A 1153433-nucleotide genomic window follows, 5' to 3' on the forward strand; every position below is an offset into this window, starting at 1 on the left:
CCAAATTTCCTCTGTCTGATGGTCTTATGGTCTTGTGGTTTTAAAAAGGAGTAAAGGGAATTACAGAGGCATGAGAGAGGAGCTGGCCAAAGTTGATTGGAAGGAGACAATAGCAGGAATGATGGCAGAACAGCAATGACTGGAATTTCTGGGGACAATTCAGAAGGTGCAGGATAGATACAGTATGTACATCCCAAAGATAAAGAAGTATTCTAAAAGGAGGTTGATGCAACTGTGGCTGAAAGAAAGGACAAAGAAAGCAAAAAAGAAAATATAGGGCATATAATAGAGCAAAAATTAGTGAGAAGTTAGAGATTGGGATGCTTTTAAAACCAACAGATAGCAATTAAAATAGCCATAAGGATAGAAAAGATGAAATACGAAGATAAGCTAGCCAATAATATAGAGGAAGATACAATTTTTTTCAGATAGATAAGGAGTAAAAGAGAAGTGGCTGTAGCTATCAGCCTGCTGATATGTAGTAATGGAGGACAAAGAAATAGTGCATAAACTGAATAAGTATTTTGCACCAGTCTTCATGGGTGGAAGACACTTGGAAGAACAGAAAGGGTAAATGCAAGCAGGCTTTGTCCACTGAGGATGGGTAAGATTATGACTAGAAGTCATGGGTAAAGGGGGAAAGGTGGAATGTTTAAGAGGAATGTAGCACTATGGTAGTGTAGCAGTTAGCACAGTACTATTACAGCTCGAGGCGTCGGAGTTCGGAGTTCAATTCGGATGTTGTCTGTAAGGAGTTTGTACTTTCTCCCCATGAATGTGTGGGTTTCCTCCATGTGTTTCAGTTTCCTCCCAAAGTCCAAACACGTACTGGTAGGTAGGTTAATTAAGTCATTGTAAATGATGCTGTGATTAGGCTAGGGTAAAATTGGTGGGCCAGAAGGGTCTGTTCCACACTGTATCTCCAAATAATTAAATAAGTATACATGAGGGGAAACTTCTTCATTCAGGGAGTGGTGAGAGTGTGGAACGAGCTGCCAGCTCAAGTGGTGGATACAGGATGTATTTGAACGTTTAAAAGAAATTCAGATAGGTACATGGATGGGTGGGTATGGGGGCTATAGTCCAGAAGCAGATCAATAGGACTAGGCAGAATAATAGTTCAGTATGACTAGATGCATCAAAGGGGCTGCTTCTGTGCTCTAGTGTTCTATGATTCTATGACGTTATGTTAATAGGCAGTCAAGTGATTGGACTGTGAATAAGGAGCAAAATCATGACAAAACAGTGATGAGTAATGTTAATTAGGTGGCATCTCAAGTGCCCTCGCTGACACTCAACCAATAAACCCACTGTGTTGAAATAAAAGAACAGATTCTTTGCCACTGCAAAAACCAGACTCTGTGAAAGGAAATGTGAAGTTGCAAGATGAAAGAGACTTTGATGTACGTGGAATTTTTCAAAAGGATCCAACAGGGATCGGATATGTAAATAAATGTTTTGTGGGAAGTTTTGGGTGCCATATCTAAAAATAGATATGCTCACATTGGAGAGGGTCCAGATGGTTTTCACCAGAAGATCATGGGAATGAAAAGGTTAACATATGAGGAATGTCTGATGGCTCTGGGTGGATATTCACTGCAGTTTAGAATAACGAGGTGGGTGGGGGATCTCATTGAAGCCTATCAAGCATTGAAAGGCCTAGATAGAGTGGGTGTGGACTTATGGTCTTTTGAGTATTCGGGACTGGTAGTTTCACTAAATCTGATTAAATGATCAAACCCCAGTTTGAGGACTATCTACTGCTTGAATCATACCATTACAGAAGAGATATAATTGGAATGGGATGGAGTGCAGAGGAGCTTTACAAGGAACACACACAAAATGCTGGAGGAGCTCAGCAGGCCCGAAACATCAACCGTACCTTATTCCATAGATGCTGCCTGGCCTGCTGAGTTCCTCCAGCATTGTAGTGTGTGTTTCTTGTAAAACTCCTCTACACTCTATCCCTGTCCAATTATACTGTATCTTTTCTGTAATGAACACTAGCTCACTATTTTGCTTTCTTTTTACTCTATTTTTATATTTTTACTGTAAATTATAATTTTATAATAATATATTATAGTATTATAATATACAGGTTGAGTGCTCCTTACCTAAAAATCTGATATCTGAAAACCTCAGAAAGCAATAATTTTTTTCATGATGTCACAAATGGAAAATTCCACAATGCACTAGGAAGGTTTATAGGTTTCTGTGCATCACAGGGAGTTCTGAGAAGTGATCCTGTGTGTTTTTGCAAATAAAACAAAGTGAGGTGTTTATCTTTAATTAAATCTGTAACACATTTTATTGAGCTCCAAAACTTAAACACAAAAGCACACACAAAATTTTTATGTAACAACGTCATCACATCAAAACGTCCTCTTAAAATGAAACCCCAATTCAATATTGGTGGTTGTGAATTACATTACCCTATACCCTCTAGTCCCCTAGAATTCATTAAAAGTAGCATTTTGAACCTGTCTGGAGCTTGGACAAGTGCCCGGCTCAGGTCCTGTGTCCATGGGTGAAGGAACAGTAGGTGCCTCTAGCTCTTCCTGACGTGCGTTGACATTTTCATGGTCATGTTGTGTTGCAGGGGGCATTGTTCTTGCAGAGTGAACTGGGCCTCATATTGTACAAACCAAGTTTCTGCATTTTGCTCCCAAAACTCCAACAATTTCAAAGCGACTGTGTTGGTCACCATATTGAATAACTCTGGAATTGTCTGAGAGCATCACTAAATGTAGATTTTTGCAAGTAAAATGAAATGAGGTGTCTTGTGTTTAATGAAACCTGTAACACATTTTATTTAACTCGAAAACCTACACACAAAAGGATGCTAAAATTCTTTATGTAATAACGTCATCATGTCAGAACAGCCTCCTAAAATGAAACCCCAACTCAATGTCAGTGGTTGTGAATTATATACTTTTCTTCCAATTACGTTACCCTACAACCGCACATAATGAACAGAAGTTAATGAAAAGCAGAAAAAACACAGTGTAAAATGAAAAGTGAAGATTTAGATCGTGTATTAAAAGAGTGGATTCGGACTCATTAGAACGAACATATGCTGCTTAATGGGGTGATGATCATGAAACAAGCAAAGATCTATTACAATGAACTGAAAATTGAAGATATTCAGTAGGTTGTTTGCAGACATTTAAGAAAAGGCACAATGTTAAATTTTTAAAGTGTTTGCTGATCACAAAGCAGCAGAGAGAATCATTGATGAGTTTGCTAAGAATGTCACTGATGAAAATCCAACAGCAGAACAAGTCCACAATGTGAATTGTTTTTATACCTTACATAAAACCCAATAAAAATTAAAACACAAATACATTGTACTGTAATTTTTTAAATCAAAACACAGCATTGACTGAAAGCCTACCTTTATTCAACAACTGATTTAGGTATTCTCCCAATGCTGCTGTGGTGCTTTTGTTACCCTGTGCACATTATATTTTCTGTATATTAAAGGAATGTGTAATTTTTACTGTTAAGTACATATGTGTGATGAACAGGTGTCAGACAAAGACAGCTTAGTGGTAGAACATAAATTCAGAATCAGAAATGATGGCAATCCCAAGCAATCTCATTATATATTCCAAAATCCAAAAGAGTCCAAAATCCAAAACATTTTGGCCCCAAGCATTTTGGATAAGTGGTACTCAACTTGTAATATTATTAATATACTGCATATTTATAATACTAATCTAGTAGACCATCATATAGTCTGTCAGGTAGCTATTGGCAAGAAGGATGTATGTTAGAAGACCTGGGTAAATCAAACGAGAGACAAAAGGGACAGGCGTTGAACTCAATATTCACACTGTTGAATAAGTGAAGCTGAATACCCAAGTGGATAAGAGGAGTAGATCCTCTAGTTTGTACTTGGTCTCACCCTGGCAGTAGAAGAGGCTGAAGACAGAGGGTGAAACCATAGAAAGCATCTGCCCAAGATGGGGTACCTGGCCGAGTACTAAAGTGCTGATCAACTGGCTGGAGTGAGGTATACACCTGCTCCAAGCAGGGTTCATTTATACCGGTGCCTAAGAAGAACGTGGTGGCTATTGTCCAGTAGCACTTATCCGCTGTGATGAATTGCTTTGAGAGGTCGGTGATGACTAAGGAACAACTTGAATCTGCTCCAATTTGCCTATCGTCACATATGGTCAATATCAGATGTCATTTTATTGGCTCTTCACTCAGCCCTGGAACATCTGGACAGTGAAGATTCAGACATCAGGATGATCATCGTGCACTACAGCTCTGCATTCAACACTATAATCACTTAAAAACTAAGCAATAAGCTTCAAGACCTTAGCCTCAATAACTCCTTGTGCAATTGGATCCTCCGTTTCCTCACTTGCAGACCCAGTCAGTTCAGATTGGCAACAACATCTCCTCCACAATAAGCATCAACACGGATGCACCACAAGGGTGAAGGATGTGTGCTTAGCCCCCTGCTTTTCTTGTTTTATACTTATGACTGTGAAGCTAATAATCTTCTTGTGTGAAGCTCGAAGTCAATTCTCAGATGATCATCTGGGTAGCAGTTGGATGAGACATGAGCTGAAAAATTCTTAACAGAAACTGAGATAAAACAAATAGTTTTTACTGACAGCTGGTAGCTCATTTTCTCAAAGAACAAACTGAATTTTTCTGATCACTTCTGTAAGGCCATATTTAGGAGCATAATTAGGTTATTTGGCTCATAGAGACAGTTCCACCATTCCAACATAGCTGGCATTATCCATCTCAACCCTATTCTCCAGCCATCTTCCATTAATTTTTGATGCCTTGATTAATCAAGAAACTATCTACCTCCATTTTGAATATATTCAATAACATGGCCTCCAAAACCATCTGTGGCAATGAATTTCACAGATTCACCACCCTCTGGCTGAAGAAACTCCTCCTTATCTCTGTTCTAAAGGGACATCCTTGTATTATGAAGTTAGTCCCAGAGTCTCCCACTATAGGAAAAATCCTCTCCATGTCCACTCTATCTAAGCTTTCCAATATTTGAAAGGTTTCAATGAGATCCTCCCTCTTCCTTCTAAACTGAGCGAGTACAAGCCCAGAGCCATCAAATACACCTCATATGTTAAATATAAGCTACATGTTATTTAATTCATATGCGATACATTATGAAACACTCTGGTTTCCTTGATTGCATTGTCTAGTGAAGACAACCTCCGGCCCCGCTGCACTCGGGAGACTGAGGCCTAAACCCTGGTTTGTGTGGATGCTGTGTCATTTGCTACCCTGTTACAAATTAATGCCACTGAATAACAGACAGTACACAGCATATGATTAAAGGAATTATATTTACGAATCTTAACTGAAGGGTTAGTAAAGAATAACAAAACGAAATGAGCCCATTCTAGTTAAACAGTCAAATATGCACAAGTTGGAGCTCATCTTGATCTTCTCTGTCACTCACGCACTGGGCCCTCGGTCAACGTGAAAGCACACACCACCTTCCGAATGTCACTCGCAATCCATCTCGAACAAATGGATCTCCCACCGGATAGTATGCTATGACCAGTTCTCCCCAGTGTCTTCTCTCTTCATTTACTCTTGAACAAAAGCAAGTCCAACCTTACTGTCCCTCATCAGAGAACCTCCTCTCAATTCGACCATCCTAATTGGATGGCACTCATTTCTCTTCTCCCTTATCTTCAACAAGCCCAAACATAAGCTGAAAACAAGCAGCTCGCACAGCAGAACAACACAAAATGAAATACATGCAGCATAACAATAAAAAATATGAACTAGGGCATTACACTCTTCCCCCAAAATACTCATGCCCTCATGACTTTGAAATAATTTGTTATTCCGTCATTAATAACACTGTTTTCAAAGGAACTTTGTGATGTCAGAGCCTCCAATCCATTTGTAAATGGTAGTGACATATCTCACTAGGGGGAATAGTTTCAACTCTTTGTTCCCCCGGTGCTATAATAGGCCAACCGATCTGGACAGAGGGGGCTCCTGACTCTTTGAGACCTCCGTATCCCATCATCTACATTCAGTTTCAGACATTCCTTGGGATACTTCTGGCCTACTCCTGTCTATTACTCGTGCTTTCCAGCAATTCAGGTCCCTCTGTGACTTGGCTGAGCTCAGCTTCATTCCCAGTTACTTTAGAGCCCAAACCCCCGTGGCCCAGCTGCAAACCTGCCTGTCCACAGATAGTCCCCCCGATTTCACCTGCCTCAGTGTGAGAAGGATTGGGAATCTCTTCCTCAGTTAATGGGGAGTTAGCAAAAGGTTGCATATACAAAAACAACCCCATTTCCTCATCCTCCAAATTCATATCCCTTTCAGGGTCTCCACGTCACTGCAGAGTCCTCTTACTAGGTGTGGGGTCCAGGTCAGGCTCTGGGTCAATATGCACCTCTTGTCCCAGAGGTAGAAAGTGGTTCCGATGGTTTCTTGACAGGCCCATTCCCGTCCTCTGGTACATTTGTCATCTGACTCTCCACTACATAGAAGTGAGCCACCCAGCAGTTAGCCAACTTATGCTTCCCAGGTACCACCAAGTTCTTTATGAGGACTTGATCTCCCAGCATGAGTTGTGAGAACCTAACTTTTTGACCATACCTCCTCTTATTTCCTTGATTCTACTTGGCAGCCAAGACCTTAGCTAATTCATAAGCCTTTTTCAGCAACCTTCTCATATTAGACACATACTTCAGATAAGTCCTCTTTTTAACAGCTTCACTCATGGATAGCTGGTAATACACATTCCATAGGTCCAGCACACTGAACCACATCACACCATTCAGGCAGCCCAGCGCATCCTCGATTCTCGGGGCTATATACTAGTCGGAGACTGTACGCCTGTTCAGAGTCCTATAGTCCACACACATCTAAACCTTCCCATCCTTCTTCCTGGCCACTACTATTGGGAATGCATAGGGGCATCTGGACTCAGTAATGATCTCAGCTTCCTTCAGCTTCCATACCTGCTGCCGTACATCTTCCACCTCTGCAGGTGCAAGTCGCCACAACCTTTCTCTGAATGGGATGTCGTCTGTAACCCAAATGGTGTGGTGAGTGCTCCTGGAACAACCCACATCAAACTCGTCAGTAAAAAAGACCTTCCAGCTTCAACAATTTCTCTATCAACCTCTTCTTCCAACCTCCAGGTATCAGGTACTCCCCAAAGTTGAATGATTCGGCGGTCATCTTTCCTCTTTTCAGAGAGAGTTTCTCCCTGGCTTGTCTCACAGAGACACTAGATGCTACCGTCACCGGGAAGAGATGCGCCATTAGCATCCCCCGCCTGAGGGTGACCTCCCGCTCCAAAGTGTTCCTGACACTTACTGTCATCCTGTCCATCTGTACAACTAAGGGCTTCTGCAGTTTGGGCCTCATCAGTACCTCAGCAGGTAAGCCTGACTCTTCTTCATGGCCTTCCAGGGCGTCCACCAAAAGGGCCTTGGCCTCAGACATTCCTGGAAATCTGGGGTTTCCCATCACTCTTGCTACTTCCCCAGGCCATAACACGACTGGTTTGGACTGGGGGTATTACACAGTCCCTCGCTTATCCTCATCATCCAGCCCAGTGCGGCCACACACTTCCTCAAAAGCAGCTCGGAACACAGGGTGAATGGACGGTGTTTTCATAAAGCTCTCTCCAGCTTTCCCCTTGCAAGCTTCCACTAGCCTCCTCACAGTAGGAATATTCATCTCCACGATAATAGAAGTTTCGTCCCTCTCAACCGGGTCCGGACAAACCAGCACTAATGTAACAAGGACTTCAGCTACTCCCACATCTGCCTCCGAAAACTCCAGCTTCAATGACAAATAACTATGGTCATCTATTTTAAGACCCCAGATCTCGAGCCCAGTGAGTGGTGTCAATGGTAAATGCGTCAAATACCGGTTGTAAAACGAACAGTACAGCAGAATAACCTGAGAGCCGGTGTCAAGTGTGGCTCTAACATAAATGCCTTCAACTCGTAGCGATACACTGGAGCTTGGCCCCGATAAGCCTTCAGGAATAGGGTGTTTTGCTTTAGGGTGTTCCTTGATATATTGCCGGTAATGTGTTCCCCCTGAGATGCCAGTCCATTCCCTCACTCGGTCTCTTCACTTGGGGACTCTGGGGGCTCACTCTCCAAGAGGTTTCCTGTCATTCACACTCTCACCTGAAATGTCCCTCTTCAGTACCGTTATAACAGACAATACCAGACACTCTCCTCACGGGACCCTGGCCGCTAGCAGCCCTCTGTGTAGTCCAACCCCTTAGAGGGTCTGCCTCCCTATCAGCTCTATCGTACGGGGGAGGGGGGTGCGCACCCACTGATAACAACTGGTTCTCAGTCCTAAACTCTGCCACAAACTCCTTCACCATTCCCCGGAGTGGGTTATCAGTGGTCACCTAGCCAAGGGGACTAATACCGAGGACTGTACACTGCAGACGGAGGCCTCCCTCACCTCCATCACATTCGCCTCCTCTCTTACTTCTCCGATTAGCTCGACAAACAGCAGGGGGGGGGGCACGTCTTATGAAAAATTTGGAGACCCCAAACGATCAGGTCTGGTGAATGGGAGCCTTTCGCCACTTGGTCCGTTCTTAACTGATTCACCTCAACAATTTGAATGGCTCCTCTACTCCTCAAGCAATTTAGCTGCCTCTCTAGCTGAAAAATGTAGACAGAAAGCTTCTCCCCTTTCTCCCGAAGCATGTTCTGAAACCCCGTCATAAGCTCCAATGGGCCCCCTGTCACGCCAAACACTTTCTCTAGCGCTTGCATGTAGGCCGCAGAGGTAGCAAAGGGGTTCTGTGTCTCTACGGATCTCACTAGTCAATAGCCGGCCCCTTCAAACTTTCAACCAATTGCTGTCTTTTTTTGTCATCAGATCACTGTCACTCATCCAGCAACTGAGAGGCTGCTCTGCCCGAATCTCACGCTCCTCTTCCCCTTTAGGGTGGGCTTCGTTCCTGAGAACAGACTGAAGCTGGGACTTTGAATCTAGGCATTTTGCCATTTATTCACCAGGGAGGTAAGGGCTGCTACTAACTCAGAATGCTCAGCTCTCGGCTGGAGGACTCATTAGACCTTCTACATCAGACCACTCCTTCCCCTCGCTCCACAGAAATGGCAGCAACTTGTCTTTAAAGTCTCCTCCCCCGGCTACGGGAAACTTGGCTTCCGATTCAGCACGCTCACCTACGCTTCCCTCCTCCCGGAAAGTATGGACGGTCCACAGCCGCCCCTCACCCGGGGCCCCAATAGTACCAGGCCATTCTACTGCCATTACGACAGTACTAGTCCGAACTAGAACAAGGTCTTTGCCCACCATTTTATCAAACCTCTGCTCCACCCGTGCAGCATCCATAACCACATATTGTAATAACTTTCCCAAACAATAGTTTAACACAGACTTATACACACAACCCACTGGATATATGCTCAGGGCAATCACACAGCATCCAACGAAATCGATCCCAGGCGAGACCCCACAATGAAACACCCTGGTTTCCTTGGCTACGTAAGTCTAGGGAAGACAGCCTCATGAGATTGAGGTGTGCTCAATCCCACCCCAAACCCCGTTTGGTGTGGATACTGTGTCATTTATTACCCTGTTACAAATTAATGCCATGAAATAACAGACAGTACATGGTATTCGATTAAAGGAATTATATTTATGAATCTTAACTAAAGGGTTAGTCAAGAATAACAAAATGAAAAGAGTCGATTCTAATTAAACAGTCAAATGTGCACAAGTTGAAGCTCATCTTGAACTTCTCTGTCACTCACGCGCTGGGCCCTCGGTCAACCTGAAAGCACACACCACCTTCCGAACATCGCTCTCGATCCATCTCGAACAAACGCTTCTCCCACCGGATCGTATGCTACAACTGTTTCTCCCCAGGGTCTTCTCTCTTCATCTCCTCTGAAACAAAAGCTCCAAATCCAACTTTAGTGTCCCTAACCAGAGAAACCTCCCCTTAATCTGACCATCCTAATTGGATGGCACACATTTTTCCTCTCTCTCATCTTCAACAATAACCCAAATACAAGTTGAAAACAAGCAGCTCGCACAGAACAGGACAAAATGAAATGCATGCAGCATAACAGTAACAATATGAACCAGGGCACTACAGTTATGATTTGCATCTGTTATGAAATATCTGTTATTTCATTATACGTTTCCTCATACAGTAACACACATAAAAGTTGCTGGTGAACGCAGCAGGCCAGGCAGCATCCCTAAGAAGAGGTACAGTCGACGTTTCGGGCCAAGACCCTTCGTCAGGACTAACTGAAAACTAACTTCATCAGTTAGTCCTGACGAAGGGTCTCGGCCCGAAACGTCGACTGTACCTCTTCCTAGACCTGCTGCGTTCACCAGCAACTTTTATGTGTGTTGCTTGAAATTCCAGCATCTGCAGATTTCCTCGTGTTTGCGTCCTCATACAGTAATTCAGTTTGGTTAATAAAGGAAAGAAGATCAGGGTCATATATGGTGATGTGTATATTTTTTTGAGAATAAACTTATTTTTAACTTTGAAATTTGAAAAGATCAAAAGCTTCCTTAAGAAGTGCTCCACACCATGCAGATTAAAAATCTGCCAGATTAAAAGGTTTGGGACAGGGAGTCAAACCAATATACAGCTCAATATTCTGAGTCAGCCAGGATAACCTAACTGAGCCCATTTCATCTGTGTGCATTTCACCCATCTCCTTCTGTTCTTGCTGCAACCATTTGGTGAGTGGTGCAGGCGTCTTGGGTCCCATGCCACCAGGACTGGCTGCACTCGTCTCAGTGATGAACCAACTCCATGGTTCACTTTCGGAGACTCTGCAGTTCATGTTCTCTGTATTATTTGTCGGCTTTTTAAAATGTTTGCACTGTTTTCATATATTGGATGTTTGACAGTCTTTGTTGTGTGGTGTTTATCACGGATTCTATTGAGTTTCTTTGTTTCGTGGCTGCCTGCAAGAAGAGGAAACTCAAGTTTGGGGTGTCCTGATGAAGGGTCTCAGCCTGAAATGTTGACTGTACTCTTTTACATAGATGCTGCCTGGCCTGCTGAGCTCCTCCAGCATTTTGTGTGTGTTGGCTGTACATGGTATACATACCTTCATAATAAACGCACTTTGAAATTTGATTCCATAAATTGCGAAGTTCTCTTTCCACTCAGCTGAGATTACCCCTTAAGCTTTCCTATCTGGCCAGTAAACTTTAAGAAAATAATCTCTAATCAAGTGCATCAAATAAATTGGAAAGTCAACAAAGCCGTTTTGTTATCACAAAATTGAATGCAAAAGTAGAAAGGTTTTGGTTCACTTAGATATGGTAATGGTGAGACCTGCATCTGGAGGTCTATGTCATGTTGATCTCTTAATTTAACTGTTAGAGAATCATAGAGTCATAGAGTACGACAGCATAGAAACAAGCCCTTTGGCCCATCTTGTCCATACTGACCCAGTCTTCTACCTAGTCTCATTTACTGGCACCTGGACCATAGACCTCCAAACCCCTCCCATCCAAATTTTGATTAAATATTGAAATTGAACCCGCATTCACCACTTGCACTGGCAGCTCATTCCACACTTTCACCACCCTCTGAGTGAAGAATTTCCCCATCAGATTCCCCTTAAATAGTTCACCTTTCATGCTAAACTAATGACCTCTAATTCTAGTCTCGTTAAACCAGAGGAGAAAATGCCTGCAAGCATTCACCCTGTCTATACCTCTCATAATTTTATCTACCTCTATAAGATCTCCACTCATTTTCTTTGAAGCAGTTAAAGCAGATTTAGTAGACCAATACTTGGATTGGGCAAGTGATCAAATTAGGTTATAATAGATGGACAGTCAAGGCTTAGATCTGCAGGACATTGGAGGAGCATTGTTTGATGGACTGAATGGTCTCATTCTGCATTGTTATAAAACATAATAGAATTAAATAATATTCCATAAACCAAAATATTCAAGTAAATTTCAAAGTAAATATATTATCGAAGTACATATATGTCATCATATACAACACAGGACATACTTAATAAATCTATAGAATAATAACCATAACAGAATGAATGAAAGACCACCCAACCTGGGTGTTCAACCAGTGTGCAAACAGAAATAAATAAACAAACAAACAAACAAATAAGTAACTGCATATAAAAGGAAGAAATAATAATAATAAATAAATAAGCAATAAATATCAAGACATGAGTTGAAGAGTCTTTGAAGGTGAGTCCATTGGTTATGGAAACACCTCTTAGCATTGTCATTGGAGCAATACTGAGAGGCTGCTGCATTGTTGGTGTGGCAGTACCGAAAAAATTTTACACCCTCTTGTTTTCTTTTCATTCTATATATACATTTAACTTATTTTATTTAGAGATACAGCGTGGAACAGGCCCTCCCGGACCAACGAGCTGCTCCACCCAGAAACCCACCTATTTAACCACAGCCTAAACACAGGATAGTTTACATGACCAACTAACCTACTAACTAATACATCTTTGGACTGTGGGAGGAAACTGGAGCACCTGGAGGAAACCTATGCATTCCAAGTGGAGAATATACAAACTCATTTCAGAAAACGTGGTCACAGGGAGAATGTATAATCTCCTTCCAGATAGCAGTGGAATTGAACTCTGAACTCTGGAATATGCCAAGCTGTAATAGTGTTTCACTAACAGCTACGCTAATGTGGCATCTTGTTATATGAAGTTATAAATGAAACATTAAAGCATAGTTGTAATTTCCCTACTCAGGCAAGTGTAAATGTTATCATGGATCAGGGATCAACATTATTCACCATATACATTTACATAAATTAGAAATTTGCTGTGGTGTCTTGGCATAAGATGCAACAACAAAATAACAACATTCAACAATTATAAAGAACTATAATTGTTATTATGTTAATAAAAGTTTATAATTATAATTGGCACCATTGTAGCATAGTGGTTAGCATGATGCTATTACAGCTCGGAGCGTTCCAGAGTTCGAAGTTCAATTCTGGAGCTGTCCTGTAAGGAGTCTCTATACATCCTCCCTGTGGAATGTATGGATTTCTCCCGGTCCTTCGGTTTCCTCCCACAGTCCAAAGACATATCAGGTAGGTTAATTGGTTATTGTAAATTGTACCATGGTTAGATTAGAATTAATCGGGTATGTCGGGGTTGTTGAGACACTGTATCACCAAATGAACAATTAAAGAATTATATGAAAATTAAAGATAGAGATTAAAGTGCAGATATGGAATAAAATGTACATAAATAACCAGCATCCTGTAGAAAGATTCCTTTCTTCAGTGTATTTCAGAAATTAAAATAAGTTCCTTTTGTGCGATTATATTAATTCCATTTTAACTGAGAGTTTTCTAACTGAACTTCTGTACAGGCATAAATCAACTTTGATTATTGGGAAGAAGTAAGTAATATCCATTATAAAATTATTGATGGCATAGATGTTTCAGTTTGAAAAATTACTGGAGTTTGACAAAGACTGAGACTTCTTTAAAAAAATCATATCACCACAAGAATCCAGTTTGACCTTGAGAAATGCGAATTTATTAATCAGGAATGCTGTCCACATTCATTACATATCTACCTTGATTTACCAATCTAAAAATCACAGATTCCTTGAAAAAGGCAAAGTCATCTTTGATCTAACTTACTCAATAATGGGATTATACCTTCTTGTGTGGTGAAGGTTATCCAGCAAGGAAGACTACCTTCAGCAAAGTGAAGACAAGCAAGGAGACTGAAGGAGACAGCTTTCTGCATATTTGATTTGAGGATGAGGGGTAGGTTTGGCAAAGCTCCCTTTATAGTCCATGAGTTAATGGTTGTTGAGCCTTTATACACCAAAGCAATGATTTATGTTTAAGGGTGGCATGGTAAGTTAGCAGTTAAAAAAAAACTTACAGTGCCAGCCAGCAGTCACTAGTCAAGGATCAATTTCAACTATACTCTGTAAGCAGTTTGTACGTACTCCCTGTGACCTTATGGGTTTTCTCCAAGTACTCTGCTTTCCTCCCACATTCCAAAAATGAACAGATTAGGGTGAGTAAATTGTGTGCATGCTCCATTCCTGCTATGCGTGCTGCATCACTTGCTGGTTTCCTCCAGCACAATCCTCGGACTGTGTTGGTCATAGCCACAATCGATGCAGTTGACTGTATGTTTCAAAGTACACATGACTAATAAAGCTAATTTTTAATCTGTTTTCACCAGATTGCCTGTAGGTCATGGTGTTGATGTAATCCAGACCAGACAGAACAAAAAGACACGAGATTCTGCGGATGTTGGAAATCTGGAGCAATGCTCACAAAATACTGGAGGAACTCAGTAGGTCAGGTGGCATCAATTGAGGGAAATTGCCAGTCAATTTTACAAGTTGAAGCCCTTCGTCTGGACAAAGACACTGAGTTGAATTGTACTAATGATAAAAAAAAAACCTGCAAATCCGAGAAAAGAGATGTTTTGTTAATTTGTTAATTCATTTACAGTTATCCCGGGATTTCAGAAACACCAGATTCTACTGCAAATCCTGAATTGCCAAGGGGATATCTGATAGAAATTCGTAAGATTATGAAGGGCATAGATAGAGCGAAGAGCTGGTAGCTATTTTCCCCAGGGTCAAAATGGGTTTATATCTAAAATGAGAGGCCGTAAATTTAAAGGAGATACACCGGTGATATTTTAACACAGATAGTGAGACATTCGTGATTTCTCCTTCAGTAAGAGATACGATTTTACTTCTGTTGAAAATTCGGGCAGTTTTTAAGGATTCTTAAGAAAATTGTTGATATGTATTTCATATAGATGAAGGCAAGTTAGTTTTTTATACCAATAGTTATGAATATTATCACTGCTGGTTCTTTTCCAGCTTTGGGTATTTTTTTGTAACTGCTTTTTTCATATCCATTGTAACTTTAGGTGTTTGCCTGTCTTAAATTGTGTGAGTGCATTATTTTACCTCCCTCATCCCGCTTGCTCTTTAATCGTGCGTCACTCTGTTTGAGAAGATATTACACCAAATATTCATAATCTCCTTGTTTGTTGGTAATTCTGAGTTCGGTTGGTAAAATTTTGGTACATTAATGTTATTATAGATATATTGTATAAACCTTTTTCATTGTTCCTGAACTTGTAATACAGTTATCTATATTTGGCTCGTCTCCTGCGTAATCCCTTTATACTAGGCATTCTTGGAAATGTGGTTCGCCAGCCCTTTGCTAACAGCCACTGGTCTCCGTGGCGAGGAACCCACCTTTCCCAGGCTTCACACATCAAAGTTGCTGGTGAACGCAGCAGGCCAGGCAGCATCGCTAGGAAGAGGTGCAGTCGACGTTTCAGGCCGAGACCCTTCGTCAGGACTAACTGAAGGAAGAGTGAGTAAGGGATTTGAAAGTTGGAGGGGGAGGGGGAGATCCAAAATGATAGGAGAAGACAGGAGGGGGAGGGATGGAGCCAAGAGCTGGACAGGTGATTGGCAAAAGGGGATACGAGAGGATCATGGGACAGGAGGTCCGGGAGGAAAGACAAGGGGAGGGGAACCCAGAGGATGGGCAAGAGGTATATTCAGAGGGACAGAGGGAGAAAAAGGAGAGTGAGAGAAAGAATGTGTGCATAAAAATAAGTAACAGATGGGGTACGAGGGGGAGGTGGGGCCTAGCGGAAGTTAGAGAAGTCGATGTTCATGCCATCAGGTTGAAGGCTACCCAGACGGAATATAAGGTGTTGTTCCTCCAACCTGAGTGTGGCTTCATCTTTACAGTAGAGGAGGCCGAGGATAGACATGTCAGAATGGGAATGGGATGTGGAATTAAAATGTGTGGCCACTGGGAGATCCTGCTTTCTCTGGCGGACAGAGCGTAGGTGTTCAGCAAAGCGGTCTCCCAGTCTGCGTCGGGTCTCGCCAATATATAGAAGGCCACATCGGGAGCACCCAGCCTTCGTACATTTAGGGTGCATATGACTTTAGTTCCACCAAACTCGTAAGGTTGGGATGTCTCACCCACCAAAACCCCGGTTTGTGTGATCGCTGTGTGATTTACTGCCTCCTACAATCGCCCCTTGGCAAGAAATAACAGATCGCATACTGCAGACAATTATAGAGAAAATATAGGAATGCTAACTTAACCAAACAGTTATTAAAGAAAAGAAAGGAAAGAAACAAAAGGGTCCATCAGAATTAACCAGTCCTATGAGCACATAAGTTCGAGCTCATCTTGCAATTTTCTTCAATTCGCATACTGGGCCCTTGATCTGCGTGAAAGCACACACCACTTTCTGAATGTCACTCAAAATCCATCTCGAACAAACGGACTCTCCCATGGGAGTACTGGTTCAAAAGTCCAGCTTCAAGAATACTCTTACCCCTTAGAGAATCTCAAAGGACAAGAGGGCACAGCCTCAGATTAGAGGGGTGTCCATTTAAAACTGAGATTTGGAGAAATTTCTTCAGCCAAAGGGTGTTGAATTTGTGGAATTTATTACCACTCGAAGCTGTGAAGGCCAGGTCATCGGGTGTACTTAAGGCAGTGCTTAATAAGTTTTGATTGGACAGGGCATCAAAGATTATGGGGAAAAATCTGGGGAGAGGGCCTGAGGAGGGGAAGAAAGGATCAGCCATGATTGAATGGCGGAGCAAACTCGATGGACCAAATGGCCTAATTCTGCTCCTTTCTCTTATGGAGATGATAGTGGTGTGTCCCTGGAATGTTCCACCAGGGGTGTGTAGAGGCGAATACAATATTTGTGTTTACAAGGTTCTTCAACAACAATATGAACATGTGCAGAAAATGCAGAAAACTGGATGTTGTGTAAGCAGATGGAATTAGAATAGTTAGGCTTCAAATTTCTAGTTTAATTAATTTGACACCACACTGTGGGACAAAGGGCTTGTTCCTGTGCTGCCGAAGGGTCTTGGCTTGAAACGTCAACTATACTTTTTTCCACAGATACAGCCTGACCTGCTGAGTTCCTCCAGCATTTTGTGTGTGTTGCTTCGATTTCCAGCATCTGCAGATTTTCTCTTGTCTGTTTCTGTGCTCTACTGTTCTCAGTTCTATGTCCTGAGCAAATGAGATATTCACCAGGATGTTGAATTGGTGGGCTTACTTCTAAAGGGAGGTTGAATAGGCTGGGTTTACTTTCATTGCAATATGGGTGACTGAGGGGTAACATTAAAGAACTTTATAAAATTATGAGGAGCATGGATAGGTTAGTGGGTGGCAGGGTCGATATATGTTTCTACCAAACCCAGTGGAAGGTGCTCCTTTCCTCTGCTAGTCTACAAGTCACCCTTGTGAAAGGTGAAGCACCTGCTGTGACCCCGTGCAGGGTCACGTAAAGCCATGGGAGTGGGTGGTCTTATGAGCAGCAGGTGCATATCACAAGTCCTGGTTATGTGACCACTGATGCCAGGCATACAATCTCTGAAGAGTATTGATAATGGCTGGGATGACCTGTCTTAGAAAGGCACTGCCCAAGAGAAGGCAATGGCAAATCACTTCTGTGGAAAAATTTGCCACGAGCAATCATGGTCATGGATAAAGCCATGATCGCTGAAGTAACTACAACACAGTACATAATGGTAATGAGATAGGGTAGAGAGATTAGTTTGCCTTCCAGGGTACAGAAGTTTAAAAACTAGAGAGCATGGGCTTATGGTGAGAGGGGAAAAGCTTTGAAGGAAATATGAAGGGATAAATTGTCACACAGAGTATGGTGGCTATATTGAATACGTAGCTAGAGAAAATGGTGGATACAAGTACAATTAGAGCATTTCAAAGATATTTGGACAGGTACTTGAGTTGGAAGAGGTAAGGAGAGGTACTGGCATAATGTGGATAGGTGGAATTAGTAGATTGGCACCTTGGTCAGCATAAGACCGTAAGACCACAAACCTTAAGACATAGGAGCAGAATTAGACTACTGATCCAATTGAGTCTGCTCTACAAGTCCACCATGGTTGATCTTGGATCCCACTCAACCCCATACACCTGCCTTCTCACCATATCCTTTGATGCCCTGACCAATTAGGAAACAATCAACTTCCACTTTGAATATACCCATGGACTTGGCTTCCCATGCAATCAATGGCAGAGCATTCCACAGATTTACAACTCTCTGGCTAAAAAATTTCCTCCCTACCTATGTTCTAAAAGGTTGCCCCTCAATTTTAAGGTGGTGCCCTCCAATTCTGGACACCTCCACCATAGGAAACATCCTCTCCACGTCCACCTTATTTAGTCCTTTCAACATTCGATAGACTTCAAAGAGATTCCCCGCATTATTCTAAATTCCAGTGAGTATAGACCAAAGCTGCCAAATACTCCTCATATGTCAACCCCTTCATTCCCAGAAGCATACTTGTGATCCTCCTCTGGACTCTCTTCAATGACAACATAGCCTTTCTGAGATATGGGCGCAAAACTGTTGACAATACTTCAAGCACGGCCAGACTAGTGTCTTATAAAGGATCAGGATTATCTGTAAGATTTAAATAAATTCTATGCTATTCTATTCCTTGCTTTTAAATTCTATTCCCCTTGAAATAAATGCCAACATTGCATTTGTCTTCTTTACTACAGACTCAATCTGTAAGGTAAACTTCTGGGAGTCTTGCACGAGGACTCTGATGACCCTCTGCACTTCTGATGTTTGAATTTTTTCCCATTTTGATAGTAGTCTATACTATTGGTCCTCTTACCAAAAGGCAATATGATACTTTTTCCATCACTGTATTCCATCTGCCACTTTTTTGCCCATTCTTCCAAATTATCTAGTTCTTGTTCCAATCATATTGCTTCGTCAGCACTACCTGCTCTTCCACCTATCTTCGTATCACCCACAAACTTTGCCACAAAGCCATCAACTCCATTATCTAAATAACTGACAAACAATGAGAAAAGTAGCGGTTCCAATACTGATCCTTGAAGCCTCATGGGTAGCATCTTGTAAAATGCCTTTTGAAAATCCAAATAAAAATTACCAATTTTTGCAGCAATCGCTTCTGATCCGGGCCGACATTTACGTGCTGGGTGGCACCTAGTTAATTACCTTGTTTATTTCTTTTTTTTCTTCGCCTACCACTGCACTCCTGCACGTTTTGTGGCCCAGAGGTTGGGGACCACTGCTCTAGAGACATGCCAAAATCAAATGATTCTTGAAAGATCATATCCAATGCATCCATTATCTCTTCAGCAACTTCTCTCAGGACACTGGGATGTAGTCTATCTGGTCCAGGTGTCTTATCCACCATGGGATGTAGACTATCTGATCCAGGTGACTTATTCACCATGGCATGTAGTCTATCTGGTCCAGGAGACTTATTCATACCAGCATGGGAAAGTTGGGCTGAATGGCCCACTTCTGTGCTATACAATTTTCCACATCTATCCTTCAAATGGAAAAGTTGGTAGGCTCTGAGAAAATATGATTATACAGGGGCTTCTTCGGAAAGACAGACGAGGATTAAAGATGGCCTCTCTCTGTGTTGAAGATATCTATGGATTTCGTTTCACTCTTAGGTAAAGTTGTCCAAGTTGAAGAGCTCTGGTCAGCAGTAATAAACAAAGATTCAACAGAGAACTATTTTATCTTTTCTGAGTCCTCTGGATCAATAACACAGATTTCATTACCTTACCCACTGTGAACTGAGGAGAGATAGGGGACAAGGTGGGACATCTTGATGGACTTCTGGGATTGGTGTGACATGTCAACAGTCATCTTCTGCCAGCCTGGTTGACCAACCGTGACTGGGGTAAAACTGAGTGGCCAGATCCATGTCTATAATAAATATATTGAGAGCAGGTGTTTCATAAGAGTTATAGAGTCATACAACATGGAAAATGGTTCCTCAGCTTAAATGGTCCATGACAACCAAGGTGTCCATCCAAGTGAGTCACAATTGCCCATGTTGGGTCCATATTGTTCTAAATCTTTCCCATCCATGTACCTTTACAGATATCTTTTACTTCATCTTATGGGGAATTCAAAGACACGGATCAACAAAACAAAAAAGGCTGGTCATAGACTTCAGAAAGGGGGACAGTTCATATGCTTCTGTCTACATCAGCAGTGGTGAGGTTGACAGGATTAAGAGCTTTAGGTAGGTGTGAACATCTTCAGTCATCTGTCCTGGCCCAACCACATTGATGTTATTGCCAAGAAAGCTACCAATGTGTTTTGTTTCTTCAGCAAGATAAAGAAACTTGGACTGACACCATCAGCCCTTACCTATGTTTACCAATGCTTTATAGAAAGCATTCTGCTTGGATGCATCACAACTTAGTATGGCAACTACTCTGCATGTGACAGCAAGAAGCTTCACATCACAGAAATTAACTCCCCTCTACGGACTCCATGGAGTAAATAGTTGACATTTCAGGCTGAGGCCCTTCATGAGGACTGGAGAAAAAGATGAGAATTTAAAGTAAGAAGGTCAGGGGTGGGGAGGAAGAAGTATAAGTTGGTAGATGATAAGTCCCCCGGGGGGGGGGGGAGTGAAGTAAAGATCTGGGAAGTTAATTGGTAAAAAAGATAAACGGTTGAAGGAGAGGGAATCTGACAGGACAGGATAGAAGACCATGGAAGAAAGGGATGGGGAGAAGCACTAGGGAATGGGGAATGGCAAAGGCAGATGGTGAGTGGGATATTTTATTAGCTGTTCAAGAAATCAATATTCATGCCATTAGGTTGGAGGCTATCCAGACAGAATATAAAGAGTTGGTCCTCTGACCTGACTTTAGCCGCATCACGACAGTAAAGAAAGCCAGGGACTGATATGTTGGAATGGGAATGGGAAGTAGAATTGAACTGGGTGGTCATCGGGAGATCCCACTTTTTCTGGCGGACTGTGGGTAGGTGCTCAGCCAAGCAGTCTCCCAATCTACACAGGGTCTCACCAATATACAGGAGGCCACACCGGGAGCACCGGATACAGTAGATGATCCCAACAGGCTCAGAGGTGAAGTGTAGCCTCGGCTGTAAGGACTATTTCAGCTTTGAATGGTAGTAAGGAAGGAGGTGTAAGGGCAGGTATGGCATTTGTTCCACCTGCAAAGAAAGACCCTACTCACCCAGGACATTCTTTCTTCTCCCTTCTCACATCTCAGATCTAGCATCTCCTTCTAGAAGAAAATACAAAAGCTTTAAAACCTGAACCATTCAAGAGTCTAATAAGAGAGGGATATAATCTCAAGAGCAGCTTATATCTCTTTCTTATCAGACTCTTGAATGGACCTCTTGTACGATAAAATTGAATCTTGTTCCCATAATCTACCTTGTTATGATCTTGCACTTTATCGTTTACCTGCACTGTAAATTCTTGGTAGTTTTTACATTTTATTCTGCATCATTTTTTTTTTACCTTGCACTGTGTAATAATCTGATTTGTATGAAAAATATGCGAGAAAAGCTTTTCACTGTTTGTTGATACATGTGACAATAATAAACCAATATTTATTCCAATAAATAAACAAATGATGGAATTTATTGTATTGGAATGCATTTATGTATTAATCATATGTCCATCGACATGTACTGCCGGAATGAGTGCTGACACTTGTCACAATTCACAGAATCTGACTGGGAGATCAAGAGCTCATCTTTGTTGTGCATGAGGTCCATTAAAGACTCTTAATATGACATTGCCTCAGAAATAGAGGGGCATCCTTTTCGAATGGAGATGAGGAGGAATTTCTTTAGCCAGAGAGTGGTGAATCTGTAGAATTCATTGCCACAGGAGGCTGTGGGAGCCAGGAAGGAAGAGATTGATAGATTCTTGATTGGTCAGGTCATGAAGGGATACGGGGGTGGGGGAGGGGAAGGCAGCAGATTGGGGCTGAGAGAGAAATGGGATCAGACATGAGGAAATGTGGAGCAGACTCCATTTGCCAAATGACCTAATTCTCCTCCCAAATCTTATGGTCTTATGATCTAAAAGCTCTTGTTGAGCTTGGCCATTAATGATCTCAAGTTTTTGTTACTTCTGCCCAGTGGGAGTGGACTGAGAAGAGAGAATGACCAGGCTGAGAGGAGAGTTTGATTATGTTGTCTGCTCTCCTAATACAGAGTGATGCAGTGGGAGTTCTTGAAGGGGAGGCTGGTTTTTGTGTCAGAATGTGTTCCAGCTACAAGCACAGGTGAGCCCATGCAGATTTAAGCTCGGTCACGTAAAATGACAGAAGGAATGGAGGAATATCCAAGGAAGGCCATGTGGTGAGAAGTGAGTGCCAGCAGTGGTCTATGGGCCAAATGGCCTGTTGATTTGCTAAAATGCCATGTAATTCCCTGTGAAAGGGAACAGCTAGCTTTGTAGTTTTATTGTTTATGTACTTTTTCTGCTGCAGAAACCAGTCAGATTGATAGTTTAGATGGAAACATCTGGAGCAGCGAGTACTTTATACATCATGATATTGTTCTTTAATAGTCTAGCCAGCTGTTTGTGAGAAGAGCGAGGTGTCAGCATTCTAGTAGGGGAAGAGCTGTGTTTGTAATCTATTAGTTCATCATCTAGGGACGACGTAAATAAAACTCAGAGCTGGATCTGTCTGGAGGGGAGTTCTCAGCAATTAGAATCAGAAATGAGTTCTGATAGCAAAGCCTTGAGGACAAAAACACATCTGAGTCTTCACAGACATCTGTCCTTATAAACATCTTGTCCCATAACCCATCTCCTCAACCAACCAAGAAGAGGCATTTTATTTTTGCATTAGATACCTCTAATAATGAAAAGGAGCACTTAAAAACATCGTTTGTTTGTTATGTGCCATTTTGAATGATGTGGGCGATTATGGTCTTTCCATAACCATGATTGTTCCTGGCAAATTTTTCTACAGAAATGGTTTGCCATTGCTTTCTTCTGGGCAGCGTCTTTGCAAGACGGGTGACGGCAGTCATTATCAATACTCTTCAGAGATTGTCTGTCTGGCGTCAGTGATCATATAACCAGGGCTCGTGATATGCACCAGCTGCTGATATGACCATTCACTACCTGCTCCTACGGCTTCACATGACCCTGCTCGGGGGGCTAAACAGGTACTACACCTTCACCAACGGTGACCTGCAGGGTAGCAGAGGGAAGGACACTACACACTACCTTTGGTAGAGACATATCTCCACCCCAACACCCATTTAAATACATAGTGATTGAATATAAGCAATAAAAAATACATTGTATTTACAGAATAATTAAGAATAAAAAATGCATGTTTTTGTAAAAATATTGTTGCAGTAATTCAAAAGCATAAATGCAAAGTGAAATGAAGGAAAATATATGCAAATATTCCAACCTACAGTTCTTCATTTGAACGAAAGTAGGTGATCTGTGCAGGGTACTCTTCATTCATAAATTCAGATGTAGCTGAGGGCTCTGATGTGAAGTGCATCCTGCCTTTAAGGTCAGCATGATGTGGACACTTCTCAGCTTCCTGGATTGTAGAGTGAGAGGTTCAGGTTGTGCGTTAATACTTTCACATTTCACTGTATGTTCCAATATATATGTAAAAATAAATCTGAATTTGAATTACCATACACAAACACAAAAATGACAGAGGATGCTCTGTCAGGGTCATACAGAAACAGATCCTTTTGGATCAGCTAGTTGTGCTGAACTGTTATTCTGCCTAATACCATCTACCTAAACCAAGACCATAGCCCTCCATACCCATCTCATCCATGTACCTACGCAAACTTTTCTTAAGTAGAGTATCACGATTGAATCCAGATCTACCACTTCTCTGTGACAGCTCGTTCCACATTCACACCACCTTCTGAGTGTAGAAGTTCTCCCTTGGATTCCCTTTGAATATTTCACCTATTGCCCTAAAACTATGACCTCTAGTCTTACCCAGCCTCAGGTGGAATAGCTCACATGTATTCACACAATCTCTACCCCTCATAATTTTGTATACCTCTGCAACCCCCTCACCAGGGCTTGTATACAAACTTGGCACGTTAGCTAACTCTGCTAACAGCCATGTGACTCAGTGAAGAGAAGGCCACCTTTCATGGACATTATACATCTAGGGTTGGTAATAATTTGGTGTTCAATCAAACAGGAGAGTTAGGATGTTCCAGCATAGGTTGTAGTGAATGCTGTGTAAATACTGTTATCAGTAACTCAACAATGATGATCACATACCAACATAAAATTATAAAGAAAGTACTAAATCTTAACCAGGGCATTACACCTCTATAGGATCTCCCCTCATTCTCCTACACTCTAAGGAATAAAGTCCTAACCTATTCGACCTTCCCTTATAGCTCAGGTTGTCATCCTGGCAACATTATTTTTAATTTTCTCTGTACTCTTTGAAGTTTTTCTAAGTCTTTTCTGTAGGTAGGTCAACAGAACTGCACACAATTTTCCAAATTCACCTCAGTAACATTTTAGACAATTTTAACGTAACATCCCAACACCTGTACTCAACGTCCAGTTTAAGAACACCAATGTGACTTAAGCTGTCATTATGACCCTATTTCCCTGTGATGCCACTTTCAAGGAATGATGGATTTGTATACCTAGGTCCCATTGTTCTACCACACACCTCAGTGCTCTACCATTCAACTGTTTAAGTGTTACACTGGTTTGTCCTCCCAAAGTGCAACACCTCACACTAAGGATGACAGCTCAACCTTTAAGACTCTGAGAGATAGGATCTATAGGCATTTAGAGAATCATAGTCTGATCAGGGATAGTCAGCATGGCTTTGTGAAGGGCAGATCATGTCTAACAAGCCTGATAGAGTTCTTTGAGGAGGTGACCAGGCATATAGAGGAGGGTAATGCAGTGGATGTGATCTATATGGATTTTAGTAAGGCATTTGACAAGGTTCCACATGGTAGGCTTATTCAGAAAGTTAGAAGGCATGGGATCCAGGGAAGTTTGGTCAGGTGGATTCAGAATTGGCTTGCCTGCAGAAGGCAGAGGGTGGTGGTGGAGGGAGTACATTCAGATTGGAGGATTGTGACTAGTGGTGTCCCACAAGGATCTGTTCTGGGACCTCTACTTTTCGTGATTTTTATTAACGAGCTGGATGTGGGGGTAGGGGGGTGGGTTGGCAAGTTTGCAGACGACACAAAGGTTGGTGGTGTTGTAGATAGTGTAGAGGATTGTCAAAGATTGCAGATAGACATTGTAGGATGCAGAAGTGGGCTGAGAAGTGGCAGATGGAGTTCAACCCGGAGAAGTGTGAGGTGGTACACTTTGGAAGGACAAACTCCAAGGTAGAGTACAAAGTAAATGGCAGGATACTTGGTAGTGTGGAGGAGCAGAGGGATCTCGGGGTACATGTCCACAGATCCCTGAAAGTTGCCTCACAGGTGGATAGGGTAGTTAAGAAAGCTTATAGGGTGTTAGCTTTCATAAGTCGAGGGATAGAGTTTAAGAGTCGCGATGTAATGATGCAGCTCTATAAAACTCTGGTTAGGCCACACTTGGAGTACTGTGTCCAATTCTGGTCACCTCACTATAGGAAGGATGTGGAAGCATTGGAAAGGGTACAGAGGAGATTCACCAGGATGCTGCCTGGTTTAGAAAGTATGCATTATGATCAGAGATTAAGGGACCTAGGGCTTTACTCTTTGGAGAGAAGGAGGATGAGAGGAGACATGATAGAGGTGTACAAGATAATAAGAGGAATAGATAGAGTGGACAGCCAGCGCCTCTTCTCCAGGGCACCACTGCTCAATACAAGAGGACATGGCTTTAAGGTAAGGGGTGGGAAGTTCAAGGGGGATATTAGAGGAAGGTTTTTTACTCAGAGAGTGGTTGGTGCGTGGAATGCACTGCCTGAGTCAGTGGTGGAGGCAGATACACTAGTGAAGTTTAAGAGACTACTAGACAGGTATATGGAGGAATCTAAGGTGGGGGCTTATATGGGAGGCAGGGTTTGAGGGTCGGCACAACATTGTGGGCCGAAGGGCCTGTACCGTGCTGTACTATTCTATGTTCTATGTTCATGAGTTCAAACTGAGCTCCCTTTGACTTATCCTCATATTTAGAGTGTTTCGCAATATTTAGAAGTTCCGAGGCTTAGATAGAGTGGACAGCCAGAGACTTTTTCCCAGAATGCTGATGGTTAATATGAGGGGGCATCATTCTAAGGTGATTGGAGGAAAGTGCAGTTCAATAGTTCCATTGAATATCAGAGAAAGTATACAATATACAATCTGAAATTCTTCTTCTTTGCAGACATCCACCAAGCAGCCCCAAAGAATGAGTGAAATTAAAAATATTAGAACCTCAAGGCCCCTCTACTTATCCCCTCCCACGCACAAGCAGCAGCAAAGTAATGACCTCCCCCTTCCACTTACTTAAGCAAAAAAAAAGTTGCAGCACCCTTCACCCACCAAGCAAGGACCACGGTCTACATTACAACAAAAACTAATTGTTCACCCCGATAATTCAACATAGCACAGGCTCTCTCTCTCTCTCTCCCTAATGAAGGGACAGGGAGCTGTCCCCATTTCACAGTGAGAGAGGAAACCAACAAAGACAAACAACTCACTGATTACGATGTAAAAGTCTGTCATGTCACTTATTTTTTCCAAATTCTCTGATGCAAAAATCACAACAAACTCTCCCCCATACTCCCCCAAACTCATAGATAGGCACACGATGAAAGAAAAATAGACGGCTAAGGGGGAGAGGAGAGTTAGATTGATCTTACATTACGTTAACATAACATTGTGGGCTGAATGGCCGGTACTATGTGTACTGTTCTATGTTCTACTTTATTGTCACCAAACAGTTGATACTAGAGCGTACGATCATCACAGCGATATTTGATTCTGCGCTTCGTCTATGATCAATGTTTTCACGTTGGTTCAACTCTGTTGGCCCCAGATTGTGAGTTTGGGAGAATCTGTACAACAGTAAGTCTCCTTCCTATGCTTCCTACTTACACCCGGTTGAATTGAACATCATTGGCCATACCAAGAGAAAGTTTTTTCCTGGGGTTTGAGGAGTGTGTGTGTGTGTGTGTGTGTGTGTGTGTGTGTGTGTGTGTGTGTGTGTGTGTGTGTGTGTGTGTGTGTGCGTGTGCGCGTGAGAACGCGCATGCCAGGGGTGCATTAAGTGGATGGGTGGGTGGGAGGAAGGGAGCTTTTTTTGCTTTTGTTACTTTGTTGTTTCTGTTGAACATTGTGGACATGTTATTTTAAAATTCACTTTTGTGCTCTTTGCTGATTTGGCTCGGGGTATTTGCACATGTATTCGCAAAAAGAAAAGAAAACAATGCACTTGTTCAATGTCAAAGGAAGACACTTAATTAGAGCTAGCAGAAATGCAATACAAAAGGAAAAACAAATCTCTACAGCAGTGTGTAGTAACAGTACAGAAATCAAAATAGTACTTATCATCCTCTAAATGAGCTGATCAATGGAATGCTAACAGACTTTCAGACAGCCTCTCCTGTCTCCCTAAGTCTAAGACTAGCTCTGACTCAACATGCTTTGACTCTCCTTGATCTCCTGTTCATTATCTTAGTACCAGCCACCAGCCATGACCTAGCCTAGGACAAAACTCCCTTCCCTTGCACCAAGAAGGTGCTCCATATATACTCTTCATGACTCCTTACACTGGTGCTTTTCCATAAATCTGGTAACAGCCGCTACCACAATGACCTCTCCTTCCCGTGAAAACATGTTTTTTTTATCATTTTCCACTATTTTGACTGTAGACTTGTACTCCCTTAACTTTCTCACAACATTGCTGTGAATTGGTTTTCTTGTGCTTTCTCAAAACAATTTCGTTCCAAGCTAACACCATTTTGTCGTACACATCCATTTTATTTTGGCATGTACCAAGGAGGAACCACACTCTAGTGTTTCCTCACAGTTGACACCGGAATGTGTGGTGACACTTGTGGGCTGCTCATATTGGTTATTAATACAAAACAATGCATTTCATTGGTATATTTCAAAGCACAGTACCGGTGATAATTACATCTGATTAAGACTAGTCATGAAACTCTTCTATATACATCATGTAGTGGAAAATGTTTAAAATAATTTCCATCGAGCTATTGGTTTCAATTGATCTTTCCTGTGACTCCAGTCTATTCCTCTGTGATGGTATTAATCAATGAATATAACTCATTACATAACTAGACCTTGACAACAGGTTCAATGGGAGAAGACAGCAGGAAACTGTTTTCCTTTATTTGGTTCAACGCCTTTGCCCAGAGATTAAATACGTCAATAGTGGCTTGCAGTTTGAATCTGTCAAATTAATCTTGAGATTATCAACATTCATACTGGCTATACTACAAGGTAAACTGTTGGGTCACTGTCAAATACAATCTGGTCTTGGCCTACTATAAGAAACCTTAAAAATGGCTTCATATTTGGTTGGCAAGTTAATGGAGAAGATCCTGAGAGGAGCAGGATTTATAAACATTTGGAGAGGCATAATGTAATTAGGAATAGTCAGCATGGCTTTGTGAAAGGCAGATGTGCCTTACGAGCCTGACTGAATTTTTTGAGGATGTGACTAAAACACATTGATGAAGGAAGAGCAGTGGATGTAGTGTATATGGATTTCAGCAAGGCATTTGACAAGGTACCCCATGCAAGGCTTATTGAGAAAGTAAGGAGGCATGGGATCCAAGGGGACATTGCTTTGTGGATCCAGAACTGGCTTGCCCACAGAAGGCAAAGAGTGGTTGTAGATGGGTCATATTCTGCATGAAAGCTGGTGACCAGTGGAGTGCCTCAGGGATCTGTTCTTGAACCCCTACCTTTTGTGATTTTTATAAATGACTTGGACGCAGAAGTGGAGGGATGGGTTAGTAAATTTGCTGATGACACCAAGGTTGGGGTGTCGTGGATAGTGTGGAGGGCTGTCAGAGGTTACAGTGGGACATTGATAGGATGTAAAACAAGGCAGAGAAGTGGCAGATGGAGTTCAACCCAGATAAGTGTGAGGCGGTTCATTTTGGTAGGTTTGCTTTATTTTAACGTGTCGCACCAGACTGTCAGCCATTCTTGTCTGGCGCGTGGTGTCAGGATTGGTCTCCTTTCAGATTAAGCAGGTCATGATATAAACGTTCCTGACTCAACCCATTTTTTGTTCATGAGGCCGAGTGGCTAGTTCGACGCTCAACGTGGCACGGATGGTAAGTGTGCTTGGGGGTGGGGGGGGAGGTGGCCCGACTTGGATTCAAACTCAAGAGCCTTCAATACGGAGTCCGATGCTGATGCCATTGAGCCACCAGCCAGCTATTTTGGTAGGTCAAATATTATGACAGAATATAGTATTAATGTTAAGACTCAGGATCAGAGGGATCTTGGGGCCCGAGTCCATAGGACACTCAAAGGTGCTGTGCAGGTTGACTCTGTGGTTAAGAAAGCATACAGTGCATCAGCCTTCGTCAATCGTGGGATTGAGTTTAGGAGCCGAAAGGTAATGTTGCAGCTATATGGGACCCTGGTCAGACCCCACTTGGAGTACTGTGCTCAGTTCTGTTTGCATCACTATAGGAAGGATGTGGAAACCATTGAAAAGGTGCAGAAGATTTACAAGGATGTTGCCTGGATTGGGGAGCACACCTTATGAGAATTGATGAAAGAACTCGGCCTTTTTTCCTAAGAGCAACGGAGGATGAGAGGTGACCTGATAGAGGTGTATAAGATGATGAAAGGCATTGATCATGTCGCTAGTAAGAGGCTTTTTTTCAGGGCTGAAATAGCTAGCATGAGAGGGCACAGTTTAAGGTGCTTGAAAGTAGGAAAGGAGCTGTCAGGGGTAAATCCTGACGAAGGGTCTCGGCCTGAAACATCGACTGTACCTCTTCCTAGAGATGCTGCCTGGCCTGCTGCATTCACCAGCAACTTTGATGTGTGTTGCTTGAATTTCCAGCATCTGCAGAATTCCTGTTGTTTGTGTGGGCCTGTATTGTGCTGTAGGTTTTCTATGATTCTATGTTTCTATGCTTCTATAGAATCGCAGAGTAATGCAGCATCAAAACAGGCTCATCTGCAGTGTGACGAGTGCTCTTGGAACAACCCCCATCAAACTCGTCAGCGGAAAAGACACTTCCCAGCTTTAACATCAATTCTACCAACCTCTTCTTCCAACCCACAGGAAACGGGGAGTCCCCGAGGTTGAATGACTCAGCGGTCTACTTACCCCACTTTTCTAATAGTTTCTCCCCGGCATGTCTCACAGGGACATTAGTCATTGCCATCACTAAGAACAGATGCATGAGGGGCATCCTCCGCCAGAAGGTGACCTCCCTCTTCGTAGTGTTCCTGACAATCACTGCCATCCTGCTTGTCTGTACAACTGAGGGCTTCTGCAGTTCGGGCCTCACCAGTACCCCAGCAGGAAATCCTCATTCCCCCTCATGGTCTTCGAGAGTGTCCACTAGGAGGGTCTCACCCTCAGGCACTCCGGGAAATTTGGGGGTCCCCATCACTCTCGCTTCTTCCCTAGACTGTACCACTATTGGCATCGACTGGGTGGACCACACAGTCCCTAGTCTAAATTTGGTATTCAGCCCAATGCAGCCACGCATTTCCTCAAAAGTATCTGGAAACACCAGGTGCACAGACAATGTTCTCAGAAAACTCTCCCAGCCTTCTCCTTGCAGGACCTCAAGAGCCTCCTCACCAGAGGAGTGTTGGTCCCCACCAGGACTGAGACACCGCCCATTTCAGAGGAGTCCGGACAAACCAGCTGTAATGTATCAAGGACCTCAGCCACTCCCATATTAGCCTCTGAAAACTCCAGTTACATTGACAATAAAACATTGTATAGATAATCACCAGTACTAAGACCCAAGATCCCCAGTGCACTGAATAGTGTCAACAGTAAATGCGTCAGATATCGGTTGTAAAATGAACGGTACAGTAACGTGACCTGCGAACCAGTGTCAAGTATGGCTTTAGCATAAATACCCTCTGTCCGTAGCAATACACTAGAATGTGGCCTCACTAAGCCTTCAGGAATAGGGTCTTCTGCTTTTGGGGGTTCCTTGGTACATTGCTAGGAACGTGTTCCCCAAGAGACACCAGGCCGTTCCCTCAATGAATCTCCTCTAAATTTTCCCAATGACCCTCTCTGCTTAGGTACCCTGGGGCTCACTCTCCTTCCCACGTAATACCGACTGCTAAAAGCCCTCTACAGTGTTTGTCCCCCTGGGGAATCTGCACCCCCATCAGCTCCATCATATGGGAGGATCACACCCGCTGATAACCGGAACATCTCAGTTCTCAACTCTGCCACAGTCTCCTTTACCACTCCCAGAGCAAGCTATCCGTGCTCACTTCACCACAGCGGACCACTACTGAGGACTGTACCCTGTTGAAGGAGGCCTCTCGCGCCTCCGACGCATTCTCCTTCTCACGTACTTCTCTGATCAGTTCAACAAATGAGGGAGGGGGTCGCATCTTACGAGACAGTCAGAGACCCCAAGCGATCAGGTCCTGGGACTGGGCGCCCTTTAAATCTGTCTAATTCTCAACACATTTATCCCATCCACCTGAATGGCCTCTCTGCGCTGCAAGCAATTTGGCTGCCTCTCTAGCCGAAAGATGTAGGCAGAAAGCTTTTCTGCCTTCTCCTGACACATGTTCTGAAACCCCATTGGGCTTCCTGTCGTGCCAAAGGCATTTTCCAGTGCTTTCATGTAATTGTCCATAGTTGCTAGGGGATACCAGGACCTGACAGCTCTCACAACGTCAGCAGCCCGCCCACTCAAACTTTCAACCAATCTCTGTTGCTTTACGTCATCAGAGCACTGCCACTCATCCAACAACTGAGCAGTCTGCTCCGCCCAAGTCTCATACTCCTCTTCCTCTTTAGGAGTGGGCGTTATTCCACAAAACAGGTGAAGCTACCATAGCAGGGACTTTGGACCTGGGCATTTTCCATTTATTCGCCAGAGCGGTAAGGGCGGATACTAACTCAGAATTCTTACTCTTCCCTGGGGGACGGGGTCTAATTAGGCATTCCAAGTCCGACCACTCCTTCCCCTCACTCCTCAGAAAAGAACCCTGCCTTTGAAGTCTCCGCGCCCAGCTATGGGAACCTCGACTTGTGATTTGGCCTGCTCCGCTACCATTACGTTAGCGCTAGTCTGCAGTAAAATGAGCTTTGCGTCGCCATTTTATCAAATCTCTGCCCAGCAATTTTAACAGTACTCAACAGGCAAATTAACAATTCATGCAGAGTATGACCCCACTCAACACGCACGCGTTAGTTACCAGTAACCTCCGTGGATGAACACCACCGTTCCATCGCGGCAGCATCCATACTAACACAGACTTAAACACACAACCCACTGGTTCAATGCATCCAACGAAAGCAATCCCACAACTGTCACCCTCGGGTTCGGCCAGCTGCTTTAATCTAGGGGTTGACAGCCTCCGGCCCGGCCAAACCTGACAAATCTTGTTTGGGTGGATGCTGAGCGATATGTTCCCCTGTTACAAATCAGTACCACAAAATAACAAACAGTACACAATATGCAATTAGATAATTGAGCTCTATAATTCTTGATTTGAATATAGGGTTAGTAAAGAAAACAAAAAGAAAAAGGATCCATTTTAATGAAACAGTCTAATGAGCATGTTGGAGCTTTTCCCGTCTGTTCGTTCTCCATCGATCTCCTCCCAGGCGTCGTCAACTCCCGACCCCATTCCAAGTCCGCTCAGACCTACAGTCTATGACTTCCCCATTCTGACATCTTCTGTCTCCATCTTCTCCTGAACCAAAAGCCCACAAATTCCCTTCTCTCAGGCACATAAGAAAGAAAAACACCTCCCCCCAATGGCCAGCGCACATTCCAAAGCCCCTGTTATCTCTAGTCATAACCCAAATACTGCAGCTACAGAGAAACCATTACATTAGCAATGAACTCTTTCCCATGAGGTTCATTTTTTGTGACTATTCACAATAGATAAAAAGAAACAGAATAGAATCATTGAAAAACTACACAAAAACAAAGACAGACAATCAATATGCAAAAGAAGACAAACTGTGAAAATATGAAAAAATCTAATAATAATAAAAAATAATATGGAGAACGGGAGCTGTGGTGAACTTGAAAGTGATTCCATTGGTTCTGCAATGAGTTCAGTGTTGAGGTGAGTGAAGTTATCCACACTGGTTCAGGAGAGATGACAAGGTGGAGGATAGAGAGGTTGAAAGGGAGGCACAGAGAAATAAAGAGGTGGAGAGATGCAGCTGTGGAAGTACGGAACAGTGGAGAAGAAGCAGGGAGGTGTGGAGTGGTGGAGAAAAGAGGATACGTTGAGGTGAAGAGACAGGATGAGAAGCAGAGAGATGAAGAGATGAAGTGGAGGGATGAGAAAACCTAACAAAGGGCTCTCTAGAACTTTGTTCCTTAGGGCTGAAGACATACAAGCCAATACTGGAGCATTTTATGAATGCTAAAAAACTCCAACTACGGGAAAGCAAATTCTCCTCAGATTGGTTTATGTAATGGAGGGACGATATTCAGATTGACGGTTGGGCATTTAATTGTTGATCTTTTAATTGAAATATATGTACAGATATATTAGGTTCATAATCTAACTCTTCATGTGATAAACTTTATAAAGATTAAAGATTAGCATTATATGTCACATACACATTGAAACATACTGTGAAATGCATCATTTGCATCAAATCAGTGATGAATATGCTCACTTGTTTGCCGTACTTTTGGTGTTACATAGTAGGCCCACAACTCACCGTACATCTTTGGAACATGAGATGAAACCAGAACACCTGAAGGAACCGCATGCAGTCACAGGGAGAATGTATAAACTCCTTACAGAGGGAAGCAGGAATTAAACCTTGTCGGCAATTGCTGATGCATTACTCTACTGTGCTGACCTTTCAATCATTCAAACTTTGTTTAAATTCACTGTCTGAATTCCCTATGTTTGAGCATTCAGACTTTGCTTCTTGATATTTAAACAAAATATAGTTGTAATCCCTAGGATTCATATATGAGACAGTCTTGACAGAGATAGATGTATCAGGAAATCGATGAGAAGAAGTTCACAGATACACAGGTGATTTATAACACAGCTAGTACCACTGTCTCTACTCCACAAATCAAAAAAACTCACGTCACAGAATTAGCTTCTCCTCAATGGACTCTGTTTACACTTCCTGCTAACTCAGTAAAACAGCCAACATAATCAAAGACCCAACCCACCCTAGACATTCTCTTCTCCCCCTCTCCTATCAGGCAAAAGTTAAAAAAGCCACCAGGCTCAGGGATAGCTTCTACTCCACTATTATAACATTATTGATTGGTTCCCTAGTACGCTAAGATGGGCAATTGATCACAAGCCTGCACCGTTTTACAAAAAGATCGGGCAGATCTCTTATCTAAGCACTCTACCCCTGTGTCTCTTGATCCCTTAATTATTGAATCGTGTCCAATTTGTTGATAACTGAGCCGGCATGTCACTAGCCTTTTGAGAATCAACATCTCCCACATTCCTGATTGGTCGGGTATCAAGAGGTATAGTGAGAGGGCAGGTGTATGGGGCTGATTGGGATCCAGAATCAGCCAGAATGAAATGTCGGAGTGGATTCAATGGTCTGAATAGCCCAATTCTGTTCCTATGTCTTATGGTCTTATGATCTAACTCTACCCTCCTTGTGCCTGAGAGTGCCTGTACTATTTGTCTCATTCCCATCTGGGAGAAGTTAATGTAGCATCCACACCAGGACCACCAACCTCAACAACAATTACTTTCTCCAATCAGTAAGGTTGATCAACATCTCCACCCACTAATCCACCCCTCCACACCACCAACTGCCACTGCTTTGTCACTACTTACGAGCAGATACTCCTGTGCCTCACGTATCTTTATGGAGATTCAATCAATCTATCTTATTCGTTTGTTTGTTTGTTTACATATTTGTTTATTGAGTTACAGCACAGAATTGACACTTCCAGCCCTTCGAGAAGCACTTCCCAGCAACCCCTGGTTTAACCCGAGCCTAATCGCAGGACAATTTACAATCGCCAAGTCACCTACCAACCAGTAGGCGTTTGGACTGTGGGAGGAAACTGGAGCACCCGCAGGAATCCCACTCAGTCATTGGGAGAACATACAAACTCCTGACAGGCAGCAGTGGGAATTGAACCCTGGTTGTTGGTATTGTAACACATTGTGCTAACCACTACATACATTACCATGCTGCCCACGTATTTATATTTATTAGGGTTTTTTTATTATTGTGTTTTTTATCTTAATGTTTTTTTCCTGCTGCATCAGATCCTGAATAACAAATATTTTGTTCTCCTTTACACTTGTGTACAGGAAATGACATTAAACAATCTTGAATTGAACCTTGAAATGTTCCTAATGAATTTGCCCCCACAACCCCCCTGGCAGAGTGTTCCTCGCACCCACCGCTGTCTGTCAAAAGCCTCCCATATTTTCCTCCAATCACCAGGCTGGAAGAAGATGGCACCAGCAAACAATGCTGCCATGCACAACATTTTCCAGATGGTCCATGAAAATGTTTCTTTCACTTCATATACATCTTCTTTTCCTTTTAAGTGTGATCCTGGTACTGTCAGAGCCTGTGATCTACAGTTTGACGGTGTGTTTTCAGGCTGATAGAGTAACCCATTTCTTTGCTGCTTCTGAGAAGGTTTCGCGAAGCGAGCAGCCCAGAGGGCAAGAAGCTTAGAGACAGGGCGTGGGATCTCATTCCTCGCACGTTTTGCCAATTAAAGCATTGAGGCAGATTGGAAACATTCAGGTGAGTGTGGAAAGCAGGCGAGTGTTCAGCAGGGTCTACCAACCTCCCGCTCGTTACTGCTAGAGGATGATGTCTGCATATGACGCTCTTTCTCCCTCCCTCTCATTCGCTACTCCTGAGGGATGGCCATTGCATTCGAATGGCTTCCCTCTTCCTCCATGCTGTCAGAAGACAGTACCAAAGTTCTGGGTCTGCAGTTTGTAGATTGGACTATCACTCCTTTTCCTGTTGCTAGTTTGCTAATTTGGTTGACTTTGAATCAGGCCAGACTGCGGATAATGAACACTGAGCTGAACTGAATGTGGACTCTTTTGATTTTGTATTTTATATTCCGTGTTTTTGCTCAATCTTTCTTGATGCCACTTGCACGGGTGGGTCAGGGGGTGGGTGTATGTTGATGTTTTTCTTTGAACAGGTTCCATCGTTTTCTTTGTTCTGTGGCTGTCTGTGGTGCAGATGAATCTCAGGAATGTATACTGCATATCTACTTTGATAATAAATGTACATTGAATTCTTTGAAAATTATATCTCCTTGTATTAGCCATTTTCGCCCTGGGGAGAAAAAAATCTCAGGCTGCCCACTAGACCTATGCCTTTTACTGCCTTTCCTACAACAGCACATTTTCTTCATCTTCTTCTTAAGCTTAAAACCCCTGGTGAGGCATAGGCTGCCAACGTCAGCTCTCCACAGTCCCCTGCCTTGGGCTGGCAGAAGGTTGATGGGCCCTGAGGTTTCTACTTTCACCACATGGCTTCATACATCTCCAGGCGAGGATCCTTCCTCTCGCAGGGAGGAAGTCTTTGGGGCTTCTGTTGGTATTTCTGTAGCTCTGGATCTTTATGAGATGTAGTTGCTAGCCCCATGCCCAATCTCCTCCTTTCGCATCCGGGATTGGGGCTGTCCGTGGCGAAGTTAGCATTTCGTCACAATAGACACTGATCATCAGTGTTATGTTTTGTAACTTCAAAATACTGAACTAATTCAAAGAAGGTACCGAGTACGGGAAGGCGGGTCTGGTTTTGTCTTTACTCTTAGTGAGGTGCACATGTATCACGTGGTTGCGCGATGATGTATACAATTAACATATTTTTTACATATAACCCATAAAGATTTATTTAAACAAACAAGAATACTTAATCAAACAAGATATATAGTACAAGATTACTCAAATTTTATTGAAACATCAAATACACAACAGTCATGTTCTTTCCCAAATATTTAACCACTTCATGTCCTTGTGTACAAACACCATGCACCCTCCCACAACTCAATTTCATATTTAACTAAATGTCAGCATTCTTCATTTCTGTCAATTATCTAATCTGTAATTCACAATAAACATGGTTCCCAATCCTATCAGCCTTAATTACGTGCAATAATCGTTCATGGAACATCTTAGCAAGTGTTTTTAAAAGGGTTCATAGAGTGACAACAGAGTAGCCTGCCAGAGCAGAGGTAATAAGTAATTCCCCCGTTGATCAAGCTAAATGGCAATACTGTTGTTGACAGAGGCTGTTGCACTTAATTTAAATGTAACTAACCTTAGCTCACTGCATTCGTCTGGCAAGAACACCTTGCACTTATTGGAAGAGATTGTTTTTGCTTTTAGGCATAATCCTTGGCTGTTTAAGCAGATCATAAGAGATTCTACAGATTCTGGAAATCCAGAGAAACACACACACACACACACAAAGGAGGCGACACAGTAGCGTTGAGGTTAGCACAATGCTTTACAGTACAGGTGACCCGGATTCAGTTCCTGCCAATGTCTGTAAGGAGCTTGTATGTTCTCCTTGTGACCGTATTGGTTTCCTCCAGATGATCCAATTTCCTCCCATAGGTCCAATGACATACCAGTTGATAAATAAATTGTTAATTGTCCTATGATTAGGCTAGGATTAAATATGACGACTGCAGATTGGCCTCAAAGGGCCTAATCTGCACTGTCGTTCAATAAATAAATAACAAATAAAATACCGGAGGAACTCAGCAGGTCAAGCACCATCTCTGGAGTAAGATAAATAGTTAATTTTTCAGGCAGTGACCCTTCATCAGGTCTAGTCAAGAAGGGGGAAAAAGTCAGAATAAAAAGGTGAGAGAGGAGAAGGAATAGAAGCTAGAAGATGATAGGTGAAGCCACATGAGGTTAAAGGTGGGAGATGATAGGTGGAAGAAAAGGAGGACTAAAGAAGGAATCCGATAGGAAGGGAGAGTGGAACATGGGAGAAAGGGAAGGAAGGGGCATCAGGGGAAGGTGATAGGCAGCTGAGGAGAAATGAAAAGGTAAGACGTGAGCCAGAGTGGGAAATGGAAGATTGGGAAGGGGAGAGAGGGAAAAAATACTGGAAGTTAAAGAAATTGATGTTGATGCCATCAGATTGGAGGCTGCCCAGGTAGAATATGAGGTGTTGCTTCTCCAGCTTGCAAGTGATTTCATTATTACAGTAGATGAGACTATAGACTGGTATGTTGGAATGGCATTGAGGACTCGAATTAAAATGGTTGTCCACTAGAAAATTCTGCTTGTTGCAGATGGAGTGACAGTTCTTGACAAAATGGTTCCCAATCTATGTTGGTTCTCATCAATGTAGAGGAGGTTACATCTAGAGATTTGCAGGTGAAATGTTGCCTCACATGGAAAGACTGTTTGAGGCCCTGAATGGAGGTGAGGGACAAGGTAAATGGACAGGTGTAGGGATAAGAACCTTTAAGCAGGAGACATTTGCTCATTCAGTGGACTTGTTCGTACATCATCTGCACTCAAAATTTAATTCATTGGCTAACCAATCCTCTGGATTTGAAAACCCATGTGTATTGTATGCTTTCCTCCCTCTTACCTGTCCTGCCCAACAACGTCAACCCATAATTTAAAAAAAATCCAGACGTTGTATATTCACACAACTACTGTTTCAGAAACAGAATCAGGTTTATTGTTACTGCATTCTGTGTCATGAAATTTGTTATTTTGCAACAGCTGTACAATGTATGGAGTGTGCAGGGAGGGGTAGCGCCTCTGGCAAAGCAATGGGCAGCTCATTCACCTTTGGTCCCCACTGGACACATCAGTGGTTCCAAATATCTGTTTGCCTGCAACAGTGAGCAAATTAGGATACAATGCTTTGACAGGCAGGCTAAACCCGGTGAGGGTAGCCAGCATGCCTCGTACCTCGGTGAGACAGGAACAGACCTATCCTATCATGCAGTCAGCTGCGGCAGACTGGGTGGATGAGATCTACAATGAGGTACATCAGCCAGGAAGGCAGTACTGCAAAGCTTTGTGGAGAGTGAAAGGCACAACAAGGCACAGAAAAGTCATGGTTATCCACTGCAACAACGGAAGACCTTGGTAGTGACGACTACTAATACCACAGAACCTGGACTTCTGAGGTCAAGAGAATGGATCTGCACCAGTGCAATGGCTTTTCACTTTAAAAGCTCTCCCATACGGATTTCCTGTCATTGTTAGATACGATGGACAACCACCACAGTGCAATGTATAAAAATACTATGCAGTACAATAAGAAATATAAATAGATAGATAGATAGATAAATAAATAAATAAACAATGCAAAAAGAGAACAAAAATAGTGAGCTATCGTTCATGGGTTCATGGTTCATTCAGAAATCTCACGGCGGAGGGGAAGGAGCTGTTCCTAAATTATTGAGTGTGTGTCTTCAGGCTCCTGTATCTCCTCCCTGGTGGAAGCAATGAGAAGAGAACATGTCCTAATTGGAGGAGGTCCTTAACGATACATGCCGTCTTCTTGAGTCTTTGGCTTTTGAAGGTGTCTTCAATGCTGGGGGGGGTCTAGTGCCTATGATGGAAGGGCTTTACTGAGTTTACAACTTCCGACAGCTTTTTCCAATCCTGTCCGGTGGCTTCTCCATACCAGACAGTGATGCAACCAGTCAGAATGCTCTTCACGTTTACTCACGTTGCAAAATGATCATTTATGACATTGGCAAGGAAAGAACTGGAAAGGGATAAGTGCTTGGCTCAGGTGAAAGCTTTTATTTCAGAGATACAGTGCAGAACAGGCCCTTCCAGCCCAACAAGACTCACCACCTAGCAATCCACCTATTGAACCTTAGTCTAGTCACTGGACAATTTACAATGACAAATTAATCTACTAGCCAATGCATCTTCAGAATGTAGGAGGAAACCAGAGCACTTGGAGGAAACTCATGCAGTACACAAGCAGACTCTACAAACTCCTTACAGATGCTGTTAGAATTGAACTCCAAACTCCATAACACCCTGAGCTGTAATTGTGTCACTACCGTGGCAGCCGTAATTATGAATTACCAAATAAGTAATTATCACGGAAATGGAATAACAAAATATGTTCATGGTTTCATGGGCTATTCAGAAATATGAGGCCAGAAAGAAACTGTTCCTAAACTGATATCCCAAGCTGATAACTTTCCAAGTGTTCAAACCAGGTATTCTATGACAACAGATCCAGGAACTGCCTCGATCCTTTAACTTGAGTGTAATTATATTTTGAAGGCTGAATACACTATGTCATCGCATTTTCTTTTATTGAGCGGTATGATTTCATTGAACATAGATCAGTGCAATACAGATACAAGCTCTTTGACCCACAATATCAGGACCAAATGCAACACCAAATTTTACTAAACGCCTTCTGCCTGAATACAATCCATTGCCTGCATTTTCTTAAACACCACTATCGTATTTGCTTCAATCACTCCCCCCAGCAGCCGGTTTCAGACACCCACCACTCTCTGTGTAAAACCTAACACCACATATCTCCACTAAATGTTCCCCACCCAGTTCAAATGTATGTCCTCTATATTTGATCATTCTGGCCAGGGAAGAAGGTACTGACTATCTACTTTCTCATAATTTTATGAATTTCTATTATATCTTACCTCAGCGTCCAATGCTCCAGAGAAATCCGTCTCTGACACCGAAGAGAAGATTCCCCGATAAAAGTACGGTATAATTCAGAACTGCTATCTTCTAAGGCCTGTCTTAAGTTGGGAGAAATTTGACGTTGATCTAAATATGCAGGGTTAAGTTCCCCTGTATCCATTTACATCCATTGCAGTCTATCAATCTCAGTTGGATTGATAAGGTGGTCTCCGATATCCCATAGGCATTAGCAATCAAGAGGTTTATCCGTAAACATTTCCATTGTTTGATCATTAAAAGTTCAAAGCAAATTTATTATCAAAATACATACATGTCACCATGAACAACCTTGAGATACATTTTCTTGCAGGCATTCACAGAAGGTACAAAGGAACACAATCAAGTCAATTAAAAAATAACATAACAAGATGGACAAACAACCAATGTGTAAATGACAACAAAGCATGCACATATATAAAAAAAATAAGCAGTAGATATGGAGAACATGAGATGAAGTGTCCTTGAAAGTGAGTCCATAGGTTGTGGGAACAGATTAGTGTTGGGGTAATTGATGTTACCCCTCTGGTTCAAGAGCCTGATGGTTGAGGGGTAATAACTGTTCCAAAATAATAATTGAATGATAATTATTTTTAACTTTAGCTATCCTTAAGCTTCTGTCAAACATCCTTGTCCCTGATATACTGGATAAATCAAGTATAAATCTAAGCCACTATGATAAGAATTGTAGAAGTTTGAACGCTGACCTGTAATGAGCTAGATATTCCTATCTCTGATGGAAGTTAAAGGATTGCTGCGATATCTCGCGGGAAATGAGCCAATAACTGCTCCTACTTCATTAACCATCACCCTCTGGCTAGCGAGTATCTGATTGCAACTTGTACTTTTTTTACACTGAATTCAGCAGACAGTTATTTAAGCTTTGCTTGCTTCCCCAGGTGGCTGTTCTGAAATATTTATCAGACAATTTTTTTTCAAAAGCTGATATGTGGAAAGAATTGAATTTCACTGCAATGTTTCCATAGCTAAATGTCCATTGGCTGTGATTGAACCAGCAGTCCACACGACCACAAGACATAGGAGTAGAATTAGACCATTAGGTCCATCGAGATTGCTCTGTCATTCCATCATGGCTGATTTATTATACCTCTCAAATACATTCTCCTGACTTCTTCCCATAATCTCTGATGCCCTTAATAATCAACAACTTATCAAGCTTCACTTAAAATATACCCAGTGACTTGGCCTCCACAGCCATCTGTGGTAATAAATTCACAGATTCACCAACCACTGGACTAAAGGAATTCTTCCTCATCTGTTCATAAGGGATGTCTTTCTACTCTGAAGCAGTGTTCTCCGATCCTAGACTTCCCCCACTATATGAGATCCTCCCTCATTCTTCTAAACTCCAGCGAGTACAGACCCAGAGCCACCAAAAGCCCCTCATATGTTAACTTTTTCATTCCCAGAATCATTCTCATGAACTTCCTCTGGGCCCTCTTCAATGCCAGCACATCCTTTCTTAAGTAATGGGCTCAAAATTGCTCACAATACTCAAGGTGTGGTCTGACCAGCACCTTATAAAGCCTCAGTGTTGTATCCTTGTTTTTGTATTCTAGTCCTTTCAAAATGAATGCTATCACTATATTTGCCTTCCTTATGTAGGGTTCTCAGTAATATTATCTGTAATGTTAACTGTTAACTGCTAATTATGAAATGGCTCCTCAAGTGTAATAACGAGATGGCTTCTTTGCAATGTTAATGACGAGGTAATGTTCTCTCTGGCTGAAATGTTTGGACTATAGTTATAGATAATGGAAGTTATGTTATTCTATCTGTATGTGTGGGAACCTGGGTGAGTGCACGGGCTTTTCCGGAGGAGAACCGAAGGGGAAGGACGTGCTGAATGCGCTCTGGTCGACCACTGGGGTTGGTCCCAGGCGGCGGGTCGAGGAGGTCGGAGGAGATCGAATGGTGGAAAGAAGACCCCGTTAATTGAGCTCCAATGGTTGAGCATGAAGTAGTTGAACTCTGATAAGTTTGGCGCCTTTTACTTTCCTTTTATGTTGTATTTCTATTAACTACATAATCCAGTAAGATCTATAAAGTGTAATCTGTAAATCGTACATTGTGTGCTGTCTGACATTTGATGTGTGAGTTTGTACCAGGGTGCATTACACAGCAACGACGCAAACTGTGAGACAAGGTTTGGCAGGCAGAATGGGTTTCCCCTAGACAAACACGAGCCATTAGACCTGAGTCTTATACTTACCGCTCTCTCAACCTGCAAGTTAACCTTTATGGAATCCTAATTCCTCTCCTGCTGTCTGAATCATACATGTCAGTGCAGAGAATGGAGTCGGAAACACTTGCCTGACTTCACCCATATAGAAGTGCAACATTATTGGAGGTCTGGTCTTGCAGGAGAGATATTCACACTTAAAATATTGTGTTTATTTCTGGCCACCTCATTAAAGGGATAAATTTGTCCTGGTGAGGAACATAAAGAATGGTAGGGTGAAGGAACCATGGGTGACAAGTGAGGTGGAAAACCTAGTCAGGTGGAAGAAGGCAGCATACATGAGGTTTAGGAAGCAAGGATCAGATGAGTCTATTGAGGAATATAGGGAAGCAAGAAAGGAGCTTAAGAAGGGGCTGAGAAGAGCAAGAAGGGGGCATGAGAAGGCCTTGGCGAGTAGGGTAAAGGAAAACCGCAAGGCATTCTTCAATTATGTGAAGAAAAAAAGGATGACAGGAGTGAAGGTAGGACCGATTAGAGATAAAGGTGGGAAGATGTGCCTGGAGGCTATGGAAGTGAGCGAGGTCCTCAATGAATACTTCTCTTCAGTATTCACCAATGAGAGGGAACTTGATGATGGTGAGGACAATATGAGTGAGGTTGATGTTCTGGAGCATGTTGATATTAAGGGAGAGGAGGTGTTGGAGTTGTTAAAATACATTAAGACAGATAAGTCCCCGGGACCTGACGGAATATTCCCCAGGCTGCTCCACGAGGTGAGAGAAGAGATTGCTGAGCCTCTGGCTAGGATCTTTATGTCCTTGTCCACGGAAATGGTACCGGAGGATTGGAGGGAGGTGAGTGTTGTCCCTTTGTTCAAAAAAGGTAGTAGGGGTAGTCCAGGTAATTATAGACCAGTGAGCCTTACATCTGTGGTGGGAAAGCTGTTGGAAAAGATTCTTAGAGATAGGATCTATAGACATTTAGAGAATCATGGTCTGATCAGGGACAGTCAGCATGGCTTTGTGAAGGGCAGATCGTGTCTAACAAGCCTGATAGAGTTCTTTGAGGAGATGACCAGGCATATAGATGAGGGTAGTGCAGTGGATGTGATCTATATGGATTTTAGTAAGGCATTTGACAAGGTTCCACACGGTAGGCTTATTTAGAAAGTTAGAAGGCATGGGATCCAGGGAAGTTTGGCCAGGTGGATTCAGAATTGGCTTGCCTGCAGAAGGCAGAGGGTGGTGGTGGAGGAAGTACATTCATATTGGAGGATTGTGACTAGTGGTGTCCCACAAGGATCTGTTCTGGGACCTCTACTTTTCGTGATTTTTATTAACGAGCTGGATGTGGGGGTAGAAGGGGGGGTTGGCAAGTTTGCAGACGACACAAAGGTTGGTGGTGTTGTAGATAGTGTAGAGGATTGTAAAAGATTGCAGAAAGTCATCGATAGGATGCAGAAGTGGGCTGAGAAGTGGCAGATGGAGTTCAACCCGGAGAAGTGTGAGGTGGTACACTTTGGAAGGACAAACTCCAAGGTAGAGTACAAAGTAAATGGCAGGGTACTTGGTAGTGTGGAGGAGCAGAGGGATCTCGGGGTATATGTCCACAGATCCCTGAAAGTTGCCTCACAGGTGGATAGGGTAGTTAAGAAAGCTTATGGGGTGTTAGCTTTCATAAGTCGAGGGATAGAGTTTAAGAGTCGCGATGGAATGATGCAGCCCTATAAAACTCTGGTTAGGCCACACTTGGAGTACTGTGTCCAGTTCTGGTCACCTCAGAATAGGAAGGATGTGGAAGCATTGGAAAGGGTACAGAGGAGATTTACCAGGATGCTGCCTGGTTTAGAAAGTATGCATTATGATCAGAGATTAAGGGAGCTAGGGCTTCACTCTTTGGAGAGAAGGAGGATGAAAGGAGACATGATAGAGGTGTACAAGATAATAAGAGGAATAGATAGAGTGGATAGCCAGCGCCTCTTCCCCAGGGCACCACTGCTCAATACAAGAGGACATGGCTTTAAGGTAAGGGGTGGGAAGTTCAAGGGGGATATTAGAGGAAGGTTTTTTACTCAGAGAGTGGTTGGTGCATGGAATGCACTGCCTGAGTCAGTGGTGGAGGCAGATACACTAGTGAAGTTTAAGAGACTACTAGACAGGTATATGGAGGAATTTAAGGTGGGGGCTTAAATGGGAGGCAGGGTTTGAGGGTCGGTACAACATTGTGGGCTGAAGGGCCCGTAGTGTGCTGTACTATTCTACGTTCTAAAGGAATGATGGGGAAGTCTGAGAGAGGGTGCACAGATTTAGCAGGAGTTTACCTGGATTAGAGAGCTTGTCTTATGAGACAAGGTAGAGCAAGCTAGGGCTTTTCTCTTTGGAGCAAAGGAGAATCAGAGGTGACTTCATAGAGGTGTCCAAGATGAGATGAGGCATAGAGAGAACGGATAGCTAGAGACTTTTTCCCAGGGCAGAAATGGTTAATACAAGGGGGCATAATTTTAAGGTGTTTGGAAAGAACGGGGTGTGGGGGAATGTCAGAAGAAGTTTTTTTACACAGAGTGGTGATGTGTGGAACAACCTACCGGGGTGGTGGTAGAGGCAGATACATTAGTGAGAATAAAAGACTCTAGGGCACATGGATGAAAGAAAATTGGAGGGCTAATATGAAGAAAGGGATAGATTGATCTTAGACTGGATTAAAAGATTGGACCAACAGCTGAAGAGCCTGTACTGCACCTTACTGTTCAATTTTCTAACAAGACAATGGTGATGCCATATTTGAAGTATTATGTTCAGTGTTGTTCACATGCTTTAAGCAGAATGCTCAGATCTCTCACACTGCTGTAGAAAAGCTGCCAATAAAATGGAAAAATACAGAGGAGATTCATGAGAAAATTGCCGGTACTCAGGGCACTGTTATGGAGAGAGACTGAGCAGGTTGGGTTTTTTTTTATTAAAGCTTAGGGGGTCGAAGGGTGAGCTTGTAGATGTACATAAAATCATGAGGAGCATACAATAGGTAAGGTGATTGCTCACAGTCTTTTTTCCTGGATTGGAGACTCAAGAACTAGAGGCATTGGTTTAGGGTAAGAGGAGAGAAATATTTTTATTGGAATCTGAGCAGCAACATTTTTTCACCTGGTGAGTGACCAGTACAGGGAATAAACTGACAGAGGAAGTGGTGGAAGTAGGTACGATATGACATTTAAAAGGAAATTCTACAGGTACGTGGATGGGGGTGGGGTGGGGGGGTGTCTTTACCAAAGCAGGTGTAAGGCATTCCTTCCCTCCACTAGGCTGAAGGTCACCCTTGGGCAAGGTGTAGCAGCGGCTTAGCCCCAGTCAGGGTCACGTGAGGACATGGGAGCAGGTGGTGGATGGTCATATGAGCAGTTGGTGCATATCTCAAGTCTTGGTTATGTGACAACTGATGCCAGGTAGACAATCTCCGACGAGTATTGATAACGGCTGGGGTCAGCTGTCTTGTAAAGACACTGCCTGGAAAAAGGCAATGGCAATCCACTTCGGTAGAAAAACTTGCCAAGAATAATCATGATCAGAAAACCATGACTGGCTACGTCATATGATACAGCAGGGGTCTCCAACCTTTATCGCACTGCGGACCGGTTTATTATTGACAATATTCTAGCGGACCGGCCAACTGGGGGTGGTGGTGGTGGTGGTGGTGGTGATAGGGTTGCCAATGGACAAGAGTAATACGCTGGGTTTACTCCGATTTAGACTACAATGACCATGAAGCCTTGCGCGGGCACTAGTGTGCATGCGTGACTTGCAAACGCGTGTACGATTTCTTTCCGCAAATTGTTTTTGGCGATTCTGTTCGGGAGGGTGGGGGTGTTAATCACAGCCGGAATATCGGTGATAAGTACCTAATACACTCAATTTCCTTTCTAAAAGGGTTTATCTAACGAATTTAATATTAAACACACAGCGCATATTTTCATCGCATGAATATAGTGATAAGTCAATTATCAGGGGAGGACAGGGGAGCTTGAAGTGTTGAACGAACTTCCAGTAGAAGCGGTAGAGGCAGGTTCGATATTGTCCTTTAAAGAAAAATTGGATGGATATATGGACAGGAAAGGAATGGAGGGTTATGGGCTGAGTGCAGGTCGGTGGGACTAGGTGAGAGTAAGCGGCACTAGAAGGGGAGAGATGGCCTGTTTCCTTGCTGTAGTTGTTATATGGTTATATAAGTAAGTCAACAGCATCATAACATTTTAAGTAACGTTTGGATATTAAACACACAGCGCATATTTTCCCCGTATGAACATATAAAATCATTGCAACACACCAATATCACTGAATCAGTGGGAGCCCTGGGCTTGTTTTCCTGCAACAAGACGGTCCTATCGAGGGGTGATCGGAGACAGTGATACTCGAAGGGAGTTCCTTATGTCCAGTCTATTCTGCAATTTAGTTTTCGTTGCATTCATTGCAGAGATATGTTGGAAATGGAAGCAACGTTTTCAGTGCTTTCGTGGCTATCTCAGGATATTTAGCCTTGACTTTAATCCAGAATGCCGGCAGAGATGTTCTGTCAAACATACTTTTCAGCCCGCCGTCATTTGCAAGCTCGAGGAGTTGATCTCCTTCCCGCACTGACATGGATGTCGCGTGGATAATGACCTCGCATGCGTTCAAACTCAACAGGGCGTGACAGGGAATGAGGAAAGGTGCAGCTGACTCATATCACCAAATCATATCGCTTCCTTGCGGCCCGGTAGCGCATGCTTTGCGGCCCAATACCGGTCCGCGGTCCCGGTGGTTGGGGACCGCTGTGATACAGCACATCATGATGATGATGATGATGACGACAATGGTAGAAAAGGGTTACCCAATTTTTTTTATGCCATGGACTAATACTTTATACTTTATTTAACACCATTAAGCAAGGAGTCCACGGACCTCAGGTTGGGAACCTCTGCTCTAGAGAGGTATGGCCCAAATGTAGGCAAACAAGACCAGCTTAGATGGAATCTTAATCGGGCTGCAAGGTCAATTTCAGTGTTTTATTGCTTTGTGACAATGATGCCATTCTTCCACTAGCAGTTTTCAAATGAAGTTAACACTTAAAAGTGTTTTTGAGTTTCAGCTCAGCTCAGAAGTGGAATTTCAATACCTCATCTCTAGCCCATTGTGTTTCTAGTCCTGACAGTTCCTGAAGACAGAAGGAGGCTGTTCAGTCCATCAAGTCCAATTTGGCTCTTTGTATGGCAATTCAGTCAGTTTCCTTCCTTTGAACTTCGACAAACTGAGCCCACAGAGACAATTAACCCTAACAGTGATACATTAGCTGAGAATAATCTCTGTGGTATCATTTACAAATGCAGATATAATAGTAAAAGAAAGTTCAGTGTCATAATTATAATTATCCTGATGCACTGCTACTCAGTTTGCACGTTACATCTCTCCACTTCAAAATTAATGGTGGGAGTTTTGGCTTACTTTAATGCAGTTGTCTGCTAATGTCGAATTCTATTCTAAGTTTGTACTTAAGCGAGAGCGATTTCCATTTAAGAAGCAGCTTCAAAGTAGAAAAACACCTCCAAAAATCATAAGACCATAAGATATAGGAGCAGAAGTGGGCCATTCGGCCCATCGAGTCAGCTCCACATTTCAATCATGGGCTGATCCAATTCGTCCAGTCAACCTCATTCCTCTGCTTTCTCCTCATACCCTTTGATGCCCTGGCTAATCAAGAACCTGTCTTCAATTCACCCAATGACTTGGCCTACACAGCCACTCGGGGCAACAAATGTAACAGATTTATCACCGTCTGACTAAAGTAATTTCTCCACATCTCTGTTCTAAATGGATGTCCTTCAAACCTGAAGTTGTACCCTCTTGTCCTAGAATCCCCTATCATAGGAAATAACTTTGCCATATCTAATCTGTTCAGGCCTTTTAACATTTGAAATGTTTTAATGAGATACCTCCTCATTCTCCTGAACTCCAGGGAATACAGCCCAAGTGCTGACAAACGTTCCTCATACGGTAACTCTTTCATTCCTAACATCTCCAAGTTCTTCACCAGAACTTACAGATGTAATGACCAATTAATCTACCTGGTATTGTGGTATGTATTTGGATGTGGGCACGTGGCCAAGTGGTTAAGGCATTTAACAAGCGAACTGAAGGTCATGAGTTCGAATCCCAGCCGAGGCATTGTGTTGTGTCCTTGAGCAAGGCACTTAACCACACAGTGCTCTGCGACGACACTGGTGCCAAGCTGTATGGGTCCTGATGCTCTTCCCTTGGACAACATCGGTGTCATGGAGAGTGGAGACTTGCAGCATGGGTAACTGCCGGTCTTCCATACTACCTTGCCCAGGCCTGCGCCCTGGAGAGTGAAGACTTTCCAGGCGCAGATCCATGGTCTCGCAAGACTAACAGATGCCCTTAATGTATTTGGACTGTGGGAGAAAACTAGTGCACCCGGGGAAAACTCATGCATTCTACGGGGAAGAACGTACAAACTCTTTTGAGAGGATGCTGGGATTGAACTCTGAACTCCAATACCTAGAGCAGTAGTAGCATCGTGCTAACCACTACCATGAATTATGAGACCTAAAATGATCCAGAGCCCATTACAAAAGTTTTAGACTGGTTTTCAAAAGTTTGTTTCATGGGAGGACTTCAGGGGAAATAATGTGAGAATGGGAACAGAAGTAATCTGGGTCACTGGTCATATCAGGAAGAAAACAGATGATGTTGTCCTAATACACTCAGAATCAGGAGTGTTGTCTTGATTCCTAAGCTCCAGAACCTGCGCCTTAGCACTCAGATCTGCAGCTGGATCTTCAACTTCCTCACAGACAGGACCCAGGCAGTCAAAATAGTGGACAAGCTCTCCTCTACAATCACTCTGAGCACCGATGCCCCACAAGGCTGTGTACTCAGCCCCCTGCTGTACTCACTGTACACCCATGATTGTATAGCCAAGTTTCCATCAAACTCAATATATATGTTTGCTGATGACACAACAATTGTAGGCCGTATCTCGGGTAATGATGAGTTTGAGTACAGAGAGGAAATTAAGAACCTGGTGGCATGGTGCAAAGACAATAACCTATCCCTCAGCGTCAGCAAGACGAAGGAATTGGTTGTTGACTTCAGAAGGAGTAGCAGACCGCACGACCCAATTTACATCGGAGGTGCGCAAGTGGAACAGGTCAAAAGCTTTAAGTTCCTCGGGGTCAATATGACAAATGACCTGACTTGGTCCAACCAAGCAGAGTTCACTGCCAAGAAGGCCCACCAGCACCTTTACTTCCTAAGAAAGCTAAAGAAATTTGGCCTGTCCCCTAAAACCCTCACTAATTTTTATAGATGCACCGTAGAAAGCATTCTTCTAGGGTGCATCACAACCTGGTATGGAAGTTGTCCTGTCCAGGATCCGAAGAAGGTGCAGAAGATCGTGAACACAGCGCAGCACATCACACAAACCAATCTTCTGTCCTTGGACTCACTTTACACCGCACGCTGTTGAAGCAGTGCTGCCAGGATAATCAAGGACACGACCCACCCAGCCAACACACTTTTCATCTCTCTTTCCTCCAGGAGAAGGCTCAGGAGCTTGAAGACTCGTACAGCCAGATTTGGGAACAGCTTCTTTCCAACTGTAATAAGACTGCTGAACGGATCCTGACCCGGATCTGGGCCATACCCTCCAAATATCCGGACCTGCCTCTCGGTTTTTTTGCACTACCTTACTTTCCATTTTTCTATTTTCTATTTGTGATTTATAATTTAAATTTTTAATATTTACTATCGATTTGTAATCCAGGGAGCGGGAAGCATAGAATTAAATACCACTGTGATGATTGTAGGTTCTAGTATCAATTGTCTGGCGACAATAAAGTATAAAGTATATAATAGGCACTGAGAGATGTTTACAGAGAAAATGCAGAGATTGATAGGTATCTGAGTAGCCAGGGCATCAAAGGTTATGGTGAGAAGGTGGGGGAGTGGGACTAAATGAGAGAATAGATCAGCTCATGATAAAATGGCAGAGCAGACTCGATGGGCCGAATGGCCGACTTCTGCTCCTTTGTCTTATGGTCTTATGGTTAAAGCAAGCTGTCCCCAGCTCATCTCTGACTATGCTGGTTGTTGCTGTGGGCAAAGCATTTCACTCTATGTTTCGATGTACATGTGACAAATAAAGCCAGGCTTTAATTTTGAAATTGGCAGGCTAACCAATGAGAAGACATAAAAAAATAGACTTACTGAAGAGCACTTCCCCATACAAACATTATCTACTGACCAACAAATGGCTTCGAAATAGTGCAAAACCTAACAGGTTCACAGAGGGTAGTGGTGAAAAAGTCAATAAGGGATTGTGTAACATGATTTAAAAATCTTTGTAAGCTGTTTATCCTAATATAAAATGCACTCAATGGCCACTTTATTAGGCACAGGAGGCCACTGAGTGTATGTTTGTAGTCTTCTGCTGCTGTAGCCCATCTACTTCAAGGTTCAAAATATTGTGCATTCAGAGACACACATCAAGGTTGCTAGTGAATGCAGCAGACCAGGCAGCATCTCTAGGAAGAGGTACAGTCGACATTTCGGGCCGAGACCCTTCGTCAGGACTAACTGAAAGAAGAGCTAGTAAGAGATTTGAAAGTAGGAGGGGGAGGGGGAGATCCAAAAAGATAGGAGAAGACGGGGGGGGGAGGGATGGAACCAAGAGCTGGGCAGGTGATTGGCAAAAGGGATATGAGAGGATCATGGGACAGAAGGCCTAGGCAGAAAGAAAAGGGGGAGGGGGGGAAAGCCCAGAGGATGGGCAAGGGGTATAGTGAGAGGGACAGAGGGAGAAAAAGAATGTGTGTATATAAATAAATAACTGATGGGGTACAAGTGGGAGATGGGGCATCAGCGGAACTTTGAGAAGTCAATGTTCATGCCATCAGGTTGGAGGTTACCCAGACGGAATATAAGGTGTTGTTCCTCCAACCTGAGTGTGGCTTCATCTTTACAATAGAGGAGGCCGTGGATAGACATATCAGAATGGGAATGGGACGTGGAATTAAAATGTGTGGCCACTGGGAGATCCTGCTTTCTCTGGCGGACAGAGCATAGGTGTTCAGCGAAACGATCTCACAGTCTGCGTCGGGTCTCGCCAATATATAGAAGGCCATATCAGGAGCACCAGACGCAGTATATCACCCCAGCCGACTCACAGGTGAAGAGTCACCTCACCTGGAAGGACTGTCTGGGGCCCTGAATGGTGGTGAGGAAGGAAGTGTAAGGGCATGTGTAGCACTTATTCTGCTTACAAGGATAAGTGCCAGGAGGGAGATTGGTGGGGAGGGATGGGGGGGGGAACGAATGGACAAGGGAGTCGAGTAGGGAGCGATCCCTGCAGAAAGCAGAGAGAAGAGGGGAGGGAAAGATGTGCTTAGTGGTGGGATCCCGTTGGATGTGGCAGAAGTTACGGAGAATAATATGTTGGACCCGAAGGCTGGTGGGGTGGTAGGTGAGGATAAGGGGAACCCTATTCCTAGTGGGGTGGTGGGAGGATGGAGTGAGAGCGGATGTGCGTGAAATGGGGGAGATGCGTTTGAGAGCAGAGTTGATGGTAGAGGAAGGGAAGCCCCTTTCTTTAAAAAAGGAAGACATCTCCCTCGTCCTGGGATGAAAAGCCTCATCCAGAGAGCAGATGCAGCGGAGACGGAGGATTTGCGAGAAGAGGATGGCATTTTTGCAAGAGACAGGGTGAGAAAAGGAATAGTCCAGATAGCTGTCAGAGTCAGTAGGCTTATAGTAGACATCAGTGGAGAAGCTGTCTCCAGAGATAGAGACAGAAAGATCTAGAAAGGGGAGGGAGGTGTCGGAAATGGACCAGGTAAACTTGAGGGCAGGGTGAAACACGTCGTGCATTCAGAGATGATCCTTGCACACCACTGTTATAATGTGCGGTTATTTGAGTTAATGAACACCTTCCGATCAGGTTGAACCAATGTGGCGATTTTCCTCTGACCTCTCTCATTACCAAGCACCTTTGCCCACAGAAATGCTGCTCACTAGATGTTTATTTTTGTTTTTCACACTGGGTAAGCTCTAGAAACTGTTGTGCATGAAAACCCCAGGAGATCAACAATTTCTGAGATAATCAAACCACCCTGTCTGGCAAAAACAATAGTTCCAGGCTCAACATCACTTAGATCACATCTCTTCCGCATTCTGATGTTTGGTTTAAACAACAACTGAACCTGCTGACCATGTCTGCATGCTTTTATGCATTGAGTTGCTGCCACAGGATTGGCATTAATGAGCAGGTGTACAGGTGTACCTAATAAAGTGGCCACTAAGTGTAGGTAGCTTGGGCTTCAGATAATGAATTTTAAAATGCCAACTTGTATTTAGAAATAAAAAAGAAACTTTTTGGTATTTTTTTGCTCTTCAGGTGTTGTGTAGTTATTTTCAGACTACTAGCAAGAGCAGAGAATGAGCAATTGTTTCAGGAAAAGGCTTAGCTTGCAAGTTATCTTTAACGGAGAAAACAAATAGTCGCTTTTCCATAAACACATAAATCTACCAACAACATTCATCCAGGCAGCTGTTTTCATATCATGAAACATTGGCATGGTTAAAGATTTCATTACAAAATAGACAAGCAGTTTATATTCTTTGTAAGATTCCTCTGCATTCTGAACTACCTCATAACCTGAGTGATTTGAAGCTTAAAAACAAGAGATTTTGCAGATGTTGGAAATCCAGATTAATACACACAAAATTCTGAAGGATCTCAGCAGGTCTCCCTCTCACTAGTTGCTATTGGAGGAAAGTGCAGGAGCCTTGGGTTCCACGCTCCATGTATTGATTGGTGAGGCTCGTGGCTGTGGACTTGTTTAAGCACCTTTGCGTTCTTGTTGCCTGTGTTTCTGGATTCTTGTTACTTTTTTTTTTGCTGTGTAGGTAGCTTGGGCTTCAGATAATGAATTTTAAAATGCCAACTTGTATCTTGATGCTGCAAATCGGAAATAAAAGCAGAAGAACAGAAAATGCTGATAGTATTTTCCAGTCGCAGAAAATGCCAATTGCAGGTTTTTCTTATTCACTGTTACTGTTAATAAAGTCATTAAATTGAAAAGGTTTAAATTAATTCCATTTGCTTTGTTAGGTATCTGAAGATAGGCAGGAGAGGATAAGAGAGGTGGTAAGAGAGGGACCAGAGTGAGGATTGCTAGCTTGTACTCCTTCTCATCTCCCCTCCTTCTTATTCTGGTTTCTTTCCCCTACCTTTCCAGTACTGTAGAAGGATCTCGGCTTGAAACATCAGCTGTTTATTTATTTCCATCGACGTTGCCTGACCTGCTGAGTTCCTCCTGCATTTTGTGTGTGTGTTGCTGTGAATTTCCAGCAACTGCAGACTACCTTGTGTTTAAGATGATAATAGATTGACCAGTGGATTTATCAATATGCCTTGGAGGCCAAGTCATTGAATATAGTTAGAGGTGAGGTTGATAGGTTCTTAATTAGTAAGGGTGGTCAAAGGCTACGGGGAGACGGCCTATTGCGTATCGAAATTCCTAGATACCTGAAGGACAGAGGAAAAGTGGAAAATCAAAGACAATTTGGCGCTGTACCATAGAGGCAGAAATGAGAACCCTGAACCACTTCTGGGACACAATAGAGAAGATGGCCAAGGACAAGCAGAGATGGAGGACCTTCATGGCTGACCTAAGCTCAAGCAGCATAAGGGACAGAAAATAATTAGATAGAGTAGATATCGAGAGGATGTTTCCTATTGTGGGGGAGTCTAGAACCAGAGGGCACAGCCTCTGAATAGAGGGACATCCATTTAGAATCAAAATGAGGAGGAATTTCTTTAGCCAGAGGGTAGTGAATCTGTGGAATTCACTGTCTAGGCCAATTCATTGGGTATATTAAAAACAAAAGTTGATAGGTTCTTGATTAGTTAGGGCATCAAAGTTTAAGAGGAGAAGGCAGGAAAATGGAGTTGAGAGGGATAATAAATCAGCCATGATGTAATAGACGAATAGACGAAGTGGGCCGAATGGCCTAATTCTGCTTCTGTATCTTATGGTATTATGGTCTTGTCCAGCTCTACCACCCTCTTGACCCATTTTTGTCTGTCTCCATCTATCACTCACATGCCACTGTCTCCCAGCTCTATCACAACTCCCTCGCTACCTGGCATAACCTTCCACTCACACATGGGTAAGAGTTCCACTTGTGTCCCTACCTCGATCTATTCTGGATAGAATCAGAATCAGAATCAGGTTAGTTATCATTCATATATTGTATAACATGAAGTTTGTTTTGTGGTAGCAGTACAGTGCAAATATATAAAATTAATATAAATTACAAAATAGATAAATTGTCAAAGGAATAATGATGTAGTGCTCATGGGTTTATGAACTGTTCAGAAGTATGGTGACAGAGGGAAAGAAGCTGTTCCTGAATCATTGAGTATAGGTTTTCAGGCTCCTGCACCTCCTTCCCAATGGCCAATGACGAGACAAGGGCATGTCCCAAATGGTGAGACTGCTTCAGAATGGATGCCACCTTCTTGAGATGCCACCTTCTGAAGCAGTCTTGGATGGTGGGGAGGGCTTTGCCCGTGATGGAGATTGCTGAGTGTACAACGGTCTGTAGCCTGTTGTGATCCTAAAGTTTCCTACCAAGATGTGATGCAACTAATCAGAATGCTCCTTGGTGACATGCCCAATCTCCTGAAACTCTGAGCAAAGTAGAGCTGCCAACATGCCTCCTTCATGATGGCATCAATGTGTTGGGCCCAGGACAGACCCTCAAAATATTTTCCTCTTTTATTTTGTCAACTTCTTACTCATTTCCTGGCCTGCTGAATTTCTTCAACAATCTGTGTCTGTTGCTCTAGTTTTCCAGTGTCTGCAGAATCTCTTGTGTTTATGATTTACTGCTCCACTTTCAATTCTCTTCAAGGAATGCCTCCCCTGAAGAAGTTTAAATCTTCACTTCAACGGGAGTTCACTAAGGCCCTCTCTCACCAATCCCCCTCTGTGATCTCTGCTGCTCTCTAACTCTTCACTTCATCTATCACCTTCCAGCTTGTACTCTTTCCTCTCCTATCACCTTCTTATTTTGGGTTCTTTTCCCCTTCCTTTCTGGAACTGAAGAATGGTCTCGGCATGAAACGATGACTGATTACTCATTTCCATAGATGCTATCTACCTGCTGAGCTCCTCCAGCATTTTGTGTGTGTTACCGTGTTGTGTCCCTCTTTTATTTATGCTTTTGGATTTTAAAGAATCTGCTGGGATTGTGTATTGTATCTGGTACTCCCGATGCGGCCTCCTCTACACTGGTGATACCTATTGTAAATTGGGGGACCACTTCATTGAGCACCTCCGCTCAATCTGCCACAAGCAGGACTTCCCGGTGACCAAACATTTTAATTCTCATTTCCATTCCCATTCTGATGAATCAGTCCATGGCCTCCTCTTGTGCCAAAATGAGACCTCCCTCAGGGTGGAAGAGCAGCATATTATATTCTGTCTGGGAAGCCTCCAATCTGATAGCCTGAATATCAATTTCTCCTTCTGGTAATCAAATTTCCCTCTCCCTTCCCTCTTCCTCTATTCCCCAGTCTGACATTTTATCTCTTCTCACCTGCCTATTACTTCCCCTTGAGTTCCCTCCACCTTCCCTTTCTCAAATAGTCCATTGTCCTCTCCTATCAGATTCTTTTTACTACAGCCCTTGACCTTGCCCACCCACCTAGCTTCATTTATCACCTTCCAGCTAGCCTCTTTCTTCTCCTCCACCTTTTTATTCTGATATCTTCCCCCATCCTTCTCAGTCCTGAAGAAGGATCTCGGCCTGAAATGTTGATTGTTTATTCATTTCCATAGATGTTGCCTGGCCTGCTGAGTTCCTCCAGCATTTTGTGTGTGCCTTGCTTTGGATTTCCAGCATCTGAAGATTTCCTCATATTTAAATTTTTTTGTTCCTCTTCAGCTTTTTTTCCTCTTGTTTGCTTGTTCCTATGAAGATAATCCTGTTCAGATCGAATTCTATGCTGAGAGCCATATCTTACTTTCTCATTTATGCCACACTTACATACTGTACATTGTAAAGAAGGCAGCTCTCTGCCCCTTGTCCTCAAATATGGCTTACCCAAGGCTTACCAAAACGTCGACTGCACCTCTTCCAATAGATGCTGCCTGGCCTGCTGTGTTCACCAGCAACTTTGATGTGTGTTGCTTGAAATTCCAGCCTCTGCAGATTTCCCCGTGTGTAAGTTTCATGCTGCTTTTCCAATCAAGCGCACTTCTAATGTAAGTATGGTTTGATACTTGGGTCCTTGCTGAGGTAAGGGTTGGAGATTTTCAGCAAAGCCACTCTCTGCGCTGGATTGCACTATTGTGACTGCACAATTCCGGTCTTCCACTGGGGAAATCAGACCAGAGTTAACATGTAAACGAGTCTGCCTGCTTGATTTCTCACTGGGCTGAAGATTAGAATCTCAAGTGAGTTTGCAGCCCAGGGTAAGAACCAACCATTCAGAAGTAAATGGATCATTATCAGTTCAGCAGAATCTCAAAATGAACTATGTGGAGGTTATCAGTTGGGAACATACTTCAAGAACACAAAAAGCTGAGCATATAAGGCATTTCTGAGTCATAGAATCATTGTGTAATACAACACAGAAGAAGGCTTTTCTGAGTCTATTACTTCAAAAGAGAAGGCCTATTACTTGCCTCCTCTGCTCTTATAGAAACATAGAAACATGGAAAATGGGTGCAGGAGTAGGCCATTCGGCCCTTCGAGCCTGCACCGCCATTCAGTATGATCATGGCTGATCATCCAACTCAGAACCCTGTACCAGCCTTCCCTCCATACCCCCTGATCCCTTTAGCCACAAGGGCCATATCTAACTCCCTCTTAAATATAGCCAATGAACTGGCCTCAACTGTTTCCTGTGGCAGAGAATTCCACAGATTCACCACTCTCTGTGTGAAGAAGTTTTTCCTAATCTCGGTCCTAAAAGGCTTCCCCTTTATCCTCAAACTGTGACCCCTCATTCTGGACTTCCTCAACATCGGGAATAATCTTCCTGCATCTAGCCTGTCCAATCCCTTTAGGATTTTATATGTTTCAATCAGATCCCAACCTCAATCTTCTAAATTCCAATCAGTATAAGCCTAGGTCATCCAGTCTTTCATCATATGAAAGTCCTGCCATCCCAGGAATCAATCTGGTGAACCTTCTTTGTACTCCCTCTATTGCAAGGATGTCTTTCCTCAGATTAGGGGACCAAAACTGCACACAATACTCCAGGTGTTTGCCCATCTATTTCCACAATTTTCTCCTTTCTTGTATTAAAGTTTAAAGGGATTTTATTATCAAAGTTTGCCTATGTCGGCATATACAACTGGAGGTTTATTTTCTTGCAGGCATTCACAGTTGCTACCAACAAGGAGGAGCTACAGGAGCCTGAAGACACACACTCAACTTTTTGGGAACAGCTTCTTCCCCAGCGCCATTAGGTTTCTGAATGGACGTTGAACCCATGAACACTTCTCGGTATTTTGCTGCTCTTTTTGCACTGCTCTTTCAATGTATTTTTATTGTAATTTGTAATTTTATTATTATGTATTGCGATGTACTGCTGCCACAAAACAACACATTTCACAACATATGCCGGTGATATTAAACCTGATTCTGATTCAGGCAGTGTTCCAGATCATTTTAAAAGAGTTATTGGTTCTTTTGCGAGTTCCCATCAATTACTATCTTCTGCTCCCTCACCTTTCTCTCACTGGTGACCATTCCTTCCTATTTCCTCAGTGTCAGCTAATCAAAAGGGCTGGTCATTGACTTCAGGAAAGGAGATGTTGGTGATGAAGTCAATCCCGTTTAGCACAATGATGCCGAGGTTGAGGGGGTTGTGAGTGTCAATTCATAGGACCGAACATAGTCAATAGCCTGCAGGTTGATGGGAGTAGGCAGTTTAAATGGATTGGAATGGACTAGATGTGCTGAAGGGTCTGCTTCTGTATTGTTTTATTTTATGACTCTATGATTCTAATTTACCTCATTATGACTATTTCAGTTCAGCAGGACTCTTAAACCAGAAATACTAACTGTTTCTCGTCCCTGAGTTTTTGCCCAACTTGTTGCATGCTTCCAGCAATCTCCTTTTGTTTACTTCAGATTTCCAGAACTGTAGCTTGTTTTTTTTTTTACATTGTTTTCTACTTGTGAGAGTCATATCATAATTACTTATTCTACAGGGACTGTGCCTGCTGTGGTTCTATCCAGAGCTGGATTCTCAGCAATGCAGTCATTGTACATAGAACATAGAGCATTACAGCACAATGTAAGTACTTTTCCTCACAATGTTGCGCTGATCTTCTTTGTACTCTAAGCTCAATCTGGCCCTTCTCTCCCACAGAGTCCTCCATTTTTCTCTCATCTATCTGCCGACTGAATACTTTTTTTAAACGTATTCCTTAATGTGTCTGCCTCTTCCACCATCACTGGCAGCACATTCCATGCGCCCACCACACTGTGTGTAAAGAAACATACCTCTAACATCCCCCCACACTTTCCTTCAGACACCTTAAAATTATGCCCCCTTGTATTAGCTATTAATGTCATTTGAAGGAGTCTCTGATAGTCCACTCTCTCTGTACCTGTTATTATCTTGTACACCTCTATAAAGTCACCTCATTCTTCTTCACCCCAAAGAGAAAATCCCGAGCTGACCCATCCCTTCCTCATAAGACATGCTCTCTCAATATCCTGGTAAATCTCTGCTGCACTGTTCGGCAGCTCGGCGAGAACATTTTCACCCTGTGCTCGATCACCAACGTGAAACCATGGTCACCTGTCTGAAAATGGTGTGGAAATGAAGGCTCAATGTTTACAGGGTTTTGTGCATTTCAAATGCGTCCATCTCTTACAAGATTCATATTCAGATTAATTTATCTCATGTACATTGAAACATATGGTGAAAATTATTGTTTGCATTAACAGCCAACACCCGAGGATGTGCAGGGGGCAGCCCACAGGTGTCAGTACACATTCCAGCGCCAACATTACATACCCACAATGCTCAACAGAACAGCAACCGTATAACAACAGCAAAACAAGCTCCTTTCCTCCCTCCCATCCACCCACCCACTCACACACAGACAGTCCTCTTACACCATGACAGGCCACCTTCAGGCCTCCAGCCTCCATTGGACTCATAGACAGTGAGCCTCCAACTTCCACAGTGGAGTCATCAAACCAGGGTTCAGCTTTCTGATTGATTGATCTTCGGTATTGATCCCAGGACTCACCAATGACAAGACCCTGAATTCAGGCCTCAAATAGTGTACTCATTGATGACGGGACACCATACTCCAGGCCTCGAACTCCAGCCTCGTTGATGACAGAACCCTGAAATGTAGGCCTCAAACTACAGACTTGCCAACCCATGTACTTAGGATGATAATTATTAACCTCTAAGAACTTCAGGCAACGTCATCCATGTGTGATGGAAATTCCAGCGAGGTCTGGACTCCATCTTCATCTGTACCCAATTTGTCTTCAAGAGTAAGAGTTTCACTTAGAAATCGGACACCAACAGAACAGCTGACACATAGTTTTGTAAATTGTTGCTTTGCAAGCAAGCTGCAGCCCATTAGTGAGTTTACAGGCACACGCAAGACTTTCAAAATGAATACTGTCTAATTGTTGCCATGGTAGTGCTCAGAACTATATCCACTTTCTCATTTCTATTTTCGACGTTATCCTTAGGAAGACAAGAATTAGTGTCAGTAACTATGAAAGTCTCGATTTAGAAATCTCCCAGCGATATTTGCAGCAATTAAGAGTGGAAATTTCAGAGGAAAGCAATCAAATGTGCTTAAAGGAGAAATATAGAGAGTGGGAGAAAAAAAATCATCATGAAAATGTGCAAGAGATAGAGTAAAAATTATTTTGCATCGAGGTCAAAGCTATGGTGCAGCTGAATAATGCAACATCCCAACTTGCCAATGGCCTTTTTGAGTGTTATGGACTATCAAAGTCACTTGTTGCATGTAAGTATGTGATTTTTAAAAAAATTGACCTGTACCGCATGCATTGTAAATACTGAGGAAGAAGCACAGTTGATGTATTGGTAGAGACCTCTCATCAGGATGAAGGGTCTCGACCCGATACGTCGACTGTGCTTCTTCCTATGGATGCTGCCTGACCTGCTGCATTCCATCAGCATTTCGTGTGTGCTGCTTGAATTTCCAGCATCTGCAGATTTCCTCGTGTTTGCATTGTAAATACTTGTTTTGCATGGACCTTATATCACCACAATCTCGTTGTCTTGACCAACATCAATGAAGTTCGATTCTATACAATTCTGTTCTATCACACAGAGCACTGAGCTGTGCAACTGAGCAAGATAAAACACCAACGAAGCGAAATAAAATGTAACAGCTATAGAGAAAGTGCAGTGCAGGTAAACAATAAGGTGCAAGATCAAAATGAGGTAGACTGAAAGGTCAAGAATTCATCTCATTGTATTAGGGGACCATTCAGTAGTCAGTGCGGTAGAAGTTTTTTCTTGAACCTAGTGTTCTGTATGTAATAATTCAATATTTGAGTATTGTATATTTATTATTTAATTAAGCTTTCATTTCAATAATTATGTTTATATGTAAAATATGTTAATTGCATACATCATCATGCTACCACATGATATGTGTGTCCCTCGCTTAAAGTAAACTCGAAGTTAGACCCCCATTTTTGGATTCCCATGTCTTCTTTCGAATTAGTTCAATGTTTTGAAGTGATAAAACATAGCACCTGGTGGTATGGCTTTCCAGGCTTTTGTATCTTCTGCCTTTTCAAAGAAGGATGAAGAGATAATGTCCGGATTGAGTGGAGTCTTTGATCATGTTGGCTGAAGCAGCACAAAGTGTAGGTAGATTCCATGGAGAGGAGATGGTTTTCCGGGATGTGTGGCCCTGTGACCATAACTGTATCACGTCCCACAGTCTCACTATTATCGGCAAAGGAATGGTTATGGCTGTAAGAGGCACACAGTCACATCCACACATCACCTCTCCAATGATTGCCATTCTCTGCCTTCTCTGATACCGAGACTGGGACATCATCAATGAGGTTTTGAACGTACAGGCTAACAATGTCTACCTACACTACACCTTCTCTGTAGTAGTTTGCACTTTATTCCGCACGACAGGGGTGGCACTGTAGTTTAGTCATTAGTGTAACGCTTTACAATGCCGGCAATTAGAAGATTATGGGTTCAATTCTCATTGCTGTCCATAAGAAGTGACTGCTTGGGTTTCCTCCAGGTGTTCCAGTTTCCTCCCACATTCCAAACTCAATGTACGGGTTAGGGTTAGTAAGTTGTTGCAAGCTATTTTGACACCACAGCATGGCCACACTTGTGGACTGTACCCAGCACATCCTCAAGCTGTGTTGGTTATTGACACAAGCAACACATTTCTTTGTATGTTTGATATTACAATTATATGTGATAAACAAGGCTAATTTAACCTTTTATCTGAAAATTACTTTTATTATTGGACTTCTAAAAGTGTATTTTTACAGAGAGACAAGTAAAAGTTAATCTTTTAATGTAAGCTTAATGACTTTGTTATTGCTTTACCTTGTAGTATCTCGAAGCACTAAGAATTGAATTGATCTGTCTGAACAAAGCCTTTCATCATACCTCGGAACATGTGACAATAATAAACCAATTCCAATTCATATGAGTCACCTTGTTTCCGACTCACTGAATAATCTGCCTTGACAACAAGCTGGACTTGGTGTCTCCAGTTTCTTTCCATTGAAAGGGACTGTGAAACCTTATAATTGAAACCTATCGAATGTTGAGAGGCCTTGATAGAGTGGACGTGGAAAGGATGTTTCCTTTCGTGGGGAAGTCTAAGACCAGAGGACCCAGCCTCAGAAAAGAAGGGTGTCTTTTTACAATGGAGTTGAGGAAGAACTTCTTTAGCCAGAGAGTGGTGAACCTGTGGAATTCATTGCCACAGGCAGCTGTGTAGGCCATGTCATTCGGTATATTTAAGGCAGAGGTTGATCAATTCTTGATCAGGGCATGAAGGGATATGGGGAGAAGGCAGGAGATTGGGGTTGAGAGAGAAAATGTATCAGCCATGATGCAATGGCAGAGCAGACGTGATGGCCAACTGGCCTGATTCTGCTCCTAGATCTTATGGTCTTGTATGTTACACCAAGGACCTCTATTCAGGTGTGTACAGGAATGTATGTTCTCATCAAAAGCAGAAGCTCCTATATTGCGATGATTAGAACAGGAAGGCTTCACCTTGTAAAGTGCAACTCTAATGGAGGACCACTGAGATAAAACACTAATAGTTTTCCACTAAAGATACACTCTGTGGCCACTTTTATTAGGTAGACCTGTGCACCTGCTCATTAATGCAAATATCTAATCAACCAATCACCTGGCAGCAACTCAATGTCTAAAAGCATGCAGACATTGCCAGGAGGTTCAGTTGTTGTTCAGACCAAACATCAGAATTGGGAAGAAATGTGATCTAAGTGACTTTGAGTGTGAAACGATTGTTGGTTCCACATAGGGTGGTTTGAGTAGCTCAGAAATTGCTGAGCTGCTGGGATTTTCACACACAGCTGTCCCTAGAGTTTACAGAGAATGGTGTGAAATTCAACATGTACCCAGCGAGGAGCAGTTCTGTGAGTGAAAACACCTTGCTAATAAGAGAGGTCAGAGGAGAATGGCCAGAGTGGTTCAAGCTGGCAGGAAGGTGACAGCAGCTCAAATAGCCATGCATTACAATACTCCAAACCCAGGTCAGGCTATCGTCAGCCTCCAGCAGACTCAGGCCTCAGAGTCGCAGACATTGGGCCTTCAACTTGCTCAGTGGACTCACGGAGATTTGGATATGTTGCTGCAGATATTTGTATATGCTTCTGTACAAGACATTGGTAAAAGCTCACTTACAATATTGTCCACAGTTCAGGTTGGGGTGCCATAGGAAGTGTATGATTAAGCAGGAAATGATGCAGCAACGATTCACAATGATGTTACCAGAACTGGAGGGCTTGTGTTATGCTGGATAGGCTGCGACTGTTTTCTCTCTTTAAAGGAGGCTGAGAGGGTGACATTATAGAAGTTTATAAAATCAGGTGGGGCATCAATAGGCATATATAGAATGGATGTGCAGAGGGTGTTTCCAATAGTAGGGGAGTCTAGGACCAGTGGGCACAGCCTCAGAATACAAGGATGTTGTTTTAGAAAAGAGATGAAGATTTTTTTTTAGCCAGAGGGTGGTGAATCTGTGGAGTTATGGGGAGAAGGCAGAGGACTGGTGTTGAAAGGGATAATGAATCAGCCACGATCAAATAATAGTGCAGACTCAATGGGCCAAATGGTCTAATTCTGTTCCTATGCCTTATGGCCTTATGGTAACATAGTCACAGTCTTTTTTCTCAGGGATGGGGAATCTAATAATCAAAGTCATAGATTTAAAGTGAGAAGGGAAAGATTTGAAGGGATCTGGGGCAACATTTTCAGAACATGGGTGGTGAGTATCAGGAATAAGCTGTCAAGGAAATGTTTGAGGTGGGTACAATTACCAAATTTAAAATGACAGTGGGTCTGGTACACAGACAGGAAAGGGTTAGGGCAGGGGTTCCCAACCTTTTTTATGCCATGGACCAATACTATTAAGCAAGGTGTCCGTGGATCCCAGATTGGGAACTCCTGCGTTAGAGAGACATGGGCCAAATGCAGGCAAATGGGACCAGTTCACGGAGGCTTCTTGGTTGGCATGAGTAAGTTCATATTTTTCTGTGCTGCTTTGTAAACTTAGAGATTGGAACAACTGCTGGAGTTCCCTGTTCCCCCGCCTCCCCGATCCATTTAATATCTTGCTCTTCATTTCAAAGCTATGAGCTGAAGAAGGCGGATTAAACATCACATTAAACCAGGTTTGAAGGTAATCAATGACATGGCCACTTTTATATCTTACTTGAGGATGTTACTAGAGAGAAATGATGCTTCACAGTAGGTGTACTTAGCACTGTACGTTCTGAATGATTTGTTCAGTATTAGACAAAGCAAACACAAAGCATTCAGATTGAACTTTATACCATCCATATCTTACCTTACTGCCAGTAACGTGATTGGCCTTCAGTGCAGTAATGAAGGTCCTCCATCTCTGTCTATCCTTGTCCACTCAGATATAAAAGGATTCTTCATTACTGTTTCTGTGACAATTTTGTTTTATCAGTCAGAGTTGTTTTGCCTGAGCTGAATTCCCAAACCTGAAGGACCTGTGGACCAGTCTTAGTCTGGTCTCTACCCTTTGACCTGTTTGGCATGGGTGACCCCACCAAGAGCCAAAACGTGAAGCCCTGACTCCAGCCAGCATAGCTCACTGAGGCAAGCAAGGTTGTGGACCTCTTGGGGGACACCATCTGCCGCGGTTCATGCTCGCAGGACTGGACCCAAGTGCGGAGGAATGGCAGACTGACTCTCTCTGTTACAGTGGTTACTGGCACTGGCTCAACCCAGGAGCTACAGGTGTCACAGTGACCTCTGGTGATGACTCAACCCTGGACTGCAGGAACAGTGGACTCTCCTTGAAGAGACCGAAATAAAAGATTACACATAGGAATACCAACAGAGGCATGACTGAGTGACAAATCATTCTCTACAAACAGTCAGACTCTGCTGACGGAGCAGAATGAGAATCCCCTTTAAATAATCATAGAATGTGAGAAACTCGTGTTAGTCACAATTAACTTGACAAGACATGGCACGCCACAGGGTTCAGCAGGGCTCATGACAACTGTCCACAGCTTCTAATATAAATCCGACTTTCTCTTACAACTGGAATGAAGGAAAAATTTATCTTAAAAGCCAAATATTTCAAGCCTATGTGTAGTGAATTTTTAACTGACAGATAAGTTTCCTACTAATGTTGCAAAAGAGAGAGGCTGGGCAGGCCAGAACAGCATTTCTTGGAATACAGGAGAACAAGGATTGATTTAATAGAGGCATAGAAAATCATTAGTGGTGCAGAATTAATGAATGCATTAGGTCTTTTTCCTAAGAAAGGGAAACTAAAACTAGAGGGCATAGGTTTAAGGAGAGAGGTAAAGGATTTTAAAGAGAGCTGCTTGGTTCTAAGTGCCCCACTGGTTCAAGCTAACAGGAAGGCGAGAGTAACTCAGATAACAATGTGTTACAACAGTGGTAACCAAAAGAGCATCTCAACACCCCACATATTGAACCTTGAAATAGATAGGCTACAGCAGCAGAAGACCAAGTCCATATAATCAGTGGCAACTTAGTTAGGTACAAGAGGAACCCAATATAGTGGGGACTGAGGGTACCTCTTGGCATGCAGACTGTTTTCACAATTTCATGTTTTCTCATCATTCCTCTTAAACATTTTGATCATAACATCTCAAAACCCTCACCACCAAGTCGAAAGAATGACACGTTATTTGAGAAGATTAATGTAACTGCCACTTATCATGTTGAGCAAAGATGTTTGCCAGGTACTGTTGTAGACTGAAGAATGGTTTGAGATTTCAAATCAGTTTTTTATTGTAACCACACAGATCACTTTGATGGATCATGCCGACAGTTAATGGTGCAGATATGGACTTGTTCCAGTGCATGAAGTAACCAATGAACTTCTCAAGGCAAATGAGAATCAGGGTGTTTTTATTTTCAAAACATAGGAGATTCTACAGATGCTGGAAAATTGAAGTGGTACACACAAAATGCTGGAGAAACTCAGCAGGTCAGGCAGCACCAATCAATCAGGTGAAAGCTCTGAGCCTGAAACATTCACTGTTTATTCCCCTCCATAGATGCTGCCTGGCTTGCAGAGTTCCTCCATCAGTTTGCGTGTGTTGCTCAGATTTTTTTCTTCAGAGGCCACAGCCTCAAAAGAGAGGGATGCCCATTTAGAACAGCGATGAGGAGGAATTTCTTTAGCCAGGGTGTGGTGAATCTGTGGAATTCATTGCACAGACAGCAATGGAGACGTCTTTGGGTATATTTAAAGTGGAGGTCGAAAGGTTAATGATTAGTCAGGGCATCAGTGGTTATGGATAGAAGGCAGGAGAATGGGGTTGAAAGGGGTCATGAATCAGCCCTGATGGAATGGCAGAGCAGACTCGATGGGCCAAATGGCCTAATTCTTCTCCTATGTTTTATGGTCTTATAGACATTGTAGGAGGCAATTTGACCTAGTGAGCCCATGACAATGAAAGAGTTAATCTGATGATTACATTATTTGTGGGATCTTACTGCGTACAAGTAATCCATTATGCTTTTTTCATAAAGCAACAGTGACTAGAGTTAGAAAATGCTGGGGTTCGAGTAAGCTCTGAGGGTTGGAGAGAGTACGTAGCAAGTCTAAAATGTTGGATAAGTTGTTGAATCAGGGGAAAGAATTAGAAAGTGAGTTTCTTCATGCAATTTCGTACACTAACTGAAATTTAAGAATGGTGGTGAACATTTCCAGTATGAGATTTTATCTACAGTATAGTACTGTGTGGTAAGCTGCACTTTCACAAGTATACACAGAAAACAGAACATTATAGCATAGTACAGGCCCTTCTGTCTATGATGTTCTGCCTACTTTTTAACCTACTCTGATGTCTATCTAACACTTCCCTGATGCACAGCTTTCCACTTTTCTTTCATCCATGTGCCTATCTAAGAGTCCTTAAAATGTTCCTAATGTGTCTGCCTCTACCACCACCTCTGGCAGCACATACAATGCACCCACAAGTCTCTGTAAAGAGACGTCCCCCCTATACTTTCCTCCAATCACCTTAAAACTATACCCTCTTGTATTTGCCATTTCTGCCTTGGGGAATAAGTCTCTGGCTGTGCATTCAATCTATGTTTATTATCATCCTGTACACCTCTATCAAGTCACCTCTCATCCCCCTTCACTCCAGAGACAAAAGCCCTAACTCGCTCAACTTATCCTCATAAAACATGTGAGTGAAGTTTCCATTATATAATCCAAACATAGAAATGCCTTGCTTAAGGAAGATTCTTAGTAAATGGAATTTCAATCTCATTCTAAAAATGTTACTTCACTTATCGCAAGAATCCAGCCCGCAGTCAATAGGACTTACCCAGGAAGGGGTAGGAATTTGTATTTGATTTTAAATTAATATTTTGAGACCGTTCTGTGTTACTTTGTGAGCAACAGAAAATCCTTATGGGAATTGTTCGATTGAAGAACATCGATGAGATTATGTTGTCACATCGGCAACTCTGGAGCTGCAGAACCATTTAGGATTCAATTCTTCACGAGCCCCAAGTGTTCTGGCACATGTGAGGTATGTACTGTGCTTACTGAATAAAGATACTTCATTCTTTTCAAATTGGATGAGTCAAAGCAATGTCACGTTCTTTCACAGGATTAAAGTAACTATCACTTATTGGGCTGAAGCAAGCTGTGTGCAAGTCCAAGTTCAATTTTATTGCCATTCAACCATATATATGTATACCGCCAAATGAAACAACATTCCTTCAGACCAAGGTACACAACACAGAACATATAATTCACACACATAGCACATAAAGTAGTATTATCATAAATAAATTAATAATTAATAAGGTGGATTTATGACACGTCAAAAAGTAAACAGTATAATGCTACTGGTGCTTCACACATGAGGAGACCTGGCTGATGGCAGGAAGTTCAGTAACCTCACAGCCTGTGGGAAGAAGCTGTTTCCCATCCTAACGGTTCTTGTCTCATGCTACAGTATCTCCTGCCTGATGGCTTGTAGGATGGATGGGAGTGAATATTGACAATGCTAAGGGCCACACATATTGATAACTATCTCAGATGGCTGGTGGAGAGACCCAGTAATCCTCTCAACAGTGTCATCAAGGTACTGTTGTAGACAGCTGTTAACAAAGGTGATTCATTAGTAATAATAACCAACTGGCCACAGAAAGGAAATATATTTACTAATGTTACGTATCCCGTAACTGGGTTGCCAAACCAGCAGAAATGGACCACTTAGTTGGAGTCTGGTTAACAGAAACTAATAATGTTCTATTAAAGAAATAAGCAACACAGTACTCTAATCATAAGGATGTAAAATGCAACAGGTTAGCAATGATAAAACACACATGTACACAGAACTAGGGTAATAGGAATCAACCAAGCTCTATCGCAGTCTAGGGGTAAAATGATCAGTCTCAAGTGACACAGAGTTCAGTTCAGTTTAGTTCAGTTCACAGTAATCGCTGTTGTGCCATTGGAGAGAGAGAGAGAGAGAGAGAGATAGAGATATTCAAATCTGATTCAGCAGACCTTTGATGTTCTTTGCAGTTAGCTCTCGGGCAGACCCTTTGTTATGTCTTCTGTGGTCACCGACTGTGACCCCTCCACTCCGGATACGACCGTTCTTCCGCGGTGAAACCGGCACCCAGGCAAGGGCGGACACACACTCCAGGTTCCCGCCGATCGTACCCTTTCACCCTGTGTGTCTATGGTCGGTTCCTGCGATCAGACCTCCAAACTCCTACCAACTTGTGGGGGCACACCGCTCTTCCAGGGTCTCGTTATCTCGTGATCTCGTGGTGTGTGTCGTGCCTTGGCGAACCTGTTCTTTTTATCTCCCTGCTGGGGTATCGCCTGTCCATCAAATTTCAAACAGTTCAGGTTCAAAGCAACCGGTCTGTCAATATTCTGAAATGTGTTTCTTTCTCGTTAATCTCTCTCTTCTCTCTTATTAGCATTTTGAATGTTTCTCCATTGTCTCCCTTATCTCTCTCATCAGCATCAATCTTCTGATAACTTGGTTTGTCGTCACACTGGCAAGTACCTTTATTGCCTCAACTAACAAACTCATGAATTCATAAACTAAATACTTGGGTGCTCATCCACTAGGCTTCCCTGTCTCTCCTGAATAATCAAAGAATAGAAAAGGTAATACCCGGGATAGCAGTCTACACTGGTCAGGCATTCCTCATAGTCCCAAGCAATGTGACGTCACTCACATCTGTATCTGCAATGGCTATTTTCTGGAGTTGTCACTGCCTCACATTCGATGCCTCTCATTTTTATCCACTTTCGTCACCAGTTCAAATGTTACATTTCAATCTTGTTGGTTAGAGGTCATCTGTCTAACATGTATCAACTTTTTATTGGCTATAGTCCAAACCAGAATTCATTTATTGCCCCATAGCACAAGTGACAACTGGTAATTTTTGGATCTTTGTTCTAAATCAGTTACCAAACCAGTAACCAGTTTGACTCACTCATGCAGACACAGACCCTATCACTCACAAACCTATGTTTTATATCATACCAAAGAACACCTCACAAATAATTTCTTATTTGGAAATGATCTCTAGTCCAGCAGATTTTCCAGAGCATCATTTTCTCTACTTTAAAACACCAATTCAGCCGAACAAAACCAGTTCACAAAATGGAGGATACAAAGCAGCTTCACAAAATAGCAGCCTCTATTTCCTTCATACTCCTGGAAAGAACAAAGTCAATTGGTTTGTCTACTTCTACTGTCTTTGATTCATTCAAATTCACTGATTTGTACACCGTAGATCTTTCTGGCCAACACCGCAGAATAGGTTTCAGATTTCTCAGAAGTTCATTACAGTATTTTATCCCAACAGACCATTTTGATGCATCATATCTATAGTCAGTGATGCAGTTTTTGACTTTGCTTCTGTACATGAAACAAGCAAGCCAGCATATCAATGCTAATGAAAATCAGAGCGTATTTCCATATTTCCTCAAAACATACTGCAGAAAGAAACCAGTTGGCCTATTGAATCAATACTTCCCCTTCCCATTCCCTTCTATTTTTTTCATGAATCCTCTTATTGTTCATGTTACATTCAGCTACAAAACAGAGATAGAGATCTGACCCTGCCACCACCCCTGACAGTGTGTTCCACCCAACCACCACTCTGAAAAAAACTTATCTATGACATCCCCCCTATATTTTCCTCTAATCACCTTAAAATCTAAAACCATAAGACCGTAACACAACATAACAGCAGAATTAGGCCATTTGGACCATTGAGCCTGCTCTGCCATTTCATCACGGTTGATCCATTTCTCTCTCAACCCCATTCTTCTGCCTCCTCCCCATAGTCCTTCATGCCCTGACTAATCAAGATCATAACCCTCTGTCTTAAGTGCACTCAGTGACCTTGTCTTTACAAACATCTGTGGTAATGAATTCCACAGATTCAGCACCCTCTGGCTGAAGAAATTCCTCCTCATTTCTGTTCCAAATAGATGTCCCTCTGGTCTGAGCTGTGCCCCCTTGTATTAGCCATTTCCACATTCGGGGAAAAAATCTCCATCTGTTCACTTTATCTATGCCTTTTATCATCTTGGACAACTCTATAAAGTCACCTCCCATCCTCCTTTGCTCCAAAGAGAAAAGCCCTAGCTTACTCAACCTATCGACATAAGACATGCTCTCCACTCTAGGCAGCATCATGGTAAATCATCTCTGCATGCTTTCTGAAGCTTCCACGTCCTTTCTACTATACTTCTAACTGTAATTATCCACATATCTACGATGTTTTATTGGAAATTATGTATTGTTTGAAATGCCATTAGATAGAAAACAGTGTTCAGTTTTTATAGTGATATTGGTCACAGGTAACTATCATGTCACGATATCAAGGAAAACATCCATACATTTCCATTTGGTTTATTCATATCTACTTCAGGGAGGTGGGGTGTCAGATTGAGAATGCTTAATGCAAGAGTGTTGGAGCAAGGCTCAAAGTTCAACGTTCAATGATTCAAAGTTCAAAAGTGTATTCATTATCAAAATACTTTCTATGTCAAAATATATCATGCTGAGGTTCATTTCTTGCAGGATCTCACAGTAGACATAAGGAAACACAATGAAGTCAATGAAAAACAACACAAACATCTAAAGTCCAAAAGACAAGTTGTGCAAGTAAAATAAAATAATAATAATAACAATAATAATAAATATAGATAAATAAATAAATAGTACAAAGTACATGAGATCCACGTTGGTTCTGGAGCCTGATGATTAAGGCTCCTGAACCAAGTTAAGATAGAAGAGTCTTCTAGATTTTTGAGGGAGGTTTGAATATGTTGGATGAGAAGAAGGAGTCTGTTCCACAGGGGGCCAGTACAAAATGTCAGCACCACAATATGTGGTCTAGTATTAGTCAGTAAGGAAACAATAACAGCTAATACTAAAGAGCAAATAATTTATTTATTCTCTGGATGTAGATACAGCTGGCAGTTTTTGACAAAAGATTGATTAATTGGTCCATTTAGCCATTTTGGAAGGTCTTTAAAAGCAAACCAATATTGACCAGATGGGTGAGCGTAGCAGATATTCTTTGGTGACGAGCAACACTGAACCAAATGTTGTCTATGCCAGTCTTACAGATCCATGTGTGTTGTGTTTTTCATTGCTGCCAGCATTTTATTTAGTTTTCTGATTCCTGGAACGTTTTCATGAAGACTTATTGCAATTGGATCTTGCATTCACAGTCTCAGTCTGGCTCCATCAAAGAGCAATCCATTTAATTTCCCACCCTGCTCTCTGAAATATTTATGAAGCATTTTTCTCTGCCAAGCATATACTCATATTCTTTACAACAGCAATTGAATCCGTATTCATTGACCTTTTGACAGTCCTTCCCAAATCAGTGAGTTGTTACTGCATGGAAAGAGACCTCTTAGCCCATTACTCCCTTGCCAGCTCACTGCACCAGTCCCATTATCTCTTCCAATTTTTTCTCATGAAAGTGGAAATATAATTTATTTTTTAAATCACTGATCATCTCTGTTTCCAACACCTTTCTCTCCTCTGTTTTAGGCTATATACCTTAAATTGATGAAGTTCTGGGGTACCTTTTCATTCATTCAGATGAGTCTCCTTATTCTAGTTAAACACAAATGCCTCTTAATTTTCTCCACCAAATCCTCTCCTTGTCTGTTCTGCTTAGCGGACACAATGTGACTATGGCCCCATCGTCCTTTCAAGCTTTTGCTGGAATGGGTGTATTTAAAGTGGACTTTGTCAACATTCGAGGGGCGATTGATAAGTTTGTGGACAAAGGTAGAAGGAATCAATTTTAGAAAACCTTGTACATTTATTTTTCAACATAGTCTCCTCCTACATTTACACACTTACGCCAGCAGTCATGGAGCATACAGATCTTGGACCTCCAGAAAGTGTCCACAGCAGAAGTGATTGATAAGTTTTGTGGCCTAAGGTAGAAGGAGATGAGTTACACAGCTCTCATTACTTGCACGTGCAGTTCAACTCATTGAGTGATTATGCAGAAACTTTGAGGTTAATAGCTCATCGGTCACTAACTCATCAGGGGTGATTGATAAGTTTGTGGCCTAAGGTAGAAGGAGATGAGTTATTAACTTCAAACTTTCAAAATTAAGTTACATTAGCCACCCTCCAATCCTCAAGAACTAGTCCAGAATCTAACAAGTTTTGAAAAATTATCACTAATGCATCCGCTATTTCTTGGGCTACTTCCTTAAGCACTCTAGGATGCAGACCATCTGGCCCTGGGGATTTATCTGCCTTCAATCCCTTCAATTTACCTAACACCACTTCCCTACTAACATGTATTTCGCTCAGTTCCTCCACATCACTGGACCCTCTGTCCCCTACTATTTCTGGAAGATTATTTATGTCCTCCTTAGTGAAGACAGAACCAAAGTAATTATTCAATTGGTCTGCCATGTCCTTGCTCCCCATAATCAATTCACCTGTTTCTGTCTGCAGGGGACCTACATTTGTCTTTACCAGTCTTTTCCTTTTTACATCTCTATAAAAGCTTTTACAGTCCGTTTTTATGTTGCCTGCCAGTTTTCTCTCATAAGCTTTTTTCCCCTTCCTAATTAAGCCCTTTGTCCTCCTCTGCTGAACTCTGAATTTCTCCCAGTCCTCAGGTGAGCCGCTTTCTCTGGCTAATTTGTATGCTTCTTCTTTGGAATTGATACTATCCCTAATTTCTCTTGTCAGCCATGGGTGCACTACCTTCCTTGATTTATTCTTTTGCCAAACTGGGATGAACAATTGTTGTAGTTCATTCATGCAACCTTTAAATGCTTGCCATTGCATATCCACCGTCAATCCTTTAAGTGTCATTTGCCAGTCTATCTTAGCTAATTCACGTCTCATACCTTCAAAGTTACCCCTCTTTAAGTTCAGAACCTTTGTTTCTGAATTAACTCTGTCACTCTCCATCTTAATGAAGAATTCCACCATATTATGGTCACTCTTACCCAAGGGGCCTCTCACGACAAGATTGCTAATTAACCCTTCCTCATTGCTCAAAACCCAGTCCAGAATAGCCTGCTCTCTAGTTGGTTCCTCGACATGTTGGTTCAATAAACCATCCCGCATACATTCCAAGAAATCCTCTTCCTCAGCACCTTTACCAATTTGGTTCACCCAATCTACATGTAGATTGAAGTCACCCATTATAACTGCTGTTCCTTTATTGCACACATTTCTAATTTCCTGTTTAATACCATCTCCGACCTCACTACTACTGTTAGGTGGCCTGCACGCAACTCCCACCAGCGTCTTCTGCCCCTTAGTGTTACGCAGCTCTACCCATATCGATTCCACATCTTCCCGGCTTATGTCCTTCCTTTCTATTGCGTTAATCTCTTCTTTAACCAGCAACGCCACCCCACCTCCCCTTCCTTCATGTCTATCCCTCCTGAATATTGAATATCCCTGAACGTTGAGCTCCCATCCTTGGTCACCCTGGAGCCATGTCTCTGTGATCCCAACTATATCATAATCATTAATAACAATCTGCACTTTCAATTCATCCACCTTATTACGAATGCTCCTTGCATTGACACACAAAGCCTTCAGGCGCTCTTTTACAACTCTCTTAGCCCTTTTACAATTATGCTGAAAAGTGGCCCTTTTTAATGCTAATAAGTGGCTAATACACTCAATTTCATTTCTAAAAGGGTTTATCTAACGAATTTAATATTAAACACAGTGCATATTTTCCTCGCATGAATATAGTGATAAGTTAATTATCAGGGGAGCTTGAAGTAAGTTTTGAACGGACTTCCAGTAAAAGTGGTAGAGGCAGGTTCGATATTATCATTTAAAGTAAAATTGGATAGCTATATGGACAGGAAAGGAATGAAGGGTTATGGGCTGAGGCAGGTTGGAGGGACTAGGTGAGAGTAAGAGTTCGGCATGGACTAGAAGGGCAGAGATCGCCTGTTTCCGTGCTGTAATTGTTATGTGGTTATATAAGTAAGTCAATAGTATCTTAAAATTTTAAGTAATGTTTGGATATTAAACACACAGCACATACTTTCCCCGTATGAACATATAAAATCATTGTAACACACCAATATCACTGAATCAGTGGGAGCCCTGGGCTTGTTTTCCTGCAACAAGACGGTCCTATCGAGGGGTGATGGGAGACAGCGATACTCGAAGGGGGTTCCTTATGTCCAGTCTATTCCGCAATTTAGTTCTCGTTGCATTCATTGCAGAGATATGTTGGAAATGGAAGCAACGTTTTCAGTGCTTTCGTGGCTATCTCAGAATATTTAGCCTTGACTTTGATCCAGAATGCCGGCAGAGATGTTACGTCAAACATACTTTTCTACCCGCCCTCATTTGCAAGCTCGAGGAGTTGATCTCCTTCCCGCGCTGACACGGATGACGCGCGGGTAATGACCCCGCGTGTGTTCAAACTCAACAGTGGGCACGACAGGGAATGAGGAAGGGTGCAGCTGACTCATATCACCAAATGATATTGTTTCCTCGCGGCCCGGGAGCAAACGCTTTGCGACCCAGTACCGGTCCGTGGCCCGGTGGTTGGGGACCGCTGCACTAGAGGATTAGCAATACTGGATTGAGTGTTATGTAATCAACTGGAGGTGACTAGGGAGCTTAAGCTAAAAGAACCCTTAGGAGGCAGTGATCACCATATGATTGCGTTCAACTTGAAATTTGATAGGGAGAAAGTAAAGTCTGCTGTAGCAGTATTTCAGTGAAGTAAAGGAAATTACAGTGGTATGAGAGAGGAGCTGGCCAGAGGAAATTGGAAGGAGATGCTGGCAAGGGTAACAGCAGAGCAGCAGTGGCTTGAGTTTCTGGGAAAAATGAGGAAGGTGCAGGATAGATGTACTCCTGTCACAAGGGGGGGCGCTAGTAGCGGACCCAAATGCAGGACTCAGACACTGAAGTACAGGGAACAGGACTTGACTAGAGTAGGGACGTGACAGGATACAAACAAGGAGCAGGGACAAGAACGCAGACTTGGGCTAGAACATGGACAAGACAGGGAATCCGGACAAGGAACTATGCACTAGGAGCCTGGACTTGAGCTCTTAGCCAGAGACTGGACAAGGACCCAGGACCTGGGTCTTGCCTCAGGCTTGGGCCCCAGAACCAGGCAAGGACATGACATGACTACAGGACAAGATGTCACTGGGGTCTATAGGCTTGAGGCTTGAGGCTGGGGCCTTGGTCTTGAGGCTTGAGGCTGGGTTCTTGGCTCATGAGGCTTGAGCTTGGAGACATGCTGAGGTCTTGGGTCTTGAGTCTTGAAGCTGCAGGCTGGGAGCTGGGGTCTTGGAATGTGGAGGCTGGAGCTCGGAGACAGACTGGGAACTGTACATCAACATAGAGCCGGGACTTATCCTTAGACAAGCTGGGACTCAACTTCTCCACACCAAGGTGGGACAGGTCCATCTGTCAGGTAATGGCAGAATGGCCAAACTTACCCAACAGAGGTAAAGACAAGACAAGACAAGACAGGTCCCCCCGCAGGCCAACGGCAGAACGGCCTGACTTACCCCACGGAGGCGAGGACAAGATAAGACAGATCCCCCCGCAGGGCAACGGCAGAATGGCCTGACTTACCCCACGGAGGCGAGGACAAGACAAGACAGATCCCCCAGCAGGGCAACGGCAGAACAGCTTGACTTACCCCACGGAGGCGAGGACAAGAAGAGACAAACACCAAAGAACGACAGACAGTTCCATGTCTGCATCGGGGTTGCTTCGAGTCGCAGTTACGGCCAGCAACCTTGGCTGACTACGGAAACAGCCGGATCTCTACCTAGCTTGGAGTGACTGACGGCCACTCAGCTGGCCCGGGAAACGGCCGAATCCATACCGCAAAGACGGCTCTGACTACCGACAGCAAGGCTTCATGAAGCGAAGGTTCACTCAACGCGGCCTAAAGATGGCAAGTGGCCGCTCTAGCCTTCCACTGGCAGGTTGGTCCCGGGGATCTTGACAAGACAAACCAGCCGCCCACACTTCTTCTTTTTTGTTTTATGGTGGTTGGCAACCAGTTTTTCAGTGCATTACTGCCACATGCTAGACTTGTGGTGTTCCAACCAACTATGTCCTGGAGTTCTCTACTTTAGACAATCTAGTTCAGCCTGCAGTTCTCTATTAGCATCACTCTGTGGTTGCAATTCCCCGTGAATGCTTCATGTGCTCATTAGATAATGCCGCAATCTGCCATTCTTCCCTAATTTTGTCACACGTTTTCATGTAGTTGCATTACCTCAATTACATTGATTTCATCTACATCACTTGCAAGACTAAAAGGGTTTTGTTAAAGAATAGTAATTACCGCATGTTATACTTTTAAAATTGCTGTTTTTCCAAGTCTATCTGCTTTTTCATGTTTTCCTTTTCTTGGATCATAGCCTGCAGTTGTTTACTGAGACCTCGGAGTTCTTCTTCATTTGCCTCCATGTTTTCATTTTATAATCTGAATGTAGATAATTCACTTTGCAACAAATTTCTTTTCATTTTGCATCCTTGTAATAATTTCCTCCATTTTCCAATCTCTTTCCAACCCACAGTTGTTCTTGTTGGGTACTTCCATTTGTTGTTGGAGTTCTGCACATTTACCCTGGGCTTCAACCATAAAATCTGAGGACTTTCCTTAAGTCCTGAAACATATTTCTTAAATTCTTGACCATTTACGATAAATATGCTGCCATTAAGATTCCATCTCCCCTGCCTGTGAACTGTTGGATCCTCCATTCAGCGTTTCTTTGACTTCTTCCTACCTAATCCCTTTAATACCAAGATACTTCTCTGCAGACTTGACTATAATTTTTATTTTATCAGTTCTTTTGCTTGTTTGCACTGAACAATTAATTGCATCCACTATAAAAAGTATGAAATCCTTTCTACTCATTAATAGTGTATCCTTGCTTTTCATATTACAGCCCTCACAATTCACCAGTTTATTATTCCCTGTATTTGTTTGATTGATGCCTTTTTTCAGCGAATTCTTTCACTGCCTCTACATAACTGATTCCTTGAGTTACGGTTACATATTGTATCTCAGCCGCCTTCTTGCTATAAACGCACCTTTGATAAACTGCGCTGTGTTCCTCGCCAGAATTGCAGCATTTCAGCCTAGCTCCCACTTCAAATTTCCCACATTCATATTCTCCAACGCACCTCCCACATCTTTGTTTTCCTCTACAGACCGCCGAAATGTGCCCAAATTTCTGACATTTATAGCATCTTAAAGGCGGTGGTATATATATTCTAACCATATAACACAAATACCCTAAGTAAACGCTAGTCGGCAATCTCTCTTCATCAAAGTTAATCATTACCGATAAACTATCACACTTTTTCCCCTTTCTTGTAACTTTCAAATGCTTGGACTCAATAATTTTTCTCCTTTTATGTTCTGTTTAATGTCATCCATAGTAACTTTTGTTGGTATCCCCGAAATAACTCTTCTAGTCCACTTTCTATTGTTGGGTATTGAGCATTGTACTTCTTTGCCAACTATTTTGCTTAATCTTGTCACTTTGCCTTTATAAGGCACTGCTGAGGCCTCACCTTGAGTATTGTAAACAGTTTTGGGCTCCTCATCTCAGAAAAAATGTGTTGGCATTGGAGAGAGTTCAGAGGAAGTTCGCAAGAATGATTCCAGGAATGAAAGGGTTATCATACAAGGAATGTCTGATGGCTCTGGTGTTGAAATGCTTAGACAGAGTGGATGTGGAAAGGATGTTTCCCATGATGGGGGAGTCTAGGACAAGAGGGCACAACCTCAGGATAGAGGGGTGTCCATTTAAAACAGAGATGTGGATAGATTTCTTTAGCCGGGGGTGGTGAATATACAGCTCCAGAGGTTAGGTTGTTGGGTGTATTTAAGGCAGAGCTTGATAGGTTCTTGATTGGACAAGGCATCAAAGGTTACGGGGAGATGGCTGGGAAATGGGGCTGAGCAGGGAAAAAAGGATCAGCCATGACTAAATGGTGGAGCTGACTTGATGGGCAAAATGGCCTAATTCTGCTCCTATACCTTATGCTCTTATATGACACAGGATCAGAATAAAGCCATTCGATATATAGAGTCTGCTTTGGCATTCCATTACGGCTGATCCCAAATCCCACTGAACCCCATACACCTGCATTCTTGCTAACCTTTGATGCCCTGATTGATCAGGAAACTATCAACTTCGGCTTAAGTATACCTATGAACTTGGCCTTTATCGCAGTCCGCGGCAGAGCATTCCACAGATTCACAACTCTCTGGCTAAAAATATTTCTCCTTATCTCTGTTGTAAAACATTGCCCCTCAATTTTGTGGCTAGGCCGTCTAGTTCTGGATACCCCCAGCACAGGAAACATCCTCTCCACATCCACCCTATCTAGTCCTTTCTACTTTCTACACTGACACCTAAGCTCTGTCCGCCAGAGAAAGCAGGATCTCCCAGTGGCCACACATTTTAATTCCACATCCCATTCCCATTCTGACACGTCTATCCACGGCCTCCTCTACTGTAAAGATGAAGCCACACTCAGGTTGGAGGAACAAATTGTTATATTCCATCTGGGTAGCCTCCAACCTGATGGCATGAACATTGACTTCTCTAACTTCCGCTAATGCCCCACCTCCCCCTCGTACCCCATCTGTTATTTATTTTTGTACACACATTCTTCCTCTCACTCTCCTTTTTCTCCCTCTGTCCCTCTGACTATACCCCTTGCCCATCCTCTGGGTTTAAACCCCCCCTCCCCCTTTTCCTTTTCCTTGGGCCTCCTGTCCCATGATCCTCTCATATCCCCTTTGCCAGTCACCTGTCCAGCTCTTGGCTCCATCCCTCCCCCTCCTGTCTTCTCCTATCATTTTTGATCTCCCACTCCCCCTCCCACTGTCAAATCTCTTACTAACTCTTCCTTCAGTTAGTCCTGACGAAGGGTCTTGGCCTGAAACGTCAACTGTACCTCTTCCTAGAGATGCTGCCTGAATACATGAGGTAGTTAATGAATACTTTCACTGCGGGAAAGGATCTTGGTGAATGTAGGAATGACTTATAGTGGACTGAAAAGCTTGAGCATGTAGATATTAAGAAAGAGAATGTGATGGAACTTTTGGAAAGCAACAAGTTGGATAAGTCACCGGGACCGGACAAGATGTACCCCAGGCTACTGAGGGAGGTGAAGGGAGGAGATTGCTGAGCCTTTGGCAATTATCTTTGCATCATCAGTGGGGATGGGAGAGGTTCTGGAAGACTGGAGGGTTGTGTATATTGTTCCCTTATTAAAGAAAGGGAGCAGAGATAGCCCAGGAAATTAAAGACCAGTGAGTCTTACTTCAGTGGTTGGTAAGTTGATGGAGAAGATCCTGAGAGGCAGGACTTATGAACATTTGGAGAGGCATAATATGATTAGGAATAGTCAGCATGGCTTTGTCAAAGGCAGGTTGTGCCTTACAAGCCTGATAGAATTTTTTGAGGATGTGACTAAACACATTGATGAAGATAGAGCAGTAGATGCAGTGTATATGGATTTTAGCAAGGCATTTGAAAAGGTACCCATGCAAGGCTTATTGAGAAAGTAAGGAGGCATGTCCAAGGGGATCTTGCTTTGTGGATCCAGAACTGGCTTGCCCACAGAAGGCAAAGAGTGGTTGTAGATGGGTCATATTCTGCATGGAGCTCGGTCACCAGTGGGATGCCTCTCGGATCTGTTCTGGGACCCCTACTCTTCATGATTTTTATAAATGACCTGGATGAGGAAGTGGAAGGATGGGTTAGTAAGTTTGCTGATGACACAAAGGTTGGGGGTGTTGTGGATAGTGTGGCAGGCTGTCAGAGGTTACAACGGGACATTAATAGGATGCCAAACTGGGCTGAGGAGTGGCAGATGGAGTTCAACCCAGATAAGTGTGAGGCGGATCATATTGGTAGGTCAACTATGATGGCAGAATATAATATTAATGGTAAGATTCTTGGCAGTGTGGAGGATCAGAGGTATCTTGGAGTCCGAATCCATAGGACACTCAAAGCTGCTGTGCAGTTTGACTCTGTGGTTAAGAAGGCATACAGTGCTTTGACCTTCATCAATCCTGGTATTGAGTTTAGCAACCGAGGGGTAATGTTGCAGCTATATAGGACCCTGATCAGACCCCACTTAGACTACTGTGCTCAGTTCTGGTTGCCTTACTACAGGAAGGGTGTGGAAATCATAGAAAAGGTACAGAGGAGATTTAGGAGGATGTTGCCTGGATTAGGGAGCATGCCTTACGAGAATAGGTTGAGTAAACTCAGCCTTTTCTCCTTGGAGCGACAGAGGATGACAGGTGATCTGGTAGAGGTATATAAGATGATGAGAGGCATTGAACTTGTGGATAGTCAGAGGCTTTTTCCCAGGGCTGGAAGGGCTAGCACGAGAAGGCACAGATTTAAGGTGCTTGGAAGTAGGTGCAGAGGAGATGTCAGGGGTAAGTTTTTTTATGCAGAGAGTGGTGAGTACGTGGAATGGGCTGCCGACAATGGTGGTAGAGGTGGATACAATAGGGTCTTTAAGAGACTCCTGTATAGGTACATGGAGCTTAGAAAAATAGAGGACTATGGGTAACACTAGGTAATTTCTAAGGTAAGGACATGTTTGGCACAGCTTTGTGGGCCGAAGGGCTTGTATTGTGCTATAGGTTTTCTATGTTTTCTATGTTTCTATGAAGTGGTGCAGCATACCTAATGGACCAAATGGCCTATTTCTGCTCCTATATCTTAAAGTCTTATGGTCTTCTGGTGGGGGAGAAGGAGGTGTGGATTTGGTAATAGCTGTTGTGTGATGGGTAGAAGTAATAGGCTGGAAAGTAATTCATAAGTGTTTCCACATAATCTTCTAGTCTCCATCTCCACCTCCAACCTTCTTTTCTTCCATCCAGCTCCATCAGCCCCTCAGCTGGTTACACCGTCATCTGTCAGCCCCTGACTCACCCTTCCCTTGCACCTCTTTAGATTAAATATCTCCCCTCATGTGGGGTCTTGACTGAAAACAATGACTGCTCCTCTGCCTCCACAAACGCTGCCTGGGTCGTTGAGCTCCTGAGGCACCTAGCTTCGTTCTGCCGGATGGTATCAGCATCATTAGTGTAGTGTTGGGGGATGATTACTGCTGATAGTCTGTTCAAATTTCAAAGTAAATTTATTATTAAAGTATATATATGTCACCAACTACTATCCTGTGATTCATTTTCTTTCTGGCATTCACAGTAGAACAAGAGTATAGTAGAATCAATGAAGAACTACACATAATGACAAATTGTGTGAATACAAAAGGAACAAGTAATAATAAATAAATAGATAGGTAAACACACAAACAAATAAGTAGATACACACATACTTAAACTAGTAAATAAATAAATAACGGTTGTGAAATTCTTGAATGTGAGCCTACAGGCTGTGTTCAATTATATTTCATTGTTGTCGTGAGTGAAGATGTCCACGTTAGTTCAGGAGCTTGATGGTTGAGGGATAACAACTGTTCCTGAACCTGGTGGTGTGGGACCTAAGGCTCCTGCACCTCATTCCGGATGGTACCAGTGAGACAAGAGCAAGGCCTGGATGGTGGGGGTCCTTGATGATGGATTCTGTTTTCCAGTATCAGCGCTCTTGGTGGATGTGCTCAACTGCAGGGACAGCTTTTCCTGTTACGAACCTGGCTGTACCTAGCATTTTCCAACCTAAAGCATGATTCAATCAGTCAAGATACTCTCCACTGTGCTTCAATAGAAGATATAGATCTATTGTTAGTACAGATTACCTGAAGAAGGAGAATGAAGGATTTAGACCTAATGACAGAGTTGCCAAGATATTGTTGTGAGGTGGAGGAAGATCCAATTGTGGATTCATCCCATGTCATCTCAAAGGGCGAGACTGTCATATGTTGAAAGATTGGAGTGACTGGGGTTGTATACACTGGAATTTAGAAGGGTGAGAGGGGATCTGATTGAAACATATAAGATTATTAAAGGATTGGACACGCTAGAGGCAGGAAACGTGTTCCCGATGTTGGGGGGGGTCCAGAACCAGAGGCCACAGTTTAAGAATAAGGGGTAGGCAATTTAGAACAGAGTTGAGGAAAAACTTTTTCACGCAGAGGGTTGTGGTTCTGTGGAATGCTCTGCCTCAGAAGGCAGTGGAGGCCAATTCTCTGGATTCTTTCAAGAAAGAGTTAGATAGAGCTCTTAAAGATAGCGGAGTGAAGTGATATGGGGAGAAGGTAGGAGAAGGGTACTGATTGTGGATGATCAGCCATGATCACAGTGGATGGTGGTGCTGGCTTGAAGGGCTGAATGGCCTACTCCTACACCTATTGTCTATTGTCTAAATGAAAAGTCTAATCCTACACCCTGTTTAATATCCGCACTGAAGGGATTGTCTAGCCTCGGCGTGTTTCAGATAAGAATGTACCTTACTGGTGTAGTTAATGTTGTACTGTTCAAAATGTGGCAGCCATTTTGTGCATACCAAGCAACCACAAATAAAAATTTGATAACGATAACCATTCTGGTTTAATCCTGTTGATTGAAGATTAGATTGTGGCTGAGGAGGATTTTGCAAAGTGATCTAAAGGAATGTTTTACAGCCAGCAGAAAGTGTCCCAGTTTGACACTACAAAAAGTGATAGATACAGGCCAATCCATCACAGACAAAGCCCTTCTGTCACTGAGCACATTTACAAGGAGCACTGCCACAAGAAAGCAGTTTTCATCATCCAGGCCATGTCCTCTTCTTGCTACTACCATCAGGGAGGAGGTACAGGAGCCTTAGGTCCCACACCTCTGAGTTCAGGAACAGTCATTCCCCTTCACCCATCAGGCTCCTGAACCAAATTGGATGTCTTCACTTACCTGAACACTGAACTGATTCTACAACCTATGGACTCGGTTTCAAGGATTCTTCATCTCACGTTCTCGATATTTATTGCTTATAGAAACATAGAAAACCTACAGCACAATACAGGTTCTTTGGCCCACACAGTTGTGCCGAACATGTCCCTACCTTAGAAATTACTAGGCTTACCTATAGCCCTCGATTTTACGAAGGTCCATGTACCTATCCAAAAGTCTCTTAAAAGACCCTATCGTATCCGTCTCCACCACCATCGTTGCCGGCAGCCCATTCCACGCACTCACCACTCTCTGAGTAAAAAACTTACCCCTGACATCTCCTCTGTACCTACACCCCAGCACCTTAAACCTGTGTCCCCTTGTGGCAGGCATTTCAGCCCGGGGAAAAAGCCACTTACTTATTTATTGTTATTCATATTATTTTTTTCTTTTTGTGTATACAGTTCGTTGTCTTTTGCAGATTAATTGTTTGGTTCTGTCTGTCCTGTTGGGGTGGTCTTCCATCGATTCTCTTGCATTTTTTGTATTTACTGTGAATACCCACAAGAAAATAAACCTCAGAATCGGATATGGTGGCATATAAGTACTTCGACAATGAAGTCACTTTGAACTTTCACGCACAGGGCTTGAAGCATCTTTGAAGCAAGTTATTCCAAATACGTGTAAAAGACTCAAATACAGTCCACTTCCCAGGGTATTATTTGCAATCCACTTCATCCACTTCACTGAATGGCAATTGTACTGTATTGAAATTAGTTTGATTCAATCAAGAATAATGAAATTCCTAGTCAGTTCATAAAATTTTAGGGTTCATTAAATATGCCCAATATTCTAACAGCTGGAAGTAATGGTGACAGATTAAATTTTATAAGCAGAGTATTTTTTTATCACTATTATTTAAACACAAGTATGCCAACAAAATTAATAAAGCCGCTCATTAGTATGATTTTGCAGCTTGATTTAAAGAGTTCACATCAATTAAAAAGGGCAAATGATGAATTAAAAATGAGATATTGATACCATCAGTAGGAGTCTTAAAACCCACACAGTGATTCAGGAACCGTTTCTTCTCTCTGTCATCAGATTTCTGAACAGTCCATGATCCCATGAACACGACCTCATTTTTCTTTTGCATTATTTATTTAGCTTGGTAGTATATAGTCATTTTATGTCGTTGTACAGCACCGCTGGTGCAAAACAACAAATTTCATCTCATGTATCAGTGAGAGTAAACCCGATTCTGATTCTGAACTTGGCATCACAAACATGAAGGCATCTCCTATTAAATCCCCTGCTCTACTGTGCAGTATGTTCATATCTAGAGTTGAAAACTTAATTACTGACTGACCGTTACCCCCCTGCATTTAGGCAGCAATGTAGGCCCTCCATCTCTGTCTGACCTTGGCCATCAGCTCTATTGTGCCCCGGGTGTGGTTCAGGGTCTTCATTTCTGTCTCCACGTTACAGCACCAAGTTGTCTTTTGTCTCCCATGTTTCCTCCATCATTCAGGGGTCCAAAGAAGTGCTGTCTAGATGACAGAGTTGATCATGACAAGGTAGCAGGAATCTATCAGACTTTCTGGCATTGTATTTATAAAGGTTAGATGGAAGGGTGGCATGGTACTATAGTGGTTAGCAATGACCTGGGTTCAATTTTTCTGCTCTCAGTATGGAGTTAATACCATCTCCCTGTGATCGTGTGGGCTTTCTCCGTGTGCTTCAGTTTCTTTGCACATTCCAAAGACCTACTGGCTACATGGCTAGTGGGGTGACAGGGTGGAGATGCGTCTCTAGGGTGCTCCTTCCCCTCCGCTAACCTGAAGGTCTCCCTTGCGCAAGGTGGCATGGTGCAGCACCTGTTTAGCCCGGCCACCCCAGTCTGGGTCATGGGAGCAGTTGGTGGATGTTCGTATGCATATCACAAGTCCTGGCTGTACAACCACTGATGCCAGGCAGACAATCTCTGAAGAGGACTGATAATGGCTGGGATCACCTATTTTGTAAAGACAGTGCCTGGAGGAAGGCACTTGCAAACAACTTCTGCAGAAAAATTTGCCAAGAACAATCATAGTCAAATACCATGATCAACCTATGTCATATGACATGGCAGATTATGATGACAATGACTGGTTAGTAGGTTAATTAGCCACATGGGTGTAATTGGGCTCATTGGGCCAGGAGTGTCTATAACTGTGCTGTATCTCTAAACAAAGATGGTTTACATCTGCGAGGCTTCTGCTCTACATAGTATCTGGTGCCATATGAATCCAGTGGCTCTAGGACAATTTCTACCCCACACTTAAAAGACTATTAAATGGTTCCCTAGTATGATAAATTGGACCTCACGATATACGTACTTCAATATGATCTTCCACCTTATTGTCTAGCTGCACTGCACTTTCTCTGTAACTGTTATTGCATTGTTACTGTTTTTCCTTATACTTCATTTGTGCTCTGTTTAATGATTTGATCTGTGTGAACAGGATACAAGACAAGCTTTTCACTGTATCTCTGTACACGTGACAATTCCAATTCCAGTTCCAACCTGTGGAGGAAAAAGGCTAGTCAAAGTTTTGGGTTGAGCAAGACTGGCAACCCACATGCAGGGTCTTGTCACAAAATGCGGACTAATCCTTTGCCCCCACAGATACCGCTTGACTCACTGAGTTCATCCAATATCTTGTTTCTTGTTCCATATTAGGTCATCTGTAGTTTTCATTACTGTCTGTAGGGAGTCTGTATGTTCTTCCTGAGACTGTGTAGGTTTTCTCTGAGTGTTCTGGCTTCCTCCCACATTCCAAAGAAGTGTAGGTTTGGGTTAATAAGTCATGGGTGTGCGACGTTAGCACAGGACGTGTGGCAACAGGGAGAAAAGGAGAAAGGAATAGGGATTAAGTTGAGAAAGAAAAGTCTGACGTAGCAGTAACACTCACAACACGCTGGAGGAACTCAGCAGGTCGGGCAGAATCCATGGAAATGATGAGTTGACGTTTCAGGCCGGAACCCTTCATTAGGACTGAAGGGGGAAGGGGCAGGGACCCTATAAAGAAGGTTGGGGGAGGGTGGGAAGGAGAAGGCTGGTAGGTTCCAGGTGAAAAACCAGTAAGGGGAAAGATAAAGGGGTGGGGGAAGAGAGGCAGGGAGGGGATAGACAGGAAAGGTGTAGAAAGAATAGGGGAAAACACAATGGGTAGTAGGAGGCGGACCATGAGGGAGGTGATAGGCAGCTGGGGGAGGGGCAGAGTGACATAGGGATAGGGGAAGGGAGGGGGAGGGAATTACCAGAAGATGGAGGATTCTATGTTCATACTAAGGGGCTGGAGACTACCTAGACGGTATATGAGGTGTTGCTCCTCCAGCCTGAGTTTAGCCTCATCATGGCAGTAGAGGAGGCCATGTATGGACATATCTGAATGGGAATGGGAAGCAGAGTTGAAGTGGGTGGCTACTGGGAGATCCTGTCTGTTGTGGTGGACGGAGCGGAGGTGCTCGACGAAACGATCCCCCAATCTGCGTCAGGTCTCACCGATGTAGAGGAGGCTGCACCAGGAGCACCGGATGCAATAGATGACCCCAACAGACTCACAAGTGAAGTGTTGCCTCACTTGGAAGGACTGTTTGGGGCCCTGAATGGTGGCAAGAGAGGAGGTGTAGGGACAGGTGTAGAACTTACACTTACAGGGATACCCTCATGGTCCCGCCTCCTACTACCCATTGTGTTTCCCCTATTCTTTCTTCACCTTTCCTGCCTATCACCTCCCTGCCTCCCTTCCCCCAGCCCTTTATCTTTCCCCTTACTGGTTTTTCACCTGGAACCTACCAGCCTTCTCCTTCCCACCCTCCCCCACCTTCTTTATAGGGCCTCTGCCTCTTCCCCTTACAGTCCTGACGAAGGGTTCCGGCCCGAAACGTCGACTCATCGTTTCCACGGATGCTGCCCGACCTGTTGAGTTCCTCCAGCGTGTTGTGAGTGTTGCTTTGACACCAGCATCTGCAGATTATTTTGTGTTGACGTAGCAGTACTTCTGTGGAATAAAGGAAATTACAGAGGTATGGGAAAGGAGTTCACCATAGTAAACTGGAAGGAGCTGCTGGCAGGGATGACAACAGAGCAGCAATGGCGTGAGTTTCTGGGAAAAATGAAGGTGGTGCAGGACAGGTGTACTCCAAAAACGAAGAAATACTCAAATGGAAAAATAGTACAACCGTGGCTGACAAAGGATGTCAAAGCTAATGTAAAAATAAAAGAGAAGGCATGCAACAAAGCAAAATTTAGCAGGAAGACAGAGGATTGGGAAGATTTTAAAAACCTCCAGAGAACAATTAAGAGAATTATTAGAAGGAAAAAGATGAAATAAAGCTGCCAAACAATATCAAAGTGGATAGTAAAAGCTTTTTCAAGTATGTAAAAAATAAAAAAGAGATGAGAGTGGATATGGGACTGCTAGAAAATGGGGCTGGAAATAATATCGGGGGACAAGGAGATGGCTGATGAACTAACTGAGTATTTTGTATCAATCTTCACTGTGGAAGTCACTTGCTGTGTGCCAGATGCTGTAGTGTGTGAAGGAAGAGTTACCATTGAGGTTACTATTACAAGGAAGAAGGTGCTCAAAAAGCTGAAAGACCCAAATCGTAAGTCACCTGGACCCAGATGAACTGCACTCCAGGGTTCTGAAAGATGTAGTGTTAGAGATTGTGGCAGCATTAACATTGATCTTTCAGAAATCAATGGACTCTGGTAGGTTGCCAGAGGACTGGAAAATTACAAATGTCACTCCACTCTTTAAGAAAGGAGGAAGGCAGCAGAAAGGAAATTTTAGACCAATTAGCCTGACCTCAGTGGTTGGGAAGATGTTGGAGTCAATTGTTAAGAATGAGGTTATGGAGTACTTGGTGACACAGGACAAGATAGGACAAAGTCAGCATGGTTTCCTTCAGGGAAAATCCTGTCTGACAAACCTGTTGGAATTCTTTGAAGAGATTACAGGTAGGATAGATAAAGGGGATGCAGTGGATGTTGTATATTTGGACTTTTAGAAGGCCTTTGACAAGATGTCACACATGAGGTTACTTACCAAGTTAAGAGCCCATGGTATTACAGGAAAGTTACTAACATGGTTAGAGCATTGGCTGATTGGTAGGAGACAACAAGCGGGAATAAAAGGATCCTTTGCTGTTTGGCTGCCAATGACTAAGGTGTTCCACATGGGTCATTATTGGGACCACTTCTTTTTATGCTGTATATAAATGATTTAGATGATGGAATAGATGGCTTTGTTACCAGGTTCGCAGATAATAAAAGATTGGTGGAGGGGCAGGTAGTAGTGAAGAAATAGGTAGGCTGCAGAAGGATTTAGATGGATTAGGAGAATGGGTAAGAAAGTGTCAATTTTAAAAAAAAAAATTTAGATTATTTTAGATTATGAGGACACGCAGTCCTCTTTTATTGTCATTTAGTAATGCATGCATTAAGAAATGATACAATATTCCTCTGGTGTGATATCACAGAAACACAGGACAGAGCAAGACTGAAAAACTAACAAAAAGCACATAATTATAACATATAGTTACAACAGTGCAACAATACCATAACTTGATGAAGAACAGGCCATGGCACAGTAAAAAAGTTCAAAGTCTCTCGAAAGTCCCATAGCTCACGCAGATGGGAGAAGGAAGAAAACTCTCCCTGCCATGCCCGACCACAGTCCGACTCCAAGTCATCCGAAAACTTCGAGCTCCGACCAGCCCTCTGACACTGAGTACCGAGCACCATCTCTGCTGAATGCTTCAACCTAAGCCTCAGTCACCAGCAGCAGGCAAAGCCAGGGATTTTGCGGCCTTCCTTCCAGAGATTCCTGATCACACAGTAGCAGCGGCAGCGAACCAGGCCTTTCAGAAATTTCTCCAGATGTTCCTCTGTGCCTTCTCACGTCTGTCTCCAACAAATCAAAATTGTCCACAGCCCCTATTTAACAAATACGATATCATTTCACCGGAGAGCTGCGTGAGCTGCGTCGTGCCGCCATCTTCTCCTCCCACCTTGATTAAATACCATGTTGGAAAATGTACGGTCATGCATTTTGGTAGTAGAAATAAATGTGCAAACTATATTCTAAGTAGGGAGGAAGTCCAAAAATCTGAGATGCAGAGGGATTTTGGAGTCCTTGTGCAGAACACTCTGACAGTTAACTTGAAGATTGTCCGCTGGTGAGGAAGGGAAATGCAATGTTAGCATTCATTTCAAGACATCTTGAATACAAGAACAGGGATGTGATACTGAGGATTTATAAGGCACTGGTGAGTCCTCACATTGAGTATTGTGAACAGTTGTGGGCTCTTCATCTAAGAAAAGATGTGCTGACATTGGACAGGGTCCAGAGGATGTTCACAAGGATGATTCCGAGAATGAATGTGTTAACATACGAGGAACGTTTGATGGCTCTGCGTCTGTACTCGCTGGAGTTTAGAAAGATGATGGAGGATCTCACTGAAAACCTTTTAATGATGAAAGGCCTAGACAGAGTAGATTTGGAAAGAATATTTCCCATAGTGATGAATTCTAGGACAAGGGGGCACAGCATCGGGATAGAGGAGCATCTATTTAAAGCAGAGATGCAGAGAAATTTCTTTACCCCGAAGGTGGAGAACTTGTGGAATTTGTTACCACAGACAGATGTGGAGGCCAGGTAACTGGGTGTATTTAAAGCTGAGCTTGATAGGTTCTTGATTGGACACAGTATCAAATGTTATGAGGAGAAGGCCAGTGAGTTGGGCTGAGGAGGGGAAAAAAAGGATCAGCTATAATTGAATGGTGGAGCACATTCAATGGGCCAAATAGCCTAATTCTGCTCCTATGTCTGACGGTCTTATGGTCTCGTTCAATTAGTGTCATTTAATTTTTTACACAGACAGCAGCTGATATCGGTACCATGCTGCCAGGGGAAGTGGGGAATCTATTTACATGTGCAGTCTAACCTCTGTGCTTTCCCAGCATTCTTTGCTTGTATTTCTGATTTCCGTCACCTGGAGTACTTGCTTGATTTTCATGCAACCTTAGGTCAAAGCTCCAGAGTAGCTTTGCATCATTAGGTACAGAAAATCATTTAACCAGTGCAATGATGAATCTGGGGTGTGGGAGATGATGTCATGATTGAGGGCAGGGTGGAGTGGGGCTAGTTAGGAGTGGCTAGCTTAGAAACATAACATAGAAACATAAAAAAAACATAACTCTCAAGGATTTCCCCTCATTTGCTGTACTTAACGTAGGAGTATAGGTGATGAATTTGAGATTCAACTTCTTGCAATGTGCATGAGATTATGGAGTACTTTGCATTTATAAGACCATAACATGCAGGAGCAGAATTGGACTACTCAGCCCATTGAGTCTGGTCATTATAGTGAACTTCCTCTGGAGCCTTTCCAATGCCAGCAAATGCTTTCTTAGATAAGGGGACCAAACCTGCTCACAATACTCCAAGTATAGTCTGAACAATGTAGTTGAAAGCCTCTGTTACATAGCACTTGCCTTGACATGAAAGTAAAGCTAGTCCTTATCGAGGGATCAGAAGTGGAAAGGGTAAGCAGAATCAAGTTCCTGGATGTCAACATCTCTGAGGTTCTATCCTGAGCCCAACATATGGATGCAATTGCAAAGAAAACATGATAGTGGTTATAATTTATTAGGAGTTTGAGGAGAGTTGGTATGTCATCAAGAACACTTGCAAGTTTCTGTAGATATACCATGGAGAGCATTCTAACTGGTTGCATCACCATCTGGTATGGAGGGGTCATTGCACAGGATTGGAAAAGACTGCACAGCATTGTAAACTCAGCCAGCTTCACCATGGGCACTAGCCTCCCCAGCATCCAGACACCTTCAAAAGGCAATGCCTCAAAAAGGCAGTATTCATCACTAAGAATTCTAATCATTGAAGACTTGTCCTCTTCTCATTGCTACCATCAAGGAGAGGGTAGAGGAGCCTGAAGACACCATTCTTAAAGTTTCAGGAACAGTTTCTTCCCCTCCACCAACCATCAGATTTCTGAATAGACAATGAATCTATAAACATGACCTCAGTGTCTACTATAAGCCTACTGACTCTCACAGCTATCTGGACTATTACTCTTCTCACCCTGTCTCTTGCAATATCTGGACTATTCCTCTTCTCACCCTGTCTCTTGCAAAAACACCATCCCCTTCTTGCAATTCCTCTGTCTCCGCCACATCTGCTCTCAGGATGAGGCTTTTCATTCTAGGACGAGGGAGATGTCTTCCTTTTTTAAAGAAAGGGGCTTCCCTTCCTCCACTATCAACTCTGCTCTTAAACGCATCTCCCCCATTTCACGTACATCTGCTCTCACTCCATCCTCTCGCCACCCCACTAGGAATAGGGTTCCCCTGGTCCTCACGTACCACCCCACCAGCCTTCGGGTCCAACATATTATTCTCCGTAACTTCCGCCACCTCCAATGGGATCCCACCACCTAGCACATCTTTCCCTCCCTCCCTCTCTCTGCATTCCGCAGGGATCGCTCGCTACACAACTCCCTTGTCCATTCGTCCCCCCCATCCCTCCCCACTGATCTCCCTCCTGGCACTTATCCATGTAAGCGGAACAAGTGCTACACATGCCCTTACACTTCCTCCCTTACCACCATTCAGGGCCCCAAACAGTCCTTCCAGGTGAGGCAACACTTCACCTGTGAGTCGACTGGGGTGATATACTCCGGTGCTCCCGATGTGGCCTTTTATATATTGGCGAGACCCAACGCAGACTGGGAGACCGCTTTGCTGAACATCTACGCTCTGTCCGCCAGAGAAAGCAGGATCTCCCAGTGGCCACACATTTTAATTCCACATCCCATTCCCATTCTGACATGTCTATCCACGGCCTCCTCTACTGTAAAGATGAAGCCACACTCAGGTTGGAGGAACAACACCTTATATTCCGTCTAGGTAGCCTCCAACCTGATGGCATGAACATCGACTTCTCTAACTTCCGCTAGGCCCCACCTCCCCCTCGTACCCCATCTGCTACTCATTTTTATGCACACATTCTTTCTCTCACTCTCCTTTTTCTCCCTCTGTCCCTCTGAATATACCTCTTGCCCACCCTCTGGGTCCCCCCCACCTTGTCTTTCTTCCCGGACCTCCTGTCCCATGATCATCTCGTATCCCTTTTGCCTATCACCTGTCCAGCTCTTGGCTCTATCCCTCCCCCTCCTGTCTTCTCCTATCATTTTGGATCTCCCCCTCCCCCTCCAACTTTCAAATCCCTTACTCACTCTTCCTTCAGTTAGTCCTGACGAAGGGTCTCGGCCTGAAACGTCGACTATACCTCTACCTACAGATGCTGCCTTGCCTGCTGCGTTCACCAGCAACTTTGATGTGTGTTGCTCAATACTTTCTTCTCTCTTGTGGCACTACTTATTTTTTTTTTAGATATACTCCTTGTTGGAATTTCTAGTTTTTATTATTGTGTATAGTGATGTATTGCTGACACAAAACAACAAATTTCATGACATAAGCCAATGATATTAAACCAGATTCTGAGTCTGAGCGTAGTCAGTAGTCCATAAATGTAATGTTGGAAATGGAACTGCCCAGAATGTGCACAGTAAGATCCCACTAACAAGATCAGACAATGTATTTTATTGTTGGTTATGGAGTCAAGGAGTCACTGAGTCTTTCATCACAGAAGCAGGCCATTCAGCCCTGCTGCTCCATGTTGGTCAAGATGTCCATCTAAGCTAATTCTATTGGTTCCAATTTACCCCTCTAAGCCAGGGGTTTCCAACCTGGGGTCCACTGACCCCTTGTTTAATGGTATTGATAGCCACTGCGTGTTATGTCACTGTCGTTTAGGGCAACAAAAAGGGTCCTTGTCTGTTCTTACCCATCTTCTCTATTGTGCTCCAGGTGTGGTACAGGGTCCTTATTTCTTCATGGCACCAAGTTGGCTAGGTCTCCATGTTTCCTATGCCATTCAGGGGTCCAATGAAGTGCTGTCTTGATGATGGAGTTGGCCTCTCTTCTCATCAGTGTGTAATTTTTTTTGGCCAAAAAATACAGAGGATGTTCCGTAGGCACATGGTGTAGAATGGTGACAGCTTTGCCAGATTGTTCTCTGTCATGTGCCAGCATTCTGACCCATATGAGAGTGTGGATAGAACACATTGAATGGTATTGGTCCATGACAGAAAAAAGGTTGGCAAACCACCCTAAGCCTTTTCAATCCATATAACTCTCCGACTGCCTTTTAACTGTCGATAACATACCTGCTTCAACCAATTCCCCTGGCAGTTCATTCCATACCTGAACCGCACTCTGGATGAAAAAGTTGCCCCTTAGGGATTCTACTCACTTTTAACCTGTGCAGTCCAGTATTGATCATCAAACCCAGGAAAAAAGCTGCATCAAACCCGGGAAAAAAGCTGCATTCACCCTGTCTTTGGTGCTCATGATTTTACACACCTCTGAAAGATCACTCCTCAGTCTCCTACGCTCTGATAAATAAATCCCGAGCCTGCTCAGCCTCCCTCAATAACTTAGCCCCTTGAGGCCTGGTAGCAACCTCATTGAGAAATAGATATTCTTCAGACTTCAGCTCTTCCACTTGAAATGATGCTGATCTCACAAAAGATAGAGTTCAATATCAAATTCAAGTTTATTATATAATCTACCAAATGAGACAATGTTCCTTGGTAACAATGTGCACAGCACAGTGCTTGGAACTCACACACGTAACACATAAAGTAATATTACCACAAATAAGTGAACAAATAATCAGAATCAGAATCAGGTTTTATTATCACTGGCATGTGTGGTGAAATTTGTTAACTTAGCAGCAGCAGTTCAATGAAATTCATAATCTAGCAGAGAGAAAAAAAATAAAATAAAAATAATAATAATAAATAAACAAGTAAATCAATTATGTATATTGAATAGATTTTTTAAAAATGTGCAAAAACAGAAATACTGTATATTAAAAGAAAGTGAGGTATGGTCCATTTAGGAATCGGATGGCAGAGGGGAAGAAACTGTTCCTGAATCACTGAGTGTGTGCCTTTAGGCTTCTGTACCTCCTGCCTGATGGTAACAGTGAGAAAAGGGCATGCCCTGGGTGCTGGAGGTCCTTAATAATGGACGCTGCCTTTCTGAGACACCGCTCCCTGAAGATGTCCTGGGTACATTGGAGACTAGTACCCAGGATGGAGCTGATCAGGTTTACAACCTTCTGCAGCTTCTTTTGGTCCTGGCGCAAATGATGAGGTGCATATATGATACAATTTAATAAGTAATAGTATAACGAAACTGGCACTTCTTATGCGATGAGACCTGCATGGGGGCAGGGAGTTCAGTAGTCTTACGAGCTGAGGGAAGAAGCTGTTTCCCATCTTAACAATTTTTGTCCTAATGCGACAATACATCTCACCTGATGAAAGAGATTAAAGACTAGCTTTATTTGTCACATCTACTGTACATTGAAGCATACAGTGAAATGCATAATTTGCATCAACATCAACACAGACCAAGGAATCAGAATCGGGTTTAATATCACTGGTATATGTTGTAAAATTTGTTGTCTTTGTGGCAGCAGTACAATACAATACACAGAAATAGAAAAAAGACTGTGAATAACAGTAAGTATATATCATATATCTATATATATATACAAACATTTGTGATATATATATAAATTAAATTAAATAAGTAGTGCAAAATTAAAAAAAAAATTGTGAGGTAGTGTTCATGGGTTCAAAGTCCATACAGAGATCAGATGGCAGAGGGGAGGAGGCTGTGCCTGAATGTTGAAGTGTGTGCCTTCAGGCTTCTGTACCTCCTCTCTGATGATTGCAATGAGAAGGGGGCATGACTTGGGCGATAGGTGTCCTTAATGATGGGTGCCACCTTTTTGAGGCATTGCTCCTTAAAGATGTCCTGGATACTATAGAGATTAATGCACACGATGGAGCTGATTAAGTTTTGAACTCTCTGCAGTTTACTTTAGTCCTGTGCAGTAGCACACTACCCCCAACCCCCTACACCAGAAGGGAAGTGCTGGGAGCATTCCACATCGTCGTCGTGATTCCAGTCCTGGCGCAGCATGTTCACAACTCACTAACCATGACCTGCACATATTTTTGGAATGTGGGAGGAAAGTGGAGCAACCGGAAGAAACCCACATGTTTATGAAAGGAACATACAAACTCCTTATAGAGGCAGCAATTGAATCCCAGTCTTCTGTTCACTGGTGCAGTAAAGTTTCACACTAACAACTACACTACTCTGCTGCCCTTATACATGGACCACATGTACTGAATACATAATAAAGATAATAATAATTATTATTATGTTATGACCAATCAGTTAATTTCAGATAGGACAATCCATAATAACTGTTCAGACATATTAATATAGGATAAACAAGCAAGAACAATTTATTTATTAAATATAGCCAGTCCAAACACAACTGAAAAAATGTAGCTGGCAAAATGTAGCTCACACAACTTACAGAAATCAGTAAGTGAAAAACACCAGAAATATGCTGAATGAAAAGAGGAAATTGGAAGACTTTGGAACATGAACAAGATGTACAACTGGTGTCATCCCAGAGGCACTACACAATAACATTAACCAATTAGGGCTACACGGTAATATCTATGTAAATCTTCAGAAAGCCTCAATACTGGGATAGTCTGTAAGTTCCAAGTCATTGACAAATGAGCAGGCTTGGGTATGCCCGTACCTCAGGTTTTACAAGCTTGAGCTGAGAAAAAATTAAAAATAATAAGGAAGCATTGAACGCCTAGTTCACAGTTGGAGACCTCTTCCCAAAAACAGAGGGGTTCCTTGTGCAATACAGTACTAGGTGGTTAACACAAAAATATATTAAAAATACACCATAAAAGACCGACAAATTCAAGACGATAAATGCAGAAAATGCTGAGAAACCAGGAACAATCCAACACATTACAGGATCCTGCAGCAGTTTAACTCAGTCTGATTACTTACACAAGCACAATCAGGTAGCAAACATCACTCACCAAAATCTTGCTTTAAAATGCAAACTCATAAAAGACAATATACCTTACTACAAATACAAGCCTGATCCAGTTTTAGAGTCAGAGCTCTGCAAATCATATTATGACTGACCCATGATTACAGGTAGGACAATCCATAATAAATGTCCCAATATAATATTGTAGAATAGACATGCAAAAACAACTTACTTAATAGATATAGCCATTTCAAGTACACATAACTTACAGAAAGCATTAAGTGAAAAACACCAGAAATATGCAGAATTAAAAGAGGAAATTGAAAGACTATGCAACATGAATAGGGTATACATTGTCCCTAGAGTAGTAGCTACAGCAGGTATCACCCCAAAGAGACTACACAATAGCATTAAACAACTTGGGTTACACAGCAATATTTATGTAAACCTCCAGAAAGCCATAATGTTAAACACCACTGGAAAAGTCCCGAGCAATGGAGAAATGAGAAACATAGAAACATAGAAACATAGAAAATAGGTGCAGGAGTAGGCCATTCGGCCCTTCGAGCCTGCACCGCCATTTATTATGATCATGGCTGATCATCCAACTCAGAACTCCGCCCCAGCCTTCCCTCCATACCCCCTGACCCCCGTAGCCACAAGGGCCATATCTAACTCCCTCTCAAATATAGCCAATGAACTGGCCTCAACTGTTTCCTGTGGCAGAGAATTCCACAGATTCACCACTCTCTGTGTGAAGAAGTTTTTCCTAATCTCGGTCCTAAAAGGCTTCCCCTTTATCCTCAAACTGTGACCCCTTGTTCTGGACTTGCCCAACATCGGGAGCAATCTTCCTGCATCTAGCCTGTCCAATCCCTTTAGGATCTTATACGTTTCAATCAGATCCCACTCAATCTTCTAAATTCCAACGAGTACAAGCCCAGTTCATCCAGTCTTTCTTCATATGAAAGTCCTGCCATCCCAGGAATCAATCTGGTGAACCTTCTCTGTACTCCCTCTATGGCAAGGATGTCTTTCCTCAGATTAAGGGACCAAAACTGCACACAATACTCCAGGTGTGGTCTCACCAAGGCCTTGTACAACTGCAGTAGTACCTCCCTGCTCCTGTACTCAAATCCTCTCGCTATAAATGCCAGCATACCATTCGCCTTTTTCACCGCCTGCTGTACCTGCATGCCCACTTTCAATGACTGGTGTATAATGACACCCAGGTCTCGTTGCCCCTCCCCTTTTCCTAATCAGCCACCATTCAGATAATAATCTGTTTTCCTATTTTTGCCACCAAAGTGGATAACTTCACATTTATCCACATTAAATTGCATCTGCCATGAATTTGCCCACTCACCCAACCTATCCAAGTCACCCTGCATCCTCTCAGCATCCTCCTCACAGCTAACACTGCCACCCAGCTTCGTGTCATCCACAAACTTGGAGATGCTGCATTTAATTCCCTCATCCAAGTCATTAATATATATTGTAAACAACTGGGGTCCCAGCACTGAGCCTTGCGGTACCCCACTAGTCACCGCCTGCCATTCTGAAAAGGTCCCGTTTATTCCCACTCTTTGCTTCCTGTCTGCTAACCAACTCTCCACCCACACCAATACCTTACCCCCAATACCGTGTGCTTTAAGTTTGCACACTAATCTCCTGTGTGGGACCTTGTCAAAAGCCTTCTGAAAATCCAAATATACCACATCCACTGGTTCTCCCCTATCCACTCTACTAGTTACATCCTCAAAAAATTCTATGAGATTCATCAGACATGATTTTCCTTTCACAAATCCATGCTGACCTTGTCCGATCATTTCACCGCTTTCCAAATGTGCTGTTATCACATCCTTGATAACTGACTCCAGCAGTTTCCTCACCACCGACGTTAGGCTAACCGGTCAATAATTCCCCGGTTTCTCTCTCCCTCCTTTTTTAAAAAGTGGAGTTACATTAGCCACCCTCCAATCCTCAGGAACTAGTCCAGAATCTAACGAGTTTTGAAAAATTATCACTAATGCATCCACTATTTCTTGGGCTACTTCCTTAAGCACCCTGGGATACAGACCATCTGGCCCTGAGGATTTATCTGCCTTCAATCCCTTCAATTTACCTAACACCACTTCTCTACTAACATGTATTTCGCTCAGTTCCTCCATCTCACTGGACCCTCTGTTCCCTACTATTTCTGGAGGATTATTTATGTCCTCCTCAGTGAAGACAGAACCAAAGTAATTATTCAATTGGTCTGCCATGTTCTTGCTCCCCATAATCAATTCACCTGTTTCTGTCTGCAGGGGACCTACATTTGTCTTTACCAGTCTTTTCCTTTTTACATATCTATAAAATCTTTTACAGTCCGTTTTTATGTTGCCTGCCAGTTTTCTCTCATAATCTTTTTTCCCCTTCCTAATTAAGCCCTTTGTCCTCCTCTGCTGAACTCTGAATTTCTCCCAGTCCTCAGGTGAGCCACTTTCTCTGGCTAATTTGTATGCTTCTTCTTTGGAATTGATACTATCCCTAATTTCTCTTGTCAGCCATGGGTGCACTACCTTCCTTGATTTATTCTTTTGCCAAACTGGGATGAACATTTGTTGCAGTTCATCCATGCAGCCTTTAAATGCTTGCCATTGCACATCCACCGTCAATCCTTTAAGTGTCATTTGCCAGTCTATCTTAGCTAATTCACGTCTCATACCTTCAAAGTTACCCCTCTTTAAGTTCAGAACCTTTGTTTCTGAATTAACTCTGTCACTCTCCATCTTAATGAAGAATTCCACCATATTATGGTCACTCTTACCCAAGGGGCCTCTCATGACAAGATTGCTAATTAACCCTTCCTCATTGCTCAAAACCCAGTCCAGAATAGCCTGCTCTCTAGTCGGTTCCTCAACATGTTGGTTCAAAAAACCATCCCGCATACATTCCAAGAAATCCTCTTCCTCAGCACCCTTACCAATTTGGTTCACCCAATCTACATGTAGATTGAAGTCACCCATTATAACTGCTGTTCCTTTATTGCACACATTTCTAATTTCCTGATTAATACCATCTCCGACCTCACTACTACTGTTAGGTGGCCTGTACACAACTCCCACCAGCGTCTTCTGCCCCTTAGTGTTACGCAGCTCTACCCATATCGATTCCACATCTTCCCGGCTTATGTCCTTCCTTTCTATTGCGTTAATCTCTTCTTTAACCAGCAACGCCACCCCACCTCCCCTTCCTTCATGTCTATCCCTCCTGAATATTGAATATCCCTGAACGTTGAGCTCCCATCCCTGGTCACCCTGGAGCCATGTCTCTGTGATCCCAACTATATCATAATCATTAATAACAATCTGCACTTTCAATTCATCCACCTTATTACGAATGCTCCTTGCATTGACACACAAAGCCTTCCGGTGCTCTTTTACAACTCTCTTAGCCCTTATACAATTATGCTGAAAAGTGGCCCTTTTTAATGCTTGCCCTGGATTTGTCGGCCTGCCACTTTTACTTTTCTCCATAGTACTTTTTGTTTCTACCCTCACTTTACACTCCTCTGCCTCTCTGCACTGGTTCCCATCCCCTTGTAGTGAACTAACCTCCTCACGCCTAGCCTCTTTAATTTGATTCCCACCCCCCAACCATTCTAGTTTAAAGTCACCTCAGTAGCCCCCGCTAATCTCCCTGCCAGGATATTGGTCCCCCTAGGATTCAAGTGCAACCCGTCCTTTTTGTACAGGTCACGCCTGCGCCAAAAGAGGTCCCAATGATCCAAAAACTTGAATCCCTGCCCCCTGCTCCAATCCCTCAGCCACGCATTTATCCTCCACCTCATCTCATTCCTACTCTCACTGTCGCGTGGCACAGGCAGTAATCCCGAGATTACTACCTTTGCGGTCCTTTTTCTCAACTCCCTTCCTAGCTCCCTATATTCTCCTTTCAGGACCTCATCCCTTTTCCTACCTATGTCATTGGTACCTATATGTACCACGACCTCTGGCTCCTCACCCTCCCACTTCAGGATATCTTGGACACGATCAGAAATATCCCGGACCCTGGCACCAGGGAGGCAAACTACCATCCAGGTCTCTGGACTGCGTCCACAGAATCGCCTATCTGACCCCCTTACTATCGGGTCCCCTAAGGCTATGGTTTTGGCCATAACTCAGGTTTTATCAGCTTGAGATGAAAAATAATGCAATAATAATAACTTATTTATGGAGCACTTTCCATTCAGAAGATATAGTTCAAAGTGCTTTACAATGGGATAGTTAAAAAAAGATGACCTGTCGAGGGATTTAAATTTAAGAGACCAATGAAAGAAGACCTGAGAGATTGAGCAGGATAATAAAACCAAAACAATTATGTGATATACCTCCAGTCCCAGACCATTTAGAGTTTTGAAAACAAGAGAACTTTTAAGAGAACTTCAAAATCAGTTCTAACAGATATAGGAAGCCAATGCAGAGTACTTAGTACAGGAGTGATCCACTCCCCCATCCTCGTTTTAGTTAGCAGTCGAGTAGCAGTGTTCTGAATGATTTAAAATGTGTCAACAGATTGCTTTGGAAGGCCAGTAAAAATAGCATTGCAGCAAACTTGTTCATTAGTTATGTGCCATGTCTCACATAGGCAATTATGGTCTTCACATGTCCATCATTGTTCTTGGCAAGTTTTTCTATAGAAGTTGTTTTCCATTGCCCTCTTCTAGGCAGTGTCTTTACAAAATGGGTGACCCTAGCAATTATCAATACTTCTCAGTGATTATCTGCCTGGTGTGAGTGGTCGCATAACCAGGACTTGTGATATGTTCCAGCTGCACATACGACCATCCACCATCTGCCCCCATGGCTTTACCTGATCCTGAACAGGGGGCTAAGCAGGTGCTACACCTTGCCCAAGGGTGATATGCAGGCTACCGGACAGAAAGAGTGCTTTACATCTCCTTTAGTAGAGAGATATCTCCAGCCCACAACCCTGTGCAGTATTCTAAACATGGATAATACATGGATCAGTGACCTGGTTACTGTTATGCCAAGTCTAACGGCTGCAGCATTCTTCAGTTTTGAATAACAGGGAATATTGTGGGAAAGGCAGAATGCTCTGAAGCACTTCCAATATTGAAGTTAATGCTTTCAGAACATGTAAAGTCACAGACAGTAATAAACAGTCACAGCCTGAACAACGTTAATTGGCTTCAGTGGAACAATAGGAGACACACAGGGAACATTTATTAAGTCTTTTCAATAGCAAAACACTCTGGCTGAAATATAAATGAGTAATTAAAATGGTAAAATTGGTCTCCATAACATAGATGTTGACATGGTTCTAATAGATCTGTGCCCTATTCCTAAATAGATTGGAGGTTTGGAGGCACAAAAGACTGCAGATGCCTTAATATGGAGCAGGAAAACATGATATTGGTGGAACAGACACAAATTGCTGGAGGCACTCAGTAGGTCAGGCAGCATCTATGGAAGGGATTAAAGAGTCAACGTTTCGGGCCGAGAACCTTTATCAGAATTCGGGTCTCAGCCTAAAACGTTGACTCGTTATTCTTTTCCATACATGCTGCCTGACCTGCTGAGTTCCCCCAGCATTCTGTGGATGTTACTCTGGATTTCACTATCTGCAGAATCTCTTGTATTTAAGACATTGGAGGAAATCAATGGATATAGCAGTATTTGTGGAGACAGAGGTATAGTCAACATCTTGCAACAGGATCCTTCATCAGTACTAATGTACAAACAAGAGAAAATCTGCAGATGGGGGGGGGGGGGGGGGAGTTGCTGGGAGTCCTGTTGAAGGGTTTCAGCCTGAAATGCCAACTGCTTTCCCCTTTCCATAGATGCTGCCTGACCTCCTGAATTCATTCAGTATTTTGTACGTGTTGCTCAGTACTAATGCAGGCTATTGAACACAGGTCTCAATCCAAAATTTTGAGGATCACTCCACCTCCTCAGATTGGAATTGGAAATGTTTTATTAAAGATATATGTTACCATGAGCGCTGGCAATGGTTGAACCCAGATGCCAAGGAATGGCTGCTCCCATGCAGAGATAGAAACAAGGTTATATATACTAATACTAACAGAGCATTGGTGGCACGACTGAGCAACACTGCAAGGTGAATCATTGTCAAAGCAAGGGCTCCCCCCACAGCGCTAAACTGGAGGCAGGATGAAATAACCAGAGAAAGCAGAAAACCCACGCCCATCACAAATAACTTGACCAGATTAAACAGAAAGCATAAGGGCTCAACGATGCTTGTTACGACAACAATTAGTAAGACAACAACAGATGCTCGAGAAATCTAGACTCCAAATGCTCTACAGATCACTGCAGAGGCCCGTAGGACTCATGAGATCTTATTTTTCACATGTACATTGAAACGTTGAAACATACAGTGAAATCCATTGGTCTGCATCTAAAGGTATGCCAGGGGCTGGCCTCACATGCCCATAAGATCATGAGACTTCGGAGCAGATTTAGACCATTTTGCCCAACTTGATTTTTCCAATCAACCTGCATGTTAAAATCTCCCATGACTATAATAACATTGTCCTTTTGACACACCTTTTCTATTTCCTGTTGTAGTCTGTGGTCTACATCCCAGCTACTGTTTGGAGGCCTGAATATAACTGGCTTTTACCCTTGAAGCTTCTTAATTCAACACACAAGGATTCAACATTTTTCGATCCTATGTCACACCTTTCTACTGTTTTGATGCCAGTCCTTACCAGTAGAACCACACTTTCCCCTCTGCCTGCCTTCCTATCCCTTTGATACAATGTGTAATCTTGGAAATTTAGCTCCCAACTACAACCATCCTTCAGCCACGATTCAGTGATGGCCACAACATCACACCTGACAATCTGTAGTAATGCAACAAGATCATCTGCCTTATTTCTTAAACTCCCTGTACTGAGATAGAACACCTTGAGCACTGTATTTGCCTGCTTTCCTGACAGTCTGACTGCATATTATCTTTAATTTTTAACCATCCGTCCTATCCTGCGTCCCATCACTCCGGTTCCCACCCCTCTGCCAAATTAGTTTAAACCCTCCCCAACAGATCTAACAAACAGTTTTAATATTGGCCTCCTCAGGTTTATGTGCAACCCATCCCCTTCGTGCAGCTCATACCTCCCCCAGAAGAGATAGCAATGATCCAAGAAACAGAAGCCCTGCCCCCGACATGAGCTTCTCATTTATCTGCCAAATCATCCTGTGTCTCTGGTGCATGGCACAGGTAGCATCCCGAAATTACTATCCTTGAGTCCTGCTTCTCAGCTTTCTACCTAGCTCTCTAAATTCTCTCTTCAGGACCTCATTGCTTTTCCTTCCTATGTCATTGGTACTAATATGTACCAAGACACCTGGCTGCTCTCCCTCCCTCTCTAACATGCTGTGGACGCGATCTGAGACATCCCTGATCCTGGCACCTGGGAGGCAACATACCATCCGGGTGCCCCATTCATGTCAACAGAATCTCCTGTCTGTTCCGCCGGCTATTGAGTCCTCTATCACAATCGCTCCCCTCTTCTCCCTGTTTACCTTCTGCACCACAGACCCATGCTCAGTGCCAGGAACCCGGTGTCCAGGGCATTCCCCTGAGAGGTCATCCCCCATAACAGTATCTAAAACTGTATACATATTTTTGCGGGGGATGGCCACAGGGGTGCTCTGCACTAACTGCCTATTAACATCTCCATTTCTCCTGACAGTCACCCAGCTACTCGCTTCTGCAACTTCGGGGTGAACAGAATTATGGAAATTCAACAAGGGGTCGATTGGCCAAAAGATTCCTTATTCATTGAACCTTTAATGTTACAGCAACATCCTAAAATATCTCACAAGTGCCTTTTTAGCTTAAAGTCTGAAAAGAGTGTTAAGGGAATATATTAGATGGAATTTGTGTGTGTGTGTGTACGCGCGCATATAAAACAGAGAACACAGTGTCATATAAACAGCTCTCACAACTAAGCAGAAATTTAACATGTTATCTTCAAGCTTTACAAGAATACACAATTAGAACAAAAGTACAATACCAAATTTAGTGCAAAATGGTCAAAGCAAAGAGTAAGAGAGTCGAGATAAAGAGAGAGAGAAAGAGACTCAAAAAACTGCTGAGATTGCAGCCATCAGCCCTGGTGCAGGGTTTTGACCAGAATTCTGTAACATTAAGGATTCAATGAATTTAGAATCACACAACAGCTACAGAAGAATCATCAATCATCACCAGTATATGCACAACCATTTCTTGTTGATTAAAATACTCACACCTCAAAAAAAATGTCTGCTATAAGCCTACGGACTCTCACAGCTACCTGGACTATTCCTCTTCTCACCCTGTCTCTTGCAAAAATGCCATACACTTCTCGTAATTCCTCCGTCTCCACCACAACTGCTCTCAGGATGAGGCTTTTCATTCCAGGATGAAGGAGATGTCTTCCTTTTTTAAAGAAAGGAGCTTCCCTTCCTCCACCATCAACTCTGCTCTCAAACGCATCTCCCCCATTTCATGCACATCTGCTCTCACCCCATCATCCCACCACCCCACTAGGAATAGGGTTCCCCTTGTCCTCACCTACCACTCCACCAGCCTCTGGGTCCAACGTATAATTCTCCGTAACTTCCACCACCTCCAACGGGATCCCACCACTAAGCACATCTTTCCCTCCCCATCTCTCTCTGCTTTCCACAGGGATTGCTCGCTACGCTACTCACTTGTCCATTCGTCTCCCCCCGTCCCTTCCCACCTATCTCCCTCCCAGCATTTATCCTTGTAAGCGAAACAAGTGCTACACATGCCCTTACACTTCCTCCCTCACCACCATTCAGGGCCCCAGACAGCCCTTCCAAGTGAGGTGACACTTCACCTGTGAGTCGGCTGGGGTGATATACTGCGTCCGGTGCTCCCGATGCGGCCTTCTATATATTGGCGAAACCCGACGCAGACTGGGAGATCGTTTCGCTGAACACCTACGCTCTGTACGCCAGAGAAAGCAGGATCTCCCAGTGGCCACACATTTTAATTCCACATCCCATTCCCATTCTGAGATGTCTATCCACGGCCTCCTCTACTGTAAAGATGAAGCCTTTGGTTTTCTGTGGTTGATATTTTCTTTTTTTAAACAGATTCTACTGGATTTCTTTGCCTGCAAAGAGTTGTATAGAGTACACATACTTTAATACTAAATGTACTTAGAACTTTGAAACTTGATAAGGAGAGTGATTTCACAGAAGCATCTTAAAATAACGATGAGAATGTTGCAGTCAAGGCTTTGCATAATGGTCTGAGTCAATAATTGTCTTTTCTGATTCCTATTTTAAGGGTGGCTTTTTGTATAATGCTTACACCAAACATATTGCTAATTGCAGCATGACCGTAATTAGGTATCATTGTGGTGACAGCAGTTCGCAATGTCAGTGATTAAGGATGGAGTCAGTAGGTCTGGGTGAGGATCCATCTTTCCTCTGGCCCACATGTCTGTAATTCATTGTTCAGTGATAAAACTATATAATTAAAACAGTGCAGTGTTCCTGCAAATGTGCCTAGGCCTATTCAATTATACTCTGTGACAGAGGGGAGAATAGCACTAGATTTCTATTACAGGGCTGTGGAGACAGAGCAGGGAGATAGGACACAACATTGAACACAGAACATAGAATACAGAGCATGAAATAGAATAAAGAACATAGAACGTTGGACACAGAACACAGAACATAGAACACAGAACTTAGTACATAAACACAAGGTATCGCAAACGCTGAAAATCTAGAGCAACACACACAAAATGCTGGAGGAACTCAGCAGGTCAGGCAACAACTATGGAGAGAAATCAACAATGGTTCAAATGGATCAAATGGTTCAAATAGCTCTGTTCATTACCAGAGGATGTATATAGTATACATCCTGAAATACTTGTCTTCGCAGACATCCACGAAAAACAAAAAAACCCTAAAAGGATGAATAGAAAAACATTAGAATCCCAAAGCCACCCCACCCCCCGCCTGTTTCAGCAAAAGTGTCAACACCCATCAGCTACCAAGCAACAGCAAAACACTCAAAGAGAGACCATGATCTGTACTCAACAAAAACTGTTGTTTACCTGACCATCGACATGCCACAGGCTTTCTCACTAACAAGGCACAGAGAGATATCACCAATTTTCACAGCAAAAGGAGAAACTGACAATCACTGTTATGGTGTTACAGTCTGCTGCATTGGAATTTTATTCCAAAATTCCTGACCTGACCATTGGCAGCAAACTTCCCCACATCAGAAGAAAGAGCGAGAGAATGCACGATTGCTTGACTACAGAGATCTCCATCTCTACATCCACCGCAGGGAAATTCTGATGTTCTATATCCAGCAAAGTCTCAGTCGGCAACATTGGCCTGGAATTCGTCATCCATAGGGCCACAACTAGGAGGTGCCATCTTACAAGCTGTGCTGGCGAATGTCGGAAAATGTTTGCCCAACGAAACGTTTGGCCAGCAGGAAATTCTGCTTTTTGAGCATGGAGCTGGAATAAGATAGGTTATTCATGATGTTCAATCCTGGGAACTTGAAGCCCTAAACCCTTTCGACTTCTTACTTGTAGAGAGGAGCATGTATTCAGTCGGGAAAGCCATGGAGAGCATGTTGAAATGGGAATAGGAGTCACATTGAAATGCCACCAGGGACCCTACATTTTCAGGCAACAGATTGAAGGTACTCGATAAAGCGCTCTCTTAATCTGCTTTAGGTTTCATTGATAAAGCATTCTCCTGATCTGCTTCAGGTGTCATCAATAAGGCAATCTCCTAATCTGCTTCAGGCCTCACTGATGTAGACCTGATAAAGTAATCTCCTAATCTGCTTCAGGCCTCACTGATGTAGACCTGATAAAGTAATCTCCTAATCTGCTTCAGGCCTCACTGATGTAGACCTGATAAAGCAATCTCCTAATCTATTTCAGGCCTCACTGATGTAGACCTGATAAAGTAATCTCCTAATCTGCTTCAGGCCTCACTGATATAGACCTGATAAAGCAATCTCCCAATCTGCTTCAGGCCTCACTGATATAGACCTGATAAAGTAATCTCCTAATCTGCTTCAGGTCTCACTGATATAGACCTGATAAAGCAATCTCCCAATCTGCTTCAGGCCTCACTGATATAGACCTGATAAAGTAATCTCCTAATCTGCTTCAGGTCTCACTGATCTAGGGGAGGCCACAACAGAAGCACCAGTTAGAGTAGATGACCCAGACAGGCTTGCCCATGGTGTTGCCTGACCTGGACTGTTGTGAGCCCTGAATGAGGGAGGAGTTGTGGGAGCAAGTGTAACACTTGTGTTTATGTAGAACGCAGATCATCGAACAAAGAGCATAGAACAGGAACAAAGGAACAGGCTGTTCTGCCTGTGACATCTGCACTGATCACAATGTCAAATTAAACTACACCTCTTCTGCCTGTACATAATCCACATCCCCTCCCTTCATTCTCATATATTCATGTGTCTATCTAACCATTTCTCTCACACCATCCTTGAAATTAATCTCAGGATAGTATTTTGTTATATGTACATATTTGGATAATGAAGTTTACTTTGAAATTTGAACTAATATCTTCCTCTAACACCACCTCTGGCAGCCCATTCCAGGGTTGATCGGTGTTGTTCAGGTTTTGTGTGGGAGGTGGGATTTGGGTGCTGATGATCATGCCGTGTTCCTTTTCTTTCTTGGTTTCATGGCTACCTGGAGAAATAAAGAATTTCAGAGTTGCATTCACGGATGATGAACTCCCAGAATCAGACTGCACCGATCATTGATGCAAAGTATGCATTTACTGTTTACTTTGCTGTTTCGATGTTTATGTGACAAATGAAGCTGATCTTTATCTTTATTCTGGTAAGCCTTTTCCAGATCTTCTCCAAGGCCTTCACATTCTTCCTGTCCAGGGATTGTCTTCCTCGGGGGAGGCAAGCCTAACACTTGTGAGGTAAAGCATACTTATTTGGACAACAACAAAATATTTGCCTCCCTAATGCAGCTGAAGTATGGCATTAGATTTTGGCCACTTAACCTTTGGAAATGTTTGGAAAAGATTGACGAGAGTGCAGCTTAGACAGGAGAAGTCAAGGAGGTTCTCCCTGGGCACAGCAAGAAGATCTGATGCATCAGACTCAAGTTTATTATAAAAGTTCAAAGTTCAAAGTATTTTTTATATCAAAGTACCAACAGTATACATATGCTATGATTATAACTCTGAGATTCATTTTTTTGTGGGCATTAACAGTAAATACAAAGAAATACCATAGAATCAATGAAAAAAATCATAGAATACGATAGACAAGCAGCCCATGTGCAGAAGACAACAACTTGTGCAAATAAGAAAAGGTAATAACAGATAAAAAAGAAATAAATATCAAGAATATAAGATGAAGTCGTTGAAAGAGAGTCAATAGGTTCTGAATCAAAGACTAATGTTGTGAAATTTGTTGTAAACAAAAATTAAAACAAATAAAACACATTTAGAGAAAAATAATCAAGTTGTTCGCAATTTTGCAAGATATATTCATTAGCATTTTGCTGTTTTGTTCAGGAACCAAATGGTTGAAAGAAAGTAGCTGTTCTTGAACCTAATGGTGTGGGACTCCAGGCTTCTGTATCTCCTGCTAGGAGAACTATATCTGTGTGAAGTGCATCTGGCTGCAACTGCTTGAACACCATGATAGGGGTCTGGAGCAGCAGCTGGATGGCCTTCAGTTTGTACAGGAGAGTGAGGAGATAATTGGAGGAGACAATTGAGGAGATATTTTGAGGAGATTAATTGAGGAGATAATTGATCACAATTACAGGGAAGTAGTCACCCCAAAATTGCAGGAGGCGAGTAGCTGGGTGACTGTCAGGAGAAATGGAAATAGGTAGCTAGAGCAGAGCACACCTGTGGCCATTCCCCTCAGAAATAAGTATACCGCTTTGGATACTTTTGTGGGGGATGACCTCTCGGGGGACTGCCACAGTGACTGGGTTACAGGCACTGAGCATGGGTCCATGGTGCAGAAGGGAAAAAGAGAGAAGAAGGGAGCAGTAGTGATAAGGGACTTGATAGTGAGGGAAACAGACAGGAGATTCTGTGGACCCTGATTGGGACACCTCGATGGTATGTTGCCTCCCAGGTGTCAGGGTCAGGGACAACTCAGATCACATCCACAATATTTTGGAGAGGAAGGGGGAGCAGCCAGATATTTGTACGTATTGGCACCAATGACATAAGAAGGAAAAGAAAAGTGGTCCTGAAAAGAGATTTTAGAGAGCTAGGTAGAAACTTGAGAAGCAGGACCTCCAGAGTAGTCATTTCTGGATCGCTACCTGTGCCACACACCAGTGAGTGTAGAAACAGGATGACTTGGCTGATAAATGTGTGGTTGGGAAGCTGGTGCAGGGGGCAGGGCTTCAGATTCTTCGATCATTCTTCTAGAGGAGATATGACCTGTTCAAAAGTGATGGGTTGCACCTGAACCCAAAGGGGACCAATATTCTCTTGGGCGGGTTTGTTACAGCTGTTGGAGAGGGGTTAGACTAATTTGACAAGGGAGTGGGAACTGGAGTGAAGGGACTCAGGATAGGACAGATGGTAAAAAAGTAAAGATAGTGTGCAGTCAGACTGTCAGGAACGGCAGACAGGTGATGGGGCATAGTGAGTATCAGTGGGTTAGGGTAGCAAATAGGGTACTCAAGGTGTTGTATCTCAATGCATGGAGTATAAGAGATAAGGTGGATGATCTTGTTGCACTATTACAGATTGCCAGGTATCGTGGCTGAATGATGGTTGTAGTTGGGAGCTGAATGTCAAAGGTTACACATTGTAACGGAGGGATAGGAAGGTGAGCAGAGGGGGAAGCGTGATTCTACTGGTAAAGAATGGCATCAAATCAGTAGAAAGATGCAACATAGAATCGGAAGATGTTGAATCCTTGTGGGTTGAGTTAAGAAGCTGCAAGTGTAAAAGGATCCTAATGGCAAGCATACAGGCCTCCCAACAGTGGCTATCAAAAGTTATAACAGGAAATGGCAAAGGCGTGTCAAAAGGACAATGTTACGATAGTCATGGGGAATTTTAACATGCAGGTTGATTTGGAAAATCAGGCTGGTAATGATCTCAAGAGAGCGAGTTTATTGAATGCCTAAAAGATGGCTTTTTCGAGCAGTTTGTCATTGAGCCTTCTAGGGGATCAGCTATACTGGATTGGGTGTTATGTAATTAACCAGAGGTGTTTATGGAGCTGAAGATAAAAAAAAACCCTTCGGAACTAGTGATCACAATATGATTGAGTTCAACTTGAGAAGGTAAAGTCTGACATAGCAGTATTTCAGTGGAGTAAGGGAAATTACAGGGAAATTACAGTGGTATGAGAGAGGAGTTGGCTAAAGTAACTTGGAAGGAGCTGCTGGCAGGGGTATCAGCAGATCAGCAATGGCATGTGTTTCTGGGAAAAAATGAGGAAGGTGCAGGAGATGTGTATTTCAAAAGTGAAGAAATACACAAACAGCAAAATTGTACAACCGTGGCTGACAATGGGAGTCAAAATTAATAAAAAAACAAAAGGATGAGAATCAGAATCAGGTTTATTATCACCGGCATGTGACGTGAAATTTGTTAACTTAGCAGCAGCAGTTCAATGCAGTACATAATCTAGCAGAGAGAGAAAAAATAATAATAAATAAAATAAAACATAATAATAACAAACAAGTAAATCAATTACAGTATACAAATATTGAAATGTTGTATATTAAGAAAGTAAGGTAGCGTCCATTTAGGAATCAAATGTCAGAGGAGAAGAAGCTGTTCCTGAGTTGCTGAGTGTGTGCCTTCAGGCTTTTGTACCTCCTACCTGATGGTAACAGTGAGAAAAGGGCATACCCTGGGTGCTGGAAGTCCTTAATAATGGACTCTGCTGTTCTGAAACTCCATCTAGTACCCAAGATAGAGCTGATTAGATTTACAACCCTCTGCAGCTTCTTTCGGTCCTGTGCAGTAGCTCCTCCAACCCTACCATACCAGACAGTGATGCAGCCTGTCAGAATGCTCTCCATAGTACATCTATAGAAGATTTTGAATGTACTTGTTGAAATGCCAAATCTCTTCAAACTCCTCCTGAGATATAGCTGCAGTCTTGCCTTCTTTATAACTACATCAATATATTGGGACCAGGTTAGACCCTCAGAGATCTTGACACCCAGGAACTTGAAGCTGCTCACTTTCTCCACTTCTGATCCCTCTGTGAGGATTGGTATGTGTTCCTTCGTCTTACCCTTCCTGAAGTCCACAATCAGCTGTTTCGTCTTCCTGATGTTGAGTGCCAGGTTGTTGCTGTGGCACCATTCCACTAATTGGCATATCTCACTCCTGTACGCCCTCTCGTCACCACCTGAGATTCTATCAACAATGGTTGTATCATCAGCAAATTTATAGATGGTATTTGTGCTATGCCAAGCCACACAGTCATGGATATATAGAGAGTAGAGCAGTGGGCTAAGCACACACCCCTGAGGTGCGCCAGTATTGATCATCAGCGAAGAGGATATATCATCACCAATCCACACAGATGATAGTCTTCCGGTTAGGAAGTCAAGGATCCAATTGCAGAAGGAGGTACAGAGGCCCAGGTTCTACAACTTCTCAATCAGGACTGTGGGAATGATGGTATTAAGTTCTGAGCTATAGTCAGTGAACGGCATCCTGACATAGGTGTTTGTGTTGTCCAGGTGGTCTAAATCCGTATGGAGAGCCATTGAGATTGTGTCTGCCGTTGACCTATTGCGGAAATAGGCAAATTGCAATGGGTCCAGGTCCTTGCTGAGGCAGGAGTTCAGTCTAGTCATGACCAACCTCTCAAAGCATTTCATCACTGTAGATGTGAGTGCTACTGGGCTATAGTCAGTAAGGCAGCCCACACTATTCTTCTTAGGTACTGGTCTAATTGTTGCCTTTTTGAAGCAAGTGGGAACTTCCGCCCGTAGCAGTGAGAGGTTGAAAATGTTCTTGAATACCCCCACTAGTTAGTTGGCACAGGTTTTCAGAGCCTTACCAGGTACTCCATCTGGACCTTCCGCCTTGTGAAGGTTCACTCTCTTTAAAGACAGATGTAAGTTTGCTGATGACATGAAGTTTGGAGTGTTGTAGATAGTGTGGAGGGCTGTCAGAGGTTACAGTGGGACATTGATAGGATGCAAAACCTGGGCTGAGAAGTGGCAGATGGAGTTCAACACAGATAAATGTGAGGTGGTTCATTTTGTTAGGTCAAATGTGATGGCAGAATATAACATTAATAGTATGACTCTTGGCAGTGTGGAGGATCAGAAGGATCTTGGGGTCAGAGTCCATAGGACGCTCAAAGCTGCTTCACAAGTTGACTCTGTGGTTAAGAAGGCATACGGTGCATTGGCCTTCATCAACTGTGGGATTGAGTTTAAGAACCGAGAGGTAATGTTACAGCTATATAGGACACTGGTCAGACCTCACTTGGAGTACTGTGCTCAGTTCTAGTCACCTCACTGCAGGAAGAATGTGGAAACTATTGAAAGGGTGCAGAGATTTACAAGGATGTTTCCTGGATTGGCGAACGGACCTTTTGAGAATAGGTTGAGTGAACTTGACCTTTTCTCCTTGGAGCGATGGAGGATGAGAGGTGACCTGACAGAGGTGTATAAGACGATGAGAGGTATTGATCATGTGGATAGTCAGAGGCTTTCTCTCAGAGCTGAAATGGCTAACATGAAAGGGCACAGTTTTAAGGTGCTTGAAATTAGGTACAGAGGAGATGTCAGGGGTAAGTTTTTTACACAGAGAATAGTGAGTGCATGGAATGGGCTGCCAGCAATGGTGGTGGAGTTAGATACGATAAGGTTTTTTAAGAGACTCCTGGATAGGTACATGGAGGTTAGAAAAATAGAGGGCTATGGGTAACTTTCAGTAATTTCTAAAGTAAGTTTATGTTTGGCACAGCATTGTGGGCTCAATGGCCTGTATTGTGCATAGGTTTTCTATGTTTCTGAATTATATTAAAGTGGATAGTAATAGCTTTTTCAAGTATGTAAAAAATAAAAGAGAGATGTGATTGGATACAGGACTGCTAGAAAATTAGGTAGAAGAAATAATAACAGGTGACAAGGAGATGGCAGATGAACTAAATGAGTGGAAGACACTAGCAGTATGCCAGATTGTGAGGGAAAAGAAGTGAGTGCAGTTACTATTACAAGGGGGAAGTTGCTCAAAAAGCTGAGAGACCTTAAGGTGCACAAGTCACCCCGACCAGAGGAACTGCACCTGAGGGTTCTGAAGGAGGCAGCATTAGAGGTTGTGGTGGCATTAGAAATGATCTTTCAAAAATCATTGGACTCAGACATGGTGCCAGAGGAATTGCAAATGTCACTCTGGTCTTTTAGAAAGGAGGAAGGCAGCAGAAAGGAAATTATAGACCAGTTAGCTTGACCTCAGTGGCTGGGAAGATGTTAGAGTCAATAGTTAAGGATGAGGTGATGGAGTATTTAGTAACACAGGACAAGATAGTACAAAGTCAGCATGGTTTCCTTCAGGAAAAATCCTGTCTGACGAACCTGTTGGAATTCTTTGAGGTGATTGCAAGTAGGATAGATAAAGGGGATGTAGTTGATGTTGTATATTTGGAATTTCAGAAGGCCTTTGACAAGGTGCCACACATGAGGCTGCTTACTAAGTTAAGAGCCAGTGGTATTACAGGAAATTTACTAAGATGGTTAGAGCATTGGCTGATTGGAAGAAGGCAACGAAGTGGAATAAAAGGATCCTTGTCTGGTTGGTTGCTAGTGACTAGTGGTTTTCCCCAGGGGTAGGTTTTGGGACTACTTCTTTTTATGCTCTATATAAATGACTTTGATAATGAAATAAATGGCTTTGTTGACAAGTTTGCAGATGCTACGAAGATTGGTGGAGGGGCAGATAGTGTTGAGGAAACAGATTTGATGCTGAAGGACATAGACAGATTAGGAGAATGGGCAAGAAAGTGGCAAATGAAATACAATGTTGGAAAATATATGGTCATGCACTTTGGTAGTAAAAATAAATGTGCGAGCTCTTTTCTAAACAGGGAGAAAATCCAGAAATCTGAAGTGCAGAGGGACTTGGGAGTTCTTGTGCAGAACACCCTGAAGCTTAACTTGCAGGTTGAGTTGGTGGTGAAGAAGGCAAATAAAATCTTAGCATTCATTTCAAGAAGTCTTCAATACAAGAGCAAGGATGTGAAGCTGAGGCTTTGTAAGATATTAGCCCACCTTGAGTATTGTGAACAGTTTTGGGCTCCTCATCTTAGAAAAGATGTGCCTGCATTGGAGAGGGTTCAGAGGAGGTTCACAAGGACAATTCCTGGAATGAAAGGATTATCATACGATGAACGTTTGATGACTCTGGGTCTGTACTCAGTGCAGTTTAAAAGGATGAGGGGAATCTCATTGAAACCTTTTGAATGTTGAAATGCCCAGACGGAGTAGATGTTTCCAATGGTGGGAGAGTCTAGGAGAAGTGGGCACAGCCTCAGGATAGAGGGGAGTCCATTCCAAACAGTGATGCAAAGAGATTTCTTTAGCCAGATGTGGTGAACTTGTGGGATTTCTTGCCATGTGCGGCTGTGGAGGCCAGATCGTTGGGTGTATTTAAGGCAGAGATTGATGGGTACTTGATTGGACATGACATCAAAGGTTACAGGGAGATGTCCGGGAAATGGGGTTGAGGAGGAGAAAAAAAAATCAGCCATAATGGTGGAGCAGGTTTGATGGGCCAAATGGCCTAATTCTGCTCCTATGCCTTATGGTCTAAGATGGGATGGCCTGGGTGTTGAGGACCTTTGATTGTGAAACTTGCCCTCTTGAGGAAGTGTCTCTTGTAGATACTACTGACGGTGGGGAGGGCTGTAGCCATGATGTATTGGGAAGAGTCTGTTACTCTTTGTAGTTTCTTCTGCTAATGCACATCAGAATCTCCACACCAGACTGCAGTACAACCAATCTGGACTCTTTCAACAAAGTTCAGATTAAATATACTATCTAGTATGTAAATGTCACTATATACTCTGAGATACATTTTCTTGTAGGCATTCACAGTGCAACAAAGAAACACAAACAAAGACAGACAAACAACCAGTGTGCAAAAGAAGACAAACTGACAAATACAAAAAAAAATTAACTTACTTGTCTTCATCTGTACTTATTAATACATATCAATAATTCTCTTAAAATCTTGAAAAAGTGCCCATATTTTTGACAGAAAACATATCTCATACCTTGAGGAAAAATCACAAATGATCCATCAAAATATCATCCTATTAGTTGTTTACAAACTATATATAAAATTGTAACATCATGTATCTCGCAACTAATCACCACTCACTTAGGTAATCACAATATATTTACGAAAGAGCGGAAAGGATGCCATAAGGGTATGAAAGGATGTAAAGAGCAACTGGTGATAGATTCCGTAATTCTAAATCAAGCTCGGTGGAAAAGAAGAAATATTTTATGTTGTTATATTGACTACCAAGAGGCATTTGATTCTGTCCCACATTCATGGTTAATAAAAGTTCCTCATATATATAAACTGCACCCAATATTTGTGAAATTCTTGCAACATCTGATGAAATATTGGCATACTATACACAAAGTACTCTGCAGATGCTGGGGTCAAAGCAACACACACAACACGCTGGAGGAACTCAGCAGGTCGGGCAGCATCTGTGGAAATGATCAGTCGACGTTTCGGGCCGGAACCCTTCATCAGGATTGAAGAGGGAGGGGCAGAGGCCCTATAAAGAAGGTGGGGGGAGGGTAGGAAGGAGAAGGCTGGTAAATTCCAGGTGAAAACCAGTAAGGGGAAAGGTAAAGGGGTGGGGCAGGGGAAACAGGGAGGGAATAGGCAGGAAAGGTGAAGAAGGAGTAGGGGAAAGCACAATGGATAGTAGAAGGAGGCTGAAATATGAGGGAGGTGATAGGCAGCTGGGGGAGGGGGCAGAGTAGAACTGGGATGGGGGAAGGGAGGGAGAAGGAATTACCGGAATTTGGAGAATTCAATGTTCATACCAAGGGGCTGGAGACTCCCTAGACGGTATATGAGGTGCTGCTCCTCCAACCTGAGTTTAGCCTCATCATGGCAGTAGAGGAGGTCATGTATGGACATATCCGAATGCGAATGTGAAGCAGAGTTGAAGTGGGTGGCAACCGGGATTTTCTGTCTGTTGTGGTGGACGGAGTGGAGGTGCTCGATGAAGCGGTCTCCCAATCTGCGTTGGGTTTCACCGACATAGAGAAGGCCGCACCGGGAGCACCGGATGCAATAGATGACCCCAACAGACTCACAAGTGAAGTGTTGCCTCACCTGGAAGGACTGTTCGGGGCCCTGAATGGTGGCAAGAGAGGAGGTGTAGGGACAGGTGTCGCATTTACACTTACAGGGATGAGTGCCGGATGGGAGATCCGTGGGGAGGGACGTGTGGACCAGGCAGTCGTGGAGGGAACGATCCCTGTGGAAAGTGGAGAGGGGTGGAGAGGGAAAGATGTGCTTAGTTGTGGGGTCCTATTGAAGGTGGTGGAGGTTGCGGAGGAGCAACCAGAGGCTGGTGGGGTGGTAGGTGAGGACAAGGGGAACTATGTCCCTGTTGTGGTGACAGGAAGATGGGGTGAGGGCCGAAGTGCAGGGAACGGAGGAGATGCAGGTGAGGGCATCATTGATGATGGCAGAAGGGAAACCACGATCCTTAAAGAAAGAGGACATTTGAGATGTCCTGGAACGGAAAGCCTCATCCTGGGAGCAGATGCGGCAGAGACAGAGGAACTGGGAATAGGGAATGGAGCCCTTTTTGCATGTGGCAGTGTGGGAAGAGGTATAGTCGAGGTAGTTATGAGAGTCAGTGGGCTTATGGAAGATGTCAGTGGACAGTCTGTCTCCAGAGATGGAGACCGAGCGATCGAAAAAGGGGAGAGAAGTGTCTGAGATGGACCAAGTGGATTTGAGGGCTGGGAGGAAGTTTGAAGTAAAGTTGATGAAATTGACAAGCTCAGCAAGCCCATGGGTGCAGAAAGCAGCAGCAATATAGTCATCATACTATAACACCTATCTGTTAACAACCAAAAAGAACAACCACTGTTTTCAAAATAAACCAAGGCATTTTCCAGGGCAACTCTCTAAGCCCACTTTGGTTTGGTCTAGCTTTAGATACACTGTCTAATTTACTGAATTGGTTGAAAATTGAGTACCAAATCAGAACAATCGAACAAGTTAGATCTTGACACACCTTCTATATATGGATGATTTGGAATTATGTGCTCCTTCATCATTAAAACTAAGCAATTAATTCAAATAGTAAAACTATTTTCTAAAGAAATCAACATGAACTTTGGACAAGATAAGTTCAGTGCATTAAGCATAAAGAAAGGTGTAATAGAGCTAATAGAATACAAGGCAGAGCAGCAGGATACACTACAACTGATGGATGAAAATGAAACATATATAGTAATTATCTGGGATATTAACAGGCAAAAAAATAGATCACAGCGCTATAAAAGAAAAACTTTTGACAGAATTTATTTCAAAGCTTAAGAAAACCTTCCTAACAGAGGACAATAGTAAAAATATAACAAAGGCAATAAACACTTTCGCTGTAACCTTATTAAAGTGTCATTTTGTTATAATATGTTGATCTGAAACTGATCTGGAAAATTTACAAAGAAAAATAAGAACTGAAATAACAAATTTTAGAAAACACTATGTAAACTCGAACACACTTAGGTTAACACTACCTAGGACAGAAGGATTAACAGAGCATAAAAAATTACAAAGCAGTAAGATAAAACTTCTAAGGATATGTTTTCATTAACAAAAACAGGATTCAGTACTTCATGAGAGCATATACTTTCTTTTTCCAATATTTTTATTAAATTTATTAAATTTCATGTACATAAATACAGAATTCATAAGGATACTTATAATAAATCAAAATAAGGTAGCACATAATGAACTATATATAAATCACACTGATACAGTCACTGTATACCATATTCATGATCAATCAAATAACATAAATTGAATTCCAAAATACAATAGTATGATTAATTATATTATTTTAAAAATCTACACCCACTACCAAGACAAAGCTGGTTGGTAAAAAAAAACAAAAAAAGAGTACTTACCATATGGTGTTTTCTATTTATATGCTTTATTTTGGTATTCCCTAACCGGAAACCTTGGATGAATTATGAGGTCAAGTCCCTTTTGAAGGCTAGAGCTGTGGCTTTTAGGTCCGGGGATACCAGTTGCTACACGGAATCCAGGTGTGAACTCCGGCAAGCCATTAAGGGCGCCAAGAGGCAATATCGAGCCAAGTTGGAAGCCCAGGCTAACCAGAGGGATGGTACCTCCGGATGAACCAGACCTGGTGGCATCGAGATTCATCGTCACCGAGGAGGACATTAGTATGGCCTTCCTGAAGATAAATCCAAAGAAGGCAACGGGCCAAGATAGCATCCCAGGACGGGTTCTCCGGGCCTGTGCAAGCGAGCTAGCTGGAGTGTTTGCTGACATCTTCAACTGCTCCTTGCTTCAGTCTAAGATCCCCTCATGTTTTAAGAAGGCAACAATAATCCCAGTGCCGAAGAAGAGCAAGGTGGCATGCCTGAATGACTATTGACCTGTGGCTCTTTCATCAATTGCTATGAAGTGCTTCGAGCAATTGGTTATGGCACACATCAACCACAGTCAACACAATCGCTTTGCAATTCGCCTACCGGAGCAACAGGTCAATGGCAGATGCCATCTTTCTGGCCCTACATTCCTCCTTAGAACACCTGGAGAATAAAGACGCACACGTAAGGCTCCTTTTCATTGACTACTGCTCTGCCTTTAATATCATCATTCCAAATAAACTGATTCCTACGCTCCGGAACCTGGGCCTTAGCACTCAGATCTGCAGCTGGATCTTCAACTTCCTCACAGACAGGACCCAGGCTGTAAAAATAGGGGACAAGCTCCCCTCTACAATCACTCTGAGCACCGGTGCCTCACAAGGCTGTGTACTCAGCCCCCTGCTGTACTTACTGTACACCCATGATTGTGTAGCCAAGTTTCCATCAAACTCAATATATACATTTTCTGATGACACAACAATTGTAGGCTGTATCTCGGGTAATGATGAGTTTGAGTACAGAGAGGAAATTAAAAACCCTGGGGGCATGGTGCGAAGACAATGACCTGTCCCTCAATGTCAGCAAGACGAAGGAATTGGTTGTTGACTTCAGAAGGAGTAGCAGACCGCACGAGCCAATTTACATCGGTGGTGCCCAAGTGGAACAGGTCAAAAGCTTTAAATTCTTTGGGGTCAATATCACAAATGACCTGACTAGGTCCAACCAAGCAGAGTTCACTGCCAAGAAGGCCCACCAGCACCTTTACTTCCTTAGAAAACTAAAGAAATTTGGCCTGTCCACTAAAACCCTCACTAATTTTTATAGATGCACCGTAGGAAGCATTCTTCTAGGGTGCATCACAACCTGGTATGGAAGTTGTCCTGACCAAGACCGGAAGAAGCTGCAGAAGATCGTGAACACGGCGCAGCACATCACACAGACCAATCTCCCGTCCTCGGACTCACTTTACACTGCACGCTGTCGGAGCAGTGCTGCCAGGATAATCAAGGACACGACCCACCCAGCCAACACACTTTTCATCCCTCTTCCCTCCGGGAGAAGGCTCAGGAGCTTGAAGACTCGTATGGACAGATTTGGGAACAGCTTCTTTCCAACTGTGATAAGACTGCTGAACGGATCCTGACCCGGATCTGGGCCGTACCCTCCAAATATCCGGACCTGCCTCTCGGTTTCTTGGCACTAGCTTACTTTCCATTTTTCTATTTTCTATTTATGATTTATAATTTAAATTTTTTAATACATACTATCGATTTGTAATCCAGGGAGTGAGAAGCGCAGAATCAAATATCGTTGTGATGATTGTATGTTCTAATATCAATTGTTTGGCGACAATAAAGTATAAAGTATAATAATAGCCGAGATCTATATTTTAATAACAATAACAACTTAAAGATTTTCAAAGTAGTTCAGAAAGGGTCCCCATAATGTTTGAAAATCTTGATTAGAATCAGAAATCGAACAACGAATCTCCTCTAAATTTAAACATGACATAACATCGCATAACCATTTAACATGTGTAGGGGGGGCAACCTCCTTCCATTTAAGCAAGATCGCCCTCCTAGCCATAGGAGAAGTAAAATCCAGTACCCGCAAATAAGGCTCCAAAATTATAGCTTTTTCCTCAATAATACCAAATAAGGCAGTCAAAGGATTGGGCTTAAAATTAACTTTAAAAAGTACAGAAAAAGATTGGAATACATCTTTACAATATTTTTCAAGGCTCGAACATGACCAAAACATATGAGTTAATTAAGCCTCTCCATTATTACTTCTGTCACAATAAGGAGTCAGTCAGCCAGTGGGTGCCGTCCCGAAATCAGAGGTTGGTGGCCATGCACCTCTATCTTCTTCAATCTTGCGACAGCACCGAGTACAGCCTCTCCTCCAGTTTGTTCTCACTGTCCGCCTTGGCACCGCCCGCTGCTGCCCCCGCCGAACTCGTGCCCAAGGCTGTGTTGGCCTCCAGCTGTGGCCGCTTCTTCGAGCTCGGCCCTTCCTTAGGAGGAGGCCTTGGGCACGTCCAGGCACACGGTGCAGCGCCCAAGCTCATCATGTCTCTTCTAACTAAGTGCATAGCATATGATTCGTAGATACGTGCTGAGGCTTTAATCTCTTCCACGGAAGATGGCTGTTGACTCACAAGGAGCTCATCCGCCCTTTGTCAGGTCTCGTTTTTTTTTACTCCTGCTGGGTGTCCTCACACCCTCCTCACCAGACTAAGTCTGGTGGGGGAGCCGGCCCAAGTCGCCGACCACTCGACCATGGCCCCCGGGCACCCGCCCCCCCGCCCCAAGCTGAATAAGGAGATATATCTGCAAAAAAATAAGAGAACTTGTCTTTAGACATATGAGTCCTATGTATCACTTTAAATTGTAGGAGGGAATGACAAGCACATAATGATGAAGAATTAACCATTTTGAAAATAACCCTCCAGGACTCATCAGATAACAAAGTCTGTAAATCCTTTTCCCAATTTTTTTAAATTTTATCTAAAGGAGCCATTCTCAGTCCCAACAACAGACCATAAATATAAGATATTGAGCTATTATCAAAAGGTTATATGAGCATATACAAGTCTGATAAGAAGAGCACATCACTAAGCCTAATGAAAGCACAACCTAAAAGAAAATGAAGAAATTATCACTGCAGTGGAAAAATTAACCAATGGAAGAACACGAACCTTCTTGGAAGCCCATACATCAGGTTTCACCAGCTTGAGCTGAGAAAATATAAAAATACAATAACAATATTACTATTATTATTATTATTAGTAGTAGTAGTATTTATAAATGTGTACATACAGTAAATAATATTGAGAAGATGAGTTGTAAGGTTCTTGAAAGTGAGTCCATACGTTGTGGAATCAGTTCAGGGTGGAGTGGTGAAGTTATCTACATTGGTTCCACCTGATGTTTGAAGAGTAATAGCTGTTCCTGAACTTGGTGGTGTAGAAGACTAAGGCTCCTGTACCTCTTTTCCAATGGTATTAATGAGAATAGAACATGGCCTGGAAAGTGTACAATAGTAAATCTATCAAGTTTGTTGGTGTTCGATGAAAACTGAACCCTTAAGGAAGTAAAGGCACTGGTGATCTGGTTGAATGTCCTATTCCTGTTTCCGTCGGTGATAGGGTTGAGAAGTAATTTCACCAACACCATTAAAAACTGGGTAACCTGGCAACCAGATTAATTATTTCAAGATATTTGCAGCCAGTTCTAGATTAGGAATCAGGGAGAGAATTAGTCGCAGTTTATAAAATGCCAAGGGATAAACGATAGGGATCTTACAAAGATTGTTCATAATATCCTGTCATTTTACAGCTATTCCAGCTTAATTGGAATGACTGCAGTTACAGAAAGTCTCATTTGACGAAATTGCAATGAGCCATCATTTCGCATACCACCTTTCATCTATCAATGGCATTTAGCGGCAGAAATTACTGAGTTTGGTACAACATTGACAATTACAGCTGGTATCGACAAAACTGACAAAAAAAACACAATGATGGTAATTCATTAATCATTCAGTTAACAGACAGATAATGAATCAAATTTTAGTTTGGTTGAAGTGCACTTGATAAAAAAGTAATCTTCTGTGAAATATTAATAACTGTAATTTTTTGTTCACGATCTTAATCAGGCAAAGAATGGTATTGTACACAGTGGCTACATCTATAATTTAAATGACCAATTTTAGAGGCTTAATTATTGTGTGAATAAGAAAGTGCCATTAAGCTCAGAGAGTGCTCGATGATTGGTGTCATGACAACTTCTGCAGCCCCATTGCCACTGTGAAAAGATGAGATTTACTCGCGTCACGCCACAGAGCTTTCAATCTACCTGGACGGCTTCACCTTTATTCCATTCAAGGATTCAAGAGACTCCTTTATCAAAGTATGTATAAATTATACAAGTTTGACATTTGTGTGGCTGCCATAAAGCAAGGAACCTGAAAAAACCCAACTTAAAATAGAAAAATCAACACCCAATGTGCAGAGAAAGAGCGAAAAAACACAAATCATGCAAACAAGCATTACCGTTTTTCTGTCATCTGCTTTTTTTGTCCTCCTTGTTTGAATCTCATGCCCGAGTAAGTATCTTTAACACTTAAAATATTTCCCTCCCTTAACATTGTGGCAAATTATAGCCTTAATATTAAAGGCATCACCATAGTGCAGCAAATCAACGCAAATGCTTTACAGTTCCAGTAGTCACCGATCGGATCTGATTCCTGCCTCTGTTTGTATGCACGTTCTCCCTGTGTCCATCTGGATTTCCTCTAGGCAGACCAGTTTCTTCCCACATTGCAGATATGTACAGGTTGGTGTTAGTAGGTTAGGGGCATGCTATGCTGGGTACCAGAAACATGACAATACTTGAGGGCTCCCCACTCCCCGACTAAATCCTTGGATGCAAACTGACACACTTTTCTATATGCTTCGATGCTTTGATATTTGTTTGTTCATTATGTGCTGTGTCATGTTATCATTAAATTATTTCCCTCCCTTGTCATTATGGCAAATCTGATTCAGTAATTGTGGACAATTCAGTCACTGATAATATTCAGTATAAAGCTTAAAACTCACATAGTTATTATTGATAAAAATGATGGTTGCCAGAATTTGGTTCTCTAAACATTTTAATCGCAGGGGTTCCATGAAGACTGAAGGGCAATGAAGATATGAACTGGGGCTGAAAATGGATGAGGCTGCACCATGCATTCAATATCCACTGTCAATGTCTTTTCCACTCTTGGACCATGAGATCAAGCCAAAGGTGGGGCTTGTTTATTTGTCTGCACGCACACACATATCAGAAAGTTTCTCAAAGCATTTCAGCAAATCAGAATATACAGGCTCAACATTAAGTTGGTTCCCTTAATTATATGCTGCATCCTTTTGTTGTGTGGAATGCAAAATGTAAGGAGGTGGGCAGCTGAGGTAAATGCCCAGTAGAGGAGTGGCACAAGGAAAGTCTAGGACCAAAGTGCACAGGATCAAAATACAGAAACGTCCCTTCAGACCGGAGCTGAAGAGGAAGTACTTTAGCCAGAGGTTGGTGAATCTGTGGAATTCATTGCCTCACATACCTGTGGGGGCCAAGTCACTGGGTATATTTAAAGTGGAGGTTGATTGGCTCTTGATTAGTCAGAATGTCAAAGGTTATGGGGAAAAGGCAGGAGAATAGGGTTAAGATGGATAATAAATCAGCCATAATGGAATGGTGGAACAGACTTGATGGACTGAATGGCCTAATTCTGCACCTATGTCTGATGGTCTGATGTTGGTACTGGAAGAGGCCAGCGGGATTAAGGGTGATGATGGTGTTAAGCTTCGCAAACTGACAGATGTCTGACTGTCCCTGAGGCTCACTATGGAGTGACTGGCATATGATAGGTACAGTTCCACGGCTCTCTCAATAAGTAATGATTCATCTGGTGGTGTTGTCTCTGTCAAAGCTGCCATTAATTATATGTACCATGCAAGCAGCTTTATGATCCTATAACCTGATAAACCCCTTTTCAAAGACCTGACCTGGATATTTATTCTGGTTGACACGGGTTTATGGAGAATCTTTTCCATTGGGAAGATATTCTGTGAGAAAAAGATTCCTTCATATCACAAATACCATTTAAAAGTTAATTTTAGAATCTGTTATTATGTTGAAAGTAAGTAACTGGATTCTGTTAGAATTTGGATCATCATTCTTTCTGGCACTTTCTTTCATTCAAATAAATATAATCCAGCAGGTCTTCAGACAGCTTCTTCCACACATCATCAGATTTCTGAACAGTACAAGAACCCATGAACACTACCTCACTATTTTTGCACTCATTTTTACATTACCTAATTTACAAACACCTATAGATGTGTAGTGGAGTGTATACTGACTGGTTGCAGCACAGCCTGGTATGAAAATACCAATGTCCTTGAGCGGAAAATCCTTCAAAAAGTAGAATTTCCGCTAAGATGGTAGCGCATGCGAACGCAGTGGCCTCTCGGGCGCCAGCCATAGGTGCTTTTTATTTTGTAAAATGTATTTTTTAGGATCCAAAGACAATTCTACTCCAAGAACTTCTGATACTGCGGGGCTACTCCATCAGCGAGCTGCTTGTTGATTGGAGTAGCTGGACTGGTGTTGGCAACAGAGCTGGCTGAGGTGTCGAAGGGGCCAGCGGGGATGTCGGTGAAGGAGACGGCCAGGGTATTGGAGGAGCCAGTCGGGATGTCGGAGAATCCGGTTTGGGTACAGAGGAGCTGATCTGGCTGCAGACCATGTTGCTGCCCGTTACTTGAAAATATCAAAGCTGGTGCAGTATAAATGTGGATATTGCCTCACGCATTTCTGTTGGACAGGGATAAACTAAGCTGCTACCTTTTACCTTTGTCAGGTGGAAACAGTTACCATGGGAGCTGTGTTGCCTTGGTTGTAATGTGAACTGAGCCTCAAGCCTCGGGCTTGCCTGCTACCACAGGCCAAGTGAGAAGACATGGAAGCGTTACAGCATGGCACCCACGCTCGGCTGGGAGCTGGCCTCTCCCATCGGTGCTTCCTTCCCTTGTTGGAGTGGTGGAGTGACAGGCTAGATTGTGTGCGTCTGTACATTGCCAGGAGACTGTACTGTTGATTGAATTTGAATTTGAATTTATTTATTTAAATCTTATATCCATCCCACAACATGAGGAAGTAAAAATCTTTGCATTATGACTGTCACAATGTACAGTAATGTGAATTTATAAGTCTAATGGCTCGTAAAAAGAAGCTTCTACTAGCCTGTTGGTCCTGGCTTTAATGCTGCGGTGGTGTTTGCCAGACGGAAGCAGCTGAAACAGTTTATGGTTGGGGTGACTAGTGTTCTCAATGATCTTCCAGCCCTTTTTATGCACCTGCTGCTGTAAATGTCCTCAATGGAGGGAAGATCACATCCACAGATGTGTGGGCTGTCCATACCACTCTCTGCGGTGCCCAGTGATCAAGGTTGGTGCAGTTCCTGTACCAGCCGGTGATACAGCCAGTCAGTATGCTCTGAATGGTGCCCCTGTAGAAGGTCTTGAGGATTTTGGGGCTCATATCGAACTTATTCAGTCATCTGATGTGGAAGAGAAGCTGATTTTTTTTTTGCCACACAGCCGGTGTGTACAGTCCAAGTGAGATCTTTGGTGAAGTGCATACTGAGGAATTGTAACTACTCACCCTGTCAACTGCAGTCCCGTTGACGTTCATCAAGTCAAGCCTAGCTCCGTTCCTCCTGTAATCCACAATCGGCTCTTCCACTTTTTTTTGGACATTGAGGGAGAGGTTCTTATCTTGGCACCACTGGGTCAGGGTGTTGACCTCTTCTCTGTAGCTGTCTTGTCACAGCTAGAAATACGGCCGATCAATGTCATGCTATCTGGAAATTTGATCATCAGATTGGAGCTGTGTGTGATAGCACAGTCGTGGGTGTAAAGGGATTAGAGGATGGGACTCAGGACACAACCCTGGGGGGCACCCATGTTGAGGGTCAGAGGGAGCCCACCCTTACCACCTGTCACCGATCCAATAGGAAGTCTAGGATCTAGCAGCACAAGGGCATTACCAGACATTGTTGCTCAGGGTCTGGGACGATACAGTATATATGTTTTTTTATTTCGAGTGAAAATGCTCCTTTGGTCGGTATTTTGAATTATGTTACTTGCTATTTTGAATGCTACTCACTCTTTTTGAATGCCTGCTGCTATTTTGAATGTTTTGCACCTTGGCCTCAGAGGAACGCTGTCTCATTCAGCTGTATCCATGTATGGTTGAATGATAATTAAACCTGATTTGGTTTGATTTTGAAGTAGTGAATACAGCCAGTCCATCACGGGTGAAGCCCTTTCCACCATTGAGCACATTTACACAGAGCATTGCTGCAGGAAAGCAGCATCCACCGTCAGGACCATAACACTCTGCACCCTCTTCTCATTGCTCCCATCAGAAAGAAGGTACAAGAGCCTCCAAACTCACACCATCAGATTCAAGAACAATTATTAATCCTCAACCATCAGGCTCTTGAACCAAAGAGGATAAATTCACTTGCCCCATCATTGAAATGTTCCCACAACCAATGGATTCACTTTCAAGGAATTTTCATCTCATGTTCTCGACATTTATTGCTTATTTATTCATTAATTATTATTTCTTTCTTTTTATATTTACACCATTTGTTGTCTTTTGCACACTGGCTGAACACCCAAGTTGGTGCTGTCTTCGTTGATTCTGTATTGGTTATTATTCCATAGATATACTATGTCCATAAGACTAGGAATCTCAGGGTTGTATATGGTGGCATATATGTAACAGATAATAAATTTACTTTGAATTCTGTTTGATATACTGTATAATATATAATATATACTGTACATATATGTATATAAATATAATATAATGAACTATTTTATTATATATCATATAAATCTGTAATTATTATATTGTATATTATTTGACTATTTCTTATTGTAATTTATAGTAATTTTTTATGTATTGCTCCGTACTGCTGCCGCAAAACAAATTTCACAACATATGTCAGTGATAATAAACCTGATTCTGATTCCAACAACTTAAGGGTTGAAATCTGTGATTAATCCCCTCCTTACCCTTTCCAGAGCTCTCCACAGGCCATTAATAATTGCAACTGTTATAATCTTAGTTTTGAGTCAGGAAGGTGATGTTTCAGGACAAGATATGGAAAACCTAGGGGCAGACTTTTGGAATTTAATAATATTGAGGAACTGATATTATAACGTAGGAAAACAGAATTGTCAATTTGTGCTCAACAATATCTGAAAAATTGTATTGTGACAAGAGATTTTTTAATATTTTTGTGCGGGAGGAAGGATTTGGGGAGTTGAAGTGCCAGTTCCATTTGTGTTCATTTTTTTGCGCATGGAGGGGGAATATGGGGGGGGGGGAGTGATCATTGTGTAGCCTTTGTTTTATTTATTGGTTTCATGGCTACCTACCCTGAGAAGAAGAATTTCAGAGTTGAATACTTTGATAATGAATGGATCTTTGAACTTTTGAACCTTTGAGTGTCATGCCTGGAATGCTCTGTCAGGGGTGATGTCTCTGTCAAGCTTTGTGTCTCTGTGAGGGATGGTGTCTCTGTCAGGGTTGGTGTCTCTGTGAGGGATGGTGTCTCTGTCAGGGTTGGTGTCTCTGTGAGGGGTGGTGGCTCCATCAGGGATGATATATCTGTGAGGGATGATATCTTTGCTGCGGGTGATGTCTCTGTCAGGTGTGGCGTCTCTGTGAGGGGTGGTGTCTCTTTTGGGGTTGATGGCTGTGTCAGTAGTAGCGTCTCTGTCAGGGGGTGATGGTAAAAGCCAATACATTAGTGTTATTTAAAAGACATTTACTTTGGGATATGGATGTGAAAAAAAATGGAGCACTCTCAGCTGTCTAGGAAGGAAGGGTTAGATTTACCGGGGATTGTCTCTGTTGATCAGCACAACATTGTGGGCTGACAGACCCAGAATGTACTGTACTGTTCTGTGTTTGATGTTCTAAATCTACTTAACATATGCTGGTTCCAGTCAAATGTCAGACAGTGACAATAACCAGAAATCTAGTCATTTGTTCAAGAAATTCAGCAGCTTCAAGTTCAAAGCTCAAAGTAAATTATTTTCAAAATATATGTATGTCACCATATACAACCCTGAGATTCATTTTCTTGCAGACATGCTCAATAAATCCATAATAGAATTAATAACCATTACGGAATCAATTAGAGGCTGCACCAACTTGAACATTCAACCAGTGTGCAAAAGACAACAAACTGCAAGTACAAAAACAAATAAATAATAATAATAGTAATAAATAAATATTGAGAACATGAGATGAGGAGTTCTTGAAGTAAATCTATTTCAGTGATGGGACAAGTGAAGTTGAGTGAAGTTATCCCCTCTGGTTCAAGAGTCTGATGGTTGAGAGGTAATAATTCAAAGGTTCAAAGGTCGAATTTAATATCAGAGAAATGTATACAATATACTATACGTCCTGAAATGCTTTTTCTTCACAAACATCCACGAAAACAAAGAAGTGCCCCAAAGAATGATCACCAGTTAAACATGAGAACTCCAAAGTCCCCCCAGCTCCCCCCTCCCTTGCGTAAGCGGCAGTGAGCAACGATCCCCCCTCCCCCCACCAGCAAATAAAAGGGCGCATCGGTACCGTCACCGAGCCCAAGCGTATGCTAAACAAGAGCAAAGACACTGACCAAAGTTACCCCAAAGGCTTCGCATTTCATCCGACATTCAACAAACCATAGGTTCTCTCTCTCCCTGGCAAGGGAGAAGGAGGTGTTCCCCATTTTCAGAGCGAGCGGGAGACGTAACAACAACCCGCTGGTTTATGATGTTAAAGGTCTGTTTTGTCGCTTTTTTAATTGTTCCTTAACCTGGTGGTATGAGTCCTGGGGCTCCTGCACCTTCTTCCTGATGGCAGCAATGAGAAGAGAGCATGTCCTGGATGGGGGGTCCCTGATGGATGCTGCTTCCCTGCAACAACGCTCTATGTAGATGCGCTCAATCTACGCAGTGGGGAGGGCTTAACCCATAACGGACTGGGAGTTTAGTCATTACTTTTTGTAGTATTTTCCATTCAAGGGCCTTCCATTCCAGATGTCATGCCAAATCTTCACTAACTCCTAAGGAAGTAGAGGCACTGCCATGCTTTCTTAGTAATTGTACTTAAGTGTTGGGCTGAGGACAGATCCTTTGAAATAACACCAAGGAATTTAAAGCTGCTGATCCTGTTCAACTCTGATCCTTTGATGAGGACTGGCTCATGGACCTCCGGCTTCTTCTTCCTGAACTCAATAACCAGCTCCTTCCTCTTGATGACATTGCGTAAGAGGCTGTTGTTGTGGCACTACTGAGACAGATTTTTAATCTCCCTTCTAAATGCTGAATCATCACCACCTTTGATTCAGACTACACAGTGGTGTCATCAGCAAACTTGAATATGACATTGGAACTGTGCTTAACCACACAGTCATCAGAGTAAATTGAGTAGAACAGGAGCTAACACACATCCTTGTGGTGCACTTGCGCTGATGGAGATCATGAAGGAGGTGTTGTTGCCACACTAAACTGCCTGGGGTCTGCCAGAGAGGAAAGTAAAGATCCATTTGCACGGGGATGTATTGAAGCCAAAGTTTTGAAGATTATTGATTAGTTCTGAGGGGATGATGGTATTGAATAGATCTTCACTGAAGGACTACAGCCATCTCTCTTTCTCAGCAAGGCCTGCAAGTTACACCAAATAGAATAACATGGTTCATTCACTCACAACTGTGGCCTTTACTGAAGGTCAATGGCAGGAGGTGCATGAGGTGGTGTTTAGGATTATGAAGACACGTAGTCCTTTTTTATTGTCATTTAGTAATGCATGCATTAAGAAATGATACATTATTTCCTCTGGTGTGAAATCACAAAACACAGGACAAACCAAGACTGAAAAAACTGACAAAACCACATAATTATAATATATAGTTACAACAGTGCACAGTACCATAACTTGATGAAGAAGTCCATGAGCACAGTAAAGTCCAAAGTTTCTCAAATGCCCCACATCTCACACAGACGGGAGAAGGAAGAAAAACTCTCCCTGCCATGCCGACCACAATCCGACTCTGAGTCATCCGAAAACTTCGAGCTCTGATCAGCTCTCCGACACCGAGTACTGAGCGCTATCTCTGTCCGAACTATTCAACCACCTTCTCAGTCGCCAAAAGCAGGCAAGGCCGGGGATTTTGAGGCCTACCCTCCGAAAGATTCCCGACCACACAGTAACGACAGCAGCGAACGAGCGTTTCAGAAATTTCTCCAGATGTTCCTCTGTGCTTTCACGTCCATTCTCCATCAAATCAGAATTGTCCACGGCCCCTATTTAACAGATACAATATCATTTTTCACCGGAGGGCTGCGCACGCGCCGGCGCGCCGCGATCTTCTCCTCCCGCCCGTTTTATATGGTTTCAGATTATATGGCCTCCAAGAGCCCTGATTTGTACATCATTCAGTCTGTCTGGGATCACCTGGAGAGACAGAAGCAACAAGGCAGCCAAAGTCTGAAGAAGAGCTGTGGCAAAATCCCCAAGATGCTTGGAACAATCTACCTGCTGATTTTCTTATAAAACTGTACTAAGAGATTTGATGCAGTTTTAAACGCGAGGGTGGTCACACCAAATACTAATTTGATTTAGTTCTTTACTGTTTATTACTCTTTATAGTATTCTTGACATTTAGAAACTTTTTTTTTCATTACTTTTGAAAATATCTTCACTTTGCAGATTTGTTTACATGCGCTTAGACTTTTGTACAGTACTGTATGTATATATCTTATTGTAATGTAATGTTTTTAATGCACTGCTATCACAAAACAACAAACGCCAGTATGCCAAATGAAATTCTGATTCTGAATACCATTACCTGCAAGTTTCTCTGATGGACAGGAGTCAGAGGAAAAGAAACATAATTTTCAACACAAGAACAAGAGGGAGTATGAGAAGGAATTTTTCTGTGCAACAGATATTTTTATAATCTACATCATGCCGCATGGGACAATTGTGGAAACAGTTTTGAGTGCAAATTGAAGAAACACATGAGGAAAAGGAGTTCCTTCAGTAATGGTGAAAGATCTGAAGAGAAGGACAGTGAATGCTTTTGCCAAAAGCCAGCAGTCATCAGAGCTTTGGTTTGTATTCAATACACTTCTTAATGAGTGAGAAAGAGAGGGATTAAGAAGGTACACTAGCAGTTCTGCTTTGTTAGGAGTTTGAGGAGATTTTGGAATGTCACCAAAGGCTCTGGCAAATTTCTACTATGGCGAGCATTCTGACGGGTTGGATAAGTACCTGACATGAAGGATCCAATGTACAGGATCAAAAAAAAGCTGCAGAGAGCTGTAGATGCAACCTGTTCCATCACGTGCACAACCCCCCCCACCATTGAGGACATCCTCAAGTGTTGGTGATTCAAGAAGGCAGCATCCATCATGAAGGACCCTCACTATCCAAGACATGTTCTCTTCTCGTTACTATCATGACGAAGGAGGTACAGGAGCCTGAAGACATACACTGAATGATTCAGGGTGACTTCTTTGAGCTCATCTGCAAAACAGCTTAAATTCTTCTCTTTAATGTCTCTTTTTTTCATTTAAAGTGGCTGGTGTCCTGTCAGAGTCCGTGATCTCCAGCTGCACTCAAACTGCGGTTCTATGAGGCGGTGAGTTCCTGCTTCCAGAGCCTGCTGACTGGCTGTTTTTCAATACCTCCTGGAGCAGTCTCGAGGACCTGTGCCTTCGAGGCCTTCAGTGTGCTGCCTCAGGACTGGCCACTGTGATCGTCTCAATTCCTTGCTGATGTCGCTGATTGGGACAGTGGATTCGGCTGTCTGAGACCCCTGCTCTTGAGCGATCATGCTCTTTCTCTCATTGGGGCTGGGGATGGGAGAGTCTGCTGGTTCTCGACTTGAGTGAGCTGGAATAAGTGTGGCTTCAGAAAGTAACATTGAAACAGCAATCTGTTGGTCTCCCTGTAGAAAGGGTGACACCTTTCAGTCCCTTGTTAGTGAGAGAGAGCCTGCGGCATGTCAAAAGGCTGAGATATGGACAGTAGATTTTTGTTTAACTGCAGATCACAGGCTTGTTTAAAAGTAAAGAAGGGACTAGCGGGGCGGCCATTGTTGGGAATTGTCCAGTGGTGAGAGTAGGAGGGTCAGGTTTTGGCTCAAAGGAGGCTTCGGTTCAAATGAGGCATTGGTTCTGGGTAAAAGCTTCTGATAAGGATCCTTTTATTCATTCTTACTGTACCTAGTGTAGTAAATGGGTGTTATGTGTTCTTCATGCTGGATGGTGGAGTTCTACATCTGTGTGAAGTGTATCCAGCTGCAGCTCCTTGAAGACCGTGTTAGGGATCTGGAGCAGCAACCGAATGACCTTCAGCTTGTATAGGAGAGTGAGGAGATAACCGATCAGAGTTACAGGGAAGTACTCACCCTAAAGTTGCAGGAGGGAAGTAGGTGGGTGACCGTCAGGGGAAATGGAAATTTGAATACACAGTTAGCGCAGAGCACTCCTGTGACCATTCCTCTCAATAATAAGGATACTATATTGGACACTTTTGTGGGGGATAACGTCCCAGGGAATGTCAGAGAGACTGTGTTATTGGCACTGAGCATGGGTCTGTAGTGCAGAAGGGAAAGAGGGAGAAGAGGAATGCAGTAGTGACAGGTTACTCAATAGTCATAGGAACACAAAGGAGATTCGGTGGACATGAATGGGACACTCGAATGGTATGTTGCCTCCCTGGTTCCAGGGTCAGGGACACCTCGGATTGTATCCACAATATTTTGGAGAGGGATGAACATTAGCCAGATGTCTTGATGGATATTGATGCCAATGACATAGAAAGGAAAAGCAAATAAGTCCTAAAAACAGAATTTCGAGGGCTCGGTAGAAAGCTGAAAAGCAGGAGTTCCAGGGTAGAGAGGGTGGAAACAGGATGATGTGGCAGATTAATGCCTGGCTGAGAAGCTGGTGCAGGGGGCAGGGCTTCAGTTACTAGGAGCATTGGGATCTCTTCTGGGGGAAGTATGACCTGTTCAAAAGTGACGGATTGCACCTGAACCAACGGGGACCAATATTCTTGCGGGCAGGTTTGTTAGAACTGTTGGGGAGAGTCTAAACTAATTTGGCAGTGAGGTGGAAACAGGAGTGAAGGGGCTCAGGATAGAATGGATGGCAGAAGAGCAAAGATAGCGTGCAGACAGACTGTCAAGAAGGGCAGGCAGACGATACAACAAAATTGCAGCCAGCAAAGTGAGTATCAGTGCATTAGGGATGTAGAATCAAATAGGGTAGCAAATGCAGGACTCAAAGTGTTATACCTCAGTGCACAGAGTATAAGAAATAAGGTGAATGATCTTGCTGGACGATACCAGATTGTCAGGTACCTTGTTGTGGCTGAAGAATGGTTGTCATTGGGAGCTGAATGTCCAAGGTTACTCATATCAGAGGGATGGGAAGATAGGCAGACGAGGTGGCATGGCTCTATTGGTAAAGAATAACATCAAATCAGTAGAAAGATGTGACATAGGATCAGAAGATGTTGAATCCTTGAGGGTTAAGTTAAGAAACTGCAAGGGTAAAAGGACCCTGATAGCAATTATATACAGGCATCTGAAGAGTAGCTGGGATGTGGACCACAGATTACAACAGGAAATAGAAACGGCATATCAAATGAGAAAGGTTATGATAGTCATGGAAGATTTCAACATTCAGGTCAATTGGAAAAATCAGGTTGGTAATGGACCTCAAGAAAGTGAGTTTGTTTAATGCCTATGAGATTACATTTTAGGGCAGCTTGTCATTGAGTCTACTGTTTTATCAGCTATACTGATTGGGTGTTATGTAATGAACTGGAGGAGATTAGGGAGCTGAAGGTTAAAGGACCCTTAGGAGGCAGTGATCACAATATGATTGTGCTCGACTTGAAATTTGATAGGGAGAAAGTAAAGTCTGACATAGTAGTATTTCAGTTGAGTAAATTAAACTACAGTGGTATGAGAGAGGAGTTGGCCAAAGTAAATTGGAAGGAGCTGCTGGCATGGATGACAACAGAGCAGCAATGGTGTGCATTTCTGGGGAAAAATGAGAAAGGTGCTGGATAGATGTATTCCAAAAACAAAGAACTACTCAAATGGAAAAGTAGTACAACCGTAGCTGACAAGGGAAGTCAAAGCTAATGTAAAAGCAAAAGAGAGGGCAGACAACAAAGCAAAAATTAGTGTAAAAGAGAAAGGATTGGGAAGCTTTTAAAAACCGACAGAGAGCAACTAAAAAAATCATTAGGAGGGAAAAGCTGAAAAATGAAAGCAAGAAAGCAAACAATATCAAAGTGAACAGTAAAATATTTTCAACATGTAAAAAATAAAATGGAGATGAGAGTGGATATAGGACTGTTAGAAAATGAGGCCGGAGAAATAATTACAAGGGACAAGAAGAAGGCAGATAACCTAAAGGAGTATTTTGCATCAGTCTTCACTGTGGAAGACACTAGCAGTGTGCCAGATGCTGAAAGGTGCGAGGGAAGAGAAGTGAGTGCAGTTACTATTACAAGGAAGAAGGTGTTCAAAAAGCTGAAAGACCTAAGGGCACGAAAGTCACTCGGAGCAGAGGAAATACATCCTAGGATTCTGAAAGAGGTAGCAGTGGAGATTGTGGAGGCATTAGTAATGCTCTTTCAAATATTATTGAACTCCAACATGGTGCCAGGTGACTGGAAAATTGCAAATGTCACTTCACTCTTTATGAAAGGAGGAAGGCAGCTGAAAGAAAATTATAGACTAGTTAGCCTGACTTCAGTGGTTGGGAAGATGCTGGAGTCAGTTGTTAAGGATGAGGTGATGGAGTAGTTGGTGATTCAGGACAAGATAGGACAAAGTTAGCATGGTTTCGTTAAGGGAAAATCTTGCCTGATGAACCTGTTAGAATTCTTTGAAGAGATTACAAGCAGGATAGATAAAGGGGATGTAGTGGTTGTTGTATATTTGGACTTTCAGAAGGCTTTTGACAAGGTACCACACATGAGGCTACTAAGCAAGTTAAGAGCCCATGGTCTTACAAGAAATTTACTGGCATGGTTAGAGCATTTGGCTGATTGGTAGGAGGAGGCAGAGAGTTGGATTAAAAATATCCTTTTCTGGTTGGCTGCCAGTGACTAGTGGTGTTTCATAAGACTACAAGCCCATAAGACATAGGAGCAGAATTAGGCCATCTGGCACATCGAGTCTGCTCCGTCATTCAATAATGGCTGATCTTCTTTTTTCCTCCTCAACCCCGGTTCTCGGCCTTCTCCCCATAACCTTTGTTGCCATGTCCACTCAAGAATCTATCAGTCTCTGCCTTAAATACACCCAACAACCTGGCCTCCACAGCTGCATGTGGCAACAAATTCCACAGATTCACCATGCTTTGGCTAAACAAATTTCTCCACCTCTCTGTTTTGAAAGGACGCCCCTCTATCTTGATGCTGTGCCCTCTTGTCCTAGACTCTCCCATCATGGGAAACATCCTTTCCACAAGTACTCTGTCTAAGCCTTTCAACATTCAAAAGGTTTTAATGAGATCCCCCCCCCCCCATCCTTCTGAATTCCAGCGAGTACAGACCCAGAGCCATCAAACATTCTTCAAATGATAACCCTTTAATTCCTGGAATCACCCCTGTGAACCTCCTTTGGATCCTCTCCAATGCAGCACATCTTTTCTAAGATGAGGGGCTCAAAACTGTTCACAATATTCAATGTGAGGCCTGTACTCGCAGGATTTCATTAAACCTTTCGAATGTTAAAAGGGCTAGAGAGAGTAGACGTTTCCCATGGTGGGGAGTCTACAACAAGACGGCACGGCCTCAGGATAGAAGGGTTTCCAATAAAAATAGAGATGCGGAGACAGTTCTCTTATCAGAGGGTGGTGAATTTGTGGAATTTATTACCACAGGCAGCTGTGGAGTCCAGGTTGTTAGGTATATTTAAGGCAGAGATTGATAGGTTCTTGATTGGACATGATATCAAAGGTTACAGGGAAAAGGCCGGTGAGTGGGGGGCTGAGGAAGGAAAGAAAGGATCAGTCATGATGAAATGGCAGAGCTGTATTGAAGGACCAAATGGCCTAATTCTACTTCTCTGTTTTATGGTCTTATGGGTTGCACTTGAATCTGAGGGGGACCAATATCCTTGCAAGTAGGTTTCTGCAGCTGCTCAGATTGGTTTAAGCTAATATGGCAGAGGGATGGAAACCACTACAACAGAGCTTAGGATGAGTTAACGAGCTTACGAGTAGATGATGGGTGTAATATGAATGTAAGGAAGAAAACCCAAAGATTGGGTACAAATGTGGACATTGCAAAGAATAAAATTATACCACAAAGTCAATATTCAGAAGGGCGAAGAATGCAGGGCTGTGTTTAGCATTCAGAATAAACTGGATGAGTTCATGGCTCAGTTCCAGATTGATCGGTATGACGTTGTGAGCATCACTGAGTCGTGGCTGAAAGAAGGTCATAGTTGGGAGCTTAACATCAAAGGATATACTTTGTATTGAAAGGACAGGCAGGAAGGCATAGGCGGTGGTGTGGCTCTGTTGGTAAGAGATGGAATTACATCTTTATAAAGAGGTGACATAGGGTCAGAGAATGGAGAATCTTTGTGCGTGGAGTTAAGAAACTGTAGGGGTAAAGAAACCATTATGGGAATCAAATATAGGCCTCCAAATAGTAGCTAAAATGTAGGGTTGAGATGGCAAAGGGAGCTGGAAAGGTCATGCAATAAATACTTTAGGTGGATAAGTCACTGAGACCAGATGGTCTATATCCCAGTGTTCTGAAAGAGGTTGCTGAAGATATAACAAATGCATTGGTCATAATCTTTCAAGAATGACTTGATTCTGGCATGGTCCTGGAGGACCAGAAAATTACAATTGTCACTCTACTCTTTAAGAAGGGAGGAAGGCAATAGAAAGGATGTTATAGGCCAATTAGCCTAACCTCAGTGGTTGGGAAAGTGTTGGAGTCCATCATTAAGGATGAGGTTTTGGGGTACTTGGAGACTAATCATAAAATAAGTTAAAGTCAGCATTGTTTCTCTAATGGGAAATCTTGCCTGACAAAGCTGTTAGGGTTCTTCAAGTTCTCTGAGGAATTAACCAGCAGGGAGGACAAAGGAGAGGCAGTGGATGTCATTTACTTAGATTTTTAGAAGATATTTGATAGGGTGCCTCACATGAGGCTGCTTAACAAGATTAAATCCCATGGCATTACAGGAAAGATACTGGCATGGATAGTAGAATGGCTGACATTCCAGGCAAGTGGCAGCAGGTGGGAATAAAGGGGATTTTTTCTGGTTGGCTTCAGTGACTAGTGGTATTCCTTAGGGGACCACAGTTTTTCACATTGTTTGTCAATGATCTAGATAATGGGATTACATTTTCAGATGCTATGAAGATAGGTGGAGGGGTAGGTAGTGCTGAAGAAGCAATATGATTACATAAGGACTTAGACAAATTGGAAGAATGGGTAAAAAGTGACAGCGTTGGGAAATGTATGATAATGCATTTTGGTAAAAGGAACAAAAGTGCAGAGTATTGTCTAAATGGAGAGAAAATTCGAACATCAGAGGTGTAAAGGGACATCGAGGTCTTCTTGCAAGACTCTCTGAAGGTTAGTTTACAGGTTGAGTCTGTGGTAAAAATGGCAAATGCAAGGTTGGCATTTATTTTAAGGGAAATAGAATATACAAACAAGGAGATAATTCTGAGGCTTTATAAGGGACTAGTCAGGCCACAGCTGGAGTATTGTCAACAGTTTCAAGACCCATATCTCAGAAATGATGTGTTGTCATTGGAGAGAGTCCAGAGGAGGTTCATGAGGATGATTCCAGGAATGAAGGGGTTAATGTATAAGGTGTGTTTGGCAGCTTTGGGCCTGTACTCACTCAAATTTAGAGTCAAAGTCAGCATGGTTTCTCTAATGGGAAATTTTGGCTGATGAATCTGTTAGAGTTCTTTGAGGAATTAATCAGCAGGGAGGACAGAGGAGAGGCAGTGGATGTCATTTACACTGCCTTGGAGGATCTCATTAAAACCTACTGAATGTTGAAAGGAATAGACAAGGTGGCTGTGGAGATGATGTTTCCTATGGTCAGGGTGTCCAAAACTAGAGGGTACAGCCTAAGAATTGAAGATCGACCCTTTAGAACAGAGGTTCAGAAGAATTTTTTTATCCAGTACATAGTGAGTCTGTGGAATGCTCTGCCATAGCCAGTTGTATTGGCCAAAATCATGGGTATATTTAAGGCAAAAATTGGTAGTTTCTTGATTAATCAGCTCATCAAATTTTATGGTGAGAAGGCAAGTGTAAGGGGATTAATGGGATCTGGGATCAACCATGATGGAATGGTGGTGCACTCTCGATGGGTTGAATGGCCGAATTTTGCTCCTATGTCTTATCAGAAAGACAAAGAAGATGGTGATGGGCTTTAAGAAGACTAAGCCTGCATTGGTCCCTGTTAGGATTGATGGTGAGGATATGGATGCGATGAGGACCTACAAGTACCTGGGGATGCACCTGGATGACAGACTTGAGTGGAGCAACAACACAGAGGCCGTGTACAAGAAGGTCCAGAGTTGTCTCTATTTCCTGAGACTGAAGTCTGTTCGAGTATGAAGACCTCTCCTTCACATGTTCTACCAATCTGCTGTTATCAGTACAATCTTCTATGTGGTGGTGTGCTGGGGCAATGGCATCAACATGGGTGATGCCAACAGGCTTGATAAACTGATTAGAAAGGCTGGCTCTGTTATAGGAGTCAAACTGGACACACTGGAGGCTGTGGTAGAACAAATGACTATACACAAGATCCTGGCAATTCTGGACAATGTTTCTCACCCTCTGCATGCCACCTTGGCTGAACAGAGGAGCACTTTTAGTAATAGATTAAGACAACTGTGCTGCTCCAAAGAGTGCAATATGAGGTCAATCTTACCCTCAGACATTAGGCTCTATAATGAGCCAACCTATTGCTGAGGAAGTGATGACCACCTGCAGTTAAACTGAAGTAACTTATTTTTTATTCTTTCTTACTTCTCTTCTAATTTTTGTACATTTGTGCACTTGCAATGCAACTGTGACACTGTAATTTCCTTTGGGATCAATAAAGTATCTATCTATCTACTGCTGCCACAAAACAACAAAATACATGTCATCGCAGGAATGACAGGATGTACTTGCTATAGAAACCAAGTGATTGGGGGTATTTAAAGACAAACAAGAGAAAATCTGCAAATGCTGGAAATCCAAGCAACACACACAAAATGCTGGAAGAACTCAGCAAATCAGGATGCATCTATGGAAGAGGACAGTCGACATTTTGGGCCGAGACCCTTCAGCAGGGGATACTTAAAGCAGATGTTGACAGGTTTTTGTCTCGTCAGTGTGTCAAAAGGTTATGGGGAGAAGACAGGAGAATGAGATTGAGACGGATAATAAAGTAGTCATGATGGGATGTCAGATGGCCTAATTCTCCTCCTGTGGCTTATAGTCTTCTTGTTTTCATTATTACAATTTAATGGCACCAGTTTATGTTTGGTAGAATTTCTTAAAATTACAAGTTAATGCACAAATTGTGTTCATTTGTTTGTTATGTGCCATGTCATATGGCACGGGAGGTCATGGTCTCTCCATGACCATGATGGTCCTTGGCAATTTTTTCTGCAGAAGTGGTTTGCCATTTCCTTCTTCTAGGCAGTGTCTTTACAAGACGGGTTACCCCAGCTATTATCCATACCCTTCTGAGATTGTCTGCCTGGTGTCAGTCGTCAAATAACCAGGACTTTTGAGCTGCTCATATGACCATCCACCACCTGCTCTCATGGCTTCACATGACCTTGATCGGGTGGCTAAGTAGCTGCTAAGCGTGACCTGTAGGCTAGCAGAGGGATGGAACACCTCACACCTCCTTTTGTAGAGATGTATCTCCACTCTGCCATCCTGGCAAATCATATGCCAAACCAAACTGTAATTAAGTTTGTAAAATATTACTGGTTCTTCGCTCTGATGGCTGGAGAATAACTGTGAGCTGGTAATTTCTGTTGCACTCCTGGGGAAACTGAACTTTCTAAGTTCACCTAAATAGCACTCACCTGCCAAATTTCCAGATGAAAGAATAAAATGAGAAATACAACCCATGTAGGATATTTAAGAGAATAATTCACTGTTGAGTTTGTTTAAAATACCTAACTAATTTCATGAGATATTTGTACATTGAGATGCTTTAGTCAACAATTTTATTCAAAATTGGACCCAATAAATAACATAAATTCTGTGGAATTCCAATCATTAATTCATGAGGATTTATCCAGAGATGTGTGGGGTTTCTGTTTTATTTACTGTCACTGAAGTGTAATTAACTGGCAGCATACTGGTGTAGACCTTTATCAGGGGATATCCCAACGTAATCACACACCAACTTCAGTCAATGCAGGGAAAGCATAAACAAATTGGAATAGATATTTTCAGGATGTATGGCATTCTTGAGAGATACACACAACTAAGCTTACAAAAGCTCTCGTTTGAAAAGCATTATATAGCTACTAAAACAAAAAGCTTCACACCATCTTTAAAGTTTCTTCCCCCAAGTAGTTAATCTGATCAACCATTATCATTAGCAGCCACCTCACCCCACTCTATTACCTCAGTCACGGTAAACAATTTAAACCAATTGCTGATCACATTGTAGCCTCTGAAGTATCCAGGACATCTTCAAGAAGTATTTAGATGGGCCGAATGGCCTGCTTATGCTCCTATATCTTTTGGTCTTATGGTCTTATGCATGCATTGTACTGCTGCTGCAAAGGCAACAAATTTCACAACACGCCAGTGATATTAAACATGATTCTGATTCTGATTCTAAATACAGGCCGGTATTTATGGATTTATGCACTTCTTATTCCATATCCGTACTTCTAACTTCATTTTTATACAATTCTTTCTAATTGTTGGATGTTGTTGTATTTTGTTGCACGTCATACCCTGATAACACTCCACAGCAAATCCCTAATACATATAAGCGTGTATGGTGAATAAAGTTGATCTTTGAAATAGATCCTTAATACTTCATTGGTATGAGAGAGAAACCACTTCATAACTTAATCCTGAGGCTCAGAAAGAAAGAAGGAACCTTGGAATTTGTGGTCTATGCACATTTGAGAAATTGGTCTGGAATATGGATTTGTTTTAGTACTGGTGTGTTTAGGCTACTCTTACTCTCCAATGCCTCATAAACATACAAGTCCAAATGTGTTAGTGGAGAGTCATAGGAAGATAAAGCAGAGAATCAGACCCTGCGGCTCATGAGCTCCATACCGACCACTGTCCACCAATTCACACTAATGCTATATGAATCTCCTTTGTGTTATTATCTTCCTTGTGATTTTTACTACCCTAACAGTCTGAGGCAAATTAATACAGAACACAGAAGATTACAGCACAGCACAGGCCCTTTGGCCCACGAAGTTCAGCCAAACCCTTAACCTACTCTAAGGTCAATCCAATCCTGCCTACACATCAAGCCCTTCATTTTTTCTCTCATCTATGTGACTAAGAGTTTTTAAATGCCCATAATGCATCTGCACTGGCAGGGCATTCCACGTATTCACCAACCTTAGCGTAAAGGGTGATTTATACTTCTGCATCAACTCGATGCCATAACCTACGCAAGTGGCCTACGCGCGTTGTGAGCATTTATACTTGTGCGCCGGTGTGTCTGCGTCGCTCTGCAATTTGGGCACGTCGTGCATGTGCACGCACCTGCCCGCGCAAGGCTTCATGGTCATTGTAGTCTTTCTCGGGGTAGACCAGTTTAAAGAGAGCGTCTTTTTTCATAAAAGCGAAATGTGTCCTCCATAATTTCGGAGGTCTGTAAAGCTTTATGGAAAGCATTGCAGCCAGAGTTCCTTCCCTGTCCTTTGGTCGCCCAATGGGAAGCTATTGCAGTGTAGGAGGAATTGCGATGCTACCAAGTGGACCAATCACAGTTGTTCGGTCTGCATTGCCGCGACACCTAGTTACATTTTGGGAGAGGTGCGTGTCAGGCTACGGCATAGGGATGCGCATAGGCTCTGCACAGGGTTCACGGTGACGCCGTGCTTAAGGTGCCGAATTGATGCAGAGATATAAATGAGCCTTAAGAATCTTACCTCTGACAGCTCCCCCCAGGTCCAATCGGCTAATTAAATTTGCTGATGGCACTACACTGATAGGTCTAATCTGAAATAAGAATGAGTCAGCCTACAGAGAAGAATTCACCACCTTGAAAATGTGGTGTCAAGAAAACAACTTCTCCCTCAATGTAAGGAATGGAGACAGACTAACCCCTATTGACATCAATAGATCTGGGGTTGAGAGGGTGAACAGCTTTATGTTGCTCAGCATAAACATCATCAGGGATCTCATGTGGTCTGTACATACTGGCTGTGTGGTGAAAAAGACACAACAGTGCCTCTTCCACCTCAGGTGGTTGAAGAAGTTTGGTGTGGGCCCCAGAATTCTAAGAACTTTTGATAGGGGCACAACTGAGAGCATCCTGACTGGCTGCATCACTGCCTGGTATGGGAACTGAAATTCCCTCAACCACAGGACCGTTCAGAGAATGGTGTAGACAGCCCAACACATCTGCAGATGTGAACTTCCCACTATTCAGGACATTTACAAAGACAGGTGTGTAAAAAGGGCCCAAAGGATAATTGCTACCGCAGCATAAAAGCCAGGACCAACAAGCTCTGGGACAGCTTCTTCCACCAGGCCATCAGACTGATTAATTCATGCGGACACAACTGTATTTCTATGTTATATTGACTGTCCTGTTGTACATACTATTTATTATAAATCACTATAGTTACACATTGCACATTTAGACGGAGATGGAACATAAATATTTTTACTTCTCATATATATGAATGATGTAATTAATAAAATTCCTCCAACCACTTTAAAATTACGCTGTCTCATATTAGAAATTTCCATCCTGGGAAAAAGTCTCTGACTGTTCACTTGATCAAAGCCTCTTTTCATCTTGTACACCTCTATGAAGTTGCCTCTCGAGCTCCTTTGCTCCAAAGAGAAAAAGCCCCTCGCTTGCTCTGTCTCATAAGATATATTCTGTAATCCAGACAGCTTCCTGGTAAATCTCCTCTGCACCCTCTCTAAAGATTTCACATCCTTACTGTAATGAAGTCAAAAGAAATGAAACTGTGTATTTTTGGGATGTGGGGAAAAACAGATTACCAAAGAAACCCATACACAGAGAAACATGCAAACTCCACGCAGACAGCACTCAAGCTCAGTTTCGAATGGGAGTTCCTAGAACTGTGACCCAGCATCTCTACAAGCCAGTCCATATCCTAAACTATGAAAAAAATATTTTTTATCAGAATGGAGATTTGTCTATTTAGAATGGAAGTGAGAAGGAATTTCCTTAGTTAGAGGATGGCGAACCTATGGAATTTGTTGCCATAGGTGGCTGCGGAGGTCAAGTCACTGACTTTATTTAAAGCGATGGTTGATAGATTCTTGACAAGTCAGGGCGTGAAAAGTTATGGGGAGAAGGCAGGAGAATGGGGAAGAAAGCAGGTGAATGAGGGAGAAGGCAGGAGAATGGGGTTGAGAGAGAAACGGACCAGCCATGATCAAACGGACGAACAAACTTTATGGGCCAGATGGACTATTTCTGTTCTAATGTCTTATGGTATTTGTCTTTCCAATTCCAGTTGCTGGAAGATTTCAAAAGACCTCATTTGTCCCAATATCAGCTAGAACCTGAAGACACAGACCTCATCATTAAGGAACCCTTGTGATCCAGGTAATACCCCCTTCTCAATGCTGTCATTGAGGTACAGGAGCCTGAAGGTCCACACAACAAGGTTCAAAACAAATTCTTTCCCACTGCCATCAGCAGGATAAATTTTAACATTACCACAGACTATATTTCACTCAACTTCCACTAATGTTGTTATATTTATTTTTGTTTATTTTGTCACGTAGGTTATGCATAATTTATATTAATTTAACTTTAGGCAGTTGATGTTTGTCATGTTATAATGCACAGTGCTGTTTCTGCAAAAAGCTAATTTTCATGGAATTTATGTTATGCATGCCCATGACAAGAAATCTGAAATTGGAACAAGGCTTCAGGTTAACTATTCATATTAAAGAACCTTTGAGCACAGCGAATCAGAAAATAAAGTTTACGCTGGATACACGAGAAAAATTGCAGATGCTGGAACCTGAAGAAACTGTTACAATGGGCATAGGGAATGGACCCAGGTGCAGGACAGGTACACGTAGGTAGCATTAACAGAAGTGTGTTTATTAATAGTTGCAAGGAAAGCCAGAGAGCAAGGACTAGATACCTACATGGACATGAACGTTGGACAACAAACCAGAGGGGGCTGGACTCGGAGTTCGGTCATGGAGCCTGGGCTTGGACACGAAGCCTGGACTTGGACACCGACACGGAACCCAGACTTGGACGCAGACACAGAGCCTGGACTTGGACATGGAGCTGGGACTCGGACATGGCCACGGAGCCGGGACTCAGACTTAGACACGGAGCGACAAAACCAAACAACGACAGGTAATTCGTGTCTTGGCTCGGAGTAGTGGCAAATGGCCTGTAATCCTTAGCTAGACACGAGATGACAAAACCAAACAATGACAGACAATTTGTATCTTGACTCAGAGTAGCACATGAAGCGGCAAACAGCTGGCAATCACTTAGCTGGACACAAAGACGACAAAACCACACAATGACAGACAATTCTTATCTTGACTCAGAGTAGCAGCAAATGGCCGGCAATCACTTAACTGGACACGAAGAGACAGAATTCCTGAAGCAACCCCAGGCACCGAAGCAATTTAGAATCCACCATTCCCGGCAGCCCAGAACGTACATTGCCGCACTGGCTGAGGTAACGATCCAGCCCCGAGTAGATGTAAGCTGGAGTTTTATGTTCCCAGTTCGGATGAGAATCGGGTGCCTTAATCAAGGAGCCAGGTAAAACACAGGGAAAAGGATATTAAACAAAATAAGGAGTCAGCGGACCGGACCGTGACAGTAATGCATGCAAAAAAGGGTGGTATGGTAGCATAGTAGTTAATGTAACGCCACTACAGCGCTAACTACCCAGGGTTAATTCGTGCCGCTGTCCGTAAGGAGTTTGTACGTTCTCCCCGTGACCATGTGGTTTTCCTCTGGGTGCCCTGATTCAGAATCAGGTTTAGTATCACTGCTATATGTCGTGAAATTTGTTAACTTTGCAGCAGCAGTACAATGCAATACATGATAAATGTAGAAACGAACTGCATTACAGTAAATATATATATGTATATTAAATAATTAAATTGATATAAGTAGTGCAAAAACAGATATTTTTAAAAATTGTAAGGTAGTATTCAGAAGGTCAATGCCTATTTAGAAATTGGAAGGCAGAGAGGGAGAAGCTATTCCTGAATCATTGAGTTCCTCCCACATTCCAAAAACGTGTGGGTTAGTAGATTAACTAGTCATGGGTGTGTAATTGGGCAATGTGGGTCGTTGGATCAGAGTGGCCTGTTACTGTTCTATATCTCCAGGTAAGAATAAAACAAATTGTTGAAGGAGCTCAGCAGATCAGGCAGCATCTGTGGAGGGAAAGGAACAGTCAATGTCTGAGATATCAGGACTGACGACGTTCAAGGTTCACTATATAATTAAGTGTTTTACACAGTGCTTAATATAAATTCAGGAAAACACATGTGATGAAGATAATGCTGAAATATCACAGTTCATAGAGAGAGTCAGCATAGAAACAGGTCCTGTGAGTCACCACCTTGAATATTCAGGCCCATTTAAAAGACTGTTGAACAGTCCCCTCATACCAAAGGATGGACTCTTGACCTCACTATCTACCTCAATATGACCCTGTACCTTAACGTCTACCTGCACTACATTTCCTCTGAAACTGTAGTACCTTATTCTGTATTCTGTTATTGCTTTACCTTGTCCTACCTCAATTGATCTGTATGAACAGTGTATACGGCAAGCTTTTCACTGTACCTTAGTATATGTGACAATAATTGTCTTGGAGTCATAGAAAAGTACAGCACTGAAAAGGCCCTTTGGCCCATCTAGTCCATGTCAAATTATTTCAACTACCTACTCATATCAACCTGTACCGGGACCGTAGCCCTCCATACCCCTTCCATCAATGTACCTACCCAGATTTCTCTGAAATGTTGAAATCATGCACATATGCACCACTTGCACTGGAAGCTTGTTCAACACTCTCACAATCCTCTGAGTGGAGAAGTTTCCCCTCATGTTCCCCTTAAGGATTTCACCTTTCGCCCTTAACCCATGACCTCTTGCCAAAGTCTCACTCAATCTCAGCAGATAAATCAAATGATATTCCATTTCTAATCCCAACATAACGCATCATGTTCTCCCTCACATTCCCATTGGCTCATCCCAAATTCTACCCCTCATCTACATTAAGGGTAAATTGCAGTGGTAAATTAAGCCATCAAAATGCACATCTTTGAAATGTGAGAGGAAACTGGAGAACCCAGGTTCCTATGTGGTCACAGGAAGAATGTCCAAACTCTGCTAAGATGGAACTTAAACACAAGAAATTTGACAAATGCTGGGGATCTTGAGCAACACTGACAGAATGTTGGAGGATCTGAACAGGTCAGGCAGCATCTATGGAAATGAATAAGCAGTTGACATTGAGGGCCAAGACCATACATTGGGAATGGAAAGGAAGATGGGAAGTGGTGGAAGAAGCCAGAATAAGAAAGGGAAAAAGGTCAAGCTAGGAGGAGATAGATGAGACCAGGTGAGGTGGAAGGTAGCTGGGTGGGGGAGGGGGGAAATAACAAGTTGTGTGGTGATTGGTGGAAGGGGTAAGGAGCTGAAGAAGAAGGAATCTACTAGGATAGGACAGTAGAAGAAAGGGAAGGAAGAGATGGGCAAATGAAGAGAAGAGGTCCCTCAAAATGTGAATCAGCATCTCTGCTCATTATGGTAAATGTTGAACAAATTTTCAAAATAAATTAACAATTAGCTTTCATCATATTTCAATATATTACATTTCAAAACTTATATTGGAAGGAAACACAAGACAGACATAGAGAATAAGGTTTAATTCATACTAGTAAGATCACAAAGCAGTAATTTTGACTTGGTGCCCCATTAAACCCTCCTACCCAAAACATTTCAGATAACACAGCATAACCTTTTCAGAGACTATTACAGGGAGGATTGTGAACATTATGGTTTTGTCAGTTCATTAACTTCTGGAGGTTGTAACTGGAGCACTTTGCAAAATCGGCTGAGCAGGGATTCACTAACAACATCCTGGGGGTTTCCATCTTCAACAGCATGTGTCATTGTCAGAAAATCACTGTGAGAATTGTTTAATTAAAGCATTAAACAAGTTCCATGTTTTACATGTTAATTGCAACATTAGCCTGAAAGGTTCCAGAGAATGGCTGGTCACTGCTGCTGCTGTTTCTTATCGATAGATTAACATGGCAATCAGTGCACACCTGTGATAGGCACCAGCTGCTAATATGACCATTATAGGGTAACGTAATTGAGGGAAATATATATATAAATCACAACAGCCATCACTGAGTTGGGGTTTCATTTTAAGAGGCTGGTCTGATGTGATGATATTATTACATAAAGAGTTTTAGCACACTTTTGTGTGTAGTTTTTGAAATTCAATAAGATGAGTAACGGGTTTCATTAAGCATAAAACGCCTCATTTCGCTTTATTTGTGAAAATCTACATTGGTGATCCCGATGCTCGAGGATGATTCCATAGTAATTCAACATGTTGGTCAAAGCAGTTGTTTTGAAACTGCCAGAGTTTTGAGAGAAAAATGCCATCATTTGGTTTGTACAAGCTGAGGCCCACGTCGCTCTGCAAGAAATCACAGCCGTCGACACCAAATTCTACTACGTGATAGTGTCACTTAGCGATTCCACGGCTGTGCGAATGGTGAGTCTGCTTGAACTCCTGCCTGAATATGATCAATACCGATTGCTGAAGACTCACCTATCACAGGCTTTTGAACTATCGGAGCCTGAGCATGCCAAATAGTCGCTCTCCTTGCCTGGTCTCGGCGATGTTAAGCCTTCTGAGCTAAGGGACCACAAGCTGTCTCTTCCGGGAAATCATCATCCTTGTTTCATTTTTAAATATTTCTTCGTGCAGCAAAATGCCTGATCAAGTTCGCAAAGCCCTCGCTAATGCATCCATAAAGGACTATAGGAAGCTTGCTAAAACAGCTGATAGTCTACACTCAGCCAGGCATCATTCATGCATCATTCCTCCTCCTTTCTGTACCTCAATAAGCCTGGTCAGAAAGGCTCCCAAGATAAGGATGCCCACAGCTGTGAAACAGACCAATGTTCTTACCATGCTTCCTTTGGGATGAACACTAGGAAGTGCTGACCGCCTTGCAGCTTTTACAGTGCCAGCGCATAGGGACATCAGAGGTCTGTGAACACCATGGGTTCCAGCTGCCAGGGTCATCTACTGTTCATTACAGACATCCTTTCAGTGTGACATTTCCTGTGTGACACGAGTGCTTAAGTGAGTGTGCTGCCAGCATCGCCTATTGATGAGAAGGCAAAGAGCAATGAAACCTCACTGGAGGTAGCCACCGATAGCAGAATCCAGACTTACAGGACATGACAGGTGACACTCTGCTTCAGTGGGCGATGTTACACATGGGACTTCGTCCTGGCAAAAGTGACTCAGTGCAGATTTCTTGTGTGCTCAAGAACTGTTAGTTGATCTTAAGAACTCCTGGCTTGTGAATATCAAAGATTTTGGGTCGTTACCATGCTCCCGCAGTAAGTTCCCCACAACAACTCTGTCAAGCCCATGCAGCACCGCATGTGAGTTTGCACAACTGCTGGGTAAACTCCCAAACCTCACAAAGCCCACATTCTCCACTACAACCACAAAACATGGAGTCAAACACCACATTCCCATAGTTGGCCCACCACGACCATGCAAACAGTCCCAACCCAGATAAGCTGAGATAACCCAGATAACCCATGAAGGCTGAGTTTAGCAACATGAAAAGATTTGGTACTGTACGCCGGTCAAATAGCCTCTGGACCTCATCCCTCCATATAGTCCCTGAGCCGATGGTGGTTGCCACCCATGTGGTGATTACTGATGCCTTAATGAGGCCGCCACATACAATCGTTACCCGGTCCTATACATCCAAGGCTTCTCAGCACGTTTAGTTGAAAGGTTAATTTTTTCCAAAGTTTGAGGAAGCTGGGGTTTCTCTCCTGTGTGATGTCTCAACAGGTCACCCCGCCCCATCATTCCGGCAAACTGGAGAAGGAATGCTTTGGACTCCATACATGCCCGCCTGCGTCCGTGCTGGAAGACCTCACAGAAACTGAATGCACGAAGTTCATGTGTCACGGCTTCAGAAAGGATGTATGTGATTAGACTGCAGCCTGTGTGATGTGCCAGTGGGCAAATATTAACCGTCATGTTCAGGCATCACTGGCACCTGTGGAGGTCCCCGAGTAACGGTTAGACCATGTCAATGTGCTCCTTGTTGGCCCTCAACCCCTCTCCAGTGGTTTCATGCACCTCCTTACCATGGTGGATCGTACCGCTGGATGGCTATAGGTCATACCTCTAGCTTCGGCAGTGGCAGCAGACATAGCTCGGGCATTCATCACACCTGGATCGGTTGGTTTGGTACCCCATCTGATATTTCCTCTGACCGTGGTTCCCAGTTCATTTCACATCTCTGGGCTGTGATGGCTGGAATCTCGACAGCAGGCTACATCACACCACAGCGTATCATCCGCTGTCCAATGACCTCCTTAAGGGCTGCCCTGTGGGCTTCCCTGACCGACGGGTCTTGGCATGATTATCTCCCCTCAGTCTTGCTGGGGTTCCGAACTGTTCATGTAGTCATCTGTGGCAGAGATGGTATATGGGCAGCCGTTACGAGTGCCAGGTGATTTCATTCCTGACACTGCAACCTCCTGGTTGGCCTCTCAATAGCGTTCTACCTTCCTCAGTAAATTCAATTCCTTTTCACTTATTCCTACCTCCGATCATGGCATGCAACACTCCTGGGATCCTGCTGACCTAAATTAAGACCATAAGACCATAAGACATAGGAGCAGAATTAGGCCATCTGGACCATCGAGTCTGCTCTGCCATTCAATCATGGCTGATCCTTTTTTCAATCTCCTCCTCAGCCCCAGTTCCCGGCCTTCTCCCTGTAACCTTTGATGCTGTATCCAATCAAGAACCTATTAATCTCTGCCTTAAGTACACCCAATGACCTGGCCTCCACAGCTGCATGTGGCAACAAATACCACAAATTCACAAGCATTTGGCGAAGGAAGTTTCTCCGCGTCTCTGTCTTGAAAGGGTACCCCTCTACCCTGAGGCTGTGCCCTCTTGTCCTAGACTCTCCCACCATGGAAAACAGTTACTCTGTCTAGGCCTTTCAATATTCAAAAGGTTTCAATGAGATCCCCCACTCATACTTCTGAATTTCAATGAGTGCAGACCCAAAGCCATCAAACGTTCCTTGTATGATAACCCTTTCATTCCTGGAAAATTTTGCCTCGTTTGTTTTTGTTCACAATGTTGGAATCAATATCCCCTTAGGCCCCCTTACAATGGCCCATTCCGTGTTTTAGAAAGGGGAGAAGAGACTTTTATCATAGATAAGAGGGTTAAGCATGAACATATTTTGGTAGATCACATTAAACCGGCCGACCATGATTTGGAGTACTCCACTGCCATTCCCGTGGCACCACAACATGACCATGGGAGTGTCAACACACATCTGGATGAGCCAAATGCACCTACTGTTCCTCCACCCATGGAACACAGGACCCATTCTGGACGGCTCATCTGAGCTCTAGACAGGCTCACGATGCTGGTTTTAGTGAATTCTGGGGTGGGGGTGGGCTTGTAGGGTAATGCAATTGTCATATATAGGTCACAACCACCAACATTGAGTTGTGGTTTCACTTTAAGAGGCTGATCTGACATGATGACGTTGTTACGTAAAGGTTTTTAGTGCACTTTTGTGTTTAGGTTTTGGATTTTGAAATAAACATAGAAACATAGAAACATAGAAAATAGGTGCAGGAGTAGGCCATTCGGCCCTTCGAGCCTGCACCGCTATTTATTATGATCATGGCTGATCGTCCAACTCAGAGCACCGCCCCAGCCTTCCCTCCATACTCCCTGACCCCCGTAGCCACAAGGGCCATATCCAACTCCCTCCTAAATATAGCCAATGAACTGGTCTCAACTGTTTCCTGTGGCAGAGTATTCCACAGATTCACCACTCTCTGTGTGAAGAAGTTTTTCCTAATCTCGGTCCTAAAAGGCTTCCCCTCTATCCTCAAACTGTGACCCCTCTTTCTGGACTTCCCCAACATCGGGAACAATCTTCCTGCATCTAGCCTGTCCAATCCCTTTAGGATCTTATACGTTTCAAACAGATATCCCCTCAATCTTCTAAATTCCAATGAGTACAAGCCCAGTTCATCCAGTCTTTCTTCATATGAAAGTCCTGCCATCCCAGGAATCAATCTGGTGAACCTTCTCTGTACTCCCTCTATGGCAAGGATGTCTTTCCTCAGATTAGGGGACCAAAACTGCACACAATACTCCAGGTGTGGTCTCACCAAGGCCTTGTACAACTGCAGTAGTACCTCCCTGCTCCTGTACTCAAATCCTCTCGCTATAAATGCCAGCATACCATTCGCCTTTTTCACCGCCTGCTGTACCTGCATGCCCACTTTCAATGACTGGTGTATAATGACACCCAGGTCTCGTTGCACCTCCCCTTTTCCTAATCGGCCACCATTCAGATAATAATCCGTTTTCCTATTTTTGCCACCAAAGTGGATAACTTCACATTTATCCACATTAAATTGCATCTGCCATGAATTTGCCCACTCACCCAACCTATCCAAGTCACCCTGCATCCTCTTAGCATCCTCCTCACAGCTAACACTGCCACCCAGCTTCGTGTCATCCACAAACATGTTACAGGTTTCATCAAACATAAAGCCCCTCACTTTGTTTTATTTGCATAAACCTACACTATCCACCACCTCCTTGCATGCTTTCACATGATCCTGATTGAGGGACTAAGCAGGTGCTGCGCCTTGCCCAAAAGTGACCTGCAGGATAGCGGAGGGAAGGAGCGTTTTACACCTCCTTTGGTAAAGAAGTATCTCCACCCCACCAGTAGATAGATAGATAAATAAATCTGAGAACGTGGGTTGTAGAGTCCTTGAAAGTGAGTCCGCAGTTTGGGGAATCAGTTCAGTGTTGAGGTGAGTGAAGTTATCCACGCTGGTTCAGGAGCCTAGTGGTTGATGGTAATAACTGTTCCTGAACCTGGAGGTGTGGGAATCTGGTGTTACATTTAAGAAATATCTAGACAAACACCTGACTGACCAATGGATAGATGTGTATTGACCAAGCACATTGCAACCACTCGGCTCTAGAACCAAACCGACACTAATCATTACCGCAGGACATTAGATTTCTGAATGATCCTTGTTATACCCTGTTTGTACTATTTATTTATTTTATATTTGTTAGCAATTTTGATGTCTTTGAATTATACTGCTGCAACAAATCAATAAATTTCACGTCATATTAGCTAATGATAATGGACCCTTTTCAGATTCTGAGCAGTAGCAACATTCTGACCACTTTGATCACGCGGTAGCACAATGTCCAGTATTTCAGCACTTGGTGCATGTTGTTCTAGATTTTTAGCATCTGCATAATCTCTCGTGTTCACAATGGAGTTTGTTCATTCTTGGAACTATTGTATATGATTAATGTTTAATTTATGTTTTCCTTGCGTGTGCACTCATACGATGCTCTGTGCCTGCAGTGCTGCTACGGGCAAGTTTTTCATTGCACCTGTGCATATAAATATGTGTGCATATGATGATTGACTCAGCTTTTTGACTTTACGATGTACTTGATGGTGGATCAAAGGCCTTGCATGCCTCCATGTGGAGTCCATTGTATGATATCACATGGAGTCATGGAAATGATGTATAGTGGAGAGTGTATCGATTGGTTGCATCACAGCTTGCTATGGAAACACCAATGCTCTTGAAAGATAAATCCTACAAAAATCATGGATATGGCCTTGTTCATCATGGATATAGATCTACCCAGCATTGCTCACATCTACGTTTGTACACAAAATGCTGTCTTAGGAAAGCAGCATCCATCATCAGAGACCCCCACCACCCAGGTCATGTTCTCTTCTCATTGCCAACATCAGCAAGAAAGAACAGGAGATTCAGGACCCATATCACCAGGGTCAGGAACAGTTATTACCCCTCAACCATCAGGCTCTTGTACCAAATGGGTTAACTTCACTCAAATTCTCTTGCCCCATCACTGAACTGTTGCCACAACCTAAGTAATTACTTTCAAGGATTCTTCATTCCATCTTCTTGATATTTCATTATTATTATTTCTTTCTTTTTGTATTTGCACAGTTTTTTTGTCTTTTGCACACTGGTTAAACACCCAAGTTGGTGCTGTTTTTTATTGATTCTATTATTGCTATTATTCTATTATGGATTTATTGAGTATGCCCACAAGACAGCCAACCTCAGGGTTATATATGGGGATCTATATGTATTTTGATAATAAATTTACCTTGAACTTTGAACAAAGGCTGCATTTATTCACAAGAATCCCGCCATCCGGGCCATGCTCTCGTTTCACTACTGCCGTCGGATAGGAGGTACAGAAGCATGAAGTCCCACACTACCAGACTCAGGAACAGCTACTTCAATTCAATTATTAGGTTCTCAAACAAATCTGCGCAACCCTATCTCTGTCTTAGCAATGGAAAACCATGGACCACTTCTTGCACCACCATCTACTTGTCTCATTTATGTCTGCCTTGCAATCTTCTTTATCCTTCACTGGGTGGTAATAATTTATTTATAATTTATGTTCTGTGGCTTGTCTGTGATGCTGCTGCAAACAAGTTTTTTTTGTACATAACCGTGCCAAGGGCTTAGGTACATATATACAGTGCAAGTGCCTAAGACTTCTGCAAAGTACAGTATTTGTTACTGTGGAGCAGAGAGCAAGTCTGTAAATCTGGCAGGAGCAAAGGATGTTGAGAATGGCGAGGGTGGAGTGCCGCAGGAGGGGTGCGGGACAGGTGGCAGACAAGAAGTGTCAGGGTTGGGGGCAGTGGCACAGGTGCAGACTGACCCAGTGCTGAGTCAGCAGACAAGTTCATTTGATTCCAAACAATTTATTGATCATTACAGAATGTCTCTCTGATGTTTCCGGTTCCCTCCTGTCTCCCTTCTCCTTTTTCCAACCATGATTCCCCTCTCCCTGTCCCCTTCCCATTCTCAGCCCTATTTCAGAATCAGGTTTATCATCACTCACATGTCATGATTTTTTATGGTAGCAATACAGTGTAATACATAAAATTACTACAGTACTGTGCAGATGTCTTAGGTCCCCTAGTTATATACTGTATATGTGGCTAAGACTTTTGGTCAGTATTGTATACGTAGCTCACTGTACTTGATTACATCATGATAAACTTGAATCAATGCACCTGCAATAGTCATAGAGTTATAGAATAAATTAGCAGAAAACTGGCCCTTCGGCCAAGATATTCGATGCTGATCATCACATCCTCCCTATTAGTCCCAATGGCTGTTGAAAACATATGCTGTTTCTCTAGATTCCTTTTGGCCCCCAACTTGGTGTTGGAATAGGGCGCAGATTTACAACTGGCATCCAGGAGCTTCAGATGGGACCAATGGCACCAGGTGCATGGCAAAACAAATCTAGAGGAGGCCATATCAAGATCACTGATGGGACGTGAAGTAATTTCAATGGAAATGAATTGAAATTGTTCTGCTTCTAGCAATAACAATTTCCATTTATATAGCACACTTAAAAAAGTAAATGCTTCCCCAGACAACTCTTGAAAATGATATTGAATAGAAATATTGACACCGCAGACCATATGGAAATATCAGGACAGATTGCTGAATGTTCAAACAATTAGGTTTTAACCTGCTTCTTAAAGCTGGGAGTAGGACGTAAGTTTAGAAAAGGAAGCGTGGGTCCAGTGAGCTGGAGGTACAGCTCCAACTGGTGCAGCAATGAGAATCAAGGATGATTTTGGAGTTCAGAAGAATGAGGTGCTATCATACTGAAACCTATCAAATAATGAAAGGGACTGGGCTATTTCCTACAGTGGGGGAGTCTAGGAACAGAGGGCACAGCCTCGGAATAGGATTGATGTCCCTTTAGAACAGAAAGGAGGAATTTCTTTAGCCAGTGGACTTGTGGAGATATAGCAGGGTTACAGGTTTTTCTGGCTCTTCCCACACATCCAGTTGCACCCATGTGACTGATTAAGCAACTAACCCAGATGTCATTGGAATGTGGGAGGAAACCAGAGCACCCAAAGGAAACCAATGTGGTCATGGGGAGGATGTACAAATTCCTCACTGACAGTGACAGAAATTGAACCTGGGTCGCTAGTGCTGTAAAGTATGATGCCAACCATTGCACTGCCGTGCTGCCGAGAGGGTGGTGAATCTGCGGAATTCGCTGCCACAGGCGGGTGCAGAAGCCAGGTCTTTGTGTATGTTTAAAGTGGAGGTTACTAGGTTCTTAGTTAGTCAGTATGTTAAAGGTTACAAGAAGAAGGCAGGGAATTGGTGTTGAGAGGGAAAATAAATCAGCCATCATGAACTGGCACTAACCCAAGCAACACGCACAAAATGCTGGAGGGACTTAGCAGGCCAGGTAGCACCTATGGAGAAGAGAACAATCAATATTTCAGACTGAGACAGTTCAGCAGGACTGGAGAAAAAAAGATGAGGAGTCAAAGTTAAAAGATGGGGTGGGGGGGGGGAGGGAAGGGACAAACACAAGGAGATAGCTGAAACCGGGGGAGGGATGAAGTAAAGAGTAGGGAAGTTGATTGGTGGAAGGGCTAGGGAAGGGGGAATCTAATAGGAGAGGACAGAAGACCATGGAATGCTAACCTATACCTGTTTGAAATGTGGGAGGAAACCGGAGCATCTGGAGGAAGCCCATGTGGTCACGGGGAGAATGTATAATGTCCTTACAGACAGTAGAGGGAACTGGAAGCTGATTGGTGATTGCTGGTACTGTAAAGCAGTTATGCTATTCAATATGATATCGTGATGAAGTAGGTAATTCAGATGAGGGTGGTGAGGCCATTGGTAGATTTGAAAACTAGGCTGAGAACATGAAATTCAGCAAGCTTTGGGACCAAGAGCTCCAGCACATGGATGATCAAGTTCAAGTTCAAAATTATTGTCCTCGGACTGTATATACAACCAAATGAAACAATGTTCCACGAACCACAGTGCACCCACAAAATATATATAGCACACAGCTCATACAACAAAATATTACCACAAGTAGGTTAGCAAAATATTCTTCAAAGTGCATGTAATGTGCAGCATGAGTAAACAGTAAAAGTAAACAGCGAACTCCTGGTGACGGGACCTCGGTAGTGACAGTATTCATTATTTCCCAGCCTGAGGGAAAAAGCTGTTGCCCAGTCTAACAGGCCAGACCGATGGGGCAAGTTAGGATGTCCTTATTTAGAGTGATATTTTATTCATCTGCATTAATCCCTCTTACCACATTAGGACAAAACCTTTTATGCTTTACCTAGTTAAATGCTTCCTTGTATTTGATTGCATCTGATTCCATCACCTTCTTTTGTAGTGGCAAGATCTGTGGAATCGATGGAATTCAATGCTGTTAAAACTTCATGTACTGTTAAAAAGCCAAAAAGCCATCAATGATTTCCAAAACAATGTCCTCCACGAAGTTAACAAACAGGTCATCCTTGGTGCTGTTGGCAGAGAAGTAATTATTGACTGGCACATGAATTATTGGGTGCCAGAATTCTTTCCTATCTTCAATTACACTCCAAGGTTGATAGATCCTGACATGAAGGTTGGAAACATTTTGATTCTCAAGTTATTTTCTCTCAGCCAGAAGTATCCAAGTCAATTCTCTAAATACCTAATTATTTAGTTTAGCTCCTTGTACATAGATTGCACCAGATGAATGCTTACATTGCCAATTCGTAGAGTGTATTTTTTTTCAATGTGTTTAAATTCTCATCATTAAGAAGGATCTCATCAGTCCAAAATGCCTACTCGTGGAGTCCGAAAGAGAAACTGCAGGGAAACAGATTCTTTGGCCTACTAATTCCATTCTAACCATTAAGCCCCAATTGTACTCTATTCCAACTCTAATTCATTTTATTACCACCCGCCCCCAACACTCCAAAAAATGGCCACTAGATTCTGTCACCTGTCTGCAGACTGGTTGACTAGCTGCATTATATACTGGTGTGGGAGCCTCCATGCACAGGGATGTAAGAGGCGACAGAGAGTGGTAGACTCAACAGTTCCATCTTACATACAGTTCTCCCTATCAAGAGCATCCTAACAAGCTGCTTGGTACAGAAACTGCGTTGGCGTGAACAGGAAGGCTCTGCAACCGATAGTCAAAACTGCCCAAAGCACCACTAGCACCAACCTACCCATTATTAAGGACATAAGCATATAAAGAAAATGCCAGAAAAGAGCCAGTAATATCATGAAGGATCCCACACACCCTGCTCATGAACTGTTCATTCCATTCCCACTGGGGAAGAAGCTACATAGCATCCATGCTAGGACCACCAGACTCAATAGCAGTTATTTTTCCTAAGCAGTATGGCTGTTCAACACCTCCACCTACTAACTCCACCACTACTTCATTATTCCCTATCAGTTACCTTATGTACAGTCTACTGTCACTTCATGCATGCACACTCTGTGCATATAAGCTACCTTACAGTTATGTATAAGAAATGACATTAAACAAACTTGCATCTTGAGTCTTGATCTTGAATCTACAAGAGACATAGTCTCAAGAAGCAACATTTGTCACTTAGGACCCTCACCGCCTATGTCATGCCCTCTTCTTGATGCTGCCATCAGGCATGAGCTACACTACTGTGCAAAAGTCTTACACACCCCAACTATATATAATTGTGCCTAAGATTTTTGCACAGTACTGTAATTGTCAATGTGGAGTGAAGAGCGAGTTTGTTAATCTGGAGGGAGCAAAGGATGTTGGGAATGGTGAATGTGGAGCACTGCAGCAGGGGTCTGGGATAGGTGGCAGAGAGGGAGAGAACATTTTTGGCACCCTAGCTATAAATATGTGCCTAAGGCTTTTGCACAACACTGTACAGGTGCCAAATACCAAGTCCTTTAGTTTCAACAACATCTTGAACTGAAATGGAAATCCCTTTCTCTACCTCAGACTACTTTTCCGTCAATGTGCTCTAATGTCATTATGGTTTGTTTGTTTACTTTGCTGTGTAAATTATGTACTGTGTAATTTATGTTAATTTAAGTTTCCGTAAATAATGTTTGTCGTGTTTGTAATATACTGTCTGGCTGCCGCGAGAAGCTAGCTTTTGTGGTATTTATACCCTTGGTATGTATTGTATGCCCATGACAAGAAACCTGAATTTAACACCAGGGGAAGTTTACAGTGCCCAGTTAGTCTGCATGGATCTTTTGAGGGTGTAGGAGGAAACTCAAACATCAAGAGGAAACTCAGAAAGAATCTGCTAACTTCACACAGGCTGTTCCAGAGATTAGATTCCAGGGGACAGTATCTTTAAATTTCTAGGTGTCCCTATATCAGAAGACCAGTCCTGGACCCATCATGTAAACATAATTGCAAAGAAAGCGTAGCAGCGCCTCTACTTCTTCAGGAGTCTGTGGAGATTTGGCATGTCACTAAAAAACTCGGCAAACTTCTATAGGTGTGTGGTGGAAAGTGAGCTGACTGGCTGCATTATGTCCTGGTATGGATACAGAAATGTCTCTGAGTGGAAAATTCTACAAAAGGTAATGGATTTGGCCCATTACATCCTCTCAACCATCATGCAAGAATGGGAGATTCATTTTCTTGTGAGCATTCACAGTAGATATTGAAAATAACAATATATTTTCACAATAGATACAAAATCCTCCCTTGAGTTGGCAATGAGCTATTGAACAGACCCCTTGTAAGATAAGCTGGATTCTTGACCTCACAATCTACCTCGTTATGGTCTTTCAAGAATCAACTATTTCACCATAGACATTCATATGTATTTGGAGTTTGCTGTAATGTGCTGGCATGACATGGAACAAAAAAAAAACAATAACCTGCACTGTACTTTCTTTGTAACTGTAACACTTCATTCCACCCTCTGATATGGTCTTCTGTTGTACTGTCTCCATGCACAATGCCATAAATTGATCTGTATAAGTAGTATGGAAGACATGTTTTTCACTGTCGCACAGTACACGTGACAACAATAAACCAATTCACCAATGATAACAAATGCAATGTAGTCTGCTTCTGCTTTCTTGCTCAATTTCACATTCAACCTTAAGTTCAGGCTTAATTTTCATTCAGTTGTACACATGAATACAGCCAAACAAAATATTCCTCTAGGGCCAGTACCAACAGTACACACACCACATAGCAATATAATTATGATAGGCGAAAAGCATACAGATACAACAATTATATAAGAATGTAATAGCACATCCCAAGTCCCTGAGTGTTATGGCCTGTAAATGGATGGAGCATGGATGTTGTCCTGGAGCCATGTTTCTTCAAGAACAAGCCCACAGCAGTTCTTCATCTCGTGCAAATGCAGCCGCAGACATATACAATCCAGCTTGTCAGTGTCACCCACACAGCAAGGCCAGTCTCAATAGATTAGAATTTTCTGAATCTGGAATTAATATTTAATTTTGATAGTTCTCAATTTTAATCAGTGCAGCTGTTAGGTGGGAAATCAGTTGCGACCCAAATTTACTTTTTTCCTTGTCTCAGCAGATGTCAGTCCCTTTCCAAACTTCCAAATGTTTTTAAAGAGTTGTGTGTCTCATTGATTCAGTTTGCCTTTGGTTTCATAGACAGTGCTCACTACCGTATTAAAGTAATGTTGTGTGCCGGTGGGGGGGGAGGAACTGATTGAAAATGGTCAGCGTTAATTCTGAGGGAGAGGAAACAATTTCAAAGCAAGGTGTCAGGGCTGTTGCTCACAAACTCCATCAGTTTCAAAGAGAGTCAGTTTTCAATATGCCTTGGGGATATGCCTGCCTTCACAGGACTGAACTGCTACTACTCAAGCAGATAACTATAATTAGACTGCAAAATCAACTATCAAGACATTATGAACTACGTCCATCCATATTAAATTACACAGTGAATGAGTGCGTACCACCTTAACTACAAGTAGCATAACTACACTAAGCCTGTGGCAGCTCTCTTGAGAAAAATAAAAAGCATATTAATATGTAAAATAACTACTGTTGAATTTTTGATTTCCCCTAGAATTCTAAAATATGCAGCGACTATTAAGAAGAGTTATATAATTGGAGTCAAAGATTCATAGGACACTACAGCACCGAAGCAAAGCCCTCGGCCCATCCAGTCCACGCCAAAATAGTATTCTGCCTAGTCCCATCGACTTGCATGGGGAGCGTTCCCCTCCATACCCCTCTCATCCATATACCTATCCAAATTTCTCTTAACTGTTGAAATCAAACCTGCATCCACCACATTTTCTGGCATCTCGTTCCACAATCTCACCATTCTCTGTGTGAAGAGGGGTCCCCTCTTTTTCTCATTAAAGATTTCACCTTTCACTCTTGACCCTTGACCTCTGGTTGTAGTGCCATCCGATCTCGGTGGAAAAGTTTGCTTGTATTTACTGTATCTATACCGCTCATCTCTCTACTAAGTCTCCCCTCAATCTCCTAATTGTTTTAATCTGACTTTTACGCCAATCAATAGATCAAAATAAATCAGAAGTTTGGTTGCTATGGAGCCATGCTGCCTCACTATTTTGCTCTGTTATTACGCAACTTGTTTATATAGTTCTCATGGTAACATATAGTAATATAGTATACTAATATAGTATAGTAATATAGCAATTTTTGTATAAGGTGTTAGTGAGGCCAGATTTGGAATATTGTGCTCATTTCTGGTCACCAACCTAACGGAAAGGTGTCAATAAGATTGAAAAAGTCAAACATTTACAAGGACGTTGTTAGGATTTGGGGACCTGAGTTATTGGGAGAAGTTGAATAGGTAGAGACTTTAATCCCTGGAGTGTAGAAGTTTGAGGGAAGATTTGATAGAGGTACACAAAATTATGAAGGGAATTGATAAGGTGAATGCAAGCTGGCTTTTTCCACTGAGATTAGCTGAGATTAGAACTAGAGATCATGGGTTAAGGGTGAAAGACGAAATATTTAAGGAGAACATGAGAAGAAACTTCTTCACTCAGAAGGTGATGAGGGTGTGGAATTAGCTGTCAGTGGAAGTGGTGGATTCAGATTCAGATTCAGATTCAAAATTAAAGAGAAATTGAGATACTTACATAGATTATGGAGGACTCTGATCAAGGTGTGTGTTTTCATGAGGGGAAGATCCTGCCTCGCCAACCTAACCCGGTCGAGACCAGCCTGCAAGACAAACGTTCGAGGTCGGCTGAGGTGTGACAGTTGAAACGAATTAGTCAAATATCAGCCAATATAATCAAGGTTTGCTCTAGGGGAGCGGCCTTGTAGAGGGAAGTGCCTTGTGAGAAAAGTGCGAGTCTTTGGCTCGGGAGTCTTCAGCGAGGGGCTGAGGGAGGAGACTACGCCACAGTTGGAGAGGGCGAGAAGTGGTGAAGAAATGACAGATCAACTGATTCAGTGTGCTGCTTGCATGATGTGTGAGGTCAGGGATGTTGATGGTGCCTCTGGCTGCTACAAATGTGGAAAGTGTGTCTAGGTTCAGCTCCTGAAGGAGCTTGTTGAGGCACTGGAGAGGCAACTGGATGACCTCAGGTTCAACAGGGAAAACAAAGTTTTTCTGGACAGGACCTGCAGAGAAATCGTTATACCGAAGATACCGGAAGAGAGAAGGGGGGCGACGGTGAGGAAGGGATGGATGCTTAAGTACAGGAGACCCCGGGGGACGTGCCTCTTGAAAACAGGTTCACCCTCTTGGAAGCTGTCGGGACAGAAGGCAGTGCCAGTCTGAGAGGCGGACGGGTCTGCGAGTCAAATATTGGCGCTGAAATAAAGCTGAGGAAACAGACATCAGGCAGAGCCGTGGTAGTAGGGGACTCCATAGTGAGAGGTACAGATAGGGGTTTATGCGGCAACAGGCGGGATTTAAGGATGGTGAGTTGCCTCCCTGGTGCCAGGATCCAGGACATCATGGACCGATTGCAAGGCATCCTCAAGGGAGAAGGTGATCAGCCGGAGGTGGTGGTGCATGTTGGCACTAATAACGTCGGGAAGAAGATGAGAGACATTTTGCAGCGTGACTTCAGAGAATTCGGAAAAAGGCTGAAAAGCAAGACCTCCAGGGTGGTTATCTTGGGTCTGCTTCCAGTTCCTTGTGCTGGAGAGGACAGGAACAGGGAGATAGGGCATCTGAATGTGTGGCTGAGGAGCTGGTGCAGGGAGCAGGGATTTAGATTCTTGGACCACTGGGATCTGTTTTGGGGTAAGGATGAATTGTACAGAAGGGACGGGTTGCACCTTAATAGACGGGGGACCAGCGTTCTGGCAGGCAGGTTTGTCACTGCTACACGGGTGTGTTTAAACGAAGTAGTGGGGGGGGGGGGATGAACTGGAAATGTAAGAATGGAGCTAAAGGGAATGAGAATAAGAAAAGTTAAGAAAGACAACAGAATTAAAGGGGCAGAAAGCTCAGGAAGGGATCGGAGAGTATGGGCAAGTGCAATAGGAATCGATGTGAAAGGTGAGGGGCGTAAAAGTATTACTTTAAAAGGATTAAAAGTATTATATATGAATGCATGGAGTAAAAGAACTAAAGTGGATGAACTTGAGGCTCAGTTGGAAATTGGCAAGTATGATGTTGTGAGAATAACAGAGACATGGCTGCAAGAGGACCAGGGCTGGGAAATGAATGTTCAGGGATATACATCCTATCGAAAGGACAGACAAGTGGGCAGAGGGGGTGGGGTGGCTCTGTTGGTGAGGAATGAAAATCAGTCACTTGCGAGGGGGGGCATAGAATCAGGAGATGTAGAGTCAGTATGGATAGAACTGAGAAACTGTAAGGGCAAAAAGACCCTGATGGGAGTTATCTACAAGCCCCCAAACAGCAGCCTGGACATAGGGTGCAAGTTAAATCAAGAGTTAAAATTGGCATGTTGCAAAGGTAATTCTACAGTTGTTATGGGGGATTTCAACATGCAAGTAGACTGGGAAAATCAGGTTGGTACTGGACCCCAAGAAAGGGAGTTTATGGAATGCCTCAGAGATGGATTCTTAGAGCAGCTTGTATTAGAGCCTACCAGGGAGAAGGCAATTCTGGATCTAGTGTTGTGTAATGAGCCAGATTTGATAAAGGAACTCGAGGTAAAGGAGCCATTAGGAGGCAGTGACCATAATATGATAAGTTTTAATCTACAATTTGAGAGGGAGAAGGGAAGATCGGAAGTGTCAGTATTACAGTTGAACAAAGGGGACCATGGACACATGAGGGAGGAGCTGGCAAAAGTTGACTGGAAAGATACCCTAGCAGGGATGACAGTGGAACAACAATGGCAGGTATTTCTGGGAATAATACAGAAGGTGCAGGATCAGTTCATTCCAAAGAGGAAGAAAGGTTCTAAGGGGAGTAATGAGCGACCGTGGATGACAAGGGAAGTCAAGGATAGTATAAAAATAAAAGAGAGGAAGTATAACATAGCAAGGATGAGTGGGAAGCCAGAGGATTGGGAGACTTTTAAGGAGCAACAGAAGATAACTAAAAAAGCAACACGGGGGGGGGGCGTAGATGGAGGTATGAAGGTAAGCTAGCCAAAAATATAAGGGAGGATAGTAAAAGCTTCTTTAGGTATGTGAACAGGAAAAAGTTAGTTGAGACCAAAGTTGGGCCCTTGAAGACAGAAACAGGTGAAATTATTATGGGGAGCAAGGAAATAGCAGATGAGCTGAACAGGTACTTTGGGTCTGTCTTCACTAGGGAAGACACAAACAATCTCCCGGATGTAATAGTGGCCAGAGGACCTAGGGTAACAGAGGAACTGAAGGAAATTCGCATCAGACAGAAAATGGTGTTGGGTAAACTGATGGGACACCATCAGTGAGTGGTTGATAAATCCCCAGGGCCGGATGGTCTGCATCCCAGGGTACTTAAAGAGGTGGCTCTAGAAAGCGTGGACAGATTGGTAATCATTTTCCAATGTTCTATAGATTCAGGATCAGTTCCTGCGGATTGGAGGGTAGCTAATGTTATCCCACTTTTTAAGAAAGGAGGGAGAGAAAACACAGGCAATTATAGACCAGTTAGTCTGACATCAGTGGTGGGGAAGATGCTGGAATCAATTATAAAAGATGTAATAGCGGCATATTTGGAAAGCAGTGGCAGGACAGGTCTGAGTCAGCATGGATTTACGAAGAGGAAATCATGCTTGACTAATCTTCTGGAATTTTTTGAGAATGTGACTATGAAAATGGACATGGGAAAGCCAGTGGATGTAGTGTACCTGGACTTTCAGAAAGCCTTTGATAAGGTCCCACATAGGAGGTTGGTGTGCAAAATTAGAGCAAATGGTATTGGGGGTAGGGTACTGACATGGATAGAAAATTGGTTGGCAGACAGGAAACAAAGAGTAGGGATTAATGCGTCCTTTTCAGAATGGCAGGCGGTGACTAGTGGGGTACCGCAAGGCTTGGTGCTGGGACCGCAGCTATTTACAATATACATTAATGATTTAGATGAAGGGATTAAAAGTAACATCAGCAAATTTGCAGATGACACAAAGCTGGCTGGCAGTGTGAAACGTGAGAAGGATGTTATGAGAATGCAGGGTGACTTGGACAAGTTGGGTGAGTGGGCAGATGCATGGCAGTTCCAGTTTAATGTGGATAAATATGAGGTTATCCACTTTGGTGGCAAGAACAGGAAGGCAGATTACTATCTGAATGGTGTCAAGTTAGGAAAAGGGAAAGTACAACAAGATCTAGGTGTTCTTGTACATCAGGCACTGAAAGCAAGCACGTAAGTACAGCAGGCTGTGAAGAAAGCTAATGGCATACTGGCCTTCATAACAAGGGGAATTGAGTATAGGAGCAAAGACGTCCTTCTGCAGTTGTACAGGGCCCTGGTAAGACCACACCTGGAGTATTGTGTACAGTTTTGGTCTCCAAATTTGAGGGAGGACATTCTAGCTATTGAAGGAGTGCAGCGTAGGTTCACAAGGTTAATTCCCGGGATGACGGGACCGTCATATGTTGAAGGATTAGAGTGACTGGGCTCGTATACACTGGAATTTAGAAGGATGAGAGGGGATCTGATTGAAACATATAAGATTCTTAAGGGATTGGACACGCTAGAGGCAGGAAACATGTTCCCGATGTTGGGGGAGTCCAGAACCAGAGGCCACAGTTTAAGAATAAGGGGTAGACAATTTAGAACGGAGTTGAGGAAAAACTTTTTCACACAGAGGGTTGTGGTTCTGTGGAATGCTCTGCCTCAGAAGGCAATGGAGGCCAATTCTCTGGATTATTTCAAAAAACAGTTAGATAGAGCTCTTAAAGATAGCAGAGTGAAGGGATATGGGGAGAAGGCAGGAAAAGGGTACTGATTGTGGATGATCAGCCATGATCACAGTGAATGGTGGTGCTGGCTCGAAGGGCTGAATGGCCTACTCCTGCACCTATTGTCTATTGGAATTTTTCGAGGTAATCTCAAATAAGATTGACAGGGGAGAGGCTGTAGATGTTGTGTATTTGGATTTTCAAAAGGCCTTCGATAAGGTGCCGCATAAGGGCTGCTTGATAAAATGAGAGCCCATGGGATTACAGGAAAGATATTGGAATGGGTAGAGCATTGGATAATAGGCAGAAAGCAAAGGCTGGGAATAAAGGGATCCCATTCTGATTGGTTGCTGGTCACTAGTGGTGTTCCACAGGGGTCGGTGTTGGGGCCGCTTCCTTTTACAATGTATATCGATGATTTAGATTATGGATTGAATAGTTTTGTGGCTAAGTTTGCGGATGACACTAAGATAGGCGGAGGAACATGAAGTGTTGAAGAAACGGAAAGGTTGCAGAGAGACTTGGTCGGTTCAGAAGAGTGGGCAAAGAAATGGCAGATGAGATACAATGTTGAGAAATGTACGATTGTACATTTTGGAAGAAATAATCGGGCAGATTATTATTTAGATGGGTAGAAAATTCAAAAATCGTAAGTGCAAAGGGACTTGGGGGTCCTCGTGCAGGATACCCTAAAGGTTAACCACCAGGTTGGATCGGCAGTAAGGAAAGCGAATGCTACGTTGGCATTCATTTCAAGAGGAATAGTGTATAAGAGTAAGGAGGTGTTGATGAGGATCTATGGGGAACTGGTGAGACCTCATTTGGAATACTGTGTGCAGTTTTGGCCCCCTATCTTAGAAGGGATGTACTGATGTTGGAGAGAGTTCAGAGAAGATTTACGAGGATGATTCCTGGAATGCAGGGGCTAACATATGAGGAGCATTTGTCAGCTCTTGGACTGTATTCGTTAGAGTATAGAAGAATGAAAGCGGATCTCATAGAAACATTTTGAATGTTGAAAGGGTTGGACAGAGCAGATGTGGAGAGGCTGTTTCCTTTGGTGGGTGAGTCCAGGAGAGGAGGCCACAGTCTTAGAATTAGAGGGTACCCATTTAAAACAGAGATGAGGAGAATTTTTTTTAGCTAGAGGGTCATGGATTTGTGGAATTCGTTGCCACATACAGCTGTGGAGGCCCGATCATTGAGGGTGTTTAAGGAGGAGATTGATAGGTATCTGATTGGTCAGGGTATCTAGGAATATGGGGAAAAGGCCGGAAATTGGAACGCGATGGGAAAATAGTTTAGTTCATGGTGGAGTGGCGGAGGAGACTCGATGGGCCGAGTGGCCTACTTCTGCTCCTTTGTCTTGTGATCTTGTGTTGATGGGACTAGACAGAATAACAGTTTGGCATGAAGCAGATGGGCCAAAGGGCCTGTTTCTGTACAATAGTTCTCTTTGATTCAATGACTCCATTTCCATTGCACTGTATTAGACTCCCTGCACTTCACTGTCTCTGCACCTATAACAACACATTCTGCAATCTGTTTTCCTTTCATACCATCTCAGTGTACTTATGAATGGAGTGGTTTGTCTGGATAGCATGCAGACTGAAGGTTTTCGCTGAACACATGACAATAATGAACCAGAGAAGGAGGAAAATATAAGGGCTGGAGGTGTTGGGTAGGGGAGGGAAGGAGCAGGTCACTGATGGGTGGAACCAGGTAAAGGAGCAATCAGAATCAGTAACAACACACTCCGAATGCTAGTGAATTTCAGTCCTGGTGAATGGTCTTGCCCTGAAAGGTAGACTGTTCATTTCCCTCCATAGATGCTGCTTGACCTGCTGAATTCCTTCAGCATTTTGTGTGTGTTACTCTGGATTTCCAGCATCTGTAGAATCTCTTTTGTCTTGTTATCACTGACATATGCCATAACGTTTTCTGTTTTGCAGGAGCAATACAGTGCATACAGCTTACTATAAATTACAAAGTTAGTAAATGATGTGAGAAACAGAATATTGAGGTGGTCTTCATGGGTTCATGAACCATTCAGAAATCTGACAGCAGAGGGAACAAAACAATTGTATGCAGCTTTAGTTACCATGTTAGTGGAAAGATGTGTTAAAATAGAAAGAGTGCAGAAAAGATCTACCAGGATGTTGTCTGGACATGGCGGCTTTGAGGTAGAAGCAGAGCTTGCATACGCCATAACTTTATTGCTTGGAATGGAGGAGATCGAAGAGTGACATAATAGAGGTATATTCGATCATGGGGGGCATATACAGAGTGAAGGCACATCATCGTTTTCCCATGGAGGGGGAAATAAAAATAAGAGGGCTTGTTGTTTAAGATCAAATGTGAGAGGGACAACTTCATCACACAAGGAATGGTGTGCTTTTGGGATTAGTACACTGTCAGGCTGAAGGGCCATTTTCCATCTTGTTTGACTCTAACAGAACATCCCTTGAAAAGGTTTATACAGACATGATAGATTTAAAAATATCCCACGCTACCTCACTGAAGTTTCAATGGAAATAATATGATTGAAGACCAAATTATTATTCCTATTATTTGTTTAAAAAATCATGATATGATCCATACCCAACATCACGACAGTTGTGCTAAAGCTCTCTTACTCAGAGAAATTTTAACTATTATTCTCTTTTTACCTCAGTATTTTGTGGCTCCTGTCAGCTTTTTCATATCTGCTGTGTACATAATATTCAAATCTGGTTGTTTGGCTTAAGAGGCTCCAGTGTGCTCTAACAATGCCCACATTACAGTCACTAATCCTTTGCCTTGTACATTCTGTATCTTAATCAAACTGTTCCCATTCTGTCACAGCGAGCAGGGCCAATGCATATGCATATTGAAGAGGCTGCTACATGCTTATTTAATAAAGTATTCCAGTGTTCAGCTCCCAATAAAACAGAGTTAAGGTGGCTCAAAACTTTCATTACAGATTCTGTATTGGGTGAGAGTTTGTTGGAGTGAAGAATCATCCTCTAACCAAGTGAAAATCAAAAATAAAACAGAAAATGCTGGAGGTATTGAAGAATGTACACTCATTGGTCACTTTATTAGGTATGCATGTACACCTGCTCGTTAATGCAATTATTTAATCAGTCAATCATGTGGCAGCAACTCTAAGCATAAAAGCATGCAGACATGGGCAAGAGGTTCATTTGTTGTTCAGACCAAACATCAGAATAGGAGAGCATGTGACCTAAGTGACTTTGACCGTGGAATGATTGTTGGTATCAGACGGGGTGACTTGATTACCTCTGAAACTGATAATGTCTGTGGATTTTCACGCACAGCAGTCTCTCAAGTTTATAGAAAATGTGTGAAAAACAGTTAAAACACCCAGTGAGCGGCAGTTCTGTGGGTGAAAACACCTTGTTAATGAGAGAGATCAGAGGAGGTTGTTTCAAACTGACAGGAAAGTAACTTTATTTATTTATCTGATTATTTATTTATTCAATTTATTTATATTCAATTTATAGAACTATGGGAGAAACCAGAGCACCCAAAGGAATACCATGCGGTCATGGGGAGAATGTGTAAACTCCTGACAGTCCACCTGTACTGTAAAGCATTGTGCTGGCCACTATACTACAGTGCTGCCCCAAATAACCACCCAAGTAACCACGCATTAAAATAGTGTTGTGCAGAAGAGCATTTCAGAATGCATGGAGTCTCAGAATGTGCTTGATATCTTGTCTGTGCAAGGACTAGGCCTCCAGCTGCGGGGTCACCTGCTTACAGCCTCCGGGGGAGTGGAGTCAGAGCTGGTGCGCACACCACCGTTGGGAGTGTAGAACAGCATCCAGGCTGGAGTCAGTGCAAACCCCTCCCATCCTCGGTGTTCGCTTGGCAGAAGACAGACTCTATTGTGGTCGTCGGCAGATTGCGGGGGCATTGGATGGGTTGAGTTTGGTCTCTTTAATTGATTTGCTCTATCTTTCTATCCATAATGTGCTGTGTGTACTCTGTGCTGTTTGTGACTGTTGGTAACTGTGTTTCACACTTTGCTTCCGGAGTAACACTAACAAGAGAGAATCTTGCTGGAAATCCAAGCAACACACACACAAAATGCTGGAGGAACTCAGCAGGTCAAGCAGCATCCATGGAAATGAGTAAACAGTTGATGTTCAGCCTGAGACCCTTCAGCATTTTGTGTGTGTTGCCCAGAGCAACACTCTCATTTGGCTGTATTCATGTATGGTTGAATGCCAATTAAACTTGAATTGAATAGAACATAGTACAGTACAGTACAGGCCTTTCTGCCCACAATGAGGCGCTGATATTTTAACCTACTCTAAGATCAACCTAACCCTTCCCTCCAACATAGCCCTCTATTTTCCTATCAACCATGTGCTTATCTAAGAGTTTCTTCCATGCCCCGAATGTATCTGCCTCTATCTCCAACCCTGGGAGGGTGCTCTATGCACTCACCATCCTCTTTGTAAAAGCATGTCTTGAATACATGCAAGGTAGTGACTTAGGAAGTGTTTTAGGAAAGTGAAACTTAGAAGTACAAGAAAACGATTCCTTGAAGGTGGCATCACAGATCAACAGGGTGGTGAAGAAGGCTTTCTGTGTGCTGGCCTTCATCAGTCGGGCAACTGAATGGTTATTAAATGGTTCTGATTTTCTTATAATCTTGCATTTCATTACCTACTTTTATCGTGTTGTGTATTTGACATTTCAGCTAAATTTGGGTAATCTAGCATATGTTGATTAAGCTTTGCTGTTCACTTAAATAATTAATTATGGGTTATATGTATAAATGCACAAATTGCATATGTCATTACGCTACCACGTGATTACGTGCGCACCTGGCTTAAACTCAGTTACACTTGTATTTCGGACTCCCGTCTTCATTTGAATTAATTTAATGTTTTGAATTTACAAAACATAACACACTGCACATTCTGTGGCTGTTACGCTTTGTTCTGTGTTCTGTTGTTGTTTTGCCTTATACTGCCTCGATGCACTGTGTAACGATTTGATCTGTATGAACACTATATAAGACAAGTTTTTATGGCATCTCGGTACATGTGACAATAATAAAACAATATGAAAATTCCCATTGTTTTTCTGTACTTCTAACCCTTAGCAGAATTTATGGTACAACTGAGCCTTCTCCAGTTGGTAATATTGTGACATTAGGGAGTTCATTTCTTACATGAATACATCTTCCCTAAAAGTGCACTGTAAATTATCTTATCATGAGCTCTGTACATACTTGGGAGCATGTGTAGAAGATTGCAAACAATGAAAAAGCTTTTTACTGTACTTTGGCACATGATTACCTTGGTACTTTTTCACTGTAATTCCAATTCCAATCGTATTTTTTCTACTGCCCATTACACCACTAGCGTTTAGGACAACAATGAAGCTCCTTCATCTCTGTCAATGTTCAGGAATCATCATGTCAGTAGCTTCCATATGGCTTTCACTACCGTCAGTCATCCAGGTCCTGGGTGGAGACTCAGGAATCACACTCAGATGAAGGACTCTTCACTGCTGTTTCCCTAACAAATTTATCTGACCAGCTAGGGTTGTTAGCCGTGAGCTGAACCCTCGAGCCTGGAGGACTGGTGGGCAACTCTTATTCTAGTCTCTACCCTTCGAGCTGCTTGGCAAGGGTGACCCTGCCAAGAGCCAAAGCACAAAGCCCTCACTCCAGACAACATTGCTCTCCACGTCATTGAGGGACGCAAGTCTCCAAACCCAACAACAAGGTTGTGGTCTTCATATAGAGGTGTATAAAATCACGAGGGCCATATACAAGGGGAATGAACACAGTATTTTCTCCAGGGTTGGGGACTAGGTGATATAGGCTAAAGGTGAGAGAGAAAGGTTTAATAAGGAACTGCGGGAAAACGTTTTGACAAAGAGCATATCTGTATATGGAATGAGCCGACGGCGGAAGTGGTTGAGACAGGTACATTGATAATATTTAAAATGAATTTGGACAGGTACCCGGGTCAGAAAGTTTAGAGCAGTGCTTTCCAGTCTGGAGTCTACAGACCTCATGCTTAGTGGTATTGATCTATGACATAAAAAAGGTTGGCAAGACCTGGATAAGAGGGATATGGCCCAAATGAGGTAAATGAGACACACATCGATGGGAATCTTGATCAGCATGGAAGAGATGGGCCGAACAGCCTGTTTCCATATAGCATGACTCTATGACTCTTTGATTCTATTCAGCAAATCAACCCACAGCTGTGAGGAGTGAAAGAGACCTTTTGTCGAACTGTTCACTAAGATCAGTAGGTGCCCATTTTAGGCTTGAGATTTTCTTACCGTTTACATTGTTGGAAGCATGGATGGATAAGTGACAGCAGGGCTACCAGGGCTTCCTGCAGCTTATTGAACAACAGTAACAAGGACCCAAATTGTTCAGCACCGCTAAAAAAGGACCCAATCATATTAAGTACTGGAGAACTAAACACAGGCACACTGAGAAAGAGGATGGATCAGAGGCTACCTGTCCACAGAGTGCCATTTACAGTCCTTCAGAAGATGAAACAATCCTTAATCAAATGGGCAAAGACCTGGAAAATATCTAAACTTGAATTAAAAATTGACACATATAGATTGGGCCACAAAGGTGCAAAATTTTCTAGCAACTGACTGTTTGCTGTTGACTTGCTGCATGACCACCTGGTATGGAAGCTCCAATGCAGAGGATTGAACAAAGCTGCAAAGGGATTACACTTAGCCAGCTCCAACATGAGCACTAGCATCCCTACCATTGAGGGCATCTTCAAAAGATCTAAACACCTCCCTACCGTATCATTGCTGCCGTCAACGTTACTCTGGAAAAGACAGGGGTGAGGCGATGATAAACAGGAACATCACTTTCTGCAGATCATACAGTGTGCTGACTTTAGGAATTTGTTACCATTCCTTCATTTTTGTTTGGTCAAAATCCTAGATAGAAACCATAGAAAAACTATAGCACAGAAACAGGTCTTTTGGCCATTCTTGGCTGTGCCAAACCATTTTCTGCCTAGTCCCACTGACCTGCACACATAGAAACCATAGAAAAATTACAGCACAGTGTCACCCCTATTGACATGAATGGATCTGGGGTTGAGAGAGTGAACAGCTTTAAGTTCCCCGGCATACAAATCACCGAGGGTCTCGCTTGATCTTCAGTGTCAATCTGCAATAAAGGTTAAAGGTTACCTGTATTTGTCACGTGTAGATCAAAACACACAGAAAAATACACAATTTTTTGTCAACGACCAACACAGTTTGGGGAGGTGCATTGCCACACTTCCGGTGCCAATGTAGCAAACTCATAGCTTACTAACCCAAGCACGTATGTCTTTTAAATGTGGAAGGAAACTGGAGCACTTGAAGGAAATGCACACAGTTACAGGAAGAGTGTACAAACTCCTTACAGACAGCAGGGAAATTAAACCCCAATCACGAGGCAGCCTACAGAGAGGAAGTCATCACCCTGACTCAGTTGTGTCAAGAAAACAACCTCTCCCTCAATGTTGCAAAAACAAAGGAGCTAGTTGTGGACTACAGGAGGAATGGAGACAGGCTAACCCCTATTGACATGAATGGATCTGGGATTGAGAGCTTTAAGTTCCTTGGCATACAAATCACTGAGGATCTCGTTTGGTCTGTACGTACCGGCTGTGTGGTAAAAAAGCACAGCAATGCCTCTTCCATCTCAGACAGTTGAAGAAGTTTGGCATGAGTCCCCAAATCCTGAGGACTTTCTACAGGGGCACAACTGAGAGCATCCTGACTGGCTGCATCACTGCCTGGTATGGAACTTGTACTTCCCTCATCACAGGACTCTGTAGAGAGTGGTGCGGACAGCCCAGCATATCTGCAGATGTGAACTTCCCACTATTCAGGACATTTACAGAGACAGGTGTGTAAAAAGTGCCTGAAGGATCATTGGGGACCCAAGTCACCCCAACCACAAACTGTTCCAACTGCTACCAGGAAATGGTAATGCAACATTAAAGTCAGGACCAACAGGCTCCGGGACAGCTTCTTCCACCAGGCCATCAGACTGATTAATTCACGCTGATACAATGGTACTTCTATCTTATATTGACTGTCCTGTTGTACATACTATTTATTACGAATTACTATAAATTGCACATTGCACACTCAGATAGAAACGTAACATAAATATTTTTACTTATCATGTATGTGAAGGATGTAAGAAATAAAGTCAATTCAATTCAATCATTGATTGCTGGCACTGTAAAACATTGTGCTACCCATTATACTGCCATATCACATCCACCCTGCCCGGAACGTGTTCATTGACACATTGCCAAGAGTAGTTAGTCCAAACCACTGGAGAAGATCAACATGGTCTACAAAATCCAATGCGGTGACTGCAGCAAATATTAAATTAGCCAAACTGGGAGAAAACTGTCCCAAGAATCCATGAACATCAACCGGCTGTCAAGCGACATGACCAACCAATCTCTATCTCTACCCGTGAAGATCGAGAGGGGCACAAATTTGACTGGGCATCAGTGGAAGTTATAGCGCAAGAAAACACGCAGCATGCAAGAGAATTCCTAGAAACATGGTTTTCCATAACAATTTTGTAAACAGATATGTGGACCTCGATCCTATTTATGAGCCAATGAGGGGAAAATTTCAGACCACAACACACGAAGTTTGCCAGGCAATGCTTCCTACAGATGCTGCCTGGCCTGCTGCGTTCACCAGCAACTTTGATGTGTGTTGCTTGAATTTCCAGCATCTGCAGAATCCCTGTTGTTCCCTACATCACTACTGAGTTTCTGTAATAATGATCAATCAGCTGTTTAAAAAGTATATAAGGACCAAGCAGCTGGAGGACACACCACAATTAACAACGCACTGATGATGTCTCCTCATATGGTGATGAAACATTTGCAGGTAAATAGCCAATATCCAAGAACAACTCAACCCAGCCATGGTCAGTAAATGTTGGCCTTATTGCTGATATTCAGATCCGATGAATAAATGAACACCAGGAGTTGCTCTTTTCTTTACGATCATTTGGCTTTTCTTCAGTGTCTCTGATTTCCTCTCTCATCCCCTAGACGTGCTAGTTGGCTACTGTGAATTCCACCCCCCTCCCCGCCCCCGGTGTGCACCTGGTGATAGAAGCTGGGGCAGATGATGTGGACCTGAGGTGATTAAAATAGATGTGGAATTGCTTTATCATTGTCACATGTACCAAGATACCATAAAAAGCTTGTCTTGCATACTGTACATACAGATCAGATTATTGTACTGAGATAGAACACGGGAGAACAATAACAATGCAGAATAAAGCTATTTGTGGCAGAGAAAGTGCAGTGCAGGTAAACAATAAGGTGCAAGGTCATAATAAGGTAGATTGTGAGGTCCAGAGTCCATCTTATCATGTTAGGGAGCCACTCATTATAACAGTGGTGTAGAAACTACCTTTGAGCCTGGTGATATGTGCTTTCTGGCTTTTGCATCTTCTGCCCGTTAGAAGAGTGGAGAAGAGAAGATGTCCACATTGGGTTGGATGGGGCCTTTGATTATACTAGTTACTTTATTCAAAATACATTTATTATTGAAGTACGTAAGCAGTATATAACCCTGAGACTTGTCTTCCCACGGCTTGCCACGAAAGAAAGAAAACAATGGAACCTGTTCAAAGAAAAACATCAAACCACAGCCCCCCTACACACACATAAATGGCAAAAAACGGGTGAAAAACATAGAATATAAAACACCAACGCACAGAAGTCATCAAGGGTCCGAGCAGCGCTAAGTATAGAAAGACTCCATGGAGGTAAAGCTGGTTTCACTGATGTCTGAGCTGTGTGCTGTGCAAACCTCTCAGCAGTTTCTTGCTCTCACGTGCAGTACTGTTGCCATATCAAGCTGTGATGCATCCAGATAGGGTGCATTCTATTGTTCATTAATAAATTTAGTAGGGGTTGACATGGGCATGCCAAGTTTCTTTAGCTTTTTGTGGAAGTAGAAGTGCTGGTAAACTTCGGTCAGCTTGATGTAAATAGAAATAGTGTACTTAGATGCCTAATGGTCAGCTCAGACTCTAGCAGCCATTGGATAGCAAAGTGGAGATATGTCCCTACCACAGGAGGTGTAAGACTCTCCTGCCCTCCGGTAGCCTGTAGGTCACCCTTGGGCAAGGTGTAGCACCTACTAAGCCGTCAGGATCATGTGAGCCCTGGGAGCAGGTGATGCATGGTGATATGAGCAGCTGGTGCATAATCACAAGCCCTGGTTATGCGACCACTGACACCAAACAGTCAATCTCTGAAGAGCATCGATAATGTTGGGGTCACCCATCTTGTGAAGACACTGCCCAGAAGAAGGCAAGGGCAAACCACTTCTGCAGTAAAATTTAACAAGAACAATCACAGTCATGAGATCATGATCACCTACGTCATACAACACAGCTCATAATGATAATAGTCAGCTCAGGCTCTAGCAGCCAGAGGACTTCGATATTGGATGACTCAGTGATTCCATGAATGAAAATAGAACAAAATAAAGTTACAAAAAAAACAACACTGAAAATAAAAGCTAGAATACCTTTTGGCCTTTTGTAGATCTGAAGGATTTTACAGCCAGGAAGAGTGAAGGAAGTTGTCTCTTCCCAAACAAGAAAAGTTAATGAGAAGTCATGAACAATCATTATGTCATTAAGGATGATTACTCTTAGTGTTAAGTTTCTGCTGTAAGTTTTAATGGTCAATCAATAGCCATAAAAAGCAGGGAATTGTTGTCAATGGTAGATTGATTACTGAATGGAGATGGAATGGGACTTAATAATCAGTGTTAAAGAGATCCTGCAGATCCTGGAGATCTTGAGGAACACACACACACACACAATGCTGGATGAACTCAAAAGGTCAGGCAGCATCAATGGAGAGAAATAAACAGTCGACATTTCAGCTGAGATCCTTGTTCACTTGTGCATCTTTTCAATCTCCTCTTCACTTCAGGTACTGACTAACTTGAATGATATGAGCCTTGTGAGTGCTCCAATACCATCCACTTCTCAGCCTTTATTTTCCATGACAGTGCATTAACTAATGGAAGTTTGTCATTGGTTTTCTAACTATCTGCACTCTTGTGGAAAATGTTATTTATTATGTATGTTACATTATTGGCTTAAAATGATTCACACACTACAGTAATTATTGTATAGAAGAAAGCTTTCTGGTAAAGAGTAACACTGCTGAGTTTCTCCAGCGCTATGTATGTGAGTTGTTCTGGATCTCCTGAATCAGCAGAATCTCTTTTGTGTCTTTCTGGTAAAGGATAGCTTTATTGATATTCATAATCAGAATCACTGACTTATCTGATGTGAGATTTGTTATTTAGCAGCTGCAGTAGAGCACAAAGACATAAAGTAACAATAAATTACAAAATAAATAAATAGTGCAATATAAAAGGAATAACGAGGTTGTGTTCATTGGTTAATGGAGGGGAAGAAGCGTTTCTCTGCATCTTCAGGCTCCTGTAAGTCCTGTATGATGTTGGTATTGAGAAGAGGGCATGTCCTAGATGCTCAGTGATAGATGGTGCCTTGATGAGGTACGATGATTTGATGATTTCCTCAAGGAGGGGCAAGTTGCTTCAGTCTGTAACCCTCGGCAGCCTCTTGCGATCCTCTGCATTGCAGGTTCCATAGAAGGCAGTGATACAATCAGTCAGAATGCTCTCTACCGTACACCCCTAGAAATTTTCAGGAGTGTTTGGTGACATACCAAATCTCCCCGAACTCCTAATGAAGTAGAGATTCTGGTATGCCTTTTTCATGATTGCATCAATGAGTTGGGGCCAGGATAGATCCTCCCTGATGTTGATATCCAATAACTTGATTTTCACCCTTTCCATTACTAACTCCTCAATGAGGACTGATGCCCAACTTTCCCTTCCTAAAGTCCATCATCAATTCTTTGGTCTTGCTGATGTTGAGTGTGAGGCTATTGTTACGACACCACTCAACCAACTGATCACACTCCTATGCATCTCCTTGTTGCTATATGTGATTTTACCAACACCATTAGTGTTGTCTGCTTGATTCCATAACCCTGGGGAAAAGTCTGCATGCATTGTTTCTGTCTATTACCCTCATAATTTTATACACCTCTAGAAGTTCAGCCCTCATTCTCTGATGTGTCAATGAATTAAGCTCCAACCTGCTCAACCTCTCTTCAGAACTCAGTATGCCAAACCCTGGGAACATCCTTATAAATCTCCACAGCACCTTTTCCAGGCTTAATATCACTTTTCCTATGGCAGGGTGACCAAAGCTGAACACATGTGGCCTCACTGTTGACTTTTGCAACTGTAACATAACACAGGAGATTCTGCAGATGCTGGAAGTCCAGAGAAACACACACAAAATGCTTTCCTCTCATGGAGTGACAAAGACTGAACACCATATTCCACATGAGGCCTCACTGTCGTCTTTCACATCTGTGGCATAACACAGAAGATTTTGCAGGTGCTAGAAATGCAGAGCAACTCACACACAAAATGCTGGAGGAACTCAGCAGGTCAGGCAGCATCTATGGAGATGAATAAACAGTCGAGGTTTTGGACCAAGACTCTTCATTAGGACTTGGTCTAAAACATTGACTGTTTATTCATTTCCATAGATGCTGCCTGACCTGCTGAGTTCCTCCAGCATTTTGTGTGTCTGTGTGTGACATAACACCCTGGTTTCTATACTCAATGCCCTGACTCTTAAAGGCCAGATGGCCAAAAGCCCCTTTGACCATCCTTTCAATCTGTGATGTTAGTTCTACACTTATGTCCCTCTGTTCCTCAGTACTCCCCAGGGTCCAACTTTTCATCATGAATATCCTACCATCATTTGTCTTCTCAAAATGAAACACCTTCTGCTGAATGTTTCCAGCATTTCCTGCTTTTCTTTCAGGGAATTCTGTAGCTAGTTTGCCCAGATGCAGCTCCCACAAATATGAATCAAGGCCATTCATTTATAGAAGAGATGTTGGCTGCTGAAAAATGCTATTGGTGCTTCTTTTTTATTGAGATACAGCGTAGTCTCCCATCCACTACATAATGTACTGGTTGGGCACAGGACTACATTCAGCCAGAGACTCATTCCACCGAGATGCAACACTGAGCGTCATAGGAAGTCATTCCTGCCTGTGGCCATCAAACTTTACAACTCCTCCCTTGGAGCGTCAGACACCCTGAGCCAATAGGCTGGTCCTGGACTTATTTCCTGGAATAATTTACATATTACTGTTTAACTATTTATGGTTTTATTGCTATTTATTATTTATGGTGCAACTATAACGAAAACCAATTTCCCCCGGGATCAATAAAGTATGGCTATGACTATGACTATGACTAGAATAGTCCTTTCCTGCCCTTCGAACTGCATCACCCAACAAATTAATCCTAGCCTAATCACAGGATAATTTACAATGACCAATTAACCTGCAAACTGGTATGTCTTTGGACTGTGGCAGGAAACCGGAGCACCCGGAGGAAATCCACACGGTCATGGGGAGAGTGTACAAACTCCTTACAGGCAGTGACGGGAATTGAATCAGATTGCCAGTCGTGTGTAGTGTTGCGCTAATCACTAAGCTACCGTTCCGTATCACTTGGGCGATCATGGTCTTTTGACTGTGATTGTTTTTAGCAAATTCTTCCGCAGAAGTGGTTTGCCATTGCCTTCTTCTGGGCAGTGTCTTTACCAGACAGGTGACCCCAGCCTTTATTAATACTCTACAGAGATTGTCTGCCTGCCTGGTATTTTAACCAGGACTTAAAATATGTGCCAGCTCCTCATATCCACCACCTGCTCCCATGACTTCACCTGATCCTGATCGGTGGGGGGGGGGTGGTGGTGCTAAGCAGGTGCTACAGCTTACCCAAGGGTGACCTACAGGCTAGCGGAGAGAACCTCTATTTGGTAGATATCTATCTTCACTCTGCCACTCAACTAATACTAATAATATTAATATTACTGAATACAAGCATTAATACTACTATGGGGTGAATTCATATTTTTTTTACAGTTTTGGGGTACCAGGAACTAGAGAGCATTATCTTAAGGAGAGGGCATAGAACATAGAACATTACAGCACGATACAGGTTCTTTGGCCCATGATGTTGTGCTGACCTTTTAACCTGCGCTAAGATCAATCTTGACCTTTCCCTCCAACATAGCCCTCTGTTTTTCTGTCACCCTGTGCCTACTTAAGAGCTTCTTTAATGTGCCTCATGTATCTGCCTCTACCATGACGACTGGCAGGGCATCCCAAACACTCAGCACTCTCTGTGTAAAAAACTTCCTACTCACCTAAAAATTATGACCCCTGATGTTAGCAGTTTCTGCCATGGGAAAAAGGCACTGGCTGTCCACTCCATCAATGTCTCTTAAGACTTTATACACCTCTATCAAGTGAGAGGAGAGAGAGTAAATGGAAACCTGAAGGGCAGCTTTTTCATCCAGAGGGAGACTGTATATGGAATTAATCGCCAGAGGAAATGTTTGCGCAGTTACATGAACATCAATTAAAAGACCCTTGTACAGATACATGGGTACGAAAGGTTTATAGGGATATGGGCCAAGGAGCAGCAAATTGGACTAGCTTAGGTGAGCATCTTGGTTCACAGTTTAAAGTAAAATTACTATCAATATACGTCTACATTGCCATATTCTACCTTGAGATTCATTTTCTTGCAGGCACTTAGGGGAAAATAAAGAAATGCAATAGAATTCATGAAAATCTATAAATAGCTTGACTTGCACAGTTCCTCTGGCATTTTGTGTGTGTTACTATAAATAATAAAGACTGACAAACAACCAACGTACAAAAGATGACAAATCATGCAAATAATTAAAAAAAATAATACTGAACTGTAGAGTGAGTGAAAGTGAGTCAATGGCTTGTGGAGTCAGTTCAGTGTTCGAGTGACTGAAATTATCCATGCTGGTTCAGGAGCCTGATGGTTGTAGGGTAATTAATGCTGCTGAGACAGGTGGTGTGGGATCTAAGGCTCCTGTATCTCCTGCCCAATCGTAGTAGCAAGAAGACAGGGGTCCTTGATGATGCAGTGCAATGCCCCTTGTAGATGTGCTCAGAGATGGGGAGGGCTTTGCCTGTGATGGACTGGGCTCTTCCACCACTTTCTATAGACTTTTCAAAGGTTTCAAAGATTTCCATTCCTGGGCTTTGGTGTTTCTATACCAGGCCTTCATGCAACCAGTCAGAATACTCTCCACTATGCAACAATAGATGCTTGCCAGATTTTAAATGAGCATGTTGGTTGCCACAGACCAGTTGGGCTGAGTGTCTTGTCTCCATACTGTAGGCCTCTGTGTCTCTGTGAAGACATTGAGGAACACTCTCTCTGTCCTTTTGAGACAGTAAATAACTTTTCAGGGAATACCTCATTCCTCACAATACAGTGTTCCCTCAGCACAGCATTGGGAACATCACGAGATACTGTGCTCAAGTCTGGTGGGATGAACTCACGAAGTTATCTGACTGATTGCATAGCCTGTAAATTTTGGAGGCCGTGTCTCTGGATTTAATTGTGCTTTTTCTGCACTCTCTTTTTCCTGATCTCAGAATCAAGCTTGAAAGCAGACTGTTCAACAACTTACAATAATCCTGGTTATGTGAAAGAGGAATCAATTTAGCTCCACTTTTCTGCATGCTCCTGGAGAAATTTACTTTTAAAATATATATCTAGTTTTCTTTCTTCGTTTAACAGTGAATCTGCTTGCTCTCACAACACGCTGGAGGAACTCAGCAGGTCGGGCAGCATCCGTGGAAAAGATCGGTCGACGTTTCGGGCCAGAACCCTTCGTCAGGACTGTAGGGGGAGTCTCTGCCCCTTCCCTCTACAGTCCTGATGAAGGGCTCCGGCCCGAAACATCAACCAATCTTTTCCACGGCTGCTGCCCGACCTGCTGAGTTCCTCCAGCGTGTTGTGAGTGTTGCTTTGACACCAGCATCTGCAGATTATTTTGTGTTTACAATCTGCTTGCTCTATCCTGTCAATGATTTCAAGATGAGAGGAAAATTAACCTTTTCATCTGGTTTTTCAATTATTATTTTAAAATCCTGTTCTTTTTGGCAGATAACCTGATGCTGGTTAATACCACACAGAGCTGGGTTCCTTAGGGATAGATTTTCCTCCACTTCCCCTCTTCTTCTATTTCCCCATTCAGGCCTCTTACCTCTTCTCATCTGTCTGTCTACTCCCCCTTTGTCCCCTGCTCCTTCCCTTTCTCCTGTGGTCCTCTCTCCTCTCCTATCATATTCATTCCTCTCCCATCCTTTATCTTTCCCACCCACTTAGATTCACTTATCACTGTCTAGCTATCCTACTTTCCCTCCACCCATCATTTTATTCTGACATCTTCGCCCTTCCGTTCAAGTCCTGATGAAGGGTCTCGGCCCAAAACGTTGACTGTTTATTCATCCTCCTAGATACTGCCTGACCTGCTGAGTTCTTCAAGCATTTTGTGCACGTTGCTATGGATAGATTTTCCGCAGTTCAGACACAGTTTAGTAGGTAACCTTATAGAAATGATTGAACTTATCAGGTGGGTGATACAAAATAGAGAGGAATAGGTTGAGAGGGAGAGGAGAAACATTTAAAAGGGGCATAAGAAGTAAATTTTACGCCCGCAGTGGAAGTTAAGTATTATGGATAAGAAACTATGATTGTTAGATTGAAACACAGTTTCCTCTCCCAGGCTGTGGCATTACTGAGCTCCCTGCCACCACCCATGTTTCATCACATATGAAGTCCTCGTAGAGTTGTACTGTTTACTTTTTAACTTGTTTCATAAATCCACCTGATGCTAAATATCAATCATCTGGAATATATTTTATTATTTATTAATTTAATTGTGGCAGTATTACTTTATGTGTTGTGTGTGAGAAATATCAGAATCAGATTCAGGTCTATTACCACCAGCATTGGACATGAAATTTGTTAACTTAGCAGCAGCAGTTCAATGCTTTACTTGGTAATACAGAAAGAAAGAAAGAAAACAATCGACTACGGTAAATATATATATCGAATAGGTTAAAAATAGTGCAAAAACAGAAATAATATAATTTGAACTTGACTTCAACTTGAAATGAGCTGTCAGAGGAAGTGATTGTGATAGGGACAAAAGTATCACTTAAAAAGCACTTTGATAGGTACATGGAGGGGTTGTGCTTACAGTCGGGATTCCCTGACTGGGGTGCATGAACCCCTTGCTTAATGGTATTGGTCCATGGCATAAAAAAGTTTGGGAACCCCCGGTTTAGAGGGTTATGGGCCAAACACAGTAAATTGAGACTAGCTGGGTAAGCACCATGGTCAGCATACGATGGTTGGGCCGAAGGGCCTGTATCTGTACTATATTGCTCTTTGACTCTACATACAAAATATCATTGCATTTGGTTTGTGCAAATGACCGGAAAACATTTAGTGATTCACACCATCTCATCCAGTATTAATAACCAACAACTCAAGCTGAATGCATCAGTAAACTATATAAAATAGACTTCTTTTCATTGCAAGATCATACAATATATTACAAGGATTAATATGCTTTAATCTCCTCCTTAAAACAGGGACACTATTCTATACAGAAGCAGGATGATTGCCGCAGCTGAGAAAGAAAACATTTCTTATCTTCATTTTTTTTGACATTTCTCATTTTTCTCTCAGCTTATCTGCCTATTGCAGTCCATTTCATTCATTCCCAATTCACACAGGGCTCTAACATAAGTAGAGATTATTAGCTCGATACTGCTGTGGAGTGGTGCAATTGTTACCCATATCAGTTACCAGGAACACAATTCAACCTATAGTGAAACAGCAAATCACCCAGGATAAATTCCAGAGGCTAATCACTGTAAGAATCTGCTCAGGTTAATGAGGTTTTCGATTACAATTTACTTTGAGAAGGGAAGAGGTAATTTCAGATCATCTCTGTTTAATACTGTTTCAACAAAACCCAAAGTGAGAAACTGTCGCTGATTATACATCAAGGGTTCAAGATGATAAAATATACACAGTTCTACTTTCTGGAAAGTGTTTTATTAATAGCAAACCCATTTTTCACTCATTGTAGCTCTGCAGAAGACCTTCAGAAAATGTGAAGCATGTATTATCACTGTACTTTGATTGAAAGGCCCGGATAGAGTGGATGAAGAGAGAATGTTTCTTATAAGAAGGGAGTCTAGGACAAGAAGGCACAGCATTCCAGAATAGAAGGATGTCCCTTTAGAACAGAGATGAGGTGCAACTGTTTTATCAAGAGGGTGGTGAATCTGTGGAACTCATCACACGGATGGCTGTGGAGGCAAAATCATTTGGTATATTTGGTATATTTGAGTCCTGACGAAGGGTCTCGACCTGAAACGTCGACTGCACCTCTTCCTAGAGATGCTGCCTGGCCTGCTGCGTTCACCAGCAGCTTTAATGTGTGTTGCTTGAATTTCCAGCATCTGCAGTATTACTGTTGTTTGTTGTTGTTTGGTATATTTAAAGGTTGATAGGTTCTTAATTAGTAAGAGTGTCAAAGGTTACAGAGAGAAGGCAGGAGAATGGGGTTGAGAAGGATAATAAATCAGCCATGATGCAATTGCAGAGTAGACTTAAATGCTCAAAGTAAATTTATTATCAAATTACAAACGGTATATGTTACTATATCAAATTACATACGGTATATGTTACCATATCCAACCTTAAGATTCATCTGTCTGGTTTGGAGGGCTACTGCTTTGGATCAAAATAAGCTGCAGAGAGTTGTAAACTTAGTCAACTCTATCTTGAGAACTAACCTCCACAGTATCAAGGACACCTTCAAGAAGTGATTTCTCAAAAAGGTGGCATCCATCATTAAGGACCTCCATCAAGATACGTCATGCCTTGTTCTTACCGTTACCGTCAGGAAGGAGATACAGAAGCCTGAAGGCACACATTCAGTGACTCATGAACAGCTTCTTCCCCTCTGCAATGGGATTTCTGAATGGACATTGAACCCATGACCATTACCTCTCTATTTTTTATATCTAATTTTACAGTACTTATTTAATTTATCTATTTACTATTAATATAATTACTGTATTTTATATTTTTTCCATTATTATATATTGCATTGTACTGCCACCACAAAGACAACAAATTTCATGGCATATGCCAGTGATATTAAACCTGATTCTAATTCTGACTCTGATTTGTAAATGGAGGAATATACCAATCTGTGGGCCAAATGGCTGAAATTCTGCTCTTGTGTCTCATTGTCTTAAGGTCTTATACTATTTGGTTCATTGCTAAAATGCTACAGTAATTCAAGTCCTCAGGTGTTTCTCAGTTTTAGTTAGTAACCAAGATGGAGGGATGTGAAGGTAGATGGGACTAAGCAGAAGATCAGGCCGGTACAGACTAGATGGGCCAAGTGGCTTTTTCTGTGCCATAAGGCTCTATAACTTTATGATGAATTGCAAATCTCAATGCCCAGTATGAAGAGAGGGACCAACATCCTCACTCATGGTCTCACACAGCACAGAAATAGGCTGTTCCTCCCGCTCTCTACATGGCAACCATCAACTGCTTATACTAAGATGAAAAGGAATTTCTTTCACCAGAGGGTGGTGAATTAGTGGAATTCATTGCCACAGACAGCTGTGAATGCTAAGTGATCAGGAATATTTAATCACAGTATATACAGTGGTATGCAAAAGTTTGGGCACCCACGGTCAAAATTTCTGTTACTGTGAATAGCTAAGCGAGTAAAAGATGACCTGATTTCTAAAAGGCATAAAGGTAAAGATGACAGATTTCTTTAATATTTTAAGTAAGATTACTTTTTTATTTCCATCTTTTACAGTTTCAAAATAACAAAAAAGGGAAAGGGCCTGAAGCAAAAGTTTGGGCACCCTGCATGGTCAGTACTTAGTAACACCCCCTTTGGCAAGTATCACAGCTTGTAAACGCTTTCTGTAGCCAGCTAAGAAGTACTTTCAATTCTTGTTTGGGGGATTGTTGCCCATACTTACTTGCAAAAGGCTTCTAGTTCTGTGAGATTCTAGGCCTGTCTTGCATGCACTGCTCTTTTGAGGTCTATCCACAGATTTTCGATGATGTTTATGTCAGGGGACTGTGAGGGCCATGGCAAAACCTTCAGCTTGCGCCTCTAGAGGTAGTCCATTGTGGATTTTGAGGTGTGTTTAGGATCATTATCCTGTTGTAGAAGCCATCCTCTTTTCATCTTCAGCTTTTTTACAGACGGTGTGATGTTTGCTTCCAGAATCTGCTGGAATTTAATTGAATTCATTCTTCCCTCTACCAGTGAAATATTCCCCATGCCACTGGCTGCAACACAAGCCCAAAGCATGATTAATCCACCCCCGTGCTTAACAGTTGGAGAGGTGTTCTTTTCATGAAATTCTGCACCTTTTTTTCTCCAAATATACCTTTGCTCATTGCGGCCAAAAAGCTCTATTTTAACTTCATCAGTCCACAGGACTTATTTCCAAAATGCATCAGGCTTTTTTAGATGTTCCTTTGCAAATTTCTAATGCTGAATTTTGTGGTGAGGACACATGAAAGGCTTTCTTCTGATGACTCTTCCATGAAGGTCATATTTGTACAGGTGTCGCTGCACAGTAGAACAGTGCACCACCACTCCAGAGTCTGCTAAATCTTCTTGGAGGTCTTTTGCAGTCAAACGGGGGTTTAGATCTGCCTTTCTAGCAATCCTACAAGTAGTTCTCTTGGAAAGTTTTCTTAGTCTTCCAGGCCTCAACTTGACCATCACTGATCCTGTTAACTGCCATTTCTTAATTACATTTCGAACTGAGGAAACAGCTACCTGAAAATGCTTTGCTATCTTCTTATAGCCTTCTCCTGCTTTGTGGGCATCATTTATTTTAATTTTCAGAATGCTAGCCAACTGCTTAGAGGAGCCCATGGTTGCTGATTGTTGAGACAAGGTTTGAGGAGATAGGGCTTTGAAATTTGCATCACCTGGCCTTTCCTAATGATGACTGTGAACAAGCCATAGCCCTAACAAACTAATTAAAGTCCGAGACCTTGGTAAAAGTTACCTGAGAGCTCAAATCTCTTGGGATGCCCAAATTTTTGCATGGTGCTCCTTTCCTTTTTTTCACTCTAAAATTGTACAAGACAAAAATAATACACTAATCTTGCTTAAAATGTTGAAAAGAATGTTTCATCTTTAACTTTATGACTTTTGGAGATCAGTTCATCTTCTACTCACTTAACTATTCACAGTAACAGAAATTTTGACCGCGGTGCCCAAAGATTTGCATGTCACTGTACCTAATAAAGTGGCCACTGAGTGTATAACAGGAGCTAGCCTGTCATGTAGCTTCGTAAGTAGGCCAGGGGCCTGCTTTCAGTTATTTCATGTTTTCAGAACAGGCCATGTTCTGTGATGTCTATTGATTTCCTTCATCATCATGTCCTGAGAGACAATATCTTTTCTAGGGCAGTGCGGGCTTCTATTAATGATAAGTCTTTACTAGGGCATCTTGTAGATTTGACCCATTTGCACAGGGCGGCAAAATACTAGGCCATTAGTTTAAACTGTCAGGAAATGCCTGGTTCATGTCACTTGCATATCATCTGCTTCCAGCAGTAGCTCCCTAACAGCTTACACACTTCCACGTTTCCTTACAACTTAGAAAGAGGCCATTTGATACATCCAGTCCATTCTGGATCCAGAGTAATCTCATGCACCCATATTTTTGTTTATTTAGAATCAAAATCAGAACCAGGTTTAATATCATGGGTCTATGTCATGAAATTTGTTGTTTTGTGGCAGCATTACAATGCAATACATTCAAAAACTATAAATTACAATCAGAATTATTTTATCTTATCTAGAGGCACAACACAGAACAGGACCCGCTGGCCTACTGCCCAGCAACCCATCCATTTAACCCTAGCCTAATCACAGGACAAATTACAATGACCAATTAACCTCCTAACTGGTCTGTCTTAGGACTGTGGGAGGAAATCCATGCACACATGGGAAGGACATACAAATGTCTTAAAGGGGATGCCGGAATTGAACTGATACTTCAATGCCCCAAGCTGTACTGATGTCGCACTAATGTTAAGTTACCGTGACATCCCTAATTAAATTTATTTTTTTATCAAGTTGAGTAAGTAGTGCCAAAAGAGAGCAACGTTAGTGAGATAGTGCTCATGGGGTAATTGTCCATCTGATGGCAGAGTGGAAGAAGTTGTTCCTCAAACATTGAGTGTGAGTCTTCATTAAAGGCATATGGGCTTCATAGCTGAGGCACCATTTAATTGTCCATTCCTGGTGGCTCTCCAGAAAGTGGTGGTGTTAGAAATTCTTCTGGAGTTATGAAATTAACAATAAAAGATACCAATTAAAATGAGAATTGGTCATCAGGAAATAAAACCTGTTCATAATTTTACTTCCACTGAATCAGAATCAGATTTATTACCATTGACATATATTGTGAAATTTGTTGTTTTTTGGCAGTAGTTCAGTGCCATGGACAAAATATATTGTAAATTATAATCAGAAAATATTAAAAAATATATGTAGTGCAAAAAGAGATCAAAAATAGTGAGGAAGTGTTCATGGGTTCATGGACCATTTAGAGACCTGATGGCGGAGGTAAAAAAACCTATTCCTAAAATGTTGAGAGTGTTGCTTTCAGTCTCCATCACTTCCCTCTTGATGGAAGTAACGAGAAGAGAGCGTGTCCAAGATGGTGAGGGTTCTTACTGATGTCCTAAAGCTATTGAAACTGATTTTTGTTTCTGATGCTGTCCTATTGAAGCATTGCACAGGAACAGAACAGTTATTACCCTTCATCCATCAGTCTCTTGACCAGAAGGGAGATCGTCACTCAACTTCACTCACCCCAACACTGAACTGTTCCCACAATCGATGGATTCACTTTCAAGGATTCTTCATCTTATGTTCTTGATTTTTATTGCTTCCTTATTTATTATTATTTTAGTTCTCTGTATTTGCAGTATCAGTAGTCTTCTGCACACTGGTTATTTGTGGGCCTTCGTTGTGTGTGGTTTTTCATCAATTCCATTATGTTCCTTTCTACTTACTATCAATGCCTGCAAGAAATGTATGTTGTGACATATATGTATTTTGATAATAAAGTTAATTTGAACTTTGAACAGATGAATGTTCTTGTTAATTAGTGATCATTGAAAATGTCAAGATGAGATTGTGGATATCTTCTGTAATACTGTATTGTTAAAGGTATATCCATCCCATATTGCACAGTTCAGGACTGGTCTATTGTGTCTTTTAATATCCTGGCTTGTTGTATATTCAGGAGGCCATCCATCAGCACTGTAACAATAGAGGCAAATGTTGGGTGTCTGGAGTTTGTGCTCTGAAGCTTTCAGAGAAGCCATCAGTATTTGAATTGGATTTGGAATTATAGTCAGATGTTCCAAGATACAGTGAAAATCTTTTCTTGCATACTGTTCATACAGATCAAATCATTACCCAATACATTTCGGTGGAACACAGTGTACTGAGGCAGAATACTCAAAGAGTTTCTGCTAGTTGAGATGTGCTCCCACTGTAAATATGTAATTCTGCCAAGTTACCTGTCTAGATATAAACTATTAAAGTAAGTAATTATATCTATTGAAGCTGCAGTAAACTTTTTTATTGTTGTCTTTGTGTTCAATAAGTATAAAAAAATACATCAAGAGAGAAGAACTATATTCTCTCCACGCACAATATGCTGAAGGAACTCAGCGTGTTAGGAAACTTCTACAGAGAGGAATAAATAGCTGACATTTCAGGCTGAGACCCTTCATCAGGACTGATGAAGGGTCAGGTCAGGCTGCCTCTAGTGAGGGAAATAAATGTCAACTGTTTATTCCCCTCTATAGACGCTGACTGACCTGCTGAGTTCCTCCTACGTTCTGTGTGTGCTGTTCAAGATTTCAGCAGCGTGTTTAGATACAAAACACAAGGTCTAGCACTTGAACTATTTATGTTTCAAGATGCCAGCTGTTTTATTTTCTACATCTAAAAACACATTTATTGGGTTGCGCTGTTTAAAACTGTTTATTGCAATCATTGAACTGTTTCGCATTCGAAATGTCACCGGTTAATGTGTTCTGTACCTTACAATATTTAATTTATGCACTTTACTTAGTTTAGTTATGTGTAATTTATCTGTAGGTGTTATCCTTACTTTCCTAAGTTATTGTGTTTTATGTGTAATACTGTGCTGCACACTCTGGTTTGGAGAAACATTGCCTTATTTGATGGTATACTGTACACGTATGTAGTTACATGACAATATATCTGAGTTGACTTGACTTAATGCAAAGCTACGATGCTTGATTTCAAATGATCAAGGCCAACTCTCTCATTGGTGGAGACATGTAAAGGGTCATACATAAAAGTTGCTGGTTCCAGCATCTGCAGATTTCCTCGTGTTTGCAAAGGGACATTATCATAGTGACCAGTGGACTATTGTTCATAGACCAGGGCTATTGATACTGAAACATGAATTCGGATCCCATGAGGCAGCTGGGACTTTGCATTTGGGCCATTATGTAGAGCACGAAGGAGAGCTGGTTTCGATAATAATGACATTAATTATTTTATTGTCATCATACCCCATATGATTCACATTGTATTTCAAGAAAGAAAATATAATGTCCTTATCTGCTCTGGTCTTGTATTAGCCAGTAAGTTTGACTCTTAAATGCACAAACAAGAGAGTAAGTTCATGGAACAAGAGGGTACATGATAAGCGCACTCAGTTTCAGTGGTACCTGCATTTAATTATCAATGAAAACTGGAATAGGCATTATCACCAGTGAAAGAACACTGGCTAGAAATGGATTCACTTACAACAACATATATTTCTGAACAGCATAAAAGGCAGACATTTAGTTAACTGAACACATATAAAATGCAAGAGGAACTCAGCAGGAAATGTGTGAACAGTCAATGTTTTGGGCCATAAGAACATAAAAAAAAGGAGCAGGAGTAGGCCACCCAGCCCTTTCGAGCCTGCTCCGCCATTCAATAAGATCATGGCTGATCTGGCCATGCACTCATCTCCACCTACCTGCCTTTTCCCCCGTAACCCTTAATTCCCCTAGATGCAAAACTCTGTCTAACCTTGTCTTAAGTATATTTGCTGAGGTAGCCTCCACTGCTTCATTGGGCAGAGAATTCCACAGATTCACCATTCTCTAGCAAAAGCAGTTCCTCCTCATCTCCATACTAAATCTACTTCCTCAAATCTTGAGGCTATGTCCCCCAGTTCTACTCACCTACCAGTGGGAACAACTTTCCTACCTCCATCTTATCTGTCCCTTTCATAATTTTATATGTTTCTGTAAGATCTCTCACTCGTCTGAATTCCAGCGAGTACAGTCCTAGGCGACTCAGTCTCTCTTCATAGTCTAACCCCCAATATCTGGAATCAAACTGGTGAACCTCCTCTTCTCCGCCTCCAAAGCCAGCATATCTTTCTTCAAGTAAGGAGACCAGAACTGCGCACAGTATTTCAGGTGCAGCCTCACCGGTACACTGTACAATTGCAGCATAACCTCCCTGCACTTAAATTCAGTTCCTCTAGCAATGAAGGCCAACATTCCATTTGCCTTCTCGATAGCCTTTTGCACCTGCAAACCAGCCTTTTGTGATTCATGAACCAGCACTCCCAATTCCCTCTGTACAGCAGCATGCTTCAATTTTTAACAATTTAAATAATAATCTGCTCTTCCATTTTTCCTTCCAAAGTGGATGACCTCGCATTTACCAGCATCGTATTCCATCTGCCAGACCCCTGCCCACTCACTTAACCTATCTATACCTCTCAGCAGACTTTCCGAATCTTCTGCACAGTTTGCTTTTCCACTCAATTTAGTATCATCAGCAAACTTTGATACACTACACTTGGTCTCCTCTTCCAGATCGTTAATGTATATCGTGAACTGTTACAGGCCCAGCTCCGTCTCCTGCGGCTCACCGCTCACCACCAATTGCCAACTAGAGTAACACCCATGTATCCCAACTTTCTGTTTTCTATTAGTTAACCAATCCTCTACAATGCTAAAACATCACCCTCAACTCTATGCATCCTTATCTTATGGATAAGTCTTTGATGTGGCACTTTATCGAACACCTTCTGGAAATCCAAGTAAATAACGTCCATCTGTTCCCCTCTATCCACTGTGCTTGTTATATCCTCAAAGAACTCCAGTAAGTTTGTCAAACAGAACCTGCCTTTGCTGAATTCATATAGCATCTGCCTGATAAATCTATTTCTTTCCAGATGCCTTGCTATTTCTATTTTAATGATAGTTTCAAGTGTTTTCTCAACTACAAATGTTAAGCTAACTGGTCTAAATGTTAAACTTACTTATCTGCCTTTTGCCTACATCCTTTTTTGTATAGTGACGTGAAATTCACCATTTTCCAATCCGCCGGGCCTGCCCAGACTCTAGAGAATTTTGGTAAATTATCACTAAAGCCTCTACTATAACTTCCGCCATTTTTTTCAGTACCCCAGTATACATTCCATCAGGACCAAGGGACTTGCCTATCTTCAGGCCCACAAGTTTGTTCAGCACTACCTCTTTAACCATAGCTATTGTATTGAGGTCCCCACCTCTCATCACTTTTTGGCATGTTAGATGTGTCCTCCACCATGAAGACCGACACAAAATAGTCAATCAAAGCCCCTGTCATTTCCTCATTATCCAATATCAATTCCCCTTTCTCGTCCACCAAGGGACCTATTTTCACTTTAGCCACCCTTTTCTGCTTTCTATATTTACAAGAACTTTCCGTTTTTATATTTTGTGTTGGTTTATTTTCATGATCTATCTTTCTTTATTGCTCACTTAGTGGTTCTTTGTTGCTCTTTAAAGCTTTCTCAATCTTCCAGTTTCCCACAACTCTTGGCAACTTTGTAGGCATGAGCTTTTATTTTGATGCCTTCTGTTATTTTCTTTGTTACCCAGGGTTGGCTCTGCCCACTCTTACTGTCCTTGCTTTTAACTGGAATATACTTTTGTTGAGCACCGTGAAAAATCTCTCAACCATCCCAGCATATAGCCTGTGTTCCCAGCCTACCTTATCCAACGCTTCCTCATCCCATTGAAACCTCCATTGTTCAGGCATAATACACAGGTTTTCGATTGAACTGTTGCACCCTCCATTTGTATGAGAAACTCAGTCACTCTTTCCAAGAGAATCCCTAACTACAAGATCACTAGTTTTGCCTGTCTCATTGCACAGGACCATATCTACAAGCTCCCTTGTAGGTTCAGTAACATGCTGTTCAAGAAAGCCGTCACTTCAGGATGCTCTTCAGGACTCAGTCCGAAACGTCAACTGGTTACTCTTTTCCACAGATGCTGCCTGACCTGCTGAGTTCCTCCAGCATTTTGTAATGTGTGGCTTTAGACTTAAAGCATCTGCAGATTTTCTTGTGTTTGTGATTTAGTCAGTTGAGTTTACACAATCTGGTTCCTGAGCTGGTGCTGTTAACTCCAACTCTGAAATGATTCCACAACCTACAGACTCACTTTCAAAGACTCTACAACTCATGTTCCCAGTATCATTTATTTCTAATTTGCACAATTTGCCCTCTTTTGCACATTGGTTGTGTGTCTGTTTTTGATATGTATAGTTTTTTCATATGGAAATATTATGTTTAAGTTTATCTTGTGACACGAGATTACTCTTGTTTACACTGTGCAGTTATGAAGAATAATCAAGCGTATTAGTATATAAAGGTCTGCGAAGATTCTACAATGAATTTAAAATGTATTTTACTTAACTTCCTGCAGTTTCAAAAGTAAAGGGCTCTCATTAAAAACTCTGAAGAAGGCTTCCATTTTGGGTGATTTTTGCGAAGTTGTTTAGCTTGCTGCATAGTTGTGTACAGACGTAGAGTGAGGATAGTAGACTTTAACTTTTTGACTTTGAACTTGTGTTGACCTTGATATCAATTTATACCAAATGCCTCCCTCCTGTGTATCATCGATATCTCTCCATTCCCTTCATATTACCATAAGACCATAAATCCATAAGTTATAGGAGAAGAATTCGGCCATTTGGCCCATCATGTCTGCTCTGTCATTTCCATCTCAGCTCCAGTTGCCCGCCTTCCCCCCCATATCCCTCCAAGCCCTGACCAATCAAGTATCTTTCTACCTCTGCCTTAAATATACATAAAGATTTGGCCTTCACAGCATCCAGTGGCAACAAATTCCACAGATTCACCTCTTTCTGGCTAAAGAAATTCCTCCTCATCTCCATTCTAAAAGGATGCCCTTCTATTCTACCAACCCAGGGCATATTCAAAACTCAGACTCCAGCACCATCAATGCGGTTTCCAACGACCATGGACACCTTCAAAGCGATGGTGCAACCTCCAACTGCGACTCCAGCCTTGAACTCCAGGCCGGGTCTTCACGTGCTGCTGCTGTGACTCCCGGACTCCCGTCTCCTCTTCCCCCCCTACCACTCTGCAACCCCGTCTCCCTCAGATCCCATCATCAGCTCCTGGGCCCTCAGAGGCTCCTTCTTCCTCTCACCCCAACTCTCCCCTCTCCACCGACACTACCAGCCTCCCTCCCCCTATTCCCCCCCCACCCCCGATTCCAGCTCTCATCTGTGCTGGATCTTTATCATCCCCTCCGACCTTCAACTCTCTGAGGCAGAGCACTGCGTCCTCAGTAAGGGCCTTAACTTTGTCCCCCTTCACCCAAACCTCAGTGAGTTCTGTGTGCGCCATGATGCTGAACTCTTCTTCCGCCATCTCCGTCTTTGAGCCTACTTCTTCGGCAAGGACTCTCCCACCCCCACCGATGACTCCTTCTCCCATCTTCCAACATCCTCCTCTTCATGGACACCCCGCTCTGGTCTTCTGCCTGCTCTGGATCTCTTTATTGCTAGCTGCCGACGGGACATCAACCGTCTCGACTTCATCACACCTTGTTCCCATTCCAACCTCACTCCTTCTGAACACTCTGCTCTCCACTTCCTCCGCACCAATCCTAACCTTACTATAAAATCCACTGATAAGGGGGGTGCTGTTGTAGTCTGGTGTACTGACCTCTACCTTGCCCAGGCACAGTAACAACTCGCGGGTACCTCCTCTTATTTACCCTTCGATCATGACCCCACTAAGGAGCACCAGGCCATTGTCTCCCACACCACCACCAACCTTATCAGCTCTGGGGATCTTCCATCCACTGCCACCAACCTCATAGTTCCCACACTCTGCACTTCCCATTTCTACCTCCTACCCAAGATCCACAAACCTGCATGTCCTGGTAGACCTATTGTCTCAGCTTGCTCCTGCCCCACCGAACACATTTCTGCATACCTCAACACTGTTTTATCCCCCCTTGTTCAATCGCTTCCCGCCTATCAAGTCAATCAAGATTTGAATAGCTCAGCAGAAAGCAGTTGATTAGACAATCAAGATTTGAATAGCTCAGACTCAGCAGAAAGCAGCTGATTGGGCATTCGAAGTCAGAAGACCAAGCAGTTTGAAAAGCTCAAACAAATAAATTGAGGGGTAGCTCAAGCAGAGCAGCCAGTGAGTGAGTGGGCCAGTGAAGGAGTGGAGCTTTGAGGCTTTGACTTGAGAGGCTTCAACGAGAAGAGGTGGAGGACAAGCTCGCTCCCAGTTAGGCTTTACAATGCCTCCTGAGACGGTGCTGTGCCTCTCATGTGAGATGTGGCCGTCTTGGGAGAACTCCCCTCTCCCGCAGAGTCACATCTGCTAGTAGTGCATACGGGTGGGCGATCTGGAAGACCATGTAGGGAATCTGGAGCAGCAGCTGGATGACCTTCTACTCATAAGAGAGAATGAGGCAGACATAGATGAGAGCTACAGGGAGGTAGTCACACCTAGGCTGTCGGAAGCAAGTTGTTGGGTGACAGTCAGAGGGGGGAAAGTGAAGGTGAGCAGACAGGTAGTGCAGAGCACCCTGTAGCCATTCCCCTGAATAATAAGTATACCGTCCTGGATACTGTTGGTGGAGATGACCGACCAGGTGTGAGCCACGGTGGCAGGGCCTCTGGTACTGAGTGTGACCCTGTGGTGCAGAAGGGTGGGATGGAGAAGAGGACAGCTGTCGTCATTGGAGACTCGATAGTCAGGGGAGCAGACAGGAGATTTTGTGGACTTGAGAAGGACACCCGCTTGGTTTGTTGTCTCCCGGGTGCCAGGGTCCGGGATGTCTCTGATCGGGTGCACGACATCCTGGTACGAGAGGGAAAGCGACCAGAAGTCATGATACATGTTGATACCAACGACATAGGCAGGAAGAGGGATGAGGTCCTGAAGTGTGAGTTTTGGGAACTAGGCAGAAGGCTGAAGAACAGGACCTCAAGGGTGGCACTCTCAGGATTGCTGCCAGTGCTACGTGACAGTGATGGTAAGAGTTGGCAGAGATGGCAGTTGAATGCATGGCTGAGGAGTTGGTGCAGGGAGCAGGGTTTTAGATTTTTAGATCATTGGGATCTCTTCTAGGGAAGGTGAAACCTGTACAGATTGGATGGGTTGCACCTGAACTCGAGAGGGAGCAATATCCTTGCAGGTAGGTTTGCTAGCATGGTTTGGGAGGGTTTAAACTAACTTGCAAAGGGGATGGGACTCAGAGCGATAGAGCAGTGAAAGAAGTGCATGGAGTAAAGCCAGATCTAACATACAGAGAGGCTTTGAGGAAAGAGAAGCAGAATAAAGGGCATAAAGGTAATAAGGCAGAAGGGCTAAAGTGTGTGTGCTTCAATTCAAGAAGCATCAGAAACAAAGGTGATGAACTGAGAGCTTGGATACATACATGGAATTAAGATGTAGTGGCCATTACAGAGACTTGGCTGGCACCAGGGCAGGAATGGATTCTCAATATTCCTGGATTTCAGTGCTTTAAGAGGGATAGAAAGGGGGGGGGAAGGGGAGAAGAGGTGGCATTACTGGTCAGGGATACTATTACAGCTACAGAAATAGTATGGGTAATGAAGCAGGATCCTCTTTTGAGTCAGTATGGGTGGAAGTCAGGAACAGGAAAGGAGCAGTTAAAGGAGTATTCTATAGGCCCCCTGGTAGCAGCAGAGATACCGAGGAGCAGATAGGGAGTTAGATTTTGGAAAGGTACAAAAATAACAGGGTTGTTATCATGGGTGACTTTAACTTCCCTAATATTGGTTGGCACCTGATTAGTTCAAATGGTTTAGACAGGGCAGAGTTAGTTAAGTATGTCCAGGATGGATTCCTGTCACAGAATGTTGACAGGCCAACGAGGGGGAATGCCATACTAGATCTAGTATTAGGTAACGAACCGAGTCAGGTCACAGATCTCTCAGCGGGTGAGCATCTGGGGGACAGTGACCACTGTTCCCTGGCTTTTAGCATTATCATGGAAAAGGATAGAATCAGAGAGGACACGAAAATTTCTAATTGGGGAAGGGCAAATTATGAGGCAATAAAGCTGGAACTTGCGGGTGTGAATTGGGATGATGTTATTGCAGGGAAATGTACTATGGACATGTGGTCGATATTTAGAGATGTTAGGAATAAATTTGTCCCGGTAATGAAGATAAAGAATGGTAGGGTGAAGGAACCATGGGTGACAAGTGAGGTGGAAAATCTAGTCAGGTGGAAGAAGGCAGCATACATGAGGTTTAGGAAGCAAGGATCAGATGGGTCTATTGAGGAATGTAGGGCAGCAAGAAAGGAGCTTAAGAAGGGGCTGAGGAGAGCAAGAAGGGGACATGAGAAGGCCTTGGTGAGTAGGGTAAAGGAAAACCCCAAGGCATTCTTCAATTAGGTGAAGAAAAAAAGGATGACAGGAGTGAAGGTAGGACTGATTAGAGATAAAGGTGGGAAGATGTGCCTGGAGGCTGTGGAAGTGAGCGAGGTCCTCAATGAATACTTCTCTTCGGTATTCACCAATGAGAGGGAACTTGATGATGGTGAGGACAATATGAGTGAGGTTGATGTTCTGGAGCATGGTGATATTAAGAGAGAGGAGGTGTTGGAGTTGTTAAAATACATTAGGACAGATAAGTCCCTGGAGCCTGATGGAATATTCCCCAGGCTGCTCCACGAGGCGAGAGAAGAGGTTGCTGAGCCTCTGGCTAGGATCTTTATGTCCTCGATGTCCACAGGAATGGTACCGGAGGATTGGAGGGAGGCAAATGTTGTCCCCTTGTTCCAAAAAGATAGTGGGGGTAGATAGTCTGGGTAATTATTGACCAGTGAGCCTTACATCTGTGGTGAGAAAGCTGTTGGAAAAGATTCTTAGAGATAGGATCTATGGGCATTTAGGGAATCATGGTCTGATCAGGGACAGTTATCTTGGCTTTGTGAAGGGCAGATCGTGTCTAACAAGCCTGGTAGAATTCTTTGAGGAGGTGACCAGGCATATAGATGAGGGAAGTGCAGTGGATGTGATCTGTATGAATTTTAGTAAGGCATTTAACAAGGTTCCACATGGTGGGCTTATTCAGAAAGTCAGAAGGCATGGGATCCAGGGAAGTTTGGCCAGGTAGATTCAGAATTGGCTTGCCTGCAGAAAGCGGAGGGTCATGGTGGAGGGAGTACATTCGAATTGGAGAGTTGTGACTACTGGTGTCCCACAAGGATCAGTTCTGGGACCTCTACTTTTCATGATTTTTATTAATGACCTGGATGTAGGGGTTGAAGGGTGGGCTGGCAAGTTTGCAGACGACACAAAGGTTGATGATTTTGTAGGTAGTGTAGAGAATTGTTGAAGATTGCAGAGAGACATTGATAGGATGCAGAAGTGGGCTGAGAAGTGGCAGATGGAGTTCAACCTGGCGAAGTGTGAGGTGGTACACTTTGGAAGGACAAACTCCAAGGCAGAGTACAAAGTAAATGGCAGGATACTTGGTAGTGTGGAGGAGCAGAGGGATCTGGGGGTACATGTCCACGGATCCCTGAAAGTTGGCTCACAGGTAGATAGGGTAGTTAAGAAAGCTTATGGGGTGTTAGCTTTCATAAATCGAGGGATAGAGTTTAAGAGTCGTGAGATAATGATGCAGCTCTATAAAACTCTGGTTAGGCCACACTTGGAGTATGATGTCCAGTTCTGGTGAGCTCACTATAGGAAGGATGTGGAAGCATTGGAAAGGGTACAGAGGAGAGTTACCAGGATGTTGCCTGGTTTAGAAAGTATGGATTATGATCAGAGATTAAGGGAGCTAGGGCTTTACTCTTTGGAGAGGAGGATGAGATGAGACATGATGGAAGTATACAAGATACTAAGAGGAATAGATAGAGTGGACAGTCAGCGCCTCTTCCCCAGGGCACCACTGCTCAATACAAGAGGACATGGCTTTAAGGTGAGGAGTGGGAAGTTCAAGGGGGATATTAGAGGAAGGTTTTTTACTCAGAGAGTGGTTGGTGCGTGGAATGCACTGCCTGAGTCAGTGATGGTGGCAGATACACTAGTGAAGTTTAAGAGACTACCAGACAAGTATATGGAGGAATTTAAGGTGGGGTGTTATATGGGAGGCAGGGTTTAAGGGTCGGCACAACATTGTGGGCTGAATGGCCTGTGCTGTACTATTCTATGTTCTATGTTTGTGACACTTCCCCATGCTCTGAATTTTTTCAATGATTTTAAGTTCCCTGGCCCCACCGCCTTATTTTCACCATGGATGTCCATATACCTCCACCCCCTACCAGGAAGGCCTCAAAGCTCTTTGCTTCTTTTTGGATTCCAGACCTAACCAGTTCCCCTCTACCACCACTTTTCTCTGTCTAGCGGAATTAGTCCTTGCTCTTAATAATTTCTCCTTTGGCTCCTACCACTTCCCCCAGACTAAAGGTGTAGCTATGGGCACCCGTATGGGCCCCAGGTATGTCTGCCTTTTTGTTGGCTTTGTGGAACAATCCATGTTCCAAGCCGAGACTGGTATCCGTCCTCCACTTTTCCTTCGCTACATCGACGACTGCATTGGCGCTGCCTCCTGCACGCATGCTGAGATCGTTGACTTCATTAACTTTCCCTCCAACTTTCACCCTGCCCTCAAATTTACCTGGTCCATTTACAACATCTCCCTCCCCTTTCTTCATCTTTTTGTCTTTATCTCTAGAGACAGCTTATTTACTGATGTCTACTAGAAGCCTATGGACTCTCATAGCTATCTGGATTATTCCTCTTTCCACCCTGTCTCTTGCAAAAATGCCATCCCCTTCTCGCAATTCTTCCGTCTCCGCTGCATCTGCAGTCAGGATGAGGCTTTTCATTCCAGGATGAAGGAGATGTCCTCCTTTTTTAAAGAAAGGAGCTTCCCTTCCTCCAACATCAACTCTGCTCTCAAACGCGTCTCTCCCATTTCACGCACATCTGCTCTCATCCGATCCTCCCGCCACCCCACTAGGAATGGGGTTCCCCTGGTCATCACCTACCACCCCACCGGCCTCTGGGTCCAACATATAATTCTCCGTAACTTCTGCCACCTCCAACGGGATCCCACCAGCAAGCATATCTTTCCCTACCCCCCTTTCTGCTTTCCGCAGGGATCGCTCCCTATACGGCTCCCTTGTTCATTCGTCCCCCCCATCCCTTCCCACCAATCTCCCTCCCGGCACTTATCCGTGTAAGTGGAACAAGTGCTACACATGCCCTTACACTTCCTCCCTTACCACCATTCAGGGACTCACAGTACTTCCAGGTGAGGTGACACTTCACCTGTGAGTCAGCTGGGGTGATATACTGTGTCCGGTGCTCCCAATGCGGCCGTCTATATATTGGTGAGACCCGATGCAGACTGGGAGACCGTTTCGCTGAACACCTACGCTCTGGTCGCCGGAGAAAGCAGGATCTCCCAGTGGCCACACATTTTAATTCCACGTCCCATTCCCATTCTGACATGTCTATCCACGGCCTCCCCTACTGTCAAGATGAAGCCACACTCAGGTTGGAGGAACAACACATTATATTCCATCCGGGTAGCCTTCAACCTGATGGTATGAACATTGACTTCTCGAACTTCTGTTAATGCCTCTCCTTCCCTTCTTACCCCATCACTTTATTTGTTTGTTTGTTTGTTTATCTATTTGTTTATTTATTTTTTTCCCCTTTTTCTCTCTGTGTCCCTCTCACAATAACTTCTTGCCTGCTCCCCATCTTCCATGGTGCTCCCCTCCCCCTTTCTTTCTCCCTAGGCCTCCTGTCCCATGATCCTCTCCCTTCTCCAGCCTTGTATCCCCTTTGCCAATCAACTTTCCAGCTGTTAGCTTCATCCCTTCCCCTCCTGTCTTCTCCTTTCATTTCCGATCTCCCCCTCCCCCTCCCACTTTCAAATCTCTTACTATCTCTTCTTTCAGTTAGTCCTGACGAAGGGTCTTGGCCCGAAATGTCCACTGTACCTCTTCATATAGAGGCTGCCTGGCCTGCTGCATTCCACCAGCATTTTTTGTGTGTCCCTTCTACTCTGAGGCTGCATCCTCTGATCCTAGAATCTCCCATCATAGGAAACATCCTCTCAATGACAAGGTTCCACGCGGTAGGCTTATTCAGAAAGTCAGAAGGCATGGGATCCAGGGAAGTTTGGCCAGGTAGATTCAGAATTGGCTTGCCTGCAGAAAGCGGAGGGTCATGGTGGAGGGAGTACATTCGAATTGGAGAGTTGTGACTACTGGTGTCCCACAAGGATCAGTTCTGGGACCTCTACTTTTCATGATTTTTATTAATGACCTGGATGTAGGGGTTGAAGGGTGGGCTGGCAAGTTTGCAGACGACACAAAGGTTGATGATTTTGTAGGTAGTGTAGAGAATTGTTGAAGATTGCAGAGAGACATTGATAGGATGCAGAAGTGGGCTGAGAAGTGGCAGATGGAGTTCAACCTGGCGAAGTGTGAGGTGGTACACTTTGGAAGGACAAACTCCAAGGCAGAGTACAAAGTAAATGGCAGGATACTTGGTAGTGTGGAGGAGCAGAGGGATCTGGGGGTACATGTCCACGGATCCCTGAAAGTTGGCTCACAGGTAGATAGGGTAGTTAAGAAAGCTTATGGGGTGTTAGCTTTCATAAATCGAGGGATAGAGTTTAAGAGTCGTGAGATAATGATGCAGCTCTATAAAACTCTGGTTAGGCCACACTTGGAGTATGATGTCCAGTTCTGGTGAGCTCACTATAGGAAGGATGTGGAAGCATTGGAAAGGGTACAGAGGAGAGTTACCAGGATGTTGCCTGGTTTAGAAAGTATGGATTATGATCAGAGATTAAGGGAGCTAGGGCTTTACTCTTTGGAGAGGAGGATGAGATGAGACATGATGGAAGTATACAAGATACTAAGAGGAATAGATAGAGTGGACAGTCAGCGCCTCTTCCCCAGGGCACCACTGCTCAATACAAGAGGACATGGCTTTAAGGTGAGGAGTGGGAAGTTCAAGGGGGATATTAGAGGAAGGTTTTTTACTCAGAGAGTGGTTGGTGCGTGGAATGCACTGCCTGAGTCAGTGATGGTGGCAGATACACTAGTGAAGTTTAAGAGACTACCAGACAAGTATATGGAGGAATTTAAGGTGGGGTGTTATATGGGAGGCAGGGTTTAAGGGTCGGCACAACATTGTGGGCTGAATGGCCTGTGCTGTACTATTCTATGTTCTATGTTTGTGACACTTCCCCATGCTCTGAATTTTTTCAATGATTTTAAGTTCCCTGGCCCCACCGCCTTATTTTCACCATGGATGTCCATATACCTCCACCCCCTACCAGGAAGGCCTCAAAGCTCTTTGCTTCTTTTTGGATTCCAGACCTAACCAGTTCCCCTCTACCACCACTTTTCTCTGTCTAGCGGAATTAGTCCTTGCTCTTAATAATTTCTCCTTTGGCTCCTACCACTTCCCCCAGACTAAAGGTGTAGCTATGGGCACCCGTATGGGCCCCAGGTATGTCTGCCTTTTTGTTGGCTTTGTGGAACAGTCCATGTTCCAAGCCGAGACTGGTATCCGTCCTCCACTTTTCCTTCGCTACATCGACGACTGCATTGGCGCTGCCTCCTGCACGCATGCTGAGATCGTTGACTTCATTAACTTTCCCTCCAACTTTCACCCTGCCCTCAAATTTACCTGGTCCATTTACAACATCTCCCTCCCCTTTCTTCATCTTTTTGTCTTTATCTCTAGAGACAGCTTATTTACTGATGTCTACTAGAAGCCTATGGACTCTCATAGCTATCTGGATTATTCCTCTTTCCACCCTGTCTCTTGCAAAAATGCCATCCCCTTCTCGCAATTCTTCCGTCTCCGCTGCATCTGCAGTCAGGATGAGGCTTTTCATTCCAGGATGAAGGAGATGTCCTCCTTTTTTAAAGAAAGGAGCTTCCCTTCCTCCAACATCAACTCTGCTCTCAAACGCGTCTCTCCCATTTCACGCACATCTGCTCTCATCCGATCCTCCCGCCACCCCACTAGGAATGGGGTTCCCCTGGTCATCACCTACCACCCCACCGGCCTCTGGGTCCAACATATAATTCTCCGTAACTTCTGCCACCTCCAACGGGATCCCACCAGCAAGCATATCTTTCCCTACCCCCCTTTCTGCTTTCCGCAGGGATCGCTCCCTATACGGCTCCCTTGTTCATTCGTCCCCCCCATCCCTTCCCACCAATCTCCCTCCCGGCACTTATCCGTGTAAGTGGAACAAGTGCTACACATGCCCTTACACTTCCTCCCTTACCACCATTCAGGGACTCACAGTACTTCCAGGTGAGGTGACACTTCACCTGTGAGTCAGCTGGGGTGATATACTGTGTCCGGTGCTCCCAATGCGGCCGTCTATATATTGGTGAGACCCGATGCAGACTGGGAGACCGTTTCGCTGAACACCTACGCTCTGGTCGCCGGAGAAAGCAGGATCTCCCAGTGGCCACACATTTTAATTCCACGTCCCATTCCCATTCTGACATGTCTATCCACGGCCTCCCCTACTGTCAAGATGAAGCCACACTCAGGTTGGAGGAACAACACGTTATATTCCATCCGGGTAGCCTTCAACCTGATGGTATGAACATTGACTTCTCGAACTTCTGTTAATGCCTCTCCTTCCCTTCTTACCCCATCACTTTATTTGTTTGTTTGTTTGTTTATCTATTTGTTTATTTATTTTTTTCCCCTTTTTCTCTCTGTGTCCCTCTCACAATAACTTCTTGCCTGCTCCCCATCTTCCATGGTGCTCCCCTCCCCCTTTCTTTCTCCCTAGGCCTCCTGTCCCATGATCCTCTCCCTTCTCCAGCCTTGTATCCCCTTTGCCAATCAACTTTCCAGCTGTTAGCTTCATCCCTTCCCCTCCTGTCTTCTCCTTTCATTTCCGATCTCCCCCTCCCCCTCCCACTTTCAAATCTCTTACTATCTCTTCTTTCAGTTAGTCCTGACGAAGGGTCTTGGCCCGAAATGTCCACTGTACCTCTTCATATAGAGGCTGCCTGGCCTGCTGCATTCCACCAGCATTTTTTGTGTGTCCCTTCTACTCTGAGGCTGCATCCTCTGATCCTAGAATCTCCCATCATAGGAAACATCCTCTCAATGACAAGGTTCCACGCGGTAGGCTTATTCAGAAAGTCAGAAGGCATGGGATCCAGGGAAGTTTGGCCAGGTAGATTCAGAATTGGCTTGCCTGCAGAAAGCGGAGGGTCATGGTGGAGGGAGTACATTCGAATTGGAGAGTTGTGACTACTGGTGTCCCACAAGGATCAGTTCTGGGACCTCTACTTTTCATGATTTTTATTAATGACCTGGATGTAGGGGTTGAAGGGTGGGCTGGCAAGTTTGCAGACGACACAAAGGTTGATGATTTTGTAGGTAGTGTAGAGAATTGTTGAAGATTGCAGAGAGACATTGATAGGATGCAGAAGTGGGCTGAGAAGTGGCAGATGGAGTTCAACCTGGCGAAGTGTGAGGTGGTACACTTTGGAAGGACAAACTCCAAGGCAGAGTACAAAGTAAATGGCAGGATACTTGGTAGTGTGGAGGAGCAGAGGGATCTGGGGGTACATGTCCACGGATCCCTGAAAGTTGGCTCACAGGTAGATAGGGTAGTTAAGAAAGCTTATGGGGTGTTAGCTTTCATAAATCGAGGGATAGAGTTTAAGAGTCGTGAGATAATGATGCAGCTCTATAAAACTCTGGTTAGGCCACACTTGGAGTATGATGTCCAGTTCTGGTGAGCTCACTATAGGAAGGATGTGGAAGCATTGGAAAGGGTACAGAGGAGAGTTACCAGGATGTTGCCTGGTTTAGAAAGTATGGATTATGATCAGAGATTAAGGGAGCTAGGGCTTTACTCTTTGGAGAGGAGGATGAGATGAGACATGATGGAAGTATACAAGATACTAAGAGGAATAGATAGAGTGGACAGTCAGCGCCTCTTCCCCAGGGCACCACTGCTCAATACAAGAGGACATGGCTTTAAGGTGAGGAGTGGGAAGTTCAAGGGGGATATTAGAGGAAGGTTTTTTACTCAGAGAGTGGTTGGTGCGTGGAATGCACTGCCTGAGTCAGTGATGGTGGCAGATACACTAGTGAAGTTTAAGAGACTACCAGACAAGTATATGGAGGAATTTAAGGTGGGGTGTTATATGGGAGGCAGGGTTTAAGGGTCGGCACAACATTGTGGGCTGAATGGCCTGTGCTGTACTATTCTATGTTCTATGTTTGTGACACTTCCCCATGCTCTGAATTTTTTCAATGATTTTAAGTTCCCTGGCCCCACCGCCTTATTTTCACCATGGATGTCCATATACCTCCACCCCCTACCAGGAAGGCCTCAAAGCTCTTTGCTTCTTTTTGGATTCCAGACCTAACCAGTTCCCCTCTACCACCACTTTTCTCTGTCTAGCGGAATTAGTCCTTGCTCTTAATAATTTCTCCTTTGGCTCCTACCACTTCCCCCAGACTAAAGGTGTAGCTATGGGCACCCGTATGGGCCCCAGGTATGTCTGCCTTTTTGTTGGCTTTGTGGAACAGTCCATGTTCCAAGCCGAGACTGGTATCCGTCCTCCACTTTTCCTTCGCTACATCGACGACTGCATTGGCGCTGCCTCCTGCACGCATGCTGAGATCGTTGACTTCATTAACTTTCCCTCCAACTTTCACCCTGCCCTCAAATTTACCTGGTCCATTTACAACATCTCCCTCCCCTTTCTTCATCTTTTTGTCTTTATCTCTAGAGACAGCTTATTTACTGATGTCTACTAGAAGCCTATGGACTCTCATAGCTATCTGGATTATTCCTCTTTCCACCCTGTCTCTTGCAAAAATGCCATCCCCTTCTCGCAATTCTTCCGTCTCCGCTGCATCTGCAGTCAGGATGAGGCTTTTCATTCCAGGATGAAGGAGATGTCCTCCTTTTTTAAAGAAAGGAGCTTCCCTTCCTCCAACATCAACTCTGCTCTCAAACGCGTCTCTCCCATTTCACGCACATCTGCTCTCATCCGATCCTCCCGCCACCCCACTAGGAATGGGGTTCCCCTGGTCATCACCTACCACCCCACCGGCCTCTGGGTCCAACATATAATTCTCCGTAACTTCTGCCACCTCCAACGGGATCCCACCAGCAAGCATATCTTTCCCTACCCCCCTTTCTGCTTTCCGCAGGGATCGCTCCCTATACGGCTCCCTTGTTCATTCGTCCCCCCCATCCCTTCCCACCAATCTCCCTCCCGGCACTTATCCGTGTAAGTGGAACAAGTGCTACACATGCCCTTACACTTCCTCCCTTACCACCATTCAGGGACTCACAGTACTTCCAGGTGAGGTGACACTTCACCTGTGAGTCAGCTGGGGTGATATACTGTGTCCGGTGCTCCCAATGCGGCCGTCTATATATTGGTGAGACCCGATGCAGACTGGGAGACCGTTTCGCTGAACACCTACGCTCTGGTCGCCGGAGAAAGCAGGATCTCCCAGTGGCCACACATTTTAATTCCACGTCCCATTCCCATTCTGACATGTCTATCCACGGCCTCCCCTACTGTCAAGATGAAGCCACACTCAGGTTGGAGGAACAACACGTTATATTCCATCCGGGTAGCCTTCAACCTGATGGTATGAACATTGACTTCTCGAACTTCTGTTAATGCCTCTCCTTCCCTTCTTACCCCATCACTTTATTTGTTTGTTTGTTTGTTTATCTATTTGTTTATTTATTTTTTTCCCCTTTTTCTCTCTGTGTCCCTCTCACAATAACTTCTTGCCTGCTCCCCATCTTCCATGGTGCTCCCCTCCCCCTTTCTTTCTCCCTAGGCCTCCTGTCCCATGATCCTCTCCCTTCTCCAGCCTTGTATCCCCTTTGCCAATCAACTTTCCAGCTGTTAGCTTCATCCCTTCCCCTCCTGTTTTCTCCTTTCATTTCCGATCTCCCCCTCCCCCTCCCACTTTCAAATCTCTTACTATCTCTTCTTTCAGTTAGTCCTGACGAAGGGTCTTGGCCCGAAATGTCCACTGTACCTCTTCATATAGAGGCTGCCTGGCCTGCTGCATTCCACCAGCATTTTTTGTGTGTCCCTTCTACTCTGAGGCTGCATCCTCTGATCCTAGAATCTCCCATCATAGGAAACATCCTCTCAATGACAAGGTTCCACGCGGTAGGCTTATTCAGAAAGTCAGAAGGCATGGGATCCAGGGAAGTTTGGCCAGGTGGATTCAGAATTGGCTTGCCTGCAGAAAGCAGAGGGTCATGTTGGAGGGAGTACATTTGGATTGGAGGGTTGTGACTACTGGTGTCCCACTGGGATCTCTACTTTTTGTGATTTTTATTAACGACCTGGATGTGGGGGTAGAAGACTGGGTTGGCAAGTTTGCAGATGACACAAAGGTTGATGGTGTTGTAGATAGTGTAGAGAATTGTTGAAGATTGCAGAGAGACATTGATAGGATGCAGAAGTGGGCTGAGAAGTGGCAGATGGGGTTCAACCCAGAGAAGTGTGAGGTGGTGCACTTTGGAAGGTCAAACTCCAAGGCAGAGTACAAAGTAAATGGCAGGATACTTGGTAGTGTGGAGGAGCGGAGGGATCTGGGAAGTTCAAGGGGGATATTAGAGAAGGTTTTTTTACTCAGAGTGGTTTGTGCGTGGAATGCACTGCCTGAGTCAGTGGTGGAGGCAGATACACTAGTGAAATTTAAGAGATTGCTGGACAGGTATATGGAGGAATTTAAGGTGGGAGGTTATATGGGAGGCAGGGTCTGAGGGTCTGCACAACATTGTGGGCCGAAGGGCCTGTACTGTGCTGTACTATTCTATGTTCAATATTCTAGTGAATACAGACCCAGAGCCATCAAGCACTCTTCATGGGACAAACTGTTCAATACTGGAATCATTTTCGTGAAACTCCTTTGAATGCTCGCCAGTGTCAACACATCCCGTCTAAGATTAGGGGCCCCAATCTGCCGACAATACTCTAGGTAAGGCCTTACCTGTGCTTTATAAAGTCTCAATATTACAACCTTGCTTTGGTATTCTTATCCTCTTGAATTGAATGCTAACATCGCATTTGCCTTTCTCACCGCAGACTCAACCTGCAAATTAACCTTCAGGGAATCCTGCACAAAGACTCCCGGGTCCCTTAGCACCTCAGGTTCTTTTAAATTTTTCTCTCCATTTAGAAAATAGTCTACGCTTTTATTTTTTCTGCCAAAGCGCAGGACCATACACTTCCTGACATTCTATTCTATCTCCCACTTCTTTGCATTATTCATGTATCTATCTAGAAGCCTCTTCAGCCCTACCAAACTGCCTGCTTTCACCGCTATCCCTGGTAATCCCTTCCAGGAAACTACCACTCTCTGCTTTAAAAAATATCTTGCTCCTCACACCGCCTTTAAATATCCCCTACCCTACCTTAAAAGCATGCTCTGTCATGTTCCACCATGTCCAGTTGGAAATTGTAGATTTTTTGCACATCTCTTATCACAATTGTGTTTTTCTTGAAACATATAACAAAACTGTTACCTTATCCTCAGGACACTATACACTGCAGAAAAAGTCTCAGTGAGATCTCAGCTGAGATATTGGATCAGACTATGTGATGTTGGATATTGGCTTATCCATCACACTGTGAGAAGCACACTCAGATGTTTGAAGGAGAAAAGACTCCATCACTCATAACTCATTTGATTGTGGACAATGCAGAAAGGAAGCTGCAGTCAGCAGAGCTGTAGGGAGATAACGTTCCATCAAATCAGATTGATTTCCCCTGCTTATGTTTCTAAAATGAAAATAAAACTACACCAACATTAATCACAATCATCAGGACAATTTCATAAGTTCTAACTTAAACCTGTGAGCAACGGTTTTCCCTTTTGTTTTAGAGGCAATCAGATCTCCTGGAGAGTGGAAATTGGAAAAGGATATTGGAAATCCTCAGCAGGTTCGACAACATCTCTGAAGAGAGAAACGCGTTAACTGCTCAAGTCTAATGAAATACCATGACATTACAAGATAATATGCTTTAACAAGTACAGCCCAGTGGCTCTAACATCTACCACCATGAAATGATTTTCATGGCACATGTCAACTCCAGCCTTCCTGACTCGGTGTTGTGCAAGATGGTGCCAGTGTCCAATGTGACCAACAGTGATGTCTCGTAGACAGTTCGTGAAAATTTCTAAGCAGTTTCTAGAGTAGGTTACATGGTCAGCACAACATTGTGGGTCAAAGGGCCTGTAATGTGCTGCAGATTTTTATGTTCTACGTTCTATGTTCTAAGAAAGTACTTCTCCTTCTTCTTTTCAATATACTTCTGCTACTATCTTGTGTGCAATTAGAGCCTGTAATTTACATTTTGGTATGTGTTTTGGGGCATACTGTGTGATCTGATGCTCTTTCTGCCTCTGAGAGAATTTGACATGGTTAAGAATGGAATGTATGGTGTTATGGCAGAGTGCAAACCCATGATCAGCTCCAATTCTTGACACAGTCTGTGTATGAAGCCATGACTGGCTCCAATTCACGACCAACTCACAGATTAAAGCGTCGAGCAAGATTGAAATTAATGAGGATGAGACCAGAAGGCAAGTGAGTGTACAGTGCCATCTGAATCTTTGAAACTCCATCTGCCCGCGTTTGACTGATCTCCATCCCCCTCTTGCTCGCTGCTGCCAGAGGAAGGTACAGCAGTCCTGGGTCTTACACACAGTTTGATAGGCAAGATTTGTGGATTGGACTTAATGTTAGAGGACTCTGCAGTTCGAGTTGTATGTGTTTTTGGTTTCTGGTTACTCGTTTTTTGATTGCTATATTGTCTGGTTTTGATCAGGGTGGAGTGGCTCCATGGCGTGCAGTCAACGAACGACACAGCGCTAACATTCTCAGACTGTTTCAAGGACTCTGAGGTTTGATGTTCAGTATTCCATGTGTTACTCACTCACTTCTTGCTTTTTGTGTGATTTGTTCATTTTTGCATGTTGATGTTTTTTAAACAGATTCCATGGTGTTTCTTTGTTTTGTGGCTGTCTGTGGGGAAGATAAATCTCAGGGTTGCATACTGCACACATGCTTTGATAATAAATGTACTTTGAATCTTTGAACCTCAGCTCGCTGCAATTTGCCTACTGCTGAAGCAGGTCTACGGCAGATGGCAACTCTACGGCAGACTCAACTCTCGAGCACCTGGTGCCATTACTGTCCAGAAGCTCCAGAGATGAGTTTGCTGTAGAGACACCATCTGCTGTAGACCTAATCTTACATTAGACTCTTTTATTTCATTGATAACTGCTCAAAGTCAGTGCCTCCTGCTGGAACTGGATCCTTGACTACATGACCAAAAGACAGCAATCAGAAAGCAAAACTTCCATAACGATTATGCTCAATGCAGGCGCCCCAGAGGCTGTGTCCTCAGAACCCTATTCTACACCTTGTGCACTCGTGGCTGCATGGCCAAATTCTGCTCTCACTCCATCTACAAGTTTGCAGATGATACCACTATAGTGAGCCACGCTTCAAATAATGCTGAGAAAAGGAAAATGACAGTGAGTTTAGTAACATGGCATCATGACAACACCTTTTTCCTCAAAGTCAACAAAACAGAAGAGCTGGTCATTGATTTCAGAAAGGGATACAGTACATGCCCCTCCCTGCATCACTGGTGTTTGAAGCTGAGAGTGTTGAGAGCTTCAATTTCCCAGGATTGAACATCACCAATAAACTGCCCTAGTCCAGCTTCATGCACAAAATGTGGAATTTCCTGCTGGCCAACGATTTCAATTCCTCTTGCCATAAGAGGCTGTGATGCAGCCAGTCAATATCTTCTCTACTGCACAACTATAAAAGTTTGTCAAAGTTTTAGATGCCATGCTGAATCTCCACAAATTCCTGAGGAAGTAGGGGTGCTTCATAATTGCACTTACATGCTGGGTCCAGTAACAGCTTGTGTGGCAACTGATTTGCCCGTGACTGCAAAACACAAACTGCGGAGTTGTTGATGCAGCTCAGCACATTACAGGAACCAACCTTTCCCCTCTCCCCTTATAGACTCTCTCTTTCCCCTCTCCCCTCCTCTTATAGACTCTCTCTCTTACAGAAGTCTATACTTCTCTCCACCTCAGTAAAGCAGCCAGCATAATCAAAGTCTCTACTCATCTCGGACGTTCTCTCTTCTGCCCTCTCTCTTCAGGCAGAAGATACAAAAACTTAAAAGTACGTACCCCAGGCTCAAGGTCAGCTTCTATCCCACTGTTATCACACCATTGAACAGACCTCTTGTACGAGAAAATGGACTCTTGTCCTCAAAATCTACCTCATTATGACCTTGCACTTCATCGTTTTACCTGTACTGTGGTTTATCTGCATCTTTAAACACTTCATCTTGCATTTTGTTATTGTTTTAGTGTTTTGATTTGTATGAACATTATGCAAGACAAACTTTTCACTACATCTTGGTACATGAGACAATAATAAACTAATACAATAAAATATGGGAGCAGAATTAGGTCTGTTTTCCCTTTGAGTCTACCCAACCATTCAATCATGACTTTTTTTCAATCTCATTCTTCCACATTCTCCCTGTACCTCTTAATTCCCTTTACAATTAAGAGCCAATCAACCTTTGTCTTACTTACACTCAATGACTTGAGCACTGCACAAAGCAATTTAACAAAAAAAAATGGACCTTCTAATCATCAAGACTAGAAGATGGTGTTACATTGCTCAGAGCAAAGTTAAGGACTTGTTTTCTTTGTATGGGAGTTTTATACCTTACTACATACCAAGATTAATTCTATTGTTAATACTTCAATATGCTCCTTCAAGGTCTTGCCATATAATTGGGGAAAAAATCTCAATTAACTTTCATCTCCCCAAGGTGAAAAAGCACTATAAGAAATGGTGAGCCTTTATTATTTTCTGTAACAAACTGAGTATTTTTCTCACTGGGAGTCTGTTTTACAAAACTTGGTTCTGCCAACAAAATATGTTAACATTTCTTTATTCACCGATAACAGACATGCTAGAAGTAGCTGGTAATTCTCCACATAGATCATTTGATGACATAAAATGATGAGTGGTAGATGAATGTTTAATGTTCTTATTTTGAGGTAGATATCTTAAGTGATGGGAACCTGACGCTCAAATTCTTACCATAGAACATTCAACCTTATCTACACTGGATTTTTCACAACCAGCGTATATTATTTTAAGAAGTTTGCTGGGAAAATTAGGAGAAATGGCAGAGTTAATTATTTTACACAGAAAATAATGGGTGCCTGGAATTCAGCACCAGGGGTGGCAGTAGATGTTAGATTTCATATAAAAGGAACAGTTAACAGACTCTTAGAGAGGCACATCAATGTAAGCAATCTGGAGAATTATGGATTGTGCAAGAGGGAAGGGTTAGGTTGAACATGGATATATTTTTATTGATTGGAATGAATAAAGAGTTGACGTTTCAGGCCAGGACCCTTCGGGAGGACAGATGAAAGGTCTCAGCCTGAAACATTCACTGTTTATTCATTTCCATAGATGCTGCCTGACTCAGTGAGTTCCTCCAGCATTTTGTGTGTGTTGCTTTGGACTTCCAGCATCGGCAGAATCTCTTGAGTTTATACTGATTGGCACAACACCATGGGTTGACGGGTCTGTACTATGCTGTACTAGGCTAACATGAGAGGGTACAGTTTTAAGATGCTTGGAAGGTGGTCCAGAGGAGATGTCAGGGGTACGTTTTTTTACGCAGAGTGGTGAGTGCGTGGAATGGGCTGCTGGCAACGGTGGTGGAGGTGGATACGATAGGGTCTTTTAAGATACACTTGGATAGGTATATGGCGCTCAGAAAAATAGAGGGCTATGGGTAACCCTAGATAATTTCTCAGCTAAGGACATGTTCTGCACAGCTTTGTGGGCCGATAGGCCTGAATTGTGCTGTAGGTTTTTTATGTTTCTATGCAACCCCCTAACCTAACCATGGGACAATTTACAAAGACCAATTAGCTTACTAACCTGTGGGAGGAAACCAGAGCATATGGAGAAAACCCATGCATTCCACGGGAAGAACGTACAGACACCTTACAGAAGATGCCGGAATTGAACTCCGAGCTCCGACGTCCCGAACTGCAATAATGGTGCAGTAGCCACTATGCCACCATCGAGACAGATGACAGGTTGGGGGTTACTTGTCTCAGTTATTGCGCGTACCAGGCCCCTGTGCCGCAATGTTGCTTGTTGCAGCCACGCAGGAGAGGAGATGCTGGAGGCTGCTTGGGAGGCAGCGGAGGTCTCTGTTGGTGTGCTAGAATACGAATTGGGTTAGGGGCTCGCCTCTTCCTTTGGTGCTGCTCTCCAGTGTTTGCTCAGTGGAAGACAAACACGATCAGGGCAACATTCCATACACCACTAATCTATAGACCGAGCCATTCAGGGACATGGGCTTTCTTTTGTGACTGCGTGTTTTACTGCTATCATAACTGCAGTAGATGTGTTATGTATCGTGCACTGCTGGTTCTGTATTTTACATCACTCTCCTAGAGGTACACTGTTTTGTTTCCCTGTATTCATGTCTGGGTGAATGCCAATTAAACTTGAACTTGTACTGATGCTTAAGATGCCCTTAAATAAGCACATGAATATGCAGAAAATAGAACGATATGGATTATGTGCAGGCAGAAAGGATTATGTGTCATTAGCTTAATAAATTCAGCACAACATTATGGGCCAAAGGGCCAGTCCGTGTGCTGAACTATTCTGTGTTCAATGTTCTATTTTCTATGTGGGAATAACAGTGAGTAGTTTGTGGGTTATGTAGGTGGGCGTTAGATTCAGGGTATTATCGGGACTGGGAGAGGAGGGACTGAGCGTCCAATAGGAGGGCGTTTTATAGTTGATTTGGCTGCAGATTGTGAAGTCTGCATTAGGGGTCTGGAGATCTAGAACTGTGGGTTGTGGGTTATTCAGTAGCAGAGCTCAAGCTTGAAAGTATCTGAATGTGTTACAATAATAGCCAGACCACTCCACCTCAGGACAGATACCCCTGGGCAAAAGAGTTAATATATTCCCCCAAAATTTCCTTTGTCAATCTTCTTATTAGTAGCGTAATGATGAAGATTAACATAACATAGTAATCATACAAAGTTATTGGGATTACATTGTTGTAATTATAAGTATAAACCCAGTTAATACATGGATATTAAACCTCCCAACCTTACAGGATACAAATATTATATATAGACAAATTGACATGAAAAAGGAAAAAAAATATACCCCAAAAGAAACCTACTCTACAAAATAGACCAACTAAACTACAGAAAAAAAAAAGACATGGGCCGTTCTGAAACATAAAAACAAAGAACCATTAATGTTGTTGACTCCACTCCCTCAACATATACTAAAAAGAAATAGAGTAGGTTTGGAAAAGGGCAAATTACATCCTACAAAAGTATTGAATAAATGGCCTCCGAGTCTTTTTAAATTTAATAGGGGGATTATAAATAACACTTCTAATTTTTTCTAAATTTAAACACAACATAGTTTGAGAGAACCAATGAAATGAAGTGGGGGGACTGATCTCTTTCCAACTCAGCAAAATGGATCTTCTGGCCATTAGTGTAATAAATGCAATCATCTGACAAGCTGAAGATGCTAAAGGATTTGGTTCTATCATTGGTAAACCAAAAATTGCAGTCATAGGGTGGGGTTGTAAATCAATACTCAAAACAGTTGAAATAATATCAAAGATATCTTTCCAGTTTTTTTTAAAAGAGGACATGACCGAAACATATGAGTTAAAGAAGATATCTCGGAATGACATCTATCACATACAGGATTTTTATGACAGTAATAATGAGCTAATTTATCCTTGGACATGTGAACTCTATGCACTACTTTAAACTGTATCAATGCACATTTGGCACATATAGAGGATGAATTAACTAATTGAAGATTTTTTTCCCATTTTTCAATAGGTAAAGTAATCTTAAATTCCCAAAATTTCCAAATGAGTAATGGCACCCCTTTATAGCTTATGTACAGAAGCTATATTGGAGTCACGAGGTTGACTAACCACAAGAAGTGCCCAACTATCTTTTGAAAATATTGTGAAATAATTAGAAATGATTGTTATTAGGTATCCTCCTGTTTGGAGGTGGTTTGGTTGTTCCAGTGCTTTGCAATCTCCATGAGGATTCTGGGAGGCAGGGGTAGTGTGTGGGAACCTCATGGCGGGCAGGCTGCGATCGGATGTTTGACTCCATTTTGCTGATGTAAGTTTCCATTGTTCACCGATTAATGCGGCAAGGGAGATTGAAACATCAGCGTGAATGTGGAAGCTTGGAGATTGCTTGGGTGCTTCACAGCTCTGTACTCTCCGAGATGATTCCAGAAGACAGAGCCTCATGGCGAGAAGCTGCGGGATGGGGTGCAGGCTGTTTGACTCCAATCCACAGATTAGAAGTTCCATTGTTTGCCGATTAAAGCAACGAGGGAGATTGAAGCATCGAGGCGAGTGCAGAGGGTGAGCACCGACTGCCTGTCTTGTGTGGTTACTCTGCTTCAAAGAGGGAAAGGTTTGCCACTGGGCCCAGAGAGTGTTGACCAGCTTTTGAATATGAGCTTGGACTATAGACTTTTTTCATTCATATTAAAACAAGTTGCATCACCACCATCATAATGCAATAAAGTCAGAGTTAGAGAACACTGTAGCACAGACACAGGCTCTTTGGCCATATATTCCATGCTGAATTATTACATTGTCTAATCCCATCAAACTGCATCTGGATCATAGCCTCTACCCTCCTCCCATCCACATACCCGTCCAGACTTCTTGAAAATTGAGTAAAGGGAATTACAGAAGCATGAGACAGGAGCTGGACAAAATTGATTGCAAGAAAACTCAAGTAGGGATGACGGCAGAGCAGCAATGTTTGGTGTTCCTGGGAGCAATTCGGAAGGTGCACGATAGATACATCGCAAAGAAGAAGTATTCTAAAGGCAGGGTGATGCAACTGTGGCTGACAAGGGAAGTCAAAGACAACATAAAAGCAAAAGAGAGGGCACAGAAAAGAGCAAAAAATACTGAGAAGTTAGAAGAATGGGAGGCTTTTAAAAAACCCACAGAAGGCAACTTAAAATGCCATAAGGAGAGAACAGATGAAATATGAAGGTAAACTAGCCAATAATATCAAAAAGAAAAACAAAAGTATTTTTCAGACAGGCAAAGAATAAAAGAGAGGTGAGATTAGATAATGGACTGCTGGAAAACGACACTGGAGATGTAGTAATGAGGGACAAGGAAGTGGCAGATGAATCGAAATAGTATTTTGCATCAGTCGTCACGGTTGAAGACATGAGCAATATGCTGGAAGTTTGACTGTGTCAGGGAGAAGAAGTGAGTGCAGTTGCAATTACTAGAGAGAAGGTACTTGGGAAGCTAAAAGGTCTGAAAGTAGATAAGTCACCTGGAGCAGATGGACTACACTCCATGATTCTGAAAAGAGGAGGCTGAAGAGATTGTGGAGGCATTTGTAATGATCTTTCAAGAATTATTAAATTCTGGCATGGTCCTGGAGGACTGAAAAATTGCAAATGTCACTCCGCTCTTCAAGAAGGAAGCAGAAAAAAGAAAATTATTGGACAGTTAGTCTGACCTCATTGGTTGGGAAGATGTTGGGGTCCATTGTTAAGGATGAGGTCTCAGGGTACTTGGATAAAATAAGCCAAAATCAGCATCGAGTTTCCCAGCCTGGGGTCCATAGCCCCTGTGGTTAATGGTAAGGCTCCATGGCATAAAAAAGTTTGGGAATGCTCAGGGGAAAAATTTTGCCTCACAAAACTGTTGTAATTCTTTGAAAAAATAACAAGCAGGATAGACAGAGGAGAATTGGTGGATGTTGTATATTTGGATTTCCAGAAAGCCTTTTTACAAAGTGTTACACATGAGACTACTTCAGAAGATAAATGCCCATGGTATTACAGAAAGGATACGAGCATAGATAGAGGATTAGCTGATTGGTGGGAATCAAACTGTATGAAAAAAGGGAGTCTTTTCTGGTTAGCTGCCAATGACTAGTATTGTTCCACAGGGGTCAGTGTTGGGACTGATACTTCTCACATTACATGTCAATGATTTGGATGACAGAATTAATGGCTTTGTGGCCAAGTTTGTGAATGATGCAAAGATAGCTGGAAGCCAGATTGCTTTGAGGAAGCTGGGAGGTTACAGAAGGATTTAGATAGATCAGGAGAATGGGCAATATAGTGGTAGATGGAATGTACTGTCAGAAAGTGTATGGTCATGCACATTGGAAGAAGGAATAAAAGCGTAGACTATTTCCTAAACAGGAATAAAATTTAAAAATACTGAGTTGTACAGTGACCTGGGAGTTCACGTGCAAGATTCCCTAATGTGAATCGTGCGGGCTGAGTTGGTGGTGAAGAAAGCAAATGCAATGTTAGCATTCATTTTAGGAGGATTAGAATATAAAAGCAAGGATGCAATGCTGACGCTTTATAAGACATTGATGAGCCCTCACTTGGATTATTGTGAGCAGTTCTGTTTCACATACGATGATTAGGAATAGTCAGCATGGCTTTGTCAAGGGCAGGTCGTGCCTTACGAACCTGAATGAATTTTTTGAGGATGAGACTAAACAAATTGATGAATGTAGAGCAGTAGATGTAGTGTATGGATCTCAGCAAGGCATTTGACAAGGTACCCTATGCAAGGCTTATTGAGAAAATAAGGAGGAATGAGATGCAAGGGGACCTTGCTTTGTGGATCCAGAACTGGCTTGCCCACAGAAGGCAAAGAGCGGTTGTAGATGGGTTATATTCTGTATGGAGGTCAGTCACCAGTGGTGTGCCCAGGGGTTTGTCCTGGGACCCCTTCTCTTCATGATTTTTATAAATGACCTGGATGAGGAAGTGGAGGGATGGGTTAGTAAATTTGCTGATGACACAAAGGTGGGAAGTGTTGTGGATATTGGGGAGGGGTGTCAGAGGTTACAGTGGGACATTGATAGGATGCCAAACTGGGCTGAGAAGTGGCAGATGAAGTTCAACCCAGATAAGTGTGAGGTGGTTCATTTTGGTAGGTCAAATATGATGACAGAATATAGTATTAATGGTAAGACTCTTGGCAGTGTGGATGATCAGAGGGTTCTTGGAGTCCAAGTCCTTAGGACACTCAAAGCTGCTGTGCAGGTTGACCCTGTGGTTAAGAAAGCATACAGTGCATTAGCCTTTATCAATCGTGGGACTGAGATTATTTTTCTTTGTATTTGTATAGTTTGTTGTCTTTTGCAACCTGGTTGTCCATTCTGATTGGCGTGGTCTTTCATTGGTTTTGTTATGCTTATTGGATGTATTGAGTATGCCCGCAAGAAAATATAACTCTGATTTGTATATGGTGACATAAGTTTATTTTGAACTTTTGAATTCAGTGTAAAATGCCTGCTTGCATTTACCCTATCTATACCACTCATAATTTTATATACCTCTATCAAATCTCCCCTCATTCTCCTACACTCCAGGGTATGAAGTCCGAACCTGTTCAATCTTTCCCTGTAACTCTGGTCCTCAAGTCCCAGCAGCATCCTTGTAAAATTCCTCTACAATTTCTTCTGCAATTGAGGCATAACATCCAAACTACAGTACTCAATAATATGGTTTATGAAGACATAGATCTATGGGATCTTACTGTGCCTAAAGTGCTTGCTGGGTTTCCTGCTTTAGCTGCTCTTCAACAAGCATTCATTGGTTATGAATTGCACTGGAATACCCTAAAATGTTCTTTATATAACATTTTTTGTCTCATCGCACTTATATTCCATCTTTAGAAACTATATTTAATTTTATTCAACTTCTATGTGACTCATGGCCATTATTCACATTTTATGCTTCGGTTTAATGCAAGTGTCAGGTATAATGGCACCAGTGAATTACATCACTCATAAATATCTCATATGCTGTGCCGTATTTATAACTCCACTGCATCATAAATTGTTCTTTGTCCACAGTGATAGTTCTTGGTAATGTATGTTAACACATATTGGATGACTGCAAGTGGATAAATTTAACTTTATATTTTATTCAATGGTTGTGAGTTTGTATCTTGCAAAGGAACAATATTCCAATGGATATTAAGACACTGCAGCTGACAGCAGAGATTCACATTATTCATTAACTTACAGCCGAAAAATTAGAATGGACCTGGTCATGAATATGTGTGATTCAGTCAGCTGTGTGATTCGGTCACTGTGCATTGTCCTTGTGTGCAGCTGAGTGATTGAATCTGGGAGAGTTGATAGTATGACTATAACACCTAGAACCAGGATTAGGCTATTCGGCCCAATTATCTGTCTCCGCCATTCAATCATGGCCGATATATCATCCCTCTCAAACCCATTCTCCTGCATTCTACCTGTAACCTTTGACACTCTGACTGATCAAGAACATATCAACCTCCACTTTAAATATATCCAATGACTTGACCTTCATAGCCATCTGTGGCAATGAGTTCCACAGTTTCATCACTGTATGGCTAAAGAAATTCCTCTTCATCTCTGTTCTAAATAGACGTCTTCCTATTTTGAGACTGTGCCCTCTACATCCACTCTATCTAAGCCTTTCAATATTCAATAGATCTCAATGTGATTCTCCCTCATTCTTCTAAACTCGAGTGAGTACAGGCCCAGAGCCATCAAATGCTCCTCATACATTAAGCCTTTTATTCCCTGGACCATTCTCATGAATGATCGCTGGACCCTCTCCAATGCCAGCACATCTTTTCTTAAATAAGGAGCCCAAAACAGCTCACAATATTCCAAGTGTTGTTTGACACATAGCTTAGGGTAGAATTGGTGTAAAATCAGATCACTGAATGCCAAAAAAATCAAAACCAAGATCAGAATCAGGTTTACTATCACTATTCTGTGGGATGTGGAATTTGTTGTTTTTAGGTAGCATCCCTCTACGGCTCAATTAAAGCTTTGGCAAGTTGCAAAGATCCTTCCAGTTTGATCAATGCTCCAAATGTCCAACTGCTGCTCACATCTTGGCTTTTGAGTAGTTGGATGAACCCCATCTGCACTATTTTGCATTTGAGTTGTCTTTCAAAATTGACATGTGATTTACACTCAACCAAGCAAATCTTCATAGATAGCTGAAGGCTGGAAAGGAGAGTGAAAAGAGCGAGTGAGGTGAATCACTCTGCCTTTTGCTTAGACAGTGATTCCTCACTTAACTCCAGGCAATTGTCTATTCCTTATGTAATGCTAAACAGACATGGCTGTCAAAAGAGTGAAGGGTAGGAGATTTAGACTATAATAAGACCATAAAATATAGGAGCTGAATTAGGCCATTTGGCCCATTGAGTCCGCCCCACCATTTCATCATGGCTAATCCATTTTCCTCTCAGCTCCAATCTCCTGCCTTCTCCCTGTAACCCTTCATGCCCTGACTAATCTAGAATCTATCAACCTTTGCCTTAAATATACCCAATGACTTGGTCACTTGGCAATGAATTCCACAAATTCCCCATACTTTGGCAAAAGAAATTTCTCCTCATCTCCATTCTAAATGGACGTCCCTCTATTCTGACACTGTGTCCTCTGGATTTAGTCTACCCCACCATAGGATACATCCTCTCCACATCCACTCTATAGAAGCCTTTCAACATTTGATAGGTTTCAATGAGATACCCCTTCATTCTTCTGAATTCCAGTGAATTTGTATACATATTGTGTGTGTGTGTGTGTGTGTATGTGTGTGTGTGTGTGTGTGTGAAAGACAGAGAGAGCTAGAGGCAATAGAAAACTGGGAGCAATTTGTTTTGACATTTTGATTATTGTGCATATTGTTCATCCAATAGTCACAGATATTGTCCATTGTCTATGCTTCCTTAGCCTCACTATCTGTGAGACTGACCATTGTGCAAACTCTCATCAACTATGTCAAAAAATATTGACCAACATCATATTTCAATCACTGGGCTCAATATGAGTTCATTAATAGAGGCAAACCCAGGGAGGCTTTGTCGAAGTTGTGCAAATATATGATAAGACCGCATTTGTGGCATTATGTTTTTGTTAAATGTGCATCTACAGAGGGTTTTAAAATAGTTTCTTGGAATGGTTCTGGAGAAAAGGGATCTCAGCTATGAAAGTTGACAGGAGAAGGTGGGATTGTTCTCTTTGAAGTCAAGAAGGCTTTGAGGGGCTCTGAGAAAGATGGATAGATTTTCTCATGTCATGGAATCACTTGATACAGCCTTCCAAGGGAGGAGGCATTGGAGGTGGCGTGACAGGAAACCTGCACGCTGAAATCTGTGCTGGGTTGGGGGGCTGACATCTCCCATCGATGCTGCTCTCCAGTGTTTGGTCGCTAGAAGACAAGCTGGATTGTCTTGGAGAAACCTGGCTCCAAGACAACATCCCATGCATCATCAATCTTCAGGCCATGCCTCTCAGAGATTAGTGCTAATATTCTTTTTGTGAAAGTATGTGCTATTGTAACTATGCTCTGTATGCTGTGTGTGGCTGAATGTACTTTGGCCCAGGAGGTACTCTTTTAATTTGGCTCTATTCATGTGTGTGGTTAAATGACAATCAAATTTATTCAAGTTTCAGATTATGGAAGTATACAGTGAAATGCAGCATGGTACCGTAGCAGCCATTGGCATTGGCACAATTTAGCCATTGGCAGAATTCTTTACAGTGCAAATGATCCGGGTTCAATTCCCGCTGCTACCTGAAAGGAGTGTGTACTTTTTCCCTGTGACCACATGGGTTTCCTCCTGGTGCTCCGGGTTCCTTCCACAGTCCAATTAGTTATTTGGTTATTATATATTGTCCTGTGATTAGGCTAGGAAATTTCTGGCAGCATGGCTCAAAGGGGTGGATGGACCTTTTCCATGCTGAATCTCAATAAATCAATAAATAAAATGGTTGGGGATTGTACTGCTCAGGTCAGAAGTTCTGCCACATTTATAGTGCCACATTACATATCCACATTTCACTGACTCTTTGGAATGATGGCGGAAACCAGAGCGCAGGAGGAAACCCACATGGTGACAGAGAAAACTTACACACTCCCACAAACAGTGGTGGGAATCAAACGCGATCTTACAGCAGGCATTGTAATAACCACCACACTACTGTGTAGCCAGATCAATTAGTACTTTTCTGTTCACTTCCTGTGAAATGTATTGTTTTGCATCAGCAACCAACACAACCTAGGAATGCACTGGGGGCAGTGTCGCCATAATTCTGAAGCCAACATAGCATGCCCATAAGTCACTGACTCTAATCTGTATGTTTTTGGATTGTGGAAGGAAACCAGAGCCCATAGAAAACCCACGTGGCTACGGGAGAACATCTACACTCCTTACTGACAGCAGCGGGAACCGAACCTGAAGCTTCCACTTGGCGCTGTAAAGTGTGACTCTAATTAGGAGCCAGTGTAGTTTTGATAGATCAAGAAACACTTCTTCTGTGCTTAACTATTTTCTGAGATCCTGCAAAGGGGTGCATCACCAAGTAGGTGGTACCTGATACTTGGAAGTTTTCTCACTAGTACTTAGGGGTATTGTGAAGGTGCTGACTCCTTCCTGAGGTCAATCAAAGCCATTGACTTTGAACAGCGTCAGATGGCCAATGAAAGCTATCATGCATCTTCAAAGTCTGAAAACAAAGAGCAATGTAACATTGCTCTTCTAAGCATTTGAAATCTTCATATTTAATGATTCGTTGCTGAATTAACAATGAGGCAAAATATTTCATCCCATTTAACTTTTGAAGATGCTTAACAGGAAACCTTTTCTATTTAAAAAGGACATGGATTTCTTTTCCATTTAAATTACTCAGCATCCTACACTCTCTCATTGGAATTATTTGACACTGAGTAATCTTCATTAGCCTCTGTGCCTCTGTTCAAGAAAGATCTCAAGTTTAAAACCTGTACTCAGTGTAAATTTCAATTTCCCTGCCGATGCAAGTTTTTTCTGTTGTTTAAAATATGGTCATCCATTGGTTGTCCAACTGATTAATCAGAATCAGGTTTATTATCACTGGCATGTGGCGTGAACTTTAACTTAGCAGCAGCAGCTCAATGCAATATATAATATAGAAGAGAGAAAAAAAATAATAAATCAAATACAAATAATAATAAATAAACAAGTAAATCAATCACAGTATATGTACATTGAATAGTTTTTAAAACATGCAAAAAACAGAAATACTGTATATTAAAAAAGTGAGGGAGTGTCCAAGGATTCAATGTCTATTTACGAATTGGATGGCAGAGAGGGAGAAGCTGTTCCTGAATCACTGAGTGTGTATCTTTAGGCTTCTGTATCTCCTAACTACTGGTAATGGTGAGAAAAGGGTCATGCCCTGGGTGCTGGAGGTCCGTAGTAATGGACGTTGACTTTCTGAGATACCGTTCCCCGAAGATGCCCTGGGTACTTTGTAGGCTAGGCTAGTACCCAAGATGGAGCTGACTAGATTTACAACCTTCTGCAGCTTCTTTCGGTCCTGTGCTGTAGCTCCTTCGTACCAGACAGTGATGGAGCCTGTCAGAGGGCTCTCCATGGTACAACTGTAGAAGTTTTTGAGTTTATTTGTTGACACGCCAAATCTCTTCAAACTCCTAATGAAGTATAGTCTCTGTCTTAGCTTCTTTATAACTGCATCAATATGTTGGGACCAGGTTAGATCCTCAGAGATCTTGACACCCAAAAACTTGAAACTGCTCAGTCTCTCCACTTCTGATCCCTCTATGTGGATTGGTATGTGTTCTTTTGTCTCACCCTTCCTGAAGTCCACAATCAGCTCTTTCGTCTTACCGACATTGAGTGCCAGGTTGTTGCTGCAGCACCACTCCACTAGTTGGCATACCTCACTCCTGTACACCCTCTTGTCACCACCTGAGATTCTACCAACAATGATTGTATTGTTAGCAAATTTATAGATGGCATTTGACCTATGCCAAGCCACACAGTCATGTGTATATAGAGAGTAGAGCAGTGGGCTAATCACACATCCCTGAGGTGCTCTAGTGTTGGTTGTCAGCGAGGAGGATATGTTATCACTAATCCACACAGATTGTGGTCTTCCGGTTAGGAAGTCGAGGATCCAGTTGCAGAGGGAGGTACAGAGGCCCAGGTTCTGCAACTTGTCAATCAGGATTGTGGGAATAATGGTATTAAATGCTGGACTATAGTTGATGAACAGCATCCTGACACAGCATCCTGCGTTGCCCAGGTGGTCTAAAGCCATGTGGAGAGCCATTGAGATTGCGTCTGCCATCGATCTATTGTGGAAATTGGCAGATTGCAATGGGTCCAGGTCTTTGCTGAGGCAAGAGTTCAGTCTAGTCATGACCAACATCTCAAAGCATTTCATCACTGTAGATGTGAGTGCTACTGAGTGATAGTCATTAAGGCAGCTCACATTATTCTTCTTGGACACTGGTATGATTGTTGCCTTTTTGAAGCAAGTGGGAACCTCTGCCCATAGTAGTGAGAGGTTGAAAATGTCCTTGAATATTCCTGCCTAGCTGCTTGGCACAGGTTTTCAGAGCCTTATCAGGTACTCCATGAGGATTTTCCACCTTGCGAGGGTTCACTCTCTTTAACGATAGCCTAACATTGGCCTCTGAGATGGAGATCACAGGGTCATCAGGTGCAGCAGGGACCCTCACAGCTGTAGATGTGTTCTCCCTTTCAAAGTGGGCATGGAAGGCATTCCGTTCATCTGGTAGTGAAGCATCGCTGCCATTCATGGTATTGGGTTTTGCTTTGTAGGAAGAAATGCCTCACAGACCCTGAAGAGTTGCTGTGCATCTGATGTCGCCTCCAACCTCAATCAAAATTGTTTCTTTGCCATTAAAATAGCCCTCTGCAAATCATACCTGGTTTTCTGATACAGGCCTGGGTCGCCAGACTTGAATGCCATAGATCTTGCCTTCAACAGATGTCGTACCTCGCAGTTCATCCACGGCTTTTGGTTTGGGAACATACAGTAAGTCTTTGTGGGCACACACTCATCCACACAGGCTTTAATGAAGTCGGTAACAACTGCAGTATACTCATCTAGGTTCGAAGATGAATCCCTGAATACAATCTAGTCCACTACCTCAAAGCAGTCCTGTAGACACTCCTGGGTTTCACTTGTCCATACCATCTTGGTCCTGTCAGACTACATGGTGGAGTTACAACTCCAACTCTACCTTGATCATTTCTTCATGCATCACAAAATCCATGCAATTTTATTGATATTGATTCCACTCCCAGTATTACAGGCACAGATAGAAGCAGAGAAAATTACTCAGAATCAGAATCAAGTTTAGTATCACTGACATATATCATGAAATTTGTAGTTGTGCAGCACCAGTACATTGAAGTTCTCACTTGCCTCAAAAGAGCAACAATTATACCAGTGCCCAGAAGGAGTAGGGTGAGCTGCCTTCATGATTATCATCCAGTAGCACTCACATCTTTTGTGATGAAGTGCTTTGAGATGTTGGTTATGACTAGAATCAACTCCTGCCAAGGGCCTGGACCTGGACCACAGCATTTTACCTATCACCACAATAGGTCTAGAGGACGCATCCTCATTGGCTCTTCATTCTCATCCCCTCTGCAACTGGATCCTCACCTTCCTCATTGGAAGACTACAGTCTGTGTGGATCAGAAATAACACCTCCACCTTGCTGATCATCAACACTGGCTTACCTCCAGGATGTAGTGCACTGCTCTACTCTCTTCCTACTCAGTAACTTTTAACACCATGGGAAAGGTTTCACTGCTGACGTAATGGTCTTTCTGTAGAACAGTGTTTGGGTTATGGTTAGAGATGATGGGTGCTTTGGAACGTGAGCCGTCTAATGAAGGGAGTGTGTTTTTTGTATTGTGTGCCAGACACCGGTGTGAGCTGGGTTTTTGGTTCGGCGGAAGACGAAAGGGAGAAGACACCAGAGAGAAGAGGTCATAGGGCTCAACCCAGAGTGGGGCTGTGATTTGACAAATCCTGGGGAGTTCGAAGGAGGATCGACAAAGGGGAAACTGTGAGCTCCAACTTGTGCGTATTAGACTCTTTCATGAAAATGGGCTCTTTTTTTGCTTTTTCTTTACTAACCCTTTAGTCAAATTAAGAATTATACTGCTAAATCGTTTAATTGTATGTGGAGTACTGTCCGCTATTTATTTCGTGGTACTTATTTGTAACAAGGTATCGAATCATGCAGCATCCACACAAACCGGGAGTGGATGGGGGGAGATTAGGTGGACTTGCACTTCAATCTCCCACGTTTGGCGGGGCCAGAGATTGTCTTCCCTAGACTTACGCAGCCGACAGAATCAGAGTGTTTCAAACATCAGAGATTTTGGAGATGCTGGAAAACCAGAGCAATACACACAAAATGCTGGAGGAATTCAGCTAGTCAGGCAGCATCTACAAAGGAGAAAAGCAGTTGATGTTTTGTGCCAAGATCCTTCATCAGATTTCACGAAGAAGAGTCCTGGTGAATGGTCTCGGCCAAAACGTCAACTGCTTATTCCCTTCTATAGATGCTGCCTGACTAGTTGAGGTCTTCCAGCATTTACTGTGCGTTGTTAAAAATACATAGTGGCTTTCATCAATGTTAAGATGCAAAGATATTTCAAGTGTTGATCGTTGACTGAAGACCTGACCTTCTGTCATTTCTTTACAAGGTTAAGAAGTTCTGTAGATGCTGGAAAACCAAAACAACACAGGCAAGGAACCCAGCAGGTCAGGCAGCATCAATAGAAGTGAATAAACAGTTGATGTTTCAGGCAGAGACCCTTCTTCAGGACCAGAAAGGGAGGAGGAAGAACAAAAAAGTAGGGGGGAGGAGAAGGAGGATAGTCAGAAGGTGAGAGGTGAAGCCAGGTGGGTAGAAAAGATAAAAGTCTGGAGAGAAAAGAATCTGTTAGGAAAGGAGAGTGGACCATAGGAGAAAAGGACTCAATAGGAGGTGATAGACAGGTAGATAGATTAGGAATAGGAGAAGGGAAAATTTTTGTTAACCAGCAGAAAAAATTGATATTCATGCCATCAGATTGGAGGCTACCCAGATGGAATATAAGTTGTTGCTCCGTCACCCTGAGGGTGGCCTCATCTTGGCACAAGAATTCTTAAAGAAGGAATTAGGTTTCATCATGCCAGATATTTGAGTGGAATTTTAATCGTTCAATAGAAAATTCTTCTCTGACTGTCATCCATCTTTATTAGAAACAGCTAATTATTTGTACAACCCTTTTTTTTCTTTTTTAAACCCAACTACTGCAACCATTTTCTGTTTCTGTTCAGTTATTTCCTCAGGAAGTACTTGAAGGCACTGGTGTTGAGAGAGTTTACTGAAGTATTTCCAAGGTGGGAACTATGGTGATAGGGAAGACAGGGAGAAATTGTATTGTCGTCCTTGAAGGAAAGAGGATGAGGGGAATTAGTGAGAGATCTCGTGGTTATTCTCCTTTATTTGAACACTAACTCTGCGTGGCCTTTCAGTTTGCTTCTGCATGTAAAAGTTACTGAGAGCATGGTGACAGAACAATAAAGCAAATGATGAGGCCCTTCAGCCCACAATGTTTGTGATGAACATGATGCCAAGTTAAATTAAGACCATAAGACCATAAGATATAGGAGAAGAATTAGGCCATCCGGCCCATGATGGTACAGCTCCACCATGTCATCATGACTGATCCATTTTCTCTCTCAGCACCAATCTTCTGCCTTCTCCCCAAGTGTTTCTGTCTGCACATGATCCATATGCCACCATTCCTTACAGTTATATGGGCCAGTCTAAGAGCCTCTTAATTACCTCTATCAGATATGCCTCCACCAGCACCCTTGGTAGTGCATTCCAGGGGGACAGAACAGCATTTTTTTACACCAACTGAAAGAATGGCAGAGACCAATACAGTATGGCGCCAGCAGCTTTGCAAGAGTTGCCAGTCAATGTTGAACTCAACGTAGGACTGCCTTAAGGACCCCAGCTCTGGATTTTCCATCAGGGCTTACTCCCGAAGCCTTCCCCATGAGTGGGTGTAGCCCCAACGCAGCGGAGGTTTTGTGATTTAGAGTTTTCCTTCTCCAAGATGAGCTGCCAACCATGACTGGAGAGCTCCATGTGCCTGAAGTGACTAGTTTTAAAGTGCCGGTAACCTGCTGTTACCCCTTCTCTTGTCAGTGGGAACATTTCCACCGGGCTTAGTAACTAAGACACACATGAAGGTCAGGAGCTGGACTTTGTTGTCAGAAGCTGTTTGAGACACCTGCTATTGTGAGCATTCAATAGGCAATGGGAGCTTATCCCCACCACCAGTCCTGGCTAGAACAATCTGCAGGAAGCAGTGCATCAATATAGTACAAAGTAAAACAACAACAGAGTGCAAAATAGGGTGCAATAGCCACAGAGAAAGTGCAGTGCAGGTAGAGAATCAGGGACAAGGTCATACTGAGGTAGATTGTGAGGTGTGGAGTCAAGTTTATTATGCTAGGAAACTATGTAATAGCCGTATAACAGCTGGGTAGAAACTGCCCTTGAGCCTGGTGGTTTATGCTTCCGGGGCTTTTTATCTGTCCGATGGGAGAGGGGAGAAGACAGAATGACCAATGTAGATGGGGTGTTTGATTATGATGTCTGCTTGACTGAGGCAGAGAGAGAGATAGACAGAGGGAGGCTAGATCCTGTATTGAAAAAGTTGAGTCTCTTAGCATTGTCCCTGATCCCTGTCATCTGCCCAGGAATCTCTTTGACCCCCTACCATCAGGCAGGAGGTACCACAGCATTAGGACAAGGACTGGTAGAATGGGACACAGCATTTTCCCCCAGCCCGTAAGATTACTGTGCTCCCTACAACCACCAGTTCTTATCATATATGCAGCACCAGCAGTGTTATACTGTTTACTGTTTAACTTGTGATGTAAATGCACCTTAGTATTTGTTAATTTATTTATGCTAATTTTACTTTATTTGATGTGCATGAGTTATACATATTGTGTTACGCACCTTGGTCTGGAGGAATGTTGTTTCACTTGGCTGTACACATGTGTGTCTGCCAATATAAATGCAAAGATGTAACACTGAGGCTGTATAAGGCACTGGGGAGGCCTCACTTGGAGTATTATGAGCAGTTTTGGGCATCTTATCTAAGAAAGGATAAGCAGACGCATTGGAGAGGGTTCAAAGGAGGTTCATGAAAATGATTCCGGAATTGAAAGGACTTTCATATTTTCATATGAGGAATGTTTGATAGCTCTGGGCCTGTACTCACTGGAATTTAGAAAGATGAGCGGTGACCTCATTGAAACCTGTTGATTGTTGAAAGGCCTAGATAGAGTGGACGTGCAGAGGATGGTTGCTATGGTGGAGCGAATAGGACCAGAGGACACAGATACAGAGTAGAGGGGCACCTTTTATTTATTTATTTGTTTGTTTGTTTGTTTATTTAATATTTATTGAGAAACAGTGCAGAATAGGCCCCTTCACCCCTTTGAGCCTCACCACTCAACAAGGTTCCACACGGTAGGCTTATTCAGAAAGTCAGAAGGCATGGGATCCAGGGAAGTTTGGTCATGTGGATTCAGAATTGGCTTGCCTACAGAAAGCAGCGGGTCATGGTGGAGGGAGTGCATTCGGATTGGAGGATTGTGACTAGTGGTGTCCCACAAGGATTGGTTCTGGGACCTCTACGTCTTGTGATTTTTATTAACGACCTGGATGTGGGGATAGAAGGGTGGGTTGGCAAGTTTGCAGACGACATAAAGGTTGGTGGTGTTGTGGATAGTGTTGGAGATTGTCGAAGATTGCAGAGAGATATTGATAGGATGCAGAAGTGGGCTGAGAAGTGGCAGATGGAGTTCAACCCGGAGAAGTGTGAGGTAGTACACCTTGGAAGGACAAACTCCAAGGCAGAGTACAAAGTAAATGGCAGGATACTTGGTAGTGTGGAGGAGCAGAGGGATCTGGGGGTATATGTCCACAGATCCCTGAAAGTTGGCTCACAGGTAGATAGGGTAGTTAAGAAAGCTTATGGGGTGTTAGCTTCCATAAGTCGAAGGGCAGAGTTTAAGAGTCACGAGGTAATGATGCAGCTCTATAAAACTCTGGTTAGGCCACACTTGGAGTACTGTGTCCAGTTCTGGTCACCTCACTATAGGAGGGATGTGGAAACATTGGAAAGGATACAGAGGAGATATACCAGGATGCTGCCTGGTTTAGAAAGTATGCATTATGATCAGAGATTAAGGGAGCTAGGGCTTTACTCTTTGGAGAGAAGGAGGATGAGAGGAGACATGATAGAGTTGTACAAGATAATAAGAGGAATAGATAGAGTGGATAGCCAGCGCCTCTTCCCCAGGGCACCGCTGCTCAATACAAGAGGACATGGCTTTAAGGTAAGGGGTGGGAAGTTCAAGGGGATATTAGAGGAAGATTTTTACTCAGCGAGTGGTTGGTGTGTGGAATGCACTGCCTGAGTCAGTGGTAGAGGCAGATACACTAGTGAAGTTTAAGAGACTACTAGACAGGTATATGGAGGAATTTAAGTTGGGGGCTTATATGGGAGGCAGGATTTAAGGGTCAGCACAACATTGTGGGCCGAAGAGCCTGCACTGTGCTGTACTATTCTATGTTCTATGTTCTAATCCTCCAATTTAATCCTAGCCTAATTACAATGACCAATTAACCTACCAACTGGCATGTCTTTGGACTGTGGGAGGAAACCGGAGCACTCGGAGGAAACACATGTGTTTACGAGGAGAGCCTACAAATTTCTTACAGGCAGCAGCAAGAAAGAACGGAGATGCACAGAAATTTCAATGGCTAGAGGGTAGTGAATCCGTGAAATTCATTGCCACAGGCAGCTATGGAGGCCAAATCATTGGGAATATTTAAGGCAGAGGTTGATAGATTCATGATTAGTCAGGGGAAGGCTTGAGGTTGGGACTGAGAAGGAAATGGACCAGCCATGATGAAATGGCGGAGTAGACTCGATGGGCTAAATGGCCTAATTTTGCTGCTTATCTTCTGCTCTTATGTATATGGTTAAAATGAAAATAAACTTGAACTTGGATTTGAACTTGTGACAACAACTCTTCACAGTTTCTTTCAGTCACGCGCAGAGAAGTCGTCATATCCACCTGGGCTGAATGGCCAGTTTCTGAGTGTAGTTCCGTCCAGTAGATAATTGTCTTTATTGTTGAGGTATAAAATATCACCAAGGGGAATAAGTACACCAGAATCAGACGAGCTGTTGGCAGAAGCCACTGCTCTATGCATCCATTAGTTTATAGTCCAGTCACGTTGCATATCAGCAGTTCAATCTCCAGAAGAAATGCTTGTTTTTTTAAGCAATAGGACAGAGAGCAGATGAACGGAACAAACTGTACACTGGGCTTATTTTGACTATTTAGCAGAGATGATTTGCAGAGTCGATGTGTGTGTGTGCTGACAAGAGATCAAATGAGATGTTTGAACGAGGGAAATAGAAGCCCAGTGTTTGTTCGGCTTTTCTGTGGGGTTTCCTGGTGATTTTCCAGCAACACTATTCCCAAGTGGTAAACAAGTTCACTTGGCAAGCTATCACTGTGGGACACTTGGTTGACACACATCTATAAGCAGCAGGCCAAAAAAAAATTCTGAGCCATTCATGAAACGAGACCACCAGCGGTCAAGAGCTAGTCTTTCTACTACAAGATACATTCTGGAAATGTGTACCTATTTTTAATCATTAATTTAATAAAACAAAAGTATCCAGCCCTTAAGACTAATCAGGCGTAAACTCTTCTATGACACGATCATGTACATCAAATTTGCTTAAAGGAGAATTCGCGAGTCTTATTCAGAGAGCATGCAGCTGGGGGAACAGCCTGCATTTCTTTGAACCCTTCACTGAGCGGCTCATTTGCAAATTGCAAAGGCAAAATAAAGTGTCAGACAAAAGAGCTTCTGTCTACAGCAGTGAGAATGTACCTCTGGAACTCTGGACTATTATCCTGCATGTTTAGTTTTTGTGTGCAGACTCAGACATTTCTCAGACATGGCTCCCAGTAGGTGAACCACATCTACTAACCAACCCCCTGCAAGAAATACACATCAAAGTTGCTGGTGAACGCAGCAGGCCAGGCAGCATCTCTAGGAAGAGGTGCAGTCGACGTTTCAGGCCGAGACCCTTCGTCAGGACTAACTGAAGGAAGAGTGAGTAAGGAATTTGAAAGTTGGAGGGGGAGGGGGAGATCCAAAATGATGGGAGAAGACAGGAGGGGGAGGGATGGAGGCAAGAGCTGGACAGGTGATTGGCAAAAGGGGATACGAGAGGATCATGGGACAGGAGGTCCGGGAAGAAAGACGGGGGAGCGGGGGGGGACCCAGAGGATGGGCAAGAGGTATATTCAGAGGGACAGAGGGAGAAAAAGGAGAGTGAGAGAAAGAATGTGTGCATAAAAATAAGTAACAGATGGGGTACGAGGGGGAGGTGGGGCATTAGCGGAAGTTAGAGAAGTCGATGTTCATGCCATCAGGTTGGAGGCTACCCAGACGGAATATAAAGTGTTGTTCCTCCAACCTGAGTGTGGCTTCATCTTTACAGTAGAGGAGGCCGTGGATAGACATGTCAGAATGGGAATGGGATGTGGAATTAAAATGTGTGGCCACTGGGAGATCCTGCTTTCTCTGGCGGACAGAGCGTAGATGTTCAGCAAAGCAGTCTCTCAGTCTGCGTCGGGTCTCGCCAATATATAAAAGGCCACATCGGGAGCACCGGACGCAGTATATCACCCCAGTCGACTCACAGGTGAAGTGTTGCCTCACCTGGAAGGACTGTTTGGGACCCTGAATGGTGGTAAGGGAGGAAGTGTAAGAGCATGTGTAGCACTTGTTCAACATCATTCAGGGCCCCAAACAGTCCTTCCAGGTGAGGCAACACTTCATCTGTGAGTCGACTGGGGTGATATACTGCGTCCGGTGCTCCCGATGTGGCCTTTAATATATTGGCGAGACCCGACGCAGACTGAGAGACCGCTTTGCTGAACATCTACGCTCTGTCCGCCAGAGAAAGCAGGATCTCCCAGTGGCCACACATTTTAATTCCACATTCCATTCCCATTCTGACATGTCTATCCACGGCCTCCTCTACTGTAAAGATGAAGCCACACTCAGGTTGGAGGAACAACACCTTATATTCCATCTGGGTAGCCTCCAACCTGATGGCATGAACATCGACTTCTCTAACTTCCGCTAGGCCCCACCTCCCCCTCGTACCCCATCTGTTACTTATTTTTATGCACACATTCTTTCTCTCACTCTCCTTTTTCTCCCTCTGTCCCTCTGAATATACCTCTTGCCCATCCTCTGGGTTCTCCCCCCCCCTTGTCTTTCTTCCCGGACCTCCTGTCCCATGATCCTCTCGTATCCCCTTTTGCCAATCACCTGTCCAGCTCTTGGCTCCATCCCTCCCCCTCCTGTCTTCTCCTATCATTTTGGATCTCCCCCTCCCCCTCCAACTTTCAAATCCCTTACTCACTCTTCCTTCAGTTAGCCCTGACGAAGGGTCTCGGCCTGAAACGTCAACTGCACCTCTTCCTACAGATGCTGTGTTCACCAGCAACTTTGATGTGTGTTGCTTGAATTTCCAGCATCTGCAGAATTCCTGTTGTTCCCTGCAAGAAATGTTGCTTTGACATGCAGAGGTCTCAGAGTACTCTACCTTTTGAAATATGGCCATTAATTTGTGCATAGCCAGACTTCACACAAATGATAGGAGGATATTGGTCAGAGAACCTGCATTAATGTAGATGAAAAGTAAGGCAAACACTTTGATGTTTGCAAAGATTCTGCATGTCATCTAAAACTCTGACAAACTTCTTTCTAGATGTGCAGTGGAGAATATCCTGACTGGTTGCATCACGGCCTGGTATGGAAACATTGATACCCTTGAATGGAAAAGCCTACAAAAAGTAGTGGATACAGCCAGGTCCATTATGGGCAAAGCCCTCCTCACCATTAAGCACATCTACATAGAATGGTGACCTAGGACAGCAGTATCCACCATCCAGGCCACGCTCTCTTCTCACCGCTACCATTTGGAAGCAGGTACGGTATCCTCAGAACCCACACCACCACGTTCAGGAACAGTTATTATCTCTCGGCCATCAGGCTCTTGAACTAAAGGGGATAACTTCACTCAATTTCACTCACTCCAACACTGAACTATTCCCACAACCCCATCATGCCGCTGGATCCGGAAGGGCATGTCGAGAGGGTGGGTCTGGACCTGAGCAACCCCCTACTTACCTAAAATCCACTCACGCACACGTTGTTCCTTTCTGAGGAGTGGGGTACCACCCCACTAACTGACTGAAAGGAACCATCATCATCCTATGGGATGGATTGCCAGAGGGAGAGGGAGAGAGAGTCCCACAACCTATGGACTCACTTTCAAAGACTCTTCAAGTAATGTTCTCGAAATTTTTTGATGATTTATTTAGTATTATTTCTGCTTTGATATTTGCACAGTTTGTTGCCAAAATACAAGCTGTTGGAGGAACTCAACGGGTCAGGCAGCATCTGTGGAGGGAAATGGACAGTGGATAATTTCAGGTCAAGACTCTTGTATCCCTGTCCACTGTTATAAGACCATCGAACAGTTAACTAGTACAATAAGATGGATCTTGATATCTCAGTCTCCTACTTAAGTATAACCACTGACATGCCTTATTCATGAACGTATCAATATGACGGGTCCAGGACAGACCCTATAAAACTAGAAGACCATAAGACATAGGAGCAGAATTAAACCACGCAGCCCCTCTATGTTTCCTGCCTTTTGATCATGGCTGACTTATTATCCCAGTAACCTTTGACACCCTGACTAAACAAGAATGTATTAACTTCCATTTTAAATATACCCAGAACCATCTGTGGCAATAAGTTCTTCATAGTCACCAGCCTCTGACTAAAGAGATTCCTCTCTGTTCTAATGGGACATTCTTGTTTTCTGAAGCTGTGCATTCTGGTCCTAGATTCCCTCACTTTAGGAAACATCCTCTCTGTATACACTCTGTTGAAACCTTTCAATATTCAATAGGTTTCAATGAGATCCCCCTCATTCTAAATCCCAGCCAGTGCAGACCAGAGCCATCAACCATACCTTAACCCTTGCATTCCGGATATACTCTGCGATATTGATACCCAGGAAATTGAGGCTACTTACCCTTTTCCTTCAAGAGTGTGTGTTCTCCTGACTTTCCCTTCCTGAAGTTTATCATCAATTTCTTAGTCTTATTGACTGCCAACAAAAATGGTTGTACAGATGATGTTTGAGCGGTGGCTAGCCACATAGTCCTGAATGTAGAGAGAGAGTAGCGAGACAGAAGAGATCTGGATGAATGAAATGCAAGACAAGTTTCTCATTGTACTTCAGTACACGTGACAATAGTAAAACTTATATTTCGTCTGGATGGACTCCAACCTGATGGCATGAACAATCGATTTCTCGAACTTCCAATAATTCCCCCCTTGCTTCACCATTCCCATTTCCCTCTCTCACCTTATCTCCTTACCTGCCCATCACCTCCCCCCTGGTGCTCCTCCCCCTTCCCTTTCTTCCATGGCCTTCTATCCTCTCCCATCAGGCTCCGCCTTCTCTAGCACCTCTTCTCTTTCACCGATCAGTTTCTCAGATATTTACTTCACCCCTCCCTATCTCCCAGTTTCACCTATCACCTACCACCTTATACTTCAATCTACCCTCCCCCAACTTCTCACTCTGACTTCTCATCTGTTTTCTCCAGCCCCGTTAAAGGGTCTCGGCCTGAAACGTCGAGAGTTTACTCTTTTCCATAGATGCTGCCTTGCCTCCTGAGTTCCTCTAGCATTTTGAGTGTATTGCTTGGATTTCCAGCATCTGCAGACATTCTGTTGTTTTTAATAATAAACCAGTTTTTCTTTTCACCATTAGCAGCCTTGAGGGAGTGACACATGCTAACTTAGTCGATCAATGGTGTGGAATATGTTCCCCGTGAATAAAGGTTTATAAACAAGGATGATCGGACTCTAGTATTCTGTCGCTGCTTTAACGTGGGGAATTTAACAGCAAAGCTGAGAACATCAAGATCTCAGAATGTGCAATATAATTATAACCAGACAATTGATGTTCATAAGGTTCCTTGAGAGACTACATTAGATTAGATTAGTTTATTGTCAAGCACACCAGGGTTCGATGAAACTCTTGCTCACGTGAATCTGACAGAGTAAGCAGTACACATGGTGACAATAGACACAATAATAAATAAGAAATGAATGCAAATGGTGCAGAGATTGCAGTGAAGTCTGAAGCAGTGCAGAAAGAAATCTTAAAATGACAATAACACAAAAAGTAGAATTTAGAGTTGGTGCATGTGGCAGAACTCTGCTGTTGATTTACTTTGTATTTACCTCAACGCACTGTTGTAATAAATGTGCATCATATGAAGATCTTAAAGACAGGAGATTCTGCAGATGCTGGAAATCCAAAGCAACACACACACACAAAATGTTGCAGCAACTCAGCAGGACAAGCTGCATTGATGGTGGGGAATAAACAGTCGATGCTTCGGGCCGAGGCACTTCATCAGCACTGGATGGGAAGGGGGAGGAAGCCAGATAATAATAGTGGGGGGAGGGGAAGGAGTACAATGCAGAAGGTGATATGTGAAACTAGTCGGAGGGGAGTAGGGGGATGAAGTGAGAATCTGGGAGGTGATAAATGGAAAAGACTGAAGAAAATTGAATCTGATAGGCGAGGAGAGCAGATCTTGGGAGAAAGGGAAGGTGGAGAGATCCCAGGAGCAGGTGATAGGCAGGTGAGAAGAGAAGAGGTAAGCGGGGAGCCAGAGTGGGGAATGGAAGAAGGGGGTGTGGGAGAAATTACTGGAAATTAAAGAAATTGATGTTCATACCATCAGGTTGGAGGCTGCCAGATGGAATACGAGGTGTTGCTCCTTCAACCTGAGAGTGGCTTCATCATGTCAGTGGAGGAGGTCAGGGACCAAGATGCCTGAATAAGAATGGGATTGGAATTAACATGTTTGGCCAATGGGAAATCCTGCATTTTGTGGATGGAGAAAGGCTGCTCGGCAAAGCGGACCCCTGATGTACATCAGCTCTCCCCACTGTAGGGAGGCTGCTTTGGGAGCACCCAATACAATAGATGACCCCAACAGACTTGGAGGTAAAGTGTTGCCTCACTCATTCAGGGCACTAGATCGGTAGATGTAGCACTTCTTGTGGTTGCAAGTAAAGGTGCAAAGAGAGAGATGAGTTGGGAGGAACAAATGGGTAAAGGAATCACACAGAGAGCAATCCCAGCAGGAAGTAGATTCAGGGAAGGTAAAAATATTTTGGTGATAGGATCCTATTGAAGATGGTGGAGGCAGCGAAGAATGATGTGCTGGCTGTGGAAGTTCTTTTTGTACAGTCAAAGAGTCATAGAAAAGCATAGCACAGAAAGAGGTCCTTCAGCCCATCTAGTCTGTGCTAAACCATTTAAACTGTCTCGTCCTACCAACATGCACCCAGACCATAGCCTTCCATATACCTGCCATCCATGATCCATATCAGAATCAGATTTATTGCTACTGACACAGAGTACGCTGTGAATTTTGTTGTTTTGTGGAGGTAGTAGAGTGCAAGACATAAAAAAATATTATCAGTCACAAAACAAGCAGATCAATAAGATAATGGAGTACAAGAGCGGACAGGACAGTGAAAAGAGGTGATTTATTCAGAGGTGTTGCGGGCAGTGGGGAAGGAACTGTTCTAAACCATGACTGATAAATATTGGGCGAAGTGCTGGGGAAAGGACGCTTGCTTCTTCTCATATTACTGTGATGTGATCTTTTATGCTCTCTTTAAAAAGTACACGGCTGAGCTGACAGATACTGCACTAGTTCAGTGCTCCGCTGAGAAATTGTATACTCTAACCTGTTAATTGTGAATTGTGCCCTTTGTAGGAAAGCAAAAGGAACTGTAGATACTGGAATCTGAATTTAAAAAAAAAGAACAGAAATGCTGGAAAACTCAGCCTGTGAAAAGAGAAACCAGCTAAAATTTTACGCCAATGAAGCTTATTCTAATTTGAAGTGTTGGATTAGGGTGTTGATTTATTTTCTATGTATTTTTATTGTAGTTTTACTTACTGATTTCTTGTATTTTTACATAGTCATGTATAATTATGCAACTGTTCAGTGAATATTCCAGTTAATGGTGGTACAGTTGATGCTGTATTTTTTTCCAGAAGCTTCTCAGCTTTTGTGCGGCGAGAGTCACACCACTTGAATCTGGCAGCTTTATAAGTTGTCTGTTACCTCTAGTCTGAGTATGAAATGGCCATAACTTCTTTTTCTTCCCTTTATTCTCCCGGCTCCCCTGTCTGTTCATTCTTTGCTTTTGTGACATTTAATAAACCTGACCATTTCATTTTCACAGAACACAAACAAAAGAAAATCTGCAGATGCTGGAAATCCGAGCAATACACACAACTTGCTGAAGGAACTCAGCAGGCCAGGTAACATCTATAGAAAAAAGTACAGTTTTTATTTTGGGCTGAAACACCTTCTGCAGGGTTGGAGAAAAAAAGCTGAGGAATAGATTTAAAATGTGTGGGGAAGGGAGAGAGAAACACCAGGTGATAAGTGAACCCTGGAGGGGAAGGGATGAAGTAAAGAGCTGGGAAGTTGGTTGGGAAAAGAGACAGAAGGTTATGGGAGAAAGAAAAAGGGGGAGCGGAACCAGAAGGTGAAGGGCAGACAAGGAGATAAGGTGAGGGAGGGAAAAGGGGATGGAAAATGGTGAAGGAGTTGGGGAGGGGGGCATTACCAGAAGTGTGAGAAATCGATGTTCATGCCTCAGGTTGGAGGCTACCCAAACAGAATATGAAGTGTTGCTTCTTCAACCTGAGTGTGGCCTTATCACGCCTGCTCTTACCCCATCCTCCCTCCACCCTACCAGGGATGGGGTTCCTCTTGTCCTCACCTATCACCCCTCCAACCTCCATGTCCAGCACGTAATCTTCCAAAACTTCCGCCGGCTCCAACAGAATCCCACCACCAAGCACATCTTCCCCCTGCCCCACAGACTTTCTGCTTTCTGCACGGAACACTCCCTACGCGACTCCCTTGCCCATTTGTCCCTCCCCATTGATCATCTTCCTGGCACTTATCCTTGCAAGTGGAACAAGAGCTAAACCTGCCCCTACACCTCCTCCCTCATTACTATTCAGGCCCTTAAACAGTTCTTCCAGGTGAGCGGACACTTTACCTGTGAGTCTGTTGGGGTCATTTATTCTGTTTATTGCTCCCAGTGTGGCCTCCTATATATCAGTGAGACCCAATGTGGACTGGGAGACTACTTTGCTGAGCATCTATGCTCTGTCCACCAGAACAAATGAGATCTCCCAGTGGCCACCCATTTTAACTCCACTTCCTATCCCCATTCCGATATGTCCATCTATGGCCTCCTCCATTGTCATGGTGAGACCACACTTAGGTTGGAGAAACAACACTTTATATTCCGTTTGGGTAGCCTCCAACCTGATGGCATGAACATCCATTTCTCAAATCCCCTCACCTCCCCTTCACCATTTCCCATCCCCTTTTTTCTCCCTCACCTAACCTCCTTGCCCGCTCATTGCCTCCCTTTGGTGCTCCTCCCCCTTTTTCTTTCTTCCATGGCCTTCGTCTCCTTCACCAATCAACTTCCCAGCTCTTTACTTCATCCCTCCTCCTTCAGGTTTCATCTACCACCTTGTGTTTCTCTCTCCCCTCCTCCCACCTGTTAAATCTGCTCCTCAGCTTTTTTTTTCTCCAGTCCCGCCGAAGGGTTTCAGCCCGAAATGATAACTGTACTTTTTTCCATAGATGCTACCTGGCCTGTTGAGTTCCCCAGCATTTTGTGTGTGTTGCTTATTTTCACAGAAGCTGCCTGACCTGTTGAGCTTTTTCAATGTTTCTGGTTTGGTTTAAACATTGGAAGCATCCAATTACCAAGCCGTCCGGCCCATCTCATCCATGCCAACTGTGTTGCCCAGTGATTTAGTCTCATTGGCCTGGTATCGGTCCATAACTCTCAAAACAAGGCAGGAACTAAATGGGTTGAAGGGCCTGTTCCTGTGCTGTACTTTTCAAATGCCTCCATGTCTCTAAACCTTTCCTATCTGTCTACTTATCCAGATGGTTTTTTAAGCATTGCTAATGTGTTTGCCTCAGCCACTATTTCTGGCAGCTTGTTACAATACGCACTATCCGTTGCGTGAGAGAACTGCTTCCAATGTCCCTATTAAATCTCTCAATTCTTGTTTTTATCACCCCTTTCCTGGAAAAAGGCAACGTGTATTCACATTGCCTATGCCCCTCGTGATCTTAAATAACATCATGGACACTAGCCTCCCCAACATCGACGACACCTTCAAAAGCAGATGCCTCAAAAAGGTGGCATCCATCATTAAGGACATCCAGGATGTGCCTTTTTCTCATTGCTACCATCAAAGAGGAAGTATAGGGATACAGGAGCCTGAAGACACAACACTTCAGGAACAGCTACGTCTGCTCTGCCATCAGATTTCCGTACGGACAATGAACCCATGAACACGACCTCACTTTCTTCCTCTCTTTTTAACTACTTATTTAATTTATTTATGTGTATGTACATATGTTGAGTTTTTTCAGCATTTCTGGTTTGGTTGGAACACTTGAAGCATCTTACCAACAAGCCCTTCGGCCCATCTCATCCAGGCCGACTGTGTTGCCCAGTGACATTTGCCAATGATAATAAACCTGATTCTGATTCTCATTCTCTATCAGGTAACCCCCTAAATCTCCCATGTTCCAGTAAATAAAGTCCAAGTTTATTCAGGGCCCCAAGTCCAGTGAACATCCTGGTAAATCTTGTCTTCAATCTTCCAGTAAGCCGTAACAAATATTTAACGCTTAATGATCTGGCCTTTGGGAAAATGTTCCTGGCCATCAATAGCTAAAATAGAAGGTACTCCAAGTTCACTGGTCAAGATCTCCAGCACTGACTTCTGAGATATTTCCAATCAAGCAATGTCATTCGCAGAACAGTTAGTCTATTCTGGGCTCAGTCACAGAAGAGTAGACAGAGGAAGTGTAGTTCATAGATAGAAACATAGAAAACCTACAACGCAATACAGGCCCTTTGGCCCACAAAGCTGTGCCGAATAGGTCCTTACCTTAGAAATTACCTAGGGTTACCCATAGCCCTCTATTTTTCTGAGCCCCATGTACTTGTCCAGGAGTCTCTTAAAAAGACCCTATCGTATCCCCCTCCACCACTGTTGCCGGCAGCCCATTCCACGCACTCACAGCTCTCTGTGTAAAAAACTTACCCCTGACATCTTCTCTGTACCTACTTCCAACCACCTTAAAACTGTGCCCACTCATGCTAGCCATTTTCAGCCCTGGGAAAAAGCCTCTGATGATCCACATGATCAATGCCTCTCATCATCTTATACACCCCTATCAGATCACCTCTCATCCTCTGATGCTCCAAAGAAAAAAGGCCGAGTTCACTCAACCTCTTCTCATAAAGCATGCTCCCCGATCCAGGCAACATCCTTTTAAATCTCCTCTGCACCCTTTCTATGGTTTCCACATCCTTCTTGTAGTGAGGCGACCAGAACTGAGCACAGTACTGCAGGTGGGGTCTGACCAGGGTCCTCTATAGCTGCAACATTACCTCTCGACTTCTAAACTCAATCCCACGATTGATGAAGGCCAATGCACCGTATGCTTTCTTAACCACACAGTCAACCTGTACAGCAGCTTTGAGTGTCCTATGGACTCAAACCCCAAGATCCCTTTGATCCCCCACACTGCCAAGAGTCTTACCATTAATGCTATATTCTGCCATCATATTTGACCTACCAAAATGAACCACCTCACACTTATCTGGGTTGAACTCCATCTGCCACTTCTCAGCCCAGTTTTGCATCCTATCAATGTCCCACTGTAACTCTGACAGCCCTCCACACTATTCACAACACCCCCGACCTTTGTGTCATCAGCAACTTTAATAACCCATCCATCCACTTCCTCATGCAGATTATTTTACAAATCACTAAGAGCAGGGGTCGCAGAACAGATCCCTGAGGCACACCACGGGTCACCGACCACCATGCAGAAGATGGACTCGTCTTCAAGGTCCCTAGCAAATCTACTGGGCAAATCTGACTTATGACTGCTCAACATGGAGAAGATGCATTGATGGTGAACATTGGCAGCACGGTTAGCTTAACGTTTACAAAGACAGAGGTAAGATTATAAGACATAGGAGCAGAATTATGCCGTTCACCCTACTGAGTCTGCTACACCATGGCTGAATTATTATCTCTCTCAACCACATTCTCTTGCTTCTCCCCATAATCTATGATGCCGGAACTAATCAATCTCTGCTTTAAACATAGCCAATGACTTGGCCTCCACAGCTGTCTGTGGCAATGAATTCCACAGGCTCACTACCCTCTTGATAAAGAAATTCCTCCTCATATCTGTTCAAAACGGACATCCCTCTATTCTGAGGGAATCCTAGACTCTCCCACAATGGAAACATCCTCTCCATATCCATTCCATCTAGGCCTTTCAATATTTGATGTTTCAATGAGATTCCCCCTTCGTTCTTCGAAACTCCAATGAATAGAGTCCCAGGACAATCAAATGCTTTGCATATGCTTACCTTTTTATTCCTGGAGTCATTCTTGTGAACCTCCACTGGACCCTCTCCAAAACCAGCATATCTTTTCTTAGATAAGGAGACCAAAACTGCTCACAATATTTTAAGTGATTTCTGACCAAAGCCTTATATAGACTCAGCATTACGTCTTTGATCTTATAGTTTAGTCCTCCCAAAATGAATGCTAACATTGGATTTGTGTTCCTTACCAAAAATCTGGTTTCAATTCCCACCTCTATCTGTATTGAGTTTGTACTTCTTCCTGTGGGTTGCTTCCAAATGTTCTGGTTTTTTCCTTCATTCCAAAGACATATGAGTTAGAGGTAGTCCCAAATTCAGAGTTCAAAGTACATTTATTATCAAATTATGTATCATACATATAACCTTGAGATTCATCCCCTTATAGGCAGTAACTTGTGGGCAGGCTATATTGGTGTGGGAAGCGTGATGAGACTTGCGGGCAACCCCAGCATATTTTGGACTGTGTCTTTCAATGGTGCTAAAGAACACATTTCACTCTGTGTTTTGATGTTTCAATGTACATGTGACAAACAAATCTTACGATCTTAAAATCTTAGAACAAGCAACATAGAACAGTACAGCACTGAAACAGACTCTTTGGTCGTGATCTCTGTAATGAACACAATGAAAAATTAACTGAAGTATCTTCTGCCTGCAAGTGATCCATATCAGTGCATTGCCTGTATATTCACGAGCCTATCTAACAGCTTCTTCAATACCACTGTTGCATCTGCTTCCACCATTAACCCAGCAGAATATTGCAGGCAACTGCACTCTCTGTGTAAAATAAAACTTGCAAACTATCACCTTTAAACGTTCTCCATCCCCCCTCCCCCCAGCTTAAATGCATGTATTTGACATTTCTTTCCACAACCTCCAGAGAGAAAGCAGCCCATGTTTGTCCAACCTTGATACCAGGCAGCATCCTGGTAAAATGTCTTTTTCACCCATTCCAAAGCCTCCACGTTCTTCCTGAAATAGGGGTGACCTGAACTACACACAACTCTCCAAGTGCAGTCAAACCGAAATTTTACACGGTCATAAGTGCTGAACATCAGCTCGTACTGGGAACACAGATGTAAGTGGTAGGATGACTTATAGACCTCATAACCCTCTCACCACTACCTGTCCAATGAGACACCTTCACTCCCATCTGTGGTTCTCATCCTAGCCATCTAAGATCCCATATTAGATAGAAGCCCCTCCACTGGTCAGAGTTGACCTTGAGTGTTGCATCCAAATGCAAACCAGATAGTACAAGGTAGAGAGCAAGCTGTTGCTCATGTAGCAGGCTACCCGTCTTCATGCAGCTGATGAATCTAAAGGATAGGCAGAGACTGATACAGTTTGGCACCAGAGGCATCGCAGGAGTTTCCTGACTGCTTTGAACTCAAAATAGGACTGACCAAGGTACTTCAGTTCCAGATTTTCCAGAGTTTATTCCCAAAGCCTTCCCCATGAGTAGATATAGTCGCAAGGCAGTGGAGGTTTGAGGTCTGAGTTTTCCTTCACCTAGGTGAGCTGCCAAACATGCTAAGGAAACCCATCTGACAAAGCAACTGGTTTTAAGACATCAGTAACTTACTTTTGCTCCCTCTCCTGTCAGTAGAAACGATTCTGCCAGGCTTTGTAGCTAAACGACCCATGAAGATCAGTAGCAGGACTTGATTGTCAGTGGTTATTTGAGGTGCAGGCCATTAGGAGCATTTAATAGGTAGTGGGAGCATATCCCCGCTACCCCCCACCAGCTATGACAACTTTAAGGAACTATATTAGATAAGATTGGCTTTATTTGTCATATATGCATCAGTGAGCTGTGTTGGTGGCATCAAATCAAATCAACAAGGACTGTGCTGGGCAAGTGTCACAAATGTTGCCATGCTTCTGGCGCCAACATAACATGCTCACAACTCACTACTGCTAACTGTATTTCTTTGGTATGCAGGAGGAAACTGGGTCACCCGGAGGGAACCCACGTGGTTTTGGGAAGAATATACAAGCTCCTTACAGAGAGCAACAGAAATTGAAAACTGATCAGCGATCATTGGCACTGTTATAGCGTTAAGCAAACCACTATGCTACCATGCTACCCTTATAACTAGAGTGAAATTAATCTTCTATAGATGATTGGTGGAGGTATATGAGTGGCTGCAACATGACCTGGCATGGAAACACCAATAATACCCTTGAATGGAAAATCCTACAAAAAGAAGTAAATACAGCCCAGTCTATTACAGGAAACACCCTCCACACCATTGAGCACATCTACAAGGAACTGGAAAGCAGCATCCATCAAAGGTTCAAAGGTCAATCTATTATCAAAGCATGTATCCATATACAACTCTGAAATTTGTCTTCTCCAGATAGCCACAAAACGAAGAAAGAACCTGAAAGTCATTCAGAGGGGAACATCAAACCCAACTTCTTCCCCCTGCCGCCACCCCGCCCCACACAAAAAAGACTGGCAACATGATCATCAACCTCCAAAGCCCCTTCCTTCACACAAAATGGAACAGGAACTTTGACCCCCAAAAGCAAACCCTCCCCTGTGCAAAAAAGAAACTAACAGTACACAACCCCCCAGACACCCTCCCCTCGCACAGCAAAATGGAAATGGAATAGGTGATAAAATACACAGAATATAAAAACCATGTGTGGAAAAGGTCCACAGTCCATAAACACAATAGTCCAATCCATAAACACAGAACCATGATACCATCCTACGATATTGCCAACATTCATTGAAAAAGAGGGGCATTACATGAGGCAGAGAGGCCTACCCACCTACCATAGCGAGCCACACAGCAATAGGCCACTCACCGACTCCTTCTTGGCAACGATCTAAAGGAAGGCAATCGCTGCTGAGCTCTCCCTTGGCTTCCACATTCACCTTGATGTTTCAATTTTCCTTGATGCCTTACTCGGCTATTAATGAATACCTTAACCAGTGAAAAAGTGTTGAACATCGGCTTGTGCCCTGTCTCCAAGTTTCTTCACATCGAGGCTGTCTAAGTAGACACTCGCTTCCCAGCATCCTCTCGGAGACAGTAAAGTGCTGGATCACTTAAACTATCTCCATACTGTAAATCATGGGCTCTAACTGTCCAAGAAACACATTAAGGTGAAAAAATACTTAAAAGAAGTAAAAAAAAAATTGTTTGTAATTAATTGTATGTGGAAGATGTCAACGGAGGGAATGTTGTACATTGGTGCCATCTTGACCTCCGCCATCATCAGAGACACCCACCATTCAGGCCATGCTTTCTTCTCACTGCTGCCATCATGAAGGAGGCAAAGGATCCTCAAATTTCACACCACCAGCTTTAGGAACAGTTAATATCCCTCAACCATCAGGCTCTTGAATCAGAGGCGATAAGTTTACTCAACCCAACATTGAACTGTTCGCACAACCTATGGACTCACTTCCAAGAACTCTTCCTCTTATGTTCTTGATATTTATTATTAGTATTATTATGCTTTCTTTGTTTTTCCATAACACCTAAGATAGGGGAGCAGTGTTAGGAAATTTGGCCCATCTAGTCTGCTCCACTATTTTCTTTGTATTTACCATGAATTCGCACAAGAAAATGTAGGTCAGGGTTGTATATCCTGATGTACAAGTACCTTGATGTTAAATTTACTTTGAATTCTGAACTTTGAAAATTACTTATTCCAAAGGTCTTCATAAGAAATAAAAATTAATATGAACTCCTGCAAGTGGAATACTTCAACCTATATTTGCTTAACGTTGAAACAAAACTCTAATCTCAAATCTTTTTCTTCCCTCTCCACTAGACTAGGCACTCTTGGCTTTATATAGCTCAGCATTTAGTCAGAATTTCAGCACCTCTTTATCATGCGCATCCATTAAGAAATAAAACAAACATTAAACCCACAAGCCATTTAATTAGCTATGGGAACAACAGAAGTCAGGGATATAATTTTGGAACAAAAATAAATAAGTCAGTAGTTTTTATCACAACAACCATTAATGACAACCATTAAACCATTTGCAATAAACACACCATAACATGCAATAAGTTACATCCCATTGCCACTGTCATCGTAAACTATTACTTGCATCACAGAGGCTGCTGAGCAAGCCACCAGATGGCTATGGATCAAGAGGTGTGAACCGTGGACCAGTGCTGCTGGGACACCAGCCCCACCTGACCAACCCTGGCAGGTTCACCTGGATGAGTGTGTCTGATGTTGAAAGAGACGAAACACATGACGACCCCAGGTTACATCAATTATACCGTGTCCCAGCGTATCTTAGGATCTTCCTCAATATTTTAATACGAACTGTGTTTCTCCAATGGGTATGATAATAACTCATGAGTTGCAACCATTAACAATGCACTTGTGGTGAAAGTCAAATTTTTATTTGCTTTTCAAATGCTAATTTTCAGCAGTAGAGAGTTATAGTTAGCTTTACCAACTCGGCGATTGTGAATTTAAATCATTGTAATAATTGGTAACATTCTACATATTTGGCAAGTCATATTTATTGTCATGTGCACACACATATGGGTGGTGGGGTTGAGCTATGTCTCCACTAAAAGTGGTGTAAGGTGCTCCTTTCCTCCGCTAGCCTGCCAGTCACCTGTGGGCAAGGTGTAGCACCTGCTTAGCCCCCCTGATCATAGTCACATGAAGCCATGGGAGCAGGCAGTGGATGGCCGTATGAAGAGTGGCGTATATCACGAGTCCTGGTTATGCAACCACTAATGTCGAGCAGACAATCTCTGAAGAGCATTGATAATGGCTGGGGGGTCACCCATCTTGTAAAGACACTGTCCAGAAGAAGATAATGGTAAATCACTTCTGGAGAAAAATTTGCCAAGAACAAACATGGTCATGGATAGAACATGACCGCCCATGTTGTACGACATAGCAGATAATGGTGGTGCACACACGTACAGTGAGGTAGAAGTATAAAGAAAAATTTGCGTAAAGCAGCTTCATAGCCACATAGGTTCAGACAACACCCAAAACACTCATTACAATAAATAATACAGGACAGTAAAACAAAAGACTGTGCAAAACAAGACACTAGTGCAAAAAAATGCCATTGAGGGCAAGCCTCTAGAGGTGGAAAAGGTGGCCAGTAATATTGCATTGCTGAGGTAAGGTTAGGGTCGTGCAGAAAGGTTCAAGGACCTGATGGTTGTATGAAAATAGCTGTTCCTAAACCTGGTTGTGTCGGACCTTAGGCTTCAGTACCTCTGGCCTGACTGTAATAGCGCAAAGACAATTTGAGCTGGATGATGGGGTTCCGATCCTTAATGACTCTATGACCATTCGTGAAGAAAAGGGAAATGTGAGAACACACTCACAGTGGAAGTTCTACTGTGAAACATCAAAGTTCAAAGTAAATGTATTATTGAAGCATATATACTACCCTGAAATTCATTTTCTTGCAGGCATTTGCAGTCCATACAAGGAAACAGAATAGAATACACACAAAGACAAACAACCAATGTGCAAAAGACAACAATATTGCCAGTTACAGGAAAAAATCATGGAATTAACCATTGTGGTCGACAGCGCATCACATTCATGAGTTACATCAAGGGATGAAGTGGCAAAAGTTTTGAAGAGCTGATTAGAACTTCTCACATTAAATACAGTTGGAAGACTGTGATCGCCCATGTTATATGACATGGCACTGATTGATGAATATTGCCAGTGACCAGTCGGGTCTACTCTTATTGAGTAAATAAAATTTAACCAGGCTTAATAGCGGGTAATATAATAAACAACAAAACAGCACAGATCAGTCCAAGAAATGCAAGGTAAAGATTCTTTGGACAAGGCTATTCCCAAGTGAGAGCCAATTCAGGTTTAATGGGGATGGCTGTAGTGATTTACAAATAGACTCAAATCCCAGGCTTCCAAAGGGCTTACTCATTCTTATATTTTAAAGAATTTTGCTTTTTAACAATGAAGTTTGTTTTGCAACCAATTCCCAAATCTCCTTCCTATTGTGACCATAAAGATTTTAGTTCAGATAACTGCACCCTGAGGAATTCCTGCTTTACTGCTTTCTGTGGATTCCATTTCAGTAGCTGGGAGAGTTCTCTTTTGCACCTGTCTATTTGCTATTTTTTTCTTAACAGTTAAGGTATGATCTGGAAACATTGAAAAGCTGAATATCATTATGCTTCTATCAATGAAGGCTGCCTGAGTAGATGTTCAGAGATGGGATGCAATGGTAAATACTAGATGCCTAGTTACGTAGTATTTCAAAACAAGAAGGAATATAAATTTTGTATGGATAGCTTTTGGAATTGAGAAACTATACTTCTCAGCAAAGACTAAAACATGGACTGGGATTTTTCATAATCATAACCAGCAAGGCCTCGTCACACCCCCTTCTCACTCTCCTAAGTTCCTTCTTAAGCTTCTTCCTGAATTCTGATTCCTTTAATATCCATATTGCCTCACTATAGGAAGGATGTGGAAGCACTGGAAAGGGTACAGAGGAGATGCTGCCTACTTTAGAGAGTAAGCATTATGATTAGAGATTAAGGGAGCTACGGCTTTACTCTTTGGAGAGAAGGAGGATGAGAGGATACATACTTTATACTTTATACTTTATTGTCAACAAAGAATTGATACTAGAACGTACAATCATCACAGCAATATTTGACTCTGCGCTTCCCACTCCCCGGAGTACAAATATTAAATATTAAAAATAGTAAAAATTAGTAAATATTAAACATTTAAATTATAAATCATAAATGGAAAATAGAAAAATGGAAAGTAAGGTAGTGCAAAAAAACCGAGAGGCAGGTCCAGATATTTGGAGGGTACGGCCCAGATCCGGGTCAGGATCTGTTCAGCAGTCTTATCACAGTTGGAAGGAAGCTGTTCCCAAATCCGGCCGTACGAGTTTTCAATCTCCTGAGCCTTCTCCTGGAGGGAACGGACAAAAAGTGTGTTGGCTGGGTGGGTCGTGTCCTTGATTATCCTGGCAGCACTGCTCCGACAGCGTGCGGTGTAAAGTGAGTCTAGGGATGGAAGATTGGTTTGTGTGATATGCTGTGCTGTGCTCATGATCTTCTGCAGCTTCTTTCGGTCTTGGACAGGACAACTTCCATACCAGGTTGTGATGCACCCTAGAAGAATGCTTTCTACGGTGCATCTATAAAAATTAGTGAGGGTTTTAGGGAACAGGCCAAATTTCTTTAGTTTTCTCAGGAAGTAAAGGTGCTGGTGGGCCTTCTTGGCAGTGAACTCTGCTTGGTTGGACCAAGTCAGGTCATTTGTGATATTGACCCTGAGGAACTTAAAGCTTTTGACCTGTTCCACTTGCGCACCACCAATGCTACTCTTTCTGAAGTCAACAACCAGTTCCTTCATCTTGCTGATGTTGAGGGATAGGTTATTGTCTTCACACCATGCCACCAGGTTCTTAATCTCCTCTCTGTACTCAAACTCATTACCCGAGATACGGCCTACAATTGTTGTGTCATCAGCAAACTTATATATTGAGTTTGATGGAAACTTGGCTACACAATCATGGGTGTACAGTGAGTACGGCAGGGGGCTGAGTACACAGCCTTGTGAGGCACCGATGCTCAGAGTGATTGTAGAGGAGAGCTTGTCCACTATTTTTACAGCCTGGGTCCTGTCTGTGAGGAAGTTGAATATCCAGCTGCAGATCTGAGTGCTAAGGCCCAGGTTCCGGAGCTTAGGAATCAGTTTATTTGGAATGATGGTATTAAAGGCAGAGCTGTAGTCAATGAAAACGAGCCTTAGGTATGCGTCTTTATTCTTCAGGTGTTCTAAGGAGGAATGTAGGGCTAGAGAGATGGCATCTGCCGTTGATCTGTTGCTCCGGTAGGCGAATTGCAAAGCGTTGAGGTTGACTGGTAGGCTGTGGTTGATGTGTGCCATAACCAATCTCTCGAAGCACTTCATAGCAATTGATGTCAGAGCCACAGGTCGGTAGTCATTCAGGCATGCCACCTTGCTCTTCTTTGGCACTGGGATTATCGTTGCCTTCTTAAAACACGAGGGGATCTTAGACTGAAGCAAGAAGCAGTTGAAGATGTCAGCAAACAATCCAGCTAGCTCACTTGCACAGGCCCGGAGAACCCCTCCTGGGATGCCATCTGGGCCCATCGCCTTCCTTAGATTTATCTTACATGATAGAGGTATACAAGATAATAAGAGGAATAGATAGAGTGGATAGCCAGCGCCTCTTCCCCAGGGCACCACTGCTCAATACAAGAGGACATGGCTTTAAGGTAAGGGGTGGGAAGTTCAAGGGGGATATTAGAGGAAGGTTTTTTACTCAGAGAGTGGTTGGTGTGTGGAATGCACTGCCTGAGTCAGTGGTGGAGGCAGATACACTAGTGAAATTTAAGAGACTGCTAGACAGGTACATGGAGGAATTTAAGGTGGGGGGTTATATGGGAGGTAGGGTTTAAGGGTTGGCACAACATTGTGGGTTGAAGGGCCTGTACTGTGCTGTACTATTCTATGTTCTATGTTTTCTATGTTCTAAATCTACAAATCTCCATTTTGAGTATTCAAAATTCAAAGTAAAGGAATTATCGAAGTATACATGTGTTACTATAGACTACCTTAAGATTCATTTTCTTGCAGGCATTTACAGGAAAAGTAAAGAAATACAATAGAATTTATGAAAAAAACTATATATAAACAAAGACTGACAAGCAGATAATGTGCAAAAGAAGATAAATCGTGCAAATAAAAGTAATACTGAGGCATGTGTTGTAAACAGTAGCTGCAAGTGAGTCTGTAAGTTGTGGAATCAGTTCAGAGTAGTGGTGAGTGAAGTTATCCATGCTGGTTGAAGAGTATTAACTGTTCCAAGTGAACATGGCCTGGATGGTGGGGTCTTTGGTAATGATGCAGTGCTCCCTGTAAAACATTCTCAATGGTGGGGAGAGTTTTGCCTGTGATGAACTGAGCTATACCCCTCACTTTCTGTAGCCTTTTCCATTAATGGGCAGGCAGTCAATAATTGAATCTTCTTCTGGTCACACCGCACCCCCCTTCTCCAGAGAGTGACTGTAAAGACTTAACATTCCCTGAGACAAGACAGGCTGAGACTGTATTCCCTGGAGTGAAGAAATCTGAGGGGAGACATTGAGGTTGTAAAATCATGAGGGGCATAGATAAGTTGAATAGTCATAGCCTTTTCCCCAGGGTCTGGGAGCCGAAAACTAGAGGTGAGAGGAGAAGATTTAAAAGAGACAAGTGGAACTTTTTTTTTTCCACACAGAGATTGTTGGAAATATGGGTCGAGCTTATCAGAAGGTGCTGTAGAGGCAGGAACACATACAGCATTTGAAAGACATGTAGATGGATGCATGGATTGGAGAAACTCTGCCGTGGATGGTCCAACGCCTGGCTGCAAAAGGAGGAGGCTGGGCATGGCGCTAACGTTTCTCATCCCTTAGCATCCCAGTGCTACAGAACTGCCAAGAGAAGCTCCAAAACCTTATCCCTGGGAGAGGAAAGATCTTCAAAAATGGGCTACACCTGCAGATAATTTGAAAGACTGGCCTAGGACAAAGGATTCTGGTGACTGCTGTTGGCGGCCTATGCCCCGTAGGGGTGATGGGTTTAAGAAGAAGAAGAAGAAAAAGAAGAAGATGGATAGGAGAAGTTAGAGGGATCTGGGCCAAGTGCAGGCAAATGCTGTTAGCTTGGATAGAGAATTGGTTAGCATCGACTAGTTGGGCCGAAAGGTCTGTTTCTATGTTGTACAACTCTATGACTCTATAAGGCTGGTGGAAATAGATTCAAGTCCAACTTGTTATCAAAAGAAAGTTCATCATTACTTGCAAAGAGAATATTTGTTGAGGTGTGGAGAGAAAAACCAGAGGGACTGAGGATTTAATAGAGGTGTTCAAGATGATAAGTGGCAGAGATAGGGTGGGCAGCTAGTGCCTTTACCCAGGGCAGAAATAGCTAATACAAGAGAGAGTAATTTAACAGTGATTGGAGGAAAGTATAGGGGGTATATCAGAGGTAAGTTTTTTTTTTACATAGAGTATATAGAATGCCCTGCCAGAAGTGATGGTAAAGGCACATTCATTAGGGATGTCAGCACAAGATTCTATGTTCCATGTTCTAACTAGAGACATCTTTCAGAGAGCTAGTACAGGCAGAAGGATCAACTGGCCCCCGTGAATGAATACAAACAGTTTCAGAAAGTCTGACACCTATTTGGTTCCCTGGGTGTGATGCTTAATAAAGCTGTTAGTTATCTGAAGCAGTTATTTTACCTCATTTCCTTAAGGTTGTTATAACCGGGGGTGGTAGTGGGGATAAGCTTCACATCCTGTTAAATGCTCCCAATAGCATGTGTCTCAAAAAGCCACTAACAACCAAGTCCAGCTCCTCACTTTCACTTGTGACCTAACTACTACGTCTGACAGAACCATTTCTACCGTCAGTAGAAGAGGCAAAGCTGGGTTACTGGTGTCCTAAATCCATTTGTTGGGCAGAAGGGGCTCATCTGCTGTGGTTGGCAGCTCATCTAGGAAAAAGAAAACTCTGATCTCAAACCTCCACTGCCTTGCGGTGATATACACTCCTGGGGAAGGCTTCAGGAGTAAATCCAGAGGAAAATCCAGAGCAACACGTTCTATAGCAGTCCTATATTTTCGATGCAGATTGGCAACTCTTGCAAAGGCTAATTTGCAGGTTGAGTCTGGTGAGGATGGTAAATGTTATGTTAGCATTCACTTCAGGAAGACTAGAATATAAAAGCAATGATGTAATGGTGAGGTTTCGTGAGTTCTGGTGAGGCCTCACTTGGAGAATTGTGAGCAGTTTGGGCCCCTTAACTTAAACAGGATGTGCTGACATCGGAGAGTGTTCAGACGAGGTTCTCAAAAATACAACAAATCTCAAATTGAAAGGCTTGTCATATGAAGAGCATTTGATGGCTTTGGGCCTGTACTCACTGGAACTTAGAAGAGTGAGGGATGACCTCACTGAAACCTAGCGAATGCTGAAGGGTCTCAATAGAGTAGATGTGGAGAGGATATTTCCTGTTGTGGGAGAGTCCAAGACAGCCTCAGAATAGAGGAGTGTTCTTTTAGAATGGAGAAGAGGAGGAATTTCTTTAGCCAGAGTGCGGTGAACCTGTAAGACTCATTGTCACTGGCAGCTATGGAGGCCAAGTCATTGGGTATACTTACGGCAGAGATTGACGTATTCTTCATTAGTCAGGGCATGGAGAGAGATGGAGAAAAGGATTCTTCATTAGTCAGGGCATGGAGGGATATGGAGAAAAGGATTCTTCATTAGTCAGGGCATGGAGGGATATGGAGAAAAGGATTCTTCATTAGTCAGGGCATGGAGGGACATGGAGAAAAGGCATGAGACTGGGGCTGAGAGAGAAAATAGATCCCCCATGATGAAATGCTGGAGCGGACTTGATGGGTCAAGCACCCTAATTCTGCTCCTGTATCTGATGGTCTTACGGTCCTGCGACGTCACTGGGGCCAGACTGCATTGGCCTTTGCCCAATCATTTGGATGATCAGCTGCATGGAGAGGGGAAGCCTGCTGCAGGGGCAACAGCTTGCTCTCCATATTCTACTGCCCTGGCTTGCATATCGCAATGCAACATCATGGTCAACCCTGACCAATAAAGGGCCTCCATTGTTTCACCTTGTTTCGATACAGTGCATTCTGTCCACGAATTGTCACTTACAATTGCTGCCTTTAAGTTGATGGATTGTTACTGCATTCAGAAAACATAACATTAATCCATTGTAATATTGTAATATTGAGCTTTCAATTAAGACCTGATTACTACAATAAATTGTTTCAGTGATGTTTTGTTGAGTTGCAGTCACTGTTGGATTTGTACAGAAGAATGCACAATATGTCACAGATACACTAGTCTATCTAAATCTAGTCCTGGAGGTGTACATTCCTCGTACACTCTGCCTCTCTGTTACTGGTTGTGTAAAAGTGAGAGAGCCACTTGACATCTGTATTTGTTTCTTCCATCATTTCAATTTGGATGACCAACATGACCAACATCCAGTACCTCATAACTTTTAAGATAACTAAAAAATAAAATAGCCGGCTGGTGGCGTAGTGGCATCAGCGCCGGACTTCGAAGTGAAGGCTCCTGAGTGCGAATCCAGCCGGCTCCCAGGCGCGCTTTCCATCTGTGCTGGGTTGAGCATCGAGCTAGCAACTCGACCTCGTAAAAAAGAAATTGCCTGCTATAGGAATATCAACAGCAAAAAGTTGATGGCCTATGCTCTCTCATGCGTTTAAAAAAAGGCAATTTCCTTTTTTCTTAAGAAATAAAAAGCAACTGGCCCTGTTGAAAAACTGAATGATAAGCAAGGCCAATGATTAAATGTTTTCATCAAAAATTAAAAGGACTTTCAAACTCAGTGACAGAATAGATAGGAAAAATAAAAAGTGAATTTGATTTATTCAGTAAGTGTGAATCAATGGATATGAAAATATGTTATGCAGGATATAGGTAAAACCCGTATAAAGCACTGCAACATCTGACTCATTAGTATGAAATGTTTGGCTGATATCCAACACAATCTCATGATCAGTTAATCTGATCAACCAAAGATCAAAGTTAAAAGTAAATTTATTAGCAAAGTTCATATATGTTACCATATAAGATTCATAGAGATTCAATGTACTCTATGCACGTTTATTATCAAAGTATGTATACAGAATACAATTCTGAGATGCATCCTCCCACAGGCAGCTATGAAACAAAGAAACACCATGGAATCAGTTCAAGAAAACATCAAACACCCAATGTGTGAAAAGAAGAACCAATTGTACTAACAGCAAAAACTGAGTGAATAACACACAGAATATCAAATATCAAACCAGTAGTATTCAGTTTAATTTGGTTCAGTGCTGCATTGTACAACCCACTGCAGGCGACTGATTTACTTTTGATTTGTATTTAGACAAGAAAGCTGGTTGACATCTTAATTGAAGCACAACCTCACTACTTTTGTATTCATTTCTTCGAGCAGTAAATTCATCATCTTCACTCCTGTGTCATTCTGATGCCATTCCCACTCTCTACTCTTCCGTCTGCCTATCACTCCTCCCTCCTCACATTGATCCACCTATCACCTGTCAACCCTTGCTCCACCCCTTCCCTCCATCTCTTTATACTGGCTATCTCTCTGATGGCGTCCCAACCCAAAATGTTAACTGCCCATTTCTTTCTGAAAATGCAGCCTGCCTTGCTGAGTTCATCCAGCAATTTGTGTGCTGCTCCAGATTCTACAGTTCCTCATAAAAACAATGCCATTCTGCTGGCTTTCCTATATATTTGTCTTGCCTGCATACCAGACTCATGTGAAATATAGATGAGGTAACCCAGATCCCTCTGAATCTCTACTTCCTTTAAACTTAACTGTCAAAATTGACAACCTCACATCTCCCCACATTATATTACATTTGCCAGATCTTAAGTAACCAATTTGTATCTCTTGGCAGCCTCTTTACTTCTTCTTCAAAATGTATTTCCTTTCTTGCTCAGTGTCATTAGCAAGTTTAACAACAATAACACTGATGTCTCCATCCCAGCTGTTTATCTTAACTGCAAAATCTTGACGCTCCAGCAGACTGCTTTTTTGCAGAATAATTTATGCAAGAGATTCTGCAGATGCTGGAAATTCAGAGCAGCACATAAAATACTAGAGGAATTCAACAGTTCAGGTAGCATCTGTGGAAGGAATTAAATAGCCTACATTTCGGGCCAGGACTTTTGCAAGATCCAATTACACCTGCTCTGTTCCCTTGTTTGCCAGCCAATCAAAGTTTAAAGTTCAAAGTCAGAAGTAAAAATACTTTCAAAGTACACACAGATTTATTTTCTTGTAGGCAATCACAGTAGAAAAAGAAATACAATAGAATCAATGGAAGACTATTAGCAAAGACTGACAGACAACCACAAACAAGAGAAAATCTGCAGATGCTGGAAATCCAAGCAACACACACAAAATGCTGGAGCAACTCAACAGACCAGGCAGCATCTATGGAAAAGAGTACAGTTAACGTTTCATGTCGACAGCCTTAAGCAGAGCAAACAACCAATGTGCAAAAATGAGGGCTGGAGGGCTGTCAGAGGTTAGAACGGGACATTAAAAGGATGCAAAACTGGGCTGAGAAGTGGCAGATGGAGTTCAACCCAGATAAGTGTGAGGTGGTTCATTTTGGTAGATCAGATATAATGGCAGAATATAGCATTAATGGTAAGACTTCTGGCGGTGTGGAGGATTGGAGGGATCTTGGGGTCCAAGTCCATAGGACACTCAAAGCTGCTGTGCAGGTTGACTCTGTGGTTAAGAAAGCATATGGTGCATTTGCCTTCATCAGATTGAGTTTAAGAGCAGGGAGGTAATGTTGCAGATATATAGGGCCCTGGTCAGATCCCACTTGGAGTACAGTGCTCATTTCTGATCGCCTCACTGCAGGAAGGATGTGGAAACCATAGAAAGGGTGCACAGGAGATTTACAAGGATGTTGCCTGGATTGGGGAGCATGCCTTACGAGGATAGTTTGAGTGAACTTGGCCTTTTCTCCTTGGAGCAACGGAGGATAAGAGGTGACCTGATAGAGATGTACAAGATAACAAGAGGCATTGATCATGTGGATAGTCAGAGGATTTTTCCCAGGGTTAAAATTGCTAGCATGAGAGAGCATAGTTTTAAGGTGCTTGGAAGTAGGTACAGGGGAGATGTCAGGGGTAAATTTTTTACAGAGAGTGGTGAGCACGTGGAATGGGCTGCCGGCAGCGGTGGTGGAGGCGGATACGATAGGGTCTTTTAAGAGACTCCTGGATGGCTACATGGAGCTTAGAAAAATAGAGGACTATGGGTAAAGCCTACGTAGTTCTAAGGTAGGGACATGTTCTGCACAGCTTTGTGGGCTGAAGGGCCTGTATTGTGCTGTATGTTTTCTGTGTTTCTATGACAATAATAATAGTAGTGGTAATAATAATAATAATAATAATAATAATAAATAGTAAATAAATAATACTGAGAACATGAGTTGTAGATTCTTGAAAGTGAGTCATTGGTTGTGGTTCAGTTTATTGTTGAGATGAGCAAAGTTATCCACACTGGATCAGGAGCCTGATGGTTGAAGAGCAATATTTGTTCCTGAACTTGATGGTGTGGGACCTAAAGCATCTTTACCTCCTTCCCGACTGCAGCAGTGAGAAATGTGCATGATCTGGATCCTGGGAGTCCTTGATGAAGGATGATGCTTCCTTGTAAACGTGCAAAATGGCGGGGAAGCTGTTTCCCATGATAAACTGGGCTGTATCCATTACTTTTTGTCAGCCCTTGGACTTGGTGTTTTTCCTACCTGGCTCCGATGCAACCAGTCAGGATACTCTCTGTTATGCGGCTACAGAAGTTTGTCAGTGTTCTCTGTTTGATCATTAGTCTTCTATCCATGCAAATGTGTTACTTCCTGTGCTTTGAAATGCAGTATCTATGGTATTGCAGGTATAGCAAGTATGGCACGTGCCCTGGGCGTCACTTGAGGTGGGGGGGGGCACTGAGCAGTTTCTATTAAAGTCAGACAAGCCATCCTCAGATAGTGAAAAAAGAATTCTCTTCAGATATTTGATCTGTCTTTGGTTATCATGGGTGAGAAGCACTAGGATGGCCTTATTTCAGAGCATTGTGTAAGAAGACCATGAAACGTTTCTTCACAAAGACGAAGGAAAGTGGAGCTGAAGGACAGAAGAGACGAAAGTTGGGGGCTGAGGAAGCCAAGAAGTCCAGCAAGTTCTTCATGTCCTTCTTTGAAAAGCCCAGAACAAGTAGTTCAACACGTTCCATGGAGTCGCCTGCACCTGCTACAAGTTTTTTAGAATCTGAAGGTGGATCAAGTACAATGTGTCACAAGCCGAGGAGGAAGTCTAATTAGATAAATCCGGGTATGACGAGATTAAGAGTGAGGCTGCCACAGAGAACGTGGACATACCAGGAGGGGAAGACGATGGTGGTGATGGTGATGTTGAGTTTATTGATGAGATTTTACCTGACGACACTGAACCTAGTGAACTAGATGGTATCAAACAGCCTCGAACTGTCATTCCAGAAGTGATTGAACAGCATGACGTTGGACTTCAGAAGTTTGACAAGGATACTGGAAAAACAATTCTGCCTGATGCATTAAGAACAGAGATAATAAAACTGGGTTCGGAGTATTTCCAGAGCAGTGAGGGGCCTTTCCTACCAACAAATAACCACTCAATGAACAATGTCCTGATGAAGAGTCTCGGCCTGAAATGTCGACTGCACCTCTTCCTACAGATGCTGCCTGGCCTGCTGCGTTCACCAGCAGCTTTGATGTGTGTTACTCAATGAACAAAACTTGGTTCAAGACGAAGTTGGGAAATAGTCGTGGTGAGGAAGTGACTTGCTCATGGCTGGTCTATTCCCCTTCTAAAAAGTCTGTATTTTGTATCTGTTGTCTTCTCTATTTCCGGTCAGACCATCAATCCTCATTGGAGCAGGAAAGTGGATTAAACCAGTGGAAAGTACCTGAAAGGATTAATGTTCATGAAAATGCCAAGAATTATTGGGAATGCTTCATACAGTGGAAAGAAATGGAAAGAAATTTAGCTGGAAACAGAGGAGTTATTGATGCCGTAATTCTGTCACAAATTGAGAAGGAAAAGCTAAAGTGGCATGATACCTTGACAAGAATCCTTTACTGCATAAAATTCCTTGCGACTCAGAACCTGGCTTTGCAAGGATGCAGGGAGTCACTTCAGCTAGATGATGACTCTAATGTGGGAGATTTCCTTGGCTTACTGAAACTACTGGCCATCTTTGACCTTGTCATAAAAGAACACCTCACTCATTTGGAAAGTCATCCTGGATCCACGTGTCGAGAACGAATTCATCCACATGATGTCATCCACTGTTCGCCAGAGTTTACTGAGAATTATTCGTAAAGCCAAGTACTATGGTCTCATGTTTGACTCGACTCCTGATCCGGCACACCGTGAGCAGATGTCAGAAGTAGTGAGATATGTAGAAGTTGATTTTGAGAGGAAAGCAGTCCGTGTTAGAGAGTCCTTCCTTGGTTTTATCCAGATAAGCCAGAAGGATGCTGACAGCTTGGTTGAAGACATCTTGAAACAGCTAGAGAAGGATGAAATAGAGCTACAAGATTATTGGTCACAGTGTTATGACAACGTTGCTGTGATGGCTGGACACAGAAATGGTATTCATCAAAGAATACGTGAGAAAAACAACCTGGCAGTGTTTGTGAATTGCGACAATCACTCGCGGAACTTGGTGGGTGTACATGCAGCCAAGCAGGATACAATGATGTTCACGTATTTTGGAACCATCGGAGTCCTCTACGTGTTTTTCTCTCGTTCAACACAGCGATGGGAAAAACTGAAAAATGCCGTGCCTGTGGTTGTTAAGTCGGGGTCCAAAACCATGTGGAGTGCAAGGACAGTGAAGTCCGTCAACAAGTACCTTGAGGAGATACTTCAAGTTCTCCAGGACATGTTAGACAATGAAAACGAGACCAGTGAAACAAGAAGTGACGCAAGGCAGCTGTACAACCGCATGTTGAGTTACGATTTTCTGATTTTGCTAGGATTTTGGAACAAAGTACTCATTCGCATTGACCGTATTCAAAAGAGGCTGCAGGATCCTGGCATGAACTTCCACGATGCTGCCCTGGATTTGAAAGCCCTCCGAGATCATTTTTATGATGAAAGAGAAATGTTGGTCAGTGAGTCACTCGAAGAAGAAATCGGTCTCTGTCAAGAATGGAATATTGAAGTTAAAAGACGTCAGAGGCGAAATAAACGAATGGGTGATGAGAACTTGACAAACGCTGGGTTAACAGCTAAGGAGGAAATGGAAAGAGTCATGAAGAGAACACTCGACTGTCTTCACAGAGAAGTGGACGAAAGGTTCACTCGTTTGCATGACACTGACACCAAGTTTGGGTTCCTTCTCGATGTCGAGGGATTGTGTTACGGTGCTGACAGTAACGACCTAAAGAAGAAGTGCGAAAATTTGGGCGAATTGTACAGCTCTGATGTGGATGGGCAGCAGCTATATGAAGAAATTTTGGATAGCAGAATGTTGCTATCAAGGCGGGTCAACATGAAAATATCAAGACCTGAAGAGCTTCTTGAATGTATTGTTCGACATGGAGATGAGAGCGTCTTCCCCAATCTTCGCGTTGATATTCAGGTTATGCTAACCATCGCAGTTTCCATCGCCAGCTGTGAGAGATCATTCAGCAAGTTAAAACTAATACTTTCGTATTTGAGAGCCTCCATGGGTCAAGGCAGACTCCGTGATCTTGCTCTGCTGACTGTAGAAAGAGAAGAAACGGAAAAAAATGATTTTGATCACATCATAGACCAATTTGCATCAGTGAAAGCAAGAAAGGTGCAGTTATAATTTTCATGTAGTGCCATAATTTGTTGATTAAAAGATTAACGAGCTTGTCTTGTATTTTTGAGCTGATATTATGGTAAAGTTATCTAAAAGATGGGTATCAGATATTTGGACAGGGGCGCAATTTCAGTGCTTGCCATAGGCGCTATTTTCCATAGATATGCCCTTGCTGAAATGTTCTTTAATAATGCCACGATTTGTCAAGTGGCTTCTGGAATAAAATATAGGATACGCAACTTTTCTCCATAGCATGTTATTTTTTCAAATGAAAGAATAGATACAAATGTATTGTCATAGCAATGCCACAGTTTTATTACGGATATGATGTTCCATTGTTCAATATATAGCAACATTGCTTCACTTTGAACAAAGTGTGACCAGCTGATTTCCTACAACATTGCCTTGGTAGCTTGGTAAAGCAGCTAACTTACTCAAAGACACAAGAGATTCTGCAGGTGTTGAAATCCAAAATGCTGGAGGGATTCATCAGAATAGGCAGCATTTATGGAAACTGTCAAGGTTTCAGCCTGAGACCCTTCATCAGGACTGGAAAAGAAGAGGGAAGATTCCAGAATAAAAAGTTGGGGAGAGGAGAAGAAGGACAAGCCAAAAGTCATAGATGAAACCAGGTGGATGGGGGAGGGGGGATGAAATAAGAAGCTGGGAGGTGATAGGTAGAAAGGCAAAAGCTGCAGAATGAGGAATCTGATAGGAGAGGAGAGAGGATCACTGGATAAAGGGAAAGAGGAGGGGCACTGAGTGAGGTGATAGGCAAGTGAGGAGAAGACATAAGAGACTGGAGTGGGAAATAGAAGAAGAGGGAAGGAAGAGGGGAAAAATTACTAGAAGGAAAAATTGATGTCCATGCCATTATGATGGAAGCTATCTAAGTCGATTATGAGACATTACTCTTCCATCCTGAAAGTGGTCTTATTGTGACAGAAGAGACCACAGACTGAATGTTGGAACAGGAATGGGTTCACAATGGGAAAGTAATCAAAGACCCACCTAGAACAGATACTCTCTCTTCGGCCCTCTCCCAACAAGCAGAAGATATAAAGTCTTGAAAACACGTACGATCAAATAAAGAACAAAAAAAAACCTGCAGATGCTGGAAATCAAAGTAATACACACAGAATGCTAGAGGAACTCAGCAGGCCAGGCAGCATTTATGGGAAAGAGTAAACTGTAAACCGTTTCAGGCCAAAACTCCTCATCAGTCCTGATGAAAGGTTTTGGCCTGGAATGTCGACTGTTGCCTGTTTTCCATAGAAGCTGCCTGGCCTGCTGAGTTCCTCCAGCCTTTTGTGTATACAAGAATCAAGGCCAGTTTTTATTTTGATGTTATAAAATTTTTGTACAATAAAATGGACTTTTGACCTCATGATCTACCTCATTGCTCCTTATTGTCTAACAGCACTGCACTTAAATTCTGCATTCTGTTCTTGTTTTCCCCTGTACTATCTCAATAATGCACTCAACAGGAATTCTGCAGATGCTGGAAATTCAAGCAACACACATCAAAGTTGCTGGTGAATGCAGCAGACTAAGCAGCATCTGTAGGAAGAGGTGCAGTCGACGTTTCAAGCCGAGACCCTCCGTCAGGACTAACTGAAGGAAGAGTGAGTAAGGGATTTGAAAGTTGAAGGGGGAGGGGGAGATCCAAAATGATAGGAGAAGACAGGAGGGGGAGGGATAGAGCCAAGAGCTGGACAGGTGATAGGCAAAAGGGGATACGAGAGGATCATGGGACAGGAGGTCCGGGAAGAAAGACAAGGGGGGGGGATGGGCAAGAGGTATATTCAGAGGGACAGAGGGAGAAAAAGGAGAGTGAGAGAAAGAATGTGTGCATAAAAATAAGTAACAGATGGGGTACGAGGGGGAGGTGAGGCCTTAGCGGAAGTTAGAGAAGTCGATGTTCGTGCCATCAGGTTGGAGGCTACCCAGACGGAATATAAGGTGTTGTTCCTCCAACCTGAGTGTGGCTTCATCTTTACAGTAGAGGAGGCCGTGGATAGACATGTCAGAATGGGAATGGGATGTGGAATTAAAATGTGTGGCCACTGGGAGATCCTGTTTCTCTGGCGGACAGAGCGTAGATGTTCAGCAAAGCGGTCTCCCAGTCTGCGTCGGGTCTCGCCAATATATAAAAGGCCACATCGGGAGCACCGGACGCAGTATATTGCCCCAGCCGACTCACAGGTGAAGTGTTGCCTCACCTGGAAGAACTGTTTGGGGCCCTGAATGGTGGTAAGGGAGGAGGTGTAAGGGCATGTGTAGCACTTGTTCCGCTTACACGGATAAGTGCCAGGAGGGAGATCAGTGGGGAGGGATGGGCGGGGCGAATGGACAAGGGAGTCGCGTAGGGAGCGATCCCTGCAGAACGCGGGGGTGGGGAGGGGGACGGAAAGATGTGCTTAGTGGTGGGATCCCGTTGGAGGTGGCGGAAGTTACGGAAAATAATATGTTGGACCCGGATGCTGGTGGGGTGGTAGGTGAGGACCAGGGGAACCCTATTCCTAGTGGGGTGGCGGGAGGATGGAGTGAGAGCAGATGTACGTGAAATGGGGGAGATGCGTTTAAGAGCAGAGTTGATAGTGGAGGAAGGGAAGCCCCTTTCTTTAAAAAAGGAAGACATCTCCCTCATCCTAGAATGAAAAGCTTCATCCTGAGAGCAGATGCGGTGGAGACTTGAGTTCCGTGTTCGCCACGATGCGGAACTTTTCTTCCGCCGGCTCCGTCTCCGAGCCTACTTCTTCGGCAAGGACTCTTCCACCCCCACCGATGACCCCTTCTCCTGTCTTCAACCCTCCTCTTCTTCATGGACACCCCGCTCTGGTCTTCTGCCTGCTCTGGATCTCTTTATTGCTAACTGCCGACGGGACATCAACCGTCTCGACTTCACCGCACCTTGTCCCCATTCCAACCTCACTCTTTCGGAACGCTCTGCTCTCCACTCCCTCCGCACTAATCCTAACCTTATTATTAAACCCGCCAATAAGGGGGGTGCTGTTGTAGTCTGGCGTACTGACCTCTACCTTGCCGAGGCACAGCGACAACTCGCGGATACCTCCTCTTATTTACCCCTCGATCGTGACCCCACTAAGGAGCACCAGACCATTGTCTCCCACACCATCACCGACTTTATCCGCTCAGGGGATCTCCCATCCACTGCTACCAACCTTATAGTTCCCAAACCCCGCACTTCCCGTTTCTACCTCCTACCCAAGATCCACAAACCTGCCTGTCCTGGCCGACCTATTGTCTCAGCTTGCTCCTGCCCCACCGAATTCATTTCTGCATACCTCGACACTGTTTTATCACCCCTTGTTCAATCCCTTCCGACCTATGTTCATGACACTTCTCACGCTCTTAAACTTTTCGATGATTTTAAATTCCCTGGCCCCCACCGCTTTATTTTCACCATGGATGTCCAGTCCTTATATACTTCCATCCCCCATCAGGAAGGTCTCAAAGCTCTACGCTTCTTTTTGGATTCCAGACCTAATCAGTTCCCCTCTACCACCACTCTGCTCCGTCTAGCGGAATTAGTCCCTACTCTTAATAATTTCTCCTTTGGCTCCTCCCACTTCCTCCAAACTAAAGGTGTAGCTATGGGCACCCGTATGGGTCCTAGCTATACCTGCCTTTTTGTTGTGTTTGTGGAACAATCTATGTTCCGTGCCTATTCTGGTATCTGTCCCCCACTTTTCCTTCGCTACATCGACGACTGCATTGGCGCTGCTTCCTGCACGCATGCAGAACTCGTTGACTTTATTAAATTTGCCTCCAACTTTCACCCTGCCCTCAAGTTTACCTGGTCCATTTCCGACACCTCCCTCCCCTTTCTAGATCTTTCTGTCTCTATCTCTGGAGACAGCTTATCCACTGATGTCTACTATAAGCCTACTGACTCTCACAGCTATCTGGACTATTCCTCTTCTCACCCTGTCTCTTGCAAAAACGCCATCCCCTTCTCGCAATTCCTCCGTCTCCGCCGCATCTGCTCTCAGGATGAGGCTTTTCATTCTAGGATGAGGGAGATGTCTTCCTTTTTTAAAGAAAGGGGCTTCCCTTCCTCCACTATCAACTCTGCTCTTAAACGCATCTCCCCCATTTCACGTACATCTGCTCTCACTCCATCCTCCCGCCACCCCACTAGGAATAGGATTCCCCTGGTCCTCACCTACCATTCCACCAGCCTCGGGGTCCAACATATTATTCTCCGTAACTTCCGCCACCTCCAACGGGATCCCACCACTAAGCACATCTTTCCCTCCCCCGCCCCACCCCTGCATTCTGCAGGGATCGCTCCCTACACAACTCCCTTGTCCATTCGTCCCCCCCATCCCTCCCCACTGATCTCCCTCCTGGCACTTATCCGTGTAAGCGGAACAAGTGCTACACATTCCCTTACACTTCCTCCCTTACCACCATTCAGGGCCCCAAACAGTCCTTCCAGGTGAGGCAACACTTCACCTGTGAGTCGACTGGGGTAATATACTGCGTCCGGTGCTCCCGATGTGGCCTTTTATATATTGGCGAGACCCGAATCTACGCTCTGTCCGCCAGAGAAAGCAGGATCTCCCAGTGGCCACACATTTTAATTCCACATCCCATTCCCATTCTGACATGTCTATCCACGGCCCCCTCTACTGTAAAGATGAAGTCACACTCAGGTTGGAGGAACAACACCTTATATTCCGTTTGGGTAGCCTCCAACCTGATGGCATGAACATCGACTTCTCTAACTTCCGCTAAGGCCCCACCTCCCCCTCGTACCCCATCTGTTACTCATTTTTATGCACACATTCTTTCTCTCACTCTCCTTTTTCTCCCTCTGTCCCTCTGAATATACCTCTTGCCCATCCTCTGGGTCCCCCCCCCCCACTTGTCTTTCTTCCCGGACTTCCTGTCCCATGATCCTCTCGTATCCCCTTTTACCTATCATCTGTCCAGCTCTTGGCTCTATCCCTTCCCCTCCTGTCTTCTCCTATCATTTTGGATCCTCCCCTCCCCCTCCAACTTTCAAATCCCTTACTCACTCTTCCTTCAGTTAGTCCTGACGAAGGGTCTCGGCCTGAAACGTCGACTGCACCTCTTCCTACAGATGCTGCCTGGCCTGCTGCGATCACCAGCAACTTTGATGTGTGTTGCTTCAATAATGCACTGTTGTGATGAAATGGTCTGTATGGGCAGCATGTAATGGAAAGATTTTCAGAGTGCCTCAATACATGTGACAATGATAACCCAAATTACCAATTTTCACAAACGCTTATGTACTTAAATTCACATTGTTGCTGAGCAGAAAGATTTTGGGATCAAAGTTCATAGTTCTGACAGCGGCAGATGCCTGGAATACACTACCTGGTATGGTGGTCATGGCATATATGTATATTAGAGGCTTTTAAGAGATGTTTTGGATAGGTACATGAACATAAGGAAGATAGAGGAATATCAACATTGTGTAGGTAGAAAGGAATTGTCATGGTCCGGTCCGTGGACTCAGGACTCCGGGTCTTCCAGCTGTCCCTTGTTTTGGTTGAGTTATTCATAGGCACCTGATTCCCATCTTGGGGCTTGGAATATACGTAGCCTTGTGGGTGACTGTGGGCTGCTGGTTTGTCTTGTCAAGATCCCCTGGGAGCAACCTGCTGGTGGAAGGCTGGAGCGGCCACTTGCCATACTTAGGCTTTGTTGGAGAACCATTGCTTCATGGAGCCTTGCTGTTGGTAGTTGGAGCTGTCTTTGCAGTATGGATTCAGCTGTTTCCCGGGCCAGATGAGTGGCTGCCAGGCACTCTGAAGTAGGTAGGGATCCAGCTGTTTACGTAGCCAGCTGAGGTTGCTGGCCATAATTGTGACTTGGAGCAACCCCAATGCAGAGATGGAACTGTCTGTTGTTCTTTGGTGTGTGTCGTGTCTTGTCTTGTCCTTGCCTCCATGGGGTAAGTCAGGCTATTCTGCCATTGCCCTGGGGGGAGGGGTTCTTGTCTTGTCTTGTCTTGTCTTTGCCTCTATTGGGCAAGCCTGGCAGTTCTGCCATTACCCGACGGAGGGACCTGTCCCACCTTGGTGTGGAGATAAGTTGAGTCTTGGCTTGTCTAAGGATAAGACCGGGCTCTATGCCTATGTACTGTCCAGTCTCATGTTGAAGATGAGTCTCGGCTTTTCAAAGGATAAGTCCCGGCTCTATGTTGATGTTCAGTTCCCAGTCTGTCTCTGAGCTCCAGCCTCCGAATTATCAGCCTCCACATTCCAAGAGCCAGGACCCCAGCCCGCAGGCCTCAAGAGCCAGGACCCCAGCATGTCTGCAAGCTCAAGAGCGAAGACCCCAGCCTCCTGCCTTGTAGTCATGTCATGTCCTTGCCTGGTCCTGGAGCCTGACTCTGAGGCAAGACCCAGGTTCTGGGTCCTTGTCCAGTCTCTGTCTTGGGGTCCAAACCCTAGTCTGCGTTCGTGTCCCTGCTGCTTGTCTGTATCCTGTCACGTCCCTACTCTAGTCAAGTCCTGTCCTTGTACTTCAGTGTCTGTGTCTTGCATTCGGGTCCATTCTCAACGCCCCTTATTGTGACAGGAATTGTGTTTGGGTGTTTTTTATTTACCCTTTATCTGGTTCAGCACAGCATTGTTCTATGTTTTATAGCAATTGTAAATTTTCCGCTCAGATATAAGATGTGTGACCTGGTGTGTAATATTCTACTGGGCTCCATGAATGAGCCTGAGAGATACTTCAATCATCTACTGTGTTTCAGCAAAATTGTGAAGAGAAAACGACGAATTATTACTCTAACAACAGGAATTCTGCAGATGCTGGAAATTCAAGCAACACACATCAAAGTTGCTGGTGAACGCAGCAGGCCAGGCAGCATCTCTAGGAAGAGGTGCAGTCGACATTTCAGGCCGAGACCCTTTATTACTCTAACACATTTAAGAAAGCAAAGTTCCAGCTAACTGTTGCAGAAGTCCTGCTCCACATGTGGTGATCACAGTAGGCCGTCGTGGTAGTGGAGCAGTGAGCGTAACGTTATTACAGCATCGGCGATCCGGGGTCAATTCCGTCTGCTATGTGCAAGCTGCTTATACATCTCACCATCACCATATGAGTTTCCTTCCATGTTCCAAAGAGACAGCTTAGTAGATCAATTGCACACATGGGTGTAATTCAGTGGCAGGGGCTCGTTGAACAGGAAGGTTCTGTTACTGTGCTGTGTCTTTAAATAAACCAATGAGGCATTAGTGAAAACACACTTTAAAAACATACATTTAATTAAATGTAATGATGTGTCAGTACATAATCTGTACTTCTCCAAATAAAAAACAGCAGTGCATTCACTGAATTAAAAACAGAAAATGATGAAAATAGAGAGTAACAGAATCAACATTTCAGTTTGAAGACCCTTCACCAGGACCTCAGCATGTTCACTGATTCTGTTCCAAATGAATAGGAGCATTGTCGCTGTAAATCTACAAAAGGAAGTCATTTCTATAGCGCCAAACATAAACTCAATGAACTCTATAAGAGCAGTCACTATTGTAATGTAAGAAACACAAGAATGCTTATCACAACTTTACACCTTCCTCCGAACAAATGTTTACCTCCTCTTTGCTTATTGTAATGTCTCTGCATCGGCTACACTTGGTGCTAATAAATGCCTCAACCTGGCAATTTATCACTTAATTTTAATTAATTTTAATCTTCACAATTTCAGACATATTTTTAAACTGAAATGTTTCATCACTGACCATGGTCATAGAAATCAGAAATGTGAGAAAATCTGCACAAATCTAAAACAATTCAGGCAGCACCTATAGAAATGAGTAAACAGTTCCAATACCCTTTATCAGGACTAGAAAGGAAGGGGAGAAGCTAGACCTTTCCCCTTCCTTTGCAGTCCTGATGAAAGGTCTCAGCCTGAAACGTCGACTGTTTACTCTTTTCCATAGATGTTGCCTGGCCTACTGGGATCCTCCAGCGTTTTGTGTAGCTGGTAGAAATCAGAATCAGGTTTAATATCACTGGCATATGTCAGGAAATTTGTTGTTTTTGCGGCAGCAGTACATTGCAATAGATAATCAAAACTGTAAGTTACAGTTTTATATATATAAAATTAAATAAGGAGTACAAAAAAGTAGCAAGATAGTGTTCATGGGTTCAATGTCCATTCAGAGATCTGATGGCAAAGGGGAAGTAGCTGTGCCTTCAGGTTCCTGAACCTTCTTCCTGATGGTACCATTGAGAAGAGGGCATGTCCTGGGTGATGGGAGTCCTTAATGCTGAGACACCGACTTCCTGAGGCATCGTTCCTTGAAGATGTCGTGGATACTGGGGAGGCTAGTGCCCATGATGGATCTGACTGAATTCATGACTTTCTACAGCATCTTTCGATCCTATGCAGTGGACACCCCCACCCCCCATGAAGATATGGAGATAGATGGAGGGTCTGTTAGTTTCTAGAAAAAAAGAGAGGCTACTGAGGGCTTGGATAGAATGGACAAAGAAGGGTCAGATGGAATACAGTGTCGGGAGGTATATGGTCAGGCACTTTGTTAGAAGAAATGAAAGGGTTGACTATTTTCTAAATCAAGAGAACATGTAAACATCTGAGGATCAAAGGGACTTAGAAGTCCTTGCGCAGGATTCCCTAAAGATGAATTTGCAGTTTGAGCCTATGGTGAGGAAAACAAATGCAATGTTAGCATTCACTTCAAGAGGAATATAATATAAAAGCAAAGATGTAATGATGAGACTTTATAAAGTACTGGAGTATTGTAAGCAGTTTTGGGACACTTCTTAGAAAGGATGTGCTGGCACTGGAGAAGTTTCAAATGAGGTTCACAAAAATGATTCCAGGATTGAATGGATTGCCATATGAAGAGAGTTTGATGGCTTAGGGCCTGTATTCACTGGAATTCAGAAGAATGAGGGGTGACCTAATTGAAATCTATCGAATAGTAAAAGGCCTTGATGAGGTGGATGTGGAGAGTATGATTCCAATGGTGGGAGAATCTAAGACCAGAAGACACAGCCTCAAAATAGAGGAGCATCCTTTTAGAACTGAGATGAGGAGGAATTTCTTCAGCCAGAAAGTGGTAAATCTGTGGAATTTGTTGCCACAGGCAGCTGTGTAGGCCGCGCCTTTACATATATTTAAGGCAAAGGTTGATAGATCCTTGATTGGTCAGGACATGAAATGATATGGGAGAAGGCAGGAGATAGGGGCTGAGAGGAAAATTGGATCAGCCATGATGAAATGGTGGAGCAGATGCAATGGGCCAAATGGCCTAATTCCATTCCTAAATACTATGGTCTTATAGTAGACAGAGACGCAGCCAATTAGAATGCCCTCCATGGTATATCTGTAGAAATGTTTAAGTGTCTTTGGTGACATAACAAATCTCAAATTATACAGTATATAACTGCCGTTGTGCCTTCTTTGTATCTGTATCAATATGTTGGGCCCTACTTTCTTATTCAACAAAACAACACCTTTCGTAAATCCGAAAATAACTATTTAATTCCTTTCACAAACAAGAGAACATCTGCAAATGCGAGAAATCTAAGCAACACGCACAATCTTTCTTTTATACATTTCAGATTTTAAAATGTGGGAGTGTTTCTGAGAGTTTAGTGAGCAGGACATGAGGGGTTGGCGTGTTGGTGAGGAAAGGTACAGGGTGGATAGAGAGCAAGGGGCAGACTTACTCAGGTCAGGCAGCATCCATGGAAGGAAATAAACAGTTGACATTTTGGGCTGAGATGCTCAAAAAAGATGTTGTGTCCTGCTTTATAAGTACAGTAATTCTGGTTTCCCTCATTTGTAAGGTTCCCGTGTCAACATGCACTGATTATCTCCACCACATCTCCATCGCACTCTGTAACACTGTCTACGTGGTGTACATGTGTCAGCCCTGTGGACCCAACAGGTTTCCAAACATTACACTAATGGTGGCATAGCAGTTGATGACACACTTCACTGCCACACAGGTTCAATTCCCTTTGCTGTCTGTAAGGAGTTTGTATATTCTCATGGATTTCCTCCTCCTGCTCCAGTTTGCTCCCACAGTCCAAAGATTAATTGGCCACATGAGTCTAATAGAGCAATGCAGGTTTGTTGGCCTGTTATCATGCTGTATCTCGAAATAGAAAAATAAAATCAAATACCATCTCCTTGTCAGCGCCTGCCTATTAAGCAATGATGGTAGTAAGTTGCTAGGATAAGCAGACCGCTATCTCTGTGGAACTCCTTGTCTATTTCTCAACCCTCTTAAAAATTAAAATGCCATTCTTGCCATAGGCATTCAGCATCTCCTCTCCATCATCTTAGCAGCTGGTCAAGCAGTAAAATGATATAACTCTTTGAACATAACGAGGCATGTGCTTGTTGCTCATGCTCACCACCAGACTTATTTTGTCAAAACCATGCTTAATGATGCATGCTAAATAATACATAATCCACTTAAAACATCCTGCTTATTTTTCACTGAAAATAAGTGAAAAATTAAATACGAAGAGAGCTTGGGTTTCCACTTAATTTCCAAAGATATATGCATTTCCTGTTTATGGGATGGAGGTAACTTGTAATATTTATCCCCTGTTTGATGGTGCCAAGTGATAACTATATAGCCATATAATAATTACAGCATGGAAACAGGCCATCTTGGCCCTTCTAGTCCGTGCCGAACTCTTACTCTCACCTAGTCCCACCGACCTGCACTCAGCCCATAACCCTCCATTCCTTTCCTGTCCAGATAACTGTCCAATTTAACTTTAAACGACATCGAACCTGCCTCAACCACTTCTGCTGGAAGCTCGTTCCACACAGCTATAACTCTCTGAGTAAAGAAATTCCCCCTCATGTTACCCCTAAACTTTTGCCCTTTAACTCTCAACTCATGTCCTCTTGTTTGAATCTCCCCCTCTCTCAATGGAAAAAAACCTATCCACGTCAACTCTATCTATCCCTCTCATAATTTTAAATCCCTCTATCAAGTCCCCCCTCAACCTTCTACGCTCCAAAGAATAAAGACCCAACTTGTTCAACCTTTCTCTGTAACTTAGGTGATGAAACCCAGGTAACTTTCTAGTAAACCTCCTCTGTACTCTCTCTATTTTGTTGACATCTTTCCTATAATTCGGTGACCAAAACTGTATACAATACTCCAAATTTGGCTTCACCAATGCCTTGTACAATTTCAGCATTACATGCCAACTCCTATACTCAATGCTCTGATTTATAAAGGCCAGCGTACCAAAAGTTTTCTTCACCACCCTATCCACATGAGATTCCACCTTCAGGGAACTATGCACCATTATTCCTAGATCGCTCTGTTCTACTGCATTCTTCAATGCCCTACCATTTACCATGTGCGTCCTAACACCTACCCTTCAAACAAGAGAAATCCAAGCAACACACTTACCCCTCAACAGGTTTTGAGTTCAAATTCTTGAGGACCCAGTGCAGGCTGATGGCATGGTGTAGCATGTGGCATGATAGCATAGTGGTTAGCATAACCTTTAACCTTTAAAGCACCAGTGATCAGAAGGTTGTGGTTCGATTCCCACCCCTGTCAGTGAGGAGTTTGCACACTTTCTCCAAGTGAGTTTCCTCCGAGTGCTACGGTTTCCTCCCACAGTCCAAAGTGTATTGGTAGGTCACTTGGTCATAGTAAATTATCCTATGATTAGGCTGGAATTAAATCGGGGGATTGCTGGGCAATGTGGCTTGGAAGTCCAAAGGGTGCTGTTTCATGCTGTATCTTTTAAAATCTAAAAATAAATAAATAAGGTTCTAAAGATGTATGGACTATGGTTAAACACAGGAGATTCTGCAACTCCTGGAAATCCAAAACAACACGTACAAAATGCTGGAAGAACCCAACAGGTCAGTCAGTGTCTCGAGAAATGAATAAACAGTTGTTGTTTCGGGCCGAGACCCTTTGTTGGGACTGGAGGGCTGGATAGGAAGGGGGACAAGCCGGAGTAAGAAGGTGGAGTGAGGAGAAGGAGTACAAACAAGAACATGATAGATAAAGCCAGGCGGGGGAGGGAGGGGTGATGAAGTGAGGAGTTGGGAGGTGATTTGTAGAAAAGTTAAAAGGCTGGAGAATAAGTAATCAGATAGGAGAGTGGAGCGTGGAGAAAGGGAAGGTGGAGGGGCACCAGGGTGCAGTGATAAGCAGGTGATGAGCAAAGGTAAGAGGAGGGCCAGAGTGGAGAATTGAAGAGGGAGGGGGAAGGGAATCAGTGGTCTCATAGCCGGCCCTTGTGATACACACCAGCTCCTCATACAACCATCCACCACCGGATCCTTTGGCACCACGAGATTCTGATTAGGGGGCAAAACAGCTGCTACAACTTGCCCAAGGGTAACCTGCAGGCTAGCAGATGGAAGGAGCGTGTTACACCTCCTTTGGTAAAGATATACTGTATCTCCAACCTGTCACCCATTTATGATTATGAGAAGCATAGACAGAGGAGACAGACAGTATCTTTTTTCCCAGTGTTGGAATGTCTAATACCAGAGGGCATGTATTTAAGGTTAAGGGGTAATTACAAAGTATATGCACAGGGCAAGCTTTTTACTTGCCCCTCAAGTAAGAGTGCCCCTCACACTCACAGAGAGCAGTGGGTGCCTGGAATACACGGCCTGGGTTGCTGGCAGATGCAGAAACTATAGGAGCTTTTAATGGACTTTTAGATAGACATATGAATGTGGGGACACTGAAGGATATGGACATTGTGTGGGCTGTAAACTCTGCCAGGTCCATCATGGGCATAACCCTCCCCACCACTGTGGGCACCCTCATGAGGCAGTGTCTCAAGGTGGAGGCATCTGTCATTAAGTACTCTCACCGTGCAGGACATATCTACCATGGTGGAGGAGGTACAGGAGCCGGAAGACATCCACTCAATAATTCAGGAAATAATTCTTCCCCTCATCTGTTAGATTGCAAAGTGGTCCACAAACACTATTTTGTTCTTCCTTTTTTCACTCTTTATTTTGTAATTTATATTGATTTTATATGTTCGCACTGTACCCCTGCTACAAAACAACACATTTCATTTATAAATCTGATTCGGATTCTGTGATTTCTATATCAGTCAAAGTTTAAAGTTCAAAGTAAGTTTTTATCAAAGTGCATATATGTCACTGTACACAACCCTGAGATTCACTTTCTTGTGGGCATACTCAGTATAACAGAATCAACGAAAGACAGCCCTGCTAGGCCATTCAACAAAAAGTGCAGATGTCAACAAACTGAGTAAATACAAAAAATAATAAATAATAAAAATAATAAATAAGTATCAAGAACGTGAGATGAAGTGTCCTTGAAAGTGAGTTCATTGGTTGTGGGAACATTTCAGTAAGGGGGCAAGTAAAGTTGAGTGGGGCAGTCTTCAATGCAGATGGCACTCATTGATACATCCCATCACAACATCATTGCCATTTTCAAGCACTGTCTTCCATTAGGTAAAGCAATAATCACCAGTGAAAATTTCTATGCGAAAATTAGAATAGAAGTTAATTATTTTGTCAAAGAAAATATGCCTCTGTTAATAACACTCTTGATCAATTGAACCATCATCCATTGTCAGCCATTCCCTATTCTGGTGTATGTAATGAGGACTTAGATTGACTGCAAACAATTAGAATTATTGAATCATCCACTATGGAAGCCATTCACCAGGTCTAGGAGGGTAACAGAAGAAGAATTTTCTCCAAACCTAATTTGTGTTAAATGAAGCAGCACAACCCATTTTCCAAGAGCAATGTCTCTCAAAACACACTGTGTTGATAAATTACAAATGTTTTCTTCATGTATTTTGTGGGCCACACTTAACTAAATACTAATTCATCTCTACAATTTTCAGGCTCCTGAATTGTCATGGATAATTTCGCTCACCACAACACAGAATGATTCCATAAACTACAGACTCACTTTCAAGGACTCTATATCTCAGCATTATTTATTTATGTTATTATTATTTGTTTACACAATTTGTCTTCTTTTGGACATTAGCTATTTCTCAGTCTTTGTTTATGTAGAGTTTCAGTATCAGGATTAGTATCACTAGCATGTGTCTTGAAATTTGTGAAATTTGTTGTTTTGCAGCAGCAGTACATTGCAATACTTAATGATAAAATACAAAAAGTTACAATAAGATGTGTGTATATGTGTGTGTATATATATATATAATTTCATTCATCATGCACCTTAGACAATAGACAATAGGTGCAGGAGCAGGCCATTTGGCCCCTCGAGCCAGCACCGCCATTCACTGTAATCATGACTGATCATCCACAATCAGTATCCAGTTCCTGCCTTATCCCCATAACCTTTGATTCCACTATCTTTACGAGCTCTATCCATCTCTTTCTTGAAAGCATCCAGAGACTTGGCCTCCACAGCCTTCTGGGGCAGAGCATTCCATATATCCACCACTCTCTGGGTGAAAAAGTTTTTCCTCAACTCCGTTCTAAATAGCCTACTCCTTATTCTTAAACTGTGGCCTCTGGTTCTGGACTCATCCATCAGCAGGAACATGCTTCCTGCCTCCAGCGTGTCCAATCCCTTAATAATCTTATATGTTTCAATAAGATCCCCTCTTAGCCTTCTAAATTCCAGAGTATACAAGCCCAGTCGCTCCAATCTTTCAACATATGACAGTCTCGCCATCCCAGGAATTAACCTTGTGAACCTACGCTGCACTCCCTCAATAGTAAGAATGTTCTTCCTCAAAATCGGAGACCAGAACTGCACACAGTACTACAGGTGTGGTCTCACCAGGGCCCTGTACAGCTGCAGAAGGACCTCTTTTCTCCTATACTCAATTCCCCTTATTATGAAGGCCAGCATGCCATTAGCTTTCTTCACTGCCTGCTGTACTTGCAAGCTTGCTTTCAGTGACTGATGTACAAGAACACCAAGATCTCGTTGTACTTCCCCTTTTCCTAATTTGACTCCATTTAGATAATAATCTGCCTTCCTGTTCTTACCACCAAAGTGGATAATCTCACATTTATCCCCATTAAACTGCATCTGCCATGCATCTGCTCACTCTCCCAGCCTGTCCAAATCACCCTGCATTCTTATAACATCCTCCTCACATTTCACACTGCCACCGAGCTTTGTGTCATCGGTAAATTTGCTAATATTACTTTTAATTCCCTCATCTAAATCATTAATATATATTGTAAACAGCTGCGGTCCCAGTACTGAACCCTGTGGTACCCCACTGGTCACCGCCTGCCATTCCAAAAGGGACCAGTTAATCGCTACTCTTTGTCTTCTGTCAGCCAGCCAATTTTTAATCCATGTCACTACTCTGCCCCCAATATCATGTGCCCTAACTTTTCCCACTAATCTCCTATGTGGGACTTTATCAAAGGCTTTCTGAAAGTCCAGGTACACTACATCCACTGCCTCTCCCTTGTCCATTTTCATAGTTACATCCTCAAAAAATTCCAGAAGATTAGTCAAGCACGATTTCCCCTTCGTAAATCCATGCTGACTCGGACCACTCCTGTTACTGCTATCCATATGTGTCGTAATTTCATCTTTTATAATTGACTCCAGCATCTTTCCCACCACCGACGTCAGACTAACTGGTCTATATTTCCCTGTTTTCTCTCTTCCTCCCTTCTTGAAGAGAGGGACAACATTAGCCACCCTCCAATCCACAGGAACTGATCCTGAATCTATAGAACATTGGAAAATGATTACCAATGCGTCCATGATTTCTAAAGCCACCTCCTTAAGTACCGTGGGATGCAGACCATCAGGTCCTGGGGACTTATCAGCCTTCAGACCCAACAGTCCATCCAACACCATTTCCTGCCTAATATAAATTTCCTTCAATTCATCCATTACCCTAGGTCCTTTGGCCACTGTTATATCTGGGAGACTGTTTGTGTCTTCCCTACTGAAGACAGATCCAAAGTACCAGTTCAACTCATCTGCCATTTCCTTGTTCCCCATAATAAATTCACCTGTTTCTGTCTTCAAGGGCCCAATTTTAGTCTTAACTATTTTTTTTCCTTCTTCACATACCTAAAGAAGCTTTTACTATCCTCCTTTATATTCTTGGCTAGTTTACCTTCGTACCTCATTTTTTCTCTGCATATTGCCTTTTTAGTTACCTTCTGTTGCTCTTTAAAAGTTCCCAAATCCTTCGGCTTCCCACTCGTCTTGGCTATGTTATACTTCTCTTTTATTTTTATACTGTCCATTACTTCCCTTGTCAGCCACCGCCTCCCCTTACTCCCCTTAGGATCTTTCTTCCTCTTTGGAACGAACTGATCTTACACCTTCCGCATTATTCCCAGAAACACTTGCCATTGCTGTTCCACTGTCATCCCTGCAAGAGTATTGTTCCATTGAACTTTGGCCAGCTCCTCCCTCATAGCACCATAGTTCCCTTTGTTCAACTGTAATACTGAGACTTCCGAGTTTCCCTTCTCCATCTCAAATTGTAGATTAAAACTTATCATATTATGGTCACTACCTCCTAATGGCTCCTTTACCTCGAGGTCCCTGATCAAATCTGGTTCATTGCACAACACTAAATCTAGAATTGCATTCTCTCTGGTAGGCTCCAGTACAAGCTGTTCTAAGAATCCATCTCGGATTGTCATATGATGTGGGCAATCATGGTCTTTCTGTGACCATAATTGTTTATGGCAAATTATTCTACAGAAACGGTTTGCCATTTCTTTCTTTAAGTCAGTGACTTTACAAGACAATTGACCCTAGCCATTATCAATACTCTTCAGATATTGTCTTCCTTATGTCACTGGTCACATACCTAGGATTTGTGATGACCAGGGTAGGGCACTGAGGAGTGCAGCAGAACAAAGTGATCTGGAAATATCTGTCCATAATTCGTTGAAAGTGGCCTCACAGGTAGATAGGGTTGCATGAAAACTTTTTGCACATTGACCTTCATTCATCTGCAGAAATTTTCCTTTCATAAATTGTACTGTATTTATTTATTTTCCTATATATGCCTGCAAGAAAATGAATCTCAAGGTGATATATGGTACTTTAACAATAAATTTACTTTGGCTTTTACTTTCCCTTGTGCGTAAGATTGAACTTGGTCCCAAAACATAATCCTGTGCAGCCTGGGTCAATGACACCAACACTACTGGCCACATTTTTTAAAGGCCAGAATTCCAACAGGCATGAACTTATTGTCAAAGTACATATATGTCACCATATACAACCCTGAGATTTAATTTCATGCGGGCATGAACATTAAGTCCAAAAAGCACAATGGAATCAATGAAAGACACAGCCAACAAGTCAGGCAAACAACCAGTATACAAGAAACAACAAACCACGCAAGTAAAGAAGAGAAAAAAATAATAATCCAAATAAACTAAACCATTGATTCATTATCTCATTTTATATCCATATTTCTTGATTTACAGTGCTTCATTTACTTCCCCTCTCAGAAATAGTAACAGCAGGTTACTGTCTGCCAAGTTTACAATTCCCAAGTTCCATTGGGCAATAATGTTGTTCAGTTTTATTATATCATGGCAGTATAGTGGTTAGTGCAATTGTTTCACAGTGACAGGGAAAACCAGTCGGGGTTGACTACTGCCACCATCTATAAGGAGTTTGTCTGTTCTCTCTATGACTGTGTGGGTTTCCTCCGGGTGCTCCCATTTCCTCCCACATTCCAAAGACACATCATCAGGGTTAGTAAGTGTGGGTGTGCTATGTCAGTGGCAGAAGTTTGATGACACTTGTGCGCAGCCCAAGACAATCCTTGCTAATTTGATTTGATGTAAATGATGCTGTCACGGTCCAGTCCATTGACTCCCCATTTTCTTTTAATTCCCTTTTCCCCATGTCCTACCAGGTTCCTTGATTAAGGCACCTGATTCTCATCCGAACCGGCAGCGTAAAAGCTCCGGCTTACATCTACTCAGTGCTGGTCGTTACCTCAGCCAGTGCGGAAATGCACGTTCCGGGCTGCCGAGCATAGTGGATTCTAAGTTGCTTCGGTACCTGGGGTTGCTTGGAGAATTCTGTCTCTTCGTGTCCAGTGAAGTGATTGCCGACCGTTTGCCTCTACTCCGAGTCAAGATACGAACTGTCTGTCGTTGTCTGGTTTTGTCGTCTCGTGTCTAGCTGAGTATTGCCTCTACTCCGAGTCAAGATACGAACTGTCTGTCGTTGTCTGGTTTTGTCGTCTCGTGTCTAGCTGAGTATTGCCTCTACTCCGAGTCAAGATACGAACTGTCTGTCGTTGTCTGGTTTTGTCGTCTCGTGTCTAGCTGAGTATTGCCTCTACTCCGAGTCAAGATACGAACTGCCTGTCGTTGTCTGGTTTTGTCGTCTCATGTCTAGCTGAGTATTGCCTCTACTCCGAGTCAAGATACGAATTATGTGTTCTATATTCTAAGTTCTGTTCCCGCGCCTGTTGCCTGTGTTAATTTCCCCCCTGTGTTAATAGGAGAAGGGCATTCCGCCCTCTGTTCTTTCCTGGCCATGCTCATCCCCTGGTTCGCGTCTTTGCTCTGCCTAAAAACGCCAGAGTCTTGTGGTAGTGACCTGGGTTTGATCCCCGGCCCAGTTTCACTCACTCCTCTGCTCCCCTCGGCCTAATCTTCGCTCCCTGGCCTTCCTTGCAACTATTAATAAACACACTTCTGTTAATACTAACTACGTGTCCATGTCCTGCACTTGGATTCACTTCCCGACGTGCCGCTGCACTTCAGAGTGTGTTTCAGTGTTTCAATGTACATCTGACAAATAAAGCTTATCCTTGTCTTTATCTTTAGCCAAAAATAATCATGACTAATAGAAGCAAAAAATCCCAGCTGCTCACACTTCCATGTACACACTAATATAACATCCACCAAGAAATCTGTTGCTGGTCATAGAGAGAGCAAACTTAAACCGATTCAGACTGATTTCAGTTTGGTTCAACGGGAGTCTTGGGTCCATGCCGTCAGAGTTGGGAGCAGTTGTTACCCTGCAACTGCTGGGCTCCTGGACGGCAGCACTTGCCTCAGCGCTAAACGAACACTGCAGCTGTGGCCTGCAGCAATCGATCTCCTGAACCGGCTGTACTCGCCTCAGTGCCGATCTGGCTCCATGACTGTGGACTCACTTTCAGGAACTCGACAGTTCGACTTCTGGGTATTAATTGTTCACTTTTTTATTGTTTGCACAATTTGTTCTTCTCTTGCACATTGGGTGTTTGACGGTCTTTATTGTGTGGACGTTTTTCATTAACTCTATCGTGTTTCTTTCAACACTCACAACACGCTGGAGGAATTCAGCAGGTCGGGCAGCATCCGTGGAAATGATCAGTCAACGTTCCGTGTTTCTTTGTTTTGTGGCTGTTTGCAAAAAGATGAAGCTCAGGTTGTTTATGGTAGATATACTTTGATAATAAATGGACTTTGAAATTTGACACATTTTTCACCTGTACCTGTTCAGATGAATAAATTCACTGGACTGGGGTTTATCAATGAGCATATTAATTCGAAGTATGTTACTTACATACCTCTAACAAACAGGCTTAAGGACAGCATCTGTCCCACTGTTGTCAGACTCTTGAGTGGCCCTCTGTATTATAAGATGGACTCTTGGCCTCACAAGCTACCTTGATATGATCTTGCTGTTTATCATTTATTGGTACCACACTCCTTCAGCAGCTTTTACATTTATTCTACATTGTTATTGAGTCATAGAATCATAGAAAGATACATCACAGAAACACCACAGGTACACCACTACACAGAAACCATCTGGTCCATGCCAAAACAACTTCTATCGACCTGCACTGGGACCATAGCCCTTCATACCTCTACCATCCATGCACCTATCCAAACTTCCCTTAAACGTTGAAACCGAGCTTACATGTACCACTTGCAGTTCATTCCACACTGTCACAACATTCTAAGTGAAAGATTTCCCCACATAACCCTTTAAATTTTTTCAAATTTCACCATTAACCTATGACCTCTTGTTGTCGTCCCTCCCAAGCTCAGTGAAAAAAGCCTGCTTGTATTTACCATTTATATATACCCCTCATAATTTTGTAAACCTCTATCGAATCTCCTCTCGGTCTTCTACATTCAAAGGAATAAAGTCCTAACTTATTCAATCTTTCCATACAACTCAGTTCTTCCAGAACCAGCAACATCCTTGTAAATCCTGTACTCTTTCAAACTTATTTACATCTTTCCTGTAGCTGGTGATGAAAACTGAACACAGTACTTTGAATTAGGCCTTATCAACATCTTATACAACTTCAACATAACATCCCATCTCCTATACACAATATTTTGATTTATGAAGATTATTGCTTTATTTTATTCTACCCCAAAGCATTGAATAATGATTTGATCTGTAAGAACAGTATGCAAGACAAATTTTTCACTTTATCTCAGTACATGTGAAAATAATAAATACCAATGCATGCCGTGACTGGAGTTGTACAACATTAAATAATAATCCATATTATGTTAGAACCATCATCCTTCATCACATCTCACTTTGAACATAAGATTGATGGGATACACCTGAACCCAAAGGGTTACACCTGAATATGGGGGTGACCAATATGCTTGAGGACAGGTTGCTTACTGCGTTTGGGGAGCTATTAAAATAATTCGGCAGGGAGATGGGAACCTGAGTGATAGAGCTGATGTTGGGGTAGTTGGTATTCAAGCAGAGAGAGTGAGGAGTGAGATGGGCAGATATAGGGCAAAACTGCCATCAGTGCAACAGACAGACACAATCAAAAAGGGTGATTAATACAATACTGACTATTATACTTGAATACATGCAGTCTATGGAAGGCAGGTGAGCTTGTAGTGCTGTTAGAGATTGGCAGGTATAATGTTGTGGGCATCTCTGAGTTCTGGCTGAAAGAAGGTTATAGTTGGGAGCTGAACGTCCAAGGATACACATTGTCAAAAGGACAATATTACGATTGATAGTCATTGGGTATTTCAATATACAGGCAGATTGGGAAAATCAGGATGGTGCGGGATCCCAAGAGGGGAGTTTCAAGAATGCCTACAAGATGGCTTTTTAGAGCAGCTTGTGGTTGAACCCACTATAGGATCACTATTCTGGACTCGGTGTTGTGTAATAAACTGGATTTGATTAGGGAACTGAAGATAAAGGATCCTTTAGAAGCTGATGATCACAATATGATAACATTCACCCTGTGATTTGAGAGGGAGAAGCTAAAGTCAGATGTATCAGTATTACAGTGGAGTAAAGGGAATTACAGAGGCATGAGAGAGGAGCTGGCCATAGTTAATTGGAAAGGGACACTAGTAGGGTTGACAGCAGAGCAGCAGTGTCTGGAGGTTCAGAGAGCAATTCAGAAGGTGAGGATAGATATGTTGAAACTGGAGAGGGAGAAATGGGGGATGAACTGAATAAGAATTTTGCAATGGAGTTCATTGTGGAAGAGACTAACAGTATGCCAGTGGTTCAAATATGTCGGGGGCAGAGGTGAGTGCAAATCATAAACATGAGACAGTCTGCAGTAGCTGGAAACCCAGAGCAACACTTACAAAATGCTGGAGGAACTCGGCAAGTCAGGCAGCATCTATGGGAATGATAAATAGGCCAAAACCCTTCTACAGGACTGAAATGGAAGAGGGGAGCCAACAGAACAAACAGGTGGGGAGAAGGAAAGGAGGATAGATAGATGATAATAGGTGAAACCAGGAGGGTAGGAAAGGTAATGGACTTGAGAGGAGAGTGGACCATAGGAGAAAGGGAAGCAGGAGGGAACCCAGAGGGAGGTGATAGGCAAGTGAGAAGAGGGAAGGGGCCAGAGTAGGGAATAGAAGAAGAGTAGAGGGGGAGGGAAGCATGTTTTTTAACGGGAGGAGAAATTGACATTCATGCCACCTAGATGCAATATAAGGTGTTGCTCCCCTGGCCTGATGTTGGCCTCATCATGGCACAAAATAAGACCATGGATCAACATGCCACTACATTTGGACATGGTCCAAGTGTGGAGTGAGAGGCAGTGAAGCAGGTCGATAATTCACAGACCTTAATATGAACGGAGTTAGAGGGAAAAGAAAGCAATACTTGCAAGGCTAAACAGGGTCTTAACTAAAACTCCCAAATAGAAAACAACGCCAACACTGTGGCTGAAAGGAATAACTAAAGATGAAATGAGTACCACTAGTCTTCAGAGTCAGTTGCCTTAACAGTTTCATAGGCAAGGCCGAAAGGAAGCAGGCAGCAAAACAATGTTGTGCTTTGCTCAAGTCTTGATAAGCACTACGACAACAAGAATGGAGTTAAATACCATCACAATGAAATAAACTGACACCTGCATATTCATGAGTGCAACTATGTGGTTGTGACACAACATGTCAGAATGGGAATTAAAATGTTCGGCCAACAGGAAGTTTCGCTTTTGGCAGATGTAGCAGAGGTGCTCGATGAAGCAGTTTCTCCAATTTATGAAGCAGTATTACTACGGAGAACATGAGTGGGAAGCTGAATGGTCTGAAGGTCGATAAGTCACCTGGACCAGATGGACTACACACTGGGGTTCTGAAAGAAATAGCTGAAAAGATTGGGGATGCATTAGTAATGATCGTTCAAGAATCAAGGACAGATTAACATTCAGCTAAGAACATAGGTCTCTGGTGAGCTGCTGTCGGCAGCCTATGCCCCTAAAGGGGTGATGGGGTTAAGTAAGTAAGTAGAAGTGCAACAAATCACATGACTAACACCATCTAATCCACAACGGAAAGTCAATTTACTTGGAAAACAAACTCTTTAAAAAGCAGCAAACAAAATGGGAACAGCAGCAATTATTTGCAGTGAAAGTTGGTTGATTTCCTTTGAAAAATGCTTATCATATGCACACATTTGGGACAGACTAGATGAGCCAAAGGGCCTGTTTCTGTGCTGTACTTTTCTATGACTCTATGACTCAGTGAACTGATTCTACAACCTACAGCCTCACTTTAAAGGACTCTTTACTACTCAGTATTATATTTTATTTGCACAGGCTTTTTACAAACTGCTTGTTCGTCATACTTTGTCTGATTATCTATACTTATCATAAATGTTATTGTAGTTCTTTTTTTCCCTATAAATGTCTGCAAAGAAAAAAGAATGTCAAGGTAGTTTGTGGTAACTTCGCCATGGATGATGCCAAGCCCAGCTGCAGACAGAGGAGGGTTAACCAACAGAAGCTCCAAAGACCTTGTTCCTGGGAGAGGAAGGATCTTTGCCTTGATGATACATGAAGTCGTATATTAAAAGCGGAAGCTGCATGTCCCCCAATGTATGAAGTGAGCGCAGTTGTTATTTCTAGGAAGAAGCTGAACATTCTGAAGGTTTGTAAGTCACCTGGACCAAATGGACTACACTTCAGACTTCTGAAAGAGATAGCTGAAGAGACATTAGTAATGATTTTTCAAGAATCAAGGGCTGGTTAACTTTCAGCCCAGGAAAAAGGACTTTGGCAAGCTGCTGTCAGTGGCCCCTGACCCAAAAGAGGTGATGGGCTTAAGGAGAAGTTTATGGTAACGTATACATACAGTACCTTGATAATAAATTCAATTTGAACCTTTGAACCTTTGAGAAATCTCTGACAATAGCATAGAAATCAGAATCAGGTTTAATATCACTGGCATATTTGTTAACTTTGCAACAGTAGTACAATGGCAATACATAACAATATAAAATGTGAATTCAGTAAGTATGTACATATATGTATATCAAATAGTTAAATTGAATAAGTAGTGCAAAAACAGAAATAAAGTAGTGAGGTAGTGGTCAAGTGTTCAATGTCCATCAGAAATTGGATGGCAGAGGGAAAAAAGCTGCTCCTGAATCATTGAGTGTGTGCCTTCATGCTCCCCTACCTCCTTCCTGATGAACAGTGAGAAGAGGGCATGTCCTGGGAGGCAGGGATATTAAGCTTGATTGGCATGGCAATTATCCAATTAACTCTGCTGTACTTGGGAATAGCATCACTTCCTGTAGTCAATTATGGGAAGGAGTCTTATGAAATTACATAGGCCTATGGGTGATTTGTTCTATCATATCCTTTCCTGTCCTTTGCAAAAGATTGTTGTATTAACTTTTCCTGATTCTTCTCCAAACCCACTGCAAATCTTGGCATTCCAAGTGTATTTTTATAAACTTTCTGAACACTGCTATCGACTCTTCATCCGACATAATTCCAGAGAGCACAAGCTCAATCACATTTCTTGAAAGACAAAAGAATCTCATTTTCTCTTTGGATTCTTCTTTCCCACTAATTTTCAATCCATCTCTTCTTGTCAGGTCTGAGATACATTTTATTAAATCCACTAATTGTAGACATCTCCAATAAACCTCATTTTAACTTTTTTTGTCATGAACAGGACTAGTTTTATCTATGTAAAATACTCTCTCAATTATGGAATAAATGCACAAAATGTTTATAGAGGCCAATCTGCCCATTGTGACCCAGCTGGTCTAAGAGCTATCCAGCCTAATCCCACCGTCTAGACCTCGAGAAGATTATGGTTCTTCAAGGATACATTAAATTGGAGCTGAAGCTATAATTGGTTTATTATTGTCGCATGTACAGTGGAAAAGCTTATCTTCCGTACTGTTAATACATTTCAAGTCACTGCACAGTGCAGCAATGTAGAACAAGGTAAATAAAATTAAATTGGTACATGGATGGTGAGGGTATGGAGGGCTATAGTCTGTGTGAAGGTCGATGGGAGTAGTGTGTTTAAATGGTTCAGCATGGACTAGATTGGCAGAAGGGGCTATTTCTGTGTTGTACTTTTCTATGCCTCAATGATTCTTATTACAAGCCAGAATAGAGTGTCACAGCTGCAGAGAAAGTCTGGCACAGGTAAACAATAAAATGCAAGATCTTAACGAGGTAGATTGTGATGTCAATAGTCCATTTGGTCATACAGTATTTCATTCGAGAGTTTAACATCAGTGGGATAGAAGCTCTCCTTCAGTCTAGAGGTATGTGTTTTCAAGCTCTTGTATGTTCTGTTCGATGGGAGAGCAGAGAAGAGTGAACGTCTAAGGTAGAGTCTATAATTATGCTGTCTCTTTAGTGAGGCAGCAGGAAGCATAAGCAGAGTCCACAGAGGATATTAAAGGACTTCCACGTGGAATTTTGATGAGATACAATACAGTAGGCCTTCATACTCCTGTGTCACTTTCCTGACCTGTAACCATATATTTCTGAGATTGGTTTATGACAGGGAGCATGATCAAGGAATGCTTGTAGAAACTTACAGCATGAAGCTATGAAAAATATTAAACCTTCATTGCAACTCGTGGACGGATTATTTATCTATATGTCTCCAGATTGGTTATCTGTCCATGTATCCTTCACCAATGCTAGCAGACACCCATTCCATTGTACAATGCAGCTGCAAGGTTCCAAGAGTCATGGACTTTATAGCATGAAGGAAATTATTCCATTCCACTACTGCTAAACACAGAAGTCTTTTAAACTAATTCCACTTTTTGTTTCTTGCCCCATGGCATATCAGATTGAGGGGATGCTATCACTTCTATGGCTACTGAGGAGCAAAGCAACTGTACATCTCAGAGATTTCCTGATAAGAATGTGAAAGCTGCTAACTGTCAGATCACAAGACCATAAAACATTGGAGTAAATTAGGCCATTTGGCCCATCGAGTCCTCTCTGTCATTCAATCATAGCTGGTTTATCTCCCTCAATCCATTCTACTACCTTCTCTCTGTAACCTTTGACGTCCTGACTAATCAAGAACCTGCTTTAAATATTAGATTAGATTAGATTAGATTATGAAGACACTCAGTCCTCGTTTATTGTCATTTAGAAATGCATGCATTAAAAAATTATACAATGTTCCTCCAGAATGATATCACAAGAAACTGACAAAACCACATAATTATAATATATATTTACAACAGTGAAAAGCAATACCGTAATTTGATAAAGAGCAGACCATGGGCACGGTAAAAAAAAAGTCTCAAAGTCCCGATAGCCTCATCAACTCACACAGGTGGTAGGAGGGAGAAACCCTTCCTGCCATGACCTCCAAACACCGCCAATTTGCCGATGCAGCTCCATTGGAAGCACCCGACCGCAGCGGACTCTGAGTCCGTCAGAAGACTTTGAGCCTCCGACCAGCCCCTCCGACACAGCCTCCCGAGCACCATCCTCTGCCGAGTACTTTGACCCCGCCCTGGCCGCCGTGAAACAAGCAAAGCCGAGGACTTGGGGCCTTCCCCTCCGGAGAATATGGACCACACAGTAGCAGCAGCAGCAAAGCAGGCATTTCAGAAGTTTCACCAGATGTTCCTTCGTGCTCTCACGTCCGTCTCCATCAAATCAGGATTGTGCACGGCACCCAACTTGACAGATAACAGAAATCACCACCGGAGTGGCCGCTGCGAGCTACGTCGCGTCGCCATCTTCTTTTCCTCCCTAATATACCATAAGACCCTAAGATATAGGAGCAGAAGTAGGCTATTCGGCCCATTGGGTCTGCTCCATCATTCAATCATGAACTGATCTAATTCTTCCAGTCATCCCTACTCCCCTGCCTTCTCTACATACCCTTTGATGCCCTAGCTAATCAAAAACCCATCTTTCTCTGCCTTAACTGCACCCAATGGCCTCTTGTGATAACAAATTCCACAGATTTACCACTCTATACCCAATGACTTGGCCTCCACAGCCGTCTGTGACAATTAATTCCTCAGATTCACTGCCCACTAGATAAACAAATTTGTCTTTATCTCTGTTCTAAATCAGGACTTTCATATGAAGAGAGACTGGATGAACTGGGCTTGTACTCGTTGGAATTTAGAAGATTGAGGGGGGATCTGATTGAAACGTATAAGATCCTAAAGGGATTGGACAGGCTAGATGCAGGAAGATTGCTCCCGATGTTGGGCAAGTCCAGAACGAGGGGTCACAGTTTGAGGATAGAGGGGAAGCCTTTTAGGACCGAGATTAGGAAAAACTTCTTCACACAGAGAGTGGTGAATCTGTGGAATTCTCTGTCACAGGAAACAGTTGAAGCCAGTTCATTGGCTATATTTAAGGGGGATTTAGATATGGCCCTTGTGGCTACGGGGATCAGGGGGTATGGAGGGGAGGCTGGGGCGGGGTTCTGTGTTGGATGATCATAATAAATGGCGGTGCAGGCTCGAGGGGCCGAATGGCCTACTCCTGCACCTATTTTCTATGTTTCTAAATGGGCATCCCTCTATTCTGCCCTCTGGTCCTAGGCTCCCCACATGCATTCTATCTGGATATTTCAATATTCAGTAGAAGACTATGTGATCCCTTTTCATCCTTCTAAACTCCTGCCAGTATGGGCCCAGAGCCATCAAATACTCCTCACATGTTGTCTTTTATCAGAAGGATGAGGAAATAGAACCAGTCACTGTAATGGCAGAACTTTTCTGCACATTCAGTGAACATGAGAATCTTTGTGATTCAGGCAATTTCTATCAAGACAATTAAATCAATACTGATAACAAGGCCTTATCAGTTCGATTCTTCACACTTGCATTAAAACTCCTCAGAGACTACTCCTTCCACAAATAAAGGCAGGTAATTCTAAATTATGATCATTGGGGCATTAAATTTAATGTTATCTACCAATTAATGGTGATTCTGTAATTAAGCCCTACAATAAAATGGAGGATGGTTTGGATTTCAGACAGCAGTGTGAGATAGACACTATTAGATTATGGGACCACTATGCTTCTTCCTGAAGTATTCAATGGAAATAAAAATTGGAAGTGATCTATGTCATTTGGGTGTTCCACTACTATTTGCTTTACATCACAACGCCAAACTAAACTATCCCACAACTAGCACTACATATAAAGCACTTTTATTGAGCACTTCCGCAACATTTGCCAAAAGCAGGACTTTATGGTGGCCAAGCATTTGAATTCCAATTCCCATTCCCATTCCAACATGCTGATCCATGGCCTCCTCTTTGCCAGATGAGGCCACCCTCAGGGTGGTGGAGCAACACCTTATATTCCATCTGGGTAGCCTCCAATCTGATGGCATGAACATAGATTTCTCCTTCTAGTAAACAATTCCAACCCCCCACCCACTCCCTTTATTCCCCACTCTAACCTTTTACTTCTTCTAACCTGCCTATTACTTTCTTCTGGGTCCACTCTCCTCTGCTATCAGATTCTTTCTTGTCCAATCCTTGATTTTTCCCACACACCTGCCTTCACCTACCATCTTCTCATCCTCCCCTCTTTTTATTCTGGCATCTTCCCCCTTCCTTCTCAGTCCTGATGAACAGCCTCAGCCCGAATGTTGACTGTTAATTCCCCTCCATAGATGTTGCCTGATCTTCTGAGTTACTGCAGTGTTTTGTGTGTGTTACTTTACCATTTTATTATTGTCACTGTATCACAGTTAGAATGGGGTGATAGAGGTTTACAGGTTGGAAACAGGCCCTTCAACCCAACTTGTTGACAATATTTCTTCCTAAGCTCATCCCATATACCCGCATTTGATCTGTATTTCTCTAAAGGCAGACAGGAGTGAGACAGATCAGCTGGTTCAGGTGGTGCTACAGCAGCAACCTCGCACTCAACATCCGTAAGACCAAACAACTGACTTCAGAAAGGATAAGATGAGGGAATACACAACAATCCTCATTGAGGGATCAGAAGTGGAAAGGGTGAGTAATTCCAAATTCCTGGGTGTCAATATTTTGAGTCCAATGTATCGATGCAGATTGGAAATAACATCTCCTTGAAAATCAACACTGTATAGCTCAGAGATGTTTGCTTAGCCCACTGCTTTACTCTCGCTATACCCATGACTGTGTGGCAAGGTACAGCTCAACAGCCAACTATAAATTTGCTGATGATACAAACATTGTTGGCAGAATCTTAAATAGTGATGAGAGGGCATATAGGAGCAAGATATATCGGCTAGTTGAGTGGTGTCACAGCGACAAATTTGCACACAATGTCAGAAAGACCAAAGAACTGATTGTAGACTTCAGAAAGGGTAAGATGAAGGAGCACACACCAGTCCTCATCAAGGGATCAGAAGTGCGGATTTCAAGTTCCTGGGTGTCAATATCTCTGGGGACCTAACCTGAACCCAACATATCGACGCATCTATAAAGAAAGCAAGACAGCAACTATATTTCATTAGGAGTTTGAGGAGATTAGGTATGTCACCAAAAACGCAAGAAATTTTCTACAGATATACCTTGGAGAGTATGCTAACTGGCACTATCACCATCTGGTATGGTGGGGGAAGGAGCTACTGCACAGGATCAAAGTAAGCTGCAGAGTTGAAAAATTAGCCAGCTCAATCGTGGGCACTAGCCCCCATGGTATACAAATCATCTTCAAGGAGCAGTGCTTCAGAAAGGCAGCATCCATCATTAAGGAACTCCACCATGCAGGTCATGCCCTGTTCTCATCAGCAAGGAGGTACTGAAGCATGAAGACACACATTCAACAATTCAGAAATTCAGGAACAGCTTCTTTCCCTCTGCTGTACGATTTCTGAACGGACCTTGAACCCATAAACACTACCTCACTACTTTTGTTTTGTAATTTCACTTTTGCACTACTTACCTAATTTAACTATTATATATACTGTAATTCATAGCTTTCTTTTTTCTCTATAATATCATGTATTGCATTCTACTGCTACCACAAAGTTAGCAAATTATGCCAATGATATTAAAACCTGATTCTGATTCTAATCTTAGAGGCTGTGGACGGCAAGTAGTCAGATGAATTTAAGGCAGAGATTAAAGTTGCTGGTGAACGCAGCAGGCCAGGCAGCATCTCTAGGAAGAGGTGCAGACGACGTTTCAGGCTGAGACCCTTGGCCTGAAACGTCGACTGCACCTCTTCCTAGAGATTCTGCCTGGCCTGCTGCGTTCACCAGCAACTTTGATGTGTGTTGCTTGAATTTCCAGCATCTGCAGAATTCCTGTTGTTAGGGCAGAGATTGATAGGATCTTAATTGGAAGAAAATATAGGGGGGATGTTGGAGGTAAGTTTTTTACATGGAGAGTCATGAGTGCATGGAACACACAGTCAGGAGTGGTGGTAGAGGCAGTCACATTAGGGACATTTAAGAATCTCTTTGATAGGCACACAGATATAGAAAAATGGAGGGCTATGCAGGAGGACGGGGTTAGATTGATCTTAGAGTGGCTTCAAAAGTTGGCACAATATCATGGGTTACTGTGCTGAATTGTTCTACGTTCTATGTTCTATATTCAAAAAAGTTAAAGGTTGAGGGGTGAAGGCCTGGCCAGACAAGGGGCTTGGACCCGGTGGGAAAGTGTTGAACAATGACATCTATCTTGGAATGTTCTGCAGCAGATGGAACCGCTCCACATTTCTTTTCTATGCAGAACAGTGTATGATCTGCTCCCAACACCTGCCAACCTCAGCACCTGGTATGAAGATAAGACAGACAGGTGTGCTGCTTGTGGCAAGAAGGGAACACTTCAACATATTTTGAGTGCATGCAGAGTCAATCTTTCCAGCGGCATGTACACTTGGAGACATAACAACGTTCTCAAAGTTGTAACAGAAGCGGCTGAGCAGAGAGTACTGCAGCACAACTTATCTCATACCCCATGCTGCACAGAACATCGCATATCATTTGTGGGAGAAGGCTCCAAGTCAAGGGTGTACAGCACAGGCTCACGATCAAGTATACTTTCTTCAGCCAATGATTGGTGTGTCAAGGCTGACCTGGACAGGAAAGGCAGTTTCCTGGAGCAAATAGCTTTCACAACGTTGCGTCCAGATATAATCGTATGGTCTGATAGCAGTAGAGAAGCGGTTATTGGTGAACTCACAGTCCCCTGGGAAGACAACATCGATGAAGCCCATGAGCACAAGTTAACCAAGTATGCAGAATTAAGATCAGAGAGCAGAGGTTTATTGCATTCACTTTCCAGAAGTGGCTGCGTGACCTTCGCTTCACTAGAAGAGAGATCAAGTCAACCAGCAGGGCTGTCGCTGAGGCAGCAGAGAAAGGATCAGCATGGGTGTGGACCAAGTATGTCCAGAGGGGCAGATAGTCAGACAGTGTATACATGTCTTGAAAACCCTTCAGTAGTTGCATAGACACCTGAAGAGCAGACTATCTGTTGGATGGAAGTGACCAACAACTCTGATAGAGGCGGATGTCAAGTTTTTAAGCTCACCAGTGGCAGGTGGTGCTTTAGCACTGCTGGCCCACCACCTCGAGGGAGTCTTGATCATAGGCAGGCCGAAACTCCTGAAGACAGGTGGCAGATCAGCTGATGATCCCACTGGTGATAGCACAGGACAGTTAACATCTTAGTCCACGTGTATTTTGTAACTCTATATTCAAGAGAGTTAAAGGTCAAGGGGTGAAAGCAAGGGAATGGGTTTGAAAAATAAACAGCAGCAGGCTGGATGGGCTGAATGGCCTAATTATGTCCTTATTTCTAATGGTCTTATGGTCTTGTCCAAGAGAGTGTAGATGTAATGCTTTGTAGCTACAGAAGTTCTTACTTCACATATTTTGCAATATTCAAGAATTCAAGGATTTAAGGATTCAATGTCCATTTATTGTCAAAGAGTGCAAACAGTATTCATCTGAGATTCATCTTCCCCACAGACAGCAACGAAACAAAACAGAACTATGAAACTTGTTTGAAGAAAAAAAATATCGATCCCCACGTGCTCAAAAATTCATGCAAATGGCAACAAAAAAAACAAGCAAAAACACAGAACATAAAACACAAAATCAAAAGGCATATAGCAATTTGGCTTGGTGTTCGTTATTTGCAGGCCACCTCAATTCAAATATCATCTAAAGAAATAGTAACAAAAAAAACAGAGCAACCAGAAATTAGAAAACATCATAAATATGAATTAAAGTCCACAATCCACAAACCACATCGATTACACCCTACTCCGGCACCATCCTCTGACAGCATCAAGGGAGAGAAAAAACACTCATTGCAAGGATTTTCCTTCAGGATCAGCAAGCGAGAGGGAGGGAGAGAGAGAGAGAGAGAGAGAGAGAGAGAGAGACTGTCACATTCGGACACCCTTCTCTGGCAGAAGTGAGTGAGAGGCTGGTAGACTTGGGGGAGGGGTATAGTGGTTGAATTGTTTTTGGGAGCAGACTGTGGCTAGCAAAGTCAAATTAACAGGCTGTCTATAATTGCACCAAGAAGTGAGTTACTTCTGACCCCATTTAAGAGTCAGGGACATGGAGTGAGACTGGAATCACATGTGGCCCATGCTAAGGGAGGTAAAAAGGACAGTGAATGAGATCAGTTTTGTTGCTGGTATTGCTAAACCTCATTTAAACTCAGGTCTTTGGATTTTTAATCCTGGTCTATGCATTGCCAGTCTGGTTATTAACTGCCCCACAGATCAAAGTCAAGATTTTGTTCCGCACGTTGGTTTTATATTTTCTTAGCGATACAGTGTATAACAAGCCCGTCAGACCCAACGAGCCCTCACTGTCCATTTAAAACTATGTGACCTTTGGGGGCTGTCTGTCATATCCAACAATGAGAGGAAATCTGTTCGTGAGAGTTTTTAAAATAGAGAAGTTGTTGCACTGAACAGTTCCACTCTCCCGACCTCGGAAGTCCAGGTCCAGTGGCACAAGTAGTCATCGCAACTGGGGTCTTATCTGCTTGTCGTGGAAGACCATGACTTCGATACCTTGTTGTGCCCTTCGCTTTTCATAACACATTGCAGAACTGCCTTCCTGGCCATTGGTCTCACAGTAGATCTCATCCACTCAGTCTGCTGGAGCTTACCTCACTTGCTTGGACAGTCGTGTCCCTATCTCACTGGGTTATGAGGCCTGCTGGCTATCCTCACCTGGTTTAGCCCATTCGTCAAAGCGGTGTACCATGGTGTCACATTCAAACGGCTACTTGGAGCCACGAGTGAGAGCCGAGTGTCTGGTGGGGACCAAAGGAGAGCAAGCTGCCCCGGAATGGACATGACAAGCCCCTTCTCTAAAGGTGCTATTCATCCCTGAACACCCCATACACCCCACCTGTATAACCAATTAACCTACTAACCAACGTGTGTTTGGAATGTAGAAGGAAATAAAGAAACCTAGAGGAAATCCATGTGGTAACAGGGAGAATGGATAAACTCCTTACAGACAAAGAGCGGAAATGATCCCCGGCCGTTGTCATTGTAATAGCGTATGCGAGCCGCTTGTGCTAGCATGTAACTGTCTGGTGTAAAATAAGAACTCACTCAAAAAGTTGCCAACACTGCATTAACCAATGAATTAGAATCAGAATCAGGTTTATAATCATTGCTGTATGTTGTGTAATTTGTTGTTTTAAGGGCAGCAGTACTTTGAAATGCATAAAATATACTATAAATCATAATAAATATATATAATTAAATAAGTATATTGTGTATAAATTTATAAATATATTAACTATATATAATATTATATTATATATAACATTAAATAATTAGTGCAGAAAGAGTTGAAATAATGAGGTGGTGTATATGGGTTGATTGTCCATTCAGAATTTTGACGGCAGAGGATAAAAAGCTGTTCCTAAAACACTAATTCTTGGCCTTCAAGCTCTAGTACATCTTTCCCAATGGTAGTAATGAGAAGAGGGTATGTCCTGGATGGTTGGAGTCCTTAATAATGGATTCCACTTTTATGAGGCATTGCCTGGATGACCTGGGTGGTGGAGAGTCTAGTGCCCACAAAGAAGTTGGCTGAGTTTTTAGTATATATCTAAGTTCAAAGTAAAATTTATTATCAAATTACATACTACATACATGTTACCACATACAAACCTAGATCCTTTTTTCTCTCTGGGCAGACTTGGCAAATCTATAGAACAGTAACTGTAAAGAGGATCTGAAAACTGTAAACATCCAGAACTGTAAACTGTAAATAAACTGTGCAATGTAGATAATAAATTCTGTTGTTGTTTCACATGGCAGATGTTTTTATCTTCACACTTCAGATTGTTTTTTGTCAAGCCACTCCTCCAGCTTGTGGCCGCATTGATAGATTGTGGCAAAGCCATTTCTGATGTTGGTGAGGTGGGTCAACATGTTGACGTTATGTGGAGGCTTTCATGCTTCAAGGACTCCATTAGGAGGTGCATGTTGGAATGGCTGTTGACGAGATGCCAAACAAAAATTGATCAAACCCTGGCTCTCAGACAGGCTCGCACCTGTCCCTCCTGGGCCACACTTCATCAGATAATAAATAAATAGCAATAAATAACAAGCATGAAAGACACAAGATAAAAGAGTCCTTAATTGAGTGTAATTACCACCTTTTGTTCAAGCACCTAATGGTTGAGGAGTAGTAACTGTTCTTGAACCTGGCGGTACGAGTCCTGAGGCACTTATACCTTCTACCTGATGGCAGAGTCGCGAAAAGAGCATGGCCTGGGTGGTGAGGAGCTTTGATGATGGATACTGCTTTTCTACAGCAACTTTTCATGTAGATGTACTCAATGTTTGGGAGGGTTTTACCCTTGACATACTGGGCCAAATCCACCACCTTTTATTTACACATATTAAAATTTTAAAGGTTAAATTAAATATTTAGTGCAGAAAGAGAAAAAAAAAAGTAGTGAGGTAGTGAGCTGCTGTTCATGGGTTCAATGTCCATTCAGAAATCTGATGGCAGTCACAGTCGAGGATCCAGTTGCAGAGAGAGGAACGAAGGCCCGGGTTCTGTAGCTTTTCAATCTGAATTGTAGGAATGATGTGTTAAACACTGAGTTGCAGTCAGTATACATCATTCTGACATACAGTAGGCATTTGTGTTGTCCAGGTGATCCAAGGCGCAACTTCATCCATCTTCTTGGTGAAGATCCTTCCTCTCCCAGGGGTGAAGTCTTCAGAGCTTCAGTTGGCATTTCTGTAGCTCTGGGTTTTTACGGGATGATGTTGCTAACTCCATTCCCAACCCTCCTCCCTTTGCTTGGCACCATCCATGGTAGTGGTCTATGTTCTATCTACTCAATTTGAAATATTATTTTGAGCTGAATGTACTTCTCGGAATGCTCTACATATCAAAACCATTCAGATGATTTTGGGCAGTGTTAAATAAAATAACAGATACCAGGAGAATTGGAGGTAAGAGTGTTAGTAGTTCATTCTAGGAATCAGATTGAGGTCGATGTTTCACCAAGTCTCTGTAGCAATTGATGTTAAGCTTCTCGATTTAACTGATGTTAACTGACAGGAGTGATGTTTGATTTCTTCAGTCTGTGAGAATCTCTTAGATGCTCGCTGTGATCAAGAAATCATGATGAAGGTAAAAATCCTTTTATATATTTTGCATAAAGTATGCAGAATCTGTACATAGCCATGAAAACATGCTGGGGTAGGCATTCTTAAAGGGCTTACTCGAGGATTTTCTTATATCACACTCTGTAGGCTTTTGATAGATTTGATTGCTCACTTCTTAATCTCTTGTTTCTATCTGCTACAGCAAGTTCAACGGATCTGTGAAGGTGGAGCGTTATTAAATGAAGATTACCTCAGAAATGTTAAGTACTTTCTCTAAGCCTCATTGCTGAAGCTCCTGGATTTAAAGCAGATCAAATCTTGCTGCTTTGGCCTATCCACTTGTGGCTTACTGTCTACTCCTGCTGTTACCCGGGCGACATGTGAGGTCCTATAATATGAGGCCTAGGTAGAGTGGATAGCCAGCGACATGTTCCCAGGGCAGAAATGGCTGATACAAGAAGGCATAATTTTAAGGTGATTTGAGCAAAGTATAGTGGGGTGCCAGAGGAAGAATTTTTTACAATGAGTGGAGGGTTTATCGATCACCCTACTACGGGTGGTGGCAGAGGCAGACACATTACGGACAATAAACAGTCTCTGACATAGACACATAGATTGATCTTGGAGTAAACTTAAAGGTTGGCACAAAATTGCTTTTGCCTTTCTCACCACAGAGACAAAATTGGAAAATAGCTCTCCATATCCCTCCCATCCATATCATCATCATCATCACCATCATCATCATCAGGTGCCGTGCCCAGTTTGAGCTTTGACTGCCATGGCCCACACACTCCTGCTTTGGGTCAAGTGGATCAAATCATTGGTATTCATTCCCAGTTCTCTGGATGCTGTCTCCATCGTCATTTGTCTTTGTCTTCCTCTTGCTTTCTTCCCTTCAATCTTTCCCATAATTACTGTGCATTCTAACTCTTCTTTCCTAATCACAAGTCCAATGGTTACGTTGCCTTTTCATGATCTCATGCATTATTTCTCTTTTTGTGTTTGCTCTGTTCATGACATCTTCGTTAGATATTCGTTTCGTCCATGATATTCTTTGCATCCTCCTCAAAAACCACATCTATGCTGCTTCAATTCATTTCCTCATGTTACTAGATATAGTCCAACATTCTGAGCCATATAACATAACTGGATAAAAGTAACATTTCAGTACTCTGAGGCAGGTTGTCATGCCTAGTTTAGTATTGGTCAGTATACTCTTCATTCTCATAAAGGTGTCTTTTGCCATCCCTATTCTTCTTTTGATGTCCATGTCGCACCTGCCATCTGATGTCACCCAGCTTCCTAAGTAGCAAAAGGTCTGTATTTGTTTTATGTCTCGCAAACACAAGGAAATCTGCAGATGCTGGAATTTCTAGCAACACATATAAAAGTTTCTGGTGAATGCAGCAGGCCAGTCAACATGTATAGGAAGAGGTACAGTCGACGTTTCGGGCCGAAATTCTTCGTCAGGACCTAAGGTCTCGGCTTGAAACGTTGACTGTACCTCTCCCTATAGATGCTGCCTGGCCTTCTGCGTTCACCAGAAACTCTTATGTGTGTTGCTTGTTTTATGTCTTCCACTTTTATTCTCAGCCTGCAGATAGGATTCTCCTTCTTTTTGGATAGCACCATACATTCTGTCTTTTTGCAATTGGTAGGTAGACCGATTTTTGCACTTTCTTCAACAATTATATCAATTAAGTTTTGTTGTTCTTCCTCCGTGTTTGCAATTAACAGTGTCATCTGCATATCTGAAATTATTGACGTTTTCACCGCCAACTTTGATTCACAAGATGTCTCTTATTGTTTGTAATATTGTTTCACAGTACGCATTAAACAAATCAGGGGAGAAAACACACCCTTGTCTAACGCCTCTCTTTATTTTTGTAAACTGACTCACTTCTCCATCTATTCTTACAGCGGCAGGTTGTTCCCAGTACAGATTTCTGATTAGGCGGAGGTCTTTCGAATCTAGATCTAGAGTTTTCTGTAGTATTTCAAATAACTTATTGTGCTTCTCTTTATCAAATGCTTTTGTGTAGTCGATAGAACAAACAAACAAATCCATATACCTGTCCAAATTTCTCATAAATGTTGAAATCAAACCTGCATCCACTATTTCTGCTGGTACCTTTTTCCATATCCTCACTGCCCTTAAGGGAAGAAACTCCTCCTCATGCTCTCCTTAAACATTTTATCTTTCACCCTTAACCCTTTACCTCTAATTCTAGTCTCAACCAACCTCAATGGAAAAGGCCTGCTTGTATTTACCCTCTCCATATCCCCGTTAATTTTGTATACCTCTATCAAATCTCCATTCATTTTTCTACCTGAAGAGAATAAAGTTCTAACCTATTTATCTTTTCCTTATACCTCAATTCCCAGCAACATGCCTGTAAATTTTCTCTGCACTCTTTCAATCTAATTGATAACAAAATAAATCAGATGAAATAAATTATGATTATGGGGAGCAAGGACATGGCAGACCAGTTGAATAATTACTTTGGTTCTGTCTTCACTAAGGAGGACATAAATAATCTTCCAGAAATAGTGGGGGACAGAGGGTCCAGTGAAATGGAGGAACTGAGCGAAATACATGTTAGTAGGGAAGTGGTGTTAGATAAATTGAAGGGATTAAAGGCAGATAAATCCCCAGGGCCAGATGGTCTGCATCCCAGAGTGCTTAAGGAAGTAGCCCAAGAAATAGTGGATGCATTAGTGATAATTTTTCAAAACTCGTTAGATTCTGGACCAGTTCCTGAGGATTGGAGGGTGGCTAATGTAACCCTACTTTTTAAAAAAGGAGGGAGAGAGAAACCGGGGAATTATAGACCAGTTAGCCTAACGTCAGTGGTGGGGAAACTGCTGGAGTCAGTTATCAAAGATGTGATAACAGCACAGTTGGAAAGCAGTGAAATGATCAGACAAAGTCAGCATGCATTTGTGAAAGGAAAATCATGTCTGACGAATCTCATAGAATTTTTTGAGGATGTAACTAGTAGAGTGGATAGGGGAGAACCAGTGGATGTGGTATATTTGGATTTTCAAAAGGCTTTTGACAAGGTCCCACACAGGAGATTAGTGTGCAAACTTAAAGCACACGGTATTGCGGGTAAGGTATTGGTGTGGGTGGAGAGTTGGTTAGCAGACAGGAAGCAAAGAGTGGGAATAAACGGGACCTTTTCAGAATGGCAGGCAGTGACTAGTGGGGTACCGCAATATTCAGTGCTGGGACCCCAGTTGTTTACAATATATATTAATGACTTGGATGAGGGAATTAAATGCAGCAACTCCAAGTTTGCGGATGACACGAAGCTGGGCGGCAGTGTTAGCTGTGAGAAGGATGCAGGGTGACTTGGATAGGTTGGGTGAGTGGGCAAATTCATGGCAGGTGCAATTTAATGTGGATAAATGTGAAGTTATCCACTTTGGTGGCAAAAATAGGAAAACAGATTATTATTATAATGGTGGCCGATTAGGAAAAGAGGAGGTGCAACGAGACCTGGGTGTCATTATACACCAGTCATTGAAAGTGGGCATGCAGGTATAGCAGGCGGTGAAAAAGGCGAATGGTATGCTGGCATTTATAGCGAGAGGATTCGAGTACAGGAGCAGGGAGGTACTACTGCAGTTGTACAAGGCCTTGGTGAGACCACACCTGGAGTATTGTGTGCAGTTTTGGTCCCCTAATCTGAGGAAAGACATCCTTGCCATAGAGGGAGTACAAAGAAGGTTCACCAGATTGATTCCTGGGATGGCAGGACTTTCATATGAAGAAAGACTGGATGAACTAGGCTTGTACTCATTGGAATTTAGAAGTTTGAGGGAGTATCTGATTGAAACGTATAAAATCCTAAAGGGATTGGACAGGCTAGATGCAAAAAGATTGTTCCCGACGTTGGGGAAGTCCAGAACGAGGGGTCACAGTTTGAGGATAAGGGGGAAGCCTTTTAGGACTGAGATTAGGAAAAACTTCTTCACACAGAGAGTAGTGAATCTGTGGAATTCTCTGCCACAGGAAACAGTTGAGGCCAGTTCATTGGCTATATTTAAGAGGGAGTTAGATATGGCCCTTGTGGCTACGGGGATCAGGGGGTATGGAGGGAAGGCTGGTGCAGGTTTCTGAGTTGGATGATCAGCCATGATCATAATAAATGGCGGTGCAGGCTCGAAGGGCCGAATGGCCTCCTGCACCTATTTTCTATGTTTCTATGAAGGGTCTCGGCAAGAAATGGTGCCTGTTTATTCCCCTCAATAGATGCTACCTATACTGCTGAGTTGTGCCAGCACTTTGTGTGTGTGTGTCACTCTTGATTTCCAGCATCTGCTGAATATCTTGTGTTTTTCATCTAATTCCCTTTCTCGAAGGTGTTTTTTGCAGTCTGTGTGTTTCAGATAACTAAACAAACTTTTCCTCATATGCCCCTTGTACCTTTTGCTCACGACATTAGACCTGCTTCTCTTGAATCATGAGATAATGCAAAAAACCTCCCTCTTGTCCCCCTAATTAAGCCAGTTATGAACTTGTTCATCCTTATCAAACCTTGTTGAAGAGAACAACACCAGCTTCTCCAATCAGACTCGGGAACAGAAATCCCTCAGCCCTGCAACCATTCTGCTAAATACCTTCATATCCTCCACAGAGTTCAGCAACCAGAAATTGACTGAGTATCGAAGCCTTAGCTAAACCAGTATTTTATGCAAGTTCAGTCTGACTTTCTCCTGAGATTTCCCCTCTTTTCCGACGTCTCTCCGTTCATGCACATTCTTCAGAGTTATGCTATTTGTACACTGATGTTAGACAAATGGGCACTAAACCATGCAGTTATATACTATGGAAGCAGTCCCTTCAGCCCAAATAGCCAATACTGATACCAGCAGTATCATCGTCTGGTATGGTATTGCATGACATTTGACCACAAGGCCTTGCAACGGATTGTGAGAACCGCTGTGAGAAATAGCAGGTTCACTCTCCTCCCCATCTAGAACACATATTGAAGGTACTGTGTTTGCAGAGCCAGCAGGTTTTTCAAGGACCCCTGCCATCCGTCCCACAATCTCTTTGATCTCCTACTATCAGGCAGAAGGTCGTTCGGTATAAGAACAAGGTTGGTCGGTTAACAACTTCTTTCTCCAGATTGTGAGACTCCCGTGCTCTCTTCTACCCATGATACACATTATTTATGATAATGCCAGTAGCATTAGGGAGCGGGAAGTGCAGAATCAAATATCGCTGTGATGATTGTATGTTCTAGTATCAATTGGTTGGTGATAATAAAGTATAAAGTATTATACGGTGGTATATTTAACAATATGTGGTATGTGACCTCATTGAAACCTATCGAATGTTGAAAGGCCTCGACGGGGTGGATGTAGAGAGGATGTTTCCTATGGTGGGAGAGTCCAAGACCAGAGGACACAGTCTCAGGATAGAGGGGCAACTTTTAGAATGTAGATGGGAGGAATTTCTTTAACCAGAGAGTGGCGAATCTGTGGAATTCCTCGCGACAGGTGGCTGCGGAGGCCAAGCCATTGGGTATATTTAAAGCAGAAGTTGCCAGATTCTTGATCGGTAAAGGCATGAAGAGATGTAAGGAAAAGGTAGGAGATTGGGGCTGAAAGGGAAAATGGATCAGCCACGATGCATTGGCGGAGCAGACATGATGGGCCAAATAGCGTAATTTTGCTCCTATATCTTATGGTCTTAGGGTATGCACTTTATGTCAACTTGCATATCTACAGATTTTTTTTTACCTTTATTATCTGCTAATATTATTGTGCTAATATTATTTTATGTTCTGTGTGTGATAATATGTATTGTGTTTTGCACCTTTATCTCAGAAGAAAATTGTTTCATTCTGCTGTTTATATGTGTAAGATTAATGACAGTGAAACTGAACTTTAATTTGTCTACTTGATTAGTTCCATATTCCCATTTCCAGCCCAGATCACTCTCAGCATTTCTTTCTATGTGCTGTCCAAGTAGTTTGGATTTACATTGGAACTAATTTTATAGATCTCAAATTAGAACTGAATAAATTATCCCTTTCAAATTAGCAAATCAGGCACCAATATTTTCAACTAACAAATCTTAATTAGCTGCAGAACTATATTACCAGAATCTGAACGTCAAAATGAGGAGCAGAAATTGGGCTTCTTTCCTCTGCCTGCTTTGAAGCAACTGTCCGTGAGTGATCACACTGGCAAACCAATTAACAGTAAGTTTTATCAGTGCCAAATCATGTTCTATCATCTTCCTTGCAAGTTTGGGAAACATGTCAGAAGAACCTAACACGTTTACACAGATATTTGGAAATTGCAAGAAATAGAAGTTGAGAGTCTTTGAGACAGCTTTAAAAATCATCTGTCTTGTCATGGTCAGAGACATCTCATGTCACGTCCACAGCATTTAGGATTTTGGAAGGGGTGGGAGATCAGCCGGATGTCTTGGTATATTTCAGTACCAATGAAATAGGAAGGAAAAGCAAAGAGGACCTGAAAAGAGAATTTAGAAAGCAAGGCAGAAGCTGAGAAGTTGGACCACCAGAGCAGTAACTTCTGGATTACTCTTCGGAGTATAAGAAATAAGGTGGATGATCTTGTTGCTCTCTTACAGATTGTCAAGTGTGATGATGTGGCCATCACTGAATCGTGGCTGAAGGATGGTCATAGTTGGGAGCTAAATGTCCAAGGTTACATGTTGTACCAGAGGGATAGGAAGGTAGGCAGAGGGGGTGGTGTGGCTCTGCTGTTAGAGAATAGCATCAAATCAATAGAAAACTGTAATGAAGGATCGGAAGGTGTTGAATCCAGGTGGCTGTGGAGGCTAGGTCGTTGGGTGTACTTAAGGCAGATGTTATAGGGAGAAGGTTGGTTAGTGGGGCTAAGGAGGGGAAAAAAGTATCAGTCATGATTGAATGGTGAGGCAGACTTGATGGGATAAATAGCCTAATTCTGCTCCTATGTCTATGGCCTAAAAAATATAAAACAGGACATTTAGGCACTGGGATATTAAATGTTTGATTTTATTTTATAAGGCACTGCTGAGGCCTCAGTTGCATCATTGTGAGCAGTTTTGGGCTCCTTATCAAAGTAAAGATGTCCTGGCCTTGGACAAGGTCTAGAGAAGGTTCCCAAGAATGATTCCAGAAATAACAGGGTTAACATGAGAAGCACTTGATGGCTGTGTATCTGTACTTACTGAAGTTTAGAAGAATATGGTGGTAGGGGTCTCACTGAAACCTATTAAGTATTGAAAGAGCCTAAATAGAGTGGATATGAATAGCATGCTTCCTATAGTGGGGAAGTCTTGGACCAGGCCATATTGGGTATATTTAAAGTGAAGGTTGATAGGCTCTTGATTAAGCATGTCAATGGTTACAAGCAGAAGATGGTCAAACTGGCATCAGCATTCAATACAACACTCCCTCAGTCGACATCTTCCAGATAATCCACAATGTGTCTTTTTTATATCCTTTAAGACTGTTTTTCACATTAATTGTGTTTTTGGGACTGTCAGAGCCTGTGATTTACAGTTTGGAGATCAATTAATGGATCTTGTGCTTTGCTGTCTCTGTGAAGTTTCTGGGAAGTGAGCACACACTCAGACAGTCTTGATGCGAAGAAACTTCGAGACGGGGTGCAAGCCAATGTTCAGCTCCATTTCATTGATTGAAGTGTCCATTGAATGATGATTAAAACATTGAAGAAGATTGAGATATTGAGGCAAATGCGCAAGACAAGGGACAGTTCAGCATTGACTGCTTTTCTTTCAATCGCTGCCGAGAAAGAGTCTGTGAGCAGTCTAGGGCTGTGTGGCTTGCAGTAGCAGGTGGGTAGCCCTCTCTGTCTCGTGTGGTGTCCCTCTCTTTCGATGGATGTCAGAGATATCATAGGATGGTATCGTGGTTGTGCGTTAATGGATTGGACAATTGTATGTATGGAATTTTAAATTCTGTGTTCTTCATTGCACATTCCTTTTCTGTTTTGCTTTGTGAAGGAGGATGTTTGTGGGTTGATGTTCTATTAGCTTTTTTTGTGTGGATCAGGGGTTGCTTTTTGGGTGTCAATGTTCCTGTTCCATTTTGTATGGGGGGCGGGGAAGAGATGTTTGGGAATTGATGATTGAATGTGTGGGAGGGTGGATTTGATGTTTCTCTCTGAATGAGTTACTTGCTCCTTTTTTGTTTTGTGGCTGTCTGGAGAAGATGAATTTCAGAGTTGTATATGGATAAATGCTTTGATAGTAAGTTAACCTTTGAACCTTTGAGAAGGTAGGGGAATGGGGTTGAGAGGGATCATAAATCAGTCACGGTGGAATTGTGGTGTAGGCTCAATGGGTCAAATGCCCTAATGCTTCTCGTATGTCTTATAGCCCTATGGTCGTATGTTACTGAACATCTATCAAACATTTATTTAGTAGTATTTTTATAAAGATAATTTTCAGCAATTTAAATCAAATTTTTAGAAGTTGGATTAAAGTATCTGCTTTGTTGTGATGAGGATCCTCCATGAAGATATCATTCTCAAGTATATCAAGACATATTTTGAAAGAAAGTTTAAAAAATCCTGCATTTTGAAACATTGCCGAGATGTTCTGCTTCCTTAACAGGTCTTTGTACAGTTAAATGCATACAATTTCAGCAAAAACTCAGAGGAAGAGGCAAAATAGGTGTGCATTTGACTTAAAGTTACCAATTTCTATTAGAACAGATTTTTGCTCCAGAGTTTTACAACAATCACAATTAAATTACAAAATAAATATGTTTATTTATTTAGAGATACAGTGTGGAACAGGCTCTTTCAGCCCAACGAGCTACACTGTCCAGCAACCCACCGATTTATCCCCAGCTTAACTATGGGATTATTCACAATGACCAATTAACCTACTAATCATACATATTTGGATTGTGGGATTTTTCTGGAGGGTACAGAGGAGGTTGAAATTGAAGTAGTGTGGCGCTAACAACTACACTATCGTGGCACCCATATGGTTTTATAAAGTAATTCTCATAATATAGACTTGCTGATTATCAGTTTAGAGTCAGGATCAGAATTTAGGATATGATATAAATTAGTGAGATTAATTTTCTCTTTGTTACTGGCTGAAAATGCGGGAAATCAATTTGTAAAATTAATTACAATCTGTGCTTCGATGTTAGCCATTATATACAGCCTTGTCTTTATAATTGGTGAGAAAAATCTCCTTGTCTATCATCCCTCAGGGCTGTAATGTCAGTTTTTGGGAAATTGGGCTTTTGAATTATCTGCCTAAAGCGAATCTATCCAATATCCATGGCTAAATCATGTTGATATGATGGAATATTAATCCAGATTAATTAGTCTTTATGTAATGTAACTTGGGACTTTTATTTCTCAATTTGTCACTACTGGGAACAGCCGTACAATCGCTTTTTCTCACCTCTCACTTCATTACAGATACACTCTTGGCCTGTTCTTTATGAATGCAACATTTTACAAACACCAGATAATTCCCATTGAAGAAAACAAAAAAGATGCAAATGATAACGATAGACCATAAGATATAGGAGGACGATAGACCATCTGGTCTATCGAGTCTGCTCCGCTATTTCAACATGGCTGATGTAATTTTCCTCTCAGCCTTAGTCTCCTGCCTTCTCCCCGTAGCCCTTCATACCCTGACTAATCAAGAATCTCTCAACTTCTGCCTTAAATATACAAAAAGACTTGGCCTCCATAGCTGCCTGCAGCAAAAGAATTCCACAGATTCACTATTCTGTGGCTAGAGAAATTCCTCATCATCTTCGTCTAAAAGAACACCCCTCTGTTTTGAGGCTGTGTCCACTGGAATTGGACTCCCCCACCGTAGGAAACATCCTCTCCACGTCCATTCTATCAAGGCCTTTCACCATTCGATAGGTTTCAATGAGGACGCCCCTCATTCTTCTTCTAGTGAATACATGCCCAGAGTCATCAAACTCTTTCATATGACAAGCCATTTAATCCAGGAATCATTTTGTTGAACCTCCTTTGAACTCTGTCCAGTTTCAGCACATTCTTTCTCAGATAAGGGGCCCAAACCTGCTCACAGTATTCCAAATGAGGCTTCATCAGTGTTTTATAAAGTTTCAGCGTCATATCATTGCCTTTATATTCTAGTCATAAGAACATAAGAAATAGGAGCAGGAGTAGGCCATCCGGCCCATTGAGCCTGCCCTGCCATTCAATAAGGTCATGGCTGATCTGTCCGTAAACTCAGCTCCATCTGCCTGCCTTTTCCCCACCCCATAACCTTTAATTCCCCTACTATGTAAAAATCTATCTAACTGCATCTTAAATACATTTAGTGAAGTAGCCTCAGCTGCTTCCCTGGGCAGAGAATTCCACAGATTTGCCACTCTCTGGGAAAAACAATTTCTCCTCATCTCTGTCCTAAATCTTCTCCCCTGAATCTTGAGGCAATGTCCCCTATTCTAGTCTCACCTACCAATGGAAACAACTTTCCTATTTCTATCTTATCTACCCCTTTCAAAATTTTGTATGTTTCTATAAGATCCCCTCTTATTCTTCTGAATTCCAGAGAGTATAGTCCCAGGCAACTCAATCTCTCCTCATAGGTTAACCTCTTCATCTCTGGATTTAACCTGGTGAACCTCCTCTGCACTGCCTCCAAACCCAGTATATCCTTCCTCAATATAGTCCTCTTGAAATGAATGCTAATATCACATTTGCCGCCTTCACCACAGACTCAACCTGCAAAATAACCTTTAGGGGACCCTGCACAAAGACTCCCAAGTACCTTTGCATATAAGTTTTTTGTATTTCCTCTCCATTTAGAAAAATAGTCAACCCTTTCATTTCTTCTACCAAAATGCATGAACATACACTTCCCAATACTGTATTCCATCTGCCATTTTTTTTGTCTATTCTCTTAATCCGTCTAAGTCCTTCTGTAACCTCTCTACTTCCTCAAGACTACCTGCCCCTCCACCTATCTTCATACCGTCTGCAAACTTTGCAACAAAGCTGTAAATTCCATCAACCAAATCATTGATATCATTGACAATTAAGATGATAAACAAAATAACCCAAAAATATTTTTCAATCCTCTGGTTTGAAAGGAACTCTTTTATTCCATGAACTGGTCTCATGTTGCCAAGATAGTGCTCACGAGGGGCAATTCTTTGCGAGCAGATCTGATGGCGGTCATCAAATATTCCTGTTTAGGACTACCTTAGCTGAAATCCACAGTTTCAGCAATGGGTCTGGACCCGGGACAAGTCATCTTCTCATTGTTACCTTCAAGAACAGGTTCTTCCCTTCTTCCAGCAGATTCCTGAATGGACAATTCAAGATTCCAGATTGTTTAATGTCATTACCAGTACATAAGTGTAGAGGGGAATGAAATAATTGTTATTCCAGATCCGATTCATTACAAAAGAAAAATGCAATAAGATAATGGACACAATTTTAAAAGATAAAATAAATATATAGTAAATACATAAATCAGCTTTATGCATAGTTTGATCGTATGTCCATAAAATGACATGGGCATAGTAGTGTCTGTATATAAGGTGACTTTGACAGGAAAAGATAAAGTAATGTTGGTGGGGTAAGTGCTGGGGTGGAGTCAGTGCGTGGAGATGCTAATCAGCCTTACTGCTTGGAGAAAGTAACTCTTTTCGAGTCTGGTGGTCCTGGCATAGATGCTACATGATACTCCTTGATGGGAGTGGGACAGAGAGTGGACCCATATACATCACCTCAGTACTTTTTCTCTCTGTATTTGTTGCATTTTGCACTGCTTATTTAATTTAATTTTTACCTATGGTTCCCATTGTAATTTACAGTTTTTATTAGTATTGCAATATACAGCTGCTTCAAAACAAAATTCATGTCATATGATAGTGATATTAGACCCTAAGTCCATAAGACATTGGAGCAGAATTCAGCCAATTAGCCCATGGAGTCTGCCCCGAAATCTGATTATGGCAGATCCATTTCCTTCTCAAGACCTTTTCCATGCCTTCTCTCTGTAACTCTTCATGTGCTGACTTATGAAGGATCTATTAATATCTGCCTTAAATACACCCAATGACCTGGCCTCGACAGCCAGCTATGGCAACGAATTCCACAGATTCACAACTCTGGGGCTAAAGAAATTTCTCTTCTAAATTCTAAATGGGCGTCCCTCTGTTCTGAGCTTGTGTCCTCTGATCATAGACGTCCCCACTACAGGAAACATCTTCTCCACATCCATTTTATCAAGGTCTTTCAACATTCAATATGTTTCAGTGAGATCCCCCACACCCGCATTCTTATGAATTCTCGAAAATATGGGCCCAGGGTCACCAAAGGCTCCTCATATGATAACCCCTTCATTGCCATAATCATTCTCGTTGACCTTCTGTGAACCCTCTCTAATATCAGCATAGCTTATCTTAGTTAACAAACCCAAAACTGCTCACAATATTGCAAGTGAGGCTTCACCAAAGTCTAATAAAGCATCAACATGACATCCTTGCTTGTATATTCTTGTCCTCTCAAAATGCTAATTTTGTATTTGCCTTCCTCATCACCAACTCAGCATGCAAGTTAACTTGTACTGAATCCTGCATGAGGACTCCCAAATCCTTTTGCATTTTGTATTTTCTCCCTGTTTAGAAAACAGTCTACAATTTTGTTCCAACCACCAAGGTGCGTGATCATGCATTTCCCAACACCGTATTCTATTTGCTACATCTTTGCCCACTCTCCTAATCTGTCTAAGTCCTTCTGCAGGCTCTCTGCTTCCTCAACACAACCTGCCCCTCAACCTATTAAACCCGGCCACAAAGCCATTAATTCCGACATCCAAGTCATTGAGATATAACATAAAAAGAAGCACTCCCAACACCGACCTCTGTGGAATACCATTAATTATTGGCAGCCAATCACAAAAGGTTCCTACTGTCTCCTGCCAATCAGCCAGTGCTTTTCCTTAAATATCGTGGGCTTTTATCTTGCTAAGCAGCCTCATCTGTGGCACCTTGTCAAAGGCCTTTCGAAAATTCAAGTGCAAAACATCCACCATTTTCCCTTTGTCTATCCTGCTTGTTATTTCCCCAAAGAATTCTAACAGATTTGTCAGGCAAGGATTTCCCTTAAGGAAAACATGCTGACTATCACTATTCTACCATGTGCCTCCAAGTAACTCAATCTCCTTAGCAATTGACTTCAACATCTTCCCCACTACTGAGGTCAGGCTAACTGGCTTAAGATTTCCTTTCATTTGCCTCCCTCCCTCCTTGAAGAATGTAATGACATTTGCAACTTTGCAGTCCTCTGGAACCATGCCAGAATTGAGTGATTCTTGAAAGATCATTAATAATGTATCTATAATCTCTCTAGCTGCTTCTTTCAGAAGCTGAGGTGTGGTCCATCTTGTCTAGGTGACTTGCCTACCTTCAGATCTTTCTGCCTCTCAAGCACCTTTTCCATGGTAATAACAAATCTGCTCACTTCTGATGCCTGACACTCTTGAACTTCTGCCGTACTGCCATTCTATGGTGAAGAATGACGCAAAATACTTATTCAGTTTGTCTGCCATTTCCTTGTCCCCCATTGCTATCTTTTCGGGGTCATCATCCAGTGGTCTGATATCTACTCGCACCTCCCTTTTACTCCTTACATATATGAAAATACTTTCAGTATCCTCGTCAATATTATTGGCAAGCTTGCCTTCATATATTGCCTATTATGGCTATTTTAGTTGACCTCCTTTGGTTTCTAAATCTTCCCAATCCTCTAACTTCCCACTAATATTTACTCTCTTATATGCCCTCTCTTTTACTTTTATGCTGTCTTTGACTTCCCTTGTCAGCCACAGTTGCGTTGTCCTGCCTTCAGAATACTTCTTCTTCTTTGAGATGTATCCACACTGTGCCAGCCAAATTGCTCACCAAAACGTTAGCCATTGCTGTTCTGCCATCATCCCTGCTATTGTCCCCTTCCAATCAACTTTGGCTGGTTCTTCTGTCATGCCTCTGTAATTCCCTTTATTCCTCTGTAATAATAATACATTTTATTTTTGCTCCATCCTCTCAAACTGCAAGGTGAATTGTATCATATTATGAGCACTGTCCACTAAAGGTTAATTTATACTTTAAGCTGCCTAATCAAATGTGATTTATTACACAACACCCAATCCAGAATAACTGATCTCCTACTGGGCTTAACCACAGGGGGCTCTAAAAAACTACTTCACTGAAATTGTACAAGTCGTCACTCTTGGAATCCAAAATCAGCAGCACCAACCTGATTTTACTTTACTTTATACCTTACTTTACTTTTATTGTCGCCAAACAATTGATATTAGAGTGTACAATCATTACAGCGATATTTGATTCTGCGCTTCCCGCTCCCTGGAGTACAAATCAATAGTAAATATTAAAAATGTAAATTATTTATCATAAATAGAAAAGGGAAAGGTAGTGCAAAAAATCGAAAGCAGGACCGGATATTTAGAGGGTATGGCCCAGATCTGGGTCAGGATCCGTTCAGCAGTCTTATCACGGTTGAAAAGAAGCTGTTCCCAATTCTGGCCGTACGAGTCTTCAAGCTCCTGAACCTTCTCTCGGAGGGAAGAGGGATGAAAAGACTGTTGGCTGGGTGGGTCGTGTCCTTGATTATCCTGGCAGCACTGCTCCGACAGCGTGCAGTGCAAATTGAATCCAAGGACTGAAGATTGGTTTGGAAGATTGGAAGATTTTGCCAGTTTACCTGCTTATTGAAATTGCCCATTTGGCATGCATTTTCCACATCCTGTTGTAATTTATATCACCCATCCAAGCTACTATTTGGAAGCCTGTATATAACTCCCAGCATAGACTTTTTATCGTTGCAGTTTGTTAACACTACCCACAATGATTCTACATCTTCCGATCATACGTTACCTCTTTCTAAGGATTTGATTTCACTTTTTACTCACGGAGCCATGTCACACTGTCTGCCTGCCTGCCTGTCCTTTCGACACAATATGCATCCTCGGATGTTAAGCTCAAAACTAAACTCTTCATTCAGTCATACCTCAATGATGCCCAGAATGTCATACCTGCCAACCTCTAACTGGGCTACAAAATTATCTACCTTATTTGAGACTTAAAGTGTTGAGACTTTATAAAACACTCATGAGTCCTCAATTGGAGCAGTTCTGGGCCAGTAATCTTAGAAAGAATATGTTGAAACTAAAGAGGGTTCAAAGGAGGTTACAAAAGTTAACCCAGGATTACACAGCCTATCATATGAATGGCGTTTGATCGCTCTGGACCTGCAATCACTGGAATTCAGAAGAATGAGGGGTGACCAACTGAAACCTGTCGAATGCTGAAAGGCCTTGATAGAATGGAAGGGGAGAGGATGTTCCCTACGATGGGAGAGTCTAAGACCAGTGGTCACAACCTCAGAATAGAGGGGTGTCCTTTTAGAATGGCAATAAGGATGATTTTCTTTAGCGAAAGAGTAGTGAATCTGTGAAATTCATTGCCACAGGTGTTTGTGGATGTCAAGACTTTATGTATATTTAAGGCAGAGGTTGATAGATTCCTGATTGATCAGGGCATGAAAGGATACGGGGAGAATACAAGAGATTGGGGCTGAGAGGGTAAATGGATCAGCCATGATGAAAGTGTAGAGCAGACACGATGGACCAAATGACCTAATTCTGATCCTATATCTTATAGTCCCAGGGTCTTCTTTCATATACTGCATGTATTCAAGTATAACATCTTCAATCCTGTATTCATCACTCTTTTTGATTTTGCCCTCTTTACCTTATCCAACTGACTGCAATTTTGACCTATCACCTGCCTGTCCTTCCTGACAATCTCATTACACACTGCCTCTGCTTGTAAATCAATAGCCCTTCCCTTAGCCTTTTCACTCAGTTTCCCATTGCTCTGTCAAATTAATTTAAATCCTCCCAACAGCCCTTGCAAGCCCGCCCGCAAGGATTTTGGTCTCCCTCGGATTCACGCGTAACCTGCCTATTTTGTACAGGTCCCAGAAGAGACCCCAGTGATCATATTGGCTACTCATCCTCTCCCTTTAGAATGACAAGGACCCGATGCAAAACATCCCTGACCTGCAACCTGGGAGGCAACATACTGTCTAAGTGTCTCTATCACGTCCTCTAGCTATGGAATCCCCTATCACTACCGCAGTCCTCTTTAACCCATCCCTTCTGAGCCACAGTGCCAGAGACCCAGCAGGTGATCCCTTCTCAACAGTATCTAATGCAATATACAGTACTTATTATTGAGGAGAACAGCCACAAAGGTTCTCTGTTCCGAGTTCCTGACAGTCACCCAGCTGCCTGCCTCTTGCAATTTATTATATTAGCCCTGATTCTGATCATTGACAAATCTTGTAAATATAAGGCCATAAGAACATAAGATATAGGAGCAGAATTAGACCATTTGGCCCATCAAATCTGCTTCATTAATTCATCCTGGCTGATCCTTTTCCTTCTCAGCCACAATTTCCTGTCTGCTCCCCGTAACCCTTCATACCCTGACTAATCAAGAATCTATCAACCTCTGCCTTAACTATACACAATGACTTGGCCTCCACTGCCACCTGTGGCAACCAATTCCACAGATTCGTCACTCTCTGGCTGAAGATACATCTCTTCATCTCTGTTCTAAATTGACATCCCTCTATTCTGAGTCTGTGTCCTCTACTCCTAGACTCCTCCACCATATGAAACATCCTCTCCACATCCACTCATTCGGGGCCTTTCAACATTTGATAGGTTTCAATGAGATCCCACCTCATTCTTCTGAATTCCAGTGAGTACAGGCCCACAGCCATCAAACGCTCTTCATATGAAAATCCATTAAATCCTGCAATCATTTTTGTGAACTTCCTTTGAAACCTCTTCAATGTCAGTACCACCTTTCTCAGATAAAAGGCCCAAAATGTTGATATAACTAAGGAACTTTCATGATGGATTTATGCTGAGGCGTATCAATCTGCACATTCACATATTAACAAGCTCCTTTTTCTTTAACAATTGATCTCAAATAGTCTGATGTAAAGCATTCATAAGGATTGTAACCATCAAGGTTGTTTTGCATTGGTATGAAATATTTTATTGACATTGTTATATCAACACTATCTCATATCAGATTCCTTCTTCGTCATCCCTTTCCATCTTCCGCCTATCGTCTCCCTGGGGTGCTCTTCCTCTTTCCCTTTCTCCCATGGTCCACTGTCCTCTCCTATCAGATTCCTTCTTTGTCATCTCTTTACCCTTTCCCCCTATCACTGCTCTATGGTGCCCCTCCTCCTTCCCTTTCTCCCATGGTCCACTGTCCTCTCCCGTCAGATTCCTTCTTTTTCATCCCTTTACCTTTTCTTCCTATCACCTGCCAGCTTCTCACTCTATCTATCCTCCCCTTACCTGGCTTCACCTATCACCTGCCCATTTGTTCTTCTTCGTCTTCCCCCACTTTCTTATTCTGGTGTCTTCCCCTTCCTTTCCAGTCCTGATGAATGGTCTCAGCCTCAAACATCAGCACTTTATTCCTCTCATAAATTATGCCTGATCTGCTAAGTTCCTCTAGCATTTTGTGTGTGTGTTATGCTGGATTTCCAGCATCTGTAGAACCTCTTGTATTTAGAATCAGGTTTAGTATCACTGACATCTGTCACACCATTTGTTGTTTGCTGGGTAGCAGTACAGTGCAAGACATAAAAATTACTATAAGTTACCAAAAATTAATAAGTAATGTAAAAGTTGAAGAATGAGGTAGTGTTGTAAGGATTGCTGAGTTAATGATGTTTTGCTGGGTCAGGTCATACCCACCTTACTCTCCGCAACCAAAGTAACCTCCCCCGCTCCATGGATCTAATTATTTCAGGACATTCTTCAGTTATAGTTCCATGAGTGGCAACTAGGCCTCAGAAAATAAAGACATCTAAGAACCACCCTGATAGTCCACTGGGAGCTTGCCTGGGGTGACATTGTAGTGTAGTGTCTAGCATAATGCTATTACAGTATCAGCGACCTACATTCAATTCCTGCTTCTGTCTGTAAGGAATCTGTACGTTCTCCCCTTGACTATGTGGATTTCCTCATAATATTCTAGTTTTCTCCCACATTCCAAAGATGTAAGGTTTGGTAGGGTCACGTGTGTGTAACTGGGTGGCATGTGTTCGATGGGCCAGATAAGTCTGTTACCATGCTGTATCTTTAAATAAAATAAATACAATTCTTTCCAATTGTCTCAAAGTGTTTCAGATAAGTAGGCATATTTAATAAAGTTAAAATAGATTTAAATAACTAACAATAATCAAATTGTTTAACACTTAAATGAAAAACAAATTTATCGAAAATGCATTGTTGATGTGGGGCTCTCAGTTGGTCGGGATTAACCACGGTTGTTGCATCCCACCTGTCTATGTGATGTATAAGCCTGTACACATGACAGGGCAATACGATACGGAGAGCAAGCTGCTGCTCACGTAGCAGGTTCCCCCTCTCCATGCAGCTGATGAACCAAAAGGGACGGCTGAGACCGATACAGTTTGGCACCAGCAGCATCGCAGCAGTTGCCAGTCAGGGTCGAACTCAATGTAGGACCGCCTTAGGGATTCCAGCTCTGGAATTTTTCCCCAGGATTTGCTCCTGAAGCTTTCCCCATGAGTTGGTATAGCTGCAAGGCAGTGACCATTTGAGATCAGAGTTTTCCTTCTCCCAGATGAGCTGCCAACCATGAGCCCCATCTGCCCGAAGCAACTGTTTTTGAAGTGCCAGCAACCTGCCTTTGCCCCTTCCCTGTTGATAGAAGTGGTTCTGCCAGGTTTAGTAGCTAAGCCAAGCGGGAAGGCCGGGAGCTGGACTTGATTGTCAGAGGCTGTTTGAGACACATGCCATTGAGAGTATTTAATAGATAGTGGGAGCTTATCCCCACTAGCTTCTCTGGCAATAAAAACTTTAAGGAACCAGTTGATGTAAATTATTAATAGATTCTTAGATTATGAGAACACTCAGTCCTCTTTTATTGTCATTTAGAAAGGCATACATGCATTAAGAAATGATACAATGTTTCTCCGGAGTGATATCACAGAAAACAGGACAAACCAAAGACTAACACTGACAGAACCACATAATTATAACGTATAGTTACAGCAGTGCAAAGCAATACCGTAATTTGATGAAGAACAAACCATGGGCACTGTAAAAAAAGTCTCAAAGTCCCCAAGTTGATCGACTCCCGAGTCCCCGATAGTGGCGGCAAAAGGGAGAAACTCCCTGCCATAAACCTCCAGGCACCGTCAACTTGCCGATGCCTTGGAAGCAGCCGACCACAGCTGACACTGAGTCCGTCCGTCTGAAAAATTTGAGCCTCCTACCAGCCCCTCCAATACAGCCTCCCGAGCGCCTTCGACCTCGCCCCGGCCGCTGAAACAAGCAAAGCCGAGGATTCGGGGCCTTCTGCTCCGGAGATTCTGGTTACCACAGTAGCAGCGGCAGTGAAGCAGGCATTTCAGAAGTTTTCCAGATGTTCCTCCGTACTCTCACATCCATCTCCATCAAATCAGAATTTTGCACGATCCCCTACTTGACAGGTTACAGATACCATTCACCGGAGAGGCTGCGCACGCTGCTGTCGCGCCGCCATCTTCTTCTCTTCCTTTAGTAGCATATCTTAATTAAAATTAAAATAGAAAAACCAATCATTTTGCCATTGTTTGACTTCTTCATCCCATATATAGGGAACCCCATTCAATTAGCCCATCACAAAGACACTGGGGATCAGGTGCTGTTGCATCTGACCTCCAGCGCATTCTGTAGTGTTCTGTAAAGCAGAAACATTCTATTCAATGACAAACCTCTCATTGGTGTTTCTTTTCCATACCACCTGTAGATACGTTTCAGGCAATACTTTGTTTTGACACTTGCCTCACCAAGTCAAGCATGACAACTATCTGTGATTGGTGAGACAGATGCTTCTATTTTTCTTCTTTACCGGTGATGTGAGGTTCATCAGGACAAGTATGGTTTGGGAACAGACTCTCATACAAGATTAATGAGTGAAATATTTTTCTTTTTTTTTGTTTTTGCTCACATCCCTGGGCCATATGTTTTGTAAGCTCTGGTTTGCTTGTATATAATTGGTTAGTGCATGATGCCTCTGATACAAATCTTCAGTCTAAGGCTCAAAACAACCTAAGGCTGGGAGCAGAGTAATTTCGCCTGAAAAATATGAAACAGCAATTTTAAATATAAACATCTCCCCACATCCAGATAATGGAGGTGTGAAAATGCTGTTCTAATCCTGTATGTAGAGAAATGGTTTGCACAGTTCTGTCTTTCAGTCTTAAATCACCTGTTCAAATTGATAAATTGGTTTTGTATTTCTATCATCTGCAAAAAATTTGTCTCTGCCCCTTCACTTGCCTGCCCAACTATCTACTGATTGACCTATCTATCTCTATCTCTTTGTCTTTTAGTATGTCATAGTCATAAAGTCATACAACATTACAGCACAGAAACAGTTCTTCAGCCCATCTAGTCCATGCCAAACAATTAGTCCTGTCAACCTGCAGACGGACTATATCCCTCCATGCTCCTCCCATCTGTGTACCTGTCCAAATTTCTCTTAAATGTTGAAATTGAACCCTCATCCTCCACTCGTACTGGCACCTCGTTCCGCACTCTCACCATCTGAGTGAAGAATTGAAGAAGATACCCCTCATGTTCTCTGTAAACATTTCACCTTTTGCCCTTAAGCCATGACCCCTAATTCAAGTCTCTCCCAACCTCAGTGGGAAAACCCTGCTTGCATTTACCTTATCTATACCCCTCATAATTTTGTATACTTCTATCAAATCTCCCTAATCTCCCCAGTGTCACCAAAGACTGCACCATGGAGAGCATTATGACAAGTTGCATCACTATACAGTATGGAGGCTCCAATGTACAGGATCAGAAATAAACTGCAGAGGGTTGTAAACTCAGCCAGCTCCATCATGGGTACTCGCCTCCCCAGCATTGAAGAAATTTTCCAAAGGTGATCCCTCATTAAGGACCCCTATCACCCAGGACATGCCCATTTCTCATCACTAACAGCAGAGAGGAGGTACAGGAGCCTGAAGGCACAAACTCGTTGTTTTAGGAACAGCTTCTTCCTCTGCGCCATCAGATTTCTGAAAGGGCAATGAGGCCATGCGCATTATCCCTCACTAACTTTGTTCTCTTTTTGCTCCACTTAATTTTTTTTTATATATAGGTATATTCTATTGTAATTTACAGTAGTTCTATGCATTGCACTCTACTGCTGCCACAAAACAACAAATTTCATGAGAAGAGGAATTTTGCAGATGCTGGAAATTCAAGCAACACACAGGCCAGGCAGCATCTCTAGGAAGAGGTACAGTCGACGTTTCAGGCCGAGAACCTTCGTCAGGACTAACTGAAGGAAGAGTTAGTAAGAGATTTGAGAGGGGGAGGGGGAGATCCAAAATGATAGGAGAAGACAGAAGGGGGAGGGATGGAGCCAAGAGCTGGACAGGTGATTGGCAGGTGATTGGCAAAAGGGATACGAGAGGATCATGGGACAGGAGGCCCAGGGAGAAGGAAAAGGTGTGGGGGGGGGGGAACCCAGAGGATGGGCTAGGGGTATAGTGAGAGGGACAGAGGGAGAAAAAGGAGAGTGAGAGAAAGAATGTGTGTATAAAAATAAATAACGGATGGGGTACAAGGGGGAGGTGCGGCATTAGCGGAAGTTAGAGAAGTCAATGTTCATGCCATCAGGTTGGGGGCTACCCAGACAGAATATAAGGTGTTGTTCCTCCAACCTGAGTGTGGCTTCATCTTGACAGTAGAGGAGGCCGTGGATAGACATGTCAGAATGGGAGTAGGATGTGGAATTAAAATGTGTGGCTACTGGGAGATTCTGCTTTCTCTGGCAGACAGAGCATAGGTGTTCAGCAAAGCGGTCTCCCAGTCTGCGTCGGGTCTCGCCATTATATAGAAGGCCACATCCGGAGCACCAGACGCAGTATATCACCCCAGTCAACTCACAGGTGAAGTGTTGCCTCACCTGGAAGGACTGTCTGGGGCCCTGAATGGTGGTAAGGGAGGAAGTGTAAGGGCATGTGTAGCACTTGTTCCGCTTACAAGGGTAAGTGCCAGGAGGGAGATCAGTGGGGAGGGATGGGGGGGGGATGAATGGACAAGGGAGTCACGTAGGGAGCGATCCCTGCGGAAAGCAGAGCGGGGGGGGAGGGAAAGATTTGCTTAGTGGTGGGATCCCGTTGGAGGTGGCGGAAGTTACAGAGAATAATATGTTGGACCCGGAGGCTGGTAGGGTGGTAGGTGAGGACCGGGGAACCCTATTCCTAGTGGGGTGGCTTGTAGTAGACATCAGTGGATAAGCTGTCTCCACAGATAGAGACAGAAAGATCTAGAAAGAGGAGGGAGGTGTCAGAAATGGACCAGGTAAACTTGAGGGTAGGGTGAAAGTTGAAGGCAAAGTTAGTAAAGTCAACAAGCTCAGCATGCATGCAGGAAGCAGCACCAATGCAGTCGTCGATGTAGCGAAGGAAAAGTGGGGGACAGATACCAGAATAGGTTCGGAACATAGATTGTTCCACAAAGCCAAGAAAAAGGCGGGCATAGCTAGGACCCATACGGGTGCCCATAGCTACACCTTTAGTTTGGAGGAAGTGGGAGAAGCCAAGGAAAAGTTATTAAGAGTAAGGACTAATTCCGCTAGATGGAGCAGAGTGGTGGTAGAGGGGAACTGATTAGGTCTGGAATCCAAAAAGAAGCGAAGAGCTTTGAGACCTTCCTGATGGAGGATGAAAGTATATGGGGACTGGACATCCATGGTGAAAATAAAGCGGTGGGGGCCAGGGAACTTAAAATCATTGAAAAGTTTAAGAGCATGAGAAGTGTCACGAACATAGGTAGGAAGGGATTGAACAGGGGGGAATAAAACCGTGTCGAGGTATGCAGAAACGAGTTCGGTGGGGCAGGAGCAAGCTGAGACAATAGGTCTGCCATGACAGGCAGGTTTGTGGATCTTGGGTAGGAGGTAGAAACGGGAAGTGCGAGGTGTGGGAACTATAACGTTGGTAGCAGTGCATGGGAGATCCCCTGAGCGGATAAAGTCAGTGATGGTGTGGGAGACAATGGCCTGGTGCTCCTTAGTGGGGTCACGATCGAGGGGTAAATAAGAGGAGGTATCCGTGAGTTGTTGCTGTGCCTCGGCAAGGTAGAGGTCAGTACGTCAGCCTACAACAGCACCCCCCTTATCGGCAGGTTTAATAGTAAGGTTAGGATTAGTGTGGAGGGAGTGGAGAGCAGAGCGTTCGGAAGGAGTAAGGTTGGAATGGGATCAAGGTGTGGTGAAGTCGAGATGGTTGATGTCCCGTCGGCAGTTAGCGATAAAGAGATCCAGAGCAGGCAGAAGACCAGAGCGGGGTGCCTATGAAGAAGAGGAGGGTTGAAGACAGGAGAAGGGGTCATCGGTGGGGGTGGAAGAGTCCTTGCCAAAGAAGTATGCTCGGAAACGGAGACGGCGGAAGAGGAGTTCCGCATCATGACGAACATGGAACTAGCTGAGGTGTGGGCGAAGGGGGACAAATGTGAGGCCCTTACTGAGGACAGAGTGTTCTTCTTCAGTGTAGGCATCACCGGAAGAGGCTTCGCAGTAGTGAATTTAAAAATGCAAACAACAGGAATTCTGCAGATGCTGGAAATTCAAGCAACACACATCAAAGTTGCTGGTGAACGCAGCAGGCCAGGCAGCATCTCGAGGAAGAGGTACAGTCGATGTTTCGGGCCGGGACCCTTCGTCAGGACTAACTGAAAGAAGAGCTAGTAAGAGATTTGAAAGTGGGAGGGGGAGGGGGAGATCCAAAATGATAGGAGAAGACAGGAGGGGGAGCCAAGAACTGGACAGGTGATTGGCAAAAGGGATATGAGAGGATCATGGGACGGAAGGTCTAGGGTGAAAGAAAAGGGGGAGGGAGGGAAAAAGCCCAGAGGATTGGCAAGGGGTATAGTGAGAGGGACAGAGGGAGAAAAAGGAGAGTGAGAGAAAGAATGCGTGTATAAAAATTTTTAACGGATGGGCTACGAGGGGGAGGTGGGGCATTAGCGGAAGTTAGAGAAGTCAATGTTCATGCCATCAGGTTGGAGGCTACTCAGACAGAATATAAGGTGTTGTTCCCCAGATGGAATATAAAGACATACTGTATGACATACTGTGTGTCAGTGATAATGAACCTGATTCTAAATTTGATTCCACTTAGTCCATCAATCAATTTATTTCCATATTTTTCTTCTCTTAGCTCTCGACAATTTATCTTTCCATCGTTCAGTCATTTTCCAAATCTGGATCAATCTGTCGCTACTTGCTTACCAATTGATTGTTCCATGGATCCATTTTCAGAACAATAAATAAATGTGCACTAACTCTCTGTTACATCATATTTCTTGTCTCTCTACTCAGATTTCATATTCATGATAGTAGCTTTCAACTTGACAGCATGAACATTGAATTTTACATCAGGGTGTCAGGTATGTGGAACAATAATTTCTGGTAATTTCTCCCCTTCCCCTTCTCTCTTTTTTCCATTCCCCATCCTGGCTGCCTTGTCACCCCTTCTCTTCTCCTCAACTGCCTATCACCTCTGACTGGTGCCCTTTCTCCTTCTCTTTGTCCCATGGTATACTCTCCTCTCCTATCAGATTCCTTCTTCTTCAGCTCTTTACATTTTCCACCTATCACCTTCCAACTTCTTACTTTATTTCCCCTCACCCACCCACCTTCCCCTCACCTAGTTTCACATATCACCTTCCAGCTTGTATTCCTTCCCTTCCTCCCCACCTTTTTATTCACCCCCCTTTCTTTCCAGTCCTGACATAGGTCTTGTCCCACTCATATCTTGAAATCTGCTCTGTCCTCTCTACTCTTTCAGTCCAGATGAAGAACATAAGATCATACAGTCATAAAAATAGACATTAGATCATTAATAGATTTATCACATACCAAGCTGAATTAGATCATTCAGTCCATTGAGTCTGCTCCTCCATTACATTATGGCTGATTTATTATCCCTCTCAACCCCATTCTCCTGCCTTCTCTTTGTAACCTATGACACCCTGCCTAATCAAACACCCAGCAACCTCCGCTTTAAATATACCCAATGATTTGGCCTCCACAGCCATCTCTGGCAATAAATTCCACAGATTCATCAGCATCTGGCTAAAAAAATTCCTCCTCATCTCTGTTCCAATATGACATTGTTCTATCCTAGACTCCCCGACTATAGGAAACACCCTGTGCAAGTCCACTCTATTTAGGCCTTTCGATATTCGATAGGCTTCAATGAGGTTCCCCCTCATCCTTCCAAACTCCAGTCAGCACGGGCCCAGAGCCATTAAAGATCCCCATCCATTAACCCCTTCATTTCAGAAATCGTTCTCATAAAAATCCTCTGGACTCCAATGAAGGATCTTGACCTGGAATGCTGACAATTAAATTCCTTCCGCAGATAGTCATAGTCATAGTCATACTTTATTGATCCCAGGATAAATTGGTTTTCGTTACAGTTGCACCATAAATAATTAAATAGTAATAAAACTATAAATAATTAAATATTAATATGCAAATTATGCCAGGAAATAAGTCCAGGACCAGCCTATTGGTTCAGGGTGTCTGACTCTCCAAGGAAGGAGTTGTAAAGTTTGATGGCCACAGGCAGGAATGACTTCCTATGACACTCTGTGTTGCATCTCGGTGGAATGAGTCTCTGGCTGAATGTACTCCTGTGCCCAACCAGTACATTATGTAGTGGATGGGAGACATTGTCCAAGATGGCATGCAACGTGGACAGCATCCTCTTTTCAGACACCACTGTCAGAGAGTCCAGTTCCATCTCCACAACATCACTGGCCTTATGAGTGAGTTTGTTGATTCTGTTGGTGTCTGCTACCCTCAGCCTGCTGCCCCAGCACACAACAGCAAACATGATCGTACTGGCCACCACAGACTCGTAGAACATCCTCAGCATCGTCCGGTAGATGTTAAAGGACCTCAGTCTCTTCAGGAAATAGAGACGGCTCTGACTCTTCTTGTAGACAGCCTCAGTGTCCTCTGACCAGACCAGTTTATTGTCAATACGTATCCCCGGGTATTTGTAATCCTCCACCATGTCCACACTGACCCCCTGGATGGAAACAGGGGTCACCGGTCCGGCCTTAGCTCTCCTCATGTCTACCACCAGCTCCTTAGTCTTTTTCACATTAAGCTGCAGATAATTCTGCTCACATCATGTGACAAAGTTTCCTACCGTAGCCCTGTACTCAACCTCATCTCCCCTGCTGATGCATCCAACTATGGCAGAGTCATCAGAAAACTTCTGAAGATGACAAGACTCTGTGCAGTAGTTGAAGTCCAAGGTGTAAATGGTGAAGAGAAAGGGAGACAAGACAGTCCCCTGTGGAGCCCCAGTGCTGCTGATCACGCTGTCGGACACACAGTGTTGCAAGCACACGTACTGTGGTCTGCCAGTCAGGTAATCAAGAATCCATGACACCAGGAAAGCATCCACTTGCATTGCTGTCAGCTTCTCCCCCAGCAGAGCAGGGCAGATGGTGTTGAATGCACTGGAGAAGTCAAAAAACATGACCCTCACAGTGCTCGCTGGCTTGTCCAGGTGGGCATAGACATGGTTCAGCAGGTAAACGATGGCATTCTCAACTCCTAGTCGGGGCTGGTAGGCGAACTGGAGAGAAGGCCGGAGCAGCTCCAGAACAAGTCTCTCCAGGGTCTTCATGATGTGGGAGGTCAATGCCACCGGTCCATAGTCATTGAGGCCGCTGGGGCGCGGCGTCTTCAGCACAGGGACGAGGCAGCACATCTTCCACAGCACAGGAACCCTCCAGAGCCTCAGGCTCAGGTTGAAGACATGGTGAATTACTACCTGACCTGTTGAATTCCTCCACAAGTTTGCTTTCTGGCTGTAAATGGGATATAGATAGGTTAAGTGAGTTGGAAAATTGCTGGCAAATGCAGTACAATGTAGCAAATGTGCAGCTGTCTGTTTCAGCAGGTAAAAGTTTCAAAAATACACATTATTTGATGGTTAGAAATTACAGAACTCTCAGATGTGATGGGACCTGTCAGTCTTAGTATCTGATTTGCAAAAGACTAATATCAGACTGTCATTTCTTTTATCTAAGAGAATAAAATACAAAATGGGAAAAGCATCCTTTCCAGGACAAACACACTCAAAATAGTTACTTTCCCAGGTATTAAAGTTGATCAGCACCTCCACACACTAATCCAGACTTGAGTGAAATGCATAAGGTGCTGAGGTATCCTTATAGGGTGCACCGAAAATGGGGGATGAACCTGGAACTCGAAGTCACTCTAGTCTTAATCTACCTCAACAATGGAAGAGTACAGACCATCTCTCACATGAACATGGTCTTGTTTCTAATTGTTATTGTTTTTCACAGTTATTTTCCCCCAGAACAGAAATGGCTAACACAAGCGAGCACAATTATAAGGTGATTGGAGGAAAGTATAGGTGGAATGTCAGAGGTAGGCTTTCACACAGAGAGTAGCTTTTGCATGGAATGCCCTGCCAGGGGTAATGGTAGAGGCAGATACATCAGGGACATCTAAGAAACCTTCAGATAGGAACACACAGTAAATTAAAGAAAATGGACGGTCACGTGTAAGAGGAGGGTTAGAACATAAAGCATAGAACGCTACAGTACAGTACAGCACCTGCTCCAAGATAAGTCTAACCCTTCCCTCCTTGTGTCTAAGAGTCACTCATGGACTGTTTATCCTATTCCCGTCAGAAAGTCCTTGCCAGAACCACCAGACTCAAAGACAGTCACATTCCCCAAGAAGTAGTGCTGATCAACACCTCCACCGACTAACCCACCCCTCCACACCTCCAACCACCACAACCTTATCATTCCCTGTCAGTTCTTTTATGTAGAGACACTTCTGAGCCTAGTGTTACTTTATAGACATACAATCAATCCATGTATATAATCCTTCCTAGATTGATTTTAGAACAGGTCAAAAGGTCAACACTAAGGGCTTGGGCCTAAGGGCCTGTACTGTGCTGTACATTTTTATGTTCTGTGTTTTATGTATAAATTATGTATCATTTTATTTCTATATTTTTGTAATTTATTGAGATACAGAGCAGAATAGGCCCTTCAGGCCCTTTAAACTGCAACTCCGGTCAGCCCCCAATTTATTCCTGGCCTAAACGTGAGAAAATTTACAATGACCAATTTACCTAATGTCAGATCTCTGTTTAATTTCTCACCTTAGGGTTTTTCTGGGAATCAAGAATGGTGAGCAGTCCTAATTCCGGGATTTCAGCTTACTTTGGAGTACACACAAACATACAAATACTAAGTAAAGAGCTCAAAAATGATGTTGAGAGGGGAACTAATGCTAAGGGGTGTAAGGCAAAGGAATAAAAGGTGGCGTTTCTAAAAAATCTGTAAGGGGGTTTCGACTTTTATGTTACTGCGGAGGCTAATTAAAATGGCGTCTTTGTTATGTTAATGTGGGGAATGCGGCTTTGTTGTGTTAAACGCTGAGAAAGTTTGCGCTAGCAGCTTGTTTTGGTTTAGAGGGTGATAAGCGGATGTTATTAACCAATTGGGATAGTTGTTATGGTTTTGGTGTATTTGAAGATACTGTATGCGTGGGGTTTTGGGGGAGAAGGCGGGAGAGCGAGACGGAGGATGGACGAAGTGCTGTGATGTCTGCTAACGGGGTTGGACCCTGAGGAGGGCGTTTAGCGAGGAGACGGAGACGGACTCGTGTGGAGTGTCTGGTCAACCACCATTGTTGGTCCCAGGCGGCCGGTGGAGGTGGTCTGAGGGGTTGCAGGGTGAAGAAGAAGATCCTTGAGCTCCAACTGTTCTGTGCACGAAGAGATTGAACTTTGATAAGTGTGGCGCCTTTTATTTTCCTTTTATATTTTATTCTCTCTTAATTATATAGTTCCAGTAATATCTATAAACTGTAAATCATTTAATCGTATCTGGTGTATTGTCTGTTATTTGGGCGGGGTGAGGTACCTCACACAGCATCCAAACAAACTATTACCCAGTTTGGCGGGGCCGAGGCTGTTTCCCTAAACGACAGCGAGCCGAGCAACCCTGATGGTGGCCCGGGGGGGCTACAAACCTATCACTTTTATAGATGAGATAAGAAAAATTCCATAGATCGTGATAAATTAGTTAATAAGCCACATAAAATAATTGCATTGTGTGGGTAATGTGCTAATATTTAGCCAATGAAAAATGAGAAAAGTGGTAAACCGTTAGTTTAGCTGCTATACCGCTTTCTGCCAGTGAGTGTGAAAAATACATGAAAGTATTGCAAAGTACAAATCTTATAAAAAGTATTATTTAAAAACAAAAATTTGTTTATAAAATGTCCAACCCTTACGTCTTTGAAAGGTGGGAAGTAACCGAGGCACCCAGAAGAAACCCGTATAGTCATGGGGAGAGTGTACAAACTCCTTAAAGGCAGCGAGTGGGAATTGAACCTGTAAAGCGTTGTGCTAACCACTACGCTACTGTGCCACCCTTTATGTTTTGTGTGCTATCGTCTGAATCTTCATGCCTGTGATACTCCTGCAAGCAGGTTTTTCCATTGTATCAGTACCTGTCCAAACTTCCTTCATTGAATAATCAAACTTTCCAGAGATTGGTCCAGTAAAATTCCCTTCATTGCTTCCTTTTTGATTACCATTATTCTTTCACAAGGGAGGCCAATACTGTGCTACAGATGTGGTCTCACCTGTGTAACTGAACCCTAATTTCCCCACTTTTGTATTAATTTCTCCAAGAAGCCAACAAAAGCATTACACTAGATTTCTTGCTTATCTGTGCACATGATGATAAAAACTGAACATTAAACAATATAGAACATAGAATAGTACAGCACAGTACAGGCCCTTCAGCCCACAATGTTGTGCCGACCTTCAAACCCTGCCTCCCATATAACCCCCCACCTTAAATTCCTCCATATACCTGTCTAGCGGTCTCCTAAGTTTCACTAGTGTATCTGCCTCCACCACTGACTCAGGCAGTGCATTCCACGGACCAGCCACTCTCTGAGTAAAAAACCTTCCTCTAATATCCCCCTGGAACATCCCACCCCTTACCTTAAAGCCATGTCCTCTTGTACTGAGCATTGGTGCCCTGGGGAAGAGGCACTGGCTATCCACTCTATCTATTCCTCTTATTATCTTGTACACCTCTATCATGTCTCCTCTCATCCTCCTTCTCTCTAAAGAGTACAGCCCTAGCTCCTTTAATCTCTGATCATAATATAGGATGACCTATTTAAAACTGTGATGAGGCAAACTTCTCTCTGTTACAGATATTAACCCTCAACAATAGTGATTATATTAGATGCAGAGAGAATCTGTGTTTACAGGAACATACCTTTATACCTTTATTAGCTCAGTGAACAAATTTATCAATTCACAATACTAAGTACCCATACGCACACCCATTCGGTTTTCCTGAGTGTCCATGTCAAAGAATACAAAGGGTAATACCTGGAAAAAGGAGTCTTCACTGGCCTGATTTTCTTCTTGTTCCTGATGCAATCTCCATGTATCCAACGTAGGGTCATCACTTCTGTGATGGGTGCTCTCCATAGTTGTTGCTGCCCCTGCTCCCAAAATCCTTCATTCTTATCCCTTTCCTTATCAGATCAATCTGTTCTGCGCCAAATTTGTTGGCTCAAGCTCGTCTGACTGAACTGTGTTAACTTCTCATTGGATCGGATCCAAGGTTGCAAGCAGAATTGTTTTGTGGTTCTTCCACTCCCCTCCCCTCACCTGTGTCCCAGGTAACTTCCTCAAAGCAGTTCAACCAAGTCAGCCAAACACTGGACTCCAGATACTTTAGATCACGGGATACCCTTTCTGTAAGCTGCTATCTCTACATAACCAAATAAATAGCTTCTGGTCTAAAAATGGTCTCAAGTTTAGCAGATTATCAGCAGAAAACACATTGCGTCCACTTTCAATTTCTCTGACTGACCCATTCAAGATTTAAGATTATTTAAGATTCAAGATTGCTTAATGTCATTTCCTGTACACAAGTGTAAAGGGGAACAAAATAATTGTTACTCCGGATCTGATGCAACACAAAAAAAAACACAGTAAGATAAAGTACACAATAATAATTTAAAAAATCACAATCAATATAAATATTCAAGATAGCTTATGTAGATACATAGTTTGATTGTATGTCAATAAAGTGACATTAGGCACTGAAGTGTCTGTACGTAAGATGACTGACAGGAAATGATAAACCAGTGGAGGTGTGGAGGGGTGGGTTAGTGGGTGGAGGTGTTAAATAGCCTTACTGCTTGGGGAAAGTAACTGTTTTTGACTCTGGTGATCGTGGTGTGGACGCTACATAACCTCCTCCCTGATGAAAGTGGGACAAACAGTCCATGAGCAGGGTGGGTGGGATCCTTCATGACGTTAGTGTCCCTTTTCTGGCACCTTCCTGTATATCTGTCCTTGATGGCAGTTTGGCTGAGCAAGAACCAGTTCACTAACCAGGTCACAAAATGGTGGCTGCAATAAGAGTCTCACAAAATGGCACCCTCCATTCCTTCGATCACATGGCAAGGACAAAGACAGTTGCTTTATTTACTTCCACTGTCATTGCCTCATTCCTGTTTGCCTAGTTGCAGATTTTCATTCTTTCTGGGCAATGTCTGTCAGTGAGTTATGAGTCTTTGGAACTCTCTTCCTCAAGGAGCATTAGAAGCAGACTTTGGAAGAATTTCCTGGCACAGGGAGAGATACTGGATAATCAAGAGGGTGAAAATATATTAGGTGTAAATGAGAACGGGGACAGGTGAGTCCTGGGCTGGATGTCCTGATCACTTAAGGGAGGTGAAGCATCTTCCATAGCCACTCCTTTCCAGATGTAATGATCACCGCAGAACCACTGTTTGGCTTGCCATGCAAGAAGTTTCTCACATATGGCCTCTCCTACATTACTGTGGCCATAGCAACACCTTCACGTGGTGTCTAGTGGTATAACTGGCAGGCAGACTGGGCTCATCAGCCTTGGCTAGCAGCCAGCCTAGGAGAAGGACGACTCCGATTCCAAACCCAGGTAGACTGGACTTGCTAGCCTTGCCAGGCAGTCTGTTTAGGAGAAGGAAATCTCTGATACTCAGTCTACAGCCTTGAGGTCACCACAGTCCTTGCAGCTCGCTGTGCCACGTTGGAATGTTCCCCAGTCTAAAGAGTGGAATTGGTCCATGTGCACCGATCCTCGCTATAACCTACGCAGTGCAGGTGGGATGAAAAGTCCTACAGCGGTGGAATTTTCCCTCCTGATCCTAGCAGGTGAAGAACCAGCCATCAAGCGGAAACATTGAGCTGAGGTGACAATCAGATCCACAGGTTGAGTGACCTGCTTATAGAGTCATAGAGACAAAGAGCATTATAGCACTGAAGCAGGTACTTCAGCCCACTTAGTCCATGCCAAACCAACAACCAACCTAATTGCATCAACTTGGATCCAGACCATAGCCCTGCATACCCCTTCCATCCATGTACCTATCCAAATTTCTTTTACAGTAGTGCAGTAGTGAGCACAACACTATTACAGCTTGGAGCGTCATAGCTTGGAGTTCAATTCCAGCATCCTCTCTGTATGTGCTCCCGGTGAAATTTGTGGTTTTCATTGGGTTCTCCAATTTAAATTAAATTGACTTATTTATTGTAAATGTAGATAGACTTTCTAGTATTTAATATTTTGCCTATCCAGAATCCCAACTATGTAGGCCTTTGAGATTCCAGTTGCATTCTCCTCATTGATAAAAACTGGTGTAAACTATCCATTTAACAAAAACAAAATGCTGGAGGAACTCAACAGGCCAGGCAGCATCTATAGAAAAAAGTACAATTGACTCTTCGGGCCGAAACCCAGTGGCAGGACTGGAGAAAAAAAAAAGCTGAGGAGTAGATTTGAAAGGTGGGGGGAGGGGAGAGAGGAACACCAGGCGATAGGTAATAGATGAGACTTAGAGGGGGAGGGAAGAAGCAAAGAGCTAGGAAGTTGATTGGTGAAAGAGACAGAAGAGTATGGAAGAAAGAAAGTAGGGGACAAGCACCATAGGGAGGCAATGGGCAGGCAAGGGGATAAGGTAAGAGAAGAAAAAGGGGATGGGAAATGGTGAAGTGGGGTGGGTGGGCATTACCAGAAATTTGAGAAATCTATGCCATCAGGTTGGAAGCTACCCAAATGGAATATGAGGTGTTGTTCCTTCAACCTAATTGTGGCCTCATTACAACAGTGGAGGAGGTCAAGGACAGATATATTGGAATGGGAATGAGAAGTGCAGTTGCCTGGCCCCCGTCATCTGATTTTTACCTATACTAATCAGTTCCCCTCCACCACCACTTTCTCTTCTGCCTAGCAGAACGTCCTCACTCTCAATAATTTCTCATCTGGATCCTCCCACTTCCTTCAAACAAAAGGTGTAGCCATGGGCTCCAGCATGAGTTCCAGCTGTGCTTGCCTGTTCGTTGGCTAAGTGGAACAGCCCATGTTCCAAGTCTACACTGATGACTGTCCCACATTTTTCTTGTGCTAAATTGACCACTACATTGGTGCTGCTTCCTGCACTCATGCTGAACTCGTCAACTTCATCCTCTTTGCCTCCAACTTCCGCCCTGCCCTCAAATTTACCTGGTCCATTTCCAGTACCTCCCTCCCCTTTCTCGATCTCACTGTCTCTAACTCTGGAGACAGACTGATGTCTATTATAAACCCACATACTCTCACAGCTACCTGGACTATACCTGTTCCCACACTGCTACTTGTAAAAGTGCTGTCCTCTTCTCTCAGTGCCTCCATCTCCACCACATCTGCTCTCAGAATGAGGCTTTTCATTCTAGAATGAAAGAGATTTCCTCCTTTTTCAAAGAAAGGAGCTTCCCTTCCTCTACCATCAACGCTGCCCTCAACTGCATCTCTTCCATTTCATGCATTTCTGCTCTCACCCCACCCTCCAGCCACCCTACCAGGGATAGGGTTCCTCTTGTCCTCACTTCCCGTTCTACTAGCCTCCGCATTATGTGTTGATTCTCTGTAACTTCCCCAATCTCCAACAGGATCTCACCAGCAAGCACATCTTTCTCTTCCCCCCACATTCTGCTTTCTGTAGGTAACACTCCCTAAGTGACTCCCTTGTCCATTCATCTTCCCCCCCTCCCCCGCCCCCTGCACTCCTTCCTCCTTCCCCACTGATCTCCCTCCTGGCACTTAACCTTGCAAGCGGAACAAGTGCTACACCTGTCCCAACACCTCCTCCCCCATTACCATTCAGGGACTAAGCAGTCTTTCCAGGTGATGCAATACTTCACCTGTGAGTCTGTTGCGGCCATATACTGTGTCTGGTGCTCGCAGTGAGGCCTCCTGTAAATCGGTGAGACCCGACGTAAATTGGGAGACCGCTTCGCCAAACATCTGTGCTCCGTCTGCCAGAAAAAGTGGGATCTCCCAGTGGCCACCCATTTTAATTCCACTTTTCACTCCCATTCAGATAAGTTTACCCATGGCCTGCTCCACTGTTGTGATGAGACCACACATAGCTTGGAGGAACAACACCCTATATTCCATTTGGGTAGCCTCCAACTTAATGGCATGAACATTGATTCCTCAAACCTCTGGTAATACCCCCCCACCTTCACTATTTCCCTTTTCCCTCTCTCTCCTTGCCTACCCATTGCCTCCCTCTGGTTCTCCTCCCCTCTTTACTTTCTTCCATGGCCTTCTGTCTCTTTCACCAATCAACTTGCCAGATCTTTACTTCATTCCTCCCACTTCAGGTTTCAATTTTCACCTTGTGTTTATCTTCCTCTACCACCACTTTTTAAATCTACTCCTCAGAATTTTTCTCCACTCCTGCCGAAGGGTTTTGGCCCAAAATGTCAACTGTACTCTTTTCCATAGATGCTGCTTGGCTTGCTGAGTTCTTCCGGCATTTTGTGTGTGTTGCTCAGATTTACATCTGCAAATCTGCAAATTTTCTCTTGTTTGAAATTGACCCCGCAATCACCACTTGAACTGTCAACTTATTCCACACTCTCAGAACTCCTGAGTGGAGAATTTCTCCCTCATGTTCCTCTTAATCACTTCACTTTTCACCCTTATCCCATGCCCTCTAGTTCCAGTCTCACCCAACCTCAGTGGAAAAAACCTGTTTGCATTTACCTTATCTAAACCCCTCATAATTTTGTATACCTCTATCAAATCTCCCCTCGTTCTTCTACCTCTAGAGAATAAAGTCTTAACCTATTCAACCTTTCCCTATAACTCAGATCCTCAAGTCCTGGCAACATCCTTGTGAATTTTCTCTGTACTCTTTCAATCTTATTGATGTAATTCCTGTAGGTAAGTGACCACAACTGCACACAATACTCCAAATCAGGCCTCACAAATGACTTGTATAACTTCAACATAACATGCCAACTCCTGTACTCAGTTATGTGATTTATGCTGGCTAATGTGCCAAAAGCTTTCCTTATGCAGTGAAGTGATGATGGCGCTAAATGGCGACTCCTTTGCTTGCAACTTCGGAAACAGCTCTATATATCTTTGATATCTCTTTATGTCTATTTGAGGTTCTTTTGAAGACCCTGATCTGGAGTTATACTCTGACTTTGGTTCTTTGCAGGAATGGGACCTGCTTTCAGTGCCTCATGACCGGCTGCTTGTTGATATCCCAAGGACGTGGCCTAGAAGACTAGTGCGCATTCAGAATACTGGATTGTTATGGCTCTGGAGACGGGCTGATTCAGGACCAGTGCCCCTGATTGAGGCGTCACGGGAGAACATGGAACATCGGGAGCAGCAGGATAGCTGCCATGGGCTGTGTGTTCAGAGACCTGAGCCTTGGGGCTGACTCTCTGGGCACAGGGCTCAGAAAAGCGACGCAACAGACTTTTAACATCATAAATCAGCGAGTTGTTTGTTATGTCTCCCCTCTCACTGTGAAATGGGGACAGCTCTTTTTCCCTTATTAAGGAGAGAGAGAGCCTGAGGTATGTCGAATTACTGGGTGAATGAGTAGTCTTCGGGGTACTGCAAGTCTAAGTCTTTATTGATGCTTTGCTGCACGCTTGAGTGCTCGCTGGAGAATGCCGATGCTTCTTTGCTGGTGGGGCAGCGGGTCGTCGCTTTGATGCTGCTTACGCGTGGGAGGGGGGAGTTGGGGGGCTTTGTGGCTCTAACATTTAACTGTCATTCATTCTTTGGGGCACTCCTCTATTTTCATGGATGTTTGTGAAGAAAAGGTATTTCAGGATGTTTATTGTATACATTTCTCTGACATTAAATGTACCTATTGATATTTATTGAAACCTATGACACGACCTAATTAGATATTCCTGCATCTAATTTGTATGTAGTGCTTCACGTGAAGCACCGTCAAGCACTCCACTGTGGAAAAGGTATTTAAGAAAAGGAAAATGTGTGTTAAAACCTCTTTAAGACATGAGGAATTGCAATTTGATGAGAGACTGATAAGATGTGCAAGCACTGCAGATATAGTGAGCAAGATTGCAAAGATGATGCCAAAAAAAGAGATGTCATATCGACCCAGAAAGACTTAAAATAGCTCTTTTCTGTCCAAAATGGTAAACTGCAAAGTTACCCAGTAAAGGCTGTCTGCTTAGATCCCTGCTGTATTAGATTTACACTTATGACTGTGAGACTGCAGTGCCATACTTAAGTTTGCTGATGACACCACTGTTGTTGGCCATATCAAAGGTGGTAACAAATCAGCAGATAGGAGGGAGATTGAAAATCCGGCTGAGTGGTGTCACAACATTACCTCTCAGTCAATGTCAGCAAGACCGAGGAGCTGAATATTGACTTCAGGAGGAGGAAAGTGGAGGTCCCATGAGATAGTCCTCATCAAGGGATCAGATGTGGAGAGTCTCAGCAACTTTAAATTCTTCAGTGTTATTTCAGAGAACCTGTCCTGAGTTCAACACAAAGTGCAATTATGAAGAAAGCACAACAGCTCTTCTTGCTTCCTTACAAATTTGCAAAGGGTCAGCATGACATCTACGAATTGAACAAAATAGGTAGAGTGTATATTGACTGGTTACATCATGACCTGGTATGGAAACGCCAAAGTCCTTGAACAGAAAATCCTACAAGAGATTACTGGTATTGTGGATCCAGTCCCTTATGGGAAGTCCAGCTGTGTAAGGGGAAATTTTAAAAAGCGAGGCAATAAAGTGAGCTGACGCGAAATTGGAAAAGCAAAGTTCAAAATATTCAAAGTAAACTTATTATCAAAGTACCCTAATGTCACCATATACAACCCTGAAATTAATTTTCTTGCAGCCATTCACAGTAAATGAAACAGTATCAATGAAAGACCACACATAACAAGATAGACAAACAACTAACGTGCAAAAGACAGCGAACTGTGCAAATAAAAAATGAAAAGAAAAGCAAACAAAATAAGCAGTAAATATTGAGAACATGAGATGAAGTGTCCTTGAAATTGAGTCAATTGGTTGTGGGAACATTTCGGTGTTGGGGCAAGTGAAGTTGAGTGAAGTTATCCCCTCTGGTTCAAGTAGCTGATGATTGACTGCTCCTGAACCAGGTGGTGTGGATCTTAAGAATTCTGTACCTCCTTCCAGTTGGCAACTGTGAGAAGACAGCATGGCCTGGATGGTGGAGGTCCTTGATGATGTATGCTGCTTTCCTGTGACATAAGCACTAGCATAGACAACTTGGCCAGAGTTTCTCTATCTCACAAACTTTGGCACATTGGTTGTTTGTCAGTCTTTGTTTATGTACAGTTTTTCTCAACTTCTATTGTTCTTCTTTAGCAGTTTTCAGCATACTGTGATTATTTAAAGTGGACTCCCAGTTAGCTCTGATCGCGGGGTCCTTGTGGTTTCGAGAATGTGTTCCATCTTTGTGGTGTCATTCGGTGAATCCATCAATGTTCAGTTGGAATTCCTGTGAATAAATTTATGTTTCTGTCTCAACATGGGAGCCTGTCATTCCTCTACACCTGCATTCAGTTGTTTGTCAGCACACACCATGATAGGTACAGTGAAGATCGTTGTTTTACATATCATCCATCCAGATCTCTTTGTCGCATCAGCACATTGAGGTAGTATGAGGTAAAACAATATCAGAATGCAGAATATGGCATTGTAGTCACAGAGAACGTGTAGAGTGAAAGGACCATTATGAAGCAGGTTAAGGAGTCAGGAGTGGCTTGATTCCGATGTTCATGAATAAAATACTGCAGCTGTTCAAAGAATGAAATTAAAAAGCAATAGAAATATCCAGCACTTCATGAGGAATCTGTGGAGGAAGAAACTGAGTGTAAGTATTCCAGGCCAATGAGTTTTAAATAAAAATGGAAATAGTTAGAGAAAAGCACACTGTTGCATGCAGACAAAGTGGGGATGGGAGGAATGAATCGAGGGGCCTGCCTGAAATAAGTAAGAAGACAAGACCAAAGGAATACTGGTAAAGGAACTGAAAAAAGACCACTTCTAGTCTAGAAAGACCAGAAGACGGAGGAACAGAATTAGTCCATTTGGCCCGTCGATTCTCTCTGCTATTCCAACATTCTCCTTTCTTCTCTGCATAACCTTTGATGCCTTAACTAATCAAGAAACTATCAATCTCCATTTTAAATATATTCAATGACTTGGCCTCCACAGCCGTCTGTGGTAATGAATTTCACAGATTCAACACCCTCTGGCTAAATAAATTTCTCCGTGTCTCTGTTATAACACCATAAATGAATTGAAAAATTAATTGGACTGCAAGAATATATTGCACTTATCCAAAAATGTCCAGTCCTCAATATGTCCCCAATATGTCCCAGGTACTGGAAATCTAAAGCAAGGACAGAGAATTCTGGCAGCACTTGGCAAGGTGTGCAGTATTTGCCTTGTGAGTGAATGAATAGAGAGATGGAGAGAGATAGAGAGAGAGACAGTGCCAGAGAGGGAAGGAGAGAGAGAGAGAAGGACTGAAAGGGAGAAAGAAAGAAATAGAGGGGGGGAGAGAGAGAGAGAGATAGAGAGGGAGGGAAAGAGAGAGGGACAGAGAGAGAAAGAGAGAGATAAAGAGAGAAAGAAAGGGAGGAAGGTAAAAAGAACATAAGAATATAAGAAATAGGAGCAGGAGAAGGCCATCTGGCCTGTCAAGCCTGCTCCGCCATTTAGTAAGATCATGGCTGATCTGGATATGTACGCATCTCCATCTACCTGCTTTCTCCCCATAACCCTCAATTACCCTATCATGCAAAAATCCATCCAACCTTGCCTTACATATATTTACTGAGGTAGGCTCCACCGCTTCATTGAGCAGAGAATTCCACGGATTCACCACTCTCTGGAAAAAGAGGTTCCTTCTCCTCCTCATCATCATCAGGTGCCATGCCCAGTTTGAGCTTTGACTGCCATGGTCCACACACTCCTGTGTCGGGTCAAGTGGATCAATTCATCGGTATTCATTTCCAGTTCTCTGGCTGCTGTCTCCATCATCATTTGTCTTCGCCTTCCTTTTGCTTTCTTCCCTTCAATCTTTCCCATAATTACCATGCATTCTAACTCCTCTTTCCTAATCACATGTCCAATGAAGTTACATTGCCTTTTCATGATCTCATACATTATTTCTCTTTTTGTGCTTGCTCTGTTCATGACATCCTCATTAGATATTCGTTTCATCCATGATATTCTTTGGATCCTCCTCAAAAACCACATCTCTGCTGCTTCAATTTGTTTCCTCATGTTACTAGATATTGTTCAGCATTCTGATCCATATAACACAACAGGATAAACGTATCGTTTCGGTACTCTGAGGCGGGTTGTCCTCCTCATACCCATCCTAAATCTACTCCCCTGAATCTTGAGGCTATGCCCCCTAGTTCTGGTCTCACCTACCAGTTGAAACAACTTTCCTGCCTCTATCTTATATGCCCCTTTCATAATTGTATATGTTTCTATAAGATCTCTCATCTCTCTTTCTTCTCTCTGCTCATAAATTTAATCTGTCTGGCAATGAAGACCAACATTCCATTTGCCTTCTCGATAGCCTGCTGCACCTGCAAACCAACCTTTTGTGATTCATGAACAAGCGCTCCCAAGTTCCTCTGTACAGCAACATGCTGCAGTTTTTTACCTTTTAAATAATAATCTGCTCTTTAATTTTTCCTTCCAAAGTGGATGACCTCGCATTTACCAACATTGTATTCCATCTGCCAGACCCTTGCCCACTCATGTAACCTATCTATATCTCTCTGCAGTCTCTCCGTATCTTCTACACAATTTGCTTCTCGACTCAATTTAGTATCATACGCAAACTTCGATACACTGCACTCGGTCCCCTCTTCCAGATGCTGATGTATATCGTGAACAGTTGCAGGCCCAGTACCGATCCCTGCGACACGCCACTCACCACAGATTGTCAACCAGAGAAACACCCATGTATCCCAACACTCTGCTTTCTATTAGTTAACCAATCCCCTATCCATGCCAATACATCACCCCCAACTCTATGCGTCCTTATAGACAAGTCTTTTATGTGGCTCATTTTCGAATGCCTTCTGGAAATCCAAGTAAATAATGTCTATCTGTTCCCCTCTATCTACTGCGCTTGTTGCATCCTCAAAGAACTCTAGTAAGTTTGACAATCAGGACCTATCTTTGCTGAATCCATGCTGCATCTGCCTGATGGATCCATTTCTTTCCAGATACCTCGCTATTTCTTCTTTAATGACAACTTCAAGTATTTTCCCAACTACAAATGTTAAACTAACTGGCCTACAGTTACCAACCTTTTGCCTACATCCTTTTTTCAACAGTGGCGTGACATTCGTTGTCTTCCAATCTGCCGGGACTTGCCCAGAGTCCAGAGAATATTGGTAAATCATCACTAAAGCCTCGACTATAACTTCTGCCATTTCTTTCAGTACCCTGGGATGCATTCCATCATGACAAGGGGACTTGTTTATCTTTAGGAGAGAAAGGGACAGAAAGAGACAGAGAGAGAGGGGGAAAGAGAGAAAGAGAGAGAGAAAGGGACAAAATAGAATGTTAAGAGAAGGAAAGAAAGAGACAGAGAGAGGAGGAGGGAGAGAGGGAAGGGGACTGATAGAAAGAGAGAGATAGACAGAGACAGTGACAGAGAGAGAGGGAGAGAAAGAGAGAGACTGAGAGACGGGGGAGAGAGGGAAAGAGAGAGAGAGACAAAGAGAAATAGAGAGTGAAAAAGAGTGAGAGTAACGAGAGAGGGACAAGAGAGAATGTTAAGAGAGAGAAAGAAGGAGATAGAGAGAGGGAGGGAGGGAGAGAGAGAGGGAGAGAGAGAATTTTTCAGGGCATTCACCTTTTATCAGAACTGAAAAAAGAAGTATTCAACCATAACTGTCTGAACCACTTGGGAAATCTTGGTCTCATGCAATCAGAAACATTCCCTTTATCCATTTAGTGTGTTGGCAGGATTCTTAGCAGTGTTTAGGAACAGTCAGATTTACAGATCCACATCCAGAGAGCCCTCAAGTTGCAACACAATTTGATAGGGTGTTAAGAAGGCACATGGTATATTAGCCTTCATTAGTCAGATGAATGAGTTCAAAACTGTGAGGTGATGCTTCAGCTTATAAAACTCTGGTTAGATGACACTTGGAGTTCTGTGTTCAGTTCTGGTCACCTCATTATAAGAAGGATGGGAAGTTTTAGAGAGGGTGCAGAGAAGATTTAACAGGATACTGCCTGGTTTAGAGAGCATGTTTTATGAGCAAAGGTTGAGATAGCTATGGCTTTACTCCTTGGAGTCAAGGAGGATGGGAGGTCACTTTGTAGGGGTGTATATGATGATAAGGCATTGATGGAGTGGACAGCCAGTGTCTTTTCCCCATAGTAGAAATGGCTAATATAAAGGTCATCATTTTAAGGTGATAGAAGTACAGTATAGTTGGGGGGGTTGGTTGTCAAAGGTAGTTTTTTTTACATAGAGAGTGGTGGGTATGATGGGTTTCTGGAACGTGCTGCTTGGGGAGGTGATAGAGATAGGATACATTAGGAACATTTAAGAGACTCTGAGGAAGACACATGGATGAAAGAAAAAATGGTGGTGTATTGATCTTGGAGTAGGTTAAAAGGTCAGCACAACATTGTGGGGGTGTGCCGAAGGGCCTGGATTGTGCTGTACTGTTCTGTTCTATCCATCCCTCCACCAACTGTAATTTAAAACTAACTTGTTTCTCATATTTTTCAGTTTTGATGAAGAGACTATGATCTGTAACGATAAATTGATTTCTCACCTGATTGGTGTTACTCTATCTAGCTCAGTGTTTTCAAAAATGCATCTCCTGTGTTTTTTTTAGTTGCAGATTTCCTGTATCTTCAGTTTTTTGAAGTTCCATTGCAGCTTTCAATTAGGATGAAGTCCTTGGGAAAAACTGACCCAATTTTAAAGTCATGGGGATTGGCCCTTTAGCTCAGCATACCCATCCAAGATTGTTTCATTTGCCAATAGTTGGTCAAATTCTCAACCTTTCTAATTCATTTACCTGCCCAAGTACCTTTTAATTATTGCTAATGTACCTACCTCAACTGCTTCCTCGAATCATAAAGTACTTCAATACAGAAACAGGATCCTTGGCCCATCTAATCTATGCCAAACTGATGGAAATCACATCTACCTCCACCTGGACGATATGCTCCAAACCCATATCATCCATGTACTCATCCAAACTTCTTTAAATTCTGAAATTGAACCCACTTCTGCTGGCAGATCATTCTACATGCACACCACCCTTTGAGTGAAGAAACCCCCCCTTAGGTTCCCTTAAGTATTTCACACTTCACGCTAAACCTTCGACCTTTAGTTCTAGTCTCACTGAACCTCTAGTCTTATGTAACTTATACATAATCATAATTCTGTATACCTCTATCAAATTTCCTCTCATTTTCCTACACTGAAGGAATAAAGTCCTAACCTATTCAACCTTCTTGAACCTTTTTCAATTCCTTCTGTCTTGAAAATATCCTTGTAAATTTAATCTGCACACTTTTAAGCTTATTGATATCTTACCTCTAGGTCGGTAACAAAAAATGCACTCAATATTTGAAGTTTGGTCTCACTAGCAAATACGAATAAGCCTTTTCCTACGGCAGCTCACTCCATATACTGACTACTCTCTGTGTGAAAAGGTTTCCCTCAGGTTCCTATTCAGTCTCTCCTCTTTCACCTTAAATCGATGCCCTCTACTTCTGGATTCCCCAACCATGGGGAAAAAAAAGACTGCGTCTATTCACCCTATCTAAACAGATACGAGATAAAGAGATTATCTTTTGTTAAATCTACATGAAAACATCGTGAAATGCATCAATTGCTTCAATGACCGTAGCAGTCCGAAAGCATGCTTGGGGTAGCCCGCAAGCGTCTCCATGCTTCTGGCACCAACATAGCATGCTCAGAACTCACTGGCCCTCACTGTCACCCATATGCCTTTGGAATACAGGGGGAAATTGGAGCAGCCGGAAGAAGCCCCGGTGTCAGGGGAAGAATCCACAAACTCCCAATGGTTGGGACAGGAACTGAACCTTGATCATCTGCCCTGTAAAGTGTTACGATAACAGCTACCCTACCGAGCCACCTATATCATTGCACCTGCTATGCATGTGCTTGTGGATATGACAAAAAACTCCACTTTGACTTTGGCTCTGGGATGCGGAGCAGCAAGGAGACAGGACCTCACACGTGCACCAGGTAACTGCAGGTGTGGGCAGTGATCCTCAAGTGGATAGGCCAGGGTAGTAAGATGTAACCTATTTCAATTCCAGGAGCTTCAACAATGAGGCTTAGAAAAAGTAATTGATATTTCTGAGGTAGTCTTGATTTAATCATGTTCATCTTACATAGATCCATTTATCACCCTTGAGCAGATAGAAACGAGAGATTAAAATGTGAGCAGCCATTAAAAGTCTATAGTGTGTGATATAAGAAAATTTTGGAGCAAGCTCTTTAAGAATGCCTACTCCCGATCACTGGAACTATAAAAGATTGTGTTAATGGCCACACTACCATGTCGCCCCTATTTATGTCCACCATGATTTTACACTTTGCTATAAGATCATCCTTTATTCTGCTACACAACAAATAAAGTTCTAGTCTGCTCGGCCTCCCTCCACGACTCTTCTGGCAACCTGAGTGATTATGTAGAAGATGATAAGAGGCATAGATCGAGTGGATAGTTAGAGACCTTTTCCTAGGGAGCAAATGGCTGTTAAAAGGGAGCATAATTTTAAGGGGATTGCAAGACCACCACTACTTTATCATTTACTGTCAGGGTCACATTACGTACAGCTACTCCTGTGCCTAGCATCAAGTTCAAGTTCAGTTTCAATTTTATTGTTATACAACTGTACACATGTATACGGCTAAACAAAACACAACTGCTCTGGGACCAAGGTGCAAAACACAGTCAAATATCACATACAGAACATAAATCAATCTTAACACAATAATACAAATAGATAATACTATATGTACAAGTTGACATAAAGTGCATATACAACATATCACTAGATATACGGCAGAATAATACTATTGGCGCTGTCATGAATAATGTGTACTGGGAGGTAGCAGGGTGCTCAGAACCCTCACAGCCTGGGGAAGAAGCTGTTACCTAGTCTAACAGTCCTTGTTTTTATATAGTGGCACCTTTTGCCTGATGGTACGAGGTCAAAGAAATTGTGGGATGGATGGGAAGGGTTTTTCATAATGCTGAGGGCCCTGTGAATAGAGTGCTTCTGGCAAGTGTCCTGAATGGAGTGGGTGGTGGGGAGAGACAGAATACCGATGATGCTCTCAGCTGCCCTCACAATCACTTTATGTACATACAAACAATCTGTACATAAGCTAATCTTATGTATTTATTGTATATTTTGATTTTTTTATTGTGTTCTTTCAGCATATTGTGTTTTTTTATGCTTATCAGATCCAGAGGATGAATCATATCATTCTCCTTTAAACTTGCGTACTGATGTACGGCAATAAAGAGTCCTGAATTTTGAATGTAAAGGTGGATGTTACAGTTAAGTTCTTTATACAGAGATTGGTGGGTATATGGCAGAGGCAGATGCATTATGGGGATTTAAGAAACTCTAAGATAAGCACGTTGATGATAGAAAAATGGAGGCCTAGGTAGAGGGGAGGGTCAGAATAATTTTAGAGAAGGTTAAAAATCAGAGCAACATAGCAGTCTAACAGCATCAACACCTGGGTCCAATTACTGCTGTGTGGTAAACCATATTTATATGTTGTAATTGGGTTACCTGTCTGGACACGCCCCTCTGCTGACTGCCCCTGTGTCTCCTCCCACAGACCCCCGAATAAAGGCGATTGGGCCTTGGCCCCTCCTCTCAGTCCAGGGGCGGACACTCTGCATGCTGGAGGTCACATTTTACTGCGAATAAAAGCCTTTCAGTACTTACTCTACTTCCAGTCTTTTGGAGTTACTGATGGTGCATCATGCTGCTGATGCAAGGGGTTTTTATGTTCAGTTCCACCGCTGTCTGTAAGGGATTTGGTATATTCAATTCCACCGCTGTTTATGAGGGTTTTTATGTTCAGTTCCACTGCTGTCTGTTAGGGATTTGGTATATTCAATCCCACCGCTGTTTATTAGGGTTATTACACTCACTTCCACCGCTGTCTGTAAGAGGTTTGTATGTTCAGTTCCAATGCTGTATACAAGGTATTTGCTTGATCGATTTCCCCACTGTCTAGGGTTTGGGGTTTATATGATGAATTCTATGCAGTCTGTAAGGAGTGTGTACATTCAATTGCTGCTGCTGTCTGTAAGGCACTCATATGTTCAATTCCACCACTGACTGTAAGGGGTTCCTACATTCAATTTCACTGCTATCTCTATAAGACCATAAGACATAGGAGCAGAATTAGGCCATCTGGCCCATCGAGTCTGCTCCATCATTCAATTATGGATGATTCTTTTTTTCTCTCCTCCTCAACCCCAGTTCCCAGCCTTCTCCCCGTAACTTTCCATGCAATATCCAATCAAGAACCTATCAATCTCTGCCTTAAATATACCGAACAACCTGGAATGGATAAAACATCACATTCCCATTCTGACACACATTTTAATTCCACATCTCATTCCCATTCTGACATGTCTATCCACGGCCTCCTCTACTGCAAAGATGAATCCACACTCAGGTTGGAGGAACAACACCTTATATTCCGTCTGGGTAGCCTCCAAACTGATGGCATGAACATTGACTTCTATAACTTCTGCTAATGCCCCACCTTCCTTTCGTACCCCATCCGTTATTTTTTTTTTATACACACATTCTTTCTCTCACTCTCCTTTTTCTCCCTCTGTCCCCCTGACTATACCCCCTTGCCCATCCTCTGGGTCCCCCCGCCCCTTGTTTTTCTCTCTGGGCCTCCTGTCCCATGATCCTCTCATGTCCCTTTTGCCAATCACCTGTCCAGCTCTTGGCTCCATCCCCTCCACCCCCCCCCCCCACCGTCTTCTCCTATCATTTTGGAACTCCCCCTCCCCCTCCCACTTTCAAATCTCTTACTAACTCTTCCTTCAGTTAGTCCTGATGAAGGGTCTCAGTCTGAATCGTCAACTGTACCTCTTCCTAGAGATACTGCTTGGCCTGCTGCGTTCACCAGCAACTTTGATGTGTGTTGCTTGAATTTCCAGCATCTGCAGAATTCCTGTTGTTTGTGTTTTTAAATTTCTCTGCATCTCTGTTTTGAAAGGGCACCCCTCTATCCTGAGGCTGTGCCCTCTTGTCCTAGACTCTCCCACCATGGGAAACATCCTTCCCACATCTACTCTGTCTAGGCCTTTCAACATTCAAAAGGTTTCAGTGAATACAGATACAGAGCCACCAAAAACGTTCCTCATATGATAACCCTTTCATTCCTGGAATCATCCTTATGAACCTCCTCTGGACCCTTTCCAATGCCAGCACATCATTTCTAAGATACTTGTTCACAATACCCAAGGTGAGGCCTCACCAGTGCCTTATAAATTCTCAGCATCACATCCTTGCTGTTGTATTCTGGACTTCTGGAAATGAATGCTAACATTGCATTTGCCTTCCTCACCACCGAATCGACCTGCAAGTTAACCTTCAGGGTGCTCTGCACAATAACCCCCAAGTTCCCTTGCATCTCAGATTTTTGGATTTGCTTGCCATTTAGAAAATAGTCCACACTCTTATTTCTAGTTTGAAAGTGCATTACCATGCATTTTCCAATATTGTATTTCATTTGCCACTTTTTTGTCCATTCTCCTAATCTGTATAAGTTCTTCTGCATCCTACCTGTTTCCTCAACATTACCCGTCCCTCCACCAATCTTTGTATCATCTGATAACTTGGCAACAAAACCATCTATTCCATCATTTAAATCATTTATATATAGCATAAAAAGAAATGGTCCCGAAACCAAACCCTGCGGAAAACCAGTAGTCACCGGCAGCCAACCAGAAATGGACCTACCACTGGTTATAACAGGGGTCCCCAACCTTTTTTGCAACACGGACTGATTTATGATTGACAATATTCTTTCGGACAGGCCGACTGGGGGGGTGGGTAGGGTTGCCAATGGACAAGAGTAGCAGTCAAATACGTTGTGTTTACCCTGATTAAGACTACAATGACCATGAATCCTTGCGCAGGCACCAGTGTGCATGCGTGACTTGCGCATGCGTGTACATACTGACTTTTTTCTACAAGTCGCTTTTGGCGATTCTGTTCGGTGGGGGGAGTAGTGTTAATCACGACCGGAATGTAGATGATAAGTGGCTAATACACTCAATTTTGTTTATAAAAGGGTTTATCTAACGAATTTAATATTAAACACACAGCACATATTTTCCTCGCATGAATATAGCGATAAGTCAATTATCAGGAGAAGACAGGGGAGCTTGAAGTAAGTGTTGAATGACCTTCCAGTAGAAGTGGTAGAGGCAGGTTCGATATTATCATTTAAAGAAAAATTGGATCGGTATATGGACAGGAAAGGAATGGAGGGTTGTGGGCTGAGTGCAGGTCGGTGGGGCTAGGTGAGAGTAGCATTCGGCACAGACTAGAAGGGCAGAGATGGCCTGTTTCCATGCTGTAATTGTTATATGGTTATATAGTTATATGAGTCACTTATAAGTCAACAGCATATTAACGTTTTCAGTAACGTTTGGATATTAAACACACAGCACATATTTTCCCTGTATGAACATATATAAAATCATTGCAACACACAATATTGCTGAATCAGTGGGAGCCCTGGGCTTGTTTCCCCGCAACAAGACGGTGCCATCGAGGGGTGACGGGAGACAGCGATACTCGAACGGGGTTCCTTATGTCCAGTCTATTCTGTGATTAGTTTTCGTTGCATTCATAGCAGAGATATGTTGGAAATGGAAGCAAAGTTTTCAGTGCTTTCGTGGCTATCTCAGGATACTTAACCTTGATTTTGATCCGGAATGCCGGCAGAGATATTATGTCAAACATACTTTTCAGCCCGCCATCACTTGCAAGCTCGAGGAGTTGATCTCCTTCTCACGCTGACATGAATGATGCGCGGGTAATGACCTCGCGTGCATTCAAGTTCAACAGTGCGTGACAGGGAATGAGGAAGGGTGCAGCTGACTCATATCACCAAATCATATTGTTTCCTCACAGCCTGGTAGCTCACGCTTTGTGGCCCGACACCAGTCTGTGGCCCGGTGGTTGGGGACCGCTGGTCTATAAGAGTATGTCTATTCAATTTCACCACTGTCTAATCAGGGTTTTGAACATTCAATCCCTGCTGCCTTCGGTAAGGGGTTTCAAAGTTCAATTCCACCAATGTCTATAAGGGATTTCGATATTTCATCCCACTGTTGCCTACAAACTGTATGTAGACTTAATTATCTTGTTGTCTATCTGGGGATCGATTGTTCAATTCCACTGCTGACCATACGTGTTCAACCCCATTGCTCTCTGAAGGAGTTTGTATGTTAAATTCCCTCACTCTCTGTAAGGGGTTTGTGCATTCTATTCCACTGCTGTTGATTAGGCACTTGTACATTCAAATCCACCGCTGTCTATAAGGGGTTTGCATGTCCAGATTCACTGCTGTCTGTAAGGGGAATGTACACTCAGTTCCACAACTGTCTATAAGGGATTTGTACATTCAATTCCAGCACTGTCTTTCAGGGACTTGTATAATCCATTCCACCACTGTCTATTATGTACATTCATTTCTACTGCTGTCCATAAGCCACTTGTATGATCAATTCCACCACTGTCTATGAGGGCTTTGTACATTCTACTACTGTCTATAAGGGGTTTGTATGTTCAATTCCACTGCTGTTTCTAAGAGGTTATTACATTCATTTCCATTGCTGTTTGAAAGGGATTTGTACGTTCAATTCCACTGCTGTTTCTAATCTACCACTGTGTTTCAGGGATTTGTATATACCATTCCACCACCGTCCATAAGGGGTTTGTTCATTCAATTCCACGGCTGCCCATAAGGGATTTATACTTTCAATTCCAATGCTTTCTATCACGGGGTTGTTCTTTCAATTCCACTGCTGTCTTTAAAGGGTTTGTATGTTCATTTCCATGGCTGTCTGTAAATGGCTTGTACTTTCAATTCCACTACCTTTTATAAGGAGTTTGTATGTTCCATTCCACTGCGGTCTTTAACTGGTTTCTATGTTCAGTTCCACGGCTGTCTATAAGGGTTTTGTACATTCAAATCCACTGCTGTCATTAAGTGGTTTGAATGTTCAATTGCACTGCTGGCTGTAAGGTGTTTGAACATTCGGTTCCATTGTTGTCTATAAGTGGGTTTTACGTACAATTCCTGCTGCTGTCTATAAGAGGATTGTGCGCTCAATTTCACCACTGTCAAGGAAGGGTTTTTACAATCAATTCCACTGCTGCCGATTAGGGGTTTGTTTATTCTACCACTGTCTTTACGGGGTTTGTACATTCAGTTCCATCGCTGGCAAAAGCGGTTTGTGCATTCAATTTCACTGCAGTCTATAGGGGGATTGAATTTACAATTTCTCGCTCTGTCACAACCACTGCTTCAGCGGTGCAGCAGATACAACAATTGTGTTTGTGAATATGCACCTGTCAGCTAATTATTATTTCATTGTGATGGTACTTAACTCCATTCTTTTCATCGTAGTGTTTGTCGAGACTTGAGCAAAGCACAGCAAAGTTTTGTTGGTGGCTTGCATTTGGCCTTGCCTGGGAAATTGGACTGTCGATTCAACTGACTCTGAAGACTAGCTGTATTCATTTTATATTTAGTTATTCCTTTCAGCTGCAGTTTTGGCTTCATTTTTCATTTGAGAGTTTTAGTTAACAGCCCTGTTTGGCCTAGTGTTTACTGTTTTCTTTTCCGTCTAACTCTGTTCGCACTAAAGTTTGTGAACTATCTTCCTGCTTCAATGTCCCTCACTCCGTATTTGGGCCACATCCAACCGTAGTGACAGCAAGTCTCAACCACACAAAGGTGGACCCAGCAGAGAGAGAGCAGCTGACCTGAGCCCTTAGATTGATTGGTCAGGTAGGGGACAAGCTACAGGCAATTGATTCTGTTCTGAGAGAAGTTATGGAAGCAATGAGGCAGATAATCTCTTGTCGGTAAACTCAGTCTCACCTGGATGAACAGGTATAATCCCTAGCTGCAACAGATGAACAACTCCCCACAGTCAATCAGACTCAGGTGACTGCGATTTACGCTCTTTTGGCCGCCGTCCATGAGCTCACTGCGGACAACCAGCATCAGCTGACAGCTATTAACATTCTTGTCAATGCAATTCAGCAGCCTCTCACCGCCTCAGTCCCACTCCCAGGGTCTTGCATCCTTTTCTGATGTCCCGACAACCTCTGTTACTAATGCTCCTGATCCTGCGTCCGGACCATAACTGACTTCCGTCCTTCGGACACCCACAGACTCCTGCGTCTGTACAGGAACCAAGTATGCCACCTCCAAGCAGACCATTGCAGGAATTTTATTACCCAATACGAGCTGACGCTCCAAGCCCAGCCTTGTCACTTTGGTGACAATGCGCGAAAACTGGCATACATGGTCATCTTCTAGATGGACCTCCACTCAACCTGTTCAACACTTTATGGGAGCAAGGATACCTGCGGCCCAGTCATTCCAACTTTTCCTGGCTTAGTTAAAAGGGTTTTTGACCCCCAGCTATGGGGTCAGGAGGCTGCTCACCAACTCTTGCCCTGCGCCAAGGCAGAGGAATGGCGAGAGCCTATACAGTCAAATTCCGCACATTTGTGGTAGAGATGGGTTGGAATGAGAGATCTCTCGTCACTGCCTTCCCGAGTGGACTGAACACAGCAGTCCAGCATGAGATCACTGTCCAGGATGAGCAGGATAGTCTGGATGATCTGACTAATCTGATGATTCGAGTTGATGACTGGGCAACTGAGTGGCACAAGGAAAGAATGTTTCAAGCCTCCTATCCTGCCATCTGATCACTGTCTTTCCTCTTCTTCTCTCCCTCCCTCATAACCCAGCACCCAGTCCATGGAGGAGCCTATGCAAGTAGGGTGCACGCACTTGTCTCAGGAGGAATGAGAGCGGCGAAGGAGAACACGTTCCTGCTTCTATGGTGGCAATCCAGGACATTTCTGAGTGTCATGTTCCAAGTGTCCAGTTAAAGAGGGTACCCGTCAGCAGGGAGAGGAGTCCTGATGGGTCGGTTCTCTCTTCAGTTAGCTTCCTTGTCGTGGACTTCTCAGATCCAAGAACTTAAGGCATTTATCGACTCCAGTGGAGCTGGAAATCTCATGGATATCTCTCTAGCTTAAAGATAGGAAGTTCTGTCTTGAGAATTAAGAGATACGGCAGGACTTTCATATGAAGAGAGACTGGATGAACTGGGCTTGTACTCATTGGAATTTAGAAGATTGAGGGGGGATCTGATTGAAACGTATAAGATCCTAAAGGGATTGGACAGGCTAGATGCAGGAAGATTATTTCCAATGTTGGGGAAGTCCAGAACGAGGGGCCACAGTTTGAGGATAGAGGGGAAGCCTTTTAGGACCGAGATTAGGAAAAACTTCTTCACACTGAGAGTGGTGAATCTGTGGAATTCTCTGCCACAGGAAACAGTTGAGGCCAGTTCATTGGCTATATTTAAGAGGGAGTTAGATATGGCCCTTGTGGCTACAGGGGTCAGGGGGTATGGAGGGAAGACTGGTGCAGGGTTCTGAGTTGGATGATCAGCCATGATCATAATGAATGGCGGTGCAGGCTCGAAGGGCCGAAAAACCTACTCCTGCACCTATTTTCTATGTTTCTATGTTTCTATAAGATCAACATCAAGGCACTAGACTGGACGGTCAACTTCTGGGCACCGGCCAGATCCATCTTTCCACCCAACTCCTCCAACTTGTTCTCAAAGGCAAGCATCATGAAGAACTCACTTTCCATCTGGTTGATTCGCCTGAACTACCACTGGTACTTGGTCTCCCCTGGTTATCCCGACATAACCCACGAATGGATTGGTCTCTGAAAGCATTGCAAGAGTGGGGATTGGCAAGCCTGTCTATCTGTCCGGGTCCAGCTCACACTCCGTTCTATGAATCCCCTCTTGTGTCAGCTAAGGATGTGGACCTGTCTGGGATTCCAGCTGAATGTGCGGATCTCCTTGAGGTCTTCAGTAGAAGGAAGACCACCATCCTTCACCCACACCGGCCATACGACTGTGCCATAGACCTCCTACCTGGTACTAGTCCTCCCCGGGGCCGACTCTTTTCCCTCTCTCGTCCTGAAACGGTGGCCATGGAGGAATACATCAAAGACGCATTGGCCATGGGGTTTATCCATCCATCATCCTTGCCGGCAGGAGCAGGCTTCTTTTTTGTGAGCAGGAAAAATGGCAAGCTCCGTCCCTGCATCGATTATCGGCCCCTGAACAACATCACTGTGAAGAACCGCTACCCACTTCCCTTGCTGGCGTTTGCGTTTGAACATCTCCAGGGAGCAACCATGTTTTCCAAAATTGATCTGCGCAATGCTTACAATTTAGTTTGCATAAGAGAAGAGAAGGCAGCTTTCAACACCTGTAATGGCCTCTTTGAGTACCTGGTGAGGTGTTTTCATCTGGCCACCACCCTCGCTGTATTCCAGGCTTTAGTTAACAATATGCTCAGGGACATGTTGAACTAGTTTATGTTTGTGCATTTAGACCACATCCTTATCTATCCCACTGTCATCAGGAACACACCCAACATGTCCGGAGAGTTCTCAGGCTACTTCTTGACAATAACCTGTATGCCAAGCCCAAAAATATGAGTTCCATAAAGGCCAGGTATTATTTTTGGGCAATATGCTTACCCCATCCAGTGTTCAAATGGACCTTGGTAAAATGTAGGCAGTAACAGAGTAGCCCAAACCACCTACTGACGCTTCATTGATTTTGCGAACTTCTATAGCTGTTTCATCCATAATTTTGACTCTATCTTGGCTCCTATAAATGTATTCACCAAGACCTCAGCAGGAGTCTATTGGATAGACAATGCCAACCAAACAGTTTCAGAGTTAAAGCAATGTTTCACCACTGCCCCACTGCTGCAACATCCAGACCTATCACAGCCATTCATTGTTGAGGTGGATGCATTGGAGCTGTCCTCTCTCAGCCCTCGTCTGTGGATAGCTGGCTGCACCCTTGTGCCTTTCTTCCCTGTCGCTTGACTCTGGCCGAGAGGAATTACGATGTTGGGAACCAGGAACTTCTGGATGTCAAGGAGGCCCTGGACTAATGGCAACATTGGCTGGAGGGGACAGAGAATCGTTTCCTGTTTTGGACAGATCACGAGAACCTCTCCTACATTCAGGATGCAAAGAGACACAACTCTCATCAAGCCCGATGGGTTCTCTTCTTCACATGGTTCAATTTCATCCTCACCTATTGTCCCAGCAGTAAAAATCAAAGGCCAATGCTCTCTCCCAGCAGTTCGATGGATCAGAACACAATGCCAATCCAGAGCCCATCCTTTCTCATTCACGTATCGATATTCCGGTGATCTGGGGAGTAGAGGCAGAGGTGAGGGCCACCAACAAAAAGAACCCAGGCCAGGGCAGGGGAACCTCCCAACCGGCTGCTCGTCCCAGCTGCGATGCATTCCAAAGTGTTGGAATGGGATCACTCCTTCCATCTGGCTGGACATTTGAGAATTCAACTGACCCAGGAGTTTATAAAGAGACAATCTTGGTGGCCATCTATGTCTCAGAATGTCCAGGACTTTGTAGCTGCCTGTCTCACCTGCACTCAGAACAAGATATCATGCCAGTATCCTGCAAATCAGTTATGTCCACTGCCTGTACCCCACTGCCCCTGGTCCCACCTCTCACTAAATTTCATCACTGGGCTGCCCCCACCTAATGGAAAACCACCATTTTGGTTGTTGTGGATCGATTTTTCAAGGCTGCCTACTTCATTGCTCTCCCCATGCTCCCATCGGTGCCATACTCATGGTTCAACATGTACTCAAGCTCCCTCACTTCCCTCAAGACGTAGTGCCTGATCACTTCCTGCCTTTGGAGGGCTTTCTGCTGTCCTGTGGGAGCCACGGCCAGCCTCTCGTCTGGCTTCCATCCCTACTCCGATGGCCAGACTGAGAGAGTGAACCAGGAGTTGGAGACAACCCTGCGCTGCCTTCCCTCTTCCAACCCCATGTCCTGGAGCTGCCAATTGGTTTGGGTAGAGATCGCCCACAATAACCTCCAGTCGCCCTCCATGGGTATGTCTTCCTTTGAGTGCCAGGAGGCATTCCAGCCACTGCCCTTCCCTGATCAAGAGGTTGATGTAGGAGTTCCCCCAGCTGAGCAGCTGATCCAATGCTACAAGCACACCTGGTAATGAGCCAGGGCTTCTATGCTGCACTTCCAGAAATAACATTCCCGGCAGGTTGATCAGCTCCATCAACAGGTAAGGACGTTTAAGGCCAGGAGAGGAGTTCTGGCTGGCCTCAAGGGATCTTCCCCTGAAAGCCGAGAGCCACAAATTGGTACTACGTGGGACCGTTTGTAGTGGAAAAGGCCTTCAACAAGATGTCATATAGAAGGCATCTACCAGCCTCACTGAAGATCCACCCAGATCAAGCTGGTTAATAGCTCTACCCTGGCCCCAATCACCCCACCTCCCCCTCTTCCCCACTTGGTAGGTGGTACCCTTGTCCATATGGTACGGTGCCTCCTGGCATCTCACTGGAAACGTAGTAAGGTCCAGTACCTTATGGACTGGGAAGCATAGTGCTGCCACCAACTCTTAGTTCACTCTCTCAATCTGGCCATTAGATTGGGGGTGGAAACCAGACGAGAGGCTGGCCGTGGCTCCTAAAAGAGAGCAGAAGCTTTCCAAAAGCAGGAAGTGAACTATGATCCACGGTCAGACGCTATGTCATGCGGAAAGCCTGGCACATGCAGTAGCCATTCCTGCCCCTGAGACATCATAGTCTCTGTTAAGGCCACAATGTTATAGCTCCACGTATTGATCCACGCTCTAAATTCATCTGCCTTGCTCATGACGCTCTTTGCATTAAAATCAACACATCTCAAACCATCTGGCTGAGTGCATCTTTGCTCTATCATCTGCTTATCATTCCTCGCAAACTCCCTACAAGCCACCTCTACTTGTGCGCCAACTGCCCCATTCTCTGCCTCTTCATTTAGGTTCCTACCCCCCTGCAAATCTAGTTTAAACCCACCCCATTATCATTAGACTAACCTCCCTCCCAGTATATTAGTTCCCTTCCAGTTCAGGTAAATCCTGTCCCACTTATTCCCCAGAAAAGGTTTCAATGATCCAAGACCTTGAAAGCCTGCCCCCTGCACCATCTCCTCAGCCACTCATTCATCTGCGCTGTCTTCCTGTTCTGACCTTCACTAGCTCGAGGCACTGGGAATAATCCAGAGGTTACCACCTGCTCTTCAGCCTCCTTCCTAACTGCCTAAACTTACAGCGCAGGACCTCCTCTACCCCTCTCCTGCCTAAATCATTGGTACAAACATGTACCACGACCTCTGGCTGCCCACCCTCCCCTGCAAGAATATTTTGCAACCACTCAGAGACATCCTGGACCTTAGCACCCGGGGAGCAATACACTATCCTGGCGTCTCTTTTGCTGCCCCAGAATCCCCCTAACATCGAGTCACTTACGACTATTGCCCCACCTGACTTCACCCTACCTTTCTGAAGCTCAGAGCTGACCACAGCGCTATTGGTCTGGCTGCCGCTGCCTTGCCCGGATAGGTCACCCCGTTCAGCAGTTCCAAAGAGGTACGCCCGTTGCTGATGGGAATGGTCACAGGGGGACCCGGAACTGAATTTCTTCCCTTTACCTCTCTGTGCAACCCATCTACTCCCTGAATTCTACTCTCTGGCTGGAACCACCTGCTGAAAAGTCGTATATCTCAATTGCTCTGTCTTCCGGATGACCCTAAGTTCATCCTTAACTCCAGCTGCAGCTCCTTAATGCAGTCTTTCATGAGCTGGAGTTGGCTGCAATCCCTGCAGGTACTCATCAGGGAGACTCTTAGGTTCTATGAATTCCCACATCCTACAGAAGGGGCATTCCACTGCCATCCTGCCTGCACTGTACAATGGGCAACCAAGACCAAATCCTCTAAAATGTTTCTTTAGCCTCAGCCTTTTCTCATCAAATCACCTTGTCAAAGCCTGGCACTCCTGCTCGCACTGCTGGCCTACTCTCAGCAATGGCTGTACCACTTGTCCTTTCTATATTTTTACTGACTTTGCAGTGCTCTGCTCCCACCACTGATAGGGCCTCCGGAATGCCCAAACAACTGTGAAGCTCTCATTAATCCAAGCTTCGCTGACATGTGCGTAACCTCATTGAAGCGCTCTTCTCCAGCTGTTGATAGGGCCTCCAGAATATACGACCACCCGTGAAGCTTTCTTTTTATACAAGCTTCACTGACCTGCGAGTAACCTCATCGTGGTACACTGTTCCCACCGACTGGGGAGCTGGAATCAATTCCATCACTGCCTATAAGGGACTTATACTTTCAATTCCTGCTGCTGTCTGCAAGGGGTGTGTACATCCATTTCCACCGCTATCTATCAGGGGTTTGTTTGTTCAGTTCCACTGCTGCCTTTAAGGGATTTATATGCTTAAATCCACCATTGTCTGTAAGGATTTTGTACATTCAATTCCACTGCTATCTATCAGGGGTTTGTCAGGTTTGTACGTTTAATTCCAATGCTGTCCATAAGGCTTTTGTACTTTCAATTCCTACTGCTTCCTTTAAGGGGTTTGTACATTTAAATCCACCACTGTCTGTAATGGGTTTGCATGTTCAATTATACTGTCCTCTGTAAGGAATTCATATGTTTAATTCCATCACTGTATATAAGTGGTTAGTAAGTTGAATTCCACTACTGTCCCTAAAGGGTTTGTACATTCAATTCCACCATGGTCAATATGGAGCTTGTAGGTTGAATTCCACTGCTGTGGATAAGGGGTTTGAACTTTCAATTCCACCTCTGTCTATAAGAGGTCTGGATGCTCAATTCTACCACTATCTATAAGGGTTTTGTACATTCAATTCCACTTATGTCTATAAGGGGTTTGTACATTCAGTCCCATGGCTGTATGTAAGGGGATTGCACATTCTATTCCACCACAGCCTTTAAGGGGATTATACAGTCAGTTCCTGATGCTGTCTATAAGGTGCTTGTATGTTCAGTTCCATCGCTGTCTGTAAATTCAATTCCATAGCTGTCTCCAAGAGGTTTGTACATTCAAGTCCATTGCTGTCTGTAAGGGGTTTGTACGTTCCGTTCCATTGTTGTTCATAAAGGATTTGTACTTTCAATTCCACTGCTGTTGTTAAGGAGTTTGTACTTTCCAAACGACCGCTGTCTCTAAGGGGTTACTACCTTCTATTGCACCTCTGTCTATGAGGAGTTTGCACATTCGATTGCATCGTGTCTGTAAGGGGTTTGTTCGGTCATTTCCACCGCTGTCTATTCAGGGTCTTTACGTTCAATTTGTACTGCTGTCTGTAAGGAGCTTGTACGTTCCATTCCACTGCTGTCTATAAGGGGTTTATACGTTTAATCCCACCGCTATTTTTCAGGGATTTGTACATTCCATTCCTGCTGCTTTATATTATTGTTTAGTGCATTCAATTGCACCGCTATCTATAAGGGGACTGTGTATTCAAATATAACACTGACTCTAAGGAATTTGTACGTTCAATTCCACTGCTGTCTATAAGACCGCTGTCTCGTTTTTTCCAGGGCTGAAATGGTTAACACGAGAGGGCACAGTTTTAAGGTTCTTGGAAGTAGGTTCAGAGGAGATGTCAGGGGTAAGTTTTTTACGCAGAGAGTGGTGAGTGCGTGGAATGGGCTGCTGGCAACAGCAGTGGAGGTAGATACAATAGGGTCTTTTAAGAGATTCCTGGATAGGTAAATGGAGCTTAGAAAAATTGAGGGCTATGGGGTAACCCTAGGTCATTTCTAATGTAAGTACATGTTCGGCACAGCATTGTGAAACAACCTGTGTTTCTACGTTTCTAAAATGTTAGTATGTTCAATTCTACCACTGTCTATAAAGGGTGTGTATGTTCAATTCCTTCTGCTGTTTGAAAGGCTTTTGTATGTTCAATTCCACTGCCCTCTATAAGGGTTTGTACGTTCAATTCCACCACTCTCTGTAAGAGGTTTGTATGTTCAGTTTCACTGATGTCTATAAGGGGTTTGTGCATTCAATTCTACAGCTGTCCATAAGGGGCTTGTATGTTCAATATCATATTAGTTTGTAAGGTGTTTGTATGTTCATTTTCACTGCTGGCTACACGTTTGTAAAAGGGGCTTCTGCATTCATTTCCATGGCTGTCTATAAGGGGTTCGTGCATTCATTTCCACAGCTATCTATAAAGGGTGTGTTCATTCAAATCTACCGTGTCTATAAGGTATTCTTACATTCAATTCCACTACATCTATCAGCAGTTTGTACATTCAGTTCCACCGCGAAGGGGTTTGTGTGTTCAACTCCACCGTTGTCTTAAGGGGTTTGTACGTTCAATTCCATTGCTGTCTCTAAGAGACTTGTACATTCAAATCCATGTCAAAAAGAGTTCATACCTTCAATTCCACTGCTGTCTATGAATATAGACCGTGAAGTAAATGAGCCTCCCATGGATTGTTTAAGCAGGGCTTCCCAGTGTAGAAATGGCAACACATTGTGGTCTGTAAGTGGTTTATACGTTCAATTCCAATACTGTCTATAAGGTGTTTGTACCTTCAATTCCTGCTGCTGACTTTAATGGGTTTGTACGTAAAATCCTACAACTGTCTGTAAGGGTTAGTACCTTCAATTCCGGCTGTTGTCTGTAAGGGGTTTGCATGTTCAATTCCACAGCTGTCTCCAAGGGATTTGTACATTCAAATCCATCGTTATCGATAAGAGGTTAGTACGATCAGATCCACTGCTTTTTATAAGGGCATTATATGTTTAATTCTATTGTATTCTATAAGGGATTTGCACGTTCAAATCCACCGCTGTCTATAAATGGTTTGCACATTCAATTCCTGCTGCTGTCTTAAGGTGTTTCTATGTTCATTTCCTGCTGCTATCTGTAAAGGGTTTGTTCGTTCAGTTCCATCACTGTCTATAAGGAGTTTATATGTTCAATTCCACTGCTATCTATATGGGGTGTCTACGTTCAATTTCTGCTGCTGTCTATAAGCAGTTTTTAAGTTCAGTTCCACCGCTGTCTATAAGTGGTTGGTAGGTACAATCTCCACTGCTGAATATCAGGGGTTTGTATGTTTGAATCCTGCTGCTGTCTCTAAGCAATTCATACGTTCAATTCCACTGCTGTCTATAAAGAGTTTATAAGTTCAATTCCTGCTGCTATTTGTAAGGAGTTTATACGTTAAATTCCACCACGGTTAGGTGGTTCAATTCTACGTTCAATTCTATTGTTGCCTATAAAGAGTTTATACGATCAATTCCACCACTGTCTATAAGGGGTTTGTAAGTTCAACTCCACCGCTGTCCACTTAGGATTTGTAGGTTCAATTCCACCACCATCTCTAAGGGGTTTGTGCGTTCAATACCACTGCTGTCACTAAGGGGTTTGTGCGTTCAATTCCAGAGCCGTCTATAAGATGTTTCTAAGTTTAATTCCGCCGCTGTCTAGTAGTGGTTGGTACGTTCAATTCCACCGCTACCTATATACAGTTTGTTTGTTCAATTTCTACATTGTCTAGAAGGGGTTTGAACATTCAGTTCCACCACTGACTATAAAGGCTTTAAGACCACAAGACATAGGAGCAGAATTAGGCTATTTGGCCCATCGAGTCTGCTCACCATTCAACCATGGCTGAACCTTTTTTTCTATCTCCTCCTCAACCCCAGTTCTTGGCCTTCTCCCCATAACCTTTGATGCCATGTCCAACGAACAACCTATCAATTTCTGTCTTAAATACGCCCAGCAACCTGATCTCCACAGCTGTATCTGGCAACAAATTCCACAAATTCACCACCCTTTCACCAAAGAAATTTCTCCGCATCCCTGTTTTGAAAGGGTGCCCCTCTGTCCTGAGGCTATGCCCTATCGTCCTAGACTCTCCCATCATGGGAAACATCCTTTCCACATCTACTCTGTCTAGGCCTTTCAACATTTTAAAGGTTTCAATGAGATCTCCCCTCATCCTTCTGAATTCCAGCAAGTACAGACCCAGAGCCATCAAATGTTCCTCTTATGATAACCCTTTCATTCGTGGAATCATCCTTGTTATCCTCCTGGGGACCCTCTCCTCTGGTTTATTTGTTTCAATTCCACAGCTGTCTCTAAGGCATTCGAACATTCACATTTACCGCTCTCTATAAGGAGTATATATGTTCAATTCCAGTGCTGTCTATAAGGGGTTTCTAAGTACATTTCCACTGTTCTCTAGGAATGGTTTGTACGTTCAGTTCCACTGCTGATTATAAGGGGTTTGTACATTCAATTTTTGCTGCTCCACGGAAGAGATTTGTACGTTCTGTTCCATCTGATGTTTTTAAGGCATTTGTATGCTCAGTTCCACCCCTTCTAGAAGGGTTTTGTATGTTCAGTTCCAACGCTGTCTGTTAAGAATTTATACTTTCAATTCCTCCGCTATCCATAAGGGATTTGGACATTCAATTCCTGCTGCTGCCTATAAGGGGTTTGTACCTTCAATTCCACCACTCTCTATAAGGGGTCCATGCATTGAATTCCACCACTTTCTATAAGGTACTTGTACGTTCAATTCCACTGCTGACTATAAAGGGCTTGTACTTTTAATTCCACCGCTGTCTATAAGTGGTTGGTAGGTACAATCCCTGTTGCTGAATATCAGGGGTTTGTATGTTCAAATCCACTGCTGTCTGTAAGTGATTCGTATGTTCAATTCCACAGCTGTCTATAAGGACTCACACATTCAAGTCAAATGCTATCTGTAAGGGTTTTATACGTTCAATTCCATGGCTGTTTATTAGGTGTTTGTACGTTCAATTGCAGAGCAGTATATAAGGGGTTTCATAGTTCAATTCTACTGCTGTCTAGGAGTGGTTTGTATGCTGAATTCCAGCTGCTGCCTGCAAGGGGTTTGTATGTTCACTTCCACCACTGTCTATGAGGGGTTTGGACTTCAATTCCACCATTCTCTATAAGGGGTTTAACATTTGAATACATCACTGTCTATAAGAGGTATGCACATTCCTTTCCAACACTGTCTATAAGGGGTTGTACGTTCAATTCCGCCACTGTCTAAAAGGGGCTTCTACGTTCAATACCTGCTGCTGTCCATATGCGTTGCGTATGATCAATTCCACCGTCGTCTGTAAGGGGTTTATTAGTTTCAATTCCACCACTGTCCATAAGGGATATGTGCATTCAATTCCAGCTGCAGTCGATAAGGTATTTGTACGATCACTTCCTGCTGCTGTCTGTAAGGGGCTTATACTTTCAATGCCGCCCGCTGTCTATATGGGTTGTGTACTTTCAGTTCCACTGCCGTCTATAAGGGGTTTATTAGTTTCAATTCCACCTCTGTTTAAGCAGTTTTTACATTCAGTTCCTGCTGCTGTCTTTAAGGGGCTTGTACGTTCAATTGCACCGCTATCTGTGAGGGGTTTGTACATTCAATTCCACTGCTGTCTATAAGTGGCTTGTATGTTCAATTCCACTGCTCTCTATAAGGGTTTTAGAACATAGGTCAATACTCTCTATAAGGGGCTAATAAGTTCATTTCCACTGCTGTCCATAAGGAGTTTGTATGTTAAATTCCACAGCTGTCTATAAAGGGTTTGTATGTTCAGTTCACCCGCTTTCTATAAGGGATATGTATGTTCAATTCCTGATGCTATCTATCCGGGGTTTGTACGATCAATTCCTGGTGCTATCTATAGGGTGTTTATATGTTCAATTCCATCACTGTCTATATGGGGTGCGTATGTTAAATTCCTGCCACTGCCTGTAAGGGATTTGTATGTTCAATTCCATTGCTGTCTATAAAGGGTTTCATGAACATTCCTACTACTGACTATAAGTGGTTTGTAATTTCAATTCCAACACTGTTTATAAGGATTTAATTCTAATTTAATTCACATTTAATTCTAACGCTGCCTGTGTGTCAATTCCATTGCTGCCTGTAAGGGGATTGTATGGTCAATTCCATCACTGCCCAAAAGTGGTTTGTACATTCAATTCCACTGCTGTCTATAAGGGATTCGTATGTTCAATTCCACAGCTGTCTACGAGGGGAACATATGTTCAAGTCAAATGCTGTCTAGAATGGTTTCCTACACTCAATTCCATGGCAATCTATCAGGGAATTGTACATCGGTTCCATCACTGCCTGTGAGGGGATTGAATGGACAATTCCATTGCTGTTCATAAGCGGTTTATACATTCAATTGCACCACAGTGTATAAGGGGTATATCATTCAATTCCACCACTGTCTATAAGGGGGTGGTATTGCCAGTTCCACCACTGTATACAAATGGTTTGCACGTTCAACTCCACTGCTGTCTGTAAGGGGTTTGTACATTCAATTCCAGAGCTGTCTATAAGGGGTTTCTAAGTTCAATTCCACCACGGAAGAGGTGTGGTTTGTATGTTCAGTTCCTCCGCTGTCTATCTAGGGTGTGTATATTGAATTCCTATTGCAGTCTGTAAAGGATTTGGACATTCAGTTCCACCACTCTCTATAAAGGGTTTGTACGTTCAGCTCCACCGCTGTCCATAAGATGTTTACACGTTCATTTCCTGCTCATGTCTATAAGGGTTGTTTACCGTTCATTCCTTCTGCTGTCTATCAGTGATCTGTACGTTCAATTCCAACTGCTGTCTGTAAGGAATTTGTACGTTCAATTCCATCACTATCTGTAAGGGGATTGTAAGTCAATTCCACCGCTGGTTATAAGGGGTTTGTATGTTCAATTGCACTGCTGTCTGAGGGGTTTGTACGTTCAGTTCCACTGCTGTCAATAAGAGGTTTGTACGATCAATTCCATTGCCGTTGCTGGGGGTTTGTATGTTCAATACCTGCTGATGGCTATATGGATGGTTACATTCAATTCCAGAGCTAAATCTAAGGGATTTCTCAGTTCTCTTCCACCATTGACTATAAGGGGCTCCTACATTCAATTCCAGCTCTGTCTAAGCAGTTCCTATGTTCAATTCCTCCTGCTGTCTATAAGGAGTGTGTATATTCAAATCCTGCTGCTGTCTGTCAGGGGTTTCTATGTTTAATTCCTCCTGCTGTCTCTAAGGAGTTAGTACATTCAATTCCATCGATGTCTATCAGTAGGTTTGCACATTCAATTCCTGCTGCTGTTTATAATGGTTTGTACATTCAAGTCCACCACTGTCCAATCCCACTGCTGACTATAAGGGGTTTGTACATTTATTTCCACCACTGTCTAAAAGGGGTTTATATGACCACTTCCAGCGCAGTCTGTAAGGAGTATTTACATGCAATTCCACTGCTCTTTATAAGGCTTGTGCAAGTTCTGCTCCACTGCTGTCTAAAAGGTGTCTGTATGTTCAGTCCCACCGCAGTCTCTAAGAGTTTTGTATGTTCAATTCCAATACTGTCTACATGGGGTTTGTACGTTCAATTCCACCGCTGACAATAAGGGCTTTGTATGTTAAATTCCTGCTGCTGTATGTAAGGAGATGGTACTTTCTGTTCCACTGCTGTCTATAAAGGATTTGTACATTCCAGAGCTGCTGTCAGTAAGGAATTTGTACATTCAATTCCATCGCTATCTATAAGGGGTTCGTTAGTTCAATTCCTGCTGCTGTCTTTAAGTGGTTTGTATGTTTAATTCCACTGCTGTCTATAAGGGATTTATACTTCCAATTCTACCACAGTCCATAAGTGGTTTGTACATTCAATTCCAGCTGCTGTCTACAGGGAATGATCATTCAGAGAGGACAGGAAATTTTTTTATTGGGGAAAGGCAAATTATGAGGCTATAAGGCTAGAACTTGCAGGTGTGAATTGAGATAATGATTTTGCAGGGAAATGTACTATGGACATGTGGTTGATGTTTAGAGATCTCTTGCGGGATGTTAGGGATAAATTTGTCCCGGTGAGGAAGATAAAGAATGGTGGGGTGAAGGAACCATGGGTGACAAGTGAGGTGGAAAATCTAGTCAGGTGGAAGAAGGCAGCATACATGAGGTTTAGGAAGCAAGGATCAGATGGGTCTATTGAGGAATATAGGGAAGCAAGAAAGGAGCTTAAGAAGGAGCTGAGAAGAGCAAGGAGGGGGCATGAGAAGGCCTTGGTGATTAGGATAAAGGAAAACCCCAAGGCATTCTTCAATTATGTGAAGAAAAAAAGGATGACATGAGTGAAAGTAGGACCGATTAGAGATAAAGGTGGAAAGATGTGCCTGGAGGCTGTGGAAATGAGCAAGGTCCTCAATGAATACTTCTCTTCGGTATTCACCAATGAGAGGGAACTTGATGATGGTGAGGACAATATGAGTGAGGTTGATGTTCTGGAACATGTTGATATTAAGGGACAGGAGGTGTTGGAGTTGTTAAAATACATTAGGACAGATAAGTCCCCGCGGCCTGACAGAATTTTCCCCAGGCTGCTCCACGAGGCGAGAGAAGAGATTGCAGAGCCTCTGGCTAGGATCTTTATGACCTCGTTGTCCGCGGGAATGGTACCGGAGGATTGGAGGGAGGCGACTGTTGTCCCCTTGTTCAAAAAAGGTAGCAGGGATAGTCCGGGTAATTACAGACCAGTGAGCCTTACGTCTGTGGTGGGAAAGCTGTTGGAAAAGATTCTTAGAGATAGGATCTATAGGCATTTAGAGAATCATGGTCTGATCAGGGACAGTCAGCATGGCTTTGTGAAGGGCAGATTGTGTCTAACAAGCCTGATAAAGTTCTTTGAGGAGGTGACCAGGGATATAGATGAGGGTAGTGCAGTGGATGTGATCTATATGGATTTTAGTAAGGCATTTGACAAGGTTCCACATGGTAGGCTTATTCAGAAAGTTAGAAGGCATGGGATCCAGGGAAGTTTGGCCAGGTGGATTCAGAATTGACTTGTTGCAGAAGGCAGAGGGTGGTGGTGGAGGGAGTACATTCAGATTGGAGGATTGTGACTAGTGGTGTCCCACAAGGATCTGTTCTGGGACCTCTACTTTTCGTGATTTTTATTAACGAGCTGGATGTGGGGGTAGAAGGGGGGGTTGGCAAGTTTGCAGATGACACAAAGGTTGGTGGTGTTGTAGATAGTGTAAAGGATTGTCAAAGATTGCAGAGAGACATTGATAGGATGCAGGAGTGGGCTGAGAAGTGGCAGATGGAATTCAACCCGGAGAAGTGTGAGGTGGTACACTTTGGAAGGACAAACTCCAAGGCAGAGTACAAAGTAAATGGCAGGATACTTGGTAGTGTGGAGGAGCAGAGGGATCTCGGGGTACATGTCCACAGATCCCTGAAAGTTGCCTCACAGGTGGATAGGGTAGTTAAGAAAGCTTATGGGGTGTTAGCTTTCATAAGTCGAGGGATAGAGTTTAAGAATCGCGATGTAATGATGCAGCTCTATAAAACTCTGGTTAGGCCACACTTGGAGTACTGTGTCCAGTTCTGGTCACCTCACTATAGGAAGGATGTGGAAGCATTGGAAAGGGTACAGAGGGGACTTAGCAGGATGCTGCCTGGTTTAGAAAGTATGCATTATGATCAGAGATTAAGGGAGCTAGGGCTTTACTCTTTGGAGAGAAGGAGGATGAGAGGAGACATGATAGAGGTGTACAAGATTATAAGAGGAATAGATAGAGTGGATAGCCAGCGCTTCTTCCCCAGGGCACCACTGCTCAATACAAGAGGACATGGCTTTAAGGTAAGGGGTGGGAAGTTCAAGGGGGATATTAGAGGAAGGTTTTTTACTCAGAGAGTGGTTGGTGTGTGGAATGCACTGTCTGAGTCAGTGGTGGAGGCAGATACACTAGTGAAGTTTAAGAGACTACTAGACAGGTATATGGAGGAATTTAAGGTGGGAGCTCATATGGGAGGCAGGGTTTGAGGGTCAGCACAACATTGTGGGCCGAAGGGCCTGTACTGTGCTGTACTGTTCTATGTTCTATGTTCTATGTTCTATTTCCTGTTGCTCTCTGTCAGGGGCTTGTAAGTTCAATTCCACTGTCGTCTATAAGGTATTTGTATGTTGAATTCCACCGATGTCGAAACGGTTTTTGTATATTTGGTGCCACCACTGTCTCAGGGGTTTGTACATTCTATTCCACCGCTGTCTATAAGGGGTTTGGAAGTTCAGTCGCTTCTGCTATGTATCAGGGGTTTGTACGTCGAATTCTATCACTGTATATATGGGTTTGTTCATTCAATTGCACCGCTATCCTTAAGAGGTTTGTAAACTCAATTCCAACATTGTCATTAGAGGGGATTGTATGTTCTCTTCCTATTCCAGAGCTGTCTATAAGGGGTTTCCAAGTTGAATTGCTCTGCTGTTCAGTGGTGGTTTGTACGTTCAATTCCACCTTTGTTTGTATGGGATCTGTATGTTCAATACCTACTGCTGTCTGCAAGGGTTTTGTATGTTCAATTCCACTGCTGTCTATCTAGGGTTGTGTATGTTCAGTTCTACCGCTGTCTAAAAGGGTATTCCTCATTTCAATTCCACTGCTGTCTATAAGCACTTTGTACATTCAATTCCACCACTCTCTTTAAGAAGCTTGTACATTCAGTTCCACAGCTGTCTATACGAGGATTGTAAATACCAATACTGTCATTAAGGGATTTGTACATTCAATTCCACTGCTGTGTCTAAGGGATTTGTATGTTCAAATCCACCACTGTCTATGAGGTGTTTGTACATTCTATTTCACTGCTGTCTATAAGGGGCTCGTATGTTCAAATCCATCACTGTCCATTAGAGGTTTGTACGTTCATTTCCACCACTGTTTATAAGGAGTTTGTACTTTTCAATTTCACCACTATCTATAAGGGGTTTATCCTTTCAATTCCACAACTGTTTATAAAGTTCTTTGTACATTCAATTCCACTGCTGTCTATAATGGATTTTTGCATTCAATTCCAGAGCTGTCTATAAGGAGTTTCTAAGTTCAATTCCACTGCTGTCTATAAGGGGTTTGTACATTCTATTCCTGCTGTCGTCTGCAAGGGAATTATACATTCAGTTCCACCACTGTCTATAAGGTGCTTGTATATTCAATTCCACCGCTGTCTGTAAGGGGTTTGTACATTCAATTTCACCACTGTCTATGAGGGGTTTATATTTTCAATTCCAGCATTGTTTAAGGTATGTCTATGATCAATTCCAGCTGTGGTCTGTAAGGGCTTTGTACAATCAAATCCTGCTGCAGTCTGTAAGCAGTTTGTATGTGCAGTTCCACCACTGTCTACACAAGGTATGAACATTCAGCTCCAGAGCTGCCCATAAGGGATTTTTAAGTTCAACTCCACCGCTGTCTATAAGCAGTTTGTACGATCAACTTCCTGCTGTGGTCTGTAAGGAGTTTTATGTTCAATTCCACTGCTGTCTAGAAGAGGTTTGTAAATTCAATTCTAACACTGTCATTAAAGGGGACTGTATGTTCAATTCCAGAGTTGTCTATAAAGGGTTTCCAGGTTGAATTCCACCACTGTCTATAAGAGATTTGTTTGTTCAATACCAACATTGTCAGAAGGGGTTTATACGTTCAATTCCACTGCTGTCTCAAAAGGATTTGTATGTTTAAATCCATCACTGTCCATAAGGGGACTGTTATGTTCATTTCCACCGATGTCTATAAGGCGTTTATACTTTCAATTTCACTGCATTCTATAAGGGTTGTGAAAGTTCTGTTCCACTGCAGTCTACAAGGTGTTTGTACGCTCAGTTCCATCATAGTCTCTAAGAGGTTTATACGTTCAATTCAGCCTCTGTGCATCAGTGGTTGGTACAATCAATTCTACCACTGTCTATAGAGGGTTTCTGCGATCAGTTCCACCACTGATTATAAAGAATTCATCATTCAATACCTGATGCTGTCCATAAGGGGTTTGTACATTCAAATATATCACTGTCCATAAGAGGTTGGTATGTTCATTTGTACCAGTGTCTATAAGTTGTTTATACTTTTCAATTTCACCACTGTCTATTAGGAGTTTATTCTTTCAATTCTACCACTGTTTATAATAGATGTGCATTAAATTCCAGAGTGGGCACGTGGCCAAGTTGTTAAGGCATTGGACTAGCAACCTGAAGGTCGTGAGTTCAAGCCCCAACCAAGGCAATGTGTTGTGTCCTTGAGCAAGGCACTTAATCACACATTGCTCGGCGTCCTAATGCCCTTCCCTTGGACAACATTGGTGTCGCGGAGAGGGGAGACTTGCAGCATGGGCAACTGCTGGTCTTCCATACAACTTTGCCCAGTCCTGCGCCCTGGGGAGTGAAGACTAGCGGATGCCTTTACTTTAAATTCCAGCGTTTTCTATAAGAGGCTTCTAAGTTCAATTCCACTGCTAAGGGATTTGTCAGTTCCATTCATGCTGTTGTCTGCAAGGGGTTTATACATTCAGTTCCATGGCCTTCTATAAGGGACTTAATAGTTTCAGTTCCACCGCTGTCTATCAGCAGTTTGTACATTCAATTCCTACTACTGTCTATAAGGGCTTTGTACGATCAATTTCACCACTGTCTGTAAAGAGTTTGTACATTCATTTCCACTGCAGCCTATAAGCGTTTTGTACGTTCAGTTCCTGCTGCTGTTTTTATGGGGTTTATATGTTCAATTCCACCACTGTCTATAAGGGGTTTATACTTTCAATTCCACCACTCTCTATAATGGTTGTGTAAGCTCTGTTCCACTACTGTCTACAAGGTGTTTGTATGTTTAGATCCATTGCAGTCTCTAGGAGGTTTATACGTTCAACTCCGCCTCTGTGCATAAGGGGTTGGTACAATCAATTCCACCACTGTCTATAGGTAATTCATACTTTCAATACCTGCTGCTCTCTAAAAGGGTTGTTTACGTTCAATTCCACCACTGTCTATAAGGTGTTTGTACTTTCTATTCTATGGCTGTCTATGAGATGTTTGAACATTCAAATCCATCACTGTCCATAGGGGGTCTGTATGTTCATTTCCACCACAGTCTATACGGGGTTTATACTTTTGAATTTCATCAATGTCATAAGGGGTTTATTCTTTCAATTCCACCTCTGTTTATAAGGTGCTTCTACATTCACTTCCACCGCTGTATATAATAGATTTGTGTGTCCAGTTCCACTGCTGTCTGTAAGGGGTTTGTACGTTCAATTCCTGCTGTTGTCTGCAAGGGGTTTATATTTTCAGTTCCACCACTGTCTATAAGCGGATTGAGCGTTCAGTTCCACCACTGTGTAAAAGGGATTTAAACATTCAATTCCAACTGCTGTCTGTAAGGCATTTGTACGTTAAATTCCACTGATGTCAAAAAAGATTTTAAAAATACAAACACGAGGAAATCTGCAGATGACGGAATTTCAAGCAATTGGTGAATGCAGCAGGCCAGGTAGCATCTCGAGGAAGAGGTACAGTCGACGTTTCGGGCCGGGACTCTTCGTCAGGACTAACTGAAAGAAGAGCTAGTAAGAGATTTGAAAGTGGGAGGGGGAGGGGGAGATCCAAAATGATAGGAGAAGACAGGAGGGGGAGGGATGGAGCCAAGAGCTGGACAGGTGATTGGCAAAAGGGATATGAGAGGATCATGGGACAGAAGGCCTAGGGAGAAAGAAAAGAGGGAGGGAGGGAAAAAGCCCAGAGGATGGGCAAGGGGTATAGTAAGAGGGACAGAGGGAGAAAAAGGAGAGAGAGAAAAAGAATGTGTGTATATAAATAAATAACGGATGGGGTGCGAGGGGGAGGTGGGGCATTAGCAGAAGTTTGAGAAACATAGAAACATAGAAAATAGGTGCAGGAGTAGGCCATTCGGTCCTTCGAGCCTGCACCGCCATTTATTATGATCATGGCTGATCATCCAACTCAGAACACCGCCCCAGCCTTCCCTCCATACCCCCTGACCCCCGTAGCCACAAGGACCATATCTAACTCCCTCTTAAATATAGCCAATGAACTGGCCTCAACTGTTTCCTGTGGCAGAGAATTCCATAGATTCACCACTCTCCGTGTGAAGAAGTTTTTCCTAATCTCGGTCCTAAAAGGCTTCCCCTCTATCCTCAAACTGTGACCCCTCGTTCTGGACTTCCCCAACATCGGGAACAATCTTCCTGCATCTAGCCTGTCCAATCCCTTTAGGACCTTATATGTTTCAATCAGATCCCCCCTCAATCTTCTAAATTCCAACGAGTACAAGCCCAGTTCATCCATTCTTTCTTCATTTGAAAGTCCTGCCATCCCAGGAATCAATCTGGTGAACCTTCTCTGTACTCCCTCTATGGCAAGGATGTCTTTCCTCAGGTTAGGGGACCAAAACTGCACACAATACTCCAGGTGCGGTCTCACCAAGGCCTTGTACAACTGCAGTAGTACCTCCCTGCTCCTGTACTCAAATCCTCTCGCTATAAATGCTCAAAGTCAATGTTCATGCCATCAGGTTGGAGGCTACCCAGACGGAATATAAGGTGTTGTTCCTCCAACCTGAGTGTGGCTTCATCTTAACAGTAGAGGAGGCCATGGATAGACATATCAGAATGGGAATGGGATGTGGAATTAAAATATGTGGCCATTTGTATATTTCAGTTCCACTGCTGTCTATAAGGAGTTTGTACGTTCAATTCCACCACTGCTTTTTTGGGTTTGTACATTTAATTCCAAAGCTGCTTCTAAAGTATTTGTACTTTCTATTCCTGCTCTTGTCTGTAAGAGGTTTCTACATTCCTTTCCTTCTGCTGTCTTTAAGAGGTTTGTACGTTAAATTCCACTGCTATCTATAAGGTGTTTTGTACATTGAATTCCATCACTGTCTATCAGTGATTTGTACGTTCACTTACAACGTTGTCTACAAGGAGCTTGTACATTCAAATTCCATCGCTGTTTGTAAGGGTTTTTAAATTCAATTCCTGCTGTTGTCTGTGAGAGGTTTGTACATTCAGTTCCAGCTGCTGTCCATCAGGGGTTCATACATTCAATTCCACTGCTGTCTATAAGGGGATTACACATTCAATTCAACTCCTGTCTTTAAGGGTTTGTACATTATATTCCAGCTGCTGTAAAATAAGGGGATTATATGATCAAATCCTGCTGCCCTCTGTGAAGGGTTTGTAGATTCAATTTCATTGCTGTCTATAAGGGGTCTGCATGTTGAATTCCACTGATGTCAAAAGGGGTTTGTATGTTCAGCTCCTGCTGCTCTCTGTAAGAGAATTGTACCTTCAATTCAACTGCTGTATATAAGAGTTCTCTATGTTCAATTCCACAGCTGTCAATCAGGGATCTGTACATCGGTTCCATTGCTGTCTATAGGGGGATTGCATGGTCAATTCCATCTCTGTCCATAAACAGTTTGTACATTAAATTGCACTGCTGTCTCTAAGGGGTACATACATTCAGTTCCACTGCCGTCTACAAGGGGTTTGTATGTTCAAATCCACCGCTCTCTGTAAGCGGTTTGTACATTCAATTCCAACACTCTCTACAAAGGGTTTGTACATTCAATTCCATCACTTTCTATAGGGAGGTGGTACGTTCAGTTCCACAGCTGTCTTTTAGGGGTTTGTACTTTCAGTACCACCGCTGTATATAAGGGGTTTGTACATTCAATTCCAACGCTCTCCATAAAGGTTTGTACATTCAATTCCAGCTTCTGTCTGTAAGGGGATTTTACAATCAATTCCTGCTGCTGTCTGTAACGGGGTTTGTACATTCAATTTCTTTGCTTTCTATAAGTACTGTGTATGTTCTGTTCCACTGCTACCTAAAAGGGGATTGTATGTTCAGTACCACTGCTGTCTATAAGGGGCTTGTACATTCAATCTCAACGCAGTCCATAAAGGGTTTGCATGTTCAATTCCTGCTTCTGTCTGTAAGGATTTTGTACATTCACTTCCACCACTATCTCAAAGGGTATGAACATTCAATTGCACCGCTGTCTATAAGGTGTTTGTGCATTCAATTCAAGACCGACTATAAAGTGTTCATATGTTTAAATCCACAGTTGTCTTGGAGTGGGCTGTATGTTCAATTCCACCGCTGTCTATAATGGGTTTCAAAGTTGAATTTCTGCTGCTGTCTATCAAGGGTTTGCACATTCAATTCCAGTGCTATCTGCGAGGGTTTCATACATTCAATTTCTCCTGCTGTCTATAAGGGGTTTAGCATTCAGTTCCACCATTGTATGCAAGTGTCTGCATTGTATATGCAGTTCCACCATTGTCTATAAGGGAATTTCTATAAGGGGTGTTGTACATTCAATTATGCCACTCTCTGTAAGGGGTTTCTATGTTCCATTCTTCCACTTTCGCTAAGGGATTTGTACTTTCGAATCCATTGCTGTCTATATTGGGTTCATACGTTCAATTCCTGCTGCTGTCTATTAGTGTCTTGTGTGTTCAATCCCACTGCTGTCTGTAAGCGGTTTGTACACATAATTCCATCACTGTCTATAAAGGGCTTGTATGCTCAATTCCACCTCCGTCTATAGGGGATTTCTTACTTTCAATTCCATTTCACTGCTGTCTATAAGGGTTTTGTACATTGTTTTATCACTGTAAGGGGTGTGTACATTCAACTCCACTGCTGTTACTAAGTGATTTGTACCTTCAAATCCACCGCTGTCTATAAGGTGTTTGTACGTTCAATTCCACTGCTGTCTGTAATGAATTTGTACATTCATTTCCGTCGTTGCCTATAAGGAGTTTATACGATCAATTCCACCGCTCTCTGAAAAGGGTTTCTATGTTCAGTTCCATCGCTGTCAGTATGGCACTTGCAAGTTTAATTCCACCGCTGTCCAGTATGGATTTGTACATACAATTCCACCGCTGTCCAGTATGGATTTGTACATACAATTCCACCGCTGTCCAGTATGGATTTGTACATACAGTTCCACCGCTGTCTAGAAGAGGTTGTATACCTTCAATTCCTGCTGCTGTCTATCAGAGGTTTGTACATTCAATTCCATTGCTGTCTGTAAGGGGTTTACATGTTCTGTTCCTTCTGCAGTCTTTAAGGGGTTGGTATGTTCAGTTCCATCACTGTCTATGAGTGGTTTGTACATTCAATTCCACTGCGGTTTCTAAGGGATTTGTACATTCCATTTCACCGCTCCCTGTAAGGGATTTGTACGTTCAACTTCACCATTGTCTTTATGTGGTTTGTATATTCAGTTCCATCGCAATCCAACGGGGTTTGTACGTTAAGTTTCTGCTGCTGTCTGTAAAGGATTTCTGCATATTTTCTGCTGTCTGTAAGTGGATTGTACATTCAGTTCCATAGCTGTCTATAAGTGGTTTGCACGATCAATTGCACCGCAGTCTATCAGCGATTAGTACATTCAATTCCTGCTGCTGTCTGTATTGGTTTATATGCTGAGTTATAGCTGCTGTCTTTAATGGGTTTGTACACTCAGTTCCTTCTGCAGTCTGTAAGGGATTTCTACATTTCGTTCCATTTGCTGTCTGTAAGAGGTTTTTATGTTCAGTTCCCTTGCTGTCTAGAAGGGTTTAGCACGTTGAATACCACCACTGTCGATAAGGTGTTTTTACAGTTCCATCACTGTATGTAAAGGGGTTTGCACATCAAATTTCATCGCTGACTAAAAGGGGTTCCCGCTGATGGGTGAGTCCAGAACCAGAGGCCACAGTTTAAGAACTAGGGGTAGGCCATTTAGAACGGAGTTGAGGAAAAACTTTTTCATCCAGAGAGTGGTGGATATATGGAATGCTCTGCCCCAGAAGGCTGTGGAGGCCAAGCCTCTGGATGCTTTCAAAAAAGAGATGGATAGAGCTCTTAAAGATAATGGAATCAAAGGTTATGGGGATAAGACAGGAACTGGATACTGATTGTGGATGATCAGCCATGATCACAGTGAATGGTGGTGCTGACTCGAAGGGCCGAATGGCCTACTCCTGCACCTATTGTCTATTGTCTATTGTTTGTACGTTCAGTTCCACCACTGCCTTTAAGGGGTTTGTACATTTAATTCCTGCTGCTGTCTGTTATTGGTTTCTATGCTGAATTCTATCATGGTCAGTAATGGGATTGTACATTCATTTCCACTGCTGTTTCTGAAGGATTTGTACATAAAAATCCATCACTCTGTATAAGGGGATTGTATGTGCAAATCCATTGCTGTCTATAAGGGGCTGCCTAGAATTGAATTGAATTGACTTTATTTCTTACATCCTTCATATACATGAGGAGTAAAAATCTTTACGTTACGTCTCTGTCTAAAGGTCCAGAGTGCAACTTATAGTAATTTATAATAAATAGTATGTACAACAGGACAGTCAATATAACATAGAAATACAATTGCATCAGTATGAATTAATCAGTCTGATGGCTTGGTAGAAGAAGGGGTTTGTACATTGTTTACCGTTGTCCATAAGGCATTTTTACATTCAGTTCCATCGTTCTCTGAAAGAGGTTTGTACGTATAATTCCAACACTGTCTTTAAGGGGTTTGTACTTTCGATTCCATCACTGTCTATAAGAGGTTTCTACATTCAGTTCCTGCTGCTGTCTATAAGCTGTCTTTTGCCTTCATTTCCATCGCTGTCTGTAAGTGGTTTTTGTGTGTTCAATTTCACCACTGTCTATTAGGGGTTTGTAGATTAGATTAGATTATGAGAACACTCAGACCTCTTTTATTGTCACATAGAAATGCATACGTGCATTAAGAAATGATACAATGTCCCTCCAGTGTGATATCGCAGAAAAACAGGATGAACCAAAGACTAACACTGACAGAACCACGTAATTATAACATATAGTTACAGCAGTGCAAAGCAATACCATAATTTGATGAAGAACAGACCATGGGCACGGTAAAACAAAGTCTCAATTCCTGATCGACTCCGCCGATAGCAGGCGGCAAAAGGAAGAAACTCCCTGCCATAAACCTCCAGGCACTGACAACTGCTGATGCCTTGGAAGTAGCCGACCACAGCCGACGCTGAGTCCGTCCATCTGAAAACTTCGAGCCTCCGACCAGCCCCTCCAATACAGCCTCCCAAGCACCACCCTCTGTCGAGCGCCTTCGACCTCGTCCCGGCCGCCGAAACAAGCAAAGCCGAGGATTCGGGGCCTTCTGCTCCGGAGATTCCGGTTACCACACAGTAGCAGCGGCAGCGAAATGGGCATTTCAGAAGTTTCTCCAGATGTTCCTCCGTACTCTCACGTCTGTCTCCATCAAATCAGAATTGTGCACAGTCCCCTACTTGACAGATTACAGATATCATTCACCAGAGAGGCTGCGCACGCTGCGTCGTGCTGCCATCTTCTCCTCCTCCTGTTGAACTCCTGCTGCTGTCTATAAGGGGTTTGTACATTCTATTCCCTATGCCGTCCGTAAGGAGTTTGAACCCTCAGTTCCACCGCTGTCTAGAAGCGGTTTATATGTTTAATTTCAGCAGCTGTCTTTAAGGGGTTTATACATTCAGTTGAACTACTGTCTGTACTGAGTTTGTACGTTCAATTGTTACTGCTGTCTATAAGGTGTTTGTATATTCATTTCCATCACTGTCTGGCAGAGGTTTGTTTGTTCAGTTTCACCACTGTCTACAAGGTGTCTGTCCATTCAATCCCACCGTGTCTATATGTGTTCGTACATTCAGACCCACTGTTGTCAATAAACGGTTTGTATATTCAATTCATGCTTCTGTCTATAAGGGATTTGGTGTTTATTTGCATCACCATCTTTAAGAGATTTCTACATTCAAATACATTGCTGTCTACAGGGGATATGTACGTTCACTTCCACTGCACTCTGTAAGGGGTTTGTATGTTCAATTCCACCACTGCTTGGAAGAGATTTGTACATTCAATTCCTGCTGCCGTCTATAAGAGGTTTTGCACTTTAAGTTCCATCGATGACTAAAATAGGAGTTTGTTTGTTCAATTTTACCACTGTCTATAAGGGGTATGAACCTTCAACTCCACCACTATCTGTAAGGGCTTTGTACATTAAATTCTCCCACTGTCTTTTAAGGGGTTTGTACTTTCAATTCCATCACTGCCTATAAGGGGTTTAGAGAGAAGAGTAAGGGTCCCAGAACAGATCCTGAGGCACACCACTGGTCACCAACCTCCATTCAGAATATGACCTGTCTACAACCACTCTTTGCCTTCTGTGGGCAAGCCAGTTCTGGATCCACAAAGCAATGTCCCCTTGGATCCCATGCCTCCTTACTTTCTCAATAAGCCTTGCATGGGGTACCTTATCAAATGCCTTGCTGAAATCCATATACACTACATCTACTGCTCTACCTTCATCAATGTGTTTAGTCACATCCTAAAAAAATTGAATCAGGCTCGTAAGGTATGATCTGCCTTTGACAAAGTCATGCTGACTTTTCCTAATCATATTATGCCTCTCCAAATGTTTATAAACCTTGTCTCTCAGGATCTTCTCTATCAATTTCCCAGGGCTGAAATGGCTAACACAAGAGGGCACAGTTTTAAGGTATAGGAAGTAGGTACAGAGGAGATGTCAGGGGTAAGTTTTTTTTACAGAGAGTTGTGAGTGTGTGGAATGGGCTGCCAGCGATGGTGGTGGAGGCAGATATGATAGGGTCTTTTAAGAGACTCCTGGATAGGTACATGGAGCTTAGAAAAATAGAGGGGTATGGGTCACCCTAGGTAATTTCTAAAGTAAGTACATGTTTGGCACAGCATTGTGGACCAAAGGGCCTGTATTGTGCTGTAGGTTTTCTATGTTTCTATGTTTACCAACCACTGAAGTAAGACTCAGTGGTCTATAATTTCCTGGGCTACCCCTACTCCCTTTCTTGAATAAGGGAACAACATATGCAACCCTCCAATCCTCCGTAACCGCTCCCATCTCCATTGATGATGCAAAGATCATTGCCAGAGGCTCAGCAATCTCCTCCCTCACCTCCCACAGTAGCCTGGGGTACATCTCATCCGGTCCCGGTGACTTATCCAACTTGATGCTTTCCAAAAGCTCCAGTACATCCCCTTTCTTAATGTCTATATGCTCAAGTTTTTTAGTCGTCTGTAAGTCATCCCTACAATCATCAATGTCCTTTTCCACAGTGAGTACTGAAGCAAAGTATTTATGAAGTACCTCCACTATCTCCTCTGGTTCCATACACACTTTTCCACTGTCATACTTGATTGGTCCTATTCTCTCACATCCTCTTGCTCTTCACATACTTTTTTTTAGATTATTTAGATTTTTTTACTTGGAGAATGCCTTGGGATTTTCCTTAATCCTGCTCGCCATGGCCTTGTCATGGCCCCTTCTGGCTCTCGTAATTTCATTCTTAAGCTCCTTCCTACTAGCCTTAAAATTTTCTAGATCTCTATCATTACCTAGATTAAGAACCTTTCGTAATTTTTTTTCTTCTTGGCTAGATTTACAACAGTCTTTGTACACCATGGTTCCCGTACACTGCCATCCTTTCCCTGTCTTATTGGAACGTACCTATGCAGAACGCCACGCAAGTATCCCCTGAACATTTGCCACATTCTTGCCATACATTTCCTTGAGAAAATCTGTTCCCAATTTATGCTTCCATGTTCCTACCTGATAGCTTCATATTTCCCCTTACTCCAATTAAACGCTTTCCTAACTTGTCTATTTCCTATCCCTCTCCAATGCTATGGTAAAGGAGATAGAATTGTGTTCACTAACTCCAAAATGCTCTCTCACTTAGAGACCTGACACCTGAACAGGTTAATTTCCCAATACCAGATCAAGTACAGCCTCTCCTCTTGTAGACTTATCTACATATTATGACAGGAAACTTTCCTGAACACACCTAACAAACTCCACCCCATCTAAACCTCTTGCTCTAAGGGAGATGCCAATCAATATTGGGGAAATTAAAATCTCCCACCACGACAACCCTGTTATTATTGCACCTTTCTTGAATCTGTCTCCCTATCTGCTCCTTGATGTCCCTGTTACTATTGCGTGGTTTATAAAAAACACCCAGTAGGGTTATTGACCCCTTCCTGTTCCTAACTTCCACCCACAGAGACTCAGTAGACAATCCGTTCATGATTTCCTCCTTTTCTGCAGCCATGACACTATCTCTGATCAGCAGTGCCACGCCCCCACCTCTTTCGCCTCCCTCCCTGTCCTTCCTGAAAAATCTAAAGCCTGGCACTCTAAGTAGCTGTTCCTGCCCATGAGCCATCCAAGTCTCCGTAATGGCCACAACATCATAGCTCCAAGTACTGATCCACGCTCTAGGCTCATCCGCTTTGCTCATGATACTCCTTGCATTAAAATAGACACATCTCAAACCATCAGCTTGAGTGTAACTCTTCTCTATCACCTGCCTATTCTCCCTCTCACAATGTCTACAAGCTTTCTCTATTTTTGAGCAAACCTCCCTTTCCTCTGTCTCTTCAGTTTGGTTGCCAGCCCCTAGAAATTCTAGTTTTAACTCTTCCCATTAGCCTTAGCAAACCTCCCTGTCAGGATATTGTTCCCCCTCAGGTTCAAGTGCAACCCGTCCTTTTTGTGCAGGTCACACCTGCCCCAAAAAAGGTCCCAGTGATCCAGAATCTGAATCCTTGCCCCCTGCTCCAATCCCTTAGCCATGCATTTATTCTCCACTTCACTCTATTCCTATACTCACTGTTGCGTGGCACAGTCAGTAATCCCGAGATTACTACCTTTGGGTTTTGTACGTTCAGTTCCCGACGCTGTCTTTAAAGGCTTTGTACTTTCAATTCTACTGCTATCTAGAAGGGGTTTGTACAGTAAGTTCCAACAGCATCTGTAAGAGGATTGTGCATTCAATTTCATCGCTGTCTTTAAGTGGTTTGTAAGTTTAATTCCTGCTGTTGTCCATAGGGGAGTTCAACATTCAATTCCATAGGTTTCAGTAAGGAGCTTGCATGTTCAATTCCACCACTGTCTCTCAAGTATTGGTACATTCAAATCCAACACTGTGCAGTAAGGATTTGTGCATAAAGTTCTACCACTGTCTATAAGGTTTTTTATGTATAGTTCCTCTCCAGTCTTTAAGGGGTTTGTACGTTCAATTCCGCCACTGTCTATAAGGGGATTGGATATTGAATTCCTTTTGTGCTCTGTGAGGTGTTTGTACATTCAGTTCCTGCTGCTGTCTATAAGGGGTTTGTACGTAAGGAGTTTGTACCTTTAGTTCCATCACTGTCTAGAAGAGGTTGTATATGTTCAATTCCTGCTGCTGCCTCGAAGAGGTTTGTACATTCATTTTCAGTGCTGTCTATGAGGGGATTGAACTTTCAATTCCACTGCTGTCTGGAAGGGGTTTGTACGTTCAGTTTACTGTTGTCCATAAGGTGTTTTTTCACTCAGTTCCATCAGTCTCTGAAAGGGGTTTGTACGTTCCGTGCTGCTATCTGTAAGGGGCTTGCATGTACAGTTCCTGCTGCTGTCTATAAGGGGTCTGTGCATTCAGTACCTGTTGCTGTCTGCAAGGAGTTTTTTCGTTCATTTCCATCGTTGTCTAGAAGAGGTTTGTGCATTCTTTTCCACTGCTGCCTATAAGGGGTTTGTACATTCAATTCTATCTTCTGTCTGTAAGGGAATGATACTTTCAATTCCATTGCTGACTAAAAAGGGTTTGTTTGTTCAATTTCACTGCTGTCTGTAATCGGATTGTACCTTCAATTCCACCACTATCTGTAAGTTATTTGTACATTAAATTCGACCTCTGTCTATACAGGGTTTGTACGTTTAATTCCTACTGCTGTTGAGACGGTGTTTGTACATTCATTTCTATTGCTATCTGGAAGGTGGCTTGTACTTGCATTTCCGCTGCTTTCTATAAGGGGAATGAACATTCAGTTCCTGCTGCTGTCTATAAGGGGTTTGTAAATTTAAATTCCAATGCTGAATGTAAGGGTTCATATGTTCAATTCCATCTCTGACTAAAAGGTGTTTGCACATTCAGTTCCACCACTGTGCATAAGGGGTTTGTACATTTATTTCCATCGCGGTCTGTAAGAGGTTTGTAAGTTCAAAATCACAACGGTCTATAAGGAATTCTTTACATGAAATTCCACCGCTGTCTAGAAGGGGCTTGTATTTTCAATTCCAGCTGCTGTCGTCTATAAGGGGTTTGTATATTCATTTCCATCACTGCCTGTAAGGGGCTTTTCTGTTCAATTCCTGCTACTCTCTATAAGGAGTCTGTACTTTTACATCCATTGTTGATTAAAACGTGTATGTGCATTCAATTCCTACTGCTGCTTATAAGGGGTTTGTACGTTTAGTTCCACTGCTGTCTATCAGGGGTCTGTACTTTCAGTCCCTGCTGCTGTTTATCAGGGGTTTGTACATTCAATTTCATCGCTGATTAAAATGGGCTGGTACGCTCAATTTCTCCACTGTCTAAAAGGGGTTTGTACGTTCAATTCCACCGCTGTCCAGAAGAGGTTTGTATGTTCAATTGCATCACTGTCTGTAATGGGTTTGTACAGTCAGTTCCTGCTTCTGTCTGTAATGTGTTTGTATGGTGTTTGTATGTGTTTGTATGTTTGTAATGTGTTTGTAAGGAACTTCTGCTGTCTGTAAGGGGTTTGTAAGTTCATTTCCACCGCTATCCAGAAGAGGTTTGTACGTTCAATTGCAACATTGTCATAAAGGGGTTTGTATGTTAAATTACTGCTGTCTATAAGGAGATTGTACATTCCATTTCACTGTTGTCTATAAGGAGATTGTACGTTCTATTTCACTGATGTCTATAAGGGGTCTCTACATTCAATTCCTGCTGCTGTTGAAAGGGGTTTGTACATTAGTTTCCATTGCTGTCTGTAAATGGTGTGTACCTTCATTTACTGCTGTTCTCTATAAGGGGCTTGTACATTTATTTCTATTGCTGTCTGTAAGGGTTTTGTATGTTTAACTTCACCACTGTCTGTAAGGGGTTTGTACGTTCAATTCCTGCTGCTGTCTATATGTGGTTTGTACGTTCAGTTCTTCTTGCCGTCTGTAAGGGTTGTTACATTCAGTTCTTCCGCTTTCTAGCAGGGGTGTGTATGTTCAGTTCCACCAATGTCTATAAGCTGTTTATATGTTCAGTTCTTTTACTGTCTGTAAAGAGTCTGTATGTTCAGTTCCACCGCTGTTCATAAGGGGCTTGTACGTTCAATTTCACCACCGTCTGTAAGGGGTTTGTACGTTCAATTGCACCATGGTCTATCGGGTTGTACATTCAGTTCCACCACTGTTTATAAGGGATGTGCAATTCCTGCTGCTGTCTGTAAGTGGTTTGTACCTTCAGTTCCTGCTGTTCTCTTGAATGGGTTTGTATGATCAGTTCCTGCCTCTGTCTATAAAGGCTCTGTACATTCAATTCCTGCCTCTGTCTGTAAGGGTTTGTCCATTCCTTTCTATCAGTATCTGTATATTCAATTCCACCTCTGTCTAAAAAGAGTTTTTCTTTCAGTTCCACCACTGACTAAAAGCAGTTGTACGGTTAATTCTTCTGCTGTTTATAAGGGGTTTATAGTTTGAATTCCTGCTACTGTTTGTAAGGGGTTTGTACATTCAACTCCACTGCTGTCTGTCACAGGATTGTAGTTCAATTCCTGCTGCTGTATACAGGGGTTTGTACGTTCATTTCTGTAAGGAGTTTCTACATTCAATTCCATCGCAGATGAAAAGGGATTTACACATTCAATTACATCATTGTCTGTAAGGGGTTTTTACATTTAATTGCATCACTGTCTATAAGGTGTCTGTACATTCAATTCCATCTCTATATATAAGGCATTTTTCGTTTAGTTCCACAGCTGTTTATAAGGTGTTTAAATTCAATTCCACCACTATGTGTAAGGGGTTTGTACATTAAGTTCTACTGTTGTCTATGAGGTACTTGTACGTTCAATTCTTCTGTCTGTAAGTGGTTTGTACATTCAGTTTTTGCAGTTGTTTTGAATGGATTTGTAGGTTCAGTTTCTGCTGCTGCCTGGAAGGGACATGTATGTTCAGTTCCTTCACTGTCTAGAAAGTGTTTGTACTTTCAATTCCACCTCTGTCTAGATGTGGTTTGTATGTATAGTTCCATTGATGTCTCTAACGGATTTTTACGTTCAATTCCATTACTATCTGTAAGGGTTTGTATGTTCAATTCTACCACTGTCTTTCAGGAGTCTGTACGTATCCTGCTGCCTATCTGTCTATCTGTTAAGTTCAATTCCAATGCTGCTTCTAAGGGATTTGTACATTCAAATCCATTGCTGTCTGTAATGAGTTTGTATGTTTAATTCCACCGCTGTCTATAAGGGGTTTGTAGGTTCATTTCCATTGCTGTATGTAATGGGTTTGTACATTCAATTCTATCATTGTCTGTAGGGGTTTCTGCATTCAACTCCACCGCTATCTCTAATGGATTTGTTCATTCAAATTGATCGGTGTCTATAAGGGGTTTGTAGTTTCAATTCCACCGCTGTCTATGAAGTGTTTGTACATTCAATTTCTGCTCCTGTCTGCAAGGGGTTTCTGTGCTGAATTCCATTGTTGTCTAAAAGGACTTTGAATGTTAATTTCCACCGCTGCCTCTAAGGTGTTTGCATGTTCAGTTCCATTGCTGTCTATAAGTGGTTTCCATGTTCAATTCCACTGCGGTCTGTCAGGGGTTGAACATTCAATTTCATTGCTGTCTGGAAAAACGCAAACCCGAGGAAATCTGCAGATGCTGCGATTTCAAGCAACACACTGCTGTCTATTAGGCGTTTTTATATTCAGTTCCATCACTGTCTGTAAGGGGTTTGTACATTCAATTCCATCGCTGACAAAAAGTGGTTTCTACATTGAAGTCCACCGCCGTCTATAAGATGCTTCTGTGTTCAATTCCACCACTGTCTCTAAGGGATTTGTATGTACAAATCCATCACTGTCTATAAGGGGTTTGTACGTTCATTTCCACCACTGTCCCTAAGGGATTTGTATCTACAAATTCATGGCTGTCTATAAGGGGATTTGTACGTTCATTTCCACAGCTGTTTATAAGTGGGTTGTATTTCAGATCCATCGCCGCCTATAAGTGGTTTTAATGTTCAATTTCATTGTTGTATACAATGGGTTTATACGCTTAATTCCTGCTGCTTTCTATGAGGGGTTGGTATATTCAATTCCATATCTGTTTCGAAGGGATTTATTTGTTGAATTCCATTGCTGTCTGTAAAGGATTTGTTTGTTCAATTCCACCACTGACTCTCAAGGATTTATACATTCAAATCCATCGCTGTCTTTAATAGGTTTGTACGGTCAATTCCTCCGCTGTCTATAAGGGGTTTATACAATCAATTCCATAGCAGTCTATAATGGATTTGTACGGTCAATTCCTGATGCTGTCCATGAGGGTTTGTACTTTCAATACCCTTTGATGTCTATGAGTGGTTTGTACATTCAATTCCTGTTGCTGTCTGTAAGTGGTTTGTCCATTGATTTCCTGCTGCTGTATTTAATGGGTTTCTACATTCCGTTTCTTCTGCTGTCTGTAAGGGGTTTGGACGTTCAGTACCACCGTTGTCGATTAGTGGTACCCTACGTTCAATTCCTGCTGCTGTTGATAAGGGGTTTCTATATTCAGTTCCTGCTGCTCTCTATTAGGGGTTTGTACATTCATTTCCACTGCTGTCCAGAAGGGGTTTGTATGTCCAGCTCCACCACTGTCCATAAGGTGTCTGTACGTTCATGTCCACCTCTGTCTATAAGGTGCTTTTACGTTCAGTTCCATCACTGTCTGTAACGGTTTTGTACATTCAATACCACCACTGTCTATGAGGGATTTGTATGTACAATTCTATCACTGTATATAAGCGGTTTCTATGCTCAGTTCCACTGCTGTCTTTCAGGGGTTTATACGTTAAATTGCACCCCTGTCTATAATTGGATTGTACGTTCAATACCACCATTGTCTATAAGGCGTTTCTACTTTCAATTCCACTGCTGTGTATAAAATGTTTTAATATTCAATTACTGCTGCTGTCTATAAATGGCTTGTACATTCAATTCCACTGCTATCTATAAGAGTTTTTTTGTATGTTCAATATCATCGCTCACCATAAACTGTTTGCATATTCAATACCTGTTGCTGTTTCTAAGGGTTTTGTATGTTAAATTACACTGCTATCTTTAAGGGGTTTGGACATACAATTCCTGCTGCTGCGTGTAAGGTGTTGGTATGGTCAATGCTTGCTGCTGTCTGTAAGGGGTTTCTATGTTCAATTCCTATGCTGTCTGTAAGGCGTTTGAACGTTCAATTCCACCGCTGTCTCTCACGGATTTGTACGTACAAATCCACTGCTGAGTGTATGTTCAGTTCATGCTCCATCTTTAATGGGTTTGCAAGTTTATTTCCTGCGGCTGTTTGTAAGGGGTTTGAACGTTTAATTCCTCTGCTGTCTATCAGGGACTTGTACATTCAATTCCACCACGGTCTATCAGAGGTTTTTATGTTCAGTTCCTGCTGCTGTCTTTAATGGGTTTGTACATTTAGATCCTGCTGCTGTCTATAAGGGGTTTGTATGTTAAATTCAACTGCTGACTGTTAGGGGTTTCCACGTTCAGCTCCATTGCTGTCTTTAAGGGGTTTGTACGTAAAATTCCACCGCTCTCTCCAAGGGGTTTGTATGTACAATTCCTGCTGCTGATGTACGTTCAATTCCTGTGGTTGTCTGTAAGGGGTTTCTATCTTCAATTCCATAGCTGTCTGGAAGAGGTTTTTACATTCAGTTCTACCACTGTCTCTAAACAGTTTTCTACATTTAATTCCTGCTGCCGTCTGCAAGAGATTTGCACATACAGTTCCACTCTGGTCTCTAAGGGATTTGTACATTCAATTCCGCCGTGGTTTATCAGGGTTTGTACGTTCAGTTCTGGCTGCTGTCTGTCATGGGTTTGTACATTTGAGTTCCTGCTGCTCTATTCAATGGTTTTCTACGTTCTGTTCCTTCTGCTGTTTTTAAGGGATTTATACATTCAATTCCACTGCTGCTTTGTACATTCAGTTCCACGACTGTATAGAAGGGGTTTGTATGTCCATTTCCACCACTGTCTATAAGGTGTCTGTACGTTCAAGTCCACTGCTGTCTATAAGTGAGTTGCACATTCAATTCCTGCTGCTGTCAATATGGGTTTTGTACGTTCAATTCTATTACTGTCTGTAAAGGATCTGTATATTGAATTACATCGATTTCCATAAGAAGTATGTACGTTCAATACTGCCGCTGTCTCTAAGTGACTTGTATGTACAAATCCACCACAGTCTATCAGGTGTTTGCACATTCAGATCCACTGCTGTCTATAAGGCATTTTTACCTTCAGTTCCAGTGCTGTCTGTAAAGGTTTTGTATGTTTAATTCCATCCCTGACTAAAAGAGGTTTGTATGTTCAATTGCGGTTGCTGTCTGTAAGGGGTTTGCACTTTCATTTCCACCGCTGTCTCTAAGCAGTTTTCCACGTTCAGTTCCTGCTGCTGTCTGCTGGGGTGGGGTTGCATGTTTAATTCCACTACCATCTCTAAGGGGTTTGTATGTTGAGTTCCTGCTGCTGTCTTTAATGGGTTTGTTCATTCAGTTAATGAGTTTCTACGTTCCACTCCTTCTGTCTCTGAGGGGTTTGTACATTCAATTCCATCGCTGACTAAAAGGGAAATGTATGTTTAATTCCACCACTATCCATAAGGAATTTGCACTTTCATTTCCACCACTGTCTATAAGGTGTCTGACATTCAAGTCCACCACCGTCCATAAGGTGTCTGAACATTCAAGTCTACCACTGTCGATTCCTGCTGCAGTCGATAAGAGGTTTGTATGTTCAATTCCATCGTTGTCTATAAAGGTTTTGTACGTTCAATACCCCTGTTGCCTCGAAGGGAATGTACAAACCCCTTACAGAAATCAATGTAATTCAATGTACAGATAGCCTTAATGACTGTTGCCCGAGAAAGTGATGAAATGCTTTGAGGGGTTGGTTATGACTAGACTGAGCTCCTGCCTCAGAAAGGACCTGGACCCATTGCAGTTTGCCTATCAGCACAATAGGTCAACAGCAGATGCAATCTCAATGGCTCTTCACAGGGCTTTAAATCACCTGGACAACACAAACACCGACATCAGGATGCTGTTCATCGACTATACCTCAGCATTTAATACCATCATTCCCACAATCCTGATTGAGAAGTTACAGAACCTGGGCCTCTGTACCTCCCTCTGCAATTGGATCCTCGACTTCCTAACCAGAAGACTCCAATCTGTGCAGATTGGTGATAACATATCATCTCCTCTTCGCTAACTATCGACCCTGGTGCTCAGCAGATCGGTCTACTCTCGCTATTCCCATGATTGTGTGTCTAGGCATAGCTCAAATACTATCTATAAGTTTGCTGATGATACAACCATTGTTAGTAGAATCTCAGATGGCGACGAGAGGGAGCAAGATACGCCAACTAGTGGAGTGGTGTCGCAGAAACAACTTTGCACTCGACGTCAGTAAGACAAAAGAACCGATTGTGGACATCAGGAAGGATAAGACGAAGGAACACATACCAATCCTCATAGAGGGATCAGAAATAGAGAGAGTGAGCTGTTTAAGGTTCCTGAGTGTCAAGATCTCTGAGGATCTAACCTGGTCCCAACATATCCATGCAGTTATAAAGAAGACAAAACAGAGACTATACTTCTTTAGGAGTTTGAAGAGATTTGGTATGTCAACAAATACACTCAAAAACTTCTATAGATGTACCATGGAGAGCATTCTGACAGGCTGTATCACTGTCTGGTATGGGAGGGGCTACTGCACAGGACCGAAAGAAGCTGCAGAGGGTTGTAAATTTAGTCAGCTCCATCTTGGGTACTAGCCTACAAAGTACTCAGGACATCTTCAAGGAGCAGTGTTTCAGAAAGGCAGTGTCCATTATTAAGGACCTCCAGCACCCAGGGCATGCCCTTTTCTCACTGTTACCATCAGGTAGGAGGTACAGAAGCCTGAAGGCACACACTCAGTGATTCAGGAACAGCTTCTTCCCCTCTGGCATCCAATTCCTAAATGGTCATTGAATCCTTGAACACTACCTCACTTTTTTAACTAATATTCCTTTTGTTTTTTGCATAATTTTAATCTATTCAATATACGTATACTGTCATTTATTTATTTATTTATTATTATTGTTATGTTATTTTGTTTTTTCTTCTATCTTAGGTGTTGCATTGAACTGCTGCTGCTAAGTTAACAAATTTCACGACACATGCAGGTGATAATAAACCTGATTCTGATTCTAATTCTATGTTCACTTTCTGCTGCTGTCTATAAGAAGTTTATACATTCAGTTCCTGCTGCTGTCTGTAAGGGGTTTGTATGTTCAGTTCTACCACTGTCTATAAAGTGTTTTTCGTTCAGTTCCATCACTCTCTGTAAGGGGTTTGTACGTTCAATTCCATCGCTGACTAAAATGGGAATGTACTTTCAACTCCACATTGTCTAGAAGGGGTTCATACATTCAGTTCCACCGCTGTCTTTCAGTGGTATGTGCGATAAATTCCAGCACTATCAGGACTTTGTACCTTAATTTCTACTGCTGTCTATAAAAGGCTTGAATGTTCAGTTCCTGTTGCTGTCTAAAAAGGGTTTGTACATTCAGTTTCACAGCTGTCTATCGCACATTTTTACATTCAGTTCCATCACTGTCTGTAAGTGGTCTGTACATTCAACTCCATCGCTCTCTATAACGGGTTTGTATGTTCAGTTTCACCACTGTCTATAAAGGATTTGTACGTTCAATTCCACTGCTATCTTGAAGGGATTTTTTGTTCAGTTCCTTCACTGACTTTAAAGGCTGATTTATATTTGTGCATCAAATCGACGCCGTAGGTACAGCGTAGCCGCGAACCCTACGTGGATCCCTACGCCGTAGCCTGACACACACCTCTGTCAAAATGTAACTACACGTCGCAGCAACGCAGACCGCAACAACTGTGATTGTTCCACTTGGTAGCATCACATTTCCTCCTACACTGCAATAGTTTCCCATTGCGTGACTGAAGGGCAGGGAAGGAACTCTGGCTGCAATGCTTTCCATAAAGCTTTACGGACCTCCGAATTTATGGAGGACACTTTTCGCTTTTACGAAAAAAGACACTCGCTTTAAACTTGTTTACCCCGAGAAAGACTACCATGACCATGAAGCCTTGCATGGCCAGGTGTGTGCACATGCACGACATGTGAATAGGTGACGTGCACATGCGTGTACGTGCCCGAATTGCAGAGCGATGCAGACACACCAACGCACAGGTATAAATGCTCACAACGGCGTAGCCCACTTGCGTAGGCTATGGCATAAGCTGGTACGCACAAGTATAAATTAGCCTTAAGGCATTTGTACATTCAATTCCATTGCTGACTACAAGGGTTTGTAAGTTCAATTCTACCGCTGTCTACGAGGAGTTTGTACATTAAAATCTATTGCAGTCTATAAGGGGTTTGTACGTTCAATTCCTGCTGTTGTCCATAAGAGGTTTGTACCTTCATTTCCATCACTGTCTGTAAGGAATTTGTACATTCAGTTCCAGCTGCTGTCTGTAAGGGGTTGCTAAGTTGAATTTCTGCCGTTGCCTTTTCATGGGTTCGTATGTTCAGTTCTTCTGACTGTAAGGGGTTTGTACTTACAGTTCCAGCGCTGTATCTTAAGAAGTTGTACGTTGAAATCCATTGCTATCTATGACGTACTTTTACGTTCAATTCCACTGGTGTTTGTGATGTGTTTGTATGCTGAATTCCACTGTTGTCTATAGGTGTTTGTATGTTAAAATCCATTGCAGCCGAAAAGGGGTTTGTCCATTCAGTTCCTGCTGCGGTCTATGTAAGGTTTGTATGTTCAATTCCTCCTGCTGTCTATATAAGGTTTGTACATTCATTTCCACCACTGTCAATAAGGTGTTTGCTGTTCAGTTCCGTCACTATCTGTCACGAATTTGTTCGTTTGTACTTCCAGCGCTGACTGAGCATTGATACGGTGGGTTGTGTGTTTAAGCCTGTATTAACTATTGTCCGGTAAAGTGATTACAATATGTGGTTTTGGATGCTGCAGGTGTTGAGCGGTGGTGCAAATCCACTGGGTTACCAGTTACGAATGCATGTGTATTGAGTGGGTTGGACATTTGAATCCCCAATGAGTTGATAACTCGAACTTTAAGTACCATTAAAGTAGTTGAAGCAGTTACAATTATGGAGTGGGGGTTTGATAAAATGAAGGGCAAAGTCGAAGTTTTAGTTCGGACTAGCTCTGACTAGTGGAACTGCCTGGTACTATTGGGGCCTTGGGGGGGCGGGCATGGTTGTCCATACTTTCCAGGGGGAGGGGAGTGTAAGTGGGCGTGCCGAATCCGACACCATAGCTGGGGCGGAGACTTCAAAAAAAAAGAAAGACTTCTTTCTGCGGAATGAGAGGAAGGTGTGGTCTGATTTGGAAGGTCTAATGAACATCCTGAGTGGTATTACCTCTCTGGCAAATAAATGCCCCAGTGCCCAGGCAGAGGGTCCTGGCTATCGAATGCTGAGAATGTTCATGGGAGTGAAGCGCAGCTCTGAGGAGGAAGAGGAGAATGAGGCTTGGGAAGAGCAGACCTCCCAGTTGCTAGGTGAGTGACAGCGTTCTGTTTACGTAAAATGACAGCGATTGGTTGAAAGTTTGAGCGGTCTGCCTGCTGACGTAGTGAGATCCATAAAGACTCAGAACCCCTTTGTTCCCTTTGCAGGCTACATGCAAGCACTTGAAAATGTGTTTGGTGCGACTGGAAGCCCAATGGAGCTAATGACGGAGTTTCAGAACATGCTTCAGGAGAAGGGGGAGAAACTTTTTGCCTACATTTTTCAGCTAGAGAGGCAGCTGAGTTGCTTGTGGTGTAGGGGGGGTCATTCAAACAGCTGAGGTGAATGAGTTAAGAATGGACCAAGTGGCTAAAGTCACCTTTTCCTTGGATCTGATCACTTGGGGTCTACGAATGTCTTGTAAGATGCGCCCCCTCCCTCACTTGTTGAGCTGATCAGAGAGTAAGAGAGGAGGAGAATGTGGTGGGGGCGCGTGAGGCCTCAGCAGGGTACACTCCTCGGTTATAGCCCCTTGGCTGAAGCGACCACAGATAACCCACCCCGTGGAGTGGTAATGGAGCTTGTGGCAGCAGTTAGGACTGAAATGTCACAGTTGTTATTGGCAGGTGTAGCCATCCCACACAATAAAGCTGACAGGGAGTCAGACCCCCCCTGAGAGGACGGACTGAGCAGGGGTCTGCAAGTGAACAGGGTCCCGCGAGAAAGGGAGCGAGCAGTATTGTCTGTTATAACTGTGATGAAGAGGGACACGTCAGGCGAGAGTGTGACGGATTGGAAAACCCTCGGAGAGTGAGTCCCCGGTTACCTGAGCCAAGAGACCTAGTGAGGGAACGACCTGGTGTCTCGGCGGGGGTTGGGGGGCACATTCCCAGCAATATATCAAGGAACACCCAAAAGCAAAAACCCTATTCCTGAGGGTTTAGTGGGCCAAGCTCCAGTGTATTGCTGCAGATTGAGGCTATTTATGCTAGAGCCACACCTGACACCAGTTCTCAGGTCACTCTGCGGAACCATTCATTTTGCAGTCGGTATTTAACCAATTTACCGTTGACACCACTCAGTGCACTGGAGATCTGGGGTCTTGGTACAGATGACTATCCATATGATGGTTACTTGTCATTGAAACTGGAGTTTTCGGAGACAGATGTGGGAGTAGCTGAGGTCCTTTTACATTAGCGCTAGTTTGCTCGGACCCTGGTCGAGAGGGACGAAGCTTCAATACTTTTCGGTCGAATACTCCTATTGTGAGGAGGCTAGTGGGAGCCTGCAAGGGGAAAGCTGGAGAGAGCTTTATGAAAACATTATCTATTCCCCCTGTGTTCCGAGCTGCTTTTGAGGAAGTGTGTGGCTGCACTGGGCTGGATGAGGAGCATGAACGTGGGACTGTGTGATACACCCAGTCCAAACTGGTCGTGTTATGGCTTGGGGAAGTAGCTAGAGTGACAGGAAGCCCTAAGTTTTCCAGAATTCCTTATGCTAAAGCCCTCTTGGTAGATGCTCCAGAAGACTATGAAGGTGAGTCATGCTTACCTGCAGGAGAACTGGAGAAGCCCGAACTATAGAAGCCCTCCGTTATACGGGTGAACGGGATGACGGTGAGGGGGAACACTTCAGAGTGGGAGGTCAACCTTGGGGGGGGGGGGGGCGGGAGTATACCAATGGCGCATCTCCTTCCGGTGATGGTAATGTCTAGTGTCCCCGGAGTAAAGTCAGTGAGAAACTCTCTCCGAACAGGGAAGTACTGACTGCCGAGTCATTCAACTTTGGCATGCCTGGAGGTTGGTAGGGAAGATGGTGAAGCTGGAAGGTGTCTTTTCTACTGACGAGTTTGATGTGGGTTGTTCCAAGGGCACTCGCTACACCACTTGGGTGACAGAGGATACCTCGTTCAGAGAAAGGTTGCAGTGATATTTGGCAGCATCTGCGGAAGTTGAAGGAAGCTGGGATCATTGCTGAGTCCAGAAGCCCCTGTGCATCTCCAATAGTGGTGGCTAGGAAGAAGAATGAGAAGCTACGGATGTGTGGGGACTATTGGACTCTGAATAGGCATACCAGTATACGGTCCTGAGAATCGAGGTCGCGCCGGTCTGCCTAAATGGTGCAAAGTGGTTCAGTGTGCTGGACTTGAGGAGTGGCTATTACCAGAACCCTACAAGTGAGGCTGACAAAGAGAAGGGAGCATTCATTTGTCCACTGGGATTCTTCAAGTTTGAAAGGATGTCCCAGGGCATATTGGGAGCCCTTGCGACTTTCCAGCATGTCATGGAGAAAATGGTGGGGGATGTGAATTTGCTTGAGGTACTCGTGTACCTGGATGATCTCATAGTGTTCGGGTCCACCTTGGAGAAACATGAAGCGGGGTTACTGAAGGTGCTGGACTGCCTGAAAGCTGAAGGGTTAAAACTTGCCTTGGAGAAATGACAGTTCTGTAAGACGTCTGTCAACTATGTTGGGCACATAATCTCACTGAATGGAGTAGCTAAAATCCATCAAAGATAGAGTTGGTGACCACATGGCCAAGGTCCCAGACTGTGAGCACTCTGCACTCGTTCTGCACTATCGGAGGTTCATGAAGGACTACTATAAAGTGAGTCACCCTTTAAATCAGCTTCTGTGTGGTTACCTGCCCTTGGAGAAGAAAGGAGAGGATGGTAAAGATTATCTTAGCTCTTCAGAGCCTTTTGGAGTGAGATGGGATATGAAATGTGAAGAAGCCTTCCAGTTGTTGAAAGAGATGCTGACGAAAGCGCCTGTGCTGGCTTTTGCAGAACACCAGTTGACATGCTAAGAGGGCTTAGGGGGTGTTCTGTATCAGGATCAGGGCACAGGGTTGAGACCTGTCACGTTTGTCAGCCAGAGTCTGTCACCCTCTGAGCAAAACTACCCCATGCACAAATTGGAGTTCCTGGCATTGAAATCGGCTGTGGTGGATAAGCTAAATGGCTATCTATATGGTGCCAAGTTTGAGGTGATGACGGACAACAACTTATATCCTGACCTCGGCGAGATTGGATGCCACAGGTAGTTGGTGATTTCAGTCTGAAGTACCGGCCGAGGAGTCAGAACATTGATGCTGATGCGTTGTCTCAATGTGCACATGTAGGGCTGGACAGGGATGGAGAGTGGGAGAGCACTCCTGCCCCTGGGGTCAAAACCATGTGCCGATTTTCCATCACAGGGAAGGCAGAGGAAAGGCGAGGGCAGAATGGAATAGTAGATCATCTGGGAGCTTCTGATGGAGCTATTTCACAAGCCTACTGGAACCCGCCTGCTCTGAAGACAAAGCAGTTGCCGGATTTGAGCCCTGGGGAAGTGGCAGCCGCTCAGCGAGATGACCGTGCATTGGTACTGTTTGGTCAGCGGTTGCGAAAGGGGACATGGCCCAGGCAGACAAGATGAAACACTCTGCCGTGTCTCCACTACTGAGAGAATGGCTCAAATTGGAGTTTAGGAACCAAATCCTATACTGGGTCACCTTGCCTCCGGATCGGCCTCAGCATTCCCAGCTGGTTCTGCCTGAGAAATATTGGAGGATTATGTTGAAGTCACTGCGTGATTATTCCTGTCATTTAGGAGTTGACAAGACCTATGGATTGCTCAGAGTTCAGTCCTACTGCCCCCAATGAAGCTAGAGTTTGAAGAGTACTACAAGTCATGTATTTGATGTATATGGAGCAAGATGCTGCCTACAAGGGCCGCTTTGTTGTCCCACTTAGAGTGTGGGGGTACCTGACCTGGTGTGTATGGATTTCCTGACAATAGAGGCAGATGCCAGCAACATAGCAAATGTCTTGGTTATTATGGATCACTACACCAGATACTACACTACACTACACCATCACTACACTACACATGCAAGCCTTCCCTACCAAGGATCAGAGGGTGTCCATGGTGGCCAAAGAGTTATGGGAGAAGTATTTAATTTACTATTGTGACGAGAATACACATAGATTAAGATGTTAGCTGGCCTGTGCTGGCACCAGTGGGATCATTAGTTGGTCTGCCACCTGTCTTCAGGAGAAAGAGAGATAAGGAAAACAATGGAGCAGCATTTGGAGATGTTAATGAAGGGACGGGAGAGTTTAACGGAAGGAGAGCTGTCAAGATCGGCTCCCCCTTTGAACCCTGAACTGTTTGAAGTGATGAACAGGCGATACCCCAGCAGGGGGATAAAAAGGGACAGGTTCGCTAAGGCAAGACACACACGACACCCCGAGGTAACAAGACCCCTGAAAGCGGTGCGTCTCCCACAAGTCGGTGGGAGTTTTGGAAGGCTGGTCGCGTGACCAAGCCATAGACGCACAGGGTGGAAAGGCACGATCAGCGGGAACCTGGTGTGTGTCCGCCCTTGCCTGGGTGCCAGGTTCACTGCAGAGAAACGATCGTATCTGGAAACGGAGGGGTCACAGTCGGTGACCTCAGAAGACATCACAAAGGGCTCGCCCGAAAGCTGACTGCGAAGAATATCGAAGGTCTGTGTGGAAGCCGTTTGAATATTCATTCGTTTTGCTCTCTCTCTCCTTCCCCCACACTGTCCATCTCCCACGGCAGTGATTACTGCGAACTGAACTGAATTCAATTGAACTGAACTTTGCATCACTTTGAAATTGGTCATTTACCCCTAGACGACGATAGAGCTTGATTGATCCTGTTATCTTAATTCTGTGTACATGTGTGTTTATCATTGCTGAACTGTTGCATTTATTATCCTTTTGATTAGAGTACTGTGTTACTTGTTTCTTTAATAAAACTTTCTTAGTTCTAGTAGTCCAGACTCCAACTGAGTGATCCATTTCTGCTGGTTTGGCAACCCAGTTACGGGGTACGTAACATAAGTGGGGTTCTCGTCCGGGATTTTGAACACTAAATTTGGGACGGAGTAAATTGATTGGGTTAAAATTCCCAAAAGGAAGAAAAGACAAACAACAGAAATAGAGGTTGAGGAATTTATAAAGGTTCCGACCTTGGAGGCATTAGAGGATACCAGGAAAGCGGAATTGGTAGCTGTGGCCAAATGGTTGAATCTTGCTAAGGGGAAGGCGACAATGAGGAGAGAGGAGATACACAGAGCTATCGTAGAGCACTATGTATCTAAAGGTGTGTTTCCCCAAGGGGAGCTGGAGGTGGTGTCTATTGAAAAACCTGCTGGAGACGCGGTACAGGTGCAGCTTGAAAAACTGAGACTCGAGCACGAGTTCCGGGTACGGCAGTTAGAACGCGAAGAGAAGCAGTTAGAAAGGCAGGAGAGAGAGTTAGAAAGGTGGGAGAGAGAGACAGTTGGAGCGAGAGGAGAAACAGAGGGAAAGGGAATTCGAGCTGGAGAAGTTAAAGATAAGGGCAGAGCAGGGGCCCGTGCCGAACCAAGGTGGAGGGTTCCGAGCGACCCAGGAGGTTAGGCTGGTTCCCCCATTTGACGATACCGATGTGGATCGGTACTTTCTCCATTTCGAAAAAGTTGCTACAAGTCAGGACTGGCCGAGGGATAAGTGGGCTGTTTTGCTTCAGAGTGTACTGAAAGGGAAAGCCCAACAAGCTTACTCAGCTTTGTCCGTGGAAGATGCCCAGAGGTATGAGGTGGTGAAAGAGGCCATCCTCAGGATTTATGAGTTGGTCCCGGAGGCATACCGGCAGAGGTTCCGGAATGCGAGGAAGCAGTGGGGCCGCATGTATTTAGAGTTTGCCCGTGAGATGCAGACATATTGTGAGCGTTGGTGCGCCTCGAAGGAGGTAGAGGGGGATTATGACAGACTGCTACAGCTGATCCTGGTCGAGCAGTTTAAAAGTTGTGTCCCTGAGGGTATGAGACCCTACCTAGATGAGAAAGAGGCAGCCACGTTAGCCGCAACTGCTAAGTTAGCAGATGAGTATGCGTTGATGCATAAAATGAAGTTTGCCCTGAGTAAAGGCTACCAGAAGTGTAGTCAGGACGGCAAGGAGAGTCCGCCAGAAAAGTCAGAAAGTAAGCCGGGGACTAGTGAGAAGGATAAGGTAGACCGGGAGCAGTCTGGTAGGAAGTCTCCTGGAGTCGTCTGTTATAATTGCGGGATAGTCGGACACTTTGCGTCCAGGTGCTTTGCCCCAAAGAAGGAGACGGGAAAAGGAAAAATGGCGATTTTGACTGGCTGTATCGAGCTGGTAAATGGACCGCTAGGAGAGGAAAGGTCTGCCAAAGTTCAGGAAGGGCGCGAGAGGTTTATCTCGGCCGGATTGGTGTCAGTGAAGGAGGGAGTAAACCCAGTTCCAGTGCGGATCTGGAGAGACACGGAAGCGTGTCAGTCATTGAAGAGTGTATTAGAGTTTAGCTCAGAGACCCAGACTGGGGAGGTCAACGTCAAAGGTATTGGGGAAGGGACAGAGGCAGTCCCTTTGCACCAGATACACCTACAAAGCAACCTGGTCTCTGGACTAGTCACGATCGGGGTGAGGCCCGAATTACCGATGAAAGGCGTGGAAGTCTTGCTTGGTAATGACCTCGCCGGGGGAATCGTGTTCCCAGCCGTGAGATTGACAAGTCAGCCTGCCAGCATTGAGGCCCCGCCCATGGACTCACAGGTTCATCACGGGACTGCCGAAGTAAATTTAGCTGAGACGTTTCTGCCAGCCTTGTACGAGAAGGGGGTAGAAAGTGAAAAGAAGGAGTGTAGTGAACCAAGAGGTAGTGAGGGAGCTGAGACAGACTTAGCATTAGCCAGGAAAGAATTTGTGCAGGCGCAGGAGCGAGACGAGGGGCTGATGGTTTTGGCGGAGACAGCTCTCTCTGACGCAGAATTAACAAGGGAACCAGTAGGCTATTGTGTGGAGGAGGAAGTGCTAAGGAAGAAAGGGAGACCAAGTACCATACCCGCAGATGAGGAATGGGGGGTGGTGCAAAAGAGTTATGGGGATGAGATTTTTAACCTGGCCCACAAGGTACCCCTCCGGTGGACATTTTGCGGTGCTGGAGGAAACAGTTGGTGGAATCATGAAAGAGGTTTACCGGTTGCCCAGGAGGAAGGATGTTATTGATCATGGTACACGCGAACTGAGACGGTCACAGGCTTTTGATATGCTAACAAACCTAGTCGGTGTTAGCGCAGAAATCCTCCTGATAAGAGAAAAAAAACATTTTGAAAAGATGAGTATGGTACCGACCAGATGGGAGAAGGCTATTGTTTTGGCCAGCTCTGCTGATAAGGTCTCTCCCTTAATCCCCGAACAAAGCGACTCTTTAGGAGAAGTAATTAAACGACTGGCACACGTGTATTTGATTGTCCCGAGGCGATGCAAAGAACTGGGACATTGGGTGGTGTTTGTTACGCTAGGCCAGCCTAGTGAACAACAACCCTATAGAATGAGTAATTCAGTGACGAAAGGGCTGACGAACACAGAGGTGTGTATTGGTGATGTAATACGGCTGTCTGAAGCCAGCTTGATAGTGAACCTTGAAAAAAATGAGTTCGGCCACACGAAGGTCACTTACCTGGGAATTGTGGTGACACAGGGGCAGCTGGCAGCGATGCAAGCTAAGGTGCGGGCTATCTCTGACATCCCAACCCCGACAGACAAGAGGGCCCTCAGAAGGCTCTTGGAGATGGTGGGGTACTGTAGGAAGTTTTGCAATAACTCTGCGGTTACTACCCCTCCCCCTCCTACTAAGCCCCTGCGAGAGAAAACTAAGTCGGAATGGGACGACCCTTGTTATTGTGGTCCGGGACAAAACCCAATGAGAGGTTACATTGATCGCAATTCATCAGTGTTTTTGGCCACTATGAACTTTGCTAAGTTGGAGCCTGGTCTAAGGAATTATTAATAACACATATAAAAGGAACAGAAAATGTGATGGCTGACTGTCTGTCAGGTGTTGACAACTTCAAATTCACTGTATTAGCCAAATAGCTGATAAAGATGTATATTTGTGTGTATCAAATAATGTATTCATGTTTGTAATTTTTACCCCGGTAAAAACCCTTAAAGGTGGGAGGTGTGACGAGAATTCACATAGATTAAGATGTTAGCTGGCCTGTGCTGGCACCAGTGGGATCATCAGTTGGTCTGCCACCTGTCTTCAGGAGAAAGAGAGATAAGGAAAACAATGGAGCAGCATTTGGAGATGTTAATGAAGGGACGGGAGAGTTTAACGGAAGGAGAGCTGTCAAGATCGGCTCCCCCTTTGAATCCTGAACTGTTTGAAGTGATGAACAGGCGATACCCCAGCAGGGGGATAAAAAGGGACAGGTTCGCTAAGGCAAGACACACACGACACCTCGAGGTAACGAGACCCTGGAAGCAGTGCGTCTCCCACAAGTCGGTGGGAAGTTTTGGAAGGCTGGTTGTGGGACCAAGCCATAGATGCACAGGGTGGAAAGGCACGATCAGTGGGAACCTGGTGTGTGTCCGCCCTTGCCTGGGTGTCAGGTTCACCGCAGAGAAATGATCGTATCTGGAAACGGAGGGGTCACGGTCGGTGACCTCAGAAGACATCACAAAGGGCTCGCCCGAAAGCTGACTGCGAAGAATATCGAAGGTCTGTGTGGAAGCCGTTTGAATATTCATTCTTTTTGCTCTCTCTCTCCTTCCCCCACACTGTCCATCTCCCACGGCAGTGATTACTGCGAACTGAACTGGATTCAATTGAACTGAACTTTGCGTCACTTTGAAATTGGTCACTTACCCCTAGACGACGATAGAGCTTGATTGATCCTGTTATCTTAATTCTGTGTACATGTGTGTTTATCATTGCTGAACTGTTGCATTTATTATCCTTTTGATTAGAGTACTGTGTTGCTTGTTTCTTTAATAAAACTTTCTTAGTTCTAGTAGTCCAGGCTCCAACTGAGTGATCCATTTCTGCTGGTTTGGCAACCCAGTTACGGGGTACGTAACACTATGAGCTCCCCAGGCTGATACATAATGATTAGGGATGGGATTTTGAGAGCAGGCTCACACATGAGTTACTGAGCATGCTTGGAGTCAAGAAGTCAAGGACTACGCCTTATTACCCGTAGGGTGATACCCAGCCTGAGAGGTTCAATCAGACCTTGATAGACATGCTCGGAACAATGAAGATCAGCAAAAAGAACAAGTGGAGTCAGCATATTGGACATCTGGTCCATTATTACAACTGTACATGAAATGAAGCTACCAGGTACTCGCCATATTATCCAATGATTGGGCGCAAGGCGATGTTACTTGTTGATCTCTGTTTTTGGACTGGCAAGGAAGATCTCCCACAGAAGACTTATCTGACTTACGTGTCTGATATGAGGAGGGAGCTGAAAGAGGCTTTTGAATTAGCTGAGGTCTCGGCTACAAAGCAGAATCAAGGATATAAAAGAGGTTATGATCAAAAGGTTAGGTTCTCCCAACTCATGCCTGGACACTGAATCCTCATAAGGAACTTGGGGCTACCTTGGAAGTATAAAGTTGGCTGACCGCTGGGCAGCTATGCCCTATGTAGTGGAGAGTCGGATGCCAAACATACCAGTTTTCCAGGCCTATCAAGATTCTCCATCGAACCCACCTTCCACCTCTGGGACAAGAGGTGCGTGTTGACCCAGAGCCTGACCTGGACCCCACACCTAGTGAGAGGACTCTGCAGTGACGTGGGGAGACTGAAGGACCAGCAGCAGGAAGGGTTAGACAGGGCCCCACCCCTGAATGGGATACGGGCTTGGAAGATGAGGAAATGGCGGGGGGTTGGAATATGCTGCCTTTTGCTAACTCCCCACTGATTGAGGAAGAGATTCCCAGCCCTTTTCATGCTGAGGCAGGTGAAATCGGGGGGACAATCTGTGGACATACAGGCTTGCAGCTGAACCATAAAGGGGGGCTGGGCTCTAAAGTAACTGGGAATGAAGCTGAGCTCAGCCAAGTGGCAGAGGGAACTGAGTTGCTTGAAGGCATGAGTATAGACCGGAGCAGGCCTGGCCATGTAGGCCAGGAGTATCCCAAGGAGTGTCTAACACTGAGGACGTAGATGATTGGACAAGGAGGTCTCAAAGAGCCAGGAGACCTCCAGCTAGGCTCGCCTATGCAGTACCGGGGGAACAGAGGGTTGCGATTGGAGGATCTGACATCATGAAATTCCTTTGAAAATGGTGTTATTAATGACAGGATGACAAATTATTTAAGGTCATGAGGACGTAACGCTCGGGTTCACATTTTTACTGCTATGCTGTAGGCATTTCATTTAGCAGTTCTGTAAGAGCAGTCTGTTCTGCTTTCAGCCTGTTAGGGTTATTGCTGAAGATAAGGGATGATAAGGAATGTGTGCCATCCAATTGGAATGGTGGAACTGGGGTGAGGTTTTATTGATGAGGGACACTAAAGTTGGTCTTGGAGTTTTTGTTCTGTGGGAGATGAAGAGAGAAGACACTGTGAAGAATCGGTTGTAGAATATGACCTGATGGGAGACTTGTTTGTTCAAGATGAATTGCAAGCGACATTCGGAAGGTGGTATGTGCTTTCATGTTGACCAAGGGCCCAGTGCGTGAGTGACAGTGAAGTTCAAGGTGAGCTCCAACTTGTGCATATTTGACTGTTTAATTAAAATGGGCTCTTTTTGTTTTTTCTCTCTTTTCTTTACTAACACTTTAGTACAGTAAGTTTCATAAATATAATTCCTGTGCTGTCTGTTATTTCTTGGCACTGAGTTGTAACAGGGTAGCAAACTACACAGCATTCACACAAACTGTGGTTGAGGTGGGAGAGCCGTCTCAATCTCATGAGTTTGGCAGGGACCGGAGAGTATCCTCCCGAGACTTACCCAGCCAAGGAAACCAGCGGGGCTTCATGCATTAAATTCTACCGCTCTCTATAAGGGGTTTGTACGTTCAATTCCTGCTGCTGTCTGTCAGGTGTGTGTACGTTCAATTTCACCACTGTCTATAAGGCATTTTTCATTCAGTTCCATCACTGTCTTTATCGGGTCTGTACATTCAATTCCACTGCTGTGTATAAGGGGTTTGTACATTGAATTCCTTCTGCCGTCTGTCAGCAGTTTGTACGTTCAGTTCCTGCTCCTGCTTAGTAGGAGTTTGTATATTCAGTTCCATCGAAATCTATGAGGGGTTTCTACATTCATTTTCTGCTGCTGTCTATAAGGTGTTTGTACATTCATTTCCATTGCTGACTGCAAGGAGTTTCGACATTTAATTCCATCGCTGACTATACCCCTTGCCCATCCTCTGGGTCCCCCCCCCCCTTTGTCTCCCCGGACCTCCTGTCCCATGATCCTCTCATATCCCCTTTGCCAATCACCTGTCCAGCTCTTGGCTCCATCCCTCCCCCTCCTGTCTTCTCCTATCATTTTGGATCTCCCCCTCCCCCTCCCACTTTCAAATCTCTTACTAACTCTTCCTTCAGTTAGTCCTGACGAAGGGTTTCGGCCTGAAACGTCGACTGTACCTCTTCCTAGAGATGCTGCCTGGCCTGCTGCGTTCACCAGCAACTTTGATGTGTGTTGCTGTCTATAAAGGTTCTGTTTGTTCATTTCCATCACTGTAATGCATTTGTACATTCAGTTCCACTGCTGTCTATAAAAGGCCTGCATGTGCGATTCCTGCTGCTATCTATAAGGGGTTATGTATGATCGATTCCATACTGTCTGTAAGGGAATTGTACATTCAAATCTATCAATGTCTATAAGGGGTTTGTATGTTCAATTCCACTGCGGTCTATCCGGGATTTCTACATTCAATTCGTGCTGCTGTGTGTAAGGGGTTTGTACGCTGAGTTCCTGCTGCCATTTTTAATGGGGCTGTACATTCCATTCCTTCTGCTATCTTTTAAGGGGTTTGTACATTCGGATCCACTGGTACCTAGAAGGGGTTTATACGTTCAGTCCCACCGCAGTCTATCAGACAACTTTCGTTCAGTTCCATCACCGTCTCTAACGGCTTTGTACATTCAATTCCACTGGTGTCTGTATGGAGTTTGTATGTTCAATTCCACCACTGTGCATAGGGGGCTTTGATGATCCATTCCTTCTACTGTCTATTAGTGGTTTGTACATTCAGTTCCATCACTACCTGTAAGGATTTTGCATATTCAGTTCATCACTGACCAAACAGATTTTGTATCTTCAATTGCACTGGTGTGCAAAAGGGGTCTGTTTGTTCAATTCCAACACGGTCTATAAGGGGTTTGTACATTCATTTCCTGTTGCTGTGTGTAAAGAGTTTTTACATTGAATTCCAACGCTGTCTGCAAAGGGTTTGTACATTCATTTCCACCGCTTTTCAAAGGGAATTGTACATTCAAATCTGTCGCTGTCCATTATGAGTTTGCATGTTCAGTTCCACTGCTGTCTATAAGTGGTTTGTACGTTCAATTCCACGGCGGTTTATCAGGAGTTTGTACAGGCAATCCTTGCTGATCTCTGTACAGGGTTTGTACGTTAAGTTCCTGCTGCTCTTTTTAATGAGTTTCTACATTCAGTTCCTGCTGCTGTCTGTTATCTGATTATACTTTCAAATCCACCACTGTCTATAAGGAGTTTGAAGGTTCAACTCCACTACTGTCTATTAGGGGTTTGTACATTCAATTTCACCACTGTCTATAAGGGGTTTGCTTGTTCAATTCCTGCTGCTGTCTCTAATGGGTTTGTACATTCGATTCCACCGCTGTCTCTAAGGGATTTATGGGTTCAAATCCAGCATTTTTATAGAACATAGAACATAGAACATAGAATAGTACAGCACAGTACAGACCCATTGGCCCACAACGTTGTGCCGACCCTCAAACCCTGCCTCCCTTATAACCCCCCACCTTAAATTCCTCCATATACCTGTCTAGTAGTCTCTTAAATTTCACTAGTGTATCTGCCTCCACCACTGACTCAGGCAGTGCATTCCACGCACCAACCACTCTCTGAGTAAAAAACCTTCCTCTAATATCCCCCTTGAACTTCCCACCCCTTACTTTAAAGCCATGTCCTCTTGTATTGAGCAGTGGTGCCCTGGGGAAGAGGCGCTGGCTATCCACTCTATTTATTCCTCTTATTATCTTGTACACCTCTATCATGTCTCCTCTCATCCACCTTCTCTCCAAAGAGTAAAGCCCTAGCTCCCTTAATCTCTGATCATAATGCATACTTTCTAAACCAGACAGCATCCTGGTAAATCTCCTCTGTACCCTTTCCAATGCTTCCACATCCTTCCTATAGTGAGGTGACCAGAACTGGACACAATACTCCAAGTGTGGCCTAACCAGAGTTTTATAGAGCTGCATCATTACATCGTGACTCTTAAACTCTATCCCTCGACTTATGAAAGCTAACACCCCATAAGCTTTCTTAACTACCCTATCCACCTGTGAGGCAACTTTCAGGGATCTGTGGACATGTACCCCGAGATCCCTCTGCTCCTCCACACTACCAAGTATCTTGCCATTTACTTTGTACTCTGCCTTGGAGTTTGTCCTTCCAAAGTGTACCACCTCACACTTCTCCAGGTTGAACTCCATCTGCCACTTCCCAGCCCACTTCTGCATCCTATCGATGTCTCTCTGCAATCTTTGACAATCCTCTACACTATCTACAACACCACGAACCTTTGCGTCGTCTGCAAACTTGCCAACCCACCCTTCTACCCCCACATCCAGGTCATTAATAAAAATCACGAAAAGTAGAGGTCCCGGAGCAGATCCCTGCGGGACACCACTAGTCACAATCCTCCAATCTGAATGTACTCCCTCCACCACCACCCTCTGCCTTCTGCAACAAGTCAATTCTGAATCCACCTGGCCAAACTTCCCTGGATCCCATGCCTTCTAACTTTCTGAATAAGCCTACCGTGTGGAACCTTGTCAAATGCCTTACTAAAATCCATATAGATCACAACCACTGCACTACCCTCATCTATATGCCTGGTCACCTCCTCAAAGAACTCTATCAGGGATTTCATTGGTCAATTCTTCCACCGTCTATAAGGGGTTTCTATGTTCAGTCCCACCACTATCTTTCAGGGGTTTGTATGTTAAATTCCATTACTGTCTAGAAGTGGTTGTATATTCAGTTCCACTGCTGTTCATATGACTTTGTATGTTCACTTCCACCGCTGCCTATCGGTGGTTTGTATGGTCAATTTCTGCTGCTGTCTGTAAGGGGTTTGTACATTCAGTTCCACCACTGTCTATGAGTCATATTTTTTCATTTCCATCACTGTCTCTAAGGGGTTTGTACATTGAATTCCACCGCTGTCTGTAAGGTGTTTGTATGTTCAATTCCACCGCTGTGCATAAGGGGTTTGTTCAATTCCAACGCGGTCTGTAAGGGGTATGTACTTTCAGTTGCTGTTGCTGTCTGTAAAGAGTTTTTATGTTGAATTCTAACACTGTCTGTAAGGGGTTGTACATTCATTTCCACTGCTGTCTCTAAGGGAATTGTACGTTCATATCTGTCGCTGTCCATTAGGGATTGGTATGTTCAGTTTCATGGCTGTCTATTATTGGTTTGTACGTTCAGTTCCACGGTGGTCTGTCAGGGGTTTGTACATTCAATTCCTGCAGAAACTAAATGTACAAACAAATTAAAGACAGCAGCCAGAATTCAATGTACAAACCCATTGCAGTTAGCAGCAGGAATTGACTGTACAAACCACTTATAGACAGCAGTGGATTTGTATGTACAATTCCCTTAGATACAGAGGTAGAAATGAACATACAAACTCTTACAGACAGTGTTGGAATTCAATGTAAAAACCCCTTACAGATAACAGCATGAATTGTATGTTTAATTCCACGACTGTTCTATAAGGGGTTTCTAAGTTCAGTTCCATCGCTGTGGATAACGGCTTTGTACGTTCAATTCCACTACTGTCTACAAGGAGTTTGCATGATCAATTCCTTTGCTGTCTGTAAGGGGTTTCTACATTGAACATTCCAGCACTGACTCTAAGGGATTTGTACATTCAAATTTATCACTATCTATAAGAAGTTTGTATGTTCAATTCCATCGCTGTCTATAGGGGTTTGTACATTCAATTCCACCACTGCGGAAAAGCCATTTTTACACTCAGTTCTATTATTGTCTGTAATTGGTTTGTACGTTAAGTTCCATTGTTGTCTCTAAGGGGTTTGCAGGTTCAATTCCACCGCTGTCTGTAAGGGGTTTGTATATTCAATTCCATTGCTATTTGTAAGGGGATTGTACGTTCAATTCACAGTCTATAATTAGTTTGTACGTTCAGTTCCACTGCTGATTTTAAGGGGTTTGTATGTTCAATTTCATTGCGCTCTGTAAGGTGTTTGTCCATTCACTTTGTGCTGGTGTCTGTAAGGGGTTTGTACTTTCAATTCCTCCACCGTCTATAAGGGGTCTGTACATTAAATTTCACTGCTGTTTATGAGGGGTTTCTACATTCAATTCATGCTGCTGTCTAAAATTTGCACATTCAATTCCAGCTGCTCTCTGTAAGGGGTTTCTGCTTTGAATTCCAATAATGTCTGCAAGGGCTTTATGCATTCATTTCTCTAAGGGAATTATACATAGAAATCCATTGCTGTCTGTAAGGGATTTATATGTTCAGTTCCATTGCTGCCAGTAAGTGGTTTGTACACTCAATTCCACTGCAGTCTCAGGCGTTTGTACGTTGAATTCCTGCTGCTGTCTGCAACAGGTTTGTACATTAAGTTCCTGCTGCAGTCTTTAATGGGTTTGCACATTCAGTTTCTGCTCCTGTCTATCGGCAGATTGTGCATTCAATCCATCGCTGTCTTTGAGGAGTTTGTCTGTTCATTTCCACTGCTGTCTTTCAATTATACCATTATCTGTAAGGGATTTGCATGATCAATTCACTGTCCATAAGGATTTTGTATGTTCAATTCCTGTTGTTGCCTATAAGGGGTTTGCACATTCCGTTCCTACTGCTGTCTATAAGGGGTTTGTACATTCATTTCCATCACTCTCTATAAGGGGCTTGTCCGTTAAATTTCTGCTGCCATTTGTAACGTGTTTCTACGTATAATTCCAACACTATCTGTAAGAGGTTTATGTATTAATTTCCACCACTGTCTGTAAGGGAATTGTACTTACAAGTCCATTGCTGTCTGTAAGGGGTTTATATGTTCAATTCCACCGCGGTCTATAAGGGGCTTCTACGTTTAGTTCCTGCTGCTGTCTTTAATGGGTTTGTACATTCAATTTCTGATCCAGTCTATCAGCACATTGTACTTTCAAACCCATCACTGTCTATAAGGAGTTTGTCGGGTCAATTCCACTGCTGTCTTTAAGGGGTTTGCACATTCAATTCCTGCTGCTGTCTATAATGGGTATGTTTGTTCAATTACATCATTGTCTGCAAGGCCTTTGTACGTTCAACTCCATCATTGTCTGTAAAGGGTTAGTACGTTAAATTCCATGACTGTCTGTAAGTGGTTTGTCCATTCATTTTCAACACAGCCTATAAGGCATTTCCTTCAGTTCCATCACTGTCCGTAAGCGGTTTTTATGATCAATTCTATCACAGTTCATAATGGCATCGTACATGCAATTCCACCACTGTCAATAGGGGGTTTTTACGTTCAGTTCCACTACTGACTTTAAGGGGTTTGTACGTTATATTCCACAACTGTCTAGAAATGGTTTGTATGTTCAGTTCCAAGGCTGTCTACAAGGCGTTTTTACGTTCGGTTCCAACATTGTCTGTACAGTGTTTGTAAGATGAATCCCATCGCTGAATAAAAGAGGTATGTGCGTTAAGTTCTTGCTGATGTCTGTAAGGGTTTTGTATGTTCAGTTCCACCGCTGGCTTTAAGGGGTTTGTACATACAATTCCTCTGCTGTCTATAAGGGGTTTATACACTCAGTTCCACCGCTGTTGATAAGGGGTTTGCATGATCAATTACATCACTGACTGTAGGGGTTTCTAAGTTCAATTCTATCAGTGTCTGTAAGGGTTTTGTACGTTCAATTACATCACTGTCTGTCGGTGGTTTGTATGTTTAATTCCTGCTGCTATCTGTAAGTGTTTTGTGCATTCAATTCCATGCAGTCTATAAGGTCTTTGTACAGTAAACTCCGTCGTTGTCTGTCAGGGGTTTGTACTTTCAGTTCCACCACTGTCCATAAGGGTTTTGTATATTCAATTCCCATTGTTGTCTATAAGGGATTTGTACATTTAATTCCTGCTGCTATCTATAAGGGGTTTGTACGTTCAGTTCCTTTGCTGTCTGTAAGGGGTTTGTAAGTTCAATTTTAGTGCTGTCTACCAGTGGTTTGTACATACAATTTCACCACTGTCTATAAGAGATTTGCATGTTTAATTCATACCGCTGTCTGTAAGGGATTTGTATGTTCTGTTCCACCACACTCTAGAGGGAGTTTTTACTTTGTACATTCAGTTCCATCACAGTCTATAAAGTGGTTGTACGTTCAATTACATTGCTGACTAAAGGGGGTTTGCATGTTCAGTTCCAACGCAGTCTATAAGGAGTTTGTACATTCAGTTCTACTGCAGTCTATAAGGGGTTTGTAGGTATAATTTCATGGCAGTCTACAAGGGGTTTGTAAGTATAATTCCACAGCTGTCTATAAGGGGCATGTACTTTCAATTCGTGGTGCTGTCGATTAGGAATTTGTACATTCCGTTCCTTCTGCTGTCTGTATGTGGTGTCTATAAAGGGTCTGTATGTTTAATTCCACTGCTGTATACAAGGGGTTTGTACGTTCAATTCCCGCTGCTATCTGTAAGCGGTTTGTACGTTCAATTACCCCGCTGGCTATGAGGGGTTTGCACATTCAGTTCCATCGCTGTCTTTGAGGGTTTTGTAAGTATAATTCCATCAATGTCTGTAAGGGTTTGTGCTTTCAATTACATCTACTGTCTGTAAGGGGTTTGTACGTTTAGTTCTATCGCCGTCTATAAGGTGTTATACGTTCAGTTCCATCACTGTCTGTAGGATTTTGTACATTCAGTTCCTGCTACCAACTGTAATGGGTATGTAACTTCAGTTCCACCACTGTCTGAAGGGGTTTCGTACGTTCAATTTCTGCTGCTGTGTGGAAGGGGTTTTGTGTGTTCAATTACTGCTGCTATTTGGAAGGGGCTTTGTTTGTTCATATAACCATATAACAATTACAGCACGGAAACAGGCCATCTCGGCCCTTCTATTCCATACCGAACTCTTGCTCTCACCTAGTCCCATCGACCTGCACTTGGCCCATAACCCTCCATTCCTTTCCTGTCCAATATATCTATCCAATTTAACCTTAAACGACAACATCGAACCTGCCTCAACCACTTCTGCTGGAAGCTCGTTCCACACAGCCACCACTCTCTGAGTAAAGAAGTTCCCCCTCATGTTACCCCTAAAATAGTTCAATTCCATTGCTGTCTGTAAGGGGATTTACATTCAATTCCATCCCTGTCTGTAAGGGATTTGTATGTTCAATTCCTGCTGCTGTCTATAAGGGGGGGGGGGTGTACATATGTTCCTTCTGCTGTCTATAAGGGGTTTACACATTCAGTTCCTGCATCTGTCTGTAAGTGGTTTGTATGTTCATTTCCATCGCTGTCTATTAGCCATCTTTATGTTTAGTTCCATCACCGTCTGTAATTGGTTCTACGTTCAGTTCCCCCTCTATCTTTAAGGGGTTTGTATGTTCAATTCCATCACGGTCTATAAGGGGTTTATGTGTTCAGTTCCAGCTGCTATCTGTAAGAGGTTTGTACTTTCAGTTCCACTGCTGTCTAGAAGGGGTTTGTATGTTCAGTTCCTGCTGCTGTCTACAAGGGGTTTGCACGCTCATTTCCATCGCTGTCTGGAAGAGGTTTGCCCGTCGAGTTCCTGCTGCTATCTAGTAGAGGTTTATACATTCGATTCCATGGCTGTCTGTAAGGGGTATGTATGTTCAATTCCACTGCTGTCTATTATGGGTTTGTACGTTCAGTTCCTCCGCTGTTTATAAGTCAGTTCCAAAACTGTCTGTAGTTGGTTTCTGTGTTCACTCCCATTGCTGCTGTTAAGGGGTTTGTATGTTCAATTCCACCACTGTCTATAAGGGGTTTATGTGTTCAGTTCCTGCTGCTGTCTGCAAGGGGTTTGTACGTTCTCCCTGGACCATGTGGGTTTCTTCCAGGTGCTCCAGTTTCCTCCCATATTTCAGAGACGTACAGGTTAGTAGGTTAATTGGTCTCATGATTGAAATTGGGTAATGCAGGCCCGTTGGGCAGGAAGGACCTGTTCCAATGCAGTATCTCAAAATGAATAAGGTAGGCACTACATCGTGGGGCGAAGAGCCTGAATGTATCATACCAGATTGGAAGAATAATGTTGTGTCTGTTTTCTCCAGCATTTGACAAATTAATTATCAGTGTAACAGTTCTCTGTCTTGTGGGCAGTGTGGAAACTGTGTTGACTTCTGATACATTAAATGGGGGGGGGGAGGGGAGGTACTGTTTTTCTGCAATACTTGTTAAATAGTGGAATCCTGCACTTTTACGGCATTTCAGTCCCACACACAATAAATCTGTCATCACATTTACATTAATTATAGGTTGATTGTGTAATTTAAATTAACATGAAAAGACCTTCATTATGCACGACTTGAACATAAAATTATTGATGGGGTATCATCCTTACAATTTTAGGTAGCTATGATTTTATAATTTCTGAATGCCTCCATTGCTATTTTTAGTGACTCCTTATTTTTACATGTCACTTTAAAAGCTTTTTAAAAGAGATAAAATGAGTTACCTTATCTCAAGATGTCAGTATTTAATCTTGGCAGATCTTTCACTGCGCTATTGAAGCATGCAACTTAATGGACTGAATTGCGCTGAGGGTTTCCAGAGTCCCTGGCTATCCAGAACACCGCTCAGCAGGGCACCATGGCATTACATAATGTGCAGTGGTTCACATGTAGGGACTAAGTCCAAGAGCTGGTGCACTTTTGGAGTACTGTGTACTGTTTTGGTTGCCAAGCAATAGGAGAGATATCATTAGGCTGGTAAAGACCATCGGGAAGGAGAGCCAGGTCCCACACCACCAGATTCAGGAACAGTTATTACTCTTCAACCATCAGGCTCTTGCAACCAGCGTGGATAACTTCACTCACCTCAGCACTAAGCTGATTTCAGACCTATAGACTCACTTTCAGAGACGATAGAGCTCACGTTCTCAGTATTATTTATTTATTTGTAATTTGCACAGATTGTCTTGTTTTACACATTGGCTGTTTGTCAAGTCTTTGTAGAAACATAGAAAACCTACAGCACAGTACAGGCCCTTCGCTGTGCTGAACATTGTGTATAGATTTTTATTGATTCTGTTGTACTTCTTTGCTTTGCTGTGAATGCCTGTAAGAAAATGAATCCCAGAGTAGTATATGGTGGCATACAGTATATATACCTTCATAATATATTTACTCTGAACTTTGTAGATTCACAAGCTATTACTGGGTTTGGAGGGCTTGAGTTCCTAAGAGCAAGGGATACAGAAAAGAACAGCACAGAAACAGGCCCTTCAGCCCATCTAGACTATGCCAAGACATTTAAACTGCCTACTCTCATCGATCTGGACCAGGACCATAGCAATCCATATCCCTATCCAAACTTATCTTAAACATTGAAATTGAGCTCAACTGCACCACTTGTGCTGGCAGCTCACTTCACACTCCCACAACCCTCTAAGTGAAGAAGTTTCCCCTCATGCTCCACTTAAACTTTTCACCTTTCACCCTTAATCCTTGATTTCAACTTGTAGTCTCTCCCGACCTCAGTGGAGAAAGCCTGCTTGCAATTACCCTATGTATACCCCTCATAATTTTGTTCATCTCTATCAAATCTCCTGTCATCTTCTACGATCCAAGGAGATTTTTCCCTGGAATGAAGGATACTGAGGCCTGATATTATGAGGGCAAATAAAATCATGTGGGGCATAAATAAGATCTGTGTTTGCAGATTTTCTCTTCTCTTCCCTCAGCCTTTTTATCTCTTCACACCTATTGCCTCCCAACTTCTCAACTCTTCCCCATTCCCTCACACACCCACTTCCCCCTCTCCTGGCTTCACCAGTTTGTTCGTCTTCCCCTCACTCTCCTCACCTTATTCCGTTTTCTTCCCCCTTCCTTTCAAGTCCAGGTGAAGAGTCCTGGCATGAAATGTTGTCTGTTTATTCCTCTCCATAGATGCTACCTGAGCTGTTGAGTTCCTCCAGCATTTTGTGTGTGTTGCGCAAGATTTCTGCCATCTGCAGAAACTCTTATGTTTATGGTTTGCTGTAGATTATAGAATCAGTTCGGAGTTGGGATGAGTGGAGTTATCCACATTGGTTTGGAAAGCTTTGCTGTAATAACTGTTCCTGAATCTGGTGACATGGCATCTAAAGTTCTGTACCTCCTGCGGGAAGTGGGCATGGCCTGGATGGTGGGAGTGTTAGTGATGGTCATTTTTCCCAGTATAGTGTAGTCTGAAACTATGGGTTCAAGTTGAGAGGGGAAAAGATTTCAAGGGGGACCTGAGAGGCAAACATTTTCACATGAGGGTGTCAGGTATGTAGAACAATCTCCCAAAGCAAATGGTTTGGCCAGAAGCAATTGCATTGTTTAAAATAGGTTTAGGTAGGTATGTGGAGAGGTTTAGAGCAGGGGTTCCCGACCTTTTGATGCCATGCACCAATACCATTAAGCAAGAAGTCAGGTTGAGAATCCCGACTTTAGAGGGATATGCGCCAAATGTAGGCAAGTGGCACTATCACAATTAAGCTTGGTCAGCATTGAAGAACAGGGCCAAAGGGCCTGTTTTCATGCTGTAAAACTGTATGACTTCATGAAGCAACGCTTTGGCAACATCTCTTATGAAACCATCAACATGGTTTTGGACTAAGGATATTAGTCAATGTTCTTTGTACTAGCAACAACCTGGGTCCTCCACTTTGGAAATCTGTTGAAGAACTTAGTCAAGCTCTATCATGGGCACTGGCCTCCATAGTATCCAGGACATCTTCAAGGAGCGATGCCTCAAAAAGGCAGCATCCATCATTAAGGATCCCCATCACCCAGGTTATGCCTTGTTTTCATTGCTGCCATCAGCAAGGTGGTAGAGAATTGTGAAAGCACACACTCAACAAGTCAGGGACAGCTTCTTCCCCTCTGTTCATGGACATTAACCCTCACTACTTTTTAATTTCTACCTTTGCACTACTTATTTAATTCAATTATATATATCTACACACACACACACCAGTGATATTAATTCTGATTCTTCAATGCAATTAAATACCTGAAATGTAGTTCAATGCAAAACACAAGAGATTCTTCTGATATGGGAAATCCAGAGTAATGCACACAAAATGCACGAGGAACTTCGTCTTGGTAAAGGGCCTCAGCCTAAAACATCAGCTGTTTATTCCAGTGCCTATACTGTGTGCTTACTTCAATCAACTAAGGTAAAACATTCCCCCCACCACCACCCATTTTGTTTTTAGCTCAACTAAACTCTGAAAACAGTACACAGAGATAGGTTGTTACCTTATTTAGCGTATATTTACTTATTTACTCAGATATACATAGCCGAACAGGCCCTTCTGGCCCAGTGAGCCACACCACACAGCAACCCACCTATTTAACCCTGGCCTCATCACAGGACAATTTATAATGACCAATTAACCTACTAACTGGTCCGTCTTGGCACGTGGGAGAAAACTGGAGCAGCCAGAAGAAATCCACACACTCTCAGGAAGGACGTACAAACTTCTTGCAGGCGACACCAAAACTCAAACTCAGAACTCTAACTCCCCAAGCTGCGATAGAGTTGTGATAATCAGAATAATACACCAGTTTATCACAAGTGCGAAACCCACCCCATCGTCGTGGACATTTTCAAATGGCAAGGCCTAAAGAAGACAGCATCTATCACTAAGGACCCTCACCTTCCAGGGCATGCCCTTTTCCCTTTTCCCTTTTCCCTTTACTACTATCGAGGCAGTGGTACAGATGCCTGCAAATCCAAACTCAATAATTCAGCAACAGCTTCTTCCCCTCCATCATCAGATTTCAAAATGGGCGATGAACCTATGAACTCTATCTCACTACTCATAAACACAAAAGATTCTGCTCAACCTGAAAATCCAGAATAACACACACAAAATGCTGGAGGAACTCAACAGGTCAGGCAGACCCTATGGACACCAATAAAGAGTTGACATTTCGGGACAAGACCCTTCACATCATTCAGTTGGTCAAATGGTGTGAGACACTCTGGTTCCATCAGCTGCACAAGTCTAGGGAAGACAATCTCTGGCCCCGCTAAATGTGTGAGATTGAGGTGCGAGCCCACCCCAAAACCCCATTTGTGTGGATGCCGAGTGATTCGTTACCCTGTTACAAATAAGTACCACGAAATAACAGACAGCACACAGCATACACGAAAAAGATTTAGCTTTATAATTCCTAATATGACTACTAAAGGGTTGGTAAAGAAAGAACAAAGCAAGGAAACAATCCAAGTTGGAGCTCATGGTTTCCCCTTTGCCAATCCTCCTTTGATCTCATCCTGAGCTTTGTCAAATCACGGCTCCGCTCCGGGTCAAGTCCTATGACTTCTTCTCTCTGGAGTCTTCTCTCTTCATCTCCTTAACAAAAGCCCTAAGCCCAACCTTAATGTTCCTCACCAGAGAAACCTCCCCTTAATTCGGCTATTCTGATTGCATGGTACACATCTCTCCGATGTCTTATCTTCACCAGAACACAAATAAGCAGCTTGCAGAGAACAATACAAAAATCAAATACAGAACAGCATAACAGTAAAAACAATATGAACCAGGGCATTACACTGTCCCCCCCACCAAGATAGTCATGTCCTCATGACTTTGAAATAATTTGTCATCCCATCATTAATAACACTGTTTTCAAAGGAATTTTGTGATGCCAGAACCTCCAATCCATTTGTAAAGGGTAGTAACATATCTCACTAGGGGGCACTCTGTTCCCCCGATGCTACATAGGCAAGCCTATTTAGGGGTCTCCTTATTTTTTTGAGACGTCCTTACCCCATCATCTACTTCTTCAGGTTCTGACACTCCTTGGGATACTTCTGGTCTCTATGGCAAGGCCTCCCCTGGTCTATCACTCATGCCCTCCTGCAACTCGGACCCCTCTGCCACTTGGCTGAGCCCTGCTTCATCCCCTGCACAGCCCCACTGGAACCAGCCTGTCCACAGATAGCCCCCTGAGTTCACCTGATTCAGCATGAGAAGCGTTGGGAATCTCTTCCTCAATCAGTGGGGATTTAGCATATAACAAACCCCCACTTCCACATCCTCCAAGTTAGTATCCCATTCAGAAGCTGGGGCTGGTCTAATCTTTCCTGCTGTTGGCTCTTCAGTCTCCTTGCATCACTGCAGAGTCACCTTACTAGGTGTAGATTCCAGGTCGGGCTCTGAGTCGACCCACATCTCTTGTCCCTGAGGTAGAAGGTGGTTCTGGTGAAAAATCTTGACAGGCCCATTCCCATCCTTTGGTTTCACTTGGAAAACTGGTATGACCCTTCACTACATGGGGCGTAGCCGCCCAGCAGTCAACCAACTTATGCTTCCCAGGTACTGCAAATTCCTTATGAGGACTCTGTCTCTGGGCACGAGATTGGAGAACCTAACCTTTTGATCATACCTCCTCTTATTTCCTTGATTCTGCTTGGCAGCCGCAACCCCAGCTAATTCATAAGCCTTTTTCAGCTCCCTTCTCATATCAGACACATATCTCAAATAAGTCTTCAGTGGTAGGTCTTCCTCGCTAGTCCCAAAACAAAGGTCGATGGGCAACCTCACCTCGCGCCCAAACATCAAATAATATGGCAAGTACCTGGTAGTTTCATTCTGTGTGTAAGTTGTAGCAGTGAACCAGATGTCCAATATGTTGACTCCACTTGTTCTTCTTGCTGATTTCCAAGTTTCTGAGCATGTCCAGCAAGGTCTGATTAAACATCTTGGGCTGGGGATCACCCTGCGGGTGATAAGGCATAGTCCTCGACTTCTCAACTCCAAGAATGCTCAGTAACTCATGTTTGAGACTACTCTCGAAATCCTGTCCCTGATCACTATGTATCTGCCTAGGGAGGCCATAATAAATGAAACACTTCTCCCATAACACTTTGGTCACCATGGACGCCCTCTGGTCCTTGGTAGGGAAAGCCTGCGCATATCTGTTGTAGTGACCCGCAATAACCAAAACATTCGTTATGGTGCTTGCATCTGCCTCCATTGACTGGAAATCCATACACACTAGGTCAAGTGGCCCCACACTCAGCAAGTGGGAAAATGGAGTGGCTCTCATAGGCAGTGTCTTCCTCCGTAAGCATTGAATACACGGCCAGCAGCACTATTCAACCCCCAGCTTCTTTCGGGGCCAGTAGAACCAATCTCTGAACAATCGATAGGTCTTTTCAACCCCTGAATGTCCAAAATTGTCACGCACTGACTTCAACATAATCCTCCAACACTTCTCAGGCAGAACCAGCGGGGAATACCAATGCTGGTCTGGAGGCGTTGTGACCCGGGATAGGATCTGGTTCCTCAACCCCAATCTGGGCCACTGTCTCAGTAATTGAGAAACCGCAGCATGCTTTGTCCTCTCTGTTGGGCCACGTCTCTCTTTTTGACCACTGACCAAATGGTACTGATGCCGAGGTCATCTCACTCCAGAAGGTTCCAATGGGTTAAGATCATCCTTACCCTCCTCTCCTTTTGTACCCGTCCCTTTCTTCCCCAGGGTAGGGTAACCACACAGAAGCTGATTGAAAGGGTGACTCACTTTCGCATAGCCCATCAGGAACCTCTGATAGTACCCAGAGAACCCAAGGAACAAGTGCAAAGTGCTCACAGTCTGGGGCCTTGGCCATGTGGTCACTGCCTCACTCTTAGACGGATTATTAGCTACTCCATCACATGAGACAATGTGCCCAACATAGCTGACAGATGTCTTGCAGAACTGGCACTTGTCCAGGGTAAGTTTTCAGGCAGCCCAGCACCTTCAGTAGTCATCCAGATACACCAATACATCAAGCAAGTTCGTATCCCCCACTGTTTTCTTCATGACGCCCTGGAAGGTAGCAGGGGCCCCCGATGTACCCCGGGGCATCCTTTCAAACTGGAAGAATCCCAGTGGACATAAAAATGCCATCTTCTTTTTGTCAGCCACATTCAAGAGGATCTGGTAATGTCCAGCACATTGAACCACTTCACACAATTTAGACAGGCCAATGCGTCTTCGATCCTCAGGACCGTATACTGGTCAAGGACGGTACTCCTGTTCAGTGTCCTATAGTCACGCATCTGTACCTTCCCATTCTTCTTCCTGGCCACTACTACTGGGGACGTAAAGGGGCTTCTGGACTCAGTGATGATCTCAGCTTGCTTCAGCTTCCATAAATGCTGTTGAACATCTTCCACCTCTGCAGACACCAGTCACCATGACCTTTCTCCGAATGGGGTGTCCTCAGTCACCCGAATAGTGTGGCGAGTGCTCTTGGAACAACCCACATCAAACTCGTCAGTAGAAAAGACGCCTTTCAGTTTCACATTTTCTTTACTAACCTCCTCTTGCAACCCGCAGGCACCGAGGGGTCCCCAAAGTTGAATGACTCAGCAGTCAACTTCCCCTTTTTCGAAGAGTTTCTCCACGGTTTGTCTCTCAGGGACACAGGGCATTACCGTCACCAGGAAGAGGTGTACCAAGGGCACCCCTACTGTATGGTGACCTCCCTCTTCGTAGTGTTCCTGACAATCACTCCCATCCTGTTCACCTGTATAACTGAGGGCTTCTGCAGTCCGGGCCTCACCAGTACCCCGGCAGGTAATCCTGACTCCTCTTTGGGATCTTCCAGAGCATTCCAGAAAATTTTGGGTTTCCCATCACTCTCATTACTTCCCCGAGCCGTAACACAATTGGCTTTGACTGGATGAACCACACAGTCCCTCACCTAAGCTTATTATCCAGCCCAATGCAGCTATGCACTTCCTCAAAAGCAGCTCAAAACACCGTCTGAATGGTCAATGTTCTCAGAAAGTTCTCTCCAGCTCTCTCCTTGCAGGCTCCCATTAGCCTCTTCACAATGGGTGTATTGGTCCCCATAAGAATTGAAACGCCGCCCTTCTCAAATGAGGTCCAGACAAATGAGCGCTAATGTATCCTCAGCCACTCCCACATCTGCTTCTGAAAACTCCAGCTTCAATGGCAAGTAACCATCATACGGATAATCACCCACACTAAGACCCCAGATCTCTAGCGCACTGAGTGGCGTCAATGGTAAATATGTCAAATACTGGTTGTAAAACAAATGGTACAGCAAAGTGACCTGTGACCCTGTGTCAAGTATGGCTCTGGTATAAATACCCTCTATCCGTAGCGATACACTGGAGCTTGGCCTCACTAAGCCTTCAGGAATAGGGTTTTTTGCTTTAGGGTGTTCCTTGATATATTGCTGGGAGTGTGTTCCCCCCGAGATGCCAGGTCGTTCCCTCACTGGGTCTCTTCTAAATTTCTCGACGTCTCTCTCTGCTGAGGTACCTGGGGGCTCACTCTCCGAGGGGTTCCCGTCATTCACACTCCTGCCTGAAGTGTCCCTCTTCACCACAGTTATAACAGATAATACCGGCCACTCCCCTTCTCGTGGGACCCCGACCGCTAGCAGCCCTCTGCATAGTCCGTCCCCTTACAGGGTCCACCTCCCTATCAGCTTCATCATGGGGGGGGGGGGGGGCACACCTACTGGCAACAACCGGGACATCTCAGTTCTCAACTCTGCCACAATCTCCTTTACTACTTCCCCGGGTGGGCTATCCGTGGACACTCCTACGCAGGGGGCTGCTAACGAAGACTGTACCCTACTGACGGAGCCCCCCCACGCCTCCAATGTGTTGCCCTCCTCTCATACTTCTCTGATCAGCTCAACAAACGAGGGAGGGGAGTGTGTCTTGCGAGACAGTCAGAAACCTCAAGCGATTGGGTTCTGGGACCCGACGACTTTCGCTATTTGGTCCGTTCTTAACTGATCCACCTCAGCTGTCTGAATGGTCCCTCCACGGTGCCTGTCCAGCCGAAAAATGTTGGCAGAAAGCTTCTCCCCCTTCTCCTGAAGCATGTTCTGAAAACCTGTTATGAGCACCATTGGGCTTCCCTTTGTGCCAAACACCTTTTCTAATGCTTGTATCTAGGCCGCAGAAGTGGCAAAGGGGTTCTGTGTCTTTATGGCTCTCACCACATCAGCAGCCGGCCCTCTCAAACTCTCAACTAATCGCTGTCTTTTTACGTCATCAGAGCACTGTCACTCATCTAACAACCGCGAGGTCTGCTCCGCCCAAGTCTCACACTCCTCTTCCCCCTCGGGGGTGAGCTTCACCCTGGAGAACATTCTCGGCTTTTGATAGCTAGGACCTTCTGCCTGGGCACAGGGCTATTTATTTGCCAGGAAGGTAAGGGCTGATTCTAACTCAGAAGTCCCGCTCTTTGCTGGGGGACTCATCAGACATTCCAAATCAGACCACTCCTTCCCCTTGCTCTGCGGAAACGAGAGCAACCTGTCTTTGAAGTCTTCGCTCCCAGCTACGGGAGACTTGGCTTGCGATTCGGCCCACTCTCCTACACTCCCCTCCTCCCGGAAAGTACAGACAGCCTACGGCCCCCCCTCTCCCAGGGGCCCAACAGTACCAGGCAATTCCACTGCTGTTACGTCAGCGCTAGTCTGAACTAAAACTTAGACTTGGCTATCATTTTATCAAACTTGCGCTCCACAATCGTAACCATTCCTATGGCTTTGACAGTACTTAAATTTCGAATTAACAATTCATCAGGGATGTGGATGTCTACCCCACCCAACACGCACGCATTCGTTACCAGTAACCCCATGGATTCGCAGCACCGCTCAACCCGGAGAGCATCCATAACCACGTGTTGCAATCACTTTACCAGACAGTAGTTTAGCACAGACTTAAACACACAACCCACTAGATCAATGCTCAGGGCAATCACACAGCATCCAACAAAATCGATCCTGGAAGATAGCCTACAATGAAATATCCCATTTTCCTCGTCTGTGTAAATCTGGGGAAGACAATCTCCGGCCCTGTCAAATGTGTGAGGTTGAGGCGCGAGCCCACCCCAAAACCCACTGTTTCTGTGGATACTGCGTGATTTGTTACCCTGTTACAAATAAGTGCTATGAAATGACAGACAGTACACCACATACACTTAAAAGATTGAGCTTTATAATTCTTATTTTGTAAAGAAAGAACATAACAAGAAAAGGGCCCATTTTAATGAAACAGTCTAATGTGCATAAGTTGGAGCTCACGGTTTCCCCTTCGCCAATTCTCCTTCCATCTCACCCCAGGCTTCGTCGAATCACGGCCCTGCTCTGGGTCAAACCTTACGACCTCTTCTCTCCGGTGTCTTCTCTCTTCATCTGCTTAACAAAAGCCCCAAGCCCAACCTTGGCGTCCCTCACCAGAGAAACTTCCCCTAAATCCGGCCATCCTTATTGGGTGGCACACACAATTCTCCTGTCTCTTATCTTCACCAAAACCCAAACAAGCAGCTTGCAGAGAACAGCACAAAAATCAAATACCGAACAGCATAACAGTAAAAAAATATGAACCAGGGCATTACATGTGCCTAGAAAGCATTTACCCTATCAGGAAGGAAGAGGTCACTCTCATTGGCTTGAAATCGGTTATGGTTTGTCCTGTTGAAGGGCCTTGGCCTGAAGTATCGACTGTTTATTCCTTTCCATAGAAGCCGCCTGTCCTGCTGAGTTCCTCCAGCATTTTGTGCGATATTCCGTTACTCCTTTTTCTCACTTGTATATATTTTGCAGTTTATAGTAATTTTTGTGCTTTTGCTCCATACTGCTGCTACAACTAACACATTCTATGACACATAGGTCAATGATAATAAACCTGATTCTGATTTTGATTCTGATTGCTATTGTACAACACATTTTCAGTGAGTCATATCTCAAACTCAACAATTATTCTGTTTTGACATATATTCTCCTCATCCTCAGAATGTGACAGACGTAGAAGACCTCAGAATTAAAAATAGAATATAGAAAATGTCACATTAACACATGAAAAAAACTGTGCATCGGAATGGTGCTTCACTTGGCACCAGGAGAAGAGAGGTAGCATTTCTAACTATCCTCCACTAAGTGTATGTATTTCACTGAGAAATAAAACCAAGCTGTTTATGTTGGCAAAACGATTATAGTTCTTTTTCCTGTGCTCCTTAAATAGATTTTGTTTCATAAATAAACTGACTTGGCTGCTGTATAATAGTCTTTCTGCCATGAGTCGCCTGTACGCTGGCTCCAACTCATTGACACATGCAGCGTTGTCAATAAATACACAGTTTAAATAAAGATAGGCAAATGTCACGACTAAAATATGAGGCAGAAAAATTTTATACTCTGATCAACTAACACATGAGATTCTGGAGATGCTGGATATCCAGAGCAATACACACAAAATGATGCAGGAACTCAGTAGGATCAGGCAGCATCTATGGAGAGGAATAAACAGTTGACGTTTTGGGCTGAGAAATTTCATCAGGTCCTGAGGAAGGGTCTCAGCCTCAAGCTTCTAAATCCTGAAATGTTCCTCTAAACATAAAGGATATCTATGTGTATTCCTCTCCATAGATACTGCCTGTTCTGCTGAGATCCTCAAACAGTTGGTGTGTGTTACTCTACATACAATTCCTGTATAAGGTAACATTTAGACTTGGATGTTACCTTTGATACAATCAGTGGCCACATAATAGGTACAGGAGGCACCTAATTAACTGGCTATGAGTGCACGTTTGTGGTCTTCTGCTGCTGAGGCCCATTCACTTCAAGGTTTGACATGTTGCGCATTCAGAGATGCTCTTCCATACAACAGTGTTGTAACATGTATCATTTGAGTTACTTTTGTCTTCCTGACAGCTTAAGACCAGATGGCACAGGAGAAGAATTAGGCTATTCAGCCCATCAAGTCTGCTCCACCATTGCATCATGACTGATCCCGGATCCCACTCAACCCCATAGATCTGCCTCCTTGCCATATCGTTTGATGCACCGACTGATCAAAAAATGATCAACTTCCACCTTAAATATATGCACGGACATGGCCTCTACCACACTCAGTGGCAGAGCATTCCACAGATTTACTACTCTCTGGCTAAAAAATTTCCTTCTAACCTCTGTTCTAAAACGTCTCTCCTCAATTTTGAGACTGTGCCATCCAGCTCTGGATACCCTCACAATAGGAAACATCTTCTCCACATCCGACCCATCTAGTCCTTTCAACATTTGGTAGATTTCAATGAGATCCCTGCGTAATTCCAATTCCAGCGAGTACAGGCCCAAAGCTGCCAAACGCTCCTCATATGTTAACCCCTTCATTCCTGGAATCATCCTCATGAACTTCCTCTAGACTCATTCCAATGACAATACATCCTTTCTGGGATACGGGGTACAAAACTGTTGACAGTATTCTAAGTGTGGCCTGACTAGTGTCTTACAAAGGCTCAGCATTACCTCCTTGCTTTTATATTCTATATAAAAGAACCAGTCTGGCCATTCTCCTCTGACCGCTCACATTAACAAAGTTTTTTTTCCCACAGACTTGCTGCTCACTGGATGTTTTATTTGTCTGTTGCACAATTCTCTGTAAACTCCAGAGAATTTTTATATATGAAAACCCCAGGAGATACTCAAACCACTCCATCTGGCACCAATAATCATTTCACAGTCAAAGTCACTTAGATCACATTTTTTCCCCATTCTGATGGTTGGTCTGAACAACAAATGAACCTCTTGACAATATCCGCATGTTTTTATGCATTGAGTTGCTGTCACATGATTGGCTGATTAGATATCTGCACTAACGAGCAGATGTACCTAATGAAGTGGCCATTGAGTGCATTAGCTTGACAAACATGAGTGACTTTGCCATCCTGAAGTCCTCTATTCCCTTCCCCTTCTCTGTTCCTCCATCCTCTTTTAAAATGCAGTCGAAAGCCTAACCCGTTGGTCCAGTTCTGGTAAAACCTGATGTGAATGGGTTTCATAAATAACAGTCAGAGAGTAATTCAGTACACCAATGGTCTATGGTCTACTTGTCCACGCCCACCATGGTGCCCAGCAAGCCAGTCCCATTAGTTCACGTTTGGCTGCGATCTCTTTAAATGCCTCCCATCCATGTAAAATGTCTTCTGTGATTCAGAGAGTCATAATACACTAGAATACAGAAATAGCCTGATCTGCCCTAGCTGACCTGTTACCCTGCCTAGTTCCATCAATCTGCACCCAGACTATGTTCCTCTACTCTCCTCCCATCCACGTATCTTTCCAAGTTCCTCTTAGAAGTTGAAACCAAACTCACATCCACTATTTCCGCTGGCAACTCATTCAACACACGCACCACCCTCTGAGTAACGATGTTTCTTCCCATGATCCCCTTAAGCAATATTCCTTTCACCTTTAACCCTTGACCTCTATTTCTCGTCTCACTCAACCTCAGTGGAAAAAGCTGCTTGCACTTACCCTATCTATACCCCTCATAATTTTATGTACCTCTATGAAGTCTCCACTCATTCTCTTATGCTTCACGGAATAAAGTCTGCTAAATGTAATAAGAATGCAGATTAAAGACTCTAAGGATTCTAACTGGTTACTTCTCAACTCAATACTGATCCAGTGCTATTGTTGTAAGTGCTGTACTGGGACAAATGACCCTCAGACCCATTGACTCCTAACCCCACCAAGCTTGTATTGGTAATGGAATTTGGAAATTGGAATTGGTTTATTATTGTCACATGTACCAAGGTACAGTGAAAAGCTTGTCTTGCATTCTGTTCATTCGGATCAGATCCATTACACAGTGCACTGAGGTAGAACTAGGTAAAATTGTAATGAAGCCCTCCATTGCTCAGGGTTGCATCCTAACTGTCTACATGATGAGCAAGCCAGGAGTTGTTCATGCAGCCAGCTCCTCCTCTCCACACAGCTGATGAACGCAAAGGAACGACAGAGATCAATACATATTGGCACCAGCGTCATCGCAGGAGTAGCCTGACAACGTTGTAGGACTGCCTTAAGCAGTCCAGCTCCAGATTTTTCTTCTCCTGCAGCCTTCCACGTGAATGGGTATAGCTGGAATGCAGTGGAAGTTTGAGATCAGCGTTTTCCTTCTGCTGAGTTGAAGAGCCCTATTTGCCTGAAATGACTGGTTTTAAACTCCAGTTTAAAAAACAGTCACTTTCAGCAGAATAAAGTATAACAGTTACAGAGAAAGAGTGCAGTGCAGGTAAACAATAAAAAGTCGTAGTTATAGAACACCACAGCACAGAACCAGGCTCTAAAGCCCATCTAGCCTTGCCAAACTCATCATCCGCTTAATCCCATCATTCTGCTCCTGGACCATCGCCCTCCAAACCCCTCCCATCCATGTACCAATCCAAACTTCTTTTAAACATTGAAATTGAACCCACATCCACCACTTCTGCTGGCAATTCATTCCACACTCTCTCCACTTTCTGAGTGAAGAAGCTCCCCCTCATGATCCCCTTAAACATTTCACCTTTCACCCTTAACCCATGAACTCTGACATGCAAGATCCTAACAAGGGAGATTGTGAGGTCACGAATACATGGTATTGTAATAGGGAACAATTTAATAATTTATAACAGTGTGGTAGAAACTGTTCTTGAGCCTGGTGGTGCATGCTTTCAGACTTCTGCAACTTCTGCCCAATGGAAGAGGGGAGAAGAGAGAATGTCTGGGGTAAGAAGGGATCTTTGACTATACTGACTACTTTATTGAGGCAGTAAGAAGTGTGGACTGGTGGGAGGGGGAGTGGTTGGTTTTAGTAATGTTCTGAGCTGTGCCCACAGCTCTTTGCAGTTTATCTGTGGGGTCATGTGCAAGGGCCAAGTTGTAATGCAACTGGATAGGATGCTTCCTATGGTGAGTCGATAAAAATTGGTAAGCCTCAGTGAAGATATGCCAAACTTCTATAACTTTCTGAGGAAGTACAGGCATTGCTAAACTTTCTCGGTCATGACATCAACATGGTTGGATGAGGACAGACTACTGCTGATGTTCATTCCTTGCCACATGAAGCTCACTAACCTCTGAATCTTAATTATACAGTTAGTAAACTAACTAATTTATTAAAATCAATCATTGTTGCTCCCTCCAAATAAATACCAAAGATCTCACAATAATTTCTTTAACAAGTAGCCTAGAAGATTTCCTTGGTGTACCAGCCAATATTAATTCCTTGAGCAACACCATTTAAATTTGTTTCTTGTTAAATTATTGTTTCAGGGAGGTTGCTGGGCACAAAATTGACTGAAAGAATATAAATAAGGGATTCATAACAAGAAAGCAGTCATTAGCCTCTCTGACAATTCTGCCTAACTCCAAATCTTGCAGTTCTATTGTCAGCTGCCTCTCAAACACAGACTCCCACAGGTTTCAGCCACAGAAAAATGGAAATTGTGTGTTAATGCACTAGGTGATGACAATGCACATCAACGTGACAGCCTTCTAAAAATATTAATGTGCTTAACTATAAGCTTCAACACACCAACAATGCCACACTAATGCTATATTGCTGTATAAATATGATACAAGGTCTGTTTCACTCTTTAAAATGAGTAGATTACCTCAGGAGGCAAGACTGCAAGTTCTTGCAGCTGTTAGTACTTGTGAAATATTCCCAAGAAGCTTATTTATATCTTTGCTGTATATCAAATATACATTGATTCCTCATTATTTATCCAATGCAAAGTATTCCATAGCCTCAAATTACTCGTAATCTGCATGTGAGGATTTGGCATTACTTCATAAGATAAACTGTGCGTTGGTAATTTTCCTAGTTTATCTGATGCACTTGGGTGTAATGAGTGAGCAGTTCCTGCAGAGGCTCTCAAGAAATAAAGCCCTCTAAAGTCTTTGCACAAGTTGGCAGGATGCTGAGTAAATAATGACAGAGAAAAAGAAAAATTCATCAGAAAGATAAAAAAAATCAAAGCTCATTTGGTTAGCCAAGACAGTGTGATCTGGCTAAAGAATAAAATATAATGAGGAATATTTTTATAAGAATTACACTCAGTGGTCACTTTTTTACCTACCTTGTGTACCTAATAAAGTGGCCGCTGAGTGTATGATCATGGTCTTCTGCTGCTGTAGCCCATCCATTTCAAGGCTCAACAGTTGTGCATTCAGAGATGTTCTTCTGCACACCACTGTTGTAACATGTAGTTATTTGAGTTACCGTCACCTTCCTGTCAGTCTGATCCAGTCTGGTTATTCTCCTCTGACTTCTCTCATCAACAAGGCATTTTTGTCCAAAGACTGCCGGCTTACTGGATCTTTTTTTGTTTGTTTTTGTTTTTCACAGCATTCTCTGCAAATTCTAAAGACTGCTGTGTGTGAAAGTCCCAGAAGATCAGAAATTTCTGAGATATTCAAACCACTCTATTTGGCACCAACAAATATTCCATGATCAAAGTCACATAAAGCACATTTCTGCCCCATTTTGATGTTCGATCTGAACAACAACTGAATCTTTTGACCATATTTGCATGCTTTTATGTATTGAGTTACTGCCACAAGATTGGCTGATTAGATATTTGCATTAACAAGCAGGTGTACCTAATAAAGTGGCCACTGTGTGTGCTCCCAAGTAGCTTCTTTATACATTTGCAGTACATCAAATATATATCAATTCCTCATCATTTATCCAACATGTAAAGCACTCCCCAGCCTCAACTTACTCGTAATCTTCATGAAAGGGTTTGGCATTACTTCATAAGATAAACTGTGCGATGGTAATTTTCCTAGTTTATCTGATGCACTTGGGTGTAATGAGTGAGCAGTTCCTTCAGAGGCTCTCAAGAAATAAAGCCCCCTAAAGTCTTTGCACAAGTTGGCAGAATGCTGAGTAAATAATTGCAGAGTAAAAGAAAAATCGTATTGAAAAGATAAAAAAAAATTCAAAGCTCATCTGGTTAGCCAAGGAGGTGGTGATCTGGCTAAAGAATAAAATATATTGTGGAATATTTTTGTAAAAGTTACACTCATTGCATTGTGGGAATCTGTTCAATGATTCTTCCATCTATTTGTTTATTTATTGAGAAACAGCACAGAACAGGCCCTTCAGATGCTTCGAGCTGCTCCACCCAGCAACCCACCTATTTAACCCTAGCTTAATTACGGGACAATTTCCAATCATCAATTAACTTACCAATTAATACGTCTTTGGACTGTGGGAAGAAACCAACACGGTCATGGGGAGAATGTACAAACTCCTTATAGTCAGTGGCAAAAAATTGACTGTACTGTAAAGCGTTGTGCTAACCACTATGCTACCGTGATTTCATGCACGACACTTATTGTTTTATTTCATTCTATTAGACCTTTCCAGATTATTCCGAAAATTTAGCAGCAGGTTACGTTTTAAATTTATCACACTGCAAAACTCCAGCAGTTCTTCAACTGGAGTGCTGCCTTGTCATAATATTCTGAGAGAATGAATCAAGTGATTCACACAGGGGTTAGAACAGGAAATATTGTAAACACTCAGCAGGTCAGACAGTGATCGCAGTTCGCCAAACAGTTGATCTTTCTGGTCCAATGTTCGTTGTTCTGATGGACCTGAAACATTAACTGTTTCTCGTTCTCCGAGTGCTGCCTGACCTGCTGAGTGCTCAGGCATTTTTGGGTTTCAGTTGAGATTTGCAGCCACAGCAGATTTTTTTCCTCTTGACTTTTGTTTAATGTGCACATCTGATTTGAATCCAATCTCGGTGAAATAGACAGGAACTGACATGGTTCTGCTGAATAATAAATTATCTCTACAGAGTAGAGAGGTGGTTGTATGTTGATATACTCTGATATTTAGGTAACTTTGAGCCTATCTGAAACAGTGCTTTCACCGAATCAGCCTTGTACCTGCTGACTTCTGTTATATCCCATTGCTGGGTCATGTTGATTTTACATTTAACTCATGTATTCAAATTCCTCCATATATTTGTAACCTGGTCCACAGCTACGACCTGCTAAGGGCTCTGAGTCCCTCCAATTTCAACTAAATCTACAGACCAGTTCTAATTGCTCTGGTATTGGCTACCTTTTCAGTTACCTGCGGTCCCCCACTCTCAGTCACCCTGTCTCTCTTTCTGTCTCCTCACAGAGGCACCAGGTTCTGCAGGACAGAAACAGGTCCTTTGGCCCAATTCTTCCATGCAGACCAACTTGTCTTCACGAGCTTGCCAGCAATCTCCCTACATTTGAAGCATATCCCTCTAATTCTTTGCTGCCCGCCTCTTTGCAAGAAGGATGTGGAAGCTTTAGAACAGGTGCAGAAGAGATTTACTAGGATGCTGTATGAATTAGAGAGCATGTCTTATGAGGAAAGGTTGAGTGAGCTGTGTTGTTTCTCTTTAGAGCCAAGTAGGATGAGAGGAGATTTGATCGAGATGTACATGATGATAAGAGGCATAGATAGAGTGGACAGCCAGAGGTGTGTGGTGGAAAGTATCTTGACTGGCTGCATCACAGCCTGATAATGTGCTTGAAAGAAAAATCCTATAAAAAGTAATGGATATAGACTAGTCTATCACAGGCATCCCATCTGGAAGACATTAAGATTGCACTCCTTCCCCATTCTGATGTTTAATTTGAACAAGAACTGAACCTCTTGACCATGTCCGCATGTTTTTATGCACTGAATTGCTGCTACCTGATTGGCTGATTACAGATTTGCATTAACTAACATGTGAGCAGGTGTACCTAATAAAGTGGCCACTGAGTGTAGAATTGCACTATAAAGCATTGTTGGTTTAAAAGATGAGGAGATAGCACATACTGTGGCAATTTATTTGAAGGCTTACACATAAAATACTGTAGTGTGAGGTAATTTTGTTAACTATCAACACGTTGTCTGCCACAAAATACTAAGTGTTTAATGGAAGTGACAAAGGGCTGAAACAAACGTGTAACAGAGCCAGAGGAACAGGGAAAACAAAGTGGTTCTCAGAAGCTAGAAACACCCCCATTTGTTTTCTCCTATCCTCCTAGACCCATTATCCCTTCCCTTTAACCCTTTCCTGACCTTCATAACCAGCCCATCCCTCCCTCTGTTACCCAGCTCTTTCTGTTTATTCCGTAGTTCGCTGCTCTCTCCTGTCAGAGTCCTTGCCCTTCAGTCCTTTGTTAATTCCACCTACTGCTTCCCACCTTCTCACATTATTCCCGTTCATCCCACCTCCCCCACCTCACCTGGATTCACCTATCACCCACCAGCTTCTGCTCTTTTACCTCCCCCCACCCCCAACTTTTTTATTCTGATTTTCTACACTCTTTCTTTCCAGTCCTGGTGAAGAGTCAAGCCTCAAAGCACCTCCTGTCCTGAGACTGAACGACAGTGCATGAGCGTGGATGGACGGGTGGGTGGCAGGGAACAAAGGGGCTTGTTGTGCTCTCATTGATTTGTTGCCTGTTGTATTCTGTGTTCCTCAGCTGAGCATTGCGGGTATCCTATGCTGGCACTGGAATGTGTGGCAGCCCCTGTGGGCTGCCCCCAGCACATCCCTAGGTAGTGCTGGTCATTGAATCAAAAGATGTATTTCACTGTACTTCTCAATGTATATGTGATAAATGAAAATTAAAGTGAATCTGAATATTTTACTGTAATTTTTGTTCTATATTCTATGTTTTTATAGGAATGTGCTACTCAAGAGTATTAAGAGTGCAGGTGAAACACAAGGAATGTTCTGCCATGATCTAACTACAAAGTAGAGAAGGTTTGAATGGCGAGGAATATGTACTTATGGTAGCAGTTATACCACACACAATTATAATTTGAATGAGATATCAAAATGCAAGTAAGTAAAATGAATTTTCTGTATTTCACAATCGAATAAGAAACTTCAAGGACTTTTATGGGAAGAAATTTTCTAATTTAACACTCTCTTGCAGCTGCACTTCTGACACCAAACAATTGAAGAGAATTGTACAAATCTACTATGGAAAGTACCATTCTGGTTGAATCATGGTTTGGTACAGCAGTTCAAATGTGGGAACATACGAAGATGCAGAGCTGTGGTCTCCGCCCAGTACATCACGGGCGCATTCCTCCCCATGTACAGGAGTTGTGCTTCAAGAAGGCAACATCCATCATCAAAGAAATGTTTAAGGGGAGCATGAGGGGAAACTTCTTCACTCAGTCAATGGTGAGAGTGTGGAGTGAGCTGCCAGCACAAGTGGTAGATGCAGGGTCAATTTCAACATTTAGGGGAAATTTGGATAGGTACATGGATGGGAGGGTTATCGAGGGCGATGGTCCAGAAGCAGAATGATGGGATCAAGCAGATGAAGAGTTTGGCAAGACTTGATGGGCATTAGAGCCTGTTTCTGTGCTGTGGAGTTCTATGACTCTGTAACTCTATTCCCACCACCCAGGCTATGTCATCTTCTCACAGCTACCTTCAGGCTGGAGGTAGAAATGCCCAAAGCTCCATACTACCATGTTCAAGGATGGTTGCTTTTCTTCAGTTATTCAGTTCTTGGACAAACCTGCACAACTCTAATCACTCACCTCAGTATAGCAACACTATATCAACACACACAAAATGCTGGAGGAAAATGACCAAACAGTTGACATTTCAGGCCAAAATTCTTCATGAAGACTCAAAAGTCTTTCTTGAGTCCTGAGGAAGGGTCTCAGCCCTAAACATCGACTGGTTAGTCATTTCCATCAATACTGCCTCAGTGTAATTCCCTCTCAGACTCCTTTGTTCCAAAGATGACAAGATCAGCCAGGTTGGTATTCCCTCACAACCACAATTTGCCAGCCCTGCCAACATTCTGGAAGGAGAGAAGTCATAGGAGGGATTTCCAGAACTTATGGCCTTAGTTGTCGCAGACTTGGATGCCAGTCACACAACAGCTAAAGTCGAGAACATTAAAATGCCAGATTTGGAAGAGTGTGGAGATTACAGATTGTTTTGGAGTTGGGGTGGAACAGATTCAGAAGTCTGTGACTATGATGGGATTGAAAACAAGTCTGAGAATTTTGAAAGCACTGGGGAGTCACAGTGGTGTAGTGCTTACCATGTCTGCTCAGGGCATCGGATATCAGAGTTCAATTCCAGCATCTTCTGTATGGATGTCTATACATTCTTCCAATGTGCGAATGGGTTTCCTCCGGGTCCTCCTTCCTTCCACAGTCTGGAGACATACCGGTTAGTAGGTAAACTGGTCATTATAAATTGTGCTCTGATAAGGCTAGGGTTAAATAGGTGGGTTGCTGGGTGGCACATCCTGTTGGGCCAGATGGGCGTGTTCTGTGCTGAACCTCTAAATAAAATAATAAAATAAAATACATAAATGCATTGTTTAACCAGGATGCAGTATAGGTCATTTGGCAGAGGGCTCCATGAAACAACAAATTTGGTGCCTCATTCTTCACCTCCAAAGAACCTTGGATCCAAAACATCAGAATCCAACATACATTTTAGAACACATTCAGTGAAATAAAAACTTTCAAACATCTGTAAAAACATCAACTAACCTGACAGCTGTTCTGCGACATTCAGCTGCTGTATTACATTACCTTCTCAGAACAACACACACAAAATGCTGGAGGAACACCTTAACGTTATACCTCCTGGCTTCTGCCTCCTTCCTTTCCAGTCCTGATGAAGGGCCTCACCACGAAACATCGACTGTTTATTACCCTCCATAGATGCCACCTGAGCTGCTGAGTTCATCCAGCATTTTGTGTGTGTTGCTCTGGATTTCCAGCATCTGCAGAACCTCTTGTGTTTATTAATTTCTCAGTCTGGGTTTGCTGGTCTCTAGCAGTGTGTTATTAAATCCATTTCTTCCGCTCAGTTCCATTAATGTAGAACAGTGCCCGACAAGTTTTCCTTTACAGAATTTAATCTGCTTTCAATTTAGATTCAGGCAGCAGTGTAAAACAGTTTAAAATTAAATTTTATGAGTTCCCTATCCGGGAGTACTGGGAAACCACAGGAGGCTTTATAAGGCATTGTTTAGAGGACACCTGGAGTATTGTAAACAGTTTTGGTCCTCTTATCTGAGAAAGGATGTGCTGCAATTGGAGAGGGTCCAAAGGAGGTTTTTGAGAATGATCCCAGGAATGAGAAGGTTAATGTATGAGCAGCATTTGATGGCTCTGGGCCTGCACTCGCTGGAGTTTAGAAGAATCAGGGGGGTTACATAGAAACCTACTGAATATTGAAAGGCCTTCATAGAGTGGCCATGGAGAGGATGGTTTCAATAGTGAGAGAGTCTATGATCTAAGTGCACAGCCTCAAAATACAAGGGGGAGGAGAGAGGAGGGGGAATTTCTTCAGACAAGGTGTGGTAATCTGTGGAATTCATTGCCACCGATGTCTGTGGAGGCCAAGTCATTGGGAATATTTAAAGTGGAGGTTGATAAGGTTATTGATTGGTAAAGCATCAAAGGTTATGGGGAAAAGGCAGGAGAATGGGGTTGAGAGGGATAATAAGTTGGCCATGATGCATACCAAATGGCCTAATTCTGCTCCTATGTCTTAAGGTCTTCAGCAATCCTGGATTCTTTTTGTTGTCTGCACGCTGTCAGACCTAGTTGAACAACGTGGTCTAAGGATTGATGTTTAAAAATCAGAACCTGAAGGTGTTGTGTTAAAATGCGTCAGCAGGAACCTGAGCACAGACAAGCCCGAGTAACCAGTGCACCCCAGGAAATGGGCAAGAACTTAAAACTGGGGCACCCTGGCTGCTCTCCTGTATTGCCCTGAATTTTCCAAGGAACCAATATCACAGAGTCACAGAGCGATGCTGTGTGAAAATAGGCCCTTCGGCCCATTTGGGCCATACTGACCACAGCATCATCTCTGCTCGTCTCAGTTGCTGGCGTTTGCCCCAATAGCCCAAAGGGCCCTCCCACTCCATAAATATAGCTGGGGGGGGCTACAACTTTTGCACAGTACCGTAGTAATTTTGTGTATTACACTGTCCTGGTGCCACAAAAAACAGATTTCATGACATATGTGAGTGATGAAAAACCTGATTCCGATATGGGTCTCTGTGGTGGACTGAGAGTGGGAAGGGGGCAGGGAGAGAGAAGTCATGGTTTGGAAAAGTGGAAGGGAGAGGGGAGAGAGCAGAAAGCATCTGAGAGACCTTCTGTAATGATCAATAAACCAATTTTTGAATCAAGTGATCTTGCCCGCTGTCTCAGGGCTGGGTATGTCTGCACCCATGCTACACCCTGCCCCCTGGAGCTTCTCTGCCACCTGTCCCACAACCCTCCCATGGCACTTCACCATTGTCATTCTTAACATCCTTTGCTCCTCCAGATTTACAGACTCACTCTCTCCTCCATGTTAACATATACAGTACTGTGCAAAATTCTTAGGCACCCGAGCTATATGTCTGTGTGCCTAAGACTTTTTGCACAGTACTGTGTCTATATACTGAATGTCACCATATACTACATTGAGATTTATTTTCTTTCAGGCATTTGAAGGAAAATAAAGAAATACAGAATGTATTAAAAAAAATATATAAACAAACACTGACAAACAAAAAATGAATTGAGCAAATAAAAAATAAATAATACTGAGAATTGCAGAGTCCTTGAAAGTGAGTCTGTAGGTTGTGGAGTCTGTTTAGAATTGTGGTAAGTTAAGTTATTCATGCTGGTTCAGTAGTCTGATAACAACTGTTCCTGAACATTCCTGGTATAAAACTATGACTGTCCATCTTATCCATATCTGTTATTTCTCTATTTATTTATTGAGGAAACAGTGCAGAATAGCCTCTTCCTGAGCAATCCTCAATTTAATCTTAGCCTAATCATGGGACAACTTACAATGACCAATTAACCTTCTAACCGATATGTCTTTGGACTGTGGGAGGAAACTGGTGCACCCAGAGGAAACCCATGCAGTCACAGGGAAAATGTACAAACTCCTTTCAGAAAGTGGTAGGAATTGAACCTGGGTCATTGGTACTGTAATGCGTTGTGCTAACCACAGCACTACTGTGTCGCCCCATGATTATATAAACTTCTATTAGGTCATCTCCCATTGTCCTGTGCTCTAGGGAATGAAGATGCAGCATGGCCAATGTCCTCCTACACCTCAGGCTCTCTAGTCCAGACAGCATCCTCGTAAATCTCTACTGCACCCTCTCCAGCTTGACAATGTGTTTTCTATGACCAAACCAGCACACAAAATTCCTAGTGTGACTTCACCGATTCATATACCTGCAACATAATGTCCTGACTTGTTCCACCTGAAGAAGGTCAGTGTGCTCAATGCCTTCTTCACTACCCTGTCTACTTGTGCGGCTCCTTTCAGTGAACTGTGCTCTTGTACTTCCAGGTCCCTCTGTTCCACAAAACTTGTCAGCGCCCTGTCATTCACTGTATAGGTCCTTCCCTGGTTTACCTCTCCAAATACATCACACTAGGTCGAAATCCATTTGCCATTCCTCAGCCCGACTTCCTAAATGATCAAGATCTGTTTGCAAACCATTGAAACTTGCAATACCGTCACTCAGAAGAAGATGGTGGGGACAACTTTGTAGAAAAGAGAGCAAAGAACAGAACAGTGTAGTATAGGCCCTTTGGCCCACAATATTGTACTAACCTTTTAATCTACTCCAACATCGCTCTAACCCTTCCCTCTCACATAGCCCTCCATTTTTTCTATCATCCATATGCCAATTTAAGCATTTCTTAATGTCCCTAATGTATCTGCCTCTACCACAACTCCTGGCAGGGCATTCCATGCACCTACCACTCTCCGGGTAAAAAATTTGCCTCTGACATCTCCCCTGTATTCTTCTCCAAACACTTTTAAATTGTGCCCTGTGGTAATAGCTATTTCCAGCCTGGGAAAAAATCTCTGGCAGTGCATTCTATCACCTTGTACATTACCAAGTCAGATCTTATCCCTCTTCTCTTCAAAGAGAAAAGCCCTAGCTCACTCAACCTGATCTCATAAGGCAGGTAGCATCCTCATAGATCTCTTCTGCACCTCTCTAAAGCACCTACATTGTTCCTATAATGGGGCAACACAATACTCTGTATGGTATAACCAGAGACTTACACAACTACAACTTTACCTCACGGCTCTTGAACTCAATCCCCCAACTAATGAAGGCCAACCAAGATATGCCTTCTTAACAACCCTATCAACCTGTGTGGGATCTTTGAGGGATCTACGCAAGTGGATCCCAAGATCCTTCTGTTCCTCCACCCTGCTGAGAACCCTGTATTCTGCCTTCAAGCTCGATCTTGCAATTTGAATCATGCCACATTTCTTCACTTTAAAGGGATCTTGTGATGCATGAATGGATTACTGTGTTTCCCAATTCACAACAGAGACTGCAGCTTCAAAGTAGGTGCATCACTGGCTGCGAAGCACTTTGAAGAAAGCTGAGGTCAGAAAATTCAAGTCTTTCTTTTTTAATCTACCTTAAAATGGTACCTGTGGAATAGCAGTGCCAGAGGCATTGTTTTCTACAGTACTGTGAAATATTATTAAGCAGTACTGCAGTAACACTATAAATAGTTCTGTCAGAGCCACTAGCTCTACACTATTCCACCATCAGGCTTATCTATCCAACAAATACTAATTCTTTCAAAATCCGATTTGTGTTGTACTTCTCTTCGTAAGTCAATCATTCCCCTCACTGCTATAAAACAGGAAACGTGTGGGTTTGTATTCAATGCACTGATCTATATTTCTCATTAGTCTGAATTAAATATTCAGCCCCGGTCACTGGCTGGTTGCCCAAAGTAACTCCTAATGTCAATAATGCAAACAAGCCTAATCATCGTTGCAAAAAGCTCACTGGCCCACTTCCTACCTTTTTGGTACATTTATAGCAATTTCAAATGGCCATTAGCAGTCCCTTCCCTCCACTGTTGTTGGAACACTTAGATAAGGGCCAAGAGATGAATTCACTTTACAGGCATCTGTAGTGATAACATGCAATGAGGCATGTGCATGCACACACACACTCACACACACTCACACACACACACACACACAAACACACACACACACACACACACACACACAAATACACATCCCTATCTTTTTAACTTTGAAAAGCACACATATAACTCCATCTTTTTCAATTCTGTGAGAATGACACTCACATACACACTTATCTTTTTTAACTCTTTCAAAACCACAAACACACACACACACACACACACACACACACACACACTCATGCACATATATGCATAGGCAAACTCACACCTATCTTTTTTAACTCTTTGAAAACCAAACACACATACATGCATGTTCACACGTGCACACTCATACATGCACACACATGCCCAAACACACACACGCATATATGCATACACACATGCACGTACAAACACACAGATGCTCAAACATGTGCACTCACTCAAACACACACTTACACACGCAGACACATACACGCACACACACGCGCACACAGATATGAAAACACAAACACACATACCTATCTCTTTTAATTATTTGAAAACCACTCACACACATCTTTTTTTAAGTCCTTAAACATGTACACACACACACACACACCTATTTCACTTAATTCTTCTTTGGGAAGTACATATGTATATCAATTTATCTTTTTTAACTCTAAGTAGGAAATGCATACACACACACACACACACACACACACACCCTATATTTTTAAATCTTAGAGAACTTTCACTACAATACTGCATGAAATTAAATCGCACAGCAAGGTAACAATGCTGTCACTGTAGGCACACTTTCCCATTTCAAAAGGGCCTGACTTGTGTTATAACCCACACAGTGGTGACTGCCTAATACTGCAAGCTATTGGAGCAACATAACTCAGGAATCTGGCTTGCCACTGTGCTATTCTTTAGTCAAGGCTCCCTCTGAAAGACACGCACATTCCTGCTGCCAAAAGTATTACCGACTCAGGTCGATCTGTAGATCACAAACAACAGGAATTCTGCAGATGCTGGAAATTCAAGCAACACACATCAAAGTTGCTGGTGAACGCAGCAGGCCAGGCAGCATCTCTAGGAAGAGGTACAGTCGACGTTTCAGGCCGAGACCCTTCGTCAGGACTAACTGAAGGAAGAGTGAGTAAGGGATTTGAAAGTTGGAGGGGGAGGGAGAGATCCAAAATGATAGGAGAAGACAGGAGGGGGAAGGATGGAGCCAAGAGCTGGACAGGTGATTGGCAAAAGGGATATGAGAGGATCATGGGACAGGAGGTCCGGGAAGAAAGACAAGGGGGGGGGGACCCAGAGGATGGGCAAGAGGTATATTCAGAGGGACAGAGGGAGAAAAAGGAGAGTGAGAGAAAGAATGTGTGCATAAAAATAAGTAACAGATGGGGTCCAGCTCTTGGCTCTATCCCTCCCCCTCCTGTCTTCTCTTATCATTTTGGATCTCCCCCTCCCCCTCCAACTTTCAAATCCCTTACTCACTCTTCCTTCAGTTAGTCCTGACGAAGGGTCTCGGCCTGAAACGTCGACTGTACCTCTCCCTGTAGATCACAATATGTTTTTTAGGAGCAGACTAGGGGACGAATGAGATCTGACTGGTTTGAGTGCTGTCACCATTATGGACTATGCAGTTGCTCCTCAACTTACAAAGGGGATGCATTCCTGTTGAACATTTTCCAAGGTGAAATTTTGTCAATTAAAAAGGCAAGGCAAAATGCCTTATGAAAACTTTGGTACAGTACATTCTGGAGCAAGATGAGTGGAACGTTATTGACGAAAGCAAATAAAATAGTTTTGTAAATCGATGACCTTGGCTTCGAAGAGTCAGTGGCATTAGAGAGAAAATCCATCAGCTGAACATTTGCTCACAAGGAATAAGGAGCAGAATAAACTCATTAACAAGGGAAGAAAACAATGTCTCAGTTTTCATTGTTCTTAAAATTTGAAGTCATTATCTTTTTATCAAGCAGTCATATATTTGAGTATTACTATTTCCACATTTGTAAAATTAACTAGTTTCTTTAAAATTCATTTCAGTTCTTTAATTGCAATATCCTTTGGGATGCACTAAGATTGTGAGATCATCGTTGAAATGGAAGACTTGTTTTCTCATTAACTAGCTAATCTTTTGCACTTAAAATTAGGAAACTGAGGTACTTCCTCAGATCTGTCACGAAGATGGAAAGCAACGACTCATGTTAATACAAAACACTGCAAACTGCAGCACGTTCCAGAGAGCTTATAGTCATACAGCACTACAGCACAGAAATAGGTCCTTTGGCCCATCTAGTCCATGCAAACTATGATTCTGTGTAGAGCCATTAACCAACACCTGGACCATAGCCCTCCATTCCCCTCCCATTCATGTACTTAAACAAGCTTCTCTTAAAAATGATGCAATCAAAACCACATCCACCACTTCCCCAGTAGCAAATTCCGCACTCTCACCAGCCTCCGAGTGAAGAAGCTCCTCCTCATTTTCCCCTTAAGTATTTTACTTTTCACCCTTAACATTTGACCCCCATTCTAGTCTCACCCAACCTCAGTGGAAAAAGCCTGCTTCCATTTATCCTAACTATACCCTCATAATTTTGTATGCCTCTATCAAAGCTCCTCTCATTCTCATCTGCTCCAGGGAATAAAGTCCGAACCTGTAACTCGTGTCCTCAAGTCGCAGCAAAGTCCCTGTAAAGTTTCTCTGCACTCTTTCAATCTTATTCACCTCCCTCCTGCAGTTAGGTAACCAGGCTGCACACAGTACTCCAAATAAGCTTCACCAACATCTTATGCAACTTCAACAAAACATCCCAAATCCTGTGCTCAGTGTTTTGACTTATGAAGGCCAATGGGCCAAAACCTCTCATTACAGCTCTTTCTACCTGTGACACCATCTTCATGCAATTATGGATCTGCACTCTCAGATCCCTCTCTCCTACCTCACCTCTCAGTGCCCTACTGTGTAAGACCTACCCTGACCTGTCCTCCCAAACTGCAATGGCTCACAATTGCCTGCATTAACCTTCACAGACTGTGCTGGACACTGAGCCACAACAAAATATTAGAGCAAATGACAAAAGCCTCTCACTGCTGACACAAGAAAACAGATCCATCATCAAGGTCCCCCATCATTCAGACCATACTTCCTTCTCGCTGCTACCATCAGGTCACAGTTAATATCACAGGCATATGTCAATATATACCGTATATAACTTAAATCAGTAGTGCAAAAAAAAAGTAGTGTTCGTAGGTTCAGTGTCCATTCACAAATCTGATGACAGAGAGAAGGAAGTCTTTTCTGAATTGGGCAAGAGATAGAAAAGCATTAGGTTCTACAACACCAGGTTCAAGAACAGTTATACCCCTGGCCCACCAGGCCCCTGTATCAACTTGAGCAACTTCACTCACCACAACCGCAAAATGAACACCGAACACAAACTATGAAATCGCTTTCAAGGACTCAACATGTTCTCAGTAGGTATGTATGCATGCATTGATTTATTGCTTTTTTGTTTTATTTGTACATTTGTCTACTTTCCACATTAGTTAATTGTCAGTCGTTATGTGTATTTATTTTATCGATTCTATTGTATTTCTTTGTTCTACTGTGAACGCCTGCAAAGAAAATGCAGTATTTGGTGACATACCTACTTTAATAATAAATTTACTTTGAACTTTGGGAAACCTCAGTCACAGTGCTAGATTTTTTTACAGAAGGATAAAGAGTTAGAGTTGAGGAGCTTTAAAGCAGGATTCCCTCAGTTTTAATTACCTGACAGCTGAGGCTGTGTTAGTGGTGGAGAAATCCAATTAGGAGATGCCCAAGGGGCCAGAATTTGTGGAAAAGCAAACCCTTAGCTTGTCATGGATTCAGTGGGAGTTGCAGAAACAGGGAGGAAGAGACAATGAAGGGATTTCAAAATAAGATTCATAAATTTGAAATTGAGTTGTTCCTCAGCCTGGGGGGCAAAGGTAGATCAGCAAACAAACACATACAAAATGTTGGAGGAACTTAGCAGGTCAGGTAGCCTTTCTGGAAATCAATAAACAGTCAAAGTTTTGGGCTGAGACCTTTCTTTAGGACTGGAAGGGAAAGGAGAACATGCTAGAATAAGAAGGTGGGAGGAGGGAAAAGAGTACAAGCTGGCAGGTGATAGGTGAAGCCACGTGGGTGAGAAGCTGGGAGGTGATAGGTGAAGTCACATGGGTGAGAGGCTAGGAGGTGATAGGAGAAGCCACGTGGGTGAGAAGCTGGGAGGTGATAGGTGATAGAGGTAAAGGGATGAAGATGAAGGAATCTGATAAGAGAGGAGAGTGCAGAAAAGGAAGGAGGAGGAGATCCAGGGCAGGTGAGGAGAAGAGGAGAGGTAGGTGGGGGGCTAGAATATGGAATGGAATAAGAGAGAAGTGGGGGAGGAGAGGAGAAATATTGCGTTAGAGAACTCAATGCTCATGTCATCAGGTTAGAGGCTACCTAAATAGAATAAGAGGTGCTGCCCCTCCAACCTGAGAGTAGCCTCATCATGGCAGTACAGGAGCCGAGGACCGACATATCAGAATGGGATTGTAAATAGAATCAAAACAAGCAAAGATGCAGGTTAGAACATCAAGATTTCCATAACCTTTGATAGGAGGGAGGTCAGCCAAGAGTACATCACAACATCCAGGCCTATAAATGCATGGCTGAGTGTGGAAATGATGCAGGGAGAGGGAGAAGAATAACATTCTTGTGGAATGGAATGGCACTGCAGGTTTTCACTCAGCTACTCCAACAGTACCATATAATTCCACAACCTCCACCACCAAATAGGGCAAAGGCAGGAGGCAGACAGGAGCAGTTCTGGTCTCCATACTTGAGGAAGGATATACGGGCTTTCGAGGCGGTGCAGAGGAGGTTCACCTGGTTGATTCCATGGATGAAGGGGTTAACCTATGAGGAGAGATTGAGTCACCTGGGACGATACTGTCTGCAATTCAGAAGAACGAGAGGGGATCTTATAGAAATATACAAAATTTTGAAAGGGATAGATAAGACAGAAAGATAGGAAAGTTGTTTCCATTGGTAGGTGAGACTAGAATAGGAGACATTGCCTCAAGATTCAGGGGAGAAGATTTAGGATGGAGATGAGGAGAAATTGTTATTCCCAGAGAGTGGTGAATCTGCAGAATTCTCTGCCCAGGGAAACAGTTGAGGATTCCTCACTAAATATATTTAAGAAACAGTTAGATAGGTCTTTACATAGTAAGGAATTAAGGGTTATAGGGAAAAGGCAGGTAGATGGAGCTGAGTTTACGGACAGATCAGCCATGATCTTATTGAATGGCGGGGCAGACTCGATGGGCTGGATAGCCTACTCCTGCTCCTATTTCTTATGTTCTTAATGTTCTTATGAGCATCATCACTTTCAGCTTCTCTTCCATACTGACATGAGCATTTATTTTTTCAACATTACAGGGTCCAAATCCTGGGATTTCCTAGTGTTAATGTGAGGTCACCACTATCACTTGGAGGACAACGATGGTTCCACAATAATGGCTCACCACGACCTTCTCAAGGACAGTTTGGAGAGGCCATAAAGTTCAAACATGCAAAGTGCTTTTTATTATCAAAGTATGTCTCTGTTACTATATCCTACCCCGAGAGTCATTTTGCAGGCATTCACAGTAGAACAGAAACATACAATATAGTCAATGAAAAACTACAAAGATTGACAAATGACCAATGTGCAAAAGAAGACAAAATGTACAAATACAAACAAAACATAAATACATTGCTATATAACACTGAGAACATGAGTTGCAGAGTTGTTGCAAGTGAGTCCATAGGTTGTGGAATCAGTTCCATGCTGAAATGAGATAAGTTATCCACGATAGTTCAGGATCCTAATGGTGGCGGGGAACTAACTGTTCCTGAACCTGGAGTTGTGGAACCTAAGGCTCCTGTACCTCCCCAGTGATACCTCCACCTCCAACAATAAATACATAAATGAAGGACTTCGGTGAAGGAGGACGTGATCAACTGTCAAAGGAAACTAACAGTTCAAGAAAAAATAGAAAGGATGAGTGAACTTGGTGACAACCACTAGAGATGGCATTTAGAGAAGAAAGAAGCTGGTATGAAATTGCGATAGGGCTGAAAACCTTTCTGGAGAGATTTCTATGAAAATGTCCTCGACAGATGAGCATAAACTTTGAATTCTACTGTAAAGTTTGAGGATATTGCAGAGGAAATGGAAAAGGGTTTACGGTGACAGATGGGGCGTGAACATTTTCCTTGAGAATAAAGGGGGGAAACAGCAGATTTGGAAATTTGGGCTCCCTGGTAACGTATCAGTTAGCACGATGCCTTTACAGCTTCGGGTGTTGGAGTTCAGAGTTCAATTCTGCCATCGTCTGTCAGGAGTCCTCTCCCTTGAATCCCAGGTGCTCCAGTTTCCTCCCACAGTCCAAAGACCTACCAGGTAGGTTAATTGGTCAGTGTAGGTGGTCCTCTGATTCACTTAGGTCCTCAGGGTTGCTGGGTTGACTTAGCTCAAAGGAGCAGAAGGCCTACTCTGCATTCGATCACAAAATAAATTAATAAATAGGGAATCAGTATCTGGTGAGAGGGGACTGTTGATAATATCAAATAACCACGCAGCCAGAAAATAAATTGGTTGGTTGAGAAATTTAGTGGGATTATGATCAAGTAAGGAGTATGCGTCTCTCAAACTTGATGAATTTAGCGATGGTCTGAGGAGAATAATGAGAGAAACTGGAAATAAAATTGGAAAATCACAGCTTAGGATGGAGGGCCAGGTGAGGAAGAATCACCAAAGATGTACCAGTGGACTAAGAGGAAGGAAGAAAATGGAAGAATCCTTCAGAAATAGCTGACTAATTATATTATCACAAAGCAACATCAAAGCAGATCACAGCCTATACACATTATGCAAAGCAAATTTTGCATAAAAATATAACACGAATATACAATAATTCTCACTATGCTCTTAAAGAAACTAACAATCTCTCAGAAAAGATTAATCTCAAGGTCAAGAGCTCCTCTAATAAGCAATTAAAAGTTTCAGTTAGATCTCAAAAATGATCAAGGCTTTTTTAAAACGTTATAATATAGATCTTGAGAATCAAAACAAATGAACAGATGCAAATTGCACCGCAGTTTTGCAGAGTTTGCTAGGTAATATTTGAGTGTTATTTCATTGTGATTAACAGGTCTAGTATATAACAATTCAACGGCACTCCTTCAGCATAAAATGACTTGAGATGTTCTGAAGCAGAAAATTATGTTAAGGAAGAACATATTTTCTTTCTATAAAGCAGTTTAACTGGATTAATAATATATCATTTTTCCAAAACTTGTCACTGGGGATTTTTAAACAAGAATCTTAATTATTAAACTTATTACTTTCAATGAAAAATGTCCTCACGTTTTATGCTGGACATACCAAGCTCTAAGTATAGATGATTTGGAGAAGATAGCATTATACCATACGGTGTCTGTGAATAACATCAGTAACAAATAATTAATCATGCATGAATAGGATTCCAAATTCTTCAAACTATTAAAAAATATTGCAGTCATATGGAATATCACACTGAATAGACAATCTTAGTTGCAAATTGCAGAAAATTATGAAAGTATTTAGGTCAGATAGGTCTAGTAGGTAGATTTGTAGTTTGACTATTGTATGAATGCTTATTTAAATGGTGGTAAATCATTGTTCTAGATTTTAAACCAGTCAACCAAGTGACTAAAAACTATTCATTCACTTAATTGTTAAAAAAAACATTCAGTCCCACTAATGTTACTTTGCCAGTACAGTTTGAGACAATTTAAAAGGGACCTGGTCCTTTTTAGTTACAAAGTGAAAAGTAATTTTTTAGCCAAAGAGTTTTTGAACAAATGAATGGAAAACAGGGAGTTTTTGGAGGCTAGCTAATTATTATATTATAATGACTATATTAACATGAATTACTCCTCAGTAGTACTGGACATTACTCAGCAGGTAGAGTTCAGGGAAAGCAAAATTTGGGTAAACCATTATCTGCAAGTGAAACTCCCTATCAGACACCATCTAGCCTTGAAGGTATATTTTTTTTCCGCAAAGTACCGTTTGTAGTATCATATGTCTTTTGCTCTGGTAACACTGGTATAGCTTATGTGCAATTTGTTATACAACTGAATGTACGTCCTATGGCTTAGGCTGCACAGGAAATAACTGGTTCCAAAATACTCGGCGCCATAAGATACTAAAAATAAAAATGTTTAAAACATGTTACCACTTAGCGTTTGTGAGCAAAATAGGAACACGTGCTTTTTGTTCTTGAAACACTGCATTGTGTACAATTTCTGTTATCCAACTGCATATCAGTTTTCAGGCTTGTGTTGCACTCTCATGCAAATACATGTAAGTGATCAGAACCACAGAATGTATATAATAATGTTATCACTGCCCCCTTATCCAGATACATCTTTCATAGGTTAGTGGGGGCATCGTCACCACACACACCCTGCAGTAGTTCAAGAAGACAGCTCACCACCACCTAGTCAATGGTATATAGGGGCAGACGACAAATCCAATGATGCCCAGATCCAAATAAACGAATAGAAATTTAATGCGCTGACACCAAATCTTTTTTTGGTTTTGATCCATATTTCAAAAAATCTCTTTTTGTTGAAATAGATGAAATATTTGAATGCATCAAATGCTTGATCCCTAATGCATGCACAAAATTAGTTTTAATATATAAACCCAACACGGTAATCCAACTCACTTTTGTTGTGTTTTAATACCATATATATACAATCGCTCGGAAGCATTTTGCTCCCAAGATACAATGTTGTGAAGAGCTGCAGAGAGTTTACAGTGCAAATGGACCCCCAAACGTCAAAAGGGAAATATCCAGTAAAGGAGAATAACTAAAGTCTTCAGTCAAAAATTGACCCCTCTGTGCTATATATATTCTACACATAGCTGGCTATTTTGTTTTGAAGTCAAGTCTTTGGAAATTTTAAACATAGAACTTACACAATAAGAGCAAATGGTTAACGTCAAAAAACAACTAAATTCAACAAAAGGATATTGTGTGTGTTTGTGGCAATTATGAAGTCGGTGTAGCAACCGACGCCACGTCCAATAATTATAAAATACTGCTCTCCTTGATCACGGGAATTCAGTGGGGTTTTGGAGAAAAAGGCGTTCGTTCTGAAGCTCACCCGGAGTGATGGCTCAGGTGAAGTTAAGTCTAGTTAGAATAACCCATCCTGTACGTACTTGTCTAGTAGTTAAGTCTACTTTCTCTCATTGTCCTACAGTTGGCTAATGACAGTTTGTTTGGCCAACACCTCGAGGTAGTCTGGTTCTGTGTGGGGCTTCGCTTGGAGTGAAAGATTGTCGTTTTTCGCCGGCTGTTTTCTCGGGGTCCCGTACAAAACCGTTTTGTTTAGCCTGTCCTGTTCCTGGTGGCGGGTTCCTTGGGACGAGCTGGCGAACTGGCGCTTGGGCAAGGTGCAGAAGGTGTAGTGGGCGTTCAGACCGCTGGGCAGCGCCTTTCGCCGTTCGCCTAAGTTTTGGTACACCGAGTCTGTGTGTCGGGGCGGCTGCGGCCCGAGTAGTTCCACAGTGCTAATGGAGTAAGGCGCACTGCCCAAATGCTGTGACTTCTTCGCCTGCAGACTGCTGAAACTCAGATCGGGCAGGTCTCGGTAGTAGGTTACCTGTTCCGCTTCTCGCTGGATGTAGATGGGGTTCTTGCACATTTGGCCCACGGGGTGAGGGATATAATTATACACATGCGCCTCTGTTTTCTCCCCGGGCTCAGAGCCATACGGCCCGCACTGTAACTGGTAGGAGTTGAGGTCCAGGTTATTCGGGGTTGCGCTCTGACCACTTGCGCCGCCTTTGCGCCGCTTCAACACGAAGACGAACAGCCCGGCCCCGAAGCAGACGCTGAGAATGAAAACTACCAGTAGGCCCAAGATGAGAACGGAGAGGGGCACGGGGCTGGACTGGGCCGTCCCGGGACTGGGAGGCTCGGCGTCGTCCTGTGGGAGATTGGGGTTGCGGGTGACCTCGTGGGAGCTGTGGAGGGGCAACTCCGAGCAGATCTCTTCATCCTTGAGGGATCTCAGCGCCTGGCCGGCCAACCTCACGGGAGATTCGCAGGCCACTTCGTTGATCACCACCCCAGCCCGAGATTGCTCCAACCATGTCTTCAGCGCCAGTATGGGGCAGTCACACTCCCAGGGATTTTCCTGGAGGTCGATCTGGACAGCAACAGACAATTGGTCCAAAACCCCTCTCACTGGCAGGTGCGGGAAATAATTATTCCTGAGGTTCAGCCTGGTCAGGTTGGTGCCAGCAAACACCCCGGAGGGCAGGGACCGCAGCAGGTTATTGTTGAGGTACAGTAAGCTCAGTCTACCCAGGGAATGAAAGGTATCTTCTAGGATCTCCTTGATGACATTGGACTCCAAGTACAGGTACTGCAGCCGCTCCAGTCCCACAAAGAGGGCGGGCGACAGCCTTTCGATATGGTTCCCGTTAAGGTACAACCTGCGGAGGTTGCTGAGGTTGCGAAAGGCGCCGTCCTGTATAGCTGAGATACGATTGTTGCCCAAGTGAAGCAGCTCCAATGCCCCGTACTCCCCGAAGTCACTCACCTGCACAAGGGGTAACAGGTTGCCCGTGAGGTAAAGCTTCTTTGAGTTTGAAGGTCGGGGCTGGAGTTCCGTGATGTTCCTGATCCTCCTCTCGTGGCAGTGCACGTTCAGCGCCTTGTCCGAATTCTGGACGGTGCACGAGCAAATGGAGGGACAGCCGGCCGGTATGGGCGACCTCGTCTGGTAGACCATAATGGGGCCGAATATCTGTCGGCCTTTCGGGCTCGGGGTGACCCGGGCGCGGTTCTTGGGCTGCCGCTGAGCCTTGCCGCCTCGCAGGGTGGGTTTGGCCGGGCTCGGGGACGAGCCGGTGGTGGGGGGCAGGTGGGAACCAACCAGCGAGGGGCGCAAGATCCTCAGGCTGGAGTCGACGGCGCTCTTGCGGGGGCAAAGGTCTTGCTTGTTCAGATGGGTCACGTCCTTCCCGTGCAGTCTGAAGGGAGTCTCGCAGACCATCTCACCCACGAAGAAGGAGATTGTATCCAGCCAAGCCTTCAGCGGGATCAGGTCACAGGTACAGTTCCAAGGATTTTCCTCCAACTGGATCTCCACTATGCCGCCAATATGCTCCAACACCCCGGCAAAGGGCAGCTTCTTCAACCGGTTCCCCCTTAAATCGAGATGAGTCAACAGCACGAAACGGAAGATGTTGTTCGGGAGACTGGGTAGCAAGTTATCGTTCAAGATAAGTACCTTCAGTTTATTCAGCTTGCTAAATGTGCCTGGTTCGATGATGCTGATGTAATTGTAATCTGCTTGTAGGTACTCCAGACTCTCCAAGCCCAGGAAGGTCTCCTCTCTCAACACTTCCAGTTTGTTGTTGTTCAAGTGCAATCTCTTCAGCGTGGCCAGTCCTTGGAAAGCGCCGTTCCGGATCTCCTGCAGCCCGTTGCTACTCAGATGCAGAGTCACTGTATTGGTGAAATTGATGAAGCCTTTGGGAGGGAGCTTGCTCAGGGAGTTCCCGTTTAAGAAGAGCTGGTAGAGCCGATTCTGTGGCGGCTGGAGCGAGCTAACCTTGGTGAAGCCTTTGTTCTCGCAATTAATATTCAACATCGTCTCCTTCTCCTCGCACGCACATCGGTGCTTGCAAATATCTTTGGCACTTCTGCGGTTCTCTGACGGGGTCTTGGAGGAAAAACCAGTCATTGCAAATACACTCATTACCAGGACGGAGCGCAACATCTTCCGATTACCGCCTCCCCACCCGACAGAAGTTGCACGACACCTTTAAATCTTAAATTCGAAAAAGAGAAACCCGCTTATAGTCAAGGCTGCAATAACTTCAGCTTGCAGGAGGGATGCGGGGTGCTTCTCCCACTTTCTCCAAACGATCTTGCATGTTAAAATAAGAAATAACGACACATCTTAAGGTCTACATTCCTGTGTTCCATGTTTGCTTCTCACCTCATACCGAGCGCAGATGCTCAATGCTCCGCAGTTGGCATTCGGTGCAGGGAAGGGCACACTCTATCGAGGCGATCTTTCTCTCCCCTGAACGCAGACTCTGCTGAACAATTTGCGGGAGGTTTCACAGGTCTCTGCGATTATCCCGGCGCTCGCGTCCACACTCCCGAGCTGGCGGCGAGCGATGCTCGGCTTCGCGTTTCTCGCTGAACAGTTTAGAGTTTGCCCGCAGAATGAAGCCGGAGAGAAAAGCTGGGAGCGGATCGCTCTCTGTCGGCGAAGAGTTTGCGCTTAAACCTTCCCCCTTTCAGTCGCCTGCCAGTGGTCACGTCATGCGCGCTGAAACCTCCCCGCCGTTCCATTAACTCTGCGAAGGGCGAAGCGAGGTGCAATTTCAGGCGCCAGGCACCCCGAATAAAACCTTTTCCGAACTTCTAAGGAAGGATGTGCTGGTATTAGAGAGGATCCAGAGGAGGTGAAGATCATGATCCCGGGATTGAAAAGGTTAACGCGTGAGGAGCGCTGACACTGAGCCTGCAGTTGCTGGAGTTTAGAAGAATGAAGAGGAATTTCATTTTAATCTATCGAATATCGAAAGGCCTAGATGATGGAAGTGGGAAGGATGTTTCCTATATTGGGAGAGTCAAGGATCTGAGGGCATAGCCTCAGAATACAAAGACATCCTTTAAAACAGATGAAAAGGAATTTCTTTAGCCAGATGGTGGTGAATCTGTGGAATTCATTGCCAGGGATGGCTGTGGTGGTCAAGTCATTTGGTATATTTAAAGCGGAGGCTGATAGGTTCTTGATTAATCAGGGTGTCAAAAGTTACGGGGCAAATATAGTAGAATAGTTTTGAAAGAATAATAAATCAACTATGATGAAATGGTAGAGCTAACTGGAGGGGCCGAATAGCCTAATTCTACTCCTATTCTTATGGTCGTATGTTCTTTAACCTTAGCAAGGCAGACCATCCACAGCCGGGAAACATGGTGTGCTGCTTGGTGAGTTGTAAATGCGGTGAGTTCCACCTTAGAATAAGGTTTCGAAAAAGATGGGGTGGGGGGGGGGGTTGCACTATCTTTCGGTGCATTATGTAGATGGGAGGTGAATGCAATATCCACAGTGTAAGGCTGGCGTGCAATATCCACAGGACAAAGCTGCTTTGCAATGTCCACAGGCTGAGGCTGGGGTGCAGAATCCACAGGAAAATCCTGCTGTGCAATATGTACAGGGAGAGACTGGGGTGCAAGATCCACAGGGCAGAGTTGGGGTGGAATATCCACAGGGTAGGATTGGGGTGCAATATCCCTAGGGAGGCCTAGGACTGCACTCTCGTAACTCTAGTCAGGGTCTCTGGTAGGTGAGGGTGATTCATGATGCATCTATGGTGGATGGAGGAGTCCATTTTCTACAAGGGGCTCTCTTGTATCTAAGGGGGGGGGAGATGTTCTGTAACTGTAGAGGTGGTCCGATACCTACAGGATTTCCGCTAAATAAGTGGTGTTTCCACAATGTACACGCAGTGCCTAAGTGGTTTGGGGAGGAGGGTGTGTTGATGGGACAGGTGGTCTAATATATACAGCAAGTGTCCAGGATGATGTTCTATAATGATGAATAGAGGAGCGTCCTGTACAACGTTTTATAACTTGTAGTAATCACTCGCCTTTGTTTCTACCTCCACTCCTCTCTCTATTTTCCCTTTCCCCATTCTGGAAACCCTCTCACACCTTCCTCTCCCCAGTCCTCATCACCTCCCTCCATTCCCCACCGCCTGTCCTTTATGCCACTCTCCTCTCCTATCAGATTCCTTCTGCCTCTGCCCTTTATCTCTTCCACCTATCACCTCCTAGCTTCTTTCTTCAGCCACCCTCCTCCACCCACCCACCTTCGCCCACACCTGGTCTCACCTATCGTGTTCCTGCTTGAACTCATTCCCCACCCCCCAACCTTCTTATTCTTTCTTCCTCCTTCCTTTCCAGTCCTGATGAAGGGTTTTGACCCGAAACTTCGACTGTTGATTCCTCTCCACAGTTGCTGCCTGTCCTGCTGAGTTTGTCAGTGTTTTGTGTCTGTCACTCACATGCCCAGCTTTGAATAAAATCTTGTGCCACATGCTGTGAAGCCCAAAAGAGCATAAGACATAGGAGCAGAATTAAGCCATTTGGCCTCTCAAATCTGCTCCACCATTTCTTGGCTGATCTCTCACAACCCCAATCTCTTGCCTTCTTCATGTAACCCTTCATGTCCTGACTAATCACGAATCTTTCAAATTCAGCCTTAAATATACCCAATGACTTGGCCTCATGACTGCTTGTGGCAATGAGTTCCACAGATTCACCACTCTCTGGCTAAAGAAATTCCTCCTCATCTCTGCTGTAAGTGGACACCCCTCTATTCATTCCATACAATGTTCTGATAGCTTTTCCCTATATTGGTATTTAGCTTAATGGTGGAAACTCGTTATCATAGAACTGTGAACTTTTGAGATTACTCCCTAGGCGTCCCTCAGGCCAGTGCATTACCTGGGGAATAGAGATGAGTCCAGGGTTGTCATTTGTTGAAGGTGCAGCCTAATGGGTCCAGATTATTTGATATCAGCCTGTCACAGTCCTGATCGGTTATTCCTTGGGTCCCTTTAAATTTACTTTCTGTCTAAAAGAAGAGTCCCGGCTCTATCTTCTGTACCCAAGGAGGAGACCCGGCTCAGTGTTCCATGTCCTGTGTCTAAGAAAGTTCCAAGCTTCGATGTTCCGAGTTCCAAGTCCAGGCTCCAGTGTTCCAAGTTCCAAGTCCAGGTTTCTGATGTTCCGAGTTCCAAGCCCAGACTCCGATGTTCTGTGTTCCAAGATCAGGCTCTGACGTTCTGAATTCCAAGTGCAGACCCCGTTATTCCGAGTTCCAAGTCCGGGTCCTGAGTTCCAAGTCTGGGTCCTGAGTTCCAAGTTCTGAATTCCAAGTCTGGGTCCCGGGTTTCATGTCCTGAATTCCAAGTCCGGGTGCCAAATTCCATGTCCCAAGTTCCAAGTCCAGGTCCCGAGTTCCAAGTCTGGGACCTGAGTTCCATGTCTGGGTCTGGAGTTCCATGTTCCGAGTTCCGAGTTCCGAGTTCCAAGTCCAAGTCCAGGTCCCGAGTTCCATGTTCCGAATTCCAGTCCAAGTCCGAGTCTAGCCACACTTATTCCCATTTCTGGTTTGCTCACTTCTTGATCTGCCTCTGAACAATCCTAGCTTCCCTGCTTTCCTAGTAACGATTAATAAACTCTATTCTTGTTAACGCTACAAAACGTGTTTGTGTCCTGCTTTTGGGTCCACCTGTGCTCCGCACTTGTGACATGGCCAGGGTGATATATGACCAAATTGAGTTGATCTGGAGGGGACACCTTCATTCAGTGTCTCCCACAGGAGTAGATGACAGTCTTGGCCAGTTCCACCACGAGTCTGGGATGATTTGAGTGACAGCTGTCAGAAAACATTTGTCACCTTTCTACATTGATGCAAGCATGAAGACAGCACCCAGTGCCTTGACCTCCTTGGGTATGTTATTGAAGATCTCTTTCAAACCTACTGAATATCGAAAGGCCTAGAGAGGGTGGACATGGCGAGGATATTTCCAATCGTGGGAACGTCTAGGACTAGAGGGCACAACCTCAGAATAGATGGAATTTCCATTCAAAGAGACATGAGGAGGAATTTCTTTAGCCAGAAGGTGCTGAATCTTGGAATTCATTGCTATGTATGGCTGTGGAGGCCAAGTCATTGGGCATATTTAAAGTAGAGGGTGATTAGTTTCTTAATTAGTAAGGTGGTCAAAGGTCAAAGGCAGGAGAATGGGGTTGAGAGGGATAGTAAGTCAACCATGATTGAATGGTTGAGCAGACCCAGTGGGCTGAATGCCCTAATTGTGCATCCCTGTCTTATGTTTTTATTGTCCAAGCCAGTCTCTTCTCAATACTAACAACAGGTAGAGGTACAGGAGTCTAAAAATATGCACTCACTCTTGTAAACACACAAATAAATGCACTTATTTCAGAGGATCTATCCTGGACCCAGCACATAAATACAGTTATGAAGAAATCATGCGGTGCCTCTACCTCTCTAGGAGTTTGCGAAGATTCAGCATAATGTCTAAAACTTCAACAAACTTCTATAGATATGTGGTGGAGAGTATAGTGACTGGTTGCATCATAGCATGTTATGGAAACACCGATGCCCTTGAAAGGAAAATCGTACAAAAAGTAGTGGATAAGGCCCAGTCCATCACAGGTAAAACCCTCCTCACCATTGAGCGTACCTACATAAATGTTGTTGCAAGAGACCAGCATCCATCATCAGGGTCCCCCACCACCCAGGATTGCTCACTTCTCACTGCTACCATCAGAGAGAAGGTCCAAGAGCCTCAGGAACAGTTATTACCCTTCAACCATCAGGCTCTTGAACCAAAGGGAATAACTTCACTCAAGTTTAGTTGCCTCATTATTGAAATGTCTCCACAACTTATAGACTAATCTTTAAGCCTATAGGAGGAGAAGATGGCGGCGCGACGGCAGTGCGCGTGTCCTCTCTGGTGAATGATATCTGTAATCTGTCAAGTAAGGGACTATGTACAATTCTGATTTGATGGAGATGGATGTGAGAACACAGAGGAACATCTGGAAAACTTCAGAAATGCCCACTTTGCTGCTCGCTGATACTGTGTGGTAACCAGAATCTTCAGAGCAGAAGGCCCCGAAATCCTTGGCTTTGCATGTTTCAGTGGCCAGGGCGTGGTTGAAGGCACTCGGCAGAGGATGGCGCTCGGGAGGCTGTATCGGAGCGGCTGATTGGAGGCTCAAAGTTTTCCGGCGGAGGGACTCAGTGTGGGCTGTGGTCGGCTGCTTCCAAGGCATCGGCAAGTTGACGGTGCCTAGAGGTTTATGGCAGGGAGTTTCTCCCTTTTGCCGCCTGCTATCGGGGACTCTGGAGTCGATCCACTCAGGGACTTTGAGACTATTTTTACCGTGCCCATGTTTCGTTCTTCATCAAATTATGGTATTGCTTTGCACTGCTGTAACTGTATGTTATAATTATGTGGTTCTGTCAGTGTTATTAGTCTTTGGTTTGTCCTGTTTTCTGTGATATCACTCTGGAGACACATTGTATCATTTTTTAATGCACGTATGCTTTTCTAAATGACAATAAAAGAGGACTGAATGTTCTCATAATCTAAAAAATGCTCTTGTCATCTCATGTTCTTGATATTTATTGGTTCTCTTTTTGTATTTGCACAGTTTATTGTCTTATGCACATGGGCTGAATGCCCAAGTTGATATGATCTTTCACTGATTCGATTATGGCTGTTACTCTATTATGGGATTATTTAGTATGCCTGCAAGAAAATCAATCACACAGTTGTATATGGTGACGTATATGTACTTTGATAATAAATAGACAATAGACAATAGGTGCAGAAGTAGACTATTCGGCCCTTTGAGCCTGCACCGCCATTCTGAGATCATGGCTGATCATCTACTATCAATACCCGGTTCCTGCCTTGTCCCCATAACCCTTGATTCCCCTATCCATAAGATACCTATCTAGCTCCTTCTTGAAAGCATCCAGAGAATTGGCCTCCACTGCCTTCTGAGACAGCGCGTTCCACACCTCCACAACTCTCTGGGAGGAGAAGTTCCTCCTCAACTCTGTCCTAAATGACCTACCCCTTATTCTTAAACCATGCCCTCTGGTACTGGACTCTCCCAGCATCTGGAACATATTTCCCGCCTCTATCTTGTCCAATCCCTTAATAATCTTATATGTCTCAATCAGATTCCCCCTCAATCTCCTTAATTCCAGCGTGTACAAGCCCAGTCTCTCTAACCTCTCTGCGTAAGACAGTCCGGACATCCCAGGAATTAACCTAGTGAATCTACGCTGCACCTCCTCCACAGCCAGGATGTCCTTCCTTAACCCTGGAGACCAAAACTGCACACAATACTCCAGGTGTGGTCTCACCAGGGCCCTGTACAAATGCAAAAGGATTTCCTTGCTCTTGTACTCAATTCCCTTTGTAATAAAGGCCAACATTCCATTAGCCTTCTTCACTGCCTGCTGCACTTGCTCATTCACCTTCAGAGACTGATGAACAAGTACTCCTAGATCTCTTTGTATTTCTCCCTTACCTAACTCCACACTGTTCCCATAATAATCTGCCTTCCTGTTCTTGCTTCCAAAGTGAATAACCTCACACTTATTCACATTAAACACCATCTGCCAAGTTTCTGCCCACTCACCCAGCCTATCCAAGTCACCTTGAGTTCTGCTAACATCCTCATCACATGTCACACTGCCACCCAGCTTAGTATCATCAGCAAACTTGCTGATGTTATTCACAATGCTTTCCTCTAATTCACTGACGTAAATCGTAAACAGCTGTGGTCCCAATACCGAGCCCTGTGGCACCCCACTGGTCACCACTATAATAAAGTTTACTTTGAAGTTTTAACAATTATTTAGAAACAGCTTGTTTCCCTCCACCATTGTCAGATTTTCAAGTGGTGCATGAACCTATCAATTCCCTTCACTTTGCACTATTTATTTTCCTTTGCGATGTATAGATTTTTATGTACTGTTTCTACAAAGCAACAAATTTCATGTCATCTATTAGTGATTGGGGATTCCACATGGAAAAAGGTGGTGGAACCGGATCCTGCAGGGACTAAGAAATTTGTCTCTGTGGTTGCCCACATACCAGGCCTGGAATACACATCCATGAGGTAGTGGATTCCATACTTGCAGACAGGAAAGACAAGGTCACATTCACTTTCTTTCACTGATTTTATTTATGTATTATGGATTTAATGAGTTTTTAACAGATTATATTTTCCACTTTATTTTTTTAAAAAATCAATACATTTTATTTCTTCAATCATTTCAAGTGATTTCTGGTGTCTTGTTTGCCTGCCTAGGTGTATTTGTAACAAAGCTGCACAGGTTTGACAGGAGGTCAGAATAATTTCCAGCCTTGCCTTCCACTTGGTTGAGCTTTCTGGGGACTACAAATTCGTAGAGGCTTGGTCACCACTGAATTCATGTCATGGTCCGGTCCATGAAGTCCACATTCTGGTTCATGGTCCGGTCCATGGATCCTTATTCCAGGTTATCTGGTTTTCCTTTGTTCTGTTCTGTGCCTTAATTGAGGCACATGATTTTCATTTTGGGCTGGTATATAAACAGCTCCTGGGTTCAGCTTCAGTTGCTGGACTGTTCCCTTCCCCCATTCCTTCTGAAGCCCTGCCTGCAATGCTGTCGTTCAACTGCCGGAGCAAGACCGGGGCCTTGCTGTGTCAAAATAAGGAACAATCTATTGTTGTTTGGATTTATCTCTTTGTGTCCTCGCCTTCACTAGGTAGGTCCGGCTGTTTGCCGATACCTTGAGTTGAGAACTGTCTCTGTGTCCTCATCTTTGCTCGGTAAGGCCGACCGTTTGCCACTACCTTGAGTTGGGAAATGTCTCTGTGTCCTCTCCTTCGTTAGGTAGGTCCAGCTTTTTCCCAGTACCTTGAGTTGGGAACTGTCTTTGTGTCCACGCCTTCGCTAGGTAGGTCCGGCCATTTGCCGCTACCTTGAGTGGAGATCTGTCTCTCAATGTTCTGTGTATGAGTCCGGGCCCTACATCCTGCTCCCCAGGAGGGGTCCTGACTCTGTGCAGAGCCCCGGCCCCAAGTCCTGTTCCCAAGGAGGGGTCCCGGCTCTGTGTTCCATGTTCCTGTTCTTCCCCTGACCCAGGCTCTGCGTTCCTGTCTCCCTTGACCATGTCAAGGCTTCATGTTCTCGTTCTATTCATGTGCCTTGCTTAGCCCAGAAGTACCTCGCCCAGTCCGGTGCTGGGGTTCCCTCATGCTGTCCAGGAGTCTCACATCCAGTTCTGTTGCCACTCCTCGTCCTGTAGCCACGTCTTGTCCCCACCTAGATCCGGGGTCTAGGCCCGAGTCAAGACCCAGTTTCCGGGTCCCTGTCCAGTCTCTGGCTTGAAGTCCTTGTCCAGGTTCCAAGTTCCTAGTTCCTCGTCCCGGTCCTGCTTTCCATGTCTAGCCCTAGCCCAGGTCCTGTATCCTAGCCTCATCCAGGGCCTGTGTCTTGTCCAGCATCATTTCTTTCTGACTTCCCTTGCTGACACACCTAGTCCTGTTCCTAGTACTTCAGTGTCTGTGTCTTGCATTTAGGTCCGTCACCAGTGCCCCCTTATGACAGAAAAGTCCAGTCAAATATGGACCCAGCATCACAGACTCTGTTGCTTTACTCTTGCTATCCTGAGTTCCCTCCTGTTGAATGCCCCCCAAACCCGCCGATATTGTCCTTTGTCCTGGAGAGCCTGTTCAGTTGCCAGGAGGCTCCCATAGAGGGTGGGGTACTGTCATAGTCCGGTCCATGAAGTTCATATCCTGGTTCACAGTCCGGTCCATCGATCCTTATTCTAGGTCTTCTGGTTTTCCTTTGTTCTGTTGGTGCCTTAATTGAGGCACCTGATTTTCATTTTTGGCTACCTACATAAACAGCTCCTGGGTTCAGCTTCAGTTGCTGGACTGTTCCCTTCCCCCATCCTTCTGAAGCCCTGCCTGCAACGCCATCAAATTCAACCACCAGAGCAAGACTGGGGCCTTGCTGTGTCAAGATAAGGAGCAGTCTGTTGTTGTTTGGCATTGTCTCTTTGTCTCCTCACCTTCGCTAGGTAGGTCTGACCGTTTGCTGCTAACTTGAGTTGGGAACTGTCTCTTTGTGCCCTTGCCTCCGCTGGGTAGGTCTGGCCGCTTGCTGCTACCTTGAGTGGAGATCTGTCTCTCAGTGTTCTGTGTATGAGTCCCAGCCCTAGGTCCTGCTCCCCAGAAGGAGTCCTGACTCTGTGTAGAGCCCCAGCCCCAAGTCCTGTTCCCAAGGTGGGGTCCCAGCTCTGTCTACCATGTTCCTGTCCTCCCCTGACCCAGGCTCTGCGTTCCTGTCTCCCTCGGCCAAGTCAAGGCTTTGCGTCTTCATCCTGTTCTTGTGCCTCACCCAGTGCAGGAGTACCTCGCCCTGCCCAGTGCTGGGGTTCCCTCGTCCTGTCCAGGAGTCTGACGTCCATTCCTGTTGCCAGTCCTCATCCTGTAGCCACGTCTTGTCCTCACCTAGATCCGGGGTCTGAGCCCGAGTCAAGACCCAGGTTCCGGGTCCCTGTCCAGTCTCTGGCTCGGAGTCCTTGTCCAGGTTCCTAGTTCCTAGTCCGGGTCCTGCTTTCCTAGTCTAGTCCTACCCTAGGCCCTGTATCCTAGCCTCGTCCAGGGCCTGTTTCTTGTCCAGTGTCATTTCTTCCCCACTTCCCTTGCTTGCTTGACACACTTAGTCCTGTTCCTAGTACTTAAGTGTCTATGTCTTGCAGTGCCCCCTTATGACAATTCAAATTCAAAGTAAATTTATTTTCGAAGTACACACGTCACCATAGACAACCCTGAGATTCATTTTCTTGCATTCGCAGTAAATACAGGAAACACAATAGAATCAGTGAAAGGTCACACCCAGCAGGACTGCCAGACTGCAATAAATATATTTTGAATCATATCAAGAACATGAGATGAAGAGTCCTTGAAAGTGATCCATAAATTGTGGGTGCAGTTGAGTGAAGTTATTCCCTCTGTTTCAGGAGCCTGATGGTTGACGGGTAATAACTGTGCCTGAACCTGGTGGTGTGGGTCCTGAGACTCTTATACCTTCTTCCTGATGGCAGCAGTGAGAAGAGAGCATGACCTGCATGCTGGGGGTCCTTACCGATGGATGCTGCTTTCCTGAATCAGCGTTCAGTGTAGATGTACTCAGTGGTGGGAAGGGCTTTACCCTTGATGGGCTGGGTCACATCCATTGTTTTTGTCAGCATTTCCGTTCAAGGGCATTGGCGTTTCCATACCAGGGCATGTTGCAACCAGTCAGTATCCCCCTCCACCACACATCTGTAGATGCTTCTCAGAATTTTGGATGACATGCCGAACCTTCATAAACGTCTAAGGATGTAAAGGCAATGCTGTGCTTTCTTTGTAATGGAATTTACATACTGAACCCAGGATGGATCCTCTGGAGTGATATAACAGGCCCTCTCTACCTCTGATTCCCCTGATCAGGACTGGCTCATGGACCCCTGGTTTGCTCCTCCTGAGGTCAATACTCAGCTCCTTGGTCTTGTGGACATTTAGTAAGAGGTTGCAGTTGTAACACCACTTAGCCCAATTTTCAGTCTCCCTCCTCTGTGCTGACTTGTCACCAGCTTTGATTTGCTCAATGAATGTGGTGTCATCAGCAAACCTAACTATGGCATTGGAGCTGTATTTAGTCATAAGGATAAAGTGAGCAGAGCCGGAGTTTAGTGCACAGCCTTGTGGTGCAGCTGCACTATGGAGATTGTGAGGATTTGTTGTTGCCAATCTGAACTGACTAGGGTCTGCAAGTGGGAAAAAATTGAGGATCCAGTTGCACGAGGAGGCATTCAAACCAAGCTCTTTAAGCTTGTTGATTGGTTTTGAGGGCATGATACTAAATGCCAGACCGTTGTTGATAAAGAGCACCCTGATGTATGCAGCTTCACTGTCCCAGATACTCCAGGGTTGAGCGGAAAGCCTATGAAATAGCATCTGCTGTTGACCTGTCGTGAGAGTAGACAAATATGAGCAGATCGATCTCTCTTCTCTGGCAGGAGTTGATATGTTTTATCATCAACCCCTCCGAGCACTTCATCACGGTGGATGTAAGTGCTACTGGACGATAATCATTGAGGCAGGTTACCATGTGCTTCCTAGGCACCGGTATAATTGAGGCCTGCTTGAATCGGTTAGATAGCTTAGTCTGCTGAAGTGAGTGTTAAAAGATATCAGCAAACATTCCAGCCAGTTGATCAGCACAGGTCTTTAGTATCCCATGTGGGCTAGATACTTTGTTTGCCCTCCTGAAGCCTTATTATTAGGCTTGAATTGGTTTAAATCTCCTGCCCTGCACCATCTTTAAAGCACTCACATCAATTCATGTCCAGACATCTGTTGTTCTCCATTTTGAATGAGACTCTGAAATTGAGCAGAATTAGGCCATCGAGTGTGCTCTGCCATTTCATCATGGCTGATCCATTTTTCCTTTCAGCCCCAATCTCCTGCTTTCTGCCAATATCCCTTCAAGCCCTGACCAATCAAGAATCAATCAACCTCTGCCTTAAATATACATTAAAATCTTGGCCTCCACAGCAGCCTATAGCAACGGATTCCACATATTCACCATCCTCTGGCTAAAGAAATTCCTCCTCATCTCTGTTCTAAAAAGATACCCTCTATTCTGAAGCTGAATCTTCTGGTCTTAGACTCTGTCACCACAGGAAACATCCTCTCCACAGCCACTCAATAAAATACTCCAAGTGAGGCCTCAATAATGCTTTATAAAGTTTTAACATTACATCCTTACTTGTATTCCTCGTCCTCCTGAAATGAATACTAATATCACATTTGTCTTCATCACCACAGACTCAACTTGCAACTTAACTTTTAGGGAATCCTGCTCAAGGACTCCCAAGTCTCTTTGCACCTAAGTTTTTTGTATTTTCTCTCCATTTAGAAAATAGTCAACACTTTCATTTCTTCTACAATAGTGCATGACCATACACTTCCTGACACTGTATTCCATCTGCCATTTCTTTGCCCATTCTCCTAATTTGTACAGGTCATTTTGTCGCCCCTCTGCTTCCTCAAAACTACCTGCCCCTCCACCTATCTTTGTATCATTCACAAACTTTGCAACAAAGTCAACAATTCTGTCATTTAAATCATTGGCATATAACGGAAAATGAATCAGTCCCAACACAGACCCTTGTGCAACACCACTAATCACCAGCAGCCAACCAGAAAAGGCTCTGTTTATTCCCGCTCTTTGCCTTCTGCCAATCAGTCACTGCTTTATCCATGCTAGTGTCTTTCCTGCAATACCATGGGCTTGTAACTTGTTAAGCAGCCTCATGTATGGCACATTGTCAAAGGCCTTCTGAAAATCTAAGTACACAACATCAACCTATTCTCCTTTGTCTGTCCTGCTTGCTGTTTCTTCAAAGAATTCCAACAGATTTGTCAGACAAGATTTTCCCATGAGGAAACCATACTGACTGTGGCTTATTTTATCATGTGCCTCTAAGTATCCCCAAACCACATCCTTAACAATTGACTCCAACATCTTCCCACCCACTGAGATCAGGCTGGACTATAATTTTCTTTCTTCTGCCTTTCTGTGGATGATAAGAAGATAGGTAGAGGGGTAGGCATTGCTGAGGAGGCAATGGGATTGCTGCAGGATTTGCACAAATTGGAAGAATGGGCAAAAAAGTGGCAGATGGAATACAGTGTTGGGAAATGTATAATAATGCATTTTGCTGAAAGAGACAATAGTGTGGACTATTATCTAAATGGGGAGAAGATTCAAACATCAGATGTGCAGAGGGACTTAGGAATCCTCATGCAAAACTCCCAGAAGGTTAGTTTAAAGGTTGAGTCTGTGGTAAAGAAGGCAAATGGAATGTTGGCACTTATTTCAAGGGGAATCGAATATTAGAGTAAGGAGATAAAGCTGAGTCTTTACAAGACACTAGTCAGGCCGCACTAAGTGTATTGTTAACAGTTTTGGGCCTCATATCTTAGAAAGGATGTTATCATTGGAGAGAGTCCAGAGGATGTTCATAAGCATGATTCTAGGAATGAAGGGGTTAACATATGAGGAGCATTTGGTAGCTTTGGGCCTATACTTGCAGGAATTTAGAAGAATGTGGTGGGGATCTCACTGAAACCGACCAAATGTTGAAAGAACTACTAGATAGAGTGGATGTGGAGAGGATGTTTGCTCTGGTAGGTGGGCTACAGCAGCAGAAGACCAAACATACACTCAGTGGCCACTTTATTAAGTTCAGGGGATGACAAATAAAAAAATCTTGTTTTTAAATCCTCCTGCAATTAAGGCCAATACACCATTCCTTATTCAACTCATGCTTGAATCAAATTCATGTGCTGTATACTTCTAAATTCCGCATACAACACTTTTTTTTTTTTGCTCATCTCTGTAAAACCCAATCTTTCACCTTTGAAAATTGCTATGTTTTTCTGTTTTGTGCACTGAAGTGGATCATCTCACATTTTCCAAATGATATTCTCTCTGCCATGTTCTCACCCACTCACTTGGCTCGTCTTAATCCTCCTGAAACCTCTTTATATCCTTCTCCCTCCTCACAATCACACCTGCGTTGCAACCTGGAAATGTTACATTTTGTCTCCTCAGCCAAATTATTAATAGAGATTGTGAATAGTTACGGCCTAAGCACCCATCCCCGTAGTAACATATTACTCACAGCCTGCCCACATTAGTACGGCCTGTTTATTTCTAATCTTCCTGCCAAACCAGTTCTTGTTATTTCCAAACCCATGTGCTCTAACTTTTTTCACCAGCCTCCCATAGGTAAAAGTGTCATACAGGAATCGAAATGCAACACACAAAATGCTGGAAGAACTGTGGTCGTGTAGAGGTTACAACAGAACTTTACAATACAGGTGATCTGGGTTCAATTCCCACCACTGCCTGTAAGGTGTTTGTACGTTCTTCCGGGGACTGCGTATGTTTCTTCCCACAGTCCAAAAACAGACCGGTTAGTAGGTTAGATTAGATTATGAGGACACGCAGTCCGCTTTTACTGTCATTTGGTAATGCATGCATTAAGAAATGATACAATATTCCTCCAGTGTGATATCACAGAAACACAGGACAGAGCTGGTGGTAGACCTGAGAAGAGCTAAGGCACTGGTGACCCCTGTTTCCATCCAAAGGGTCAGTGTGGACATGGTGGAGGATTACAAATACCTGGGGATACGAATTGATAATAAACTGGACTGGTCAAAGAACACTGAGGCTGTCTACAAGAAGGGGCAGAGCCATCTCTATTTCCTGAGGAGACTGAGGTCCTTTAACATCTGCCGGACAATGCTGAGGATGTTTTACAAGTCTGTGGTGGCCAGTGCGATTATGTTTGCTGTTGTGTGCTGAGGCAGCAAGCTGAGGGTAGCAGACACCAACAGAATCAACAAACTCATTCGTAAGGCCAGTGATGTTGTGGGGATGGAACTGGACTCTCTGACGGTGGTGTCTGAAAAGAGGATGCTGTCCAAGTTGCATGCCATCTTGGACAATGTCTCCCATCCGCTACATAATGTACTGGGTGGGCACAGGAGTACATTCAACCAGAGACTCATTCTGCCGAGATGCAACACAGAGCATCATAGGAGGTCATTCCTGCCTGTGGCCATCAAACTTTACAACTCCTCCCTTGGAGGGTCAGACAACCTGAGCCCATAGGCTGGTCCTGGACTTATTTCCTGGCATAATTTACATATTACTATTTAATTATTTATGGTGCAACTGTAACGAAAACCAATTTGCCCCGGGATCAATAAAGTATGACTATGATTAGACCAAAACTGGAAAAACTGACAAAACCCACATAATTATAACGTATAGTTACAACAGTGCAACAATACCATAACTTGATGAAGAACAGGCCATGGGCACAGTAAAAAAAGTTCAGTCTTGTGAAAGTCCCACATCTCATGCATGAGAAAGAAGAAAACGCTCCCTGCCATGCCCGACCACAGTCCGACTCCGAGTTGTCCGAAAACTTTGAGCCTCCGACCAGCCCTCCAACACCGAGCACCATCTCTGCCGAAAGCTTCGACCTCAGTCTCGGTCGCCAGTAGCAGGCAAAGCCGGGTATTTTGGGGCCTTCCCTCCGGAGATTCTCCATCGCGCAGTGGCAGTGAACCGGGCACTTTCAGAAGTTTCTCCAGATGTTCCTCCGTGCCTCTCATGGCTGTCTCCATCAAATCAGAATTGTGCACGGTACCCTACTTAACAAATACGATATCATTTTATGCCGCCATCTTCTCCTCCCACCTCCCGGTTAGTAGGTTAATAGTCACTGTAAATTGTCCAGTGATTAGGCCAGGGTTAAATCGGGGGCTTGGTGAGCAGCGTGGAACGAAGGATGGGGAGGACCTATTCTGCAATGTATGTCAGTAAATAAATAAATTTGAACAAACCAGGCAGCATCTGTGGAAGGAAATAAGCAGTCCATATTTTGGGCTGAGACCCTGCAACAGAACGTCCGGCTCTGCCCCATTCCTAGTTTATTGAGTGTGTTGCTCAAGATTTCCAGCACCTACAGTATCTCTCGTGCCTCGGTTGTGCAACACACACAGTAGATCCAGGAACATCAATGGAGGGAAATGAACACTCGATATTTTGTGCCAAGACTCTTCATCAGGGCTCTTCACTGAAGTTCAAGTTTAGTGTGTTGTCACTCTAAATTACATATAACTCACTCACACAGCACATAAAGAAATATTACCACAAATAAATGAACAAATAATAAAGTGTATTTACAACATAAGTTAACAAGTGACAGTAATATTTCACTGGTGCTTCACACATGATGAGACCTGTGTGTGGCAAGAAGTTCAGTGGTCTCACTAAGCCAGGTGGGTGGAGCTGAGTCATAGCCGGAACAGCCATGATCTTATTGAATGATGAAGCAGGCTTGATGGGCCAGATAGCCTACTCCTGCTCATATTTCTTATGTTCTTATGTTCTCACAGCCTAGGAGCAGAAGTTGTTTCCCATCCTGACAGTTCTTGTCCTAATGCTATGGTACCTCTTACCTGATTGTACAAATTCCAAAGTTCAAATTAAAATTTATTATCAGGGTACATACATGTCACCACACACAATCCTGAAGTCCTTTTTCTGCAGGCATACTTAGCAAATCTATTGAAGAATAACTCTAAACAGTAGACAACAAACTCTGCAAATGCAGATGTAAATAAATAGCAACAAATAATGAGCATGAAATAATGATATGAGTCTTTAAATGAGTGCACTTATCCACTTTTGTTCACTAACCTGATGGTTGAGGTGTAGTAACTGTTCTTGATACTGGTGGTGCGAATCCTAAGGCATTTGTATCTACTACCTGATGTCAGCAGTGAGAAAAGAGCATGGTCTCGGTGGGAGGATCTTTGATAATGGATGCTGCTTTTCTATGGCAACGTTTCATGTAGATATGCTCAATGGTTGGAAGGGTTTTATCCATGATGTACTGGGCTGGATCCACCACATTTTGTAGGATTTTCCAGTCAAAGGAATTGGTGTTCCTATACCAGGCCATACTGCAGCCAGTCAGCACAGTTTCCATCACAAATCTACAGAAGTCTGATAAGGTCTTTGATGACATGTTGAATCTCTACAGACTCTTGAGGAAGGAGAGACGCTGTTGTGCTTTCTTTGCAAATATGTTTATATGATGGGTCCAGGACAGGTTCTCTGAGAGGATAACATCCAGGAATTTAAAGATTCTGACCCTTCTCCACCTCTGATCCAACGATGATTACTGGCTCATGGACCTCTGTTCTCCCTCTCCTAAAGTCTCCAATCAGTTCCTTAGTCTTATTGACATTGAATAAGAGGTTGTTATTATAACACCACTGAGCCAAATGTTCAATCTCTCTCCTATATGCTGATTCATTACCATCTTTGATACAGCCCACAACAGTGGCATCATCAGCTAACTTCAATGTGGTTTTGAAGCTGGCCTTAGCCACATAGTCATAGATGTAAAAGTGAGTAGAGCAGGGGGCTAAGTAGGCATCCCTGTGGTGCTCCTGTGCTGATGGAGATTGTGGAGGAGATGATTTTGCCAATCCAAACTGACTGGGGTCTCCAAGAGAGGAAATCCTGGATCTAATTGCACAAGAGGGTATTGAGTTTACTGATCAGTTTTGAGAGGATGATGGTATTAAATTTTGAGCTGTAATTAATAAAAAAAAATCCTGATGTATGCATCTTTATTTCCAGATATTCCAGAATTGTGTGAGGAGCCAATGAGGTACAATCTACTGTAGACTTGCTGCATTTTAGGCAAATTACGATGGATCAAAGTCACTACTCAGACAAGAGCTGATATGCTTCAAAGCAGCCTCTCAAAGCACTTAGTTACTGTGAATGTAAGTGCCACCTGGTGATAGTCATTAGACTGGTTACCATGCTCTTCTTGGGCACCAGTACAATTGAGGCCTGCTTGAAGCAGGTGGGTACCAGACACAGGATCAAAGAGATTGTTGGACAGATGGGAGGGATCATTGAAAATGCTAAGTGCATATGCAGCACTCCTAATAATTATCTCTAAAGGGTGGAGGAGAGATACCAAAGATCCTCTCAGCAGTCCTCCCAATCATTTGTAGGGACATGTGGTCTGTTGTTTGTCATAGCCATTCTAGATGACAATATGGCTGGTCAGGACACTTTCAACGGTGCTCCGGTTAAAAATTGGGTAGAATGGAGGGGATGAGAGGGAGCTCACTACTCTCAATCTCCTCAGAAAGTGGAGACAAAATTTCTAGCACACACATCTACATAAAAAGTAAGCAAGATAAACTTTCCACCATATCTTAGTACACTTGACAATAATAAAAAAGCACATAAACCAAACCAAACCAAAGCATTTCCTATCCATGTACTTTAGGTTCAGGTTTAGATCTGAATTATAGTATTTATGACATTAACAGTACCTTGAAACATCAAGGACACATTCAATAGATGCTGCCTCAAGAAGGCAGCTTCTATCATTACAGATCCCCATCACCTATGGAGTCTGCAACTACCCTGCCCATCCTTCACCTCACCTCCCAGTTTTGGGTCATCTGCAGATCTGGAAATTGTGTCCTGTATATCCAAGACCAGCTCCTTAATATCTGTTAAATAAAATATCTGATCTAGTACTGACTCCTGGAGAACTTCACTATCGACTTCCTGAAGTCTAAAAATAATCTTGTATTGTTGTCTTCATTTCAGCTATTTTTCTAACACTACATTTCATTCCCTCTTTTTCCTATGTTGGTCACAAGTATATTACATTGAATCTCATTAGATCCATTTTGAGAATTGATAAACTGTATACAACTACGACTACAGTCTTCTTGTTAATCATCTCTGTTATGCCCTCAAACAATTTTATCAATGATGATCTACCTGTAAGGTCCTCCATCTCTGTCAGTGTTCAGGGCTTCCTTCATCATGTCAGTAGCTTTCTTGGTTTTCACTACTGTCAGCCATGCAAGTCCCTGGCGGTGACTCAGGAATACCATCACACTCAGAAGTAGAAGGATTCTTCATTGCTATTTCCGTAACAATTTTGTTTTACTGGTCAGTGTTGTTAGCCCTGAGCTGAAACTCAGAACTTGGAGGACTGGTAGACCACTCTCAATCATTCCTCTACCCTTTGACCTGTTTGGCATGGTGACCCTACCAAGATCCAATGCATAAAGCCCTGACTCCAGCCAACATAGCTCTCCAGGTCATTGAGGCATGCAAGCCCCCAAACTATGACAAGGTTGAGGTCTTCTTATAGAAATGCTATCAAATTGAAGCATAAAGCATTGAACACAGAACAGTACAACACAGTATAGACCCTTCGGCGCATAGAGTATGTTCAGTCACGATGTGTGCCGGCAATACCTGAACCCAAGTGTGGAGGAAAGACTGACTCTGATAGAGAGATGGCGATGAAAGTTTATTTACAATAATTCCAAAAGAGCATCATTAGCTTGGCTGAGTGACATCATGAGAAATAACATTCTCAAAACTAGGACCCAGCAATTTACGTGAATTGGGCATCCACTTAAGTAATGCAAGTAACACGGAATCTCTGAGTCTATCAAAATAAACTTAACGAGCTTAAGCAGAAGGTAGCAGGAGACCACATTATAAAGAGTGAGTCGCTTGAGAAAAACACAAGGAAATCCAAACAGATAATGACTGTTATTAAACAACAATTAACCAATTCAGTTGCTCTAAAAACCTCAGCGCCCAATGCTCTCCAGTGCCCTACACAGGCCAGAAGAACTCATTACAATGTGCTACCTTAACTACATGTGCTATATCTTCTGTGCTTTGTGTGACTGTATGTACTTTGTTTTTGCACCTTGGCCACGGAGGAACACTGTTTTACTAACTGTTACATGTGTATGGTTGAATGATAATTAAACTTGAATGTGTGCTGATCCTTTAACCTACACTAAAATCAGTATTAATTCCTCCCATATAGCCTTCCATTTCTCTTTCATCCATGTGCCTATCTAAGTGTCTCATAAACACTGCTAATGTGTCTGCCTCAACCACGCCACTTGACAGCCCATTCCACATCCCTTACACTCTCTGTGTAAAAAGCCTAACATTGACTTCACCCCTATACTTCTCTCCCAACACCTTAAAATTATATATAAATAAAGGCATCCGTTAGTCTCGCGAGACCATGGATCTGCGCCTGGAATGTCTTCACTCTCCAGGGCGCAGGCCTGGGCAAGGTTGTATGGAAGACCAGCAGTTGCCCATGCTGCAAGTCTCCCCTCTCCACGACACCAATGTTGTCCAAGGGAAGAGCATTAGGACCCATACAGCTTGGCACCGGTGTCATTGCAGAGCAATGTGTGATTAAGTGCCTTGCTCAAAGACACAACACGCTGCCTTGGTTGGGGCACGAACTCACGACCTTCAGATCGCTAGTCGAATGCCTTAACCACTTGGTCACGTGCCCGCACCTTAAATTATGCCCCTTCATATTAGCCAATTCCACCTGAGAAAAAGTCTCTGGCTGTCCCACTCTAACCATGTTTCTTATTATCATATATGCCTCTTGACCTCAATCAAGTCCCTTCTCAGTCTCCTTTTGTCCCAAGAGAAAATTCTGAGCTCACTCAACCTGTCCTCATAAGACACGCTCTCTAGTCTAGGCTGCATCCTGGAATATCTCCTCTGCAATCTCTCTAAAGCAGCCACATTCTTCCTATAATGAGGCAACTGGAACTGTACACAATACTCCATGTGTGATCGAAACAGAATTTTATATAACTGCAACATTGCCCTACGGCTCTTGAACTCAATTTCCTGACTAATGAAAGCCATCACACCATACGCCTTCTTAACAATTTAATGAGACACATAATGCCTAAAGCAGATCCATGCTGGCTTTCTTTAATCAAACCAGACCTCCCTAACTTTCCAGAACTTCCCTCGACTCAGAAGTCAAACTGACTACCATAAAATCTAATGTAGGATTCAGACCCTAAATATGGACATTTCCCTCATATACTGCTAGACCTACTGAGTTCCTCCAGCAGATTGCTTGTTGCTCCAGATTCCAGTGGCATCTTCCTTTGCTGAGACTCCAGTGCCATCTTCTTCCTTGATAAAGACTAAAGTCAAAGTCAAGTTTATTGTCCTATGTACAAGTGGATGTAAATTGGTAAATTAGTAAGTTATTACTCTCAAGTGTAGCAAGGTACAATGAAAAACTTGTCTTGCATACCATCTATTCAGATCAATTCATTATTACAATGCATTGCAGTAATACAATGTTGTTCATTGAGTATGCCCAAAAGAAAATGAATCTCAGGACTGTATATGGTGGCATATATGTACTTTGATAGTAAACTTACTTTGAGCTTTGAAAAACACTATAAGATGTTACCGTTACAGAGAAAGTGCAATGCAGGTGAGTCCATCTTATATGGCTGAGGGTCCTTTGAATAACAATAGGATAAAATCTGCAATTGACCCTGCTGGTAAGTGCTTTCAGGCTTTTCTATCTTCTGCCTGATAGGAGAGGTGAGAAGAATGTCTAAAGGAGATGGGGCTCTTTGAGTGGCTGGTTGTTTTACCAAGACAGAGGTATAGACAGAGTCCAGGGAGGGGAGGCTGGTTTCTGTAATGAGCTGAGCTGTGTCCACAACTCTTTGCAATTTCTTGAGATCACAGGCAGAGCAGTTGCTCCACAAAGCCATAATGCATCCAGGCAGAATGCTTTCTGTGGTGCATTCATAATGATTAAAGAGGCTCAAGCGGACATGTCCACATTTCTTTAGCCTCATGGGGAAGTAGAGATGCTGATGAGTTTTCATGACTGTGATATCCACATGGTTAGACCAGGACAAGCTATTGGTGGTGTTCACTTCTAAAACTTGAAGCTCTCAGGTCTTTCATCCTCAACACCGTTGATGTAGACAGGAACATGTGTACCACCCCACATTTGGAAGTCAATGACCAGCTCTTCTGTGTTGTTGACACAGGAGGAAAATCTCTTCTCATGACATCATGTTACTATGATCTCTATATCCCTTCTTTACTCCAACTCATCATTATTTGAGATTTTAGCCGCTACATGTATGCTCAGGTGCAATGAGAAAACTGCATGTGGCAGCATCACAGGTTCCTACTGTAGCATTATCATTAGCACCCTTTTCCGAGCATCATCACCTTGTTGTGAGTGTAAGGGGGTTTCGATTTTTATGTTACTGCGGAGGCTAATTAAAATGGCGTTTTTGTTATTGTTAATCTGGGGAATGCGGCTTTGTTGTGCTTTAACGTTGAGAAAGTTTGCGCTAGCAGTTTATTGTGGTTTAGAGGGTGATAAGAGGGTGCTATTAACCAATTGGGATAGTTGTTATGGTTTTGGTGTATTTGAAGATACTGTATGCGCGGGGTTTTGGGGGAGAAGGCGGGAGAGTGAGACAGAGGATGGACCAGGTGCTGTGAGTCCGCTAACGGGGTCGGACCCGAGCGGGACGTTCGGCGAGGAGACGGAGACGGACTCGTGTGGAGCGTCTGGTCGACCACCGTTGTTGGTTCCAGGCGGCCGGTCGAGGTGGTCCGAGGGGGTCACAGGGTGAAGAAGAAGGTCCTTGAGCTCCAACGGTTTTTGTGCACGAAGAGATTGAACTTTGATAAGTGTGGCGCCTTTTATTTTCCTTTTATATTTTATTCTCTTTTAATTATATAGTTCCAGTAATTTCTATAAACTGTAAATCATTTAATTGCATCTGGTGTAAAGTCTGTTATTTGGGCGGGGTGGGGTACCTCACACAGCATCCACACAAACGAATTACCCAGTTTGGCGGGGCCGAGGCTGTTTCCCTAGACCACAGCGAGCCGAGCGACCCTGAGGGTGGCCAGGGGGGCTACATGAGTTATTGAGATCTCCAGAGCAATGTTGTCTCGAATTTAGCTCCTGGTAGGGTCATCCATTGTGGCAAGGTCAAGGGGAAGGTTCCAGATGAAGGCCTCAGCAGATCTCCCCTTGGAAGAACATTATACTCGACTCAGGTGGAAGATGTTGACACATCACACAGCAGTGAAGGCAGAGGACGGCCGCAACAGTGAAGCATCCTCATACGTCTAGCATTCCATGCCACTGATGGTGGCAATGCGTGCATCAGCCTCCCCACATTAAACAAAGTCATGCACAGGCATTTTCCATTAAGGGAATAACCCCCTAGGAGAACATCATACTCGACTAGAGTGATTGTACTAATTAGCATTCACAAGTAAAAACAAATTAAACACAATTATTACAAGATGAAACAGAAGAAAAAAGGGTCAATTTTAGTGTAAAGTAACCAATATGTTTATGGTATTGCTAAAGTTCAAAAGCTCAAAGTAAATTTTTTATCAAAGTACATATATGTCACCATTTACAATCCGGAGGTTCGTTGTCTTGCAGGCATTCACAGTAAATATAAAGCAAGCTACAAAATAATAATAATAAACAACTAATTAAGCAATAAATATGAAGAACACAAGATGAGGAATCCATGCAAGTGAGTCCATAGGTTGTGGGAACAGTTCAGTGTTGGGGTGAGCGAAGTTGAGTGAAGTTGTCCCCTCTTGTTCAAGAGCCTGCTGGTTGAGGCATAGTAACTGTTGCTGAACCTGATGGTGTGGGTGCTGTGACTTCTACCCCTCCTTCATTCACTGACTAGCATTATGCTACTTGGTTCAAGTCCATTGAATACCTCAGCCAAACCCAAGAGTAAATTTCCTTTACAGCATTTCCTTGCTCCCATTCTTCTTCTGACACATATTAATGTTTCCTTCAGGGAAAATCCTGCCTGACAAACTTGTTGGAATGCTTTGAGGAGATTACAAATAGGATAGATAAAGGGGATGCAGTGGATGTGGTATACTTGGACTTTCAGAAGGCCTTTGACAAGGTGCCACACATGAGGCTGCATATCAAGTTAAGAGCCCATGGTGTTACAGAAAAGTTATTAACATGGTTAGAGCATTGGCTGGTGGGATGCAGAGGGTGGGAATAAAAGGATCCTTTTCTGGTTGGCTGCCAGTGACTACTGGTGTTCCACAAGGGTCAGTGTTGGGACCACTTCTTTTTATGCTGTATATAAATGATTTAGATGATGGACTATGTGGCTTTGTTGCCAAGTTTGCAGATAATACAATGATCTTTGTTGCCAAGATTGGTAGAGGGGCAGATAGTGTTGAGGAAATGGATAGGATGCAGAGGGACTTAGACAGATTAGGAGAATGGGCAAATGAAATACAATGTTGGAAAATGCATGGTGATGCATTTTGCTAGTAGAAATAAATATGCAGACTGTTTTCCAAATGGGGAGAAAATCCAGGAATCTGAGATACAGAGGGACTTGGGAGTCCTTTTCCTGAACATTGTTGTGCTAGCATTGGAGACGGTCCGGAGGAGGTTCACAAGGGTGATTCCATGAATGAAAGGGTTATCATACGAGGAACATTTGATGGCTCTGGATCTGTACACAAGGATGATTCCAGGCATGAGAGGGTTATCGTACGAGGAATGTTTGACGGCTCTGGATCTGTACTCACTGGAATTCAGAAGGATGAGGGGGATCTCATTGAAACCTTTTGAATGTTGAAAGGCCTGGACAGAGTAGATGTGCAAAGGATGTCTCCCATGGTGGGAGAGTCTAGGACAAGAGGGCACAGCCTCAGGATGGAGGGGAGCCCTTTCAAAACCGAGATGCGTAGAAACTTCTTTAGCCAAAGCGTGGTGAATCTGTGGAATTTGTTGCCACATGCAGCTGTGGAGGCCAGGTTGTTGGGTGTATTTAAGACAGAGATTGATAGGTTCTTGATTGGACATGGCATCAAAGGTTATGGGGAGAAGGCCGGGAACTGGGGTTGAGGAGGAGATAGAAGAAAGGATCAGCCATGTTTGAATAGCAGAGCAGACTCAATGGGCCGGATGGCTTAATTCTGCTCTTATGTCTTATGGTCCTAAGACTATAAATCCATAAGGCCATTAGATATCAGAGCAGAATTTATCCCATTGGGTCTGTTCCACCATTCCATCATGGCTGATCCATTTTCCCTTTCAAGTCCAGTCTCTTGCCTTTACCCATATCCCTTCATGCCCTGTCTAGTCAAGAATCTATCTATCTCTGCTTTCAATATACATACAATGACTTGGCCTTCACAGCCACCTGTGACAACAAATTCCACAGATTCACCACTCTCTGGCTAAAGAAATTCTTCCTCATCTCCATTCTAAAAGGGCACCCCTCTATTCTGAGGCTGTGTCCTCCAATCTTAGTCTTCCTCACCATTAAAAGCACCCACTCCACATCCACTTTACCAAGGCCTTTCAACATTTGATAAGTTTCAATGAGGTCACCCTCATTCTTTTGCATTTCAGCAAGTAGGATTTTCCTGTTCACTGTCTATAGAATATGACTTCTTTGTTTTTAAACTTCCACTAGGAACTTCTCATAATAAGCCTGACTTTCTCTTAGTCATCTTCGCACATGTAAGAGCAAACTGAAAGATCACATGGGGATATGGTGTTTGAAATAACAGATGATTTATTGAAAATTGATGCACATCAGGAAACAAACCTTTACATTCTCAGTTGATGAGATCACCAGTAAAACTACATTTTGATAGCTTAAGATGACAACAAGATGACTGAATTAAGTGACAGAATAGGACCTGAATACAGAATAAAATGATTATCCACAGGTCAAATGGTAAATCCAGTTTTCTGTTACAACAATGGACATACAGTATAACATTATTAGAGAAGTTCCTGAAACTTGGGAGTTATTGCTGCTGCATTCCATGTCTCTACTTGTAGGCTTTATCTGCAGTTCCCCTGTTACCCCATTGGTATAATCCACATCCCTGTTTAGTAGTTAATAGTCCTGACTATTTTTCCCCCAATAACAGTGCATGTGACAATAATAAACCAACTCCAACCTGGCATCTGTCATTTGCTTCAGATTTCTCCTCACTGTTTTAATCTCTATTTTTTGGTTCTGTATGAAGCTTTGCCTTCAATCTCCTGACTCTTTTCTCTCACTGTTGTTGGCACTTTTTTGAGACCTCCAGTTGTTCACATAGGGGATTGTTTGACAGTATTTGATTCTACTTTTCTGTTCACTGCTCACCTCTTTGCCAATTCACTACTTTTACCTTGGAGTGGTTTAAGACCTTTTTCATAGTTGTTTGACACCTTATAGAACATAGAATAGTACAGCACAGTACAGGCCCTTCGGCCCACAATGTTGTGCTGGCCCTCAAACCCTACCTCCCATATAAGCCCCCACCTTAGATTCCTCCATATACCTGTCTAGTAGTCTCTTAAACCTCACTAGTGTATCTGCCTCCGCCACTGACTCAGGCAGTGCATTCCACGCACCAAACATTCTCTGAGTTAGAAACTTTCCTCTAATATCCCCCTTGAACTTCCCACCCCTTACCTTAAAGCCATGTCCTCTTGTATTGAGCAGTGGTGCCCTGGGGAAGAGGCGCTGGCTATCCACTCTATCTATTCCTTATTATCTTGTACACCTCTATCATGTCTCCTCTCATCCTCCTTCTCTCCAAAGAGTAAAGCCCTAGCTCCCTTAATCTCTGATCATAATGCATACTTTCTAAACCAGGCAGCATCCTGGTAAATCTCCTCTGTACCCTTTCCAATGCTTTCACATCCTTCCTATAGTGAGGTGACCAGAACTGGACACAGTACTCCAAGTGTGGCCTAACCAGAGTTTTATAGAGCTGCATCATTACATCGCGACTCTTAAACTCTATCCCTCGACTTATGAAAGCTAACACCCCATAAGCTTTCGTAACTACCCTATCCACCTGTGAGGCAACTTTCAGGGATATGTGGACATGTACCCCAAGATCTCTGCTCCTCTGCTCCTCCACACTACCAAGTATCCTGCCATTTACTTTGTACTCTACCTTGGAGTTTGTTCTTCCAAAGTGTACCACCTCACACTTCTCCGGGTTGAACTCCATCTGCCACTTCTCAGCCCACTTCTGCATCCTATTGATGTCTCTCTGCAATCTTTGACAATCCTCTACACTATCTACAACACCACCAACCTTTGTGATATAATGGTAGCTGTTTCTTCAATATTCCTACACTGATACTCATGCTCTTTGTCGTAAATTACTTTCTCAAAACAAGTCTGACAAGGCCATTTTCCTCTTTGTGCGAAAGAAGTACTGATCAACAAAGTTCTTCAGAATATACTTACAAAATGTCTCCTCTTCTTTGCCCCTCATGTTATTGTTATTCCAGTCCATACTGGATGGTCAAAGTGTCCTGCCATGGGTTTTGGTGCTAGATCATAGAACATAGAACAATACAACACAGGGACAGGCCCTTTAGTCCACAACGTTGTGCCTAAACAGTGAAATTAATAATCAAATGGCTGACTAAGCTAATTACTTCTGCTCACACAATGTCCACCTCCTTCCATTTTTCTCACATCCATACATCTATCCAAACGTCTGTTAAAAGTCTCTAATGTTTCTGCCTCTACCATTGCCCCATGCAGCACATGCCAGGCAACCAACATGCTGTGTAAAAATGTGCGCGGAGCAAGATCTTCACAATATCTCATCAAATTTGCTTTATCCAGGACAGTACAAGAAGGCCAGGTATGATTTATGGAGGGCTATCTCAAGAACAAAAGGAAAATTTGAACTGAGGTTAGAGATGGAATCAGATGCACATCAACTCTGGTATGGTTTGCAGGTCATTAATTCCTACGAAGCAAAATCTAACATTATGAATAGCAGTGATGCTTCACTCACTGATGAGCTCAACACCTTTTATGCCGGCTTTAAAAAGGTGAATGAAACAACAGCTAAGGGGATCCCTGCAGCATTCAGTGACACTATGATCTCTGTCTCGGATGCTGACGTCAGAACGTTTTTCAAGAGGGTGAACCCTGGCAAGGCAACAGGCCCTGATGGAGTACCTGGTTGGGCTCTGAAAACCTGTGCCAGCCTACTGATGGGTATGTTCAAAGACATTTTCAATCCCCCATTGCTACAGTTCTAAGTTCCCAACTCCGTCAAAAGGGCAACAATTATATCAAGAAGAGCAACGTGAGCTGCCTCAATGATTATCATCTACTGGCATTCACATCAAAAGTGATAAAGTGCTTTGAGAGTTTGGTAAAGGCCAGAATAAATTTCTGCCTTAGCAAGGACCCGGACCTGCTGAAGTTTGCCTATCACTACAACTGGTCTACAGTGGTTACGATCACTTTGGCTCTTCACATAGGCTTGAAGCACCTGGACAATACAAATACTTACATCAGGCTGCTATTCATTGACTACAGTTCAGCGTTCAACACCAACATTCCTACCGTCCTGATTGAAAAGCTACAGAACCTGAGCCTCTGTACCTCCCTCTGCAACTGGATCCTTGGCAACCTGTCTGTAAGACCACAGTCTGTGCAGATTGGAAATCACATCTCCACCTCACTGACAATCAACACTGGCACCCCCTCAGGGATGTGTGCTTAGCTCACTGCTCTACTCTCTCTACACCCATAAACGTGTGGCGAGGCACAGCTCAAATTCCATCTATAAATTTGCTAATGACACAACTATAGGTGATATTCAGATAGTGGCAAGAAGGAGTGAAATAAATCAGTTGGTTGAGAGGCTTCACAGCAACAATATTTCATTTGGAGTTTGAGAAGATTTGATATGTCACCAAAGCTAATTGCTGATTTCCATACATGTACCATGGAAAGCATTCTAACTGGTTGAATCACCACCAGGTACGAAGAGGCGCCACTGCACAGGATTGAAATAAGCTGCAGAAAGTTGTGAACTCAGTCAGCTTCATCATAGGCCCTAGCATCCCCAGCATCCAGGACATCTTGAAGGAGCGATGCCTCAAAAAGGCGGCATCCATCACATAGGACGTGCCCTCTTCTCATTGCTACTATCAGGGAAGAGGTACAGGAGCTTGAAGGCACACACTCAATGTTTCAGGAATAGTTTCTTCCCCTCTTCAATCAGATTTCTGAATGGACATTGAACACATGAACACTACCTCACTGCTTTTTCCCCTCTTTTTGCATGATTTATTGAATTAAACTTAAAAAAATGTATCTACCTACAGCAATTTACAGCTTTTATCATTATGTATTGCAATGCACTGTTGTCGCATAACAACAAATTTCACGATATGTGCCTCTGGTATTAAACCTAATTCTGATTAATATCTTTCCAATCGGGTACAGCTGATTGAAAATTTTCTGTAATATAAAGATTTGATTTAATTAGATTGGATTTATATGTCATATATACATTGAAATTTATAGTGAAGTACATCATTTGTGTTAAGGACCACCACAGGACGTGCTGGAGGCAGCCCGCAAGTAACGCCATGGATCTGGTGCCAAAATAGACTTACTAACCCCATATGTCTTTGGAATGTGGGAGGAAACCGGAGCGTCTGGTAAATCTCTTGCACTCACGGGGAGAACGTGCAAACTCCTTAGAGGCAGCAGTGGGAATTGAAGCCTCATCAGTGATCACTGGCTCTATAAAGCATTGCACTAACTGCCCCCTAATCATACTTGCATTGTTTCCTATGTGTGGCGGGGTGGAGATACATCTAAGCCAAAAGAGGTGTAAGGCACTTCTTCCCTCCACTAACCTCCTGATCAGCCTTGGGGAATGTGCAGCACCCACTTAGCTCCCTGATCATGGTCACATGAAGCCATGGGAGCAGGTGCTGGGTGGTCGTATGAGCAGCTGGTGCAGATCACAAGTCCTGGTTATGCAACCACTGATGTCAGGCAGACAAACTTTGAAGAGCATTGACGATAGCAAGGATCACCCGTTTTTGGAAAGTCACTGCCCAGAAGGCAGCAATGGCAAACCACTTCTGTAGAAAAATTTGCCAAGAAGAAACAAGGTTATGGAAAGACATAACCTACGTCATACAACACAGCACATAGTGATAATGATGATTGTTTCCTATCTCTGAATAGATAAAATTTATTTGTGGTTACTGAGGGACATAATAGGGAAGCAGAGTGGTACAGCTGGTAGCACTGTTGACTCTCAGCGAGAGAAATTCAGGTTCATTCCTGACCTCCTGTAAAATTTGTATAGAACATAGAACCGTACAGCACAGGAACAGATCCTTTGGCCCACAATGTCGTGTCGAACCAAATAAATTATTAATCAAAGTACTTAATACTTGAGTTATTAAACTAATCCCTTTTGCCTATACAATGTCCATATCCCTCCATTTTCCTTCCATTCATCTACCTATCTAAATATTGCTTAAAATTATTGAACGTATCTGCCACTATCACTGCCCCAGGCTGTGCATTCCAGGCATCTACCACTCTCTCAATAAAAAACTTGTCCCTCACATCTCTTCTAAAATTACCCACCCCCCTCACCTTAAATACATGCCTTCTGGTATGTGACTATGTTGGCCTTCTCCCGAAGTTCCATTTTCCTCCCAGATCAGAAAGATGCACAGACTGGTAGGTTAAATGGCTGCTATGAATTGTGAAGAGTGTGAGGAATTTGGGGTATGGAGAATTTTCTTAATCAGGGCTTTCCTGGCCAATAAGGTTGACAACATTGCTGGCCTTGTTTCAAGGAATTGAGCTCAGGAAACTGAATATTAGTGGAGGAATATCTAAGAAAAACAGAGACCTTAAGTGGTGGGATCTTGGGGAATTGATGGGAACATAAGAGGAATGCCGTGTCAGCATAAGGCATGAGGGCTGGTGACCACCTGAGGCCAGAGGTCCTCGTGAGTTCAGAGTTCAAGGACTGGAGATCGAGGTCCTGTTATCGGCAAGTCCTGGGGTCAATTCTGAAGATCAAAGCGTGAAGGTTGAAGACGGAAGTTGGTGACTCAGAAGCTGAGGTCCATTGGCCAAAACCCTGGGTCAACAAGTCCGCAGCTCCTGATGTCTGTGAGCCCGCTGGAGGTTGGTGGCTGGAAACGACCTTTCCTATGACTGGAAGACATTCTGTATGCTTGAGTAGGTAGGAGGGAGAAAAGGGGTTTGTTTTGCTGTTTGTTATTGTTGTTGTTGCTTGTGTTGTTCTGCTAAGCATTGTAGACATACAATAGTGGTGCTGAAATATATGGTGACACTTGCAGTCTGCCCCCAGCACATCCGTAAGTTGTGCTAATTGTTAATACAGATGATGCATTTCACTGTATGTTACAATATACATGTAATAAATAAATGAACCGGAGTCTGAATCAGAACAAAATATAAAGCTACAGTACTACACCTTGGGTTGTCAGGTTTTGCAACTCTAAAACCTAAAAAATTGAAGTGAATTGAATTGAATTGACTTTATTTCTTACATGCTTCACATACACTTTATTTTATTAAGTGCAATTGTGAACGATAGCCAGATCAGAAATGCTGATCAAGTCAACTAGTTCCCAAAGAGATCTCTGATAGGCCAATCAGATGGTTCACTGCTGCTCAGTGATAACAGGCACAAGAGTCGCTAGCCCCTGTACCCCAGAAACACACCTGAGCGGTGCAGCGGAGGAATGTGCTACGCATGACCTGACCTGACCTGATCTGATCTGAAAGCATCATGTTGACTCATAACAGATCGTGTTCCTGGTGGAACAGGTTAGTCAAGGATGGGGTGATCAGCACAGATGGACAAATTATATGTCCACTACCCCTTCACATGAGGAGTAAAAATCTTTCATTTACATCTCCTTCTGAGTTTGCAATGTGCAATTTATAGTAATTTGTGATAAATAGTTTGTACAGTAAGATATACAACAGGGTAGACAGTATAGCTTAGAAATACAATTGCATCAGCGTGAATTAAACCGTCTGATGGCCAGGTGAAAGAAGCTGTCCCGGAACCTTCTGGACCTGGCTTTAATATTGCGATATTGTTTCCCAGATGGTAGGAGCTGGAACAGTTTGTGGTTGGGGTGACTTGGGTCCCCAGTGATCCTTTGGGCCCTTTTTACACACCTGTTACTGTCAATGTCCTGAATAGTGGGAAGATCACATCGCTGGGCTGTCCACACCACTCTCTGCAGTGTTCTGCGATTGAGGGATTCTCATACCAAGCAGTGATACAGCCAGTCAGGATGCTCTCAATTGTGTCCTTGTGAAAAGTCCTTAGGATTTGGGGACTCATGCCGAACTTCTTCAACCGTCTGAGGTGAAAGAGGTGCTGTTATGTTTGTTTCGCCGCACAACCAGTATGTACAGATCAAGTGAAGTCCTCGGTGCTGTGTATACCGAGGAACTTGAAGCTTTTCACTCTTTCAACCTCAGATCCAATGATGTCAGTAGGTGTTGGCCTGTCTCCATTCCTCCTGTAGTCCACAACCAGCTCCTTTGTTCTTGCGACATTGAGAGAGAGGTTGCTTTCTTGACACCATTGTGTCAGGGTGATGACTTCTTCTCTGTAGGCTGCTTCATTATTTGAGATTAGGCCGATCAATGTAGTATCATCTCCAAAATTTAATTAGCAGATTGGAGCTGTGGGAGGCGACACGGTCATGGGTGTACAGAGAATAAAGGAGGGGGTTTAGGACACAGCCTCGGGTGAACTCCTGTTCTGAGGAACTCCTGTTCTGAGGTTCAGAGGTGAGGGAGCCCACCCTTACCATCGGCTGGTGATCTGACAGGAAGTCCAGGATCCAGCTGTACAAGGCAGGGTGAAGGACGAGGTCTCTGAGCTTCTTGTTGAGCCTGGAGCGAAGTATGGTGTTGAATGCTGAACTGTAGTCCAAGAACAGCATTCTCACATAAGCATCCCTCCTCTCCAGGTGTGTAAGGACGGTGTGTAGAACTGTGGCTTTTGCTTCATTTGTCGATCGGTTGTGTTGGCAGGTGAATTTTAGGAAGTCCAGTTTGGGTGGCAGCATACTGCAGGTGTAATCCTTGACCAGCCTCTCAAAGCATTTGCTTATTATTGGGGTGAGTGTAACAGGGTGCCAGTCATTCAGGCATATTACTTTGGTCTTTTTAGGTACAGGGACAATTGTGTATGCTTTGAAGCAGGAGGGCACTCTACACTTAGAGAGGGAGAGATTAAAAATTTAATAATTTAAAGGAAAAGACCGAAATAATGAGTTTTACTTTAAGTGAGGTGTGCGCATATCAGGTGACAACGTGATGACTTATGCCATTTATTTACTTTTACATGTAACTTGCAATTAATTCTTTAAACAAACACAATGCTTAAACAAACAGTACTTACAATATTACTCAAATATTTCTGAAATATAAAATACACAACAGAGGGGTTCTGGATTACAGAGCTCAATTCCGGCACCATTCTTTACAGATCCTCTGTACGTCCTACCCGTGAAATAAGTGGGTATTCTCCAAGTTCTCTGGTTTCCTCTCACAATACACAGACATAACGGGTAGGTTAATTGGTCATTGTAAATGATCCTGTTTGGGTTTTCCGGGGTTGATAGGGTGGCGTGGCGCAAATGTTTCCATGCTATGTGGCATCCCTTCTCTCAATAACAGCAATATTCTCTCCAAACAAAATTGACACAATCGTCTTCCTTTTTTTTTCTCACATCTTATTCTCTGAAAACCCAATAGCTCAAACCTACCACTTGTGAGTTAGATCGCTGTTACTGCTACCATATTGTGAACCCACATGGTCGAACACGTGGCTTCAAAGGGTAAAATAGTATAACTGTGACTGACAAGACTGACAAAGCTAATGTAAAAGCAAAAGAGAGGACATACAACAATGGAAAAATTAGTGTAAGACAGTGGACTGGGAAGCTTTTAAAAACCTACAGAGAGCAACTAAAAGAAACATTAGGAGGGAAAAGATGAATTATGAAAGCAAGCTAGCAAACAATATCAAAGTGGATAGTAAAAGCTTTTTTAAGTATGTAAAAAATAAAAGAGAGATGAGAGTGGATATAGGACCGCTAGAAAATGAGGCTGGAGAAATAATAACAGGGGACAAGGGGATAGCAGATGAACTAAATGAATATTTTGCATCTGTCTTCACTGTGGAAGACAACTAACAGTGTGCCAGATGTTGAAGGGTGCGAAGGAAGAGAGGTGGGTGCAGTTACTATTGCAAGGGAGAAGGTGCTCAAAAAACTTATGTACCTAAGGGTACATAAGATGAACTGCACCCTAGGGTTCTGAAAGAGGTAATGTTAGAGAGTGTGGAGGCATTAGTAATGATCTTTCAAAAATCATTGGACTGTAGCATGGTGCCAGAGGACTGAAAAATTGCAAATGTCACTCCACTCTTTAAGAAAGGAGGAAGACAGCAGAAAGGAAATTATAGACCAGTTAGCTAGACCTCAGTGGTTGGGAAGATGTTAGAGTCAATTGTTAAGGATGAGGTGATTGAGTTCTTGGTGACACAGGACAAGATAGGACAAAGCCAGCATGGTTTCCTTATGGGAAAATCTCGCCTGATGAACCTATTGGAATTCTTTGAGGAGATTATGAATAGGATAGATAAAGGGGATTCAGTGGATGTTGTATATTTGGACTTTTAGAAGGCCTTTGACAAGGTGCCACACAAGGCTACTTATCAAGTTAAGAGCCCATGGTATTACAGAAAGGTTACTAACATGGTTATAGCCTTGGCTGATTGGTAGGAGATAGTGAGTGGAAATAAAAGGATCCATTTCTGGTTGGCTGCCAGCAACTAGTAGGGTCACTGGGGTACCAGGGATCAGTGTTGGGACTGCTTCTGTTTATGTCACATATCGATGATTTAGATGATAGAATAGATGGTTTTGTTGCCAAGTTTGCAGATAATACGAAGATTGGTGGAGAGGCAGCTGGTGTTGAAAAAACAGGTAGGCTTCAGAAGGACTTAGACAGATTCGGAGAATGGGCAAGAAAATGGCAAATGAAATACAATGTTGGAAAACTCATGGTCATGCATTTTGGCAAAATAAATAAATGTGCGGACTATTTTCTAAACAGGGAGAAAATCCAAAAATCTGAGATGCAAAGGGACTTGGGTGTCCTTGTGCAAAACACCATGAAGGGCAATTTGCAGGTAGAGTTAGTGGTGAGGAAGACAAGTGCAATTTTAGCATTCATTTCAAGAGGTCTGCAATGCAAGAGAAGGGATGTGATGCTGAGGCTTTATAAGGCACTGATGAGGCCTCACCTTGAGTATCGAGAACAGTTTTGGGCTCCTCATCCAAGAAAAGATGTGCTGGCATTGGAAGGGTTTCAGAGGACGTTCACAAGGACGATTCTGGGAATGAAAGGTTTATCATTAGAGGAACATTTGATAGCTCTGGGTCTGTACTTACTGGAATTTAGAAGGATGAGGGGGGATCTCATTGAAATTTTTCGAATGTTGAAAGGCCTAGACAGAGTTGATGTGGTAAGGATGTTTCCCATAGTGAGTTAGTCTAGGACAAGAGGGCACAGTTTAAGGATAGATGGGCGTCCATTTAAAACAGAGATGCAGAGACATTTCTTTTGTCAAGAGGGTGGTGAATTTGTGGAATTTATTACCATAGGCAGCTTTGGAGGCCAGGTCGTTGCGTGTATTTTTGTCAGAGCTTGATAGGCACTTGATCAGACATGGCATCAATGGTTATGGGGAGAAGGCCGGGGAGAGGGGCGGCTGAGGAGGGAAAGAAAATGGTCTGTCATAATTGAATGACAGAGCAAACTTGATGGACCAAATGGCCTAATTTGACTCCTATGTCTTATGGTCTTATGGTTAATTGGATCTGCAGCCTACCAAACCTGCCTGATATGCTCCTTGAATTATTTATTTACTCCGAATTATCTATTAACTATTTATTATTATTTGTGGGTTTTTTTTGCATTTACACAGTTTGTCTTCTTTGGCACATTGGTTGCTTGTCAGTCTTTGTTAGTATGTAGTTTTTCATTGATTCTAATTCTTTTCTTTGATCTACTGTGAATGACTGCAAGAAAATGAATCTCAAGATAGTACATGGTGGTACATAGACACTTGGATAATAAATTTGACTTTGAATTTTGTTTAACTCACAGCCACTATAAGACATTGGCCCAAGGACATTCTATTGCTTGTTCTGGTACCACTTATTTCTCCCATTTCTTTTTGCAACTTTTATATTCTTTTTAAAGCCCCCTTCCCATGCCAAACCCTTTGGCAAATTTGTTTCAAGCTCTATGTCTGATTGAGTAACAAATTTCCATGTAAGACAATAATCCCAACTCAGCTGAAGAGCAAGTCAAATATTTCGCCAGAAAAGCCTTATTGTCAAAGAGGAATCTTGGAGTCCGAGTCCATAGGACGTTCAAAGCAGCTGCGCAGGTTGACTCTGTGGTTAAGAAGGCGTATGGTGTATTGGCCTTCATCAATCGTGGAATTAAATTTAGGAGCCGAGAGGTAATGTTGCAGCTATATAGGACCCTGGTCAGACCCCATTTTGGGTACTGTGCTCAGTTCTGGTCGCCTCATGGAAGGATGTGGAAGCCATAGAAAGGGTGCAGAGGAGATTTACAAGGATGTTGCCTGGATTGAGGAGCATGCCTTATGAGAATAGATTGAATGAACTCAGCCTTTTCTCCTTGGAGCGGAAGGATGAGAGGTGACCTGATAGAGGTGTATAAGATGATGAGAGGCATTGATCATGTGGATAGTCAGAGGCTTTTTCCCAGGGCTGAAATGGTTGCCACAGGAGGACACAGGTTTAAGGTGCTGGGGAGTAGGTACAGAGGAGGTGTCAGGGGTAAGTTTTTTACACAGAGAGTGGTGAGTGCATGGAATGGGCTGCTGGCAACAGTGGTGGAGGTGGATACGATGGGGTCTTTTAAGAGCCATTTAGATAGGTACATGGAACTTAGTAAAATAGAGGGCTACAGGTAAGCCTAGTAATTTCTAAGGTAGGGACATGTTCAGCGCAACGTTGTGGGCCAGACGGCCTGTATTGTGCTGTAGGTTTTCTATGTTTCTATGTATGCAAAGTTCAAAGTACATTTATTATCAAAGTATGTGTATTACATTTGTAGACACAACCTTCAGATTTGTCTCCTTATACGTAACTACGTACAAAACAAAGAAAGACAGTGAAACACCCAATTTACAAAAACAAAAGCAAATTGTACAGACAAAAGTAAGCAAATAACATTCAGAGCTGAAGTTCATGAGAGTGAGTCCACAGCCGCAAAGTTCGGTCATCACTGCAGCCAGTCAGTGGCAGGACAAAGCCTCTGTTCAGTACAGAGACATGTAAACCTCACTGAGCTGCGAGTTTACCCGTCCCCTACCTCTGGCTCCCACACGCTGACCTTTTCAACCTAGCCCAGCATTTAAATCGACCAAACAGCATGTTGTTCCTCACACTTGGACCCAGATCCTGCGCTTTGATAAACTCTCAGGCCAGGACACGCCACTTTGATTTGGCTCATATTAGCATTTCCATTCTGCCTGTCGCTTTAATTGATTAAACATGAGCTCGTTCTTCGCTCTTGGTCCCAGGGCCCCGGTGTTTTGGCTGTGGTTGTACACACCATGCAGCAACCACCCTGCACCTTCGAGACTTCAGTTTGCACCACAAAAAAGTGTCAGGTTGCCCAGGTGGTTCAAAAGCTCAGCTCCGAAAGGAAAGTTACAGGCTATTGATTGCAGTAATTGTTTTCAAGATAAAGCTTGATTAATGAAGTGGTTAGAAATGTTGTTTGCTGCCAGCAAGCTGTCACCGTGCTTCACCAGCACAGGGCATGTTCCTGTAGCAAATCTTCCGCCCTATTTTGAGCTGGGACTTCCTGCTAATTTTGATCGAAATGGCACATGGCAATTTGGGAGTAAACTGGAGAATAAAAACCTTGAGGTCCTGATTCTCAATCTCTTTCCCTAAATTCTGTCTGTGTGACTTCATATTTACCTGTGTCATTGATGCTAATATGGATCACAGACCTCCACCCCGAGCTTCTTTAGTGATACCCTTATTCCCAGCATCACAGAGACAGCATTCCATCCTGCAATCACTTCTGCAACTGCAGAACACTGATCTACTCCTCTCACTCTGGAATCCCCTGCAACCCTTGACTTATGGACCATTCTCCTCTCCCCTCCCCATCCAGATTTGCAATCCGTAATAACAACAGCGTAGGGCATGATAACAGGTCATACTGTGTAATGTACAGTGAAACATTGAGCCAATATCACAGATGAGTGACTGTAATTGAAATTGGAATTGGTTTTGTTATGGTCACATGTATTGAGATACAGTGAAAATCTTGCCTTGCATACTATTCATACAGATCAACTTATAACACAGTGCACTGAGGCAGTACAAAGTAAAACGATTCCAGAATACAGAGAGAGGGCAGTGCAGTGAGATAATAAAGAGCAAGATCACATCCCGAGGTCGTGTGCGGGAACCATTCAATCGTCCTATAACAGCGGGACAGAAGCTGTCTTTGTGCTGGATGGTATGTGCTTTCAGGCTTTTGTAACTCCTGCCTAGTCGGGGCGGGAGGAGAGAAGGGAGCTGTTCATTGACTTCAGCGTGCAGGTGGTGTACATGACATTGTATGTATCAATAAGGAAGTGGAGATGGTTGAGAAATTCAGTTTCCTAGGACTCTTTACACACCAGCTTGTTCTGCCATTTCAAAATGGATCAACCATGATGAAATGGCAGAGCAGAATCGAAGGGCCAAATGGCCTAATTCTGCTCCTATAGTTTGTGCACTTATGGTCTTACCAGGTTTCATTCTCCCATTGTCCTGTTACTCGCCGGGTATCTCCTGCTCCCTTTAAACTGATAGGAACTATTCCCATTGTCTTAGTACTCGCTGGGTATCTCCTGCTCCCTTTAAACTGATAGGACCTATTCCCATTGTCCTGTTACTTACTGGGTATCTCCTGCCCCCTTTAAACTGATAGGAACTATTCCCATTGTCCTAGTACTCGCTGGGTATCTCCTGCCCCTATTAAACTGACAGGAACTCTTTCCTGCTCTTCTTTCCAACATAAGCTACAAACACCATGGAAACCCCATTTCCAAACTTGTTTTTAGCTGGTAATTACCTGTAATTTAGACAGTGTAAGTGTGATTAATACTCAGTGGTCATTTTATTAAGTACTACCTGTAACTAATAAATGTTCCACTGAGTGTATGCTCATGGTCCTCTGCTGCTGTAGCCCATCCACTTCATAGTTCAACGAGTTGTGCGTTCAGAGATGCTCTTCTGCTCATCACTGTAATACCATGTGTACTGTCTCCTTCCTGTCAGTTTGAACTAGTCTAGCCATTTTTCTCCCACTTCTCTTATTAACAAGGCACTTGCACCCACAGAACTGCCACTCAGTGAATGTATTTTTATTTTTTGTACCACTCTCTGTAAAATCTAGATACCGTTGTGTGTGTATGAAAATACCAGGAGATCAACAGTTTCTGACGCAGTCAAACCACCCTGACCGGCACCAACAGACTTTCCACAGTCAAACGCACTGAAATCACATTCCTTCCCTATTCTAATGTTTAGCCTGAACAACAATTGAATCTCTTGACCATGTCTGTATGTTTTTATGCATTGAGCTGCTGCTGCGTGATTGGCTGGTCAGATATTTGCATTAACGAGCAGGTGTACCGGTGTGGTTAATGAAGAGGCCAACCAGTGTAGAACATAGGACATAGAACACTACAGCACAGTAGTGGCCTTTCAGCCCACTGTGTTGTGCTGACCTCACCAATCTAATCCTTCCCTCCCACATAGCTCTCCAGTTCTCTATCATCCATGTGCCTATCCATGAGTTCCTTAAATGTTCCTAATGTATCTGCCTCTACCGCCGCTCCTGGCAATGCATTCCATGCACCCACTGCTCTCTGTGTACAAAAAAAACTTACCTCTCATGTTCCCCTCTATACTTTCCTTCAATCACCTTAAAATTATGCCCCCTCATATTGGACATTTCCAGCTAGGCAACAGTCTCTGGCCATCCACTCAACCTTTGCCTCTATCTTGTATATGTTTATTGAGCCACCTGTCATCCTCCTTCACTCCATAGAGAAAAGCTCAAGCTTGCTCAAACTATCCTCATAAGACATGCTCTCTAGTCTGTGCAGCATCCTGATAAATCTCCCCTGCACCCTGTCTAAAACTTCCATAAGATAAAGTCTCTCAGAGCACTGTGAAGAGAAATGTTCCTATCCTTGCAATTGCAATGGGAAGAAGCTGCATCCAGCAATGCTAATAGTATGGCAATTATTCCTGTGAGGCTCAGCACAGCATAACACTCGGAAATGAATGATCCATTGCCATTGTCTCTAATGCATACCTTCAACTCTCATATCCTGGGCAATATTGATCTGTCAACCAACAGCACTGAAACAATATCTGGCCATTATCTGACTGATGTTAGTGGAAATGGTTTAGTGACAAGATTTATAAAAGTTGCTGGTGAACGCAGCAGGCCAGGCAGCATCTCTAGGAAGAGGTGCAGTCGACGTTTCAGGCCGAGACCCTTCGTCAGGACTAACGAAGGGTCTCAGCCTGAAACGTCGACTGCACCTCTTCCTAGAGATGCTGCCTGGCCTGCTGCGTTCACCAGCAACTTTTATGTGTGTTGCTTGAATTTCCAGCATCTGCAGAATTCCTGTTGTTAGTGACAAGATTTCCTGCATTTCTAAGCTACCCCTCCAAACCCCATCAAGCGCTTGGGACCTCCAATCTACACAGCTGTGCAGCTGCACGGCAACTGAAGTGCTGCCGTGAGCATAGTCTTTGTTGCCACACTGCTGAAATTTTCTTCTATATAATGTTTTATTAATGTGCAGTGCAATTTCCAGCTGAGTAAACGTTTCTTGCAGCTGTAAAGAAAATTAGAAGAAATGTTGTCTCCGAGGTTTGTGGAAGGCACTAATTTCACATCATTTTGCCTCAGCAGACATGCTGCTATGTCAGTGCAGGACAGAGTGGAAACCACATTGGCAGAGATCCCTTTGATTTAAAACCCAATTTTCTGCTGCTTAGGGTGAACTTAAAAAGTATATAAATGAAAAAAAAGAAGGCAGCCTTCATGACACGCTGGAGGCAGGAAGCATGTTCCCACTGATGGGTGAGTCCAGAACCAAAGGCCATAGGTTAAGAATAAGGGGTAGGCCATTTAGAACGGAGTTGAGGAAAAACTTTTTCACCCAGAGAGTGATGGATATATGGAATGCTCTGCCCCAGAAGGCTGTGGAGGCCAAGTCTCCGGATGCTTTCAAGAAAGAGATGAATAGAGCTCTTAAAGATAGCGGAATCAAAGGTTATGGGGATAAGGCAGGAACTGGATATTGATTGTGGATGATCAGCCATGATCACAGTGAATGGCGGTGCTGGCTCGAAGGGCCGAACGGCCTACTCCTGCACCTATTGTCTATTGTCTATTATCATTAATGACCTTGGACATCTGGGACATGGTCTCTTCAGGGAATAGGGAACAGGACCCTGAAGACCAAAGTTCAACTTTTAAGAACAGCTTCTTCTCTTCCGCCATCAGATTTCTGAATGGTCTATGAACTAATGAACACTACCTGGCTTGTACTCTTTAATACTTTCTGATTGTCCATCTATCTATCAAACTATCAACTATCTATCCATTTATCTTTCAGTCTACATATCTACCTGTCCATCTATCTATCTATTTATCTATTTATTTATATTGTAACTTATAATAATTTGTTACACCAGCATGGTACATCTGTGGCAATAAGTAATTGATATTGTCCAGTCCAGCACCGGTAAAGCCCTCCCCACCACTGAGCACACCTTCACGCAGCGTTATCACAGTAAAGTAGTTTCCATCATCAGGGACCCCCACCACACAGGTCATGCTCTTCTTGCTGCTGCCATCAGGAGAAAGGTACCGGGGGCTCGGGACTCACGCCACCAGGTTCAGGAACAGTTATTACCCCACAAACATCAGACTCTTGATAACTTCACCCAACTTCACTCACCCCAACACTGATCTGTTCCCATAACCTCTGGACCCATTTTCAAGAACTCTTCATCTCTAGTTCTCAATATTTATTGTTTATTTATTATTATTATTTTTTCATTTTGTATTTGCACAGTTTGTTATCTTTTGCACACTGGTTGTCTGTCCATCTTGGCATGAGTCGGTGTTCACTGATTCTATTGTGTTTCTCTATATTTTCTGAATGTGTACGTGTGTGGCCTCCGTCTGTCGTGGTCGACTATGGGCACTGTGCCTCTGGTACTCACTGGTTTTTCGAGCAATGTTGACTGTGGCTGTTGAGGCTGATCCTGGAACGGCAGGCTCTGCCACAGTTGCTGTACGTGTAGGGCGTTGTGGAAATGTTGTCCGCTGTCCGCTATGCTCTCCGCTCCACAATCTGACTCAGGATCACTCTTTCGCCTTGCTCTAGGTGTTGCTGAAGAATACCTTGCCATTTGTTGCGGTCATCTGCTGTATCCTCCTAGCACTCTGCGTTGATTTTTAAGGCTTTCATGTCGCGCTTGCAGAGGTCCTTGAAGTGAAGCTGGGGTCTACCAACGTTCCTCTTGCCTGTTGCTAATTCTCCGTAGAGGATGTCTTTTGGCACTCTACCATCCTTCATACGACGGACGTGGTATAGCCAGCGCAGACTGCGTTGTCTTTCTTTCTGAGTATGCTCATAAGAAAATGAATATCAGGGTTGTATATGGTGACACATATGTACTTTGATGTTATATTTACTTCGAACTTCGAAACCAATATATTTCATGACGAGTCTGGAGGTCAAAGCCCGAGGCTGGTGAGTGTTGAGGTTAAAGCCCTTAGTTCGGTGAGCTCAGAGCCATGATATGGAGACTGAAGGCCCAATGGCAGCCCGTCTGTGAGTGTATGTGGGTGGAGGTGGTGATAATAAGATTTATTTTGCTGCTGTTGCTTGTTATATGTTGGTTGTATGTTGAATATCATGGAAATGTTATGTTGGCGCCAGAATGTGTGGCAACACTTGCAGCTGCCCCTGGCACCTCCTCAGACCATGTTTCGTTGTGAACACAAATGAAGCATCCCACTATAGGCATCGATGTTCATGTAATTATAAAGGGTCAAGGATGTCTCTGATCGATTGCATGACATTCTGAAGTGGGAGGGTGATTAGCCAGATGTCGTGGTGCATATCGGTACCAATGACATAGCAAGGAAGAGTGAGGAGGTCCTGGACAGTGAGTATAGAGAGCTTGGTAGGAAGTTGAAAAGCAGGACCTCGAGGGTGGTAATCTCAGGATTGCTACCTGTGCTACATGCCAGTGAGGGTAGGAATAGGATACTCTGGAGGATGAACAAGTGGCTGAGGAACTGCTGTAGGGGGCAGGGTTTCAGATTTCAGGATAATTCGGACCTCTTCTGGGGCAGGTGGGACCTGTACAAGAGAGACGGTTACACTTGAACTACAGGGAGACCAATATCCTTTCAGGGAGGTTTGTTAGTGCTTTTGGGGAGGGTTTAAACTAGATTTGCAGGGGGATGGGAACCAGAGTGCCAGAGCCGACAGTGTGGCTGGGGTGAAAATAAATGATGTTAAAAGTTCAAGCAAATCCGCTAATAGAAAGGTTGTGAGTGGTGGTAAAAATCTCCTGAGGTGTATATATTTCAATGCTAGGAGTATTGCGGGGAAGGCGGATGAGTTGAAGGCATGGATTGACACGTGGAATTATGATGTTGTAGCAATTAGTGAAACTTGGCTACAGGTGGGGCAGGACTGGCAGCTTAATATTCCAGGGTTCCGATGTTTCAGATGTGATCGAGGCAGAGGAATGAAAGGTGGGGGAGTAGCATTGCTTGTTAGGGAAAATATTACAGCAGTGCTCAGGCAGGACAGATTAGACGGCTTGTCTACTGAGTCCTTATGGGTAGAGCTGAGAAACAGGAAAGGTATGGCCACATTAGTGGGATTGTATTACAGACCACCCAATAGTCAAAGAGACTTGGAAGAGCAAATCTGCAGAGAGATAGCAGGCAACTGCAGGAAACATGAAGTTGTGGTGGTAGGGGATTTTAATTTTCCATATATTGATTGGTAGTCCCATACTGTTAGGGGTCTAGATGGTTTAGAGTTTGTTAAATGTGTTCAGGAAAATTTTCTAAACCAACATATAGAGGGACCAACTAGAGAGGATGTCATATTGGATCTCCTGTTAGGAAACGAGTTAGGACAAGTGACAGAAGTCTGTGTAGGGGAGCACTTTGGTTCCAGTGATCATAACACCATTAGTTTCAATTTGATCATGGACAAGGATAGATCTGGTCCTAGGGTTGAGGTTCTTAAATGGAAGAAGGCCAAATTTGAAGAAATGAGAAAGGATCTAAAAAGCGTGGATTGGGACAGGTTGTTCTCTGGCAAGGATGTGATCGGTAGGTGGGAAGCCTTCAAAGGAGAAATTTTGAGAGTGCAGAATTTGTATGTTCCTGTCAGGATTAAAGGCAAAGTGAATAGGAATAAGGAACCTTGGTTCTCAAGGGATATTGCAACTCTGATAAAGAAGAAGAGGGATTTGTATGACATGTATAGGAAGCAGGGAGTAAATAAGGTGCTTGAGGAGTATAAGAAGTGCAAGAAAATACTTAAGAAAGAAATCAGGAGTGCTAAAAGAAGACATGAGGTTGCCTTGGCAGTCAAAGTGAAGGATAATCCAAAGAGTTTTTACAGGTATATTAAGAGCAAGAGGATTGTAAGGGATAAAATTGGTCCTCTTGAAGATCAGAGTGTTCGGCTATGTGCGGAACCAAAGGAAATGGGGGAGATCTTAAATAGGTTTTTGGCGTCTGTGTTTACTAAGGAAACTGGCATGGTCTATGGAATTATGGGAAACAAGTAGTGAGATCATGGAAACTGTACAGATCAAAAAGGAAGAGGTCCTTGCTGTCTTAAGGAAAATTAAAGTGGATAAATCCCCTGGACCTGACAGGGTGTTCCCTCAGACCTTGAAGGAGACTAGTGTTGAAATTGCAGGGACCCTGGCAGAAATATTTAAAATGTCGCTGTCTACAGGTGAGGTGCCGGAGGATTGGAGAGTGGCTCATGTTGTTCCGTTGTTTAAAAAAGGATCGAAAAGTAATCCGGGAAATTACAGGCCAGTAAGTTTAACGTCGGTAGTAGGTAAGTTATTGAAGGGAGTACCAAGAGACAGACTCTACAAGCATTTGGATAGACAGGGACTTATTAGGGAGAGTCAACATAGCTTTGTGCGTGGTAGGTCACGTTTGACCAAACTATTGGAGTTTTTCGAAGAGGTCACCAGGAAAGTGGATGAAGGGAAGGCAGTGGATATTGTCTACATGGACTTCAGTAAGACCTTTGACAAGGTCCCGCATGGGAGGTTAGTTAGGAAAATTCAGTTGCTAGGTATACATGGAGAGGTGGTAAATTGGATTAGACATTGGCTCAATGGAAGAAGCCAAAGAGTGGTAGTAGAGAATTGCTTCTCCGAGTGGAGGCCTGTGACTAGTGGTGTGCCACAGGGATCAGTGCTGGGTCCATTGTTATTTGTCATCTATATCAATGATCTGGATGATAATGTGGTAAATTGGATCAGCAAATTTGCTGATGATACAAAGATTGGAGGTGTAGTAGACAGTGAGGAAGGTTTTCAGAGCCTGCAGAGGGACTTGGACCAGCTGGAAAAATGGGCTGAAAAATGGCAGATAGAGTTTAATACAGACAAGTGTGAGGTATTGCATGTTGGAAGGACAAACCAAGGTAGAACATACAGGATTAATGGTAAGGCACTGAGGAGTGCAGTGGAACAGAGGGATCTGGGAATACAGATACAAAATTCCCTAAAAGTAGCATCACAGGTAGATAGGGTCGTAAAGAGAGCTTTTGGTACATTGGCCTTTATTAATCAAAGTGTTGAGTATAAGAGCTGGAATGTTATGATGAGATTGTACAAGGCATTGGTGAGGCCGAATCTGGAGTATTGTGTTCCGTTTTGGTCACCAAATTACAGGAAGGATATAAATAAGGTTGAAAGAGTGCAGAGAAGGTTTACAAGGATGTTGTCAGGACTTGAGAAACTCAGTTACAGGGAAAGGTTGAATAGGTTAGTACTTTATTCCCTGGAGCGTAGAAGAATGAGGGGAGATTTGATAGAGGTATATAAAATTATGATGGGTATAGATAGAGTGAATGCAAGCAGGCTTTTACCACTGAGGCAAGGGTAGAAAAAAACCAGAGGACATGGGTTAAGGGTGAGGGGGGAAAAGTTTAAAGGGAACATTAAGGGGGGCTTCTTCTCACAGATAGTGGTGGGAGTATGGAATGAGCTGCCAGACGAGGTGGTAAATGCGGGTTCTTTTTTAACATTTAAGAATAAATTGGACAGATACATGGATGGGAGGTGTATGGAGGGATATGGTCCATGTGCAGGTCAGTGGGACTAGGCAGAAAATGGTTCGGCACAGCCAAGAAGGGCCAAAAGGCCTGTTTCTGTGCTGTAGTTTCTATGGTTTGTATGGTTCTATTAAGGTATCGCCACGCATAATGTGATGCTATTACAGATTAGGGCATCGGGGTTCGGAGTTCAGTTCCAGCGTCCTCTGTAAGAAAGCTTGTCTGCTCTTCCCGTGTGCACGTGGGTTTTCTCTGGGTGCTCCAGTTTCCTCGCACAGTCCAAAGACGTACCAGTTAAAAGCTTAATTGGTCATTGTAAATTAGATTAGATTATGAGGACACTCAGTCCTCGTTTACTGTCATTTAGAAATGCATGCATTAAAAAATGATACAATGTTCCTCCAGAAAGATATCACAGAAACACAGGACAAACCAAGAGTAAAACTGACAAAATCACATAACTATAACATATAGTTACAACAGTGCAAAGCAATACTGTAATTTGATGAGGAGCAGACCATGGGCACAGTAAAAAAAAGTCTCAAGTCCCGATAGCCCCATCATCTGATGCAGACGGTAGAAGGAAGAAACTCTCCCTGCCATGAACCTCCAAGCGCCGCAAACTTGCCGATGCATTGGAAGTACCCAACCGCAGCCAACTCTGAGTCCGTCCTCTGACCAGCCCTCCGACACCGAGCACTGAGCGCCATCTTCTGCCGAACGCTTTGACCCCGCCCCAGCCGCCGAGCAACGAGCAAAGCCGAAGAGGACTCGAGGCATTCCCCTCTAGAGATTCTGGATCACTCAGTAGCAGCAGCAGCAAAGCAGGCATTTCAGAAGTTTCACCAGATGTTCCTCGGTGCTCTCACATCTGTCTCCATCAAATCAGGATTGTTCACGGCACTCTACTTGACAGATAACAGATATCACCACCGGAGTGGCTGCTGTGAGCTGCGTCGCGCCGCCATCTTCTCCTCCTGCCTCCTATGATTTGCGGACAATTCAGTGGATTTAATCTGTGGCTCAGTGGGCCAGAAGGGCCTGTTTTGTGCTCTATCTCCAAAATAAATAAATAAATAAATCTGAAATCTGTAATCTTATGTCAGTGACTACAAAACTGATTCTGATTCTGAAATTGAAATAAAGTGGCAGTGGGAGATATATTGTGGCGAGAACGATGAGATCGAAATTTGCTGTGGACCAGGTCAGATGCAATGAAGTCTGGAGACCAAGGAAGTACAAGAGGTGCAGGTACAATTTTTGGAAAGTCATTTCACGGGTGAGGTGGAGATTGCAGACCAACCTTGAATCACTGAGAGACACTCAACAGCTGTGGCAGGTCTTGAATGCTATCACCTCCTACAAAGTTAAATCGAATGACATGGAAGACAGCAGAACTTCACTTCCTGATAAGCTCAGTGTCTTCTATGCTTGCTTTGACTATTAGAATATGAAGGAACCATGTGGACCCCCATATCTCCAGATGATCCTTTGACCACAGTAGGAAACGCAGTTGTGGAAAAGCAGCAGTCACCATCAGGGATCCTCATGATCCAGGCTAAGCTCTTTTCTCACTGGTGCCATCAGGTAGAAGGTAAAAGCACCTCAGGATTCGCACCACCTGAGTCAAGAACAGTTACTACCCCACAGTCATCAAGCACTTGAATAAAAGAGATAATTGAACACTTTCCCATTCATTGAGATGTTCCCACTACCAGTGATCTCACTTTACGGGCTCTTTATCTCATTATCTCATGTTCTTGTTAATTATTGCTATTTATTTATATTTGCATTGGTATAGTTTGCTGTCTTCTGCCCTATTGATTTTTCTACTGTTACTTTTCTATAGATTTGCTGAGTATGCCCACAGGAAAATGAATCAGAGGGCTGTATATCGTGGTACATATACATGTGTGTGTGTATATATATATATATATATACTTTGATAATAAAATTTACTTTGAACTTTGAACCTGGAAGTATTCATTATTTACATAGAAACATAGAAAACCTACAGCACAATACAGGCACTTCGGTCCACAAAGCTGTGCCGAACATGCCCTTACCTTAGTACTACCTAGGCTTACCCGTAGCCCTCTATTTTTCTAAGCTCCATGTATCCATCCAGGAGTCTCTTAAAAGATCCTGTCGTTTCCGCCTCCACCACCGCTGCCAGCAGCCCATTCCACACACTCACCACTCTCTGCGTAAAAAATTTATCCCTGACATCTCCTCTGTACCTACTTCCAAGCACATTAAAACTATGCCCTCTCGTGCTAGCCATTTCAGCCCCAGACAAAACCCTCTAACTAGCCACAAGGTCAATGCCTGTCATTTCTTATACACCTCTATCAGGTCACCTCTCATCCTCTGTCGCTCCAAGGAGAAAAGGCCGAGTTCACTCAACCTATTCTCAAAAAGCATGCTGCCCAATCCAGGCAACATCCTTGTAAATCTCTCCTGCACCCTTTTTATAGTTTCATGTCCTTCCTGTAGTGAGGCAACCAGAACTGAGCACAGTACTCCAAGTGGAATCTGACCAGGGTCCTATATAGCTGTAACATTACTTCTCAGCTCCTAAACTCAATCCCACGATTGATGAAGGCCAATGCACTGTATGCCTTCTTAACCACAGAGTCAACCTGCGTAGCAGCTTCGAGTGTCTTATGGCAGTAGTCCTCAACTACCGGGCCGCGGATCGGTACCGGGCCGCAAAGCATGTGCTACCGGGCCGTGAGGAAAAGATATGATTTGGCGATATGAAACGATATGAGTCAGCTGCACCTTTCCTCATTCCCTGTCACGCCTACTGTTGAACTTGAACGCACGCGAGGTCATTACGCACACATCATCTACGTCAGCACGGGAAGTAGATCAACTCCTCGAGCTTGCAAATTACGGCGGGCTGAAAAGTATGCTTGACATAACATCTCTGCTGGCATTCTGGATCAAAGTCAAGGCTAAATATCCTGAGATAGCCACGAAAGCACTGAAAACGTTGCTTCTATTTCCAACATATCTCTGCGAAGCGGGGTTTTCTGCAATGGATGCAACGAAAACTAAATTGCAGAATAGACTGGATATAAGGAGCCCCCTGTCTCCCATCACCCCTCACTGTTGCAGGGAAATAAGCCCAGGCTCCCACTGATTCAGTGATATTGGTGTGTTGCAATGATTTTATATGTTCATACAGGGAAGATATGTGCTGTGTGTTTAATATCCAAACATTTCTCAAAATGTTATGATGCTATTGACTTATAAGTGACTTATAACTGACTTATCACTATATTCATGGGAGGAAAATATGCACTGTGTGTTTAATATTAAATTTGTTAGATAAACCCTTTTGGAAACAAAATTGAGTGTATTAGCCACTTATAAGTGACTCACAGTTGACATATCACCTATATTCCAGCTGTGATTAACACCCCGCCCCCAGGGTTGCCAACTGTCCCGTATTAGCCGGGACATCCCGTATATTGGGCAAAATTGGTTTGCCCCACATGGGACCACCCTATTCCCGTGTTTCTTCCGCTAAGGTAAAGTGTTCCTATGAAACCTTTTATACTGAAATGGCGTAAAGTGAAGAAACAATTACCATTAATTTATATGGGAAAACATTTTTGAGCATTCCCAGACCCAAAAAATAACCTACCAAATAACACATAACACCTAAAATAACTCTAACAGATAGTAAAAGGAGGAATGATATGATAAATACACAGCCTATATAAAGTAGAAATAATGTATGTACAGTGTAGTTTCACTGAACAGAATCGACAAAAACGATTTGTAGAAAAAAATCGACACGTACACGCATGCGCACGCAGTTGCCTGCGCAAGACTTCATGGTCATGGTAGTCTTTCTCAGGGTAAACACAATGTATTTGGCTGCTACTCTTGTCCGTTGGCAACCCTACCCCCCCGCCCCCGTCAGCTGGTCCGCAAGAATATTGTCAATAATAAACCGGTCCGCAGTGCAAAAAAGGTTGGGGACCCCTGTCTTATGGACTTGGACTCCAAGATCCCTCTGATCCTCCACACTGCCAAGAGTCTTACCATTTATGCTATATTCTGCTATCATATTGACCTTCCAAAATGAACCACCTCACACTTACGTGGGTTGAACTCCATCTGCCACTTCTCAGCCCAGTTTTGCATCCTATCAATGTCCTGCTGTAATCTCTGACAGCCCTCCACGCTATCCACAACACACCCAACCTTTGTGTCATAAGCAAATTTACTAACCCAGTCCTCCACTTCCTCATCAAGGCCATTTATAAAAATCACAAAGAAATCCCGGAACAGATCCCTGAGGCACACCACTGGTCACCGGCCTCCATGCAGAATATGACCCATCTACAAACACTCTTTGCCTTCTGTGGGCAAGGCATTTCTGGATCCACAAAGCAATACCCCCTTGGATCCTGTGCCTCCTTACTTTCTCAATAAGCCTTGCATGATGGGTTACCTTATCAAATGCTTTGCTGAAATCTATATACACTACACCTACTGCTCTACCCTCTTCAATGTGTTTAGTCACATCCTCAAAAAATTTAATCAGGCTCGTAAGGCACGACCTGCCTTTGACAAAGCCATGCTGACTATTGATAATTATGTTATGCCTCTCCAAACGTTCATAAATCCTGCTCTCAGAAACTTCTCCATCAACTTACCAACCACTGAAGTAAGACTCACTGGTCTATAATTTCCTGGGATATCCCTACTCCCTTTCTTGGAAAAGGGAACAAAACCGCAACCCTCCAATCCTCCGGAACCTCTCCCGTCCTCATTGATGATGCAAAGATCATCGCCAGAGACTCAGCAATCTCCTCCCTCACTTCTCACAGTAGCCTGGGGTATATTCCGTCCAGTCCCAGTGACTTATCCAACTTGATGCTTTCCGAAAGCTCCAGCACATCTTCTTCCTTAATATCTACATGCTCAAGCTTTTCAGAATTACTTTAGAGAATTAATCGAAAGATGGAGTACAGAGACTTTAATATCAACATTAATATTATTAATACATAGTCTTCAATATCCACATTGACTTTAAGCATATTTCCTGTGACCAGGGAGAGTGCAAAAAGGCAGATATGTCTCCAGATGATCATTGTGTGCCCTAGAGGAGCCCTCCGAATGTAAACACATGAAGGTACTGCAGCGTCCAAGAGATTGAACTTTTAACTCCAGCTCAGTGCCAGCTTCAGTCATGAGGAGTCTTCTGTGTATACATCTAATCATGAGCAGATGCCCAGACATCAAAAGCAGGACACTTCTACTGCACAATTGACATTGCATCTCCTCGAAACATCATCTCTCCAGAGTCTACACATTGAAATTCAACGGTAGCACAGGTTGTGTCACTAAAGGCTCTTGTAAATATTTACAGATGTATCAGTCTGACTGGTTGCATCACCATCTGGTATGGGGGCTCCAAAGCACAGGATTGTAAATGGATGCAGAGGGTTGTGGGCTCTTCTACCTCCATCATGGGCACAACCCACCCATCAACAAGGACATCTTCAACTAATGGTGCCTCTCGAAGGTGGCATCCATTATTAAGGACCTTCATCAGCATAGCTTGTCACACCAGACAGCCAGCCACTCTAGTGTTGTTTGGTTGATGTTGAGCAGGTCAGTGTCAGCTAAATCAGGTGAGAGTGGGCAGTTGCACAGAACATGTTCAACGTTCTGCACCCTTTCGCCACACTCACAAATTCACTGGTCTTTAAGCCCCACTTCACCATATTGTCTCCCATCCTACAAACTCCCGCTCTCGCTCTGTTGAGAGTGCACAACTTCCATCTGTCAAGCAGTGCCCCAACTGGTAACATTTCTGTGGGGTCTTGCACTGTATTGTTTGGTGGGGTTCTGGCTTCTGTTTGTTGCCAAAGATCAACCCTGTATGTCTGGGGGGGATGTTCCGTGCGGTAGTTCCTCCACTGTAGCAAAGCTTTTCCTCGATTTTAGACGGTTGGAAACTGGCACATGATGATACAGTGGGTGCCGTGGATCCGAGTTCTGTTTACCTTTTTCAATTTTTGTTGCAGTGTGTCTTTGGATCTCTGCGGGAGCAATGCCTACAAGTCTGTAAATGATGTTAGTGGGTGTGGGGCACAGTGTGCCTGTGATTATTCTGCAGGCTTCGTTAAGCAACGGGTCTATTTTCTTCGCATGGGCTGATCTGCCCCACACAGGTGCACAGTATTCTGCAGGTGCATAGCAGAGTGCTAGGGCAGTTGATCTAAGTGTGTGAGCATTAGCTCCCCATTTCATGCCAGCTAATTTTTTCAAGAGAGAATTGCGAAAGCCAACTTTCCCTCGGAGTGTTTGAATGTGGGTGGCAAATGAGAGCATCCTGTCCAGTGTCACGCCCCGGTATCTTGGAGTCGGATGCTGTTCGAGCTCCTTCCCACACCAAAAGATCTTGAGTTTCCGAGCTGCTTCTCGATTCCTCAGTTGGAATGCACACACTTGAATTTTTGATGGATTTGGGTTCAGAGTCCATTTTTCATAATACTGCTTCATTGCTTCGGGGACTGCTGTAAATCTTACTTCAACTTCTTGGAAGGAGTTACGCATAGGTTGTCTGCATAGATAAACCTGCATTTGTTAGGAAAGGTTAGTTGGTCATTTGTGTGGACATTAAATAGTAGAGGTGCCAGGACTGATCCTTGTGGTAGTCCATTCTTTTGTGGATGCCACCTATTCTTAATTCCGTTCATTTCTACATAAAATCTGTGATTTTCTAGGATGCTTCTTATTACTTTGACTGTGGTTTCATTCATTAATATTTTAGATAATTTCAGTAGAAGGCCTCTGTGATTCACAGTGTTGGATACTGCTGTTAAGTCAATGAATACTGCCCCTGCAATTTGTCGCATTTCCAAGATATCCTCAATATACTGGGTTAAGTTCAGGACTTGACTGCAGCAGGAGCAGCCTGGCCTGAACCTGGTTTGGTCTGGTGAGGGAAGATCTTCGACTAAGGGGGATATTCTTTTCAGTACGAGTCTCTCATAGAGTTTATAGAGGGTGCAGGGCAAGGAAATCAGTCTGTAATTCTTAGGAATTTTGGGGTCTGTATTGGGTTTTAGGAGAGCAACAACTTTGGCTCTTCTCCACTTTTTAGGTGTCTTTAATGATCTTAGGCAACAGTTAAAAAAGGACAGAAGCCAGTGGAGTGCTTTAGGTCCAAGATGTTTAAGGAATTCACAGACATCCCACCCTGCAAAAACTCATTTCAGGGAGGTAGCACCATCAATTTGCAGGAGACTCCTGGAAATTCCAGAAGAGGTGGGATGTCTGCAATAGAGTAGCTCCTTAGCAGCTAGCCAGCTAGTTTAAATAACGTTAGCTATGCTAATAAATGAATGACACCTGTTAAACTCACCTCAACATGTCCTTTACAGTCATTTAACCCACCATGGGCAGTAGAAAAGTTATTGTTGCAAGCAGTGCAGTGAGCAACACTGTCATTATTTTTTACCCCTATTAGGCAGGGCTACACTTTAGGGTAGTCTGGGGTGATGTACTTTTTATATTTTCTTTTTTTTGGAACACTCTGCCATGGCACGCTCTCGCTCTCTCTGTCTCTCGCATGCGCTCGCTCTTACTCTCTCTCTCGTGGTCACTCTCAAGTTCGCTCTCTCTCGCACGCTCTCTCTCATGCTCTCTCTCTCTCTCTCTCTCACTCTCATGCTCTCGCTCCCTCTCAAAAAAATTGATTTCCAGGACATTGCATATAATTTGCAGGCATCAGGGAGCCACCATTGATTTGCGGGAGACTCCCGGAACTTCTGGGAGAGGTGGGATGTCTGAGTTCATTAAGGATCCCATCTATACCAGCAGCTTTGCTGGATTTTAGCTGTGATACTTCATCCTTTAATTCTTCTAGGGTGAGAGGTGGGAAGTTGTTACTTGCATTTGAGTGAGCTGACTCCATCTCCTTGACCACCTGGGACATGCCCTCTTCTCATTACTACCATCATGGAGGAGATAAAAAGCCTGAAGACACATACTTATTCTTTCAGGGTCAGCTTCTTCTCTTCCATCATCAGATTTCTGAAAAGTAATTAATCTTTTTCCTTTTCTATTTATTTATTTTGTAACCTTTGTCTGCACTCCACTGTTGCCCCAAAACTACAAATTTCACATCATGTGAGACAGCTCAAATAATATATATTATCAAAGTACATACATGTCAACATATGCAAACCTGACCTTCATTTTCTTGCAGGCATTCACAACAAATAAACGAAACACAATAGAATCAATGAAAGATGAGGGACTCTCTGTTGGTCAGGGTCAACTAGGGACGCAAGACAGGGCAGTACAATATGGGCAAGACAGGCAGTACGAGATGGGAAAGTTGTTGCCCCAGCAGTAGGCTCACCCTCTGCACGCAGCTGATGAATCCGAAGGAACAGCAGAGACCAATACAGTTTGGCATGGCGTCATCAGCATTGCAAGAGTGCCAGTTAGTGTTGAACTCAACATAGGACGGCTTTAGATACTCCATCTGTGGATTTTTCCTCGGGGTTTACTCCTGAAGCCTTCCCCATGACAGGGTCTTGCCACAAAGCAGCGGAGTTTTGAGATCTCACAGATGACTGCCAACCACGGGTGATGAGCTTGAAACAAATGATTTTAAGGTGCTAGTAACCTCTTTTACTCCTTTTCTTGTAAGTAGAAATGGTTCTGCTGGGGTTTACTAGCTAAGCCACACATGAAGCTGGATTGGTTGTTGGAGGTTACTTAAAACCATAACATATAGGAGCAGAATTAGGCCATTTGGCCCTTCGAGTCTGTTTTGCCATTTCATCATGGCTGATCCATTTTCTCTCTCAGCCCCAGTCTCCTGCCTTCTCCCCATATCATTTCATATCCTGACCGATCGAGAATCTCTCAAACTCTGCCTTAAATATACATAAAGACTTGACCTCCACAGCTGCCAGTCACAATGAAATCTACAGATTCACCACGCTCTGGCTAAAGAAATCCTTCCTCATCTCCATTCTAAAAGGAAGCCCCTCTATTCTGAGACTGTGTCCTCTGGTCTTAGACTCCTCTACCCTAGAAAACAACCTCTCCACAACCAGTATATAAAGGCTTTTCACTATTCAATAGGTTTCAAGAAGGTTACCCCTCATTCTTGTGAATTCCAGTGAATATTCCAATGTTCCAACGACAAGCCATTCAACCCTGAAATCATTTTTGTGAGCCTCCTTTGAGCTCTCTCCAGTTTCAACACATTGTTTCTAAGATAAGAGTCCCAAAACTACTCATAATGTTCCAAGTGAAGCCTCACCAGTGCTTTATAATGTCTCAGCATTACATTTATATTCCAGTCCTCTTGAAATGAATATTAATATAAGACCACGGAGCATAAAACATAGGAGCAGAATTAGGCCATCTGGCCCATTGAGTCTGGTCCGCCATTCAATCATGGCGGATCCTTTTTTCCTATCTTCTCCCAGTTCCCGGTCTTCTCCCCATAACCTTTGATGCCATGTCCAATCAAGAACCTATCACAATCTGCTTTAAATGCACCCAATGACCTGGCCTCCACAGCTGCATGTGGCAACAAATTCCGCAAATTTACCACTCTTTGGCTAAAGAAATTTCTCCACATCGGTTTTGAAAGTGCGCCCCTCTATCCTGAGGCAATGCTCTATTGTCCTATACTCTCCCACCATGGGAAACATTCTTTGTACATCTACCCTGTTTAGGCCTTTCAACATTCAAAAGGTTTCAATGAGATCACCCCTCATCTTTTGGAATTCCAGTGAGTACAGACACAGAGCCATCAAACGTTCCTCATATGATGACCCTTTTGTTCCTGGAATCATCCTTGTGAACCTCCTCTGAACCCTCTCCAATGCCAGCACATCTCTTCTGAGATGAGGGGCCCGAAACTGTTCACAATGCTCAAGGTGAGGCCTCACAAGTGCCTCATGAGCCTCAGCATCACGTCCTTGCTCTTGTATTCTAGACCTCTTGAAATGAATGCTAACATGCCATTTGCCTTCCTCACCACTAGTTAACCTTCAAGGTGTTCTGCAAAAGGGCTCCCAAGTCCATCTGCATCTCAGATTCCTGGATTTTCTCCCCGTTTAGAAAATTGTCTGCACATTCATTTCTACTACCAAGGTGCATGACCATGTATTTTCCAACATTGTATTTCATTTGCTACGTTCTTGCCCATTCTCCTAATTTGTCTAAGTCCTTCTGCATTCTGCCTGTTTCTTCAACACTACCTGCCCCTCCACCAATCTTCGTATCATCTGCAAACTTGCAACAAAGCCATCTATTTCATCATCTAAATTATTGATATACAGCATAAAAAGGAGTGGTCCCAACACTGACCCCTGCGGAACAGCCAACCAGACAAGGATCCTTTTATTCCCACTCACTGCATCCTACCAATCAGCCAATGCTCTCACCATGCCAGCAACTTTCCTGTAATAACATGGGCCCTTAACTTGGTAAGCAGCCTCATGTGTGGCACATTGTCAAAAGTCTTCTGAACGTCCAAATATACAACATCCACTGCATCCCCTTTATCTATCCTACTTGTAATCTCCTCAAAGAATTCCAATTGGTTTGTCAGGCAGGATTTTCACTGAAGGAAATCATGCTGGCTTTGTACTATCTTGTCCTGGGTCACCAAGTACTCCATAACCTCATTGTTAACAATTGAATCTAGCATCTTCCCAACCCCTGAGGTCAGGCTAACTGGTCTACAATTTCCTTTCTGCTGCCTTCCTCCTTTCTTAAAGAGTGGAGTAACATTTGCATTTTCCATTACTCTAGCATCATGCCAGAGTCCAATGATTTTTGAAAGATCATTTCTAATGCCACCATAATTTCTAACGCTACCTCTTTCAGAACCCTAGCGTGCATTCCCCTAGTCCGGGTGACTTGTATATCTTTGAATCTTTCAGCTTTTTGAGCACCTTCTCTCTTGTAACAGTAACTGCAGCCACTTCTCTTTCTTCACACACTACAACATCAGACATACTGATAGTGTCCTCCACAGTGAAGAATGATGCAAAAAATTCATTTAGTTCATCAGCTATCTACTTGTCCCCTGTTGTTGTTTCTCCTGCCACATTTTCTTGCAGTCCCATATCCACTCTCATTGCTCTTTTATTTTTTACATAATTGAAAAAACTTTTACTATCCACTTTGATATTATTTTCTAGCTCTTTCATATTTCATCTTTTCCCTTCTAATGATTTTTTAGTTGCTTTCTGTTAGTTTTTAAAAACTTCCCAATTCTCTATCTTCCCACTAATTTTTGCTTTGTTGTATGCCCTTTCTTTTGTTTTTACCATAGCTTTGGCTTGCCTTGTCAACCACAGTTGTACTATTTTACCATCTGCCTCCCCCATCACGACACAAACTGCAATTTAACCTTCAGGGAGTCCAGCCCAAGGACTCCCAGGTCCCTTTGTGCCTCAGTTTTTTGTATTTTTTCTCCATTTAGAAAATAGTCATCCCTTTTATTTCTTCTACCAAAGTACATGACCATACACTTCCCAGCATTGTACTCCATTGCCATTTATTTGTCTATTCTCCTAGTCTGTCTAAGATCTCCTGTAGCCTCTTCACTTCCTCAAACTACCTACCTGTCCACCTATTCTTGTATTGCCTGCAAACTTTGCAACAAATTCATCAATTCCATTATCCAAAATTTTGACATTTAATATAAAAAGAATCGGACCCTACACATACCCCTGTGGAAAACAACTAGTCACGGGGAGACAACCAAAAAACGATCCCTTTATTCCCACTCTTTAACTCCTGCCAATCAGCCACTGTTTTCTCTGTGCTAGAATCTTTCCTGTAATACCAAGGGCTCGTAGCTTGTTATGCAGCCAGATGTGTGGCACCTTGTCAAAAGCCTTCTGAAAATCCAAGTACACAACATCAACCAATTTTCCTTTGTCTATCCTGCTTGTTATTTCTTCAAAGAATTCCATCAGATTTGTCAGGTAAGATTTTCCCTTGGGGAAGCCATGCTGACTACAGCTTATTTTATCATATGCCTCCAAGTACCCGAATAACAATCAACTCCGACATCTTTCCAACCACTGAGGTCAAATTAACTGCCCTATAGTTTCCTTTCTTCTGCCTCTCTCCCTTCTTGAAGAGTGGATTGACAATTGAAATATTCCAGTCTCCTAGAACCATTCCGGAACCTAGTGATTCTTGAATGATTATTATTAATGACTCCACAATCTCTTCAGCCACCTCTTTAAGAACACTGGAGTGTACTCCATCTGGTCCAGGTGACTTATGTACCTTCAAATCTTTCAGCTTCCCAAGAACCTTCTCTCCAGTAATGGTAATTTCACACACTTCATGACCCTTGACACTTGGAACTTCCACCATACTGCTAGTGTCTCCACAGTGAAGACTGGTGCCAAATACATATTCAGTTCATTCACCATTTCCTTGTCCCCCATTACTATCTCTCCAGCATCATTTTCCAGCAGTCCAATATCCACTCTCGTCTCTCTTTTACAATTTATGTATTTAAAGAAACTTTTGGTATCCTCTTTAATATTATTGGCTAGCTCACTTTTGTATTCCATCTTGACCTTCTTAATGACTTACTTAGTTGCCTTCTGTTGGTTTTTAAAAGTTTCCCAATCCTGTAACTTCCCACTAAACTTAGCTTGATTCTATGCCCTCTCTTTGGCTTTTATGTTGGTTTTGACTTCTCTTGTTAGCCACAGTTGTGTCACTTGGCTTTAGAATTCTTTTTACTCTTTGGGATGCACTGTATATATCCTTTGCTTTCTGAATTGCTTCCTTAAATTTCAGCCATTGCTGTTCTGCCATCATCCCTGCCAATGCTATTTTTCAATCAATTTTGGCCAACTCTTCTCTCTTGCCTCTTTAATTCCCTTTACTCCACTGTGGTATGGATATCTCTGATTTTAGCTTCTTCTTCTCAATTTTCAGGGTGAACTTGATCGTATTATTATCACTTGTCCCTTAGGGATATTTTACCTTAAGCTTTCCAATCACTTCTGTTTCATTGCACAATACCCAATCCAGAATAGCAGATCCCCTAATGGGGTCAACCATGAGCTGTTCTGAAAAGCCATCTCATAAGCATTCTAGAAATTTCCCCTCTTGGTATCCAGCACCAAGCTGAAATATAAATATAAAAATAGATAGCAAAAGTTTTTATAAATATATAAAGTGGAAGAGGGTGGCTGAAGTCAATATAGGTCCCTTGGAAGAAGATGAAGGGAAATTGATATTGGGTGATAAGGAAGTGGCTGAGACATTGAACGACTATTTTGTGTCGCTCTTCATGGTGGAGCACATGTCTAATATGCCAAAGAATGATGTTATGGATGAAATGGGAGGTGAGGACCTCGATAAAATCACTGTCACTAAAGAGACAGTGATGAGAAAACTAGACGGCCTGTAGGTAGATAAGTCCCCTGGTCCTGATGGGATGCATTCCAGGGTGCTGAGGAATTGGCGGAGGTTATAGCAGACGCGTTGGTAATCATTTACCAAAATTCTCTAGACTCTGGGCAGGTCCCGGTGGATTGGAAGACAGCAAATGTTACGTCACTTTTTAAAAAAGGATGTAGGCAAAAGACGGGCAACTATAGGGCAGTTAGCTTAATATCTGTAGTCGGCAAAATGCTTGAAGCTGTCATGAAGGAAGAAATAGCGAAACATTTAGAAAGGAGTGTTTCCATTAGACAGGGCAGGTCCTGTTTGACAAACTTACTGGAGTTCTTTGAGGACATAATGAGTGCAGTGGTTAGAGGGGATGTCGTATACTTGGATTTCTAGAAGGTGTTCGATAAGAGACTTATGAATAAGATACGGATGCGTGGAGTCCGAGGAAGTGTATTGGTATGGATAGTGGATTGGTTAACCAATAGAAGGCAGAGAATTAGTATAAATGGGTGTTTCTCCAGTTGGCAGTCAGTGGTGAGTGGGGTGCCATAGAGGTCGGTGCCAGCCCCACAGCTGTTTACCATTTACACTGATGATTTGTAAGAAGGGACTGAGTTAGCATAACGAAATTTGCTGATGACACTAAACTAAGTGGAAAAGTAAATTGTATGGAGGATGTGGAGAGTCTGCAGAGGGATATGGATAGGTTAAGTGAATGGGCCAAGGTCTAGCAGATGGAATACAATGTTAGTAAATGTGAGATCATCCATTTTGGAAGGAATAAGAAAAGAGCAGATTATTATTTAAATGATGAAGGATTGCAGCATGCTGTTGTGCAGAGGGACTTGGGAGTGCTTGTGCATGAATCAGAAAAAAATGGCTTGCAGGTACAACAGGTTATTAAAAAGGCAAACGGAATGTTGGCCTTCATTGCTAGAGGGATTGAATTCAAGAGCAGGGAGGTCATACTGCAACTATACAGGGTACTGGTGAGGCCACACCTGGAGTACTGTGTCCATACTTGAGGAAGGATATACTGGCTTTGAGGCAGTACAGAGGAGGTTCACCAGGTTGATTCCAGAGATGAAGGCGTTAACCTATGAGGAGAGATTGAGTGGCCTGGGACTATACTGTCTGGAATTTAGAAGAATGAGAGGGGATCTTATGGAAACATACAACATCTTGAAAGGGATAGATAAGATAGAAGTAGAAAAGTTGTTTCCATTGGTAGGTGAGACTAGAACTAGGGGACATTGCCTCAAGATTCAGGGGAGAAGATTTAGGATAGAGGTGAGGAGAAACTGTTTTTCCCAGAGAGTGGTGAATCTGTGGAATTCTCTGCCCAGGGAAGCAGTTGAGGCTTCTTCAATAAATATATTTGAAATACAGTTAGATATTTCCTTAACTTTTGTGAGCCAAAGAGCCTGTACTGTGCTGTCATGTTTTATGTTCTCTGCTCTGTGTCCTATGTTCTAATTTGCGGGGCAGAAAATTTTACCTAATCTCTTACAGTAAAGAGATTATGTCTGATCTGTTGCTTTATTTGTGATTACCTCGTACATCCTTTTTTATTGACTCTAATTTTGGATTTTCCCGCAAGGGATATTAATTTAACCTTATGTTAAATCAAGCAGTTTGATTGGGCAATCAAAAACTGAAAAACTCAAACAAATAAAGAGAGGGGTAGCTCAAGCAGAGCGGCCAATGAGTGTGTGGGCCAGTGGAGGAATGGAGCTTTGAAGCTTTGGCTCGAGAGGTTTTGGCGAGCAGAGGCTGAGGACGAGCTTGCTCTCAGTGAGGTAAGGCCGGGTAAGTTTCTTTAATTAATTTAATCAACTTAGGAGTTGGTAATGGAGGCAGTAGATAGGGCAGTCCAGTGCTCCGATTGTAAGATGTGGGAAGTTAGGGACAGCACAATTGTCTCTGATGACTACGCCTGCAAAAGGTGCATCCAGCTGCAGCTCCAGTTAAACCGAGTTAGGGAACTGGAGCTGGAGCTGGATGAACTTTGGATCATTCGGGAGGCAGAGGCAGTAATAGATCGGAGTTTCAGGGAGACAGTCACCCTTAAAAATCAGGAGACAGGTAACTGAGTGACTGTCAAGAGAGGGAAGGGGAATAGACAGAAAGAGCAGAGCACCCCTGTGGCCGTTCCCGTCAACAATAAGTATACTGTTTTGGATACTGTTGGTGGGGAAGACCTACCAGGGACAAGTTGAGGTGGTCGCATCTCTGGCACCGAGACTGGACCCTCAGCTCAGAAAGAAAGGAGGGAAAAGAGGAGAGCAGTAGTGATTGGGGATTCGGTAGTTAGGGGGACAGATAAGAGGTTCTGTGGGAGTGATCGAGAATCCTAGTGCCAGGGTCCGCAATATCTCGGATCAAGTTCTCGGTACTCTCAGGAGAGAGGGTGAGCAGCCAGATGTCGTGGTCCACGTGGGGACCAATGACAGAGATAGGAGTAGGGATGAGGTCCTGAAGAAGGAATATAGGGAGTTAGGAAAGAGCAGGACCTCAAGGGTGGTAATCTCGGGATTGCTGCCTGTGCCAGGAGACAGAGGGTAGGAACAGGAAGTTACGTCAGATGAATGCGTGGCTGATGAGTTGGTGCAGGGGGCAGGGAATCAGATTTCTAGATCATTAGGATCTCTTCTGGGGAAGGTCTGACCTGTACAAAAAGGACGGGCTGCACCTGAACTGGAAAGGGACCAATATCCTGGTGGGTATGTTTGCTAGAGCTGTTGGGGAGGGTTTAAACTAGCTTGGCAGGGGGAACTCAGAATGTGAATGCAGAGATTAGAGTAGAAAGACAAGGACATGATGCTATGTGTTCTGAGTTGGTGAAGAAGGACAGGCAGGGGTCAAAACATAAATGTAGCCATTTAGAGGGGTTGAAATATGTCTATTTCAATGCTAGGAGTATTAGGAATAAAGGGGATGAACTTAGACCATGGATCAGTATGTGGAACTACGATGTTGTGGCCATTACTGAAACTTGGCTGGAGAAAGGGCAGGATTGGCTGATGCAGGTACCAGGGTTTAAGTGTTTTAAAAGGAATAGGATGGGAGGTAGAAAAGGGCGGGGGGGGGTAAGTAGCATTACTGGTCAGGGATAGTATCACGGCTATAGAAAGGGAGGACGCTACAGAGGGAGTGTCCACTGAGTCAGTGTGGGTGGAAGTCAGAAATAGGAAAGGATCAATCACTGTGCTGGGAGTAGTCTATAGGCCCCCAAATAGCCCTCGTGACCCCGAGGAGCAGATAAGCAGGCAGATTTTAGAATGGTGCAGGAAATACAGGGTTGTAGTTGTGGGTGATTTCAACTTCCCTCATATTGACTGGCACCTCCTGACTGCAAGGGGGATAGATGGGGCTGAATTTGTCAGGTATGTTCAAGAAGGATTCCTGACACAGTATGTGGACCAGCCGACGAGAGGAGAGGCCATTCTGGATCTAGTTCTGGGTAATGAACCTGGTTAGATGGCGGACCACTTGGTGGGGGAGCATTTTGGTGAGAGTGACCACAACTCCCTTAGCTTCAGCATAGCTATGGAAAAGGATAAAAACAGACAAAATGGGAAAGTGCTTAACTGGGGAAGGGCTAACTATGAAGGGATGAGGCAGGAATTAGCGAGAGTAAATTGGAAACAGATGTTCAAGGGTGAAAGCACAGAAGTAATGTGGAGGAAGTTCAGGGACCACTTGTGCTGGGTTCAGGATAGGTTTGTCCCACTGAGACAAAGAAAAAATAGTAGGGAAAGGGAACCGTGGCTGATGAAACATGTGAGGCAACTCGTCAAGAGGAAGAAGGAAGCATATGTTAGATATAAGAAGCAGGAAGCAGGAGGGGCTCATGAGAAATATAGGGTAGCCAGGAAGGAGCTTAAGAAAAGACTTAGGAGAGCTCGAAGGGGGCACGAGAAGGCTTTGGCATGTAGGATTAAGGAGAACCCCAAGGCATTCTGTACGTATGTGAGGAACAGAAGGATGACAAGAATGAAGGTGGGGCCGCTAAAGGAGTGTGGGTGAACATAGGGACCCTGTGGTTCAAATCCATACATCCCTCAAGGTTGCTGCACAGGATGATAGGATAGTTAAGAAGGCCTACGGGATGCTCGGTTTCATTAATTGGGGATGGAGTTCAAGAGTAGGGAGGTCATGTTGTAACTCTACAAATCTCTGGTGAGACCGCACTTAGGGTATTGTGTTCAGTTCTGGTCACCTCATTATAGGAAGGATGTTGAAGCTATGGAGAGGGTGTGGAGGAGATTTACCAGGATGTTGCCTGGATTGGAAAACAAGTCTTATGAGGCAAGGTTAGCAGAGCTGGGACTTTTCTCCTTGGAGCATAGAAGGATGAGAGGGAACTTGATAGAGGTCTACAAGATTATGAGAGGCATAGGTAGGGTGGATAGCCAGTACCTGTTTCCCAGGGCCCGAATAGCAAACACCAGAGGGCATATATACAAAGTTAAGGGAGGGAAGTTTAGGGGAGACATCAGGGATAAGTTTTTTTTTGCACAGAGGGCTGTGGGTGCCTGAAATGACTTGCCAGGGATGGTGGCGGAAGGAAAAACATTAGGGTATTTAAGAGCCTCTTAGACAGGCACATGGATGAAAGGAAAATAGAGGGCTACGGGGTAGTGTGGCTTTAGTACTTTTTTTTTAGGAATATATGGGTCAGCATAACATCAAGGGCTGAAGGGCCTGTACTGTGCTGTAGTATTCTAGATGTTGGCCCTATAAAACCCAAACACAATTTTAAAGACCTATTTTATATTCCCTCACAGTCTTTGCATCTCCTGGACCTGACGAATGGAGATAAGAGCAGGAGTAGCTGAGAAAGAGTGGAAGTATTTAGCTTGTTTCCCATGTAGAGCCTGCTGAAAAGAAAGTTTAGTTTTAAGATCAGAGGTGAGAGATTTAAGAGCATAGAACACAGAACATAGAACATAGACCAGTACAACATAGTACAGACACCTTAACCTACTCTAAGATCATTCTAACTTCCCTTCCACATAACCCTCCAACTTTCTTTCATCCACGTGCCTATCTAAGAGTTTCTTAAATGCCTGTAATATGTTTGCCTTCATCACCACCCCTGGCAGGGCGTTTCATTCACCCTCCACCCTCTGTGTAAAAACCTTCCTCTGATATCCTTACTATGCTTTCCTCCAATCACTTTAAATGATATCCCCTCATATTAGTCATTTCTGCCCTGGGAATAAGTCTCTGGCTAGCCATCTTGTACACCTCTATCAAGTTACCTATCATCCTCCTTCACTCTAAAGATAAAAACCTTAGCTCGTTCAAGCTATCCACATGAGATGTGCTCTCTAGTCCAGGTGACATATTGGCAAATCTCCTCTGCACCCTCTCTAAAGCTTCCACATCTTTCCTATAATGAGGCGATCAGAACTGAACACAATATTCCAAGTGTGGGCTAGCCAGGGTTTTATAGAGCTGCAACATTACCTTGTGCTCTTGAATCTATTCCCCTGACTACTGAAGGCCAGCACACCGTATGCCGTTTTAACCATCTTATCAACTTGGACTGTAATTTTGAGAGATCAATGGATGTGAACTGAAGATCCCTCTGCTCCTCCACATTGATAAGAATCCTATTCTTGACCTTGTATTCTGTCTTCAAACTTCTAAAGTGAATCTGTTATCACTTTTCCAGATTGAACTCCATCTTTCACTTCTCAGCCCAGCTCTGCATCCTATAAGATTCTGCTAGTGATCTATAACAACCTTCTACACTATATGCAACACCACCAACCTTCATGCCATCTGCAAACTTACTAACCCACCTTCCACTTCCTCATCCAGTTGTCATCCAAGTCATTTATAAATACCTCAAAAAGTAGGAGTCTCAGAATTCAGAGCAATATCAGCAAAACCAATGTAAGAACAGTTCTACAGAGTACAGGCTTTTCAACCCATTATGTTGTGACAACCCTTTCATCTACTCAATAACAATAAACTGGACTGGTCAAAGAACACTGAGGCTGTCTACAAGAAGGGGCAGAGCCGTCTCTATTTCCTGAGGAGACTGAAATCCTTTAACATCTGCCGGAAAATGCTGAGGATATTGTACGAGTCTGTGGTGGCCAGTGCTATCATGTTTGCTGTTGTGTGCTGGGGCAGCAGGCTGAGGGTAGCAGACACCAACAGAATCAACAAACTCATTTGGAAGGCCAGTGATCTTGTGGGGATGGAACTGGATTCTCTCATGGTGGTGTCTGAAAAGAGGATGCTGTCTAAGTTGCATGCAATCTTGGTCAATGTCTCCCATCCACTACATAATGTACTGGGTGGGCACAGAAGTACATTCAGCCAGAGACTCATTCCACCGAGATGCAGCACAGAGCGTCATAGGAAGTCATTCCTGCCTGTGGCCATCAAACTCCTCCCTTGGAGGGTCAGACACCCTAAGCCAATAGGCTGGTCCTGGACTTATTTCATAATTTACTGGCATAATTTACATATTACTATTTAACTATTTATGGTTCTATTACTATTTATTATTTATGGTGCAATTGTAACGAAAACCAATTTCCCCGGGATCAATAAAGTATGACTATGACTACAACTACGACTACTCATAGATTATTCTAACACTTCCCTTTTCACATAGCTTTCTAGTTTTCTTTCATCCATCTTCCTAACTTAGAATCTCTTATATGTCCCGAATGTGTCTGGGTCTGTGTCTAACATCACCATTTGCAACATGTTCCACACACTTCAAGTTCAAGTTTAATTGTCATTCAACCATACATGAACACCCATGAATACAGACATTCAAAAGTGTTACTCTGGGGCCAAGGTGCAAATCACAGTGCCAACAGACATACACAGCACAAGGAGATATAGCACATATAAAATAGCAGTAAACATACAGCAACACAAATATATATATATATAGCCCAAGTCCATGAGAGAAACATTCTGTAAATTGATGGTGCATGGGTGCTGTTGGCAAGAAAAAGTAGTTCTCAGCAGTCTGCAGATGAACGTACATGTGTATACATGCACACGCATTACAGCTTGTCTTCTACTGAGTGAACACTGTAGAGTAGCATCGATAGGAGGGGATTCGTTCGCAAACCAGCAGCATATCACCTCTGGCATCTCTACTCCTGGACTGTTGTCATGAGGCCAACTCCTCACTACAACTGAGGCCACGCAGCTCCCCTACTGTCAGTCTCTCCAATAAACAGTGAACCAGACTTGCAGTATCCTATATTGCCAATGTCCAACAGGATCTTGGAATTGCAAGAAAAATGTCTGAGACAATCGCTTGCTGTTAGACTGCACACTGCTTTCTCACACTAACTCTGATGCCTTTCTGTAGCAGGCGGCAACAAGGTCTGCTCCAAGTCCAGCTCCTCTAGCTCCTCCACCAAAAAGCAACTTGGTGCTGCAGTAGACTTGTTATGTTTTGTTACTCCAAAACTGAAAACTAATTGAAAAAAGACAAGGAAGCCCGAGAGATGCATGTAAACGTTGTTTTTACTTCCAGCAAAATGCAGTTAAGATGTTTTTACTTCCAGCAAAATGCGGTTAAGATATGTAAATGGACGTAAGTACTGATGTATGCCACTTACGTCCATTTACATATAACCCATAATGAATTATGTAGACAACAAAGAATGCTTAGTGAAACAATGTATTTATAATATTACTCAAATATTACTGAAATATTAAATGCACAACACTACTCCCTGCTTAACTATAAACGCAACTTAATTGTAAATATATAATGCATCTCAACATTATACACAGTATACCATGTAATACAATTATTAAATGGACATCCACAGCATAGTAAATTTTAAATTGTCCCATTCAGGTCTAAATATTTAGTCGCTGTGGCGGATTGCTGACTCTTCTGGGATAATATCTTTGGTGACAAAAAGGTCACTCTGCTTGGCAGGTGAGACTTGCAGCCGTGAAACAATCTTAGGTTCTGGAACCTCCTCCGTGGTGGTTACCGGAGCTGACTCTGGAACTGCTGGAGTTGGTTCTGACAGCTCTGGACAACATTCTTCGCTAACAGTTGTCTCTGCTCTCCTTAACTGATCAATGTAACATCTCTAGATGTCATCAGAAACAATCTCTGCAGCACATGGGAGTAGTCCAGTTCTGTCCTTAATCTTTACAAATACCCACTTTAGATCACCTCTGTAGTTACTCACTAGGACTTTTTGTCCAGGTGGGAAACTTTGAACCTCCTTGTTTGAGAAGTCCTCAATTTGCCTCCGCAGTTTGTTCTGTATATTCCTTTTGAGATTGGTTTTGAGAAGATCCAAGTCTGAACACAAGACAACTCAAGAACAGCACAGCTAGTGAGTGGTTGATTGTGGAGTGCACTGCATTATGATAAACAAGGAGGTAATTGGCGAGCTTCTGATTCAGTGTCAGTGCAGAATGTTCTCCTAATGTTGCTCACCGTGCTTTCTTTAGACCCTGAACAAACCTTTCGACCAAGCCATTTGTAGCTGGGTGGTACGGTGCAGATTTAATTTGTCATATCCTATCAATTTTCAGGAATGACTGAAAATGCTCTGTAGCACGCGGTGGTCCATCGGCACTAGTAAGTATTCTGAAAAAGCAGTCCATAAGAAGAGGCTTCTCAGCACATCAGCCATGTGTGAGGCTGGAATGGAAACTATGGGAACACTTCCGGCCACTCTGTAGCTCCATCGACGATTACCAAGAAATTTGTGCCCATGAATGGTCCAGCAGAGTCTTCATGAATCCACATCCAGGACAATGCAAGACATGCAGGCCAATGTTAGCGTTCATTTCAAGAGATCTAGAATACAAGATCAGAGATGTGATGCTGAAGCTCTATAAGGCACTGGTAAGGCCTCACCTTGAGTATTGTAAACAGTTTTGGGCTCCTCATCTAAGAAAAGATGTGCTGGCACTGGAGAGGATTCAGAGGAGGTTCACAAGGATGATTCCAGGAATGAAAGGGTTATCATATGAGGAATGTTTGATAGCTCTGGGTCTATACTTGCTGGAATTTAGAAGGATGAGGGGGGAATCTCATGAAACATTTTGAATATTGAAAGTCCTGGACAGAGTAGATGTAGAAAGGATATTTTTCATGATGGGGGAATGGAGGACAAGAGGGCACAACCTCAGGATAGAGGTGCATCCATTTAAAAGAGAGATGCAGAGAAATTTCTTTCGCCAGAGGGTGGTGAATTTATGGAATTTATTACCACAGGCAGCTGTGGAAGCTACACTGTTGGGTGCATTTAAGGCAGAGCTTAAAAGGTTCTTGACTGGATCCAGCATCATAGTTTATGGGAAGAAGGCGGGGGACTGGGAGCTGACGAGGGGAAAAAGGATCAACCATGATTGAATGGCCGAGCAGACTCAATGGGCAAAATGGCCTAATTCTGCTCCTGTCTTATGGTTTTATATTCCCAGAAATGGAACAGTGCTGCGGTTAGCATCTTCTGGATATGTTGGCACCCTGAACAGTGCATAGCAAGCTGCTCAATCTGCAGAACTATCCCAGACCACTAGACAAAGCTTTCATCTAATACCTTCATTTTGACCATGCCTTAATGACTGGCATGCAGCTCCGTTGACACTTTTGCTCACAAAGACTTATGAGATGGTACAACAACTCTCAATCCCCACATAAGACAACCCCCATCAAGGACAAGTTCATCCCAGGGCTGTTAATAATGGGGTACTGGAATTTCTGCTGCACCTTCCAGCCATTTTGGATGGTTATGTGGACTGAAGAGATGGTGAGGTCTTTTCTGATTTCCCTTTGGATCATCTCTGTCATAAAAGGGAGACGTTCAATTTGCATTAGGAAGAATACATCAAGAGGATTGTCCTCTTTTGTAAATGTTTCAGGTATTTCCTTTCCCAAGAGCAAATGGGACAATCCATCAGTATTTTCATGAGCAGTGGTCCTTTTAAATTTAAGGAACGGAGCCCACCTTTGTGTTCATGCTGTTAGTGGAGCACCCCTCTGTGGATTGAAAATGGACACTAAGGGTTGATGGTCAGTCATGCAGCCAAACTCTCTCTCATATATGTTTTAAACCCCAAACTAGACTCAAGGCCTCTCTACAATCTGTCTGTAATTTTCTTCTGCGGCGGTAAGGGAATATGATGTAAAAGCTACGAGGCATTCGCTTCCATTACTCCTGTCACATTCATCTGACATGAAAGCATCTATACCATAAGGCATGTCACAGACAAGCTTCACTAGATGATGTGAGCACTGTGTCTGACGCCACCAGCCTTTTGGAAAGCCACCTCACACTGCTTTGTCCATTGCCATTTCTTCCTGATCTGTAGTAATGAGTTCGAGGGCTGGAGCACTGTAGCTAGGTTTGGCAGGACCCTGTTGTAGTAATTGACAAATTCTAAAAAGATCCACAACTATGATACATTCTTTGGCTTTGGGTCATCCACTACTGCTTTATTTTTCTCAGCACTCTTGTATAAATCCTGTGCATCAATGGTGTGGCTATAGTAAGTGACGCTTGGTTTAAAGAATTCATACTTGTGATCTGAGCCCATAGTCTTCTAATCCTTTTAACACTGTATTTATATTTTATAGACAATAGACAATAGGTGCAGGAGTAGGCCATTCGGCCTTTCGAGCCAGCATCGCCATTCACTGTGATCATGGCTGATCATCCACAATCAGTATCCAGTTCCTGCCTTATCCCCATAACCTCTGATTCCGCTATCTTTAAGAGCTCTATCCATCTCTTTCTTGAAAACATCCAGAGACTTGGCTTCCACTGCCTTCTGGGACAGAGCATTCCACATATCCACCACTCTCTGGGTGAAAAAGTTTTTCCTCAACTCCGTTCTAAACGGCCTACCCCTAATTCTTAAACTGTGGCCTCTGGTTCTGGACTCACCCATCAGCAGGAACATGCTTCCTGCCTCCAGCGTGTCCAATCCCTTAATAATCTTATATGTTTCAATCAGATCCCCTCACATCCTTCTAAATTCCAGTGTATACAAGCCCAGTCACTCTAATCTTTCAACATATGACAGTCCCGTCATCCCGGGAATTAACCTTGTGAACCTACGCTGCACTCCCTCAATAGCAAGAATGTCCTTCCTCAAATTTGGAGACCAAAACTGCACACAATACTCTAGGTGTGATCTCACCAGAGCCCTGTACAGCTGCAGAAGGACCTCTTTGCTCCTATACTCAATTCCCCTTGTTATGAAGGCCAGCATGCCATTAGCTTTTTTCACTGCCTGCTGTACCTGCATGCTTGCTTTCAGTGACTGATGTAGAAGAGCACCTAGATCTCGTTGTACTTCCCCTTTTCCTAACTTGATTCCATTTAGATAATAATCTGCCTTCCCGTTCTTACCACCAAAGTGGATAACCTCGCATTTATCCACATTAAACTGCATCTGCCATGCATCCACCCATTCACCCAGCCTGTCCAAGTCACCCTGCATTCCCATAACATCCTCCTCACATTTCACACTGCCACCCAGCTTTGTGTCATCAGCAAATTTGCTAATGTTACTTTTAATCCCTTCATCTAAATCATTAATGTATATTGTAAATAGCTGCGGTCCCAGCACCGAGCCTTGTGGTACCCGACTGGTCACCGCCTGCCATTCCGAAAGGGACCCGTTAATCGCTACTCTTTGTTTCCTGTCAGCCAGCCAATTTTCAATCCATGTCAGTACTCTGCCCCCAATACCATGTGCCCTAATTTTGCCCACTAATCTCCTGTGTGGGACCTTATCAAAGGCTTTCTGAAGGTCCAGGTACATTACTGCCACTGGCTTTCCCATGTCCATTTTCATAGTTACATCCTCAAAAAATTTCAGAAGATTAGTCAAGCACGATTTCCACTTCGTAAATCCATGCTAACTCAGATTTATCCTGTTACTGCTATCCAAATGTGTTGTAATTTCATCTTTTATAATTGACTCCAGCATTTTGGAGATGTTCCTATTCATCCTCACTGACAACAATGATGTAATCCAGGTAACACTGAGTGCCTGCACAGCCTTGCAGTAATTGGCCCATAGCTTTTTGACAGAGTGTAGATGCAGATTCTGCTCCAAAACTAAGCCTGTTCTTCCATCTCCATCTGTAGGTAGGCCTCAGCTAAATTCACTTTGCTGAAGTGTTTCCCTCCAGGAAGGTTTGCAAAGTTATCTTCTATCCTGGGCAAAAGGTATTGGTCCACTTCCAGTACTGGGTTGATGGTGATCTTAGAATCTCCATCGATCCTGAGAAACCCATTCTTCTCAGCTACTGGGACCAGTGGTATTGCCAATGGGCTCCAGTTAACCGTAGAAAGGATTTCTTCAGCCTCCATGCAATCTAGCTCACTGACTAATTTATCCTGGATGGTTCAAGGAACCGAACGGGATTTATAAAACTTGGGTGTGGTATTTCCACTTAACATTATTTTACACTTGATATGATTGAGTTTTCTAAAGCCATCTTTGATTCCTGCTGTGGCATCATCCAGTACCTTTCTTAATACGCTTTCAGTTGACTCCATTGTAGGGAATGTGGCATGCAAATTGTGGATGGATCTCCAAACAAGTTGTAGCTGTTTCAGCCAGTCATGGCCCCACAATGCCCCTCCAACACCCCTCCTGTTTTTGACCACATACAAGCCCAAAGTGGCTTGTTGGTTGTTGGATTTCAGTGTTACAAATGTCAGTCCCACAGGAGTTATTTTTTCTCCTGTATAAGTTCTTAGTCAGATATCTGTAGGATTCAGTCCAGCATCATTGAAATGTCATTCAAACTGGTTTTGTGGAATGACTGAAACAGCCAAGCCAGTGTCCATTTCTAATTTAATTAATTTCTTGTTTACTTCTGGTGTAAGCCTATTGCTTGTCTATAGTTAGCTTACACAATGTACAATCTTAAAGCTACTCGGTTCTATGTCACTCTCATCATTATCAGATTTTTCATCAACAACATGCAGATTAGTGCTCCGTATGAAACTGCTTGACTTTTTATCTTTTTCTCTTCTCTGTGAAGCCTATTTATTTTGTCTAAGTTACATGCCATCTTGGTCAATGTCTCCCATCCACTACATAATGGACTGGGTGGGCACAGGAGTACATTCAGCCAGAGACTCATTCCACCGAGATGCAGCACAGAGCGTCATAGGAAGTCATTCCTGCCTGTGGCCATCACACTTTACATCTCTCCCCTTGGAGGGTCAGACACCCTGAGCCAATAGGCTGGTCCTGGACTTATTTCATAATTTACTGGCATAATTTACATATTACTATTTAACTATTTATGGTTCTATTACTATTTATTATTCATGGTGCAACTGTAACGAAAACCAATTTCCCCCTGGGATCAATAAAGTATGACTATGACTATTTTTGTCTGTCCGACATGCTCTTTGTATGTGTTCTACTTTGTAACATTTCTGCAAGTTTCGCCTTTAAACTTGCAATGGTCTGATGTATATGAAGTTCTGCCAGAGCAGTAACACAATTTTTTCGGCCAGGTAGACTTCTGCTTAAATGTTTCAGTTTTATTCATGCTCACTTTCATTCCTGACTGCAATTCTGTATTGATACCATTATTTCAACTGCTCTTTTAGATGTAAGCTGTGCTTCAGTTAGAAGCCATTTTTAACTGATTTCTTGGAAAATTCCACAAACCAAATGATCTCTCAGTGCATCATTAAGCCCATCATTGAACTGTCAATGTTCATTCGATCTCTTCAATTCAGCCACGTAGGCTGAAATGGATTTCCCTTCCTTTTGATTCCATAAGACCGCAGGAGCAGAATTAGTCCATTCAGCCCATCGAGTCTGTTCTGCCATTTCAACAGGGCTGGTCCCAGATCCCACTCAATCTCATACACCTGCCTTCTCGCCATGTCCTTTGATGCCCTGACCAATCAGGAAACTATCAACTTCCACCTCAAATATACGCATGGAGTTGGCCTCCAACGTAGTCTGTGGGACGGCATTTCACAGAATCATTATTTTCTGGCCAAAAAAAAAATCATCCTTACCTCCTGTTCTAAAAGACGTCCCTCAATTCTGAGGCTGTATCCCCTAGTTCTGGATTCCCCCATTAGAGGAAGCATCCTCTCCACATCCACCTTATCTCGTCATTTCAACATTCATTAGGTTTCAATGAGATCCCCGCCCCCCGCATTCTTCTAAATTCCAGTCAGTACAGGCCCAAAGCTGCCAAATGATCCTCATATGTTAACCCCTTCATTCCTGGAATCATCCTTGTGTGCCTCCTCTGGACTCTTTCCGATGACAATGCACCCTCTCAGAGATATGGAGCCCAGATCAGTTGGCAATACACCAAGTGTGGCCTGGCTAGCGTCTTATAAAGCCTCAGCATTATCTCCTTGCTTTTATATTCTATTCCCCTTGAAATAAATGCCAGCATTGCATTTGCCTTCTTTACAACAGGCTCAACCTGTAAATTAACCTTCTGGGAATGTTGCACAAGGACATATCTAAAAGACGCTTGTTACTTCCTCAAAGAATTCTAACAGATTTGTCAGGCAAGATTTCGCTTTACAGAAACTGTGCTGACTTTGACATATTTTATCATTAGTCTCCAAGTATGTTGAAACCTCATCCTTAATAATAGACCCCAACCACTGAGGTTAGGCTAACTGGCCTATAATTTCCTTTCTTTAGGTTCCTCCCGTCTTAACAAGTGGAGTGACATTTGCCATCTTCCAGTCCTCCTGGACCATGCCAGAATCAAGTGATCACGACCAATGCATCTGTTATCTCTTCAGCAATCTCTCTCAAGACTCTGGGATGTAGCTCATCTGGTCCAGGTGACTTATCCACTTTAAGACCTTTGAGTTTCCTTTGTAATAGCAATGACACTCACTCCTGTTCCCTGACATTCATGAACCTCTAGCACACCGCTAATGTCTTACACATTGAAGACCCATGCAAAGTACCTATTAAATTCATCTGCCATTTCTTTGACCCATTACTACCTTACTTATGAAACCTAAAGCATCCTGCAATCCACAATGGCTTCAGTTCTAAATGTTCCTGCATTACTTCCATGATATCAGCAAAACTCAGTTTGGCTGGTTTGGTTGAAGTAGTTAAACATGTAACCAAACCATATGCCTTTAAATCTAATGCACTCAGCAAAATTGGCACTCGTTTCTCATCGGCTATTCCACTTGTTTTAAAATGCTGCTTGATGTGCTACATATACAATATCCAATTATCTGATGTGTAATCGAACGTGTCAATTTTTCCAATAGAAGCAGCCATTTCTGCTCTCGTTTATGATTAATATCATCCTGTACTCACTATTTATGAACCTGTAAATTTGTTTTCTGCCTTTTTTTTAAACTCAACCATCTTTCCTTTAGCGAAGAAAACATGTTGCTCCAAAGACAAAAATAAGAGCTGTGCTTTTTTTTTAACTCAACTATTTCTCGCTCTGCTTTTTTTTAACTCAAGTGTCTCATTCTGTTTCAACAGGTAGGTAGCCAACTTAGGTTCATTTAAAACTTTCTTGTTGCCACTGTTATGTTTTGTAATTCCAAAACATAAAACTAATTGAAAGAGAAACAAGGAAGTCCAAGAGATTCGTGTACACTTTGTATTTACTTTTGGCAAGGCACGTTCTTATGACATGGTGGCGTAATGACGTATACCATTCACGTACTTTTGCATTTAGAAACATAGAAACATAGAAAACCTGCTGCACAATACAGGCCCTTCGGCCACAAAGTTGTGCCGAACATGTCCCTACCTTAGAAATTACTAGGCTTACCTGTAGCCCTCTATTTTGCTAAGCTCCATGTACCTATCTAAATGTCTCTTAAAAGACCCTATCATATCCACTTCCACCACCATTGCCGGCAGCCCATTCCACACACTCACCACTCTGAGTAAAAAACTTACCCCTGACATCTCCTCTGTACCTACTACCCAGCACCTGAAACCTGTGTCCTCTTGTGGCAACCATTTCAGCCCTGGGAAAATGCCTCTGTCTATCTACACCATCATGCCTCTCATCATCTTATACACCTCTATCAGGTCACCGCTCATCCTCTGTCGCTCCAAGGAGAAAAGGCAGAGTTCAGTCAACCTGTTCACATAAGGCATGTCCCCAATCCAGGCAACATCCTTGTAAATCTCCTCTGCACCCTTTCTATAGCTTCCACATCCTTCCTGGAGTGAGGCGACCAGAACTGAGCACATACTCCAAATGTATTTAATCCATAATGAATTAAGTAAACAACAAAGAATGCTTAATCAAACAATATATTTACAATATTACTGAATTAATTGAAACATTAAATACACAGTATAGACCTGCAATTCTTGAAGATCTTAATGTCCAGTATTGAACCGTGATTGTAAAAAAGACATTAATAAAAAAACATCTTTAGTTGGCCCGAGAGGTGTTTACATCTGAGCACGCTGCCATCTCACCCAAACCATATGATTTTTTTTACCCCCAGTCCCTCCAACAAATTTTCTTACAATTATCTTAAAGTTGTGCCTTCTTGTGTTCAGTATGGCTGCACTGGAAAAAAGGCACTGGCTGTCCAGTCATTCTCTGCCTCAAATCATGTATATATGACATCAAACTTGACTTTGACTTTCTTACCTATTTGTTCTTTGTATCTCTTGGACCAAGACTTCCTATCTAATACAATGTTAATTTCTGGATTATGATAATTATATTAACAACTTATTAAATACAGTATATTGAAATAATTTATCATTATTTTATGTTTTACTTTCTGAGTGTATACACCATTGTCCTTTTAACACTGCAATATAAAAATATCACTAACTTTGAACTGTGTGTTGCTTATTGGAGGATAACAACTGCTTGCAAGAATCAGAATCAGATTTAATATCATTGGCATATGTTGTGAAATTTGTTGCTTTGCAGCAGCAGTACATATTGCAAGGTAGTGTGGCTTGTTGGATGTCCATCATGTCCAACGATAACAGGAAACCTGTGTGGGAGAGTTTTTAAAGTGGAAAAGCTGTTGCACTGGGTCAGTTCTACTCTCTTGATGTCAGAAGTCCAGGTCCAGTGGTACAATTAAGCATCACAAACTGGGGTCTTCCTTGGTTGCTGTGAATGACAATGACATCTTCTGTGCCTATTCATGCCCTTTCCTCTCCATGGAGCAATACAATAACCTCCTGGCCATTTAGTCTCACTGTGGATCTCATCTGTCCAGTCCACCAGAGCAGACTTTGCACGCTGGTACAAACATGTCCCTATCTCACCCGGGTATCACAGACATGTCCCTATCTCACATGAGTATCACAGACATGTCCCTATCTCACACGAGTATGAGGCCACCAGCTACCCTCACCTAGATTATGCCACCAATAGAAGCTTGTAACAGGGTCTGGCCACAGTTGAATGCCAACAGCTATTTGGAGACACAAGTGAGAGCCAAATGTCTGGTGGGGACCAAAGGTGAGTGAGAAATACATAATAATAAAATAATAAGTTGCAATAAGAAGTTTCTACAATTTTTTTTTAAAGTAAGGCAGTTAAAGAGGGAAAAATGCTAGGGTAATGTTCTTGGGTTGATTGTCCATTCGGAAATTTGATGGTGGAGGGGACGAAGGATAAAGGCAGTTGGATCTTAGCACTTCCACTTTGGAGTGTTTGGCAGCGGTGCCTTGGTATGATCACTATGATCAAGTGCAAGATATTGTTGCATTTTAATATTGAAAAATGCATTGAAGTCTGGAAACTGTTTATTGTGACACAGCATTTGCAGCACAGTTCAGATCATGAGTTCCACACAACCGTTTCAAGTGTTTTGAACCTGATGTTTCTGGGTAACACTGTCAAACACAAAAAGAAAGTAAGAATTGGATCCATCTATATCAATGCAGTGGATCTACTTCACAAGATGGAAAAAGTGTTCCTGACGTCCTGGCCGCGAAAGAATAAATTGCAATTAAAAGGAACATCTGCTGGCTGTGCAGTGCTCTTTTCCCATTGTATTCTGCAACGAGATACCTCATTATCATCTTGCAGGTTCTCTTCAGTGATTAAGCTTTATTCAGCATTGCTATTGTTTTACTTTGCTCTTTAGGGATGGCACGACAGTGTAGTGATCAGTGTTATACTGCAACACCAGCGACCTGTGTTCAATTCTACCACTGTTTATCAGAAGTTTGCATGTTTTCACCATGACCGCATGTGTTTCTCTCACATTCCAAAATCTTATGGGTTTGCAAATTAGTCACATGGGCAAGTTGGTAACTGGGCAGCATAAGGTCATTTTTCTGGAAGGGCCTGTAACCATGCTGTATATCTAACAAAATAAATACAAATAAACACAAGACCTCAGTTTGCTATGCAATGATTTGACCTGCAGAGGCAATATGCACGTCAAGCTTTTCACTGTATCTTGGTACATGAGACAGTAATAAACCAGTATCAATACCAACACCAATAACCATTTACACCCAGTGACCACCTTATTAGGTATACCCGTACACCTGCTCTTTAATCAAATATTTCATTAGCCAATCATGTGGCAGGAAATCAAATGGTAAAAGCATGCAGATATGGTCAAGGGATTCAGTTGGTGTTCGGACCAAACATCAGAATGGGGAAATATAGAAACATAGAAAACATACAGCACAGTACAGGCCCTTTGGCCACCAAAGCTGTGCTGAACATGTCCCCACCTTAGTATAACCCAGGCTTACCCATAGCCCTCTATTTTCCTAAGCTCCATGTACCTATCCAAAAGTCTCTTAAAAGACCCTATCGTTTCCGCCTCCACCACCACTGCCAGCAGACCAATCCATGCGCTCACCACTCTCTGTGTAAGAAACTTACCCCTGACATGATCCTCTGTACCTACTTCCAAGCACCTTAAAATTATGCCCTCTTGTGGCAGACCTTTCAGCCCTGGGGAAAAGCCTCTGACTATCCACATGATCAATGCCTCTCATTATCTTGCACGCCTCTATCAAGTCAGCTCTCATCCTCCGTCGCTCCAAGGAGAAAAGGCCAAGTTGACTCAACCTATTCTCATAAGGCATGCTCCCCAATCCAGGTAACATCCTTGTAAATCTCCTCTGCATCCTTTCTGTGGTTTCCACATCTTTCCTATATTGAGGCGAACAGAAGTACTCCAAGTGGGGTCTGACCAGGGTCTCATATAGCTGCAACATTACCCCTCAGCTCTTAAACTCAATCCCATGATCGATGAAGGCCAATGCACCGTATGCCTTCTTAACCACAGAGTCAACCTGCGTAGCAGCTTTGAGTGTCTTATGGACTTGGACCCCAAAATCCCTCTGATCCTCCACACTGCCAAGAGTCTTACCATTAATGCTATATTCTGCCATCATATTTGACCTACCAAAATGAACCACCTTACATTTATCTGGGTCGAACTCCATCTGCCACTTCTCAGCCCAGTTTTGCACCCTATCAATGTCCCGTTGTAATCTCTGACAGCCCTCCACACCATTCACAACACCCCCAACCTTTGTGTCATCAGCAAATTTACTAACCCATCCCTCCACTTCCTCATCCAGGTCATTTATAAAAATCTTGAAGAGTAGGGTTCCAGAACAGATCCCTGAGGCACTCCACTGGTCACTGGCCTCAATGTAGAATATGGCCCATCTACAGCCACTCTTTGTCTTCTGTGGACAAGCCAGTTCTGGATCCACAAAGCAAGGTCCCCTTGGATCCCATGCGTCCTTACTTTCTCAGTAAGCCTTGCATGGGGTACCTTATCAAATGCCTTTCTAGAATCCATATGCACTACATCTATGGCTCTACCTTCATCAATGTGTTTAGTCACATCCTCAAAAAAATTCATTCAGGCTCGTAAGGCACGACCTGCCTTTGACAAAGCCATGCTGACTATTCCTAATCATATTATGCCTCTCCAAATGTTCATAAATCCTGCCTTTCAGGATCTTCTCCATCACCAACCACTGAATTAAGACTCACTGGCCTATAATTTCCTAGGATATCTCTACTCTCTTTCTTGAATAAGGGAACAATGTCCACAACCCTCCAATCCTCCAGAACCTCTCCCGTCCTCATTGATGATGCAAAGATCATTGCCAGAGGCTCAGCAATCTCCTCCCTCGCTTCCCACAGTAGCCTGGGGTACATCCCATCTGGTCCCAGTGACTTATCCAATTTGATGCTTTCCAAAAGCTCCAGCATATCCTCTTTCTTAATATGTACATTCTCAAGCTTTTCAGTCCACTGCAAGATCCCTACAATTGCCAAGATCCTTTTCTGTAGTGAATACTGAAGCAAATGAAGAAATGTGATTTAGGTGACTTTGACTGTGGAATGATTGTTGGTGCCAGATGGGGTAGTATGAGAATCTCAGAAACTGCTGATCTCCTGGGATTTTCACACACAGCAGTCTCTAGAGTTTATAGAGAACGATGCAAAAAATAAAAAAAAAAATCCACAGATTTGGCCGTTCTGTGGATGAAAATGCATTGTTAATGAGAGAGGTCAGAGGAGAATGGCCAGACTGGCTCAAGCAGACAGGAAGGTGACAGTAACTCAGATAACGACACATTACAACAGTGGTGTGCAGAAGAGCATCTCTGAATATACAATATGTCGAACCTTGAAGTGAGTTGGTTACAGCAGTGGAAGATCATGAACGTACACTCAGTGGACATTTCACCAAATAAAGTGGCCCCTCAGTGTACTTCAAAGAGGCCTTTCTGTACTAAACTCACACCTTCGTTGAAAACGTTTAGGTGAGAGACACTGAAATAAAGGTAATTTTAATAAGCAGAGAAGGTGATGAACAGAACAAGGAGTATATTTGTGAGAGGTAAGGCCAAGGTTATTAAGAAGGACGAATGGGTTTAATGGGGGTGGGGAGTTAGAGGATAATTACTCATCTTTGTCACTGTTAGTGTCCCATATATCTAACCTGTCAAATGCTTCTGATGATGCCTGGAGATGAGAAAAGAGCTTTCTTTTTCATAATCTGGATTACCATTCTTTATTCAAAATCAAATAACAAAAAGTATGTTGGAAAATTTTAGATCCTGTGAAAAGTAATGTCTAAACAGGAATAGTTTTTTTTTAAATAATTTAACCTTCCATCATCTCTTGCTTCTGTTAACATATATTTATTTATATTTTTTAATTGAGATACAGTGCTTAATAAATCCTTCCGGCCCCTTGAGTTGCGCCGCCCAGCAATCCCTCAATTTAATCCTAGCATAATCGTGAGACAATTTACAATGACCAATTAACCTTATAACTAGTATGTCTTTAGACTCGGAGGAGACTGAAGCACCCAGAGGAAATCCAGATGGTTTCATGAATTCCTTACAGATAGTGGTGCGAATTGAACCTGGGTCGCTGATAATCTAAAGTGTTGTACGTTATAACCACTATGCTATCATGCCGCCCTATATAAAAATCAATCCATCTCTGTTATGTTAACGTGGGAGTTAGGTGCTAAGTCAAAGGGCAGAATATCCAGGGTTGTGATGTCAGGATTGGTACCCATGCCACTTGCTAGTGAGGCCAGAACTAGCAAGATTATACAGTTTAATCCATGGTTAAGAAGTTGGTGTTGTCATAAGGGGACATTGGGAGTGGACCCAAATGCAAGACCCAGACGCTGAAGTACTAGGAACAGGACTCGGTGTGTCAAGAAAGCAAGGGAAGTGGGGAAGAAAGGAGGCTGGACATTGACACAGGCCCTGGACAGGACTAGGATGCAGGTCCTGGGCTAGGACACGGACAAGAAACACGGAACCTAGACAAGCAACCAGGAACAAGGAGCCTGGACCAGGGACACGGGACTCTGGAACTAGAACCTGGACAAGGACCCAGAACCTGGGACTTGGTTAGGACTAGAAACCTACGTCTTGACTCGGAACCGGAATCCAGGTTTAGGCTAGGACAAGACATGGCTACAAGACAGGACGTGAGACTCCTGGACAGGACGAGGGAATCCAGCATCTGATGAGGGATCTCCAGCACAGGGCTGGGCGAGGTACTCCTGGGCTGGGCAAGGCAAATAGACAGGAAGAGAACACAAAGCCTTGACTTGGTCTTGGGAGACAGGAACCTCGGAGCCTTGGACTTGGAATTCAAGAACAATGAACGCAGAGCCTGGACACCTCCTTGGGAGCAGGACGTAGGGCTAGGACTCATACACAGCACACAGAGCCAGGACCCACTCCTTGGGAACAGGACCAAGGGCCAGGGCTCTTTCTATACACAGTACACTGAACACGAATAGACAGTTCTCCACTCAGGGTAGCGGCAAACGGCCAGATCTACCCAGCAGAGGTGAGGACACAAAAAGACAGTTCCCAACACAAGGTAGCGGCAACCAGCCAGACCAACCTAGTGAAGGCGAGGACACAAAGAGACAATTCCAAACAACGACAGACTGTTCCTTATCTTGACAGAGCAAGGACCAGGTCTTGCTCCGGCAGTTGAACTTGACAGCATTACAGGCAAGGACGCAGGCAAAGGCTGCAGAAGGGAACAGTCCAGCAAATGAAGCTGAATCCAGGAGCTATTTATGTAGCCAGCCCAAAATGAGAATCAGCTGCCTCAATTGAGGCACCCCAACAGAACAAAGGAAAACTGGAAAACCTGGAATAAGGAATGATGGACCGGACCATGAACATGAATGCGGACTTCACGGACCAGACCATGACAGGTGTAAGAGGGAGCCATAAGATTTTTGGATCATTGGGCTCTCTTCCAGGGAACCATTTGCACCTGAACTGGAAGGGGACTAATATCTCAGCGGGAAGATTTGTTAATGCTGCACAGTTCAATTGCAGGGGGATGGAAAACAAAGTGCCAGAACTACTAGTGGAGATGTTGCAGAGGCAGATGTTGATAAGTCTTCAGACAAACTTAGGAATCAAATGGTGCGACTGGTCTCCTGAGCTATGCATAGTTCAATGTAAGAAAGGTGGATAATAGTGCTGAAGATGTGGTAGCTGGTTTAGAAACAGAGGCAATGTGTAGTGAGAAGAGGCTTTTGAAAGGGCAAAATTGCAGTCAACAGGATGAACTGCAATGTAGAAGATGGACAAAATTGAAAAGGTGAATGCAGGACTGAAGGTGTTATATTTGAATGTTCACAGTATACGGAATAATATACTGTTGAGGAGGGATGTTCACAATATACGGAATATACTGTTGAGGAGGGAGGAGAAGATGGTGACGCAACCCAGCGTGCGTGGCCGTTCCGAATGAATATCGCATGTGTAACTAGGGGACCGTGCACAATCCGGATTTGATGGAGACAGCCGTGAGAAGCGCGGAGGAACACATTGGAGTAACTTCTGAAATGCCTGCTTTGCTGCTGTTGCTACTGTGCGATCAAGAATCTCCAGAGGGGAAGGCCCCGAATCCTCGGCTTTGCCTATTGCCTGTTGCCGGGGCCGGGGTCGAAGCGCTCGGCAGAGATGGTGCTCAGTGCTCAGTGCTCAGTGTCAGAGAGCTGGTCGGAGTCTTGGAGTTCTCAGACGGACTTGGAGTCAGACTGTGGTCGGATGCTTCCAGGATGCTGCATCGGCAAGTTGGCGGCGCTGGAGGTTCACCGTCTGCGTGAGATGATGGGACTTTCGAGAGACTTTGAGACTTTTACTGTGCTATGGTCTGTTCTTATCAAATTATGGTATTGCTTTGCACTGTTGTAACTATATGTTATAATTATGTGGTCTTTGTTAGTTTTTAAGTCGGTTTGTCATGTGTTTTTGTGATATCATTCTGGAGAAACATTGTATCATTTCTTAAAGCATGCATTACTAAATGACAATTAAAGAGGACTGCATGTCCTCATAATCTAATGTAGATAAACTTGCAGCACAGTTGCTGATTGGCTGGTATAATATGTAGGCATCACTGAATCATGGCTGAGAGCTTATAGCTCTTATAGTATGTCCAAAGATACAGGGATTGTATCTTAAGGATAGGCAGGAAGGCAGAGGGGGCAGCATTGCCCTGTCAGTAAAAAATGAAATCAAATCATTAGAAAGAGGTGACATCGGGGTCAGAAGGTGTTGAATCATTGTGGATAGAACTAAGGAACTGCAAGAGTAAAAAGACTCCAATGGAAGTTGTATACAGACCCCCAAATGGAAGTAAGGATGTGGCCTACAAATTACAAATGGAAATAGAAAATGCATTCCAAAAGGGCAATGTTACAATAGTCATGGGGGTCTTCAATATGCAGATAGATTGGAAAATCCAGTTGGTGCTGGAGTACAGTTGGGGAAATTTCTTGAGTAACTCCAAGATGGCTTTCAAGAACAACTCGTGGTTGACCCCATCAGGGGATCTGCTATTCTGGATTGGGTGTTGTGCAATGAAACAGAATTGATTCAAGAGCTTAAGGTAACAGAACTTTTTGGGAAAGTGATCATAATATGATCAAATTCACTCTGAAATTTGAGATGGAGAAGCTAAAGTCAAGTATATCAGTATTACAGTGGAGTAAAGGGAATTACATTGCCATGAGAAAGGAGTTGGTCAGAATTGAATGGAAAAGTACACTGGCAAGAATCATGGCAGAGCAGCATCGGCTGGAATTTCTGGAAGCAATTCAGAAGGCACAGGACATATATAGAGTACATCACAAAGAGGAAGAAGTATTCTAAAGGAAAGATGATACAACCGTGGCTAACAAGAGAAGTCAAAGCCAACGTAAAAGCCAAAGGGAGGGCATAATACAGAACAACGATCAGTGAGAGCTTAGAGGATTGGGAAGCTTTTAAAAACCAACAGAAGGCAACTAAAGTATCAATAAGAAGGTAAAGATGGAATACGAAAGTAAGCTAGCCAATTCTATTAAAGAGGATACCAAAAGTTTCTTCAGATACATAAAGTGTAAAAGAGAGGTGAGAGTGGATATCAGATGGCTGGAAAATGATGCTGGAGAGGTAGTAATGGGGGAAAAAGAAATAGCTGACAAACTAAATAAATATTCTGCATCAGTCTACACAATGGACGACACTGGCAGTATGATGGAAGCTCCAGCTGTCAGGGGTCATGAAGTGTGTGAATTTACCATAATCAGAGAGAAAGTTCTTGGAAAACAGAGAAGTCTGAAGGTGGATAAATCACCTGGACTAGATGGTGTACAACAAAAGGTGGGTGAAGAGAGCATGGAGGTACTAGAGATGATCTTCAAGAATCTCTTGATTCTGGAATGGATTTGGAACAAAAGAAAACTGCCAACGTCACTCCACTCTTTAAGAAGGGAGAGAAGCAGAAGAAAGGAAACTATAAGCCAGTTAATCTGAACTCAGTGGTTGGGAAGATGTTGGAGTTGATTATTAAGGACGAGGTCTCAGGGTATTTGAGGCACATGACAAAATAGATTGTAGTCAGCATGGTTTTCTCAAGGACTTCCTCAAAGATTCTAACATGGATAAAGCAGTGGCTGACTGGCAGCAGGTAAAGAGTGTGAATAAAGACAGCCTTTTCTGACTGGTGTCTGGTGACTAGTAGTGTTCCACAGGGGTCTGTGTTGGGACCGATTATTTTTACAGTATATTATATGCCAATGATTTGGATAATGGAGTTGATGGCTTAGCTGCAAAGTTTGTATTTGATATGAGGATAGGTGGAGGCTCAGGTGGATGTGAGGAAGTGGAGAGGTTACAGAAGGACTTAGATTAGGAGAATGAGCAAAGAAATAGCCAATGGAATATAGTGTCAGGAAGTGTGTGGTCATGCACTTTGGTAGAAGAAACGAAAGGGTTGACTATTTTCTAAATGGATGGAAAATACAAAAAACGGAGGTGCAAAGGGACTTGGGAGTCCTTGTGCAAAATTCCCTAAAGGTTAATTTGCAGGTTGAGTCTGGTGAGGAAGCCAAATGCAATGTTAGCATTCATTTCAAGAGGACTAGAATATAAAAGCAAGGAAGTAATGTTGAAACTTTATAAAGCACTGATGAGACCTCATTTGGAGTATTGTGAGTAGTTTTATGCCCCTTATCTTGGAAAGGATGTGCTGAAACTAGAGAGGGCTCAAAAGAGGTTTATGCAAATGATTCCAGGATTGAATAGCTTGCCATGTAAAGAGTGTTTGATGTCTCTGGGCCTTGTTTTCAGAAGAATGAAGGGAGACCTCATTAAATACTATTGAATGGTGAAAGGCCTTGACAGAGTGGAAGTGGAGAGGATGTTTCCTATGGTGAGAGAGTCTATGACCAAAGGACACTGCCTCAAAGAAGAGGGGCATCCTTTTAGAATGGAGATGAGGAGGAATTTCTTAAGCCAGAGAGTAGTGAATCTGTTGAATTCGTTCCCACTGGCAGCTGTGGAGGCTAAGTCTTTATGTATATTTAAAGCAGAGTTTTGATTGGTCAGGGCATGAAGGGATATGGAGAGAAAGCAGGAGATTGGGGTGAAAGGAAAATTGGATCAGTCATGATGAAATTGTGAAGCAGGCTCAATGGGCTAAATAGCCTAATTCTGCTTTTATATCTTATGGTCTTATGATTGATCAATTGGGTTTCCACATCCTCTTGGTGTAGGAATTCCAGGGTCACCACTTTACTGAAGAAATATTTTCTGAACTCAGTCAGGAATAAGTGTTCATGGGATCTGGGCATTATTGGCAAATGTGTCATTTAGAACATAAAACATAGGATAATACGGCAACAGAACAGGCCATTCGGCCTATAATGATGTGCCTAATTACTTAATCTAGTCATTAAACTCTTACCTAATCAGTTCTGCTACACATCATCCATATCCCTCCATTCTCTGCACATCCACGTGCCTACTCAAGAGCCTCTTAAACATAGCTATAGTTCCTGCATTGCATGTCTGGCATCCACTAATCTATGTATGCAAATTGCCTTGTTGGATTTTCCACTGAGAGCTATTGGTGGATTTTTCCATTGATTAACTGTTGCCTGTTTATTGTCCTTAAGGATAATAAAGTCATGCAGTCACAGAGTCATACAGAACAGAAATAGGCCATTCAGCCCAACTGTCCATGCTGAGCAGAATTCCTAACTAAGATAGTCCCATTTACTCACGTTTGTGGCCCACAACATTTCCAGTCCATGCATCTGTCCAACTATCTTTTAAATGTTAAGACTATAAGACAACAGTGTATAGGAGCAGAATTAGGCCATTTGGCTCATCAAGTCTGCACTGCCATTTCACATTGGCTGACCCATTTCTCTATCAACCTCAATCTCCTACCTTCTCCCTATAACTCTTCATGCCCTGACTAACTAAAAATCTATTAACCTCTGCCTTAAATGTACCCAGTGTCTTGAGCTCCACTGTCACCTGTGGCAACAAATTCCACTGATTCACCACTCACTGGCTGCAGAAATTCCTTTTCATGTCCATACTAAATGTACATCCCTCTATCCTGAGGCTATCTCCTCTGGTCCTAGACTCCGCCACCAATGGAAACATCCCCTTCAGAATCACTCTTTCAAGGCCTTTCAGCATTTGATAGGTTTCAATGAGATCCCCCTCATTCTTTTGAATTCTAGGGAGTGCAGGTCCATAGCCATTAATCTGTCCTCATGTTGTATTTCTTTCATTCCCAGGATAATTCTTGTGAACCTCCTCTGAGTGATCTCCAAAGTCAGCACATTCTTCCTTTGATAACATAAATGTAGTTGATATACCTGCCTCAACCACTTCCTCTGGCACTTCATTTCAAAGAGTTACCAACCTCGAGTGAAAAAGTTGCCCCTCAGGTTCCTATTAAATCTCTTCCTTCTCACCTTAAACCTATGGCCTCTAAAATCTAGCTCTTGAGACCCCATGACTGGGAAAAAGACTGCATGCATATTCACCCTATTTGTGCCCTTCATGATTTTATACACATCCATAATATCACCCCTTATTCTCCTATGTTTCATTGCAGAAAATCACAAACTGCTCAATCTTTTTCTGAAATTTAATCCCTGGAGTCCTGATTCATAAAGCTGTGACACGTAAGAGTCTGGAGATGCTGTAAAACTGGAAAAAACAGGCACAAAATCTTCTGGAGAAACTCAGCAGACCAGGTAACATCTGTGGAGCACCATTGAGAACATGTACAGGGAGCACTGCCACAAGAAAACTGTATCCACCATCAAGGACTCCCACCACACAGGCCATGCTCTCTTCTTGCTGCTGCCATTGGGCAGAAGGTACAGGAGTCTTATGTCCCACATCAGAACATTGAGGGATAGTTATTACCCCTCAACCATCAAGCTCCTGAGCCGGTGTCAATAACTTTACTCATCTCAACTGGAAACTGATTCCACCACCGTTGGATTGGCTTTCAAGGATGATACAACTCATTTTCTCAGTATTATTTTTTTTGCTTATATTTTTATTTGCAGTTTGCCCTTTTTTTGCACATTGTTGTTCAGTCTTTGTGTACAGTTTTTCATTGACTCTGCAAGAAAATTAATCTCAAGGTAGTATATGATGATATATATGTACAATGACAATAATTCAAAATTCAAGACTCAAGGTTCCAGATTGTTTCATGTCATTTCCAATATACAAGTATAAAGGAGAATGAAATAACTATTATTCCCAATCTGAAGCAGCTCAAAAAAAGATAAAGAACACAATAATAAAAAAACACAATAAATATGCTTACATAAGATAGCTTATATACATAGATTGATTTCATGTTGGTAAAGTGATGCTAGCACAGGAGTGCCTCTACATAATGTGACAGATAGGAAATGATAAAGTAGTAGTGGTATGGTATAGAGTGGTGTGGTGGGAGTTTGGAGGTGTTGGTGGGGCCGTTGATCACTCTTATTGCTTGGGGAAAGTAACTGTGTTCGAGTCTGGTGCTCCCTGGCCTGGATGTTTGGAGTCAGTTGACATAGTGGTCTCAATGATCAGTGTAAAAGAGACAAAGGATAATCTTCCGTGTTTCCAGACAATATCACACTTGGAATGAATAGACACATGAGATTCTACAGATGCTGGAAATCCAGAGCAAACCACACAAAATACGGAAGGAACCCAGCAGGCCAGGCAAGATCTATGGAAATGCATAAACAGTCAATGTTTCAGGCTGACACCCTTCATCAGGAATGTCTCGGCCAGAAACGTTGTTTTCATATATGCTGCCTGACCTGCTGAGTTTATTGGAATTAATGCATGCAAGAGCATGAATCCCAGGGTAGTGTATGTGATAATACTTTGTACTTTGATAATAAAAGTATCTATATATTTGTAATACTTTGATAATGGATTTACTTTGAACTTTGGAATTGTGTCGAATAGTTAGGAAGAGAGTAACAGACTTATGAGGAGGTGTTGGCTTCTGATGTTTTTGATCTAAGGTTCCTTCAGAAGTTCAGGAAAAATGCACAAAACTTGTTGTTTCACAGTCGTTTTATTAAGTGATACTAGAACAAAGAAAATTGAAGGTGGAGAGTAACTAGTAGCAGAAGGGAAAGAAGAAGCAAATAAAGAAGAAAGATGGTGCAGTGACTCAGTTTGCTCTATCTACCTTGAAAACACAAAATAATCTGCAGACGCTGTTGTCAAAGGAACACTCACAATGCACTGGAGGAACTCAGCAGGTCAGTCAGAATCAGTTGAAAAGATTAGTTGACGTTTTGGGCCGAAACCCTTCGTCAGGACTGAAGGAAGAACTTTGGGGAGGGTTTGAAGAATGCTGGTAGTTGGAAAAAACAGTAATTTGAAACTCAAAGGGGTGGGGGAGGGGAAGCAGGGAGGTGATTGGCAGGAGAACAATGCATAGTAGTAGAAGGAGGCGGAACTATGAGGGAGGTGATGTGAAATAGGGATAGAGGAAGGGAGGGGGAGGGAATTACCGGAAGTTGGAGAATTCTATGCTCATACCAAAGGGCTGAAGACCACCTAGATGGTATATGAGGTGTTGATCCTCCAACCTAAGTTTAGCCTCATCATGGCAGTAGAGGAGGCCATGTATGGACACATCTGAATGGGAATGGGAAGCAGAGTTGAAGTGGGTGGCTACCAGGAGATCCTGTCTGTTGTGGCAGACAGAGTGGAGGTGCTCGACAAAGTGGTCCCCAATCTGCGTCGGGTTTCACCGATGTAGAGGAGGCTGCACCGGGAGCATGGGATGCAATAGATGATCCCAACAGATTCGCAAGTGAAGTGTTGCCTCACCTGGAAGGACTGTTTGGGGCCCTGAATGGTGGCAAGAGAGGAGGTGTAGGGACAGGTGTAGCACTTACCCTTACAGGGATAAGTGCTGGGTGGGAGATCCGTAGGGATGGACGTGCGGATAAGTAAGTCGCAGAGGGATCGATCCCTGCGGAAAGCGGAGAGGGGTGGAGAGTGAAAGATGTGCTTAATGGTTGGGTCCTGTTGAAAGTGGCGGAAGTTGCGGAGGATAATGTGCTGGATCTGGAGGCTGGTGGGGTGGTAGGTGAGGACAAGGGGAACTCTGTCCCTGTTGTGGTGGCAGGAAGATGGGGTGAGGGCCGAAGTGCGGGAAATGGAGGAGATGCGGGTGAGGGCATCATAGATCACCGTAGAAGGGGAACCACGATCCTTAAAGAAAGAGGACATTTGAGAAGTCCTGCAACTGAAAGCTTCATCCTGGGAGCAGATGCGGCGGAGACGGAGGAACTGGCGGGAACATGTGGGGGGGTGGGAAGAGGTATAGTCGAGATAGTTATTAGAGTCAGTGGGCTTGTAGAAGATGTCAGCAGACAGTCTGTCTCCGGAGATGGAGACCGAGACATCGAGAAAGGGGACGGAAGTGTCAGAGATAGACCAAGTGAATTTGAAGGCTGGGTGGAAGTTTGAAGTTAAGTCAGTGACATTGACGAGCTCAGCATGGGTGCAGGAAGCAGCACCAACTTCCAGTAATTCCCTCCCCTCCCTTCCTCTATCCCTATTTCACATTACCTCCCTCATAGTTCCGCCTCCTACTACTGCACATTGTTCTCCTGCCAATCACCTCCCTGCTTCCCCTCCCCCACCCCTTTGTCTTTCAAATTACTGTTTTTTTCAACTACCAGCATTCTTCAAACTCTCCCCAAAGTTCTTCCTTCAGTCCTGACGAAGGGTTTTGGCCCGAAACGTCATCTAATCTTTTCAACTGATGCTGACTGACCTGCTGAGTTCCTCCAGCGCATTGTGAGTGTTGCTCTATCTACCTTGTATCTGTTTATCTGTCTATCTGCCTATCTGTCTATCTATCTATCTTAAGCATCAGACACAGAAATGCTGGAGGAACTCAGCAGGTCAGGCAGCATCTATGAAAATGAATTAATAGTCGATGTTTTGGGCTGAGTCCCTTCTTCAGGACTGGTAAGAAAGCGGGAAGATGCTAGAATAAAAAGGTGGGGAGAGGGGAAGGAGGATTGTTAGAAGGTGATAGGTGGTCAGGAAAGATAAATAGCTGGAGAGGAAGGAATCTGAGTGGACCATTGGAGAAAGGGAAGGAGGATGGGACCTCGGGGGAAGTGATAAGCAGGTGAGAAGAGGTAAGAGGCCAAAGTGTGGAATAGAAGAAGAGAGGGAAAGGGAAACTTTTTTGACCAGAAAGAGAAATTGATATTCATGCCATCAGGTTGGCGGCTACCCAGACGGGATATAAGCTGTTGCTCCTCCACCCTGAGTGTGGCCTCATCTTGGCACAAGAGGAAGCCATGAACCAACATGTCAGAACAGGAATAGGAATCGGAATTAAAACGTTTGGCCATCGAGTAGTTCTGCTTTGGGTGGATCTATCTATTTATCTATCTGGATAGATAGATAATGGACCCTTCCAGCCCAACAAGCCCATCCTATTCAATTACCAGTTAACCTACTAACCCATACATCTTTCGGATGTGGGAGGAAACCAGAGGACCTGGAGGAAACCCACGTGTTCACAGGGAGAAGGCCCAAGCTCCTTACAAACAGTATCATGATAATAGATTCATTACAGCTTCCTGTAAGTATTCCCAACTTCTGCTTTTTCACAAGGCAGACACCACTCTGGTGCTTAACTCGGTAATGCTTTCTAGCTGATATTATTCCTGTAGGTAATCTGTAGCAAGCAGAATGTCTCATTACTCAGCAGGTAGTGGATTGACAGTAATTTTCAGTGATTAGTTACACATTGCTGGCAAGGAATTCTCATCAGATTCATCTTGCCTGTGGCTTTTCACTGTAGGCGTATGCCACTCCAGGTTGTCACGCTGATTGCTTGTGACATTTCCTTCTTCCTAATATATGATGCTCAGATGTTAGTTTCCCAGATGCATCCAACAAGTTCCATGCTATCTGCATAACCTGTTGTCTGTCCTTCTTCCAAGACTATAGTCCGATGGTTGAGGAAGACATTTACTCTCTGATGCCTCTCTTAGCTGATCAAGGGGTCTAACTATAAACACAGGAGATTCTGCAGATGCTGGAAATCCAGAGCAACAAACAGAAAAGAGGAAGGGAACAGTTAGATTGATCTTGGGGTAGGTTAAATGGTGACAAAACATCATTGGCCAAAGGGCCTGAATTGGGCTGTGCTGATGCATGTTCCATGTTCTATGATCTGATTGTCTAGTTCCCTTCTGAAAATTCATGTTGCCCCTCTGTCACCACATTTTAAATTGATTTCTCTGGAAAGTGACATCCAGATTAAGATGGGTGATAGCTCACTGGAGGATTTCAAAGCAAGGAATTTGACTATATCATCTATTAATACCACTTTATATGTGGAAAATTTTGTTAAACAATGAATGCATAAAATGAAGAGGTGAATGAAGGCAAGGCTGATCTGAGGGATAGGGCATGTTGGTGAGAGCCAGAGCTGGAGCGAGGTTGAGACTTGTTCCAGGAGTCAGAGTCGGAGTCAGAACTGGAAATGTAGTTGGAGTGAGTGGAGTGGAGAACATCTGAAGAGGAGCTGTGTCAGAGCCCATCCACCTGAACTGGAAGTGAAGTTTTATCCATGTGTCAATTTGGAAAGGTTGAGTATTGACCAGAGGTGACCCAGAGCCTATCAATTCAGCAGCGCCAAGGCTTGAGTCCGAGATCGGGGAATGACCTAGTGCTTGAACAATTCAAATGCTGGACTGAATGGAGTGAAGAGGCAAGGAGTCGAGACTGGAAGGTGGGGTCGAGCCGGTTCTGCTCTGCGATGTTTTACTCCGCTGAGGCTGAGGCTTTGTCGTGCCCTGGCTACTCTGGGCTTACTGACCGCAAGCTTCATGGCAACTTGCCTGCGTGTGATGAACTGAGATTGAGACCATGGGCTCATTCTGACTGCTCCTGGCTTTGGGTTTATGCACTCAATTTCATTCTGAATGCTGATGCCTGCTTTGCTGTTGGTACGATTTGATTAGGTTTGTTTTTTTTTCCCTCTCTCTCTTTCTGTGCATTGGGTGTTCATCTTTTTTTTAGATTGGTTTCCTTCAGGTTTCTTGTTTGATGGCTGCTTGTTAAGCAGAAGATTCTCAAGGATATATAATTTATACATGCTTTGATAATAAAATGTACTTTGAACTTTGAACTTATAAAGACCCTCACCACCTGGACCATGCTCTCTTCTCAATGCTTCCATCAGGTAAGAGGTATGGGAACCTGAAAACTCACACATCAGGATTTAACAACAGCTTCCTCGCCATGGGTATGAAGTTCTTGAACTGACCTGAGGAAAATCTAACACTACATCTCATACTGTTTCTCTGGATTTGCCAAATGTTTTTATGTTAGTGTCATGGATGTTATTTCCTTTTCCTCTGAAGTTGCACTGAAGTAGTCATGTTTATTTTTGTAGTGCAAGTTTTGCATAATCCAGTCTCACCAACTGGATGAGGAACGTAGATAAGCATAGAATTAAAAACAGAATCAGAATCAGAAATAAAATCAGGTTTACTATCCTGTTGTGAAATTTGTTGTTTTGTTGCATCAATACAGTGCAATACATGTAAAAAAATTGCCACAAGTGATAACAAACATAAAAATAAATAATTGTATTGTGCAAAAAAAAAGAGCAAAATGATGAGGTGGTATCATGGGTTCATTCTCCATTTAGAAATCTGGGGGTGGAAGGGGCAAAGCTGTTCCTAAAACATTGAGTGTACATCTTCAGGCTCTTGTATCTGCTCCTTGATGGAGGTAGCAAGAAGAGGGCATGCTTGTTGGATGTAGGTCCATAATGATGAATGGCATCTTCTTGAAGCTTTGCCTTTTGAAGATGTCCTTAACGGTAGGGGGATGACCGCCCATGATGGATTTTAATGCTGAGATTGGGAGATGGAAGATTTTATGGGGAGGCAGACCACAGGGTTCCCCCATGGTGATCTGACCAGTATTTATCTCTTGAAATCATCAAGAAAAACACCAACACTCTGCTCCAGAAGGAAAATCCTGGAGATGCTGAAAATCTGAAATAAAACAGAAAAGTACTGGAAAAGATCTGTAAGTCAGGAAGCATTAGTGGAAAAGAAAGTTTGAGATAAACATAAAAGATTATGCAGATGCTAGAAATCTTGAGCAACACATGCAAAATGTTGGAAGAACTCAGTAGGTCAGGCAGCATCTATGGAGAAGAATAAACATTCAACATTTCATGTCAAGACCTATCATGAGGTCTGGAAATGGGAGGGGCAGAAACCAGAATAAGAAGGTTCGGGAGAGGAAGGCAGGTAATGGGTGAGATAAGGTGATGGGGAAGGTAGGTGAGTTGGGTGAAGTAAGAAGTTGGGAGGGGCTGAAGAAGATGAAATCTGATGGGAGAGGAGAGTGGACCATGGAAGAAGCAAAAGGAGATTGGAAATCAGACGGAGGTGATGGGCAGGTGAGGAGAAGAGAAAGTGTGAGACAGAAATCAGAATGGTGAATGGAAGAAGAGAAGGGCAAGCTGGACTCGTAGGACTCTCTGTTCTGCATTACTCCCAGAGCCCTAAATTTCACTTTGCTTTCTCAACCCGGCATGGTGATTGAGGAAACAAAAATTTACTCCCTTGTCCAATGAAGCTAGTAACCATTCTAAATATCAACTATCAGCTTGTACTTCTTCCTCCTGACCCCCTCCCTCAGTTTCTTATTCCAGCTTCTTCCCCCTTCCTTTCCAGTCCTGATGAAAGATCGCAGACTGAAACATCGACTATTTATTGCCCCCTATAAATGCTGCCTGACTTGCTGAGTTCTTCCAGCATTTGATATCTGTGTTACTCTGGATTTCCAGCATCTGCAGAATCTCTAGATGAGATAACAGATGAACAACATGACTTCCATGCCTTCAGAATCCTGCGTCTCTGTTAAGTTAATTTGTGTGTGTGTGTGTGTGTGTGTGTGTGTGTGTGTGTGTGCGCGCGCATGTATGTGCGTATCCATGTTTGTGAGTGTGTGTGCATGTGTGTGTGCGTGTGCATGCGTGTGAGTGTGTGCATGTGCATGCATGTGTGTGTGCATGTGTGTGTCTATGTGTGTCTGTGCGTGTGTGCATGCTTGTGTGTGTGTGCACATGTATGAGCGTGTCCATGTTTGTGAGTGTGCGTGTGTGTGTGTGTGTGTGTGTGCACGCGCGTGTGTGTGTGCGCGCACACGCTTGTGCGTACTATTTAGTTTAATCAATTGACTGATAGGATTCTGCCTTTGACAGGTTCCCTTATTTTACCAGCACAGAATTATATCACATTTTGTGGTAATATAGCTCATCAAAAAAATTATCAAGGGGAAAGTAATTCACTTCAAAATCACTTAGTTTTTATGCAGTACTGTTCAGTTTAAAATAACTGAATTAATGATTGTTACTGTAGCATACATTTTCAAATCTTTGTTAACCTGTGTTAAACCAGAAAAAAAAACATAAACAAACATTTTATTTTAGGTGAGATTAAACAAAACTGTTTTAACTGAAGTGAAGATATACATTCTGAGGCACATCAGCACCGTGAGTGGCAGATAGAAAAATCAGCACCAGGCAATTCTCCTCATTACAGTTAAGAGCATGGTAATACTTTAATTTAGTACACTGTCTATAATAATGACCCAAGAGTAATAGGAGATAAAAAGAATGAAAACTAGAAGGCAAATTTTCTAAAGTGCACATAAAATGCTGGAGGAACTCAACTGTTCAGGCAGCATCTATGGAGAGAAACTAAGTGCTGATATTTTGGGCCAAAACCTGTAGTCAGCATTTTTAGATGAAGGGTCTCAGACTGTTGATTGGAAGGGGACATTAGCAGAGTTTACAGTGGAATAGCAATGGCTGGAGAGTCTGGGACTAATTTGGAAGCTGCAGGGTAAATGCATCCCAAAGATGAAGAAGTATTCTAATGGGAGGATGAGGCAACTGTGGACACAAGGGAAGACAAAGACAGCATAAAAGCAAAAGAGAGGGCATATAATTTAGAAAAAAATAGTGGGAAGTTGGAGGACTGGGAAGTTTTTAAAAAAAAAAACAGAAGACAACTAAAAACAATAATGAGAGAAAAGATGAAATATGAAGAAGAGAAAATCTGCAGATGCTGGAATTCCAAGCAACAAACTGCCGAATGAGCTCAGCAGACCAAGCAGTATTCATGGGAAAGAGTAGAGTCGATGCTTTGGCCAAGACCCTTCAGCAGTAATGGAGAAAAAAAAGTTGAGGAGTCAGAGTAAGAAGGTGAGGGGAGGGGAAGAAGAAACACAAGCTGATAGGTGAAACTGGGGGGGGGGTTGATGGAGGGAGGATGAAGTAAAGAGCTGGGAAGTTGATTGGTGAAAGAGATACAGGGAAAGAGAAAGGGAATCTGATAGGAGAGGACAGAAGGCCGTGGAAGAAAGAAGATGGGGAGGAGCACCAGTGGGAGGTGATGGGCAGATAAGGAGATAAGGTGAGAGAGTGAAATGGGAATGGGGAATGGAGAAGGGGCGGGGGGGTGGCATTATCAGAAATTAGAAAAATTGATGCTCATGCCATCAGGTCGGAGGCTACCAGACGGAATACAAGCTGTTGTTCTTCCAACCTGAGTATGGCCTCATCATGGACAGACATATCGGAATGGGAATAGCAAGTGGAATTAAAATGGGCGGCCACTGGGACATCCCACTTTTTCTAGTGGATAAAGCGTAGGTGTTCAGCGAAGCAGTCTTCCAATCTACATTGAGTCTCATCGATATACAGGAGGCCACACCGGGAGCACCAGGTACAGTAGATTGCCCCAACAGACACACAGGTGAAGTCCTGCCTCACCTGTAAGGACTGTTTGGGGCCCTGAATAGTAGGGAGTGAGGAGGTGTAGGAGTAGGTATAACACTAGTTCCACTTACAAAGATAAGTACCCAGAGGGAGATCAGTGGGGAGGGATGATTAGACAAGGGAGTTGCATAGGGTGCGATTTCTGCAGAAAGTGAGGGGAAGGAAAGATGTCCTTGGTGATGCGATCCTGTTGGAAATGGCAGAAGTCATGGAGAATTATGTGCTGGACATGGAGGCTGGTGGGATAGTAGGTGAGGACATGAGGAATCCTATCCCTGGTGAGGTAGCATGTGGATGGGGTAAGGGCAGGCATGCATGAAATAGAAAAGATACAGTTGATGGCAGTATTGATGGTGGAGGAAGGGAAGCCCCTTTCTTTGAAGAAGGAGGACATCTCCTTCATTCTAAAATGAAAAGCTTCATCCTGAGAGCAGAATCAGTGGAGATGGAGGAATTGAAAGAAGGGGATGACATTTTTACATGTAACAGGATGAGAAGAGGTATAGGCCAGATAGCTGTGAGAATCAGTGGGTTCATCAGTAAGTAAGCTGTCTCCAGAGATGGAGACAAAGAGATTCAGAAAGTGAAGTGAGGTGTTGGAATTGGACTAGGTAAATTTGAGGGCAGGGTGACGGTTGAAGGCAAAGATGAAGAAGTCAACAAGCTCTGCATGGGTGCAGGAAGCAGAACCGATGCAGTCACCAATGTAGAATAGGAAAAGTTGGGGAGTGATATCAGTGTAGGGTTGGAACATATGCTGTTCCACGTAGCCAACATAAAGGCAGGCATAGCTGGGACCCATGTGAATGCCCATGGCTACACCTTTTTGTTTGAAGGAAGTGGAAGGAGTTGAAGGAGAAATTATTGACAGTGAGGACAAGTTCCCCGAGATGGAGGAGAGTTGTGGTGAAGGGGAACTGGTTGAGTCTGGTATCGAGACAGAATGGGGACTGGGCGTCCATAGAGACAATAAGATGATTAGGGCCAAGAACTTGAAATCATTGAAAAGTTCAGGAAAAATATGAAGGTAAGCGAGACAATAATGTATAGTAAAAGAGGATGTTAAAAGATTTTTCTGAGATATAAAGTATAAAAGAGAAGAGAGATTGGAAATTGGACTACTGGAAAATTACACTGGAGAGATAATAATATGGGACAGACAACTTAATAAGTAGCTGTGTAGATAAGTGTATCATGTATGGGTAGAGTGAATGGGTATGAAAATGGATACAGTAAAGAAATGGTTAACAACTAGGAACTTATGTTGTTGGGCAGATTGACCCTTGATACTAAATATGGGGAGATCAATATATACCCCTAGTATTCCAGATGCCAATACATGAAAGCAAGCTAAAAATGCTGATTTGCGTAAAAGCAATCAATTACCTTGTCTCTAAAAATGTTTTTCACATTGTTTGATTGTAAGCTTAATAGGATGCATTGTCCCTGGGGAGGCAGAGGCTGATGATTGAAGGCCACCCAATTGTAGTATGTGCGGGTGTGAAGGATGTATGTCGGCTTATTACATGACCAGGACTTGGAATTGGCCCAAGTTGTGGTCGTGTAGGTGTCCGGATTGGATGCTTGGCCCCTTCTAGCTGGACTGGGAGGTGGCGATAGAGCTATAAAGGTGGGCAAGTTCCTTCTTGCACAGACCACTCGCCTGGGTCCTACCTTCGGGCCGAACAGCTGAACCAGCGCCAAAGACCTCCACCCTAGCCAGTCCACGGTCGATTGCCTGCTTCAGAGACCACGCAGACGTTGCTAAGTATACTCGGCAGTGTAGGCTACTAGGGGTTTCTTAAGTTAGCTTTACTTATTAGTGGTGTAGGTAGCGTACGATATAAAGCATTTCTCGCAACTCTCTACTTTCTTCTCTGTATTAACAATAAAGTGGTTTTTGAAGGAACTATCGAGTTTGGGTCCATTTGTTCAAACAAAACCAAATAGTTGCAGCATCCACCTGTTACGGTTATTCTATTTGGATATTAGATTTGTAGAACAGTAGCTTGTGTCAGTATTCACCATGGAAGATACTTGCAGTTTCCCAGAAATCCAAGAAAGGTCTGAAGGTAGATAAGTCATTGGACTGCACCCTAGGGTTCTAAAGAGGTAGCTGAAGAGTTTGTGGAGGCATTAGTAATGATTTTTCAAGGATCACTGGATTCCGGAATGGTGTTGGAGGACTGAAAAAAATGCAAATGTCATTTTGCTCTTCAAAAAGTGAAGGAGGCAGAAGACAAGAAATTACAGGCCAGTTAGCTTGACTTTAGTGGTCGGGAAGATGTTAGAGCCTGTTATTAAGGATAAGATTTCAAGGTACTTGGAGGCACACGATAAAATAGACCAAAGTCGGCATGATTTCCTTCAGGGGAAATCTTGCCTAACAGATCTGTTGGAATTCTTTGAGGAAATAACAGGCAGGATAGACAAAGGAGAGTAAGTAGATGCTGCTTATCTGGATTTTTGGAAGGACTTTAACAAAGTGCTATACAAAAGGCTGCTCAACAAAATAAGAGCCCATGGCATTACAGGAAATACCCTAGCATGGATAGAAGATTGCTGACTGACAGGATGCAAAGAGTCAGAATAAAGAGAGCCTTTTCTGGTTGGCTGAATGTGACTCAGGGTGTTCTGCAAGACTTGGTATTGGCTTCTATACATGCTATATGTCAATGATTTGGATGATGGAATTGATGCTTTGTTACTAAGTTTTCAGATGATACAAATATAGGTGGAGGGACAGGCAGTGTTGAGGAAAGAAAGAGGCTACAGTCTTAGAATAGAAGAACAACCATTTAGAACAGAGCTGAGAAGGAAATTCTTTAGCCAGAGGGAGGTGAATCTGTCAAATTCATTGTCACGGTTGTCTGTGGATGGCAAGTCATTTTGTATATTTAAAGCGGAGGATGATAGTTTCTGGATTAGTCAGGGCATCAAAGGTTATGGTGAGAAGGCAGGAGAATGGGGTTGAGAAGGATAATAACTCAGCCTTGATGGAATGGTGTAGCAGACCCGAGTGGCTTAATATTGCTCCTATGTCTTGTGGTCTTGAAGATCAGCAATGATGGAGTGGTGGGATAGACTCAATGGATGGAATGGTCCGAGTCTGCTCCTGCGTCTTTTGGTCTCATCACCATTTGTACGTGTATTGCCACTTTATGTAAATTATGGACTGCACCCAAAATCTCAGATTAAAGTAGAATACTGTAGAATTAAATGAGTTCCATGGGAATTTTACAGCTCTATTGGGAGCAACTTTGGGGTGCATTGGGTTCAGTTCTGGTTACCTCATAATAGGAAGGATATGGATGCTTTAGAGAGAGTGCAGAGGAGACTTACCAGGATGCATCCTGAATTAGAAAGTATATTTTATGAGGAAAGTTTGAGCAAGATAGTGCTTTTTTTCTTTGAAGCAAAGGAGGATGCAAGGTGACTTGATAGAAGTGTACAAGATGATAAGATGCAGACTGTAGATTGAAAGGATAGCCAGAGTCCTTTTTCTTCAGGGTGGAAATTTCTAATACAAGTGGACCTAACATGAAGGTGTTGAGAGAAAAGTACTGGGAGCGGGGAGGAGATATCAGAGGCAAATCTTTTACTTAGAGCGGTGGGTATGTGGAACAGATGTTGCCAGGGGTGATGGTAAAGTTAGATACTTCAGGGAGATTTAAGAGTCCCTTAGATGACAGAAAATGTTGGATGATAGAAAAATGAAGGGCTAGGTGGAAGGGAAAGCTTAATTTGATCCTGGAGTAGATTAAAGGGTCAATACACCATTGTGGGCCAAAGGGCCTGTACTCTGCAGTAAGTTCTGCTCTATTTTAAGTTCTAAATACATTTAAAGTGCAATCACATTTGCCATTTCAAAAAAACATGAAACTAATTTATACGCTGAAGCTGTAATAATGAGATGGCCATGGGATAATCTTTTATCATGACTTGGATTGTGGGCTGAAAATATGCCCTGTTGCTGTTGAATTAATGTGCTGACACCTTTTATTCTACCTGAGAAATCCTGAGTTTTAACAGATCGTCATGGAAGCAGCACCTCCCACAGTGTAGCAGTGAGACTTCAGCACAGATTCCGTGCTTAAGTTTCTGGAATGGGACTTCAGCTCACTGTCATCTGATTCAGTGCTACAGCTAAGATCTGGCTGAGCCAATATACACCCTGTGGCCACACCTGTTTGTTAATGCAAATATCTAATCTGCTAATCATCTGCCGGCAACTCAATGTATAAAAGCATGCAGACATAGTCAAGAGGTTCAGTTGTTGTTCACACCAAACATCAGAATGGGGGAGATATGTGATCTAAGTGACCTTTACTGTGGAATGATTATTGGTGCCAGATGGGGTGGTTTGAGTATCTCAGAAACTGCTGACCTCCTCATGAACAACAATCTCTAGTTTTCAGAGAATGGTACAAGAAATGAAAAAGACATCCAGTGAACAGCAGTTTTGTTGGCAAAGATGGGGAGGTGGGGGGGGGGGGGGCTAAGCAGGTGCTACACCTTGACCAAGGGTGACCTTCAGGCTGGTAGAGGGAATGAGTGCCTTACACCTCCTTTGGTAGTGACATATCTCTACCCACCACTCAATTGGAAAGTATTCATTCCAATACTTCAGTACTCTCTCTTTCTCCGGCTATCCATCCCTTAGGATGATGATGGTTCTTTTCAGTCAGTTAGTGGGGTGGTACCCCACTCCTCAGAAAGGAATAGCCTGTGCGTGAATGGATTTTAGGTGAGTAGGGAGTTGCACATGTCCAGACCCACCCTCTCGGCATCCCCTCCCGGATCCAGCGGCATGATGGGGTCCAAGATGGCTGGGGGAAGTTCTGTTGCAGTGAATGGCCAGACCAAGCTTCGATGCAAGGGATGCCCTTTCCGCGCTTCACGGCACGTGTTTGCTAGATGGCCGTTGACCCTACGAGAGGGTTCATCCACCCTTTGACAGGTCTTGTTTTTCATCCTGCAGGGTGTCTAGCCACCCTCCTCAGCAGGCAAGCCTGGTGGGGGAGCCGGTTTAGTCGCCGACCACCCGACCATGCGACAGGTAGTACTGGTTTACGTGGTACCAATAACACTCAGACGAGTGACCTGATCAGAAGACGAGTGACCTGACATCAGTAATAAGTTAACTACAGAGAAAACACTCATTCACTTAATGCAGAACTAAAAAGCTTCCAGAGCTTTCCAGAATTATATTTTGTGTAATCACTAGAGGCATATAAACATGCATATCAGAATGACTGAAAATACATGCAGATAATTAATTATTAAACTGCAGAGAAAATAATTAAGCAGTCTAATATAAGAATTAAACAGTCAGATTGAACATAGTGAAAGGTTTTTCTGGTATGCTAGTCATAGAGTTGAGAATAGTGATATATATGCAGATCAGGGTGGCCTATGGCTTGAGGACGACCCTAAAAGAGACAAGCATTATATCCCCATTCCTGCAGATGATTGAAGTGCTGGGTAGCAAGCTGTCTTGTATTTGGACATGTATATGGATAGGAAAGGTCCAAGACACTAGCCTCTCCAGCATTCAGGATATCTTCAAAGGTTGATGCTTCAAAACGGTGGCATTCATCATCACCCAGGGCATGCCCTCTTCTCATTGCTACCATCAGGAAGGAGGTACAGGCACAGGTTTACACGGCTATAGACCAAAAACGACAAATGAGTTTAGTATCAATAGACACCTTGCTTGGCAAGGCCGAATTGAGACAAGGGACCTGTTCCTATGCTGTATGATTCTGATGCTACTTCTTTATAATCTTTAGGGAATCTCATGAATTGAACAAAATGAAAGTTTAAAACCAAGTTTTTGAAACTTGAATATTCTATCTTAACCTTTCACTTGAATATGCCTGGCAGTGATCCGTTCAGTTTAGTTCAAAAGAGTTGAGTTCACCGAGGAGTCTTCATTCATATCTATCACTTAACAACCATCATTTATGGTCACGGTCCCATTTACTTTCATGGGAGATGCTTGTGTCCATATTGGCTGAAGTGGTTTTTATATTAGTACAGTAATGACATTTTCTTGATTCCAACATGTTTTATACTGCAAACACAAGGTTATTTTTATTTATTACATAATTCATTTTCCTTTTTAATCTGTTATTTATATCTTTTTTATGCAGCCCAAGAGCGAAGCTTATTCCATATTAATAACTGGATATCCCTTTGTTGAGTACAAATGTAGCCGGCTTTAGCAGAGATAGACTATTAATTACCAAATGTATCCTGCCCACACAAGGACAGCAACACCTCTGCTCCAGCTGGCAAGCAGTTTGTAATCTGATCAGTGACAGGCTCAACCTACACTCAACATTAATATTTCGTCATTTGAGATTTGTATGAAGAACTTCATCCGAGATTAGCCTGTCCTAATTTTAAGATTGTGGTTCACTTTGGATTCTCCCACTACAGGAAATAATTCCTTTCTCTCTTTTTCTGCCTCCGAGAACATCTTCAGAAGGCAATGCCTCGTGAAGGCTGCATCCTTCCTTAAGGACCCCCATCACCCAGGACATGCCCTCTTCTTATTGTTACCATCATGGAGGAGGTACAGGAGCCTGAAGACACACACTCAACATTTTAGGAATGGCTTCTTCCACTCTGCCATCAAATTCCTGAATGGACAATAAACCCGTGAACACTATCTCACTATTTTTTTTCTTCTTTTGCTCTCTTTTTGCACTACTTATTCAATTACACACACTTCTTCGGTTCTCCATCGAAATCCGATGACAACGTCCACTCCTTTAATGGTGAGATCTTTGATGACTATACAGTCCTATCCTGGACCCACAAGCTCTATTGCAGGTGTGACATCTATATGTAGTAGTGGTGGAAGCCATGGCTACATTTCTCCTGGCTCTCTTCTGCTGTCTTCTGGTTGTTCTTTCCATCTCCAGAATACGGACCCCATCCTTACACAGCTGTCGCCACGTGGTACGGTCAGCAGCAACATCCTCCAGGTCCTCAGATCTGATCTTGCACTTCCTTAAAGCATTCTTCATCTGATCCTTACAGCACTTCTTTGGCCCTCCAGCTGAGCGTCGACCATGATGTATCTGGCCGTATAACACTCTGCAGGGTAGCTGACATGGAGGCATCCCTATCACGTGCCCCAGCCACTGCAGCTGACGCTGGGTGATCATGGCCTCAATACTTCTGCAGTTGGTCTTTACAAGTATTTCAGTGTGAGGCACCCACTCACGCCAGTTAATTCCCAGGATGCGCTGGGGGCAGCTTATGTGGAAACGCTCCAAGGACTTGATGTGACGGCTGTAGGTTACCCAAGCTTCACAGCTATAAAGGAGGGTGGTGACACAGACCGCTTGGTATACGGCGACCTTTGTGGAGGGATGAAGGCTTCTGTTCTGAAAGACTCTACGCTGAAGTCTCCCAAAGGCAGCTGATGACAGTTTAACGTGGCTCTGGATGTCGTTGTCAATGCTGCTATCCTCAGAGAGAATGCTCCCCAGATATTTGAAAGATGGCACTACTGACAGCTTTTCATCACCAACAGTGTAGGCAGGCAGAGTGGGTGGGACTCTGGTACTTCACGGGCAAACCACTTCTGTCTTGGTTGTATTGACAGTCAGCCCCATCCTGCTGTACGCTCTCACCGCCACAGCAAGGACAGTCTGAAGATCCTTTGGAGTATGGGCCACAAGAGCACAGTCGTCTGCATACTGCAGCTCCAGGACCTGCTCTCTACAGAGTTTGGTGGCTGCGTGGAGCCTCCTGACGTCAAAGAGGTTGCCATCTAATCTGACGTCCACTGCCCCACCGCTGCTGTCTTCAATCTCGTTGTGGAGAAGCTTGGTAACACACAAGAGGAATATGTTAAAGAGCACTGGCACTAGCACACACCCCTGCCTCACCCCTGTGCGTACAAGGAAAGGCTCGGACTCTTGTCCTCCTATGGTCACTCGAGCAGTCATCCCATTGTGGAACTGGCGGAAGATGTTAACAAATTTATTGGGACAGCCAAACCTGAGGAGGACATCCACTAAGAGCTCTCTTTGCAGTTTCGAATGCTTTGGAGAGGTTTACAAAGGCCATAAATAGGTCCTGATGTTGCTCCCGGCACTTTTCCTGAAGCTGCCGGACTGTGAAGATCATGTTGATTGTGTTCCTGCCCTTCCTAATTCCACACTGCGATTCAGGCATCATTGACGCGGTGATGTTGCTGATGAGTCTCTGAAGCATCACCTTAGCCATGAACTTTCCAGCAACAGAAAGGAGTGATATGCCCCCACTATTGTCGCAGATGGCCTTGTCACCCTTGTTCTTATAAATGACAACGATGTTTGCATTTCTCCATTGCTGTGGGAGGTTCTCATCAGTCCAGTCCTTGGTGATGTACTGGTAGAGGGTGCACATACACATGTACCCACCGTTCTTCAGTAACTCAGCAGGGATATTGTCAGTGCCAGGGGACTTGTTGTTCTTAAGGGAATGGGCGGCTGATAGAACCTGCTGGAAAGTTGGTGGTAGACTGAGGTCGTAAATAGGAGGAAGTTCAGGAGGAATTATACACACACACACACACACACACACACACACACACACACACACACACACACACACATATGCACACACATACAGACATATCTATACATGTATATACACATATACAGACACATATATGTGTGTTATTGTAATTTATAGATTTATTGGGTTTTTTTTGCAATGTACTGCTGCCACAAAAGAACATCTTTTACAATATATGCCAGTGATGTAGAACCTGATTCTGATAAAGTCCTAATCTTTTCAACCTTTCCCTCTAACTCATCTCCTTAAATCCTGTGAACATCCTTGTAAATCTTTCTCTTGTAAATTCCGTTCTTTGAAAATGCTTACTGACTGAGCAACAAAGATACCTAGACATAGAATGCTACGTAAGGAGTTATAGAATCATTGCATGGGGGTGTTGGGGCAGGGTGGTATTGAAACTCCCCTTCAGTCCTTATGCCAATCATTTGTTGTGGGCCTCTTAGCTAAAGGAAAAGGATAATCCCTATTTATATTGTCCAGGATCCTCAAAATTTTATATACCTCAGTAATGAGTCCTTCCAAAAGCAAGGTCAAGTTTTATTATCATATGTATAAGTCCATGTATACGGGATCAGAATCAAAATCAGATTTAATATCTGTTTTGCAGAAGAACTAATAACAAAAAAACCTATAAATTACAATGAGATACATATAATTAAAAAATAATGCAAAAAGAGGGTAAAAAGAAGATCGTGAGGTAGTGTAAATGGGTTAGTTGTCGATTCAGAAACCTGATTGCGGAGGGGAAGAAGCTGTTCCAAAAATGCTGAATGTGCATTGCCAGTCTTCTATATATGCTCCTGGATGGTAGAGAACATAGAAAAGTACAGCACAGTACAGGCCCTTCCGCCCACAATGTTGTGCCAACCCTCAAACCCTGCCTCCCAATAAGCCCCCACCTTAAATTCCTCCATATACCTGTAGCAATAATATATATAGCAATGAGAAGCATTGACTCATCACCTTTTGAAAGTGTCCTAGTTGCTGCGGAGGCTAGTGCCCATGATGGAGCTGGGGAAGATACAACCCTCTGCAGCTTTTTCTGATCCTGTGCAGTGGCCCCTCCATATCAGATGGTGATCAGAGTCACAGAGCATCATGAATTAGCTGTGGATGCCAAGTCATTGGGTATATTCAAAGCAGAGGTTGATAGGTTCTTGACCAGTTAGGGCTTCAAAGGTTACGGGGGGAAAGCAGGAGAATGGGGTTGAGATGGATAATGCATCAGCCATGATGGAGTGCTGGAACAGACCCGAAGGGCTGAATGGCCTAATTCTGCTCCTATGTCTTATGGTCTAATATGGTATAAGAAGCATACACAAGAAAAATATAAACAAAAATAAACAATTCATAATTTATACACAATTTTTACAAGAAATGCAGAATTAGAACAAAATGTCCATTTTACTCAAAGATTCAGATGCATTTATTTATTATGTACATCAAAATATATAGTGAAATATGTCATTTGTGTTAACAACCAACACAATCTGAGGATGTGTTGGGAGCAGCCCACAAGTGTTGCCAAACATTCCAGCTGCAATGCGGCATGGCCACAATGCTCAGCAGAACAAGACAGCAACAATAACAACAGAACAACAGTAACAAAACCACATCAGCAGACAGCGATAACTGGTTGAGCAAAGTGGTCTTAGTGTTGCTAAACTGAAGTGACTAACAATTTTGCTGGTTGTTCCAAGAACTGAGTGGCTTGAATGGAAGTCACAAGCACGAGAAAGCCTGCAGATCCAAAGCAACACACACAAAATGCTCGAGGAACTCAGCAGGTCAGGGAACATCTATAGAGAGGAATAAACAGGCGATGTTTTGGACTGAGAGAAAAAAAATTGCTTTTCTTCGTCAGTCCTGACGAAGGGTCTCGGCCCGAAACGTCAACTGTACCTCTTCCTAGAGATGCTGCCTGGCCTGCTGCGTTCACCAGCAACTTTGATGTGTGTTGCTTGAATTTCCAGCATCTGTAGATTTCCTTGTGTTTGCTTTTCTTCTGCTCTTATTTTGGAGAAGTTTTTGTCACTGTAACAGGACAGACACTGTTTGAGGCAACATGTCAAAATGCTGGAGGATCTCGGCAGGTCAGGCAGCATCGGTGGGAAAAAGTAAGCAGATGACATTTCGGGCTGAGGCCCTTCTTCAGGATTGAGAAGGAAGGAGGAAGATGCCAAAATTAAAAGGTGGGTAGGAGTGGTTCAATTGAAGTAGCTGTTCCTGAATGTGGTGGTGTGAGACGTCAGGCTTCTGTACCTGCTGCCTGATGGAAGCTATGAGAAGATGGCATTGCCTGGATAATGGGGATCTCTTGCCTTCTTGGGGCAATGCCTCTGTAGGTACTACCGATGGTAGGAAAGAATGTGACTGCGATGCATTCAGCTCCTTCTGTTACCAAGGAAACAATCTAAGTTTATATATTTATTCTTTCTTTGCAGCAGTTATTTTATTTAAACCTGGCAACGTCCTTGTATCCCTAGTCTGCGTGCTCTCCAATGCAATCACATCTTTACATCGGTGAAGGGAGCTGTGAACATTACTCAGGCAGTGATCTAACTAGTGTCGCATGCAATTATAATATAATTTCCTAAGATTTTTCGTTTTTTTAATTTAGAGAAGCAGCACGAAAACAGGCCCTTCAAGCCCAACCAGCCCTGGCCAGCCAATTGTGGCCAGTTAATCTACTAACCCGTGGGAGGAAACCAGAGCAACCGGAGGAAGCCGAAGTGGTCATAGGGAGATTGCATAAACACCTACAGACAGCAGCAGAATTTGTCTGCGTTGTAATAACATTATGCTAACCACTATACTCCCGTGCCACCCCCTATGGGTCAATATTCTGTACTTTGAACAAGAAGAGAAAACATTCTATATGCATTTTAAAAATTCTAGATAAATTTAATATCAATGTACATTAACGTCACCATATACAATCCGGAGATTCATTGTCTTTTTGGCATAATTAAAAAATCCACAGACTAATAGCCAAAACAGAATCAGTAAAAGACTGCACCAACTTGGGCGAACTTTAACTAACTTATTCCTACTTCTGATCTAAGAACAACAGTATTGTAGTTGTTTTTTTTCCACAGCACCCTGTGAGGAAATAATATAGTTTAATGATTTGGAAGGAGACTTCACTTAAACATACAGCAGTAGAGCACACGACAGGCCTATCTTCCTCCCACGATCTTATACCAAACGTTTAACTTACTCCAAGGTCAATCTAACCATTCCCTCCTAACATAGCCCTCCATTTTATTATCATCCATAAGACCATAAGACCTAGAAGCAGAAGTGTGCCATTCGGCCCATCGAATCTGCTTCAGCCTTCCATCATAGCCGATTTATTATCTAGCTCTAACCCATTCTCCTTACTTCTTCGCTTAACCTTTGACGTCCTGACTGATCAAGAACCTCTTAACCTCCACTTTGAATCTACCTAATAATTCGGTCTCCACACTCATCTATGGTAATAGCCTCTGGCTAAAGAAATTCATCCTCAACCAATTCTAAATAGACATCCCTCTATTCTGAGACGATGCCTCTGGTCCTAGAATACCCCACTCCAGGAAACAAAACTCCCCATGTCTACTCTATCCAGGCCTTTCAATATTTGATAAGGTTCCTCCTTATTCTTCTAAACTCCCCTGAGTACAGGCCTAGAACCATTAAATGCTCATCATATGTTAACCCTTTCATTCTTGGAATCATTTTCTTGAATGTCCTCTGAACCATCTCCAATGTCGGCACATCTTTTGTTAGATAAGAGGCCCAAGACTGCACACAATATTCCAACTCCAATCGGACCAATTCCTTATAGAGCCTCAGCATTACATTCTTGCTCTTCCAGTCCTCTGGAAATGAATGCTAAAATTACATTTATCTTCCGTACTAACAACTCAATCTGCAAATAAACCTTTAAGGTATTCTTCACAAGGACTTTCAAATCCCTTTGCACCTCAGATTTTTGAATTTTCTCCCCATTTAGAAGATAGTCTACATTTCTTTTCCTTCTACCAAAGTGCATGACTACACACTTCCCTGTGTTATATTCTATCTGTCACTTCTTTGCCCATTCTCCAAATCTGTTTTGGAGTCAGTGTCTAGCTAAGACTCTCTTGAATGTATCTATCCAGATAATGGAGTCCATGCACTAATGGTGTTCCTCAGTGTTCAGTATTGGGAATGCCACTTTTCACATTGTTCGTCAGTGATTTAGATAATGGAATTGATGGTTTTGTGACAAAGTCTGCAGGTGATACAAAGATAGGTGGAGAAGTTGGTAGTGCTGAGGAAGCAATGCAATTGCAGTAGGGCTTATACAGATTGGAAGGATGGGCAAAAAAAGAGGCAAATAGAATACAGTGTTGGGAAATGTATGATAATGCATTTTGGTAAAAGGAACAATAGTGCGGACTATTATCTAAATGGGGAGAAGGTTCAAACATCAGAGGTGCAATGGGACTTAGGAGTCCCTGTGCAAGACTCCCAGAAGGTTAATTTACAGGTCGAATCTTTGGTAAAGAAGGCAAATGCAATGTTGGCATTTATTTCAAGGGGACTAGAATATAAAAGCAAAGAGATACTGCTGAGGCTTTATAAGACACTAGTCAGGTCACACTTGGAATATTGTCAACAGATTTGGGCCTCATATTTCAGAAAGGATGTGTTGTCATTGAAGAAAGTTCAGAGGAGTTTCACAAAGATGATTCTGGAAATGAAGGGCAAACGTATGAGGACCATTTGGCAGCTTTGGGCTTGTACTCACTGGAATGTAGAAGAATGTGGGGGAAATCACATTGAAACCTATCAAATGTTGAAAGGACTAGATATGGTGGGGATATCCAGAACTAGGGGGTGCAGCCTCAAAATTGAGGGGTGACCTGTTAGAGTGGAAGTAAGGAGGTATATTTTTAGCCAGAGGATAGTAAATCTGTGGAATGCTCTGCCGCAGACCGCGGTGGAAGTTAAGTCTGTAGGAATATTTAAGGTGGAAGTTAATACTTTGCAAATCAGGGCATCAAAGGATATGGCAAAAAGGAAGGAGTATGAGGTTGAGTGGGATCCAGGATCAGCCATGATGGAATAGTAGAGCAGACTCAATGGGCTGAATGGTCTAGTTCTGCTCCTGTGCTTTAGGGTCTTATGGTCTTATGGATCTACCATGTTCTGTGTGAAAAATCATATTTCTGATATCCTCGTATACTTTTCTCCAATTGCCTTAAGACGATTCCCCCTAGCTTTAGCTATTTCTTCCCTGGGAATATCTTGATAGAGCTATACTTGATAGTATACTTCTATCAGGATATTCTCCTCTATATTTTGATAGAGGGGCATGAAAGTCATGGATAAATGTCCACTCTGTCTATGCCTCTTATTATCTTATGCAGTCAGTTCTCATCCTCCTTCATTCCAAAGTGAAAACCCTAGCTCACCCACCCTATCATTATAAAACATGTTCTCTGTGTTCCCTGTTTCAGGGACAGCTATTGCCCTGCAACTATCAGGCTCTTGAACTGGCAAAGATAACTTCACTCACCTCAACACTGAACTGACTCCACATTAGAAGACCAATTTTCAAGGACTCTACAACTCATGCTCTCAGTATATTTTTTTTTTATTCACACAGTTTATCTTTGGTTGTTTGTTAGACTTCATTTATGAGTAGGTTTTCTTAAATGCTATTGTATTTATTTATTTTCCTGTAAGTGCCTGCCAGAAAATAAATCTCAAAGTAGTACAGTATACGGTGACATATATGTAATTTGATAATAAATTTGATTTAACTTACTTTCATGTTGACTCTAATCCAGCTGCATCCTGGCAAATCTCCTTGACACTTAAATGTTTTAATGCATCTAAATATAGCAATTGTATCTGGGAAAACATGGATAGGGAAGGAAAGCAATTAGAGCAAAGTAGAATAAGAAATGGATTGGGCTAACTGAAGGCACAAGGGACTGCTGATGCAGGATGCTGGAGCAACACACAAGTTGCCGGAAGAACTCTATGGGTCAGGCAGCATCTGAGGAGGAAAATGGACAGTTGATATTTTTAGTTGAGTCTCTTCATCTGGATTGAAGGCTAGAGAAGAGATAGCCCGAATAAAAATGGTAGGGGATGGGGTGGGGCAACAGCTGGCAGGTAATAGACAGATGGAGGAGGGGAGACTGGGAATGCTTGCAGAGGCTGGGAGGTGATGCGTTGATCCAGGTGAGGGAGGGTGATAGGCAGACGGAAGAGGGAAGAGTAGGAATAGTGACAGATGCTGGAAGGTGATGGGTGCAGGTGACAAAGGATTGTGGATGATGAAGAGGAGGGGAGAGTGTGAGTAATGGCTGGGAGGTGATGGGTGTAGGTGACAAAGGGCTGAGGATGATGGAGAGGAAGGTGGAACACGGAAACAAATAAGGGAGATGGGGAGGACAGATAGGAACAGTGGGGGGAGAGGACTCAGCTGGAAAAGTGTGTGGGTGATTGGCTACCTCTGTCATGGGATATGCAGGTAATGACTGAGCCCACGTGCAGAGGAAAAGCAGACTCTCATGTGGAAGCGACGGCCAGAGTTTATTCATAAGAGTTTCAAAAAAATGGCAGAGTGAAACTGCGAGACATAACATTCTAAAAGCTAGGAGCCTGTGATCAGTGCTAATTGGACGTTTGCTTAAATAATTACAGAACGTGGTGAACCTGTGCCAATCAAAATAAACTTAACAACATTAAACAGAAATCACTAGGGATTACTGACTCTCATTAAAACAACAATTCACAAATTCAGGTGCTGTAGAAACCTCAGAGCATGAAGCTCTCCGGCTCTCTGCACAGGCCCAGAAGGATCATCCAGTAACCCAGTAGAATATGATGGGCCGGTTCTCCTCATCCTATCCTGTAACTCTATGACCACTGCATGACCTATAATCACTTTAGATCTGGGAGTGTCCATCAGTGTCTCGGTTCGTCCCACATATACAGGCTGATATTTATTGCTTGGTTATTTTTTCATTATTATATTATTATTATTTCTTTTTATATTCGCACAGTTTGTTGTCTTTTATACATTGGTTGCTACTCTGTCCTGTTGGGTACTCTCTTACATTGATTCTATTGTGATTCTTGTATTTATTGTGAATCCCTGCAAGAAAATGAATCTCTGGGTTGTATATGGTGACGTATCTGCATTTTGATAATAACTACTTTGAAATTTGACCTTTCCACTCAGGGAAAAATATTTATTTAGAAGCATTACTTACCTACTGCCTGCTAAGTCACTGGCGTTTAGGGCAACAATGAAGGTCTTCCATCTCTGGTGGTGTTCAGGGCATCCTTCATCGTGTCAGTAGCTTCCACTACTGTCAGCCATGCGAGTCCTGGGTGGAGACTCAGGAATACCGTCACACTCAGATGTAGAAGGATTCTTCATTGCTGTTTCTGTAACAATTTTGTTTTACCAGTCAGGGGTTGTTCACCCTGAGCTGAACCCCCAAACCTGGAGGACTGGTGAACCATTTTTAGTCTACTGTTTGACCTGTTTGGCATTGGTGACCCTACCAAGAGCCAAAACATAAAAAAGTCCAAAGAAAAGTTTAAAATAAAATTTATTATCACAGTACATACCTGTACATGTCACCACATTCAACTCTGAGATTCTTTTTCTGTGGGGCTTACCTAGCAAATCTATAGAACAGTAACTGTTAATTGGACAACAACGCAAACACGAGGAAAACTGCAGATGTTGGAATTTCAAGCAACGTGCGTGTTAATTGGACAACAAACTATGTAAATGTAAATATGAATAATGATTATGAAATAGCAAGATAAAGAGTCTTTAAATTAATACTACTGGTTGTGGGAACACCAGAATTAGATATCCCCTTTTGTTCAGGGCTAGTAACTGTTCTTGAACCCAGTGGTGCGAGTCCTGAGGCTCTTGTACCTTCTACCTAAAGGCAGCAGCAGGAAAAGAGCATGGTCTGGCTGGTGAGGATGTTTGATAAAGGATGCAACTTTTCTGCAGCAATGTTTCATGTAGATATGTTAATTCTTTGGGAGGGCTTTACCCATGACGTACTGGGCTGAATCAACTACCTTTTGAAAGATTTTCTACTCGTGAGCATTGGTGTTCCCATTCCAGTCCGTAATGCAGACAGCCAGTACACTTTCCACCACACATCTCCAGAAGTTTTCCAAGGTTTCTGAGAACATTCCAAATCTCTGCAGACTCCTGAGGAAGTAGAGGTTCTGACATTCTTTCTTTGCAATTATATTTATCTGATGGGTCCAAGGCATGTCCTCTGGGATGGAGGCACCCAGGAATTGAAAGTTACTGACCCTCTCCACCCCTGATCCTCCGATAAGTACTGACTCATGGACCTCTGGTTTCTGTCTCTTGAAGTCTACGATCAGTTCCTTGGTCTTATTGACATTGACTGAAGGCTGTTGTTATTGCACTACTCAGTTCTATCCAGCTACTCGGAGAATTGAAGAATTTCAGAATTTATACTTTGGTAATAAATGAACCTTTGAACCTTTGAACTCTGCCAAATTCTCAGTCTTCCTCCTGTGTGCTGATTCATCATCAGCTTTGATACATCTCACAACAGTGGTGTCATCAGCAAACCTATATATTGTGTTAGAACTGTACTTAGCCTCACAGTCATAGTTGTAGAGTGAGTAGAGCAGGAGGTTAAGTACACATCCCTGTGGTGCACCTGTGCTGATAGAGATTGTGGAGAATTTTTTGCCAATCCAAGCTGACTGGGGTCTGCAAGTGAGGAAATATGGGATCCAATTGCACAAGGGGGTATTGAGGCCCAGATCTTTGAGTTTACTGATTAGTTTGGAGAGCATAAAGCACTGACTCCAGCCAGCAGAGCTCTCTGGGTCATTGAAGCACGCAAGTTTCCAAACCATGACAAGGTTGTGGTCCACTTGGAGGATTTAGAAACATTAGTGCCAGTGAAATTTGAAGTATAAAATCTAATCTATATTTATATAATTTTTACACCAGCAGAATACGTTCTAACCAAATTGTTTCTAATTGTATTGGTTCTTGGTAATTGTTTTGATAATTAATTTGCACGATTTACATTATCTCCAGCTGCGCTCTGTGTGCTGAGGGATTGAGATTAATTTAGCATGCGCACCCTTTGGTAGCAATTGCTTGAAATTCATTAGTAAACTTGGCTCTCCTTCGTCTTTCTCAGGCTCCAAGGACCACTAACCCCACTTCATCCTCACTCAAATGACATGATGTGATTGTTTGTGCTGATCTTTGCCTTTGTTTCTCCTCATCTCACACTGTGTGGTTGATTGACAACAGAGAAAAAGTTTGGTTGGCAATTCATTTCTAACTGTCAGCTAAGTGAAGCAACCTACTGAGCAAAGAGTTTGAGATAGTGAAGAACTTCATGGAGAGCTTAAACTGCTTTTGAAAGCATGACTCTGAGCTAAAGCGGAGGACGGCTCATTAAAGGAAGGACATGGAAGCTTTAGACAGGGTGTAGAGGGGATTTACCTGGAAGCTGGACTAGAGAACATGCCATATGAGAATCGATTGAGTGTGCTAGGGCTTTTCTCTTTGGAGAAAAGAAGGATACAAGGTGACTTGATAGAGGAGTACAAGATGTTAAAAGCCATAGATCGTGTGGACAACCAGAAACATTTTCCCAGGGCAGATGTGGTTAATACAACAGGGTATAACTTTAAGGTAATTGGAAGGAAGTATAGTAAAGGGTGGCGGGATGGAGATATGTCTCTACCAAAGGAGGTGTAAGGCGTTCCTTCCCTCCTGCAGGTCACCCTTGAGTAAAGTGTAGTACCTGCTTAGTCCCCCAATCAGGGTCACGTGAAATCATGGGGGCAGGTGGTGGATGGTCGTATGAGCAGCTAGTGCATGTCACAAGGCCGGATTATGTAACCACTGACACCAGGCAGACAATCTCTGAAGAGTATTGATAATGGCTGGGGGCTCCAATCTTGTCAAGACACTGTCCAGAAGAAGGCAATGGCAAAGCTCTTCTGTCGAGAAATTTGTCAAGAACAATCATAATTATGAAAAGATCATAATCACCCACATCATACTTAATGGCACATAATGATGAGAATGATGACTGTAAATGCCTGCATGTTAACCAATGGATGAGCATGAACCATCCATGGAAGACATCTCCACCATCTGAGTAGACTACACGTCAACAAGGAAGTGTCAACCGCTTGGTTCAGAGTTGGAGACCTCTTCCCAGAAACAGAGGGGTTCCTTGTGGCAATACAGGACCAGGTGGTTAACATAAAACCTTATCAAATGTACATAAAAAAGACTAGCAAATTCTAGATGATAAATACAGAAAATGCAAACAGAAGCCAGAAACAATCCAACACATTACAAGATCCTACAGAACTTTAACTCAATCTGATTACTTACACAGGCACAATCAAGTGGTAAACATCATTCACCAAAATCTTGCTTTAAAATACAAACTGATAAAAGAAACCATACCTTGCTATAAGTACAAGGCTGCTCCAGTTTTAGAGTCAGAGTCCCATAAATTATATTACAAATGAACCATATTACAGATAGGACAATACATAGAAATACAGGATAAACATGTAAAAAACAACTTGCTCAATGGATACCGCCATTCTAAACACACATAACATACAGAAATCAATAGGTTGAAAGCACTGGAAATATGCTGAATAAAAAGAGGAAATTCAAAGACTTTGGAGCATGAACAAGGTATGCATTGTCCCAATAGTAACATCTACAACTGGAAACATCCCAAAGTCACTACACAATATTATTAAACAATTAGGCCAGCACAGCAATATTTCTGTAAATCTCCAGAAAGCCACAATATTAAACACCACTAGAATAGTCTGAAATTTCCCAGCAAAAGAGAAATGAATGTGTTTGACTATGCCCATACCACGTTTTCCATAATGAGCTGAGAAAAAACAAAAATATGACAATAATAATATGGTTTGTCCAGCTTTCAACCTGCTCTCAAATTCACTTAATTGGATGAAAATTGGATACAAATCAGAAACAGCGGAACAAATTACACCTTGACACACCTTATATACATGGATGATTTGAAATTAAAGCTAAGGCAATTAATTCAATTAGTGTAACTATTTTCAAAAGATGAAAACCTGAACTTTGGACTAAATAAGTTCAGAACATTAAACATAAAGAAATATACAATAGATCTAGTAGAATACAAAACGTAACAACAGGGTACAAAACAGAGCAGCAGAATACAACATAACTGATGGAAGAATATGGAATGTATGAGTATCTGGGATATCAACGAGCAAAAAAACAAAAGATCAGTCTGATGCAGGGAAAACTTCCAACAGAATTTACTTCAAGGCTTAAGAAAATCTGCAATGCAGAGTTCAATAGTCAAAATATAACAAAGGCAATATACACTTCTGCTATACCTATATTAAGCTATTCTTTTGGCATAATATCTGAAACTGATCTGAAAAATTTCGAAGAAAAATAAGAACTGAAATGACAAATTTTGGAAAACACTAGGTACACTTGAACGTGCTTAGATTAACACTACCTAGGACAGAAGGAGGAAGATGAATAACAGACATAAAACATTTACACAATAGTCAAGGTAAAACTTCTGAGGAGATATTTTCATTAAAGGAAACAGTAATCCACACAAATATATGCAATTCTGTAAGTACACACCATAAAACTGAAATGAAAGCACAAGAAAATGAAGAAATTATCACTATAGAAAAAAAGTTAACCAATGGAAGAGCATGACCCTCCATGGACTACATCCTCATAGTCTGAGCAGACAAGATGTTGAGAAGGAAGCATTGAATGCCTGGCTTAGAATTAGAGAGCTCTTCCTAGAAACAGTAAGGTTCCTTGTGGCAATACAGAACCAGGTGGTTAACAGGAAAACTTATCAAATATACATAATAAAAGAATAACAAATTGAAGATGATAAATGCAGAAATGCCAAGCAAAACCAGAAACAATTCAGCACAATACAGGATCCTGCGGAGGTTTAACTCTATCTGATTACTTACACAGGAACAATCAAGGGGCAATCATCAATCACCAAAATCTCACTTTAAAATACAAACACATAATATATCTATAAATGTAAATGCCTTACTATAAATACTAGCTTGATCCAGTTTCAGAATCAGACTCCTGCAAATTACATTACAACTGCTCCATTATTACAGGTAGGACAATCCATAATAGCTGACTGTAGTAATCTATAATACACAAGCAGCAACAAATTACTATAAAACAAATGGATATAGCTATTCCAAACACACATACCTTACAGAAATCAATAAGTGAAAAACACCAGAAGTATCCTGAAGAGGAAATTGAAAGACTTTGGAACATGAAGAGAGTATGCATTGTCCCAATAGTAATATCTACAAATGGTATCATCACAAAGTCATTACACAATAGTATTAAACAATTAAGGCTGCACAACAATATTTATGTAAATCGAGATGAAGAGTCTTTGAAAATAAATCCAAAAGTCGTGGGAATGGTTCAGTGATGGAGTGAGGGAAATTGGATGAAGTTAACCTCCTCCTGAAGTCAATAATCATTTCCTCAGTCTTGCTGACATTGTATGAGAGGTTGGTGTTGTGAGGTTGGTCCTATATGCTGACTCATCACCAGCTTTGATTCAGGCAATGATATGGTCTCATCAGCAGACATAAATATGGCATTGGAGCTGTGCCTAGCCTCCCAATCGTAAGTATAACGTGAGTAGAGCAGGGGCGGTAAGCACACAGCCTTGTAGTGCACCTGTGGTGATGGAGATTGTGGAGGAGATATTGTTGCCATTCTGAATTGACAAGTGTCCAACAGAGAAAATTGAGGATCCATTAACATAAGGAATTATTGTGTCCAAGGTCTTGATGATTATTGATTAGTTTTGAGAGGATGGTAGAGTTGAATACAATGGAGCTGTAGTCAATAAAGAGCATCCTGATATATTCGTTATCCAGATGTTTCAGGGTTGAGTGAAGAGCCGATAAAATGCCATCAGTTGTTGACCTGTTATGAAAGTAGGCAAATTGGAGCAGGTCCAATTCACTTCTTAGTACGAGTTGATATATTTTATTAGAATCCTCTCAAATCTCTTGATTATACTGGATGTAAGTGCTACTGGATGATAGCCATGGAGTCAAGTTACCACGTTCTTTTTAGGCGTAGGTAAGTTGAAGACTGCTTGAATAAGGTGGGTACCTCAAACTACCAAAGTGAAAGGTTAAAGTCATCAGTGAACACTCCAACCAGTTGATCAGCACAGGTCTTTAGTTCTTGGCCAGGTACCCAGTCTGTGCCAAATGCTTTTTGTGGATTCACCCTGATGAAGGATACTCTCACATTGACCTCAGAGACTGACATAACAGGGTCAATGTGGGCTGTGGGAGTTTGTGAAGGTACTTCCATGTTCTGATGAGCAAGCATAAAAAACATTGAGCAGATCTGGAGGCAAAGCTTTGTTGTCACCTATTTTGCTTGGTTTCACTTTGGTGGAAGTGATAACATTTGAACACTGCCACAGCTGCTGAGCATCCTTCAGTGATTCATGTTTGGGCTGGAATTGCCACTTCACACGTGGGATGGCTTTCCAGAGTTCGTACCTGGATTTGCTGTAACCTAATTGGCTGCCAGGTAACAGTACCTTATTATATTTTACATTTATAGAGTAACTGAAGTACAGGTAGACAATAAGATGCAAGAACATCACAAGATAGGTCGTAAGGTTAAAAGGATGTCTTAATGTACTGAGGGATCACTCATTTATCTTCTAATAGTTCGAAGTTCAAAGAACATATTTGTTATCAAAGTACATATCTATCATCTTATGCAACTGTGAGATTCATTTTCTTTGGACGTTCACAGTAAATACAAATACAACAAAAAACAAAATATTAATTTACTAAGTAAGTAAGCAATAAATATTGAGAACATGAGATGAAGAGTCCTTTAAAGAGTTGATAGGTTGTGGGAACATTTCAGTGTTAGGTGAGTGAAGTTATCTCCTCTGATTCAAAGAGAAGGAAAGAAAAGGGGGGAGGTGATGGGCAGCCAAGGAGATAAGCTGAGAGAGGGAAAAGGGGATGAGGAATCATGAAGTGGGGGGCATTACCAGAATTTTGAGAAGCTGCAGAAGATCGTGAACACAGCGCAGCACATCACACAAACCAATCTTCCGTCTGTGGACTCACTTTACACCACCCGCTGTCGGAGCAGTGCTGCCAGGATAATCAAGGACATGACCCACCCAGCCAACACACTTTTCGTTCCTCTTCCCTCCGGGAGAAGGTTCAGGAGCTTGAACTCGTACAGCCAGATTTGAGAACAGCTTCTTTCCAACTGTGATAAGACTGCTGAACGGATCCTGACCCAGATCTGGGCCGTACCCTCCAAATATCCGGACCTGCCTCTCGGTTTTTTTGCACCACCTTACTTCCCATTTTTCAATTTTTTATTTATGATTTATAATTTAAATTTTTAATATTTACTAAGTTTAACTATTTTTAATATTTATAATATTTAATATTTCTAATCCAGGGAGTGTGAAGCGCAGAATCAAATATCGCTGTGATGATTGTACGTTCTAGTACCAATTGTTTGGTGACAATAAAGTATAAAGTATAAAGGTATAAATTGATGTTCATGCCATCATTTTGGAGACTACCCAGACAGAATATAAGGTGTTGTTTGTCCAACCTGAGAGTGGTCTCGTTGCGACAGTAGAGAAGGCCATGGATAGACATATCGGAATAGGAATGAGAAGTAGAATTAAAATGGATGGCCACTGGGAAATCCTGCTTTCTTTGGTGGATGGAGCATAGGTGCTCAGCGAAGCGGTCTCCTAATCTACGTTGGGTCTCATCGATATACAAGAGGCCTCACTGGGAACACTGGACACAGGATATGACCCCAATAAACTCATGGGTGAAGTGTTGCCGCACTTGGAAGAACTGTTTGGGGCCCTGAAAGGTAGTGAGGGAGGAGGTGTAGGGGCAGTTTTAGTACTTGTTCTGCTTGCAAGGATAATTGCCAGGAGGGAGATCAGTAGGGAGGGAGGGAGCATGAATGGACAAGGACGTCGCATAGGGAGTGATCCCTGCAGAAAGCAGAATGTGAGGGAAAGGAAAATATGTGCTTGGTGGTGGGATCCTGATAGAGATGGCAGGAGTTACAGAGAATTATGTGCTAGATGTGGAGGCTGGTGGGGTGGTTGGTGAGGACAAGAGGAACCCTATCCCTGGTAGGGTGGCGGGAGGATGGAGTAAGAGCAGACGTATGTGAAATTGACGTGATGCGGTTGAGGGCAGTATTGATGGTGAAGGAAAGGGAGCCCCTATCTTTGAAGAAGGAGGACACCTTATTTGTTTTAGAATGAAAAGCCTCATCCTGAGAGTAGATGAGGCAGAGACGGAGGCATTGAGAGAAGGGGGATGGCATTTTTACAAGTAACAGGATAGGAAGATTTATAGTCCAGGCAGCTTTGAGAGTCCGTGGGTTTATAATAGACATTAGTAGATAAGCTGTCTCCAGAGATAGAGACAGTGAGATTGAGAAAGAGGAGGGAGGTGTCAGAAATGGAAATTTGAAGGCAGGGTGGAAGTTGGAGGCAAAGTTGATGAAGTCAATGAGCTCTGCATGGATGCAGGAAGCAGTACCAGTGCAGTCGTCGATGTAGCATAAGAAAACAGGAGGATAGATGATGCCAGTGTAGGTTTGAAATATAGACTGTTCCAGCCAACAAAAAAACAGGCATATTTTGGACACATGCGAGTGCCCATGGCTACACCTTTTGTTTGAAGGAAGTAGGAGAGGCCAAAGAAGCAATTATTAAGAGTGAAGACAAGTTCCTCTAAACGGAGGAGAGCGGTGGTGGAGGTGAATTGGTGGGTTCTGGTGTCCAGAAAGAAACGGAGAGTTTTGTGGCCTTCCTGATGAGGTATGGAGGTGTATAGGGACTGGACATCCATAGCAAAAATAAGATGATTGAAATTGTTGAAAAGATCCAGAGCCTGTGAAATGTCACGGATGTAGGTAGAAGGGGACTGAACTAGGGGGGATAAAACAGAGTCAAGGTATGCAGATATGAGCTCAGTGGGGCAGGAGCAAACTGAAACAATGGGTTTGCTTCAGTCTGTTTCAAATCTGGACAAACAGGTTTGTAGATCTTGGGTAGGAAGTAGAAACGGGATGTGTGAGGAGCAAGAGCTATGAGATTGGTGGCAGTGGTTGGGAGATCCCCAGAGCTAATAAAGTTGGTGATGATGTGGGCAACAATGGCCTGGTGCTCCTTAGTGGAGTCCTATTCGAGAAGTAAGTAAGTGGAGGTGTTGCTGGATTCAGCAAGGTAGAGGTCAGTATGCTGGACTACTACAGCACCCCCTTATCTGCGGATTTGAAGTTGAGGTTAGGATTAGTGCGAAGACAGTGGAGAGCAGAGCGTTCGAAAAGAGTGAGGTTGGAATTAGAGGGAGGAGTGTTGAAGTTGAGACAGTTGATGTCCCATTGGCAGTTGGCAATGAAAAGGTCCAGAGCAGGCAGTTGACCAGGCTGGGGTGTCCAGGAAGAGGAGGAGGGTTGAAGATGGGAGAGAGGGTCATCTGTGTGGGCTGGAGAGTCCTTGCAAACAAAGTAAGCTCGGAAGTGCAGGCAGCAGAAGAAAAGCTCAGCCTCATGGTGGGTGCAGAGCTCACTGAGGTGTGGGTGCAGCAGGACAAAGATGAGGCCCTTACTGAGGTCAGAACATTCTGCCTCAGAGATGGGAAAGCCAGAGGGAATGGGGAAGGGGTTGGTAGTGTTTGAGGAGAATGAGGTTTGAGGTGTTCAGGAATGGTGGAGTGAGAGGAAGATGGACTCTCGAAGACCCAAGAGCTGGTGGTGGGACCTGAGAGAGACAAGGTTGTGGAGCAGTGGTGGGAGAAGGGGAAATGGAGGTTCTAGCAGAAGTGCATGAATTCCTGGACTGAAGGTCAAGGCTAGAGTCTGAGTTGGAGTTTGCACAACTGGCATGGATGGCGGTGGAGTCCAGAACTCCGTCTTTAACTGCAATGAAGGAGAATATTCATCTTCTTGTATGCAGAAGATGACTCATCACTACCATGATGACTCATCGTCAAGGACAATTAGTGAAGAATAGGAAATGTAGGTACTGCCAGTGACAGTCACATCCTACCAATATAATGGGATAAATTTATACCTTATACTTTATACTTTATTGTCGCCAAACAATTGACACGAGAACGTACAATCATCACAGCGATATTTGATTCTGTGCTTCCCGCTCCCTGGAGTACAAATTGATAGTAAATATTAAAAATTTAAATTATAACTCATAAATAGAAAATAGAAAATGGAAAGTAAGGTAGTGCAAAAAAAAAACGAGAGGCAGGTCTGGACATTTGAAGGGTATGGCCCAGATCTGGGTCAGGATCCATTCAGCAGTCTTATCACAGTTGGAAAGAAGCTGTTCCCAAATCTGGCAGTAAGAGTTTTCAAGCTCCTGAGCCTTCTCCCGGAGGGAAGAGGGATGAAAAGTGTGTTGGCTGGGTGGGTCGTGTCCTTGATTATCCTGTCAGCACTGCTCCGACAGCATGTGGTGTAAATTGAGACCAAGGACAGAAGATTGGTTTGTGTGATGTGCTGGGCTCTGTTCACGATCTTCTGCAGCTTCTTCCGGTCTTGGACAGGACAACTTCCATACCAGGTTGTAATGCACCCTAGAAGAATGCTTTCTACGGTGCATCTATAAAAATTAGTGAGGGTTTTAGGAAACAGGCCAAATTTCTTTAGCTTTCTCAGGAAGTAAAGGCACTGGTGAGCCTTCTTGGCAAGTGGACTTTGCTTGGTTGGACCAAGTCAGGCCATTTGTGATATTGACCCTGAGGAACTTAAAGCTTTTGACCTGTTCCACTTGCGCACCACCAATGTAAATGGGGTTGTGCGGTCCGCTACTCCTTCTGAAGTGAACAACCAATTCCTTTGTCTTGCTGCTGTTGAGGGATAGGTTATTGTCTTCGAACCATGCCACCAGGTTCTTAATTTCCTCTCTGTACTCAAACTTATCAGTACCCGAGATACGGCCTACAATTGTTGTGTCATCAGAAAACTTATATATTGAGTTTGATTGAGTTTGAATTTTTTCAGGTAGATATGATTTCAGAGAAATGGATAAGAATTAAAATTTCCTTAAGGCGATTTTTTTGCAGGAGGATGAGACCAAACAAAGGTTGATTTTTTTGATATTTTATTTAATTTTATGTTTCAATAACTGCCTAGAAGAAAATGAATCTCAAAGTAGTATATGGTTACACACAAGTACTTTGATTTAAAAAATATTTTAGCTTTGACTTTGGCTTAACCACAATCTATAATATTAAAACAACCTGGTAGAGTTCTAATCTTTTAACTTGTCTCCTATTGAATGACTATGACCTGGAGTTCATCTTGCCAATTTATATCAATCTGTAGCAATATTGTTTAGCTTAGAGATAAAGCACAGTAATGGGCCCTTCTGGCAAACAAGACCGCTTCTCCCAATTACACCCATGTGACCGATTAACCTTCGAATCTTTACATGGGAATTAGGAAGAAGTCCAAGAACTCAGAGAAAATCCATGCAGTCATGGAGAGAATGAACAAACTTCTTACAGACAGTGGCGGAATTGACCCCGGGTCACTAGCGCTGTCAAGTGCTGTGCTAACTGCTATGCTATTGTGCTACCCTACAGTTTCAATGGTATATACTATTTTCAGTGATATATTTATAACTACTGCAGGATGAATGTGACGACAACTTGCAAGGTTTCCTGAACACATCCCTAGGTGTGTTGGTTGCTAGTGCAAATGATGCATTTCACTGAATGTCTTGATGTACATGTGATAAATAAATTAATTTGTTGGCCAGACGGAACTACTATCTACAGTTCAGTGAACAGGAATGAGGCAAAGGCAGTGGAAATAGACAAAGCACAAGTCCTTGTCTGCCATGTGGTTGCAGAAATGGAGGCGGCCATTTTGTGACACTGTCATTACAGTCACGATTTTGTGAACTGTTTGATTAATTTAATTAGAGCAATTGAACATTGATACAAGGAGATTCTGCTGATGATGTGCTAATGTTAGGACCATTTTCAGGTAAGAATTTTTTATTATGTAAAATGGCAGGCTTGCAGAAGGAACTGCCTGTGATCTGGTGTTTGAATAACCTGGCTAGACTAGATTGAACCAGTGTGAGATGGACAGGACAGGTCAGATGAAAGGGTCATAAAGTTCAAAGTTAATTTTATGTATGTCACCATATTCAACCCTGAGATTCATTTTCTTCTGGGCTTACTCAATAAATCTATCGAATAGTAACTAACAATATCAGTTAAAGACTGCCCAACTAGGGCATTCAACAAGAGCGTAAAAGACAAAAAGCTGTGAAAATACAAAAGGAAGAAACAATTATAATTAATAAATAAATAAATAGATAGATAGACAGATAAATAAATAAATACACAAGCAAGCAATAAATATTGAGAACAAGATAACGAATCCTTGAAAGTGGGTCCATTGGTGGGAACATTTCAATGATGAGGCAATACTGCTTGAAACTTTGGACCACATCCAATGAGACGATGATACAGGTCAATTGGGTGACATTGAGCCAATGAAATTAAAACATCATAGAGTGATCTAATAAGGAAAAGGATAAGAATGGGGGATTTTGTAAACATAGACAGTGGCAGCTCTGTGGAGACCAACCATTGTGGAAGTGGATGACCCCATTATCGGAAATGTGGAGATTACTTTGGGATCAAGAAAACACATGGCTAGTGAGAACTTCTTTTCCTGGTATTACCTTTTGTATTCTTCAACTGTTTATGAAGAGTCAGTGACACCCAGTGGGTGTGCACACAGGTATTCATTTTTGTAACTTCACACATTTGGCAACTGAGCCAATAAAGGTATTTGTCAGTAAAAACAGATTCTCTCTGTGCTTAACTGATTGTTATTGTTGAACTTTAATACTTGTAACTGAATCTCAATCTGAATATGATTTTAAATCAAGCTTAGTAAATAATTATTTCTTTAATGAGCCCTGTGAAATGTTCTTGATATTTATTATTTTTTTTGTATTTCAAAAGTTTGTTGTCTTTTCTGCATTGGTTGTTTGGGTGTGGTCTTTCACTGATTCTATTACGGTTCTTGGATTTACTGAGTATGCCAGCAAGAAAATGAATCTCTGTGTTGTATATGATGACATAAATGTATTTTGATAACAAATTTACTTTGAACTTTGAAATAAATAATTGAAGGTTTATCATTAATAGTAAGGAAGAATATACAGCCCAATTGCTTCCTTTGATAATTAATAATAAAGTATTGATTCATTCTCTGGTGCTGATGAAAGGGTAAAAGTTGGCAAAACCGATTTTAGAGTCAGATTGGTGAGTGTTAACCACAAATTATAGGTCTAGCTTTAAATGCAGATGGTGCCTTGGCAAGGTCGAATGTTAAAGAGTTTAAACACTTGCCTGGTCCTTGATGTATATTTTATTGCGTTATTCTCAATGTTATCAGACAGCTCATTGGTAGACTACATATAGATTTTACATCACCATTCCACAGGGAAAGTAATAGATATATTCTTGTTCATAAAACTAATTAAACTAATTCCCAAATATCTGGTACCTCTGGGTCTTTAATACTAAATTGCTATCTTCAACTATTAGCGCTCACTCACTAGAAAGGTTTTGAAGATTTTTTTAAGATAAAGATTAGCTTTATTTGTCACATGTACATCAAAACATACAGTGAAATGTGTCTCTCACTCTCCTTTTTCTCCCTCTATCCCTCTGAATATACCTCTTGCCCATCCTCTGGTTCCCTCCCCCCCCCGTCTTTCTTCCCGGACCTCCTGTCCCATGATCCTCTCGTATCCCTTTTGCCTATCACCTGTCCAGCTCTTGGTTCCATCCCTCCCCCTCCTGTCTTCTCCTATCATTTTGGATCTCCCCCTCCCCCTCCAACTTTCAAATCCCTTACTCACTCTTCCTTCAGTTAGTCCTGACGAAGGGTCTCGGCCTGAAACGTCGACTGCACCTCTTCCTAGAGATGCTGCCTGGCCTGCTGCGTTCACCAGCAACTTCTATGTGTGTTGCTTAAATTTACAGCATCTGCCGAATTCCTGTTGTTTACGGTGAAATGTGTCATTGGTGTCAACAACCAACGCAGTCCAAGTATTGCACTAGGTAGTCTGCAAGTGTTGCCACGCAGCTGGTGCCAACATAGAATGCCCACAACCTAATAACTGTATGTCTTTTGGATACAGAAGGGAACTGGATCACCCAGAAGAACAAAAACACAAGCAAAATTTCAGATGCTGGAAATGGGAACAGTTGAAGGGTCTTGGCCTGAAACATTGACTTTTTACTCTTTTCCATAGATGCTGCTGGTCTGCAGAGTTCCTCTTGCATTTTGTGTGTGTCACCCGGACAAAATCCACGTGCTCATGGGGAAAGCATACAAACTCCTCAGAGACAGTGGCAGGAAACGAACCATGATTGGTGAATGCAGGTGTTGTGAAGATTCAAGATTGTTTAATGCCATTTCCTGTACACAAGTGTGAGGGGAATTAAATAATTATACCCTGGATCTGATGCAGCACAAAAAAAGCGAAAGAGATAAAGTACTCCAATGGAGATTGGAGAACTGCACAGACACAACAGAAGTGTCCTAGTGAGGAGCTTTAGATAACCAGTCTCTATAAAAGAGACGTACCACCTAGCAAAGTGGTCATTGTGGGAGTGGATGTCGTCGGAATAGTCTGAAGCAGAGTAGTAAGACTTTTGCTCAGCGAGGCTTCGGCGAGAACAGGTGGAGACAAGGTAAGCAGATAAATTCATTCATTATTTCTTATTCTGAATTAACTCTGAAGAAAATAGGGGGCTATGTCTACAGGGCCAAGGTTCTAGGTGTCAGATGTGGGATTTCCAGAAGACTTTCAGCCTCCCCAGTAGCCACATCTGTGGCAGCTGCATTGAGATGCAGCTCCTTAGAGACTGGGTTAGGGAACTGGGGCTGCAGCTGGATGACCCTCAGCTTATCAGGGAAAGTAAAATGGTGATAGGCAGGAGCTACAGGGAGGTGGTCACTCCAAGGCTACAGGAGAGAGATAAATAGGTGACTGTCAGGGAAGGGAGAAATTCAGAAGTGGAGAGCATCCCTGTGGCTGTCCCCCTCAACAATAAGTACTCCATTTTGAGAACTGTTGAGGATGGGGGCTATGTAGGGGAAGCAACAGTGGTTGTGCCTCTCACACTGAGTCTGGCCCTATAGCTCAGAAGGGTAGGGATCTCAAGGTGATGGCAGCAGTAACAGGGGAATCTCAGGCGAACAGGTAGGTGATTCTGTGGATATGAAAAGAAAACATGGAACACGGATGGTAGTTTGCCTCCAAGGACCACAATGTTTCTGAAAAGGGAGGGTGAGCAACCAGAGATCATGATACATATTGGTACCAACAACATGGGTAGAAAAAGCGAGGAGGTCCTGAAAAAGGAATACAGGGAGCTAGGAAGGAAGTTAAGAAGCAGGATCTCAAAGGTAGTAATCCTCGGATTTCTGCCTGTGCCACGTGACAGTGAGGAAAGGAATAGAACGAGGTGGCAGATAAATGGGTGGCTAATGAATTGGAGCAGGGCGCAGGGATTCAGACTTCTGGATAATTGGAACCTCTTCTGGGGCAGGTGCGACCTGTACAAAAGTGATGGGTTGCACTTGAATCTGAGGGGAACCAATATTCTTGCCGGCAGGTTTACTAAAGGTTTGGGTGTGGTTTAAATTAATATGGCAGGGGGATGGGAACCACTATAACAGAACTGAGGATGAGCCAACAGGCTTACAAGTAGATGATGAATGTTACATGAACGTAAGGAAGGACAAGCCAATGATTGAGTACAAATTCAGACAGAGCAAGGAGTTAAATTGTACCTCAGAGGCAAAATTCAAAAGGGCAAAGAATGCAGAACTGAAGGTGCTGTATTTAAATGTGCGTAGCATTCGGAATAAGGTGGACAAACTTGTGGCTCAGTTAGAGGTTAGTCAATATGACATTGTGGTAACACTGAGTTGTGGCTGAAGGAAGGCCGCAGTTGGGAGCTTAACATCAGAGGATTTACTTTGTATTGAAAGGACAGGCAGAAAGGCATAGGCGGTGGTGTAGCTCTGTTGGTAAGAGATGGAATTACATCTTTAGAAAGAGGTAACATGGGGTCAGAGAATGTTGAATTTTTGTTGGTGGAGTTAGGAAATTGCAATAGTGAAAATATTGCAACGAATGAGGGGAACCCAAGCGCAGGACACAGGCATGGAGATTTAGTTAGGATGCAGATGCAGGCGAGAGCGTTGAAGGGCAAACAGGAGGGAGAGCAGGAAGGCAGAACTTATCTTGACACGGAGAGACTGGGTTTCACAGGTAAATCTCGGAACTGGAGTAGAACTTAGAAAACTGATCTTGACACAGAGAGACTGAGGTTACGTCCACACTAGACCGGATAATTTTGAAAACGCCGGTTTCATGTAAAAACAACAGGCGTCCACACTAGTCATTTTTGAAAATACCTGTATCCACATTAAAATGGGTATTTGGGTGAATCTCCTCCTACTGAGCATGCGTAGGACACACAGAAAACAAGTGAAGAGGAAACGGTATACTTGGTGCGCGTTTGTCCAGTCACAGACTAGAAAAACTTGAAAGGAAATTGCCAAATGAAAGACCTGGTGCGCATTTGTCCAGAAACATTTCCTATAGCCATAGTCTCTTCACCAATGAAAGGGACGACAGCTACAACTAAATGCAATAAGGCTTGTACTGGGCAAAAGTGAAATTTGCTGTTACTTCATTTGTTTGCCTTTACTTTTGCCATGTCTTTGTGTATTTTCATTCAGCATCCGTTAGTCTTGTGAGACCATGGATCTGTGCCTGGAAAGACTTCACTCTCCAGGGTGCAGGCCTGGGCAAGGTTGTATGGAAGACCAGCAGTTGCCCATGCTGCAAGTCTCCCCTCACCACAACACCAAAGTTGTCCAAGGGAAGGGCATTAGGACCCATACAGCTTGGCACCGATGTCGTCGCAGAGCAATGTGTGATTAAGTGCCTTGCTCAAGGACACAACATGCTGCCTCGACTGGGGCTCGTCTTTGTGTATTATTTTGCTGTATTTAACATGTGCAATAAAATGAGTTACTGGACAAAAGTGGCAATTGTATCTATTGAATGTTTGCACAAGCAATACATTGATAAAGCACCTTGTTAAATGAATTAAACTTGCCTGCATCAGTGTTATCTTGTATTTCCATACAATGTTACACTAGGGTGTTACACATCTACTGTCAGATATTGTTGTGCTGTTGGAGGTTGCCTTCAAGAAAACAATGAAATGCTGCTCTGCTACCACCATTTGTTCCGGCACGTCATGACAGTGGTTTTAAAAATAGCCGGTTACCCCGTACACACTACGCTGGATATTAGGCGTTTTCAGATTTATTCACTCTGGAGAGTGTTTCTGAAAAGCCCCATTTTCGGGGGAGGAAAACCCCATTTCAATGTGGACCTAGGGTCCAAACGAAGAGGAAAAGCTTCGGTTACAGATTTATCTGGTCTAGTGTGGACGTAGCCTGAATTTCACAGATAAATCTCGGTACTGAAGAAAACTTAGGTCATACAATCTTAAGTGGCCAGGAAGTGTTAATTACCACACTGCCAAGACCAACGATCTGACAAATAGTGGGTGCAAAGCCAGGCTTCTTATGTTGCAGGTCTTGATGACTTTTTCTTCGGCAGTTTGAACAGGGCACAACTGCACAAGCACGTAAAAGTCGGCTCGTGAGACAACGGGAGAGTTTAAAAAGCAAGCAGGTTGAGAAGGGGCGGTCATTTCCTTGGCTGTTTGAATGGGGCATGACTGCGCAAGTGCGTGAAAGTCGGCCCATGAGATAGCGGGAGAGTTGAAAAAGTAAGCAGATTAACGGAGTGGCTGATGTAGTAGTGGGTGACGGAGTAGTGGGAGACAGAGTAGGAAGGCTTTGGCTCAAGTGGCTTTGGCGAGCAGAAGCAGAGGACGAGCCTGCTCCCAGCGCGGTAAGGCCGGTTAAGTTCCTTTAATTACTCTAATTTACTTAGGAGTAGATAATGGAGGCAGCAGTTAGGGCAGTTGAGTGCTCCGTTTGTAGTATGTGGGAAGTCAGGGACAGCACAATTGTCCCTGATGACTACACCTGTAAAAGGTGCATCCAGCTGCAGCTCCTGACAATTGAGTTAGGGAACTGGAGCTGAAGCTGGATGAACTTCGGATCATTCGTGAGGCAGAGGCAGAAATAAACAGGAGTTACTGGGAGATAGTCACCCCTAAAAGTCAGGAGGCAGGTAGCTGGGTGACTGTCTGGAGAGGGAAAGGGAATAGACAGGATGAGCAGAGCACCCCTGTGGCCGTTCGCATCAATAATAAGTACATCGTTTTGGATACTGTTGATGGAGACAACCTACCAGGGACAAGTTGTAGTGGTTGCGTCTCCGGCACTGAGACAGGACCCTCAGCTCAGAAGGGAATGAGGGAAACAAGGAGAGCATTAGTGATAGGAGATTCGATAGTTAGGCGGACAGATAAAAGGTTCTGTGGAAGAGATTGAGAATCCTGGATGGTCTGTTGCCTCCCTGATGCCAGGGTCCGCGATATCTTGGATCGAGTTCTCGGTATTCTCAAAGGGGAGGGTGAGCAGCCACATGTCGTGGTCCATGTAGGGAACAATGACGTGGATAAGAAGGAAGAAGAGGTCCTGCAAAGAGAACTTAGGGAGTTAGGTGCAAAGTTGAAGGACAGGACCTCCAGGGTTGCAATCTCAGGATTGTTACCCGTGCCATGTGTAGTGAGGCTAGAAATAGGAAGGTACTGCAGCTAAATACGTGGCTAAGGAGTTGGTGCAGAAGGGAGGGCTTCATGTTTCTGGACAATTGGGCCTTATTCCAGGGAAGGTGGGACCTGTTCTGACAGGACGGATTGCACCTGAACTGGAGGGGGACTAACATCCTTGCAGGAAAGTTTGCTAGTGTCGTGGTCCAGTCTGTGAAGTCTGCATTCTGACTCACGGTCCTGTCCATTTTGCTGTTTTCGTTGGGTTAATCGTAGGCACCTGATTCCCATCTTAGGGTTTGGAATATAAGTAGCCTTGGGGTCGAGTGTGGGTGGCTGGTTTGTCTTGTCAAGATCCCCTGGGAGCAACCTGCTGGTCGAAGGCTAGAGTGGCCACTTTCCATCTTTTGGCCATGTTGGGGAACCATCACTTCATGGAGCCTTGCTGTCGGTAGTCAGAACTGTCTTAGTGGTATGGATTTGGCCGTTTCCGGGCCAGCTGAGTGGCCGTCAGCCACTCCAAGCTAGGTAAGGATCCGGCTGTTTCCATAACCAGCCAAGGTTGCTGGCTGTTTCTGCGACTCGAAGCAACCCCGATGCAGAGATGGAACTGTCTGTCATTCTTCGGTGTTTGTCTCTTCTTGTCCTCGCCTTCGTGGGGTAAGCTAGGCTGTTCTGCCATTACCCTACCGGGGGATCTGTCTTGTCTTGTCCTCGCCTCTGTGGGGTAAGTCAGGCCGTCCTGTCGTTACCCGATGGATGGACGTGTCCCACCTTGGTGTGGAGAAGAAGTTGAGTCCCGGCTCTATGTCTATGTACTGTCTAGTGTCGTGTTAAAGATGAGTCCCGGCTTTTCAAAGGACAAGTCCCGGCTCTATGTTGACATACAGTTCCTATCTGTCTCAGAACTCAGGCCTCTGAGGTCTAGACCTGTAGGCCTGTAGACCCGAAGAGGTTCACGAGAATGATCCCAAGAATGAACGGGCTTGAGGTGTATAAGATGATGAGAGGCATTGATCGTGTGGATAGTCAGAGGCTTTTTCCCAGGGCTGAATTGGCTGCCACAAGGGGGCACAGTTTTAAGGTGCTTGGGAGTAGGTACAGAGGAGACATTAGGGGTAAGTATGTTACTCAGAGAGTGGTGAGTGCGTGGAATGGGCTGCCTGCGATGGTGCTGGAGGCAGATACGATAGGATCTTTTAAAAGACTCCTGGATAGGTACACGGAGCTTCGAAAAATAGAGGGCTATGGGTAACCCTAGTAATTTCTAAGGTAGGGACATGGACTGCACAACTTTGTTCAGCCGCAGATTGTGGCGGAGACCAAGTCCATTTAAGGCGGAAGTTGATTGTTTCCTGATTTGTCTAGGCATTAAAGGATAAGGTCAGAAGTCAGGTGTATAGTGTTGAGTGGTATCCGGGATCAGCTATAGTGGAATGGCGGAGCAGACTCGATGTGCTGAATGCCCTAATTCTGCTCCTATGTCTTATGATCTTATGATCTTAACACAACAATAATAAAACTCATTATAAGTATAGAAGATAGCTTATGCAATATACATTCTATGTACATAAAGTGACATTGGACTGTATATAAGATCCCTGACGGGAAATAACAAAATTGCGATTAGCTATGCTACATTGCCGCCCCATTTACGATCCCAAAGCCATTCAAAACTACATGAATTTGGATGCATTTCCATTAAAGAAAACGACTGGTTTCCTGAGCACTGCATGAAATAATCTAGATTTAACATCCATGTTTCTTATTACTGAACTGAAATTCAGAATCAGTGATCTTAATACCATCCATATCATCTGCACCTCCCGGAATTTTTTTAAATTCATCTTTTATTTTTGAACTGGGATTAACTGGCAAGTCTAGAATTTACTGATTATCCCCAATTGTCTTTTAATTGATTGAGGTTCAGAGGGATAATTGCCAAACATTGGTAAATGGGATTACCTTAAATCAGTATATTTTTCAGCATGGATGAGTTGGGCGCGCAGGCCTGTTTCTGTGCTGTTATCCCATGACTCACTAGCTAAGCATGTAGAGTGGGTTCTGGAGTAACATAGGCCAGTCCAAGTAATGTCAGATTTCTTCACCTTAAGGATATTAATAAATCAAATAGTTTTCTTCAACAATATATTAGATGTTTTATTCTTAAAATATCAAATTATTTATGTAATTCAAATTTCACAACTGCTGCGTTAAAATTTTATCTAACATCTCTGGGATGTTCATTCAGGCCTCTGGGTAACTGGACTTAACTTGATAAATTGGTTTATGACCCTAGAACTCATTGTCAGTGTTCGTTGTTATTACTTGTTTCTCTTTGTATTTGCGCAAATTGACACTCAGAGTATATTTTCATTAATTATTTTGTACTTCTTCGGTCCACTGTAAATGACTGCAAGAAAATGAATTTCAGGGTGTTATGTGGTGACATATATGTGCTTTGATAATTAATTTTCTTTGAAGCTTTACTTTACTTTATTGTCACCAATTGATACTAGAGCGTACAATCATCACAGCGATTTTTGATTCTCCGCTTCGCAATCCCTGAAGTACAAATCGATAGCAAATATTAAAAATTTAAATTATAAATCATAAATAGGAAATAGAAAAGGGAAAGTAAGGTAGTGCAAAAACCCGAGAGGCAGGTCCGGATATTTGGAGGGTACGGCCCAGATCTGGGTCAGGATCCATTCAGCAGTCTTATCACAGTTGGAAAGAAGCTGTTCCCAAATCTGGCCATATGAGTCTTCAAGCTCCTGAGCCTTCTCCTGGAGGGAAGAGGGACGAAAAGTGTGTTGGCTGGGTGGGTCATGTCCTTGATTATCCTGGCAGCACTGCTCCGACAGCGTGCGGTGTAAATTGAGTCCAAGGACGAAATATTGGTTTATGTGACATACTGGGCTGTGTTCACGATCTTCTGCAGCTCCTTCCGGTCTTGGACAGGACAACATCCATACCAGGTTGTGATGCACCCTAGAAGAATGCTTACTACGGAGCATCTATAAAAATGAGTGAGCGTTTTAAGGGACCGGCAAAATTTCTTTAGCTTTCTCAGGAAGTAAAGGTTCTGGTGGGCCTTCTTGGCAGTGGACTCCGCCTGGTTGGACCAAGTCAGGTCATTTGTGATATTGACCCCGAGGAACTTAAAGCCTTTGACCTGTTCCACTTGCGCACCACCGAAGTAAATGGGGTCGTGCGGTCCGCTACTCCTTCTGAAGTCAACAACCAATTACTGTCTTTGCACCATGCCACCAGGTTCTTAATTTCCTCTCTGTACTCAAACTCATCATTACCCGAGATACGGCCTACAGTTGTGGTGTCATCAGCAAACTTATATATTGAGTTCGATGGAAACTTGAACGTTGAACTTTATTGTCACATGTACTGAGGCCCACTGAAAAATTTAGTTCTGCATACCATCCATACAGATCATTTCATCACATCAGTTCACTGAGGTAGCACAAGAGAAAGCAGTAACAGAATGCAGAAGAAGGCATTCCATTTACTGAAAAAGTGCAGTACAGTGCAGACAATAAGGTTGTAACTTCAAGAGTGCATCTCATCATACCAGGGGACCATTCAATAATCTTGTAACAGTGACATAGAAGCTGTCCTTGGTACCTGGTTTCAGGATTGCCCAAAGGGAGGAGGGAGAGAAGAGGAAGGAGATTTAAAGACGATGAGGGGTACATTTTTGATATACAAGAAGTGTTTGTTCCTGTTTTGTTTGGAATTCTGTGCAAATTAGAAACAGTTTGTATTACTTCATGATTTTTTCAAAAACTTGGAATGGAGGTCTGAATAAACTGTTAAGATTACGATTGAAAGCTATACAAATTGCATTTTGAGTGACTGTGACAATAATGATTTTTATTTATCTATTAAAATTAAAATGGACTTTTTGTGGATGTCAGTTCAGAATGCTTCTTGCTTGTGTTTATTGTGCTTATCTTCTGTGCACAGGGTGCTTGGCGGACTTTTTAAAATGGATTCCTTTGGGTTTTTGGTTTGTGGCTGCCTGTTACACAAATCTCAAGGTTGTATAATGTATACATTGATAATAAATGTAATTTGAACTTTGATCTTTATACGTCAGCAAAAAAAGTTAAAATGCACATTGAACGATGTAACCAAAGCACCAATAAATCAAGATGCAGCATTAAACTCAGCCTTGTAGAAGATTTGTATTAATTTCACTGAAGATTGGTGCAAGATTCCCATCGCAGGAACCTACATGGATTCGAAGTGACAAAAGGCATCATACAGATGCTGTAAATCTTGAAAAACACAAAATGCTGGCCAGGTTCACTCTGACCTGTTGAGTTTGCTTAGAAATTTGTATGGATTCCAATTAAAATTATTTGGATGGATCTCTCAGCTGTAATCACCGTACTTTGATTTGCATACTACACCATAAGACATAGTAGCAGAATTTGGTCATTCAGCCCATTGCGTCTGCTCCACCATTCCTCCTTGGCAGATTTATTATCCCTCTCAACCTCATTCTCCTGCTTTCTCCCCATACATTTGATGTTCTGGCTAATCAAGAACATATCAACCTCAAGTTTAAATATACTCAATGACTTGGCTCCCCGTCATCTGTGGCAAGGAATTCCACAGATTCACTACTCTCCTCCTCATCTCTGTTCTCAACGGACATCCCTCTATTCTGAGGCTGTGCCTTCTGGTCCTAGGCTCACCCACAGCAGGAAACATCCTCCCCATGTCCTTTCTATCTAGGCCATTTGATGTTTAAATGAGATTCCCCTCATTCTTCTAAATTCCGGTGAGTACGGGCCCAGAGCCATCACTGACCTGTTGAGTGGAAATAGTCTGAGTTCATTCCAATACAGTGCAGAAGTGGGTAAATTGCCATCTTTAAAAGACCCTTGGACAGGTGTATTGAAAGAAAAGGTCAAGAGGAATGTAGGCCAGACAGACAAATGGTATTAGCTCAGATAACTATCTTGGTCAGCAGTTTTAAATTTGTGGGTGTAATTTGAGGACTTGTTCTGGCCCAGCACATGGATATACATTTTGTGGCCACCTTATTAGGTACATCTGTACACCTGCAAGTCAATGCATAAAAGCATGCAGATATAGTCAGGAGGTTCAGCTGTTGTTTTGACCAAACTTCAAAATGGGGAAGAAATGTGATCCAAGTAACTTAGACCGTGGGATGATTGTTGGTGCCACATAGCATGGTTTGCAAATTTCAGAAACTGCTGACCTGTGAATTTTCAATCTCAGATCTGTAGAGTTTACAGAGAATGGTGTGAAACAGAATTAAAACCTCCAGCGAGTGGCAATTCTGTGGATGGAACACCTTGTTAACACATTATACCAGTGATATGCAAAAGAGCATCGCTGAACACACAACACATGAAACCTTGAAGTGGTTAGGCTACAGCAACAGAAGACCTTGATCATACATTCAGTGACCATTTTATTAGATACCAGGGTGGTTACTGTGTGTAAACAGAAGGAAAATGCATTATTATTTTAAGAGATGAGGAGTTTCTTCCTGTCAGCAAACACTCTAACTTCTACAGGTGCACTGTTGGAAATATTCTGACTGGTTTCATTACGGGCTGGAGTGGCAGTTTGAATGTTCAGGAATGTAAGAAGCTTCAAAGAGTAGTGGACGCTGTCCAAAATATCATCGCTACATCCCTCTCCACCATCTGTAGTATCTACAGGAGACGCTGCTTCATGAAAGCTATATCCCTCGTCAATGATCCCTGCCATCCGGGCCATGTCATCATCTCACAGCAGCGTCAGAAAATACAGAAGGCTGAAATTCAACACCGCCAGGCTCAGAAACAGCTGCTTCCATTCGGCTATTTGATCCTGCACAACTCTAATCTCTACAGAGTAGCAACACTCAGACCACATTGATCGCTTTGCACTAACATGGACTTGTTTTGTTCCAGTTATGTTCTTGTGATTATTACTTCCTGTAATAGATGGGTATACTTGATAAACACAGGAAAATCTGCAGATGCTGGAAATCCAAAACAGAGCACACACAATGCTGGATGAAATCAGCAGGTCAGGCAGCATCTGTGGAAATAACAGAGATTGTCGATGTTTCGGGCCAAGTCCCTTCTTCAGGACTGAGAAGGATGGTGGAGCATGCCAGAATAAAAAGATAGGAGGAGGAGAAGGACTATAGCTGGAACGTGATAGGCGAAACCAGGTGGGTGAGAATGGTCAGGGGCTGGAGAAGAACGGTTCTGATAGGGGAGGAGTGTGGAAAGTGGAGAAGTGGAAGGAAGAGGGGTCCCGGGGGACAGTAGTAGGCAGGTGAGTAGAGATAAAAGATCAGAGTGGGGAATAGAGGAAGGGTAGGAAGGAGAAATCAACATTCATGCCATCAGGTTGGAGGCTACCCAGACGGAATATAAGATGATGCTCCTCCTCCCTGAGGGTGGCCTCATCTTGGCACATGAGGAGGTCCTGGACCGACACGTCAGAATAGGAATGGAAATTGAAATGTTTGGCCACTGGGAAGTCCCGCTTGTTACGGATGGTGCGGAGGTGCTCGACGAAACAGTCCCCAATTCACTACAGGTCTCACCAATGTAGAGCGTTAAATGAAATGAAAAGGAAGACACAGGAATCTGAAAGTAGGTGTAACTTTGTCTTTTAGTTTAAGCGAGACGTGCACGTATCATGTGGTAGCGTGATGACGTATGCAATTCATGTATTTTTACATGCAACCCATAATTATTCAAACAAACATGAATGCTTACTATATATATTTTTTTCTCTTGTAAATGATGGTTATCTGATGCTTTGTGCCTGTAATGTTGTTGCAGGTAAGATTATCATTGCACCTGTGCACACATGTACTTGTGTCTATATAATAAACTTGATTTTGACTTTGATGGGCACGGCTGAGTTGAGTCAACTTGCTTTGTAACTTGATGAATTTCTAACATACAGTAAATTTGAATGTTCTGGTGTCATATTGGTTGATTTAAATAAGGTTATTTTGTATGATTAGACTAGAAGAGCATAGTGTTACTATGAATTGTTTGGCAGGACTCCGCAAGGAGCAAAGATCAGCAAACGATCTGTTGCAGTAACTCAGCAGTTTGTGCGGTTCCTTCAGATTGATTGCAGCTCCAGACTCCGGCACCTGCTGTCTCTTGTGTCTTCATAGAATAGAATTGCTTTATCTTGTCACTGTGGTCTCCTGCCAACATGTCCAAAATCACCAGTCAGCCCAGGTGCATAAGTAGGATCTATTTCTGGGGCTGTTAAAGCATAGGAGGGCACCAAGACTCTCACACACACTCTGATGAGAAACTAATATGAACCAGTAGTTACTACCCTTGGTATGAGCAGCAGATGGTCCAAGTTATCTCTAGAAGATCAGCAGGACCACAAATTCAGCCTAACACTCAGAAGCATGTGAGCTTTGCATCTTTTAATGAAAGCAGCTTGGGCTACTTAAGTTACTTTCGCTAAGTCAGTTTAGGGAACTACACTCTATCTGAATCAGAATCAGGTTTATTAACTGACACAGATCATCAAATTTGTTGCTTTGACAGAATTACAGTGTGATCCACTAATATACAACAAATTATAATAAGAAATGTATACAGTACTGTACTGTGCAAAAGACTTAGACATGTAAAGTGCCTAAGAATTTTGCACAGTACTCTATTTGTGAACATATAGCAGAGAGAGAGTTTGTAAATCTGGTGTGAGCAAATGATGTTGGGAATGACAAGTGTGGATCACCCCTGGAGGAGTGTGGGACAGGTGGCAGAGAAGGATTGCCAGAGGTGCGCAGCGGCATGGCTGTAGACACACCCAGCCCTGAGACACGAGGCAAGATCATTTAATTCCAAACAATTGGTTTATTGATCATTGCAGAATATCTCTCTGGTGCTTCCTGCTCCCTCCCCTCTCTCTTCCCATTTTCCAACCATGATTCTCCTGTTCCTGCCACCTTCCCATTCTCAGTCCACAATAGAGACCCATATCAGAATCACGTTTATCATCACTCACACATATAATGAAATTTGTTTTGCTTTGTTGCAGTAGTACAGTGCAATACATAAAATTACGACAGTACTGAGCAAAGGTTTTGTGCACCAGACCTAAGACTTTTGCATAGTATTATATATATATAAATTAAATAAGTAGCACAAATAAAAGCAAAAAAATAATAAAGTAGTGTTCATGGGTTCATTGTCCACTCAGAAATCTGACAGCAGAGGGGGAAAAGCTGTTCCTAAAAACATCATGTGTGAGTCTTCAAGCTCGTGTACCTCTCCTCTGTTAACAATGAGTAGAGAGCATGTCCTGGGTGATGAAGGTTCTTCATGATAGATTCTGTCTTTTGATGAATCAGGAATCGATTTTGAAGATGTCCTGACTTTGAAGAAGTACCCATGATGGAACTAGCAGAGTGTGCACCTTTCTGCAGCTTTTTCTGATTCTGTGCAGAGGCCCGTCCCTACCAGACAGTGGTGCAACCAGTTGGAATGCTCTGCATGTCACATGTCTACATGTCTTCTGGATGATGGGGTGGTAAATTGGATGAGTAAGTATGCAGATGATACTAAGATAGGTGGCGTTGTGGATAATGAAGTAGATTTTCAAAGCTTGCAGAGAGATTTAGGCCAGTTAGAAGAGTGGGCTGAAAGCTGGCAGATGGAGTTTAATGCTGATAAATGTGAAGTGCTACATTTTGGTAGGACTAAGCAAAATAGAACATACATAGTAAATGGTAAGGCAGTGAAGAATGCAGTAGAACAGAGGGATCTAGGCATAATGTTGCATAGTTCCCTGAAGGTAGAATCTCATGTGGATAGGGTGGTGAAGAAAGCTTTTGGTATGCTGGCCTTTACTAATCAGAGCATTGAGTATAGGAGTTGGGATGTAATGTTGAAATTGTACAAGGCATTGCTGAGGCCAAGTTTGAAGTATTGTGTACAGTTTTGGTCACCGAATTATAGGAAAGATGTCAACAAAATTGAGAAAGTACAGAGAAGATTTACTAGAATGTTACCTGAGTTTCATCACCTAAGTTACAGAGAAAGGTTGAACAAGTTGGGTCTTTATTCTTTGGAACATAGCAGGTTGAGGGGGACTTGATAGAAGTATTTAAAATTATGAGGGAGATAGATAGAGTTGAAGTGGCTTTTTCCACTGAGAGTGGGGGAGATTCAAACATGAGGACGTGAGTCGAGAGTTAAAGGGCAAAAGTTTAGGGGTAACATGAAGGGGAACTTCTTTACTCAGAGAGTGGTAGCTGTGTGGAACGAGCTTCCAGCAGAAGTGGTTGAGGCAGGTTCGATGTTGTTGTTTAAAGTTAAATTGGACAGATATATGGACAGGGAAGGAATGGAGGGTTATGGGCTGAGTGCAGGTCGGTGGGACTAGGTGAGAGTAAGAGTTCGGCACAGACTAGAAGGGCTGAGATGGCCTGTTTCTGTGCTGTAATTGTTACATGGTTATATGGTTATATATGTTGTATCTTTTCAAAACATAATTACTGCCTGGTGTCCAATGATAGATGAGACTGCCTTGGAGTGATTTGCTTTGTTGGCTGGTCAAATGCTATTGACTTACTTCCTCCCATTTGATTATTGAAATATCTTTATTGTCATTGCATAGTACAATCTGTCATGCACCAATACAGCGAAAATGAGTTTGCAACGCTCATACTCAGTGCTATAAAACAACAAATAAAATAAATAAACAATAAATAAAATCAAGTAACCAGCCAGTGCAAGCAATGTCCAGCAGTACAAAAGTGCAACTCAGGTGCATGACAGCCATTAAACCGGTATTAAAGTAGCAATATAACAAATTTATGGATGATGTTTGATCGATTGGATCAGAGCAATTATAGCTCTGGGGAAAAAGCTATTTTTCAGTCTGGAAGTGCGGGCATAGAAAATCTTATAACGTCTGCCAGATGGAAGAAGTTCAAACAGATGATTACATGGGTGTGTATTGTCCGTACAGATGCTTGTAGCTTTCCTTAGGCAGCGAGAGCTGTAGATGTCCTCCAGGGCTGGGAGCTGTGTCCCGATGACCTTCTGTGCGCTAGAGACGAGCCGTTGAAGTGCTTTCTGATCAGCTGCTGTACAACTGAGATACCACACAGAGATGCAGTATGTTAAGATGCTCTCTATGGTGCAGCGGTAAAAGGTCACCAGCCCCTGTTCAGGTAGACCAGCTTTCTTCAGCGTCCTGAAGAAAAAACGAGTGTTGCTGTGCTCCCTTAACTATTGTAGTGGTGTTAGTGGACCATGTAAGGTCTTCTGAGATATGTATTCCCAGAAACCTGAAACGGGACACTCTCTCCGCTATGTCTCCGTTAATGTAGACTGGAGCATACTCGTCATCCCGTGACTTTCCAAAATTGATAATTAACTCCTCAGTCTTTGCTGTATTAAGAGACAGGTTGTTCTCTGAGCACCAGCTCACTAAGTTCTGTACCTCCGCTCTGTACGTTGATTTGTCTGTGTTGGAGATCAACCCGATCACTGTTGTGTCGTCTGCGAATTTGACGATGGTATTGGGGTACACAGGTACACAGTTGTAAGCAAAGAGGGAGTAGAGTATGGGACTCAATACACAACCTTGTGGTGTACCAGTGTTCAGGACAGTAGTGGAGGACAGGTGAGGGCCCAGTCTCACTGTCTGTGACAAGAAATTCAGGACCCAGTTGCAGAGTGATGAGCTGAGGCCTAGCTGGTGGAGTTTGGAGATGAGCTTGCTGGGGATGACAGTATTAAAAGCAGAGCTATAATCAACAAACAACATCCTCAGGGATGTGCCCTTTCCCTCCAGGTGCATCAGGACAGTGTGAAGAGCTACAAATAGAATTGTTATAGTTGATTACTGTGTCATGGATTCTGAACACCAGTTCTGCGGACTCACTTGGCCTCATGCCTCCTGCTTACACAGATATCCAATGCAGGATTTCAGCCAAAAACATCAACAGTTCCTTCCCCCACAAAAAAAAATGCTACATGACCCACAGATTTCCTTCAGCCAAAAGTCTGTTGTTCTAAATTCCAGCATCTCATGTGTCATCAATAAAAATAGGTTGATAGTCATATTCACGCACACAAAATTCTGGAGCACTCTGATGGTCAGACAGCATCTAAAGAACTTAATAAATAGTTGACCTTTGGGCTGAGACTCTTCATCAGGACTAGAAAGGAAGGGGGAAGAAGCCAGAATAAGAAGGTGGGCAGGAGGGGAAGGAGAAAGAACTAATAGTTGATAGTTGACTGGAGAAGGGGGAAGGAAGTGAGAAGCTGGGAGGTTATAGGTGGGAAAGGTAAAGGGGTGGGGAAGAAGGAATCTGATAAGAGAGGAGAGTAGACCAACAGAGAAAAGGATGGGGTGGGGTACCAGGAACAGGAGAGGGGAAGAGAAATGGGGGACCAGAGTGGGGAAATGAAGCAGAGGGAAGAAGGAGAGGAAAGAATACCCAAAGTTGGAGAAATTGATGGAGGCTGGAGGCTGCCTGATGGAATATAAGGCGTTGCTCCTCCAACCTGAGAGTGATTTCATCGTGGCAGTAAAGGAGATCATGGACCAACATATCGGAATGGGAATGTGAATTGGAATTATAATGGAAATCCCATTTTGCGTTTATGATCTGCTGATCATATTGTTGTTAGTGGTAGGAAGCAAGTTGTAGAGATATGATTAAAATGTTCTTCCTTGTAAATAGGAAATTTATGACATAGATAATCACATTAATCAAAATGGTCACAAAGGGAAAGAAAAAAATCACAATATGAATTAAGAAGCTACAATACATTTCAAACCTTGACATGCAACAAATAAAAAGCTACCTCATTCCTCTTGCAGCTGTGCAATCATTATCAAATGACTGAAGAAGTTATAATTGATCTTGTAAGAGGAGTAAACAATGATGAAACACTTTAAGTATAATGAGTATTTCAGTAGTGCTAGTTTAGTAATAGAAATATTATGTGACAGATTCAAAAATTGCTTTCCTTTATTTTGAGTTGAATGAGTAAGGAGAGATTGTTGTTGCCAAAATATTTCTGCACCTAACATCACAGATAATAGAGGCTTCAAATCATACAATTTACTCATATTTTGAAGTCCCAGTGACATTATAATTTATGGAATTTATTTGCAAAACTATTTTAGCATGTTGCTATCAGTTGTTATATTACTACTTATAAACCTGAGCGTCTCAAATCCAGTGAATATCCAGTAGATGGAACATCATAAATTCTGTTAGCTTCCAGGGCTCGCAGTCAACTCTGTTCCTCTTCGATGTTACCAAATGAGGGGTTATGGGGAGAGTGAAACATTGAGACAGCAGGTAATGTACTCTACTGTTGGAGGAAGGCCTCTATACTCAAGTGATCCCCTCTCTTTTGATGGTGAGTAACAGTCTGTTGGTTCTCAAGTCAGGAGGCTCAGAGAAGTGATGCAACAGATTGTAACATCTGAACAGTGAGCTGCTGGTCTCCCAGTCTCACTGTTGCAGGAGGAATCCCTCTCTGTCTCTGTCTCTCTGTCTCTCTCTGTCATTTCTTCTTTTTTTTTTTGTTTTGTGGATGTTTGTGAAGAGTAAGAATTTCAGGTACTGTATACATGGTCCTGAGGTCCACAACAGCCAAGCTGGCATATGTTGTGGAATTGAGAATACCATGGGAAGATGATGTTGAAGAAGCTTATGAGAGGAAAAAGATCAAGTATTCTGAACTGGCAACTGAAGCAGCCCAGAATGGATGGAAGACCAAGATTTTCCCTGTAGGATGCAAGGGATTCATTGTTACATCTACAACCAGTCTATTGAAGAAGATGGGAATGAGGGGTCACTCCCTCCAACAAGCAATCAAGTCCTTGTCAAATGCAGCAGAAGAAAGCAACAATTGGATTTGAATTAAAAGCAAAGACAACAAGTGGGCTGCAAGATGAAGACAGGAGGGTATGGAACTGGGGGTGCGGCGGGGGTGTATCTGGGACGCCAGGTAGCACCGTTGAGCCCTCTGGAGACGTCGTGGGCTTATCAACGAAACGTCAAAGAAGGAGGGTGCCCACCTGATGATCCCTATGACGTACCTACCGTCCCTCCTTGTCACCACTCCAAGCCCACTGCCAACATCGAGAGTGCCGACTTATCATAGGGATTGAAACATCATGTCCTAGTACCTCTGCTACTGATATTAAATTGAACCATTTGAGGAATGGATCCTTGACTTCCTCACCAGGAGACCACAGTAAGTGTGGATCCGAAATAACATCTACTCCTTATGGACAAGCAACACCAGTGCACCTCAAGGATATGTGTTCCGCCCACTGCTTTACTCTCTCTACACCAACAATTGTGTGGCTAGAGACAGCTCGAATGCAATCTATAAATTCACCAGTGTCCCAACTATTATTGGTGGAATCTCAGAAGGTTATGAGGAGGCATCCAGGAGTGAAATAGATCAGCTGGTTAAGTAGAGTCGTAATAATAACATTACACCCAACTTCAAGACCAAGAAACTGATTGTGGACTTCAGGAAGAGGAAATTGAGGCAACGTGCACTAGTCTTCATTGAGGGGTGAGCAGTGGAACAGGTGAGCAGTTTCAAGTTCTTGGTTGTCACCATCTCTGATGATATATGGACCATGAATCCATGAACATTATTTCACTTCTGCTCTCCTTTAGCAATGCTGCTTTTTATTTCTTCTAGTAACTTATGGTAATTTTTTTTGTCTTGCATTGTATCAAACACAAATTTCACAACATATGCCATTGATAATAACCTGACTGCAGGAAAATTAAAAAAGCCACAAAGAGAAGTGAACTCAACTCCAATACATCAGAGGCCCATCCCTCCTCTCCACTGGTAATATCCACAGGAGGTGCTGTCTCGGGAGGCTGGTATTCATCATCAAAGACTTTCTCCATCATGGCCGTACCATCTTCTCGCAGCTACCAGCTAGCAGGAAGTACAGAAGCCTGAAATACTACAATAACAGGTTCAGTAACAGATAATTCTTTTCTACCATTCAATTTTTGAACCAACCCGTACAATCCTATTCACCATAACACTGTGATCACTTTGATCTTTTTACACCAGGATAAGCTTTGTTTTATTTTCTATTCTAATTGCATTCTTTCTTGTAAAACTTGTGTATTATTTTTTATTTTCCTTGTGAATGCTGCTGATCTGATGCTCTGTGCCTGTCGAGTTGCTGCAAAGGAAGTTTTTTGTTGCACCTGTACATACATGTTCTTGTGCAAATGACTAAACATTAGATTAGCTTTATTTGTCAAAGAAGGACATCCATTTAGTATGGTGATGAGGAGGAATTTCTTTAGCCAGAGATTGGTGAACTTGTGGAATTCATTGCCACAGAGGGCTGTGGAGGCCAAGTTATTGGGTATATTTACAGCAGACACTGATCGATTGTTGATTAGTGGAAGCATGTAGAGATACAGGAAGAAGGCAGGAGATTAGGGCTGAGGGGGAAATGGACCAACCATGATGAAATGGTGAAACAGAATCGAGGGGCTAAATGGTCAATTCTTCTTCTACATCTTATGGTCTTATGTATGTCAAAACATACAGTGAAATGCATAGCAACACACATCAAAGTTGCTGGTGAACGCAGCAGGCAAGGCAACATCTCTAGGAAGAGGTACAGTCGACGTTTCAGGCCGAGACCCTAATGCGACTGTACCCCTTCCTAGAGATGCTACCTGGCCTGCTGCGTTCACCAGCAATTTTGATGTGTGTTGCTTGAATTTCCAGCATCTGCAGAATTCCTGTTGTTTGCGTGAAATGCATAATTTGCATCAAATCAAATCGGCGAGAATTGTGATGGGCAGCCTGCAAGTGTTGTCGCATTTCCAGCACCAACATAGCACACCCGCAACTCACTAACCCTAACTATAGGTCTTTGTAGGAGGAAACTAGAGCATCCAGAGGAAACCCACACAGTCACGGGGTGAATACACAAACTCTTTACATGCAGCGGTGGAAATTGAAGGCGATTGTTGGCATTGTAAATTAATAAGCTAATGGCAAGGCGACCATACCACCCTGACTTTGACTTTGAAACTAGCAACGTTGAATGTGAGTGAGATACAGCTTACAGCCACAAAATGCTGGAGGAATTCAGCAAGTCAGTCATATCTATGGAAAAGAGTATAGTTGACATTTTGGGCCGAAACCCTTTGGCAGTCTGCTGAAGGTTTTTGACCTGAAACATCGACTATTAACTCCTTTCCATAACTGCTGCCTGGCCTGCTGAGCTCCTCCAGAATTTTGTGTGTGTGTTGTTTGGATTTCAAGTACGTGCAGATTTTCTCTTGTTTTTGATGAGATACAGCATAACAGGACCAGGGCACCATACATTCAGCTCTCCTCTGTAGCTCCAAATAGCTGTTTACATGCAATGGCAGCCACACATCCACTACCACTTCGACAGGCCAGCTAAACCTGGTGAGGGTAGCTTACCCCAATGAGATAGGGACATGCCTGTCCTAGCATGTGAAGCCAACTCCGGTAAACAGGGTGGATGAGATCAACAGTGTGATACGATGGCCAGTAAGGCAGTTCTGAATCATTCCATGGAGAGCCAAGGGCACGACCAGGTACAGAAGAAGTCATGGTCATGGACTGCATCTAAAGAATTCACCAGATGCGTTGCTTGTTTGTACAACAAGACCCTGACTTCCGAGATCAAGAGGGTGGAACTACCTCTGTGCAGTGACCTTTCCACTTCAGGAACTCTCCTACCCAGATATTCTGTCATTGACGGATACAACATAGAGCCACCTCAGCATAACCATTGGCATTTATGTTGGCTCTGATCTTTTACCTTCTTTCAAGATTGGGTTCTTTAGAATCAGGTACTTGGGTGGTGGGTGGAGATACATCTCTAACAAAGGAGATGTAAAGCGATTCTTCACTCCGCTAGTCTGTAGGTCATCTTTGAGCAAGGTGTATCACCTGCTCAGCCCCCTGATCAGGGTCACAAGAAGCCATGAGAGTAGTTGGTCAATGGTTGTAAGCAGCTGGTGCATATCACAAGTCCTGGTTATGTGACCACTGATGCTAAGCAGGCAATCTCTGAAGAGTATTAATAATGGCTGGGGTCACCCATCTTGTAAAGACACTGCCAGAAGAAGGCAATGGCAAACCACTTCTGTAGAAAAATTTGCCAAGAACAATCATGGTCATGAGCCACTAAAATGGAAACTTAGCAAAAATCTGTAAATTGTGATTGTTGGTAGGTTCTTCAAAATGTGTTCAGGTTTTAGCCTTTACTTGCTTCATTGTAAAATTACTTTATATCTGCAGATGTTTAATTTGCTAAGAAACTGATTAGTGTATACCAAACTATTTGACAGTTCAGTAGAAAGACTAACAGCTATTTTTGGTGACGGAAGATTGGATTAGTCATGGGTTCTGAAGAGGAATCTCACAATAAAGCCATTTTCAGTTCATTAGCAAAATGCCCCAGGTTATCACTCCCAAATAAATCAATGGTTAGCCTTTACCAGAAAGGAGAATAGACTGCTTGTTTATAATGCTGTTCAATTCCATTGATTTATTGAAATTGAGTTCCTACAATTTAATTCTAATGAAAACTTTTCTCATTTGGCCTGTGCTTCCATCTGAAGCCTGAGGCTTAAATTGGTTTTTTTCCATAGAAGGTTAGACACAGCTCATGGGTTGAATCCAACACTTCTCACTCAGAGAGCCTTTGTTCCTTCTATCCTGCTGATCTTCATCACTGTCCTGTCTTTTTGTTGACTGTGCCTGTGTGTATAGCTGGAGCTGCTTTTTGAAGCCACATCCTTCTTGTCAACGCCTGCCTTCAGCCATTCTACTCACCACACGCATCCCAGCAGGTTCTAATGAATATACATACCTGCCTTGTCGCAGTCTGTCTTTTCTCTTTGGAGGAAATGAATAACCCACTGTGTATCTCAAATAATTCCTACTTCATTTTAATAAGTTCTGTAATAAACTTGTCCTCCTTAGGTGCAGCATGACAGCATATTGAAAGCAAAATCTCAGTCAGAGGGGGAAGTTGTAACCACATATACTCATGTTGTTGGGTTATTGAGTTGCAGTAAGACCAAAGAATTAATTGTGGACTTCAGAAAGTGTAAGGCAAGGGAACACACCAGTCTTCATCAAAAGTGAGTGAAAAGGGTGAGCAATTTCAAGTTTCAGGGTGTCAACATCTCTGAGGATCTATCCTGGGTCCAACCTATCGATGCAGTTACGAAGAAGGCTTGACAGTGGTTACACTTCATTAGAGCTAGAGGAGATTTAGTATGCTACCACAGAAACTCACACGTTTCCACAGATGTACCAAACACAGCATTCTAACTGTCTGTATCACTGTCTGGTATTGGGGGAGGGCTGGGGGAAGTGTACGGCACTGCACTGGATCAAAATAAGCTGCAAAAAGTTGTAAACTCAGTCAGTTTCATCATGATCATATCCTCCCCAGCATACAGGACATCTGCAAGGAGTGACACCTCAAAAAGGCAGCATCTATCATTAAGGACTCCCATCACCCAGGACATGCCCTCTCCTCATTGCCACCATTAGGGAGGTGGTCTAGGAGTCTGAAGACACATACTCAATGATTCAGAAATAGCTTCTTCCCCTCTGCCATCGGATTTGTGAATGGATATTGAACTCATGAACACTACCTCACTATTTTTTTTTCTTTTTGTATTACTTATTTAAATTAAGATATATATAGCAATGTACTGCTGTCATATAACAACAAATTTCATGACATATGCCAGTGATATTGAACCTGATTCTGATTCTGCAGTTGGGTTAGTACATTTGGTCAAAGACTGAAATACAAGATGCTGGAATTCTGGAGCAAAATTTCTCTCCATAGATACTGCATGACTTGCTGTGTTCATCCAGCGTTTTGCTTGTATTGATCAAGAAGAATGCTGAATTACAATGCTTATTCATGAAAGGGGTGTATAGGTTGTCCGGGGGGCAGGGGGGTGGCACCTCTGCTGAAGGGGTTTGTCGTGTCCATTCTGCAAGCAGCTCATTCACCCTTTATCCCCACTGGATTCTTAGCTTTCACCTGTGGCTCCAAGTAACTGTTTGTATGTGACAATGGCTACTCCCCAGTACACCACTTTGACAGGTAGGCTAAACCAGGTAGCTGGCGGGCCTATAGCCTAGTGAGTTTTTTTTAGATTATGAAGACACGTAGTCCTCTTTTATTGTCATTTAGTAATGCATGCATTAAAAAATGATACAATATTTCCTCCAGTATGATATCACAAAACACAGGACAGACCAAGACTGAAAAAACTGACAAAACCACATAATTATAACATATAGTTACAACAGTGCAACAATACCATAACTTGATGAAGAAGTCCATGAGCACAGTAAAAGTTCAAAGTCTCTCAAATGTCCCACATCTCACGCAGACGGGAGAAGGAAGAAAATCTCTCCCTGCCATGCCCACCAGAGTCCGACTCTGAGTCATTCGAAAACTTCAAGCTCTGATCAGCTCTCCGACACCGAGTACTGAGTGCCATCTCTGTCCGAACGATTCAACCTCAACCTTGGTTGCCAACAGCAGGCAAAGCTGGGGATTTTGAGACCTACCCTCTGAAAGATTCCTGACCATGCAGTAACGACAACAGCGAACGAGCGTTTCAGAAATTTCTCCAGATGTTCCTCTGTGTTTTCACGTCCATTCTCCATCAAATCAGAATTGTCCACGGCCCCTATTTGACAGACACAATATCATTTTTCACCGGAGGGCTGCACATGCGCAGGTGCGCTGCTCTCTCTCCTCAAGGAATCAAGGAGTTAGGGACATGTCTGTCCTGGCATGCAAAGTCTTCTCTGCTGGGATGGGTAGATGAGAGCTACAAGGAGATCCAATGGCCAGAAGATTGAAGGGCATGATAAGGCTCAGAATAAGTTATGGTCATCCACTGCAAACAAGGAAAACCCCAATATGGGATGACCGCTTCTACCACTGGACCAGGACTTCTGATATCGTTGTCAGATATGACGAACACCCACCATTCATGGAAAGCTTTAGTTCTTTGGTCCTCAAGTACATAGTTCCCTGAAAGGAGGATCACAGGAAGAAATGCTTTTGACACACTGGTCTTCATCGGTCAGGGCACTGAGTATCAAAGTTAAGATGTTATCTTGCAGTTGTACGAGATGTTGGTGAGGTCACATTTGGAGTATTGTGTTCAGTTTTGGTCACCCTGCTAGAGAAAGGGTGTCATTAATCTGGGAAGAGGACAAAGGAGACGTAAAAGTACATTGGTGGAATTTGGAAGATTGAGTTGTGAAGGGAGAGTGAGCAGTTTGGGACTTTTCCAAAGTAGTGTAGAAGAATGAGTGGTGATGCTCTCAAAGTGTATAACATTATGATGGGCATAGATCGGGTCAATGTGCACAGTGATTTTTCCTGGGATAAGGATTCAAGAAGTAGAGGACAGAGGTTTAAGGTGGGAGGGAAGAGGATTAATAGGATCTTGAAGGGTATTTTTTTTTCAAGCAAAGACAGGTCCGTATGTGGAATGAGCTGCCAGAGGAAATGGTTGAAGCAGGTACATCGACAACATTTAAACTAGGACATGGATAGGAAAGATTTATAACAATGTGGTCAAATAGGACTCACTCCATGACAAATCTTGGTTATCATGGACTAGTTGGGTTGAAGGGCCTCTTTCCAGCAGTATGACTCTGTGACTCAACTGTGTGACATCCAAGTGTTGGCCCAGTTGTATCGCGTGGCTGTCCTTCTACTCAAGCTTGATTCAGCAGTCCTGGGCAAAGATTGATTCCAGTTTAACATAAGTTCTCTTCTTTTGAGTTCAAATCTTTGATTGAGATTCAATAGTCAGTTTAATGTATTTTTCAATGAATATTAAACTTCATTACTTTTAATGGGATATGGTACCTGTACCTCCAGCAGTCGCACTTCCTCTTCCATGAAGAGACCAATTTTCTGAGGATTTTATGATCTTCTTGTTGTTCCACTAACCTCTGCTGTCTCAAACCTATCTAGGTCTATTGAAGTCCTCTTGCCACATTCATACCTTTCAATAGCTTTAAATTCCAGTGCATTAAGATAACAGATGGCCTGTCCTAGATATGCTGCAGATGCAATCACAAGGAAAGCACATGAGCATTTTTGCTTTCTTTGGAAGTTTAGGAAGTTCAGCTTATCAACGAACACTCTAACAATGTATTGATTATGTTCTGACTGGTTGTGTCCAGTCTGCATTTTTATTGTTTTACTTTGTTTAACCTTAGTGCACTGTGCAATGATCGGATCTGTATGAACAATATGCAAGGCAAGCTTTTCACTGTATCTTGGAACTTATAACAATAATAAACCAGTACTGAAGGCGGAGGGTGAGGATTAACAAAGTACCTTAATGTTTTTTTTTGTGTGAAATGAAATATTTTTGAAAGACAGACTGAGACAGCCAAGAGTTTCCCAGGACCCCCTCAAAGTTACGTGCTGAGTATTTCTTGGGACCAAGTACCATTTGTATCACTCTGCTATCAGAGAGGGAGACTGCCTTTTGGTCACTGGGGGATCAGTCTGCTGCCGGAGAGGAGAGAGGCTGCTGCTGTGCCCAGAGAATGTTACCCAGGTTTTCTGTGTTTTGTGTATGGACTTAGACTATAGACTTTTTCTCAGTCTTATAGTATTTTTATATTCTGTGTTTTTGCCTGATCTTTCTTGTTTTTTTTTGTTTGCAGGGAGGGGGGACTTGGGAGCTGATGATCGTGCTGCCGTTCTTCACTGTCTTGATTTTGTGGCTATTGTTACATACTTCATGGATATCTTGTGACTGTTTTATGAGGATGATTTAATGGTCTTGCAGAGGTCACATGATGCAATTTTCCCACCGGTGAGGTCACATGATGACCTGTTCTCAACAGGTATAGAAAAGGGAGACTTCTGGTGACGCAGTTAGTTTTCAGTTTAGTTTTATGTAAGATACTCGGCTTTGCTGCGTATTTGGCTGATGACGCAGTTTTGTTTTAAAGTGGAGTTCTACTTTCTACTGCAAGTACTACTGGAGAGTGAAGGCCTTACCAAAATACAGGAATTCGCTGAGTTGAGTAAAGCTGATATCGTTTGGCGGTTTTGGAGAGGATCGACCTTTATTGAATCTTCGTTCAAGTAAAAGTGACCTGCAAGTGAGATATCCCCTGCTAAAGCAGGAAGGATAGTGCAGTGTCTATTCGCCAGAGGAAAAGGTCAGTTCTTTTAAACCGTTTTGGTTCCATCCTCGTCAATCCTGTGCACAAGGCAGGTTCCGGCTGGGATCAGCAGTAACGACATGTCTTCGAGGAAATCTTTACTTCAGGAAAGTCTCTCCTAATTGACTGTATAAATCTCTTGGACTCTCGAACTTACCATTCTAAGAACTGTGTTCGAATTTACCACTTTAAGAACTGTTTTCGCATTTACCCTTTTAAGAACTGTTCCAGAGTTGCCGTATAGCAGTTAGCTTCCAGTTAAGTTAGTCGTTTAAATACATTTCACTATTTTTGAGCAAAGTTTAATAAATGTTTGTTTGTTTTTATAAAACCTGACTCAATTCTATATTCATTGTTGCCGGTCACGTGACGCTATCTGGAGGAGAAAAATTTCAGAGATGTATACTTAGATAAGACATGAACCTTTGAACCTTTGAACATATCAAAACTTTCCCATTAGATCTACTTTTTTATTTATTTCAATATTTACAGAAACTAAAATATTGCATCCAGATTACTTGGAAACAATCATAAATCCCAGTAACATGTTTATCTTCAGTAACTGTAATTTCATGCTTCAGTAGATAAAGATATTTAAATATGATAGTCATGGCATTCTCTGCTTTATAAGCCATCCCTTGTTGTTTTAGATTATAAGAATGAATTCCTTTGAATTCAAAAAAGCAAAGTGATTAATACATTTGTTCAACTGGAATGAAAGTTGACTTGGTTTCTCTGTGGTATAGTGGACTCTCTAGTGTCTGATGTAGAGTTATAGAGCATCAGAGTGGCATGGTAATGTAATGCAATTGCAGCAACATCACCCTGATTTCAGTTCCCACTGCTCTCCGTAAGGAGTTTGCACATTCTCCCCATGACCGCGTGCAGTTCCTCTGGGTGATCTAGTTTCCTCATATCTTCCAAAGATGTACGAGTTAGTAGGTTAATTAGTCACCAGGCTGTAATTGGGCAGCTGAGCTCATTGAGCACTGTTATTGTGCTGTCTCTCTTTTTTAAAAAAACACCACAAAGCAAAAACAGGCCCTTTGACCCATGTACTCCATGCCAAACTATCATTCCCAGTCCCATAGACAGTCCATGTATTTATCCAAATATTTCTTCAATCTTGAAATCGAACCTGCATCCACCACTTCCACTGGAATGAGCTGTCACACTCTCGCCACACTCTGAATGAAGTTCTCCCTCATGTTCCCCTTAATCATTTCACATTTCACCTTTAACCCATAACCTCTAGATTTAGCCTCACCCACCCTCAGTGGAAAAAGCCTGGTTTACCCTATTTAAACCCTTCAATTTTGTATACCTTCATTGAATCTCCTGTTATTCCCCTCCATTTCGGGCAGTAAAGTCCTAACTATTCAGCCTTTCCCTATAATATAGGTCTTAATGTCCTGGTAAAGTTGTGACTGCTGACTACTAGAAGGAGGAGTTACTAAAGGCTGTAGATACTGGAATCTGGAGTAACACACAGTGCTGGAGGAGCTCAGCAGGTTGAGCAGCAGCCGAGGATGGGGAATTATCAGAGCCCAGCATTGAAAGCCCTTTGTGTTCCTGCTTAACTTCCTCCAGCAGTTGTCACCAACCCTCAACATCACCATCCAGCACCTCGCTCCAACTGCCTCACATTTTTTTCCCTCTTTGTCTCTACCTGCCGTTATTGAATATTGAAAGGCCTAGACAAAGTATATGTGGAGAGGATGTTCCAATACTTTATACTTTATTGTCACCAAACAATTGATACTAGAAGATAAGATTATCACAGTGATACTTGATTCTGCGCTTCGCACTCCCTGGAGTACAAATTGATAGTAAATATTAAAAATTTAAATTATAAATCATAAGTAGAAAATAGAAAAGGGAACATAAGGTAGTGCAAAAATAAACGAGAGGCAGGTCCGGATGTTTGGAGGGTACGGCCCAGATCCGGGTCAGCATCCATTCAGCAGTCTTAGCACAGTTGCAAAGAAGCTGTTCCCGATAGTGGGGTTGTCCAGGACCAGAGGGCACGGCCTCAGAATACAAGGATGACCCTTTAGAAAATAGATGAGGAGGAACTTCTTTAGCCTGTGGATGGTAAATCTGTAGAATTCATTGCCACAGACGACTGTCGAAGCCAAATCTTTGGGTACGTTTAAAGCAGAGGTTGATATGTTCTTGAATAGTCAAGGTGGCAAAGTTATGGTGAGAAGGGAGATGAATGGTTTTGGGAAGAATAATAACTCAGTCGTGAAGGAATAGCAGAGCAGACTCAATAGGCCATGTGGCCTGACTCTGCTCCTGTGTCTTATGGTCTATGAGCAATAGTTGAACATGCTGGAACTTTCTCTTTGGATCAAAGTAGGATGAAGGGTGACTTGATAGAGATGTATAAAATGAAAAGATAGAATGGATAGCCAAAGCCTTTTTTTCCAAGGCAGAAATGGCTAATATAAAAAACCCTAAGTATAAAGTGATTGAAGGGAGGTATTTGGGGACTGTCAGAGAGGTTTCCACACAGTGAGCGGTGTGTGCATGGAATGCCTTGCTAGAGATAATGATAGAGACAGATACATTACGGGCATTTTAGAGACTGTTTTGAGGCTGACAAGAGAAATTAGGGATAGTATCAATTCCAAAGAAGAAGCACACAAATTAGCCAAAGAAAGTGGCTCACCTGAGGACTGGGAGAAATTCAGAGTTCAGCAGAGGAGGACAAAGGGCTTAATTAGGAAGGGGAAAAAAGATTATGAGAGAAAACTGGCAGGGAACATAAAAACGGACTGTAAAAGCTTTTATAGATATGTAAAAAGGAAAAGACTGGTAAAGACAAATGTAGGTCCCCTGCAGACAGAAACAGGTGAATTGATTATGGGGAGCAAGGACATGGCAGACCAATTGAATAATTATTTTGGTTCTGTCTTCACTAAGGAGGACATAAATAATCTTCCAGAAATAGTAGGGGACAGAGGGTCCAGTGAGATGGAGGAACTGAGCGAAATACATGTTAGTAGGGAAGTGGTGTTAGGTAAATTGAAGGGATTGAAGGCAGATAAATCCCCAGGGCCAGATGGTCTGCATCCCAGAGTGCTTAAAGAAATAGCCCAAGAAATAGTGGATGCATTAGTGATAATTTTTCAAAACTCGTTAGATTCTGGACTAGTTCCTGAGGATTGGAGGGTGGCTAATGTAACTCCACTTTTTAAAAAAGGAGGAAGAGAGAAACCGGGGAATTATAGACCGGTTAGCCTAACGTCGGTGGTGGGGAAACTGCTGGAGTCAGTTATCAAGGATGTGATAACAGCACATTTGGAAAGCGGTGAAATGATCGGACAAAGTCAGCATGGATTTGTGAAAGGAAAATCATGTCTGACGAATCTCATAGAATTTTTTGAGGATGTAGCTAGTAGAGTGGATAGGGGAGAACCAGTGGATGTGGTATATTTGGATTTTCAGAAGGCTTTTGACAAGGTCCCACACAGGAGATTAGTGTGCAAACTTAAAGCACACGGTATTGGGGGTAAGGTATTGGTGTGGGTCGAGAGTTGGTTAGCAGACAGGAAGAAAAGAGTGGGAATAAACAGGACCTTTTCAGAATGGCAGGCGGTGACTAGTGGGGTACCGCAAGGCTCAGTGCTGGGACCCCAGTTGTTTACAATATATATTAATGACTTGGATGAGGGAATTAAATACAGCATCTCCAAGTTTGCAGATGACACGAAGCTGGGTGGCAGTGTTAGCTGTGAGGAGGATGCTAAGAGGATGCAGGGTGACTTGGATAGGTTGGATGAGTGGGCAAATTCATGGCAGATGCAATTTAATGTGGATAAATGTGAAGTTATCCACTTTGGTGGCAAAAATAGGAAAACGGATTATTATCTGAATGGTGGCCGATTAGGAAAAGGGGAGGTGCAATGAGACCTGGGTGTCATTATACACCAGTCATTGAAAGTGGGCATGCAGGTACAGCAGGCGGTGAAAAAGGCGAATGGTATGCTGGCATTTATAGCGAGAGGATTCGAGTACAGGAGCAGGGAGGTACTACTGCAGTTGTACAAGGCCTTGGTGAGACCACACCTGGAGTATTGTGTGCAGTTTTGGTCCCCTAATCTGAGGAAAGACATCCTTGCCATAGAGGGAGTACAAAGAAGGTTCACCAGATTGATTCCTGGGATGGCAGGACTTTCATATGAAGAAAGACTGGATGAACTGGGCTTGTACTCATTGGAATTTAGAAGATTGAGGGGGGATCTGATTGAAACGTATAAGATCCTAAAGGGATTGGACAGGCTAGATGCAGGAAGATTGTTCACGATGTTGGGGAAGTCCAGAACGAGGGGCCACAGTTTGAGGATAGAGGGGAAGCCTTTTAGGACCGAGATTAGGAAAAACTTCTTCACACAGAGAGTGGTGAATCTGTGGAATTCTCTGCCACAGGAAACAGTTGAGGCCAGTTCATTGGCTATATTTAAGAGGGAGTTAGATATGGCCCTTGTGGCTACGGGGGTCAGGGGGTATGGAGGGAAGGCTGGGGCGGGGTTCTGCGTTGGATGATCAGCCATGATCATAATAAATGGCGGTGCAGGCTCGAAGGGCCGAATGGCCTACTCCTGCACCTAATTTCTATGTTTCTATGTTTCTATGTTAGATAGGCACATGGATAGGAGAAAAAATTGAAGGCTATGTGGGTGGGAAGCATTAGATTGATCTTGGAGTAGGTTAAAAGTTCAGCACAACATTGTGGTGCTGTTCTATGTTCAGTATGTGGACACTCCTCATTTATGGCAATCACATTAGAGCCGTACTAACCACAGCCATAACCTGGAATTTATTGCAGTCTGCACCTTCCCGCTTTAGGTGACTTCCTCTCCAACCAGACTATTTTCCTGTCTTGTACGCTTTCTGAATGGAGGATTGTTCTTCATTAGGTTTAAAAATTTCCTAAGGATGTAACCCACTTGACTTGATCATTCTAAAACGTAATCATTTCTTTAAAAACACTATTCTATTGTGTATAGAAAGCACTTAAAGTCAAGTAGCACTAACTAATGACTGTTCCCTTTTCACCACTTTGCATCAAGCCATTGTGAGAAAGTAAAATTATACCTATTTAAATAAATGTTGGATCTTTAAAAATAACTCAGTCAATAAATTAAAAGGTTTCTTTGGCTGGAAATTGATTCCTGAAATGTTCTGGGAGGCCATGAATGGGCAATTTCTGAAGCGATTCATATATCAGGCTGCTGTTTATCAATTGCAACTCGCTGTTCAAAATCATTGACCTGTCAGTATTAGTCACCAAGCTTCTAAACCTGAGCCTCTGTTCTTCACTCAGCAACCGGATCCTCAGCTTCCTTATCGGAGACCACACCCAATGCAGATCAATCATGACATCTCCCTCTCACTGACAATCAACACAGTCACACCTCAAGGATGTGTGATTAGCCCACTGCTCTATTCCGTCTACACTCATGAACAGTGCCTAAGCACAGCTGAAATGCCATCTGTAAATTTGCAGATGGTGCCACCGTTTTGGAAAAAGAATTCAGAATGCTATAAACATCGGCAAGACGGAGGAATTGATTGAGGACTTCAGGAAAGGAAAGTCAGGAGAACACAGACCAATCCTCATTGAGGAGTCAGTAATAGAAAGATTAAAAATATCCTGGTAGGTCTACCCTGGGCCCAAATTTGATGCAATCATGAAGAAACACACCAATGGCTCTTCTTCACTGGCAGTTTCAGAAGGTTCCATATACCACCAAAGACTTGCAAATTTCTATCCATGTACAGTAGAGAGTATCCGGACTGGTTCTGCCTCATCCTTGTAGGAAGGATCCAATATGTAGGATCACAAGATACTGCAGAATGTTGTAGTCTCAGCTATCTCCATCATGGACACAACCCTCTCCACCATCAAGGATGTCTTCATAAGGCAGTACCTCAAGAAGATGTCATTCAAGGACACTCACCATCCAGGAGATGCTGCTTTCTCATTGCTAACACCAGGGAGGAGGTACAGAAACCTGAAGATCCACACTCAATGATTCATAAACTGCTTCTTCCCCCCTCCCCACTGCCCATCACCCATCAACTTTACATCATTATTTCTGCTTTTTCCACTGTTTATTCATCTTTGTAATTTATAGTAACCTTCACACTGTACTGCTGCCACAAAACTACAAAATTCAGAGATTTCAGAGATAGTGTGACAGCAGGGAGGTTTTTATGTCTCTCCTGAAGATGCAAATATTTTAAAAAAAATTTGTTTAAGCTTTGTTTTGTCGATACTCTTGTAGTTGTCTTGCATTTTTCATGGATCTCTGATGCCTGAAAGCATTTCTTAGTCAATTTGCTGTGTTATTGAAGTGTAATCACCACTGTAATACAGGGAACAAGAGCAGCTAATTTGCACACAAGATCCAATAAGAAGCAATATCTTAGCACGCTGAGACTCAATCAGTCTCATTTGTGGTGATGTTGATTGATGGTGTAAAGAAGGGACAGGATTCCAAGTCAAATTTCCTGCTCTTCCTGAATGCAGTGCCATTTACATCTAACCTAGAGGACAGACATGATTAGTTTAAGAGCTCATTCAGAAACCAGCAATAATGCAGCAATGCATTGGAGCCCACAGAACAATGGTGATGAGATTACTCTCCAGTGCACTCATCTTTGCCTTAGACACTAGACAGCAGCCGACAACACTACCCAGTCCATCACAGGAAAAGCCCTCTCCACCATTAAGTACAACCACAAGGAGCACTGCCTGTAGAAAGCAGCATCCATCATCAAGGACACCCACCATCCTGGCCCTGGCCTCCTCTTGGAGCTGCCACTGGGATGGAAGTACAGGAGTCATAGGTCACACAACACCAGGTTCAGGAGCAGTTATTACTCCTTAACCATCAGGCTCCTGAACCACCATGCATAACTTCACTCACCTCAGCTTTGAACTGATTCCACATCCTGTGCACTCACCTTCAAAGACTCCACAACTCATGTTCTAAATATTAATTACTCATTTATTATTATTTGCATTTACACAATTTGTCTTTGTGTCAAAGTTGCTGGTGAACGCAGCAGGCCAGGCAGCATCTATAGGAAGAGGTACAGTCGACGTTTCAGGCCGAGACCCTTCGTCAGGACTAACTGAAGGAAGAGTGAGTAAGGGATTTGAAAGTTGGAGGGGGAGAGGGAGATCCAAAATGATAGGAGAAGACAGGAGGGGGAGGGATAGAGCCAAGAGCTGGACAGGTGATAGGCAAAAGGGATACGAGAGGATCATGGGACAGGAGGTCCGGGAAGAAAGACGGGGGGGGGGGAACCAGAGGATGGGCAAGGGGTATATTCAGAGGGACAGAGGGAGAAAAAGGAGAGTGAGAGAAAGAATGTGTGTATAAAAGTAAGTAACAGATGGGGTACGAGGGGGAGGTGGGGCATTAGCGGAAGTTAGAGAAGTCGATGTTCATGCCATCAGGTTGGAGGCTACCCAGACGGAATATAAGGTGTTGTTCCTCCAACCTGAATGTGGCTTCATCTTTACAGTAGAGGAGGCCGTGGATAGACATGTCAGAATGGGAATGGGATGTGGAATTAAAATGTGTGGCCACTGGGAGATCCGGTTTTCTCTGGCGGACAGAGCGTAGGTGTTCAGCAAAGCGGTCTCCCAGTCTGCGTCGGGTCTCGCCAATATATAAAAGGCCACATCGGGAGCACCGGACGCAGTATATTGCCCCAGCCGACTCACAGGTGAAGTGACGCCTCACCTGGAAGGACTGTTTGGGGCCCTGAATGGTGGTAAGGGAGGAAGTGTAAGGGCATGTGTAGCACTTGTTTCGCTTACACGGATAAGTGCCAGGAGGGGGATCAGTGGGGAGGGATGGGGGGGGGGACGAATGGACAAGGGAGTCGCGTAGGGAGCGATCCCTGCGGAAAGCAGGGAGACGGGGGGGGAGGGAAAGATGTGCTTAGTGGTGGGATCCCGTTGGAGGTGGCGGAAGTTACGGAGAATAATATGTTGGACCCGGGTGCTGGTGGGGTGGTAGGTGAGGACCAGGGGAACCCTATTCCTAGCGGGGTGGTGGGAGGATGGAGTGAGAGCAGATGTACGTGAAATGGGGGAGATGCGTTTAAGAGCAGAGTTGATAGTGGAGGAAGGGAAGCCCCTTTCTTTAAAAAAGGAGGACATCTCCCTCGTCCTAGAATGAAAAGCCTCATCCTGAGAGCAGATGCAGCGGAGACGGAGGAATTGCGAGAAGGGGATGGCGTTTTTGCAAGAGACAGGGTGAGAAAAGGAATAGTCCAGATAGCGCAAGAGACAGGGTGAGAAGAGGAATAGTCCAGATAGTCTCCCTCCTGGCACTTATCCGTGTAAGCGGAACAAGTGCTCCCTCCTGGCGCTTATCCGTGTAAGCGGAACAAGTGCTACACATGCACTTACACTTCCTCCCTTACCACCACTCAGGGCCCCAAACAGTCCTTCCAGGTGAGGCGACACTTCACCTGTGAGTTGGCTGGGGTGATATACTGCGTTCGGTGCTCCTGATGTGGCCTTTTATATATTGGCGAGACCCGACTCCGTGATCCTCTCGTATCCCTTTTGCCAATCGCCTGTCCAGCTCTTGGCTCCATCCCTCCCCCTCCTGTCTTCTCCTATCATTTTGGATCTCCCCCTCCCCCTCCAACTTTCAAATCTCTTTCTCACTCTTCCTTCAGTTAGTCCTGATGAAGGGTCTCGGCCTAAAACATCGAATGTACCTCTTCCTAGAGATGCTGCCTGGCCTGCTGCATTCACCAGCAACTTTGATGTGTGTTGCTTGAATTTCCAGCATCTGCAGAATTCCTGTTATTTGTCTTTGTGTGTTGTTTTTCATTGTTTCTACCATATGTCTTTGTTCTACTGTGAATGCACACAAGAAAATTAATTTCAGTGTAGTATTTGGTGACATGGATGAACTTTGATAATAAATTTACATTAAACACTTGACTCCTCCTTGTACTTCCCCCTGGAGCGTGGCCCCACCAACAAATACCTGACTTCTGTCTCCCGCATTGTTACACATCGCATCATATCAGCAGATTTCTCCTCTACAGCCCCCAGCCTGATGGTGCCCCAGTCCTACACCGTTCACTTCTCTCTCCCATCTAAGAAACTGTTCCCCTTTCTCCCCACCTCGCTCCATCTGCCTATCACCCTCCATCCCTCTATCACCTGTCACACCTTGTCTCAACCCCTCCCTCTCATCAGATACTTCCCCTCTGCACTGTCAGTCCTGATGCACAATGAAAGGTCACATGGAGTTGGTGTTCGAGGTCAGGAGACAACCTAAACCTGATCTGCCTGAGCATAAATTTTGTAGAATTTTTATATTTCCAGTTGACGAGATCACCAGTAAAATCACATTTTGATAACAGAATAGTGGCTACAGGAAGACTTAGTTTAGGCTCTACTCACTCAGGTTGTGGTTGATATCTGCTTTTAAGGAGAGAATGGTGCTGAGGTAGAGAAAGTGGCCTATGTTTTCAAAGGCATTTATCGTCAACTGTTATGATGGGCTGGATAAATGGCTGGTTGGCCAGTGGTAAAAACAAGACCTGGGGTCCCAAATGCCTTGGCAAAGACATTCCGGGTACATTGGAGGTCTGCTTCAGAGTGTGCTGTGATGGCGTTGGCTTCCACGTAATGAAGCTTTATGATAGTGGTGGTGCTGACCTTGTTCTTGACCTTGAAGCAGTTTGAGGTTGAATCATACCTAAATGCGCTATATGTGTGTGTGTGTATATATATACACATGCACGTGTGTGCGCACACACTGCTGGCAGAGGACAAGGAGGTGACATGGTAACTTAGCAGTTAATGTAATGTTTTACAGTACCAGTGACCAGGGTTCATTTCCCACTGCTGTCTGTAGGAGCTTGTATGCTCTCCCTGTGACAGCATGAGCTTCCTCCAGGTGCTCTGGTTTTCTCCAAAATTCCAAAGATATACAGTGTGAGTTGGTAAGTTAATTGGTCACATGTGTATTTGGACAGAATGGAACTATTGGTCTGGAAGGGCCTGTTATCGTGCTGTATCTCTAAATAAAATTAGTAATAATAAAGAAGCAGTTTGTAAAGCATTGAGTGTGTGCCTTCAGATTCCTGTACATCTACCTTGATGGTAGCAATGAGAAAAAGGCATTTAAAGGTTCTAAGGTAGATTTATTATCAAAGTATGTATGCAGTATACAACTCTGAGATTCATCTTCTGCAGACAGCCACAAAACAGAGAAAAACCATGGAAGCTGTCCTGGATGGTGAGGGTCCTTAATGATGTACGCTGCCTTTTGTGAGACATTGACTTTTGAAGATGCCCCTGATGGTGGGCAGGCTAGTTCCTGTGATGGAGCTGGCAGAGTTTACAACTCTCTGCTGCTTTTTGCAGTCCTTTACATTAACTTCCCAGTACTTGGTAATGATACAACCAGTCAGAATACTCTCCACGAAATCTTCGAGCGAGAGGCAAGAGAGGCAGATGTAAATTGTGTTGGTCTGCAGAATAGAATTTCTTTGGATTGGCATCCCAGGAATAAAAGAGACTGTTTCGCAGCCTTGGTTTTATGTCAACGTCTCTGGAGCTGGACTTCAACCCACAACCTCTGTCTCAGTGGTACGTAGGAAGGCATGGCTGAAAGTCAAGTGACTGCTGCCACAGGCTTGGCCAAAGGCTGCAATATTCATTCAATGTCAAATTGACATCTCAGCAGCATGGGTTAGCTGGATTGACAGTACATTGTGACAACAAGCAGAGATCTATAGTGACACACAGAGGCAAGAAACTGGTAGAAAAAGTTGGGATTGGAGTGACACACACAAAATGCTGGAGGAACTCAGCAGGTCAGGAAGCATCTATGGAGAGGAATAAAGAGTTGATGTTTTTGGTTGAGACCCTTCTTCAGGACTTAAAGGAAGGTGGAAGATGCCAGAATAAAAAAGATGGGATGAGGTAAAGGAAGATAGGTGGAAGGTGATAGGTGAAGCCCCATAGGTAGGAGAGAAAGGAAGGGAATTGATAGAGGAGAGTGGACCAGAAAGAAAGGGAAGAAAGAGGGGCAACAGAAGGAGGAGCTAGGCAGGTGAGAAGAGATTTTGATTTTTAATGTATTTTTAAAATGATTAAGATTCAATATAATTAAGCTATACTGGTTAATTATCACTTTTAGACCTTTCCAATCACTCAAAAACTGTAAACAAAATAAATTCTGCAAATGCTTGAAATACAGAGCAACTCAAAACAGTCCTGTAGATTGGTCTGAAACGTTGACTGTTTATTCCCCTCCATAGAGGCTGCCTAATCTGTTGAGTTCCTCTGGTGTTTTGTGAGTTATTCAAGTTTTTGTATCCCGGTACATGTGAAAATAATATACCAATTCCAATCCTCAGTAAAAAAAAAACTACAATTAAAATTTTAACAAATTAATTCACTTATCAGAAATTTCCCTCTTCAATCTTCAGCCCTTCTCCATTGAAATGAAAGGAGATGGTGAAAATTTGCTGGGTTCTGACCAATCATCTTGTGCAACCTCAAGAAACTGTAAGGAATTGGCACTCCGCCTCACCCAAGGAGAATTTAAACATTGGAGAGAAGCTGGAATGTTTTTATTTTATTAGAAGGTAAAAGAACTTTGATGTGTACAGTTGTAAGTATGCTGACTGGATGCACCTTTGCCTGGTATAGCAACTCAAATGCACAGGAACATAAGAAGCTGCAGAGAGTAGTGGACTTATCCCAATACAGGTCAGGAACATCCCTCCCCTCCATCGATAATATCTACAAGAGGTGCTGCCTCAAGGAGGCAACATCCATCATCAAACGTCCCCCACATACGGGCCATGCCATCTTATTCGAGCTACTATTGAGCAGGAGGCATAGGAGCCACAAGACCCACACCATCAGGTTCAAGAACAGTTACTTCCCTTCAACCATTAGGTTCCTGAATCAACCGGTATAACTCTAATTATTACCTCAGTACAGCAAGACGATACCCACTTTGCACTAGAATGATTCAAAGGTTTGTTCTGATTGTGTTTTCTCTTGTATGGTAGATGCCCATTGATTCCGATATGACAGGAAACCTGTGCGGGAGAGTTTTTAAAGTGGAGAAGCTGTTGCACTGGGTCAGTTCCACTCTCTGAACCTCAGAAGTCAAGGGTCAAAGGCATCGGATAATCGTCACAAACAAGGGTCTTTCTTGGTTTCAGCGGATGACCATGACGCCTTCTGTTCCTTGTCATGCCCTTCAGTCTACATGGAGAGTTCCAGAACTACCTTCCTATTTGTAGCAACACACATCAAAGTTGCTGGTGAACGCAGCAGGTCAGGCAGCACCTCTAGGAAGAGGTACAGTCGAAGTTTCAGGCCGAGACCCTTCATCAGGACTAACTGAAGAAAGAGCTAGTAAGAGATTTAAAAGTGGGAGGGGGAGGGGGAGATCCAAAATGATAGGAGAAGACAGGAGATGGAGGGAACCAGCAACTTTGATGTGAGTAGCTTGAATTTCCAGCATCTGCAGAATTCCTCATGTTTGCATTCCTATTTGTAGACCTCATCTGCCCAATCTGCCGGAGCTGACTTGCATTCTAGAACAAGCACATCCCTACCTCACCAGGGGATGATGCAGCTGGTTACTCTCAGCTGGTTTAGCCCATCTTACAAGCGGTATATGGTGGTCTGGCCAGTGTCGCATACAATCAGCTACTTGGACCTACAGGTGTGAGCTGAGTGACCAGTGGGGCAAAATAAGAGTGAGCTGGCCTGGAATGGACTCAACAAGCCCTTCACCAGAGGTGCTATCCCTCTCTGGACACCCCATACACCTCTATTTTTTGTATATGTTTGTATAATTTATGTTTTTAATTGATTATTTTCTTGTGAATATCGTGTATCTGATGTGCCTGTGACGCTACTGCAAGTAAGCTTTTTATCACATTCTGCATACATGTCCTTGTGCACATGACAATAAACTTTGACTTCAGTTTTTGACTCTTGGCCCATGGTGTTGTGCTGATCTCTTCATTGTCAATCTAAACCTTGCCTCCTACACAGCCGACAACCCTCCATTTTCTTTTATCCATGCACCTCACTAAGGTGGCAGTCAGTCATCGTTATCATGTGTCATGTTGTACGACATGGGCAATCATGGTCTTTCTGTTACCATGATTGTTCCTGACAATTTTTTCTACAGAGTTATTCTGCCATCGCCTTCTTCTGTGAAGTGTCTTTACAAGATGGATGACCCCAGCTATTATCAATACTCTTCAGAGACTGTCTGCCTGGTGTCAGTGGTCGTGTAACCAGGATTTGTGATTAGATTAGATTAGATTATGAGAACGCGCAGTCCTTTTTTATTGTCATTTAGTAATGCATGCATTAAGAAATGATACAATATTCCTCCGGTGTGATATCACAGAAACACAGGACAGACCAAGACTGAAAAACTAACAAAAACCACACAATTATAACACATAGTTACAACAGTGCAACAACACCATAACTTGATGAAGAACAGGCCATGGTCACAGTAAAAAAGTTCAAAGTCTCTCAGAAGTCCCACATCTCACGCAGACGGGAGAAGGAAGAAAACTTTCCCTGCCATGCCCAACCACAGTCCGACTCTGAGTCGTCCGAAAACTTCGAGCCTCCGATCAGCCCTCTGACACCAAGTACCAAGCACCATCTCTGCCGAACGCTTCGACCCCAGCCTCAGTCGCCAGCAGCAGGCAAAGCCGGGGATTTTGGGGCCTAACCTCCAGAGATTCTTGATTGCACAGTAGCAGCAGCAGCGAACCGGGCATTTCAGAAGTTTTCTCCAGATATTCCCCTGCTTCTCACGTTCTGTCTCCATCAAATCAGAATTGTGCACGTCATCCTACTTACAAATACCGTATCATTTCACCGGAGAGCTGCGCACGCTGCATCGCACCGCCATCTTCACCTCCCACCTTTATGCACCAGCTGCTCATACGATCATCCACCACCTGCTCTCATGGCTTCACCCGTGACCCTGATCAGGGGGCGAAGTAGGTGCTACACCTTGCCCTAGAGTGGCCCGCAGGCAGGTGGAGGGAAGGCGAGCCTTACACTGCCTTTGGTAGAGACGAATATCCACCCTGCCACCTCAGTATTTAGTATATATTAGTAAATCTGGGACTTCAAAGTTTGTACTCAATTACACAGAAATAATGAAATTCCTGATAATTGTGTTTGGAAATGACAGCTTCCCACACATCTGACCTCGTTTTCAGAAAGATGTGTTCTCTTTGTGCAGCAGTAAATGAAAATCAAAACAGAATCCTGGAGAAACTCAGCAAGGCAGCGAGTCCTCTTTCAGCGTTCTGATGAGAGACCTCAGACCTGAAACTTTCACTGTTTCTCCTTTCACAGGGTTGCGTAATACATAGAAAAGTCCCCAGTCCTGCTGAGTTTTTTCAGCACTTTCTGTTTTCATTAGATTGCAGCAATTGGATCTCCTGTTGTGTGACAGATGTGGGTCAGTGTGCAGCGCAATCTCTGTCAATCTGAGCACAGAAATCTAGGCGGAGTGCCCAGTCCATCAGGGGCAGCGCCGTCCCCACCATTGATGGCTCTATAGGAGGCACAGCCTCAAGAAAGAGGCAACTGTCTTCATAGATTACAACCATGCCATCTTCTCACTGTTACGATCAGGCAGGAGCTACAGAAGCCTGAAGTCACACACCTCCAGGCTCAGAAAAAGCTACTTGCCTTCAACCATCAGGTTCTTGAACTGATTTACACAACTCTAACCCTCCCTCAGCAACAAAATTCTATGGACCATGTCTTGCACTTGTCTTTGGTTCTTCATTTTACATTAAGTTCTTGCTTTGCACAGTCATTTCTTCACAGCATGGTATAATTTTATGTATAATTTATCCTCATATAGGGTTCTCAAAGGGTTAATTTGTAGGTTGTCCCTGTGGTGAGGAAGACAAATGCAAAGTTAGCATTAGCAGAACTAGAATATAAAAGCAAAGATGTAATGTTGAGGCTTTGTAAGGCTCTGGTGAGGCCTCATTTGGAGTATTGTGAGCAATTTTGGGCACCTTATTTTAGAAAGGATGTGCTGAAACCGTAGAGGGTTCAAAGAAGTTTCACAAAAATGATTCCAGGATTGAATAGCTTGTCATATGAAGAGCGTTTGCTGTCTCTGTGCCTCTATTCACTGGAATTCAGAAGAATGAGGGATGACCTAATTGAAACCTATCGAATGCTGAAAGAGATCTATAGGATTGATGTTTCCTATGGTGGGAGGGTCTAAGACCAGAGGATGAAGCCGCAGAATAGAGGGACATCTTTTTAGAATGGAGATGAGGAGGAACTTCTTTAGCCAGGGAGTGAAGAATATGTGTAATTCATTGCCTCAGTTGGCTGTGGAGGTTAAGTCTTTATGTCTGTTTAAGACAGAGGTTGACATATTCTTGATTAACCAGGGCATGCAAAGGCATGGGGAGAAGGCAAGGGATTAGAGCTGAGAGGGAAAATAGATCAATCATAATGAAATGGCGGAGCATGCTCGATGGGCCAAATGTCCTAATTCTACTCCTATATCTTATGGTCTTGTATTCTATGTGTGGTTTGTACAGATGCACTTATGATCCTTCCTTCTGCAAGCAAGTGTTTCGTTACACTCTACCTCACCGTACCTGTGCACAAAACAATAACATTTTAGGATCAGCTTCTTCCCCTCCACCATCAGACAGCCGATTGGTCCATGACTCTATCTCACAATTTTACTCTATTTATCTATTTTTTATATATTTATTATTGTAATTTACAGTAATTGAGGATAGCGTAGTAGCATAGTGCTATCACAGTGCTAGCGACCATTGATCAGAGTTGATTACTGCTGCTGTTTGTAAGGAGTTTGTATGTTCCCTCCATAACCACATAGGTTTTCTCCTGGTGCTCCAGTTCCTTCCCATATTCAAAAGATGTGCAGTTTAGTGCTAGTAAGTTGTGGGCATGATATGTTGGTGCTGGAAGTGAGGCAGCATGGCAGCGTAACGGTTAGCACAATACTTTACAGTACCAGTGACCTGGGTTCAATTCCCACCGCTGTCTGTACGAAGTTTCAACATTCTGCATGGGTTTCCTCCGTGTTCTCCGATTCCCTCCCACAGTCCAAAGATGTACCGGTTGGTAGTTTAATTGATCCTTGTAATTTGTCCCGCTATTAGGCTGGAGTTAATTCGCTGGGTGCTGGGCAGTTCTGAGCTGTATCTCAATAAATAAATAAGTGTGGCAATACTTGCAGGCTGCCCAGAACAATCCTCACTGATTTGATTTGACACAAGTGCTGCATTTCACTGTATGATTCCATGCACATGTGACAAATCTAATGTCTCTCTATTATGTATTGCACTATATTGTTGCCACAAAACAACAAATTGCACATTACATGTCAGAGATAATAAAGTTTATGTTGATTCTGATTCTGAACTTGATGACTTGGAAATCCCATGTTGCGATGTAGAATGTTATCTTGTCAGAGGTGACATCTTCCATCTGGAGTTCTAGGTCGCATTCCCAGTTGGATATAAATGCATAGAGGTACCATTTTGAAGAAAAGCATTGAATTCATTAGATACTTGGAGATATCTATCCTTATGTTGACATCAAAAAGACAGTGAGAGGGATAATATATTCATTAACAAATAACAGACTGCTGGAGGAACTTAATGGGTCGAGCAACATCTGTGAAGGCAAAGAGATAGTCAACAGTTTGGGTTGAGGCCCTCCATCAAGACTGCCTTCCCAAACTTGTCTATGCAGATTATCTTTTTACTATATATCCCAGCAGCTGCATTCTTTGTGCCTTTGTTAAAGCTTCCTGCTTACAAAGCTGACCCATTTCCTAATTAAGGAATTTTAAATGAAAAATAAATTAGTTTGATTTACACAGTAACTATAACCGTACATCTTTGGAAAGTAGGAGGGAAATGAAGCACCCTGAGGAAAATCACATGGTCATGGGAGAAACGTAGAAACTCCTTACAGACAGTGGCAGGAATTTAACCCACTGGCGCTGTAAAGTGTTACGCTAACCACTACATTAGCTTACAACTTAAGTACATCATTTGCTGTATACTTCTTTGGGACATTATGGATTGTGAAAGGGGATTTGAAAATGATTTATTTTCCCAGTTTTATAGGCCACAGACTTGGAATAACACTCAGCATTGCTAACATACCAGATTCAAATTCAGATCCACTTTTTCATGCACAATGCTGTGCAAAAGTCTTAGTCATTTACAGTATATATATAGCTAGGGTGCTTAAGACTTTTGCACACCGCAGTGGTTGTCATTGTGGAGCAGGGAGCGAGCTTGTCAATCTGTCGGACCCAAAGGATTTTGGGAATGGCAAGGGTGGAGCGTCACAGGAGGGGTGTGGGACAGGGGGCAGTGAAGGAGTGCCAGGGGCAGGAGGCAGTGTGGGTGCAGACACACCCAGCCCTGAGACACCAGGCAAGGTCAGTTGATTCCAAACAATTAGCTTATTGATCCCTCTCCTTTACACTTTTCCAAACCATGATTCCCATCTCCCTGCCCTTTTCCCATTCTCAGTATACAATAAAGAACCACATCAGAATCAGGTTTATCACACTCACAAATATCATGAAATTAGATTTTTTTTGTGGCAGAAGCACAGAGTCTTATATAAAATTACTACAGTACTGTGCAAAAATCTTAGGCATCCTAGTTATATATATGTTCCCAGAACTGTACATTAAAAACACGGTGAAATGTGTCATTTATGTTAATAATTAACACAACCTAAGATATACTGAGGGCATCTCACAAGTGTCCTCACTCATTCTGGTGCCAACATGGCATGTCTACAATGTTCAGCAGAACTACACAACGACAGCAACAACAAAACAGCAGCAACAGGCGCCCCTTTCATCCCTCCAACCCATCCACCCATTCACACATATGGGCAGACCTCCAACCCCAGGGCAGGACAGAGGTCAATAAGATTGGAAGAGTACAGACAAGATTTACAAGGTTGTTGCTGGGACTTGAGGACCTGAGTTATTGGAAAAGATTGAATAGAGTAGGACTTTATTCCCTGGAGCACAGAAGATTGATGGGAGATTTAATGGAGGTATACAAAATTATGAGGAGTATAGATAGGGTAAATGCAAGCAGGCTTTTTCCACTGAGGTTGTGTGGGACTACAACTAGATGTTAATGGTGAAAGATGAGATGTTTAAAGGGCATCTTCTTCACTCAGATGGTGGTGGGAGCGTGGAATGAACTACCAGCAGAAATGATGGATGTGGGTTTGATTTCAACACTTAAGATAATTTTGGGTGGGCACATGGATGGAAGAGGTATGGAGGGTTGGTCGTAGGATTAGGCAAAGACTATATGGACTGGCGGGTTGGTCATAGGATTAGGCAGATTAATGTTCGGCAAAGACTATATGGACTGAAGGGTCTGTTCCTGTGCTGTAGTGTTCTGTGACTCTGCAACAGGCCATCCCTGGGCCTCCAGCCTCCAGTGGATTCATGGACTTGCAAATGTTGGACTTCTGACTTCTCCAGTGAACTCACAAACTCATTTTGAGTATTGTACAATTTTTAACAATTTATCATTCTGAATTTAATAACACAACTTAGAAATCAATTAATTAATTAGGTAACTGATTTGTTAATCACCTATGCTATTTAGCACTTCAAGGTTTAATATTCTGAAGGTCAATATTAAAAGCAGTATTCTAGATGAGTTTATCATTTGTCTTATTTGTTCTGTTATATCTATTTGAAAAGGATTGCTAGTTCCTCTCCCAGAACAGCACTGAGGAAAGTCTTTCAAGTAGGACAAAAGATTTTGAATGATGTTAATGTAAATAAATATTATTGTACCATTTATTGCTTTACTGCTCACCCTGCAGTTTTCCATCTGTTCAATAAGAAGGATGGCGTAGAATTACAATCAACAGTATCTTACGACAAATATTCTTTAGTTTGTATTTCCTGCTGGGTCAATAACAACTTTTTTGACAGCTCATTCATTAGCAGCAGACAAGTGGTGAAGGCAGAATTTCAAAGCCAAGCTACCTGTAGCAAACACATTTATGACAGATTGTTTTCCAGAGAGCACAATAACATTTTCAGAGGTGCATTATTTTATTTATTTAGAGATGCGGTGCTGTGTTAGGGCATATACTGGAGTTATGGTAATTAGCAAATACTAATTTCAACAACATTCTTCAGACCTGAATGTGAATTATAGATTGAATTTAAAATGCAGCTCTGAACAATGGTTTTCATGAAGTTGCATTTTGGGGTTGATTGCAAAGAAAGAAACATCCCATTTGACATCAGAAGCCTGCATATGCGTGATGCAGCCCAGAGTTGGGAGGAACTAACATTCATTTTGGGAGTCTGGAATAGGGGTGTGAAAATTGAGATGTTTGAAAGTTATATGTAATTAAAAAGAAGCATTGTAGATACATCGTAACTATAAAATTGTCCTGCTGTTACCTGTGATCTTTAACAGATTATAATGTCATGTACTATTGGGTCAGGCAGGCTGCTTCTTCTGCTGAATAAAGACTTCTATATCCACTAGCTTCAGTGTCTGTCTGGTGACTTTGTTCACTGTCACAATATGCAGAACAGGCCCTTTCAGAAACACACTGATTTAACCCAAGCCTAATCATGATATGGGGTGCTGGGATGGAGATACATATCAACCAAAGGAGGTGTAAAGCATTCCTTCTCTCTGCTAGCCTGCAGGTCACCCTTGGGCAAGGTGTAGCACCTGCTTAGCTTCCCCAATCAGGGTCACGTGAAGCCATGGAAGCAGGTGGTGGATGGTCGTATGAGCAGTTGGGGCAAATCGCAAGTCATGGTTATGCGACCACTGATGCCAGGCAGACAATCTCTGAAGAGTATTGATAATGGCTGGGCTCACCTGTCTTAAAAAGACACTGCTCAGAAGAAAACAGTGGCAAAACACTTCCGTAGAAAAAATTTCCAAGAACAGTTTTGTCATGAGACTATGATCACCCATGCATATGATATGGCACATAATGATGATGAATCAGGGGACTAACTAACCTTTGAACTATGTGAGGAAATCGGAGTACCTGGAGGAAACTCATGTGCACACAAGAAGGACATACAAACATCCTTACAAAGGACACCTGAATTGGACTCCCAACTCTGACACATCACGCTAACTATGGCACTACTTTGGTTGTTTTTCCAGATTAAAGATTAAAAATAAACCTTAGTTGTCACATCCTCCAAGAGGATCACAACCTAGTTATGGTTTGGAGGCTTCTGTGCCTCAATGACCCAGAGAGCTCTGTATTCTGGAACTGGGGCTTTATATTTTGGCTTTTGTTAGGGTCAGCCATGCCAAATAGGTCAAAGAGTAGAGTCCAGACATAGAGTGCTCTATTAGTTCTCCAGGTTTGGTGGTTCAGCTGAGGGCTAACAACCCTGACTGGTAAAACAAAATTGTTATGGAAACAGCAATGAAGAACCCTTCTATATCTGAGTGGCCAAGGTCAGACAGATGGAGAACCTTCATTGCTGCCCCAAATGCCTGCAGCAGAATGGGCAGTAAGTTTGTAGGCTATTTATCACATGCACATGAAATCAGACAGTAAAATTCATAATTTGCATGAACGACCAAGACAGTCTGAGGATGTGCCATGGACAGCCCACAAGTATTGCCATGCTTCCTGCACCAACAAGCATTATTCCTCCAAAGATTACCTTTCCATGAATTAGTCTAAATGTCTTTAAAATGTTATTCTACTTTTCCCAATCACTTCCTTTGGCTGCTCGTTCCATATATGGACCTCCCTCTAAGGTGAGAAATTTGCCACTTTATAAGATTAGTTTTATTTTTCACGTGTGCATCAAAACATACAGTGAAATTCATTGTTTGTGACTGCGACAAACCCAGTCTCAGGATGTGCTGTAGGCAACCTGCAAGTCTCACCTCGGTTCTGGCACCAACGCAGCATGCACAAAACACACTAAACCTGACCTGTACATCTTAGAAATGTGGAAGACAACTGGAACACCAGATAAATCCTTAACAGTCTGGGGGGAACATACAAACTCCTAACCAACAGCAGTTTCTGGCGAAGTAAATTTACTAGCAGATGAAAAGGACTGTCAGATTAATGACTAGAATATTAAAATGACTTAATCAGTTTCAAGTGAGACTTTAGTTTCAGAAATCCTTAAGGTAAAATCTATTGTTCCAATGATACCACCAGATTTGCTTGAATTACATAATGTACAGAGGTGATTCTGACATAATGATATTTTATAGGACTTGAAGATTAATTGTTTTACTATTTAATCACAAATTACAATTTTCATCTTAGTAAAATGTTGTTCAAAAACCAAAGTAGATGCTTAGGACACCATCAACCTCGCGTGGGCAGTAGAGTAGAACAGCAGTTAGTGTAATACTTTACAGTGCCAGTGATCGTGGTTCAATTCCTACCACTATCTGTATGTCCTCCCTGTGACCGTGTGGGTTTCCTCCTGGTGCTCCAGTTTCCTCTCACATTCCAAAGCTGTACAGAATAAGGTAAGTAATTTGGGGGCATGTTATGTTGGCACTGGGAGCACAGTGACCCTTGTGGGCTGCCTCCAGCACTTTCTCAGATTTTGTTGATCATGGACACAAAGCAACACATTTCACAGTATGTTTCAATATTTCAATGTTTTTGTGACAAATAAAGCGTTTTGATTTTATAAAGGGGCAACTTTTTCACCTCAGAGGGTGGTCCATATATGGAATGAACTACCAGTGAAAGTAATTAAGACAAGTAGAATAACAACATTAAAAAAAAAACACTTTGAAAGGTACGCAGTAGCAAGTGTTTGGATTAGGACTGGCTCATGGACAGGAGGTCCATGAGTTTGTTGTTGTCGAATGATCAGAGGTGGAGAGGGTCAGCACCTTCAAATTTCTCGGTATTACTATTTCGGAATACCTGTCCTGAGCCCAGTATGTAAATGCAATTACGAAGAAAGGACGGCAACACCTCTATTTCCTCAGGAGCTTGCAAAGATATGGCATGACATCTAAAATGTTAACAAACTTCTATAGGTGTGTGGTGGAGAGTATATTGACTGGCTAAATCATAACCTGGTATGGAAACACTAATGCCCTTGAACTGAAAATCCTACAAAATGTAGTGGATACGGCCCAGTCTATCACGGGTAAAGCCCTCCCCAGCGCTGAGCACATCTATATGAAATGCTGTCGCAGAAAAGCAGAATCCATGGTCAGGGACCCCCACCACCCAGGCCATGCTCTCTTTTTGCTGTTGCTGTCAGGAGCCTCAGGACTCACACCTCCAGGTTCAGGAACAGTTATTACCCCCTCAAACATCAGGCTCTTGAACCAGAGAGGATAACTTCATTTTTCCCATCATTGAAATGTTCCCACAACTAATGGACACATTTTCAAATACTCTTCATCTCTTGTTCTCAATGTTTATTGTTTATTTATTTTTTTATTATTATTACTTCTTTTTGTATTTGCACAGTTTGTCTTTTGCACACTGCTTGAACACCAAGTCTTTCAGTGATTCTGTTCTGGTTATTCTTCGATAGATTTATTGAGTATGCCCAGCAGAAAATGAATCTCAGGGCTGTATATGTTAATGTATAAGTACTTTGATAAAAAAAAACTTTGACTTAAAATTCATTTGGCTGACACAGAAAAGTTGGGCTGTAGGGCCTTGTTGCTGTGCCATGTAATTCAATGACTCTGTAAACACATCTTCAACAGAATGAAGAGGTTGAAACCAAGTGAGGTATGTGAACTGAAGGTTACATAGTAGACAACTTCATTCTTTGAAAGTCAATGGAAAATTGCTGCTTCAAACTGTGGTAATTTAATATTTCACCTGCTTGAAACTTAGACAATCAGCAACAGATGCTTTCAATTGCAGTTTTGAAAAGTTCAGATTGTCCATGAGCCTGATGAACAGACATAAATTTTCATATCCTCTAGGTGAAGAAGTGCTCCTTGACACCACTCCTGACCAGCCGAGCTGTAATTTTATCATTTCTTGCTTCAGCCTCGCCAATGGAGCAGATAGCTTCTCTCAAGTGTTTTGCGCGCATGTATTTGAAGTGAAAGGGACTAATTTATAGGAGAGTTTTTCACACAGGGAGCAGTGGGTACCTAGAATGCATTGCCAGGGGTAGTGGTGGAAGCAGATACAATAGAGCTGTTTGAGAGCATCATACATTAATACATAGAGAATGGAGGGATATGAACACTGCATGGCTGAAGGGATGAGTTCAGTTGAATTGGCACAATATTAGGGCTCAAGGATTCGTTCCTGTGCGTTGTTCTTTGATGTTCCATGTTCTACATTCTAAGTCCAATTAACCCGTGCAGTTCATTCCATAAGATAAATAATTTGTTAAGCATATATATCTATATTAAATAGTTAAATTAAGAATCACAAGACTAACGGATGCCTATATATATATAAATTAAGAAAAATAGTGCAAAAATAGATATTAAAAATAAAAGTAGTGTGGTAGTGTTCACAGGCTCAAAGTCCATTTTGAAATCAGATGGCAGAAGGGAAGAAGCTGTTCCTGAATTGTGCGGTAAATAATCTTGCAAGGGCTCAGCAGACCTCCTTTCTCGCCAATTTTACCCAATGGAATTTCAATTGTCTTCCCAGCGTGGTTTCCTCCTGGCTGCAATTTACATCCATGGCCTCTTTAAGAGGATTTAGCTCTTAATCCCATTAAAACTCCCTGCTGATCTATCCACTCAGGCCAGTTTTCCAAGAGATATGGCTAAGAGGACACATTGTCAACAAATCTTTTGGAATTCTTTGAGGAAAAAACAGGCAAAGTAGACAGGGAGAATCGGTGGATTTTGTTCACTTGGATTTTCAGGAGTCCTTCACAAGATGCCTCACATGAAACCAATAAATTAGGTAAGACCCTATGGTATTACACAGAATATACTAGCATGGACAGAAGAGTGACTGATCGGCAGGAGGCCAACAGTAGGGGGTTTTCTGGTTGACTGTCAGTAGCCAGTGGTGTTCTACAGGGGCTGGTGTTCGGTCTGCTCGTTTACATTTCATTGAGTGCATTGATGATCTGGATAACATCACCAACTCTTCCGATGCCTCTCTGGTGCAACCAGCAGCACGATCTGCACCAAGTCCTTTTGTTTCTCTCCCAGTGCGCAACTCACTGTTGGGGTAGACCTGCAGTACCTCAAATCCTTGATGTCCAGAAGGATCTTGTGATCATAAAACTGACCCCATAGAAGCTCCTACTATTGAACATGTCCCCATTTTACCAGAAATGCTCAACCATTCCATGATGGCTGATCTATTATCCATATCAACCTCATTCTCCTACCTTCTCCCCATAAACTTTGGTGCCCTGACTAACCAAGAACCTATCAACCTCCACTTTAAATACACCCAATGACCATGTTAGTCGTTGATGCAAATGACGGATTTCACTGTATGTTTCAACATTTCTTTGCACATGTGACAGATAAAGCTAATCTTTGGTTTTATCTTTGAAAACTAATCTTTATCATCTTTACTCTGCTTGCAGCACAGTGACTGTTCCTATATAAGGTGAGAAACTTAGTGCAAATTTTGTTTCTCAGCTTTGCCTTTCTTTAAAACAATAGTCTGTTTCAGTCTGCACTGTGTTCCAGAGTGCTGTCACGTGGCATCAAGCTCTCTTTAGTCTCCATGATTCACTTCTCTTTGTCACTTTTGTTTTTCTCTTTCACAAATAAGCTGCTTGGCAGCACACTCTCCTATTCACTGAACTTTTGCTGCATCCAATTCAATGTCATCACTTACACTCCTCCAACACGCTGGAAGAATGGAGGTGTATTTCTGAAGCAGGGGAACAGCTGCTAATGTTAATGACTGCATAGAAATGGCTTAAACATGAGAAAGTCTGCAGCATCTATGGAAATGAATAAATTGTGGACATTTTAGGCCGAGACCCTTCTTCAGGACTGTGTATGATTTGGTGTGTTGGCAGGAGATAGATCTGTCAAGATTTACAGGTGGCCTTATATATTGCTCTGACAACTATAAAGCCATTGAAAGTTTGATTTTAATCTGTGGAATGCTCTGCCAGCAATAGTAGTAGAGACAGATATGTAAGGAACATTTAAGAAACTCTTAGATAGGCATATAGCTGACAGAAAAATGTCGGAGTGAAAGGGAGGCACAGTAGTGCAGTGATAGGCCCAAGGCTTTACAGTACAGGTGACAATAGACAATAGGTGCAGGAGTATGCCATTCGGCCCTTTGAGCCAGCACCGCCATTCACTGTGATCATGGCTGACTTGGGTTCAATTCCTGCTGCTGCCTGTAAGGAGTTTGTATGTTCTCCCCGTGAATGTGTGGGTTTCCTCCGCGTGTTCTGGTTTCCTCCTCATGCTGTGGTTTCCTCCTACAGTTCAAAGAGATACCTACTGGTAGGTCAGTTGGTCATTGTAGATTGCCCTGTGGTTAGGCTAGGATTACATTCAACAGTTACTGGGCAGTGTGGCTTGAAGAGCCAGAAGGGCCTATTCTATGCTGTATCTCAACAGAAATCAGGTTTATCTTAGAGTAGGTTAAAAGTTTGGCACAACATTATGGGCTGAAGGGCCCGTACTGTGGCGTAACATTTCATGTTGAAGTAAGTAGTTTCTCGGAGTTTCTGAAATGTGTCAAAATCAGTTGCAGTCCATGATTCAAGGATGTGCTCAAAGGAATAGTCAAATAATTTGGAAAATTCATCAAAGAAATGCAACATTCCCACTGACTTCTCTGAACCTCTGGCCCCTGGCCACACGAAGTGAAGAAAGACCAATCGAAATAGTGTTGCTAACCTTGTGACAATGCATCAGGACCATGCAGAGGCCCTGCATGAACAGGGAAAAGAGCAAATATACCAACTAGCCCCCCCCTCCATTACTCTTTCCGCTGCTCTTGAAAACAGCCAATGAGGAACTCTCCTACCCCAATAATTCTCTCTTCTCCACTCTCCCATTGGCTATCATCATCATTATTATGTGTTGTGTCGTATGACGTGGGCTGACATAGTCTCATGACCATAATTGTTTTGGCAATTTTCCCACAGAAGTAGTTTGTCATTGCCTTCTTCTGGGCAGTGTCTTTACAAGACAGATGACCTCAGCCATAATCAATACTCTTCAGAGATTGTCTGCCTGTTGTCATTGGTTGCATAACCAGGACTTGTGATATGCACCAGCTACTCATACGACCATCCACCACCTGCTCCCATGGTTTCATGTGACTCTGATCAGGGGGTAAGCAGTACTATACCTTTCTCAAGCCCGACCTGCAGGCTGGCAGAGGGAAGGAGCACCTTACACTTCCTTTGGTAGAGATGTATCTCCGCTTCACCACTCTTCTTCCCATCGGGAAGAAGGTACACAAACCTGAAAGCATGTAGCACCTGACTCAAGGGTAGCTCCTGTCCTGCTAGTTTTTATTTTTTAATTGAGATACAGTCTAGAATATGCCCTTCCAGCTCTGCAAGCCACACCGCCCAGCAATTCCCTGATCCTAGTCTAATCACGGGACAATTTACAATGACCTATTAACCTATTAACCGTTACATCTTTGGACTGTGGGAGGAAACTGAAGCACCTGGAGTAAGCCCATGTCTGTCATGGGGAGAACCTACACTCTGCTTACAGGCAGTGGCAGGAATTGAATCTGGGTCACCTGTCCTGTAATGTTGTGCTAACCACGACGCTACCATGTCGCCATCAGACATTTGAATTGATATTTCATATGCTGGAGATGAAGTCTTCACTTCTTAGTCTATCTGACTGAGATGAGCTCTTGAACACTTGATCTCCTAATCTACCTTGCCATGGCCTTGCACCTTAATGTTTTCCCATGCTGCACTTCCTCTGTAACGGTACCATTGTACTAGAAACATAGAAACATAGAAAACCTACAGAACACACAGGCCCTTTGGCCCACAGAGTTGTGCCGAACATGTCCCTACCTTAGAAATTACTAGGCTTATCCATAGCCCTCTATTTTACTAAGCTCCATGTACCTATCTAAAAGTCTCTTAAAAGATCCTATTGTATCCATCTCCACCACCGTTGCCGGCAGCCCATTCCACACACTCACCAATCTCTGAGTAAAAAACTTACCCCTGACATCTCCTCTGTACCTACTCCTCAGCACCTTAAACCTGTGTCCTCTTGTGACAACCATTTCAGCCCTGGGAAAAAGCTTCTGACTATCCACACGATCAATGCCTCTCAGCATTTTACACATCTCTATCAGGTCACCTCTCATCCTCTGTCACTCCAAGGAGAAAAGGCCGTGTTCACTCAACCTATTCTCATAAGGCATGCTCCCCAATCCAGGCAACATCCTTGTAAATCTCCTCTGCACCCTTTCTATGGCTTCCACATCCTTCCTGTAGTGAGGCGACCAGAAAGGAGCACAGTACTCCAAGTGCGGTCTGACCAGGGTCCTATATAGTTGCAATGTTACCTCTTGGCTCCTAAATTCAACTCCATGACTGATGAAGGCCAATACACTGTACGCCTTCTTAACCACAGAGTCAACCTGAGCAGCTGCCTTGAACGTCCTGTGGACTCAGACCCCAAGATCCCTCTGATCCTCCACACTGCATTCTGTTTTTCTTTCTACTACCTTGATATACTTATGTATGAAATGACTTGCCCAATGGCATACAAAAAGAACCCCTTTTTATTCTATTTTATTGTTGTATACATATTTTAAGCCACGTGTACTTGCAGTATTATGTGCAGTTCTGGTCGCCTCATTATGGAAAGGACGTGGAAACGGTAGAGAGGGTGCAGAGAAGATTTACTGGATTTGAGCAGAATGTTTTATGAGAATAGATTGAGCAAACTAGGTCTTATCTCTTTAGAAAGAAGGTGACTTGCCAGAGTACAAGACGTTAAAAGGCAGAGATAGAGTGGACAGGCAGTGCCTTTCTCCCAGGGTGGAAATGGCTGTTATGATGGGGCACTACTTTAATGTGTTTCGAGGAAAGTATAGGAGGGATATCAGAGGTAGTTTTTTTTTTACATAAAATGGTGGGTGAGTGGAACATGCTGCCAGGGAAGATAGTAGAGGCAGTGCAGGTCATGGACATTTAAGAGACTCTTAGATAGTCATAGAGATGAAAGAAATCGGAGGGCTTTATTGGGGGGGGGAGCGTTAGATTGATCTTGGATTAAGTTAAAAGGTCGACATGACGTTATGGGCTGTAGGCCTGTATTGTACTGTATGTTCTATGTTGTATGTTCTATGTATTTTGATACATATGACTCTAATAATCCAGCACCAAAGAGCCTGCCAGTTTGTCCAACACCTGCCCCACCTGTAGAAAGAACTACAATTCCCACATTGATATCCCCTGAGCCATAGGACACTGCAACATAGAAACTGTTAGTTTGGCCCATCTCGTCCATGTCAGCCTGGTCCTCTGTCTAGTCCCAAATACTTGAATCCAGACCATGGCCCTTCACACTTCTCTCATCCATGTGCATATCTCCAAAATCCTGGAGAAGAACATAAATCTGGACAGAAATAAGTTAACTTCAATATGAGGGCCAGTCTAATAAGTATTGATTTTAATTGAAATAACATTGTCTTATTACATACTGTGAGGATCATGTTTTTTGATTTCTCAAGTGCCTTCAATACCATACAGCCCTCACTGCCAGGGGGAAAAGCTCCATTCAATGCAGATTGACTCTTCTATTCTATTCTGAATAATGGACTACCTGACTGTGCAGCTTCAGTGCTGTGTGTCAGGCATGGCTATAAGCAGCTCTGGGGCCCCACAGGGGACTGTATTGGCTCCCTTTCTATTTACGCTATATACTTCAGACTTTAGATCCAACACTAAGTCATATCATCGGCAGAAATTCTCTGTTGACTCAGCAATAGTTGGGTGTATAAAGGGAGGACAGGAGGATGAATACAGGGCCCTGGTGGAGGACTTTGTCAACTGGTGCAAGCTGAATCATCTGCAGCTCAACATTTGTAAGACAAAGGAGATGGTGATGGACTTTAGGAAGACTAAGCCTGCATTGCTTCCTTTTGCTATTGATGGTGAGGACGTGGATGTGGTGAAGACCTACAAGTACCTGGGGGTGCACCTGGATGACAGACTTGAGTGGAGTACCAACAAAGAGTGTTGTACTAGAACAGCTGTGTACAAGGAGGGCCAGAGTCACCTCTACTTCCTGAGGAGGCTGCGGTCCTTTTGAGTATGTAGGCCTCTCCTTCACATGTTCTACCAGTCTGTTGTCACCAGTACAATCTTCTATCTGGTGGTATGCTGGGGCATTGGCATCAACATGGGCGATGCCAGCAGGCTAAGTAAACTGAGTAGAAAGACTGGCTCTGTTATAGGAGTCAAACTGAACACACTGGAAGCTGTAGTAGAACAAAGGACCCCATGGAAAATATGGCAATTCATGACAATATTTCTCACCCTCAGCATGCCACCTTGGCTAAACAAAGGAGAACTTCTAGTAACAGAATAAGACAACTGCTGCTCCCAAGAGCACTATATGAGGTCATTCTTACCCTTAGCCATTAGGCTGTATAATGAGTCAACCTATAGCCTGGGAAGTGATGGCCTCCTCCTGTTAGACTGTTTGTGGTAACTTATTTGTTATTCTTTCTCCTTCTGCTCTAATATTTATTTCTGTGCACTTGTAATGCTACTGTGACACTGCAATTTCCTTTGGGATCAATAAAGTATCTATCATCATCATCATCATCTTAATGAGTAACTACAGCACAGTGGTACAGCTAGCAGAGCCATTGTCTCCAGCTTCAGTGACCTGGGTTCAGTCGATGCTGTCAATGTCGAGTTTGCATGCTCCCCTGTGACTTGTCACACCAGTTTCTACCCACAGCCCTAAGACGTGCAGGGCTCTTGGTCAATTGACCAGACAGCATCTATGTAAAAATACAGTCAACGTTTCGGGCCGAAACCCTTCGGCAGGACTGGAGAAGAAAAGCTGATGAGTAGATTTAAAAGGTGGGGGAGAGGGAGCGAGAAACACATGGTGATAGGTGAAACCAGAAGGGGGAGCGATAAAGGAAAGTGTAGATATCTCACAGCTGCCTGGTCTACACCTCCTCCAACGCTGTTACTTGTAAAACCACTATCCCCTTCTCTTAATTCCTCCGCCTCTGCTGCATCTGCTCTCGGGATGAGGTTTTTCACTCCAGAATGAAAGTGATGTCCTCCTTCTTCAAAGAAAGGGCTTCCCTTCCTCCAACATCGACACTGCCCTCACCACATCTCTTCCATTCGTCGCTCGTCTGCTCTCACCCCATCTACCAAGGATACGGTTCCTCTTGTCGTCGCCAGCACCCCACCAGCCTCTGTGTCCAGCACATAATTCTCCGTGACATCTGCCATCTCCTATGGGATCCCATCACCAAGTACATCTTTCCCTTCCCATCCCCCCCCCACATTCTGCTTTTCACTGGGATCGCTCCCTACTCGACTCCCTTGTCCATTCGTCCCTCCCCATTGATCTCCCTCCTTCCACTTATCCTTTCAAGCAGAACAAGTGCAACATCTGCCCGTACACCTCCTCCCTCACTACCATTCAGGGCCCCAAACAGTCCTTCCAGGTGAGACGACACTTCACCTGTGAGTCTGTTGGGGTCATATACTGTATCCAGTGCTCCCGGTGTGGCCTCCTGTGTATCGGTGAGACCCATCGTAGACTAGGAGATCACTTAGCTGAGCACCCATACTCTGTTCTCCTGATAAAGCAGAATCTCCCAGTGGCCACCCATTTTAATTCCATTTGCCATTCCCATTCTGATATGTCTATCCATGGCCTCCTCCACTGGTGTGATTAGGTCACACTTAGGTTGGAGGAACAACACTTTATATTCCGTTTGGGTAGCCTCCAACCTAATGACATGAACATCGATTTTTCAAACTTTCAATAATATGCCCCACTGCCGCTTCACCTTTCCCCATCCCCTTTTCCCTCTCTCACCTTATCTCCTTGCTCACCCATCGCCTTCCTCTGGTGCTCCTCCTGCCTTTTCTTTTCTCCATAGTCTTCTGTCCTCTTCTATCAGACTTCCCCTTCTCCAGCCCTGTATCTCCTTCACCAATCAACTTCCCAGCTCTTTACTACATCCCTCTCCCTTCAGGTTTCTCCTATCACCTAGTGTTACTCTCTCCCCACCTTTCAAATCTACTCCTCATTTTTTCTCTGTCCTGTCAAAGGGTCTCGGCCCAGAACATCAACTGTACTTTTTCCATAGATGCTGCCTGACCTGCTGAGTTCCTCCAGCATTTGGTGTATGTTGCTGACATAGATAGTATCAGACTTTGCCAAGAATCAAGACAATACTGTAATCGCCCACATCATAGGATATGGCACATATGTTGATGAGTATTAGTCTGGTCTGCAAGCATCCTTGAACTTGTGCAGAATGGTGCAAATTATGTAAACCCAAAGTTTCCTGGATAGATGCAGCCCAATTTACATAAGTCCATTGTCTTAATATTTGGCTGATGCATATGTAAATGTCTCATAGTCATCATTTTACAAACCATAGTCTATGGGTCAGCATGAGTTTTTAATTTTAATTTACTGCTCACAGTTTACAATTTACATTCAGAACTGAAGACTAGTCCTTGTTTGAATTAATGTCTACTATATTCATATAACTACAGAATACCCCTAACATCTGAAGGTGTTGATTGAGGTATGGGGTTGGGTAGAGGGAGTAGTTTACAGAGAAAACGCTGGATATTGGGATTTCTCTGATGAAGGATCTCAAACTGAAATATCGATTGTCCATTTTCCTCCACAGATGCTACCTGACCCATGAGTACCTCCAGCTGTTTGTTTAATTTTCTCTATGAGCTGGGATAGGCTTGATGGACTAAATAGACTCCTTCTTTACCATAAGGACATATGGATTTATTAAACTCTGCATTCTTGCGCTCAGCTGCATATTGTTATTGCCGACATCCATTCAGTAAGATTTCTGAATTCATTGACATTCTTCTGTAACTTTGCCATTCTCGATATTAAAATTATTCAATTTCGCATTATACACCTGCAAAGAAATATCTTTTACGTGCACACTGAACGAGGTAAACAAAGGACCAATACATATCCAAGGACACCACGATCCAGCATTAATCAGAATCAGTTCTAATATCACCGGCTTATCTTATGAAATTTGCTGTACAGTGCTGTGCAGTACACATAAAAAAGACTGCATTAAGAAATACGAATTGCAATAAGAAATATACAGTGTAAAAATAATAATTTAAGGAAGTGTACAAAAAGAGATTGAAAAAATTAGTGAGGTAGAGTTCATTGTCTGTTCAGAAATCAGATGATGGAGGGAAATAAGTTTCTCCTAAAACGTTGAATATGTATCCTCAGGCTTCTGAACCTCCTCCCTGTGGTAGTCTTGTTGCAGGTTTGTACTATAATTTCATTAAAGATTGGTGAAGGTATCCCATATTTGGAGCCTACATGGATTCTAAGCGAAATGAATGTGGGCGAGAGTCTGAGCTGGCATGCATCCACTCTGCATGTTCCATATTTCTGTTGTATGTATTAATTGTTCGCTTGCAATCTTCCTCAAGGAACCCTGGAGATTAATTAGTGAAGGGATTGGAACTGAATTCAGTGACAGCTACTTCAATATATAAAACATCTTTAAAGTGGTAAACACATTTCATAGATATAATCATCAAACTAGAACTCCAGAACAGAAACTGAACCACACAGAGGCAGATGAATAAAAAACTCATCAGAGTCAGGTGTTAAGTAGCATAAATGATCAATAATTTACAGCTCCTTAACCATGATCTTCACTGAGCACTCCTGCTGCAGCATTTTAAGTCAAGCCATAGAAATGCCAATTCTATCTTGACTGACAGAAAGACAATAAGAGATAATACTTTGCAATAATCTGAAACAGAATCAGGTTTATTATCACTGACATTCATCAGTACACTGCAAGACATAAAAATTAATGTAAGTTACAAAATCCTAATAGCGCAGAAGATGGACGGGATTGTCTATTACTGTCACATGCACCAAGATGAATCTGAAGGGGATGACACCAGCGAACAACACAACCAAAGTCAATGTCCAGCAGATAGTTCACAAAACTAATTCTACTGCTTCTTTCAAATATGATTTTACTACTAAGCAGCGTGAGATTGGAAGCTGTGATTTGCATTTTGGTGGTGTGTTTTGGGGCCGTTTAAGCAATCTGGCGCTTTGCTGTCTCCAAAGGAGTTTGCTGAAGCTTTTGAGTGGATTGTGTGGCCTGGAGGTCAAGAAGCCTGGGGTCGGAGTGCAAGCCCATGACCAACTCCATTTCTCGCTGATTTTGCCAATTAAAGCATCAACCTTGCTTTGATTATACCTTGATAATATTTGTACTTGGAACTTTGAAAGAAGCAGTGAAAAGTTTGTATATAGGCCTAAGACTTTTGCACAATACTGTAAATATATAGATAAAAATTCAAAGAAAATTATTGTCACATGTACCAAGATACAGTGAAAAACTTGTCTGCATACTGTTCAAACAGATTAAATCATTATTCAGTGCAATGAGGCGGAATAAGGTAAAGCAATAACAATACAGAATATAGTACAAAAGCTACAGAAAAAGCGCAGTACAGGTAGGCAATAAGGTGAAAGTTCATAATAAAGTAGATTGTGATATCGAGGGAACCATTTAATAATCTTATAACAGTGGGGTAGTGTTCATGGGTTCATTTTGAGGCCCTTGGTTACTCAAGGTCGACCATGCATGTTGCGTCCTAGTTGACTATGTGATAAGCAAGCCAGGGCAGTATGATATGGAGAGCAAGGTTTTGCCCATTTAAGTAGGCTGCCCCTCTCCACACAGCTGATTAATCCAAAGGAATGGCAAAGACAGATACAGTTTGGCACCAAAGGCATTGCAGGAGTTGCCAGTCAGCACTGAACTCATCATAATACTGCCTTAGGGACCTCCTGCTCCAGATTTTACCTCAGTCTTGACTCCCGAAAACTTCTCCATGAGTGGTATAGCTGTAAGGCAGTGGAGGTTTGAGACCAGAGTTTTCCTTCTTCTAGATGAGCTGCCAACCACAGCTGATGAGCACCATTTGCTCATAGTGACTGGTTTAAGGTGCCAGTAATCTGCATTTGCCCCTTCTCCAGTCAGGAGAAATGGTTTGGCCGAGCTTAGTAGCTAAGCCACACTTGAAAGCCAGGAACTGGACATTGTTGTCAGAGGCTACTTGAGATGGATGCCATCAGGAACATTCAACAGGTAGTGGGAGCCTATCCCCATTACCATCCATGGCTATAGCAACCTTAAGGAACCATGGGTTCATGGACCACTCTGAAATCTGATGGGGGAGAGAATGAAGCTGCTCTTAAAATGTTGAGTGTGGATCTTTAGGCTCCTGTACACCCTCACCATTGATAGTAATGCAAAGACAGCATGTCCAGATGATGAGAGCCCTTAATGACGGACGCCACTTCATTGAGATATCTCCTCTTGAAGATGTACTCGACGTCAGGGAAGGAAGAACTATACTACACCCTGGACAGATGAATAAAATAAACCCTTCTTTATCTGGTAGCTGAAGTCCCAACTGAAGTGGCCATGAGCACATTTCTCAGTTGCTAAGAGGCTCTGTGAGATTATTAATGACCAACAAATCTGGAGCAAATTATTAACAAAATGGCCAACATGTCTCAAAAAATATGAATGTTGATGTGAGAAATGGATGGTTATTGTGGTTGCATGAGGACATGGAATATTACAATGTCAGGAAGTTGATGTTGGTTGAATGCATTATCTGAGCTCTGAGTGTTTGATGTTAGTTCATGTTACCAAGTTTATATCAGAGGGAAACATTTCATTTGAAATTGATGTCAGAATCAGAGTCAGGTTTTGTATCACAAGCATCTGTCATGAAATGTTTTGTTTTGCAGCAGCTGTACATTGAAAAATATAATAATTCCTGTCACCATGAGCCAGTCTGGCCATTCTCCTCCGATCTTTCTCATTAACAAAATGCTTTCACCCACAGAATTGCCACTCGTTGGATTTTACTTTTTTTTTTGTTTTTCACACCATTCTCTTTAAACTCTAGAGACTATTGTGCATGAATATCTCGGGCCCTGGATTCACCTATCACCTGCCACCTTGTACTTCTTTGTCCCCTCCTCCTTCCTTTCCAGTCCTGATGCAGGGTCTCAGCCCTCCATGCTGGATGCCAACTATTTGAGGCGTCGCCTTTTGAAGGTGTCCTCAATGCTGGGCAGGTCAGTGTCTATGCTGGAGCTGACACAGTTCACAACTTTCTACAGCTTTTTTCTGATCCTGTGCACTAATTATTCTGACTCCAGAACACTTTTACACCAAATGAAATATTTTCTTTATCAAGATTCCTTCTGATCACAGACTATACAACTATAATGGGGCATATGGAGGCCATTTGCCCCATCCAGTTTCTGATTGTTTCTGATAGAGATGTACTGTTGGTTCCAATTCTCCACTCTATCCCTATACCACTGCTAATTATCCTGCGCCATACTAAGTGTTGATGAAACTAATTAGAAAACTCTTCATGATACATCTGTAGAAACTTGAGAGTGTCTTTGGTGACATACCAACTTCAAACTCAAGAGTTTGAGTTCTTCAAACTCTTAATGATTTATAGTCGCTGTTGTGCCTCCTTAGTAATTGCATCAATATGTTCAATAGTTCAATATTTCCTTTTAGTATCAGAGAACGCATACAATATTCAACCTGAAATTCTTACTCTCCACAGACATCCTCGAAACTAAAGAAACCCCCCCATGAATGAATGACAGATAAATGATGTAAGAACCCCAAAGCTCCTTGCCTCCCTCCCACGCACAAACAGTAGCAAGCAGCATCAACTCTCCCCCCTCCCCCTCCCAGGATAGATGTTCAGAGTTGTTGACATCAAGGAACTTGAAGCTGCTCAACTTTTCCACTTCTGATCCCTCAATGAAGACTGGTGTGTGTTCCTTTGACTTCCCCTTTCTGAAGTTCACAATCAATTCCTTGGTCTTCCTGGCGGTGAGTGCAAGACTGTTACTGCGATACCACTCAAACGGCTGATGTACCTCACTCCTGTATGCCCTTGTCTGAAATTCTGCCAATGATAATTGAAGAATGTACGTAAGAATCTGGAGAACAAAAGATAATGCTTTGGTATTTTTAGATAGTGCCCTGGCAAGAATCTAAGATTTTCAGAGAGATAATTTTCTCCCTGATGATCACATGGAATACAAATTTTAGATAAATGATTAGTTGAGTTCAATTTAATTCTCAGTTCTTGACCTCTTATTTGATTCAACAATGTGTAAGTATTCTGACTCCAGAACACTTTTACACCAAATGAAATATTTTCTTTATCAAGATCCCTTCTGATCACAGACTATACAACTATAATGGGGCATATGGAGGCCATTTGCCCCATCCAGTTTCTGATTGTTTCTGGCAGAGATGTACTGTTGGTTCCAATTCTCCACTCTATCCCTATACCACCGCTAATTATTCCATTCTATGATCCCAAGCAGTTCCTTTTAAAAATAATGATTGCTTATGCTCTCAACATCTCTCCAAGTAGTGAATTCTAGATCAGAACCGCTCATTGAGTGATTTTTAAAACATTTTTCACAACCTTCTTTTACCTTGCAACTATCCCCTAATCTTCTTTCTATTGATTGGCTTATAAAATTACACACTCAGTGGCCACTTTATTGGGTACCTGTATACTTACTCATTGATGCAAATATCTAATCAGCCAATCATGTGACAGTATAAAAGCATGCAGACATGGTCAAGAGGTTCAGTTGTTATTCACACCAAACATCAGAATGGGGAAGGAATGTGATCTAAGTAACTTTGATTGTGGATTTAATGTTGATGCCATACTGGGTGGTTTGATGTTTCAGAAGCTGTTTATCTCCTGGGATTTGCAGCACAACAGCCTCTAGAGTTTACAGAGAAAACATCCAATGAATGGCAGTTCTGGGATTGGAAAAAAATCTTGTTGGTGAGAGAGGTGAGATGAGAATGGCCAGACCGGTTGAAGCTGACAGAAAGATGACAGTAACTCAAGTAACAATGCATTACAGCAATGGTGTGCGGTAGAGCATAGCTAAGGGCACAACAAGTCAAATCTTGGAATGCAGCAGCAGAAGACAACGAAGGTTATTAGGCATAGGAGGTAGCTAATAAAGTGGCCACTGAGTGTACAGAACAGACACAGGCCCTTCAACCCAACTCTTCCATAATAACCAAGGGGCTCCATGAGTTAGTTCCACTTGCATGTATTTGCCCTACATCTCTCTTAACATTTCCTATCCATGTAGCTGTCCAAATATCTTTTTTGAACTTTTTAATTATACCCAACACTGCAACTTTTCCTGGCTGTATGTACCATATGTCCAGGTGGTACATGCAGCCAAATGTGAACATTTTGACCCTCAGATTGCCTTTAAATCTTTACCATCTCACTTTGACCCTCAACAATTTTTATCACTATGCTTTAGGACATAGTACAGTCGAGCGCAGTACAGGCCCTTCAGCCCAAAATGTGTACCTTGCCCTCCCCATAGCCCCCCTCTCATACATGTGCCTCTCCAAGATTCTCTTAAAGGTCCCTAATATATCTGCCTCTGCCACCACCCTTGGCAGTATGTTCCTGACAGTTACCACTCTTTAGGTAATAAAAACTACCTCTGACATCTCCTTTATACTTTGCTCCAATCACATTAAAATTACATCCTTTTGTATTAGCCATTTCCTCCCTAGGAACAAGCTTCTGGCTGTTCACTTTATCAATGCCTCTTATCATCTTGCACGCCTCTATCAAGTTACCTTTCATCCTCCTTTTCTCCAAAAGTAATAGCCCCAGCTCTCTTGGCCTATCCGCATAAGAACGTGCTCTCTAATCCAGGGAGTATGTACAGAAAGGATCACATCAGGATGCGTCATGGGTTGGCATGGCAACTGCTCTCCCTGGGACTGAGAGAAACTGCAGAGAGTTGTGGACACCGCTCAGCACATCACAGGAACCAACCTCCCCTCCATGAACTCTGTCTATACTTCTCATTGCCTTGGTGAAGCTCCCGGCAGAATTAAAGACTCCACCCACCTCAGATATTTTCTCTTCCACTCCCTCTACTCGGGGAAAAGAGATAAAAGCCTGAAAGCGTGTACCACCAGGCTCAAGGGCAGCTTCAATCTCATACTGTAGGACTATTGCGTGGTCCTCTGCTACAATAAGCTGGACTTGTGACCTCACAATCTACCCTGTCATGTCCTTTCAACGTATTGTCTGCCTGCTCTACACTTTCCCTGTAAGTGCAACACTACTGTATATTCTGCATTCTGTTATTGTTTTCCCTTGTATGACCTCAATGCACTGTTATAATGAAATGATCTGTACGGATGGCATGCAAGACCACGTTTTTCACTGTACCTCAGTACATGTGACATCAAAGATTCCATACAGTCATAGAAAGAATGTGCAACCTCCCTATAGACAGTGGCAGGAATTGGATCCTAACTGCTGGCACTGTAAATTATTTTGCTAACCACCATGCTACAATGCTGAGACATTTACTAACATACTAACTTAAGCATGTTTCCTGTTGTTTTGCAAAGGAGTTGTACACAGAACTGAACAGTGCTCGATCATCAGCAAACCTCCCCACTTCTGACTATGTGACAGAAGAGAGGTCCTTGCTGAGGCAGCTAAAGATAGTTAGGACCAGGATATTGCCCCGAGGAACCCCTGCAGTGATGCCCTGTGGCTTAGACAACTGACCTTGGCCAACCACAACCATCTTCCATTGTGCAAGATCAGTTTGTTTCCCCCTCAGACTTGATCAATATAAGACATAACAAGAATCCTCAATGCTACACTCAACCAAGTTAGAATCACAATATGGTAGAGCAAGACATAGAACAATACAGCACAGGTACAGGGTCTTCGGCCCACAATGTTGCGCTGAATCAAATGGCTGACTAACCTAATCTCTTCTGTCTGCACAATGTCCATACCCTTTCATTTTCCTCACATTCATGTGCCTATCTAAATGTATCTAAAACTGTCTAATGTTTCTGCCTCTACCACCACATGAGAAAGCACATTCCAGGCACCTGCCATTCTCTGCGTAAAACACTTGCCCCTCACATCTCCTTTGAACGTATTGTCTCTTACCTGAAATGCAGACATTTCAACTCCTAGAAAGAGATGTCTGTCTTCTTTATCTATACTTCTCATAATCTTATAAACCTCTGTCAGATCTCCCCTCAGCCTCCGTCGCTCCAGAGAAATACATCACGGTTACAAGACTTTAGGCCAAATGGGTCCATGCTGACTTCTCGATGGACAATGTCTTGATATCACTCTCAGCTCATCTTTGGAATCCAACCCTCTTCTCCTTATTGAGACAATGTCTGTGATGAAATTTGCAACTAACTGTTCCTGATGGAGCCAGAACTGAGCATCAGTGAGTTGGCTATAAGCAACTGCTGTCTGATAACACCATCAACAGCACCTCCCCGCCTTAACACTGGAGGATAGGAGACTCATTGGGCAATAAGTGATCTGTGAAAGTAAAAGCTGAAGATGAATCTGTTGCCAGGTGCTAAAAGGCCTGAAAATGTTCCTCTGCTTGTGGTTACAACTGCTTTCAACAGCATCATACTTTTATCGCCATTATGAGAATGATTTTCTCAGCCAACCTTCTCCATTTAGTGATTTGTTTGGAGACAGAAATAGCTTCTTCTTATAAAATCCTTTTAATATTTTAAATGTTTTGTTGAGATAATCCCACTATTTCTCCAAATATTGTCACCTTGTTGTGGGGAGGAGGTTTGTGAGTTCCTGAGATTCCGAAAGCGATGTTGTCTGGAGTTTAGTCTTCTGGTGCTTAGCTCCTGGTAGGGTCATCGATGGTAAGATCAAGGGGAAGCTTTTACACATCTCTGAATGCACAATACATCAAACCTTGAAGTGTTTGGGTTACAGCAGCAGAAAACAGAAACATACACTCAATAACACACACAAAATGCTGGAGGAATTCAGAAGGCCAGGCAGCTTCCATGTATAAGAGTAAACAGTCAACATTTTGGTCCTGATGAAGGGTCTCAGGCCTGAACATATACTGTTTACCTTTTTCCAATTGATGCTGCCTAGCCTGCTGAGTTTTTCCAGCATTTTGTATGTATTACTTGGGTTTCCAGCATCTGAGTGAACATACGCTCAGTAACCACTTTATCAGATATGGAATTACCTAATAAAGTGGCTGCTGCATGTATACTCTGAAGTTGTCGTGGTCTCTCAACTCAGTAAAGTCCTGTAGTAAAAGTACTCCCGTAATGCCATGAGTTAATTCACCTGTGTTGATGAAGGAATGAGAATACAGGCCTAAGTTTGGGTTTAGTGCGATTAGACAAGGAATCATTGTGCTTGCTCTGGATTTCCAACACCTGCAGAATCTTTTGTGTTATGATGTGCTGTTCCATGGTGAAATCTCTTCAAGGTATGCCTGTCCTGAAGAAATTTAAATCTTCTCTTTGACGGGAGTTCAGTGAAACCCTCTCACTCTGCTCCCTCTCTGTGATCTCTTCTGTCCTCTGACTCTTTGATCATGTCCCCAACCAGACCCGATACCGCAGTCACCTTGTGGTAATTTCTCCCCGATTTGCCTTCTCTCTTTTTTCCTTTCCGCATTCTGGCTCCCATTTCAACTCTTCCCTTCCATTCATCTGCATATCACCTACCCCTGTAGCCCCTCCTCATTCTGTTTCTCCCATGGTATACTAACCTCCTCTTCTCCGGCCCGTTATCTCTTCTGCCTCCACACTCCCAGCTTCTTACTCCATCCCTCCTTCCCTAACTCATCTACCTTCCCCCTCACCTGGCTTCACCTATCACCTGCCACCTTGTACTCCTTCCCCTCCCCCTACCTTCTTACTCTGGCTCTGCCCCCTTCCTTTTCAGATCTGATGAGGAGTCTCAACCTGATACATTGACTGTCTATTCTCCAGCATTTTCTGTGCGATTGTTTCAGTTGTCCTTGTTGGTCTCTCAAAGCATCTTTTTTTATTTATTGAGATACAACACCAAACAGGCCCATCAAGCCCTTTGAGCCGCCCACCCAGCAACATCAGATTTAACCCTACCCTCATCATTGGACAATTTACAATCACCGATTAACCAACCAACCGTTACATCTTCGGACTCTGGGAGGAAAAATGGGCACGTGGAGGGAATCCACACTGTCACGGGGAGAACGTACAAACTCCTTATAGACAGCAGGGAGATTGAACCCATGTCATTGTACTTTAAAGCGTTATGCTAATCCATATGCTACTGTGCTGGCTCTTACGCTGATTTAATGCAGTTATGCTTGATTGGAGTTGGGTTCGGTAACATTACACAGGTCTTAAATTGCATGATTTATGAATTTAGTTATGAACTGGTAAATGGGTGTCTACACAATGATCAGCATGCATAAAGTGGGCTGAGAGACCTGCATCTAGGCATTCTGGCTGAATAAATCTATGACCATCATGTCACTCTCTTCAGTAAAGGAGGAGTATGCCAAGGAACACAGAGAGGGTTGGCAGCTCAAGCAAATCAAATTCTGCATGGGTTGTAAAATGTTAAAGAGGTGCAACCAGAAACTTGTGAAACGCATGAAATATGAGAGAGCTACTGCAACATTTATAAACCAGTAGATCATTTTTCTGCAACAGTCTGCATAACATGGGAAAGTATATCACCAAGATATTGCATGCATAATCTGTATGACCATTTGACATACTGTACCTCCTGGACATAATAAAGTGACCACTGGGTGTATGTTCCTGGTCTTCTGTCGCTGTAACTCATCCACTTCAAAGTTCAAATTGATGCTCTTCTGCTCACCAATTTTGTAACGTGTGGTTACTTGAGTTACAGTTGCCTTTCTGTCAGCTTGAACCAGTCGGCCATTCTCTTCTAAACTAGCTTATTAACAGGCATTTTCACCCACAGAGCTGCTATTTAATGGATGTTTTTTGCACCAATCTCTTTAAATTCTAGACTCTTTATTATGCCACGGAGCCTTACCATTAACTGAGGGGTCCATGGACCCCAGGTTGGGAATCCCTACTCCAGAGACCGTTTTGCGTGAAAATCCCAGGAGATCAGCAGTTTCTGAGATACTCAAACCACCCTAGCTGCTGCTGTGATTCAGATCTTGAGCATGCTTCTATCTGCCTTTATTTTGATGACAAGAATCTTTTGAGACTCTGTTCATTGAGGAATGGGTTTGCAGAGAGTGGAATTATGGGTGTGAAAGAGTCACCCTTTGACCTGACCAGTATCCCCTCTCCAGAGCTGGGGTATGACAGAACATTTGATAATTGCCCTTGAAGGGTACTACTGACTGAAAATTAGGTTCAGGAATCATTTGCATTAGATGTTCTTAACAGGTTTCCTCCAGGTATTCTGATTTCCCCTAACAGTCCAAAGACGTATCAGGTAGTAGGTTAATTGATTATTGCAAATTGTTTTGTGATTCGGCTAAGGCAACTGCATTACTCCAAAGAGCACTGAATGAGGTTATTCTTACCCTCGGCCATTAGGCTCTAAAATGGTGAACTTCTAGCCAGGGAAGTAATGACCCCCCTCTTGTTTGACTGTTTGAGGTAACTTATTTTTATTCTTTCTTACTTCCTTTCTAATATTTGTAAAACTGTGCACTTGTAATGTTACTGTGACACTGCAATTTCCTTTGGAATCAATAATGTATCTATTTATCTATCCAAATCGGTGGGTTGCTGTGCGATGTGGCTTATTGGGCTGGAGAGGCCTGTTCTGTGCTGAATCTCTAAAACAGATTTAGTTTTGATGAACCATTCACTGTTTACTCTTTTCCATCGATGCTGCCTGACCTGCTGAGTTCCTCCAGCACTTCCAGTTTATGTTTCAGATTAGCAGCACCAGCAGTACTTTTTTTTATGATTTTCGCCTTTAATTTACAATTAATCAATCTGGAAAGTGAGAATACAGAGCTTCAATAAAGAACTAAAAAAAATGCCAGCAATGTCAGTTTTTAATGAGAACTCTTCAGACAGGTCCCCAGAATCTCAATAGCACAATTAGCAGCTTCATAAATACACGTCGTTTTCGAATGATCTCATGACTACACATTGATCCTTTTACTCAGCTGCTAATTCATTTAAGATTGTGGTCTGGCTCTCATTATTCGGGTTCTTTAGTTATGTACAATCAATCCAATCCGTGGTACAAATTTAAGTTGGTGTCGCAATATCCTGGCACATTTCCTCCATTAGCCTTTGATTCTGGGGAAAAAGAAAGCAAGGAATTGAAAATAGATTTTTGCAGCCATTAGATGGAGTGAGAGGGTTGATAATTTCCTTAGTGAAAATGCAAGACAAAGGAGAGCTCGATCATTTGTCATCCTGCCTGGTAAATAAGAGCCAGTGAATTTGGGTGATGGAGTGATTGATTCACAAAAACCAACCTTAACTGGAAGTTGGCTTTGTTGCTTGCAAAGTTACAGTGTAGTTTTTCCAATCTTCAAAAGGCAATGCCTCAAAAAAGTGGCATCCGTCATTAAAGACCCCCATCACCCAAGACATGCCCTCTCTCATTGCTACCATCAAGGAGTAGGTACAGGAACCTGGAGAGGCACACTCAACATTTTAGAAATAGCTTCTTTGCAACTGTCATCAGATTTCTGAATGGACAGTGAATCCACGTACTGTACACTTCTTCAATATTTTTTTCTCTTTGTACTATTTATTATATATATATATATATACACACACTTTGCAATGCATAATTCGAAATCTATAAATTACAAGAAGACATATATATTTCTTATTAGAATTTATAGTTCTTTATTATGTAATCAAAAATACTGCTGCTGCACAACAACAAATTTCATGACATACGCTGGTGATATTAAACCTGATTCTGATACCTCATACACTTAGATTACAAACTGAAACTTAAGATGTTATTTCAATAACACTGACTGCTGTTAAATTGGTTTAAAGGCTGGATTGACTATGAAACTGGCTTATTTTGGGCGGCGCAATGTTTTGATGTACATGTGACAAATAAAGCTAATCTTTAATCTTTTATTCCTGTGCTGTACCATTCTATGTTCCGTGTTCCATGTTGTGTCCTGTGCTCATAAGAGGGCTCGATAGAATATGCACAGGATAGATATTGATATGATACATGGTTTTGACTGGAAAGGTCAGCAATTCCATTCCGTCCACAGATGCTGTTTGACACATTGAGTTTGTCCAGCAGATTCCAGCATCTGCAGTCCATTGTCTCTAGATATTTGTATTGGCTGATGTTTCTATGAACTGGTCTCACTGTTTTATAATAAGTAAACTATTATTATTGTGATGAAGACAAATTTCTTCACACAATGGTGAATCTTTGGAATCAAGGGTTTGCAAGGCAGATGTCCACTGCTTACCTGTGCTGTATACTTCAAGTATTTTGAACTATATTGTATTTAAAAGGTTCAAAGTACATTTATTATAGAAGTATGTATACCTTTACAAACTTGAAATTTGTCTCCCAGCAAGCAGCCATGAAACAAAGAAATCCAAAAAGAAACCCCATATTTATGAAAAAAGGCTGTCTGAAATCCAATGTGCAAAGAATAAAAACAACACATCATGTCCATAAGAAAATAAAAGAGTAAAATAACCCATAAAGCAGAGCATTGAGTACCCAATGTGTGATGGAAGAAAAACACCATGCAAACACTAACCGTAAGCAAATAGTGTTTCTGCACGGAAGTCCACAAGAGAGTCCCACAGTTCAGCACAGAGCCGGGTAAGCATCATGGCGCAGCGATCTTAATTGGCTCGTACTTTACCTCAGCCCCAACACCCTGACCTTTTCAATCTGGCCTGGTGCTTAACTCTCCGTCCGGACCACAGCTTCTGTCGCTTGGATACGCCGGACGTCGCCACTTTGATTCAGCCTGTAAATCTCCAACTGCACATCGTGCTCAGTCACTTCTGGTGCCCAGATTCTGCAGCTTCAGTTTGGCCTGTTTCCGATCTTTCATGCTCTTCCATGGTCTTGGTAATGTGCCCGTTGCCTCGCCATGCCTCGGTTCTGCTGCATCAAAGTCCAAAGGGAGGTTACAGACAATGATTTGTGATGATGGTTTGCTAGAAAAAGTGTGGTTAACAAAGTAATTAGTTGCTCACTTTATCTTGTTAACTTATTTTTTGTAATATTTTGTTCTATGTGCAATATATGTATTGCGTGTGTACCATGGACTGGATGAACATTGTTTTTTTTTGGTTGCAGATATGCACAATCAGATGACAATAAACTTCAACTTGAATTGTAGGGCTAGGCTAGGCCCTACAGCGGTTAGCAAAAACACTAGCGTCTCCCTCTCCCCCTATTTTTGATATTAACCAGGAGTGTTGTACACAAAGGGCTTGAAATATTGTTGAGGATCCCTACCAGCCACTGCACGATCTCTTTGACACACAGGAGCATCAGGACTAGGACTGCCAGACTGGGTAACAGCTTCTTCCCTCAGGCTGTGAGTCTAATGAAGACCCTGCCACCAACGAGGTCTCATCATTAGGACAGTGAGCTGCTTGCTGTTTACCATTTACGATTTACGTATGTTGTGCACATCACATACATTTTGAATTATATTTTATTTACTTATTTTTGGTAATATTTTGTTTTATATGCTGTGTGTGATGTATGTTGTGTGGATGCACCATGGTCTGGAGGAACATTGTTTCATTTTGTTGTATGTATGTACAGTCAGATGACAATAATCTTAATATGAACTTGAACCATAAGGAGAGGGTAGAAAAATGGTGCTGAGGTGGAAACTCAGCTATTTTCGTATTAAACGGTAAACAAGACTTGTGGGGCTGAATGACCTACATTTGCTCCAATTTCAAATGTTTTTGGATTATTATTTAATGTCTGATTCTCATAGGAACAGCTTTCAGAGTGGAGTATTCTCTCAGCCCACCACTGAACCATCTGTCCAGATTTATATTCCATTCACTGGAGTGGGTTTGAATTCAGAAGTGTCAAAGGTGAAATATAATAACACTTAGCCAAAGCTAACACCTTTAAACATTAAACCAAGTGGTAATCCATCGAGCTGGATTGATTGCTATTTGCACAGGTTTGGAAAAAGCTGCAGAAAATTGTAAACTGAGCCAACACCTTCATGGGTACTAGCCTCCCCAGCATCGAGGACAACTTCAGAAGGCATTGCTTCAAAAAGATGGCATCCATCATTAAGAGCACCCGTCGATATATAACCACAAGTGATTCTGAAGATGCTGGAAATCCTGAGCAAAAAATGGTGGAAGAACTCAGCAGGTAAGGAAGTATCTGTGGAGGTTTCAGACCAAAACCCTTCATCAAAAATGGATTGGAAAGAGCAGAAACCAGAGTGAAAAGATGGGGGAGACGGGGAGGAGCAGAAGATGGTCAGAAGTAGGTGAGTCCAGGTAAAAGAAACAAGAGAGGTGAGTGAGGGAGGGGGATGAACTCAGAAGCCAGGAAGTGATAGATGAAACAGGTTAAGGACGGACAAAGAAGGAATCTGATAGGAGAGGAGAATGGACTGGGGAATAAAAGGAAGGAGGATGGTAGCAAATGGAAATGATAGGCAGGTCATTTCTTTTCCATCATCTGTTATATCTTTATGTAACGATCCGTTATATTGACTCGTTTATGTCTAGGGGAAATCCCGCCCAGCACCTGCTTCAACACTCCCCTCAGGGTCAGTCGCAGCCTGAATCAATCCCAAACACCAATCATCAGCCAGCACACCCAGTAAATTTTAACAAATACACTTTATAGGTATTACTAATTCTATGACATTAATAGGAATTTGATACAGAGAGGAAAGTAATGAAAAAAAAGGCGCCAACACTTATCAAAGTCCAAGTTCTTCACGCGCTACCGTTGGAGCTCAATCGATTCCTGACGACCACCCGGATCCTGTCGACTCACGGCTCGGGACCACCCGGAGTGATGGACCGGAGCCTCTCTGCACGTCCGTGGTCCTCCCCGTCTCTCCTCCGACTCCCCGTCTCTCCTCCGTCTCCCCGTCTCTCCTCCGACTCCCCGTCAAAAACCCCCGCACATCCGCTGTCCTCCCCGTCTCTCCTCCGACTCCCCGTCTCTCCTCCGTCCTCCTTGTCTCTCCTCTGACTCCCCGTCTCTCCACTGTCCTCCCCGTCTCTCCTCCGACTCCCCGTCTATCCTCCATCTCCCCTTCTCTCCTTCGACTCCCTGTCAAAAACCCCCACACGTCCGCCGTCCTCCCCGTCTCTCCTCCGACTCCCCGTCTCTCCTCCATCCTCCCCGTCTCTCCCCCGACTCCCTGTCTCTCCTCCGACTCCCCGTTTCTCCACCGTCCTCCACGTCTCTCCTCCGACTCCCCGTCTCTCCACCGTCCTCCTCGTCTCTCCTCCAACTCCCCGCCAAAACTCAGTCCACAGTCATATCATACAGCATGGTATCCGAAAACAAAATGATACGTAACCACCCATTGGCTAATAGAACGCTGCTATCTACTTTAAAGTAAAACAAACTGCTAGCACAAACTCTCTTCAGCGTTTAACACAACAAAGCCACATTCCCCAGATTAACATAACAAAGTCGCCATTTTAACTCTAACACAAAAAGGAAGACCCCGTACATTTATATTGTCATTACTGGCTGATAATTTGCCAAACATAAAATTTATAAGAAATACATGCAGCTTTTTGTCTCCACAAGCAGTGAAGCCCCTTTGTATAATCATCATCATCATCACCTAATATTATGAAGAGCTGGAAAACAGTTTGTGAGGGAGGAAATCCCTGTTCATTACTGGGCGTGGCAGCAAATGCTCATCCCTGATGATACACAATCCTTCGTGAATGGCATAGAAATATTTTTTTCGTCTTCACATTAAACAAATCAAGAAACTCAAGCAAATATTGATTGTCAGAACTCAGCAGGTCAGGGAGCACCTATGGAGGTGAATAAACAGGCAACATTTCAGACCAAGATCCTTCATCAGGATTGAAAGGAAGGTGGTGGGGCAAATACCTTCTTATCCTGGCTTCTGCTACCTTCCTGTCCAGCCCTGATGAAGGGTCTCGGCTCAAAACATCAGCTGTTTATTCCCCTCCATAGATGCTGCCTGACCTGCTGAGTTCTTCCAGCATTTTGTGTATGCTCTGGATTTCCATCATCTACAGAGTCTCTTATGTTTATTTCTTGTCTGTGTTTCAGGGGGAAAAAAACATAATAACCCTAAATTGATTTACCTATTAAGACCACTTATGTAAATTACTGCTGAACCTAACTTGCAGTCAGTAGCATCCTTCAAGGGCAATTATCAAGTCTTCTATAATACCTCAGCTCTGGAGAGGGAATACTGGCCAGGTAAAAGGGTGACTTTTTCATACCAGTGATTCCAGTCTCTGCAAACCCATGCCTCAGCAAACATAGTCTCAAGAGATACTCTTCATCAAAATAAAGGCACGAAGGAGTTTGCTGAAGAGCTGAATAACTGCAGTAGTTAATATGTATAGTTAGCTAGTAGTTGTTAGTCAGCAAATTTCTGTAGAAGTACCATGGAGAGCATTCTGACTGGTTGCTTCACTGTGTAGTATGGAGGGGCCACTGCACAGGATCGGAAAAAAGCTGCAGAGGGTTGTAAACTCAATCAGCCCCAACATTAGGCACTTGCCTGCCCTCTATCAAGGATATTATCAAAAGTGAAAGCCTAAAAGAGGTGACACCCATCATTAGGATCACTGAGCACACAGGGTATGCCCTCTACTCATTGCTGTCATTCAGGAGAAGGCGCAGGAGCCTGAAACACACATTGAATACTTTAGGAATAGCTTCTTCCCCTCCGCCATCGGACTTCTGAACGGTCCATGAACCCGTGAACACTACCACACTATCTTTGCTCTTTTTTTGCATGAGGTTATTTATTTTTATCAATATTTGTTATTGCAATTTATCATATATTTTACATTATATGTATTACACTGTATTGCTGCTGCAAGACAACAAATTTCAGATGTAACCAGGTGACTTGTTGAATATCATTTTTTTATATAGTTAAAGTGCACTTATGTATTCACCTTGGTAATGCCAAAATAGCTGCCTGTGCATTTAACAGGAAACAGTGACATCATTTTCACGCGTGGAGTAGAATGAAGAGTTGCCATATCCTAAAGAAAACGATGTTCGAGTGTTTTTCCCGGGACTGGTGAGGAAAGGCCTGCAGATTTTCTCTTGTTTCGGGTTTCAGCTCCTGCTACTGTCTATAAGGAGTTTGACTGTTCTCTCCGAGACTGCGTGGGTTTCCTCTGGGTGCTCCAGTTTTCTCCCGCATTGAACACACAGACAATAGTAAGCAATGAGCAAGCTATGTTGCTGCCAGAAGCGTGGTGACACATGTGGGCTGTCCTCAGCAAATATTCAGGCAGTGTTGGTCGTTAACACAAATGATGCACTTCACTCTATATTTTGATGTACATGTGACAAATAAAGCTAATTGTAAATAAAAGTAAAGCTAATCTTAGGGTGAGTATTTCAGAGTCAGATTATTTATCTAGAGATGCAGCACGGAATAGGTCCCACTAGCCTTCAAGCCACACCACAGAGCAACCACTAATTTAACCCCAGCTTAATCACAGGACAATTTACAATGACCAATTAACCTACTAATCAGTACATCTTTGGACTGCGGGAGGATACCCAAGTGGTCCAGGGGAGAATGTACAAACTCCTTACAGAGGATGCTGGAATTGAACTCTGAACTCTGACGCTCCAAGCTGTAATAGTGTTGTACTAACCACTATGCTACCGTGTGTCCAAGCTGTTGAACACCACAAAACAAAACCAATTTGTTTTCTGCACCAGTCTCCTTTAGTTATTTGTGTCGTGGATTTTTTTGCAAGGCCAGTGTCTACCATACATCACTAACTGATTCCACAACGTATAGAGGACTCTGTATATTCAAGAAATATACACCTCATGTTCTTAGTATTATTTATTTACTCAATTATTTTATATATATATATGTGCAGAATTTATCTTCTTTTGCACATTGGTTGTTTGTCAATCTTTATGTATAGTGTGTTTTCATAAATTCCATTTCATTTCTTTATTTGCCTGCAAGAATGGATTCACCAATGGATCCCTTTTGTCCCTTCATCTCATGTTCTCGATACTTCTTGCTTGTTTGGAAAACCAGTAAACAGATGATGTTTCGGGCCTGAAGTGTCTCAGACTGAAACGTCGACTGTTTACTCTTTTCCATAGATGCTGCTTGACCTGCTGAGTTCCTCCAGCATTTTAGATTATAATAAGACCATAAGATATAGAAGCAGAATTAGGACATTTGGCCCATCAAATCTGCTCCACCATTTTATCATAGCGGATCCAATTTTCCTTTCAGCTCCAATCTCCTGCCTTCCTCCTACATCCCTTCATGCCCTGATCAATCAAGAATTTATCAACCTCTGCCTTAAGTATACATAAAGACTTGGCCTCCACTGTGGCAAAGAATTCCACAGATTCACCACTAAAGAAAATCCTCCTCTAAAAGGAATAAAGAGCTATCCATTCTAAAAGGATTCCCCTCTATTTTGAGGCTCTGTGCTCTGATCTTAGACTGTTCAACCATTGAAACAATATCTCCACATCCACTCTATCAAGGCCTTTCAGCATTTGATAGGTTTCAATCAGGTCACCCCTCATTCTTCTGAAATATAATGAATACAGGCCCAGAGCTATCAAATGCTTTTCAATCCTGGAATCATTTTCGTGAAACTCCTTTGAACCCTCTTTGGTTTCAGCACATGCTTTCTAAGATAAGGTGGGGTGTCACCAATGCTTTATAAAGTTTCAACATTATATCCTTGTTTTTATATTCTAGTCCTTTTGAAATGAATACTAACATTGCGTTTGCCTTCCTCACCACAGACTCAACCTGCAAATTAACCTTCAGGAAATCCAGCCCAATGACTCCCAATCCCTTTGCATCTGAGTTTTTAGTATTTTCTCTCCATTTAGAAAATAGTTAACCCTTTCATTTCTTCTACCAAAGTGCATGATCACACACTTCCCAACATTGTATTCCATGTGTCACTTCTTTGGCCATTTTCCTAATCTGTCTAAGGCCTTCTGTAGCTTATTTACTTCCTCAAAACTATCTACCCCTCCAGCTATCTTCATATTGTCTGCAATCTTTGCAATAAGGCCAAATCATTGATGTATAACGTATAAAGAATTGGTCCTAACACAGACCCCTGTGGAACACCACTAGTCACTGGCAGTCAACCAGAAAAGGCTCTATTTATTGCCACTTTTTACCTCCTGCCACTCAGCGACTGCTTGATCCATGCTACAACAACGGATGGTGCAATCCGGGGTATATTACGATCGAGGAACGTGTTTGCAGACTGGATATAGAACTTTTTACTGTTGGACTTTGGCCACATTCCACCGTGATACAACACTTGGCGGCACGGGAGGTCGTTCCTGCCTGTGGCCATCGAACATGCAGCTCCTCCCAAGGAGGGTCAGACACCCTGAGCCAATAGACTGGTCCTGGACTTATTTTCCATCTGGCATAGTTTTGCATTTGGTGTTTGATTGTTGTGGTTTTTGTATTGCTATATTTACGCTCTATTCTTGGTTGGTGCGGCTGTAACAAAACCAAATTTCCCTCGGGATTAATAAAGTATCTATCTATCTATCTGAATCTATCCTGTAATACTATGGGTTTGTAGCTCGTTAAGCAGCCTCATGTGTGGTACCTTGTCAAAGGCGTTCAGAAAATCCAACACACAAATCTTGAGTGTGCTGCTTGGATTTCCAGCATCTGCAGGTTTTTTTTCTTATCTTTATAGCTTACTTATGAATTAATCATTATTTCTTTCTTTTTGTATTTGCACAGTTTGTTACCTTCTACACTCTGCTTGAACACCTGTGTTGGGTAGTTGTTCATTGATTATGTTTTACAGATTTATTGAGTCTCCCCACAAGAAAATGAATCTCAAGATTGTATATGATGACGTACATACTGCATATACTTTGATAATAAATTTACATTGAACTTTGAACTTTGACCCTCGAACGGAGTGCCCATCTCAGAGAGGATGTGTGAGTTAACCACAGTAGTGAATACAGTATCTCATTTAAACCTAACCAAGTATAAATAGTAGGATTGACATTAATTTGGTATTATGTCAATCTGCTAATTATGTTGTTGCTAATTCTAAGAGTAGTTTTATATGACAAGGTATTTGGAGAGGAAGGGTTCAGATCAGGGGTTCCCAACCTTTTTTAAGCCATGGACCAATACCATTAAGCAAGGGGTCCATGAACCCCAGTTTGGGAACTCCTAGTTTCGAGGGATACAGGGAAATGGGATGAATTTAGACGGGAAGCTTGGTCACCATAAACTAGTTGGGCCAAAAGGCCTGTTCCTGTGCTGTATCATTCTAGGATTACCCTTTGATTCTAGCTTTAGTTAATGATAAGAATTTAAATCCCCTCAATTCCTTTGGGACTTGAACTCAGGACCTGAGGGCCGTGTACTGAGCCCCCTCCCTTACTTCCTGTATACCCATGACCCTTACTTCCTGTGTACCCATGACTGTATCACCACCCACAGCTCCAATCTGCTAATTAAATTTGCAAGCGACGCTACATTGATTGGCCTTATCTCAAACAATAATGAGGTGGTCTACAGGGAAGAAGTCATCACCCTGACACAGAGGTGTCAAGAAAACAACCTCTCCCTCGATGTCGCAAAAACAAAGGAGCTGGTTGTGGACTACAGGAGAAATGGAGACGGCCTAACCCCTATTAACATCAATGGATCTGAGGTTGAGAGGGTAAACAGCTTTAAGTTTCTTGGCACAACAGTGCCTCTTTCATCTCAGTTGGTTGACGAGGTTTGGTATGGGCCCCCAAATCCAAAGAACTTTCTACTGGGGCACAATTGAGAGCATCCTGACTGGCTGCATCACTGCCTGGTATGGGAACTGTACCTCCCTTAATCGTAGGACTCTGCAGAGAGTGGTATAAACAGCCCAGTGCATCTGTAGTTATGAACTTCCCATGATTCAGGATACTTACAAGGACGTGTGTGTAAAAAAAGGCCTGTAGGATTATTGAAGACCCAAGTCACCCCAACCACAATCTATTCCAGCTGCTACCATCCAGGAAGCGGTACCGCAGCATTAAAGCCAGGACCAACAGGCTCTGGGACAGCTACTTCCACCAGACCATCAGACTGATGTACTCAATGCTGATTTGAGGATATTGTATTGACTGTTCTATTTATTATAAATTATTGTAAATTACTATGATTGCACATTACACATTTAGTTGGAGACATGACAAAGATTTTTACTCCTCATGTATGTGAAGGATGTAAGAAATAAAGTCAATTCAACTCATTTATATAGGGTCTTTAGTTACTCCTCAGGTAGCTTAGTCACTTTGAGTGAACGTTTTTAAAGTAGGGGGTCTGAAGATGGCAAAATTAGGAGAACTCAAGTGATCACATAGAAAGTTGTAAGCTGTAGACCGTTATAAACTAGGAGTGGATTCCAACCCATGTAGCAAATTTCAGTGCTTGAATTCATGGAGCATAGGACATAGAATTTTTGCCCACAATGTTGTGCTGACATTTTAACCTACTCAAAGATCAGTCCAAGCCTTCCCTTGCACACAGCCCTTCATTTTCCTATCACCCAGGTGCCTATTTATGAGTCTCTTAAATGACCCTATGGTATCTGCCTCTACCATCACCCCGACAGAGTTTTCTACACACCCACCACTCTCAATGTAAAGGACCTGCCTCTGCCATTCCCCCCTTTACTTCCCTCCAATCATCTTAACATTATGTCCCCTTGTATTAGTCACGTAATTCCTGAGCGGATTTGCGATACAATGCAAATGGGATGGTGGCACGGAGTGAGAGCTATTTATTTTTATTTACAGTATTTAGAGCTACAGCACAGTAAAAGGACCTTTCGTGCCACCTATGTACACCTATCAGATCAATTAACCTACTAACCTCTACGTCTTTGGAATGTGAGATGAAACGGGAGTGCCTGGAATAAACTTGCGCAGTCATGAGGAGAATATACAAACTCACATGGAGCACATTTTTTGGGGCAGCACGGTAGTGTAGTGGTGAGCATAACGCTTTACAGTACCAGCGACACGGGTTCAATTCCCGCCTCTGCCTGTATGGACTTTGTACATTCTCCCCTGGACTGTGTGGGTTTCCTCCGGGTGCTCCAGTTTCCTTCCACACTCCAAAGACCTACAAGTTGGTAGGTTAATTGGTCATTCCAATTTGTCCCGTGACTAAATCAGGGGTTGCTGGTCGCGTGCGGCTCAAAGGGCTGGAAGGGCCTATTCTGCCCTTTATCTCAGTAAAAGAAAATTAAAAAAATGAAACTCCTTACAGACAGCAGTGGAATTGAACCTAGGTCACTTGTGCTGTAACAGTGTTACACTAACTGTTACACCACCATGTCATCTGAAAGATAAATATATTACACATTACCTGTTTGAAACACAACTGTATTGTGTTTCAAACAGGTAACTTGTAATTTAAAAAAAAAACTAAAGAGACGCTTTCAAATATTGCAGTGTTCATATCACAAGTTGTCAATAAATGTAACATCTCCTTTGAACTTGTATGTTGGGAAGAAGCGTGAATGCAACAGAAAAATCCTATTTTCAGTCTTTCATCGTTTCATTTTATACTATGGTGTGATAGCCTTTAAAGTTAGATTAAGCCCTAAAATGCTTTAAAAAAAAAGGGGGGTGGTATGATATATCAATTCTACATAGACCTAGATTGAAGAACTCCTGAGAAAAATTGGCTTAGTCTTATTGCTTTCCTGCAAGAAATCATTGCAATAAATTTCAGAGCAACAGAGGCTAGAAAAAGAGATGGATTATCTGTCAATGGAGGAAGAACTCGTGAATCTGGAATTTGAGAGTCTCATTTTTTGCTGTGTTTTGTTGTTTCAGCCACTTATCAAGTGAAATGATTTTTCACAAAGCTGATTAATTAAGTAAATTCAGTTTTAGATTTTGACTTTTTAACATTATGATTATTTTCGTCCATCAATACGGATATACTCTTCTGTTAACAAGCTAAATTAAACGTTCTCTGCATCCAGAAGTGTAGCAGATTCACTGTGGTGTTTGAAACCTATTCACATTCCTGGACTCATGATCAACAGTAGCAAGTACAAATCTCACGAAGAGAGCTTTGAAAAATTAAATTTAATTAATTACGGACACGAGAGCTTCTGTAGATGCTAGAAATCCAGAACAACACATACAAAATGCTGGAGGAAGTCAGCAGGTTGGGGAGTATCTATGGAGGGGAATAAATTAACTACATACATCAGGAGTATAATGACAGATGGAATACGGTGTAGGGACGTGTATGGTCATGCACTTTGGTAGAAGCTAGGAACACTATACAAACTGCTTGTTATGCCACTGGCATTTAGGGCAGCAATGAAGGTCTTCCATCTCTGTCTGTCCATACAGTCATACACAGTTATATAAGGACTTTTCATTACTGCTTTTATAACAATTTTCTTTTTCTAGTCAGGGCTGTAGCCCTGAGCTGAACTTCCAAACTTGGAGGACTGGTAATCTCTTCCTTTTGACCAGTTTAGCATGGGAAGAGCTTGCCAAGAGCCAAAGCACAAAGCCCTCCCTCTAGCCAGCACAGCTCTTCAGGTCATTGAGGCATGCAACCCTCTAAACCCTATGACAAGGTTGTGGTCCCATTAGAGGAGAAGGAATAAAGGTATAGATCATATTCTAAATGGAGAGAAAATTCAGAAATCAGAGTTGAAATCTTATGGAGTAATGAGATAGACAAGTAATAGGTATGAAGACACACGCCAGGCAATGACAATATCCAATAAGACCAGAAACGGTAAGACTTAGTAGCCCCTCATGTCTGCTCTACCATTTCATCATGGCTGATATATTATCCCACTCTCCTGCTTACTCCCTGTAACATTTGACACACCGACTAATTAAGATCCTATCAACCTCTGCTTTAAATATACTCAATGCCTTGGCCTCCATAGCCACTCATAGCAACAGATTACTACCCTCTGGATAAAGAAATTCCTCCCCATATCTTTTCTAAAGATATGTCCTTGTATTTTGAGCCTGTGACCTCTGGTCCTAAACTCCCCCACTATCGGATACGTCCTCTCCACTCGAGCTGGGTCTTTCACTGTTTGATATGTGTGATCCCCTTACATTCTTCTAAACCCCAGTGAGTATATATCATAAAACACTCCACATATGTTACCCCTTTCATTTCTGGGATCACCCTTGTGATTCTCTGAACCCCCTCCAATTCTAGCACACCTTTTCCTAGATAAGGGGCACAAAATTGCACACAATACTCCAAGTGAGGTCTCACCAGTGCCTTAAAATACCTCAGCATTACATCCTTCCCCTTATATCCTGCTCCTCTCAAAATGAATGCTAACATTGCATTTACCTTCCTCTCTACTGACTCAACCTGCAAGTTAACTTTTAGAAAATTCTGTATATCCCAAGTCCCTTTGCACCTCAGCATTCTGAATTTTCTCTCCATTTTTTTAGTCTTTGCCTTTATTCCTTCTACCAAGTTGCATCACCATATACTTCCTGACACTATATTCCACCTGCCACTTCTTTACTGATTATTCCAATCCGTCCAAGTCCTTCTGCAGACTCCCTGTTTCCTCAACACTACCTACCCGACACATCTGTCTTTGTGTCATCTGCAGACTTGGCCACAAGGCCAAATTCTGTCATCCAAGTCATTGACGTACAGTACAAAGTAAAAAGAAGTGGTCCCAATACTCACCCCAGTGGATTACAGCTAGTCACTCACAGCCAACGAAAATAAATGCCCTCGATTTCCACTCTTTGCCTCCTGCCAGACTGCCAGTCTTGTATTTATTCCTTTCATACCAGGAACTCCTATCTTGTTAGACAGCCTCATGTGAGGTACCTTATCAAATGCCTCTGAAAATCCAAGTAAACTGACTCTCCTTTCACTGTGACATGTCCCAGAACTGTGTGGCTAGGCACAGCTCAAATGCCATCTATAACTTTGCTAACGAGACAACAGTTGTTGGCAGAATTTCCGATGGTGATGAGAAGGCGCACAAGAGTGAGATGTACCACCTAGTTTAGTGGTTGCACTTAACATCAGTAAGACCAAAGAACTGATTGTGGACTTCAGAATGGGTAAGATGAAAGAACCCAGTCCAGTCCTCATAGAAGGATCAGAAGTCGAAAGAGCAAGCAATTTCAAGTTTCTGGGTGTTAACATCTCTGAGGATCTGTCCTGGGCCCAGCACATCGATGCAGCTAGAAAGAAGGCGTGATTGCAACTATATTTCATCAGGGGCTTGAGGAGATTTGGTATATCACCAAGGACACTCGCAAATTTCTACAGGTGTACCATGGAGAACATTATGATTGACTGCATCACCATCTGCTATGGGAGGAGGGGCCACTGCACACATCGAAAGAAGCTGCAGAAATTTGTGAACTCAGTCAGCTCCATCATGGGCACTAGCCTCCCCAGCATCCAGGGCTTCTTCAAGGAGTGAGTGCTCTAAAAGGAATTAAGTACTGCCATCACCCATGACAAGTCCTCTTCACATTGCTACATCAAGAAGGAAGTACTGGAGCCTGAAGGCACACACTTAGTGATTTAGGAAAGGCACCTTCCCCTCTGACATCCAATTTCTGGATGGGCATTGAACCCATGAACACTACCTCACTACTACTTTAGCATTGCATATTTAATTGAACTATTTTATTTAAATATATAATTACCGCAATTCACATTTTCTCCTCTATTATTAAGCATTGCATATAATGCTGCTGCAAAAACAATAAATTTCATGACATATGCCAGTGAATTTAAATCTGATTCTGATCTGTCTATCCTACCTGTTATTTCATCAAAGAATTCCAGAGGATTTGTCGGCAAGATTTCCCCTTGAGAACCATGCTGATTTTGGCCTCCTTTATCATGTGTCTCAAAGTACCATGAAACCTCAACCGTAATAATAGACTCCAACATCTTCCAAACTACTGTGGTCAGGCTAACTGGCCAATAATTTTCTTTCTTCTGCCTCCCTCCTTTCTTAAAGACTGGAGTGACTTTTGCAATATTCCATTCTTCCAAAACCATTCCAGAATCTAGTGATCCTTGAAAGATCATTGCTATTGCCTCCACAATCTCTTCAGCTATTTCTTTCAGAATCCAGGGGTGTAACTCATTTCATCCAGGAGACTTATCTACCTTCAGACTATTCAGTTTCCTAGGTACCTTCTCCGTAGTAGCAGCAATTACACTCACTTCTGCCCTCTTACAGTTTTGAATGTCTGGCATACTGCTAATGTCTTATACAGTGAAAACTAATGCAAAATACTTATTACATTTGTCCACCATCTCTTTGTCCCCAATTACCACCTCTCCAGTGTCATGTTCCAGCAGTCCAACACTCACTCTCGCTTCATTTTTACTCTATATCTGTAAAATCTTTCATTATCCTCTTTGATATTATTGACTTGCTTGCCTTCATATTTCATATTTTTCCTCATGGCTTCTTTAGTTGTCTTCTGTTAATAAAGCTTCCCAATCCTCTAAACCAGTGGTCCCCAACCTCCAGTCCGTAGCCTGGAGGTTGGGGACCATTGCTCTAAACTTCCTAGTAATTTCTGCTATTTTATCTGCTCTCTTTTGCTTTATGTTGACTTTGACTTCCCTTGTCAACCATGGTTGCTTCATCCTCCCTTTAGAGTACTCTTAATCTTCAGAACGTATCTATCCTGCACCTTCTGAATTGCCCCCAGGACCTCCAGCTGCTGCTGTTCTGCCATCATCCCTGCTGGTGTCCTTCTTCAATCAACTTTCGCCAGCTCCCCTCTCATGCCTCTATAATTCAATTTACTCCTCTGTAATATGGATACTGTACATCTGACTTTAACTTCTCTCTCTCAAAGTGCAGGCTGAATTCTATCACATTATGATAACTGACTCCTAAGAGTTCCTGTACCTTAAGCTCCTTAATCAAATCACATCTCCCAACCCAGAACAGCTGGTCCCCTAGTGAACTCAACCACAAGCTGTTCTTAAAAGCCATCTTGTAAGCATTCTGCAAAATCCCTCTCTTGGGATCCAACACCAACCTAATTTTCCCAACCTAACTGCATATTGAAGTCCCCCCATCATAACATTGCCCTTATTAAATGCCTCTTCTATCTCCCATTGTAATTTATATCCCACTACTGTTCGAAGGTCTGTATTTAACTCGCATCAGGGTTTCTTTACCCTTGTAGTTTCTTCACTCTACCCACAAGAATTCTACATTTTCCAATCCTATGTCACCTTCTCCAAAGGACTTGATTACATTTTTTCCCAAAAGAGCCATGACACCCTCCTGTCTACCTGCCTGTCCTTTCGATAAAATGTATATCCTCCGATATTAAGCACACAGCCACAATCTTCTTTCAGCCATAACTCAGTGATTTCCACGGCAGCCAATCGCTAACTGTGCTACAAGATCACCTACTTTATACCATGTGTGTATTCAAATATAACAGCTTCATTACTGTGTTCATCACCCTTTTTGATTTTGCTCCCATGTTACACTTCAACTTATCCCACTGACTGCAATTATGCCTTATTATCTGCCTGTCCTTCCTGGCAGACTTACTACACACTGCCTCTGTTTGTAAAACATTTGTCCTTCCTCAGTCCTATCCTCAGTCTCCCTCAGGTTCAAGTGTAGACCTTCCCTTTTGTACAAATCAGAGCTTCCCCAGAAGAGATCCCAGTGATTCAGAACATACAAGCATCAGCCCCTGACATTCACTAAATCCTCTATGATCAATATCCTAATGTTTACTATTGTCTAGAAACCAAAATGAAGGCACCATATACACAATACGTTTACAAGAACAGGTCACCTTGTTGCAAAGAACGGGGCAAACCCAAACACAGGACACTGGCACAGAGATTGAGTTAAGATGCAGACAAGGGTGTCAGAGTGGCTGGAGCTGAACGGAAAACAGGAGGGTGAATGGGAAAGCAGGAGGCAGGCAGAGCTTATTTTGACACAGGACGTTACTGGTGCTGAACGGCAAACAGGAGACAGGTGGCAGGCAGAACTTATCTTGACATGGAGCGTAGAAATGCAAGCCATAGACAATACTTTTCTTGACATGAAGAGACGGAGTTACACAGATAAACCTTGATACCGAAGTAAAACTTAGAATACTTACCTTAACACAGGGAGACAGAGTTACACAGGTAATCCTCTGTACTGAAGTAAACCGTAGAATACACAATCCTAAGTGGCCGAGAACGTTAATTACCACACTGGCTAAACAACGAGCGAATGCAAAGCTGGGGTTTTTATGCTGCAGGTCTTGATGAGAACCAGGTGTGCTGCCATCTAAAGGAATTAGGAGAAAATGGGGAATTAACAGTTGGGACCGTGACACATCTACCATCTCAAGGCTCAGCAGCTCTGGAGTGTGATGGAACACTCACTGGAAAGTTTTAGAGTGTGATGGGCCGAATGTTGGTGAATAGGACTAACTCGGATGGGGCATCATGGTTGGCATGGACCAGTTGGGTCAAAGGGCTTGTCTCCATGCTCTCAATCTCTCTGACTATGGCTCTCCGCTTGCCTGGATGAGTGCATCTTCTGACGTTTTTGAACTTAGCATGTTCCCTCATAATATCTGCTGAGAAATCTTCAACGATTCTAATCTTTTTTCCATTGAAGTCCATCATACCTTTCCAATGAGATTCATGAATTATACGGTCCTTTGTTTGAAACTCATGAAAAGCGATTAGCACTGAACGAGGTTTGCTTGTAAACATTCTGTTCCCAGGTATTCTATGCACTCGGTCGATCATTGGTGTTGATTTTAAAATATCAGGAAATAGCTGAACCATAAGGTTTGCAAAAAATTCCTTAGGACGATCGCCTTCAGTTAACTCTTCAAGACCAAGAATTTGTACGTTATTCCTTCTACTTCCGTTTTCTAAATCAATAATCTTCTGTCTTAGTTCGTCGTTAACTTTGGTTTGTCTTTCATAACGCTTTTGCTGGTTTTCTCATCCAGAATTGACAGGATTTCTTCATTTTCTTTTATGCGTTTATCGTGCCCAGTTAAGGTTTCTTGAATAGAATCCAGTTTTGTACTTAATTACTTAATTTCAAAGCCAAGTTGTTGAAACTCTTTGGAGGATTCCTTTCTGAATCGTCGCAATTCCTCAGACGCTTCCTTTCTGTGGTTTTGCATCAATTCAGTAACAGAATCCAAAGATGGAGAAGAATCTTCTTTTTTTCACCTTTTTCAATTCTCGTCGTCATAGTGTCAGATCAGGTTGGAAAGTAGGAAAAGTAAAATAAACTAGGAGCTGCTGTAAAATGCTGTTATTCCATCCACCGCCACCAGGAAGTCCTCCGATGAGTGCATCTTCAACAACACAAAAGAAGCTCTACACCATACAGGTCACAGCAGCCCACATGTTCAACACTTCATCTATCTAAAATGATTCCAAGATTGAGAGGCTTATCATTGGAGGAGCATTTGATGGCTCTGGGCAAGTACTCACTGGAATTTAGAAGAAGGAAGGAGGATCTCATTGAAACCTATCAAATGTTGAAACACCTCAGTAAAGGATGTTTCCTATGGTGGAAGAGTCTAAGATCAGAGGATACATCCTCAGAATAGAGGGACATACATTTAGAATGGAGAAGCAGATGAATTTCTTTAGCAAAAGGGTGGTGAATGTATGGAATTCATTGCCACAGGTGACTGTGTTGGCCAAGTCATTGGATATACCTAGGACAGAGGCTGATAGATTCTTGATTAGTCAGGACATGAAGGGCTACGGGGAGAAGGCAGGAGATTAGATCTGAGAGGGAAATGGATTAGCCATGGAGAAATGGTGGAGCAGACTCAATGAACCAAATAGCTTAATTTTGTTCCAATATCTTATGTGTCAGTACCTCCAGTTGAACTTTGTCTTTTTGTGTGTTTCCCCCCAGCTGTCAGTCTGTGCTCCTGTCCCCGCTCCTGCTCTCCTCTGGCCCCTGTTACTGAATACTCCTGCTCTCCTCTGGCCCCTGTATTACTGAATACTCTGTCTCTCTTCTGCTTCTCATTATTACCTGTATTGTTACAACCTGCGACTCATTGTGCTCCACCTATCACCTGCCTCTCTGTTTATTGCTCAGTGTATTTCAGTCCTGTGTTTTCACCTGTTTGTTGCCAGATTGTGCCAGCGAATTTTCCTGAGCCTGTCCAGCATTTGTATCTGTACTGTATCCGTTTGAATATCGACTCTGCCTGTTTCCTGATTCTGGTTTTTGGATTTCTCTGGATGTTTTGATCTCTGCCTGAACTTTGATTTCAACTTTGTTTGCACCTTGGGATTTGATACTCAATTACAATCACTGTGTGCTCAGTACTGGGTCTGCAGTTGGATCCCCACTCCAGCGTCCTGAAACCTATGGTCTTATAAATCTACAAACGCTCACTTGCTTTGCCACCGACATACAATAGCAGCAGTTTGTATCATCTGTAGGATGTGCTGCGGCAATTTCATTTACAGTACTTTCCCAACCCCACAACCTCTTCCAGCTAGAAGGACAAGGGCAGAAAAAGCATGTGGAATACCGCCTCCTGGAAATTGCTCTCTAAGCTGCACACCATCTGGACCTGGAATAATATTGTCATTCCTTCACTGTTGCTGGATCAAAATCCTGCAATTCTCTCCCATGCCTTTGGATAGCAGTGGTTCAGGAAGGAAGACCATATTCTCAGAGAAACTGGGTATGGACAATTAAATGCTGGTACAGCCTCTGTGAAGCTCACATCCCTTGAATGAATAAAAACTATTTGGTTCACAAATGTACATTAAGGAAAGAAAATTGCTATTGTTATTCAGTTTGGCATGAATGCCACTTCCATCTCCATGGCTGCTCTTTGCTTTTATCTTCTCAAAGACATTCCCACTCCTTATCTTTTTAATCAATGAAAACTATCTACTGTGACCTACAAAAAGAGATCATCATACTGTGTGACCAGAAGTGTGATCCAGCTTGATTTTAAGAAAAGTTGAAGCAGGTGGTCATAGTAGAACTGACATTTCCTCAAGGGCACACACGAAATGCTGGAGAAACTCTGCAGGCCAACAGCATCTATGGAAAAGGTTATAGTCGACATTTCGGTCAGAGATCCTTCATCAGAACTGGAGAAAAAAATCCTGACGAACGGTCTCAGCCCAAAACTTCAACTGTACTCTTTTCTATAGATGCTGCCTGGACTGCTGAGTTCCTCTAGCATTTTGTGTGTGTTGCTTAGATTTCCAGTATCTGAAGACTTTCCCTTGTCTGAGTTCCTTGGGCAGACTGGATTGAGGAGGCATTTAAGTGTAAGGACCCCAAGCACCAGAAGCTAGTGGGGCAGTGCTAGAGACAGGAGCAGAGGGAATGATGTGAGCTTACTGAGGTTGGGTGTAGAGGTTTTGCTGCCTGCTCACTGTGCAGAACCTATTCTCTCCTTGGCATTATTGGGGCTGCAAAGAAAAGAGTCATCAGGGCTATCACAGAGGCTGCTGAACAAGCCTTCTGATGGTTCTGGATCAAGAGGTGTGACCCTTGGACCAATGCTGCTGAGACACTAGCCAGGGCTTGATCAACCATGGCTGGCTTCCCTGGGCGAGAATGTCTGATGTTGAAAGACATAAAACACCCCATGGCTTCAGGTTACATCACTGATGGTGTGTCCCAGTGCATCCTCGGATGTATCTCAGCATCAAGGGGGAGAGGGTAGAGGAGTGCCAAAAATTGAGAAGGGAATTATTGGATTGCAAAGAGCTGAATGCAGGGACTAGTGATCACAAGATACATTTACTTTGAGAGCTGAAATATTCTTTTTCCCATCAAACAATCTCATTAACATTATCTTCATGTAATTTGAAATGCACTTTTACAAATAAATTTACATAGAAACAGCATTTCTGAATAAATTTGATTTGGGAACTGTTTCATATTTATTCGATTTTACAAGTGTTCTCCAAGTTTTAAAACATCCTATCCAAAATTGTTATTCATATAACTTAATTTATCTAATCAACACAATTTTACAATTAAACCACTCCTGATTTGATTAATTGTTAGTATCTATTTAATTTGGGTTTCAGTGGGATTTTTAAGGATAGATCTAGCAATGCAATATTCTATTGTAGAGAATGCTCAAGTGTGATAGGCCATAATACCACAAGAAATAGGAGAAGAATTAAGCCATTCAGCCCATTGCATCTACTCTACTATTCCATCACGGCTGGCTCCATTCTCCAGTCTTCTCTCCGGAACCTTTGACACCCTGACTAATCAAGAACATGTCAAGCTCCACTTTCATAAATCCAATGACTTGGCCTTCTCAGCCATCTGTGACAATGAATTCCGCAGATCCACCACCCTCTAGCTAAAGAATTTTTTCCGCATCTCTGTTCTAAATGGACATCCCTATATTCTGAGGCTATCCTCTTTGGTTCTAGACTCCCCCATCTTAGGAAACACCCTCTCCACATCCACTCTAGGCCTTTCAATATTTGAAATGTTTCAATGAGATCCCACTCATTCTTCTAAACTCCAGTGAGTACAGACCCATAACCATCAAATGCTTCTCATACAGTATGTTAACCCGTTCTTTCCCTGAATCATTCTAATGATCCTCTTCTGGACCATTTCCAATGCCAGTATATCTTATTTTAGAGAGGGTGATGTAAAAGATGAATGCCGTAGTGGAGATACGCCTCTAGCAAAGGAGGTGTAAGGCACATGAAGCCATGGGAGCAGGTGGTGGATGGTCGTATGAGCTGGTGCACATCACAAGTCCTGGTTATGCGATCACTGACAGAGATAGATAATCCCTGAAGAGTATTTATAATGGCTGGGATCACCCATCTTGCAAAGACACTGCCCAGAAGAGGGCAACGGCAAACCACTTCTGTAGAAGATTTTGCCAAGAACAAACATGATCATGAGACCATGACTGCCCACGCCATACAATACGTTAAATAATGATGATGACGATGCAAAAGAGGAGGCAGCTTTGTAATAGTAGCTGACGATCCTCTGATAAACCAAAGAGGTATGACTTGCAATAATTGCCCAAGTCACATTTCCTGACCATGGCACCTGCCTTTCTCAGTGTTCCACCAGTCATGATCTGCTGCTGACCAATTAAACCACTTTTCCAGGTTGTACAGACTTGGAGCAGCACACACATTGCTGGAGGAACTTAATGGGTCAGGCAGCATCTGCGGTGGGAAAAATTTCAGACTGAGGCGCTTGATCGGGACTGGAAAGAGACAGTGATAGCCAGTTTAAAATGGTGGAGGGACGGGATGGAGCAAAAGCTGATGGGTCCATAACAAACGTGGATTGTTTTCTCTGGAGCATCGGAGACTGAGAAGCACTGATTCGATGGATACACAAGAGTTCTTTTCTCAAGATGGAAATGTCAAACACCAGCATCATCATTATGTGCTGTGTTGTATGACGTGGGTAATCATAGTATTCCATCTGTCTTTAATCTGTTTGTGGGGAAGACATCCTTCATGTTGTTGTTCTTACTCTTTTCTCTATCCATGACCATGATTCCCATCCACCTGGCTTCTCCTATCATCTACTACATATACTTCTTCCCCTCCACCCACCCATCATTTTATTCTGGTGTCTTCCCCCTTCCTTTCCAGTCCTGATGAAGAGTCTCAGTCCAAAACATTGACTGTTCAGTCTTTTTCATAGATGCTGCCTGACCTTCTGTGTTCCTCCAACATTTTGTGTATGTTTTTCTGTGGAGGAATATACATCTTGCAGCAGCAGATTGAATTAGTTTGAACTGGCATTATGGTTGGCACAAATATTGCGGGGTGAAGGTGTTTTTCCTGCTGTGTTCTGCTGTATGTTGACTGTTAATTGTACATTATACATTGAAATATACAGTGAACCACACAACTTGGACCAATATCATTTGAGGATGTGCTGCATACTTTCAGCACCAAGATAGTATGCTCATGACCTACCTACCCTAACTGTATGTATTTGAAATGTGAGAGGAAACCAAGAGGAAGTCCACATGGTCACAGGGAGAACATACAAACACCTTACAGACAGCATATGGAATTGAACCCTAATCTACTGATTACTGCCGCTGAAAAGTGTTACCGCACTGCTCCTAGTAGATGAGAAGCAAAACTCATAGAGCTACAGAGTCATACAGTCTTCACAGGGGTGCAGTGCTAGCCGGAGCACACCCGGCACATCCTTAAGAAAAAAAGCCAAACTAAACAAGCTAATTAATTAGGTGCCACCCAGGGTGATGTGAGTATCTGAGAAACTGCTGATCTTCTGGGATTTTTACGCACAAGAAACTCTGGAGTTTACAAAGAATGGTGCCAAAATCAAAAGAAAACATCCAGCGAGTGGATTTAACAAGATGTTTTTGCTCACACACTGGATGTTTTTTTTGTTTTTGACACCATTCTTTGTAAACTTCAGAGTCTGTTGTGCATAAAAATCCCAGGAGATCAGCAGTTTCTGAGATACTCAAATTACCCTGGGCAGCACCGAATTAATTAGCCTGTTTGGTTCGTCTTTTTCCTTAAAGATGAGCCGGGTGCGCCTCAGCTCGCACCGCACCCTGAGCCTTCAGCCCACAATTTTCCTGCTGCCCTTTATCTAAGAAAGGATGTGTTGGCATTGGATAATATCTTGAGGAGATTTACAAGAATGATCCTGGGATGAAATGGTTAACATATGAAGAGCATTTGATGGTTCTGGGTCTGGAGTTTAGAAGAATGAAGTAGGCTCTCATAGAAACCTAGAGAATATTAAAAGGCCTAGATAGAGTGGATGCGGAGAGGATGTTTAGCATAGTGATGGAGTCTAAAGTCAGAGGGACAGCTTCAGAATACAAGAACGTCCTTTTAGAGCAAGATGAGGAGAAATTCCTTTAACCAGAGGGTGGAGAATCTGTGGAATTCATTGCCACAGACTACTGTGAAGACCAAGTCATTTTTAAAGCAGAGGTTTTTGATTAGTGAGTGTGCTGAAGTTACAAGTAGAAGACAAGTGAATAGGTTTGAGAGGGATAATAAATCACCCATGGTGGAATAGTAGAGCAGACATGATGGGCTGAATGGCCTAATTCTGCTCCTATGTCTTAGAGTCTTATGGTCTTCCCATTGTACCCACAGTACCTGCACCAAGTTCAATCTCCCATCTGATGTCTACAAAAACTCCATTGCCTTATGATTAATTTATACTGTCCCTCCACTACTCAGTCCAAGCAAACAGGATTCAGATCTTCCTGTTAGATATCAACATCAGCTCCTGGTTGCATTTTTTCACCACAACTAAACAGTTTCAGCTATTTAACAAAAGATCTAGAAGAATGAGCAGAATCTCATAGAAACCTATTATATATTAAAAGGCCTAATAGAGTGAACATTGAGAGGATGTTTCCTATAGCGGTGAGTCTGGTAGAACACAGTTTGTGCAGCTTCAGGGTTATGTGTTAGACATGGCTATAAGCAGCACTGGGGCCTCACAGGAGATTGTATTGGCTACCTTCCTGTTTACCCTGTATACCTCAGACTTTGGATACAACACCGAGTCATGTTATCTGCAGAAATTCTCTGAAGACTCAGCAACAATTGGGTGCATAAAGGGAGGATGGGATGATGAATACAAGGCCTGGTGGAGGACTTTGTCAAATGGTACAAGCTGAATCATCTGCAGCTCAACATTAGTAAGACAAATAAGATGGGGATGGGCCTTAGAACGATTAAGTCTGCATTGCTTCCTGTTGCTATTGATGGTGAGGACCTACAAGTACCTGGGAGTGCACTTGGATGACAGACTTGAGTGGAACACAAACACAGTGTTGTACAAGAACAGCTGTGTGCAAGAAGGGCCAGAGTTGCCTCTACTTCCTGAGGAGACATCAGTCCTTTGAAGTAGGCAGGCCTCTCCTTCATATGTTCCACCAGTCTGTTGTCACCAGTACAATCTTTTATGCTGGGGCAATGGCATCAACACGAGTGATGCCAACAGGCTCAATAAACTGATTAGAAAGGCTGGCTCTGTTATAGGAGTCAAACTGGACACACTGGACACTGTGGTAGAATGAAGGACCCTACAGAAAATTCTGACAATTCTGAACAATGTTTTTCGCCCTCTGCATGCCTCCTTGGCTGAACAGGAGGAGCAATTTTAGTAATAGAGTAAGGTAACTGTGCTGCTCCAAAGAGTGCTATCTGAGTGCTCTATTAGGCTCTATAGTAAGTCAACCTATTGCCAGGGCTGTGATGACCCCCTTCCTGTTAGACTGTGTTAACTTATTTTTTATTCTTTCTTACTTCTCATCTAATATTTGTATAATCTGTGCACTTGCACTGCTACTGTGACACTGTAATTTCCCTTGGGATCAACAAAATATCTATCTATCTATCTGTCTGTCTCTCTATCTATCTATCAACCTTCCTGTCTATCTAAGACCACATTGCACAGACTCAGAATACAAGGAGAAAGATTACCAATATTAAATGGGAAGTCTGCTTTCCATCTCTGGCAGACTTTGTTGACCTGTATCTCCGGCATACTCTGTTTTTTTATGGCTGATTTCCAACATCTGCAATATTTTGCTTAAACCTGTACAGCACATCACGGCTTCTGACTGACATAATAATTATGATTCTATTGGGTGATAGCTAGTTACTGGGAAATGTTTACAAACCTAATTGACAGCACCATAAAGAAGTGGTAATCTTATTTATTGCTAGTGTGATTTAGTTTCATATAGAGATATTAATGTGGAAACAAATTATGACATGGGGGGATAATTGGAAAATTAATTTCTGAGACAAGTAAGTGGACATTGCTACGTTTTTTTGTGGAGACAAGGAAGGTCACAAACTGAAGGAACAGAAGCACAAAAATCAGAATCAGAGTCAGTTTAATATCACTGGCATACGTTGTGAGATGTGCTGTTTTGCGGCAGCTGTACACAGCAATGCATAATAATAAAACAAGAAATTACAATAATAAATAGATAAATAGATCAAAAAGAGAGCAAAAAAGAAGAAAAAATGGTGAGGTATTGTACATGGGTTCATTGTCCATTTAGGACTCAGGTGGTGTGGGGAAAAGGCTGTTTCTAACATGGTAAGTGTGTGTCTTCAGGCTCCTTGACCTCCTCCTTTGTGGTAGCAATGAGAAGAGGGCATGTCCTGGGTGATAGGGATCCTTAATGATGGATGCTGTCTTTTTGAGGCATTGGTTTTTGAAGATGTCCTCAATGCTGGGGAGGCTAGTGCCCATGATGGAGCTGGCCAAATTTACAACTTCCTGAATTTTTTTTTCAATCTGATGCGATAGACCGTCCACACCAAATGCAAAGCAAGGAGTACAAAGCAGAAAGAATATTTTAGGGTTGTTTTCTCAGACAGCACAGAAATAGGCTCTTTGGCACAATACTTTATCACCAAAGACTCTACATCTACAGATGTACCATGGAGAGCATTCTGACTGTTTGCATTACCACTTGTTATGGAGGCTCCCATGACCATAAGACACAGGAGCAGAATTTTCTCATTCAGCCTATTAATGCACAGACTGCACAGGGCTGTAGACTCAACCAGTTCCATCACTGCCACTACCCTCCCACCACTGATGATATGGGGCAGCATGGTCGTGTCGTGCTTAGCACAACACTACAGTACAGGTGAGCCAGGATCAATTCCTGCCACTCTCTGTTATGTTCTCCCCATGTTCTTCCCATGAACACATCTTCATTACTTCCTTAACTTCAATATTTTGCACTACTTATTTATTTATCTATTTAAAATATATATATTTACTGTAATTCTTTTTTTCTCTATTATTATGTATTGAATTGTACTGTTGCCACAACGATAACAAATTTCATGAAGTATGCCAGTGATGTTAAACCTGATTCTGTTTCTACGGTAACTAGTCTTGTTACTTGCTCAGTTTGGGGATTTTGCTATCACGAGCATCTATTGCTCAACCATAATTGTCCTTGAGAAGAGGGTGGTGCTCCAAAGCTGGAAATGCCATGTTCATTCTGGTAAAGAAGAGGCTCAAAGTTCAAAGTACATTTATTATCAAATTATGTATATGTTACCATATACTACGATGAGATTCAATTTCTTCAATGGATGGGCAAGTGAGTGAAGTTATCTCCTTTTTCTTCAAGAGCCTGATGGTTGAGGAGCGGTAACTGTTCTTGAACCTGGTTGTGTGAGTCCTGCACAACTAGAGAAATTTGTCAAAGTTTTAAATGGCCGCAGACTCTTAAGGAAGTAAAGGCACTGCTGTGCTTTCTTCGCTATTGCACTTACATGCTGGCCCAGGATAGGTCCTCTGAAATAGTAACCTCCAGGAATTTAAAGTTGCTGAGCCTCCCCACCTCTAATCCTCTGATGGGGTCTGGCTCATGCACCTCTGGTTTCCCTCTCCTGAAGTCTGCAATCAGTTCCTTGGTCTTGCTGACATAAGAGGATGTTGTTATGACATTACTCAGCCAGATTTTCAATCTGCCTCTTATATGCTAATTCATCACCACCTTTGATTTGACCCACAACAGTGGTATCATAATCAGACTTGAATATGGTATTGGAACATAAGGGGAAACTTCTTCACTCAGAGGGAGGTGAGAGTGTAGAATGAACTGCCAGCATGAATGGTGCATGCAAGCTCAACTTCATTGTTTAAGAGAGGTTTGGATAGTTACATTGATAGAAGGGTGCAGGTCAATTGGACTAGGCAGTTTAAATGTGTTGACATGGACTAAATGGGCTGAAGGGCCTGGTTCTCTGCTGCACTTTATAACTCTATGACTATGAAACACCACACTATGCTACAAACTGTTAAGAATTTCCTTCTACTTGGTTGGGGTGAGTGTGGGAGTGGTGGTGAAAACAGAAGACCAAAATTACTTTTTATAAATATCATCATCAGTGATACCGACTTGGGATACTGCCTAAAAAAGTCAGCAACCACCATCAAAGATCCCCACCATCCGGGCCATGCCACTTTCTCACAGCTACCTTCAGACAGAAGGTACAGAAGCCTGAAGTCCCACACCACCAGTCCAAGAACAGCTACTTCCCTTCCACTATAAATTTTTTGAACCAACCTGCACAATCCTAATCAGTACAGTTTAGCTATTGAATAACTACTTTGACGACTTTGGACTTAGCTTTTTTCTGTCCTATTTGTGTTGCTTCTTGCATAATTTTTGCATAAATTATATTTAATTTATGTTTTCCTCATGAATATTTTGTCTCTAATACTGTGTGTCTGTGATGCTGCTGCCATTCTCTTCTTCATTGCACCTGTACGTGATTCAATTGTACACTTGACAATGAACACACCTTTGACTCTAATTTCATAACTAATATTCTAATGGGAAATTGTGAAGAAACTTTCTTTGATAGATATATGGTGTGAATATGCAATTTGCTCCTGCAGAGGAGGCGATAAATTGAGATGGATAGTCAGGTGTGTCTGAGCAATAGTTTCCAAACAGAATCTGCAACAGATAGCTATGCTAATGTGGTTGACAGCAGAAGGATGCTCATTTCTGATATATACAGTCTCTGTGATTCTTGGAAGAATTACTAATCAAGCCTGTTGGATGACAACCTGTAATGTTTGTAGAGATCATTGTCCAAAGATTGGACTCTCTCCTGCCTTCCTCTCTTTTCTCTTCAACATACCTAAGAGAGATCTCAGACTGAAATGTTGACTATTTATTTCCCTCCACAGAAGCTGCTTGAACTGCTGAGTTCTTCCAGAATTTTTAGGTGCTCTTCCAGATTTCCAGCATCTGTAGAATCTCTTGTATCTCTAAGCTTCATTCTCTACCTCACTAATGGAGGAATTTAATTCTTCTTTTGAAAGCTATGCTGTCTGGTCCTGGTCTTCGTCCATGGCTGATCTCAAGAACTCAGAACCTACGGAATGATATCTTGCAACAGTGGACACTCTGGCAAAAGTAGCTTCAGCTTCTGTTAGATGCCCTTGAAGTTCAGCTTAATGTGCACTGGCTGGGCATTGCAGTCGAGACAGCGAGATTGGAACATGGATTTAGAACAAACATGGAACTCTACAGCACAGTACAGGCACTTTGGCGGATGATGTTGTCCAGACCTTTTAACCTACTCCAAGATTATTCTAAGCCAGTGGTTCCCAGATTGGGTAGTATTGCTCTCCTGAGAGCAGTGGGAGTTCCTAAGGGTTGATAAGGATAAAGGGGGCGATGGGGAGGACACTCAGTAGCAAGAGAGATGGCTAGAAATTACAAGTTTACTTTAAGAAATTAATTATATATTATAACCATTTGATACTCAGTGCATCATAATTGATTACACTGATCACGTCATCGCCTCATCTCTTGCTAACCCACCATTCTCTTAGACTTTGCTTGAAGCTCATTATAGTTGTTGAAAAACAATGTATTTGGCAGATCATGAGAAATCTGGACTGAAGGAATCATGTTATTTCCAGGCCCAGTCTGCACAGTTTTGCTATTCACTGCTGTAGTACAGAGTTTGTTAATACGATTCCCATACTCCAATCATGCAGTAGCACCATTCCTGTTAATTAAGGTATGACATTCTTCGGGGTAAAGTTCAGAATCTACCATTTGATTGGTTTTGACTGCATTTCTCTAGCCTGCAGCCCACCTAAGGATCTTTATGTACCTTCCAGGGATGGTTTTGCCAGACCTATGATGATGTCATAACTTTCCTCTTTATTGATTGTAGTGCTTGAGGTTGGACTTAAACAATAGGTGATTGACTGTGGTCGTTAATCCAGCAGGAAAATGACAGGAGCAGACCAAACAGTAAAGAAGTGTAGGCAGTATAGTCTGGAGTATCTGAAATATGGATTTATACCAGCACCAAGCAACCACTGGCAGCGAATGTGAAAAAGTCTTTTTTTTCAATCGAAGCAATGAAACCGTCCATATTCCTTGAACATTTGAAGAGAATATGCTCTGATAAAGTAAACAGGAGCTTGGCTTATTTTCAGTCACCTTTAGAAATAGAAAACACTTCAATGCATATTTGCCAATACTTCACAATAAAACAGTAATAGTTTGTGCGCTTCATACACATTTCATCGTTCTTTACTAAATCTGGAAAGCCTCGTACATTTGGAGAAGAGCTGATTCTGCCAGCAGTAAGGAAGGTTGTAAGTACAGTTTTGGATAAGTCACCAGACCAAATAATTGGGTGATTCCACTCAGTAACAGTTCTGTTCAAAGATGAAGAAATGAAATGTCTGAGAATATGGAAGACAGTTTGTGAAACATACTTAGGTCAACAAAATTTGCTCTGTAGTTGGATAAGTCAACTTTGTCAGTTAACAAATCTTTGCTTCTTGGTTAAGTTCACTTCATAAAAAATAAAAACATGGTTCAAGAGTTGTTGTTGCACTGGGACTAGGAACAAATACAAAAGGGGAGTCAATACTTCAGATTGTTGAGCAATTTTTCAAAGAGAAGGTCATTCCACTCACCAACATCCTTGCGTCTGCAACAGATGGGATACCATCACTGACAGAATGCCACCATGGGGTTATTACTTTCTTGAAGAAACTACATCTAACATATTTACCATTCACTGTGTAATTCATAGACAGCAACATGTCACAAAAAACCTCAGGGATTGGCTGCACAAATCGTCAAATACTGTCATCACAGTGTAAATAAAACTGAGTACCGTGCTCTCAATACTTGACAATTTTGAGTGCTTTGTATTGACTCTGATGTACAGTTTGAATACGTGCTGTTGCACATAGAAGTCAGATGGCTCTCAAGAAGAAACTGCCTAAGACGCCTTTATATGCTTTTTGAAACGGTGTATAATTCTTTGAAGGTTTGAATGCTTCATTCAGTAATCAACTTCAGAATAATAGGCATGATATTACTTATTTGTCAGAATTATTTATAAAGTTTAATGAAATCAGACTCAGTTGATGTGAATCTTATCAAAGTCAAATCAGTCATTTCCACATTTCTGTCCAAAGGCATTGACCGTGTGGATAGCCAGAGGCCTTTTCCAAGGGCTGAAATGGCTAACACAAGGGGGCATAGCTTTAAGGAAGTAGGTACAAGGGGGATGTCAGGGGTAGGTTTTCCACACAGAGAGTGGCGGGTGTGTGGAATGCACTGCCAGCAAAAGTGGTAGAGGTGGATACAGTACGAGGGGTGATTGATAATTTTGTGGCCTAAGGTAGACGGGGTCAATTTTAGAAAACCTAGTACATTTAGTTTTCAACATAGTCCCCTCCTACATTTACACACTCAGTCCAGCGGTCGTGGAGCATACTGATCCCTTCTTTGTAGAAGTGGTCCACAGCAGGGTGATTGATAAATTCGTGGCCTAAGGTAGAAGGAGATGAGTTATACAGCTCTCGTTACATGCATGTGCAGTTCAACTCTTTGAGTGAAAATGCAGAAAATTTGAAGTTAATAACTCATCTCCTTCTACCTTGGGCCACGAACTTATCAATCACCCCTTGTAGGGTCTTTTAAGAGACTCTTAGATAGGTATATGGAACTCCAAAAAATAGAGTGCTATGTGGTAGGGTAGTTCTAGGCAGTTTCAAGAGTAGGATACATGGTCAGCACAACATTGTGGGCCAAAGGGCCTGTAATGTGCTATAGATTTCTATGTTCTATGTTCTATGTTCTAAGTTAACAATCATTCTACAGTCAAAGTCACTTAGATCACACTTCTTCCCCATTCTGATGTTTGGTCTGAATAACATCTGAAGCTCATGACCACACCTGCATGCTCTTAGCATTGAGTTGCTGCCACGTAACTGGCTGAATAGATACTTGTATTACCAAGCATGTGTACAGGTACCCCTGTATAGGAGTGTATGGGGTGTCAGGGAGGGGTAGCACCTCTGGTGGGAGAACATGTCGCATCCTTTTCAAGGCAGTTAGTCCATCTTTGGTCCCCAACTGGCACTCAGCTCTCACCTGTGGCTCCCCGTAGCTGTTTGCATGTGACAGCGGCCACACCCCGGGCAATGGCTTTTTTGACCAGTCGGCTAAATCAGGTGAGGGTAGCCGATGGGTCTCAAACCCTCGATGAGATAGGGAGTTATCTATCCCTGCATGTGAAGACAGACTCCGGCGGATTGAGCGGACGAGACCAATGGAAGGTCCAACGGTCAAGAAGGAGGTCTCTGCAAGCGTCGTGGAACATGTAGAGCAGGACAAGACACAGAAGACGTCCTGGTCATCCACTGCGCCTAGTCCCATCTCCAGCCGTCTAGACTCTGTCTTGCCACTGGATCCAGATGAGAATTGGGAAGAGAGAGTGAGGCTGACGCTGCGCAACTCTCCCTCACTTAAATCCAAATCACGCGCTAGTCTCGACACCATCATAATGGTGTCGAGGTCCTCATCGACAACGATGGATGAACACAGGTATCCCTAATAAAGTGGCTACTGAGTGTAAAAACAAGGGACTTTCTCAAGAATACTTAGTACAGATACCCGCTGATCCGCGCTGTCAGATTCAAGGGGAGCTACTTCCCTTCAACCATTTGGTTTTTGAATTAACCTACAGAACTCTAATAGCAACGCTATCATCACTTTGACTGCAATTAGATCTTAAACGGTGAAGGATATTAAAACTTCTGGCCTAGGTTTCTACCTTAAACACATGATACCCTTGTACCAAAGTTCACTGGCTGGCCTGGGGTGACCAGTCACCTTGTATGATCGGCAAGAAGTAGCTTTGCAACTGGCTTGGATTGCAGATGAACCGGTGATCCCTCTAAACATCTTTAGCACCTGGTACTAAAATATTTGCAGGTGACCTAATTCAGGCTCAAGGTTTCATAAGAAGCAGATTAGCTACCTCGTGGCAATCTACTAAAAATTGTCCCTGGTGCCAAACTTAAAAAGGGATGGCACGGTAGCCCAGCGGTTAGAGTAACACTATTACTGTGGCAGTGACCTGGGTTCAGTTCCTGGCACTGTCTGTAAGGAGTTTGTATGTTTTCCCCATAACTGCATTGGTTTCCTCTGGGTGCTATGGTTTCCTCACACATTCCAAAGACATACGGGTTTGTAGGTTAATTGGTCACATGGGTGTAATTGGGTGGTGCGGGTTTGTTGGGTTGGAAGTGATTGTTACCGTTCTGTATCCCTAAATAAAATTGTATGGATATTCATGCGTCCTAATTCCAGCACAGATCCTCCAGAACTTCTTGCTTTCTCCCCACCAAGTACGTCTATCAGTCAAACTATGCCAAAGTAATAAAATCACGATCCAGAACACCAAGAATGACCTCTTCAATCATTTCCAGCATTTGCACAGCCTGAGGTGTTTTTTTTCTTGAAGAAGTTGTGCTGTTCTTTTAAAAACAAATCAACAGCCCAGAAAGTCATCCAGTGATTCTGCAGGTTAAATAAATTACAGAACATGGTGAGGAATTCAATCACCTTCTTCTGGATAATTATTCTCTTGCGTTATCATGAAGGATAACTGCCGACACAAAAGGACCTGAGCCTTTTGGATAATCTATCTTACATGCTTGGAGTTATCTTCACACATGGAGAATTAAATAGTGCTGAATGATTGTAGCCCAGTTGCTATGAGTAACATACACAAAATGCTGGAGAAATTCAAGTTCCAGTTTATAGCCATTCAGCCGTGAACTACAGGTATACAAGATTAGGAGAGATATAAACAGGGTAAATGCAAGCAGACATTTTGCAGTGAGGTTGGATAACACTAGAAATAGAGGTCATGGATTAAGGGTGAAAGATGAAATGTTTAAGGGGAACATGAGAGAGAACTTTTTCACTCATAGGATGCTGAGAGCATGGAACGAGCTTCTAGCGCAAGTGGTGAACACGGATTTGATTTCAATATTTAAAAGTTTGGATAGCTACATGGATAGGAGGGGGATGGAGGGCTATGGTCTGGGTGCAAGTCGATGGGACTAGACAGATACATATTTTGTCATGATCTAGACTGGCAGAAGAGCCTGTTTCTGTGCAGGAGCATTCTATGGCTCTCTAACTCTAACCTTACCTATCTATACCACCAAACAAATCAACGTTCCTACGAAGCAAGGTGAACAACACAGTACATATAACTCACACACATAACATATAAAGCAATCAGAATCAGGTTTGAGATTATCGGCATATGTTGTGAAATTTGTTAACTTTGTGGCAGTAGTACATGACAATAAATACAGAAAAAGAACTGAATTACGCTCAGTATATATTTGTATAATAAATAGATAAATTAAGATAAGTAGTGCAAAAACAGAAATAAAAAATAGTGAGGTAGTGTTCAGGAATTCAATGTCCATTTAGAAACCACAAATAAATTAACAAATGATAAGGTGCATTTACAAAACAAGTTAAGAAGTAAGCAGTATAACGCTACCGGTGCTTCATACATGATGAGACCTGGGTGGTGGCAGGGAGTTCAGTAGTCTTACGGCCTGGGGGAAGAAGCTGTTTCCCATCCTAACAGTTCTTGTCCTAATGCTACAGTACCTCCTGCCTGATAGTAGTGGAGCAAAGTGATTGTGAGATGGTTGGGACAGGCAGCATCCATGGAGAGGAACAAGCGGACAATGCTTCAGGCTGAGACCCCGCATCAAGGCTGGAGTGGAAGGGCAAGAATAAGAAGATGGTCGGTGGGGTGGTGGGGAAGGTGAGGGAACACAAGCATCCGGGTGAAGCCGAGTGAGGGGGAAGGTGGGTGGGTGGGGGAGGGCGTGATGTTAGACGTTTGTAAGTGATAGGTGGAAAAGGCAAAAGGCAGAAGAAGTAGGAATCTGATAGGAGGGGAGAGTTTACCATGGGAGAAACTATTTCCAGAATCTGCAGAATATTTTGTGTTTACAGTTTCTAAGAGTACCACTCTCCCATCCCTGGAATAATGCCACACACACATTGTTGATGATAAAATATCTATTTTAATTTCATATGAAGCAGCAATATCACACTAATGCATTAAAGTGATATAAAACATTGCATAATGTTAAATTAAAGCCAATGTATAATGACACCAATAGGACAGAAATAGAATTACTCATCAGGAAACCTTTAAAGTTGGACAGTAATACACTCAAAATGCTAGGGGAACTGAGCAGGCCAGGCAGCATCTCTGGGAAAGAGTAAACAGTCGACTTTTCGAGCCGAGAGCCTTCATCAGGACTGGAAATTGGACGGTGTTGAACAATACTCCCCTTCTTTTTAGCAGCTGTACAGTCCAATCAATACACTGAGCAGGTAAGTTTTATACATCCTGAAAACTGCGTGACTCATTAATAAACATAATATGAAAGAAAATTCCAGCTGTACAGCAACAAGGGATATGTGCGTGGGAGCATTTCAGTTTCATGGTTGTGCGCTCACAGAGCATAGAGGGAACTGTGGATATATAACGCATCCTGTCTAACCTCCCCAGCTTCACTCACATCACCTGTCTTGTGTTTCCCAACATCGTGTTGAACCATCCACAAGCTTGGACTTGATGACAGATTCCTGTTGTCCATCCATTCAAATCAATGAAAAATCTCTTTATCTGTATTGTTACAAGATGAGCTCATACGGTGCCTCACCCTGCGTCTGGACAACAAACTTACAGTGGAATGCTACAACACAGTACAGGCCCTTCTGCCCACATTGTTTTGCCGACCTTTTAACCTACTCTAAGATCAAGCTCACCTTTCCCTCACACGTAGGCCTCCATTTTTCTATCATCCAAGTGCCTATCTAAAAGTTTATTAAATGCCCTTAATGGATTTGCCTCTACCACCAGCCCCTGGCTGTAGCTTCCACAGACCCACCACTCTCTTTGTAAAGAACTTACCTCTGACATCTTTCCCCATTCTTTCCTCCAAACTCCTGAAAATTATGTCCACTTGGAGAAAAAGTCTCTGTTATCCACTTGATCTTGGAAACCTCTTATCACCTTGGGCACCTCAATGAAGTCACCTCTACTCCTCCTTATAACATACAGTAGAACATAGAACAGTACAGCACAGTACTGATCTCATCCTTCCCTCCTACATAGCGTTCCATTTTTCTATCATCCATGTGCCTATCTAAGAGCTTTTTAAATGCCCCTGATGTACCTGCCACCACCACCACCCCTGGCAGGGTGTTCCATGCACTCCACTCTCCTCGTAAAGAACTGAACTTGCTCCCCCCCACCCCCCATACTTTCCTCCAATCACTTTAAAATTATGCTCCCTGGCATTCACCATTTCCGCCCTGGGAAAAGAAGCCTCTGGCTGTCCAGTCAATCTATGCCTGAAGCACTGCTGTCAAGTCACTTTTCATCTTCCTTATATAAGAGTATGTAGAACATTACAGCACAATACAGACCCATGACCTTATGCCAAACTTTTAACCTACTCTAAGTTCAATCATACTCTTCCCTCCCACATAGCCCTCCAGTTTAACATCAGCCATGTTGATTCTGTGGATTGCTACTTACGTTGCTGCACTCAATGATGGAATCACCTGCTTTTCCACCCCACACCAATCACTCATGCACCCCCCCTCAACACTTCCGTCTCCTGCACTGGCATGGGACTCGTTCAGGAAACAAAAGAAAATGAGTAATTCTCTGTCAATCCTTTAACTTTCTTTTATGAAGGAAATCCCAGACAAGCAATAAAACATTTATTGATTTCCCCTTTTAGATCTGCAGTGTACTGTGCACTATTACAGCTCATTGGAGAATCCTTCACCCTCTCCACAGATTGAAGTTCACCGAGATTAGGTTGTAATGGACAATCTTTCTGTGAGTGGTTGGCTCTTGAAGTCTAATGAATCCCTATTTGTCTTATGGTTAGCATGTGAATCAATGATCATGGATTAAAAATCAATTATAGACTCTGGGTTATGGATTTGGTCAAGTTATCGCACCAGCTCACCATTACTGCTTTAATATAACAAAATATAGGAACAGGAGTGGCTCATATAGGTCCTAGTGCCTGCCCTACTGATTTTTTTTTTCTGAGAGTCTCTTTCCTGCAATAACCTCAAATCCCTTTATTCGTGATCATCATATGCCATGCAGAAGTGGTTGGAATTACCTCCTTTGGGGTAATGTTTTTACAAGATGGGCGACCCCAGCTGTTATCAATTACTCTTCAGAGATTGTCTGCTTGGCATCAGTGTCACATAATCAGAAAGTACGATAGGCACCAGCTGCTCATACGACCATCCACCACTTGCTCCCAGAGCTTCACGTGGCCCTGATAGTGGGGGCTAAGCAGGTGCCATACTTTGCTTGAGCGTCTCCTGCAGGCTAATCGACGGAAGGAGTGCCTTATATATTCTTTGGTGGAGAGCTATCTCCCCCTCGCCATCCATCCCATTATTCCCTTGGTCTTTGTTAGCGAAGTGGTTAGCACAACGTTATTACAGCTCAGGGCATTCTCGAGTTTGGAGTTCAATTCTGGTGTTCTCCGTAAGAAAGTTTGTACGTTCTTCCTGTGAGCATGTGGGTTTCTGCCGTGTGCTTCAGTTTCCTCCCACAGTCCAGAGACTCACTGGTTATTAGGTTAATTGGTCATTGTAGGTTGTCCCACGATTAGGCTAAAGGGTTAAATGTGGGGTTGTTGGCAGCATTGCTCATTGGTTCGAAATGGTGTGTTGTGCTCCGTATCCCAGTAAAACAAATAACAGGAGACTGCTGATGCTGGAATCTGGAGCAAAAGTAAAGAGCACCTGCAGGAACTCCGTGGGTGGGAGAGCATCCCAAGGTGGTGAAGAAGGCTTTTAGCATACTAGCCATCATGGAACCATAGAACATTACAGCACAGAAACAGGCCTTTTGGCCCTTCTTGGCTGTGCCGAACCATTTTTCTGCCTAGTCCCACTGACCTGCACCTGGACCATATCCCTCCATACACCTCTCATCCATGTACCTGTCCAAGTTTTTCTTAAATGTTAAAAGTGAGCCCACATTTACCACTTCATCTGGCAGCTCATTCAACACTCCCACCACTCTCTGTGTGAAGAAGCCCCCCTTAATATTCCTTTTAAACTTTTCCCCCTTCAGCCTTAACCCATGTCCTCTGTTTTTTTTCTCCCCTAGCTTCAGTGGAAAAAGCCTGCTTGCATTCACTCTATCTGGACCCAACATAATTTTATATACCTCTATCAAATCTCCCCTCATTCTTCTACACTCCAGGGAATAAAGTCCTAACCTATTCAACCTTTCTATGTAACTGAGTTTATCAAGTCCCGGCAACATCCTTGTAAACCTTCTCTGCACTCTTTCAACCTTATTAATATCCTTCCTGTAATTTGGTGACCAAAACTGAACACAATACTCCAGATTCGGCCTCACCAATGCCTTATACAACCTCATCATAACATTCCAGCTCTTATACTCAATACTTTGATTAATAAAGGCCAATGTACCAAAAGCTCTCTTTACGACCCTATCTACCTGTGACACCACTTTTAGGGAATTTTGTATCTGTATTCCCAGATCCCTCTGTTCCACTGCACTCCTCAGTGCCTTACCATTAACCCTGTATGTTCTACCTTGGTTTGTCCTTCCAATGTGCAATACCTCACACTTGTCTGTATTAAACTCCATCTGCAATTTTTCAGCTCATTTTTCCAGCTGGTCCAAGTCCCTCTGCAGGCGCTGAAAACCTTCCTCACTGTCTACTACACCTCCAATCTTTGTATCATCAGCAAATTTGCTGATCCAATTTACCACATTATCATCCAGATCATTGATATAGATGACAAATAACAATGGACCCAGCACTGATCCCTGTGGCACACCACTAGTCACAGGCCTCCACTCAGAGAAGCAATTCTCTACTACCACTCTTTGGCTTCTTCCATTGAGCCAATGTCTAATCCAATTTACCACCTCTCCACGTATACCTAGCGACTGAATTTTCCTAACTAACCTCCCATGCAGGACCTTGTCAAAGGCCTTACTGAAGTCCATGTAGACAATATCCACTGCCTTCCCTTCATCCACTTTCCTGGTAACCTCCTCGAAAAACTCCAATAGATTGGTCAAACATGACCTACCATGCACAAAGCCATGTTGACTCTCCCTAATAAGTCCCTGTCTATCCAAATGCTTGTAGATTCTGTCTCTTAGTACTCCCTCCAATAACTTACCTACTACCAACGTTAAACTTACCGGCCTATAATTTCCCGGATTACTTTTCAATCCTTTTTTAAACAACGGAACAACGTGAACCACTCTCCAATCCTCCGGCACCTCACCTGTAGACAGCGATATTTTAAATATTTCTGCCAGGGCCCCTGCAATTTCAACACTAGTCTCCTAGGGAATTTTGTTTCTGTATTCCCAGATCCCTCTGTTCTACTGCACTCCTCAGTGTCCTACCATTTACCTTGTATGTTCTACCTTGGTTTGTCCTTCCAAAGTGCAATACATCACACTTGACTGTATTAAACTCCATCTGCCATTTTTCAGCTCATTTTTCCAGCTGGTCCAAGTCTCTCTGCAAGCTTTGAAAACCTTCCTCATTGTCTACTACACCTCCAATCTTTGTACCATTAGCAAATTTGCTAATCCAATTTACCACATTATCATCCAGATCATTGATATAGATGACAAATAACAATAGACCCAGCACTGATCCCTGTGGCACACCACTAGTCACAGGCCTCCACTCTGAGAAGCAATCCTCAGGACAGTAGGCATAAAAGTTAGGAAGTTATGGTGCAACTGTACAGGGCATGGGTGAGGCTGCATTTGGAGACTTGTATTCAGCACTGGTCACACTATTATACAATCTGTCTTGTCGGGGTGGGGGTTCTAGGCAGATACATTAAGAAACTCTTAGGTAGGAATATGGATGATAGAATAATGGAGGGCTGCAGGAGGGAGAGTTTAATGATTGCAGAGTAGGTTGAAAGATCAGAACTACATCGTAGGCTGAAGGGCCTGTACAGTACCATAATGTTTTTTTTTTCTTTTCAAATCTTTTTTATTATTATTATTATTATCCAAAATTAACACGAGTACATCGAAGTAAGCAACACTATCAAGAAAAAAAAACATTATTTGAAAGACTGAAAATGTTTTGGTGATAATGAAAAAGACCCTACTAAGCAAGAAAAAGTGGGGGGGGGGGGCGAAACCCCCATTAAGTGTTCAACCCCGGAGCCATGCGTCATACAAAAACCTTCTAAAGATAAACATCAAACCGCCAGCAAGAAAAAAAAAAGTACCAAAAATTTACAATTAGATCGTGGAGGAAATCTATCAATTAACTCAAATGTTAATAACGAGCATATGAGCCCCATCTTTTCTCAAAATGAAATATAGGTTCAAAGGTTCGACTTCTAATTTTCTCCAAACTAAGACATAGCAACGCTTGAGCGAACCATTGTGACAAAGTGGGAGCTGATGTATCCTTCCACTTCAACCAAATGGCCCTCCCAGCTATCAATGTAACAAATGCAATAACCTGTTGGTCAGACACAGAGATACCATGGATATTTTGAGGAATTATTCCAAAAAGCACAGATAATTTGTTAGGTTGTAAATTAATTTTAAGTGCTTTGGAAATTGTCAAAAAAACTGACTTCCAAAACTGTTCCGGTATAGAACAAGATCAAAACATATGTGTCAGTGTAGCTATCTCAGTTTTACATCTATCACAATAACTATCAACATTAGGAAATATTTTAGACAGTCACGGTACAATAATGCTCTTCAAGTTCAAGTTTAATTGTCATTTATCCATACATGAATATCCATAAATACAGCCAGATGAAACAGAATTACTTCGGGCCAGGTGCAAAATACAGTGCATACAGTCATACACAGCACTAAGCACATGCCACATACATAAGACAGCACATACAGTCACAAAAAAGAAATAATAATGATTATTGTCGAAGTGCCTGAGTGTCATGGCCTGAAGATTGCCAGTGCATAGGATGTTGTCCTGGAGCTCAGTTTCTACAAGAAAAGTTTGATGTCCTATTTTCTATACTGATGCAATTATGAAGAAGGCATGAGTTACTGGAGGAAGTCAGTAGGTTGGAGAGCATCCCCATGTGGTGAAGAAAACTTTTGGAATGTTAGTCTTAATCAGTCAGGCTATTAACTATGAAAGTTGGGAAGTTATGATGCAATTGTACAGGACACTGGTGAGGCTGAACTTGGATTATTATATTCAGTTTTATGAAAGTTGTTACTAAATTGGAAGAATGTGTAAAAAAGATTTACAACGATGTTACCAATACCTGAGGGACTGAGTTATGGGGAGAAGTAGGGCAGAGTAGGACTTCATTCCTTTCAGTTAGGAGACTGAGAGGCGGTTTTAAAAGATATATAAGATCATGACAAACATGTATAGGCTGAATGAATTCGGTCTGATTCCCAGGGTAAGGAAATGGAGAAATAAAAAGTAAAGATTTAAGGTGAGAGGGAAGAGATTTAATAGACCATTGAGAGATGACTTACAGTACTGTGCAGAAGTACTGGATGCATATATATAGCTAGGGAGCCTAAGACCTTTGAACAGTACTGTATTTGTCAACTTGGAACAGAGAGTGAGTTTTGAAAACCTAGCAGTAGCAACGGTTGTTGAGAATGGTGAGGGTCCCTTTTCTTAACTATAGTTCCCCTCTCCCTGCCCCTTCCCACTCTCAGCCTACAAAAGAGACCCTTATCAGAATCAGGTTTATCACCACTCACATATGTCATGAAATTTGTTTGTTTTTGTCTGCAGCAGCAGTACAGTATAATACATAAAATTACTGCAGTACTGTGCAAGAGTCATAGGCAGCATAGCTACAGTATATACATGAGCCTAAGACTTTTGCACTGTACTGTATTCACACAAGTGGTGTGCAGAATGGGCTGCCAGAGAAAATGGCTAAAGCAGGTATGTAGGTTGGAAAGGTTAGAGGTTAGTGGCCAAATGCAGGCAAGTGGGACCATCAAGATGGGGCATCACAGTTGGCATGGACCAGTTGGGCCAAAGGACCTGGTTGCATGCTGTACAACTCTTTGACTATACCTCTGGGGGTAAAGTTCAAAGTAAAATTTATTATCAGGGTACATGCATGTTACCACATACAACCCTGAGATTCTTCTTCTGCGGACATACTTAGCAAATCTGTAACCTGTAAACATCAGGAACTGTAAACTGTAAACAAACTGTGCAAATGTAAATATAAATAAATAACAATAAATAATGAGCATGAAATGACAATATAACAAAGTCCTTAAATGAGTGTAGCCACCCTCTTTTGTTCAACAGCCTGATGGGAGAGGGGTAGTAACTGTTCATGAACCTGGTGGTGCAAGTCCTGAGGCAAATGTACCTTCTACCTGATGGCAGCAGTGAGAAAAGAGCATGGCCCTATGTGGTGAGAATCTTTGATGATGGATGCTGCTTTTCTATGGCAACATTTCATGTAGATGTGCTCAGTGGTTGGGAGGGTTTTACTCATGATGTTCTGGGTCAACTCCACTACCTTTTGTAGGATTTTCCGCTCCAAGGCATTGGTGTTCCCCTACCAGGCCGTAATGCAGCCAGTCAGCATACTTTCCACCACACATCTATGGAAATTTTCCAAGATCTTCGATGATATGCCGATCCTTCACGGACTCCTGAGGAAGTAGAGGCGCTGTCTTGCTTTCTTCGCTATTAATTTTATATGATGGGTCCACGACAGGTCCACTGAGATAGTGCCACCCAGGAATTTAAATTACTGACCTTCCCCACCTCTGATGCTCTGATGATTACTGTTTCATGGGCCTCTGTTCTTCCTCTACTGAAGTCTACAATCAGTCCCTTGGTCTTACTGACATTGAGTGAGAAGTTGTTGTTATTACACCTTGGTCTTACTGACATTGAGTGAGAAGTTGTTGTTATTACACCTCTCAGCCAAGTTTTTAATCTCCTGCCTGTATGCTGATTCATCACCTTTTTTTGATATAGTACACAACAGTTGTGTCATCAGCAGCTATAGACAGTCCAGTTTGCAGATAGAATGTCTTGGTTTGAAATGTTGACTATATATTTCTGTCTACAGACTCTACACGACCCGTTGAGTTCCTCTCGCAGATTTTTTTAACTCTTTCATTTCCTTCCTATGAAATCTTTGTTGGTTTTTCTTGTAATAATACTCAGTGACTGAAACTCCACAGTCCTCTTGGGCAGAGAATTCCAAAGATTCATAACACTTCATATCTCTGTTCTGAATTTCCACCCTTTCTGTGAATCGTTATTCTAGAGATCTCAGCTGAGGCAAAAAAAATCAGATCCATGTAATGCTGTCAAGACCCGCAAGATTTTCTTTTACTTTTCTAGAGTGATATGTAAGTGTTGGTAATTACTTTCCATTTGGTTTGCAGTGTTATTACTCAGCAGAGACATGAGGCCAACATTGAACACACTGATGGGTCTTTCCTTCCTACACCGTTGGATGTTCAGAACCTCCTGGCCTTTGTGCTGCCATCTCAACTACAAAACCAGATATGCAGGTTCCATTGAGATCTTCTTACTCTTCTGGGTCACTTATCTCTAGGTGCTGTTAGGCTCTGAGACCCATTAATTCAAGGGGTTCATTCTTCTGGGACAGGGTTTGGTGTAGGACAGTAGTTTTGTTAGTAGGGGAAACTTACCCATGTTTTCAGAGCTAGGATCCGCAAATTTATTCTTGGTCATCTTAGCTGTGTAACAACAAAGTCATGCTTATTCTCTGCAAATCAGGAGTATGCCTTTCCCTAATGCAACACACACCAAATGCTAGAGAAACGCAGCGGTTCAGGCAGCGTCTATGGAAGTGAATACACACTTGTCATTTTGAGCTGAGACCCTTCATCAGAAGTGGAAAGGAAGGGGGTCGGTGGTGGGAGAGGAGGGTGACAGTGATAAGTGATGCCAGGTGGGTACGTAAGAGGGATGAAGTAAGAAGCTAGAAGGTGATAGGTAGAAAAGGTAAAGGCTGGAGAAGAAAGAAACTGATAGAACAGTTTCTCTTCTCATATCAGATTTCTTCTTCTCCAGTCCTTTACCGTTTCCACCTAACACCCCCCAGCTTCTTACATAGATGCTGCCTGAACTACTGAGTTCCTCCAGTATTTTGTTGGTGTTGCTCTGGACTTCCAGTATCTGCAGAACTTCTTCAGTTTGTGCCTTTATTTAATTCTTGGCACCTGAATAGTAATAATAGATCTGGCTTACACTGATATATTTGAGCAGAACTAAATGAATCAACAATATTTCTTGCAGATAATATCTTTCAGATAATAGTTACTGTTCACACTCTCTAATAACTTTCTTTGCAGTCAAGCTCACAATAATTGTTTGGCATTATGGTAGGTTTGCCAACTCTCTTTGGAACTATTCATGAAGATTTGAATATAATCTTCCTGCCCCAGTTGTGTGTCCCACACAGAACATTTTCATAATCTCTTGTATTTTATGGACAATTAATGGAAATGAATAAATTATGCACATGGCCTTTATAAAAACATACTGTATGATTTTATTTCCTATATGTATTCTTTTTATCTGTGCCCTGTATTTTTTTACTTCTGTGGGTAGTTAGGGAAGTTTTATAACCATGAACACTTGAGAATACCAGTCTAAAAGTAACACGCACAAGATGCTGGAGGAACTCAGCAGATCAGGCAGCATCTATAGAGAAGAATAACCAGTCCACGTTTCTGGCTGAGACCCATCATGAGGACTGGAAAGGAAGGAGGAAGAAGCCAAAATAAAAAGGTGGAGGAGGAGTACAAACTGGAAAATGATAAGAAAGACCAGGTGTGGGGGTACCTTAGCATAGCAGTTAGCACAATGCTGTTACAGCTCAGGGCATTGGAATTTGGAGTTCAAACCTGGTGCCATCTGTAAGGAATTTGCAAGTCTTCCCCTTGGAGTGTGCGGGTTTCTTCCAGATGCTCCAGTTTCCTTCCTCAGCTCAAAGATGTACCAGTTAGTAGGTCATTGTAAGTTGTCCAGTGATTAGGCTAGGGTTAAATCGAGGTTTGCTGGGCAGCACAACTTGAGGGGCCAGAAGGGCCAAATCTGTGCTGTATCTCAATAAGTAAATAAACTAAATCAGCCCCTTTGAGTTGAACCACCAGCAAACCTCAAGTAAGCCTAGCCTAATCTAAAGACAATTTACAATGAGCAATCAGTCTACTCACCGGTACACTTTGGCCTGTAGGAGGAAACTGGAGCACCTGGAGGAAACCCATGCATTTCACAGGGAGAACCTTCAGAGGATGCTGGGATTGAGCTCAGAACTCAGACACGCTGAGCTGTAATAGCATCGTGCTAACCACTATGCTGCCAAGGTGCCCATATGCTTTGAGATATTTGGCATCTAAAATTGACCCAGTAATAGGACATGGAGTGAGTGTGGAGAATTGTTTTTGTGTCTGGCAGTCTGTGACCAGTTTTGCATTGTGTTATGTGTGTGCATCAGTCTCCCCACATTAAACATAATCACACACAGGTGTTCTCTTTAAAGGGAATCTACCCTAACATTCCTGATTAAGTCCCCTGGCAATTGTTGGAGTGTATTCTGGAGTTTGGGTATATAATAAATATCAATTTCAGCAGCAATCAACCTTCAGACATGAATATGGGTTGTAGATTGAATTTAAAATTCAGCTTAGAACAATGATCTTCCTGAAGCTGCATTTCAGACCAAGAAACATCCAATCGACTCATATATGTCTTCATATGCATGAATGCAATCAATACCATATCCCATTGAATGAATATGACTCAGATAGCACAATAATTAACACTCATTTTGGGCATGTTGGTGGGAAGACCCAAGAATTTGGGAAATTACATGTAATTCAAAAGAAGCATAATGAGACATTGTAATTATAGAAATTGTCCTGTTATTTTTGATCCTTAACATATAAAAATGTACTGTAATGTTGGGTCAGGGAGTCTCTCTCTCTCTCCTTTTCTCTATAGTGACTCCAATGGTTGTCAGCTCATGTGTGCCTTGAATAAAGGCCTTTATATCTACCAGCTATGTCTCTCTGATGACTTCATTCACAGTCATGACTGCAATCACTAAGTAGTGAACTAGGCAGTATTGTGAGGTCTGGAAGCTCCGAGTCATGAGCTTGCATGTTAGGCTGTCTTTAAAGAAGGTGAATCCTCACAAGGCCGAAGGCCCCAACTGAGTACCTGTTAAGGCTCTGAAAACTTGTGCTAACCTACTGGTGGGACATTTTCAACCTCTCACTGCTACGGGCGGAAGCTCCCACTTGCTTCAAAAAGGTAACAATTACACCAGTGCCTAAGAAGAATAATATGAGCTGCCTTAATGAGTATCACCCACTAGCACTCACATCTACAATGATGAAATGCTTTGAGAGGTTGGTCATGACTAGACTGAACTCCTGCCCCAGCAAGGACTAGGACCTACTGCGATTTGCCTATTGCTACAATAGGTCAACGACGGATGCAATCTCAATGGCTCTTCACACACCCTTATACTATCTGTACAACATAAGCACCTGTGTCAGGATGCTGTTCATGGACTTTAGCTCAGCATTTAACACCATCATTCCCACAATCCTGATTGAGAAGTTACAGAACCTGGGCTTCTGTACATCCCTCTGCAATTGGATCCTTGACTTCCTAACCTGAAGGCCACAGTCTGTGTGGATTGGTGACAATATCTCCTCCTCATAATGAACAACACTGGTGCACCTCAGGAGTGTGTGCTTAGCTCACTGTTCTACTCTCTCTATACCCATGACTGTGCAGCTAGACATAGGTCAAATATCATCTATAAATTTTCTGATGATACAACCATTGTTGGTAAAATCTCAGATGGAGATGAGAGGGCGTACAGGAGCGAGATATATCAACTAGTGGAGTGGTGTCACAGCAACAACTTTGTACTCAATGTCAGCAAGACAAAAGAGCTGATTGTGGACTTCAGGAAGGATGAGATAAAGGAACAAATACCAATCCTCAGAGAAGGATCAGAAGTGGAGAGAGTGTGTACTTTCAAGATCTCTGAGTATCTAACCAGATCCCAACATATTGATACAGCTACGTATAAAGAAGGCAAGACAGTGACTATACTTCATTAGGAGTTTGAAGAGATTTGGTCTGTCAACAAAAACACACAAAGACTTCTATAGATGTACCATGGAGAGCATTCTGAGAGGCTGCATCACTATTGTCTGGTATTGGGGGGTGGGGGCGGTGAGGGGCTACTGCACAGGACTGAAAGAAGCTGCAGAGGGTTGTAAATTTAGTCGGCTCCATCTTGGGTACTAGCCTACAAAGTACCCAGGATATCTTCAGGGAGCGGTGTCTCAGAAAGGCAGCATCCATTATTAAGGACCCCCAGCACCCAAGGTATACCCCTTTCTCACTGTTACCATCAGGTAGGAGGTACAGAAGCCTGAAGGCACACACTCAGCGATTCAGAAACAGCTTCTTCCCCTCTGCCATCCAATTGCTAAATGGACATTGAACCCATGAGCACTACCTCACTTTTCAATATATCTTATTTAGTGTTTGTACACGATTTATAATCTCCAATATAAATATACTGTAATCTATTTATTTGTTCCTTTAGATTATGTATTGCTTGAACTGCTGCTGCTAAGTTAACAAATTTCATGACACATGCTGGTGATAATAAACCTGCTTCTGATTCTGATTTATTATCTCTGAGTTAAATGATGTGATGATGTGAATTTTGTTGTTTTGCAACAGGAGTACAGTACAAACATGAAATGACTATAAATTACAAAATAAATGCATAAAAAAGAATAGTGAGGTCATATTCATGGGTTCCTGGATTGTTCAGAAATCTGATGGCGGCCGGGAAGAAACTGATGAAAAAACACTGTGTGTTGGTCTTCAGACTCCGGCATTTTCTTCGCAATGGTAGCAACGAGAAGAGGGCATGCCCTCGATGGTAAGGTCCCTTCGTGATGAATGCTGCCTTTTTGAAAGACCACCTCTTGAAGGTGTCCTAAATGGTGGTGAGGGTTGTGCCTGTGACGGAGCTGGTTGAGTCTACAGCCATCTGCAGCCTCATGTTATCTTGTGAGTTGGAGCCTCAATTCTAGATGGTGAAGCAAGCAATCGGAATGATCTCCAGTGCACATCTACAGAAATTTGTAAGTGTCTTTAGTGACATACCACAACTCCTCAAACAAATTAGGCATGCCTTTTTTTTGTGCTTGTGTCAATGTATTGGGATTAGGATAGATCCTCTGAGGTGCCGATGCCCAGGAACCTGAGTCTGCTCATTCTTTCCACTGCTGACACTCCAATGACAACTAAGAGCTGCTCTGCTGAATTCCCCATACTGAAGTTTACAATTAATTCTTTGGTCTTGTTGACGTTGAGTCTGAGGTTGTTGTAGCAACTCTGCTCAACAAGTTGAACTTGCTCACTCATTGTTTTAGGAATAGCTACTTCTCTTCCTCCACCACATCTATGAATGGTCCATGAACTCACGAACATTACCTCAGTTTTTGTTATCTTTTCTGCAGTACTTATTTTTTATATTTTAGTGTAACTTATTGTAATTTTTATGTCATTCGTAAGGCCAGTGATGTTGTGGGGATGGAACTGGACTCTCTGACGATGGTGTCTGAAAAGAGGATGCTGTCCAAGTTGCATGCCATCTTGGACAATGTCTCCCATCCACTACATAATGTACTAGTTGGGCACAGGAGTACATTCAGCCAGAGACTCATTCCACCGAGAGACAACACAGAGCGTCATAGGAAGTCATTCCTGCCTGTGGCCATCAAACTTTACAACTCCCCCCTTGGAGGGTCAGACACCCTGAGCCAATAGGCTGGTCCTGGACTTATTTCTTGGCATAATTTACATATTACTATTGAACTATTTATGGTTTTATTATTATTTAAATATTTATGGTGCAACTGTAACGAAAACCAATTTCCCCCGGGATCAATGAAGTATGACTATGACTATGACTATGTATTGTCCTGTAATTGCTGCTGCCAGATAATGAATTTCAGTGATAATAAACCTGATTCTGATTGGGATTTCAGAATTCAAGTGCTCATTCTTCTGTGTATGAGAGGTCCATTCAAGGGTCTGACGTCAATGATTTTGAAGCTGGTGAAGTATCCAACCACCCCCCCCCCCCCCCAGACCAGGGTAACGTGAAGCCAAAAGAGCAGGTCACAAGCCCTGGTATGCAACCACTGATGTCAGGCAGACAATCATGGAGGAGTATCGATAAGGGTTGGGATCACCTGTCTTGTAAAGACACTATCCGGAATAAGGCGATGGCATAACACTTCTGCGGAAAAAATCGCCAAGTGCAGTCATGGTTATGGAAAGACCATGGTTGCCTACATCAAAAGATATGACACGTAACAAACAAACTAAATGTGAAGTGATGCATTTCGTGAGGTCAAGTATATACAAGATGCAGAGGCACATGGTCTATAACCAGAGGGCATAGGTTCAAAGCAAAGAGAGAAGGATTTGAAGGTGATGCAAGGAACATCTATTTTCACTCAGAGGAAGAATACCATTTCAAACTCAGTGGCTGAATGAATGGTGAAGGCAGAGATTCTCACAACATTTAGAAAATATCTGGACAAGCTCTTCAATCACCAACGAATAGTATGAATATTATATATTTATTTTCTTTGTATTTGCAGTTTGTCTTCTTTTGCACATTGGTTATTTGTCTAACTTATGTGTATTTTTTCTTTCTTTTTTAATCTTTTTATTAATTTTCAAATTCATAAACATTGTAACAGTACTAATACAAAGAGATTGGGATTACATTATTGGTAATTGACATATGCAAGTAAAAACTACAGATAATACAAGTATATTAGACCACCCAAACTATTATTATAATTAACCATGATAAAAAGAAAAATGAAAAAAAAATCAAAAAAAAACCTCCAAGTAAAAAAAAAACTGAACTAAACTGAACTAAAAACTGATCTAAAACAAAACAGAATAAGGCTGGGCTAATATATTACATCGAATACAATCATTAATATCGTTAACTCCGCTCCTCTATCCATATATTCTGGGTTAATAAAAAGGATTCGGAAAAGGTCAAGCTACATCATATGAAAGTGTTGAATAAATGGCCTCCAATCTCTTCGAATTTAACCGAAGGATCAAAAGTGATACTTCTGATTTTTTTCTAAATTTAAAGATGATATAGCTTGGGAAAACCATTAAAATGTAGTAGGGGGATTGGTCTCTTTCCAATTCAATAGAATGGATCTTCTAGCCATTAAACCCTATTATATCTAATTTCTTTTTCCAACCCTCTGTTATGGATCAAGCCTTTTTGATATGGAAATTGAAGGGTATAATACGTTTTCATGATTTATTCTTGGATAACTGTTTCATGTCTTTTAAACAGTTGTCCAATAAATATAATTTGCCCAGATCCCATTTTTTTTAGATATTTACAAATAAGAAACTTCTTAAATACTACGCTACCTACCCTTCCAACTTCATATTTAACTGATATCACTGAAAAAAATTTAGGTATAAATCCTTATCAGAAGGGTTTAATAGCAACTATTTATGATATAATTATGAAAATACAGCCAGCTATATCTGATAAAATTAAGAATGAATGGGAAAGGGAACTTCAACTTCACTTACCTATAGAGAAATGGGAGAAAATTTTTCAATTAGTTAACTTTTCCTCTATATGTGCTAAACATATCTTGATACAATTTAAGGTGGTGCATCGGGCCCACATGTCTAAAGATAAACTAGCTCATTTTTACTCTCATATAAATCCTGTTTCTGACAGATGTCATTCAGAGGTTGCTTCTCTGACTCATATGTTCTGGTCTTGCCCTCTTTTGAAAAAATTTTGGAAAGATATTTTTGATATTATTTCAACAGTTTTGTGTATTGATTTACAACCTCATCCTATTACTGCAATTTTTGATTTACTAATGGTGGAACATAGTTCTTTATGTGTATCTTTTCATTGGTTCTATTGTATTTCTTTGTTCTATTTTATTTATTTATGTAGGGATACACTGCAGAACAGTCCCTTCCAGCCCTGCAAGCCACGATGCCAGCAATACACCAATTTAACCCTTATCCTAATCAGAGGGCAATTTACAACGACCAATTAATCCTCTGTGGCGCGTGGCCAAGTGGTTAGGGCGTTGGACTAGCGATCTGAAGGTCGTGGGTTCGAGCCTCGGCCGAGACAGCGTGTGTGTCCTTGAGCAAGGTACTTAAGAACACAATGCTCCAGTCTACCCAGCTGAGAATGGGTACTGGGTTAACCTCATGATAGACTGGTGTCCTATCCGGGGGGGGGGGGGGGTAGTCTCGTACTCTCAGTTGCTTCACGCCATGGAAACCAGCATAAGCACCGGCCTGATGGGTCATAAGGCTCGTGACAGACTTTAATCTTAAAAAAAATATTAATCCTCTAACCATTTGTCTTTGGACTGTGGGAGGTAACTGGAGCACCGAGAGGAAACGCGCACATTCCATGAGGAGGACATACAAACTTCTTACAAAGGACACCAGGATTGAACTCTGAACGCTGATGCCCCAAGGTGTAATACCATCGCATTATTCACTACACCACTATGAATGCCTGAAGAAAATTAATCTCAAATTTGTATGTGATAGCATATATGTCTTAAATAATAAATTTACTTTGAACTTTGAATGCAAGTGCCAGTCAGTAGTATGGCAGAAATGGGTACCTGTGGGTCAGCGTGGACAGAGTAGGCAGAAAGGAGTGCTTTGGAGCTGGATGACTGAATGAATCAATGTTCTGGCACAGTTTCCTAAGGCAATTGGACAGTGATATTGAGTGATATTTATCAGCACTGTGATATTTATAGGCAGGGAATAGCTGACAAAATTGTCAGTTCTTTTCAATTATTAAAGAAATACTTGCATTTATATTCTAGCGTTTTACCATGTCTCCAAGCAATGCATTCAAAACACATTGAAAATGAACTTCTACTTTTATAGTTTTGTTTGACTGGTTGTTCGGACAAACACAGAGTTTTTTGTAACTTTAAAGACCTACCTTTCTGGACATCAAATAACATCAAGGACATATTTGTTACCTTTATATTGCAGCCTTAGTCCACATACTAGCCATTTGTTTCTTCAAGAGTTGAGGTTGCAGTAGTTACCAGGACAAATCAACATATGGACCGAACAGTACAAAACAAGAGTCTTTGTAGACCGCAATCTATAGATCTAAACAGAACTTTTGGTCTGTAGAGCTGTGGTCCTTCCTACATTAAAGTATGGAGCTGAATCCTGGTCCACCTACAGTAGACATCTGTAAGTTCTGATACCACCAGAGAACCTTACAAAGGATTTTGAGGATCATCTGGAGGGACTCACACATTAACATCAGCACACTGGAGGAGAACAACATAAACACCATCTCCACCAAGATATAGCAACACCAACTCCAATGGATAGGTCATGTCAAACAGATGCCAAAGTCACGTTTCCCCAAGTAGATCCTTTACTCCCAGTTGAAGGAAGATCAGTGAGCCACTGGCGGGCAAAGGAAATGTTTCAAAGGTTACATCAAAATCAGCTGGAAGAAATTCAACATTACATCTAAAATTGGGAAGGCATTGCATCCAATAGATACACCTGGAGGTAATCTGTTCAAGGGGGAGCCGCACTACATTGAAGCAACCTCCACTGTGCTGCAGAGAAGAAGCAGCGGCTGTGAAAAGAGAGACTGAGCAACCAGAATACCCAGCTACTAACCACAGCCACATGTGTCCAGTCTGCGGCAGAATCTGTGGATCCCAGATCGGCCTCTACAGCCACCTGAGGATCCAGCAACAGACAACCCCTTAGGAGAACATCATACTCAACCCTTAGGCAGAGAATTGTGAATCTGTGCAATTCTTTACCACAGGCAACTGAGGAGGCCAAGTCTTAACATACATTTAAGGCAGAGGTTGATAGATCCATGATTGGTCAGGGCATGAAGGAATACGGGAGAAGGCAGAAGATTGGGGTTGAGAGGAAAATTGGATCAACCATGATGAAATGGTGGAGCAGACTCGATGGGCCAAATGGCCTAAACCTGCTCCTATACTTTATGGTCTAATAGTCTTATGTCATGAATGATTGCACTATTTAATTATTTATTTAGCAATAGTGTAGTGTTGGCCCTTCCAGCCCTTTGAACTATGACACCCTAGCAACCCCAAAAGCACAATTAACTCTAACCTACACATGGAGCAAATTTAAATGACTAATTAACATACCCAGTACATCCTTGGACTGTGGGAAGAACCTAGAGGACTCAGAGAAAACTCACACTACTACTACTACTACACAGGAACAGGCCGTAAAGACCATAAGACCATAAGACCATAAGACAAAGAAGCAGAAGTAGGCCATTTGGCCCATCGAGTCTGCTCCGCCATTTTATCACGAGCTGATCCATTTTATCCTATTTAGACCCACTGCCCCGCCTTCTCACCATAACCTTTGATGCCCTGGCTACTCAGATACCTATCAATCTCTGCCTTAAATACACCCAATGACTTGGCCTCCACTGCTGCCTGTGGGAACAAATTCCATAGATTCACCACCCGCTGACTAAAAAAATTTTTTCGCATTTCTGTTCCGAAAGGGCGCCCTTCAATCCTGAAGTCATTCCCTCTCGTACTAGACTCCCCCATCGTGGGAAACAACTTTGCCACATCCACTCTGTCCATGCCTTTTATATATTCAAAATGTTTCTATGAGGTCTCCCCTCATTCTTCTAAACTCCAAGGAATACAGTCCAAGAGCGGACAAACGTTCCTCATATGTTAACCCTCTCATTCCCGGAATCATTCTAGCGAATCTTCTCTGTATCCTCTCCAATGTCAGCACATCCTTTCTTAAATAAGGAGAACAAAACTACACACAGTACCCCAAGTGAGGCCTTGCCAATCCCTTATAGAGCCTCAACATCACACCCCTGCTCCTATACTCTATTCCTCTAGAAATGAATGCCAACATTGCATTCGCCTTCTTCACTACCAACTCAACCTGGAGGTTAACTTTAAGGGAATCCTGTACGAGGACTCCCAAGTCCCGGTGCATCTCAGAACTTTGAATTCTTTCCCAATTTAAATAATAGTCTGCCCATTTATTTTTTCTGCCAAAGTGCATAACCATACACTTTCCAACATTGCACTTCATTTGCCACTTCTCTGCCCATTCTTCCAATCTATCCAAGTCTCTCTGCAGACTCTCCGTTTCCTCAGCACTACCGGCCCCTCCACCTATCTTTGTATCGTCAGCAAACTTAGCCACAAAGCCATCTATTCCATAATCCAAATCGTTGATGTACAATGTAAAAAGAAGCGGCCCCAACACTGACCCCTGTGGAACACCACTGGTAACCAGCAGCCAACCAGAATAGGATCCCTTTATTCCCACTCTCTGTTTCCTGCCAATCAGCCAACGTTCTATCCACGTATGTAACTTTCCTGTAATTCCATGGGCTCTTATCTTGTTAAGCGGCCTCATGTGTGGCACCTTGTCAAAGGCCTTCTGAAAATCCAAATATACAACATCCACTGCATCTCCCTTGTCTAGCCTACTGGTAATTTCCTCAAAAAATTGTAATAGGTTTGTCAGGCAGGATTTTCCTTTAAGGAATCCATGCTGAGTTCTGCCTATCTTGTCATATGCCTCCAGGTACTCTGTAACCTCATCCTCGACAATCGACTCCAACAACTTCCCAACCACCGACGTCAAGCTAACAGGTCTATAACTTCCTTTTTGCTTCCTTGCCCCCTTCTTAAATAGCGGAGTGACATTTGCAATCTTCCAGTCTTCCGGAACCATGCCGTCCGTAAACCACAAGAGATTATGCAGATGCTGGAAATCCAGAGTTGCTGTATTTTGTGTGTGCCTTTCAACCCTCAATGTCTGTGCTGAACAGAATGTGAATTAAACTAGATCCCTTGTTTCCCTTTATTCCCCGCACTGCATACATTAACCTATCAGCTCCAGAAACACAACTATTGTGTCTGCTTCCACCACTCCTGGCATCCCTGTACCAGGCAACCACTATTCTTTATTTATTTCATTTAAAACATCTTTTGTATTAATTATTATAAAAGATCAACAAAATATACATTGAGGTAATTAAGTCAATATGTCAATATGTACAATGAAGAATTAAATTAACAAATAATTGATTAACAAAACCAAGCAATAAATCAATAATAAGAAAAAATAAAGTGTTAAGAATATTTTTTGAAAGAAAAAAAAAGAACCCCTACTAACTAAGAAAAAAAACCTACTACTAAAAATAACCAAAAAAAAACCCATTGGGAGCACAACCCCAGAGCCATACGTCATACAAGCTTCCATAAAAGAAAAACATCAATCCACCAACTCATATCCATTTAAACAAAAATCGGAAGGAAACCATATTAATTAACTCAAATCAGATGATAGTAGCGGGCAAATGAACCCCACCTTTTCTCGAAATCAAATCGAGGATCAAAAGTTCAACTTCCGACTTTCTCCAAACTAAGACATAGTAGCATCACCTGAGAGAAACATTGCATCAAAGTAGGAGCAGATGCATCTTTCCATTTCAACAAAATAGCCCTTTTGGCCAATAATTCTTTACTTAAAAAAGGTGTTCCAGGCATCCACTATTCCCTACGTAAAAAAAACCCGCCTGGCATATCACCCATGAACTTTCTCTCTCTCTTGTTAAATGCCAGTCCTCTGGTACTTGACATTTCTACCCAAGGTAAAAAAATCTTTCTGTCGATTTATCTACGCCTCTTATAATCTTATAAATTCATAATTCTATACAGTCCTATCGTCATAGAGAATTACAGCACAGAAACAGGCCCATCGGCCCATCTAGTCTGTGCTGCTTAATTGTAATCTGACTTTCTATTGTATTTCATATTTTCAGCATCCGCATTAACCTTTAATTTCAAATCTTTTGCTTTTGCAAGCCGATCTTGGCTGCTTATCATCATCTTTATACTAAGAGTGTCTATTACTGACTACAGGTGATACAATAGGTAAATTGGTTTATTATTCTCACATGTATCAAGATACTGTACATTAAAAAGCTCGTCTTCCATAATGTTCATACAGATGGATTCATTACATGGTGCACTGAGATTGTAAAAAGTAAAATAGTAACAAAAGGCAGAATAAAGTGTTGCAGTTACGGAGAAAGTGCAGTACAGGCAGACAATAAGCATCAAGGCCATGATGAGGCAGACTGTGGGGGAGAGTGGATAGTGTAAGAAACAGGGAGGTGATAGGTGGAAAAGGTAATGGTCCAAGAAAGAATCTGATAAGAGAGGAGAGTGGACCATGGGAGAAGGGGATGGAGAATGAGGTGGCAGATGAGGAGAAGAGACATGAGAGGAGCCGGAATGGGGAAAAGACAGAGAAAGATGGGCCAGAGAGGAGAAATTACTGGAAGTTAGAGAAGTCCTTTTCTTCAGCTATTTACCTTTCCCACCTATCACCTCCAGTCTTCTCACTTTAACCCCTCACTTCCCACACCCACTCACCTATGATCTGCCACTTTGTACCACTCCCCCGCCCCATTCATCAGCAATTTATTGGTACATTTCTCCAGTTACTAAGGATTGTACTTGTGTTTGGAAACCCATTGAAGTTTGTAAATCTCTTGTAATGCAGAAACCTCTTATAAGTTGGAAATCCTCTGCGTTATTTGGCAAACTTAAAGGTGCATTATTAAAAATAAAATAACTGTGTTTAAACTACTTTGTTAGTTGGAAGTATCTCGTCTTTGATAGGGAGGGGGATCCAACCAATCAAGTAGTAGGTAATGGCAGCAAAAGTTCACCATAGAAACTAGACAGGGAAGTAATTTAGTCATTGAAGAGTACAGTATAAATTCCTACAGTGTGGGTACCTGTAGATACCTATATCAGATAGGGCTTAAAATCTTCTTTCAAATATAGGACTTTGTGGAGAGTGAATCCAGTATCATCATGGAACATTACACTAATTATGTCAATATGAGAAAATACTACCTTGCATTTGTTTTAAATCTAAAGGATATTTTTTAACTTCAAATGATGGAAAAAAAATGAGTTTGCAAAAGCAAAGATCTTTTAGACCATGTTTTAAGCTGTTGAAAGAACTGCCAATGAATTCTCTGGGTGCTATCTCTGTGGATAAATTCAAGCTGAAAACACGGAGGTTTCCAATTAAGAACAGAATTTGAAGATATTGGCAAGATTCTGCTAAGAGGAAGAAATGGAAGTAGTTTAGATAGTTTTGAAAGGGGATCGTAAATGACTGGGAGAATTAGATAGGCTGATGGCATATCTTGCTCCTGATCACTAATTCTGTAGAAATGCTATGCTCAGTACATAGTGAACCAGGATTGAGCTCCATCAGTTATTCACTGAGCAACAAGTGACACTTCACAGGAGATTAGAAGCATGACACACAAATCACACAGTCAGGCACATGGACAAAGACAGATTCAGTAATTTCTCAATATTCAGATTTATTTATTGCAAGTACATAAAAACATGCAGTGAAATGTGTCATATGCATAAAATTTGCATTTCACTTCAACATTTCAGAAAATTAGATAGGTCCATGGAAGATAGGGGGATGGAAGGCTGTGGTCTGGGTTCAGGAGTCTGATGGTTATTGGGTAATAACTGTTTCTGAACCTGGTGGTGTGGGATCTAAGGCTTTGCAGGCTACAGGGAGAGAAAATCACTGAACTATGTTGTAAAATTTATTGTTGTGCGGCAGCAGTACAGAGCAAGTCATAAAATTTCTCTAAGTAAAGAGGCAGTGCAAAGGCAAAATTACTATAAACATAAGTAGAATTAAAGATTCACTTTTAAAGATTAGTTTTATTTGTCTCATTTATGTAAAGCCCTGGTTATGATTTTTACTGCTACGCTGTAGGTATTTCATTTTCTCAGCTCTTTAAGAGCAGTCTGTTCTGCTTTCAGCTTGTTTGAGTTTGAGCTGAGATAAGAAGCGGCTTTGTTGTTCAATTTAGTAATGTGGTGTCCGCCCCTTACGATGGTGGAATGGGGAGAAGGTTCTGGAGAATACTGATGTGGGGAGCTCTTTCTTTTACAGGAGTCAGGAGAGGACAGGAGGGAAGATGGCTGGGGATACTGTCTTTGTTGCACAAGGTGCTTTGTGCAGAAGAATGGCTTCAAGGAGGAAGGACCGAGATTCCAGCGGGAGACCCATTAGTTCAAGTTGGATTTGGAATGACATTCGTAAGGTGGTGTGTGCTTCCATGCAGACCGAGGGTCCAGTACGTGAGTGACAGCCAAGTTCAAGATGAGCTCCAACCTAAGTGCACATTTGACTGTTTAAGAATAATGTGCCCTTTTTGTTTTTTCTTTCTTTCCTTTAATAACTGTTTGCTTAAGTTAACATTCTTGAATATACTTCTTTATAATTGTATGTAGTGTACAATCTATTATTTCATGCCGACGGGTGATCACCAGGGGCAACAATTCGCATAGCATTCACACAAACCGGGGTTTGAGTGGGCAAGACATCCCAACCTCAGGGATTTGGCAGGACCAAAGTCGTATACACTCTAGACATACAAAGCCAGAGAAAGGTGGGTTTCTCCCTGTGGAGTCCAGTAGCTGTTAGCAAGGGACTAACAAGTCGTATTTCCAGAGACGCCCAAAAAAGGGGTTTTCATTTGGGGGCTCGCCTGGGATTGAATTCATTGAATGATGTGTGATTGCCCTATGAATTGATAAACTGGGTTTGTGTTTAAACCTGTGTTAAATAGGGAAAGTGATTAAGATATGTGGTTATGGATCTGCAGGGATTAAGCATTGGTGCAAGTCAAAGAGATTGCCTGTAACTAATGCATGTGTTCTGAGCAGAGTGGACATCTGAAGTCCAGATGAATTGTTGATTAGATTTTTAAGTAACATTGAAGTATTAGGGAGAATTACAATCATGGAACTGCAGTTTGTGCAAATGGTGGGGAACAATGTGGTGTTGGTTCAGACTAGCACTGACGTAATGGGAGAGAATCTGCCTGGTACCAGTGGAGTACCTAGAGGGGCAGAGCCACGGGCTGTCCGTGCTTTCAGAGAAGAAGGGAGTGTAGGCGAGGGTGCCAATTTGGAAGTTGAGCTTCCCATAGATGAGGGTAGTGACTTTAAAGAAAATTTGCTCTCTTTTCCGCAGTGTGAGGGGAAGGAGTTGTCCGATGTGATTCATCTACTGAGTCCTTCAGCTGTTGATTTAAATTCTGAGCTCATTTTGGCTATTACATCACTGGTTGATAAATGTAGAAGTATATCTATGGAGAGCCAAAGTTACTGTAGGCTGGGGGTGTTCTTTGAGGCTGGGAGTGTTCTCTGAGGCTGGGAGTGTTCTCTGAGGCTGGGGGTGTTCTTTGAGGCTGGGGGTGTTCTCTGAGGCTGGGGGTGTTCTCTGAGACTAGGGGTGTTCTCTGGGGTCAAGCCCACACCTGATGGAGAAGAAGAATATCTGGCTTGGACTGAGCAGTCATCTCAGTTACTGGCAGTGATCAGATAATATGAAAAAACTGGGACTGGTAGAGAGCTTTAAGGGGCCGGCAGCTGATATAGTGATGTTCCTCAAGGCAGAAAATCCATTAGCCACGTCAGCTAATTATCTGCAAGCTCTGGAAAATGCTTTTGTCACTGCTGGAAATACAGACAATCTTAGGAAGAAGTTTCGGCACAACATTCAAGGAGGAAGGAGAAAAGCTATCTGCCTACATTTTCAGGTTGGAAGATCTGCTGCACTGTTTGTGCCACAAAGGGGGCATTCAACTGTCTGAGAGAAATTGCTTGAGGATGGAGCAAGCTGTGAATATCACATTGTCACATGATGTCATTTCTCTACATATTCAAATGACCCACAAAATGCGCCCTCCTCCATCTTTTACTGAGTTACTCAGAGAAATTAGAGAAGAGCAAAACATGATGGACGAGCAGGAAGCTTCAGTCAGCAGGGCAAGGTCCTCAGTAGGAGCCTCTGTTGCTGAAGCAAACCCTGATGCCACACAAGCGGGGTTTTGCATGAAGTTGAGAAAAATCTGAGGACCGAGGTGTTTCAGATGATATCGGTTGGTGATGCCACACAAGGCTGACAAGGCTGATAAGAAGCCGGACCCACTGGTGGGATGTACCAAATCAAGGGCTGCTACTGAGTGGGGTATCTTGACCAGAAAAGTGACTGGTATTTTCTGTCACAACTGTGGAGAAGATGGATCTTTCAAGCAGAAGTGTGAAGGACAGGAAAATCTTCATAAAGTATATCAGTGGTTAATCAAACAGAGAAGAAAAGAGGTAAAACTACGGAAGGGCCCAATTTCAGAGAGAATACATTCTTATCAGTGTATCAAGGGAAATGCTAAAGTACAAGACATTACTCCTGAAAGTTTAGCGGGATCAAACTCTGTGTATCCATATGGATTGAAGGTGTTTATGCTAGAGCCATACTTGACACAGGTTCTCAAGTTACTTTGTTTTATAGATCCTTTTACAACTGGTATTTGATGCATTTACACTTGATGCTGCACAGGGCCCTTGAGATTCGGGGGCTTAATACTGATGAGTACCCATACAATGGTTACGTTGTTGAAGCTGGAGTTTTTGGAATCAGATATTGGGTTAACTGAGACAGTTGACACATGCGTGTTGGTCTGCACGGATCTGGTTGAAAAGGATGGAGCTTCCATTCTTGTGGGAAAAAAATACTGTTGTTCTAAGAAGGCTTCTAGGAGCATGCAAGGAGAAAAATGTGGAGAACTTTTTAAAAACTTTGAGCATTCACCCGGTGTTCAGAAAGCGCAAGTTTCTCCTAAGCAGGATGATGAGCAGAAATGAGGAACTGTGTGGTGCACCCAGTCTAAACCTGTCACGTTTCATCCTGGAGGGATAGCTAGTGTAACAGGAACCCCAGATTTGCCAGAAAGCCCAAGGAATGAAAAAGATTAACTGAGAAGAAATTGGGACATGAGGATGCATTTTCTACTGACAAGTCTGATGTTAGTTACTCCAGGAGTACTTGCCACACTGTTGGAGAGACCAAGGACACCCTTTTCCGAGAGAGTTTTCCCCAGTTAGCACCAGTGAAGATTGAAGATGTTTGGCAGAACTGACTTAAACTGATGGAAGTTAAATTCAGTCATGGAGCTGGGGGACCTGAACTGTCGGAAGACTCAAGTGATAGCCGGAGAGACACCCTCTGGTAGACAGGAAGGGTCACAACAGGTGATTGAAGCTGGAGGAACGGAAAATGGGATAATGACATCTCAAAGAGCCAGGAAACCCCCAGATAGGCAGGCCTATGAGGCACTGGAGGAATAGAACGTTGCATTTATCCCCCTTGGGAGATAAGTCATTACCATTCAGAAATGAATTGGAGATCCTAGCATCGTGAAAATCCTCTTAAAACTGTGTTATTAATGATGGTTTGATAAGTTTCAAAGTCATGAGGACATGAATATTTTTAGTGGGGAGAGAGTGTGATGCCCAGTTTAAGAATTTTACTGCTATGCTATAAATATTTCATTTTAGCAGTTCTGTAAGAACAGTCTGTTCTACTTTCAGCCAATTTGGGTTTGAGCTGAGATAAGAAGAGGTTTTGTTGTTCAACTTAGGAATATGGTGTTGCCAATCAGGATGGTGGAATGGGGAGAAGATTCTGGAGAACACAGGTGTGGGAGGTCTTCTTTTTTGCGGGAGCTGGGAGAAGATGGGAGGGGGTGCGGAAGATGGCTGAGGACTCTGTCCCTGCTGCACAAGGTGTTTCGTGCAGATGAATGGATTGAAGGAGAAAGGAACGATACTCCCGTGCAAGACACGATGGTTTGAGTTGGATTTCAAATGACATTCAGACAGTGGCGTGTGCTTTCACGCAGACCGAGGGTCCAGCATGTGAGTGACAAAAAAGATCAAGCTGAGCTCCAACTTAAGTGAGCATTTGACTGTTTAAGAATAATGGACCCGTTTTGTTTTTTTCTTTCTTTCCTTTAAAAACTGTTTGCTTAAGGTAACATTCTTAAATATACTTCTTTATAATTGTAAGCAGTGTACAATCTGTTATTTCGAGGGCAGTAAATCACACAACATTCACACAAACCAGGGTTTGGGTGGTAAGGCATACAAAACCTGAGAAAGGTAAGTTCCTCATCGTGGAGTCCAGCGGCTATTAGCAAGGGGCTAACAAGCCGTACTTCCAGAGATATCCAATAAAAAGGGGGTTAATTTGTATTAAAACGTCCAAAATGGGTAGAGAAATACATCATTAGCATCAAATCAGTGAGGATTTTCTGGGGGACCCGCAAGTGTTGCTATGCTTCCGATGTCAACATAGCAATCTCACAAGTCAATAACCCTTCCCTTACATCTTTGGAATGGGGAAGGAAACTTGTGCATGTGGGAGAAACCTTCATGCTCGCAGAGAGAATGAAAACTCGTTACAGAGAGGTACATCCTGTCCCTATTTCACCCAAGGAGAGATAATGTGAAAATCTTAATACACATTGCAGAAAGTTCATCACTGAAAGGTTATTCTGACATTGTGAAATTTCATTTCTTAATGGGATGTGGACATCCTTAAACTAGGGAAGTCTACTACAGAGAATGGTTTAGAATCAATTGCAGTAATGTTATAACATGCAAATAGTTCAGTTAGGGGCCGTGTGAGAAGCCTGTTCCGCTACAGGGTTGATATGATAGTAGCGCAAACTCTACATTTCTACATAATCCGGTCACCTCTTACCCCATTGCTCAGTAAGACCACTTTGATTAATTTGCACTAAAACAGGCTTTGCCTTTTGGTCTTCATTTTATTTTATTAATTTATTCGGAGCAAGGATTCTCAACCCTCATTTAATGGTCGTATAAAAAAGGTTGGGAATTCCTGATTTGGAGTCACAGTGCAGACTTCTGGCCCAAAAAGCCAAAACGCTCATCGACCTCACCTATTTAACCCTAGTCTAATCACAGGACTATTTACAATGACCAATTAATATGGGTGGAATCTGGGGCACATGGGGGAAACCCTTACATTCATGGGAAGGACGTACAAACTTCCTACAGAGAACGTCGGAATTAAACTCGGAACTCTGAAACTCCAAGCTGTAGCAGTGCCAATCTAACCGCTATACCTCCTTAGCGCCTCTTCTTTCTTATTAAAATTGTGATTGCTCACCAATAACTCTACATACTCATAATGATAAAGAAATTTGTCATGTTCCCATTGACCTTTCCCTATTTTTTTATCTATGCACCATTGAGATACTCTGCACATGGTACTACAACTGCTCTGCCCGTGACTGTAAGAGTTGTGGACACAGCTTAACACATCTGTCTTACCATTGAAGACAGGCTAACTGGTCTATAATTTCCTTTCTTCTGCCTCCCTCCCTTCTTAAAGAGTACATTTACAATATTCCATCCCTCTGGAACCATTCCAGAATCTAGTGATTCCTGAAAGATCATTAGTAACATGCCTCCACAATCACTGTGGCCACCTCTTTCAGAACACTGGGGTGTAGTCCATCTGGTCCTGGCAACTTATCTACTTCAGAGTTTCAGCTTTCCAAGTACCTTCTCCCGAATAATAGCAATGTCACTCACTTCAATCTCCTGAGACTTTCACATTTCTAACATACTGCTAGTGTCTTCAACAGTGAAGAGTAATGCAAAATACTTATTCAGTTCGACTGCCATTTCTTTGCCCCCATTTCTATATCTCCAAAGTCACTTTCCAGCGACCTGATATCTACTCTTGCTACTCTTACTCTTCATACATATATCTGAAAAAAAGTTTTTGTATCCTCTTTAATATTATTCGCTCTATTCACTTCATATTTCATCTTTTCTCTCTTTATGGCTTTTTTTCGTTGGATTCTGCTAGTTTTTAAAAGTTTCCCAATTCTCTTCAATCCAATCATTTTTGCAATATGCCCTTTCTTTAGCTTTTATGTTTTCTTTGACTGCCTTTATCAGCCTTGCTGCATTGTCCTCCCTTCAGAATACTTCTTCATTTTTGGCACGTATTTTTTCTGCACCTTCTGCCGTCATCCCTGTTAGTATGCTCTTCCAATCAATTTTGACCAGCTCCTTTCCTATGTCTCTGTAATTATCTTTGATGATGATGGTGGTGGTGATGGTGGTGACATCCGTCTGTCTTGAAAGGCAATGGATGGCAGCATTTGAGTGACCTCTCCAGGGCACATTCTGGGCACAAAGGTATGGAGGTCCTGGAATGCCCAGTTGTCAAGATACCCCTCTCGGCCTCACCGATGTAGTCCAAAGGAAAGCTTATGACGTAATTCATTTGCACCAGTTTGACTGCAGGATCTGCCAGAGGATGTTCAGTGACATCCAGTTGCCTTAGGGTCTCCACTCCAGAATTTCTCTCCGGCTTTACTCCCGTAGCCTTCATCTCTCCTGAGGCTGCCCACAAGCAGTGGGGCTACTTGCCCATAGCTGGGAATCTGGTTCATGAGCACCGGGGAGGAGGTCTGGCCCCTATACGCACAATTGCCTTTACTCCACTGTAATGCTGTTACATCCAATTTTAGCTTCTCCTTCTTAATCTGCAAGTTGAATTTTAACATATTATGATCACTGTTTCCTAAGGGTTCCTTTGCACTGATGGCAATTCAGTCCATGATTGCCGTGTCCCTAGTGGGCTCAACCACGAGCTGCTCTAAAACGCCATCTTGTAGGCATTCTAGAAATTCTCCTTCTTGGGATCCAGCATCAACCAGGTTTTCCCAATCTACCTGCATATTGAAATCCCCATGACTATCATGATATTCCCCTTTTCACATGCCTTTTTTATCTCCTATTGTAATTTATATCCCACATCCTGGGCACAGTTCGGAGGCCTGTACATAACTGCTATCAGGCTTTTTTACTCTTACAGTTTTTGAGCTCTACCCACAAGGATATACATCTTCCAGTCCTATGTCACCTCTTTCTAAGCATTTGATTTCACTTTTTACCAACAGAGCCCTTCATCCCATCTGCTTACCTGCCTGTCCTTCTGACAATGTGTGTCCTTGGATGTTAGACTTCCAACTGCGATCTTCTTTCAGCCACGTCTCAGAGACACCCACAACATCATACCTACCAATCTCCAACTGCACTACAAGTTCATCTACCTCATTTTCGTATACCGCGTGTAATCAAATATAATACTTCCAGACCTCTATTCATCCTTTTTGATTTTGGTGCTCTGTTACACTTTAAATCATCCCACTGATGGCAATTTTGCCCTATTACCTACCTGTCCTTTCTCACAGATTCACTACACACTGCAAGTAGTTGTATAACAATGGCTCCATCCTCAGCCCTATCACTCCAGTGACGATCCCCGTGGAAAACCCTCTCCAACAGCTCTAGCAAACCTGACTGCAAGAATATTCGTTTTCCTTGGGTTCCACTGTAACAGTCCTTTTTGTACCTTCTCCAGAAGCGATTCCAATGATCTAGAACCCTGTTCCCTCCACTAATTCTTCAGCCTCACATTCAATTGCAGAAACATCCTATTCTTACCTTTACTGGCACGTGGACAGGCAGCAATCCAGAGATTACTTCCCCCTGTTTTTCAGCTTTCTGCCTAACTCCCTATATTCTTTCTTCAGGACCACCTTCCTTTTCCTACCTATGTTGTTGTTACCCATATGTACCATGACTCCCATCTGTTTATCCTTCCCATTTAGAATGTCTTGGGACCTGATCCAAGACATCCCTGAACCTGGCACCTGGGAGTCAACATACCATCCGAGCGTCTCTTTCATGTCCACAAAATCTGCTTGCTGCTCCTGTAATTATGGAATCCCCTATCACTTCTGCACTCTTCTTCGCCTCTCATGTCTTCTGAGCCATAGAGGCAGACTCAGTGCCAGAGACCCATTTGCTGCAGCTCGCCTGCAAATGGTGTACTCATTATTGAAGGGAATGGCCACAGAGGTACTCTGCACTGGCTACTCATTTGCTTTCTCTCTCCTGACAGTCACCCAGGTACCTGCCTACTGCAACCTAGAGGTGACAACCTCCGTGGAGCTCCTATCTATCATTTCCTCATTTTCTCATATAGGACCATAAGATATAGGAGCAGAAACATAGAAACATAGAAAATAGGTGCAGGAATAGGCCATTCGGCCCTTCGAGCCTGCACCGCCATTCAGTGTCATCATGGCTGATCATCCAACTCAGAACTCTGTACCAGCCTTCCCTCCATATCCCCTGATCCCTTTAGCTACAGAAGTAGGCCATTTGTCCCATCGAGTCTGCTCCACCATTCAATCACGGGCTGATCCAATTCTTCAGCCATCCCCACTTCCCTGCATTCTCCCCCTACCCTTTGATGCCCTGGCTAATCAAGAACAATATGAGCCGCAACTCATCAGGCACCTGTGCATAGATTGAATTTAATTTTACTTACTGTAGAGCACTTTTCACACAATGTAGTTCAAAATGCTTTACAATCAGATAAAATGCTAACCTGAAAATACAATAAAATAAAAAATAAAAATGTGCATGACAGTAAAAGATAAAAAGATGTTAGTTAAAAGCAAGGTTAAATAAATAGAGCTTAAACTGGTCTTTAAAAGTGGCAGCTGAGTCTGCATCCCTGATAGTTTTAGGTATTGATTTCCACAGTTTAGGAGTGTAATTCAAAAAAGCTGCCCTGCCAATTATCTTTCGAGGGAGACTGTTTAAATTTAAGAGACCAGCAGAAAAAGACCTGAGAGCTCAAGAGGGATTATCAAAGGGAAAAAAAAAATTCTGTGATGTACTCCAATGCCAGACCATTATGAACTGCAAAAACAAGTAAAAGAAATTTAACGTCAGTTCTAAAAATACAAGAAGCCAATCCAGAATAACTAGAATGTGAGTGATATGTTCCCTCAGTCCAATTATAGATAAAAGTTGAGCAACAGCATTCTGAATGTGCTGGTGCCTTTGACAATAAGCTCAAATTTGACATTGAGAATCTATTTAAACCTTCAAAATATTCACAAAACTGCACTCCCACCCTTTGAGGAAGAGAGCTCCAAGAAGCACTGGGTCGGCGTGTCTGGAAGTCGGGGACCCCATGTCGGTGTGTCTGCGAGTCTGGGCCTGCACATTTACTGTTGCTGTTTTTTTTGTTGTGCACCTAGTGTGTTCTATTGAGCACTGTGGGTATGTTATGTTGGCGCCAAAATGTGTGGCGATAGTTGCTGGCAGCCCCCATTACATCCTTACATTGGTTTGGTTGATAATGCAAAACAATGCATTTGAAGAATAAGTAATTCTGAATCTAAATCTGAATCTGAAAGAACCCTTCTACCGGGTGCAAAAATATACCTCACCTTTCTCTTAGGTAGGGAAACCTTTACTTTTTTTTTTAACTTGGATTTACGCACTGTGTAAGGACTTTTCAGAAGGATGTTGTTAGTGAACAAGGTAGCGTTTCACTATTCAATGGCATTCCATTGGTCATGGTCGACCATAGTTTTTGTGTCCTAGCTATTGAAGACGATACACAAGCCAGGACAGTCCGATCTGGAGAGCAAGCTGTTGCCCATGAACACGCTCCCTCTCTCCACACAGCTGTGGAACAGCAGAGACCAGTTCAGTTTGGCATCGCAGGAGTTGCCAGTCAGCGTTGAACTCAATGTAGGGCTGCCTTAGGGACTTTAGCTCTGGACTTCTCCTCGGTCTGTACTCCCAAAGCCTTCCCCATGAGAGGGTATAGCCACAAGGCAGTGAATGTTTGAAATCAATGTTTACCTTCTCCTGGATGAGCTGGCAATGACAACTGATGGCCCCTATCTTCCTGGAGCATTTCATTATAATTAGATAGCTACATGGATTTTTTTTTACTGTCACATATTTTGTTTCCAGATGTTATTTAATTAATTCATCTCAATTTCTCTAGTTGCCATGGTGCAATTTGGATCATTTGCTGGGTGTCTAGATTACTAGTCCAGTAACATAACTACTCTGTGACCATTAGAATGATATACACCAGGAGGTCGTATAGCCCACAATCGTTGTGCCTGCGATTTGGAATATCAATCCAATTAAGCCATCTCTCCTGCCTTTGCCCTGCAACTATTTTGCAAAATGTAGAAGAATATTTCTTTGAATTATACCCATAACCGTTCTGCAATTCATAAATATTCTGTCGCGTGAACATTTAGTGCTCTTTCCTGTGAGCATTTTGACTCTGAAAACAGCATTCATTATCACAGATACTGCCTCCCATCTATATATGAGGCCCACAAACCTAATTACTGCACTGCCTTTCATATGCTAATTCCAGCCCTTCTAGCTGAAGAAAGCTGTGAGAATAAACCAAATGAATTTTTATCTACAAAGCATATTCAGTGCACTGCTTGAGAAAAGTAATTTGCTCGGCTTTGAAAGTACTGCAAAGTTCACAGCCACAGGCAAAAGATAACATGGTCTATTTGTTGGTCAGTTCACACTGCTGTGGGTCAATGACTATGAGGCTGGTTTCGAGGATTTGCCACATGCACATGCACTCAGAGGCCACTTTATTAGCTACCTTCTGGTCCTAGTAAAGTGGCCACTCAGTTCATCGTCTTCTGTTGCTGTAGCCCATCCACTTCAAGGTTCGACATGTTGTGCATTCAGAGATGCTCTTCTGCACACCACTGTTGTAATGTGTGGCTAGTCGTCTTCCTGTCTGGCCATTCTCCTCTGACCATTGTCATTAGCAAGGTGTTTTCACCCACAGAACTGCCTCTCACTGGATGTTTTTTGTTTATCGCACCATTCTCACTAAACACTAGAGGTTGTTGTGCACAAAAACCCCAGGAGATCAACAGTTTCTGAGATATTCAAACGACCCCGTCTGATACCAACAACCTTTTCACAGTCAAAGGTCATATTCCTTCCTCATTCTGACATTTGGTCTGAACAATAACTGATCCTCTTGACCATATCCGCAGGCTTTTGTGCATTGAGTTGTTGCCAAATGATTGACTGATAGGATGTTTGTAATAATGAGCAGGCTTAAATTTGACTGTCAATTCAACTAACTTCAATGAACTCAGATAAACTGGTAACAATAATGGTAACCGTAAGCCTACAATTGGTAGTCATTTTAATTCCACATTGCATTCCCAAACTGACCTATCTGTCCACAGCCTCCTATTGGGATGCATCACATCTTGATCTGCAACCACTCTGCCCAAGACCAGAAGAAACTGCAGAGAGTTGTGAACACATGTCAATCATGAAGACTGCCCTCCATTCCATTGACAGTCTGAATGTCCCGCAGCCTCAGGAAAACAACGGTCAAAATAATCGACACTCTCATTTTTTTCACTTCATTCCTCTTCTCCCCTCTCCCAACAAGCAGAAGATATAAAAGCCTCAGACCATAAACTCCTGGACTCAAGGACAGATTGTATACCATTGTTTTTAGTCTCTTGTTCTTTCGGTGGTGGTGGGGTGGAGATACGTCTCCATCAAAGGAGGTGTAAGGCACTCCTTCACTCTGATAGCCTGAAGGTCACTCTTGGGCAAGATGTAGCACCAGGTAGACCTCCACCCTCCCCCCACCCCTGATCAGGGTTATGTGAAGCCATGGGAGCAGGTGGTGGATGGTCGTATGAGCAGCTGGTGCATATCACAAGTCCTGGTTATGCAACCACTGACACCAGGCAGACAATCTCTGAAGACTATTGCTAGTGGCTGTCATCTGTCTTGTAAAGACAATGCCCAGAAGAAGGCAGTGGCAAATAATTTCTGTAGAAAGTTTGCTAAGCACAATCATGATCATTGACTATGATCACATATGTCATATGACACTGCGCAGAATGATGGTGATTATGATCTTATATACAGTACTGTGCAAAAGTCAGGGGCACATATATATATATATTGGACTCCTGTATCAGACTCCTGAATGGAGTTCTCATGTAAGACAGCTGAACTTTTCATCTCACAATTGCCTTGTCGTGGCCCTTGCACAGTCTTTGTCTAGCTGCACTGTACTTTCTCTGTAACAGCTTTACTATATTCTGCATTCTGCTTTCTTTTCACTGCATCAGATGAATTATGTATGAACACCTTCAGAAAGTGATACAGTACCTCAAGAGGCAGCATCCATCATTCAAGACCCCCATCACCTAGAATATGTCTTCTCATTGGGTACCACCAGGGAGGAGGTACAGGCACCTGAAGACACACAATATTTGAGCAATCATATAAACATTATTGCGATGAAAGCACGATGGTGCATTCTTCATGGAGCTCAGAAAAATAGAGGGCTATTGGTAACCCTAGGTAATTTCTAAGGTAAGGACATGTTCGGCACAGCCTTGTGGGCCGAAGGGCCTGTACTGTGCTATACGTTTTCTATGTTTCTATGTTTCTAGCACCCCTACTTCCTCAGGAGTCTGCGGAGGTTCAGGATGTCATCGAAAACCTTGGCAAAATTCTATAGATGTATGGTAGAATGTTTGTTGGCTGGCTGCACTATGACCTGGTATGTGAACACCAATGCCTTTGAGTGGAAAATCCTGCAAAAGGTAATGGATTTGGCCCAGTATATCACAGGTAAAACCCTCCCAAACATTGAGCACATCTACATGAAATGTTGCCATAGAGCAGTGGTCCCCAAACTCCGGGCCGCGGACCGATACATTGCCGCGAAGAATACGGTGGTGCAGCGGTAGTCAGAACGCACCCAGCACATCTTTAAGAAGCTAAGTAATTAGGCACGTAAATGTTGGCCCAGATCAGAGGTGATTGCCAATTGCGTCGCCTCTGATCTGGGCTGACATGTATCGGTCAAAGATCCTCATCATCCAGGCCATGTTCTTTTCTCGCTGCTGCCATCAGGTAGAATGTACAGGTGCCTCAGGACTCACACCAGCAGGTTCAAGAACAGTTACTACCCCTCAACCAACAGGCCCTTGAACAAAAGGGGATAACGACACCCATTTAAGGACTCTTTTATCTCATAATTTCATGCTTGATATTTATTGCTATTTATTTATATCTGCATTTGCACCATTTATTGTCCGTTGATTCTGCTTACAGTTACTGTTTTGTAGGCTCACTAACTATGCCTGCAGAAGAAGAATCTCAGGGTTTTATGTGGTCACGTGTGTAATTTGATAATAAATTTTGAACTTTGAAGAACAGCTTCTTTCCTTCCACCATCAGAACTCTGAATGGATAATGAACCCACGAACACTAGCTTGGTACTTTTTCCTTCTTTTACGCACAACTTATTTAATTTATTTTTTTAATCTCTACTTCTTATTGTAATTTATAATTTTAATTACTTTGTATTGAAATACACTGCAGCCACAAGACAACAAACTTCACAGCAAGCTCCGGTGATATTGAACCCGATTCTGATTCTCGATAGAACAAGAAATAAAGACTTTCCATTTGCCTCAGAATTTAGGGCGTCACAGTAGTGTAGCAGCTAGCGCGATGCTATTACAGCTCAGGGCATCGGAATTTAGAGTTCATTTCCGATGCTTTTTGCAGGGAAATTTGTACGTCCTTCCTGTGAGTATGTAGGTTTCCTCAAAGTACTCCAATTTCCTCACAGTCCAAAGATTTACCAGTTTCTTGGTTATTAGGTCATTGTAAATTGTCCCATGATTAGGCTAGGGTTAAATTAGTGGGTTGCTGTATGCTGTTAGGCCCTATTCTGCACGTATTTCTAAAAAATTTTTTTTAAATGTCAGTATAAATAATACCAATGTCAGTTCCATGAAGTAATCCTACCTTACCTTCCACTTCCTAAGCACCTACTTTCAGAATAACAGGATCTTGTTACACTTTAGTATCTTGTAATTCTTTCTTTTGTAGTTTTTTTTTGCAAAAGAATGTGAAGCAGATGCAAGAAAGAAGACAAAATAATCAGGATCAGGATCAGGTTTATCATCACTGGCTTATCTCATGAAATTTGTTGTTTTGCAGCAACAGCACAATGCAATATGTAATAACAAATTAGATTAGATTATGAAGACACGTAGTCCTCTTTTATTGTCATTTAGTAATACATGCATTAAGAAATGATACATTATTTCCTCCAGTGTGATATCACAAAACACAGGACAGACCAAGACTGAAAAAACTGACAAAACCACATAATTATAACATATAGTTACAACAGTTCAACAATACCATAACTTGATGAAGAAGCCCATGAGCACAGTAAAGTTCAAAGTTTCTCAAATGTCCCACATCTCACGCAAACGGAAGAAGGACGAAAAACTCTCCCTGCCATGCCGACCACAATCCAACTCTGAGTCATCCGAAAAGTTTGAGCTCTGATCAGCTCTCCGACATCGAGTACTGAGCGCCATTTCTGTCTGAACGATTCGACCTCCTCCTCGGTCGCCAAAAGCAAGCAAGGCCGGGGATTTTGAGGCCTACCCTCCGAAAGATTCCCGACCACACAGTAACGACAACAGTGAACAGGCGTTTCAGAAATTTCTCCAGATGTTCCTCTGTGCTTTCACGTCCATTCTCCATCAAATCAGAATTGTCCACGGACCCTATTTAACAGATATGATATCATTTTTCACTGGAGGGCTGCGCACACGCAGGCGCGCCGCGATCTTCTCCTCCTGACCATGTAAATTACAATAAGAAATATACAGTATATTAAAAATGTAACAAAATAAATAGGGCAAAAAGTGATGTAGAGTTCCTTGGTCCAATGTCCAGTCAGTAATCTGATGGCAGAGGAGAAGAAGCTGCTTTAAAATGTTGAGTGCGTGTCTTCAGGCTCCTGTACCTCCTCTTGGATGGTAGCAATGAGAGGAAGACATGTTCCAGGTGATGGGGGAGATGCCACCTTTTTGAGGTATCACTTTTTGAAGATGTCCATCGTGCTGGGGAAGCTAGACGTTGTGGTTAACGTAATGCTCTTACAGAATCAGCTGTAAGATTGGGGTTCAATTCTTGCCACTGTAGTGCTGTTGTGTATCCTCCTCGTGACCCTGTGGGTTTCCTCTGGGTGCTTCACTTTCCTCCTACAATCGGATATACGGATTAAGGTTAGTGAGATATGGACAGGCTGTGTTGCCACTGAAAGTGTGACGACTCTTGCAAGCTGCTCTCAACACAATCGTCACTGATTCGATCTGCCACAAAAGATGTATTTCACTATATGCTTTAATGCATATGTGACAAATCAAGCTAATCCTTGAACTTGCAGAGTGCAGAAGAGCAGAAAAGGGCTTCAGATGAAAATTAAGTTCTGTGCAGTGACCATGATAGCTCACATCCACTTTAGCTAGACTTATAACATGGTGTAGTAGTGGACTTAATTATATTTGGTTTTAAAGGTTTTTGGAATTTTATTAAAAATAAGAAATGCTTGTTCAATTTATCTAGTGTCTCTTTGGATTTTTTTCATGTTAATCATGATTTTTCTCATTTAATAATTCTGATTCAATTTAATATTTCTACAGCTTCATTCATGTTCCTTTGATGAGGTTCTGAAGCCCTTTGCAAACATTTACATACTTTTAATGTATAGTCACCGTTCTGATATAAGAAGAACAACAGTCAATTTGTGTATTGCAAGCTCGCAATACAGCTGGGGGTTTTGTAATATTGAGCAGCAGATGGCAGTTAAATTGCCTTCACTCCTTCAAAGCAGTGGAGGAGATGTTCGGCAACTGTCTGGGTGCACATACGTACTTGATTTAGCATCACTGCTGAAAGGCAGCACCCCCACAATGCAGCCATCACCGGATACTGCAATGGCAGTGCTCAAGTCTCAATTGTAGTGTTTAAAGCCTGAGGCATATAACAATGGTTATGAATATTATTCAGAATCAGGTTTATTATCACTGACATACACACAGTGACTGCACTTCAAATGCAAATATCTAACCGGCCAAACATGCATAAAAACCTGCAGAAATGATCAAGAAGTTCAGTTGTTTTTCAGACCAAACATCAGAATGGGCAAGAAATGTGATCTATGTGGCTTTGACCATGGAATATTTGTCAGTGCCAGATGGGGTGGCTTGAGTATCATAGAAACTGCTGATTTTCTGGGATTAACACACAAGGCAATCTGGAGTTTACAGAGAACGGTGAAGAAAAACTAAAAAAAATCCAGTGAGCAGCAGTTCTGTGGGTATAATGCCATGTTAATGAGAGAGATCAGAGGAGAATGGCCAGACTGCTTTGGGCTGACAGGAAGGTGACAGTAACTCCAATAAACGTGTGTTACAACAGAAGAGCATCTCTGAATGTACAACACATGGAAACCTGAAGTGGATTCAGCTACAGCAGCAGAAGAAAATGAACATATACTCAGTGGCCATTTTATTAAGTAGAGAAGGTATGTTACAAAGTGAACACTGAGTGAATATTCTAAATGAGGAGAGATTTACTGGAATATAACTATATTCCTTATATGTTAGAAGAAGAAAAGAAAATCTAATTGAAAGGCCCGTTCTTCTGCTGTAATATCCTGTGGTCTGTCCTATGACTTAAAGCTGATTTTGCCATTATCTTTCTTCACTAGTTCGAAGTTCAAAGTACATTTATTATCACCATATACAAGTTTGCTGATGGCACTGTTATGGGCCGTATCAAAGGAGGCGATGAATCAGCATACAGGAAGGAGATTAAAAGTTTGGCTGAGTGGTGTAATAACAACAATGTCTCATTCAATGTCAATAAGCCCAAGGAACTGATTGTAGACTTCAAGAGAGGGAATCCAGAGGTCTATGAGCTAGTAATCATCAAAGGATCAGGATGAAGAGGGACAGTAACTTTAAATTCCTTAGCGTCACTATCTAACCTGTCCTGCACGCATCATATAAGTATCATTGTGAAGAATAAAGACAATGGCCTTGCTTCCTCAGGAGTCTGCGGAGATTTGCCGTGTCATTAAAAACCTTGGCAAACTTCTATAAGTATGTGTTAGAAAGTGTGCCGACTGGTTGCATTTAATAGATTCTTAGATATGCACATGGATGAAAGAAAAATGGAGTACTATACAGGAGGGAAGGATTAAATTGATCTTGGAATATGTTTAAATGATCGCATAACATTGTGGGCGGAAGGGCCTGTACTATTCGATGCTCTATGTTCTTTGTCCTATGTTCTACATTCTATGTTCATATAAAATTCTTAATGAACCTGATTCTGATTCTGATTCTGATTCTGAGCTTGACAAGTTTGATGCACAACTGATATCTCCTCTGGGTAGAGTGTCGAGACCAGAGGTCACTTTCTGACAATGGGAAGGTGGTCACTCAGAACTGAGATTGTCAGGAAATGTAGAGGAGACTTGACTCAAAAGCAGAGCAGCTGAAACTATTTACCATTGAACAATATCTTTAATAATAGACTGCAAAATGAAAAGCCTTGAGGGGCCACAAAAGAAGAGAGAAAGGAAACCAAACACAACTGGCAATAAGGTAAACTTTAAGCAGATAGAGAGAAAGCTAACAGCAATTGGTCATGGCTGGCTGGTTCAATGAGTGAACAAGGACTGTGGATATGAAAAGGGGTTAAACGGGCTGCAGGTGATGAGTATGGAATTAGTGGCAGGTGAATCCTACTAGCTGAGTGGAGACGGGGAGCTGCCAATGAAGTCAGGCCTGAGAAAGGTAGGATTTCTGCACCCAGAGTGATAGTGAGTCTCTGGAATTATCTATCCAAGAAAGCTAGTCACTGATTTTAGTCAAGATAGGTATTGTTAGCAATTTAGTCGTCAAGGAAATTAATAGATGCGGTATTAGGTGTTCTTGGATGGGTCACATTTCTGGTTAAGGGGTTTGTCATGTCCATTCTGGTTAGGCTCATTCACCTTTGGTTCCCATTGGACACTCAGCTCTCACCTGTGGCTCACAGCCGCCACACCCTCGTACACTACTTCAACAGGTGGGCTAAACCGGGTGGGGGTAGCTGGCGGGCCTCATATCCCAGTGAGATTGGGACATACCTGTCCTAGCATGTGAAGTCAGCTCTGAGGTATTGAATGGATGAGATCCACAGTGAGATCCAATAGCCAGGAAGGTGCATCTGCAACACTTTAAGGAGAATGAAGGGCTTGATGAGGCAAAGAAGTAGTCATGGTCATCCACTGCATCCAAAGGAGACCCCACTTTGTGACTAGTCATACCACTGGACCTGGACTCCTGAGGTCAAGACAGTGGAACTGCCCCAGTGCAACAGCTTCTCCATTTTAAAAACTCCCCTGTACAGTTTTCCTGGCATCATTGGGTACAACAGACAACTACCAAACAACACACACTAAATTCTGGAGGAATTTTGCAGGGCAGGCAGAGCATCCATTGAAAAGAGTACAGTCAATGTTTTGGGCTGAGAAACTTTGTCCAGTCCTGCCGAAGGGTCTCAGCCTGAAACATTGACTGCACTCTTTTCCATGGGTACTACCTGGCTTCCTGAGTTCCTCCTGCTTTTTGTGTGTGTTGCTTGGATTTCCAGCATCTTTAGATTTTCTCTTGTTTGTGATTAGACAACTACCAGATACAGGATTTGTGCAGGAAAGTGTAGCTGAGATAAAACATTAACCAGGATCTCATTGAATGCTGGAACAGTTGTCAGGGGCTAAATGACCAATCTTTCCATATTCCTCTACTCTGACATTTCCTATGCTTGGCAAATATCTCAGTACTCCACGTACTTGTCTGTATCTGGGCCTGGCTTGTATCTCTCCCAGATTAAGAACTTTCTTATCCAACCAGACAAATACCAGGCACTCCAACTATAATGTCTAATTCAATTCACTATGCAAGAATGTAAGAAGCTGCAGAAAGTAGTGGCCTCTGCTCAATCGTGGTCACATCCCTCCCTACACTTGTAAATAACTACAGGAGGTGCTGCCTCAAGAAGGCAAAACCATCATCACAGATCCCTATCACCCATGTGTGTGTAAGCCACTATTGAGGATGCATTTGGAGTACAGTGTACATTTTGGTCACCCCGTTATAGGAAAGACATAATTAAAACACAAAGAATACAGAGAATATTCACAAAAATTTAGAGGAGCTGAGTTATCAGGAGAGGTTGGCCAGGCTAGTCTTTTAAAGTTCAAAGTGCAATGTGCATTTATTAACAAAATACTTACATGTCAACAGGAGTTGGAAACCACATGCCTAAAGAACAGTGTTACTAAAGTCATGGGGGACCTCAATTTGCAGGTAGATTGGGAATATCAGGTTGGTGCTGGATTTCAGGAGAGGAAATTCTGGAATGCCTACGAGATGAATTTTTAGAGCAGCTCATGGTGGAGCTCACTAGAGGATCACCTATTCTGGATTGGGTGCTGTGCAATGACCCAGAATTGATTAGAGAGCTTATGGGAGAAGAACCCTTTGGGAAAGTGATCATAATATGAATTTGAATTCACCCTGAAATTTAAGAAGGAGAAACTAAAGTCAGATGTATCAGTATTACAGTGGAGTAAAGGGAATTACAGAGGCATCGGAGAGGAGTTGGCCAGAATTCATTGGAAAAGAACACTGCCAGGGATGGCAGCAGAGCAGCAATGCTTGGAATTTCTGGAAGCAATTCAGAAGGCACACGATACAGACATCCCAAAGAGGAAGAAGTATTCTAAAGGAAATATGACATACTGTAAATGTGGCTAGCAAGAAAAGTCAAAGCCAACATAAAAGCCACAGAGAGGGAGCATAATAGAGCAAACATTAGTTGGAAGTTAGAGGATTGGGAACTTTTTAAAAGGCAACTAAAAAAGTCATTAAGAAGCCAAAGATGGAGTTTGAAAGTAAACTAGCCAATAATATTAAAGAGGATACCAAAAGTTTCTTCAGATACATAAAGTGTAAAAGAGAAGTGTGACGAGAATACATATAAAATTAAGATGTTTGCTGGCCTAGGTTAGCATCAGTGGCATCAGCAAGTCGTCTGCCACCTGTCCTCAGGGGAAGGAGAGATAAGGAACAATGGAGCAGCGTCTGGAGATGTGTAATGAAGGGATGGGGGAGAGAGAGCTGTCTGGAGCGGCTCCCCCTTTGAACCCTGAACTGTTTGAAGTGATGGACAGGTGATCTGGAGATGTGTAATGAAGGGACGGGAGAGAGTGCTGTCTGGAGCGGCTCCTCCTTTGAACCCTGAACTGTTTGAAGTGATGGACAGGCGATACCCCAGCAGGGGGATAAAAAGGAACAGGCTCGCTAAGGCAGGACACACGACACCCGAGGTAACGAGACCCTGGAAGCGGTGCGCCTCTCACGAGTCGGTGGGAAGTACCGGACAACGCACAGGGTGGAAAGGTACGACAGCGGGAACCCGGTGTATGTCCGCCCTTGCTTGGGTGCCGGGTTCACTGCAGAGGATCGACCGCATCTGGAGGAGGGGTCACAGTCGGTGACCTCAGGTGACATCACCAAGGACCTGCCCAAAAGCTGCTTGGGAGCAATTATCGCCGGTCTGTGAGTGGAAGCTGTTTCTGAATGATCAGTCATTTCCGTTCTCTCTCTCTCTCTCCCCCCACGTTGTCCATCGCCATGGCAACGATTACTGCGAACTGAACTACTAAATTGGACTGAACTTTGTGTCACTTTGAAATTGGTCATTTACCCCTAGACAACGATAGAGCTTGATTGATCCTGTTATCTTAATTCTGTGTACATGGGTGTTTATCATTGCTGAATTGTTGCATTTATTATCCTTTCGATTACTGTGTTGCTTGTTTCTTTAATAAAACTTTCTTAGTTCTAGTAATCCAGACTCCAACTGAGTGATCCATTTCTGCTGGTTTGGCAACCCAGTTACGGGGTACGTAACAGAAGCAAGAGTGGATATTGGACTAGTGGAAAATGATACTGGAGAAGTAGTAATGGGGGATAAGAAAATGGTGGATGAACTGAATAAGTTCATCCACCATGGAAAACACTAACAGCACGGTGGAAGTTCTGGGTATCAGGGGTCATGATCTGTGTGAAGTTATCATAACTAGAGAGAAGGATGTTGGAAAACTGAAAGATCTGAAGGCAGATGTCACCTGTACCAGATGGTGTTTACCCAAGGATTCTGAAAGAAGTAGCTGAAGAGATTGTGGAGGTGTTAGTAATGATCTTTCAAGAATTAATATATTCTGGAATGGTTCTGGAAGACTAGAAAGTTGCAAATGTCACACCATTCTTAAAGAAAGGAGAGAGGCAGAAGAAAGGAAACTATAGGTCTGTTAGTCTGACCTCAGTGGTTGGGAAGATGTTGGACTCGATTATTAAGGATGAGGCGTCAGGATACTTGCAGGTACATGATAAAATAGGCCATAGTCAACATGGTTTCCTCAAGGTAAAACCTTGCCTGACAAATCTGTTAGAATTCTTTGAAGAAATAACAAGCAGGATAGACAAAGGAGATTCGGTTGATGATATGTACTTGGATTTTCAGAAGGCGTTTGACAAGATGCCACACATAAGGCTGCTTAACAAGCTATGAGCCCATTGTATTACAAGAAAGATTCCAGCATGGATCAAGCAATGATTGATTGGCAGGAGGCAAAGAGTGGGAATAAAGGGATCTATTTCTGGCTGGCTGCTGTTAACTAGAGGTGTTCCAGGGGTCTGAGTTGGGACCGATTCTTTTTACATTATACGTTGATGATTTGAATGATGGAATTGATGGTTTTGTTGCAAAGTTTGGCGACAATATGAAGTTAAGTGGAGGTGCAGGTAGTTTTGTGGAAATAGAGAGATTATAGAATAATTTATATGGATTAGGAGAATGGGCAAAGAAATGGCAGATGTATCGGGAAGTGTATGGTCATGCACTTTGGAAGAAGAATTGAAAGGTTTGACTATTTTCAAAGTGGAGAGAAAACACACAAAACTAAGATGCAAAGGGACTTGGAGTCTTTGTATAGGATTCCCTAAGGGTTAATTTACAGGTTGAGTCTGTGTTGAGGAAGCCAAATGAAATGTTGACTTTCATTTTATGAGGAGTACAATATAAATGAAAGGATGTAATGCTAAGACTTTATAAAGCACTGGTAAAGTCTCACTTGGAGTATTGCGAGTAGTTTTGTGTCCCTTACCTTAGAAAGAATGTGTTGAAACTGGTTCACGAAAATGATTCTGGGATTGAATGGCTTGTCAAATAAAGAGCATTTGATGACTCAGGCCTGTATTCACTGGAAGTCAGAAGAATGAGGGGTGACTTCATTGAAACCTATGGAATGGTGAAAGGCCTTGATAGACTTGATGTGGAGAGGATGTTTCCTGTGGTAGAGGAAGCAGCTTCAGAATAGAGGCGCATCCTTCTAGAATGGAGATGAGGAGGAATTTATTTAGCTAGAGAGTGGTGAATCTGTGGAATCCTTTGCTAAAGGCAGCTGTAGTGGGTGTGTCTTTATGTGTATTGAAGGCAGAGATTGATAGATTCTTGATTGGTCAGGGCATGAAGGGATGTGGGGAGAAGGCAGGAGATTGGGACTGAGAGGAAAGTTGAATCAGCCATGATGAAATGGCAGGGCAGACTCAATGGACCAAATGGCCTAATTCTATTCCCATATCTTATGGTCTTATGGTGTTGTAGTGCTATGTCACCATTTACAACCCCGGCATTCATTGTCTTGCAAATATTTTCAATAAATCCATAGAATAATAACCATAACACAATCAGTGAATGATCACAACAACTGGGGCATTCAACCAGAGTGTGAAAGACAACAAACTGCGCAAATACAAAAATAAATAAATAATATTAATAAATAAATAAACAATAAGTATCAAGAACGTGAGATTAAGAGTCCTTGAAGGGAAGTCCATTGGTTCTGAGAACATTTCAATGATGGGGCGAGTGGAACATAGGAGGATAAGGGGTGACCTCATAAAAGTGTTAAAATCATGACAGGCTTAGATAACAACACACATAAAAGTTGCTGGTGAACGCAGCAGGTCAGGCAGCATCTCTAGGAAGAAGTACAGTTGACGTTTCAGGCCGAGACCCTTCGTCAGGGCTAACTGAAGGAAGAGTGAGTAAGGGATTTGAAAGTGGGAGGGGGAGGGGGAGATCCAAAATGATAGGAGAAGACAGGAGGGGGAGGGATAGAGCCAAGAGCTGGACAGATGATAGGTAAAAGGGGATACGAGAGGATCATGGGACAGGATGCCCAGGGAGAAAGATGGAGCGGGGGGGGAACCAGAGGATGGGCAAGGGGTATAGTGAGAGGGACAGAGGGAGAAAAAGGAGAATTCCCCCCCCCCCATCTCGCCTCATGCTTGATCGGCCTCAACTTGTGAGCTGAAGGACCTCTATCCATGTTGCATTGCTTTATGGCTCTTTGACTCTATATGGGCAATGCTATCTTCTCGCAGCTACCATTGGACAGAAGGTACAGATGCTTGACGTCCCGCACCACTCGTTCATGAACAGCTACCGTACTCTGCAAAAGTTTAGACACACTAGATTTTTTATATAGTTTCAGATGGTATGGCCTCCACACAGCCCTGATCTCAACATCGAGTCTGTTTGGGATTACTTGGAGAGACAGAAGTAAGCAAGACAGCAAGTTCTCCAAGATGTGTGGAATAACCTACCAGTTGATTTTCTTATAAACCAGCTCAACAGTGTACCTAAGGGAATTGATACAGTTTTAAAGGCAACGGGGTGGGGGGTGGTCACACCAAACATTGATTTGAGCTAGCTTTTTACTGCTTACTGCTCTTTATTGTAATTTTTTTAATATTCAGTAACTTTTCATTTCATTATTTTTGAAAGCATCGTTACTTTACAGACTTTTTTTTTTACATGTACCTAAGACTTTAGCACAGCACTATACATCTTCGGAATATAAAAGGAAATTCGAGCACGCAGAGGAAGCTGGGACAGTATGCAGGCTCCTTAGAGACAGCAGAGAAATTGAATTCCAATCACGGATTGCTGGTCACTTGTACTGTAAATTTTTGAGAGTCATAGGTAAGTCTGTTTCGCGAGGATATAGATAGGTCTCTTTCCCTGCTACACCACCATGGCCTACGCTACTGTGGCTGCCCTCTTATACTGCTGTGGCTATTCTCTTTAACACTGTGCCTGCGATGCTGCAGCGATAGGCTTTTCATTGCAGCTATGCATCCATGTACTTCAGAATCAGAATCAGGTTTAATGCCACTGGCATATGTCGTGAAATTTGTTGTTTTGCGGCAGCAGTATGTATAATACATAGCAATCACAACTGTAAATTATGGTACAAAGTGTATATATAAACGATAAATTAATTAAGTACTGCAAAAAGAGAGAAAAGTAGTATTCAGGTAGTGTTCGTGGGTTCAATGTCCATTCAGAAATCTGATGGCAGAGGGGAAGGAGTTGTTACTAAAATATTGAGCGCGTGCCTTCAGGCTCCCGTACCTCCTCCTTGATGATAGGACTGAGGAGGGCGTGTCCTGGGTGATGGGGGTCCTTAATGATGGATACCGCTTCTTCCAGACATCGCTCCTTGAAGATGTCCTGGACATTGATTTACTTGTGCATATGATAATAAACTCATCTTTGATAAATTTGGTCCTGCCTGATCCAAGGCTACTTGTCTCAGGGCAGGCTTTTTTTTTAGATTATGAGGACACTCAGTCCTCGTTTATTGTCATTTAAAAATGCATGCGTTAAAAAATGATACAACGTTCCTCCGGAATGATATCACAAGAAAACACAGGACAAACCAGGACTAAAACTGACAAAACCACATATAGTTACTACAGTGCAAAGCAATACCATAATTTGATAAAGAGCAGACCATGGGAACGGTAAAAAAAAGTCTCAAAGTCCCGATAGCCTCATCATCTCATGCAGGCGGCAGAAGGGAGGAACTCTCCCTGCCATGAACCTCTAAGTGCCGCCAACTTGCCGAAGCAGCACCATTGGAAGCACCCGACCGCAGCGGACTCTGAGTCCATCCGAAAACTTCGAGCCTCCGACCAGCCCCTCCGACACAGCCTCTCCAAGCACCATCCTCTGCCGAGCACTTTGACCCCGCCCCGGCCGCCGAGCAACAAGCAAAGCCGAGGACTCGGGGCCTTCTCCTCTGGAGATTCTGGATCACACAGTAGCAGCAGCAGTGAAGCAGGCATTGCAGAAGTTTCTCCAGATGTTCCTCCGTGCTCTCACGTCCGTCTCCATCAAATCAGGATTGTTCACGGCACTTTACTTGACAAATAACAGCTATCACTGCCGGAGTGGCCACTGCGAGTTGCGTCACACTACCATCTTCTCTTCACTGAACTGTTGCAGTTGTTTACATCCACCTCTCTTATTTTAGACTGAATGACTAAAAGGGAAGAAGAAGACACAGTACAGGGCTAAACAAGGATGAAAGAAGGAGAACGACTTGAGGGAAAGGAAGAGGAAGATGAAGTGAAAGATTACCTGTGATTTCTCTCTTTGGAATTGGCTTAAGGGGATACCTGTTCTCATTTCTTCTGAGCAGCTGACTAGGTGAATGTTGCCACACCACATATTCTGTCTATATATAACTTAAATTTGATAAATCTTTGGGGATGAGTGAAGGTTACTGCAGTAAATATGCTCTTATAAAATCCTCCAGGTTAGTAACGATTCCTTGATAACCACAAGATGATTAATATACCTCTGCAGTCAATTGCCAAGCACATATAACTAGCTATTACTTCAGATCTCATTATAATGACTAAGCAAGGAATATCTTCCCTTCTCTTGAACATTAACGATTATTATGCATAAAATTGACATATAAAAGTGGCCTGATATAAGTGTAAATGGTCAGGAAGTAGTCTAATTGCCTCCATTAAGTTCCATGTGGTTTTGTTGTAAAATCTCCAGTTTATGTCAATAAAAATCACTGTGTTTGTGATTGAGTGATGAAGCCTTTGTGCTGTCATTGCAGGCAATGGGGGATTACTGGAGCACTCATTGTCCCTGTTTTCAGGCACCTTGCATCCCATTGTGAATTTGTTATTGATTTCAATCTTGTGCTTTTTAATTGAAATTTGACCCTGCGGTAATTCTTGCCCTGAGGTAATCTTAAAGCACAGGCATATATAATACAAATCGCTTCACTTTACCATGTGTTCTCTGATCAGTTAGATTTTGTCTTCAGTTTTCCACTTGTGAATTTAAATTTCCATTGTCAGCAGTTTGCAAAATAAGACAACTTCAATTCCGTGTCAGTAAAACAATCCCCTGAAGTACCAGTTCTGAGTCTATGCCAACATTAGGAGCACTGTGAGAATTTTTTTGCATCTGAATTAGGCAGACAATTATTCCCCATGGAAACCTAATTTGACACAACTGCCTTTAAAAAGGATGCACAGAAGACCATCAGTCTTAAGGTTGCCACATATCCTGAAGAACAAGCCATCCGGCGCTTAATGTTGCTTATTTATTTATTTAGTGAAACTAGATGGACTAGGCCCTTAGACGTATGCCAATCCAGCAACCCCTGACAAACCTCTACGAAAAGGTGATTCTCGCAGGTCGGTGGCAATTATTTAAAAAAAGAGATTTGCAGACACTTGTCCATTGTACGGGCCTATCAGCGGTGTCAACAGAGCTCTGTGAACTAAATAAGAGTACAGAGGGGATAAGCGGAGTGCTCATTGTCGGGTGTAGGCCAGTGGCGAGAGTAGAAGAGACAGGCTTTGGCTCGGATGAAGCGTCGGCTCTGTATAAAGCGTCTGTCTGTTAAGGTTTCCTTTTTGTTTTATTTTCTCTCTATTTAAATGGCTGTGGTGTGCTCTTCGTGCCAGATGTTGGAGAACCGGGAGACCCAGAGTCTCCCGGGGAACTACATCTGCGTGAAGAACAGCCAGCTGCAGCTCCTCAAAGATCATGTTAGGGATCTGGAGCAGCAACCAAATGACCTTCAGCTTGTACAGGAGAGTGAGGAGATAATTGATCAAAGCTACAGGAAAGTGGTCACCCCAAAGTTGCAGGAGGCGAGTAGCTGGGTGACTGTCAGGAGAAATGGAAATAGGGAGTTAGAGCAGAGCACAGCTGTGGCCATTCTCCTCAAAAATAAGTATACATTTGTGCGGTATGACCTCCTGGGAGAATGCCATGGCGACCGGGTTACAGGCACTGAGCATGGGTCCGTGGTGCAGAAAGAAAAGAAAGAGAAGAAGGGGGAGGTAGTGATAGGGGACTCGGTAGTGAGGGGAACAGATAGGAGATTCTGTGGACATGAACGGGACACCCGGATGGTGTGTTGCCTCCCAGATGCCAGGGTCAGGGATGTCTCAGATCGTGTCCACAACATCTTGGAGAGGGAGGGGGAGCAGACAGATGTCAAAGTGGATTGTAAAAATTTTTTCAAGTATGTTAAAAATAGAAGAGAAATGAGAGTGGATATAGGACCTCTAGAAAATGAGGCAGGAGAAGTAATAATGGGGGACCAGAGATGGCTGATGAACTAAATACATATTTTACATCAGTCTTCACTGTGGAAGACACTAGCAGCATGCCTGATGTTGTAGTGTGTGAAAGAAGAGAGAAGGTGCTCAAAGAGCTGAAAGACCTAAAGGTATGTTAGTCAACCGGACTAGATGGATTGAACCCTAGGGTTTTGAAAGAGGTAGCATTAGAGATTGCAGTGACTTTAGACATGGTCTTCCAAAAATCATTGGAAATGATCCTAGTGCTGGAGGACTGGAAAATTGCAAATGTCACTCCACCCTTTAAGAACGGAGGAGGGCAGCAGGAAGGAAATTATAGACCAGTTAGCCAGACCTCAGTGGTTAGGAAGATGTTAGAATCAATTGTTAAGGATGAGGTGATGGTACTTGGTGACACAGGACAAGATAGTACAAAGTCAGCATGGTTTCCTTCAGGGAAAATCCTGCCTGATAAACTTGGTGGAATTCTTTGATGAGATTACAAGTAGGATAGATTAAGGGGATGTAGTTGATGTTGTATATTTGGACATTTAGAAGACCTTTTATAAGGTGCCACACATGAGGCTGCTTACCAAGGTAAGAGCACATGGTACGACAGGAAAGTTACTAATGTGGTTAGAGCATTGGTTGATTGGTAGGAGGCAGCAAGTGGGAATAAAAGAATCCTTTTCTGGTTGGCTGCCAGTGACTGTCACAGGGATCGGTGTTGGGCCACTTCTTTTTATGCTATATATAAATGATTTAGATGATGGAATGGATGGATTGATTTATTGCCAAGTTTCCAGATGATACGAAGTTTGGTGGAGGGGCAAGTAGTGTTGAGGAAACAAGTAGGATGCAGAAGGACGTAGACAGATTAGGCAAGAAAGTGTCAAATGAAATATAATGTTGGAAAATGCACGGTCACGCACTTTGGTAGTAGAAATAAATATGCAGAATATTTTCTAAACGGGGCAAAAATCCAAAAATCTGAGATGTAAAAAGGATTTGGGAGTCCTTGTGTAGAACACCCTAAAGGTTAAATTGCAGGCTGAGTCGGTGGTGAGGAAGGCGAATGCCATGTTAACATTCACTTCAAGGGTCTAGAATACAAAAGCAAGAATGTGTTGCTGAGGCTTTTTAAGGCACTGGTGAGGCCTCACCTTAAGGATTGTGAACAGGCTTGGGCCCCTCATCTTAAAAAAGTTGTGTTGGCATTGGAGAGGATTTAGAGGAGATTCACAATAGATGATTCCAGGAATGGAAGGGTTATCATACGAGGAACATTTGATACAGGTCTGTATTTGCTGGAGTTCAGAAGGATGATGGAGGATCTCAATGAAATCTTTCAAATGTTGAAAGGCTTGGACAGATTAGATGTTTCCCATGGTAGGAAAGTCCAGGACAAGAGGGCACACCCTCAGGATAGAGAAGCGCCCCTTCAAAACAGAGATGCAGAGAAATTTCTTTAGCCAAAGGGTGGTGAATTTGTGGAATTTGTTGCCACATGCAGCTGTGGAGGCCAGGTTGTTGAGCATATTTAAGGCAGAGATTAATAGGTTCTTGATTGGACACAGCATCAAAGGTTACAGGGAGAAGACTAGGAACTGGGGTTGAGGAGGAGAAAGAAAAAGGATCAGCCATGATTGGTGGAGAAGGCTTGATGGGCCAGATGGATTCCTTCTGCTCCTATGTCTTATGATCTTCTGGTCCAAACCTGATTAACCTTAACCTAATCACGGAACAATTTTCAATAACAAATTAGCCTATCCGGTATGTCTTTGGACTGTGGGAGGAAACCGGAGGACCGGGAGAAAAACCATGCATTCCACCAGAAAGACATAGAAAGACTCTGTCAGACCGAATACCCAAGGATCAGGGGACATGTACTCAGGTGGCGTCTGTCTGTTTATCTATCTATCTATCTATCTATCTATCTCTGGAGGAACTCAGCAGGTCAGGCAGTATCTATTGAAAGGGGAACAAAAATCAATGTTTTGGGACAAGGCCCTTCATCAGGCCAGATGTGTGTTATTTACTTTTTCGCTTTTTTAAAAAACATTTTGTCTTGTTTTGCCCGTTGGTGTTTCTCGGTCTTTGTTTATGTGTAATTTTCATAAATTCTATTGTATTTCTTTATTTTCCTGTAAAAGCCTGCAAGAAAATGAATCTCAAGATAGGACATGTTTCTAGTATTATGAGCAGTTTGGGCTGCATATCTCAGAAAGGGATACTGGCATTGAATAGAGTTCAGAGGAGGTTTACAAGAATGATCCTGGCGATAAAGGGCTTAATGAGTGAGGAACATTTAATGGCTCTGGGTCTGTACTTTAAAGGATAAGGGGTTGGGGATCTCATTGAAATAGAGTGGACGTGGAGACAATGTTTCCTGTAGTGGGAGAGTCAAGGACCGGAAGGCACGGCCTCAGGATAGATGGGCATCCATTTAGAACAGAGATCAGAGGGAGACGAATCTGTGGAATTCATTGCCGCAGATGGCTGTGGAGGCCAAGTCATTTGATACACTTAAAGCAGATGCTGATAGGTTCTTGGTTAGTCAGAGTGTCAAAAGTTATGAAGAGAAGGCAGGAGAATAGGATTGAGAGGGATAATAAATATAAAATAATGTAGTGTAGCAGTTTGCACAACACCTTAGAACACTGGCTGTAAGGGTTTGACTCCTGATGCTGTGTGTAAGGAGTTTGTAAGTTCTCCCTGTGACCATGTAGGTTTCCTCCAGGTGTCTCAGTTTCTTCCCATGTTCCAAAGATGTATGGGGTAGGTTTAGCAAGTTGTGGGTATGCCATGTTGACCCTGGAAGTGTAACAACACTTCTAGCTGTCCAGCACAATCTTCGATGATTTGGTTTGATGCAAACTGTATGTTTTGATGTGACAAATAAAGCCAACCTTTAATCATTAAGTCAGCCATGATCAGAGCAGACTGAACAAGCAAATGCCCTAATTCTGATCCTACATTTTTTGGGGGTCTTTTGATCAATCCAGTCTGTTATAATTCAAACCCTCCTGTCCCAGCAACTCAGGTTAGTTTTCCAATGCCCACATGAAAAATCCTTTCCTCACTGTGAGAAAACATACCTTATGCATGCCATTGTGATATAAGTGAAATCGCTCAATGGACAACAATGATGTAAGAATGTACTGAGTGTAGAAATATAGGTGATGCCTGCGCATGCATGAAATGCAGGTGTACTTATTCTCCATAAAATATTTTTCACAAAATACATCATTTTGCAGAATAAAACTTGTCTGAAGTTTCACAATGGCTGCAATTGAAGAAAGCTAACAGGAATAAACATTTTCAGTGACACTCGTTGATTCATAATAACATTAAATGGAAATGGGATCTCTCTTCAAATATAAACATGTGTAGGCTGGCACCAGCCTCTGTTAAAGTGTTTATAAATAGTAATGTGACTGTTGGTATCTGGGAATGACTGTGTTACTTTCTCAATCAAAACAGATAAGATTTCTGCCTCAGAGATGGAATGGTCTTGAAGATCTGAAGTTGTCGATCCAACTCATCTCCATACTTGACCACTCCATTGAAGGTGACTATCCATTGCATCTCTGTACCATAACCATTCCCATTGAAGGTGGCCATCCATCTCATCTCTATATCTTGACCATTGAACTGAAGATATCCATCCGTTGCATCTCTGTACCTTGACCATTGCCACAGAAGGTGCCCATCCATTGCAGCTGGACACAATCAAGCAGCAGGAGATGCTAAATATGCTCAATCTCCCTGCAGAACCTTCAACTAGTTACATAGCACTCCCTTGCTTGTTTTAATGGAACGTGGTCACCAATCAATTGGAAGTGAAAGACATCAATTGTGATTCACCCTCACTTGTCAGCTGGAAGGTTTTGTGTTCATGTCTCACCTAAGCACATAATCTAATGCATCACAGAGGGAACTGAGCATTAAACAAATGACCAACCTTTAATGCTCCCCAAATTTTCCTACTCTACATCGACAACTGTATTGGTGCTGCTTCCTGCACCCATGCAGAGCTTGTTGACTTCATCAACTTTGCCTCCAGCTTCCACCCTGCCCTCCAATTTACCTGGTCCATTTCTAACATCTCCCTCCCCTTTCTTGATCTCTCTGTCTGTATCTATGGAGATACCTTAATCACTGATTATTATAAACCCACTGACTCTCACAGCTACCTGGACTATACCTCTTCCCACCCTATTTCTTGTAGAAATGTCATCCCTTTCTCTCAATTCCTCTGTCTTCACTGCATCTGCTCTCATGATGAGGCTTTTCATTCCTGAGCTAAGGAGGTATCCTACTTCTTCAAAGAAAGAGGCTTCCCTTTCTTTACCATCAATGTTTCCCTCAACCGTATCTCTTCCATTTCTCGCACGTCTACCCTCACTCCATCCTGCAACCTCCCTCGAGGGATAGGTTTCCTCTTGTCCTCACCTACCACCATACCAACCTCCGCATTCAGCACATAATCCTCCAAAACTTCCACCATCTCCAACAGGATCACACCACCAATCACATCTTTCCCTCCACCACCTACCCCCCACCACGTTTTGCTTTCCGCAGGGATCGCTCCCAATGTGACTTCCTTATCCATTCGTCCCTCCCCACTGACCTCCCTCCTGGCATTTAACCTTGCAATTAGAAGAAGTGCTGCACCTGCCCCTACACCCCCTCCCTCACTACCATTCAGAGCCCCAAACAGTCCTTCCAGGTGAGGTGACACTTCACCTGTGAGTATGTTGCGGTCATCTGCTGTATCCAGTGCTCCCGGTGTGACCTCCTGTGTACTGGTGAGACCCAACATAGATTGGGAGACCACTTCACCAAGCACCTACCAGAAAAAAGCGGTATCTCCCAGTGGCCACCCATTTTAATTCCACTTTCCATTCCCATTCCAACACGTCAGTCCATAGCTTCCTCTACTGCTGTGATGTGACAACACTTAGGTTGGAAGAGCAATAACTTATATTTTGTCTGGGTGGCCTCCAATGGCTTAAACATTGACTTCTCGAACTTCTGGTAATGCCCACCCCCTTCACCATTGCCCATTCTTGTATCCCTCTCCCACCTTCTCTTCTTACCTCCAAATCACCTCCCTCTGGTGCTCCTTCCCCTTCCCTCTCTTCCATGGCTTTCAGTCCTCTCCTATCAGATTCCCACTTCTCCAGCCCTTACTTCTTTCACCAGTCAACTTCCCAGCACTTTACTTCACCCCTGCCCCCACCTTGGTTTCAGCTATCACCTTCCTCTCCTCCCTTCACCTTCTTACTCTGACTTCTCAACTTTTTCTCCAGTCCTGGTGAAGAGTCTCGACCCAAAATACCGACTGTTTACTCTTTTCCACAGATGCTGCCTAGCCCTGCTGAGTTCTTCCAGTATTTTGTGTGTGTTGCTTCGCTTTCCAGCATATGTAGGTTTTCTCTTGCTCATGATTAAACAAACAGCCAGATTTGTTTCAAAACTGGATATATGTAAGTGCAACTAATGATGAAGAGGAAGATTTTGGAGACAAATATTAGTTAGTGTCTGGAGGTATCATCTTTCAAATTTTTGTTCAATATAAATAAAAACATGATATGCTGGAAATACTCGTCTGGAAACCAGCATCTGCAGAAGACCATCATACATAAAAGCTAAATTAAGCTTTTTGGCCTATCAAGTCTACTCTGCCATACGATCATAGCAGATTTAATTAATCTTTCAATGACACAAAAAAGCTCCTGTCCTCTCTCCATAACCATTAACACCCTGACTAATTAAAAAGCCATTGACCAACACTTTAAATAAGCACAATGAGACCGTATTCACATGGTTCAATTTAATATCTGAGTAGGTATATAGTATATAATTCTTATTCTACCCAGATAAATCCATGAAACAAGAAAGCTCAAAAAATGAATGATAGTTACATTGGAATCCCAAAGCCCACTCCCCCCTTCCCACACACAAGCAGCGACAGGAGCATCAGCCTTCTCCCTCACCCCCATGTGCACGGCAGAAGCTGGTTTGAACTAATAAGGCAGGGAATAGGAACCAGTATGATAGAGCTGAAGATGAGCTAGCAGGTTTACAAGTAAATGATGGGTGTAACATGAAGGTCAGAAAGGACAGGACAATGATTGGATACAGATGCAGAAAGAGCAGTAAACACAAAATAATCTTCAGATGCTGGGGTCAAAGCAACACTCACAACACGCTGGAGGACGAAGGGCTCTGGCCCGAAACGTTGACCGATCTTTTCCACGGATGCTGCCCAATCTGCTGAGTTCCTCCAGCGTGCTGTGAGTGTTGCTCAGAAAGAGCAGAGAGTTAAATTGTACCACAGAGGCAAAATTCAAAAGGGTGAAGGAATGCAGGACTGAAGCTGCTGTATTTAAATGCACGTAGCATTCGGAATAAGGTGGACGAACTCAACGTGCAATTAGAGATTGGTTGGTATGACGTTGTGGGCATCATTGAGCTGTGGCTGAAAGAAGGCCATAGTTAGGAGACTAGCATCAAAGGATATACTTTGTATCAAAAGGACTGGCAGGAAGGCATAGGCGCTGGTCTGTCTCTGTTGGTGAGACATGGAATTACATCTGTAAAAAGAGATGAGATAGGGTCAGTGAATGTTGAATATTTGAGAAACGCAGTTATTCAACTGCAAGGGTGAAAAATCCACTATGGGAATCATATATAGGCCTCCAAATACCTAATTCATCCACTAGGCAATAAAACAACATGTCATGTGAATTTATGGAAATTAGTGCAGTTACCGGTCAAACAGAACCACTGAACGTCCCTGATTTCAGGAATAATAAAAAAATAAAATGTTTCATCTGCCATCTGGCAGTCTGCAGGAGGTAATCAGTGCAGGTTTCACTTGGAAGGTGTTTGGTGATGTTGTTGGTGACAGGGATTGTTTTTGTCTGGGCTTTGCCAAGCATGAGTACCTGTTTAAGATGATGTTCAAATTGGTGTTAGCTCATTCATCACCAGCGCAGATGTGCCCAAACTATGACAATTGATCGATTGTCCCACATTAGGCACATTGCTCACGGAATTTCAGGATGTGAGGTTAAAGCTGTGCTACCAGACAGTCACTCTGACAGCAGACATGGCACACCTTAGAGCAGCCTGTAATCCAAGCTGAGAGAACATTGTTCACTGACACTTCTCTACTTCACACGTCAGAGGGGGGCAAGCACTGTCCGAATATGAGAACACACCCAAGGGCTGCTAACTCTGAGTGAACTAGGTTCAGATGAAATCCAATCAAGGTTGATCAAAAACGGTCTTTATTCATTTTATTTTATTTGTTTGCAGATATTTTACTTAGAGAATATTTTAATGTATTTGACATGTACTTGTATATTTCTGAACTATTCAGAGGGCAGAGCCCCAGAAAAGATCGACATCACTTTAGGACGGAGATGAGGAGGAGTTTCTCTGGCCAGAGGCTGGTGAACCTGTGAACGTCTAGACAGCTACAGAGGTCAAGTCATTGAAGCACACTGCACACAATTGGCCAAGGAAGGACAATTAAAGTAGAAGGGTGGATACACCTTTTTCTGGAAGGGGAAATCAGCAGGTAAACCCAGAATCACGAAGTTAGATTTGCCATAAAGGACAGCATCATTAGTCACCTCTCTGAATTGCCAGTTAGCATCAATGAACGCCTCATGACAATGCAGCTTAAGCTCACTAACAACCAAATGGCTGCAGCTGTGAGTGCTTATCCTCCAACCCTAGACTCACCAGATGGTTTTAAGGAGACTTTCTATGTTGACCCAGGCTGCATACTATCAGATATTTCCAAGGAAGATAAGCTCACTCTTCTTGGAGACTTCAATGCTAGAGTTGGTAGGAACAGCAACTCCTGGAAATGCACAATTGGGAAGGAAGGTGCTGGCAATGTCAACCCCACTGGAGTGCTCTTACTCTCCAAGTGTGCTGAACATGACCTGACCATCACCAACACCCTGTTCCGCCAGAGAAATAAGGTGAAAACTTCATCAATGCATCCCCATTCAAAGAGTTGGCATCTTAAAGACTATGTCATTGTTTGGAGGAGGATTTGCAGAGATGTAAAAAATACAAGAGCCATGATCAGTGCTGATGATGGCTGGACAGTTGATCGGCTTATTTAGGTGCAAGTGGCCATCAAAATCATGTGGCAGAGTAGAGTGCAAAAGGAGCTGAGCTGTCCCAGGTTCAACATTGAGGGCCTAAAAGACAATAACTCCAGGCTGTCCCTTTTGAAAGACTCCCAAAGCAGTATCCAGGGGACAATGAAGCACACTGGACCGCACTGAAGACCCTCATCCTTGATACTTGTAAAAACATCATTGGATACAAGACCAGGAAAAACAGAGATTGGATAGAGAAATAGAAGAGCTAATCAACAACAAAAGGAAAGCTTTCTGTGCCTGGCAGAAGGACATCAGCTGCAAATCAAAAAGAGAAGCCCACTCCAAAGCTGAGGCACCCTAACCATCGTGGCCTAAACCCCCTTCGCTCCAAAGATGGACAAAGGCTGCTAGTCATGCTCCGGTCCGTGAAGTCTGCATTCCGGTTCATGATCTGGTCCATCTATCCGTATTCCAGGTTTTCCTGTTTTCCCCATTTTTGTTGGGTGCTCTAGTTGAGGAACATGATTCTTGTTTGGGCAGACACATAAATACCTCCAGAGACCAGGGCTTGGCTGCTGGATTGTTCCTGTCCCAATGCCCTGTTTGAATCCCTTCTCTGCCCCTTCCTTTGGGAGTGGGAGTGGAAGTGGGAGTGGGGTCAGGAGCCTCACCTTGCCTCGCCTGAAGTCTCATCTGCAACCTTTGCCTGCATCACTGTCAAGTTCAACTGTCAGAGCAAGACTGGAGCCTTGCTGTGTCAGGAAAAGAAACTGTCTGTCATTGTTTGGAACCGTCCCTCTGAGTCCACGCCTTCGCTAGGTAGGTCTGGCTGTTTGCTGCTACCTTGTGTTGAGGGCTGTCTCTCTGTGTTCTGTGCATGAGTCTTGGCCCTAAGTCCTGCTCCCTAGGAAGGGTCCTGACTCTGTGTAGAGTCCTGGCCCCAAGTCCTGTTCCCAAGGAGGGGTCCCGGCTCTGTGTTCCATGTCTCTGCATACCTGTCCTTCCTCGACCAAGGCACGGTGTACCTGCCCTCTTTCAACCAAGTCAAGGCTTCGTGTTCTTGTCCTGTGCTGGAGTTCCCTCGTCTTGCCCAGGGGTCTCTCGTTCTGTCCTGTAGCCTCACCTAGTCCTGTCTCTCAAGACCATGTCATGTCTTCGCCTATTTCTGGAGTCCGAGCCCAAGTCAAGACCCAGGTTCTGGGTCCTTGTCCAGTCTCTAGCTCGGAGTCCAAACCTGAGCCTCGTCATGTCCTCGCCTCGAGGAACCCGAGCCATGAAGAACCCAAGCAATGTCCAGTCCTGTAGCCACGTCATGTCCTCACCTGTTTCCAGGGTCCGAGCCCAAGTCAAGACCCAGGTTCTGGGTCCTTGTCCATTCTCCGGCTCGGAGTCCAAGCCCAGGTTCCTAGTTCCCAGTTCCTTGTCCTGGTCCCGCTTGCCTAGCCAATGTCCTAGCCCAAGTCTGTGTTGTTGTCCCAGCTCTCCAGTCAAGTCCTGTTCCTAGTACTTCAGTGTCTGTGTCTTGCATTTGTTTCTGCCACCAGCGCTACCTTGTGACACTGCTAAAGGACAATGATGCCATCAATTCTCGATGGAAGGAACACTTTGAGGAGCTATTCAATCGTGACACAACTGTTGACATTGAAGTCATCAACCAGCTCCCACAACGACCCATGAGGAGGATATGAGTAAGCCTCCTAGTGTCAAAGAGGTGCAGGTGGCTTGCAAGAAACTGAGGAACAATAGGGCAACAGGACCACAGGGCCTGATGGAATTCCAGCAGAAATCGTCAAGGAAAGTGCCACAGAACTTTAAAATCATACAGTATTCATGACATGCTTGTCAAGATCTGGGATGAGGAGAAGATTCCAGATGAACTCAGTGATGCCTGATTGCTACGCTCTTCAAAAAGAGTGACAAAGCAGACTATGGAAATTATAGAGCCATCTTCATCCTCTCTACAACAGGAAAAGTACTTACCATAATTTTATGTGACTAGCTTTCACCTCTGGCAGAAGATCCCCGCCTCAGTCTCAGTGTGGCTTCTGTCCAGCCAGAGGAACATCTGAAATGATTCTTACAGCACATCAGTTGCAGGAGAAAGCCCGGGAACAAAATCTCCCACTTTATATGGCCTTCATAAACCTTACAAAAGTATTTGACTCTGTAAATCATCCTGCCCTTTGGCAAGTACTGTTCATAATCAAGTACCTGGAGAAATACCTCAAGATCCTGCAGCTCTTGCACAATTATATGAGTGCAACAGTCATGAGCAGCAGCGGCTCTGAAACAGCACCTTTTAAGGTTGAGACCAGGGTCAAATAGGGGTGCGTCATTGTTTCAACTCTGTGTGCTGTTTTCATTGCAACCAATCTTCACCTCTTAGGACAAGACCTCCCACGAGGAATCCAGATTCTCCATAGGACAGATAGGGAGCTCTTTTACCCTAACAAGTTCAAGACAAGGAGCAAGGTGTCAACTACTTCCATCATGGAGCTCCAGTATGATAAAATACAACACCATTGTAGCTCACTCTAAGAAGGAAATGCAATGCATCATGGATGTCTTTGCCAGAGCATGCAAACTCCTGGGACTTGATCGAAGCATCAAGAAAACCCAAGTCCTGCACCAAACTGCCCCAGGTCAAGCTCCTAAACCTCTGAGCATCCATTGACAACATCTCTCTGGAGAACACTGATCATTTCCCATATCTTGGCAGCCTTCTTTCTTCAAGAGCCAACATTGACCTTGAAATATATCAAAGAATAGGCTGTAGGAGTGGAACTTTTGCCAGGTTGAGAAAAAGGGTTTTTGAAGAATCGGTATATTAAGACTAAGCTTTTGGTGTCTAAAGCTAAATGGAGTGGAGTCATGTACAACATACAACAGGCACATAAAATCCCTAGAACCTGACCATCAACGATGCCTCTGAAAGATTTTGAGTTAGCTGGAAGAACAGACACATTAACTCCAGCATCCTGGAGGAAGCTAACATTAATCGTGACTTAACGCGGTTGTGATGGGTTGGCTACATCATCTGTCTACCTGACTCCTATCTCCCTAAACAACTCCTGCTCAAGGATTCAAGGACAATATCAAGATCCAGCTGAGGAAATGCCACATCAGCCTGAATGGATAGGAGAAATTAGCACAGCATAGGAGAAGCTGGAGGAGGATTGTCTACAAAGGGACTGCACAACTTGAAGAATACCCCCACCATGCCTCTGTGATGAAGTCGCTTCAAAGTAAGGTGAGATTAGGAAAGGCTCAACCAGCTACATCCACCACCACCTCAATGACCACACTTGCCAACACTGCAAAAGGATTTGTGGATCACGGATCGGCCTCTTCAGTCATCTCAAGAGACCAAATCAACCACCAGGAGAAGAATCATACTTGACGACGAGTGATTGCTGATGCTGGACAAGTCATTGGGTATATTTAAAGCAGAGCTTCATGGGTTCTTGATTAGTAAGGATGTCAAAAGAGAGAAGGCAGGAGAATAGGATTGAGGAGGAAAATAAATCAGCCATACCAAATGCAGCATATTTAATGGGCCGAATTGCCCAAGTCTACTCCTATGTCATTTGGTGCTACGATCAGATGTCTCAATAATATTGTTATTATTCTGTTTACCTGTCTTGGTTCTATACAGTGCCAGCAACGAGGTAATTGTGAGCACCCTCACTATTAAGTATTTTGGTAGGGTTGGTGGCGGTAAGGCATTTGTCTGTTTCCCTGTGAATATATGGGTTTCCTACAGGTGCGCTGGTTTCCTCATACCTTCCAAGGACATAGAGGTCTGTAAGTTGTGAGTATGCTCTGGCAGTGCCAGAATCATGGTGACACTTGCGGGCTTCCCCCAGCACATCCTCATTCAATATTGGTCATTGATACAAATTGACACATTTCACACTATTTTTCAAAGATCAAAAGTTCAAAGTAAATGAATTATCAAAGTACATATCTATCATCAAATACTAATCTGAGATCCATTTTCTTGTGGAGATTCACGATAAATACAAAGGAACCAGTGAAAAGGTGGTAATGAGGGGCAAGGAAATGGCGAATGAACTGAATAAGTATTTTGCATCAGTGTTCACTGTTGAAGACACTAGCAATATGGTGGGGAAGTTCCAGGTGTCGGAGGTCATGAAGTGTGTGAAGTTATCATTAATAGGGAGAAGGTTTTTGAGAAACTGAATGGCCTGAAGGTAGATAAGTCATCTGTACCAGATGGTGTACACCCCGGAGTTCTGAAAGAGGTGACTGAAGAGATTATGGATGCATTAGTAATGATCTTTCAAGAATCACTAGATTCTGGAATGATTCCTGAAGACTGAAACATTGCAAATGTCATTGTTGTCTTCAAGAAGGAAGAGAGAGGCAGAAGAAAGGAAAGGTCAGTTAGTCTGACCTCAGTGGTTGGGAAGATGTTGGAGTGGATTTTTTTGGGGGTACTTGGAAGCACATGGCAAAATAGACTGTAGTCAACATGGGTTCCTCAAGGGAATGTCTTGCCTGACAAAATTGTTGAATTTTCAGAAGGTATTTGACAAGGTGCCACACAAGAGGCTTCTTAACAAACTATGAGTCCGTGGTATAACAGGAAAGTTCCTAGCCTGGATAAAACAGTGGCTGATCGGCAGGAAGCAAGGGTTGGGAATTAAAGGAGCCTTTTCAGTCGGCTGTCAGTGACTAGAGGTGTTCCACAAGGGTCTGTGTTGGGACTGATTCTTTTTATGTTATATGTCAATGATTTGGATGATGGAATTGATGCCCTTGTTTCAAAATTTGCAGATGATTCAAAGGCAGGTGGAGGGGCAGGTAGTTTTGAGTAAATAGGGAGGCTTCAGAAGGGCAGATTCAAAGAATGGGCAGAGGATTGCTGGTGGAATACAGTATCAGGAAGTGTATGTCATGCACTTTTGGCAGAAGAAATGAAAGGGTTAACTATTTTCTAAATGGGGAGAAAATACAAAAATCTGAGGCACAAGGTGATTTGGGAATCCTTGTGAAGGATTGCTCAAAGATTAATTTGCAGGTTGAGTCTGTAGTGAGGAAGGCAGATGTTATGTTAGCATTCATTTCAAGAGGACCAGAATATAAAACCAAGGATGTTATGTTGAGACTTTATAAAGCATTGATCAGGCCTCACTTAGAATATTGTGTGTAGTTTTGGGCCACTTATCGCATAAAAGATGTGCTGAAACTGGAGAAGGTTCAAAGAAGGTTCACAAAAATTATTCCAGAATTAAATGACTTGTCATATAAAAAGCATTTGATGCCTCTGGGCCGATAATCACTGGAATTTAGAAGAAAGATGGGTGACCTAATTGAAACCTATCGATAAGCAAAAAGCCTTGATAGAGTAGATGTGGGGAGAATGTTTCCTGTGGTGGGGGAGAACACCGCCTCAAAATACATGGGTGACATTTTAGAATGAAGATAACGATAAAGATTTTTTAGCCAGATGGTGATGAATCTGTGGAATTTGTTGCCACAGGCATCTGTGGAGGCCAAAGTATATTTAAGGCAGAAGCTGATAGATTCTGATTGGTCAGGGCATGAAGGGATGGAGGGGAAAGGCAGGAGATTGGAGTTGAGAGGAAGCCTGGATCAGCCATTATGAAATGGCAGAACAGACTCAATGGGCCAAATGGCCTAATTCTGCTAGACTTATGTTCTCAAAAACTGTACACAACAAAGACAGAGAAACAAACAATGGGCAAAAGACTACTAATTGTAAAAACACAAAACATGAAAATATTAATAATAAATAAGTAATAAGTGCTGAGTACATGAAATGAAATGTCCTTGAAATTGAGTTCATAGGTTGCAGAATCAGTTCAGTGTTGCGGTGAGTGAAGTTATCCACTGGTTTAAGAGTCTGATGGTTGAGGGGTAATAACTTCTCCTGAAACTGGTGGAATGGGTTCTGAGGCTCCTGTACCTGCTTCTTAATGGTAGCAGTGAGAAGAGAGCATGTTGTAGGTGCTGGGTGGTGTCCCTGACGATGGATGCTGCTTTCCTGTGTCAGTGCTCCTGGTAGATGTGCTCAATGATGGGGTGCGTTTTACCCATGATAGACTGTTCCATATCCACTATTTGTTGTAGGCTTTTCTGATCAAGGGCATCGGTGTTTCCATAGCAGACAATACAAAGTGGTACAACCAGCCAGTATATTCCCCCTCACATACTAGTAGAAGTTTTAAATGACATGCCAAACCTTCACAAACTTCTAAGAAAGTAGAGGTGCTGCTGTGCCCACTTTGCAATGACACTTATGTGCTGGATCTAGGACAGATCATTTGAAAGTATAACTCTGGAAATTTTAAAGTTGCTCACCCCATCCACCTCTGATCTCCTGAGGAGGACTTGCTCATGGACCTCCAGTTTCCTCCTCCTGTAGTCAATAATCTGCTCTTTGCTTTTGCTGACATTGAGTGGCATGTTGTTTTTGTGGCACAAGTCAGCCAAGTTTTCAATCTCTTCCTATACAATGTATATGTGACTAATAAAGCTATGTAAGCAATGTTCCTGGGCCTCATGAAAACCATTAAACACATTCAAGGTGTGCACAAACACGAGGAATTCTGCAGATGCTGGAAATTCAAGCAACACACATCAAAGTTGCTGGTGAACACAGCAGTCCAGGCAGCATCTCTAGGAAGAGGTACAGTCGATGCTTCAGGCTGAGACCCTTCGTCAAGACTAACTGAAGAAAGAGCTAGTAAGAGATTTGAAAGTGGGAGGGGGAGGGGGAGATCCAAAATGATAGGAGAAGACAGGAGGGGGAGGGATGGAGCCAAGAGCTGGACAGGTGATTGGCAAAGGGGATATGAGAGGATCATAGGACAGGAGGCCCAGGGAGAATGAAAGGGGGGGGGGAACCCAGAGGATGGGCAAGGGGACAGAGGGAGAAAAAGGAGAGAGAGAGAGAGAGAAAGCATATATGTATATAAATAAATAATGGATGGGGTACGAGGGGGAGGTGGGGCATTAGCAGAAGTTAGAGAAGTCGATGTTCATGCCATCAGGTTGGAGGCTACCCAGACGGAATATAAGCTGTTGGTCCTCCAACCTGAGTGTGACTTCATCTTAAAATATCCACGACCTCCTCTACTGTAAAAATATTCCCATTCTGACATGTCTATCCACGGCCTCCTCTACTGTAAATTTTAAAGAAAGGGGCTTCCCTTCCTCCACCATCAACTCTGCTCTCAAACGCATCTCCCCCATTTCACGCACATCTGCTCTCACTGCCTCCTCCCGCCACCCCACTAGGAATAGGGTTCCCCTGGTCCTCACCTACCACCCCACCAGCCTACCTGATGGCAGCAGCGAGAAAAGAGCATGGCCTATGTGGTGAGAATCTTTGTTGATGGATGCTGCTTTTGTATGGCAGCGTTCCATGTAGATGCGCTTAATGGTTGGGAGGGTTTTACTTATGATGTCCTATGCCCAATCCACGACCTTTTGTAGGATTTTCCACTCAAAGGTATTGCTGTTCCCATACCAGGCCATTAAGCAGTCAATCAACACACTTTCCACTACACATCTGGAGAATTTTGCCAAGGTTTTGATGACATGCCAGATCTCTGCAGACTCCTTAGGAAGTAGAGGTGCTGTTGTGGTTTCTTCTCAATTATATTTGTATGATGGATTCAGTACAAGTCCCCTGAGATGTTGACATCCTGGAATTTAAAGTTACTGACCTTTCTCCAACAAGAGAAAATCTGCAGATTCCAGAAATCCAAGCAACGCTCACAAAATGCTGGAGAACTCAGCAGGCCAGGAAGCATTTATGGAAAAGAGTACAGTGGACGTTTCGGGCCAAGACCCTTCAGCATGACTGGAGAAAAAAAATAGAGGAGTAGATTTAAAAGATGGGGGGAAGGGGCTTTTGACTGGGGTGCCCAAACTTTTGCATGCCATTGTATATGATGTTCACAGGACAAGACCTCTAAGATAGTGTCACTCAGGAATTTAAAGTTATTGTCCCTCTACAACTCTGATTCTCCGATGATTACTGGCTCATGGACCTCTAGTTTCTCTCTTGTGAAGTCTACACCAGTTCTTGGGTTTATTGATATTGAGTGAGAGGTTGTTATTACACCACTGAGCCAAATATTCAATCTCCCTTCTGTGTTTTGATTCGTCACCACCTTTGATACGGCCAACAACAGTGGTGTCATCAGCAAACCTGAATATGATGATGGAGTTGTACTTAGCCACGCAGTCATAGGTGTAAAGACAGTAGAGCAGGGGGCTAAGTAGACATCCCTGTGGTCCTCCTGTGCTGATGGAGGTTGTAGAGCAGATGTTTGTCCAATCTGAACTAACTGGGGTCTAGAAGTGTGGCAATCCATGATCCAATTGCACAATACGGTTTTCTGAAATTGTCGAACCCGTTTATCATATTGTTATATCCAATAACCAAAGTGCAGCACTCACTGGATTCAGAGATTAATAAGGGCCTAGTTTGGGAGCTTGGCACTGATACATGGACCTGCTTCACATAGGCAAACAAGGACCCAGCAGTAGACTTGACAAGCATTTTGAACACTGAATGTTAATCAACCTGAGACAAAGAAAAGAATCGGACAATACAAACACCTATGTCAGGATGCTGTTCATTGACTGTTTCTCAGCATTTAGCAGCATATTCCCACAGTCCTGATCAATAAGCTACAGAACCTGCCCTCTGTATTGTCAGTAAGATGAAAGAGCTGATTGTGGACTTCAGGAAGGTAAGATAAGGGAATTAAAACCAATATGAGGATCTAACCCGTGTCCAACATATCAATGCAGTTCTAAAGAAGGCAAGATAGAGGCTATATTCCATTAGAAGTTTGAAGAAACTTGGTTTGTCACCTAAAACATGCAAAAACTTCTATAGCTGTGTCGAGGAGAGCAATCTGGCAGGCTGCATCACTGACTGGTGGGGTGCTGCTGCACAAGACTGAAAGAAACTGCAGAAAGGTGAAAACTTTGTCAGCTCCATCATGGGTACTAGCCTCTGAGGCATTCAAGACATCTTCAGGGAGTGGTGCCTCAGAAAGGTGAGTCCAATATTAAAGACGCACGTCACCCAGGACATGCTGTCTTTTCATTGTTATCATCAGCAAGGAGGAGATACAGAAGCCTGAAAGCACACACTCAATGATTCAGGAACAGCTTCTTCCCCTCTGCCATACGATTCCTAAATGGACATTGAACCCATGAACACTACCTCAATTTTTTAAATATATGTTATTTCTGTTTTTGCACTATTTTTGATCTTTTTAATATACAGATATATACTTACTGTGATTGATTTACCTGTTTATTTTATTGTTTTTCTCTATATTATCATGTATTGCATTGTATTGCTGCTACTCAGTTAACACATTTTATGATACATGCTGGTAATAATAAACCTGATTCTGATTCTCCATTATTGAATCTGAGATATTAGCTGCCCACTATGCTGCTGGCGGTTAGGGCAGCAATGAAGCTCCTCCATCTCTGTCTGTCCTTGGTCATATTCCGCTACACGCAGATATAGAAGGATTCTTAATTACTGCTTCTGTAACTATCTTTTCCTTTTAACCAGTCAGGTTTATTAGCCCCAAACCTGGAGGACCAGTAGACCACTCTTAGTCTGTCCTCTACCCTTTTACCTGTTTGGCATAGGTAACCCTATCAAAGCATAAAGCCCTGACTCCAGCCTGTGTAGTTCTCCAGGTCATCCTGGCACGCAAGCTTTCAAGCTCTACAACAAGTTTCTGGTCTTCTTGAAGGATTGAATCTGACAGGAAACATTAATAATCTATGAATGACTAATCTATCTAACCAAATCTGAATCCATAATATTCTATTACCCCCCCATTGTAATATTATTCCCAAATCCACGTTCTCCACCCTTGTTCATCAACCTCTGTTGTAGAACCCTTTTGAGTATTCACATTCCAAAGACATCTGTGTCAGGGTTAGTGAGTCGTGTGCAGGCAACGTTGGCACTGGCTACGTAGCAACACTTGTGGGCCACCCCCAGCACAATCCTCACTGATTTGATTTGATGCAAATGACATATTTCACTGTATATTTTAACGTACGTATATGTGACAACTAAGTGCCCACCGGTTTAATGGAAGTATTCCTAAAGAACTTCCTCAGATTAGTCGAACATGATTCTTCATATAAATCTAATTAAGTAGTGAAAAAAAAGAGCAAAAATGTTCATGGAGAGAAATTGAATTCTGGTCGAATGGTGCCACAACCACAACCTCTCACTCAATGTCAATAAAACCAAGGAGCTGATTGACTACAGGAGGAAGAAACTGGAAGTCCATGTGCTAGTCCTCATTAGGGGATCAGAGGTAGAGAGGATCAGTAACTTTAAATTCCTTGGCACTACCATTTCAGAAGATCTGTCTTGGTATCAGCACGTAAGTACCATGACAAAGGCACTGCAGCCCCCCTACTTTCTTAGAAGTTAGCACAAATTTAGCATGTCATCTAAAACCTTGACAAATTCTGTAGATGTAGAGTGGAGACTATCCTGACTGGTTGTATCATGGCCTTGTATGGAAACACCAATACCCATGAGTGGAAAAGACTGCAAAATGTAGTGGATACAGCTCAGACCAGCACAGGAAAGGCCCTCCCCACTTTTGAGTATATCTACAAGGACCCCAACCATCCAGGCCATGCTCTCTTCTTGCTGCAGCCATTGGTAAGGAGGTACAACAGCCTGAGGTCCCATACCACCAGGTTCAGGAACAGTTATTACCCTTCAACCATCAGGCTCCTGAACCAGCGTGAGTAACTTCACTCACCTCAACACTGAACTGATTTCTCAGCCTGTGGACACATTTTAAAGGGGTCTACAGCTCATTCTCTCTGTATGTACGCATGTATGCGTTTATCTATTTATTTATTTAGTTCTTCTTTTGCACATTGGTTGTTTGTCCATATTTGTTTCAGTGTAGTTTTTCATTGATTCTGTTGTATTTCTTTGTTCTATCGTGAATGCCTGCAAGAAAACCTATCTCAGGGTAGTATATTGTGACATATTTTATGCACTTCGATAACAAATTTACTTTGAACTTCGAGAAATCTGACAGCAGAGGGGATGTCATTGTTTGTAAAATGTTAAGTGTGCACTTTCAGGCTCATGGACCTCCTCCTTGATGGCAGCAATGAGAAGAAGTCATATCCTTAATGATGGATACTGCCTTCTTGGTGCAATGCCCTTTGATGGTGGGAAGCCCGGTGCCAGTGATGGATCTGGCTGTCAGCCTTTACAACTTTTCTAATCCAGTATTTACTTGTCTTTTCAGTATTTACTTGTTGTGCATTTTAAATTCTCTTAAACTTTGTTAGTCATTTCTTATTTACATATCTATAAAAAGCTATTTTAATCCATTTTTTATGTTTCTTAGCAGTTTATTTTTATTTTATATCCTGCCATCAATTTCTTGAACTTTGCTCACTGATTTCTAAAATGATCACAATCCCTGGGGCCCAGTGCTAATTCTGGCAACTGTCTAAACCTCTTCTTGCATTTCACTGTCTTTAATTCAGTCACAGTACATCAGGATCGAACCAGGGTCTTTAGTGTTGCCACATATCACTTTTCCTGTTGGGCGTTCATTTAATCAAATGAATATATTGTTGTTTTCTAAAATTATACCTCATCTTTTGCCTGACAACTATCATATCACTCAACACGTATTCCCAAACAACCACAAACAATTTTCCTTTCTTGTCTTCTAGGGTTCCTTTGCTTAGATTTAAGATTCTATTTTCAGAGTCTAAAATTCCAATTGTTATTTCCAACAAAGTTATCCAAACTAAACTTATATTTGTTCTTACTTAGTGGCTTCATTACAATATTATGAATGAACCCTTTTACACTGCACAACATGAGATTGAAAATAAACTTTTCCCATCATATTGGTAAGAAAATCTACATGTAAACATTCCATAAATATATCCGCCTTATTGCTCTACATTTGATTTGCTCAGTCTCCAGTGTGGATCAAGCTTCCTTGTGTTCTCTCTCAGTTCAATACTCTTCCTTACTTATGCTGTGTCCAATAGAACAGCCACAACTTACTAACCTTAACTGTACACCTTTGGAATGTGGGAGGAAACCAGAGCACCCAGAGGAAACCCAAGCCATCATGAAGGGTACTAGGGGAAGAAAGGGAAATGCACTAAATCATTACAGACTGCAGCAATACACACAAAATGCTGGAAGAACTCTGCAGCTCAGGCAGCATCTATGGAAAAGAGTAAACAGTCAACATTTTGGGACAAGACACTTCATCAGTGGTCTCAGCCAGAACTGTCAACTACTTACTCTTTTCCATAGATGTTGCCTGACCAACTGAGTTCTTCCAGCATTTTGTGTGTGTTGCTTTGGAGTGTCAGCATTGCAAATATTCTCTTGTTTGTGGTCCTTGCAGACTGTACTTACTTACTTACTGCCTGCTACGCCACTAGCGTTTAGGGCAGCAATGAAGGTCTTCCATCTCTGGCTGTGTTCAGGGCTTCCTTCATCATGTCAGTAATTTCCTCTCGGTTTTCACTATTGTCAGTCATCTAAGTCCCGTGTGGAGACGCAGGAATACCATCAGGCTCAGATGTCGAAGGATTCTTCATTTCTGTTTGCGTAATAATTTTGTTTGACCAGTCAGGGTTGTTAGCCCTGAGCTGAACCCCCAAGCATGGAGGACTGGTGGACATTGCTTAATCTGGCCTCTACCGTTTGACCTCTTTGACATGGGAGAGCCAAAGCACAAGGTCCTCACTCCAGCCAACATACTGTAACATATTGAGTCATACAAGCCTCCAAACCATGACAAGTCATCATCCTCTTGGAGGTTACAGACAGTGTCGGAACTAAACTTTGGTCATTGGTGCTATAATAGGGTCATAGGACACTGCAGAGCATAAACAGGCCATTTGGCCCATCTAGTCTATGCTGAATTATTAATCTGCTTAATCCCATCTACCTGTAATCTAGAAGTGTCATCCTGTTTAATAATGTTATGTTAACCACTAGGCCACAAAGCTGCTTTTAATAAAGAAATTAAAATAATTTATTTCTGAAAATCACCATGGTCATGCCGTTATTCCTCAGGCTTCTGAAGCCCTAAATTATTTGGACTGATCGAATAGGTTAGAACTTTATTCTTTACTACACAGAAGATTGAAAGGAGATTTAATAGCGCTATACAAAATTGTGAGGGGGTAAATTCAAGTAAGCTTTTTCCACTGAGGTTGAGCGGGACAAAACCAATGGTCACAGGTTAAGGGTGAGAGGTGAAACGTTTAAGGGGAATCTGAGGAGAAGCTTCTTTAGTCAGAAGGTCAAAAGTTAATCTGGTTTGTCAGAAAAGTATAGAGCAAGCAAGTGGTACATGGAAGCTCGATTTCAATGCTTAAGAGAAGTTTGGAAGGGTTACGTCGATGGTACTTGTATGGAGGGCTATGATCTGGGCTCAGCTCAATGGAAAAGGGAAAATTAAATGTAATAGATAGGCTGAACATCCTGTTTCTGTGTACTTTTCTAAGACTCTTGTCACAAGGGGGGCATTGGTGGCGGACCCAAATGCAGACAAAGACACTGAAGTACTAGGAACAGGACTTGACTAGAGATCTAGAGTTAGGGACGGGACTGGATGCAGACAAGGAGTTGGGACAGGAACACAGACTAGGCTAGGGAAGCAGAACAAGGACGAGGGACTGGGAACAAGGAGCCTGGGCATGGACTCCGAACCAGAAACTGTTCAAGGACCCAGAACCTGGGTTTTGATTCGGGCTCGGACCCCAAAACCAGGTGAAGATGTAGTGAGGCTTGGGTTCCTGGAGACCAGGTGGAGACGTGGTCTTGAGGTTTGAGTTCCTGGAGGCTCGGATCTCGGGTCTTGAGGCTTGAGCTCCTGCGCCCTGAGGCTGGGGTCTCGGGTCTTGAAGCTTGATTTCCTGGAGTCTGGGGTCTTGGAATGCGGAGGCTGATAACTCAGAGGCTGGAGCTCAGACACAGACTGGGAACTGTACATCAACAGAGAGCCAGGACTTATCCTTTGAAAAGCCAGGACTCATCTTTAACCCGACACTAACATGAGACTAGACAGTACATAGACATAGAGTTGGGACTTATCCTTAGACAAGCTAGGACTCAACTTTATCCCCACACCAAGGTGGGACAGGTCCATCCGTCTGGTAATGGCAGAATGGCCTGACTTACCCAACAGAGGCAAAGACAAGACAAGACAGATCCCCCACAGGGCAACAGCAGAACGGCCTGACTTATCCCACGGAGGTGAGGACAAGACATGATAGATTCCCCCGCAGGGCAATGGCAGAACGGCCTGTCATATGTTGAAAGATTGGAGTGACTGGGCTTGTATACTCTGGAATTTAGAAGGCTGGGAGGGGATCTTATTGAAACACATAAGATTGGACACGCTGGAGGCAGGAAGCATGTTCCCGCTGATGGGTGAGTCCAGAACCAGAGGCCACAGTTTAAGAATAAGGGGTAGGCTATTTAGAACGGAGTTGAGGAAAAACTTTTCCACCCAGAGAGTGGTGGATGTATGGAATGCTCTGCCCCAGAAGGCTGTGGAGGCCAAGTCTCTGGATGCTTTCAAGAAAGAGATGGATAGAGCTCTTAAAGATAACGGAATGAAAGGGTATGGGGACAAGGCAGGAACTGGATACTGATTGTGGATGATCAGCCATGATCACAGTGAATAGCGGAGCTGGCTCGAAGGGCCGAATGGCCTACTCCTGTGTCTATTGTCTATTTAATAGAATAGATATATATTTGTTTGCTTCTGAACCATTCAGAGGGCACTAACATGGAGAAGATAGTTCCAATAGTAGAAGAGTCTAGGACCAGTGGGAGCAGCATCAAAATATGAGGACATTCTTTTAGAACAGGGATAAGGAGGAATTTCTTTATCCCTATGGTGGTGAATCTGTGGAATTCATTTCCACATAAGGCTGCAGTGGAGGTCAGGTTATTTGGTATATTTAAAAAGAAGGTCCTTAAGGTTGTTTTAGCTGGGTGGGGGGTGGGTGTTGCAGTTTGCTGGTGTAGTAGGGATGAGTTCAACATGACCTATTAAATGTTCCCGATAGCATGCATCTCAAGTAGTCTCTATTAAACAAGTCCAGCTCCTGGCCTTCACGTGTGGCTTAACTACTAAGCTTGGCAGGACTGTTTCTACTAACAGGAGAAGGGGTGAAGGTGGGTTACGGACACCAGAAAATCATTCACTCTGGACGAGTGTGGTTCATCAGCCATGCTGACAGCTCATCTAGGAGAAGAAAAATCTGATCTCAAACCTCTGCTGCCTCGTGATTATACCCATCCATGCACAAGGCTTTAGGAGCAAACCACAGCGGAAGAATCCGGAGCTGGGGTCCCCAAAACAGTCCTATGTTGAGTTCAATGCTGACTGACAGCTCATGCAATGCTGCTGGTACCAAACTGTGCTGGTCTCTGCTGTTCCTTTGGCTGCTTGAAGAGGGGCAGCCTGCTGCATGAGCAACCGCTTGCTCTCCATATCGTACTGCCCTGACTCGTGTGCCGACTTGCATGCAGACAGCTAGGATGCAACATCTTTGGTCTATCCCAACCAATGAAAGACCCCCTATTTAAAGCAGAGGTTGATATGTTCTTGATTAGTAAGGGCACCAAAGCTTACTGGGAGAAGGTAAGAGAATGAGGTTGAGAGGGAAAATAAATTAGTCATGATCGAATGAATGAACCAATTCTGCTCCTATGCCTTATTTAAATTAATTTCTCAATGAAAAAACAAATATTGCAGATGCTGGACAATAACAATCAAGTCACTAATCAGAATAACTCCATCAGCAAAAGCCTTTATTTCTTTGGCTTAGAAACCTCAGCCTTCACACTGCCTTGTGCAGCTAGATCCTGAACTTCCTGTCGGATCTCCAGCAGGTGGTAAGAGTCGGTTCCCTCACCTCTGCTCTCTGACCCCCAACACAGTTCTAAGCCCCTCATTTACTCTCTGTGTACCTATGGCTGTGTGCTACCTACAGCTCCAATCTGCTAGTTAAATTTGCTGACAATACTACATTCATTGGCCTAATCTCAAATAATAATGAGGCAGGCTGCAGAGAAGAAGTCATCACCCTGACACAGTGTCAAAGAAAAACAACCTCTCCCTCAATGTCACAAAAACAAAGGAGCTTGCTGTGGACTGCAGGAGGAATGGAGACAGACATCAATGGACCTGGGGATGAGAGGATGAACAGCATACACATCACCGAGGATCTCACGTGGTCTGTACATACCGGCTGTGTGGTGAAAAAGGCACAACAGCGCCTCTTTCACCTCAGATGATTGAAGAAGTTTGGCATGAGTCCCCAAATCCTAAGGACTTTCTGCAGGGGCACACTTGAGAGCATCCTGACTGGCTGCATCACTACCTGATCAGGGAACTGAGCTTCCCTCAAACATAGGACTCTGCAGAGAATGGTGCAGACAGCCCATCGCATCTGTAGATGTGAACTTCCCACTATTCAGGATATTTACAAAGATAAGTGTGTAAAAAGGGCCTAAAGGATCATTCGTGACCCAGGTCACCCCAACCACAAACTGTTCCAGCTGCTACCATCCAGGAAACGGTACCGCAGCATAGAAGCCAGGACTAGCAGGCTCCGGGACAGCTTCTTCCACCAGCTCATCAGACTGATCTACTCTCGCTAATGCAATTGTATTTCTATGTTATATTAACTGTCCTGTTGTACATAATATTTATTACATATTACTATAAATTGCACATTACACATTTAGACGGAGATGTAATGTAAAGATGTTTACTCCTCATGTATATGAAGGATGTAAGCAATAAAGTAAATTCAATTCAATTGAAATTATGTGCAGATAATTTCAGAAATAAAAGACAATTGATCTGACAAAGGACACAAGATCAGGCTATCAAGGAACATGAGATGAAGAAAAACTTACTTGAATGCATGTGAGAGAGTAAACACAAGCATGTGTGTGTATACACACTCTCTCACACATACACACATGCACACATAAACACACATACATTCACACAAATATACAAAGACAAACATGAAGACACACACACACTCCAGCCTTATTCAACAACTTAATATATCTTATTGATCTTAATATAATCAACTTGCTTGTATCCTTCATAAGAGTCATAGAGTTATGCAAAATGGAAATAGGCTATTCGGCCCATCATGTCTCTGTTGACGTTAATGATCATTTACTTTAATTTGATTTGCATGTAATTGCTTCGTAACATTTTCCTTTCCCACTTAAGTGTCAGTCTGAATGTCTCTTAATATAATGATTTCTTTAAACTCCACCACCTCCTCTGGCAGTGATTTCTAGATCTCAATCACTCTTGTATTTAAAAAAAATCCTTAAGAACTCAAAATAACTAAAGGAACTGGAAATTGGAAACCCACACAAAAGCTAGAAATGCTCAGTGGGTCAGGTTGCATCTGTGGCAAGAGAAACAGTGTCCACGTTTCTGGTCAAAAGCCCTTCATCAGCAGAAAGGAAGAAACTCAATAAGATTGTTAAACTGCAAGGGAGAGTGGAGGAGCGAGGTGGAAGAGGGGGTTGGAGGAGAGGGATTTGGGAGGGGATGGTCGATGGGTTAAAGAGTGGTGGAGCACGTGCCTCTGTTGCCATAAAACCAGGACGTTCAAGGGGATAAGCTGGAGGAAATTCATCTGGTCAATAAGTGAATGGGAACAGGAAGAGAATGAGAACATGGCAAAAGGATATTGGAGCTGTGAAATGCAGAACAGGAGATCATGTCCGGTTGATCAAGCAGCAAAAAAGAAATAAGCTTGAGCTAACATCTCAGACTGGTGACTCATACTTATTTCACAAAATGCTGGAGGAACTCAGCAGGCCAGGCAGCATCTATGGAAAAGAGTAAACAGTCGATGGTTCAGCTGAGACCCTTCATCAGCACTGAAGGAAAAAAAAGATGAGGAGTCAGAGTTAGAAGATGAGGGGAGGAAAGGGAGAAACACAGGGTGATAGGTGAAACTAGGAGGGGGAAGGGGTGAAGTAAATTGCTGGGAAGTTGATTGGTGAAAGAGATATAGAGCTGGAGAAGGGGGAATCTGATAGAAGGGGACAGAAGGCCATGAAGAAAGAGAAGGGGGAAGGAGTTCTAGAAGGAGATGATGTGCGAATAGGGAGATAAGGTGAGAAAGAATCGATTTCTTTAACTTCTGGTAATGACCCCCCCACCCCCCGCCTTCAGCATTCCCCACTCACTTTTCCCTCTCACCTTATCTCCTTACTGGCACCTTAAAACCAGTCACTTCAGGTAAATAGGGCTCACCAGTCTCAGCTGGCAGCTGATTTAGGAGAAGGAAAATTCTGATTTCTAACCTCTGCTGTCTTGCAGCTTTAACAACTCATGGGGAAGGCTTTGGGAGTAAATCCCGAGGAAAAATCTGGAATTGGAATCCCTAAGGCAGTCGAACATTGTGTTCAAAGCTGGCTGGAAGCTCCTGTGACGCCACTGGTGCCAAACTGTATTGATCTGTACTGTTGCTTTGGATTCATCAGCTGCATGGAGAAAGGGGACCTACTGCATGGGCAACATGGGCAACTCCATATTGTACTGCGCTGTCGTGATTATCACATAGGTACCTGGGATGGAACATCCATGGTCAACCTCAACCAACAGAGGGCCCTTAAAGATCTCTTAAAGGATAAAGATAAACTCACTCTACCTGATTGTGGCTCTTATACATTATTTATCCACCTACACTGTACTTTCTTTGCAAGACTCTATGCTGCATTCTGTTTTATTTTCCTTTTTCGCCACCTCAGTGTACATATGTATGGAATGATCTGTTTGGCCAGCATGAAAATAACAGCTTTTTACTGCATGGACAACATCTCCCATCCACTACATAATGTACTGGGTGGGCACAGGAGTACATTCAGCCAGAGACTCGTTCCACCGAGATGCAACACTGAGCGTCATAGGAAGTCATTCCTGCCTGTGGCCATCGAACTTTACAACTCCTCCCTTGGAGGGTCAGACACCCTGAGCCAATAGGCTGGTCCTGGATTTATTTCCTGGCATAATTTACATATTACTATTTAATTATTTATGGTTTTATATTGCTATATTTATACTCTATTCTTGGTTGGTGCAACTGTAACGAAACCCAATTTCCCTAGGGATCAATAAAATATGACCATGACTATGACTATGACTATGACCATATGACTATGACAAAGGGGAAGCAGCTGTTCCTAAAAAGTTGAGTGTTTCTTTAGGCATCTGAAGAGAGAAGGGCATGTCCTGGATAGTGAAGGTCTTTATTGATGGATGCCACCTTCTTGAAGCATTGTCTTTGGAATATGTCCTTGATGGTGAGGAGGTGGGTGTCCATGATGGAAGGGACTGGATTTACAACCTTCTGCTGCTTTTTCCAATCCTGTGCACTGGATCCTCCATACCAGACAGTGATGGAGCCAACTAGAATGCTCTCATGCTCTCCACTTGTAGAAATTTGCCAGAGTCTCTGGTTGAGTACAAAATCTCAAACTGAAGTATCTCAGATCTCCTCAAATTGTAATGCCTTCTCGTATGCTTGCACTTGAGGAAACAGTTTTAATCTGTTCTCTGAGATCTCTTCACCAAATTAAACAATAAACATCCCTCCTAAACCTTTAATCTTTGCTGATTTTGGAAGTAGTCTCTGGAAATCTTCTCAGGATTTAACATTTAAAAGAATATATTATCAAATCTTCAGCTTTAAAATGGCAATCAGTAAAAACAGAACACATTAAAAATATCAATCCATTTTTAATTCAATTTGACATATTATGCAGACACTTAAGCATGTTAATTAAGGGATAATCATATACTGCAGAACTAATGAGCACCACTTTTAACTGGATTTGGGACGACTTCTTTCACTTACAGTGTTGAGTTTACAAGTTATATGTAAATGAGTTAAACTGTAGTGCCTTAAAAAACATGCACAGGAGATTTAACACTTTTATCTGCTCTAACAAAGAAGGTGTAAGGTGCTCCTTCCCTCTGCTAGCCTGCAGGTTGTCCTTGGACAAGGTGTAGCCCCTCCCTCAATCAGAGTCATGGGGAGCCATGGGAGCAGGTGGTGGATGGTCGTATGAGCAGCTGGTGCATATCACAAGTCTTGGTTATGTGACAACTGATGCCAGGTAGACAATCTCTGAAGAATATTGATAATAGCTGGGATCAACTGTCTTGTAAAGACACTGCCCAGAAGAAGGCAGTGGCTTCTGTAGAAAACTGTGTCAAGACCAATGATGGACATGGAAAGACCATGATGGCACACATCATACAACATAGCACATAATGATAATGATATCTGTCCAGCATAAAATATGATATTTTAGGGTCTTTCATAAGACCATAAACCATAAGACATAGGAGTAGAACTGGATAATTTAGCCCATTGAGTCTGTCCTGCTATTCAATCATGGCTGATCTATTATTCCTCTCAACCCTATTTTATTGTCTTTTCCTCATAACCTTTGATACCCTCATCAATCAAGAGCCTATCAACCTCTGATTTCAATATACCCAATAATTTGGCCTCCATAGATGTCTATGGCAATCAATTCCACAGACTCGCCAACTTCTTTCTAAGGAAATTCCTCCTCATTACTGCACTAAAGGGATGTCCTTGTATGCTGAGGATGTGCCCTTTAGCCCTTGGCTCTCCACTACAGGAAACATCCTTTCCACATCCATTCTATCAAGGGCTTTCAGTATTGGATAGGTTTCAATGAGATCATCCCTCATTCTTCTAAACTCCAGTGGGTACAGGCCCAGAGCCATCAAACGCTCCTCATCTCCTCTGGGTGTCACAGTAGCAGAGCAGTTAGGGCAACACTAGAATGGCTCAGCGCTTTCCTATTCTGGAGTTCAATTCTGGTACTATCTGTACAACCACCACCCCCGACCTGCACAGAATGCATGGGTTTTCCCCAGGTGCTCCAGTTCCTCCCAGAGTCCACAGACATACTGGTTATGTTGATAGGTCATTGTATATTGTCCTGCGATAGGTTAAAGATAACCTGGTTTGTCAGGGATTGCTGGGGTGGCGTGGCTCAAAGGGTGGAAGGATTTACTCCATGCTGTATCGCTGAATGAATTTTTAAAAATAGGTTAGCCCTTTTAGTCCCGGGTTCATTCTCATGATCCCTGTCTGGACTCTCTCCAATGTCAGCATAGATAAGGAACCCAAACTAATTCCAAATACAGTCTGACTAATGCCTTATTGAATTGACTTTACATCCTTCATATACATGAGGAGTAAAAATCTTCATGTTACGCCTCCGTCTAAATGTGCAATGTGCAATCAAAGTAATTAGTAATAAACAGAACAGACAATGTAACATAGCAATACACTCAAATCGGCGTAAATTAATCAGCCTGATAGGCCGGTGGAAGAAGCTGTCCCAGAGCCTGTTGGTCCTGGCTTTTATGCTGTGGTACCGCTTCCCGGATAGTAGCAGCTGGAATAGATTGTGGTTGGGATGGCTTGGGTCCCCAATGATCCTACGGGCCCTTTTTACACACCTGTCCTTGTAAATGTCCTGAATCATGAGAAGTTCACAGCTACAGATGCGCTGGGCTGTCCACACCACTGTCTGCAGAGTCCTGCGAATAAGGGAAGTACAGTTCCCATACCAGGCAGTGATGCAGCCAGTCAGGATGTTCTCAATTGTGCCCGTGTAGAAAGTTCTTAAGATCTGGGGGCCCATACCAAACTTCCTCAACTGTCTGAGGTGAAAGAGGCGCTGTTGTGCCTTTTTCACCACACAGCTGGTGTGTACAGACCACGTGAGGTCCTCGGTAATGTGGATGCCAAAGAAATTAAAGCTGTGTACCATCTCAACCCCAGATCTGTTGATGTCAATAGGGGTTAGCCTGTCTCCATTCCTCCTGTAATCCACAATCAGCTATTTTGTTTTTGCGACATTGAGGGAGAGGTTGTTCTCTTGACACCACTGTGTCAGGGTGATGACTTCTTCCCTGTAGGCGACATCGTTATTGTTTGAGATTAAGCCAATCAATGCCGTGTCTTCAGAAAATTTAATTAGCAGATTGGAGCTGTGGGTGGCGACACTGTCATGGGTATATATGGAGTAAAGGAGGGGGCTTAGTACATATCCCTGAGGGGTTCCTGTGTTGAGAATCAAAGGGGTGGATGTGAGGGAGCTCACTCTTACCACCTGCCGGCAATCTGACAGGAAGTCCAAGATCAAGTTGCACAAGGCAGGGGGTCAAGGCCGAGGTCTCTGAGCTTTCTGTTGAGCCTGGAGGGAATTATGGTGTTGAATCCTGGTTGTGAAATTGCAGAACCTGGGCCTCTGTACCTCCCTTTGCAATTGGATCCTCTACTTCCTAACCAAAAGACTACAGTCTGTGCGGATTGGCGATAACATATCCTCCTCGTTGACGATCAACACTGGCGCCTCACAAGGGTGTGTGCTTAGCCCACTGCTCTACTCTCTATATACACATGACTGTGTGGCTAGGCATAGCTCAAATACCACCTACAAATTTGCTGATGATACAACCATTGTTGGTAGAATCTTATGTGGTGATGAGAAGGCGTACAGGAGTGAGATATGCCAACTAGTGGAGTGGTGTCGCAGCAACAACCTGGCACTCAACGTCAGTAAGATTGTGGACTTCAGGAAGGGTAAGACGAAGGAACATACACCAATCCTCATGGAGGGATCAGAAGTGGAGAAAGTGAGCAGCTTCATGTTCCTGGGTGTCAAGATCTCTGAGGATCTAAACTGGTCCCAACATATTGATGTAGTCATAAAGAAGGCAAGACAGAGTCTATTTTTTATTAGGAGTTTGAAGAGATTTGGCATGTCAATAAATACACTCAAAAACTTTCTATAGTTGTACTATGGAGAGCATTCTGACAGGCTGCATCACTGTCTGGTATGGAGGGGCTACTGCACAGGACCGAAAGAAACTGCAGAAGGTTGTAAATCTAGTCAGCTCCATCTTGGGCACTAGCCTACAAAGTACCCAGGACATCTTTAGGGAGCGGTGTCTCAAAAAGGCAGCATCCATTAATAAGGACCTCCAGCACCCAGGGCATGCCCTTTTCTCACTGTTACCATCAGGTAGGTGGTACAGAAACCCGAAGGCACAGAGTCAGCGATTCAGGAACAGCTTCTTCCCCTCTGCCATCTGATTCTTAATTGGACATTGAAGCTTTGGACACGACCTCACTTTTTTTTAATATGCGGTATTTCTGTTTTTGCACATTTTTAAAAATTCTATTCAATATACGATTTACTTGTTCATTTATTATGTTTGATTTTTTTTTTCTCTCTCTGCTGTATTATGTATTGCATTGAACTGCTGCTGCTAAGTTAACAAATTTCACGTCACATGCCGGTGATAATAAACATAATTCTGATTCTGAATGCTGAACTGTATGAAGCCTCAGCGTCACGTCCTTGCATCTATATTACAGTCATCTTGAAATGAGTGCTAGCATTGCATTTGTCTTCCTTACCCCTGACACAATCTGAAAGTTAACCTTTAGAGAATCCTGCACGAGGCCTCCCAAGTTCCTTTGCACTTCTGATTTTTGAATTTTCTCTCCTTTATTCCTTCTACCAAAGTGCATGACTATACACATCCCTACACTATTCCATCTGCCACTTCTTTGTCCATTCTCCTGATCGGTTCAAGTTCTTCTGCGGACTTCCTGCTTCCTCAACACTACCTGCCCCTCCACCTATCTTTGTATCGTTGGCAAACTTAGCCACAAAGCCAAAAATTCCATCATCTAAATCATCAACATAGCCCCAAACACTGCTGTGGTACTCTGTCCCTCACTACGCAAATGCCTGCGTATGCACTTAACTGGGTTAACCTGCACACCTGCTCATTGATACAAATATTTAATCAGCCAAACATCAGAATGGGAAAGAAATGTAATCTAGGTGTTTTTGACCTTGGAGTGATTGTTGGTGCCAGACAGGGTGGTTTGAGTTTCCCAGAAACTGCTGACCTCCTGGGATTTTCATACACAGCAGTATCTAGAGTTTACAGAGAATGATGTGAAAAACAGAAAAAAACTGTCCAGTTTTTCGCCCAGCAGTTCTGTGGGCAAAAATGCTTTGCTAATGAGAGATTTCAGAGGAGAGTGGCCAGACTAGTTCAAGCTGACAGGAACTCAACAATAACTCAGATAACCATGCATTACAACAGCGATGTGCAGAACGGCATCTCTTGAATGCATAGCACGTTGAACCTTGAAATGGATGAGCTACTGCAACAGAAGACCGCACTGATTCCGTTCTTGTACCTAATAAAATGGCCACTGAGTGTGTATCCATTGTTTTATGCTTTGTTTTAAATGTAATGGAAGACAGAATTAATCATGATTGTCTATATGAGATAAAAGATTCAGGACAATGCTTCCCTTTGAAATTCCGTGGTTGCAGGGCTTAGCTTAACCAGTGTTATCAACACTTTGATTTGTTCAATTATTGTAATTAAGTCAAGGATAATTCTCGCTTTTCAACTCAGTTGGTAATTATAAGTATCAATGATGTCACTCTCAAAATAAAAACTGATTACACACATTAATTAGAAAGATATTAGGGGCTCATATTTCAGTCAACAGAATTAAGTATTTTGAAATCAGAAGAAGCTTTGCAGCACTGTACATAGCAACCCAGAATAGAAAAAGAAAACTATAAATTACAGAAGAAATATATAATGTACAGAAGTCTTAGGCACATAAATATAGGCTAGGGCACCGAAGACTTTTATACAGTACTGGAGCAATTTTATTCTATTGCACTGTACTACTGCCACACACAATAAAACAAATTTCATGATATACGTGAGCAACGATAAACTTGATTCTGATGTTGGTCTCTACTGTGGGCTGAGAGTGGGAAGGGGGCAGGAAGAAGGGAGCCATGGTTGGGGAAAGGGGAAGGGAGAGGGGAAGGAGTGGAAGCACTAGAGAGACATTCTGTAATGGTCAATAAACCAACTGTCTGGGATCAAATGACATGACCCGGTGTCTCAGGACTGGGTGTATCTGCACCCATGTCATTTCCTGTCCCGAGCACTCCTTCTCTACCTACAGATTTTTGCTCCTGAACTCGCTCTCTGCTCCATGTTGACAAATATAGTATTGCGCAAAAGTCTTAGGCATATACAGGTGGTGCGGTGGAGGTAGATCCCGTCCAAAGGAGGTGTAAGGTGCTCCTTCCCTCCGCTAGCCTGCAGGTCACCCTTGGGCAAGGTGTAGCACCTGCTTAGCTCCCCAGTCAGAGTCATGTGAAGCCATGGGAGCTGGTGTTGGATGTTTGAGTGAGCAGCTGGTGCATATCACAAGTCCTGGTTAGGAGACCACTGACACCAGACAGAGAAACACTGATGAGTATTGATAATGGCTGGGTTCATCTGTCTTATAAAGACACTGCCCAGACTGTAGAGAAATTTGTCAACAACAATCACGATTATTGATAAGATTATGATTGTCTACGTCATATGACACAGTACAAAATAATAATTAATTAGAGAGAGAGAGAGAGAGAGAGAGAGAGAGTGCACAAGGGAGAGTGTTCTTTTTATGCATTGCAATGATCTGCCAGCACAAAACAAAACCACAAATTTACTCAGGAATGTCAGTGATATTAAACCTGATTCCGATTCTGATCCAATGATCCCACTGCACCTCCATGCTGTCTATATGAATATGAATGGAGGGATATGGATGACACGGAGGAAGAAGAAATTTGGTATAATTTGTTATCAACATCAGCTCAACATGATGGTCTTAGTAACCTGTCCAGTACTATACTTTTCCATGTTCTATGTTGTGTGTCACTGGTAAGGAGCCAGTAACATCATGAAGGATCCCTCCACCCTGCTCATGGACTGTTTGTAAAGTCTTGGCCTCCACAGCTGCCTGCAGCAAAGAATTTAACAGATTCATCATTTTCTGGCTAAAGAAATTCCCCTCTCTGTTCTAAAAAGACACCCCTTTAATCTGAGGCTGTGTCCTCTGACCTTAGACTCTCCCACCATCGGAAACACCCTCTCCACATCTGCTCTGCCAAGACTTTTTGCCATTCAATAGGTTTCAATGTGGTCACGCCTCATACTTCTGAGCTCTAAAGAATACAGGCCCAGAGCTATCAAACGCTCTTCATATGACAAACTATTCATTCCTGAAATAATTTTTGTGAACCTCTTTTGAACCCTTTTCAGTTTCAGCACATCGTTTCTAAGATAAGGAGCCCAAAACTGCTCACAATACCCCAAGTGAGGCCTCACCAATGTTTTATAAAGACTCAACAATGCATCTTGCTTTTATACTCTAGTACTCTCGAAATGAATGCTAACATCACATTTGCCTTCCTCACCACTGACTCAACCTACAAATGAATCTTTAATGAATCCCGCACAAAAACTCCTGTCCCTTTGCACCTCAGTTTTTTTTTTGTATTTTCTCTTCATTTAGAAAATAGTTAACCCTTTCATTTCATCTACCAAATTGCATGACCATACACTTCCTGACACTGTATTCTTTCTCTATTTACTTGCCCATTCACCTAATCTGTCTGTCCTTCTGTAGCCTCTCTATTTCCTCAAAACTACCTACCCTTCCACCGATTGTCATATCGTCTGCAAACTTTGCATCAAAGCCATCAATTCCATTATCTATATCATTGACATATAATGTAAAAAGAATCGGTCCCTACACAGACCCCTGTGGAACACCACTAGTCACCAGCAGCCAGCTAGAAAAGTCTCCCTCTATTCCTATTTTTGCCTCCTGCCAATCAACCACTGCTTTATCTATGTTATAATCTTTCTTGTAATATCATGGGCTCTTAACTTGTTAAGAAGCCTCATGTATGGTACCTTGTCTAAGATCTTCTGAAAACCAAGTATACATCACCAACCAATTCTCTTCAGTCCATCCAACTTGTTATTTCTTCAAAGAATTGCAACTGATTTGTCAGGCAAGATTTTCCCTTGAGGAAACCATGCTGACTACAGCCTATAATTTCCTTTCTTCTGCCTCTCTCCCTTCTTGAAGAGTGGAGTGACATTTGCAAGTTTCCTGTCTTCCGGAACCATTCCAGAATCTAGTGATTCTTGAAAGATCATTACTAATAACTCTTTCACCTCTTTCAGAACTCTGAGGTATACACCATCTGATCCAGGTGACTTACCTACCTTCAGATTTTTCATTTTCCCAAGAACCTTCTCTCTAGTTGTGGTAACTTCACATACTTCATGACCCCTGACACCTAGAAGTTCTACCATACTGCTAGAGTCTTCCAAAGTGAAGGTTGATGCAAAATACTTATTTACTTTGTCCGCAATTTTGTCATCCCCAATTACAACCTCCCAAGCATTGTTTTCCAACAGTTGGATATTCAATCTCACCTTTCCTTTAAAATTCTTATATCTGAAGAACCCTTTGCTATCCTCAAATGTCTTATTGTAATTTATAATGTTTTCATGTATTGTGCAATTATTGTCCATTCAGAAACTGATGTTGGAGGGAAGGAAGCTGTTCCTAAAATGTTAAATGTTGTGTTCAGGTTCCTTTAGTTCCTTGATAGTAGCAATGAGAAATGATCATGTCCCTTGGGTAGTGGGAGTTCTTAATGATGGGTGCCACATTTTAGAGTCATCTCCTTTTTGAATATTTGCTTGATGAAGGGGAGACTAGTGCCCATGATGCAGCTGGCAGAGTTTGCAACCCTCTGCAAGTTTTTCCGATCCTGTGTCGTAGCCACTCTATACCAAATGGTAATGCAACTGGGATAACTCATGCATTCCAACCTCTCCCAGCTCCAACCCTCCCAATCCTCATCACCGATATCGATATCATAGATAGCAGCTTTTACTCTCAGTACCTCAGCAGGATGGTCAGCTTGGATTACATGCTCAAGTGTCTGAAGAGAAACGAGCAGCTTTGTATTCTAGGATCAGAAAGGTTCTCCGTGACACAGCTTGTAAATATGGGAAGTATATTAAAGTACGAGTCCATGTTCAGGCATTTAATAATTTATCTGCATGTTTAATGTCTCTTCAGCATCTGAATCTGTCTGGGTGACAGAATTTGATATAAAATCTTGCCATGAATGTTTAAGCAAATGAGCCATGACTTGCCATGAATGTTTAAGCAAATGAGCTTAGATGTAGAATATTGAAACAGGCCAGAATTCTTCAGAGCTTAATACTATGATTTAACAAGGTCTCACTTCAGGACAAGACTTCTGAAGGTGCACTGGATTATCCCAAATGTAAATGAATCCTTTGAACAAACAAATTGGAAAATGATGACACTGGAGACTCAGGTTTGATTCTGCTGCTGTCTGTAAGAAGTTTGCACATTCTCCCTGTGGCCATGTGTGCATTTCCTCCAGGTGCTCTGGTTTCTTCCCAATTACATATGGGTATAATTGGCCAGTGCAAATTTATTGGGCCAGAACTGCCTGTCACCATGCGGTATCTTTAAATAAATAAAATAGCAATTCTATTGGGGTATCTTTCATCCTGTGAGACCATCACAATAGTGATTGTAACCAAAGAGTAGCTAGAGACAGAATATGCATTTCAATATGTGTTCTTTATGCTTTTGTGTTTTTATACTACTTTGGATCCAGAGTAACAATCCTTTCGTTCCCCTTTACCTTTGTGCACTGAAGAATGGCAATAAACAATCTTAAATCCTGAATCTTGAATCTATGTCTATGTTCTGTGCTTTTAAAAAAAACTTGCATTTTCAGTGTTTTTCACAATCTCAAGGCATTTCAAAACATTCTGGATCAAAATAATAATTGTAAGCAAAGAATAACTGGACAAAATATGTATTTGAATATTTAAAAGTAATGACAGAGGCTACATTCTTACTTTAGCGGGTGTTTACAAGTAGTCTCTCTTCTACTCATCAGAGATATTTACCAGAAGTGCTGCATACACAGGGCCTTTGGCATTGTGACTGATCCTTCCCATCTGTCCAACAATCTCTTTGACCCCTACCATCAGGCAGGAGATACCATAGTGTTAGGACAAGGACTGTTAGGATGGGAAATGGCTCCTTCCCCAAACCCATGAGATAACTGAACTCCCTACCACCACCCAGGTCTCATTACCTATGAAGCACCAATAGCATTATATTGATTACTTTTTAACTTTTTTGTAAATGCACGTTATTATTTGTTAATTTATTTATGGTAATATTCCTTTATATATTGCATATGTGAGTTGCATGTACTGTGCTGTGCACCTTGGTCCAGAGGAATGTTGTTTTTTTTTGATGGTATGCATGTGTATGGTTGTAAGACAATAATCTTGAACTCGAGTGTTTAAGCTTGAGTTCTTGTATTTGCCTGAGAGCAAGACAAAAATCATTCTGATAAGAGTTGTGAACTTTGCTAATGGCATCCTGAAATGTTACCTAATGCCTTCATTCATGTCAGAATTGGAATGAGGTTATTATTACTGATAAACATGAGAACATCTGCAGGTGTTGGAAATCCAGAGCAACAGACTGCTGGTGATGTTTTGGGCTGAAACCCTTCTTCAGGACTGAAAGCGAAGGAGGAAGATGCCATAATAAAAAGGTGGGAGGAGGGGAAGGAGGATAGCTGGAAAGTGATAGGTGAAGCCAGGGGGGTGAGAAAGATCAAGGGCTGGAGATGAAGGAATCTAGTAGGCGGAGAGAGTGGACCATGGGAGAAAGGGAAGAAGGAGGGATAGTGGGGGAAGGTGATAGGCAGGTGAGAGGAGCTGAGAGGCTACCGTGGGGAATAGAGGGAGGGGTAGGCAACTTTTTTTACCAGAAGGAGAAAATAATATCCATGCCATCAAGTTGGAGGTTATTAAGACAAAATACAAGGTGTTACTCCACTAAGCTGAGGGTGACCTTATTTTATCAGATAGAAGCTGTGAAATTTATCATTTTGCAGCAGCAGTACATTGCAATACATAAATATTATGATGTTTACAAATATAAGTAAATAGAACAAAGGGGAATAGTGAGGTAGTGCTCATGGTTCAGAGACCGTTCAATAGTCTGATGGCGGAGGAGAAGAAGCTGTTTCTGAATTACTGAGTGTGTGCTTTCAGGCTCCTGTACCCCCTCCTGGATAGCAGTAATAAAAAGAGGGCATGCCCTGGATGGTGAGGGTCTTTAATAATCATGTGAAATAAGCAAGCACATTTATTTATTTATTTCAAATATTTTATTTACTTAGAGATACAGAGTTGAATAGGGCCTTCTGTAATGAAACATCCTTTGCAGAACTTAAATTGCAGAAGTCAGTCTAATGAGTTCTATTGACAAGAAGTCAAATGGGGGAAATAAAATGATTTCTTAAAAAAATATAATGTTATTCAATATGGTTACAAAAGGAAAGATACTTTTCAATGGGAATATTTAATACAGGTTCCCCACACCACCTCCCAGCTTACAAACACCTGACTTAGGTACAGCCTGGCAGGTTGGACAAGATCCCTATTTGTTGTCTCGTTCAGAACCATCTTTTTGAGATTTGAACTTTGAAGGTTGGCACATGGGATCCATGCTGAGTTGTAAATTGGATCCATAATTGGCCAAGAAGATAGAGCGCAATGGAAGACAAGTTTTCTGATGAGAGATTTGTGATCAATGGTGTTCTGCAGGGATCAGGGTTTTGTGATCAATGGTGTTCTGCAGGGATCAGGGTTTTGTGATCAATGGTGTTCTGCAGGGATCAGGGTTTTGTGATCAATGGTGTTCTGCAGGGATCAGGGTTTTGTGATCAATGGTGTTCTGCAGGGATCAGGGTTTTGTGATCAATGGTGTTCTGCAGGGATCAGGGTTTTGTGATCAATGGTGTTCTGCAGGGATCAGGGTTTTGTGCACAGTGGTGTTCTGCAGGGATCAGGGTTTTGTGCACAGTGGTGTTCTGAAGGGACCAGCGCTAGGACATGTGTTGTTTATTTATTTGTTTTTATTTAGAAATGCAGCACGGAACAGATTCTTCCACCCAACAGTCCTCACCGCCCACCATCCTATCTACTTAACACTAGCCTGATCACAGAACAATCTACAATGACCAATTAACCTTCTGACTGGTATGCCTTTGGACTGTGGGGAAAAAGAAAAGAGCACCCAGAGGAAACCCACGTGTTCACGGGGAGAATGTGCAAACTCCTTATAGACTGCCAGTAATGAACTCAACTCTGGGCACCCCTAGCTGTAAGAGCATTGCACTAACTACTACACTACCATAAATCCCTTAAGTAGGGACCTGTTCCTGAAATATTTTATCCTGCACGTTCTATGATTTTTATTTCTAGGTCATGACAGCTGGAACTCTCTTCCTCACAGGGTGGTTGAACAGAGTAATTGAGGATTTTTAATGCAGGAATGGATTGATATATGGCAAGCAGGTGGGTCAAATAAAAATCACTGCAGATAGACATAAATGCAGAGCTGATGGTACAACCAGATGGTTTTGTTTACCTGGTGGTGCAGACTCAAGAAGCTGAAGCCTACATCTATTTGCAATTTGTGCATTTTGAGGGAAGAGGACCGGGTCGAGAAAACGGAGACTTATGGAGAAGAGAAGTTACAAGCCATGCCTCCCCTCTCTCATCATGGGAAATGTGAGATCACTGGGGAATAAAATGGACAAACTCACTGCGCTTGTCAGGAGTCAGAGAACATTTCGGGAGAGCAGTGTCATGTGGCTGCACGAGGACATACCCAATCATAGCGTTTCCATAGAGGGCTTCCAGACCGTTTGAGCTGGCCGGAATTGCACTGAGAGAGTTAAGCATAAAGGAGGGGGGCTGGCGGTTCTGGTAAATAACAGATAGTGCAATCCTGGGCATATTACGATCAAGGACCGTGTCTGTAGCCCGGATATTGAACTTTTTGCTGTTGGACTCTGGACATATTATTTGCCAAGGGAAATCTCGCATGCAATTGTGGTTGTTGTGTACATCTCTCCCACTACCAACCCGACGTCGACGTGTAACATCATTTACACCGTCATAGCCAGATTACAAACCCAGCACCCAACTGCCCTCATTACCATCTCGGGTGACTTCAACCATGTTACCATGGCTAGAACACTGCCCAACTTCATGCAGTATGTGAGCTATACAACCAGAGGGGAGAGGACTCTGGATTTGATGTACGTTAACGTTAAGGATGCATACAGCTCCTCTCCCCTCCCCCCACTGGGAAGGTCAGATTACAACCTGGTGCATCTAAAACTCTGCTACGTGCCTCTGGTGAAGAGTAAACCTGCAACCTCAAGGACAGTGAGGAAATGGTCGGAGGAGGCTTATGAGGCGCTTCAGGATTGTTTTGAGGTGACAGACTGGCAGGCACTCTGTGAGCCACATGGAGAGGATATTGATGGGCTCACAGAATGCATCACTGATTACATCAAATTCTGTGTGGACTGCAATGTTCTGACAAGAACTGTCCTTTGTTATTCAAATAACAAGCCATGAGTGACAAAGGACATTAAGGACATCCTGAACGCTAAAAAGAGGGCGTTTAGAGATGGAAATAGGGAGGAGCTGAGGGCAATACAGAGGGACCTGAAAGCCAGGATCAGGGAGGCTAAAGACAGGTACAGGAGGAAGCTTGAGTGGAAACTCCAGCAGAACAACATGAGAGAGGTCTGGAGGGGGATGAGGACCATCACTGGGTTTCGGCAAACTAGCAACAGAGGAGCTGAGGCAGTGTGGACAGGGCCAACGAACTTAACCTGTTCTTTAACAGATTTGACATTGTGACCCCTGCCCATCCCCCACATGAGTCAACTGTTGTTGGCCCCCAACCAACACATATTCCACTCCCCCCTCCTACCCCTCCTCATAGTTCCCCACCCTGCTCTCATGACTATACCCCTCCCCCACACGAAACCACCACGGTGGGCTTCATGGCTGAACGGGTGAGAAGACAGCTGAAACGTCTCAACCCAAGCAAGGCTGCAGGACCGGATGGTGTCAGGACCAGGGTGCTCAAAGCCTGTGCCCCTCAGCCATGTGGAGTACTTCGCCATGTCTTCAACCTGAGCCTGAGGCTCCGGAGAGTTCCTGTACTGTGGAAGATGTCCTGCCTCGTCCCTGTGCCGAAAACGCCGCGCCCCAGCGGCCTCAATGACTACAGACCGGTGGCATTGACCTCCCACATCATGAAGACCCTGGAGAGACTTGTTCTGGAGCTGCTCCAGCCTATGGTCAGGCCACACTTAGATCCCCTCCAGTTCGCCTACCAGCCCCGACTAGGAATTGAGGATGCCATCGTCTACCTGCTGAACCGTGTCTATGCCCAACTGGACAAGCCAGCGAGCACTGTGAGGGTCATGTTTTTTGACTTCTCCAGTGCGTTCAACACCGTCCGCCCTGCTCTGCTGGGGGAGAAGCTGACAGCGATGCAGGTGGATGCTTCCCTGGTGTCATGGATTCTTGATTACCTGACTGGCAGACCATAGTACGTGTGCTTGCAACACTGTGTGTCCGACAGAGTGATCAGCAGCACTGGGGCTCCACAGGGGACTGTCTTGTCTCCCTTTCCCTTCATTATTTACACCTCGGACTTCAACTACTGCACAGAGTCTTGTCATCTTCAGAAGTTTTCGGCTGACTATGCCATAGTTGGATGCATCAGCAAGGGAGATGAGGTTGAGTACAGGACTACAGTAGGAAACTTTGTCACATGGTGTGAGCAGAATTATCTGCAGCTTAATGTGAAAAAGACTAAGGAGCTGGTGGTAGACCTGAGGAGAGCTAAGGTACCGTTGACCCCTGTTGCCATCCAGGGGGTCAGTGTGGACATGGTGGAGGATTACATATACCTGGGGATACGAATTACAATAAACTGGACTGGTCTAAGAACACTGAGTCTGGCTACAAGAAGGGTCAGAGCCGTCTTTATTTCCTGAGGAGACTGAGGTCCTTTAACATCTGCCGGACGATACTGAGGATGTTCTACGAGTCTGTGGTGGCCAGTGCTATCATGTTTGCTGTTGTGTGCTGGGGCAGCAGGCTGAGGGTAGCAACAAAGCAATCAACAGAATCAACAAACTCATTCGTAAGGCCCGTGATGTTGTGGTGATGGAACTGAACTCTCTCACGGTGGTGTCTGAAAAGAGGATGCTGTCTAAGTTGCATGCCATTTTGGACAATGTCTCCCATCCACTACATAATGTACTGGTTGGGCACAGGAGTACGTTCAGCCAGAGACTCATTCCTCCGAGATGCAGCACAGAGCGTCATAGGAAGCCATTCCTGCCTGTGGCCATCAAACTTTACAACTCCTCCCTTGGAGGGTCAGACACCCTGAGCCAATAGGCTGATCCTGGACTTATTTCATAATTTACTGGCATAACTTACATATTACTATTTAACTATTTATTACTATTTTCTATTACTATTCTATTACTATGTCTTATTTCCATGACTATTTACTATTTACTATTTACTAATAGTAATATTACTATTACTATTTCTATTACTATTTATTATTTATGGTGCAACTGTAATGAAAACCAATTTCCCCTGGGATCAATAAAGTATGACTATGACTATAAAGATTTATAGAGATGACGACAAAGATTAAGTTTATTTGTCACAGGTACATCAAAACATACAGTGAAATAGTTTTTCCCTTATTAGGGAGAGAGAGAGAGAGAGAGCCTGTGGTATGTCACATACTAGGTGAACGAGTAGTCTTTGGGGTACTGCAAGTCTGTATCTTTATTAATGCTTGAGTGCTTGAGTGCTCAGTGGAGGGTGCATTTATGTTAATGAGGGGGGTTAATTGCTTTGTTGCTACTTATGTGTAGGAGGGGGGAGTTGGGGGGCTTTGGGGTTCTAACATTTAACTGTCATTCATTCTTTGGGGCACTCCTCTGTTTTCATGGATGTTTGTGAAGAAAAAGAATTTCAGGAGGTATGCTGTATAGATTCCTCTGACATTAAATGTACCTATTGAAACCTATCGAATATTTTGCTTGCATCAATCAAATCAGCAAGGATTGTGCTGGGTATGTGCCACTACGCTTCTGGCACCAATGTGGTTGTTGTCCATCATATCTGACAATGACAGTAAACCTGTCTGTGAGAGTTTGTAAAGTGGAAAAGTGATTGCATTGAGGCAGTTCTATTCTTTCATCCTTAGAAGTTTAGTCCAATAACACAAGTAGTCATCACAATTGGGTCTTCCTTGATTGCAATGGATAAGCAAGACTTCTTCTGTGCCTTGTCATGCCCTTCGCGAAACTGCCTTCCTAGCTACCGATCTCATTCACCCAAATCGCTGGAGTTGACTTTGCATGCTAGGACAGACATGTTCCTATCCAGCTGGGGTACGAGGTCCGCCAGTTAATCTCACCTGGTTTAGCCCGCCTGTTGAAGGAGTCTACTGGAGTAAGGCCGCTGTCACATGCAGACAGCCACTCAGAGCCAAAGGTGAGAGCCGAGTGTCTGGTGGGAACCAAAGGTGAGCGGGCTGCCCCAGAATGAACAAGATAAGCCCCTTCACCAGAAGTGCTACCCCTCCCGGGACACCTCATACACCCCAACATAGAACATCCATAATTTACTAGCTATATATCTTTGGAAACGGTAGAACCTGGAGGAAACCCACACAGTCACAGGGAGAACGTACAAAGTTGAACCCCGATCATTGATCATTGTCACTAGCCACTACGCTACCAGTAAAGCCAAAAGATCTAACTGGTAGAAGTATACACTGCACATCAGATAACAATCATTAATCAACGTCATGCACAGAACAGAAGCTGTAATTTTGTAATTACAATTTTAATCTTCAATTTTTAATTTTGTAATTTTGTTGTCTCCAGCTGGAATATCTGAAAAAACACTGCTTACCTTTTATGTATTTCTTTGATTTATTGAGATACAGCACGGAATTGGCCCTTCTGGCCCTTCGAACCACACTGCCTATCAATCCCTTGATTTAACCCCAGACTTATCACGGGACAATTTACAGTGACCAATTAACCTACCAACCGGTACATCTTTGGACTGTGGGAGGAAACCAGAGCACCCAGAGGAAACCTACGTAGTCACGGGGAAAATGTACAAACTCCTTACCGGCAGTGGCAGTTGTTTATCTGCTCATATTTTGGAGAAGATTTTGTCACTCTGTAATCTGATAGACACTGTTTGAATTTGAACACAGATGAAGCAATCAGGTAGTGAACAACTTTGCAAAAGAAATGTAGTCCATCAATCTTTCTTTCAAACTATCCTCAGTAGTCCTCTTTCACACGCAGCTATGACAGGTTCCATATTGCTGCAATATACTAAGATTTTCGATAAATTAAGTTGTTTACAGACAACTGAATGATAGAATCATTATACGTGACAGGAAACCCTCATAGTAAATGTATAATTGAAGTCTTCTGACAATTTTAAAATCGTTTCCTATTTCAGATTCAGATTTATTTATCATATGTATATTGAAATCATTGCACATGTACATCACTGCGATGCCATGGTAATGTGACACTTATTACAGCCTGGGGCATTCAGGAATTTGGAGTTCAGTTCAGGGGTTCTCTGTGAGGAATCTCTGTATGTCCTCCCCGCAGAATGCATGGGTCTTCCCCGGGTGCTCTGGTTTTCATCCACAGTCAAAAGACGTACCAGGTTCAAGAGGGCTTCAAGAAGGCAGCATGCCATTATCTCCTCAAGGACAACTAGGGATGGGCAATAAATGCCAGCTTAGCTGGTGATGCCCACATCCCTTAAATGAATAAAAAGTTGTTAACTTTTCATTGTAAGTTGTCCTGTGAATAGGTTAGGGTTCATTGGGGTTGTAGGGTTTCTGTGGTGACACAGGTCAAAGGGGTGGATGGGCCTACTTCACACTGTATCGCCAAATAAATATATAAAACCCAATGAAATGTGTCGTTTGTGCTAAGTACCATACAAAAACAATGTATATACAATCAGTCGAAGTATGTAGGTTAATGTTATGCATTTTTAATTTTGTGTTTTTTCTTGTGTCCTTAAAGCTTATTGTGTTTTTTTTATGCTGGCTTGAGTGCCAATCTTTTTGCTCTCCTTTACACTTGTGAACTGATGACTGACAATACTAAATCAACCAGCACACCCAAGAATGTGCTGGGGGCAGCTCACAGGTGCTATCACACATTCTGCTGGCAATATATCATGGCCACCATGTTCACAGGACAACACAAACAACAATGGCAACAACCAAACAAAACAACAGCAATACAAGCCCCTTTCCCCTCCCCCAAACACACTCATGCACTCACACACAATCAATCTCAACCCCCAGGACTTCCTCCATGACTTTGGCAATCACATGTTTGATCTTCGGGGCCCAGCTCCTAGACTCACAAGGATCTCTGACCATGGTGACCTGCCCCTCATGATTCATTCATGCTCTCGTCCTCCTTCTACCTTTGACCTTAATGCTTCTACTCCCAGATTCGCCATCCTATGGACTTCGACCTCTGGCTTTGGCCTCTGGGTTTTGCCAGGTTTTCTTTTCCATCTTAGATTTCCAGACTCACATGGACCTTAACTTCTGACTTCCTATCTCTGATCTTGTTGATGAAACCATTCAGTTTAAGAGTACAAACAATGAGCAGAAACTCATTGGTGAAGTGATCCAGGGCTTGGCCAGGTTTGAGAGAAAGTAACATTTCTCGTGTAATGGCTTGAGAATAAATTCTCAAAGTCAGTGGAACACTAACAGGAAGTTCTGCCAATGCATGCTGTAGGAATTGTACAAACAATGCAGTGGGAATTTCAGTCAGAAAATAATTATAACCAAATTAATCACACAGTGATCTATGGAAGCTTGGTGTGAGCAAAGGGGTGGAAAAGTTAGAAAAGAGAAATTTCTTTCCTTTGGTAGCTGACAACAGAACTGCGAACAGAGCCTTAGGATTTGGGGGAATAGATCTGAGTTGGAGATAAGGAGGATCTACTTTTCCCAGAGAGCAGTGAATCAGTGGAATTCTCTGCCTGGAGAATCAGTAGAGGCTACCTCAATAATTGTTTATTTTTGTTTTATTTTATTTTAGAGATACAGTGTGGAACAGGCCCGTCCAGCCCAACAAATCCTCTGAAATTTCTACAGTTGTACTGTGGAGAGCATTCTAACTGGCTGTGGCACCGTCTGGTATGGACGGGCAACTGGACAGAATTGAATTAAGCTGCAGAGAGTTGTAAACTTAGTCATCCCCACCTTGGGCTCTAGCTTCCTCAGTATCCTAGACAAACTCAAGGAGTGATGCCTCAAAAAGGCAGCGTGCATCATTAAGGAGCCCCGTCACCTAGGTAATGCCCTCTTCTCATTGCTACCATCAGGAAGGAGGTACAGAAGCTTGAAGACTCACGCACAACGATCCAGGAACAGCTCCTTTTCCTGTCATTCAATTTCTGAAGGGCCACTGAACCCCAAAACACTCCCTTGCTACCTTTTTATTTCAATTTTTGCATTGCTTATTTAACTATTTTATATATATCTATACTTACTCTAATTCACATTTTTTTCTATTATTACGTATTGCATTGTACTGCTGCCACAAAGATGACAAATCTCATGGCATGCGCCGCTGATATTAAACCTGATTCTGACTCTGAACAAGCTACACTGTTCAGCAACCCACTTAGTTAACCCTAGCCTAACCATCACAGGACAATTCACATTTAACCCAGTAACTGGTATGTCTTTGGACTGTGGAAGGAGACCGGAGCACCCGGTGAAGACCCACATGCTCACAGGGAGCAGGTACAAATTCCTTACAGAGGATGCTGGGAATGAACTCCGAACTCCAGCACCCTGAGTTGTAATAGAGTCATGCTAACTGCTTCATTACCATGGCACCCCAGTAATGTTCAATGAATTCGATGTGCTAAATAAGATCTGAATCTGAACTAGAAAAGACTTTTTAAATTATCAGAGGACTTCAGTTATACATTTACTGACTCTATGAGGCTAACCATTATGCTATAGTGGCATTTAAGACATGCTTTGTTTTATATTCATGTATATTTTGGCTCTTACCGGCTGCCGTCAAGCTTCCCTGTGTGTTATATACTGAACGTAATGTGAAAGGGCATTCTGGGTAGATGACTTACAAGTAAAATAAACCGCAGCATGTTTGTTTCTCACATCTCCATCTCTCGTGTGTGTTATTCCAGGCCACCCAGCTTCTCAGTACAATCTACTGACACTGTTAGATATATTTTTGTGTTGTAGGGAAACTAAGAGTTATAAACACCAAAGGACCATAAGACATGGGAGTAGGATTAGCCAGTTTGGCCTATAAGGTCTGCTCTGCCATTCAATCATGGCTGATCCTTTTTTACCCCTCCTCAGCCCCACTCTCCAGGCTTCTCCCCATCACCTTTGATGCCGTGTCCAATCAAGAACCTATCAAGCTCTGCCTTAAGTACACCCAACGACCCAGCTGTGGTGAAAAAGCAGGTAGGTGGAACTGAATCAACCAGCAAGTCAGCCCCGATGTTATTGGCCGAACTGGCTGGTAGCTGAGGGTTGCAGGGCAGCATGGCGGTTAGCATAATTCTACTGCAGAACCAGCTGTTGGATTGAGGCTCAACCACCACTGCTCTCTGTAAAGAGTTTGTATGTTCTCGCTGTAACCGCGTGGGTTTCTTCTGGGTGTTCTGTTTTCTTCCCACAGCCTAAAGGTGTATGGGTTGGGGTTTGTGAGTTGAGGGGACATGCTATATTGGTGCTGGAAGCGAGGTGATAGTATGCTGCTCTGCACGGGCCTCGCTAATCTGATTTGATGTGAATGACGCATTTCATTCTATATTTTGACGTTTTGATATATATGTGACAAATAAAGTTAATCTTTAACGTTTTTCTCTTTAGCTGCTACCTGACAGTTATAGAGGCCCAACTCAACCTTGAATTCTCCTGCTAATGGGTTTGAACAAATATTGGTGAGGAATTGGTTTGAGCTGGAAGCATGGAGACACCTGTGGGATGTCCAGCACAATCTTCACTGATGTGATTTGATGCAAAAAATGTATTTCACTCTATGTTTCGATGTAAATGTGACCAATGAAATTATTCATTCAATAACAATCTTTAATCTTTATTGAATGGCAGAACATCCTCAATGGGCCAAATAGACTACTCCTGCTCCAGCTTCTGTTCCTTACATTTGTATAAATTAACGATTACCTCTGAAGGAAAATGGCACCATATTGGTGTCGTGCCTCACAGCTTCAGCAATCCATATTCAGTCCTGATCTTCGGTGCTGTTGTGTGTGGAATTTCTATGTTTTACGTGTGACTGCAGTGTGTATTTCTTTGGTGTACTCTGGTTTCGTTCTGCATCCCAAACACATGCAGGTTCATTGGAGACAGGTGAGACTGGAGACAATGGAATCATCTGCTGGAGGAACTCAGCACAGTAACACTTCCTAGGGCCAGATGCAGGATTTCCTTTCCTCCCATAGGTGCAGTTCGACCCGCCAATTTCCTCCAGTGGATGGCTTGCAAGGTGTTCACTGGTTGAATGGCAACTATAACTTTCTGCTCCTGATTACTGTTAGCTTATTGTCAAATTACCAACATACAGTGAATAGCTTGTCATACAAACTATCCATTACACAAACTGAGGCAGGACAAAATAAAGTAATAACAATGCAGAATAACAGATGGCTGTGGAGGCCAAGTCATTCAGTATATTTAAAGCAGAGGTTGTTAGGTTATTGATTCATCAGGGTATCAAAGGTTATGTGGAAAAGGCAGGGGAGTGGGGTTGAGAGCAATAATAATCAACCATGATGGAATGGCGGAGCAACCTCGATGAGCTGAATGGCCTAATTCTGTTCCTATGTCTTACGGTCTTAATAAAGTGTACAGATGTATCATGACGGAGAGCGCTCCGTAAGTAAACTCCATACACCCACACTAACATTGCCTTGTCATTCTGCTGTCACTGTGCTGACTGTGCACATTTCAATGTCTTCCCTGGTATATTCTCATGACGGGTTTGATTTTATGGTGTTTTTCCCCACCATACACTTCAGAATATTTTATTTCTTAAGTAATGGGGCTGCGTAAATGTGTATATATTGTTTGTATACTGTATTTAAAGTAGAGGCTTCTGTTTATTTTGTAGTATGCATGTAACTACGTAGTGGGGTGCATCATATTCTGATTCTTGTGTAGCCTTACGTTACCTTTGTAGGTAATTAAAGATGGTATGTCCTGGTGCCAAAAAAAAGGGGCAGTTTGCTCTCAGTAGCAGGGAGTAAGAGAGATCAAGCTGCCAGACACTGGAAATAGTATGGAGCTCTTTGCTGTATTTTCTGGTAGATACCTTTTTGTCAATATTGGCAGTCCACTTTTCATTATTTTCATTAATCTTTGTAAGTTTGATTGTTTGATGCACTGAATAAACATCCTTGTATGAAACGTCAATGCCCACGTATTGTAACAGATTATTACAGAGAAAGTGCAGAGGTAAACAATAAAATGCAAGATTACAATGATTTAAATAGCGAGGGCAAGCATTCATCTCCCCATGATTTTCTGACTTTCCTCCGACTGAAGCAGCACGACTCTTGCACAATCCTCAGACCGTGTTGGTCATCGATGCCAGCGTCACACTTTCCTCTATATTTAAGTGTACATGTGAGAAATAAAGCTAATCTCTTTTTGACTATGAAACATAGAAACATAGAAAGCCTACAGCACAATTCAGGCCTTTCAGCCCACAAAGCTGTGTCAAACATGTCCTTACTATAGAAATTACGCAGGGTTACCCATAGCTCTCTATTTTTCTAAGTTCCATGTACCTATCCAGGAGTCTCTTAGAAGACCCTATCATATCTGCCTCCATCACCGCTGCCGGCAGCCCATTCCATGCACTTGCCACTCTCTGAAGTAATGGAACATATGACTTACAAAAGGGAAAAGGCCACAATCATCCTCAAACTTGCTCTAGCATTTAGTAAGTTTGATTATGGTCACAATTCTGGATCCTTGCTTTTCCTCAGTAATCTGTCACCCTTTTGTGGAGAGGAATAAACCATTGACGTTTCAGGCCAAGGCTCTTTATCAGGAAATGAAATACTGACTGTTTACTCTTCTACACAGATGCTGAGTTCCTCCGACTTTTTGTGTGTGTTACTCTGGATTTCCTGCATCTGTAGAATCTCTTTTGTTAAAGTAAAAGTGGCAGGCCGACAAATCCAGGGCAAGCATTAAAGAGGGCCACTTTTCAGCATAATTGTAAAAGGACTAAGAGAGTTGTAAAAGAGCGCCTGAAGGCTTTGTGTGTCAATGCAAGGAGCATTCGTAATAAGGTGGATGAATTGAAAGTGCAGATTGTTATTAATGATTATGATATAGTTGGGATCACAGAGACATGGCTCCAGGGTGACCAGGGATGGGAGCTCAACGTTCAGGGATATTCAATATTCAGGAGGGATAGACATGAAGGAAGGGGAGGTAGGGTGGCGTTGCTGGTTAAAGAAGAGATTAACGCAATAGGAAGGAAGGACATAAGCCGGGAAGATGTGGAATCGATATGGGTAGAGCTGCGTAACACTAAGGGGCAGAAGACGCTGGTGGGAGTTGTGTACAGGCCACCTAACAGTAGTAGTGAGGTCGGAGATGGTATTAAACAGGAAATTAGAAATGTGTGCAATAAAGGAACAGCAGTTATAATGGGTGACTTCAATCTACATGTAGATTGGGTGAACCAAATTGGTAAAGGTGCTGAGGAAGAGGATTTCTTGGAATGTATGCAGGATGGTTTATTGAACCAACATGTCGAGGAACCAACTAGAGAGCAGGATATTCTGGACTGGGTTTTGAGCAATGAGGAAGGGTTAATTAGCAATCTTGTCGTGAGAGGCCCCTTGGGTAAGAGTGACCATAATATGGTGGAATTCTTCATTAAGATGGAGAGTGACATAGTTAATTCAGAAACAAAGGTTCTGAACTTAAAGAGGGGTAACTTTGAAGGTATGAGACGTGAATTAGCTAAGATAGACTGGCAAATGACACTTAAAGGATTGACGGTAGATATGCAATGGCAAGCATTTAAAGGTTGCATGGATGAATTACAACAATTGTTCATCCCAGTTTGGCGAAAGAATAAATAAAGGAAGGTAGTGCACCCGTGGCTGACAAGAGAAATTAGGGATAGTATCAATTCCAAAGAAGAAGCATACAAATTAGCCAGAGAAAGTGGCTCACCTGAGGACTGGGAGAAATTCAGAGTTCAGCAGAGGAGGACAAAGGGCTTAATTAGGAAGGGGAAAAAAGATTATGAGAGAAAACTGGCAGGGAACATAAAAACGGACTGTAAAAGCTTTTATAGATATGTGAAAAGGAAAAGACTGGTAAAGACAAATGTAGGTCCCCTACAGACAGAAACAGGTGAATTGATTATGGGGAGCAAGGACATGGCAGACCAATTGAATAATTACTTTGGTTCTGTCTTCACTAAGGAGGACATAAATAATCTTCCAGAAATAGTAGGGGACAGAGGGTCCAGTGAGATGGAGGAACTGAGCGAAATACATGTTAGTAGGGAAGTGGTGTTGGGTAAATTGAAGGGATTAAAGGCAGATAAATCCCCAGGGCCAGATGGTCTGCATCCCAGAGTGCTTAAGGAAGTAGCCCAAGAAATAGTGGATGCATTAGTGATAATTTTTCAAAACTCGTTAGATTCTGGACTAGTTCCTGAGGATTGGAGGGTGGCTAATGTAACTCCACTTTTTAAAAAAGGAGGGAGAGAGAAACCGGGGAATTATAGACCGGTTAGCCTAACGTCAGTGGCAGGGAAACTGCTGGAGTCAGTTATCAAGGATGTGATAGCAGCACATTTGGAAAGCGGTGAAATGATCGGACAAAGTCAGCATGGATTTGTGAAAGGAAAATCATGTCTGACGAATCTCATAGAATTTTTTGAGGATGTAACTAGTAGAGTGGATAGGGGAGAACCAGTGGATGTGGTATATTTGGATTTTCAGAAGGCTTTTGACAAGGTCCCACACAGGAGATTAGTGTGCTAACTTAAAGCACACGGTATTGCGGGTAAGGTATTGGTGTGGGTGGAGAGTTGGTTAGCAGACAGGAAGCAAAGAGTGGGAATAAACGGGACCTTTTCAGAATGGCAGGCGGTGACTAGTGGGGTACCGCAAGGCTCAGTGCTGGGACCCCAGTTGTTTACAATATATATTAATGACTAGGATGAGGGAATTAAATGCAGCATCTCCAAGTTTGCGGATGACACGAAGCTGGGTGGCAGTGTTAGTTGTGAGGAGGATGCTAAGAGTATGCAGGGTGAGTTGGATAGGTTGGGTGAGTGGGCAAATTCATGGCAGATGCAATTTAATGTGGATAAATGTGAAGTTATCCACTTTGGTGGCAAAAATAGGAAAACAGATTATTATCTGAATGGTGGCCGATTAGGAAAAGGGGAGGTGCAACGAGACCTGGGTGTCATTATACACCAGTCATTGAAAGTGGGCATGTAGGTACAGCAGGCGGTGAAAAAGGCGAATGGTATGCTGGCATTTATAGCGAGAGGATTCGAGTACAGGAGCAGGGAGGTACTACTGCAGTTGTACAAGGCCTTGGTGAGACCACACCTGGAGTATTGTGTGCAGTTTTGGTCCCCTAATCTGAGGAAAGACATCCTTGCCATAGAGGGAGTACAAAGAAGGTTCACCAGATTGATTCCTGGGATGGCAGGACTTTCATATGAAGAAAGACTGGATGAACTGGGCTTGTACTCGTTGGAATTTAGAAGATTGAGGGGGGATCTGATTGAAACGTATAAGATCCTAAAGGGATTGGACAGGCTAGATGCAGGAAGATTGTTCCCGATGTTGGGGAAGTCCAGAACGAGGGGCCACAGTTTGAGGATAGAGGGGAAGCCTTTTAGGTCCGAGATTAGGAAAAACTTCTTCACACAGAGAGTGGTGAATCTGTGGAATTCTCTGCCACAGGAAACAGTTGAGGCCAGTTCATTGGCTATATTTAAGAGGGAGTTAGATATGGCCCTTGTGGCTACAGGGGTCAGGGGGTATGGAGGGAAGGCTGGGGCGCGGTTCTGAGTTGGATGATCAGCCATGATCATAATAAATGGCAGTGCAGGCTCGAAGGACCGAATGGCCTACTCCTGCGCCTATTTTCTATGTATGTTTCTATGTATGTTCTTGATTTGCTTTAACCCATTTTTTCTTAATCAGGAGACTACTTACCTGGATTTAAAACAATACAAATACTCTGTTTCCTTTAAGTAAGAGTATTTTCAAAGACGCATGACCACCTGAGAAAAAAAATACAAACAACAGGAATTCTGCAGATGCTGGAAATTCAAGCAACACACATCAAAGTTGCTGGTGACCGCAGCAGGTCTAGGAAGAGGTACAGTCGACGTTTCAGGCTGAGACCTGACGAAGGGTCTCGGCCTAAAACGTCAACTGTACCTCTTCCTAGAGGTGCTGCCTGGCCTGCTGTGTTCACCAGCAACTTTGATGTGTGTTGAGAAAAAAAAGTTCACCTAATTTTTGTAGTTAAAGGTGACTCTGTGCTTTTAAACAATGTCTCCTAGATCTAGTTTCTAGACTATGCCCACATAGAGTGCATCCTGTCAAGATCTCTCAGAATTTTAGATGTTTCAATCAAGTCACAATGCACTTTTCTTAAGTCCTATTGGACTGTACGGGAACAGCAAATTGGAATTACCAATTGCAAGTCTTGTGGAAGAATTGAAATGCACCAAAGGAAGATTGGTCATGACCCTCACTGAATCTGAAGATACTGTTATTCGAACAGTGGCCCCCCCGTGTGACAACGGGGAGGAGGTGGGCCCCATCTGAAGCTGCTCAGAGTGCTAAGTCTGCTCTCCGCTTCAGGGATGTGGTTGGTCAAGTCCAACTTGGGAGAGCTGAGCTCAGGCTCGTCCCAAAAGCTCCTCGGTGGCACAAGGCAACATCAGTGCAGAAGAGGCGGCTCGTGGTGGAGGAGTTGAGAAGACAGGAGGCGTAAGAGCGAAATGCTGGGGCCGCCTCAATTGCTAAGCAGGGCCAATGGACTAACTGGGAGAACCTGCAAAAGAGGAAACTTAGCTGGCGTGACATCTGGGAGATGGAGGGATCTCGGCTAAGTTTTGTCATCAGAGCCACTTATGACATCCTACCCACACCCCAGAACCTGAACCGGTGGTGGGGAGAAGACCCCGCTTGCGTTCTTTGTCAAGCACCTGGGTCACTAAGGCACATTTTAACAGGATGCACCACGAGCCTCACCCAGGGGCGGTACACTTGGCGGCATAACCAAGTTCTCAGACAGCTGGCATCAATCTTGGAACAGAGGCGAATCACCACAAGTGCTCTCCCACAAACATCGGCAAGAAATGTCCACATCACAAGATTTGTACCAGCAGGCCAATCTCCAGTGCACCATATAACATCAAAAGATGTAAGCATTCTGCAGGTTGCTCAGGATTGGAAAATGGACGTGGACTTGGAAAAAAAGCTTGTGTTTCCCCCAGACATTGTGGCTACAACACTCCGGCCAGACATGGTCCTGTGGTCCACAACAGCCAAGCTGACATATGCTGTGGAATTGACAGTACCATGGGAAGATGGTGTCGAAGAAGCTTATGAGAGGAAAAAGACCAAGTACTCTGAACTGGCAACTGAAGCTGCCCAGAATGGCTGGAAGACCAAGATTTTCCCTGTAGAAGTGGGATGCAGGGGATTCATTGCTACATCTACGACCAGTCCATTGAGGAAGATGGGGGTGAGGGGTCACTCCCTCCAACAAGCAATAAAGTCCTTGTCAAATGCAGCAGAAGAAAGCAGCAATTGGATTTGGATTAAAAGGGAAGACAGCAACTGGGCTGCAAGATGAAGACAGGAGGATATGGAACTGGGGGTGTGTATCTGGGATGCCAGGTAGCACCGTTGAGACCGCTGGAGACATCATAGGCTTATCAACGAAACGTCAAAGAAGAAGGGTGCCCACCTGATGACCCCGATGAAGTACCTACCCTCCCTCCTTGTCATCACTCCAAGCCCACTGCCAACATCGAGAGTGCCGACTTACCATAGGGATTGAAACATCAAGTCCTAGTAGCTCTACTAATTTCAAACTCCTGTCAATACATCACTCCAGCCTTTCCTCATAAGCCCCAAGGCTGAAGCCTGGAGACTGGAGACTGGAAGCCTGGAGGCCTGTCCTGGAGTTCAAGGACTGCCTGTGTGTGTGGTTGGGTGAGGGAGAGGAAGGAGGCTTGTTTTGCTGCTGTTGTTTTGTTGTTGGGTTCTGTGTTGTTCTGCCGAGCATTGTGGGAATGCTATTTTGGTGCTATAATTTGTGTGACAATTGCCTCCACCACATCCTTAGGGTTTGTTGGTTGTTCACCCAAGCCACCCATTTCACTGCATATTTCAATTACATGTGATAAATAAATGAATCTGAATTTGAATCTGTCTGTTCCAAGTAAATCTTTTCTGAACTGTTCCTACATACTTGCATCCCTCCTTAAATAAAGGAGATGAATCTAAACTGTACTTCCATTGTGCCATCTCCTGTGGCCCTACAGAGCAAAGCATAATCTCTCTTCTTTTGTATTCAGTTCCCATGGCAACAATCTATAACATTCCATAATCTTTGATAATTAGTTAAATCAACTCCATCACCATGTGCACAAGCATGGTGAGGTACAGATTCAATGAAAAGATTACTTTCAGCAACATCACAGGTACACAGGTTCAGATAAAACTCAGAACAGAAATGATAATTTTATTATAACAATTGGAAAATTACTGTGCAAAAAAAAAAATAAGGCAATCAAAATCACAGTCAGGGAAAAGTCCATGGGGAGGGGCATGGTTACATAGTACCTTCTGATAAGATGGCGCTATTGAGTGGCACACATCAAAGTTGCTGGTGAATGCAGCAGGTCAGGAAGCATCTCTAGGAAGAGGTACAGTCGACCTTTCGGGCCGAGACCCTTGGTCAGGACTAACTGAAAGAAGAGCTAGTAAGAGATTTGAAAGTGGGAGGGGGAGGGGGAGATCCGAAATGATAGGAGAAGACAGGAGGGGGAGGGATGGAGCCAAGAGCTGGACAGGTGATTGGCAAAAGGGATAGGAGAGGATCATTGTACAGGAGGCCCAGGGAGAAAGAAAAGGGGGAGGGGGGGAACCCAGAGGATGGACAAGGGGTATAGTCAGAGGGACAGAGGGAGGAAAACGAGAGAGAGAGAAAGAATGTGTGTATATAAATAAATAACGGATGGGGTACGAGGGGGAGGTGGGGCATTAGCGGAAGTTTGAAAAGTTAATGTTAACTAATGTTCCTAGGCATGCTGCCTGGCCTGCTGCATTCACCAGCAACTTTGATGTGTGTTGCATGAATTTCCAGCATCTGCAGAATTCCTTGTGTTTGCACTATTAAGTGGCAACTGTTTGATTGCAGATCCTATGGAAATCATCAAATTGCATGAGGCTCTCTATTGGTCAGAGTCAACCATAGATGATGTGTTCTAGCTATCTACATTGATAAGCAAGCCTGGCACCACGATATGGAGAACAAGCTGTTGCCCATGCAACTCTTCACACAGCTGATGAATCCAAAGTAAAAGCAGAGCAAGTCAGTTTGACACCTGTGACATCTCAGGAGTTGCCCGTCAGCGTTGAACTCAATGTAGGAATGCCTTAGGGATTCCAGCTCTGGATTTTTCCTCGGGATTTACTCCCGGAGCCTTCTCAATGAGCACACATAGCCAAAGGGCTGCGGAAGTTTCATATCAGTCTTCCTTCTCCTAGATGAGCTGCCAATCATGGCTGACAGGACCCATCCGGCCAAAGTGACTGGTTTAAAGGTGCCAGTAATCTGGTTTGCCTTGTCTTTTGTCAGTAGAGGTTGTTCCACTGGGATTAATATCTAAGGAACACATGAAGGCCAGGAGCTGGACTTGGTTGTCAGAGGCTATTTATGATGCATGCCGTTGGGAGCATTTAATAGGTAGTGGGAGCTTATCTCCACGACCAGCACCACTACCCCCTCTGGCTATAACAACCAGAAGGAACCAATTTAGGACTACTACACCTGAAATCCACAGTCACAGTCATGGGTACTTCATTAAGCAGCATTGTTTTAAGACCCATGAACCCTGACTCAGTATTTTTCCTCTCTTTTTGTACTAATTATTTAATTTTCTTTAATATACTTATTGTAATTTATAGTTTTTATTATAATGCATTGCAAAGTACTGCTGCCACAAAGCAGCAAATTCCATGGCATAAACCAGTGACATTAAACCTGATTCTGATTGATATCACTTTACAGTGCCAGCTGAAACATCAGGATGTGATGCCATGACACTAACTCTAAGGAGTTTGTACATTCTCTCCATCACCACATGGCTTTCTTCTGGGAGCTCCACCTTTCCCCCTGGAAGACATACGTTTAGGGTTAGTGTGTTGTGGGCATGTTATGATGGTGTCTGAAGCATGGTGTACTTGTGGGCTGCCCCATACAATCCTTTGCTCAAGTGATTTGACACAAATGATGCATTTCACTGTATGCTTTGATGTATAGCTCAGGATCAAATATCGCTGTGATGATTGTACGTTCTAGTATCAATTGTTTGGTGACAATAAAATATAAAGTATATGTGACAAATAAAGCTGATCTTGTTAACCCTTAGTGAATAAAGGTGGCTTGTATTATTTCATTAATGATCTAGTATTGGGGTTGAGTAGATTGGTTCAAGAGTCTGATGGATGAAGGAAAGTAACTTGAACCTGGTGGTGTGCAACTTCATGTTTCTGCACCTCCTCCTTGATGTACCCACACACTAATCTTTCTAAGCACAAGGATGCCCAATCTACCGTCTCAGCATTTCTCACCATTTTAAAAATATGCTTTGTTTTCTTATCTCCATGTAATGTTCCATTTGCCAGATATTTGTCCATTCCTTTAATCAGTTCCTTTATTGCCACTTTGTAGCCTCCTTATATCCTCTTCCCAGAAGAATCTTAAGCTCATCACCCTCACCGGTGAAAAGGCTCGCCAGAGTCCTCTGCCCTGGGCCTCGATCGGCCCGGTGGCTTCTGCTTTCACCACACAAATTCATACACCCTCGAGGTGAAGATCCCTCCTCTCCCCAGGACGAGGACTTCGGAGCTTCTGTTGGCATTTCTGCAGCTCTGGGTTTTTACAGGGTGGGGTTGCTAGCCAAGTGCCCAACCCTCCTCCTTTGGTAGCCATGCTTGGGATGGTCCATGGCAGAGCTGAATGATTTCTGGTAACATTAGGTTGTGATTTTATTTTTCTGTGAAAAAAGAAAAATATAGTTTTGACAAATATTTCAGTAAGGCCTGTCAATCTCAACATGTCTGACTAGTTAGTGACATTTGACCCACTAACGGTTTAGAAATATTAACGAGCATCTGAAGCTGTTCCGCAGGTCTCCCTGCTGACAGTAATAGAAGATGCGTTATAAATATCCCTTCTTTTACATCACAATAGAATGAATATATTTAATAAAACAAATCATAAAACCATTAAGTCATAAGACCTTGGAATTGATTTAGGCCAGTTGGCCTAAGGAGTTTGCTCTGTTATTCTATCAGGCTGATTTTGATTTTATTTATTTACTTATTTTGAGAGACAGCGCATATCAGGCCATTCTAGCCCAATGAGACGCACCACCCAGCAACCCCACTATTTAACCCTAGCCCACTCACAGAACAGCTTACAAAGGCCAGTTAATCTATTATTCAGTCCTTAGACTGTGGAAGTAAACCAGAGCACCTGGAGGAGCTTCAAACTGTAATAACATTGCACTAACTGCTCCTCTATCATGCTTACTGTCCTCTGCTATCCCATTCTTCTGCGTTCCCACCTCATCAATCACATTTGGTGTAGGATTTGCAACTCCAATGACTTGGCTATCATTGATAGGTTATTGATTATAAGGGGTATCAAAGGTTGCAGGAGAACATGAAATGTAGAACATAGACTGCATCAGCCATGATGGAATTGATCTCTGATGGGAGCTGAACCTGGGTCACTTGTGCTGTGAAATGTTGTGCTGTCCACTGTGCTACCTTGCTGCCCATATTCTATGTTCTGTGTTCTATTACAGGCACAAAACTCTTCACCAACGAGGATATCTTCAAAAGGTAATGCCTCAAGAAAGCAATATCCATCATTAAGGACCCTTACCATCAAGACATGTCCTCTGGAGGAACCATGCATCTGTTTCCTATCTGGATTGTACTCCATGTTGCATGTTTGTTGTGTGTATTATGGTAACTAGTCACGTGAGTGGAGGCATGGTAAAAGCCAAGAGAATAAGATACGTATTTGTGCTTTGTTTAGGGCAGTTTGGAGCTGGGGACTGATGGACGTTATATCTTTTGTTAAATGTTTAATTTACACTTTTTTCAACACTTCAGATGTTTTGCTAGTTGATAATAAAGGATTAAATAAATTTCTTTGACTTTGTGGAGCAACATTCATCATGATCATCATGTGCCATGCCCAGTTTGAGCTTTGACTGCCATGGCCCACACACTCCTGTTTCGGGTCAAGTGGATCAATTCATTGGTATTCATTTCCAGTTCTCTGTCTGCTGTCTCCATCATCATTTGTCTTTGCCTTCCTCTTGTTTTCTTCCCTTTAATCTTTCCCACAATTACCATGCATTCTAACTCCTCTTTCCTAATCACACATCCAATGAAGTGACATTGCCTTTTCATGACCTCATACATTATTTCTCTTTTTGTGCTTGCTCTGTTCATGACATCCTTGTTAGATATTCATTTCGTCCATGATATTCTTTATATCCTCCTCAAAAACCACATCTCTGCTGCTTCAATTTGTTTCCTCTTGTTACTAAATATAGTTCAACATTCCGAGCCATATAACATAACTGGATAAATGTAACATTTCAGTGCTCTGAGGAGGGTTGTCATGCCTAGTTTAGTGTTGGTTAGTACACTCTTCATTCTCGTAAAAGTGTCTTTTGCCATCCCTATTCTTCTTTTGATGTCTATGTCACACCTGCCATCTGATGTCACCCAGCTTCCGAAGTAGCAAAAGTTCTGTACTTGTTTTATTTCTTCCTTGTTTATTCTCAGCCTGCAGATAGGATTCTCCTTCTTTTTGGATATCACCATACAGTCTGTCTTTTTGCAATTGATAGATAGACCCATTTTTGCACTTTCTTCAACAATTATATAAATTAAGTTTTGTAGTTCATCCTCCATACTTGCAATTAACACAGTGTCATCCGTATATCTAAAATTATTGATGTTTTCACTGCCAACTTCGATACCCAAGATGTCTCTTATTTTTTTGTAACATTGTTTCGCTGTACACATTAAACAAATCAGGGGAGAAAACACACCCTTGTCTAATGGCTCACTTGATTTTCGTAAACTGACTCACTTCTCGTCTATTCTTACAGCGGCAGTATGTTCCCAGTACAGATTTCTGATTAGGCGGAGGTCTTTTGAATCTAGATCTAGAGTTTCCTGTAATATTTCGAATAATTTATTGTGTTTCACTTTATCAAATGCTTTTGTGTAGTCGGTAAAACAAACAAACAAATCTTTTTATCTTAACATCAATATCGTGTTTCTTGTACCTTTGTCTTTCACAAAACCGCATTGTTCTTCACCTATTTCAGCTTGTATCTTACTTCTAGCTCTTGTCATCAAAATTCTTATAAGTCTCTTAGTGATATAACTCATGAAACTTATGATCCTATGTAATTCACATTCTATTGCTCCAGGTTTCTTAGGAAGAGTGATAAATACTGATTTTTTTTCCGTCTCTTCTGGTATTATTCCAGTCTCATAAATGTCATTGATTAAATCAGTAAGTTTTTCAATTCCATAATCTTCAAGGGCGATAATTTGTTTTATTACTACTTCATCAGGACCTGCTGCCTTTCCTTTCTTCATCTTATTTATTGCATTATGAACTTCAGATTTTAAAATACTTGGACCTTCAATGTTTTTCTTAATTTCTGGTTTTTCTCCTCAATCGTCTTCAAACAATTCCTGAATATACTCAGTCCATCTGTTCATAATCTCATTTTTTTCTATGATAATGGTACCATTCTTTGCTTTCAAACATCCACCTGAAGAACAGAGGAACTTTTTACCAGTGACATTCTTGATTTGTTGGTGTAACCTTTTTGGATCAGTAATAGGGATTCTTTCTAATTGCTCACATTCCTGGTTTAACCATTCTTATTTGGCTTTTTGACATAAGTTTTTAATCTTTTTATCTAAGGACTTATATTCTATAGGATTTGTTTTCTTCCATCTCCTTTCTTCCATTAGATTTTTGATTTCATCTGTCATCCATTTATTCTTTGTGCTCTTTTCTTTTTTAGGAACCACTGACTTTGCTGATTCTATCAAGGTATCCTTTAGAGAGTTAAACTTCATTTCTACATGATTGCTATCATCGTCAACAGATTATATTTCTAGACTTTGAAATCTGTTTCTTACTTCAATTGTAAATTTTTGACTTAAGTTTTCTTCTTTAATTAATTGTGAGTAGTCAAGGGATTTTTCAGACTTTTGCTTCTTTAGTTTTTTAAGTTTTACTTTTTACATGACATATTACTGGGTTATGGTCACTATTACAGTCTGCACCTGGATATGTTTTGCATTGAGTCACTGAGTTTCTAAATCTTTGGTTTATAGTAATAAAGTCAATTTGATTTCTTGTGTTATCACCTGGGCTTTTGCAGGTCCATAAGCACCTTGAATGATTTTTAAATAAGGTATTCATAATGACTTGATTATTCATCTTGCACTGGAGCATCATTACTGGAGTGATTAAGGGCCTGTCATACATAGATAACAACTAGTGCTAGGTCACCAGCAGCAGCAATTGATATGCCAGAATTGGCTGCTATAGCCTCATCCCATTACTGCCGTCAGAGAGGAGGTACAGGACCCTGAAAATATATGTATACTTAATATTTAGCACCAGCATCTACCCCTTCACCATCAGATTTCTAAGCGGTCCATGAAGCCATGAACATTAGCTCAATATTCCTCTTTGGCATGATTAGTTTAAATTTTGTAAATTACAGTAATTTGTTATAACTGCATGGTACACCTGCCACAAAACAGAAAATTTAAAAATTAATGTCTGTGCCAATAAATCTGATTCTGATATCATGAGATTAGTGTAGATAGTGTAAATGAGATTAGTGAGCATAGAAACTACATGCATCTTCGACTTCCTGGGCTTTAAGGGCCTGCGCTGTGCTGTAGGACTCTATGACTAAATCAATCTATGGCTCAAAGACAAATTTGGAAAATTAGGTATCAAAATTCAAAGTCAAGTTTATTGTCCTAGGCACAAGTATATGTATGCACTGAGGCAAAGTGGGCCAACATGGTGGCATAGTGATTAACACAATGCTGAACGTAACAGTGACCCAGTTTCACTTCCTGTTACTGCCCGTTCTCCCTGTGACCAAGTGTGTTTTTTCCAGGTAGTTCAATTTCCTCCCAGAGTCCAAAGAGATAATGGCTGGTATTTATTTATTGACTTAGTGGAATACAGTGTGGAATTGCCTTTCTGGCTGTTTGAGTCATGAAGCCCAGTAATCCTCTGATTTAACACTAGCCTCATCACAGGACAATTTACAACAACCAATTAACTGACCAAATGGTATGTCTTTGGACTGCAGGAGAAAACTGGAGCACCCAGAGGAAACTCACGTGAAGTAACTGCAAACTTCTTACAGGCAGTGGCGGGAATTGAACCTGGGGTTGCCAAAACTGAATTTTATTGTGCTAATCCCTACACTATCATGTCGCCCCCCCCCCCCCAAATGATGGTAGGTTAATTAGTTACTGTAAATTGTCCCGTGATTAGGCTAAGATTAAAATTGGATGATTGCTGGGTGGTGGGCTTGGCTCGAAGAGCTAGAATGGCCTATTCCATACTGTATCTCAATAAATAAATTAATAGTTTACTTACAGCAGAATCACAGCATAATACGAAAGAAGGAAATCAGAAATTAGATGGAAGTTGTCTAAAATTAGGCAAGAAAGAACACAATTAGAATGTTAAAAAAATCCCTGATGCACTTAGACCTGAGATTTGGAGAAGTGTGAAAACTTCCATTACTTTCAAAATCAAAGGCTGGTGATTTCTATTCAGGTTCTTCGGGTTGACAGGAATTCACTGTAGGACTGGTACTCATGGGGTTGTATCAAGTATTTTGTTATTGCTTCGTCAAAGGGTTTTCAGGAGAAGCTCTATAAAATGAATGCTTCTCGGACTCAGTTTATAAAGTAAATCTCAAGTGCATGATGTTTTCATTGGGAAGACAGTTCGAAATGACCATCAAACAGTCTTCAGGGAGTGGATGCAGTCACCGATAAGTAAGTTATTTAACTGACTGAAGGCACAGAATGAAATGGTACAAGTGGGCATTAATTGCTGTCAGATAATGCAAAATGCTCCTGTGCTCTAAGTCAAGTATACATTGAACTGAAAGCCATCAGCAGCTATTGATGTTCCCTCAGTGGGCATCTTCAAAGGATGTGCATCAATATCTGATATGGAACACAAAGGCAAAAGCAAATGTGCAATCAGGAAGGCAAGCCCTTCTGACATGCTACAACTTCACTCCTGTCAATCATAGACTTCAAGGTTAAATTCTGCAAATGGTAAGGTTAAATGCTTGCATGAAACAAAATTGGCATTCCTTCGTCACATAGAGAACCAGCTTTATTATCACTGACATACGTCACAGTCAGAATCAGATTCAGAACTAGAACCAGGTTCAGTGTCCATTCAGAAATCTGATGGCAGAGGGGAAGAAGCTGTTCCCGAATTGTTGAGTGTGTGCCTTCAGGCTCCTGTACCTCCTCCTTGATGGTAGCAATGCGAAGAGGGCATATCCTGGGCAATAGGGGCTTTAATGAAGGATGACATATTCTTGAGGTATCACTCCCTGAAGATGTCCATAAGACCACAAGATATATGAATCCAATTAGGCCATTTGGCCCATTGAGTCTGCTCCACCTTTTCATCATGGCTGATCTGTTTTTCTTCTCAGCCACAATCTCTTGCCTTCTCCTCATATTATTTCATGCCCTGGCTGATAAAGAATCTATCAAGCTCTGCCTTTAATATACCCAAAGACTTAGCTTGCACAGCCACCAGTAGAAACGTATTCCACAGATACACCACTCTCTGGCTAAAGAAATTCCTCCTCATCTCTGTTATAAAAGGACATCCCTTTATTCTGAAGCTGTGTCCTCTGGTTCTAGAATATCCCAGCACAGGAAACATCCTCTCCACATCCACTCTATCTAGGCCTTTCACCATTCGATAGGTTTCAATGGGGTCACCCCTATTCTTCTGAATTCCAGTGAGTACAGGCCCAGAGCGCTCTTCATATGACAAGTTGCTTAATCCTTGAATCATTTTTCTGAACTTCCTTTGAACTGCTCCAATGTCAGCACATCCTTTCTTAGATAAGGGCTCAAAACTGCTCATAAAGCACTGGTGAGGCCTTTCCAGAGCTTTATGAAGCCTCAACATTACATCTTTGCTTTTATTTTCTAGTCTTCTCAAAATAAATGCGAACATCGCAATTGCCTTCCTCAACACCAAATCAATTTGTAAATTAACCTTTAGGCAATCCTGCACGAGGACCTTCAAGTCCCTATGTATCTCAGAATTTTGAATTTTCAAAAATTCTAATTTTACATTTAGAAGAGTAGTCTACACATTTATTTCTTCTATCAAAGTACATGACCATACACTTCCCGACATTGTATTCCAAACTTCCGCTAATGCCCCACCTCCCCCTCGTGCCCCATCCGTTATTTATTTATATACACACATTCTTTCTCTCTCTCTCTCTTTTTTCTCCCTCTGTCCCTCTCACTATACCCCTTGCCCATCCTCTGGGTTCCTCCCCACTTTCTTTCTCGCTGGGCCTCCTGTCCCATGATCCTCTCATATACCTTTTGCCAATCACCTGTCCAGCTCTTGGCTCCATCCCTCCCCCTCCTGTCTTTTCCTATCATTTTAGATCTCCCCCTCCCCCTCCCCCTCCCACTTTCAAACCTCTTACTAACTCTTCCTTCAGTTAGTCCTGACGAAGGGTTTCTGCCCGAAACGTCGACTGTACCTCTTCCTAGAGATGCTGCCTGGTCTGCTGCGTTCACCAGCAACTTTGATGTGTGTTGATTGTATTCCATCTGCCACTTCTTTATCCATTCTGACTAAGTCCTTCTGTAACCTCTCTACTTCCTCAATCTCTCTGTCCCTCCACTTATCTTCATATTGTCCACAAACTTGGCTGCAAAGCCATCTATTGCATCATCCAAGTCAATGACATAAAACTTAAAAAGAAGCAGTGACAACTCAGATCCAGGTGGAACATCACTAAACACTGGCAGCCAACCAGAAAAGGTTTCCTGTATTCCCACTCTTTACCTCATGCCAATCAGCCAATGCTTTATCCATGCTAGTATCTTTCCTATAACACCATAGGCTCTTAACTTATTAAAATCCAAGTACACAAGATCAACCATTGACAAATTCTCGTTTGTCTGTCCTGCTTGTTATTTCTTTAAAGAATTCTAACAGATTTGTCAGGCACGATTTTCCCTTAATGAAACCATGCTGACTATGGCCTATTTCATTGTGTTTCTCCAAGCATCCCAAAACCACATCCTTAACAATCAACTCCAACCATCTTCCTAGCCACTGAGGTTAGACTAACTAGTCTATAATTTCCTTCCTTCTCCCTCTCTCCCTTTTGGAAGAATGGAGTGATATTTGCAACTCCTCCAGAATTTGCTATTCCTCCAGAACCATTCCAGAGTCAATTTATTCTTGAAAGATCATTACCAATACCTCCACAATCTCCTCAGCCACCTCTTTCAGAACCCTGAATGTGTATCATCTGATCCAGATAACAGTACCTTCAGATTTTTGAGTTTCTCAAGAACCTTCCCCTAGAAATGACAACTTCACACACCTCTGCCATCTGACACTCTTGAACTTCCAACATACAGCTATTGTCTTCCACATGAAAACTGATGCAACATTCTTATTAAGTTCATCCCCCATTTTGTTTTCTCCCATTACTACCTCTCCGGTATCATTTCTAGTGGTCTGATATCTACTCTTGCCTTTCTTTTACAATTTATATGTCTGAAGAAACCTTTGATATTCTCTTCAATATTACTGTTTAGCTTATTTACGACTTTTTAGTTGCCTTCTGTTGGATGAGAGTGTGCCTACAAAGACTTACTGCACATTCCCAGACAAAAAGCCATGGATGAACCAGAAAGTATGTCTCCTGCCGAAGACTAGATCCGTGGCACTCGAGTCTGGCCTCAGGCCTGTACCAGAAAACCAGGTATGACCTGCGGAGGCTATTTCAACGGTGAAGAGACAATTTTGAGTGAGGTTGGAGGCGACATTGGATGCACAACTCTGGCAGGGCTTGCAAGACATTACTTCCTAGAAAGCGAAACCCAATAGCATGAGTGGTAGCAATGCTTCACCACCAGATGAACTCAACACCTTCTATACCTGCTTTGAAAAGGAGAATACAATTATAGCTGTGAATATCCCTGCTGCACCTTATGACCCAGTGATCTCCATGTCAGAGGCCAATGTTAGGCTGTCTTTAAAGAGAGTGAACCCTTACAAGGCAGAAGGTCCCAATGGAGTACCTGGTAAGGCTCAGAAAAGCTGTGCCAACCAACTGGCAGCAGTATTCAAGGACATTTTCAACCTTTCACTGCTTTGGGTGAAAGTTCCCACTTGCTTCAAAAAGTCAACAGTTATACCAGTGCCTAAGAAGATTAATGTGAGCTGCCTTAATGACTATCACCTTGTAGCACTCACATCTATAATGATGAAATGCTTTGAGAGGTTGGTCATGACTAGACTAAACTCCTGCCTCAGCAAGGACCTGGACCCATTGCAATTTGTCTATCACCACAATAAATTAAAGGCAGATGCAATTTCAATGGCTCTTCACATGGTTTTAGACCACCTGGACAACACAAACACCTATGTCAGGATGCAGTTCATCGACTATAGCTCTGCATTTAATACCATAATTCCTACAATCCTGATTGAGAAGTTGCAGAACCTGGGCCTCTGTATCTCCCTCTGCAATTGAATCTTCGACTTCCTAACCGGAAGACCACAGTCTGTGCAGATTGGTGATAACATCTCCTCCTCGCTGATGATCAACATCTGCGCACCTCAGGGGTGTGTGCTTAGCCCACTGCTCTACTCCCTATATACACATGACTGTGTGGCTCGGCATAGCTCAAATACCATCTATAAATTTGCTGATGATACAACCATTGTTGGCAGAATCTCAGGTGATGATGAGAGGGCATACAGGAGTGAGATATGCCAACTAGTGGAGTGGTGCCGCAGCAACAACCTGGCATTCAACGGCAGTAAGATGAAAGAGCTGATTGTGGACTTCAGGAAGGGTAAGATGAAGGAACACATACCAATCCTCATAGAGGGATCAGAAGTGGCTGGGTTGTTAAGATCTCTGAGGATCTAACGTGGTCCCAACATATTGATGCAGTTATAAAGAAGGCAAGACAGCGGCTATACTTTATTAGGAGCTTGAAGAGATTTGGCATGTCAACAAATACACTCAAAAACTTCTATGGATGTACCGTGAAGAGCATTCTGACAGGCTGCATCTCTGCCTGGGTTTTGGGGGGGGGGGCGCTACTGCACAGCACGGAAAGAAGCTGCAGAGGGTTGTAAATTTAGTCAGCTCCATATCTTGGGTACTAGCCTACAAAGTACCCAGGACATCTTCAAGGAGTGGTGTCTCAGAAAGGCAGCGTTCATTACTAAGGACCTCCAGCACCCAGGGCATGCCCTTTTCTCACTGTTACCATCAGGTAGGAGGTACAGAAGCCTGAAGGCACATACTCAGTGATTCAGGAACAGCTTCTTCCCCTCTGCCATCCAATTCCTAAATGAACATTGAACTCTTGGACACTACCTCACTTTTTAAAAAACATCTAGTATTTCTGATTTTTGCACAATTTTAATCTATTCAATATACATATACTGTATAAAGTATACTGAATAAGATTTGTTTGTTTATTTATTTATTTATTCTTCTATATTATCTATTGCATTGAACAGCTGCTGCTAGGTTAACAAATTTGACGTCACATGCCGGTAATAATAAACCTGATTTTGATTCTGATTCTGATTTTAAAAGCTTTCCAGTCCTCTCATTTCCCACTAATTTTTGCTCTATTATACGTCTATTATAGGCTTTATGTTGGCTTTGACTTCTCTTGTCAACTATGGTTGTGTCATCCTGCCTTTAGAATGCTTCTTCCTCTTTGTGACGTATATATCCTGCACCCTCTGATTTCTTTCTGGAAATTCTAGCCATTTATGATCTGCCAACATCCCTGCTAGTTTGCTTTTCCAATCAATTTTGGTCAGATCCTCTCTCATGCCTTTGTAATTCCCTTTACTCCACTATAACACTGATACATCTGACTCTATTAGCTTCTCCTTAAATTTCAGGGTGAATTCTATCATAATATGATCTCTAGTTCCTTAGTATTCCTTTACCTTAAACTCTCTAATCAATTCAGATTCATTGCATAACACTCAATCTGGATTAGCTGATACCCTAGTGGACTCAACCACTAGATGCTGTAAAAAGCCACCTTGAAGGCATTCTAGAAATTCCCCCTTGGGATCCAGCAGCAACTTGATATTCCCAATCTATCTGCATATTCAAATCCTCCATGACTACTGTACCATGTCTTTTGACATGCATTTTCTATCTCCAGTAGTAATTTGTAGGCCACAGCTTTGCTACTGTTTGCTGTCTGTATATACCTCCCATCAGGATCTTTTTACCTTTGCAATTCCTTAGCTCTACCCATAACACTTCAATACCTTCCTACCCTATGTCATCTCTTTCTAATGATCTGATTTCAGTTTTAATAAGAGAGCCACACCACTCCTTCTGCCTGACTGCCTGTCCTTTAGATATAATGTGTATCCTTGGGGTGTATGGGGTGTCAGGGAGGGGTAGCACCTCTGGTGGGGGAACATGTCGCATCCTTTTCAAGGCGGTTAGTCCACCGTTGGTCCCCACCTGGCATTCAGCTCTCACCTGTGGCTTCCCGTAGCTGTTTGCATGCGACAGCGGCCACACCCCGGGCAACGGCTTCGACAAGCTGGCTAAACCAGGTGAGGGTAGCCGACGGGTCTCAAACCCTCGGTGAGATAAGGAGTTGTCTATCCCTGCATGTGAAGACAGACTCCGGCGGATTGAGCGGACGAGACCAATGAAAGGTCCAACGGTCAAGAAGGCGGTCTTTGCAAGCGTCGTGGAACGTGTAGAGCAGGACAAGACACAGAAGACGTCCTGGTCATGCACTGCACCTAGTCTCATCTCCAGCTGTCTAGACTCTGTCTTGCCACTGGATCCAGATGGGAATTGGGAAGAGAGAGTGAGGCAGACGCTGCACAACTCTCCCTCGCTTAAGTCCAAATCATGACACCATCATCATGGTGTCAGGGTCCTCATCGACGACGATGGAGGAACACACACACAGTATCCTTGGATGTGAAGCTACCAGGCATAATCTTCCAGTTATGATGCAGTGATGTCTACGTCATACATGCCAAACTGTAACTGTGCTACAGGCTCATCTACCTAATTCCATAAGCAACACACATTCAAATATAACATCCACAGTCTTGTATCTCCCTTTTCGATGTTGACCACCTTTTACTTTGCAACTCATCCTGTTGACTGCTATTTTGCCCTATCATCAGCCTCTCCTTGCTGGGAGCCTCACTACACATTGCCTTTGTTTGCCAACCAACTACCTCATTCTGAGCACTATCACTCTGATTCCCATCCCCTGCCAAATTAGCCTGAACTTTTCTAGCAACCCTACCTGCAAGGATGTTGGTCACCCTTGGGTTCAGGTGTAACCCATCCCTTTTGTACTGTATGTACCTTCTCCAGAAGAGATCCCAAAAATCCATAAATCTGAACCCTTGCCCCCTCCACCAGTTCTTCAGCCATACATTCATCTGCCAAGTATCTCATTTTTACCCTCACTGGTGCGTGACACAGGCAACCATCCAGAAATTACTACCCCAGAGGTCTTGTTTTTCAGCTTTCTACCTAGCTCCCTAAAATCTCTCTTCAGGACTTTCTCACTTTTCCTATATATGTGGTGCCAATATGTACCAAGATTTCTAGATACTGTTGAGGGGGATGACCTACCGGGGAGAGGGAGCCACAACGACTGGCTCTCTGGCACCGATTCCGGTGCTGCGGCTCAGAAAAAGAAGAAGAATACAGTGGATACTTTTGAATACAGTGGATACAGTGAAAACAAGAATACATTTCTGGATGCTCACCCTCCAACTTGAGAATGCCATGTACCTAATCTGAGACATCCCTGACCCTGAGACTTGGGAGGCAACATAGCAACATAGCATCTGGGCACCTGGACATAGCATTTGGATTTTCAGAAGGCCTTTGACAAGGTGCCACACATGAGGCTACTTAACAAGATAAGAGTCCATGGAATTATGGGAAAGTTACATACGTGGATAGAGGGTTGGCTGATTGGCAGGAAACAGAGAGTGGGAATAAAGGGATCCTATTCTGGTTGGTTGCTGGTTACCAGTGGTTTTCCACAGGGGTCCGTGTTGGGGCCGCTTCTTTTTACATTGTACATCAACGATTTGCATTATGAAATAGATGGCTTTGTGGCTAAGTTTGCTGACAATACAAAGATAGGTGGAGGGGCCGGTAGTGCTGAGGAAACAGAAAGTCTGCAGAGAGACTTGGATAGATTGGAAGAATGGGCAAAGAAGTGGCAAATGAAATACAATGTTGGAAAGTGTATGGTTATGCACTTTGGCAGAAGAAATAACCGGGCAGACTATTATTTAAATCGGGAAAGAATTCAAAGTTCTGAGTTGCAACGGGACTTGGGAGTCCTCGTACAGGATACCCTTAAAGTTAACCTGCAGGTTGAGTCAGTAGTGGAGAAGGCGAATGCAATGTTGGCATTCATTTCTAGAGGAATAGAGTATGGGAGCAGGGATGTGATGTTGAGGCTCTATAAGGCGCTGGTGAGACCTCACTTGGAGTACTGTGGGCAGTTTTTGTCTCCTTATTTAAGAAAGGATATGCTGACGTTGGAGAGGGTACAGAGAAGATTCACTAGAATGATTCCGGGAATGAGAGGGTTAACATATGAGGAACGTTTGTCTGCTCTTGGACTGTATTCTTTGGAGTTTAGAAGAATGAGGAGAGACCTCATAGAAACATTTTGAATGTTGAAAGGCATGGACAGAGTGAATGTGGCAAAGTTGTTTCCCATGATGGGGGAGTCTAGTACGAGAGGGCATGACTTAAGGATTGAAGGGTGCCCATTCAGAACAGAAATGCGAAGAAATTTTTTTAGTCAGAGGGTGGTGAATCTATGGAATTTGTTGCCACGGGCAGCAGTGGAGGCCAAGTCATTGGGTGTATTTAAGGCAGAGATTGATTGGTATCTGAGTAGCCAGGGCATCAAAGGTTATGGTGAGAAGGCGGGGGAGTGGGACTATATGGGAGAATGGATCTGCTCATAATAAAATGGCGGAGCAGACTCGATGGGCCGAATGGCCGACTTCTGCTCCTTTGTCTTATGGTCTTATCTCTATTGTGCCCACAGAATCTTATCTCTGTTCCTCTTAACAATGGAATCTCCTGTCACCTCTGTATTCTTCTTCTTTTTCTGAGCCACAGCACCAGAATCGGTGGCAGAGAGCCAGTCGTTGTGGCTCCCCCTCCCCGGTAGCTCATGTCCCTCAACGGTATCCAAAAGAGTATGCTGATTTTTGAGGGGAATGGCCTCAGGTGCTCTCTGCACTGGCTGTCCACTTTGCTTCCTTCTCACTCAGTTACCTGCCCTCTGCAGCCCAGGGGTGACTGTCTCCCTGTCGCTCCTATCTGTCATTCCCTCATTCTTCCTTGCAAGCTGAAGGTCATCGAGCAGTAGCTCCAGTACCTGAACACATTCTCTGACTTGGTGCAGGTGTGTCTATCAGAGAGACTGGTTGTCTCCCGGAATCCCTATATCTCACACACAGAACAAAACACTGCCTCTGGAGCCATTCTCACTGCTCTGAGAGACAAGAAATGAAGAATTAAGATGAAAAGGGGAAACTTACGAGACACCTTGCCCGGATGCCTGAGTGCTGGGGAGGTTAGTGTCAGTGATGGACCTGCCTGAGTTCACAACTTTCTGCAGCTTCTTTCGGTCCTGTACAGTGGCACCCTCATGCCAGACAATGATGCAGCCAGTTAGAATGCTCTCCACAGTACATCTGTAGAAATTTGCAAGTGTCTTTGGTGACATACCAGATCTCAAACTCCTAATGAAATACAGCTGCTGTTGTGCCTTCTTTGTGACTGCATTGTTATGCTGGGCCCAGGATAGATCATCAGAGATGTTGACACCCAGGAACTTGAAATTGCTCACTTTTTTCAATTCCAATCCCACTATGAGGACTGGTGTGTTTTCCCTCATCTTACCCTTTCTGAAATCCACAATTAGTTCTTTGGTCTTTGGATATAAGTTGTAAAATTTGCTGTTTTTCAGCAGCAGTACAGTGCAATATATAAAAATTACTAAGAGTTTCATATTAAGTACATTGTGCGAAGGATGAATACCTGAGTTATAGTTTGATAAAGATGATTTTCAATAGTCTTATATTTGACAGTTTTATTAAGATTTTAGTGATCAGGACAGGAGGAATTTGTGGGAAATTTGTCTTTTTCAGTCTGATGAATATGAAAATCAATATTCCCCTTGAGTGAAATGTAACTGTGAAGGCCAAGCTGAACCACATGGATCTGGAATGGAGCACAAAGGAAGGTTGAAAAAGCAAGTGTGTCATCAGGAAGGCATACTACAACTTCAACTTCACTCTACAACAACACTGCAACTTCACTCCTGCTAATTGTGGACTTCAACTAGAACATGGAAGACAGAACAAAGAAGAGTCCAGCAACAGAAGTGACCCTTCTGCCCACAATGCTGTGCTGAATTAATTATGGTAATGATGCCCATTTACACTAATCCCTTCTGTCCGGACACGTTCCATATTCTGATAGGACCTGATGCAAGGTTTTGACCTGAAATGTCTGATTCAGATTCATTTATTTATCACATGTACATTGAAACAGAATGAAATGTGTAATTTCCATTAACAACCATCATGTCCCAGGCTGTGGTGGGGGCAGTCTGCAAGTTGACTATTCCATCACATCTCAAGTGTTAACAACCTAGGATCCATGGACCTCGTTCTTAATGGGATTGGTCTATGGCATAAAAATGGTTGGGAACCCCTGCCTCAGATGATGCTCCCCTGTTGAGGTCCTCCAGTAGATTGCTTGTTGCTCCAGATTACAGCATCTACAGTCTTTTGTATCTTCATGCTCCATATCCCTCTATTCTCTGTATATTCTTGTACCTATCAAAGATCTCTTATCACCTGTCTTACTTGCCTCCACCACTACCCTGATAGAATATTCCAAACATCCACCATTCTTCATGGAAAATAAACTTGCCCCACACATATCCTTGGAACTTACCCCATCTCATCTTAATGAATCAGCCTCTTCATACCATAAGTTATGTTTGAAGAAATTAGTTGTTTTCTCTGTCAGACACACAAGTTGAGATGTCATTCTCCCGCGCACCACTTGTTCCTTATCAGCTGGGCGGTGTTGTTCTACCGTCTGTTCATGGCATTGCTTGCTACATAGCAATGCAAATTGGAAGTTAGAATCTGAGCAGATGCTACCCCCCACTCAGGTCTCCAATCATCTCCTGCACAGGGTACAACAGCAACAAACCAGCCACATTTTCCAATCATCATCTGACCCTCTGGCAGTGATCTCCTCAATGGCTTACTATGGCAAATGTCAGATTCACTGAGCAGGTTCTTCGGAGTCAGTGCTGAGCAACTGAGACTAGTTTCCAAAGATTCTCTCCCACTGCTGTACTCTATAGGGAGCCCAGAATAATAGGTCCAAATGAAGTTTATTGTCTTATGCACATGTACATATATGCACAGGTGCAATGAGAATCTTCCTTGCAGCAGATCATAGGCATTCCATTAACAACCAACGTGCCCCAGGATGTGGCGGACATTCAGAAGAAAAACATAAACTGAATTCAATTCAAAGTCAAGTTTAATTGTCATTCAACCATACATGAATACCTATGAATACAACCAAATAAATCAGTGTTACTCCGGGACTAAGGTAAAATACAAAATACAATATCAACAGTTATACACAGCACAAAGCAAGTATAACATATATAAGACAGCATTAAAATAGAGTCAAAACAAACAGTATACTGTCAAAGTCCCTAGGTCCATGAATGTTGCAGCAGTCTGCAATTAAATACAACTCACCTTCTGCCGAATGAACACTGGAGGGCAGCACTGATTCCAGAGTGGATGCTGCACTGCTTCTGGCAGTCTGCTACAATGCACCGACTCTGATGCCTCTCTCCTGGGTGGCTGAAAATAAGTGACATCGTGGTCTGAGGCCTAGCCCTTGCAACGAGCAAGTCCACACAGCTCCCTTGTCGTCCACATTCACTGCTCGCCAATAACACAGTGAATTGAACTTGCAGCATTTCACATTAACAATGCCCAACAGGGTCTTGCAATCAAAAGAAAAGTGACTAAGATAATCACTCTCTGTTACACTACATACCACCTTTGTGCATTGACTCCTCCCTGTCGCAGGCAGCTGCACGGCCTGCACCAGGTCCAGCTCCTTCAGTTTGCTTGCCAATGAGCAACTCGCTGATGAGGTAGACCTGCAGTACTTTAAGTTCTTAATGTCCAGCAGAATCTTGAGATCATAAAAAATATGTTTAAAAAAGACAATAACACCTTTGGTTGGCCCCACAGAAACTGCTGCGCCCAAGTGCACCACCACCTCACTGAAAGTAAAAAAATAAAACACAATTTTTACAAGCAAGTACACAAATAGAACATAAAATGTCTATTTTTGTGCAAAATGGTCATAGTGTTGCTGAACTGTAGTGATTAATATTTTGCTGATTGGTTCAAGAACTGCATAGTTGAAGAGAAGCAACTGTTCTTCAAGCTGGTGGTGTGGGACTTGAGGCTTCTGTACCTCCTTTATGGTAGATGTGCGAAGATGGCATGATCCAGAAATTGGGGATCTTTGATAGTAAGTATTGCTTTCTTGAGTCAATGCTTCTTGTAGATCAAGGGCTGCCAATCTGGGTTCCATAGACTGCTTGGTTAATGGCATGGTCAATAGAATAAAAAAAGTTGGGAACAACTGCTGTAGACTCTGCTGATGGTGGGAAGAGATGTTTCCCTAACTAAAACAAGTAGTCGGTATGTTTTGGGTCTTTCACAGTCATACAGGGATCTTGGACTCAATGTTGGTGAACAGCAGTTTCCTCTTCTGTATAATTTTGCTAATGTTTCCTATGTAACTGATGAATCACAGAATGTCAGAGCACAGATTGAGGGCATCCATCCCATCATGCCCATTCTGGTTCTATGAAAGAGCAACCTAGTCATTCCCATTGCATCTTCCTCACTCTACTGTCCTACAAATTCCCTCCTTTGATCAGCCGATCCCTTGAGAATTGCTCAACTGAATCTTCCTCCAGGCATTGCAATGCAATTCTGACCACTTCCTGCTTAATAAAATAAAAATCCCTTTGTATCGCCTCTGGTCCTTTCACCAGTCACCTTCCTTCCTTGCCCACTTGTACTTGAGTCCTCAGCTAATGGAACCGTTTTGCACTGGGTACTCAGAATATACCTTTAATGTCCTTTCACCTTCCTCTGTACCAGGAGAACAATATGAGCAAGCTTCTAAATACTCTGTACACAATAAAGACCCTCATCAGTCATAAATCATTTTCTTAAAACCTCTTCTGCAACCACACTAAATATAATTCTTAAATTTCAAGGTCAAGTCTACATTTCTGGAACAATTTCCTTTATCATAATGATAGTTTTCCTGCATTATCTCAGTACAATAAATCTACAACTTATGTTCACAATGCGATATTTATATACTTATTATTGCTATTTTATTTATTTTTGTATTTGCACAATTTGTTGTCTTTTGTATGTTGGTTGCTTGGCTGTCCTTGAGTGCGGTTTTTCATTGACTGTGTTGTGTTTCTTTGTATCTACCGTGAACGCTCACAAGGAAATAAATCACAGGGTTGTACATGTACTTTATAACAAATTGACATTTAACTTTAAACGTTGAACTTTGATCTGTGTGAACGGAATGTAAAACACATTCCTGTCGCTGTCTGTAAGGGGTTTGTACATTCTCTGCATGATCATGTTGGTTTTGTCTGGGTTCTCCAATTTCTTCCCATATTACAAAGACGAGCATTAGGATTAGCTAGCTGTGGACATGCTATTTTGATGTAGAAGTACAGAGAAACTTGCAGACTGCCTGCAGCAGAACCTTCATTGATTTAATTTGACACAAACGGCACATTTCAATGTATGATTTGGTGTACATTTGACAAACAAGGCTAATCCTTAAAAAAATTATTTAATTGACTGGACCCATCATGTCATAGGATGGAATATTGACTTCACAATCTATCTTGTTGTAACACTTAGACTATATTACCTACCTCCTCTGCATTTTCTCAGTAACTGTAACACATTATTTTACAATAAAACTGTAAGACTATAAGAAATAGGAGCAGAATTAGGTCATTTGGCCCATCAAGTCTGCTCCATCATTTCATCATGGCTGTTCCATTTCCCTCTCAGCCCCAATCTCCTGCCTTCTCCCCGCATCCCTTCAAGACATGACTAATCAAGAATCTATCAACTTCTGCCTTAAATACACCCAATGAGTTGCCCTCCACAGCCACCTGTGGCAAAGAATTCCAGATTCATCACTCTCTGGCTAAGGGAATTCCTCCTCATCTATATTCATTATGGACATCCCTCTATTCTGAGGTTTTGTCCTCTGGTATTTGACTCCCCCACAATAGGAAACAGCTTCTCCATATCCACACAATCGAGATCTGTAAACGTTTGATCGGTTTCAATGAGATCCCCTCTCATTCTTCTGGATTCCAGTGAGCAGAGGCCCAGAGCCATCAAACGCTCCTCATATGATAAGCCTTTCAATCCCAGTATCATTATTGTGAATCTAAATCTAATATTCTAACCTCAATCTAATACTTGTTTGCCTTGTAGTACCTTAATACACTAATATGATGAATTACATACATAGGACTTTGAAAAACAAAGTTTTTTTTCTGTACCTTGGTACACTTGACAATAATAAACTGATTTATCAAAAGTTCTTCAAAGGCCTGAATACTGGCAAAAATGCTATGTAAATGCAAACTCATTTTCTTAGTGTACACTTGAAGACCATGAAGCAATAAACTAGAATGATTCATTTTTAATCTTAATTAAGTATCAAGACGTTTCACAGTGCAACATGTTATTACTCTAGTTAATTTGAAGAAATATATGAAAAGCTATAGAAAAGCATAACTAGATTCTATTATTTCAAAGTTTAAGAACATGCGATATCGAACGTTACAGTACAGGGTAGACCCTTTGGCCCATAATGTTGTGCTGACCTTTAAACCTACCCTAAGATCAATCTGACCTCCAGAGAGAGCAGGATCTCCCAGTGGCCACACATGTTAATTCCACGTCCCATTCCCATTCTGATATGTGTATCCACGACCTCCTCTACTGTAAAGATGAAGCCTCACTCAGGTTGGAGGAACAACACCTTATAATTCGTCTGGGTAGCCTCCAACCTGATGGTATGAATATTGACTTCTCTGAATTCTGTTAATTCCCCTCCTCCCCCTTGTACCCCATCTGTTATTGCCCATCTTCTGGGCTTCCCCCCTCCCCCTTTCTTTCTCCCTAGGCCTCCCATCCCATGATCCTCTCATATCCCTTTTGCCAATCAACTGTGGATTGTTGGCCTTCATTGCTAAAGGGATTGAATTTAAAAACAGGGAGGGTATGCTGCAACTGTACAGGGTACTGGTGAGGTCGCATCTGGAGTACTAAGTTCAGTTCTGGTCTCCTTACTTGAGGAAGGATGTACTGGCTTTGGGGCCGGTGCAGAGAAGATTCACCAGGTTGATTCCAGAGATGAGGGGATTAGACTATGAGGAAAAGTTAAGTCACCTTGGATTGTACTCAATGGAATTCAGAAGGATGAGAGGAGATCTTATAGAAACATAAAGATTATGAAAGGGATAGATAAGATAGAGGCAGAAAAGTTGTTTTCACTGGTAGGTGAGACTAGAACTAAGGGACATAGCCTCAAGAATCTGAGGAGTAAGTTTAGGATGGAGATGAGGAGAAACTGCTTTTCCTAGAGAGTGGTGAATCTGTGGAATTCACTGCCCAATAAAGCAGTGGAGGTTACCTCAGTAAATATATCTAAGACAAGGATGGATAGATTTTTGCTTTGTAGGGGAATTAAGGGTTATGGGGCAGGTAGGTGGAGATGAGTCCATGGCTAGATCAGCCATGATGTTATTGAGTGGCAGAGAAGGCTTGATGGGGTAGATGTCTTACTCCTGCTGCTATTTCTTATGTTCTTGTGTTCTTATGTTATTTGTGAATGATACAAAGATAGGTGGAGGAGCGGTAGTGTTGAGGAAGCAGAGCATCTGCAGAAGGACTTTGACAGATTAGGACAATGGGCAAAGAAGTGGCAGGTGGAAAACACTGTCAGGAAGTGTATGGTCATGCACTTTGGTAGAAGGAATAAAGGCATGGATTATTTTTATTAAATAGGGAACAAATTCAGAAATTGGAGGTGCAAAGGGACTTCTGAATCCTCACGCAGGAATCCCTAAAGCTTAGCTTGCAGGTTGAATCAGTGGTGAGGAAGGTAAATGCACTTTTGGCATTCAGTTCAAGATGACTACAATATAAGAGCCAGGATGTAATTCTGAGGATTTATAAGGCATTGGTCTGTCTGCACATGGAATATTGTGAACAGTTTGGGCTATTTAACCAAGAAAAGATGTGCTGGCATTTGAGGTAGGTCATGAGAATGATCCCGGAAATGAAAGCGTAAATGTATGAGGAACATTTAATGGCTCTAGAGTTTTGAAGAATGGGGGGTGGGGGGGATCTCATTGAAACCTAACGAATATTGAAATACCTAGAAAGATTGGTGACATCAGCGCCGAACTCCGGAGTGAAGGTACCCGAGTTCGAATCCAGTCGGGCCGCTCCAGGCCACGCTTTCCATCCCTGCCGGGTTGAGTGTCGAGCTCATAACTCGGCCTCGTAAAAAAAAACTGCCTTGTGTGAAGGACGTGGGGGACCACTCACAGAATCTTTCGTCCAAGACAACCACTTGAAAAGTGGTCGTCGAGGCTCTGGCAGAGTATGGCATACAAAAAAAAAGATAGATTGGATGTGGAGGGGATGTTTCTGCTAGTGGGAGAGTCAAGGACCAGAGTGCACAGCCTCAAATACAAGGCCATCCCTGGATATATTTAAAGTGGTGGTTGATGGTTCTTGATTAGTAAGGATGTCAAAGATTATTTGGAAAAGAGAGAAGAATGGGGTAGAGAGGGAAGATAAATCAGCCATGATGAAATGGTGGAGCGGACATGATGGGTCAAAAGCATCAGTTCTGCTCCTATCCCTTATGGTTTTACGGTTTTATGCTTTGCAAATAATTGATTCGACCTGCTCAAGCAAAGAAGAAACAAGAACACAGTAGTCCAAATAGAATCCTTGCACAGTGTAATGCAATTGTTCTGCATTGTTCTGTCACATGATGCTATAAGTGCTACTGGAACAGTTGAATCTGCCGTTCTTCACTGACATGATGAAGCATTTTCCATTCAGTTGTACTGATATAAATTTAGCTTTAGCTTTCAACATTCCAGCAACTCTGTTACACTTTGTATTTTGATTGCTACTCAAATGGATTTTTGCTGACAGTCAATTACAGTTGAAATACTCTGGGATATGATGTGCAATTAAGTTAACAAGGATTGCTATGTATGTTCAGACAGCCATTACTGATATTATAGTACGAATAAACTAATCTTGACAGGTATCTGGATGCTGTTGGCACTATGAATTGTACCCAAGAGCTTGTATGATTGACCTGCTTTGGTGAAGAGAGTGCTGATTATAAATTGATCAATGGATTTTGGGATATTAAGTGAGTCAATGTATGGGAACATAAGAAGTGGAAAAATTAGTAGACTCAGTTAACTGCAGCAGGGGCATATCCCTCCCCACTATCACTTGTATCGAGAGGTGGTGTTGCTTTGTGAAGGCAATATCCATCAAATGTCTCCACCATCTGGGCTATGTCAAAATTAGTACGATGCTTTACAGCAATCGGCGATTGGGTTTCAATTCTCTCCACCGTCTATGTGGAGTTTCTGTGTTCTCCCCATAGCTGCGCGACTTTCTTCTGTGGTGCTCCGGGTTTCCGCCCACATTCCAGAGACTTGTGGTTAGGGTTAATACGTGGTGTGCATGCAACTTTGGCACCAGAAACATGGGATGTTTTCTGTAGTGTGTCAGCGGTTAAGCGGAGACCTGATAGAAGTTGATAGAACTATGGGAATCATAGATATAGTAGACAGCATCATCCTGGGGAAAGGAAATATCAGATACTAGAAGTCATAAGGTGAGAGCGGAGAGTTTAAAGGCGATCTTTGGGTCAAGTGGCCCCATGATTGAACTGTTTCCACAACCTATCAATTCACTATCAAGCACTCATTATCTCATGTTCTCAATATTTATTGCGTATTATTTATTATGATTATTTTCTTTTTATATTTGCACAGTTTTCTCTCTGTTGCACATTGATTTTTGTCTTTCCTGTTGGTTACAGTCTTTCATTGAGTCTATTGTGTTTCCTGTACTTACTGCAAATGCCCCTCAGGGTTATGTGATGATGTAAATATACTTTGATAATAAATTTATTTGGAACTAGAACTTCGAAGTTTATTTTACACAAAGAGTGGTAAGTGCCTGTGACAGTCTGCCAGGGTGGTGTGAAAGCAGGTTCGATAATTATGCTAAAGAAACTTTTAGACAGATGTATCAGATTCAAGGATTGAAAGTACAATTATTATCAAAGTATGTATGCAGTGTACAACTCTGAGATCCGTCTTCCTGCAGACAGCCACAAAACAAAGAAACGCCATGGAACCCATGCAAAGAAAACATCAAAGACGCAGTGAGCAAAATAAGCACAAAATGTGCAAACTGGAAAAAGCTGAATATTAAATATCAAACCACAGAGTCCTTGAAACAGACTAGAAATGTTCAGTTCAGTTCAATTTAGCACTGGTCACTGCTGGTTACAGAGCCAGTCATCCCCGATCAAAATCGCGCAAAATAGCATTAAAAAAAGGAGAAAGCAGAAATCAGAAACACAAAGATATAACAGTAACTGCAGAGTCGATTAAACTTTCCCCAAAACTCAGGACGCCAGCTCCTTCCTCCCGCAGCAGAGAACGAAAGGGAGAAGGAGATCGGTCTATGCTGGGAATGCATAAGCTTTACTCACGTGCAGGCAGCAGGGATTTAGTTGAACCTGGCACTGGGTTCAGCACAGATACTAAAGGGCATGGTTCTCTGCTGGATTGTTCTATGTTCTATGTTCTAAGTACCAACTTCCCAATAATATCTCTGGATAGACGTAACTATCAGCTTCTAGTGGGTGGATGCTCTAATTTTCAGCCAATGGTACCTGCTACCACTCTCCACCTCCGAACTACTCCAGCACAGAGGCATCAACAGAAAGTCTTTCATTTTTGCTGTTGCATCGAAACTATTAAATAGTGAAGGAAGAGCAAAGATCTCCAGAGTGAGCTTGTGAGTTTATTTTTGCTGAACAACATTTTGGAGGGAACAGGATTGAATTATGTAATTCAGGTAGGGCTTTGGGGAGAAGCAATGTTACTTGCAACCTAATGACTTTTAGATAAAACAACAGACTGAGAATTTTATGCTCTGAAGCAAAGTTTTGAGTTTAATATTTCTCACAGTTCCTGTTCGAAGACATGCAGCTCAGTACTCTTTCAGGATTCATCATCATTGTATGCTATGTTGTATGACATAGGCTATTGTGGTCTCCATAACCATAATTCTTCTTGGCAAATTTTTCTACAGAAGTGGTTTGCCGTTGCCTTCTTCTGGGCAATGACTTCATAAGATGGGTGACCCCAGCCATTATCAATACTCTTCAGAGATTGTCTGCCTGGCATCAGTGGTCACATAACCAGGACTTGTGATATGCACCAGCTGCTCAGATGACCATCCACCACCCGCTCCCAAGGCTTATCGTGACCCTGATCAGTGGGGCTAAGCAGGTGCTACGCCTTGCTCAAAGGTGATCTGCATCTTTTGTTGAAAATCAGATCACTCTTTGATCTTGCTTCTGCCAATGTACAAGCAGAAGCTGAAACAAGAGGGGGCCATAGTTAAAACCGTCCACTGTTGGTCCGACCAATCGGCCTCCATGCTGTAGGACTGCACAGAGTTAGTGACGTCAAACCTAGCATAAATGCAACTGAGCTCATCTAGGAGAGAGGCCACGATGTTGGCAGCACCACGACGTTTGGTTTTGAAGTCTGAGATGGTATGCAGCCCTCGCCACAAGTCACGTGTGCTATTTGTTGTGAATCTTGACTCAGTGATCTCCCTATATTGTTGTTTCACAGCCTTGATAGCTGTGCGCAGATCATAGCTGATCGCCAGTGATGTAAGCTCGATGTTGCACTGTAAGTGCTGCTCACACAGAACTATTGATCCAGGGTTTCTGGTTCGGGAAAACTCTGGCCGACTTCTGGAGGACAACATCGTCGATGCACTTCCGTATGAAGCACATGATTCCAAAAGCAAAGTGGGAGACATCCTCATCCTGCTTCAAATTATTCACCATTGTCCCTGTACCAAAAAAGACCAAGGTAACATGTCTGAACAATTGGAGTCCTGTCACACTCAACTCAATAATAAATAAAAGCTTTGAGAGGCTGGTCAAGGACTACATCTGCAGCTTCCTACCACCCACACTGGACTCCCCACAATTCACCTACTGACACAACCGATCGACAGATGACACAATAGTCACTGCTCTACATACCGTCCTCACACATCTGGAGAAGACAGATGCTTATGAGAGAATGCTGTTCTTGGACTGCAGTTCAGCATTCAACACCATAGATCCATCCAGGCTCGACAAGAAGCTCAGAAACCTTGGCCTTGACCCTGCCTTGTGCAGCTGGATCCTGGACTTCCTGTCAGATTGCCAGCAGGTTGTAAGAGTGGGTTCCCTCACCTCCAAACCTCTGACTCTCAATACAGGAGCCCCTCAGGGCTGCATACTGAGTCCCCTCCTTTATTCCCTGTATACCTATGACTGTGTCGCCACCCACAGCTCCAATCTGCTAATTAAATTTGCCGATGACACTACCTTGATTGGTCTTATCTTAAACAATAACGAGGTGGCCTGCAGGGAAGAAGTTATCTCTCTGACACAGTGGGGTCAAGAAAACAACCTCTCCCTCAATGTTGCAAAAACAAAGGAGCTGGTTGTGGACTACAAGAGGAATGGAAATGGGCAAACCCCTATTGACATCAATGGATCTGGGGTTGAGAGGGTAAACAGCTTCAAGTTCCTCGGCATCCACATCACCAAGGACCTCACGTGATCTGTACACACCAGCTATGTGGTGAAAAAGGCACAACAGCACCTCCTTCACCTCAGACAGTTGGGGAAGTTTGGTTTGGGCCCCCAGATCCTAAGAACATTCTACAGGGGCACAATTGAGAGCAACCTGACTGGCTGCATTACTGCCTGGTATGGGAACTGTACCTCCCTTCATCACAGGACTCTGCAGAGAGTGGTCCGGACAGCCCAGCGCACCTGTAGCTGTGAACTTCCCATGATTCAGGACATTTGCAAGGACAGTCCTGTAGGATCATTGGAGATGCAAGCCATCCCAACCACAATCTATTCCAGCTGCTAACATCCGGGAAGTGGTACCGCAGCATAAAAGCCGGGACTAACAGGCTCCAGGACAGCTTCTTCCACCAGGCCATCAGACTGATGAACTCACGCTAACTTGAGTGTACTCTATATTACATTGACTGTTCTATTTATTATAAATTACTAAGATTGCACATTGCACATTTAGATGGAGACATAATGTAAAGATTTTACTCCTCATGTATGTGAAGGATGTAAGAAATAAAGTCAATTTGGATTCGTATTTAAGTATGGATCGTTGGAATAATGAAATTTCTAGTTGTATTCCACTCGAAAAAATTACTTATAATTTAAGAGATAAATATGATACATTTTTGAATATTTGGTGCCCATATTTACGAAAGATAGGATGGCATACTTAGTTGCTCTGATGATAAAGATGTTGGTCCCTTGGGGAAAGTAATAAATAAATATACTAGATTTATTTTGAATCCCGTGGAGCATGTGGAAACTTTCCAATATCCAGGCAGTTCTTCTTTCTTCTTTCTTTTTCTTTTTTTTTCAGGTAGGGGTATTTATCGGGGGGAAGGGTTAAGGGGAGGGGGGTGGGTAGATATTACCATTCTATGTAATCATTTCGAAAACTCAATAAAAATTATATTAAAAAAAAGAAATAAAGTCAATTCAATTCAACTCAGGACTGGTTGGCACAAAGGGCCAGTACCCATGCTGTACTTCTCCCTGGCTCTATGACTCTAAGTAAAATATTTTAAGATTAGCTTTATTTGTCACATGGACAATGAAACATACAGTGCAATGTGTTTGCATCAAATCAAATCGGTGAGGATCGGGATAGACAGCCCGCAAGTGTTACCATGCTTCCAGGGCCAACACAGCATTCCCACAATTCACCAACTCGAACTCATACGTCTTTGGAATGTAGGAAGAAACGTAGAAACATAGAAAACCTACAGCACAATACAGGCCCACAGAGTTGTGCTGAACATGTCCCTTACCTTAGAAATTACTAGGGTTACCCATAGCCCTTTATTTTTCTAAGCTCCATGTACCTATCCAAAAGTCTCTTAAAAGACCCTCTCGTATCCGCCTCCACCACTGTTGTGGCAGCCTATTCCAGGCACTTACCACTCTCTGCATAAAAAACTTATGCCTGACATCTCCTATGTACCTACTTCCCAGCAGCTTGTGTCCTCTTGTGGCAATCATTTCAGCCCTGGGAAAAAGCCTCTGACTATCCAAACAATCCATGCCTCTTATCACCTTATACACCTCTATCAGGTCACGTCTCATCCTCCATCGCTCCAAGGAGAAAAGGCCAAGTTCACTCAACCTATTCTCATAAAACATGCTCCCCAATCCAGGCAACATCCTTGTAAATCTCCTCTGCACCCTTTCTATGCCTTAAACATCCTTCCTGTAGTGAGGTGACCAGAACTGAGCACAGTACTCCGTGGGGTCTGACCAGGGTCCTATATAGCTGCAACATTACCCCTCGGCTCCTAAATTCAATTCCATGACTGATGAAGGCCAGTACACTATATGCCTTCTTAACCACAGAGTCAATCTGTGCAGCTGCTTTGAGCGTCTTATGGACTTGGACTCCAAGATCTCTCTGATCCTCCACTCTGCCAAGAGTCTTACCATTAATACTATATTCTGCCATCATATTTGACCTACCAAAATGAACCACCTCACACTTACCTGGGTTGAACTCCATCCTCCAGTTTCTCAGCCCAGTTTTGCATCCTATCAACCTCTGTAACCACTGTTAGCCCTCCACACTATCCACAACATCCCCAAATTTCGTGTCATCAGCAAACTTACTCACCAATCCCTCCACTTCCTCATCCAGGTCATTTATAAAAATCACGAAGAGTAAGGGTCCCAGAACAGATCCCTGAGGCACACCACTGGTCACAGACCTCCATGCAGAATATGACCCATCTACAACCACTCTTTGCCTTCTGTGAGCAAGCCAGTTCTAAATCCACAAAGCAATGTCCCCTTGCATCCCATGCCTCCTTACTTTCTCAATAAGCCTTGCATAGGGTACCTTATCAAATGCCTTGCTGAAATCCATATACACTACATCTACTGCTCTACCTTCATCAATGTTCAATCAAGAAACCGGAGTACCCAGAGGAATGAAGATCTCTGTGTGAGACTGGATGGCTAAGCATCACTCCAATGCTATATTCAAGTTTGCTGACGACACCACTGTTGTAGATGAATTGAACATGATGATGAATCAGCATATAGGAGGGAGATTGAAAATCTGGCTGAGAGACTCTTACTCAATGTCAGCAAGACCAAGGAGCTGATGATGACTTCAAGAGGAAGAAACTCAAGGCCCATGAGCCAGTTCTCATCAAAGGATCAGGTGGAGAGGTTCAGTAACTTAAAAATCCTCAATGTTCTTATTCTGGAAGACCTGTCTTGGGTCCAGCATGTAAGTGCAATTACAAAGAAAACATGGCAGCACCTCTACTTTCTTAGGAGATGTGAAGATTCAGCATAACATCTAAAACTTTGATAAACTTCTATAGATGTGTGGTGGAGAGTATATTGACTAGGTGCATCACAACCTGGTATGGAAACACCAATGCCCTTGAATGGAAAGTCCTACAAAAAGTAACGGATACTGCCCAGTCCATCACAGGTAAAGCCCTGCCCACCACTGAGCATATCGACATGGAATGTTTTCATAGGAAATCAGCATCCATCATTAGAGAGCCCTGCCTCCCCGGACATTCTCTCTTCTCACTGCTGCCATTAAGAAGAAGGTTCAGGAGCCTCAGGACTCACGCCGTCAGGTTCAGGAACAGCTATTACCACTTAGCCATCAGGCATTTGAAATAGAGACAATATCTTCACTCAACTTCACTTGCACCATTACTGAAGTGTTCCCACAGGTAATGGACTCATCATCTCATGTTCTTGATATTTATTGCTTATTTACTTATTATTAATATTATTATTTATTTTTGTATTAGTATAGTGTGTGTCTTTTGCACACTGGTTTAACCACTGGTGTGGGCTTTCTTTGATTCTATTATGGATTTATTCAGTACGTCCACAAGAAAATGTATCTCGTGGTGGTATATGGTGACTTTGGAAACCCACATGGTCACGGTGAAAACTTCTCAGTCTTCCACCTCGCAGGCTTTTGAACATGGAACGGTGGTTTAGGCTCTGGCCCGACTTCTAATTTCCCGACATCCCTGTCCCGAGACCTTAACCTGGCCCCTAACTCCCCTCAAAGTCAGAATGGAGTTGATTGTCATCTGCGCAAGTGCACGTGTGCACACGTGCATTAAAAAACGTACTTGCCGCAGCTTCACAGAGAGAGAGCATCAGAGACACAACATTCACACAAGGGAAATATAGGTTAATAAAAAAGAACACAATTACAACCAAAAAAAGCAACCTAGGTAATGTGCTGACAGCATTACTATACTGAGGTGATCAAGGTTTGTATGTTGATTCAAGAACGAAGAGATTGAAGAGAAATAGCTGCTGGTGGGTTAAATTGTTATTATAAATTACTGGCGTTGTATGTGGGTGGCAGGAGAAATGGTCTATTGGTTTGTTATTGTCACATGCACTGAGCTACAGAGAAAGAGCTTGTCTTGCAAACTGTTCATACAGATCAATTTGTCAAAACAGTGCATTGAGCTAACACAGGAAAATTAATAACAGAGTGCAGAATAAAGTGTTGCCTTTACAGAGGGAAGTGGAGGAAAAGCAAGGATGTAATGCTGAAGCTTTATAAGACACTGGAGAGGCCTCACTTGGAGTATTTTGAGTAGTTTTGGGACCTCAGTGAAGAAAGGATGTGCTGATATTGGACAGGGTTCAGAGAAGTTTCAAGAGAACAACTGAAAGGCTTATCATATGAGCAGTGATTGGAGGCTCTGGGCCTGTACTCACTGGAATTTAGAAGAATGAGGGGGTTCTCATTGAAACCTATTGAATAATGAAAGCCCTAGATAGAGTGGATGTGAAGGGGTTGTTTCTTTGGTAGGAGAGTCTAGGACTAGAGGGCACAGCCTCAAAATAGAGGGACATCCATTTAGAACAGCGATGAGGAGGAATTTCTTTCGCCAGAGTGTGGTGAATCTGTGGAAATCATTCGCACAGATGGCTGAGGAGGCCAGGATGCAATTAAGGCAGAGGTTGATATGTTCTTGATTAGCCATGGCATGAAAGGTTATGGGGAGAAGGCAGGACAATGGGATTAAAATGGAAATGGATCATCCACGATGGTAGAGAGGACTTGATGGGCTGAATGGCCTAATTCTGTTCCTGTGTCTTATGGTCATGAGACTGATAGGAATGCTCTGAGAGTCAGCCTGGGGTCAATGAGCTGAATGTCCCCCATCAATGCGATGAGCAGAAATGAAAGCAGGAAGGAAACCTGCCTCTTTGATTTGGTTCAGTCCACTGTGATTGTGGACAGAAAGTGCTTAATTACCCTCTGAAGTATGCTGGCAAACCATGGAGATCGGGTTGTAGTTTAACATTGATCTTGGTGGCAATGCGTGCATCCAAAAGGAGTGGTTGAAGGAAAAGAAACAATTAAAACAAAACTAGGGGAAAGAAATTGGACGACATGTTGCTCTGGCACAGACAAGGTCAGGCAGAAGAAGGGTCATATGGAGTTCAAACAGCAGCAAGGACTGGTTACATTAAAAGGTCTAATGACCATTTAACTGGTTTCATAGAACTGTTGTGAAAGACCTTCACAGTAGTTCTATGCAGCAGAATGTGGCCAAGCAATTATTGAATTGAGTTGAATGATCTTTATTGTCATTATGCATTTCTTATAGCACAACTCCCTGTGGATGCACTCAATGGTGGTATTTTCATGCAATGGCCAATTTATTAGATATACCTGTACATCTGCTCATTAATGGAAATACTTAATCAGCCAATTATGTGGCAGCAACTCAATGTATAAAAGCATGCAGACGTGGTCAAGAGGTTCAGTTGTTGTTCAGACCAAACATCAGAATGGGGAAAAAATGTGATCTAAGTGATTTTGACGTGGAATGATTGTTGGTGCCACACAGGGAGGTTTGAACATCTCAGAAACTGCTAGTCTCCTGGGTTTTCACACATCACAGTCTCCAGAGTTTACAGAGAACGATGTAGAAAACTAAAAAACATACAGTGAGTGGCAACATACTGTGGGTGGGAACATCTTGTTAATGAGAGTGGTCAGGAGAATGGCCAGACTGGATCAAGCTGACAGGAAGGTGACGGTAACTCAAATAACCACGCGTTACAATAGTGGTGAGCAGAAGAGCATCTCTGAATGCACAATGCATTGAATCTTGAAGAGGATGGGCTACAACAGCAGAAAACCATGAACATACATCCAGTGGTCAGGAGGTACCTAATAAAGTGGCCACTGAATGTATGATAGAAAGTGCAATGTCATACACTTATCTCTACTACAATATTGCCTCTTATGGGTGAGTGTAGTTGTAACATATACAACGAACATAGATTGCTTCTAGTTAAATCAAATTACATAATGCAAAAAGAAGGCAGTAACTCTGCACTGGTGTAAGATTTATAAAATTTTACAGATTATGTTATAACTCAACTGATTTGAAACACACCAGAAATTAAAATATCGTGTTGTATTTTAATGAACTATTATTTTAAAAATGTGGTCGTATGTTGCTAATTTGAATGGTTTTGTTTCACTCTCTTTTACATGAATTTAATTTCACAGGCAAGATTCACCCAATTACTGTAATTAAATAATAGGAAATGGGAGTATTGATGTAATAATGATGAGGCAACTCTGAGAGGCAAAGGAAAATACTTATACTCACAATGTAGATGTTAAAATTCAAATTAAAATCAAGCTTGACTTTTGAAACAAAATAGATGACCCTAATTTACTTACAAATATACTCATTATTCCTCTAGTGCTTAGAGGTGATGTCATTTGGTGCTACCAAAGATGAATAGGGAGATGACTTAATTTCAATGCATTGTGAATGTCAAAATGACATTGTCTTAATCACTGGCTTTCAAAATGTCTCCCATACTCTGGTGGGGATTGAGCATAATTGAGACTACTGTTAACAGCAGATTTTCTATGTCTAGATACATATATGCCACAGAATTTATTTGGTAGATATCTTCATTAACAGCTTGTTACCATGACAACGTGGCCGCACCCAAGAAGAGGTATACCTTTTGTTCTATCAATCCCCCCACCTACCTTCTTTACAACAAAAACACTAAGTAATTTTTCTTTCTTTTTTAACATTATAATAATGTCTCCCAAAGCTGAATCTTTAGACATGGTGCAGATGAGATTTACCAGAAAGTTGCTTGGACTAAATGGCATGTCTTATGAAAGTACATTGAGCAAGCAAGGATAAGAGGTGACTTGATAGAGATGTAAAAGATGACAAGAGGCATAGATAGTGTGGATAGCCAGAGACGCATTCCCAGGCTGAAAATGGCTAATACATCATCATCACCATCATGTGCCGTGTCATATGACATAGGTGATCATGCTCTTTCCATGACGATGATTGTTCTTGCCAAATTTTTCTACAGAAGTGGTTTGCCATTGCTTTCTTCTGGGCAGCATCTTTACAAGATGGATAATCCCAGCCATTATCAGTACTCTTCAGCGACTGTCTGCCTGGTGTCAGTAGTTGCATAACCAGGACTTGTGATGTGCACCGGCTGCTCATACACCATCCACCAGCTGCTTCTACAGCTTCATGTGACCTCGACTGGGGAGGCTAAGCCAGTGCTACACCTTGTCCAAGGGTGACCTGCTGGCTAGCAGAAAGAAGGAGTGCCCTACATTTCCTTTGGTTGGGATGTTTCTCTACTCCACCAGCCATGTCTAATGGAAGGGACATAATGTTAAAATGTTTGGAGAAAATTGTAAGGGGGATGTCAAAGATAAGCTTTTTACACAGAGAGTGTTGAGTGCATGGAACGTCCTGTCAGAGGTGGTGGTAGAGGCAGGTACTGTAGGGACGTTTAAGAATCTTGTAGATTGCCACATGGCTCATAGGAAAATGCAGTGCTATATCAGAGGGAATACTGAGATTGATCTTAGAGTATGTTAAAAGGTCAAAAGGCTAGTACTGTGCTGTCATGTTGTATGTTCTATGTTTTACAGCATGTCTTGCCACAGATGCTGCTTGTACTGCTAAGTATTTCCTGCAGATTTTTAAAAATTTGAGCACTGTTTTATCTTACTTGTTAATACATAGATCAATATCAGAATAAGATAAGTTGTTAATTATAGGCAGAGGGGCTAGGTTCTTGGTTGTTGTCCATCAGTGAGGTACAGGATGCGAGATAAATTCTGCAACTAATGACAGCGTCTTGAACACAAGTTTTCCTGTAAATACATGACCTCAGTTAATGCCTGCCAGCTAACGCAGGCATGAAGAAATCATCAACCTGCAGATGAAGATCAGGAAATCCTGATAAGACCAAAAGATGAAGGAGCAGAATTGAGCTATCTGGCCCATCATGTCTGATCCGCCATCAGATGTGATCTACTAAGTCACAGGTTGGTGGCAAGATTAGTTTCTTTTTTATATATGTATTGAAATCGGAATTGGTATTGGTTTATTACTGTCACGTGCACTGAGGTGCACTGAAAAGCTTGTTGTACATACTGTTCATACAGATCAGATCAATACATTGTGCATTGTGGTAGCACACGGCTACACAATGATGAAGTGCAGAATAAAGTGTTCCATTTACAGAGAGAGTGCAGTGCAGGTAGACAATGTCATAAGGACAAGAGGTATTGCAGGTGCTGGAAATCTAGAATAATACACACAATGTGCTGGAGGAGCTCAGCAGGTCAGGCAGCTTCGACGAAAATTAACAAACAGTCGACGTTTCAGGCCAAGGCCCTTCATCAGGACTGGAAAGGATGGGGGAAGAAGTCAGAACAAGAAGGTGGGGTGGAGAGGAGGAAGTACAAGGTGGCAGGTGATAGATGAAACCAGGAGTGGGGAGGGGGTAAAGCAAAGAGCTGAGAAGTCGACTGGTGGAAGAGATAAAGGACTGGAGTAAGGGGAATGTGATAGGGGAGGACAGAAGACCATGGAAGAAAGGAAAGGGGGGAGGAGCACCAGAGGGAGATGATGGGCAGGAAAAGAAATAGAAAAGAGACAGAAGCAGGGATTGTGAATGGTGGAGGGGGGTAATTGCCAGAATTTTGAGAAGTCAATACTCATGCCATCAGGGTGGAGGTTACCCAAAAGGAATATAAGGTGTTGCTCCTTCAATGTGATTATGGCCTCATCATGGCAATAGAGGAGGCCATGGACTGACATGTTGGAATGGGAATAGAAAGTAGAATTGATATTGGTGGCCACAAGGAAATCAGTTTCTTCCTGGCAGACAGAGCCTAGGTGCTCAATGAAGCAGTCTCCCAATCTACATTGGGTCTTTCTGATATACAGGAGGCCACACAGAAGCACTGGATATGGTAGATGACCCCAACAGATTCACAGGTGAAGTGTCACCTCACCTGGAAGAACTGTTTGGGGCCCTGAATGGTAGTGAGGGAGGAGGTGTAGCACTTGCTCCACTTGCAAGGATAAGCGCTGGGAGGGAGATCAATGGGGAGGGACGAGCGGAGAAGGGGGTCTCAAAATGAGCGATCCCTGTGGAAAGAGGAAAGCTGGGGGTAGAGAACAATGTGCTTGGTGGTGGGATCCCATTTGAGAAGGCAGAAGTTATGGAGAATTATGTGCTGGATGAGAAGGATAGTGGGGTGGTAGGTGAGGACACGAGGAACCCTGCCTCTGCTGTGGCGGTGGGAGGATGGGATAAGGGCAGATGTGCAGCAAATGGAAGTGATGCAAGTGAAGGCAATGCTGACGGAGGAAGGGAAGCCCCTTTCTTTGATAAAGGAGGACATCTCTGTTGTTCAGGAATGAAAAACCTCATCCTGAGAACAGAAAAGGTCATAACAAAGTCAGACAATTAAAGTGTGAGGTTAAGAGTCCATGTTATCATATTAGGGGAAGGTTCAGTAGTTTTATAACAATGGGGTAGAAGCCGTTTTGTGAGCCTGGTGGTAACTGCTTTGAGGCTTTTGTACTTTCAACACTAATGGAGAGAATGTAGATGGGGTACTGACTTATTTCTGTAGACTTTTCATATTCTTTCCTGCTGTCTTGGGTGGGTGGGGTCTTTGATTATGCTGGTGGCTTTACTGAGGCAGCAAGAAATGTAAGGTACTTGAGGAATATGAGAATCAGGTCAGAAAGTGTTGAGACCAAAATTCAGATCAGCAAAGAACTGATTGTGAACTGAAGAAAGGGTGAGTAGAATGAACACACACCAGTCCTCATAGAGGGATCAGACATGTAAAGACTGAGCAATTTCAAGTCTCTGAGGATCTTTTCTGGGTCCATCATACAGATGCAGTTACAAAGGAGACAGGGCAGCAGCTATATCTCATTAGGACTTTGAGGAGATTTCGTACGTCACCAAAGACACTGGCAAATTTTTACAAATTTCTATTTTTACAGGCTGTAAAATAGGAGACAAGCTCACCACTACAATCACTCTGAGCACCAGTGTCCCATAAGGCTGTGTACTCAGCCCCCTGCTGTACTTACTGTACACCCATGATTGTGTAGCCAAGTTTTCACCGAACTCAATATATGTTTGCTGATGACACAACAATTGTAGGCCGTATCTCGGGTAATGATGAGTTTGAGTACAGAGAGGAAATTAAGAACCTGGTGGCATGGTGCGAGGACAATAACCTATCCCTCAACGTCAGCAAGACGAAGGAATTGGTTGTTGACTTCAGAAGGGGTAGTGGACCGCACAACCCAATTTACATCGGTGGTGCGCAAGTGGAACAAGTCAAAAGTTTTTAAGTTCCTCAGGGTCAATATCACAAATGACCTGATTTGGTCCAACCAAGCAGAGTCCACTGCCAAGAAGGCCCACCAGCACCTTTACTTCCTGAGAAAACTAAAGAAATTTGGCCTGTCCCCTAAAACCCTTACTAATTTTTATAGATGCACCGTAGAAAGTATTCTTCTAGGGTGCATCACAACCTGGTATGGAAGTTGTCCTGTCCAAGACCGGAAGAAGCTGCAGAAGATCGTGAACAGAGCCCAGCACATCACACAAACCAATCTTCCGTCCTTGGATTCACTTTACACAGCATGCTCTCGGAGCAGTGCTGCTAGGATAATCAAGGACACGACCCACCCAGCCAACAAACTTCTTGTCCCTCTTCCCTCCAGGAGAAGGCTCAGGAGCTTGAAGACTCATATGGCCAGATTTGGAAACAGCTTCTTTCCAACTGTGATAAGACAGTTGAACAGATCCTGACCCGGATCTGGGCCGTACCCTCCAAATATCCGGACCTGCCTCTCAGTTTTTTGCACTACCTTACTTTCCCTTTTCTATTTTCTATTTATGATTTGTAATTTAAATTTTTAATATTTACTAACGATTTGTACTCCAGGGAGTGGGAAGCACAGAATCAAATATTGCTGTGATGATTGTATGTTCTCGTATCAATTGTTTGGCGACAATGAAGTATAAAGTATAAAGTATAAAGATGTACCCATGGAAAGCAATCTAACTGGCTGCATCACTGTCTAATAAGGGGAAGGGGGAGTCACTGCACAGGATCGAAATAAGTTGCAAACTCAGCCAACTGCATCATGGGCGCTAGCCTCCCCCCATTCAGGACATCTTCAAGGAGTGATGCCTCAAAAAGACAGCATCCATCATTAAGAACCCCTATCACCCAAAACATGCCCTCTTCTCATCAGGGAGGAGGTACAAGAGCCTGAAGTCAAACACTCGATGTTTCAGGAGCAGGTGCAGCCTGGAAGATGTGTACCTTCAAGGTGTGGCCCTGTGGATGACCTGGTTCCTTGCCAATGTCACAGGAGACTGAAAGAAACATCTAGACAGCAGGCGATGTGTGCTGCTTTTGGAAGACAGCCCCTGCACCTGAACAATCCCCCTCTCTCTCTCTTTTGATGGTGAGTGACGGCCTGTTGCTCCTCAAGACAGGAGATTCGGACAAGTGACATGGCAGATTGCAACATTGAAACAGTGAGCCGTTGGTCTCCTGCTCTCGTTTGTTGCAAGAGCGAACTCTCTCTCCTCTGAGAGAGAGCCTGTCTGAGATGTCGAGGTGTCGGGATGGACACTAGTTTTTCGATGGAATCTAGCTCATGGTCTCTTTGGGGGCTTTGCTATTGCTTGCACGGTGGGTGGTGGAGGCTGATGGTTTTGCTGGAGCTAGTGGAGGGAGGAGGAGGGAGGCTTTGGAATTCCAACATTTTTCTCTCATTCCTTCTTCATTTTTTTCTGTTCTGTGGATGTCTGCGAAGAGTAAGGATTCAGGTTGTATGCTGTATACATTCTCCCAAAAATGATATCGTATCTGTTAAATAGAGGCCGTGGTCAATTCTGATTTGATGGAGAATGGGCGTGAAAGCACAGAGGAACATCTGGAGAAATTTCTGAAATGCCCGCCACTGCTGCTGTTACTGTGTGGTCGGGAATCTTTCTGAAGGTAGGCCTCAAAATCCCTGGCCTTGCCTGCTTTTGGCGACCAAGAAGGAGGTCGAATCGTTCAGACAGAGATAGCGCTCAGTACTGGGTGTTGGAGAGCTGATCAGAGCTCAAAGTTTTCGGATGACTCAGAGTCGGATTGTGGTCGGCGTGGCAGGGAGAGTTTTTCTTTCTTCTCCCGTCTGCGTGAGATGTGGGACATTTGAGAAACTTTGAACTTTACTGTGCTCACGGACTTCTTCATCAAGTTATGGTATTGTTGCACTGTTGTAACTATATGTTATAAGTATGTGGTTTTGTCAGTTTTTTCAGTCTTGGTTTGTCCTGTGTTTTGTGATATCACACCAGAGGAAACAATGTATCATTTCTTAATGTACGCATTACTAAATGACAATAAAAGAGGACTACGTGTCTTCATAATCATATTAAATGGAACCACTGAACTGTTGAATCATCAATTCAATCAGCATCCATCATAGCATAGCACAATGCCTATCCTCTGCTTATGTGTCTGAGAAGTACGTGGCTGTGAATGTTTATGTACATTAAATGATCAAACTTTGCTTCTGTTTGTTAGGTGACTGTAACAATTCAAATTCATTGCTGTCATCTATTTACTCCCAACAGTTTCAGTCCAGGGAACGAGAGACTTATTTTGACGGAATTAGCCAGCCCAATCTGTCCATTTGCATTCACTCAGTGAATGATGGGCCAGTCGAGAAGCTGATAGCTTCATTATTTTTTTCAAGAAACACAAAGGACCAGTCTATTCATCTAGCCAGTGCTCTACCTGTGTGAGATAAGAGCATCATAAGCCAATTAACATATTGAATATCCACAGAGCTCTTTGTCCTGTCAGTGCTCCCCTGATTCAGACATAATCCTCTCAGCAGCAACAAGATGCACAGCTCATCATTCAACATGCTGGATCACTTTACCCCTCTGCATCCCCATTTAGCTGTGCATAAAGATGTAAGGAACAAGGACAGAGATAGGCCTAAAGGCAATGCCCCAAAAAGGCTGCATCCTTCATTAAGAACTGTCACAACCAGGACATGCCCTCTTCTCGTTGCTACCATTAGGGAAGAGGTACAGGAGACTGAAGACAAACACTTAACATTTCAGGAAGTTTCTTCCCTTCCACCATCAGATTTCTGAATTGACATTGAACCCATATACACTACTTTTTTCTTTCTGCTCTCTTTTTGCTCTACTTACTTAATTAAATTTTATATTTATTGTAATTTATAGTGTTTTTATGATTATGTATTGCTACCGCATAACAACAAATTTCATGAAATATGCTAGTGATATTAAAACTGATTGAGATTCCATATCTGCCTGAGAAAGGTCCACTTTCAGCTTGCTCCTCATTTCAAGGATCAAGGATCAATCATAAAGTATCAACTTTATTCAAAGCTTCACAGTTCAAAGTGAATTTATTATCAAAGTACATCTACAGTATGTCACCATATACTACCCTGAGATGCATTTTGCTGTGAACATTCACAAAAGAGAGAAATACAACAGTCAATGAGAAATAACATACTGTACTAGCAAAGACGGACAAATAGCCAATGTGCAAAAGACAAACTGTGCAAATAAAATAAACAACAAACAAATAAATAAATAATACCAAGAAAAAGAGCTGTAGGGTCCTTGAAAGTGAGTCCATAGGTTGTGGAATGCATTCAGAGTTGAGTGAAATTAACAACACAGCTTTCAGTTTACATGTAATAAGAATTTGCTGTGTTGTGTTGGTCAGGGTGTGACATGCAACTAAAAATGATATTCAAGGTGAAGGAACCCTTAGGAGGCAGTGATCATAACATGATTGAGTTCACTGTGAAATTTGAGAAAGAGAAGCCGAAATCCGATATGCCGGTTTTTCAGTGGAGTAAAGAAAATTACAGTGGCATGAGAGAGGAACTAGACAAAGTTGACTGGAAAGGGACACTAGCGGGAAGGATGGCAGAGCAGCAGCGGCTGGAGCTTATGCGAGAAGTGAGGAAGGTGCAAGACAGATATATTCCAAAAAAGAAGAGATTTTCGAATGGAAAAAGGATGCAAAATTGGCTGATAAGAGAAGTCAAAGCCAAAGTAAATGCAAAGGAGGGGGCATACAAAGAAGCAAAAATTAGTGAGAAGACAGAGGATTGGGAAGTTTTTAAAAGCTTACAAAAGGAAACTAAAAAGGTTATTAAGAGGAAAAAGATGAACTATGAAAGGAAGCTAGAAAATAATATCAAAGAGGATACTAAAAGCTTTTACAAGTATATAAAGAGTAAAAGACAGGTGAGAGTAGAAATAGGACCGATAGAAAGTGATGCTGGAGAAATTGTAATGGGAGATAAGGAGATGGCGGAGGAACTGAATAAGTATTTTGCATCAGTCTTCACTGTGGAAGACATCAGCAGTATACCGGACACTCAAGGGTGGCAGGGAAGAGAAGTGTGCGCAGTCACGATTACGACAGAGAGAGTACTCAGGAAGCTGAATAGGCTAAAGGTAGATAAATCTCCCAGACCAGATGGAATGCACCCTCGTGTTCTGAAGGAAGTAGCTGTGGAGATTGAGGAGGCATTAGCGATGATCTTTCAAAAGTCAATAGATTCTGGCATGGTTCCGGAGGACCGGAAGATTGCAAATGTCACTCCATTATTTAAGGAGGGTGCAAGGAAGCAAAAAGGAAATTATAGACCTGTTAGCTTGACATCAGTGGTTGGGAAGTTGTTGGAGTCGATTGTCGAGGATGAGGTTACAGAGTACCTGGAGGCATATGACAAGATAGACAGAACTCAGTATGGTTTCCTTAAAGGAAAATCCTGCCTGACAAACCTATTGCAATTTTTTGAGGAAATTACAAGTAGGCTAGACAAGGGAGATGCAGTGGATGTTGTATATTTGGATTTTCAGAAGGCCTTTGACAAGGTGCCGCACATGAGGCTGCTAAACAAGTTAACAGCCCATGGAATTACGGGAAAGTTACATACGTGGATAAAGTGTTGGCTGATTGGCAGGAAACAGAGAGTGGGAATAAAAGGATCTCATTCTGGTTGGCTGCCGGTTACCAGTGGTGTTCCACAGGGGTCTTTGTTGCGGCCGCTTCTTTTTACGTTGTACATCAACGATTTGGATTATGGAATAGATGGCTTTGTGGCTAAGTTTGCTGACGATACAAAGATAAGTGGAGGGGCCAGTTGTGCTGAGGAAACAGAGAGTCTGCAGAGAGACTTGGATAGATTGGGAGAATGGGCAAAGAAGTGGCAAATGAAATACAATGTTGGAATGTGTATGGTCATGCACTTTGGTAGAAGAAATACACACACAGAGTATTATTTAAATGGGGAGAGAATTCAAAGTTCTGAGATTCAACTGGACTTGGGAGTCTTCGTGCTGGATACCCTTAAGGTTAACCTCCAGGTTGAGTCGGTGGTGAAGAAGGCAAATGCAATGTTGGCATTCATTTCTAGAGGAATAGGGTATAGGAGCAGGGATGTGATGTTGAGGCTCTATAAGGGATTGGCAAGGCCTCACTTGGGGTACTGTGTGTAGTTTTGGGCTCCTTATTTAAGAAAGGATGTGCTGACGTTGGAGAGGGTTCAGAGAAGATTCACTGGAATGATTCCAGGAATGAGAGGGTTAACATATGAGGAACGTTTGACCGCTCTTGGACTGTATTCCTTGGAGTTTAGAAGAATGAGGGGGGACCTCATAGAAATATTTCGAATGTTGAAAGGCATGGACAGAGTGGATGTGGCAAAGTTGTTTCCCATGGTGTGGGAGTCTAGTACGAGAGGGCATGACTTAAGGATTGAAGGGCGCCCATTCAGCACAGAGATGCAAAGAAATTTTTTTTAACCAGAGGGTGGTGAATCTGTGGTGTTGCCGGGGTGGCAGTGGAAGCCAAGTCATTGGGTGGATTTAAGGCAGAGATTGATAGGTATCTGAGTAGCCAGAGCATCGAAGGTTATGGTGAGAAGGTGGGGGAGTGGGACTAAATGGGAGAATGGATCAGCTCATGATAAAATGGCGAAGCAGACTCGATGGGTTGAATGGCCGACTTCTGCTCCTTTGTCTTATGGTCTTATGGTCAATAATTATAAATAATAAACAATATTATAAATTTTAATAACAAAGTTAGAGTTTAAAGTGCAAATATGAAATAAAATGTGCATAAATACTCAAACATCAGCATGTATTACAATGTAAACAACATTATAAAAAGTGGTTTAATGTTTCCTGTATGCCCAAAAATTCATTTATCCTATTTTCTAATTTTATTATGTCTACGTTTCCTGTGTGTCCAAAAATCTACTTACTTTTGTTTTGAATATATACTCAGTGGCCACTTTATAACTCCTTTACCTAATAAAGTGGATGCTGAGCGTATGTTCATGGCCTTCTGCTGCTATAGGCCATCCATTTCAAGGTTCAACATGTTGTGCGAGATGTTCTTTAGCACATCACTCTTGTAAAGTGTGGTTATTTGAGTTACTGTCACATTCCTGTCAATTTGAACCAGTTTGGCCATTCTCCTCTGATCTTTCTCATTAAAAAGGTGTTTTCATTCACAGAACTGACATTCACTGGATTTTTTTTTGTTTTTTCAGCCTTCTCTGAAGACTCTAGAGACTGTTGTGTGTGAAAATCTCAAGAGAACAGCATTTTCTGAAATACTGAAACCACCACATCTGGTTACAACAATCATTCTATGGTCAAAGTCACTGAGATCACAGTTCTTCCCCATTCTGATATTTGGTTTGAACATGACCTTTGATCATGACTGCATGCTCTTATGTATTAAGTTATTGCCACATGACTGGTTGATTAGAAACACAAAATAATCTGCAGATGTTGGGGTCAAAGCAACACTCACAACACACTGGAAGAACTCAGCAGGTCGGGCAGCATCAGTGGAAATGATCAGTCGATGTTTCGGGCCGGAACCCTTCATCAGGACTGTAGAGGGAAGGGTCAGAGGCCCTATAAAGAAGGTGTGGGAGGGTAGGAAGGAGAAAGATGGTAGGTTCCAGGTGAAAAACCAGTAGGGGAAAGATAAAGGGGTGGGGGAGGGGAAGCAGGGAGGTGATGGGCAGAAAAGGTGAAGAAGGAATAGGGGAAAACACAATGGGTAGTAGAAGGAGGCAGAACCATGAGGGAGGTGATAGGCAGCTGGGTGAAGGGGCTGAGTGAAATAAGGAGGAGGAGGGAATTACCAGAAGTTGGAGAATTCTATGTTCATACCAAGGGGCTGGAGACTACCTAGACAGTATATGAGGTGTTGCTCCTCTAACCTGAGTTTAGCCTCATCATGGCAATAGAGGAGGCCATGTATGGACATATCTGAATGGGAATGGGAAGTTCAGATATGTCCATACCCCTTCAAAAACAACTAAAATACTACACCTGCCCATTTACTTCCCCCCTCGCTTCCATTCAGGGCTCCAAACAATCCTTCCGGGTGAGGCAACTCTTCACCTGTAAATCTGGGGTTGTCTATTGTATTCAGTGCTCCTGATGTGGCCTGTACTACATTGCTGAATCCCAATGTGAATTGAAAGACCACTACGTCAAGCACCTACGCTCCATCCACCAAGAATGGAATTTCCTGGTAGCCAAACATTTTAATTCCTATCCCCATTCTCATTCTGACATATCGGTCCATAACCTCCTCTTTTGCCATGATGAGGTAGAGGAGCAATCGTTCATATTCCGTCTGGTAGCCTCCAACGTAATGCATGAGCATGGATCTCTCCTTCGGGAAACTTCTTTCCCTTTCCCTTCCATCTTCTTCTATTCCCCACTCTGGCCTCTTACCTCTTCTCCTCACCCACCTATCACCTCCCTCTTGCTGCCATCCTTTTTCCCTTTCTCCTGTGGTCCACCCTCCTCTCCTATCAAATTTGTTCTTCTCCGTCCCTTTATCTTTCCCACCCACTTGGCTTCATCTATCATCTTCTAGCTTTTCCTCCTTTCTCTTCCCCCACCTTTTTATTCTGGTGTGTTCCCCCTTGCTTTCCAGTCCTGAAGAAGGTTCTCTGCCCACAATGTCCACTGTTTGTTCCTCTCCATAGATGCTCCTGTTGAGTTCTACCAGCATTTTATTATGTTGCTCTGGATTTTCAGTATCTGCAGAATCTCTTGCATGAATGAGTTGCCATACCAAGTTGTGATGCATCCAGATGGTGCATCGATAAAAATAGGTGAGGGTCAAAAGGAACATGCCGTATTACTTTAGCTGCCCGAGGAAGCAAAGGTGCTGGGGAGCTTTCCTGGTCATGATGTCTATGTGATTATCTGTGATTTCCTCCTGGTCTTCCAAGATCCAATCAACATGAGTTCATTCTACTCGAATTCTTCTCACTATATAACACTTCCCTTCATAGACAGTTAAATTGACTGGTTGAGTGGTGTTGCAACAACAATCTTGCACTCAGTGTCAGTAAGACCAAGGAATTGATTGTGGACTTCAGGAAAGGGGAGTTGAGGGAACAGACATTACTGCTTACCAAGGGATCAGCAGTGGAAAGGGCAAGCAGTTTTACGTTCCTGGGTGTCAACATGTTTGAAGATCTATCCTGGGGCTAAAAATTTAATATAATTTGAAGAATGCAGAACAGTGGTTATATTTCATTAGGAGTTTGAGGAGACTTGGTATATCACCAAAGACTCTCATGTATTTCTACAGATATGCTGTGGAGACCATTCTAACTGTTGCATCACCGTCTAGTATGGAGGGGCCATTGCACAGGCTCAGGAAAAGCTGCAGTGTGTTACAAGCTTAGCCAGCTCCATCACAGGATCTAGCCTCCCTGGCTTTGTGAATATCTTCAAAAAGATGTCTCACTAAGGATCCCCATCACCCAAGACATGTCCTCTTCTCATTCGGCCTGAAGATACACACTCAATATTTCAGGATCAGCTTCTCCCCTTCTGCCACCAGATTTTTTAATAAACAATGAATCCCGGTATGCTACCTTACTATTTTTTCTTTGCTCTTTGTTTTTTTGCACTACCTATTTAATTTATTTTTAATACAATATATTTTTCACTGTAATCTGTGGACTTTTTCTTATTATGTATTGCAATGTGAGGCCTCTGTTGATCATGGTTGACCATGGATGTTGTGCCGTAGCTGTCTACATATGCAAGGCTGGGCAGCACAATATGCAGAGCAGGCTGTTACCCATGCAGCACGCTCCTCTTTTCCACACCTCTGATGAATTCAAAGCAACCGTAGAGGCTGATACAGTTTGGCAACAGCAGCATCACAGGAGTTGTCAGGCTGTGTTGAACTCAATGTAGGCCTGCCATAGAGTCATAAAGAAGTACAGCCCAGAAACAGGATCTTCGACCCAACCAGTCCATGCTGAAACCATTGAAACTACCTACCGCCATTGACCAGCACCAGAACAATAGCACTCCATATCCCTACAATCTGTGTACCAATCCAAGCTTCCCTTAAGTGTTGAAATTGAGCTCACATGCACCACATGTGCTGGGACATCATTTCACACTCTCATGACCCTCTGAGTGAAGAAGTTTCTCATGTTGAACTTACACTTCTCACCTTTCACCCTTAATTTATGACCTCTAGATGTAGTCCCACCCAACCTCAGTGGAGAAATCCTATTTGCATTTACCCTATCTGTACCCTTCATAATTTTGTATACCTCAATGTATACCTGTCTGTCAGCTCAGGATTTTTCTCTTGGGGTTTGTTCCTAAACCTTTTCCCATGAGTGGGTTTTGCCTCAAGGCAGTGGAGGACTGAGATCAGAATTTTCCCTCTCCTAGATGAGCTGCCAAACACAGCCGACGAGCCCCATCTGCCTTGAAACTGCGGCCTTCTATATATTGGCGAGACCCGACGCAGACTGGGAGATCGTTTCGCTGAACACCTACGCTCTGTCCGCCAGAGAAAGCAGGATCTCCCAATGGCCACACATTTTAATTCCACATCCCATTCCCATTCTGATATGTCCATCCACGGTCTCCTCTACTGTCAAGATGAAGCCACAATCAGGTTGGAGGAACAACACCTTATATTCCCTCTGGTTTCTGGGTAGCCTCCAACCTGATGGCATGAACATTGATTTCTCTAACTTCTGTTAATGCCCCTCCTCCCCCTCGTACACCATCTGTTATTTATTTATTTCATATATATATATATATATATATATATATATATTCTTTTTCTCTCTTTCATTTTTCTCCCTCTGTCCCTCTCGCTATACTCCTTGCCCATCCTCTGGGCTTCACCCCTCCCCCTTTCTTTCTCCCTAGGCCTCTCGTCCCATGATCCTCTCATATCCCTTTTGCCAATCAACTGTCTAGCTCTTGGCTCCATCCCTCCCCCTCCTGTCTTCTCCTATCATTTTGGATCTCCTCCTCCCCTTCCCACTTTCGAATCTCTTACTAGCTCTTCTTTCAGTTAGTCCTGATGAAAGGTCTCGGCCCAAAACGTTGACTGTACCTCTTCCTAGAGATGCTGCCTGGCCTGCTGTGTTCACCAGCAACTTTTATGTGTGTGTCTTGAAGCAAATGGTTTTAAGGTGCCAGTAACCCTCCTTTGTCCCTTCTCCTGACAGTAGAAATGGTTCTACTGGGCTTAGTAGCTAAGCCACAATAAGGCCAGGAGCAGAAATTCATTTTCAGAGGCTATTTGAGGTGTACGCTGTTGGGAGCATTTAATAGGTAGTGAGAGCTTGTCCCCACTTCTCCCCTCAGCTATAACAACCTTGAAGAACTAATTGCACTGTACTGCTGCCTCAAAATAACGTCTGTGATATTAAACATGATTCTGATTTCAAATAGTACACAGATTGGAATACATGCAATTTTACAAACACTAGTTTCAGTTTAACCAACTATAGGCATTTCAAACACTGGCATCATACTATAAATATTTTACCTCAAGTCATCATTAATCTGATAAGAATATTGGACTGGTAGTTGACCGTATCTGTTGACAACAGATAAATTTAAGGAGTTCTTCTGTTGTGTGGTCAAAGATGGCCTTGAGTCCAAATTCTGGTTGACATGAATGTCCACAATAAAGACATGGACATTGTTCTGGATTAGACCAGATACTGTAATGGCTTCCCTTCTTTGTCAGGCATCAACTTGTTCTGCTTAGTACCTCTCACCTAGGTTGTTGTGAGCAATTCTATTCAAGGCTCACAAGCCACTCTGGTCAAAATACAGAACTGAACATTTAAACATGATTACAGGATTCATCACCTAGCTTTCTCTCCCCTGTTAACCATATCAATAAGTCGCTAATGAGAATACACGACTGTCATTGTAACTTAGTGTGATACAGTGACCTGTACATCTTAATGGCAGCAAAATCCTTTGGACAGTTTCTGGGTCAGTAGAATCAAAATTACATTTTAATGAGACTGCATCTTTCTCTCATGGAGTATTAAGGACAGGCTGTCTTTTCAGTCATTCTTACTAACGAAAAGCTTTTGATGCAGCAGTTGAAGCCCTCCAGCAGATAATTATCTCATTCCTATCCACTTACAGAACGTTGACAAAACTAGTATTAATGATCCATCCAGTACGCCAGTGAGTTGGACATCATGAGACTGTCAAATTAGACAGTTTATATGGCAACTCCTGTACAAATATCGGTAAGAAACTTCAGAGAGTTGTAGACACTGCTCAGCACATCACACGTACCAGTTCCTCTTTAGACTCTGTATTTCTTACTGCCTCAGCAAAGCAGCCAGCATACACAAAGACCCCAGCTACCGCGGACACCCTCTCTTCTTCCCTCTCCCTTTGGGCAGGACATACAAAATCCTGGAAACACAGACCAGCAAGCTCAAGGACACCTTCTGCTCCACTGCTATCAGACTCTTAAAAGGACATCTTGTGCAATAGGATGGACTCTTGATCTCACAGTCAACCTCTTTATGATCGTGCGCTTTATTGTTTCCCCTCACTGCACCCTGCTGTCAGCTTTACACTTTAATCTGAATTGTTATTTTTCACCTTGTTCTGTCTCAACGCACTGTGTAATGATTTCATCTGTATGAACAGTAGGCAAGTAGCTTTTCACTGTATCTTGGTACATGTTGCAGAGTCACTGAAAATCACAGCACAGAAACAGGCCCTTTGCCTATCTAGACCAAGCTGAAACCGTTTAATTTGCCTACTCTATTGACCTCCATGGGGACCATAGCCCTCCACTCCCCTAACATCCATGTACCTATCCAAACTTTACTTAAACATTGAAATCGAGCTCACATGCACCACTTGCTCTGTCAGCTTGTTCCACACTCTCATGACCTTCCGAGTGAAGAAATTTCCCTTCATATTTCCTTTAAACTTTTCATCTTTCACCCTTAATCAATGACGTCTGGTTGTAATCTCGCCCAAGCTCAGTGAAAAAAGCTTGCTTATCCATACCACTCATAATTATGTATCCCTCTATCAAATCTCCTCTCAATCTTCTATGTTCTAAAGAATACAGTCCTAATCTATTCAATCTTCCCTTATAACTCAGGTCCTCCAGACCAGGCAACATCCTTGTAAATTTTTTCTGTATTCTTTCAACATTGTTTACATCTTTTCTGTAGGTAGGTGACCGAAACTGCACACAATACTCCAAATTAGGCCTCACTCATGTCTTATACAACTTCAGATTAACATTCTATCTCCTGTACTCGATACATTAATATATGAAAGCCAATGCGCCTAAAGCTTTCTTTATGATCCTATCTACCTGTGACACCACCTTCAATGAATTATGGACCCGTATTCTCACATCCCTTTGTTCTATCACACTCCTCTGGGCTCTACAATTCACTGTGTACGACCCACTCTGGTTGTTCCTACCAAAGTACAAAACCTTGCAGTTGTCTGCATTAAATTCTATCTGCCATTTTTCAGTCTATTTTTCTAGTTGATGCAGTTCCCTCTGGAAGCCATGACAACCTTCCTTGTTATTCACTACACCACCAATCTTGGTGTCATCCACAAATCTCGCAGCTCTCCGGTGAAAATGATATCGTATCTGTTAAATAGAGGCCGTGGACAATTCTGATTTGATGGAGAATGGACGTGAAGACACAGAGGAACACCTGGAGAAATTTCTGAAACGCCTGTTCGCTGCTGTCGTTACTGTGTGGTCGTGAATCTTTCAGAGGGCAGGCCTCAAAATTCCCAGCCTTGCCTGCTTTTGGCGACCGAGAAGGAGGTTGAATCGTTCGGACAGAGATGGCGCTCAGTACTCAGTGTCGGAGAGCTGATCAGAGCTTGAAGTTTTCGGATGACTCAGAGTCGGATTGTGGTTGGGTATGGCAGGGAGAGTTTTTCTTCCTTCTCTCGTCTGCGTGAAATGTGGGACATTTGAGAAACTTTGAACTTTACTGTGCTCACGGACCTCTTCATCAAGTTATGGTATTGTTACACTGTTTGTAACTATATGTTATAATTATGTGGTTTTATCAGTTTTTTCAGTCTTGGTTTGTCCTGTGTTTTGTGATATCACACCGGAGGAAATAATGTATCATTTCTTAATGCACGCATTACTAAATGACAATAAAAGAAGATTACCTGTCTTCATAATCATAAATTTGCTGATCCAGTTAACTGCATTATCATCCTGATTATTGACAAAGAAAACAAGCAACAAAGGACCCAGCACCGATCCCTGTGGCACTCCACAAGTCGAGACTTCCAGTCAGAGAGGCAACTATCTACTACAACTTTCTGGCTTCTCTAATCCAATTTACTACCTCATCCTGAATGCCAAACAACCGAAACTTCTTGACCAGCGTCCATGCAGGACCTTGTCAAGTGCCTTACCAAATTCCAGATAGACAATATCCACTGTCTTGCCTTCATCCACTTTCCTAGTATCTTCCTGGAAAATCTCTATAAAATTGGTTAGATCTGACCTACCACACTTGAAGCCATGCTGACTATCCTTAATCAGTCCATGTCCTTCCAAATAATTATATATTCAGTCCCTTAGAATACCTTCCAATGACGTTCCCACAACTGGTGTCAGACTTACCAGCTTACAAATTCCAGGTTTCTGTTTAGAGCCTTTCTTAAACAATGGAACAACATTGGCTATCCTCCTTTCCGCTGGTACCCTCACTGTCACTAAGGATGATTTAAGTATGTCTGTTAGAGCCCCGGAAATTTCTGCACTTGCCTCCCAAAGGGTCCGAGGGAACACCTTATCAAGCCCTGGGGATTTATCCACATTGATTTGCATCAAGGTAGCAAAGACCTCCTCTTCTGGAATCTGTATAGTGTCCATGAAGTTGATGCCACTTTTCCTCAACTTTAGAGAATCTGTGTCCATCTTCAGAGTATATACAGATGTAAAAAATTAAATTAAGATCTTCCTCATCTGTTTTGGCTCCACACGTGGATTACCATTCTGATCTTCCAGAGGAATAATTTTGTCTTTTGGATTCTCCTTCACCTTGTCTGCTAGAGCAACTTCATACCTTCATGATTTTTTTCTTTAGTATTCTCTTACATTTCTTATACTCCATAAGTACCTCATTTTTTCCTACTTGCTTCTACTGCTATGTATCTCTTTTTTTTTCTTATCCAAGGCCTCCATATCTCTTGAAAACTAAGGTTCTCTACACTTGTTTCTCTGATAGCACTCTCAAAATTTCATTTTGAAGGCCTTCCACTTACCAAGTACACTTTTGCAAGAAAACAGCTTGTCCCAATCCACACTTGCTAGATCATTTCTGATACCAACAAAATTGTCCTTTCTCCAATTTAGAATCTCAACCCATGGCCAGACCTATCCTTTTCCAAATTTATTTTGAAACTACTGGCATTGTGGTCACTAGATGCAAAGTGTTCCCCGACACAAACTTCTGTCACCTGTCCTGTCTCATTCCGTAATAGCAGATCAACTATCACAGACTCTGTCGTTGCTGTCTGCTCTGTCATGTCTAAGATATGTGATAATGATAAACTAATGCCAATAGCAAAAGGCCAGTAAAATCAAGAAGGATCCCACTCACCCTGTTCATGGACTGTTTGTCCCACTCCCATCAAGGAGGAGCTTATGTAATGTCCACACCAGTACCATCAGACTCAAAAACAGTTATTTTCCCCAAGCAGTAAGGCTGATCAACACCTCCACTCACTAACCCACGCTTCCACACCCCCAATAATTTCTTGTCAGAGTCAGCTTATGTAAAGATACTCCTGTGTGTAGCTTCACTTTATGTTTTCATACAATCAATCTATGTATGTAAGTTATCTTCTATCTTCATTGTTTTTTTAATTATTTGTTCTTTTCTTATTGTGGTTTAGTGCTGCATTGGATCCATTTCTTTCTCCTTAACATTTGTGTACAGAAAATGACATTAAACAACAATCTTGAATCTTGAAGTCTGATGCTGTGAAGTCTCTTCAAGGGATGCCTATCTTGGAGAAGTTTAAATCTTCCCTTTGATAGGAGTTCAGTGATACCTTCTCTCTCACTGCTCCCCTACTTCTGATCTTTTTCTTCAGACCTGAAGAAGGTTCTTGGCCCAAAATGTCAACTGTTTACTCTTTTCCATAGATGCTGTCTGGCCTGCCGAGTTTCTCCAGCATTTTGTGTATGTGGCCGTAGAAGTAGCGATCATATGTTTAGGGTAAAGGGTGAAATATTTAAGGGAAATCTTCTTCACTCAGAGTGTGGTGCAAGTGTGCAACGAGCTGCCAGCAGTAGTAGCGGATACAGGTTCCATTACAACACTTAAAAGAAGTTTGGATATGTATATGAATGTTACGAGTATAGAGGGCTATGATCCCAGTACAGGTCAACATGAGTAGGCAGTTTAAATGGCTCTGCATGGACTAGATGGGCTGAGGGATCTGTTTCTGTGCTGTACTCTTCTGTGACTCTATGACTCTATGATGGTGGACAAGTATATCCAAGGGTGAAGTCTGGAGTCTGATTGCTTTTTGGAATCGAGGGAATCAGGGAATATGGGAATCCAAAGGGAAATTGAAGTTGCATTAAGGAAAGTAAAAGCAATGAAAGTTAAAATAAGAAAATGAATCTTGGGGTTATATATGATGACATATATGTACTTTGATAATAAAATTTACTTTGAACTTTGAAAGAGCTTTTACAATCTTGTCAAATGCTAAAGGAGATTAAGAGGGCAATTTTGCTCATTTTAGTAATTATTCAATTGACTGATGGGAGAGAGGGTGGGAAAGGGGCTTGTCCTGCTGTTGTTGTTGCTGTCTGTGTTGATCTGCTGAACGTTCCAGGTTACCTCCTTAGGTGTGTTGGTTGTTAACGCAAAAGACTGTATGTTTTGATGTACATGTGATAAATAAATGAATCTGATTCTGAATCACTGCGAGCATGCTACAGTGACAACAGAATGTATGGCGGCACTTGCGGGTAACCCCTGGCACATCCTTAGGTGTAGTGGTTATTGGCACTCATCATCATCTTCAGGTGCCGTGCCCAGTTTGAGCTTTGATTGCCATGGCCCACACATTCCTGTTTCGGGTCAAGTGGATCATTTCATTGGTATTCATTTCCAGTTCCCTGGCTGCTGTCTCCATCATTATTTGTCTTCGTCTTCCTCTTGCTTTCTTTCCTTCAATCTTTCGCATAATTATTGCACATTCTAACTCCTCTTTCTTAATCACATGTCCAATGAAGTTATGTTTCCTTTTCATGATCTCATACATTATTTCTCTTTTTGTGTTTGCTCTGTTCATGACATCCTTGTTAGATATTCGTTTCGTCCATGATATTCTTTGCATCCTCCTCAAAAACCACATCTCTGCTGTTTCAATTCATTTCCTCATGTTACTAGATATTGTCCAACATCCTGAGCCATATAACATAACTGGATAAACGTAGCATTTCAGTACTTTGAGGCGGGTTGTCATGCCTAGTTTAGTATTGGTCAGTATATTCTTCAGTCTCATAAAGGTATCTTTTGCCATCACTATTCTTCTTTTGATGTCTATGTTGTGCCTGTCAAATTGGCGCTACCAAATCATTTAACTGTATGCTTTGATGTACATGCACTGCAGCAGATAGTAAAGCTTTACAAACGGTAATTAAAATGGCTCAATGCATCACCAGCGCCAGCCTACCCGCTATCAAGGACATCATTTATGTTCATCCATTGTCGTCGATGAGGACCTCAACATCATTATGATGGTGTCGAGACTAGCACATGATTTGGATTTAAGTGAGGGAGAGTTGTGCAGTGTCTGCCTCACTCTCTCTTCCCTGTTCCTATCTGGATCCAGAGACAAGACAGAGTCTAGACGGCTGGAGATGGGACTAGACAGTGGATGACCAGGACGTCTTCTGTGTCTTGTCCTGCTCTACACGTTGCACGACATTTGCAGAGACCGCCTTCTTGACGGTTGGACCTTCCAATGGTCTCGTCCGCTCAATCCGCCGGAATCTGTCTTCACATGCAGGGATAGACAACTCCCTATCTCACCGAGGGTTTGAGACCCGTCGGCTAACCTCACCTGGTTTAACCGGCTTGTCGAAGCCGTTGCCCAGGGTGTGGCCACTGTCGCATGCAAACAGCTACGGGGAGCCACAGGTGAGAGCTGAGTGCCAGGTGGGGACCAAAGGTGGACTAACCGCCTTGAAAACGACATGACATGTTCCCCCACCAGAGGTGCTACCCCTCCCTGACACCCCATGCACCCCATCAAGGACATATATGGTATGATATTGTGGCCATCACTGAGACCTGGCTAAAGGATGCATGTCTCTGGGAGTTGAACGTCCAAGGATACACGGTGTATCGGAAGGATAGGAAGGTAGGCAGAGGGGGAGGCGTGGCTTTATTGATAAGAAATGATATTAAATCATTAGAAAGAGGTGATATAGGATCGGAAGGTGCAGAATCTTTGTGGGTTGAGCTAAGAAATCGCAGGGTTAAAAGGACCCAGATGGCAGTTATTTATAGGCCTCCAAACAGCTGCAGGGATGTGGACTACAAATTACAACTGGAAATAGAAAAGGCTTGTCAGAAGGGCAGTGTTATGATAATTGTGGGGGATTTTAACATGCGAGTAGATTGGGAAAATCAGGTCAGCACTGGATCTCAAGAGAGAGAATTTGTAGAATGTCTGCGAGATGGCTTTTTAGAACAGCTTGTTGTTGAGCCCACTAGGGGATCGGCTGTACTGGATTGGGTATTGTGTAATGAACCGGAGGTGATTAGAGAGATTGAGGTGAAGGAACCCTTAGGAGGCAGTGATCATTACATGATTGAGTTCACTGTGAAATTAGAAGAAGAGAAGCCGAAATCTGATGTGTCCATATTTCAGTGGAGTAAAGGAAATGACAGTGGCATGAGAGAGGAACTGGCCAAAGTTGAATGGAAAGGGACACTGGTGGGAAAGGCAGCAGAGCAGCAGTGGCTAGAGTTTATGCGAGAAGTGAGGAAGGTGCAAGACAGGTATATTCCAAAGAAGAAGAAATTTTCGAGTGGAAAAAGGATGCAACCGTAGTTGACAAGAGAAGTCAAAGCCAAAGTTAAAGCAAAAGAGAGGGCATACAAGGAAGCAAAAATTAGTGGGAAGACAGAGGATTGGGAAGTTTTTAAAGCCTTACAAAAGGAAACCAAGAAGGTCATTAAGAGAGAAAAGATTAACTATGAAAGGAAGCTAGCAAATAATATCAAAGAGGATACTAAAAGCATTTTCAAGTATATAAAGAGTAAAAGACAGGTGAGAGTAGATATAGGACCGATAGAAAATGATGCTGGAGAAATCGTAATGGGAGATAAGGAGATGGCAGAGGAACTGAATGAGTATATTGCATCAGTCTTCACTGAGGAAGACATCAGCAGTATACCGGACACTCAAGGGTGGCAGGGAAGAGAAGTGTGCGCAGTCACAATTATGACAGAGAAAGTACTCAGGAAGCTGAATAGTCTAAAGGTAGATAAATCTCCTGGACCAGATGGAATGCACCTTTGTGTTCTAAAGGAAGTAGCTGTGGAGATTGCGGAGGCATTAGCGATGATCTTTCAAAAGTCGATAAATTCTGGCATGGTTCCGGAAGACTGGAAGATTGCAAATGTCACTCCGCTATTTAAGAAGGGGGCAAGGAAGCAAAAAGGAAATTATAGACCTGTTAGCTTAACATCGGTGGTTGGGAAGTTGTTGGAGTCGATTGTCAAGGATGAGGTTACAGAGTACCTGGAGGCATATGACAAGATAGGCAGAACTCAGCATGGATTTCTTAAAGGAAAATCCTGCCTGACAAACCTATTACAATTTTTTGAGGAAATTACCAGTAGGCCAGACAAGGGAGATGCAGTGGCTGTTGTATATTTGGATTTTCAGAAGGCCTTTGACAAGGTGCCACACATGAGGCTACTTAACAAGGTAAGAGCCTATGGAATTACGGGAAAGTTACATATGTGAATAGAGCGTTGGCTGATTGGTAGGAAACAGAGAGTGGGGATAAAGGGATCCTATTCTGGTTGGCTGCTGGTTACCAGTGGTATTCCACAGGGGTCCGTGTTGGGACTGCTTCTTTTTACGTTGTACATCAACGATTTGGATTATGGAATAGATGGCTTTGTGGCTAAGTTTGCTGATGATGCGGAGATAGGTGGAGCGGCCGGTAGTGCTGAGGAAACGGAGAGTCTGCAGAGAGACTTGGATAGATTGGAAGAATGGGCAGAGAAGTGGCAAATGAAGTACAATGTTGGAAAGTGTATGGTTATGCACTTTGGCAGAAAAAATAAACAGGCAGACTATTATTTAAATGGGGAAAGAATTCAAAGTTCTGAGATGCAACAAAACTTAGGAGTCCTCGTACAGGATACCCTTAAAGTTAACCTCCAGGTTGAGTCAGTAGTGAAGAAGGCGAATGCAATGTTGGCATTCATTTCTAGAGGAATAGAGTATGGGGGCGGGGATGTGATGTTGAGGCTCTATAAGGTGCTGGTGAGACCTTACTTGGAGTACTGTGGGCAGTTTTGGTCTCCCTATTTAAGAAAGGATGTGCTGACGTTGGAGAGGGCAGAGAAGATTCACTAGAATGATTCCGGGAATGAGAGGGTTAACATATGAGGAACATTTGTCAGCTCTTGGACTGTATTCCTTGGAGTTTAGAAGAATGAGGGGAGACCTTCTAGAAACATTTCAAATGTTGAAAGGCATGGACAGAGTGGATGTGGCAAAGTTGTTTCTCATGATGGGGGAGTCTAGTACGAGAAGGCATGACTTAAGGATTGAAGGGCGCCCATTCAGAACAGAAATGCGAAGAAATTTTTTTAGCCAGAGGGTGGTGAATCTATGGAATTTGTTGCCACGGGCAGCAGTGGAGGCCAAGTCATTGGGTGTATTTAAGGCAGAGATTGATAGGTACCTGAGTAGCCAGGGCATCAAAGGTTATGGTGAGAAGGCGGGGGAGTGGGACTAAATGGGAGAATGGATCAGCTCGTGATAAAATGGCGGAGCAGACTCGATGGGTTGAATGGCCTACTTCTGCTCCTTTGTCTTATGGTCTTATATAGGGCAAAGTGCATGATAATGGCTAGTAATATTATGAAGGATGCAACCCACCCTGCACATGAATCGTTTGTCTCACTCCTATCAGAGAAGAGGCTATGTAGCATGTACATCAGGATCACCAGACTCAAAAATAGTTACTTTCCTCAATCTGTAAGGCTGATCAACACCTTTCCACATCCTTAAGCACCACTACTTTATCATTTCCTGTCAGAGTGACACTTCTGTGACTATACTTCATTATGAGTTTGAAGAGATTCAGTATGTCAACAAAGACACTCAAAACCATCTATAGATGTACCGTTGAGAGTATTCTGACAGGCTGCATCACTGTCTGGTATGCGGGGGAGGAGGCTACTGCACAGGACTGAAAGAAGCTCCAGAGGGTTGTAAATTTTGTCGGCTCCATCTTAGGCACAAGCCTACAAAGTACCTAGGACATCTTCAAGGAGCGGTGTCTCAGAAAGGCAGCGTCCATTATTAAGGACCCCCAGAACCCAGGGCATGCCCTTTTCTCACTGTTGCCATCAGGTAGGAGATACAGAAGCCTGAAGGCACACACTCAGTGATTCAGGAGCAGATTCTTTCCCTCTGTCTTTGGATTTCTAAATGGGCATTGAACCCATGAACAGTACCTCATACATTATTTCTGTTTTTGCACAATTTTTAATCTATTCTATATACATATACTGTAATTTATTTGTTAATTTATTTTTTTTTCTCTTCTATATTACATATTGTATTGAACTGTTGCTGCTAAGTTAACTAATTTCATGACACATGCCAGTGATAATAAACCGGATTCTGATTCTGAATCGAGCTTACGTGCACTGCTTGCACTAACAGCTCGAGTGGCTATCTTATGTATTTGTATTTATTGGGTGTTTTTTTATTATTATTATTATTATAATTATTGTGTTCTTTATCTCATTGTGTTTTTTTTGTGCTACATCAGATCAGGAGCAACAATTATTTTGTCCTCTTTTACACTTGTGTACTAGAAATGACATTAAACAATCTTGAATTGAAACAAAATTGAATATGAATCTGAATTGGAACTATAGGTGTGATGTTTCACCACGGGAAATATGCACAGTACATCTCACTTACCGTTGTTATTTATAATCATGTATTTTCAGTGATCAACTGATGTAAGAGTAATTATGTAGCTCCGCACCTGCTAATTCTGAGGTCACGAGTCAGATTATGTCTCTGAATCCTTTGGTGCTGCCTCTGTCCTTTGACAATTTTCTGAAATCTTGGTAATTTAAATTTGATTCAATTACTCTCAAAATATGCTGTATGCTCTTGAGAACTAGTGGCTGCAAATCCAAACATTGCTGAAGATTTCACATGGAAATCAGCAAACTCGTTCTCTTGAGGAACAGAAATTTTAATGTTAGATTGCTCAGGGTAACTCTGATGCCCTTGAAGTTGTCACTTTGATAACTTGAAAGCGTCTCTGTGGCATTTTAACAGATTTACGACCTTGGTCTTGTCGCTCATTTTCAGGTGTATTTAGAATTTCCAGAGGCTTGAGGAAAATGAAAATCACAATCATTAGATTAATACCTCAGAGCAGTACTGAAACGAGGCTATGTTGATGAATAACAGACACAAAATGGTGGAAGAACACAGCAGGCTAGACAGCATCTATGGAGGGGAATAAACAGTTATGTTTTGGGCCGAGACCCTTCATCGCGACTGGGAAGGAAGGGGGAAAGAAGCCAGAATAAGAAGGTGGGGGGAAAGGGAGTCAGTACAAATTGGCAAGTGATATCTGAGATACAGTGAGGAGGAAGGTGAGTGAGGGAGGGGGGAAGAAATAAGAAGCTGGGACAGGATAGATGGAAGGAGTAAAGGTCTGAAGAAAGAGGCCTATTGGGAAGAAGAATGGACCGTGGGAGAAAGGGAAGGAGGAGGGACACCAGGGTGTGGTGATGGGCAGGTGCTGAGAAGAGAGGGGGTGCAGAGGGAGGAAGATGATGCTCTTTGAGATCAGTTAGAATAGTGTAACAGGCTTTAGATAGAGTCCATTGTAGGAACAAAATGGAGAATTAAACAGATAATGTATGTTTACCTTGGTGTCTGTCTCAATGTACAAGTATATACACATATTTATCTAAATATATGTATCTGTGCCAGTGTGTGTGTGAAAAAGCATATGTATCTTTGTATTGTATGTGTGTGTGTGTGTGTGTGTGTGTGTGTGTGTGTGTGTGTTTATGCCTGCATGCATTTCCTGTTAAAACTACAGATAAAAATATTAAATACTTGAACAACCAGAATATTGTTCCTAAGCAGGACATTTGAAATGGACAGAGGGTGAAGGGCAACTAAGTCTGAGAAGACTGGGGAGAAAAGGCCAAACTGACTTCAGTTCCGAAAGAGATTTCATTCTCTTTTACTTCTGTGCTTCCAGTTTATTTGTGGTTCTTAGTTGCTGTCTGTCCCTGAGACTGCACTCTGAGGACTGGCTTCCAGTCAAGTCATTAAAGATTCTCACATCCACTTTCCAGTCACACTGACTCCCTTCTGTCCAACTCCATCGACAGGCTGTGAAGAAAGTCTTCAGGTGGGCGAACCCCAGGACACGATGTGTTGACAGCACGCCCTCCACATTTGCTGTGGGAACAAAAGAAGCCGTGAAATATCACACAGAACACTGCAGTCATCAGGTATTTCCTGAGAAAAGCACAGATTTACAACGGGAAGGGGAGTTTTTGGCACTGAGGTATCTATCTCTTTTATAGCTTTATTTGGCATCAGTATTAAGCTATGAAAACCAACTTTGTCCCTGGCTCTCTTTTGTTTCTCATTCACTCACTGGTCTGTTAAACTGCAGTTAGGAAGAAGTCATGTCTCAGTGATTGTGACTCTATATATTTATGTGTGTTATCAGCTGCTAACATCAGCAAGGTTAAAGGCAGACAGAGAGGGCCTTTGCGCAGGATAGGAAAAAAACCTGCAGAGAGCTGCAAACTCAGCCACCATGCGCATCAGCCTCCCCTCCCCAGCACCAAGAACATCTTCAAAAGGCAATGTCTCAAAAAAGGCAATGCCTCATTAAGGACACCGATTACCCAGAACATGCTCTCTTCTCACTGCTGGCATCACGGAGGACGTACAGGAGCCTAAATACACACACTCAATGTTCTAGTGACAGCTTCTGCCCCTCTGCTGTCAGATTTCTGAATGGAAAATGAACCCCTGTACATCACCTCAGTATTTTGCTCCCTTTCTGCACTTTATTTATTTGTTTATTTACAGTAATTATGCAAATATATACAGTATTTATATATTGCTTGTTATAATTTATAGTATATTTTATGTATTGCATTGTACAGTTAATACAGAACAACAAAACATCAAATTTCATGACCTACGCTGTTAATAATAAACTTGATTCTAACTCTGATCCTGATTTTGAGAGAGAGAGAGAGAGAGAGAGAGAGAGACTAGAGAGAGAAAGAAAGAGAGAGAGAGAGAGAGACAAAGTGAGAGTGTGAGAGACAGAGAGAGCAAGAGAGTAAGAGAAAGAAAGAGGGAGAGTGTGAGACCTAGAGAGAGAGAGAGAGACAGAGAGAGAAAGAGAGGGAGAAAGAGAGAGAGAATGGGAGAGAGAGAAGAGAGAAAGAAAGAAAGAGAGAGAGAGAGAAAGAGAAAGTTTGGACCTGTTCCAGAAGATGGTGTTGGTAGTGCTTAGCCCACCCCTGTTTGTGTAAGTGATGATGTAATAGGAGCTCATCAACTGTACACAATGAGTGTTTTGTGTGTTTGGTGTTGGGGAATCCACGAGAGAAAGTACATGATCATAAACAGTAGCACACACAAAATGTAGTAGGCCAGGCAGCATCTATAAAAAGGAGTACAGTTGATGTTTCGGGCGGATCCTTCAGCAGGCTTCCATCCTGATGAAGGGTCTCTTTCCTCTGGCATTTTGTGTGTGTTACTTGGATTCCCAGCATCTGCAGATTTCCTCTCATGTTAGTTATCAAAGACAGTGCCAGACAAACTGAAAATCCTACATATGATCATCAGCTAATGCAGAGTGTGACGGGAGAGGATTAGAGATAACGTCTCAAAATGAAAATCAAAAAAACCTCTGGAAATGAAATCTGAAATAAAACCAGAAAATGCTGGGAAGATTCAGCTTGTTAGGCAGTACCTGTAGAGAGAGAAAGAGTTTAGCTTTCAAGGCTGGATGCTTCAGATTCAGATTCATTTATTCATCACATGTACATCGACCTGTTAGCTTGACCTCAGTGGTTGGGAAGATGCTAGTCAATTGTTAAGGATGAGGTGATGACACAGGACAAGATAATACAAAGTCAGCATAGTTTTCTTCAGGGAAAGTCCTGCCTGATGAACCTGTTGGAATTCTTTGATGAGATTACAATAGGATGGATAAAAGGGATGCAGTGGATGTTGTATATTTGGACTTGCAGAAGGCCTTTGACAAGGTGCCACACAAGAGGCTGCTTACCAAGTTAAGAGCCCATGGTATTACAAGAAAGTTACTAACATGGTTAGAGCATTGGCTGATTGGTAGGAGGCAGTGAGTGGGAATAAAAGGATTCTTTTCTGGTTGGGTGCCCGTGAGTAGTGATGTTCCGCAGGGGTCGGTGTTGGGACCACTTCTTTGTATGCTGTATATAAATGATTTAGATGATGGAATAGATGGCTTTGCTGCCTAGTTTGCAAGTGATACGAAGATAGGTGGAGGAGTAGGTAGTATTGAGGTAACATGGATGTTGCAGAAGGACTTAGAGAGATTAGGAGAATGGGCAAGAAAGTAGCAAATGAAATATGTATGGTCATGCACTTTGGTAGTAGAGATAAATGTGCGGACTATTGTCTAAATGGGGAAAAAATGCCGAAAATCTGAGATACAGAGAGACTTGGGAGTCCTTGTGCAGAACACCTGAAGTTTAACTTGCAGGTTGAGTTGGTGGTGAGGAAGGCAAATGTCATGTTAGCATTCATTTCAAGAGGTCTAGAATACAAGAGCAAGGATATGATACTGAGGCTTTATAAGGCACTGGTGAGGCCTCACTTTGAGTATTGTGAACAGATTTGGGCCCCTCATCTTAGATAAATTTGTGCTGGCACTGGAGAGGGTCCAGAGGAGGTTCACAAGGATGATTCCAGGAATGAAAGAGTTATCATTTGAGGAACGTTTGATGGCTCTGAATCTGTACTCACTGGAATTCAGAAGGATGAGAGGGGATCTCATTGAAACCTTTCGAATGTTGAAAGGCCTAGACAGAGTAGATGTGGAAAGGATGTTGCCCATGGTGGGAGAATCTAGGACAAGAGGCCGGGAACTGGGGTTGAGAAGGAGAGAAAAAAGGATCTGCCATGATTGAAAGGCGGAGCAGACTCGAGGGGCCAGATGGCCTAATTCTGCTCCTATGTCTTATGGTCTTATGGAAACATATAGTAAAATGGGTCATTTCTGTCGATGGCCAACACACTGAAGGATGTGCTGGCGACAGCCTGCATGTGTCATCACACATCTCAGAGAAAACATAGAATAACACAACCAGCAACAACAACAGAACTAAACAAGCCATCAACAGCAAATCAGTTCCTTCTACCCTCCCAGTCACCCACACCCTTCCACAAACAGGCAGGCCATCTTCCGGCCTCCAGCCTTTGGCCCCAGCTCTCAGACTCGCAGACATTGGGCCTCCAACCTCAGTCCCTAGCTGAGAATTCCAGACATTGGTCTTCCAACATTCAGTCTCTGGTTTAGACTTCCAGACATTGGTCTTCCAACATTCAGTCTCTGGCTTAGAATTCCAGACATTGGGCTTCCAACATCCAGTGCCTGGCTCAGACTTGCAGACTTGACATTAGGACCTCTGCTTCCAAGCTCACCAGCTTTGGTTTTCCACTCTCGGTCACTCTACATCTAAACTGTCTGAGCTTTGGACTTGGATCTTCGTCTTTGTCCTTTGAACTTAGCCATCCTCTGAATATTGACTACATATTCGACGATCGTGGATTTGGCCTTCAGGTCTCGACCCCAAGACTTATGAATCACCAATCATCGCTAATCATCAGAACAGGAAAAGATCTGAATGTCAGCTCGGTTACTCTGTACACAGATGATGCCTGACCCACTCAGTACTGTCACACTCTGTTCACCAACTGATAATCAGAAATGAATGACGTCAAAAAGGGAATGGTTGTCAGTCAAAATCTTCCACCTTTTGACTGCAGACCTTCAGAATCTGTGCCATTTTGAACTTGTTTGAGGATATCAAATGTGTAATGAGCTAGAGTAGCAATAGCCAAGTAGTTAAGGTGAGGGACTTGAAATCTATTGGTGATTCCTCTTGCAGGTTTGAGCCTTACTTGTAGCTCTCACACAATAGACATTAGAACTGAGCAGCTAACTACCATGAATATGAGAATGTCTGCAGACTCTGGAAGGGAAGAGAGTTTAAATGAAGTAAACCTGAAGAAGTTTAAACCTTTCCTTCGATGGGAGTTCAGTGAAACTTGCTCTCGCTGCTCCCCCACTTCTTTTCCAGTTCATTTCCAGTTCTGACGAAGGGTGTCGGCCTGAAACATAAACTCTTTACTCTTTTTCATAGATGCTGCCTGGTCTGCTGAGTTCCTCCAGCATTTTCTGTGCATTGCTTTAGATTTCCAGCATCTGCAGAATTTCTCGTGTTTATAACGCTACTACCACTGTGAGAGAAAATGAAAATCTTGCTCAGTGATGCCACAATAACAATCTCTCACTCAATGTCAGCAAGACCAAGGAGCTGATTATGGACCTCAGGAGAAGGGAACCAGAGGTCCATGAGTCAATCCTCATCAGAGAATTGGAGGTAGAGAGGGTCAGCAACTTTAAATTCCTCAGTGCTATTATTTGGGAGGACCTGTCCTGGGCTCAGCAGGTAAGTGCAATTACAAAGGAAGCACGGTGGAGCCTCAATTTCCCTATAGGAGTTCGCAGAGATTCAGCATGATATCTAAGACTTTGAGATGCTTCTTTAGATGTGTAGTGGTGAGTATATTTACTAGCTGCATCACAGCTTGGTATGGAAACACAAATGTCTCTGAATGGAAAATCTGACAAAAAGTAGTGGATATGTCCCTATCCGCCATGGGTAAAGCCCTTCCAACCATTGAGCATATCAACATCGAACTGTTATGGTTATTACTCTATAGGATTACTGAGCATGCCCACAAGAAAATTAATCTCAGGGTTGCATATGCTGACATATATGTACTTTGATAAAAAATTTACTTTGAACATGATCTTAACCTCCCCATCTCTGTAATTCCTTCCAAGCTTTGACCTTTCAAATTCTCTATGGTCCTTTTATTCTCATCATTCCTGCAGCTGCGGAATTTTCTCCCCAAACCTCTCCCTTTCCTCTGCCTTTAATAAATCCAAAAATTGATTCTCTCAGGTGTGAATACATTCTTTCTTTAGTGTGTATATTAAACTGCACAGAATACCAGAAATATGCCTAAACAGTGTTTTGTAACTTGTGATATCACAGCACAACTCTTGTATTCTGTTAGTTCTGATGAAGCATCTTGGCACAGATCATCTACTGTGTACTCTTTTCTATAGATGCAGCCTAGCCTGCTGAGTCCCTCCAGAATTTTGTGTGCATTGCTCTTATATTCTAAACCTCGACCTGCGAAGGCAAACTGACATCTGACATCTTCAACACCCTATTTGCCGCCTACCATTAGTCTACCATCAACAAATCTCATGACATATGTGAGCAATATTACATGTGATTCTGATTCTGAGAGTTTGAAGATACACACTCAAAAATTTACAACTTCTTTCTCTCCAACATCAGATTTCTGAACGGACAACGGTCCATGAGCACTACATCACTTTTGATCTCCTTATGTATAAATTATTTAATTAAATCTTGGTATTTATATTTCTTAGTCCAATTTATCATATTGTGGTGAGCATTTGGTCCATAATGATAGATGAGGAAGCTTGTTTAACTCAAAGCTGTTTTTATTGTGATAAACATAAAAACAGACTGGGTACTGTGACCCGGGGGGGGGGGGGACAGCTCAGTCTCAAACAGATGGGGAGTGATTATTACAGTCAGGGTGACCCACAAACACCCATGTGAATAACAGTATAATCCAAGCTCAAGTTAGCAATAAATGAACTTGAACATCCAGCACAATCCCACAAAAGCATTTTAACACAAGAACAATAAATAGCGCTGGTCACTAGGAATGTTGAGCCTCCGGGAGACCACCAGCTGCAGGAGATGTCTGTTCTCATTGGAAAACTGCCACCGCCATAACAGTGACCCATCACACATCTCCAGTGTGCCCCACTGAGAGGAGAGGAGTTTGATCTCTGGATCCAGGGTGGAGACCTCTGGCCACCAGACACCCCCTCACCCGGGGCAGCAGGGGATCTCTCACCTGTTTGCTGTGCAACTGCTGGTCAATGGTGGGGAGGTCTACAATGTCACCTACTGCCACTGCTGCTTACCTCTGCTTCTGCTGTGTTGCACTGGGACTCTGTCGGGTGTGCGGCACTGCGGCAGGCCGCTGTGAGATCAGTGATGGTTGTTGCTGCATTCACGTTGTCTGCTTCCTGGAGCTGCCCTGCCAGAGAGCCACGGCTTCAGCACCGAGGTAGAGTGTTGCCCTCGGCACATTCATACAGGACCCCCAGCGGGACAGCAGGTCCAGCCCAATGATGCAGGACTCCCGGATGTCAGCTAGCCACGACTCGTGCTCCACTGTGTTTCTTCCCACTACAATGTGCAGCCTCCTCTTCCCTAGCATCACCGCCCAGTTGCCAGTGACTGTAGCCAGCTGGACCACCATCATTGTCCAACCAGCCGGGGATGGCTGGTCTGTTTTGGAAAGGACTCCCGGATGGATGATGGCGATGGTTGAACACATGTCCACCAACACATGCCAGGCAACAGCAGAGGGATTCTGCGGAGGTCTCAAACGGCACTGCACGCTCAGATGGCTGCGCTGGGCTGTGGCTTGACGTCTGTGAGAGGCAGTCTTGGGTCACATGGTCTGCCCCGCCACACTGGTAGCAGAGGTCGCTCCATGGCACGCAGCAGGGCCGGCGTGGAGCTGGTCATAACTGTTTTATGGAGTCCTTCTCGTCAGCTTCCTCCTCCGTCTCAGTGACACAAGCCCTGGCTCATGTTGCGCGGGGCATCACTGAAACACCTTGGGGGGGAGCTTAATCTGCTTCTGCCCTCTCCGCCTATGCAAGCAATGATGGTGATGTCAGGTGAACATGCTGCCAAAGGCGCTCCAGGGTCAGCACCTTCACAAAGGTTTGAAGAGCAAGCTCTTACTGGGCCACGGGAGGGAACCGGGGGCAGCCATGCTGAGCACAGTGGCAGAGATCTGCTGTGAACTCTCCCAGGCTTTCCCCACACAGCGCCACCTGCTGTCCAGTTCTTTCCTCATTCTTTCCTCATTGCTTCCTCCAATGGCCTCTGCCCGAAATACTGCTCCAGCACCACTACGAGGGCCCTGTAGCCACACTGATCAGCCGGTGCAAGGTCAAGGAGGGCCTGCAGTGCATCTTCGTCCTGTGCCAGGGCAAGGTGCACTTTCATCTCAGTGGGGCTCCACCCATTGTGCCATGCAGCAAGCTTGGCTCACACCAGGTAAAGCTCCAGACGGCTGATTCCATTGTATCCGGGGAGCTTGAGGGTGGACCTTGTGGCATAAATTGCTGAGGCCCGTCAGTCTTTCTCTTGCCACAGTTCCTGCCATGCTGCCTGTCCTCTCATGGCTTCAGTATCTTGGGACAAGCGGGAGGCGGGTGATGTGCTGCACAGCATCCCCCAGGTTGGGGAGACTGGGTACACTTGCCCCACCAGGGTTCCCTGGGAAGGCAAGATACTCAGTTCCCAGGTTCTCACTCTGGGCCAGCCTGGCCCGGGAATGTGGGGTAGGAATGCTGCCCAGTCCCTTGACTTATTCCCCATGTCTCAAAGCACTCAATCTGATGTCGCAGCTCTTCAATCTCGTTGTCTATTTCCAGTCCCACTCCTGACACCAATGTGGTGAGCATTCAATCCTTAATGACAGACGAGCAATCGCGTTTAACTCAACAACCATTTTTATCGTGTTAAATACAAAAACAGACCCAGGGAGAGAACCCACTCAGTCACATACAGATATGGGAGGTGATGATCACACACCCCAGTTACAGTCAGAGTAACCCACAAACACACATTCAAATGACTGTATAACACAAGCTAAAATGTAACAAAAAATGGACTTGAATATCCCAGCATAATCCCACCAAAGTATTTTAACACAAGAACAGTAAATAGCCCCGATCATTAAGAATGATGGGGCGGGTCATCACAGTATTTTTGATGCATTGCACTGTATTACTACCACAAAACAACAGATTTCATGACATACTGTATATTAAACCTGATTCTGATGCTGATACCTTAACTTTATATCTGTTTCAGGAGATTGGACAGCTACTGTTGTTCCATGATCAACCTAGAAAATGGTTCTGTACATTTAAGTGGCTTGCCCTCTTCGTAATACTATCATCAGGGAGGAGGTACAGGACTCAAAACGATTTTGGAACTGCTTCTTCCTCTCTGCCATCAGATTTCTAAGTGACCCATGAGCCCATGAACACTACCTCACCACCTTGTTCTCCTTCTGCTCGATTGGAGACAGTCTAAAGGAGGTTCACAAGAATGATCCCAGGAATGAACGGTTTAAGTATGAGAAGTATTTGATGGCTCTGGGACTGTACTCACTGGTATTTAGAAGACTGGGGTCGGGGGGGGATACAATCGCATTGAAACCTTTCAAATATTGAAAGGCCTAGACAGAATGGATGGGGAGAGGATATTTCCTACAGTGGGTGTATCAGAATCAGGTTTATTATCGCCGACACGTGACGTGAAATTTGTTAACTTAGCGGCTGCAGTTCAATGCAATACATGATCTAGCAGAGAAAGAGAAAAAAATAAATAAACAAGTAAATCAATTACATATATTGAATAGATTACAAAAAAGTGCAAAAAGAGAAATACTGTATATTAAAAAAAAAGTGAGATAGTATCCAAAGATTCAAGTCCAGGTCCAGAGGGGCAATGCCTCAGAATAGGAGGATGTCCCTTTAGAACAGAAAATTTCTTTAGCTAGACGGTGGTGAATCTGTAGAACTCATTGTCACAGATGTCTGTGGAGGCCAAATCATTGTGTATATTTAAAGTGACGGTTGACAGGTTCTTGATTAGTATGAATGTCATAGGTTATGGGGAGAAGGCAAATGAATGGGGTTGAATGAGATGATAAATAGAACATGATAGAATAGCAGAGCAGACTCGATAGCCGGAATGGCCTAATTCTGCTTCTATATCTTATGGTCTTACAATTTATTTTGTTAGTTTAACTGTATTTTACGTATGGCACTGTACTGCTACTACAAAACAACAAATTTCACAACATATGTCAATGGTAATAAGCCTGATTCTGATACAAATTCTGACAAGCTCATCTTGTGTGCATAGTCCTTCTGAATCTGTAATCTGTCATTGACAATCCACCATTCAATCACTCACTCTTTTAGAATGATTGCCTGTTTTGATCTCATACCATGTAATAATCATAGTGCTTCCTCAGGCCTAAGAGCCGAAGGTACACACAAGAGAATCTGCAGATGTTGAAAATTTGAGCAACACACTCTAAATGCTGGAACTCCATGGAGGATCTATGAAGAGGAATAAACAGTCAACATATCAAGCCAAGTCATTGGGTGCATCTAAGGCAGAGATAAATAGGTTATTGATCAGCCAGGGCATCAAAGGATATGGGGAGAAAGCAGGGGAGTGAGGATGACTCGAAGAATTGGATCAGCCCATGATTGAATGGCGGAGCAGACTCTTTGGTCCGAATGGCCTACTTCTGCTCCTATATCTTACGGTCTTATGGTCTTAACCACTGATCCTGCTGAAGGGTCTTGGCCTCAGACGTCAACACATTATCTATTTCTGTAGATGTTGCCTGACCTGCTGAGTTTCTCCAGCATTTTAACCATATAACTATATAACATTTACAGCATGGAAACAGGATATCTTGGCCCTTCTAGTCCGTGCCGAATTCTTACTCTCACCTAGTTCCACCGTCCTGCACTCAGCCCATAACCCTCCATTCCTTTCCTGTCCATATAGCTATCCAATTTAACTTTAAATGACAACATCGAACCTGCCTCAACCACTTCTGCTGGAAACTCGTTCCACAAGCTACCACTCTCTGAATAAAGAAGTTCCCCTTCATGTTACCCCTAAACTTTTGCCCTTTAACTCTCAACTCATGTCCTCTTGTTTGAATCTCCCCCACTCTCAGTGGAAAAAGCCACTTCAACTCAATCAATCCCCCTCATAATTTTAAACACCTCTATCAAGACCCCCCTCAACCTTCTACGCTCCGAAGAATAAAGACCCAACTTGTTCAACCTTTCTCTGTAACTTAGGAAATGAAACCCAGGTAACATTCTAGTAAATCTTCTCTGTACTCTCTCAATTTTTTTGACATTTTTCCTATAATTCAGTGATCAGAACTGTACACAATAGTCCAAATTTAGCCTTACCAATGCCTTGTACAACTTCAACATTACATCCCAACTCCTATATTTATAAAGGCCAGCATACCAAAAGCTTTCTTCACCACCCTATCCACATGAGATTCCACCTTCAGGGAACTATGCACCATTATTCCTAGATCACTCTGTTCTCCTGCATTCTTCAATGCCCTACCATTTACCATGTATATCCTATTTTGATTAGTCCTGCCAAAATGTAGCACCTCACATTTATCAGCATGGTATTTAAAATTATGAGGGGGATAGATAGAGTTGACGTGGATGGGCTTTTTCCATTGAGAGTGGGGGAGATTCAAACAAGAGGACATGAGTTGAGAGTTAAAGGGCAAAAGTTTAGGGGTAACATGAGGGGGAACTTCTTTACTCAGAGAGTGGTAGCTGTGTGGAACGAGCTTCCAGCAGAAGTGGTTGAGGCAGGTTTGATGTTGTTGTTAAAGTTAAATTGGATAGGTATATGGACAGGAAGGGAATGGAGGGTTATGGACCGAGTGCAGGTCGGTGGGACTAGATAGAAAAAAAAAGAAAAGAAGTAAATCAATTACAGTCAGTATATAAAGGTATATTAAATACATTAAAGGAAGTGCAAAGACAGAAATAATATATATTAAAAAAAAAGTGAGGTAGTGTTCATGGGTTCAATGTCCATTTCAGAATCGTATGGCAAAGGGGAAGAAGCTGTTCCTGAATCATTGAATGTGTGCCTTCAGGCTTCTGTATCTCCAGCTGATGATAACAATGAGAAGAGGGCATGTCTTGGGCGATGGGGGTCCTTAATAATGGACGTTGCCTTTCTGAGACACTGCTCCTTGAAGATATCTAATAGGAGATCAAGTATTGCATCCTCTTTCGTTGGTACCTCAATATATTGATTTAGAAAACTTTCCTGAACACATTTGACAAATTCCAAGCCATCCAGTCCTTTCACAGTGTGGGAGTCCCAGTCAATATGTGGAAAGTCGAAATCTCCTACTATTACAACATTCTGTTTCTTACATTGCTCTGCTATCTCTCTACAGATTTGCTCCTCCAATTCTCTCTAACTATTGGGCGGTCTATAATACAACCCTATTAGTGTGGTCACACCTTTTCCGTTCCTCAGCTCCACCCATATGGCCTCTGTAGACAAGCCCTCCGGGCTGTCCTGTCTACGCACAGCTGTGATATTCTCCCTGACTAGTAATGCCACTCCTCCCCCTTTCATCCCTCCCCCTCTGTCACATCTGAAACAACGGAACTCCGGAACATTAACCTACTAGTCCTGCCCCTCCTGCACCCAAGTCTCACTAACAGCAATAATGTTGTAACCCCACGTGCCAATCCACACCCTAAGCTCATCTGCCTTACTTACAATACTCCTTGCATTGAAATAGATGCACCTGAGAACATTTCTATCATGTACACACCTTTGTTTTCCATCTACACATACAGTCCTCACATGACCTTTATCCTCCTCCAACTCACTACCTGCTCTAACACTCTGGTTCCCCTCCCCCTGCAAATCTAGTTTAAATCCCCCGGAGCAGCACTAGTAAACCTACCCACAAGGATGTTAGTCCCCCTCCAGTTCTGGTGCAAACCGTCCCGTCAGAACAGGTCCCACCTTCCCTGGAACAAAGCCCAATTGTCCAGGATCATGAAACCCCCCCTCCTGCACCATCTCCTTAGCTGCATATTTAGCACATTTTCTTCCTATTTCTCACCTCACAAGCACGTGGCACAGGTAGCAACCCTGGAGGTTCTGTCCTTCAACTTTGCACCTCATTCCCTAAACTCTCTTTGCAGGACCTCCTCCTTCTTCCTATCCACCTCATTAGTCCCTACATGGACTATGACATCTGGCTGCTCACCCTCCCTCTTGAGAATACTGAGAACTCAGTCCGAGATATCACGGGCCCTGGCACCAGAGAGGCAACAGACCATCTGGGATTCTCGATCTCTCCCACAGAACCTCTTATCTGTCCCCCTAACTATCGAATCCCCTATCACCGGCAGGTGGAATTTAATGCAGACAGGTGTGAAGTGTTGCATTTTGGAAGGACAAATCAAGGTAGGACATACACAGTAAATGGTAGGGCACTGAGGAGTGTGGAGGAACAAAGAGATCTGGGAGTTCAGATACATAATTTTCTGAAAGTGGCGTCACAGGTAGACGGGGTTGTAAAGAAGGCTTTTGGCATCCTGGCATTCATAAATCAAAGTATTGAGTATAGGAGTTAGGATGTTATGGTGAGGTTGCATAAGACATTGGTGAGGCCAAATTTGGGGTATTGTGTACAGTTCTGGTCACCTAACTATAGGAAGGATATCAGTAAGATTGAAAGAGTATAGAGAAGATTTACTAGGATGTTGCCAGATCTTCAGGAGTTGAGTTACAGGGAAAGATAGAACAGGTTAGGACTTTACTCCTTGGAGCGTAGAAGAATGAGGGGAGATTTGATAGAGGTTTACAAAATTATGTGGGGTATAGACACAGTAAATGCGAATTGGCTCTTTTAAGAGAGATAAATACGAGAAGACATGGCTTTAGGTTGAAAGGGAAAAGGTTTAGAGGGAACATTAGGGGAACTTCTTCACTCAGAGTGTGGTGGGAATGTGGAACAGGCTGCCATCTGACGTGGTAAATACAGGCTCACTCTTAAGTTTTAAGAATAAATATCGAGCCAAGTTGGAAGCCCAGGCTAACCAAAGGGATGCTAGTAGACTATGGCAGGGTCTAAATGAGATCACTGGGGTAAAAAAAAAGGCTGGGAATAGAAAAAGGTTGACTCGTATGGCCAGATTTGGGAACAGCTTCTTTCCAACTGTGATAAGACTGCTGAACGGATCCCGACCCGGATCTGGGCCGTACCCTCCAAATATCCGGACCTGCCTCTCGGTTATTTTGCACTACCTTACTTCCCATTTTTCTATTTTCTATTTATGATTTATAATTTAAATTTTTGGTATTTACTAATTTTAACTATTTTAAATATTTTTAGTATTTAGTATTTGTAATCCAGGGAGTGTGAAGCGCAAAATCAAATATCGCTGTGATGATTGTATGTTCTAGTACCAGTTGTTTGGCGACAATAAAGTATAAAGTATATAAGTATAAAAAGAATATAAATTGGATAGATACCTGGATGGGAGAGGTCTGGAGGGTTATGGACTGGGTGCAGGTCGATGGGACAAGCGGAATCGAGTTTCGGCACAGACTAGAAGGGCGGCCTGTTTTCTGTGCTGTAGTGTTCTATGGTTCTATGGCTCTGTGGTCTTGGTTACTATGCAGGCTAGTATCCAAGATAGAGCTGACTAATTTTACAACTTACTGTAAAATTTATTTGGTCCTGTGCAGGGTCCCCATGCCAGACAATGTTGCAGCCTGTTAGAATGCTCTCCACAACACAACTATAAAAGTTTTCTCGTGTTTTAGTTGACAAATCAAATCTCTTCAAACTCCAAATGAAATATAGCTGCTGTCTTGCCTTCTTTGTAGCTGCATTGGTATGTTGAGATCAGGTTAGATCCTCAGAGATCTTGACACCCAGGAACTTGAAGTTGCTCACTCTCTCCACTTCTGATTCCTCAATGAGGATTCGTTTGTCTTCCCTCAACTTACCCCTCCTGAAGTCTACAATCAGCACTTTTGTCTTACTGACATTGAGTGTAAGGTTGTTGTGGTGACACCACTCCACCTTGCTCCTGTACGCCCTGTCATCCGCATCTGAGATTCTACCAACAATGGTTGTATCATCAGCAAATTTATAGATGGCATTTGAGCTATGCCTAGCCACACAATCATGGGTATAAAGGGAGTAGAGCAGTGGGATAAGCACACACCCCTGAGATGCATCAGCGTTGATTGTCAGTGAAGAGGAGATATTAGCACCAATCCGTACAGTTTGTGGCCTTCCAGATAGGAAGTTGAGGATCCAATTGCAGAGGGAGGTACAGAGGCCCAGGTTCTGTAGCTTATTGATTAGGGTTGTGGATCAAGTTTTCAACCACAATGAAAAGCTTACTTCAATCAGTGTCACAGGCACATAGCGTCAGATTCACAGCATACATAAGAAAACAAACTGAACATCAATTGTGCAAGGAATGATAAAATTAGAACAAAATAAATAATATCCTAGTGCAGAGTGACCTATGCTGTACTGAGTTATGATTAGGGTTAGAATTTGTTCAATAAACGGATGGTTAAGAAAAGCAGCAACACTCACAAAGTGCTAGAGGAACTCAGCCGGTCAGGCAACATCTATGGAGGAGAAAAAACAGTCGAAGTTTCATGCTGAGATCCATGGCTTTTTTTTACCTCCTGCCCAATGGTAGGTGTGAAAAGATAGCATGGTCTAGATGGTGGGAATCTTTGATGATGGAAGTTGCTTTTTTGAGTCAGTGCCTCTTGTCAATACCACCAATGATAGAGAACAATGTGCCAGAAAAGTACTGCGTTGAGTATTCTATGAAAATTCATTCATGTTCCCTTTACGTCTCTCAACCACCAGGCTCTTGAACCAGAGGGGATAACTTCACTCAACTTCACTTCATTTTTAATATGTTCTCACAATCAATGGACTCACTTTTAAGGACTCTTCTTCTTAATCATTTATTATTATTTCATTTTTTGTATTTGTACATAGAACATAGAAATCTACAGCACATAACAGGCCCTTCGGCCCACAATGTTGTGCCGGCAATGTAATCTACTCCAGCAACTGCCTAGAATTTCCCTACCGCATAGCCCTCAATTTTTTTATAGCTCTATGTACCTATCTAAGAGTCTTTTAAAAGACCCTATTGTATTCGCATCTAGCACCGTCACTGGCAGTGCATTCCACACACCCACCACTCAGTTACCTCTGACATCACCCTTGTACTGACTTCCAGGCACCTTAAAACTGTGCCCCCTTGTGTTTACCATTTCAATTCTGGGAAAATGTCTCTGGCAATCCACACAATCAATGCCTCTCATCATCTTATACACCTCTATCAGATCACCTTTCATCCTCCATCACTCCAAGGAGAAAAGGCCAAGTTCACTCAATCTATTCTCATAAGGTACGTCCTCCAATTCAGACAACATCTGTGTAAATCTCCTCTGCACTCTCTGTAGTATCCACAGCCTATGCCATTTGAACATTGGTTAAACACCCAACTGGTGTGGTCTTTTGTTGATTCTATTATGGTTATTATTTTATTATGGATTTATTGAGTATGCCTAAGAAAATTAATCTTAGGGTTACTGTATTTGGTGATATGTATGTACATTGATAATAAATTTACTTTGAACTTTAAATTTTGAATTGATTCTTTCCTTAAAAGTGCACAGAGGGTGAAAATGTACAGATACGTACAGGAAGGGTGTAACATTGAGTCTTTATAAAGCACTGGTGAGGCCTCACTTAGGAGTATCGTGAGCTGTTTTGGGCCCCTTATATAAGAAAGGATGCACAGACATTGAAAAGGGTTCAGAGGAAGTTCACGAAAATGATTCCAGGAAAGAAAGAGTTACCAAATGAGGGTCAATTGATGGCCCTGGGCTTGTACTCTCTGGAATTCAGAAGAATGAGAGGGATCTCGTTGAGACCCATCGAACGTTAAGAGGCTTCAATAAAGTGGTTATGGAGAGGATGTTTCCTATGTTGAAAGAGTTTATGACTAGAGGACAGAGCCTGAGAATAAAGGGATGTCTATCTAGAACGGCGATGAGGAGGAAATTCTTCAGCCAGAGGGTGGTGAATCTGTGGAATTCTTTGCCACAGGCAGCTGTGGAGGCCAAGTTACTGGGTCTATTTGAGGCAGAAGTTGACAGCGGCAGCCAGCAGCAACACCCGAACCAGGGCCGGCCAGAATCAGCAGCACCATCGACGGGATGTGACGACAGCACCGGCCTCCGTTAACAAAGGGCAGAGTTTGGAGAACATGTCGGACAGCGTGCTGCACAGCCACGTAGACTCGGAGGACAGGTGAGGAACAGGGCTCGGTCTTGGGTTCTGCGGGACAGTACGGATGCTGGGGCTTAAGGTGCAGGGACAGGACACGATGTAAAATCAGTCGTGCCCTCCCCCCCCACCCCACCCCAGATTGGGTAGTGCCTGGCCAGTGTCCATTCTCCATGCTAGGGGCAGCTGAAACTAAAATCTGGCTGCAGTATGAAAAGCAATACTCTTTCAATTTAGAAATGGTGAGGTGTCTATGGATTAGAGTGATATAGCCACTGCCTGGTCAATCACCAGGGAAAGCCTGGAGCTAGCACTGGGCATGACAGTACGTGAACTGCTGAGTAGGCAGGCAGGCACTGGGAAACCCAAGAAAGATTCAGCCAGTATTCAAAGTAGCCCACCAACACCAGAGGCTGCGACTGCTGCAAGTGTTTCTCAGGGGAGTCGTCCACTTACAACTGAGAGAACTCAAGCAGTTAAGAGAAGAAAGACACGCATGAAATGGTCATTAGAAGTAAACACATTCATAATGCGTATATATTATTGAGTAATGGAACATGAGACTGATATGACAGCATACAGGGACAATCTTCATCAATCGTTTATAGTACAATACGCTGCCATGCAGGTAAATGCACAACGAATAGCAGATCAACGCAGACTGATAGTAAAAAATAGCTTAATAGACATGCTAAACCAAATAAACCATCAAGTTGCACAAGAGTGAGAAACTAACCAAACTAAAGACCATGACAACACTATGCAAGAAAATAATGAAGATGCAACCCAACGAAGCACTAATGGAAATGAAATTATTTCAACTGCTTCACAATCTGACATTAACAGTAACAACAGAGATCTAGGGCCTCCACAAAATGCTGCTGACGAAGCTGAGCTTACTGTCACGTACCCCGTGATGGGACTAAAGAACCAGCAGAGATGGAAAACACTTTGGAGTCCAGTATTGCTATAAACTAATAATATTTATTAGTAACCACACAATACAGTAATATAAATGTAGATAAATTAAACAGGTTAGCAATGATTATATATATAAGTAAGTATATCAATAAGTGTGGAAATATATGTATGAAAAACCAAGCTTCTTTAAGTCGAGGGGTAAAAAGATACAGTCTTACGATGATGAGTAAAGTTCAGTTCAGTACAGTTCATGGTATTGAGTTGAGTAGTGATGGAGAGAGAGAGAGAGGGAGAGACTCGAGTCTTCAGGTGAGCTGACGCCGTCGATCTTCTCGTTGTCCTTCGAAATCCTTTAAGAGTCACCGACTGTGACTTTAACAAAGGGGACCGGTTTTCTGTGGTGGAGCTATCCCCCAGGCGAGGGTGGACACATGGACAACTCCCCACCAGTCAACCCCTTTTTCCTTCTTTCCACTGCAAGAGCGATGGATCGATCCTCCAAAACCCACTTTTCCTGCAGGCACAACAATGCTCATTCAGTGTCCAGAAAATGTGTCTGAGGTCTATCATCTGACCTATTTTACCTTCTTGTGCTGAGCATCAACTGCCATTCAAATAACTCCTCCTTCCTCTCTCTGTGAAGAAATGCAAGCAGGCGAACTGTTCTTGAGAAGTGTCAACAATCTGCCGAAAATCATAACATCGAGTGTCCATTAAATAACACCGCCTTCGGTCACCATAGCAACTTACGAGCTGCTCGGTGCCATCTCCAACTCCAACTCAGCAGAAGTCCAAAAGTTACTTCCAGTGCCTTAAAGTGACAGTCCAACTGTTAGTCTTCATTGCTCGCTCTCTCTTTCTTCAAAACAACATTTTGGTGTTAAATAACTCTCTCTCTCTCTCTCTCTCTCTCTCTTTTCAAAAGCACAGTTCATAGGGGTAATTCAGGACCCCATCACAGTCCTCTTCCTCAGGAAAAAAATTCTGATGAAGGCGAGAATTTTTTTTTGTCTAAATGTAAAGTACAGAGTTTGAAACAATACAGGTAAAATCATCAGATGACAGAGCAAAAATGTGTACAATTTCCAACTTAATATCTGGATAACTAATCAACTATAATATTGTCAGTACCTTTCACGTGTTTGATTTTTAAGTCACATTCTTGCAATATCAGACTCCAATTTAACAGCCTTCTATTCTTATCCTCCACCTTAATTAGAAACAGCAAAGGATTATAACCCATGTAAACCACAAGTGGTCTCTGGGCAACAGAAAGATTTCGAGGCCTCTGCACATAGACCTCAAAATGTTGTAGGATCAGAATAAGTGCTAATAATTCCTTTTCAACAATTGAATAATTTTTCTGGTGCACCTTAAATTTCTTTGAGAAATAAGCTACTGGAGGTTCAATGTCATTCACTCCTTCCTGTAGCAGTACTGCCCCAGCAGCTTCGTCACTAGCGTCTGTGGCTGTCGAGAATGGTTTTGAGAAATTAGATGCTTTGAGCACAGGATGATAACACAGGATAGTTTTCAGGTGTTTAATTACCTCCTGGGCAAAGGTCAATCCATACAAATCTTTCACTCTTCCCTAGGAGTTTTGTTAGGGAGAGAGCGATGTCAGCAAAGTTCTTACAACACTTACAGTAATACCCACCCATTCCCAAAACCCTTCTGAAAGCTTCCTTGCCGGTCAGAACAGAAACTTCAGCAATAGCTTGAACCTTGGCCTGTACAGGAGCCAGCTGGCCCTGGCCCACCACATAGCCAAGAGATGTAACTGTGGCGTGGCCAAACTCACTTTTAGCGAGGTTCACGGTAAGATTGGCCTTGGAAAGTCCATCAAACAGTTTCTCTACAGCTGCAATATGCTCTTCCCACGTGTCATTCCAGACCACTAAATCATTGATATAAACCCCTGTGCTTTCTAACCCTCCAATCACAGAATTGATCATTCTTTGAAATGTTCCTAGAGGATTTTTCATCCCGAAGTGTAAAACATTGTACTCATACAGTCTAGATGGTGTCGCAAATGCTGATATCTCTTTAGCCCTCTCTGTTAAAGGAACATCCCAGTATCCTTTTAACAAGTCAATCTTAATAAAGTATTTAACCTTCCCCACTCTATCAATACAGTCATCCATTCCCTTTCCTTGTTCTTTCTTGTTTCTAATTTCTTCTTCAACCATTTTACTTTCCTTTAAGTTCACTCTGTGAAGATGCTGTTTCATGGGCTGGGCTGAATTTATAATGACCTGATGCACTGCGCCTGGGCACCGTTTCAAAATGCCAATGAGTCCTTTCACTTGTTTTCGCGGTTTAGGATCCAACTGATGGACCTTATCAGTAATATTTTCCAAAACAATGGAATTCGGACATTTTGGTGAGACTGGATTCAGTGGGTAAACATGTTTTTTCCACCCCATTATCAGATTCCATGACTCCATTTTGTTCCATAAAAATTCTCCCAGCTGCAATTCTAGCACACAAGTGTTTTATTTTGATTTGACCATTTTATAAACTTTCCTTTGCAAGGACATAAAGCTTACTAAATCTTTCCCAGAATTTTAAAACATACTTAAACACACTGACCCATGTTTCTAAATCAGGCCATAGTTCTCTGAATAGGGTCAAAGGTTCTTTTGGCCTGTAACTGAATACAGGTTTCAACAAGCTATCCTCCAATGCCTTCTGAATCGAATCGCCAACAATAAATAAGAGGAGGGGAACCCCTTCATCCCAATTTTTCCCATTTCTCACACAATGTGCTTTAATCATGGTCTTAAGAGTTGAGCTGAGCTGTTCCAAGGCTCCCTTGGACTCTGTGTGATATGTAGATAACACCATGTGCTTAGCTTCTAATTCTCTAACTATCTCCTGGAATGTTCTCGAAGTGAAGTTACTACCCTGGTCAAATTGAACTTCTTTAGGTAGACCTACCAGCATGTAAAACTTACTGAATGTTGTTACCACAGTCTTAGCCTCTGTATTTTCAAACGACTCTGCTTCAGGGGACCTAGACACAGCACACACAATTGTTAACACATACTGATAACCAGCTGCAGTCTTTAGCAATGGGCCTACACAATCCACTACGACCCTAGGGAAAGGTTTACTAATAGCAGATATCGGTTTAAGTAGTGTTACCTGAATAACCTGATTAGATTTCCCCTCAACTGGACAGGTATGGCAAGTCCTGTTACAATTCACAACATCCTTCCTTAAACTTGGCCAGTAAAATTCCTTCATAATCCTGTTCACTGTCTTCCTCACTCCATGATGTCCACCTAAAGGCATACTGTAAGCCATGTTTAAAATTTCAGCTCTGTAAACTTTCAGAACCTCCACGTGAATTTCAGACACTGTGGCTGGTCTGCACTTCCTCATCAACACCCCATCTTTAAGGTAATGTCCCACTGACTCTCTCCGAACCTCCTCTTCTGTGAGAGCTATCTCCCTTAAAGCCACCATTCCATAATCTCCCTTCTGTTCCTCTGTGAATACCTTCCTCAATAAAGACAAACCTTTCTCATACACCTTATTCTCATCAACTGTACTACCCGCTAAAATTTCCTGCTGAAATCTGGAAGGTAGAAAAGTCTGTGACACATCATAATTTAAAACTCTGGTTTTGCTATCATAGGCCCAACAGTAGCTTTGTTCATCAGATGAATTTCTGAAACACTCTTATCTTGGAGAGGTGTCAACATGCCTCCATTGTTTACCAAACTCAGCACCATCATCAGACTTATGAGAATCATGTACACATTATGGAGGAGACCAAACAATCCACCCATCTGATTATGACCTTCACTTTGACTCGCTTCCATAGCAACTTTCACCCCAAAACCATAATAATTCTTCTTCTTCTCCATAACATTACACTGAATAATATTATGACCTTGCAGGTGCTCAAATGTCCAAACAAAATTCAACAGAGTAGCACATCCTTTGTCAGCAGACCTTTGTCCTGCAAGCAGGGTCAAAGGTCACACAACCAATCCAACCTTTCCCAGCACTTTATCCAAAAGTCCAGGAACAGCACTTTTCCCATTATTTTCAGCAACACTGACTTCACCAATTTCCACCTAATCACCAACTTTTAAAACACAGTCTAATACAAGTAACTGAGATTCCTCACATTCCACTGGTGCCATGGTTAACCCCTTATTCACTGAACCAAAACCATCTGACACACGAAAACTGCATTCCTTTTCAACCAAGTCATACACCTCAGACTTGAACTGAGCTTTAACACAAGGTCCAGAATCCTGTTAACTCACAGCTACTTCAACAACCTGAACACAGTCAATTGGAACAGCTGCCTCTTCTGGGCTGTCATCACTTGTCCCAATTTCAAATTCAAGGTCATCCCGAACCTCCCAGCTATTCTCTGGCAAACTCTTTTCTGGAGTAAGCTCAACCTCGTGGGTTAAAACCTCTTCGTCTGCTTTCTTATCAAACCCCTGCAGGGTAGCGGCATCCTCTGCATCTGAGTATGCCTTTACATCATCAAGAACACAATTTTTCAATTCATCACACAAAACAAGACCTTCTGAGCTGCAAAAATCATCAGGGTCTGACACTAAACCTCTTTGCTGCAAGCTCTCTATCTTTTTCAGCTCGAACCACCTCTGCTTGCCTGCCACATGATCTTCACATTGCCATTTCTCCCTCTCGAGCTGTCTCTGTCTTTCTGCCTCTTCTCTCCATTTTGCTGCCTCTCTAGCCTCTCTCTTGAGCTGTTTTAATTTCAATTCATGCTCCATTCTTAGTTTTTCCAACTGAAGCTGAAGCTCATCCTCAATAGGTTTACCTTCCACGATCAACTCTAACACCTCCTCATCAAACGTTCCCTTATCTATATAATGCTGGGCTATTACCGTCTGCATCTGAGATTTCCTCATTATAGTGGTCACCTTTAGTTTTAACTTTTCAGCAATTCCCAACAGCACAACCCTCGTAGCCTCATCCAACACTTCCGGGGTTGGTTCCAACATAAACTCCTCAACACTAACATCCATTTCTGCTGTATTTCCACACAGCCAAATCAAAAGGGATTTTCCCCAATCAATTTAAACAAGCCTCCCAACCAATTTGTTCATATCATGGATGCAGGCCCCAAGTTTGTGAGGGACCCGTGACGGGAATAAAGAACCAGCAGAGGTGGAAAACACTTTGGAGTCCAGTATTGCTATAAACTAACAATATTTATTAGTAACTATGCAATACAGTAATATAAATGTAGATAAATCTAACAGGTTAGCAATGATTATATATATATATAAGTATATCAGTAAGTGTGGAGATATATGTATGAAAAACCAAGCTTCTTTAAGTCTGGGGGTAAAAAGATACAGTCTTACGATGATGAGTAAAGTTCAGTTCAGTACAGTTCGTGGCATTGAGTTGAGTAGTGATGGAGAGAGAGAGAGAGAGAGAGAGGGAGAGATTTGAGTCTTCAGGTGAGTTGATGCCGTCGATCTTCTTGTTGTCCTTCGAAATCCTTTAAGAGTCACCGACTGTGACTTTAACAAAGGGGACCGGTTTTCTGTGGTGGAGCTATCCCCCAGGCGAGGGTGGACACATGGACAACTCCCCACCAGTCAACCCTTTTTTCCTTCTTTCCACTGCAAGAGCGATGGATCGATCCTCCAAAACCCACTTTTCCTGCGGGTACAACAATGCTCATTCAGGGTCCAGAAAATGTGTCTGAGGTCTATCATCTGACCTATTTTACCTTCTTGTGCTGAGCATCAACTGTTATTCAAATAACTCCTCCTTCGTCTCTCTGTGAAGAAATGCAAGCAGGCAAAAGTCCTTGAGAAGTGTCAACAACCTGCCAAAAATCATAACATCGAGTGTCCATTAAATAACACTGCCTTCAGTCACCATAGCAGCTTATGAGCTGCTCGGTACCATCTCCAACTCCAACACAGCAGAAGTCCAAAAGTTACTTCCAGTGCCTTAAAATGACAGTCCAACAGTTAGTCTTCGTCTCTCTCTCCTCTCTCTCTCTCTCTCTCTCTCTCTCTCTCTTTTCAAAACAACATGTCGGTGTTAAATAACTCTCTCTCTCTTTTCAAAAGCGCAGGTGTAAGGGTAATTCAGGACCCCGTCACATCAAGTTGCAGAAGAGTGAGAAACAAACCAACGTAAAAGCCATGACAACACTATGCAAGAAAATAATGAAGATGCAACCCAATGAAGCACTAATGGAAATAAAATTATTTCAACTGCTTCACAATCTGACATTAACAGCAACAACACAGATCTAGTGCCTCCACAAAATGCTGCTGATGAAACTAAGCTTACAGACAAAATCATCCTAATATTTAACATCACACTAACAGAATATATAGGCATTGACCCAACAAAAATACCCGACATAATAAAACAAAATATGTCATCAAAGTTTGCATGACTTGCTAATACTCCTAACAATATTATATTACCACAATATATAGGAAAACACTTGAAGAACTACACACAGTAACATACTCTGCAGCATTATCAACAATGCAGTGCAATGGCTCCATAATAGAGGTACTCATTAATAGAAACTCAAAACTGACTAATGAAATGAGAACACTGAAATGGCAGAAGAGTTTTAAAAAACAATATTGAAACCTTAAGAGCAGAAATAGCCCACAAAATGGAATCTAAATTGGATAACCCGAGCAAGAAAGTTATGAGAAAAGCTAGGGAAATACTTAGGAAATATAAGGTTCATACATGATGCGTAGGGTTGCCAACTTTCTCACTCCCAAATAAGGGACAAAAGTAGCAGTCAAATACAGGACACTTGTGTTTACCCCGAGAAAGACTACCATGACCATGAAGCCTTGCGCGGGCACCTGTGTGTGCATACGTGTACATGCCGATTTTTTTCTACAAGTCGGTTTTGAGTTAATCTTCCCAATTCTGGTTTCACTATATGTTAGTGTTATTTTAGGGTTTATGTGTTATTTGGTATGAATTGTTAGGTTATTTTTTGGGACTGAGAGCGCTCAGAAATTTTTCCCATATAAATTAATAGTAATTGCTTCTTCGCTTTACGCCATTTCCGCTTACAAATGGTTTCATAGGAACGCTCTACCTTAGCAAGGGAAATACGAGACAAGGGCGGTCCCATATGGGACAAACCAATTTAGCCCAATACACGGGATCTCCCGGCTAATAAGGGACAGTTGGCAACCCTAATGATGCAAACAAACTAACAAAAGCATGGTAGAGTTTACAGATACACTCAAACAAATGCTTGGTGCACACAAAACCAGACAAAATAGATACAGGAAAGGCACCAGACAAAGAAAACAGAATGTAACACACACAAAATGCTGGAGGAACTCACCAGGCCAGACAGCATGTATGGAAAAAAGTACAGTTGACGTTTCAGGCCAAGACCTATCCTGTCACTCCAGCTAAGTTACTCCAGTGTTTTCTGTGTGTGTTGCACAGATTTCCAGCATCTGCAGATTTTCTCTTGTTTTTGAAGAAAACAGAATTATCATTTCAGAAGCAATGAAAAATATTTATACAGGACATTGAGACTAAATTCAATGCTCCAAATTGTCACCATATATAGCACAGAATTAGCAACTACCACAGACATAATGAACTTTTGGAGTAATATCTGGTCAAACAGGGTGATACACAATGAAGAAGCAAGCTGGATTGGGATGGAAAAAGAACGCACACACAGGATTGAAGAAATGCAAGTAGCTGAGTTACAATGGATGTGCTGAAAGAAGTCATAAAAAATACCCACAAACTAGAAAAGTACCAGCAGTGATAACAATCATAATTATTGGTATAAAAAATTTACATACCTTCAACTGTACTTATTGATACATATCAATAATTTTCTTAAAAAATCCTGAATAAGTGACTGAGTTTTTGAAAGAAGATAAACATATCTTTTACCTACAGGAAAATCACAAAAAATCAATCAAAATATCATCATATTACTTGTTTACAAACTATATATAAAATTGTAACTTCATGTACCTCACGACTAATCACCACTCATTTAGATAACCACAATATACTTACAGATGAGCAGAAAGGTTGCCAAAAGAGTACAAAAGGATGTAAATACCACCTGTTGACAGATTCTGTAGCTCTAAATCAAGCTTGGTGGAAAAGCAGCAATCTTTCATTTTGCTATATTGTCTATCGAAAGGCATCTGACTCAGTCCCACGCTCATGGTTAATAGAAGGCCTTAATATATATAAAGTACTCCCAATACTTGTGAAATTCCTTCAAAATCTGATGAAGCACGAGCATACTATAATCAGCCTATTTATTAACAGCCAAAAATGAACAACCACCGTTATCAATATAAACCAAGCATTTTCCAAGGTGACTCTTTTAAGTCCACGATGGTACAGTCTAGCTTTAAACCAGCTCTCTAATTTACTGAATCGGACAAAAATTGGGTATCAGATCAGAAAGAACAAAATAAGCTATACTTTAACACACTTTCTATACATGGAGGATGTGAAATAATATAACTCCTTCATCAGTAAAGCTGAAGCAATGAATTCAAATAAAACTCTTTTCAAAAGATATAGGCATAAACTTTGGACTGGATCAATGCAGAATATTAAACATAAAGAAAGGGGCAAAAGAGCTAATTGAACACAAAACAGAGCAGGAGGATACATTACAACCAATAGATGAATATGAAACATACACTATAAGGATCTGGGATATCAACAAACAAAGAAAACAGATGGAAAAAAACTTTTGACAGAACTTACTTCAAGACTTAAGAAAATCTGCCAAACAGAGCTCAATAGTAAAAATATAACAAAGACAATAAACACTTTCACTATACCTATATTAGTATATTCTTTTGGTATAATGCATTGCCAAAAAAAACAGAAGAGCTGGTTGTGGATTACAGGAGGAAAGGAGACAGGCTCACCCCAGTCAACATCAATGGGACTGCAGTTGAGAGGGTGAGTAGTTCCAAGTTCCTGGGTATACACATCACTGATGATTTCACCTGGACTGTACACACCAGCTGTGTGGCAAAAAAAAGCACAAAAAGTCTCTTCCACCTCAGACGACTGAAGAAGTTCTGCATGAGCCTCCAAATCCTCAAGACATTTTACATGGCACCATTGAGAGGATCCTGACTGGCTGTATCACCACCTGGTATGGAAACTACACCTACCTTGATCACTGGGCACCACAGAGAGTGGTACAGACAGCCCAATGCATCTGTGGATGTGAACTTTCCTCCACTGAGGACATTCACAGTAGCAGGTGTGTAAAGAAGGCCTGGAAGATCATCAGGGACACCAGTCACCCCAACCATAAACTGTTTCAGCTGTTTCCATCTGGGAAAATGGTACCACAGCACCAACAGGCTACGAAACAGCTTCTTTCTATAAGACTTATTTATCAGGTTTATAAATTCACATTTCTGTACATTGCGATAGAGTCATAACACAAAGATTTTTACTCCCATACATTGTGGATGTAAGGTTTAAATAAATTCAAATTCAAATCTCTCATCTCTCACGTTAAGTCTACGCCTTCTAGTTTTAGCCTCCGCTACCTGGGAAAAAGACTGTGACCATCTACCGTATATCATTCGTGATTTAATGTAAATCTATAAAGTCATTTATCCGCCAAGCAGAAAGCCCAAAATCTCTCTAGTGTCTCGTTATAATTCAAACTCTCAAGTCCTGGTAACATCTTTGTGAATCCTTCTGCACTCTCTACAGCTTCCTTTAGTTAGGAGACGAACTCATTGTAGAAAGGCATTGGTTATCGGGACAAATGCACTAGCATCGAATTAAAGGAAAAGATTTAACTGTATTTCCCACAGGTACATCAAAATATACAGTGAAGTGAGTCACCGGTGTGAAATCAAATCAGTGAGGACTGTGCTCTGGGCAGCCTGCTTCTGGTGTTGGTATAGCATGCCCAGAACTGACTAACCCTAACCCGTACATCTTTGGAATATGGGAGAAAACCTGAGCAACTGAAGGAAACACGTGCAGTCGCAGATGGCCATCGAACGTGCAGCTCCTCCTGTGGAGGGTCAGATACCCTGAGCCAATAGACTGGTCCTGGACTTATTTTCCATCTGGCATAGTTTGCATTTTGTTGTTTGATTGTGGTTTTTGTATTGCTATATTTATGCTCTATTCTTGGTTGGTGCGGCTGTAACGAAACCAAATTTCCCTCGGGATTAATAAAGTATATCTACCTATCTATCTATCTATCTAGATAGATAGAACATACAAACTCCTTACACGCAGTGGTGGGAATTGAACCTCAATCTTACAGCTGGCGCTGTAAGGCATTGTGCTAACAGTACCTCCTCTTTCTTCAATTAAAGTTCTATCTTTCAGACAAATTACTCTTCTATTTAATCAATTTATCTTCATTAAGATATTTTATCATTCATCCACTGACTTATTAGCCCCTAGCTGACATCCACACTTCTGCGTTATTTAAATTTAATCTCCTCGAGTTTACACTGTGAGTACTCTCACCCAACGGTAAAGAGATGTTCATTAGCACACTCCTTTGAAGTGTCAAATTAATCCTGCATTGTGCAACTGTTCACTTCATAGTTTTTAGCAACAACTTTGATTAGGAAGATAAGGAGAAGAGGCAATGGAGAAAGAGTGAAGCTGACACATTCATAACTGATAATTACATTATTGAATTTAGTTTCATTCTCAATTCCTTTTTATTGTAATGGATTATGCGCTGAGGAGTAATGATCCGTACTGAAAAGCTGCACATCAGTCTCAGCACAAACAAAAGAAAATCTGCAGATGCTGAAAATCCAAGCTACACGTAAAACATGCTGGAGGAACTCAGCAGGCCAGGCAGCATCTATGGAAAAGAGTACAGTCAACGTTTCGGGCCGAGACCCTTCATCAGAACTGGAGAAAAAAATGAGGATTCAGAGTTAGAAGGTGGGGGGAAGGGAGGAAGAAACAAATGTAGTAGGTTAAAATGGGAGGAGGGGGAGCGCTGAAGTAAAGAACTAGGAAGTTGATTGGTGAAAGTGATACAGTGCTGGAGAAGGGAATATCTGATAAGACAGGACAGAAAGAAAAGAGGGAGAAGCACCAGAGGGAGGAGATAGGCAGGTAAGGGGAGATAAGGTGATAGAGGGAGATAGGAATGGGGAATGTTGAAAAGGGGGAGGTGTGGATGGCATTACCTGAAGTTAGAGAAATCGATGTTCATGCCATCAGGTTGGAGGCTGCCTAGATAGAATATAAGGTGTTGCTGCTCCAACCTGGGTGTGGCCTCATTGCAACTGTAAAGGAGGCTACAGACCAACATGTTGGAATGGGAATGGGAAGTGGAATTAAAATGGTGGCCACTGGGAGATCTCAGTTTTTCTGGCAAAAAATGGAGCATAGTTGCTCAGTGCAGCAGTCTCCCTATCTATGTCTGATCTCATCAATATAGAGGAGACCACACTGGGAGCACTGGATATAGTAGATGACCTCAATGGACTCACAGGTGAAGTGTTACCTCACCTGGAAGAACTTTTTGTAGCCCTGAATGGTAGTGAAGGAAGAGGTGTGGGGGCAGGTGTAGCACTTGTTCTGTTTGCAAGGATAAGTGCCAGGAGTGAGATTAATGGGGAGGGATGAATGGAAAAGGAAGTCACGTAGGGAGCGATTGCTGTGGACCCATGCAAGTGTCCATGGTTACACCTTTTGTTTGAAGGAAGTGGAAGGAGCCACAGGAGAAATTATTGAGGGTGAGGACATTCCACTACAGGGTGGCCCTCAGATTTAACTGGTCCATTTCTGACACCTCCCTCCCATTTCTCGATCTCTCAGTCTCTATGTCTGGAGATAGCTTATCTACTGATGTCTATGTTAAACCCAAAGACTCTCACAGCTACCTGGACTATACCTCACCCACCCTGTTACTTGTAAAAATGTTATACCCTTCTCTCAATTTCCCCCTCTGTACTGCATCTTCTGTCGGGATCAGGTTTTTCATTCCAGAACTGAGTTGTCCTCTATCTTCAAAGAAAAGGACTTCCCTTCCTTCACCATCAACGCTGCCCTCAACCGCATCTCTTCTATTTCACGCACGTCTTCTCTTACCCCAGCCTCTCACCACCCTACCAGGGATTAGGTTCCTCTTATCCTTACCTATCACCCCACCAGCCTCTGTGTCCAGCACATAATTTTGCAGAAATTCCACCATCTCCAATGGGATCCTACCACCAAGCACATCGTTCCCACCCCCCCCACTTTCTGCCTTCTGAGACAGTCGCTCCTTATGTGACTCCCTTGTCCATTCGTCCCTCCCCATTGATCTCCCTCCTGGCATTTACCTTCACAAGCGGAACAATTGCTACACCTGCCCCTATAACCCCTCCCTCACTGCCATTCAGGGCCCCAAACAGTCCTTCCAGGTGAGACGACACCTCACACGTGAGTCTGTTGGGGGTCATATACTGTATCCTGTGCTTCCGGTGTGGCCTCCTGTATATGGGTGAGACCCGACATAGATTGGGAGACAGCTTCACCGAGCGCCTACACTCTACCCACCAAAAGAAGTGGGATCTCCCAATGGTCACCCATTTTAATTCCACTTCCCATTCCCATTACAATATGTCAGTCCACGTCCTCCTCAACTGTCGTGATGAGGCCACACTCAGGTTGAAAGAACAACACCTTGTATTACATCTGGTGTAGTCTCCAATCTGATGGAATAAACATCAATTTCTTGAACTTCTGGTCATTCTCCCCCTTCACCATTTCCTATCCCCGTTTCCCTCTCTCACCTTATCTCCTTGCCTGCTTATCACCTCCCTCCGGTGCTCCTCCGCCCTTTTCTTTCTTCCATGGCCTTCTGTCCTCTCCTATCAGACCCCCCCTTCTCCAGCCCTGTATCTCTTTCACCAATTAACTTCCCAGCTCTTTACTTCATCCCTCCCCTCCCGGTTGTACCTATCACCTTGTTCTTCTCCCTCCCCTCACCCACCTTTTAAATGTACTCCCCTCATCTTTTTTCTCTAGTCCTGCTGAAGGGTTTCAGCCTGAAATGTCGACTGTACTCTTTTCCACAGATGCTACCTAGCGTACTAAGTTCCCTCAGAATTTTGTGTGTGTTGCCAGCATTTAAATTGGGTGTCCCCTGCACGAGGACCTGGGCCCCACATTCTAGTCCACACTTGGTGTTTCAAATCAGCATGTCACTTAGGGAGATCCAACCTCACTCCCAGTTTAGGTGAAAGGGCTCCTAAACAACTCTGCTTTAATTTTTCTCCGCTACGCTCTCTCCAACACCATCTCCAAATCCACCTTCAACTCGAGCATGCCTTGACCACACTTCGACTCGGTCTCACACCTCCATGACTTGACCCTCGGATCAGGCTATCCCTCACTCACCTTTTTGTTGTTTGTGGCAATCGTTTACTCAATTTTTCACATAAAAAGTGTTATTAAGAGTCGCATTTCTTGCTTTGAAAATTGGCAGTAAGCTTCACCCAACTTCAGTGCCATCTTATGCCCTTTGGTCCATCTAGTCCATGTTGAACTGTTATTCTGTCTAATTTCATTGAATCAAACTCTGTCCTCAGCCCTCCATTCCCCTCCCATCCATGTACTGATTCAAAGTTCTGTAATGCTCTGTAAGGTTTCCCTGCTAATGTAATGGCCTCTCTGTAATGTTTCATTGCTAAGGTTATGGTTTCTCTGTAACAGCAATGTTTGAGTTATGACTAGAGATAACAGGGCCTTTGGAATGTATGCTAGCCAATAAGAGGCATGTTGTTCTTTCTTGTGGGTCTGGGAGCAGGGATTTTGCGGTCTTTTGTCAGTGAGTATATTGATTGGTTGCATCACAGCCTGGTATGGGAATATCAATGCCCTTGAACAGGAAATCATATAAAAAGTAATGGATATGACCTATTTTCATCACGGGTAAAGCCCACCCCACCATCAAGCAAATCTACATGGAGCACTGTTGCAGGAAAGCAGCATCCATCATCAGAGATCCTACCACCCAGGCCATGCTCTCTTCTCACTGCTGCCATCAGGAGGAAGATACAGGAGCCTCAGGACTCACACCACCAGGTTCAGGAACAGTTATTACCCCTCAAACATCAGGCTCCTGCACCAAAGGGGATAACTTCACTCAACTTCACTTGCCCCATCACTGAACTGTTCTCACAACCTGCGAACTCACTTTCAAAGACTTTTCATCTCATGTTCTTAGAAACCATAGAAACCATAGAAACCATAGAAACTACAGCACAGAAACAGGCCTTTTGGCCCTTCTTGGCTAAGCCGAACCATTTTCTGCCTAGTCCTACTGACCTGCACACGGACCATATCCCTCCATACACCTCCCATCCATGTATCTGTCCAATTTATTCTTAAATGTTAAAAAAGAACCCGCATTTACCACCTCGTCTGGCAGCTCATTCCATACTCCCACCACTCTCTGTGTGAAGAAGCTCCCCCCCAATGTTCCCTTTAAACTTTTCCCCCCTCACTCTAAACCCATGTCCTCTGGTTTTTTTCTCCCCTTGCCTCAGTGGAAAAAGCCTGCTTGCATTCACTCTATCTATACCCATCATAATTTTATATACCTCTATCAAATCTCCCCTCATTCTTCTACGCTCCAGGGAATAAAGTCCTAACCTATTCAACCTTTCTTTGTAACTGAGTTTTTCAAGTCCCAGCAACATTCTTGTAAACCTTCTCCGCACTCTTTCAACCTTATTTATATCCGTCCTGTAATTTGGTGACCAAAACTGAACACAATACTCCAGATTCAGCCTCACCAATGCCTTATAGAACCTCATCATAACATTCCAGCTCTTATACTCAATACTTTGATTAATAAAGGCCAATGTACCAAAAGTTCTCTTTACGACCCTATCTACCTGTGACGCCACTTTTAGGGAATTTTGTATCTGTATTCCCAGATCCCTCTGTTCCACTGCACTCCTCAGTGCCTTACCAGTAACCCTGTATGTTCTACCTTGGTTTGTCCTTCCAACGTGCTCACACTTGTCAGTATTAAACTCCATCTGCCATTTTTTAGCCCATTTTTCCAGCTGGTCCAAGTCCCTCTGCAGGTTCTGCAAACCTTCCTCACTGTCCACTACACCTCCAATCTTTGTATCATCAGCAAACTTGCAGATCCAATTTACCACATTATCATCCAGATTATTGATATAGGTGACAAATAACAATAGACCCAGCACTGATCCCTGTGGCACACCACTAGTCACAGGCCTCTACTCAGAGAAGCAATTCTCTACCACCACTCTCTGGCTTCTTCCATCGAGCCAATGTCTAATCCAATTTACCACCTCTCCATGTATACCTAGCGACTGAATTTTCCTAACTAACCTCCCATGCGGGACCTTGTCAAAGGCCCTAACTAACCTCCCATACGGGACCTTGTTCTTCATAATGTTTATTAATTGATTTATTTATCATTATTTTGTTTGTTTTTATATGACTGCCCACAAGAAAATAAATCTCAGCGCCGTATATGGTGACAAATATGAGACCCAAAATAGATTGGGAGATTGCTCCACTGGGCATCTGTGCTCCATCTGCCAGACAAAGTGGGATCTCCCAGTGGCCACCCGTTTCAAATCTACTTCCCATTCCCATTCCAACATGTCAGTCCATGGCCTTCTCTACTGCCGTGATAAGGCTACACTCAACTTGGATTCTGTCTGGGGGTCCTTCAACCTGATGGCATGAGCATTGACTTTTCAAACTTCCTGTAATTGCACCCCCCACCATTCCTGTTCCCATTTCCCTCTCTCACCTTATCTCCTTGCCTGCCCATCACCTCCCACTGGTGCTCCTCTTCATTCCCTTTCTTCCATGGTTTTCTACCCTCTCCTATCAGATTCTCCCTTCTCCAGCCCTTTATTCCTTTCATCTATCAGCTTCCCTGCTCCTTACTTCTCCTCTCCCCGTCTCCCAGTTTGGCCTATCATATTGGACTTTTTCCTCTGCTTCCCACCCCCCCCCACCACCACCGGAAACCTCTTGCTCTAACCTCATCCTTTTTCCAGTCCTGATGAAGGGTTTTGGCCCGAAACATCAACTGTTTACTTTTCTCCATAGATGCTGCCTGGCCTGCTGAGTTTCTGCAGCAATTTGTGTGTGCTGCTTGGATTTCCAGCATCTGCAGATTTTCTCATCTTTATGCCAAAATAGTATGACTACAACTTACTAACACTAATCTGCATATTGTTAGAATGTGGGAGGAAACCAGAGCACCTGGAAGAAACCCTCCAACAGTTTATAGGGAGAAAATACAGACTCCTCTCAGGTGGGAATTGAACCTTGACCTTACTGCTGACACTGTAATAGTATTATGCTAACAACTATGCTACCTTGCCTAGAAACAATCACAAATTACACCCCTTAATTTTAGTCATCCTTCCCTCACTGTATCCTTATCAACACAATCGAATATTTTCAATCTGCAAAGCATCTCTTCCAAAATTCAAGTTTATTTATCATATGTACATCGAGCAAACAGTGAAATGCATCGTTCACTTAAACAATGAACACACTTGAAGATATGCCGGCAGCAGCTTCTAAGTGTCACCACACATTCTAGAGCCAACATAGCGTGCCCACAAGGTCTAGCAGAACATTGAGGCCAGTGGTCCTCAATGATATCTTATGTATTTATACTTATCATAAGCATTGAAGCCTACGTCATCAAGAACCAACTAAGATGGAGCGGTCATGTTGTTCAGATGAAAGACAAATGTCTGCCGAAACAAATCTTCTGCTCTCAGCTTAAAGAAGGCAAACGTGAAAGAGCCGGACAACAGAAGAGATTCAAAGATGCCTTATAAGCCAACATGAAGAAATGTAACATCAACGTCAACAATTGGGAAACCAATGCCAAGGACAGGAAACTCTGGCAAGCCATCATCCGAGAAGGAACAGCAACTTTCGAAGCCAACAGATGTGCAGAATTAGAAGAAAAGAGAAGAAAATGGAAAGAGAGGCAGCAAAACCAAAGCCTGATCTACCATCTGGAACTACCTGTCCTGAATGCGGAAGAACTTTCAAAGCCAAGATTGGACTCATAAGCCACTTGAGAGCCCATTAGTAGATCAGCAGAATGAAGACCATCATCCTCGACCTCGAGGGATAGCCACGAAAACAACGATTTTGTTATTATTGTGCATCTTACTGTGTTTTTTCTGTTGCAGATCCAGAGTAACAATTATTTTGTTCTCCTTCACACTTGTGTACTGGAAATGACATTAAACAATGTTGAATCTTGAATCACGTTTTCACTTGCATCACTTCAATGCATCTTTACAATGAAATTATCTGTATTGGCGGCGGGGGTGGGGGACGTCGACTCAGACCATGAGAGGCCTGCGTCGGGCATTTTCATGCCTTACAAGGCGCAGATTGGAAGTCTGTGTGGGGCGCCACTCCTCACACAGACTAGAGCAATGTGTGATTAAGTGCCTTGCTCAAAGTCACAAACACACTGCCACAGCTGAGGCTCAAACTAGCGACCTTGAGATAACCAGATGAACGCCTTAACCACTTGGCCATGTGCCCAACACGATCTGCATGGATAGCACGCAAAACAACTATTTTCACTCTACTTTGATGCACAAGAAAATAATAAATCTTTGACCACCTTACTGCGTGACCGATTTGACTGAATGGTTCATTTCTCTTCCTCTATCCTGATTCAGTATTAACATTTAGAAAAAAGTGAAAAGCTCAAGATCAGATGTCAGAATAATTTTTCATTAACGTTTGAAGAGCTCGCTTATTGTCAGTCCCTCCGTTGGTCGGGGTTGACTATGCTAGCTGTCGTACATAAGACAGTTTGTAGGCCAGAGCAGCATGATATGGAGAGAAAGCAGGCTCCCCATTTCCACACAGCTAATGAATCCAAAGGAATTGCCGACATGACCCAGTTTAGCACCAGCAGCTTTGTAGGAATTGGTGATCAGCGTTGAACTCAACATAGGACTGACTTAGGGAATCCGGCTGCAGATGTTTCCATGGGTTTTACTCCCAAAGCGTTCCCCATAAATGAGTATAGCTACAAGTGGAGGATTGTGACTGGAGTTTTCCTTCTCCTAGATGAGCCGTCAACAACGGTTGACGAGCCTCATCTGCCCAAAGTGACTGGTTTTAAGGCACCAGTAAATTGCCTTTGTCTCTTCTCCTGTCAGTAGAAACAGTTCTGCTGTGCTTAGTAGCTAAGCCACGTGTGAAAACTAGGAGCTCAAAACCTTGGTAAGTAGATGAGAGGAGAATGTTGCAATTTGAATGTATTGATGTAATAAGTACGTGGTAGAAGATTTATGGTCACCCCATGTAATTAAAACTGTGTTTGATAAATTCTGCACATCAAGACCACAACCTCAGGGAAGCTTAGAAAACTGCAGACCTCTTGTTAATAACAAATTAAAGTCAATTACTGCAAATTGCCTACTAGTTCATATTTTACCAGAAAGCCAAGTGCATGGATATCCATAAACCAATTCTACAACAGAAGATCAGAATATAGAATATAGAAGATACCACAATTCAGCGTAATACTGACCGTTGAATCCATAATGTGGTACCAATCTTATAACCTACTCCAACATCAATCTCACCCTTTCCTCCCATACAGTACTGTGCAAAAGTCTTAGGTACATATAGGCTGGGATGATGGCAGAGCACCAATGTCTGGAATTTCTGGAAGCCATTCAAAGAACGCACAGGATATATACATCCCAAAGCGGAGGAAGTACTCTAAAGGCAAGATAACGCAACAGTGGCTACCATACTCTTCCTTTTGTGGAAAGCTAATTCCAGATCTATGCAACTAAGTTTCCCTAGATCTATTGTCTCCTGACTTCCCAAATAAGCTTCCCAGGGGAACCTTTTTGAACAACTTAAAATCCATATATACAGTACCACATCCATATCTCTACCTTCATCAGTGTGCTTTGTCACATATTCAAAGAATTCAATCAGACTCATGAAGTATCAACTGCCCTTCACAAAACCATGTTGACTATACCTACTTGACTGTGTTTGACAAACCTGTCTCTAAAAATCCTCTCCCACCACTGGTGTAAGATTCATTAATCAATAATTCCTGGGATTATCCCTATTACCTTTCTTGATCAACGGAATAATATTTTTCATCCTCTAATCATCTGGTTCTATATCTGTGACCTGTCATATACTGGGATATATCCTGTCTTGCCTTGGGGAATTATCTGTCCTAATGTTTTACAAAAGCTGTCACACATATTCTTTCTTAACCTCAACATGTTCCACCGTATTAACTTGTTAACCATATATTTGTCAAGGATCCTTTCACTGGTGAATGCTGATTAAGGAACATGAGACCTAAAGACCATAAGACATAGGAATAGAACTAGGGCATTTGGTCTGTCAAATCTTCTCTGCCATTTGATCAAGGCTGATTTATTTTCCCTCCAGACCTCATTCTCCTGCCTTTTCCCCTTAGTCTTTGAAAGCCTTACTAATAAAGAAGCTATCAATCTCTTCCTTAAATATACTCAATGACTTGGTCGCTGTAGCCACATGTGGCAAAGAATTCCACAGATTTACCAAACTCTGGCTTACAGAATTGCTCCACATCTCTGCTCTAAAGAGATATCTTTGTACTCTGTTTCTTTACTCCTAATACTTTAACATCCTCTCCATGTCCACTCTATCTATGCCTCAGTATTCAGTATTCTTTACTAAGATTTCCCCCACATTCTTCCAAACTTCATGCGTACAGGCCTAGAGTCATCAAACACTCTTCATATATTAATCCTTTTATTCATGGAATCAACGTCACAAAAATTCTCTGGATTTTCACCTACATTGTATTCCATCTGCTACTTCTTTGTCCATCCTCCTAATCTGTCTAAGTTCTTGCAGATTTCCCGATCCCACAACAACACCTGCCACTCCATCTATCTTTGGCAGATAGTGAGGAGCCTTGTGCCATGATGGAGCTGGTTGAGTCTACAATCTTTGAGTCCTGCTACGATCATGTGCATGTTACCAGCTGGCAACACAACCAGTCAGAATGCTGTCCACAGTACAGCTGTAGAAATTTGCTGGAGTCTTTGGTGATATACCAAACCTCTTCAAGCTCCTAATAAAGTAGAACAATGGATGTGTCTGCTTGAAGATTGCATCAATGCATTGAACCCAAATGTTAATGGTGAGATATCGTTGCCCAAATGCTTGAAGCTGCTCAAACTTTCCACTACTGCTCCCTCAATGAGGATTGGTGTGTGTTGATCTGACTTCCTCTTTGTGAAGTCCGCAATCAATTCCTTGGTCTTACTGATGTAGTGTGCAAGGTTATGGTCTTACTGTTGTTGTGGTTGAGACACCACTCAACCAACTGATATATTTCTGGTGCTGAAAATCTTAACTGAAGACATTTCCCCGCTGCTGAGAACATGGTGTTCTGCTTCCAACAGTTTTACCTTTCTCTTTGCACCAGCATTGCTCAGCTGAATCATCACTGGTCCGAAGCATTAGATGCGCTTCTCACAGTTAACCTGCAGAGTACTTCAAAATCAGGATGAGAATCAGGATCAGGTTTAATATCACTGTCATGTCATAAAATCTGTTGTTTTGCAGCAGCAGTACATTGCACTACATAATAATAAAAAAACTATAAATTACAATAAGAACTACACAGTATTTCAAAAATAAAATCAGTAAGTACTGCCATAAGAGAGCAAAAATTAGAAAAAAAATGGAGTGGTAGTGTACATGAGTTCAATGTCCATTCAGAAATCTGATGGCAGAGGGGAAGAAGTTGTTCCTAAAATGTAGATTGCATATCTTCAGGCTCCCGTACCTCCTCCCTGATAACAGTGTCAGGGTCCCGACTGTTAATTCCTCTTGTTATGCTAATTACCTTTTCCCCATGTTCTCCTGGGCTCCTTGATTGCAGCACCTGATTCTCTTCTAAACCTGCTGCATTAAAAACCCCGGCTTTGCATCCTTTCATTGCCAGACCATTGCTTCAGCCAGTGCGGTAATTCATGTTCCCAGCCGCTTAGAATAGTGTATTCTAAATTATACTTCAGTACTGAGGTTTACCTATGAAACTCTGTTTCTCCGTGTCAAGAAAAGTATTGTCTCCCGTTTGCCTTTCCATGTAACGTTCCATGTCAAGATTAGTGTTGACTGCCGCCTGTCTCCTGCTTGCCGTTCAGCTCCAGCAATGCCCTGAGTCAAGAAAAGTTGCCTCCTGCTGCTCCATTCACCCATGCTGTTTGCCTGTGTTAATTTTGTCTCTCAACCGCTTCGAATTGTGTATTCTAAATTCTGTTTCTGCACCGTTTGCCTGTGTTAACCCTGTCTCTTGACCACTTAGAATTGTGTATTCTAAGTTCCATTCCCACGCTGTTTTCCGGTGTTAACTCTGCCTCTCGACCGCCAAGAATTGTGGATTCCAAGTTCTGTTTCCATGCTGTTTGCCTGCCACTCTGTCTCTCCGTGTTAATAGGAGCATTGCATGCCGCCTGTCTAACCGTTCCACCTTCCGCCTGCTGCTCTCCCCAAGCCACGCTCGCACCCTGATCTTCATCCCTGCTCTGCCTCGTTCTGTTGCCCGCCTACACTCTCCGTTGGCTCAATGGTTAAACACCACGTTCCCACCGTGGCGACCTGGGATCGATCCCCGGTCAAGCTTTCCTTGCTCCTCGACTCTCCTCTGCTAAATCCTTGCTCCCCGGCCTTCTCTGTAACCGTTAATAAACATGTTAGATTGCTGTACCTCCGTGTCTGTGTCCTGCACTTGGGTTTGCCCTATTCCATTGCAACAGGCAGCAATGAGGAGAGGGCTGATCGGGATGATGAGGGTCCTTAATAATGGGTGTTGTCCTTATGAGGTATCGCCTTTCGAAGCTACTCTAGATTTTAGGGAGGCTACTGCCATGATGGAACCACATGTTCTGTGTTCCCATTTTTTACAGCTTATGAAAATTTAGAAAATTCGGAAGAACACCTTCTACACCCTGCAAAGTGTCTTATCGTGGCTTTCATCACATCTGGGAATATATTGTTCCATGAAGGGCAACCATGAGTGGTTTGCAGTGAGGAATGAATAACTCACTTCTACAGTTCAGAATTTTTTTTGTCATATGTACATCAGAACATGTATTTTCCTACAGTTGGGGTATCTACAGCCAGAGGGCAGCGCTTCAGAATAGACAGACATTCATTTAGACCAGAAATGATGAGAAATTTCTTTAGCCAGAGGGTGATGAATCTGTGGAGGCCAAGTCACTGGGTATATTTAAAGTAGAGGTTGATAGGTTCTTGATCAAAGGTTGTGGTGAGAAGACCAGAGGATGGGGTTGAGATGGATAATAAGTCAGCTATGATAGAATGTCGGAACATACTTGATGGGCTGAATGGCCTAATTCCACTGCTATATCTTCTGGTCTTAAGGCCCTATGGTCATACAGTGAAAAGCATTTATTTGACTTAACAACCAGCACACCCAAGGATGTGCTGGGAGCATCCTGCAAGTGTCACCACATATTCTGGTGCTACTATAGCATGTCCACCATGCTCAAGTAGCAAAGCAGTTCAAACCCAAGCAGCAAAAACAAAACAAGACATCCACACCAAAACAAGTCCCTTTCCATAAGACCATGAGTAAGACACAGGAGCAGAATTAGGCCATCCGGACCATTGAGTCTGCTCCACCATTCAATCATGGTTGATCCCTTTTTCTTCTTTCCTCCTCAACCCCAGTTCCCAGCCTTCTTCCCATAACCTTCAATGCCATGTTCAATCAAGAACTTATCAATCTCTGCCTTAAATACACCCAACGACCCGGCCTCCAAAGCTGCATGTGGCAACAAATCCCACAAGTTCACCACCCTGCCATCCTCTCATCCCAAGAAAACCCACCCCAGGTCTGCAATCCTTGTTCCTGGATTCTCTGACTTGCAGCCATTGGAGCTCCACCTTTGGTCTTCACTGCAAGATACCAATCATGAATGTGACATTCAGTCCTTGACTTCCGGACACATATGGACCTTCAACCATGGTCACTTGGACCCTTATGATCCCCCTTGGAACTTTGTGACTCATTTAGGCCTTTACTTCTGATCTTGCATGGACATTTATTGTCTTCACAAAGGAAAATGAAGAGTTACAATTCGAAAGTCATAAAGTTACAGGAGATCTTATTAATTTCTTCCTGCTGTCTCTTCAATGCTTCTCGACAGATTTCTTGCCTATAGTAAAACTCAGCCTTGACTCTTCCAGGTATATTCTGTCAAGAAGATTTAGTCAGGGCCTTTAATTGCAACTAGGCACAGCAGTCGCTTACTGGGCTGTTTTCAGAAACTGGAAATTTAATACTTGATGGAACTCAAATTAGGAAAGATGATTAGGAACCTTGGGCAGACCTCAGCTGGAATAATGTGTGCAGTTCTGGATCCTGCACGACAGGAAAGGTGTAAAAGTGCTGAGCACATCCACGAACAGCATTGCATAGGATGGAGAAGAAGATTTATGAGGAGAGACTGCAGATAACTGTAGATGCTCAGTCTTGCCAAAGAGCCTCGGCCCAAAACGTCGACTGTACTTTTTTCCATAGATGCTGCCTGGCCTGCTGAGTTCCTCCAGCATTCTGTGTGTGATGCTGTGCATGTTCTCTCTGCAACAGATGAAATTAAATGAAGCCATGGTTGTGGATAACCTCACTCCCCACAACGCTGAATTGATTCCACAATCCATGGACTCACCTTCAAGGTCTCTACAACTCATGTTCTCAATATGGATTTTTTTTTTGTTTCTTTATTTTATATTTGTACGATTTGTTGTCTTTTCCCATTGGTTGTTTGTCCATCTTTGTGTGCAGTTTTCAAATTCATTTAATTTTCATTCAACCATACATGAATATAGCCAAAATAAACAGCTTCTATTGTTTCTTTGTGTTTACTGTGAATGCCTCCAAGAAAATGAATCTCAGGGTAGTATATGGTAGCATATATGTATTTTCAGAATAAATTTACTTTGAACTTTGAATGTATAATTATAAGCGTATAAATAAGGCCAACTGAGAAATCGAGTACCTTTTCTTAGAGGAGAATAAAACAAGAGGAAGGAGATTAGTTAAAGATAAAGATCAGTTTTATTTGTCATACGTACATCAAAACATTGAAAGACCTAGAGAAATGTGTTGTTTGCATCAAATCAAAGTAGCAAGGAACTTGAAACTGCTCACCCTTTCCATGGTTGACCCCTTGATGAGGACTAGTGTGTGTTCCCTCAACTTCCCTAATTAATTCCTTGGTCTTACTGACATTGAGTGCAAGGTTGCTGTTGCGACAACACTCAACCAGCCAATCTATATCACTCTTCTTCACCCTTTGAGATTCTGCCAACAGCATTGTGTCATCAGCAAACTTATAGATGGTCTCAGCCCAAAATAGAGAATTTAATTTGCCTCTGATATTGAGCAGCAGTGACTGCTTTCCTTAAAGATTAAAATGATCTTCCTGCCCTTCTATTCATCAGACTTAACTTTATCATGAGACCATATAGGAACAGAATCAGGCCATTTGGCCCATCAGGTCTACTCTGCCATTCCTTCAAGGCTGATTTATTTACTTATCATTTCAAGTCACACTGTTGAGCAACCCACCCATTTAACCCCAGCCTGATCATAAGACAATTTACAATGACCTATTAATCTACTAACCAGTATATCTTTTGACTGTGGGAGGAAACCAGAGCACCCAGAGGAAACTCACATGTTCAGGGGAAGAATGTACAAATTTCTTACAGATGGCATCAGAATTGAACTCTAAACTCCAATCCCTTGAGCTATAATAATGTTGCAATAACCGCTACACTACCATTGCACCCCAATTATTATCCCTCTCAACCCCATTCTCCCATAACTTTTCATGCCCTCACTAATCAGTAGCCTATCAAACTGCACTTTAAACATATGCAATGATTTGGCCTCCACAGCTGTCTATGGCAATGAATTCCACAGATTCACCACTCTCTGGCTAAGTATATTCCTTCTCATCTCTACTCTAAAGAGATGTCCTTGTCTTCTGCACTTGTGCCCTCTGTTTCTAGACTCCCCACCACAGGAAACATTATCTCCATTTCCACTCAACGAGATCCTGCCCTAGTTCTTCTAAACTGCAGCGAGTACAGGCCCAGAGCACATCATGTGCTCTTCATGAAGGGAAATCATCCAGTAATTCCTTACACAACATCAACAATCATGCTCTGCAATAAATTACGAGCAGTTAGTAGAGCATCATTTAAATTGCAGTCTTATTGAACTTAAGTATTTTTCCTTGAGATTGGTACTTTATTTTCTGCTGAAATATGCTTTTGGGCTTCACCCACCATTATTGAACCTCAAGCAGTACTGAATGGAACTATGATACCAATCTACAGAATGCAGGAAGAATTCTGCAGGTTAGTCAGCAACTGTGGAGGCAAAAGAAAGGAAGCTGGCTTGGGCCTCCTAAGAACCCGATTAAAAGTTAAAATTTTGATTATACCTTATGCCTTCAGAGATGTCACTTAACTTTAGTAACTTTAAATTTCTGCGTGTTATTATCTCAGAGGTCCTCTCCTGGACCCATCATATAAATAAAATTGCAAAGAAAGTACAACAGCACCTCTACTTCCTTAGGAGTCTGCGGAGATTCTGCATGATATCTAAAACTTTGACAAACTTCTATAGATGTGTAGTAGAAGTTAGAGAAGTCAATGTTCATGCCATCAGGTTGGAGGCTACCCAGACGGAATATAAGGTGTTGTTCCTCCAATATGAGTGTGGCTTCATCTTTACAGTAGAGGAGGCCGTGGATAGACATATCAGAATGTACCTCTTCCTAGAGATGCTGCCTGGCCTGCTGCATTCACCAGCAACTTTGATATGTGTTGCTTGAATTTCCAGCATCTGCAGAATTCCTCGTGTTTACGTTTTTAATTTTACTTCACACTTATCTAGGTTGAATGCCATCTGCCACTTCTCAGCCCAATTTTGCATCCAATCGATGTCCTGCTGTAACCTCTGACAGCCTCATTTCCCTGAGAACATCTGTTCCCAAATTATGCTTCCAAGTTCCTGACTGTTCTAAGTAAGAATTGGAATTTGATTGTAAACAAGTTAGAGCAGAGACCTGATATGGATGAGGACTAACCAATCAGGAGGGACGGACTACTTGGGGGGGGGGGGGATTATAATTACCACTGGAGTAGACATACCCAGGCATCATACCTGAAGAAGATGGCAGAGTTTGTCATTGAAACGTCAGTTATAATCAATATCTATAAGCAGCTGGAAGCCGGAGAAGAGTTTATTCAAGGATACCAGAAGATTTTCTGATATGCAAAAAGTGAAAGAGTGGATATTGGACTACTGAAAAATGATGCAAGGGAGGGAGTAATGGGGGACAAAGAATTGGCGGACAAACTTAATAAATATTTTCTATCAATCTTCATTGAGGAAGGTACCGGTAGTATACTAGAAATTGCAGCGTGTCAGAGGACAGAAGTGAGTGCAGTTACTATTATTAAGGAGAAGGTACTTGTGAAGCTGAAAGGTCTGAAGTTAGATAAGTCACCTGGACCAGATGGATTACATACCAGGGTTCTGAAAGAGGCAGCTAAAGAGATTGTAGAGGCCTTAATAATGATCCTTCAAGAATCACACAAATCTGGAATGGTTCCAGAGAACTGGAACATTGCAAATATCACTCCACTCTTTAAGGGAGAGAGGCAAAAGAAAGGGAAAAATCAACAAGTTCATGCCCTCAGGCTCCTGTATCTCCTCCTTGATGGTAGCAATGAGAAAAGGGCTTTTCCTGAGGCATAGGGCACCTTAATGATGGATGCTGCCTTTTGACGATATCCTCGATGAAGGGGAAGCTGGAGCACATGATGGAGCTGGCTGAGCTTGGAACCCTGGTCAGTAATGAAGTCTCATGCTCTGGAAGCTAAGCTACCTTCCCCATCCCCAACCCACCTTGCTCATCTGCTGTTTCTTTCCTTTCTCTTCATCTGTCTGTCAGCCTCCATCTATCGTTCACTTGCCCTTGTATCTCAAGTCTACCCATGCTCTCCTCCGCGAACTGTGTTGATCATTTATAGGAATGTCAAATTCCACTGTATATTTTGATGTTCATTCAGTGGCCACTTTGTTGGTTACCTCCTGTAGCTCATAAAGTAGCCACTGAGTGTATGTTCATGGTTTTCCTCTGCTGCAGCACATCCACTTCAAGGTTCAATGTGTTATTCATTCAGAGATGCTCTTCTGCACACCACTGTTATAACACATTGTTATTTTAGTTATTGTTGCCTTCCTGTCAGCATGAACCGGTCTGGCCATTCTCCTCTGACTTCTCTCAACAACAAGACATTTTTGCCCACAGAACTGCTGCTCATTGGATTTTATTTTTGTTTCTCACACCATTCTCTGTAAACTCTTGAGACTGTTGTGCATGAAGATCCCAAGAGATCAGCAGTTTCTGTGGGCATGCAGGTACAGCAGGTGGTGAAAAAGGCGAATGGTATGCTGGCATTTATAGCGAGAGGATTCGAGTACAGGAGCAGGGAGGTACTACTGCAGTTGTACAAGGCCTTGGTGAGACCACACCTGGAGTATTGTGTGCAGTTTTGGTCCCCTAATCTGAGGAAAGACATCCTTGCCATAGAGGGAGTACAAAGAAGGTTCACCAGATTGATTCCTGGGATGGCAGGACTTTCATATGAAGAAAGACTGGATGAACTGGGCATGTACTCATTGGAATTTAGAAGATTGAGGGGGGATCTGATTGAAACGTATAAGATCCTAAAGGGATTGGACAGGCTAGATGCAGGAAGATTGTTCCCGATGTTGGGGAAGTCCAGAACGAGGGGTCACAGTTTGAGGATAGAGGGGAAGCCTTTTAGGACCGAGATTAGGAAAAACTTCTTCACACAGAGAGTGGTGAATCTGTGTAATTCTCTGCCACAGGAAACAGTTGAGGCCAGTTCATTGGCTATATTTAAGAGGGAGTTAGATATGGCCCTTGTGGCTACGGGGGTCAGGGGGTATGGAGGGAAGGCTGGGGCGGGGTTCTGAGTTGGATGATCAGCCATGATCATAATAAATGGCGGTGCAGGCTCGAAGGGCTGAATGGCCTACTCCTGCACCTATTTTCTATGTTTCTATGTTTCTATCCCATCTGGCGTCAACAATCATTCCATGGTCAAAGTCACTTAGATCACATTTCTTCCCCATTCTGATGTTTGGTCTGCACAACAACTGAACCTCTTGACCATGTCTGTATGCCTTTATGCATTGAATTGCTGCTGCATGATTGGCTCATTAGATAGTTGAATTAACAAAGAGGTATCTAGGTGTACTTAATAATTGGCTTCTGAGTGTACATATGACAAATGAAGCTAAAATCTCTTTAAATCTCTCTTTAATCTCTCACTGCCCTTCAGGTGAAAAAGATATCCAACAGGTTCCTATTAAATCTCTCTCCTCTCACCTCAAACTTGCATCCTCTAGTTCTAATTTCCCCAACCCTAGGTAAGAGACTGTATTCATTCACCCTACCTATGTCCTTCATAATATTATACACATCTCTAGGTTGCTCCTCTTTCCCTGATGTCATGGCATTATAACAGGCACTGACAGATTAATTTCATGGTACTATTTTTGGGAGATTGCTGTATTCAAGTTTGGGTGGTGGGATGGAGATACATCTCTACCAAAGGAGGTGTAGGGTGTTCCTTCCGTCCACTAGCCTGCATGTCAACCTTAGGGCACGATGTAGCACCTGCTTAGCCCCCTGATTGGAGTCATGTGAGGCTACGGGAGGAGGAGGTGGATGGTCGTACGAGCAGCTGGTGTGTATCACAAGTCCTGTTTGTGCGACCACTGACACCATACAATCTCTGAAGAATATTGGTAATGGATGGGGTCACCCATCTTGTAAAGACATTGTTCACAAGGAGGCAATGGTAAACCACTTCTGTAGAAAAATTTGACAAGAACAATCATGGTCAAAAGACAGTGATCACCTACATATATGACACAGCAAATAATGATGATGATGCTGATGTAGTCGAGATTATTAATTATATATTTATTGAGACACAGTTAAGAATAAGCCTTTCTGGCCTTTGAGCCACACTGCCTAGCAGCACCTGATTTAATCCGAGCCTAATCACGGAACAATTCAGGTTAATTGGTCATTGTAAATTGTCCCATAATTAGGCTAGAATAAAATTGGAGGATTGCTGGGCAATGTGGCTCCAAGGGCTGGACCTATTTCATGCTGTATCACAATAATTAGTTTTACAATGACCAATTAACCTATCAACCGGTACATTTTTGGACTGTGGGAGGAAACTGAAGCACATAGAGAAAACCCATTGTCATGGGGAGAACATAAAAATTCCTTACAGGCAGCAGTGAACCCTGGTTGTCTGTGCTGTAAATCATTGTGCACGCTATGCTACTGTGCCGCCCCAGTTAAAGTGCTGTGTGCTTCACTTCCTGTTCAGAAGTTCTCCGCTGAAAGTTGCTATACAAATGAAGGAGTCCTGCCGAAGGGTTTCAACCTGAAGCGGTGACTGTACTTCTTTCCATAGATGCTATCTGGCCTGCTGAGTTCCTCCAGCATTTTGTATGTGATACAAATGAAGACCTCTTTCAGGCTTCAACAACTCCTTTTCTAGTTCGAGGATTTATAGCCAATTGATTTTAGGAATTGACAGGAGATAATGCGGAAGAATTATGCAGATAAATTCATCCAGCAAGCATTCTGTTACTGAGGTAAATGGGCTCAAGCATGATTTCTGAATAATTGTCAGTTTCTCAAATGAACGATGACCCTTCTTTTCTGTAGCCACCACTTTTTATGAAATGCATTTGTGTTCTACTGTTATCTGATATTTTTTGTGCTTTGATTGATAACAGTGATATAACTGATAGTATTAAATTTGAAGTGATAGATACTCTATCAGATCTTTTTTTGAAATGCAGCGATCAAGAGGGATAGCCTCTTTTTATATAAACTTTTACTTGTCATTAATCCACCGCAAAATTCACATCACATCTACTGTCAGTCCATGAGGGAATGTTCTTGTGATGAATTTACCTTTCACATGATGGATCTATTCTTCAGAATGAACACCAGAGGCAGGAGACGTTATGTTTCATAATGAGAGACAAGAGTCATAATGAGGTTCAAACTCTCATTGGTAACCTGATACCCAAACCTGTCACTCATATCAGGCATGCATGTGAACAGGGATTTATAATTGATTCCGAACACCAAATGATGCTGCGGCTGTGTATAGACTTGCTTTCACTACCTAATAAAGTGGCCACTGACTGTATTTCTGTATGCTCATGGTCTTTTGCTGCTGTAGCCCAGCCGCTTCAAGGTTCAATCTGTTATGTGTTCAGAGATGCCATTCTGCACACCATTGTTGTAACGTGCGGTTATTTGAGTTCCTGTCACCTTCCTGTCAGCTTGAACATTCTAGCCGTTCTTCTCTGACATCTCTCATTAACAGGGCATTTTAACCCACAGAACTGCAACTTACTGGATGTTTTTTGTTTGTTTTTCGCACCATTCTCTGTAAACTCTAGAGGCTGCTGCGTGTGAAAATCCCAGGAGTTTAGGACTCAAACCATTCCGTCTGGCACTACCATCATTCCATGGTCAACATTACTTAGATCACATTTCTTCCCCTCTATGATGCTTAGTCTGAACAGAAGTGAACTTCTAGACCATGTCTGCAAGCTTTTATGTTTTGAGTTGCTGCCACATGATTGACTAATTAGATAATTGCATAAATGAGCAGGTGCACCGGTATACTCAATAAAGTGGCCACTGAGTGCATTTTGGTACATGTGACAATAATAAGCCATTTCTAATTTGAGTTGTGATCTGGAGCAGAAAGCAAAACACTGGAGAAACTCAAAGGGCTAAAAGTTCAAAGCACAAAGTAAAATTTATTATCGAAGTGCATATATGTCACCTCATACAATGCTGAGATTCTTTTTTCCTGTGGGCATACTCAGAATAGTCTAAAGAATAGCAACTATAAACAGGATTAATGAAAGAACTGAGCTGAAAAGACAAGGGAAGGGGTGGTTGGCTCACAAATAGAGAAAGCTTGGAGACAGTTCGAGAGGGAGGATGGACAGGTGATAGAGAAGGGATGCGCTCAGACTGATGGTTTGAGATGTGTCTATTTTAATGCAAGGAGTATCATTGACAAAGCGGATGAGCTTAGAGCATGGATCAGTACTTGGATCTATGATGTTGTGATCATTACAGAGACTTAGATGGCTCAGGGGCAGGAATGGTTACTTAAAGTGCCAGGCTTTAGGTGTTTCAGAAAGGACAGGGAGAGAAGTAAAAGATGTGGGTGCATGGCACTGCTGATCAGAGGTAGTGTCATGGCTGCAGAAAAGGAGGAAGTCCTGGAGGGATTATCTACTAAGTCTCTGTGGGTGGAAGTTACAAACAGGAAGGGGTCAATAACTCCACTGGAAGTTTTTTACAGACCACCCAATAGTAACAGGGACATGGAGCAGCAGAAAAGAAGACGGATTCTGGAAACACGCAATAATAACAAGGTTGTTGTGGTGGGAGATTTTAATTTCCCCAATATTGATTGGCATCTCCCTAGAGCAAGGGGTTCAGATGGAGTGGAGTTTGTTAGGTGTGTTCAGGAAGGTTTCCTGACACAATATGTTTCTAAGCCAACAAGAGGAGAGGCTGTACTTGATCTGGTATTGGGAAATGAACCTGGTCAGGTGTTAGGTCTCTCAGTGAGAGAGCATTTTGGAGATAGTGATCACAATTCTATCTCCTTTACCATAACATTGGAAAGGGATAGGAACAGACAAGTTAGGAAAGTGTTTAATTGGAGTAAGGGGAAATATGAAGCTATCAGGCAGGAACTTGGAAGCGTAAATTGGGAACAGATGTTCTCAGGGAAATGTACGGCAGAAATGTGACAAATGTTCAGGGGATAATTGCGTGGTATTCTGCATAGATACATTCCAATAAGACAGGGAAAGGGTGGCAGGGTACAGGAACCGTGGTGTACAAATGCTGTTGAAAATCTAGCCAAGAAGAAAAAAGCTTATGAAAGATTCAAAAAACTAAGTAATGATAGAGATTTAGAAGATCATAAGGCTAGCAGGAAGGAGCTTAAGAATGAAATTAGGAGAGCTAGAAGGGGCCATGAGAAGACCTTGGTGAGCAGGATTAAAAAAAGCCCAAAGGCATTCTACAAGTATGTGAAGAGCAAGAGGATAAGACGTAAGAGAATAGGACCAATCAAGTGTGACAGTGGAAAAGTGTGAATGGAACCGAAGGAGATAGCTGAGGTACTTAATGAATATTTTGTTTCGGTATTCACTACAGAAAAGGATCTTGGCAATAGTAGGGATGACTTACAGCAGAATGAAAAGCTTGAGCATATTGAGATTAAGAAAGAGGATGTGCTAGAGCTTTTAGAAAGCATCAAGTTGGATATGTCTCCGAGACCAGACGAGACGTTCCCCAGGCTACTGTGAGAGGCGAGGGTGGAGATTGCTGAACCTCTGGCAATGATGTTGCATCATCAATGGGGACGGGAAGGTTCCGGAGGATTGGAGGGCTGCAGATGTTGTTCTCTTATTCAAGAAAGGAAGTGGAGATAGCCCAAGAAATTACAGACCAGTGAGTCTTACTTCAGTGGTTGGTAAGTTAATGGATAAGATCCTGAAAGGAAGGATTTATAAAAATTTGGAAATGCATAATATGATTAGGAATAGTGAGCATGGCTTTGTCAAAGGCAGGTCGTGCCTTACGAGCCTGATTGAATTTTTTGAAGGTGTGACTAAACGCATTGATGAAGGAAGAGAAGTAGATGTAGTGTACATGGATTTCAGCAGGGCATTTGATAAGGTACCCCATGCAAGGCTTATTGAGAAAGTAGGAGGCGTGGGATCCAAGGGGACCTTGCTTTGTGGATCTAGAATTGGCTTGCCCACAGAAGGCAAAGAGTGGTTGTAAATGGGTCATGCTCTGCATGGGGGTTGGTGACCAGAGGTGTGTCTCAGGGATCTGTTCTGGGACCCCTTCTCTTTGTGATTTTTATAAATGACATTGATGAGGAAGTGGAGGGATGGGTTAGTAAATTTGCTGATGACATAGGTTAGTAAATTCACTGATGGAGGTGTTGTGGATAGTGTGGAGGGCAGTCAGAGGTTATAGCGAGACATTGATAGAATGCAAAAGTGGGCTGAGAAGTGGCAGATGGAGTTCAACCCAGGTAAGTGTGAGGTGGTTCATTTTGGTAGGTCAAGTATGATGGCAGAATATAGTATTAATGGTAAGACTCTTGGCAGTGTGGAGGATTAGAGGGATCTTGGGGTCTGAGTCCATAAGACACTCAAAGCTGCTGTGCAGGTTGATTCTATGGTTAAGAAGGCATACCGTGCATTAGTCTTTATCAACCGTGACTTTGAGTTTAAGAGCCAAGAGGTAATGTTAGAGCTATATAGGACCCTGGTCAGACCCTAGTTGGAGTACTGTGCTTATTTCTGGTCACCTCACTGCAGGAAGGATGTGGAAACTATAGAAAGGGTGCAGAGGAGATTTACAAGGATGTTGCCTGGATTGTGGAGCATGCCTTATGAGAATAGGTTGAGTGAACTTGGCCTTTTCTCCTTGGAATGACGATGAGTGGTGACCTGATAGAGGTGTATAAGATGATGAGAGGCATTGACCATGTGTAAAGTCAGAGGCTTTTTCCCAGGGCTGAAATGGCTATCATGAGAGGGCACAGTTTAAGGTGCTTAGAAGTAGGTACAGAGGAGACGTCAGGGGTAAGTTTTTTACACAGAGAGTGATGAGTGTGTGGAATGGGCTGCCGGCGATGGTGGTGGAGGCAAACATGACAGGGTGTTTTAAGAGACTCTTGGAGAGGTACTTGGAGCTTAGAAAAATAGAGGGCTATGGTTTGTCCTAGGTAATGAACAAGTAAGTACTTGTTCAGCACAGCATTGTGGGCAGAAGGTTCTGTACTGTACTGCAGGTTTTTTTAATGTTTTTATGTTTCTATGTTTCTAACAAGACCTTCATCTTTGTTAAAATTCTTTTCCTTGAGTATTTTTTCAATGGTTTCCTCCACCAGGTGGTCTCAAAAGCCTTTGTCACTGTAGTTTTGTGTCATCGGTCAATCATATAGCCATTGGAGAATGCAATGTTCTGCTACCGCCGACTTCTCCCGATAACCCAAATGGATTCACCTCCTGTGCTCCTTGATGTGGGTTTCTACCGTGCGTCCTGTCTGGCTGATGTACGCTGCTCCATATACACAAGGACTTGTCCACGTCATCTTTGACCTGAATAAGCCATGACTTGAGCTTCCTTATGGGTTTGTGGATTGTATTATTCCTGTATTCCTTCAGGATCCTGGTGATTCTTCTAGAAACCATGGAAATATAGGGAAGACAGGCGGTAGCAACTGGTTCTTCATCGTTGTTAGGTTTCCTGGTTTTTCCATCAGCCATTTTAAGGGCCCAATTGATTTCATTCACCTTGTAGCTATTCTGTAGGAATATTGTGCTTAATCATCCTATTTCCTTGGGGAGACTGTCATGGTCCAAAATAGTTTTTTCACAGTTAATTGAAGTAGAATGAACTACTCTACGTGACGAGGCATGATGGTGGCTGTTATTTTTGAGGTCTAATCCCGTGTGAGTGAGGTTCTCACTCTAAGTAGGAACTGGAATTCAATTGTAACCAAACTGGGACAGCAGAAACCTGATTGGATGAGGACTAACTAATCAGGAGGAATGGGCTCTGGTGGTATTAATACCACTGGACTCGTCAGACCCTAGTATCATCCCTGAAGAAGATGGCAGAGTTTGTCGTCCACCTATCGGTTATAATCAATATCTATACCCAGCCGGAAGCCCGAGAAGAGTTTATTTGTTATATACGCTGGGAAAGCACTAGATCCTTTTTTGGCATTCTCGAGTATATTATTGGTTAGCTTATCTAGAGCCCCACGGACCCTATGGAAGGTAAATGAAGAAATTGTTTGGCCATAGCAGAGATATTTACAACATCCTTAGTGACAGGAGAGGTACCAGAGGACTGGAAGATAGCCAAAGTTGTTTCATTGTTTAAAAAAAGGATCATAACATAAACCAGGAAATTATAGGCTAGTGAGTCTAACATAAGTTGTCAGAAAGTTATTGGACACAGCCCTGAAGGGCACCTGTGTTGAGAGGCAGAGGTGATGGAGCCCATCCTTACGACTTGCCGGTGATCTGACAGGAAGCTCAGGATCCAGCTGCACAGGTAAGGTGGAGGCCGAGGTCTCTGAGCTTCTTGTCGAGCTTGGAGGGAATTATAGTGTTAAATGCTGAACTGTAGTCCAAGAACAACATTCTCGCATAAGCATCCTTCTTCTCCAGATGTGTAAGGATGGCGTGTAGAGCTGTGGCTATTGCGTCATCTGTCGATTGGTAGTGTCGGTAGGCGAACTGTAGGTGTCTGGTGTGAGAGGCAGCATGTCTTTTCTATCCTTATTGCATTTTAATGGCCTTCTGCTGGCTTTTAAAAGCTTCCAATCCTCTCATGTCTCACTAATTTTTGCTATATTGTTTGCCCTCTCTTTTAATGTTGTCTTTGACCTGCCTTGTCAGCCACAGTTGTGTCATTGTCCCTTTAGAATACTTTTTCTTCTTTGGGCTGTATCTATCCTGCACCTCCTCAATTGCTCTCAGAACCTTCAACGATTTTTGTTCTGCCATCATCCCTGCTAATGTCCGTTCCAGTCAACTCAGTGGGATATGTGGGAGGGAAGGGTTACATCTTAGGTTGGGTTCAAAGTTCAGCACAACATCAAGAGCATGGGCATCCCACAAGTTTCGCCATACTGTTGGCACCAACTTAGCATGCCCATCACTTCCTAACGGTAACCTGTACTTCTTTGGAATGTGGGAGGAAAGGAAATCACCCGTGGGGAACCCATGTGGTTGTGGAGAGAGCATACAATCTCCTTACAGAGGGTGGAGGGAGTTGAACCCCATTCTTAAATCTGATGTTGCAGAGTTCTACACTTACCCTTATGCTACTGTGCAAGTGGCAGCTGCATTTTTTAGAGTTATAAGCAGCTATACTTTGCAAGTATTTGCAAGGTGCTCTGAGACATCTTAAAGTGGCGACGGGAATGGCTTTCTATCTTTCTTCAACACACACAAAATGCTGGAGGAACTCAGCAGCTCAGGCAGCAACTCCGAAGAGAAGTAAACAGTTGGCATTTCTGACTAACAACTTTCATCAGGACTGTTTATTCCCTTCCACAGATCATACCTGAGCTGCTAACTTCCTCCAGCTTTTTGTGCCTCCAGCATCTGCAGAATCTCTTGTGTTTCTGTTTTTCTTTATTTACAGGACTCTTTCCTCACAAGTATCTGAATATGAACGGAGCGTTGAGCAGGTGGATTGCATCAGTGTGCTACTACCAGGGTGGGCCTCGAGCTATTCTGCTTCATGTTGTGAGATCAAATTATATAGAGATTGTGTACAAAGCAGTAGATTTTAATAAACATGTTCATCAGTATACCTTCACTACGGCTGGTGTTCAGTTCAGTTAAGTTGAAGTTTAATTGTCATTCAACCATACATGAACACCCATGAATACAGCCAAGCATTACAGCGTTACTCCAGCTCTAAGGTACAAGACACAGTACGAACAGTCATACACAACACAAGGCACATATAGCACATAATAAGATAACAAGCAAGTATAAAACATTAATAAAATACAGTCAGGCAAAAAAATCTATAGTCCTATATGCTGAGTCCAGGAGTGTTGCTGGAGACTGCAGTCAAACACAATACATTTTCTCTTCTACTGAGTGAACACTGCATGCCATACCACCTCCAGTGGAGCATACCAACTCCAACGCTTCTCCCCTGGGCAGCTGTAAACAGGCGACACCATGACTTGAAGCCTGGTCCTCATTACGCCTGAAACCACACAGCTCCCTTGACATCCGCCAATAAATCAGTGAATCGGACTTACAGAATTCCACATTAATAATACAGTCATAGAGTTATAGAAAAGTACAGCACAGAAGCAGGCGAGAGGTTGGATAGGTGTGTCTGTCAGGGGAGTGGTTTGGTTTATGTGTGAATGTGTGTCTGTGCGGCTTTATGTGAGGGGTTTATTTATGTATGGAGGGTAGAAGAGGAAAATGAGAGGTTGGATAGGTGTGTCTGTTGGGGGAGTGGTCTGGTTCATGTGTGAATGTGTGCCTGTGTGGGTTTGTGTGTGGGTTATGTGTGGCTGGTGAAAGAGGAAAATGAGGGGTTGGATAGGTGTGTCTGTCGGAGGAGTGGTCTGGTTTGTGTGTGTTTGTGTGGGGCATGTGTTCGTAGGTGCATGCATGTCTGGGTGTGTGTGCATCTGTGAGAGAGAAAGAAAGAGAGAGAGAGATGTGTAGATGTGATGTGCAATGCCTAAAGGGAGATGCATGTTAGATTTCGTAAAAAGATCTCACAGAAACAAATATCTATCACAGAATAATCTATCACAGACCATAAATGCTGTATTCCAAAATGATAATTTTGGCTGTGGAGAGATGATTGGACAACGAGTGTAATACCTCTATGCTGATTTATGTGCCATGCTGTCACGGTAATGAATATGTCAGCGCTTAATTAAATGTTGGTTGCCCTGAGACAGCTGTGCTGTCACAAGTTTGGATAATTTTATGAGCTCCTATTGCATTTGCAATGATTCCCATGTATCCTCCAGGGATTCAGGGTGTCATATTGTCAAGGTTGTTAATCTTCTATGCTTATAGAAATTCACTGAGACCTGGGAAAAATATCGTGAAATTTGCACACACTGGAGGACATTTATATCCCAAGTTGCCCCTGCACCAGCTCAGTCCAGCCAACTTAAAGATATACTAACCGGTTCATTTCAGAAAGGTAACCAATAGCACATCTTCCAAATTTTCTCCTTCATAGTTAAATCCTTGAGCAAGTCCTTGCAACTTTCTTGTACTTTACAATCTCTAAAGTCAAAGTTGAAAGTTGGAAGATGTGTGGAGTGAGTGTTAACACAGAGAGTGGTGGGTTTCTGAACAGGGAGGTGGTGATATTGAAGAGGTTAATAGATAAATGCATGAAAATGTAGTGAATGGCATGATGTGAGCCATATGCAGGCAGAATGGATTTATTTAAATTGGCATTAAAGTTCAAAGTAAATTTATTATCAAACACATTTATGTTACCATGGTTATGTTACTTCTGTTTAAACATACCGTGGGTTAACAGTAAAGAATCATATTCTGGAAGAATTAGAGAACTTTTATTTACAGTAATATCCAAACATATGTGAGGGTGTTTCATCTTTTATGTTAATGTGTAGGCTAATTAAAATGGCTTCTTTGTTGTGTTATACTTGGGAATGCTTCTTTGTTATGTTAAACGCTGAGAAAGTTCTTGCGCTGGTAGTTTGTTTTGGATTATCTACTGACAAGAGGACAAATGAATGAATGGGGTTAGTTGTTATGCCTGTGGGGTGTCTGTAAGAGATTGAATGCGCAGAGTTTTGCAGGCAGAAGGCGAGAGAGAGAGACAGAGGATGGACCAGGTGCTGTGAGTCCGCTACTGGGGTCGGACCCTGAGGAGGGCATTCGGCGAGGAGAGGAAACGGAGACAGACTCATGTGGAGCGTCTGGTCGACCACTGATGTTGGTCCCAGGCGGCCGGTCAAGGTGGTCCAAGGGGTCGCAGGGTGAAGAAGAAGGGTCCTGAGCTCCAACTGATTGTGCACGAAGAGATTGAACTTTGATAAGTGTGGCGCCTTTTATTTTCTTTTTATATTTTATTCTCTATTAATTACATAGTTCCAGTAATATCTATAAACTGTAAATCACTTAATTGTATCTGGTGTATTGTCTGTTATTTGGGTGGGGTGGGGTACATCACACAGCATCCACACAAACTAATTACCAAGTTTGGCGGGGCCAAGGGTTGTTTCCCTGGACGACAGCGAGCTGAACGACCCTGAGGGTGGCCAGCGGGGCTACACATGTCTTAACCCCGCCATGTGCTGAAACATTCTGGCAAACCCCGCGCATGCTCAGTGCTCTGTCCAATCATGTACTGGCACATCATTGTACGTGATATCACTACATCTTCCTTCCCTTAAAAAGAAAAAAATAAAAAACAACATTAATCAAAGCAAAGCCATAATTCAACAAGTCTCTCTCAGTCTCTCTGTGGATTTACGAACACGAGTAGACCTCCTAAGTGGTACACACAGATCTTGTGATTCCTTGTTATTATTTACCTGTTTTGTCTCGTCTGCATCAGTTAACTGAATCTCTGAAGAATCACATCTTCTTTTCCTTAAAAAGAAAAACAAATAACACTTTAACGAATAAACAAATCTGTATCAGCTAACTGAAACTCTGAAGTTGGCTCTTCGCTATCTGGACCATAACTCTTCTTGTGCTTCTTCTTTCCTGCTTTAAGCTTTTCTTTATGTATCTCAACTAAACTTTTTGGTATACTCTCACGTCTCCTGGTTAGAATCTGGAAACATGTTCCTGATTTTGGGGGAGCCCAGAACCAGAGGCCACAGTTTAAGAATAAGGGATAGACCATTTAGAACGGAGTTGAGGAAAAACTTCTTCACCTAGAGAGTTGAGGATCTGTGGAGTGCTCTGCCTCAGAAGGCAGTGGAGGCCAATTCTCTGGATGCTTTCAAGAAAGAGTTACATAGAGCTCTTAAAGATAGTGGAGTCAAAGGATATGGGGAGAAGGCAGGAATGGGGTACTGATTGTGGATGATCAGCCATGATCACAGTGAATGGTGGTGCTGGCTCAAAGGGCCGAATGGCCTACTCCTGCACCTATTGTCTATTGTCTATTGACCAGGGTCCTATGTAGCTGCAACATTACCTCTCAGATCCTAAACTCAATCCCATGGTCAATGAAGGCTAATGCACAGTATGCTTTCTTAACCACAGAATCAACCTACACAGCAGCTTTGAGTGTCCTGTGGACTCAGAGCCTAAGATCCCTCTAATCCTTCGCACTGCCAAGAGTCTTACCATTAATACTATGTTCTGCCATCATATTTGACCTACCAAAATGAACCACTTCACACTTATCTGGGTTGAACTCCATCTGCCAATTCTTGGCCCAGTTTTGCATTCTATCATTGTCCCACTGTAACCTCTGACAGTGCTCCACACTATCCACAACAGCCCCAACTTTTGTGTCATCAGCAAATTTACTGACCCATCCCTCCACTTCCTCATCAAGGTCGTTTATAAAAATCACGAAGAAAGAGGTCCCAGAATAGATCGCTGAGGCACACCACTCACAAGTAACTTAACTTGCCTCGACCTGTTATCGCCGAAGCCCCGTTGAGCCAAAACCTTCCTACTCTGACTCCCTCTACTCCGATGACCACTCTAAAGGTCTGTCTTCTTTTTAAATTCTTCCCGCAGGACTAACTCTCTGACGTCCAAGCGCCTGCTCAGTCGTGCCTCGATCAGTGTGGGACTAACCGGGGGAATAATATTCCCGCAGGGTTGGTAGCAAGACCTCCCTGCTACAAATGTGGTGTTTGCCCAACCAGGTTGGCTATAACCTTGGAAATTCAAATCAATGATGATGACTTCTTTTTAACCAAATGTGCTTCAGCTCCCAGAAGTATCTCTGTTCCAACGTGGAAAGGTGTCCCCAATACTCTATCCATGGTAGAGGAGAAGATCGAGAAGGATGAAGACGACAGTGAATAGATCTGTGTGGAACTGAGCAGATCAAATATATTTGCGGTACAGTAATAACATTTTATAACAGCAACTCTACTGATTTTATTGTCTTGGATGGTCAACACTCAGGAAGTTTTAATGGTTTTACAGATCGAAACTAGAACTTTGTTTCTGGAGAGGGTGTTCTTGTGTTTTTAGTTGTTCTAAAGTTCAAAGTTCAAAGTAAAATTTATTATCAGAGTACATGCATTTCACCTCATACAATCTTGAGTTTCTTTCTCTAGAATAGTAACTATAAACAGGATTGGTAAACAAACTGAGCAAATATAGATAATAAATGATTAGCAATAAATAATGAGCATGTAATAACAAGATAAAATAGTCCTTAAATGAGTGTAGTTATCCCCTTTTGTTCAAGAGCCTGATGGTTGAGGGATGATAACTGTTCTAGTACAGGTATTAGTAATTTTAGAGATTTTAGTGAAACTAATAATATTTTTGTCAGTAATTTTTAAAGTTTTAGTTCTGGAACCTTAAATTGGGTGGGACATGTTAAAGGTAATCAGCATTAAAATGTACCGTAAACATTTTAAGAAATTTTTATGGACTTTTAATTGTTGCGTGTTTATTGTGCATTGGTGTTTTGGGTATTTTTTGTGTTTTTAGGCTATGTTTTAATTTTTTATGTACTCCTTCAGTTTCAGAATTTGTTAATAATTATTAATTTTTTCATGACAGCGTTTGGCTATAAAATTGCACAACACATTAGATGATGTTTGTGGTTAACTGCCATCGCTCAGTTCAACCTGCTTGCACATAACCTTTCAAGGTGGTGAACCTGCTTTTCTTACTGCTCATTACGCTGCTGGCATTTAGGACAGCAATGGGCGTCCTCCATCTCTGGTAGGGTTCAGGGCTTCCTCATCACCCTAGTAGCTTCCTCTTGGTTTTCACTACTGTCAGTCATGCAAGTCTTGGATGGAGACTCAGGAATACCATTGCACTCAGATCTAGAAGGATTCTTCATTGCTGTTCCCATATCAGTTTTGTTTTACCAGTCAGGGTTGTTAGCCCTGAGCTGAAACTCCAACCTGGAGGGCCAGTGGACCACTATATCCTTTGACCTCTTTGGCATGGGTGATCCTTCCAAGAGCCAAACCATGAAGCCCTGACTCCAGTCAACACTGCTCTCTATGCTGTTGAGGCATGCAAGCCTCCAAACCCTATGTCAAGGTTGTGGTCCTCTTGGAAGTGAACCTGCTTTATAATGATATTAATTATTATTTTAATTTGCTGGTGTTAACATCATTGCCAGTAGCTCAATTAGTGATGTTGGATAAGTGACTTAATGTAGGCATTTGAAGTTCAGGGCTAAGTGCAAGGAATAGGGATTAACTTGAATAGACACCTTGTCCAGCAGGAGAAATATGGACCAAAGTGACTTTCACCTTGCTTATACTTATGGCTCTATAATTTTTTAATATCTCCCTCTGTCAGTGTTTGGGAATATTCCTGTCACGTGATTTCAGGCATTGGGAGAACCAATTAACATTGTTGATACTGGGCTGATTAATTTCATTTTAGTTAAATAGTAGTCTGTGCATCCTTTGTATGTCTGCATGAGAGATCATGATTCCAACATGTCTCAAAACTGACTGAGACATTGCAACCAGCAAACATATTTGAGATATTAATTACAGTCCAATGAAGTTCCCAGCAGAAAGTGAAGTCACTCAACTCAACAGGTCCACTCCCACCCTACGTCAACACTTCATAAAGATAGGATGCAGTACAGTACAAAAACAGTCCCTTCAGCCCACAATGTTGTACCAAAGCATTAAACTAGAAATGAAGTGCCTAACTAAACTAATCCCATCTGCTTTTGCAATGTCCACATTGCAAAATTATTCATGTATTCACATGACATCTGTTAGTCTTGTGAGACCATGGATCTGCACCTGGAAAGTCTTCACTTTCCAGGGCGCAGGCCTGGGCAAGGTTGTATGGAAGACCAGCAGTTGCCCATGCTGCAAGTCTCCCCTCTCCACAACACCAATGTTGTCCAAGGGAAGGGCATTAGGACCCATACAGCTTGGCACCAGTGTCGTCGCAGAGCAATGTGTGGTTAAGTGTTCAAGGACGCAACACATTCCCTCAGCTGGGGCTTGAACTCACAACCTTCAGGTCGCTAGTCCAATGCCTTAACCACTTGGCCATGTATTCACATGAATATTCTCCTTATTCACATGTTTTTCTAAGAGCCTCTTTATAGCATTTGCCTCCACCACTACCTCATGGAGTGCATTTCAAACATCAACTGCTTTTTGTGAAAGCATTGCCCTATAAATCTCTGAAGTTACACTTTCCCAACGTAAAATGCAAGTGTTCTAGTGTTAGACAATTCGACCTTGGAGAAAAGATACTAGCATCTACTGCTCTATCTACACTTCCCATAATTTCATAAACTTCTATCACGGCACCCCTAGGCCTCTGCCATTCCAAAGAAATCAGCTCACACTTGTTTGAGCTTACCTTATAGCACACACCATCTAATCTGGAAAACATCCTGGCAAAACTCTTTGTATCTTCTCCAAAGCTTTCATATCACCCCATGATGGGGTGATCAAAATTGAATGCATTATCCAGATGCGGCCTAATCAGAGTTTTATTAAACTGCAATGTTACTTCCTGAGTCTTGAATTCAATGCCTTGATTAATAAAGAATGTGAGACAAACCCAAGCAAACAGGACTAACTTAGATGGGAATCTGAGTTAGCATTGAGAAGTTGAATTGAAGGGCCTGATTCTATGACTTTACAAGATTGCAGTTACCTGGCTCCATTCATAACTCCACATGCTGCTTAACTCAGTTCATGCTCAAATAAAAGTGTTAATGACGGCAATAAGTCCTGGGATTGGAAATTTACTTTTGTAACATTAGCTATTTACAAAAACACTTTTCAAATGCAATAAATTGAGTATTGGAGTTGTGAAGTTAAGTTGTAGTTATATGGGACATTGGCGAGGCCACACTTGGAGTCTGATGTACAATTTTGGTCACTATGATATAGGAAGTATGTACGGAAAAGATTAACCAGGATACTGCTTGCACTTGAGTGTCCGATTTACAAGGAGAGGTGAGTGGACCAGGACTTCATTCCCTGGATGTAGGAGATTGAGGGATAACCTGATAGATGCATGGGTTCCCAACTTGTGGCCCACGGACCTCTTGCTTAATGGTATTGGTCCATGGCATAAAAAAGGTTGGGAACCTCTGCCAGATAGACGTATACAAGATCACATGGGGTATAGGCAGGGTGAAATCAGATAGTCATATTTCCAGGGAGGGAGTGCTGAAGACAAAAGGGAATTGGTTTAAGATCAGCAATGAAAGAATTAAAATGAGTGGTATATTAGCGCAGTGGTTGGCACAAAAGCTTTACAAAACCAGTGATCAATGATAGGGGTTCGTTCCTACTACAATCTGTAAGTAGTTTCTACTTCCTCCCCATGACTGCAAATAGTTACCTCTGGAAGCCTCAGTGTCCTCCCACATTCTAAAGACATTACGCTGAGGGTTAGCAAGTTGTGGCCATGCTATGTTGATGCCAGAAGAGTGGAAAAGTTTGTGGGCTGCCCCATAATCAGAATCAGGTTTAATATCACTGACATACATGGTAAAATATGTTGTTTTGCAACAGCAGTACGTTGCAATACATACCAAAAAAATTACAATAAGAAATGCTATATATTACTTATTGTTTTATATTCATATGATATAATATAGTTTTGGTTACAGTTACAGATCCCGCAACCAGCCCGGGTCGTAGGGTCGCTGTACGCAGGAACACTGCACCAGTTGCCTCCATTTCTCACATGTGTCCACTGTGCAAAGTTGTCTGTCCATTTCTTCTATATAATATGGAAACACATAAATAAATTAAATTATTGGTACAAAACAAAGTAAAAAAAAATCTAAAAATAGTGAGGTAGTGTTCATGGTTTCATTGCACATTCAGAAGTTCGATGGTGGAGGAGAAGTTGTTTCTAAAACATTGAGTGTGAGTCTGTGTTGATTTGATTTGACGTAAATAATGTACTTTACTGGATGTTTCATGTTTTGATGTACATGTGACAAATAAAGCTAATTTTTAATTAAAAAGAACATCAGCAAAAGCTTCTTCACACAAAGGATGGTATGTATTAAGAATGCGCTGCAAAAAATAGTAGTTGAGGCAGGTACAGTAACATCATTTAAAAGTGGCCAATTCAGTAGGTACACCTACATACTTGCTTGTTAATGCAAATATCTAATGAGCCAAACATCTGGCAGCAACTCAACGCAATAAAGCATGCAGACATAGTTAAAAGGTTTAGTTGTTGTTCAGGCTAAACATCAGAATGAGGGAGAAATATGTTCAAAGTGGCTGACTGTGGAATGATTATGAGCTGCAGATGAGGTGGTTAGAGTATCTCAGAAGCTGCCGACCTCCTGGGATTTTCACACACAGCGGTCTCTAGAGGGTGATAAAAACAAATAAAAAGCTTCCTGTCAGTGGACCTTATGTGAGTAGAAACACCGTGCTAGGGAGAGAGATCTGAGGAGAATGGCCAGACTGGTTCAAGCTGACAGGAAGGTGACAGGAACTCAAAAACTACACATTAAAACAGTGGTGAGCAGAAGAGCATCTCTGAATGAACAACATGTTGAACCCTGAAGTGGATGGGCTACAGCAGCAGAAGACCATGTACATACACTTAGTAGCCACTTTATCAGGTACAGGTGGTACACGAAAAGGATAAGCACGCAGGCATTTCTTCGGCAGTTGAACGGGGCACGACTGCGCAAGCACGTGGAAGTCGGCCCGTGAGGCAGCGGGAGAGTTTAAAAAAGCGAGCGGATTAACGGCGCGGGCAACGGAGTAAAGGGAGACAGAGTAGGAAGGCTTTGGCTCAAGAGGCTTCGGCGAGCCTGCTCCCAGTGAGCTAAGGCTGAAGAAGTTCCTTTAATTACTCTAATTAACTTAGGAATAAGTAATGGAGGGAGCAGTTAGGGCAGTCAAATGCTCCATTTGCAGTATGTGGGAAGTCAGGGCGAGCACAGTCATCCCTGATGACTACACCTGTAAAAGGTGCATCCAGCTGCAGCTCCTGACAAATTGAGTTAGAGAACTGGAGCTGAAGCTGGATGAACTTCGGATCATTCAGGAGGCAGAGGCAGAAATAAACAGGAGTTACAGGGAGATAGTCACCCCTAAAAGTCAGGAGGCAGGTAGCTGGGTGACTGTCAGGAGAGGGAAGGGGAATAGACGGAATGAGCAGAGCACCCCTGTGGCCGTTCCCATCAATAATAAGTACATCGTTTTGGATACTGTTGCTGGGGACGATCTACCAGGGACAAGTTGCAGTGGTTGCATCTCTGGCACTGAGACGGGACCCTCAGCTCAGAAGGGAAGGAGGGAAAAGAGGGAAGCAGTAGTGATAGGAGATTCGATAGTTAGGGGGACAGGTAAGAGGTTCTGTGGAAGAGATAGAGAATCCCGGATGGTCTGTTGCCTCCCTGGTGCCAGGGTCCGCGATATCTCAGATCAAGTTCTCAGTATTCTCAAGAGGGAGGGTGAGCAGCCGGATGTCATGGTCCATGTAGGGACCAAAGATGTGGGTAGGAAGAGTGAGGAGGTCCTGAAAGGTGAGTTTAGGGAGTGAGGGGCCAAGTTAAGGGACAGGACCTCCAGGATAGCAATCTCAGGATTGCTACCAATGCCATGTGCAGGCGGGTATAGAAATAGTGAGATAGCGCAGATCAACATGTGGTTGAAGACATGGTGCAGGAGGGAGGGCTTCAGATTTATAGATAATTGAGCTGTTTTCCAAGGAAGGTGGGACCTGTTCTGGCGGGACGGTTTACATCTGAACTGGAGGGGGACAAATATTCTTTCAAGTAGGTTTGCTAGAGAGGCTCCAGTGGATTTAAACTAGATACAAGGGGGGAGGAGAACAAGAGTGTAGAAACAGATGTAGGGTAGAAAGAAAGAAAAGAAGATGGTAAAGTTGTTTACACAATTAGTGATAAACAGAGAGTAAGAGGTGGAGAATTTCTTAAATGCATTTATTTTAATGCTAGGAGCATTGTAAGAAAGGTGGATGTGTCATGGTGCAGTCCATGAAGTCTGCATTCCGGATCACGATCCAATCCATGGACTCAGGACTCTGGGTCTTCCAGCTGTCCCTTGTTTGAGTTAATCATAGACACCTGATTCCCATCTTGGGGCTTGGAATATAAGTAGCCTTGGGGTTCAGTGTGAGCTGCTGGTTTGTTTTGTCAAGATCCCCTGGGAGCAACCTGCCGGTGGAAGGCTTGAGCAACCAATTACCATCTTTAGGCCGTGTTGGGTGACCATCCCCTCATGGAGCCTTGCTGTCAGTAGTTGGAGCTGTCTTTGCGGTATGGATTCGGCTGTTTCCTGGGCCAGCTGAGTGGCTGCCAGCCACTCTGAGCTAGGTAGGGATCTGGCTGTTTCCATAGCCAGCTGAGGTTGCTGGCCGAACTGAAACTCGGAGCTACCCCGGAGCAGAGATGGAACTGTCCATATAACCATATAACAATTACAGCACAGAAACAGGCCATCTTGGCCCTTCTAGTCCGTGCCAAACTCTTACTCTCATCTAGCCCCACTGACCTGCACACGGCCCATAACCCTCCATTCCTTTTTTGTCCATATATCTATCCAATTTAAATTTAAATGACAACATCGAACCTGCCTCAACCACTTCTGCTGAAAGCTCGTTCCACACAGTTACATTCTCTGAGTGGAACTGTCTGTCGTTCTTTGATGTTGTCTCTTCTTGTCCTTGCCTCCATGGGGTAAGCCAGGCTGTTTTGCCATTGCCCACCGGGGGGGTCTTGTCTTGTCTTGTCCTCGCCTCTGTGGGGTAAGTCAGGCCATTTTGCCGTTGCCCTGCAGGGTGATTTATCTTGTCTTGTCTTTGCCTCTGTTGGGTAAGTCCGGCCGTTCTGCCGTTACCCAATGGATGGTCCTGTCTCACCTTGGTGTGGAGAAGTTGAGTCCGGGCTTGTTTAAGTATAAGTCCCAGCTCCATGTCTATGTACTGTCCTGTCTTATGTTGGTGTCGTGTTAAAGATGAGTCCTGGCTTTTTGAAGGATAAGTCCCGGCTCTATGTTGATGTACAGTTCCCAGTCTGTCTCTGGGTTCTGGCTTCCAAGTTATCAGCCTCCGCAAGCTCAAGATCCCGGACCCCAGCCGGCAGCTTAGCTCAAGATCTCAAGCCTCCAGGATCCCAACCCAAGCTCCACGAACATGAGCCTTGGGGATCCCAAGCCAAGCTCCATAAACATGAGCCTCGAGGATCCCAAGCAAAGCTCCATGAACACTAGCCTGAAGGCACCAGACTGCAGCCAAGCTCAGGACCCAAGACCCCAGCATGTCTCCAAGCTCAGGCCTCTAGACCCCAGCCACGTCCTGTCCCGTAGCCATATCATGCCCTTGCCTGGTTCTGGGGACCGTGCCCGAGGCAAGACCAAGGTTCTGGGTCCTTGTCCAGTCTCGGGCTCAGAGTCGAAGCCTTGTCTCCTTGTCCATGGTTTCGAGTCCTGGTCCCGCTTTCCCTAGCCCATGTCTGCACTCTTGTCACAGCCCCTGGTCTGAATCCTGTCACATCCCTACTCTAGTCAAGTCCTGTTCTTTGTACCTCAGTGTCTGTGTCTTGCTTTTGGGTCCATTCCCAGCACCCCACTGTGACAGGATGAGCTTAGAGCATGGATTGATACCTGGAAATATGATGTTGTAGCTATTAGTGAAACATGGTTGCAGGAGGGGTGTGATTGGCAGCTAAATATTCCCGGATTTCGTTGCTTCAGGTGTGATAGAATCGGAGGGACAAGAGGGGGAGGTATTGCATTGCTTGTCAGAGAAAATATTACAGCGGTGCTTTGGCAGGATAGAATAGAGGGCTCGTCTAGGGAGGCTATTTGGGTGGAGTTGAGGAATGGGAAAGCTGTAGTAACACTTAGAGGGGTGTATTGTAATGGAGAGCGATAATTGGAGGAGCAAATTTGTAAGGAGATAGAAGATATTTGTAGTAAGCACAAGGTTGTGATTGTGGGAAATTTTGATTTTCCACACATAGACTGGTAAACCTATGCTGTAAAAGGGCTGGATGTTTTGGAGTTTGTAATATGTGTGCAGGATAGTTTTTTTCAGCAATACATAAAGGTTCCAACTAGAGAAGGGGCAGTGTTGTATGTCCTGTTAGGGAATGAGATAGGTCAGGTGACGGAGGTATATGTTGGGGAGAACTTTGGGTCCAGTGATCACAACGCCATTAGATTCAATATAATTATGGAGTAGGATCATAATGGACCCAGGGTTGAGATTTTTGATTGGAGAAAGGCTAAATTTGAGGATATGTCAAAGGATTTAGAAGGAGTGGATTGGGACAATTTGTTTTATGGGAAGGGTATAATAGAGAAATGGACGTCATTTAAAGCTGAAATTTTGAGGGTACAGAATCTTTATGTTCCTGTTAGGTGGAAAGGAAAGGTTAAAAGTTTGAGAGAGCCATGGTTTTCAAGGGATACTGGGAACTTGGTTCGGAAAAAGAGAGTGATCTATAATAAATATAGGCAACATGGAGTAAATGAGGTGCTCAAGGAATATAAAGAATGTAAAAAGAATCTTAAGAAAGAAATTAGAAAAGCTAAAAGAAGATACTAGGTTGCTTTGGCAAGTAAGGTGAAAATAAATCCGAAGGGTTTCTATAGTAATATTAATAGCAAAAGGATAGTGAGGGATAAAATTGGTCCCTTAGAGAATCAAAGTGGATAGCTATGTGTGGAGCCAAAAGAGATGGAGGAAATTAAGAACAATTTCTCTTCTTCGGTATTCACTAAGGAGAAGGATATTGAAATGCGTAAGGTAAGGGAAGCAAGTAGAGAAGTTATGGAAACTATGATGATTAAAGAAGAGGAAGTACTGGCACTTTTCAGGAATATTAAAGTGGATAAGTCTCCAGGTCCTGTCAGGATATTCCCTAGGACCTTGAGGGAAGTTAGTGTAGAAATAGCAGGGGCTCTGACAGAAATATTTCAAATGTCATTAGAAACGGGGATGGTACCGGAGGATTGGTGTATTGCTCATGCTGTTCCATTGTTTAAAAAGGGTTCTAAGAGTAAACCTAGCAATTATCGGCCAGTAAGTTTGACGTCAGTGGTGGGTAAATTAATGGAAAGTATTCTTAGAGATGGTATATATAATTATCTGGATGGAACAGTCAACATGGATTTGTGTGTGGAAGGTCATGTTTGACAAATCTTACAGAATCTTTTGAAGAAGTTACTATGAAAGTTGACGAGGGTTAAGAGGTGGATGTTGCCTATATGGACTTCAGTAAGGCCTTTGGCAAGGTTCCACAGGGAAGGTTAGTTCGGAAGGTTCAATCATTAGGTAATAATATTAAAGTAGTAAAATGGATTCAACAGTGGCTGGATGGGAGATGCCAGAGAGTAATGGTGGATAACTGTTTGTCAGGTTGGAGGCCGTGACTAGTGATGTGTTTCAGGGATCTGTACTGGGTCCAATGTTGTTTGTCATATACATTAATGATCTGGATGATGGGGTGGTAAATATGATTAGTAAGTATGCAGATAATACTAAGATAGGTGGAGTTGTGATAATGAAGTAGGTTTTCAAAGTTTGCAGACAGATTTAGGCCAGTTGGAAGAGCAGGCTGAAAGATGGCAGATGGAGTTTAATGCTGATAAGTGTGAGGTGCTACATTTTGGTAGGACTAATCAAAATAGGACATACATGGTAAATGGTAGGGCATTGAAGAATGCAGTAGAACAGAGGGATCTAGGAATAATGGTGCATAGTTCCCTGAAGGCGGAAACTCATGTGGATAGGGTGGAGAAGAAAGCTTTTGGTATGCTGGCCTTTATAAATCAGACCATTGAGTATAGGAGTTGGGATGTAATGTTAAAATTGTACAAGGCACTGGTAAGGCCAAAATTGGAGTATTGTGTACAGCTCTGGTCAGCGAATTATAGGAAAAATGTCAACAATATAGAGAGAGTACAGAGAAGATTTACTAGAATGTTACCTGGGTTTCAGCACCTGAGTTACAGAGAAAGGTTGAACAAGTTAGGTATTTATTCGTTGGAGCTTAGAAGGTTGTGGGGGAACTTGATAGAGGCATATAAAATTATGAGGGGGATAGATAGAGTTGACGTGGATAGGCTTTTTCCATTGAGAGTGGGGGAGATTCAAACATGAGGACATGAGTTGAGAATTAAAGGGCAAAAGTTTAGGGGTAACATGAGGGGGAATTTCTTTACTCAGAGAGTGGTGGCTGTGTGGAACGAGCTTCCAGTTGAAGTGGTAGAGGCAGGTTCGATATTATCACAAAGAAAAATTGGATCGGTATACGGACAGGAAAGGAATGGAGGGTTATGGGCTCAGCGCAGGTTGGTGGGACTAGGTGAGAGTAAGCATTCGGCATGGACTAGAAGGGCTGAGATGGCCTGTTTCCGTGCTGTAATTGTTATATGGTTATATGATAGGACATGTTTCGAGGACTAGCAGCCTTTTTCCGTGGTATATTCAAGATTCAGTTACTATCAAAGAATATATAAATTATACAACCTTGAGATTTGCTTGCTCACAGGTAGCCACAAAGCAAAAAACCTGAAAGAACCCAATTAAAGAAAAAAATAAATAAAAGACTCAATGTGCAAGACCAAGAAAAAAAATGCAAGCCATGCAAACAATTGAAGTGAACAACAGCATTCCCAACCAAAACTGAGTCCTCAGGTCCAATCGCCAGAGCAACTAGGAGTAGGCCCAAAGCCTCGCTTATCAGTTTATTGTATTAGTGGGCACAGAGCGCAGAAGCCGGGAAAATTTCCACAGCCTCGGCACCATGGCGATGACGACTACCCGACTGCTATGCCCTTAAATTTTGCATAACGGACAGACAGTAACTAATCACAAGACAATACCATACTCAACTAGCTTCAATCAGGATCTAATGTAAAGGTCAGTTATCACCTGTTTTTTGAGACTCAATTACAGTGTTGTAACCCTGATGTTTTATCTATGTGATGCATTGTAAGTAGAGGTTTCATGAAATGATTTATTGTTTTTTTGTGGAGCTGGTTAACTATCTTGATAATGACAGAGTGTGAGATATGAATGACAATATCACTGAGTGACTGAGGACTAGCAGATAGCAAGCTTTGGGAAAACGAGAGAGATGGGAATTCTGTATTCATCGCCTGCCACTGAGTTATATTAATTACAATGGTGCCTTGTCTAATTATAAAGTAGCTGGCTACAGAGTACAATTATCAAGATGTCACTTCAATCCAACCCTTTGATATTTAAATGCAACTTAGGGATCTATTTTGTGGATAGTTTCATTGCATAAATACTTAACTTTACAGGTCTCAACCACCTCCATTATAGGCACTAGTCTCCCCAGCACAGAGGGCACCTTCAAGGAGCAACGCCTTAAAAATGCGGTATCCATCATTAAGGACCCATATCAGCCAGAACATTCTCTCTTCTCATTGCTACCATCAACGAGAATGTACAGCAGCCTGAAGTCACACATTCATTGTTTTAGGAACCATTTCTTCCCTTCAGCAATGATATTTCTGAACGGACCATGGACCTATGTACATTACCTCAATATTTTTTTCTCTTTTTTTTCGCTTTCTTTTTGGAATAGTTATTTAATTTTGTATAGATTTTTAATTGCAATGTATAGTTTATTCTATTATATATTGCGGTGTACTGCTGCCACGAGACAACATATTTCTCGACATATGCCAGTGATAATAAACCTGACTCTGATTCAAAAGGAAAAGCAGGGCTTTCGTTAACAAAGTGTGTTTATTAGTCTAATGACATCCCAGAGTGCTGTAAAGCCATTGAAGTTCTTTTTGAAATGTAGTCACTGAAGGAAAAAAATGCATATTTTCAGACAGAAGGCTGGCTGTCACAAAGCAGTGAAATTAAGTGACTGGTAAAGTTGTGTTATTTATATTGATTGAAGGATAAATATTGGTGCAGACACCAGGAAAAAAGATCTCATGTTCTTCTTGAATAACACCAGAGCTCATTTACTGCCACCACTGAACACGTCTACCATCAAAAACCCTCACCATCAAGACCATGCTCACTTCTCACTATTAACACTGAGAAGAACTTACTGTACCTGAGCCTTCAATCCCACACTACCAGGTTCAGGAATAGTTACTACCCCTCAACCGTCGAGCTCCTGAACCAATGTGGATAACTTCACTTACCACAACACTGAACTGATTCCACAACCTAAGGAATCAAGGATTCTCTTTCAAGGATGGTGGCACTCATGTTCTTAGTATTATTTATTATTATTATTATTATTATAACTATTTGTTTTTATCTTGTATTTGCAGAGTTTGTCTTCTTTTGCACATTGGTTGTTTGTCAGGCTTTGCGTGTAGCTGATTCTATTGTACTTCTTTGCTTGACTGTGATTGCCTGTAAGAAAATGAATCTCAGAATGGTATCTGGTGACATATATGTACTTCGATAATAAACTGACTTTGAACTTTGAATTGATAGAGCCTGTGCCTTTCCGTTCTACAGTACTTTGCAAAAACTTTAGGGGAGGGAATCAAATTAAGGAGACTAGGAGAGAGGAGGTTGATGTAAGGGAAAAGGAAGAAAAAGATATCAAAGTTGCTTGCTCCATTAAGGATAATCAGAGAGTGAGAGTTTCTTAAATGCATCTATTTTAATGCTAGGAGCATTGTTAAGAAAGGTGGATGAGCTTAGAGCATGGATTGATACCTGGATATATGATTTTGTAGCTATTAGTGAAACGTGGTTGCAGGAGGGATGTGATTGGCAACTAAATATTGCAGGATTTCGTTGCTTTAGTTGTGATAGAATAGGAGGGGCAAGAGGGGGAGGTGTTGCATTGCTTGTCAGAGAATATATAACAGCGGTGCTCTGGCAGGATAGATTAGTGGACTCGTCTAGGGAGGCTATTTGGGTGGAATTGAGGAATAGGAAAGGTGTTGTAATGCTTATAGGGGTGTATTATATACCACCTAATGGGGACCAAGAACTGGAGGAAAAAAATTTGTAAGGAGATAGCACATATTTGTAGTAAGCACAAGGTTGTGATTGTGGGAGATTTTAATTTTCCATAACTGTAATCGTTATACGGTTATATGGTTACATTGTATATAAGACTTCCGCAGTACTGTAGTAATTTTACGTATTGCACTGTACTGCTATCACAAAAAAAAAACAAATTGCATGACATTTGTGAGTGATGATAAAGCTGATTCTGATATGGGCCTCTATTGTGGACTTACAGTGGGAAGGGGACAGGGAGAGGAGAATCATGGTTGGAAAAGGGGACGGGAGAGTGGAGGGAGTGGAAAGCACCAGAGAGACATTCTGTATTGGTCAATTACCCAATTGTTTGGAATCAAATGACCTTGCCTGGTGTCTCAGGGTTGGGTATGTCTATACCCATCCCACACCTTCTCCGGCATTCCATCCTCGCCATTCCCAACATCTTTTGCTCCCTTCAGATTTATAAATTTGCTCTCTGCTCCCAATTGACAAATATAGTACTATGTAAAAGTCTTAGGCGCCCCAGCTATGTATATGTGCCTAAGAACTTTGCACAGTACTGAATGTTCTATGTTCTATTCCACTCTCTCTTTAAAATGACTGGGTTTGCAGAAAAATTCAAACAAAGTTAAAGTTGATTTTATTGTCATCTGCACAAATACATGTATGCACAGGTGCAATGAAAAACTTCCCGCAACAGCACCCCAAGCACTGTAGTGTAATGGTTAGTGTAACACTTTTCCATGCCAGTGACCAACAATCAGTGACCGGGTTTCAGTTCCCAAAGATGTCTGGAAAGAGTTTGTACATTCTTCCCGTGAGTGCATGGGTTTCTCCAAGTGCTCCATTTTCCTCCCATATTCCAAAGATGTGGGCATGCTCTGTTAGTGCCATACAATTGGTGACACTTGCAGGCTGCGCCCAGCACATCCTCAGTCTGTATTGGCTATTGATGCAAATTACACATTTTGCTGTATGTTTTGATATGTCTGTGACAAATAATGTTAATCTTTATCCTTCAATAGCATCAGATAAGCAGCTTTCAGAAGTGCAAAATAATTTAAACAGAAATTCTGCACAACTTCAATTACTGTTTATTAACATCTCTAGAGCTTTCATTGCAACTTTCCCTGGAACAGTGGAGACTGAGCAGAGACCTGAGAGAAGCTCAAAAATGATAAGACAGATCTTTTTCCCAGATTTGAAATATGTTTTTTTATTGAGAAACAGTGAGGTGTAAGCCTTTGGGACCTTCGAGCCGTGCTGCCCAGCAACCCCCGATTTAACCCTTACCTAATCATAGGACAATCTACAGTGCCTAATTAACCTACCAATTGGTACATCTTTGGACCATGGGAGGAAACCAGAACAACCAGAGGAAACCCATGCAGGGAGAAAGAATAAACTTCTTACAGACAGCAGTGGAAATTTAAACCAGGTTGCTGGTACTATAAAGCATTGTGCCAACCCCTACATTATCGTGCCATCCAACTACAATGCCAGGACGGAAGCATGTGATTAAGGTGAGAGAAGGGAAGCTCAAAGGAAATGTGTGGGGATTTTCTTTTCTTTTCAAATCTTTTTATTGTATATATATAGGAAAAATAACATGAGTACATCGAAGAAACAACACTTACAATGCCTCAAAAAAACCCATCATATTAAAGATTGAAAACAAAATTTTGTGATAACAAAAAAAACCTACTAAGCAGGAAAGTGAAAAAAAAAAGTACCCATCAGGTGTACAACCCCGGAGCCATGCGTCATACAAAAAGCTTCTAAAAATAAACATCAAACCGCCAGCAAGAAAAGAAAATATGCTAAAAGAATTTACAATTAGATCATGGAAAAATTATATCAATTAACTCAAATGATAATAACAAGCAAATGAGCCCCATCTTTTCTCAAAATCAAATAAAGGTTCAAAGGTTCAACTTCTAATTTTCTCCGAACTAAGACATAGCATCACTTGAGAGAACCATTGTGACAAAATGGGAGCTGATGTATCCTTCCACTTCAACAAAATGGCCCTCCTAGCTTTCAATGTAACAAATGCAATAACATGTTGGTCAGACACAGAAATACCATGAATATTTTGAGGAACTATTCCAAAAAGCACAGTTAATTTATTAGGTTGTAAATTAATTTTAAGTGCTTTAGAAATTGTTGAGAAAACCGACTTCCAGAACTGTTCCAATATAGAACAAGACCAAAACATATGTGTCAGTGTAGCTATCTCAGTTTTACATCTATCGTAATGACTATCAACATTAGGAAAGATTTTAGAAAGTCTCTCCTTTGTCAAATGATAACGATGTACAATTTTAAATTGTATCAATGAATGGCTAGCACAAATTGAAGAAGAGTTAACCAACTTCAATATCTGCATCCAATCCTCCGTCATAAAAGTCAAATTAAGTTCCTTTTCCCAATCCTGTTTAATCTTGGACAAAGGATGCTTATCCCATTGTAATAATAAATTATAAATTCTTCCAATAGAACCCTTAATCAAAGGATTCATACTCATAATAGTATCTAACAGGTCAGCCTCCAATATGTAAGGGAAATTACTTAAATATTTTTGTAAAAAATGTCTAACTTGAAGGTATTGCAATAAGTGTGAATATGAAAGAGAATATTTATCAGTTAATTGTTCAAAGAACATCAATCTATCTTCTTTAAATAAATCCAAAAAAGAATTAATACCTTTATTTTTTCAAAGTAGAAAAATTGGATCACTCAAAGAAGGCTTAAAAAAGTAATTTCGGTAAATTAAACTACAAAGTTTAAATTTTGTAAGATTAAAAGAATTGCGGAACTGGAGCCAAATTTGTAAAGAATACTTAATCACTGGATATAAATTTAAATTAACAACTTTACCTAATTACATAGGTAAAGGAGCCCCCAATAACGAAGTAAATAAAACTGTTTTACAACTTTCACTTCCAGATCTACCCAAATTGGCCAATCAGTCTTATCAACCCAGTATAACCAAAAAGACATATATTGCAGATTAACAGCCCAATAATACATTCTAAAATTTGGCAAAAAAAGACCTCCATCCTTTTTCAATTTTTGTAAATGACATTTACTAATTCTTGGTCTTTTATTATTCCAAATAAAAGATAAAATAATAGAATCAATCCGATCAAAAAACTTCCTAGTCAAAAAAACAGGAATATTCTGAAATAAATATAAAAATTTTGGTAGAATCATCATTTTAACTATATGAATATGACCAACAAGTAAAAATGTAAGTGGACTCCATCTACTAAATAAATACTTCATGGAGTCTACTAAGGGAACAAAATTAGCTTTATAAAGATCCTTATATTTTTTAGTAATTACAATACCTAAATATCTAAAAGAGTCTGAAACTTTAAAAGGATTATTATCATATATAGAAACAGAATCATTTAAAGGAAATAATTCACTTTTACTAAAATTAATTTTATATCCTGAAAAACCTCTGAATTCATTAAATAATTTTAACAGGGCAGGGATGGATTCCTCAGGGTTAGATATATAAACCAATAAATCATCAGCATAAAGAGAGACCTTATGCATGGTCTCATTCACAAATATCCCATGGATATTTTTAGCCTCACGAAGAGCAATAGCAAGGGGTTCTAATATTAAATTAAACAACAAAGGACTTAATGGACAGCCTTGCCTTGTTCCCTGTGAAAGCTGTAAAAAAGAGACCCACAATTGTTAGTGACAACAGTAGCAATAGAGGCTTTATATATCATTTTAATCCAATTATTAAAACTAACGCCAAAGCCAAATTTCTCTAAAACATTGAATAAATATTTCCATTCGACTCGGTCGAAAGCTTTTTCAGCATCCAAAGATACAACACATTGTGGAATTTTAGAAGAGGATGAATATATAATATTAAGTAGTCTCCGAACATTTGAAAAGGAATAACGACCCTTTATAAAGCCTGTTTGATCTTTACAAATAATTTTACCCCAAATATTCTCCAACCGATTGGCCATTATCTTTGACAAGATCTTAGCGTCAACATTCAGTAATGAAATAGGTCTATATGAAGGACAAGTCAGTAGGATCTTTATCTTTTCTAAGAATTAAAGAAATAGAGGCCTCATAAAAAGTAGAGGGTAAGTCACCCTTCACAAAAGAATCCTTAAGCATTTCCAACATATACGGAGAAAGCAACTTTCCAAATTTTTTATAAAATTCTACGGGATAGCCATCAAGTCCTGGGGACTTACCAGATTGCATTGAAAAAATAGCTTTATGAATTTTGGCTTCAGTAATTTGAGCATCGAGAATCTTTTGATCCTCAGCCGAGATTTTAGGAAAAACAATCTTTCGTAAAAAAGCATTCATTTTAGAGGAACCTAATGGACATTGAGATTTATATAGCTCAGCATGAAAGTCTTGAAAAATCTTATTAATTTCCTCATATTCCTGAGCTAAGGTACCATCTTTCCTACGAATTTTCATGATTTGCCTTTTGACTGCAGCCATTTTTAATTGAGATGCAAGCAGTTTATTATTTTTATCTCTAGACATATAAAATTAGCTCTTTAACTTAAGCAAATAACCTTCAATGGGATGAGTTAATAACAGGTTATATTGTGATTGAAGTTCCACCCTTTGTTTAAATAAATCAGTATTGGGGGAAATTGCATAAATATTATCTAAATCTTTAACTTGTTTTGAGATTCTATCTAATTCTGCTTTAGTTTGTTTTTTAAGTTTAGCTGAATAAGAAATAATCTGACCGCGTAAAAATGCTTTAAATGTATCCCATATAACTAATTTAGACATACCCCCTATATCATTAAAAAGAAAAAAAATTCCTTTATCTGGGTTTCAATAAAAGTGACAAAGTCAGAGTTTTGCAATAATGTCTGAGACATGCACCAAGGTGGGCGGGATGGGGGGGACGAATGGACAAGGGAGTTGTGTAGGGAGCGATCCCTGCGGAATGCAGAGAGAGGGGGGGAGGGAAAGATGTGCTTAGTGGTGAGATCCCGTTGGAGGTGGTGGAAGTTACGGAGAATAATATGTTGGACCCGGAGGCTGGTGGGGTGGTAGGTGAGGACCAGGGGAACCCTATCCCTAGTGGGGTGGCGGGAGGATGGAGTGAGAGCAGATGTACGTGAAATGGGGGAAATGCGTTTAAGAGCAGAGTTGATAGTGAAGGAAGGGAAGCCCCTTTCTTTAAAAAAGGAAGACATCTCCCTCGTCCTAGAATGAAAATCTTCATCCTGAGAGCAGATGCGGCGGAGACGGAGGAATTGTGAGAAGGGGATGGCGTGAGGCAACACTTCACCTATGAGTCAACTGGGGTGATATACTGCGTCCAATGCTCCTGATGTGGCCTTTTATATATTGGTGAGACCCGACGCAGACTGGGAGACCGCTTTGCTGAACATCTACGCTCTGTCCGCCAGAGAAAGCAGGATCTCCCAGTGGCCACACATTTTAATTCCACATCCCATTCCCATTCTAATATGTCTATCCACGGCCTCCTCTACTGTAAAGATGAAGCCACACTCAGGTTGGAGGAACAACACCTTATATTCCGTCTGGGTAGCCTCCAACCTGATGGCATGAACATCGACTTCTCTAACTTCCGCTAAGGCCCCACCTCCCCCTCGTACCCCATCTGTTACTTATTTTTATGCACGCATTCTTTCTCTCACTCTCCTTTTTCTCCCTCTGTCCCTCTGAATATACCTCTTGCCCATCCTCTGGGTCCCCCCCCCCCCCACCGTCTTTCTTCCCGGACTTCCTGTCCCATGATCCTCTCGTAGCCCTTTTGCCTATCAACTGTCCAGCTCTTGGCTCCATCCCCCCCCCCCTCCTGTCTTCTCCTATCATTTTGGATCTCCCCCCTCCCCCTCCAACTTTCAAATCCCTTACTCACTCTTCCTTCAGTTAGTCCTGACAAAGGGTCTCGGCCTGAAACGTCGACTGTACCTCTTCCTACAGATGCTGCCTGGCCTGCTGCGTTCACCAGCAACTTTGATGTGTGTTGCATGAATTTCCAGCATTTGCAGAATTCCTGTTGTTTGTCTTGAATAAATATATTAGGTTTAATGAAAATAGACACACCTTTTGTTTTACTCTGAGAAGTGGAGTGGAATTGCAAACCATTCCACCATCTAAAAAATCTATTTTGATCTCCCGCCCTGATATGTGTCTCTTGAGCAAAAATTATATCAGGTTGGAATCGGTTAATAATTTTAAAAATCTTCTTTCATTTAATAGGATGATTCCAACCACGTACATTCCAATTTATTATATTAATCCGTTTGAACAGCATGCTATAATTTCATTCTACTTTATACATGCACAATACACATACCAATGCAGGATGATCAAAGATGGCGGCGATGAAGAATACGACCACGTAAAAAACACGCATGCTCCAGAACCACCCAATGGGAAAAAACTAACTCTAAACCCACCCACCCACGCCCGGAAACCCGAAAAAGGCAAGCGATCTACGATAGAATTCAAAGCTGCTGACAGCTCTGTCTGTGTTTTCTTTCCCTCCCCCCAGTTAGTAAAATGTAGAGTGACCTTGTGAAAAAAAACAATAAAGTCTCAGCAAAAAAAGGTATTTACATTCTATAGACTGATAAACAAGAAAGAACCAAAATAATATTATCTCTTAGAGAGAAAAACCAGTGCCATGTTTAAGTTTAATATTAATTCCCTAAAAAAGCTTTAAATCCAGTTATAAAATGTTATAATAGAACAGAAAAATATATAAAAAGCCCTATTAGTAGGAAAAACTACCAATTAGCTATGAAGAATTAAATTAAAGGAACAAATCGCCTTATCTTCTTCCCTTAGTCATAAAATGTCCAGAGATCATTTGAGCAGAGACACTTAAACCGTAAATCTTTCCAAAGGAAAACCAATAATGTGCAATAAAAAACAAGTCTCCGTGTTCTTTAATTAGACTGTCGATGAAATATATAAGTGACCTTCATAAATCATCTTTCCAAAATGCGAATAATATAGAAATAGCCAAACAGCCTTTCAGATGGATCATTCAACAGCGGTGTCGGTGACAGCAACAGGCAAAGCCTGAACAAAATCCAGTGCAGCTTTTGGATCAAAAAAAGTATGAGGAGGAGAATTAGGAGGAAAAATTTTAAGTTTTGTCGGATACCTCAGAGACGAGAAAAGATTCTTATCATATGCTTGTTTCATTACCAGGGCAAATTTTGATCTTTGTTCCATTATCTCTCTCGGATAATCTTCATAGAAGCGGAGCTCAGGTTCCATAAATCTAAAAACTCTCTGTTTTCTTGCCTGTCGTATTATTTGATCTTTAATTTTAAAGTGATGAAAGCAAACCAGAACAGATCTTGGTTTACCAGAGTCCTTCGATTTCGAGATAAATGCCCTGTGTGCCCTTTCTATAGCAGGCGGCTTTGTAGAATGGTGGGAAATAAAGTGTGGAAAAGCTTACCAAAGTAAGCCGTTAGATCTCCATCTTCAGCTCCTTCCTGCAGCCCAACAATTCTTATATTCCTTCGTCGAGACCTAGTTTCCAGGTTTATAATCTTATTTAGATATCTTTACAAACGAGTTGTAACTTCAGACAGCTTTTGCTTAGTTATCTCCAATTCCTCTTCGTGTGAAATGACTTGAGTTTCCAGGTCTTTAAGTTTTCCCAGAAATGACTTCATTACATTACTATTCTTTTCCAGTTGGTCTTTAATTGATCCATTCTGATCCTTAATTGAATTCAGTGTCCGAACGATATCTTCAGCCCACGATGGCATTTCATCAGATCTTTCCTCTTGCAGAGTTCCTTTCCCATTACCTTTATCACTAGGTTCAGGTAAATTCTTCCCACTTCTTGTACACATAGACATATTGATCACCCTCAAGAATCAACAAGTAAAAATTATAAATTCAAAGCTTAAACTAGGGGGAAAGAAAGAAAACTAAGAGCAGCAGAAAAATACTGCTACTCCATTAGCAGACAGGGGTGGTCCCTCGGGATTTTCTTTTTTAACACAGAGAGTGGTTAATGCCAGGGTTTGTGTTAAAGCAGATACAATTTAAATACTCTTACAATGTAAGAGGCTTGGGGTGTATGGGATGTCCAGGGACAGGTAGCTCCTCTGGTGAAGGGGTTTGTCATGTCCAGTCTGGAGTAGCTCACTCACTTTTAGTCCCCACCAGACACTCAACTCCCACCTGTGGTTCCAAGTAGCTGTTTGTATGCAGCAGTGGCCACATCCCGGTACACTACTTCGACAGGTGGGCTAGACCAGGTGAGGGTAGCTGATGAGACAGAGACATGCCTGTCCTAGCATGTGAAGTCAACTCCAGTGGACTGGGCAGATGAGATCCAATGGTCAGGAAGGCAGTTCTGAAATGATTTGTGGAGAGTGGAGGATGTGTCAAGGCACAGAAGTCCTCATGGTCATCCACTGCAACCAAGGAAGACCCCAGTTTGTGATGCTTGTTCATACTACTGGACCCAGACTTCTGGTGTTGAGAGAGTGGAACTGCCCAGTACAATGATTTTTCCACAGGACTTCTGACATTGGATACAACAGACAACCATCACAGGCATGTGAATGACTAGAAAATAAAGACCATGTGCAGGCAGAATGGATTCATTAAATTTGGCTGTATTAGTTTGGCACTACATCATGGACTAAAGGGCCTTTTCCTGTACTGTTTAATAGACAATAGAACATAGACCAGTACTGCACAGGAACAGGTCCTTCGGCCAACAGTACTGTGCTGAATCAATTCATTTAGTAATCAAATGGCAAACTGAAATAATCTCCAAATAAATTAAGGATATAATATTGAGACTTTATAAAGCACTGGAAGGATGTAATGTTGAGACTTTATAAAGCGCTGGTAAGGCCTCTCGGAGAATTTTAAGCAGTTTTGGACCCCTTATTTTAGAAAGGCTGTGCTGAAACGAGGGGTTCACAAAAATGATTCCAGGATTGAATGGTTTGTCATATGAAGTGCATTTGTTGGCTCTGGGCCTGTACTTGCTAGATTCCAGAGTGGTGACCTCATTGAAACCTATCGACTGGTGAAAGGCCTTGATGGAGTAGATATGGAGAGGATGGTGGGAGAGTCTAAGACCAGAAGACGGAGCCTCAGAACAGAGTGGCATCCTTTTAGTATGGAGATGAGGAGGAATTTCTTTAGCCAGAGTGGTGAATCTGTGGAATTCTTTGCCGCAAGCAGCTGTGGAGGTGAAATCTTTATGTATATTTAAGGCAGAGGTTGATAGATCCTTGATTGGTCAGGGATGCAAGGATAGGCGGAGAAGGCTAGAGACTGAGGCTGAGAAGAAAATTGGATCAGCCATGATGAAATGGCAGAGCAGACTCAATGGGTCCAATGGCCTAATTCTGCTCCAATATCTTATGGTTTTATGGTTTGCTCCTTTCCATGTCTTACCATTTCCCTCACATTCATGTGTCAATCTAAATATCTCTTAAAAGTCCCTGACCATGGGGTGCCATTGTTAGTGTAGCTAGTTAGCACAAAGCTGTTATTTCACGGGGTGTCGAAACTCAGGGTTCACTTCTGGTATCCTCTGAGAGAAAGTTTGTACCTTCTTCTCGTGTACGTGTGGGTTTCCTCCAGGTACTCAAGTTTCCTCCCACAGTCCAAAGACTTTCCAGTTAGTAGGTCAATGTAAATTGTCCTTCTGTGATTAGGCTAGGGTTAAATTAATGGGATGCTGGCATAGATTAGTAGGCCTGAAGGGCCTGTTTTGCACTGTATATCGATATAAGATTAAATAAATATAATGTATCTTCTTCTAATGTTCTAAGTTCTATGTTAAAATAAGTTAACTAAAAGAGCGTTGGACTATTAAGTGGAGCAATATTCAGTCGATTGGAAATCTGTTAGTGTGGAGCCAAAAAAGCTTGGAGCCTGCTGGATTAGTGGAATTTTATTATATTACATTAGTAAAATGGAGCTGAAAGAGCAGTCTGATGTAGAATGCTGTCTTGGTGTTTGCCCAACTGAGCTCCATCCACAATTCTTCAATTTGAGTATTTCAGAATTGTAATTCCTTCATTCACTTTTCAAGCTCTTTAACCTGGGCTTTAGCACACGCTGGTTAGTTCCTTTGCTTCTATACGACACATTTATATTTATTCCATTAACTCACTTAATGAAATTTTTAGAGTTGATTGCAGCCAGTGAGATCATCAATTTCCAGGTTTGTAGGAGGAGTTATTAACACAGACCAGGACTGGGAACTTGCAGTCAGTGAGAAGAGATGGTGTTCATGAGATGGTCTGCCCACCAAGAATGTGAGCTAACAATTTTCCCATCTACTGCTATTAAAGATCAATTTAATCAGGTATTAGGAATTTGCTGTGGTGTGTTGACACGACGTGCAAATAAAGCAACATTCAACAGTGATAAAGAATAAAGAATTACTGTTAGAAGTATGGATATGAAATAAATACATAAATATCTGTATGTATTTACAATATAAACAGCCTTATAAAAATTTGGTTTAAAGTATTTACAGTGCAGTGATGTTGGTAATAGTTAGAGAGGTCACACTAGAATAGGTCACAGGTGTTGTGTTCCTTATATTTATATGTACCGTGGGTTACTAATAACGAAACATCTTCTGGAAGAATTAGAACTTTTATTTACAACAACAACTAAAAGCACGTTTCTTACAAAGCCATGTAAGATTCTATCAGTTCTGCGCATGCTCAGAACACTTTCCTATCAGGATCTGACATGTTATATGACATCTTCCTTTCCTTAAAAAGAAAAACAATTAGCAACACTAATAAAAGCAAATGCATAATTTAACATGTCTCTATCAGTCTCTCTGGGGGTTTACGAACACGAGTAGACCTTCTAAGTTGTTCACACAGTTCTTGTGTTTCATTGTTTTTCCATGTTTTGTCTGGTCTGCATCAGTTAACTGAAACTCTGAAGTTGGCTCTTTCTTAAGGTCTTTGTAATTTCTTCTTAACACTGCTCCTTCTTCTGTTTGGACCATGTATGATCTGGGTTGTACTTCAAGTATTGTAGTTTTCTTAATTCCTTCCACTTCCATTTGTAATGAAATACGAATCTTCTTTTCTTCATCTATTTCATTCATTAACTGTGTAATCCCTTTTTTATGCTAAGACTTCATCATTTCAACAAAACTTCTCAATTCCTTCACTTGTGCTTTCACTTCTTCAATTGGATCCTGATTCTTGTCACTCTTTGGCTTCAGATCAGTATTGTACTGTACCGGCAAGTTTGGCCGTTGTCCTCTTGCAGAGGTGAGGTTGTGATGGAATGCATGGCCCATTGATGCATGTGTGTTACTTCCCGAGGGCAAATTTCAACTCCTGGTTTTGGTGGCATTGCTTTGTCAAATGCTGATAACAAAGGGATGGGTCTGGGAGCTTTCTTTATGACTTCTTTTACTTTTGCTGCATTGGAATCAAATCCTGTTCTCCCTCTTGCTCTTTCATCAAGTCACTGTATTCTGACTCTGTGTCACTGTCCAGGACTAATACTCTTTTCACCAAATTCAGTCTCTTACAGGCAAATAGACCCATTATTGACTGTACATTTTTTGGCACCACCGCAAATGAAAGTGTGTGCACCATACTTTTGTGTGATACTTTTGCCACACACGTTCCTTAACTGGAATATCTGCACCTGGATACCCAGTCACTTTTATATTTGTTTTATGTAACTTTGGTCTTGCCTTTAATGTATTAAACTCAGATTCTGCAAGAACATTTACTTGTGCTCCAGTATCAAGTTTAAACAGAATATTGTTTTTGGTCACTTGCAATGGAATAGTCCAGTAATTCTTACTTTGTTTGTTTTCACAAAGAACATCTATATAAAACTCCTCAAGCTCATTTTCAAGCACTGCATTTACTTGTTTTATTTTCTTTCTACTTCTGCAACAGCATGAAAAATGACTACTCTTACCGCAGTTGTTGCACTTTTTACCATACGCAGAACACTGTTTTGATCGATGCTGCCACCCACAGCGATCACATAGCTTTTTTTTATCTCAAATGACGTCTTGCTCTCGGTTGGTTTTGTTATCTTTTTTTTTAATATGTTCACGCTTATTTACAACGTCTACATTGCAGCTTTCCATGAAAAGGTCTTTAGCCTGTGACATCACTGTTTCCGAAGCTTTGCAGAGCATCACAACTTTTTCCAAATCTAAGTCTTGTTCTGTTAACAGTCTTTCTCTCAGACCATTATCGTGAATGCCACAAACAATTCTGTCTTTAATGACAGAGTCTGTCAGTTCTGCAAAATCACATGTTTTGCTCCGGTGTCTCAACTCAGTAACATATTGATCAATTGTTACACCAGCTCTCTGCGCACGTGTGAAAAATGTATGCCTTTCATACGTCAAATTACACTTCGGTATACAAAATGCTTCAAGTTTGTCCATTATCGATTCCAATTTTAAATTATCTCCATCTTCAAAAATAAAATGATTATATACCTCGATTGCATCGTCACCTATTACATGGAGTAGAAGCGCAGCTTTAATTTTTTCCAGTTTCTTACCCGATCCAATCACCGATAAGTACATTTCAAAACGCTGTTTAAGTCTTCTCCAGTTCTCAGCTACATTCCCAAATAAATGAATTGATGGTGGCAGTTGCAGACTTTCCATTTGTAAAACTGTTAGCAAGCACCGAAACAGTTCACGCTCTTTTTTGAGAAACTTATCTTTGCTTCTCCCGTGTTAGCAAACGTGTTATTCTTCCAGACCGACTTCTGACACCACGTTGTGTTCCTTATATTTATATGTATTGTGGGTTACTAATAACAAAACATTTTCTGGAAGAATTGGAACTTTTATTTACAGCAACAACTAAAAGCACATTTCTTAGAAAGCCATGTTCTCAATCATTCTATCAGTTCTGTGCATGCTCAGAACGTTTTCCAATCACATTCTGACAAGTCATATTAGATTAGATTAGATTATAAGGATAATTAGTCCTCATTTATTATCATTTAGAAATGCATGTATTAAGAAATGATACAATGTTCCTCCAGTATGATATCACAGAAACACAGGACAGATCAAGACTAAAACTGACAAAAACCACATAAGTGCAAAACAATACTGTAATTTGATAAGAGCAGACCCCATGAGCACGGTAAAAAAAAGTCTAAAATTCCCAATAGCCCCATCATCTCACGCAGACGGTAGAAGGGAGAAACTCTCCCTGCCATGAACCTCCAGCGCCGCAAACTTGTCGATGCAGCATCCTGGAAGTCCCGACCACTCTGAGTCCGTCCGAAAACTTCAAGCCTCCAACCAGCCATCCGACACCGAGCACCCAGCTCCATCTGCCGAGCACTTCGACCCCGCCCCAGCCGCCAAGCAACAAGCAAAGCCAAGGATTCAGTTCCTTCCCCTCCGGAGATTTCGTATCACGCAGTAGCGGCGGCAGCGAAACAGGCATTTCAGAAGTTTCACCAGATGTTCCTCCGTGCTCCTCACGTCTGCCTCCATCAAATCAGAATTGTGCATGGCATCCTACTTGACAAATAACAGATATTCATCACCGGAGTGGCCGCGCGTGCTGCGTCGCGTCGCCATCTTCTCCTCCTCCTTATCACCACAACAGGGAGACAGGATCACAAGTAGATAGATTCATAAAGAAAGCTTTTGGCACATTGACCTTCAAAAATTAAAGTATTGAGGACAGCAGATGGCATGCTATGTAGAAGTGGTAAAAGATGTTGGTGAGGCCTAATTTGGAGTATTGTATACAGTTTTGGTCACCTACCTACAAGAAAGATGTAAATAAGATTAAAAGAGTGCAGAGAAAATTTATAACAACGTTGTCAGGACTTGAGAGCCTCAGATACAGTATAGGGAAAAATTAAAATGTTTAGGACTTTATTCCCTAGAGCAGTGATCCCCAACCACCGGGCCGTAAAGCATGTGCTACCGGGCCGCGAGGAAACGATGTAATTTGGTGATATGAAATGATGAGTCAGCTGCATCTTTCCTCATTCCCTGTCACGCACTGTTGAACGTGAAGTAACTTACCAAATGATACCAAATAACATATAAAACCTAAAATAACACTAATATAGAGTAAAAGCAGGAATGATATGATAAATACGCAGCCTATATAAAGTAGAAATAATATATGTATGGTGTAGTTTCACTTAGCAGAATCGGGAAGATTAAGCCAAAACCAATTTGTAGAAAAAAAAATCGGCACGTACATGCATGCACATGCCATGTATCTGCACGTCACGCATGTGCACACAGGTGCCCACTCAAGGCTTCATGGTCATGGTAGACTTTCTTGGGGTAAACACAAGTGTTCTGTATTTGACTGCTACTTTTGTCCCTTATTTGGGAGTGAGAAAGTTAGCAACCCTACTTGAACAACCCCGCCCCCCCCACCCCGTCGGCTAGTCCGCAAGAATATTGTCAATATTAAACCGGTCTGCTTGCAAAAAAGGTTGGGGACCCCTGCCCTAGAGCACAGGAAAATAAGGGAGGAATTGATAGAGGTATACAAAATTGTGAGGGGTTTAGATAGGGTAAATGCAATCTGGCTTTTTCCACTGAGGTTGTGTGAGACTAAAACTAAATGTCTCAGGTTAAGGTTAAAAGCTGAAATGTTTAAGGGGAATATGAGGGGAAACTTCTTCATTCAGAAGCCGGTGAGGGTGTGGAATGAGCAGTCAGCTGAAGTGGTATGTATGGGTTTTGATTTCAACATTTAAGAAAAATTTGGATAGTTATATGGATGGGAGTAATATGGAGATTGATGGGAATAAGCAGACTAATAGTTCAGCACTGATTAGATAGGCTGAAGAGCCTGTTTCTCTGCTATAATGTTCTAGGACTCTATGATTCTAGAATGGTTAATCAGATTAACTTCCCGGGAAAGAACATTTTAAGATAATGTGGTTTTTGTTTTAATAGCCCTAGAGCACTTTTCAGAGGACAGCTTTAGGGAAAGGCATTTTGCAGGGTGGGAAGTGTCAGCAGTTTCTTTTTCTGCCTACTTCATTGTTCTGAACAAGTCATGCAGTGATGGGAGACTGCAGCCAATAATTTGCTGAGCTGACAGTTCACTGTGGTTTTCATATATTCTGAGAGGATGCTGCACCAAACCAGACAGTAATGGCTGATGTGAAGATGCTCTCTATGATAAGAATGAGAAATGCACCAGTATGCTCTGGAGAAGATGAAATTTTACCAAATCAGTTTCATTGGATCCCTGACACTAAGAAGCTGTGATGATATCAGGGAAATGGAATCACAAGAGACAGGAGACGCAGAAAACGTGGGAGCGACGCAGCAAGTCAGGCAGCATCTCTGGATGGAAACTAACAATTGACGTTTCGGGTCAAGATCCTTTATAAGACAGGTGGGGGAGGGGAGAGAGGAATCCTTTTCTATTTCTATTCTCCTCACCTGCCTGTCACTGGGATCCAGCTATTGTCTGCCAACTCTTTTATTATTTACTTATTTCGAGAATCAGTGCAGAACAGGTCACTCCGGCCCAACAAGCCTTGCCGCCCAGCAACCCACCTATTCAACCCTAGCCTAATCACAGGACAATTTACAATAACCAATTAACCTCCTAACCAGTACATCTTTGGACTGTGCTAGGAAACCAATGCATTCTCAAGAAGGATGTAAAACGTCTTACAGACAGTGCTGGAATTGAACTCTAAACTCTGATGGCCAGAGCTGCAGTAACCATTACGCTATCACGGTAACGCTTGCTTCACCTCTCCCCTCCTTTTTATACGATTATCTCCCGTCCACCTTTCATTCCAGCTGAAGATTCTCAACCTGAAACGTTGATTGCCCATTTCCCTCCATTGATGCTACCCGACTCTCTGAGTTCCTCTAGTTTTTTTGTGTGAATTTAAATTGATAAATTGGTAAATTAATTTATTTTTGTCACATACTGGCACACAGTGAAAAACTTGTATAATGTCCATTTGGATCATTTCATTACTTCAGTTAACTGAGGTAATGCAAGAGAAAACGATAACAAGATGGAGAATAGAGTGTCACCGTTACAGAGAAAGTGCAGAACAGGCAGACAATAAGGTGCAAGGCCACAATGAGGTAGATTATGAGGTCAAGTGTCCATCTTATCTTACAGGGGACCATCCAATAGTCTCATCACCAGGCTCAAGGACAGCCTCTGTCTTTGAGAGAGAAGCTGTGTCATGGTGCACGCTCAGAAGACTGGGCTCAAGTCCAGAGGAACAGCAGACTCTGTCATGGTGGGTATTGGCAACAACTCAACCCGGGACTGGAGGAATGGCAGACTCCTCATGAAAAGACCTGGTGACACTGCAAGTTAAGTCATTCTCCACAAGGATTTCACACCAGTGCTAAATGAGAGACCCTTTTAAATGCAGGAAACCTGTACCAGTAACAATTAACTTGACAAGATTAAACAGAAAGCACCAGGACTTAACAGCTATAACAATTAGTAAATACAGGTGCTCAAGAAACCTTGCAGCTCAATACTCTACACCAGTGGTCCCCAACCTCCGGGCCGCGAAGCATGCAGGAGTGCAGTGGTAGCCGGAATGTACCCAGCACATCTTTAAGAGAAAAGCCGAAATAAACAAGCTAATTAATTAAATGTCAGCCGACGTTTAGGTGCCGGGTGGCACCTAATTCATTAGCTTGTTTATTTCGGCTTTCTTCTTAAAGATGTGCGGGGTGCGTTCTGGCCACTGCTGCACCGCTGCATGCTTCGCGGCCTGGTATCAGTCTGTGGCCCAGAGGTTGGGGACCACTGCTCTACACAACCCACGGAGGCCCGTAGAGCTCATGTCAAGCTGGTCTTGAGTCCAGTGGTACTGTCAGGCTTTTGTATCTTCTGCCTGATGGGAGGGGGAAGAAAAGAGAATGTCTGGGGTTGGGTTGGCTGCTTTACAGAGGCAATGAAAAGTATAGACAAAGTCCATTGAGGGCAGGACGGATTCCGTGATGTGTTGAACTGTGTCTACAACTCAATGCAGTTTATGGGGTCACAAGCAGAGCAATTGACACATGAAGCCATGAGGCATCCATCAAAATTGGAGAGGGATGAAGAAGAGGTGCCGATTTTCTTTCGCCTCCTGAGGAGGCAGAGGTACTTATTTATTTATTGGTTATTTATTGAGATGGAGTGCAGAATATGCCCTTCTGCCCTTTGGGCAGAGCTGCCCAGTAACCCCCTGATTTAACCCCAGCCCAAACACAGGACAATTTACAATGACCAATTAACCTTGTAACCCGTACGTCTTTGGACTGTGGGAGGAAACTGGAGCACTTGGAGAAAACCCAAGCATTCCAATGAAAGGAGGCCCAAAGACTTTTGTATGAGCTTTCTAAGCCGAGGTGTGTATGTGTTCGGACCAAGGCAGGTTATTAATGAAGTTTACTCCTGGGAACTGGGAGTTCTCAACCTTCTTGACCTCGGTACCATTGACATAAATAGGAACAGGGATACTACCATTTCTCTACACCCTTTCTGGAGTCAATGACCAGTTCCTTTGTTTGGTTGACACTGAGGGAAAGGTTATTGTCATAACAACATGTCACTCTTCCCTGTACTCTGACTCATTGTAACTTGTGATACAGCCCATCTGCACTTTATTTAGGGACCTAGATTTAGAAACTGATAAGGACAGACAGAAAACCAGTAAAGTATTCATTAATCCTCATTAAACTTACTTTGTGCTAAGATAAGAATGATATATGCAGATGTGAACACCATCAAAGCATAAATATCATAAGTAAGGATGATTTTAAAATATATAAAAATAGTTTTAAACTCCTTATATTTTCAAATATTCCACTGAGAAAATTAAAATACATAAAAAAAGCAACTTTGGGACTGATGAAAGGACTCTGCCTGAAACGTTGGTTGTTGATCCATTTACATAGATGTTGACTGACCTGCTGGGTTTATTTATTTAGTGATACAGTGTGGAATAGGCCCTTCAGGCCCTTCAAGCCATGCCGCCTAACAACCCTTGATAATTTCCAATTTAACAGTAACCTAATCATGGGGGAATTAACGTACTAGCCGGTCTGTCTCTGGACTGTAGAAAGAAACCGGAGCATCGAGAGGAAACCCACACATTCACGGGAAGGAGTACAAACTCCTTACAGAGGGTGCTGGAATTAAGCTCTGAACTCTGACCCTTTGAGCTGTAATGGCATCATGTCCTCCAGCGTTCTGTGTGTGTCGCTCTGGATTTCCAGCATCCACAGAATCTCTTGTGTTTAGGAGAGTTGGTTTATTGAGAAGTAATGGTAGCTCACAAAGTTTGATCTGATGTAATTGAACCCAAGGCCATGAGAGATTTATGTGGCAGGGAAGTACTTGAAATTCCCCTTGATTACTGACAGTAACTCTAAGCTTTCCACGTTCAATTATGGATGCACTGAACTCCACCAACTGCTGTTAGCTTCACAGAGTAATGACAGCAAACATTAAATTGAAGCCAACAGAAGCTAATAATGAGATTGGAAAGATGAAGTGAGAGAGTGAATGAGAGAGAGAGGGAGAGAGAATGAGAATACATCAGAGAGAAAGAGGAGAGAGAATGCATCAGACAGATAGAGAGAGAGAAAAAGGGAAAGTCTGAGAGTAAGAAGGAATACATGAAGGGGAGAGAGGGAAGAGAGAGAATGAGAGAGAAAGCATGATATATTCTGAAGGGTTAGTAGGTTAATTGGACACATGGGTTTAATTGGGTGGTTCAGTTTTCTTTTGGTTTGCTATGTGCTGTATCTCTAAATACTTCTCTGAGGATCATCACCATGTTGTGATGGGGAGGCATGTGAGCTCCTGAGACCCCAAGAGCAATGCCGTCTGGGGCTTGGCCATCTGGCACTCTGCTCCTGGTAGGGTCACCCATGGCAGTAAGGTCAGGAGGAAGGTTTAAGACTTTAACGGTAGAGCTGGTGGAAGATAACAACACATCACAAAAATAGAAAAGACAGCGAACAGCTGCCTGAATGAATGGTCTCCAGTCAACTTGCATTCTATGTCACTGGACCATGACGACAATCTGTCAAGGATCATTTGGTGACTGCCTGTCCATCATTCTCCCCACATTAAATAAAGTCACACACAAGCATTCTCCATTAAGGGAATACACACTAACATCCTAGCTAAGTAAATAGTTTCAATAGTTCCATTTAGAATCAGAAAATGTATGCAAAATACAACCTGAAATTCTTGTTCTTCACAGATATTCATGAAAACAGAAGAATGTCCTAAAGAATGAGTGACAGTAAATATGCTGGAACCCCAAAGCCCCCTTCCACCCTCTCACACACAAGGAGAAGCAAAGCAATGGCCACCCCTCCCTCTCCCCTTCCCCCTCCCCCACTTACTTCAACAAAAAATATCAGCTCCCTACTCACACACAACAAGCAAGCAATAGCAAAGCCCCCCTCAAAAGCCAAGAACTCCAATACAACAAAACCTAATTATTCACCCTCACAATTTGACATACCATTGGCGCGTGCGCTCTGTCCCTCTCCCCCCTCTCCCCCTCTCTCCCCTCTCTCTCCCCCTCTCATTTCCTCCCTCTCCATCCCTCCCTCTCCCTCCTTCTCCCTCTCTCCCTCTCTCTCCCTCCCTCTCCCTCCCTCCCTCTCTCCCTCTCCCTCTCTCTCCCTCTATCTCTCCCTCCCTCCCTCCCCTAAAAAGGGACAGCGAGGTTTCAAACTTTCATAGCAAGAGGAGAGACATAAACAAAACAACTTGCTGATTTGAGATGATAAAGACACTGCATCGCTTTTTTTTCCAGGTTCTCTGACTCGAGAATCGGCAACAAACTCTCCCCCGCCAACGAGCGAAAGAACGAGAGCACGTGATTTGCCAAGTAAAGAGCTCTCAACAGTCCATCTGCTGTTCTGAATGTTCCATTTTCTCCCATGATGGTTCAACCTGGGGCAAAAGAATAGGGTCAGCTTGCCATGAAGACTCAGAACCCCAAAAGGCGTGGGTGTGCTCATCTTCTAGGCCACATCCCTGGGGTATCAAAAAGTGGCCAGTCGTTAGCCCCCACGAATCGGTCCCACCATTGCAAAGAACCGAAGTATGAGTGTAACTCTCAGTCAGGCAGAACCCCATCAACCTGGGATTTCACTCGGTTTGTCATGTGTTTCTGTGATATCATTCTGGAGAAACATTGTATCATTTCTTAATGCATGCATTACTAAATGACAATAAAAGAGGACTGCATATCTTCATAATCTAATCTAGTCTAATCCAACCTAGAAAAGGGAAATAAAAGACATTAAAGGTAGAAATTAAGCTGCTTCCAGAGATGTGCCTGAAGGAGTCACTTTTAAGCGCGATCATAGCTCTGCCCCAGTTGTGGATCCCGGATTGGCCTCTAAGGCCACCTGAAGACCCATCAATAGACAACCCCTCAGAGGAATATCATACTCAACTTGAGAGATCACACAGCTACTTATCATGACGTGGGCGATCAATGTCTATCCATGACTATGATTGTTTGTGGCAAATTTTTCTACAGAAGTGGTTTGCCTTTGCCTTCCTCTGAGCAGTGTCTTTACAAGATGGGTAATCCCAGCCATTATCAGTACTCTTCAGAGGTTGTCTGCCTGGTGTCAGTGGTCACATAACTTGTGATATGCACCAGCTGCTCATACGACCATCCACCACCTGCTCCCATGGCTTCACATGATCCTGATCAAGGGACTAAGCAAAGATCAAGGGTGCAAGGATGATCTGCAGGCTGGCGGATGGAAGGAGTGTCTTACACCTCCTGTTGTAGAGACGTATCTCCACCCCACCACCCAACTCTACTACTACATTACTAAATAAAAATATGAAAAAAAATCACATCATATAAGCCAATGTTAATAAACCTAACACTGATTCTTATTCTGAATGAGTGTGATAGGGACCCTCCTCTGCCCAACACAGCGGATGCCCTCTGCCCAATAGGCCATTGGTGGGACACCCACTGCACTGGAATCAACAAAAGCCCATAGATCCTGGCCCATGCCTGTAAACTCCAGCTTCTTTCCATCATGTGACTGCTCTATTTCTGAACGCAGACTTCTGAATGACCTATCTGTTGAGAGCTTCAATGAGCATTTTAAGAGAAAATGAGTTAATCACCAAATTAATCTTTGCTCCATTATTGAAATAGAATGAAAAATGCCTGGAAGTATTTATAAAACCTTTTAGGATAATATCACTGGCCAGTGCAAAATAACTTTCCAATTATCAATTGATTAAAAAGTAAAGAAGTGACATTTAAAATGCAAGCTGCCAAGCATTTTGAGTAAACGATCCATTGATTTTGAAAGGGTAAAGACAGAAAGCTTATTTTATCTTCATCTCAACAGATTTAAGGACCAATGATAAGGTATCATCAATTCTAAAGTGCCATTTTAAAAATAGAGAGACTGGTAAGAAATATTTCCTTCAGTGGAGCACAGTCATTGGGAAAAGCATAAAATATATCATAGCATTATACCAGGCAATTACTATCCATTCCAGCTTATTTATTTTATTCTGATACAGCACGGACTAGGCTTTCCCGGCCCTTGGAGCCAGACTGACCAGCAATTCCCATGAATTAATCCTAATGTAAGCATGGGACAATTTATAAACACCAAATAACCTACCAAACAGTACATGTTTAGACTGTGAGAGGAAACCAGATCACCTGGAGGAAACCAGATCACCACGCGCTCAAGGGGAGATTGAACATGCTCCTTACAGGCAGCAGTGGGAATTGAACCCAGGTCACTGATACTCTGAAGTGTTGTGATAACTTCTACACTTCTGTGCTGACCCACGTGTGTGAGAACATGTCCCAGTGACAGTCTCACAGTAACTCCACTGAACATCTTGCACATGTCAGAGAGTCATAGTGTCACAAAGACACTAGCCTAGAAAGAGGACCTTCAGACTATCAAGTCTGTGAGCCATCAACATTAACCCTGTATTAGTCCTTTGTCTTTATTATTCTTCCATTTTATCAGCTGTTCCCAGTTCGAGCTCATGGGACTAAATGTTTCAATCCCTTTGATAAGCAGATCCTGACAGGTCTGGAAAGCTCAGAAAGGAAAGAGGGAAAAGAGGAGAGCAGTAGTGGTAGGGGACTTGATAGTTGGGGGGACAGATAAGAGGTTCTGTGGGAGAGATCGAGAATCCCTGATGGTCTGTTGCCTCCCAGGGTCCGCGATATCTCAGATCGAGTTCTCAGTATTCTCAGGAGAGAGGGTGAGCAGCCAGGTGTTGAGGTCCATGTGGGGACCAATGAGGGAAGAGGTCCCAAAGAAGGAATATAGAGAGTTGCAGTAAGGGTATTTGATCCTCCACAATATTCCACGTGGGAATTTAAACTGGAGGTGGCAGTGTTTTTTTTATGAGGGGAGGTCGAGCTGTGAGCTCGACCCCAACCTGGCATGGATCGAGAGCGCACTCGGGAGTGGTCTGTCACTGGATCGAACTCTCAAACCTCCGTTCTCGAGCCCAGTGCTGATCTCACTGCACCATGAGCCGACCTGGTTAGGAAAGAAGTTAAAAAGCAGGACCTCAAGGGTGGTAATCTCGGGATTGCTGCCTGTGCCATGAGACAGAGAGGGTAGGAACAGGAAGTTATGGCAGAACAATACGTGGCTGAAGAGTTGGTGCAGGGGGCGGAGGTTCAGATTTCTGGATCATTGGGATCTCTCCTGGGGAAGGTCTGACCTGTACAAAAAGGACAGGCTGCACCTGAACTGGAAAGGGACCAATATCCTGGCAGGCAGGTTTGCTAGAGCTGTTGGGGAGGGTTTAAACTAGTTTGGCAGGGAGGTGGGAATCGGATTGTGAGTGCAGAGATTAGGGTAGAAGGACAAAGGCACGATGCTGTGTGTTCTGAGTTGGTGAAGAAGGACAGGCAGGGGACAAAACATAAATGTAGCCAGTTAGAGGGGTTGAAGTGTGTCTATTTCAATGCTAGGAGTATTAGGAATAAAGGGGATGAACTTAGAGCATGGATCAGTACGTGGAACTACGATGTTGTGGCCATTACTGAAACCTGGCTGGAGGAAGGGCAGGATTGGCTGATGCAGATACTGGGGCTTAGGTGTTTTAAAAGGAATAGGATGGGAGGTAGAAAAGTAGGGGAGTAACATTACTGGTCAGGGATAGTATCATGGCTATAGAAAAGGAGGACGCTACAGAGGGAGTATCCACTGAGTCAGTGTGGGTGGAAGTCAGAAATAGGAAGGGATCAACCATTGTGCTGGCAGTAGTCTATAGGCCCCCAAATAGCCCTCAGGACACTGAGGAGTAGATAATCAGGCAGATTTTAAAATGGTGCAGAAAATACAGTATTGTTGTTATGGGTGATTTCAACTTCCCTCATATTGACTGGCACCTCCTGACTGCAAGGGGGATAGATGGGGCTGAATTTGTCAGGTATGTTCAAGAAGGATTCTTGACACAGTATGTGGACCAGCCGACGAGAGGAGAGGCCATACTGGATCTAGTTCTGGGTAATGAACCTGGTTAGATGGCGGACCACTTGGTGGGGGAGCATTTTGATGAGAGTGATCACAACTCCCTTAGCTTCAGCATAGCTATGGAAAAGGATAAAAACAGACAAAATGGGAAAGTGCTTAACTGGGGAAGGGCTAACTATGAAGGGATGAGGCAGGAACTAGCGAGAGTAAATTGGAAACAGATGTTCAAGGGTGAAAGCACAGAAGTAATGTGGAGGAAGTTCAGGGACCACTTGTGCTGGATTCAGGATAGGTTTGTCCCACTGAGACAAGGAAAAAATGGTAGGAAAAGGGAACTGTGGCTGACGAAACGCGTGAGGCAACTCGTCAAGAGGAAGAAGGAAGCAGGAGGGGCTCATGAGAAATATAGGGTAGCCAGGAAGGAGCTTAAGAAAGGACTTAGGAGAACTCGAAGGGGGCATGAGAAGGCCTTGGCATGTAGGATTAAGGAGAACCCCAAGGCGTTCTATGCATATGTGAAGAACAGAAGGATGACAAGAATGAAGGTGGGGCTGCTAAAGGATAAAGAAGGCAACATGTGCCTGGAGGCGGAGGTAGTTGAGGAGGTCCTAAATGAATACTTTGCTTCAGTATTCACAAGTGAAAAGGACCTTGATCAGGGTGAGGTCGAAATAGAACAGGCCTGTGTGCTGGACAATGTGGAGATTAAGGAAGGAGAAGTGTTGGATCTTCTTAAAAACATCAAGATTGATAAGTCCCCAGGGCCGGACGTGATATACCCCAGGTTGCTGTGGGAAGTGAGAGAAGAGATCACTGGAGCAGTAGCTATGATCTTTGAATCCTCTTTGGCTGCAAGGGAGATGCCGGAGGATTGGAGAATGGCAAATGTAGTTCCCTTGTTTAAAAAAGGTAATAAGGAGAATCCTGGGAACTGTAGTCTTACATCTGAGTCTTACGTCGGTGGTCTGCAAACTACTGGGAAGGATTCTTAAGGATAGGATCTATGAGCATTTGGAGAAGTACAGTCTACTCAAGGATAGTCAACGTGGCTTTGTGAAGGGAAGCAAGCCTAATTGAGTTTTTTGAAGAGGTCACAAAAGAAATTGATGAGAGTAGGGTGGTAGATGTGGTCTACATGGATTTTAGCAAGGCATTTGACATGGTCCCCCACGAGAGACTCATCCAGAAAGTTATGAGGCATGGGATTAGTGGAACCTTGGCTGTTTGGATAAAAAACTTGCTTACAGGAAGAAAGCAGAGGGTAGTAGTGGAAGGAAAGTATTCTGCCTGGAGGTCAGTGACTAGTGGAGTGCCACAAGGATCTGTCCTGAGTCCCCTGCTGTTTGTGATTTTTATAAATGATCTGGATGAAGAGGTGGAAGGATGGGTGAGTAAGTTTGCAGATGACATGAAGACTGGAGGAGTTGTGGATGGAGCTGTAGGTTGTCGAAAGTTACAAGAGGATATAGACAGGATGCACAATTGGGCAGAAAAGTGGCAGATGATGTTCAATTTGGATAAGTGTGAGGTGATGCATTTTGGAAGGACAAACCAGAAGGCTGAGTACAGGGTTAATGGTCGGTTACTTAAGAGTGTGGATGAACAGAGGGACCTTGGGGTTCAAATCCATACATCCGTCAAGGTCGCTGCACAGGTTGATAGGATAGTTAAGAACTGGGGTCCCCAACCTTTTTTGCACCGTGGACTGGTTTAATATTGACAATATTCTTGCGGACTGGCTGACCAAGGGTGGGGGGTGTTCAAGTAGGGTTAAACTCACCTTAACATATCCTTTACAGTTAGGGTTGCCAGCTTTCTCACTCCCTAATAAGGGTCAAAAGTACCAGTTAAATCCCAGAACACCTGTGTTTACCCTGAGCAAAACTACCATGACCATGAAGCCTTGCATGGGCACCTGTGTGTGCATGTGTGATGTGTGCATATGTGACGTGCGCATGTGCTTACGTGCCGATTTTTTTCCAGAAATCGGTTTTGACGATATTGTTCAGCGAAACTATACTGTACATACATTATTTCTACTTTATATGGACTGTGTATTTTATCATATCATTCCTGCTTTTACTATATGTTAGTGTTATTTTAGGTTTTATGTGTTATTTGGTATGATTTGGTAGGTTATTTTTTGGGTCTGGGAACGCTCAAAAATTTTTCACATATAAATTAATGGTAATTGCTTCTTCGCTTCGCGCCATTTCAGCACAAAAGGTTTCATAGGAACGCTCTACCTTAGTGGGGGAAATACGGGACAAGGGCGGTCCTGTATGGGGCAAACCAATTTAGCCCAATATATGCGATGTCCCGGCAATACAGGACAGTTGGCAAACCTATGTTCAAGTTCAACTGTGCCTGACAGGGAATGAAGAAAGGTGCAGTTGATTCATATTGCTTCCTCGCGGCCCGGTGGTTGGGGACCGCTGGTTAAGAAGGCCTATGTGATGCTAGGCTTCATTAATAGGGGGATTGAGTTCAAGAGTAGAGAGGTCATGTTGCAACTCTACAAATCTCTGGTGAGACCACACTTAGACTATTGCGTTCAGTTCTGGTCACCTTATTATAGGAAGGATGTGGAAGCTATGGAGAGGGTGCAGAGGAGATTTACCAGGATGTTGCCTGGATTGGAAAACAAGTCTTATGAGGCAAGGTTAGCAGAGCTGGGACTTTTCTCTTTGGAGCGTAGAAGAATGAGAGGGGACTTGATAGAGGTCTACAAGATTATGAGAGGCATAGATAGGGTGGATAGCCAGTACCTGTTTCCCAGGGCACGAATAGCAAACACCAGAGGGCATATATAAGGGGGGGAAGTTTAGGGGAGACATCAGGGGTAAGTTTTTTACACAGAGGGTTGTCGTTGCTTGGAATGCCTTGCCAGGGATGGTGGTGGAGGCTAAAACATTAGGGGTATTTAAGAGCCTCTTGGACAGGCACATGGATGAAAGAAAAATAAAGGGTTATGGGGTAGTGTGGGTTTAGTACGTTTTTTAAGGAATATATGGGTCGGCACAATATCAAGGGCCGAAGGGCCTGTACTGTGCTGTAGTATTCTAGTGTCTAGTGTCTAAGGTCATAGCATATAGATCTTGAGGTGGGGCTTAGTGGGTGGCAGATGCTTCTCAGGGGTCATCAGGTGGCTCCCGGCCTTCTTAGATGTTTTATCAATTAGAGCCCACTGCATCTCCAGAGGGATCAACAGTGTGACCCAGTGTCCCAGGTGCACCCCCATAAACCCCTTCACATCTCTTCACCCACGGGCCATGTTAGGCCCAACTGCCATCAATTCTCTTCATCCATAACCAGTGGCTACTTGGCTCGGCTGCCTGCGAGAGTTCTGTTATAGCTTGCCGCTGCTCTTGGCCTCAGACTCCCCAATCCCTTCAGCAATCTGCCCATGGAAGTAACAGCCAACCTCTACTGGAAAAATCCGCACCTTCCTTCCATGCTGCCTAGCCTCTGTGGCCAGCTCAACGTATCTTACGTGTTTCCGCTGATAGACTGCATCTTCCCAGGGCACTGTGAGCTCTCAGATTACTACAGCCTTGAAACTCCTGGGACACAAGATCAGATCTGGTCTGAGGGTGGTAGTGTCTATCCCTGAGGAAAATATTAACCTTTTGTCAAGGTCGACAGCCATGTTCTAGGCACAAGCAGGCTCCGGTATGCCTGACACCAACTGTATCCATGAGGGTGGCACTGTCTGTCCTTGCCAGACAAAGACGATGGTGGTTCTTCCAGTCATATGGGGCTTAGAGTTGTTATTCAACCTTTGCTTCTCCGCAATGGATGCCAAGCATCTGAGGACCTGGCTGTGCCTCCGTGCGTGTCTTCCTCGAGTGAAGCTTACTTTGCAAGATGAGAGGACGTGCTTGAGGTTTTGCTGTTTTTGCTGTTCTTCCACAGAGTAGACAAGCTGGGTCTTCACCGAGCCACTGGTTCAGATTATTGGAAGTTCAGAGAACATCATAAACAGCTCTTATAAGGAAGCTAATCTTTCTTCCTTCCTTCTCCCATAAGTCTTTCCAGCTGAATTTTCCTTTCTTAATGTTTTCCCACTTTGTCCACTGTCCCTGTTTTCTCTGAGACACTGTACTTCCTCCACCAACATAGATCGTCTTTGCTTTTGTATTGTCGCCTTTTGTCCAATGAGCTTATCCGAGCCTGTGCCAAGGCGCACTCTTCCAGATTGACCACTTACCGGACACCAGGGACAATTTACAGCAACAAGTACCCCATACATCACCGCCTCACTATTTTCCTCTCTCTTTGCACCACTTATTGTTATACATTGTTATTGTAATCAATACCATTACTACTACGTCGACTCAGGCCTAGGGGGCCGGCGTCGGGCACGATGACGGACTCTCCACTTCTCCCTCTCCCTCATCAGTGTGTTCAGTTCATATACATTAGCCGTGCTGCTGTCTTCTAGGAGCGTGTTGACCATAGTCTTGGGAGGGCGCCCGGGGTTCACCCTCCCGTGCTTGGGCTCCCATATGATGACTAGGCTGGCAGGTAGCTCGGGGTGGCGTAGACAGTGCCCCGCTAGTTGCAGTCTTCTCGCCTCAGTTTTAGTGGAGAGCATCGGTAGGTCGTCATAGAGCTCAACGTTCGTCATGTGCTGTTGCCGACTCACGTCAAGAGCCATCCGGAGCATTCGTATATAGCAACCACCTAGAGACTTTCGCATAGTCTTGGTGAGTGTCCACGTCTCGCACCCGTACGTGAGAATGGACTCTATGACTGCTATGAAAATCCTCTTTTTAAGCCCTCTGGTCAGGTTCGACTTCCAGATTTCCTTCATGTCGTTCATAGCCCTCCACGCCAGCACCTTCCGTATCCTTATGTCCTTCTCCGAACTCATCATTCTTGACCCGAGGTACTTGTAGTCAAAGACTTTCTTAATGGTATCATTCTCTATGGTCTTGAGAGTACCTTCGTCGCAGTTAAACTCCATGTACTCTGTCTTTTAGGTGAAGTCCTAATTTTAATCAATACATATTATATACATACCATTGCTTAGCACAATGCTTTACAGTGATATATTTCGTATTTGTATTACATGTCACTGTAAAGGACTGTGCTAACCTCTACGCTACCATTCCACCTTGTGATGAAGGGTCTCTACCTGAAACGTTGACTGGCCATTTCCCTTTGTGGATGCTGCCTGACCTGTTGAGTTCCTCCATCTCCTTTAGGAATTGCTCCAGATTCCAGACTCTGCCCTCTTGTGCCTCTAACAATCACTGGTAACAATTATATCTCTCCGCATTCAGAATCAGAACTTATAAAAGAAATAAATCATGCAATAAAAGCAACAATGAGGCAGTGTTCAGGGTTCATGGACCATTCAGAAATCTGATGATGTTCCTGAACACAAAAAGTGGAATCAAATGTCAGCCAAATTTAATCACGCCATGACTGATCTAGAACATGGAACATGGAACAGTACAAGTACACTATGAGACCTTCTGTCCGTAATCATATTAACCATTATTAACCTATTCCACAATCTAACCCTTCCCTTCCTACAACCCCATGGCCCTCCATTTTTCTTACATCCTTATGCCTAAGAGTCACTTAAATTTCCCTAATGTAACAGTCTCTATCCCCATCTATTCCTACTGTAACACCATTCCGGGCAGTGTTCCAAGCACCCACCACTCCATGTAAAAAAAAACACCTCTGTTGTCTCCTCTAAACTTTCCTACACTCACATTAAACAAATGTCCTCTTGGTATTGTTATTGCAATCCTGGGGAAAACCTAGGACTTAGTTTTCTCTGCTTGTCCGCTCACTCTTGTTATTCGAAACTTTTTTTATCTCAGTCTTGAAAATGACTCTTTGACCAGTTTGCACTACAATGGATGATTTTTTAAGAACAAAAGAAATTCTGCAGATGCTGGAAATCCAAGCAACACACACAAAATGCTGGAGGAACTCAGCAGGCCAGGCAACATCTGTGGAAAAATGTAAGTCGACGTTTTGGGCCAAGACCCTTCGGCTTTGTTTGCCTCTGTTCGAAATGTTGTCTTCCTTTTTGTAATTTTGTATCATTTATGTTTTTATTCTGAATGTTGTGTGTCTAATGCTATGTGCCCATCATGCTGCAGGTGACATTGAAGCACCCGGAACAGACCCACATGTTCATGGGGAGAACATACAATCTTCTTACAGACAAGGGTGGGAATCGATCTCTGATCATTAATTGTCAGTTGCTGGTGCAGTAAAGCGTTATGCTAACAATTACACTACTGTGACTGTGATAACTGCTTCAATTCGTTTTATCATTGCATTTGAATTGATTATTTCTTATATCCTTCACGTACGTTATGCCTACATCAAAATGTGCAATGTGAAATTTATAGTAATTTGTAATAAATAGTATGTACAAGAGGACAGTCAATATCACATTGAAATGCAATTGTATCAGCATGAATTAATCAGTCTGATGGACTGGTGGAAGAAGCTGTCTCGGAGCCTGCTGGTCCTGGCTTTTCTGCTGTGGTACCGTTTCCAGGATGGTAACAGCTGGAACAGTTGGTGGTTGGGGTGACTTGGGTCCCCAGTTACCGTTCGGGCCCTTTTACGCACCTGTCTCTGTAAATGTCTTGAGTAGTGGGTAGTTCACAACTACAGATGCACTGGGCTGTCCGTACCACTCTCTGCAGAGTCCTGCATTTGAGGAAAGTACATTCTCATACCAGGTAGTGATGCAGCCAGTCTGAATGCTCTTAATTGTGCCCCTTTAGAATGTCCTTAGGATTTGGGGACTCATGCCAAATTTCTTCAACCATCTGAGGTGAAAGAGGTGCTGTTGTGCTTTTTTCACCACACAGCCGGTATGCACAAACCATGCAAGATCCTCGGTGATGTGTAGGCTGAGGAACTTAAAGCTGTTCATCCCCTCAACCCCAGATCTATTGATGTCAATAGAGGTTAGCCTGTCTCCATTCCTCCTGAAGTCCACAATCAGCTCCTTTGATTTTGCGACATTGAGGGAGAGGTTGTTTTCTTGACACCACTGTGTCAGGGTGATGGCTTCTTCCCTGTAGGCTGCCTCATTATTATTTGAATTCAGGCCAATCAATGTAGTAATGTCAGCAAATTTAATTAACAGATTGGAGCTGTGGATGGCGACACAGTCATAGGTATACAGGGAGTAAACGAGGGGGCCCTGATGCTGTGTTGAGGGTCAGAGGGGCAGATGTGAGGGAGTCCACTCTTACCAGCTGCCTGCAATCTGGCTGTGATCCAGGATCCAGCTGCACAAGGCAGGGTGAAGGCCAAGGTCTCTGAGCTTCTTGTTGAGCATGGAGGGAATTATGGTGTTGAATGCTGAACTGTAATCCAAGAACAGCATTCTCACATAAGCATCCTTCTTCTCCAAGTGTGTAAGGACAGTGTGTAGAGCTGTGGCTATTGCATCATCTGTTGATTGGTTATATCTGTACGCAAATTGTAGGGAGTCCAGTCTGGGAGGTAGCATACTGCAGACGTAGTCCTTGACCAGCCTCTCAAAGCACTTGGTAATTATTGCGCTTGGTGTGACAGGATGCCAGTTGTTCAGCCTTGTTACCTTGGTCTTTTCAGGAAAAATGGTGGATGTTTTGAAGCAGGAGGGCACTTTACACTGGGAGAGGGAGAGATCAAAAAGTGCAGTCCTGTGGCCGTTCAGTCATTGGAAGCACCTGTGTACATCAGCCTCAGAGGTCATCAAGGTGCAGGTCGCACTGGCCGCTCTGCACAACGGTTCAGTGTTGGCGACATCGAACCGAGCGTAAAAATGATTTAGCTCATCTGGAAGAGAGGCAGTGATGTTGGCAGAACCACTGTGCTTTGCTTTGAAGTCTGTGATGTGTGCAAATCTTTCCATAAGCTGGGTGTGTTGTTGGTGGAGAGTTGTGCCTGGATCTTGTCCCTGTATAGCCATTTCACTGCCTTGATAACTTTGCGTAGATCGTAGCTACATTTCTTGAGTTCCTGCTGGTTACCGGCAGTGAAAGCTCTGTCTTGCATGGTAAGTGCAGCACACATGGAACTGTTGATCCTGGGTTTCTGGTTTGGATAGTCTCTGACCAATTTTTGGGGGATAACATCCACAATGCACTTCTGGATGAAGCTTGTGAGCCCTTCCGTGAACTCGGAGACATCCTCATCACAAAAGGCATTCCAGCTGATGTCATCAACGCAGTCCTGTAGCATGGAGGCCGACTGGTCGGACCAACAGTGGACAGTTTTAACTTTGGTCGCCTCTTGTTTCAGCTCCTGCCTGTACACGGGCAGAAGCAAGATGAAGGAATGGTCAGAATTTCTAAACAGTGGACGGAGGAGCGTCTTGTAAGAGTGTGGAAGGGAGAGTAGCAGTGGTCCAGTATTCCATCTCCCCATGTGCTCACCTGGATGTGTTGACAAAACCTTGGAGAGACTTCAGACAGTGATGCTCTATTAAAGACACCAGTGGCGATGAAGGCACCCACTGGGTGTACAGTCTCCAGGGTGCTGATGGTCTCGTCCAGTTCTTTGACAGCCAGGTCAGTATCAGCCTGCGGAGGAATATACACGGCTGTGATAATAACAGTCGTGAACTCCCTAGGCAGCCAGAAAAGTTTACACAGCAGCCCAAAGTACTCCAGATATGGGGAACAAAAGGATTTGAAGGCATGCACATTCCAGGGGTCACACCAAACAATATTGACCATGAAGCATATCCCACCTCCTTTACTCGTCCCTGAGAGGTTTTTAGAACTGTCCGCCTGGAACAGGGAGAACCCAAAGGGGCTCGATGGCATGATCCGGTATCTCCTCTATCAGCCAGGTCTCCACAAAGCAGAAAATGTTACATTCCTTTGTTTCCCGCTGATAGGTGATTGTGGCTCTCAGTTCGCACATCTGGTTTTCCAGGGATTGAACGTTAGTCAGGGGTATGCTAGGGAGCAACAGCTAATTAGCCCGCCATCTCACCCTCATCAGGACACCGGCCCTTCTCTCTCGCCTCCAGCGCTGCTTCCAAGGAAGTGGCGATGTAATAAATGAGCCTCCCATGGATCGCGTAAGCAGGGGTTCCCAGTATATAAAAGGTGGCATGCTCTGGGTAAATGCCATCTTCCCAATGTTCAGAAGAGTCAGTCATTCATATCTGATGTGACTATCAGCTTCTTGAACAAGAAATGTGAAGGAAATTGCAGAAAAGAGCAGTATACTGTAAAGTTGGTATGGAGTTCGCAACACGGCTGACATACAGGGAGCCATCTTGCCGTACAAAAGAGAGTGCACGCGTACATGTACGTGCGCACAGTATGTGACATTAAACTCAACTTTATCTTTGGTTCTTCTTCCGCAGCCTCTGCTGCAGGAAATCCCAAGGATTCTAAGCTATCTGAAAAAGAAAATACTCCTACATCTTCATGCCTGGCTCCAAACTCTCCTGAGAAGGAAAGCATCCTCCCTACATCCATCCAGTCTAGATGAAGGGAACATGGGGGCCTTCAAAATGAGGCCTTCCGTTGGTCAGGGTTGACCATGGATGTTGCATCCTAGTCATCTACATGGTGGGCAAGCTGGTTCACATGCCAGGGCAGTATGATATAGAGAACAAGCTGTTGCTCACGTAGCAGGCTGCCCCTCTCCACACAGCTGATGAATCCAAAGGAATGGCAGAGACCGATGCAGTTTGGCACCAGAGGCATTGCAGGAGTTGCCAGTCAGCATTGAGTTCTTCGGGACTCCATCCCCATATTTTTCCTCAGAGTTTACTCTCAAGGCCTTCCCTATGAGTGGGTATAGCCACTAGACAGTGGAGGTTTGAGATCAGTTTACCTTCTCCAAGATGAGCAGCCAAACATAGCAGGTGAGTCTCATCTGCTCCAAGTGACTGGTTTTAAGGCACCAGTAACCCACCTCTGCCCCTTTTCCTGTCAGTAGGAATGGTCCCCAGGGCTTTTTAGCTAAGCCATATGTGAAGGCCGGGAGCTGGACTTGGTTTTCGGAAGCTATTTGAGATACATGTCATTGGGAGCACTTAATGGGTAGATGGAGCTTATTCCTGCTACTCCCTCCTCCACAGCCCCATCCCCACCAGCTATAATATCATTAAGGAACTAAGATACAACCTGTTGACATTAAGTCAAAGTCAAGGTAAATTTATAATCAAAGTACACATGTATCATCACATTCTCACCTAGAGTCATTTTCTTGCAGGCATTTACAGGAAAATAAAGAAATACAATAGAATTTATGAAAGCTATATATAAACAAAGAACGACAGCCAATGTGAAAATAAGACAAACAGTGCAAAACAAAGATAATACTAAGAACAGGAGCTGTAAAGCTCTTGGAAGTGAGTCTGTAGGTTGTGGAAACAGTTCAGAGTTGAGGTGAGTGACATTATCCTCAATTCAGTTGAACCAATGAAATGAAAAGTCTGCTTGTTAACAGTGTGACAGCCCAATCACAATCAACAACTCTAGAACCTAGCTACCGTATTCTGAAGTGATTTTCATCAGTGAGGACAGATTGAATGTTCAACCCCTTCAAAGTCACCCCCCCTCCCTTACAGCACAAACTACGTTTCATTCTCCTCAGCTGCAATCCTTTTAATCATGCACTGACGTCACCACTCATTACTCACAGGTAATATGTCTTGGAGATCTTTATTTCTCTCTTTTCTGTATTATGTCAAACAGTTTAATGGCTTCTGTGAATAACTGGCCAACGACCTCTCAGAGTGGAGAAGGATGACATTGATATCTTGAAAAGTTTGGAAGTATGTGAGGTGAACTTATTCAAACTTACAGGATTTTAAGGGGATTAAAACATCTGAAATGCTTTCACTAGAAAGAGAATAATAAACAAGGGGATGTAGTTGCAAAATTAAAAGCCGGTCATTTAAAACTGGGTCACTGAGGTCAGAGGTCCATGGGAGTCCAGAAGTGGAGGCCTGGAAATCAAAATCGTGACTGGAGAATCCTGGGATGAATTCCAAAGATTAAGGACGTCCATCATCCAGACCATGCTCTCTTCTCACAGCTGCCATCAGGGTGGAGACATTGGAGCCTCAGGTCCCACACCACCAGCCTCAGATGCAGTTCTTTCTCTTCAGCTATCAGGGTCCTGAACCAGTGTGGATAACCTCAGCAATAAGCTATCACACAACCTATGGACTCAATTTCAAATACTCTACAACTTATGTTCTCACTGTTATTTATTACTTACTTATTTGTTTGAATTTATTTAAAATTTGAATTTGAATTTATTTAAATCTTACATCCATCCCACAAAATGATGGAGTAAAAATCTTTGTGTTATAACTTAATCACAATGTACAAACATGTGAATTTATAAGTGTCGTGGCTTGCAGAAAGAAACCGTCCCATAGGCTGGTATAGTCATGGTCATAGTCATAGTCATACTTTATTAATCCCGGGGGAAACTGGTTTTCGTTACAGTTGCTCCATAAATAATAAATAGTAATAGAACCATAAATAGTTAAATAGTAACATGTAAATTATGCCAGTAAATTATGAAATAAGTCCAGGACCAGCCTATTGGCTCAGGGTGTCTGACCCTCCAAGGGAGGAGTTGTAAAGTTTGACGGTCACAGGCAGGAATGACTTCCTATGATGCTCTGTGTTGCATCTCGGTGGAATGAGTCTCTGGTTGAATGTACTCCTGTGCCCAACCAGTACATTATGTAGTGGATGGGAGACATTGACCAAGATGGCATGCAACTTGGACAGCATCCTCTTTTCAGACACCACCATCAGAGAGTCCAGTTCCAACCCCACAACATCACTGGCCTTACGAATGAGCTAATTGATTCTGTTGGTGTCTGCCACCCTCAGCCTGCTGCCCCAGCACACAACAGCAAACATGATTACACTGGCCACCACAGACTCGTAGAACATCCTCAGCATCGTCCGGCAGATGTTAAAGGACCTCAGTCTCCTCAGGAAATAGAGACGGCTCTGACCCTTCTTGTAGACAGCCTCAGTGTTCTTTGACCTGTCCAGCTTATTGTCAATTTGTATCCCCAGGTATTTGTAATCCTCCACCATGTCCACACTGACCACCTGGATGGAAACAGGGGTCACTGGTACCTTAGCTCTCCTCAGGTCTACCACCAGCTCCTCAGTCTTTTTCACATTAAGCTGCAGATAATTCTGCTCACACCATGTGACAAAATTTCCTACCGTAGCCCTGTACTTAGCCTCATCTCCCTTGCTGATGCATCCAACTATGGCAGAGTCATCCGAAAACTTCTAAAGATGACAAGACTCTGTGCAGTAGTTGAAGTCCGAGGTGTAAATGGTGAAGAGAAAGGTAGACAAGACAGTCCCCTGTGGAGCCCCAGTGCTGCTGATCATTCTGTCGGACACACAGTGTTGCAAGCACATGTACTGTGGTCTGCCATTCAGGTAATCAAGAATGCATGACACCAGGAAAGCATCCACCTGCATCGCTGTCAGCTTCTCCCCCAGCAGAGCAGGGCAGATGGCGTTGAACGCACTGGAGAAGTCAAAAAACATGACCCTCACAGTGCTCGCTGGCTTGTCCAGGTGGGCGTAGACACGGTTCAGCAGGTAGACGATGGCATCCTCAACTCCTAGTTGGGGCTGGTAGGCGAACTGGAAGGGATCTAAGTGTGGCCTGACCATAGGCCGGAGCAGCTCCAGAACAAGTCTCTCCAGGGTCTTCATGATGTGGGAGATCAATGCCACCGGTCTGTAGTCATTGAGGCCGCTGGGGCGTGGCGTCTTCGGCACAGGGACGAGGCAGGACTTCTTCCACAATACAGGAACCCTCCGGAGCCTCAGGCTCAGGTTGAATACATGGCGAAGTACTCCACATAGCTGAGGGGCACAGGCTTTGAGCACCCTGGTCCTGACACCATCCGGTCCTGCAGCCTTGCTTGGGTTGAGACGTTTCAGCTGTCTTCTCACCTGTAGAGCTGTGAAGTCCACTGTGAAGTTCGTCCTGGCTTTCATGCTGTAGTACCATTTGCCAGATGGAAGCAGCTGAAACAGTTTATGGTTGGGATGACTGGTGTCCCTGATGATCTTCCAGCCCTTCTTTCTGCACCTGCATAAGTAATTGTCCTCAATGACGGGAAGTTCACAGCCACAGATGCGCTGGGCTGTCCCTACCACTCTCTGCAGTGCCCAGAGATCAAGGTTGGTGCAGTTCCCATACCAGCTGATCATACAGCCAGTCAGGATGCTCTCAATGGTGCTCCTGTAAAAGATCTTGAGAATTTGGGGGCTCATGCCGAACTTCTTCAGCTGCCTGAGATGGAAGAAGCACTGCTGTGCTTTTTTTCCCACACTGCCAGCGTGTAGACTAGTGCAGGTGAGATTCTTGGAGATGTGTATACCAAGGAACATGAAACTACTCATTGAAGCTATTACTATTGAAACTCATAATTATCATTATTATTAGGTTTTTTTGTAATTGCACAGTTTGTCTTCTTTTGCACACTGCTTGTTTGTCCGTCATTGTTCGTTTCTGTGTAGTTTTGCACTGATTCTGTTGTTTTTTTGTATCTATTGTGAATGCCCACAAGAAAATGAATTTCATGGTTGTATGTGGTGACCTGCACATACATTGATAATACATTTACTTTAGACTTTGAATTTTGAGCCTGAGACTCAAAGATGCCAGTACACTCGATTGCAGCGCCTTCTACGGGGTCAACCAAAGGTGCTATTGTCCTTTTTAAGTGTAGTTTTTACATTCACAAGACCCTGCCCAATGTTAAGAACTTAAAGTAATGCAGGTCTAACCCATCAGTGAGTTTCTCATTGGCAGAGAAATTGAGGGAGCTGGATGAGACGGGCCTGTTCGTCTCTGTATCTTTAGATGATAAATAAATAAGGGGCCCATTTATGAGTTCAGAAAATGAGTGGATATCATGATTATCTCTGAAGAAATTGGTTTATTCTTTCTGGGCACTCATCTCAATGGAACTCTAAATTAGTTTAGAAAAAAATCCCAGAATAGACTGGTTTGCAAACTCTAATATTTTGATTTTAATCAGCAGCAAAATTACAAAGTCAATGGATGGAATGAATCTGATGAAGTTTGATAGGAAATAGTTTTAAATGATGATGTTACATTAGTGAGAATATCATCATGCTTGGAGCCTCAAGGATCTGAAATGAGAACTATAATAGCAACTAACAATTACTGTCCCTCATTTTTAAAATAAATAAACTATTAGACTTCTTTTTAGCACTGTTCATGATGTTTCCAGCAGCTGAGATGTCTGACTAACTGTAACGAAAACAGATAATGCATTATGTTAATGAATTTTCTGAAAGGGTTTGCAGATGTTATGTCAATGTAGGCTGCTTAAAACATTGAGTCAATCTAATGTTTACATGCAAATGACGCAACATTAATTTTCACATTTACTTCATCATTCTTATTACTATAATTATACATCATGTTTATATTTTATCTGCAAAAAATATTCCGTTAACTACCTCCAGCCGAATTCATTGTCAAATGCAGAAGTTCATCAACACACAGGTGCAATGAAAAACTTGTAAGAGCATCTCAAGCGCATATCATCATATTATCAGCATTCACACAAAAACAAACAACTTCAACAAGAAAGAAAACAGTTTGTAGTATTTTGTATATAGCCACGGTGGCCAAGACTTTTGCTCATTCAACATGGAGTGGAGAGCGAGTTTGTAAATCTGGCGGGAGCAAAGGATATTGCGAATGGCAAGGGAGGACATCTGCGGGCAAGGTACGGGACAGGTGACAGAGAAAGAGAGTCAGGGGCAGAAGCGGGGATGTCACATAACACACCCAAAGCCTGAGACTCCAGGCAAGGTCACTTGATTCCAAACAATTGGTGTATTGATCAATACAGAACGTCTCTCTGGTACTTCCCGCATCCTCCCCTCTCCCTTCCCCTTTTTCCAACCATAATTCTGCTCTCCCTGCTCCTTTCCCACTCTCAGAGCACAACAATAACCCATATCAGAATCAGGTTTATCATCACTCACATATGTCATGAAATCTGTTTTTTTTTGTGGCAGCAGTACAGTGCAGTACATAAAATTACTACGGTACTCTACAAAAGTGTTAGGCGCCTGAGCTACTCTATATTTACACATGTGACGAAAACTTTTGCACAGCACTTTACTTTAGTGCAAAGTGGTCAGTGTTGTTAAACTGTAGTAATTAGGGTTTTGCTAGTTAGTTGAAGAACCAAATGGTTGAGGAGTCGTAGCTGTTCCTGAACTGGTGGTGTGGAATTTCAGGCTTCTTTACCTCCTGCCCGGCGTTAGTTATGAGAAGATAATGAATTGATCTGGATGGAAGGGATTCAGATCGTGGATCTTGCCTTGGTGTGGAGCTAAGTACTGTTTAACCATTGACTGTAATGTAGATTTCAGATCAAAGTCATGTTGTGACTTACAGATATATTGGAACTTCTTAAGGAGGTCACTTGAGAGCAATTAAATTACAGTCCATTCTAAGAGAAGTATTTTATTGTCCCATCTTCTCCATAGAACACATTTCTGCTTTGCTTCAGCTTCATCTTGTGCTGAAGAGATCCATATCCCTGGGTAAACAAGTTCTGCTTGGGTTTCCTTCCTTTCAAGGACAGTTTCTATCCGATTGTTATCAAAATCTGGAATGGAGCTTTTGCACAATAAGATGGACTCCGTCTCACTATAACCTGCACTGCACTTTTTGGTAGCTTTTACATTTTATTTTTCATTGTTTTACCTCATTGTATCTCAATGTGATTTCATCTGCATAAACAGCATAAAACATAAGACATAGGAGCAGAATTCGGCTACTTGGCCCATCAAGTCTGCTCTGGCGATCAATCATGGTTGATTTATTATCCATCTCAGCCTCAGTCTCTTGCCTTCTCCTTGTAACCTTTGATGCCCTGACTAATCAAGATCCTGTCCACCTCTGCTTTAAATATACCCAATGACTTGGCCTCCACAGCTGTCTGTAGCAATGAATTCCAGAGATTCATCTCCCTCTGAATAAAGGAATTCCTTCTCATCTTGTCTTGAAGGGATATACTTCTATTGTGGCCTCTGGTCCTAGTCTCTCCCATTTTAGGAAAACTTCTATGCAAGATGTTTTGTATAGTGTGCAAGACGAGCTTTTCACTGTACCTTGGTACATATGACACTGTGACAGAGAGCACTTGTTAAATACATTCCTTACACACACACACACACACACACACACACACACACACACAAACACACACACACACACACACACACACACACATACAAACATTGTTTTGTCATTCTGTTGTCGCTGCGCTGACTGTGAGCACTTCAACGTCTTCCCCAGTATGTTCTCACAATGGGTTGTGAACTGAGCTGATCCACCTGGGCTTCATGGTGCCTTTCCTGTCATATATGGTGCGATATTCCATTTCTCTAATAATGGAGATGTGTACATACGTATGTATTGTTTGTATATTGTATTCAATGTAGACACTTCTGTTTTGGGGTAATATGACTGTAACTACATTGTGTGGTGCATCATATTTTAATTCATGTGCAGCCTTAAGTTAACTTTGTTGGTAATGAAAGATGGTATGTCCTGTACCAAATAAAAAGGTGCTCTTGGCCCTCAGTATGAGAGAGAGAGATCAGGGCTGCCAGGAGTTCACATCAGACTATTATCATGTTTTCTGATAGTTATCTTTTCGTAAATATTAGCAGTTCTCTATTCACTATTTGTGCTAATTTTTGTAAAGTTTGATTTTTGTCCCAGCAAATAAACACCCTTGCACAAAAGTGCTAAGCGACTCCAGACATTTTTTTTTCCTTTGGTCATAACCCACATAACTGACAGACAATAATAAACTGATGCAAATACCAATATATTTATGGCTCCAAAACTCAGTCACTTTTACATCTTGTCATTGAAGACAAGTAGTAAATATGACAATGGATTCAGCCTATGCCATCTCCTACATGTAACAATGATAATGATCAGATAACTGTCCTCTACCAATGTCCATGGTTGACTATTAATGGTCATGACATTTAGGATAGTCTGTCACTTCTTTGAAGTAGAGCTTTGGGAATTTTGAGGCAGACAATGTCTTGGTTCACCATGTTACTTGAAACATGACACCACCAAGAGTCCATGACTCTCTCAAAGCTGTGCTGTGATATCAGGCAAAATAAATTGAGGTTTCAGTCAACCATCAGAATTCAGGTTTCTAAACTGTCCATGAACCCATGAAGTTTCCCTCACTATTCCTCAGATGGGGTGGTTTGGGTATCTATGATACTTTCTTATGACTTTTACACACAACAGTCTCTAGAGTTTACAGAAACTGATATGAAAGAAAAACATCAGGTGACTGGGAGCTTCTGGACAATAATGTATTGATCGTGAGAGAGGTCAGAGGAGAATGGCCAGATTAGTTTAAGCTGACAGGAAGGTGACAGTAGGTAAAATAACCATGTGTTACAACAGTGGTATGCAGAAGAACATCTCTGAATGCACAACACGTCGACCCTTGAAGTGGATGGGCTACGGTAGCAGAAGTTTGATGAGCCGACACCCAGTGGCCTCTTTATTAGGTCCAGGAGGTGCATAATAAAGTGACCACTGTGTGTAATTCAGTGATAATAAACATGGTTCTGATTCTCGATTCAGAGGAGTCGACATCTATGGATCACAGTGACAGAATAAGGACAGGAATGTGGAGCAGTTAGTTGAGATGTTGCCTCATACCTAAGTTGTGACTGTCTTTGTGAAATTTGGATATTCTCCCTGGTTTCCCCCGCATTCCAGAGTCCTGCAGGGAAGTGAGTTATTTAGCCAGGTTAACCTGTTAGCAGCATGTAGGTGAGTGATAGAATGTTGGAGGAGTTGATGAGAATGTTGGAACCCCAAAATTCGTGAAGGGTTTGTACAGACAGATTTTGGTTGGTTTAGCACAATCTTCACGGTCCAGAGGGCCTGCTTCCATGTCCTAAGTTTCTTCTGCAAGGGATTGTGGAGATACTTGTCACGAGCCCTCTGGGCCAGTGCGGGGAGTCTTAGAGCATTAGACTCACAGTTTCCGAAGCACCTGTATTTGTTACTTGTTTTCTTAAGGAGAGTCACTAATCCCAAGTACCTTCTGTTTAATATTGTGAACTGACAAGGCTTTTATCGCATTTTGTGATTATTTAAAGCGGACTCTGATTATCACTTACCGCGGGGTCCTTTTTTTGAGGAAGATTTGTCTAGCAGTGTCACTGGATTGAGTCACTAATGTTCTGTTGCAATTCCAGTGTATAAACTTTTGTTTCCATCTCTACATGGGAGTCTGTCAGTCCTCCTCACCTGGGTTCAGTCATTGCCAGTGCACTCGACGACCATACTATCTTTGAGTTCATTCAGAACAAGAATTGATAAATTTGGTAAATAAATTGGTTTATCGTTGTGATATGTATCAAGGTAGAGTGAAAACTTGTACACCATTCGTACAGTTAATTTCATTACAACAGTGTATTGAGATAGTGCAAGAGAAAAGCAATAAGAGAATGCAGAATCGAGGTACGGAAGATGTGCAGTGCAGGTAGACAATAAGGTGCAAGATCAAAACTATGTGGATCATGAGGTCAAGAGTTCAACTAGGGTACCTTTCAGTAGTTTTACACCAGTAAAATTTCTGAATGCAAAGATAACTTATTTATGGAACACTTTTCATACAGACAATGTAGCTTAAAACATTTTACAATGGGATAAATCACAAACTTAAAAATAAAAGATAAAAAGATATTAATTTAAAACAAGGTTTAATAGAGTTTGAACGGGCATTTGAAAGATATAAGGGTAATCATGGGATATGGAGAAAGGGCAAAGTGGCATTGTGATGGTTTAGACTCTAAATTGTTAATTTTCTGGTAGTTTAACTTTATTTGTGCTTGCGTATATGTTTGTATAATCACTGTTTTGTCCATAAAAGTCTGGTAAATTTTCAATTTAGCTGGTTCAATAGCTCTTTTTGTACTTTCTTTGTCTGCAAACCCATCTCATGCCAGTATATATCAGACTCTCATCACTGTCTCATAGGCTGTTCTAATCAAAAGATTTTTTTTAACTGAGTTAGTTTTCAGTAAAAAGATGACCATGAGGAAAGATACTTATACTTTCCAGTGAGTCTGACAGTGGTGGACAAGTAGTTGGAGAAGATCTTGAGAAGCAGGATTTATGAGCATTTGGAGAGACATAATCTGATTAAGGTTAGTCAGCATGGCTTTGTCAAAGGCACGACATGCCTTACGAGCCTGATTGAATTCTTTGAGGATATAACAAAACACATTGATGAAGGTAGAACAGTGGATGAAGTGTATATGGATTTCAGTAAGGCATTTGATAAGGTTCCCCATGCAAGGGTTCTTCAGAAAGTAAGAAGGCATGGGATCCAGGAGACCTTGCTTTATGGATTCAGAACTGGCTTGCCAACAGAAGGCAAAGGGTGGTGGTAGATGGTTCGTATTCTGCATGGAGATCGGTGACCAGTGGTGTTCCGCAGGGATCTGTTCTGAGAGCACTCCTCTTTGTGATTTTTATAAGTGACCTGGATGAAGAAGTAGAAGGGTGGGTTAGAAAGTTTGCTGATAACACCGAGGTTGGGGGTGCTATGGCTAGTTTGGAGGGTTGAGAGAGATTACAGTGGTACATAGATAGGATGCAGAACTGGGCTGAGAAGTGGCAGATTGACTTCAACCCAGACAGGTGTGAAGTGGTTCATTTTGGTAGGTCCAATTTGAAAACAGAATATAATATAAATGTTAAGACTCTTGGCAGTGTGGAGGATCTGAGAGATCTTGGGCTCCTAGATACTAGAATACCACAGCACAGTACAGACCTTTCAGCCCTCAATGTTATGCTGACCCATATATTCCTTAAAAAAAAGTACTAAACCCACTCTACCCCGTAACCCTCTATTTTTCTTTCATCCATGTGCCTGTCCAAGAGGCTCTTAAATACCCCTAATGTTTTAGCCTCCACCACCATCCCTGGCAAGTCATTCCAGGCACCCAAAACCCTCTGTGTAAAAAACTTACCCCTGATGTCTCCCCTAAACTTCCCTCCCTTAACTTGATTGTGTATTGAAAGAGTGGATTCCTAAGCACAGAGTGACGCTTAACAGTATGCTGATTATGAATCATGATGAACTGAAAATTGAAGATAGTTTTGAATGATGGGTCGGCTGTTTGCAGAAATTTAAAAGCCTGGCACTAAATTTTTAAAGCATGCGCTGACCACAACGCAGCAGAGGAAATCCTTGATGAATTTGCCAAGAACATCGCAGATGAAAATCAAGCAGCAGAACAAATCTACAATGCTGATTGTTTTTATACCTTCCATAAAACATTAAAAAAAATGCAAATACAGTGTACTGTAACCTTTTAATCAAAACATTGCATCAGAGGTGGAGACTGAAAGCCTGCCGTTGTTTGTGGTTTAACAGATGATTCAGGTGTTCTCCCGATGGTGTTATGCTGCTTTTATTACCCTGTACACATTATATTTTCATCATATTAGTGGTAGGTAATCATTTTTGCTGGTAAGCACATACATGTGATGAACACGTGTAGACGAAAACTGCTTACTGGTAGGGTAGTACATAAACTTAGAGCTGGAAATGAGAGGTCATGAACTAAGGATGAAAGGTGAAAGGTTTAAGGGGAAACCCTTCACTCAGAAGGTCATGAGAGAGTGGAATAAGCTGCCAGCACAAGTGGTGTATGTGAGCCTGATTTCAACATCTAAGAGAAGTTTGGGTCAGTTTATGAATGGTTGGTGTTTGAAGGGCTACGGTCCTGGTGCAGACTGATGTGAGTAGGTAGTTTAAATGTTTTTATGACAAAGACTCAATGGGCTGAAGAGCCTGTTTCTGTATTGTACTTCTCTATGATTTTATGATAACAGTCCCAAGCTATCTCATTATATATTTCAAAGTCCAAAAAATTGAAATACTTCCAGCCCCAAGCATTTTGGGTAAAGGGTACTCAACTTGTATATGTCACCACACACAACCCTGAGGTTAATTTTCTTGTGGGCATTCATAGTAGATACAAAGAAACACGACAGGATCAATGGAAGTGCACACAACAAAGATAGACAAGCATCCAAGACAGCAAACTGTGCAAAGATAAAAAAGGAAAAAATAGTAATAATAAATTTAGTAAATGAACAATAAATATGGAGAACGTGAGCTGTGGAGTCCTTAAAAATGAGTCCAAAGGTTGTGGAATCAGTTCAGTTTTGGAGTGAGTGTAGTTATCTGGTCAAGAGCCTGATGGTTGAGGAGTAATAACTGTTCCTATTCTATTGTATTTCTTTATTCTTCTCTGAAAGCCCACAAGAAAATGAAGTTCAGCGTACTCTATGGTAACAGATACAGTACATATTTGATAATAAATTTACTTCAATGTTAATGTTTTTTTTAACTGGTTGTAACCACAAGATTTACACCTCATTCTTGACATTTGGAGAAGCTTCTGGACAACATCATCTCCAGATCCAATCGGTAGAAGCAGAGGAAATGTGTCAATGACTGGTGGAGCAGGCTGCAAAGACCAGGTGCCTACTACTGTGCCTATTTCAACTGTTTTTAAATTTGTCTCTGATCACACAATAAATATTGTCATTTTAATTCTTAATTCCATTCCCATTTCCGACATGTCAGTCCATGGGCTTCTCTTGTACAAAGGTGAGGCCACCCTTCGGTTGAAAGAACAAAACCTCATATTCTATCCAGGTAGACTGCAATCTGATGGCATGAAAATCAATTTCTCCAACTTCCAGTAATTTTTCCACTGCCCCTTCCCTCTTCTTCTATTCTGCACTCTGACTTCTTCCCTCTTCTTCTCACTTGCCTATCACCTTCGCCTGGTGCCCCCTTCTTCCCTTTCTCCCATGGTCCACTTTCCTCCCCTATCTTCTCTAGCCCCTTGCCTTTTCCACCTGTCACCTCCCAGCTTCTTACTTCATCCCCCCCTTCCCCCACTCACATGGCTTCACCTATCACCCTCCAGCTTGTCCTCCCATTCTGGCCTCTTCCCCCTTTTACAAGGGGTATAGATTGGGTAAATGGAAGTAGATTTTTTCCAGAGGTTGGGTTAGACTAGAAATAGAATCATCACTTCTAGCTTGTTCGCCTCCTCCTTCCCCGCCTTCTTATTCTGGCATCTTCCTCCTTCCTTTCCAGTCCAGATAAAGTGTCTCAGCTTAAAATGTGGACTGTTAACTCATTTCTAGAGATGCTGCCTGACCTGCTGAGTGTCTCCATTATTTTATGTGTGTTGCTTAATCTTGTCTGCTGCTTGACTTCAACTCCCTAAGCATTCAATGCAACCGAATGTGCAGGAGGTGACAGTAAGTGAGCATCACATTTCCCGTGGTTGACACCGGTGATCCAATTCAATGTTTACACTGTGTTTTCAGGTAAACAGGCCCTGTAGACTGGCTTGGCAATGGCCCACTTTCAACCTTCAAATTGGATCCTTATTGATCGTTCCTTGTGGGGGATGCAACAAAAGACTGGAATTTAATGCAGGCATTTGTACAAAAGGCTCAATCAAGTGAATCTCACAGCAGAAACCACCATCTGCTGTTCTTTTAAGTAGATTGTCTTGACTCAGTTAGACATCAAGGACATTGATGTTCACAATGAGGCCAGTTCTACAGCTAACCACAACAGCTCCAGTATCATTTGTTTTAATTGTATAGATAATATCATTGTTTCTGTGTTTATTAAAAAAAAATCCAGAATATTCAAAAGTATATTAAAACTTGAGATTTGTTTCCTTACAGGCAGCCACTAAACAAAGTAACCCGATAGAGCCCATTAAAAAATAGAAGACTGTCAAACACCCATGTGCAGAAAAATAAATGTGCAAACAGTAACAGTAGCAAATAGCATTCAGACCTGGAGTTCATGAATGTGATTCTACAGCCGATTCAGGAGTCTGTTAGTTCCAAGCCACATAATTATTTCAGCACAGTGACATGTAAACCTCGCGGAGCTGCAAGCTGAATACCAGCCTGTCACTCGCCTCCGGCCCTGAATCTCTGACCTTTTCAATCTGACCCGGAGCTTAAATCGTCCAAGCCTTGGGTCATTCCCTGCTCTCGGACCCAGATCCACCAGTTTGATACGGTCTCGGGTCTCGTCCTTCAAACCACTGGCCTTCCCTCAGTCTCAGGCCCAGCCACCTCAGTTCTGCATTGCCTTCACTTGCCTCAGTTCTGCTGCATCAAATATCCCCAAGTCTGCTCTAGCAACAGCCAAATATCAGCTCAATTCCTGCCAGCATGATGCCCAGACACCGCTGCCTCAATTCAGCCTGTGTATGCCATGCCACAACTGTTCTCCATCTTTGAGACCTCAGTCGTGAAGGTTGAATCCAAGATGGAGTCTCAAGGATCAACATTATTTGTTTGATATGCTTTAGGAATTTGCTGTGGTGTTGGTCAGGATGAGACATACAATAGAAGACAACAGCATTCAACAATTTTAAAGCATAAAGAATTAGCTAATATTTAAATTTAGAGGTTAAAGTACAAACATGGAATGCACTTGTATAAATTATTTCATCATATTTCATTGAAGACATTTTTTAAAAATTAGCTTAGTTTGTCACATGTACATCAAAAAATCAAAGTGTACTCTGACATACATCACTGTGCATCAAGGGCCAACCAAGTCCAAGGATTATGCTGGAGGCAGTCCACACGTGTCGCAACACTTCCCGTTCCAACACAGATTACTAACTGCAACTCATACAGTGTGTCTTTGGGTGCTCTGTGCTCTTTGTGTAAAGAGAGTTCTCTGAATCAGCCCTGGTTTTCAGTATAAATCACAATTTGATGAAACTGGTTCCTGATGACAAAACATTGGATTATTTTGTTGGCCTTCATACAAACTTGCCAGACACAAATTTAATCCTAGGCTAATCACAGGAAAATTTACAATGACCAATTAACCTACCAATCAGCACGTCTCTGGACTGTGGGAGGGAACTAGAGCACCCAGAGGAAACACATGTGGTCACAGGGAGATTGTACAAACTCCTTACAGACAGTGGCAGGAACTGGACACAGGTTACTGGTACTCTGAAGCTTTGTGCTAACCTCTACACCACCATGCCGCCCTGCATGTGTGAGAACATGTCCCAGTGCCTGTCTCACATTACTGAGCTTCACTGGGTAACTCTACTGAACAGTGTCATAGTATCACAGAGATTTGTAGCCCAGAAACAGGCCCTTCGGACTATCAAGTCTGTGAGCCATCACATTGATCCTGTATTAGTCCTTCGTCTTTATTATTCTTCCATTTTATCAGCTGTTCCCAGTTCAATTGCCCACTTCCCGAACCAACGGGGCACGATTTACAGCAAACAAATAACTCATAGATCATCACCTCACTATTCTTCTCTCTTTCTGCACTACTTACTTATTTTTTATATATTAATATTTTAATCTACAGTAAATGTTATGTAGCTGATTGTTCTGTTGCCACCAAGTAACAAATTTCACTACAAGAAGGGTGGGATGAGTTAGAGATGGTGCCAGACGTTTTTGCTAACCTGGGCAACTTCCTTGAGTTCATCTGCATGTGTGTGGGGGGGGGGGGGGTGGGGGGGGGGTGCTTTGGGGTTCTAAGGCTTTCCCCTCATTCACTCTTTGGGATATTTTCCTTCTGTTTTGTGAACCTCTGTGACGAGTAAAGATTTCAGGTTGTACACTGTACATATTCTCTGACATTAAATTGAATCATTGAACCATCGATATGTTAGCGATGATAAACCTGATTCTTGGAATTTGGGAGGAAACTGCTGCACACAGAGGAAACCCACACGGTCACAGAGTGAACATGTAAACTCCACACAGACAGCAGAGCAGGTAGGGATTGAACATCATCTCTGGTGCTGTGAGGCAGTGTCTTTACTAGCTGCACCGCCATGCCGCAGTGTGGCTTACTGAAACAGAAGTGTCTCCTGACACTGAAAGTCAAGTGCTATTGTTAGGGGACAAAGAATTAATAATGGCGTTCCCAAATCCCCTGTCTCTCCTCGCTCCTCAAAATCTACATACTTCAGTAAATTTTTGATTACATCCTAACTTTTAATTTGGCTAACATAATAATGTCATGGTCCGGTCCGTGAAGTCCGCATTCCAGTTCACGGTCCGTTCCGTGGACTCAGGACTCCCAGTTTTCCAGCTGTCCCTTGTTTGTGTTAATCATAGGCACCTGATTCCCATCTTAGGGCTTGCAATGTAAGTAGCCTTCGGATTGAGTGTGGGCTGCTGGTTTGTCTTGGTAGTTCCCCCTGGAGAACCTGCTGATAGAAGGCTAGTGAAACCATTCATGATCTCTAGGCCTGGTTGGAGGACCACTGCTTCATGGAGCCTTGTTGCCACTTGTTGGAGTAGTCTTTGGGGCATGGATTTGGCTGTTTCCTGGGCCAGCTGAGTGGCTGCCAGCCACTCTGAGCTAGGTAGGAATCTGGTTGTTTCTGCAGCTAGCTAAGGTTGCTGGCCGAACTGAGACTTGGAACTTCCCTGGAGCAGAGATGGAACTGTCTGTTGTTCTTTGGTGTTTCTCTTGTCCTTGCCTCTGTGGGCTAAGCCAGGCTGTTTTGCCATTGCCCTGGGGGGGAACCTGTTTTGTCTTGTCCTTGCCTCTGTTGAGTAAGTCTGGCTGTTCTGCTGTTACCTGATGGAGAGACCCGTCCCACCTTGGTGTGGAGATGAAGTTGAGTCCTGGCTTGTCTTAGGATAGGTCCTGGCTCTATGTTTGTGTTCTGTCCTGTCTCATGTTAGTGTTGTGTTAAAGATGAGTCCTGGCTTGTTGAAGGATAAGTCCTGGCTCTGTTGATGTTCGGTTCCTAGTCTGTCTCTGAGCTCCAAGAACCCCAGGCTCGGGGAATCCTGCAGGCGAGCTCGAGACCCGAGACCCCCAGCCATGTCCTGTCCTGAAGTCATGTCCTTGCCTGGTTCTGGGGTCCGAGCCGAAGGCAAGACCCAGGTTCTGGGTCCTTGTCCAGTCTCTGGCTCAGAGTCGAAGTCTTGTCTCCTAGTCCATGGTTCCTAGTCCTGGTCCTGCTTTCCCTAGCCCAAGTCTGTGCTCTTGTCCCTGCTCCTTGCCTGAATCCTGTCACATCACTACTCTAGTCAAGTCCTGTTCCTTGTACTTCAGTGTCTGTGTTTCGCATTTGGATCTATTCCCAGCACCTCAATGTGACAAATTAAATCTTCAGATGCTGGAAATCCAAAGCAACACACAAAATGCTGGAGGAACTCAGCCGGTCAGGCAGCATCTATGGAAATGAATAAATAGCTGATGTATCAGGCCGAGACCCTTCATCAAGCCTGGAAAGGAAATGGGGAAGTCTGAGTAAGAAGGTGGGGAGAGTGAATGAATAAGTACAATGTGGTAGGTGATCTGAGAAACTGGGAGAGGGGGAGGGGTGATGTAAAGAGCTGGGAAGTTGATTGGTGAAAGCTGGCTGGAGAAGGGAGAATCTGATAGGAGAGGACAGAAGACCATGGATGGAAGTGAAGAAGGAGGAGTACAAGAGGGAGGTGATGGGCAAGTGAGGTGGGAGGGAAGCAGGAATGGGGAATGGTGAAGGAGAGGAGGGGAGAGAGACATAACTAGAAGTTTGAGAAATCAATGTTCATGCCATCAGGTTGGCGGCTACCCAGGCAAATATAGAAGCTGCTCCTCCAACCTGACTGTGGCCTCATCGTAGCAGTAAAGGAGATCATGGATTGACATATCCGAATGGGAAAGGGAAGTGGAACTGAAAATGGATTGAAAGACATGAGCTATTATTAAGGGACAAAGAAGAAACAGTCCATCCCAAATCACCCTATCTCTCCAGGTTCCCAAAGCCTACCTACTCAAGTAAATTTTTGATCACATCCGAACGTTTAATTTGGCTTCTGTGCCAAACTTTGCTTGAAACAAGCACTTAAGGTGCACTGGGATGTTTAATTGTTTTAATGCTTTTATATTAAAACAAAATGCTGCTGGTAATAGCAAAGTCTGAATGTAATGGACTTGCAAAAGTCACTAATATTTCTTTAAGAGCATCTTCCAAATGATGACTTTTCACATTTTCAAAATCGGAATCAGGTTTATTATCGCTGACATACATCGTGAAATTTGTGACAGCAGTACATTGCGATACCTTAAAAAAAATATACAGATTACAATAATGCAGATATAATGTATATTATGTAGATATAATGTATATTTAGGCCAAGAACCTTCATCAGGACAGGAAAAGAAGGCAAAAGAAGCTGGGAGATGACAGGGCTGAAGAAGAAGGAATCTGATGGGAAAGGAGAGTGGACCATGGGAGAAAGGGAAGAAGGGAGGCCACCAGGGGCATGGGATGAGCAGGTGAGGAGAAGGGAAGAGGTGAGAGGTGAGCAAGAGTGGGGAAGGAGAAGGGAAAAATAACCAGAATTTCGAGAAATCAATGTTCATGCCAGACGGAATATGAAGAGCGTCTCCTCCAACTATGGCAATTGAGGAGGCCATAGACTGACTTCTCGTAGCCATGGATTTTCTGAATAAAGCCACAAGAAAAAAATCTCCGGATTGTTTACGGCAATAAACATGTTCTTTGATAATAAATTTACTTGGAACTTTGTGAGTAAGAAGATTCAGTAAGGAGAAATGATTTAAGACTCCTGAGGCGACCTGAAGGTAGAGACGTCACTACCAATTACTCACAGTGGGAGCTGTGAACTGATGTCCCGCTGTTCGACTTGTTCATACTCCAGACACAATGTACAAAAGACACAATCATCAGTGCTCAAAGTGACCTTTGTCAAGCTGAAGCAACACTGGGAGAATGACAGTGAGGGGGCAGCCTGTTGACTGACTGATCCAGGGGTGAGACATCCCCTGCCGTTCCCACTGACTTCACCTTCAGTGGGTTCACCAATATCTGTACCAGAATCCTATGTGTGGTAGCAAACAGTGAAAGCCAGCCTTCAGTGCGGGTATGCTTACATTGTAAGCTACAAAAACCCCAATTAATTTTGGAAACCAGCTCCTCAGTGTCCTACAAGTGACTACCTTGAGAAGGAGGTTTGGGCAGATGAAGTTATACTTACTGGATAGAACATTACAGCATAGTACAGGCCATTCAGCGCATGATGTTGTGCTAACTTTTTAACCTACTTTAAGATAAACCTAACTCCTCCCTCACACATAGCCCTCTATTTTTCTGTTATCCAGGTGCCTATCTAAGTTTCTTAAATACTTACCTCTGACATCCTCCGATACTTTCCTCCAATCACCTTAAAATTAACATGATTGAAACATGTAAGATTCTGAAGGGTGGATAGGAGATTTTCTTTAGTGAGAGAATAAAAAAACTTGGATTGAATGTTTAAAAAAATAGGTCACTCACTGTAGATGGAGGTACATTTAAAGCAGAGAATAATAGGTTCTTATTTAGTCAGGGCATTCAATATTATGGGAAGAAAGCAGGGGTTATGGTTGAGAGAAAAAAAGTGGAATGGCGAAGCAGATTTCACGGGGCCACTGTCCTAATTCTGCTCCTGTGTCTTAGGGTCTTATGGAAGATAGATGAGGTGAATTTATTTTTTATCCCAAAGCATTGTTGTTTATTTAAAAACTTCTTTGCCTGAAAGAGTATTGGAAGCAGAGTTTTTAAACATTTTAAACTTAATAGGAAAATAAGTCCTTGATGATCAGGGGGCTGAAAGTCAAAGTCCATGCAAAACTTGTTATTAAGTATGTATATGTCACCATGCTACCTCGACATTCATTTTTCTCCAGGCATTCGCAGACAGCTGAAGAAGTACAATAGAATTTACAAAAAAAAAATACACCACATAAAAATTGTACAAACAATATGCAAAAGAAAAAAATGTGCAAATAAAATTAATACTGAGAACATGAATTTTCAAGTCCTTGAAGGTAAGTCTATCCATTGTAGAATCAATTCAAAGTATCACTGAGTGTAGCTATCCACACTAGTTCAAAGCCTGATAGCTGAAAGGTAATAACTGTTCCTGAACCCGATGGCGTTGGATGTAAGACTCCTGTACCTCCTGCCTGACGGCAAAAACAAGAAGAGAGCATGGCCTGGATGGTGGAAGTTCTTGGGGATGGACACCACTTTCTTGTGGCAACTTCCCATGTAAGTGTGCTCAGTGGTGGAGAGGGATTTGCCTCTGATGCACTGGGCTGTATCCGTCACTTTCTGTAGACAGTTTTTGCAGAAATATTTTCATTTCTGTGGCAGTGCTCCATGTAAGTGTACTCAATAGCGGGGAAGGATTTGCTTCTGATGGACTGGGCTGTATCCATCACTTTCTGTAGACAGTTTCAAAGTTCAAAGTAAAATTTATTATCAGAGTACATACATACATAGGAGGGAGGAGAAGACGGAAGCACGACGCAGCACGCGCAGCTCTCCAGTGAAATGATATCGTACTTGTAAGTAGGATGCCGTGCGCAGTTCTGATTTGATGGAGACAGACGTGAAAGCACAGAGGAACATTGGGAGAAACTTCTGAAATGCCTGGTTTGCTGCTACTGTGCGATTGAGAATCTCCAGAAGGAAGGCCCTAAAATCCCCGGCTTTGCTTGCTGCTGACGACCGAGGCTGGGGTCGAAGCGCTCGGCAGAGATGGTGCTTGGTACTCGGAGTCGGAGGGTTGGTCGGATGCTCGAAGTTTTCGGACGACTCAGAGACGGACTGTGGTCAGGCATAGCAGGGAAAGATTTTCTTCCTTCTCCCGTCTGCGTGAGATGTGGGACTTTGGAGAGACTTTGAACTTTTTTACTGTTCTCGTGGCCTGTTCTTCATCAAGTTATGGTATTGTTGCACTGTTGTAACTATATGTTATAATTATGCGGTTTTTGTTAGTTTTTCAGTCTTGGTCTGTCCTGTGTTTCTGTGATATCACACTGGAGGAATATAGTATCACTTCTTAACGCATGCATTACTAAATGACAATAAAAGAGGACTGTGTGTTCTCATAATCTAAAATAATCTAATCTAATCATATCATCAGAAACAACCCCGATATTCTTGTTCTGTGGGCATACTTAGCAAATATTCAGAACAGTAACTGTAAACTGGAATTGTAAACTGTGAACAAACTGCTCAAATACAGATAATAAATAGCAATTATTCATGAGCATGAAATAACAAAATAAAAGGGCCCTAAAATAAGTGTAGTTATCTCTTTTGTTCAAGAGCCTGATGGTTGTGGGGTAGTAACTGTTCTTGAACCTGGTGGTGTGAGCCCTGAGGCTCTTGTATTGTCTACCTGAAGGCTGCAGTGAGAAAAACAGTGTATGGCCTGGGTGGTGGGGGTCCCTGAAGATGGATGTTGCTTTTCTATAGCAACATTTCATGTAGATGTACTCAATGGTTGGGAGGGTTTTACGCATGATGTACTGGGGCTGAATACAGTACATTTTGTACGATTTTCCACTCAAAGGCATTGGTGTTCCGATATCAGGCCATAGTGCAGCCAGTCAGTACGCTGTCCAACACACATCTATAGAAGCTTGCCAAAGTTTTTGATGACATGCTGAATCTCTGCAGACTCCTGAGGAAGTAAGACAATAAGACCATTAAGACACAGGAGCAGAATTAGTCCATTCAGCCCATTGACTCTGTTCTGCCATTCCATCATGGCTGATCCTGGAAACCACTGAACCCCATACACCTGCTTTCTTACCATATCCTTTGATGCCCTGACCGATCAAGAGACGAGTAACTTCTGCCTTAAATATAAGCACGGACTTGACCCCCACCACAGTTGGCGGCAGAGAATTCCACAGTTTTACTACTTTGTGGCTAAAAATATTCCTCCTTAATTCTGTTCTAAAGAGTTCATCCCTCAGTATTGGGGCTCTGCCCTTTAGTTCTGGATACCCCCACCATAGGAAACATCCTCTCCACATCCACCCTATCCAGTCCTTTCAACATTTGGTAGGTTTCAATGAGATCCCCTCCACATTCTCCTAAATTGCAGTGAGTACAGGCCCAAAGCTACCAAATGCTCGTCTTATGTTAACCCCTTCATCCCCAGATCATCCTTGTGAACCTCCTCTGGACTCTTGCCAATGACAACTCATCTTTTCTGAGATATGTTATCCAAAACTATTGACAATATTGTAAGTGCAACCTGACTAGTGTCTTATAAAGCCTCAGCATTATCTCCTTGTTTTTTATATTCGATTCCCCTTGAAATAAATGCCAACATTCCATTTACCTTCTTTACCAACCTGTAAAATAACCTTCTGGGATTCTTGCACGAGGACTCCTAAGTCCTTCTACACCTCTGATGTTTGAACCTTCTCCCCACTTAGATGATAGTCCGCACTGTTGTTCTTTTTACCAAAATGCATTATCATACATTTCCCAACACTGTATTCCATCTGCCACATTTTTGCCCATTCTTCAAATTTGTCTAAGTCCTGCAGCTATTACATTGCTTCCTCAGCAGTTCCTACCTCTCCACCTATCTTTGTATCATCTGCAAACTTTGCCACAAAGCCATCAATTCCATTATCTAAATCACTGACAAACAGTGTGAAAAGTAACGTACCCAATTCTGAACCCTGAGGAACACCATTAGTTGCTGGCAGCCAACCAGAAAAGGCCTTTTTTATTCCCACTCGCTGCCTCTTGCCTGTCAGCCATTCTGCTATCCATGCCAGTAACTTTCCTGTAAACGCCATGGTATTTTATATTGTTAAGCAGGCAATCTGGGTCTTTTGTTCAGCGAAAGATGGAAAGAGAAAATGCCAGAAGGGTGAGGTCATAGACACCAGAAAGGAGTTGACTTGGAGCTGGTCCGGCATTCGACAAAACCTGGGGAAATCGATGGAGGACCAATGAGCTTCAACTTGTGCACATTAGATTGTTTCATTAAAATGGACCCTTTTCTTTTCGTTTTACTTTACTAACCCTTTAGCCAAATTAAGAATTATGAAGCTAACTTGTGAGGGTCATGTTTTTTGACTTCTCCAGTGAGTTCAACACCATCCGCCCTGCTCTGCTGGGGGAGAAGCTGACAGCGATGCAGGTGGATGCTTCCCTGGTGTCATGGATTCTTGATTACCTGACTGGCAGACCACAGTACGTGTGCTTGCAACACTGTGTGTCCGACAGAGTGATCAGCAGCACTGGGGCTCCACAGGGGACTGTCTTGTCTCCCTTTCTCTTCACCATTTACACCTCGGAATTCAACTGCTGCACGGAGTCTTGTCATCTTCAGAAGTTTTCTGAAATCTGCCATAGTTGGATGTATCAGCAAGGGAGATGAGGCTGAGTACAGGGCTATGGTAGGAAACTTTGTCACATGGTGTGAGCAGAATTATCTGCAGCTTAATGTGAAAAAGACTAAGGAGCTGGTGGTAGACCTGAGGAGAGCTAAGGTACCGGTGACCCCTGTTTCCATCCAGGGGGTCAGTGTAAACATGGTGGAGGATTACAAATACCTGGGGATACGTATTGACAATAAACTGGACTGGTCAAAGAACACTGAGGCTGTCTACAAGAAGGGTCAGAGCCATCTCTATTTCCTGAGGAGACTGAGGTCCTTTAACATCTGCCGGACGATGTTGAGGATGTTCTACGAGTCTGTGGTGGCCAGTGCTATCATGTGTGCTGCTCCGTGCTGGGGCAGCAGGCTGAGGGTAGCAGACACCAACAGAATCAACAAACTCATTCGTAAGGCCAGTGATGTTGTGGGGATGGAACTGGACTCTCTGACAGTGGTGTCTGAAAAGAGGATGCTGTCCAAGTTGCATGCCATCTTGGACAATGTCTCCCATCCACTACATAATGTATTGGGTGGGCACAGGAGTACATTCAGCCAGAGACTCATTCCACCGAGATGCAACACAGAGCGTCATAGGAAGTCATTCCTACCTGTGGCCATCAAACTTTACAACTCCTCCCTTGGAGGGTCAGACACCCTGAGCCGATAGGCTGGTCCTGGACTTATTTCATAATTTACATATTACTATTTAACTATTTATGGTTCTATTACTATTTAATTATTTATGGTGCAACTGTAACGAAAACCAATTTCCCCCGGGCTCAATAAAGTATGACTCTGACTATGACTAGATAGTTTAATGCATACGGTGTACTTTCTGTTATGTCATGGTACTGACTTGTAACAGGGTAACGCATCACACAGCATCCACACAAACAGGAGGTTTTGCACCTCAATCTCATACGTTTGGTGGGGCCAGAGATTGCCTTCCCTAGACTTACGCAGCTGTCAGAACCTGCGGGTTACAATTGTGGGGGTATCATTCCGGATTATGGGGGCATCGTTGGGTGCTGTCTGACTGCCCTGTGCATTGAACCAGTGCGATGTGTGTTTCACTCTGTACAAAACTGTTGTCTGGTAAAGCGACTTACGATACGTGGGTATGGATGCTGCCAGGGTTGAACAGTGGTGTACATCCACGGGATTACCGGTAACAAATGTGTGCGTGTTGAGTGGGGTAGATATTCATACTCCTGATGAATTGTTAATTTCGACTTTTACGTACTGTTAAAGCTGTAGGCAAAGTTACGATTGTGGGGACCAAAACTCCTACTGTGAGGAGGCTCATGGGAGCCTGCAGGGAGAAAGTTAGAGAGAACTTCTGAGAACATTGGCCATTCACCTGGTGCTTAGAGGTGCTTTTGAGGAAGTGTGTGGCTGCATTGTGCCAGATAACGAGTTTAGATGAGAGACTGTGTGGTTCACCCAGTCCGAGCCAATCGTGTTACGGCCCGGGGAAGTAGCAAGAATAACGGGAAATGCCAAATTTCCCAGAATGCCTGAGGGCAAAGCTCTCTTGGTGGATGATCCGGAAGACCAGGAAGAGGAATCAGGAGTGCCTGCTGGGGTACTGGTGAGGCTCAAACTGCAGAAACCCTCAGTTGTACAGGCGAACAAGATGACAGTGATTGTCAGCAACACTATGAAGAGGGCTTATGAAGTCACCCTCAAGCGGGGGATGCCCCGGCGCATCTTTTCCTGGTGATGGTAATGTCTACTGTCCCTCTGGGTCAAGCCAGGGAGAAACTATATGAAAAAGGGCGAAAGTTGACCACTGAGTCATTCAATTTTGGGTCTCCCTGGTACCTGCAGGTTGGAAGAGGAGGTTGATAGAGAAGATGTTGAAGCTGGAAAGTGTCTTTTCCACTGACGAGTTTGATGTGGGTTGTTCCAAGAGCACTCGCCACACTATCCAGATGACCATGGACACCCTGTTCAGAGGGAAGTTGCAGCCACTGGTCTCTGCAGAGGTGGAAGATGCCAGCAACATAGCGAATGTCTTGGTCATCACGGATCACTACACCAGATATGTGCAAGCTTTCCCTACCAAGGATCAGAGGGCGTCCACCGTGGCCAGTGTTATGGGAGAAGTACTTAATTTATTATGGCCTCCTCAGGGGGATACATAGTGATCAGGGACGGGATTTCGAGAGAAGGCTCATCCATGAGCTACTGGGCATTCTCGAATTTGAGAAGTCGAGGACTACGCCTTATCACCCGCAGGTTGATCCCCAGCCCAAGAGGTTTAATTGGACATTGCTAGACATGCTTAGCACCTTGGAAACCAGCACGAAGAACAAGTGGAGTCAACATATTGGACATCTGGTCCACTGCTACAACTGCACACAAAATGATGCTACCGGGTGCTTGCCATGGTATCGGATCTTTGGGCACAAAGCGAAGTTGCCCGTCGACCTTTGTTTTGGGACTGGCGAGGAAGATTGCCCATCGACCTTTGTTTTGGGACTGGCGAGGAAGACCTACCACTGAAGATTTATCTGAAGTATGTGTCTGATATGAGAAGGGAGCTGAAAAAGGCTTATGAATTACCTGAGGTCATGGCTGCCAAGCAGATTCAAGGAAATAAGAGGAGGTATGATCTTGTCTTGTCTTGTCCATACTGCACCAACCGCCGCCGCGGGCTGTAAACGTTCAGGAGCAATGTGTGGTTAAGTGCCTTGCTCAAGGACACAACACGCTGCCTCAGCTGAGGCTCGAACTCGCGACCATCAGAACACTAGTCCAACGCCTTAACCACTTGGCCACACGTCACAAAAAAGGTTAGGTTCCCCCAACTCATGCCAGGAAATGGAGTCCTCATAAGGAATTTGGGACTACCTGGGAAACATAAGACTGCTTGACGGCTATGGCCTATGTAGTGGAAAGTCAGATGCCAAATGTACCAGTTTTCTGGGTGAAACCAAAGGATAGGAATGGGCCTGTCAAGATTGTCCATTAGAACCACCTTCTGCCTCTGGGACAAGAGGTGTGGGTTGACCCAGAGCCCGACCTGGAGCCTAGAGCTAGCTAGAGGACTCTGCGGTGACACAGGGCGTCTGATAGAAGAGGATAGAAGACCATGGAAGAAAGGGAAGAAGAAGGAGCACCAGAGGAGGAGATGGGCAAGTAAGGGTATAAGGTGAGAGAGGGAAATAGGAATGGGGAATGGTGAAGGAGATGTGGGGATGGGGGATAATTACCGGAAGTTCATGAAATCAATGTTCATGCCATCAGGTTGGAGGCTACACTGATAGAATATACGGTGTTCCTCCTCCAGCCAAAGTGTGGCATCATTGTGGCAGTAGAGGAGGTCATGGACTGACATGTCGGAATGGGAATGGGGAGTGTAATTACAATGGGTGGCCACTTATAGACCTCGCTTTTTCTGGCAGATGAAGCGTAGGTGCTCAGTGAAATGGTCTCCCGATCTATGTTGGGTGTCACCAATATACAGGGGGCCACACCAGGAGAAACAGATACAGTAGAAGGCCCCAAAAGACTCGCAGGAGAATTGTCACCTCACCTGGAAGAACTGTTTAGGGCCCTCTCTCACCTTATCTCCTTACATGCCCATCAATTCACTCTAGTGTTCCTCCTCCTTCCCTTTCTTCCGTGGTCTTCTATCTCTTCTATCAGATTCTCCCTTCTCCAGCCCCCTTTATCTCTTTCACCAATCAACCTTACTTCACCCATTCCCCCTCCCGTCTGCACCTGTCACCTACTACCTTATACTTCTTCCTCCCCTTCCTCCACCTTCTTATTCTGACTGCTCTTCCTTTCCGGTTCTGCTGAAGAGTCTCGGCCTGAAACGTTGACCGTTTATTCTTTTCCATAGATGCTGCCTGACCTGCAGGGTTCTTGCAGCTTTTTGTGTGCGTTGCTCTGGATTTCCAGCATCAGCAGATTTTCTCATGTTTGTGATCTTAATTCTTATTCTCGGTGCCTTGGCTTATGAAGGGAAGCATACCAAATACCTTCTTCACCATGCTATCTGTGTCACTGGGTTCCTCTGTACATCAACAGCCCTGAGTTTCTTGCATTTATATGCCTACCTGGATTTGTTTCATCAATAGTTTTTGGAACAGGCTAAGCTTAATTCAGAAAAAGTTAGGACTTGATTGAATAAAAAAGAAAAACTAGGACGTATTCAGCAAATAAAGAATTTTCTACTTTGGAAAAAAGTAGTTTTGGAGATTACTTAATAGAGACTGTTGAACTGAATGGAACTGAGTACTGTGATGGGTAATTGGCCCATTATGGAGTCTCAGATTCTTTATAAATTTGCTGCCCTTTGCCATATATTGAACTACTGTCAATTTTGAAATTCTGAAAAGCAATTTTACTTTGAAGTTGCTTGCAACTTCAAATTTCCAACTCAACAAATTCCCTTTATTTGTGGTCTTGCTTTTTGCTACAACCACTCTTAACAGCAGTGAAATCCACCTTCAGAATCTACCCAGATAAAGTAATTTCTTCTAAACTGCTTACTGAGATTAGACATAAACATCAAATAATGATCTTCACTGAAATTGAATTTGCTTCTATGCCACTCATTATAGTGAACTTTATCCATAGGATCATCAGGGTCTCTCTACCATCCATCATGGATATTTATCAGGAGCGCTTCATATCCAGGGCCCTTAGAATTTTTGAGGATCCCACCCATCCATCTAGCATTTCCTATGATATTCTCCCATCAGGGAGGAGACTCTGATGCATAAAGACAAGAACAGTCAGGACGGAAAACAGTTTCCTCCCTCAGGCCATTAGGCTTCTGAACTTCCTGCCGCACCACATTCGAAGTGTCACCGGATAATTTGTACTGTACCTGACAATATTTAATTATGCACTTTACTCTGTTTATCTATGCGTAATTCATTTGTAGGTTTAATTCTTACTTTCCTATGTTATTGCGTTATATGTGTGTTATGTGCTACTGTGCTTTACACCCTGGATAGGGAAGCATTGTCTATCATTTGATGGTATACATGTATATAGTTAAATAATCGTTAACTTGACGGCTTTAAAAGGGAATGTTGTGTCAAATTTCACAATCAGAATCAGACTCAGGTTTACTATCGACATTTGTCATAAAATTTGTTGCTCTGTGGCAATACATAATAATAAAAGCTATGAACTAGAATAAGCAGTATGTATAAAATTAAAATAAATAAATAGTGCAAAATCTTAAATTAAGAGAACGGGCAAAGAAATAGCAGATAGAATACAATGTTGAGAAATGTATGATCATGCACTTTGGTGGAAGAAATGAAAGGGTTAACTGTTTTCTAAAAAGTGAGAAAACATACAAAAAATACTGGGGTGCAAAGGGATTTGGGAGTCCTTGCGCAGGATCCCCTAAAGGTTAACTTCCATGTAGAGTCTGTGGTGAAGAAGGCAAATGCAATTTTAGCATTCATTTCAAAAGGACTAGAATATAAAAGCAAGCATATAATGTTGAGAATTTATAAAGCATTGGTGAGGCCTCACTTGGAGTAATGTGAGCAGTTTTTGGGCCTTTATCTTAGTAAGGATGTGCTAAGAACCCTACAGAGGGTTCAAAGGAGGTTCACAAAAATGATTCCAGGGTTGAATACGCAAACATGAAGAATTCTGCAGATGCTGGAAATTCAAGCAACACATCAAAGTTGCTGGTGAACACAGCAGGCCAGGCAGCGTCTCTAAGAAGAGGTACAGTTGACGTTTCGGGCGGAGACCCTTCATCAGGACTAACTGAAAGAAGAGCTAGTCAGAGATTTGAAAGTGGGAGGGGGAGGGAGAGATCCAAAATGCTAGGAAATGACAGGGTTGAATGACTTGTCATATGAAGTGTTTGATGGCTCGGGGCTGTATTTGCTGGACCTCAGAAGAATGAGGGGTGACCTCATTAAAACCTATGGAATGGTGAAAGGCCTTGATACAGTAGATGTGGAGGGAATGTTTCCTATGGTGAGAGAGTCTAAGAGCAGAGGAAATAGCCACAGGGCTTCCTTTTAGAATGGAGATGAGAAGGAATTTCTTTAGCCGGAGAGTGGTGAATCTGTGGAATTCTTTGCCATAGGCTGCTGTGGAGGTCAAGACTTTATGTATGGCAGAGGCTGATAGATTCTTGATTGATCTGGGCATTAAGTGATACAGGGAGAGGACAGGAGATTGTGGTTGAGAGGAAAATTGGATCAACCATGATGGAGTAGACTCGATGGGCCAAATGGCCTAATTCTGCTCCTATATCTTATGATCTTATGGTCTAAAAAGAGGGGGAAAATACTGAGAAAGTGTTCAAGGATTCATGACCATTCTTATGTCAGAGGGAAAAAGCTGTTCCTGAAATGTTGAGAATGTGCCTTCGTGCTCCTGTATCTCCTCCTTGATGGTAGCAATGAGATGAGGCATGTCCTGGGTGATGAAGTCCATAATGATCGATGCCGCTTTTTTGAGGCATTCCCTTTCGATGGTGTCCTGGTTGCTGGGGAGGCTAGTGCTCTTGATGGAGATTGCTGAGTTTACAACTTTCTGCAGCTTATTCCAATCCAGTGCAGTGGTCCCTCCGTACCAGATGGTGATGTAACTAGTTAGAATGTTCTCACAGTAATCTATAGAAATCTGCAAGCATCTTTGGTGACATATCAATTCTCCTCAAACTCAAAATGAAATATACCTGCCTTCTTTGTAATTGCACCAATGTGTTGGGCCAGGATAGATCCACACAGATGTTGACACCACTCTCCCTTCAATGTAGTTCCCTCATCTTACCCTTCCTGAAGTTCACAATCATTTCTTTGGTCTTCCTGACATTGAGTGCAAGGTTGTTCATCTTGGCAGTCGGTTTACCTTCAGAATCTCAGTATCAGGTTCATTACCATTGACATGTGTCATGAAATTCATTGTTTAATGCTAACAGTACAAGACATAAAAATGACCTTAAGTTACCAAAATAAATACATAGCGCAAAAGACCATGTTAATGGACTGTTCAGAAATCTGATTACAAAGTGGAATAAGCTGTACCTAAAACATTGCGTGTAGGTTTTCAGGCTCCTGTGCCTCCTGCCAAACAGTAGTAATGAGAAGAGAGCATGTCCCATTTGGTGAAGTTCCTTTGTGACGGATATCCCAACCTTCTGCAGCCTCTCGTAATTCTGTGATGCCCACGAGACACTGTAGGTAGAACAGGCTGATTGGGAAGTTACTGAGAAGATTCACTATCTAACCTACTCTCTTAACGGATAATTAGGTTTTGAAGGAAGTGTCTGCTACTTACATGTTTCTTATGATTACAGGATGGTTAAGTAACCAAAGAAACTTCAGAATTCTGAACTATTGGTATTGAGATATACCATTTGAAAAGTTAATCTCTGGCAATATACTGAATCAAGTATCACCTTACGGAACAAATCTTTGTGTTTCGAGTTTTAAGTTTATTAATAATTGGTAAATTAAGGTGTCATTGAGCCTGGTGGTATGTGCATTCAGGATTTTGTACCTTCTACCTGGTGGGCAGGGAGAAGAGGAAATGTCCAGACTGGGTAGGATCCTTGGTTACATTGGTTGCTACAGCAAGACAAAAAAAAAATATATGTAGAGTCCATGGAGGGAAGTTTGGTTTCTGTGATATGTCCACAACTCAATCAGGAAGAAGGTACAGGAGCTTTAGAACTCACACCACTGAGTTCAGGAACAGATATTACTCCTCAACTATCAGGGTCTTGAACCAGAGGAGATAACTTCACTTAATTTCACTTGTTCCATCATTCAAATGTTCCCAAACCTATAGACTCACTTCCAAGGACTCTTTGTCTCATGTTCTTGATACTTATTGCTTATTTATTTATTATTATTATTTCTTTTTTTGTATTTGCACATTTCATTGTTTTTTACAAACCAGTTGAACTCCTAAGTTGATGTAGTCTTTCATTGTTTCTATTATGGTTATTATTCTATTGGATTTACAGAGTATGCCTACGAGAAAATTAATTTCAGGGTGGTATATGGTGAGATGCATGTACCTTGATAATAAACTTACTTTGAATTTTGAACTTTTGAACAACTCTGTAGTTTGCAGGTGCAATGGAAAACTGACTTGGAGCAGTATCACAGGCACATTGCACCAGATACACAACATCCACTAGGAAACAATAAATTAAACACGATTTATGCTAAATGACACAAGAAAGAACGCAATTCAGACAAAAAAAATGTATTGCTGTGCCAGGTGGTCAACATGGTCATAATGTTGTTGATTAGAGATAGTGATTTCGGCTTTGCAGGTTGGTTCAACAACCAAATGGTTACAAGGAAGTTGGTAAGTACAAAAGGTGCTGAAGACATAGATAGAATCAGAATCAGATTTAGTATCACCAGCGTATGTGGTGAAATTTGTTAACTTTACAGCATCAGTACAATGAAATACAGGATAAATAAATATAGAGAAAAATAACTGAGTTACATTAAATAGTAGACATTAATACATATGTCTATTAAATAGTTAAGTTAAAATAAGTATTGCAGAATAACAAAAATAAAAAAGTAGTAAGGTAGTATTCATGGGTTCAATGTCCTTTTAGAAATTGGATGGCAGAGGGGAAGAAGCTTTTTCTGAATCACTGAGCGTGTGCCTTCAGGCTTCTGTACCTCCTTCCTGACAGTAACAAGGAACAGACAGACAGAATCTGTTTCATAAGGTTGGAAGGGAGCAAGTCTTTAACAAGGCGAGTGGTGGATGCTGAATTGCTTCACACACAACAGTCTCTTTAGAATGGATCCCTACTATTAACCGAGGGGTCTGTGGATCCCGGGTGAGAACCCCTGCTCTGTAGTTTATGGAGAATGGTGCTAAGGGAATAAAAAGTTACATTTATTCAGTCTGCATTTTGAAATGCAACACTATTGGCCATAGTAGTCAGCAGTAGCTGCAATGGCTGCAATCTCAAGAGTCCAATAACCTTTACACATGCTCAACTCAATCAATCACCCTGCCTTCTTCATTAGCCACAATTCCAACAAGTTAGATCAGAAGCTCGAATGAATTAAATGCTAAAGGTGATTCCATTAAGCAAACATAAACAAGTTGATAGAAATAACTGATGCCCTGAATTGTAGATCAACAGTGATAATTTAAGGAGACTTATTAAAGAAGCTGACACTTGGAACTCTTGCCAATAGGGATAGGCCAGAAATAAATCTTCTCTTAGGTTTTGCTAACTTAAGGATTGAAGATTAACCTTATTTGTCACATTACTTGAAAACATTGCAACATACAGTGAAAAGTATTTTTTGCCTCATACAACCATAGACACAGGATCAGAACACCAGTTCAGAACAAAGATGAGGAGGAATTTCTTTAGCCAGAGGGTGGTGTACCTGTGGAATTCATTGACACAGATGGCTGCAGAGGCCAAGTCTTTGAGTATATTTAAAGCAGAGCACGATGTTTCTCGGTTAGTCAGGGTTAGGCCACTTGGCCCATCAAGTCAGCTCCACCATTTCAACCCTCTCCACTCCACATTCCTGCTTTCTCCCCGTAACTTTTGAAGCCCTGACTCACCAAAAACCCACCAACCTCCACTTGAAATATACCCAGTAACTTGGCCTCCACAGCTGTCTGTGCAATAAATTCCACAGATTCACCACATTCTGGCTAAAGAAATTCTTCTTCATCCCTAATCTGAAGGGACATCCTTGTATTCTCAGAATTAGAATTGGAAACAGATCACATTTAGTATCAGGTTTGCGGAAGGACCTGGACAGATTGGGAGAATGGGCAAAGAAGTGGCAGATGGAATATCCGGACCTGCCTCTCGGTTTTTTTGCACTACCTTACTTTCCCTTTTTTATTTTCTGCTTATGATTTATAATTTAAATTTTTACTATTTACTATCGATTTGTACTCCAGGGAGTGCGAAGAGCAGGATCAAATATTGCTGTGATGATTGTACGTTCTAGTATTAATTGTTTGGCGACAATAAAGTATAAAGTATAAAGTTTAGTAGTTTTAATATTTTAGAAAATAGTCTATGCCTTTATTCCTTCTACCATGGTGCATGACCTATAATTCCCTACACTAATACACACAAAATGCTGAAGGAAATCAGCAGGCCAGGCAGCATCTGTGGGAAAGAGTAAACACTTGATGTTTTGGGCTGAATCCCTTCATCAGGACAAGACATCCTGATGAAGGATCTTGGCTTGAAATGTTAACTATTCTATAAATGCTGCCTGGCCTGCTGAGTTCCTTCAGCATTTTGTGTGTTTTACTTTGATTTCCAGCATCTGCAGATTTTCCCTTGTTTGTGACTTCCCTACACTATATTCCATCTGCCACTTCTTGGCCCATTTCCCCAATCTGTCCAAGTCCTTCTGCAAACTCCCTGCTTCTTCAACATTATCTGCCCTCCATTTATCTTTGTATGATCTGCAAACTTGGCAACACACCCATCCATTCTGCCATCAAATCAAATCAGTGAGAATTGTGCCCCGCGGGGGCAGCCCACAAGTGTTGCCACACATCCAGTGCCGACAATCATGCCCACGACTTACTAACCCTAACCCAAACCAAATGTCTTTTTAGAATGTGGGAGGAAACCGGAACACCCACAGGAAAAACATGTACCTACATATGGGAAAAATGTACACACTCCTTACAGACAGCAGTAGGAATCAAATACTGGTTGGTGATGGACGGTACTCTAAAGCCATTGCACTAATGACTACACTACCATATCCCCTCATAGTGAGAGCTACACCCAGTGGCCACTTTAGTAGGAACCTCCTGTACCTTATAAAGTGGCAACTGGGTGTATGTTCATGGTCTTCTGCTGCTGTAGCCCATCCACTTCAAGGTTTGACATCTTGTGCATTCAGAGATGCTTTTCTGGATATCACTGTTGTAATATGTGGCTATTTGAGTTACTGTCGGCTTCCTGACAGCTTGAATTAATCTGGCCATTTTCCTCTGACCTCTGTCATTAACATGGTGTTTTCACCCACAGAACTGCTGCTGACTGGAAGTTTTTCGTTTTTCACACCATTCTCTGAAAACTCTAGAGACTATTGTGTGTGAAAATCCCAGGAGATCAGCCATTTCTTAGATACACAAACCTCCCTGTCTGCACCAACAATCATTTCACCGTCAAAGTCACTTAGATCACACTTCTTCCCCCTTCTGATGTTTCCTCTGAACAATAGCTGAACCTCTTGACCATGTCTGCATGCTTTTGTGCATTGAGTTGCTGCCACTTGATTGGTTGATGAGATATTTGCAATAATGAGCAGATGTACCTAATAAGTATACCCGTACTGTGTGTCTTTTCCCCACAGTTATTCTGTAAAATACCTCCTTAATTGTCCTAATTATTCTTCAGACATTGCGAATTGAGAGGAGCATGAGGTTAATCGTCAATGGGAATGGAACAAAATTTGCCTTCTAATGATTATTATGCTTTGGATTCAGATGTCCATTTAAAGGTAAACTTGGATTTAGAATGAAAAATATTATTATAACAAGTGGTGGTTACCAGTTTGGGTTGAACTGGGGTTCTTATGGCAAAGTTCATTATCTTTCACCTGTGGACTACCAGGAGAGATGTACACCAGGTGGACCCAAATGTAGAAGAGGTCAGAGATGAGGATGGAGTTGAACGAAGAATCTTTACTTGAGGATCATCTAGTAGAGAATACAGGTGGGTATTTAAGAATCACTACACTCAGGATAGGTAAACTCAAGATTGAACAAAGGCAAACAAAACAGAGGGAAATTAAATAGAGGACTAAGGCCCAGGCACACTGATAACTGAAACAAGACACTGATGGAAGTAACCAGCTAGTACCCAGGGGAGGAAGAGCATCAGAGCTGGACAATTCTAATGCCCCCTGCTGGTCAGTCAAAAGCATGACAGTTATCCTTGATGGAATTTTGACCAAGCAGCAGCTGTCATATTCTGCAATGGTCTTGGGCTATATCTCAATATGGATAATGGCTTGGCAGAGCAATCTCAATTAACTCTCAACAGAGAGTTGTAGATGCAGCTCAGCACAACACGGAATCCAGCCTCCCAGCTATAGACTTTATAAGCACTTCTTGCTGCTTCTGTAAATGTAGATAACTATCAAAGTTCAATTGAGAATATTACCTAGAAAGAATAAGCCAATTTCTTCAGAGATAGTCATGATATCCACTCATTCTCAGAACTCATAAATGTGCTCCTTATTAATCTTTCACATCTGTGATCGATATAGAGTGTGGATCCTAAAGTTAGGATGAACTTCCTGCAATAGAACTTCCTCACATTCCACCATACACAAAATTATCAGCTCTTTCTGCATTACAGTAGTTACAATCCACTGAGTGACAAACAGCTTTGAGTACCCCCAGCATCAAACCAACATTTCTATCTCAAGCATTAGCTAGCCATTCACATTACAAAAACAACATCCCCTCCCTGGTCTCTGTGTACAGTTCCCACTGCCTCAGAAAAACAGCCTGCATAACCAAAGACTTCACCCACCATGGACATTCTTTCTCTCTCCCTTCTTCCATCATGTGGAAGAGAAAAAAGCCTGAAAACACATGCCACCAGGCTCAAGAACAGTTCTAACCTACTGTGCAAGAGTATTGAGTGATTCCCTGATATGATAAGATGGACGTTTGACCTCAGTATCTATGTACCTTATTGTCTTCCTGTACTGCACTTTCTCTGTTACCATGACACCTTATTGTGTTGGTATTGGTTTTTTTTTGTCTTGTACTTCCTCAGTGCACTGTGCAATTATTTGATCTGTATGAACAGCATGCCAGCTTTCCACTGTGTTGTTAACGTGAACAATGTCACTGGAGAGCTCCTAAAGTTGGTAGCTATAGAAGTCTTTATTTAGCCATCATACTTGAGCCTCTCTGAGAAAATATGAGGCCTCCTGACCTGATATTACATCACATTTAATATCACAGTTAAAGACACAAGGTAAAAACAGGTCAAGTTCTACAGTTACAATGCATTTATAATGCTTCCTTTGAGTTGCACATCATGTTAAACACCTTCGGATCTTCACACCGACACACCAAGATGAGCGTCAATCACATCTGCCTCTTTAGCTACATTCATGTATATGCAGACATTTTAGTTGCATGGGAGTTTCCTAGTTTGCAATCAACCCAGTCTGTAGCTCCAGGAAGAACATTGTTCTGAGTTGTGTTTTATATTCAGATTGTAATCCACATTCAAAATCTAGTTGCTTTTGAAATTAATATCTGTTATATACCATAACTCCAGAATGCACCCTAATACCCTACTTTAGGGCATGTGACAATAATAAACCAATTTCAATTCCTAATTGGGAAATTGGTTCATTAATATCACATGCATTGAGGTAGAGTGAAAGAACTTACTAATTCCTGGCATTCATGCAGATCATCGGCATGCAGTACATCACGAGAGTACAAAGGGATAGCAATAACAGAATGCAAAAGAAAGTTACAGAGAACATCACAAGAAATACAACCGATACTGGAAATCCTCAGTAAAACGCACAAAATGCTGGAGGAACTCAGCTGGGCAGGGAGCATCTGTGGAGGGAGATAAATGTTTCCAGTCCTGATAATGTGTCTGAGCCTGAAACATTAACTGTCTGCTCATATCCATTGATCCTGCTGACCGATGAGTTCCTATAGCACTTTGTGTGTGTTACTGTTACAGAGAAAGTGCAGGACAGGCATACAATAAGGTGCAAGGCCATAATAATGCAAATCTGTATTGCAGTTACTGTATAGCCTGGAAATTCCTCCTTTTTTTGTGTTAACTTTGGAGACCCAATGATTTCAGGATGGGGAGCACAATTGGTTGCAATTTCAGGTCAAATATTCCAAGCAGACCAACAATAGTAGATTTGTAGTTGTGTTTGAACTGGTGAACAAGGCACTCAAGTCAGAAATATAACTGCATGGTAGTGTATCACTTGGTGTGACGTTACTACAGCTCAGAGTGTTGGAGTTCAGAGTTCAATTCCAGCATCCTCTGTAAAAAAATTGTATGACCTTCCTGTGAGCTTTTCTCTGGATGCTCTGGTATCTTCCCGCAATCCAAAGACCTACTGGTTAGCAAGTTAGTTGGTCATTGTAACTTGTCCGGTTATTAGACTAGTGTTAGTAGGTGAGTTGCTGGGCAGCAAGGCTCTTTGGGCTAGGAGGGCCTGTTCCACACTGTTTCTCTATATTTAAAAAATATACTTATAATTATCTCAGAAGCAGGAAAGAAAGGAGGGTATTATAGTAGGAGTAACAAACAGTTCAATGGTTCAGAAGCTGAATAGCAGTATTGAATTATTTCTATTACTGTGTTCTTTATCTTATTCTGTGTTTTTTGTGCTCCATTGGATCCAGAGTAAGAATTATTTTGTTCTCCTTTACACTTTATACTGGTAATGACATTAAACAATCTTGGAGAACTCACAGAAACGGAGTTATTAAAGCCATGTCCTGGAGATCCTATTCACCAGTAGAAGGATCGACTTAACTGGTTTGTTCCATCACTTTGAACTTTGATAATTTCTTCTGTCCCTCATCAAGACACTCATTTTTTCACATGCTTATCTAAATTATCTTACCTATTTATTTAGTGATACGGTGCAGAACAGGACATTTTGGCCCAAAGATCTGCGTCGCTCAGCAACCCACCTACTTAACATTAGCCTAATAATAGGAAAATTTACAATAACTGATTAACCTACAAACTGAATGTGGGAGGGAACAATAAACTGGACTGGTCAAAGAACACTGAGGCTGTCTACAAGAAGGGTCAGAGCCGTCTCTATTTCCTGAGGAGACTGAGGTCCTTTAACATCTGCCGGACGATGCTAAGGATGTTGTACGAGTCTGTGGTGGCCAGTGCTATCATGTTTGCTGTTGTGTGCTGGGGCAGCAGGCTGAGGGTAGCAGACACCAACAGAATCAACAAACTCATTCGTAAGGCCAATGATGTTGTGGGGATGGAACTGGACTCTCTCACGGTGGTGTCTGAAAAGAGGATGCTGTCCAAGTTGCATGCCATCTTGGTCAATGTCTCCCATCCACTACATAATGTACTGGTTGGGCACAGGAGTACATTCAGCCAGAGACTCATTCCACCGAGATGCAACACAGAGTGTCATAGGAAGTCATTCCTGCCTGTGGCCATCAAACTTTACAACTCCTCCCTTGGAGGGTCAGACACCCTGAGCCAATAGGCTGGTCCTGGACTTATTTCATAATTTACTGGCATAATTTACATGTTATTATTTAACTATTTATGGTTTTATTACTAGTTGTTATTTATGGTGCAACTGTAATGAAAACCAATTTCCCTCGGGATCAATAAAGTATGACTATGACTATGAACTGGAGCAGCTGGAGGAAACCCATGTGGTCATGGGGAAAACGTACATATTCCTTGCAGACAGCAGCAAGAATTAAATGCCAGCCTCCGAAACACTCCGAGCTATAATCGTGTTGTGCTCACTGTGGCACCCTAAACACATACACTTAATTCCTGAAGCACGAAATTGCTTCCGGATGAATGTTATCAAATACATCGTACGCTCATGGAATTTATGCATTCCCATTAGCTCCTGTCAGAAAGAACAAATTCACTCTGAATCTTTATAACCAGAAAATGCTTTTATTTATTAACTTGTGATACAATGTCGAACAGGAGCTTCTCTCCCAATTAGCTGCGCTGCCTAGCAGGCCACCAGTTTAACCTGAGCCCAATCACAGATCAATTTACAATGACCAATTAACCTACTAACCGGTATGTCTTTGGACTGTGGGAGGAAATCGGAGCATGCGGAGGAATCCCTTGCTGTTCCAGGGGAGAAAATACAAACTCCTTACAAATGACATCAGAATTGAAATCTGAACTCTGAAGCCCCGAACTGTAATTGCATTGTACTACCATGGTCCCCTATTGAAATAACTTTAATGTTGTATTAAATGTAATATATAATGAAATTATTGTAACATTGAATATCTGATGCTACATACAAGGTTAGGTTACAATGAGGAATGAATATGGAAAAGCAGGTTGCCTCAGACCATAAGACCATAGGACGTAGGATCAGAATTAGGTCTTTTGGCTCATTGAGTCTTGGCTCTGGAAGAATTTTGTGTTTTATCACCATATTCATCCAATGTATAGTCAGTACATCATGAGGAAGGCTAGACTAGAAGTAACTGAAGCAAGAATAAAGAAACATTCTGATGGCATCAATCCTGATGATGAAAGTGAGGTGAATCCGAGGAATCTTGCCATGAAAGTGAAAGAAATGCAAACACTAGTTTGTTATTGAACTGCAGGGAGATATAAATCCACAATGTTAAAAATTCCAGGTCGATCAGTGGTTTAATCCCTAAGGTCACTGCCTCAATGTGCCAGAGATATGTATGAAAAACATTTAATGGCTCTGGGCCTGTATTCACTGGAGTTTAGAAGAATGGGGAGTTGTACGTATCTTATTGAAACCAATTGAATATTGTAAGTCCTAGATACAGTGGACATGGAGAGGATGGAAAGGATGTTTCCTATGCTAGGAACAAAGAGCACAACATCACAGTAGAGGGATCTCCCTTTAGAACAGAGATAAAGGGAATTTCTTTAGCAAGAGGGCAGTGAATCCATGGAATTCATTGCCACAGATGGCAGTGGAGGCCAAGGCATTGAGTATAGTTAAGGTGGAGGTTGTAGGTTCTTGATTAATCAGGGCATCAAAGGTTCACAGCGAAGGTAGGAGAATTTATTTGAGAAGGATAATAAATTAGCCATGTTGGGGTGGCAGACTTGATGGGCTGAATGGCCTAATTATGCTCCTCTGTAAGTGCATTGCACTAACCACAATGCTACCATGGCAACCTATTGAAATAATTCTAATGTTAAAATAAATGTAATTGTAATATATAATGAAATTATTTTCTTATAACCCTACTTCAATCCTGTCCTCTGGTGCTGTCTGTGTGAAGTTCACATTTTTTCCCCTAGACCACGAAGTTTTCATCCAGGTGCTCCGGTTTCAACCCATATCCCAAAGACATGAAGGTTGGCAGGTTAATGGGTATTTCTTGGATTAACTGTGTATGCGGCAAGAAAACTAATTGCAGAGTCCTGACAAAGGGTCTCGGCCCGAAACGTCGACTGTACCTCTTCCTAGAGATGCTGCCTGGCCTGCTGCATTCACCAGCAAATTTGATGTGTGTTGCAGAGTTATATATTGTGATTATATATGTACTTTACTAATAGATTTACTTTTAATTTTGAACTTTGAACTGTAAATAGTATTAATGTAGTGATAAAATTTGGGGGATTTGAACGAAATAGAGGAAGAATAAAAAATATTAATGTAACATTAATGCAAATAGGGGCATATGTTTGGCATGGATTCAGTGGGCCGCAGAGCCTCTTTCCCTCCCATATGTCTCCATGACTCTAATTCAGCTTGAGTACTGACTGTACACTGTCATCACCTTATTTCGTGGTTAGCACAACGTTTTACAGCACCAGCAACTGGAGTTCAATTCCCACTGCTGTCTATAAGGAGTTTATAGATTCTCCTTGTGACTGCCTGGGTTGCCTCTGGGTGCTTCAGTTTCCTCTCACAGTCCAAAGATTCACCAGTTGGTAGGCTAATTAGTCATTGTAAATTGTCTCGTGATGAGGTTAGGGTTTAATCAGGGGTTGCTGGGTTGGAAGGGCCTGTTCCAGGCTGTATCCCTAAAATAAATTAATACATAAATAAATGTGCAGGTAGATTGGGAAGTATTTGTTGGCGCTGAATCCCAAAAGAGGAACCTTGCAGAACATCTATGAGATTGCTTTTTAGAGTAGACTATGCTGAGCACTCTAGGGAAAAGGCAGTTCTAGATTGGATATTGTGTAATAAACCAGATTTGATTAGGGAGCTTAAGGTAAAGGAACACTTAGGAGTCACAGATCATAGTATGATAGAATTTACCATACAATTTGAGAAAGAGAGAAGATAAAGTCAGATGTATCAATATTAAATTGGAGTAAAGGGAATTACAGAGGCCTGAGAGAGGAGGTGACCAAAGTTGTTTGGAAGGGGAAACTAGCTGGGTTGACAGCCGAACAGCAATGGCTGGTGTTTGTGGGAGCAACTTGGAAGGCACAGAATTGATACTGTACTTTCCAAAGATGGAAGAGTATTCAGTGGGCAGGATGAGGCAACTGAGGCTGACAAGGGAAGTCTAAGAGAGCATAAAAACTAAAGGAAGGGCATAAAGTATAGCAAAAATAGTGGGAATTAACCATAAAGAGAAAAAAGATGAAATATGAAGGTAAGCTAGACAATAATATAAAAGCAGATACCAAAAGATTTTTCTGATATACGAAGAGTGAGAGAGAGGTGAGAGTAGATATTGGATCACTGGAAAATTGTGCTGTACAGGTAGTAATGGGCTACAAACTTACCGAGTATTTTGTGTCATTCTTCACTGTGAAAGGCACTAGCAATATGATAGAAATGCAGAAGTGCTGAGGGACAGAAGCGAGTGTAGTTGCTATTACCAAGGATAAGGAGCTTGGGAAGCTGAAGGAGCTGAAGATAGATAAGTCAACGGGGCCAGATGGAATACACCCCGGGGTTGTGAAAGAGGTAGTTGAAGAGAATGTGGATGCATTAGCAATGATCTTCCAAGAATCATTAGATTCTGGATTGTTTCTGGAGGAATGGAAAATTGCAACTATCATTCCACTCTTGAAGAAGGGAGGGAAGCAGAATAACCATATAACCATATAACAATTACAGTACGGAAACAGGCCATCTCGGCCCTTCTAGTCCGTGCCGAACTCTTACTCTCACCTAGTCCCACTGACCTGCACTCAGCCCCTTCTTTTCCTGTCCATACAGCTGTCATTCCTGGCCATATAGCTATCATTCTTCTGAATGATAGCTTTTTATAGCTACCATATTAGAATAAAGGAAATTGTAGGACAGTTAGCCTAAATCCAGTGGTTGGGAAGATGTTGGAGTCCTTTATTAAGGATGAGGATTCAGGATACTTGGAGGCAAATGCTGAGCCATTCTTCTCTGATCTCTCTCATTAATAAGGCATTTTCATGCACACAACTGCTACTCACTAGATATTTCTTTGACTTTTTGCAAGATTCTCTGTAAACTCTAGAGACTATTGTGTATGAAAATACTAGGAAAACAACAGTTTCTGATAAAACCCACTGGCACCAACAATCATTCCACGGTCAGAGTCACGTAGATCACATGATGTTGATCTGAACAACTATTGAATCTCTTGATTATGTCTGCATGTTTTTACGTATTGAGTTGCTGTCACATGGTTGGCTGAGTAGATATTTGCATTAGCAATCAGATGCACTTAATAAAGTGGCCACTGAACATAAATTACACTGGTAAAGCTCAAGTAATGAAAATGCATTGTCTGAAGCTTACAAAGAATTCAGGTTAGTGTTTGATTCACCTGTTTTGTTCTGTTATTTTTAATCTGCTGGATACAGTTTCTCGGTGTGAATGGCCTGCTATTTCTGCGTCCAGTCATTTGTTGGGCAGGTTTAATGTTGGAACCTTAATGTTCACAGAATATTTAATGGAAACAAGAGCCGATGCTCAAAGACACAAATGAATCCTTCAGCCTGAAGCTATTGTGCTCTCTGAAAGCTGAGACAGTCAGCAGTTTTATTTTTAGTCTGGTACAATTCTTCTGCTTGTCAATAAATGCAAGCTTTCTCTACAAAGGGATTGCCAATGGTGGGAGAGATATTTTAGGAAGTGCTTGTGAAGCATAAAAACAGAAAATACTGAAGGTACTCAGCAGGAAGGGATTAGTGGAAAGACAACTTGAGCAGGTTTTTATGCATGAATAATCATTTTTGCAATCTGAAGATCCTTTCATCAGAGGTTTTATGAGATATTGGTCAGTGTGCTTTGGAGTATTCTGAGCAGTTTTGTGTCTCGTATCTATGAAAGGATGTGCTGGCATTGGAGAAGTCCCAGAGGAGGTTCATAGAATGATCCGAAGAATGAAAGGATTAACATGGGGAGTGTTTTATGGCTCTGGGCCTGTATTCACCGGAGTTCAGAGGAATGATGGGGATCTCAGTGAAACCTATTGAATTTGAAAAGCCTAGCTAGAGTGGATAAGAAGATGTTTCCAACATTGGGACTGCCTAGGACAGAGGCCACAGATTAGGTGCACCTCAGGAAAGCATGCTTAGACAACTGCTCTGCTCTCTCTACACTCACGATTGTGTACCTCGTCACAGATGAAGCACAATCTATAATTTTACCAATGACACAGGTATTGTTGACAGAACTTCAGATGGTGATGAGCAGGCGTACAGGAGCGAGGTACGTCAGCTGCTTGAGTGATGTCACAAAATCAACCTTGCACTTAATGTCCGTAAGACAAAGGAATTTACTGTGGAATTCTGGAAGGGGAAGACGAGGGAACACACAACCATCCTCACCAAGGGATCAGAAGTGGAAAGGGTGAGCACTTTCAAGTTCCTGGCTGTCAAAGTTTCTGAGGCTCTATCTCAGGCCCAATGTACTGATGCAATAACAAAAAAAGGCATGACAGCAGCTTCAAACAAGAGAAGCTAGGTTTCATTAGGAACTTGAGAAGAATTAGTATGTCAACAAAGATACTCGCAAGTTTCTACAGATGTACTGTAGAGAGTTTTCTAACTGTTATGGAGGGGCCACTGCATAGGATTAAAAAAAGCTGAAGAAAGTTGTAAACTCAGCCATTTCCATTGGGCGTTAGCCTCCCAAGCATCGAGGACACCTTCAAAAGGCGACGCCTCAAAAAGGCGACATTCATCATTGAGAAATCCTGTCTCCCAGGATGTGCCCTCTTCTCATTGAGGATGAGATACAGGAGGCTTAAGACGCACACTCAGCAATTAGGAAGCAGCTTCTTCCCTTCTGCAGTCAGATTTCTGAATGGACCCATGGGCACTTCCTCAGTTATCCTTTACCTCTCTTTTTGCACTACTCGGTTAATTTATTGTAATTTATAGTTTTGTTATTATATATTGCAACGTACTGCTGCTGCATAACAACAAATTTCAATCCATTTGCCACTGCTATTAAATGTGATTCTCATTCTGATTCTAATTCTAAGAATACAAGGATGTCCCTTCAGAACAGAAATGAGGAGGAATTTCCTAAGTCAACGATTGGTAAATCTGTGGAATTCATTGCCACAGGCAGCTGTGGAGGCCAACTCATTGGGTGTACTTAAGGCGAAGGTTGACAGGTGCTTGATTAGAAAGAGCATCAAACACAGGAGAATGGGGTTAAGAAGGAAAGTAAATCAGTTATGATAGAATGGTGGAACAGTTCAATCTGCTGAATGAACTAATTCTCCTATATCTTATGGTCTTATGGTCCTTTGTTGAGTACACTGTCCTCAGTTTTGTCTCAGCAAAAATGTTTGAACTTTCAAAGGAGTATTGTCTGTTACTGTGTGCTTCCCGATATGCACGTTCACAAAGATTGGAGCCAGGAGTTTGGGGTTGAAGCCTGGAGTTAGTGAATCAGGAGTTCACCCCTGGAGTTAGGAGTTGCATCATCTGTGGATCCTAGGGTTGATAACAATGATAAAAGCCCAAAGGTCATTTAGAAGTCTAGAAGTCAAGTCCCGCTCGCAGAAACCCTGGGAATGTGCGTTCACTGGGGATGCTGCGGATGATGTCTGCAAATTCTTGAGTCCAGTGGAGGCTGGAGGCCTGGCCTTTCCTGGGGTGAAGGGTCGTCGGTGTGGTAAGTGGATGGAAGGGAGGAAAGGGGCTTGTTTCACTATTGTTGTTGTGCTGAACGTTGTGGGAATGCAATGTTGTCGTTGAAATGTGTGGCATCACTTGTGGGATTCCCCCAGCACATCCTTAGATTATGTTAGTTGTTAACATGAAGTACACATTTCACTGTATGTTTTGATGTACATGTGAAAAATGCATCAACCTGAATCTGAATCTGAACTCACTGTAAATTTGTAATTCAATCTAACTTTTGCCAGACTCAAAATATTGAAGGAAACAATGTTATTGTAGCTATTACAATTGTATTGTGTCACCCATTTCTCTTGGTTCAGGAGTATAAAAAACTCAATGTTCCATGATTAGGGAGAGATTCTACTGAAAATACTTGCTCATTATATGAGAGGACTAGAATATAAAAGTACACACACTATGCTGTGTTGTTATAAGGTATTAGTCAAACTGTGCTCCGCGTGTTGCTTGCAGTTTTAGGCCCCTTATCTAAGAAATTATGTGCTGGCATTAGGGTTGTCAACTGTCCCGTATTAGCCGGGACGTCCTGTATATTGGACTAAATTGGTTTGTCCCATATGGGACCGCCCTTGTCCCGTATTTCCCCCGCTAAGGTAGAGCGTTCCTATGAAACCTTTCGTGCCAAAATGGCGTAAAGCGAAGAAAGAATTGCCATTAATTTATATGAGAAAAATTTTTGAGCGTTCTCAGACCCAAAAAATAACCTGCCAAATCATACCAAATAACACGTAAAACCTAAAATAACTCTAACATATAGTAAAAGCAGGAATGATATGATAAATACACAGCCTATATAGAATAGAAATAATGTATGTACAGTGTAGTCGGGAAGATTAAGCCAAAACTGATTTGTAGAAAAAAATCGGCACGTACACGCATGTGCATGTCATGTATGGGCACGTCACGCATGCGCACACAGGTGCCTGCGCAAGGCTTCATGGTCATGGTAGTCTTTCTTGGGGTAAACACAAGTGTCCCGTATTTGACTGCTACTTTTGTCTCTTATTTTGGAGTGAGAAAGTTGGCAACCCTAGCTGGCATTGGAGAAGGTTCAGAAGAGGTTCACGAGAATGATTCCAGTAATGAACGGGTTAACATATCAGGAGGTTTAATGACTGGTCCTGTACTCACTAGAGTTCAGAAGAATGAGAGAGGATCTCATTGAAACCTAGACAATGTTGAAAGGCCTCAATATAGTGGATGTGGAGAAGAAGCTTTTATAGTGCAGGAGTCTGGAACCGGCGGGCACAGCCTCAGGGTAGAGGGACATCCATTTATAACAGAGATGAGGAGGAGTTTCTTTAGCTAGAGTTTAGGGAATCTATGGAATTCATTACCACAGACGGCTATAGAGACCGAGTCATTGGGTATATTTAATGCCAAGTTTGGTAGATTCTTGATCAGATGATGGGGAGAAGGCAGGAGAATGGGGTTGAGGAGGATAATATATCAAACAAGATAGAATGACGAGGCAAACTCAATGGCATGAATGGCCTAATTCTGCTCCAATGTCTTATGTTTAATTGTGATGAGTGACTATCACTTACCAGCTTGAGTTTCTGCACGGATTAGTCACATTCATAAAAGTACCAAGAACCGTTTCAACTCCATTATTCTGGCACTTTGGCAAGAAGGTCTCAGGACTTGGAGTATAGACAATGCATACTGACTATGCTTTATAATGCTTAGGATTCAATGACACAGTCTGTAACGTGTTTGTACGTTCTCCCCATGATCGCGTGGATTTCCTCCGGGTGCACCACATTCAAAAGTTGTGCAGATTAGGGTCAGTAAGTCATTGGCATGCTACATTGGCACTGGATGTATGGCGACACCAGGCTTACCTCAGCACATACTGTATTTGTATTGTATTGATTATTGACACAAATGACACATTTCATTGTATGTTTTGATGTTTCAATTTACATGTGACAAATAAAGCTAATCTAATATTTAAATCGTTAAGGAATCTCCTTCACAGTAATATTGCTCACTCTATGGCTTTAAGCATTGTTGTTGTCACTCATACTGTAACGTGCTAGACTCGCAGAGAGCAGCAAATCATAAACACAAGAGATTCTGCAGATACCGCGTCCCAGAGCAACTCAAACACAATGCTGGAGGAACTCAGCAGGTTAGCCAGTATCTATGGAGAGGGATAAACAGTGATGTTTCAGGCTGAGATGCTTCATCAGGAGTGGAAATGAAGAGGGAAGAATTCTCAATAAGTAAGTGGGACAGGCTATAGGTGAGACCAGGTGTGAGGGAAGTTGAGTGGGTGAGGATAAGGAGATGAAGTTAGAAGATTGAAGGCGATAGGTTGAAGAGATAAAGAGCTGAACAATATACTATACTTCATTAGGAGTTTGAAGAGATTTGGCATGTCAACAAATACACTCAAAAACTTCTATAGATGTACTGTGGAGAGCATTCTGATAGGCTGCATCGGTGCCTGGTATGGGGGTGAGGGGCTACTGCACAGGACCAAAAGAAGCTTCAGAGGGTTGTAAATTTATTCGGCTCCATCTTGGCTACTAACCTACAAAGTACCCAGGATATCTTCAAGGAAAGGTGCCTCAAAAAGGCAGTGTCCATTTTAAGGACCCCCAGCACCCAGGGCATGCCCTTTTCTCACTGTTACCATCAAGTAGGAGGTACAGAAGCCTGAAGGCACACACTCAGCAATTCAGGAAGAGCTTCTTTCCCTCTGCCATCTGATTTCTAAATGGACATTGAATCCTTGAACAGTACCTCACTTTTTTAATATATGTTATTTCTGCTTTTTGCATGATTTTTACTCTATTCAATGTACGTATACAGTAATTTATTTATTATTATCATTATTTTCTTCTATGTTATATATTGTATTGAACTGCTGCTGTTAAGTTAAGAAATCTCACATCACTTGCTGTTGATAATAGACCCAATTCTGATTCTGAAGAAGGAATCTGCTAGGGGAGGATAGTGGATCGTGGGAGAAAGGGAATGAGGAGGGGAACTAGAGAGAAGAGATGGGCAGGTAAGGAGAAGAGAACGGGTACGAGCAGAGCCAGAATAGGGAATAGAAAAAGAGAGAATGTGGAGGGGCGAGAAGTTAACGGAAGTTAGAGAAATCAATATTTATGCCATCAGAATGGAGGATTCTCCGACAGAAATAGAAATATTGATCCAGAGAGTAGTATTGATGAGTACAATGAAGATCTTGTGTTGTAAACATAAGAAAATTAGAAATCAAAACTGAATATAGACAATTGGACACACTCTGCTATTCAATACCATGAATGTAAGAGAATGAGAAAAGGTTTGTTAGAGGTATACACATTTATTAAGGGTATAGATAGGGTAAATGCAAGCAGGCTTTTCCTAATGGGGTTGGATGAGGTGAGAACTAGAGGTCATGGGTTAAAGGTGAAAGGTGAAATATTTAAGGGAAACATGAGGGAGAATTTCTTCACTGAGAGGGTGGTGAGATTGTGGAATGAGCTGCCAATGTAAATGGTGGATGCAGGTTTGATTTCAACATTTAAGAGGAGTTTGGATAGGTACATGGCTGGGAGAGGTATGGAGGGCTATGGTCCAGGTGCTGGTTGATGGGACTAGGCAGATTAATGGTTCGGCATGGACGGGATAGGTTGAATGGACTGTTTCTGTGCTGTAGTGTTCTGTGACTCTATGACTAATCCTTTACCTCATTACTCTTTGGTGCTCCGATTTCCCCCCCACGTGGCAAAGGACAATGGAGTGTTTGATTCCCGCCATTCGTATATTCTCTCCATAAGCACCTGGGTTTCCTTCACATGCTCTGCTTTCCAGCCATATTCCAAGGTTAGGGTCAGAGTGTTGTGGGTATGCCAATGTGGCACTTGTAGCAGAGCAAATCTTGTGGCTCTGCCCCCTCGAACTGTGTTGGTTGTTGATGCAAACAATGTATTTCACTCATAAACTCTTCCCAGGCTGCTAGCTGGGTACAGGTGTCAATCTCATCCAAAGAAAAATAAATCTTTACATAACAATTCAAAATAACGAATATTGCAGTGAACATCCCCCCCACAGAGGTAAGTGAAAAACAATCTAGTGCTTTCCCGGCGTACATAACACATGCACTCTTCTCAGGCTTTCAGCCGAGTATGTTCCTCTGACTATATCAATGTTTCGATGTACATGTGACAAATAAAAATAATCTTTACTAACTTAATTTCCAATGACTACCTTGAACACTCCATCGACCACTGCTTTGAATAGGCTCACTGAGCCTACATAAAAAGCTTGTAGAGTCACCTTGAATCCTGAGCTTGTGGACGGCAAGTGTAAATGTCATTTAAAGCTGAGTCATTCACTGCAAGAACAGAAGCCTAGTTGGCATTCTTACCAGTAGAATGCAAGGCCTGGGGCAGGTCAGACATCTCAGTCGACAAAGGCAAAACCACCCACTAACATTGAAGGAAAGTCATTGGACTAGTTGTGTAGTGAAAGGCACTGGGTCTGTGTGACTAACGGACTGATGTATGTCTCTGCAAATGTCATTGTTGCTTTATTTTTGGAATTTTTGCTTCTTTGTCTTCATGAATCGAGCCAAACAACTTCCTTGTTCATTTTCTCCTTCTTGTTCAAGGTTAACAAATATCAAATAAAATTCAGAACGTGGCAGATGCTGGAAATGTGAAGTTAAAACAGAAAGTGCTGGTCGGACAATATGGAGTGTTATGACTGCATTTTTTTCCCAGGGCAGTTTGGTCAATAACAGAGGACATCCATTTAAGATGAGTGAATGTTCAGAGGAGATATTAGATTTAGCTTATGTTTTATTCAGAGAATAATGGGTATCTGAAATGCACTGCTGGGTGGGCGAGGGGACGGGTTGGTGGTGGTAGAGGCTGATATAATAGGGATATTCCAAGATTCAAAGTTCAAGATTGTTCATTGTCATTCTTAAATACTTGAGTACACAATGATTGTTACTCTGGGTCCGATGCAACTTAAGGAAAAAGCACAATAAAAGCATGGGCAGCACAGTAGCGTAGTTGTTAACGCAACGCTTTGCAGTATCAGCAACCCGAGTTCAATTCCCACTGCTGCCCGTAAGGAGTTTCCCCGTGACTGCGTAGGTTTCCTCCGGGTGCTCTGGTTTCCTCCCACAGTCCAAATATCTACCGCTTGGTGGGTTAATTAGTCATTGTAAGTTGTCCTCGGATTAGGCTAAGATTAAATTGGGCGATTGCAGGATAGCGCAGCTTGAAGGGCCGGAAAGGCCTATACCACACTGTATCCCAGTAAAATAAAAAAAATTTAAAAACACAATAAGTATCAGTATAAAAGAGTCTTAGCTAGCCTCTAGGATATAAGGAAAATAGTGGGTTTTTAGCAGTGTAGCAGGAATAGTTAAATTGATTTACGTAGAAATAAATAGGTTTATATAGATCAGCGCAACACCATGGGCCAAAAAGGCTTGTACTGTGCTGTATAGTTATCAACCATCAGGCTCTTGAACCAAAGGGGATAACATCACACAAATTCACTTGCTCCACTATTGAACTGTTCTCATAACAAATGGACTCACTTTCAAGGTCTCTTCATGTCATGTTCTTGATATTTATTGCTTGTTCATTTATTATTATTATTATTATTATTTCTTTCTTTTTGTACATGCACAGTTTGATGTCTTCTGCACTCTGTTTTAATGCCCTAGTTGGGAAGTCTTTCATTGATTCTGTTTTGGTTATTATTCTATAGATTTATTAAGTATCCTTGCAAGAAAATGAATCTCAGGGTTGTATATGGTGACATAGATATACTATAATAATAAAGTTTACTTCAAGCTTTATTTCTATGTTACATTCCACATTCAATGTTCTATGTTCTAGTCAAAGTTCCACCTCCATGGCTTACTTCTCTCCTGTCCCTACTTTGTTTAATTTACCTTAAGAGGAATATGACAAATGATCTAATTCTTATAGCAGCCGCAATGAGTTGATTTAGAACCTTGTCCCATCATTCTTACTATCTCCTTCACCAGCTTTAGAATAATGCATTCTAGGTGAAATCTTTCATCATGAACAAAATTCTGTTATAAATAACCTTCCAAATTTTAATAGAAAATTGATCCATATACCATAAGACAGATCTGTGCAGGGAAATGGACAGTCAACATTTTGGGTTGAGATCCCTCATCAACACCAGCATAAATGAAGGGTCTTGACCCTGTTGGATTAGACTGCTTAATTGGCATTGTCTTTGTAGTTTAGCAATTATTCTCAATGTAAAGGGTTTGTATGTTCTCTTTGTAACTGCATGGGTTTCCTTTGGATGCTCTGGTTTCCTCCTGCAATCCAAAGACATACCAGTTGGTAGGTTAATTGGTCATTGTAATTTGTCCCATGATTAGGCAGGGGGTAAATTGGAAGATTGCTGGGTGGCGTGGCTCAAAGTGCTAGAAGATGCTATTCCCACTGTATCTCAATAAATCAAATTAAATAAATAAATAAATATTTGCTCGTACTTATAAAATTATGTGCTTATATATATGTAACTGCTTAATATGTTTCCCAGTGGTCGCAGTATGTATATGCAGTTGTCAGTGTATCCCCTAGTGGTTACATTTGTATGATTCTGGGTGCTTCTCCTGATATTACCTTATTTGAATAGGGGCTATCTGATTGGTTAACGCTTATCTATGAATTTGAATGGAATTTTCTTATCTATGATGTACAAACGTATAAAAAGAGCTGACCATGTGGCTCCACTGTCTTTTGCTTCTTCCCTCCCTTCACTTACTAACCTTTACTACTGCTGCTGTCCATTTTCAATTTTCTTTGTTCTATTAGCACTTAATATAACGGTAATGAAGCAATAAATTTTGTGCCTCCTTTCTGACTTCTGAAAAAACACTGGACTAAAAGCATCAGAGTCCAAAAATCCAGAACGATGATTATTTATTTCCTCCACAGATGCTGCCTGACCCTTTGAGTTCTTCCAGATTTTGCTTGTTGCACCGGGTGTAGCATTTACAGGCTTTTGTGTTGAATGCCAAGGTTTCTCACTCTCTGCATGCTACCTTGGCTGAACAGAGGAACACTTTCAGTAAAAGACTAAGACAACTGTACAGTTCCAAAGAGCGTTATATGAAGTCATTCTTACCTCTGCCATTAGGCTTTATAATGAGTCAACCTATGGCCAGGGAAGAGATGACCCCCTCCTGTTAGGCTATTCTTAACCCCTGTTTACCAGAACTCTGTTTACCACACCCTCCTGTCATGGACACCCTGTGCAATGCTACCATTTCTTCGTACTTGGAAAGTGTGAATATGCACACATTACTCTATAATATCTTATTTTAATGGCAACTTTTTTTTATTCTTTCTTACTTCTCCTGATATTTGTATATCTTTGCACTTGTATTGCTACCAAGACACTGTAATATCTTTTTGGATCAATAAAGTATCTATCTATTTATCTATCGATCTGTACAGAATTTGTACATCCTCCCATGCACACTTCCTTTTGGTCCAGTTCCCTCCCTCATTCCAAAGATGTACAGTTAGAGTGAATGAGTTGTCAGCATGCTACATTCGCACCAAAAATATTGCAGCATTTGTCAGCTGCCCAGCACAATCCTCGCTGATTTGATTTACTGCAAGTGATATATTTTACCGTATGTTTTAATTTATGTCTCAAATAAAGCTAATGTCCCTTTAACATCTTTGAGGTAAGGGGAGAACCCAGGCATTCATAGTCTTTCTCTGTCTCTCTGTGTTTCTCTGTCTCTGTCTCTGTCTCTGTCTCTCATTCTTTCTATCTCCCTCAATAACTCTATTTCTCTCTCTCTCCCACTTTCTCTGTTCCTTTCTCTCTCTTTCTCTCTCTATCCCTCTCCCTCCCCCCTCTCTATCCCTCTTTCTCCCCCATCCCTCTTCCTCTCTCTCCCTCCCTCTATTTTTCCCTCTCTCTCCCCCTCCCTCACTCAAACCCTAATGGAAAGATGAAGATCCCAGTGTATCTTTCCAATCCTGGAACCATATGTCTCACATTAATATAACCTCCCGCATATTCCACAGTTCCACTCACTGCAGTTATCTTTCCTCCAGCTCTACAATTATCCATTGTCTATTTTGCATCCTCCAGAAGTACTTACATACTCTCTAAGAAGACTAGAAAAGTAATATTGCAAATGATATCATACACCATATGGTCTACAGAGGACATACCGCACGGTCTATTTTTTCTTAAATTGGAATCAAATTATTTGAAAATTACTTTAGCTGTGTCCTACCAGCTTGAAGAAGCATTACAATTTCCAAACTCCTTACTTGAAATTAAATTCTTACTCTCTAATCAGTTGGTCTTATTCCAATTCTGACTGCCAAATAGTCAAGGACACCTTGCCCTGTCCACATCCATCATCACCTTAGAGAATCATAGAGTCACATCACTGCAGTTATACAGAAGGACACCATTTGACCTATTAAGTTGATTGTGGCTGCTGGTTGATTCATCCCATCTCTGCCCCTAATCTTCTTCCATATCTTCTCAAAGTATCTGCACAATTCCCCTTTGAAAGCCCTGTTTCCACCACATCCATGGGCTCTGAACTCCAAATCATCACCTCTGCTGGAGGGGAGGTGTGAAGCAGTAGACAGTGGAGTTTGCACATACTGTTGTGACTATGTGGGTTTCTTCATCAGAGGTCCTGTTCTCATCAGGTTGGAAAGACAACTGGTCCACTGCAAATTGCCCCTGTGTATAGGTGAGTGATAGAATCTGGGAGGAATTGATGGGAATTTGGGGAGAAGTAAATGGACTAGGGTAAAGATATGGTAAAAAAAAAATCAATGCTGATGAACTTTTTAAAAATTGCTTTATTTATCACATGTACATCAAAACATATTGTGGAACTTGTCATTTTCATGTCAATGACCAGCACAGTCTGAAGATGTTCTGGGGGCAGCCTGTAAGTGCCGCCATACTTCTGTTGGCAACATAGCACGTCCACAACTCCCTATCCCCATCCCGTATGTCTTTAGCATGTGGGACAGATGATAAGGATTAGCTTTATTTGTCACGTGTACATCGAAGCATACAGAGAAAAAACGTTGTTTGCATCAAGCTAAATCATATAGCGAGGATTGTGCTGGTGGCAGCCCGGAAGTGTTGCCTCTCATTCAGTGCCAACATACAGGGTCCACGGCTCACTAACCCTAACTGTACATCTGAGGAATATGGGAGGAAACTGGAGTGCCTGGAAGATGCCCTCGCAGTCATGGGGGAGATTGTACAAATTCCTTATAGACAGCAGCAGGAATTGAGCCCTGGTCAATAGTGCTGTAAAGTGTGATGCTAACACTACCCTTGGCATAGATTTAACAGGCCAAGGGTCTTGTTCCTGTGCTGTGTTTCTCAGTGACTCTGTGAAGGTTCTGTGACTTTGAATTAAAACATCTTTGCCCACGTGCTCCTTTGCCCCACATTTCAAATCTAAGCCCTTTGTTTCTTAACGAATGGGAAGGTACCTTTCTGTCTACCTTTGGTAATCTTGATTGTCTCTGACAAATCTCTCAAAAATGCTTGTTCCAAGGACTACCCCATCTTCTCCAGTCTATTACTTCTCTTGTAGATGAAGTTCTTCCTCCGTGAAACAATTTTCTGCATTCTCCATGAGCTCTTAAAACCATAAGACATAGCAGCAGAATTATCCTATTTGGCCCATCGAGTCTGCTCCACCATTCCATCATGGCATCAAGTGCATTCTACTGCCTTCTCCCCTTAACATTTGACATATTTACTAATTAAAAAACTATCAATCTCTACTTTAAATATACCCAATAATATGGCCTCCACAGCCATTTATAGCACTGAATACCACAGGTTCATCGTACTCTGGCTAAAGAAATTTCTGCTCATCTCTGTTCTAAAGGAACGACCCTCTATTCTCAGGATGTGCCCTCTGATCCTACACTTCCCCACTATAGGTAACATCCTCTCCACAACCACCCTGTCTAGACCTTTCAATATTTAATAGTTTTCAATTAGACTTTTAATTTTCTTGAGCAGTATTATACGACAATTTGTTGGAAGATCTCAGCACGATAAACACCCTGGCGAGGGAAATCCGCTAGCAGATTGTGTGTTGTTCCAGATTCCAGCATCTGTGGTCTCATATGTCTCTTTCTTAAACAGTGATGCCTTTATCACACTTCCCTCAGTTCCTTGGTCAGTCACTCCACACAACATGCACAACATCTGGACAACCAACCTTGAACCAGTGAGTCCTTTACGGAACTCCTTAAAAGATAAAAATTGATCTGCACTTTGTGTTCTTTTCTTTAGGTCATTCAGATTGAAAAGAAGGATAATTGGTCAAAAGTCCCTTGGAGTTTGCATTTATTTTCATTGGAAATAGATGAAGATTAGCCTTATTTGTCACATGTACATCAAAACATTAAAACATACAGCGAAATGCATTGTTGTATCAATAAATTTATTTAATATGTGAAATATAGTGTGGAACGGGCCTTCCGGCCCTTGGAACCGCACCACCCAGCGACTCCAAATTTAACCCCAGCCTGATCACAGGACAATTTAGATTAGACTAGTTTAGATTAGATTATGAGGACACGCGGTCCTCTTTTATTGTCATTTAGTAATGCATGCATTAAGAAATGATACAATGTTTCTCCAGAATGATATCACACAAACACAAGACAAACCGACTGAAAAACTGACCAAAAGCACATAACTATAACATATAGTTACAACAGTGCAAAGCAATACCGTAATTTGATTAAGAACAGACCATGGGTACGGTAAAAAACGTCTCAAAGTCTCTCGAAGATCCCATCATCTCACACAGATGGTAGAAGGAAGAAAAAAAAAACTCTTCCTGCCATGAACTTCCAACGCCGCAAACTTGCCAATGCAGCATCCTGGAAGCACCCGACCACAGCTGACTCTTGAGTCCGTCTGAAAACTTTGAGCCTCCGACCAGCCCTCCGACACTGAGCACCATCTCTGCCGGGCACTTAGACCCCGGCCCCGGTGACAGGCAATAGGCAAAGCCGAGGATCTGGGGCCTTCCCCTCCAGAGATTCTTGATCGCACAGTAGCAGCAGCAGCGAAGCAGGCATTTCAGAAGTTTCTCCAGATGTTCCTCCGTGCTTCTCACGTCTGTCTCCATCAAATCAGGATTGTGCACGGCCCCTAGTTAACACATACGATATCATTTTGGAGCGGCCGCACCACTGCATTGCGCCGCCGTCGTCTCCTCCCCCATTTACAATGACCAATTAACACACTGACTTTCTTTGGATTGTGGGAGGAAACTGAAGCAGCTGGAGGAAACCAACACAGTCATGGGGAGAACGTACAAACCTCTTACAGACAGCAGCAGGAATTGAACCTGGGTCATTGTTGTGCTAACCACTATGCTGCCTTGTCAAATAAAATTAGTGAGGATTGTGCTGGGCAGCATGCAAGAGTTGACAGGCTTCCAGTGCCAATATCAGATGCACACAACTCAATAAGCCCAACCCCTATTGTCTTTGAATGTGGGAAGAAACCCATGCAGACATGGAGAAAACGCACAAACTCCTTAAAGGCAGTACTGGGTATTGAACCTATGATCAGTGATCACTTTCTGGCACTGAAGAGTGATTCACTAACCACAATGCTACCATGCCACCCTGCAATCAAATATTCTAATAATATTACCAATGTTCACATGCAGATCACCTAACTGGGGTATTCCAGAAAGAAAATGTTCTCTTCAGGAAGGGAGAATATTGAGAAGAAAGCAAAAGAAACATCTTCTGCAATATTCTTCACAGTGACAATGATAATTAAGTTATGTGGAAAATAAACAAAAGTGTTAGGAATACTGAGGAGACAGAATTATTTACTGTATCTGCATAGTGATCTTACATCAAAATCAAAGTGAACAGTTTTTGCATAATTATGGGAAGTGTTTCCTTGATTTTCAAACACAAGTAAGTAGTCCTGCCTTTGCCAGCAAGGCTTGCCTGACACTTACTGGGGTTTAGTACACCATGCATGATTTGTTTAAACGTTTGGCTCATCTTTCACAAACCTCTATATGATCCACATTCAGATGGCATTGAGTCCCACTGCATTGTCAATTGAGGACTCTTTGTTCTTAGCCTTATCTTTGAGTTAAAAAGAGGGAAATGGTAAAACAAAACGGAGCGAAGAAAATAAGGATCAAATCACGGGAAGAAAGACAATATTAGATGGATTTTACATAAACTGCAAACTTCATAGTGAATATAACTAATGAAGAATAATCATAGATTTTTTTTTTGCTGCCATCAGGAAAGAGGCAGAGCAGCCTTAGGTCCCACATCACCAAGTTTAGGAACAGTTTAACCATCAGCCTTATGAACCAGGGTCAACAACTTCACTCATCTCAACATTGAACAGATTCCACAACTTATGGACTCACTTTCAAGGATCGTAACTCATGTTCTTGGTATTAGTTATTTCCTGATTTTTTTATTATTATTATTATTAGTAGTAGTAGCTATTTCTGTATTTCCACTTTTTGTTTTCTTTCGCATGTTCATTGTTTATTTGTGTGGAGTTTTTCATTGATCCTACTATCTTTTTTTGTTCTGCTGTGAGCAAGAGAATGAACCTACGGGTAATATATGGTGATATGTACAGTACTGTGCAAATGTCTTAGGCATATTTATATAGCTAGAGTGCCTAATACCATACACGATACTCTATTTGTCAATGTGGAGCAGAGAAGAGGTTATAAATCTCACGGGAGCAAAGGTTTTTGGGAATGGCAAGGGTAGAGCACCACGGGAGGAGTGTGGGTCAGGTAGCAGGGAAGAAGTGTGAGACAGGTGGCAGAGAAGGAATGCCAGGGTGTGGGATGGCACGAATGCAGGAGCACCCAGCCCCAAGGCACCAGGCAAGGTCATTTGATACTAAACAATTAGTTTATTGGTCATTACAGAATGTCTCTCTGGTGCTTCCCACTCCCTCCCTCTCCCTTCTCGTTTTCCCACTCTCAGTTCACAATAGAGACCCATATCAGAATCAGGTTTATCATCACTCACATATTTCATGATGTTTTTTTTTTTGTGGCAGTGGTACAGTGCAATACTTAAAATTCCTACAGTACTCTGCAAAAGTCTTAGGCATCCTAGCTTTATATATATGTGCCTAAGGCTTTTGCACAATACTGCACATAATTTGTTAATAAATTTAATTTGAACTTTGAAACAGCTAGATGATTCAAAATGAGAAAATGTTTTTGACGGGGTTGGGGGGTGGGTGCGGAATATAAATGCCAGAACTGACCAACTGGATGATGATGCAAGTTATATTTAGTTATAGTTAAATGCAAGGTGGTTAAATGACATCACCTCAACATTCAGGGAGAAGTTTTATTAAACAAAAAAAAGCTGTTACAAAACTCATAGATCTTAGAGATTTATCTTCTTATAAATATATCAAAGGTTTTTAGCCTGAGATTGTTTGGAAGCAAAAAAAAATAACTGCAACGTTAAACCTTGGCAGAGAAAATACATTTTACATCAAAGCTCAGGGATAATGTTTAAATCATGAATATCATCACATTTAGGAAATGGATGGTTACCAGTCCATCAGCTGATGTTGGATTTAATACATTTCAAAAATAATCTTGTGACACAATTCAATATTCAGATCCCTGGATATTTGGAGAAAATTAGTTCTGGTGATTCAGCCCTTCACAATCAATATGGAGAGCATGAAAATATCTTTCTCTCAGTTAATAAACGTGCTTCATGTTGGCAAGGCTGATATACACTGAAGGGCCAGCTTATTAGGTACCTCTTGTACTAATAAAGTGGCCAAGGTATGTATGTTTGTGGTCTTCTACAGTTGTAGCCTATCCACTTCAAAGTTCAATGTGTTGTGCATTCAGAGATACTCTTCTGCATATCACTGTTGTAATATGTGGTTATTTGAGTTAGTGTTGACTTCCTGTCAGCTTGAGCCAGTCTGACCATTCTCCTCCGATCTCTCTCATTATCAAGGCATTTTTTGCCCACAGACTGCTGCTTACCGGATGTTTTTTGTTTCTCACACTATTCCCTGTAAAAGCTAGAGTCTGTTGTGTGAAAATCTCAGGAGATCAACAGTTTCTGAGATACTCAAACCACCCACTCTGGCACCAAAAATCATTCCATCGTCAAAGTCACTTAGATCACATTTCTTCTCCATTCTGTTGTTTGGTCTTAATAACAGCTCTTGATCATGTCTACATATTTTTAGGTATTGAGTTGTTGCAACATGATTGTCTGATTAAATATTTGCATTTATGAGCATGTTTACAGATGTACCTAATAAAGTGGCCATGAGAGTACGTTGCTCATTGCATGGTATCCAGCGTTGGTAGTGGGGCTGGACTTCAAAGCAGTGCAGTCAAGAAGAATAAGGCCATTAAGCCTCTCAAACCTCAATGCAGATTTGCTGTTGATACAAAAATTGGTGGGGTAATAGATTCAGAGAATCATGGAGTCATAGTTAGCATATGACCCTTCTTTGGTTGGGGGACAGTGTTGGGAAATGCATGATAAAGCATCACACACGAAGTGCTGGTGAACGCACCAGGCCAGGCAGCATCTATAGGAAGAGGCACAGTCGACGTTTTGGGTCGAGACCCTTCGTCAGGACTAACTGAAAGAAGAGCTAGTAAGAGATTTGAAAGTGGAAGGGGGAGGGAGAGATCCGAAATGATCGGGGAAGACAGGAGGGGGAGGGAAGAAGCTAAGAGCTGGAAAGTTGATTGGCAAAAGGGATACAGAGATGGAGAAGGGGGAGGATCATGGGACAGGAGACCTGAGGAGAAAGAAAGGGGGAGGTGATCCCAGAGGAAGATGGAGAGCAGACAAGGAGTGATTGTGAGAGGGACAGAGAGAGAAGAAAAAAGAGGGGGGTAAGTAAAAATAACTAAGGGATGGGGTACGAAGGGGAGGAAGGGCATTAACGGAAGTTAGAGAAATCAATGTTCATGCCATCAGGTTGGAGGTTACCCAGACGGAATATCAGGTGTTGTTCCTCCAACATGAGTATGGCTTCATCTTGACAGTAGAGGAGGCCATGGATTGACATATGAGAACAGGAGTGGGACGCGGAATTAAAACGGGTGACCACTGGGAGATCCTGCTTTCTCTGGTGGACAGACCATAGGTGTTCAGCGAAACGGTCTCCCAGTCTGCTTTGGGTCTCACCAATATATAGAAGGCCACATCGGGAGCACCGGATGCAGTATATCACGCCAGCCGACTCACAGGTGAAGTGTCGCCTCACCTGGAAGGATTGTCTGGGGCCCTGAATGGTGGTGAGGGAGGAAGTGCAAGGGCAGGTGTAGCACTTGTTCTGCTTACAAGGATAAGTGCCGAGAGGGAGATCGGTGGGAAGGGTTGGAGCGGGGGGGGGGGGGGTCGAATGGACAAGGGAGTCGCGTAGGGAGCGATCCCTGCGGAAAACAGAAGGTGGGGGGAGGGAAAGATGTGCTTAGTGGTGGGATCCCGTTGGAGGTGGCAGAAGTTACGGAGAATTATATGTTGGACCCGGAGGCTGGTGGGGTGGTAGGTGAGGACAAGGAGATCTGGCAACTCATTCCATACTCCCACCACTCTCTGTATGAAGAAGCCCCCCCTAATGTTCCCTTTAAACTTTTCCCCCCTCACCCTTCACCCATGTCCTCTGGTTTTTTTCTCCCCTTGCCTCAGTGGAAAAAGCCTGCTTGCATTCACTCTATCTATACCCATCATAATTTTATATACCTCTATCAAATCTCCCCTCATTCTTCTACGCTCCAGGGAATAAAGTCCTAACCTATTCAACCTTTCTCTGTAACTGAGTTTCTCAAGTCCCGGCAACATCCTTGTAAACCTTCTCTGTACTCTTTCAACCTTATTTATATCCTTCCTGTAATTTGGTGACCAAAACTGAACACAATACTCCAGATTCGGCCTCACCAATGCCTTATACAACCTCATCATAACATTCCAGCTCTTATACTCAATACTTTGATTAATAAAGGCCAATGTACCAAAAGCTCTCTTTACGACCCTATCTACCTGTGATGCCACTTTTAGGGAATTTTGTATCTGTATTCCCAGATCCCTCTGTTCTACTGTACTCCTCAGTGTCTTACCATTAACCCTGTATGTTCTACGTTGGTTTGCCCTTCCAACATGCAAAACCTCACACTTGTCTGTATTAAACTCCATCTGCCATTTTTCAGCCCATTTTTCCATAATGTACTGGGTGGGCACAGGAGTATATTAAGCCAGAGACTCATTCCACCGAGATGCAACACAGAGCGTCATAGGAAGTCATTCCTACCTGTGGCCATCAAACTTTACAACTCCTCCCTTGGAAGGTCAGACACCCTGAGCCAATAGGCCGGTCCTGGACTTATTTCCTGGCATAATTTACATATTACTATTTAACTATTTATGGTTCTATTACTACTTATTATTTATGGTGCAACTGTAACGAAAACCAATTTCCCCCAGGATCAATAAAGTATGACTAACTAACTAACTATGCATTTATTATTATTATTATATTTGCAGAAGTTTGAACATTTACTTAAACTTTGAACTTTGAGGTGTTCAAGATAATGAGAGGGAAAGATGAAATGGACCGCCAACACCATTTTCCCAGGGCAGAAATGGCCAATATGGGAAGGTATAATTTTAAGGTGATTGAGGGAAGTTATAGGGGGGATGTCAGAGGTAGGATTTGATTACACAGAGAGTGGTGATTGAGTGGTATGCCTGCCAGGGCTAGTAGTAGATGTAGATACATTAGGGACATTTAAAAGACTCTTTGATAGGCACACAGATGATAGAAAAATGGAGGGCTATGTAGAAGAGAAGGGTTAGATTGAGTAGATTAAAAGTTGGGTGCCATGGTAGCCTAGCGGTTAGCGCGACACTATTACTGCTTTGGGCGTTCTTGTGTTCTGAGTTCAATTCCAGCATCGTTCTGTAAGGAGTCTCTATACACCCTCCCTGTGGAATGTATGGGTTTTCTTTGTGTCCTCCAGTCTCCTCCCACAGGCTAAAGACATATCGGTGAGTTAATTGGTCATTGTAAATTGTCCTGTCATTAGATTCAATTGTTCAATTTAATATCAGGGAATGTGTACAGTATACAAGTTGAAATTCGCACTCTTTGCAGATATCCACAAAATACAAAAAAAAACTCCAAAGAATGAATGACAGAAATACTTTGGAAGCCCAAAGCATCCCCTACCCCTCCCATACACAAGTAGTAGCAAAAATATTAACTCTCCCCCCTCCACCTTTCCCCACTTACTCCAGCAAAAGCAACAGCCCCCCCCACCCACCCATTATGCAATAGCAAGCCTTCAGAGACCATGCTCTAGAGACCATCAAAAACGACTGTCCATCCCAATACTTCGACATCTCAATGAGGGATAGAGAGATATCACTCCTGCCACAGCGAGAGAGGAGGCCAACAGCTTGCTGTTTCAATGTTACGGTCTTCAGTGTTGCTTATATAAATTCCTCCAACTCGAGAGTCAGAGAGAGAGAGAGAGTGCAGAGGCCTCTGACAGCTGTCATGTTTTGACCTTCCACAATGCTTCAGTCAGTGACATCGTCAAGGAATTGGACCGTCCACAGGGCCGCACCCCAAAAGTGCACATTTTGCAAGCCACTCCTGGAATTCCCTAAATACCAGGCCACTTAGTGAGTTACGAAGAGCAAGAACCCAACTGCCTATGAAGAAAGTATTTGACCATAGCTGTAGATCATGGCCTCTGAATGGACCCCAACCACCTGGAAAAGGTAAAAGAGACACAAGAACAGGAGATTTAAACTGCTTCAATAGTGAGCTGGAAGAAGTCGCCAAGGTCCACAAAAACCTCTGGCATTTTGGGTTTGGCAGTGGTTACTGGTGTGGAGTGGTTCAGAGGACTGGAAAGGCCTAATCCACTCTGTATCTCTAAATAAAAAAAAAGATGGTACAAATTGTGTGCTGAAGGGCTTATACTCTGCTGTAGTGTTTTAAATTTTATGTTCTAAAGCAGGGAAACACCCCTTTGATTTCCTGGTCCGTGCCAACCAAAATGCCCAACTAAGGTAGTTCCATTTGCTTGCATTGGCCCATAGACCCCTAAACATCTCCTATCCATGTATCTGCCCTAATACCTTTTCCACTTTGTAATTGTGAATTTTGAATGAACTTATCACTTCATCCAGCAGCTCGTTCCATATACCCATCACCCTCTGTGTGAAAAGATGGGTAGGAGAGGTTTGGAGTGATCTTGACCAAACACAGTCAAATAGGACAAACTTGGGAAGGTGTCTTGGTCAGAATGGACAAGTTGTGTCAAGGATCTTGATTCTATGCTGGATGACTTTGTAACTCTGTAGCATATACAGTACTGTGCAAAATCTTAGGCACATACCTGTATACAGAGCCTTGAAAATATATTCAGCCCCACAACTATTGTCACATTTTACTGTCTCATTTTCTCTATTTAAAATATATTGATGTAGGATTTTTAAGCCAACCTACAAAGCATTGTGCATCATGTCAAATCAAAAGGAAAATTTCAAACCTGTCAGTAATTTACTAAAAATGCTCCTTCTCTCTGTAAGGTCCAACAGTATGGTAGATTTTTAACAGACCAAACCAAAATGAAGACAAAAGAACATTCAAGGCAAGTCTGGAAAAATGAAAATAGAGAGGCATAGACCTAGGGAAGGGTACAAAACAATTTTAAAGGCACTGAACATACCTCAGAGCTCAATGCAGTCCTTTGTGAAAAAATATTAAAAATCTGAAACCACAGCCACACTGCTTAGGTCGGGCTGCCCCTCTAAACTTAATTGCCGAAGAAAAATTGTACTTGTAACAGAGGCTACAGTGACGCCAACAGTCACTCTGAGTGCACTGCAGAAATCAGTCGCTGCAAGTAGAGATGAACTTTCCGGCACTACAATCTCTGTGGCCTGGTACAAAGAGGCTATTTATGGAATAGTGGCAAGGAAGAAGCCATGGCTGAAAGAAGGCATGCCCTTACCCGTAAAGACTTTGCAAAGTGTCACTTAGAAGATGCCATAAAGATATAGAAGAAGTTCTTATGGTCGGATGAGACTAAAGTAAAACTTCTTGGACTCAACACTAAGCAGTATGTGTGGTGTAATTAATACTGCTTAGCAGCCAGCTAACACCATCCCTACTGTAAAGTATGGTGGAGGTGGCATCATGCTGTGGCAATGCTTTTCAGCAGCACAGAGACTGGAAATCTGGTCAGGATTGATGGGAAGATGAATACTGCTAAATGAGGAGCGATCCTGGATAAAAACCTGCTAGCCTCTGCCAGAAAACTTAAACTGGGGAGGAAGTTCATCTTTCAACAGGTTACCGAGCTAAAGCACATTGTCAAAGCAACCAAGAAAAGGCTTACAGTGAAGGAAGCTGATGCCCCTGAGTAGTCCAGTCGGAGTTCTGACCTTAACCCGATCGAACATTTCTGACAAGTCTTCAAGATTGCAGTCCACTGCCGCTCCCCAACTAACCTGGCACAGCTTGAGTTCTTTTGCAAGGAGGAATGGGCAAATCTTGCTCCATCATGTTGTGCAAAGCTAACAGAGAGTAATCCAAAAAGACTATTGGATGTAGTATCTGCGAGAGGTGATTCAACTAAGTACTGTGCAAAGGGGGATGAATATTTTATAACAGCTGACATTTCAGTTTTTGAATTGTTAGTTTATTATTCTTTACAATTTCCCCTCTTTTTGTTAGATCTACTATGAAGAAAGGTGCATGTGATTCATTAATAAAGATTATCCGTTAAATTGATCAAAGTTCCTGGTTGTAATACACATTTATGTGAATAAAGGATTGAGGGCTGAATACTTTTACAAGGCAATGTATATAGCAAAGGTGCCTGAGACATTTTCACAGTGCTGTAGTAATTTTATGTATTGCACTGTATTGCTGTTACAAAAAAAATACATCCCTCAACTGCTTCACCAATCACCTGCCAACTTATATTACCACCGCTCCCTCCCCAACATTCTTATTCTGGCTTCTTCCTCCTTCCTTTCCAGTCCTGATGAATGGTCTTGACCTGAAATGTTAACTATTTATTTCTCTCCACAGATGCTGCCTGACCTGCTAATTTCCTCCAACATTTTTGTCTGTGTTGCTTCTCTCTTTTAGTCATAGTCATATTCATAGTCATACTTTATTGATCCCAGGGGAAATTGGTTTTCATTACGGTTGCACCATAAATAATAGATAATAATAGAACCATAAATAGTTAAATAGTAATATGTAAATTATGCCAGTAAATTATGAAATAATTCCAGGACCAGCCTATCGGCTCAGGGTGTCTGACCCTCCAAGGGAGGAGTTGTAAAGTTTGATGGTCACAGGTAGGAATGACCTCCTATGACGCTCCGTGTTGCATCTCGGTGGAATGAGTCTCTGGCTGAATGTACTCCTGTGCCCACCCAGTGCATTATGTAGTGGATGGGAGACATTGACCAAGATAGCATGCAACTTAGACAGCATCCTCTTTTCATACACCACCGTGAGAGAGTCAAGTTCCATCCCCACAACATCACTGGCCTTACGAATGAGTTTGTTGATTCTGTTGGTGTCCGTTACCCTCAGCCTGCTGCCCCAGCACACAACAGCAAACATGATAGCACTGGCCACCACAGACTTGTAGAACATCCTCAGCATCGTCCGGCAGATGTTAAAGGACCTCAGTCTCCTCAGGAAATAGAGACGGCTCTGACCCTTCTTGTAGACAGGCTCAGTGTTCTTTGACCAGTCCAGTTTATTGTCAATTCGTATCCCCAGGTATTTCTAATTCTCCATCATGTCCACACTGACACCCTGGATGGAAACAGGGGTCACCGGTACCTTAGCTCTCCTCAGGTCTACCACCAGCTCCTTAGTCTTTTTCACATTATGCTGCAGATAATTCTGCTCACACCATGTAACAAAGTTCCTACCGTAGTCCTGTACTCAACCTCATCTCCCTTGCTGATGCATCCAACTATGGCAGAGTCATCCGAAAACTTCAAAGATGACAAGACTCTGTGCAGTAGTTGAAGTCCGAGGTGTAAATGGTGAAGAGAAAGGGAGACAAGACAGTCCCCTGTGGAGCCCCAGTGCTGCTGTTCACTCTGTCGGACACACAGTGTTGCAAGCACATGTACTGTGGTCTGCCAGTCAGGTAATCAAGAATCCATGACACCAGGGAAGCATGCACCTGCGTCGCTGTCAGCTTCTCCCCCAGCAGAGCAGGGCGGATGGTGTTGAACTCACTGGAGAAGTCGAAAAACATGACCCTCACAGTGCTCGCTGGCTTGTCCAGGTGGGCGTAGACACGGTTCAGCAGGTAGATGATGGCATCCTCAACTCCTAGTCGGGGCTGGTAGGCAAACTGGAGGGGGACCTAGGTGTGGCCTGACCATAGGCTGGAGCAGCTCCAGAAGAAGTCTCTCCAGGGTCTTCATGATGTGGGAGGTCAATGCCACCGGTCTGTAGTCATCGAGGCCGCTGGGGTGCGGCATCTTCGGCACAGGGACAAGGCAGGACGTTTTCCACAGTACAGGAGCCCTCCGGAGCCTCAGGCTCAGGTTGAATACATGGCGAAGTACTCCACATAGCTGAGGGGCACAGGCTTTGAGCACCCTGGTCCTGACACCATCCGGTCCTGCAGCTTTGCTTGGGTTGAGACATTTCAGCTGTCTTCTCACCTGTTCAGCCATGAAGCCCACTGTGGTGGTTTCGTGTGGGGGAGGGGTATAATCATGAGAGCAGGGTGGGAGACTGTGAGGAGGGGTAGGAGGGGAGAGTGGAATATGTGTTGGTTGGGGACCGACAACAGATGGCTCATGTGTGGGATGGGCAGGGGTCACAGTGTCAAATATGTTAAAGAACAGGTTAAGTTCATTGGCCCTGTCCACACTGCCTCAGCTCCTCTGTTGCTAGTTTGCCGGAACCCAGTGATGGTCCTTATCCCCCTCCAGACCTCTCTCATGTTGTTCTGCTGGAGTTTCCACTCAAGCTTCCTCCTGTACCTGTCTTTAGCCTCCCTGATCCTGGCTTTCAGGTCCCTCTGTATTGCCCTCAGCTCCTCCCTATTTCCATCTCTAAACGCCCTCTTTTTAGCGTTCAAGATGTCCTTAATGTCCTTTGTCACCCATGGTTTGTTATTTAAATAACAAAGGACAGTTCTTGTCGGAACATTGCAGTCCACACAGAAGTTGATGTAATCAGTGATGCACTCTGTGAGCCCATCAATATCCTCTCCATGTGGCTCACAGAGTGCCTGCCAGTCTGTCACCTCAGAACAATCCTGGAGTGCCTCATAAGCCTCCTCCGACCATTTCCTCACTGTCCTTGAGGTTGCAGGTTTACTCTTCACCAGAGGCACGTAGCAGGGTTTTAGATGCACCAGGTTGTGATCTGACCTTCCCAGTGGGGGGAGGGGAGAGGAGCTGTATGCATCCTTAACGTCAACGTACATCAAATCCAGAGTCCTCTCCCCTCTGGTTGTACAGCTCACATACTGCGTGAAGTTGGGCAGTGTTCTAGCCATGATAACCTGGTTGAAGTCACCCGAGATGGTAATGAGGGCACTCGGGTGCTGGGTTTGTAATCTGGCTATGACGGTGTAAATGATGTTACACGTCGACGTCGGGTTGGCAGAGGGAGGGATGTACACAACAACCACAGTTGCATGCGAGATTTCCCTTGGCAAATAATATGGCCGGAGTCCAACAGCAAAAAGTTCAATATCCGGGCTACAGACACAGTCCTTGATCGTAATATGCCCAGGATTGCACTATCTGTTATTTACCAGAACCGCCAGCCCCCCTCCTTTGCGCATACCGCTCTCAGTGCAATTCCGGTCAGCTCGAACAGTCTGGAAGCCCTCTATGGAAACACTTTGATCGGGTATGTCCTCGTGTAGCCACGTGTCAGTAAAGCATATGATACTGCTCTCCCGAAATGTTCTCTGACTCCTGACAAGCGCAGTCAGTTCGTCCATTTTATTCCCCAGCGATCTCTCATTTCCCATGATGAGAGAAGGGAGACACAACTTATAACTTCTCCATAAGCCTCTGTGGTCTCGACCCGATCCTCTTCCCTCGCTTTTTTCATCCCCCTCTGCATCCTCTGAGTGTTTTCCTCCAGATTTCAGCCGGGATGTCCGCTGCTCTGTTCGCTAAACCAGCGGGCATGAGCGCAATCAATTGGTCCCTGGAATAAATAATGCAGCCATCCTGCTGCCACGCTAACAAGACATGTCTTTTCTTTATTTCGAGATAGAGCACAGAATAGACCCTTCCAGCCCAACAAGCTGCACTGCCCAGCAACTCACCAATTTAAACATAGCCTAATCACAGGATAATTTACAATCACCAATTAATGAGATACATCAGCTGGTTGAGTAGATTTGCACCAACAACCTTGCACTTGTTACATACCTCAAGGAGATCTTGTGACTTCCTTGTGAGGATGATGTAATGGTCTTTTGGAGGTCACCTGATGTAATTTTCCCACTGATGTGAGGTCACGTGATGACATGTTCACCACGGGTATAAAAAGAAGACCTCTGGTGACACAATTAGTTTTCCAGCTAGAATGTTCGTCAGTATCTCTGTTCCGTTGCGTATTTGTTTTATGCCGCAGTTTCATTTTTAAAACGGAGTGTTACGTTCTGTTGCAAGGTACAATAGTGCTGGACTGGCAATTTCTGCTAGATTTGTTGATGTACCTTTTCAGTAGTATTGGAGAGTGAAGACTTTATCGAAGTATAGGACCTGAAGGATTAAGAGAAGTTGGTATCGTTCGGCAGTTTAATAAAGGATCGACCTTATTGTGTCTTCGTTGAAGAAGTAGCGACCTGCATCGAAGATAACTCTTGCCAAAAGAACTAGATAGTTCATGCAGGATTTGCTCTCTAGAAATTAAGGTCAGTATTTTAAGCCGTTTATTTCCTTCCTCGTGAATCCTTTGGACAGCACCAGCAGGGAAGTCGCATCTATGAAGAAATCCTTCTCCAGAGAAGTCTCTCCCAAATGAATGTATAAATCTGTTGGACTTCCGAATTTACCATTTTAAGAACTGTATTTGACTTTATCACTTTAAGAACTGTTTTCACATTTATTGCTTTAAGAACCAGTACCGAGTGACGATTTGTTGAACGGCCGCATAGCGGTTAACTTCCGGTTAAGATTTTTTTTTATTTTTCTTGTTTATCTGTGTTTAATAAATGTTTGGTTGTTTTCATATAACCTGACTCGATTGATATTCATTGTTGCTGGTTATGTAACACACTCAACAGCAATAAGACTAAAGAATTGAATTGTGGACTTCAGAAAGGGTAAGACAAGGAAACATACACCAGTCCTCATGGAGGGATCAGTAGAAAGAGTGAGCAATTTCAAGCTCCTGGGCATCAATATCTCTGAGGACCTATCCTGGACCCAATATATGGATGCAGTTACAAAGAAGGCATAACAATAGCTATGTTATCAGAAGGATATTAGCAGCTTGAGGAGGTTTGGTATGTCACCAAAGACACTCGCAAATTTTTAAAAATGTACCATGGAGAGCATTATTGCTAGCTGTATCACCATCTGGTTTGGGGGAAGGGTGAAATACACAGGATTGAAATAAGCTGAAGAAAGTTGTAAGCTCAGTCAGCTCCATCATGGGCATTAACCCTTCCAGCATCCAGGACATCTTCGAGGAGCGATACCTCAAAAAGACAGCATCCATCATTAAGGACTCCCACCACCCAGGACATGCCCTCTTCTCATAGCTGCCATTAGGGAAGTACAGGAGCCTGAAGGCACACAGGCAACAATTCAGGAACAGCTTCCTTTTTCCTGCCTTCAGGTTTCTGAATGGACTTTGAACCCATAACCACCTGTCCCATGATCCTCTCCCTTCTCCAGCTTTGTATCCCTTTTGTCAATCAACTTTCCAGCTCCTAGCTCTATCCCTCCCCCTCCTGTCTTCTCCTATCATTTTGGATCTCCCCCTCCCCCTCCCACTTTCAAATCTTTTACTATCCCTTCTTTCAGTTAGTCCTGAGGAAGGGTCTTGGCCTGAAACGTTGACCATGCTTCTTCCTATAGATGCTGCCTGGCCTGCTGCATTCCACCAGCAATTTGTGTGTGTTGCTTGAACTTCCAGCATCTGCAGATTTCCTCGTGTTTGCGTTTTTCAACCTCACTACTTCTTTCTCTCTCTTTTTGCACTAGTTATTTATTTAACTTTTTATATACTTTATTAACTTTTTCTAAATGTTTTATAATTTACAGTTTTTAGTATTATGTTTGCAATGTACTGCTGCTGCATAACAACAAATTTCATAACATATGCCACTGATATTAAAACTGATTCTAATTCTGATTAACCAATTAACTGGTACATCTTCGGACTGTGGGAAGAATCTAGAGCACTCAGAGGAAACTCATGGTGAGAATATATGAACTCCCCACACCTCTTTACAGATGGCACCAGAATTGAGCTCAGAACTCTGACACCCCAAGCTGAAATAGCACTGCGCCAGCTGCTACACTAATACAGCGAATCATCGCTCTCCTCTGGAGTCCATGGGTAGATCACACTGCTGAAGCAGCCTACTGCCCAGCGAGGGCTGTGAATCCAACAATAGATATTTAATCTTCTCAGACAATTCTACTCCTGCTCACTGAATGGAAGATTAACCCCATCAGTTTTGTCCAGGAGATTTATAACTATCTGAGTAAACTCAAAAACTGAGGCGAGATTGGGTGGAATATAGAGAGTATTTATAATCTAATAAGCTTCAGCCTTCGATGCTATTGTTTGTGGTATCACATTCAAAACTAAATTGGACAAGTTTGGAAAATGAGATGAATGGGATTGCAAGAAAGACAAATCATGTTCAGACATAAAAGAATAAAACTCATCAAAATTGACACCTTCAACTATATCACTTTTATGAAATAGTTTATATATTTAGACCAATTCTCGAAATGGCAGAGGAAATGCTTCAGGATTTCTAACAGCATGTTATTATTTATTGCAGAAAGAACTCAATAGAAAAATAGGGACTTAATGCTGCAATAATACAGGAGTTGTTGAGATAGCTTCTGGAACACTGTGTACCGAAAATTGTTATTGCATTGAAACACTTCAGCGAAGGTATGTTGGATGAATATTACAACTGGGTACATCGCTCAGTGACAAATGATTGCGCAGGCTAAGGTTGTATCTGCTGAAGCTTGGGAGAGTGAGAGGGGACTTGATTAATGACATGAAAGATCCGAAGTGTCTTCACAGGATGTTTCCTCTGAGGGCAAAATCTAGAACTTGAGGTCACTATTTAAAAATTGGAGTTCAATTCTTGCCACTGTCTGTCAGGAATTGGTGCATTCTCCAAGTGAGTGACCCCATGGTTTTCTCCTGAATGCTCCAGTTTCTTCCCACATTTGCAAAGATGTATGCGTTTGTAGGTTAATTGGTGATGGGTTTAACTGGGTGGAGCAGGTCCTTTTGACCAAAAGGGCCTGTTACCATGCCGTATCTCCAAATAAAGGAATTAATTTATTGATAGATTAGATTATGAGGACACTCAGTCCTCGTTTATTGTCATTTAGTAACGCACAATATTCCTCCAGTATGATATCACAGAAACACAAGACAGACCAAGACTAAAGCTGACAAAATACAGATAATTATAACATATAGTTACAACCGTGCAAAGCAATACCGTAATTTGATAAAGAGCAGACCATGGGCATGGTAAAAAAAGTCTCAAAGTCCCGATAGCCCCATCATCTCACGCAGATGGTAGAAGGAAGAAGAACTCTCCCTGCCATGAACCTCCAGCACCGCAAACTTGCCGTTGCAGCACCCTGGAAGCACCCAACCACAGCCGGGTCTTGAGTCCGTCCGAAAACTTCGAGCCACCGACCAGCCATCCGACACCGAGCACCGAGCACCATCCCTGCCGAGCGCTTCGATCCCGGCCCCGGCCACCAAGCAACAGGCAAAGCCGCGGATTCGGGACCTTCCCCTCCGGAGATTCTGGATTGCACAGATAGATAGGTATGTAGATAGTAAATAAATAAATAAACAAGAAAACTGGTAAGTTTGTATAATATTATCACATGTACTAAGGTAATTTGTTTTGGATGCCATCCATACAGTTATGGACTACAGATCAGTGGACTGAGGCAATAAAAGAGAAAATCCACAACAGGGTGCAGAATAAAGCACACCAGTTACCGTCCACGTTGACAATAAGGTGCAAGATCATAATGAGGTAGATTTTAAGGTCAAGGGTCTATCTTATTATATTAAGGAGCCATTAAATAAGACCATAAGACACAGGAGCAGAATTAGTCCATTCAGCCCATCGAGTCTGCTCCACCATCTCTTCATGACTTCCCTCTCATAGTCTGATAACAGTGGGATAGAAGCTGTCCTTGAGCCTGGTGGCATGTGCTTTCAGGCTTTTATATCTTCTGCCCAGATGGGAGAGAGGAGAAGAGCGAATGTCCTGGGTGGGTGAGGTCTTTGATTATGCTGGCTGCGTTTCTGAGAATAGAGGGGAGGCTGGTTTCTTGATGAGTTGAGCTGTGAACACAGCTCTTTGCAGTTACTTGCAGTCTTGGGCAGAGCAGTTGCCATTCTATCCAGATAGAATGCTTTCTATGGTGTATTGATAAAAAATTGATGAGGGTTTGTAAAAACATGACAATTTTTTATAAATTTCTTTATACTGTCATGGCCACTTTATTAGGTACACCTGTACTACTCAATAATACTAAATATCTAATCAGCCAATCGTGTGGCACCAACACAATGCACAAAAGCATACAGTCATGGTCAAGAAGTCTGGTTGTTATTCAGACCAAACATCAGAAATGGGAAGTAATCTGATCTAAGTGACTGACCGTGGAATGATTTTTGTGCCAGACGGCGTGGTTTGAGTATCTCAGAAACTGCTGATCTCCTGGGACTTTCATACACAACAGTCTCTAAAGTTTACAGAGAATGATGTGAAAAACAGGAAAAAAAACTTTCAGTGACCAGTAGTTCTGTGGGTGAAAATGCCTTCTTAATGAGAGAAGTCAGATGAGAATGGCCAGACTAGTTCAAGCTGACAGGAAGGCAATAATAACTCAGATAACCATGTTACCAAAGAGGCTTATGAAGGAGCATCTCTGGATGCACAGCACATCAAACTTTGAAGAGGATTGGCTATAGAAGGTACCTAATAAAATGGCCATTTTGTGTACATCAGATTCCCAGCTTCTGCAGATTGCTTTTTTTTGTATCCTGATATTTTTCCTGCATGTTTTATGTTCTAATGTGTGAAATCATTTGGTGGATGTCAAAAACCTGTCAAAATTATGCAGTTTAATTAGCTCTTAAAGGTCATATCAGTTCAACTGTTCAAGTACTCAAATTAGAGCTATGCTTCAAATTCTCATGAAGCTATTTTTTACACCAAGTAATAACTGAGTGTTTGCTTAATTCCTTGCACTGTGCAGCTCACTCTGAATTTTATTTTGCTGGGAGTGGTGGATTGCTAGCATGATTACTTACTAATTATGAGACAGACTTGAAGAGCTGTTCGGAAAACACATTACAGAATCTGCCCCTCACAGTCACAGTTCCACAACCTAGAATAGAACACTTCACTTGCTAATCTTAATAATGCATAGTGACAAGATGCCAGACAGTATCTCTGTAAGGAAATATCCAAGGAGAACACGCACACATAGATATGTCTCTGTATCAATACTGAGTATTATTCTTGGAGACTGCAAGGAAACACAGACCAGTGCAGCAAACAAACAAACACCACTTAACAGATTGTTGTGATTTTCCCTTGCCTGTGAATTATTTTTTATTATTTTTTAAATTTAGAGACCCAGGTCCTTCTTGCCCAACTAACCATACCACCCACCTATTTAACACTAGCTTAATTACAGGGCAATCTAAATAACCTACTTACCGGAGCATCTTTGAAATGTGGGCGGAAACCAGAGTACCCGGAGGAAATGCAAGCGGTTTTTGGAGAGGACACACAAACTCCTTCCAAACAGTGTCAGACTTGAACTCCAATCTCCAACATCCCAAGCTGTAATAGATTCAGGATTCAAAGATTCAAAATATGTTCATTATCAAAGTGTGTATGCAATATACAACCCTAAGATTCGTCTTCCCCACAAACAGCCCAGAAACAAAGAAAACCAGAGAAAACCATGGAACTTGTTCAAAGAAAAACTTCAAACACCCTGCACTCAGAAAAAAAAACGAATTGTGCAAATGGCAGCAAGAAAAACGAGTGATAATCACAGAGTATAAAACACAAAACTGAAAGCATCCAGGCAGATTCAGTTCAGCTCAATGTCTGTCACTTGCAGGCCAGCCCAATTCAAAAGTGCCCAAAACAGCAACAAAAAAAGGAGTGACCAGAGCCAGGAACACATCACAATGTGAATGAGAGTTCTTTCGACACACCACATCAATGAAATCTTGCTCAAGAACCAGGAATCCAGCACCATCCTCCGACAGCATTGAGGGAAAGAGAGAGTGAGAGAGAGAGAGAGAGAGAGAGAGACATTCCAAAAGCAGGAACCTTCCTTTAGGAATAGCAAGTGAGAGGGAGAGAAAGACTGCCACATTCAGACCCTTCGGCAGCAGTGAGCAAGAAGCTGGTGGATGGCACTGAACACCCACTCATCCTCTGTACTCGCCTCGATGATTTCAATCTTCTTCCTCAGCACTTCATTTGATGAGAAATGGTATTGATCATGGACTTGTGCTCAGTCTCCAGTCCTCTTGGCCTCGAGGCCACACATTTCACTAGTGACAGTAAAGCATCTGTTTGCTCAGTCAGCCCAGTAACATTGTGCTAACCGCTATGACACCGTGGAGCCCATACCATCGATGTTGGAAGTAACAAAATGTGAGGGGAATGAGAAGATGTCAGTGGTGTAATTGAATAAACACATTTCGGAAAGTACACTTCAGAAAGTACGCAAGCACTTCCCCACTGAATATCATGGGCTTTAAAGAGGATATTAAAAGTTAAATACCACGGACACTGCAAATCAGAAATTAAAATTGGAACCGGTGGAAATATTCAACGGGTGAGGCAGCTTCAGTGCAGAGAAAAAGCTATTGGTCCAGAATATTAGCTTTATTTATCACATGTATATCCAAACATTGAAATACGTCAACGCAAATCAGCAAGGGCAGATTGCAAGCCTTTCCATGCTTCTGTTGCCAACCTAACATGACCACAACTTTCTAACTCTAACCCTTACGTCTTTGGAACATGGGAGGAATCCCGAGCACCCAGAGGAAACCCACGGGGTCATGTGGAGAGCATATAAATTCTTGACAGACAGTCATTGAATTGAACCGCATTTGCTAATTGCTGGTGTTGTAAGGCAATTGCGCTAACCAGAACGCTGAAACACAGTGTGTGCATCAGAACTTCAAGATCACAATTTTCACATCGATTGGAGCTGAATCCATTTCATCCACATGTACTCAGATATGGCAAAGATTAGTTCTGTATGCAGGCAATTTCAAAACATAAGTATATTGAGGTAGTACAAGGGCAAATCAATAACAGAATGCAGAGTATCGTGTTCAAACAGAGGAAGTGCATTGCAAGTACACAATAAGGTTTAAGGGAGATTGTGAGGTCAACAATTCATCTTTAACATAGATGTCCATTCAAGAGTCTAGAAACAGTGGGATAGAAGCTTTCTTTGAGATGGGTGGTGAATGTTTACAAGCTTTTCTATCTTCTGCTTGATTAGGGAGAATGCCTACGGTGGGAGATGTCCCTGATTATGTTGGCTGATTTTCAAGGCTGTGAGAGCTGTGGGCAGAGTCCATGGAAGGGAGTTTCCTTGATTTCTGTGACGTGCTGAGTTTTCTCCACAACTGTCAGCAAAGAGATTTGAACTTGGTCTCTGAAATAATTTGCCCAAGTAGTCAGTAATCTACTTTGCAACTCCACCATGGCCTTTTGCTGGGTTCCTTAAGCTAGGTGCTGTTTGACTGCGTATTCACAACGCACTCAACCGAGGATCGTTGAGGGTCATCACCTTGTCACTTTGGAGAGGCTTATAAATTCCTGAGACCCTGAGTGTGATGTCATTGGGAGTTTAGCCATCTGGCACTTAGCTCCTGTTAGGGTTACCCGTGGTAATAAGGTCAAGGGAAACGCCCCAGACAAAGAGCAATCCAATCAAAACCTCAATGCTGGAGCAGGCAGAAGATGGTGGCATATCACAATAGGCCAAATGGTCTAATTCTGCTCCTATATCTTATGGACTTATGGTCTGACAATGGCAGTGAAGGTGGAGGAAGGCAGCAGCAATGAAAGGTCCTCAGTCAGTTTGCATTCCATGCTACCAGACCCTGACCCCAATCTGTTAAGGACTGTGTAGTGGCTGCCCATGTATCAGCTTTTCCACATTGCACAAGGTCGTGCACAGGTCCTCTCCATTAAGGGAATCCACCCTAACATCCTGAGTTATGTCCCGTGATGATCAGCAAGTTGCAAAAGGGGCAGGGTTGTGGGGTCTGAAAACCCACGCTGCCCTGGATTGGAATCTACAGCCACCTGAAGACGCACCAATTGACAACCTCTCAGGAGAGCATTATACTCAACTCGAGTGATCGCATGAATACTACTACGACACACTCAGCCTCTTTCTGCAGGATTGTGAGGTCTGAAAACTCATGCTGCCCTGGATCACTCTCTACAGCCACCTGAAGATGCACCAATATCTATAATTGATAAGCTAATTCTACATAAAAATAGAGGATTTCTGTCCAGACTTCAGAATAATGTGGGTGACAGGCGCCATGCTGTTTTCCTTGTGCACAATAAAATGAAAGGAATGTCTGAGTTGTAAGGGTGCTTGTGTCCTGACCCCAGTTATTACAGTTTTTTTTAGTTATTTTATTTTATTATTCACAACAACATCACCATATACTACCTTGAGATTAATTTTCTTGCAGACACTTACAGTGGATAACCATGACTGGTTTTGTGCCCCGACGTGTCCTTCGCTCTCCCGAGAGTGTTGCAGAACCACCTTCTGGGCCGTTGGAGCTCACTGTTGATCTTGTCCGGGCAGTCCAGCAGAGCTTACTTCACGTGTTAGGGCAGGTCCACCTGCTACCCAAACCTACTTTAGCCCACCTGTTGAAACAGTACACCGGGGTGTGGCCGCTGTCACATGCAAACAGCTACTCTGAGCCACAGGTGAGAGCTAAGTGTCCAGTGGGGCCAAAGGTGAGTGGGCTGCCCCCAGAATGGACATGACATGCCCCTTCTCCAGAGGTGCCATGCCTCCCTGGACACACCATTACACAGTGTAAAATTGACATGCCAGACCATTATTCAAGAAACACAGGATAATATGTTCAGTTGCACAGAGAAGCAAGGCATAATACCTCAAAGCAAAATCAATTGCCCCAAGGAAATGAAGTGATTCTTTCTTGTTTGGTTACGTACTGCAGTGGGTGAGGTAGCTGATGATATTGAATGCGAGGCCACTTTCTAACATTATAGCTTTGACTATGATTTGTATCAGAACCCTACAATACAAGCATTAGATTAAAATTATAATGGGTGAAAATTACTTGCTGTTTGACAGCACCAAAGTATTTTCAGAAAGCTGGTTAAGTTACTAGCTTTAACTCCGACCATGCCAAACTGGGAATTTCATTTTGAGTCATTTAATAAACTTAGAATTTAAAGAAAAGAAATACTGTATATCTATTTTATTTGTTCTTTTGTTTAGTAATACAGCACAGTGACAGACCCTTCTGGCCCAACAAACCCACAGTGCCCAATTACACCAATATGACCAATTAACCTACTAATCTGTACGTCTCTGGAAGGTAGGAGGGAAACAGAGCACCCAGAGAAAATCCACACTGTCACCGGGAGAATATATAAACTCTGTACAGACAGTGGCAAGAATTATACTCTTAGTAACAGTAACTACGAAACAATCTGTAAATCTCCATTGCCACCTTGGGCTCCTGGAATAGTGAGGGTGCTCCACTTGCCTCAACACTGGACTGACTCCATAGCCTGTCAATTCACTTTCAGGGACTGTGCCTTTGTTATCTGATGTTTTTCGTGGACTCAATTGTATTTCTTTATTTTCCTGTAGGTCCCTCCAAAAAATGAATCTCAAGATTCAAGATTCAAGATTGTTTAATGTCATTTCCTGGCCACAGGTATACGGAGAATTAAATAATTGTTATTCCAGATCTGATGCAGCACAAAAAATACACAAAATATAAAGAATACAATAATAATAGTTTTAAAAAACACAATAAATATAAATACAGAAGATAGCTTATATACATAGATTAATTGCACGTCCAGAAAGTGACGCTAGGCTGTACGCATGATAACTGATGGGAAATAATATAATAAATGTGTAGTTAATGGATGGAGGTGTTGATCAGCCTTATTGCTTGGGGAAAGTAACTGCTTTTGAATCTGGTGTGAATGCTATGTCACCTTCTCCCTGATGGGAGTGGGGGGAACATATCAAGGCTGTAAGTGGTACACATACTTTGACAACAATTTTACCTTGAACTTTGAAGAGCCTATCTGGTTTACCAATATCCATTGTTGATTGAAACCCCTGGTTTATGTTGGACACCACTCATAATTGAATATTGATCATAGAACATTGGACATTACAGCACAATACAGACCCTTTGGCTCATGATGTTGTGCCAACCTTCTAAACTACTCCAGGATCAATCTAACCCTTCCCTCCTACATATCCCTCCATTTTTAGCACCCATATGCCTGTCTAAGATTTTCATAAAAGCCTCTAATGTATTTGCCTGGCCAGGTGTTCCACACACTCATCACACTCTGTGTAAAACATCTGTCTCTGGTATCCTCTCCTATACTTCCCTCCCAACAACTTAAAGTTATGCCCCCTTGTATTAGTATTTCCAGCCTGGGGAAAAACATCTCTGGCTATCCACTTGATATATAGCTTGTATTATCTTGCATCCCTCTACCAAATCACCCCTTATCCTCCTGCAATCCAAAGAGAAAAGCCCACGATCAGTCAGCCAATCCTCATAAGACATGCAACATCTTGGTAAATCTCCCCTGCACCCTCTCTAAAGCTTCCACATCCTTCTTATACTGCGGCAATTTGAACAAAATATAATATTCCAATTGTGGTCTAACTAGGGTTTTATAGAGCTGCAATACCAATTCACAGCTCTTCATTTCTGGGGCAGCTTGGGGGGGGCAAGAAATATCACTTCCAAAATACTTAAAGAAAATATTTGGATACCTGTTGTGTTGCAGTGCACATGCCTCCTGAGTAAACTGCTTCAGCTTTGTGACACGTGAAGTTTGAGGAAGTCTGTGTAGTTTAAAGGTTGAATATCTGTAGAAAGACATGCAACTGTTTGTCATCCAAACATAACACGCTGTTGGTGGGTGTGGTTGCAATGGAGTATGTCAATAGTAACTATGAGTAGAACAGAACTTTATTGTCATTGCTCAAGACAACAAGATCGTGCTGTTACTCCAGTCTCTGCAAAGCAGATATTTACAATGCATGCTGTATGGTTTAACAATAAAAACAATGTTCTATTTCATGAATATTCTATTCTATTATATGAATGTTAAAGTATTAACAATATTAGCACTTTAAAACACTTTAAACCACTTTTTAACATGTTGCTTACTTTGTAAATACTTGCTGGTATTTATGTTCATGCACATTTTATTCCATACCTGTAGTTCAAACTTTATTTTTTAAATGTTCTTGTTTGTTGCATGTCGCATCAACACACCACAGCAAATTCTGATACATGTAAATTTATGTGGCAAATAAAGCTGATTCTTGATTCTTGAATACTGATTGGCAAAGATGACAGAGTCAAAGTCAAAGTCAAAGTAAATTTATTATCAAAGTACATATATGTCACCATGAATCTTGAGATTAATTTTCTTCCAGGCATTTAAAGAAATTTTCTTCTAGGAAAATAAAGAAATACATTAGAATTATGAAAAACTATGCATTAACAAATTCTGACAAACAACCAATGTGCAAAAGAAGACTAACTCTGTAAAGTAAGTAAAATACCGAGAACATGAATTGTACAGTCCTGGAAAATGAGTCTGTAGGTTATGGAATCATTGGTGAGTGAATATATCCACACCATTTCAGCAGCCTGATGGTTGTGGTGTAATAGATGTTCCTGAACCTGCTGGTGTGGGACCAAAGGCTCCTGTACCTCCTTCCAGCTGACAGCACGAGAGCATGGACTGGTTGTTTGGGTCCTTGATGACTGATGATGCTTTGTTAGAAACACAGAAACATAGAAAACCTACAGCACAATCCAGGCACTTTGGCCCACAAAGCAGTACCGAACATGTCCTTAGCTTAGAAATTAGCATGGGTTACCCATAGACCTCTATTTTGATAAGCTCCATGTACCTATCCAGGAGTCTCTTAAAAGACCCTATCATATCTGCCTCCACCACCATCGCCAGCAGCCTATTCCACGCACTCACCACTCTCTGCGTAAAAAACTTACCCCTGACATCTCCTCTGTACCTACTTCCAAGCACCTTAAAACTGTGCACTCTCATGCTAGCCATCTCAACCCTGGGAAAAAGCCTCTGACTATCCACATGATCAATTCCTCTCATCATCTTATACACCTCTATCAGGTCAGCTCTCATCCTCCATCGCTCCAAGGAGAAAAGGCTAAGTTCACTCAGTCTATTCTCATAAGGCATGCTCTCAAATCCAGGCAACATCCTTGTAAATCTCCTCTGCACTCTTTCTATAGTTTCCACATCCTTCCTGTAGTGAGGCAACCAGAACTGAGCACAGTGCTCCAAGTAGGGTCTGACCAGGGTCCAAAAAGCTGCAACATTACCTCTTGACTCGTAAACAGGAATGGATTCTCAATATTCCTGGATTTCAGTGCTTTAAAAGGGATAGAGAGGGTGGAAAAAGGGAAGGAGGGGTGGCATTACTGGTCAGCGATACTATTACAGCTACAGAAAGGGTGGGTAATGTAGCAGGATCCTCTTTTGAGTCAATGTGGGTGGAAGTCAGGAACAGGAAGGGAGCAGTTACTCTACTGGGGGTATTCTATAGGCCCCCTGGTAGCAGCAGAGATACAGAGGAGCAGATTGGGAGGCAAATTTTGGAAAGGTGCAAAAATAACAGGATTGTTATCATGGGTGACTTTAACTTCCCTAATATTAATTGGCACCTGATTAGTTCCAAGGGTTTAGATGGGGCAGAATTTGTTAAGTGTGTCCAGGATGGATTCCTGTCACAGTATGTGGACAGGCCGACCAGGGGGAATGCCATACTAGATCTAGCACTAGGTAATGAACTGGGTCAGGTCACAGATCTCTCAGTGGGTGAGCATCTGGGGGACAGTGACCACCGCTCCCTGGCCTTTATAATTATCATGGAAAAGGATAGAATCAAAGAGGACAGGAAAATTTTTAATTGGGGAAAGGCAAATTATGAGGCTATAAGGCTAGAACTTGCGGGTGTGAATTGGGATGATGTTTTTGCAGGGAAATGTACTATGGACATGTGGTCGATGTTTAGAGATCTCTTGCGGGATGTAAGGGATAAATTTGTCCCAATGAGGAAGATAAAGAATGGTAGGGTGAAGGAACCATGGGTGACAAGTGAGGTGAAAAATCTAGTCAGGAGGAAGAAGGCAGCATACATGAGGTTTAGGAAGCAAGGATCAGATGGGTCTATTGAGGAATATAGGGAAGCAAGAAAGGAGCTTAAGAAGGGGCTGAGAAGAGCAAGAAGGGGGCATGAGAAGGCCTTGGCGAGTAGGGTAAAGGAAAACCCCAAGGCATTCTTCAGTTATGTGAAGAGAAAAAGGATGACAGGAGTGAAGGTAGGACCAATTAGAGATAAAGGTGGGAAGATGTGCCTGGAGGCTGTGGAAGTGAGCGAGGTCCTCAATGAATACTTGTCTTCGGTATTCACCAATGAGAGGGAACTTGATGATGGTGAGGACAATATGAGTGAGGTTGATGTTCTGGAGCATGCTGATATTGAGGGAGAGGAGGTGTTGGAGTTGTTAAAATACATTAGGACAGATAAGTCCCCAGGGCCTGACGGAATATTCCCCAGGCTGCTCCACGAGGCGATCTTTATGTCCTCGTTGTCCACGGGAATGGTACCGGAGGATTGGAGGGAGGCGAATGTTGTTCCCTTGTTCAAAAAAGGTAGTAGGGATAGTCCGGGTAATTATAGACCAGTGAGCCTTACGTCTGTTGTGGGAAAGCTGTTGGAAAAGATTCTTAGAGATAGGATCTATAGACATTTAGAGAATCATGGTCTGATCAGGGACAGTCAGCATGCCTTTGTGAAGGACAGATCGTGTCTAACAAGCCTGATAGAGTTCTTTGAGGAGGTGACCAGGCATATAGGTGAGGGTAGTGCAGTGGATGTGATTTATATGGATTTTAGTAAGGCATTTGACAAGGTTCCACATGGTAGGCTTATTCAGAAAGTTAGAAGGTATGGGATCCAGGGAAGTTTGGCCAGGTGGATTCAGAATTGGCTTGCCTGCAGAAGGCAGAGGGTGGTGGTGGAGGGAGTACATTCATATTGGAGGATTGTGACTAGTGGTGTCCCACAAGGATCTGTTCTGGGACCTCGACTTTTCGTGATTTTTATTAACGACCTGGATATGGGGGTAGAAGGGTGGGTTGGCAAGTTTGCAGACGACACAAAGGTTGGTGGTGTTGTAGATAGTGTAAAGGATTGTCGAAGATTGCAGAGAGACATTGATAGGATGCAGAAGTGGGCTGAGAAGTGGCAGATGGAGTTCAACCCGGAGAAGTGTGAGGTGGTACACTTTGGAAGGACAAACTCTAAGGCAGAGTACAAAGTAAATGGCAGGATACTTGGTAGTGTGGAGGAGCAGAGGGATCTCGGGGTATGTGTCCACAGATCCCTGAAAGTTGCCTCACAGGTGGATAGGGTAGTTAAGAAAGCTTATGGGGTGTTAGCTTTCATAAGTTGAGGGATAGAGTTTAAGAGTCGCGATGTAATGATGCAGCTCTATAAAACTCTGGTTAGGCCACACTTGGAGTATTGTGTCCAGTTCTGGTCACCTCACTATAGGAAGGATGTGGAAGCATTGGAAAGAGTACAGAGGAGATTTACCAGGGTGCTGCCTGGTTTAGAAAGTATGCATTATGATCAGAGATTAAGGGAGCTAGGGCTTTACTCTTTGGAGAGAAGGAGGATGAGAGGAGACATGATAGAGGTGTACAAGATAATAAGAGGAATAGATAGAGTGGATAGCCAGCGCCTCTTCCCCAGGGCACCACTGCTCAATACAAGAGGACATGGCTTTAAGGTAAGGGGTGGGAAGTTCAAGGGGGATATTAGAGGAAGGTTTTTTACTCAGAGAGTGGTTGGTGCGTGGAATGCACTGCCTGAGTCAGTGGTGGAGGAAAGATACACTAGTGAAGTTTAAGAGACTACTAGACAGGTATATGGAAGAATCTAAGGTGGGGGCTTATATGGGAGGCAGGGTTTGAGGGTCAGCACAACATTGTGGGCCAAAGGGCCTGTACTGTGCTGTACTATTCTATGTTCTATGTTCTAACTCAATCCCAGAGTTGATGAAGGCCAATGCACCATATGCCTTCTCAACCACAGAGTCAACCTGCACGTCAACTTTGAGTGTCCCATGGATTCGGATCCCAAGATCCCTCTGATTCTCCACACTGCCAAGAGCCTTACCATTAATTACTATATTCTGCCATCATATTTCACCTACCAAAATGAACCACCTCACACTTAACTGGGTTAAACTGCATCTGCCACTTCTCAGTCCAGTTTTGCATCCTATCAATGTTCCACTGCAAACGCTCTCATCCCTCCACCCTTTCCACAACACCCCTGACCTTTGCTCATCAGCAAATTTGCTAACGCATCCCTCCACTTCCTCATCCAGTACATTTATAAAAATCAGGAAGAGAAGAGGTCCCAGAATAGATCCCTGAAGCACACCACTGGTCACCAGCCTCCATGCAGAATATGACCCGTCTACAACGACTCTTTGCTTTCTGTGGGCAAGCCAGTTCTGGATCCACAAAGAAATATCCCCTTGGATCCTATGCCTCCTTACTTTCTCAATAAGACTTGCATGGTGTACTTTATCAAATGCCTTGCTGAAATCCATATACACTACATCTACTGTTCTACTTTCATCAATGTGTTTAGTCACATCCTCAAAAAATTGAATCAGGCTCGCAAGGCACGACCTGCCCTTGACAAAGACATGCTGACTATTCCTAATCATATTATACCTCTCCAAAATATTCATAAATCCTGCCTCTCAGGATCTTCTCCATCAACTTACCAACCACTGAAGTAAGACTCACTGGTCTATAATTTCCTGGGCTATCTCTACTCCCTTTCTTGAATAAGGCAATAACATCCGCAGCCCTCCGATCCTCCGGAATCTCTCCTTGTAGCAGTACTCCTTGTAAATGTACACAGTGGTGGGCGTGGATGGATTATGACTTTTTGTTGATTGAAGTCTAACGTGAGCCGACTCAGAACAAGAAGTTGACAAACTATGTTCATTGTTGGTGTGAGGTCACACTGTTGTGACTCACTTCATCCATACTCTCGGAGAAGGGTCAACGCCTGTTTCCAAAATCCACAGCCATCTCTTCAGCTTTCTGTTCAGGCTACACCCAGAGCACATCCTGAGGAGGAATTATCTCCTCCAACAGAGCTGGCAGATTTCCCACAGGGGACATCTTCTGCACCATGGCTTACAGAGTACCCACAGGAGAAAACTTCCCTAGCAGGATTTACAGAGTTCAATTGGGAGACAGGGCTTACAGAGTTCCTACAGCAGACATACCCTCAAACAGGGTTTGCAGAGATCCCACAGTGGACATCTCCTCAAACAGGGCTTGTAGAGATCCCACAGTGGACATCTCCTCCAACAGGGTTTGCAGAGTTCCTACAGCAGACATCTTCTCCAACATGGCTTGTAGAGATCCCACAGTGGACATCTCCTCCAACAGGGTTTGCAGAGATCCCACAGTGGACATCTCCTCCAACAGGGTTTGCAGAGATCCCACAGTGGACATCTCCTCCAACAGGGTTTGCAGAGATCCCACAGTGGACATCTCCTCCAGTCGGGCTTACGAAGTTCCTACAGGAGACATCTTCTCAAGTAGGGCTTACAGAGGCAGGAGACATCTCCAACGGGGCTACAGAGTTCCAAATGTCTCCTCCAGTAGAGCTCATAAGGTTCCCACAGTGAACTCTTTCCAAATGTCCCCATTTGCCAGCCAGATGGAAGAAGAGCTTACCCACTTCATAAATTACTTGACTTTCTTCTTGGTCAAATGTCAGTCAGCTGTTCCTAGTATCCAATGAGGCAACAATACTGGAAAATCTACATGGACCTTGAAGTGAATCACAGAGCCTCCAGGCCAATGCACTAATTACATTTAACAATCAACATAATCAAAGACCATACCCACCCTGGATCACTTCTGTTCTTTCCTCTTCCAAATGACAGAAGATAGACATAAACATACTTTATTGATCCTGAGGGAAACTGAGTTTTGTCACAGCTGCACCAACCAAGAATAGAGCATAAATATAGAAATACAAAAACCACAAACAATCAAACAACAATATGCAAACTATGCCAGATGGAAATAAGTCCAGGACCAGCCTATTGGCTCAGGGTGTCTGACCCTCCACGGGAGGAGCTGCAAAGTTCGATGGCCACAGGCAGGAACAACCTTCGATGACGCCCAGTGTTGTATCTCGGTGGAATATGGCTGGAGTCCAACAGCAAAAAGTTCAATATCCGGTCTACAAACACGTAATATCGTAATATGACCAGGATTGCACCATCTGTTGTTAACCAGAACAGCAAGCCCTCAACTCCTTTACCTTACTGCTCTCAGTGCACTTCCGGTCAGCCCGAACAGTCTGGAAGCCTTCCATGGAAAAGTTTTGGTCGGGTATGTCCACGTACAGTCCAAGTGGAGAACTCCTCTTCTCCATAAGTCTCTGCTGTCTTGACCCGGTCCTCTTTCCTCGCCTTTTTGATTCCCCTCTGCATCCCCTGTGTGTTTTCCTCCAGATTTCAGCCGGGGTGTCTGCCGCTCTGTTCGCTAAACCGGCCAGCATAAGCGCAATCAGCTGGTCCCTGGAATAAACAATGTGACCGTACTGCGGCCCCGCTAATGAGACGTGTCGAAATGTAACTATTTCCAGCGCTAAAAGGCCAACTAAAACTCTCTCCACCAGCATGTTAGAGAGGGGGCAGCTCCAGCGTGTTACCGTGAAAAAAATACAACAAATAACGTAAGTTAAAAACAGTAAGAAGAAAAAAGTAAGAAAACTAGTCAGAACAGCTGTAACAGGCTGCATGCATGACTGGCGCGTGTGCACTAGTTACATAGATAGAGAAGTTTGAAAGCACACACCACTGGGCAGAAGGACAGCTTCTGTCCCACTGTTATAAGATTCATGAATGGACCTCTTGTATGATAAAGATGACTTTGGATCTCCCAATCTACCTCATCATGGTCACTGTTTTTACTTATCTACCTGTTTCTGTACTGTATTTGTAACTATAACCTTAACATAAAATATTGTACATTCCATTACTTAATTTATTTTCGTACAACCTTGATGTACTTATTTTTGGCTAGCATGTAAATCAAAGTTTTTCACCGTATCTCCATAAGGCGATAACAACATTAGGAGCAGAATTAGGCTATTCTGCCCATTCAGTCTGCTCATCATAGCGGATCCATTTCCTTCTCAACCCCATTCTCTTGCCTCTTCCCCATAACTTGACATGCTCTAACTAAGAACATATCAACATCTGCCTTAAATACACCCAATGAACTGGCCTCCACAGGCACCTGTGGCAATTAATTCCACAGATTCACCACACTCTGGCTAATGAAATACTTCATCTCCATTCTAAGTGGACATCCTTCTATTCTGAGGCTGTGTCCTCTGGTCCTAGATTCGTCCACAATAGGAAACATCCTCTCTATCTAGGCCTTTCAATATTCAATAGAGTTCAATGAGATCCCCCCTTCATTCTTCTAAATTCCAGTGAGTAAAAACCCAGAGCCATCATCGCTCCTCAAACGATAATCCTTTCATTCCAGCAATCATCTTGGTACATGTTCAGGTTCATATTCATTTATTTATCACATGCACATTGAAACATACAGTGAAATGTGCTGTTCACATTACAAACACAACCAAATGATGAGCCAGACAAAGTCTACAAGTGTCACCACACATTGTGGTGCCAACATAGTATATTCACAATGACAAATGATCCAGAAACACTAATAAGCTGCCCATACAGAAATGGCCCAATTGCATTCAAGCTTACTCTTCAGCTCCAATCTTTGATTCATCTACCTCTTCAGGAGACTGTTTTCCTGTAATGCAGTAGTTTCGCCGTCACAAAATCAAATCAAATCGTTTAATTATCATTGTGGCTGTTGTGTTTTACTATTGACCTCCTACGTCATGAAGACCCTGGAGAAACTTGTTCTGGAGCTGCTCCGGCCTATGGTCAGGCCACACTTAGATCCCCTCCAGTTCGCCTACCAGCCCCGACGAGGAGTCTACCTGCTGAACCGTGACTATGCCCACCTGGACAAGCCAGCGAGCACTGTGAGGGTCATGTTTTTTTGACCTCTCCAGTGCGTTGAACACCATCCACCCTGCTCTGCTGGGGGAGAAGCTGACAGCGATGCAGGTGGATGCTTCCCTGGTGTCATGGATTCTTGATTACCTGACTGGCAGACCACAGTACATGTGCTTGCAACACTGTGTGTCCGACAGAGTGATCAGCAGCACTGGGACTCCACAGGGGACTGTCTTGTCTCCCTTTCTCTTCGCCATTTACACCTCGGACTTCAACTACTGCACAGAGTCTTGTCAGCTTCAGAAGTTTTCGGATGACTCTGCCATAGTTGGGTGCATCAGCAAGGGAGATGAGGCTAAGTACAGGGCTACGGTAGGAAACTTTGTCACGTGGTGTGATCATAATTATCTGCAGCTTAATGTGAAAAAGACTAAGGAGCTGGTGGTAGACCTGAGGAGAGCCAAGGTACCGGTTACCCCTGTTTCCATCCAAGGGGTCAGTGTGGACATGGTGGAGGATTACAAATACCTGGGGATACGAATTAACAATAAACTGGACTGGTCAAAGAACACTGAGCCTGTCTACAAGAAGGGTCAGAGCCGTCTCTATTTCCTGAGGAGACTGAGGTCCTTTAACATCTGCCGGATGATGCTGAGGATGTTCTATGAGTCTGTGGTGGCCAGTGCTATCATGTTTGCTGTTGTGTGCTGGGGCAGCAGGCTGAGGGTAGCAGACACCGACAGAATCAACAAACTCATTCATAAGGCCAGTGATTTTGTGGGGATGGAACTGGACTCTCTCACGGTGGTGTCTGAAAAGAGGATGCTGTCCAAGTTGCATGCCATCTTGGTCAATGTCTCCCATCCACTACATAATGTAGTGGGTGAGCACAGGAGTACATTCAGCCAGAGACTCATTCCACCAAGATGCAACACAGAGTGTCATAGGAAGTCATTCCTGCCTGTGGCCATCAAACTTTACAACTCCTCCCTTGGAGGGTCAGACACCCTGAGCCGATAGGCTGGTCCTGGACTTATGTCATAATTTACTGGCATAATTTACATATTACTATTTAACTATTTATGGTTCTATTACTATTTATTAATTATGGTGCAACTGTAACGAAAACCAATTTCCTCCGGGATCAATAAAGTATGACTATGACTATGACTATGACTATGTTATTGTTATGTTTATTATTTAGTGTTTTGAATGCATTGCTCCTGCGAAACGCTGTTTTATTCTGCCCTGCAGAGCTGATGTACGGTTAGAATGACAATAAAGTTTTTTGAATCTTTGACTTTAAACCATACACAGATACAGCTGAATGAGACAGTGTTCCTATGGGGCCAAGGTGCAAAACATTCAAAACAGCAAGCAAACATTCAAAAATAGAGAGTAACATAAATCAGAATATCATAAAAGAAACAAGACCCTGAGCGACAATGTCCAGCAATCAATGATAGCGTCTCCTGGCCGTGTACACTTGCACACAATCCAGCTTGTTATTCCACTGCTTGAACACAGGAGGGCTGCAGCAATGGGTGAGCAGGCCCCAGCCAAACGCAAGCACGCTGTGAAGCTTCCACATTTCTCACCTGGTCTGCAGCAGCAGACAAGGCTTGAGGCCTAGTTCTCAGTACAATTGAGGCTAAACAGCTCCCATGTCGACTATTCTTCCACCAGACAAGAGTAACAGGCCTATGGCAACTTACATTATCACTGTCCCACAGAGACTTATGATTGCAAGTGATCACAATCTCCCATGGCTATACTGCACCAAGTTCAAGGCTTCTGAGCGGGCAGCAACACAGTTTTCAGGCAGGTCAGCTCTTCCGTATCCAAAATGAAATCAAGACTTATCCACCTCCATCATGGATAGGGTTGCCAACTGTCCCGTATTAGCTGGGACATCCCGTATATTGGGCTAAATTAGTTTGTCCCATATGAAACCGCCCTTGTCCCGTATTTCCCTCGCTAAGGCAGAGTGTTCCTATGAAACTGTTCGTAAGCCGAAATGGTGTAAAGCACAGAAACGATTTATATGGGAAAAATTTTTGAGCGTTCCCAGACCCCAAAAATAACCTACTAAATCATACCAATAACACATAAAACCTAAAATAACACTAACATATAGTAAAAGCAGGAATGATATGATAAATACACAGCCTATATAAAGTAGAAATAATCTATGTACGGTGTATCGGAATCGGGAAGAAACTGATTTGTAGAAAAAAAATCAGCACATCACGCATGCGCACACAGGTGCCCACACAAGGCTTCATGGTCATGGTAGTCTTTCTCGGGGTAAACATAAGTGTCCCGTATTTGACTGCTACTTTTGTCCTTTATTTGGGAGTGAGAAAGTTGGCAACCCTAATCATGGATGACCCTAAGACCGGCTGCAAAAGGAGATTGGTTGGGCAGAGGGCTAGCAACCCCATCGCACAAAAACCCAGTGAAACTGAAATGATTACAGAAGCTCCAAACACCCCATTCCTGGGAGAGGAAGGGGTGAGGGGCTTAGCTAAGCAAGACTCATCCGATAACTTACTCAAAGATGAAGAACGCTTTGGTCAAGTCCCAAGAAAATAACCCCCAATGCACCGTTGAAAGTAAAGGCAAAGGCATTACAGAAACTGTGGATACTAAAAAGTTCAGAAGCAGCATTCAGCAGTACATAGGTGTCTTCATGACACGTAGCTGTTAGCAAGATGCTGTTACGGCTTGGGGGTTAGAGTTCAGAATTCAAATCTGACGCTATCTGTAAGAAAGTTGCAGATTCTCCCCATGACCACATGGGTTCCTCCAGGTGATCCAGTTTCCTCTCACATTCACAAGACATACTGGTTAATTGGTCATTGTAAATTGTCATATGATTAGGCTAGGGTTAAATAGGTGGGTTGATGGTCGGTGTGGCTCATTGTGCAGGAAGGGTCTGCTTCTGCTCTATCTCTAAATAGATAAAAGAATACTTTACATCAGTGAACTTTCAAGGCTCTGTTGCCCCCAAAATTTCAATAAAACACAGAGTAACAAGCTAACATATCCAATTGTAAGTGAAAGGTTTGAGCATTTTGAAATGTAATTTCACTGTCCTTTTTTCAGCATTATCCAATTGAAAATTGATTTTTCTCCGCGTGATAGACAATAAAACTTACATCCAGTTACTTTTATCATTTGGGAAACTAATACTTTCTGTCGTCAGAGACTCTTGGTACCCAAATGTTTGCATTAAAGCTGCTCTTGATGTTGTTGGGAGTTGTCTATGCATGGTTTCACTGAGATTTCAGATTTCTGATTCACACTCAGATTTATTTATCACATGTACATCAGAACGTACAGTGAAATGTGTCGCAACACACATCAAAGTTGCTGGTGAACGCAGCAGACCAGGCAGCACCTCTAGGAAGAAGTACAGTCGACATTTTGGGCCGAGACCCTTCGTCAGGACTAACTGAAATAAGAGCTAGTGTGTCATTTGTATGAAGAACCAACATATGTGAGGTGTGTTGGAGACAGCCCACAAGTGTTGCCGCACATCCTGACACTGATATAGCATGCCCACAGTACTCAGCAGAACAGCACAGAACACAACACGTTACAAGAAACAACAAGAAAACAAGCCCCCTCCCATAATCCACCTTTCCCTGTCCCCACGCACCATACACAGGGAGTCCTCCAGCTCCAGGCCAGGACCTCCCAGGCCCCAAGGCTTCAGTCATTGAACTACAACCTGCAGATCCAATTGACCTTTGGCTTTCGATCTTCAGTACAGACCTCCAGACTTGCTGATGACAGGAGCTCATGGCTCAAACTCACTGCGTGAGGTTGCTGTTATGTGTCAACTATCAGATAGGACTTCACAGAGGGAGGTGATGATCTCTGGTTGAATGGGAAGGCTCTATCAGATGGATCTCACAGAGGGAGGTGATGATTGCTCTATCAGATGGACCTCACAGAGAGAGGTGATGATCTCCGGTTGAATGGGAAGGCTCTATCAGATGTATCTCACCTATGGGCATGCATGTCAGAGTAGGTTTCCGCGAATAAAACAGTGGAGGCATTTCCTGTTTCGGAAAAGCCATAACAACTCATTTATTGAACCCCCAAAACACTGAACACAAAGCGTGCTAAAAACCCTTTACGTAATTATATCATCATGTCAGCCAACCTCTTAAAGTGAAAGCCCAGTCGAACGTCGGTGGTTGTGAATGATGTACATTTCCACCAATTATGTTTCCCTACGCAGGCCGCCCAGAATTCACTAAAACTGGCATTGTGAACCTGTTTGGAGCTCAGACGAGCCTCTGGACTCAGGTCCTATGTTCCAAAGGTGGAGGAACAGCAGGTGCCTCTGGCTTGTCCAAAGGTATGTTGACACGCTCATGGTCATGTCATGACAGGATCCTCCAAATTTTTGTGGCCGGTTTAAGGTGATTGTTATATATCGTGTTCAGGTGGGTCTGCTAGTAGACTCATCATTCTCACATCTGTAGAGTTGCTGATCATTGCTACCACATGGAAATATTTGTTATTGTCGCTGGAGATTTCCCGAAGCGTGAATTGTGCCTCAGGTTGTGCGAATCAAGCGATAGTATTTTGCTCCCAAAACTCCAGCAGTTTCAAAGTGGCTATGTTGGCCGAAATGTTCAATAACTCTGAAATTGTTCTAGAGCAACGGGGTGACCAATGTAGGTATTTGCAAATAAAACTTCTACCCGTTTTATTATACACATTGTATAATAAAATAATTGCCCACTTTCTGTTTCCAGCCTCCACACTCATTATATTATAGAGGGTGAAGAGGTTTACCAGGCTGCTGCTTGGATTAGAGAGCATGTCCTATGAGGACAGGTTGAGTGAGTGAGGGCTTTTCTCTTTGGAGCGAAGGAGGATGAGAGATGAATTGATAGCGGAGTACAAGATTTTGAGAGGCATAGATAGAGTGGACAGCTAGAGACTTTGTCCCAGGGTGGCACTGGCCAAAACCAGAGGACATCCTTTTGAAGTGAGTGAAAGAAAGTTTAGGGGAGTAGTTTTTTTTAATACAGAATGGTTGGTGCCTCACCTAATCTATTCCTCAGTGTCTCTATTGCTATTAGGTGGTGGTTGGGGGGGGGGGGCGGTGTCTATACAATACTCAGAATAAAATGACTGCTCATTTTCTGTCTCTGACTTTCACCCACACTGATCTAGTATATAATCCTTCCAGTGTGCTCCCGTCTGCAACTGTGATTCTACCCCTGAGAGGCAATGCCACTCCCTCCCCGCCTGTAACTGTGATTCTATCCCTGATTAGTAAAGCCACTCCTCCACCTCTTTTATTCCGCCCCCCCGTCCCTTTTGAAACACCTAAATCCCAGAACATCAAGCAGCCAATCCTGCCGTTGTGACAGCCAAGTCTCCATAATGGCCACAATATCATAGTTCCATGTAAACCCATGCTCTCAGTTTATTACACTAGTTCTTGATACTTCTCTCATTAAAATAAACACATTTCAACTTATCCAACTGACTGCAATTTTGTCCTGTCAACTACCTAACCTTCTTCAAAGTCTTGCTACATACAACATCTATTTTTTTTTTAATGGTGAAGCTTATAAAAGCTAGGAGACGCCCCATACCATCAAGAGTAAAGCCCTCCCCACCATTGAGCACATTTACATGAAGCATTGTCATAGGAAAACATTATCAATCATCAAGAGCCCCCACGAGCCAGGCCATGATCTCTTCTCACTGTTGCCATTGGAAAGAAGGTACAAGAGTCTCAGGACTCACAGCACCAGGTTCAGGAAAAGTTATCTTCCCTCAACCATCGGGCTCTTGAACCAGAGGGGATAACTTCACTCAACTTCTCTTCCCCCATCACTGAACTGTTCCCAGAACATATGGACTCACTTTCAAGCACTCTTCATCTCATCTTCTGGACATATATTGCTGAATTATTTATTATTATTCAGTTTTTTTTCTCTCTTTATTTGCACAGCTTGTCTTCTGCCTATTGATTGTTTGACCATCTTGATGCGCGTAGTTTTTCATTCATTCATTGTGCTTCTTTGTATCTACTATGAAAACCTGCAAGAAAATTAATCGCAAGGTGACATATACAGTAAGTATTATGAAAATAAATTTACTTTGAACTTTTGAACTGGACCATCCTCAGCCCTATCATTTCAAGTCCATTCATCAGGAGCGTACAGAAGCCAGAGCAAAGGACAGATGGAGAAGCCGCATCCCAAAGTCTCCTGCTTCATCTGAGCACAATTCCTGCATTGTTCCCAGAACTTACCGAACCTAAGTACATCATCCTTGCTTTCTGAGGGATATCATCAGAAAAAGAAACACTTAGCTCTTAAGAGAATCAGAATCAGGTTTAATTTCACTGGAACATGTTGTGAAATATGTTGTCTTTACAGCAGCAGTACATTGGCAATGGAGGTCCTTAATAACAGATGCTGTCTTTTTCAGTAATTGCCTTTTTGCAGATGTCCTCAATGCCAAGGAGGCTTGTTCCCATGATAGAGCTGGCTGTGTTTACAACTTTCTGTAGCTTCTTTTGATCCTGTGCAGTGCCTTCTTCACCTTCCCCCACCCCCCCGCCTCCCATACCAGATGGAGACGTAACCAGTTAGAACACTCTCCACAGTGCATCTGTAGAAGCTTGCAAGAGTCTTTGGTGACACACCAAGTCTCCTCAATCTCCTGATGAAATATAGCCACAGCAAAATAAATTCAGTTGTACATTCAAGCAATGATTGATGGACAGTGAAAAGGATTGTAGACTGGAGCTCAAAGTCGAGTTAAAGTACCCTATCAAGTCTCTGGGAATATCAAGAAGCAGCAGGAATTGAGGCAGAACCTTCATGTGACTGAAAGTGAATCGACACTGCCCCCAAGTGGTAAATGCTTGTGTTGCCGTTCTCCTGGACTGGACGGTCTATTCATCACTTATCTGCATCCGGGCTAATTGTTTGGACAGGTGATCTTGATGACAGATACGAATTATCAGCTAGCCAAAACATCCAAGCCAGGCTCTAAATAGCAGGAATTTAGAATTCAGAATTCTCCTTTGCAAACAGCTAGAGAGGAAAATTTGTTTTTGTTTGCTGATAGAGTCACAGAGCACTACAGCATAGAAATAGGACCTTCAGCCCATCTAGTCCATGTTGAACTATTATTCTGCCTAGTCCCATGGACCCACGTCTGGACCATAGCCTTCCACACCCCTCCCATCCATGTACGTATCCAAACTGCTGCAGAATTGCTGCAATCTGCATCCACCATCTCTGCTGGCAGCTCGTTCCACACTCTCACCACTCTCTGAGTGAAGAAGTTCGCCTCATGTTCCCTTCAAATATTTCACCTTTTAATCTTAACCCTTGACCTTTAGTTGTAGTCTCACCCAACCTCCGTGGAAAAAGCCGGCTTCTACTTACCCTGTCAATACCCTACACTACCATGGGATGCCACAGTGGCAGAGCCATTAGTGCAATGCTATTACAGCTCAGGGCATCGGAGTTCCGAGTTCAATTCCAAAGTCCTCTGTAGGAAATTTGTACATCCTCCCTGTGGACCCATGAGTTTCTTCCCACAGTCCAAAGATATACTGGTTAATGGTTATTGTAAATTGTCATTGGTCATTGTAAATTGTCCCGTGATTTGGCTTGTGTTAATGCTGGGGTTGCTGGCACACATGGCTCCAGGGGCCAGAAGGGACTATACACACTGTATCTGAAAACATAATAAATAATTTTGTATACCACTATCAAAATCTCCCTTCATTCTCCCACACTACTGAAACACATGCAAGAACTGTGCCTTGGTGGTGTAACAGTTAACATAATGCCATTATAGTTCAAGACGTTCCAGAGGTCAGAGTTCAATGCTGGCACCGTTCTCCCAATGACCACTTGGGTTTCCTCCGAGTGCTCCGTTTCCTCCCATAGTCGAAAGACATGCCACTTAGCAGGTGTTTAGGCTAGTGTTAAATAGGTGGATTTCTGGGCGGGGCTGCTCGTTGTGTCACAAAGGCCTGTTCCAGAAACAAACAAACAAATAAATAAATAGATGTCATCAGCCCGTTGCTCTCCGATCCAATCCACACTCGTGACTTTGCGCAGAGTGCAACAGTGCCCCCTTGTGGAGATGCCAGAGGCTGCAGGTACTGGATGGTGGGAGGGACCCCAGAGGATGGATACTGACCAGATGCATCAACAGCCATTTTCAATAATTCACCTGTAAAAAGTTCAAAATAAGATGGCATTTGATTCTTTGTTGCAGCAGTACACTGTAAGACATACAAATTACCATAAGTTGCGCTGCCAGGCTGCATTGCATTTCCTACATGCAACATTGAATGGCCCGCTGAGGCGGAAGGTGTATCGGTTGACATTGAATGAACCATTGATAAGTCATGGTTGTTGCTACAAGGAGCGTTGTTGCAAGAGAGCAGCATCCATTATCAGAAATCCCACCACACAGGCCATGCTCTCTTCTCACTGCTGTCATCAGGAAGAAGATACAGGAGCCTCAGAACTCATACCACCAGGTTCTATCCCCTCCTCCCCCACCTTTTAATTCAGGCATCTCCCCCCTTCCGTCTCCATCCTGAGAAGGGTCTTAATCCGAAACGTCGACAGTTTACTTTTTTCCATCGATGCTGCCTGACATGGTGCATTCCTCCAGCAATTTGTGTGTGGCTTTGGAATTCCAGCATCTGCAAATTTTCCTATGTTTGTCTTCTTCTGTACACTGCTTGTTTCTTACTTTTTGTCTGTACTTTTTCAGACTCTATTGTTTCTTTGTTTTACCGTGAATACACGCAAAAAAAAAATCTTGGCAAAGTACTTTGTGACAAGTATGTACTTTGATGCGTATTGAAGTCATTACTGTAATAACAGTACACCTGTGATACATGATACAGTCCTACCCGTCCCCCACTCACTCACCTTCTCCCCTCACATGGTCTCACCTGTCACCTGCCAACTTGTACTCCTTCCCGCCCCCTCCACCTTCGACTTCCTGATGAAGGGTCTCAGTCAAAATTGTTAATTATTTATTCCCCTCCATAGATGTTGCCTGACTTCCTGAGATCTTCCAGCATTTTGAGTGTGTTGCTCAGGATTTCCAGCATCTGCAGAATTTCTTGTGTTTATTATACAGTGTAGATAGGTTAACTACATGGGCACGTGGCCAAGTGATTAAGACATTGGACTAGTGACCTGAAGGTCGTGAGTTCGAGCCCCAGACGAGGCAACGTGTTGTGTCCTTGAGCAAGGCACCTAACCACACAGTGCTCTGCGACGACACTGGTGCCAAGCTGTATCGGCCCTTGCCCTTCCATTGGACAACATCAGCGTTATGGAGAGGGGAGACTGTCTTCCATACAACCTTGCCCAGGCCTGCGCCCTGGAGAGTGAAGACTTTCCAGGCGCAGATTCATGGTCTCGCAAGACTAATGGATGCCCTATTAGATAGGTTAGCTTACTCAATGCATTTCTTCATTTTCTGAGTATGTAGTGTATTTAATATATTAAAATTTGAGAAATGTTGTAAATATATTGTTTGATTAAGCATTCTTTATATGTGAATGGCCTATGTCATCATGCCACCACGTCATATGAGTGCTCCTCACTAAAAATAATACATAGACTCTTATCCCCAGCTCTTGTGTTTTTCTCTCAATTAGTTTTTGGAGTTACTAAACATACCAGTGATGGTGAGGTACACGTTTGTAGTTTTAAAATGAACACGAGACATTTACCTACCTGTTGAAGAGCAGCAAGCTACGTGAGCTGAAAAAAAAGTGCAGCACCTTTTTCTTCAGAAGCAGGAGAGAGTCGTTCGAGTTTTAAAAAGCACAGCACTTGTTACTTTGGAAGGGGAGAGAGATGGTTGAATTAAATAAAGGCAGAAAACTGACAAAGTTAACAAGCATGGCCTCCACTGCAGTTTTGTGAATGTGTTTAGAAGCCTCTTCTCAAGGACTGGTGTCCTAGAACACTTAGTCAGTGACAATGGACCACAGGTTGGTGTGGAACAGCTTCAGTCATTCCTGAAAATGGATGGAATAAGATATATTACATTTGCATTATTCCACCCAGCTACAAATGGCTTGGCTGAAAGGCTGATCCAGAGTCTAAAGAACACACTTCAAGCAATATCAGCAGAACAGTAGCTCACCAATTTCAAATTGAGAGCTCCACAGACAAGAGGGTTTTAGGCAAGCAGTTCTGGTGAGGGTCTACAGAGACGATCAAAAGTGGGTACTTGGAAAGATTAAGGACAGGTCTGGACCACTCTCCTACACAGAGGAGATTGCATCTGATGTCATCTGGAGACGACACAACACTCAGTTGAGGAGAGCAGAGCAAATTGTTAGAGAAGAAAGGTGTCCAGAGCAATCAGAATCATTTCCTGCAGTGCCAGATCCAACTCCTGCAACCAGCATGGAGATGGCCCCACAAACTTCATTACAGCCACAAGCCTCATCTGCTAAGGAAGAGTTTTCCCCCTCCCCTTATCAGGAAAGGCATTATCCCACAAGAGTAAGGAATTGTCCACAGCGGTTAAATCTTTAGGCCTAAATGGGACAATTTAAAATTTACTGTGCTGTGGATGTCAATATAGCAGTTGCATAATATAGTATTCTGTGCCTGTATACAAAGAGAGAAAGCAGTAGATTACAGATTTGATTTGACCTACATTCTAAGTTGCGTTGGAGTTTATAGCTAAGTAGGGGGGAGTGTGGTGTATCTAATATTTCAGTAATATTTGAATAATATTGTAAATATATTTGATTAAACATTCTTTGTTGTTTACTTAATTCATTATAGGTTTTTTGCAAGAAGTACGTAAGTGGCAAACGTCATTATGCCACCACATTAAATGTGAGCACCTCACTAAAGAAAACTAAGTAGACTCATTTTCATATCTCCTGTGTTTTCCTTATGATTAGTTTCTGGAGTTACTAAACAAAACAAGTTACACAATTAGTTCTGTTTTGGCTTAGGGAGAAGATGATATGTGCCTTTAGGACCATGGCATGATCGGTTAATCACACAGTATGATTTAATGTCTGTGCAAGTAGGTGTTGAACTTCCTAACCAACGACCTTAAATAGTCAGGATACACACATGCTCCTCCCTCCCCATTATCCTGAACACACCCCCCATGGCTGTGTGCTGAGCCCATCACTGTACGCTCTGCTCACACGACTGCAAGGCCAAATACTAAAGTGATCACGTTGTTAAGTACACTGATGACACGACTTTGGTGGAGCTCATCACCAACAACAATGAGACAGTCTACAGAGAGAAGGTGGTGGAGCTCAAGCCCTGTAGCCAGGCATATAACCACTTGCTCAATGTCAACAAGACAAAGGGGATGCTTATCAACTTCAGGAGAACTCACACCACTCATACTTCTCTTTACATCAGTGGTACAGCAGAGGGAAGTACAAGCAGTTTCGAACTTCTGGAAGTGCACATCTCACACAACTTCTCATGGGTCCCAGAGTACATTCTGCACAAACGGAAAAGCTCACCAGTATCTCTGCTTTCTGAGCGGGCTGAAGAGGGCTGGACTATACACATGTATACTCATATCATTCTAACATGCTGCATCACCACATGGTATGGAAGTTACACTACAGCAGACAGAAAGGTTGTACAGCAGGTAATTAAAACTGCCCAACACATCACCGGTACCAGCCTAGGACACATATACAGAAAAGGGCCAGTAACATCATCAAGGATCCCACCCACCCTGCTTAGGGACTGTCTGTCCCACTCCCATCAGGGAGGAGGCTACATAGCATCCACCAGGGCCACCAGACTCAAAAACAGGTACTTTCCCCAAACAATAAGGCTGATCAAAACCTCCACCCACTAGCCCACCCCTCCCCACTGCCAACCACCACTATTTTGTCATTTTCTGTCAGTCACCGTATGTACAGACACTCTATGGACATGCTGTACAACCAATCTATGGATATGAGCTGTTGTATGTATTCATATTATTTGTGTTCTTTACCTTAACTGTGTATTTTTCTGCTGCATCAGATCTGGAGTAACAATTACTTTGCTCTGCTTTACACTGCTGTACTGGAATTGATACTAAACAATCTGAATAAGACTGTTTGTCTGATGATTAGACACTTCTATATTGAATGGTAGCATGACCTCTGGTCACTAAATTATTAAAGTGGGGGAGTGGCATTATTTATGGTTTTGTCGCAACGAGTTGTAATAATTTGAGCAGCCGAGTGCAGGAGAGAGATGGAACAGTGTTGGCATCAGTCATTAAATTGGTAAATTGGCTTACTATTATCACATGTACAGAGGAACAGTGAAAAACTTGTCTTGTGTGTTGCTCATACAAATCAACTCATTACACAGTACATCCAGGCAGTACAAGAGAGAACAGCAACAGCATGCAGAAAGAAGTGTTACAGTTACAGAGAAACTGCAAAGCAGGCAGACAGTAAGGTGAAAGGCCATAACAAGGTAGACTGTGAGGTCAGGAGTCTTTCTATCTTACTAGGGGACCGTTCAATAGTCCAATAGTAATGGACTTGCTCATGATGTTACATGCTTTCCGGTTTTTGTACTTTCTGTCTGATGGGGGGAGTGGGGGGGAATAAGTAACAATATCCAGGGTGGGTGGGGGTCTTTAATTATGCTGACTACTCAACTGAGGCAGCGAGAAGTATATTCAGAGTCCACGGAGAGGAGATTTGTTTCTGTGACATGCTGAGCTCTGTCCACGACTCTCTGCAGTTTCTGGTAGTCATGGGCTGAGCAGTTGCTGTACCAAGTCATGGTGTATCTGGATAGGATGCTTTCCGTGGTGCATCAATAAAAATTGTTTGGGGTCAAAGGGGACATGATTTATTTAGCCTCCTCAGGAAGTAGGCGTGCTGGTGAAATTTCTTGACCATGGTGTCACGTTGGTTGGATTAGGACAATCCTGGAATAGACTGACAGAGGTAGAGGTTTTCAAAAGGCTCTTAGATAGGGCGTGTATGTGCAGGAAATGGATATTGTGTAGCCAGAGGAGATAAGTTTACTTGCTCGTTTGGTTACTAATGAAATTGGTTCGGCACAATATTGTGGGCCAAAGAGCCTCTTTCTGTGCTGTATTGTTCTACAATTTCTTTGCCAGCCTATTGAATTCTACCCTTCCTTCCTGTGTCAGTGGCATGGATCTCATAGATGCTTTATTGTTCACCCACAGGTGAAAGCCCAGTGACTACATCAGAAGTAGTTTGGGATTCCAGCATCTGCAGAATCTCTAGTATTTATGAGCTTTTACCATCTGCCTTTGGACCTCTGATAGTGTGTGGGGTTTGCCTGTTCCCAATGAGACAATGTGGGTTTCTTCCAGATGCTCCCATTCTCTCCCACGTCGCAAATAGATGTGGTTTGGTTGCCTGGTTCCTGCAAATTATCTCGTGTAGGTGGGTGTCGAGAGAATCGGGGTTGCTTATTGCCAGTGAGAGTGAATGGAGCACAGGGCCATATCCGATGGGGATTCACTGAAAGGTAGTTGATATACTGTAGTGTCGTGAGAAATATCTATTATGATGAATATGAGAATTTGTCTCATAAGGCTACAGTTACTGTTCCAACTATTTCTATCATGTAGTTGTAAAAGATTTCGGGCTCCCTTTACTTTGCTCTCTACACCAGTCACAGCTGATCCAGGAGCCCAATCGTTACAGGCCAGAGCCTCAGCTCAGCGCAGAGACGGTTAAACCTCGCTGGGCAGAGAACTGAACACCGGCCCTTCCCTTACCTCCGACCCTGACACCCTGACCTTTTCAATCGGGCCCGGTGTTTAAATTGGCCAAACAGCCAATTTAACCAAACAGAGTTCTTCACTCTTGGACCTGGGACCTGCTGTTTTGATACACTCTCAAGCCTGGAATTTGCTGCCTCGATTCAGCCCATAACCAACTATTCCAATTCAGCCCAATGCTTAAATCGGTCAAACATAGGCTTGCTCCCCACTCTCGGATCACACCCCCACCCCCTGTCTCGATTCGGCCAGTACGTGTCACACCGCAACCATCCTGCACCTTCAAGACTTCGGTTCGCACTGAAAAGAAAAAGCCAGGTCGTATTGGTGGTTCGAAAGCTTGACTCTGAAAGGGAAGTTACAGCCTATTAATTGCAGCGATCATTTACCAGATGGAGTAATGAAGTAGTAGTTGTGTTTGCTGCCAGCAAGTCGTCGCTGTGCTTCACCAGCATGATCTTAATCTGGAAGTTTATTGAAAACTCCTTTCATTGGGTAAGGGAGGTTGAGAGGGATATGAGCCAAATGCAGGAAAATGGGACTGACTACCTTAGATGGTTACTTGTTTGGCATGGCCAAGTTAGGGTAGGTGACTCTATGACTCCATGGTACTATCCCTAATTAAGTTGTCTATTTTGAGAGAAATGAACATTGTACCAATACATATGGAGCCCATCACAAGGTTATACAGTGAGGGTACTTACTGGTTATAAAGTTCCTAGCAGGAAACTAAAGTCAAAATAAATATATTATCAAAGTACATATATGTCACCATATACAACCTGAGATTTATTTTATTGCGGGCATTTACTGGAAAACAAAGAAATACAATAGAATTTAAGAAAAAAAATGCTACACATAAACAAAGACTGGTGAATAACCACTGTGCAAATAAAAAATAAATAATATTGAGAGCATGAGTTGTCGAGTTCTGTAGGTTGAGGAATCTGTTCAGAGTTGAGGTGAATGAAGTTATTCACGCTGGTTCAGGAGCATGATGGTTGAGCGGTAATAACTGTTCATGAACCCTCGTGGTGTGAGACCTAAGGCTTCTGAACCCGATGCTCGATGGTAGTAGTGAGAAGAAAGCATGGTCTGGATGGTGGGTGTCCTGATGGTGGATACTGCTTTCTTGTAGCCGCACACCTTGTGGATGTGCTCAATGATGGTGATGTGTAGGAAAATCCACCATTTTCTGCAGACTTTAGTATTCCTGGGCACAGAAGGCTGTGATGCAACCAGTCATGATACTCTCCACTATGCATCTATAGAAGTTTCTAGGAGCTCCACTACGGATGCTCCCAAACCCAGCTACAAAAGGAGGAGGCTTAGCCATGTCAAAGTTTTAGATGAAATACCAAATGTGTCCAAATGTCTATGAAAGGTGAAAGGGAAGGTGAAGTGGAAGAGGGATCAAAAGATTGTGCTCTTGCCTTGGACCTCAGACAGAAGGTAACCATTTCATGCTGTGAATGAGGAACATGCAGTTATCCTACGTAGATAAGTACAGTACTTGTCTAAATGAAACACAAAAGAGATACTGGGATAGCTTTGAAGAAACTGCTTCTTCACAGGAAGCATCACCAATACAGACAGTTCCACTATGTGAACGCAAGAAAGGCTGCAGATTGTAGAAATCCAGAGCAACACACACAAAATAATGCTGGAGGAACTCAGAAAATCAGGCAGCATCTATAGAAATAAATAGTCGATGTTTCGAGCGAAGATCCTTCTTCAGGAATGTGAAGGAAGGGGCAAGATGCCAGAATAAAAAAGTAGGAGGAGGGGAGGAAGTCTAACTGAAAGGTGGTAGGTGAAGCCAGCTGGGTGGAAAAGTCAAGGGCTGGAGAAGAAGGAATCTGATAGGAGAGGAGAGTGGACCATAGGAGGAAGGGAAGGAGGAGGGGACCCAGCGGAATCAATAGGCAAGTCAGAAAAGGTAAAAGGTCAGAGTGGGGAATAGAAGGGGGTAGAATTTGTTTACGAGAAGGAGAAATTAGTATTCATGTCATCAGGTCAGAGGCTATCCAGAACTAATGTAGGGTGTTGCTCCTCCACCATGCGGGATCAGCATGTCAGAACGGGAATGGGAATCGGAGCTAAAATGTTTGGGCACCGGGATGTCCCGCTTGTGGTGAATGCAGAGGAGGTGCTTGACAAAGTGGTCCCCCAATTTATAACAGTCTCATCAGTGCATCGAGACCACCAGACACAATGGACAATGACCCCAGGAGATTCACTGGTGAAGTGTTGCCTCCTTAATCTGTGTCGTCTGCTCATGACGTTCTCCACTCTGTTATTTTCTAAATTACAGAATCACCCTTCACAGTGGCATAAATCCGTGTTGTGGGTTAATTTCACTGGGGTGCCAGTGCAGTGGACTGACAGTATCAGGCCCTCAGCCCAACAGGTTCATACTGAGAACAGTAGCCTCCCTACTAGTCCCAGCTGCCCTCAATCAGCTCATAACCTGAGCCCCTCTCTTTCATATACGTATCCAAATACCTCTTAAGTGATGCAGTTTCCCCGGTCTCAACGATTTTCCTTGACAGCTCACTGCAGACACTTCACTCATGATCATCATTATGTGCCATGTTGTGTGACATGGCGATCATGGTCTGAAGTTGGCGGGAGGGGAAGGAGTACAAACTGGAAGGTGATAGGTGAGACCAGCTGAGGGGGAAGGTGGGAGGGGAAGGGACTGATGAATTGAGAACCTGGAAGTTGTTAGGTGGAAGAGATAAAAGGCTGAAGAATTAATCTGATACGAGTTAGTGTTGGTTTGGTGTTTTCTTTGTTCACTTCATCTTTTTCAAATTGTGAATGTAGTGTAATTTATTCAAATACGTGCAAGTAATTCATTACGTATTTTTGTGACTCTTTGACTCTCTGACCCTGTTTGGCCAGATCGTTCACTACCTGTGTATGCTAGTCTTCTGCACCCTGGGCCACACTCGTTGTTTTGTTTTACAGGGACATTAATGCCAGTGCGTCAACACAGTACTGATCTCTCCCAGTATGTGTTCAAGTGTAATAACAAGAACACTGTTTTCAGATGCTTACTGCTGTTAAATTCAATGTATTTGATGCCCACAAATCATTCAAAAGCACTTAGGTCCTGTCAAAAATCAACAGTACAAACACAAGAGATTCTGCAGATGCTGGAAATCCATAGCAACGCACACAAAATTGAAGAGGGTTCAAAGAAATTATTCCAGGACTGAAAGCCATGTCATATGAGGAGTGTTTGATGGCTCTAGGCCTCTACTCACTGGAATTCAGAAGAACGAAGGGGACCTCATTAAAACATATCAAATGTTGAAAAGCCTTGATGGAGCAGATGTGGAGAGGATGATTCCTGTGGTGGGGGAGACTAAATCCAGAGGACACAGCCTCAGAATAGAGGGGTATTCTTTTTGAGCATTTGAGTATCAGGAGGAATTATGTAAGCCAGACAGTAGTGAATCTGTGGAATTCACTGCGACAGGCAGCTGTGGAGACTGTCATTGGGTATGTTTAAGGCAGAAGTTGATAGATTCTTGATTAGTCAGGGCATCAAGGAATACTGGGAGAGGCAGGAGATGTGGCTGAGAGGGAAAGTGGATCAGCCATGATAAAGTAGTGGAGCAGACTTGATGAGCCAAATGGCCTAATCCTGTTCTTATATCTTATGGTCTAAAATGCTAGAGGAACTCAACAGGTCAGGCAGCATCTACGTAGGGAAAAAAAATCAGTTGATGTTTTGGGCCAATGCCCTTCATCAAGTCTGGAAAGGAAGAGTGAAGAAGCTAGAAAATTAAAAGTAGTATTAAGAAATACTTTAAATTGTAAATGCATACAAAAAATTAAAACATTTAAATTTATAAAATTAAAACAAATACATTTCTTCCACAAGTTGCTTCCTCCTGTTGTTATGGAGTCATACAGTAATACAGCACTGAAACAGGCCCTTCAGCCATCATCAGTATTCTGACCATGATGTCCACCAAACTAGTCACATTTGTCCAGGTAGGCCCATATCCCTCTAAACCAGTGAATGGTATTGGTCCATGGCAGAAATAAAGTTGGGAACCCCCTATTCTAAACTGTTCTGCACAATGCACTTATCAAAATGTCTTTTGTATGTTGTTCTTGTATCTGCCTTAATCAGTTTCTCAAGTAACTCATTCTATACATGTATGAGTCTCTGCTTGAAGAAGATGCTGCCTAACTAGAGTTTTATAAAGCAGAAATGTAACACCCGAACTCTTGATCTCAGTACCTCACCAAACAAAGCCAATGCATGCCATAAACCTTTTTTTTCACCACTGTATAGAGTTGTGCAGCCTTTTCCAGGGCATTAAACCCTTGCATCGCAAAGTCTTTCTAAGGAATTCATTGTCACAGATGGCTGTGGAGGTCAAGACATTGCGTGTATTGGTTTTCCAAATGCTCATAAATCCTATTCTTAAGAATTGTCTCCAGTAGCTTCCTTACCACTGATGAGAAACTCAGCAGCCTATAATTTCCAAGATTATTCCAATTTCCCTTCCTGAATGAAGGAACAAGATCACCAATCTTCCAAGACCTTGACTGTATGTAGTAAGGAGACAACAATCCTAGACAAGGCTTAAACATTGAAATCGGGCTTGTATGCATCACTTGAGCTGGCAGCTCATTCCGCACTCTCATCATCCTCTGAATGAAGTTTCCCTTGAACTTCTCACCTTTCACCCTTTACCTATGACTTCTAATTGTCATCCCACCCAACCTCAGCGGGAAAAGCCTGCTTGCATTTATCCTATCTAAAGCCCTTATCATTTTGTATACCTCTATCAAATCCCCACTCAATATCTGCATTCCAAGGAATAAAGTCCTAAATATTCAAACCTTCCTCATAAATAACACCCACAAAATGCTGGAGGAACTCAGCAGGTCAGGCAGCATCTATGAAAAAAGAATAAACAGTCGACATTTCGGGCAGAGAACTTTTATCAGGACTCTTCTTGATGAAGGGTCTTGGCCTGAAACGACAACTCTACTTTTTTCCATAGGTGCTGCGTGGCCGCCTGAATTCCTCCAGCATTTTGTGTGTGTTGCTTGGATTTCCGTCATTTGCAGATTTTCTCTTGTTTTTGCTAATGTTTCCTTATAATTCAGTTCCTCTAGATCTGACAACTTCCTTGCAACTTTTCTCTGTATTCTTCCAACCTTGCTTAGTTACGTTATTTCAGTGAATTAGAGATACCTTTATTCTTCCCATTGCCCTCCTCAACAACCTTGACTGAACTATTTTGCCCCATTCTCGGCTCTGAGGAAGCATACAGACCTGAAATATTAACTGTTTCTCTTTTCAGAGATGCTGCCTGACCCTGACCCACTGGGTGGTTGCTGCATAAAAATATAAGAATTAGGAACAAGAGTCAGCTATCTGGCCAGTCATGTCTGTTCCACCACCCAATAAGCTCATGGCTGATCTGACAGTGGTTTCAGCTCCACCTTCCTGCCTTTTCCCATAACTTTTAAATCTCTTGCTCTACAAAAATCTATCTAACTGTTTTTAAATATGTGTAATAAGGTAACCTTCACTGCTTCCCTGAACAGAGAATTCCACAGATTCACTGCTCTCTGGGAAAAGCAACTTCTCCTCATCTCCATCCTAAATCCATTCCTTGGTTTTTTGAAGCTCTGTCTCACAATTCTAGTCTCATTTAACAGCAGAAACAACTTTTTTGCCTCGATCTATTCCTTTCATAATCTTGCATCTTTCTATAAGATTTCCTTTCATTCTTCTTGTACTGTATGACCTACAGCAGGGGTCCCCAACTTTTTTGCACCATGGACCGGTTTAATATTGACGATATTCTTGCGGACCAGCCGATGGAGGTGGGGGGGGAGGGTGTTCAAGTTCAAAAGTGCGTGACAGGGAATGAGGAAAGGTGCAGCTGACTCATATCGTTTCATATCACCAAACCATATCATTTCCTCGCAGCCCGGTACCGGTCCACAGCACAGTGGTTGGGGACCACTGGCCTACAGTATAACAAGGGGCTACTTTATGTTGAAGGGACACGTCGTTGCATGCGCTATTAAGCACGTATTGAGCATGCGCTATTAGGTGCGTATTGATCTATACGCGTGTGCCGAGTTCGGTTTCTGCCAGTAAAGAACCATGAACCTTAGCTCTCGTCTCCAGCGTTTTTATTAATAGCATTGTTGTGTAACCAGGCCACATACACAACAAATTGGTGACGAAGTTAATGAACCTACATCGTATCGGAACGCCGTGTTTTAATTGATGATGACACTCCAAAGAAGAGCGCAAGGAACGAGCCAAGAAGCGGGAGAAGGAGGCAGAGCGAGGCTACGAGTCTGAAAGGAAGCGGGAGCACAGCCGGGATCAGGAACGTCGGCAGACCAAGAGACATAGTTGGAGCCGCAGCATGTCCAGCTGAGACCACAGCCAGCGCTGACCCCCAGGGGCTAAGGGTCCGCCTGTCCCAGAAGGGAGATAAAAAGAAGCGACACAAACACACACACACACACACACACACATCTAGACGGAGTGCACTCATGGTGCTAGCAAAAAGGGCATGTGAGTCAAAAAGGAAAATAAGGGGAAAACAGGGCTTAATTAACACAACAAAGATGGCGATGATTGGAACCATTACAGCATTTGATAGTGGCATTGAAGACTGGGCAACTTACATTGAAAAAGTGGAGTTGTATTGTGAGGCTAACAGTGTTAATGATGAAAAGAAAGCCAGCGTCTTACTCAGTGTTATGGGAGCAAAAACACGCGGGCTGCTACGGAGCTTGTTAACCCCTGAAAAGCCAGCTGACAAAACGTTCAAGCAAATAGTAGACACTCTCCAATAGCATTTAAACCCCAAGCCACTGGTCATTGCTGAAAAATTTAAATTTCACAATCGGAATCAGAGCAAAAGTGAAAGCATTTCTGAATATTGTGCTGAATTGCGTAAATTATCCGAACATTGTCAATTTGGAGCTGGTCTATCGGACGTATTGAGGGATAGGTTAGACATGCACTGTGAAGCCACACAGAAGAAGCTTCTGTGTGAAAGAGACCTTACATTCGAGAAAGTGCTAAACATTGCAATATCAACGGAAACAGCGGCACAGAGTGCTTCTGACATAGAACAAAAATCCCTGGAATATGCCACAAATAAAATGTCACTGAACAGGAATGAAGGAAAGAAATGTTACCATTGTGGGAATAGGTCACATGACCCGGACGACTGTTGGTTTAGAGACAAAGAATGCAGAAACTGTGGCAAACAGGGCCACATTGGCAGAGTATGCAAAGCTAGTCAACAGCAGAAAAAGGGCAAAATACAGAGAAACAAGAAACCCCAGAAGGAAAATACAACAAGGTACACAAAATGAAAGAAGACAGTTCTGATGAAAATGACTCTAATGAAAGTGAATTGTCTTGTCGGCTACTTCCCAGCGTGAAAGAGACAGATGATGAAAGAGTAATATGGATCACTCCACAATCAGCGAGTGTGAGACTGAAAATGGAGTTGGACCCAAGCTCAGCTTTAACACTGGTCTCTGTACACAATTACAAATGACAGTTTTCGTATATACCTCTGAAACGAACTGAACCTACTAAACATTTACACAGGACAGAGAGTTTGTTCCAAAGACAAAATTAAAGTGACAGTGACCTACGGAGGTAAGACACAGCAGATGAACCTCTATGTACTGAAAAATGGAGGACCACTGTTGCTGGGACATGAATGGCTCAGGAAAATCCAGTTGGATTGGCACACCATCAAGGCACTAAATGTGTCAGCAAAGGAGGGCAGCAAGGCTACATCTGAGAGACTGTCACAAATACTTGCAGACTCTGAGGAAGTGTTCATGAAAGGAATAGGAACACTTCAAGGCATGAAGGCAAGGATTGAGACTGAGGAAAATGCATGTCCAAAATTTCACAAAGCCAGACGAGTGCCATATGCAATCTGTCCTACAGTAGAGGCAGAGCTGAAAAATCTGGAGCAGACTGGGGTCCTGTCAAAGGTGGATTGGAGTGAATGGACCATGCCCATTGTTCCAGTGATGAAGAAAACCTCCAGCACAAAACTAGGAAAACCAAGCAAGGTGGTGATTTTAAAGTGACTGTTAACCTAGTTCTCCGCACAGTACAGTATCCTCTACCTCGTATTGAGGACATCTTTGCTTCCCTGTCAGGAGGGAAACATTTCACAAAAATCGATTTGCCCCAGGCTTACCTCCAAATGGAAATCGATGAATCATCCAAGAAATAGCTGACAATAAATACACACAAAGGACTTTACCAGTACAACAGGTTGGTGTTTGGGATAGCATCAGCTCCTGCAGTCTGGCAAAGGGTAATGGACCAGGTTCTGCAGGGGATTCTAGGGAATAAGTGCTACCTGGATGACAACATTGTCACCGACAAAGATAACAACGAACATCTTTCTAACCTAAAACAAGTGCTCACCAGGTTACGAGAATATGGGCTCAGAGCTAATCGACAGATATATGAGTTTTTCAAAAAGGAAATCTCATACTGTGGGCATGTGATCAACAAGGATGGCTTAGACATGTCTCAGGACAAGATAGAAGCGGTGCTTAAGGCACCACCACCTGAAAATGTGTCTCAGCTCAGAGCATATCTTGGACTAGTGAACTATTACCACAAGCTCCTGCCTCACCTGTCCACAGTCCTACACCCACTAAATGCACTATTACAGACAGGGACACAATGCAAATGGACTGAGAGCTGTGAGAAAGCGTTTCAAGAAACTAAAAGACACATAACTTCAGAAGGGATACTCGCGCACTTTGACCCCTCCTTACCAATCCGACTAGCTTGTGATGCCTCGCCCCCAATGGGATAGGAGCTGTGGTATCTCACAAGTTTCCAGGTGGCTCAGAAAGACCAATAGCCTTTGCCTCAAGAACGCTAACTTCAGCTGAACGCAACTATGCACAGATTGACAGGGAGGCCCTAAGCCTCATGTGGGGAGTCAAGAAATTCAGTCACTATCTTTATGGCCAAAAGTTTAGCCTGTTGACTGATCATCAGCCTCTCGTGTCAATCTTCAATCCAAGAAAAGGCGTTCCAGTGATGGCAGCACAAAGGCTGCGGCAATGGTCCCCTTTCTTAGGAGGTCACAGGTATGACATTGAACACAAGGGGACCAATCAACATGGCAATACAGATGGGTTGTCATGTTTACCACCGTTGACTTCCGAGATAACGACACAAATGGATTCAGCAGAGGTCTTTCACACAACAATAGTTGAACAATTACCAGTGACAAACTCCCTTATTGAAAGGGAAACACGCAATGACCCTACGTTGTCAAAAGTGTATGACATCATGGTAAAGGGATGGCCAGCACAGGGTAACACACTGTTTCTAGCCTTCTCAGCGAGGAAGGAGCAGTTGTCAGTGTGTCGGGGAACACTAATGTGTGGCTCATGAGTTGTGATTCCTCCCAAGCTACGCACCAGAGTGCTAGAGGAACTGCACGAGGGGCACCTGGGTACCGTGAAGATGAAAGGTTTTGCCCGTGCCTATGTGTGGTGGCCAGGAATCGCTAAACAGATTGAGGACTTGACCAAGAACTGCTCTGGATATCAAAAAATCCAGAACACACCACCACAAGCCCCTCTCCATCTGTGGGAGTGGCCCTCATCACCATGGCAACGAGGCACATCGACTTTGCTGGACTATTCATGGACACTATCTTTTTAATTGCCATTGATGCATATTCCAAATGGCCAGAGGTCATCAAAATGAAGACAACCACATCAGAAAAGACCATTACAGTGCTGAGGACCATGTTCACCAGGAATGGCATACCAGAACAAATCTGCATAGACAATGGATGATAATTTGTCTCTGAAGAATTCCAAAGTCTTGTGAAGAACAATGGAATCAAGCACTTTACATCAGCCCCTTTCCATCCATCCACAAATGGCTTGGCAGAAAGATTTGTACAAACATTCAAGAAAGCCCTCAAGGCAAAGGACAGTGAAAGTCGACCAGTACAACACAAGATAACAACTTCCTCCTTGCCTATCATTACATTATCATTGCCTATCATTGCATGTAGTACATGCAACCACTAATCAGACTCCAGCGATGATGTTTCTGAACAGGAATCTGAGATCCCGCATGGATCTTCTCAAACCAGATGTACGGCATGATGTGGAGAACAGACAGTTCAAACACTTGAATGCTGAGTCAACACAGAGCTTCAGTGTGGGACAGTCAGTTCTTGTGCGTGATTACCGGACTGAAAAGTGGCAGCTGCGTACAATTTCCGCCGTAGACGGGCCACTGATGTATAGAGTACAGGTGGGAGAGAATGTATGGAGGCGGCATGTGGACCACATCCTGGATGCTCAGGTGAAACACTGCTCACCGCTGGCTGAATTTCTCATTGTGAAATGCCGGCCGTTCTATCTGCCGAGGGAATTCACCATCATGCTTGTGGCAGCTGTTTACGTAGCTCCCAGTGCCAATGCTAAGGCTAATGCTAACGAAGCACTGGGAGGCCTACATGAAGCCATCAGTGAGCTACTGACTACACATCCTGACATCTTTGTGGTGATTGCTGGGGACTCTAACCACACCAGCTTGAAGACTGTGTTCCCCAAATTCCTGCAATATGTGGATTTCAAAACCAGGGGAGACAACACACTGGACTTCGTTTATACCAACACACCACAGGCATACAAAGCTGCCCCCCACCCCCCGCCCCCATCTTGGCCACTCTGACCACATATATGTCATGCCAACACAGCGTATAAACCACTGCTTAAATGTGTGAGAGCAGAGAAAAGAGAGATAAGGGTCTAGCCAAAAGGAGCAGCCTCAGCACTACAAGACTGTTTTTTGCACACAGACTGGGACATATTCAAAACAGCAGCCTCCTATGACGACCATACAGACATTGAGGAGCATGCGGAGGCAGTCATCAGCTATATAGCCAAATGCACGGAGGATGTCACTGTGATGAAAACCTTCACTGCACGTGGTTATAAAAAGCCATGGATGACAACAGAGGTGCGTTCACTACTGAAGGCCCGTGACACAGCCTACAGATCGGGGGACAGGAGTGCGCTTCGCTCAGCCAGGTCTGCACTTTCACTAGGGATCAGGAAAGCGAAAAGGGCCTACGCGGGCAAAATACATGGACACTTCTGTGACACGGGTGACGCCAGACGGATGTGGCAGGGAATTAAAGCTCTGACAGACTACAAGATCAGGCAGAAAATTGATGACAGTGACGCCTCTCTTCCAGACAGGCTTAACAATTTCTTTGCCCACTTCAAAGCATCAAACATTACAGCAAGGGGGAGAGCCAGTCCTTTTTTACCATCTGACCAGCCGTCTCCAATCCTTGATCCAGAGCAAACACGAAGGACCCTTCCCAGGGTCAACCCATGAAAAGCGGGAGGTCCCGGCAACATCCCTGGACGTGTGCTCAAGGAATGTGCTGATGTATTAGCAGATGTCCTGACAGACATTTTCAACATCTCCCTTAGTCAAGCCATTGTCCCCCGATGCTTCAAAACCTCTACAATCATCCCTGTAGCAAAGAAATCAGTTGTAGCCTGTCTGAACGATTACCGTCCCGTTGCCCTGACCCCCATAGTGATGAAATGTTTTGAACGGCTTGTCAAGCCTCATATCACAGCCAGCCTCCCCTCATCGCTGGATCCTCTACAGTTTGCTTATCGTCCAAATCGCTCTACGGAGGATGCAATATCCACCACACTGCACACAGTTCTCTCTCACTTGGACTACAAAGACACTTATGCCAGAATCCTGTACATTGATTTCAGTTCAGCGTTCAATACCATCATCTCACAGAGACTAGTGAAGAAACTGTCACTGCTTGGCCTTAACACTGCCATGTGTTGCTGGATTCTGGATTTCTTGGCAGAGAGACCACAGTCAGTTCGTGTTGGCAGGAACATCTCTGACTCTATCACACTGAGCACTGGATCCCCACAAGGCTGTGTGCTTAGCCCATTGCTGTTTACACTGCTAACACATGACTGTGCAGCCAGATTCAAGGAGAACCTGATCATTAAATTTGCTGATGATACCACAGTGATGGGGCTCATCAGCAAAAATGATGAAACAATGTACAGGGAGGAGGTCAAACACCTTGAGGGCTGGTGCAGGGATAACAACTTGATGCTTAATGTCACCAAAACCAAGGAGATGATCGTCAATTTCAGACGGTCTCAGCTTGAGCACACACCCCTCAGCATCGGCGGCTCCACAGTGGAGAGAGTGGAAAACCTCAAGTTCCTTGGGGTGCAGATCTCAGACAATCTCGCCTGGTCCAGGAACACCACTGGGATTGTGAAACAGGCCCAGCAGAGATCGCACTTTCTGAGGAAGCTTAAACAAGCATCACTCCCTACTAACATCTTAACTACATTCTACAGAGGCGTGGTTGAGAGTGTGCTGACCTTTTGCATCACAACCTGGTAGACCAGCTGCAGTGTTGTCGACAAAAAAGCCTTGCAGAGGGTGGTTAGGGGAGCAGCGAAGGTTATTGGGGTCTCCCTACCTTCTGTCCAAGACCTCTTTCAGAGTTGATGCCTCCAGAAGATACGGTACATCATTAAAGACACCTCACATCCTCTCCATGAACTGTTTGTTCTTCTGCCATCAGGCAAACATTACAGGAGCATCAAAACTAAAACCACAAGGCTACTAAACAGCTTCCTCCCACAGGCAGTCAGACGGCTAAATAGCTGCTCTACCTCACTCTGCTTTGGACACCTTTAACTTGCACTGGACACTTATAACTTGATTTTAACTGACATGTGGCTGTTGTGTTTTAGTATTTATTGTTACATTTATTATCTACTGTTGCGTTTGTTATGTTATGATTGCACTGCTCCTGGGAAACGCTGTCTCATTCTTCCCTGCAGAGCTGATGTACGGTTAGAATGACAATAAAGTTTTTTCAATCTTTGAATCTTTGAAAAACACAGCAACACCTTGCTCAGACTCTCATGATATAGAAGAACATCATGTGGATCAAATCCTGAATGTTCAGGTGAAAAACTCAACAACACCTTGCCCTGACTCCCCAGACATAGAAGCAAACACTCCTGCTGTGACCACATCAGCCTCCTCCACAGAGGCGCCTGTCATCAGTGCTGAGCACCCACCTGAGTTACCTGTGGAGACTCACTCCCCGAAGCAAACATCTCAAGTCAGACGTTACCTGGAGAGGCAGAAGAGACCTCCCCAGAGACTTGAGTTATAAATGGGTCTTAGACCAAAAGTAAAAAAAGTTTTAAAAAAAGTTTAAAAAAAACAAAAGAAAGAAAAGGCTTGTTATAATTTGATATTATTATGTTTCTTTGTTATGGTTTGATATTATTAAGTTACTAAGTAAGGCAAGGGAGATGAACTTGAGTACAGGGATATGGTAGGAAACTTTGTCACATGGTGTGAGCAGAATTATCTGCAGCTTAATGGGAAAAAGACTAAGGAGCTGGTGGTAGACTGGAGGAGAGCTAAGGTACCGGTGACCCCTGTTTCCGTCCAGGCGGTCAGTGTGGACATGGTGGAGGATTACAAATACCTGGGGATACGAATTGACAATAAACTGGACTGGTCTAAGAACACTGAGGCTGTCTACAAGAAGGGTCAGAGCCGTCTCTATTTCCTGAGGAGACTGAGATCCTTTAACATCTGTCAGACGATGCTGAGGATATTCTACGAGTCTGTGGTGGCCAGTGCTATCATGTTTGCTGTTGTGTGCTGGGGCAGCAGGCTGAGGGTAGCAGACACCAACAGAATCAACAAACTCATTCGTAAGGCCAGTGATGTTGTAGGGATGGAACCGGACTCTCTCATGGTGCTGTCTGAAAAGAGGATGCTGTCTAAGTTGCGTGCCATCTTGGTCAATGTCTCTCATCCACTACATAATGTACTGGTTGGGCACAGGAGTACATTCAACCAGAGACTCATTCCTCCAAGATGCAGCACAGAGCATCATAGGAAGTCATTCCTGCCTGTGGCCATCAAACTTTACAACTCCTCCCTTGGAGGGTCAGACACTCTGAGCCGATAGTCTGGTCCTGGACTTATTTCATAATTTACTGGCATAATTTACATTTTACTATTTAACTCTTTATGGTTCTATTACTATTTATTATTTATGGTGCAACTGTAATGAAAACCAATTTCCCCCGGGATCAATAATGTATGACTATGACTATGACTATGACTATGACTAAGTAAACAAACAGTAGGCATTTGTATGTTAGGGGTAAACATATTTGTTTAGTGTAGTGACCCAGTTAAAAAAAAACAGTTGATACACTATTAAAATAAAAGGGGAGGAGTGTACTGTATGGCCAACAGTATAATAAGGGACTACTTTATGTTGTAGGGACACGTCGTTGCATGTGCTATTAGGCACGTATTGATCTGTACGTGTGTGCCGAGTTCGGTTTCTGCCAGTAAAGAACCATGAATCTTAGCTCCCGTCACCAGTGTTTTTATTAATCGCATTGTTGAGTACAGGTCACATACACCAGGTAACTGAATCTCTCCTCATAGGCTGACAACCCCAATCTCCGGAATAAAAAGCATTTCCTCCATTTATTTCAAATTGCTGCCAACTGTGTTATTTATTTTATTTTATTATTGCAGTTACCTTCTTTCTATTGAATCCAAAGCAATAGTGTGCACGAATTGATTTCATATGATTGCAAAACCTGAAAAACAACTTGTTTGAAGATCAATCAATGTCATGTTCCTGGATGTCGACATCTCTGAAAATCTATCCTGAGCCCAATACATTGATGTCAACATCTCTGAAGATCTATCTTGGGGCCAACACATTGATGCAATTGCAAATTAGGCAAACCAACGGTTATTTAATTGAGTTGGTTCAAAGGCAGCGTGTAGTGAAACCATGAGTGACTATCTTGGACATTTCTTTTGTAAGCACAAGACATTGATTGCTGCTGGCTTACTTCCATTGTTTGGTGGTGAGGCAGCAGTGTTGCCTCAGTTGTAGCACGGACTAGGCCTGAAGCCACAAGCTTGTGTTGTAGCGTGGCGTTCAGGCTCGGTTGGTGTAGCGTTTCCCATTAGTGCTTCCTTCCGGTGTTGTATCAGTGGAATCACAGGCTAGACTGCTGGAAACCATCAAGTTGTGGGACCTGTCGCTCAGGGTGATTGAATAAAAATGTGCTTTCTTATGCGAGTACGTTCTTTTTTTTTTCCTTTCTCGCTATTTTGAATGCTGTGTATGTTTTGGCACCTTGGCCCCAGAGGAACGCTGTCTTGTTCAGCTGTAACCATGTATGGTTTGAATGACAATTAAACTTGATTCCATTTGAATGATTTTTCATTAGGAGTTTGGGGAGACTTGGTGTGTCACAAAAAGCTCCAGAAAATTTTCACATATGTGCCATGGAGAGCATGGTCACTGGTTGCATAACAGGCTGGTATGCAGAGACTACTGCACAAAATCTGAAAAAAACTGCATAGGGTTGGAATCTCAACCAACTCCATTATAGACTCTCGGAGGACATTTCCAAAACCCGATGCCTCATAAAAAATGGTATCCATCTCCAAGGACTTCCACCAGTCGGAACATACTTTCTTCACAAGTACAAATGGAGAGAAGGTAATGGAATCTAAAAACACACAGTCAATATTTCAGGAATAGCTTTTTCTCCTCTGCCTTCAGATTTCTGAATGGATAATGAACCTATGATCACCATCTCTCTATTTTTCCTCTCTTTTTGTGCCGCTTAGTTATTTTTTATCGATTTCTTATTGTAATTTATTTTATATTTTTATGTAATGCATTGTACTGCTGCTCCAAGACAACAAATTTTATGGTACCTCTTTTATTCATTTAGTAATGCATGCATTAAGAAATGATACAATATTGCCTCCAGTGTGATATCACAAAACACAGGACAGGCCAAGAATGAAAAAACTAACAAAACCACATAATTATAACACATAGTTACAATAGTGCAACAATACCATAACTTGATGAAGAACAGTCCATGAGCATAGTAAAAAGTTCAAGGTCTCTCAAATGTCCCACATCTCACGCAGACGGGAGAAGGAAGAAAAACTCTCCCTGCCATGCCCGACCACAGTCCGACTCTGAGTCATCCGAAAACTTCGAGCCTCCAATCAGCTCTCCGACACCGAGTACCAAGCACCATCTCTATCCGAATGATTTGACCTCAATCTTGGTTGCCAACAGCAGGCAAAGCCAGGGATTTTGAGGCCTTCCCTCCAGAAAGATTCCCGACCGTGCATTAACAATAGCAGCAGACCTGCGTTTCAGAAATTTCTCCAGATGTTCCTCTGTGCTTTCCCGTCCATCTCCATCAAATCAGAATTTTCCACGGCCCCTATTTAACGGATATGATATCATTTTCACCTGGAGGGCTGCGCACACACGGTGCGCTGCTATCTCTCCTCCCGTCGTTAGGTGAATATATATAACTAGAATGGCTAAGAATTGTGCTCAGTATTGTATTTCTCAACTTTGAGCAAAGAGTGAGTTTGCAAATCTGGCGGGAGCAAAGGATTTTGGGAATGACAAGAGTGCAGCACCATGGGAGAGGCGGGGACAAGAGGCGAAAAGGAAGTGCTGGGCATGGCAGGTGGGTGTAGCCTGGGTGCAGACACATCCAGCCCTGAGGCATTAGTCAAGGCCATTTGATTCCAAACAATTGGTTTATTTATCATTACAGAATGTCCCTCTGGTGCTTTCTGCTCCCTCCCCTCTCCCTTCTCCTTTTCCAAACCTCTCCCTGCTCCCTTCCCACTCTCAGTCCTCAGTCCCACATCATAATCAGGTTGATCATCACTCACATATATCACAAAATTAGTTTTCTTTTCTGTGGCAGCAGTACAATGCAATACATCAAAATTATTACTGTACTGTGTAAATGTCTTAGGCACCCTAGCTATATATATGTGCTTATCACTTTTGCACTGTACTGTATGTAAGTGACATAAACATGATTTTCATTCTGATTCAGTCTACAAACTTTTATTAAAGAAAGATATCTACCTGGTAGTTTGTCATGAAGTAAAACAGTTGTGGGATTTATGTAAATTGAGGTTTTTGTTGTTTCTGTTTTATTTTGCGTCAAAATGGGAGCATTCTCAGAGAATTTACAGTTAATTCTGCAATTCAGAGACACGAGGTGAATGTGGCAGGGCATTCAGAGGTTTATAGACTACAAGTCTACCCTACGCGTCAGTTGCTTCACTCCCTGAGAGGCTGAATGTCTTCTATGCCTGGTTTGATTAGCAGAACAAAGTGCTAGTGAGAAAGCACCCATTACCCCCACCCCCACCCCAGTAGAGCAGACAATCTGTCAGGCTGAAGATGGGGTGAGGAAGACCCAGGCCAGCGTCAACCCACACAAAGCTGTGGAGCCTGATAATATATCAGGTCAGGTTCTCAGAGATTGCACAGCCCAGACCATGGAGGTGCTAGCAGATATACTTAACCTCTCTCTGGAACAATCCATTGTCCCCTCAGTTTTCAAGGTGGCAACAATCATTTCAGTGCCAAAGAAGACAACAGTAACCTGCCTAAATGACTATTGTCCATTGGCATTAACATCAACCATTATAAAATGCTTTGAGCAGCTTATCATGGAGCACATTAAAGCCTTTCTCCCAGCTACACTGGATCCTTTCCAGTTTGCTTATCGCTCAAATCGACCTATTGACTTTCCACACTGTCCCGTTCCACCTGGAAAATAAGATCTCATACGTCAGACTGCTGTTTATAGACTCCAGTCCGGCACTCAACACCATTATACCCCAGAAACTGGTGGAGAAACTACTTGCTGGGTGTCAAAACCTCCCTTTGCGACTGGAATAATTAACATAAAGGTCGCAGTCAGTCTGGGAGGGCAGCAACGTCTCTCATCCCATTACACTGAGCACTAGTGTTCCCCAAGGCTGTGTGCTCAGCCCACTGCTCTTCACGCTGCTGTTGCAGGATCCAGCTCAAACAACAGTGGTTGGCTTTATCAAGAACAATGATGAGGTGGAGTACTGAGAGGAAGTGGAACAACTGGTGGATTGGTGCGAGAAGATCAATCTAATCCTGAATGTGGAGAAGACAAAGGAAATCATTATGACCTTCAGGAAGGTGCGGACAAACCATCGCCTGCTGTGAATACATGGCTCCTCTGTAGAGAGAGTCAAGTGCACCAAGTCACTGGGAGTTCATATCACGGATGACCTCACCTGGTCCCTTAATATCCGATGCTCGATTGTTCCCACATCAGATGGAGATGCAACTTGTCAGAACACTCTTAATGGTGCTCCTGTAAATTGCAGATAAGATGGGGTGGAGAGGAGACTTGCTTGCCTCAATCTTCTTATGAGGTGGAGGTGTTGCTATACCTCCTTGTTCAGGGAGGTGATATTAAGGGAACAGGTGAGGTCATCCATGAGGAAAAGGATTTTAACAAAGATGAAGGTCCTGCTCTAAGTAAGAACTGGAATTCAATGGTAAACAGGTCTGGAAACCTGATTGTTGGAGGACTAACCAATCAGGAGGGACAGACGACAGGGGTATAAACACCACTGGTCTAGACACGCCCAGATATCATCCCTCATGAAGGTGGCAGAGTTTACCATCAAAATGTCAGTTAAAATCAATACCTCTACCTGGCTGGAAGCCTGAGAAGAGTTTATTCATAATAAACACTGGGAAAGCACTAAATCCTTTTTCACTCACTGGATTTTTTTTTTTTTTTGTTTTTGCATCATTTTCTGTAAACTCTCGAGACTGGTGTGTGTGAAAATTCCAGATCAGCAGTTTCTGAGAGACTCAAACCACCCTGTCAGAGACCAATAATTATTCCATGGTCAAAGTCACTTAGATTATATTTCTTCCTCATTCTGATGTTTGGTCTGACAGCAACAGAACCTCTTTCTTATGTCTACATATTTTTTATGCATTGAGTTGCTGCCACATGATTGGCTGATTAGATACTTGCATTAATGAGCAGGTGTACTGGTGTACCTAATAAAGTGGCCACAGAGTGTACATTGCATGCTTATTAAAAGAGCCAGATCTTTTGCTCGCAGCTCTGAATAATGAATTAAGCTGCTGCAAAGACACTGCTGTTGTACATCAGTAATTTGTGCCTGAGAATTTTAGGCACAGCTTACAACTTAGTTAATTAATATTTACATCACATGTTCATAATCATTTCTATTTATAAGGCATAATCAATTTAAGAACATCCATATGTTTCACAGAAGCATTAGTCACAGAGTTGTATATCATAGAAAAAAGCCCTTTGGCCTGTTGTTGTAGGCTACAGTGTTGCCCCAAGGAAAATCAAAAATTAGGATTCAGGCCAGTTACACTCTACACACTTGCCCTTTGTAGCAACGTATTTGATCATTTACAACATTATCATTCATTTGCTATGTGCCATGTCCTGTGATGAGGGCAATCATGGTCTTTCCACAACCATGATTGTTCTTGGTAAATTTTTCTATATAAGTGGTTTGCCATTGCTTTCTTCTGGCCAGTGTCTTTACAAGATGGGTGAACTTAACCACTACTGATACTCTTCAGAGACCGTCTAGGTAGTCTCCAGCCCCTTGGCACGAACATAGAATTCTCCAAATTCCGGTAATTCCCTCCCCCTCCCCTCCCCTCCCCTATCCCTATGTCACTCTGCCCCCTCCCCCAGCTGCCTACCACCTCCCTCATGGTTCCGCCTCCTTCTACTGCCCATTGTGTTTTCCCCTATTCCTTCTTCACCTTTCCTGCCTATCACCTCCCTGCTTCCCCTCCCCCACCCCTTTATCTTTCCCCTACTGGTTTTCCTCCTGGAACCTACCAGCCTTCTCTTTCCCACCCTCCCCCCACCTTCTTTATAGGGCCTCTGCCCCTTCCCTCTACAGTCCTGACGAAGGGTTCCGGCCCGAAACGTCGACTGATCGTTTCCACGGATGCTGCCCGACCTGCTGAGTTCCTCCAGCGTGTTGCATGTGTTACTCTTCAGAGATTATCTGTCTGGTGTCAGTGGTCGCAAAACCAGGACTTGTGATATGCACCAGATGCTCATACACCATCCACCACCTGCTCCCATGACTTCACATGACCCTGATTGGTGGGGGGTGACTAAGAAAGTTATACATGTTGCTGAAGGGTGATCTTCAGGGTAGCAGAGGGAAGGTGTGCCTTACACCTCCTTTGATAGAGATGTATCACCACTCCGCCACCCTTACAACATTATGCCATTTTGAAAGGAATCTAAATAACAGCATTGCAGGTTCAAAGATCTTTATGAGTGCAAATTGATTCTTATTGTCCAACTAAAGAAACAGCAGGGATATCTTTCACATTAATATGCTGTAATTTTCTCTTAATCAGCATTAAAATCAAAATTCTGATGAAGGGCCTTGACCTGAAATATCAACAGTCCATTTCCCACTATGGATGCAGCCTGACCTGATGAGATCAGATAGCTTCATTTGTCACATGTACACCCAACATCAAAATGTAAAGTACAGTGAAACCTCGTTATAAGGCGATCGTTTGGGTCCATAAAACGTCATCGCGAAAAAAGCGGGGTTGCGCTAAATTAGGGTTGTTGTTACTGTAGAAATTAAAAACAGAGTAATTTTTAGTAAAGCTAGCCAGTGTATGGTCTGGAAGTATCTTGTAGCAGAGGCGTGTTCTGTCACAGTTGTACACTTGTTCTTCTACATAGCCACCTTCTTCTAAGATAGTTTTTAATTCAGCCGGGTATTCGTTGGCAGCGGCACTGTCGGCTGAGCAAATTTCTCCTGACACTAACACTTGAGAAATCCCGTGACGGCGTTTAAACCGGTCTAGCCATCCATTACTAGCTTTGAACTGTGAGGTTTCTCTGCTGATCTGCTTGTCAAACTTCTCAGCTTGAGCTTTGAGAATAGGACCGGAAAATGGAAGGCCTTCTGAGCGAGCTTGAACGAACTACTCGTACAGGGAGTCATTGAGGCTGACACCTTTGGCTGACTTCAGGCGTTTGGCATTTAGTCCTGATTCTTCTTCAACTTTGCAAAGCGACACGTGTAATTTTCCTTCGTGAGATTTCCAGCCACGAAGTGTTGACTCCGGTATCCCCAGGTCTCGTGCAACTTGAGTTTGACCTTTAGTCTTGATTGCGTCAAGTGCGTGAAGCTTATCTTTCACAGAGAAAAGGTTTTCTTTTTCTAGCAGTTTGTTCCATTTTGAGCAGAGAAAAAGGTCCAATGACTCACACAAAATACTGGTGGAACGCAGCAGGCCAGGCAGCATTTGATCGAGACCCTTCGTCAGGACTAACGGAAAAAAGAGATAGTAAGAGATTTGAAAGTGGGAGGGGGAGGGAGAGACTCAAAATGATAAGAGAAGACAGGAAGGGGAGGGTTGAAGCCAAGAGCTGGGAAGTTGATTGGCAAAAGGGATACAAGGCTGGAGAAGGGAGAGTATGGATTGACATCGACATGGAGTCCAATGACTCATCGCGTTATATCCGAATTCACGTAAAATCGGGGTTTCACTGTATTGGGCGGTCTGATATGGGTCTCTACTATGGATTGAGAGTGGGAAGAGGTCAGAGAGAGGGAAATTATGGTTGGGAAAAATGGAAGGAAGAGGGAAGGGAGTGGGAAGCATGAGAGAAACATTCTGTAATGATCAATAAATCAATTGTTTGGAATCAAATTACCTTGCCCGGTGTCTCAAGGTTGGGTGTGTCTGCAACCGTACCACCTCCTGCCCCAGCATTCCTTCCCTGTCATCCATCACACACACCTCCCATTTGCTCCACCTTCACCACTCCCAACATCCTTTGCTCCGCCCTGATTTACACACTCGCTCTCCGCTCCACGTCGACAAGTACAGTATGATGCAAAAAGACCCAGGCACCTTAGCTGTGTATATAATTATGTGCCTTAGACTTTTGCACGGTACTGTACAATACAATGTGTCATTTACATCAATGACAAACACAGTCTGAGGATGTGCTTGTAGCATCTTGCAAGTGTGGCCATGCTCCTACATGAAGGCTCTCAACCCAAAACATCAACAGTCCATTTTCTTCCACAAATGCTGCCTGACTAAATGAGTTCCTCCAGTGGATTGTATGTTGCTCCAGGTTTCTGCACCTACAGTTTCTTTTGCCTCTTGAAGTCAGTTCTGATTATCTGGTCATATTATCATGATGTGGATATGGAATTATAACAAGTATAAACTGAGTCCTATGATTCATCTTCTTCAAGACTAGCATCAAATACTTGTCTACCAGAAGAACTTCTACAGATGCAGAGCCAACGTTTTAGGCCAAGACACGTAAACACGAGGAAGTCTGCAGATGCTGGAATTTCAAGCAACACACATCAAAGTTGCTGGTGAACGCAGCAGGCCAGGCAGCATCTCTAGGAAGAGGTACAGTCGACGTTTTGGGCCGAAACCCTTCGTCAGGACTAACTGAAGGAAGAGTTAGTAAGAGATTTGAAAGTGGGAGGGGGAGGGGGAGATCCAAAATGATAGGAGAAGACAGGAGGGGGAAGGATGGAGCCAAGAGCTGGACAGGTGATTGACAAAAGAGATATGAGAGGATCATGGGACAGGAGGCCCAGGGAGAAGGAAAGTGGGGAGGGGGAAAAATCCAGAGGATGGCAAGGGGTATAGTCAGAGGTACAGAGGGAGAAAAAGGAGAGAGAGAGAAAGAATGTGTGTATATAAATAAATAACGGATGGGGTACGAGGGGGAGGTGGGGCATTAGCGGAAGTTAGAGAAGTCGATGTTCATGCCATCAGGTTGGAGGCTACCCAGATGGAATATAAAGTGTTGTTCCTCCAAACTGAGTGTGGCTTCATCTTTACAGTAGAGGAGGTCGTGGATAGACATATCAGAATGGGAATGGGACGTGGAATTAAAATGTGTTGCCACTGGGAGATCCTGCTTTCTCTGGCAGACAAAACTCTTCAATGGGGTGAAGGGACCTGAAGCCATATGAAGGGTCTCGACCCAACACTTCGGCAGATGTTGCCTGACCTGTTGAGTTCCTCCAGCATTTTGTATGTGTTACATAGAGATTCTGCAGATGATGGAAATGCAGAGTAACACATACAGAAAGCTGGTCAGGAATCATCTAAGGACAGCAATACAGAGCTGATGTCACTGGCTGAGACCCTTCATCAGTGTCCTGATCCCCTCATCCTATTGAAGGTCTCAGCCCAAAATGTTGGATCTATGTTGGTTTCCATACAGTAGAAGCTGTCTGATCTGCTAAGTATCTCACTACCTTTAAGATATTATGAAACTTTCACATATAAATGCAAGCTTTTTAAAATTGTTATTTGCTTTATAGTCATACAAAACATGTCCTGTTACTTTCCATTAAATAAGTATAGTTGGAAATATTTTTGCTTAGCTATATCACTTGGGGCAATGCCAAGAATGTTTGCAAACCACTAACAACATCACTAATTTTTTTTAGTATTACAGAGTATTGAATATTTGATTAATATCAGGTGCACAAAGTACATTCCAATTAAATGTAACAATATTCTCAGAAGATCCAGAACATCACAGGATATGGATATACCAAATTATGGGAGATATAAACAGGTTTAAGCGCAGCAGGCTCTTTCTGCTGAAGCTGGGCGAAGCGAGGACTAGAAGCCAAAGGTGAAATATTGAGGGGAACATGATGGGAGCTTCTTCACTGAGAGTGGTGCAAGTGTGGAATGAGCTGCCAGCAGACGTAGTGATGCAGGGTCGATTGCAAGATTTAAATGAAGTTTGGGTAAGTACGTGGATGGGAAGGGTACAGAGAGCTATGATCTGGGTGCAGATCAATGGGACTATGCAGAATAACAATACGGCGCAGACCAGTTGACCCAAAGGGCCTGTTTCTCCCCTTTAGTGCTCGATGACTCCATGACTTTATTTCACATACACCCACAGCACTGTATAGTTCAAAGTTCAAAGTTCAACTTAATTTTATTATCAAAGTACTTAAATGTCACCATCTACAACCCTGAGATTTATTTTCTTGTGGGGATTCATGGTAAATAAGAAGAATCACAATAGAATCAATGAAAAACCACACACAGCAAAATGGATAAACAACCAATGTGCAAAAGGCTACAAACTGTGTAAATACAAAGAGAGAAAAAAACAAAATAGTAATAATAAATAAATAAGCAATAAATATCAAAACATGAGATGAAGAGTTCTTGAAAGTCAGTCCATAGATTGTGGGAACAGTTCAGTGTTGGGGTGAGTAAAGTTGAGTGAGGATATTCCCTTTGATTCAAAAGCTGATGGTTGAGGGTTTTCACTGTTCCTGAATCTTGTGCTGTAGGTTCTGAGGCTCCTATTCCTACTTCCCGATGACAGCAACCAGAAGGAAGCATGGCCTGGGTGCTAGGAGTCCCTGATGATGGATGCTGCTTTCCTGTGACAGCGCTCGGGATAGATGTGATCACTGGTGTATACGTTTGTCAGAGCAATGATTTTTACACTGTCAGTTAGTAACTTCAAAGGCAGTGATACATGGTATATGCATGAGTGAAGCATATTCACAGACTGACAGTACTATATGTACAGCGGAGTAGTATCTGCAGACCTTACCAGGACTCCGTTCCACTGAAGTTGATGCAAAGGTTGGTGGAAGTGTGGATCGTGTGGAGGGTTGTTGTAGGTTGCAGTGGTACATTGAAAGGATGCGGAGCTGGGCTGAGAAGTGGCAGATGGCATTCAATCTAGTAAAGTATGAAGTGGTTCATTTTGGAAGATTGAATTTGAAGGCAGAGTACAGGGTTATTGGAAGGGTTATTGGAAGGATTCTTGGCAGCACAGTGGAATAGGGGATCTTGATAGCCATGTCCACAGATCTCTCAAAGTGGTCGCACAAGTTGATAGGTGGCTAGGAAGGCACATATTGTCTAGATCTCCATTTGTCCCGTGATTAGGTTCAAGAGTCTCAAGGTAATGCTGCAGCTCTATTAAATGCTGGTTAGGCCATACTTGGAGTATTGTGCTCCATTCTGGTCATGTCATTGTAGGAAGGACATGGAAGTTTTAGAGAAGTTGCGAAGAAGATTTACCAGGAAGCTACCTGGATTAGACGGCATGACTTATGAGGAAAGGTTGATTGAGCTATTTTTTTCTTCTTTGAAGCGAAGGATGATGAGAGGCAAATTGATAAAGAAACATAAATCAAGTGGATAGCAGGAGACTTTATCCCATGGCAGAAAAGATTAATACAAGGGAGCAGCCAGCAATTTTTATATCAGGGCAACAACGGCCAATACCAGACAACATCCTTTGAAAGTGAGTAGAGGAAAGTTTCAGGGAGATGTCAAATGGAAGGATTTTTTAAACAAAGTGTGGTAGGTGCCTGGAATGCCCTGCCAGAGGTGGTGGTTGAGCAGGTACATTAAGGACATTCAAGAGATTCTTAGATTGGCTCATGGATGTGAGGAAAATGGAGGATTATGGGCTAGGTAGGAGGGAAGGGATTGACTGTGGAGTAGGTTAAAGGATTGGCACAACATCATGTATTGTACATTTGTACTGTTCTATGTTCTATCTTCTATGTCTATTCTCTGTGTTCTATATATTATGTTCTTTGCTCTATGTTCTATAACTTCTATACTCTCTCTGTTGGAAAGCCACTTTCGGGAACAGTTCAACAATGGTTAAAAGGATGAGTAGACATCAGGACATGCATTACTCGGTCATCCTGATACACCGTCTCACCACCCCGAATGCTCATTCTCTACTTTGGCGGTCACAGATCCAGACAGTGAGTGAGGGTTGATGCATTTCTTCAAGGACACTGGACTTTTTGAAAGAAGCTTCGAGCATATCATTAAATTTCATTCAATGGTGAGGCCAAGAGCTCTGCTAAGCACCTTCATTCCATCTGTCATGGACGTCTGGAGCTCTCAAATCCAGCCATTTTATTTATCTTCCCCTTCCCACACAATCGTGTTTCTACTGCCAGGATGAAGTTAAATGGAAACTGGAGGATTGGCACCAGTGTTATCTACAACCCAATGACCTGAACATTGAATTAATCCAATTTCACATAACCTACTTCTTCCCACACCTACCCAAGTTCCCATCACATTGCTTTGATCTTCTCCTCTCCCATTTCATCTGCCCATCACCCACACATTCTTTTCCCCTTTCCCCACTGTTCCCATTTGCCCTCCTCACCTCCTTTATTTGGTTCTATGGTTTACCTTCCTCTTCTATCAGATTCCATCACCTGCACTTTGTCACCTGCACATCTCACCTCTCAACATTTGTTACTATTTCTGCTTCCCCCCCTCCTCCATCTGCCTTTTACCCATCAATCACCTTAATCCTCCCATCACCTCCCAGCCTCTGTCACTATTCCCACTCTCCGCTCCTCCATCTGCCTATCACCCCTCCACCACCTGCACCTCCCATCACCTCCCAGCCTCTGTCACTATTCCCACTCTCTGCTCCTCCATCCTGCCTATCACCCCTCCATCACCTGCATCTACCCATCACCTGCCAGCTCCTGCTCCACCCCTTTTCATCATTATACTGGCTATCTCACCTCTGTCTTTCAGTTCATAGAACATAGAACATAAATATTTACAGCACATTACAGGCCCTTCAGCCCACAATGTTGTGCCAATCATGTAACCTACTCTAGAGACTGCCTACAATTTTCCTAACGCGTAGTTCTCTTTTTTCCCTAAGCTCCAAATACCTACCTAAGAGGCCATCTGAGAACTGGGCTGAGAAGTGGCAGATGGACTTCAACACAGATAAGTGTGAAGTAGTTTGTTTTGGTAGGTCAACTTTGAATACAGAATATAGTATTAATGGTAAGACTCTTGGCAGTGTGGAGGATCTGAGATCTTGGGGTCCGTGTCGACAGGACACTCAAAGCTGCTGCGCAGGTTGACAGTGCCGTTAAGAAAACATGGTGTGTTGGCATTCATCAACCATAGGATTGAGTTCAAGAGCCGTGAGGTAATGTTGCAGCTATATAGGACCCTGGTCAGACCCCACTTGGAGTACTGTGTTCAGTTCTGGTTACTTCATTACAGGAAGGATGTGGATACTATAGAAAGAGTGCAGAGGAGAGTTACAAGGATGTTGCTTTGATTGGAGGGCGTACCTTATGAGAATAGTTTGAGTGTACTTGCCCTTCACTCCTTGGAGCGACGGACGATAAGAGGTGACCTGATGGAGGTGTATCAGATAATGAGGGGCATTAATCGTGCGGATAGCCAGGGGTTTTTTCCCAGGGATGAATTGACTAACACAAGGGGCATAGGTTTATAGTGCTTGGAAATCAGGAGGAGAAGATGGCGACACGACGCAGCGTGTGTAGCCTCTCCAGTGAAATTGTATCATATTTGTAAGTAGGGTGCCGTGCACAATTCTGATTTGATGAACACAGACATGAGAAGCAGAGACACATCTCGAGAAATTTCTGAAATGCCTGGTTCGCTGCCGCTGCTACTGTGCAATCAAGAATCTCCGGAGGGAAGGCCCCAAAATCCCCGGCTTTGCCTGCTGCTGGCGACCGAGGCTGAGGTTGAAGCGTTCGGCAGAGATGGTGCTCGGTACTCGGTGTCAGAGGGCTGATCAGAGCTCCAAGTTTTCGGACGACTCAGAGTCGGACTGTGGTTGGGCGTGGCAGGGCGAGTTTTCTTCTTTCTCCCGTCTGTGTGAGATGTGGGACTTTCAAGAGACTTTGAACTTTTTTACTGTGTCATGGCCTGTTCTTCATCAAGTTATGGTATTGTTGCACTGTTGTAACTATATGTTATAATAATGTGATTTTTGTCAGTTTTTCAGTCTTGGTCTGTCCTGTGTTTCTGTGATATCACACTGGAGGAATATTGTATCATTTCTTAATGCATGCATTACTAAATGACAATAAAAGAGGACTGTGTGTCCTCATAATCTAAAAAAAATAAATAAATCTAAAAAAAAATCGGTACCGAGGGGATGCCAGGGCTAAGTTTTTCTCACGGAGAGTAGTGGGTGCGTGGAATGCATTGCCGGCAGCGTTGGTGGAAGTGGATACAAATCACGACCCAAAGTGGCAGCTGCCTATTTCCCTTCACATCTGAATCAGAATCAGGGTTAATATCACTGGCATATGTCATAAAATCATGAAATTTGATGTTATGTGGCAGCAGTACCTTGCAATACATAATAAAAAAACTATAAATTACAACTATATAAATATATATAATTAAATAAGTAGTTCAAAAAGAGAGCAAAAAAAGGAAAAAAAAAGTAGTGTGGTAATGTTCATGGGTTCATTGTCCATTCAGAAATCTGATGGCAGAGAGGAAGAAACTGTTTTTAAAATATTGAGTGTGTGTCTTCAGGCTCCTGTACCTCTTCCCTGACAATAGTAATGAGAAGAAGACATTTGCTGGGTGATGGGGGTCCTTAATGATGTGTACATGTAGATCAGGCAACATCTATGGAGAGGTCTAAACAGTCAATATTTCAGACCGAGACACTTCATCAGGACTGAAAGGGATGGGGGCAGAAGACAGACTAAGAAACTGAGGGGAGGGGAAGGAGTACAAGCTGGCAGGTGAGAGGTGAAGATAGGTGAAGGGGGACGTGAGCAGGTGGGGGAGGTGAAGTAAGCAGCTAGAAGGTGATTGGTGGAAAGGATAAAGAGCTGATAAAGAAGGAATCTGATAGGAGAGGACAGTGGACCACGAGAGAAAGGGATGGAGGAGGGGCACCACAGGGAGATGATGGGCAGGTGAGGAGAAGTGACAGGTAAAGTGGGGGATGGAACAAGAGAGATGAGGGGGGAGGAGTCATTACCTGAAGTTGGAGAAATCAATGTTCATGCCATCAGCTTGGAAGCTACCCAGACAGAATATATGTGGTGTTGCTCCTCCAACTTGAGTGTGGCCTGTGGAGGTGGAATGGAACAACATATCAGAGTGGAAACAGGAAGTCAAGTTCAAATAGTGGCCATGGGGAAATCCTGCCTTTTATGGTGGGTGGAGCGAAGGGTCTTGATGAAGCGGTCCACAAACTATGTCAGTTCTCACTAATACAGAGGAAGCTACATCAGGAACAAAGGATATAGCAGGCCCCGACAGACTCAATGGTGAAGTGTCGCCTCGCCTGGAAGGACTGCTTGGAGCCCAAAGGGGAAGTGAGAGGGGGGTGAATGGGCAAGTGTAGCATTTGTCTCACTTGCAGGGTTAAGTGCCAGGAGGGAGATCAGTGGGGAGGGAAGAGTGGAAAGTGAAGTCACATAGAGGCTGACCCCTGCAGAAAACAGAAAGGGAAAGATGTACTTAGTAATTATCATTTGTTCCTTAATCGTACTGCACTCCATTAGCTCAGAACATTGAAATGATAAGTGCCAGTTTGGGAGTATAGATCAATACCCACTGCAGCAGAGTTTGCCACAAAATAGTGACAATGTGGGAATATCGGGAGGAAAATTGATGATATCCTGCATCACCCAAAGATAGTAAGTGCTTTCACTGAAGTATTGCTGTAAGAGTCATGAGATGCATTAAACAGCAGGCTGTCAACTCTACACTTCCCCACATGAGACTGAAAACCTATTTTGCATTTTTCCTTCTGTTGCAAGGAAAGAATAGTGGGAGCTAATAACTAGTAAATAGAGATGTGCATTGTTCTAATATGGTAACAGGGAACTGCAGACAAAGCCTCAATGCGAGACAGTGACGACACCCAGGTTTCAGAAACTTCACTGATTATGTTATGCCATGCACCCATTGTTGGAATGGAACATTGTATTTGCTGTTAGACTTGTGGAACATAATTTTATTCTGTAATTAGGACCTACCTGGTCTGTTACTGAACAAAGTTTCCCTATAGCCACTATTCTGTTAACAAAATATAATTTTCATCAATTGAGAATGTAAAAACTGTACCAGGTCCATACTCAGGAAGGTCAGCTTTGACTGGGCTCCTGGTGTGAACAAGTTTTTTTAATAAATCACCCATTTTTTTGAACACAACTCCATTTACACCTACCCTCACAGAAGAAAATTTAGCCACACACACAAAATGCTGGAGGAACTCAGCAGGCCAGGCAGCATCTATGGAAAAGAGTGATCAGTCAATGTTTTGGGCCGCGACCTTTAATCAGGATTAGAAAAAAAGATGAGAAGTTAGAGCAAGAATGTTAGGGGGAGAGGGGAAGTAGTACAAGGTGGTGGGTGATAGGTGAAATAGAGAGAGAGGGAGGGATGATGTAAAGAGCAGGGAAGCTGATAGGTGAAAGAGACAAAGAGCTGAAGAAAGGGGAATCTGATAGGAAAGGGAAGAAGACAACAGAAGAAAGAACATTTAGCCTATTGACTCTCTGCCAGCTCCCAGAGTCCTGATTAAGGGCCTTGTCCTAAAATATTGACTGTTTATTCTCCTCCACAAATGCTGCCTGACTCTCTGAGTTCCTCCAGGATTTTGTCTATGTTGCTCTGCATTGCTACAGGACCTCTCGTGTTTGTAAGAAGCTGCAAAGAATCTTGTCGACTCATCTGGCTCCGTCCTGGGCACAACTGTCCCCATCATCAAAGGCATCTTCAATCAGTGGTGCCTCAAGGAAGTAGCGTTCATCTCTGGGGACTCTCACCATCCTGAGTATGCTCGCTTTGTTTTATTACCATCGGGGAAAGCGTACAGAGGACCTGACAACCCACCCTCAACAGATCAGAAGCAGCTTCAATTGGGTTGCCATCATATTTCTGAATGGTCATGAGCGCTATCTGATTATTTTATTTCCCGGCACTATTTATTTATTTGTTTGTTTGTTTATTTAGCTATCTCTTTACTTGTTTGTTTACTTATTTATTTATCTATGTAGGCCAGATTGGGAGAAAACTACCTATGAGATTACATGAATGTCACCTCGATATAAGACCTAATCCTCCGTCATTCATCGCAGTACATGAAGACCAAGAAGGACCCAAATTCATCTGGGAAACTTCAAAAATCCTGGTAAAAGTACTAAACAAGAAATCAAGACAATTCTAGAAACTTGGTTCTCAAGGGATGACTCTATTAACAAGCATATTGAACTGGATGTGATTTACGAACTTATGTGTCTGGAGTTCGGGATGAGGGGTTAGGTGCGGACACCCGAGGAACCAACACTCACAATGACTGATAACCGGGGACACGGGCCCAGAAGAGATCACACAGCGATCCAGTTGGCTGGGACCCAGGGGTGACTAGCGGCCAGTGTGCCAGCCAACCAATCAGAACAATGACTCAGACCAATATAAATGCAAGCTCTCGGCAGAAACAACACTCAATTGCGCCCTGATGATGTCACCTTGACTGGACATGCAATGTTTGCAACCTAATCCACAGACTCTGTGAACAACCTTACAATTTCTTTCTTTCTTTGATTGCTTGCTTGTTTGTTTATGTATTTATTTACTTACTTAATTCTAGGACCAGAAGACACAGCATCAGAATAGAGGGATATCCATTTAGAATGGAGATGAGAAGGAATTTCTTACATCGGAGAGTGGTGAGTTTGTGGAATTAATTGCCTTAGGCAGCTGTGGCCAGGTTATTGGGTATACTTAAGGCAGAGGTTGGTAGGTTCTTAATTAGTCAGGGCATGAAGGGAAGAAGACAGGAGATTAGGGCTGAGATAGAAAATGGATCAGCCATGATGAAATAGCAGAGCAGACTCGATGGGCCAAATGGCCTAATTCTGCTACATTATCTTGTGGTCTTAAGGTCTTATTTATTTATAGAGCTTCTCTGCCTCTGCCCTGTATGGCTGTCGCAAAACAACAAATTTCACATCATATAAGACAGTGATAATAAATCTGATTCTGATCCCCTATCTCAGGATCACGAGATGAGACTGCATAGCCTGATTTGTCACACACATTAACTGCTTTCCAGTCCTCCATTTTGAAAGGAAATATTTTTGACCCCTCTGACCCAGCACAACTAATAAAACCTGCATTCAGAAGATATAGAAGTATAACTTCTTCTGGTAAAGAATCAAAATATAATTTCTTTCCATGGCTTTTTAATAAATAGTCCATCAATAGCGATAAGGTACTTTTCAGCCGTAACCTCCAAGGATTACAGAAAACGGTTAAGAGAGACCTAAGTAGTCTCCTCCTGTTTCGAGGCAATCACCTACTTACTCCAACACAGGAGCAAAAACAGACAAATACAGTCCTCTCTGGGCTGAGAAGTGGCAGATGCAGTTCAACCCAGAGAAGTGCGTGGTGGGTCATTTTGATAGGTCAAATTTGAAGACAGATATAATATTAATGGTAAGACTTTTGGTAGTGTGGGGGATCAGTGAGATCTTGGGGCCCATGTCCATAGGACACTCAAAGCTGCTGTGTAGGTTGACAGTATTGTTAAGCAGGCGTACGGTGTTTTGGCCTTCATCAACCATGGGATTGAGTTCAAGAGTTGTGAGGTAATGTTACAGCTATATAAGACCTTGGTTAGACCCACTTGTAGTACGGTGTTCCGTTTTGGTCACCTCACTGCAGGAAGGATGTGGATACTATAGAGAGAGTGCAAAGGAGATTTACACAGATGTTGCCTGGATTGGAGAGTGTGCCTTATGAGAATAGATTAAGTGGACTTGGCCTTTTCTCCTTGGAGCGACAGAAGATGAGGGGTGACCTGATAGAGGTGTATAAGATGATGAGAGACATTGACTGTGTGGATAGTCAGAGGATTTTTCCTAGGGGTAATATAGTTAATACGAGGGGGCATAGTTTTAAGGTGCTTGGAAGCAGGTACAAGGGGGATGTCAGAGGTAAGTTTGTCACACAGAGAGCGGTGGGTGTGTGGAATGCACTGCCAGTGACGGTGGTAGAAGAGGATAAAGAAAAATAGAGGGTTATGCAGTAGGGAAAAGTTAGGAAGTTTCTAGAGTGGTTACATGGTCAGCAGAACATTGTGGGCCAAAGCGCCTATAATGTGCTATAGGTTTCTATGTTTCTATATTGACAATTGCTCTGCCTAAGGCCACAAGAATTTGAAGACAGTTCTGAATCTGAGTCCATCACACAAACCAGCCTCCCCTCCATCAACTCTATCAGCACTTCTTGCTGACCTGGGAAAGCAGTCAACATCATTTAGGAGTCCTGCACTAGCAGGGCTCTGGTGAAGCTGTATAGGCCAATCCCCTGTACGTGGATAGAATGGATTACAAAAACTCTGATGAACTACTACCATACATTGACTATGTGAGAGGATGACGGGGATGGGAGGTCATCGATGGCCTACATTCCACTCGGAGCTTGGGCCCCAAGAAGAAGATATGGTACAGCATGTTGTGATTGGCATGCAAACCCATTCGGTTTGTTTATGATTCTCTGTAAACTTAACTGCAGTTTTTATTGTATCTGGTCTTCAGTGTTAACTGCCCTCTCAATGTGTCTGTAAAATACTCAGTTCACATGCAACTAGAAACGGGTAATAGATTCATTCCAGGAGCAAATAAAACTCTCCTGGCTGCAACTAGATCTCTGTCTAATCTGGTCTCAGATGGTTTTCCAGGTTGTTAAGGAGACTAAACACAACCAAATGTTTTTCGTTAATCCAAATCTGCAGAGGGGAAGATTAAACAGATCATCAAACTGCTCTTCCTGAAACACTGACACAGCAAGTTCCAGCTTTTATGGGAATTGTTTAGAGACCTGACAACAGCAAAAGAGTTGTATTTGTTCTAATGATCCTGACTAACCTATAAGCATTAATGTCAAAAGGAAATACTTAAAACTGCATTGAAACACGGGCTCGAAATTAAAATGTGCTTTACTCTGTACATACTCTGACCTTGCCCTCGTGATGTAGAGCTCATTATCATTGTCATTATGTGCCATGTTGTTTGACGTGGGTGATTGTGGTCTGTCCATGGTTGATCTTGTCAAATTTTTTTACAGTGGTTTCCCATTGCCTTTTCTGGGCACTGTCTTCATAAGACAGGCGACCCCAGCCATTATCAATACTTTTTAGAGGTTGTCTGCCTGTTGTATAACCAGGACTTGTGACATGTGATTGTCATACGACCATTCACCACCTGCTCCCTTAGCTTCATGTGACCCTCATCAGGAGCTAACTAGGTGGTACACTTTGCCCAAGGGTGACTTGCAGGCTAGCGGAGGGAAGAAGTATCATACACCTTGATTGGTAGAGACGTATCTCCACCCTGCATTCCAGAGCTCATAGTATAACCATATAACCATACAACAATTACAGCATGGAAACAGGCCATCTCGGCCCTTCTAGTCCATGCTGAACTCTTACTCTCACCTAGTCCCACCGACCTGCAAAACTCACAACACGCTGGAGGAACTCAGCAGGTCGGGCAGCATCCGTGGAAAAGATCGGTTGACGTTTCGGGCCGGAACCCTTCGTCATGACCTGCACTCAGCCCATAACCCTCCATTCCTTCCCTGTCCATATACCTATCCAACTTAACTTTAAACGACAACATCGAACCTGCCTCAACCACTTCTGCTGGAAGCTCGTTCCACACAGCTACCACTCTCTGAGTAAAGAAGTTCCCCCTCATGTTACCCCTCAACTTTTGTCCTTTAACTCTCAACTCATGTCCTCTTGTTTGAATCTCCCCCACTCTCAATGGAAAAAGCCTATCCACGTCAACTCTATCTATCCCCCTCATAATTTTAAATACCTCTATCAAGTCCCCCCTCAACCTTCTACACTCCAAAGAATAAAGACCTAACTTGTTCAACCTTTCTCTGTAACTTAGAAGATGAAACCCAGGCAACATTTTAGTAAACCTCCTCTGTACTCTCTCAGTTTTATTGACATCTTTCCTATAATTCGGTGACCAGAACTGTAGAATAGTAGAATGCAGAATAAATAGTAGAATGCTCAAATATGTTAGGAGCTTGAGAAGATTTGATATGACACCAAACTCTTACAAATTTCTATATATGTGTGAGGGAGAGCAGGCTGACAGCCTGATTGAGAGGTTGCCATGCACAGGACGGCAAGAGCCTATGGAGCACCGTAGACTCAGCCAGCTGCACCATGGACACAACCTTTCCCACTACTGAGGACATCTTCAAGAGGTGGTCATTCAGGAAGGTAACATCCATCACTAAGGAGCCTCACCATCCGAGACATGCAACTTTCTCTTGACAACCAATGGGCAGGATGTACAGGAGCCTGAAGGCCCAGATTTAGAATGATTTAAAAATAGCTTCACAATCAAAATTCGGAACAGTCCATGAACCCATGAATTTTACTTTGCTATTCTATCTTCTTGCAATATTTACTTACTTTAATAATATATACTAATTTTATATTTTGCACTGTATAGCAACAAATTTCATTTCATTGTGTTGTGTGAAATCAGGTTTGCAGGTTTGGTGAGTGGGGACAGAATACACTCACCACTGGTAAGTAAGTTAACCGTTTATTTTCAGGACAAGACAAACATTAAACATTCAGTAAAATATTCAAGTTGTACAACTGTTTGGGTCCTCTCTTACTACATGACTGATGCGAGTCTTTGAAATAATATAGTATAGAAACAGGCCCTTTATCCCAAGTAGTTCATTCCAAATCATTTAAACTGCCTATTCCCATCGACCTGCACCTGGACCATAGCCCTCCATACCTCTACTATCCATGTACCAATTCAAACTTCTCTTAAATCAAGTTCTCATGCACCACTTGTGGTGGTAGCTTGTTTCACATTTTCATAACCCTCTTAGTGAAGAGGTTTCCACAGAGACCAGAGAGCAAAAGAGACTGGTTGTTTTCAGTGCATTAGATTTATACTCTAATTGTGCGGTGATGCTGTCAGCTGGTACAGGGGCCAAAGCAGCCAATAGAAGGGCTGTAATGCTCCTTAAACAGGCCAATCCCTACCTAGCATGGGGGTGTGGCTTTTGATGAACAGTTATGATGGACACCTACCTTAATAATAAGTCAATGGTGATAAATCTGAGTTGTGGTTATTATTCTATTAATTTATTGAGTGTGAATGCAAGAAAATGAATCTCAGGGTTGTATATGTACTTTGATAATAAATTTACTTTGAACTTTGAAGACTTGTGGGTAGGCAAGTTATTTGGTTAAGTTGCCCTAGTATGATGGGGAACAGTAGTATCTGGGGAAAGTTGCTGAGAATATGGGGAGAATAAAACATGGAATGAATCTACAGTACTGTACAAAAGTCTTAGTCTCAGGCAGCTAGGGTAGCTGAGACTGTTGAATTGTAATATATTTTGTAGCCTAGGGAAAATTACACACACAGGACAACAAATACTTTTTCAGGTCTTTAATTCGGTTATCTGCTTTAGATGTTTTAATGTGGAAAGAGGGTCTCAAAATAAAAGCGACAAAATGAATTTAAAAAAACACAGCTCCTGCTGTTCCAAACTCAGTTTAATTTCAGTCCACACTCTTGTTACCTATGTAGTATGAAAATAAATAAAACAAATTATACAAAACCAATATGGTAGTGGCAATTCTTTAAGAAAAAATACAAACAACATTAGAATCTCATCAATCCTGTACCTTATACACAACATCAAAAATATGAATAAATACATCTCATTTTAACTAAGAGAGATACTCACTTCGGCACACGCGTGATTAACTTCCAAACAAATATATGCTAGACCCTGATCCTCATTCACAGAGATTAACACATTCACATTATGTATCAAGCTTCAAATTCCTTGGTGTTCACATTTCCGAGGATCTCACCTGGTCCCTGAACTCCTCCATCCTGATCAAAAAGGCGCAACCGCGCCGTTACTTCCTGTGGAGCATCAAGAAAGCTCACCTTTGTCCCAGGATACTGACAGACTTTTACCGCTGTACCATTGAGAGCATACTCACCAACTGCATCTCAGTGTGGTATGACAATTGTCCCGTATCGGACCGCAAAGCACTCCAGCGTGTGGTGAAAACTGCCCAGCGGATTATCGGCACCCAATTGCCAGCCATTGAGAACATCTACCATAAATGCTGCCTGGGCAGGGTGAAAAGCATTATCAGGTATGCACCTCACTCTAACCATAGACTTTTTACTCTCCTCCCATCCGGTAAGTGCTACAGGAGCCTCTGCTCCCACACCAGCAGACACAGGTCTATTTTTTGTGATATCGCTCTGGAGGAACATTGTATCATTTCTTAAAGCATGCATTTCTAAATGACAATAAACGAGGAATGAGTGTCATCATAATCTAATCTAAAAAAATATATATATCTCCTTACAGTCAGCAACGATTTAAACTCCAATCGCTGGCGCTGAGAAGCGTTAAGCTAACAAGCGATGCTACCTGCGTACTACTGAGTAGTAGATTAATTTGCTGCTGTAAACTGACCCTAGTGTAGGTTAATTGTAAAACCCCAAGTTCAGGAGCATCCCTAAGGTCTGAACATTGGTGCTTTGCAAAGTGATCACTCAATATATATCTGGTTTCTTCAATGTAAATGAGAGCATATTATGAATGCTGAGTTCAGTACACTGGATTGGAAGTGTAATTGAACTGCTGTTTCATCTGGGAAAATCCAATGTCGGAAATTCTATAGATGCACAGTGAGGAATATTGTGACTGGATGTGTCATGGACTGGAATGGAATAGTCTATAGAAGGTGATGAATACAGTCTAGTCCGTCACAGGCAAAGGCCCCCTCCCCCACCATTGAGCTCTTCGACAAGGAACACTGCCACAAAACAGCAACATCCATAACACCATACGATATCGGAGCAGAATTAGGTCATTTGGCCTCCACAGCTTCCTGTGGCAACGAATTACTCAGATTAACCACTCTCTGCTTAAAGAAATAATCATTACAGAGGATGCCCAATATTGAGGACATGCTCTCTTATCGCTGCTATCATTAAGCAGGAAATTAAGGAGCCTGAGGTCCCACAACCCCAGGTTCAGGAAAATTATCCTTCAACCATCAGGCTCCTGAAACAACGTGGATAACTTCAGCAGGTCTATTATTCTGAATTAATTCTATAATGTTGTTTATAAAGAAAAAGAGATTTTTTTCAGTTATTATGTGGATTGTATTTTTTCGGTGTCACCTCGTGGGTATGCAGCGTTCCTAGGATTGTTTATCTTTTATGTCCAATTGTTCGTTTTTGCACTATCTCTGGTTTCTCACTTTGTGTTGCAGGTGTCTCATTTGGGATCATGGAGATTGTTAAACTCTCTTTGTATTTATCACTTTTATTCAATTCAGAATAATTAATTAGCACAGTATTTTCAATGTCTTGCATTGTAGTTATCTTCAGGGATTATTTCTTCATCTGGACACCTACATTGACTGATTGGTACTGAGTTCCTATGTGCTCCAGGGGATATTTCAGGAGGCATGCCAATTCCTCTTTGCTCGATTGTTGTGGAGCCTTGTCTGGGGAAACTCGGACCAAGTTCTCTTGCGTATCGTGAGTGATTTCAGTTCTTCAAGATTCTGTATAGTTTGCCTGAGCTCTTGTTCATTTTACTGGATAATTTCTATAATAAATTTTTGGTTTGGTTTGATTTGCCAAAGTCTCTGTAATTCCTGCATTTGACTTCACTAGTGACCCTTACAGACATACAGGCTCACTTCAAATTAGTCTACAACTCATTCTCAGTTTACATTTTTTAAAGTTTGCATAATCTGTCTTCTTTAATACATTGGTTGTTTGCCAGTCTTTGTGTATGTATAGTTTTTTTTCATAAATTCTATTGTACTTTTTCATTTTCCTGTAAATTCCAGCAAGAAAATGAATCTCAAGGTAGTGTACTGTACAGTGATATATATGTAATTTGATAATAAATTTACTTTTGAACTTTGACTGCTCATAAGCTTAACCAAAGTCAGGGAAGGGCTGGAGATGGTGATGATTCCTGACTGACCACTCTTCTGCAGGACTAACCATTGCGTGAGTCAGAGAAAGGGTCAGGATGTGCTTCAGATCTGGCCCCAAACTTTACCACAGACAGGCAGGCAATTAAACCAAAGTAGTACGGGGGTGGCAACCATATCTATCTGAAGGTAAGAGTTGAAATGATATGTGTGGCATTTCCTGCAGATGCAAGATGCCTGAGAGATGGGGACGGAGAAGCCAGAGGCTAGTATGGACCAGCAAGTGACAAAGAGAACGGTCCTTTTGAAATGCAGAAATGTGAGGGAAAGGCATGTGTAGAGATGGAACCTTGTTGGAGTTTGTAGAACCTGCAAAGGATGATCTGTTGTGGATAGTGGGGTAAAAGTGAGGAGCTAGGGTCTGTGAATGCACTCTGCCTGGAGGGGTGGGGAGGGAGGGCAGCGTTGCTGAATTAAACACTAAGATATCAAGAACTGGGTGGAGTTCTCAAGAAGTGTTTGGGGCAGGTATAGTAACAATTTTTAAAAGGCATTTGGACAAGATAGCATCCATCACCAAGGACCCTCATCACTGAGGACAGCTTTTCTTTTCATTGCTACCATCAGGGAGGAGGTGCAGCGCTTGAAGACACAAACCTTGGGAACAGCTTTTTCCTCTCTGTCATCAGATTTATGAACCAACGCATAAATCTCCTAAACTATTTTTGATTCTTTTGTGCTACTTATTTAATTTTATTAGTTATATTTTTGGTATTGTAATTTATATGTTTTTATGTATTGCACTGTACTGCGGTCATAAATTGACTGTACCTCTTCCTATAGATGCTGCCTGGCCTGCTGCATTCACCAGCAACTTTGATGTGTGTTGCTAATCTCTTTCACCTGCTTTTGGCCCACAATCATCTAAAATTTTTCTTTTCATGAACTTTTAATATCACTGACATCTGTTGTGAAAATTGTTGTTGCTTTAGTCATAGTCATCAATAAAGTATGACTATGACTAAAGCAACAATAATTTTCACAATAGATGTCAGTGATATTAAAAGTTATTGAAAAGGAAAGTTTTAGATGATTGTGGGCCAAAAGCAGGTGAAAGAGACTAGCAACACACATAAAAATTGCTGGTGAACGCAGCAGGCCAGGCAGCATCTATAGGAAGAGGTACAGTCGACGTTTCGGGCCGAAACCCTTCGTCAGGAAAGAGACTAGCCTGGTTGAGGCAGCTGGACAGCATGCAGCTGTTTCCATGCTGAGTAACTCTGCTCATTCTGACAAAGGGAAAGCCATGATTCAGTAATAAAGAAGATATGTCTGAAGCACCTGTGTGAAGGTACATTTTCAAATGCAAAATCCTCCAGTTGTGCTTTATAGACAAATACTGGATATTTTGTATTGCACATTGCCCATTTGAAATGGATACACAGAGGACTACAAAGCCATTGAGATAAATATTTGTGTGAACTGTAAACCACAAACTTGCACTCAACAAAGGTCCTGCTGAAGGGTCTCGGCCTGAAATATTGGCTGTACTCTTTTCCACAGATGCTGCCTGGCCTGCTGAGTTCCTCCAGCGTTTTGTGTGTTTGCTTGGATTTCCAACATCTGCAGATTTTCTCTTGTTTGTGATAACTCTCTTGAATTTATTTTATCAAGGAAGGGTGCTATGATACAAGAATACCAGTGGAGAGCAGCAGTCATCTTCGAAGAATTATCTATATCAGAATCGGAATCAGAATCAGGGTATTACCACTGAACTTTGTTGCTCTGTAGCAACAGCACAGTGTCATCAGTAGTATCATCACCATCATCATGTGCTACATTGTATGAAGGGAGTGATTATGGTCTTCCCGTGACCATAACTGTTCTTGGCATATTTCTCTACAGAAGTAGTTTGCCGTTGCTTTCTTCTCGGCAGTGTCTTTACAAGATAGATGACATCAGCCATTACCAATACTCTTCAGAGACTGTCTGCCTGGCATCAGTGATCACGTAACCAGGACTTATGATATGCACCAGCTGCTCATACGACCATCCACCACCTGCTCCCATGGCTTCACATGACCCTGATCAGGGGGCTAAGCAGGTGCTACACCTTGCCCAAAGGTGAGCTGCAGGCTAGCAGAGGGAAGAAGTGCTTTACACCTCCTTTAGTATCTCCACCCAGCGCCCTAGAAGTATAACATTAGCAAAAGGAGAGTAAAAAAATGAAAAAAAGTGGTGAGGTACATGGGTTCATTGTCGATTCAGGAATCTGATGCAGGTGAGGAAGTAGCTGTTCATAAAACATTGCCTATGTGTCTCCAGGCTCCTTGCTGGTGGCAGTGAGAAGAGGGCATATCCCAGGCGATGGAAGCCCTTATTGATGGATGTCAGACTCAAAACTCTTTATGCAGTCAGACCAGTGTATTTTAAAAATTCACTATGTTTGTTTAGCCATCCCAATGCTTTATGAAGCATAGGATCTCATAAGTCCTTTTCAATATGTTCTCTACTCTTCTTGTCACCTCCCTGACCTTGCAATTATATTAGAATTGTCTATTGTATATTAATCCAACTTCTCTCATTCTTTCCTTTTTAGACTGGATCAATTACTTGGCACTTCTCTATGTAAATTTTTACCTGCCAATTTCTTGAATATTCTATCAGTCTCCAGGAAGTCAATTATTATGTTTTTCAGTATCTGCCACGTCATATGACGTGGGCGATCATGGTCTTTCCATGAACGTGATTGACCTTGGCAATTTTTCTACAGAAGTGGCCTGCCATTGCCTTTACGAGATGGGTGACCCCCAGCCATTATCAATATTCTTCAGAGATTGTCTGCTTGACATCAGCGGTTACATAACCAGGACTCGTAATATGCACCAACTGCTCATATTACCATCCACCACCTGCTCCCGCGGCTTCACATAACCCGGATTGAGGAGCAAAGCAGGTCCTAAGCCTACCCAAGGATAACCTACAGGCTAGCGGAGGGAAGGAGTGCCCTACACCTCCATTGGTAGAGACGCATCTCCACCCTGCCAGCCTTGTATACAAATGTAAAGACATACAATTGCTATAAATTTCAGAAATGAATTAATTGTGCAAACAAGGAATAATGAGCTGGTATTTGTGGGTTCATGAACTGTTTAGAAATGACAGATGGGAAGAAGTTGTTTTTTAATCACTGAGTGTGGGTCTTCAGGCTCCCGTACCTCCTCTCTGATGGTAGTAATGAGAAAAGGCAATGTTCTGGGTGATGAGGGAACTTAATAATAGATGCTGCCTTCTTCAAAGTTCAAAGTATGAACGTTTGTAAATTTTATGATTAAAGTATATATATATGTCACCATATATAACCCTGAGATTCATTTTCTTGTGGGCGCACTCAACAAAACTATAGAGTAACATCTATAACAGGATCAACAAGTGATCAACCAGAGTGCAGAAGACAACAAAATGCAAATACAAATATAAATAAGTAGCAATAAGCAAAGAGAACACGAGATGTCAGGATTAAGCGTCCTTAAGGTGAAACCATCGGATCTCAGAACATTTCAATGATGGGGTACCTGAGTGAAGTTATCCCCTTTGTTCGAGAGCCTGATGGTTGTGGCTTTGTAACTGATATTGCACCTGATGGTGCGAGTCCTGAGGGTTTTGTATCTTCTAGCTAACGGCAGCAGTGAGAAGAGATCATGACCTGGGTGGTGGGGATCTCTGATGATGGACGCTGCTTTCCTCTGACAACCTTTCATACGGATGGGCTCAGCGGTTGGGAAGGCTTTGCCCATGATGGACTGGCACCACCTCTCAAAAATTCCCTTGATGGAGGGGAGGTTTGTGTTCGTGATGGAGGGGAGATTTGTGTCAGTGATGGAGGAAGGTTTGTGTTGGTGATGGACGGGAGGTTTCTGTCGGTGATGGAGTGGAGGTTTGTGTCGGTGATGGACGGGAGGTTTGTGGCGGTGATGGAGGCGAGGTTTCTGTCGGTGATGGAGGGAGGTTTGTGTCCGTGATGGAGGGGAGGTTTGTACTGGTGATGGACGGGAGGTTTGTGTCGGTGATGGACGGGAGGTTTCTGTCGGTGATGGAGGGGAGGTTTGTGTCAGTGATGGAGGGGAGGTTTGTGCTGGTGATGGAGGGGAGGTTTGTGTCGGTGATGGAGGGGAGGTTTCTGTCGGTGATAGAGGGGAGGTTTCTGTCAGTGATGGAGGGGAGGTTTGTGCTGGTGATGGAGGGGAGGTTTGTGCTGGTGATGGAGAGGAGGTTTGGGTCGGTGATGGAGGGGAGGTTTCTGTCGGTGATGGAGGGAGGTTTGTGCCGGTGATGGACGGGAGGTTTGTGCCAGTGATGGAGGGGAGCTTTCTGTCGGTGATGGAGGGGAGGTTTCTGTCGTGATGGAGGGAGGTTTGTGTCGGTGATGGAGGGAGGTTTCTGTCGGTGATGGAGGGAGGTTTCTGTCGGTGATGGAGGTGAGGTTTGTGCTGGTGATGGAGGGGAGGTTTGTGCTGGTGATGGAGGGGAGGTTTGTGCTGGTGATGGAGGGGAGGTTTCTGTCGGTGATGGAGGGGAGGTTTGTGCTGGTGATGGAGGGGAGGTTTCTGTCGGTGATGGAGGGAGGTTTGTGCCGGTGATGGACGGGAGGTTTCTGTCGGTGATGGAGGGGAGGTTTGTGCTGGTGATGGAGCCAGCTGATTCTATAACTCTCTGCAGCCTCTTGTGATCCTGAATATTGGAGCCTCCCATAACAGGCGATGGTACAACCAGACGGAATGCTCTGATGGTACATCTGAAGAATCTTTGTGACATATCAAATCTCCTCAAACTCCTGATAATGTAGAGCTGCTTTTTCTGTCTGTAGTTACAAACTTCAATGATGGACTCTGAGCAGAGCTTTCAACATTTTGAGAAGAACCACAGTGCAGCTGGCAGAATTGCTGACTCACAGCCTCTTACAAGCCTCCAGGTAAGTCAGAACTAGTCAGATATTGCAAATCTCCTCCAAATCCTAATGAAATAGAGCTGCAAGCATGCCTCAATTTGTTTGACTTAGGATAGATTAACTGGTGGACATGAGTTGAGGTAGGAGAAGGATGATATAAAGTTGTGTAGATTCCTGGAATGCTGTGTCAAGCCAAGGCTGCATTCCCATGAGGCCCTGCTGCCTCTTGTCCACTCAGCTCTGCGAACTCTCAGCTGCAGTTCAGGACAGCTGGAGGGCAGATAATGTTGATTCCTGACTGACTGCTCTGCTGCTGGTCTGGACTCAGAGAGAGGATCAGTTTGCACTTCACACCTGGCCCCATCTTTACCAGCCTTTGCAACAAAGGAAGAAATGGTAAGTTTTTGATCTATATTACAATACTTCATTGTTTTTTTAAACTTTACAGTTTTAATGGCATTTATGCATTTGAGGAGGTGCCTAGGCATATAGATGAGGGTAGTGCAGTGGATGTGATTTATATGGATTTTAGTAAGGCATTTGACAAGGTTCCACACAGTAGGCTTATTCAGAAAGTTCGAAGGCATGGGATCCAGGGAAGTTTGGCCAGGTGGATTCAGAATTGGCTTGCCTACAGAAGGCAGAGGGTGGTGGTGGAGGGAGTATATTCAGATTGGAGGATTGTGACTAGTGGTGTCCTACAAGGATCTGTTCTGGGACCTCTACTTTTCGTGATTTTTATTAATGACCTGGATGTGGGTGTTGAAGGGTGGATTGGCAAGTTTGCAGACAACACAAATGTTGGTGGTGTTGTAGATAGTGTAGAGGATTGTCAAATATTGCAGAGAGACATTGATGGGATGCAGGAGTGGGCTGAGAAGTGGCAGATGGAGTTCAACCTGGAGAAGTGTGAGGTGGTACACTTTGGAAGGACAAACTCCAAGGCAGAGTACAAAGTAAATGACAGGATACTTGGTAGTGTGGAGGAGCAGAGGGATCTCGGGGTACATGTCCACAGATCCCAGAAAGTTGCCTTACAGGTGGATAGGGTAGTTAAGAAAGCTTATGGGGTGTTAGCTTTCATAAGTCGAGGGACAGAGTTTAAGAGTTGCGATGTAATGATGCAGCTCTATAAAACTCTGGTTAGGCCACATTTGGAGTACTGTGTCCATTTCTGGTCACCTCACTATGGGAAGGATGTGGAAGCATTGGAAAGGGTGCGGAGGAGATTTACCAGGATGCTGTCTGGTTTAGAAAGTATGCATTATGATCAGAGATTAAGGGAACTAGGGCTTTACTCTTTGGAGAGAAGGAGGATGAGAGGAGACATGATGGAGGTGTACAAGATAATAAGAGGAATAGATAGAGTGGATAGCCAGCGCCTCTTCCCCAGGGCACCACTGCTCAATGCAAGAGGACATGGCTTTAAGGTAAGGGGTGGGAAGTTCAAGGGGGATATTAGAGGAAGGTTTTTTACTCAGAGAGTGGTTGGTGCGTGGAATGCACTGCCTGAGTCAGTGGTGGAGGCAGATACACTAGTGAAGTTTAAGAGACTACTAGACAGGTATATTGAGGAATCTAAGGTGGGGGCTTATATGGGAGGCAGGGTTTGAGGGTCAGCACAACATTGTGGGCTGAAGGGCCTGTACTGTGCTGTACTATTCTACGTTCTATGTTCTATGCACAAAATGATTTTTAATGAGCTTTAAGCAACACACACAAAAAATGCTGGTGAACGCAGCAGGCCAGGCAGCATCTATAGGAAGAGGTACAGTCGACGTTTCGGGCTGAGACCCTTCGTCAGGACTGACAGGAAGAAGAGGTAGTAAGAGATTTGAAAGTGGAAAGGAGAAGACAGGAGGGGGAGGGATGGAGCTAAGAGCTGGAAAGTTGATTGGCAAAAGGGATATGAGGCTGGAGAAGGGAGAAGATCATGGGATGGGAGGCCTAGGGAGAAAGAAAGAGGGAGGGGTAAAGCCCAGAGGATGGATAAGGAGTATAGTGAGAGAGGCAGAGGGAGAAAAAGGAGAGAGAGAAAAAAATTAATAATAAGTAAGTAAGTAAGTAAGTAAATAAATAAATAAATAAATAACGGATGGGGTACAAAGGGGAGGTGAGGCATTAACGGAAGTTAGAGAAGTCAGTGTTCATGCTATCAGGTTGGAGGCTACCCACACGGAATATAAGGTGTTGTTCCTTCAACCTGAGTGTGGCTTCACCTTGACAGTAGAGGAGGCCGAGGATAGAATGGGAATAAGACATGGAATTAAAATGTGTGGCCACTGGGAGATCCTGCTTTCTCTGGCAGACAGAGTGTAGGTGTTCAGAAAAATGGTCTCCCAGCCTGCGTCGGGTCTCGCCAATATATAGAAGGCCGCATTGGGAGCACTGGATGCAGTATATCACCCCAGCCAACTCACAAGTGAAGGTAATGAGCTTTTTTAGTTTAGTTAAGTCTTATGAATCTGTCTTTAAGCATCTGGGCAGCAGAGACATTTAAGCATGGTTTAAAAGCCTTAAGCAGCTGTCAAGTGCCTTTGGTGTGACTTGGATAGGGAACCTTTGGGTCAGGATGCACTTGCCTTGGGAGTGGAAACCACCATTTGGGTAGAGCGGGTCAGGTAATGCGGACATCTGCAGCCAGGAGAGTTAAATCTGAGTGAGCAGAGATCAGTCAGCTAGATCCCATCTGAATCTGACCTGTGCTTGACCATTGTGTCAGGGTTTCCTCTCTGGGGTGGTCCCCATTGACAGCTGCTGAGTGCAAAAGGAATTGGAATCGGTTTATTGTTGTCACATGAAATGACAAGTGAAAAATTTGTCTTGCATACTGTTCATACCAATAAAATCCTTACACAGTGCTTTGAGCTAGAAGAAGCTAACACAGTAACAATGCAGAACAAAGTCTAAAAGCTACCAAAAAACTTCAAAGTTCAAAGTAAATTTATTATCAAAGTAATGCAGGTCACCATATACTACTTTGAGATTCATTTTCTTGCAGGCATTCACAATAGAACAAAAACAATAGAATCGATGAAAAAATGCAAAGATGGACAAACAACCAACGTGCAAAAAAGACAAACAGTGCAAATACAAAAAAACTCAGTTGGTAAATAAATAATACTGAGAACATGGGTTGTAGCATCCCTGAAAGTGAGTCCGTAGGTTGTGGAATCAGTTCAGAATTAAGATGCATGAAGTTATTGAAACTGATTCAGGAGTCTGATAGTTCTAGGGTAATAACTGCTCCTAAATGTTATGGTGTGGGTCCTAAGGCTGCTGTACCACCTTCCTGATGGCAGCAGTGAGAAGAGAGCATGTCCTGGATGGTGGACAAGGGAAAACAATAAGAGAATGCAGAATGAAGTGTAAAAGTTATTCGGAAAGTGTGCTGCAGGAAAGCAATAAAATGCAAGATCATAACGAAGTGGATTGTGACGCCAACATTCAATTTTATCAAACAAAAGTTCCAATCAAGAGTCTGGTAACAGCGGGGTAGTAACTGTAACACTCACAACACGCTGGAGGAACTCAGCAGGTCGGGCAGCATCCGTGGGAACGATCAGTCAACGTTTTGGGCCAGAACCCTTTGTCAGGACTGAAGAGGGAAGGGGCAGAGGCCCTATAAAGAAGGTGGGGGGAGGGTGGGAAGGAGAAGGCTGGTAGGTTCCAGGTGAAAAACCAGTAAGGGGAAAGATAAAGGGGTGGGGAAGGGGAAGCAGGGAGGTGATAGGCAGGAAAGGTGAAGAAGGAATAGGGGAAAACACAATGGGTAGTAGAAGGAGGTGGAATCATGAGGGAGGCGATAGGCAGCTGGGGGAGGGGGCAGAGTGACATAGGGATAGAGGAAGGGAGGGGGAGGGAATTACCTGAAGTTGGAGAATTCTATGTTCATACCAAGGGGCTGGAGACTACCTAGACGGTATATGAGGTGTTGCTCTTCCAAACTGAGTTTAGCCTCATCATGGCAGTAGAGGAGGCCATGTATGGACATATCTGAATGGGAGTGGGAAGCAGAGTTGAAGTGGGTGGCTACCAGGAGATCCTGTCTGTTGTGTGTAGTAACTGTCCTTGAACTTGGTGGCACGTGCTTTCAGGCTTTTGTATCTCCTACCTGATGGGAGAGGGGAGAAGGGAGATGTCCAAGGTGGGTAGGTCTTAATTATGCTGGCTGCTTTACAAGACAGTGGGAAGTGTAGACAGATGCCATATGGTGAAGTAGGTTGGTTTCCATGATGTATTGAGTTGTGCCCACAACTCTGGAGTTTCTTGCAGTTGCCGCACAAGCCATGATTCATCCAGATAAGATGCTTTTGTAGTATGCTTTTAAAAATTGGTAAGGGACAATGGGGACATGCCTAATTTCTTTAGCCTTCTGAAGAACTAGAAGTGTTGGTGAGTATTTTTAGGCTATGGCATCTATGTGTTTGGACCAACATGGTAACATGGTCCCAACCAGTGGGCATGTGTGTAATGGGATAGTACAAGCTTGCTGTCCCGGAAGGTTTGTTACCGTGCTGTATCTCTAAATAAAAATTAAAAAAATAAATACCTGGACATCCTATCTGGATGCACTACAGACTGCCGCTTTGTCCAAGACCTCAAGAAACTGCAGAAAGCTGTGAATGCAGCTCAGCTAACTGTTTGCTCTCTCTCTATAGTTCCTGCTGCTTTGGGAAAGCAACCACTGTAACCGAAGACAGCTCCCTCTCACTCCGGCCATTCCTCCTTCTACTCTTCACCCACAGCGCAGAATACAGAACACCTTGGGAACACACACCAAAACACTCAAGGACAGCAAGCGTCCCACTGTTATCAGATGTTTGAGTGGACCTGTCATACACTAAAAGGTGAACATTTAATCTGCTTCATCATGGTCATTGCCGGCACTATACTTCCTTTGTAACTGTAACACCATATTGTGCATTCGGATTCCCCTTTCTACCTTAGAGCACTTATTTATGGAGTGATCTGTCTGGACAGTGCACAGACAACAGCTTTTTACTGTACCTGTGACAATAATAAAACCAAAGACACAAGAGATTCTGGAGATGTTGGTATTCCAGAGTAGCACACACAAAATGCTGAAGATATTCAGCAGGCCCGGCAACATCTATGGATGGGAATAAGTAGTCGACATTTCAGACCGAGACCCTTTATCGGGACTGGAAAGGAAGAGGGAAGAAGTCAGAATAAGAAGGCGGAGGGAGGGGAGGAAGAAGTACCAGGTGGCAGGTGATAGGTGAAATGGGGAGAGGAGGAGGGATGAAGTATAGAGCTGGAAAACTGATGAGAAAAAGCTAAAGAGCTGGAGAAGGGAGAATTTGCTAGGAGAGGATAGAAGATAATGGAAGAAAGAACATTTAGCCTATTGACTCTCTACCAGCTCCCAGAGTCCTGATGAGAAAGGACAGGACTAATCCTTCTCAAAGAGATTAGCTTTATATGTCCCATATTCTTCAAAACATACAGTGAAATGTGTTGTTTGCATCAATGACCAAACCAGAGTGAGGATGTGCTGAAGGCAGCCCACAAGTGTTGCCAAGCTTCTGGCACCAACATAGCATGCCTACAACTTACTAACTCTACATCTTCAGAACAAGAGCAGAAACTGGAGCATCCAATGGAAACCCATTTGGTCATGGGAAGAAGGTACAAACTCCTTTACAAACAGTGCGACACACACAAAATGCTGGAGGAACTCAGCAGGCCAGGCAGTTTCGATGGAAAAAAGCACAGTTGATGTTTCAGCTCCAGACAGCATCACTCTCGGAATTTCAGGAATCACAAGCCTCTCCACCTCAACAAGGTGATGATACTTGGAGAATGCACCTCACCATGTCTGGTATAATCTCCAGCCCCATTTCCTCCCCCAGGCATTCCTACACTGTAGTTAGCTTTCTCATACCATCCCAAGTTCACTGCAACAACCATACAATACCCCATTTGACAAATATGACAAATTGGCTTTACTTGAGCCAACATGTTAGCTAATTAAGAGCATGATTATTGAACTGGCAGGGGGATTTTTATCTGGGGTTGGTGAGTAAAACAAGCCAATGTAAATTGCTTCAACTGTAAAGCAGGGGAATTTTGGCTGGAAAGCTTTACTGATGAATTTGGTGAGGGAAATGCCTGTGGGATCTGTTCCTTCGTATCTTTTAAAATTGCTTTAGGCTTTGTTGTTCAAAGTTTTCTGGCTTACTTTCCAGCTGTAAACAGAAGGGAAGGTTCTCCATACTTCTTTCCCTGATAAGCTATCCTGCATTCCATTTCTGCTCTGCAGTAAACTTTAGCAAACAAAAAAGGAGTCTTTCTCCTCAGGGTCACTCCAGCTCTGACCACATGTGACTGCCTTGGAAAGAAGGTTAAGGTAAAATTTGATCTACTATTCATTGTGTTTGGTAAATCCAGGTAATTAAACTGAAGAAGCTTTAACCAAGTGCAGCATGATGCCATTTGGGAATCAATAGGAATATGACTCATGCATTGGGTTTTAAGGCAAGAGCTACAGCGCATTTCTCCATGGTTACTGATAAAGAGGAAATGGTTGTGAAGAAAATATGCACAAGTTGAATGTGTGCAAGTAATTTTCAGCAAAAAATATGGAAAAATGTACAGGTAACTAATATAGTGTTCCCATAGTATCGGTTAGTAGGTTAATTGGTCATTGTAAATTGTTCTGTGATGAGGCAAGGATTAAATAGATGGGTTGCTGGGCAGCACAGCTTATTGAGCAGCAAAGGCCTGTTCTGTGTTGCATCCTGAAATTAAATAAAAGAAAGAAGCAACACACACAAGATGCTGAAGGAACTCAGAGGGTCAGGCAGCATCTGTGGAGAGTACTGTATTCCTAAATTACTAAATAAATCAATAGTAACTATATGGTTGATGATTTTGATTGGTCAGCACAGAACTCAGTTCAGTGAGGATCTAGTTCATTCACATCTTTCAGTTTTTAAATAATTCCTTAACTAATGAAAAAGACATTATTTATGGATGCTACTTATTCAGATTCAAGAAATCCCTCACAAGGGTCTTACAGCTAAAGTGGAAATTTGTGGAAATAAGGTGGAATTATTGGTCATCTTTTCAGGTTTTCCATTAGCACATATTAGTTTAGAAAGTTAAATGATAATGAAATTGAAGGATTAGCTGATTGCCAAAGCCATAACAAGTCGATTACATTTTAAACAACTGTGAAGTCATCCACTTTGGATATATAAAGGAAACAATACTTCATGTATGAAGTATATTAAGTATTAAATACTGTGGCAAAATGGTGATAGATCACAAAAACTTGAAGGTTCAAAGCAAATTTATTATCAATGTGCATATATATTACCATATTCTATCCTGAGATTCATTTTCTTGCAGGCATTCACAGTACAACAAAGAAATACAAGAGAATCAATTCAAAGCTATACGGAAACAAAGACTGGCAAACAACCAATGTACAAAAGACAAATGTGTAAATACAAAATAAATACATAAATAAATAATACTGAGAACATGAGTAGTAGAGTCCTTGAAAATGAGTCCATAGGTTGTAGAATCAGATCAGTGCTGAGGTTAGTGAAGTTATGCCGGATAGTTGAAGGGCAGTAACTATTCTTGAACTTGGTGGTGAGGATGGTGAGGCTCCTGTACCCCCTTACCAACAGCTGCAGCAAGAAGAGAGCATGGCCTGGATGGTGAGGGTCTTGTTGATGGATGCTGCTTTCTCATGGCAGCACTCCATGTAGATGTTCTCAATGGTGGGGAGGGCTTCACCTGTGATTGACGACTGTATCCAGCAATTTTGTAGACTTTTCCATTTTTGGGCATTCATCTTTCCACATCAGCCTGTGCTGAAACCAGACAGAAAACTCTCCATTGTGCATCTATAGAAGTTTCTCAACATCTTGGTAGACATGCTGAATCTGTGCAAACTTCTAATTAGAGGCGTTGCTGTGCCTTCTTTGTAATGCAAGTTACATGCTGCTACCTAGACAGATCCCTTAAAATGACAACACCAAGGAATTTAAAATTACTGACCCTCTCCATCTCCAATCCCCCGATGAGTCCTGACTCATTGACTTCCAGTTTCTTTGTCCTGTGCAAACTTTGGTCTTGCTGGTGTTGAAAGTGAGGTTATTGTTATGGCACTATTTAACCAGATTTTCAATCTGCCTCCTTAAAGATTAAAATTTTAGGTGGATTGCCAAATGGTTCCTCAGGTTGTCATAGCAGGGGGTGGTAGTGGGGATAAGCTCCCACTACCTATAAAGTGCTCCAAATGGCATGTGTCTCTCACAGCCTCTGATAACCAAGTCCAACTCTTGGCCTTCATGTGTAGCTTAGCTACTAGGCCCGGCAGAATTGTTTCTGCTGACAAGAGAAGGGGCAAGGCTGGACCACTGGTGCCTCCAAACCAGTTGCTTCTGGCAGGTGGGGCTCATCAGCCTTGGACAGCGGCCCGCCTAGGAGAAGGAGAACTCTGATTTTAAACCTCCGCTGACTTACGACCATACTCACCCATGGTGAAGGCTTTGGGAGTAAACGCCGAGGAAGAATTCTGGAGCCGGGGTCCTTAAGGCAGTTTGGTGTAGTGTACAACTTCACTCTGGTAACCTCTGTGATGACACTGGTGCCGAGCTATATCGGCACTTGCCCTTCCCTTGGACTACATCAGTGACGTGGAGAGGGGGAACTCGCTGCATGGGCGACAGCCGATTCTTCAAATCTTCCTACCCAAGCTCGCGTCCTGGAGAGGACACAATCTATCAGAGGCACAAACCCGTGATCCCCTGGGATTGACGGCTGCCTTCTACTACTGAAACGTCATGCACATCGATGAAAATATTAAAAATGCATAATGGATTGCTGTCCCTGGTAGATTTGAAGCCAATCGGCCACTTTGGGTTCTACCAAAGCAATATCCCCATCAAGCCTTCATTGATTCTTTCTGTATATATGGACACTAAGGGGCAAGTTACAGTAGCCAATTACCCTACCAGCATGGCCAAAGGCTCAGAGAGGGGTCACAACCTGAAACATCATTGTCTTTTCCCTTCCATAGATGCTGCCAGACCTGTAGAGTTCCTCCAGCTCATTTAGGTGTTGTTTGAAATTTCCAGCATCTGCTGTCTCTTGTGTCTCCTCAGACTTATAGAACTGTACAGCAGAGAAACAGGTCCTTCTTCCCACTACAATATGCTGACCTTTTTTTCCTATTTACACAGACAAGGCATAGAAGAAATTGGAAGTAGTGAAGGTAAATGGAATTATCATTTTCCTACACTACATCCATACCTATCCATGCCTTGTCTATTCAAGTGTTTGTCTAAATGTCCTTTAAGCATAGTGGTTAGAACTGATTCTAACAACTCCTCTGGTAGTGTGTTCATTCTAGAATATAAAATACTACAATATAGTACAGGCCTTTCAGCCCACAATGTTGCACCAACCTTTAAACCTAAGATAAATTGAATCCTTCCCTGTTCTATATCCCTTCATTTTCCTGTCAGCTATGGGCCTATCAAGGAGATTATTAAATGCCCCTAATGTATCTGACTCTACCACCACCTCTGACAGTGCATTCCATGCACTCACAACTCTGTGTAAACGCTTACCTCTGACACCCACCCCCACACTCTCCTCTAATCATCTAAAAATTTTGCCCTTGTTATTAGTCATTTCCACCCTGGGAAAATATTTCTGGGTGTCCACTCGATCTATGCTGCTTATCATCTTGTCCCCCTCTATCAAGTCACTTCTCAACCTCCTTTGTCCAAAGAGAAAAGCCCGAACTCAGTCAACCTATCCTCACGTGGCAGCTGTCCATCGTGTTTGATGATGACCAGGAAACCTGTGTGGGAGAGTTTTAAAGTGGAAAAGCCATTCCACTGGGACAGTTCTAGTCACTCGACTTCAACACTCTGGGTCCAGTGGTGTGAGCAAGCCTCACAAATTGGGGTCTTCCTTGGTTGCAGTGGATGTCCATGATGTCTTCTGTGGCTCGTCATGCCCTTTACTCTTCACAGAGCATTGCAGTACCATCTTCCTACCCTTTGGACCTTAATGTGGACCTCATCTGTCCAGTCCACTGGCGTGGATTTTGCATGCTAGGAAATGGTCAGTATGAAACAGTGTGCAAGGCAAAGTCTTTCTCTGTGCCTCCGCACATGTCACATTAATAAACTACTTTACAATTATAATTCTATGCCTTCTCATCCTTGATCCCACTGTCATGGGGGAAGAGTTTCTAATTGCACAGCCTACCTATGTCTCTTCTAACTTTATATACCTCCAAACAAAATGTTCAACACTAGAGATTCGCAGATGCTGGCAATCTAGAGTAACACACATGCAAGCAGGCTTTTTCAGCTGAGGCTGGGTGAGACTACAACTGAAGGACGTGGGTTAAGGGTGAAAGGTAAAATGTTTAAGGGAAACATGAGGGGGACCTACTTAACTTAGAGTGTGGAACAAGCTGCCAGTGTACGTGGTGGATGCAGGGTTTATTACAACATTTAAGTGTAATTTTGATAGGTAAATGGATGGAAGGAGTATAGAGGGCTACAGTCCAGAAGTAGATAAATGGGACTAGGTAAATTAATGGTTTGCTATGGACTCGATGGGCTAAAGGACCTGGTTCTATGCCTTAATCTTCCATGACTCTATTACTCTAGGACTCACTTTTTAGGACTTCCTCAGCCCTCCTTACCATGTCATCAGTACCAATGTGGAACATGAACTCTGGTTGCTAACTCTCCCACTTTAAAAAGTTGTGGACTCCATCTGAGATTTGTCTGACTCTGGCAAAATAACAACTGAGAATCTTGTTCACAAACATAGAACCTCCTTTCTGTTCTCCTAACCAACGAATCCCTTATCACCACTGCTCACCTCTTCTCCCTCCTTCCCTTCTGAGCCACAGAACCAGACTCAGTGCCAGAGACCTAATTGAAGTGGCTTTCCTCTCCTTGTCCAACCCACCCCCCCTCCCTCCCAGCAGTATCCAAAGTGGAGATCTGTTGTTAAGGGGAATAGCCACAGAGGTAAATTGGTGACCATCAAGAGTGGGTAAAGGGATAGGCAGCCTGTGTCCTGCACCTTGGGTGTAACTATCTCCCTACATGTCCTGTCTATCAACTGCTCAGCCTCCCAAATGATCTGAAGTTCACCAGTTCCAGTCCCAACATGAAGATGCAGCTGGATGCACATCTTTATGGTTGAGTCATCAGGGACTCTGAAGGTCTCCCTGCCTTCCCATATCACACAAGAGGAGCATTCCACTATCCTGCTCTGATTGTGCAATAAGAAAGAAAGAAAAATAAACAGTGAAAAAATATCTACCCGCGGCCTACGCCCCTCCTCGTTGAAGTCTTGGTGAGCCAAAGCCTCAACTTTCCACACTATTACTGTCCGACTCACACAATGGCCACTCTGCTTAAACCTGACTTATACTTATTAGATCGTACCAAATGCCTAATTAAGTGCAAACCAACATTTCATCAGGAATGGTTGTGTGCAAAATATGCTGACAGTTCCTGTTCACTTCTTCTAAACTCTCTCTTCCTCCCTCTGTGTAACACAATGTCTCCCCAGGAACTGGGGTGGACAAAATGTGCCAGCTGCCTCTGCTGGCTTCGTTTAAACTCACTCTCCCTCTAAGCAATCCAATATCATGCATGCTTTTATGCATTGAGTTGCTGCCACAAGATCGGTTGATATTTACATTAACAAGCAGGTGTACAGGTGTACCTAATAAAGTGGCCTTTGTGTGTATGTCATATTGACATTGGTATGAGAGTGCTGTAGATCAAACACTCCTGGGGCAGTTAGGGATGGACAAAAAATGCCAGCAAGTGAACAAGTGAACACAATCAAAATCAGAGGTTACTTCATTTTATTCCCTGGAATTGGGGATCAAAGCTAAATTTGCTGAACATTAACAACAATGGTAAGAATGGATGGAGGGGAAACTCTTTTTGCGACTGGGAATTTTGGGAGCATCAAATAAAATATGGGGCTGGTTCTTTCAGGAATGAAGAGTTCTGAAGGGTAAAAGGTGGGGAAGGCTTGGAATTCTATACAATGCATGGCAACTTATACACATCATTACTTTTAATTTGAAATAGAAGGGTTGTGTTAACCAAATATATTTTAAGAAATGTACGTTGCTGTGCGTATGATCTCACTGGACAAGGAAGCAAGTTCAAGCTGCAAAATGATTACTCACTGTTCCTTTATTTCGGTGTTACATTGAGAATATAGGGCTTAGAATAAAGATCAGAATCAGAACTGGAATCAGGTTTATTATCACTGGAATATGTCATGAAATTAGTTTTTTGTGGTAGCAGTACAATGCAACAGTTATAAGATATGATAAGTTCGGTAAGAAGTATAAGTAAGTAATAAGGTAGCACTGAAAGAATGTGGCACAGTAGGAGGGGCTGTACTGAGAGAGGCTCACACAGTGGGAGGGGAGGTACAGAGGGTGGGTCACACTGTGGGAGGGATGGTACTGGGGGAGGTCACACTGTGGGAGGGGTTATACTGAGGGAGGGTCACACAGTGGGAGGGGAGGTACAGAGGGTGGGTCACACTGTGGGAGGGATGGTACTGGGGGAGGTCACACTGTGGGAGGGGTTATACTGAGGGAGGGTCACTCTGTGGGAGGGGTGGTACTGAGGGAGAGTCACACAGTGGGAGGGTTATACTGAGGGAGAATCACACTGTGAGAGGGGTGGTACTGAGGGAGGGTCACACTGTGGGAGGGGAAGTACTGAGGGAGGGTCACACTGTGGGAGGGGTTATACTGAGGGAGGGTCACACTGTGGGAGGGGTAGTACTGAGGGAGAGTCACACTGTGGGAGGGGTGGTATTGAGGGAAGGTCACACTGTGGGAGGGGTGGTACTGAGAGAGGCTCACACTGTGGGAGGGGTGGTACAGAGAGAGGCTCACACAGCAGGAGGAGCTGTACTGAGGGAGGGTCACACTGTGGGAGGGGTGGTACTGAGGGAGAGTCACACTGTGGGAGGGGTAGTACTGAGGGAGGGTCACACTGTAGGGGAGTGGTATAGAGAGAGGCTCACACTGTGGGAGGGGTGGTATTGAGGGAGGGTCACACTGTGGGAGGGGTGGTAATGAGGGAGAGTCACACTGTGGGAGGGATGGTACTAAGGGAGGGTCACACTGTGGGAGGGGTGGTACTGAGGGAGAGTCACACTGTGGGAGGGGCAGTACTGAGGGAGAGTCACACTGTGGGAGTGGTTATACTGAGGGAGGGTCACACTGTGGGAGGGGTGGTACTGAGGTAGAGTCACACTGTGGGAGGGGTAGTACTGAGGGAGGGTCACACTGTGGGAGGGGTGGTACTGAGGGAGGGTCACACTGTGGGAGGGGTGGTACTGAGGGAGAGTCACACTGTGAGAGGAGTGCTATTGATGGAGGGTCACACTGTGGGAGGGGTGGTACTGAGGGAGAGTCACACTGTGGGAGAGGTAGTACTGAGAGAGGGTCACACAGTGGGAGGGGTGGTACTGAGGGAGGGTCACACTGTGGGATGGGTGGTACTGAGGGAGGCTCACACTGTGGGAGGGGTGGTACTGAGGGAGAGTCACACTGTGAGAGGGGTGGTATTGATGGAGGGTCACACTGTGGGAGGGGTGGTACTGAGGGAGAGTCACACTGTGGGAGGGATAGTACTGAGAGAGGGTCACACAGTGGGAGGGGTGGTACTGAGGGAGGGTCACACTGTGGGATGGGTGGTACTGAGGGAGGCTCACACTGTGGGAGGGGTAGTACTAAGGGAGGGTCACACTGTAGGGGGGGTGGTATAGAGAGACGCTCACACTGTGGAAGGAGTGGTATTGAGGGAGGGTCACACTGTGGGAGGGGTGGTACTGAGGGAGAGTCACACTGTGGGAGGTGTAGTACTGAGGGAGGCTCACACAGTAGGAGGGGCTGTACTGAGAGAGGGTCACACAGTGGGAGGGGTGGTACTGAGGGAGGGTCACACTGTGGGATGGGTGGTACTGAGGGAGGCTCACACAGTAGGAGGGGCTGTACTGAGGGAGGGTCACACTGTGGGAGGGGTGGTATTGAGGGAGGGTCACACTGTGGGAGGGGTGGTACTGAGGGAGAGTCACACTGTGGGAGGGATAGTACTGAGAGAGGGTCACACAGTGGGAGGGGTGGTACTGAGGGAGGGTCACACTGTGGGATGGGTGGTACTGAGGGAGGCTCACACTGTGGGAGGGGTAGTACTAAGGGAGGGTCACACTGTAGGGGGGGTGGTATAGAGAGACGCTCACACTGTGGAAGGAGTGGTATTGAGGGAGGGTCACACTGTGGGAGGGGTGGTACTGAGGGAGAGTCACACTGTGGGAGGTGTAGTACTGAGGGAGGCTCACACAGTAGGAGGGGCTGTACTGAGAGAGGGTCACACAGTGGGAGGGGTGGTACTGAGGGAGGGTCACACTGTGGGATGGGTGGTACTGAGGGAGGCTCACACAGTAGGAGGGGCTGTACTGAGGGAGGGTCACACTGTGGGAGGGGTGGTATTGAGGGAGGGTCACACTGTGGGAGGGGTGGTACTGAGGGAGAGTCACACTGTGGGAGGTGTAGTACTGAGGGAGGCTCACACAGTAGGAGGGGCTGTACTGAGGGAGGGTCACACTGTGGGAGGGGCAGTACTGAGAGAGGCTCACACTGTGGGAGGGGTGGTACTGAGGGAGGGTCACACTGTGGGAGGGGTGGTACTGAGGGAGGCTCACACAGTAGGAGGGGCTGTACTGAGGGAGGGTCACACTGTGGGAGGGGTAGTACTGAGAGGCTTGCACTGTGGGTGGGGAGGTACTGAGAGAGGCTTACACTGTGGGTGGGGTGGTACTGAGGGAGTCTCACACTGTGGATGGGCAGTACTGAAAGAAGCTTACACTGTGGGAGGGGTGGTACTGAGAGAGGGTCACAATGTGGGAAGGGTAGTACTGAGGGAGGCTCACACTGTGGCTGGGGTGGTACTGACTGCTATACACAGCTGCAGAGTGCCTAGGTAGGGTCAAAAAGTCCTTAACAGTACCCTTGTGCTTTGCTGGGGGGGGGATGTCAGGGGTGCCCTATGTCAGGAGAGTTTTACTCAGTTTGTGTGGAGCCATTCCTGTGTCTTCTCCACAAGACGTTAATGGGTTTGGTTCTGTGCAAACCAGACATGGTCACCGACCCCGTGGACTTACAGAGGATGCGAGACTGCCAGCCGGTATTCTCAGCAGCATCCTCTGCAGGGGTCAACTGGGAGAAGAGTACGGGCTTCTTGGTGGGTCAGTAGCGGGTGGACTCCCCAACGGAGGGGCTGAGGCCAATTGCGTGGAGCACCATGCACCTCTCCTACTTGGGAGTCTACCTGAGCTGGCTGGAGGAGGCCTGGTTGGAGAACTGGCGGGAGTTGGAGACGAAGATCTCTGCCTGGCTGTGGTGCTGGTTGGGCTTCATACATACTATCTCGTACCTTGGGAGGGCTTTAGTGATCAATCAGCTGGTCGCCTCCATGGTGTGGTACTGGTTGACTGCATTGGTCCCACCCATGGTGTTTGTGTCCAGTGTCACGTGACCAGCAACAATGAATATAGAAATGAGTCAGGTTTTATAAACAAATGAACATTTATTAAACTCTGCTCAAAATTAGTAAAAAGATAAACAAACGAAAACCTTAACTGGAAATGAACTGCTCTGCGGCCACTTAACAAACCGCCAAACTCAGTACTAGTTCTTAAAGTGGTAAATGTGAACACAGTCTTAAAGTGGTAAATTAGAACACAGTTCTTAGAATGGTAAATTTGAAAGTCCAAGCGATATATGCAGTCAAATAGGAGAGACTTTCCTGAAGGAAAGAATTCCTCGAAGACTTAACGTTACTGCCGATCCCAGCCGGAATCTGCCTTGTCCGTAGGACTCACGATGACGGAAATGAAATGGTTTAAAGGCACTGACCTTTTTCCTCCGTAGACCAGAGATACCTGTGCTGTGACCACCCTCTGAGATAGCCAGCACTGACGTCGCACTTTCCCGGCTGGGGACACTTCCTGCAGGAGGGTATGCAAATCCTGGTGGATGGTGTCGGGCCGTGCCGCTCTGAGGGAGCTATCCCGTTTCTACCAGGAACTATGGAGGGGGTGGGGTCTGGCCTCATCCAGGCAGAGTGCTCCTGCGCCCTTGGATGCTGGGAGGACTGGTCCCAATTCTATTACAGTGGGTGTCGGGACCGCGCGGGAAAGTGAAGGATGCCAGCTGCACCACCGTCTGATGCGTTTGTCGGACCCAGGACTCGGGAGACCACCCAAGGGTCCTGCATAACGTGAGCCGTCTCGCGGGGTTGCCCACCGTGCGGTTCTGCGATGCTGCAAAGTACTTCTTGTATGGGCTGCTCCTGCTGGTTTTAGCTGCATTTTAGTTCCGCGATCCTCATTTATGGGCACCCAGTTCAGAAGGGGGCAGGTCGTGAGGAGGATCTCCTGCTGGGGTTACTCCTGGGCTTGGCCAAGACGACCAGGTCTAGGCGGTGGAAAGTGGAGGCCACTGGCCAGGCTGACTGCCTGTCCCTTTCTCAAGGATACGGAGGTGCCTGGTGATCCTTGGAGAGGGAGCATGCGGTCCAGTGGGGGATTTCTGGGAGCAGTGTGCCCTCTGGGAATTGACTGTTTAACAGACAGAAGTAATGATATTTTAATCTGAATCTCTTCACTGTCTTGAAAATACTGAAAATTTGTACTTCATGTGATTGTTGTGTAAATAAACTTTTAGAGTTTTTCAAAAGAAAAATAGACGCGGGTAATCATATTTTAATCTGAATGTACTCACTGCCTTGTAAATGCTGAATGTTTGTACCTTGTGTATTTGTTATGTAAATAAACCTTTATAGTTTTGTAAAAAAAAAGGAGCGTACTGAGAGAGGCTCACACTGCCAGAGCTCTCGCTCCTAAAGTTGAAAATTCTTGCCGGACCCCTGTAGTGATGATGCACGCAGGGCTCTGAGGAAGAACCAGCCAAGGGCTGCCCCTGGGAATGCAAAGCTGCTTGATGCCCACTATCTTTGGTGGAACTGAGCAGTACCATCAACCAGCTGCAGAGAGGCAAATCCCCGGGACTAGATGGGTTGACTGTTGAATTTCTCTGGGCCTTCTGGGACATCCTAGGGCTGATCATGCAGGGTTATAGGGGAACAGCATGGTGATGGGTGATGGGTGAGATGCCCCTCTCTTGGGGCAGAGCAGTTGTAGCCCTGCTGCCAAGGAAGGGGGATCACCATTGCCTAAGGAATAGGCACCCGGTATCTCTCCTCAGGACAGAGTACAAGATCTTTGCCTGGGCAATGGTCAATCATCCGGGCTCTGTGCTGGTTCAATTGGTCACCCCGACCAGTCCTACACAGTCAAGGGTGGTCAATCCAGGGGAATATCCACCTGGTCTGGGATCTGATTCAGCTGTGCTGAGAGGCTAGTCTGTCAGTCACTTTCTCTCCCAAGACCGAGAGAAGGATTTGACAGGATGGACCATGAGTTCCTGTTTGGGACTCTGCAAGTGTTCGGACTCGGGCCACATTTTGTTGCCTGCGTCCGACTGATGTATGCTGCCACGGAGTCCCCGGTTAAAGTTAATGGGTCCCTGACAGTGCCTTTGTGCTTTGGGAAGGGAATGCGTCGGGGTGCCCCATGTCAGGGCATTTGTGCTCCCTTTGCGACAAACCATTCCTGTGCCTTTTCCTTAAAAGGTTAACGGATTTGGTTCCAGGGAAACCAGACATAAAGGTCGTCCTCTCGGCTTATGCTGATCACGTCCTCCTCATGGTCACTGACCCGGTTGACTTGCAGAGGATGCAAGACTGCCAGCAGATCCTCACAGCTGCATCCTCTGCAAAGGTCAACTGGAAAAAGTGTACGGGCCTCTTGGTGGGTCAGTAGCAGGTGGACCCCCTCCCAGAGGGGTTGAGACCCTTTGGGTGGGGCAGCACGCACCTCCTGTACTTGAGGATCTACTTGAGCTTGGCAGAAGAGGCCTGTCCGGCTAACTGGTGGGATTTGGAGATATAGATCACTGCCCAGCTGGGACACTGGTCAGGCCTCCTGTGTGTGATCTCATACCGGGAAGGGCATCAGTTATCAATCAGCTCTTCGCCTCCATGATATGCTACCGGCTGTTTGCTTTAGTCCTGCACACTGTTTTGTCTCAGGACCCAGAAGAGGTTGCTGAACTTTTTCTGGGGCAAGGAGAGTCATTTGGTCTCTGCTGCGGTCCTGAGTCTTCCGATTACAGAGGGTGGCCAGTTCTTGGTGCGCACACGCACCCCCAGCCGGCGGCTCTCTGCCTCACGACCCTGCAGGGATACCTGTACAGTGACTTCCAAGATGGCATCCACTGCCGACATAGTTTTTCTGCCGGGGACACAGCCTACAGGAGGACACGTGGACAGCGGACAGCATCAACCACACTACGCCTCGCTTTTACTGGGAGCTGTTGAGAATAGGGGATCTAGTCTCATCCAGACAGGGTGCTCTGCGCTGTTGGGGAATGGTACTCTAGCTGTGACAGGGACTGCTCCCCATCCTATCATGATGGGTGGTGAGGCGGCTCGGGGAAGTGGAGAGGTTCCGGCTGCACCACCAGCTGAGGGGCTGAAAGTAGGGATCCCACGTGAGAGAGGGTCCCGCATAATATGAGCCGTCTCGCAGGGATGCCCACTGTGCCCTTCCGTGACACTCCAAAGCGTTTCTTGTACAGGCGGCTCTTGCACACCTTTTACTTCCTTACCTTTGTCTGCCAACTGGACTCGCCTTGGCGGTCTGTGTTACCATCTGGCAGTGGAGAAGGTCTCCAATGGAAATCTCTTTATGCAGGGGTCCTTCCCCTGTACATTGGGGACCTGGGGTGCAAGGTGTTGCATCGGGCAGTATCGCACAACAGGTTTTTAAGCAGGTTCACTGACACCCCGTCCACCTGTCCATTCTGTGGCCGGGAGCAGGCAGTGTACCACACTTATATGCAGTGTGAGAGGTTGCAGCTCTGTTTGAATACCTGAAGGAGCTGCTTCTCAGGTTCTGGTTGCACTTCAGCCCTGAACTCCTCATATACGAGCACCCAGAATGGAAGAAGGGGGGTTGCGAGGAGGATCTGCTGGTGAGCTTGCTCCAGGGCCTGGCCAAGATGGCCTTTCACAGGTCTAGGTGGTAGAAAGTCAAGGGTTCTGCCAGGGTCGACTGCCTGTCCTCTTTTGAGGATATGTTCATGGCTGGTTGCCCTTGGAGAGGGAGCATGTGGTCGCGGTGGGTACAGTGGGGGATTTCTGGGAGCAGTGGGCCCCCCCAGAGAATTGACTGTTTTATAGATGGTAGTAATCATATTTTAATTTTTAATTTTTCACTGTCTTTTAAATACTGAATGCTTATACATTGTGTATTCATTCTGTAAATAAAGTTTTATAATTTTGTTAATAAAAGGGTGTTACTGGAGATGGGCTGGTAGTGAGGGAGGTCAAACTGATGGAGAGGTGGTACTGAGTCTGTTCCATTACCGCGGGTATGCTGTACCGTCAGAGGGGTAATACTGAAGGGCACTGCTCACTATCAGAGGAGCAGGAAGCTTTCCACTAGAATCCACTGACGGGATTTTTCAACAGAATGAAACTCTGTCCCATGTGAAGAAAATGTCTCTCCACGGCCTGAAATTATGAAGAAATTTCTGTGAGATATTACACCGTGGCCAAGAAGGCAAACGCATTTGACAGTAAGCATTTAAAAAGACCTTCTGATGGAAATAAGCTATTTTCCTCGGTTGCTATAGGTAACGGCCCTACTTGAAGGACGAAGTGATGATCATGTTGTAATTATTTTCTTTGGGCAGATGCAGAGTTGTCATATCCAGATGGTCCCTCTTAAACATAATTTCAAAAATCTGGAAAATTGTATTATTCCAAGAATAGTTTGTTAATCTACATACTTTTAAAAGCTTTACTTTAATAAGGTACATTCTATTAAAACATGAAGGTGAATGCTCGATGTGTTTATGTGTAAATATTTACAGTATTAGTTGACCTCATGATTAAGCATTAAAATAATTGGAATCTCTTTATCTTCTAATCATCTTCCTTTCATTTCAGCATTTATATTACTGCCATTTTTAATCATCTTCTATTTTAGTTTCTCTTGTTTTAATTCACAGGCCACTTCAAAAACCACATGAACAGAATTTTAATTTCCACCGTTGTAGACTGACACTTCAATCATCCTCTCATTGTTTCCTCATTAAAAGGTTGTTCTCGAAGCTGTGGCTGATTAATTCATTGCCAGTTCAGAGAGTTGTCATGAGCTTCCCCCTTCACTATTTCAGTCCTAAATGATGGAGTTCCCACAATGGGAATTCTTCATACATTCAAAGCTGTTTCATTGAACACAACAGCACAGTACAAGCTCTCTTGCCCACAACACTGTGTATATAATATTTCAGTAATATTGTAGGTACATTGTTTGATTAAGTCTTCTTTGTCGTTTATTATGGTTATATGTAAAAATACACGAATTGCTTGCATCATAATGCTACCATGTGATACGTGCGTGCCTCGCTTAAAGTAAAAACTAAGTTAGACTCACATTCCCAGCTCCCTATTTTTATTGCAATTAGTTCTTTATGCTTTGGAATTACAAAACAAAAATGAGGAGGAAGAATTTCTTCAGCCGGAAGGTGCAGAATCTGTGGAATTCGTTGCTACAGGCAGCTGTGGAGGTCTAGTCACTGGGACTATTTAAAATATAGATTGATAGATTCTTGATTCGTCGTGGCTATCCCTCGAGGTCAAGGATGATGGTCTTCGTTCTGAAGAAGTGGCCCACAGAGTGAAGACACCTGTGCGTGTATTTGTTTAACGTGTACTTGATGTTGCACTCCAAGAAGCACACAATACTTCACAAATCAACGGACTGATTCCAATGGCATGGAAACCATGACGATTGGAGCTGATGGATTTGTTGCAGCCTTCATCCGCCTTCACAGCCATTGAGTTTGAAGTAACTTCGTTCACCTGTTCCACCGTTGAGGTCCTGGCTGGATTGTCTTTGTCAGGGACCTTACTCTCGACCTTACCGCCATTGGTGACCCTACCAGGAGCATAGCTCCAGACGGCATCACTCTCGGGATCACAGGACCACACAAGCTTCTCCACCACGACAAGGTGACAATCCACAGAGAAGATTGATTAGTTGGGGCATGAAAGGATATGGGGAGAAGAAAGTTGGGGTGGAGAGGGAAAATAGATTAGCCATGACGAAATGGTGGAGCAGACCTGATGGGCTAAATTCTTCTCCTATGTCTTATGATGTTATGGTATTAAAACATAACACCAGTCTTATAATCTACCTTAAAATAAATCTAACCCTTCCCTTCTACGTAACCCTCCATTTTACTACTACCTATCTGCCCTGAACATACCTGCCTCTATTACCACCTTTGGCAGATGTACTCTCCACTCTGTGTAAAAGAACAATGTCCGTATTGTATCTGCCAATAAATTACCCCTGGTAGTACATTCTCTGCACCTACCAGTCTCGTGTAAAAAACTTACAGTACCTCTGACATCGCCCCTATGCTTTTCTCAAGTCACCTTAAAATTATGTCCCCTTGTATTAGTCACCTCCTCCTGGAGAACATCTCTGGTTATCCATTCAATCTACACCTCTTGTCATTTTGTACACCTCATTCAGGCACGTCTCATCCTCTTTCACTCCAAAGAGAAAAGTCCAAGCACACTCAACCTATTCTCATAACACATGCTCTCTCATCCAGGCCGCATCCTGGAATATTTCTTCACCCTCTCTGAAGCTTCTACATTCTTCCTACTTTGAGGTGTCCAGAACTGAACACAACACTCCAAGTGTGGACTAACCAGGACTTTATATGCCTGTAGTATTACCCCATGGTTGTTGAACTCAGTGCTCTGAATAATCAAGGCCAACACAGCATACGCTTTCTTAATCACCCCATTAATTTGTGCAGCAACGTTGAAGGATTTATAGATGTGAACCCTAAGATCTCTCTGTTTCTTCACACTTTAAAGAAATTAACTTTAAGGAAATCTCTCTTTAGTTGAGGAAGGCACTTCCTTTGACAGGGGAGCAGTACCCTGTCCAGATCCTCAAAGTTAAAAGCACAAAGTATATGTATTATCAAAGTACATATAGTATATGTCACCATATACAAACCAGAGATTCATTTTCTTGCAGGTATTCACAGTAAATACAAGAAACACAACAGAATTGATGAAAGATCACACCCAACAGGACAGATAAACATCTAATATGCATAAGACAACAAAGTGTGCAAATACAAGAAGAAAAAGAAGAAATAATAATAATTATAATTACTATTAACATATAACCTGTCGCACCAGAGGTCCCAATACACTAGACCACTATTTTACTAAGATAAGGACTGCCTACCATTCCATGCCTAGACCACATTTCAGCAAACTTGATCACCTGGCTGCCCTTCTCCTACCTGCATAGGCAGAGGCTAAAGAGCAAGGTTCCAGTGATTAGGACAACAAAGAGGCGGGTGCAGGAGGCAAAGGATTGACTACAGGAATGCTTTGAGTCAGTGGAGTAGGCCATGTCCATGCACTCCTCTGTGGATCTGAATGAATTCACCATGGTTGTCAGGGACTTTATAAAAACAGTTGTAGACAAGTGTGTCCCTACAAAATCATTCAGAGTTTTCCCTTATCTGAAGCTCTGGATGAACCATGAGATCCGCAATCTACTGAGGGCCAGGTCCGAGCCATTCAAGACCAGTGACCAAGAAAGCTACAAGAGGTCCAGGTACAATCTTCAGAAAACCATCTCATGGGCAAAGTGGCAATTCCAGACTAAACTTGAATCAATGAAGAATGCTCAACAGTCATGGCAAGACTTGAATTCTGTCACCTCTTAAGTAAAATCAAGTCACATAGGCGACAGCAGGGTGAGCTGAATGCCTTCTATGGTCTCTTTGACTGTCAAAACATGGATGAACCATCAAGAACTCCCACTGCCCCATTAATCCTGTGATTTCAGTCTCAGAGGCTAATACGTGAGCAGCCTTCAAAAGGGTGAACCCACGAAAAGCATTCAGCCCAGACAGGGTACTTGGCCAAACACTAACGACCTTTGCTGATCAACTGGCTGGAGTGTTTGCTGAGATCTTTAACCTCTCATAATTTTGTATACCTCTATCAAATCTCCTCTATTCCACTACGCTCTGTGATTAAAGTCCAAACCAGTTCAACTTCTCCCTATAATTCAGGTAAACCAAGATTCCCTAAACCTGTTATCCTTACCCTGAATTCTGAGAGGAGCATACAAACTTCGTACTCTAATTTACCAAATTAATAAATCAAATGTAATAAATGAACACAATCTTACTTCAGAAGCAATCTAATTCACTTCAAAATTGTTATTTTTGCTACATTGAAGTAAAGAGTTCATTAATGAGTCTTCAATTTACTAATTGACCTTGAGAGGCTTCAGATTTATTTTCAATAGATTAGTACTCTCAAATACCAGAGAGAAAATCTGGTCTATTTGTAAGTAATGAGGACTGTAGTAGTGGTTGTGGCAGGCAGGGTGGTGATACATCTCGTCCAAAGGAGGTGTAAGGCACTCCTTCCCTCCGCTAGCCTACAGGACACTCTTGGACAAGTTGTAGCACCTGCTCAACCCCCAATCAGGGTCAGGAGAAGCCTTGGGAGCAGGTGGTAAATGGTCGTATGAGCAGCTAGTGCTGCCACAAGTCCTGGCTCTGTGAAAACTGATGCCAGGCAGACAAACTCGGGAGTATTAATAATGGCTTGGGCATACCGTCTTGTAAGGACACAGCCAAAAGATCAAAGTTCAAACTAAATTTGTTATTAAATTTGTGCACTCTGAGATTCATTTTCTTGTGGGTATGGTCAATAAAACGATAGTATAATAACCATAACAGAATCAGTGAAAGGCTGCTCAACTAGGGCGTTCAACCAGAGTTCAGAAGAAAACAAATTGTATAAATACACAAAGAAGAAATAATAGTAATAAATAAATAACCAATAAATATTGAGAAAATAAGTTGATGAGTCCTTGAATGTGAGTCCATTAGCTGTGGGAACATTTCAATGCCTTATTACCTTCTTTGGTTCAAGAGCTTGTTGTCTGAGAGATAACAACTGTTCCTGTACCTGGTGGTGTAAGTCTTGAGGCTTCTATACCTTGTTCCTGATGGCAGTCACAAGAAGAGAGGATGTCCTGGGTAGTGGCAGTCCCTGATGATGGATGCTGCCTTCCTGTGACAGCATTTTATGTAGATGTGCTCAAACATTGGGAGGGTTTTACCCACGATGAACTGAGCTGTATCTGCTAATTTCTGTAAGATTTTCCATTGAAGAGCATTGGTGTTTCCATAGCAGGCTGCGATGCAGCTAGTCAGCTTGTCAAAGTTTTAGATGTCATCCTGAATCTCCACAAGAAGAAGGAACTTCAGTAGAAAAACTTGCAAAGAATAATCATGGTTATGGAAAGACCAATATCACCCATGTCATATGACACGACACAAAATGAATGAATTTAGTGCTTGACTTCCTAGAGTCGGAATCATACATAATTGTCCAAAACCTCCGCCACCTCCAACAGGATCCCACCACCAATCAGATCATTCCTTCCCCTACTTCCTGCTTTCTGCAGGGATCACTCCTTATGCGACTACCTTGTCCATTTGTCCCTCCCCACTGATCCCCCTCCTGGCACTTATCGTTGCAAACGGAACAAGTGCTACACCTGCCCGTGCATTTCCTCCCTCACTGCCATTCAGAGCCCTAAACAGTCCTTCCAGATGAGGTGACACTTCACCTGTGAGTTTGTTGGGGTCATATACTGTGTCTGGTGCTCCTGGTGTGGCCTACTATGTACCGGTGAGTCCTGACATAGATCGGGAGACCACTTCACCAAGCACCTATGCTCCGTTCGTCTGAAAAAGCAGGAACTCCCAGTGGCCACCAATTTTAATTCCATTTTCTATTCCCATTCCGATATGTCCATCCATGGCCTCCTCCATTATTGTGATGAGGCCACAAGGTTGGAGGAAAAACACTTTATATTCTGTTTGGGTAGCCTCCAACCTGTTGGCATGAACGTCAATTTCTTGAACTTCCAGTAATGACTCCACCTCCCCTTCACCACTTCCCATCCTCTTTTCCCATTCTCCCCTTATCTCCTTGCTCATTGCCTCCCTCAGGTGCTCCTCCCTCTTTTCTTTCTTCCATGGCCTTCTGTCTCTTTTATCAATTTACTTCCCAGCTCTTTACCTCATCTCCTTCCCCTTCAGGTTTCACCCATCACCTTGTGTTTCTTCCCCCCTCCTCCTGCACCCATCTTTTAAATCTACATCCTCAGGATATTTTTCTCCAGTCCTACCAAAGGGTTTTGGCCCAAAACTTCGACTGTACTCTTTTCCTAGATGCTGCCTGCCTGCTGAGTTCCTCCAGCATTTTGTTTGTGTTGCTTTGACTGCCTGGAGACTGGAATAATGGACAAGAAATTGGCAGGTAAAAATTAACGTAGAGAAGTGCCAAGTAATTGATCCAGTGTAATAGGAAAAGAATCAGGGAAGATGGATTAATATAAGGCCTACAATTCTAAAATAATTGTGAGGTCAGGGAGGCATGTATGTGACAGTAAGAATTGAGAACATATTGAAAAGGATGTATGGGGTCCTAGGCTTCATAAATGAAAGTGATGTCCCAAAAAACATAGTGAACTTTTAAAATACACTGGTCTGACTACATATAGGGTCTTGCGTCTGAATTTGGCCACTGCACAGGAATAATGGCAAACAAAAATAAAAATTGATTCTATGACATTATGTTTGACTTTTTGCAATCTATTTATAAAAAGACTGCAGAAAAGATTTGTGAGGTTGTTGCTAGGACTAGAAGACCTGAATTCTAGGGGAGAGGTTAGCCAGGCTGGGGCTTTGTGCTGGGGAATGAGGGGCAACTTTATAGAGATATTTAAAACTATGTATATTGATTGTCCAATTTTTAAATGGAAAAATATTTTATATGAATGTTAAAGATTTAATTTGACAGACTGGAAATGACAAATGGACTGGCGGAGATGGTAAACTGGACCTAGGACGTCTCAAGCCATGTGGAGCTGACATCCTGTTCTCAGATTGTTTCTGTGAAGCATTTTGTGACATTTTCTATATTTAATTAAATTACTTATTTAGAGATAGAGAGCAGAACTGATCCCTTTTGCCCAACAAGTCGCACCACCCAGCAACCCACCTCTTTAACCCTAGCCGAATCATGAGACAATTTACATTGACCAATTAACCTACTAACGAGTACATTTGAACTGCAGGGGGAAACCAGAGGACCCAGAGGAAACCCATAAAAACTTCTTTTCGAGAACATTGGAATTGAACTCCAAATTCAAACATCCCGAGCTGTAATAGTGTTGTGCTAACTGCCACGCTACCAAGGTGCCCCAATTCTTCTTAAGCTCAGCATTTATCTGAGAACCGTCCCCTCAACACTAATCTTTCTCTCAACAGGAAGAAGGGTCTTGGCCCGAAATGTTGACTGTTTATTCATTTCCATACTTGCTACCTGATCTGCGGGAGATCCTCCAGTATTTTGTATGTGTTGCTCTAGATTCCCAGCACCTGCAGAATCTCTTGAGTTTATGAAGGTTTATTTATATTAAGTAAATATATTTATGTTTAACATAAATTTATATCAGGATCACGATCAGTTTTAATATCATCACTATATATTGTGAAATTCGCTGTCGTTGTGGCAGCAGTACAACGCAATACATAATAATAGAAATAAAAACTGTGAATAATAATATATATAAAATACCTAAATTAAATAAGCAGTGCAAAAGTAGAAATAAAAAGTATGAGGTAGTGTCATGGGTTCAATGAGCAGGTGTACAGGTATACCTAATAAAATGGCCACTTGATGTATTTTCCTTTCTTCAACTTTAGTAAAATATGAAGAGGGATGAAAAGTAAATGTCAAACTCTACCAAGTCGAATGTCATGAGACGAACAGACCAGTATATGAATCACTTCCTTCACCGAAGTGTAAATGGTCCCCTCTGGGTTATGTTCTTGACATTTTTGCCCTTCAAAGAAATATCAACAAAAGTGATTTATACGCCTACCTGTTATGGTGATTGGAAAAGAGAACCAGAGAGTGAGGGAGATCATTTCTGATGCAGTTAAATTGTTACGATCAGAACGTAGTGTCTGGAATGACAGGTTAACCAGGATAAATGATAAAAAATTCAAAGGCTATGCAGCATGACTATGCACTCGGAGGCCATTTCACTCACGTGTAAATATCTAATCAGCCAATCATGTGGCAGAAACTCAGTGCATAAAAGCATGCAGGCATGGTCAAGAGGTTCAGTTGTTGTTCACGTAGACCCTCACTGGGCTCGTACACAAACTTGGCTCATTAGCCAGCTCTGCTAATAGCCACATGACTCAGTGGGGAGAAGCCCACCTTTTACAACCATTTACATCTAGAGTCAGTATGATTCGAGATTCATCGTGATGTTCCAATCAAAGAAACATCAAACTGACTGAATGCTATGTAAATACTGTCCATACACAATTGGCAAGAAATAACAGATCACACACTGCATAAAATTATAAGGTAAGTATATTTACAAATTTCAGCTCTGTCAACCACTTAATAGGAAAGAGAAAAAAATATTGATTAAAGGGCCCATTACAGTTAAACCAGTCCAATGTGCACATAATATTGGAACTCACCCTGGCGTTGTCTTTAGTCATGTGCTGAACACACAGTCTCTGTGAAAACGCACACCAAATTCCAAACTTCACTCGAAGTCCATCTCGAACAAACTCTCTCTCTCTCAGGAGTATTGGTCCTTCCACCTTGGAGCCATTCATCTGCAAAAATCACTTTGTGCAACAGGGACGTGCCTTCCAGTGGCATTCTGCAGCATATTCGCTTCTCCCCTACACACCCGCCAAAAGCCCTGAACCAGACTACTGTTCGTTACAAATCTCTCTCCACCCCACTCTCTCTCTAGAACTTTCTCTCAGTTCCACCATCCTGATTGGCTGACACAACATTCCCAAGTTGAACAACAGGACTTCTTATCTTTAGCTGAAACCAAAACATTCTACCAGCAGGACATCCTGCTTTTGCAAAAAAAATGCTAAAATGAAATACCTACAGCATGCCAGTAGAAATCTTAATCCAGGCATTACATTTAGCCCAAATATCAGAATGGGGAAGGAATGTGATCTAAATGACTTTGACTGTGGAATTATTGATGGTGCCAGATGGGGTGGTTTGAGTATCTTAGAAATTGGTGATATCCTGTGAATTTCCCACAACAGTCTTTGGAGTTTGCAGAGAATGAAAACCATCCAGTGAGCAGTAGTTCTGTGGGTGAAACTGCCTGGTTAATGAGAGAGGTCAGAACAGAATGGCTGGACTGGTTCAAGCAGACAGGAAAGTGACAGTAGCTCAAATAAACACACATTGCAACAGTGGTGTGCAGAAGAGCATCTCTGGATGTACAACGTGTCAAACCTTGAAGTGGATGGGCTACAGCAGCAGAAGACCATGAACATACACTCTGTGGCACTCTATTAGGTATGGAGGCACCTAATAAACTGGCCACTGAGTGCATAAAACCCAATATATTGATGCAATCACAAGGAAGGAATGCAGAAGCTCTCCTTTGTTAGGAGTTTGGTGAGATTTGTTATGTGAGCAAAGACTTTTGTGAATCTCTATGGATGTATAGTACATTATGAATTAATCTGTTGTCTTCAAATAGTACAAACGGTTGTAGACTCATCCAGCCTCATCATAGGCACAACCCTCGACACTATCAGGGAGATCTTCAAGAAGCAGTACCTGGAGAAGGTGGCATCCACCACTAGGACCCACACTATCTGGGGCATGTCTTCTTCACATTACTATCATCAGGGAAGAGGCATAGGAGCCTGAAGACCAGCAGTCCACGATTCAAGAACAGTCTCTTCCCATCTACCATCACACTTTTGAGCCCAGGAGCACAACTTTGTTACTCCTATTTTCTACACTACTTATTTACTTTCTAACTTACAGTAATTCTTCTATCTTCGCACTGTGCTGCCACTGTAAAACACAAGTTTCATTTTATATAAGTGCATGATAAATAAACCTGAATTTGATTTCGAAACATTTACACGGCTAAAGGAGATTCACGGGATCACGAGATTAATCACGGGAACGAAAGAGTTAATAGTTGAAGATTATTTGATGGTACTGGGTTCTGAAATCTTAGTTAGGTTTAGAAGAATGAGGGAATGGTCTCACTGAAACCTATCGAATATTGAAAAGCCCAGATAGAGCGGAAGTGAAGAGGATGTTACCTTTCGTGGAGGAGTCTAAGACCAGAGGGCACAATCTCAGAATATAAGGATATGTGAAATTATTTGCCACAATTGGGTATGGAGGCCAGATTATAGGGGATATTTAAACTGAGGTGGACAGGTTCTTGTTTACTGAGTGCATCAAAGGTTATGGGGAGAAAGTGGGAGAATTAAGTTGAGAGGGATAATAAATCAGCCGTGATGTAATGGCAGAGAAGATTAGATGGGCTGATTGGCCTAATATTGCTCCTATGTCTTATGGTGTATGGTCACTGTGAAAAGGCAGGGGGTTGTATAGTTTTTTGCATAAAGTAAGTACAGGATTGCTAGACTGAAAACCCTCCTCATATCCTGACTTGGAGAAGTGATGACTCTTTCTGAGCCTTGAATGATTTTTGTTTTCATTGTGGGCAATCAAAGATTTGGATACGTGATTTGCATACAACAGAGTGGCCTGCATCTGAATGATGCTCATTGAATCTGTTCCCTAAGAAACTGATTAATGTTAATCATTACATTTCTGCAGCTATAATATTACATGCTCAATTATACACTGGCAATTTCCTTAGCAATTCTCATTTGAATTGTATCTCCAATTCTGACAATCTCTGATTCGTCTATCTATTGGTTTGTACGTAAATTTGCCCATAATTGCCTATAAAAATAGGCAATAAACATTGCAGGTTCATTTGAATACATTAGCATCTGATGTTTAAACTGAAATATTGAGCTGCATCGTTTTTTTCAACTAATTAATACATTTTTCATACATCCCTGCATGTTTAATGAGATATACTCTTCGTGGCTGCTTTTTTAGGTACACCTATACACCTGCTCATTAGTGCAAATATCTATTCAGCCAATCACGTGGGTTCAGTTGCCGTACAGACCAAACATAAGAATGGGGAAAAAACATAGAAACATAGAAAATCTACAGCAAAATACAAGCCCTTTGGCCCCACAATGCTGTGCCAAACCTATACTTACTTTAGAAATTACCTAGGGTTACCCATAGCCCTTTATTTATCTAAGCTCCATGTCCCTATCTTAAAAGCCCCTATCATATCCACTTCCACCACCGTCACCAGCAGCCTATTGCATGCATGAAATGTGATCTAAGTGACTTTGACCCTGGAATGATTGTTGGTGCCAGACAGGGTGGCTGGAGTAACTTAAAAACTGCTGATCTCCTGTGATTTTCATAAACAGCAGTCTCTAGAGTTTACAGAGAATGGCACGAAAAATAAACAAATAAAACACACACATCCAGTGAGTGGCAGATCTGTGGGTGAAAATGCCTTGATAATGAGAGATCAGAGGAGAATAACCAGACTGGTTCAGACTGTCAGGATAACAGCAGTAACTCAAATAACCACATGTTGTATGTAGAACATCTCTGAAAGTACAACATGTCAAATCTTGAAGTGGATGAGCTGCACCAGGAGAAGATAACAAGCATACACTCTGTGGCCAATTGATTACGTACCTCTTAGATGTACAGACCAAAGACACACACTCTCAGTGAAGTTTTGTTGGGTGTATTGGTGGTGATAAGGTTGAAACCTATAGAAGGGACTGGTGCTTGTCCATTGTTTCTGACGGGAGAGATTTTAAAGCGGAAAAGCTGATTCACTGGGTCAGTACCACTCTCTTGACCTCAGGCGTCTGGATCCAGTGGTATGAACAAATGTCACAAACGAGTGACTTCCTTGGTTGCAGTGGGTAACCATGACATCCTCTGTGCCTTGTCATGCCCTTTGCTGTCTATGGAGTGTTGCAGTATCACCTTCCTGGATGTTGGATCTCATCCTCCCAGTCCTCTGGAGCTCATTTCACATGCTGGGTGAGGCATGTACCTATCTTACCGAGGTATGAGGCCCGTTCACTACGCCACCTGTCGAAGCGATGTACCAGGTGTGGCCACTGTCGCATATAAACATTGTCCGGTAGCACGAAGGTGAATGAGCTGGCCCGGAATGGACACGATAAGTCCCTTCACCAAAACTGCTGCCTCTCCCTGGACACACCATATACCCCAGGAGACTAGTGTGAAACTAAGGAGGCTAGCAAGCCCTTGCAAAAAACACAATAAATGCCCTATCACAGTTAATCTGAAGAAAGGTGGATTTCTTCCTTGCGTCCTATCCAATATTAATCTCCTAAATAAACAGAATGATATCAGATAATTAAGTCAAATTTGCTTTAGAAAAGCTGCAAACAGAATAAAAGACCATACCCAAGCCGGACATGCTCTGTTCTCCGCTCTCCCATCGGGCAACAAGTACAAAAGTCTGAAAGCACATGCCGCCAGACTCAAGGAAAAGCTCTATGAGGAAACTGTTGAACGGTGCGCTAGTTGGATTCTTGACATGACACTCTACCTTGTTATGATTAGTTAGTAACTGCCTGTTACACTGCTGGTGCTTGGGGCAGTAGTGAAGATTTTGTCTTCATTGCTGCTTCCGTAACACAGTTTTTTGACCATTCAGGGTTGTTAGCTCTGAGCTGAACCCCTGAACCACAAGGACTGGCTGACCACTCTTAGTCTTGCCTCTACCCTTTGATCTGTTTGCCATGGATGACCCTATCAAGAGCCAAAGCACAAGGCCCTGATGTATGTAGCTCTCCAGGCTACTGAGGCACACAAGCCTCCAAGCTCTATGACCTTGTTATAGCCTTGCACCTTATTGTATTCCTGCATTGTACTTTCACTGTAACTGTAACATTCTACATTATATTATTGTTTTACCTAGTACTATCACAATGAACTGATGTAATGGATTGGTCTGTATGCATCATGTACGAGGTAAGATTTTTTCTGTACTTCAGTACATATGACCACTAATAAACCAATTTGGTTAACTCACTGTTATTTATGACACCTTTCTATGTACGCACCACATGTAATGGTTGTGACTTTCCAAGACGTTCGTTGCTTAATCAAATATATCTGTAAAGTGCTTCAGAATGTCCTGAGGTGTTTGAAATTTACCATAATAATGACAATCTTTCTGAATTCATTTAATTATGTCTCTTCTGTATGGGGTGTTATTTTACCTGTCCTCTTTGCTGATGTCTGTACACATCATGAACGTGGTTTCCTTTTAGCTACACTGAAAAACAATGGAGTAATCTTTCACTTCAAGGGAAATTGTGATGATATTGAGTTCACTGTCCAAAAACTCTAAACATAAAAGAAGATAAAGTTCAAAGTTCAGATTTATTATTAAAGTATGTATATCATATACAACCTTGAGATCCATCTTCTTGCAGGCAACCACAAAATAAAGAAACACAATAATATTCACTGAAAAAGAACACACACACAAGATCACCATATATAACCAGAGAGTGGTGAATCTGTGGAATTCATTGCCACAGGAACTGTGTAGGCTAAGTCTTTGGGTATATTTAAGGTGGAGATTTATAGATTCTTGATTAGTCAGGGTATGAAGGCCTACATGGAGAACGCAGGAGATTGGAGCTGAGAGGAAAATGGATCAGACATGATGAACTGGCGGAGCAGACTCAATGGGCCAAATGGCCTAATTCTTCTCCTATATCTTATGGTCTTATGGTCATATATACCCAATTTTCAAAAGAGGACAAATTGCACAAATAGTAAAAAGAAAGGAAACACCTGAAAATGAACTGCAGAGACCCCAAAGCATTTTCACATCTGTGGAGCACATTCAGCACTGAGGTGAGTGAAGCCCATGCAGGAGCCAAATGGCTGCATGGCAATAACTGCTCCCAAAGCTGGCAGTGTGGTACCCAGGAGACTCTTGCACCTTCCACATAACCATAGCAGTGAGAAAAAAGGGACACCAGTCAAAAGTTGACAGACAGCACCGAACATTTGTTTGTTTTCCGAGACTCATACTTGGACAGTTTTAATCTTGCTCAATGCTTCAGTTGGGGAGGAGTATTGGAGCTAACCAAGGATTTATCTTTTACTATCAAGCCTCAATGAAGCATCTACCCTCAGCAAGGGGCAACCCAAACTTAAACCCTTTCCTGAACTTTTGAGAATCTAGTTCACCAAATCCCCCAGAATTTAAACACTATCCGATAAAAGTATATACGCGTATCCTCACTTTCAGGAGATTATGCTGTACCATTTATTTTACCTTCTCCCCATGACTGAAGTGAATTTCCTCTGAATGCTCCAGTGTTAGTAAGTTGTGGATATGCAATGTTAGTGCCAGAAGCATGGTGAAACTTATGGGTTGCCAGCAGATCAATCCAGTCTGATTAGAATTGATGCAAATGACTCATTTTCTATGTACATATGAAAAATAAAATTAATATACTTTCTTTCTTTAATTCTCCAACCTACATTCTAAAGATAATTTTACTTCACTGTTTTCTCTCCACGGCACAGTCTAAATGTCAATAATCACTATTTATGCAGTGGATTCCCCATTTCTACCAAGGAGGAGATACTTCAAACTTACAAAATAGTTTGAGCACAGTTTATTAGTGACACATGTTTAACTTAGACAAATAATTCTCTAAATAGACTTAAAACTCACTGTAAATTTCTAACTTACAAAATATTTCAGTCTTATAAAGCGCTTATGAGGTAATTGCCTGTGGCTGACCAGACGCAAGACAAGCTGATTTGCCATCAGTCTTCAGGTCATGATACTTAGGAACCTGTGCTGATATTATTTTTTTGTGACTGTATGTGCTCTCATAACTAGATGAGCTGTGTGTGACTATATATACAGTGTTTTGCATGTTTGTCCTGGAGGAACACTGTTTCGATTAGCTCTATATATGTGTATGGTTGAATGACAGTTAAACTTGGAGTTGACCATGTTTCCAATTTACAAAGATTTCAAACCATGAAGGATCTTCAAACATAGGTACAATTCTTACAAACTAAAAAGACACATGGTACCAACAAGTTGCAGATGAATGAGGCTGAATTCTTGGGCTTCTTACTGTCCCTCCCTCTGAGAGGACCATAACCTATAATGTAGCAAAAGCGAGTGGGAAGTTGGATGAATGGGAAGTTTTTAAAATCCAGCAAAAGGCAACTAAAAAAGCTATAAGAAAGGAAGAGATGAAATATGAGGACAAACTAGCCGATTATATATAGTGGCATGCTGAAAGTTTTTTCAGTTATATAAAGAATAAAAGGGAGGTGAGAGTTGATATTGAACCACTGGAAAATGATGTTGATAAGGTAGTAATGGGGGACTAAGAAATGGCAGATGAACTTAATAAGTACTTTGCTTCAGTCTTTACTGTAGAAGACACTAGTTGTATGCCAGAGGACCATGAGTGTCAGGGAGTTTCATTTCTATTACAGAGGAAAATGTGTTAGGCAAACTCAAATGTCTTAAGATGGATAAATCACCTGGACCAGATGGACGACATCCCAGAGACCTGAGAGAGTTTGCTGAAGAGATAACAGATGTATTGGTAATGATCTTTCAAGAATCACTTTATTCTGGCATGGTCCCAGAGGATGGGAAAATTGCAAATGTCACTCCACTCTTTAAGAAGGGAGGAAGACAAAAGAGAAAATTATAGGCCAGTTAGCCTAACCTCAGTGGTTGGGAAAGTGTTGGAGTCCATTATTAAGGACAAGGTTTCAGGGTACTTGGAGACTAATGATAAAATAAGTCAAAGTCAGAATGGTTTATGTGAAAGGAAATCTTGCCTGACAAATCTGTTAGAATATTTTGAAGAAGAACCAAACCGAGTGGACAAATGAGAGGCAGTGGATGTCGTTTACTTAGATTTTCAGAAGGCATTTGGTAAGGTGCCTCACATGAGGCTGCTTAAAAAATTAAAATCCCATAGTGTTACAGGAAATATACTGCCATGGATAGAGGAATGACTAACAGGCTGAAGGCAGTGAGTGGGAAAAAAAGGTGCCTTTTCTGGTTGGCTGGCAGTGACTAGTGGTGTTCCTCGAGGGTCAGTATTGGGACAGCTACTTTTCACATTGTTTGTCATTGATTTAAATCATAGAATTGTTGGTTCTATGGCAACATTTTTGAATGATACGAAGATAGGTGGAGGGGTAGGCACTACTGAGGAAGCAATGTGATTGCAACAGGACTTAGACAAATTGGAAGAATGGGCAAAAAAAGTGGCAGATGGGATGCAGTGTTGGGAAATGTAGGAATACATTTTAGTAAAAGGAACAACAGTACAGACTATTACTTAAATGGGGTAAAATCCAAACATCAGAGGTGCAAAGGTACTTAAGAGTCCTCATGCAAGACTCCAAGATGGTTAATTAAGACCATAAGACCATAAGATACAGGAGCAGAAGTAGGCCATTCAGCCCATTGAGTCTGCTCCACCATCCAATTCTTCCAGTCATCCCCTCTCCCTTCTTTCACCCCATACCCTTTGATGCCCTAGTTAATAAAGAACCTGTCTATCTCTGCCTTAAATACACCCAATGACTTGGCCTCCACAGCCACTTGTGGTAACAGATTCCACAGATTTACCACCCTCTGACTAAAGTAATTTCTTCGCATCTCAGTTCTAAAAGGACATCCTTCAATCCTGAAGTCGTGCCCTCTTGTCCTAGAATCCCTGACTATGGGAAATAACTTTGCCATATCTAATCTTTTAAGTCCTTTGAACATTCAGAATGTTTCTATGAGATCCCCCCTCATTCTCCTGAACTCCAGGGAATACAGCCCAGGAGCTGCCAGATGTTCTTAATATGATAACCCTTTCATTCCTGGAATCATTCTTGTGAATCTTCTCTGAACCCTCTCCAATGTCAGTATATCATTTCTAAAATATAGAGCCCAAAACTGCACACAATACTCCAAGTGTGGTCTCACAAGTGCCTTATAGAGCCTCAATATCACATCCCTGCTCTTATATTCTATACCTCTAGAAATGAATGCCAACATTGCATTTGCCTTCTTCACCGCTGTCTCAACCTGGAGGTTAACCTTTAGGGTATCCTGCACAAGGGCTCCCAAGTTTCTTTGGATCTCTGCATTTTGAAATCTGTCTCCATCTATACAATAGACTGCCCGATTATTTCTTACACTAAAGTTCATGACCATGCACTTTCTAACATTGTATTTCATTTTCCACTTCTTTGCCTATTCCCCTAAACTATCTAAGTCTCTCTACAGGCTCTCTGTTTCTTGAACATTACCTGCTCCTCCACCTATCTTTGTATCATCTGCAAATTTAGCCACAAATCCATTAATCCCATTGTCCAAATTATTGACATACATCGTAAAAAGCAGCGGTCCCAACACCGACCCCTGGGGAACTCCACTGGTAACTAGCATCCAGCCAGAATAGTATCCCTTTATTCCCACTCTCTGTTTTCTGCCAATCAGCCAATGCTCCACCCATGCTAGTAACTTCCCTGAAATTCCATGGGCTCTTATCTTGCTAAACAACCTCATATGTGGCACCTTGGCAAAGGCCTTCTGAAAATCCAAGTGCATCACATCCACTACATTTCCTTCATCTTCACTGCTTGTAATTTCCTCAAAAAATTGCAGTAGGTCAGTCAGGCAGGATTTTCCTTTCAGAAAACCATGTTGGCTTTGGCTTATCTTGTTATGTGCCTCCAGGTATTCCGTAATCTCATTCATAACAATCGATTCCAACAACTTCCCAATACTGATGTCAGGCTAATAGGTCTATAGTTTCCTTTCTGCTGCCTCCCACCCTTCTTAAATAGCGCAGTAACACTTGCAATTTTCCTGCTATCTTTGTATCCTACTAACTTTGCATCGTTGGCAAATTTAGCCACAAATCCATTACTACAGTAGTCCAAATCATTGACATAAATCATAAAAAGCAGCGGTCCCAACACCGACCCCTGTGGAACTCCACTGGTAACTGGCAGCCAGCCAGAATAGGATCCCTTGATTCCCACTCTGTTTTCTGCCAACCATCCAATGCTGCACCCATGTTGGTAACTTCCCCGTAATTACATAGGCTCTTATCTTTCTAAGCAGCCTCATGTGCAGCATCTTGTCTGGGTTATTCCAAGTTTCCGTTCTCTGCAGAATCTGTTGTGTTTTAGAAGACAATAGTCTTGATTGCAATTAACTTACTCAGGAGGAAGAGGTCATGGCATGCATCTATACGCTTTGTCAAATAGCCAAATGCTACCTTGCCAGCTTAAAAATAAACCATATCCTGAAATGAATGCCAACATTGAATTTGCCTTCTTCACCACCAACTCAACGTGGAGGTTAACCTTTAGGGTATCCTGCACAAGGACTCCCAAGTCCTTTTGCAGCTCTGCATTTTGAATTCTCTCCCCGTCAAAATAATAGCTTGCCCATTTCTTCCATCAAAGTGTATGACCATACACTTTCCAACATTGTATTTCATTTGCCACTTCTTTTCTCATTCTCTTAAACTATCTAATTCTCTCTGCAGGTTCTCTGTTTCCTCAACACTACCCGCTTCTCCACCTATCTTGGTATCATCAGCAAATTTAGCCACAAATCCACTAATCCCATAGTCCAAATCATTGACATACATCGTAAAAAGCAGCGGTCCCAACACCGACCCCTGTGGAACTCCACTGGTAACCGGCAACCAGCCAGAATAAGATCCCTTTAGTCCCACACTCTGTTTTTTGCTGACCAGCCAATGCTCCACCCACATTAGTAATTGACATGCTGAGTCTGTGGCAAAGAAGGCAAATGCAATGTTGGCATTTATTTCAAGGGGAATAGAATATAAAAACAAGGAAATAAGGCTGAAGCTTTACAAGACACCAGTCAGGCTGCACTTGGAGTATTATCAACAGTTTTGGGCCCCTTATCTCAGAAAGGATGTATGGTCATTTGAGAGAGTCCAGAAGAGATTCAGAAGGATGATTCTGAGAATGAAGAGTTTAACATATGAGGAGCATTTGGCAGCTTTGGCCTGTACTCACTGGAACTTAGAAGAATGCATGGGGACGTGGAGAGGATGTTTCCTCTGGTGGGGGTATCCGGAACTAGAGGGCACAGACTCAAAATTGGGAGTGGACATTTTAGAACACAAGTAAGGAGGAATTCTTTTAGCAAAGAGTGGTGAATGCTCTGCCACAGACTGTGGTGGAGACCAGGTCTGTGGGTATATTTAAAGCAGCATCAAGGGATATGGTGGGAGGGCAGGTGTATGGGGTTGAATGGGATCTGGGATCAGTCATGATGAGATGGTGGAGTGGACCCTATGGCCTAATTCTGCTCTTATGTCTTATGGTCTTGCCGTAGGGTTTGGAGGCTTGCATGCCTCAATGACCCAGACAGCTATGTTGGCTGGAGCCAAAGCTTTATGCTTTGGCTCTTGTTAGTATCAGCCATGCCAAACAGGTCTAAGTGCAGAGGCCAGACTAAGAGCAGTCCACCTGTCCTCGAGGTTCAGAGGTTCAGCTAAGGGCTAACTACCCTGACTGGTCACACAGAACTGATATGGAAACAACAATAAAGAATCCTACATCTGAGTGCGATGGTTTTCCTGCCTCTCCATCTGGGACTTGCATGGCTGAACTCCAGGGGTGGAGGAGCTTCATTGTTGCCCTAAACGCCAGCGGCATAAAGAGTCGTAAGTAAGTTCTTGTCGTTCCTAACAATCCTGACTGCCCTTAATATTGTTTGTCTACAAGCTGACATCATCTGCATGTGATGTTTTTCGGTTACATTCGTCAGGCCATGAGAATGCAATGTTTATTCAGGCCACTGTGGTTCTCCTATTTATGGCAAGAGGTTAAGCAAGGAATATTGGTTAGACCTCAGAAAAGATATCAATAAGATTGAAAGAATACAGTGAAAATTGGGACTTGAGGACCTGAATTATTAGGAAAGGTTGAATAGGTAAGGACTTTATTCCTTGGAGCATAGGGTAATTTAGGAGATTTGATAGAGGTATACAAAATTATGAGGAGCGTAGGTAGGGTTAATGTCAGCAGGCATTTTTCACTGAGGTTGTGTGAGACTACAACGAAGTCATAGGTTGATAGTGAAAGTTGATATTTTTAAGAAGAACTTCATTGAGAGGGAGATGCGAGTGTGAAACGAGCTATCAGAAGAAATGGCAGGTGTGGGTTTAATTTCAACATTAAATGAAGTGGGCTGTGGTGCAGGTGCAGGTCAATGGGACTAGGCGGTATAATAGTTTGACGCAGACTAGAGGCGCCAAAGGAAGTGCTCTGTGCTGTAGTGCTCTATGACTCTAAATTTAACTAAATCAAGAACAATTTCTTGATCCCTGGTAAGGTCATGCTACTGTGTTAGATAGCTGAGGTTGGCAATAAGCTTCATGGGCAATGGAAGGTGAATCTCCAACACACAATAAGGCACAAAATATTTGAGAAATCTCAGTAACATCCATTTTCAATTCTAATGTTAGTGTTGATAGTCTTCTCTCACTCCCCTGGTTGTCATAACCGAGGGGAATAGTGGGGATAAGCTCCCACTATCTATTAACTGCTCCCAATGGCCCCTGACAATCAAACTCAACTCCTGGCCTTCACATGTGGTTCAGCTTCTAAGCCCAGCAGAACTGTTACTATTGACAGGAGAAGAAGCATATGCAGATTGCTCGTGTCTGAAAACCAGTCTCTTTGGGCAGATGGGGCTCACCAGCTGTCATTAGCTGATCTTCTAAGAGAAGGAAAACTCTAATTGCATACCCACTCATGGAGAAGGCTTTGGGGGTAAGCACCAAAGAAAAATTCAGAGCTGGATTCCCTAGGGTAGTCCTACGTTGAGCTTAACATTGACTGTTAGCTCCTGTGACATCAGTGGTGCCAAACTGTATTGGTTCCTGACATTCCTTTGGTTTTATCAGCTGCCTGCATGGAGAGGGGGAGCTTGCTACATGGGAAGCAGCTTGTTCTCCATATCGTACTACTCTGGCTTGCATACTGGCTTGTGTAGATAGCTAGGACATAACATCCATGCTCAATCCTAGTCAACAAAGGCTCTACTAGCCTTTCCCTTTCTTTGCACACATACAGTAGAAGACAAGGCATAGGAGCAGAATTAGGCCATTCGGCCTATCAAATCTACTCCGCCATTCCAACATGGCTGATTTATTTTTTCTCACATTTCTTTCTCCATTCTCCTCCCTTGTTCCCATAAACTTTGATTCCCTGACTAATTGAGAACCTATCAACCTCCACTTTAAATATACCCCATGACTTGGTTTCCACAGTCACCTGTGGCAATGAATTCCACAGTTTCAGTACCCTCTGGATAACTAAGTTCCTCCTTATCTTTGTTCTGTAAGGATGTCCCTCTATTCTTAGGCTTAGCTCTCCTGTTCTGGACTCACCCTCTACAATAAACATCTTTCTTACATCTACTCTAGCTTGGTATTTAAATATATTTAGATTTCAATGAGATCCCCACCCCCCATTCTTCTAAACTCCCATGAGTACAGTCCAAGCCACATTTGAACATTTTAAGTCCATCAGTGTACGAGCTAAATACTGAGATGGTGTTTCTGACTTTGACGAGATCATTTATGTCATCATTAATTAATGTATAATTTCAGATAAATTTTTGCAGTTATACATGACTTTAATGAATTGAAAATGAGGTACTTGACCTTTTCAAACGAGTTTGTCATTGTTAATACTGATTGCAAAGTTCAGGTAATGAAGGGAAAAAAATCCAAGCTAAAGGAAGTACACTTCAAACAGCTTGAGGTTAATCTCTCGATGGAAATAACCTTCAGATATCCCCAGGCAATGTTGAGTTTTTTAAGTCATTCATCTTCTCTCTGAAACATAGCCCAGCTACAAATTGTTTGCTGAAGCTGCAACTGCTAAAAAAAAAAAATACTTGTGACATTATCTAGCCTGTTTCAAAAGAAGGGTGCTATGGTAGCGTATAGCGGTTAGTGCGATGATATTACAGCTAAGGGCTTCCCAGTTCAGAGTTCATCTCTGCATCCTCTGTAAACAGGTTTGTACATTCCTTCCTGTGAGTGTGTGGGTTTTCTCCAGGTGATCCGGTTTCCTTTCATAGTCCCAAGACACACCTGCTAGTTGGCTAATTTGGTCATTGTAAATTGTCATGTGATTAGACTAAGGGTTAAAATCGGTGGGTTGCTGAGCAGTGTGGCTCGTTGGGCCGGAAGCTTCTAACTATTCCGCACTGTATCTCTAGAATAAGTAAATAAAACACATTTATTTAAATTTAAATAAATTTAAAAGATCCTTGGACAAGTATAAAGATAAGAAAGGTTTCAAGGGCTATGGTCGAAACCTAGGCAGATGCAATTTGCTGAGGTGGGAGTCTGGGTCAGCATAAGTCACTTGGGCTGAAAGGACTGATTCAGTTCTATATGACTCCACAGGTACATGACACTATTCCACATCCTCCCCGCCTCCCCTTACCAGCACAGACCTGTCTCCGCTCACTGCTTGCAGTTTAAATTACTTTCACAGCAACAATCATTGCTCATTTCTTGACCCATTGAGTTTTCACGAGCTGCAGTTTTCAGCGTTCATCAATCTTCAGCCATCCCCTGGGTTCCATTCACAGAACCAATGGCTCAGTAAAACACTCAATATCACTGAGCAGTGTAGTGCGATCAGGCGAGGGGAATAATGTAACCTCATGCGGCAGGGGTAGGTCCCGCAGACTCTTCAGGAGTGTGTGGAGGGCCACACAGCTGGTACTCCCAGTACCAAATCCAATGTTCAAAGTACAAAATACAATCTGCAAAATAAATTTATGATAAATGTACATATACGGCACCATATTCAACACTGAGGTTTATTTTCTTGTAGGCATACTCAACAAATCTATAGAATAATAATTATTACAGCACACCAGTCCAGGTGCCAAGGCACCTAATGCACTCTCAGCACCAGCATCTCCCCTCCTTCCTTCTGCCTCCTCCATTTCAACACTTGGATGAACCACACAGGCTACACTGTCTACATCCCCTCCCTTTCCTGCATCTAACTTCCACAGCTCCACATACCAACTGCTATCGTCCTGATCTTCACCTCCCCCAGCCCCACCTTCCACCAACTCCCCAGTCATCACGGACTCACCTTCACGATTGAGCAGGTGAGAAGGGCTCTGGGGAAACACAGACACAGGAAAGCATTAGGACCGGACGGTATGAATCCCAAGCTCCTGAAGGGGTGTGCTAACCAGCTGTGTGGAGTTCTCCAGCACATTTTCAGTCTGAGTCTCAGCCTGGCAAAGGTCCTGAATGTGTGGAAAACATCATGTGCTGTCCCAGTACCCAAGGAGGGCCAACTACTGTCCAGTGGCCCTGGACTCACACATCATGAAGACCCTGGAGAGGCTGGTCTGGCTCACCTCTGAGCCCCGGTCAGATTAGCCCTCGATCTCCTGTTGTTTGCCTACAAGGAGTACATTGGAGTTGACGATGCTGTCATCTACCTGCTCATCAGAGCCTTCTCCCATTTGGATAAGCAGGGCAGCACTGTGAGGGTCATGTTTTTTTTTTGATTTCTCAAGCGCTTTCAATACCATACAGCCCTCATTGCTGGGGGAAGAGCACTATTCAATCCAGATTGGCATTTCCATTGTATTCTGGATAATGGACTACCTGACTGGCTGACCCCAGTTTGTCCGACTTCAGATCTGTGTGTCAGACATGGCTATCAGCAGCACTGGGAACTGTATTGGCTGCCTTCCTGTTTACCCTGAACTTTAGGTACGACACTGAGTCATGTCATCTGCAGAAATTCACTGATGACTCAGCAATAGTTGGGTGTGTAAAGGGAGGACAGGAGGATGAATGCAGGGCCCTGGTGGAGGATTTTGTCAAAAGGTGCAAGCTGAACCATCTGGAGCTGAACATTAGTGAGACAAAGGAGATGGTGATGGACTATGACTGCATTGCTCCCTGCTATTATTGATGGTGGGGATGTGGATGTGGCATCAATATGGGTGATGCCAGCAGGCTCAATAAACTGATTAGAAAGGCTGGCTCTGTTACAGGAGTCAAACTGGACATACTTGAAGCTGTGGTAGAACAAAGAGCCTATGGAAAACCCTGGCAATTCTGGACAATGCTTCTTACCCTCTGCATGCACCTTGGCTGAACAGAGGAGCACTCTTAGTAATAGACTAAGCAATTGTGCCACTCTAAAGGGCGCTATATGAGGTCGTTCTTACCCTCAGCCATCAGGCTCTATAATGAGTCAACCCATAGCCAGGGAAGTGGTGAGCCCCGCCCCCTGACCCATTAGACTTTTGAGGTGACTTTTATTTTATTCTTTCTTACTTCTCTTCTAAAATTTGTATATTTGTATATCTGTACACTTGCAATGCTACTGTGACACTGAAATTTCCTTTGGAATCAATAAAGTATCTATCCATTGATAACAAAATCACTGAAAGTCCACCCAATTAGCTTATTCAATGAGTGCAGAAGACAACAAACGATGCAGATGCAAAATGAAGAAACAATAATAATAAGTAAATAAGCAATAAATACCAATAACATGAGAAGAAGGGTCTCTGAAAGTGAGTCCATTGTGAGTCCAGAGGCTTTTGTACCTTCTGCCTGATGGCAGCAGTAAGAAGAGAGCATGTTCTGGGTAGTCGGGGCCCCTGATGATGGATGCTGCTTTCCTGCAACAATATTTCACATAGATGTACTCAATGGTTGGGAGGGCTTTACCCATGCTGGACAGGGCTGTATCCACTACTTTTTGCAGGATTTTCTGTTCTGGAGCATTGATGCTTCCATACCAGGCTCTGATATGGCTCGTCAATATGCTCTCCAGTACACTTCTACAGAAGTCTGTCAAAATTTTAGAGGTCACACCAAATCCTCACAAACTCCTTAGGAACTAGATGTACAGCCATGCTTTCCTTGTAATTCTACATGTACTGGGCCCAGGATAGGTCCTCCAAAATAATAACACTAAAGCAGTTAAATTTGCTGACCCTCACCATCTCTGATCCTCTGATGGCTACTGGCTCGTGGGCCTCTGGTTTCCTTCTGAAGTCATGACCAGCTCCTTGGTCTTGTTGACATTGCATGAGAGGTTGTTGCTATGACACCACCTACCAAAGAAGAGTCAAACTGATGAAGCTATAGGGTGGGGTTTCAAGGTGGATTTCCTCTGGGTGCTTCGATTTCCTCCCCCATTCCAAAGATACATGAATTGAAGATATCCTTCAACATGCAATGGCTGAAGAAGGCAGTGTCCACTGCTGAGAACTCTAAGAACTCTCTCCATCTAGGGCATGCCCTCATCTCATTGTTACTTAGTGTTTTGGGAATACTTTATTCCCCTCCGCCATCAGATTTCTGAACAGTCCCTGAATCCATAAACACTACCTTACGATTTTGCTCTCTTTTCGCACTACACATTCATTGATTTAATTATTAATTCATTTATCTATCTTTCTGTCTATCTACCTGTCCTTCTGTCTGTCTGTCTATCTATCTATTCTTTATTGTAACCTATAGTAATTTTATACGCATTGTCCTGTAGTGCTGCCAGAAAACAACAAATTTCACAACATGTCAGAAATAATAAACCTGATTCTGATTCTGTTTAGTAAGTTGTGGGCATGCTATTTTGATGCTGGAAGCATGATGACATTTGTGGGCGGTCCCGGCACATCCATGGACTGTGTTGATCATTAATACAAACAACTGTAGTTTTCGATGTGCATGTGACAAGTGAAGCTCATCTTTAAAAATCTTTTATAAATTCTTTTGTATTAGTATAAATTTGCTATTGAAGGGCCTGGTTCCATGCTGGTTGTTTTCTCTCTGACTCAGAGACCGTTTCTCTCTCCAGGTTTTAAGCCATGACAGAGGACTGATGGAATCCAATTACAGAGCTGATGAATCATTCTGGTGTTTGCCCAGTGCCCCCCACAATGAATGCGACCAAGGAGCAGAGTTGCTTCACTGAAGATAAAATGAATCATTGCATCAAGTCTCCTGAGCCTCAATGCACAACCTCCTGAGTCTGCACTTGTGAGATTTCCCGTGGCAGTTTGATTTGCAAACTCCACATTGCGTTAGAAGTTGAATGAAATGTCGATGTTTTGCATTCCCACAGCTCTCCAGAAGGGAGGAGGATGATGACTTCAGCACTATTTCCCAGCCTGGCCAACAATAGCAAGGAATGTCACTCCACTCTTCAGGATGGGAGAGAGGCAGAAGAAAGGGAATTTCAGGCCAGTTCGTCTAACCACAGTGATTTAGAAGACGTTAGAGTCGACTGTTAGATTATAAAGATACGCAGTCCTCTTTTATTGTCATTTAATAATGCATGCATTAAGAAATGATACAATATTTCCTCTGGTGTGATATCACAAAACACAGGACAGACCAAGACTTAAAAAACTGACAAAAGCACATAATTACAACATATAGTTACAACAGTGCAACAATACCATAACTTGATGAAGAAGTCCATGAGCACAGTAAAAGTTCAAGGTCTCTCAAATGTCCTACATCTCACGCAGACGGGAGAAGGAAGAACTCTCCCTGCCATGCCGACCACAGTCCGACTCTGAGTCATCCGAAAACTTTGAGGTCTGATCAGCTCTCTGACACCAAGTACTGAGCGCCATCTCTGTCTGAACAATTCGACCTCAATCTCGGTCACCAACAGCAGGCAAATCCGAGGATTTTGAGACCTACCCTCCGAAAGATTCCCGACCATGCAGTAAGGACAGCAGCGAAGGAGCATTTCAGAAATTTCTCCAGATGTTCCTCTGTGCTTTCACGTCCCTCTCCATCAAATCAGAATTGTCCACGGCCCCTATTTAACAGATACAATATCATTTTTCACCGGAGGGCTGCGCATGCGCGGTGCGCTGCTCTCTCTCTCCTCCCGCTGAATGTGGTTTTGGGGCACATGATAAAATAGGCTGTAGTCAGCTCAAGGAAAAATTCGCCTGACAAATCTGGTGGAATTCTTTGAAGATATAACAAGCAGGAAAGACAAAGGAGAATCAGTTGATGCTATGTACTTGAATTTTCAGAATGCATTTAATAAGTTGCCACACATGAGGTTGCTTAGCAAGTTAAGAGCCCATGCTATTACAGGGAAGAAACTAGCATGGATAAAGCAGTGGCTGATTAGCAGGATACAAAGAGTGGGAATAAAGGGAGCTTTTTCTGGTCAGCTGCTGGTGACTAGTGGTGTTCTACAGGGGTCTGTGTTGGGACTGCTTATTTTTAAATTATATTTCAATGACTTGGATGATATAATTGATGGCTTTGTAGCAAAGTTTGCAGACGATATGAAGATAGTTGGAGGGGCAGGTAGTTTTGAGGAAGTAGAGAGGCTACAGAAGGACTTACATAGATTAGAAGAATGGGCAAAGAAGTGGCAGATGGACTATAGTGTCAGGAAGTATATGATCATGCACTGGGAAGAAGAAATAAAAGGGTAAACTGTTTTCTGAATGGAAAGAAAATTTTTAAAAAATTGAGGCACAAAAGGGCTTTGGGAGTCCTTGTGCAGGATTTCCGAAAGGTTAATTTGCAAGTCCATGGTGAGGAAGGCAAATGCAATGTTCACATTCATTTCAAGAGGACTAGGATATCTTAGAAATGACTTTCTGAAACTGCAGAGAGTTCAAAGAAGGTTCACGAAAATGATTTCAAGATTGAACGGCTTGTCATATAAAGAGCGTTTGATGGCTCTGGGCCTGTATTCACTAGAGTTCAGAAAAATGAGGGAGATCTCATTGAAACCTATTGGATGTTGAAAGATCTTGATAGTGTGGATGTGGAAAGGATGTTTCCAATGGTGGGAGAGTCTAAGACCATAGCACACAGCCTCAGAATAGAGGGGCTTCCTTTTAGAATGGAGATGAAGAGGTTTACTTTAGGCAGAGAGAGGTGAATCTGTGGAATTTGTTGCCACAGGTGGCTGTGAAGGGCTAGTCTTTACGTATATTTAAGGCAGAGGCTGATAAATTCTTGATTGGTCAGGGGTTGAAGGGACACAGAGAGAAGGCAGAAGATTAGGGCTGAGAAGAAAAATGGATCAGCCATGTTGAAATGGTGGAGCAGACTTGATGGGCCAAATGGCCTAATTCTGCTCCTATATCTTATGGTCTTATGGGATACATTTCTGAATCTGTTACATTTTTGTCACATTCATGCTTTGCTACTGACCTAATGTCTGAAATTAAAGTTCATATTTATTGTCATTTAACTGTGCACATGTATACTGCCAAATGAAGCTACGTTTCTATGGATCAAAGTGCTCAACACAGTATATATAACTCATATACACAACACATAAGGCAATATTATCACTAATAATTTAATGAATAATAAGGTGCATTTACAACACAAGTTAAAAAGTAAACAGTATAACGCTACTGGTTCTTCATGCATGATGAGACCTGGGTGGTGGCAGAGAGTTAAGTAATCTCACGGCCTGGGGAAAGAAGCTGTTTCCAATGGTAACATTCTGTGTCCTAATGCTATGGTACCTCCTGCCTGATGTTAGGGGGTCAAAGAAATTGTTGGAGAAATGGGAGTGATCATTGTGAATGCTAAGGACCCTGCGTTTCGGTACCGCAGGTACCGTAAATATCTCAAATGGGTTGAAGAGAGATCTCGATGATCCTCTCAGCAGTCCTTGCAATCATTTGTAGGTGCTTACAGTCAGATGCTTTACAATTCCCGTACCGAATTTAGGCGGGAGGAGAAGATGGCGGCGTGCCTGTGCGTGTGCAGCCCTCCGGTGAAAAATGATATCATATCTGTTAAATAGGGGCCGTGGACAATTCTGATTTGATGGAGAATGGACGTGAAAGCACAGAAGAACATCTGGAGAAATTTCTGAAACACCCGTTCGCTGCTGTTGTTACTGTGTGGCCGGGAACCTTTCGGAGGGTAGGCCTCAAACTCCCCGGCCTTGCCTGCTTTTGGCGACTGAGAAGGAGGTCGAATTGTTCGGACAGAGATGGTGCTCAGTACTCGGTGTCAGAGAGCTGATCAGAGCTCGAAGTTTTTGGATGACTCAGAGTCGGATTGTAGTCGACATGGCAGGGAGAGTTTTCCTTCCTTCTCCCGTCTGCGTGAGATGTGGGACATTTGAGAAACTTTAAACTTTACTGTGCTCATGGACTTCTTCATCAAGTTATGGTCTTGTGCACTGTTGTAACTATATGTTATAATTATGTGGTTTTGTCAGTTTTTTCAGTCTTGGTCTGTCCTGTGTTTTGTGATATCACACCGGAGGAAATAATGTATCATTTCTTAATGCATGCATTACTAAATGACAATAAAAGAGGACTGCGTGTCTTCATAATCTAAATAATATCTAAGTGGTGATGCAGGTGGTCAGGGCACTCTCAATGGTCTGCCTGTAAAAATCAGTTCGAGTGGGAGGGTGGGGGAGACTCACTTGCTTCAATCTCCTTAGGAAGTGAAGATGCTGCTGTGCTTTCTTAACCAAACAGGTGGTGTTCAGCGACCAGATTAGATAGGCTGTGAGATTTTTGCTTTTGTTTATATCTCGGATAATTCATTGATTCCACGGGGGAGCAAACTTGCAAAGATCCATACATTTATTAACACAAGCAAGTCTGCAGATGCTGGATATCCAAAGCAACACACACAAAATGCTGGAGGAACTCAGCAGGTCAGACTGCATCTATGAAAATTAATAAACTATTGATGTTTCAGGCCATGACTCTTCATCAAGACTGCAAAGGAAGGAGGAAGACGCCAGAATAAAAAGGTGGGGAAGGGGAAGGAGGCTAGCTAGAAGGTGATAGTTGAAGTTAGTGGTTGAGAAAGGTAAAAGGCTGGAGAAGAAGGAACCTGGTGGAGAGGAGAGTGAACCTTAGGAGAAAGAGGATGAGGAGGAGATCCAGGAGGAGGAGATAGGCAGTTGAGAAGAATTAAAATACCGGAGTGGTGAATAGAAGAAGCAAAGTGGGGAAGAGAGAAAAAAAAATTACTGTAAGTGGAAATTGATATTCATGCCATCAGGTTGGAGGCTACCCAGACAGAATATAAAGTGTATGCCATCAGGAGATATACATTTAATCTTTGTTTTGTCCGTGGCTCTGCGTGGAATTTTGATGTTGCAAACTAGGTTTATACTTCTTGCACTTTAAAATGGACAAACACATTTAATTCTGGGGAAGAGATGGACAATTCCCTCCTTGCGTAGGTGAGTGGGACAAGCCACATTTCTGTCAGGCCCTTTGTGAAGGGGCAGCACAGTAACATAGTGGTTACCATAACAATTGACAGTGCTAATGATCAAGTTTCAATTCCTCCCACTGTCTATAAACAGTTTGTACATTTTTTCCATGTCTGTGTGCGTTTATTTTGGGTGTGCTGGTTTCCTACACCTTCCAAATATTAGCAGGTTAGGGTTAGTGATTTGTGGGGTTGCTATGTTGCCACAGGAAGCATGGCGTCACTTATGGGCTGCCTCCAGCACAATCCTCACACAGTGTTGATCGCTGACATAAATGATTCATTTCACTGTATCTTTTGATGTTTCATTGTACATGTGACAAATAAAGCTAATCTTGTATTCTTTTGATACCTCATCCTTTTCCAACCAAAAATATCAAGCAGTAAGTTGTGTTAGGCTGGTTAACAGCTTCTTCCTCCAGACTGTGAGACTTCTGAACACCCTGCTACCACACAGTACAAGTTATTTATAACAGCACCATACTGTAATATATTTAACTATACTTTGTATACGCACTTTATGTAAGCTTGTACCTCTATATTATATTGTTTTTTATATGGTATTATCCATGAATATCATTGTGTTAATATTATTTTATGTGATATACTGTATGGACAATGTTTTGTACCTTGGTCCCAGAGGAACTTTATTTCATTTAGCTATATACACGTGTATATCTGAATGACTATACACCTGAACTTGTCTTAGCCACTAACAGTACTTACAGGGTTATGGTAACATGGTGGTTAATCTGTTGGAGGCCTGGAAAAATGAATCACATCCCCTTCCAGATGGTCCTATCACATTCTTGAACTCTTTAGAGTTTAAAGAAGGCTTAATATCACAGGCATATTTTGTGAAATTTGTTGTTAAGTGGCAGCAGTACATTGCAGTACATCATAATAAAAACTGTAAATTACAATGAAAAGCATATATATTTATAATGTTACATTAAATAAGTAGTGCAAAAAAAGAAAGATAAAGTAGTGAGGTAGTGTCCATGGGTTCAGTGTCCATTCAGAAATCTAATAAGAGGGGAAGAAGATGTTTCTGAATCATTGAGTGTGTGCCTGCAGGCCCCTGTACCACCTCCCTGATAGTAGCAATGGGAAGAGGATGAGGGCGGGGGGCTCCTTCATGATGGACTCTGCCTTTTTGAGGCATCACTCTTTGAGGGTGTCCTGGATGCTGGGGAGGCCAGTGCACATGATGGAACTGACTGCGTTTACAACTTTCTGCAGCTTATTCCAACCCTGCACAGTGCACTCCCCCACCCCCCATGCCAGACAGCACATCTCTTAATTTCAATATTGTCCATTCTGATATTGTTACTATAATGTTGTTTTTGCAAGACTTCATATTGATTCAAGATTGTTTATTGGCATTTCCAGTACACAAGCGAATTAGGGCAAGTGACAGAAGTCTGTGTAGGGGAGCACTTTGGTTCCAGTGATCATAACACCATTAGTTTCAATTTGATCATGGACAAGGATAGATCTGGTCCTAGGGTTGAGGTTCTGAACTGGAAGAAGGCCAAATTTGAAGAAATGAGAAAGGATCTAAAAAGCGTGGATTGGGACAGGTTGTTCTCTGGCAAAGATGTGATTGGTAGGTGGGAAGCCTTCAAAGGGGAAATTTTGAGAGTGCAGAGTTTGTATGTTCCTGTCAGGATTAAAGGCAAATTGAATAGGAATAAGGAACCTTGGTTCTCAAGGGATATTGCAACTCTGATAAAGAAGAAGAGGGAGTTGTATGAAATGTATAGGAAACGGGGTAAATCAGGTGCTTGAGGAGTATAAGAAGTGCAAGAAAATACTTAAGAAAGAAATCAGGAGGGCTAAAAGAAGACATGAGGTTGCCTTGGCAGTCAAAGTGAAGGATAATCCAAAGATCTTTTACAAGTATATTAAGAGCAAAAAGATTGTAAGGGATAAAATTGGTCCTCTTGAAGATCAGAGTCGTCGGCTTTGTGCGGAAGCAAAGGAAATGGGGGAGATCTTAAACAGGTTTTTTGCATCTGTATTTACTAAGGAAGCTGGCATGAAATCTATGGAATTGAGGGAATCAGGTAGTCAGACCATGGAAACTGTACAGATTGAAAAGGAGGAGGTGCTTGCTGTCTTGAGGAAAATTAAAGTGGATAAATCCCTGGGACCTGACAGAGTATTCCCTCAGTCCTTGAAGGAGACTAGTGTTGAAATTGCGGGGGCCCTGGCAGAAATATGTAAAATGTCGCTGTCTACGGGTGAAGTGCCGGAGGATTGGAGAGTGGCTCATGTTGTTCTGTTGTTTAAAAAAGGATCGAAAAGTAATCCAGGAAATTATAGGCCAGTGAGTTTAATGTCAGTAGTAGGTAAGTTATTGGAGGGAGTACTAAGAGACAGAATCTACAAACATTTGGATAGACAGGGACTTATTAGGGAGAGTCAACATGGCTTTGTGCGTGGTAGGTCATGTTTGACCAATCTGTTGGAGTTTTTCGAGGAGGTTACCAGGAAAGTGGATGAAGGGAAGGCAGTGGATATTGTCTACATGGACTTCAGTAAGGCCTTTGACTAGGTCCCGCATGGGAGGTTAGTTAGGAAAATTCAGTCGCTAGGTATATATGGAGAGGTGGTAAATTGGATTAGACATTGGCTCGATGGAAGAAGCCAGAGAGTGGTGGTAGAGAATTGCTTCTCTGAGTGGAGGCCTGTGACTAGTGGTGTGCCACAGGGATCAGTGCTGGGTCCATTGTTATTTGTCATCTATATCAATGATCTGGATGATAATGTGGTAAATTGGATCAGCAAATTTGCTGATGATACAAAGATTGGAGGTGTAGTAGACAGTGAGGAAGGTTTTCAGCGCCTGCAGGGGGACTTGGACCAGCTGGAAAAATGAGCTGAAAAATTGCAGATGGAGTTTAATACAGACAAGTGTGAGGTATTGCACGTTGGAAGGACAAACCAACGTAGAACATACAGGGTTAATGGTAAGGCACTGAGGAGTGCAGTGGAACAGAGGGATCTGGGAATACAGATACAAAATTCCCTAAAAGTGTCGTCACAGGTAGATAGGGTCGTAAAGAGAGCTTTTGGTACTTTGCCTTTATTAATCGAAGTATTGAGTATAAGAGCTGGAATGTTATGATGAGGTTGTATAAGGCATTGGTGAGGCCGAATCTGGAGTATTGTGTTCAATTTTGGTCACCAAATTACAGGAAGGATATAAATAAGGTTGAAAGAGTGCAGAGAAGGTTTACAAGGATGTTGCCAGGACTTGAGAAACTCAGTTACAGAGAAAGGTTGAATAGGTTAGGACTTTATTCCCTGGAGCGTAGAAGAATGAGGGAAGATTTGATAGAGGTATATAAAATTATGATGGGTATAGATAGAGTGAATGCAAGCAGGCTTTTTCCACTGAGGCAAGGGGAGAAAAAAAACAGAGGACATGGGTTAAGGGTGAGGGGGGAAAAGTTTAAAGGGAACATTAGTGGGGGCTTCTTCACACACAGAGAGTGGTGGGAGTGTGGAATGAGCTGCCAGATGAGGCGGTAAATGCGGGTTCTTTTTTAACATTTAAGAATAAATTGGACAGATACATGGATGGGAGGTGTATGGAGGGATATGGTCCGTGTGCAGGTCAGTGGGACTAGGCAGAAAATGGTTTGGCACAGCCAAGAAGGGCCAGAGGGCCTGTTTCTGTGCTGTAGTTTCTATGGTTTCTATGGTTTCTAAGTGTAAAGGAGAACAAAGTAATTGTAACTCTAGATCAAATTGAGCATAAAAAACACAATAAGGTAAAAAAAACAATTAATACAAATATGTGAGATATCTTATATACCAACAGTGATGCTAGAAAGTTAGTGTACCCTGTAGAATTTTCTCTATTTCTGCATAAATATGACCTAAAATATGATCAGAACTTCATGCAAGTCCTAAAACTAGATAAAGAGAACCCAATTAAATAAATGACACAAAAGATATTATTTTTTGTTCATTAATTTATTGAGAAAAATGTTCTAATATTACACTTAGACCCTGCATAACGCTACCTTGCATAGTATTGATTCAGTACAGCATGATTATTCAATCCTTTATTGAATTTTTTTTAAATGACAAAAAATCATTCTAAACAATACTTAAAACTTCTCAAGAGTGGCCACCATTACGGTAAACATTCAGTCAGCCAATGAGAGTGCTTTACATACGCTCTGAGCCACTCACAGCGAATCACAAATTAGTTCACGCTCTGCCACCCCCATGTGTCCAAACGTTTTTGTTCCCTCGTCAATTTATTCCTTTTTTTCACCCATAATATCTGGAAAATGGCCTGCAACTTCCACTGAGGGTAGTACATCTAAGATGTCTGGGGAAAGTATTAGCACAGGTGTGAAACTGCAAGTGATATGGGGATGCTGGTGAACGTCAGGTTGATGTAGACGCCTCTTTGAAATTGGTTACATCAACGATCAGAAGAATTATAAAAATTTCAGACAAGATAAAAGCTTTTGCAATGACCACGTCAAAGTTATTGCCAATGGAGGTGACCCATTCTAGGAGCCATTTCATTAAAAAAATGGAAAATAGACTAAATATATGGGTGGCTGACCAAACACAATGAAACATGCCCCTAAGCCAGCTGATAATAGTGGAAAAGGCAAGACGCATCTTCAATCATATTCAGGAAAGAGAAGATAAGTCGGTAACACTCGCAGCCAGCAGAGCTTGGTTTGATAGATTTAAGTGGCACAGTAACCTCCATAGCATATGTATCTCTGGCAAGCGGCGAGTGCAGACAGCAAGGCAGCCCAGGATTTTCCTGTAGCACTGAAGGCCATAATCGAAAAGGACAATTATCCTCCCAAGCTTGTCTTCAATGTGGATGAAACGGTCCTATTTTGGAAAAGTATGCTTTCTCTTACCTTCATTTCCCTTCAAGAGAAACGTACCTCTGGAGTCAAGGCTGCAAGGGAGTGGTTAACTCCCTTGCTAGGAGGCAATGCTAAAGGTGACTTTAAGTTCAAGCCTATGATTGTGAATCGCTCTGAAACACCATGAGCACTGAAAGGCAACTTAAAGTCAAGTATACCAGGGATTTAGAAATCAAACAAGAAGGCCTGGGTGACAATTGATGTTTTCCAAAGCTGGTTTGTTTAACATTTTTGTCCGGCAGTGAAGCAGTATTGTGAGGAGCATGACTTTGAACCGACAGCAGTTTTGGGGCTTTATAATACCCCAGGCCACCCTGAGAATCTCAACCTGCTTTGGACCTGCATTCCTTTCAAAGTGGTTTGCCTTCCACCCAACACCACTTTATTGCTCTAATGAATGGATCAAGGAGTAATATTGAATTTTAAAGGAAACAAGAAGTCAAGACAAACAATCCATCAGGTAATTTTGGAAAAACTACAGTGTCATGAAAGCTGTAGACAATATCAAAGCAGCCTGGGATGAAGTTACTTCAAACTGCATGAAGGGAGTGTGGAGGAAGCTATGGCCAGAAGCATGCAACAACATCGAAGGATTTTAGGTGGAACCAGTCATCCAAGACATTGTTGACTTGGCCAACGAAGCATGATTAGAGGATGGTGAAGATGAAGAGTTACTGCATTCTCATGGTGAGAGCCTTAATAACGAAGAGCTTTGAGAAATGGCAGGGCAATGCACCCTGCGCGAATCTGAGGACATAGGTGGAGAAGAGGAAAAACCAGGAAGAAACCTCACCACAAAACTCCTCAGCACTAGCACCACCATGATAACACAAATCATGGACCAGTTCATCAACAATGACCCTGACTGAGAGTGAAGAAATAAGACAACATGATTTCCTGCTATTGAGAACCACTTCATGAGAAGAAGCTTAAGAACAGGCAGTCAAATCTCGAGGCCTACTTGAAGAAGAAGCCAAAGTCTGAGGAAGACCCACAGCTTGGTCCCACCTCAAAGATGTAACCATCACACACTTCCCTCCTCTGCTGCTGTGATGTGTTGCTGCTTCATTGATTACAGGTCAGGTCTATTTGTGTGTTTATTACTCCACGAATTATGTGTATTCATAAAATATTATATCATATATCTTGGGTATGGTTTTTCATTAATCAGACACACATGTCCATTTACGTAATGTTATAATGACCCCGCATGGTGTTCCACCTCCGAGCAACGCTTCCTCAGCGTTAACCAGGGTCTGAGTGCATACGTATTTGTTGGAAAAATTATATGACCCTCTGGGGTAATGCCTTTTACAAAAGCTATTTGGAGTCAGGTGTTCCAATCAATGAGATGAGATTGGACGTGTGTGTTATAGAGGTGCCCAGCCCTGTAAAAACACACACACACACACAAAATCCTTTATCAGAAGCTTAGGAGGAGATAATGGCATCTAATGGCGTCTCCTTCACTTGCATCTTCAGAAACAGCTCTATTTCCATCTTCAATATCTCTGTTTTTCCCTTTCAGGGTTCTTTTGAAGATCTCGACCTGGTTCTTTGCAGGAATGGGACCCACTCTCGGGGTTTCATGACTGGCCGTTATTTGATATGCCAAGGATGTGGCCTAAGAGATTAGCTCGCCTTTGGAGTTTGGGGATCTCATGGCTTTGGAGACAGGCAGACCAAAGGTCGGTGTCTCTGCAGGAATCCTGTGTGTCGTGGGAGATGGAAGATCGAAAGCCGTGAGCTGGCTGCTGGCTATGTGCCCAGAGACCTGAATTCTTCGATCACAGAGCTCGGAAAAAGCAATGCAATGGACTTTTAACATCATAAATTAGCGAGCTGTTTGTTATGTCTCCCTTCTCGCTGTGAAATGGAAATACCTCTTTCTTCCTTATTAGGGAGAGAGAGCCTGTGTCATGTTGAATACTAGGTAAACGAGTAGTCTTTGGGGTACTGAAAGTCTGTGTCCTTGCTGGTGGGGCAGGAGGGTTGGTTACTTTGTGGCTGCTTACGCATGGGAGAGGGGAGCTGAGGGGGGCTTTGAGGTTCTAACATTTAACTGTCATTCATTCTTTGGGAGCACTCCTCTGTTTTTGTGGATGGTTGTGAAAAAACAGGTACTTCAGGATGTATGTTGTATGCATTTCTCTGACATTAAATGTACCTTTGAAATCTTTGAAACACTAAGTCAGATTACTGACAGAGCCTGCTCTTCTCAAGAAAAATCTGTTTACATGCACCATGCCTCAACCAAAACAACTTTCAGAGGACCTTAGAAGAGTTATAGAGATATGATATGCTGGAAAAGGCTACAAAAGCATTTTTAAAGACCCGAGTGTTTATCAATCCACAGTAAGAGAAATTGTCCACAAACGGAAGAAGTTGAGTACTGTTGCTTCTCTCCCTAGGAGTGGGCATCCTGCAAAGATCACACTAAGAGCACAATGTGCAATGCTGAAGGAGATGAAAAAGAACCCGAGTGTAACAGCAAAAGACCTGCTTCATGACTCCACTATAAGAAAAACACTGATGAGCAATGGTGCTGTTCATGGAAGGACACCACAGAGGAAACCACTGCTCTCCAAACAAAACATTGCTGCACATCTCAAGTTTGCAAAAGTGCTCCTGGATGTTCTGCAACACATCTGGGACAAAGTTCTGTGGACAGATGAGACAGAAGTTGAACTTTTTGGCAGAAATGCACATTGCTATGTTTGGAGGTAAAAGGGCATTGCACACCAACACCTCATTCCAACTGTGAAGCATGATGGAAGGAACATCATCGTTTGGGGCTGCTTTGCTGCCTCAGGGCTTGGGCAGTTTGCAATCGTTGAGGGAATAATGAATTCAAAATTATATCAAGATATTTTACAGGAGAATGTCAGGGTAGCAGTCCATCACCTGAAGCTTAATAGAAGTTGGATAATGCAACAAGACAATGATCTGAAAGACAAGAGTAAATCAACAACGGAATGGTTTAAAAAGAAGAAAGTTTGTGTTTTGGAATGGCCAAGGCAAAGTCCTGACCTTAATCCTTTAGAACTGCTGTGGACAGACCTGAAGCAAGCGGTTCATGCAAATAAAAAACACCAGCGTCCCAGAGTTGAAGCAGTTTTGTAAGAAGGAATGGCCTAAAATTCCTCCAATTTGTTGTGCAGGACTGATCAACAGTTAGCGGAAATGTTTGGCTGAAGTTATTGCTGTACAAGGGGTGGGGGGGGGGGTCACACCAGTTACTGAAATCAAAGGTTAACATACTTTTTCCAACAAATTCATGTAATATTGGATCATTTTGCTCAATAAATAAATGAACAAGTGTAACGTTTTCATATTATTTATTTAATTGGGTTCTCCTTATCTAGTTTTAGGACTTCGGGATAATCTGACCACATTTTTGTTCATATTTATACAGAAATAGAGAAAATTCTGCAGGGTTCACAAACTTTCTAGCACCACTGTATTGTAGATTGGCCATATGTCCATGAAGTGATGCCGGGCATTGGAGTGTCTGTCCATGAGGTGACTCTGACCAGTGCTGGTGGGGGATGGGGGGGTGGGGGGGTGGGTTCGTGGGTGGAGGTGTTCATCAACCTTAATGGTTGTGGAAAGTAACTGTTTTTGAGTCTGGTGATCCTGATGTGGATGCTACGTAGCCTCCTTCCTGATGGGAGTGGGATGAAGAGCCCGTGAACAGGATATTGGGATCATTTGTGATGTTACTGGCCGTTTATTAGCATCTTTGTGTATATATGTCCTTGATGGTGGGTAGGCTGGTGCTGGTGATGCAATGAGCAGTTTTGACTACACATTGTGGAACCTTCCTGTCCACCACAGTTCAGTTACACGACCTCCTTTGCACCATTCAGTTGTCTCCACATTTATTGTTGCAGATATTATTATCATGGACACTGTTAACTCTGGGACCTCCTCGTAAGCCAGGAATTTCTGGCATATACGGTAATAAACTAATCTGAATATGAATTGTAGGTGAGCTACAATCTTGTGGGTAGGCTATGTTGGTGCCAGAATCGTGACAACACTTGCAGGGTGCAAATTACTTGCTGATTTGATTTCAAATGCTCAAGTTCAAAGTAAATTTATTATCAAAGTATGTATATACGACCATACGCAACCCTGAGATTTATTTTCTTGTAGGCATTCACAGTAGAAAAAAGATATACAATAGAATCAATGAAAAACTACACACAAACAAATCATGACAATCCACCAATATGCCAAAGACGACAAAATGTTCAATTAAAAAACAAATACCAATATAAATAAATACATACATAAATACATCAATGAATGAATGAATGAATGAATTTCTGATAACTTGAGTTGTAGAGTCCATGAAAGTGAATCCATAGGTTGCGGAATCAGTTCAATGTTGAGGTGAGTGAAGTTATCCACGCTGGTTCATGAGCCTAGTGGTGGAGGGGTAATAACTGTTCATGAACCTGGTTGTGTGCGTCCTGAGGCTCCTGTACCTCCTTCCCAATGGCAGCAGCAAGAGCATGGCCAGGATGGTGAGTGTCCTTGATGATAGATGCTGTTTTCTCATGGTAGTTCTCTTTATAAATGTGCTCAGTGGTGGGGAGGGCTTTTCTTGTGATGGATTGGGCTGTATCCACCAATTTTTGGCACAAACAATTCATTTCCTTCTTTGTTTTGATAGGTGTTTGACAAATGAAGCTCCTCTTCTTTCTAGTCATGGAGTCTTTGATCATGAAAATTGATCATTAGGGCCCACTGGCCTATGCTGATTAAGTGGCCATCCAAGTTGCTCTCAGTTGGCCCAAGTCTTTCTAAACATCTCCTATCTATTTACCTGCTCAATTGTTCTGACAGTTGAGGAATTTAAATTTGGCTGATTTAGCAAACTGCAGAGCAGAGTGTGAGCACTAATCCTGTGAAAGCTTGACTGATTTACTGATATTCTTTTGGGCAAGAAATCACTGTTCTTTTATTTTCTAGCTTATATGTAAATCCAGCTTCTCTCAGCTCTTTACACACCTTGAAGATGAATACCGAACTGCAATTAAGAATGAACAATAAACGCCATTTCTTGACAACACTATCCACATCCTGTAAATGAAGATGTAGAGATAACACGCAAGGTTCTGCAGATGCTGGACATCCAGAGCAACACCTTGTATTGCAACCAGGTAGCCTCCAAACCGCTGGCATGAACATCGGTGTCTCTAGCTTCGGGTCATTGCCCCCTCCTTTTTCCCTCTTCTTAATTATCTCACTCTTGTCCCCCTGTTACCTAGTCTCCTCACCTGTCAGTCACACTCCATCCCTGCCCTTCCCCCTCTATTCCTCCTCCTTCCCTCTCTCCCAATATTCAATTCTATCAGATTCATTATTCTCCAATTCTGGCCTAATTCTGCTCCTATGTTTTATGGCTTAAATTACAAAATAAAATAAATATTGCATACAGTTATAGAAAAATACAGCATTGAAACAGGCCCTTCAGCATATCAGGTGCCGGTCGGCCAATATTCCTATCTGTGCTAGTCCCATTTCGAAGCATTTGGCCCACGTACCTCTATACCAGGGGTTCCCAACTTCGGGTCCACAGCCCTATGGCTTAGTAATATTGGTCCATGGAATAGAAAAGGGAGAGAAACCCTGATCCAAACCTTTCCTATTCATGTGCCTGTCCAAGTGTATTTTAAATGCTGTTGATGTTCATGCTTCAACCGTTTCCTTTGGAAGCTCATTCCATCTATGGACAAACCTCCTACCAGCCCTGAGTAAAGCTTATCACTCTGTTTATGCTCCTCATTCTTCATTCATTCCCAGCGTGCTCAGCCTCTGTCTATAATTTGGTCTTTCAAGTCCCAGTAACATCCTTATAGATCTCTTCTGCACCCTTTCCATCTTAATGATAACTTTCCCAGAGCAGGGTGGCGAAAACTGAACACAATATTCCAGGTACGGCCTCACCACAGTCTTTCACAACTGCAACATGACACCCCGGCTTCGAAACTCAATGCAGGTGTGTGGTCTCCACCATCCTTGCACCTTTTTTTCACAGATCATAAACACAAGAGATTCTGCAGATGCTTTAAGTGGTGAGTACCACACACACAAAATGCTGGAAGAACACAGCAGGTCAGTCAGTATCTACAGAAAAGAACAAAGAGTAAGCATTTCAGGTTGAGACACTTCATCAGCACTGGCAGCATAACTGTTCCATAGACAGCAGTGCATCTTTAGGGACTGAAAATTGTATTTATTTATTTAGAGATATAGACCAGTAACAGACCCTCCTGTCCCAAAGAGATTGTGCCACCCAATTATATCCACGTGACCAATTAATCTACTAAGTCATAAGACCAGAAGACCATTATATTGGAGCAGAATTAGGCCATTTGGCCCATCGAGTCTACTTTGCCATTTCATCATGGCTGATCCAATTTTCTTCCCAGCCCCAATCTCCTCTCTTCACCCTTCATGCCTTGAAGAAT

The 1153433-nt window shown here is 42.9% G+C and overlaps 1 protein-coding gene across 1 annotated transcript; it reads right to left on the reverse strand.

Moving 5' to 3' along the window:
• Nucleotides 1-442367: 442367 nt before the first annotated feature.
• slitrk2 (SLIT and NTRK-like family, member 2) lies at nucleotides 442368-445886 on the reverse strand. The gene has a single exon (XM_072271326.1). It carries the CDS (start codon nucleotides 445408-445410, stop codon nucleotides 442873-442875), a length of 2538 nt encoding a protein of 845 aa, XP_072127427.1. The 5' UTR covers nucleotides 445411-445886; the 3' UTR covers nucleotides 442368-442872.
• Nucleotides 445887-1153433: the final 707547 nt, after the last annotated feature.

This window comes from Mobula birostris, chromosome 10 (genome assembly GCF_030028105.1).
Source record: "Mobula birostris isolate sMobBir1 chromosome 10, sMobBir1.hap1, whole genome shotgun sequence".
Classification (NCBI taxonomy): Eukaryota; Metazoa; Chordata; class Chondrichthyes; order Myliobatiformes; family Myliobatidae; genus Mobula; species Mobula birostris.

Coding starts and splice junctions, on each gene's coding strand:
- slitrk2 (XM_072271326.1), bottom strand. CDS start 445,410: ATGTTGCGCTCCGTCCTGGTAATGAGTGTATTTGCAATGACTGGTTTT.